Source organism: Lepidochelys kempii, chromosome 2 (genome assembly GCF_965140265.1).
Source record: "Lepidochelys kempii isolate rLepKem1 chromosome 2, rLepKem1.hap2, whole genome shotgun sequence".
In the NCBI taxonomy this organism is placed as follows: Eukaryota; Metazoa; Chordata; order Testudines; family Cheloniidae; genus Lepidochelys; species Lepidochelys kempii.
In genome coordinates, this window is record NC_133257.1 from 6,914,494 (window position 1) to 8,067,926 (window position 1,153,433).

At 44.6% G+C, this 1,153,433-nt stretch overlaps 1 protein-coding gene and 1 non-coding gene across 13 annotated transcripts; both read left to right on the top strand.

Annotated features, from left to right (window-relative positions):
- The first annotated feature begins 135,629 nt into the window (after positions 1-135,629).
- On the top strand, positions 135,630-831,376 carry TSNARE1 (t-SNARE domain containing 1). 12 transcript variants are annotated; one of them, XM_073329988.1, is made up of 19 exons: positions 135,630-135,714; positions 205,747-205,819; positions 251,773-252,010; positions 252,686-253,079; positions 256,774-256,867; positions 262,669-262,799; positions 268,997-269,082; positions 304,395-304,508; positions 313,885-314,006; positions 414,648-414,725; positions 428,611-428,680; positions 488,286-488,376; positions 496,307-496,381; positions 499,898-499,954; positions 549,200-549,367; positions 611,605-611,677; positions 623,985-624,067; positions 638,145-638,604; positions 639,244-640,750. In XM_073329988.1, exons 9-19 carry the CDS (start codon positions 313,922-313,924, stop codon positions 639,801-639,803), a joined length of 1,800 nt encoding a protein of 599 aa, XP_073186089.1. In that variant the 5' UTR covers positions 135,630-135,714; positions 205,747-205,819; positions 251,773-252,010; positions 252,686-253,079; positions 256,774-256,867; positions 262,669-262,799; positions 268,997-269,082; positions 304,395-304,508; positions 313,885-313,921; the 3' UTR covers positions 639,804-640,750. The 12 variants fall into 12 exon arrangements, with proteins under 12 accessions (XP_073186089.1, XP_073186090.1, XP_073186092.1 ...); XM_073329989.1 differs by lacking the exons at positions 256,774-256,867; positions 262,669-262,799; positions 268,997-269,082 and having other exon boundaries at positions 304,395-304,494; XM_073329991.1 differs by lacking the exons at positions 256,774-256,867; positions 262,669-262,799; positions 268,997-269,082; positions 304,395-304,508.
- TRNAK-UUU (transfer RNA lysine (anticodon UUU)) lies at positions 429,981-430,052 on the top strand. The gene has a single exon. It is a non-coding gene; the product is annotated as a tRNA-Lys (tRNA).
- Positions 831,377-1,153,433: the final 322,057 nt, after the last annotated feature.

Below are 1,153,433 nucleotides of genomic sequence, written 5' to 3' on the forward strand. Positions count from 1 at the left end.
CGGACCCCACAGGCTGATTAAAGCAGGCAGAGGTCTGCCAGCCAGGAGCTCTGAATTCTGATCTCAGCTCCGCTACAGGCTTCCTTTAAGGCCTGAATTTCATATGTGCTGAGCCCCATAACCTCCCACTGAACTGGCTAGGAAGTTTCATTGCTTGGCCTTTAGTGGAAATTAGGCCTACAACCTCTCCATCATTTAATTTCCTTATCTGTAAAATGGGATACTATTTATCCACGTCACAGTGGGCTGGGAGACGTCAGTTATTAATGTATGCAAAGAGCTTTGAGACTGTTGGGTAGAACATACTAGAGAAGTGAAAATAATTATTGTTATGTGAGCAGATTCCTTTTAGCCTCCTGGACCATCAGGTGGCTTTTCAGACCAGAGTTTTTTGAGATTGCACTTGTGTAATCACTGTTAGCTTTATCATCATCACGGACTGAACCTGAGGCTGTCACAGCTAAGGCATGAACCTCTAAAGCTTAAGCGAAAGCACTGAGCCCCATAGCTGCATGTGGTTGAAGTCTCAGAGACCCTGTGGATCAGCCACAGACAGGTGCACAGCACATGCTGACCAGGGGATTACCCTTTCACCTGCACTCTGCTACCAGATGTTCAGCTTGAAAGGCCAGCTTTTATTTGCAGTGTAAGCATCTCTCTTTTGGATCCCCCATCACGTGCAACGAATGGATTTAGGCACTCAGATGTGGTGGTAATGAGTGTAGTATAAGCACCGATATAAAACAGAATAGATTAAAAACCTCCGGCACACAGTTAACTGAAACTACATCGACACTGCCCGCACTTCAGTGAACAGGGGTGTGAATAGTAGTGAGTACCAAAGTGCCGCGCTGTAACTTCCCTGTGTGGATGCTGCAGGCACGAACAAGACAGTTACCTTTTCCGTAACTGGTATTCTTTGAGATGTGTTTAGGGGGCTGGGGCACATGACTTACGAGGAAAGGCTGAGGGAACTGGGGTTATTTAGTCTGCAGAAGAGAAGGGTGAGGGGGAGGTTTGATAGCAGCCTTCACCTACCTGAAGGGGGGTTCCAAAAAGGATGGAGCTCGGCTGTTCTCAGTGGTAGCAGATGACAGAACAAGTAGCAATGGTCTCAAGTTGCAGTTGGGGAGGTCTGGGTTGGATAATAGGAAACATTATTTCACAAGGAGGGTGATGAAGCACTGGAATGGGTTACCTAGGGAGGTGGTGGAATCTCCATCCTAAAGGTTTTTAAGGCCTGGCTTGACAAAGACCTGGCTGGGATGATTTAGTTGGGGTTGGTCCTACTTTGAGCAGGGGGTTGGACTAGATGACCTCGTGAGGTCTCTTCCAACCCTAATATTCTATTATTCTAATACAAAATGGGTGACATGCCCCACCACCTTTGGGGTGAAGAGCAGCACCACAGAGCAACAGTGTAAGGGCCAGGAAGCGAAGAAAAATCCTGTGTAGAATTGAAATTGCAGGGGGAATTAAAGTAGATAAGATGTCATTTCCCCCAGGACTTCCTGCCCCATCCTGGCTACTGCTCTGCCCCACAATCTGCACCCTCCACCCCTCTGCATTCCAATCAGGTCCTTCCCCCTTACTGTCATACAGCCTGAGCACCACCAAGGGGACGTCTCTGACAGCACTGGTGAGACTGGATCCCTGCTCTGGATTCCTCTGCCGGAGGCCACAGGCGGCCAGTGGAAGGGGAGAGGAGCTACTGCAGGGAAATCCTGTTCAGCAGCATGCCCCGTTGCGCTGTGGGGAAGGAGCAGACTCAGTCCAGTCAACATGTGGGAGCTGTGTGGGGATGGGGCAGCCTCAATTGCTCTGTGATTAATGTTTGTAAAGTGTTTTGAAGATATGCAGCCTGAGCGAAAGCCCATTGAAGTCAACGTGAATCCTGGTACCAGCTTTGGTTGGCTTTGGATCAGGCCCATAAACTTGGAGGTGACAAATCCTGGGACAAGCACCTACAAATCCAATTGAGTTCAGCACCTCTCCATTCCTGGACCTGAACAAGAGCGGCTGTTAGGATCACTCCAAAATGAGCAGGCCCAGTGACACTGAACTGGAGAGTGTGAGGAGTCTACCAGGTAGCTGGCTCATTATTTTCTCCCTCCACAACTTGACAATCCTAGGTCAGCAGGAGGGGGAACAATATAGACTCAGACTGTAAGGCCAGAAGGGACCATCATGATCATCTAGTCTGACCTCCTGCACATCACAGGCCACAGAACCTCACCCACCCGCTCCTGTAATAAACCTGCAAGTGACCGATGCCCCATGCTGCAGAGGAAGGTGAAAACTCCCTCATGGTCTTTGCCAATGTGACCTGGGAGAAAGTTCCTTCCCAACCCCAAGTACTGTGGTCAGTTGGACCCTGAGCATGTGGGTGGGACCTACCAGCCAGGCACCTGGGAAATAATGTTCTTTAGTAGCTCAGAGCCCTCCCCATCTAGTGTCCCATCACTGGCCGTTGGAGATATTTGCTAATGTAATCATTGTGGATGGATCACACACGATTGTAGGCAGTCTCATCATCCCATCCCCTACATAAATTTATCAAACTTAGTTCTGAAACAAGTTAGGGTTTTTGCCCCCACTAGTTCCCTTAGAAGGCTGTTCCAGAATTTCACTCCTCTGATCATTAATTACCCCCATCTAACTTGTTGATGGCCAGTTTATATCCATTTCGTCTTGTGTCAACAGCAGACCCAGCCCCTCTGCTTGCCAATGGCAAGGGGGAAGGTGGCAAACCATGACCAGGGTCTGTCCCAAGATGAGAGCTGGTTCTTGGAGGATGCATCACAGCCTGCCGGCTGGGCAAGGAACAAGGGAGTTGGATACACACCTGTAGAGACCCTGAGAGAAAGCAGCAAAAACTAGGGCAGCATGGGGCCCTGCAGCCAAACAGCAGAATAGACAGAAGCCTGAAGGGGTCTCTTGGAAACCCAGATCCAGCAGCCCTTAAAGGTGCCCCAGAGTCAGGGGATTAGCCTGGGGAAGGAGTCACTGTGATCTGACCGGGTGTTACGCTCAAGGAGAAGGGCCTGTGGTTCTCATGAAGGGTACAAAGAACAGGTTCTGTGGGGTGAGGCCTGTAGTATAATTCTTGGCCCACAGGTGGAGTGTCCTGCTAGCAGGGGCCGGCAGGGGAACCACTGCATCAACAGGACAACGCAGACTAGCCCTCAGTGAAGCAACAGACTGTGCAATTGAACTCTGAGCAAGGGGGTCATGCTAGGCCTGAGACACCCTAACCCGAATGTGAATTGCCTCCAGAAGCCAAATGAGGAATTGTGGAGTTTCTCTTTGTTGTAACTATGCTGTTGCACCTGGGGAGGGGGGTCAGGAGGGGGTGGTATTTATAACCTTTCCTCCAGCCTTAGTAAATAACCCTGTGGTTTAGCCGGTGTGTGTGTATGAGTGATTGTTGGGATACCGCACAGTGCTAGAGCCCAATGGCTGAAACACCTGCAGCACTGGCCTCTGTTCTGTGGCCCGTGCTGCCAAGTCTCACCCTGGAAAACAGATGGCTTATCACAACACTTCGGCAACCCCCACTGGAGGGGACAATAGTTGCAAACATGGGTTCGCGACCTGTGGGTGGTGAACAAGTGCTCGGGCATCGGAGAAATTTAGGGCTGGAAGGGACCTTCAGAAGTCAGCAAGTCCAGCCCCCTGCGGTGGGACAGGACCACATAACCCTAGAACATCCCTGACAAGCTTTTCCAACTTGTTTTTAAAAGCTTCCGGTGATGGCAACCCACCTGTAGATTTACTACCAGTTCCTCCCTGTTGGTAGAATCAAGTCTAAAATGGCCATCCGCCTGGTTGTCCAGTTTCTGGAACAAAAAGTTGTCCCTGATACATTCCAAGAACTCACTCAAGATTTTGTGTTTTGCCATATTGCTTTCCCAGGAGAGGTCTAAGTAGATAAAGACCCCTATTACTACCAGGTCTTCTGTTTTCAGACGTTTCTGTTATTTGTTTTAGAAATGCCTCCTCTACCTCCTTTTCCTGATTTGGTGGGAGACCCCTACTATGATATCATCTGTATTTTTAACCCTTTTATCTTTTCCCAGAGACTCTGAACTGGTCTACCTCCCACTCCTTCTGGACCTCAGAAGGAGTGTATACATCCTTTATGTATAATGCAACCCCTCATCCCTCCCCCACCCCATCATGGGCACCCTTCCTTTCTTATGACTAGATGGGAGGGAGGGTTACCATTGTTGTGTCATGGGGTCACAGTATGGGAAAGGTTGAAACTGTTGGTTTAAAATATCTTGGGCCAAATTCTGTCCCTGGTGTAGCTTTATTAATCAAACGGGAAACGGATGTGTTTCCTTGTGGTCTTCATTGTAGTCACATTTCAGTTAGTGTTGCCACAACTGTGATTACTAGAAGCAACAAATACTTAGTTCAAAAGGGGCCCAGGGCTGAAGAAACACAGAGCACCCCATGATCTAGCTATTACGTAGTCCTGCCTTGAGTGCAAGGGACTGGACTAGATGACCTCTCGAGGTCCCTTCCAGTCCCACAGTTCTATGATTCTATGTTGCAGGGCTTGTACACTCTTGTCTGGCTTTATGATACATGGTTTCTTCAGAAGGAGTGAAGAAGCTTTCAGTGTAGTTTCTCCTTCTCTACACAATGACTGTGGAGTGATCTCCTTGTTCCTAAATGAAGCCACGAGTCTGTACGATACTTTCTATTTTTCATTGCTTCTTTCCTCTAAAAAGTTCTATTTTATATACCAGGCCTTTTTACCCAAAGCACTGACCGCAAGGGAAGCATCATGAACCATGCAGCTATTCTCCCTCCACCTCATCAATATTAATTAAAGAGGAATTCACCAGTATTGATTTGGAAAATTACTCACATTGTCCACAAAAGTGATCACAAACCAAAAATCAAAGTGGGCAGTCCTGAGGATCAGAGACACAACACTCATTGCAGTCAAGGATTTTGAGATTGGGTCATGGAGGGGAGAGGGGAACAAATTTCCCGTAGTCACTAAGCACCAAACCACGTATGAAAACCATCAGTTCTGTAGTACCTGGTGACACCAGGGTTCACACACAATAATTCTGCTTACTCCTGCCCCTAAATATGAGTAACCTTATCTTGGTAGCAATGTCACCCTATATCCAGCCTATATTGTCCTTTACTAAACTTCATCTCATTAATCCTACTTATATACCCCTCGTAGTAGCCTAAAAATTCTTCTCCCACCTTGGGTTCTGTAACAGGATGGTGTATCCCCTTTAAGTCGCAATGAGACCTGAGGCCAGCTAATCCCTCTTCCACCACACGATTCCTTTAAGGAAAGAAGTGCGCAGTAGAGCAACAGGTAGGACTGAGGGCCAGGTGTTAATCCTATATCCTGAACATGATAAAACCCATCTGTTAGGTGACTGCCAGGAGAAGTGAGAAGGGCAGACAGCCTTGAGAGGAGAATGACAGGGGAAAGCTTGCCTGCACCACAGCACTGCCCCAAGGGGGGCTGTAGGGCCCCTGAACCAAGGGGAAGAATGGAGGTTCCATGCAGCAGATACTGGTGGGCTGGAGAAGCCTGTTTGAACCACTGCACAGCTCTATGAAAGAGGATGGCGGAATCCCTTAACCAATGGAAAGGCATTTGTGTGTCCCAGAAAGTCTCATCTATGTACCTCTCTGTCTCCCTTAGCTCCTCCAGTTCAGCCACTCTGGTCTCCAAAGCCCATACATGGTCTCTGAGGGCCAGGAGCTCCTTGCACCGAATGCACACATACCCACCTGCCCATAGGGCAGGTAATCATACATGCGGCAATGGGTGCAGTAAACTGGGTAGCCCCCACTCTGTTGCTGGACTTCTGCCTACATTCTCTTTTTACTCCTGCAGCTCGTTCCTTTGTTGACGTTTTGTTTTTATCAGGGGGTATTTTTGGCTTTAAGTTTAAAGAATGTTAAGTGTATCTAACCCCCCCTCCCCCTCCAAACTCCTAGCCCACCCTGTCACGGTTTATATCCCAATTAAATTATCTAGTCTATCTAAAATAAACATGGATGTTCTCATCATCCACATAATTCTTTAAACCCACAGATTCCTAGTAAATTCTTGGCCTCAATATCTACTGGCAATGAGTTCCAAAGCTTACTTATGCATCATGTAGAAAGGCATTTCCATTAGTCAGTGTTACTGCCTGTGGCAGCTCGGAGGTCTGGGGCCGGTAGCTGGGAGCTCCGGGTTCCCCCACCACCTGTGGCAGCTGAGAGCTCTGGGGTTCCCCTCCCGCCTGTGGTGGCTCAGAGCTAACACCTCCTTATCTCTCCTGGAAATACCTCGCCTGATGCATCCCAAGACCACATTAGCTTTTTTCACAGCCACATCACATTGGCAGCTCATAGTCATCCTGTGGTCAACCAATACTCCAAGGCCCTTCTCCTCCTCTGTTACTTCTAATTGATGCGTCCCCAGCTTATAAACAAAATTCTTGTTATTAATCCCTAAATGCATGATATTACACTTCTCATTATTAAATTTCATCCTATTACTATTACTCCAGTTTACAAGGTCATCCAGATCCTCCTGTATGATATCCCAATCCTTCTCTAAATTGGCAATACCTCCCAGCTTTGTATCATTTGCAAACTTTATTAGCACACTCCCACTTTTTGTGCCAAGGTCAGTAATAAAAAGATTAAATAAGATTGGTCCCAAAACCGATCCCTGAGGAACTCCACTGGTAACCTCCCTCCAGCCTGACAGTTCACCTTTCAGTGTGACCTGTTGTAGTCTCCCCTTTAACCAATTCCTTATCCACCTTTCAATTTTCATATTGATCCCCAACTTTTCTAATTTAACTAATAATTCCCCATGTGGCACCGTATCAAACACCTTACTGAAATCGAGGTAAATTAGATCCACTGTGTTTCCTTTGTCTAAAAAATCTGTTACCTTCTCAAAGAAGGAGATCAGGTTGGTTTGGCACAATCTACCTTTTGTAAAACCATGTTGTATTTTGTCCCATTTATCACTGACCACAACGTCCTTAACTACTTTCTCCTTCAAAATTTTTTCCAAGACCTTGCATACTACAGATATCAAACTAACAGGTCTGTAGTTACCCGGATCACATTTTTTTCCTTTCTTAAAAATAGGAACTATGTTAGCAATTCTCCAGTCACATGGTACAACCCCTGAGTTTACAGATTCATTAAAAATTCTTGCTAATGGGCTTGCAATTTCATGTGCCAATTCCTTTAATATTCTTGGATGAAGATTATCTGGGCCCCCCGATTTAGTCCCATTAAGCTGTTCAAGTTTCTCTTTTACCTCAGATATGGTAATATCTACCTCCACATTCTCATTCCCATTTGTCATGCTACCATTATCCCTAAGATCCTCATCAGCCTCATTAAAGACTGAGGCAAAGTATTTGTTTAGGTATTGGGCCATGCCTAGATTATCCTTAACCTCCACTCCATCCTCAGTGTTTAGCGGTCCCCCTTCTTCTTTCTTTGTTTTCTTCTTATTTATATGGCTATAGAACCTTTTACTATTGGTTTTAATTCCCTTTGCAAGGTCCAACTCTACTTGACTTTTAGCCTTTCTCACTTTATCCCTACATGTTCTGACCTCAATAAGGTAGCTTTCCTTGCTGATCCCTCCCATCTTCCGCTCCCTGTATGCTTTCTGCTTTCTCTTAATCACCTCTCTGAGATGTCTTTCTGGTCACGCTTCTGACGACAGCAGGGCTTGGGAACTGGATTTAGTTTTACAACCGTCTTCCATTTGTGATTGAGCTGCCAATGCTCACCCCCAATCAGCCTCCATGGCCCACTTGTTCAATTTTTGAACGTGCACCTTCCCGCTGTCTCCCAGGCTGCCCCTCACACTTGGGAGGAGCTCCCTGTAGACATCTCCAAAGCTACCTCATTGTCCTCCTTCAAATCCCTCCTGAGAACTCTTCTTCGCTGCGATGCCTACGAAAATACTTGACAACATTCAGGCTGCTGGTAGGGTGACCAGATAGTAAGTGGGTCTGGAGGCACATATAAGATAAAGCTCCTATTATCGGGATGGTCCTGATAATATCAGATTGTCTGGTCACCCTAGCTCAGTGGTCCCCAAACTTTTAAGGGACATGCTCTCCCTTACCCCTGTCCATGCCCCCTCACCCCTCCAGAGCCAGGGCTGGGAACGGGGCCACAGGTCCAGGGTGGGAAGGAATGTGGACAGGGCAAGGGGTCCAAGGTTAGGGCCGCAGCTGGGGGTGGGGCCGTGTTCAGAGCTGCTGTGAGGGACTGAGGCTGGAGGCAGGGCTGGGAGCCAGGACTGGGGCCAGAGCAGAGCTAGGAGGGGGTGAGGGCTGGGTGGCGCTCCCTCCCCAATCCACATGGGGGTCAGCCCCGGCCCCACTGTGCCCCCCCCCCAATATTCTTCTGCATCCCCCTAGGGAGGTGAGCCCCATAGTTTGGGGACCTCTGCCCTACCTGCTGGTGTGCAGAGCCCGCAGCCCATCATGCTGCCTAATATTATCTCATTCTTTCCTCATACTCCCTCCATCTGTCTGTCTGTATCCATCTGTTGTCTCTTGTTTTATACTTAGATTGTAAGCTCCTTGGGTCAAGGGTTTTTTTTATTCTGTGTTTGTACAATGCCTAGTACAATGGGACTCTGGCTAAGGCTCCTAAGCCCAACGGTTATCCAAGTAATGGTAATAAAACTATGTTGTACATCGTTTTAATAACTAAAGGGAGGTGCTCAGGCAATGTGCCATTGGTGACGTGAAAAATCATTGAAATAATTAAATAATCCTGTTTTCCTGGAAGCGCTGTTGCTTTTATGAAACCAATTGCACGGAGAGATGTAAGGCAATCTTGCCCGTACTTGATGACGTTCGTCATATGCACAGATTCAGGGAGCTTTTCCCTGCAGCCCCGGTGGCTAGCATTATTTACGGAAAGGGCCACACGTGGCATCACATCCAGAGCAACTGAATGTCGGGATAAACCTGCGGTAATAAATTCAAGATGCTTTGGTCAATATTTCAGAGGCTGAACCTTGCCAATTGCCCTGGAAAGTGGCAGTAAGGGAGAGAATTAACCGGGCCAGACTAGATGAATTACATCTGGAATCACAGATTTTAGACAGGTGTAAACAGGTAAAACAGGTAATTCAGACACAACAGCAAAGAATAGGAGGTGGTGAGAGGCTTCTTGCTGTTGATTCTGTAGTTGCCAGAAGAACGTGTCTGATTATTTAGCAAACAACAGTTAGGTGATGCAACATGGACATAAATGGGCAAGTCATTTAACACCATGTCCAAAATAACTCCAATTTGTTCGTCTGTGAAAAGGCATGAGACACAGTGTAGTGTATTCATTATATATATTACTTTACTAATAGTAATATCTAGCTTTTATACAGCACCCATCATCAGTAGATTTCAGTGCTTTACAAAAATTCCTATTTTATAGGTGGGGAAACTGAGGCACAGAGTAGTGACATTTGCCCAAGGCTACCCAGCTGTAGGTCAATGGGCATAGAACCCAGGTCTCCCCAATCCCCATCCAGAGCTCTATCCAGTGGGCAATACTGCCTCTTGTTAGCACTTATAGATCCCATATGGGAACTGGACCCCATTGTATAAACACATCCTTGATTTTTCAATGACCTCTTACTCTCGTTGGTTGAAATTCTGGCCTCACTGAAGACAACGGGAATTTTGCCTGTGATTTCAATGGGGACAGGATTTCACCTTCTGTGCCTCAATTCCTCCGTTTGGAAAATGGAGAGTACAACATTTTCCCACTTCACAGGAATGAGAAATTGTGAAGCTTCGTTCATTACTGTTTACAAAGTGCTCTGAGATCCTCGGATGCAGCATGCCAGAGAAATGCAGAGAATTATTATTATAAAGGCACGAAATAGAAAATTGATCTTTATGTTGCAGGCTATTTTTAGGAGAACTGTTAGTCTCATTCCTGCAACGCTCCAAGTTGCAGGAGGAAATAATTAAGAGAGACTCTCTCTTGCTTGGTAGAATATGGAGCAATGAATGGCTGTTAGGATTGATTGAGGATCGAATGCAAAGCAGAAGCACTGGGCTATTTTCACAGCTTTATTTGCGTGTATGCTATGAAGCAATAGAGATCAGGCAATCACAAGTAGAGAAGGTAAAAATAAAACCTTGTGATGGGACACCGAGGCCCCACACTGGCAGTGAGGAGGTTAAGGCAGGCTCTTCATTGGCAATGAAAGGGTTAGGGAAAGCCTGTGAACTGAGCTGTCCCACCCCTCTACAGCTGCAACCAACCACAGGGATAGAGGGGGGAGATAAAAGGAGGGCCTAGCCTAGTTTAGGGCTGACCAGGAAGGAGGGTGGAGCTCTAGGTCTCTTCTTGTGGGTGAGAAGTGACACTGTGCCCTGAGGTGGAACTTGTTTGCCTGCTGGATCAGCCCCCCTGGAAGGGATGACCAAAAGCACAAACTTTTGGGGAGATGAGCCCTGAATAGAAAAGTGGAGCCCCACCAAAGGTTTGTGAGATTACCCTGACTTTGAGTTATGTTTAGTGTTGCTGCGGTTCCTGATTGCCTTGGAACCTTAAATGCCTCTAAAGGGGAAGGACTGAAGGTTGTTTTTGCCAGGGGGGCAAAACACAGCTATGCTAGACCTTGCTGGGATAGAGACACACCAGAGGAGACCTGCTAGGTGAGTTGTGCCTGAAAGGGCCACAAGGGGATGCCACCCCAGCAACCTGGTTACACTTATATTTGGCTCCACTCCTCCAGGGGAGCTGGAATAGTTCTTCCCTGCCTCTGTCTCACATTCTCCAGTCAACAACACATCAGGGACTTGGGTGGACGAGCAAGGAAATTAAATTGGGTTTGTCTGAAGGGATGATCTTGCTGGAAAGGGAAGAAAATGACTGGAAGCCGAGAGCTAGATGTTCATATTACAGTGAAATTTACCCTTCTCAGAGCCAGCACAAAACCCTTAATTCCTCAGTAAGCAGCTGCAAAGAATTTTGGGATAAGGTCAATGACAGAAATCAATGGTGGGGTCCTGAGTTGGGGTGCTGGAGTCTGTGGGATTTAGGTGGTGAATATTCCTTGTGAAGAGAACAGGCAGTGTTGTGAGAGGGCAGAAAGTCTATAACGGGCTGCCAGGCATTGCAAGGCCTTAGTGTGTTGCTCCTATATTTGCCCTGAGGGATGAGAGCTCTCTGAGAATGGGGCAGGATCTGATATGTGCATGGCTCAGGTCTGAGCTCAGACACCATGGCTGGCTTTAAGCTTGTGGCAGAGGTTTACTGAATCCAGGGTTTTAGCACTTTTCCCATTGCTTCTCTCATTACCTTATGGACTGGATGCTACACAAAAGACCAGCCATTTATACAACAAGATACAGTGGACAATGAACAGGCAGCCCTTCACAGAGGGAAATCAACTCTTCTGCTTCTGGCTCGAAACTTGTCGGGCCTCCATTTTTTTACAGGTGTAATTCTGTACTCGTAGTTCATTCATGCTCTTCTATTGCTCACTTGTGACTGCAGTTTTGCACCTGCAGTGGATACAAAAAAGACCTGGTTTGAAAAGCCCAAACTAAGGCAATTTGTGCAGACTGAGGACTAAGTGACTTGGCAAAGGTTGCACAATGAGTCAGAGGTGGGACTAGGAAGAGAACCCAAGGACCCTGACTCCTGGCCTATCTGCTCTAACCGGTCTATAATGTTCCATGCTTAACGGAACAAATAGGGAAATAGGAAATGCCAACGAGCCAGTTACACAGTTCACTCCATAACTGCCTGGTCAGTTTAGGAAGCCAAATAATAGGACCCATCCCAGCTTCGGTTTGCCCCCCTTAGTCAGCCTCAATCATCTGTTGGCCTTCCATCTCCACCAGTCCTCCCCTACAATAAAGCTATCACAGATGGTAAGCTTAAATAACCAAAGTGTTTACTATACAAACAACTCAGATTTAACATAACAAGGGCTTAAAGCCCAGACCCCAAATGCCAACACAAATGAGTGGGCAGCAAGTATACAAAAAGGTCTCTACTATACTGTCTCTGTGCAAGAAATGAAGATACCAGACCGAGGACTATGACTTTCTGATCAGGAACTGCCATAGGAACCCAGGAGCCACCTTCAGGGACTCGTCATCAGGAATCCTCACCAGGGACAGGATCAGGACCGATAAATAGGCTAGGTCTTCTCATCTTCTGTCTTCTTTCTTGATTGTAGTACTAACAGAGCTCACCTCTGCTTTCCCCATGGACACAGACTGCTGCTAGGACAGACAGCACCAATCAAACTGAGCTGAGGCCCTATATAGTCTCTGTTAGGGTCACGTATCCTTTTTCCCACCTCCCCAGATGCTGGGCAGACTTACCAGCAGTTACCGGGCTGAGTTGCAGAGCAGTTACTCACACTAACAACCCAGAAGATTCAAACATCAACAGGGCTACGACTGTCCAATCAGGGACATGTACTGAGAAAAAGGGTGCCAAATTAGATCTAAGGGACAACAAAAAGCCCATCCAAAATGGAGGACTGTGGAGGATATGTTAACCAAAATGGCTATTCCATTGTACAGGCAGGACGGAGAAGGTCCTAGTGAGAATAAATGTAGTGGAATGTTGATCACGCAGTGAGGGGGAAAAGGAAACCGAGAGCAGTCTGAGTCTGGTTCTCCTCTCAATTACACCAGCATAACCCAACTGGCATCAATGGAGGTACTCGCAATTTACATTGGCATGAGAAGACCACCAGGCCATTGATGTCCAGAAAGGCCTTTTCTGGTCCTACCATCTGCCTTTCTATGAAGATTCCCCAGATTGGAAAGACGATTGGCGCAACCCTAGGCCCTGATTTTGATTCCACTTATCCCACTGTAAATCAGGAGCTTCACCCTGTGTAAAATTAGCATGAGCAAGATCAGAAGGAGGCCCCTAATCTTCAGGTCCAGTGTGCCTGAATCTGTAACTCGACACATTTCATTACAGGAATTAAAATAATAGTCTAGAAAACAGTGAACACTTGGGAGAAACTTTCTTCCTTCTTTTGTTCTTTTTCCAGATCTTCTATGACAACAAAACTGAGCTGTCTTGCAAGATGCTACATTTTTGTTTTTTATTTTTGTATGGGGCAATCAACAGTCCCAGCTGGCTATGGAAAGAGAACTCCCACAACCTCAAATCTGTCTCTCATTCTCCTTGGGGCTCTTTCTCCCTTCCTTCAGGCTTGGTATTCATTTTTTTTTTAAGTGAGTTTTGTATTGATCTGAAAGCAAAAACAAAATCTGGAGCCAAGGCAGCAGGGAAAGAAGTTGCAGCAGTTCAAAAGGGAGGAAGTGATCTAGCCACTCATGCTGAAGTGTGAGTCTTTCACTAGAGATTTTCATCAAGAGGAGCAGCCCACCATGTGAAGGTAAATACGTGAAATAATAAAGTATTCAGAGAAAATAAACCTGCCCCAGATCTGAGAGGGTGAAGTTGCCACCATCAGAGATGAATCATAGAATATCAGGGTTGGAAGGGACCTCAGGAGGTCATCTAGCCAACCCCCTACTCAAAGACTTACTGGAGATTGATGGAGGCAATTTTTTTTAACATACTAGGAGAACTCTGGGCTTTGATCAGTGGCAACTTTAAAATCTCCAAACTGAATCAAACTCCTGCTGTTTTCTTTATTTAATTCCCCCGCTCCTGGCCCTGATTCTTCTTAAAGACCAACCAATGATGCATGGGGGAAAAAAATTGAAAAACTAAACGGTGGGCCTGATCCTCAGCTGGTAGAAGAATGTGGCGCTCCATTGATTTCAACGGAGTTGATATACACCAGTTGAGAAGTTGGTACCATTAGGTTACTGAAGCTCCTGCAGTGAGTGAGACATTGGAAGTGAAAGACACGCTAACCTGGTGTACTCTAAGCTGGTGGGACTTTTACGCTGAGAGTCAGGAAATAGATGTGGGTTAAAAAAAGAGGCTGAAAAGGTTATTTTGATTTGCTACATCTTGCACCCTCTTGTTAAATGCTTTTACAACTACACCACGCCCATGCAGCCGTGTGGTGTGGATCACACCACTGAGAATCCCTTAGACTTCCTATCAATTAGACTCTTACAGCTAGGTCTCCGCAAGTCCAATGAAGCTATGCAAATTATACCTGAGATCTGGCCCTTAATAGCCAGTTATACCCACTCACCAAGACATTAAACCGCCTCACACATTAGGCCTCTCTCTCTACCTCACTATATCCATCCTCTCATTTACCCTGGTCTAACACTGTGCTAACTCCATTGACTTCAGTGGAGTCACTCCTGATTTATACCAGTGTGGCTGAGATCAGAATCCATCCCGATGGGTGAAACCAAGCTATTTGTTGCTTAGGAATTAGTTCACTTTCTCCTGCTGCTCTTTCCTCACTTGAAGTCACAATCTTCCATTGTGCCATATCAAGTGGCTGCTGTTGAAATGGCAACACGGTGACTTCAGGTAGGGAATGGGATAAGCAAGGAGCAATAAACTGGCCTGTGGAGGAACAAAGATTCTGTTTCCAAACAAATGTCCATAACAATTACAAATAATGAGCCGAGGTCTGCTTGCCAGCTTTTCATAGTGCAAAGCATCGGGAAGCCATTCAGGTGAACAAACTGTTCATTTTGTGTCCTGAAAACACATTTAGTAGAAGGATGGGGACTCTCGTTTTGGTGAGTGAGTTCAACTTACAATATCTGTTCCCCAAATGGAGGGGAAGATGCTTAATGAATAATAATAGCTTGCATTAATGTAGCACCTTCCTTCTCAAAAGAACCCCTAAGTGTTTTTTACATGCTACACAACAGGGGTCACTTCCCCCACCATCTGTGGGGTGAGATGCAGCAACACTACCCAACAGCGTAGGGCAGGCAGGGAAGGAAAGCCCAGCGTGGAAATGAAATTGGAAGGGGAATTAACAAAGTAGGATGTAACTTATCAATGGAATTCAGCCAGGACGGAAGCCGTAACCCCGCTATTCTAGTGCTACCAGTTATACTGAACTCAGGAACTCCTTGTATATATTAACTACGCTGTGACACTTCAAGCATCACCAGGCCCTACGAGGGGCCAGAGGCCCTGGCTTGCTATTGACTCAGAAGAAAGGGAGGCCCCCCCAACTGGATCACTAATGCCACTTCCTAGAGTTCTTGGGCCTTCGTTGGATGTCTCCTCTTCAAGCAACAATGCAGCCTGACCCTGCATGGCTTGTATGAGCTGTGAGGACCACAAAACTAGGTGGCAAGTCAGTGAACTCTTAGTAAGTCACAGGTCGGAGTATGTTGGACATTCATAGCAGGGAACTTTTTCATAGATTTTTAACGACAGGAAGGACCATTAAATCCCCTTCTCTGACCTCCAGTATATCAGAAGCCATAGAATTTCAACCAGTTACTTCTGTATTTGGCCCAGTTTATCATGGTTTTCTCCCATCACGTGGATGGGACTGGCTGTACGACTTGAACTGCTACATATATGCAACAAACTGTAAAAGAGTCACTGAAGATCTTGGACTTTCAGACCTATGGAGAGATGGATTCTCTACTGAACTGGTTACACACTTTACACTGCAGGACACAAACCCTGTTTCCTACATCAACCTATTATGGACTCTTTGGACCTGATTTTGAATTCACAGTGGTAGAAATCAGGACTAACTCCACTGGTGTAAAGGCAGCATATGTGAAATCGGAAAAACATCCCTAATGAGCAGGTTCAACATAAAATTAAACTCTGTAAAACATAAGTGCTGGAACTTGGGGTTCTGGGGGTGCGGCTGCACCCCCTGGCTTAAAGTGGTTTCCATCATATACAGGGTTTATACTCCTGGTTCAATGGCTGTCAGCACCCCCACTGTACAAATTGTCCCAGCACCTCTGCTTTAAAACGGACCATATGAAACTTAGGCCATACAGAGAGCAAAGCTGCTGAGTGTAAAGGTGTGGTCTTTACATGGGTCTTTTCCTGAACATCACTGCACTTTAATGTCCAGTGTGTGACCTGTAGCTCCATACTTATATTCTTATCAATCACCTGGCAGATATGTACAGGTCTCTAATTAACCGCAAGACTTTAAAGGCTTATCAGAAACTCCCCAGCTCTGTTCTATTTTTATACTATAGACACGGTAATAAAATACCCAACTTAGATTTCCTAACAGGAGTACAGATACAATTGGGTTTCACTCTAATTTTGTACAAAACAAAGGGGACAGCAGTGCCTCTGATAATAGTTCCAGAACTTGAATGAATACGTGCTGCTGTGGGTAAGTGAGTAATACACAGTAACCTGCACCGAGAAATACATCACATAGAATCATAGAATATCAGGGTTGGAAGGGACCCCAGAAGGTCATCTAGTCCAACCCCCTGCTCAAAGCAGGACCAATTCCCAGTTAAATCATCCCAGCCAGGGCTTTGTCAAGCCTGACCTTAAAAACCTCTAAGGAAGGAGATTCTACCACCTCCCTAGGTAACGCATTCCAGTGTTTCACCACCCTCTTAGTGAAAAAGTTTTTCCTAATATCCAATCTAAACCTCCCCCACTGCAACTTGAGACCATTACTCCTCGTTCTGTCATCTGCTACCATTGAGAACAGTCTAGAGCCATCCTCTTTGGAACCCCCTTTCAGGTAGTTGAAAGCAGCTATCAAATCCCCCCTCATTCTTCTCTTCTGCAGGCTAAACAATCCCAGCTCCCTCAGCCTCTCCTCATAACTCATGTGTTCCAGTCCCCTAATCATTTTTGTTGCCCTTCACTGGACTCTCTCCAATTTATTCACATCCTTCTTGAAGTGTGGGGCCCAAAACTGGACACAGTACTCCAGATGAGGCCTCACCAATGTCGAATAGAGGGGAACGATCACGTCCCTCGATCTGCTCGCTATGCCCCTACTTATACATCCCAAAATGCCATTGGCCTTCTTGGCAACAAGGGCACACTGCTGACTCATATCCAGCTTCTCGTCCACTGTCACCCCTAGGTCCTTTTCCGCAGAACTGCTGCCTAGCCATTCGGTCCCTAGTCTGTAGCTGTGCATTGGGTTCTTCCGTCCTAAGTGCAGGACCCTGCACTTATCCTTATTGAACCTCATCAGATTCCTTTTGGCCCAATCTTCCAATTGGTCTAGGTCCTTCTGTAGCCTATCCCTCCCCTCCAGCGTATCTACCACTCCTCCCAGTTTAGTATCATCCGCAAATTTGCTGAGAGTGCAATCCACACCATCCTCCAGATCATTTATGAAGATATTGAATAAAACCGGCCCCAGGACCGACCCTTGGGGCACTCCACTTGATACCGGCTGCCAACTAGACATGGAGCCATTGATCACTACCCGTTGAGCCCGACAATCTAGCCAGCTTTCTACCCACCTTATAGTGCATTCATCCAGCCCATACTTCCTTAACTTGGTGACAAGAATACTATGGGAGACCGTGTCAAAAGCTTTGCTAAAGTCAAGAAACAATACATCCACTGCTTTCCCTTCATCCACAGAACCAGTAATCTCATCATAAAAGGCGATTAGATTAGTCAGGCATGACCTTCCCTTGGTGAATCCATGCTGGCTGTTCCTGATCACTTTCCTCTCATGCAAGTGCTTCAGGATTGATTCTTTGAGGACCTGCTCCATGATTTTTCCAGGGACTGAGGTGAGGCTGACTGGCCTGTAGTTCCCAGGATCCTCCTTCTTCCCTTTTTTAAAGATTGGCACTACATTAGCCTTTTTCCAGTCATCCGGGACTTCCCCGGTTTGCCACGAGTTTTCAAAGATAATGGCCAGTGGCTCTGCAATCACAGCCGCCAATTCCTTCAGCACTCTCGGATGCAACTCGTCCGGCCCCATGGACTTGTGCACGTCCAGCTTTTCTAAATAGTCCCTAACCGCCTCTATCTCCACAGAGGGCTGGCCATCTCTTCCGCATTTTGTGATGCCCAGCGCAGCAGTCTGGGAGCTGACCTTGTTAGTGAAAACAGAGGCAAAAAAAGCATTGAGTACATTAGCTTTTTCCACATCCTCTGTCACTAGGTTGCCTCCCTCATTCAGTAAGGGGCCCACACATTCCTTGGCTTTCTTCTTGTTGCCAACATACCTGAAGAAACCCTTCTTGTTACTCTTGACATCTCTGGCTAGCTGCAGCTCCAGGTGCGATTTGGCCCTCCTGATAACATTCCTACATGCCCGAGCAATATTTTTATACTCTTCCCTGGTCATATGTCCAACCTTCCACTTCTTGTAAGCTTCTTTTTTATGTTTAAGATCCGCTAGGATTTCACCATTAAGCCAAGCTGGTCGCCTGCCATATTTACTATTCTTTCGACTCATCGGGATGGTTTGTCCCTGTAACCTCAACAGGGATTCCTTGAAATACATCCAGCTCTCCTGGACTCCTTTCCCCTTCAAGTTAGTCCCCCAGGGGATCCTGGCCATCCGTTCCCTGAGGGAGTCGAAGTCTGCTTTCCTGAAGTCCAGGGTCCGTATTCTGCTGCTTACCTTTCTTCCCTGCGTCAGGATCCTGAACTCAACCAACTCATGGTCACTGCCTCCCAGATTCCCATCCACTTTTGCTTCCCTCACTAATTCTACCCGGTTTGTGAGCAGCAGGTCAAGAAAACCGCCCCCCCTAGTTGGCTCCTCTAGCACTTGCGCCAGGAAATTGTCCCCTACGCTTTCCAAAAACTTCCTGGATTGTCTATGCACCGCTGTATTGCTCTCCCAGCAGATATCAGGAAAATTAAAGTCACCCATGAGAATCAGGGCATGCGATCTAGTAGCTTCCGTGAGCTGCCGGAAGAAAGCCTCATCCACCTCATCCCCCTGGTCCGGTGGTCTATAGCAGACTCCCACCACTACATCACTCTTGTTGCACACACTTCTAAACTTAATCCAGAGACACTCAGGTTTTTCTGCAGTTTCGTACCGGAGCTCTGAGCAGTCATACTGCTCCCTTACATACAGTGCTACTCCCCCACCTTTTCTGCCCTGCCTGTCCTTCCTGAACAGTTTATAACCATCCATGACAGTACTCCAGTCATGTGAGTTATCCCACCAAGTCTCTGTTATTCCGATCACGTCATAGTTCCTTGACATCACCAGGACCTCCAGTTCTCCCTGCTTGTTTCCAAGGCTTTGTGCATTTGTATATAAGCACTTGAGATAACCTGTTGATCGCCCCTCATTGCCAGTATGAGGCAGGAGCCTTCCCCTCACAGACATTCCTGCCTGTGCTTCCTCCCGGTATCCCGCTTTCCCACTTACCTCAGGGCTTTGGTCTCCTTCCCCCGGTGAACCTAGTTTAAAGCCCTCCTCACTAGGTTAGCCAGCCTGCTAACATGAAGGGGAACCTCCTCATCTGGCCGCAGAAGATACTCTCTGCTTTCCAACAGCACCAGCCCTTCACCCGTCACAGCGATCTTCTCATTTCAGTCCTCGCTGCTTTTGCTCAAGAAGCTTTGGTTAGGTTATTCCTCTAACCTTGATCTAAAGAAAAGGAAACAGATACAGCTCAGACTGTATTGCACCTTTCAGGCTCTAGAAGGAAGAGGACGACTTGTAGAGAAAGATGGCTTGAGAGAGCTAGAGACCCTCTCCATGTCTCAATCCACAGCCCCTGGTAGTTGCAGCTAGACCTCATCAATGGTATATACACTTGAGGAGGGGTTGGTTTTTTTTGGGGGGTGTAGTTTTTTGGGGGATATGATTTTAAAATAACATTGAGATTACAAAGTCAAGAATTCAAAAGTTAGGAAATGCCAGTCTAAAAGTTGCCCATGCAACCTTAACATGGCCCCGTTGTGTGTTTGCATTGTAATAGCCTTTAATTATAAGATCACATACTTATTATTTCCACAGGACCCCAGCTTTATTCAGAGCACAGAAGGGCAGTGCTCACTGAATGGGTAGCTATCCAAAATTTCTTTTTATTCTCGCTGTTCAGTGTGTGGTCCCGATACATTATTGACTACCCATCATCTGAACCCTGCACTGAATACAGAATTATTAATTTCCCCATGGGTTTTTCTATGCTCCTCTCATCCTAGCTTTTTAGTGCTTTACAAACATTAAGGCATTTATCTTCACTACACCCCAGTGAGGTGGTATTATTGGCCCCATTTTACAGAGGGGAACCTGAGGCACAGAGATTAAGGCCACAAGTGTCAACTAGTTTGGGGTGCCCAATTTGACAAGCCGAGGACTTTTCAGAAGGCATGGCATTCTACAGCACTTTATATGTTCACTGCACAGCTCTCATTGACAGCTTCTGCAAATCAGACCTTAGGGGTCTCAGTTTGAGTACACAGAAAATGAGGAATATGCAGTGACCACCTGTGGAAAATGTTGGTTTACTTGTGCCCAGCATTGCACAGGAGCTCTGTGACAGATGCAGGGACAGAACCGAATTCTCCAGGGCGGCGTTTATGCCCATCCCTTCTCTTTCTGAAATGTCTCCGCCTCATCCACCACATGCTTCCCAACTTCTGCAACAAATGAGACAAGGGTCCTACAGACAACAGCCTCATTCACTGCGCAACCTGCTTCATTCCATCCTGTGCACTGAATGAGGCAGGGATCTCGGAGAAATAATCGTATCTTATCATGTAATTAGGGTGTCTCATAATGTGTACACAAAGGGGAAAGTTAAGATTGTAGAGGCAAACTTCGCTCTGGAATTCCTGACTTTTGAGTGCTTGACTTTGCAATCTTAACATTATTTGAATGTAGGGTTTTTCATGTAGTTCTCTACGTTTTTAATAACTTAAAAATTGGAGGAAAAAACCCCAACACCCCACACATTTCATCCTGTGGAACCATGCTTTGCCTCCCCATGGGTAATCAAGAGGCTTGGGCTCTTTAGATCCATACTACAATCCGCTACCATTTAGCTAATAAAGCCACTGGTAAGAGTAGAAGGCTGTTATCTTTCATGTGGACCTGCCAGAAGCAGGGTACGGAGTCACACGCTACGCCAGTGGGTTTCACAGTTGTTTGCTGGCAGCAAAGGAATGTAGAAATTTGGGGGAAATGGGTTCAATCCCAGGTTCTCTAGGGGAGTGTGTTCTAGTTCTTATACTCTTCTGTCCCTGTCTCCCCGCAGGATCTCTTTGTCCCCTTCTGCTCCACACTACCCCCTTCCCAGCTCCTACTGCTGTCCCCACCCCATCCCTTCCCTGTCTCCTGCACCTGCCTCATCCCCTCTCACCCCAATTCTTCTTCTCCAACTCCTCCCTGAGCTCCTCCCTCTGCCCCCCCCCATCTCTTCTCCCCACCTCCTCCCCATTCTTCACTCTTCTGCAGTCCAGGCAGGCTCCTTCCTCCATCTCCTGGGCCCTAGCAGGGAGACCACTGAGAGCTTAGGGGAGGCAAAGCCCCTGCTCCCAGTTTCAGTGTCCCAGCAGTCACTGGTGCCAGGGGGAACCGATTGCAGGGGAAGCCGTTGCAGCAGCAGGATAAGGCATGCTCAGTCGCTCTGTGGGGATGGTGCACACACAATGCAGTCATGCCCAGGAGCTATGAAGGGATAGCGCATAAGGCATCACTCTCTGGGGACAGTGCACGTGCAGTCCCCTCACATGTAGGTGCCATGAGGGGCTGGTGTTGCAGCTAGCCCCGTGACCCGTAGTTTAGACTCCATTCAGACCCCAGCAACATGGGCTGGAGGGAAAGATGTGCAAGAGTAAGGATCTTTGCCCACCTCTTCAGAGCGTTGTAAGGATTACGACACGAAGGTTTGCCTGGTGGTCTGAGATCCCTGAGTGGAAGACGCTATAGAAATGTAAATTTGTAGTCCATAACATGGATGTTTAACGGATGATCAGATGAACTACAGACGCAGAAAGAAAAATAACTATATTTCCCCAGGGCAGGATGTGTTGCTCCCATGAATATAGGAATCTACTAGCTTTGTTGCACTGTTTGGGCCTACTATCCTACCCAGAGACTAATGAAGGTTATAGCTTCAGTGTACTCCCTAGCATGCTAAGCATTAATGGCTCCTTCATGCCCATGGTTGACCCAGATAAGGGAACACCGTTAAAGGCTTGAACATGGGGCAATTCAGTTCACCTGGCCCCTTCTGCCGAAAGAGCATGGAACTACTATACCGAACAACCGCTGAACGTCTTCCTGGAGGGCTTGTTCCACGCTGCTGCTTGCTGAAAAACCAGCAAGGTCACCGGCTGCTGCAGATGTAGTCCTAGAAAACCAGCCAGGCGTGCCAAGTAAAACAGAAGCTGGTGGCAAGTGATCTTAATGTCATCTGATCGGAGACGTTGCTGAGAGAAGTCTCCAAAAACATAGCTTGGGGAAACAAGAGCACAGGAAAGAATTTGGATTCATCTTGCACAGGCATTCTCACTTCAGGGGCCGTGAACAGGTGTCAGGGTAGCCATCCTGCCCTTCCCATAGTGCTAAATGGGAGGCAGTATCCTGGATAGTTGGGAAAGGGGTCCTGAGGGAGTGAGAGGCTCACAGTATGGAAAAGGTTGAGAGCTGCTGACCTAGCAAATGCAAAGCTCATGTTCACAGTGAAGCCTGACCTGACATAGAGACCATTGAGACCCTGGCCCTTTAAAATGCCTCCTGCCCTGAAGGGATTTCCACTGAATGACACTGAGTTCCTGTAAATGAACCACTCCCCTTCTGCCAGGCCAAGAGGAATTTTAAAGGGCTAGGAGTATGCAAGGGACATAGAACTTATGACTTTTGACTCCAAGGACACACCCTTCTACTGCTTTAGTTAAACAAACAGCTTTATGGGCTCAGGTCACCCATGACTGGGGCCGGATGTAGAATTCAATTCAACAGCTCCGGCCTACAGTTACCAAATCATGGTGGTCCTTTAGAAAAAGAAGGGAGCCGCAATCTGGATCCAAACTTTGGGCTCAGACCCATCCCTGGTAACAAACAGACATGGGCCAGAGATGAAGTGACCGCCTTGAGGACGTGAAAGGCTCCACATCTTATAATTAATCCCAGGAGACATCCAGATTTTAAAACCATTTCCTGACTTTAAGAGCTGTGCACGCTGAATATTAAGGAACCCTCTGAAGGCTCTGGTTTCTTTGCCTGGAACTGACACTCCTTTCTAGGTTACTCTCTGTGCCGTGACTTCTTAAAGTTACTTTCAGAGGGATTATAATATATTACAGGATCACAAAATGCTTATATATATATATCAGCTTTTACGTAACCAGATTTTCAGGAAATGAGACTGGAGTTGATGGTAACAACTGATTGGGCCACCTACTGCTTGGAATAATCTACTGTCAGGATGGGAAGAGCTGAAAAAAGCAATAAAAGTGATAGGATCTAAGTTAATTCCAGTGAAATCTAAACGTCAAATACAGCAAAGAAAGTAAATGTGGCTCACCTAGCCGGGATGGGATACGAAGAGAAATGAAATGGAAAGCCATAAAGCACCCTGGGGGAAGGGGAAGGGACAAGTGAATTACCTGAAACAAACAAGATATTTTAACAAATCGATGGCCATCCAGAACTTCACATTTGTCACAGATGTGGCATCACATGGGCATTTGACACTTTGCATTAACAGTGGGGCTCAAACTTACACCTGCCTGATCCAAAGCCTACTGAAGTCTATAGGGGTCTCTTGATTGATTTCAGTGGTCTTTTGGTCAGACTGCTGAAGCACAGGTCCCTACCACATGGGCTAAAGGAAAATTTCTTTAAGCTGTACCAGTACGTGGTCCATGACCCACAGGCAGAGAGTTTGGATGCCCTCCTGGAGAGGGCAGTGGTAAATACACACTAGCTAGTTCAATGCAGTATGTATAAAAAGAAAACACGATTGCAGTCCCACCCACTGGAATGCTAGTTAACTAAAACCAAAGGTGAGTAACGTCACCCGGAGCTGCAGTGGAAGAGAGGTGCCTGGTTGGGCCAAAGGGAATGTAGGAGGAGAAAAGGATGGAAATACAGTTGTGTAGTTGTCCTGCTCTTTGAGGTGTAAGAAAGGAATTTTATGTGGAAGAAGAAGGGAAGCTGGTGCAGGGACTCAGGGAGAGACAGCAGGGACAAGAAGGAAGCTGGTTGTTCAGAAGGTTGCAGTTGACAAGAGAGGAAATTCCTTGAGCATGGATTAATGTTCTGGCCCCGAGAATCATGACTTGCTGTGCAAACTGGAAACTAGAAATCAGAAGTGCGCAGGAACCATCCACCACACACCAGAAAGGAATCCAGGGAACCCGTTAGTGCAGAACGTGGCGTGGAAGACGAGCCTCACTCATGACGTGAAGTCCTGGAGGATGCAGCAGTGTGGTGCAGACCAGCGATTCCGGACAAGTGCTGCAGAACTCCCTAGGCCACCCACTGCAATGGGGGCTACGCAAGCAGTGAAGCAGGTGCTGCGGTGGGGAATAAGGTTTGCACTGAGGAGTCGTGGAATAGCAGGAGGTTTAGCTCCTTGGATGGACATATAATCTGGCCCCTTGGCAGGGAACAAAGACTATATCTATAAAAAAGAAAATGAGAGGTGTCATCAGGCCAGAAAGTCGCTCCCAGGGAATTTTAATGGAGGCTAAAATGGCCCTTTTACATTTTCAGGGGAGAAGCGCTGGGTGATTTTGACAGTAAAATACTGGTTCTCCAGGGCTGTCCATGGCCACAGGTGCCTATGTGAAGTGCTGGGTGGAGTCTGGGCACCTACACCATGCAGATCAATGAGAAACAGAACCTGACCAATAAGGGTAAATAGAGACCGGCCATGTTCTGACGGTGCCAATGAAATCTGTAGTCTATCAATGGTGAGCAACGGCTAGTTTTGCCCTTACACATCACTCTTGCATGTCTCAGCAGCAGTGGGAGTGAGGAAAAGAGCCATTAACCTGCTTATTCTCCTTTGGGCTACAGCACCAGGCAGTGCTGAGACAAAATAGTTTTATTCTTGCCGGGTGGTTGTGAGAGATGCACTTGCTCCTGAGTGGTGCTTCCTAGCACATAAACCTCGCAGGGGCCCTGTTTACTGGAAAGCATGCCTCTGCAGCACTATTTCTATAGCAACCTATCCTTTACAAACCCACACTCTGCTCTCGGCAGCCTACCTGGATCGTCTGTATGTTGCTGAGCTCTGGTTTGGTCATGGTCTGAGCTCAGGGCAGTAGGAAAAGGATTGGGGGGAAAGGGAGGGGAGGGCCACAGAGGGATTTCAGAGACCAGATCCTTCTGTAATTTTCAGAGACGTATGCAAGTTTTCTAGGTCTGCATGGAAACACCCATGGGGAAAATATTAATACATGCTGCTGAATAATGAACACATGCTAACGAATCTGCATCTTCAACGGCACGCGGCTCAGAAGAAGGAGTTTATCAAAAGCTCTTTGAATGACCAGACGCAGAACAGTTGCAACAGCAGCCCCTGCAGGTAACGGATGACGTGTGTGAGAGCTGGGAACCAGGCATGCTCAGTTGAAGGGAGCTGGCTATGGAACAGCGTTCCAGAGGAGATCGGGCAATCCAAGAGTCTGATCATCCTTTGGAAATGCTGCCTAACCTTCCTCTTCGAAAAGGTCTTTCCACCATTAGAACGACACCAACGTCTCTTTCCACCCTAGACACCCCAAACAAACAAATAAAAACCCTGAACCAAATCGACCTTACAAAAAACCCAACCATCAGGGACCGTCTTTCTGTTCTATGCTTGTACAACCCCTGGCACAATGGGCTCCTACGCCACGACGGAGGCTCCCAGGGGCTAAGATATTAACACTAACTAATAACAATGAATTGATCAATTTTAAAGAATAAACCCAAACATCCTACCACACACTAAATTTTCATCCCCAAAAGGGAGACATTGCAGAGACTGCTTGGAACCGACTAGGGGCTTTGCTATTGCTATTGATTTTTATGTGGATTTTGATACCATGGTAATGGGCATCAGTATAGAAACCTAACAATGACCGATCAACCGATAGCAGGAGATGGCATGGAGAACAGAGGATGAAAGGAGTCCAAGTCAACCCAGATTCACCGTGGATGAAATGGATGTCCTCATTATTCAATATTTTAGTTAATGACTTGGATAACGGAGTGGAGCGTGTGCTAATAAAATTTGCAGATGACCCCAAGCTGGGAGGGATTGCAAGCACTTTGGAGGGCAGGATTAAAAGTCAAAATGACGTTGACAAATTGGAGAATCTGTCTGACAAGTACAAAGTACACTTTGGCTCATATTCAATTTGTGATCCACTATAATCCTATGTGATGCAGTTGCAAAAAAAAGGCTAATATCATTTTGGGGAGTACTAACAGGAATGGCATATGTAAAACATGGGAGGTAACTGTTCCACTCTGCTAGCAATGGCGAGGCCTCAGCTGGAGTACTGTGTACAGTTCTGGGCAACACACTCTAAGAAACATGTAGACACACTGGAGACAGTCGAGGAGAGCAACAGAAAAGATAAAAGGTTTAAAAAACCTGACTTATGAAGAAATGTTAAAAAAAAGGGCATGGGTAGTCTTGAGAAAAGGAGACTGAGAGGGGACTTGACAACAGTCTTCAAATATGTTAAGGGCTGTTATAAAGAGGATGGTGATCCATTGTTCTCCATGTCTACTGAAGGTAGGACAAGAAGTAATCATCTTAATCTTCAGCAAGGGAGATTTAGGTTAGCTATTAGGAAAAACTTTCATCCAAAGAAAGAGTGACCGGTTGATGCAAGTTAGAACAGCACTGAGCAGAGAACAAATGTTTAATGTTATATATGGATACACACGACAGGTTGGTTGTACTATTGAGAAGGAGGCATTCCAGATAGTCCTGGACTAAATGTCCCACAAGCTGAGTAGTTGATTATTGGAACAGATCTCAACAGAGAGATGGGAGAACTCAGTGAGGGCTATGACAGTTGTCACGGAGGACGAGGTTTTGGAACCAGAAATGATGCTGGTGAGGTTATCTTAGAGTTAGCTAGAGCCAATACATACTTTTTAAAGAGGGAGGAGCACTTAATTACATACAAAAGCAATGCCAACTGGGGCCAGATTGACAAGTTCCTGGTAAGACAAAGAGATCTAAAAAACATGACTGACTGCAAAGTGACCCTGGGAGAACAGATTTTAGGGCAACAAAGACAGCTTATGATGGATTTGTGGGTGAAGTGGTGGAGGCTCATGTAGAGCAAAATTAGTCTGAGATTTAAGGATGAGGTTCTAGAGAGGATGGACAACGACCAAACCAACCACGATGATAACAATGAGGTTTGGGGGAAAATATCCAGTCATATTACAGAAAGTGCTCAAGCTGCCTGCGGCCAAATGAAAAGAGGGAAATTTTGTGACAAGGAGATGTGATGGTGGTCCAGCGATGTGCAGGAGGCAAAAAGAAAGGTGACGGAAAGGTTTATGCCATGGCAGAAAATAAGACTGGTGAAAAGTGGGATACAAACTATATACACTATCTTCAAGTGTGAAGGAATCATAGAATCATAGAATATCAGGGTTGGAAGGGACCCCAGAAGGTCATCTAGTCCAACCCCCTGCTCAAAGCAGGACCAATTCCCAGTTAAATCATCCCAGCCAGGGCTTTGTCAAGCCTGACCTTAAAAACTTCTAAGGAAGGAGATTCTACCACCTCCCTGGGTAACGCATTCCAGTGTTTCACCACCCTCTTAGTGAAAAAGTTTTTCCTAATATCCAACCTAAACCTCCCCCACTGCAACTTGAGACCATTACTCCTCGTTCTGTCATCTGCTACCATTGAGAACAGTCTAGAGCCATCCTCTTTGGAACCCCCTTTCAGGTAGTTGAAAGCAGCTATCAAATCCCCCCTCATTCTTCTCTTCTGCAGGCTAAACAATCCCAGCTCCCTCAGCCTCTCCTCATAAGTCATGTGTTCCAGTCCCCTAATCATTTTTGTTGCCCTTCGCTGGACTCTCTCCAATTTATCCACATCCTTCTTGAAGTGTGGGGCCCAAAACTGGACACAGTACATCCGCAGATGAGGCCTCACCAATGTCGAATAGAGGGAAACGATCACTTCCCTCGATCTGCTCGCTATGCCCCTACTTATACATCCCAAAATGCCATTGGCCTTCTTGGCAACAAGGGCACACTGCTGACTCATATCCAGCTTCTCGTCCACTGTCACCCCTAGGTCCTTTTCCGCAGAACTGCTGCCTAGCCATTCGGTCCCTAGTCTGTAGCTGTGCATTGGGTTCTTCCGTCCTAAGTGCAGGACCCTGCACTTATCCTTATTGAACCTCATCAGATTTCTTTTGGCCCAATCCTCCAATTTGTCTAGGTCTTTCTGTATCCTATCCCTCCCCTCCAGCGTATCTACCACTCCTCCCAGTTTAGTGTCATCCGCAAATTTGCTGAGAGTGCAATCCACACCATCCTCCAGATCATTTATGAAGATATTGAACAAAACCGGCCCCAGGACCGACCCTTGGGGTACTCCACTTGATACCGGTTGCCAACTAGATATGGAGCCATTGATCACTACCCGTTGAGCCCGACAATCTAGCCAGCTTTCTACCCACCTTGTAGTGCATTCATCCAGCCCATACTTCCTTATCTTGCTGACAAGAATACTGTGGGAGACCGTGTCAAAAGCTTTGCTAAAGTCAAGAAACAATACATCCACTGCTTTCCCTTCATCCACAGAACCAGTAATCTCATCATAAAAGGCGATTAGATTAGTCAGGCATGACCTTCCCTTGGTGAATCCATGCTGGCTGTTCCTGATCACTTTCCTCTCATGCAAGTGCTTCAGGATTGATTCTTTGAGGACCTGCTCCAGGAGATGTGCAAGATGTAATAATTACTGACCCATCAAGTTAATTAGTCACATGATGAAATGGCTGGAAAGAATGATCAAGAAAAAACTTTGGGAGGAGCTGGAGTACCAAGCAAGTAACAGCAAATTGAGATTAATGCCAGGAAGGTCAACAATGGATGAAGTTTCAGAGTAGCAGCCATGTTAGTCTGTATTCGCAAAAAGAAAAGGAATACTTCTGGCACCTTAGAGACTAACAAATTTATTTGAGCGTAAGCTTTCGTGAGCTACAGCTCACTTCATCGGATGCAATGGATGAAGTGTTTGCAGCCCAAATATTGCAAGAGAATTACAGGGAGAAACAATGGGAAAAGTGCTAAAACCCTGGATTCAGATAAACTCCTGTCAGGGATCATTTAGGTTTACTCGGTCTGATCTCGTGCAGGGGGCTGGTCTAGATGGTCTCTCAAGGTCCTTTCCAACCTTACATTTCTATGAACTTACTCCCCTCCTCTATGAGCAATGCTGCCACAGTCTACCTGCCATAGGAGGGCAGAGGCTGGGGAGGCAGGTGGAATCTTAGGGGAGTGAGGACACAGGTGGACACCAGAAGACAAGCAGTGGTGGAGGTTGCCACAAGAGATCCAAGAAGCACCTCATGAATTCAAATCACTTTAATTTTGATGCCAAAATATGGATTTAGATTTAGGTGGGGATTTTCAACATAGCCCAGAGGACTTTGACACCCATGTCGATGGGAGCTGGGCCTCTCATTTTGCAAATCTCAGCCCTAAGGTTGAAAATCTTGGCTGTTATTCTGTAAAATTTTCAAAAGTGCCTAAGGACCAGATCCTCAAAGGTAGGCAGCTAACTTCCATTGATTTCAGTGGGAGCTAGGTGCCGAAATACCTTTTGAGGATCTGGGCCTAAGTGTGTTAGGACTCAAATCCCAATTTAAGTTAATGGGGCTTAGGCTCCTGAGTCATTTAGGTGCTTTACAAGTGTTATCCATTATTCACAGTTTGAACTCATGCCATTTCCTTCTCTCCCCTCTGAGTTTAGCCCCTCTCCTATGATCTCCCATATACTGTGGCCTTCCTTAGGCATTTAAAGGCCCGGTTTCACACATTTTGTTCTTTGACAAAGTGAGCTCCCACACATCCTGTTTTTAAAATCTTGCTGAACTGTTTGCCACAAATGTTGACAATCCACTTGCTCCACAGAAGCAAACAACGCACCCAGTCTTGCCCATATGTTTCAAAATATTTTAGCAGTGTTGCTTGCAATAATCACACTCCACACCAACTCACTGCTTTGAGTCTTCTTTGTGGTGGATTGGGAAGCCTCCAGAAATACTCTCCATGGGACAAAAGTGTAGATATTCCCCCCCCCCACACCCCTTTGCCTGTAACTTCACCTCTGGTGATCGTGACCCCGTTACATTCAAAATGGGCAAACAGAGGATCGTCCCAACCAGTCATGTATATACCTGGTGCTTCAAAACAAACTAATTTCTCAAAGCTCAGGAAAATTATCAGTGAGGTTGATTGGGAGGAACAATTTGAGCAGACAAATGTGAACGAAAATTAAAAGCTATTTAAGAAGAGCTTATTAGATGGTCAAAAAGCCATGATTCCACAATCAAGAAACAGGACAACTTTGACTAAAAGTCCATCCTGGTTCAACTGTGAAGGCAACAATTAAAAATAAAAAAACAATGTATAACAAATGGGGAAAGGGTGGGAAATATAGCACTTGATGTAAATTAGAAGTTATCATGTATAAAAATTGATGAGGGAAGCTAAAAATATCAGGGGAAAATCCATGGCTGGCAAGGCTCAGAACAGCAAGGAGGAACGTTTTTAGTATATTAAGAACAAAAGAAATCTTAACAATAGGTATAGGACCACTACTAGATGGAGATAGTAAGATTAACACTGATGCAAAAAAGGCGTAAGTGTTCAGGAATTATTTCTGTTCTGTATGTGGAAAGAAGTAGGACGATGTGCTTGTATCACATGATGTTGAAGTACTTTCCAGACCATTAGTAATTGAGAAATTTGTTAAACATCTACCAGGGAGAAGCATCATTAAATCAGTAAGCCCTAGATAACTTTACTCAAGAGATTTAAAAGAGTTGACTGAGGAGCTCTCTAGCGCTCATTTGTTTAATTTTTAATAAATCTTGGAATACTGGGAAAATTCCAGAACACGGTAAGCCTGCTAGTATTGTGCCCATCGTCTGGTGTGGGTTGAAAGACATTAAGGGGGCTTGATTTTCAGAGGGCGAGTGGTCAGTGCTTATTGGAAACTTAGGAACTTTTAAGATGTCTGAAGTTGGGCCACCCTAAAAATGGAGGCACCCAAAATGTCTAGTCACTGAAATGCAGATCCTCAAAGGTATTTAGGAACCTAGATCCATAGGACTAGACATTTTGGGTGCCTCCATGCTTAGGCCCTTGTTATCAACAGCAACTCAGGTATTTAGTAAACATAATTTGATACTGGGGCACAATCTGGTTCAGATTTACATACAACCACTCTTCCCCAAACTAGCTAACCATTAAAGAATGAGAGCATTTTACACTGTGTGATGATGACCTTAGCAGACTGGACAATCAATCCCAAAGAGAACAGACATAATATCATAACCCATGTGACCAAACAAAATAACACGATTATCAAATTCTCATGGCCAACTGCTTGTGAAACAGTTATAAACCAAGAATTCTTGGCAGACAGCATACGGCCTAGATAGTCAAAGAATAAATGTGTGTGAGCAGATTAAGAAGTGAAATGCATCTAATAGATCATTCATCATAAATTATTTACCTACAGCTATATGCCTGTGTGTTTTAGTGCCTAAACATTAGAGCTGGTGAAGAACAGGATTTTATATTTCACAGGGACTACCACAGTTTTGAATTTTTTTCTGTTCCAAAACCAACCAAAATCAAAACATTTTGAAATTTCCAGGAAAACCATCCAAAAATTTCATTTGGATAAAACTGAAATATGTTGTTCTGGTTTTGGCCTTTTTAAAGTTTTTTTTTTTTAATGTTTTGGTATAAAAAAAACACTGATTTCATTTTGGAAAGTCGTTTCAAAATGAAAAATTGAAGCGTTCCATTATGGAAAAAGTCAAAATGGGACATTTTCTCATTATCAAAATGCTTCATTTAATTCTTTTCTTATCAAAAGTTTGTCAAAATCGCCGTGGTTTTCTCAACTTTTCAATTTTGACAAAACCCACATTTTTTGCTCAAAAAACTAAAAAATGTCATGGAAACAATCAGCTCTATTAACAACCTTCCCCATCATTTAGTGGTTAGCTAGTATGAGATGAGAAGGCAGTATGGAGAACACATGCAGCCTATTCTGGAATATATTGTTTGTTCTGTAATAATGTAAATCTAAACCAAATTTTGCCCAGATATCAAATTGTACCTAATAAATACCAGTGTGGCTGCTGATAATGAGGGCCTAAATTTTCCAGCGATATATCTGAGCACTGCTACAAAATTCTGCCGTTAATAGTAATCATCATTAGTCAGTGTAACACTGGCTACTGCGATTATAGTAGTAATTGATTCGCGTAGTGTGGTCATTCCTGCCGTGTCGCATAAAGGAAATGCCAGGAACCTCTCCCTCTGGGCCCTCTCTCCAGATCCTGATCCAGAACAGCACCCCCATTGGCACGCCTGTGCTCATACCCCCATTGTTATTTGCAAAATGTAGCACAAACAGTTGCAGAATCCATGCAGCTCGTCTGTCAGGACCATCAGACCAGCTGCCCGCTGCTGCTCTCCTAATCTCCTATTCCCAAGGCAAACTGGCTCTCCTGCCAAAATGAAGATTAATAACAGAGGCTTGTTTATTTATTTTTAACTGTGAATTGATTTCACTTGAGAGATGTTCAGCTCCTTTCCTCTCTTTTTACCTACAAAAAGCAGCTGCACTGCCTCTAAAAATACTTTGTTTCAACAGATGGGGTTGGCCACAAAAGCCATTTTCTACCCCCTGGTCTCTAAGGTAATGTGTGTAGGGCTGGAGCTTAACCTTCCATTGCCCCCTTCATCCCACCTCTCCCGATTCATCAGTCCATGCCGAGTAAGCCCTTCCTCCACCCTCTGATTTATATGTGTTTATGTCTAACTTCAGGCCACAGTTTGGCCTTCCCTTTTGAACTCAGTGGGACTGCTCACATGAGTCATTGATCACCAGCATGAGTCAGGGATGTGGGGAGTCACCATTTGGCCTTTAAACTATATGCTCCTTGGGATAAAAACGTCCTATCTTTTTTGGCTGTAAAGTGTCATGGGCAGGTATGGCTCTGTAATAATAACAACTTAGGGAGAAAACATATTAAAGGGGTATATCCCAAAGTACACCCTCCTATGCCAGCTGATGGAGAAGGGGTAAAGACAGAGCCACTGTGGACTTTTCCATACAGGTCTAGTTTATCTGGGAAGCACTTAGAAAGAGCAACAAGAAGTCCAACAGACCATCCACATGCGTTGCAGGTATGCGAAAGAGGGACCCACCCGTGCAGCAGTGGTTGATGCAATGCCCTCGATGGTAGGTGAAAGCGTATTTCAGGAGGAGGCTCCTGAAGGAACAGGCGGTCTGGGGGAGCATGCTGTGTTTCGCTGAATAGCTCAGCCGCACAGCAGAGACTTCCATCGGAGAGTGCCGCTAAGGCGGGTTCCATGCTCGCCCCAGAAACCAGAGTTGCCGTTGCTTTTGCCACCAGTATGGGGCACACTTGGGTAATTCTCTCAATCTCACTCATTTTATGATGCGTGGAGAGGGTGGAAATATTAGGGAAATAAATGCTAGAAACACCAACAATCCAGGGGGGGAAGTATATCAAAATCCAGTATTATCTGTCTCTCCTGCTAGCCGTTCCCCCACCTGTCTGCTACTGACAACACGCTGATTGACAGATGCTGTGGGTTTCATCCGGGCCGGAAGGTGAACTTTCTTTTCATTCGTATGCAGACTTGTGTTATTTTAAGGTTTCTCTTTCTCCCTGGTGGATGCCTGTCCCTGCTTGGCTCCTCAAGTTCACCCCTCATGTTAGCACAGTGGCAGTGAGCTGGTTAATTCATTCTCTGGGCTCCACTGACTGTATCAAGATGGAGCTCTGTGCTCCCTCTTCAATGTCCCTTCCTCACGACCCCTAGCAAAGCTGAAGGCTGGGGTTGGCGGCCAGTAAAGTGGACTTTGCTGGGGTGAAGGGAAGGAAGGAATGTCCCCTTGCGTGGATTCAGAACAGGCCAAAATAGAACCGCAGTGGTGATATTCGTTGCTCTCTGTCATCTTGGTCATTCCCCCACCACCAATGAAACTTTTCAATCAGACAGATCACAAGCTCCTATAATGACTCTCTTGAAATCCAATTTGAGGGTGGGGTGTAGGGAAGTTTCTGGGAGCTGCGAACGCGTCACTAAGCTGTCAGGACCCAGCCCTATTCATCATAGTTATTGGGAAACTGCCAAGGACCCTACCATAATTCGGTTGAGTTTCTTTCCTGCTAAATGAGTTTACAGTGATGAATAGCATTTTCTGGGTAACTTAATAATAATATTAATTGGATCTCATTAGTTTTGCATTCATTTACATTCCTGAAAGTGTATCCGCCACCGGCATTCTTTGGAAAGACCTGGGCAGACAGCACGACCAATATCCTAATTCATTCCTGTACCTAAGTACTTCCAATAAGGTAGAGACTTTACTGTATTTTATTTGCACTGTTTTTTAATTTAGCTTGTTCCTTGCGTGCTTTATTTCCTGCACAGACAGTAAAACCAATATTGTTTTATCAAAAGTGCCCAAAAGAAAGATATCAGAGCGACTACGACTATAATTACTATTGGTACCCAATCGACAGAGGCTAGGAATCATAGCATCATAGAATATCAGGGTTGGAAGGGACCCCAGAAGGTCATCTAGTCCAACCCCCTGCTCAAAGCAGGACCAATTCCCAGTTAAATCATCCCAGCCAGGGCTTTGTCAAGCCTGACCTTAAAAACCTCTAAGGAAGGAGATTCTACCACCTCCCTAGGTAACGCATTCCAGTGTTTCACCACCCTCTTAGTGAAAAAGTTTTTCCTAATATCCAATCTAAACCTCCCCCACTGCAACTTGAGACCGTTACTCCTCGTTCTGTCATCTGCTACCATTGAGAACAGTCTAGAGCCATCCTCTTTGGAACCCCCTTTCAGGTAGTTGAAAGCAGCTATCAAATCCCCCCTCATTCTTCTCTTCTGCAGACTAAGGAATGGAATAGTTAGTTCACTTAGGCTAAATCAGCATTCCTGCAAGTGCATGGGTGTCTTCATACGTACCATTGGCACAAGTAGCCCTCATAGGCACGGTGGCTGCCCTCTTGGCCAACACACCAGGAACTGAACTGGGGAAGTCTAGATCTGAAAGCATGAGTCTCTACAACTTGAGCTAAAGAACTAGCCTTTCAAACAGAGAGCTGTAACGTACAATCTTCTGTGGACTTTGACACATAACTGGGACATTGATTTAGTTGGGGGTTGGTCCTGCTTTGATCAGGGGTTGGACTAGATGACCTCCTGAGGTCTCGTCCAACCCTAATCTTCTATGATTCTAACACCCACTGTCCACTGGCTTACACTGGCCAGGGATTGAATAGGCTGTGGAGACTCCACTCCCTTCTCACCCCTTGAAATGGTGGACAAGATTCTCTCCTACCAAGGTCTGTTTGGTACAGGGAAAAAGGCAGGCATCAGGCAGCTGGTTACATCTCCCTGATTCACAAACCACATCTGTGCCAGCCATGGCATGGAGCTAGAGCAGCCTAAGGATTGATCTAATTTATGCCAGTCATCTGTGGTTCCCAAGGGACTGTACAGCAGCTAGGAATTGGCAGAGTCCAGCAATGCTCCAGCATGCCCACTTCACCCAGGGGAAGGGGTTGGCATAAAAGCCAGCTGTGTTGACTTTATGCCAGCTGGAAGAATTCTCAGTTAGGGCTAGAAGAGAAACTGGCTCAGTGGGACTGGCACAGGGTTACATCCACACGCTGCTGTTAGGAAGATGTGAGGATGATTGAACTGTCCCTTCCTGAACTCTACCTGCGTCTTATAAATATACAGGAGCTGATGCACCAAAACTGTTATTTCAATACATTTCTCAAACAATAAGAGCCTGATCTGAAGTTCTCTGGGGTCAATGGAAAGAAATACGTTGACTTCAATGAGATTTGTATCAGGCCCTACAGTCGTAGGGCCAAAAAAGCCTGACGTCCTACATAACTCAGTCCTTATCCATGCCAAATTCCCAGGGTAAAATCTGAGATTCACTTAAGTCAATAAGTTTTGCTCTTGACTTCAACAGGGCCAGGATTTCACCCCAGTGTCTTGAGTGGCAGTTTGCCTGCGTAAGGACTGAGTGAAAACAGAGTATGGGCTTCAGAGTTTGGCCCACATCATGTGTGAAAGACCTCTCAGTCCATCGCTTGCATGCTCTGGAGATGACTACAGGATTGTCCTGTGCTGTATAGCTTCCAGCATTTAGGACACTCCAAGTTTAAGGTAAATATTAAAGCTAAAATAAAGTGAATTAATTCGAGCAATATGCTCTAGACGCCCCCACTAACCAGGCTATGGGAGCAATCAGCACTGAAATATGCTTGAACTTTTTTTCATTAAATTCCTTCTCCCCGCATGGTTAAATCCTCTGGCTCTTTCTGACTTGCTGGAGACATCCCAGCATGACTCATTCCCTGGCATCATCAAGAGGAATAATATCAGAGGGAAGCATCATTTTCAGGTGTTTCCAACCAGCCAGGAGGCTCCAGAGGACTTCACAGACAGGAAATTAATGGGAAAGTTACATTTTCACTTATTTCAAATAAGTTTTAACTTATTTCTGTGCAGTATGTTCCTTCAGCTCTGTTAATGTGGGATTCCAACTCCTATTACTGAATGTGATTCAATTTTCTGTGCAAGTGAGGAAGCTTCCACCATATCCCTTGGGAATATAGTCTATAGGTAATTATACCTCACCACTGTGCTTCCCTGATATTCACCTGGTTTAATTTATCCAATTTTTCCTCATTATGCCCTGGTATATTAAAACAATTCCCCTCCCTCCTTGGCATTTACACTAGAGCTGGTTGGGAAATGATTTCTTTTCCTGTGACATTTTTTTTGCAAAACACCTCCCCCCCCCACCCCATTTTTGTCTAAACTGTTCAGTTTCCATCGAAAAACCAAATGTTTTTCTATTGATTGTTGCTGGTTTTATGTTTTTTGGCATAAAGCTGAAATATTTCTGTGTTTGGTTGCTGTAAACCAAAAAGTTTTGACAACAATCGACACTTTTGGGGTGAAAATGTTGGCTTTGTCGATAAGCCATTTTCCATCCAAAAGAATTCCAGCGGAAATTTTTTGACCACCCCTAGTTTACACTCAGTACAAGAATGGTTCCAGATTCATACTTCTGACCTGCACAATTCTCACTCTCCATATTTCAAACTATTTTTGCACCAGTGTGGTAAATAATTCAGTAGATAAAAGTAATGAATCATTTTCTCAGTCCAAGGTAGCTGCTGCGTCTGATGATTGAAATTGATTTATTTAGGATTTCAGTCTCTGCCAGGTCAGGTCATCATTGTGCAAGGTCCTATACAAATGCATAATAAATGGCAGTCCCTGCCCCAAAGAGCTTGCAGTCTCAACGTTCTCTCTCTAGGTCTCTGCCTTGGGTGGTCATTTGTAGTGAAAGAGCTGTCTAGCTATCAATGGCCAGCTGCAGGAACTGGATATTGCTGTAGAGGTGAAGGCCTCTCTGTTTCGTAGGGGACCCTGCCTGCATAGTGGATGTCTATGTATACTCCTTTCCTTTTCATTCAAAAAGCATGGGATGTTAGTTGTTTGTCATCTGCCCTAATGTCACCTGAAATATGAGAGGTGAGGATATTCTGAAAACAAAGTTACCACGAAGACATTCACAAACTTACTGACACTGTAACGTTTACCAGTACTTGCAGTTATATTACTCAGCCACTACATGTCTGTGTGCTGTATAAAATTCCAGGCAGGGTGTGGTCCCTGGTGAACAAGGGAGACAAAGCTTGAACTCAAGTACTGTGGAATCCTGTTTGTCTGTAGCTAATAGTTATATTCCGTAATAAATATCTCCCATTTAAGAAAGACTGAGATTCCTTATATCATGACCAGGGCTGGCTCCAGGCACCAGAGAACCAAGCAGGTGCCTGGGGTGGCAAATGTAAAGGGGCGGCAGGAGGTTGGGCTCTGGGGCGGCAATCCACCCTCGGCGGCGGCGGGAATTCGGCAGCAGGGACACGACTCTCCTTCGGTCGCCGGCTGCAATTCGGCGGCTGCACCATCACTCGGCCTCCATGTTTGGCTGCAAGGTTTGTTTTTTTTTTTTTTTTTTTGCCATTTGGGGCGGCAAAAATGCTGGAGCCGGCCCTGATCATGACATGAATAAACAGCGAATTGACACATACATTAACCACCACAGCTACCAAATAGAATCTGGCAGTTCTAGGCATGTCTTATTTTCCAGCTCTCCAGTCACCAGAGGAAAACATAATTTGCAAATACTTTGCAAAGGCCTGATTCTATCCATCAGAGGGCTCTGCGTACTCAGTCCCAATGGGATTGCTGCGACTTTGCAATCACAGACATTAGAAATAGAAAAGCCCTATTAGGTCATGCAATCTATTCTGGGTCAGTGTAGGTTCCAGTCCAATCTACCTTAGGTTTTCCTAAATTGTCTATCACCATGGAATCTAAGCAACTATGGTGTCTTCTCCAGTACTTTGCTTCAGGCAATTAATATCTGATGGCACAAGGAATCTGCCACTTCTCTTAGCAGCCTATTTCCCAGGCTGACAGCCTGGTTGTGCAAACCCCATGGAAGCTGATGGGAATTGTGGGTGTTCTATGCTTCCCGGGCTTTGGCCCTACTAGATCGCACTGTAAGAAAATTGTTCCTGGTCTTCACTTTAAGTTCTCCTTTGTTCATTTGCATCCCATCAGTCTTTCAGGATCACTGTACCCCCTCGAACAATGCTGCTCCTTCCTTGATGTCTGTAGCTTGTGAGTATGTGCTGAGGTAAGAGGGTTGTGTCTCCCATTAGCCACGCTACAGTTCCTTAGCTCCATCACAGATCAGCCCCTCCAGTCCCGCATCATTTTCACTGCTCCTTCCTGTATCTCCCATTACAATTTGTCTAAATCTTCCTGGTCTTGAGGCTAGAGCTGAGCAAATACTGAACCAAAAAATCCAAGGGGGAAAAAAATCCCTCCACTTCAAACCAAAACGGAATATTTTTTGTTTTTCTTGACCAAATAAAAACAATTTGTTCGGGTCGAATGAAAGATGTCAAATGTCAGCTCAGAATGACGTTTTGTTTTGCAATGTCAGTTTGAAACAAAATGACCAAATGGGTCAACGTTTTCTAAATGAACCATTTTGACATTTCCAAAATTCTTGTGTCCAAGTTTCTTTTTTCCCTCAGACAAAACTATTTGCTGAATTGAACCCGAATTCATGAATGCTTTCAAGCTTATGCTCAAATAAATTTGTTAGTCTCTAAGATGCCACAAGTCCTCCTTTTCTTTCAGTGCACCAAGAAATCCTTAACTTGCTATTTGCCAAAAATAAAAAAGGTTACCCAAGACTCCACTGCTTATTGTCGTTAGCATTGCTCTGGGACTGTATCACCTACCCAATCAATGAGCCGAGATTGTCATTTGCTTAGTAACTGCACCTGAATTCATCCATGTGCAGTTTGCATGTTCAGTGCTCCACTGAGTCCTCAAGTATCAATATGAAACATTCTGGTGCAAATTACAAAGAGGTCCTTGTGAACTAGCTCGTCTTTCTTATTTTTTGTACATCCGTGTTTCTGTCTGGGGTTGACACCTTTTCCAAATCCACTAGACAATTAGAACCATATTTTCTTAAAAGGAAGCCCAAATGCACACCTGTACCTTGTGTGACTGCCTACTGTTACAGGAGTGCTCGATAAAAAGAGATGTCTGTGTATATGTAAATAATTAGTTCATAGATAACGTGGCAGTAGATGGCGTTCAAGAACATGTAGTGTAACTCATGGGTTTTATAAGACACATAAAATGCATCGTTGTTGTGCCCCGCAAATGGCTTCCTGAATACAGCTATTTACATGGAGCTCTTAACACCTACCATGGGGCACGCATTAAAACCTGGAGATATTCAGGCATGCACAGTCATCTCAGCGTGCCTGTGCAAACCCCTGAATTACCGGCCCACGCAGTAAATGTATGTCCAGAAAAAGCCCATCAAAGTGGGTCCTCGTCTAAGTTCCATACAGTCCACCTGCAGTTGCTCTTTGTGAAAGAGGTCAGACGCTCTGTGGCGACAAGTTACACAAGCATTGTTCCTGTTCACGTTCAAAATCTGACACCTCCCACCCGGTTTCAGACCTTGTGTTCCCAGCTCCAGCACGGCTGCTGCTACACCACTAATTGAGCGCTTCAGGGGGATCTTAAAGCCAGTTTCAGACATCTCGGGTTGTATTTTTAGAATGACACATCTTGAGATTCAACTGGGATTTACTACTGGAATTTCTCATTAACACTCTGCACTATTACTCAGGCAAAAGAGCACAGGGGTGGTGACAGCGTGTCTTGACAAGGAATATACAGTCACCAAATAGAAGAAATGATTATCCACTGTAGACAAGGGGCCTGATTCGCTGCTCCTTTGGGGCCTGATTCCTCACTCAGTAAAGTTTTTACATTGATCTTTGCACTGGCATTAACTCCATTGGCTTAGATGCAGTTACTTTTGATTGAAACTAGCCTAGGGCAGTGAAGGATCAAACCCCAGAGCCATGCCTTTTGTGAGGTTTACAAGAAATGGAGGGAGTGCCGTGCTGGTGAAAGGTCCCAGAGTGACAGCCATCTCCATTCACAAAACAGCCACAACACTGGATAGCCAAAGCGTGAGCTTCTCCATATGGACCGCTGCAAAGGGCCTCATCTCTTTACTTCAGGGGGAAATTGGGGAGTCCAGTTGCCACGGCCCAGTTAGTGCTTGTATTGCTTGTTCTGCTACTGATCAGGGTCCATTGTGAAGGTGTTTTTTGTAATGAGGACGTCTCTGTACTAGGAACTGGTCTGAGATCCACCAATGCATTTAGCCACAACAGTCTTCTGACAGCAACACTTTTGGGCTGCTCCGGGTGTGGCCAAATGTGACCTGGGACCCTGCAGGTGAAAGGCGCTGTACATCGAGGGCAGAATCTGAAGGAGAAAGAGAGGAATGTGGACTGAGTGTGAGTCTGGGCCAACTGTAAGTAGGCTGCTCTGTTGGCAATGAATGGCTTTTCTCTACTTCAGTCTACTAACTACCTTAGAATCATAGAATATCAGGGTTGGAAGAGACCTCAGGAGGTCATCCAGTCCAACCCCCTGCTCAAAGCCGGACAAATCCCCAACTAAATCATCCCAGCCAGGGCTTTGTCAAGCCTGACCTTAAAAATATCTAAGGAAGGAGATTCCACCACCTCCCTAGGTAAGGCATTCCAGTGTTTCACCACCCTCCTAGTGAAAAAGTTTTTCCTAATATCCAACCTAAACCTCCCACACTGTAATATAAATAAACCTTAAATAAACAAACCACTCAAAACCCCTGAGCACCCAGCTCGGAGATAAAACCTCGTACCCATTTGCACAGTAAAAGCCCTGCTGGGGCTATGGCAGAAGAAGACCGGCAGTAGTCTCGTTCTAGAGTTGCCAACTTGGTAAATATTTATAAACTGGACATTCCAGCAGGAATGCAGGAACCTCCCCTGTCCTGCCTCTTCCCCCCAGCACTCCATCCCAGTCCTGCGTGTTCCCCCAAAGCCCCGCCCCTGCCCCACCTCTTCCCCCAAGCCCCTATCCCTACCCCATCTTTTCCGATGAGGCCCTGCCCTGTCCACTCCTCTTTCCCCCTCCCTCCCATTGCTTGCTGCTTTTCCCCTTCCACTCAGGTCGGCCAACACAGGTAGGAGGCAGCCCCGGCTGAGTAGGGGCTGGTGCGGGTGATGACCCCAGCGCCTCCCCTGCCCGCAGTAACCGGACTTTGGGTGTCCAGTCAGTGGATGTGACCAGACACAGTCAGGTCCCCTTTTCAAATGAACTTTCTGGTAGAAAATTGGGCACCTGACCCCCTAGCTCTTGCTAGTGTGGGTTACCCCGTAAGGGTGCGGAAGGGCTGATTACATGCCTTGAGGTTGTGTGGGGCATATATGCCCCCACTGCAACCACCTCTCAGAGCCCTCCCCAGTTGCAGAAGTGGAAAAGAGAGTGAGAGACCAAGCTGCTTAGAGAGATGGCTTATTGGGCCATTGTCAGCCAGGCACACATCATGGCTGGCTGCCCCCGCCCTCCTGTTGGGGAAGATTGCTTGCCAGTGTCATATGGCAAGATGGCCCTTTTAGAGGGTTGGGGTCTCAGCTATGCCTCTGCCAGGTTTAGCCTCGCTCCTGAGGTCAATTAATCTGGGCGTCACATGATGAGAGCATATAACTGGAGACCAGGCCTACTGGAGATTATAAGGGCAGCCTGAGTCCTATCAGAGAGGGCTTGAGGGAAGAGGTGCTGGTGACAAATCCCTAGAGTGCTCAGGGCTCCTGCCTGGAGGAGACATCTCCATGGAGCAGGAGCCATTGAGGGATATGCCTGAGAAGACGCAGCTACATGAGCTTCAAAGACTGTGAACCTGGAGGGAGGGCTATGGGCAAGGGAAGCTCTGATAGAGAATTGGAGCTGAGAAGGACTCACTGAGCCTCGGCACGAGGGCTGGGAGGTTTAGATTGTTTTTTAACGCAATAAGCCAGGCCTAGAGAGGGAGCAGTATTGTGAAAATACCAAATAGGGTGGCTTGTTTGATTTGAGATTGGAAGGTAAACTGAGGCAGCGGCAGGGCCCGAAGCCAGACTGGGCAAGCCTTGCTACAGCTAGCTTGACAGAGTGGTCAGAGAGCCTGCAGCAGTGGGAGGTGGTCATTGCATAGGCTTAGGAAGCTGGAGGGACCTGACAACGAGAAATACTGCATCCTGCAACCCCCAGGGACCAGCTCGTGACCGTAATATATCTACTGGTGACATCCTCCTGGCAATCAGCAAGTTCCCTAAGGATTAATGCAGCTCCTTGGCCAGTTGAACCCTGGGGCTTTGCCTAAGATGTGGCTGTATGTTGGGACGTTGGTGGGAGGAAGGGGGAGAGAAGGCAGCAGTCTGGGAATGAAATAAAATATAACCTGATATTCTACTGGCTGAAACCTGATGTGCTGTATTAATGCAATTAAATTAGGCAACTTAGAATTAAAAATACACATTTATTTTAGGCAGCCTGGGAGTTCTGAGTGAGATGAAACGGGAAGAAGATGGAATATTACAAATTAGACAATTAAGAGTAGCCAGCAGAAGAAATTGTATAAATTACAGCCCTGCACTAAAATAGTAGTGGAGGCAGGGGGAGGGGAGCCGGGGAGGACTGCAGTCCTCAGGGATGGAGAGTGTGAGGCAGGAGGGGAGAAATGAAGTTATGGGAAAGAATTAACTTGGAGAAAATCCATTTGTATTAATTTAAGAATGTAAGAGGGGAAACAGCAAGAAGCTAACAGAGAGCGGGATCCAAGGGGGGCGTAGCAACAGCAAATGAGGTGGGCATAAAGTTTAAGATGGACAGGGATTGAAATAGCCAGCGAGACTCCGTGTTACCCTTTGCAAGAGTTCTGCCAGATTCGCCGTGCCCAGCGGCCGTACCAAAGTGACTGGAGGCGAAGTGGGAGCAGCCAGGAAGCATTTCTGCTGGAGAGCTCTGCTAATGGCACGTTGTCAAGGGAAGATAACAAAGGAGGTGCTATCTGCTGAGTTTGGAATCAAGAGCCCTGGCTGGGATGATTTAGTTGGGGATCGGTCCTACTTTGAGCAGGGGGTTGGACTAGATGACCTCCTGAGGTCCTTCCAACCCTGATATTCTATGAGTCTATGATTCTCAGATAAGGGGACCAGTTAGCCAGCAAATTTCAACACCCGCACATCCCCTCCGTGTGACGACTCTCGTGAACGAGCACTGCGGGTGTGAATAAGCATTTCTAGAATCAGGCCCTATCGCTCCACATGGACAATTGGCTGGCATGATGGGCAGATGAAATGCAGACTAATGCAAGGAGATGCACATGGGGCGGGGAGAAAGCTGACCTGCTCACACACAGGGATGGGGTCGAAATGAACTGTAACCACTCCTGAAAAGGTTTCCAAAACGGGGTGCCCATGGCTAGGCCCCTACATCCATATTTAGAGTCAGATTTTCAGCAATGCTCAGCAGTCACAAACAGAAGCCATGTGGCACCTAAATGGCCTGGTGATTCTGAGATTACCAGCCACGCTGCACATCAACACGCTTCCGCAAGGTGCCAGAGATGTCCCCCGAGCACAGGCATTGCTGGTGGGGACTGGGATCGCACCATCCAAAACCAGCTGCTTCCAGGACCCGAGGTGGAATTGTGCCAGTGGAATTTTGCAGTCGGCAGATTTCCTCTCTGACTGGAGCTAAATTAACTGCTGATGCAGCACATGGTAAGAGATGGAGGAGTGGGTTTTCTTCTTTGCGACTGGGAGTGGAGTTTTGGCTGGGATTAAACCCATGAAACAGTTTGAGCCAGCGGGTTACACCCACGGTACTTTCATGGCTAGTGATAAACAAGCAAAATGAATCCTGTTGTGAAGGGTTTCCAAGGCAGAACCCCGCCAAAACCAAATGGGAAGGGACGAAGCCCAGATTTAGATCCTCAAAGGATGTAGGGAACCTAACCTCACATTGATTTCAATGGGAGTTTAATTGCTCCTTCCATTTAGCCTCAAAGAAGGATGCTTAGCCAGGCTTTAACGAGGTCTGTGACTATCCACAGATCAAAGACTCACCTGTTGGCAGCCATTAACATCTTCCAGGATAACAATACTTGACCAGCTCACAGAAGTTGTTGGGAGGGTTAATGGATTAATGCTTAGAAAGCCACATTAGCTCCTCAATGGAAAGAGCTCTTTTGTACATGCAGTGCGATATTATTAATAGCAGTCGAGAGATTGCCATATTGATCTAAATAATGTGCAGCTCACTGTCAAGGGGCAAGCCGAAGCGCTACTCACAGAGCGTTTTAATTCTGGAGGAGGAATTCACTAGGCTGGAAGACGTGTAGCAGCAAATAAGAAACGGGGTCTGTTTGTTTGTCCTCTGAACTTTTTTCTCTGCAGCACTTTCATTTTACAAAGGTATAAAACACTTTCACCCTCCAGCAACTTCTAAAAGCAATTCCACGTGGCCAACATAGCAAAGGAGAGGAGGGGGGAGAAACAGGGTGATTTCCTAAACAAGTCGATTCAATAAAGCCTGGAACAGCCATGCCTCAGAGACAGGGAGGTGGAGTGGACTGAACATGGGACTGCAAGGCAGGAGCTCCTAGGGCCTGATTCTCCAAACTGTTACACTGGCTTACACTGGCTGGGCCAGATTCTCTGCAATGGGGGAGATCTGCTCAGTGCAGCAGAGGGAGCTGTCTGTGTCTTCCTGATTCTCCACCCCAGTCCTGGCCCCCTGCAGGTTGCGCCAACCTGCTCTGCTCCAGCTGGCAAAAGCCCGCAAAGGATCGTCCATGGGCTGGAGACAGCCAGAGTGCGGCATGGTCCCGCTCCTTGCCCGTCCCTGGCCTCTATGTAAGGAGTAAGGCGTTGCAGTGTAGAAGATAGCAATGCCAACACTGTGCCCATAAGGGATTTGGGGCGAGGCAGGCAGCTTCTGCTCCCTTTGCATCACCTAAGCAGCAGGTACACAAGCAGGCCAGGGCTTCATGAAATCACACTAGCATAAAGCTAGAGTAAGAGGGTGCAAGATCATTTCTAGTCCTAGCTCCACCACGGACACATGTTGTGGCCTGAGCTCTGAAACTCTGAACATCTGTTTTCCTGACTGTAAAAACTTCCCGACCATCCTCAAAGAAAAGCCTCTGACCCAGGTCTGGAGCTGCTTTTGGCTCAGGCAAGGTTACCCAGCTGGGGGTGTAGCTGAGAGCTCAGGGTGGAACCCACCCACGGTGCAGTGAAAACACAGCCAAAATCACTCAAGTCCTGAGAGTTCTCCAGAGCCCTTCCCACAATTCCCCCTGAAGGACAGACTAGTTCACCCACAATTCCAGGAAAGAGTCCTCGAGCGTCGCAGCACAAATAACCATGGGTTGTGCGCCCAGACGTACAGGCATCTGCAGAAGCAGTGATGCACCTAGGGCTTTGCAGAAGAGATGCTCCCACCCAGGGTAGGCTTCCCCAGGTGCCAATCACCTGAGTTATCCATGCAGTGAAGCCACGCCCTTCAGGGCAGGGACTGTCTGTAAAGCACCTAGCGTAACACAGCCCCACTCTCAGCCGGGGCTCTAGGCCCTTCCATAGTATAAATAATAACTACATCCAGTTTCATGCCGTCTTACTAAAAGTCACTCCTTCTGCCTGCCTCTGTAAACATATGTACGAAGATTAACCCTGACAAAAGCAGAGGGGGGAATAAGAGAGGAGAAATAAAAATTCAGCACTTCAAACTGACTTTTCTTGATTTACTGCTGTTAATTACCATTCTGTATGCATGATCGGTCTCATGTTGCGAGCAAGCAGATTGGGAGGAGCAGTGCTTGTCCAACTCTCCCTTCCCTACCCTCCCCCACCGCGAACTCCCCCACATACCCGCATTCAGATCTGAACTGTCAAGTCCAGCCAGAAGGATGGATGAGAAAGATAGATGGAAGTATCTGAATAGAGACAGCTGGGTTTGCACAGATTTCAGTGGGCTTGAAATCTTCCCAAGCGCAGTGTTTCCTATTTAACTCGCAATGGAAGTGGTTCTATATTTTAGAAGAGTAGGAAAACCACAATGCAGTACAATTAAAGGGCATAAAAGAACAGCAGAAAGGTAACTGACATTATTTGTATAACAGTATTACAAGTGCCATGATCTAAATCTGAATGGTTCGAAGGGGTTGGGGGGAAGTAAATTAATAGCACTTGGAATTGATTTTCAAAGAATACTAAAAATTATTACAGGCAAAGTTACAAGCGCTGTATATCACGCTCACTGCTGTCTTATTTGTACCCAAAATATCCCATTCCAAAATGAATTGGGTTGTGCTAAAACTAACTCTTGCTGATGGTGGCAAGTTGTTAATTAAATGACACTTTTTTGCACTATTCAGTTTGACAGTCTCTGGAAAGATAACCTGAAGTTCTCCACTTCTGAAAAAAGTAGGGCAAGGTGTTCAAGTACAAGAGGAGTTTTACTGCCTCGTGGTGTGGAAGAAGGGTGCCTCTGGCTCTATTTTCCTGGGTTGTGATCTTATCAAAGTCCCAAACCAAAGCTAAGCAGGGTTGGGCCTGGTCAGTGCTTGGATGGGTAACACATAGTGCTGGGGGAGGTGGTGTTGGTCATTCAATATTTGATGTTCTTCTCTCTGGATAAGTGCTGAGCCTTGACCTTCGCACAGGGGGTTCTGTACTGCTAGAAGACCTGCGTTTTAGACAGGATCTAAAAGGTTCTGCTGCCCATGGACATTAAGCCCATGTTTCAGCAAGGACTTCAAGTACATGACTAGTGCCACTGACTTCAGTGAGGCTCTCACATGCTTAAAGTTAAGCACACGTTGAAGTGCTTTGTCTCGATAGCTCATGGCACTTTGTGGGCCAGGATATCCTTGTGTCCTAGCCAAATTCCAACTCAGGTGATTGCATTCAGCCTACTAATTCTCACGACGTTTTCTATTGGATACACCTATCTTAGCTGCGTATATGGCCCTGTAGCAGAGTGCGACAGGGCCCCCTTTGCTCGTGCCTCTGCCAAGTCCACAAAGTCACTCTGAGACCCTGGGGTTAGTATCCACCAGTGCAGTTTATTCACAGGCTTGTTCCCACCACCGTTTCACCTTGTACAGTTGGCCCTTCACCGTCTGCAGGCAGGAGGGAGGGAAGAGCTATCTCCCTGCTTCCACTCCCTGCAGTTTCCCTTTCTTTCTGCTCTCCCCTAGGCTTCCTTCCCCTGAGTTTTTATACAGCCCCAGACTACTTAGGCAGCAGCTGCCACTGCCTCCCCAATTAGGGCCAGGTTATCTCCATCCAGCTCGAATCTGCCCCCCTCAATGGGAGCTGGCGTGACCGAGGGCTGAATCAGCAATCCTTTGCCCAACACCCTGTCCCAGGCCCCCATCACTACACTAACTGAGCACCTCATGGTCTTTAACGCATTTAGCCTCACTACACCCTTGTGAGCTAGGGCAGTGCTGTTATCCCCATTGTACAGAAGGGGAACTGAGGCACAGAGAGATTAAGTGAGCTGCCTAAGGTCATGCAGAAAATCTGTGGAAGAGCAGGGACTTGAAGCCAATTCGCCCAAGTGTTTGGCTAATGCCATAAGCCCTCCACCATCCTTCCTTCCCACAATATTTTTCTTCACTTCCTGTCCTAAACTGTTATGCAGTGACTTCCTACTTCCCAGTAATACCAGGGCTAACACAGAAGGAAGCAGTCATGGGTAGTATTTAACTCCAAATCTCCCTCTCATTTATGCAAATTACAGTGGACTTTATTCACGTGTTTGGAGCTCTCTCCGGCCTGCTCTGGAACATATGGGTGGTTGCACCATTGATCATATTGGGTTCAAAAATCAGAATACTGGAGTCCAAATTGACTGCTAATGTAAATAGACACAGTTCCACTGAGGTCAATGGAGCTGTGTCCATGAGTGCCAGCAATGATACTGGCCCAAAACCTCTTCCATCTCTAGGTCACTGGTTCAAATCCAGCCCAGGCAGGTAGTGAGCGTCAGCTGTTACCATTTGGTGGTGGTCTATAGGAAACAAGTTGGTGGTCTCAGTCCAGTTTCAGGTGCCTGCCCTCTTATTAGCGCTAACTAGTACCTTTGTTAGCTAGCTCAGGACTGAAGGAGTAAACTCCCCTCTTCCACCTAGAAGTGGACCCCTTAGGCCGAAGGTGGAAGCAGACTGATGGGAGAAGTCTGCACTACCACTGCTTATATTGTATCTATTCTGAGCATAAATGGAGGACCAGACCTGGCAATGCAACACTTTTCACTAGCACTGAAGGGGAGGGGAAGACACCAAGATGCTCAAAGGGGATGATGGAGCAGGCAGAGGGGTAGGGGACTGAGAGAATTGGCTGGTGTCCAGGAAGATAGGAACCTATCGGAGGTCTTGAAGAGTTGAGGCTCACTGGAAAGCAACTGCAGGCTCAGGGGAGGTGGAGAATCTCCAACATGCAGTGGAATCAAAGACAATTATCCCAATTATCCCTGTGAACAGAGACTGATGAGTTTTGTGCTGTTCCAACCACTAGTGCATCACAAATTAGACACAATGGCTGGCACAGGGACGCCTCACAGCCAGCACCCACAGAAACGCACGTGTTGCAGGGTTTTCTTTTTTAATTCCTAGTAGTTTCATTCCCCTAGGTCTAACTGTGCTTCTCAGATTTCCAGTTAAATGCTGATTCTGACTTCTTGCCCCAGCATTTTCCTCTGAAGCATTCACAGGGCAGAGGAAAATACAGCTCAAGAATCTCATCTCACTCAAGGAGCAGCTCGTTCCCCACTTAGGGGCGATATATTTTTCACAGCAGGACGTTACCTCTGTCATTTTACGATGTTTATTCATTTACTGCAGTGGAATCGTTTTATTTTTGACTCCTTCGAGCATATTGCTTCTGGCGGGGCCAAATGGTTCGTAGTGGCACCAAAGATGAAAGGCATTTATTCTGGAAGGGGAAAGAGGGTTTGTTTGTTTGTTGTCTTTTGCCTTCCCCTCCAACCCACGTGGTGATAAAAGCTCTCTGAGGTGGATTTAGTGTGGAAGAGACCTGCTCGAATCACACCTGCTTGTTTTATTTAGCTCAAAGAGGCAGCGCCAGATTCAGGCGAGGGCTTGACTCCAGGATCAAAGAACAAATAAGGGCTGGGAGTCAGGTACACAAGATATTCTTCCAAGATTTCACCCCCAAAAGGGTGGGAATCTTGTCAGATCAGTGAGAATTTCACTGCCCTGAGCCTCAGGTCTCACAAAAATACCTGTCCTAGTGAAAGTTTGCTCTTGTCCAAACAAAAAGAGAGTGTATAAGTCTCTGTGACATAACCAAAATCACACAGATGCTAGGGGAATTGAATCCTTGATATCCCAAGGAGTTTGGATTCAAGGTCCTAGTTTGACTGGTGTCTACATCCACGGACATTTTCTGGCCAACAGCAACAGATCATCGTAGACGCTTGACTCGAATGGTCCTTTTCGATGGATATCGGGTCCCTGGTCACTACGGATGGAGGCAGACTGTTGACTGAGGGTCAGTGGCCCTTTGTCAAGCACATAACAGCATGACACATTTCTCTGCATCTCATTTCACTATCATTCATCACCCATAGTTCGGTAATGGAAAGAACCCACAACCCTGTCCTCAGCCCCCTAGCAAAGAGTTAACAGGCCAGCTTGAATGGCGTGAACGTACATGATTCCTCTTCAGCCCCATTTCAGTCGCTTTCCTTCCCCAACCCATCCAGGCCAAAAGTCCTCAGTAGGAGGGGAAATCCTACCTGTGGGGAGTGGGACTGCCAGGTTTATGTAGCAGTGGGGATAAAAGGCCAGGTGTTCATTTATACAGTGCAAATGTCAGCGGGAACCAGGCCAAAAATATCTCTATGGAGAAATGTTTCCAACAGATCTCCAGAACTGTGATCCTCCATCCCATCTCGGGTCATAATACTCCCAAGTCCAACAACAGTCCCCTGTCATGGCTTCACGGCCAGCAACATGGCAGCGTTCACAGGCTTTTATTATAAAGGAGGCTTGAGTGGGTCAGATTCCAGCACTGGGTTATGTAGGCTTCCCCATTGTCATCAGTTCATATCTAGTGCAGGTCTGGGGTGACCAAAAGTTACTGTCTTCTCAAGACTGGTGGGTATGAAGTGATTTAATGGGTGTAAACACAGCGTGTGGTGGTCATGCTTCCATATTATCCAATGGTAGGCTGCCCCGCTGGCAATCAGAGAAACTTCGAGGAGCTGACCGGCCCGCTCCACCTCAAAAGTGAAGCATGCTGGTGGACAGTAGAGATGGGGAAGGTTTTCTCAGTGACTGTTCATGCTGTGATTGTTGGTGGCCACGCTGAGCACTTCAGTCAATCGAGCATCTTTAATCAGACCCGCATTTGCAGCTGCAAAATTAATTTTTTTAATACAAAATGAGTGGGAAGACTGTAGATTTAACAGATCTGGTTTATGGTAAAGCATTCGCCCCTCACAAAATGCAACTCACAATATTAATTATTACTGGCTCATCTAGGAACCCTGGGTTGGAAATCGGAGCAAGCAAAGAGCAATCTGTGGATATAGGTACTGAAATGACCACCTATACCGCAGTATCAGCAGTGCTCCAGACTTATTGAGGGAAGTGATTATTCCCCTCTATTCAGCACTGGTGAGGCCACATCTGGAGTACTGTGTCCAGTTTTGGTCCCCCTACTACAGAAGGGAAGTGGACAAATTGGAGAGAGTCCAGCAGAGGGCAATGAAAATGATTAGGGGGCTGGGGCAGATGACTTATGAGGAGAGGCTGAGGGAACTGGGGTTATTTAGTCTGCTGAAGAGAAGAATGAGGGGGGATTTGATAGCAGCCTTCAACTACCTGAAGAGGGGTTCCAAAGAGGATGGAGCCCAGCTGGTCTCAGTGGTGGCAGATGACAGAACAAGGAGCAATCATAGAATCATAGAACTGGCAGGGACCTCGAGAGGTCATCTAGTCCAGTCCCCTGCACTCAAGGCAGTACTAAGTATTATCTAGATCATCCCAGACAGGTGTTTGTCCAACCTGCTCTTAAAAATCCCCAGTGATGGAGATTCCACAACCTCCCTAGGCAATTTATTCCAGTGCTTCACCACTCTGACAGTTAGGAAGTTTTTCCTAATGTTCAACCTAAACCGCCCTTGCTGCAATTTAAAGGCCATTGCTTCTTGTCCTATCCTCAGAGGTTAAGAAGGACGATTTTTCTCCCTCCTCCTTGTAACAACCTTTTATGTACTTGAAAACTGTTATCATGTCCCTTCTCAGTCTTCTCTTCTCCAGACTAAACAAACCCAATTTTTTCAATCTTCCCTCATAGGTCATGTTTTCTCGACCTTTCATCATTTTTCTTGCTCTTCTCTGGACTTTCTCCAGTTTGTTCATATCTTTCCTGAAATGTGGCACCCAGAACTGGACACAATACTCCAGTTAAGGCCTAATCAGCGTGGAGTAGAGAGGAAGAATTAGTTCTTGTGTCTTGCTTACAATACTCCTGCTAATACATCCCAGAATGATGTTTGCTTTTTTTGCAACAGTGTTACATTGTTGACTCATATTTAGCTTGTGTTCCACTATGACCCCCAGATCCCTTTCCACAGTACTCTTTCCTAGGCAGTCATTTCCCATTGTGTATGTATGCAACTGATTGTTCCTTCCTAAGTTCCTTCCTTCCAAATTCCTAATTTGTCCTTATTGAATTTCATCCTATTTATTTCAGACCATTTCTCCAGTTTGTCAAGCTCATTTTGAATTTAATCCTATCCTCCAAAGTACTTACAACCCCTTCCAGCTTGGTATTGTCCGCAAATTTTATAAGTATATTCTCTCTGCCATTATCTAAATCACTGATGAAGATATTGAACAGAACCAGACCCAGAACCGATCCCTGCGAGACCCCACTCGTTATGCTCTTCCAGCATGACTGTGAACCACTGATAACTACTCTCTGGGAACGATTTTCCAACCAGTTATGCACCCACCTTATAGTAGTTCCATCTAGGTTGTATTTCCCTAGTTTGTTAATGAGACGGTCATTCAAGACTGTATCAAAAGCCTTACTAAAGTTGAGATATACCACATCTACCGCTTCCCCGCTATCCACAAGGCTTGTTACCCTGACAAAGAAGCTTGTTACCCTGTCAAATGGTCTCAAATTTCAGTGGGGGAGGTCTAGGTTGGATATTAGGAAAAACTATTTCACTAGGAGGATGGTGAAGCACTGGAATGGGTTACCTAGGGAGGTGGTGGAATCTCCATCCTTAGAGGTTTTTAAGGCCCGGCTTGACAAAGCCCTGGCTAGGATGATTTAGTTGGGGTTGGTCCTGCTTTGAGCAGGGGGTTGGACTAGATGACCCCCTGAGGTCTCTTCCAACCCTAATCTTCTGTGATGCTATTATTCTATCCCCACAACGCCCCTGCAAGGTTGGAAAGTCCTGTTAACCCCAGTCTGACATAAACGCACAGAACTGAAGGGACTTGTCCAAGCTCACGTAGAAAATCAGTGGGAGAGAAGGGAATGAAACCCAGATCTCCTGAGTCCCTGACCAGTGCCTCAGCTGAGGGTCATCCTTCTTCATCAAATAGTGAATGGTAGTGTGTGGAGTAGCCAGCAAGTGCCACTCACAATATTAATTAATACCAGCTCATCCAGGAACCCTGGGTTGGAGTAGGATCAGTGTCAGGTCAGGTCTCATTTAACATCCCCATTACCAATGTGGAAGAGGGGAGTGAGTGTATCTTGGTGGACACATAACACGCTCAGTAGCAAATTTGGGAGGACTGCAACACCACTCAGGAGTGAGAAATAACACGAGGCAAGAAATAACACATTGAGATTCATCTTGGGGTGGAAAATGTCATCCACTAAAGACGTAAGCACACCCCCTGCAGGTGGTGCTGTGAAAAACCAGTCCCCTGGATGCTTGCTGTGTGCTGAGAGGCAGGCGCTGCTGGCCCTGCAACGGTTGGGGTCTTCTGGAGCATACCTGTTACTAGGGTCCCATACAGAGTCCCAGAAAATAACAGAGGGTTCTTTAGCTTTAGCTGCAACCGATGAAAGGTGCAGCTGCCCTTGGCGTGACCGCTTTCAGTTGCAACACGAAGAACCACACAGCAGCAGTTCCCAGGCCAGGCTCTCGGGCAGTCCAAGGGCAGGAGGGTATCAGAGTTGCATCTGCCTGTGTCCTCCTGCTGTGGCTAAGTTTGCTCACTCCCAGAAGCAGGGTGTGTCTCCTTCCAGCTCTTAGGCTCTCCAGCCCCAGCTCCCAAGCTGCTTGCAACCCAGCCTTACTATCACTGCAGCCTCTAGGCTACTGGTCCTGTGCTCAGGCAGGGGGGCTCCCTCCCCAAAGGATGTTGCAGAGAGAAATGTGAGCACCGGGGCTGGAGGGAACAAAAGTCCTGAGGGAAGATTTTCAAGGGTTAATTCTTGGCTAAGTCAGAGCTAAGGGTGACACAATCCCTGCCAACAGCTGTCTGAAGTGGGGACGGGGTAGGAAGGCGTAATGGGAGGAACTGTGTGCAGAACGCTCCCTGATCTAACTGTAGAATAGTCTCCCAGGGGAAGTAGTGGAAAACCCATTTTTTAGGACTACAAGGCGGGCAAAGAATGGGAGGTATTTTTTCTGGATCATTTTTAACATTGCCATAGGAGATAAAATGATCCCTGGATGTGGTCTGTAAAGTGCTTGGAGACACTTTGAGATGGAAGGTGCTGTAGCAAATGTAAATCTGTACCAGGCCACAGACTGCAGATTTTCAAAAGCAGCGCTCGCCCTGTGGTCTCAGGGCCACCTGTGGTCCAGGTAGCAGAGATCGCCTGGTGAGCTCACAATGAAATGTGTTCTGAACCAATCGGGGGACGGCTGGGTCCAGGGAGGAGAGCCCTCAGACTAAGTGCCCCACTAGGAGCTGGATCACACTATCCAGTCTTCTCTAGACTTGACCTAAATAATTTTGTGTCAGATGCAAATTTTGCCATCTCATTGCTCACTCCCTGTTCCAGATCATTGATGAATTCAGAACACCAGTCATAGTAGTGGGTGCCTGGGAACCTCAATTGTTCCCATGTTGCAAATTGACCATGTGTTCCTTCTTTGTTTTCTGTCTCTTAGTCAATTGCTGGTCCATGAGAGCACTTTACCTCTCACCCAAGGACTACTTAATTCCTTAATAGCCTGTTGGAAGGGACTTTGGCCCAAATACTCAAAGGTATTTACGGGCTTAACTCCCACTGAAATCACTGTCACATTAAAGAATTCTAGGTGATTAGAGAAGCATGATTTTCCATTACAGAAGACATGCTGGTTTCTCCCCATCATATCATAGAGGGCTAGATATGTTATAATTCTATTTGTAATTGTAGTTTCAGCCAGTTTTCCTCTCACTGGGCTCTAATTCCCAGGATTGCTTAAGCACCTTTTTACAAATAGGTGTAACTGGGATCACCGTAGATCTCTAGGCATGTGTGTGCAAGAAGATGGACAAGTAGAGCAATGGTCACTCAAGTCATCTGGGACTCCAAGAGCAACCAGGGACACAGCCGTACCTCTAAGCTGCAAGCTGCATTGGCAAAGAGTATTAATTATTATTATATTAATTAATTGCACATGTATTGCAGTAGCACCTGGGCACTATACGAACACATAACCAAAAAGATCTTCCTGGTCCAAAGAGCCTATAGGTGTCCATCATAGGGACAGACCTCAACCTTACCGTGTTCTCTAGCTGCTCTCGCCAAGCAGCGTCACCTTTGTATTATCTCAGCTAACTTGCCCATATCCAAGATGCACAGATACATGGAGCCTGGATCTAATTGCCGACTAGTCCAGCACTGGAAAAGCACTGACCTTGCATCATCATGGTGCAATGTCTGAGATGTGTGTGAAATATCCAGTCTGTGGATCAAAACGTGAACATGCTGGTTTTTAGGACTGCTGGAAAGCTGTTTCTAAAGGATGTTTCCTGGGCTTTCATAGACTTTATAGGGTAGAGAGAGAGAGAGCTGTAGGGCAGTGAGGCAAAAAGCAACAGTGGGTGTAAAAAGGAAGCTACAAAAATTCCCCAAGCCCTGCATAATCAATGTCCTAAATCAGCTAAAACATTCAGCCCATGTTAAACAAGAGAAGTCCTTTCAGAATGCGCTTTGTTTGTCTACTGTTCTGGTAGGGAGAAACTTGACATTGTTCAGAGCAGTAGCTCAGACAAACAAGTGCCCGTGTCCTCTCTCAGCAGGAGAGGAAGCAAGCTGGCAGGAGATTTATGAGTTAGTGAAAATCATCTTATTACTTTCAGCCATAACATAAACTCCCTTGGGGGCAAAAAACCCACAGCCAGAATCATATAGAGCCCGACTACAAAGTGAACACAAATATATGCAAGACAAGGCAGCAGACTGTTCTGTTGCCACTTGTCTTCAATGTTTCTCAGTCTGAACCACTCCATGCAGGAAGGTGGATGCATGTAAATATGCATGCACACTCATGCGTGAGAGCTCAAACACACACACACACACGGATGCATGCACCAGAATACCTGCAGGAACAAAAAGAATCTGGCCCAGTGGCACAAGATGCACAAGGATACAGATATGCACAAAGATCCCTATACACAGAAACACAGCAACTGCCATGTTGGATCATATCAATGGTCATTCTAGGCCTATCTTCATCCACGGATCCATGTCAGGTGCTTTGTTGGAAGCTGTGAAACCTCGAAAAGGATAATTATGCGATAACATGTTTTCATGGGGTGCACAGACTGCATTCTACCACAGCCACTAAGGCTAGCTGTCTCCTCACCTGCAGCTAATTGCTGGGCCAGCAGTAGCTGAAGGACAAGAAGGCTGCAGTGCAGAGAAACGTGGTTGCCAGATGGACTGCTGAGAGGAGACTTCTTCAGCAGCAGTCTTGCAGGGAGATGCCAGGGAACTTCCAGAGAGAGAGACACAGAAAACACGAGTCCAGAAAAGGCCTATAAGAGAGGTGAAGTAGGAAGCAGCCCAGAGAAGCAGCAAGTGATTGCAAGGAATTGGTCCAGTTCCTTAATGCAGGATCCCTGGGCTGGATCCTAGAGGAGTGGGTGGGCCTGGGTTTTCCTCCCATCCCCAGCAAAGGGGACAGTAAACCCTCTTGGAGAAGAGGGGTCATGACACCCTGGGGACTGGGATTACCGACCCTTCACTAGAGTCATTGGACTCCTGATCGATCCGATTCTTTATTGCCCTAGAACAAGAGAGATGAGGAGCAACTTAACCAGAGGGCTGGAGTAACAAGAGAAAGCACAGGGGTAAGTGACTATTGGCAGGATGGGGGAAACTGAGGCAGCATTGCAGTGACATTACACAGCCAAAAGAAGACACTGGCTGGCAAAGACACCCCCAGAAACATGCCTAGGTGGGAAGTTTCTTCCTAATGCTAGTAAGTTAGTCCTGGATATATCGCAAAGTATCAGGCACCATCATACACAAGGGAATGACTCTGATGTGAGATCTGAATCAGGCCCTGGGACTTTTGCCTCTCACTAGTTGTACTCTCACTAGGACAAGCCTTGTTTCCCCCAGTGGGCCAACTGTGTGCTGCTAATTAGGTGAGAGGCACTGTGGGACCTTAGACTTGAACCAGGCCCCCTTGTATCACCCAAAGCCACAGCTAGAGAAAGAATGCACCATCCTCTGGGTTCGTGTGCTCATAGAATCATAGAATCATAGAATATCAGGGTTGGAAGGGACCTCAGGAGGTCATCTAGTCCAACCCCCTGCTCAAAGCAGGACCAATCCCCAACTAAATCATCCCAGCCAGGGCTTTGTCAAGCCTGACCTTAAAAACTTCTAAGGAAGGAGATTCTACCACCTCCCTAGGTAACGCATTCCAGTGTTTCACCACCCTCCTAGTGAAGAAGTTTTTCCTAATATCCAACCTAAACCTCCCCCACTGCAACTTGAGACCATTACTCCTTGTCCTGTCCTCTTCTATCACTGAGAATAGTCTAGAACCATCCTCTCTGGAACCACCTCTCAGGTAGTTGAAATCAGCAATCAAATCCCCCCTCATTCTTCTCTTCTGCAGACTAAATAATCCCACTTCCCTCAGCCTCTCCTCATAAGTCAATAACCAATAGCCCAGTGCAGGGAATGGAAGTTCTCCTGACCCTCTTGGGGGAGACAGTGTCCCCATAGGCACATGGAGGGCACCGCCCCTGCACGTCCCACCAGACTGCAATTATCTGTGGCTCTGTGCCGGGCATGTAAGCAGGGAAAGGGAGGAAGACTCTTTGCACCAGCAAGCTTTCTCCCAGCACTACGCTACGGCCAGGGACTAGCGCAATACGACCATCCAACAACAACACTATTGGCAGGGGGGCAAATGTGACCACCCTTTCGGTGTAGCCACGTTCAATTCAAGAGGTTTTTTGGACCTCCACATCCTAGCCAGGAGCAGGCAATGTTGTGTGTCGGCCTTAATAAAAGATGGGGCATCTCTGGTTCTCGGCTGACCAGATTTTCAAGGGCTCAGCTGCACCCTCTCTGCTAAGAAAATCTGGCCCGTGGTATCAGTTTTCCTGTTCCCATGACGATTTCCAGCTGTAGATTCTAAGGCCATAAAGTTCTTTCTTCTAAAAGCTGAACAAGGGGAGCAGAAAGCTTACAACATAGTTGAGACACAAAGTCTAAAGGGGACATATAAATGTTGTCTCCGCTGGTTTAGCTCTGTTGCCTTCAATGAAGGGATGCCGATTTGACACTAACTGTGGATCTGGCCCCTTATATTTTAAATAGAAACTGAAAAATACCCATATTTTCATATTATTTGGGTTCTTACCCACTAGCAGCTCTGTGCTGTTGTCTGTGGGTTTCCGATAGTGCAGGGGAGTGTGAAATTTCCAACAAAACCTTTGAAAAACATGTGTTCACATTGTAATTAACTGGCTAGTGTACCACTAGCCTCTGCAAGGACCAGCAGAATTGTTCACCTATGTGTCATTGTTCCTATACTGCTGCAAGCCAAAGGTGATTTCCCATTAGCTCAAAAAGCAGGGACTTGTGCTTTTGGAGCTGGAGACTCTGGGTTCCATCACCACCGCCACCCCTGGTTTTTCAGTGGCTGACGTGGCCACAATAGTGACAGCTGTGAAGTTCCCAATTGGCTACAGATTTATTTTACAGTATTAAAATCTGCAAAACTTTTGTTTTACCTGGTTGAATCTGCCCAGGTTGGTAGTGATGAGCCACTAACATCACAGGTGGGGACGGTGTGAAAAGATCTCAGTATGGACCCTAGTTGGAATCTGTCTGTGTTACAAAAACAGCACCTTCCCCTTCACTATTAACCCAAGTTGCCTCCCTCATTCGCTGAGACGGTAGAGAGGGCAAGGAGACCAAACTCCCTCTCATTCGTAGACTGAATCCTCCTTCATTCATGTTGAGGCACGTTGGCAGAATTGCTTCTGCCTGTTCTGGGTCTCGACAAGGGGATTTCAGACTCCTGAGCCGTCAGTCAAGCTCCCTTCACCAGAGCTGGATCCATTTTCAAATGCTGAAAAAAGCTAGCCTAAACTGGCAATTGCACAAGGGGACAATAGCATTAACGTGACGGCCTTTGCTGCGGGTTTTAATTCTGCTCAAAGATAGCCTTCCTCTGTAGAGGAGAGGTTGCTCCAAGGACTTGTGTTTTACCTGATCTTCCCCGTTCCACAGCTTCTGAAGGCACAGTGAAGGGAGCCAGGTGAGAGCTGGACTGCATCAGAAAAACTGGCAAATTGGGATTTCATGGTCTCACAATATTTTATCCAATTATGCTTTCCCATGTGAATGCCCCACTGGGGTCTCACCCTTGGAATCCTGCTTGTTGATGACATTCAATCATTTTGTGCTGGAGACAGGCATTTTCATAGCTGTTTGCATAATAAATGCATGCAGCTACATGCTCACCGGCTCGCTAATGATACCCCATTCCTGGGGAAAAAATGACTAACCCGCATTTCCACTTTTAAAACCATGTGACTCAGCAGTTTTCTTTTATTGAAAAAGTTCTTAGACTTTTGTCTTTGTTTCAGTTTCACCCTGCCACCCCCAAATCAGTAGCTAGTTGTAGTTAACATATAACATAGGTCTGCATCACTCACGCTCTGTCTCGTTGGCTCTTAGTGAGGACGGATGTCCTTGTGGTCAAAGAACGGAGGTGGGGCTTGGGACTTCTGCTACAGCTCTATTCAAGATGCTCTGGGTGATCCTGAACAAGTCACTTAATCTCTCTATGCCTTAGTTCCTCCTCCGTTAAATACAGACAGTACTTCCCTATCTTAGAGGCTGCTGTGAAGGTGGATCCATAAATACATGGAGGATCCTATAGTGAGGGGGCCATCTACACAATTCATTTTTTAATTCTCCACTCTGTGTCTATTTATCCATATTTAAGGGGGTTCAGTCATGCACCATATCTCCACTGAATGCTGGTGTGTTGCCCTCTGTCTGAGATTGCGTCCCAACCAGTCTGGCTGATTCACTGATGTGTCTGGGTTCAGCTGGTCCTTAGGATGGGTGAACTGCTCCATAGGATGGATTGGAAACAGAGCGTTTGGGATGTTACGCTTTCATGGCTGCCTGCACTAGGCACTGAATCTAACCATTGGCTGGGGACACCTTGGAGCAGGTCCTTAGTCGGTGTACATTGTCATAACTTTTGAAGTCAATGGAGCTATGAGAATTCAGACCAGCAGAGGATCTTTCCCCTGGAGAGGCTCCTTGAATCTACAGACACCGCATTTGTTCCTGGATGTTTCCCAGGCATGGGTCGTACCAGTTGGTTGCAAGGCCTAAGATGAATATGGTCTTTAGCTCAGGTTCACCTGAACCCATCCTACCTGTACTGTATTTTTCCCCATTTGAGATGGAAGCCAAAGTGGTCCAGCTGAGCTTGTTCAGAGAGCCCTTCTAATTCGTTCCCTCAGTTCAGTGCCACACTTTTGGGACTGACCTCCCCCCCCGCCCAAAAAAAAACAACCCGGCACCAGTACTGGGCATTATAGTTTAAGTGCTCCCAGATCTAAGAGGGCACTGGCATAACCCGTTTGGGTGGATCTGCAAGTGACAAACAGACAGACACTCAGCAGTGCTTTTGCTGTTTGGCCGTGCTCTCCAAAGCCAGGAGCACATTTCTCCTTCCCTTGGGCTTGGTTTGCTTAGCCTGGCACATGGGGGGACAGATTCGATTATTTAATGGCATGTGCAGGCAAGCAACTGGCAAAAGGAGCCTGGCTTTTTGGGTTATAATTTTCTTGGTTGAAAAATTAAACTGGCAAAGCTCCTCTCCCTCCCTCCAGTTATAAACTCCTTTATGGTTTCCCAGGCAGATCCCTGAAGTCTAGCTTATAAATGAGCTTTGACTGACTCCATCTGAACGATTGCCTTCAAGGCCTGGCCCAACTTCTCTCCCGCCTATTCCCTGTAGTTGGGCCACAAATACAGGTTAATGAGTCTGCAGCAGGCTGGCCTAACAGAGCTGACTCTCTCAGCTCAGGTAACCGAGGCACATGTGTTAGGATCCCCAAGTTCAGTCCCTCATTGCACACAACCCAAGAAGAGGCGGAGGTGGTGCTGCGGCTCTTGTATTAATGCCACTGATGGAGTTGAACCAGTTGTGGGTTGCAATAGCAGGACGTTTGAAGCAGTAACTTCCCCCTGTGGGCACAGCCTTCATGTCCCCATGCCACCCTCATCTCTGTGCCTTCTGTCAGGCAGCTCCTACTTCCTGAACCATCTCCCTCGTCCTAACTGCCAGGCCTCCACCCTCTCGAGTCCCTTCTCAAAAGACGCTTCTCCCAAGGGGTGTGTGGTCCCTTAGTCCTCCTGGGAGTGCCTGTAAGTTAGCAAAATTGATTGTGATAATGATCATCATGGAAAAAAAGAAGACACATGCAATAGCTCCTTGTCTATTCTCTTGATGTCTGTTGGTGCAACCCCATGCTCTCGGGATTCCTAAACCTCCAACAGCCAGTGCTGGGCCTGGACGATAGGATGGATCATTTAATGATTGCCGTGTTCTGTTAATTTCCTTTGAAGCACCTGGCATTGGCCACTGTCGGAAGACAGGGTACTGAGCTAGATGGACCATTGTTCTGACCCAGTGTGGCTGTTCTTATGTTCCATTCCTTATAATTTGTTGTCTTCAGAGATTGTAAATCCTTCTGGGCAGGGAACTTGGTCTCCTATTTGTCTGCAAAATGTCTAATACACTACTGAGGATGATTATTATTCCTTAGCACCATCATCATTAACAATAACACTAGGCTCATTTTCCCCAATCTGTAATATGGGGAGAATTGTACTTACCTTCAGAAAGTGATGGCGGAAACCTCTAGAAAAGTGCAACGAATTTCATTTTTCCCAAGAGATGTGTTTGCAGTAGCATTCCTCAATGAGCCCAGCAAACTTTCGCATCCAACTGAAATCGACCACTGCACGACTCCGAGCCAAAAGCTGATCTTGTTTTCTCTCTCTCTTTTTTTCCCCATTTTTTCTTTACTTTATCTTGTGATGGATTTGCTTATGAAATCTAAGCAGCAGATGCTTTTAACTCCTTGGTTTTAGAACAACAAAAATGAGCAATAAAAGCTGCTAACAGTATAATCTGAAAATTGAAAACTAAATAAGACAGTTTAAAGGGGAAAAATATAAGTGATTTTCATTTAATAGTATAATTCAGCTCAAGATTGATTTGCCAGCTGAAGCTTGGTGCATGTTGTTGGCAAACTTCTAGCCTGCAACTGCATATCATGCAGCAAAAGTTATTTAGTTAAAAAGGAGATCAGCTAAGACAGAGGCTAACAAGAAAACACTGGTAAACTTCTTCTTTCGAGTTATCCACACATGTACACAACCCATAATAGAAACTAGGGTCCACTACACCGCTGCATGTCTCCATGCTTAGAGAACTGATCTGCAAGAACCTGATTCAGCAAAGCACTTAATCATGTGCTTATGTGCTTAAGTCCCACAATATCAATGGCACTTAAGTCTTGGCTAAATCAGGACTTGAGACTGAAACAGATCATGGATTCAAGTCCCACCAGAGTCAATTTAAATTGTTCTTAACTGAGCACTAGCATAGAAAAAAGCTATAAATAGAGAACCACCATGCCGCTGACTAAAGGATGCTTTTCAGAGGTTCGACAGGATACTAAGAACCCCTTAGAACTTGTCACAAGAGAAGGAGTTTGGGCTGATATCCTTGGCCAAAACCTCCTCCCCACTTGCTGTGCGCCAGTTGGATGGTTCCCTGTTATCCCAAGGGGGCTGAATTTGAGAGGCATTGTAACCATGTTCAGGAGGTGATGGTGGAGTGGGTGGCCCCAAACCACAACCCCAGGTCTAGCTGTAACCTACTGGTAAGTATGTGTTACAGGTCCCCCTCTGTGCAGACCTGCATGGACTACAAGTCTCTTGCATCCCCCATGAGGATGTGTTGGCAGTTTAGCTCATGCTTTTAATGCTGGAAGTTGCCAGATCAGTCCCCACTGGGTTGGCCAGAAGGGCAGCTGTCACACAAACCCCCACAGACTTTGGCAGTGTTTGACCCTGTATTTTGCTCCCATTTCCACTAGACAGGTGATTGCACCACTAAGAACCCCTCCCCCGGCTGGCACTAATTGGCTTCCATTGTTGGTAGTCCCAGCAGAGAGGCTGGATAGGCCCGGGAGAGTGATCCGCCCATCTCACCCCTAGGAATAGTCCCTCCCGGGCACAGCTGAGGCAGTGGTGGTGGGGAGCTTACCCTGCTGCTGCTAGTACGGAACCCGTTCTGGGTGTAAACAGAGGAGTTCCCAATCAAGAGATGCCAGGCTAGCTCCTTTCACCATCAGTGAGTTCACTTTAGAAAACCACCAACTCCTGCATCTTGACAGGGGGCTAGATGACCCTGGGGTCCCTTCTAACCCTATAGTTCTATGAAATCTATCACCCTTCTCCCCTATAATAGGTTCCACACAGCCTGTTCTGCCTATCTAAGTATTTACATGACCTTCATCACCATAGTGTCTGAGCACCTCGTTACTGGATTTCACCCTCGCGACACCCCTGTGAGGTAGGGAAGTGTTAGCCCCAGTCTACAGACAGGAAAACTGAGATTCAGGGTAGCTTAAGCAGCTTGCACACAGATACATAGGGAATCTATGACAGAGGTGGGACTTGAACTCAGGTTTCTTGAGTGTTTAGCCACTGCTCTATTCACTAGACAAGCCATCCGTTGCTATTTTGGAAGGAACCTCTTTTCATCAGGCTTGCAAATACTTCCACATTTCTGCCTACAGGAAGCTCTGTTTCGAGAGACCCATGAATAGTATTTAACAAACTGAAAGCGAAAAATAATCAGCAGATGGTCACTGAGCAACATATGAAATTATCTTAATCTGAAACCTCAGCAGAGAATGAGTGCTCTTTTCCTTTCTGTGATGGTCCTGGGTTCCTTTAATGCAACTATGTTTTATTTTGAGTGCAAGCTAACAGGACATGTATGATCATTACAGTACTCAGTGCTCTGGAGCACTAATCTGAGATGCCCTTGCTCCCCAGCCTCAGCCAGGTAGAATCCAGGTGCCAGCCTCCAGAACCTTCAAAGGACAGCCTGCTCTCCATCCACACTCCAGTGGTTCGATCCTATCTATGTGGACTTCAAAAATCCTTTGACAAAATCCACAAGAGGCCATTATGGATCCTGGGATGAGAATTAGAGCTGTCTCCTGGATCGGAAACTGGCCAAGAAAGAGAAAATAAGAACATAACAATGGCCACACTGGGTCAGACCAAAGGTCCATCTATCCCAGTATCCTGTCTTCCGACAGTGGCCAATGTCAGGTGCCCCAGAGCGAATGAACAGAACAGGTAATCATCAAGTGATCCATTCCCTGTCACTCATTCCCAGCCTCTGGCAAACAGAGGCTAGGGACACCATCCCTCCCATCCTGGCTAATAGCCATTGATAGACCTATCCTCCATTAATTTATCTAGTTCTTTTTTGAACCCTGTTATAGTCTAGGTCTTCACAACATCCTTTGGCAAAGAGTTCCACAGGTTGACTGTGCATTGTGTGAAGAAATACTTCCTTTTATTTGTTTTAAACCTGCTGCCTATTAATTTCAGTTCTTGTGTTATGAGAAGGAGTAAATAACACTTCCTTATTCCTTATTATTGGAAGAGTCATCTGAGGGAAGGGATCAGAAGGGGACCCCATCGACCGGAAGGCATGGGATGCATTATCCTAGGGATGGCGGTTCCACAACCACCACTCCCAAGAGGAGGAGGCGGGTGGTGGTGGTCGAGGGCTCCCTCCTAAGGGGGACGGCATCATCCATCTGCCGTCCAGACTGGGAAACTCAAGAAGTGTGCTGCTTGTCTGGAGCTAGAATTCAGGATTTGATGGAGTATCTGCCGAGACTCATCAAGCCCTCGGACCGCTACGCCTTCCTACTTCTCCACGTGGGCACCAATGATACTGCCAAGAAAGACCTTGAACGGGTCACTGCAGACTACATGGCTCTGGGAAGAAGGATAAAGGAGTTTGAGGTGCAAGTCGTGTTCTTGTCCATCCTCCCCATTGAAGGAAAAGGCCCAGGCAGGGACCATCGAATTGTGGAGATAAATGTGTGGTTACGCAGGTGGTGTCAGAGAGAGGGCTTTGGATTCTTCAATCATGGGATGTTGTTCTAGGAAGAAGGAGTGCTAGGAAGAGATGGATTCCACCTAACGAAGAGAGGGAAGAGCATCTTCTCAGGCAGGCTGGCTAACCTAGAGGAAGGCTTTAAATTAGGTTCGCCAGGGGATGGTGACCTAAGCCCGGAGATAAGAGGGGAAGTGGGACCCTTCGATGATCCAATAATAACAATTAATAATAAATTACAGCTGATCAGAAAATTATACATATTTTCTGCAAAAAGATTAGAAAGAAATTTTAAAAGCTTAGGGTTGTCTTTCAAATATTTTTATGGGAATCTTCTAGTTTTTCAACAAAAAATCCCCCAAACAAAAACAAAACAGCATATCCCAATCAACTCATTTATTTAAACCAGGTATCCCATCAACTCATTTGGATTTGGGGCCTTTGTCAAAAACCAGAAAATTTCAAATAAAACAAAAATAGTCAGTGAAAGTTTTTCTTTAGGGAGAAAAGGGCCATTTTTTTAGTTGAAAATCATATTGATGGAAATGTTTTGACCAGCTCCAGTGACAATCTTGTGCCTGTTGCAAACACACCTTTTACCAAGGGTGGCCAAACGTACTGACCCTCCGAGAGGCATACAACAATATTCAGAAGCTCAAGAGCTGGGGCGCGCCTGCCGGGGCTCAGGGCTTCATCCCTGCTCCTGCTGAAGCCCTGAGCCCCAGCAAGTGTACCCCACAGGGCTGAAGCCCCGAGACCCCCCGCCCCACTAGGCAGAAGCTCCTACCCCACCACCCTGCTGCAAGGCAGAGGTCCCAAGCTCCCTGCCCCCAGTCTGGTAGGTGAAAATGAGAGGAGGCATGTAAAGTAAAAGACGCATGTGGCCCGTGAGCCACTGTTTAGCCACCCCTGCCTTATACAGTGAAACTGTGGCTCCTGTTCTCTTCTCATATCCATTAGTTCAATCATTTTTCCCCTCATAGATTCCAAGGCCAGACGGGACCGTTGTGATCATCCAGTATGACCTCTTGTATATCACAGGCCAGAAAACTTTCCCAAAATACTTCCTTGACCCGATCTTTTAGAATAACCTCCAATCTTGATTAAAAAAGGGCAGAGATGGAGAATCCACCATGACCCTTGGTAAGTTGTTCCAGTGGTTAATTGCTCTCACTGTTAAAACATTAATTTATTTTGGGAGGGAGGCGGTGCACGTTGCTAGAACGGGGACTGTGTTTGAAACAAAGCCCCTACTTTCTCCACGGTGATGCTCCATGCTGTATCTCTCTGGCAGAGGAGTGCACCAAGAGGCTGTGGTTATTGTTTTGCTTTTTAAATACCCGGCTAGTTACCGCAGTCCTTTTTAAATTTTAATGCATTCCTATAAAGACTTTTCTTGCGTTCTCTAGCATCAGATACCGTCTGACAAAGAGGAGCGGTGAGACATAAAGAGCACTGTTCAAACGCATGTGAGAATCTTGGTTGAGACTTGTGACAGGTCTGCTGGTTGCCTTTTCATAATGATCTCCCAGTTTTATAAGTCCATTTTAGTCTTTCCAGTGCATCAGTCTTCCGTACTAGAAACTGCAGTGAGTGAGGTGATCCACTCCAAGTCTGATATGACCCGACCCTCAATATATTGTGTCCCGTGGGTGTTAAAGCATATTATTCAGCCCTTTCTGATTCTATTACACCTTTTTTGAAGAAGCATCCCAAAGCACTTCACTTAGGAACCACTTCCCCCACCCCTGCAACTTGGTCTGGGGTGGAGAGCAGCAGCTGTTTGGCAGCACGCAGCAGCGAGTCCAAGCCAGGAAGTGAAGAAGAATATTGTATCCCATTGACCCTACAAGGGGGATTAATGCAGAGGAAATACAAGTACAGTAGCTGGAATTCAGCAAGTACAGCAAAGCTAAACAAATAAATGTACGGGATCTTCAGTTTCCATCGGTGATCAAGGCATTGGTTTTACATCTCAGCCAAGAGGTGGCACCTGGAGCTTCCCCAAGGCCCAACCAGATGATCACAGTTGTCCCTTCTGACCTTATATGAATCTACCACTCTCGTAGGACTTTGGTTTACAGGGAGAAGTGTGAGTCTCTACTAAATCAACCACGGATCCTACTTTTCCTTTGGGGGGGTCTCCCATCCAGATACCAACCAAACCTGGGCCTGCCATGAGAGCTCCTGTGATCACCGCTTGAGGGAGTTCAGATAGGCTGGCAATGGAATAAAACAGGATGAATTGCCAAGAACTAGAGAGATCAGATGATCACATCAAGGAGATGAGGGTTGGAGAAGGCCTGTTAGATTATCCAGTCCAGTTCCTGGCCAACATAAGCGTGATCATCGTGGTATGATTTTCCAGGACTTCGTCCCTCTCTTAAAACTGATGCTTTTCATGTCATTGAGGTTCATGACTAAGGGCTTTCTGCAGACATATAGTAGCAATATGGCGTGAAAGGCAGATCAGAAAAGGTTGAAGGGTTCACATTTAAGATAAACACTCAAAAAACTCCAAATACTCCATCCCCTGGACTATCCAGACCGCAGCATCTGAAGTGAGTAATTGCCAGAGGTGACGGCATGAAGCCCAGGAATCCAGTCACAGGGAGCACTTGGGACAATACCTGCTCTTTGGAATAACCTGGTGTGTTCCAAAGGCAATGCACCAGATCTCAGAATTTCCCCCATGGATAAAAGGATTGGGGCCTTTCCTACAGTGCCCTCCTACTCCCAGACCAGGCATTGCTCTTGCTGAGGCAGCCCATGCCCTGGATGAATTCTGTCTGAGCTCTCTCCAGCAATCCAGGGAAGAAGTATCCAGCAGGGTGAGTTGTTTTATTTTAAGCCTCCTCAACAAACACAATCAAAACCTTGCAGACTCTTCCCTCAAAAGTCTGTGCAGGCTGCATAGTTGCTTCCCCAAATCTGTCCCTCATGCCAGTAATCAGAATTTCCTGGCTCTTCCCTCCGAGCTCAGCAATAAAAGACTCCATATGGTCTCATAGAATCATAGAATATCAGGGTTGGAAGGGACCTCAGGAGGTCATCTAGTCCAACCCCCTGCTCAAAGCAGGACCAATCCCCAACTAAATCGTCCCAGCCAGGGCTTTGTCAAGCCTGACCTTAAAAACCTCTAAGGAAGGAGATTCCATCACCTCCCTAGGTAACCCATTCCAGTGCTTCACTACCCTCCTAGTGAAAAAGTTTTTCCTACTATCCAACCTAAACCTCCCTTATGTCCTTTTGATTTCTGGTGCAAGTCCTCTCTGCAGTAGCTCCAGGAACAGTTCACTGGGACCACAGCCCCTCAGCTTTCTGGAGGGTTTTGCAATCCTCTCTTTCATTTCCTGCTGCCCTCTTTTAGAAGGGTCAGTGAATTAAGTCCCAGCCCTTTCTCAGGTGCAGTGAGCAGGGCTAAGCAGCCAGCCAGCAGCTGCAGGCCTTTGGGCCCAGACGTATTCCTTATATACCTTCACACCATATCATGCTGCCAGCAGCTGCGGTCAGTGGAGACTCCTGAACCAGAGCCCTCTGGACATGAGAGAGAAGAGGAAGCTGGTATGATGTTCTCTGTGGTCCACTCAGCACTGGGACTCCCTCCTATGCTCTGCAAAATAGCCTGAGTTTATTGGCCTTTATTTGCTTTCCTTTGCTGCAATGGAGTGGGAAGGCTTGGGCTGGCATTCTTCATTATGTTTGTCCTACTGGGTTTTTGTTGGTTGTTGTTGAGATGATGGCTGGTGGCTGACAGGAGGATAATGGCTGAGGGTGCTGCTGATTTTATAATTGGTCTTTTTAAGGAATTTATCAGCAGCCTCTAGAGTAAAGGCAATCAGTGCCCAGTCTGCCAGGAGGCCAAATTCCTTTGGGCTTTTCCATAATGATAGCGAATGATTAAATGACCTAGAGCAAAGGATACCTGCTCCCACCTGCTGGGGTGTTTGTCTAAACTGAAATCAAACAAATTCATTAATCTGTGCTCAAAGGTTTCAAAATTGACCATGGGGGTTTTTTGTTTTGTTTTTTTGGCGGGGATCAGTTTTGGGGAGCACTACGTGAGACACCATAAAGAGGGCCTGACTTTCAGAAAATACACCATCCCCACCCTCTAAAAATTGAGCCCTTTTACTGGTGTCTCAGGTTGGACACCCAACATCACCAGCCACTTTTGAAAATCTTGGCCTGGAGCAGTATCGCTTAGGGGGCAGGGAATACGGTGACCTTTTAAAGGGGATGGTTCAGCTGCACCGAGATGGGAGAGGGCACTAAACCTCGTCAAAGGCTTTCCTCACCCTCCTCAGCCTCCTGGCTTCAAGTCAAGCAATGACAAACCCTGGGATCTGCTGACAGTAGATTACATGTGAAAGATACTCAAGAAATGGGATGGGCAGATGTCTCTTTATTGTTTTGTTTTCCAGCTAATGTTGTACCCATGAATCTCATAATTTGGTTCACTGATTGAACCAAAAAGATTGAAAAAAATTGTTTTAGATCAAAGCAAATGTTGTGTTCTATCTGAGATGATTTATGGGGAATCATTTAGTTTTGTTTCATTGGGAGAGCTAAATATCATGTAATGGGTTTTTAACATTAAAAGTAGGTAAACTCTGACACAAAACAGCTTTTGGAAAGAAAATGTCAAAACATTTCATCTTGACATTTCTGAAAAGTTTTCCCCCTTTTTTTTATTTTGCCAAATCTATTTGCCGAATGCAACCTGAATTTGCAAATCATTTTGATCAGCCTGAATCTGCCTATTGTCAGCAAAAAAAAAAAACGATTTGCATAAAATGTTTTGCCCATATCCAGTGATCATAATAATGGACCCTAATAATGGGACTCACTGACTAAGGCTGTTACCTGCATCAAGAAATGATCAGCTAAGAACATGCCTTTCTCCTAGTTTCATCTGAGCTCCCTCACCACTGGCTTTTTGTTCTCCCTCATCAGGCCAGAGATGAAACAGAAGACTTGTCAATCACTGGTTCTTATGACAGCAGCCCACTCTCCCATCTCTCTAGAAGTTTCTGCCAATGGCAGTGCTGGAGCCTCAGTGTTTGCCGTGCGAGTTTCAGTTATATATAGTGCATCTAAAATAAAAAAATTCCTCAGAAAAAAGCCTAATTTTAGCTGCTACTCAAATCTGCAGATTTGGAAGGAAAATCTCACACGAATTATTCTGCAGATTCTGAGTCACTCGTGTGGGAGCACGGAACTGCACACGGAGTGACATACACAGCAACACATGAAGGTATTGATGCTAATAATAGCTTACATGGAGAGAGCTCCTTTCAGCATCCCACGGGGCTTTAAAAAGTATCAGGCAGATGAACAGTACACATCACTGCATCCACCTCTGGGGTGGAACACGACAAGGGCCCGATCCAAAGCTCCGTGAGGTCAAGCCTTTCGGTCAAGCTTTGGAGCAGGCCCCAACTTTTTAGCAGGGCACAGGAAGATGATAGAGCAAGACAGAGGACTGACTCTGCAAGTGCTTAGTAACTTTTCTTACCTGAGTAGCTCCAGGGGTGTCAATGGGACTAATTCACATACTTAAAACTGAGCGTGAGCTTAACTTTACGGTGCTCAGCATCCTGAAAGATCAAGCTCTGTCAGTAGCTACTGAAATCTTGCCCCAGCTGATCGATTGGTCATGTGCGTGAATGCTTATATCAGTACTATGAAGCTGGATTTGAGCTAGTGACCTTGTTGGTAACCCCCTAGGCATCCAATCCCACCCCCCCCCCCGAAAAAAACTTTATTGATGTTTACAAACAGCTGAGCCTAATTCTGACCTCATTTGCCCCATGGTAAACCTGATGTAACTATTGAATTCAACTGAGTTATTTCTGATTTACACCAGTTTATATGAGCTCCGATGCAGGCCCACTGATTTTTAACCACGTGGCTTGTAATCATTTGATTTTCCTGGTTATGTTTAGTGACTTTCCTAAAGGAAAGTTAATCCTCATTGGTTTAGAAAAACGGGACTATGCTGTTCTGATCTGATGTATCGCAAGGACAAGCCACCAGTTTGATATTTCTGTGTTTTGGGCTGTACTGACTAAACCGTACTGTGTGAGTGCTACATATTAAAACAAAGAGCTGGCTTCATAAATTACCTTTATCCAGCAGGTGCCCTTCTTCCAGTAAGTTGAAAAAAAATATTGTTAGGGTTCCGATTTACAAAGGTGTACAGTGAATAAAATGACTGTATAATATCACAAGATTTCTGTGGGCCATATTGCTCCTGCTACAATTACAATTAAACGATACCAGTAAAATGAGCAGGTTACGTTATCTGCATATTTTAGGAGTTGAAATAAAAGTACATTAAACTTGCTGATATGTAGAATAAAATCAACATGACTGAAGAGAAGCATTTTTCACCATATAAATGATTGATTAAACTAATGGGGCAAACCCACAGTGAGGGAAACTGAACAGATCTTTCTAATTCTCGGAGGCCAATGGGATTTCTGAAATTGGATCTCTGTGTTCTGTCTGTACAACAAGTATCACTGCATCTGGGAACTTGGTTACAACTTGGCTATGTCCTAACTGGCTAACTGATAGAGCTCCAACAATAATTGTAAATGGGAGAATCGTCGTCCAATGGGGATTTTTTAATGTTTTGTTCAAAAATCTGTTTAAAATCTCTAGATGATTAGTTGAAAGGACTTGTGTCCAGTTAAAAATCATATATTTTAAAAAATGTCCTGGCCTGCCAGCAGTGGGGCCAGTGACTCTTAAAAAAGATTTGGGGGTTGTGACAGATAATCAGCTGAATATGAGCTCCTGGTATGATGCTGTGGCCAAAAGAGCGAGTGCAATCCTGGGATGCATAAACAGGAGAATCTGAAATAGGAATAGAGAGGTTATTTTACCTGTGTGTTTGGCATTGATGCAACCTCTGCTGAAACACTGTGTCCAATTCTGGCCCCACAATTCAAGATGAATGTTGATAAATTGGAGAGGGTTCTAGAAGAGCCACAAAAATGATTAAAGGACTTGTCATAAATATAAAGGGAAGGGTAAACCCCTTTGAAATCCCTCCTGGCCAGGGGAAAGCTCCTCTCACCTGTAAAGGGTTAAGAAGCTAAAGGTAACCTCGCTGGCACCTGACCAAAATGACCAATGAGGAGACAAGATACAAGAAAAGCTGGGAGGAGGGAGAGAAACAAAGGGTCTGTGTCTGTCTGGATGCTGCTCTTGCCAGGGACAGAACAGGAATGGAGTCTTAGAACTTTTAAAAAGAAAAGGAGGACTTGTGGCACCTTAGAGACTAACCAATTTATTTGAGCATAAGCTTTCGTGAGCTACAGCTCACTTCATCAGATGTTTACCGTGGAAACTGCAGCAGACTTTATATACACACAGAAATCATGAAACAATACCTCCTCCCACCCCACTGTCCTGCTGGTAATAGCTTATCTAAAGTGATCAACAGGTGGGCCATTTCCAGCACAAATCCAGGTTTTCTCACCCTCCACCCCCCCACACAAATTCACTCTCCTGCTGGTGCTAGCCCATCCAAAGTGACAACTCTTTACATAATCAAGTCGGGCTATTTCCTGCATAGATCAAGGTTTTCTCACATCCCCCCCACCCCCATACACACACAAACTCACTCTCCTGCTGGTAATAGCTCATCTAAACTGACCATTCTCCAGGTTTAAATCCAAGTTAAACCAGAACATCTGGGGGGGGGGGTAGGAAAAAACAAGAGGAAACAGGCTACCTTGCAAAAGAAAAAAGACACTAAACTTTCTAAACTACTACATGCTACAAGGGGCCACAGCAATGGTTCCCTCACCCCACCTAGCAATATTGTTAACCTATCCAACTATACTCTCAGCCCAGCAGAAGCAGCTGTTCTATCTCGGGGACTCTCCTTCTGCCCCTCCACCCCCACGAACATGATACAGTTCTGTGGTGACCTAGAATCCTATTTTCGACGTCTCCGTCTCAAGGAATATTTCCAAAATACCTCTGAACAACATACTAATCCACAGAGGTCTCCCTGCCAACACTACAGAAAGAGGGATTCTAGATGGACTCCTCCTGAAGGTCGAAACAGCAGACTGGACTTCTACATAGAGTGCTTCCGCCGACGTGCACGGGCTGAAATTGTGGAAAAGCAGCATCACTTGCCCCATAACCTCAGCCATGCGGAACGCAATGCCATCCACAGCCTCAGAAACAACTCTGACATCATAATCAAAAAGGCTGACAAAGGAGGTGCTGTTGTCATCATGAATAGGTCGGAATATGAACAAGAGGCTGCTCGGCAGCTCTCCAACACGAGTTTCTACAAGCCATTACCCTCTGATCCCACTGAGAGTTACCAAAAGCAACTACAGCATTTGCTCAAGAAACTTCCTGAAAAAGCACAAGATCAAATCCGCACAGACACACCCCTGGAACCCCGACCTGGGATATTCTATCTACTACCCAAGATCCATAAACCTGGAAATCCTGGGCGCCCCATCATCTCAGGCATTGGCACCCTGACAGCAGGATTGTCTGGCTATGTAGACTCCCTCCTCAGGCCCTACGCTACCAGCACTCCCAGCTACCTTCGAGACACCACTGACTTCCTGAGGAAACTTCAATCCATCGGTGATCTTCCTGATAACACCATCCTGGCTACTATGGATGTAGAAGCCCTCTACACCAACATTCCACACAAAGATGGACTACAAGCCGTCAAGAACACTATCCCCGATAATGTCACGGCTAACCTGGTGGCTGAACTTTGTGACTTTGTCCTTACCCATAACTATTTCACATTTGGGGACAATGTATACCTTCAGATCAGCGGCACTGCTATGGGTACCCGCATGGCCCCACAGTATGCCAACATTTTTATGGCTGATTTAGAACAACGCTTCCTCAGCTCTCGTCCCCTAAAGCCCCTACTCTACTTGCGCTATATTGATGACATCTTCATCATCTGGACCCATGGAAAAGAAGCCCTTGAGGAATTCCACCATGATTTCAACAATTTCCATCCCACCACCAACCTCAGCCTGGTCCAGTCCACACAAGAGATCCACTTCCTGGACACTACAGTGCTAATAAACAATGGCCACATAAACACCACCCTATACCGTAAACCTACTGACCGCTATTCCTACCTGCATGCCTCCAGCTTTCACCCTGACCACACCACACGATCCATCGTCTACAGCCAAGCTCTGCAATACAACCGCATTTGCTCCAACCCCTCAGACAGAGACAAACACCTACAAGATCTCTGTCAAGCTTTCTTACAACTACAATACCCACCTGCAGAAGTAAAGAAACAGATTGATAGAGCCAGAAGAGTTCCCAGAAGTTACCTACTACAGGACAGGCCTAACAAAGAAAATAACAGAACACCACTAGCCGTCACCTTCAGCCCCCAACTAAAACCCCTCCAACGCATTATTAAGGATCTACAACCTATCCTAAAGGATGACCCAACACTCTCACAAGTCTTGGGAGACAGGCCAGTCCTTGCCTACAGACAGCCCCGCAACCTGAAGCAAATACTCACCAACAACCACATACCACACAACAGAACCACTAACCCAGGAACTTATCCTTGCAACAAAGCCCGTTGCCAATTGTGCCCACATATCTATTCAGGGGACACCATCACAGGGCCTAATAACATCAGCCACACTATCAGAGGCTCGTTCACCTGCACATCCACCAATGTGATCTATGCCATCATGTGCCAGCAATGCCCCTCTGCCATGTACATTGGTCAAACTGGACAGTCTCTACGTAAAAGAATAAATGGACACAAATCAGATGTCAAGAATTATAACATTCATAAACCAGTCGGAGAACACTTCAATCTCTCTGGTCACGCAATCACAGACATGAAGGTCGCTATCTTAAAACAAAAAAACTTCAAATCCAGACTCCAGCGAGAAACTGCTGAATTGGAATTCATTTGCAAATTGGATACTATTAATTTAGGCTTAAATAGAGACTGGGAGTGGCTAAGTCATTATGCAAGGTAGCCTGTTTCCTCTTGTTTTTTCCTACCCCCCCCCCAGATGTTCTGGTTTAACTTGGATTTAAACCTGGAGAATGGTCAGTTTAGATGAGCTATTACCAGCAGGAGAGTGAGTTTGTGTGTGTATGGGGGTGGGGGGGATGTGAGAAAACCTTGATCTATGCAGGAAATAGCCCGACTTGATTATGTAAAGAGTTGTCACTTTGGATGGGCTAGCACCAGCAGGAGAGTGAATTTGTGTGGGGGGGTGGAGGGTGAGAAAACCTGGATTTGTGCTGGAAATGGCCCACCTGTTGATCACTTTAGATAAGCTATTACCAGCAGGACAGTGGGGTGGGAGGAGGTATTGTTTCATGATTTCTGTGTGTATATAAAGTCTGCTGCAGTTTCCACGGTAAACATCTGATGAAGTGAGCTGTAGCTCACGAAAGCTCATGCTCAAATAAATTGGTTAGTCTCTAAGGTGCCACAAGTCCTCCTTTTCTTTTTGCGAATACAGACTAACACGGCTGTTCCTCTGAAACCTGTCATTAGAACTTTTAGTAAGTAATCTAGCTAGGTATGTGTTAGATTATGATTTCTTTAAATGGCTGAGAAAAGAATTGTGCTGAATAGAATAACTTTCTATCTGTGTATCTTTTTTGTAACTTAAGGTTTTGCCTAGAGGGGTTCTCTGTGTTTTTGAATCTAATTACCCTGTAAGATATCTACCATCCTGATTTTACAGGGGGGATTTCTTTATTTCTATTTACTTCTATTTTTTATTAAAAGTCTTCTTGTAAAAAACGGAATGCTTTTTCATTGTTCTCAAATCCAAGGGTTTGGGTCTGTGGTAACCTATGCAAATTGGTGAGGCTTTTTATCCAACATTTCCCAGGAAAGGGGGGGTGCAAGTGTTGGGAGGATTGTTCATTGTTCTTAAGATCCAAGGGTCTGGGTCTGTAGTCACCTAGGCAAATTGGTGAGGCTTTTTACCAAACCTTGTCCAGGAAGTGGGGTGCAAGGTTTTGGGAAGTATTTTGGGGGGAAGGACGCGTCCAAACAGCTCTTCCCCAGTAACCAGTATTAGTTTGGTGGTGGTAGCGGCCAGTCCAAGGACAACGGGGGAAATATTTTGTACCTTGGGGAAGTTTTGACCTAAGCTGGTAAAGATAAGCTTAGGAGGTTTTTTCATGCAGGTCCCCACATCTGTACCCTAGAGTTCAGAGTGGGGGAGGAACCTTGACAGGACTAGAAAACATGCCTTATATGGATAGACTCAAGGAGCTCAATCTATTTAGATTAACAAAGAGAGAGTTAAGGGGTGACTGGATTACAGTCTATAAATATGTACACCGGGAATAAATATTTAATAATGGGCTCTTCAGTCTACCAAAGAAAGGTATAGCGCGATCCAATGGTTGGAAATTGCAGCTAAAGAAACTGACTGGAAATAAGACGTAAATTTTTAACAGTGAGAGTAGTTAACCATTGGAACAATTTACCATGGGTCACAGTGGATTCTCCATCATTGGCAATTTTTAAATCAAGAAGGGATTTTTTTCCCAAAAAAATCAGCTCTAGGAATTATTTGGGGGGCATTTCTATGTCCTGTATTACAGAGGAGGTCAGACTAGATGATCACAATGTTCCTTTCGGACTTGAAGGGTACAATGTACTTTGGCCAGTGCTCTTCATTATCTCTCTACTGATTTTTGAGTCTGCTGCAATCTTTACCAGCACTGATTTTATATTTTCTACCAGATCAGGCAGAGTGGGAGGGACAGGTCAGTTCTACAAAGCGATCTGGATCTCACAGAAAGCTGGCTCACTTGAACAACATTTGTTTTAACACACCTAAATGCAAGGGCAGACATCTTAGGAACAAAGAAGGTAAGTGATAGCTATAGGATGGGGCTGGGGGACTTTAAAAGCAATGACTAAGGCCCGGTCTACACTGGGGGAGGGGAATCGATCTAAGTTACCCAACTTCAGGTACGTGAATAGCGTAGCTGAAGTCGACGTACGTAGACCGACTCACCGCAGTGTCTTCACTGCGGTAGGTCGACTGCTGACGCTCCCCTGTCGACTCCGCCTGCGCTTCTCGCTCCGGTGGAGCACCAGAGTCAACGGGAGAGCGCTTGGTGGTCGATTTATCGTGTCTTCACTAGACGCGATAAATCAACCCCCGCTGGACCGATCACTCAGGGGTAAGTGTAGACATGCCCTAAGGAAGGGACTTAGGGGTCGTGGTGGAAAACCAGCTTCACATGAGCTGTGCAATGCAGTGTCAGAGAGCAAATGTGCTTCTTGGATGTATAAAGAGGGACTACTGAGTAGAAAGAGAGGTGTTTTTGCCGCCATATATGCCATGAATGAGACAGTCACTGGAATATAGTGTCCAGTTCTGGTGTCCACATTTTAAAAAGGATGTTGACTAACTGGAGAGGATTTGGAAAAGAGCTGAAAGGCAGATGTGAGGTCTGGAACCCGGGCCTTACAGGGAGAGATTAAAGAAGCTCAAGCTATTTTCTTTGTCCAAGGGAAGGTTGAGGGTACATCTACGCTGAAAAAAACAAAACAAAACAAAAAAGACTCGTGGCAGGGAGTTTCTGAGCCTGGGGCAAATGCCTCAGGCTCACAGCACTCATGATATGGGGCTAAAAATAGCAACATTCAGGCTCATGTTGGAGCCCAGGCTCTGAAACCCTGTGAAGGGAGAGGGCCTCAGCGCTGGGGCTCCAGCCTGATCCCTACTACCTACACTGCTATTTTTAGCCCCATAACCCAAGCCCTGTGAGCCCTAATTCATTGACCTAGGCTCTGAGACTCACTGTCCTGGGTTTGGGGGATTTGATTTGGCGGCGTGGATGTGCCCTAAGAGGTGACTTGATCGCAGTCGCAAGGACCTACATGGAGAGAAGAGTTCTGGTGGTGGAGGGCTCTTTCATTTAGCAGACAAAAGCAGAAGAGGGGTTAAAAAAAACCAACGACAGTGTGTCTACAGGTGAGAGGTCTGCTAGCCACAAACAGGAGGAAAGCAGCAAAGAAGACGTGCCTTGCTAACACGCTGCATTGCTGATAGGTGGCTTCGGTTCTTCCTGGCTCTTTGGCCATGTACTACGCAACCCATATTGACCCTGTTTAGCTCTCTGTCTCCCTGTAGTGGCAAGTCCACACTAAAGGTTTATGAGTCTATTACTGCTCTCTGCTAGCAAACCTGGTTTTCTGCCTTAGCCAGTAACAGTTTATGCTTTTAGATCCTAGGGGTTTTGTTCACTTCCCACTGACATCTCATCTAGCGGTATTGTGCTCGAAGAAAGAAAAAATTATGACATGGGGCCCAATTCTCCTTTACATAAGAATCCAGTTTCATCATTTTTTCCCCTTCCTCTGTGAGCTAAGGTGACCTGTGACTAAGGCTTGAATAAAAATCCTCATTGCCTACTTACTCCAAGTATGCAGCGTGCATGGGTCACATGAACTGCACTGCAAACAGAGATGCCGCCTGAATGAAATGGAGAAATACAAATAATCTCTCTGTACTGTATGATAATGACCAAAAAGTAACTGTCTAAGGGCGCCAGAAAACTCTGCCATGAATGCAGCATTTGTACACTGAGCCTATTTACTTAACAGGTGTCCTCTGGGCTGCGATGCCAGGCTTTGCTTGCCAAGTTTGCAGAGAGAGGGAGCCAGTTTGAATAAACAGAGGGGGAAAGACAATTCTGAAGGCATTTTCTTTGTTATTTAAACAACGTTTATTGTAATGAGTATACAGAAAGTACAGTGCTGCTTTGCTGCATGACTACAGAAAGGAGAAGCTGTCTACATATTTTCTCCTAGTAAATGGGAATAATTTAGGTTAGCCCCAAAATGCAGAGCTTTTCACTGTTTTCAGGATGGGTTTTGCTTCATTTAAATAAAGTCTAGCAAGTGCAAAGGGCTGGATTTAAAGATTCTCCTGCACTGTTTGGAAAACAAAAGCCAACAACATCATGCTGTTGTGTCCCCAAGGTATTCTCAGTGCACAGTCAATAAGTCCTGCTAACACAAGCCTCTAAGAATCAGATAGTGAAACTGACTACACAGAAAGTGAAATTGACCAGCCTCCCACTATACTGGCCATACTTAGGGAGAGTGAAAAATGTGAGATGCCTTTCCGCCAGAAGAAAGACACTCACAATACTGACATCCCTTATGCTCCACAAACCCCCAATCAACAGTAACAAGAGGAAACTAATAACATAAGAAAAACAAAAGCCCCACTATGACACAAAGGCCCCTTGGCAAAGAGTCCCCTGTTCTTTGCAAACAACTCTCATCACAGACCTGACAAACTCACGACATCAAATACCTTGCTTACAGGGTATTTGTCCACCAAGGGTAACCTATAAGGTCTCTACTGAAAGCTTGCAACTTACCGATGTTCACAATCATGATGTGATGTCTATATGGGTAATATTTAAGGAATAATATCACTATGTTGAAGTTTATGCCTTTATAGTCTTAAGGTTGAAGGAGTCAGCCTGTTTATGCAGGAGTGAGGTGCCAACCCTCCCTGGTCAGCTGGAGAGTTAATGCAAGGTTCAGTTGTCCACCCTTGCTCCAACCCAGAACAGTCAATGGAAAACCATCAAAGACAACTGCAGCCAATGAAAACCACTTGGAGGTAAAAAAGGAATGTTGTAACAGACAGGGGATCATCCTGTCTATGAATAAAGACAAGAGATTGTTTCAGTTGAACACAGTGGGGAGAGACACTCTATATCCATTCATTGAGGAGACATCTTGTTGAGCGGGGATGTTTTTCATGGATGATTGGATCCTGGCTCCTGAGAAGCCAGCCAGCTCTGCAATGGACTAAACTTTGGGAAGAAAACCTATTGTGTTAGATAGGGAATTAATAAATGTAGACCCAAGTTTGCATTTTATGATTTTTGTTTTGTAGTGTTTCCATCACTCTCTTTTGTTTCTAGAGGAATCTGCTCTTTCATAAGTAAATCTACTTTTGTTTCATCACAAGTGCTGTGCGTTATACAGAAGTGGTGGTCTGAGGTAAAATGGGTAAACTGAGGCACACTGCTCCTTTGGGGCAGAGGATCTGAGATTTCTCTGCGTGGCCTACATCAGGAGCTGGATATCACAGGGGAATGTTTCAAGGGGGCAGGGGTGCACCTCTGGTTAACCTGCAAGATGAAGTCAGCACGGTAATAGCCCAGAGGAGAGCGCTTGAGGGGCTGAAAGGCTGGTGGTGCTGCGGTGCTAACACCCAGCTGCCGCAGGTAAGACTCCCCCTTGCTAGAGGCTGGGGTAACAAGGTGGCTTACAGTCCTGGGTACCCCAAGAACCATCATATGTGCCACACACAGAGCTCTTTCCCCAGAAAGGGAGGTGTGCCTGAGACCCCTTTGAATCCACGAGGGACTTTGCTGTTGCGGCTGGTTGGAAGGTGCTCAGACACCGCAGTGACGAGCAGCCGTTTAAAGCCTTACAATGGAAAGCTAAACAAACGGTGTCAATGGCAGCACATACACCTAATTCTTAAACATGACGTTTAAATAAGCTAGGCCCGAGCCCAGCAATCTGATCCAAACACAAGGATCCCTGTGAGCAGATGGTGCCAGAAGTCCTGGGTTCAATTCCCACTGATTATAATCATGGCTGCGGCCAGCATTCATTAGTCACACAGCAAGGGCAGACACCAAGGGAAACTTAATCTGTACTTGGACTCAGGGCAGACAACCGGGACCGCCCCGGTTTGGGAGCTGTGGAGGACAGTTCAGGTCCTGGTGCAAGCTGAGGTGGCCCCAAGTACCATTCCTTGCTGCGATAGCCTTTCTGGGTAAATCTACACTGTGATAAAAGGGACTGTGGGGCAGGGGGCTATGGCCCCTTCCACTTTTTACCTGCCGTAAGGGGAAGCAATGGGGGGAGGGGACAGAGAGGAGCGAGCGCAGGCAGAGTCTCGGAGAGAAGAGGTGGCGGGGAAGGGGTGAGGACTTGGGGGGGAGGGGCAGCGTGAGGGCGGGGCTCAAGGAGAAGGAGCAGTGGGGGCAGAGGCTGGCAAGTGGTTTGAGCATCTGTGGCCCTCCCACTTTTAGGGTGCTTCTGCTGCTCTTGGCTGCTGGCCCAGGTCACCTGACTTGGGCTTGCAGAGCTATGAAATTGCCGCGTAGATGTTCAGACTGAGGCTGGAGCCCAGGCTCTGAGACCCCCCGAGAGGGGAGGGTTTCAGAACCTGGGCTCTAGCCTCAGTCTGAACATCTACACTGCTACTTTTAGTCCCGTAATGCAAGCCCCACAAGCCCAAGTCAGCTGACCCGAGCTCTGAGACTCGCTGTGTCGACATACCCTGTGGGGAATAGGCGGGGTGCAGCTGCTCCCCGGGCTGCCCCAGAATGTCCCCTGCCTCCGGGGCTACAGCAAAGGTGGCGGACCTCGCTGTGGGCTGAGGGATTTCGTGGCAAGGCAGGTGGGGTGAGTAGAGTGGCCCCACCGGTGCCATGTGGCTGCATTACGGGGCCAAATTCCAGTTCTGTTCAGCTAATTTGCTCACTGAGCTAATCTCCATGCCAACAACAGTGACCCACTTGGCTTACACCCTGTCACACAGCTTCCTAGGCTACACCTGTCCCTGCCACAGTGGCAGAATTTGCTTTGCTCCACAAAAGCTACTTGAGTGAACTCCTGATGTCTTTGGCAGCTCAAGAATGGCTTGGCCAACTCACACTGAACCAGGGGACTCCAAGCTGAGATATTGTATTGTATTATATGCCAACATTTTTATGGCTGACTTAGAACAACACTTCCTCAGCTCTCGTCTCCTAGTACCCCTCCTCTACTTGTGCTACATTGATGACATCTTCATCATATGGACTCATGGGAAGGAGGACCTTGAAGAATTCCACCTGGATTTCAACAATTTCCACCCCACCACCAACCTCAGTCTGGACCAGTCCACACAAGAGATCCACCTCCTGGACACTACAGTGCAAATAAGTGGTGGTCACATAAATATCACCCTATATCGGAAACCTACAGACCACTATTCTTACCTACATGCCTCCAGCTTCCATCCAGAAAACATCACATGATCCATTGTCTACAGCCAAGCCCTAAGATACAACCGTATTTGCTCCAATACCTCAGACAGAGACAAACATCTACAGGATCTTTATCAAACATTCTTAAAACTACAGTACCCACCTGGGGAAGTGAGGAAACAGATTGACAGAGTGAGACAGGTACCCAGAAGTCATCTAATACAGGACATGGCCAACAAGGAAAATAACAGAACACCACTGGCCATCACGTACAACCCCCAGCTAAAATCTCTCCAGCATATCATCAACGATCTACAACCTATCCTGGAAAAGGATCCCTCACTCTCACAGACCTTGGGAGGCAGGCCAGTCCTCGCTTACAGACAGACCCCACAACCTAAAGCAAATACTCACCAGCAACTACACACCACACCACAGAAACACTAACCCAGGAACCAATCCCTGTAACAAACCCCATTGCCTACTCTGTTCCCATATCTACTCTAGCAATGCCATCATAGGACCCAACCACATAAGCCGCACCATCAGGGACTCATTCACCTGCACATCTACCAATGTGATATATGCCATTATGTGCCAGCAATGCCTCTCTGCCATGTACATTGGCCAAACCAGACAGTCTCTATGTAAAAGAATAAATAGACACAAATTGGACATCAGGAATCGTAACATACAAAAGCCAGTAGGAGAACACTTCCATCTCCCTGGACATTCAATAACAGATTTAAAAGTAGCCATCCTGTAACAAAAACACTTCAAAAACAGACTTCAAAGAGAAACTGCAGAGCTACAATTCATTTGCAGATTTAACACCATTAACCTGAGCTTGAATAGGGACTGGGAGTGGCTGGCTCACTACAAAAGCAATTTTCCCTCTCCTGGAATTGACACCTCCTCATCAGTTATTGGGAGTGGACCACATCCACCCTGACTGAATTGGCCTGGTCATCACTGGTTCTCCACTTGTAAGGCAACTCCCTTCTCTTTGCGTTCCAGTATATTTATGCTTGTATCTGTAATTTTCACTCCATGCATCTGAAGAAGTGTTTTTTTACCCACTTTATTGGGTATTTTATGCCCAAATAAATCTGTTAGTCTTTAAGGTGCCACCGGACTCCTCGTTGTTTTTGTGGATACAGACTAACACGGCTACCCCCGATACGTGACAGGCTGAGGTATTGTGTGCTGGGCTCTTGCTAGATGTAATTAAAAATGGAAGATGAGCATAAGCCCCCAAAATGGAGATTTATAACGCAAATGGTGACAAGGCCGGATTTTGTCTTTATACCTGCAGCACACAGAGCAAGGAGGATCTTGTCCACCATGAGCAGACGTTTAATTAGATAAGTACTTCATAGTCCTGCCTTGCAGCCAGTGTGAGATGAGTTTGGTGGTCTCTAGTGGATGGATGCCCTCTACACAGGAGTCAGAACTAGAGCTTACCTCATAGAATCTTTGGAGAGAAGCCAAGGATTGAGTAGACAATGGAGACTGGTCATGGGGTCGGAGCTGGAGCCCACTGGTAGGAGAATTTGGGCAAAGGTTGTATAATGACTTTTATCTTAGCTGTCAATGGGGATTAAACCCTGGACCTCCAGCGCTAAGCACATGAGATGCTGCAGCTTGAGGTAAATGACTAAGACACATAACAAGTTTGTAATGTCAATGGATCAAGCATAGAGTGGGACACAACACCCAGTGAACTGTGGGTTACTAATGTACTACTGTATCCACCCTGGGGGGAAACAGAGGGTTCTTGTCTGCAGGGCTGTTAAGCTGGCACCAGTACTAAATTCATGCATACAGTTTAGTAATATTATCTTCCATTGTCAGGGCAGCTTTCATGCCAAGGCATTTTGTACCTACATATCGCTGAATTCTACGGCGCCATGACCTTGATGGGCCTCTAAGCACTACTGCACTACAAACCATAGAGAATAATATATGTGACAAAGCTCTATCCTTGCCTCCATGGGTCCCGCGTTTCCTGGCAGATTTCGCTAGCCTCAGTGGTTCACTGTGACCCTCCACGTAACCCTTCTCTCTCTAGAGACAAGGTCACAGTCTACTGAGCCATTTTCATCATAAGCCAGCGAGGGAGGTGAGGAGAAGTTATCCTTCCTTGCACAGTCTCTGTTGTCTCCCAGTCTCAGTGATTAATCAGGGGGCAAAGGTTGGGGGCCCACCCTCTAGTCTGGGCTCCAGCCCAGGAACCCTAATAGTATCAGCTATGGTAGCTGACCTTTTAGAAACATGACATGTAATATTCCCTGGGCTACTTCCCCCACAGCAGCCCTCAGTTCCTCAAGCGCCACTTCACCCTTACCTCAGGGCCTCCTTCCTTGTGCCTGATATGGTGTGTACTGTCAGTCTCTCCAACAGCACAACTTCCTCCCACAGCTCCTGACATACACACCCACCTGACTGACGGGGGGTCTTTTAACTAGTTTAAGCCAGTCCCTGATTGGCTTCAGGTGTCCCAATCAACCTAGCATTCTCCCTGCCTTCTGGAAAGTTCTTAATTGGCCCCAGGTGTCTTAATTGACCTGGAGCAGCTGCCATTTCACTTATCTTGGTACCAAGGATTTGTTTAGCCTGGAGCTAATATATCTATCTCCCACTACTTTTCCATAGCCATCTGGCCTTGCCCCAACACATATACATGAGTGAAATACAGCCAACCAGCCCAGAGCACCCTACGGAACAATGGTGGAGAGGGAAACCTGGGACAAGTCAAACAAGGTAACCTACGGCTTGTATTGAAAAGTGCCATTAGCTGTTTAATGACAAAGTTTCCTCTGCATCTGGTAAATGTCAAAGCACTCACTTTATGTACTGATGAAGGGATGATGTTGGGGTGAGAGTTTAATTTTGAACCTATGAGGCATTTCAAGCCTGAGGCCCCATTTTCTTCTTCTTAGGAGGCAAGCCATTCCCCATGAAGCCAGTGGAGGCTAGGGCTTGTCTGAACAAGAATGTTGCACTGGTGTAAGTTGAGTCAATAAAAAGCGTTTCCTGAGCTGGGCATGGTGCTAGTCGCAGCCTCTGGAGGTGAGAGAGCGGCTGTTAGATAACAGTGTGTCACCTGTAAGTGGGCTTGGGGAAGCTTGGCATGAAGTGGGGGAAAGGGGAGTGAGAGGAACACTGCGCTGACTCAGCACCTCTTTGGCCACGATCTGCTGACTCAGAACTGCTGGCTCACACCCAAATCCGCAGCGTCAATTCTCCTCTTAATTTTCACTCTCTATTAATGAATCTAACACCAGTCAGCTAATTCTCCATCTCTCCCCCCACACGCACAGCCCTAGCAACCACAGCACTAGCTTTCCTCACACCCGGGAGAAGCCTCGCTGCTGGCTTCCCCCTCTGGGAGTGGGGGGGCTGCTCCATCTGCACACCCAGCTCAGTCCAGCGCTATCTGCTGCGACTGCCAACCAGGGGGCCAATTAGTGCCAATCATGGGGCGTTTCTTCTGATCTACCAACTGTCCGCTGAGGATTAGATGTGGTTCCTGTCACAGTTTCAGGGTTAAATGTATCTTTGGCCCCCTCATGCCCTGGGTCTTCCTTGAGGGCACCTAGTTAAGATGTCAGGATCCCAGTCGTCATCTCTCTCAGGCTGAGACCCACATCTCTCACCCTCCAGATGGGGCTTGTAGTCCCTCTGTACCTCACTGACTGGGATCCAGCACCTGGGTTAACCGTTCTCCAGAGGCTACAACAGTGTATGCCGGTTACCAGCCAGATTTCATAAAGCAAAATACATTTATAGGGTAAAAGCATTGCAGGGCAAATATATAAAAACCAATAAACATTCCTACACCTCAGAGTTACGAATACCCTGGGAATGGAGGTGGTTCATAACTCTGAAAAGTTTGTAACTTTGAACAAAACGAAAAGGAGGACTTGTGGCACCTTAGAGACTAACCAATTTATTTGAGCATAAGCTTTCGTGAGCTACAGCTCACTTCATCGGATGCATACTGTGGAAAGTGTAGAAGATCTTTTTATATACACACAAAGCATGAAAAAATACCTCCTCCCACCCCACTCTCCTGCTGGTAATAGCTTATCTAAAGTAATCACTCTCCTTACAATGTGTATGATAATCAAGTTGGGCCATTTCCAGCACAAATCCAGGTTTTCTCACCCCCCCTCCCCCACACAAACCCACTCTCCTGCTGGTAATAGCTTATCTAAAGTGACCACTCTCCATACAATGTGTATGATAATCAAGGTGGGCCATTTCCAGCACAAATCCAGGGTTTAACAAGAACGTCTGAGGAGGGGGCGGGGGTAGGAAAAAACAAGGGGAAATAGGTTACCTTGCATAATGACTTAGCCACGCCCAGTCTCTATTCAAGCCTAAATTAATTGTATCCAATTTGCAAATGAATTCCAATTCAACAGTTTCTCGCTGGAGTCTGGATTTAAAGTTTTTTTGTTGTAATATAGCAACTTTCATGTCTGTAATTGTGTGACCAGAGAGATTGAAGTGTTCTCCTACTGGTTTGTGAATGTTATAATTCTTGACATCTGATTTGTGTCCATTTATTGTTTTATGTAGAGACTGTCCAGTTTGACCAATGTACATGGCAGAGGGGCATTGCTGGCACATGATGGCATATATCACATTGGTGGATGTGCAGGTGAACGAGCCTCTGATAGTGTGGCTGATGTTATCAGGCCCTGTGATGGTGTCCCCTGAATAGATATGTGGGCACAGTTGGCAAAGGGCTTTGTTGCAAGGATAGGTTCCTGGGTTAGTGGTTCTGTTGTGTGGTATGTGGTTGTTGGTGAGTATTTGCTTCAGGTTGGGGGGCTGTCTGTAGGCAAGGACTGGCCTGTCTCCCAAGATTTGTGAGAGTGTTGGGTCATCCTTCAGGATAAGTTGTAGTTCCTTAATAATGCGTTGGAGGGGTGATCCAACTAATCACCCCCCGCTGTTTTTGGTTCCTGAAGGAGCTGTGGTGACCCTTCCTGCCAGAGTAGCATACAATCCCTGGCCCACAGATACATAAACATACATCCCTGGCCCATGTCTACACTGCTGCTTTTGTTGGTGTAACTTATGTCACTATGTTACACTGACAGAAGCGCTGGTGTGGACAGAGCTTCTCCCACCATCATAGCTAATGCCGCTCGTGGAGGTGGTTTTACTATGTCGATAGGAGAGCTCTCCTCCGCCCCCGGCTTAGAGCAGGTACACGAGCGATCTTACAGCCGTGCAGCTGCGTCCGTACAGCTCTGCCACTGTAAGTTTTCTAGTGTACACATGGCCATAAACTTAATACAATACGGTCCCCCAAAACATTGCATGTGGCTGCAATATCCATTACCGTTGCCACAGCAACACAGTCTGGCCACTGTCCTACATAGCTGGGAGTAAGCATGTAATATCCTTGGATACACATACTAGTAAGCAGAGGTCTCTATAAACCTGTGTAATTGTGCGTTCCTAGGCCAAACACTACAGTGCTGTAAATTGCAGACTGTGTTGTTCAGTATCTGGGTGTCTGTGGCAACCTAGTGCAAGTTACATAGCCTTTGCGGTCAGCGGGTGTGCAACACGAATAACTTTCACTTAGTCTTCTGGATCTTTAGCTCCATTGACTGCTGCTTGATACCGTGGCACAAAGCAACCTTAAGATCAGTTTAAGCAGCAAGTGGCTTCCATGTCACAGCTGTTCCCAGCGTTGCAATCTGGGAAAAAGGGGAAAGGATCAGAACATTCCCATTCTCCAGCAGTGCCTACCAGCTGCAATGGACCCTTAAATCATGCTGAGGACCTAACCAGCATCCAAGCCAGTCCCAGGATTTGGGGCAGCCCTGAACATATCTTGACAGCAGCTGAGGATCTAGTCACTAACACACAGTGTACCACATGCACAAGGAAGCTGATTTGCTTTGAATTTCCTGGCTTTAGTGTATTTAAAATCTCAGACATAACATTGCATTACCACAATTTAATTAAGTCCTTCGTTCCTAGAGAGTAGGCCTTGGCAGCCGGGCTCTGAAATACTTAAGTGGAATGATATAGGAGTGTGGGAAAAGGCTGCATTATGTGTCCGAGAAGCTAATTAGGAACAAAAATACGATATAATCCCAGCAAGGAGCTCTGATGGCCTCAGGCCAAAGTAAAACCATATTAGGCCTCCTTACCTGGTAAAGACACTGCAAGTATGCAACAAGATTGGATGGTTTCCTAAAAGATCTGCTCTAGGAATTATTCTGGGGAAGTTCTATGGCCTGTCTCATACAGGGGGTCAGACTAGATGATCACAGTGGTCCCTGCTGGCCTTGGAATCTGTGGATTTTATGGTAGTAGGAAATTAGAATCCCAGCATAAAATGTCCTAACGACTTGCATGGGTCGATAAATGCACAGAGGCACTGCTTAGTGGCTAACACAGGGGGCCCTTCATTAGGAAAATGGGATTCTATGCTTCACGGAGGAGCTTGATTCCCTACTGGTCACAAAGTGCTTGGAGATCCTCAGATGGAAGGTGGTATTTAAGAGCAGAGTATTGTTACCTATGTCCCTGCATCTTGCATTAGGCCTGTTCTTAATACACTGTCAAAGCTCTTTATATTGGGGATTGTAGTGTGTGAAGTGGCAGGTCCTCTGTGGGAGATGATGTGTATTCCATACCTTGTAATGTGGTGGCAGGGATCATTGGTTGAACAGCTGGTTGAACAGCTCTCATAATGCTAACTAGGACTATGCCGCCTGAAATGTGTGGCCTGAACGCCTTTGAAGGGTTCTGTCTTTTCTGCTCAGAGATCCCATGGGGGTAAATGTTCACTGGCACTGAATGGCTCCACCAAGCTATACTGAGACACCTCTTCTGAGGCTTCTGGAAGAGGTTGTGTGGACTTTGATGTCATTGACACTCTGATGACATGCAGTTCCGCTGTATGTCTCTTTCTAATCAGACTCAAGGTGCTGGTGCCCTCTCACTGCCTGGCCCAGATAGGCCAGAGGAGAGCAGGCTGGCTAAAGACCAAGGACTGCACTAACTTCCTATCTGATTCTGCATGCAACCTCTGGGTACCAATATTGGTCTTTAAATTGCTGCAATAAGATTATCCTCAAGAGCTCAAGGGACTTTGGCACCTAATTCCCACTGAAATTCAGTGCGGAACTACCTAAGGAAAATCCTAGCCTATGTGTCTTGGGGCCTTGCTCCTTGAGAGACCTCTCCCTGTTCAGTCATAGTTCTGCAGATCAGCCATTGTGCTCCGGCTAACTGTCCCTAGAGTAAATGCCTGGAGGCTGAGAACAGTTCACAAAGGAAGGCCCTTGAGTTGAGGAATTCACCTCCTCTGAGGGCCAGAGAGCCTGGGTTTGCTAAACTTTGGGGCACAGGATACAGCCTGTCAGTATTCTCAGGCATCGGCCTAAAGAGCAAGAGTAGCGGGGACTGATGTTACCTTTGGTTGGGGGTAGAGTCTCAGGGTACATCTACAGTGCAAAAAAAAACCCCACTTCAGGGAGGCCCAAAGCCTGCATCAACTGACTCTGGCTCGTGGAACATTGCTAACGATAGCAGTGTAGATGTTCCCATCAGGCTGGAGAGCAGGCTTTGAAACCTGGCAAGGGGGGAGGATGTCATAGGCCGAATGGAAATGTCTGCAGGGCTATTTTTCGTCCCCTAGCACGAGTCCGAGTCAGCTGACCAGGCTCTGAGACACACTAACGTGCCGGTTTTTTTGCAACGAAGGAGTATCCTCAGTTAACACTGGTTGCCCATCTGGTGGTGTTTGTGTGTTTTCAGATTTGTATCTCCACGCAGGGGGAGATTTAATGGGTACATTTTTAAAAACCGGAAACAAAAACTGAAGTCCTGCTGGGGACATCGGCTTTGAAGAGCAGCGAACGAGAGTGGTAATTGGTCAGAAACCAGTCAAGCGTTGTTATTTGGAGCGCAGCAGGACCCACAGTGTAGTAGCCAGTTTGCAAACATATAATAAGATGCCCCTTGCGCCAAAGAGCTCAGTGGAATGTGGTCAACAAACAGGGTTAGGAAGGGACTATCCATCTTCATGCTTCAGGAAATAAGCCAACCTCTACTAATGGGGGGTAGGAGGAAATTTTCCCTGCAATTGAGTTAATTGCAGCAGGGTTTCTTGCACATTCCTCTGAAGCACCTAGCACTGACCACTGTCAGGGACAGGATACTGGACAAGATAGACCATGGGACTGGTCCCCCATGGCAATTCCTCTGTTACTGCAGACAACCTCTACAACGGCAGTAGTGTCTGTTTGTGCTGAAGAAGACAACTGTTTAAAACAAACACCCTGAGCCTCCTGAAATGAGTACTTTGCCCTGCCTTAGTTCCTGGCATCCAAGGATCTCCAAGTATCTAACAAACACACTAAATAATAGTGTCTCTCCTCTTACATCATTATTTTTACGCTGAGCCCAGTGCATGCTGGGACAGGACTTTGGGAGTTTAGTCCACGTCGTGTGTGCACTGCAGTCATGATCCATACGCCTTCAATTCATCAATTCCGCGACCGAACACAGTGCTTTGGTGGACATAATGCCTCTAATACCTTAAAGCACTACTGCAGTATCGGCAGCAACACCTGCAGCAAAATCAGTTGGGCTGAATGCAGAGCTGACTCCAGAAAGAAGAACAACGCAAGCTGCACTGCGTTAACAGTAGAACGCCAGCCTGTTGTCAGAGACCGCTTGAGCCTTTCTTGGGGTGAAAAATAAACCCCAGCTGTATGGAGTCCAGAAGAGCATGTGTGTGTGTGTGCCTTTAAAATAAAGATATTGACTGTTAATAGTCTGGCAGATTCTTAAAGACTGATGGCTGCTGGAATTAGTATGATAAAAAACCACCTAAAAAGAGGATGTGATCAGGTACATTGTCCTGCCCTACGAGCAAGCAAAGAACAGATCTGCAGCTACACAACAGGTTGCTGTAATCCCATCACACCCAAACCGGGTAAATACTTACTAGGTGGGTGATCACCGTGAACACTTATGTACCGCAGGAAGTGCTGAATCCTGACTTTAATGGGAGTTTTGGCTGAGTACAGACTTCAGAATTTGGGACCACACCCATCCTTTGTTTCCATCGGCCTATCCAGGTTCCTAGGCCATAGCTGTCACCATGGTGACTGGACCTCTACATGATGTCATTAAATCAATGTGAGGTGTTGTCACTGATTTAACTACAACCTGGATTTTGTCCTTGGTCCATAGAGTGGGCCTCGACCTGCTTTCCACCGAAATCAATAGCAAAACACCTGTTGATGTCAACAGAATAAAGACCAAGAGAGGGAGGAGGGCTACTGCACTGGGACCCAGGGATTCAGTTTCCAACTCTGCCATTGACTCACTGTGTGAAATTGGGCAAGTTATTTAATAGCTCTGTGCTTCATTCCCCTATCTGTAAAATGGGGATAATAATACTTCCCATCACCCAGCCTTTGTATGACTTGTCCGTTTAGACGGTAAGCTCTTCAGGACGGGAAGTGCCTCTTACGTGGTGTCTGTACAGCACCTAGCACAATGAGGCCCCCGATCTCAGTTAGGCCTCTAAAGGCTACTGTAACACAAACAACAAGCAGGCCCCATATCTGCGCCATGCTACGGTCTACTCTATGTATCTGTGCTAATTTGGCTGCAGGAAGATCTGAAACATTCTCTGAATTTTTAAATGTCTTACAAGTTTTATTTTTACAGCAGAGCTGCCAAAGGTGAGCCTGGTCTCACCACCTACGCATGCACTTTACAAAAAAAATAAAAGGACTGGGTTTTAATGTGCTAGGAGAAAGTCCTGAAATCACTGCCTACAGGCAGAGTGGTATTTTAAATCTTCCCAAAAGAGTTGATGATGGCAAGACCCTTAAATTACCACCTACATCCACACACCCACATATGTGTGCGCTCAGATTTCTGTGTTAAAATCTGTAGGCACAGAGCCCCAGGAAACAGACTTTTTTTAGACAACTGGGTTTAGGTTTCCTCTGCATTTGTTGACAGAACAGAGGTGAGAAGCAGAGAAGTATGTGTGCAAGCCCTAGATCCCAGCTACAGCTACAGGGTATTTTTTGTAGAAAAGTACAAGCTCCCTCTGGGCTCATAGACCTGAACACTTAGTTCGCAGCAAGCAGGGGTATAACAACCCCACCCTAGCCTGCTATGCACTAAGTGTCTGTGCAGACCCAGCAGCTGCGCACTAAAAGCACTGCCGGGTGCTTTGATCTAACCCACTTTGAAATGGGAGGAGACTAGAGCGCACTGGGGTGCTTTTAGGTACTCTTACACCCCAGCTTGCTGCAAACCAAGCGATCATGTTGATGGGAGAACAGGCTCGCTCCACCTTGAGCTTTGCCTGTCTCCGGATCAACCTGTGGTTGGGGTCTGAAGACAATGGGAGAGTGTCAGCATCACATCGGGGCAACTGGCTCTGCCGTAGCCCCTCTGTGGGCATATGGTGAAAAATTCTGACCATCAGGCAATCAGTCTTCTTCTTAGCATATGCGCAGCATGCCTCAGGTGGCATGTGACCGGGATTCATCACCAAATTTGGTCTGCTAGTTGAATCATGCACTTCCCCAGCCCCAGGCCAGGCACTGATGAGGAGAGTGATGTGAATGCTGATCCATGTGACGGAGCAGACAAACTGTCACTAACTGGCTAGACATACCCAGGCTTTGTTCACAGAATGGTGGAGGTGGGGGCGCAGAGGAGGGCTTCCACCGTCACCACACAGCCCAAAGTATCTCTGTCATTTTGATTTCCACTTCACAAATCCCAGTCCCCAGAGCCTTTCAGTGCCCTACAGCAGAACAATCTCTTGAGCCTAGGTTCCTTTCCCAGCCGCCAGACCCTGAGCATCCACCCTACCATCAAAGTCAGTGGGAAGGGTGGGTCCACAGCACCTCTGCAAATCAAGCCCTTAGGCTGAGTCAAACTCAATCAGCATTGGCCTAGCTCCGCTCCCACTGAAGTCAATGGGCATTTTACCACTGAGCCCGCTGTCAGCGTAAGGCCAGGGCTGAGTGCTTCGGAAAGTCCCGCCCTTGCTGTGTAGAATACGCAGCTGTGGTGCAGGAATCTCCCTTTTTCTGCCTAGGCTGCCAATCTCTGATGCAGATGTCGAAGTCTGTTCTTCTTATGATTCTCTTCAATGCCTCTTCCAGATGTCGAAATTATCCCTAGAGCTCTCTGGCTCCCTGTGGTTCTCCTCCATACGTTTTGCATGTTTTCTTCTGATGGTTGGAACTTGACACTGAATATAGGTAGAAAGCTGTATTTAGGGTGGCTAATTAGAATACAAATAGAGCATGCAAACATGCCTCCTTAGGCTGCAATTGGTATTAAGTACTTAACTCCTAGGTTCAGTTCATGGCTGCTGCTGACTCAGTGTCCCATCTGCCTCAGTTTCCCTACTTTTAAAGTGGGAATTATTATACCTACCTATGTCAAAGGGGAATGAAGATTTGAAGAGTACTTCGAGGGCTTTGGATAATATATGAGTGTAAAAGAATTGTTGTTTCTAATAATAATTAAACCAAAACGGCACAGAACTTTGAGAGGGTTTCATACCTGCCCCCCACCCCGATCTCTATAATGGTCCAAGCCAACACCTCAACTACAAACACCTGCTGCAGCATTTGAATTCTGGATCCAAATTTCACAGTGCAGGCCCATCTCATGACTCAGTCGCCTATCAAAATACCACAAGGTGTCTGCCTCGTTTCTTAAGGATAATGTTGTGTATGGCTCTGCAGGAACCACCAGCTGGAGCTCCATCCTGAGGTCTCTCCATCCTTGCAGAGAGTGCTTTAGAGCGAGGTCTTTTGTCGTTCAGAAGCAACCCCTTCTTGCCAATGAAGGTGCAGGGTTTGATGGTTAGGAAAGGTGGGCTCAAGAGTCCACATCACAGCCACCGCCAAGAAAGCTGGCGCCCTAAAACACTGATAGCATCAAGGATTAAATGCAAGTGTATTACAAAATGCGGGAATAAATGTAACTAGAGTCAGCCCTTTGAGTCTGGTCCAAGTCATTAGTGACAATAACCATGTGGAAGGCATGTTGTATTGTCAGTTCCATTACTGGTCGGCCCAGGGTCCACATCATAACTGCCACACACAAATCTGGCATCTTAACATATTAGTAGCATCAAGGATGAAATGAGCATAGAGATGGGCACCTGATATTGGCATAGGAGCAACACCCCAGTTGTGAGTCTTCTCCACAGACAGGCCAAGGATGTGACATGGCGTGTGAACTGTTCTCATATTCCTAGATTTGTTCTTTCCAGTTCATGGCGGAGAGTCATTGACAGTGGTGTAAGGAAAGCTGGCAATGCTTATTTTTATGTTGTATCTGCCTTCTGTGGAACTCTTCAAGGCTCTTAGTCCAGCACCTTTGGCCAGCATTAATTCACTCCTCATTTTCTACAAGAAGATCCCAGTGACGTTACCTTTTCTGAAAGTGAAGAGATTTCTTCCAGCAGGACTTAACTGTTTTTGAAGTGCAGAAATGGACAGCACACATTCTGCTGGTGACACCACCGTTAGAATCAGAGAATATTAGGGTTGGAAGGGACCTCAGGAGGTCTTCTAGTCCAACCCCCTGCTCAAAGCAGGACCAACCCCAACTAAATGCTCCTACTAATGCAGTCCAATATGCCATTAGCCTTCTTGGCAACACTGCTGACTCATATCCAGCTTCACATCCACTGTAATCCCTAGGTCCTTTTCTGCAGAATTGCTGCTTAGCCAGTTGGTCCCCGACCTGTAGTGGTGCATGGGATTCTTTCATCCTAAGTGCAGGACTCTGCACTTGTCCTTGTTGAACCTCATCAGATTTCTATTGGCCCAATCCGTCTAGGTCACTCTGGACCCTATCCCTACCCTCCCGCGTATCTACCTCTCCCCCCAGTTTAGTGTCATCTGCGAACTTGCTGAGGGTGCAATACATCCCATCATCCAGATATTAATAAAGATGTTGAACAAAACTGGCCCCAGGACAGACCCCTGGGGTACTCCTCTTGATACCAGCTGCCAACTAGACATCGAGCCATTGATCACTACCCATCGAGCCTGACAATCTAGCCAGCTTTCTATCCACCTTATAGTCCATTAATCCAATCCATACTTCTTTAACTTGCTGGCAAGAATACTGTGGGAGACCATATCAAAAGCTTTGCTAAAGTCAAGATATATCACATCCACTGCTTTCCCCATATCCACAGAGTCAGTTATCTCATCATAGAAGGCAATCAAGTTGGTCAGGCATGATTTGCCCTTGGTGAATCCATGTTGACTGTTCCTGTTCACTTTCCTCTCCTCCAAGTGCTTCAAAATGGTTTCATTTCATTAACCTGCTCAGCCTCGTCTCCAAGAATATAGATGTCCTGGAGCTATATGATAATAACAAGCATTGATGTCTTTATACCCAAGGTGGCTTCCCACTTCCATGGGGTTGGAATCGTTTCAAAATCCAAGGCTCACTTGACCCTTCTGTGAACTTGCTGATTGAGGGCAGGAAAAAAAGGAAACCCTTCCCTTAAATTTCACTGGACATTTTGTCAGCTCAAGATGCTTTTCCTGGAGGAGTCCCAAGATTGCTTTGTCTTTGAGGTTGGGGAGCACGCCAATGCAGGCTTTGTTTCCAATCATGTTCCTTCCAGTAATGCCGGTTGGAAAGTCACACCTGCCTCGCATGATGAGGGCGATTTCTCCTTTTTCTTGAAGATTTCTTGAAGATAAATTTCTGGCAACTAAAATAAATCAGAAACGTCAAGCCTAACAAACAAAGGGCTCGTTAATTAAAGAAGTTCCGTCAGTGATAGAAATAGGAAGCTTCACAGAGATTTGGTTGGGGTTTTTTCTGTCAACATCATCATAAACCAAGCCACCATCAAGGGCAGTGTGAGAAGAGACCTAGAGAAGAGCGGGGAAGTAAGTGACATTATCAAGGTGCAAGCAACAAATCTTTGAGAAATAAAACATGAATATCTTTACTGCAGATGGAGTTGGAAGTGATGCTTGTTATTAAAGTTGCCTAACACTTCCCAGTATAACCCAATCATATGTGAACTCTTCTTCTTACTTTATCCTGAATCAGGTCACTGCTACTTTGTTGTCCCTCTCTCTGTTATGTCCATCTGTTGTCTCTTTTCCTGTACATGGATTGTAAACTGTTTAGGGCAGGGCCTGTCTTTCTATTATATGGGTGCACAAGGCCTAATCGAATTAGGCTTCTATCCTTGACTGAGACCTCTACACACTATTAACTCGGTACAAATATTTAGTAGTAAGAGAGCTGTCTGGGTGTTTTTCCAGAGCTGTTACAGGTATCTTAGGATCCAGTAAGCATTTCAAATTATTCCCTCCAATGTGCACTGCTTTGTATTTACTGCGGTTGGTCAAGATTGGAGAAGACCACTTGGGTGAAGAGAATTGGATCATCTTGCTTAATGCTTGAGGTTGCTCAAAACTACAGTTCCAGAGCACCCATCCTCTAAAAATCAAGCCCGTGTAAAGTCTCTTTCTGGGTACCCAAAAATGTGGGCCCTTGTCTACACCAAGTTCAGAGATGAACATTTAAAACAGATTTAAATTCTGTCTCTTTGAGTCCATTGTGGTCTTCATAATGGGACTCTCTCTTTCATGACTAGTTTTTTATATATTAACAAAAACAAAACATAAAACAAAAGCCATAGGTTTATAAATGTCCAAAAGGAGAAAATACTTAAGTATCAGTAAGCTAAAGTATTATTTATGCCATTTAAGGACCACTAAACTCTTAAGAAGTTGGCCTGTGGTAAGAGTGACTATCACTTGAAATGACTGCTCCTTCTTGTCTCCCCTAAGGCAGAATGCCTGATTCCTCCAGATATTAGTGGTCCCTCTTGTCTACATGCAGCTGGTAGCAAGCCTCTCAGATAGACAGACCAATGCTAACTTTGCATGAGCTAGGATGCTAAAAATAGCAGCATGGACATTGCAGCATGGGCATGGGCTTGGGCTAGCCTCCTGAGTCCATGGATCTGAGCTCAAATGGCTAGATTGAGCCACTGCCCATGCTGTAACATCCATGCTGCTATTTTTAGCACGATAGCTCCAGCAAAATTAGCACAAGTCTGTCTACCCAGCGTGGGAGCTGCACTACAGACATACCTCTGTGATAGTTAGAGACAAAGAGAATTTACTGAGGGTAAGTAGTTTGTTTGTGGTGCTCTGTGCAAAATCATTTTTCACTCAGAAAGTCATCAGTGCCTAAATGGATGCCTTCTTGGTGCTGAAGTTGTGGCTTGGCATTTCTTCGGGAGAACGCTGAAGATTTTATCCCAAATGGATGCTGCTTGGACACCATTCCCCAATGGTAACTTTACAGAGATTTACAGCTGCAACTCAATCTTTTCTGGGTTGGATTCCCTGGGAAATGTGCGACTTTCACTCATTTAGCATAAGAATTTATAGACCTGTGTGACGGGGTGGACTGGCCCCACACTGGATCAGAAGGGGTTAATGCAGCGCTCTTAGCAGCCGAAGCCACACCCCCTCGACCCTGCTGGGTGTGCTCCATCTGCTGCTGCAGTATAAAAGGGAGCAGCATAGCCAAGGAGGAAGGACACTTGGTAGAGGTTCCGGCCCAGGAGCTGTTACAGCTGTTACCTACAGGAGGTGAAGAGCCCAAGACCTGGACCAGAGGCCTGCCGCTACCCTATGGACCGCTGCTGCAGGAAAGCTGGTAGAAAGTGACCCAGGGAGGGTAAGGGAGTGGTACCTCCTACCCTCATGAGGGCAGCATGTTTCGCTGGGATCGCCTGCTGATCCAGTGACTGACCGCTGCGCAACTGTTAGGGCCCTGGGTCGGGACCCGGTGGAGTTGGGTGGGCCTGAGCACCCCTACCAGGGCCACCCCCCCCTGCTGACGGCCCCTCAGGCACTGGCCACTTGGCCACCCTACCCTACAGTCGAGAGTGGCTGTATTGACTCCGGCCGCTAGGCCACACTGCCCTGCCTCTGAGGGTGGTTGTATTGATGCCGGCCATTGGGCCACGCTCCCCTGCAGTCAAGGGGAGTCCTGTTGACTCTGGCCACTGGACTATGCATCCCGGAGGCTGAGCACAACCATATTGACTTCACTGTGAGGCTACCATGCATGTACCCCACCCCGGGGTAATGGGCAGTACTGGCCCCTCAACAAGCCGCTGTACTGGGCAAGACCATGGTCCATCTTACCCATTAGCCTGTCTCCAACAATGGCCAGCACCAGTGATTCAGGGGGAGTGTACAGAATAGGGCAATTGTAGAGTGATCCACTCCTGTCTTCCACATCTGGCTCCTGGCAGTCAGAGGTTTAGGGTCGCTCCGAGCGGTTGCATCCCTGACCATCTTGGCTCATAGCCATTGATGGTCCTATCCTCCATGAACTCATCTAGTTCATTTTTGAACCCCATTATGCCTTTGGCCATCACAACAGCCCATGACAATAAGTTCCACAGGTTAGTTGTGTGTTGTGTGAAAAAGTACTTCCTCTTTTTTCTATTAAACCTGCTACCTATTAATTTCATCGAGTGACCCCTGGTTTTTGTATTGCAGGAAAGGGTAAATAATTCTTTATTCCCTTTCTCCACACCATTCATGATTTTACAGTCCACTTTCATGTCCTCCCTTAGTAGTCTCATTTCTAAGCTGAACAGTCCTGACCTTTTTAGCCTTTCCTCATATGGAAGCTGTTCCAGACTCCTGATAATATTTGTTGGCATTTTCCAGATCCACTGTATCTCTCTTGAAATGTCAAATACGCTTTGACAAGACTAGGTTAACTCTTTTTGCTTATGATATAAAGCATCCATTATTGACTTAATTACTACGTGGCATGTGACCTCACAAGTAATGTTGGTTGTAACCCTTTCCCCTTTGTCCCAATTAACAGTAAAACATTCATGTTGCATAAAGTCCTTATTTTAAATAATTGTATTTAACAATAATCCTCTGTATATTGAATATATTATCTTTATTTCCAAGCTTCCTAGAAATAATATTTATATCTCAACCCAAGCCTTCTATTAATTTTCTTTGGACATGAATCAATTTACACAGGTATCACAATATAATTTATCCAATAATTTTGAATCAAAACTTTAAAATTTCCCAGTAACTTTAGTGTACTTTTCAACATTCAAATAAAATTAATACCCAGTCACTATAATTTGGTGAATATAATATGTGTGCATTTTTATTATTCAGTACTTTAAATCACAGCAGGAAAACAAAAACTGCAATACAGTATAACTTTGTGATGAAGCAGAGAAACCCCTCCAACACAGGAAGGGTTAAAGAAAGCTTTTGGGTTCAGCTTGCTCCGCCCCGCTATACCTGTAACCAATGCCAGGCTTGGAGGGAGAGATAAAAGAAGGGAACCTGGCTCAATTCAGGGCTGACTGGCAAAGAGGCAGGAACCAGCTGTCTTCCTGCCTGAAGGGAAAGAGCACAGACCTGCCAGTCAGGGCAGCCACCTGGAAGTACACACTGGGCGCCCAGCAAAGGGAGGCTACAAAGTAACCCCAGCACCAGAGGTAAGGGACTGAGTGAACCATAGAGACATTGTGGAGCTTGGTGGCATGGTGGCCCTGCCTGAAAGAACCTAGAAACCCCCCCCCCCCCCCGCACACACACACACTGTTCCTCAGACTTCCTGTTAACTGCTGGAAATGGCCCACCTTGATTATCACTACAAAAGGTTTTCTTCCCCCCAGCCTGCTCTCCTGCTGGTAATAGCTCATCTTAAGTGATCACTCTCCTTACACTGTGTATGATAAACACCCATTTTTTCATGTTGTGTGTGTATATAAATCTCCTCACTGTATTTTCCACTGAATGCATCCGATGAAGTGAGCTGTAACTCACGAAAGCTCACGCTCAAATAAATTGGTTAGTCTCTAAGGTGCCACAAGTACTTCTTTTCTTTTTGTGAATACAGACTAACAGGACTGCTACTCCGAAACCTGTCAAATCTTGTGGTCAACCAGTAAGGCTAGAAATGGCTTTTTTCCTAACTGGAAGCTGAGATTCTCACCATAAACACTTGCCTCTAAGTATCAGGAGACTCATGAAAAAATCATGAGAGTTGGCAACACTGTGATCTGAAGCCCACTGACATCAATGGAAATCTTGTCCTTGACTTGAGCGGGCTTTGGACAGAACCATGCAATGGGTTTTTCAGAATCAGGATCACAAACTTTAAAATGACATGGCAGACTTTAAATATCTTAATGTTATAAAAGGACCAAAGAAAACACTGAACAAAACACAACCTCATCCATTATATTTATTCATCTTTAAGCTAGATTTTAAGAAAGGAGAAAAACAGAGCGGTCTCTCTATAGTGCAGCTAATTAAAAACATAGGAATGTTTTGGCTCTGATATTTTTTTCCCCGACAAACCAACTCATACACCAATTAAAATTATCTTTAACACCTTTAAAGAGGAAGCACTAATATTGTTAATGTACAGGCTTTGAACATTTGTAATTGGGAAGAACTATAGCCTCCATCTGTAGTTTTTAGTGGCTCTTGCATATGAAGGATCATTTAAACTTGTCTTAAATGTTCCATTCAAAATGCCTCTTTTAACTGTAAATCTGTTATAAAAGATGCAAAAAAGCACATGCCCACATATCTAGATGTACTGTATATGTATATGTGTACACATAGATGAGTGTGGGTGAACATATGCCTATGTATATGTAAAATCTCTCCCTGGCTATAAATATGTCATAACATTCAGGTGTACTTAGCACATCCACTTTTCCATGATTTCAGTTGGAGTTGTGGGTGTTCAGAAATCTGAAACTCAGCCCCACATGTGATGGGGTATCTATCCCACACAAGGCCTGAACAGGTGAAATAGGCCAATAAGCCTTCTAGGAGAGCCAGGGCCTGATAAGGCCGAATGGCTGAAGAAGCCCAGCTTGGGGAAGAGCTGGGCGAGGCTTATCAAGAGAGGAAATTCGTGGTGGGAAACGAGTGAGCAGCCGGCAGAGGGGCCTTGGTAGAGGGGGCTGAGAGGAGCAAGGGGTGAGTGGGGCCTTGGGGGCGGAGAGGAGTGAGCAGCAGGTGGGCAGGGGGAGCCTGGGGGAGGGAGGCTGAGAGAAGTGGCTGGGAGGCAGCCTCAGAGGAAGGGACAGAGCAGGGACGAGAAGAGGCAGAGCCGGGTCTCAGGGGAAGAGGCCGAGAGGGAGCGGAACCTTGGGGGAAGAGGCTGAGCCGGAGCAGGGCCTTGGGGCCGTGTCGGGGGTGGAGCAACCACCAGCAAAAACAAAAGTCATCATCTGTGGCCACCAGGAAGCTCCACTGGTAAATCTAGAGGGCCAGAAGCTAGAGAAGAGAGGTAGGAAAGAGCCCAGGGAAACAGCAACGGGGTCAGAGACTTGGCTGCTTCCCTGGGCTGGAACCTGGAGTCATGGGCAGGCCTGGGTTCCCCTACCAGCCACTGGGAAAGTGGCATAGATTTGGAAGTGGATCAGAAGACTGTCTGAGACTGAAGCTAAACAGTTTGTCCAGGAGAGGACTATAGTGACCTGGCCAGGGGGGCTGAGTCACAAAGCTGGAGCATGCCGAGACCAGAGAGAGAAAGAGACAACGCCACCCCCAAAGGAGGAGGTGCCAGACTGAGTGAGAGCTGATCCCCGGACCCAGCCACAAAGGGGGTGTCCCAACAGTGAGTGAAACACTACGGTGATGAGTGCAGTATGAGCACCTTTACAGAGTACTTCAGGCATAATTCTTCCCTTTTTAGCCCTGCAGAGCTGAGCGATAGAGGAACTTAAATGTTACTGATGCAGCACTGAATATAACCCATCCTGTGCCTTGTGGTAGTGCAAATTTGGATGGAAATTCCTCATTTTGAGGGAAAAAAGGATCTCTTTGGCAGAGAAATATTGTGTAAAGAAAGAAGTAGCAGCTGTGGAGCGTCTCAGAAGTTTGCAGCGTTAGAAGCAGTCAGAGGGATGATGGAAGGACTGCAGGCAAGGCGGTCAAAGAAGCACGTAAATGCAATTTATCCCGTGGTTCTGCTATGCTATAAATATGTAATCGCACCACAAGTGGAGGTGATAACCATGTGATAAATAATCGTAGTGCATGGTAAAACAAATCATCAGACCTTTAAAGCACTGTGAAGCTGCCAGATGGGATAGATCCATATCATGAGACCATATTATTGCTTAGACCCGTTCAAATGTTGTGGAAGTGCCATGCTGAATAACATCCTGTTCCTTAGAATGCTGTTTTGTAACTCACCCTGCCATCAGCCTGCAACTGAATATGCCGTAGAGCAAACATCTCACCGCCCATCCACTGCCTCTTAAACGGCAGCATGCACTGATGAAATCAATGCCATTTTTATCACTTTCCCCATAAATGCATAGATGTATCTGTTCGGCCGAGAAAATGTACAACTGGCGAACTCAGATGATCCTCCTTTCTCTAAACCTGAGGCATCAAACCCAGCATGACCAGTGCCATGAAGAAAGTAATACCCTTTCTGTAAATGTGTCCTTTAATGTGCAGGCCAGGGCTTTGGAACGGTTGAAATCTAAAATTACTGATCTTTCTGATGACCTCTGATGGAAGGGTCACTCTCTGAAACTCTTCAAATCTGGGAATTTTTTTTTAATGAGCCCATCAATATGCAAGAGGAGAATGGAAATTAATTGTCAGGCACTGGAATCTGGTTTAAAATGATTGTCCTTTCCCGTTGCCTGTAGCGGCAACATCCGATTGAGGTTTTCTTCGATACTCAGTAGCCCATGGCGAACGAGCATACCAAGTTTGAAGACTCTAGCCCAACAGGGTCATGGGAATTGTGTTCCAGGGCTTTGCTGAATCGGGGCCTGTACAGTTAAAATGCACTATGCTGAGCACTGCTTGTTTGACTTTCCTTCTGATATTAATTACATCTTTAACCTCTTCCCGCTGCAAATAATGGAGCTCGAATATTTGGGGTTTCAGAAGGCAGCCGCGGATGTCCACTGTAAACGACACCTCCTGCTGTACAACTCACATGCCTCTCCCCATCACATGATCATTACAATGGGCCACATTCTCCCACCCTTACTCAGGGGGGAGTAGGACCTTACTGTGCAGGTACCTCCATCAATTTCAGTGGGCACTATTCCTGGTGTAAGGTGTTATCCAGTGTAAGGGTAGCAGAATCTGGCTATTGCAAGTAAAATGACTAATGAGTATTTCTGCCCCATGGGCAGAGATGTCGTGAGACTTTCTTGAGATTCAGGTACCTGATGCAATTAATGCCCTAACCTGCAGTTTTCCTTCTTGCTGGGCCCGACAGCAGTGGCTGTGACTCATACATAGAATATTTTACACATTTTCTTCTCCGGGAATAGAAGGCCAAACGTAACAGACTGTAGCAGTAACCCGCTTACCCTGAACAGTAGTCTATGAGGGAGCTTTGTCGTGTGAGAACAACATTTTTCAATAGATGATTAAAGGACTGATTTGGCAGTAACTGTGTTATGAACGAGATGACAAGACTTCTTCCACCAGCCAGTTATTATTTATTATTGTCACATGCATGAGCGATGGGAATTTGGAAGGGTAATTTCATGATTTGTTCCTAAGGGTATGTCTGGACTGTGTACACTTTAACGTGAATTCAGTGCTGGTGAAAGACTAACCACCAGACTAATGGCCCTGGAGGCTGCAGTCCCCTTTCAATTAATGGAAGAGGGGGTAATACGGGCAGGAGCTCTGCAGATTTCCTCCACTGCATTCTGGAGCATGCCTCAATCATGACCTGCAGGATCCATCTCTAATGAGGGAGACGATAGATAAGCCTCCCTAGCCTAGTCAGTCCTTTGTCTCTCTGCTCTCAAGCCATGGTGGTGTGGACACTGGGCCGAGATTCATTCATTTTAATGCCCACCGCATAGCCCATAAGTGTTTGATTCCACCCATTCCCTCAGGTTATTATTTCTGGGTAAGCCCTTGCCCCTCCAATGGGGGGATCCAAAGAGCTATGCAAAGCCTAGACGCAGGCAGTGTTCTCTGCCCCTGACAATGGTAAGGAAAAAAGACGACTAGGGAGATATGATAGAAGTCTGTAAAATCATGACTGGTGTGGAGGAAGTAAATAAGGAAGTGTTATTTATACTTTCTCATAACACAAGAACTAGGAGTCACCAAATGAAATTAATAGGCAGCAGTTTTAAAACAACCAAAGGAAGTATTTCTTCACATAACGCACAGTCAACCTGTCGAACTCTTTGCTAGAGGATGTTGTGAAGGGCAAGACTATAACAGGGTTCAGAAAAGAACTAGATAAATTCATGGAGGATAGGTCCATAAATGGCTATTAGCCAGGATGGGCAGGGATACAAAACCATGCTATGAAGTGTCCTTAGCCTCTGTTTGCTAGAAGCTGGGAATGGGCAACATGGGATCCACTTGATGATTACCTGTTCTGTTCATTCCCGCTGAAGCATCTGGCGTTGGCCACTGTTGAAAGAGGTGGTGGAATCTCCTTTCTTAGAGATTTTTAAGGTCAGGCTTGACAAGACCCTGGCTGGGATGATTTATTTGGGGATTGGTCCTGCTTTGGGCAGGGGGTTGGACTGGATGACCTCCTGAGGTCCCTTTCAACCCTGATATTCTATGATTCTACGAATCTATGAAGACAGGATACTGAGCTAGATGGACCATTGGTCTGACCCAGTAGGGCTGTTCTTATGTTCTTAAGTACCCAACAGCTTCCTGCCTTCCACCATAAAAGTGTGTGCTTTGGGGTGCTGCTTGTTCTCCCCATTTGGTTGGTTTCTGGTGAGTGGGGAAGGACTATTGACCTCTATGAGAGTCCCGCTGTCCGCACACCTGGAACAGGCTGCTGGGAACACTGAGCTCTCAGAGGAGCTTGTTCACTGCAAAGGGAGCAGTTGAGTATGGCTGAAGGTCAGTGACGTATGGGGTCACGATGCCTAATTGAGGTCTTGCGGTAAAATGACTCTTAGGTAGCAGACACAGAAACAGTCACAATTTAACACTGGGTTTTATTCTGCTTTCTAGTGCAGTATTTCACAGCTGCATACAAACATGAGCACTGGTTTCTCTAGTAGCATGTTCTCCCTTAAACCCCAGCCACCAGCAGTGTAGGTGGAGATGGCTAGCAATGATCTGCAAGACCAGACCAGCTTTATAGGGCACTAAGGCTGCAAACAGATCTAACTCCTTGGGGCAGCTGGGCTCTGCCTCTTGTCCTAAAGGACAGCTTGTGCTTACTGGGAGCCAGCGTTCTCCTGACCCCATTTGAAGCAAAGTATCTTATGTGGCTCTGTACTGAGCCGGTGTGGCTCCTCGCTGCCCAGGAGGGGGACGAGCCCGTCCGGAGGCCGGGGTGGGCGGAGCTAGCTCTGAACCCGCCCCTCAGAGGGTCAGGCGGTGACCTGGAAGTATAAAGGCTCGCCCTCAGAGCTCACTGGAGGGCCAGACGCCGGGGAGACCAGACGCCTCCAGCCTCACCCGTGACTGGGAAGCCCCTGCGGCCCAAGATGCATGCCAGGACTGGCCGGGCCTGCCCTGTGCCCGCCACCCGGAGGAGGTGCCGGGCCTGCCCTGTGCCCGCCACCCGGAGGAGGTGCCGGGCCTGCCCTGTGCCCGCCACCCGGAGGAGGTGCCGGGCCTGCCGCTCGCCCGCCACCCGGAGGAGGTGCCGGGCCTGCCCTGGGCCCGCCACCCGGAGGAGGTGCCGGGCCTGCCGCTCGCCCGCCACCCGGAGGAGGTGCCGGGCCTGCCCTGGGCCCGCCACCCGGAGGAGGTGCCGGGCCTGCCCTGGGCCCGCCACCCGGAGGAGGTGCCGGGCCTGCCCTGGGCCCGCCACCCGGAGGAGGTGCCGAGTCTGCCCTGTGCCCGCCACCCGGAGGAGGTGCCGGGCCTGCTGCTCGCCCGCTACCCCAAGGAACCCATGGTGCTGGACCCCCTGGAGGACACCACCGAGACTCAGGGACCACAAGAGGGGGAGTCAGGAAGTAGCCCAGGGGCAGCCGACCCTAGTCCGGCTGTGGCACGGCCAGAGCCCATGTCAGTGTGTTGCGGCCGGGATCCCCACTGACACAGCAACAGGTCTTCTGCTGCTGCTGGGGCCCCGGGCTGGCACGCAGTGAAGTGGGAGGACCTGCGTCCCCCCGCCACCCAACTCACGGGTGGCCGTCTCCCCCTCTCCAAGACTGTTTGGAGGCCTGGGCTCGCTACTGTTTGCATTGTCGCCGCTCAGCCCTGCCTGAGGGCCTGAGCTCCTGACTCATTATTGCCCCGCCCTGACCTAGGGCCCCGGCATAACTGTACTTATTTTCAGCCTGCACAAAAGCTGCCAGGGAAGACTTCCGCGGCCGAACTAATTCCCCAATCCTCAAGCTGTGCGTAGTGAGCCAGTGTGGTTTCCCTCCGCCCCGGAGAGGGTCGAGCCCCGGCTAGCCCCTTTACAGGCTCCTATAAGGGCATGTCTTCACGAGCAACGTTAAAGTGCTGCCACGAGGGGAATAGCTACCAGCACTGGGAGCCTGGCTCCCAGCACTGGTGCACGGTCTACTTCACAGCGCTGAAACTTGCAGCGCTCGGGGGGGGGTGTTTTTTCACACCCCTGAGCAAGAAAGTCGCAGCGCTGTAAGTGCCAGTTCCCTAAGCCTCCAAGACAGACCATTCCAACCAGCCACCATAGCAGTGCATCACCGTGGGGTCAGTGCAGACCGGCTGCACTGCAGGGAAGCAGGGATTTTTATCAGCCATTCAGAATCAGGAGAAGCATTACAAAAATTTCCTTTTCCAGGCACGTTCCGTTTTTGACCCGTCACCCTTGACAGTGGCCTTTTGAGACCTAACATTGAGATGAACCAGATGGCCCAGAAAATGAGCAATGGCCTCCAAAGCCTTTCACCTACAGATTCCTGGCTTTGATCCATCCCATGCTGGTAGTGACTGGTGTGTGATACGAGGGATTGTGAAAGGGGGGTTGTACATCTATGGTAGGACCCAGTTTTCATAAGACCTCCCGACCTAGCTGTCTCTATTGATCTCATTGGGACCTGTTGCATGCTGAACTCTACTGAAAATCCAGTCACTGAATTTGTGCCTAAATGGGAGCTCAGCTGTCTCAAAAATTCTGGCCACTAGTTACTAGTGGCCTGATGCTTTATCACAGTCACAAGACGAGAGGGAAAGTCATATCAAACATCAAGCAATTTTCAGACACTAATCTAAAAGAAAGCTCTTAATTCATGCAACGTAAATGGTCTCCAAACCACTTCTCCAGTCTCAGGGCCTAGCGCTGGTACCTGTTAGTGGTATCAAGGCTTCTCTGGGCACTATGTCTCCTTAACCATTTTTGCTCATTTACTTTTCTAAATTCCCTCTAGCTTGTGAACATGCTTCTGTTACTGAGGTGCCCAGCTATGCATGCCATATTCCAGGTGAAATTGATCATACTGGAGCTATGTAGAGTAGTAATATCTCCTCTGTGATGTGATGCAGCCCAAAAACTGTATTGACTGTCTCGGTCACCACATTGCGCCATAATTTGAAGCGCCATTGTCCACCTAATTAAGTCCTAGTATTCCCTGCAGACAGTTTTTACTTTCTCCAATTGCTCAAGGCACGGTGTTGCTGGAGGCGCTCCCTTTGGATGAGACAAAATGACTGCCTTCAACCTTCAGGCTGCCTCTCCTGACTGTCACCAAACTTTCTGGAAACATCTCTAGCCTGGGACGAGATGTTGCATGGGAAATTTCAGGGAGATCGCTTTGTCTTTAGAGACATTCCAGGGAGGGGATAATGGGAAACTGTGTATAAGCTAAACAGCAGAGCAGCCATTGCTGTTCCAGCAACATTGCGTATTGGCTTTACACTTACTGTAAGCGAGAGAACCACAAATCCAAGTCAAGTGCATGGAGCGTGGAGGACACAATTATTATTACTATGAGTAACACCTAAGCATGCCTATAAACATATAATAAATCAGTGTCCTTCCTCTTGTTTTTATTTCACGCACAAGATTTATGAACCTGTATATTTAGACTGTGGATTTAGAGTGCCTGGCGCACAGTCCGCTCTTGGCACAATAAAAGGTTTTTCATGGCATGCTCAGAATCTCCTTTGATTTGGCTCCACTTTAATGATTTAAAATAAGGAATCCATCCCAGACTGCTGAGGGTTTGCTCAAAGTTAACGAGGTCAAGAAGACATGTAAGGTCAACTTTGACTCTCACTTTTTGTGTCAAATTTAGCTTTCTAGTCCTGAACTTTAGGGCTTGGCATAACTCTTCATAACTCCACTTGTCAACATCTCTGCTCTCTTTCTTCCTAATATCCCATTCACCCTCTCCTCTCTATGACTCCCACTTCTGTTTTCACGCCTTCTTCTACACTGCCCCTTCTTTCTGGTGCTGCCTGCATGCACCCATGCACCAGTCAGGAGATGATTTTCGAGTTGGGGTGGGAAAGGTGGTGATATTCATCCAAGCTCTGCCCACAAAATAAGCTCCACCCATATGAGTCACCAGAATGCCTTGCCACTCCCAGTAGATGTTCAAAACAGGTCTCTGAGCTCCTTGAGCTTGGCTTCCCCTTCAGAGAGGTGCCAGTATGGGCCCCTACCATCTATTTCTGAGCCCTGGCAGCAGAAAGCAAGAGTTAATAGATGCAGCTGGGAAATAGTTGCCACTGGTTAGCCCGCCTGCAACCTGCTTAAGGAAGCTGTTATGCTACTGGGAGTGAGACGGTAGTTTGGGAATGTGATGGGAGAGATTTTGTGGTTTGCTTTTTAAAATCTTATTTTGTTTTAATTTATTTGCAAGAATGCTGTGTTTGTTCCAGCTTGGAAAGTGCTTTCAAGACACCTTTGAAAGGAAAAGTGTGGACCTCTTGTTTTGTTTCTTCTGCCCGCATAAGTGACCCTGCTTTGACTGGGATGGAAGAATCTCAGAGGCTGTGGCTTGGCTTGGCTTCTGTTCCACTTGCCTCGGGCAAGGAATGGGGCTTGGGAAGGCAATAGGGAGTTTTGGAGTCACACCTGGGCTGCTGCCTTTGTTCAGGGCTTAAGACTGGGCCTTGCCGTTGCAGGGAGGTTGAGAGCTCCCCTTGGGAACTGAGGGACCACCAGGGGCTGTATCTGACATGCATCCGCATTCATGCATGATTCCTACTGACCACACTGGGAGCAAAATGGGTGTTTCCGATGGCAGAGTTAGGCCAGTGTGTTCCAATTAACACAAGATTCTAGTCACTTCTCCTGCTTGTGTCTCCTTTTAGTTCTGACCTCACTTTGCATGTAGGGCCATAGAGATCACCCATAGTTCTGTTTGTCTGCTGTTTCCTCTCGTGGGTGAACCTTGCCTGACCAGTCTCAGTTCTGGAGCCCAAAGGTGAGTCTGCACTTCTTGGAGAGGGGACACTTCTCCTCCTGGCAGAGATTCCTAAGGGCTTGGGTTTTTTATACCCCCCTACCTCCTCCCCCAACAAATGCTGAGAACCCACAACTTCTCTTGAAGTCAATAAGAGTTCCAAGTATTTGAACTGCTCAGGATTAGGCTGTATGTGTTTGGAAAGAGAATTATTATTATTTTTATTTGTTCTGTAGACCAGGGCCCCATTGTGCTTGGAGCTGTACAAACACAGAACAAGAAGACAGCCCCCATCCCAAAGACCTAACAAACACGTATCATTTCCTTTTACAAAGGGCAGCACTCTTCCCTATCACACAACTGTGTGCAACAGTGGTTCTCAACCTTTTCCATAGTGGGACGCACTTCCTGTCTTCATTTGAGAAGAGCAGAGTGAATGTGACCTCTAGACAGAGAATTCATGTTCTACAGCAATAGCCCAACTGTGTAAAACTCACAACAGCAGCTAAAGAAACCAATCCTAGATGTAATTTTCTCACAGGGCTTTTAAAAAATGCTGTAGACAGTTTGGCATTAAAATGGTTCCCAAAGTGACACCTTTCTGATTTCTTGTCATAAGGCCGCTAACCCACAAGTAGGGTGAGCTCTTAAAAGCAAGAAAAAAGGTTGTCCCATTAGACCACATCCAGCGTCTTTCTTTGATGCACATAAGGCATGTGAGAGCAGGGAAAAGTCTGCCTCATACTAGCTGGAAGGAAGAATAATTTTAAGAAAGGTCTCTTTGAGGCTCTGCAGGAGATCTATTTTACATAAATGTTTAATGCCTTTCTGGTAGCTCATCAATAATGGAGTTTGTCCTTTTCCATGAATTTTTGTATGCAGTTTGGGACAAAACCTCAGGAGCCAGCTCTTCCAGCCAAACTGGGATTACCCAACAAGTCGGGGTCAGACTGGGAATGTCAGCTCTAATAAAAATACAAGCGTGGTGGCATTGGTGGTTAAAGCCTCTTTGCTGTCATTTGCCTGTTTTCCTGGTAGTTGTGTGCGAGGGAATGCTGGGTGAGCACAGCAGGTAAAGGCTTATTTTGGATTGCAATTTACTCTGCTGAAATGGCCACTCGGAGTGGAAGTTAGTCAGGGGTGTAGGGAAAGGGCAGGCTGGCCAAGGGAGTGTGGGAAAGCAGCCTAACGAATGCCCTTTTGTTTTAGCCTAGCTGGCCACAAGGCTTAATTGCACCCAACCAAGCAAAAAGGCAGGCGGCTCACAAGATGGCTGCTTCTTTGCACTTGCATGCGTCTGGCTTGAGCCATCACAATTATTGCCCAGGAGGAGCACTTGAAAAGGGGCTTGTCTGCACAATAGGATGAGAAGCTGCATTGGAGTGCAGGGCTGGGCATGGGTATCTGAGGATGAGGAAGGGATGCTCCCTCTTCTGGTTCTATCTCCTTGCAAGAGTCTGCTACCCTGTTCAGCTGCTATGCAGTCTGTCTTTTTATTTAATACAGGGGGTCCCCTGGTTACACTGGGGTTGCGTTCTTGAAAAGGGCAATGGATACTGAAATGACATACTGGAGAATTTTCCGCATAAGAAATAATGGAAGGATGCGTTTGCAACTTCACCACACTCACCTATGACAATGCTTTTTCACCTAAACAGTGTACCTTTTTCCAAGTGACATGTCCAGTACATATTTTACACATAAAACATTGAATAAAATAATGCAGAACCCTACTAACACTGTTCAAACATATAGAACATTTTAATACAGTAAATACAGTACCGTAATACAGTATAAAACAGTGTCAATTATGCTAAACTTAGGTAGGGTGGCAGCTGGATTTTCTTGGGCTGGCTTTTCCAGGGCTGGCATTTTGGTTGCAGAAGTTTTTTAAAAGGATTTTATCCACGTCTGCTCTCCTGGGTGAATCTTTGAATGGTAGATCTCCCTGTAGCAAGCCACTACATCACTGAGCGCCCTGGAGATTTTGGCAAATCGTTCACGAAAAGGATCACCGCTCTGTATGATTTCCGTCATCTCATCCAGCAATCCAAAGAAACAAGAGAGATTTTTTGTTGTCAGACTCCTGGCTTCCTGCCCTACATCGTCGTCATCATTGTCCTTGCTTTCTTTGAATATCCGTTGTTGGTCCAGCTCAATCAGTTTCTCATTTGTCAGTTGCTCAGTGTGAGACTCCAACAACTCCTGTACATCCTCCTCCTCCACCTCCTTGAAGCAGACATCCTTTGCCAACTTCATAATTTCTTGCTCGAGAGCAGGAATGCCATCAAATCCCACAAAGCTGTGGACAGCGTCTGGCCATGCACGGCGCCAAACACTGTTCATACACTGCAAAGTGACCTCTTCCCATGACACGTCAAGGTTCTCCATGCCCTTCAAGATGTTGTAGGACTTCCAGAACTCCTTTACACTGGGATTTCATTCACTTGCCACCTTCATAAGCAGCATGGAGAACATCCTCCATAGGTAATAAGCCTTGAACATGGCCAGCGGACGCAAGTACAGTACCGTACTGTACAATAGGGGAATGTTCCAATTCACGTCAGTCCCGATCCATGCAAATGATGGATATGTGAATCGGGTCCAATGTAAATTAGAACATGTTCCCCTATCGATAAGCGATAGATATCTGAAACAATGGATAAAGCGGAGATGTATACTGGGGACTCCCTGTACCTGGATGGGAACGTCTTACCTGGCTGGTCCTAGTGTTGCCACCCTCTCTGAAATTATCCCACTGTTCTGCTGTTGGTGTTTCTACGGCTTTTCAGAAGGGACAGAGTCAAATGTTAGAATGAGAGAGATTGCAGGCTACTAAAAAACAAAACCTTTCAAAGTGATTACAAACTCTGTGTTGACTTTAAAGGAAGAGGGAGAGAGGGGAAGGTTTAAGGATATATAACTGGAAAGCCCAGGAGCATGTGCTTTAATTAAATTTATCTGCCTGAGTCACCCCTCCCCCACCGCAGCTGAGACTGAGTCTGTGATCATGGTAACACGCTGGATTTGGTGGCGTCAGTAATGTTTTCCTTTAGCCTTGTCTACACTAAAAAAACCTCTTCTGCGCTGTCCCACCCTTGTGACTTGGTTGATAGTAGCAATGGGGGGACAAGGCAACAGCCGCCAGCTTGTTTAAGCAACACGGCCCACACACCGTGCTGAGCGGGGCTGGAGAATGCGGTGCTGACAATGTTAGTGGCCATCTGGGGCTAGGGACCGTGTAGTTGCTACTCTCCTCGGAGCTGACATAGAGGCAGCAACAGTGGGAATCTCAGCAATAAGATCCTAGTGTAGACAGAGCCTCAGAGAGCTGTGGGGCAGATTTTTAAAGGTATTTAGGCGCCTACCGATGCAGGTAGGCACCTCTTAGGATTTAAAAAAGCTTTCTTTGACTTCAGTGCAAGTTAGGCATCTGGGCACCTTTGAAAATTCCACAAAGTGCCAATCTGCATCTTTAGGCCCCTGAAGGTCTGTCCATCAGTGCTTTCTGACCGGAACCCCAATTCTCTTTCCGGCTGTGCAACATCTGGATTACGGCATCAAGCACAAACCCAGCAGGTCGAAGGTTGGCCTGTCTTTGCTATTTCTAGAGCACTGATTGCCAGGTGGCCAGATTCTGAACTGCCTCCTCCTGTTGAGGAGTACTGTCTCCTGCGAGGAGTCACACAAGTCATTCTGCTGAAGCTCCGTGTAAGTCAGGGTGGCAGAATCTGGCCCTTAATGCCTACACTTAGCTGAGACCTTGGTTTGACTAGGGCTTGCAAAATGGATTTACCTTTTCTGTTAAAGGCTCCCTTTACCAGATATTAGAGTGACGTGCTATAGCTGCACATTTTGTAGGTGAGTTTTAATCTGGTTGTCTGGAAAACCAGGCTTTTTAAATCAAAGAAATGTATTAAATGAAAATAAGTAATTTTTAAAATTTGTATTGGGGTAGCACCTAGAGGACCCAACCCCATTGTGGTAGGCACCGCACAAGCAGTACCTGCCCTGAAGAGCTTACAATGTAAGTGAAAGATGAGAGCACAGGGAGATATAACAGACTGATGGTGAAAGCACAAGTTAACACCTTGTGACTTAAGGCTTAAGTGCTCCATACTGCCAGGTACGAGACCAGATTCAGTTTGCAATATCTCTGGGCCTGATTTTAAACTCAGTCACACCCTAACACCATTGACTTCAATGGAGTTACTCCAGATTTACAGCAGTGGCAAAGATCCATTGTTTCAGTGCTGCGAATGGTGTGGAGGGAAGCTTTGTGTGGTCATTCAGCTCTGCTCCCACCGGCTTACTAAAAGAACAATGTTCCAATGCCTTGGAAAGGAGTCTCGTCCTGTTTCCTTTCTCTGGAAGAACAGAGGTTGCACTGGAGGTCTGGCAGGGTGCGTGTATCTCTACAAAACAATGACGATAAGACGTTATGTAACATACACAACTGCAGTTTCAGGTCAACAAGTTTATTGTAAGCAGCCAAACTGCAGGATTGCACAAGCTAAACAGGGACAAGGTTGGTCTGTATCTGGAGGGCCGACCTTTAAGGGAGAGGCAGGGTAGTGCAGAAAACATAGCCAAAGGCTATCTTCCCTGTGAGTCAGTATGCCCGATGCTGGAGGAGACCTTCATTCGGGATGAGAACGAAAACTCCTGACTGCTTGTAGTCATGAAAGATCCCACAGCATTGTTTTATAAGACTAGAGAATATTAATCCCAGACCCTGATGAGAGCTGGGCAAAACTTTTCGGGCAAATAGTTTCTTTGTCAAAAAGTGCAGTTTCAGATTGACTGAAAGTAGTCACGACTTCATGTCGAGTTTGCCAAATAGTTTCAACCATGCTGAAGAAATCAAAACAGTTCAGTGATATCAGAATGAAATATTTCATTTTGACCTGAAAAAGCTCATTTAAACTTTCAGGCATTTTGACAAAAGAAAGCAAAGAATTCACAAAACAGCCAGAGAAAGAAGCATCACCACCACGCTTCCCTTGTAAGCATTAACCCAGGGGCTAGGAAATTTACCTGGGATGTGGGACACCCCGGTTTGGTTCAGTTCCCCCAGCTGCCTGACATGAAGAAGAGACTTGAATGGGGTCTCCCACATTGTAGGAGCGTGTCCTAGCCACTAGGCTATGGGCTAGTCTGGTATATGTGAGTTAAAATTTTCAGGGATGCAGCAACAGCAAAACCACCACCTTCTCCTCTGCCAGTGAATTGGTGAATCCTTGACTTGTTTTTGTCAAAAAACCTGAAATTTTGGAATTTCAACATTATAGAAATATTTCAACTCACTTTTTTTTACTTTTCAATTTGCCAAAAAATGTTGTCTTTGTTTTGACCTGAAATTATTTGTTTTAAACTGCCAGCAAGCTGAAAAATCTGTTATTTGCCCAACTTTAGTTCTGGCCTCATTCCAGGCTTGGTAATCATATACTCCCTACTTAAATACCACTGAAACTTCCAACTGGATGTGGTAGTCTTCTTCACCTACTGTCCTAAACTCTTGTGTAATGGTTTCCATGCTGTTCAACAGGCACTGTGTTCTAATGCAGAAGTGGCTGCATTTCAGCAGTGGGTGAACTGCATTTAAGAACTGGTCAAAAGTTAATTTGACACCAGTGGCAAGATTCCCATTGATTTCAGTAGGCTTTGGATCAGTCTCCTAGTTTGTATTTCAGTTTACAAAGTGCTTTGGGATCACTTACAATGAAAAGCTCTATATAAATTGAAGTTACTGTTATTATCACTTATAATTATGTGCCTCCCATAGGAATAAAACTTTTTTTAAAATTGTTTTACTCCGTTATTTATCAGATCTTGGATTAGAGTTTAAGTATATCGACATGTCTGATTAAAGGGTATGGAGCCAGCTAGAGGCTGGTTGCTTCATTTTCATGAGATACTTTGAGTCATGATCAAGCGTAGATTTTCCCCCTCTCCAATTTGATAAAATGGGACCTTCCTTCCCCCCTCCCCCAACACAAAACATCTGCTAGAGTTCACCAGTGAGATAATATGGTATTTGGGTTTGCTGTGGGAAGAGAAATGGTATTTCTCTTCCCACAGCAAACCCAAATACCATATTATCTCACTGGTGAACTCTAGCAGATGTTTTAAGGATACATGCATTCATCCTGATGATATAGATAAACATAGGGAAACAACGGAGAATGATTTGCAGTCTCTTTCCATACTCCGGTACACTCGTGTTGCTTAAATGAGTCAAATGTTTTGACCTTAAAGAGATGTTCTTAAAATGATAAAAGTCATGGGCCAAATTCTTAACTGCTGCGAACTGGCATAACTCCATTCACTTCAGTGACACTATGATGATTTACACCAGTGGAGGATCTAGCCCTGTGTAATATAAAAAATGTTTTATGTGGGGTGCTTGTTAATTTTAGTGCTAGTGAAAGCTGACACATTTGTAACGATTAACAGTGATTAGTTTTCTTCAGTCTCTCAGCTGACATAATTACGACTACATTCATCCTTCCAATTTAAACATGTTTATTGTACATGCAGCTACAATTAATTAACTATGCTGGGAGATGTAATAGGGTGGTCTGCCTCCTCTAAGAGCAGTGGGGCCTGAGCCCAGCCAATCCCTATTTCAAGGCATGGACCTTTTAAGGACAGGGGATCAGCAGACAAGTTGGGAATAGGGGCCAGGTGTTGAGCAGGTGACTGCCTCCGGAAACACTGCTGTGAGCTTGGGCGTGGCGGGGAGTATGCCATAAGGAGGTATTAAGGAAGGTACTTTGGAGTGGGACCACAATCTAGATGCTGGGGGAGCCTGCCTGAATCACAATGTAGCCCCAGGAAGGAGAGTATGATGGGATCCCCGAGGTACAACCTGGAACTGGGGTACCACTGTCCCCCTTAACTTTCCAGCCTGGGTGTCTCTCAAAATGCTTTGCTAGTGACAAGCAGCAAACCCCTCCAGGTGCTGTGATCACTCAGCACAATAGCATGTGGAGACCCACACCCAGCTAGACTGTATGAATGTTTCCTGAGCCACTCATGAATCACACGGAGAAAGGCACCAGCTGGTTCCCCCCCCACTCCCAGCCTTGCACCCCCAGACTATACCGTCTTGCCCTGGTCAGAAGCCTGATCAGTGTAAGTTTATTACCCTGTCCACCCCTCCCTCAATGTGGAGAGGACACACACCAGCCTTTGTACCAGAGCTGAGATTTCTCAAGCACTTCAACCCAAACATCCTGTTTTAGGTAAAATATAAAACAGATTTATTTGAGCATAAGCTTTCGTAGACTAAAACCCACTTCATCAGATGCATGAAGTGGAACATACAGTAGGGAGGTATAAATATGAAAAGATGGGAGTTGCCTTACCAAGTGGGGGATCAGTGCTAATGAGCCAATTCAATTAAGGTGGAGGTGGGCTATTCTCAACAGTTGTCAAGAAGATGTGAGTGGAAATCACTTTTGTAGTCCTAATGAGCCAATGTAAACAAGGTGGCCCATTTCAAACAGTTGACAAGAAGGTGTGAGTATTGGCCAAACCGGACAGTTTCTGCGCAAAAGAATAAATGGACACAAATCTGACATCAGGAATTACAGTATAACATTCAAAAACCAGTAGGAGAACACTTCGGTCTTCCTCAACACTCAATAACAGACTTACAAGTGGCAATTCTTCAACAAAAAAACTTCAAAACCAGACTCCAACGAGAAATGGCAGAACTGGAATTAATTTGCAACTGGACACCATCAAATTAGGCCTGAATAAAGACTGGGAGTGGATGGGTTACTACAAAGACTAATTTCCCCCTGTTGATCCTCACACCTTCTTGTCAAGTGTTTGAACTGGGTCACTTTCACCTTAATTGAATTGGCTCGTTAGCACTGACCCCCCACTTGGTAAGGCAATTCTCATTTTTTCATGTGCTGTGTATTTATACCTCCCCACTGTATGTTCCACTCCATGCATCTGATGATGTGGGCCCACGAAAGCTTATGCTCAAATAAATTTGTTAGTCTCTAAGGTGCCACAAGGACTCCTCATTGTTTTTGCTGATACAGACTAACACAGCTACCACTCTGAAACATATAAAACAGATTTATTAACTACGGAAAGATAGATTTTAAGTGATTATAAGTGGTAGACATAAGAGGTCAGAGATAGTTATCAAAGAAAAGAAAACATAAATGCACAATCTAAATCTTAAAGTTTATTACAGTAGGCAGTTTTTAGATCAAGCACTTTTCTCACCCCGCTGGGTGTTTCAGTTTTTAATACACAGGCCTCTCTTAAGCCTGGACTAATCCCCTCAGTTGAAGTTTTCGTCTTTTCGGGGTTCTTGTTGCTTCCAGCATAGGTGTGGGAGGAGAAAGGGCAAGGCATGCCGAAACTGTTCCCTATTTTATATCCTTAGTCCATGTGCCTAGAGACACTTGCCCAGACATGTCCAGATGGGCTTTGCGGAGTCATAGAGTTGAACCGTCCCCATTGTGTGGTGTTTGGGCAGCTGTCATTGAATTGTAAATTCCTTGATTACAACACCCTTGCTGATGAATGGCCATTGAGCACCCTCCTGAGAGTGGTTTGCCTTCTTGGTATGTCCCTAGCAAACTTACAGCATATTTCGTAACAATCATTCAGCAAAATCCTATAACTTGATATACACTAACAATATACATAATTGGACAGAACAATCAGAACACTGGGTTTCAGCAGATCATGACCTTTCATATGATATCTTACATGGCATGCTTTGTATGAAATATATCATAATTATATGACTGTGGTGAATGTGGAGGTTCCAGGGTGCTGCTTTGAGGTACAGAGTTCCACAGAGGGCTGTGGAGCCCCTGAACCAAGGGCAAGAAGATTGTTAGTCCAGGGAGCAGGTTAGGAAGAGACCTAAGGAAAGGACTCCAGTGAAACCAGGGGCTGGCGGAGGTTTTCGATTCAGGGGGAATTCTGCAGGAGTTGGGTCTTGAAGCCCTGGAAGAAGAGTGAAGTGGAAACCCCAAGAAAGAGGGAGGATTTGGGCCTGTAGGGCCATAGGTGAGCGTATGCTATAAAGTAGAAATTCCCTCCAAAGGGGGACTGTTGTTTTAGGTACTCTGGGCTATGAATGAATTAATGGGAGAACCAGGAGGCAACTGCAGGCAGGGTGCCTCTAGTGTCACACCACGCCACGCGGGGGAGTGATCTACCCCTTTAGAAATGTAAAAGTTCTAGAAATTTTGAAGGCATGGGAGAAACCCGGTTTTCTTCTGTTTTTTTGGGATAATATGGAAATCTGGGGGAGAACTAAAATATCTACAGTAGTCACTTATTGAAACTAAACTTTATTTACTTCTTTAAGAATGAAAAATGCATTATGTATATGTATTATGTAGTTAGCATGAAGAATGTACTGTTCGGTATATTTATGAAATAAATAAGTATAAATACTTTACTTTTGAATAATGACAAACATACCTAGTATTAGAGATGGATCTGCACACTAAGTACTTAAGTGTATTTTTTTTTGCCTGCTGACATCTTTCTCAAACTGGGGAAAAAATTAAAATTTCCCTTGTGACTTCTCTAATCAGAATCTGTGTCTGAAAGATCCACAACTTCTGATTCTGAACTTTCACTGTGCTTTTCACGTACTTCATTAAACTGAAGATTTGCATGAATGGAAACAAGCTCCTCAACTCTTTCACATGTGAGCCTGTTTCTTGATTTTGTGTGTATATTTATTTCCAAACATCGACCAGTTTCTTTCACATGCTGCAGAAGACGGAGGAGTCAGAAGCAGAAGAGAAGCAAGAGGAGTCAGAGGTTGTATTGTATAAAGGCCTTGCCACTATGGTTTAGGAGCAATATGTTTGCCAGATTCTCCGTTTGTGCTCCTGGACCAAATACCCAAAGAGTGTCTGTATTCAGCAACATTTGAAAGTATTTTTCCAACATCGAGTCCTAAGTGTGTTGTTTGATTAGTAATCCAGTCATATAAACACTGCTATCATCACTAACATTATTCCCTTAGAACCTTGGATCTAAGAGGTTTGCAACATCGTGTATTGATTTGCAGCAAAATTTTTCCTGTCTACCGATAAAGACCTTCACTTTTACTTCTTCCTGGCTTGTGAGTGGAGATGCACTTAGATTGTCAAAACCAGTTGACTTTCTCTTGGCTGTAAGTTGAGGAATGTCTGACGAAAGGGCTTTGTCTGATTCAGATACAGTGATTGCAGAAGCAGTTGGCTGAAGAATCTTCAGTGTTCAGCGGGTGAATCCAAAAGATATCATCAGCAAGTACAGTGATTCAGACACTTTTCACTACTTTAAGATCTTCAGTTAGCATCATTTCTGGAAGATCTTCTATGTTTTTTAACAAACCTTTAAATACCATCACTACAGTTCCCCATCTTGGTTTGCTGGAAAATTTGCGTTACCATTTTATTCTTAGCAACACGTTTTTTCCTGCTTCTTCTTAAAGACTGCAGCTACAATATGAGTAGTTTTCACACATTTTATAACTTTTCTTTGCTCTTTTATAGATCGCTTCCAGTGTGCTCAACTTCATGAAATCATTAAGAAGCAGGTTTAGGCCACAGGAAGCACTTCCTAGTGCAGTAATACATGGATATTTGTCCATGATGACATCTCATGCTGCTTTCATTTTATTGGCATTGTTAGTCAGCAGAGCAAATATTTTCCCACTTCCAATCTCCTCTAGTACTTCACATATTTCACTACTAATATACTCTGCAGTATCTCAGGGCTCTCCTGTTTCCATGCATTTGTTAAAAAAACTGGTGGAGGTGTTATCACAAAGTTTATAATTCCTGCTCCCTCCCTACATTTGTCCACCCTTCCGTAAGTACTGCCCGAGGGCTTTATTGATTTTTTTCCCTTGTACAATCCACATTACGTGTTTATATTCTGACTGTAAAAGAGGCTTGCTCGGAGAATGTGTGCTGGGTAACTGGTAGGATGATGCGAACTGTTTAAATGCTGCCTTCCAATAAGTGTTTTCAGTGACTTATAATGGAGTACCAGAGGCCTACGTTGCTCTTGCGAGAGCTTGGTGTCACGGGATGGTCCCCTTAGAGTCCTTTCCAACTGGCTACAGCCACTCCAGGGCTTTTTGACCACACCCATGCTTTATTGTCACTGCCTTGCCCACTGGGGAAGAGCACCCCGTCACAGGTTTCTCTCTTCAACCACCATCCTCCACCTCGGAAGGGGAGGAAAGGACTGCACAGCAGCCTCCTCCAGGCCTATGAAAGAGGGTGAAGATCCCCTGGAGCTGCTGGAGAAGTAGATGTGGAGTTGATGGGGGGCAGGGAGGTGAGCAGAGGTAGGGATGAGAGCCTCTGCAGTGGAGGCCAAAATGACCTTAATAAATTGGGGAGCGCTAGCGATGCTAATTCTCTCTCTCTCTCACACACACACACACCTCCCCACTGCAGGGCAGGGGGAATCAAACATCAAAAGAACAAAAAACAATATTATCTTAAAAAAACAATCTCATGACTTTTTGCAGGGGGTCTGACTTGATTTTGGAATCTTTGGGATTGGCGATACTGTTTGCTCTGCATTGCATGGCTAGAGCAGCCATGACTCAGTAGTCATGAAGTGCTTGTGCATTCGGCCCATTATGTCTTATGTTTACCTTTTGAAGGAGTGTTCTGTGACTTTCAGTGGGTGCTGAACCGATTCTGCTGAGTATGACTGTTTGCCATGACACTGCATACTGCCATTGGCCTCTTCTTTTATTTTACTGACTTTCTAGTATACTTTTCTTAATGAACTAGAGGGTACCAGGTCCCATTAGAACTAGGCCCTTCTGGCCAAAATTCAATGAATCCTTCAGTTAATCCCTTCTGGTTTCTACTGGAGAACAAGTAGTAACCAAATAGATTCACTGTTCCATACCAAAACCTCATTGCCAACTGAAACAAGTAGGAACTAGCTGAAAATTGGTGGTGGGTGAAATTCTCCTCTTTTGTATCAGTTCCTTTTCTGTTTGCATTGGACTTGCTTTGGTGAAACTGAGGCGATTTTCCTTGGGGTATTTTAATAGAAGAACTAGAAAACTGTTTTTCTCATAAAGGATATTGGTCCGGATTCTCCACCAGCGAATTTAAGCTCCTTGTCTTCAAGCATGGGAGCTTGAACTAGACATAACTGTACTAGACACTAAAAACCATGGACTTGATACTGGATTTATGGTTCATGACAACAATCTGTAACCCACTAACCCACTCTTTTTGTCCTGTGACTGCAGAGGTGTTAATGGGCCATTCTACCTTGACTGGTCCCTTACAATACATGCTAACTACTTACGCTAAACAGTCTATTCCATCTTGCAATTAGCTGTGATGCTTGGAGTAACTTTCCCAGACCTGAAGAAGAGCCCTGTGTGGCTCAAAAGCTTCTCTCTCTCTCTCTCTCTCTCTCTCTCTCTCACCAATAGAAGTTGGTCCAATAAAGATATTCCTTCACCCACCTTGTCCCTCTAATATCCTGGGACCGACATGGCTACAACTACACTACATACTGATGCTCCTTTGTCTTGGACCTTTGGCAATGGTGCAAAGTGAGAGCCTAACACTAGCATTCTGATTTAGCCCTATTTGTACCTGCTTTTGCCAGGTGTAAATGATTACACAGAAGTCCAGTTTAAAATCTAAATTCAGTATTAATTATTATTTTTATCACTTCTATTGTGGCAGCACCTAGAGGCCAACTAAGTCAGGACCCCACTGTTCTATGCCCACACAAACATGTAGAAAATTGCAATCCCTGCCACAAAGATTTTATCATCTAAAAGACAGGACAGAACAGGTGACTGAGACAAAAGAGCAGGGCTGGATGGGGTGAGGGCTGTGGAAGGCAGAGTAGCAAAAATAATAGGATCTGGACAATTCTTAGCTAGTCAATGACAGTAATTAGAGTTCAAAAACCAGTAGTAGAATATGGATTTGATTCTGTTCCTATTATGGTCACTGGGAGCTTTGACTTCAGTGGCAGCAGAATTAAACTCTTTATATGTAGATTTAAACATTTCAAATAAATATGCTTTAAAGCGCGCTCTCTCGCTCTATTTTTTATCTCTCAAGCATGTCATGAGTTCAGGATTCTGTGTTTTGCCTAGCAAGATCGATTGCAGCCCAAGCAGCTAGAGCATCATAAAGAATGAAGGTTCCACTTGTCCTTCAGATGTTAGTACTGTCAGGAAGAACCCTGACCTTAGGTTTAGCAGTTAAAATCCCTCTCAGTTTACCCTTAGCAGTGCTCTTGTTGCCGGTTTGGAAGGGCATCCTCCTTATTTTAGCTTCATTGAAGGGGCCAAATTCTTTTCTTGCTTACACCATGCAATGCCAGCTGCACTGGAGTAGGATTTACCCTTCAATGTTTATTCTTGTCTTTGATCCAGGCATCTGTGTGGCCTTTTTCTTCTTCCTTCCCCAAACTGGACCAAATCCTTTTCTCACTGAAGTCGATGGAACATGGAATTTGCCCCAGTGTCCGTTATTGACTTCAAAGTCTCCTTCCCCACCACCTGAGTTCAGTTCTGTTCACTCCCCATTGCATTATGACTATTGCGCCCAGCATGCATTCCTTTAGCTCTGTTGACATTAATTTCATTTGCCACTTGTCATCCCGAGCCACAGTAGTGAGGAGGTTCAATTTAAACTCTCCAGCGTTCATCAATGAAACTGATCACTTGGGTCACTTAGAGCATTGGACACGCTTTATTGATGAGATGATTGACTTATCACTACCGAGGGTGCAAAGTTTATTTTTTCTAATTCACAAAGCACAATACTTCTAAAACCGCAGGGTCAGCTCTTAGCGACACTGATGGAAATCTGGAGATGCCTGTATTAACTTCACTGGAGTTAATTCAGAGTTTTCCCAGCGTAACTGAGATCTGAACATGGCCCACAGCCAGAATACAAACTCTCTATAGCCAGTGAATCTTACCCATGACGTATCATACCTGCCAGTTAATCACTACCATGGGACATTTTTATTGATACCATTGCAACATTTGATGAAAACATCTGTTTTGTGTCAAGATTTGATGGGCCCTGGTCCAAACCTCTTTTGGACTTTAAATGGACTGAAATAAGGTTGTTTGGGGAATGCTCAGTGCTCTCTGGCCTGGCTTTACTGTTGCTGTAATAATGTTTTATTAAACTGCTTGCATATAACAACAAGGTACAGATATGCTGCAGTGAGCTAACGGAGTTGCACTCTTTGAGGAAATCTCTGATCACTATCATGTAGCCCTAAAATTTGGAGGTAAAAGCCAAACTTGTGTTTCTTTAGAGGAGCATTCAGACTGGCTTCCTCTGCTGATATTTGCAAAGAAATGGAGAGGTAGTCCTCCAATATTCCTTGCAGTTGAGCAAGGAGTAGGTAGCTTTGGCAGCTTTGCTTATGGTTTCTTGTTGCAATTGTATTAGGAGTCTGATGGATTTGGTGCAGAAGATGTGACGTGTCCTCAGTACACCACTCGCCAGAAGCATGTATTTAAGACCCAAAGCTGCTGTCTCTTTCAGGTCAATCTATTTACTACATGTAGCTCTTTACCTTTTTCCCCAGCTGCATTTCATGGAATCATTGAACTGCCAGGCTGAAAGGGACCTTTAAAAGATTATCAAGTCCAGGCCTCTGCACTAAGGCAGGACCAAGTATACCTAGACACTGTTCTTAAAAACCTCCAGTGATAGGGATTTGACAACCTCCCCTGGAAGCCTCTTCCAGACCTTAACTATCCCTCAAGTTAGAAAGCTTCTCCTCATATCTATCCTAAATCTCCCTTGCGCAGATAAAGCCCATTACTTCTTGTCCTACCTTCAGTGGACATGGAAAATAATTAATCACCGTCACCTTTATAATAGCACTTAACATATTTGAAGACTGTTATCAGGTGCCCCTCAGTTGTCTTTGCTCAAGACTAAATATGACCAGTATTTTAACCTTTCCTCATAGGTCAGGTTTTCTAAACCTTTTCATTATTTTTGTTGCTCTCCTCTGGACGCTCTCCAGTTTGTCCACATCTTTCTTAAAGTGAGACACCCAGAAATGAACACACTACTCTGGCTGAGACTTCACCAGTTTTGAATTACAGCAGGACAATTATACTCCTGTTAATACACCCCAGAATATTAGCCTTTTCATAACTGCATCACACTGTTGACTCATATTCAATTTGTGATCCAGTATAAACCCCAGATTCTTTTTAGCAGCATTACTGCCTAAAATGCATCCAATGAAGTGAACTGTAGCTCACGAAAGCTTATGCTCAAATAAATTTGTTAGTCTCTAAGGTGCCACAAGTACTCCTGTTCTTTTTGCGAATACAGACTGACACGGCCACTACTCTGAAACCTGCCTAGCCAGTTATTCCCCATTTTGTAGTTGTGCATTGGATTTCTCCTTCCTAAGTGTAGTACTTTGCCATTACTGAATTTCACTTTGCTGATTTCAGACCAATTCTCCAATTTGTCAAGGTCCTTTTGAATTTTCATCCTGTCCTCCAAAATACTAGGAACCCCTCCCAGCCTCTGCTTACACCAGCATTATTTGTGGGCTCTTATTATCGGTATTCAGATGGCTGCCGGCTTTGTGAGAAAATGTGCATGCATCTCAACAGTTTTAGCAAGAGTGATGATTTATGTTAAAATTCACAATGGAAAGGGAACAAAGTTATCTCCTATTTTATTTTTATTCTCTTTAAGATTTGTCATCTATTCAAGGAACAGAAACAATACTGCGTGACTTATAAATAAGAGTGAACTGTTGAAGTGGCCACTTTTGCTAATTCATTATTGCTCAGCCTATTGAATGAGAACTTATGCATAACTAGGTCTTAAGGAAGGATTCTGCCAATGCACTAGTTATGTCTAGATGGCTCTAGATCACTACTGTCACGCTTTGGTTAGGGAAGTGGTGAGCTGAATCTTCTGCTATTCTTAGCCTTTAGCCTTTCCATCTGTAACCTTTGATTTAGATAGTCCCATTAATATGATTAGATGCAAACTTTAAAAATAATGTCAGCCCAAGGTTCGGTCCTTGATTTGGCTACAGGTTATTTACTTAATTCAGTCTAAGAACCGTGAGTGACACGAGGGATGAAATTCAAACTGTTATTATATGATCAAACTAAAGCAAGTGTGCACAAAAACACTACAGGTTTCAGAGTAACAGCCGTGTTAGTCTGTATTCGCAAAAAGAAAAGGAGTACTTGTGGCACCTTAGAGTCTTTTTGAAAAACACTACAGTTTAACAACTTAACTCTACATTTATACTCACAGTCCAAAGATGTAATAACACCAAGGGATGTAGGATCCTTCCTTTAAGCTGTGTTTGATGGTGTATGGAGCGCCCCCTACATTTGGAGCTACCCTATTGATAGTACATTATAATAAGCCAATCAATGTTAAATCTACCTTTTTACCATAACTATTCTTCTGCTACCATATTTAATCTTCCATACCCCAAAGCCAAATATCTTCTTTTTACTATTAATATCAAACATCCTTCTAATTATCATGTGCATCAACGCAAATTCTGCCGTTACTAATATTCCACAACATCCCAAAAATCCCTGTACAACACTTGTTAAAACCAAAATATATTTACTATATGATCCAAGATTATGCCTTGAGTCACTTCTATTAATACCTCTATTCACTCATGCTAACAAACCTAACTTTAGCTAATACAAAGCCTAATCTTCAGGCCTAAAGGCGTGCTCTCTATTTGCATTTCAACACATTTTAAATAAGCAAACAACACCCTCATGGTCTACACATCCACAGCCATGGGTGTGTCTGCTTGACCCAGCTGTTTCATCATGTCTGCCCGTAAACTGTAAGATCTCTGGAGCAGGGTTTGTTGTCTTCGTACTTGTCTATACAGCACCTTGATCCATGACTGGAATTCGTAGCTATCCCCATAATAGAAATAACAACATCAAGACTAGTTTGCAAACAACTTGCAAAGAGAAAAACAGGCTAAATTTACAACCTGTTATCTACAGTGAACAGCACAGCTTTTGGTTCTGAGAGAGCTGGAGACCATCTAAACTCCCATAAACTTGGGATATAGTCCTAAATTTCAATTTCCTTTATTTTTTTTATTGTCCAGTTGTTTACCAATGCAGCCTGTATGCAAATTCCTCTAACAACTGCTGGCATGGCTTATCACAAATGATGAGTTCTAATGATCTTTACAATTATACATATACTTCACTGAACACAAAGACAGGTTTCAGAGTAACAGCCGTGTTAGTCTGTATTCGCAAAAAGAAAAGGAGTACTTGTGGCACCTTAGAGACTAACCAATTTATTTGAGCATAAGCTTTCGTGAGCTATAGCTCACTTCATCGGATGCATACCGTGGAAACTGCAGCAGACTTTATATATACACAGATAATATGAAACAATACCTCCTCCCACCCCACTGTCCTGCTGGTAATAGCTTATCTAAAGTGATCATCAGGTGGGCCATTTCCAGCACAAATCCAGGTTTTCTCACCCTCCACCCCCCCACACAAATTCACTCTCCTGCTGGTGATAGCCCATCCAAAGTGACAACTCTTTACACAATGTGCATGACAATCAAGTTGGGCTATTTCCTGCACAAATCCAGGTTCTCTCACATCCCCCCCACCCCCATACACACACAAACTCACTCTCCTGCTGGTAATAGCTCATCCAAACTGACCACTCTCCAAGTTTAAATCCTGGAGAGTGGTCAGTTTGGATGAGCTATTACCAGCAGGAGAGTGAGTTTGTGTGTGTATGGGGGTGGGGGGGATGTGAGAGAACCTGGATTTGTGCAGGAAATAGCCCAACTTGATTGTCATGCACATTGTGTAAAGAGTTGTCACTTTGGATGGGCTATCACCAGCAGGAGAGTGAATTTGTGTGGGGGGGGTGCAGGGTGAGAAAACCTGGATTTGTGCTGGAAATGGCCCACCTGATGATCACTTTAGATAAGCTATTACCAGCAGGACAGTGGGGTGGGAGGAGGTATTGTTTCATATTATCTGTGTATATATAAAGTCTGCTGCAGTTTCCACGGTATGCATCCGATGAAGTGAGCTGTAGCTCACGAAAGCTCATGCTCAAATAAATTGGTTAGTCTCTAAGGTGCCACAAGTACTCCTTTTCTTTTTACTGAACACAAAGTGCCTGATAGAGCTTTCATGGACTTAACAGACCCTTCTCTCTTGCAGGAGCACAGGTCTCGTCTCACGACTTCCTTGCAATTTTAAGACAGGCAGCAACCATTAATTCAAAGTTTACAATGTGGGAGAGAATGATTTGTTCGGTGAGTTTCTTGGCACTTACATTAGCAAAGTGTTACTTAATTTGTGTCCAGTTTAGTTTTTCCTCTTATGGTTGTATGTAGATTATTGGGTTGTTTTTGTTGCTGCTGCTGCTGCTGTTATTGCAACACCCAGTGCAGCTACACGCAGAATGTAGACAAAGATGTTTAAACCTATTCCCCTCATAGACTTTCGGAATCTGATGCCATTGGCAGGAAGGCTGCCAAAGCCCAATCTCCAGGTTATAGCTGTAGCCCATGGAGTTCTGTACTGGGGCCCATAGCTGCCTTCCTCTTCACAACAGAGATTTCACCTGCAGAGAGACTCAAACATGAATGTAATACTCAAACTTGAGCCAAGCAGAAGGCCACCTGGAACAAGTTGGAGAACTGTACGCTCAGATCTGTAGTCTTTGTAGCCCATGCTTCTGTATTAATGGCGAGCAAGCGGCAAAGGCAGGCTGCTTCCAGTATTTACGAATGGGGCATGGTCTTTGTGGCTCCCAGAATGTTACTAAAACAGCTCTCACCTCAGCAAAATGAGAGCACTCGGTATTAATAAAAGAACGACACCTGGGAGGAAGTCCAGAAAGTGTGTGGAAAAACACGTAGCTTTTCAAAATCTCTGATCCTTAGGCAGGCAATATCTTGATGTGGTGATCGCTCATCTTCACAAATTAGCACTTAGTGTTACCTGGGGTTTTCAGAACCCCCAAGAGTGGTAACTTAATTATTTCACTCTGGACAGTGTCAGGAATAAATTAATCGAAACACAGCAACTCCATCTGATCAAGGATTAATGCAAGTAAGCGTGCTCTTGTCTAACACTGCAGTTTATTAGATTTAAGCACACACAGACATAAGCAATAGGTTTAGAACATCCCAGATATTTACCTAAACTCTGGCACGGTATTGAGTAGTTAACAGCAGGTACGCAGGGGCCAGTTGCTCACCCGCTGGGGAGAAAAGCTGTCAGCAAAAATGTCTCTCAAGACGGCTTCAGAGGACTTACATTCTATTAGCTAGGTTTTTTAATAACTATCTTCTACAAAACACATAGGTCATAATGACTGCTACTGGATCATCACTTTTCCTAACTTTCAATAAACTTCTAATATCAGAGGCACTTAGTCTTCCATCCACTTATCTTCTTCAGTCTCACTTACTTACTTTCCTTCCCATTCTCCATTCTGATTAGCAGAAACTGCCTCCTAGATTTTGACCTTGCCTCTAAAATCCTGCTTCTCAATTAACCCTTAACTAGGTGGTGTTCTGTTTTATTAATTCATGGAGGCTGAATGCACATAATATGGTTGCAGTTGGCTTAGACTGGGGCTCCACTGTGCTAGGAGCTTAGGAACACATGAGTCTCCACCCCAAAGGACATACAGTCTCAATGGACAAAACAGACTAAGGAAGTCTTGAAGTAGTCAGAAACTGAGACACAGAGATTTCAGCAACCTGCCCAAACCCTCACCAAAAGTCTGTAGCAGCCCTAGGGTTGGGTTTGAATGTGTAAGGGGGTGTCCATATCAGGAGAAAGGGGTAGGGTTGAAGAGAAATCAGGATCCTGAGACTGACAGTCCCCACAGCCAATGGGGAGAGGGCAGTGCTCCAAGTCAGCTGGATTGACAAGGCAGGCAGGCCAATGCGGGAATCAAGAGCCTGCCACCCATCCTGCGTGTGAACTGGAGCTGCCTGAGCCAGAGTAGAACCAAGCTAAGGAGAGAGCAGCAGCCTGAGCTGAGCTGAGCTGAGAGAGCTGTGGGCCAGAGACAGAGGGGCCGGAGAAGCAGCCCAGAAGGCAGAGGTGAGCGGGAGGCAGAGCAGCAATGAGCCAGAGGAAGCAGAGCTGGGGAGCTGGAGCAGCACAGGCCAGCTGCGCTGATGGTGCGCCAGGGCTGAGCTACAGCGGGGAGCAGTGGGGCCAGAGCTGGGATAGTGGATGCCCACTAACGCTACAGCCGAGTGTGTGGAGCAGCTGGGGAGAGCGAGGTGGGATCCTGATCAGAGGGCCCAGCTTAGGGAGATGTTGCCAGACAAGACGCCTTGAAGTCCGGACTTGGAGGTGGGGACGCAAACCCAATGGGAAGGTCAATGCTGTGGAGAAGGGTCCTCCCACCTAGAGCCTGAGGGCGTGTGGCCACCACTAGAGCTGGTGTCTGACCCACAGTATCACTGCAGCACAGCCAGGGCCTGGGAGGGAGGCTAGGGACATGTGAGGAATAGGCTGGGAACTTTTCTGAAATTGCAAAGACTGCTGGTTATGGTGTTCCCCAGGCCTATGGAAGGCTCCCATTCCTTTAACCTCTTCCATTTTCCCCATATTTTTCTTACAGTTGCTGTTTATTAAATTGTATTTGGTTTAAACTTAATGTAGTGATCACTGGGGTCAGGGAAGTGGCTGGTGAGCGGACAACATCCTGGAGTGGGGACACCCTAGCCCCTGCACTAAGTGACCATGACAAGACGGGGGTTAAGCCTCCCAGGAATCCTGGACCCAGCTTTATCAGGGTTACGAGGATTGCCGCATGGTAGAGTGGAAGAGGAGTTCTCAAGGTCAGGTAGGTATCCAGGTAAAGGGAATTGGAGCGAGGACTCAGATCCTTTTGCTATCTGATTCCACCGGGGTAGTACAGAAGCCAGGAAAGTTCCCCACAATAGCAGGACCATTTTGCTGCTTACAAATGTCCTGCGTCCCAGCCTAATGCCTTAACCACAGGAGCATTCTTCCTGTACAGCTATGATATGCAAACTCTAAACAGGGTCACACAACTGGCCAGCACAACTTCTGAGGCAGTTCACTTGTTGGGAAGAAAGTTGATGCAATCAAAGTCTGAAGAAGCTCTTTGTAAATCAGAAACAGAACAACCATCCCCAAGATGGGGTATTTTTCTGTATATTTCAAGACCCTGTGCTGCTTGCTTGTGGCACCATATAGGGCTACATAAACTGGGAACACGGTTTGTGTGTATTCCATGCTGGAAATAAATCTGAATTTCTAACTCTGCTTTCTCTTCTAATATTTAAACCCCTGGGTTTGGCAAATTTGTCTTTTGCTGACTGCAGAGAAATCCGTCAGGATTGCTGTGTCACCGCTCCGAATCCATCCTCTGCCTACTTTTTGGAGAGTTGATGCAGTTTTGCAGCGCTCTCCAGTTGGCAAACACAGACTATTTTATCTTCGTATCCACTCTCTTGTCACTGCTACTTAATCTTGCATTAAAGAAATGCAGTTCTCTGCCCCCTCAAATAAGCTATCACATCATGGGCCTCAGTCTCTGTAGTCCAGACAGAACGAGTCTCAAACATGTGAATGAAATAATCAGCTGTTCATTCTGTTTTTTATCCCCCTTCAATAAATGTACCAGTTTGGACACTTTGTGGTCTCTTGCTGCTCCCCATAAAGGGCCTGCACTTACAATACGCCAAAGGTCCTTGACCCCTCTTGAAAAACAGTAATAGATAAATAAATATTGGTAATAACAAGGACCAGCCATAATGCACGTAAGGCACTCTTAGATCCTTGGAAAAGCGCCATAGAAATATACAGAGTATTATTACTGTATTATTAATTAACTCAATTATTGATATAACAGCATTGTTTCATACACAGAACCAGCAAGATGCACACACTGCAATCCAAAGCAATTATGTTATTATCATCCTACCTCCTCTCCTCTGGAACACACTGTCTGTTGTATCTTATGTAGGGACTGTGTCGTTTATTGGTACATGCACACTTATAATAGCACTTTTAAAAAAAAATTATTCTCACAAGGCTCAACGGGAAGTAAACACGACCAGTTTTGAAAATCACTAGACTGTCTTGAATTTTGCACATTGCTATTTTGATCTTAGGCCAGGTCTACATTACAGACCTATAACAGTCTGACCGCGTCGCTCAGGGGTAAAGTCCACCCCCCTGAGCGATGTAGTTATACCGATCTAATTCCTGTGTAGACAGCGCTATGGGGATGGGAGAGCATTTCCCGTCGCCACAGCTACAGCCTCTCGGGGGGGGTGGACTGACTACGCCGACAGGAAAAGCTCTCCCGTTGACGTCATAGCAGTGTCTTCACGAAAGTGCTACAGTGGCACAGCTGCACCTGTATGTGAAGACAAGCCCTTAATCTGAACTTTTTGTGGGACAAAAAAAGAACAGCAAAAAACAGTGTGTGTCACCAGATCAGAGGCATTTGCACACTGCAAGCAGGACAGCAGCCTTTTCTTATCAGTGCATTTTTATGGCCTTTGTCCCTAAGGGATTTTCTGCAAAGGCCGCACCAATAAATGATTTATCAATGCAGCAAAAGATCAAGGAAACAGCTCTGCTTGTGGTTTGGCGCTGTAATATCTTGAAGTTTATGGAGGCTTAGGTGGCCTCTCAGCCCTTTTAAAACTTTTCTGGCAGGGCTATCAGTGCAGCATTACATTTCTGAAAAAGCAGTAGGCTTGACAACTCCTTGTTAAAATGAAATGTCGTTTAAAGGCCCTATCAAGAAAATCTATCCTTATAACTCACTTCTTCCGTGAAGCCGTCCAGTGCTTGCCCACTTCAGTAAAACTGCTGTCACATACCTAATAAAAAAACAAACAAACAAAAAATCTAGTTATGCACTAAGACAGAGCTATTCCGTGGGTCACCAAGTGCATCGTGTACCTGAATTGGATTGTCAAGCCATTTAGATTGTAAATGCCCCCGGAGCCGGGGCTGTGTTTTACTATGCTTTGTACAGAACTGAGCACACCGTCAGCACTTTAATAATAATGTAGTTAATTTTATTTGTATGATGTTTCTGGTGGCATTCACCATGTGCTAAGCACAGGCAAACACAAAGGAAGGCACGTTCCCTTCCCCAAAGAATTTACACTGTTTTTATGAGTAACTCATAACACCTACAATGATCAAAACTGAACTGACTCTTCTTCTTTCACGCAAACTGTTTGCTTTTTTGCACCTCTATCAGCCTGGAATGGTTGGTTTTGCTTTAGGGCCATCCTATATCTGCAGTGGTGTCATGGGCCAGTAAAACCACTTTTCAAGGGAGGAAATTAATTCTCCACCTAGGGTGACCAGGTGTCCGGTTGGCAGTGCTGCTCCCTGCTAGCCTCCGCGATGTGTGGCTCCCAGGCAGAAGCCGGCATGTCCCCCGTCCGGCTCGACACATAGGGGCAGCCAGCAGGCTCTGCACGCTGTCCCGCCCGTGCAGCTCCCATTGGCTGGGAACCGTGGCCAATGGGAGCTGTGGGGATGGGGCCTGCGGACAGGGCAGGGTGCTGAGCTGCCTGGCCGTGCCTCCATGTAGGAGCTGGAGAGGGGACATGCCACTGTTTCCAGGAGCTGCTTGAGATAAGCGCCGCTCAGAGCCTGCACCCCTGACCCCCTCCTGGGCCCCAACCCCAATACCCCTCCCACCCTCCAAACCCCTCAATCCCAGCCCACCCCAGAGCCCGCACCCCCAGCCAGAGCCCTCACTCCCCTCCCATGCCCCAACCCTCTGCCCCAGCCCTGATTCCCCTCTCGCCCTCTGAACCCCTCGGTCCCAGCCTGGAGCACCCTCGTACACCCCAAACCCCTCAACCCTGGCCCCACCCCAGAGCCCGCACCTCCCAACCCCTCTTGCATTCCAACCCACTGCCTCAGCCTGGAGCCTCCTCCCGCACTCTGAACTCATTTCTGGCCCCATCCCGGAGCCCGCACCCCCAGCCAGAGCCCTCAGCCCCTCCCGCACCCCAGGTCCCTGAGCCAGCCCAGTGAAAATGAGTGAGTGAGGGTGGGGGGAGAGCGAGAGACAGAGGGAGGGGGCCTCAGAGAAGGGGCTGGGGCAGGGGGTGGGGTAAGAGTCTTCAGTTTTGTGTGAGTAGGAAGCTGGCAACCCTACCTCCACTTGATGACATGAAAACCTTTTGAAATTGTTTCTCATCACTTGTTTTCTTGAAGAGTTTCACAGAATCTAATACAGGTCTGGGGTATGCTGTTCAGGTTTGCAAGCAGGCACTTGCAGGCTGACGTGCCAACCTCACTAACTAGGGAGAGAGCTGTTGGTTCTCAAGCTATTGTACCGGTGACCCCTTTCACACAGCAAGCCTCTGGGTGTGACCCCCCTTATACATTAAAAACACTTGTTTATATATTGAACACCATTATAAATGCTGGAGGTGAAGCGGGGTTTGGGGTGGAGGCTGACAGCTCGTGACCCCCCCCCCCATGTAATAACCTTCCGACCCCCTGAGGGGTCCCGACCCCCAGTTTGAGAATCGCTGGTCTAGAGGGTGTCCTAGCCATGATCTGGGAGGGCTGTGGGGCAACAACAGCACAAGGACTGGTGGGGAGAAGACTGGAGCCAGGGGAGGAGCTCGCAGGTATGGCATTAAACCTGTGTGTGTGTTTGGTGAGTGGGTGGGGGGTAACTGGAGTCCAGCAGGCCAGGAGCTTGGGGAGAGGGGACCAGGGGATAGCCAGGGCCCAGGGATGAAGTGGGCAGGATGCCGGCAGAGGATGAGGAGCCAGGATCGGGACTAGGCCCAAGTATGGGAGGAGCAGGGAGGAGGAGAACTCAGGATCGGGATTGGGACCAGGGCCAAGGAGGGGGATGAGATGAGGAACCGAGCCAGGATCAGGGCCAGGGTACGAGGAGCCAGGATCGGGGGCCGGGGGCCAGGATCGGGGCCAGGGCACGAGGAGCCAGGATCGGGGCCAGGACACGAGGAGCCAGGGCACGAGGAGCCAGGGCCGGGGGCCAGGATCGGGGCCAGGGCACGAGGAGCCAGGATCGGGGCCAGGGCACGAGGAGCCAGGATCGGGGGCCGGGGGCCAGGATCGGGGCCAGGGCACGAGGAGCCAGGATCGGGGCCAGGGCACGAGGAGCCAGGGCCGGGGGCCAGGATCGGGGCCAGGGCACGAGGAGCCAGGATCGGGGGCCGGGGGCCAGGATCGGGGCCAGGGCACGAGGAGCCAGGGCCGGGGGCCAGGATCGGGGCCAGGGCACGAGGAGCCAGGATCGGGGCCAGGGCACGAGGAGCCAGGGCCGGGGGCCAGGATCGGGGCCAGGGCACGAGGAGCCAGGGCCGGGGGCCAGGATCGGGGCCAGGGCACGAGGAGCCAGGGCCGGGGGCCAGGATCGGGGCCAGGGCACGAGGAGCCAGGGCCGGGGGCCAGGATCGGGGCCAGGGCACGAGGAGCCAGGATCGGGGCCAGGGCACGAGGAGCCAGGATCGGGGGCCGGGGGCCAGGATCGGGGCCAGGGCACGAGGAGCCAGGGCCGGGGGCCAGGATCGGGGCCAGGGCACGAGGAGCCAGGGCCGGGGGCCAGGATCGGGGCCAGGGTACGAGGAGCCAGGGCCGGGGGCCAGGATCGGGGCCGGGACTCGAGGGAGGCGGGGGCGGAGGGGCGCGCCAGGCTCGGCCGGGGCGGGGCCTTACCCCGGGAGGGGCGCGGGGCGGCCCCCTGCGGAAGCCCCGCCCCTTCCTGCCCGGCGCGCGGCTCGCTGGGAGATGTAGTTGGCGAGGCGGCCTCCGCGGGGCGGGGCGGGGCGGTCGCGCGGTCACGTGATGTTTGGGTTGTCCCCGGCGCTGCCCGCACAATTGCAGGTGAGCTGCGTGCGGCGGGGGGCGCCCGGCCTCGGGGCGGGGACCCGCCTGCAGACGGATGGCGGGGGATCTCTGGGGGCCCCCCTGCAGAGAGAGCAGGGTGTGTGGGGGTCGGGATCCTGGTTCCCCCTGGGGAGAGAAGGGGGGGTCAGGGCCTGCAGGGCCCCCCCCGGGGAGAGAAAGGGGGACGTGTGTGGGTGGGTCAAGGGCCTGCGGGGTCCCCCTGGGGAGAGAAGGGGGGGTCAGGGCCTGCAGGGCCCCCCCGGGGAGAGAGGAGGGGGTGTGTGCGTGGGTGGTTCAGGGCCTGCAGGGCCCCCCCCCGGGGAGAGAAGGGGGGGCGTGGGTGGGTGGGTCAGGGCCTGTGGGGTCCCCCTGGGGAGAGAGGAGGGGGTGTGTGCGTGGGTGGGTCCAGGCCTGCGGGGTCCCCCGGGGACAGAAAGGGGGACGTGTGTGGGTGGTTCAGGGCCTGTGGGGTCCCCCTGGGGAGAGAAGAGGGGGTGTAGGTGGAGGACCTGGGGGGGGTCTCCATGCAGAGAGAAGGGGTGTGTGGCTGGAGAACTGGGGGTGGGGGCAAGGTGTCCCCATGCAGAGAGAAGGCGGGTATGGGTATGGGTCTGGGTCAGGGGCATGGGTTGTCATTTTCTCCCTTTGCAGCAGAACGCCTCATTGTTTTTAAGGGTATCTGTGTATTTCTCCAGTGCCCGAGCCTGGTCTCTCTCGGGAGCCTTCTGCAAACGAGGAGGGTGCAGGTATTAGGGAATCATAGAATCATAGAATATCAGGGTTGGAAGGGACCCCAGAAGGTCATCTAGTCCAACCCCCTGCTCAAAGCAGGACCAATTCCCAGTTAAATCATCCCAGCCACCTGTCCCGTAGGAGAGTCTGAGGTCCGGGTGGCTTCCCTTCATCTCCCCCTGTTGGTCCCCACATAGTGAGGGGGAGAAATGTGCAGAGGGGAGCTGGCTCACTAGCTTGACCTTTGCAGACCTATTCATGTGCCTCCCCCTGAGGCATTTCACTGAGGGTGTGTGAATGAATACCAGCAGTTTGAGCTCTCCCATCTCTCCTGGGGGTGCCCCACAGAGAGTGGGAGGTGGGTAGGTGTCAGTTTTACCCATGTCTCCTCGTGGAATGCTCCCTCCAGAGAACTGCCTGCAGATGTCACAGCTGAGCTCTCCTCTCAACTTCTCCTGGGGTGCATCTGCAGAGAGTGTGTGTCTTGTACGGTGGCAGTTACCTGAACTCCCCTTCCCCTGTGTCCTTCCAGATCAGAGTGTTTTTCATGCATAGCAACCACAGGATTTTGTTTTCAAATGGCTTGGGGGAAACACATTCATGGTACACCTAAGTAGATGGATACATTTTCCCCCTCTAGCTGGAAATGTCACTTTGAAGCTGTTTCCTAATGCTTTTTTTAATGAAAACAGTGAAAGTTGGATAATACATAACCTCTCTCTGATATAGCAACCTTGGATGATAGTCAGTTCTGACCATTGTTAAATAAAAGGTTTTGCTCACTTATGTCACTCGTGGATATGATATGGTGATTGTTGTCTTGGTGACTACTACCTGGTATTACATGGCATGTTTTTAAAATGGCATTTATCACCTCTAGGAAGGTGTTACTAGCAACACCTCTATCAGAATCCAATAATGCAAGCAAAACTTCTTACAACTTTTTTCAGGTTTAGAAAGCATCACTTTCTACACAGCGCTTGAGTGATATAGAGCAGGTTTTTTCTGTATATTTTTAAATTTCCAAAGAGCTAAATGTCTTTATAAATGCCCATAAAACTAGATTCATAGTATAAATATCAATCAAAATCAAACGTTTAAAGGGATGCTGTCAGGAAATATAGGTCCCATCTGTGTCTTGGTTTATAAAATATATCAAAAATAGTTTCTGAAACAGCAAAAATGTTTTCACAAATGATTTCACAACATCAACTGAAAACCACTTGTTTGAATTTCAAATAGTCTCCTACAGCGTTTACAACCCAGTATTTGCACGTGCTTAACTTTAAGCATGTGAATATGTCACTACCTGCATGTGTAAAGTTAAGTAGGGATGTAAATGTTTGTGTGATCAAGACAAAATGTTGAAAAGCAAGCTAGATTTTAAATGTTCCCCCGCCCCCGTTTCAACTAGTAGTGGTGACAAAGGTAAGACTCATCCTTTTAAAACTATATTTACCCTGGTAGTGACCCTTTTAATTAAGCTGGTATTTTTCTTAGTCATGAGGGCAGTAAGGTATTGAGTGGCATATTATCCCTCTTGAGCTTTTTATTGGGTTGATTAATGATGACTCAGCCCCAGCCTACGTCTCTGACTTTTAATCTTATAGCATTTCTCCTCTGCTCAGTCACTGACTCCAGCCTTGATGTCCTCTTTGTTTTCGTTTCCCGCTCTTGGCTCTGACTTCTTCAGTGATGACACCTACATGCAGAACGCCTTCCCTGTGCCTGCTAACCAAGCAATAAATGTCTCTCATCATTCCCTCCTAAAAACTCAGTTCTTCCACACCACCTACAAGCAGTGAGTTAATGTAAAGAAAACCCCAAATGTGGCTTTAATGGAAGCACAGAGACTTGTGCCCAGCGTAACTGCAACCAGGTTATCTTAGCACTGCTGTAACCCTGCAACCCTTGATGTTACACTCTTCAGTGTCATGTTGTGAAATGAGATTGTAGGGCATATGTCTTCTTCTTGGCTCTGCAAAGCGTGTAGCAAATTTTTGGGTGCTGTATAAATATGATGTATAATTTTGAGCTCTGAGTCTGCAAGCTACTCTGCCTGTGTTTAGGCGGATGCTACTGACTTAAGTAAAGCTATGTGTTAGTGTAAAAGTGTGTCCAGGCAGAACAGCTTGCAGGATTGGGGCCCTATTTTACAGGAGTGTGTCTGCTCTGGAATCAGCATTCTTAACAGTAGTTGGTATCACTGTTACAGAACCCATTGGTAAATACTAGTAAAAACTTGAATCCAGGATATGGGCTGTAAAGTTAGTGGCTGAATGGAGGATGATAGACCCGTACTAGCATCTATATAGCATCCATTATTGCAGTCCCTATGTAGGCAAATTCCCACTGAAGTCATCACTGGGATTTTTTTGTGTGGATAGCAGTTGTAGAAATAGAGCCTGAAAAATGATTCCCTTTAGAACACATACTTGCAGCGTTCCTAGAGAGAGAGTTTTTTATATGTATCTATGTTACCATAATGTGAAGTTTGCAAAATCAAGCTTTCAGAAGTTAAAAGATGCCAGACTTTATGCCCAGGCTGCCTCATTTCTGCCTCTTTGTGTGTACGCATTATAATGGTTACTTACACAAGGTTTATTTTAAAGAAAAAGGCAAAGCCAAATTCTGACAGCAGCAGTAGGCTGTTAACCTGTGTCAACAAGCTACTAGAGGAGGCTACCTAACACAATCAGAGAGTGTTAAGAATGCATGAACAGCCCCTTTTTACGGACAACATTGCTAAGAACGTACATTTGGCAGATTCTTTCTGAGAGGCAGCGTGGCTAAATGCATCAGACTTGGGACTTCTGTATCAGAGATTTGTGTTCTGTTGCCAGTTTGTGTAATCTTTCAGTGGGGTACTAGGCCCTGCTCAGTTCTAAATGTTGTGCAGGGCACTAATTAACAGAGGTGAGTGTAGAACTCATGGCTTCTTGATTCCCAGGCCAATGTACCCCAGCGGCCAATGGGTATTGGGAGGAAGATCTATTTTGTGGTCCATCCAGTGGAGTACTTTGCATTTGTCCTTACTGATTTTCATCCTGTTTACTTCAGACCATTTCTCCAGTTTTCCAGCTCATTTTGAGTGATAATCCTATCCTCTCTAAAGCACTTGCAACCCCTCCCAGCTTGGTATCATCCGCAAACTTTATAAATATACTCTCTATGCCATTATCTAAATCATTGATGAAGATATTGAATAGATTAAAATAGAAAGAACTATAAAAATCTTTTTTTTTAAAAAAAAAATCCTTTCTGCTCTCTGACTTTCTACGCTTCACTTAGCTTGGGGAGTGAACCTAGCTGAATCACTTTCACTTGGTTTCCCATGCATAGGGGATTGTCAGCAGGGACATATGTAAATCTACAAACTTTTAACTGATTTAAAAAAATCATAAAACATTTGTTCTTATTTTGAGTGAAATTCACCTCAGTGCAGTGTGTCCGCATGAGGCCCTTGGCACCACTTAAATTGCAAATCTCTTAATTTAAAACTTTAATTTGCCTGGAGCTCTGATTTTACAATGAGTTCAGCTCCGAGTGGCATATGTGGCAGTGGGAGCTCCAGGCAGGCACAGGAGACTATCTTCATCCAGTTTATATAGGATTGGGGTTTTAGTTGGTAAGGAGAGCATTGTGCAGCCATTCTGCATCAGGGTGAGTTTGGCTCATAAAGTTCCTGATCCAGCGTTGGGATTCACAGTTGCAGACCCATATGACTGCAGGACCCTACACAGGCTCTGGGAAGTTCAATTATGTGTGGATTGTTTCGTCCAACTCGTGATTCAAGCACATGTGTAAAGTTTAGCATGTGCTTAACTACTTTTCAGAACTGAAGCCTTAATATTTGTGTCTAACCTATAGTACTTGACAGTATCTGTTGTGGTGACATTACATGTTATCAATGTTCTCTCTAATTTTTTACATCCATGTATGGAATGAATTTTGTTATGTGCACCAATATGGAAGTGACGTGTGGTGGGGGTTGGTCAAGGGGTTCGGAGTGTGGGAGGGGGCGGAGGACTGGGGCAGAGGGTTGGGGTGTGGGGGAGTGAGGGCTCTGGCTGGGGGTGCAGGCTCTGGGGTGGGGCCGGGGATGAGGGGTTTGGGATGCAGGCTGCGGCGGGGAGAGAGGACTCCCCCCAGCCCTCTCTTGCCACAGCAGTTTGGGGCTGGGTGAGAGTCGCCTCTCCCCGGTCACGGCAGCTCTGGCTGGGCTGGGCTGGTCCGGGCCAGGGGAGAGGCTCCTCTCCATGGCCCTGGCAGTTCCGGTGGGGCTGGGCTGGGTCATGGGAGGGCTGCCTCTCCCTGCCTGTGCAGCCATGTGGCTGCACAATTTACAGGGAACTTAGTATGTTATGCTACCTGTTTTTTCTTGTTGGATGTTTTCTTTTTAATATACGAAAATAGAAAATAAATGTTTAAAAGGCTTAAGCTATTTATCTTGACATTGCAAAACAGAATATTCAGTATTGCTGGGATGGATTTGAAGATTAGAAATTGATGATTTTGCAGTGGCTACTTAATGATGATAACCAGCTCTTAGATCTCAGAGTATTGCAAAGGATGTCAATATTATTATCCCCATTTTACACGTGGGGAAATGGAGGCATGGGGCAATGAAGTACCTTGATGAAGGTCATCCAGCAGATCAGTGGCAGAGCTGGGAGTTGCAGGTGTCCTGAATCCCAGTCTGATGCTCTGTCCATGAGGTCACACTGCTTCCCCACGTATTATCCCCTAATCATTATATAATAAGACACTCAAACACAATAGCTCTAATGAACATACGGCTATTTCCACCAAATGATCAGTAATTTTGGCATTTTAAAAACATTGCTGTGCATTTTTAATTGGCATTCTACTTCTGCTAAAGGGATCAATGTAAGAATTGCACTTAACAGTTTTCTTTACCTGTATTGCTAATAATACCCAAGATTATAAAACTATAAAGAATTAAATACATCTGATTTACTTGTACTGTTTGCAGAGTGGGAGAGTGGGTGTCCCTTGTTTGTATGTCTCTTGTCCCTTTCTTGTACAGTAAAACTACCGGTAAATTTCATCCTCTGGTTCTTGTGATCTGGCACGATGTTGTTGGGAGTGCTCAATGAAAGAGAGAGAGCTGTTTAAAAAAAAAAAAATCCTCCTCTCTACATTCACTCTGATTTCCAGCCCGCCAGCTCGTAACAAATATTTTACTGACAATAAAATTGCATCGTCAAAGACAGGCTGAGGAAGTTGGAGTGTTTATTTACACATATTTGTAACTTTGTTTTGCAGGATTGGGGTCTGAATTGATAAGGAGCACATTTTTAAATCTACTGTACTTTGGTTGTGGTGGGGCTTATCCTCAGTAGCTATTAGTGTTTGCTGCTCACTTGCTGTGCTATTTAATCAAAAGATTGCTGGGAAGGATATAAACTTTTATCCTTCAGGGCATGAGCATAGAATGATGGGGGTTAGGAAGAAACTTTTCCTATTCACAGGTTACTCCATAACTTGTTCCTCCAGGGATTCTTGCACCTTCCACTGAAGCATCTAGAACTGGCAGTGGTCAGAGATAGGATATTAATATGAATCACTACTCTGATCCAGTATGATAGCTCCAGTTCAGTTAGGAAATGAATTGTATAGTTAAGTCTGGGAGGGATGCATGCAAAATAAAACTACAAAGTTTATTCCAACTTCCTCTTGGATGGAGTATCAAACTAAGGGCTTGTCTGCACTACCGGGGTAAGTCAATATAAGTTAAACCACTCCAGCTATGTGAATCATGTAGCTGGAGTCGATGTAGCTTAGGTCGACCTAGTATCTTCAGTGTGCTCCGTCGACGGAAGGCGCTCTCCGGTCGACTTACCTGACTCTTCTCAGAGAGCTGGAATACTGGGGTCGACTGGAGAGTGCTCTGCCTTTGATTTAGCAGGTCTTCACTAGACACACTAAATCGACCCCGCTAAATTGATTGCAGCAGCATTGATCTCTCCGTAGTGAAGACCAGCCCTAAGGTTTGGTCTACGCTGCAGATGTATATCAGTATAACTACATCACTAGAGCGTGACAAATCCACACCCCTGAGCAGCGGTGCTGGAACAATTTTTGTAGTGGGGGCGCTGAGAACCATTGCCCTGTATATCATGGAAACCACTTCAAGCAAGGGGTTGCTGCAGCACCTCTCCCTCCCCAGTTCCAGCACCTATGCCCCGGAGCAAAGTAGTTATATAGACCTAACCTCATGTAGACAGCATTGTGTCAGCAAGAGAGTTTCTCCTGCCAATGTAGCTACTGCCTCTCGGGGAGGTGGATTAAATAAGCCGATGGGAGAGCTCTCTCCTGTTGGCTTGGAGCATCTTCGTTAAAGTGCTAGAGGGCTGCCGTTGCACCAGTGCGGTGTTTTATGTGTAGATGTGCCCTAAGATGCAACATTTGTTGTATTGCAAAGCTGTATAGTCTTAAGAAATATGTGGATATGAAATGTCACGTTGTTTTAGGGCTTGTTGAGCAAATGCTTATGATGGCTTATGTGGGTATTTTTTGTCATGCTATCTTTATAAATTCTCAAAAGTGCAAATTAATTAGCTGTAAAGTGTTTTGTGCTCTTTACTGTGTAACATTGTCATTTTCTTTTACATTCATTCCCCACACTAATGAGGCCTGTATATGGCACAAGGCATGGCTCCACTACAAAGATTTTAAAAATCAGTTAGGCAACCCTAGAACATTAAGTTAGGGAAAACATAAATATAAGTCCTGCTCTGAAGTTCTGATACTTCAGAATTCAGACTCAGGGTTAGTTTACATACAGAAGTTGCATGCATGTAACTCAACTTGTGATGTTTCTGCATTGATTTAATTGAACTGGTTCAGCAGCATTACACCTTTAGCTAAAATCAGTGCAATTTCTGTATTTACACCCGTTCTTGCTTAGGACAAAAGGAAAGATTAGAGAGCACAGGAGTGAAAATCCGTGGTTGAAAGCAAGGTAAAATAGGTGGATGTTGAAGAGGCGTGTCAAGACACTTGACATTGATGAAGAAGGATGTTTTGAACACAGGGAGGGGTGTGTGTGTGTGTGTGTGTGTAATTGATCACATTTTTTTCCTACGGGACACCGGCCTCATTCAGTGCGCAGGATGGATTGTGTGCACTGAATGAATAGTATTTTTGTTTTATTTTCATCGTTCAACGTGTGGCCCTGGGCTTCTTTTACTGCACACTCTTCAAACTCTGCTGTGAATATGGAATCATTAATTTCCTCATAAACTTTCCTATGCCACTCATCCCTGTAGCATCTGAGTGGTTCACAAACGTTACACAAATTTATCTTTGCAGTACCTTTGTGAGGTTATTCCCAATTTACAGATGGGGAACTGAAATACAGAGACATCAATGTCAACTGTCAACTAATTTTGGGTGCCCAGTTTGTGGCATCTAGGACCTGACTTTTCAGAGTCCTTTGCCTTATGTAGCGCCTTGTGTTTATGACACTTCCATTGACCACAGTTGGGAGTACTCTGCGCTTCAGCAAACCAGACTCAAGTGGAGTAAATTGGCCACCCAGAAAAGGAAGACCTATGAACATTTTGATTTGACTTGCCCAGCATCACACAGGAGCTCTGTGGCAGAAGCAGGGATAGAATCCAGTTCTCCAGGGCAGCCATGAGATTATCCTTTCTCTTGCAGCAATCCCCTGCATCATTCAGTACACACCTTTCAACTTCTGCAATGAATGAGGCAGGGTCCTACAAACAGTTTCCTTCATTACACAGCCCTGATTCATCCCTAGAGCAGGTCTGTCCTGTAGAAAAAATACTGTTAGAGATGGGTTTGTCTCTTCTGTGCTCTCAATCTCCCAGCTCTGTTCCTATGCCCTGGCCCACATTGACTCTGGCTTCTGGGAGGAGCAACTGCAAGGAGAGTCATGCTCAGCTGGGATCTGGAGCAAGTTCTTTGCAGACAGAATCATTTGAGAATTTAGCTGCTGAGCTCTAGCAAGTTTCTATTCAGTATGTGCAAACTGAGATTTTCAGAGGTTCATAACTTTGACAAATGTGGGTTGATTTTCATGCAGATGGCAAAAGGCACAATCGTGACACCAGGGCAAATCCTTGCTCCAAAGCATGGAGGTGCTAAAATTTCTTAGCAAAACAGCTGTAAGAATAATTTAAAATGGGCAAACCATACAGAATCATAGGGTTAGAAGGGACTGCAAGGATCGTATATTTTCCCCTAACTTCATTCTGAGAAACAGCGGAATCATTTTTGTTGAAACTGTCTAGAACAATTCAGCCCGAGACAGACATCTAAGTTCCAACATGGAAAATTTCAGCATGAATGGTTAAAGTTTGGCCAAGTTATAAGCAACTGAAAAGAGGGTCTTTACTAGGAAGTGTTGGGCAATCTTTATTCTAGGTATTGCTACCTGTATTTCTTATAATATGGCAACTAAATTGCTATGGATCTGTTTCTGTATAGTTTAAGATGAATAGGCATATCCTATTAAAAATTTGAAAGAGCTCATAGACCAGGGATCAGCAACCTTTGGCATGTGGACCTCCAGGGTAAGCCCCCTGGTGGGCCAGGCCAGTTTGTTTACCTGCTGCGTCTGCAGGTTCGGCCGATTGCAGCTCCCACTGGCCGCGGTTCACCGCTGCAGGCCACTGGGGGCTGCAGGAAACAGCACGGGCCGAGGGATGTGCTGGCTGCCACTTCCTACAGCCCCTATTGGCCTAGAGCAGCGAACCAAGGCCAATAGGAGCTGCGATCGGCTGAATCTGTGGACGCGGCAGGTAAACAAACCAGCCAGGCCCACCAGGGATTTACCCTGGCGGGCTGCGTGCCAAAGGTTGCCGATCCCTATCCTAGATCATCTATAACGTCTGTCTACAAGCTCAGAGCTCCTGATGGAGAAACTTTCAGATACTGCACTTGGTTCTAGCCAGAAGGCTTTTGTTGTGCAATTTGTTTTATATTTAAATCTTGCGCTAAAGACATTTTTTTTAAAAAAAGGCACTGCCGTTTATCTGTGTAGTAATCTGTTTAGTAATGGGAAAGTTAGATGAGACTCTGCAAGAACCTAATAGAACTGTGCTGACTCACTGGCTAGCATCTTATTTAATAAAATGCTGTGAATGACTGATTTTCTTAGCTTGCTATTTATTTCTCTTTCATCTGCCTTGAAATGGGAACTGCAGACGCTGATCAATTGAGTTTGTATAATTTTATTGTGGCTCTTGTAAGTACAGTACCTCTCTGCTAAAATGTGCATTTGTCACTTTCTGTAGTGGTACCATTTAGTGAATACCTCTCTCCTTCCCTTATTTCAGTTGCATCAGTCACTTATGGGGGCTATTTTATCTCTCTACAGTGGTCAAAGTATACCAGTGCTGCCACATGTGTGGATAATCTGGTAATATTAGGAGATCCTCCATTTAAGGTGCTAACCTAAAAAGCATTGTGTGAAGGTTTTTTGCTGCAGATGTTTGTTAATGGTAATCAAAGTGAACTTTTTATGGTAGTTACTGTAACAGGCCTATGTGAAATCTGGATCTGGAGAGTTAAGTAGATGATATCACTAATTAGCAAAAAATTATATTGTCTGATATGCAACCTTACAGGTGCTGTGCAGCATTATGGCTTAGAGCAATTTCTTCCTTCACTGTGTTTCTTAGCATCTTAAATGTAGCTTTCAAACTGTATTCTTTGAGCAGGCATTTTGTGTCTGTGGCTGTTCATACAGTGACACAACCTAAAGAAGTAGCTGTTGTTTACTAGTAGACCTGGGTGAACGTTGGTAATTTTTTCACAAAAAATGTTATTTTTTTGACCAGTTTTATTTATTTTATTTTATTTGTGACAACCTCAATCTTCTAGTGCTTATTGGTGCTTTTGCCTGAGCTGTGCGTATAAACATATTACTAAATGAGTGGCAGTGGCTTTTGCATGATTCCTAAGCATTGTGGGGATTTCCTTAATGCCACCAGCATTTGGGGTCAGATCATTAGCAGGTGTCAATTGTCATTGACACCTGCTGAAGATTTGCTTCTTTAAGAAATCCCTTCTCCGTTTAGATTGTGCCTTTCTGCTTGCTTTTATTAAAAGCATGCTGCCCCATCTAACCCATGCACATTTGTAGTTGTAGGAATGGAACATTGTCCTGAGAGCCAGTAAGTTCATAAATACACCCTGCCAAGTCTGGGCATGTCCAGTTTCTTGGCTTGCCTGTCAGTATCGCTTCAGATGGATGGATGAGTTTCAGAAGGTCTGGGGCTCCTTCTTCATTCTGTTGAAGTAAGTGGGGATGGAGTAGTGGGCGGTTGACTAGCGATAGTGAAGTTCGCAGGTAGAATTACCAGTTCATTGACCCCAGTGCTGGAATATAGGTGGGTGTTCTCGCTCAGTTCTGAAGTGAATCAGCAGAACTGTTAGTGCGGAAGCATGCACAGATCTGCCAGTGCTATATGGCCTTTATTGAAGTTCTCTTACAAGCAATAAAATCGTTCACAATTTTAGTGGTGGTGCAAAATCAAGTCATTTTAGTGGGAGCTTTTTTTCCCCCTAATGATAACCAAGGTCAAAATATTAAAACTTTGATACTGAAAATGATATTTAGGCAGCCAGATATATGTGATGCTGATTTTCAGTGTGCAGAGAACCTGCAACTTCCATTACATATAAGTGCCTGACTGAAATTAAGTGCCAAACATTTGGTATCCAAATTTGAAAATGCTGGCCTCAGGCTTTACACTACTCTGCTTTGAAAAAACTACCGTTTCTTCAAAATAAAGTACTGATCATGCAACATAGTGAAGTTTCATGGCTCCTCATTTACTATAACTCATTCTCATTCTAGCCAAATGTCAAAACTGGGATCCATTGAAATGAATCTTATTGAGTGGTATAGAAAGTATTGTGATATTATAATAAGACAGGATGCTCGACTCTGAATTTCCCTTCTATGGTACAGGGATGTATGACAAATCTGTCCAGATGCTATCTTTTCCCCTGGTTTCTAGCATGATTGAAAAACCAGGGTGAAAGTGAAGAATTCCCTCCACTGACAGTATATAATACTCAGCTGAAGTATCACTCGAGCGTCAGGTAGATGGAATCTTCCCTGCAGTAGAAGTGCAGAAAAGATTCCATTTTCTCTTGTTAGCTTCCCATGTACATCCATGCATTTCAATCACAAATGTTCTCATTTCCACCCGGAGATACATTTTCTCCTTTCCTCTTTTGTTGCTCTGGCCTGGATCTGCTCTCCTTCCCCGTGATGGCTTCCTTTAATATCTAAGTGTGGGAGAAATCTCCATAGCATTTTCCACAACCTGCCCCATTTCTCACCTTCTTCCCCAGCCAGGGTATTATCTCCTTCCATTCTTATTCATTTCCCCTTCTCACAGTCCATTTTCTAAACTCTTTTTGTATTATTATTAATAGCTTGTATTGTGGTAGTGCTTAGGAGCCCCAGTAGTGGACCAGGATACAGCCCTATTGTGCTAGGTACTGTACAAACACAGAACAAAGAGACGGCCCCTGCCCGGAAGAGCTTACAATCTAAGGCGTGGTCTACACTGGGGGGGGAGGATCGATCTAAGTTACTCAGCTTCAGCTAGGTGAACAGCATAGCTAAAGTCGACGTACTGAGGTCTGCTTACCACTGTGTCTTCACTGCAGTAAGTCGACTGCTGACGCTCCCCTGTTGACTCTGCCTGCACCTCTCGCTCTGGTGGAGTACCGAAGTTGACGGGAGAGCGCTTGGTGGTCGATTTTATCGCATCTTCACTAGACGCGATAAATCGACCCCTTCTGGATCGATCGCTCTGGAGATAAGTGTAGACATGCCTGAAGTATCTCCTTGGTTGCCCACCTGTCGTCACCATCAGTGTCATAAAGGGCAGCATGCGGAAAACACAAGCTAAAGCTTTTCTTATCTAAATGGAGCTTCTCTTCTCCCTAATGCGCAAAGTTTTAACGTCCTTCCTCCTTTGGCCCATCTGACAACTGCTGGGGCTTCTTCTTACTGGTCCTTCAGTGACTGAAAATCTGTATGACACCTGTAGCCCCTACTCAGTGGGACCTTTTTCTGTCAAATGCATTTGACCTACCCTGCCTTCAGCAATAGGGGAGGAGGGGAAGTATCCTTACCAGAGGTAAATCGCATGCTTACTCAGCAAGATCAAGGTCTGACAGCTTATTGTGGAGCTTGTGCTAGCTTGACTCGGAACAATACATCTAATTGTTGGAGTGTATACTGCAGCTATGGAGGCAGGGCGAGTAATACATTTGTCCATTCATTTGTGCATTTTAAATGCTTGTCTGACTCCACATACACCACCCTCCATTCCTTTCCTGCCTCGACCTGTACACAAATACATAGAGAGCAAACCTCAGAGAGCAGCCCAAGCATTGCAAAAAACTATTGGGCATATGTTCTGACTTCACTGAAAGCTGTTCTTTTCCTCAGCTTTTCCTTCCTTTTGTAACTAGCAGCACCACCTTAGAGAGACAGCCCCTTTCTCTGCACTGCATCTCAGCACGCGAGAGGTTAAAATTGGAAGCTACAGTTATTTTTGGCCCTCTCTGTCCCGTATTTACAGGGCCTTTGAGACCCAGGCCCCATTTCCTCTGCTTTACAGTGTCAGATCTCGTTATCCCACATTGTGGCCACTGTGCTTCTGGTCAATGAAAGTCTGCATGGGAATGTCCTTGAAGCCTGTTCAGAAAGGGGCTTATTGTTGAATGAGGATCATCATCAAAGCTTATTGCTCCAAACCCGCAGCCAAGATCTGGTGTGGTCACTTATCTCAAATAGCTCCTTGGGAGTACAGGAGGTTTATGGAGGGTGCTGCATCAGACAGCATTCAAGGGCTTCCTTGCCTAGGCTCTCCGCATTCACATTTGGGGTCATTCCTCAGCTTCCACTTGGTCATATTGTCACCAGTCTTTGCCACCCTAGCTCAATTTAGAGTACTCTAGTGTTTTCATTTGAGGTCAGTGTGTGGAGGGAGTTGTTCTGTAGCAACCAGGTTCTCTGAGGCCGCAATAGAAGGCATAGACTTTGAGTGAGGAGACTCTCCCTAGCGGCTCAGCATACTACCACTCCATCACTTGCCTGCTTAAGCAGGTTGGACCTGGTTGGATATTGTATCTGGTCTCCTGCATGGCAGTATGCACAGTGCTACGTGAACTAGGCAGGAGTGACCACTGACTCCCTGGTTGGGTAACTGGGCTGTGACCCTTGGCTCCCCACACAGTGTTTGATAAATAACTCTGCATTCTGGGTGTCATTCCCTGGGCCCATTTACATCTTGCCAAAAATAATTACTCTCTTGGAGAACAGAGTTTACTGATGAGAGAAGGCAGAGAAAAGTGCAAGTCATCTGCAGTTCAGACTCTTCAGACTCCCTTGTTAGGGCAGCAAGGGATGAGTCTACACTGCAGTGTAAGCCCAGGGTTTGTAGAACTCAAGTTAGCAGACCCTGGGTTTGTTAACTTAGGGCTTCAGCATTTACACTCATTTGTAACCTCAGGTTAGGAATTGTTGAATCTGCACTGCATTGTGTGGGCCCAAGTCCAACCACCATTATCCCAGACTTTCCTAGCACCCTAGGAAAAGGAGAAGGTGTGTTTAAGTTCGGGAGTGTCTGAAGGTTTGCCTCTGCACCCACAGGGCCTAGGCAGCTGGACAATGAGTTTGAGCTCTCACGATTTGGGGTACTAGGCAGCAGTTCTGTGCCCTGAGAGTAGGCCTAGACACATACTTGAGACTGGGAGAGTGGTTGGACTCCGTTCAGGCTCTGTTAACTTAAACCACTCTGGAATTCCCCTCATAGCAGTCTGGTGCGTGGCTCAGAAGGGAGTGCCCTGACAGATCTGAGACACCATAGTCTGGCCATCCAAGCACCACTGAGCCATCTGGTACTGACGGTCCCATCCCTAGTCCGGCTGTCAGAGCACCTTGGATCCTTCTGGTTCTGATGATTCCATCCATAGTCCAACCATCAGAGCACCACGGAACGGTCTGGTTCCATCCATAGTCCGGCCACCCACCTGCCATTCTCAGCTTCTGAAGAATCTTGTAATACCTTCCTCTCCCCAGTGAAAGGTTCCTCACCAAAACATTCTCCTTGAGTCTATAATAGCAGGCAAGAGAAGAAAATGTTATCCCTTCCATTGTATATAACACTGCTCATTTTCAAAGCACTTTACAGTCAATACCGCCTCCATGAGAAATAGCAGGCATTACTCCCATTTTTACAGATGGGGGGAAACTGAGGCTGGTTTATATATGGTCAGTGAAGAACTGGGATTACATCACCATTTCCTGGTCCCCAGTCCAGTGCACAGATCAGCCTATACCTATGGTGTAGCATTTAAACACTAGGTTTTCTCTTCAATGAAACTTTAGTATGCAAATTATTTTCAGAAGAAACCTTAAGGTGGTTTTGGCACTGCAAGTAGGACATCAGAGCAGTGTGTTTGAATAAATATTTAAGCCAGGGATTTCATCCAGAGGGCGAATGGGGCATGTTTATTCTAAAACTTTCCTTTCTACATTGAATTGCTGTTGTCCTAACAGACTGAAATGTATGTACCTTTGGAAAATACTCGATTAGCACTGGCAAAACGGAGATTAAATTACATTTTGTAACTCTGGGTTTTGAGGGCTGCAGAAGCACTAAACTCTAGTTGCCTTTCATTTGTAAATGATTACTGAGCCTTGGCCAGGGAAGAGTTTTCTAGTGGCTACCGGAAGTGGGATGAGGAGTTCAGAGATCTGGGTTGTATTTTCTGCTCTGCCGCTGTCTTGTTATGTGAGGCTTTGCAAGTCACTTCAACTCTGCTTCAAATTCTCAAGTTGCTAATGGATTCACTAAACGTGTGTGAGGTAGGGAAGCTTAAGTGTTTGTGCAGTGTGTTGAAACCTTTGAATGGAAAGTGCTACACGAATACAAATTGTGTTATTTGATTTTATTCATTGCCAATTTCATGATGGTACCACTGGAGAGGGAGGCAAATAAGTTAAAAAGTTTGTGGAGGGGGGGAGTGGGAGAAAGGTAGCACTTTTGTAGTCCTGAATCATGATTGTGGTAACTGTTTCTTCTGGGCATCAACGTTTAGAAAGTAAAGAAGTTCTAGGCTAGTGAAATGTCTGAAGTTTATTTCTAGTGTCAGCAGGTTTCACTTCTTTGAAAAGGCCACTCAAAACCTAGCTGTATTCCTCCTCCTCCAGCCAGTGAGCTATGTGAGTGTAAAATAAAGGTAGTCAAGTATCATGTTTCATGGGTTTAAATTGATGACTGCTGGAGTCAGGAAGGAATCTTTCTCCCTCCTGCTAATGCACACCATTGGACATTTGGCCAGATATCGTCTTCTAAAGCATTTGGGTTCGGGCCACCGCTAATCTTGATGAACCAACAATTGGATATGTTATGGCAAGTGCTACATTCACCTATTTGCCAGACCTGCTGTATTAGCATTCCTTTCTATTTTGCCTGACCTCTTGTTTAGTACCCAAGGCCCTACTTAACTTGCGATATTGCAGAAATTGCAGGTTCTGCAATATTAATTTTCCACCGCAGTTTTGACAGCGGGGGCTCTGGCATGCACGGAGGCTGGCAGCAGGAGCCCTGGCTGCCCCAAGGCTGAGAGCGAGAACCCCCGTGGTCAGCCCCGGGCCACGGCTCTCAGCCCCAGGTGGCCGACAGTGGAAAATCACGGAAAAGTAATAATGCATTTTATTACTGCAAATAGTAAGGTCCGTTATCACTTTTCTGCAATTTTCCATGGCTCGTCTGCACCTCAGCCGTGAGTTTTTGACAATCTTCCCGTGATTCAAGTAGGGCCTTATCAGTGTCCCCACTTGCTCTTATTTTTGGCCTTTTTTAAAACCTTTTTCTTTGCTTTAGCCGCTCTGCAGATTTATGAATGGTCCAATTAAAAATTAAATCCATACACAGTATTGATGGGTGGGTTGAGGAAACCCCAAATTTCCACACTAAAGTATAAATGTTTCACGGGACAGAATAAAAAATGTAACCATGTATATTGAACTGTGTGTGTATGGTGGTGATGGATTCTACTTCAGCAGACATTGGCTGGAAGGAATTGATTGAGGTTTGTTTGTGGAGCAACACAGTTACCCTTTCCAGGGGATAAGCATGCTGCCTCTGCACTGCTTATAACTCAAGCAGACTGTCCAGAATGGTCTTGAACTTGAAGCAGGGGAATGCACTACACTTGTTTGTTTAACTAAGATTCACCATGAGCCAGATTTGTCTGCTATTGGTTATCAGCCATAGTAATATGCCAGGTGGAGGGATGGGAGGGCCTACAGCTGTGATATTATATTTTATATTCCTCATCCTACAATGTGCTTTAATTAACTTTGAGTCTTTGGATATTTAGCCTCCATTGTCAGGGGGAAATCTTTTCAGCTCTGTCAAGTTACATGTCAATGGCTTTTTAACTATATACTCTCAAGTGCTACTTCATTTCTTTCTCCAATTGTCCATTTGCAGCATCTTCCTAGAAGTTTTAAAAAATTGTAATTGAAGGGCTGATGTTGCAGTGTGTACTCAGACTCCTGCTCAGTTCAGTTCTAATGTTGTTCCTTTGTGCTTTGCCTGCAGGGTTGGACCTGTGTAGCATCTTTCATCAAAGAATCTCATAACCCTTAATTAACCCTCATAACCCCTGTTTTAAAAGTGAGAAAACTGAGAGATTGAGAGGTTAACTGACCTGCTTAAGATCACCCAACCAGTCAATGATTGAAGTGGGAATAGGACCAGGAGCCTTGAATTTCACTTTGCTTGCTTTGACTTTCCAGTAGAGGATAACACATTGTAGATCTTAAAAGAAAATCTTTTTTTTTAACAGAATTGTCCTTACCTGTGTAATTAATAAGACTTATATTATGATGCTTGAATATTTTGAAAATCTAACTTTTCCCCAGAAGTGCTGTTCACTGTTTGCTTTTCTCTTATCTTGGATAATGATGAGTCAGCTTCATATCTTTCTAGTCAGTTTCAGTTTCTGGACTTCATGAGAGACCGTTCGAAAGGTTGGTGGAGATTTTGTTTATTAAAGACTTGAATTTAAACAGAGAAACTCTCTTCTAATACAGTCTCTAGGGGGGAAAACCCCTCACTGGAACAGTTCTGTCTGTCATGAGTTTTTTAAAACTTTGTTTTTACCAAACTAAACTGTGATTCTGCTTTGATCTGACAGTGTCCTTTTATTTTACATATTTAGCATCCTGTATTATTTAGGTTTTGAATGTATATAGAATCCTGTTATTCCCAGCCAGAACTGAACACTTTCAAAGCAGGCCTTGATTGCATGCCTTAAGCAACTTAGCAGTCGTTGCAGCTCACCTTGTAAAAGTGATAACTTCTTAAAAATCAAAACAGCCTTCTGAAACGTTAACAGAATATCTGTGAGAACTTTAGTTGTAGCTCATGTCTGTACAGTGCCTTGGTGGAGTACAGCACTATATAAAGACTGTTAAATATTTAAACCACTCGTATTTTGGGAAAAGCAGCTTATCTGAAATTCACTCATTGTTCATTTCCCTGCCAAGACCAGAAATTAAGATCCTTTCCCTTCCTGTATTTGAAGACCTCATTAATGACAAAAACTGGGCTTTTTCATTCCGCTCCAGGGTGTTGTGATATCTTCAACTCTTTTGTGCAGGAAACTGGAATCTGGCTCTCTGCTCTCCATACATAAGAAGCATTCAGATAAAAATATCTATTTGGACTCAGTAAGTCTGCACATATACTATGCTAAAGACTTGTGATCTAAAGCAGGCTTTTGATAGATCTTAACAGGTATGATATCACTTGTCAATCAAATTAAACGCCTACCTGACATCCTCCTACTATTTCTCTGAGTCAGTTTTCTTTGGTTTGGTCATAAAAACACCTTATGATAACCATAGCAACAAGAAAGACCCGCCTCTCACATTCAGAATCATTACCATGATATTTCTCTGACATAATGTGAATGTTGCATGTATATCTGTGATGGATTAAAAACCATGCTGGTGCTGTGTGCATAGGTGTTGACTTTCTAATGTGCTGGAGGGGTGCTTCCCCCGGCTCTGCCCCATGCCCTGTCCCCATTCCACCTCTTCCCCAAGGCCCCACCCCCACCTTGCCTCTCCCCCCCCATCTCTTCCCACCCCGTTCCGCCTCCTCCCCTGAGTGCGCCCTGCCCTCGCTCCTCTCCCCTCCCCACCCCCAGCGCCTCCTGCACGCTGTGGAGCAGTTTATCCGTGGCAGGCGGGAAGTACTGGGGGGAGGGGGTGGTGCTGATGGGGGGCTGCCAGTGGGTGCTCAGCACCCACTTTTTTCTTTTTTCCTCTAGGTGCTCACCCTTGGAGTCGGCACCTATGGCTGTGTGTACATATAAATGAACCCCTTTAGTGAAATTTTTTTTCACAAACAAACCATACTTTGCTATTAGTAAAGCTGCACTAAAATCACTGCAGGAGCATTATTAATTATTTGTGTTATGGTAGCGTGTTGTGTAACTTCAATCAGAGATAAGGACCCCATTGTGCTAGGCACTGTATAGAAACAGAATCCTAGAAATGTAGGATTGGAAGGAACCTTGATAATTCATCTAGTCCAGCCTCAGCAATCTCTAGATCATCCGTGGTAGATATTTGTCTAACCTGTTCTTAAAAACCACCTTTAATCTAAATCTTTCTTGCTGCAATTTAAGCCCATTGCTTGTTGTTCTTGGATAAGGAGAACAATTTATCACCCTGGTCTCTACAACAACCATTTACGTACTCCTGTTATCAATTCCCCCTCTGTCTTCTCTACTCCAGACTAAACAAACCCAATTTTTTAATCTTTCCTTGTGGATCATGTTTTTTTAGACCTTGAATCATTTTTGTTGCTCTTCTCTGGACTTTTTCCAGTTTGTCTTCATGTTTCCCAAACGGTGGTGCCCGGAACTGGACACAATACTCTATTTGAGGCCTTACCAGTGCTGAAAAGAGTGGAAGAATTACTTCTTGTGTCTTGCTTACAACGTTACTGTTAATAGATCCCAGAATATTTGCTTTTTTGAACAATGTTACATTGTTGATTCATATTTAGTTTGTGATCCATTATAATATGTAACAAAGAGAGAGTCTGTCCCAGAGAGCTTAGAAAGGACCTGATTGACGAGACTCGTGTGGTGGGGATGGATGGGAGGACGGGCAGAGCTGCTGCTAGGCATAAGTAGACTTAGGCTATGTTGCTCCAGGGTGTGAATATTCCACCCCCCGGGCGATGTAAGTTACACCAACATAAGCGTTGGTGTGCACAGCGTGATCTCGGTGGGAGAGACATAGTTCAAGCCACTTGTGGGAGTGGGTTTTTTTATGCCGATGGGAGAGCTCTCTCCCATCAGTATAGACTGTTTTCACCAGACACGTTGCAGTGGCAGCAATGTACGGATAGACATACCCTAAGCAATTGCTTGGGGCCCCGAGCGGCTCGAAGGGGCCCCCTATTCATTATTAGTATGTGTTGTGTGGAGGGGGGCAAAACTATTCCTGTTTAGGGCCTCCAGTGGGCTATCACTGACACTGGAGGATGAGGTAAGAGAATGAACAGAGATGAGCAGAAAAGCAAAAGAGATTTGTCGCGTGTGGTGTATTGAAATAATTTAACGTGGTCTCTTGTACTTGTAGAGGTACACGTTCAAAGCATTGCACAATTATTAAGGAACTTGAGAGGTGGGCATAATGTTTATCCACCTATGAAATAGGGGCACTGAGACACAGAGAAACATTTGAAGTGTAGGTGCCTAGATTTAGGGCCCTGATCTTGTATTTGGGAGGCGCTCTTGCACTCATTGACTTCACTGGGAGTGGCAGATACTCTGCTCCCCAGAAATCTAAGTCATTTTTATTTAGGCATTGAAATAGGAATTAGATGCCTTATGGTAGGCATCTGAGTTTGAAAATGTCCTAAAGCCACATTGGAATTTATTGGCAGAAATCAGAGTAGAAGTAAGTGTTCCTGGCTTTTGGCTCCAAACTCCATCCTCTAGACAAAGTAGCCTTGTCTTTAAGACTTCACTATGAAGAATCTTGCTACATCTGAGCTCAATGTAGGCAAATTTTCCTTTTTTTTTTTTTTTTTTGAGTTGAGATAAATCATCAAAATATGTAATGTTTGTATAAATGTAACATGTAATTGATCGGATGAAGATAGATAACTGCAGTTGTCAGGCATGGCCTCGATAACTCACTCAGAGCTTCACCATCTTTGTGAGTTATTGGAATTTTGAAAAGAGAGCTTCTGAAACAGTAGCATACAGCAAGCAATTAGGAAAGGACTGTGCTTTCCCAGAGAGATGGTGGTGGCATTAGAGGGATGTCTTCTCACATGCAGTGTTACCAAGAACACTGAACGTTTTCTGATACAGCATGCAGGTCAGAAAGAGACACAGGCCCTCCAAGAGCCTATGTCAAAGGTAGCGGGGGCCCGACATGTTTGATTTTCAGTTACAGAGCCATAACTGGTATGGGACTGGGTTACCTGACCTTCTCTTCTACCTGCAGTGGTGCTCCAGCTGGATTCCCCCTTCGTTATAATTTGGAGAGTGCTGTTGGCAGAATGTTCTCCACCTTGGTTCCCAGTCTGGAGAATTCAAATCCTTACGCCACTAGCCTGTGGTGGATTAGTTGTCTTTTTGGGTGTGCTGGGTAGGGCTTGATGGGTTTTTTTATTGTGTATGTTATTGGTCTGTATCACTCGTGTATTTGCTGATAGGTGTTTATGTAAACCTTAAAGCTGGATGAGTGAGGAGCTTTCTGTTCTGCTGTGTAATGTGTATATGGTGTGTGTGTATAAAGTTATGCAATGGGTGTCAATAGAGTTTTATAAATAAATGGTGGTGTAGAGAAGGATTGCAAGACATGGCATAAGCAACATCAAATTATTTCCACAACGGCTGGACACAAAATGTCATCAATGGTATTATGTATTGGAGCCTTGTCTTTAGAAACCATAAAATCTGACCCCTGTACAGTACAGTAACAGGGAAGAAATAGTTGAGCAGTTTGACAAGATGTTGCTGACTAAAATAGCATAGACCTAATTTAGGGAGAGACCAAGAAAAACCCTTGAAGAAAAGTATAGCATCTCAGAGGGCAGGTTTTTGAAGAGGTAGAAATGTACTGCCCATCTCTTACTGGTCAGGGAAGAGATGGTGATAGGGTTGTAAAGACCTTCACTGGGGAGAAGGATTTGAATGAATAGATGGAGCACCTCAAGGAGGGCTTTCACTCTGAGTGCATTTTCGAATTGGAGAACTTCCTTGCATGGTGCTTTCAGTATAGAGGTGGCGAATGTCGCTCTCCCACGTGAGGAGATGTGGTAGTCTTGAGAAGAGTATGGAATGCAGTCTAATGGCTTTTGCTGGATGGCATACTCCAGGAGTCTGATGCTAGCTCCGCCACAGGCTTGTGGATGTTGGGCAAGTCACTGAACGTATCTCTGCCTCTTTAGTTGAGAGACGATGATATTTACCTGTATAAGGGGAATAATCAGTTGTCTAATTTTAGAAATTCTAAAGTGGTCTGTGCCTGAGTTTGCTGTGTGTGTGTGTGTCATCTGAAAGTGTGGGGACTTTGGCGGTTTAGCTGGAGGGAGTGAGACATTTGAGAAAAATGGCAACATTTCCAAAAGGGAGCATTTTAAAAATGTTTCCTCTGCAAATGTTAGTAAAGACTTGTCCTTAAAAGTAGTGGATAGAAAACTCAAATGCCTTCTGAAGAATTAGTCTCCAAATTTAGTGCAATAAATTCAATCATTAAAGTATGAAACAGTCCTGCTTTAAGTGCGAACCTCAGTACAACCCTAACTATGGAGTATCTACAGACATCGCTCTAATATATATGTAGAGAGAGAGAAAATGATTCCTTCTGGGAAGTAGTAATTTTTGAGTTCAAAGCTAATTGAATAATCTTTATGGCGTCTTTATAATCTCAGGCTAATTTCAATTTATGAGATGGTTACTTGGTTTCGCTTTTGTGTGACCCACAGTCTCCTCTTTCTTTTGTTTCTAGTTACTATTTCTGTGCTTGCTCGCTGTTGCTACGCTGCCTGTGTGGTTGGTGGATGATGCTCCCTGCTTTGTTGCTTTTCATGAATGATGTCATGAAGTGGGTTTTAGCCCATGAAAGCTGATGCCCAGATAAATCTGTTAGTCTCTAAGGTGCCACAAGGAGTCCTTGTTGTTTTTGCTGATACAGACTAACATGGCTACCCCTCTGAATTCTGTTGAACAGTGGAATCAGTACAGGAGAGAAGCAAAATAACTTTCTTCCTGGTGATTTTGAGTTCTGCCAGTACTGCTCTTCAGGGACCCTTTCTGTCCTTATCAATCATGATGGTTAATCCCAAAGGGACGTAGCCTCCTTGCAGATCAAGGGCCACCTGTATCGATCTCTAGCTAGGCCCATGAGATAGTCTGGTTGGATGTTCAGTCTGTGACCCTCTCAATGCCTATCTACCATTGAATATATGCACAGCATAGGATTTGTTCTTCTGTTCAGGGCAAGACGGAATGTCAAATATGGCTCAGATGCCATGGTAATAAACACACAGACACTATCTCCCTACCTCTGTTGTCCCAAATAATAAAGGTTCCAGTTCTGTGTCTGCTGCGGTTTGGCCGTATTTATGTGGGGATGATGTGGATGGTTCAGTAAACATGTTAGCAGGAGAAGCTTTCAGTTTAAAATTAAAAAGGGGTGGGGAAGAAATTGGGGAACTTATCTTAGGATCCATAATTCTGTCATGTGAACAGAAGAGCAGATCCATGCTGGGAGAGAATAAAACTGTAGGTAAGAGAACTAATTTTGCTGTTCCTCTTGTGTGACCCCTAATGTTCTTGGTCCCTAGTTTGTGCATCTCTGGGCTGGTCTGAGCTTCTTGAGGGCAAAGTGCCGGCCCCTTCAGCCACCCAGAGAGGTGACTCTGTTATGTAGAAGAGTGTCCAGGATGGGTTAAAAAATGAAAGTGGAATGCTTACAAATGCTCGTCTTCCTCATTCCTATCAGGTGGATGAAGCAATTTCAGGAGCAGATTTTTCATTTCCGCTCATTTCTTCCTAGTTGGTGGTCCTCCGATTTCCTTGTCCGGTCTCTTCAGTTCAGTAAGGAAGCATGCTCGCAATTGAGTAGCATTATTTCAGGCTTCTAAGCTAAAAGACATGTTGATGAGGCAGAGAATCTCCAGTGTCCATCACGGCTCTTCAGTCACTGGTGACTATTTCTTTGATCCTTCAGCTGCACGAGGCTTCACTTGTCAAGGTGCAATGGACTGGCCTTTTAAAATGTCACTTGTACTGGTGATTGCAGCACCAGGTGTTGTTTAAAGGAAACTCTCAATTCTTACCAGGAATGCTGTTATGGTCCCTAGCACTGTGGCTGGAATAGCTCTGCTTTGCTTACTGCCCTTTCATACCTGAGCTGCAGGAAACTTTTTTTCATTCTGTGGTTTTTGATCTACCCTTCTTAGGATATACTGGAACTCGGAGAAATAGAGGGATTGAAAGGGATTCTTGGAACCCATCAAATAGCACTTATATTTTATTTCTCCTTAAACACACCACTACTTCAGCGTCTGATGTCATTATGTCTGTAAAGGATTTCCTCTTACCCTACCTCTGTCATCCCATGATTTGGGGAGACCTAGTAAGCAATAGGCATGTATTTTATAGAGTATCCCATGACATGAGGAATTGGCCTGTAGCACCAAGTATACCTTCAATATTTAGTAAATAATATGCAATACAGCCCTTTTTACATTTTACACATACTGACTGACCACCAGCACTTGTTAATAAGATGAACAGAAAACAAAAAAATCAGTGTTTTTAAGCTCCTCTCACTGGCCCCAATCTGATCCCTATTTTGTAGCCCAGCCTGGCTAGGAATATAATAGTGATCTCACCACTGTTCCCAGTACAACACTTAATGAGTTCCTAGTGCTGAAGCGGTCTTACAGGTACAGAACCATTACATCTCACTCCCTGCCAGATGATCCTTATGCTGCTTTTCCATTAATATTCTGATGCAGTGGTTCTGTCCATTTCTTCTCTGCAGTTTGCTATCAGTATGGTTTCCTCTTGGTCCAGGAGCACCGGTGCTCTTTGCTATCCTTCCGGTGTTTCCCCTGTGGAACACACTGCCCACAGGATTTCAGGTTCCCAAAGTGGATTGGGACTCTTGCACTGGTTTATTTTCCCAAGCTCCAGGTTCTCTTTCCTTTTTTATTTCTCTTCCAAGCAGATTTTTTCCATCAAACGCTGCAGGGAGATAGAGGTAATTTACCTAGAGGGGAAAAAAATAAGCTTTGTTTTCTTTATCGAGCTCAGTACTTGATTCCATTCCCGTTTACTGTGGTTTGGATTATAGGATTATCTGAGCTCTGCAGCCTCTGTCCACCTGGTTCTAGGTTTTTCTGACAACAGCCTAAAATATTCTGAGTGTGCTACTTCTTAAGAGTTAGTAATTTGCATTTTCTCCACCCAAACTTCATATGCATGATTGACTCAAAGCTCTAGGCACCAACTCCCCCTACTGGTCAATTGACAGATTGCAATGTATTTCCATATTTAAAGAGGATTGATTAGGGTCCCTCACAGAGAAACCCAGGTTGTTTACATCTGACTAAGTTTTGTTCTTGCGGCCCTAGTCTAATTCTAGTTAGTGATTTCAATTAGACTATGGGTATGTCTTCACTACCTGCCGGATCGGCGGGCAGCGATTGATCCAGCAGGGATCGATTTATCGCGTCTAGTTTTAGATGTGATAGATGGACCTTCGAGTGCTCTCCTGTTGTCTCCTGTACTCCAACGCCATGAGAGGCGTAGGCAGAGTTGACAGGGGAGCGGGAGCAGTCAACTCACTGTGGTGGAGACACCACGGTAAGTTGATCTAAGGACATCAACTTCAGCTATGTTATTCATGTAGCTGAAGTTGCGCAACTTAGTACAACCCCCCCCCCCCCCCCGACCTCCCCCCCCCGTGTAGACCAGGGCTAAGACTCTCAGACCTTAACTATCCACATAGGATACAAATGTCAATGGCGCACAACCCAATTGTGCCACCACTTTTAAAAATTTCACTGGCTAACTATTGCCCTGGCTTAACTGGATCAGAAACTGCGTTCTCTCTCGGTCTTGCAAACCTTCTGTCTATAGGGTAGGGTGATTATCCAGCCCTTCTTAACCATGTAAATCAGTAGGCTCTTGGCCAGCTTTTTCGCCCTCTTGGCCTCCTTTAAATAACTATAATTAAGCTCCACTAATGTCTTGTGCATAGTAATTGAGAATTTCACTTTTCCCTTTTTCTGTCAAATTAGACAGTCTTGCAACAGGCCTCATGGCTCATACTTACTATGCAGGTGCAGAGCCATTTACTGAGACATAAAATCATCACTCATAAAGTTTGCAGATGACACATGGATTGGGAGAGTAGTAAATGAGGAAGGGGACAGGTAACTGATACAGAACAATCTGGATCACTTGGTAAACTGGGCTCAAGCAACCAATATGCATTTTAATACGGCCAAATACAAAGTTATACATCTAGGAACAAAGAATGCACACCATACTTACAGTATAGGGAACTCTATCCTGTAAAGCATTGTCTCTGAAAAAGATGTTGGAGTCATGGTGGATAATCAGCTGAATATGAGCTCCTAGAGCAAAGCTGTGGTCAAAAGGACTAATGCAATCCATGGATGTATAAACAGGGGATCCTCATGTAGAAATGAGGAGGTTACATTACCTTTGTATTTGGCACTGGGCTGACCACTGTTGGATTGCTGTATCCAGTTCTGATGTCCAAAATTCAAGAAGGATTAGAGTAGGTGTGACCGTTTGTGCCTGGAGGGGCCACACTGAGATTGATCAGTCAAGGCAAACAGCAAAGAATGGGGCAGACGATCCCCCAAACAGGTGGTTATTCTAATAATTAGATTCACCAAGCCAGCGACAAAACAGCTTCTACATTACCTTGCTGGTTACCCAGAGCCCAAAAAACACAGCTCCCTGAAAGCAATCCACTCCTGGGCTCCCACCCAGACAGATTCTGTTAATCATATATAAAGTTCTACCAATCCAAAGGGATTGGACACATTACCTGCCAGGTCAATGAATATTTCAGATCTTACCCAAATACATACTTCCAGCCAATTCTTATTAACTAAACTAAGATTTATTACAAAAGAAAAGAGAGAGTACTGGTTAAAAGAACATTATACATACAGATATGAGTAAAGTTCTTAGGTCAGTTCATAGTAGAGATGGTGAGCTGCTGAGTTTAAAAAGTTCCCTCAGAATCAATTTCATAGGTTGTAGTCCAAATAGGCAGTCCATATATAGAGTTTGTTCAAATTTTTCCATGAGAATTAGCAGGGTCATCCAGACTGGAGCTGGAGACCTTAGTCTTCTGACTGTAGCTTCCCGTGATCAAGCTTAAGCAGACCTGAGATAACAGGATCAGGTCCTAGAGTTCTTCTATAGATCTCTGACAGGCTACTATAGCCTCTTGACAGCATGACAACACAACAGACTTTCCTTGAATGCAGAGTAAGTAATGCACATTGTTGCTTTGAAGTAAAAATCCCTATTTCCTATGTATACACAAGTAAACTAGTAGTATTAATTAACATGGCAATTATCCATTCAAACAATCAAAGGATTTAGTTCTGGCACAGACAATTTAAGATCAAGACCATGTAAGTAATATTATTTCCTGCAATATCTTAAATCTTTGATCTTAAGGTTAACTGAACCATCTGTAAGCATAATATAATGTAATTAAGACATGAAAGGGAATTAGCATCCACAAGCTAATCTGGTTACATGGTTAACATCTAACAAGATATAGGTAAACACATACAATTAGTATTCACCTCTAATTCTCTAACAACACAGGTTTGCATTTCAAAGCTCTAGCCTATTTAACATGGCTTTGTTAGCTATTTATAAGGAATGGCACTAATTACCATTTATATACGTTTCTAATATGTCTTTAAAGGTTGAATTTGAGTCACTTAGCCTGCTAGTTGCTTTAACCCTTTCTGGTTCAGTGTCACTCTGGGTTTAGAGAGTTTCATTGGTCTTCATGGCTGAGGATGTGAGGGAGATTCCCAAACCTGAGCCATTCTTTTTAGGTGACAAATCTGAGGAACTGTCCCAGATTGAGGTGGTGTTAGAGGAGGTTTTGGAACAAATTAAACAGTAATAAGTCACCAGGACCAGATGGTATTCACCCAGGAGTTGAAATTGCAGAGCTACTAATTGTAGTATGCAACCTATCATTTAAATCAGCTTCTGTACCAGATGATTAAAGGATAGCTAATGTGACACCAATTTTTAAAAAAGGATCCAGAGGTGATTCTGGCAGTTACAGGCTGGTAAGACTAACTTCAGTACCAGGCAAACTGGTTGAAACTATAGTAAAAAAAAAAACCCCCAGAATTATCACACAGATGAAAATGATTTGTTGTGGAAGAGTGAACATGATTTTTGTAAAGGGAAATCATGCCTCACTAATCTACTAGAATTCTTTGAGAGGGTCAACAAGCATGTGTACAAGGCAGATCCAGTCAATATAGTGTACTTAGATTTTCAGAAAGCCCTCACCAAAGGCTCTTAAGCAAAGTAAGCTGTCATGGGATAAGAGGGATGATCTTCTCATGGATCGGTAACTGGTTAAAAGATAGGAACAAAGGGTAGGAATAAATGGTCAGTTTTCAGAATGGAGAGAGATAAATAGCGCGGTCTCCCAAGTGTCTGTACTGGAATCAGTGCTGTTCAACATATTCATAAATGATCTGGAAAAAGGGCTAAACAGTGAGGTTTGAAAATTTGCAGATGATACAAAACTACTCAAGATAGTTAAGTCCAAAGCAGACTGGGAAGAGTTACAAAGGGATCTCACAAAACTGGTGACTGGGCAACAAAATGACAGATGAAATTCAATGTTGATAAATGCAAAGTAATGCACATTGGAATACATAATTCCAACTATACATATCAAATGATGGGGACTAAATTGGCTATTACCAGTCAAGAAAGAGATCTTGGAGTCACTGAGGATAGGTCTCTGAAAGCATCCACTCAGTGTGCAGTGGCAGTCAAAAATGTGAACAGAATGTTAGGAACCACGAGGAAAGGGATAGATAATACGACAGAAAATATCATGTTGCCTCTCTATAAATCCATGTTACGCCCATATCTTGAATACTGTGTGCAGATGTGGTCACCCCATCTCAAAAAAGATATATTAGAATTGGAAAAGGTTTAGAAAATGGCAACAAAAATGGGGTATGGAACAGCTTCCGTATGAGGAGAGAGTAATAAGATTGGGACTTTTTAGCTTGGAAAAGAGATGACTAAGGGGGATATGACAGAGGTCTATAAAATCATGACCGTTGTGGCAAAAATGAATAAGGAAGTGTTATTTACTCCTTCTGTAACACAAGAAGTAGGAGTCACCAAATGAAATTAATAGGCAGTAGGTTTAAAATAAACAAAAGGAAGTATTTCTTCACACAACACACAGTTAACCTGTGGAACTCTTTGCCAGAGGATGTTGTGAAGGCCAAGACTATAATGGGGTTCAAAAAAGTACAGATACATTCATGATGTATAGGTCCATCGATGGCTGTTAGCCAGGATGGGCATGGATAGTGTCCCTAGCCTGTGATTGCCAGAAGCTGGGAATGGGCGACAGGGGATGGGTCACTTGATTACCTATTCTCTTCATTCCCTCTGAAGCACCTGGCATTGCCCACTCATGGAAGACAGAATACTGGGCTATATGGACCTTTGATCTGACCTAGTATGGCATTTCTTATGCTCTTAATAGTCATGAGAATGATGAAAGCATTGCTAAACATGCCCTATAATGAGATGCTCAGGTAACTCAAGCTATTTAGCATAACAAAGAACAGGTTAAGAGATGATTTGATCACAGTCCATAAGTACCTGTGTGGGAAAGAAATATTTGGTATTAAGCTTGTTACTCTAGCAGACAAAGGAAAACATCATCCAGTGGCTGGAAATTGAAGCTAGACACATTGAAATCGGAAATAAGGTGCAAATTTTAGCAGTGAGGGTAATTAACCATTGAAACAATTTACCAAGGATTGTGGTGGATTGTCTGCCCTGGGCAATTTTAAAATTAAGATAGGATGTTTTTTATAAAAGATGTGCCCTAGTTCAAACAGGAATTAATTCAGGCAAGCCCTGTGGCCTCTGTTACACAGGAGGACAGATTAGATCACAGTCATTCCCTTCCTGCTTTATAATCTGTGAATTGCTGAGTTTACAACAGCTGAGAAGATGAATTGTTAATGGGTACAATTCTATTTTTGCCTTATTTCTTGAAATGTTTTCATTTGATGCTTCCTGAGAGAGAAGAAAGGAAGCTGAGAGGAAAGCAGAGCTTTCATCCGACTGGATCACAAGCATGAATATTGACAAGAAGATAGGCAAGGAAAGTTCCTCCTCCTGGATAGCTTGGCCTGAAATGCTGTCACCTAATTTATAGGCAGCAAAACATCCTCTGTGGTGGTCCCATCTCTGGGGGTAGGGCAGGGGCAGTTGCAACCATCTAAAGAGCGTGAGGTCAGGCAGAACTACTCTTGTTACCGATTGGACGATCATCTAGCTTCAGTATTCATCTGTTCTTACTTTGCCTCTGCAAAGGTTGGTCATGGATGGTGGATCTCAGGGGATTTGGGAATGAGATATGGAAACTTTGAACCTCTAGTTGATCCATTTCACGTTTGCCTCAGGTGGATAGTAACTGGATGTTGTCATCTAATTTCTGTATGAAATGAGTTGATAGGTCTCAGTCCTGTTCCTGTGGACAGATGCTCACCTCAGAAAATTACCATCACAGATTGGTTCCCAGGAGGCCAAAAAGGAAGCTGAACTGATCTCACACTTCTGGTGTATTTCTATCCAGATCAGAGTGAGGCATGTGGCTTGGGCGTTGAGAGGGAAGCTTGCATTGGGGCTGCCCAGAATGCTGACTAGGGGGATAAAGAGAGAACACCAGAATCCATGTCTGTCACTCTATTGTATCTTGCATGAGTGAGAAATATATTAAAATATAGGTGGGATTACTTGGAAAGTCATCAAAAGAATGAATAAGTAGATACATGAAGGAAGCAGTTTGTTGTTTATGTAGAACTGTGTGTATTTATGTGTGTATACTGGGTGAACTTATACCTTTTAATCTGGTATGACGCTGGGAGAAGTTTTCCTACTTTCTTTACCACATTAACAAAATTTGTGTAAGACTAAAGAAATCCCTTTTGCACCTTCTAAATGGATGATTGAGCTTTCAGCAGTTACTTTCTCACTATGGAAATCTTTAAACCATTATACTTGTTTTCTTTAGCAATTGTATTAAAAACAAAGTGAGTTGTTTCATCTTTCCGAAAGTGCTTTTTTCTGCCTGCTGTGTGCAAAAGCATTTAATTGATCTTTCAGACAGTCTAGAAAAGAGGAGGGTGGGAGGAAAAGATATTTCACGCAGCGCACAATTTTTGAGTTTTGTCTCAAAATAAGAAATGACTTTATCACCATTTATGTATTTAGCCACACATTTTATGCATGTAGTGTAATTATGTTTTGTCAGCATACACAAGTTTTTGAAAAACCCACACCTTGATCAATATTATCCAGCATATCGCAGGATACTGTCATATCTGTCACAGTATAAAGCTCAGGGTGGCTCGAGAGGTGGTTTTGTCATAAACTCAGTGTTGGTTATTACAGCCCTGACTGGTGCTATCACCATTATTTCTGTGGTAGTTTTTGGTGTGGTGTAGTTCTGATTTTAACTGAGGGAGAGGTTAGTAGCGTTTGCAGAAGGACATTACAATAAAGATAATTAAAAATAGGATAAAAAATCCCCTCATTTGCCAGACTTAAGCAGACTAGTATCCCCCTAGACCTGTATTCTTCAGAGTCCAATGCCAGGAGGCATCAGAGGTAGATGTAAAACACCCTCCACTCCCTCAGAAATGTGCAATACGATATTCCAGAGGGGAGATTTCTTTAGGAAAGAAGTCTGGGCAAAGTAGGAAATGATTGTTGAGGTCTTCCTTGGCTGATGAGTTTGCCACCATGCTTATATGAGGCTTTGGCACTTCTTTTCTAAGCTAACATCTTCTGAACCACTGTCAGATGATGTCAAATTAAAGGCCTGAACCCCTTCAAGGAGTATCTCATTTAGTATTTTGGATGTATCGAGACATACCTGTCTGAAACTTGACATGCCCTGGAAGATTCTTCTTGAGAAGATTTCTGTCCACAAAACCTATAGGTAACTTTCTTATGTAGCGTTATGATTGGTAACTGTGAGAAAGATAGGGTATTGAAGCCTGATCTTTAGATTATGTAATTATTTATATTATTATATTGATTACTTAAGAATGTGCAGTTATTACTTTACATGTTCTTGTCGCAAGATCAGGCTCAGGATTATTTAAATGATTATATACTTGGCAACCCTGATGTGTACAGTTGCAACACTTGCACTATAGGAACTTTCCTATATTTACAAATAGTTTATTAATACATTTAGCACAGTCACAATCACCCCAACTCAGTAAAATTGATGGAGATATGACAGAATGTACATCTGCACATCCATATACTCACACCATCCCTGGTAGAGCAATCTGAAATGTTAGCCATCATCTTCCTCATCACTCATGGCCATCATTCTGGCCCATCCTAAGGATTACATCTTCTTATTCCTATCACCCCTAGGCTGGGATGCAACTTTCATAATATGATACTCTGACAACACTATGTTTTGATGCATATTCAGTAGGGGTATTTCCCTTTTTCCTTATTTGCATATCCTTACCTTATTAACTTTGGAATGTCCTTCCCCTATAGGTTAGTACAGCAGTGATCTTAACTTATTATCATATACGTCAATTCTTTACCATGGCACTCTTGTTGTTAGGTGTCGGTGGATGTAGCTCATGTACCTGTTATGTATATCAGTTCGTTGCCAGGACACTCTTGTGGTTGGACTCATGCTCCTGTGGTCAGAAATTCCCCTAAAACACTCTATTTTCAGCTCCCCATTACTTGGGGTTTCCATTTGGAAAGTTTCTGTGCAAAGTTTATCTGTTCAGAGTTCGTGAGCCTCAAGCCTTATGCTAACTTGCTGAAGCTAATGTCTTACAGTATACAGGCTTGTAGGTTTCTTGCATCAGTGCTGAAAAATAAAGCAGAATATAATAAAGGCAAGCTAGCCACTGGGCTACAGTATAAAACAAACCTTGGTTAAGCAACAGCTCAAGTGATTACCTGTATCACTCTTTTCAGGGTTCTTTTAATTTTGATTGCCACTTGGGTATCTCACGTGTGCTAATTGGTTAGCAACTCTGGTGTTGCTAATACAACAGAGGAAGAACAATCCAAAGCTAGATCACAACAGTTTAGTCAATTACTTATGTACCTGCCAGTTCACCAAAGTCATCTTCCCAATGGATTTCGAGCAGTCTGCTCTTTCTAATCTACTTTCCCACAAATTATATTAACCACAGGATCTGACTAACACTCCTATCTAACATAAACTCCTACATTTATGACAAACTATATAGACTGAGTGCAGTGCAAGAAGCTTTCACACTTGGTCTCATTTTATGTCTCTATACACCTGGAACTTGAAAGACTATGAAATCGTTACCAATAGCAGACACATGTACAGTGTTCTACAAACGTAGCTAACAGCAATTCGTTTAGTTTTAAAGCCACTTTATAACAACCTCTGTTGGAAGCTGTTACAAAACAAGGAAACCGACTAACTCTGTGACAATCTGGGCATGAGCATGCACGTTTCCTTACTAATTAGACACTCACTTTCAGGAAGTGGTCAACTGATTGATTAGAGTTGCGATAAATGAAGTGCGGGGAAGCTCTGTTTTATGGACACCCAGCCAGCCAGTTAGCTATAAAATTCCTCTTATTAGTTGTTCTCTACTTGTTTTACCTGCAAAGGGTTAAAAAAGTCCAGGTACAAGGAAGGGAGTGGGCACCTGACCAAAAGAGCCAATGGAAAGGCTAGAACTTTTTAAAATTGGGGGAAAAATCTTTCCCTTTTTGTGCTGCTGCTGTTCTCCGGGGAATAGGGGAACATGGTAGCAGTTATGCTGTGAGAAGCTGAAGGCCAGGTCTAAAAATCATCAGACTCATACCTAGAATTGGTTATTTGGAAACCCAGATATGTAAGTAGATCAGCAATGTCTAGAAAGACATGATTAGGTTTATTTCTCTTATTTTGTAAGGCTTGTGGACTCCTCTGTGCTAACCCCAGATGCTTTTGTTTTGCATGTAACCTTTAAGCTGAACCTCAAGAGAGCGATCTTGATACTTAATTTTTGTAATTGTTTTTTTTTAAATCTAGCAATAGTCTGAGCTTTCAGATGCATTTTCTTTCTTTTTGTTTTTTTAATAAAATTTACCTTTTTTAAGAACAGGATTGGATTTTTGTGTCCCTAGGAGGTTTGTGCGTATGTTGTTTAATTAGCTGATGGCAACAGCTGATTTCCTTTGTTTTCTTTCTCAGCTCTTCCCTGGAGGTAGGGTGAAAGGGCCAAGGGTACCCCACAGGGAAGAATTCCCAAGTGTGCCTTCCTGGGTCCCAAGGGGTTTTTTAGCACTTGGGTGGTGGCAGCATCTTCCCATCCAAGGTCAGAGAAAAACTTGTGACCCTGGGAGTTTAATACCAGCCTGGAGTGGCCAGTATTAATGTTTAGAATCCTTGTGGGCCCCCACCTTCTGCGCTCGAAGTGCCAGAGTGGGGAAAGGACTATCATGATCATCTAGTCTGACCTCCTCTGCATTGTAAACCACAGAACCTCACCTTCCCACTCCCGTAATAGACCCATAACCTCTGGCTGAGTTACTGACATCCTGAAATCATGGTCTGAAAATCCAAGTTACAGAGAATCCACCATTTACACTAGTTTAAAACTGCAGGTGACCCATGCCCCACTCTGCAACAGAAGGCAAAAACCTCCTAGGGTCTCTGCCAATCTGACTGGCGGAAAAATTCCTTCTCGACCCCAAATATGGTGATCAGTTGGACTCTGAGCATGTGGGCAAGATCCACCAGCCAGACACCTTGGAAAGAATTCTTTGTATCAACTCGGAGCTCTCCCCATCTAGTGTCCCATCACTGGCAATTGGAGATATTTGCTGCTAGCAATTGCAGATCAGCTACGTGCCATTGTAGGCAGTCTCATCGTATCATCCCCTCCAAAAACTTATCAAGCTCAGTCTTGAAGCCAGTGAGGTTTCTCCCCCACTGCTGCCCTTGGAAGTTGAGTTGTCTGCTCTCACGATCCAATCAGGGAATGAGATGTCACCATTTGAGTTCTTGCAACTGGGGCTGATATTGTCCCATCTTTGTGCAATGCATCTCGTCATTCCAGCTTGCATAAGACAAATTAGGCCACACCTGTTGGTACAACCATCTTGGGACATGGCAAACCAGCCACTGTGCAAGTTTTTGTCAGCAACTTACCTCGGCAAGCTGCTTTTTGTGGGCCTCCACTGGGATGCATCCCTTGGCTAACTCTGCAGTTATGCTTGCTCAAGTTGTAGTTTCTCCTTCCAAACTCTAACTGCTGAAATGTCTAGTTTAAAATTCATATAATTTATACAAAGTCCCTCCCTATTCTTTGATGCTCTTTAAACTTGTTTTAACAATCCTTCATACAACGCAAAATCACTTCAAGAAAAGGAGTACTTATGGCACCTTAGAGACTAACCAATTTATTTGAGCATAAGCTTTCGTGAGCTGTACCAATGATACGCTTGTCATCACATCTGCTGCTTGCCAGGAGCTAGGATTCATGATGTGATGGAGAGACTGCCGAGACTCATCAAGTTCTTGGATTGCTACCCCTTCCTACTTCTCCATGTGGGCACCAATGATACTGCTAAGCATGACCTTGAGTGGATCACTGTAGACTACATGGCTCTGGGAAGAAGGATAAAGGAGTTTGAGGTTCAAGTGGTGTTCTCGTCCATCCTCCCTGTAGAAAGAAAAGGCCCGGATAGAGACCATCAAATCGTGGAAGTCAATGAATGTCTACGCAGGTGGTGTCGGCTTCGGATTCTTTGACCATGGGATGGTGTTCCAAGAAGGAGGAGTGCTAGGTAGAGACGGCCTCCACCTAACAAAGAGAGGGAAGAGCATCTTCGCAAGCAGGCTGGCTAACCTAGTGAGGAGGGCTTTAAACTAGGTTCACCGGGGGAAGGAGACCAAAGCCCTGGGGTAAGTGGGGAAGTGGGATACCGAAAGGAAGCACGAGCAGGAGAGCGCAAGAGGGAGGGCTCCTGCCTTATATTGAGAAAGCGGGACAATCAGCGAGTTATCTTAAGTGCTTATACATAAAGTCAAGAAGCCTGGGAAACAAGCAGGGAGAACTGGAAGCCCTGGCACAGTCAAGGAATTATGATGTGACTGGAATAACGGAGACTTGGTGGGATAACTCACGTAACTGGAGTACTGTCATGGATGGATATAAACTGTTCAGGAAGGACAGGCAGGGCAGAAAAGGTGGGGGAGTTGCATTGTATGTAAGAGAGCAGTATGACTGCTCAGAGCTCCGGTATGAAACTGCAGAAAAACCTGAGAGTCTCTGGATTAAGTTTAGAAGTGTGAGCAACAAGGGTGTTACCGTGGTGTGAGTCTGCTACAGACCCCCAGACCAGTGGGATGAGATGGATGAGGCTTTCTTCTGGGAACTAACGGAAGTTACTAGATCGCAGGCCCTGGTTCTCATGGGAGACGTCAATCACCCTGATACCTGCTGGGAGAGCAATACAGCGGTGCACAGACAATCCAGGAAGTTTTTGGAAAGTGTAGGGGACAATTTCCTGGTACAAGTACTGGAGGAACCAAGTAGGGGCAGAGCTCTTCTTGACCTGCTGCTCACAAACGGGGAAGAATTAGTAGGGGAAGCAAAAGTGGATGGGAACCTGGGAGGCAGTAACCATGAGATGGTCAAGTTCAGGATCCTGAGACAGGGAAGAAAGGAGAGCAGCAGAATACGTACCCTGGACTTCAGAAAAGCAGACTTTGACTCCCTCAGGGAACTGATGGGCAGGATCCCTTGGGAGAACAACATGAGGGGAAAAGGAGTCCAGGAGAGCTGGCTGTATTTTAAAGAATCCTTACTGAGGTTGCAGGGACAAACCATCCCGATGTGTAGAAAGAATAGTAAATATGGTAGGCGACCAGCTTGGCTTCACAGTGAAATCCTTGCTGATCCTAAACACAAAAAAGAAGCCTACAAGAAGTGGAAGATTGGACAAATGACCAGGGAAGAGTATAAAAATGTTGCTCAGGCATGCAGGAGTGAAATTAGGAAGGCCAAATCACACTTGGAGTTGCAGCTAGCAAGAGATGTTAAGAGTAACAAGAAGGGTTTCTTCAGGTATGTTAGCAACAAGAAGAAAGTCAAGGAAAGTGTGGGCCCCTTACTGAATGAGGGAGGCAACCTAGTGACAGAGGATGTGGAAAAAGCCCATGCCCCAGATCCATTTCCTCTACTGCATCCAAACCCATCAAAGATGTTAGCGAACCGATCACGAACAGTCACACGAACAGATCTTGCTAGTATGGCCTTTAAGAGCTTGAGCCTTCACCATTAACTGAAGTGCAAACCTCAGAGGTTGGAAGAACACACTGCACAGGGAATTAGTAACATAATACATAATAGTTCACCTCTAGGTCATGAATTCATGTCTGTCCATGATCAGGAGAGACTAAACACAGTTCAGTGTCTGGTGATCATAGAACATCAGGGTTGGAAGGGACCTCAGGAGGTCATCTAGTCCAACCCCCTGCTCAAAGTAGGACCAATCCCCAATTAAATCATCCAAGCCAGGGCTTTGTCAAGCCTGACCCTAAAAACCTGAGAAGAAGGAGATTCCACCACCTCCCTAGATAACGCATTCCAGTGCTTCATCACCCTCCTAGTGAAAAAGTGTTTCCTAATATCCAACCTAAACCTTCCCCACTGCAACTTGAGACCATTACTCCTTGTTCTATCATCTGCTACCACTGAGAACAGTCTAGAGCCATCCTCTTTGGAACCCCCTTTCAGGTAGTTGAAAGCAGCTATCAAATCCCCCCTCATTCTTCTCTTCTGCAGACTAAACAATCCCAGTTCCCTCAGCCGCTCCTCATAACTCATCTGTTCCAGTCCCCTAATCATTTTTGTCGCCCTCCGCTGGACGCTTTCCAATTTTTCCACATCCTTCTTGTAGTGTGCGGCACAAAACTGGACACAGTACTCCAGATGAGGCCTCACCAATGTCGGATACAGGGGAACGATCACGTCCCTCGATCTGCTGGCAATGCCCCTAGTTATACACGCCAAAATGCCGTTAGCCTTCTTGGCAACAAGGGCACACTGTTGACTCATATCCAGCTTCTCGTCCACTGTAAACCCTAGGTCCTTTTCTGCAGAACTGCCACCGAGCCATTCGGACCCTAGTCTGTAGCGGTGCATGGGATTCTTCCATCCACTCTGCACTTGTCCTGTTTGAACCTCATCAGATTTCTTTTGGCCCAATCCTCCAATTTGTCTAGGTCCCTCTGTATCCTATCCCTACCCTCCAGCGTAGCTACCTCTCCTCCCAGTTTAGTATGAGCTGCAAACTTGCTGAGGGTGCAGTCCACGCCATCCTCCAGATCATTTATGAAGATATTGAACAAAACTAGCCCCAGGACTGATCCTTGGGGCAGTCCGCTTGATACTGACTACCAACTAGACGTGGAGCCATTGATCACTACCCGTTGAGCCCGACAATCTAGCCAGCTTTCTATCCACCTTATAGTCTATTCATCCAGCCCATACTTCTTTAATTTGCTGGCAAGAATACTGTGGGAGACTGTATCAAAAGCTTTGCTAAAGTCAAGAAATAATACGTCCACTGCTTTCCCCTCATCCGCAGAGCCAGTTATCTTGTCTTAGAAGGCAAATAGATTAGTCAGGAATGACTTGCCCTTGGTGAATCCATGCTGACTGTTCCTAAACACTTTCCTCTCCTCTAAGTGCTTCAGAATTGATTCCTTGAGGACCTGCTCCATGATTTTTCCAGGGACTGAGGTTAGGCTTACTGGCCTAGAGTTCCCAGGATCCTCCTTCTTCCCTTTTTTAAAGATGGACACTACATTAACCTTTTTCCAGTCATCCGGGACCTCCCCCAATCGTCATGAGTTTTCAAAAATAATGGCCAATGGCTCTGCAATCACATCCGCCAACTCCTTTAGCACCCTCGGATGCAGCACATCCAGCCCCATAGACTTGTGCTTATCCAGCTTTTCTAAATAGTCCCAAACCATTTCTTTCTCCACAGAGGGCTGATCACCTCCTCCCCGTGCTGTGCTGTCCAGTGAAGTAGTCTGGGAGCTGACCTTGTTCATGAAGACAGAGGCAAAAAAAGCATTGAGTACATGGCTATGTAAAAGAAAATTAGCTCTGGTCATTGATTATATATCCCTGTCTGTGTCTCTCTATAGAGATATAGATAAATCTTTTTTAAGCTTTACCATTTCCATACAGTGACTGGAAGGATCGCATCAGCTATTGGGACTAGCTGGAGAGGAGGAGAAAGCAGTTATTGGTTAACTTCAGCTAATGACTGAAGTCCAACCACTTTCAACATCTGCTGCCAAGTTCTAGAATGGGAAATGAGCAGGGTATGTCCTTCTCCATGCCTGCCAATTGCAGAAGAAATGAGGAAATTCTACCACTCTGTACCTCCTGACAATTCACTAATGTTTGTAAAATTTCAAGTTTCCTTTTCACATGCGTATCTTTTTCAGTTTTGGTGAAACAGCTAAAAGCGACCGTAAATTCTTGTAGATTGGTAAATGTCACAAGCACAGTTCAGCTACTCTTGTAAGATTCCTTCATAAACATTTAAAAGAACAATAAATCAAATGTAGTGCTATGTGCTAAAGGTCTGCTGTGGAGCCTGGTCTGTGCAACAGAATGCCCTAAATTATCTGTTGGATGGAGGTTGTGATCCAATTTCCTCTCTGCATTTGGGAGGTTGGGATGGGGTGAAAAAGAAAACGAAAAAAAAACCTGCTTCAAATCAGTCTGGAGGCAGCCGTGCTATAAGAGACTGAAAATTATATTTTTGAATAACAGCCCCAAAATAAATCCTAAACTGCGTCCATAATGGTGGAATGAGCATGCAACTGGCAGGCATACAGAAGGACACCTCTGAGTCCAACCACTTTCAACATCTACCACCATATTCTGGAATATGGGGTGAGCAGGCTGTGTCCTTCTGCCTGCTTGCCAGCTGCAAAAGAAGGTGGTGAGTCTTCAATACATGGTAAGCTGTTTGCTGGTGGTAAAGATCTCTCCCTGCCTTTTTCAGCACCTCTTTAGAGTGGGAACTTCAAGAAATGTTGGCTCTTTCACTGTTTTGGTTTTTTTGTGGGCTATTTGGATGACTTATCAGAGATTTACTTCTTCCACACCTTTCCAAATACATGGGCATCCTCTGGTCTGAGCATTTACTCCTGCTCATTCCACCACAATGGAGGCAGCTTAGGATTTATTTTCGGGCTTTCTGTTTTCAAAAAAATAATTGTCGGTCTCTTATAGCATGGCTGCCTCTGGATGTATTTGAAGCTAGTTTCCTTTTTTTTTTTCCTTTTTCACCCCTTCCCACCCCCCCCGAAATGCAGAGAGGAAATTGGATCACAACCTCCATCTAACAGATAATTTGGGGCATTCTGTTACACAGACCAGGCTCAGCCGCAGACCTTTAGCACATGACATTGCATTTGATTAATTGTCCTTTTAAATGTTTATGAAAGAATTTTTCAAGAACAGCTGAATTGTGCTCGTGACATTTACCAATCCACAGGAATTTACAGTCGCTTCGCTGTTTCACCAAAATGGTAAAAGATAAGTTTGCAGAAAGGCAACTTGAAATGTTATGAAAATTAGTGAATTGTCAGGAGGTATGGCGAGGTAGAATTTCCTATCTGATGTAAACTACGTTTTTACTCCCGTCTCAAGTACATCAGCAGCTACACAAACTTTTGCCTGTAATAACCACTTATTCCATCCCACCTAAGTTTGCTGTCAGAGAACGACAGCTTTTTTTTTATTTAAGCATTGAAGTGATAATGCTGGCAAGAGTAACTCCAATGTGCAGCCTAACTTTGTATTACTCAGTCTCAATACTATATGTAGTCTAGGAAGGATTGGATTTTTATCGGTAAGTGTCAGAAAATGTCCATTTCACTTATATATATATATATATATACACACACAGACAAAATATTTATAATAATTGAAATTTATAGATAAGGAAAGTAAGAAAAATGCTTATTGAGAATTTAATAACATTTGATTTAAGAATATTTACTTTTTATATTTTGACATGATGTTGACAATTTGTATTTTAACAGTTAAGCTTTAACATTTTGAATCTCAATGTCTACTGTCATTAAATAATTTTTGTCTCACTTCCCGCCATAATTTCCTGGAACTGTGAAAATTTAAATTGATAAAAAGAAAAAAAAATGCTTAGAAGTAAACATCAATATTATCTATCAAAATTATAAAAAAAAGTCAAATTCTGCCAAGCGTAAATATATGTACTTAACAAATCTTAAGGGCAAATGTGTTAAGCACAAAACATTGTCATTATAATAAAATACAGAATTGTAGTTACATAGGATGATTAGGAGCGGATTGGCATCTTGCTTTCTCTGTGTGGTACAGTGAAGTTTGTAATTATAAGGACATAGGAATTGTCAGACTGGATCAGACCCAAGGTCCGTCTAGTCCAGTATCCTGTCTTTCAACAGTGGTCAATGCCAGGTACCCCAGAGGGAATGAACAGAACAGGTGATCATCAAGATGGAAGAAGCGATAGGCCAGTGGTCCCCAAACTTTTCAGGGCCATGCGCCCCCTTACCCCTCTCCCCTGCCTCTGTGCTGCCAGGAGTGGGGGCGTGGCTCCTGGGGGTTGGGGGGATGTGAATAGGAGTAAGGGGCGTGGCGGGGGGCTGAGGCTGGGGCCGCAGCTGGTGGGACGGGTCTGGGGCAGGGAGCATGGCTGGGGCCAGGAATGGAGCCACAGTCAGGGGCTGATTCTGGGGGTAGGGCTGGGGTTGGAGCCACTGCCAGGCCACTGTTGGGGGATGCGTCTGCGGGTAGGCCTGGGAGCTGGGGCCGTGGGTATGAGCGGGGCCAGAGCAGGGCTGGATGGTGCTGCCTCCCTACCCACTGTGGGGGCTGGCCTGGGCCCAGCTGTGCCCCCACAAGCTTTCCTCCATGCCCCCATGAGGGGGCACGCTCCACAGTTTGGTGACTTCTTCCAGAGACTGACCAGTTGTTATTACCCTCAAACTATGTTAACTATGTGCCTGCTTCATGATGTTCTGCCTTTTTCCAACCTTGCACTTGTGTAGACATAAAGGGTGACATTTTTTCCAAAGCCACGTAGGGGATGTAGAAGCACAAATTCCACTGAAATTTGTATCATAATAGGGGATGTATTCAAAGGTACAAATAAGGGTTCGGCACCTAACCTCCATCTGTGCCTTAGAAAACTTCTCCATGTGTCTGAATCCCCGAGGCAGCTTTGAAAATCACTGCTAGCAGGTATTGATAATAGGTGATTTTCTGTATGTGACAGTCTGTTATCCTGCATATGTTAGTGCATCATGATTTCACTTGTATACGTTTATTTCCTCTTCAAAGTGTAGCTGTGGTCAGAGAATGGTGTAAGTCCTTACTTAGTGTCACTTGACTCACATCTGCTCGCTTCACAACACAAAAACATGTTTTCCTACTGGTTAGCTCTGCAGAGCCACTACCATGGTGGGCGAGTGACCTGAAGTCTGTTTTGCTCATGTGTCACTCACTGAATTGTCAGCTGAGTTCCAGCCTTCATGTCTTGGCTACTGGTAATGATTTAATGGTAATGATTTAAGGGAAAAGGGAGTGCTTGCGAAAAGTTTTTCACTGTTGCTTGCTGCGGTTTGCATCTGCTGGTGTTTTTATCAGAGCACATCTCATCGGCATGGTGCTTAAAATGCATGGGACAGCTTGTCTACAGGAAGGCATCATTGCTAAAAGCAGTGGAGCTGACCCAGTGTTCATGGTGGGCAGTGTTTGCAAAATTTCCTTGGTGCAGGTGAGGCTTAAAAGGCCAGGCTGCATGGTCAGATCTTAGATGGAGTTTGTAGATCTAGCAGTTATCTTTTGAGTTGTAACCGGAGCTTGGTATTTGAACAATCCTTTACACTTCTCTCATGCCTTTTATTCAGGAATCTCAACGCACTTCATTTGGCCCTCCCAGGTAGGGAAATACTGAGAGAGAATAATTTATAGAACCTCATGGTGTGATGTCATTTTGTTAGCGTTTAACCACATTTTAAGTATTCAATAAAATATAGTTCCTGAATTAACAGAGAAGATTGTCATTGCATTGGGTCCTTTGTGGTTTTGTGTGAAGTCCTGCTGCTGTGTGAGATAAATAAATCATTATAGCTGCATTCTTAATACCTGAGTATTATGAGTAGTGTTGCACAGAGCTTTATTTGGAAAGTTTGCTGAATTTTCAGCTTAGTGTACACACTGCAGAAGTCTTGATTTTTTTTGTAATGGTCTTAAAATCTGTAGATACACATTTTCTTTGCTTCCCATAAACTGCAGAATGAAATCTGTGTTTCTAGGGACTGTCTTTTTTGCTTATTTGTGTGTTTAGGGCTAACACAGTTTGGCTGATAGATGTGCCTTGTTGAATAGGAGAGGCCTAGAGGTCAGCCAGGGTCTGCATGGGAGAGGGTCTCCAACTCCCTAACAATCCACACGCACCCCTAAACCCTCCCCCAACTGTTTCATACTTCTCCCACCCAAACCCAACAATCCTGAAGGTTCACTTCCAGGATCCAGACCAGCAATTACTTCCCTCTCCCTCAGCTCCTCCGTTACCCCTGACTCCCCCAAGAAGCAGTGCGGGAATTATGTTGTATTGTGTGTGTATTGAATCATTACTCAGAGTTCTGTATTAATATACCTTAGTAAAGAATCTATTTGTCAAAAACATCTTTTGAATCTTTTTTGTCCTCTGTTTTGTTAGACATACTTGCTGACATTTTGAAATAAATTACCAAAATAATTGAAATGGGCGTGATTATATTGTGTTATTTTGGCAAATAAAATATGCAGAATTTTGTGGAATTTTAAAATGTGCACAGAATTTTTAATTTTTTGGTTCAGAATTCCCCCAGGAGTAAAGTTCTTCCATAATTGTTCATTATGGGATTTCTTGTACTGCCGTCTAAATCAGATAGTACTGTCCACTGTCTGGCGAGATACTGGAATAGATGATCCGCTCTGATACTCTATGGCAATTCTTATGATCCAAAGTTAACTAGAAACAACTTGATTCATCCACTGCTTGTTTATCTTAACGTGATGGCTGATAACGTAAACTGAGATTTACAGGTTGACCTAGTTCATTAGCAGGGTAAGTTTAAAGTGATAAACACAAGTGATTGTTACTAATCCTAGCAGGTTTCTGGTGTTGATAGACTTGAATGACAGCTGGGAGGGTACTGAGTAGATTGGGAAGGACATCACTGAATTTATTAATGTAGAATGCAGTGGATAGAAGAATGTTGCAAAAATGTCTAGATCAGAGGTTTTCAATCGGTGCGTTGCACCCCCCTTTGGGGGGCACGGGGGAAATGTTTTGGGTGGCATGGCTGGAGCCCAGACCAGCCCCTACAGAGGGCGGGCAGGCAGGGAGCGCCGCCCAGTTCCTCTCCTGGCCCCGGCCTTGGCTGTCTGCCCTGTACCAGGGGTCCTGGCTGCCTGGAGATCCGTTCCCGGCTGTGGCTGCCAGCTCCATGTCTGGGGCAATGTTCCCTCTAATTTTTTTCCATCCATGTGCAGAATAAATTTTGTTATGTGCACCGAGGTATGTGCGGATGTGTGCCACCAGTAGAAACAAAAAACCTAGATATGATCTATATTTTTAAAAAGTTATCGTAGGGATAGTTACTCCAGCCAGGACAGGTTAGGCATTTTTAGAACTCACTACCCAAAAAAGTAAATTTAAGTGTAAAAGAGAAATAAAAATTATGACATAGACCAGTCAAAACACTAAAATAACACTCTGAAAGAATAAAATTACAGAGAATATATGTGCATTGCAGAAGGAACCAAGAAGTAACAACAATAATACAAGTATGTGTTGGGAGGTGAGTGTGACAGAGACAGTATATGTGTGTGTGTAACAGAGGGTGTGTGTGTGTGTGTGTAACAGAGGGGGTGTGTGTGAGAGACACAGAGATGGTGTGTCACGTGGTGTGTGTATGTTTGTGACACTCAGACTGTGTGAGTGCGCGTGCTGGCTGCTGGGGAAAGCTGTGCGCTGTCTCTTTAAGACACTCACTGAAAGCTCTCCTGCTCTGTCCTGAGGCCTATTGTCTCCCTTCCCCCATGCTGAGGAGATGGGGTACATGGGTGGGGGGAAGAGAGAGAGACTGTATGAGCTAGCTGCTGGGGAAATCTCAGAAACTGTGCACTGTCTCTTTAAGAAAGGCACTCAGCCACTCACCATTCAGACAGTCCTCCTGAGCCAGCCTGTCCCCTCTGCCCTGCTTTGGGGAGATGGGGTACAGGGGCGCCCTGACATCAGCACCGTCCCCCCCGCCCCCATTATGCACAGCCAGCAGGAGAGTCCCAGGAGCAGCTGCAGGACGGAGCAATGTGGGCGGAGGAGCATTTGAATCTCTCCTGCATGCCGCCCAAGCACGCAGCTTACAGGGAACACAGGTCTGGGGTCCTGCCTGTCTGCCCGGCATAATGCATAAGCTCGAGGGGATGAGGTACTTAAATAAAATGGGTGAGGTTATTTTTTTTTTTTTTCAGACTCCCTGAGCAATCATAGTCAAAATCAGGCCGAAGTGCTGTCTAAATATGGGTTTCACAGCTTTAACTTCAGGCACTCAGGTTTTTTTGGCCATATTGTTGTTATTAGAGGTTGGGTGAATGGGAAGGGTGCCTGTTAGAGCAGGAGGGGGGCCTGTTTGTTTATCTAGTCCATCTCTGGCCACTGCAAGATTGTTTCTGACCACATATTTGTTAGTGCTTGCAGTGTATTCGTTGGCTATCATTTGTTGGTTTCCAAAAATTCCTCTCCTTCCCAGTCTGATCAGCCAGACTCGTAGTAGCCATAGGTTCTGGGTCTATAAGAAGATGCCGTGATAAAGTTCCCTTTTTTCTCTGGCCAGACTAGTAGAACAGCAGTGCTGAATACATGTATTTTCCCCCTTTTTTCCCTTGTTGAAGGAAAATAGCAACAGGGGAGCTCCCTGAAAGAGATCAGCACTAAAGAGAATTGATTTTGCAGTTTCCAAGTCATGATAAACCTAATTTAACCCCCTCTGTTCCCACTACTGCTCTGAACCCCACTGAGTAGAACAGAACCCCAGGCAAACTTTATTTGCATAGGGGTTAATTATTGCAGTTCATCATTTATGAATCTCTGGAGACGAGCATGGCACTATATAAACAAAGGCAGACAGGTACCCTGAAGAGCTGAAAAACAAAAGTCCCCTGGTGGATTTGACTGTCCAGTGTATTGGTTCTGCTGTAATTGTTTTGTGTACACGATTTCCAGAAAGCAGCACCTCCTGCTGTCAGCTTGGAGTTGAAAGACTGTCCCGTTTTGGAACGGGTACCATGAGCGAGTGCTGTATCTGGGACACCTGGAGTAATCAGAAAGGGAATGAGTGAGTGGCAGCATATTTTACGGTCTGTTTGTCTTCTACAATGGCCCTTTTTAAAACATGATGTGACTAAAAGTCTTGCAACATATTTGTAATTGGTTTTTTTTTCTGGTTGGTATGGGGGAATTCCCGGAATTCTTCCTCATCTCAGCGTTCCCACTTCCACTCCGCTGTCCCTCTGGCTTAAGAAAGCTGCAGAGGGAAAATGTTGCTTGTGGTTGGTAGCGGATGTGGAGCCTTCCACCTTTAGGGCACCAGTGCAAATCTTGATCGGGATCGAAAATTCTCATCTGATGGCTGTTTGTTCCATTATTTTATTTTTGTCATTATTAACGTACATAAATGGAGAAAATATAATCATCTGGATTATACTGATGTTTGTCCTCCTTAATATTAACCTAATAAATTCACATTTATAGCACACAGTGTCCGAATGAAAATAGCTACTCCATCCTCCCCACCTTGATGCTATTTCATTGTTAGACCCATGTCTTAGAGCTTCTGGAATTTTTTTCTCTTCGTATAGCTTTCCCTGTATAAATCATGTAAATCATCACCAGCTGCTGTATCGGTCCCTTTTTATGGGACTACCTGCTGTGTTTGCGTCTGCTTATTCCCTAGTATTTTTAAAGGATCCATTTGGGTCTTTTTGGCCGCTTGTCTTCACTTTCAAGGCCTTTCCCAGTCAATCCCCACCTTTCCTACCATCTCTCATCCACTGTTGAGCTGTCGATCCTCACCTCTGAGCAGCCTGTTATGTGAGCCTTTATTTCCTACATGTTAAATTTTCAAGCAAGGACCTTTATATTTTTTCCCTTGCTGCCCCATGCGCTTCAAAGAAGCGCTCTGTAAACACCCACAAAACTAACTCATTATCTTCCTTCCCCTCTTAAAACTCTCCTTTGCCGGGATGCCTACAAAAAACTTGACAGTGCTGCTGGCATGCTCTGACCAATATTCTGATCAACATTGTCTCATTGTTTCCTTGCACTCCGCCTTTGGTCTTTCTGTATCCATCTTTTGTCTTATACTTCCCTTTTAAGCTCTTTGGGACAGGGACTGTCTCCTGGTAGAAGGCTTTTGATTATTTCATTGGAGATGCAGGTTAGACTTGAGGGATGATAATGACCAGGCTGTAATCATCTTTGCGTTTGTTTTTCTCCTGCCTTCTTGTACGACTACCGCTCTACAAGCTCTTCACGTGACTTTTCAAATACAGTCAAAGGCAAACTGCTTGCTTCTTTCAGAAATCATGGCTGTGTTTGTGTGGTGCTGAGGAGGCTATTTAAAAACAATATATAACACTGCTGCTGGCACGTGACCTCAAATCAGATCACCCATGTTGTACCTGTGTTGTTGGATTGGCGGGCTGGCGCTCTGGTTACATCCATGGTGTAAGTGAATTAGGCCCCCAGGAGCCTGTTTTTATTACTGTTTTATGTGGCATGATCTTGTTTTTCTCACTTTTGCACACAAACTTGCTTGCACTGTTGTTCCCTATAGAATAAATGACTACGTTTTAGAAAAGTGAAGTGCGCCCTTCTAAGTGAGAGAGAAAATTACTGACACGTGAAGCACGAAAATTATTGAACATGCAGCAGTTTGCAAACAACCCCCGCCTCGCAGCCCTGCTGCACCATCTCAAAACCAAACACAAGCAGAGGGCCAAATTCCTCCCTGGTGTAACGCCATTGTGGGAGCCAAATTCTTCCCTGGTGTAACTCCATTGGGAACACTGAGAAACAGTGGAGTTGAACCAAGAATGGATGTAGCTTGTTCTTTGTATTCCAGTAGCACCTAGGGGGCCCAGCTGAGACCAGGGCCCCATTGTGCTAAGCACTGAACATACTGGGGGTGACACAAAGAGCTTACAGTTTACCTGGACAAAGCAAAGTGGGGAGAAGGGAAGTATTGTTATCCCTGTTTTACAGATGGGGGAGCTGAGATATAGAGGGGTCAAATGACTTATCCAAGGTCATGCAGGGAATCTGTGGCAGAGGTGAGAAATGAACCAGATCTTCAGAGTTCCAGTCAGAACCTTAACCATAAGATTGTCCTGATGGCAGGAGAAAAGACAGTTCATCCTCCATGCCTATATGCTGAGACTGCCAACAAAGACACTTCTCTAATAGGTGCTGTGATGTTGCTCTCTATATGCTTTATGGAAGTATGCTTATGAATATGACATAACTGGAATATGCTTTACGCTAAATACCCCTTGTATGGTGTTATTAGAAAGCTTGTAATCTACTAAGTGTGTTCATCCTATTTATTTGCATGTTTTATTTCTATATCTGGAGTTAGGAGAATAAGATCTAAACTTGTATCACTGATGTAAACATATTAAGTGAAGGCCATTAAGGGTGCTCCAGAAACAATCAGTTGTAAAGGGCCTAAGTTACTTGAAAGCCTTCCTGTGTACGTGTGGGCCAGCCCATGGGGAATGGAGACTAGGGGTCTTACAGTGACATGTGACCATGTCACCTGATGATGAAATCCATCTTAAATCTGGTACTTTTCCATTTAGAAGGAGGGGTGGGGACTCAGAGAGACAAAAGATTCATGCTCTATGCCAAAGCTATAAAAGAGGGTGGAGCTGGATAAAGGAGGCTGCCAGTCATGAGAGAACCCCTGGTTACCACCTGGATCTAACAAAGACTGTACCGGGGAAAGGATTAGGCCCAGACTAGGAAGGAGTCTAGTCTGTGAAAGAAGCTCATTGGAACATCTTTGAGGGTGAGATATTACCTGTAATCAGTTTCTTAATGTATTAGGCTTAGACGTGAGTGTTTTGTTTTATTTTGCTTGGTGACTTACTTTGTTCTGTCTGTTATTACCTGAAACCTTTTAAATCCTACTTTTTATATTTAATAAAATAACTTTTGTTTATTAATAAACTCAGAGTAAATGATTAATACCTGGGGGAGCAAACGTGCATATCTGTATCAGTGATTGTTGTTTTGTGAACAATTTATGAGTTTACCCTGTATAAGCTTTATACAGGATAAAAAGGATTTATTTGGGGTTTGGATCATATTGGGAGCTGCGTGTCTGGGTGCTGGAGACAGGTAACCTGCTGAGCTGTTTTCACTTAAAGCCTGCAGCTTTGGGGGCAGGCCCAGATCTGGCTGTGTGTTGCAGCAGGCTAGCATGTCTGGCTCAACAAGGCAGGGTTCTGGAGTCCCAAGCTGGCAGGGGAAACGGGCTCAGAGGTAATTTCAGCATATCAGGTGACAGTCTCACGGGGATCTCTGTGACTGAACCCATCAAAGATGCTACCAGACTTGGGTCATCAACTGGTTTCCTCTAGGTCATCACAGAGACACCAGATGACGGCAAATTTCAACCCCTACAATGAAAGTTGGAATCACATGGGAGACCTACAGGTGAAAAGGCTGCTATCTCTTCCCATTAGGGATGCGGTTGGGGAAGGCGACTGCATGCTTTAGTACAGTGGTTCTCACTGTGGGGCCCCTATCTGGGGGTGGGAAGGGAGTGCCCTGTATTCAGTCCCCAGTATTGCTCCGCCTCCAGGCCCAGCTTCTCCCTCACTCCCTTTCTGCCCCCCAGACCAGCTCTGTTCGCAGCCTTAGCGCCACTCTGGCCCCAGCCTGGCTCTGCCCTCATTCCCTCTATCCCCAGACCATCTTTGATCTCAGCCGCAGCTCCACTCCATTCCCTGCTCTGCTGTAGTAGCTAGGGCAGGGCACAGGTGAGGTTTAATGTGAACTCCTTTTGACCTTGGGCAAGTTGCTCTTAACCTCTTTGCCTCGATTTTCCCGTCTGTTAGTTGAGAATGATATTCCTTTCCTGCCTTGGAGGGGTGCTGGGGATGAAGAAATGTTTGTGCGGTGCTTTGCAGAGAAATCCCTCTGTAAGAGTCAAGTGCTGTCCCATTGTTACTTCCTGAGCTGCCTGGTTCTTCCAAGTTTATAAAACAAGCAAAGAGGACCTTGAACTACTGCCTCTGGGGAGGTGTTGGAAAGCTGAGGGCAACAGCATGTCGTCTGTCTTGTTCGTTTATCTCCCAGAAGGAAATATTTCCTCTCGTCTCCACAGAATCAAGCTGCAAGATTGTCTTACCCCCACTGCCCCAGTGAATTGGCTGCAAAGGGGCTAACTGTGACAAACTGACCAAGTGGGAACCTGCCTGCCAGCCTGGCTCTGTGACCTTTTCTGACCTGAAACCTTTGAAGAGTCAGTTATGAAATAAGAGCGAGCTCGCCCCCGCCCCCAAGGTCACATGCTTCTCACATAGAGCCGTGCCCCATACTCCGAGTTAGAGGCTGCTCTGACTCCGCTAGCCGTGTGTGGGGAAGAGAGATGACATGACTCGCGCTGTTGATGATAATGGCTTATGTGATCTCACTTCATTATATTTGATTGGAGCACAGAAAGTCCCATCTGTATTCATGAGCCAGTGAGTCTGCAGGGGGTGGGGTGGGGAGAGAAGCAACATTCATCCTTGTTATCAAACCCCATATTCCTTCAGCAGAGGAAAGCAGCTCGGCAGAGTTATGCTGGGGGCTGGTGCACAGCTGTGCATGTGAGGATGGAGCAAGGCTCCGAGGTCATGGGAGAACTCTTCACCTCTGTAGTAAGGGAAAGAAGGGTTAGGGAGCCCCTGTGCTGGCCTGGAAATTTGGGGCTGCTTCACATTATCTGGGACCCCCTGGGATACAAGCCTTTTGCTTTGGAACAGCCTGGGCGAAACAGGTGTTTGTAAAGCTGTGCAATCTTTCCCTCCCACCTTTTCTTTCATAGAGAAGCAGGGAAAGGTGACTCATTCCACCAGCCTACGAGGAAACTTTAATGAAGAAATGCATTAAAAAAAACTCCTCCCATTTGGGGAGGATGGTGCTTCTATTGTCTTCGGTTATGAGATAATAGCAGTCAGGCTGTTACTTTTTATTACTTTATTTTTAATTGTCAATTAGTGAAAATATTTTACTGTCCTCTTCTTGATTAATCTGCTGCCCATGTTGGGATCAGAGCTGAGTATTAAAATCATGATTTGGGTGTGTTTAATTTGCCTTATGTTAATTGTCACATTGTGCTCTGAAAAGCCCTGAGGTGCCTCCGGGCCCAGCTCTGGGAATCTGGATGGGACCCTACTAGAGTCGCAGGGTAGTTGTGAATAGGTGAGCTGTTGCATCACCTTACAACCATATATGCTTCCCAAAAGTAATCAGAGCAAATGTAATGATTCCTCACTGGAAAGGAGATGGTGGAAGATTGGCTTTCTTAGGGTGCTTGGTTTGGGCGTCAAAGCTTTTCATCTCTATATGGCATATTCCCTTCTAACCAAAGTTAGTAGTGACCAAAAAGTTACCATGTAATGGGTGTTGGCTTGTGTGAAATGAATTTTGGAATCCACATCACAAAAATAGCTTATCTGGGACTTGAAAATTTTATCGCACCCCTGCTAGTGCAAGGATTGAAGCCTACTATCCAGGGTGAAACATTTTTTGTGTCACCACTCTTATTTCCTATCTTCCTCCCATTCTCCACCAACTCCCCCCCAGCCCCCCCAAAACAAAAAAAAACCCAACCTGCCCGCCCCCCCCCCCAAAAAAAACAGGTTCTCTCTAATTCAAAGGGATAAACGTTATGTTCTGTATAAATCTGGAGCCCCAGTTCCTCCTTACTGAAAGAGAGGAGGAGCATCCCCTTCATCTCCTGACTGCTCCAATGCGGGTGTATGTCTCCTCTACTCTACCCTTCATTCATCTTTCTGGCTGCTGCAAAGGGTGTGTCCCCTGTGCCCTATTCCTTTCCCAGCCTCTGTTTTGTAGATCCTCGTCCCTAGTGACTTGCTCCACAGACTGCTTCTAATGCTACACACACTGCTGCCAATCAGCAGCACAGTTAAACGGACCTGATTCTGGTCCATTCACTGCTATCTGCAAGGTCCTGAATAGCCACATTCACTCTGTTGTAGCTTGGGACAGCTCTGAGCAGCAGCAGAAGCACTGGGTCTATCTGCCTGCAGGTTCATGAAGATAACACTGGCTCTCATAGACGCAGTTCACTTGAAAAGTTGTCATTGTAACTATAAGAGTTAGAAGATATCTAACTGCTACTTCTCCCCTCCTACCTGCCTGTTTCGCTTGTTTAAATGGAAGATTGTATCCTGCAGAAGTGGATGGCTTAGACCCTTACACTCACTACAGAAAGTCTGTCAATCTCCACTGGTGAGTAAACTGCAATCAGACAGTGCTGTCTTCCAGCAGTATACTTCCTTGAAAGAACGACAGTAAGAGAAAACACATTTATTTCACATAACAAAACCTTTTGTCCACAAATGCTTTCCATTCATCATTTTTGGAATTCATATTTAAGGCAGAGAATGTGAGACAGTGCCTAAGTTAAGGGAAACAATATTACACATACCCGAAGAATGTTTATTTTTTATCAGTTTTCAGGAGGAGTTCAGTTTGTGCTATAAAAAGGCTATACTTTGCTTCTGTGCTTTTATACTGGATTCCTTGAAGTTGTAGTGTTATACCTGTAAAACCAGTAAACCCATTAGCTTTCAAGACATCCTATACAGATCAGGAGCAAACGTTGCAGCCTTTGAGACACTGTATATTAGTGTTCAGAACAGTGAGTGGGGAACTGGATGTGAATGTTCAGACAGTGGGTAAATTCTGTCATGCTCTGGGACAACTGGGTCAGTGATTGAAGGGTGTTCTGGCAATATTCAGAATTTCATTTGGCTTTACTCGTTTTTCCCAACTTTAATTTACAAAGGTTTAATGGACCTTGATTGTAGTGTCATAATATAATTTGAGGATGTGAACTGCAGTATTTCTTTACCATAACCTCTGCATTTTGTTCACCTTTATTTAAATACAGAAAGGAAAATGTTTTCAGAGGGGGGTGAGGAGGCGAGAGAAACGGGGGGGGGGAGGGTTTGCTCTGAGGTTGACCCCATCCATTTTTATCTCGTTATATGTCATTTTTACCTAATGCTTTTATATTATTTGAACTGTGCTTGGGTTTTAGATTTGATGCAGAGATGAAGTTGCTATAACAACATGATGATTCACATAATTCCAGTGACAATCTGCTGGGGTTTATTTTTCGATCATGAAGGCTTATTTGGTTCTGATGGGGATTTCTACCTGTTTTCAGTTAGTATGCTGCATTGTTTTGCCTATACAATTTTTTGGGGGTTACCACTGCTTATAATAATACCTGCCTGTTATACAGTGCTTTTCATCCCTAGTACTTCACAAAGGAGGTCAGTGTAATTACATTTTACAGATGGAGAAACCAAGGCACAGAGAGAAGTGCCTTGCTCAAGGTCATTTATCAGAGCAGTGGCAGAATAGAACCTAGGCATCCCGAGTTCCAGTCTAGTAATCTATCTACTAGACCAGGCTGCTTCTCCAGTTCCTTCTTGGAGCTGAAACTAAGTTGCTACAGGTTTTGACTTGCTAGTCACTGCCATTTAAAAAAAAAACCCAACCTTTGATTCTCCATTTGGGTCATGGAATCATGAAGATGTAGAGCTGGAAGGGATTCATAGAATCATAGAATATCAGGGTTGGAAGGGACCTCAGAAGGTCATCTAGTCCAACCCCCTGCTCAAAGCAGGACCAATCCCCAATTAAATCATCCCAGTCAGGGCTTTGTCAAGCCTGACCTTAAAAACTTCTAAGGAAGGAGATTCTACCACCTCCCTAGGCAACGCATTCCAGTGTTTCACTGCCCTCCTACTGAAAACGTTTTTCCTAATATCCAACCTTGCAAGAGGTCATCTAGTGCAGCTCCCTGTGTTGAGGCAGGATTAACCATCCTGGGTGGAGTGTGTGCAACTCATTCTTAAAATCCTCATGATGGGGATTCCACAACCTCCTTAGGTAACCTGTTCTAGTGCTTAACTATCATAGAATCATAGAATATCAGGGTTGGAAGGGACCCCAGAAGGTCATCTAGTCCAACCCCCTGCTCAAAGCAGGACCAATTCCCAGTTAAATCATCCCAGCCAGGGCTTTGTCAAGCCTGACCTTAAAAACCTCGAAGGAAGGAGATTCTACCACCTCCCTAGGTAACTCATTCCAGTGTTTCACCACCCTCTTAGTGAAAAAGTTTTTCCTAATATCCAATCTAAACCTCCCCCACTGCAACTTGAGACCATTACTCCTCGTTCTGTCATCTGCTACCATTGAGAACAGTCTAGAGCCATCCTCCTTGGAACCCCCTTTCAGGTAGTTGAAAGCAGCTATCAAATCCCCCCTCATTCTTCTCTTCTGCAGGCTAAACAATCCCAGCTCCCTCAGCCTCTCCTCATAACTCATGTGTTCCAGTCCCCTAATCATTTTTGTTGCCCTTCGCTGGACTCTCTCCAATTTATCCACATCCTTCTTGAAGTGTGGGGCCCAAAACTGGACACAGTACTCCAGATGAGGCCTCACCAATGTCGAATAGAGGGGAAAGATCACGTCCCTCGATCTGCTCGCTATGCCCCTACTTATACATCCCAAAATGCCATTGGCCTTCTTGGCAACAAGGGCACACTGCTGACTCATATCCAGCTTCTCGTCCACTGTCACCCCTAGGTCCTTTTCCGCAGAACTGCTGCCTAGCCATTCGGTCCCTAGTCTGTAGCTGTGCATTGGGTTCTTCCGTCCTAAGTGCAGGACCCTGCACTTATCCTTATTGAACCTCATCAGATTCCTTTTGGCCCAATCTTCCAATTGGTCTAGGTCCTTCTGTATCCTATCCCTCCCCTCCAGCGTATCTACCACTCCTCCCAGTTTAGTATCATCCGCAAATTTTCTGAGAGTGCAATCCACACCATCCTCCAGATCATTTATGAAGATATTGAATAAAACCGGCCCCAGGACCGACCCTTGGGGCACTCCACTTGATACCGGCTGCCAACTAGACATGGAGCCATTGATCACTACCCGTTGAGCCCGACAATCTAGCCAGCTTTCTACCCACCTTATAGTGCATTCATCCAGCCCATACTTCCTTAACTTGCTGACAAGAATACTATGGGAGACCGTGTCAAAAGCTTTGCTAAAGTCAAGAAACAATACATCCACTGCTTTCCCTTCATCCACAGAACCAGTAATCTCATCATAAAAGGCGATTAGATTAGTCAGGCATGACCTTCCCTTGGTGAATCCATGCTGGCTGTTCCTGATCACTTTCCTCTCATGCAAGTGCTTCAGGATTGATTCTTTGAGGACCTGCTCCATGATTTTTCCAGGGACTGAGGTGAGGCTGACTGGCCTGTAGTTCCCAGGATCTTCCTTCTTCCCTTTTTTAAAGATTGGCACCACATTAGCCTTTTTCCAGTCATCCGGGACTTCCCCGGTTCGCCACGAGTTTTCAAAGATAATGGCCAGTGGCTCTGCAATCACAGCCGCCAATTCCTTCAGCACTCTCGGATGCAACTCGTCCGGCCCCATGGACTTGTGCACGTCCAGCTTTTCTAAATAGTCCCTAACCGCCTCTATCTCCACAGAGGGCTGGCCATCTCTTCTGCATTTTGTGATGCCCAGCGCAGCAGTCTGGGAGCTGACCTTGTTAGTGAAAACAGAGGCAAAAAAAGCATTGAGTACATTAGCTTTCTCCACATCCTCTGTCACTAGGTTGCCTCCCTCATTCAGTAAGGGGCCCACACATTCCTTGGCTTTCTTCTTGTTGCCAACATACCTGAAGAAACCCTTCTTGTTACTCTTGACATCTCTGGCTAGCTGCAGCTCCAGGTGCGATTTGGCCCTCCTGATAACATTCCTACATGCCCGAGCAATATTTTTATACTCTTCCCTGGTCATATGTCCAACCTTCCACTTCTTGTAAGCTTCTTTTTTATGTTTAAGATCCGCTAGGATTTCACCATTAAGCCAAGCTGGTCGCCTGCCATATTTACTATTCTTTCGACTCATCGGGGTGGTTTGTCCCTGTAACCTCAACAGGGATTCCTTGAAATACAGCCAGCTCTCCTGGACTCCTTTCCCCTTCAAGTTAGTCCCCCAGGGGATCCTGGCCATCCGTTCCCTGAGGGAGTCGAAGTCTGCTTTCCTGAAGTCCAGGGTCCGTATCCTGCTGCTTACCTTTCTTCCCTGCGTCAGGATCCTGAACTCAACCAACTCATGGTCACTGCCTCCCAGATTCCCATCCACTTTTGCTTCCCCCACTAATTCTACCCGATTTGTGAGCAGCAGGTCAAGAAAAGCGCCCCCCCCTAGTTGGCTCCTCTAGCACTTGCGCCAGGAAATTGTCCCCTACGCTTTCCAAAAACTTCCTGGATTGTCTATGCACCGCTGTATTGCTCTCCCAGCAGATATCAGGAAAATTAAAGTCACCCATGAGAATCAGGGCATGCGATCTAGTAGCTTCCGTGAGCTGCCGGAAGAAAGCCTCATCCACCTCATCCCCCTGGTCCGGTGGTCTATAGCAGACTCCCACCACTACATCACTCTTGTTGCACACACTTCTAAACTTAATCCAGAGACACTCAGGTTTTTCTGCAGTTTCGTACCGGAGCTCTGAGCAGTCATACTGCTCCCTTACATACAGTGCTACTCCCCCACCTTTTCTGCCCTGCCTGTCCTTCCTGAACAGTTTATAACCATCCATGACAGTACTCCAGTCATGTGAGTTATCCCACCAAGTCTCTGTTATTCTGCCCTGCCTGTCCTTCCTGAACAGTTTATAACCATCCATGACAGTACTCCACTCATGTGAGTTATCCCACCAAGTCTCTGTTATTCCGATCACGTCATAGTTCCTTGACATCACCAGGACCTCCAGTTCTCCCTGCTTGTTTCCAAGGCTTTGTGCATTTGTATATAAGCACTTGAGATAACCTGTTGATCGCCCCTCATTCCCAGTATGAGGCAGGAGCCCTCCCCTCACAGACATTCCTGCCTGTGCTTCCTCCCGGTATCCTGCTTTCCCACTTACCTCAGGGCTTTGGTCTCCTTTCCCCGGTGAACCTAGTTTAAAGCCCTCCTCACTAGGTTAGCCAGCCTGCTGGGAAAGATGCTCTTCCCTCTCTTCGTAAGATGGAGCCCGTCTCTGCCCAGCACTCCTCCTTCATGGAACACCATCCCATGGTCAAAGAAACCAAAGCTTTCTCTCCGACACCACCTGCGTAGCCATTTGTTGACTTCCACGATTCGACGCTCCCTACCTAGGCCTTTTCCTTCCACGGGGAGGATGGATGAGAACACCACTTGCGCCTCCAACTCCTTTATCCTTCTTCCTAGAGCCACATAGTCCGCAGTGATCCGCTCAAGGTCATTCTTGGCAGTATCATTGGTGCCCACGTGGAGAAGCAGGAAGGGGTAGCGATCCGAGGGCTTGATGAGTCTCGGCAGTCTCTCCGTCACATCGCGAATCTTAGCCCCTGGCAAGCAGCAGACTTCTCGGTTTTCCCGGTCAGGGCGGCAGATAGATGACTCAGTCCCCCGGAGGAGAGAGTCCCCGACCACCACCACCCGCCTTCTCCTCTTGGGAGTGGTGGTCGTGGAACCCCCAACCTCAGGACAGCGCATCTCATGCCTTCCAACCAGCGGAGTCTCCTTCTGCTTTCTCGCCCCAGACATATCATCTGGTCCACTCTCTGCAACGATACCTGTGGAGAGAACATGAAAGCGGTTAGTTACCTGTGTCTGTGTTACTGGAACCCGGACATTCCGCTTACCTGTTCTGGAGGTCACATGTTGCCAAGCCTTGTAGTTGGAAGGCTTTTTCCTGATCTCTAACATGAATTTCCCTTGGTGCAAGTTAAACCAGTTGCTTCTTGCCCTACCTTCAGTGGACATGGAGAACTGTTGAGCACAGTCCACTTTATAACAGCCATTAACATATTTGAAGACTGTTACCAGGTCCTCCTCCCCAGCTTTACAAGCACCCAGTTCTTGCACCCTTTTTGTTCTCTGTTTGGAGAATCTTCCTCCCAAAGGGGTGGTGTTACAGGGCCCATCCCCCCTGTTCAGAGTGATGTTCCTCCTTATATTCTACTGTCTTAATCTCTGAAGCATCCAGTGGGAAATTGACGGAATCAGTAATGTACCATTGACCAGCCTGAGCATTAAATTAGAGCCTCTTTATCATGTCCAACAAATGAAATCCAGTTGACAATGTAAAAAGGTCCTGGCTTTCTGTCCTGCCTAATTGTGTTGAATTACAATTACATTCTGAAGGGAGAGCCTAAGAGGGGTCAGTGTAGCTTTAGATGGAATAGAAATTTGTAAATGACAAAAGAGGCGAGGGAAGCAGCAGACACGTAGCAGTTAAGGCACTAACAGAAATACACCACACTTTTGTATTATTCAGAGCTGAGTGCTCCGTGCATTAAATTTCTGAGTGTACGTATGCACACTGCTCTTGGTTGTGTTAGTGTTTGGGGGTAATCTGAGTTGAGGAAGCAGCCCCTGGACCAGGAAGTACGCCAGTGGGTGTCACATGGCACTATTAGCCCATCATACAGCAAATGCTTTTGGCAGGGGGTGATCGTTAACATGATGATGTAGCTGTTCTTTCTTGCCTCTGATTTCTGTGGTCCTGTGGTGGTCAGAGCTGTCTGTTGCTGTCTCAGTAAAACCTATGGCAGAGAACACAGTCACTCATGTATCTATTTGTTTTCATGTCTTAGATAAGTGGCTCCTCCCCCCCTTCTTTCTGTCATCCAGAGTTGCACTTGCTCTGCCTTTCTAGTGTGCCTTGGTTGTATGTAGAAGAGATACAACTGATTATGCACCGATTCTCAGAGTCTGCAGAAGGGATAGGCTGACAATCAATCTGAAAAAGAGAAAGATCATGTATTAACCTGTGCCAGGGAAACCCTACACAAAACTGAAAATCGCCATTAGCAACACACAGCTGAGTGCAGTTATAGGCTTCTGCTGTCTTGTCAGTGTATTGTCAAATGATGATACTACAGACAAGGCGCTGACAAGTAGTATCAACAAAGCCAGTTTATTGCTTGGCAGACTATCAGACTGAGTTGGCAGCAACATGGTATTAAGCTTCAAACCAATCTAAAAGTCTATACGTTGTGCTGTTCAACTTACATGGGTGTGAGACCTGGACCTGGGACAGGCATCACATTAAGCTTCTAGATAAATTCAATTTACTACATCTGCGTGCCATGTTCTGCATCAAATAACAGGATAAAGTTACCACTAACGAGGTTCTGGAGCTTAGTTACGTCCCAGGGATCAAAGCCGTGCTCATCGCACCCCCATGACTTTGGGCTGGCCATGTGTTGAGGATGGCCAACACCTGAATGCCAAAGCAGTTGCTGCATGGGGAACTGAAAGTGGGCAACCGCATGTGCGGTGGCTAGAAGAAACACTTTAAGGACACACTGAAGCATCCCTTGAAATGGTGCAACATTGGAGTTGGCAGCTGGGAGTTGTCAGCAACAGATTGACCATGCTGGCGAGCAGTAGTCAACAGTGGGGTTCCCCAGTTGGAGATTAATCACTGTATGGCTCTTGAGGCACAGAGGCTGAATCGTAAACAGTGGCGGACTCAGCAGGCACAGATTATAATCTCTTCTTCGGCATCGAGCTACCTATGCACTTCCTGCAGAAACGACTGCCACTCACCCGTTGGCTTTTTTAGCCTCATCCATACTCACAAGACCTAATACAATCGTCAGGGTCATCTTTGGGCATGCAGGACAACAACATGTGTGCCTTATTGTTGTATTTACGTACCCCAAGTAAAAATACTGCAAAAGTATCAGTACTGAAAAATAGATTCCAGTAAGATATTGATGATATGAGACTGTACCACAGTACCAGACTCAAGGCTGGCAATACAGCTTTTATATTATCATTGTAGGTAGGGCTGGAACATTTAAATGTCCATCTGCCGTTGTTTCCCCCTAGGTGGAGTTTTGATCCCCTGACCAAGCTGACAGTCCAACCTGATTCCAAGTGATCTTATCCCTGGCATGGACTAGAATCCTCCTAGTGTGATATGCTTGACTCTGTGCTGAAGCCGAGGCTGGTAGGAATAACCTGGTTGGAATGCTGCTTCTGATCATGTCTATGCAGATGCTGTGGTGGAAGTGAAGATGCCCTTCTTTCTTCTCTTCCCTTAGAGCTGTGGCATTGCACAGTCTGCTAGCCTTGGCCTGTAACTCCTATTATGGGCACTCCTGCTATCTCCCTGCCCACTGCATCTGTCTCAGTCATCGATAACGTGCTGACCTGAGAGTGGCTAGGCACTGCCATATTGATGGTTGAGGACAAAAGGTGGTTATGTCTTACCAAGCCATTGATGGGGCTCTTTTGGCAGTAGGGTAAATTCTCCTCTGAGTTATGTGAACCCTTTAACATCCCAAGGTAGACTGATGAAATGGGTGTCTGGCTACGATGGTGATGGGGGTGCCTTGATCTCAAACTGGAAGAGGTAATTGTTTGTGGAAATAGCGTAACCACTACTCACACCTCCAGTCCCACCCCAGAAATATAGGTCCCGAGTGTGGGAAGCTGAGCGCACTGAGCCAGAAAGTATCTGGAATAGTCCCATGCTTGTTGGAGAGGGCATGATACCATGAGCTAACCTGGAGGAATTCTCAACCTTGTGGACAGTGAACTTACCTGGAACAATCTGTTTTAGAGACTCCAACAGCAGTGTGAAAGAAAATTTGGTCAGCATAGCAGGGTCATGGAGGTGCCAGAGAGGGCCTGTATACCAGCCAGCTGCTGGGGCATGAAAGTGAAATGAGGGGAGGAATGTAAGGGTAGGAGGCAGGGATTTCCCTACACCCCCCCATGGGGGTGTTTACCCCCCACCCCGAATTTCCCCAACACTCCTCCCCCCCAGTTTTGTGAACTAGTTACATGCAGTGTTGCCAATTTAGTGATTGTTTGGAAATTTTGAATTGAAACTGAAACATTAATACACACTTTAAAAGCATATAATGTGTATCATAAAATACGTGTATCTGAAAAAGTGTAATAGATTTGAAAAGTATGAACATCGACTAGCTTCCTTATACAGCTGTTGTTTTTTATGACCATGTCAGTGCATTCATTTCGGTGATGTTGGCCAACCTAATACTTTCAAATTATGATTTGTTAACAAAGTCTAAATGAGCTCTCCCTGACAGCTAGTGATGAGCTGGGGGTTGGGGGGAAAGGCTTCAGGACCAGATTGTATTTACACTCACGCCTAACCTACCTAGGTATCCACCAAATAGAGCTGTGTTGCCCAAGTAATAGATTTTGGCTGGGGTTGGGTTACAAATCATTTGAATGCGGGGGGGTGGGTAAAGAAATGTTGTTGTTCCTATTGTATGAGTAAAGGGCAGTAGAATTGTACTTAGCCTGTGCTGATTGAGGGCATCAAGAGAGAGGGTGGGGGCAGGTGTTTTGCTTGCTGGTCTGCCTGATCACAAGTACAATTTGACCTGTCCCTCTCCACTGTTTAAAGACAGAACTGATTAGGCGCCATAGATAGTCTTTTGTTGTGTTAAGTGATCACTACAGCTGAAATCACTGATAATCAGGTCTAAGTTCTTAGACCTGCTGTGGGACAGTGTTTCTGTGGAAGAGACGGCCCAGCCTGCACTAGCAGCGAGGTTCCCCCGCTGAGAGCTCAGCTGAAATCACTTGAGAGCTGGGTAGAACCTCAAGAGACCAGGTCGCAGAGGTCACAGTTGCAGGTGGCAGCAGAAGGTGACTGTGCAGGCCATTGGCAACAGAGCAATGGAGTGAACGGTGGCACAACAAAAAACAGTGGCCAGAGCGAACAGTGAGCAGCTGGAGGAACGAGCAAGGTGCCTTCTTGCCCCCCACCTGGGAGGTGAACTCATATGAAAGCACCTCTGAACTCTGAGTTTCCACTGACCAAGGACAACACCGGTGAGTGTTAATGAGGCTGTTAAGAATGCTGGAGACACAGCATAGTTCATGCAAACAAACATGGCTGTGGCATCATACTTTCTATAGTGACAAAGTTCCTGCTCTACCTTGGTGGGTTTTGCACTTATTGGCGGATTTGCTCGCCTTGGAGCTTCACGGTAGCCCGCAGCTTGGTCATTTTTCTGAACCCACAGTCCAGGTCGACTCCTCCTGTGTCTGACCAGGAGTTGGGAGGATTTGGGGGGAACCCGGGCCCCCCTCTACTCCAGGTTCCAGCCCAGGGTCCTGTGGAATGCAGCTGTCTAGAGTGCCTCCTGGAACAGCTGTGTGACAGCTACAACTCCCTGGGCGACTTTCCCCTGGCCTCCTCCCAACACCTTCTTTATCCTCACCACAGGACCTTCCTCCTGGTGTCTGATAATGCTTGTACACCTCAGTCCTCCAACAGTCCGCGTTCTCACTCTCAGCTCCTAGTGCCTCTTGCTTCCAGCTCCTCACACACACACCACAAACTGAAGTGAGCTCCTATTTAAAACCCAGGTGCCCTGATTAGCCTGCCTTAATTGATTCTAGCAGCTTCTTGATTGGCTGCAGGTGTTCTAATCAGCCTGTCTTAATTGTCGTCCAGAAGGTTCCTGATTGTTCTGGAACCTTCCCTGTTACCTTACCCAGGGAAAAGGGACCTACTTAGCCTGGGGCTAATATATCTGCCTTCTATTACTCTTTTGTAGCCATCTGGCCCGACCCTGTCACGCTATTTAGGCAAGAGATACCACACACTACAAACTGGAGGCCAATGTTAAGTGCATTGTCACTTGTTCATCCTGAATTTGAACACTGATTTCAAACAAGACCAGCAAATGCTCACTATCTTTCTGCAAGAAACTCAACTGACTGGCTAGATGTATGTGGTGCAACAGTGAAAAACTCAACAGTTGAAAAAGTGAAGAACTCTCTCACCACATTCAAAAAATTTGCATACATGGCTGATGAATGCACCAATGCAAATGGTCATCAAGTATTAAGTCATTGTGTACGTTATCTTGATGTCAGTTGTAGGCCAGTACATGCATTTCTAGATGTTCAAGTTATAGAAGACTGATTGGCTGCATCTGTGACAACCCACATCTTAGAAGAGTTAAATGCTTGTCAGTTGGACCCCTGACAGATGGCTGCTTGTGCATTTGATGGAGCTGCAAACTTCTCTGGAAGACATGGTGGAGCCCAAGCTTTGCTCAGAGAAAAATGTAAGCCTAGTCTCTCCTATACACACTACAGAGGCCGTCTACTCCAACTAGCATTAGTACGAGCTGCAGACTCTTCAAAAGACATTAAAAAAGCTATAAATTTAATGTATTCATTATATTCTTTTTTCAGCAAGATTCCAGAAGACTGAATATCTTGGAAAATATAGAAGATACACTGGGACTGCAGTTCAAATTAGTCCAACCTGGGAAAATCCTCTGGCTTTCTCATGAGTGATCCTTGGCTGTTGCCTTAAAATTACTCCAGCCATTATTACTGGCTCTGGAAAGTATCTACCAAGCTGGGATGGATCTAAGTAGTGAGGCTGGTGGATTACTTTTGCTACTATGTTCAGAGAAGACTATTGCCATTCTCTCTCTTGTAAGTCTACTGTTGAAACCACTTGGGTCATTAAACAATGCCATCCAGGCATCTGCTACAACAGTAGTAGATCTTTGTCCAGCAATAGAAGCTACATTTGGATCAATCAGGGAGCTATCTATTGAAAAAGTACTGGAAGAAGGAAAGACTTCAGTCCGGAAGTTGATTAATGAAGGCATTTATATTGAATCCTTAAGCGAAGAGGACAAGAAGTGTTTGTTAAGACAACTGAAAAAGTACACAGACTTGATTCTTAAAAATCTACAACAGCGACTTCTAGATTCTACTCAACGTCTACATAGCTTTTACAGATCCCTGTCTTTTGGGGGGAGGGATAGCTCAGTGGTTTGAGCATTGGCCTGCTAAACCCAGGGTTGTGAGTTCAATCCTTGAGGGGGCCATTTGGGATCTGGGGCAAAAATTGGGGATTGGTCCTGCTTTGAGCAGGGGGTTGGACTAGATGACCTCCTGAGGTCCCTTCCAACCCTGATATTCTATGATTCTGTAAAACACCGACAGTTGAGTGGAGTGAGGCACTACCAGCAATGGGGCTGCCATGTGCTCAGGACAGAATAGAGAATTTGAACCCAGAGTGGAATATCATACGACGAATGAATGAAGATTTGACTTCAACTTCCTTTTTATCATCACTAGTGGCTCGACCCGATCTTTATGCTCTGTTTCCTGGGCTGAAAGAAGTAGGAATTCATCTCTTGCTACTCCCAGTCACAACAGCTACACTTGAGTGTTCTTTTTCATCACTGAGTAGAATTTGTGTTTTGAAAGAAGTCTCCTTCTGCCTGATCATGTGAATGAACTAATGAGCATATCAATTCAAGGAATGGAAGTACCGGACACACGAGAAGCCACCAAAGATGAATGCATTGCATTCAAGAAGTTCATTAACAGAGTTGTGCAAAATTATAACAAGAAACCAAGAAGGATGTAGATGTTGTGCTCCATAGAAGGCTTGAGTAGCCAATTTTAATTTGCGTGGTGATTTTAAAATCTAATAAAATGGTCATGAAACATTTTTCAGTTTTTTACTATGGTGCCATACAGCCCACCTTCACCCTCATGGTCTCACCCCTTTTTCCCCCTCCACCCCCCCATAAATTTGAACACCACCACCTAATTTCAATTCTTGAGGAAAACACTGGTAGGAGGTGTAAATAGTTTCTGAACAAGTGATTCATAGCTGGAGATTGAGTGTCTTGAAGTTAAGTGCCATGAGCCAGCATGTGCCCTGACTCTTGCTCCCACAGTGCTAATGATGTCTGCTGGAGTTGCAGAGGGTGAAAGGGTAGGCATAGTCTGGCCAATTGCATGCAGTGGTGGTGTTCTGTTCTTGGGGATCAGTGTTACAACTTGGCCCTGCGCCCCAGTGTATGGTCACTACTCCGTTGGATCCCACATGCTTCCAAGCCACCTGGGTCTGGGCAGTCTAGTCACTTCATCTAACTCTGGGACCCTAGGCTCAAACTGTGTTTGTGGCTGGTAGAGCCAGGGAGCTAACACTCATCAGGCACAGGCAAGCCTTCCTCACAGTCAGGGCAGGTGGTAGCGAGGTGCCTTATAACCCTGGGTAGCCCTTGGAAACGTCATATCTGGGTTCAAGTCCCTGCTTTGCCACAGACTTCCTGGGAGACCTTGGGCAAGACACTTAGCCTCTTTGTGCCCCAGTTCTTCAACTGTAACATGGGGATAATAGCACTGCCCTGCCTCAAAGGGGTCTTGTGAGGACAAATACATTCAAGACTGTGAGGTGCTCAGATGATCCTGTTATGGGGGCCAGATAAGTACCTGTGGTAGGCAGTGGAAATTCAAATAGATTTTTAAAATTCCTTTCTTCAGTAATCGAAGGTGTTGTTATTGACACAGGTAAAAATCGCTATATTTTACATCTTACATATCGCTATATTTTACATCTTACATTTTACATATCTTGGCAGTGTGTCTGTGTGTGCCCCAGAGGCAACTTACGTGTGAGGAGGGTTGCTATATTTCTGCCAGGTATGGCTCTTGTGGCAAGTCAGGAGAATTCCAGTAGAACACACCAGGTAATATTCTAGACGGCAGCCTTGTTGAACATGGTCTGACTAATCAAGGAGGAAGCTGTGTCCCCCTTGTGTGACTTCTCTATTAGTATTGTGTTTCTGTGAGTCTGAATGGCATTTTCATTTATAAGGGAGGGGATAAAGGAAAGCTGCCCACTTCCTGTGGGTCAAGCACATAACTCAGCAGGAGAACTGCTCATAAAACTGCATCATCATTACCAAGCCCTTGAGGATTTTTGCACCAGTGACTTCAGTGTGGCCTGATCTCTGAAATGCATCAGCTACTTTTGTTTTTCTGAATGCAGTGACAATTCCTCTACCAACAGAGATTGATATCCTGTCTCCTCCAGTGACTGGAGGCTTCAGGTGAAGCCCAGACCCATAATACTCCTCTGCTAACTGGGTGAATATACCTTGGGTTCCGAACATGGATGATTTCTTTCTGGCCCTCAGCTGGTGAGCCACGTAGACCCTGAAGCATGAGGATTGACCCTCTTTCTCGTTGCCGTCCCAGCATGTGTCACTGCGGATAGGCGCAGATTCTCCGCCGGTGTAAGTTCATCATAGCTCTGTTGTCGTCAATAGAGCTGGTCTGCTGTAATCCAGCAGAGGATTCAGTCTGCTGTTCTTAAAGTGTTTTGTCCTTTTTGTGACTTTCAGTAAGATGCCTCCATTGCATCCTGCCCTAACAAGTTCTTTGAGCCTGACTTTTCAGAGCTGATGGGCATCCACAGCCCTTACTATTGTCAGCTGGGATTGTGGGTGCTCAGCACTTTTGAAAATCAGACCTGTCCCTTTCAAAAAATGTATTTACTTCTATCTTATTAGGGTCCCAGGGTGATCTCTCCTTTCAAGGACTCTGTATAACTCACTCTGCTTGGGAATTACCAACATCCTGTATTTCATTAATTAAACTGCACTTGCGATTTCTACCCTCTTGGCCGCCCCCCGCCCCTTCCCTTTCATGTCTGACCCTCTTACTAGGCTGAGCTCTTAAGGCTTCTGTCGTATAATATACTAGCTCTTATCCTATTCTCATCACTGTCTATGTGGGCATCTTCCAGTTGCACATTAAGCAATGTGACTAACATCTGTTGTGGGTGGCTCGTTCTCTCTCTCATCTTTTCATGAAGGGGAGAGTTGTGTGTGCAGGGGTGTGTTTTGTTTGGGTTAGTTGGGTTTTCATTTTAAATGTATCTGCTCTCGTGTGTTAGAGAAGGCAGGTTGGTGAAGCGTGCCTTGGAGAAGAAGGTGGGGACGTTTGTCTGGGCCTGTTTTCTCGTGAGTTTGTTCCATAGTCTTGAACCAGTCCCTGAGAAAGTTCTGTCTCCTGCACAGATGAGCTTTACCCTTATGTTGGAAGGTTCCATTGTCTGAGGAACAAAGTTTTTGCCTGTGGTTTTTACCCTGGAGCGTCAGGTAATCTTTTAGGTATGCTGGGCCCACTCCATTGGTCCATTTTGAAGCTAAAGGACTGAGACCATGACTCACTGTTCTATGGCAAGCCAGTTTAGTGAGCGCAGGACAGGTATGGTGTACTCATGGCATCCAGTGTTGCTGAGCAGACATGCTGCAGTGTTCTGTACTAGTTGGAGTTTCCTGAGGGCTGATAACCACATGCCTAGGTTTGTAGCATTGCTGGAGTCCAGATGGGAGGTGACAAAAGTGCGTATACGTGAGGCCAGGTCATCCTTTCCCAGGAGGAGGTGAAGTTTCCTAGCCAATGGGAGATGATAGAAAGCATGATTAGCAGATGTTGCTTTGAGAATGTCTAGTATCGGTGAAGGATTACAGGAGAACTCAGAAGTTATGGCCTGAATGGACCATTTGTGGATGTGTATCTTCAACCGAAGGAGACTACACAGTGGCCGCAAACTGTTCAAAATGCTTTCCTTTGCCCACCAGTATCCCTTCTGTCTTGGTTGGTTTCATCCTCAACAAGCTGTTTTTCATCATCTATGAGCTTATCTCATCCAACTGGGCCATGCTGGGGGTACTGGGGTTATGTGTAGTGAGAAATAAACTGTGTGTCCCCTGCACATTCCTGGCAGCTGTGTCTATCTTGTCTGACTAGTTCTCCGACTGGCTGCATGTAGATGTGGAATAGGACCGGAGAAGGATTGTGGTGTGGGTGCCGTTTCCCATCTTTACTCCTTAGGTATGTCCCGCCAGGAAGGACTCAAACCATGTTAGCACATTCCCATGTTACCCCTGCTACCACTGTAAGGCAAAACAGCAGTGTCTGGTGGACAACAGTGTTGACTGCAGCACATAGCTCCAGGGAGATGAGAATAGATGTCTGCCAGGATGAGGCCTCGGCTGTGCCAATCACGAATAGCATCGGTTACTCATGACTAGGGCCCTACCAAATTTGTGGCCATGAAAAATGTGTCAGGAACCATGAAATCTGGTCTTTCGTGTGCTTTTACCCGATACTATCCAGATTTCATGGGGAAGACCAGCGTTTCTCAAATTGGGGGTCCCGACCCAAAAGGGAGTTGTGTGTGGGAGGTCCACACAATGTTATTTTAGGGGGGTCATGGTATTGCCACCTTTACTTCTGTGCTGACTTCAGAGCTGGGCAGCCAGAGAGTGACGGCTGCTGACTGAGGGCCCAGCTCTGCAGTCAGCCGTGCAGAAGTAAGGGTGGCGACACCATACCAGGCTGTCCTAACTTCTGCGCTGGTGCTAGCAGGAAGCTGTCTTCAGAGTGAGTGTGTGTGTGTGTGTGTGTGTGTGTGTGTTTGTGAGTTTATATAAATATAAGCTAGTGTGGTATTGATTACTGTAAAATTTAAAATGGAAAGAGCATTGGACTTGGGGAGGTTGTTCAGTATATGGACCAGAATCACCAAAGATGTTGCAAATCACTAAACTTTGGATTTGAATAAGTAAAGGACATTGCTATTCATTATTAATCAAACATGGGAATTGGGATAGTTATCACGTAAAGACTTTTCATTTCTGATAACAGATTGATGGCTAACGGGCAAAGGCATTTATTAGTATTTTCCAATTAAATCCATGAAAAATAGTTCTTACAGCTATTGCAAGGGACCGTGGCATGTTAAGGACCCTCTGTTTACTGATGCAAAAGGCCATCTATTGTAGTCCATTTGCTTGAGGATAAAAGTGTTGGCAGCATGTAGCCGCAGCACGCTATTGGATCTCTCAGAAACTGGTCAGTACCTGGCTGATACGAGACCACAGGAGAATCTGGTGGGAGACCTTCCGAGTGGTTGATTAGATAGTGCCTTTCCTTCTTTATCAGCACCCCACCAGCATTAGTAGTTTTGTGCTTCTGAAGGTTCCATTGTTTGGATGAGAGAGAACTGAAGTCCTGGTAAGGTGCCAAAAAACCTTGGCCAGTGCTTATAGTGGGAATCATCTGGGGCATGATCCAATGGGACTATTCACATGCTTAAAGCTACACATGTTCTGAAGTGCTGCACCAGGGTCACCATGGTCGGTACCTGGCAGGATTGAGGCCCTAAAGAAACCAGGCCCTTCCTTAAAAGCGATTGGTGGAAGTCGAGAAATCACTTGAGTTTTGTCCCTCACCCCTCAATACATAAATACACCTGGTAATCTGGAAGATTTCTAAATCCCTTAACTCCTTCATTTGTTTCCTTATCTTTAAAATGAGGATAACCCTCATTATCTCAGAGAAGTTCTGATTAATGTGTGTAACGTGTGATGTGAGCGATAAGTGTTGCTTGGTTTTGTGCTCAGTCGTGATCTGCAGCCCAAAGTACATGAGATGTTCCTGGAATCCAGAAGTCAAAGACATAGAGCAGCTGTGAAAGTATCTGTGTCTGAAAGCAGGGAACGTGGCATATTTCCCTCCACCCCAACACCACTCAGCAATCTCTGTCTTTCGTTCCAGATTGCACAGGATTCTTGTCTGACGGGGAGAACAGAATACAAGCAACTCTACAGGACCGTGTTTCCAATATAAGGTAAGGGGGAAAGGTCTTGTCTATGGTTGGCGAGGTTGGTGTGAGTTGGGAGGTGGTGGAAATCTTGGACACTGGTTGCACAGTCACGAACATCTTGCACATTTGGCCATAAAGGATGGGTTGGTTTTGGTTCTTCATCATGCATATTTAGAGGCACAGCACTCTCTCTTTGGCTCAGGGTTTGCACAATGGGGCTGTGGTCTGTTGAAATATTAGGCTCCGAAACAAGGTCTGTCCAGGTAGACGTTCTGTTCCCTGCAAGGCTCCCCACAGGCTCCAGGTAATGTTATTTTGAAGATGTTAAGCTGTGTCTAAACTAAGTGGCATTTCAAATCATGTTAGTTAACGTTATGAAAAAAACACCAGTTTACTCAGTCTGACCAGACTCTCAGCCATACTTGTCTCCCTCCTACTCCTGCATTCTTGTTGTCCCTACCACCTGACATAGCCCACCCTACAGGTCACTAGCTAGCAGAAGTGGGTCAAATGCCGCACCCCTGCCTGCTGATCCTGGTGTGGGCTCTGCCTGTAGGACGTGCATCTCATAGATCCTGTCTTAGTCTGCCCCAGAGTGGAGATGAGTCGTGTTCAGAGTGCATTTTAGTCTTGTCCCAGAGGGTGTATTCTACAGGATGTGTTTCCAAATGCATTTCCAAATGTTTTTTACACTAGCTGGCTGATTCCTTCTGCTGCATTTCATTGGTAATGTATGTCCATTGGCCAATGTTTTGAAATTCGGTTGCTTGAAGCTGAGCACCTAAAGTCAGCTGGAGCTACAGGTGCTCAGGAGCTCTGAAAGTCAGGTCCCTCAAATATAGACTTTGTGGGTGAACAATTAAGTTACCCCTGTGTGAAAAGTTTTGCCATTGGGCTTAAGTGTGTTGTGAAATGGAAACTTACGTGTAAAGTGCTCTAAGAGATGCCCTGATTTATGGTCTGTGGCTCTGCAGGTGTGTCGACTTGCACTTGCTAGGTCCATGCCACTCCAGTGTGTTCAAACCACTATCCTAACACTGGAAGACTGCGTGCTTGCTAAAGTTACCTGGCTGGGCACTTGCCATCTGCTTCACCAGCACATTTCACAATGAATAACTCCATTCTTGGCCGAGGGAGCACAAGCAAAGATGCATTCAGTGTGTACATAACTTTTCCTATAATCGCTGCTTTGTTCTCCCTTGCTTCCAGAATTCCTACACTTCAAGTTGTAGGAGGCAGCCCTTGATTTACATAGCTGCCTTTTTCGTTAAGTAGCTTGGGCTAGTAACTAGCTAGTAACTGTGTGTTTCAGAGTTAGATCCCATAACTCCAGCATTGATAGGAGGGAGAGTAGGGTTTTGAATGGCTGTTTTTGCAGCCTGAATCCAGTCTTAACTTTAATGTAAATGATTTGTTCACTATCTGACCTGAGAGTTAGTGACCCTTTACCAATCACACTGCTCTGCAGCCTTGGTTTGCCTTTCTTTGTTCCTTGGGAAGTGTGTGCAGGTTTGGGTTATTTTAGGGTTTGTTTTAGGACTCTTAGTCAGTTTGTCGGTGCCACTCTATTTTCTGCAACTTTACAGCAGGGATGTGGGAGCTGTAGACGGACTCCTGGTTTGATATCAGGAAAGCGGCTCTGTTCTGTATGAACGCTAATGGGCATAGAGACTTCAGCTCCCTGGTCTATCTAGGTTGGCTGGTCAGGGTAAGGGAAGCTTGCAATGTTGTTGCTCCTCCTCTGTGGATAGAGAATTTCACTGTCCAGGGCTGTCCTCCTAGCACCAATTTTGCCTAAAAAACAAATGTAAAGATCTAGCATTCTAAAGCGTCAGATCGCAGCCTGTCCCGGCAAGAGATGTACAAATCACTTTCCCTTTTGTTGTGTAACTAGCTACCCCTGAAAAACAAATTTCCCTGTGTGGGCTCTCCCACTGGGTTGGTAATTCTCCAGTTCTGACTTGTTTTGGTACAAAATTTCCTTTGCAGGCTGAGGATTGAAAACTAGGTCATGCTGGAATGTGGCCTTGAGGAGTTGTAACTAACCCCTTTGCACTCGCTGTAGACAAGCACATTGTGTTTAACATTGCAGACTTTTAGCAGTCAAGGGAATTAACCATTGGAGCAGTTTATCTAGGGATGTGCTGGAGCCTCCATTGCTTGGAGTCATTAAATCAGTATGCTGCAACTTGACCAGACGTTACGGGCTTGATGCAAGAATCACTGGGTGAAATTCCCCGGTCTGCGTTATACAGGAGGTTGGACTACGTGATCGTAATGGTCCCTTGTACCTTTAAATTCTGTGCGTCATGTCAACTGGGATTGGGCCGTGGTTTACCTACACTAGGCTGATGTGATGTTAAATGTGACAGCCTGTCTGCACAGACTGCAGTTGTGTGTAGTATCGTGTGCCCTGAGAGGGCTTGTTTACCCATCCTGTTGTGTGCCCGTTTCTATGGTGTCTGAGCACATTCTGATACTTGCTGCTCACACTGTGCCTGTCTGCTCTGGGCATTGCAGTGGAAGCCATGTTCAAGGTTCAGCCACCCACTCAGTGGGTCAAGGACATGAGGAATGCATACAGGAACTTGTGGGAGGTTGTTCGGAGGTGGGAGGGGAGTTGCTCAAAGGCTGAGGGTGTTCTCATCCATGGCTTTGCCTCTGCCCAGGGCTCTGCAGGGGGCAGCAGCCGGGATTCAGCATGCCCCTATAGTTTGAGACTGTCTCTCGACAACCCCTGCTTGGATGTTTACCTGTTGAAAACACCCTTCAGAGCAAAACTAAAGATTCAAAATAGAAAGATGTCTCGTGGTTCAGGGATTCTGAATATATCTAAATCTGAGTTGATGGTGTCCCTTTGAATCCTACCTAATTCAGCAGGGTTTAGGTCGCCATACTGGTAACCTTGCCCGACCTGGGACTGACACAGAGTGACCTCTGATTAAGCCAGATGAGTGTCAGACTGCTTTGCAGTGGGATTTGTAGCTTTCTTCCACACAGCTGCATTGTGTGATGCTTACCCTGCTGATAGACTTCAAACTTGTTTTCTTTTTAACTTTGATACATTACCAAAGGAATGGTACAAGAACTAGGGATCACCCAATGAAATTAATAGGCAGCAGGTTTAAAACAAACAAAAGGAAGTATTTCTTCACACAACGCACAGTCAACCTGTGGAACTCATTGCCAGAGGATGTTGTGAAGGCCAAGACTATAACACGGTTCAAAAAAGAACTAGATAAATTCATGGAGGATAGGTCCATTAGCTATTAGCTGGGATGGGCGGGGATGGTGTCCCTAGCCTCTGTTTGCTAGAAGTTGGGAATGGGCGATGGGGATGGATCACTCAATGATTACCTGTTCTGTTCATTCGCCCTAGGACACCTGGCATTGGCCACTGTTGGAAGACAGGATACTGAGCTAGATGGACCTTTGGTCTGACCCAGTGTGGCCATTCTTATGTTCTTTTGTAGGTTGTGTACTGGCTGCTCTTACCTCTTTTAGACTGAAGCATGCTGGCACGGAGTTCATGTTTTACTGCAGCATGCTCAAAATATTGCCCTCTTCCAGAGCATGCTAAAATAAATGAAAAACTTGAGACAAAAGCCATGCTCTGCATCTGACCTCATTGCCATGTGTTTCATGTTCATGATCTCTTTTTCAGAGTAGCAGCCGTGTTAGTTTGTATCCGCAAAAAGAAAAGGAGTACTTGTGGCACCTTAGAGACTAACAAATGATCTTTGTGTGTGTTTGTGAATTAAGCCACTCACATTCACGGCTAGTGAGGTAGTATCAGAATCTCTCTTTTATAGATAGGACAACTAAGGAATGGAAAGGTTTCTTGCACCAAATCATACAGCAGCTCTGTCGCAGAACTCAAACTTCCTGACTCGCAGTTTTAACCACCAGATCATTCCTCTGTCACCACTGCTACATCCTCAGAGCTGGCCAGTATATTCCCACTCTTCGTGGGACTAGTTCCCTAGACGGTATTTCAAAAGCACTGTAGGATCTTTGGGTGCATGTTGGTGCTTGCCGATATTGTGTTCTTTACAATATTCCTTGGGATATTTTTAATTAAAAATGTGATGCCACCAAATGGCCGAATTGTGTGTTGCTGCGTTCCCTCTGCTGCGCCTAGTTCCTGCGATGTGCTTCCCTGTGTTTTAAACATGCATAATTGCAGTTAAATAAAATAATCACCATCCCCCTGGGAATAAGTGTGGGACCATTCCTAACAAAAATGTCTGGAGAGCGAACAAAATGGACTTGACTGTCCAGTTTGGTAGGACTTCTCTTCACTGTTCTAATTCTCTCTGGCCTTTAAGGAGATGCTGCCATAAGCTGTCTAAATTGTATCTCTTTTTAAAATATTTTCTCTCTTAATTCTTTGAAATAACCATCTGGAAGCTGGAAAATGCCACGTCGTTCTGCACCAGCTTGGATGACTCGCTTTCTCATTTGGGTAACTTTATTTTAGACTTCCCGCTGTTTCTGGCAAAGCTCAAAATTATTGTGGCTTAAAAACGTCCTTGTTTGAGTATAAGCTTTGATGCCTCCGCTCTGGGAGGTAGTGTAAACTGCTGTTGCAGCAGAGGGTGCAGGCGAGCACAGAGGTGCCTGCCTCAGTTTGCTGACTGAGATTATCTCTGCAACGTTGGAGGTAAAATGTAAAGGAGCTGGTCATCCTGTTCTCTGGGGTGATTCATTGGTCTGTAGCTAACACCAACTAGTATCCCATCTTGTGCTTTGTCTGCTAGGAGGTCGATCCATGAAGCATTCAAGATAATTTTCTTTGCTGTGTTATTAGTGACTCGGAAACAGGTAATGCCATATTGGACATAGAGTGCCACTCCCCCTCCCCTTTTGCCCACTCAGTCCTTCCTAAACAGTTATAACCATTGATTGTAACATTCCATTCATGCATATCATCCCACCACATTCCAGTAATACCAACTAGATTGAATTTATGCTCATAAATGATTAATTCCAGTTCTTCTTGTTTATTACCCAGGCTCCTAGCAGTGATGTATAGGCAATTAAAGAATTACTTCTCTTCCTGACTTTTGGTTTGTTGGTTAGTTTTTTTTCCTCAACATCTTAATTTTGGTGTGTAATAAATAAGTTCTCATATGTTCCCCCTTTTTACCCTCCGCTTTTGTTATTAGTTTAACGCCCTCCTGATTGCTCTAGGCTGCCTGCCCTCAAGGAGATTGCCTCCCCCTCAGTAGAAGGGGAACCACTCCAAACTATACAGCCCTGATAGAAGGGGGACCAATGTTTCACAGAACCCACACCCTCTGCCCTACACCACTTACCTAGCCAGCGGTTCGCTTCCAGAAGCTTCTCTCTCCCTTCGCTCATGGGACAGGAAGGATCTCAGAGAAGATTGTTTGGACATTATTCTTCTTCAGTACGCTTCTGAGTTCCCTGAAGTCATCTATTAGCTTTGAGAGATACTTCTCATGTTATATATCCCTGTCTGTGGGAAAAGAGGGGTGCTGAGGGAAGGGCGAATTTGTTTTGATGAATGGCAAGGGGCATACAGGACAATGGAAAGCTTGTCATTGCTAAGGGCAAACCTTGGATATCGTTGTCTAAAAGATCTAGTCAAACTCACCCAAACGTTGCGGGCTCAATGCTGGAATCACTGAATGAAGTGCTATGGCCCGTGCTATGCAGGTGGTTGGACCAGACTGTAGTGATATCTTGTGGCCTTGAAAACATCTGAGGCTGTGAAAACATGTCTTCTCCCCAGCCTTCTCCTGCTGTGCTGTGGTCTGCTACACCAGTGTGGACTTGCTGTGGCATCTGTGCTTGGTAGGCACAGGACCCTTTCCTCCATTTCCCCACCCCTCCCCTGCCTTCTCCAAGTCTGGATACTTGGGATTAAGGGGGAGGAATTAGCCTCATGTAAATTGCTTTTTAATGTGTCTGTATTTTTGGGTGTTGGAACTGGACTAAATATTCAGGGTTTAAAAATAAAATAAAAAATCCAGGTTTTTCCATTGCCTGGTGTGGAATCCTCTCTTCTGGGTCTTAAAGCCACAGTCGATGTATGGTGACCTAAGTCATAAATTTCCTCCATGGTGGGAATTACCATGTGAAATTCTCTGGCTTGTGGTTCGCAGGAGGAGGGCAGACTGGATAATCTTAATGCTGCCTTAAAATCTATTTGAATCTTTGTGTGAGTTGCACATGAGCCTGGCATGTGGCAGGAGAGATGTTATTAGCAGTGCTGTCTGGAGCAGACAGTTCTCAGCATAGATGAGCATATTTTGTTCTGTCTGCATGGCCAGGCTTAGCTTTTCCTCCTCCATAATCTTTGGCTATCATGTGTTTTGAAGGCTTCCCTTCGACAAGGGCAGGTCTCTGAGCAAGCTTCGGAGGGCAGCCAGCATATTCCTATCAGCTGGTGCATCAAATTCTTGTGAGGATTTTTGTAAGAGAGACTGATCCTTCAGACACTCCTGTTAATGCAGTGTGGAAAAGAGAGGCTTTGGGTTGCTTTTACTTTTAAGGATGTGAACGGCTGAATTAATTAGTAGCTGAATGGGTAGCAGCCCTTGAACCTGATTGCCTGCAAAACTGGGATCACTACAGAAACAAAATGAGAATCCCCCTTCTCTTTTTGAGTTTTCTGTCCTAAAGGAGAGAAATTGGGGTGAGATAGTAATGTAGTCAGGGTGTTGAGTTGTGGATCACATGGTTGCGTATCTCAGTGCAGTTCTAGAATAGAATTTAATGGTGGTTGCAGATCACAGCAGAGGAGCCAAAGGATCGTAAGATATATTTGAGGGTTCCACACCAATGGTAACCAGAACCCAAAGGTTATTTCCCATCTAACAAGACAGGAAAGCTGTGGTGTAATATGAGAGATTCTAATCACATCTTAAAAGAAGGTAAATCCAACCTTTCCTTTAGTAATTGGTTATTTTTTTTTTAATTTCAAAATTTCAATGCAAATTGAGAAGTTTTGATGGAATTTTCCTCATTTCCCCTTCCACCTTTCAACCGGCTGCATTCTGTCATGAGAAAATAGCTTTAAAAAAGTGAGGTGACTTATACAGGGAAAAGGCTGGGTGATTAAGCAGTAGCTGTTAGCGAGAGGCACAAGCACCATTTGCAGCGAGTAGTAGTGAATCAGTGAGTGACGGTTATTTCTCAGAGGGGTGTTGCGAGTTCACCTTCATGACAGCTGCTATTTGTATTTGCTCATAACTGCCCCAGCTCCTGCTTTGGGATTAAAACTATCCAGGGTGGAAGTGAGTTCTTTAGGAAATTGGGCAACATTCATGAACTGTTTGAATTAGGAAGAAATTTACTTTGCCCATTTGTTATTTGTGTACAAACCGTTTGATAGTCCACTTCTGACCCCTGCCCCAAATGGGCTGAGGTTTAAAATTATTATTTTTTCTGTTGTGTTTGCAACCAGATGTTGCAAATGGGATCTGGGCACCTTTGTATTAGGCATTTTATGAACACAGAATAAACTTCACATGTGACTAGTTCTCAGTGAGGAGGAGTTGCTTGATAAGTTATAACCTGGGGCAGGGGGAGGGTGAAAATAATTGTAAAAGCCTGATAGGCAACAACTTAACTAAAAAGCCTATGGCATTAAGAATCTTGTTCTTTCCACCATTTAGAACAAACCTGTTGTCAAGCTCTAGGCATTTTTACCATAAAAACAGCATTGTGCATCAGCCACAGCGAAGTTAACAAAGGTGAACAAAAAAACCTCCCTTGCCAAACAAGAACCTGCAGCTGCAGGCTTTGTTTATGGAGAGGATTGAATTTAAAAATCTTCTGGGATGTGCCAAACAACCCCAGAGTGCCAGCTAGGGAAGGGGGGATTGTTTTTATTCTATTTCTGCCTCTTAAACTAAAACAGGGAGTGTGCGAATGTGTATGTATGTATGTATAATAAAAATGGTAAAGCAGCATTGAGGCTGAACATTTGCATATCACACAAAATAGTCAAGAAAAACTTAATTTGAGGTTCCAGTCGCCAGTCTTACCTGGCTATGTGAACATAAGTAATAATGTAGACTCCTGGTGAGACCATTAAATGCCTGATCCTGCAAGGCGCTAACTGTCCTCGGCTCCCACTGAAACCAGCCCTGCTTGAGGACGTGCAGCGCCTCACAGGATCAGCCACTCGGTTTTGGGGAGTCTAACTTGAGATAACAGATCTGATTTTCCATAACTCCCTTTGACTGCAGGAGGAGCTCTGAGTGCTCAGCACCTCTGCAAAGCAGACACCAGTTATCTCAAGTTTGGCACCGAAAAATAATAGCCCTAACTATCTAACTTAATATGAGCTATGCGCAGAGCAACCTTGTGTAGGAACCTTTTCATTTCCTGGATCGGTGCTCAAGCTTGCTTCCTTATTAATGCACTTATTGCATTTAATATATATGCTGCTGTTGAAGGCTCCAGGCCTGCAGTCTGCTGCATGGTGGGACCCCATTGCCTTGGCTGGGACTTCACCCAGTGGTGTGTGGAGTGGCTTGCGGAGCTGGGGCCACATGTATTGTGACTGTTCACTGTAGGTTCTGATAAGGAAGGAGACATTTTTGAGCCTGAACTATATGGCAGTCCTTGTACTTCTTAAAAAACTATTCTGCTGGTAAAGGTCATCATAAGGTGATGACAAATATCTCTCCCCCTCTGAACTTCCCCCAGTAAATGCACCGTGTGCAAGGGAAGGAGCCATGGAACAGGACTTTCCCCACTTGACCCTGAGAATCTCCATCCACTCATCCAGTAGTGACCATCTTTCTGTCCCATCACAGTGTCCCATAACGGTTGGTCCAGGAGCTTCTCCTCTGCAGTGCGTGTTTCCTGGAACAGCCTTTCTGTATCTCCCTGCCTCACTGGCTCCGCATCTTTTTTCAAATATCATCTGAAAGTGTCTCTCTTCTCCTCTGCCCTTGCCTCCATAAATAATATCAGAGGGAAGAGGGAAATTAACTTGGAGAAGCTTTTTGATAGTTTGTATGTCAGATGCTATATAAACTAGTTATATTGGATTGCATTGCTCTCCACTTCAGTGCAGCCATTGATTGCTCACTGGCTCTCGGCCCATTAGTGCCGTTAGGTATTTCGCTTTCCTTCAGCCAGCGCTTTTTCTTTTCTTCCTAGTTAATGAAACCGGAGGAGCGCTGCACTCAGATCCCATCTTCAGCCAGTTCACTTCTCCCTGATCCTCCCTCTGTCTCCGGAGAAGCTTTCATCTCTTATTCTTGCCACCTCCTGGTCGACAAGTCAGATAATTTGCAGAGTAGTTCGATTGTCCTGCCGGTTGGCAAAGGTCATTGCTCGCTGAAAGCTTTGGTTATAGGACCATTGTTTGTTATGTGTGTTACAGTAGATGGAACAAAACATGTAGGGACTGGCCAAAGGATGACAAAGGGGGCAGGTCATGGTGGGGGAGCAAATAATTCAAAGGATGCAAAGGCCCAGGTTTGAAAGGAATCCATTCGGGTAGGATAGGAGAGAGGGTTATAGCAAGGAGAAATGGGATAAAACTGAGCAAAAGAATACTTAAGGCTGAATATCAGGAAAGCCTACTTAAGAGAAATGGCTGTTAAACTGGAGAAGTTTCCTAAAGAACATGATGGAAGCACCATTGCTTTGATGGTATACGACTAGCTTGGACAAAATATTAGAAAACACAAGCAGAACAGTGTGGTACTGACAGGGGTAGGTGGATGAACTGATCTTATTGTTCTCCTCCTCCCCCATCTCTTAATTTCTTTGATTAGAGGTGCCAGTGTAGCTCGGTGCCATATACGCCCACTGTCATTGTGTATATAATGCTGAAGAAAAATAATGCTTGGCTTGCTACAGAGCTGATTGCTCTAGATGTGCCCATCAGTAACAAAGGCAAAATGCCAGCCTTGAAAAGTTTATAAACTAAATTAGGCAGATCATGACCTGGGATGAAAAGGAGGGGAAACAACCAAAAACAAGGGGAAGGGGAGAGCGGCTTGTAGGGTAGACAGTTATTTATAAGGAAATCAGGTCATTTAGTTTGTTGTCTAATTATAATGGAAGGATAGGAGAGAAAGTTAGATTGTGATCAGAAGAGTTGGCTCATGAAATTGAGGGGATAAACAATTCTCTCTCTAAAAAATTGAACACATTTTGGAATTGTTTTGCAGCGTGGAACTGCTCCTTAACAGTTATAGGACCAGAGATGGGTAAAGCTTCTGTTTTTTCATAATTAATCTTGAAGTCTGAATGGCTTTCCAAATCTGTCACACAGTTAAATCAAATTTGGAAATGCTATTATTGGGTTCGTTAAGTGTCAAATGGTTTCACCTGAGTATTGTTCTGTGTTCTTTGCCACAAACATTGATCTCTATTTAGCTCTTTACTTTTATTATAAACTGAACAGGAATTCTTTCTTGTACCTGTTCCTGCTTTTGTCAAAAGAATTAAAAATGCACAGAACACAGCTTTGCTTTATTTTTATCTGGAGCCTGGAATAACAAGTGGTCTTGCTGGCCAGAAGAGAGTTGCATGGGCAGAAACTTACATTGGAGTGGAAGCATGCATATTATTTTGCCTGGTTCTAGCCAGTAGAGTTCCTCATTTCCTGAGCACAACAAATTTGTTGAAATTACAACACCTGTGAAAACCTGACCACACCCGAGATAGTGTAGCTTTGTATCTGTTTTTCTTGTGTGATCATTAATGTGACTTGTAACTTTGTTCTCATTTCTAGCTGTAGAAATATTTTGCTTTGGATTTAAAAAGTAAACAAGAAAACACTAAATTGATGGGTTCCTTCTGTTTGATGTAAGGCTAACAAAAACAGATCCATTTGTTTTTAAAACCTCTAGAGACAAAACAAGTCTTAAAGCTATGAGGAGGAGGGGAGAATACGGTTTTAGGTACTTCATAGCTTTGCTCGTTGGTGCTGTTGGCTCATTCCTGACTAAAGCCAGGCCTGTTCGTTTCTCGTCCCCTGTTGTCTCATTTCGTCTCTTCCACTACAACTGCAGTATGCAAATAGTTGAGTAAGGGAAGGATGATTTGCACTCCCACCACACAATAATGAGTTATTCATAGTTAGCAATGGATGAAATGCCGGGTAAAGGAGGAGGAATGGAGATGATGAGAGAGAGGTGATAAAGAGACATTTGACTTCCGAGACAACACACGAAGCAATACAATTTCACAGATCCAACATAGGTCAGGACTATTCGAGACCCTGCTGCAGTTGGTGGGTTTTGTTACAGTTTCCAAAGTAATCTCTCTCTCCAAACATATGAGACATTGGCCAGCATCCTAGATGCCTCACAATTAGGGTTCAGACCAGGGTTCTGAACAGAGATGGCTCTAGTGGCACTAAAACAATGACGTCTTTGTGGTCATGAACACAGATAACTCCAAGCTTATACTGCTGGGCTTCTCTGCAGCCTCTGACACGGTGGACCACAGTGTATCACGAACACGCTTACATGACACAGCAGGAGTAGAAGGCCCAGCAGTACAGTGGCACTCATTCCTTTTTGACAGAACTCTTGAGTGGTGATGGGTAACTGCCCTTCCTCTCCAGAGGTGCTCCCCTACTGGGATCCCTCCTACCCCCACTTCTCTTTAATATCAACATAAGACCACTATCAGAGGGGTAGCTGTGTTAGTCTGTATCCACAAAAACAACGAGGAGTCCGGTGGCACCTTAAAGACTAACAGATTTATTCGGGCATAAGCTTTCGTGGGTAAAAAAACCCACATCTTCCGGTGCATGGAGTGAAAATTACAGATGCAGACATAAATATATTGACACATAGAGAAGGGAGTTACCTTACAAGTGGGGACCCAGTGTTGACCGAGCCAATTCAATCAAGGTGGATATGGTCCACTCCCAATAATTGATGAGGAGGTGTCCATACCAAGGGAGGGAAAGACCCCTGGGAGAGAGAGTGAGATCCCCTGGACTCAGCTGCCAGCAGGATGCTGGTGACATTCACTGTCTACCTCAACTGATGCAACCACTACCACGACTAGAACATCAGACTGCTTACAGGATGATGAGCCGCTGGTGCAAGAGGAACCCAGGCATGACTGGTTGGAAAGGGGAAATGCATTGATGAGTTGGCCATCTCCACCTCCCATCGAAGGCTCGCAGCCCACATTCGTCAAAGTGGTCAAAGCCTTGGGGTCCTGCCAGACTCATAAGAACGGCCATAGTGGGTCAGACCAAAGGTCCATCTAGCTCAGTATCCTGTCTTCTGACAGGTTTCAGAGTAACAGCCGTGTTAGTCTGTGTCCGCAAAAAGAAAAGGAGGACTTGTGGCACCTCAGAGACTAACCCATTTATTTGAGCATAAGCTTTCATGTGCATCCAGTGAAGTGAGCTGTAGCTCATGAAAGCTTATGCTCAAATAAATTGGTTAGTCTCTAAGGTGCCACAAGTACTCCTTTTCTTTTTGTCTTCTGACAGTGGCCAGTGCCAGGTGCCCCACAGGGAATGAACAGGTAATCATCAAGTGATCCATCCCCTGTTGCTCATTCCCAGCTTCTGGCAAACAGAGGCTAGGGACCCTCACTAAGCTTGGATGACAAGGTAGCATCTGTTTCCCAAAATGCCCTTTTACCTCCAGCGTGCTAGGAAACTCCCAGATGAAGACCTGCCCACAGTGATCCCAGCATTCGTCACCTCCAGGCTGAATTACTGTAACTTGTCTCTGAGGCTGAATGTGTTCACAGGCTCCAGATGGTACAGAATGTGGCTTCCAGCCTTCTCCTTGGCTCAGACTGCCATGAGCATACCTGGCTCATGCTCAAATCCCTCCACTGTCTCCAAATCAGCTTACGATGCTGGTTTAAGGTCCTAATCTTCGGAGCAATTAATGGATCAAGCCCCAACTAAATCAAAGATTGAATTTTGATCTATGAACTACAGTGACAGCTGTGCTCCTTTGGGGCGGTGCAGATCACTAAGCCCAGCATGAAGCATGTGAGAGCTGAGCAGAGTATTCTCGGTCATGGGAATCCAGCTATGGAACAGTCTTCTAGAGGAGATCAGGAGAACCCGGAGTCTGGCCAGCCATAGGGAACATTGCAAGCCCTTCCTCTTTAAGAAACCCTTTCCAACATAAATGATGCACAAACCATGAACACCCCCTACCATTCCCCCCAGCTCCCTACCCTGAACAGAGTTTTGACACTAAAAAAGGAGATGTGCCAGAGACGCAGAAGCGGCTAGGGACTTTGCTATTGGTTTTACGTGGTAGATGCTCAAATGCCCTGGTGATAGATGGCAATATAGAACCCTACACGGATAGATAAGATAGTTATTGGACTATGCCAGGTCCAGCAGGTAGGAATGAGCCACCCCACCCTCCTGCCCCTGCATTTGTCCTGCAAAACTCATCTTGGGATCCAAGAGTTAAATAGGGGTCTTCAAAGGGCGTGTCTTCACCACAGAGTTAGCTGTTGCCCCTAACGCAAGCTCCATCCACACACAAAACCCTTTAACTTGAGTGTGTGGTGGTTCTTGAACTCAAGCTGGCCGATCCGCCGGGGTGCAGGCTCTAGTTCGAATTAGCACAACTCCTCAGTTGCTAACACAACCACTCTGTGTAACTTCAGTGGGATTGCGCAGTGCAACTGCTCTCACTTGAGCTTGGCCTAACTCAAGTTAATTTGACTGTCGATTTGTGAGCTCTGCGATGAAGATGTAGCCCAAGGATTTTGGTAAGACAGATTTTCCTGTCAGATACACCCATACAGTCCTATTGTCTTCAAATTCTGTCACCAGTTACATGTTTGCAAACCATATTGTTTTCGGGTGTAACAGTGGGCAGAATTGCCACTTGAATTTATTTAAGAATTCAGCTGCTGATACTGGAGGCAGAATAGAATCCAATTCACTCTCCTTTTGCTGTCTTGAAGTCTACGAATGAGCCCCCTCTCACAGAGCATTATAACTGCTGGTCCATCATGCTGCAGTTGGAAGTGTTGTCCTTACCTCTGAGCAGAAAGCCTTCTGAGTGGAGCCTTCTGCTTTCTGTTATGGGAGATGTGTTCCCATTCACCCAGCTTTTTGGTTTGCCTCATGGCCATAAAGCTATTGCTTGTCGACTCAGGGTTCCTTTCTAAATGTTTTCCTGCAAAATAGCTCCCTGCCCTTTATGTAAATGTAACAATTCTATTAGCATAGTCTGAAGATGCATATTAAACCAAACAGCCCTAATCCGTTTTTAAACATCACAGTTCATTAGCAAGTCTGTCCTTGCTGTGAGAGAATGCAGCCCTTAGCTGGTAGTGGATTCGGGTAGCTGCTCTGCATAAATACACTGGGTGAAATTTGAAATTTAATTAACCCCTTAGCTGCTGGACATCAATGGCACCTCCCCTGCCACTGTGTTCCATTGACTTGATCGCACATTCAGTGATTAAGACATACCTGCAACTTGTAGCAGCTGTGGTGCGGCCTGGTCATATCTGACACCCGTTCTTCCTTTTCCAGCTGTAGAGGAACCTCAGTCTGAGTGGGGGTTGGGGAACTGTGATGTAGCAGGCTGCTGATCCTTCAGGTGGCAGTTCTGCAGCTTACAGTGCAGAGGACAGAAGAGAGGAAAACATTCTGTGTGCCGAGGGAGATGATGTGCGCTAGTTAAATAGTTGAAGATGTGTGCCTCAATTCTCCACCTGGTTTAAACTGATTGCTTGCTTGAGTCAGGAATGTCTGCCTCCTACACTTCTCGCCAGACACTGACTAGGTGCGTGATGTTGTTTCTTTTCCCTTCCCTTCCCTTCCACTCACATATCACGACTTGGCCACTGTCAGACTGTAAACAAATATTATAGCAATTACGTAAAGAAAAACTCTTCTTACAGAATGTTATTAAGCATTCAAAATCCAGTACTCAGAAGTTAGGAAATACCACTGAGTTGGTAAGTTTCCTGATGGTGGGGTATCTTAAAATGCTGCTGCAGTTAGGATGTAATCTAAATTATGTCAAGGGAGCCTAGAACATATGTTTGTATAAAACTATATGAACACATGAACCGGAGCTAGCATTGAAATGCAGAGTTTGGGAGTGGTTTTGTGTTTCAGATCCACAAGTGAGTTCCCAAGGACAGCCCTCTGGTAAGAAGCTCTGCTCTCTGTGTCAGACAACATTGATGTGATGTGATTTTTTTGCCTGTTCTTAGACCCTGCTTAGAGGCTCCAGGCTTCTTTTCAGCCTCTGGCTAGTAGGTGTCATTTCATAGAACCATAGAAATGGAGGCCATCTTAGAGACCTCAAGAGACCTGCACTGAGACAGGACCAAGTAAACTTAGACCATCCATGATGGGTGTTTGTCTAAGACCTGTTCTTAAAACCCCACAATGTTAGAGATTTCACTACCTCCTTAGCTAACCTGTTCCAGTAAGTAACTATCCTTATAGTTACAAAGTTTTCCCTAATATCAAATCTAAATCTCCCTTGCTGCAGATTAAGTTGATTACTCCTTGTCCTGCCTTCAGCGGACAATGGAGAACAATTGTTTGATTATAACAGCCCTTAACGTATTTGAAGACTGTTCAGAGATTCCGAGATTCCAAGGCAAGACGGAACCATTGTGATAATCTAGGCCGGACGTCTGTATAACTCTGGCAAGAGAACTTAGGCAAAATGATTCCTAGAGCATATCAAACATCCAAGCTTGATTTAAAAATTGCCCGTGATGGAGAATTTACCGTGACCCTGGGTAAATTATTCCAGTGGTTAATTACCCTCACTGTTTAAAATGTACAGCTTATTTCCAATCTGAATTTCTCCATCTTCAACTTCTAGCGAGTGGATCATGTTACACCTTTCTCTACTAGACTGAAGAGTCCATTCTTAAATATTTGCTCCCCATGTGGGTACTTATGGATTCTAAGTACTTCTTCACACAACACACAGTCAACCTGTGGAACTCATTGCCAGGGGATGTTATGAAGGCCAAAACTATATGTGAGTTCAAAAATAATTAGATAACGTCATGGAGGATAGGTCCATCAATGGCTGTTAGCGAAGATGGTCAGGGATGCAATCCCATGCTTTGTGTGTCTCTAAGCCTCTGACTGGCAAGTGCTGGAACTGAACAATAAGGGGATGGATCTTTTGAAAAAGTGCCCTTTTCTGTTCCTTTCCTTTGAAGCATCTGGCATTGGCCACTGTTAGAAGACATTTCAGTAGTGGTTGCACTAGTGCCAATGAAAGAGGTAATATAACCTCTCTACCATAGTCACCGACTCTGTGGGTGCTCCGGGGCTGGAAAAAAATAGTGGATGGTGAACACCCACTGGCAGCCCTGTGGCTCAGCACCTCCCCCACCCTTGGTGCTTCCTGCCCACTGGCAGCCCTGCTGATTGGTTCCTCCTTCTCCCTCCCAGCACCTCCCACCTGTCATGATCATCTGTTCCGTGGTTTGCAGGAGGTGCTCAGGGGGAGGGGAAGGAGCGGGAGCAGGAAGAGGTGTGGTTGGAGTGGGAAGAGGTGGGGTGGGTTGGGGAGTTGGAGGAAGGAGTGGGGCCTGGGGCGGAGTGAGGGTCGAGTACCCCCTGGGATCTGAGTAAGTCGATGCCTATGCGTTCTACTCCTACTTGAGATTCTCCTGTTTATGCAACCAAGAATTGCATTAGCCTTTTTGGCCATGGCATCTCACTAGGAGCTCATGTTCAGCTGATTATCCCCTACGACCACCAAATCTTTTTCAGAGTCACTGCTTCCCAGAATAGAGTCTCTTATCCAGCATACATGGCATACATTCTTGGTTCCTAGATGTATATGTTTACATTTAGTCATATTAAAAGACACATTGTTTGTTTCACCCAGCTTACCAAGCAATGTAGGTCACTCTGTCAGTGACCTGTCCCTCCCCCAATTTTTGTGGTGTTTTCATTTTTTATCAGTCATGATTTTATGTTTTCTTCCAGGTCATTGATAAAAATATTAAATTGCGTAGGGCCAAGAACCGATCCCTGTGAACCCCACTGGAAACACTGATTCAGAATTGCATTTTGAGACCTATTATCAGGTCCCCACTCAATCATTATATCTCAGTACTAAATATGCCCAGATTTTTTAACCTTTCCTCACAGGTCAGGTTTTCTAAACCTTTGATCATTCTTGTTGTTCTCTTTTGGACTCTCTCCAATTTGTCCATATCTTTCTTAAAGTGTGACACCCACTGTGGGACCCAGTACTTTAGCTTTCAGCACTGCCGAGCAGAGCAGAATAGTTACCTTCCATGTCTTATCTACCACACTTCTTTTAATACACCACAGAAACATATTAACCCTTTTCTCAACTGCATCAGATTGTTGGCTCATATTCAATTTTTGATCAACTATAACCTCCAGATCCTTTTCAGCAGTACTACCGCCTTGCCAGTTATTCCCCATTTTTTTAATTGTGCATTTGATTTTTCCTTCCTAAGTGTCGTACTTTCCGCTTGTCTTTATTGAATTTCATGTTGTTTGTTTCAGACTAGTTCTCTAATTTGTCAAAGTTGTTTTAAATTCTGTTCCTGTCCTCCAAAGTACTTGCAACCCGTCCTAGCTTGGTGTCACCTGGAAATTTTATAAGCATTCTCTCCACTCCATCATCAAAATCATTAGTGAAAATATTGTGTAGTACTGGACCCAGGACAGACCGCTGGAGGATCTCACTAGATACATCCTCCCAGTTTGGCAGCGGACCATTGATAACTACTCCTTGAATATGGCTTATTAACCAGTTGCGCATCCACTTTATAGTAATTTAATCTAGACCTCATTTGCCTAGTTTGCTTATGAGAATGTTAGACTATGCCAGAAGCCTTACTAAAATAAAGATATATCACATCTACTGCTTCCCCCCCATCCACTAGGTTAGTAGCCCGGTCAGATAATTTTTTTTCCTCTAATTGTTTTGTGGGAATTTTCTTGACGAGAAAATGTAGGAAGCCCTAAATAGTAACCATTAGCATATAGGGTAGTGTCCCTGTCCAGAGGAGGTGGAGCGCATGATGGCTTTTTCTGGGTATTTTTGTTTATTGTCTGGCCAATGGCAATTGTTGACTCTTTTTGATTTTAATGCTGCCAGCTGGCAGGCTTACTTTATCAGTGTTTTGGTTCTTGGGGCTGCTGGCTTAAGTTTTAATTAGGGCACTCCAAGCTTCTGTAGGGGTGTCTCTTCTTTAAAATTTGGTTAAAATGTTTTCTTTTGAAATTGACGTGCAATGCCTAGCCAGTGGGGTGAATTAAGGACAAAGAAACCCTGATGGGAACAGCAGTCAGACTTTTCCTCCATGGTTTTTAATTTATTTGTTTTTAAATCTTGATCTTCACAGTTCTTACATCAGCCCTACCGGAAGCTTGGAATTAATTTTTCCTTATCCCATCAGTCTCATTCATGTTTTGGTTTGTCACCACAATTGACTGATCCCTGGGAACCTCCGTTTTCCTTACCTCTGCTCCTCTCTCGTGCATGTCGATCATGGGGGCCAAGTTTGGAGCTTGGCCCCACAGGAGAATGGGGTTTCAAAACACTTGACAAATGGTTAGGCAGCTGGTGTGCTGTGAACATACTGTAATGACTCCCAGTTACATTGTGCTGCCTGTCTGTTGTATCTATCTGTTGTCTCATTTTATGCTTGGACCAGAAGCTGTTTGTGGCATGCACGCTGTCTGTGTGTGCGTGTGTACGAACGCATGTGCAGTGCAGTGGAGACCTAATGCCTGACTGGGGCCTCTAGGTGCTACCATAATACAAATAAGAAACAATTTTCTTTGCCCAGTGTATATGTAGGTTATGGCTCCTAAATCAAAGCTCTGATCTAAAGAGCGCACCTTGGTGCGGTTCACATCTGCTCGCTGTGTGCCTGTCTGTTAAGCCGAGGAAAGCCAGTGTTTATTGCACGCTGTCTACCGTAACTCCAAGGGAGTGAACGGGATTCTCTTCTGCCTAGTGCACAGCATCATCAGCTCAGTTCCAGCTGTGGCTTCGTTTGCTGTTGGCTGTGATGTATGGGTACAGGAAGAAGAGCCTGATTTTCGGCTCTTGGGCCAAGCGGCAATGAAACAGATACATCTTGTTTTGATTTGCCAAAGGAGAGAATTTTAACATAGAAGTGAGGGAGGGACAAATTACTATGAAACAAGGATATGTCCTTTTTGGATTCTTTTTCCTGACCACGACTGCACTGAACCTGGGAAAGCCAGAACTATGGCCCCAATTCAACAAACGGGGTGTGTGTGTGTGTGTGTGTGTAAGTAAAAGTCCCATGGGACTTCAGCATGTGCTTACAGTTAAGCGTGTGCTTTAGGTTCTTTAACGAATCGGGATCTGTATGTCTTTGAAATTTCATCTCTTCCCTGCTTCTACTCCCCCTTGGACACCTTTACCCCCTATTGGAGTGGGCACCTCAAAGTTTCTCCTATTGGCCTTCTTTTTGAGTACTGGACTCTGTATTTTGTTCATCTTCTTCAGTCAGGTTCCATCTTGGTTCTGGGGTGGGTACGGCTGGGCTGGAGGTAAGGTTGCCGCTGCCTTTTCCAGTCCAGGACACATTCATTGACACACAGGGTTATTTTGCTCGTTCCACATTATTTTCAGGACAATGCAATGGTCCTGGGCATGGGATTTCCCATATAGACTTGGCAGAGTCTTGCTAAATTTCCGTTGGGTTGTGGCCCTACCTGGCTTATGCCAATAGTTTAATCCTTGCTGGATCCCATAGTAATTCCCAGTCCTGGGGATAAAGTCCCAGAACAAGGACTCTGTGGTGGTGTAGATTCCTGCTTGAACAAGATGTGCAGAGTATTAATCCATGAAGATATGAAATACACAGTTTCCTTGGGTTACCTCTGACATAGGTAGCCCTGTTGTTGTTCCCACAGGGTCCGGAGGAAACCAAGCCTGTGTTTCTGGTGCGGTTTACCTGAGAATTTTGGATAGACCTGTCCTTGGGGACAAATAGCTGTTGCAATTCCTTTTGTGTAGGGAGGTGTCTGAAGGAGAGCTCGGGGCAACTTTCCATCACTGTGAGCAAATTTCAGGCCACATGCTCCTGGAGAAGAGGTTTGAAAGGAGCACCGCGGGTACTGTATGTTCCTGGGCTGGGAGAGAATTCAAATAACACGGGAAGCTGGTAACGCTTACCCTTGGCCGTGTGTGAGTATTCTGAAAATAATATCTAATAGAACACCGCACAGTGTCATTCCAGCGGGATCATGCTCTACTGTCCTAGCGAGATGGGAGTCTTTGCTTTTGGTTATAGGTTTTATGATGGAGGAGACCTGTGAAAACGACTGGTTTGCTCTGTAGAGAGGCTGAATATTGATGAGATATGCTTCTTGCCATGCTGTGTGGGAAAGAAGGCAGGCTTAAGTTTGCTGAATTTCAGAAGTGTGCACACACTTGTCAATATCTGGCTCCCAATAACATGCTCTTGAATATTTTTCAGAGTTTATTTTTTGGTAATGTGTGTGTGAACTTCAAAAATACATTATTTGGCTTATAAACCTTAGCTCTGGAGTGGAGCATTTATGTATGTAAAAAAACCCACACAACCACAACACACCTGCTGATGTATGAAATGGATATACAGGCTTATGTGGAAGGAAAACTAGACATACACTTTTAAGTACCACTGAAATTCAGGGGACTAGGAGAAATTTTGGGGTAACAGGCTCCAGATTGATGGCTCTGGAATCTGAAATCCTCTTTCTATCTACAGAACAGGTTCAACATCGTCAATACTTTGCAGGGAAAAATAGGGACAATTGGCATTTGCCATGGGAAAAATACTATTGTCGTAAAACGTTAGTACATCACTAAAGGAAATCCTGCCATTGAGTTTTTGCAGAAGCTGTTGTATTTACTACCATGTTAATATACTGGAATGAAGCTGTATTAAAATAGTATAGTGAAGTCATAGTGACCGACCATGGTATTTGTGTAGAAACTCTACTATTATTTACCAACAGTCAAACACACAATATTGTGTGAAGATGTCGTGTAATATTTGCTATAGTCCACAGTACTGTCCCATTTACCATAGTGTGCTGAGGCATGTGCTAGAAGCACACTGTAAGTAGTAAAAAGAAAAGGAGGTCTTGTGGCACCTTAGAGACTAACCAATTTATTTGAGCATAAGCTTTCGTGAGCTACAGCTCACTTCATTGAATGCATCCGATGAAGTGAGCTGTAGCTCACGAAAGCTTATGCTCAAATAAATTGGTTAGTCTCTAAGGTGCCACAAGTCCTCCTTTTCTTTTTGCGGATACAGACTAACAGGGCTGTTACTCTGAAAACTGTAATTAGTGTAACTTACACTGTAATGGTCTGTCCTGAAACCTACAGTTAGAAACATAGGCTGTGATAGAAACTCCACTGAAGTCAAGGGAAAGACTTACACTGATGTCCATTGGGCTTTACTTTGGACACGTAAAGCAGTGCAGCCCTTCCTCCTGTGAGTAGTACCTTTTAAACGGGAAGATATGGTTGTTAAAGACTGTTTTATTTGCTGTGCTTTTACTTTAGTTTCTATAATAAAATGTCTCATCATAATCATACAGTGTGGTGTAGTATTTGGGTTATAAGACATTGCACTGTATAAAATTTATCTTAATTGACTAGTAATAATGGCAGCTTTTCCCAATGGGTATTTTTCTGCTGTAGGATGCTGGTCTCTATGGGGCTGATCTGACCTTCCTTACTTTAGGAAAATTCCCACAGCCTATAATAGGATAAGGAGTAGCCTGTTAATTCATCCTCCTTTTTAGATCAGTGATCAAGCTGCGATAAGGGACGGTTCTGAATGTCACCTTGTCATTTGTTCTTATTTAAGTAGGATCATGAAGAAACCCCATATTCTTTAGTGTCTCCAAAATATGCTTTACAAATAAAAGGCAAGGTCCCTGCCCCACAGGTCCTCCATTTTGATTTTAGATGGGACACAAGCGAGGGTGATATGCTAGTGCAAGGGCGAGGGGGTGAGGAAGCAGACCCCAATTTCTCAAAGCACTTAAGTGTGTGCTGAAGCCTCATTGTGCCCTTAAGAACTCCCGTGCTGGGATGTCCAATCTTGGTATTACAAAGGCACAGCTTTACAATTTGCCACGAGTTTCAAGGCAGCACCTACTTTGCATATATGCATTTGCATAATTTTTAAATGAAAAATGTAGCAGTGCTATTTGCTTGTATGTGTGTCTTCCTTGGTTCTGGGAGGGGCATTACTTACTGTTGAATGTCAGCAGCCCCAAAGCAACCTCAGAAACCTTGATCAGTTTTGCTTCCACTCTGCAGTTAAAGGGAAGGAACAGTTACAAGCCACAGTTTAGGGCTTTTGTGGGCTGCATCCAGTTTTTATATTGGTCAAAATTCACTGCCATTTGTTTCTAGCTCAGTGAGAAATTCCCTGTGATTGAGGGATGTGGCTGTTACTTAGCATTTTCAGGACAGTGCTGTATGTTTGTACAACACTTCTAGACTGCAAAGAGCTATGTAAGTGCCATGGACTAATGTTCCCATTTTACAGGTGGGGATACTGAGGCACAAACCCATGTTCCCAAAGAGAGAGCAGAGCCAGGTCTAGATAAATTTTTGGCTCCCAGCCCTGTGCTCAGAGCTCTGGAGTTTGCTGTTTATCTGAATGCTCTGCCCAGAGGTTTCTTTGCTGGTGGTATGGATGCTATTTAAGCACCAGCACTCATTAATATTTTTCTCCTCTGTCTGTGGTTAGTGCTTCCTTTTCACAAGCTTTCTCAATTTTTGAAGCCTTCCAAGGCCAAAATATGACAGAACAATGATTCTTGGTTGAGCATTGTGTTTTTACCCTTCTATTATGTTCTTTTGTTGTCTTCATTCAGTGGATCACAGGCACCTGATGGGAAGTAGTAGAGGAAAAGACCAAATCAAAACTTCCATCAAATTCCGTTTTTTAATGTTCTTCCCCACATAAAAAGGTGACACATAATCAATCCTCCAGTGACCCAGCTGTTGTGCTCAGCGGCCTTTTGCTTGGATGTTGTTATTTTCTAAGTGCAGGTATCACTCTTGGGCTTTAAGTGTGCTTTTGAATGTGGTTGTTTAACTATACCTCTGCAGGATAACACTTTTCATCAGAGGTTCTTGGTGCATTTGACAAACATGAATTAACTAAGTCTCCCTATCCCCTTTTGCAAAGGTATGACCCCCCTTTTACAGGTAGGTGAACGGAGGGATAGGAGCTAAGTGGCTTGACCAAGGCCACATTAGTGAGTGAGTGGCAGGGTTAGGAAGACCCAGAAGTCCTGACTTTTGCAAGATAGCATTCCCTTGTTTGTTGCTGAATTTGAAATTGCTGCAAATTTTTGCATGTTCCCAAGTATCCTTTGCTTTTGACTCTGGCTCTCTCCTCCCCTCCTTTCTTTCACTTCTTTTCTGCCTTTTCATATTTTCTGTTGTCTTCATGATGGGCTGAGAAATGGAATTACTCGTGGGGGAATTCTGCACCCCTGTGGGGATGTAGAATTCATACCCTCTTCAGATTTCGTGGCTCCCCCGCAGAAAAATGGGGGAGCAAAGAAATCTGTGGGGAGCAGACGCTCCTTCCCCTGGCAGCCTGGGCGCGTCTGCTGGGAGCAGCCAGCAGCAGAGAGCAGATCACCGTGGTGGGGGGAGGAGGGAGGGTCTGTGTGTGTGTGAGCATCCATGGAGAGATGTTAAGGGGGTGGGGCTGGGCGCCTGCCTGCGTGCGAACCAGTCGGAGGGAGGGCATGGCTACACTTGCAGATGTAGAGCTCTGAGTTAAACCCGCCTTCGGAGAGCGCAGAAGGGAAAGCGCTGCAGTCTGTCCACACTGACAGCTGCAAGCGCACTGGCGTGGCCACATTTGCGGCACTTGCAGCGGCATTGGGAGTGGTGCATTATGGGCAGCTGTCCCACAGAGCACCTCTTCCCATTCTGGGGCTGTGGCTTGTGGGAAGGGGGTGGGGGGCATTCTGGGTCCCGTCCCAACGCCACGTGATGCAGCGGTTCGTATCCCAGCAATCCCTGTGCTTCCGTCCACATTTGGCACCATCTTTCAGTGTTTTTTGTAGTGTGCGCTCTGTCTTCCCTTTCGGTCTGCGAGAACGGAGCCCGAACTGCTTCAGAGTATGCTGACGAGTCTTTCCAACATGTCACGTTTGGCCGTCGAGTTATTCCTTATGATCCAAAGTGACAGTGAGGGTTCTGACGATATCGACTGTAGTAACATATACGACACGAGTTTGCTTGTGGCATTCACGGACAAGCTCACCACCGTAGAACGCCACTTTGGGGCTCGGGAAACAAGTGCTGAGTGGTGGGATCACAGGGCTGGGTGGTGAAGCTACAGGTGTTGGAGGCGGCTGGTGGTGGTAAGAACGCGGATGTTGGGGAAAGTGGGTTGGAGGTGACTTGGGAGCACAAGGGAAAGAGTTTTGGGACAAGGGCTGCAGTGGGGGTCGGGCACGATAGTGTTCTGCCTGCATGGCGACGAGCGCCTGGATCGAGTCCGCTTGGTGCTCCATTATGCTTATCAGCCGATCCGTGCTTTGCTGCTGGAGCACCGTGTTTTTGTGCCGGCGGGCCTCATTCTGCTGACGGATCCTCCTTTCACTGTCCCGCCACTCCTGCCCTTTTCGATTTTCATTACTTGAATGCTGCATTACTTCATGCAACGTCTTCCTTGTTTCTACGTGTTTCAGAGAAGCAGCTGTGTTAGTCTGTGCTCGCAAAAAGAAAAGGAGGACTTGTGGCACCTTAGAGACTAACCAATGTGTTTGAGCATAAGCTTTTGTGAGCTACAGCTCACTTCATCAGATGCATGCAGTGGAAAATACAGTGGGGAGATTTTATGTACACAGAGAATATGTAACAATGGATGTTACCATACAGACTGTAACAAGAGTGATCAGGAAAGGTGAGCTATTACCAGCAGGAGAGCGGGGGGGTGGGGGGGGGAACCTTTTGTAGTGATAATCAAGGTGGGCCATTTCCAGCAGTTGACAAGAATGTGTGAGGAACTGTGTGTGTGTGTGTGGGGGGGAATAGTTTTACTTTGTGGAATGACACATCCACTCCAAGTCTTTATTCAAGCCTAAGTTAATTGTATCCAGTTTGCAAATTAATTCCAATTCAGCACTCTCTCGTTGGAGTCTGTTTTTTAAGTTTTTCTTGTTGAAGAATTGCCAGTTATAGGTCTGTAATCGAGTGACCAAAGAGATTGAAGTGTTCTCTGACTGGTTTTTGAATGTTATAATTCCTGACGTCTGATTTGTGTCCATTTATTCCTTTACGTAGAGACTGTCCATTTTGGCCAATGTACATGGCAGAGGGGCATTGCTGGCACATGAAGGCTTCTACGTGGCCTATTTCTGATTCTTTGGAGTCTTTTGGCCAGTGATAACACAGACGGCTGAGATCTCAAGGTTGCATCTGTAAAGGCAAAATGCAACACTTAACAGAGGCAGCATTGTTCACACCAGACAGAGCAATGATTCCCCTGTACTTAAGGGCAAGCACAGTCTACACAATGGCATAATTTGCCTGTCCCAAAGCGAGCACACATAACCCACAGGAGCCCCAAAATGGTGAGTAAGCACAGGGTCAAGCATGACAGATTGTTTCATGGCTGTATTGTCCTCTGGGTTTCTGTGCCTTGGGGAGAGCCAACAGCGGCAGGGGACCCCTATACCGAACACTGTTCCCACATTTTCCACAGGAGTTCGTCCTGGAAGATATCTCGCTGCTGAGGGTGACCTGGGAAGCAAGGGAGGGTCTTCTACTGCAATGCGGATTCCGCCCTGGCCCATATGCAGCTTGCCTGTGTGCAGCAATGGTCCCCCCGCCCCTCATGGCACAGTGGTGCGGACAAGTTAGCCTTACTGGGACGAGAAACACAGTGGCTCTCTCGAGAAACCTGCCAGGCACATTGCCCAAGTTCTGGATGAGACCTTTGAAGAGATCACTGAGGCCGATTACCATGATGTGAGAGAGCACATCAACGCCCTATTCCACATCTAGGCATGCATGCAGCCCTAAGCCTCCTCACCCCAAGAGCCCGCACTGAATAACTTCCTTCCCAAAATAAAAGCTGCTGACTGGGAACCTCCTCTGGTGTTTGTCCTTCCCCAAGCACCGGCCGCCACGACTGGCTACCTTCTTCCTAGCTTGAGAACAGCTCCTGGCTGCATGCATCTAGGGATTCTGGAGTGTCTTCCTCTGCCTCAGCACCCTCACTCCCACTTTGCTCCTCCTCCTCCTGCCTTGTTGGACTGGGCTCTGAGGTGTCCATGGTGGTACTCGGAGTGGAGGTGGGGTCGCCCCCAAGTACCACCTCCAGATCTTTGTAGAAATGGCAGGTTGCGGTGGCAGCACCGGAGCAGCTGTTTGCCTCACGGGCTTTGCAGTAGGCATTCCGCAGCTCATAGAATCATAGAATAACAGAGTTGGAAGGGACCTCTGGAGGCCATCTAGTCCAACCCCCTGCCCAGAGCAGGACCAATCCCAACTAAATCATCCCAGCCAGGGCTTTGTCAAGCCTGACCTTAAAAACTTCTAAGGAAGGGGATTCCACCACCTCCCTAGATAACGCATTCCAGTGTTTCACCAACCTCCTAGTGAAAAAGTTTTTCCTAATATCCAACCTAAACCTCCCCCGCTGCAACTTGAGACCATTACTCCTTGTTCTGTCATCTGCTTTCACTGAGAATAGTCTAGATCCATCCTCTTTGGAACCCCCTTTCAGGTAGTTAAAAGCAGTTATCAAATCCCCCCTCATTCTTCTCTTCTGTAGACTAAACAATCCCAGTTCCCTCAGCCTCTCCTCATGAGTCATGTGTTCCAGTCCTCTAATCATTTTTGTTGCCCTCCGCTGGAATCTCTCCAATTTCTCCACATCCTTCTTGTAGTGTGGGGCCCAAAACTGAACACAATACTCCAGATGAGGCCTCACCAATGTCGAATAGAGGGGAATGATCACGTCCCTCGATCTGCTGGCAAAGCCCCTACTTATACATTCCAAAATGCCATTGCCCTTCTTGGCAACAAGGGCACACTGTTGACTCATATCCAGCTTCTCGTCCACTGTCACTCCTAGGTCCTTTTCTGCAGAACTGCTGCCTACCCATTCAGTCCCTAGTCTGTAGCGGTGCATTGGATTCTTCCGTCCTAAGTGCAGGACTCTTCACTTGTCCTTGTTGAACCTCATCAGATTTCTTTTGGCCCAATCCTCCAATTTGTCTAGGTCCCTCTGTATCCTATCCCTACCCTCCAGTGTATCTACCACTCCTCCCAGTTTAGTGTCATCTGCAAACTTGCTGAGGGTGCAATCCACACCATCCTCCAGATCATTTATGAAGATATTGAACAAAACCGGCCCCAGGACCGACCCTTGGGGCACTCCGCTAGATACCGGCTGCCAACTAGACATGGAGCCATTGATCACTACCCGTTGAGCCCGACAATCTAGCCAACTTTCTACCCACCTTGTAGTGCATCCATCCAGCCCATACTTCTTTAACTTGCTGACAAGAATACTGTGGGAGACGGTGTCAAAAGCTTTGCTAAAGTCGAGGAATAACATGTCCACTGCTTTCCCTTCATCCACAGAACCAGTTATCTCATCATAGAAGGCAATTAGATTAGTCAGGCATGACTTGCCCTTGGTGAATCCATGCTGCCTGTTCCTGATCACTTTCCTCTCATCTAGGTGTTTCAGAATTGATTCCTTGAGGACATACTCCATGATTTTTCCGGGGACTGAGGTGAGGCTTACCGGCCTGTAGTTCCCAGGATCGTCTTTCTTCCCTTTTTTAAAGATGGGCACTACATTAGCCTTTTTCCAATCTTCTGGGACTTGCCCCGATTGCCATGAGTTTTCAAAGATAATGGCCAATGGTTCTGCAATCATATCCGCCAATTCCTTTAGCTCTCTCGGATGCAACACATCCGGCCCCATGGACTTGTGCACGTCCAGTTTTTCTAAATAGTCCCGAACCACTTTTTTCTCCACAGAGGGCTGGCCGCCTCCTCCCCATGCTGTGCTGCCCAGTGCAGTAGTCTGGGAGCAAGTCTGCCTTGTTCATGAAGACAGAGGCAAAAAAAGCATTGAGTACATTAGCTTCTTCCACATCCTCTGTCACTAGGTTGCCTCCCTCATTCAGTAAGGGGCCCACACTTTCTTTGGCTTTCTTCTTATTGCCAACATACCTGAAGAAACCCTTCTTGTTACTCTTAACGTCCCTCGCTAGCTGCAACTCCAGGTGTGATTTAGCCTTCCTGATCCCATTCCTACATGCCGAAGCGATATTTATATACTCATCCCTAAAAAGAAAAGGAGTATTTGTGGCACCTTAGAGATTAACCAATTTATCTGAGCATAAGCTTTCGTGAGCTACAGTTCACTTCATCGGATGCATCCGATGAAGTGAGCTGTAGCTCACAAAAGCTTATGCTCAAATAAATTGGTTAATCTCTAAGGTGCCACAAGTACTCCTTTTCTTTTTGCGAATACAGACTAACACGGCTGTTACTCTGATACTCATCCCTGGTCATTTGTCCAATCTTCCACTTCTTGTAAGCCTCTGTTTTTTGTTTAAGATCAGCAAGTATTTCACTATTAAGCCAAGCTGGTTGCCTGCCATATTTACTATTCTTTCTACACATTGGGATGGTTTGTCCCTGTAATCTCAATAAGGATTCTTTAAAATACAGCCAGCTCTCCTGGACTCCTTTCCCCCTCATGTTATTCTCCCAGGGGATCTTGCCCATCAGTTCCCTGAGGGAGTCCAAGTCTGCTTTTCTGAAGTCCAGGGTCCGTATTCTGCTGCTTTCCTTTCTTCCTTGTGTCAGGATCCTGAACTCGACCATCTCATGGTCACTGCCTCCCAGGTTCCCATCCACTTTTGCTTTCCCTACTAATTCTTCCCGGTTTGTGAGCAACAGGTCAAGAAGAGCTCCGCCCCTAGTTGGTTCCTCCAGCACTTGCACCAGGAAAATTGTCCCCTACAGTTTCCAAAAACTTCTTGGATTGTCTGTGCACCACTCTATTGCTCTCCCAGCAGATATCAGGATGATTGAAGTCGCCCATGAGAACCAGGGCGTACGATCTAGTAGCTTCTGCTACTTGCCGGAAGAAAGCCTCGTCCACCTCATCCCCCTGGTCTGGTGGTCTATAACAGACTCCCACCACGACATCACCCTTGTTGCTCAGGCTTCTAAACTTAATCCAGAGACTCTCAGATTTTTCTGCAGTTTCATACTTGAGCTCTGAGCAGTCATACTGCTCCCTTACATACAGTACAACTCCCCCACCTTTTCTGGCCTCCCTGTCCTTCCTGAATAGTTTATACCCATCTATGACAGTACTCCAGTCATGTGAGTTATCCCACCAAGTCTCTGTTATTCCAATCACATCATAATTACCTGACTTTGCCAGGACCTCCAGTTCTCCCTGCTTGTTTCCCAGGCTTTGTGCATTTGTATATAGGCACTTGAGATAATCCGCTGATCGCCCCTTGTTCTCAGTATGAGGCAGGAGCCCTCCCCTCTCACACGCTCCTGCTCATGCTTCCTCCCAGTATCCCGCTTCCCCACTTACCTCAGGGCTTTGGTCTCCTTCCCCCGGTGAACCTAGTTTAAAGCCTTCACTTTAATCCTGCACTGCAGTGCGTCCTGGTCATGGCCCCTTTCCATCATGTCCCTTGATAAGTGCCCAAAGGTATCGTAATTCCTACTGCTGGAGTGCAGCTGGGACTCCCCCCAAAGACTGATGAGGTCCAGCACGTCGCCATTGCTCCATACTGGAGCTCGCCTGGAGCATGGAGGCATGGTCACCTGGAAAGATACGCTGAGGGCATTCCATGCCTGGCTGAGCAAACAGGAAGGGGATTTTCAAAATTCTCAGAGAATTTAAAGGGCGGGTCTGACAGTTGGACACCTGAGGGCAAGGCAGTAGAGTTCAAAGTGATGACCAGAGTGGCTAGAACAGGGATTGTGGGACACTTCTGGAGGCCGATCAGAGCACACTATAGGACCAGGGTGTCCATACTGGTGCCGCGGCACTCCAGCAGGGGCTCAGCAAATGCAATTCCACTCACAGAGGTGGAATACCAGGAGTGGACCAGCCGTGGAGTAGGAGCGCTCTACCTGCCTTGCCCGTGTGGACGGGGAGTGAGATAGGGGCCCGGGGCTCCTTTATTGCGTTGTAACTCGCAGGTGTAGCCAAGCCCAGAGACACACTGTTGCTGTATCCCAGGCTTGGAGGTGTAGGGCTCTGTGAAGTAGGCTCTGTCCCTGAGGCAGAACAGAAGTGTAACAACTAAGCAGGCAGGCTGCTAATGTTCCCATTGTTAGTTAATTGTTCCCATTCTTAGTCCATTAAGGCTCCTTTACCTTGCCAGAGTGGTGTAAAGGAGCCTTATTGTAAATGACAGTAATGGAATCAGAGTAGCAGCCCTGTTAGTCTGTATCCGCAAAAAGAACAGGAGTACTTGTGGCACCTTAGAGATTAACAAATTTATCTGAGCATCTACTAACCTAGTGGATGGGGGGAAAGACCATCATAGGGCCTAATCACCTCAGCCACACTATCAGAGGCTCGTTCACCGGCACATCTACCAATGTGATATATGCCATCGTGTGCCAGCAATGCCCCTCTGCCACGTACATTGGCCAAACCGGACAGTCTCTACGTAAAAGAATAAATGGACACAAATCAGACGTCAAGAATTATAACATTCAAAAACCAGTCGGAGAACACTTCAATCTCGCTGGTCACTCGATTACAGACCTAAAAGTGGCAATTCTTCAACAAAAAAACCTTCAAAAACAGACTCCAGCGAGAGACTGCTGAATTGGAATTAATTTGCAAACTGGACACCATTACGTTAGGCTTGAATAAAGACTTGGAGTGGATGTGTCATTCCACAAAGTAAAACTATTTCCCCATGTTTATTCCCCCCGCCTCCCCCCACGGTTCCTCACACATTCTTGTCAACTGCTGGAAATGGCCCACCTTGATTATCACTACAAAAGGTTTTTTTCTCTCCTGCTGGTAATAGCTCACCTTACCTGATCACTCTCATTATAGTGTGTATGGTAACGCCCATTGTTTCATGTTCTCTCTGTATGTAAAATCTCCCCACTGTATTTTCCACTGCATGCATCTGATGAAGTGAGCTATAGCTCACGAAAGCTTATGCTCAGATACATTTGTTAGTATCTAAGGTACCACAAGTACTCTTTTTCTTTTTATAATTTAAGTGAAAATCCAAGATTATAACGGGAATGCAGGGTATTGGTTACCAAGTATTTGTAACTTAACTTTCATGTGTTTAGGAAATGCTGAACAGTTATTGTGAGATTTTTCTCTATGGTAGTTTAAATAAATTACCAAAGTAAGTGAAACTGGTGTCATTATATAGCATTATTCTGACAAATAAAATATGCAGAATTTTGGATTTTTTTGATGCAGAATTCCCCCAGGAGTATTGAGTGCCTGGCTGTAAATGGAGTGAACCAGAACATGAATTCTTCCCACTAATATTCCTCTGTTTTCTGTAACTCCATTGCATGTTCTTTCGTAATGTCTCTTTTAATTTTAAAGAACTCTTTCATTTGAAGACTTTCTGATTCAGACAATATTGATGTGTCTAATCTCTGCTGAATGAACTTAATTCTTTTTATAGGCAAGACCTTGCAAAGACCTTCCTATTTTTCTCACTGAATATGTATAAAACTTTAATATTAGCTCCATGAGTCTTGCAATGTACTTTTATTTAAAGATGGGAGTCTTTTCTTTCTGTTTTCGGGAAGGAGGTAAGGGAGAACTGTAGGGTGAGGGGATGGGGGCCAGGAATTAAGAGATCAAAAGAAATGTAGATGGTATTGTCACGGTTTCTCCCCCACTCTGAACTCTAGGGTACAGATGTGGGGACCTGCATGAAAAACCTCCTAAGCTTATCTTTACCAGCTTAGGTCAAAACTTCCCCAAGGTACAAAATATTACACCTTGGACTGGCCGCTACCACCACCAAACTAATACTGGTTACTGGGGAAGAGCTGTTTGGACGCGTCCTTCCCCCCAAAATACTTCCCAAAACCTTGCACCCCACTTCCTGGACAAGGTTTGGTAAAAAGCCTCACCAATTTGCTTAGGTGACTACAGATCCAGACCCTTGGATCTTAAGAACAATGAACAATCCTCCCAACACTTGCACCCCCCCTTTCCTGGGAAATGTTGGATAAAAAGCCTCACCAATTTGCATAGGTGACCACAGACCCAAACCCTTGGATCTGAGAACAATGAAAAAGCATTCAGTTTTTTACAAGAAGACTTTTAATAAAAAATAGAAGTAAATAGAAATAAAGAAATCCCCCCTGTAAAATCAGGATGGTAGATATCTTACAGGGTAATTAGATTCAAAAACATAGAGAACCCCTCTAGGCAAAACCTTAAGTTACAAAAAAGATACACAGACAGAAATAGTTATTCTATTCAGCACAATTCTTTTCTCAGCCATTTAAAGAAATCATAATCTAACACATACCTAGCTACATTACTTACTAAAAGTTCTAAGACTCCATTCCTGGTCTATCCCTGGCAGAAACCAGCATACAGACAGACACAGACCCTTTGTTTCTCTCCCTCCTCCCAGCTTTTGAAAGTATCTTGTCTCCTCATTGGTCATTTTGGTCAGGTGCCAGCGAGGTTACCTTTAGCTTCTTAACCCTTTACAGGTGAGAGGAGCTTTCCCCTGGCCAGGAGGGATTTCAAAGGGGTTTACCCTTCCCTTTATATTTATGACAGGTATAAATTGTTCAGAACACCCAACAGAAAATGTGACTCTTTTCTCTATCTACTTATATGGCCTTTGTAAATGTTAACGATTCATCAGCACAATTCCCCTAGGAGATGTGATCTATCTTATCCCCGTTTTACAGATGGGGAACTGAGACAGTGCGATTAAGGCTCCAATTGATTCATCCGTAAACACATGCTTATGCCTCACTGAAATGAGTGGTGTTCAGCACAAGCTCATCGACACTGCGGATCAGGGCCTGAGTGATTTGGCCCAGGTCACGCAGGACATGTCCTGAGCTCCTCTGCTTTAACCACAAAACCTTTCTTTCTTCTTGTTTTCCCTTAAGCTGTGTAGAGAATTGCACTCTGCTAATTACATAGCCCTGAGAAAAAAGAATGAGGAGTACTTGTGGCACCTTAGAGACGAACAAACTCAGTGCTCTACCAAACACTGAGGATGAAAACACCAGTGGACCCCGCAATTGATGGTAGGCTTGAGCCAAAGCCAGCTTGTCTAATCTGGATCCCTTTGAATTTGGGAGTGTGTGGTGGTCAGTGTTGAATTCCCGGATTCAAACTCGCTGCTTCCGTTTTGGTTCTGAGTTTCCTCCCAAACCAAAAGGGGTCTGTGTTGCAAGTTCCCCCTCTTCCCAAAATGTTGTGTCATGATCTGTTCGCCAGTTGACCATCTGACTGCTACTTTTACCCCAAGGGTGGCTGCATTTCAGTGGCAACCTTATTCCAGCCCATGTATCGCAATAATGATTTTTGCTTCTGTGGTTCCTCTCATCATAGAATCTCAAGCTGCTTTGCTATAAGGTAGGTCAGTATTATTCCCATGTGTTTTATAGATGGGGAAACTGAGGTACAGAATGTAAGAGATTTTCCAAGGCCTCATGTGTTAGTTATGAGGCCATCCTATCCCTATATACTGTATAAACCACTTTGAGATCAGTTGGGCTCAAAGACCCTCTGTAATGTAAAGAGGCATAACTTTCAGTGAACTTATTTGTTCTTTGGAATTATGCTTGGCATAACTCAAGTTTTTAATAATTTCAACAGATAATATTAATGTTTATTTTACAGCATTTTAAATCGATTACATTTTTGCAGTTGCAGGACATTTTTGGGGAGGGTCAGGCAATGAGGGAATCTGACAATAATTATGCAATGGTCGTATACCAAAAGATTCAAAAATTGTCATCACATGTCAAAATATACAAAATAAATATCCTTAACTCATACTCCACTACGTTCTCAAGCAGCATTTTTCCTCCTTTGCCTGGATGTGCATTCTGGTTATTATCAATGGAAATATTTTATTAATCCATTTGTGTATGCGTGTGGTGAAATCGACGTTTACTAACATTTACCAATGAAATCCAATCCTTCGAGCGGGTGAAGTGATAAGCACAAGATGAAAAATTACCCCAAATGCAATAATTAAAGTTAACTCTCCTCTCGGCATTTGGATTTTATTTTATTATTTTGAAAAATGCTCATTTATAGTTGCCCAGAAGAGTTCCATATGTCTCTGTTTGTTAGGACCAGTGGAGCTGTGCTGAAAGAACAGCTGCATCAGTCCCATTATAGCTCACAAGCACTGCTGTCTAATTCATTGCCATTACAAAAAGGCTTCTAAAATTATTTTGAACAGTTAACCCCAGAGCTGTCTGCTTCTATTATGTTCATGTCGAAAGTGCCCTCATATTTTGTGAATAGGCTGCCATTAAATTCAGCATCTCCCACCATTCCCTCCCTCCCGACACCTCATATCCTCTCCTGTCTCACTTGCATATTGCTGGCTTCTTAAGAGAAGTAAGGCAGCAGTTTTCTTTACTTGGAGATCACAAGTGAAATATCAGAAAATAACCCCATTTATGGTGTTTATCATCCCTGGAGGAGAAGCTTTCTTGAATAATTTCTTGTAGAAACTGGGTAAACCTTAACCTCCATGATGTTTAGGAGAGGACTTTTCGCTTTTCATGTCTGAAGGCAGTGGTTGTGTACAGAGGTTTAGGGTTGATTAAAATGTTGGATCCATGTCTTGCAGCGCAGTGATCTCCTTGGGGGAACTGGTGGAATACCCCATTGCTGGGGACACTTCCATGTCTGCTGGATGAAGCACTGTAGGAAACACCATAGGGAACAATCCTGAACTGTCCATGCGGAAAGGGATGCATGTATTGAAACAGATGTGACAGAGTCAGGCCAGATGGCTACAGGAGAGTGATAGAAGGCAGATATATTAGCCCCAGGTTAAGTAGGTCCCTTTTCCCTAGGTAAGATAACATGGAAGGTGCCGGAACAATCAGGAACCTTCTGGAAACAATTAAGACAGACAGGCTGATTAGAACACCTGTAGCCAATCAAGAAGTTGTTAGAATCAATTAAGGCAGGCTAGTCAGGGCACCTGGGTTTAAAAAGGAGCTCACTTCAGTTTGTGCTGTGTGTGTGAGGAGCTGGAAGCAAGAGGCACTAGGAGCTGAGAGTGAGAACACGTACTGTTGGAGGACTGAGGAGTAAAAGCATTATCAGACGCCAGGAGGAAGTCCTATGGTGAGGACCTCAGTCCCTGGAAAAATCATGGAGCAGGTCCTCAAGGAATCAATTCTGAAGCACTTGGAGGAGAGGAAAGTGATCAGGAACAGTCAGCGTGGATTCACCAAGGGCAAGTCATGCCTGACTAATCTAATTGCCTTCTATGACGAGATAACTGGTTCTGTGGATGAAGGGAAAGCGGTGGATGTGTTGTTCCTTGACTTTAGCAAAGCTTTTGACGCTGTCTCCCACAGTATTCTTGCCAGCAAGTTAAAGAAGTATGGGCTGGATGAATGGACTATAAGGTGGATAGAAAGCTGGCTAGATTGTCGGGCTCAACGGGTAGTGATCAATGGCTCCATGTCTAGTTGGCAGCCGGTATCAAGTGGAGTGCCCCAAGGGTCGGTCCTGGGGCTGGTTTTGTTCAATATCTTCACAAATGATCTGGAGGATGGTGTGGATTGCACCCTCAGCAAGTTTGCAGATGGCACTAAACTGGGAGGAGTGGTAGATACGCTGGAGGGGAGGGATAGGATACAGAGGGCCCTAGACAAATTGGAGGATTGGGCCAAAAGAAATCTGATGAGGTTCAACAAGGACAAGTGCAGAGTCCTGCACTTAGGACGGAAGAATCTCATGCCCCGCTACAGACTAGGGACTGAATGGGTAGGCAGCAGTTCTGCAGAAAAGGACCTAGGAGTGACAGTGGATGAGAAGCTGGATATGAGTCAACAGTGTGCCCTTGTTGCCAAGAAGGGCAATGGCATTTTGGTGTGTATAAGTAGGGGCATTGCCAGCAGATCGAGGGACGTGATCGTTCCCCTCTATTCGACATTGGTGAGGCCTCATCTGGAGTATTGTGTCCAGTTTTGGGCCCCACGCTACAAGTAGGTTGTGGAAAAATTGGAAAGAGTCCAGCGGAGGGCAACAAAAATGATTAGGGGACTGGAACATATGAGTTATAAGGAGAGGCTGAGGGAACTGGGGATGTTTAGTCTGCGGAAGAGAAGAGTGAGGGGGGATTTGATAGCTGCTTTTAACTACCTGAAAGGGGGTTCCAAAGAGAATGGCTCTAGACTGTTCTCAGTGGTAGCAGATGACAGAACAAGGAGTAATGGTCTCAGGTTGCAGTGAGGGAGATTTAGGTTGGATATTAGGAAAAACTTTTTCACTGTGAGGGTGGTGAAACACTGGAATGCGTTACCTAGGGAGGTGGTGGAATCCCCTTCCTCAGAAGTTTTTAAGATCAGGCTTGACAAAGCCCTGGCTTGGATGATTTAATTGGGGATCAGTCCTGCTTTGAGCAGGGGGTTGGACTAGATGACCTCCTGAGGTCCCTTCCAACCCTGATATTTTATGATAAAGACGGTGTTGGGAGGAGGCCATGGGGAAGTAGCCCAGGGAGTTGTAGCTGTCGCACAGCTGTTCCAGGAGGCACTCTAGACAGCTGCAGTCCACAGGGCCCTGGGCTGGAACCCGGAGTAGAGGGCGGGCCTGGGTTCCCCTCAAACCTCCCAACTCCTGGTCAGACACAGGAGAAGTTGACCTGGACTGTGGGTTCACGAAAACGGCCAAACTGAGGGCTGCCGTGAATCTCCGATGTGAGCAAATCTGCCAATAAGTGCAAGACCCACCAAGGTAGAGGAGGAACTTTGTCACACAGACTAGAGTCAAACCATTAGTTCCTCTCTGATTTGGATGATTTTTTCCCTCCCCCAGTTCTTGTAATGACAGAATAAACCTGATTAATGCTCTTCTGGTCTCGTGTCATGGTCCAAAGGGGGAGGTTTGGATTATCCTGCTGTAGAGTTGACAGATCAGCTGTTGAAGAGCTGGGCATGGGGGAAGTATTATTATTATTTGTATTACTGTAATGCAGTTACAGATGCCCCATGCTGCCTAAAATAATTTCCATTTATTATTCATTAATCTTCTTTGGCTCCCAGGTTTGCTGTAATATTAGACATCTGTGTAAAAATCCTGACTCCTTAGCTTTAAGAGTGCATTTTCCTAGGCGGTGTTTGTGCTTCTTCCCCGTTGGTTTGCTGGGAGGAAATAAACACGGCAAGATCTGATTTTTCAAAGCAGTGGCTCACTAGGAGGTGTTAGTGTGCCCACTGGTTTACGGACAAGGAAAGAAGACAGCCATCATTGCAATACGAACGATTACTCAGCAGACGTAGTGCATAAGGGTCAGAACAGAGGAAATGGAGGCAGGACTCCTGGGTTCCAGGCTGGACCCCTGACTATCCTGGGCAAGTCACTTAGCTGCTTTGTGCCTCAGTTTCCCCCCTCTCATATGGGGATAATACCTGCCACACAGGGATATTATGAGGATTAGTTAATGTTTAGAGCTTCCTGAAACTGTGAAGCCCCATGTAAAAGTAATGTCTGTTACTTCTCTCACCCATTGTCTGGGGTGGGGCTCGGGGGACAGCAGCAGCAGTGCCCCGGCAGAAGGCATCACTCCTTACAAGAGACGTCATGGGGCTGTTCCTGCTCTCTGTGCATTTTTTTTTCTGCTCCTTCCCTCCCTCTGTCTGCCTTCAGCTTTTTATCCACTGTCAGAGCATGAATAGGTCTCAGCGAGGAGAGAAAATGGAACTGATTTGGGATCAGTGTCTCCTGGGAGAGAACTAAAGAGACGGCAGTGGGAACAGCAATAGGAGTCCATTATAACAGTAATAAAAGGGAAAGGGGGTTCTACATGTCTCTTGAGGAAATGAGGATCTGACCGTAGCAGAATCCACCTGGATTGTTCCCTGCATGTCCTGAAATTCCCTTCCTCAGTGAGCTCATCATGATCCTAGTTTTGTTTGACAGCATAGAGTTTTTGCTGGGCAATCTTTGTCTTTTGTATTTGATGGACTTATGCTTATCAGCCCATCCTTCCATTTTCCTGCCTGCATTGTAGAGTGACTTTTGCTGTGGCTGGAGTGTCATGTCAGTCAGGGCTGGAGCTGAGAATGGGGAAAAGGATTAAAAGCAAGAATCTGTTCTAAGTCGGACGCTCAAGTTTGAAGATGAGCAAGTGGGAGCTGTCAAGCTCATGGTCCGACTACTGCAATGTTGTGTGTCAGACAGGTGCCAAGATTGGATGCTGCACATGTAGCCATACCCCTCTGTAGCACACCCACTTGTGCAATGCCATACCAGGGGGCGGGGAGGGATATTGTGATCATCTTATGTCCTTGGCCCCTGTATCTTCTCTTCCCCCCAAATATAATAAAGCAAACCTTTGAAGTGCACCTCAAGATATGGTTCTCTCCTCAACTCTTTTCCCTTTCTTTCTGTATTTTTTGTAGTTCTTACAGTCCTTCATTTGCATTCAGTTGAGAGTCGTGGTAGGAGACCCACAGTGAATGAGACAATACTCAATATACATGGAAACAGGTAGAAGGATAAGTATCTCTTACCTGACAGGAAACCAGCTTTTCAACTTTTCTGGTGATCAGTCCCCCCAGACGCAGACTTTAAGAACATATTTTCAGCATATACAGAATTCTTACACAGTGTCTGTGCACATGTTTCACAATGATATTGATGACTAGTGTGATACCAGCTTTTATTTGAAACCTCACATGGCACTCTGGTGAACTGGAATATAAACACCAGACTCAGGAGATCCCTGTAACCTCCCTGCACCCCCTTGCCAGGTGGCATTAAGGGGTTCTTTGGGTCACAGGAGGTAAGACACCTATTTTCCTGTCCGGTCATTTCTTTATTGTATGCCTCACAACGTATGCCTATTTTCGTAGTGAGCCACAAATGAAATAAGAGAACATGAAATTGACAAGAAAGGAAATCTACAAGGTGAAAGAAACAGTAGGGCGGGGGAAGGCTGAGGGGGTCCTGTTTATGAATAAAGACAAAGGATTGTACTGGTATATCTTAAGGGGCAAAGAAACAAACTGAGTCCTTCACCTAGGACACAAGCTGACAGCACATCTGTCTCATGAAAGGAGGGTCACAGCTGTAAAGCACTGCAACAATTTTGGGTGAGCATTACTACAAGAGATGAGCGTATCTAGTTAATTAAGTCTAGGCTCTAGAATGCGTGTTATGATTTTGTTTCCTATGTGACCATTTGTTTCCAGTACTTCTACTTGCTGTTACTTGACTCTCTGTGCTTTGTTAGATAAACTTGTGTGTGATTTTGGTGTAAATGTATTGAGGTGCTGTGTGTTCAGTGGAGCAGTCGTCTGAGGTGGAACTGATAAGCCCTGTTTCTTGAGAAGCCGAGAAACTGTGAATATGGCAAGGGTCCAGTGGAACAGGGCTGGACAGTTCAGGGAGACACTTGGGAGGGTTGGATTGTGCCCATAGCTAACCTGTAGACAGTGGGACCTCCGGGCCCAGAGGGGAATGCTTGTGTTGCCTGTGGGTGGTGGAGTTGGGGAGCTGAAGTCCACCAGGGACTGACTAGCCTCCCAGGTGGTAGCAAAGTGCTTCACATCCCTAGGTACTTCTGGCAAGCATCAGAGGTCGTGGTCCATGATGAGGACTACTATCATCATCATCATCATCATCACCACCGTGTTCCCATTACGTCTCTGTTGGTTAGGGGAGTGACGAAGCTCCTCCACTCCTGTCTGTTTCTGGCAAGTCTTGCAATGGTTCCCCAGCTGTGCCTCAGGGTTTCATCTCGGCTTCCACAGCTCTTCGCCATGCTGCTTTTGGGCAGCCTCATTTTCGCTTGCCTTCAGGTGTCCATCTTATTGCTACTGTGGTTATGGAATCCGTTTCCATGCGAAGCACATGGCCAATCCATCTCCAGTGCTTCCTGGCAATGATGGTGCTCATATCCTCTTGGCTGCACTCTGTCAGTAGATCTTGTTTTAAGATTGTTCTGGGCCAAAAGATACAGAGGATTTTTCTGAGGGAGGTTGTATGGAATGAAGACAGTTGGGACATGTCAGACTTTCTCATTCCCAAGCATTCTGCACTACAAAGTAATATTGAAAGTACGCAGCTCTGATAACCTTGAGTTTGGTTGAGGGCTACTAGATGCTATGGAAGTACAAACAATAAATAATAACAATAACCCATTGACTTCAGTAGGCTTTGGATCAGGACTTGAGTGCATACAAATGGGTACATGCCATTGCATGTGGCTAAATGTGAACGTTTGGCTCCAAATATATTCCTGAGAAACAATCTGCTTAATTTTCCAGCCAAAAGGTAGTGCTGATCGCTGCGTTCCTTTTATGGTCAATTTCTGCTGTTCCTAGAGGGAGCGATGATTCGATAGTGCCTAGAACATACACTCATTGAGGAAAGCATGGGCGAGACACCCAGATATGGAGGGATTGAAAAGTCATTGATAATAAGCAAATGGATGCTTTATTTGGATGTGAGCAATATGTGAGCAATGTGAGTATAGTGCCTTTTTTCAAGATTCAAAATGCTTTAAAGAATTACAAATTTGTATACAGGTTTAGCTCTAGTCTTCCATTAGAATAGACAAATACCAAAATCTAAATATATTTACTTTTCCTCATCCCAGAGTTGCAGTCACCTTTGGGATGGGACACAACGTCTGTATAAATTAAAAACTCCAGTAATTAGATTTAATTCCTTTGAGAGGTGAGTGCTCAATGAATGCTGACATAAAGGAAAGAAAAAGGACTTTTTCAAGGCATTTCTTAGAGATGCTGTACATAGCTCTGTCCATGAAGCTGCTGTTTGATCAGTAATTGTTATTTTAGCAATGCTTTTGAGCAGTAAGTCCAGTATGGCATAAGAGAATCAGATGCACTCTACTCAAAGCCTTGGAGGTCAGACAGTTTACCTTACATTGTAAGGTAAGTTTGTTCAAGTTTGTTTCTTTTGTTCTTTCTTTTAAAAGGAGAAAAAATACTTTCAAGTGAAAGGCACTTACCTCCCTGCTGGACTCTATCCATGGTAAACTTGCAGTTTTAAAATTAGGCCTTAAAAAAAAAAAAAAAAAAGTTCACAGCACCAAAAAAACTCTTCATCTGCCAAAAGTTTAAAGGTTTAGTTTTCCCCTTTAAAATCAATTAGCAAATTTAAAATGTCATCGATATATATATAGGCTGTAGATACACAATGTGAGCGTTCTGCTGGATGTTCTCATTTGGTGGTTGTGCGTGGAATCGGCCGCGGGAATCACATGCTGAGCTTTTCTCGTGAGTCATGCTGCCTCCCGTTAGAAACACTCCAATCCAGCCTTGTAGTTGTGCCATACATCATCATCACTTCCCCCCATTCTGTTGGTCTAGTGTCAGTTTCAAACTCCTACTAAGACTGTCTACACTGCAAGTGGAAGGTGTGATTGTACCACGGACAGGGACACCTATTCGAACTGTAATCTAACTTTAACAGCGGTAGTGCGGACCATGGTGACATGGCTTCAGCATAGGCTAGCAACCGGAGTACAAGACCACCGGTCGACCTTGGATATGTACTCCGGTTGCTCGCCCATGTTGAAACCCATATCACCACATCTATACTGCTGCTGCTGCCTGAGCTAGCTAGATTAAAGCTAGCAAAAGGATGCCTAACTGTATGGCAGTCAGACCTTCGCTTGCAGCATAGACATACCTGAGATGTAAAATAGGCATCCAAGTTTTAGGGTCCCGAGTCTAGGCACCCCACTTGGAAAGTTTTCGGTCCTTTCCAAAAGTGAACACTTCAGCTCTGTTATCCGATTGTCAAGATGGAAGATTCCTGCTGGCTAGCTAAGTTCATACGTGGCCCTTGTCAGTGTAGTATATTTCTGCTTTTTAATTAGTGACTGTTACCTATAATGTTCTTTCTGGCATTCAATGTAGTGATTAGAACACTTTTTGTAAGGCACTGGAGTTTTCACGTGGCTGTGAATAGTTAAGTTGAAGAACAGGAAGTGAAGGCACTTATAAGCATGCGGTGTTATACCCTGCTCACTGTGAATAATCCACATTTTTACTCCCTACCTGGTAACTCAAATAAAAGAACATAAACCTCAGTCTTAGCTTTCCCTCTTTGTTCCTAGGCTTCTCCTGTAGGAACACTTCAGTCCCAACTTTAACCTCCTTGTCCTGTTGAGTCTAAGTGGATCCACCTGCTGGTATGTCCCAATGGTAACTGCACTGCACCTTCATGCCGCATTCAGACACCTGCTAACAGGATGCATCAACAGCTGTCTAGTGTGTTGATTTTTGTATTGGTTTCCCTAAATGGGGCTGTCACTTGAGTTTGCCCTGCCCAGACCTGATGTCTGCTGGCTTGGGAAGCAAGCCTGCACTGGTAACGTACTCGCTCAGACCTCGTTGTTCGCAACAGTAGACCCCTGTAGGCCACTGGGATATGAAGAGAATAAAGGAGGAAATGATATCTAGGGACTAGACTGACTGTAGCTGGAGATCTGAAGTGGGGGAACGTTACTCTTAGCTAAGATGGAGTTCCCCCATAGGGGAAAATTGTGCTAATCTCGTTCCGTCTTTGGGAAGCAAACGAAGACAGGAAATTAGATTGTTGGGTCCCGGTTAGATAAGACATTAGAGCAGAGGTATCCAAATCTTGCAGTTCCAAGGGTGGTGTGGGTGACTTGCCAGGAGTGCCAAGGCAGAAGTTAATTTTCATGTTCATTTAAATAATTTTTGAGACGGTTCTTGTATAACAAGTGCAATATTTGCCTAGCCTTATTCCAAATGCTGAAACTGGCTGCTTTCATATTTGTAGATCGCTGTATATATGTATTCACGTATTTTAATTTCATTCTCACGGAAAACTTGAATGTAGCTGTATGAGTATATGAATACATGTGTGTGGATATGTATTATGGAGGAGATTTTATGCACTGCTTCCAACAAAGATGGATTTATCAAGATCAGCTGCTAATGGATAACGTCTTCTCTGTCAGTAGATGCACTTTTGAGACACAGCCTTGGCACAGTACGCACACATTCACCTCCTCCTCAAATCGCTCCCCCATGCGTATACGTTTAAAAAAACTCCAAATCCGGAAAACGAAGACACAGAAAGCTCCATTCTGAAGCAGTCAGGGTTGCAACACACACAACATGCCTGACACAAACCCACAAAGGAAAGGAAAGGAATTCTGCCACACAAGGGATGCATGCCTTCCAACATCCCCAATAGCAGACTGCCCCCCTCCTACCACAACATACTGCAGCACCAAGCATCCATAACAGTATCGGGAGGGGGAAGATTAGTGAAGAGGTGTGTGCAGAGCGGAGGGTTGAGGCTGTGGTGTATTGGCTGTGGTCGCAACAAAGTGTGCGCCTGGGGATGGGAGAGTAGAGGATACGTACTTGTTGGGTGAGTTCATTCTTATTTATTTGCTTTTGTTGCATGTGTAGCAACTGTAACTATTTCACACTTAAGTTCCTGTGTTTAAAAAAAGTGTGTGTATTGAAGGCATAGCGGGTAGAACTGACAGTATAATATGTCTCTGTGTGTACGTGTGTAATTGTACACGCACAAACACAGTACGCACACAAAAACCTATCTTAAAACAACTTCGAAGTTGCAAAGTCAAGGACTGAAAAGTTAGGGAATGCCTGACTTAAAGGGTGTGTGTGTGTGTACTCTAATCTTTCGTACAATGTTTACAACAGTGATTTTAATTCAAGGGATTCCATGCCTCCTGTGTAATACTAAGGCTGTGGCTACGCGACAAGGCTTTTAGCAACACGTCCGTGCCTCTAGAGCCGTCCCGCTAGAAGGCACGCTGTGTAGCTGCTGTTTGTCGGCAGGAGAGCTCTCTCCCGCTGACCAACATCTTCCACTCTCCACGAGCTGCTGAGGCTCGCTCGGAAGGAGAGCGCTCTTCACTCCGGTGCTTTTCGTCGGTAAACCTGTTGTCTTTCGGGGTGTGTGTGTTTTATTAACACCCCCGAAAGACAAAAGTGTTGCTGACGACGTGCCAGTGCAGTCAAACCCTTCCTGTCTTTGTTCCCAACTTAAGTGTGACATGCTCGTTGGACTCAGCGAGGGAATGCTGTTCCTCTCTCATCTCCTTTGCCTCCTCATCCTTGTATGTTCGCCTTCCTCCCTGAAGGACAAGAGGCCAGTTGCCCTAGGCTTTGGCATCTCGATTCCACGCTACCATAGGTGGGGTGCTGAGAACTCTATGGGCTTTTTGTGGCTATACTGAATCACTGGCTTTCTGAGGCATGGTGACGCAAATCTGCGATCTAGGCTGAGCTGGGAAGAAGATTGCCAGCTCCACCAAAGAGAACGCACCTTTCTGAATGACCCCTTTCCCATCCTCCTCAGTCCTGGCAGCAATTAGAGTTTTGTCACCTCCTGTCCTCTTCCTGCCCTGCCTTCCTCAGACAAAGATCATGCCCGCCTCAGCCACAGCCATCCTGAGCTGCCGCATACGTCCCCAAGAACAGTGTGTTTAATGCTGGGGAATCTGTGGGTGAGGGAGGTGCTATGTTGTGGGCTGCTGGTGCTCCGGTTATGTTCAGAGTGGTGGTGGTGGGGGGCTCTCTTTGAAATCTAAACATCCAAAGCGGGTTTGGTCAGCTCATTAGGGCTAATGAAATTGTTATTGGTCTTCACAGTGTCATGGACAGGGAAGCTTTGAGGCTTACGGTGCATCAAGATCACCAGCTCCCATGAGACAAGAGCAAAGAGGGAGCTCTGAATTGAAATGGCAACACATTTCTAGAAGATAAATGAAAATAATTTTTAAAATATGCATAGTTAACCTGTGGAACTCATTTCCACAGGATATTGTTGAAACTACGACGCATACTTTCTGCTTCTGTGTGCTTTTCACTTAAGGGTCTTAACACGTTAGAAACATTTACCCTCACAACACTCCTGAGAGATAGGAAAGCAATATTTTGCTATTCAATTGATGGTAAAGTAGAGTACAGAATGGTTAAATGGCTAAAGTAACACTGCAGCTGAGTACCAGCATCAGGAATAGTGCACACGGCCCTGACTGCCCTAATTAAGGGATTGGACACTTAGACGAATAAATATGACATCTGCATTTTACCTTAAACTTGCTGCTGAAGGGCAAAAGGTCAGATGGGCTGTTAGATGGGCAAAAAACGGGTACACACTGCAATCTTGAGGTGTAGCCCTATTTGGCAATGCATGCTATCAGTATTTGAAAAGAGAGCCATTTTGCTTGGAAATGCAGGTCATATGATATGCTTCTGTTCCCTGAGTTGATGAGGTCTTGCTGTCTAAATCAAGGTTCTGGTAAAAATGCTCTCAGTCATGAGTTAGAATATTCTGCAATAATCACTGAAAATTCACTGCTTCAAATATTCCTGCTAGTCAACTGATTTGCTAGAATGTTCCTGGAAAGCAAATGCAGTAAGGATGCAGGCCCAGCCAGTGGCCAGCCCTTTAAAGATTCAAGTTTATTTGTGGAAAACTTTTTTCAGTATTCACCCAGAAGTTTTGTCCCCAACTTGCGGCTTCTCAGTTGGTTGGTTGTGTTTTGTGTTTTTCTTCAAAGTTCATTTAAGATGATATGGCTAAAGGGTGACTTTGGTAACCTTTAAAACTGCCATTTAAAGTACAGTTGTAATCAGAAAAGTGACTCTGCAAGTGACCTTGTGGCACAGGGTCCAGTATTTCTTCTCTCAATGTTGTCCCAATGTGCTCAGTTTACTATACACAAAAAACTGATTTTTGTTTTTTTCCCTAACTAGCAGTGCTGCAAACTCAATCTGGAGAACTGGTTGCTCTTTCTGTTTGACGTTGTCACCGGTGACAAAGATTCAGCAGTCCGAACTGAGCTTGACAGTTCTTTTGATGAAACGTGAGGCAGAACAGACTCCCATCTCACTGTTCCCGATGCTTTTGCGGTGCTAATGGGAGCTGGACCTTGTTTTGGTCAGGAAGGGTAGTGGAGCTGACTCTGAGACACACAGGGAGCAGATGCATTTGGTAAGATGGTGTTATTTTTACATAGTCCCTCTTGTGTTACCTGATGCACCTCCAGAGTTATCTGTAACCAGCGAGGTTGGGTCACTTGTTAGTGCTCAAATAGCTGTATGTTCTGAGACACTCACCTGTACAAAGGAATTCCATATGTTCTCAGATTGTTTCTTTTCAAATCAGAACACTGCCACCGTCTGTCTATATAGCGTATTGGTCAAACACCTGGAATCATCTTATGTCATTGTGGTGGGGTAGGCCAGAGCGGCTGCACAGAAGGGCAGTGAATCAGGAAAAGGCCTACTGGGTGCCAATCAGGGCCAGTATTACAGCCAGCCAACCAGGGCTAGGCTAGGCCCTATATAAGGCTGCCCAGGAAGGGAGCAGGCAGTCTGTCCCAGACCTTCAGGGGGGATGGTCGGTCTTCTAAGCAGGAGACAGGCAGCTCGGACAGAGCAGTGCTGGGCAGGCTCGGGGAGCATAGAAGGGCTCCAGCCCAATACCTGCCAGATTGCGGGCCCTGATAGAAAGGGCCTAGAGAGTGCGAAGGGCCAGAGGGGAAGTAGCCCAGGGATAGTTAAACAAGGGAAGAGATGGCAGGCAGGGAGGCTGCCACTAGAGGGTCCCTGGGTCGGGACCCAGAGTAGTGGGTGAGCCTGGGTCCCTCTCTTCCTCCTTGTACAGCACCTGGCCATGGAAGGGTGGCCGTGACAGGCCCTTGAACAGAGGGGCTAGACTCGAGGGGCTGTGGTTGGCCACTGCAGCAGGAGCGAACTGGAAAGACTGCTGTTAACACCTCTCCCCCGCCCCCCACCCCCCCAGGAAGGGGGCGAGTGTGGTGGACTTGGGGGCACTGCTGGAGGGCAGTGTCCGGAAGAGGATGCCACGAGCTGGGAGCAACATGGGTCGAGACGCCAGTCAAGGGCGAGAGACGGACGGGACACCACCGGCAGAGGGTGCTCCACATGAACTGAGCTATTTCCCAGAGGTACCAACAGGAGGCGCTGCGGTGGTGAGTCCCAACCCCGTCGCAGTCATTTGTCTAGTTTTCCAGCCAACATAACTTGTGCCCAGCCAGGTAAGCATTGTTTACACCAAACTTAATGGTGGCTATTTAGAGTGGAACTGCACTAGGCAGACACTGAAGAATAATAAGACTTTTTAAAATCTGCATGTGCTGCTGAGCATCTGTGCTTTTTGTCCCTGTCCCCTACAGCTCGGTAATAAGTTGGCTTACATGTTACAATTGTATTACAAAACCCCTTTTTTTTTTCTTTTTTTTTTTTTAATGTGTAATATATTAGACTTGTTCTGTCTTAAAAAGCCCCAGAAAAAAACCATCCAGTTGCTCCTGTCCAATTGTGGGAGGATGCTGGAGAATCTCATTATAGCCGACTGGCTCTTTTAATGTGAAATGTGATTCCATAAATACAACCAATTAATGAAATAGGAAGAGCAGAGCTAGAATGTGCTTCTCCTCCCCGTTCCCGTTCCCTTTGGCTTGAAGCCTCCCTTATGACCGAAGATGAGAGTGAGCGAGGGAGAGAGTCTGATTGCTTGTATAGTTCAGATGGGGGGCACTTAAAGAAGCTAAATCGTTCTGTTATCTTGGATGGAACCCAACTGGCAGCATCTGGAAGTGCCTTCTTGACAATCCGCAGTACATAGTTAACCTGCTAGTACTCAAGCCATTAAGCTAAAACTGCTCAAGATTAAGTTGTCCGTAGCGGCTGTGAAATATTCAAAGTTATTTGGTTTTTTTGATTAATCCACTTTTATTTTGGTGCTGCTTCATTATTCTCTGATGCCATCTTATGAGAGACTCTGCATGAGGTGATACAGATTCGGCTCGGAGGCACGGTTAGGGGACTAATTGTTGGTGATTAAATAAATTACACACAATTATTACACACAGCCCTATTGGCTGGAAACCTGGGCATACCAGTAAATTATTTTTTCGGACCCGCTGGCTTTCATTTGCTCTGCTCTGTCTTTTTATCCTGAGACATAGAGTGGAAGGAGGACATTGGGTAAGTTTAAAGGAAAAGTCTCCAGTCCCATTGATGTCTGTAGGGTCTGGGAGAGTGCTCTGCATTTTCCTGGGTCTGCTCCAAAGCAGGCAAGCTACATAAGCACTAACACACCTTGCTTTCTTACTTCTCTCTTTTGTCCTCAGATTTTTAAATGATGTGTAACGGTTCTCATATAAATCTGTTTTCCTGCCTAGAATGTAACTAGTGGAAGCTCCAGCCTTGATACACTGAAAACTGGTCTTGACAATGCGATGGAGAATAGACCAATGGTACAATGCTCCACTGGCCCCAGATGGATGGATTTGATTCTCTAATTAGATCTTTTCTATCTTTGGTTTCTAGGCCGTTGTATAGACTGTACCATTAAGGGATCTTGCCATTCTGCTGCAGCATGTTCACTTGAACTGAATAAAAGCCTCACTAATAATCATAATTTTATATTTATATGGCCCTCTTCACTTGGCTGGATCTGTAATTCTTCCATTACATACACAAATAGCAGTTTTGTCCTTGGCAGAAACAAAATGTCATAAATTGGAGTTATTTTTAATTGATATTTCTAACCTTAATTGTGGCAGGTTGTTGGTTCTTCAGACTTTTCCTCTGGAATGAAATACACAGGTAGCGTTTTCACACTGTTGAAAGGCACAAAAAATGAAACCCAATACATTCTGTTCTTGTTTGTCAATGGGAAGAAATAGCCATTTAAAATATGAATAATGTAGATTGGATGCAGGAGTTTATGGGAAATGTTGAACCAGTTCTGCTCATTGAAACGAACTGAAAGTTCACTCAGTAATGAGCCACTCTTTGCTATGAATAAACTGTGAAAAGTGCATTTGGAAATGATTTTTAATGATAAAACTGACATTTTGGACTCCTGGATGGCCATGTGGGAGCCCAGTATGTACACTACGAGACTGTGAAATGGGACTAGTTGCTAATAAAAGAAGAGAAAAAAAAAAGAGGACATTTCTAGAGCATCTTCTATTCTGAAGTTGGTTGGGGTTATATGAGTGTAAGTGAGAGCAGAATTTGGCTTGTTACATATACAGTAAATACTTTGCCCAATGCTGAAATGCAGCCCCTTCTGGGGTGGGAGGATAGTACCTATTTAACAGCATACAGAAACACTATCTAACAGTTTCACACAGGAAGCTTTCCAGAGTGAGAATTTTAGGGAGGTTGAATGGTACTATCCAAGTGGGAATTTAGCCAGGACACTTGGGTTCGTGTCCTCTTTTAGGGAGGAGGAAAAATGTGCCGAGGGATCCTTTAATGCTCCCCAACTGAAAGTCCCAAGGGACAAGTAGCGGGTTGTATGAGTCTCTCCATTGAATTTCTATCTGCTGTGTTGTCGGTTTTCTCCTGGACAGCAATTTCTGGTCAGTCTGTTGGTGCGTTTTGTAGGATGGCATGTTACTGATGCCTTTCTGCATCTTCAGTGAGAGTAGACTGAGTACCCAGCTGTGGATTAGCGTGGGTTGATTATGGTGGCAGATTGAGCACCTAATTATTTGATCCTGGAGCACCTTTTAGCCAATGTGTTCTGGATTTGGGGCATGCTTGTTGCTAATGCCCAAGATCTTGTTAAGAGTCTGCCCGTTAAAACACACAACCTAGCGGAGTGTTTCTCTTTTCTTCTCTTTCCAGGTATGTCATAGGGTAGAAACTTACTAATTCACCGTCATGAATTTAAATGAAAATGAATTAAGTTTTTTTTTTTTTTAAATTTAAATAACCCTCTGCACATTGTGCAAGTGCAGAAGAACTGAGTGGAACAAGCAAGTGGAATGGGAAAGTCGCATTCATGAGCCGAAATTTGATCTAATTAGTGTTACTGAAGCCTGGTGGGATGATTTGCATAATTGGAATGTCAGAATCACTGGTTATTACCTGTGTAGGAAGGAGAGAGTTGATAAAAATGGATGTGTGTGCGTGTGAGGCAGTGACACTCTCCATTAAAGACACCGTTACTTGTTTTAAAGTCACTGATAACTCAGGAGAACAGGATCTTGAAATCATACATATAGGCAGAGGGTGAACCATGGGCTTGGGGAGGCGAGCCACTGGCCCAGCCCTCCTCTTCTGCCTGAGGCTCTGCCCCTCCCACCTCCCTTCCCCCACCAGAGCCCAAAGCCCCTCCCCCACACGACCACCAGTCGTCTCCCCCCCCCCCCCACGCCCAAGCATCCCGGGCGGCCTGACCCTCCGAAGCCCCAGAGTGCCAAGTGGGCAGTGCCCCCCCGAACACTGGGCGGGCGGCACAAGCACTGGCTCCAGCCACCCAGAGTCCCTGGCTGCAGGCCGGCCCCAGCCATGGGGGAAGAACTGCAGAGCGCCAGTGAGAAGCAGGAGGGAACCTGCGGGCGGAGCATGGGCGGGACCACATAGCGCTGTTTGGGGAGGCACAGCCTCCCCTAGCCTTTTATCCTCGCCACCCATGATCATACAGATCAGTGTGCTAACTAAACCCAAGAAAGAGGTACTGGCAAGGCTGTGATATAGACCACTGAATCAACTGAAAGAACAGGATGAGTTACTCCGCAAGCACCTCTCTGTAATGTGTGGAAAGAAAAACTGTGTTATGTAGGACTTCAGTTTGGGAGATGTATGCTGGAGGTCTCCTGCAGGCAGTAGTAAAACATTATTTAGAGTTTCTAAAAAATATCGATTTTCTGACACACAAGATTTTTCACCCAACATGAAGTAACTCTATCTTGAATCTCATTATTACAGATAAAGATGAATTGATCTCTGGGCTGGAAATTGCAGAGGGACCAACGATCATGACCTGATCACATTTGATATGAGCAAAGAGAAGACAGTCCCAGTGAGTTATGTGTATACATGGTGTTTGGCCAATGTACATGGCAGAGGGGCATTGCTGGCACATGATGCCATATATCACATTGGTAGATGTGCAGGTGAATGAGTCTCTGATAGTGTGGCTGATGTGATTAGGCCCTACGATGGTGTCCCCTGAATAGATATGTGGACACAGTTGGCAACGGGCTTTGTTGCAAGGATAGGTTCCTGGGTTAGTGTTTTGGTTGTGTGGTGTGTGGTTGCTGGTAAGTATTTGCTTCAGGCTGGGGAGCTGTCTGTAAGCAAGGACTGGCCTGTCTCCCAAAATCTGTGAGAGTGTTGGGTCGTCCTTCAGGATAGGTTGTAGATACTTGATGATGCATTGGAGAGGTTTTAGTTGGGGGCTGAAGGTGATGGCTAGTGGCGTTTTGTTATTTTCTTTATTGGGCCTGTCCTGTAGTAGGTAACTTCTGGGTACTCTTCTGGCTCTGTCAGTCTGTTTCTTCACTTCCGCAGGTGGGTATTGTAGTTGTAAGAATGCTTGATAGAGATCTTGTAGGTGTTTGTCTCTGTCTGAGGGGTTGGAGCTCTACAATACAACCGCATTTGTTCCACCACTTCCCTTCACATCAGGCACACTGTCAGAGGCTTGTTCACTTGCACATCTACTAATGTGATATATGCCATCATGTGCCAGCAATGCCCCTCTGCCACGTACATTGGCCAAACTGGACAGTCTCTACGTAAAAAAATAAATGGACACAAATCAGACGTCAAGAATTATAACATTCAAAAACCAGTCAGAGAACACTTCAATCTCCCTGGTCACTTGATTACAGACCTAAAAGTTGCAATTCTTTAACAAAAAACCTTCAGAAACAGACTCCAACGAGAGACTGCTAAATTGGAATTAATTTGCAAACTGGACACCATTACATTAGGCTTGAATAAAGACTGGGAGTGGATGTGTCATTCCACAAAGTAAAACTATTTCCCCATGTTTATTTCTCCCCCTGCCCCCACGGTTCCTCACACGTTCTTGTCAACTGCTGGAAATGGCCCACCTTGATTATCACTACAAAAGGTTTTTTACTCTCCTGCTGGTAATAGCTCACCTTACCTGATCACTCTGGTTACAGTCTGTATGGTAACACCCATTGTTTCATGTTCTCTGTGTATATAAAATCTCCCCACTGTATTTTCCACTGAATGCATCCAAAGAAGTGAGCTGTAGCTCGTGAAAGTTTATGCTCAAATAAATTTGTTAGTCTCTAAGGTGCAACAAGTCCTTTTTTTTTTTGTGGACACAGACTAACACAGCTGCTACTCTGAAACCTGACATTTTTAACAGTAACACCAAGGAGTCCGGTGGCACCTTTAAAGACGAACAGATATATTTGAGCATAAGCTGTCAGGGGTAAAAACCCCACTTCTTTTACCCACCAAAGCTTATGCTCAAATAAATATGTTCGTCTTTAAGGTACCACCGGACTCCTTGTTGTTTTTATGGATACAGACTAACATGGCTACCCCTAGATTTTTAACAGTGAGGATGATTAACTATTGGAGCAAACTACCAAGGGAAGTGGTGGATTCTCCACTGTAATTCCACTCTCCAAGGTAAATGAGGTTCAAACGCAAACCATCAGCATATCAGAAGAATCAAAAGTCAATTAAATTTTAAAAATCTTGTCAGTTTTAATAATCTGAAGCAGTGTTTGTGAAATAGGGAAAGACTTTTAAAAATAATGCAATGGACTTGTGTTTGTGCTCATGTGTGCATAACACTGCTCTCCACTGGACAGACCCAGAACAAGTCTGCTATGTTTCCAAGACTCTATACTGCTTAGAGGTAAACAGTGACTCTCTTAGTTGCTCCGCTTTTGAAGCAGGTGAATCGGAATTCTGTTTATCCTGCTTGCAACTGTGAAGTGCTGAGTAACTGTGCCCAATGTGAAATCTTAGGTGATCATAGATTTGTTAAAAGAAAAGGAGTACTTGTGGCACCTTAGAGACTAACCAATTTATTTGAGCATGAGCTTTCGTGAGCTACAGCTCACTTCATCGGATGCATGCCGTGGAAACTGCAGCAGACTTTATTTATACACAGAGAATATGAAAAAATACCTCCTCCCACCCCACTGTCCTGCTGGTAATAGCTTATCTAAAGTGATCATCAGGTGGGCCGGATTTGTGCTGGAAACGGCCCACCTTGATTATCATACACATTGTAAGGAGAGTGTCACTTTACATAAGCTATTACCAGCAGGAGAGTGGGGTGGGGGGAGAGAGAACCTTTTGTAGTGATAAACACCCATTTTTTCATGATTTGTGTGTATAAAAACAAACATCTTCTGTATTTTCCACAGTATGCATCCGATGAAGTGAGCTGTAGCTCACGAAAGCTTATGCTCAAATAAATTGGTTAGTCTCTAAGGTGCCACAAGTACTACTTTTCTTTTTGCGAATACAGACTAACACGGCTGTTACTCTGAAACCATAGATTTGTTACAATCTCAAAAAATAAATCTCATCTGAAATCACTATTTCAGCTTTTTTTCCACCATTAAACTGTGTTGTGAATTTTTCATGGTTGTGATGCATCCCCCTGTTGCCTAATATGCACATTGCAAGTTCTGTCTTTGTTTAGTTTGTGCTCGGTGCCTTGAACCATTGGGCCTTGATGTGTGCCCATGGCCACTGTGGTACAAAAAATAAACTGGCCCAGGTTGGCTGCAAATTGAGACTCAGTTCGTAGGAAAGGTTTGTGAACCTGTGATAGGGTCCCTCGGGTGCAACCTGGACTGCTGGAGAGTCTTCCAAACCCACCGCCTGGGCTGTCCTTCACACTCTGATGCTCATGTCAAGCTCCAAGCCTCTGACAGGCACTGCACTTACACAGCCACTCACAAAAACAACGAGGAGTCCTTGTGGCACCTCAGAGACTAACACATCTATTTGGGCATAAGCTTTCGTGGGCTAAAACCCACCTCATCAGATGCATGGAGTGAAAAATACAGTAGGCAGGACAGGAAAAGATGGGAGTTGCCTTACCAAGTTGGGGGGTGAGAGCTAAAAAGGCCAATTCAATCAGGGTGGATGTGGCCCATTCCCAACAGTTGACAAGAAGGAGTGAGTATCAACTGAGGGAAAATTACTTTTTGTTGTGACCCAGCCACTCCCAGTCTTTATTCAGGCCTAATTTGATGGTGTCAAGTTTGCAAATTAAAGCTTATGCCCAAATACATTTCTTAGTCTCTAGGGTGCCACAAGGACTCCTTGTTGTTTTTGCTGATACAGACTAACATGGCTACCCCTCTGAAACCTACAGCCACCCACAGGCAGGAACACACTCAACTTGGTTACATGAATGCTCTCCCAGCCACTCATGAGCCATCAATAGGGAGGCTCCAGCCAGTTCCCCCGAGCTCTAAGCTTTGCACCCCAGAACTGTACCGTCTTACAGTGAAAGTTTAAGTAGTTCGCCACTCCCTTAGTGTGAAATGGACACACACTTGCCTTTGTAGTCTGAGCTGAGATCCCCCAAGCAGTTCTTCCAAAAACACAGAGTTTTAGGTAAAAATATAAAACAGATTTATTAACTATGGAAAGAGATTTTAAGTGATTATAAGTAGCAGGCAGAGAGATTAGAGTTGGTTACTTCAGAAACAAAAATAAATGTAAAAAGAAAAGGAGTACTTGTGAGACTAACAAAGTGCCACAAGTACTCCTTTTCTTTTTGCGAATACAGACTAACACGGCTGCTACTCTAAAAAATAAATGTGCAGCCTAAATTCTAATTTAAACAGACTAAGCAAGATTTGAATCAAGCCGTGTCTCATCCTAACAGGTGGTACAAGCAGCTTACAGTGCCTCAATACAGAGACTGAACCCTATTCCAGCCTGGGACCAAACTCCCTCGTTCAAAGTCTTTTTCTTCCAGATGATTTTCCAGGTGTTGAGTTGGGGGAGTGGGGCGGGGGAAGGGAAGAGGCAAAGTGATGAAGTCACTCTCCCTCTTTTATACTTTTTTCCAGCTGGCTAGAAAGACCCTTGCTGTGACCTGTGTTAGTCCATAGCATAGGTACTTTCTCGGAGAAGTCTCTGGGATAGTGGATTGGGTGTGGATGAGCCATTAACCCCTGTCTGGCTGGTGATTGCTCCCCCTTTGTTGTATGCCCTGGGTGTTCCTGAATTCACAACATATAACAATACTTCAAAACTTCACATACAATCCAACAGGATATTAGTGTTGAACAGATCAAGACTTTTAAAATAATTCCTCACTAGGTTTGCTTTGTACAAAACACATCATAATTATATGACAGAGGTGAATATGGGGATTCCAGGCTGCTGCTTTGAGGTACAGAGTGTCCCAGAACCTCAGTGAAAATTTCAACAAATCTAGGATGAATTACAGGTTTTTCGTTAGACCACATGTTTTCAGGCTTGGTTGCAAATGTTTCACCCAAAAATATTTCAGGCTTGGTTGCAAATAGTGAAAACCCATGTGCCCTACTTAATCAGATTCATGTGGGTAAGGAGGAGAATGTTCTTGGGGGTTTGGAGAATCCCTGTAGTCTGATCACTCTCGTGTCGGGGGGTGGGGAAGAAAACCTGGATTTGTGCTGGAAATGGCCCACCTTGATTATCATACACATTGTAAGGAGAGTGTCACTTTACATAAGCTATTACCAGCAGGAGAGTGGGGTGGGGGGAGAGAAAACCTTTTGTAGTGATAAACACCCATTTTTTCATGATTTGTGTGTATAAAAACAAACATCTTCTGTATTTTCCACAGTATGCATCCGATGAAGTGAGATGTAGCTCACGAAAGCTTATGCTCAAATAAACTGGTTAGTCTCTAAGGTGCCACAAGTCCTCCTTTTCTTTTTGAGGATACAGACTAACATGGCTGCTACTCTGAGAAATGTAGTCTGTGTGTATCTTTTTCTCTCACTTTACTTATCACATGGGCAGTTGTTCGTAGATTGCTAAGACCAGAAGGAGCAGTGGCATTCCTTTACTCTGATTTCTTGCAGAACCCAGACCTTGAAATGTCAACAAGTGGTTCATTCATCAAGCCCCTAATTTTTGGGTGAGCTACAGCAGATCGTTTAGAAAGACATCCAGTCTTGGTTCAAAGACCTCAAGTGATGGTCTACCCCATCCCTTGGTGAATGTTTGTAGCTGTTAGTTTTCTTCAATGTTCAAAATGTGCATCCAATTTCCCTTTTGATCTTTGCTGACTTCAGCTTCCGGCCACTGGATATTGTTATCCCTGGTGACATAAGGAGTAAAAAATATTTCAGTGCAATGTGATTTTTGAATTGAGCTGAAGTAGGGAGAAAGGAAAAAGCTATAAAGCTAGAATTAGGAGCTTTTAAATAGCTAATACATAGCACTTATATTCTGCATCAGGGCTTAAATATCTTGGTTAAATGGCTCAATCAATAGAGTTTCCTCCCCCGATCATATTGATTGTTATGTTTAAGACAGAGATTTCATATTATTCTTGTCTCTGTGTTAGGTGAGCAAGAAGTTGTTTTAAAAACTTTAGTTCTAAAATGTCATTCCTGATTGAAAATTTTTTATGAAATGTTAATTTTTTGGGGGTGGAGGGTTGTTTCTATGGGAGATGGCAACTGTGTGGAACATGTATTATCGATCCTTGGAAAGTGTGGAAGAAAAATCCAGGCTTTGTACAAACCTTAGAAGCCTTTTTCTGTCTCTTATTTACCATATGTCATGTCAAGTAATTGTAAGCTTTATGTATTATCTCCTTTGTTCGTAAATATTTTTCTTCTGCTGTCCTTCCCTTTTTAGTGCACAGAACACTCCTGTAAACAAGATGGTACATCTTTAAAGCTCTTGAGTGGCAGAGGAAGGATAATAAGACTAAGAAAAATGAACTCTCTCCAGACCCTGTGAATGGCCTGAACTAAACAGAGCACATGGTGACTCACATACGTTTGCTTTGTAGTGGCAATTATCAGAACCAGGGCAGTAGGAACATGCCAATGCGGAGGTTAAAGGGCTACTCTTTGCAAAAACACTCCTGAACACCAAATCCAGAGTAAGGGCCCAGTCATGTGAGGTGTTGAGCACCTTCAGCTTCCTTTGGCTTTCTTGTGGTATAAGGCCTCCATCTTCTATGGTGTCTTTTATTTAAAAATGGAACCCGGAATTAAATAACAATAGAGGGAGCTGGAAATGAAGAGGCAAGGGAGGAGCGAGATGCTTTCAGCTGAGATTTGCAATTAGATGGAGCGTTTGGGTGTTTGGCTCTGAGGAGAGATGCAGAGGAGAAGGCACTTGCCCTGAGAGTGACAAGAACGTGTGGATGGTCAAAGAGACTAGTATGAGCAGAGGGAGTTGGGATGGGAATAGATGCACAAGGTTCACTTGGATTTGTTAAAGCCTGACTGATTTTTTTAACAATACAAATGGAGTGGAACTCACTGTAAGGGCCATGTCTGACCTTTCCCATAAGTGACTCTTTTAAAACATATAGTAAAATTTTGTCTGAACTTGAGCTTGAAGTGCTCTCTACTCTGAGGCTACTTTTAGCTGATATATTTGATGAAGTCATTTAGGACAGGGATTAGTACAAAGCATTATTATCCCTGTGTTTTGCTCTACTTTTCAAAGCACTGGCCTGTTTTAATTAACCCTTGCCGGGCAGGTAAGTATTATCCTTATTTGACAGAGAAACTGAGTACAGTGAGGGAAAATGACTTGCCCATGGCCACGGAGGGAGTCAGTGGCAGAGCCGATATTGTAACACAGGCGTCCCTGTCACCCATTTGCGTGGGCAGACCTCCCCACCATGCTGCCATTATCTATAGGAAACTGTGGTGACAGGTAAGGTACAAAGACATAGACAGCCTGTGTTTGTAGTTTAGCGTGCACCTTCACTTGTTCTAAGTAGAGTTGGCTTCCCAGGTTTTTGAAACGTCTTTGTGCCCATCGAGCACCAATGATAGCTGTGAGCCATGAGGATGTGTGGATGGAAGAGGAAATGTCTCATTTTTCCTCCTTCCTCTCTGACTTCCCCCACATGGGAAGCATGTGTCCTTGCTGGAGAATCCAGTGCTTGAGGTGGAAAGGAACCTTCACTAATTTAAAGCTGCCTATTTACTCATTTAGAGGGAAGAAAGAGGGCAGCATTCCTGGCTTCTCCCAGATCTTGCCGGTGTAATTTCCATGGTGCTGTTACCGCAGTGTCAGGTGTGGGACAGGTGGGTTCAGGGAAGGGGGTAAAATGCATGGGGCAGTTTTGTTTATGACATAGGAAGAAGTCAGGTTAGAGTAAGGGTTTGTGGGGCTGAGAGTCAGGGCATAGATCAGCTAGCAAAGCTCAGCCTTCTCCCACCCTGCACTGACCTGCCACTCACCTCTTCCCATACTCTCTGAGGGGCTCTTCCACCTGCTTTCCCTGGAGCTGACAAGCTCCCTGCCAGGGCTGGTTCAGACAATGCTGCCAAACCTGCAGGCACAGAGTGGCCTGGGTCATGTGAGCTCCGCTCACACTGGCAAGCTGGTGCCACATGGCGTTGCTCCGAGCTGCTTGGGCTGGCAGCCGGTAGCCCTTTCCAAAATTTTACCATTTGTGGGTATGTTCCCTGCTGACTCCCCCTCCACACCCGCCTGTTAGGGCCCAGCACTGGGGCCTTAGTGTCGGGGAGCAGGCTGCACACTGAATCGCGGGCCTTGGCATACAAGGGGCTGCTCAAATGGCTTTGTAGGGGGAGTGGCATTGGTTGAACTGATTACACCCCGGCATTCGGCATTTCTGCCTTGCTCTGTCAGCTGCTTTGTGCTCAGGGCACTGAGCTGAAGTGGGCTGATGGCTCTTGAATTTCAAAGCCCTGACTCGTTTTCACTCGTGCCCTTCTGGATCTGGGAGCTCGAGCTGTTCTTCCCTCCTCGCTGCAGTTGGCTCTGCAGTAGAGCCCCTCTGGGGAATCAGGACTCAAGGCCCCCTCTGTATGTCCCCTTTAATGTTGCACCCTGCTTCTGGGGAGCAAGGCCAGCAACGAATATGGTGTTGCCAACCCCAGACATTCAAAAATCATTAGTCAGGCTCACCAAAGATCATGAGATTGGCTTTAAAATCATGACATGATGTAAACATACCAGATTTGGGTTCTCTTTATTTGCCTTCCGCTTTTGGAGCCTTTAGGGTGCACTGGGGTTACATTTTAAAGCTTTCTCCACAGCCACGAGGGCTAGAAGAGGGCTACTTTTTCTTTAAGAATTGAAGGCTGAAATCATCCCATACCCACTTGACTCCAGGCGCTGGGGCTTTAAGGAAAACAACAATGATCATGAGACTCATGACAAAATCATGAGCGTTGGTAGCACTGTGAATGGAATTAGACTGCGGTTTTCTATTGCACTTTTCAGACCCAAAGCACTTTGCGAAGCAGCGGATTAGATGCTGGTTGAGGCAGCAGGACTGCAGGCAAACTTGGCTGCTCAGCAGTAGTTTGCACTCGGCTGTGAATATCTGGATGTTTTATATTCACGAACTCAGGTATTAGATGAAAAAGATGTGAGGACAGGACAGTTCCTAGTGGGACACTGTTCGGCGAGCATCTTCAGGTTCCCTGTCTTTTGTCTAGTTTTCTTACCTCTTTCTCATGCTCTCTCTCTCCTTCATTTCTTGTGGAAAAGGGGGAAGGACAACTGACATAGGCCTCATGGTAGAAGGGATTTGTAAGTGTGATTTAGTGGCTAGGACGCTGGACTTCGGCCACATGGATTCTCTTCCTGCTTCTGCTGCTGACCAACTCTGGGTCTTGACTGGGGTCTCTAGGCAGTACTGGAAAACAAATAAATAGTAATTGAAGGAGGAGAGGACGTGGTAGGCTGGGTCAGGGTGGGAGCTCCTGAGACATCCGTGAAACTGGGAGGAGTGCATGCAGTTGGGCTGGAGACCAAGCAGTGGTTGAGATGGTGAAGAGAGGTGGGAGCTAGGTTATGAAGAGCGTTGAAGCCAGGATGGGAAGCTGAAAGGACAGGGAAAGCCAGGGAAGAAGGGACGAGTACGTGGGTGAGGTGGCAGGAGCAGGGGACATTGCATTGGAAAATCCTGCTGACAGAAGGCACATCTTGGATAGGGTTCTGCTGAGCTCAGGATAGCTCACTGGGTCCCAAGCTGTGGTCTGCTGATGAGATGGCTTTTTTAGCTGATGCCTTTGAACAGAATCAGGCATTTATTGAGGGCAGGCCACAGAAAGAGGGGTTTAAAACTGGTGGGGAGGGAGGATCCCATTTTGCTCCTGGGAAGAGAGAAGTGGGTTGAGAGCCTAAACCTTCTCTTCCCCAAAAACATTCCTCTTAACTCTCATCCCAAATCGCCTGTAAAAGCAGAAGAGCCCAAAAGGTGCGATCAGTGTAATTCCACTGACCATCTCAGGAATACATGCCCTGTGCTAGGAGGAAGAGGGCAACCAATAGCTCTTGTTAGTTCTGCTGTCCTCAACACAGAAACCCCCCAAGCAATTGGAACCGATCATATTGGTTTTGTGAGGTTAGCTTCTGCAGAACCAGATATGGAGCACTTTAAGGCTGTCCAAATTGATGGCAGGGAATACTTGGGGCAGAGGGATACAGGGTCCCAGATCTCTCTGGTTAAGCAGAGTGTGGTCCCAAAGACCAGTATGCTACCTGGCCAAATGGCAGAGATTGTGGCGGTGGGCGAATTATGGCAGATTCCTCATACCACTAGCTAAAATCCATGTGTTTTGGGAAGGTTTGGAAAGTGTTTTGACTGTGGGGGTAATAGAACACCTCCTATTTGACCTGCTCCTGGGTAATGATTTTTTCCGTGTAGCTCAGGTTAAAGTATTTGCCTGCAGCAGGAGGGAGTTTTATGCTGGGACCCCCGAGGGAAAGGGTAAGGTCTCAGGAGTTGCTGAGAGAATGGGAGAGAGTCTCCTTGATTCTTCTGCAGCAGTGAGAAACCACATGCTTCCAGTGGGAGGGTGGTTGAGACCAACTCCTGCACTGCAGCTGGAGGCAACACCATATCAGGAAGGGATGAGGGTGTAATGCCTGCCAGGGAGAGAACTGTCCAGATTGTTAGCTGCCAGCAGCTTGCAGCTGAATCAGAGGCAAAACCAGGTCTAGGGAGCATAGAGCAATGTGTCCCAGAGGAGAGCCCAGAGAAGGGGCAGGGGATCTCAGAAGCCACAGAGGTGGGTGAGGATTCCTGTGACTCTGTAACACAGGGAAGCAGGGTGCTTCCAAGTATGGGAAGGGCTGAGACTAGCTCTTTTCCAGCAGAAGGCAACATGCCCTCCAGTGCAGGGGCAGGAGAGGTGTCCTCAGTGATTAAGGAAACCATCCCAGTTTTTAGCTGGCAGAGTTTTGCAGCTGAACAAGAGACAGAACCCTTCCTCGGGAGCACAGAGGAATGTGTCTTAGGACGGGACCCAGAGGAAGAAACTGAGGAAGGACTAGTAGGGGTACAAGAATGTCTCTTCCCTAGTCATTTGGGACAGGATGCCCAGGACACTCAGAGTATGGCTGGGTCAGCATCTGTGCACCCAGGCAGTCAGCCTGTGACCCAGGTTTTGAGAAGGAATGGTGTGACTGACTTCGTGGAAGGGAGCCATCACACAGCTGACTTCTCAGGGACAGAGAATGGGGTGGCAGAGGGCACACGGATGCTATTTCTGAAAAGTTTTTGGAAGGTAACTGTGTCTCTTTACATCAAGCTGCAGCTCCAAAGCGTGGGACAGCAGAGGAGTTGGGACCAGGAAATTGCCAGGGGGTCGTTTGTGAGAACAGAAGTGACCCATCTGACAGAGAAGGGAGTGTTTTCCCCCAGGCTGGTGAGACACAGAGAGCAGTTATGGGAAAGCTGCTGGGGAAAGGTGACTCTGATCAAAGGGTAAACACACCTAGCCCACAGAGCATAGGTCATAGTCTCCTGGGAAAAGGGGGCAAGGAAGGACTCAGTTCTAGGAGGGGGAAACACCGGGTAACCCCAAAAGGGGAGCTGGATTTTCTACATATGTACAGTCCTGGGGTTGGGAGACTGCTCCCCAAAGGGCCAGCCAATGTGCAGGATCCCCCTGGACTCTTATCTTGCCAGACCCTGATATAGCAAAATGCCAGAAACATGATTAAATTAAGAGCCCACACAGAAGGGAACACCGGAGGGAAAGAAAAGCCAGTAACTGATTACATGGGAGAGAGTCAAAGGACACCATGGGTAATGAACAAACTAACCTCAAACTACATTATCTGAACAGAGGGCATGGTATCATAAAGATACTAGTAAACACCCATCTGTGATACATTTTTTGGTATTAATGTTAAGTTTTGGGATAAGAATTTTGGCACGGATGTTAAACCTGGTAACGCTAGTTCTCAGTTAATACCTGTGAACAGATTTACAGCTGATCACAGTAGAGAAACCATAACAAACCTGGTTTGCTGTGTGTGTGAATGGGGAAACTGAGGCACGCTGCCTTGTGGCCTTAATGACTGGATGCCAGGTTTACATAACACAAATTGTCTTCAAGCTAGTCAGTGACTAATCCTCTTGCAGTAAACTAAGAGGGGAGGTGTGATGCTCTGTACCTCGGGGGAACACCCTGCACCCCCATCTTCATCTTTATAAAATGACTGTGTGGTATCCAGTGCAAAGTTTGTTATGTTGGATGTCTTCGGAAGGCTCATGATGCACTGAGCATGGTTGTTGCAGTGATGTTAAAGTCATGTAAATAAGGTTATAGGTTATAATTTCATGTATGTAGTTATAAGGCTGAAAATGTATCCTCATAGCTTAAAATAAGCCCAGGCAAAACTCTCCAAGAACAGAGAGGCAGTTCACACCTCATCAGGGCATGGATGGGACAAACCCAGCCCAGCCTCACAGGAACAATGGATGCTGGCCTAGGCAGCAACAAAAGAATCTGTTAGACACTTGAGGGAGTCACCCCCTTCTTTTGGTCAGTCTGGGACTGCGTGAATGGGGAAACTGAGGCACGCTGCCTTGTGGCCTTAATGGCTGGACTGCTTGAGATAATGCTCACCCGACTCTGAAGGGGGGGCAAAGCCAAGAGGGAAGAAAGGACATGATAAAAGGGAGAGACGTTTGCCATGCTCCTCCTCTCTTTTCTACCTCCATATACAGACATCACCACCAAGTGACTGAAGTGCTGATCAAAGGGGAGAGCCTGGCTGAAGAGCAACCACCAGCCTGTGGTGAGAAGCATCTAGGTTTGTAAGGACATTGAAAGTGTTAAGATCAGCTTAGAATGCGTTTTGCTTTTATTTCATTTGACCAAATCTGACTTGTTATGCTTTGACTTACAATCATTTAAAGTCTATCTTTATAGTTAATAAACCTGTTTGTTTATTCTACCTGAAACAGTGCGTTTGGTTTGAAGCATGTCAGAGACTCCCCTTGGGATAACAAGCCTGATACATACCAATTTCTTTGTTAAATTGATGAACTCATATAAGCTTGCAGTGTCTAGCGGGCATAACTGGACACTGTAGGACGGAGGTTCCTAGGGTTGTGTCTGGGTCCGGAGATAATGGCTAATGTCATTCAGTTGTAAGTAGCTGGGAACAGCTTAGATGCCAGAGGCTGTGCGTGAATAGCCAAAGAGTGGGGGTTCTTACACCAGAGCAGGGTAAGCCTGGCTCCCAGAGTCAAGGGTTGGAGTGACCTAGCAGATCACCAGTCCAGATAACACCAGAAGGGAAAGTCACACACATACCCACAGTTTTTTCTGTTTGCTGGTCCCCTTAAATCCACACTCACTTAGGGTCCCAAAGCTGTTCCAGTAAACAAAAACAGCAGGCATCTCAAGCTGTGACCTAGAATTTAATCTGTCATCCAAGATTTACTAACTTTCCATGCAGTTAAATTCTCCTTTTACTGCATGTGTTTAGTTCATCTAGTGCTATATTTACTACAATAGATAATATGAAAGGTCTTGTACATGCTGACATAAAAGGAGATTTTTGTTCAGAGTTGTGTTTGCATAAAAGAAGCACTGTGGTAGGAGAGATACAGTGACTGTTGTAAACTTCCATTATCAAACAAAGGTTTAATGTTGTTCTGAGATCAGAGGGAAAGATAGATGTGTGTAATATAATAATTCATAGAGAACAACACTAATGGAAAGTAGAACACACTCTGTTTGCAGCAGGCATTCCTTTGTAAAAAGGATATTAGAAGACCAAACAACAAAAAACATCTGTTTTAATATTTAATGCAGAAGGGCAAAGGTGCAATTTGTCTATATAATTTAAATACTTCCACCTAAATAGAAGTAAGAATAGAGTGTAAACAGCTACCAGGGAGGAAAGTTGTGTTTGCTCTTTCAGTTACATACTGAGAGTAAAATAACATATTTGTTGTTGGGGATTGAAATTGACTTGGATCAATGGTTTTTAAGACCTGTGCTTTGAAGGGGGTTACTGATCCTGAAAGCAGGGCAATGAAAAATCTCACACGCCTGATAAGAAATGGGCAGAGTTCTCTAGAGATTGACATGGCTTAAGCCATCATTTTCTGCAGGGTGCATGAGATCATTAAAATAAACGGTTCCCAGTTCTAATGGTTGTGGAGATAACCTTCCAAGTGTAAATCAAATGGAAAAACATTGCAGTACTGTCTGCAGACTCAGGAAGATTGTTTCCATGCCTCTGTTGCTGCTCAGAGCTTTGCTGGGCAGCAGTGAAGATCTCCTCTATGTCAGTTTTATGCTGCTGCAGAAGCCTGTATGCACTGCAAGAAGTAGGCAGTGGTGGTGGTCATGAAGTGTTGTGTGTGTAGCATATCAGACCTTTTCTCCTCATCCTTGCAGCAGTCAGGAGACCCCGAAGGCATGTAGCACTGGTCCGTCTCCCTTCCAGCAGCATGTGTGTTTATATGTGAGATGGTGGAGCTCACATTTATCACACCTACTAGCTGGAGACTGATATCTAAAATGGCTCCCTAAGGAGGGTCCAGGTACCTGGTGCCCTGATAAAAATCCCAGTAACTTCCCCCTTCCTAGCAGATGGGGGTTTTCACCAGGTTGTTGTCCCCTTGGCCTCACTATTCGAGTCTTTTGCCTTCTTCCTTTTCCACATTTGGCTCTGGCTACTAGGTGTCTGGTACCTTTTTCAAGCCCTGTCTGAAAACATTTGTACTGGTCTGGCCAGAATGCTTCTAGCCTTCAAGGTTAAAATAAGTATCAGACTTTTTTAAAGTCATGGCATTCTGATTGTCCTCTTGCTTCCTGCAAACACCCCCTCCCTCCTTCTTCCCCCTCCACCCCCACTTCACATTTCAGTTGCAATATGATTTTACTAGCCACTGTTTCTCAGATCCAGTGGAGTTGATTCATACATTGTTGTTCAAATACTGGGGTTACAACATTCCGGTTACTGGGAGGTGGTGTTATTGTTATTAATTATTATTATTATTATTAATAATGAATAATATTTATTATAGTGGCCCCATCCAAGGTTAGGGCCCCATTGCACAGGTCACTGTACAAATGCAGAGTAACGATACAGTCCCTACCCTGAAGAGGATGTGATCTAAATAGACAAGACAGATGAAAGGAGGGAAGACCAGTGACTTGCCCACGGTCAGCTAGCAGGCCAGTGGCAGAGCTGGGAGAAGAACCCAGATTTCCTGAGTCCCAATCCAGTCTAGTGTCGTACCCATTAGACCACCAAGCCTCTCATAGGTATTATTGTATAGATGTGCAGCAAACATTTCTAGCCCTGATGGTTCATAAGATATAAGACTTTTAAAGTTGCCACTGGTCTCTCTCTGTCTAGCAGTGATTTTATGGCACTGGTCCAAAGTCCTGGATGGTAGAGCAGTATAATTTTGAGTTTCTCTGCTGTGGTCCTACTTCACATTGTCAGGGAGTAAGTGAAAGAAGTTAGGTATGAAATGGCTCTGTTCTGGTGGCACCTAGGGCTGGAGATGATTTTGGTCGATCATCTAGCCTGGCCTCCTGTATCACACAGGCCATAGGACTTCCCCAGAATAATTCCGAGAGCAGACCTCGTAGCAAAATATCCAATCCTGATTTAAAAAGGGCCAGTGATGGACAATCCGCCACAACACTTGATAAATTGTTCCAGTGGTTCATTGCCCTCCCTATTAAAAGTGTTCGTGTTATTTTCAGACTGAATTTGTCTAACTGCAATTTCCAGACAGGAAAAAATAAATTAGAGAGGTACTGACAACCTCCAGCTTCCAGGTAAATGACTTGCTTAAGTGGTTGTGTAGCTTAAAGGAAGGACCTGAATGAGGAGCTCATATGACAGCAGAGTGTGGAGGGAAGGGAAGAACAGAAGGAGAAAGTCTAGGGGGGAGTGGGAGGAGGTGAGAAGGGGAGCAGAGAAGTGAAAGCTGTTTGTTGCACTGCAGTAGAAGAGTTCTGAGGTACAGTACTAACCTTAAGTCAGTGGTGTTAATGTGAAGTTACATCAATCTTAAAATTGTTAGTAGCAGCTAATGATGATTTATAATATTGAAACACTCATTAATCTGGAGTAGAATTTCTCCTTGCATTGGCCTTCCCCACCCGAACCCTTCTGCATAACAGCCTTGCAAACATCTCAGTCTCACCTCTCTGGGGAGTGAATGGTTTGAAGTGGCAGCTGTTTCCTCTGCTAGGGCTTCCTGGTGGACAGCTGGTATGTGCTCATCATTACAGCTTGCCGCACTTTGGTGTATCGGTGAGGGTATCTGCAGGTGTGTTGCCTTCTTCTGGCCGGCCCTGCTGTTCCCACCTGCTTTCTGCCTCATTGTTGTGGTATTGAGCTCTTTGCACGTGTGGGCTTTGAGGCTTACATTTATTTCTTTCTGTTACGCAGGGCAGTAAAGTCAGATGCTTGTTAGCCAGCTCATAGCACAGCAGATGCAGCGGTAATCTAGTAATGTATAGTGACTGGAGACACTGTCCATATTGCTCGCACAGTTTGAGACAGAGTAACTAGAAACAAGGTTCGGCACAATACCCGCAGCTCAATGAATTGCATCCCCATAGGAGCTAAAACTGCAGTTTCTGCCTTATTAATTGAAAAAAGCTGGTCCGCTAGAGAAAGCGACTGATTTTTTACAGTAGGCCCTGAAATGAGCACTCGTGCATCCTCCATACAATTGTAATAATGATCTTGTATTGACAGAGCAACGTACACCCAGGGGATCCCAAAACGCTATTCAAATATCTGAATTGCAAATAAATTTGCTTCGCTGGGGTTGCACAGGTGTGAAGAGAGTGGTGTGTTTGTCTCTGTTTGTGTGTGTGTACAGAGGCAAAAAGCTGCATACAGTATTAACCTGAATGTTCCACGTTTCCAAGAGGCAAGTGACATGTTCGGTATTAGAGCGAATAGAGAAATGCCAATTATTTTCCCTGGGAAAATTTGAAAAATGTCATGTTTGATTTTTTTTCCCTGAAGTTGATTCCCCTGCCCCCAACCCCAGATTTAAAAAACCGACATCTAAAAAAATTGCTTTTTGAAAACGGAAAACCAAAACTTTTTACCTTAAACAACAATTTTTACGGAACAAGATGTGACTTTGGGTTTTTCAAGTAAAAACTGGAAAATGTTGCCCAAAATTGGTCTCCAAGCCATTTTTATTAACAATGTTTTAACAAAAGCAAGCAAACAAGCAACACCAGACAAGTGAACCAGCTCTAATTGAATTCCCATCTCCTTGTTAGGGAAGAAAAAAGTTAATTGTTGTTGTTACAGTAGCATACAGAGACCCTCATTAGGATGAAGACCTAATTGTGCAAAGCGCTGTACAGACATATATAAAAGAGCGTTGACTTTATTTGAACAAGTCACTTCCCTTCTGTTTGCCTCGGTTTCCCCTATTCCCAACAAGTCATTGGTGTGATCCATGATGCTGCAAAGACTTACACACATGATTAACGGTACTGCTGCAAGCAATGACATTGATTTCAGTGGGAATAATGATAAAAACCTCCATGTAAGGGATGAAGATGTTGAAAGAGTTCTTCATAGTGCAGCTGTGCTGAGTGGGTCTAAAATTGATTGGGACAGTATGTGGAGTTTTGTAACACCTTGAATAGCCTCTTTCAAATCCAGAAGAACACAACCCGCATATCTTAAGGGCATGGGAGTGGGATACTGAACCATGCCTATTTGGGGCACCCGACTTGAATGCGGAGTTTTAGGCAGTGAATGAAAGTTGTTACCCTCTGATTGCTGAGCTTGAGGCCTGGTGGATCTGCAATTGGGAGGGGTGATTACAGCACATGTAGACATACCAGAGCTAGATCAAAGCTAGCTTGAGTTACAGTAATAGTGAAATTGCAGCTGTGTGGGTGTCTGCATGGGCTACCCTGTGTACATACTCGAGTGGCTGCCGCCTGTGCTAACTTGGCTTCGCTCCTGTTGTTACTTGAGCTCGCAAAATCAAAGCTAGCTTGGGCATGTCTATGCTGGGGTTGCCACCTTTCTAATTGCTGGTAACTGGACCCTGAGGCCCCGCCACTTCCCTGAGGCCCTTCCCCTTGCCCGGCCTCCTTCCTCGAGGCCCTTTCCCCATCTCCGCCTCTTGCCCCCCAGGCCCTGCTCCCTTCCTTCCCTCCCCACATCACTCACTGGATTGTCTCAAGGAGCCTGCCTGCAGGTAGGAGGTGGCTCAGCTGAGCAGGGGCTGGCGCGGGTTAATGACCTGGTGCCTCCCCTTGCCCTGTGGTAACCGGACTTTTGGTTCCAGTGCCGTTTAGCCCCGAAAACCAGACTCTCCAGGTGAAAAACGGTCAGGTGGCAACCCTAGTCTATGCATGGTGCAGTCACCTCCCCATTGCAGAGCAGACGTACCGCTAGGATTAAATTCACCCCTGTGCAGAGCGTAGGGTTGCCAGGCATGTGGTTTTTGACCAGAACGGCTGGTCAAAAAGGGACCCTGGCGTCTCCAGTTAGCACTGCTGACCAGGCTGTTAAAAGTGTGGTTGGTGGCATAGCGGGAGTCCGGGGCTAAGGCAGGCTCCCTTCCTGCCCTAGTTTTGTGTGGCTGCTGGAAGCAGCCACCAGGTCCTTGCGGCTCCTAGGCGCATGGAGGGCCAGGGAGGCTCCGTGCATTGTCCCTGCCCTGAGGGCCCACACCACAGCTCCCATTGGCCGGGAACCACGACCAATGGGAGCTGTGGAGGCGGTGCCTGCAGGCACGAGCACAGTGCACAGAGCCTCCCTGGCTGCCTGTGCAGGGCTGCAAGAACCTGGCGGTTGCTTCCTGGGAGTCACGGTAAGTGCTGGCGGGATCCCGAACCCCCTCCCTCACCGCAACCCCTTCCCCAGCCCGGAGCCCCCTCCTGCACCCAAACTCCCTTCCGGAGACTGCACGCTGGGGCCTCAGGGAAGGGGTGGGGCAGGGGTGCTCATTTTTGTGTGATTAAAAAGTTGGCATCCTTAGCAGGGGGCCAGAGCAAATCCTATGCACCACTTAAAACTTCCTTTTAAAATTCACCCAGCCTGCAGATGTGTACGCCAAACAAAGCACCCTCATGACTACAACTACAATACCCACCTGCGGAAGTGAAGAAACAGATTGACAGAGCCAGAAGAGTTCCCAGAAGTCAACTACTACAGGACAGGCCTAACAAAGAAAATAACAGAACGCCACTAGCCGTCACCTTCAGCCCCCAACTAAAACCCCTCCAACGCATTATTAAGGATCTACAACCTATCCTGAAGGATGACCCAACACTCTCACAAATCTTGGGAGACAGGCCAGTCCTTGCCTACAGACAACCCCCCAACCTGAAGCAAATACTCACAAGCAACCACATACCACACAACAGAACCACTAACCCAGGAACCTATCCTTGCAACAAGGCCCGTTGCCAACTGTGCCCCACATATGTATTCAGGGGACACCATCACAGGGCCTAATAACATCAGCCACACTATCAGAGGCTCGTTCACCTGCACATCCACCAATGTGATATGTGCCATCATGTGCCAGCAATGCCCCTCTGCCATGTACATTGGTCAAACTGGACAGTCTCTACGTAAAAGAATAAATGGACACAAATCCGATGTCAAGAATTATAACATTCATAAACCAGTCGGAGAACACTTCAATCTCTCTGGTCACACAATCACAGACATGAAGGTCGCTATCTTACAACAAAAAAACTTCAAATCCAGACTCCAGCGAGAAACTGCTGAATTGGAATTCATTTGCAAATTGGATACTATTAATTTAGGCTTAAATAGAGACTGGGAGTGGCTAAGTCATTATGCAAGGTAGCCTATTTCCCCTTGTTTTTTCCTACCCCCTCCTCCCCCGCCCCCGGCGTTCTGGTTAAACTTGGATTTATGCTGGAAATGGCCCACCTTGATTATCATACACATTGTAAGGAGAGTGGTCAGTTTGGATGAGCCATTACCAGCAGGAGAGTGAGTTTTTGTATGTGTGTGTGGGGGGAAGGGGGGAAGAAGACCTGGATTTGTGCTGGAAATGGCCCACCTTGATTATCATACACATTGTAAGGAGAGTGATCACTTTAGATAAGCTATTACCAGCAGGAGAATGGGGTGGGAGGAGGTATTGTTTCATGGTCTCTGTGTATATAATGTCTTCTGCAATTTCCACAGTATGCATCCGATGAAGTGAGCTGTAGCTCACGAAAGCTTATGCTCAAATAAATTGGTTAGTCTCTAAGGTGCCACAAGTACTCCTTTTTTTTTTTACCCTCATGACTGAAACCCTTATTGCCAGCTTTGGCTGAAAAGGTCTGGACTGAATCACTTACAGAGGCTGAATTCCCTTCTCAGCCCTGGAAAGGGGTTCCTGCCTCCGGGTTGAGTCACAATGGCAAGAGACACAGACTGGGGGTAGCCGAAATTCCTCCTGGCCTTTGCTGTCCCTTGGATAAACAGTCTTCCAGCATTTTGGTTTGAAGGCCTGTTGGTGGAGCATCTCTCACCAGAGCTTCAGTTTGCTTAAAAAAACTTTTAATTTTAAAAAAAATACAGATTGCATCCTGCATAGCTTTTGTTTGCATACTCTTTCCTGCTGACCCCGGACTTCTCTTATTGCATCAGGTTTGTGTCCAACCTTGCTTCGTAAAAGCCTGCCCTCTTGAGAGAGTAAACAGCAGGTTTGTTGTCAGATGAATGTTCAGTTCAGTCTCTAATGGATGGACAGATGCTCACAGCCAGAAGTCCAGAATTAGATCTTCGTAGGCAAACGGTAAATACAAATTCCCTTTGGGACAGAAGGGGAATGGAATCTGTCATCTAAGGAACCAAGCACAGTAAGAGTGCAAGTCCTGCGTTGTGAGTAAGCTTAGAAGGTGGAAGGATTCGATTTTTATCGGTGAGCGTCGGTAAATGATGAAAAAAAATTTCCACTGATGAAAATTGAAATGTACAGAGAGGAAAAGTTAAAAAAAATATGCTTCCTGAAAACTTATTAGACACTGTCATGAAATAATTATCTGACGCTGCCATATAATTTCTTTCAACTGTGAAAATTTAAGTGGATAAAAATGGAAAAAATGCTTAAAAATAAACATTGATCTTATCCACCAAAATTATTTTAAAAAATTCAAATTCTGCCAAGCATAATTACGAGGGATCGTAGACTAAAGAAGGCTCTGTTTTGAAAACTCGATCTTAACCTATGAAGCGATTTGATGCGACAGGGATGCCTCTTGCCTAGTTTCTGCCCAATTGTAGCACCTTGCATCAGAAAATCTCAGTGCTTTACAAATATTAAAGAACTATTAAATCAGTTGAAGAAATCTGACAAGCCCATTTGAGAGAGAGAGAGAGGGAAGTATTACTATCTCTGTTTTATAGATAGAGAAATGGAGGCCTAAGGAGTATGGAACTTACCCATGGTCCCACGGGAAGTCTATGGTGGAGCTTCTCTGAACTGTGCTGTAATCCACAGGGAAATCTTTCCCCTTCATAGTTTCTTAAGCCTTGATCTTGCAGTGCGTGGTGTGCGGGTGAGACTCCTGTATGTATGTTAGGTTCATTACAGGATTGGGGCCTTCGAAATGACAGCCTTTTCTTCTGCAGTGTAAGGCAATAACATATCCTTCCTTATGTTGATATCCAAATAAAAAATCTGAATGTGTGTGAAAGGATGCTGTCAGCTTAGAGAAGGCTTAATTTCTTTTAAAGTTACAAAATCTGAATATGTATAAATAAAACAATAACAGAAAAACACAACCCCCCCTCACTTTTTTCCTTGGGCGCTTGTGGACGAGGGAAAACCCACCAACATAATAGTATTGTGCTAGTGCGGCAGAGCTAGGGAATGAGGCCGACGATAGCAAAGCTGGAAAAGGTTCAGCTAGTTTCAGTGTCCATGCTAAGTGAAATGCAAAATGTAAATTTCTGAAAAGCTGCAACATCAATTAAATGCTTACAATTCTTTTAGTTTTCATCCTCGGGGGTGTGGGAGGGGGCGCAGGAAAAGAGATGCACAAATATGGAGTTGAAATAAAGAATGCATAAGGCTTTTTTATTGGGGAGTAAAAGGAAAAATTAAGAGCATCTTTATGAGGTGTCCTATCACCCCCCACCCCCAAAATGGGCACATAGCCAGGGAAGGATAATCGGATAAGGAGAAAACTGGCCCCATAAATTGCAGAAGGATAGATTTTGTTTAAGATCCATTGGTCTTTTTTCTGTGTGTAACAAACTTTAACACAAGTTGTGATCAAAATTTGAATCCTTAGCACCAAAGCACAGACTTTGAACTATCACTGAGCTTAAAGGAGCTAAATTAGCTGGCAGGAGTAGTGTAGGCTATTATACTTTATATGGACTAGCCATTAGCAGATGGCTTCCAGTGCCGAGGAGGTGAGTGGGAAGCGAGTAGGTCGAAGTGTTGGGAAACACAGCCCTCAGGGATTGTGAGCTAACATTGGAGGACTGTCAAAACCTATGCTCCGTAACCCGTCAGCTGTATCCAGACTGCAAAGTAGGTGGGTTAGAGCCCACTTTAGAGCAAAACCCAAGTTCTAACCTATACCTCTAGCTGGGCAAACAGACCTGGGTTCAAAACCCCTATACATCCAGGTTTTTAAGGGTTTTGTGTGTGGGCAGAAGCAAGTTTGGGCTAAAAGCTGGGGAAAAGCCTGGGTAAACTCTTCCGTGAAGACATACTGGGACCCAGGAACCTGTTGGTGCCAACTAGCAAGGGGCACAGAGACCATGCATAAGGGGTCACAGGACTCTTCTGAGTCTGATATTCACCAAAAGAGCATCATGGGAGATCTCAGATAAAAGCTGGTGCCACACAGGTCATCATTATTGTAGCAAAACATATGTATGGAGGTTGTGTAAGGAGTTATGTATATACACTGCAAATGTGTTCTTAAAGTCTGTGGCCAGGGACTTGTCACCAGCTAAGGTGAAAAACAGGTGTTCTGTCAGACAAGACATGTTTATCTAGCTGGCTGTTTACATGTAAATTAAGTATTGTATAGTTCACAGTGGGTCTCCTCTCACCAGTCTGGACTTAATGCTAATAAAGATTTGTAAAAATTTCATAGAGAGAGAAGTAACAGGAAAAGCAAGAAGCAAAGTGGGGGAGGGGAGGAGGAGGGTGGGCTGGCTATGTTGAGGTTCACCTCAAAGATTTGTTCTAGTATATTTAGGGAACAGAAAAGACACCCTGTCTTCCTTTACCGAGGAAGTGAACAGGCAGTGAGTTTACTTCATGAAAGAAGGGTCTCAACCAGGTTTTAATGAAAACACTGGAGAGAACTTTGGTGTAACAAGCTTCTTTAGACAAGAGGTTAACCTGTGAGTTAAGTTTAGTCTCTAGCAAGCGTGTTACGATTTTGTTTTATATGTAACCATTTGTCTCCAGTATCCTTCCTCACTATTATTTGAATTGCTGCGCTTTGATAACACAATTATTTTTGCTTTCACTATAACTATATCTAAGAGCTGTGGTGTTAAGCAAGGTGATGGTCCTGAGTGAATCTTACAAGCTGGCGTGTGCTGTTGCTTTGAGCACAGCAGGCCTGGTAATTCTGACAGTGTCCAATGGATAAGGGGCTGCACAAGGCAGGGAACGCTGAGAGGACTCGAGGCTTGGTTTGTGCCTTTCACTAGACTGAACAGAGAGAGCAAAGGCTGTGGAGGCCTGGAAGGCAGAGCTTTTGCTGCTGGAGGCTGGTGGTTTCAGGGAGCTGATCCACAGCAGGCATGGATAAGACTGCTTCACGCTAAGGCAGAGTTGTGAGGCACCTCGCCACATCTGGGTACCTCTGGGGAGCATCATACATACCTTAACAGAGGACGTAACACATGCTTTATGAGTGTATTACACATGGAAGTCTGAAAACTCTTATTTTCTTCAGGCCTCGCATTGCCTTGTCCAACACAGAGACATGTTTTTGAGTGTTTGTTGTTCTCTCTTAAAAGCTTAACTCAATTTTAAACAAGATATAGGCACAAAAATCAAATTAAAAAGAAAGATACCAAGATAGGAAAGATACCAAACTAAGAAGTCACTGATAATGAATGGAACGTGAGAAATGATATTAAAGGAGCTATTAAGTTATAGGATTCCTAATGCTTAAAAGCTGTTCCATTTTGTCACGCTTGAGAACCACTCTTAAATTGTTCAATCAAGAAGTGAATGGATTCAGTGGTTTGTAATATGAAGTTGTGCAGTCACCCTTCTGATCTTGAAAGCTTATTTTAATGTTGAAGGTTAATACATACCGGCGATTGCCATTATATATTGCATATAAGATGTACTTTGCCACAGTAAAATAACGTAGGCAGTAACTAGCAAGTTTTTTAATGGTGGTGTCAAGGTTCCTTCCCCACTCTGAACTCTAGGGTACAGATGTGGGGACCTGCATGAAAAGCTCCTAAGCTTACTTTTGCCAGCTTAGGTTAAAACTTCCCCAGGGTACAAACTATTTTACCCTTTGCCCTTGGACTTCCACTGCCACCACCAAACTTTATCTGGGTTCCTGAAAAAACGTAGTTTGGAAACATCTTTCCCCCCAAAATCCTCCCAACCCTTGCACCCCACTTCCTGGGGAAGGTTTGGTAAAAATCCTCACCAATTTGCATAGGTGACCACAGACCCAAACCCTTGGATCTTAGAACAATGAAAACGCATTCAGTTTCCTTACAAGAAGACTTTTAATAGAAGGAAAAAAAAGAATCACCTCTGTAAAATCAGGATGGTAAATCCCTTACAGAGTAATTAGATTCAAAACATAGAGAATCCCTCTAGGCAAAACCTTAAGTTACAAAAAAGACACACAGACAGGAATATTCATTCTATTCAGCACAGCTATTTTCTCAGCCATTTAAAGAAATCATTATCTAACACATACTTACTAGATTACTTACTAAGTTCTAAGACTCCATTCCTGTTCTGTCCCCGGCCAAAGCATCACACAGACAGACACAGACCCTTTGTTTTTCTCCCTCCTCCCAGCTTTTGAAAGTATCTTGTCTCCTCACTGGTCATTTTGGTCAGGTGCCAGCGAGGTTACCTTTAGCTTCTTAACCCTTTACAGGTGAGAGGATTTTTCCTCTGGCCAGGAGGGATTTTAAAGGGGTTTACCCTTCCCTTTATATTTATGACAGGTGGTCACTGCATTTGAGAGTTTTCTGTCGATAAACGTTTGCATACTCAGCTGTATTTTCTGATTATAGCATGTCATCTAATAATTTTACAAACTTGTTTTAGTTTGGTTCTTAGTTAGTTGGTACCAGAATAATTGGTTCATGGAGACCTTGAAACAAGGTGTGACTGAAATGTGTTGCCTGTTAGCCAACCAGCAAGAGTCATTAATGGATAGGCCAGCTTTGTGCATCTTGAGCTCACCATGATGTATTGCGATAGAGTAAGTGAGGCTTGGAGGTAGACACAGGTCAAAACACAACATGAACATTCCTATAAGTGACATTCCATTCTACCAATGATCACACACTTATACAACCTGCTACCATAGACTCTTCCTTTCTGACATGAGCCCATATCCACGCACCAGCTTCTTCAGAGGAAATCCTCAACCTTTACTGTTTTGTCCAGATGTTGCGTGCATATAGAATCATAGACTTTAAGGTCAGAAGGGACCATACATAGGTGAGAGGTTTATTGCAGGAGTGGGTGGGTGAGATTCTGTGGCCTGCGTTGTACAGGAGGTCAGACTAGAGGATCGTAATGGTCCCTTCTGACCTTAAGAGTCTAGTCTGACCTCCTGCACAACGCAGGCCACAGAATCTCACCCACCCACTCCTGTAACAAACCCCTAACCTATGTCTGAGCTATTGAAGTCCTCAAATCGTGGTTTAAAGACTTCAAGGTGCAGAGAATCGTCCAGCGAGTGACCCATGCCCCACACTGTAGGGGAAGGCGAAAACCCCCTAGGGCCTCTTCCAGTCTGCCCTGGAGGAAAATTCCTTCCCGACCCCAAATATGGCGATCAGCTAAAACCTGAGCATGTGGGCAAGACTCACCAGCCAGATATCCAGGAAAGAATTCTCTGCAGTAACTCAGGTCCCACCCCATCTAGCATCCCATCACAGGTCATTGGACATATTTACCGCTAATAGTCAAAGATCAAATTAATTCCCATATATCGGTGTTTGCCATATAAATTAGATTTTTCCTTTACAGTGGCCATTTTAAGCTTGTCCTTCCACTATTCCAGGAGCTCCATCCTCAGTGGCTGGGGGAATGGGTGGGACACAGCTACCTTGAAAGGCAGAGGATATTGAAGCTGGCGGACTCACTGAGAGCTGCTGCAGTGCTTTCGGGACTGTGCCGTTAGGGAAGGTTCCCCGCGCATGAGGCACTGCTGAACGTAGCTTATGAACCCTGGGTGGCTACTACCCCTCTGGTCCTCCTCAGAGAGTGGTTCAGGCTTGTGCTCTTGCTTCCTTCAGGAGCTGCACAGCACACTGGATGATTTTGTGCCCTGTTAGCATTAGCACAACCCTCCGTGGAATTCAGTTTCCTGATTTAGGTCCATGGTTTAGGTCTAACTTGCTTCACAGGAAGTGAGGCCTTGACTCTAAGGAAGATCATAAAGGATGAGATCCTTGATGGTTGAGTAGACTGCTCTTCCATCTAAAGTCCTTTACAGTTGCATGGGGAATAGGATGCAATTCGAAAGCGGAGGGAAGGGAGACAGTGTATGGTATAATGGGAGAATGAGTAGCTCTATGTCTTTCCATGTTTAGCCAGTAGAGACATCTATGTCATTCTTCAATCACTGTACTACCTGTGTCACAATAAATTCCTTGAGAACTGAAATATGAGATAAATCCACCCTGCCCATATACTCGCGGAGGAGTGTTTTTCCGATACCTTTAAATACGACTGATGGTCATAGAAACTTGCTGAGACACATTTCTGAAAGGGTGAAGGGAAAGGAAGGGGCAATGTACTAATTGTAAATTAACCGTGGTCTCTTATATCTCTGACCAGAGAACATCCAATGGAGACCAATTAGTTACTGCATCTTTTGTTTTGCTTTTAAGAAGCATAATGCTAAATTGATCAGTTGGGTCAAGGTCAGATAAAAATTGAATATTTAATGTGTTACAAACTCCCTTCTCACAGAGTGATGGGCTGGGAAGCAGAATCAAATAGGATGGAAAGCTTCAGTTTTTGTCCTGTTAACCCAGTAACCTGAGATATTACAGCAGGCCTGTTTGGGAGAGTTAAATTATTATCGTTGGAATTACTGTAATTCCTGGAGACTCCAACAGAGAGAAACATAGCAATAGACAATCTTTGCCTTGAACAGCTTACGGTGTAATGATGCAGGCCCAACAAAATGTGGGAGGGGGGCACAGAGAGATAATGGACTTGCCGACATTCACAAACAGGAAGTCTGTGAAGGATCCACAAATTGAACTCGCCTTTCCTGAGTTCCACTGTCTTTACTGCAGGACTGTCTGGATAAATCCATAGATATCAGTCACTAAATTGTGGTAGATTCAGGTTCTAAAAGTAAGGGGCTGGGTTCTGACAGCGTTACTGATGTTAAGTAGCATCTTTCTACATGAGTCCCACTGGAACCGTTGGGATTATTTGCAGAGTAAGGTACTACTCAGGGTGAGTTGGAGTGGCAGAATCAGGACCAAAACTAACAAATGGAATGAAAAACACCACCTCTGTCTGGTCTATCTGTGAACAGAGGCTGAATGAGATCAAGAGTCTGGCAAAGGTAACTTCATATAAGAAAAAAGAAAAGGAGTACTTGTGGCACCTTAGAGACTAACCAATTTATTTGAGCATGAGCTTTCATGAGCTACAGCTCACTTCATCGGATGCATACCGTGGAAACTGCAGTAGACATTATATACACACAGAGACCATGAAACACAATACCCCCTCCCACCCCACTGTCCTGCTGGTAATAGCTTATCTAAAGTGATCATAAAGTTGGGCCATTTCCAGCACAAATCCAGGTTTTCTCACCCTCCACCCCCCCACACACAAACTCACTCTCCTGCTGGTAATAGCCCATCCAAAGTGACCACTCTCTTCACAATGTGTATGATAATCAAGGTGGGTCATTTCCAGCACAAATCCAGGTTCTCTCACTCCCTCACCCCACTCCAAAAACCACACACAGAAACTCACTCTATGGATGTAGAAGCCCTCTACACCAACATTCCACACAAAGATGGACTACAAGCCGTCAAGAACACTATCCCCAATAATGTCACGGCTAACCTGGTGGCTGAACTTTGTGACTTTGTCCTTACCCATAACTATTTTACATTTGGGGACAATGTATACCTTCAGATCAGCGGCACTGCTATGGGTACCCGCATGGCCCCACAGTATGCCAACATTTTTATGGCTGATTTAGAACAACACTTCCTCAGCTCTCGTCCCCTAATGCCCCTACTCAACTTGCGCTACATTGATGACATCTTCATCATCTGGACCCATGGAAAAGAAGCCCTTGAGGAATTCCACCATGATTTCAACAATTTCCATCCCACCATCAACCTCAGCCTGGTCCAGTCCACACAAGAGATCCACTTCCTGGACACTACAGTGCTAATAAACAATGGTCACATAAACACCACCCTATACCGGAAACCTACTGACCGCTATTCCTACCTACATGCCTCCAGCTTTCACCCTGACCACACCACACGATCCATCGTCTACAGCCAAGCTCTGCGATACAACCGCATTTGCTCCAACCCCTCAGACAGAGACAAACACCTACAAGATCTCTATCAAGCTTTCTTACAACTACAATACCCACCTGCGGAAGTGAAGAAACAGATTGATAGAGCCAGAAGAGTTCCCAGAAGTCACCTACTACAGGACAGGCCTAACAAAGAAAATAACAGAACGCCACTAGCCGTCACCTTCAGCCCCCAACTAAAACCCCTCCAACACATTATTGAGGATCTACAACCTATCCTGAAGGATGACCCAACACTCTCACAAATCTTGGGAGACAGGCCAGTCCTTGCCTACAGACAGCCCCCCAACCTGAAGCAAATACTCACCAACAGCCACATACCACACAACAGAGCTACTAGCCCAGGAACCTATCCTTGCAACAAGGCCCGTTGCCAACTGTGCCCCACATATCTATTCAGGGGACACCATCACAGGGCCTAATCACATCAGCCACACTATCAGAGGCTCGTTCACCTGCACATCCACCAATGTGATATATGCCATCATGTGCCAGCAATGCCCCTCTGCCATGTACATTGGTCAAACTGGACAGTCTCTACGTAAAAGAATGAATGGACACAAATCAGATGTCAAGAATTATAACATTCATAAACCAGTCGGAGAACACTTCAATCTCTCTGGTCACGCAATCACCGACATGAAGGTCACTATCTTACAACAAAAAAACTTCAAATCCAGACTCCAGCGAGAAACTGCTGAATTGGAATTCATTTGCAAATTGGATACTATTAATGTAGGCTTAAATAGAGACTGGGAGTGGCTAAGTCATTATGCAAGGTAACCTATTTCCCTTTGCTTTTTCCTACCCCCCCCCCCCGACGTTCTGGTTAAACTTGGATTTAAACTGGGAGAGTGGTCAGTTTGGATGAGCTATTACCAGCAGGAGAGTGAGTCTGTGTGTGTGTGTGTGTTCCCCCGGGGGAGGGGTGGGTGGTGGTGGTGGTGGTGAGAAAGCCTGGTTCTGTGCTGGAAATGACCCACCTTGATTATCATGCACATTGTAGGGAGAGTGGTCACTTTGGATGAGCTATTACCAGCAGGAGTGTGAGTTTGTGTGTGTGATTTTTGGAGGGGGGTGAGGGGGTGAGAGAACCTGGATTTGTACAGGAAATGGCCCACCTTGATTATCATACACATTGTGAAGAGAGTGGTCACTTTGGATGGGCTATTACCAGCAGGAGAGTGAGTTTGTGTGGGGGGGGGCAGAGGGTGAGAAAACCTGGATTTGTGCAGGAAATGGCCCAACTTGATGATCACTTTAGATAAGCTATTACCAGCAGGACAGTGGGGTGGGAGGGGGTATTGTTTCATGGTCTCTGTGTGTATATAATGTCTACTGCAGTTTCCACGGTATGCATCCGATGAAGTGAGCTGTAGCTCACGAAAGCTCATGCTCAAATAAATTGGTTAGTCTCTAAGGTGCCACAAGTACTCCTTTTCTTTTTGCAAAGACAGACTAACACGGCTGTTACTCTGAAACCTGTCATATAAGAAAGTAATTGACAAATTTTTGGCTAACCCCAAACCAATGAAAAACATGGGTGTTATAATTCTATTACATTTTGTCACATACGTTTTGTCTCCTAAAGACAGCACGGCTACATAAATGGTCTGTTCATTCACTGCATGAGTGACATTAGACATCTTGAGTTTATCTGAGCAAAATCTATTTTAGTGGAAAATTCTTGACCCTGGAAGCTAGGTGAGGAATAATTTGGGGACTAAATAAAGTGGGGGAGTAGAAACTGAACTATGTTTAAAAATATTTTGGAATCAACGTTGATCAGTGAGAGTGTCCTATAATAATTTCAAATACAAAGTTATCTGTAAGATTTTTCCAGCAAATTGCATTGCTGCTTTGGGGCAGGGAACAGGTAGAGTCTTTGGCTTCCATCTCGTCAAAAAGAAGCATAAGTTTTGGCAACAGCAGATCTGTAAATATTTTATAGAATTCAGTAGGGAATCCATCTGGACCAGCGTTCTTTTTTTAGCCTTCACTTCTCTTATGGCTTAATTTTATCCACAGAGAACCGCAATCTTAAAACTTCTTGAATTGACTTTGAAAATGTGTTTTGAAATAACCCCTCACAATAATGGAATAGAAGCAAGTATTTATTGTAGATCTATTTAAAATGGGCCTATCCATCCCCTTTGCCGCTTGTACACACTTTGTTTTACAATGAAAGCATTTACTTACAGTACCTGCGATATAGGCAGTATCCCTCAGAATCTAATTGATGTAACTGTTTATAATACTCAGATGAAGTAGCGGGAATATGCTTTTTTTCCTCATGAGTATTTAATAATTAAGAGCCAAATTGTGCTGCCTTTGTTTACGCAGAGCACACCTTCTTCCTTGAGCGGTCTCATGGAAGTAAAGGAAACTGTACAAGGAATAAAGTAGAACTTAACATGATGAGTATGTATATCCCAATCTAGTCCCAGGCTCTTTAAAATTCATGGAATATTTTGGTTTAATTGCTTAATTTTATGTTTGGAGTTACACTAATTAAACTGTGCTTCAATTCCAATGTTTTGTTTCATTTCATTTCATTGCCTACGACTTGGGCATCATATATATTGTTTTGAAAGGATTCCCTGCCTGATAAGTCTCTCTCATTGTTGCTTTTGTGGCTTCTTTTACAGTCTGGAAAAGGAGATTTGGGTTCAGATTTGAAAGAAAACAAACAAAAAATTCTATATTTAATTTAAAGGTAGTGTTTTCCATCTTCCCATAGTAGATTTCTCTTTAAGGTTTTTCCAAGTAAAATTAGACATGATCTGATGAGGCAATATTCTCTACTGTGAGGGTTTAGAAAAAGAGTCCTTCTCTTTGGGATTAACTAGCCATCCTAGATCATCCAGACTTGACTTTCTAATCAGTGATTTTAAAGCGTTATGAGCCTTGGGAGGTATATAATGTGCCATGGATCTGTACTCCTAGACACACTCAGTGACTGCAGTCATTTCCACAATGTAAGTAAAAGAGCAACAGATAGTAATACTTCTACTGAAAAGGTTGCTGCCCGGATGAATATTTTGTTTCTCTTCTTGGATGGGGAGAATAATTCATCTGAAGCTGAGATCTTGCCACTGTTTTAGTTCCAGAATCAGAAAAGGATACGTCTCTTGAATCAGTTCAATCAATCAGATTCAAGAGTGGTTTGCATCATTTATGAGCATGTTTGCTTGGCATTTCTAGTCTCTCTACAGGACCCATCTCCATCTTGGAACTCCCTAGTGGTTCAGGTAATTTTCTCTCCTCTGAATATATTTTACCTCCTCAGAAAATGGAATATTTCCTTATTTTTCCATTGGCTGTATTAGCCTTTGAGCATTACCCGAGGGTATTTATTATCCCAGGCAGTTTTAGGCTGAGAGTAAATTCATAAGATTCTAAGGCCAGAAGGGACTGCCATGATCGTGTGCTCTGACCACCAGGACATGCAGATTGAAGCTGGATTGAAAGTACGTCTTTTAGAAAGATGTCTAATCTCATTTTAAATGTCCGCAAGTCCACTACCCCTCTTGGTAAACTGTTTAATTGCCCTCACAGCTAGGAAATTGCATCTTACTGCAAGGCTGAATTTGTCTAACGTCAGTTTCCAGCCGTGAGATCTCGGTATGCCTTTGTCAGCGCGGTTGAATGGCTCTCAACCGTCACATCTCTTTTTCATGTGTAAGTACCTGTACACAGAGATCAAGTCACCTCTCAGTCTTCTCTATTTCCAGCTATTAAATCAGCAATCCAAATGCATTTAACTAGGAACCAGCCTGTTTCCATAGATATTTTTAATAGCATTCTTCAGGAGGAGGCTGGTAGAGAGGTTCTGTTATGGTGGATCATATTAAAAAAAGTTCTGTATTAAAATCACAAATGAGTTTGATTCCCCATTGTTTAAATTCCAGGGTATCACTAATTAAGAGGTCTCTTGGTTTTTGGTCTCTTATTTTTACTGTTTCTTTCCCTCTCTGTGTGAAACTTGCAAGCTGCTGTTGTGTTAGTACATCCTAAGACAGAGTCTGTTCTCAAAGCAATACTTTGTAACAACAACTACTCAGGCAGAGAGAGACTCAAAGCGATACTTTGTAACAACAGAAACAGCACCCAGAGACTCCCCGCCCTTTTGTTGTATTTATCTCGCTTTGTTAACAATTGTGATTAAAATAGAGATAGAGGATGTATGTGGATGGGTGCTTGGTGTGGATAACTGAATGATCAGGGAGGTGCCAGCCTAAGAATCCAGTGTCCATTGACTGAAGAAGGCGTCAAGTGGAAATAACCAGAGGACCCCCGGAGGACAGACTGGAATCCACCCAACAGCCTCAAGAATGGGAGAACCAAAGAACAAGATAACATCTGGCAGCATGGAGCTGTCAGGAATGTGCCATCTGCTGATTGATTCAGCAACAGCATGATGAAGCAGTTCCCATAGACTGGCATAGGAAGAAATTCCTATAAAAATGGACTCTAGAAAGTGAGAATTTTGGGGTCTGATTCTGCAAACCAACTTCCAGGAGCATCTGACAAGGCCCTGCTCCCTCCTCGTGTCCAGGCCACCTGGCCAGTGGCTTGGCACAAGCAACTGTAAGGCTGGTAACTATGATAACAACCTTGCAGAATCTGTCTCTGTCTGTGTGTTTGTGTGTGTGAATAAATATGAGATTGAATGGAATTTTATAGCTATAACTAACTGCTTACTATGATTCTTTCTGTATTCACAATAAATGTTGCATTTTGCCTTATTAATAAGATCCTTATTTTGCCTTTAATATGATCCTTCTGGTTTTTATTTTATTGGTATAACAGTTCTCCATGTGCTAATCATAGGCCTTTCACATAGCTGTAGTAGTGCAGGAACCATGACTGCACCTAAGGAGGATGCAGAACTCTGACTATACAGGGAGACGATTTCATATGAATAACACTCTCTACATCTATCATCTAAGGATCTCAGAGCACTTCCTACTGAATTCTTACAACACCCCTTAAGGTGGTTGGTTGTATCCTCGTGTAAATGGTGAGTAAACCGAGGCATGGCGAGGTAATGACTTTCAGCTCGGAATTCTCAGCACTTGTGAAAGTGAGGCCCTAGGGGTCCTAAAGTTAGGCTCCTCAATTGGAATCTGTATAATAAGTGGCAGCTTTCATTGTCTTTTAATGGGAGCTGCTGAAGGCTCATTGCTTCTGAAAGCCAGGCTACGTATATAGGAGCCTAAATGTGGGTTGAGGAGATACATGGTAGGCTCCCGTTTTTGAGAATTTCGGTCTGTGTGTTTAAAGCTAAAACGAGAGGTCACATTTGAAAATCCCATTGTGCGAGGCACTGTTGAATAAGAGACTGTCCCTGGCTTGAAGAGCTTGCAGTCTAAATAGACAAGACAGAGAAAAGGTAGGAGGGGGAAGAGGTACAGAGAGTGGAAGTGACTAATGTCACATGGCAAGGGAGTGGCAGAACAATGATTATAACTCCTACTCTGATGCCCTGTCCACTAGTCCAAGCTGCCTATGTGCATATTTGGTGGCTACTATCTTGGCAGAGTTTCTACAGCTTAAGCTAAAGAGTCAGGCTCAGTAGCTGGGACTGGGAAAGACTCACTTTCTCTGTGGATCGGACAAAGAGAGGGACACACAATACACATTAACCACTGCTTATGCTCAAATAAATTGGTTAGTCTCTAAGGTGCCACAAGTCCTCCTTTTCTGTTAACCACTGGGTTGCTCTCTACATGAGCTATCATCTGTGCCAGGAATTCTCTTTCTCATTTGTGGTCCTACAGAGGAGGGAAAATTACCAGAACCACGAGGGAGCTCCAATATATGGGGATGGGTACTGTAGAGAGACTAGAATGCAAAGCGAACATACTCATAAATGATGCAAACCACTCTTGAATCTGATCGATTGTCAGATTTATTTTTGTGTGTCTCCTCTTCCCTTCAGCCCATCACCAATGCCTATTTATTTTTCTTTGTCAAATCTCCTTTATTCACCATTACGTTTTCTGCTGTTTCGCTTACTGTACGTGCTATTTCATGCTTTTCATTTCATTCTTGAGTTTTCAGTTTCATTTTCCAATAAAAACACTTTTCTTCTGTACAACTTGTAGCTGTAATTTTCCTGAATGTTTTTTTTTCTGCTTCTATAGATCTGGACGTCTTCATATATATATAAATAAAAATATATATATTTGATAATATAACAAAAGAGAAGGGTGCAATAAGATATTTGAATTACAAGTGTTTTGGAGCATATCCTAACTCCATTACAGAGTTTTCTTCATTGCTATTTATTCATTCATTGTAAAATGACATTTTCGTAAAGGTTTGAAAAAAAAAAACCTGTCAAACAAACAAATCATGTTTAAAAGTGCAGAATGGGAGGAAAAATATCCTATCAGATCTGAACTCCTGCCCTATATGTGATATTAATTCACAAGAACAAACAAGATCAAACCAAACAATAATAATAAATCGGGGCCTATTAGGTTAAATGAGCTGGATATAGAATAACATTTAGCATTTTATATTTCTTTAATGTATGTATTTTTGTTAGAATTATACCAAAAAAAAAAAAAAAGAGAGAAAGAAAGAAAACCCTAAAAATCCCATCTATTGAAGGGACTAGGCACCCTGGCCATAAATAGCAAAAATGAATCAAATAAAACAGCCAGCAGAAAACACACCCCTTTCCACCTCCATTTGATTCTTCTCAGAGCCCATAGCACTGTATGCTTTCATAGCTGGGGACAATCTGGGTCCAGACACCCCAGGGGGAGCTTGGGCTGGGGGTGCAAACCTCCAAAGAATAAGCAATTGAACCAGCTGGTTGTATACAGTGTTATTGTGGTATAAAAATATGTTGGGTAAGATCTATTGTGAAAGCTTGCAGTGTCTGAACTTGATAGTCATTGTGAGGTATGTGCATAGACTGTGGTTCTGAATTGATGTATTTGTGTAGATATAAAGCTGAGCTCATAATTTTGTGCTGCAATATTCAGCTCCACCTTACAACAGGGAGGTAGTCAGCCAAGCAGGGAGGGGATGAGGCTAGCTCCAAGCACCTAGCATTGTACATAGAGTGGCCAAGCGCTCAGGTTTTGACTGGAAAGTCCGGTCGAAAAGGGGACCTGACAGTGCCCAGTCAGATCTACTGACTGGACACCCAAAGTTCAATTACTGTGGGTAGGGGATGCGGGGAGGTGCTGGGTCATCACTCGCACCAGCACCTATTCAACTGGGGCACCTCCTACCTGCATTGGGCGCCTGCAGCTCCCAGTCCCGGCTCTGCAGGTGAGTCCCTCCTGACATGGGCGGTGTGCGGGGGGGAAAGGCAGAAGGGGGAAAGCAGCGAGCGAGCGATGAGGGGGAGTGGAGAAGAAGAATGGATGGGGGCAGGGTCTTGGGGTAAGAGGCTGAGTGGGGTGGGACCTCAAGGGAAGAGGCAGCCAGGGAAGATTCCGGCACTCCTGCTGCAGTGTCAGTTTTTTAAATATTAGCAAGTTGGCAACCCTAACTGTACAACCTAGGAAAAGACAAATGATGGACATTCGAGTTAATGGAAAGACATTGAAACTGAAAAGAAACCCCCAATCTTGGAAAATGAAGAAAAGAGGGAGTTTCCTCCACTGTGAACAACCACGAGTCTTCATGACAGGAGGAAGGGTGGGGGGAAACTTTTTAAAAGTCGGCTTGTGGCTGAGGATTTTTTATCCAGAAATCAAGGACAAGTATCTAGGCAGGATGTCCCTGAAACTCTGGATCTCCTCTATGCTGGAGGTACACTGAGAAACTGTTCAGAGACAATAGGTAACTTATATTAGAAAAGAGCATTTGGCTAATAGAGATGTGGAAACCTTGAAGCTGGGCCTTTGCTTATTTTCTGTGTAACTTGTATGTCTCTGCTTTTCCTTACTGTTCATCTTTGAGTCTGTGATTTTCCTGTTAAATAAACTTATTGTTTATTTTTGCCCCAAGTAAGTCTCTGTTGCGGAATCTCTGAGAAGTGTGTGCGTGCCAAAAGGAACTGATAACTGGGGTCAGGTTTCACTCATGTGGGAGTGATGAACCAGAGGGGGAAAGTCTGTGTGTCTGGTAGTTCGGAACTTGAGGTGGCCAGATTTGGGGAGACTGGGGTTCAGAAGGGCCTTTGCAAAGAGTCACTAGGCTTCTGGAAGCCAGGGTTGCTCTTATATTTGTGTGTGATGGTGATAGCCATCCATCCATCAATAACCAGCAATCAGGAAAATGGAGTGTGATGATGATCACTATAGTGCAACGGGCAGGCTGCTGGTGAAAAGCAAAGCAGAGTGATTGGAGGAATGTTGTGGTGAAATGCAGGTTTGAGGCGCGGTGCAGCTGTTTGCATTACATCAGCTCAGGATGGCAAGCTGAGCAATGTTAAGGCCCCTGACCATGGAGTTTTGGAGGAAAACTCTTGCCAGAGAGACTGTTTCCTCCCTGTGATAATGGGAAGTGTTAAGCTGACTCTTGTCGGAGGGCAGAGTGAGCCTGTTGCCATTTAAAAGGGAATGTCCTGGTGTTGCTTGTGTCCTCCCCCCTCCAACTGTGCATGGGCTGTGGTTATAATGTGATGTTTGCGTGAGTTGCACACAGAAAGGAGCTCTTCCACTCCCTTTGTCAGCAGCAGGAGTTTGCTGGCTTCAAATTTGCTTTTCCGGTGCTTCTGCATAAACAGGATCCTACTGTACCAAGCCAGAGAGAAAAACAACCGCCCCTCGCCACCACCCCCCTTCCCCACCACACAAGCCATGGAGGTCGCAGGGGAAGCATTAGACAGTGCCAGGGGAGAGAAGCCAAACAGGTTTGCCCTAAAGTTACCTGAGGGTGTACTGACAATGCTGCTCCCATGCCTGTGTGCAGACTGGCAGGCTGCCTTGGGGAGCTGCTAATGCCAGTTAGTCTTAGCAAATGCACTATTTGAGATTGTTTTGGCCCCTGTGCCTTCCCTTGAAGATCAGACCATTGTCTTCCCCCTCTGCCCTCTCTTGTGCTACCCAAAGCCACTCTCCTTCCAGCTGAGAGGAACTGGATGGTATTTCCTCTGCATCTCAGCATCCTCACAGCCCCAGAGCCCTCAAGGGTTATGATGAAGTCCATTTGAGTGTATTACCATTGAATTCAGTGGTAACAGGACTGGGCAATGAAACACCAAGGGTTCTAATTACTTCTTTCTGGCTAGATCTCAGGGCCTGTACACATCCTTGAGCTCTCTGCTGCTTTTGAGACTAGATCATTAGATCTTTTCCAGGGTGGATTTGATTTAAATCATGATTTAAATCACTAGTCAGGAAGACTCGATTTAATCATGGATTTCTACATAAAAGTGCATTCTTTTTGGTTGTTATAACCTTAATACATATTCTTCACGACTCAGAGACAGATGTAGGTTTCATTTTTAGAAGGTACACACTATACATTTTTAAAGTGATTTATTTTGAAAACTTTTCAGATTAGTTTTACAAGTATATCAGAAAATGAATGATTGTTTGGTTATTTCATTTACCAAAGGTAATTGAAGCAGATATTTATGAAGTCATTGGAAGGTGAACTATCTTCGATTCAACAGATTAATCATTAATATTTGGAGGATTTTCTTGCCATGCTGTATTTTAAGAGGAGAACATCACCAGACAGACATTTAAATTGTTTTATTTAACTAAAACAACAACATTATGTATTCTGGATTTTTTTTCTTCAACAGCAAACATATACTCTTTTAACAAAACAAGCATATGCATTTTTGAATTTAGTTAAACATTCAAGTTTTTTAAAATCAGGTTTGTTTTTGTTAAAATTGTTTTTAACTAAAATAGTTAATGAAATATTAAAAACCAAAATACCAAAAATTAAATTGACTAGGTGAGCCAGGTCAACATGAGAAACTTAAAATATTGGCTTCTGCAGCTAACTCAGTCTTCTTCACCTTCATTTTCCGGTTTGTTCATAGTCTGGAAAAGAAAATCAAGCTTTCCTGCTTTTTCAGGTCCCAAACAATTTCTCAATTTGGAATGAATATTTGTCCAAATATTCTTTCTACACTGGCAGAAGAAGGTACTGCTGTTAAAAGTGAGATTATCACTTCAACAGTCTTTGAATCCAAGTGCTTGCTTAAGTGACTTCTACCAGTTTGCGGATGTGACTTTCTTTAAAACATCATCAGCAAACATGTATTTCTTGAATGGTTCTTATTCCCAAACTGGGTCTCTTTTACAGCCTGCTGCCACTATAGGTTTTCCCTTCTAGTGAGAGCTTGGTATGGTAGATCTCAAATCAGTGAAGGCTACACTCAGAAAGACCTCAAGACTTCTGGAATATGCTGCTCAAACGAGTCACCTACTACAGGACAGGCCTAACAAAGAAAATAACAGAACGCTACTAGCTGTCACCTTCAGCCCCAACTAAGACCCCTCCAACGCATTATCAAGGATCTACAACTTATCCTGAAGGACGACCCAACAGTCATACAAATCTTGGGAGACAGGCCAGTCCTTGCCTACAGACAGCCCCCCAACCTGAAGCAAATACTCACCAGCAACCACATACCACACGACAGAACCAGTAACCCGGGAACCTATCCTTGCAACAAGGCCCGTTGCCAACTGTGCCCACATATCTATTCAGGGGACACTGTCACAGGGCCTAATAACATCAGCCACACTATCAGAGGCTCGTTCACCTGCATATCTCCCAATGTGATATATGCCATCATGTGCCAGCAATGCCCCTCTGCCATGTACATTGGTCAAACTGGACAGTCTCTACATAAAAAAATAAATGGACACAAATCAGATGTCAAGAATTATAACATTCATAAATGAGTCGGAGAACACTTCAATCTCTCTGGTCACTCGGTTTCTGATCTCAAAGTGTCTATCCTTCAACAAAAAAACTTCGAAAACAGACTCCAATGAGAGACTGCTGAATTGGAATTAATTTGCAAATTGGATACAATTAACTTCGGTTTGAATAGAGACTGGGAACAGTTGATTCATTATAAAAAGTAACCTATTTCCCCTTGTTTATTCCTTTCTCCCTCCCCCCCTCCCCCCGCTGTTCCTCAGACGTTCTCGTTAAACCCTGGATTTGTGCTGGAAATGGCCCACCTTGATTATCATACACATTGTAAGGAGAGTGATCACTTTACATAAGCTATTACCAGCAGGAGAGTGGAGTGGGGGGAGAGAAAACCTTTTGTAGTGATAAACACTCATTTTTTCATGGTCTGTGTATATAAAAACATCTTCTGTATTTTCCACAGTATGCATCCGATGAAGTGAGCTGTAGCTCACGAAAGCTCATGCTCAAATAAATTGGTTAGTCTCTAAGGTGCCACAAGTCCTCCTGTTCTTTTTGCGAATACAGACTAACACGGCTGTTACTCTGAAAGCTGCTCAAACAGTTTCACTTTTGTTTCTATTGCCTGTCCCTCCCTTCTCACATTTATCTCCAGACTTCTTCTCCTCGTCCAGATCTATTCCGCCCCCCAAAATCTTCTATTCATTGAACTTGTTGAAACTTTGCACTTTTAGAGAGAGGTAAGGGATTGACTCTGTGTACCTAAATTTGCAGAGGGACAATAGGGTTGAGGTCTGTTATTTCTCACCCATATTTATTTATTTAAAACATTTTTGCTGTTAACAAGCATTTTATCTCTGGAGACACAAATCCACAGTTTGAGAACTGCAAAACTAAGCACCTCTGATGGTACCTTCTAGACTGAGCACTGAGTCCCATTGGGTAGATAGAAAGATTAACCTAAATCTGTACAGAAGCCCCTGGACCATCATAAGATTGGGTCCCTAATCCATGAACTATTGGAACTCATTTACAAAACTTTTCTGAAACGTTTAGATGAATATATTGTCTCATCCTATAGAATTAGAATTTATAATCCCTATTCCATGATGAGATATCTTTGACCTATAATGTATCTTAAATAAAACTCTTTTAGATAGGTTTTTTCCTCAAAAAGCATTTTATAAAAAAAATCTGATTTCAATTAAAAAAAAATCAGATTTTTTTAAAAACATCATTTATTTTTATCCACCCTGATCTTTTCCCCTTAGACCAGGGGTTCTCAACCTCTTTCTTTCTGAGCCCCCTCCCCCCCAATGCTATAAAAACTCCACGGCCCACCTATGCTACAACAACTGTTTTTCTGCATATAAAAGCCAGGGCTGGCGTTAGGGGGTAACAAGCAGGGCAGTGGCCCTGGGTCCAACGCCACAGGGGGCTCCACAAAGCTAAGTTGCTTAGGCTTTGGCTTTAGCCTCAGGTTGTGGGGTTCGGGGCTCCGGGCTTCAGCCCCATGCGGTGGAGCTTCGACTTTCTGCCCTGGGCCCCAGCAAGTTTAATGCCAGCCCTGCTTGGCACACCCCCTGAAACCTGCTAGTGACCTCCCTCCTACCCCCCCCCCCCGGGGGCCCCCGGACCCTTGGTTGAGAACCACTGCCTCAGACCATGTATCTTCTCTTTAATTCCCCCACGTTATCCTCTCCGGTTATCCTGCTTTCCTGACCACTCCCTTTAAACTGGTGATCTTCCTCTTTCCCATTGCCTGCGAGAGTACCCCCCCAGGACTCGCTGCTAGACTCTTTCCCCAGTCACATGTATTGTAGCAGCACCTACAAACCCCAACCAAGATTAGGGCACCGCTGTGCTGGGCGCCAAATATACACATAGGAAGAGACAGTCCTTGTCCTGAAGAGCCCTAAAGAGACGAGACAGGCAAAAGTGTGGGAGGAAAAATGGAGGCACAGAGAGTGGAAGTGCCAAGGTCTCCCAGCAGTTCAATGGCAGGGCCATGCCGAGGACTCAGAATTTGCTACCCAGCCATGCTGCCTTTTGTTGCGGCTGACTCAGAAAGCTGGCAGTCCAGGAATGTCGGAGTGAAACTCACCATGTCTCCTTCCCATGGCCTAATTCTCAGAGATGCTGAGCACCTCCAATTCCAGCTGAAGTCAGGGAGAGCCATTAACACTCAGCTCTTCTGGAATTCAAGTCTTCAGTCTCCAGAGCCATCCAATCCCTGCTTCCTTTCTTCTTTTTCCCCACACCCACCTCCCCATCCAAACCCTTTAAACAAACAAGGAAAAGAGGTGAGGGGTCGGGGGGGGGGGGGAGGAGTGATTGCAAGAGATATTCATAACCAGGTATTGTGATCTGAATTTTAAAATCAGCTTAGCGGGAGTGTGAAGAAAAGTTGCAAGTTTTGTTGTTGTTGTTTTTTTTTTTTGAGGGGGGGGATCATTTCCCACTTATATCCCTTTTAATATCTTTCCATTTTACTTTCCTTCCCTTCCCCCCCTTGCTTTAGTTATTTTCCCAATTTACTAATAATGAGGAACTGGCTATTTGACAATGGGTATTTGGACTGAGGCCTTGTCTTCACTGGGGGAAAAAAAAAAGCATGTGTGTTACTTGGAGGTAGCATCTTGAGATGAAGTCCTACTTGAGACAAGGCATGGGTAGTTGTAACTTCAATGTAGCTAGGCAAGGTGGTCAACCCTATACCCATTCTATCCCCCACTTGGGGTTGACTTCAACCAGCTACATCAAGATAAATTTAAAACTGCCAGGCATTGTCTCCACTAGGATTTTACATCAAGGTAGCTAACTTTTTTTTTTTTTTTTGCAGTGAAAACAAACTGAATTGATGTTTGGGAGCTGATTGGTAGCGTCTCTTTTGTCCTACATTTCTTCCATTTCCTTTGTGGAGTCTGAGATTTTAGTGACTTTTTTTGTAAAGCACTTATTGGTCAAGTCTTGGTGTTTTATCTCTTTTGTGACTCAGACCCATTGGTGCGGTGTTAGTTTTTCCCTCCATATTAATGCATTGCTTCCCTTGACGCTATCAGGTGCTGTCTGGGCATATCAGGGGGAGAATAAATCCCTAAGCATGCAGCTAACAAACCTGAAGTAGAACCTCGGGTAGCCAGCTGAGATGAGGCTTTTCATCTTCTCCAGTTTATAATTGACAACCTGTTCCTTTTCTGTAACTCTTGGCATGACTGGCAGGTACGGTTTGCTCAGTATAGTGTTAGCGTGTATGTTTGTTTTGAAGAATGGAATCTGTCTCTTTGAAGTGAGCTGTAGCTCACGAAAGCTTATGCTCAAATAAATTTGTTAGTTCCTAAGGTGCCACAAGTACTCCTTTTCTTTTTGCAAATACAGACTAACACAGCTGCTACTCTGAAACCTGTCTCTTTGAGTCTGTCTGTGTGATCTTGGGCTTCTTTTGGACACACACAACCAAATAAATAAATTAATTAAATAAATTGCACTCATCATAAGTTGTTTTAAACTAGTGGCTGACTGATAAGGAGTTTGCCTCTTTACGCTACCTTGTTTTGTCAGCAGTCTTTCCTGTGTCCCTCATAAACTTTTTGATGAAAGAGACTTTGAGATAGAAACTCCTTTGACAGCAAAGCACTTATAAGGAGAAGATCAATCCAGTCATCTAGACCCTCTCTTCCTCCTTCCCTGATTGATGTGGGATTGTTCTCTACAATGTATTAGAATATTATCCGGAGCTTAGTTGAATTTATTATTGAGTAACTCAGGTGCTGGGTTCTTTCATCAATTCTCTTGGGCGAATATTTCACATTCTAAAAGATTCTGCTATCTCACTCAAATTCACATTTACTTTCTACACATTACATTTTCGTGGATCATCCTCGCAATTCCTCTCCCTCCTGCATCTTCATACCTTTTCAAATAACTGCCGAGAGTTATCATATCCAAATTATTTGAGTTTTGGCCAGACTATACTGCACATATTTCTTTCAATCCTTCCTGATAAATGGATGGGTGTCTTAAAAAAAAAAAAAGGTTTAGATCATTTTTTCCTTCTAGTTTGCAAAACTGTTTGGTTTCTTGCCTGTGGACATTTTGTGTTACCATAATTTCAAATACCTGCTTGCATGATTGACAGGGAGCATCAGTGCTTGCTTTTGCCACTTGTTGGTCACAAAAATATTTTTAAAAAATGTGCCACTTTTATGAAAAAAATGTTTTTGTATTAATCAGTAGCATTTGAAACAAAGGCAGTCCAAGCCCTGCATTATCTCATGATGGCAGGAGAAGAACTTCCAGTTCTAATACAGCCGCTGTGAAATGAGGTGGGGATCTTACTAGGGTTCGTAGGGTAACTTTGAAAAAGGTTTGGGACTCCTGGTGAATAATCAGCTGTCATGAGCCCCCAGTGTGATGCTGCGGCCAAAAGGGCTAATGTGATCCTGGGATGCATAAAGAGGGGAATCTCAAGGAGGAGTAGAGAGGTTATTTTACCTCTGTAAGCTCTCTGGGGCAGGGACTGCTATTTCTTGTGTTTATACAGGGCCTAGCCTAGCACAGTGGGTTGATCTGGTTGAAGCATCCAGGCATTGACACTCTTAATGTTCTATAAAGGTCAGAACTTGAACTGGGGGAGGGAGGATGTCATGTATTGTACAGTCCTGTGTGCCTTTGAGAACCGAGAGCATTGGAAAATCCTATTACTCTGCTTTGTTACATTATTTCAGCAATGGTATATTTTTCTTTATTCGAAGTACAAGCACTTTACTTCACACCAGTCTCTACTGTGATTGGGGCCGTGAGGAAATGGGGGAAAGGATTTGAAAAATCACTTCTTACCACTCATTCATTTAAAAACTGGCCAGGCCACCGCCCACTAGGGAATGCACTACGTAAAGAACGCTCCTTTGGCTGAGGGAGGGGAAAAAACGTTGCTCGGTGTTTTTATTCCCCTTCTTCCACTCTCTCTGATCAGCACTTGTCTACACTGACAATGCGTCGACCTAAGTATGTCAGCCTAACCACTGGTTTCAGAGTAACAGCCGTGTTAGTCTGTATTCGCAAAAAGAAAAGGAGTACTTGTGGCACCTTAGAGACTAACCAATTTATTTGAGCATAAGCTTTCGTGAGCTACAGCTCACTTCATCGGATGCATACTGTGGAAAGTGTAGAAGATCTTTTTATATACACACAAAGCATGAAAAAATACCTCCTCCCACCCCACTATGCCTAACCTCTATGCCTCTTGCAGTGGAAGTTTTATTAAGCTGGCGTAGTGGGTGACTTACAGCCGTATGAGTGACATTTTAGTGTAGACATTTACAGAGTTAGCTTGACGTAAACTACCTTGTGTTGACCTAACTCTGTAGTGTAGACCAGGCCTTAGAGAAATCCAGATTAGGGTTGCCAGGTGTCCAGTTTTCAACCGGAATGCCTGGTCAAAAAGGGACCCTGGTGGCTCTGGTCAGCACCGCTGACTGGGTCATTAAAAATCCAGTGGCGGGGCTGGCAGGCTCCCTACCTTGCTCTGCACGGCTCCCCGAAAGCGGTGACATGTCCCTCAGCTCCTAGGCGGAGGCATGGCCAAGGAACCATGGCCAAAGGGAGCTGCAGGGGCGGCACCTGCAGGCGGAGGCAGCCTGCAGAGATGCCTGGTCATGCCTGGGACATGTCACAGCTTCTGGGGAGCCCTCCGAGGTAAGCGCCGCCTGGAGTCCTCACCTGCTTCCACATCCCAATCCCCTACTCCAGCCCTGAGCCCCCTCCCACACCCTAACTCCCTTCCAGAGCCCTCACCCCCTCTTGCACCCCAACTCCCTGCCCCAGCCCTGAGTCCCTTCCGCACCCTGAACCTCTCATTTCTGTTGCCACCCAGGAGCCTGCAACCCTAGCCCAGAGTCTGTACCCCCTCCCACACCCCAATTCCCTGCCTCAGCCGAGAGCCTCCTCTCACACTTCAAACCTCTTGGCTCCACCCCCCAGCCTGGAGCCCCCTCCTGCACCCCAAACCCTTCATCTCTGGTCCCCCTAAAACCCGCACCCCAACCCCCTGCCCGGTGAAAATGAGCAAGTGGGTGAAGGTGGAGGAGAGTGAGCGACAGAGGGAAGGGGAATAGAGTGAGCGGGGGCGGAGCCTTGGAGAAGAAGCAGGGCAGGGGCGGGACAAGGGTGTTTGGTTTTGTGTGATTAGAAAGTTGGCCACCCTAATCCAGATTGAAAAGATATACGTGGGGAGAGAAGTGATCAGAGCAATTATTCACTGGTTGAAGAGGTCTCTTCTTTTCCTCCCTTTATTGTCCATCATAATGAATTTGCTTTTCCCTACTAGTTAAGATCTTCTCTGAGATATGGTAGTGTTAGATTGACTCCTTTTAATGATCTCCAATTAATTAATTAACTCCTTTTACTTATTATATTCTATTTAGAGGGACCTTTCAGATCCTTTGCATTTCATAAAGGATGTTGTTGTTTTTGAATCCTGACTGAACTGCATGCTTTTAAAAATTTGTTTCTGTCTCTGTCATCCTTTGCGCTAATTTACACTCCAGTCAGTCTGGGGCACGTGGTGGTGGGAGGAATAGTTCAGGGAACATTAAAGCATGTTAAAAACCATGAAAACATAAGAAAGAAAATGGTGGCACGGGGTGTGTGTGTGTTAAAAAAACAGTTTTGTGAGTGTCATAATGCACAGACCTCTAGGGGTCTGAATTAATCAGAAGGTTTAAATTAGGAATGGATTTGGCTTTAGGAGCCAGGTTGTCATCTTGTTTTCTGATCTCTGTTCCGCTGCTGACTCACTACGTAGCCTTGGTCAAGCCACTTCACCTTGTCTGTAAAATGGGGCTAATATTTTATTCTTTACTTCACAGGTGGGTTCCGTTTCAATGCCCAACCAGGGACTTGGGTGCGGCTGGGCTGCTAGGCTCGATCCATGGCTTTAAAACGTCAATGTGTTATGTACCATGGTGGGATGCGTTCTCAGTGACCGGCTCTCTGTCCGTTAATTTAGAGACGTAAATAAGAAAATCTGTACTTGTGATCTGAGGTTCCAATAAAAGGTCTCTGCTGGGTGAATTAAAGAATGGCTGTAGGAGCACATCTGGCAGAGAGAAGGGAGAAATGCTGGAATAGACCTGATTCTGTCCAGAAGAGGGTGGTATTGAGCACAAGCTCACCCTCGTCTTCTCTTTCCTCTTCCCAAGGAAGGGTTTGTACATAAGATCAGTGGCTGTAAGCATTAGCTGGATGCCGTCTTTCTGACATGTTGTGTGGAGATCTGTCAGTAAATGTTGCTACTTTATCATTCTGACAGGTCTTTGAATGTGTGTGCGTTTTTGGCATCCAGGCAAGGGAATAAGAAGTCAGACTCACAAAAATTAGGGATAAAAATGGTCTCTGTCACTTGTTTGCCTGCAGAAAGTTCTTTGGTGCCTTTGTCTTGACCAGCATTAAACGACTCCAGTGACGACACTTGCATCTGGGAGGGGGAAGACTATGTCACAGTCTAAATGATTTCACCCTTAGGGAATCTTACCTGTTCATCTCTATCTTTTCTTTGCTCAGTTTCACCCTCCTTGAACCATATTTAGCCACTCTTCTCGCTCCTCCTTCCATTAGTTGTTAGATAATAATAACCATTCTGTTATCCTTCACGGCCTCCAAAACGTTTTACAAGCACAAACTAATTCACAGCTAGGGTCAGTGAGTGGCATTATCGCCTTATTCTCAGTAGGGAATCTGAAGGGAAAAGGTTAAGGGAGTTGTTCTTGGCTTCACTGTAAATCGTTGCTGGAGCACTTCAGAATTCTCGTGTCCACATTGCCATGTTTTTCTGTTGGACCAGGCTACTACTACGTTAGCCATCTCCAAGAAGCGTTTCTAGAGAGGCTGCCCATGAGTATCCCTGTTGGTACAGACCAGTGCTTGAAGAGCTTCTCAGAAACCTTGCACTTGCAATTACAGGGTCTTCCTGTGAGCAGTAGGAATGGGGGGTTTAGAGAACAGTATGTTTAGTGGTGGGAGCAGAACATCTAGATGTAGTAATCCATGATTCTGTCATTTTAAACAGACTGTCTGCCAGGTGCCTCCTTCCCACAAAGTGGGATTCCCAAATTTAACTGTGGTCCTAGCATCTGTGTGCCTGTCTCTGCAATATCTTCCTTACTGGCTCCTTTATCCTGTTGATATCCGATGCCAATGCACACACAGTGATTGTATCTATTAATTTGAACAAGTGTAACACCCCTGTCTCTGTTTATGTCTGCATATGGATCATCCAAAGTTAATAGCTTTGCTCCGGCTACACAGGAGAAAATTACAGAGCCTGATTCCCAACCCCTTCTTCCCTCCTTCCTGTTCGTGTACAGCAGCTTTGCATTAATATTCATAATCCATAACCAGCGAAAAGGAAGATGAAGCCTGGATTCCTGAACTGACTTGAAATTTAATTTTGCTGTTCACTGAAATATGTAATACTTCTGTTTTTGCTTCGTGCATTGATAGATTAAGACTGTTCTACTGTTCATGCAGGGTTCACAAAAAACAGACAGCATGGCATGAAATGGCAAAGAGAAGACGGCACTACAAAAACCCAACTGATTCACCCAGGCGACGGCTCAGTGCAGCAATGGTGGGAACATTTTGGTAATAAAGTATCTCTCTTCCTCTGCCATTTTCTCCTTAGAGTAAGAGAAGGGGTGTTTGCCCATTAGCTAGGCTTCAGTTAAAACAGAATGTCACACCATGGCCAAGTGAACTGATAATGCCTTTCATGAGCAGATATCAAAATTGTTTTATTACCATTATCTAAGCCTCACGGCCCTTGCAGCCTTGTTGGTTGGTGTGGCCTAGAAGAGAAGCAATGGAAACCAGTGTTTAGATGCTGGTGGTTTCAGACTCCAGAAGCATTTTCAGTATGTTGCAGAAAAGGTGATGGATTACTCCTTTATTCCCCGAGATCTACTCCTCCTCCCTTCCTGTTGGGCCATACTATTGAGCTGGCCACCAAAGTATCTGAAAAACCTAACTGCTCCTATGAGGAAAAAAATCTTGTTCCCAGGAATAGACCTTATAACCTCTGTATCCCACCTGCTTATTGTGTCATGATGCTATCCCTGGGAACCCAGCTTCTCCATTGCACCTAGTCCGTGAAACTTTTGTGATGTCACTGATGGAGGACGTCTTCTGGTCACCACACATGGCTACTCTTGCTTCTCTGGAGTTGAATTAGTCAGCAGTGGGGTCTGCAAGCCAGTGATAGCCAAGCTAAGCAAAATACATTCAGTGCACGGAGTCCTTGCAGTCATCAAAGGCGTGGTCTACCCTGTATATCTCAGTACTCCACAGCGACTTCAGTACCTACCCCATTAGCCTCTCCACCTGAGCCGAACTACCCTGCTCCTGAGAAGCATGTGCAATGGTAGCCACAATGAGCAGATCAAAGGCTGCCAATTACTTTGGAGGACTTAATTCCTGGAAGAGATGTTTCCATGTTTGGAAAAAACGAAGGATGTAATGTCCCGAAAGGAGCCTCGCCATGTTTCTGACGAGGTCTTTGGAACAACAAAAGAAGCTGCTTCCCTCAGAGAATCTATGCTGGGTTTTACTTTGAGCCCAGTGCATGCTGATTTAGGATTTCGGGTATCTGCACAGTGCTGACTAAACCCCCAGGCAAAGCAGCCATGATCAAGTGTCTGTGCTTTGAATCAAGGAGTTCCCAGTCACCTGGGACAGCCCATGGATCTTACCCTTCCCTCTAGAATCTCCTGAAGATCAAACTGTTTTGTATAGAGTTCTAGCTATAAAGAGTACACCCCAGTCTCTCTTCGGGTGTATTGTTCTAAGTTCTGGGGCAATTTGTGCTAGAGACTGTAGGCTCATTAGGGCTTGGTTACTTCAGCACATCTGGCTGCTTGGATAGCCATGCACAACTGTGCCAGAGGAAGAATTACGGATGTTGACAGCTGGTGGCCTTGGCAAGAGATTAGCCAAGGCCACTTGATCAGCCAGTGGAGACTTTGAGAGGAGAATTCCAGTCTATAACAAGGTTGAGGCACCTTGGTGGAACAGTGTTGATGGGGAGTCTTGCAGCATCTCTGTCTTTGCCATGGAGACATAGCACTACTTCCATCTCCAAGCACCTTTCACCAGCATTGAAATTAACTTGGAAACCAAAGTGGGGATGGGGGCGGAAATACACAGTCTTATCTGGCTACCTGCTCACTCTGTCCCAATACACTTGGGACACCAGCTCTGGATAACTGCACTGAGCAGTCACTTCCTGCAGGTAATTTTGAAGCTTTTAAACATATTGCTTCCTAAACTTGCCTTGTACTAAGCCACCAGAGAACAGAATGTTAATATTGCAAACACCACAAAAGAACTAAAAGCATAAATTAGCTCAAAGACACTTTTTTTTTAAAAGTAATCTCCTTACAGCTATTCTGATTGACCTCTGACACATTCGGTATGAAGCTCATCAAGAGTATAGGGATTCGTGCAAGTATACCAACTCAGTGTTAAACCCAGTGATTTTTAGAAATACTCCGACGATAGAGCTTGTTCAGAAGTTCAGGATCTCGGAGGAAAAAGAGTGGCATCTCTCCAGGTGATGTTCCAGAACGATATAGTTTTTTAAATAATTGAATAAATCCCTGAAAACAAAAGCCTGGAAAGTGACATGACTCCAGCATAATTGACAGATTGGAGCCTGGAGAGCAAACCATTTGGAAAGGACTTGGCATTAATATTAATATTATGCAAATATATGTGGTATATCTCACCAGTGATCTAAAAGCATTTCAGGGTTAGTAAGTTTAGCCTCACAGCATCCTTGCAAGGCAGGTCAGTGTAATTCTATCCATGTTACAGGTGAGAAAACAGATTTAGGTGTTAAGGTCAAGATTTTCAGAAAATGCTCAGCTATCCCCCTTTGAAAATGGTTTGTGGTCTGGAAAATAGGCCTTATAATGAGAACCTAAAGAGGATCAATCTATTTAGTTTATCCAAGAGGACGTTAAGAGACAGTGTGATCAGTCTGTCACCTACATAGGGGACATGTATCTTGGCTTTTCAATCTAGGAGGCAAAAGTATAGTAAAACCCAAAGGCTGGAAATGGAAGTTTGCACAGTTCAAACTGGTAGTAAGATGCAATGTTTTAACTGTGTGGAACAGCTCACCAAAGGATGTGGTTTATTCTTCTTCACTTGGAATCAAAATGGATGCCTTTCCAAAAGATATGCTCTAGTTCAACTAAAGGCTGTAGAGTCTGATGCAGGGATTAGAGCGTGAAATTCTCTGGCCTGTGTTATATAGGTACACTAGATGGTCCCAGTGGTTCCTTTTGGTTTAAAATCCTATGAAGAAGAGTGTCAAGTTGGTCAACCAAAAACGGAGGCAACCATTGTCACAAGTCACTTCTGAAAACCTTGGTGTAAGGGACTTGCCCATAGGTTTTACAGCAAGCCTTTAGCAGAGGTGGGAACAGAACTCCTAGGCTGTTGCTCTAATCACTGCACATATTCAAGGATTAAAATAATTCTAATCCTGAGGTGTGTTTGAGAAATAAAGAGGGACCTAGTTCTGGTACTTTTTGTTGTGGCCCTGCCGTTCCCCAGGGAGGAGAGATGCTAATGGAGGAACTCACGGCAATAAAGTGAATCCATAAATAGAGCTCGAGGTTCTTCATGGATGGGAAATTGGTAACTTACCCCAGAGGAACAGCCTGTGTAGATGGGTGAAGGTAACAGTATTGCTCATCCTAAGTTTCCAAAAATCATGAATCAGGATCCCCCAAATCCCAAAATTTTAAATAAGAAATTGTGATTATTTTCATTTGTCTTCTGGTTTTGAGCCGGTAGGATTCACATTTTCAAACTTTTCTCCACAACTGTGAGGGCTAAAAACGTATATTAAAAATAATAATAAAAAAAAAAACAAACAAACCTGAGATCCTGTCAGGATCACATGACTCAGGAGGCAGGAGCTTTAAGAAAAAGAGCAAATGTCACAAAACTCACTGAGGGTTCCCAAGACTGAGAGAACACCATAGTCTGGGATTAACATCACTCGATGGAGACACTTATGTGGGACTAGATTGAATGAAGCTGCTCTGGGAGCTGTAAATTCCACTTTCCTGTGCCTGCTAAGCCCCCTCTAGTAGACCTCTCTTGTGGGTCTCAGGCAGGGACTCTTGCTGCGCTGGGTAAGAGCTCTGGCAATTGGAGTGGCTAATGGTAAGTAAGATGCTCCATCAACATGTTCTAAGGCCACACCTCCTTTCTTGTTAGTGCCACCCACCATTTGGGCGGCAGTAGCCTCCTTTGATCACCCTCAAAGGGAACGTTGTGGCCCCTTTACACCAATTCAGCCCGCCTTGGTGGACTTTCCATCGCTGGAAACCGACCTTGTGTCTTTTGGTGGCCTCGCTTTGAAGTGAAGCTAGCTTTTGAGTGATATGCAGCGCAGAACAAGCTAACGCCCCGATCCTGGAATGGGATCTTTGCAGGCAGAGACTGGTTGTGTGCAGGCCCAGGAATCTGCCCACACAGATCTGATGGCAGGATCAGGCCCTAATAATTCAAGAACAAGCCAGAGTCCTCAGCTTTTGATTCCCCGTGATGCGAGCAGGGAAGCTGTAGCTTTTCTGGACTCCTCCTGTGCCCTTTTGTCTGCATCTCACCTGTCTAGATGATGACTCTGCCTGTCCCATCAGAGAGTGCTGGGCTGACCTAACCTAATGGGAAGATAATTTAGTATTTAGTCCGTGGTTTACAGCTCCCTTTTCATTAGCTGTATGTGAGTGAGTGGTTTGTCTGCCACACGTGGCCTGTGCACCAGGGGTGACTGCAGTCTCTCTCCTCTTTGACCCATTAGGCCCATATACAATCTCCGCTAACTCAAGATTTCCAGAGCTGTATCCACTCCCAAGCAGATGGTGTCTGTTGCTTCCCAGCCCCCAACACATCATCAGGGAAACTTTGGGTCTGGTCCATTAGGCAACACAGTCTCTCAGTTTGCATTAATAACGCAATTCAGAATAAAGTTGTGCTGTGTCTTGGAAGGATAAATAGCAGAGGAATTAGGAGGTGTAATTGGGTGTCTCATTCTCCACATCACCTGTTTCTTTACCCAGGGCCACACAATCGGGGGTGGGGATCGGATGGCAGAGCAAAGCGTTTAACACAAGTTCTCACTCCTAGACTGTGTCTCTGAAGATCAGAGCCCTCAGGCTTGGTCTCCTCTTGCTCCTCTCATGACTCCTTTTCCTCTAGAATTCCTGCCTCCCTTTCCTAATCACATTCCCAGCTGGAGGGCAGGGCGATCCTAGGACTTTGCTTCCGTTCAAAAGGGAGGAAGTGATGATCCAGTAGTTAGGCTATAGAGTTCAGGGCCAGAAGTCTGACTGCCTTTATATCACAGGCCGCCAACACCACTCAGCACCTGCTCCCTAAACCCAACAGCTATTACAGCTCACAGGAGACTAGACTGCTATATGCCACAGGGAGAGAACAGGAGGGACCGAGGTGCACCAATGCCCGAGGCCCCCTCAAAGTCAGGGAAATGATGAAGTGAGATATACCCAGATAATCCTGGTAAGCGATGCACACCCACATGCTGTGGAGGAAGCTGGACCCCTCCCCCCACTCCCGGTCACTGCTAATCTGACTTGGTGGGAAATTCCTTTCTGACCCCCCACACGGCGATCTATTAGACCCTGAGCATGTGAGCAAGAACCAGCCAGCCAAGCCCCTGAGAGAGAGAGAGAAAGCTCAGTGCCACCTGAAAGCACTGGCCCTCCCCATCCAATGTCCGATCTCCAGCCATGGCCGTCCCTGATCCTTCAGAGGAAGGAAACAAAAATACAAAACCAAACCAAAAACCCTCCCAGAAAACGTGCATGGGGAAGGAATAATCCCTTCCTGACCCCTGCCAGTGGTCAGCTGGAACCCTGGAGCATGAACTTTCGGAACATAAGACAGAAACCAGAGGGCTGCTGAGCCCTGCCCCCACCATCACAAGGAACCCTATCATACAGTCACACTCATCAGTTTCTCCATCTCGCTCTCAAAACTAATTAAGTTGTTTTCTCCCCCAGCTCCTTTTGGGAGGCTGTTCCAGAACCTCACCCCTCTGAGGGTTAGAAACCTTCTTCTAATTTCCAGCCTGAATTTGTTTGTGGCCAGTTTATCCCCATTTGTACTTGTGCCAGCATTGTCCTTCAGTTTAAATAGCTCTGCACTCTCCCTGGTGCTTACCCCCCGATGTATTTATAGAGGGCAGCCAGATCTGCTCTCGGCCTTCTTTCTGCCTGGCTAAGCAAGTCGAGCTCTTCCAGTCTCCTCTCATAGGACAGGTCCTCCGTTCCCCGACCATCCTCAGAGCTCGTCTCGCCCCCTGTTCCAGTTTGAGTTCATCTTTCTTGACCAGAATTGCACACAGTATTCCAGGTGAGGTCTCACCAGAGCCTTGTGCAATGGCATTAATACTCTGTCTCTGTCCCTGCTGGAAATGCATCTCCTGATACATCCTAGAATCACATTTGCTTTTTCACAATCGTATCACATTGCTGGCTCATAGTCATCCTCTGACTGAGCCTCACATCCAAGTCTCCATCCTTCTCTTCGCTTCTAAGTGATGAACCCCCAGCTTGTAGCAAAAATTCTTAATATTAGACCCTAAGTGCATGACCTTACTTTGTACTATTTCTGTCACTAGCCTGGGACTCAGAAGACCTGAGTTCAGTTACCTGCTCTGCCACAGACTTCCCGTGTGATTTTGGGCCAATCACTTCGTCTTTCTGTGCCTCCGTTCCCCCCATCTGTACAATGGGGATAACAATCCTTCCCTGGCTCACAGAGGAGTTGGGAGGATAAGTAGATTAAAGATCATGAGGAGCTCAGATACTGCAGTAATGGGGGTTGTAAGTAAAGCTACATTTTAGCAGAGGTATTTTTATTGAAAGTCACAGACGGGATGCAGGAAATAAACAAATCATGGAAATGTACACAGGACTGGCATTAGGGGGTAGCAATCAGGGCGATTGCCTGGGGACCCCCGCCACAGGGGGCCCTGTGAAGCTAAGTTATAGGTGGCGGGGCTGAATTAGTGAAATTTTGAGGAAGTCACAGAAGTCTCGTAAAATCACAGAATCTGTGACTGATTTTAGCCTTAGTTATAAGTAAGGCTACGAGTCTGTCACAGATTCTGTGGCTTTACTGGACCTCTGTGACTTCTTCAGCTTCAGCGCACCGTAGCAGCGGGGCTGGAGCAGGCTATCTGCCCCCCGCCCAGGAGCAGTGGCCTGGGGCTGACAGTCAGCCCCATCTCCCGAAGCAGTGACCCAGGGCCAGCAGTCAGCCCCTGGGGCTGGAGCATCGACCACCACCACTGGAGTAGTGGCCTGGGGCCAGGTCAGCCCCCAGAGCCAGTGGTTAGCTCCTGCTGCCGGAGCATTGGCCCAGCGCCGGTGGTCCCAGCGGTCAGCCCCCATCGCCAGAGCAGGGGCCAGTGGTCAGCCCCCAGGCTGGTCAGCAGCTGCCCAGAGCCAGCAGTCAGCCCCTGCTGCAGGAGCAGCAGTCCTAGGCTGCCGGAGCAGAGGCTGCCACTGCTGGGTTGCCCCCAGTGGCCGCCAGAGCAGCGAAGTAGCATCCAGGGCTGGAGCAGTGGCCGGTGGGGGTCCCACTTTTAGGTGTCCCCCCCCCGTGTCTTTAGTAAAAGTCGTGGACAGATCGTGAGGTTCCGTGATTTTTTTTTTTTTTATTGCCCATGACTTGTCTGCGACTTTTACTAAAAATACCCATGACAAAATCTTGGTTGTAAGTATCTAGATAGAAGTGTTGTCTTGTGAGTCCTAGCTCCGGTTCCCAGCTCTGTCACTGTGTGCTGCAGTTTTACTCAGCTGAAAACGTACCTACTTCATGGGGATGTTGAGGCCTAATTAATGTTTGTACCGTGTATTGAGATCCTCAGCTGAATGACACTAGAGCGGTGTGAGGAACTGTATTTATTGTTCTCTATTAGTTATGCTTTTTGTATTGGTTCGTGCCTTTTGATTCCTGTACTCAGTTTCTTTTTCACTGTAGCTTCTCTTGTCTGGCTTCTCGGAGCTGAATCTCCCTCTAGGGCTATTCCAGCTTCGCTCCTGGGGGCCAAGTGTACGGGAGGCTGGTTCTGCCGCAAGGCCTAGGAATCTCGTGGCACATCCCCTCTGTGCAGAAATGCCGCTCAGCTGGTGGATGAGATCTGCAGCTTGACAGGGAACTGGAGTGCAAATGGGAGTCGATTAGCTCTTAGCTTTTTTTTTTTTTTTCTTGAGGCAGAGATAAATTGCCCTGCTCTCCGTTTGTGTGGCATTTGCTCCAGTCGGAAAAGGGCAGTAAGTGGCTCCCCTGGGATGTCACAGATTCCATTGCCCATACTAACGGCAGCAGTAATTTTGCCTGGTGTCGTGTAGCTTCAAAATAAAAATGTGCAGCAGCTGCCTGTGGCCAAAGTCCAAGTGGAGGTGTGGGGTCCGGAGACTCTGGTCTTCCTGCAGGATGATTGAAATGAAGTGCTGCAGTGCAGACCGCTGAGCCGATTCACTGCAACAGAGACTTCGCCTGTCGCTGCAGGCTTTGGTAGCTGGTACCATGAATAAATTGAAATGAATAAATCCCTAATTCATACAGAAACTGCTCTTTCGTACCTTCGATACACCTAGGCTAGATCATTCATAGGTAACTCCAGACTTGTATTTTCAAGCTCTTTCCAAAACGGGGCACATGCGTTATCCCCATTGTATGCACAGGCAAACTGAGGCACCAAGCAGGTGTCTTTCTTTCCTGAGGTCACACATCGAGGCTCTGGGAATAGAACCCCGGGTCTGCTGACTCCCCACCTCCTGCCTTAGCTGCTGGGACCATGCTGCTTGTGTATGTACGTGGGGGGTGTCTGGGTGTTTATTATACCCTTCACCCCAACATGCAGACACAGCTGATCAGCTCCCAGTTCCTGCCATCTCCCATGCTGCAGGCACCATTTCCAGTGAAGGGATCTCCACTGAGCAAGGACAGAAAAATCATTGTTGTATGGTCCTCCTCACGCTCTCAGCAGGGAATCTACTGTCACATCCATCAGCCCCATCTGCAGCCAGAGAGCTTCTCCATCCACTGCCCTTCTTCCTGGCCTCACCACCACAAGCAAGGAGAAGGGGCTGCCGTTTCCATTTCTGCTCCCTGGGAGTCGGGGAGCCAGCACCACTTGTCATGCTGCTTCTTCCCCTGTTTGCCACTTCTGCCACTTCCTGGCTACCTACCAACCCTGCCTCAGCACGTTGGTCCTTATTTCTTTGGGCCATCAGGTCCCCAGGGCCTCCAGGGTGAGTCATGTTTGGCCCTTCAAGTCCTGGGATCCCCTTGAAATAATCTAAGGCTTCTGGGGCAGTGGTTGCTGCATTTTGCAGAGGCAAGGAGGAGGTGGAGGAGGAGATTTAGGCTTGCAGCTGCCAGAAGTGTATTGAATTCAGTCCATTGCTGCTTGATGCAGCATCTTTTTACAGGCAAGGAGGAATAACTCTGGCTGCAGTTTTTGTACTGGAGGCCCAGGAGATTATGATATGGCCATAAACTGTCTGTCTAGAGCTCGTCAAGCCTGCAGTATGACAGATAGACTCCTGTCCAGCTCTGTAGCGAAAATGCTGCAGAAGGCAATGGCTGCCTTCCTTTGCTAACACTACCCTGCACTTGCCTTCCGCCTGAGGATCTCAAAGCACTGTGCACACGGTAATGAATGAAGTCTCCCAACCCCCGAGGTGTTACGCTCATTTAAGGCACAGAAAGGGGAGCTGATTTACCTGAAGTCACACAGCAGGTCATTGGAAAGGCTAGGGACGTAACTAAGGAGACATGAGACCCCTCCCCTCTCACTACTGGTGGACAAGGTTACTAGGAAAGCTCTGGGCTTTGTTTCCTTTGCAGGATCTTTTAGGCAATGCTTGTGGACTTTAGCCAACTGTTCTTTCTTTGTGTCCTTTTTCAGCCTTAAGAGAAAATCTCCATTCACCGCTGTGTAGAAAATGTCTTATGGTTCCATTGATGGGAGCGGATTCGGAAGCCGGAACCCCTTTGGAGGTCCATCGAGACAAGGATATCAACCCCTAGGTAAAGTATTGATTGCGTGCTGTACTTTACCCTACCTGACTACGCTGGGGAAGGCAGTTTTAATTGCTAATGTATAACAAGGCTGATGTACCTCAGTAGACAAATGCTACACTATATGATAGATCATTTTGCGTGGTGATTAGGTACAAGGAAGTCAAGTTAAAGATCTCCTCCAGCCCCTCTTTTCTGACTTCAGTACTGAGAGCTAGACAGAAGATGTGAGTTGCTTTTCAATTGCTCTCACAACACATCATAAAATATCAAGACACGTCATGCAATAAGTCATAGGAATGTAGCATTGCCTAGGCAAATTATATTGTTGGTCCCTCTAGACTAGTGGTTCTCAAACTTTTGTACTGGTGATGCCTTTCACACAGCAAGCCTCTGAGTGCGACCCCCCCCTTATAAATTAAAAACACTTTTAAAAATATATTTAACACCATTATAAATGCTGGAGGCAAAGCAGGGTTTGGGGTGGAGGCTGACAGTTCATGACCCCGCATGTAATAACCTTGGGAACCCCTGAGGGATCCCGACTCCCAGTTTGAGAACCCCTGCTGTAGACCCTGCAGTAGCCAGTACCTGATGCTTCAGAAGAAAACATACATCACCACTGCGCACCTAGTTACTGTACAGTGCTATGTAGTGTGTGATTGTTCCCTGAGCAGCATGCTGCCCTTTCAAAGCACATGATTTAATCACCATTGTTCAATCTTTTAGGGCTATCTTGTGCAATCCTTATGTTGAGGATCAGTTGTGCAAATAGTCCCGCTGACTTCAGTGAGGCTGTTTGCATGAGTAAGTAGTGACCAACAAGAGTAAGGGCTTGTCTGCATTGCTGGGTAACACGTGCTACTGGGGTGTGATTTCCAAAGCGCACGAATGTGTTGCACATTAATTGACCCGTTCAGACCTTGCTGGTGCACTAAAGGTTCCTTGGTGCGCTGAAAACGATAGATTAATAGAGCTGAAGGCCAGAAGGACCAGCAGATCATCTAGTCTCACCTCCTGTCTCTCCCAGGCCACCAGCACCCGCACACTAAACCTAACAATTGAAATTAGACCAAAGTATTACAGCCCACAGGAGACAAGACTATTATGTGCCACAGGCAGAGCTAGGAAGGAGGGAGGTGCACCAATGCTTGAGGCCCCTGCAGTGGCAGCATAATGATTAAGTGAGATATATCCAGATAATCTTGGCAAGAGACCCGCACCCACGTGCTGCAGAGGAAGATGAAAAACCCACAAGGTCACTGTCAATCTGACCCAGGGGGGCATTTATTTCTCTGTTCCACATATGGTAGACCCCGAGCATATGAGGAAGAACCAGTCAGCCAAGCACCTGCGAGAGAGAGTGAATGCTCAATGTCACCTCACAGTCCTGGCCCACGCTGTCCTGGGTCCCATCTTTCGCCATCTGCATCCCTGATGCTTCAACGAAAGGGGACCAAAAACTCGCCTAGAATGCACTGCGGGAGAGGAGGGGAGAAATCTCTTTCTGACCCTTGCAGGTTGACCATGGGAATCCTTGAAGCACGAGCTTTTAGTAATATAAGACGGAAAGAGGAAGTGATCCCCACCCAGGGCAGTGTGCTGAGCTCTGTCTCTGATCATCACAAGCAGTCGTGAATTTGGCCAGCTCTCTCTGATTAAGTTGTTTGGACTCATGGCTCCTATTGGGAAGCGGTTCTAGAACCTCACCTCTATGATAAAAACCTTCTTCTAATTTCCAGCCTGAATTTATTTATGGCAGTTTATACCCATTTACGCTTGTGTAAGCATTGTCCTTCAGTTTAAATAGTTCTTCACTCTCCCTGGTGTTTACCCCCTTGATGTATTTATGGAGAACAAACATATCACCTCTCAGCCTTCTTTCTGCTAGGCTAAACAAACCTAGCGTTTCCAGTCTCCTCTTGTAGAATAGGCCCTCCAGTCCCCTGATCATTCTAGTAGCATTTCTCATTACCTGTTCCAGTTTGAATTCATCCATCTTGAACATTAACATAATGCTGTTCCAAGTACAGTGCAGCACCTTAGTGTGCTTTAGAAATCACACCACGGTTGCGCATGTTCCTATACGGTGTAAACAAGCCCTTAAGGATTGCACCGCTGGGCTCTTAATTTGCACCGCTACTGATGTTGACAATGCTCTCAATCTTATTTAGCTCCAGTGACAATATTTAATTCAGTAATATCTTGCAACAGTGAGTTCCCCAGGTTGGCTTGTGGTCTAGGTGAAGATATATTTTTGTGATTCTGCAGTTCCAGCTTTGCAATATCATTGGCTGTCTGCCTTGTTCTAATATAATAGGATGTGTGAGGAATGCTGGGGGCTGCTCAGTTTTCACGATATCCTCAGTTTTGGGGCGTGATCGAATTACTGTGTTGCATATTATGATGCTTGCTTTTGCATGTTGCATGGTGGCTCATTCTGCTGGGTTTGATTCCAGCAGAATGTATCAGTCATTGAACTAGTGCATATAACATGAGTAGCATGGGTGAGAATTTAGTGTACGACGTTGTTTACCATATATGTTCAGCTGGGGTCTTTTGCTTGCAGCGTTTTTAGAGGCATTTGTGGGGACTGGAGATAGAGCATTTCACGGGCAGACATAGGGTTCTGTTCCTGTCTTCTAGGTGTATTTACAATGGGAGTGATTGGAATGATGTGCAGAGGGAAGCTGGGCATGATGTGTCCACCGTGGGTAGTTTACCTCACAGGGATGCTGCATCTAATCTGTGCAGCGTGCTATTACATTACAGCAGTGGGCACAGAGAGTCACTCGGTAAATACATGCAAACCCAGAAATAACATTTAGCAAATGGCTGCACTTTTCTTTTTTAACCAAAGCTCAGAAATAATCTCCCTGGCCTCCCACCCCCTTCTTTCCCGAGAGGCTTTGGAAATGGTAAAGTAAAAAGAGGCAAAGCATCCAGATGTCAACCTGTATGTTTTAAATGGTCTCTAATGCACAGTGTGAGGCTGCACTTTATAAACGCAAACTCATTATACAACTGTCATGACACAAAGGGGAGCTAATGACTGCAACCTCATGCTTTAGCTTTCTGAAAGAATTTGCTCTTGTGTCTGCCCTCCTCTGAGGCAGACAGTTATAGGAAATGTGTATCCCTATCGGGTATTATGGGGAAAAGGGGGTGGCAGACTTTTCTGCTCAGATACCACGGTAATGAGTGAGCTATGGAAACCTGGAGAGAGCCGTGGGCAGGAGCATGGGGGTGTATAGCATTACTGATGGCAAGGCTGCTTTCTCTCCACTCACAATGATGGGGAGCTGATTCCTTGGTGCATTCCCATGTGTGTGGAGGGGGGTATCCTAGTGTATAGTCCACCTGGTGGTCCTAGAGCAACATGGAGAGACTGTGATGCAAGGGAAGATTCACACCTCTAGAGGAGCTGCGATAGGCTAGGCAAAGAGGAGGGAGGAGGGCCCTGCCTATCCCAAGCCTATCCTAATCTCAGTGCACACGCCCCCTAGGTAATTTTGCTGTCACTGTGCATCTTCAGCGCCATTGAAGGGCTGACGTTTGCCATCTTAGCAGGAGACCAAACTACTTTGTATACATTGCTATACAGTGGGTGGAAACACTCAGATGTTCCAGGAAGGGGGCTCAAAAACGGACCTAGACAGGTGCTTTTTGGAGTTTCAAAGTCTACATATTTTATTCTAGGGATTACATCCGTTTAAAAAATCATCCATTTTAAACCAGCAAATTATCTTCCCTCTGTCACTAATTATATATAGGTGATCAAAGCAGAAGGAGTTTTATAAACCCCATTTGCTTGTCACAGTTTGTGCTGGTTGATTTCGTGTGAAATCCACCCCTGTGCAGAGAGCCTGGGTGAAGCCTATGCACCATGGTAGAGGCTCTGTGCTAGCACTTTGCAAATGGGCTGAAAATGTTCCACGAGGAACGTTTCCTTGTGTCCAGTCAGGTGTTCCCACGAGAAGGGAAATAAAAAGTGGAAATGTTTTCTGGGTTTTGGTTTTCTTATGAGTTTTGGCTTTTTTTTTTTTTTTTAAACAGAATTTTAAGTACTGAGCCAAATTCAAGTTTTTAGTTTTAAGCAAATGCTCCTGGAAGGATTAACTCTCTGGAAGTGAAGCAGAATGGGGTATTCTGGGAAGCCAAAGAACAGTGACCGCAGAAGCCCAGAACGCAGGGCTAGGTTAGTGTTGAGTCTTTGTAAGATGTTATCTGGTCCACAAAACTTTGACATGGAGTCCATCCTTCCCCACTCTGAACTCTAGGGTACAGATGTGGGAACCCGCATGAAAGACCCCCTAAGCTTATTCTTACCAGCTTAGGTTAAAAACTTGCTCAAGGTGCCAACTTTGCCTTGTCCTTGGACCCTATGCTGCCACCACCAAGCGTGTTAAACAAAGACCAGGGAAAGAGACCTCTTGGAGACGTCTTTCCCCAAAATATCCCCGCAAGCCCTACACACCCCCTTTCCTGGAGAGGCTTGATAATAATCCTCACCAATTCGTACAGGTGAACACAGCCCCAAACCCTTGGATCTTAAGAATAATGAAAAATCCATCAGGTTCTTAAAAGAAGAATTTTAATTAAAGAAAAGGTAAAAGAATCAGCGCTGTAAAATCAGGATGGAAAATACTTTATAGGGAATTCAGATTCAAAACACAGAGGATCCCCCTCTGGGCAAAACCTTAAAGATACAGAAAACAGGAATAAACCTCCCTCTTAACACAGGGAAAATTCACATAAAACAAAAGATAAACTAATCCGCCTTGCCTGGCTTACCTATACTGGTTGCAATATTGGAGACTTGGATTAGGATGGGTTGGAGAAGATGGATTTCTGTCTGGCATCACTCAGTCCCAAGAGAGAACAAACAAGTAAACAAAGAGCACAAACAAAAGCCTTCCCCCCCCCCCAGCACCCCCCAAGATTTGAAAGTATCTTGTTCCCTTATTGGTCCTTTGGGTCAGGTGCCAGCCAAGTTACCTGAGCTTTTTAACCCTTTACAGGTAACAGGATGTTGTCTCTGGCTAGGAGGGATTTTATAGCACTATATACAGAAAGGTGGTTACCCTTCCCTTTATATTTATGACAATCCCTCCTGCTCTTCTCAGGCTGTGTTCAAGTACAGATCGAAGAAGACAGGTAGGTTTATTTTTCAGGCAAGTGGAAGTGAATCTTTGAGTTGCTCAGTAGTGTGCGTACTTGCTTGGCTTTTGAAAATCAAGGGATTGCCTGTCTCTCTGGCTTGCTGATTCCTTCTTCTCTCCCGGGCCCTGTCGCGTGTTCAGTGCTTTAGGTGCTTTCTAAAATTTTAGAATGGAAGCAGGAAGAGCCTTGGTCTCATTTGCTAAGCAAAAACCTCTGAGTCAGGAGCCCTGGGTTCTGTTGCTGCCTTTGTTTCCTCATCTGTATAAGAGGATATCATCAGCCTATCTGACAGGGATGTTGACTTGGTTTGGTCATGTCTGTTGAGCAGTTTGCCCTCTTACTGTGCCTTCTATGTGAGAATTCCAAACGATTATTCTTTGTACTACAATAAGTATTAATAATTACTTTGCGACTCTCCTGGTTTTTGGCTGTCCCCCAAGGGAGTGTGTGTTGGGGGGGGGGGGGCAGAAAGCGGTATAAATAGAAATTAATAAGATGAAACTGGGGGCCCTGTTGCTCGGGGACATCTGGACGAGGGCTGGCCGGACCACTAGAACATACAGCAGGGAGCAGTTCTGTACTAGCTGTGGAGTGGGTGGGTTGGCCTGGAGAACCTTTTTGTCTTTCTTGCATCTTATCTCTGTGCTTCAGTGTCATTTGAGCCTCTGCTGTGTTCTTTGCCCTTTAATCCTGATAGAGCGAGTGACACCTGCGGGCTGTCTTTCGTTGTAGGAGTCCTAAATATTATTGTTAATTAAATGTCAAGGGAGGCTGATTTGGAAACCCGTATTCTGCCTCCACTCTCCCCTGAGACGGATTAATGAGTTAATGAGAAAACTTTCTCAGTGTAGAAACCCCATGGTGAGGTCAGAATAAAGGGGTATGCCTCCTTTCGTCTCCAACATATATCTGTTTGCCGAGTGCATATAATCCTTGATGGATATATGTGTGTTCTTGAAAACAATGTTCTTTACTTTATGTTTACCAAATCAGTGCCAGCACCCCCTTTTTCAGTAACAACCCTACAAAAACAAACCAAGGTGTGTAGCCTGGTAGTTGTTAGGGGGCTTTTCCATTACCCCCTCCTCTGGTTTTTGTCATGGAGACAGAAAGCAGAAGACTGGAAATCCGAAGTGGAGGCAATGCAATATTTATTGGGGTTAGTTTTAAGCAAGCATATCCATAGCTCTGATACCACAGAGCCTTGTTTCCCAGTGTCCTGTCCGCCCCCCTCCTTAGCAGGCATAAATATACCTGCAATGCACACCCTCGTTCCCATCTCTTACAATTTATGGTCATGTTTTGTTTTGGAGGGTCCTGAGTCTGGGTTCTTCATCTCACCTCTTTTGTATTCCATGGGAGGGGTAAGGAGTGAGGTTGTATTTTGGTCAGGGACAGGCATTTCTTTGGCCTTAGTGTTTCTTACACCTCCCCCCAACCCCGTTGCCCTTCCTGACTGTTGCTTGACCTTGCCTTGAGATAGGAGTTGAGGCAGTCTTCAAGTGTACGCTTGTATATGATACTCCCACCATAACCAGCAACACTTTAGCTGTTCTTACGTGTTCCCATTATACTAACAAACCCATCTGACTAGACAGAAGCAACATACACAGTGTCTTTGTTCACACATATTAGTAAGAATATAAAAGTATCAAAACTCAAGTGAGCAAACAAGACCCAAAAGTCTATCTCGGGCAAATATACAGGCCTGAATTCTACATTATCACTAACACTTCTAATGTGCAAACAACAAAACAGAACCATGAATTGCGAGACCCTGTTTTTATGAGCCCGACTATGCAATAACAAACCAGAGTGGTGCAGTGCTCTTGGGTAGCCCTACCATAACAAACTGATGTGCCTGGCATGTTAATCATATGCCAACAAGCTATTGTGTCCAGCCCAGAGCTGTGGATGATGAGACCCTATAACAAGATCGTATGTATGCACCATGAAGGAAGAAGAGCATTCGGGAAGAAATGCTCATCTTTCAAGAGTTTATTTTGGAGATCAAAGAAAGGAGCAACCAAAAAAAAAAAAAAGAGCTTTAAAAAAAAGTGTTGAAGATACTTTGAAAAAGTTCCTTGCCCAGATGTATTTCCAGTGCATCTTGGCTCCTTTTCCTCTGAGCTAGTTACTCATGTACTCATCTAGCAAGAGAAGATAAATTATTTGGAAGGGAGGAAAAAGCCTTCCCAAGCTGACATGGTGACAAATGGAATTGTAACTATTAGAATATTCGCAAAAAGAACACAAAAAAAATGTTTCAGAGGAGCAGCCCTGTCCGTCTGTATTTGCAAAAGGAAAAGGAGGACTTGTGGCACCTTAGAGACTAACAGCAAGAATGTTGTTGCTCATGGAAGAAATCTGATAACAGGGTCTTGGATTGCACAGTCTTTGCCCTTTTCTAGCCAATCTATTTAGAAAGATGTATGGATTCCTTTTGCTATAATTTTGGAATGGATCTTGGACCCAAATTTATGGAGGTTTTGGGGCCCAAAAATACCTTTGTTGAACGGAAAAAAGGCAAAATAAAAATGTTCAGATTATGCAGAGCATTTTTCATTTATGACATATAGCACCTGTTATCTGGAAGGATCCCAGCATGCTTTACAAAGTACACACAACACACAATATTACTGAAATGCAGCCACTTCTGGGGTGGAGGATGGCACCAAACTGAGGCAGAGCATGCTGAGCAATAATGACATATCTTTGGCTAATACGCTGGGACAAATTCCTGCTCTCTTATAAACTGCCACCTGGTGCCCACACAGAACAGACAGGGTCCTTATTTCTAAGGTCTCATCCCAAAGACTCGGATGAAACTGAATTTCCAAAAGTGCACTTTTCTGTATGTCCAACTTTCAGTTGTGCGTCAGAGGTTGCACACAAAAGTCAAAGTTGGTGTGGATGTGCAAGACAGGATCATGGAAGAATTCACCAGTGAAGATTCACTGTTAAAATGTGCAGAACTCAGCTTCTCTGCCTGGAAAGGGTGAAAGACTGAAATGATCCTGGCGGGATAGGAATTTTTTTCATATAGGAGGTGTCTCATCTGTCTGCAGTACACTTAAAAGAAATGAAACACTGTTATAGTGAAGTTGAAATAAAGCCCGGAATCGTTAATGTGACAGTATGCAAATTACAGCCCTGCTATAGTGAACTCATTCTTCCGGGGTTGCTGTTCTATGGGGGGAAATGAACAGAGATCCACTGCCTATAAAAATGCATAGAGATCAAAATAATGCAAATGGCATAAGTTAAAATGCCACAGGCCAAGTAATTCTTAAAGGTGCTTCTCTGTTCTTCACTTACCTTACTGTGCCGTGGTAATTTTAAGGTGGGATAGGGTGAGCGAGAGTCATTTTACATTGCAATAGTGAGGTGTAGTGGAGAGGGCAAAGGAGACTTTTGGATTAGTGGTTAATTCTCAGGAATTGAATACTGTGTCACAAAGCAGATAGGTAATGGCCTCTCACCTGTATAATTCTAGTGCAGCCATGTCTGGAGTTTATGTTCGCTTCTGGGCACCCATGTTACTGCAAAGTTCAGAGAAAAGTAGTAAATAAACTTTAGTGAGATGGAAAATGAGCTTCTCTTTCCTTTCAAGTGCTCACTTACGTATAATGTAAAATCCTAACTACATAGGTGGCTTCACTCATGTACTATTATTTATTATTATCCAACTACCTAGGAGTTCTAGTCATGGACTAGGATCCTGTTGGCCTAGGTGCTGTACAAGCACTGAACAAACAGAGGTCCCTGCTCCACAGAGTTTACAATCCAAGTATAAGACGACACAATAGGTGCATATAGGCAGACAGGAGCGCGAGGGAACGAGACTACATTTATCAGCTTGATAGGCACACCAGCAGCCTAATTGTTGTCACGTTTTTTGTAGGTATCACGGCAAGCAAGAGTTTAAGGCAGATTTTGAAGGAGGAAAATGAGTTAGTTTTATAGGTGTTTACAGGGAACTTCTCCTAAGCAAGTTAAAATGTGCGTCTTCTAATGCAGACTCTTTACTGCATAGTAACACATGTCATGCTCTGTTTACATTGGGTACCTTCCAATAGTTCCAATGGTTTGGAGAGTTCTTGGCTCCAGAAGAGTTCACTAACAACAGGGGAAGCGGATAGCATCTTTCAAACTAGTCAGGCTTCCAGTGGATGCTCGCTGAGCCCTGCACACCTGGGCAGACAGCATGTGCAAGACTTTTAAAAGTGTCTGCTGTCAGCAATTCAAACCAGATTGTCACATGCATGCATGTGCTTGCAAATCAAGGTGCAGTAGAGTGTGGGTGCCCTCATGTTTTTGCAGATACACTTTTGGAAATTCTGTCCCTATAATGTTAAAATCTTTTTATTGATAAAAAAAGTTGTTGTGTTTTAATGACAAATTGGATCTAATTTAGGAAGAAAAAATATATCAAATCTTTCAGACTGCAGAGAAGCAGTTGATTAGGATCGGGCTCTGGGGTTCTGTTTCGTAAGGACATAAGAATGGCCATACTGGGTAAGACCAAAGGTCCATCCAGCCCCGTATCCTCTCTACTGACAGTGGCCAATGCCAGGTGCCCCAAAGGGAGTGAACCTAAGAGGTAATGATCAAGTAATCTCTCTCCTGACATCCATCTCCACCCTCTGACAAACAGAGGCTAGGGACACCATTTCTTATCCACCCTGGCTAATAGCCATTAATGATGGCACCTTAGAGACTAACCAATTTATTTGAGCGTGAGCTTTCGTGAGCTACAGCTCACTGCTCATGCTCAAATAAATTGGTTAGTCTCTAAGGTGCCACAAGTACTCCTTTTCTTTTTGCGAATACAGACTAACACGGCTGTTACTCTGAAACCAGCCATTAATGATGTCAGCAGTTATTCGCTCTCCTTCCCTGCTATATATGCTCTGTTTTAAACAGCTTCTCTTATGGGTGTTTGTTAAGCATATCTATTATCCTTTGCCTTAAATAGCCCTGCCTGAAATTATCCTCAGCTCCTGACTCTTAGATTCATCCCCCCTGGTTTTCCATTCCATCACCAGACTTTAAAATCAACCAACAACTAATCCGTGAGGATTCGATTAACCCTATTTGCAATCTGAAAAATTCCCACTGCCGTTCTCCAGTGAGAATGAGCCTTCCTGTTTTAGCCTTTCCTCACCCTTTAGATTCTTTAGGCCGTCATTACTTTTATTGCTGGTTTCCCCGGTATTGTCCCATTCTCCAGTGCAAATGTGGGACTGCACTCGGTTCTCGAGGCTGGATTTAGCAAATGCTTTATGCAGCAACAGTATCACTCTCTCCAAAGCCACAGTGATATACTGACCATGCACAACAACCAGCGCAGCATATTCCCCTTAGGGTTAACGACAGGCCATTATACTGGTCCCTAGGGCGTCACTGTTACCAACCTCCTATTGAACCGTGCATGTGAAGCTGGGATTGTTTGGAATGGGAGGTAGCTAATGAGCCAAAGTCTTGTAAAAGACACACTGCCACAGACTACTGGCAAGAACCTTGGCTGGTTATTTAATTTCCTCTGTCAAATGAGAATAGTACTTACTTGACATTGTAAAGCACCATGAGATCCTTGGACAGACGGTCTTATGCAAGGCTGGTCAGACTTGTACTCATAAAATGATAGGTTTCATAAGCCTGAGAAAAGGAAGGAGTGACAGAAACAGAATAAGAATAATGGACTTTAAAAAGCAGACTTTAACAAAATCTGAGAACTGGTAGATAAGGTCCCAGAGGAAGAAAATCTAAGGGGTAAAGAGGTTCAGGAGAGCTGGCAGTTTCTCAAGGAGACAGTATTAAAGTACAACTGCAAAATATTCTGATGCAAAGGAAACACAGGAAGAATAGTGAGAGGCCAATATGGCTCCAACTCTTTAATGACCTGAAAATCAAAAAGGAATTCTACAAAAAGTGGTAGCATGGACTAATTGCTAATGAGGGGTACAACAGAAAAGAAAAGGGGTACAGGCATGGAGGGACAAAATCAGAAAGGCCAAGGTACAAATGAGTTACACTTAGCAAGGCACATAAAAGGCAATAAGAAGAGGTTCTTCAAATGCATTTGGAGCAAGATGAAGGAAAATGTAGCTCTTCTACTTAGCCGGGAAGGAGAGCGAATAACTGATGACATCAAGAAAGCTGCGGAGGAAGCCAAACTAGGGAAAGAACAGGTTAAAGAATATTTAGATAAGTTGAATGCATTCAAGTTGGCAGGGCCTGATAAAATTTATCCTAGGATACTTAAGGAACTAGTTGAAGCAATCTTGAAACAGTTAGCAATTATCTTTGAGAACTTATAGAGGACAGGTGGGCTCCCATATGACTGGAGAAGGACAAACATAATACCAATTTTAAAAAGGGGAAGGAAGGGGGAATTATAGAACAGTCAGCTTAATTCAATATCTGGAAAGATACTGAAACAAATTAGTAAACAATTATTAAGCGCCTAGAGAATAATAGGTAATAAGTAATAGCCAGCATGGATTTGCTAAGAACAAATTACGCCAAACCAGCCTAATTTCCTCCTTTGACAGGGTTACTGATCTAGTGGACAGGGATAAGGTGACCAGATAGCAACTGTGAAAAAACAGGAGAGGGGGTTGGGGGTAATAGGCGCCTATACAAGAAAAAGTTCCAAAAAATGGGAATGTCCCTACAAAAACGGGACATCTGGTCACCCTAGATAGGGAGGAAGCAGTAGACATGATGTATCTTGATTTTTAGTAAGGCTTTTGATCCAGTCCCACATGACATTCTCATAAGCAAACTAAGGAAATGTGGTGAAATTACTATAAGGTGGTGCACAACTGGTTGAAAGTCTGTACTCAAAGAGTAGTGATCAGTCATTCTCTTTCAACTGAGATATCTAGTGAGTCCAACAGGGCTCAGTTCTGGGTCTGGTACTTTTCAGTATTTCATTAATGACTTGGATAATGGAGTGGAGAGTGTGGTTACAAAATTTGTCAATGTCACCAAGCTGGGAGGTGTTGCGAGCACTTTGGAAGACAGGATTAGAATTCAGAATGACCTTGACAAATTGGAGAATTAGTCTGAAATGAACCAGATAAAATTCAATAAAGTCAAATGCAGAATTACAAAATGGGGAATAACAGGCTAGGGGGTAGTATTACTGAAACAGGATCTGAGGGTTATAGTGGATCACAAACTGAATATGAGTCAACAGTGTGATGCAGTTGTGAAAAAGGCTAATATCATTCTAGGGTATATTAACAGGAGTGTCTTATAGGAGACACAGGAAGTAATTGTCCTGCTCTACTTGGCACTGGTGAGGCCTCAGCTGGAGTACTGTGTCCAATTCTAGGTGTTGCACTTTAGCATAGATGTGGATAGACTGGAGAGAGTCCACTGGAGATCAACAAAAAGATAAAAAAAAGGTTTATAAAACCTCACCTCTGAGGAAAGGTTAAAAAAAACTGAGCATGGTTAATTTTGAGACAAGAAGACTGAAGGGGGACATGATAAGTTTTCAAATACATTAAGGGCTGTTAGAATAATTGGTTACCATCTTCTTCTCCATGTCTGCTGACGGTAGGACAAGAAATAATGGGCCTAATCTGCAGCAAGGGAGATTGAAGTTAGATTTTAGGAAAAACTTTCTAATTTAAGGTGGTTAAACTCTGGAAGAGGATTCCAAGGGAGGTTGTGGAGTCCCCGTCATTGGAGGGTTTTAAGAACAGGTTGGACAGACCCCTGTCAGGGATGGTCAAAGTTTATTTGGTCCTGCCTCAGAGCAGGGGCTGGACTCAATGACCTCTCAAGGTCTCTTCCAGCCTGACATTGCTCGATTCTGTATTTCTATTATTATTACCATAGCATATTATTTCATTGAGAGCTTAAGAAGTACTGCATTGACAGCTTATACCTTCCATGAGCCAGATATCTCTTCCCAGTTACACTGATTGCAGTGTGAACTGCGTAACTGATGGCAGAATTTGGTCCTGATGTAATAGTGAGAGTATACAAGGCACTTGCTGCCTGACACACCTCATTGGGGCTGCAGGTGCTTTGGACTTTTCACGGTAGTAGTAGGGAAATTAAACACGGTGAAAAGTGGCTGCTTTAGCAACCCAGTGCATTAGCTGTTTTCAGTTAATTGAATAATTTGCTTAGTTTTTTTTTCCACTTGAGTACCATTAAATGCACCCCTCCATGCTGCAGAATAATTACTGGTAAAATTCTCATTGACAAACTCAAGCTGTTTATGAAGTTAGTGCCCGCACAGGTGCCAGGTTCCCTGTGCCCCAAGAATGAGATTTTCTTTTTATTCTGACACTTGGTTTGTAACTGCCAAATTTAACACATCAGAAATCCATCAAACCTACGCACAAGATTGCCTTGCAAGATTGCCTGCAGCATCAACCCAGTGGACAGAGTTACCCAGCCTTGGCATGCTATGCTGAGGAATGGGAGATAGGTAAACTACTCCTGCCTCTTCTCACTGCCACTGGCTCTTCTTCATCTCCTTTTCACATCCCTCCATTCCCACATAGCTCCTTTTACCGTGATTTTGGACACTGACCACTCACTCCTGATGGTAAAAAAAAAGCCTTGGGATTTACCAATATCCTAGGGATTGTGAAGTATTTAGAGCCATGCATTCCCCATCCATGTAAAATCACACAACAGGGGAAGATTTGCAGCAGTCTGCAGTGTTGGAGTGAGATATGTTACACTGCATTGTCCCTTTGACAGCGAAGGAATCGGGGGAGCTGTGCAAGGGGCAAAGGGCAGGCCTGTAAATTCCAAGTAGGGTGGAGTTTTGTGTGAGACTCCTGATAAAAACCAGGGGACCACGGTCCATGTGAACAGAATAGCAGTCCCTCAATGTTCTGGTTTCATGGCAATGAGGTCATTAAGTCCCTTTGGCTAATTCTGTGATAACTCTGATGGTGTTTGCAAGGCACGAAGAAGATAATGCTGACTTGGGCCCCAAATCTAGCAAACGCTTAAGCACTTGCTTAACTTAAATACATGAGTAGTCCCGCTGAAGTCAACTAAAATTAAGCATGTGGTTAGCTGCTTTGTAGAATCAGGGATGCATGCTTCTTCCAGAGTGGCTTTCACTTACTACAATGCTTTGTTAGAGGAACGGCTTTCTAAATGCTTGTGCTTCACTGACCCCTGTATTATCTGAATGCCTTGAACAGCCACTCACCCCTGACGACTGCTACTCCTTCTTCATTTGTATAAATGTAGCACCTATAAGCCCTTGTCACGGGTCAGGACCCCTGTGTGCGAGGCGCTGTACAAACACAAAATAAAGAAGTTGCTCAGATACTGTGATAATGGTAAATGGATTACCTAGATAGACAGACTGGCAGAATTGAGAACAGAACCCAGCGGTGTTGATTGTTGAATCTCTGTTCTAGACACACGGCTTTCCCCGTGTGTCAGAGGAATTTTTCTAGGACTAAGAGCATACAGCCGTACTCAATCTGAACCACAAAATAAGATCACCCACTCTACGGATTCAAAAAATCGTTTAAAAAAATATATATATATAGTCAACAAAACATGTGTTGTGTGGTAGGTTTCTCCATGGTGTTTAATCCTGTTAATAACGTTGCAGAACATAAGCACTGAGCTTTGTTTTTTCCCTGGGGATGTTCCACCTCTGTGCCGCCCCAAGGCCCCGCCCCCACTCCACCCCCTCCCTGAGGCCCTGCTCTCTTTCTGCCCTGCTCCAACCCCTCTCCTGAGGTCCCGCCACTCCCTGCTCTCCGCCCTCCCCCAAGCTTCTCCCGCAGCTGCTGAACAATTGTGGCTGGTGGGTGCCGAGCACCCGCTATTTTTTTATAGCCATTAAAAACCCATGGCGTTGGCACCTATGTTGCAGAATATTCTTTGTTTCCCTAATCTAGTTGCCGTCGTTTTAGAAGAGATTTCTGCTGTTATGTGACACTGATCTTACCAGTGATTTAATGAATAAATGAAACTTAAATATAGAAGATACGTTGCAAAAGCATAATGAACAACTTGTTTGTAACAAAAAAAAAACAAAAAAACTTTGCTAATAGATCTAACTTTGAAACTAATTCCCACGCTGAAAACTTCTGCCCTTCCTTCTAGCCGTTATAACTTTATAAGTGTTCCTCCTAATCTATGTTTCAGTGATGCTAACTGGTGAATATATTTACATAAGTAACTAGTGAATCATTTTTACAGAAAAACCCAATGGAGTAAACAGATGTGTTAATGAGCCATATCAGTGCTGTAGAAATAGCCTCTCTCATTAAATCGCCTCTGGGGTAAAGATAAACTCTGTTAGTAACATTTCTTCCCTCACCTCCCAACCCTGGTGTTCAGCATTGCTCTTCTGAGCTCCCTCACCAAAATAAGTGTGTTAAAAATCATACCTAGGGCTTCCATTCTTTAAAAACAAAATCAGTGTTACAGGCGACTTCCTGGACAGTATACAACTGGAAGTACCAGCTGCAGCTATAGGGAGATTTTGAACTATTTAAACATCTCCTCAAAATAGCATCTCTTGCGTTGCCCATTCCGTCATAGTTCAGACCCAAGTCTTAAGAAGGGGATCCTCTCCCCACTCTATGGTCTTTACATTTGTGGGAATCTGTGCCTTCCTATGGACAAAACTAAGTGTGGTAAACACATTTCCCTGGTTGTCTCAGCAATCGTTTTGTCATAGCATCAACCCCACGTCTGGGTTCAGAGTTATTCACATTCTCATGCTATGGACCTAGAAAGTGTTCCAGGGTGGGTTTACTTCTCTGTAGGGGCAGGCAATCTCCTTGATTTTGGACTTGTGGAGTTCTTCCTGAAATCCATCCATCCAGAGTGGAGTTTGTTTAGGGGATGTTATAGGGCCTGTGTTATACAGGAGGTCAGTCTAGATGGTCACAGTCGACTCTCTTTGGGCTGTGGACTCTATGAATCCTCACAATTACTTCTTCTGAGTGGCCCAAACGTCCATGTGCATTTGAAGGATGTAAACACTAAAGGGTCAGCGGTGTATTTTGAGTGACATGAGGGGTAAGTTGGAATAAGAAAACTGAGCAAAGGGAAACAAGTTTAGGATGAATATTGGGAAATATTTTCTACTGGTGACATATATTAGACTGAGGAAAGGAAATGGTAGAAGTCCCTTCAGTGGAGCCGTTTAACGGTCTGTTACATGAAGCACCAGGGAATATGTTGTGGAAAGCCACTCACATTGCTCCACTGGGGATAATCTAAATGACCTAAATAAGTCTCTTTCATCTCTAATTTCTCTGTGTCTGTGAATCAACTTCCCTTAACGTACAGTATCTTTAATGTGTTGACTCATCGTCTCTCTCCTGGGTAGTCACAGTCTGTATGTAGTTAAGTGTTGCATTTGTTCCTTGAGTTGAAATGTCTGGATTTCAGCCATTGTGTCTGGGAAGTCTGTGGCCAGTTTTAGACCTTGGTCCTGATAGAATGGAGTGGACATTGCTGTTTTATTTGTTACATCGGTTATGGTCAAGATTTCTGCCTGCAGCTTTTTGGCGGGGGAGGGTGAACACAGAGTTTGGGTCCTGGGCACAAAGTTTAGCAGGTACAAACTGCACCATAATATCTGCATTGAGTCATAATATTGACTTTCAGTGCTGCAGTGGCTAGTCCCATGGAGCTGAGTTTTGCGTCTGCTTTAGTCAGGTTGTGTTCATACCTGAATTACAGGGAAATGAAGGGATTTGTGTGTGTAAGTCTCAGTTGCAATACCATTAGCCCACAGAAATGTCACACTTAGCAGTTCAGCCTGATGCTGATGGATGGATGACTCACCAGAATGGTACTGTCACACGGTGCATCTACCTGTGATATTCCCACTGGAAAGGTTCCTTTTAATCATGCTTTTAACGGTTCTCCTGGCTTTACTCAGAGATCAAGACTATACATTCGCAGCATCTTGTCAGATCTTGTATGGGGTTAGAACAGACACATGGCAGCTGCTAATGTGTGAAGCACATTGTATGAAACAAAGCACAAACATCTCCTGCCAGTCAGCAAAACCTCCTCAAGCTAATACTATACAACTCATATTTGAGTGCGTCTAATTAACCCATCCGAGAATGCATACACAGTCACGTCCTCCAATCCCGTTACTACCTGGTATACACACTCCCTCATGCACCTCTGACTGTCCATATGGCTGGATTTTTCCTCCTTTATTTTTTACATAGCATGAAGCGCATTCAGGCAATATCCGGCTATGTTAGCTACTCCACCTGCAACAAAGTACAGATTCCAAGGCCAGAAGGGACCATGGTGGTTATCTTGTCTAGTGGTTCTCAACCTCTTGGGCTCAGGACCCATCTGTAAATATTTATGGCCTGTTGTGACTCAGTAAATAGTCTGGGGATGGAGGTCATGGGGTGGTTTTTGGTAGGGTCCTGCCCCCCTCCCTCCCCAGTGGGGTAGGGTTCTGCACAGCACTCAGCCCACAGTGGCAAGCTCCAGCAGCTCCTGGGCTGTGGGACCGGCTGGGCTTGGCTCTCTGTTCGAGGTGGTACAACCTCTCAGGTTTGGCCCCGCCCCCCTGACGGGACCAAATTTTTGCGACTGGAGTTGTGACCTGGCTTATGGAGTTGCAGGGCCACTCACTCATATTTGGCCTAACTGGACTCCTGTCGTCATGACAGCTGGTCCAAACCTGAGTGGTGTTGGGACCCCAGAGGTTGCAGTGCCTGGAGCAGGTAGGCGAGCCCAGCCAGTCCTGTGGGACAGGAGTTGCCACGCGACCATTTGAAACATTTTGGAGACTCAATTACAGACCGGTAAGTTGAACGTCAGTACTGGGCAAATTAGTTGAAACAATAGTAAAGAATAAAATTGTCAGACACATAGAAGAACATAAATTGTTGGGCAAAAGTCAACATGGTTTCTGTAAAGGGAAATCATGTCTTACTAATCTATTAGAGTTCTTTGAAGGGGTTAACAAACGTGGACAAGGGGGATCCAGTGGACATAGTGTACTTAGATTTCCAGAAAGCCTTTGACAAGGTCCCTCACTAAAGGCTCTTACGTAAATTAAGTTGTCATGGGATAAGAGGGAAGATCCTTTCATGGATTGAGAACTAGTTAAAAGGCGGGGAACAAAGGGTAGGAATAAACGGTAAATTTTCAGAATGGAGAGGGGTAACTAGTGGTGGTCCGCAAGGGTCAGTCCTAGGACCAATCCTATTCAACTTATTCAAAAATGATCTGAAGAAAGGGGTAAACAGTGAGGTGGTAAAGTTTACAGATGATACTAAACTGCTCAAGATAGTCGAGACCAAAGCAGACTGGGAAGAACTTCAAAAAGATCTAACAAAACTAAGTGATGGGGCAACAAAATAGCAAATGAAATTTAATGTGGATAAATGTAAAGTAATGCACCTTGGAAAAAATAACCCCAAGTATATATACAATATGATGGGGGCTAATTTAGCTACAGCTAATCAGGAGAAAGATCTTGGAGTCATCGTGGATAGTTCTCTGAAGACGTCCACACAGTGTGCAGCGTCAGTCAAAAAAGCAAACAGGATGTTAGGAATCATTAAAAAGGGGATAGAGAATAAGATGGAGAATATCTTATTGCCCTTATATAAATCCATGGTAGGCCCACATCTTGAATACTGCGTAAAGATGTGGTCCCCTCATCTCAAAAAAGATATACTGGCATTAGAAAAGGTCCAGAGAAGGGCAACTAAAATGATTAGGGGTTTGGAATGGGTCCCAGATGAGGAGAGAATAAGAGGCTTGGACTTTTCAGCTTGGAAAAGAGGAGACTAAGGGGGGACATGATAGAGGTCTATAAAATCATGAGTGGTGTGGAGAAAGTGAATAAGGAAAAGTTATTTACTTGTTCCCACAATATAAGAACGAGGGGCCACCAAGTGATATTAATGGGCAGCAGGTTTAAAACAAATAAAAGGAAGTTCTTCTTCACTCAGTGCACAGTCAACCTGTGGAACTCCTTGCCTGAGGAGGTTGTGAATACTAGGACTATAACAGGGTTTAAAAGAGAACTGGATAAATTCATGGAGGTTAAGTCCATTAATGGCTATTAGCCAGGATGGGTAAGGAATGGTGTTCCTAGCCTCTGTTTGTCAGAGGGTGGAGATGGATGTCAGGAGAGAGATCACTTGATCATTACCTGTTAGGTTCACTCCCTCTGGGGCACCTGGCATTGGCCACTGTTGGCAGAGAGGATACTGGGCTGGATGGACCTTTGGTCTGACCCATTGTGGCTGTTCTTATGTTACCACTCCCTCAATTTTTGTGTCAACTGCAGACTTTATCGATGGTGATTTTATGTTTTCTTCAAAGTCATTGATAAAAATGTTAAATAGCATAGGGCTAAGAACCGATCCCTGTGAGACCCCACTGGAAACAAAACTGCTTGATGATGAGACCGCATTTACAATTCTATTTTGAGAACCATCAGTTAGCCATTTTTAATTAGTTGAATCATTAATGTACATGCAGTTTATATATGTATTAGATACGCAGCTTAGGTAGTTTATGTTTCATATATCAGATTTATAATATCAAAGTGGCTCCTTTTACATATGACACGCTCAAGTGGTCTTTTATTTTAGACATGGGTCATTCCGTGTAGCCCAGTGTATAATAAAGTGTGTAATACTGTCATTCGAAATCGCAATAACATATGTAAAAACACATGCAAAATGTTGAACTTGTGATAAATCACTTCTGTCTACTTTTCAGAGTTAAAGGCAAAACATGTCTCTGGTCTTTGCTCTTAAATTTTAAAGGCCAAATGTTCTTGCAGATAGGTAGGAACTGCAGATGGGCTGGAACTCAGGGGATCTGGAGTCTATTCCCAGCTCTGCCACTGATGTGCTATATGACCTTGGACAAGTCACTTCACCTTTCTGTGCCCCTTCCTGCAGACCTTAATCACTCCTGTCTGTTTAGAGTGTAAGCTCTTTGGGGAAAGGACTGCCACTTTCTATGGGCATTTATAGTTTGACTCTCTATGGCCTCCCATAATACAAATAATTACTATATCAGCATTCTCACACTATATCTGTATTTACAAATATTTCCCAACAATACCTTTTAAACTTGTTCCTTGCAACAGGGCTGGAAGAAAGATTTATATGCAGTCTTTTGTGGGAGGTGATGAATAAAAACTTAGATATATAGATAGATACATCCATTTACACAAACTTTGTATCTGCATATTTGCATGTTATATGCACACACATAAACTGTCTCAGTATATGAAATGACCAGTCTACACGAGATGATGAATGTAAAATGATGTTGTTCAGCCACCTTTTCGCTTTAATATAATTTAATTTTTACTTTCCGTTCCTTGCAGTTACAGTATCCAAAAATGTTGGAAATAACCTCTTTTTTCCTCTACTAGTTTTGACTTTTGGTAGGGGAAAGAAATGGCAGCTAGAAGTGAGGAGGGATTAAAGATCAAACATCATGGGAAAGGAACTGACAGATGTAAACAGGTAGAGACTGGGCTTTGGGCTTAGCTGGGATTGGAAGGACATGTGGGAGCAGGAAGGAGTTTGGGATTGAACATTAGGTTTTGTCTGGTGAGGGAAGATTCAGTTAGGATTGGGTATTAGAGTGTGACTGGGCACTTGGATAATAAGGGTACCCTATAAGTACTAGGTACGTAGATGGTTGTTGCTGTGTGGAAGAAGCAACAGTGTAGGATCTAAGACATACATTAGGTCGGTTTAGGCAGGCTTATGAACGCATGTTGGGTAGCAGAGACGGCTATTTTAAAGAATGGCAGCAAAGGTCAAAGGCATTACCTATTTATAAACTAACTAGTAAGTAAATGTGAGTTTAGCTGGTAAATGGGAGACTGGGGGGAAACCTTGGCAGTGATTATTAACTTGGCTGCTTTGCTTTAGTGACTTTCTCATTTCTGTGCCAATGTGATCATTTATTGTCCATAAAGCTTGGGGAATGAATGAAGTTTGTTAGCTTGTTCTCCCTCTGCTGGCTTGCTCTGAACTGCAGAACATGTGATACTGTACAACTTACATAAACTGTGGCTATTTATTTTACTCAGTGATAAACAGAGACATTTTTGTATGTTTGGATATCTAGAATTTAGAAGACAATCTCCACCTCGTTATAACACTGTTGAAGTTCTGGACTAGAAGGGGCATGGAATAAGATTAAGTGCTGCAGTTTTATTAAACTGTAATAACTCATCCATAATACTCAGCTTGGATATCATGTCTCTGAGGATTTTGAAGCACTTTAGAAAGTGAGTGTTAGGCCCATTTTATAGATGGAGAACCCAAAGCACAGAGAGATTGAGCAGCTTGTCAGAAGTCATGAAGATACAGTAACTCAGCTGAAAATACAGCCCAGAAGTCCTGACTTGGAATTCCCCAATATAACCGCTTGCCTCGCACACTGCTTCCCCAGGTGTTTCTCGAGTGCTGACGTGCTAAGTTTCTAAGTGATGCTGATTTCCGCGGAAGCATGTTTTCTCCTGCATTCTTCGGGCAAGATGCCTTCAAATTTGGTTCCTTGGTTTCTCTGTGTCAGAGATCATTTGTCTTTAATGTTGTCTTGAGAGATGATTTCAAAATAAAATGAGAGTGCATGGCTTCAGCAGTGCCCCTCTGTAAGGAGGACCAGGCGGGCTGGAGCTCTGCACAGAATTTCCAGGAGGTTGTCCTTTAAGAAGTCCCCAGCATCTACCAGGAAGGAGAGACTCAGCAGAAGCAATTGTAGCCTTCTGCCCCAGGGGCCAGGGCCTATTGTAGTCTTCCCTCCCGCCCCTAACCCTTTTGCAAAACCAGATTTTTGGAGGTTCCCCTCAGTAGCTTCCTTCCCATCTCAGCAAAAACAGAGGTACTCCTGTGATGTCAGCAGTTCTAGTCAGTGCTTAGTAGGTCTGGGAGTCTGACTGTGAGTGGGGGAATTTGGGGAAAGGGGAGTGACAGAAAAGATTAGGTATCAGAGAGGCTGTAAGAACCACTTCTCAACCATGTCTTCAGGGATCTTAGAACATGAATGAACGGACAGTCTGTTCAGTGAAAAGTCTTAGGGGGTAAGGTTCTCACTGCCACTCTGACACCTTTACTCTGCACGGAGATGCCCGTAATAGCCCAGGGTAGGGATTTTCTCATTCTCCTTTCACCACTATCAGAGGGGTAGCCATGTTAGTCTGTATCCACAAAAACAATGAGGAGTCCGGTGGCATCTTAAAGACTAACAGATTCATTTGGGCATAAGCTTCCGTGAGTAAAAAACCCACGTCTTCAGATGCATGGAGATTACCAACATTGTCTGAATCATAGAATATCAGGGTTGGAAGGGACCTCAGGAGGTCATCTAGTCCAACCCCTTGCTCAAAGCAGGACCAATCCCCAACTAAATCATCCCAGCCAGGGCTTTGTCAAGCCTGACTTAAAAATATCTAAGGAAGGAGATTCCACCACCTCCCTAGGTAACCCATTCCAGTGCTTCACCACCCTCCTAGTGAAAAAGTTTTTCCTAATATCCAACCTAAACCGCCCCCACTGCAACTTGAGATGATTACTCCTTGTTCTGTCAACAGCTACCACTGAGAACAGTCTAGATCCATCCTCTTTGGAACCCCCTTTCAGGTAGTTGAAAGCAGCTATCAAATCCCACCTCATTCTTCTCTTCCACAGACTAAATAATCCCAGTTCCCTCAGCCTCTCCTCATAAGTCATGTGTTCCAGACCCCTAATCATTTTTGTTGCCCTCCGCTGGACTCTCTCCAATTTTTCCACATCCTTCTTGTAGTGTGGGGCCCAAAACTGGACACAGTACTCCAGATGAGGCCTCACCAATGTCGAATAGAGGGGAATGATCACGTCCCTCGATCTGCTGGCAATGCCCCTACATATACATCCCAAAATGCCATTGGCCTTCTTGGTAACAAGGGCACACTGTTGACTGTGTCTGTGTGGCACGAGCCTTTCCCAGAGAACTTGTTCTGTTCTTTGATTGGTTTGCAATGCCACTGTCTGACATATCCTGGCTGCAAGACCAGTTGACTTTGTGGCAGCCCAAAGCACATCTTCTTTTTTTCCCACCGGTGGCGATTGTATTGATTTGGTTTTATTTAGTACTATATTAAATGTGTGGTGTGTCATATTTAAGGGGAGATAGCCCCTAGCTTGCCTATGACAGCTCTCTAAAAACCCACCTGGGAGTAATTGGTTCTTCCAAGTGGCTGATTATAAAGATCAGTTAAAAGCGTACATCTAGGGGCAAAGAATGTCGGCCTTACTTACAGGATGGGGGACTCTATCCTGGGAAGCTGTGAGTCTGAAAAACATTTGGGGGTCATGGTGAATAATCAGTTACACATGAGCTCCCACTGCCGTGCTGTGGCCAAAACGGCTAGTGTAATCCTTGGATGCATGAAGAGGGGAATCTTGAGTAGGAGTAGAGAGGTTATTTTGCCTCCATATCTGGCACGGGTGCGACCGCTGCTGGAATCCTGTGTCCAGGTCAGGTGCCTACAATTCAAGAAGGATGTTGATAAATTGGAGAGGATGCAAAGACGAGTTGTGAGAATGATATAATGATTGGAAAACATGCCTTCTAGTGGTAGGCTCAAGGAGCCGAATCTATTTAGCTTAACGGAGAGAAGGTGAAGGGGTGACTTGATTACAGTCTGGAAGTGCCTACATGGGAAGCAACTCTTTAATAGTGAGCTCTTCAGTCTAGCAGAGAAAAGTGTAAAACGGTCCAGTGGCTGGAAGTTGAAGCTAGAGAAAGTCAGACTGGAAGTAAGGCATGCATTTTTAACACTCAGTGTAATTAACCTTTGGAACAGCTCACCACGGGTCGTGGCGAATTCCCCGTCACTGACAATTTTTATATCAAAATTGGATGTTTTTCTAAAAGATCTGCTCTAGGAATTGTTCTGGGGAAGTTCACTGGCCTGGATTACACAGGAGGTCAGATTAGATGATCACAATGGTTCCTTCTGGCCTTGGAATCTATGAATTAGTAAAGGAGTATTTGCATGCACTAAATAGGGTAAGTCAGGGGAGTGGAGTCAGGAGGAGGGTGCTTCTGAGGAGAAGAGGCTTGTAAGGGGAAGGCAGAGGGAAAGTTGTCCCAGGGAAGGAACAGGAGTAGCCCAGTAGAAGGAACCAGGGGAAGGCTCCAAAGAGACTGTTCCCCAGGGGAAAGGAGCCAGGAGTACCTTGAAGAGAAGGAATCAGTGACTGTTTCCAGGGGACAGGAACAAGAGCCCTGAAGGAACGAACCAGAGTTTCTCCAAAGTTAGTTGGCCTTGACCCTGGAATAGCAGATGCCCTGCGGGTACCAGAATAAAATCTTGCTGATGTTCATTAATTTCTGTTGCCAGTAATGAGACCTTCTGAAGGGGTTGTTCTTTAACACACAAAGTCTGTTTGGATTTGTCTGTATCCAGCTGACAGTAAACTAAGGCAGGGCTCGACCGCAGCGCCTCGCCTGAATGCTAGGGGGTGCACAGTGGGAGGTGGTGTGTCTGCAGGGGATCATGGGATGCTAGCCGTTCTGCAAATCTACAGAGAAAAGGGGCTTCCAGTGGCAGAAATGCGACTTAGCCAAGCCTAGCCCATGTTTACTTGGCACCTATGCCACTGGCAAGTATCCATGCAACTAGTGAGCAGGCACAGTGCCATCCTAACAGATGGGCATGAGGGTAGGCAGCCAACGCATCACACAGCATCTTGTATGTTTGGCAGTGCAGTACATGATTCCCAACTGGAAATATTGAAACAGGCTGTGCACTCCGAGCTTACACACACACATCGAGGGTCTGGCTATCGTCAATCCAGCCCTGAGCTGCATTGATTTCGGAAAATTAAATGTAGAAAAATACTGCCCGATGCGGCCTGCTGTCGTTTACGGCGGGGCAGCTGGCTCTTGTTGACATTGGAGAATCTGTTGCCAAGAAGCGAGAGGAATCCTCATCAGTTCTTCACCTCGTCCCACTCTTTGCTAGTACTTCAGCTAAGTAGGCGCTCACCTCTGGGTCTTCCCCTCTCCACCGGAGCCAAGGACAGTCTCATTTGGCAGCTTTACAGGAATCAGATTATAAGCGTGCCAGATAGAAGCGCGTTAATGGAAGGTCAGTGTGTTTTATCCCTTTCAAATCTACACTTTGCTGTTGCTTACTGTGGTATGATGACGGTGCTTTGTTTATCCCAAGCTCTTCAAAGGCATTAAGGGTGATTTAAGGAATTAAGTCACCAGCATCCTGGTAAAGTAAGTAGGTAGCTTCCAGTTTCACAGATGGGGAATCCGAGGCACAGATTGGAAAACATTCAAAAGCATCTGTGAAAATAAATCCACCTGAGGATCTCCACCCAGATGGTGGGAGAACCTGGCTGCACCCCGTTATTGGCACTAGGTGTCTTCAGCATAGGCCCCAGGTCCTTACAACTTGCGAGGAGCCCTGCCCTTCCTTCCTCTCTGGCTCCCCCTGGGAGTTCGCTGCACTCTCCGTAGGGTCAGGGTGAAGATCTCCCGGCTTGGAGTTTACTCTGTGGCTCCAGGAGTCCCTCCAGCAGTCTCCTGCTTAGGGCAGTCTTGCTCCTGCCCCCACAGCTGACTGACTGATGGGTCCAGATGGGTGGGACTAGCCCTGCTTCCCAGGGCATCTCTGGCACCTTCCTTGTCAGGATGGAGTCTATACACGCCGTCACAGCATTTCAGTATCAGGAGCCACTGTCCTACATTCTAAAAGTTAAAGCCAAAATTTTAAGAGACTTTAGGTGTCTAAAGATGCAGATGAGTGTCTAATGGGAGTTTTTAAATTCAGTTTTCAGAGTAACAGCCGTGTTAGTCTGTATTCGCAAAAAGAAAAGGAGTACTTGTGGCACCTTAGAGACTAACCAATTTATTAGAGCATAAGCTTTCGTGAGCTACAGCTCACTTCCTCAGATGCATATCATGGAAACTGCAGCAGGCTTTATATATACACAGAGAATATGAACCAATACCTCCTCCCACCCCACTGTCCTGCTGGTAATAGCTTATCTAAAGTGATCACCAGGTGGGCCATTTCCAGCACAAATCCAGGTTTTCTCACCCTCCACCCCCCCACACAAATTCATTCTCCTGCTGGTGATAGCCCATCCAAAGTGACAACTCTTTACACAATGTGCATGACAATCAAGTTGGGCTATTTCCTGCACAAATCCAGGTTTTCTCACATCCCCCCCACCCCCATACACACACAAACTCACTCTCCTGCTGGTAATAGCTCATCCCCCTGGATGAGCTATTACCAGCAGGAGAGTGAGTTTGTGTGTGTATGGGGGTGGGGGGGCTCACTCTCCTGCTGGTAATAGCTCATCCAGGGGGATGAGCTATTACCAGCAGGAGAGTGAGTTTGTGTGTGTATGGGGGTGGGGGGGATGTGAGAAAACCTGGATTTGTGCAGGAAATAGCCCAACTTGATTGTCATGCACATTGTGTAAAGAGTTGTCACTTTGGATGGGCTATCACCAGCAGGAGAGTGAATTTGTGTGGGGGGGTGGAGGGTGAGAAAACCTGGATTTGTGCTGGAAATGGCCCACCTGGTGATCACTTTAGATAAGCTATTACCAGCAGGACAGTGGGGTGGGAGGAGGTATTGGTTCATATTCTCTGTGTATATATAAAGCCTGCTGCAGTTTCCATGATATGCATCTGAGGAAGTGAGCTGTAGCTCACGAAAGCTTATGCTCTAATAAATTGGTTAGTCTCTAAGGTGCCACAAGTACTCCTTTTCTTTTTAAATTCAGTGGGAGTTAGGCGCCGAGTGGGATTTTCAGAAGTGCGTATCAGCATCTTGAGACACCTGAAGACGTTTACACTCGGGCCATTAGGCTAAGTCTGATTGAAAGTCAGTGGGACTTGGCCTCCTAAGACATGTAGGGTACAAGTACTATGCAGCTCGGAGCGAGCCGCCCAGCCTGGGCACACAGACGCATATCAGCTCTGCTCCAGCTAGTGCGCTAGAAATAGCAGCGTGGATGATGAGGCACAGACTAGCTGTCCCCTCCTTACCCCTGGGTCAATGCTCGAGCAGCTAGCCCATACTGCTGCCCATGCTGCAACATCCAGACTGCTCCTTTTAATTCGCTATCTTTAGCAGAGCTAGCGGGCATCTGTCTACCCAGGCTGGGAGGCACGCTTCTGGTTGCAGTGTAGACAGACGGACAGCTGCTTTTGAAAATTTTACCCAAAGAGGCGAAGGGGTGGTGTAATGGTCCCTCGCCCTCTCGTGGGGCGGGAGGCCGCTCAGTCTGGTCCCGTCTAGCCAGGACCAGAGTCCGTAGGACAGTCGAGCCCAGAATAGGGCTGGGTGACCAACTGTCACAGTCAGGCTTTACCCTGAGCTTGGGTGGCTCAAGCTGTCAGCCCTTAAACAGAGTTTATATCTGAGCTGGGGCCTGGGCTCAGGCAGCCAGCGACCAAACAGTCTCAGGGCTGACTTTAGCCTGGGTGGAGCTCAGGCAGCCCGCAAAGAAACAGTCTTCAAGGGTGACTGGTAAGGGAGGCTCCTTCTCCAGAGCAGGAGCTTCTCAGGGAAGTGTAGGGAGTTGGCCCCCCGGGGTGGGGTCGCAGGGGGACGTGGGCCCACCCTACTCCACCGCATCCCAGCCCAGGCAGGAGGAGATTCAGCCGCAACACGCCGACTGAACCACAGCCGGCTGCACTGGGGCTGCCCCTGGGCTACTTCCTGCCTCCCTGGTGGTTGGTACCTGTGGCCTCCAGGCCTCTTCTGGCTCCTCGGGGTACACGGCGGCAGGCACTCCGGGCCAGTCCGCGTTGGCGTCTGGGAATCGGGAACAGCCAGGCATAGGTTCCTCTGGGACGCTGCAGAATAGGCAGAGCGTCCTCCTCCTCCGCAAGCTCTGCCCCAACTGTGCTGCAGGGCCAGTCTTTTATACTTCTGGCCACGCCCCGCTACTTCCAGTGGGTGGGGGGGGGCGATCTAGGCTCCGCCCTGCAAGGGGAGTGTAATGGTCCCTCGCTCTCCCTTGGGGAGGGAGGCTACTCCGCCTCACTACAGGTGGGTTTCGAAAATGAGTGTGTGTACATAGACCTGTATGCAGGTAGCCACTACGGAAACACACAGCCCTGGTCTACACTAGGACTTTAGGTCGAATTTAGCAGCGTTAAATCAATGTAAACCTGCACCCGTCCACACGATGAAGCCCTTTATTTCGACTTAAAGGGCTCTTAAAATCGATTTCCTTATTCCACCCCTGACAAATGGATTAGCGCTTAAATCGGCCTTGCCGGCTCGAATTTGGGGTACTGTGGGCACAATTCGACGGTATTGGCCTCTGGGAGCAATCCCAGAGTGCTCCATTGTGACCGCTCTGGACAGCACTCTTGTCAAGGTTCCTCCCCCACTCTGAACTCTAGGGTACAGATGTGGGGACCTGCATGAAAACCTCCTAAGCTTATATTTACCAGCTTAGGTCAAAACTTCCCCAAGGTACAAAATATTCCACCCTTTGTCCTTGGATTGGCTGCTACCACCACCAAACAAATACTGGTTACTGGGGAAGAGCTGTTTGGAAACGTCTTTCCCTCCAAAATACTTCCCAAAACCTTGCACCCCACTTTCTGGACAAGGTTTGGTAAAAAGCCTCACCAATTTGCCTAGGTGACTACAGATCCAGACCCTTGGATCTTAAGAACAGTGAACAATCCTCCCAACACTTGCACCCCCCTTTCCTGGGAAATGTTGGATAAAAAGCCTCACCAATTTGCATAGGTGACCACAGACCCAAACCCTTGGATCTGAGAACAATGAAAAAGCATTCAGTTTTCTTACAAGAAGACTTTTAATAGAAATAGAAGTAAATAGAAGTAAAGAAATCCCCTCTGTAAAATCAGGATGGTAGATACCTTACAGGGTAATTAGATTCAAAACATAGAGAACCCCTCTAGGCAAAACCTTAAGTTACCAAAAAGATACACAGACAGAAATAGTTATTCTATTCAGCACAATTCTTTTCTCAGCCATTTAAAGAAATCATAATCTAACACATACCTAGCTAGATTACTTACTAAAAGTTCTAAGACTCCATTCCTGTTCTGTCCCCAGCAAAGGCAGCATAAAGACAGACAGAGAGACCCTTTGTTTCTCTCCCTCCTCCGAGCTTTTGAAAGTATCTTGTCTCCTCATTGGTCATTTTGGTCAGGTGCCAGAGAGGTTACCTTGAGCTTCTTAACCCTTTGCAGGTGAGAGGAGCTTTCCCCTGGCCAGGAGGGATTTCAAAGGGGTTTACCCTTCTCTTTATATTTATGACAACTCTCAACTCAGATGCACTGGCCAGGTAGACAGGAAAAGAACCGCGAACTTTTGAATCTCATTTCCTGTTTGGCCAGCGTGGCAAGCTGCAGGTGACCATGCAGAGCTCATCAGCAGAGATGACCATGATGGAGTCCCAGAATCGCAAAAGAGCTCCAGCATGGACCAAACGGGAGGTACGGGATCTGATCGCTGTTTGGGGAGAGGAATCCGTGCTATCAGAACTCCGTTCCAGTTTTCGAAATGCCAAAACCTTTGTCAAAATCTCCCAGGGCATGAAGGACAGAGGCCATAACAGGGACCCGAAGCAGTGCCGCATGAAACTTAAGGAGCTGAGGCAAGCCTACCAGAAAACCAGAGAGGCGAACGGCCGCTCCGGGTCAGAGCCCCAAACATGCCGCTTCTATGATGAGCTGCATGCCATTTTAGGGGGTTCAGCCACCGCTACCCCAGCCGTGTTGTTTGACTCCTTCAATGGAGATGGAGGCAACACGGAAGCAGGTTTTGGGGACGAAGAAGATGATGATGATGATGAGGTTGTAGATAGCTCACAGCAAGCAAGCGGAGAAACCGTTTTTCCCGACAGCCAGGAACTGTTTCTCACCCTGGACCTGGAGCCAGTACCCCCTGAACCCACCCAAGGCTGCTTCCTGGACCCGGCAGGTGGAGAAGGGACCTGCGGTGAATGTACCTTTTAAAATACTATACATGGTTTAAAAGCAAGCATGTGAAAGGATTACTTTGCCCTGGCATTCGCGGCTCTCCTGGATGTACTCGCAAAGCCTTTGCAAAAGGTTTCTGGGGAGGGCAGCCTTATTGCATCCTTCATGGTAGGACACTTTACCACTTCAGGCCAGTAACACGTACTCGGGAATCGTTGTACAACAAAGCATTGCAGTGTATGTTTGTTGGCGTTCAAACAACATCCATTCTTTATCTCTCTGTGTTATCCTCAGGAGAGTGAGATATAATTCATGGTCACCTGGTTGAAATAGGGTGCTTTTCTTCAGGGGACACTCAGAGGAGCCCGTTCCTGCTGAGCTGTTTGCCTGTGGCTAAACAGAAATGTTCCCCCCTGTTAGCCACGGGGAGGGGGGAGGGTTGAGGGGGTAGCCACGTGGTGGGGGGAGGCAAAATGCGACCTTGTAACGAAAGCACATGTGCTATGTATGTAATGTTAACAGCAAGGTTTACCCTGAAAGAGTGTAGCCACTGTTTTATAAAATGTGTCTTTTTAAATACCGCTGTCCCTTTTTTTTTCTCCACCAGCTGCATGTGTTTCAATAATCACAGGATCTTCTCCTTCCCAGAGGCTAGTGAAGCTTAGAAAGAAAAAAAAAACGCACTCGAGATGAAATGTTCTCCGAGCTCATACTGTCCTCCCTCACTGATAGAGCACAGACGAATGCGTGGAGGCAAATAATGTCAGAGTGCAGGAAAGCACAAAATGACCGGGAGGAGAGGTGGCGGGCTGAAGAGAGTAAGTGGTGGGCTGAAGACAGGGCTGAAGCTCAAATGTGGCGGCAGCGTGATGAGAGGAGGCAGGACTCAATGCTGAGGCTGCTGGAGGACCAAACCAGTATGCTCCAGTGTATGGTTGAGCTGCAGCAAAGGCAGCTGGAGCACAGACTGCCACTACAGCCCCTGTGTAACCAACCACCCTCCTCCCCAAGTTCCATAGCCTCCACACCCAGACGCCCAAGAACGCGGTGGGGGGGGGGGGCACCAGCCAACCAGCCACTCCGCCACAGAGGATTGCCCCAAAAAAAGAAGGCTGGCATTCAATACATTTTAAAGTTGTAAACTTTTAAAGTGCTGTGTTGCATTTTCCTTCCCTCCTCCACCACCCCTCCTGGGCTACCTTGGTAGTCATCCCCCTATTTGTGTGATGAATGAATAAAGAATGCATGAATGTGAAGCAACAATGACTTTATTGCCTCTGCAAGTGGTGATCGAAGGGAGGAGGGGAGGGTGGTTAGCTTACAGGGAAGTAGAGTGAACCAAGGGGCGGGGGGTTTCATCAAGGAGAAACAAACAGTACTTTCACACCATAGCCTGGCCAGTCATGAAACTGGTTTTCAAAGCTTCTCTGATGCATACCGCACCCTCCTGTGCTCTTCTAACTGCCCTGGTGTCTGGCTGCGCGTAACCAGCAGCCAGGCGATTTTCCTTAACCTCCCACCCCGCCATAAACGCCTTCCCTTTACTCTCACAGATATTGTGGAGCACACAGCAAGCAGTAATAACAGTGGGAATATTGGTTTCGCTGAGGTCTAAGCGAGTCAGTAAACTGCGCCAGCGTGCCTTTAAACGTCCAAATGCACATACTACCACCATTCTGCACTTGCTCAGCCTGTAGTTGAACAGCTCCTGACTACTGTCCAAGCTGCCTGTGTACAGGTTCATGAGCCATGGTATTAAGGGGTAGGCTGGGTCCCCAAGGGTACATATAGGCATTTCAACATCCCCAACAATTATTTTCTGGTCTGGGAATAAAGTCCCTTCCTGCAGCTTTTGAAACAGACCAGAGTTCCTGAAGATGTGAGCGTCATGTACCTTTCCCGGCCATCCCTCGTTGATGTTGGTGAAACGTCCCTTGTGATCCACCAGAGCTTGCAGCACTATTGAAAAGTACCCCTTGCGGTTTATGTACTCGCTGGCTTGGTGCTCCGGTGCCAAGATAGGGATATGGGTTCCGTCTATAGCCCCACCACAGTTAGGGAATCCCATTGCAGCAAAGCCATCCACTATGACCTGCACATTTCCCAAGGTCACTACCCTTGATATCAGCAGATCTTTGATTGCGTGGGCTACTTGCATCACAGCAGCCCCAACAGTAGATTTGCCCACTCCAAATTGATTCCCAACTGACCGGTAGCTGTCTGGCGTAGGAAGCTTCCACAGGGCTATCGCCACTCGCTTCTCAACTGTGAGGGCTGCTCTCATCTTGGTATTCTTGCACCTCGGGGCAGGGGAAAGCAAGTCACAAAGTTCCATGAAAGTGCCCTTACGCATGCGAAAGTTTCGCAGCCACTGGGAATCGTCCCAGACCTGCAATACTATGCGGTCCCACCAGTCTGTGCTTGTTTCCCGAGCCCAGAATCGGCGTTCCACAGCATGAACCTGCCCCATTAGCACCATGATGCATGCATTGGCAAGGCCCATGCTTTCAGAGAAGTCTGTGTTCATGTCCTGATCACTCACGTGACCGCGCTGACGTCGCCTCCTCGCCCGGTATCGCTTTGCCAGGTTCTGGTGCTGCATATACTGCTGGATAATGCGTGTGGTGTTTAATGTGCTCCTAATTACCAAAGTGAGCTGAGCGGCCTCCATGTTTGCCTTGGTATGGCGTCCGCACAGAAAAAAGGCGCGGAACGATTGTCTGCCGTTGCTCTGATGGAGGGAGGGGCGACTGATGACACGGCTTACAGGGTTGGCTTCAGGGAGCTAAAATCAACAAAGGGGGTGGCTTTACATCAAGGAGTATTTCAGGCAGGACTTCACGGAGAGTTCCAATAAGAAATGGTGCACTTAAGTTATTGTTCTTTTTGGAACAAGGAGGTTAGCCTGGCCTCTGATTGATACATGGCTAGATTTACCTCGCTGCACCTTCCCTGTGAGTGACTGCAGTGTGACCTAGAGGAATGAGTCCCCTAGACGGGGGAGGAGGCAAATGAGTACAAAACAAATCTGGTCTATTTCTTGTTTTGATCCACTCCACCTATCTTTTACATCTTTGGCTGGCAGCAGACGGTGCAGAGGGACTGCATGCCATCCACATCTCATGGCTGCTCGGCAGAAGATGGTACAGTACGGCTGCTAGCAATCCGTATCGCCTGCCTGCTCACCATAAGACAGTTCAATAGGACTGACTGCAGGACTAAAGAGAATGACCTGGTCAAGTCACTTCAAATTTAGTCCCTGCACCCATGTCTGCCCAGGCGGTCCCAGCCGACGTGGCCAGGAGCACCTCGGACACGACGATGACGGCTACCAGTCGTATTGCACCGTCTGCTGCCAGAAGGCAAGGGGTTGCTGCTACTGTGTAGCAATGCCGTACCGCGTCTGCCAGCACCCAGGAGACATAGGGTGACGGTTACCTGAGCGGGCTCCATGCTTGCCATGGTATGGCGTCTGCACAGGTAACTCAGGAAAACAGGCGCGAAACGATTGTCTGCCCTTGCTTTCACGGAGGGAGGGAGGGAGGGAACGGGGGCCTGACGATATGTACCCAGAACCACCCGCGACAATGTTTTAGCCCCATCAGGCATTGGGATCTCAACCCAGAATTCCAATGGGCAGCGGAGACTGCGGGAACTGTGGGATAGCTACCCACAGTGCAACGCTCCGGAAGTCGACTCTAGCCTCGTTACTGTGGAAGCACTCCGCCGAGTTAATGCACTTAGAGCATTTTCTGTGGGGACACACACACTCGAATATATAAAACCGATTTCTAAAAAAACAACTTCTGTAAATTCGACCTTATTCCGTAGTGTAGACATACCCACAGAATCATAGGTCATCAGATCCAGGCCTCTCCGCTGAGACAGGACCAAGTAAACCTAGCTCATCCCTGGTAGGTGTTTGTCCAGCCTGTCCTTAAACACCTCCAATAATGGGGATTCTGCAGTCTCCCTTGGAAGCCTCTTCCAGAGCCTGACTACCCTCCTCATAGCTAACCTAAATCTCCATTTTTATTTGTTTGTATAAGGCATGTGCAAATGTGTGCAGGTGGTTCTCAGATGAACAATTAGTTCGTGGCAGGCTGGGGTGTCTATCTCTCCTGCACTGTTTCCAAGTGGTGCCTTCTGCCATGCACTAAAAATTCCCTAGTGGATTTTAGGCTGCTCCCCCCCTTTAAATGGGAATAGTTTAAAGTGCACTGGGGAACTTTTAGCACCCAGCGGTAAGGTCCACCTGGACACTTAGTGGTGTAGATTTATATGTCTTCTTGCTGCGAATTTAATGGTCGTATAGACCAGTTCTGAGTGCCTTAGACGCTGCTGTTTGGGGTGAAGCTTGGGCTCTGAAGCTGAGCCGTGCTAGCCTGAGTCTGTCGACCCAGGCGGGGAGGCTTGTTCCTGCAGACTCCAAAATGCTGTGTAGACGTACCCGACGTGTGACTTGCCCAGTGTCCTAGAGGGAAACAGTAACGGATTGAGGAATAGAATCCATGAGTCCCGATGCTACTCAGCTCTAAACGCTAGATAACATTCCCATACCTACTAGCGCTCACTGTTCCTAAAGGTTGCATCTAGATGACAAGGGGATTGCTGTGCTAGAAATATGTGCACAGACGTAAAAGTAGATAAAGGAGAGAGAAAAAAAAAAAGCTGTGTTAAGAGGATTAAAAAATAATACAAACATATTTTTGTACGGAGGTCAGCAAATGTGGCTCTGGATTCACACAGGGAGCAATTCTGTTGTGTAAGAACCACACTGAATGAGACCATTAACAGAGTCACTTCATTAAGTTTCAGAAAATTTCCAAATTTTTGGGAAGCAATTGAAGGTGACATTCTGAATAAAATAAGACTGAATGAACGCTTTACTCTCTCCCTCCCCTCCTACCTCCCCCATCTTATATTTGCTACTGTCAAAAGGGCACAAATCACAGATTCGTAAAGATACATTCATTCCAAAACACAGTAGAGAAGGATTTTGTCTTTATGACAAAACACAGCAGGAAGATTTTATCTTTAAAATCAGATACAGCTGTCAGTGCTTCAGGTTTATTTAATGTAATGGAACATTGAAATGGATAGGGAAGGATAAAATACGTTTGGCTACTTTAATGGACTTCTGAACACTGGCTGGCTGGTAGGGCTAGTGCAGTGCTTTTCAGACTATTTATATGCAGCCTACAAAGTGTTAGCTGGACACAGTGCCCCCACCTAACCCCCCCACAAACCCGTATGCTCAGCACCCTCTGCCCAGAGACCCCTCCACGGATTGGGGCTAGGAGTGGAAAGCTGGGCGTGGGGCAGGGACCCCGACCCCTGTCGTGTGGGCCCGGGGGGCGTCCAGGACCCTGTTGTGCGGGGCTGGGCAGCAGCCGGATAGCCGGACCCTGAGCCCCGCTGTGCGGGCACAGCAGCTGGGAGCCCGCCCCGCAGCAGGGCAGCCAGGAGCTGGCAGCCCAGAGCCCACCATGGCAGGGCAGCCGGGAGCCTGGAGCCCACGGCTGGTAGCACACAGCTGATTGGGCTGCATGCGGTTGAGAACCTCTGGGCTAGGGGTATGAAGCCAGCATCTAACAGCAGCAGAGTAGCTAAAAATCTAATTTTCATTTGGTAAAAGAATGAGTTTTTCAAATACTAACTTGATTTTTTTGTTTACTTGTTGCTCTTTCTTTACTTTCGTCCCTTCTATAGTCTTCAATTGCTGGCTCTTTTGTACTTGTTCCTTTTGTTTCCTAATTAGTGGAATTTCAGAATTTTCATAAATATTTATTACTCTTTAAAAAAAAAAATTGACACTCAAAATTCTCATCTGTGCTGCAAAAAGACAAGCCGAGAAAACTTGAGTGTTTTCTCTGAGAAAAACACACAATCAGACACGCAGTTAATAAGCCAATCGTCTGTACTATATTTGCAATATACACCGCATTCTGATAGGTTGAACTTCCACAAGTCAAGACAGCTGAAATGCTTTGGCCTAGCTGTACTCCGTCCTCCGTATTTGCAGTTTGACTTATGGGACAATGGGACTTAAGCTCTGAAATCACCAAGAGGCTTGGAAAATTCCACCATTAAGTGCCTAAAGATGGATATAGGAGTCTAATTTTTTTTTTTTTTTTTTTTTAAATACACAGGGCGAAATATGAAGTCTGAATAACTTTGTTAATGTATTGGAACTTTCTTCGTTGTTAACACTGAAGCAGTTTTTGTTCTGAAGCGACAAAGACTCTTTATGCCGCTGAGAGAAACATTATTTAATAAAAATATAGTTTCAACCTCTGATGCTGTAAATACTTAGACACGTGCTTGATTTTAAGCATGAGTCGTCTCACTGGGGTCAATGGAACTGTCAAGGGGAATAAAACTATGAACATACCTCAGTGTTTGCAGCACAAGGGCCTTAATTTTCAAAAGTTTGTGTTTTTGCCTGTGGTTATTTTGTAAAGCTCACACAAGATACCTCACTATTGATGATATTTAAAACAAGCAAGTAAACGTTGATAATGTAGTTCAGTATACATTCCAATCTGAGGTTTCCATAACACAGTTTTTCAAATTAGTTCTACAGAGCCTCAAACAAATTTTAATAACAAGGATTTTTTTTAAAAAAAAATCAAGTGTTTTAAATCAAATTACTTAAATCTTTGTGATTTTAAATTGCCCCGCCCTGAATGACAGTATGCCAAAATGATAGGTATTTCTTTGCAGGATGCATAAATGAAGTTAAGATGAGTTTTTTTAATTATCCACAGCAGTGGTTCACAAACTTGGTTTGTGGCTTGTTCAGGGTAAGCCCCTGCCAGGCTGCGAGACGCTTTGTTTAGAATCATAGAATATCAAGGTTGGAAGGGAAGGGACCTCTGGAGGTCATCTAGTCCAACCCCCTGCTCAAAGCAGGACCAATCTCCAATTTTTGGCCCAGATCCCTAAATGGCCCCCTCAAGATTGAACTCACAACCCTGGGTTTAGCAGGCCAATGCTCAAACCACTGAGCTATCCCTCCCTTGGAGCTTCTGCAGGTATGGCCATTTGCAGCTCCCAGTGGCCACGGTTCGCCGTTCCCGGCCAATGGGAGTTGCGGGAATTGGCAAGGGCCAGGCCACCGGTTCCTGCAGCTCCCATTGGCCAGGAACGGCGAACCATGGCCACTGGCAGCTGCGAGTGGCTCTACCTGTGGACGCTCCAGGTGAAGAAAGTGTCTCGCAGCCCGCCAGGGGCTAACCCAGAACAAGCCGCAAACCAAGTTTGGGAACCTCTGATCCACAGTGACAAATTATTTTTTTTATTTTAAAAGTAAAGCAACAGCTGCCCAAGTTGCCACCATGTATTGCTTAGAGTGCAATTGAAAATGAAATATGTGCCCGTGATATATTTATTGTTCATATTTCAGTAACACCAAGAGCCCTAATCATGGTGCAGGTCCCCATTGTACAAACACAAGGTAATAGACAGTCCCTGCCCCAAGGAGCTGACAATCTAAATATATATATGATTTTGACTGCCATTGTTCTTTGAAGACGGTGATGGATTTACACATTTTTCTGAAAATAAAGGAAGGACTAGACTGCTTATTCTCTGGGATTTAAAGTAAGAGGGGATGGGGCAGATGCTAGCTCCCTTTGCTGTGCTTAAAGCAGAAGGAGAGTTCTGCTTCTTCCCTGGCTTGGCAAAAGCAGTGCTCCTCCACAACTCGCCCCTCTTTGAATCATAGAATCATAGAATATCAGGGTTGGAAGGGACCCCAGAAGGTCATCTAGTCCAACCCCCTGCTCAAAGCAGGACCAATTCCCAGTTAAATCATGGCTGGTGTGAGGAGTGCTACTTCTCCTGTTTTGATCTGCATTAATGGCTGTGACTGTCCACATGTGACCGGGGCTTAGTTGAGCTTATATGGACCTGAAGAATTCAGATAAAGGGCATAGAGATATGCCCCATGGTCTATGTGTACAAATCTTGGTGTGGTTTGTACATGCTTGGTTGGGAACACTTCAATATCCAGCCTTTCAAGGAGCCAGCCTTAACATGGTGAAGTTCCATGCTCGAGCCTACGACTACTGCAGATGTGCCTTCCTCCACCCATGGGGATGCCTTTGTATCTTCCGCTGCTGGAATTGCGCCTCATATCGATGGAGAGCTCAAGGATTATACTCCGGGGTATCCCATGCTAAGAAGAGAAGGCCCAATTTTTGACCGCAAGAGACCGAGACTTCTGTGCCGTCAGCTGCTCTTTCGGGCCAGGATCTTGAAAGCAGGTCCAATGACGCAATTCAGGTCCCAGAACTGGGAAGTCGCAGCAATGTGAGGTAGCCCCAGGAGGAATTACCCAGGGTTCCAAGTGGGCTCACGCAGTCCACAGTGAAGGTTGTGTTGCTACAGTTTCACTGTTCTGGGACCCAAGCTAGCTAGATTAAAGCTAGCTCAGGTATTCCTACAGGAGGTACAGTCCTAATACCCAAAGTGGCATTAGGTAGTTGTGGTTGGGCCACTTGCACTCATCATCTGTTGGAAACGTTTCTGTTTGTCAGGGTTGTTTGCCCTTCTCTTCTGTTTTCCCATGCTTGCTCTTTTCAGTTTCTGTCCTTCTCTCCCTTGCTTTTCTTGGCCGGCTTTCCTCAAGTGCAGGAAGTGACATTGGTTTATGGACCTGCATAAATGCTTTCATAGTTTGGTACCAGCATATTTACATTCGCTTTTTCCTTGGTGCATGCTGCAACTATGCCCTACACTCATACCGACTGCTCATCTCAAAGTGCCTAGAGCAAATGCTGACTATTGGAAGACTGCATCCCATAGGGGAGGGGTCTGCAGCCCCAGACAACTGGAAGAACTGCTTCCTTCATTGAAACAGGCGCGCGCATTGTTTGGGTTTAGGAAAACTTCTTAATGCGTTCTGATCTGAAATGGGGAACATTACCCGGAGGCTCAGATGGATTGTCCTGCGTTATACCGCATGTAAGAATATACGATTGCCCTCCCTTGAAAGCCTGGCCAAAATGCATTTTGCACGGATATCCACGTGAGCAACTTTTTCAGTGCAGTAACTCGATTTCCCCTCAGCTGCTGACAGAAGGATGTACGTGGAGACATTTCCCTTGAATGTGGTTGGATTAATTATCGTTTATAAAGTGCTATAGAAGTGCTAATATTGATGGTCATTATGTGAGGCAAACCTGCGGCCTGACCAGGGCTGCAGCAACTCAGTTGCAGTGACTCATGCCTCCAGCAGAGCCTGCAGTGACCCAGCCCCCAGGCTGCAGCAGCCTGTCCTTGATCATGGCCCTGGTCAGAGGACCCCCCCAGGCACAGATATTTCACTGACGCCACCTGGGCTTCAGGTTACTGTGTGCAACAGCACTACCAGGAACCCTCCTGCTGCCTCGCAGTGTAACAGATTCCCCAGGCTTCCAGTCTGCCCTTGATCTGGCTCCTGTTCCTGTCTCAGCCTTACCCGAGCCTTGTTCCAGCCCACTCCAGGCTTGTCCGTGCCCTACCCTGACCTTGCTCCAGCCTTGTAACTGACCCACTCCAGCCCTGCATCCCTCCATGACTCCCAGACATTCAGACTGATTCCAACCCAGTTTTGACCTTTGGCATGCATCAAGACTCCAACTCTGATACTGATTTGGTTTGTCTGTACACTGTGACCTTGGTTCTGACCCATGGCCTGTCCCCGGGCCTGGTTTCAGCAGGGCCTTTGGCCCGGTCCTGACCCTACCTCTGGCTTCGACCACTGCTCCAACCCACCAGGCTTGACTGCCTGGATCCAGAGCCTGACACATCGGACAGCCTCCTCTCATGTGATGTTGGCTTGTGCTGCAGGCATGATTCACTGGTGATTAAAGCATGCGAGTGGGAGTCAGTTGACCTGGGTCCTGTTCTGGGCTGTGCAACTGACTCGCTCTGTGCCCTTGAGTAAATCACATATCCTCTCTGCCCCTTGATTTTATCTGTCTGAAAGATGGAGATATCACCTTGCAACGAGTTAGTTTGTTACTGGCCTGTGAAATGGTGTGCGTGGAGTTAAGACAAAAAGTTGACTAGAAGGCTAACATAAGGGCTAGGAGATCGTATGACAACTTGTCTCATATTTATTTCCTGTTCTGGAAATGAATATTAATTTGCTAGAGATTTTTTTGTACTAGTTAATCTGCAGTCAAATAGCCATTGTGGAAGATCTCATAAACTAAGTAGTGATTGGATGGGTAACCTCAGAGGAAACCCATGTATTGCAAGAAAGGGAAACCTGGGATTGAGTAGGCAGCACTCTTTTCTCTGAATTAATACTGGGTTAGTGTCCCAGCCTGGTGTTATGGGTTATAGTCATACTAGTCCCCAGGGGGTTTGAAACAGAGAAACTGACCCCAATTTGTTACATGGTGGCGGTGTATTCCAACATGGGTAAACCTCTAAAGGAAGGTCTTCGCTACCCGCCGGATCGCTCTCCCTGCCACAGCCCCGGGGCCGGAGGAGCTCCGTGACCCTGATGATTTTTGTGGGGGTGCGTGCGCCCCTGCTTGCCCCCCTTGTGCGTGCCCCTGCATGGTTTCCATGGTTTCCATCATCAGCAACCCCACTATAAAAATTGTTCCAGCACCCCGTATATAGTTATACTTTTTTACTCGGGCTGTCGATTAATTGCAGTTAGCTCCTGTAATTAACTCAAAAAAATGAATCACGATTGTGACCAGGTCCCAGCGGTGCCAGTTGTGGTCACTCAGTTAGGGTGAACTGCAGAGAATGGGGCAAACAGTCCCCAAAAAGCTGGTGAATATTCCAATATTTAGATTTACCAAGCCAGAATAAAACGGCTTTTTATTACCTTACTGATTACTCAGAAGTCCAAACAACACAGTTCCCTTAAAGTGATCCAGCCTCAGGCCTCCATTCAGGTACCTAAGTCAAATATGACGATTTCTGAAAATCTTATTTCATCCTATAAAAGAAAAGTTTCTACCAATCCCAAAGGATCGGATACGTCACCTCCCCGGTTATTGAATATTCCAGACCTTACCCAAATACGTGCTACGGCCAATTATTCTTAACTAAACTAAAATTTATTAAAAAACACGAGAGAGAGAGAGTATGGTTAAAAGATCAATATACAGACAGACATGAGTTGAATCCATTGAGGTTCAAATTCATAGCAGAGATGGTGAGCTTTGTAGTTGCAAAGAGTTCTTTCAGAAATAGTTCACAGGTTATAGTCCAATGTCCAAATACCATATTCAGGGCATACCAGCATAACTGGGACCTCAGTGTTGCTACTCAAACTTCCCCTGATGAAGCTTAAGCAGATCCTTGATAACAGAATCAGGACCCAAGGATCGTTTATACAATTTCATGTCCTCTTTGACAAGTTGGAGTTCAAAAAGTAATTAACGTGACTTTGAAGGAGGTCCATCGCCCTACTTAGCTATAGAATTAACATCAGGCAATGTTAATTCCTCCACCAGTCACAGTACGTTTCAAAGAATACCAAGATAGCCCGTGTTTACAATTCATTTAAATGATAGAATGTTCTTTTGACCTCTGAATTATCAGAATACAGCACAGACAGGGATTGTTGATTACATTGTCGACCCTACTCATACATATGTAAATACACAAAACCACAACCATTATCTCCCCACATGTCTTTTGAGGGTTATTTATTTTGCAGGATGTTTAACCCTTTCTAGCCATGCGTCACAGGGGTTTAAAAAAATTATCGTGATTAATCACAGTTTTAATTGCACTGTTAAACAATAGAATGCCAATTGAAATGTATTGAATATTTTGGATGTTTTTCTACATTTTCATATATATTGATTTCAATTACAACACAGAATACAAAGTGTATATTATTTTTATTACAAATATTTGCACTGTAAAAATGATAAACAAAAGAAATATTTTTCAGTTCATCTCATGAAAGTACTGTAGTGCAATCTCTTTCTTGTGAAAGTGGAATTTACAAATGTAGATTTTTTTTTGTTAAATAACTGCACTCAGAACCAAAACAATGTAAAACTTCAGAGCCTCCAAGTCCACTCAGTCCTACGTCTCGTTCAGTCAATTGCTAAGACAAACAAGTTTGTTTACATTTACGGGAGATAATGTGGACCACTTCTTATTTACAGTGTCACCAGAAAGTGAGAACAGGTGTTCTCACGGCACTGTTGTAGCTGCATCACAAGTTATTTACATGCCAGAAATGCTAAACATTCATATGCCCCTTCATGCTTTGCCCACCATTCCAGAGGACATGCTTCCATGCTAATGGCGCTCATTAAAAAAAATGTGTTCATTAAATTTGTGACTGAACTCCATGGTGGAGAATTGTATGTCTCCAGCTCTATTGTACCCGCATTCTGCCATATATTTCATGTTATAGCAGTCTCGGATGATGACTCAGCACGTGTTCATTTTAAGAACACTTTCACTGCAGATTTGACAAAACACGAAGAAAGTACCAATGTGAAATTTGTAAAGATAGCTACAGCACTCAATGCAAGGTTTAAGAATCTGAAGTGCCTTCCAAAATCTGAGAGGCATGAGGTGTGGACCATGCTGTCAGAAGTCTTAAAAGAGCAACACTCTGATGTGGAAACTAGAGAACCTGAACCATCAAAAATAAAAACAACCTTCTGCTGGTGGCATCTGATTCAGATAATGAAAATGAATATGCGTAGGTCCGCACTGCTTTGGATTGTTATCGAGTGGAACCCGTCATCAGCATGGACGCATGTCCTCTGGAATGGTGGTTGAAGCATGAAGGGACATATGAATCTTTAGCACATCTGGCACGTAAATATCTTGCGACGCCAGCTACAACAGTGCCATGAGAATGCCTGTTCTCACTTTCAGGTGACATTTTAAACAAGAAGCGGGCAGCATTATCTCCTAAAATGTAAACAAACTTGTTTGTCTGAGCGGTTGGCTGAACAAGAAGTAGGACTTAGTGGACTTGCAGGCTCTAAAATTTTACATTGTTTTATTTTTGAATGCCATTTTTTGTACATAATTCTACATTTGCAAGTTCAACTTTCATGATAAAGAGATTGCACCACAGTTCTTGTATTAGGTGAATTGAAAAATACTATTTCTTTTGTTATTTTACAGTGCAAATACTTGTAATCAAAATAAATAAATAGTGAACACTGTACACTTTGTATTCCGTATTCTGTGTTGAAATTGAAATCGGTATCCACAGTTACATTTGATAGACTATAAATTATGTGTAGGTATGTATAAAAGACTTTCATGCTTTAGGGCATAACTGATACGGGTTAGAAATAAATATCCCTGTTAGGTAGGGTATTCTTTAACTGACAGTGGGAGTCCTTGCAGTGTCCAATGAGCCTGTGGAACTCATTGTCACAAGATATAAGCGAGGCCATGATTTTAGCAGGATTGAAACAGATTAGACATGAATATGAATAACAAAAATATCCAGAATATACATCCTTCTGCTTTGGGATATAAAACACCTTCTAACTATTGCAGTTATAAGGGATTGTTCCATGAGGGAAGATTGTCCCAGGGCTGCACACTTACAGAGTTTCTTGCACCTTCCTTCAGTCATATGGTGGTGGCCACTGTCAGGATACTGGACTTGTCTGATTCCTATACACCTATCTGCTTTGCCTCATGCAGGTGTTGTGTGGTGAAATAATGTTTTGTAAAACTACTTTGCGGTGCTCTGATGAAATGTGCTTTAGAAGGGCAGAGTACAGTTGTTATGATGCGAGAGTAAATATCCATAAAGCTGCATTTGTATAAATACAAACAGGGTAGGGATGGGGCAAATAAAATAAAAGAACACATCTGTTTTTATGAAAGTAGTTGCGATCTCATTGCAGGGCTTGTCAATGAATAATGAAGCAGGCTGCTGGGTTTCTTTTCCTTTGTGCCTTTAGCTGAGATTTATTTCCTGGAAGTTTACGAGGCCCACTGGCGCACTTACTGGGAGGTTTGTAGAGGGTTCTGCATTATTGCTGTGTGTGTAAAGAAAAAGAAATAGGGGGTTGCGGGGTGAGTGGCTAACCAAACCCCTTAGTACAAAGCGCTGTTATGTTATCTGCAGAGGTCCCCTGGAGGTGGAATTGATGTGGTTCCACCTCCCGAGGGCATTGTGCATTGGGGAGCTGCATGTGGGGTGCTCACCCTTCGCATATTGAGGAGCATGAGGACTCTGCAATAGCAGGGAGCAGGCCAGGGTGTCTCTCCAGTCTTCCTTATTGGCCACTATTGGACAGAAATAGCCTCTGCGGAGCAGCTATTCTGGCACTTCACAGCTTGAGGCAGAATGTTTCTTTCGCCTACCCCACCCCAACCCTAAATTTGCATTGTGTCCAGCCTGCTACATAAGCTGTGTTCCCGGGTTTGACCCTTACTAAGGGGATGAGGGGATGGACACTCTTGGGATTAAGGCACAGGGCTGGTACAGAGGAGACCTGGGTTCATTCCTCAGATTCCCCGTGTGATGTTAGGCAAGTAACTTCCTCTCTTGTCACCTCAGTTCTCCATCTGTGAAATGGAGACGACACTTCCCTACCTATGTGGCAATAAATCAATTACTGGTTGTGAGACTCGTGCAAATAAGGTGAATGATGAACAGAGATATGGATGTGTCTTGATACATAGGTAGAAAGCAGACGAGTTCTCCATCTGCTTTTTTGTGACTCTGGTGAGAATCTGCTGTGTGTGGTTTCTGTTATTATCATACTTTCTTTTATGCCGTCTGCTAAACTTAAACCCAATAACTGCGGCTTCCGCCCCCACCCTCCATTTTGTGGTCTTAGCAAAGTCTGCTTGCCATGGCAGTTTATTATGTATGTCACTCTCGTGGTGCATCTTCGGGGCTGTTCGTGCAGCTTGATGTAAGTTTTGCCCAACTGGCTGTTGTTCTCGCATTCTAACTGTAATGTAGACAAAAGAAAAGTGGTTGGAGGAGGGTGTAAAGCTGGGGATGAGAGGCAGGCAAAGACATGGCCAAAATAACCGAATGGTGATGATGCTTTGTAGAACATCAGATCCTTTGCTCCTTCTGCGGCTTGTACTAAGTTTTGCCCAGGCAAACTCCTATGGCAGTTGGAGTATCTTCTTGGAAAGACTAAACCCAATGAGAGTTTGTCTGAGTAAAGCCCTCAGTGTATATCATTGCTTGCATGTACATTGATATAGCTTGATTTGCGATTTTGAAGTAAAGAACCGAGAGGTTGGTTGCGAATTACTTTAAATGTCCTGTCTTTAAAAAAAATCCCAAGAGCATGCTTCCCTCCCCCTGCACTCTCCTGTTTGCTTGTGTACTTGGAACAGGGGGAACAAGTAGATGTCTCCTTTCTTGGCCTTGTGGAGACAGTACTCTGTGTCTTGGGTTTGGGATACTTCATGAATGTTAAAGCTTCCTGTCACTTCAGCTGGGTGCAGTCATCTGAGTAGGTATTTTGTCTCTGCATGTTAAACAGCTGCCACATTTCCATGCCAGAGGTGGTTGTATTTCAATAGTGGGTGAAACCATTCCTGTGCAGAGCATATAGAGCCATATCCTACTCTTTTACACTGGTGTAAACCTGAAGTAATCCTATTTGTAATTTGAGGTGCATGTGTGAAGGGGGTGGTCTCAGATTTACACAATGTAACTGAGGGCAGGATCTGGCCCATAGGTTGGAGAGCCCTCTTGAGTGCTTTGGGATCTTTGGAGAAAGTAGCTGTTTGGATGCCAGTTGTTATCCTCTAAGAAGTGGCATTTGCAAACCACAGCTGCAAACCAGAGGGCTGGTTTTAGTAAACTGACTTTAGGATAGTTTGTTTGCTGCACGACATAGGCACCTGGGGACAATGGAGAGAATGAGACATTAAACCCAAGTCTTTGTCTAGACACACAGAATGAGTGAAACCTGCAGTGAAGAGTATGGACCATCTTCAATAGGTAACTCATAGACTTTGAGTGGTATTCACTTTGAGTGGTATTCCAAGGTATTCAGTTCAGTTCTGTTTGATCTTTAAAGAACCACATCCATGAGAGGCAGCATGTTTTTTTCTCTTGTCCTTGAATGGTCCCTTAGGCTAGATTTCACTCTGTACCCGGTGGATACAGGAATTCATGTGCTGCGGAAGAGTTGGTGCTTGTTGCAGCTTAGCAAAGGTGTATGATGCACTCCTACTTGTGATTGTCATGCCCAGGGGTCAGCCATTGTGGGTGAAGGCCCAGGTGCCCTTTGAACAGATAGCAGGGGTTGTCCTCACGCTATCTCCAAAAGTATTTTTATTTGGGATACTACTTTGGATCCTTTTCGTGACCTGCTGTAGTGACCTGTAAATCCATCTCACCGGGGGGCAAGAAGCCTTTGAATGGGAAACGCCCATCTTCCCCTCCATAGATGGAGCGGGGGACGGAAACATGCACGCACCCGCTCTGTCTGGTGGTTATAGCACAGAGGTGTCAGCCCAGCTCTGATGCGGACTCCTGCTCTGGCCCGCTTTAAAAACTGTGCCTCTGTTTCCCCCGCTGTATTTAAGATGCTTTACTCGCAGTACATGGTGCTGTTCCATTTGAGATCTGTGTTGAGGTGGTTGTCCTTGCTCTGTGACAGTAACAAAATAAACTTTCATACTGTGGTGCCAGTTGATAGGAGAAAGCGTACCTGGTTCTGACTGGAGGAGTCTGGGAATTTTTCGGTGTCGGAGACAAAAGTGATGAGCAGGAATTGGGATGTAGCTGCCTGCTGCAGAGTTTTGGATCACTTTAATTCCACTGGCCCCAGACGTGATGCGTTGTCATAAACACCCTGCCTTAGATTATCCTTTGTGTGCTTAGCACTGCTCTCTTTGTCATCCTCTTGTGATTTGAAAGCGTCAGATATGGATACCTCTCTGTGGACAGAATCTATTACATGTCTCTGCCAAGCAGAACCATGTTGTCTGCTTTATTTCCCCTCCTGTCTCAAACATGCAATCTGTTCTTTGTCAGGGCTCAGCTAGACACATTGTTGAGCACCAGTGGGACTCCCTCTGCAAAGAGTGGGTCCTGTAGCTGCTTCTCTTCTTAGTTTCATTATCCATCTCAAATGGGTTTTTAATGTCTTAGCTGAATTTATGGTGCTGAGGACTTCATGCACCTTCAGTTTCTCTGGCAGCTTGGCAGGGAGAGTCTGACTGATGGGCTCCCAGGTTCTTCATGACCTAGAGGAGAACTAGCCTCCAGGGTTGCAAATGACACGGGATCTGTGTTTGCCATTAGCAGGTTCCTGCGGAGTGTGAGTGACAGAGCTTTCAGCTATACTTAATGAGTTGTAGTCCTAAGTTATAGTAATTACAGGTTCTTGCCACATGAATCAGTCAATAGAACAGGAACAGCAATTGTACATACAGTTCTGCCACTCTGTCCTATATTTTTCTTTCTGTCCACTTGTGAGCAGGTGCCTTTCCCGAGCTGCTGTGCAAACACCATCTATACACAATGTAAAATCCAAATCTTTACCCTTCATGGGGTTTGACTTCATTAACAAAGACATGAGCAGTAACACAACAGGATGTAACTCAAACCACCTCCACAGGCATGGCTGCTCCCAGGGATCCTTTCTCAGAACTGTTCAGCCCACACCCTAGGTCCTGTCCCTCAGAGAGCCACTCTCATTTCCCTGGGATTCAGGTGGGATAAAAAGCTACCTGCCTCAGTGAGTCTAATCCATTTAACCCTTTCTCCACAGGATTTACCTCATGCTCTCTGAGTGGAGCGTCTCAGGGAAACACTGCCAACTTGTTACAGCTAATCTGTCTTCTGCTGCCAGGCTCTAGGGTATTGCTCTCCTGTCTCCATTTCCCCAAAGAGTGGCTCCTAGAAATAGCACACGGATCGTAGGGGTAGGTGGCTTGTACAGGAGCCTGGGGACTGTTTGTGAGGGGCACACTCACTCATGTCAGTTTTAATAGTCAGATGAACATATGCTGTTTTTATTAGTCAGTAAATCTGTCAGGAGAGGAGTTGAGACATTCCAAAGTTTAAAGGTAATTAAAGTCTGAGTAGTTCATAAAGCAGGATGCAGCCTTAGGGGCCCTGGCGAGGCACTGAATGTTTCAGGTACTCGACAAAAAGATTCCAGACATTCAGGAAAACAACATGGGCCTTCTCTAATGTGAGTATATCCTAGAGACACAAAGAACAAATAAGGCACTTGCAGCTTATTCCTCTGGGGATGAATGCAAGATAGTTCCCTACTGCATGTTCTCTGCTGTGTTGTCCAGAGCGGTTTTAAATGTCCTCTCATCATGGGGCTTCAACTATTTCTCTAGGTGACTAATTCAGAGTCTAATAGTTCTTGCTGTTTGGAAATGCTTCCTGATGTCTAACCCAGTTTTTCCTTTCAGCTTAATTGCCTCCTGTCTAGTTTCCTGCTTCACCTTCCTGGATTCTGTAGAATAACAAACCATGATTGCAGACACTAGTCACTGGTGCTGAGCAGCCACAGGCTTGAAAAATGTCACAGGCTCAAACCCGGGAGCAGTTTGGGAGGTAGCAAACAGGTATCACGTGACAGGTGGAGTAAGGCACCATTGTTATGCTTAAGGAAACAATGATAGCGGTTATACAGGAGAATGCACTTTTTAAAGCAAGAAAAAAAAAGGGGGGGGGTCTGAGCATCGTCTATAAAGAACAAAGGCCAGTAGACTCTGGGGTGAGTGAATACAGTATTCTCCAGTGGGCATCATTCAAATTTGGCATTTCTACATGTGACGTCCCGTAAAACTTTGGAAGGGATGCTGTGTATTGCATGAGAAAAATAACATCTTTAACTGGGAGCTCTTCAGGAGTCCATCACTTGAGAGTTTTACAATGGAACTGGCCAAGACGTTGGAGAATATTCTGTTGGAGGGCAGTATTAAAAGGAAGAAATAGCTGCCTCAAAGGGTGAGACACCGTAACGCAGGAAATATGAAAATGAAAGTCACTAAGGAAATGTGAACAACAGTTGTTGTAAACTAATGGACTGACTAGTGCACGCAGCCTGGAAAATGGGGATTGTGGAAGCATCCATCATGGCTTTTTCACTGAGCATTTTAATGCATTTATCCTTTTCTTTTTCCAATGAATCTTACTCTTGTAACTTGCATTTCCTCCACTTGCAAAGGGTTATGTAGCATGGATAGGACAAAATGGTGCTGCTTTGATTTGGAAGGGAAGAAGAGGAGGGAGGGAGGAAGGAAGGAAAAATAGGCAGGACCTCTGTGCTATTTCACTAGGAGGGTGGTGAAGCACTGGAATGGGTTCCCTAGGGAGGTGGTGGTATCTCCATCCTTAGAGGTTTTTAAGGCCCGGCTTGACAAAGCCCTGGCTGGGATGATTTAGTTGGGGTTGGTCCTGCTTTGAGCAGGGGGTTGGACTCGATGACCTCGTGAGGTCCCTTCCAACCCTAATCTTCTGTGATTCTATGTACTGCTCATAGGTTAGAGCTTATTAAAAGTACACTTCTGCAGTGTAAAATGCCATCTATTGTTCTGGGCAGTTCCCGTCCTGTAGGGTGGAATCAGCTGAATTCCTGGGGAGGGAAAAAAAGAGAGAGTGAGGAGTCATAAGCACCAAGCTGAAAGTCCATCTTAAAAAAAGAAAGAAAAAGAAAAGAACCCAGCCAAACCAAACACGGCCCTGTGCACGACCCTGTGCACATAATTCCCCCTGAGGAGAGGAGAAGAGAGTGAGTGGACCACACAGTGCGCATGGGAGTCACATTGCTTACTGCACTTCTGGAAGGCGCTCAGATACTATGGTGATGAAGTCAGTGTAAGATCCTATATTACAGAATAGAATTGTAAGTACTAAGACTGTAAATAGCCACGTTCTTTGCTTCGTCCAGAGTTCTCCAGAACAGTGCGTAGCAGGCCCTGACAATATTGAAATGATGGCAGGCAATGGGGTGAGCGCTGCTATCTGACATCCTTTTGGAAGGAAAGAAACCAGACGTGGTAAGAAAAACGAAGCTACTTGACCTGAGTGCTTCCTTTGAGTCTGACTCAGCTTAGCTAACTACAAGGACAAACCCAAGTTCTTGCCTTTGTTGGCTGTGCAGAAGCCAAGCCAGCACCAGGAGAGCCAGTCTGTTCTGCCGTGTGTCCTAGCATCAGAATTGACAGTTATGCAGAATGTTGATTACTGGTGCGGGCGTGAGAGGTAGAAAGAACAATTGGATAGCTGGATTTTAGGTGTGTTCTGCCATGGCAGATGGAAAAACATCATTTGACTTGTAATCTGAGCACATTTGTGGTTCATTTGTCGAGTAGGGATAAACATGATATCGTACAGCATCAGGCTGGTGTTGTCTTTTTCTGACTGCATTACATTACGGTACCAATCCTGTAGCCCTAATGACTTCAGGGTTATTACTCACATAAGTAAGGTTTCAGGATTAGGCCCCTTTGAGAGAACAAGTAGAAGTGTATGGATGTAAACTCATGTGTTTGCTTTAGCCAAGAAGCATTCAGCTGTAATCTCTTCAGGGCAGGGACTACATAATCATATGTGTTTGTACAGCACCCAGCACGATGACACCCTGATTCTGGTTGGGGCTTCTGAATGCTATTATATAATAAGTATTCAATAGTGAGCACTTAGCTAGCTGGCTCACCCTGCCAAGCCATGTTGGCCTGTGTATGACCATCATCACTGATGTTAGCACATTTATGCAAGCAATGATTAATGATACAGAACCAAAAGAGAACAGAAACAAATGTTTTTTTTTGTAGGGCTTGCATATATTGCTGTTATATTTTAATAAGCTCCTGGTAAGAGAGCAGTAGAATATTTAAAAAACAAAACAAAACACACATTAATAACAAACAAACAAAACTAAAGCTGTATCAATTCCAGAGGGAATTCCTGTCTACTTACCCTTCATAACTGCAGTAGCTGAGTGCTTCCATTTGGAGACTTAACAATTTGAGGTACAGTAGGTCATATTTTGGGACTGAAGCATCTAGAATATGTCTCCAGTATTAGTGCTGGAAAGAGTGGATACTTGGTGAGCTGTCTTTGGTCTGGCAGCTAGGCAACATCTCTAAAATGGGTTCATAGTAGCATGTAGGACAGATACCATATATTAGACAAGTAGGGAAGGAAGTGTGGCTGAGATGCTAGGCTTCTAGGTTCCATGGATTAGTCCACGTGTTACTCATGGCTGGATCTGATTCATTAGTGACTCAGTTCTCCTTTACATTTCATAGAATTCATAGAGGCATAGAATATCAGGGTTGGAAGGGACCTCAGGAGGTCATCTAGACATATTTCAGGTCTATATATTCTGTGGAGCTCAGTCAGGGTGTGGCCAGCTTAACATGCCTGTGTCAGAAGCTGACAATGACGGCTTCAGTCCTGCAGGGCTGAATTTGAAATAAGAATCGAATGGTCCACAGTACTTTACGAAGCATTAAGCACAGCACGTTGTGCCATCGGAGTGGATGCTGACCACAAATGCATTGGTCACTATTCACTCAACATCTTCTCCCATCAAGCTGTAAACATCCCTGAGAAAGGGATAATCATATAACGATTATATTGAAGAGGTTTGTTTCCCCATTGTACAAACTAATGTACAGTTATGGGCACCTCTTATCTCCATAGAATCCTAGAGAAATTAGCTTGGGATTTGGGACTGGGGACTCCTGAGTTCTAATAATCACTCTGTCTCTCTGACTCACTCTTTGTCCTCGGGCTAGTTCCCTAATTTCAATGGGAGCTATGGCAGCTCAGCACTTCTGAAATCAGGCTCACCATCTGCTTCTCCATCTGTAAAATTGGGGTAACAGTAGTGCTTACCTACCTCCTAGTTAATGGGTCTGATTCTCTGTTGATGTAACTCTGCTGACTTCCATGCAGTTATTCCAGCAGGAATTTAGGGCCCCATATTTTCAGATCATTTTGAAAATATAAATCTCTATGTAGGTGCTAACTTCTGTCTCCCAAGAAATGTGCTGTTCCCCTAAATAGATTCAGGTGGGAGAAATGGTAAGTGGAGCTGCTGGCTGTTCTGGTACTGTGATCCTGACCTTATGAAATGGGTGCTTAGATACCATGCACACCACTATGGTATAAATCCTTAGTTAAGAGGTGATCTTTTTCAATAGGGCTAGGTTAATGGAATGATAGTATAGAAACCAGAGGATTTTGAGCCAGCTGGAATGAAACCGGGGCATTATAAGTTTGAATTTGGCTTGCCTGGGGGCTGCAGCAGAGCATTGCAATGCCGCCGAATTTCCACCAGCGTAGAAAAGCCTGTCTTCTAGGATCCTGCACATGAAAGGAGAAATCCCATCATGTTGACTTACATTTCCTCAAAACGGCGGCGCACATGAACACACACCAACAGCTGCACTAACGGAGGCTAGAGTTCTCCCTGTCAAGAAGCTGCATTGATGCCTTTGAGGAAATGGAGATGTGGTTCCAAAATTCACTGCACATCATCTTGCTGCTTATGTGCATACGAACCTATGGGTTGTCATATCTTAGTCAAATGCTGTGTGCAAGGCTGTCCCCAGGCTGTGTGAGCTGGGGCATGCTTGCATTCTCCTGTAGGCACACTACCCCGCCTTTTCCCATTGCCCTCTTTCTTTCCAGCTAAAGTGCTCTCACTTTCGCAACACCTGCAGTCAGAATCGGAATCGTTTTTATATAGTGTAGCACATTCAGTTCATGTATTTATTTTAGCCGCTGGGCTCGCTCTCATTGCCACAGCATCTGAGGGCTCTCGTGTCTGATTTACCTTTTAATACTCACTACACCCCTGTGCTGTAGGTAGGTTAATAGTATTATCCTCTTTTTGCAAATAGGGAAACCGAGGCAGAAAGGTTGCATAGGATCAGAGGACTTACCACACTCACTGGATCAGACTTGTGGTCCATCTAGTTCAATATCCTGTCCCTGACAGTGGTCAGCACTAGATGTTTCAGAGAAAGGTGCAAAAAGTCCAGAGTAGGTAGGTGGGGGATAAAACCTGAATCGTGAGATTTTTTTGTCTTTCAAAACTCTCTCTCTTCTTTTCTTTTTTTTTTCTTTTTTTTCATTAACTGTTATGACTTTAGATATTCTTGTTATCCATTTAAACATACAGGCCCTCTTTGAATTTTATTTAGTTATTTCTTGACACCCACCCACCCCGTGGCAATGAGTTCCACAGCTTAATGGTTCATTGACTGGAAAAAAATACTTCCTTGTCTCAGTTTTGTATTTGATTCCTTTCAGTTTCATTGAATGTCCCCTTGGTCAATGAAATTGAAAGGTAGCAAATTAAAAACAAATATTAATGGTTACGTGTCTTGCCTAACCTCACAGAGCAAATGAGTGGCAGAGCTGAATCTGGAACCCAGGATCTACTGCCTGTTCCTTTTCTCTCTGCCACGCTCCTTTTCTTTGTGGAGGGCAGGTTCACTAGAACTGGGGACAACATGCTTTGTAAGCTGGATATAATGCTGGTTCAGGTTCTGCTGAAGTCAGAGAGTCTACGCAGGCCCTTGAAGTTAAGCACATGCTTAAATACTCCAAAATCTAACTGGATTTTGGCTAGCGTGCTCAGCACCTTGCAGGATTGAGCCTATAGTTGATTATACTTATTATTGTTATGTACTTAATGCAAGTGGATTTCTCAAGCCAGAATGCACTCCATAAGGAATCAATAGTAATATTTTGCCCTTCTTTAACACCTTTCAACTAAACAACTCAGACGCTTCACAAACATTAATGAATTAACCTTCATAGCATCAAAGCATGGCAGGCCAATTATCATTCTTATTTTATAAATAGGGTTACTGAGCTGCATAACAATGAATGGTTTTCCCCAAGTCACGCTGTCAGCTAGCAGAGCCGGGAATAAAACCCAGGAATCCTTGCTGCCATTCCTTTGTTTGCACTACAGTTAAAAGCCCACAATTTTTAAGTGGGGGAAATAAAAAGGAAATGTTTAATACACCACACAAAAATCCTCTGGAACTCAATGCCACCATATATTCTTTAGGTAAAGAACTTAGCAAGTTTGAGAAAAAAGTATTTTAAATATTTAAGGATATCATTTGCAGTGACACTATCTAAACGGGAGACAACTCTCATTCTTCAGGGACTAAACCAACCAGTATCTGTTTTGGGCCAGGGCGGGGGGAGGACTCCACTCCCATGCCCCCAGGAAGCATTTTCTTGCATAATTGTCCCATATGGGGAGTTTACAACCACCTCTGGAGGTTTTGGCACTAGCCTCTTTGTGATACAGAATACCAGATTGGAGATGTCATTGGTCCAGTCCAGTATGGCAATTCTTATGTTCCTCCACGGGAAACCATGCACTCCTCTCAGAACAAGAAAAGGAGGACTTGTGGCACCTTAGAGATGAACAAATTTATTTGAACATCAGCTTTCGTGAGCTACAACTCACTTCATCGGATGCATGCAGTGGAAAATTACAGTGGGGAGGTTTATATACACAGAGAACATGAAACAATGGGTGTTACCATTCACACTGTAATGAGAGTGATCAGGTAAGGTGAGCTATTACCAGCAGGAGAGGAAAAAAAACCCTTTTGTAGTGATAATCAAGGTGGGCCATTTTTAGCAATTGACAAGAAGGTCTGAGGAACAGTGGGGGGTGGAGGGGGGGAAATAAACATGGGGAAATAGTTTTACTTTGTGTAATGACCCATCCATGCCCAGTCTCTATTCAAGCCTCAGCTAATTGTATCGAGAACTTGGAACAGTTTATTTCGAGTTGTGGATTTTAAATACCATGGGTCACACTGAGAAGTTAGCATTTGGCCACAGGTTTCAGAGTAACAGCCGTGTTAGTCTGTATTCGCAAAAAGAAAAAGAGGACTTGTGGCACCTTAGAGACTAACCAATTTATTAGAGCAGAAGTGAGCTGTAGCTCACGAAAGCTTATGCTCTAATAAATTGGTTAGTCTCTAAGGTGCCACAAGTCCTCCTTTTCATTTGGCCACAGTTACTATTTCACCTACCATAGCTTGTCTGTACACTGGGAATGGAATGTGGGTACTCATCCTAGGGCTTGACGACCCACATTGGGGTCATGAACAGGTTTCAGGGGGTTGCTGCCATCTTCCCTGTCCTTATGGTTGGATAGATCGGGGAAGGGGGGGTCCTGAACCTATTGTTTTTTCTTTTGTAACATGGGGTCCTATTGTAGAAATAGTTGAGAACCACTGGGATAGAAGAAAGCTGTGGTGGTGTCTCTGGGCCATAGTTGACTTCTTAATGGCAACCACTGCACATGCAATTCCACTTCAGAATGGGGTCCCTCTGTCATCCTTCACCGTGCTCTCCAGAAACTCCATCTCACCTACCTCCACACACCCTGAACTTAAGTTCTCCTGGAACCTCATCGGCTAAAATAAAGAGCTAATGGAAAAAAGAGCTTTGCATAACAGAACATAATTGCCAAATGTGCGCGAAAAGGTCTTAATTTATGTTTCTGTTCTCAGCAGATAACAACATGGTGTTAGACAATACTGTGCTATGAAACATAGAGGTCTTGCGGAATGAAAGAGCTTTTTATTTGGTCATTTTCTTAAAAAAAAACCACCTTATTTTGCCTCACAATGGGGCTGGTGGGAGGAGACAAAGTGGCCGAGGTAGCTGAGAAAAAGCAAAGATAAGCACTGCAAAATGTGTTTGCATGTATGTATGTATGTATTTATTTATTCAGCATGCAAGCAAAGTTATTCAGGGTGGAGGGAGATGTAATCAGTGAAATGGATTGCTTTATTCATTCTTTGAACAATTGTAGCGCCAGTCTTTTTCTTCCATTTGCTTCCCCTCAGTGTGATACAGAAATGTCTCTTGAAAAAAAAATTTATTTCATGTTTTCTAAAGGAAAAGTTCGTAGTTTAATTAGATTAGACCAGGGGTGGGCAAACTTTTTGGCCCGAGGGCCACATCTGGGTATGGAAATTGTATGGCTGGCCAGGAATGCTCACAAAATTGGGAGTTGGGGTGCGGGAGGGGGTGAGGGCTCCAGCTGGGGGTGCGGGCTCTGGTGTGGGGCCAGAAATGAGGAGTACAAGGTGCGGGAGGGTGCTCCGGGCTGGGATCGAGGGGTTTGGAGAGCAGGAGGGGGATCAGGGTTGGGTCAGGGGTGCAGGCACCAGGCGGTGCTTACCTCAAGCAGCGGAGGTGCGGCCAGGCAGCTCTGCGTGCTGTCCTGTCTGCAGGCATCGCCCCTGCAACTCCCATTGGCCAAGGTTCCCGGCAAATGGGAGCTGCAGGGGCAGCGTGCGGAGCCCCCTGGCTGCCCCAATGCATAGGAGCCAGAGGGGGGACATGCCGCTTGGAGTGGGGAAAGCCCTGGACCCCACTCCCCAGCTGGAGCTCGAGGGCTGGATTAAAACATCTGGAGGGCTGGATGCGGCCCCTGGGCCGTTGTTAGACCATGCAGTATTGTTTGTCAAGTTGATGGTTGTTTTAATTAAATTATTACAGTAATCAGAAGGCACGAACTAGTGATCTGAAAACAGGGGTGGGAGTCAGGAAGTCCTGAGTGGTAACCCAATCTCTGACATGGACCGTCTCTAACTTTGGGCATTTCCCTGCCTCAGTTTCCCTATTTGTAAAATGGGGGGAGGGTACTAATATTTGTGTGTCTCACGGAGAGGTCAGGAGGATGGATTGATGTCTGTGAAGTGCATGGACCACAAGATAATAATGTAAGTGATATACAGACAATAAAATTAAAAGTACATTCAAACTTGAACAATTTATTGGACAGCCACTTTTTATTCACACAAGAGAATTGGAGGCCTCTCTGAGCTGCTTTTAATCACAGCTGTTGTAGTGAGGATCCATTCTGACACAGTCTTTTGTAAAAGTAATATACAGAAATGTATAGCTTTGAAATTACAACTAAATTGCAGCTGACAAATGAACTGAGAACTTCTGGTGATACATTGTTGGGGTTTTATTTAACCCTTAAACCCACTGTGCTGCTAATTCACACAGTTCAGGAATGGGCAGTGCGTTTTGTAGTCACTTGTTTGTAAAAGCGAGGCATCAGTAGATCCATTTTCTCTTATGACCCACATCATTGCTGTGTTTGAGGTACTGTGGGTTTGAGCCAGTGCCTACTGAAGTCAATGGAAAAACTCCCAGTTACTTCAATGGGTTTGGATCAAGCCCTGTATTTGTATTCTCTCTTTCTCTCTCTTCACATACATTACACCGTATATATATTAATATACACTGCAACATTCATTTAGGAAGTGTCAGCTTAGTCATGTTGATGCACTTAGAAAATATTACTGTAAAACATGAAATCTACATGCCATGTTTGTTTGGTATGTTCTAACCTTCGTCTGATTAGAATAATTACGTTTCCGCCTGAGCCACAGATGCAAAGTGTGTCTATGTGATTTTGTCTGAGTGAAAATTGTATTTGCACAAAGGTGTGTTTGTGAAATGCCCAAGTATAGCTCATGTATCTTTGCCTAATTTTGACATAGTTTGTGTGGTATCATTTACAATTTAATGAGTGTTGCGGAAGTAACTATTTGATGGATCAGTCATTAGGTTTTGTCTGTGGAGACACTATATGGAACAATTGGTTGGAGGTTGGTATAACCTTGGTGTCATGGCCATATTCTGATTTGGGTACCTATATTCTGCTGGCTTATAATTTTTCTGCAGGCACAACTGGATACAGGCTATTCTTCACCTCCTGTTTTAAACTGTTGGGCTGTGCTCCGGGGCACTGTTAACGAGATGGTGTGTCTCACCCCAGAGGAGGGTGCATTCCACTGGTGGGTGAAGTGGTTAGTGTGCTGTATTGTTGCGGCATCACCAGTCCCTGTGCGCCTCATTGCAGAGCAGAGTGCTGCAGCAACACTGCCTCAGTTTCCCCCAACGGAATTTCCAGCCCACTCTGCTGACTAACATGGCCCAGCCCTCCAGTCGGATCACTGCATGAGTTCCAGGGTCGCTGAGTCCAAAGTAACGGTCCAAAACAAACACAACATAAAGGAATCTTTGTCCCAGCTGGGTTGGTTTTCTGCCTCTCTGGGGTTATTTGTTCTTCTGCCCGGTAGCCTGAACTCTGTCTTTCCCTTCTGGTGAGACGCCTCCGTCACAGCCTTATTCAGTCACCATCGGGAGGTCCACACCGTCCCGTGTCAGGGACTACTTTCCTTCTTGGGGGACTCTGACAGGCAGAAATCTCACTCAGCTCCTGGCTCCCCAAGTGAGAGCTGTAGGTCTGCTCTCCTTCCCAGCCAGCCGCCAGCTGCGGGCTCGCCTCTTTGTAGCCCTTTCCTTCATGACTGACATCCGTGGTGGGTGGGGCTGATTGAGTTTACAGCACTTTGATAACCCTTTCGAGGTCCATGTGGGGTTGTAACCCCCACATGTTATGTGTGGAGTGGAAATCTATCAACTTCATGAAAATTTGTTAGTCTCTAAGGTGCCACAAGTCCTCCTTTTCTTTTTGTGTGTATATAGTAATTTGTCAAGCCCTTTTCAAAGAAAGGTAAGCATGCATGTATATATGAGTATTTTATTATTAATAATATGTCTGACTACCGCATCCAGAACAATTGTCCTTCCCCTGACCTCAGCTGTCTCTGCTGCAGTTGTGGAATGTGGAACACTGTCTTCTAATGGTATTAATTTTAAGCTCCTCCTGGCGACATATAATGCCCTTCCAGTTGCAGGTTTGAGCGACCAGCAGTGAGACAGTGCGGTGCTGTGTAATTTCTCATCAGGAAGGCTACTCTCTGATCTTTCTAGACCCGATTGCCTAACCAAAAATATTTCCCAAACTCCATTGCAGGGGCACCTGGGCAAACATGCCTGGTGCGGAGTTACAGATTACTGTGAAAGAGTCAGTATCTTTGTATGCGAGCTGTAGGACATAATGCATTGCAACCACTGTGGGATTTCCCTATATCCCTACGAGGGGAAAGCCTATTGGCTGTGTTTGCCAGGAAACAAGTTTGCCTATCCTAGCTAGACAATGGATGGCATCTTGCCTTAGCAGTCTCAGTAGCACTGAAAAGGCAATAGCCAGAATGTTAATCTTTTCTTTTCCTCGTTGCATGGTGCTGTTGGACCCTGAGGCAGCTTCTCAGACAGATTGATGTGTCTGTCACATCAAATTAAACTCTGTTCAAAGTTGCTTTATTGACTTGACTGTAATGCAAGGATTGCCAAATCTATTACGTAGGAATTAAATTACTATTATCTGTGCCTGTCTCTCTGTGTTCAGTTGTCTTTCATCCTATAGTCTTGGAGTTCTGCTTGCCCAATTTAATGTCATTTAGTCCAGCAACGCCAACTATGTATCGGTTACGGTATCGGCTGAGCTGCCAAAGCAATCTCCTTTCAGAGCAAGGAGAAGCTACAGCAGAAATGTGGCTAAACATAGGGCTTGAAATCTCAGTGAGCAGATCGCTTGGTTCAGCTGCGGCACACTTTCTTTTGCGCTGTGCTTCTTGTGGCGGTTTGTTTCCCTCACACGCATTCCTGAAAATTACTCAATGTGGTGAAATAAGCCAAACTTTTACGCCAAAATGGGCTAACCCTGGCAATATATTGGGGTTAGGCTGGTTTTTACTTTACTCTGAGGTTTGTCCATCACCAAACTTCTATGCCAGGGCAGCGGCACTTGCAAACAGGATTGTGTTCTGTGTGTGTGTGTGTGTGGTGAGTTGTGGGGAGTGCTGCTGGATCAGGACTCCTGGACATTGAAGATTTCCGGATGACACCCTGCCCTGCTCCACCCATACCTAGATGGGACTCTCTTTACGGGAACGGGGAAGGTTGTGTCCATTCCCACTCTCTTGTCAGCCATAAAAGGGCCCCAATAAGTGGCCTTGGTGGTGTGGATTCCTATCTACCAGGGATTCTGGAACAATTTGTATAGTGGCGGTGCTGAGAGCCATTGAACCAAACTGTAAACCCTGAATCTGATAGAAACCACTTTAAGCCAGAGGGTACAGCAGCCCCCACATCATCTGTAGTTCCAGCACCTATGTTGTCTACTGGGAACTGGGATCAGACCACTATACTCACTTTGCATACAGTAGATCACAATGAAACCATCAAATGGTGACAACTTCAGGTAACTTCTTACCTGGGTTGGATTTCAACTGGGAACCAAGAGCTGAAACATTCTGTGTCTCATTAACAGCCTTAGAGCCAGCGAGTCCCTACGGGTTATTTTCTGATGTTATCAACAAGGACTTTATAACTTATGCATTCAAGGCAGATAAAACTGTGATTTCTTAATGTACACTAGCGTATTTTTTCCTCTGGCATTCCCTCTATTAATAAATTGAGTTTTCTTGTCTAACTAGTGTATAATAATTTCAACAATAGCTGTTCTTTGTTTAGCCTCTATTTAGATTTCTCAGAATTTATTTAGCATAACTTTTACTGGCCATTTGGAGAATAGTCTACCCGTCCCCACAGACGGACAGACAGACCCACACACAGACAAATGCTCCTGTTCGTGTCTTGAACTTGCATATCAATGGGAGAATGGGGAGATCTGTTACTAGCAACTGCTGGTTATAGATACACCTGGTGTAGTGTATAATTGTACATAAATTAAGCATGTCCCTTAGGTTCTTGGCATATTGATCAGTGCAGTTCTTGGTTTTGGACTGAGCATCCTTATCCTGGAGCTTTGGAGCTGTCACTACACCTGTGCCCACTGAAACATTATTACAAAAGCCACCTCTTTAACGGCATGATCCAAAGGGCATCTGAGTATTAGGAGTCCCTGGTTCCATTCCCATCAATTTTCCAGACTTGCTGTGTAGACTTGGTTAGGTTATATAAACTCTCTGTACCTCAGTTTCCCCATCTGCAGAAGAGGGATAATAGCACTTCCTTATGTAACAGGATGGTTTAGGTTCATAGATTCCAAAGCCAGAAGGGACCACTGTGATCTGAACTTCTGCATAACACAGGCCAGAAATGATTCCTATTTGAAGTGGAGTATATCCAAGTTATGAGGCTTCAATGATGTTATGCGAAACACTTTGATATCTCAGATGAATTGCACCATCCCAGTGCAAAGTGGTGGTAATAATCCTACGTGCACAACAGGTAGAGAAAAAGAAATGCCTTTCTGTCTTCTGATGGATCCAAAATATTCCTTACTCCTGTCTCTTAATGTAACATTAACATCCACACTTCAGTTACTGAGTGCAGGATAATACCTGTAACAATCAGTTGAGATTTACTTATGGATATTTATCTTGAGGATTATACTGTACTGTAAATGCCTGCTTCAGGACAGCCTGCACTTATTAGCGTTTTGGTTAAATTAACCAAGAGATCTTAAAAAAGGCACCAAGATGAAATTCAGATCTGCTTGCATGGATAGTCTTTGATTTAAAAGCAGGTTAAGTGCTGTCAATTTCCAATTACTCTATAGCCTCTAGGGCATGGGAGCTCTGCCTTTCATCCTTCCTATACTTTTGATCTTTTTTTAAGACAACAAAGTAGAAATCCCTGGCTCACTTAGGCAGAACAGGATTTTAATGATACTCAAAAGTTGGGTATAGAGAGGTGCAATTTTTAAAATTTTGTTTTCCACCCGTGCAGTGTTGGTAGATGCAAAAAGTTATTGGAATATTTGAAGTTCCCTTGTTCATCTCTTCGGTCACCTTTTGCTAACTGTGTGCCTGTATGTAGAGCTGTATAGTGCTAGATGTAGAAAGAATGTGTAGGAAATTATTTTTTGCCTGACTGATCATAATAGTAAGTGGCTATATTAAATTTCAGAGGGTGTCTTTCCTCCCTTAGGTTCATAGATTTTTAAGGCCAGAAGGAACCATTATTCTCATGCAGTCTGACCCTCCTGTGCAACCCAGAATTTCACCTTGATTTCCCACACACTTCTCATTAAGTGCAATAGTATTTGGCAGTTATATTCAGTGCTTTCCCCCCTAGGATTTGAGGTGCTTTCCTAAGGTAGGGAAAACAGTTATTCCCACTGACCAGGTGGGGAAACTGAGATCTAGAGAGAGATTCAGTGACTTGCTTGAGGTCACACACAGAGTTTGTGTGGCGTCTGGACAAGAACCCAACAGTCCTGGCTCTCAGTCCTCTTTGAAAATCACTTCTCCATGGTAGTCTGGCTAAATGACTGTAGCAGAGGCTTTAGAATCCAGATTGCTTTCCTTCTGACTACTGAAATGCAGCCACCTCTGGTGTGGAATGTAGCTGCTGTTTATCAGTATTTCCATTACCAACCTCCTTTCTTCTTTCCCCCATGCCCTTCAGCTGCTTTAGCCGTTGGAATATCCAAACCTGTTACAAAACCCCATTGAGTGAGTTGTGTATTGTTCATTGGGTGCTCGTTTTATATCGGTCTGTTTTCCGTAAGTACTGAATGACATCCGTAGGGCTGCGGGTGCTCAGCACCGTGGACAATTCGGCTGTTCGTCTCCAGGCCGTGAAGACGGACTTGGGTGTGGGCCTGCCTGCGGAAGACATACAGACCCAGGATTTGGACATCAAGATGCCCCCGTATGCCCGGTTTGAAGTCTAATCCATCTGCTTCGTTCCCTTTGATTAACCACATTGATGTTCAGCTTCACCCATCGGAACTGTCGTGGATGACCCTGAATTAGGTCAAGTTTCGTGGTCAGCCTCCTTGCCTGATTCATGGGGGGGTGGGGTGGCAGGTGGAGGAAGGGGCTTGGCTCCTTGGTCAGCACACACACAAAAACAAAACTCACTGTTTCCAGGAAACTCTCATTCCATCCTGTTGACTCTTCAGAGAGAATTACAGCCCAACTCAGACTGCCTTGGGCAGCTTATTTATTCTGCACCTCATAGAATATCAGAGTTGGAAGGGACCTCTGGAGGCCATCTAGTCCAACCCCCTGCCCAGAGCAGGACCAATCCCCAACTAAATCATCCCCGCCAGGGCTTTGTCAAGCCTGACCTTAAAAACTTCTAAGGAAGGGGATTCCACCACCTCTCTAGGTAACGCATTTCAGTGTTTCACCACCCTCCTAGTGAAAAAGTTTTTCCTAATATCCAACCTAAATCTCCCCCACTGCAACTTGAGACCATTACTCCTTGTCCTGTCATCTGCTATCACTGAGAATAGTCTAGATCCATCCTCTTTGGATCCACCTTTCAGGTAGTTAAAAGCAGCTATCAAATCCCCCCTCATTCTTCTCTTCCGTAGACTAAACAATCTCAGTTCCCTCAGCCTCTCCTAAGTCATGTGTTCCAGACCCCTAATAATTTTTGTTGCCCTTCACTAGACTCTCTCCAATTTATCCACATCCTTCTTGTAGTGTGGGGCCCAAAACTGGATACAGTACTCCAGACGAGGCCTCACCCATGTCGAATAGAGGGGAACGGTCACGTCCCTCGATCTGCTGGCAATGCCCCTACTTATACACCCCAAAATGCCATTAGCCTTCTTGGCAACAAGGGCACACTGTTGACGCATATCCAGCTTCTCGTCCACTGTCACCCCTAGGTCCTTCTCTGCAGAACTGCTGCCTAGCCATTCGGTCCCTAGTCTGTAGTGGTGCATTGGATTCTTCCGTCCTAAGTGCAGGACTCTGCACTTGTCCTTGTTGAACCTCATCAGATTTCTTTTGGCGCAATCCTCCAATTTGTCTAGGTCCCTCTGTATCCTATCCCTACCCTCAAGCCTCTGTCCTTGGAAACCTCAGGCACTGCATGCTCTTTGCACTCATACTAAATGGCTGGGAAAAGAGATTTGATTTATTGCAAAAGACTCCTCTCTACCTGGAAGAAGGGAGAGGAGTGATCTGTGGCAATGTTTTTTGAATCGTGAATTGCAGCAGTTGGCAGAGATCTGTGTATCTTCCCATATCAAGTCCAGCCATTTCAGGAAATCCGCAGGTTCCCAGCCCAGGATTGAAGTGGTCAGAAAGACAAGAAGGTCACTACTAGGTTGAGATTGCTGCTGGCATTTATCACTGGCACCTGGGATCTGGGTTGAACTCCTTTTCTGGGGCAGGAGCCAAAATGTATGTGGCAGTCCCACTTGAATCCGTGTCTGCAAACGTCACAAATCTGTTACATAGCTGGCAAAGACGGCAAATCATGCACAGAAGAAGCTAGGCACTGGACTAGTGTAGGGCCTCCTGTACGTCAGGATGGGAGCTGCAAAGCCATGATAGGTTCAAGCCATGATAGGCATCCAGAACTGGAAGAACAGGGATTTCATTTTTTGAGTCTGAGGTACTGTGCAGAGCTGTGTGAGATCCCTATGCTACAATAACAAGGAGGAGATGGATGTGGGGGCTTAGGTTTATCAGCAGAACTGCTTGCAAGTCTAGTATTGATGGGCAGAGAGAGATCTTTGTGGGGCTGAGCTACCACAGATAAGACTAAGGTGCATCAGTAGACCTGTCGTTTTGTGACATTAAGTAGTGGCATACCAGCCATCACTCAACTTTGCAGAAAGGGGTTGGAATCATGGGTGGGACCCAGTGGGATCAGTGTGCTGGTATGTATATTTTCGATCAGACCTACCAGCCTTGATGCTGACCTTTTCACAATCCTTCATAGAAAGCTGCTGTTACGGGGGGAACACTAATCTAGGGAAAGTGGGAGGCTGACTGTCTCTGTAGCTATTTTGGCAGGGTCGAGTGAAGATTTCCCCCTTAACTCTCCATGGAACCATTTAACCAAAGAGATTTGATTCACAAAGGTTTTACTAGGCAGCTTCAAGTATCGCATGTGGGTTCTGCGTTGAGCTGTCAGCTCTTGAGTTGCTGCTGGGAATGCTGACTCCGTATTGCAGTGAAGCAGATGCGAACATTTCAACCTAAGAGGAGAAATAGTGTCTGGGTGGGGATGGCCCTTCTCTAACTACACTGGTTACACAAAGTGAGAACCTGACCCTGAGTGGTTTTGATCACCCAACACCTCCTAACAACTACAGTGAATTCAGGCCTAGTGCATGTAGGGGGCATTTCACCTGCCTCTGAAGTGCAATCCCCTCTGAAGCCACCTGGTGTGGAGCTATACCACCTTGAGTTGTGATCTTGCAATTGCTCAGCTCATCTTTTTGCAAGGACTGTGATTTTTTAGTCCTTGGTGTCGCAGTCCTCTGGCAAGTTTCCCCTTGGCTACGCTGAAGTTAGAGGATTTGTTTGCCGGAGAAAGGAGAAGGGGCATGAGAGAGGTGGAAATGGGGATGTGCTAAAAGGAAGTGTATCTGCAGCTGTGAGTCAAGATAAAAACTCCTTGTCTTTCTGATCCCCCTTGAAGAAGAAGAAGATATTTGCCGTGTCATACTCAGGATTTGTCTCCTCTGTGTGTATCTGTCTGTCTTTCTGAATCCTGTTTCCAGTTCTCTGTCAGCAAATGGAAAACACCAGTAATGAGAAATAACTGTTCGGGCTCAAATCCAAAACCATGTTTCTCCCCTACCCCATGCTCCTTACTGCACTGACAATGCATTTGCGGACACTTTGTCTTGGGTAACCTCTGCCTTCCAAGGGTACTGTTAATCTCAGGGACTGTGCACGTGTGTGTCCCCCAGCAAATGTAATGTAAGACTCTTCAGGGGGATGGTAAGAGAACACAACTTCACAGCCCTCCCAGCTCCGTCTTTGCAACAGCAGTGACCTTGCAGCTACAGCCCCTTCTCCTGGGTGATTCCCTGCCGTGGGGGGAATGGATTGTCCTGAACTTTGGGGTACCGCCCACCCCTTCCGCCCACAGCTGGAGATCGACAAATAATTTGTCGTCTTTGTCTCAGTGGCTCCTCCGTGGGTCTCTCATGCTTGGACGCTGCCCAGCAGAAGTTGGCGATATGAAAAGCAACAGCTCAGCTGCCGTGTTTGTGGCTTTCTGCCTACGCAGAAGGAGAAAGTATTGCAGATCTCGTCGCTTGAGTCAGGCCAGGGCGGAGCGCTTGCTCCCAGGTGTCACTGCCAGCCCTTACCAACAATGCGTACGGACCCCCTGGGACATGTCAGGTGGGCTCAACAGTCGGGGCTGCAAGCGGTGCCACTTTGCAGCGTTTTCTCCCACACTGCACACCTGAAAATGGCACGGCTGTGCCTCTGCGGCAAGGTGCACTGTGTAGCCACTCTTTATCCCCGGGTGAGAGCTGTCCCGGTCACAAACTAAAAGCAGCTCCAACCAGGGGCCGTAGCTTCCCGCTGCCAAAGCGCTGTCCACGCTGGCGCTTTTGTCGGTAAACGGTTGTCCTTCAGGGGGGTGTTTTTTCACTCCCCTGAACGACAAAAGTGTTAATGTCGAAAGTGCCAGTGTAGACAAAGCCTTAGGCTACAAGAGAGGAAAGCATTTAAGCACGTGTTTTACCTGTAGGCATATGCACTGTTCCATTGCAGTCTTGTGCTTAAAGTCATAGAATCATAGACTATCAGGGTTGGAAAGGACCTCAGGAGGTCATCTAGTCCAACCCCCTGCTCAAAGAAGGAGCAATCCCCAATTTTTGCCCCAGATCCCAAATGGCCCCCTCAAGGATTGAACTCACAACCCTGGGATTAGCAGGCCAATGCTCAAACCACTGAGCTATCCCTGCCCCCCCAGTCCAGCTTTGCTAGATCAAAGCCTTAGTATGGATAGCAGCACGGTATGCTGTTTAGATGTTAGGAGCTGCGGACTAGGATTCAGGACTCCTGGGTTCTCACATGTCTTAGAGAAACTAGATACTGAGCAACAATGTTAAAGTAGAGGCTTTCCCAAGGGGATGCAGGGACCATTTGTAGAGAGATCACATGCAAAGATGAGTAATTTTTTACTTACAAACTGTCTCAGTCGTTTTGTGTGTTCTAATTACCAAAGATACTGAGTGCGTGGGGGGCGGCGGGGATGGCTGACCTTTAAGACCTAGAATCGACAGCTGAAACTCACTAATGGTGATAGTTAATTGGGCTGTTCTGGAAAGGAACTAAAAATAAATGCGGATGACCCCCAGCTCTGTGTCTGTATCTCATGACCCAGCCAGTGGTGTGGAATGCTTAGCCCAGCATTGCGTATGGAGTGGGATGTAAATGAACATGAGCTGGCTGAAGTCTGGATAAGACTAAAAGGAAGTTGGCAGATTGAGGGAAGTGGCCAGAAGATGTGATTTGACCCTTTTGATGGAGGATGTGAGCTCCTCATTTGTTAGATTTCACAAGTGGGAGGATATTATTGGATCCTCAGGAGCTGACCATAAAGTAGCAGCTTTTAGACAGATTTCTTTTCCCCCTCCCTCCCCATCTTAAGCAGGAAACGGTTGTCTGACTTTCTGGCACAGATTTGCTGCCAGCGCATGCCTCCATTGCCTTACGCTTAGTGTTCTGCATTGTGCTCTACTTTAGTGATACATGATATTGACTCAGAAACAGAAGCTGCTCCAGAATGTGGCAGCCCACTTCAGTAAACAGCGAATCTCCTGGGCATCACCTAACACCAGTGCTCTGGGATCTTCACTGGCTGCTTAGAAGGTTCAATGTGGAGTTTAAGGGGGCGTGGTTTTGCCCCATGTCTGCTTATTGGAGAGAATTCTTATTCTCATTTGCTTGACACTCGAGCTGGGTGTCCATTGGCATGGAAGAGGTGGCATTGCCTGCTGGGTGTTACCATGAGGGGTCTTCAGATTTGTATCATGCTCCTATCGTGGCCCAAAATAGCCTGGATTTGTTGATCTCTAGGGGACGTTACATCTGTTTAGCCTGATGTAGATTTTCACCAAAATGACGGTGATGAGCATGATGATAATACCGCCTCGCTCTTATTTCACACTTTTCATCAGTAGCTCTCCAAGCGCTTTGCAGAGGAGATCATAGAATCATAGAAGATTAGGGACCTCGGAAGGTCATCTTGTCCAACCCCCTGCTCAAAGCAGGACCAGTATCATTAAAGGGAGTCCGGAACCCAACCCCCACTGACTGTCATAGGGCTCCGAACTGCCCTGCCCACAAACATCGGGGGGGGGGGGGGGGGAGGAGAGAGGCATGATAAGGGCTAGCAATTGTGGTGGTGAGCTTGACCCTCTGCTCAGTTGTTTTATGGTTTCGGTGTCGGGGATAACAGGTGGTTTAACTGTTTAATGTTGATTGTATTTTTAATTTTATGGCAAAGCTACCTGGAGCCTCTGAGAGGCTTTTCCTAAATGTATTAGGAATGGAAACCTGCACTGCTCAAACACTGGGACCTGGCCTGCTCTTGGAAAGAGGCAGCCCCTCCTGGCAAAAATGAAGATACATTTGCACCCTCTCCCTTCCTTGGCCTGAGAAATACTGCAGAAAGATACTGTGCGGGAAGGCTGCCCTGTCTGCTTGGCTGCAGCTGCTCTTCTCAGCCCAGCTGCCTGGGGTTGCTTGAGGGGTGTGCCCGCTTTGTGAAAGAGCAATCCTGGGGTTTGGGAGGAAAGTGAATAGGAGTGAGTGGAGGCAGCTGGACCTGATATCGTAGTGAGTGGATCAAATGCGTTGCACCCACATCTGCTCTGCATAGAACTGTCTTTTCTCGGTGTGAGCTGCTGGGATTTTCTTTTCTGTTGTTGGCAGCTGGGGAAGAATCAGTGCTGGTTTTTAGACCAGAGAACAAACTGATCCTGTCACGCTAGTTGTATGTCCTATTCTCCCTTAAGGACAGTGCCATTGTTTCAGAAGAAAATTTGAGTGAGAGGGTCAAAATTGTGTCAGCATATAGAACCTTCCCTGTCCCAAACAGCATCATGAATGAGAAAAAAAAAAAGGCAATTATTGTTTTCCTAATGACCTGACCCAAAGGTGGGGTTGGGGGTAGGTGGTGGAAGACATAATGTTGCATATTGACCGATGAAAAGTCAGGGGGACAAACCAAGATAAGGGGAGTGGGGGTGGGAGGGGAACTGCCCTCCTGCTCCCCATGGCAAACACTCTGCTTAGGGAATAGGGTGAATGGGTCAGTGGAAAGGGGGAAGTCTGAGCTTTATGCAGCCGCGTGAACTGGCAGAGGTGGAGTTCTGGGGGATTGTTCCAGGTGACACGCAGTCACACCGAAATGCACATACATGGTTAGCCCGGGCACACGGATTTCAGGGTGACTGTGTCCGTAACCTGCCCTGGCAGAGGAAAGGGGAATTTCTTGGAAAGGGTGGGGGAGCTGGTGCATCTCACATGCTTCCTAGGATGCTTCGTGAGGAGATTTCTGAGGCAGATGTTGCTGACTTTACACAGGGTGGGTGGGAAGAGCGTTCAGTAGGAGGATGCGGGAGGGAAAGAAAGGAAGGTGAAGTAGGGAGGCTGCGGGGAGAGGAAAGGCATGAAATTAGAGTCCTGCATTCTCATAAGGGCACTAAGTGACCAATCCCACTCGAATGATCATCTCTGACTCCAACTTACCCCCCACAGCCCCGAACACAAGGCTTCTCCCTAGCCCTTTAAAAGCCAGTTGATGAAATATCAGTAAGCGGGAGTGTGGGAGAGCAGAAATTTGGCAGCCGTCCTGCTTCTTCTCCTAGAACATTGTATTTTATTATTGTGGTCCTGACGTAGTCTGGATTTCAGAGACGTTTCTTGCTGTCACCCTGCTGCTAACCTATTCATTTGTCTTGCTAAAAGTTGCATAGAGAAGAGGTGCGAGGGTTGCTTGTGCAAAAACAAACGTGTAGTACTATCCTGCCTTCTAAACTGGGTCAGAGAGGTTTATTCCATTCCAGACTCAGCAGCACCATTACAAAGACAATGTCAGAAAATAACCAAAGCGTTTTCCAATGGCATTTGAACGGAGGCTGCCAGGTAAAAAGCAAGGGTCCTGATTCGGCTCTCAGTTCCACCAGTGTAAATCAGGAGTAACTCCACTGAAGTCAAGTTACACTGGTGTAGGACAGATGCAAGTTCAGAATCACATCTGGTATATTTTAAACTGCAAACAATCCCCCCCCCTCCTCCCAATAATGCAAATTTCCCTTTATTTGTTTCCCGAAAGCCTTAAATTCACTTGATTTTCAAAGGTACTGAGTACACAGAGCTCCAATTAACTTCAGTAGGAATTGGGGATGCTGAGAACCTCTACAAATCAGGCCATGGGATCCTTGGAACAGAGAGAATTTTTAATACATAATTTGCTTTTCACCATCTGCACTGTTTGTTGTTTGCAAGTCACTCAGGTTGGATGATGAGGCCAGTTTTCAGTGTCTTGTCAGTTTCACTTCCTAGTTCTCATCAGTATCACAATGTTGCAGTGTTTGGATTGCAGATACTGCAGGGGGTATTTAAAAATCTTTAGTACCCTGTTCTTATTTTGTGGGAGGGAGAGGTAGTGTGCGTTTGTGTGCAAAATATGTTCTGTTAAGGTGAGATATTGTGGATCAGATTCTGATCTTAGTTTCTATACGGTGGTGTAAATTGTAAATTCAGAGTAACTCGATTTAAATGGTGACACTCTGAATTTGCATCTCTGTAGCTGAGCTCACAGGTTGACCCATAGATGGATTGGGTCTCTCTTGGATTAGAGTTGATAGGTGCAATATGTACTTTTGTGAAACATTGCCCCATTATGGTCTTAATTGACAAAGTGCTCTTGTTCAGAGGAAATACAGAATCAATTTGATATGGTCTTTAAAAATCACATAGCTTTATGTGTGTGTGTGTGTGTGTGAGAGAGAGAGAGAGAGAGAGAGGTGGAAGGTTCACTGTCCTAACCAAATACCAGTTGGAGAAACTACATGCCCACTGTAGCTTCAGCTGAATGTAGGAAACATTTTGATTTTTTGTTCTAAACTGTGGTGCAGACTTCTTTTGCATTGTTAAGCTCTGCCTTATAGATTGGTAGCTCTTTGGCCACGTCTTCTCTTCTGCTTTTGCAACAACAAATACATTCTTGATGCTTAACAAGAAAAAATAATAAATAATGGAACAAGTTTAGTTGGGGGTTGGTCCTGCTTTGAGCAGGGGGTTGGACTAGATTACCTCCTGAGGTCCCTTCCAATCCTGATCTTCTATGATTCTAAGTTCCACTCCACCTGTAGATGAGGGGAGACTGTCTTTTTGATATCCATTTGCATTCATGGAAGCGGGGGGGGGGGGGAGACGATGAATGGAGTACTCAGTAAATACTGGACTGCTTCTTTGGTCTCTGTGTGAAGTATTGTTATAGCTGTGTTGGTCCCAGGATATTACAGAGACAAGGTGGGTGAGATATAGAAGTTGGTCCAATAGAAGTAGTACCTCACTCCCCTTGGCTCCTGGGGGTTTGATCAAACTGGGTTACTCTGAAAACCAGGAGTCTCCAGGGAGAAAACAAAAATGAGAAGGTTTGGCAGGTCTGTGAGGCGGAAACTAAACTCAAGTTAGGGAATCCTAAAACCACTGGCCGGATCTATACTAAGTGGGAATGAATCCCACAGACATCTTTATTACGCCTAGGTGATAAAAGAGGTTAGAGCCAGTTTACTCACTGTTGATAGTCAGTGCTATCGGAGACAAAGAGAATTCAACATCTGAACTTTACCGATCCCAGTAAGAGGCACAGTTTAGTTAGTGGCTTTTAAATTACTCTCCCACTTCAGATACATGTTTATTGCTAACACACATGGTCACACGTGGGAGGGCTGTGCTGTTAGGGGTGCTTTTGTAGATAAAATGCAAATCCAAGGTCCTGACCATTTATGGTCATGAAAAGTCCTAGGACATTTTGCATGAGAGTTAGTCCCAGTGTTCAGGCCAATTTCTACTTTGGTTAATTTTTGCAGTCAAATTAAATCGCTCATCCTACCTCTTCTCACCATGAAGTTCAGTTGAATACAACATTCATTTTTGCTTTCTGTCCTAAACTGCTGTTTAGTGTTGCTGTATCATGCTCCACCTAAGAGGTGGCTGCATTATGGTAATGGCAAAAGTGATCCATCTGTGTATGTGTAGAGGGCAGGGGCTGCGAAGCACCATTTGAAATGTGTGTGGGCCATAGATTTCCCCCTCCCTCCCCCCCCGAAACTCCTCTTTCCCCTCACGCGTTCCCCTCCCAACATCAGCCTGCCCCCCCAGGCCCATGACCACCTACACCCACCCGCTCCAACTCTGAGCGAGTGGCAGTGTGACCTGGCATACGGGATTGTAGTGCCGCTCACATTTGGCCCAACTGCCCCCCTGACATGATGAAGGTGTGGCCAGGCCAAATATGAGTGAATGGCAGGGTTGTGACCTGGCACATGGGATTGCAGTGCCACTTAGGTTTGGCCCAGCCCAAAAGTGGTCAGACCATGGTCTGGGTGCTCCCCCACCCCGGCTCCACAGTCTATGGTAGACAGACAGTATTGGTAACCTTGTATTAAAAATTTTAGTATGTTCCTGTGTCATGCTGTCTGGAGTGGCTCACCACTCTGAGTGCCTATCTCAGGGCAGACTGTCAGAAAACAAGGGCATACACCCCAGATCGATGGTTTGTTCTATAATTTGATTTCATCAAGCTAGTAACAAATGCAAACTTCTAGATCACTATACCTGTCTTACCAGGGAGTCACAGAAACTCCCCTTAGACTCCCCAGTCTATCTTGCCACCCAGACAAAGTGAACTTTGCGATTAAAGGTTACTTAAACCTAAAATCACGCTGCATCAGGTTTGTCCGAGTCCCAAGAGACAAATCACTTACCTCAAATCAACTGGTACTCCAGGTCTTACACCAAAGACAATGCAGGCAGCCAGTTCTATAGTAAACTAACTATAGGTTTATTAGTTAAGAAAAAGAATGAGAGTCATTGACCAGTTTAAGCAGGTAAAATATAATAACAGGTAAATCACAGTTTGTAAGTCTAAATGGTGGCAGTGATGTAATGCACTGCCAGTTTCCCAAAAGTCTTTCAGGGCTACCCAGAATAATTCTGGGGATCTCCATCTTCTCGTTCAGTTATTCTGCCCTGTTAGAATCCAAACAGTCCAGAGATGACGGATCATTTTTTGTACCCATATTTATAGCTCCTTTACATGACTATACACAATGTAAATGTTTGCTGTTGCATGAGACAGGAACAGGTAAGTGAGAACAATATAAGTAACAACCCATTCATTTTCATGAAGTTTGAACACCCAATACACTCTTCTACATTTAACAATTACTTCAATCTATCCTAATAGCAAGTGAACTGGCCTGTGGCCCTAGATTGACCTAGTCTGCCAGCGTCAGACCCTGCACCGTATAAATATTGGAAAAGACTTCTGGGAAGAGGAGCTTACTGAAGGAAAACTCCATTTCTGTGTCCATTCATTTTTATTGGCCAGTTGGCTGAGCATTTCTCTCCAGGTGGCCTCTGTCACAGCTTGTGCCACACGCTCTCAAAGAAACTGTGGAATCACCTGATCAACATCCTCTACAGCAAACAGGGAAAGATTAAGAATGAGCTCTCAAAAATGGATACTCTCATAAAAAACCAACCTTCCACACAAACTTCCTCGTGGCTGGATTTTACTAAAACTAGACAAGCCATTTACAACGCACACTTTGCTTCTCTACAAAAGAAAAAGGACACTAAACTTTCTAAACTACTACATGCTACAAGGGGCCACAGCAATGGTTCCCTCAACCTACCTAGCAATATTGTTAACCTATCCAACTATACTCTCAGCCCAGCAGAAGCAGCTGTTCTATCTCGGGGCCTCTCCTTCTGCCTCTCCACCCCCACGAACTTGATACAGTTCTGTGGTGACCTAGAATCCTATTTTCGACGTCTCCGACTCAAGGAATATTTCCAAAATACCTCTGAACAGCATACTAATCCACAGAGGTCTCCCTACCAACACTACAGAAAGAGGGATTCTAGGTGGACTCCTCCTGAAGGTCGAAACAGCAGACTGGACTTCTACATAGAGTGCTTCCGCCGACGTGCACGGGCTGAAATTGTGGAAAAGCAGCATCACTTGCCCCATAACCTCAGCCATGCGGAACGCAATGCCATCCACAGCCTCAGAAACAACTCTGACATCATAATCAAAAAGGCTGACAAAGGAGGTGCTGTTGTCATCATGAATAGGTCGGAATATGAACAAGAGGCTGCTTGGCAGCTCTCCAAAACGAGTTTCTACAAGCCATTACCCTCTGATCCCACTGAGAGTTACCAAAAGCAACTACAGCATTTGCTCAAGAAACTTCCTGAAAAAGCACAAGATCAAATCAGCACAGACACACCCCTGGAACCCCGACCTGGGATATTCTATCTACTACCCAAGATCCATAAACCTGGAAATCCTGGGCGCCCCATCATCTCAGGCATTGGCACCCTGACAGCAGGATTGTCTGGCTATGTAGACTCCCTCCTCAGGCCCTATGCTACCAGCACTCCCAGCTACCTTCGAGACACCACTGACTTCCTGAAGAAACTTCAATCCATCGGTGATCTTCCTGATAACACCATCCTGGCCACTATGGATGTAGAAGCCCCCTACACCAACATTCCACACAAAGATGGACTACAAGCCGTCAAGAACACTATCCCCGATAATGTCACGGCTAACCTGGTGGCTGAACTTTGTGACTTTGTCCTTACCCATAACTACTTCACATTTGGGGACAATGTATACCTTCAGATCAGCGACACTGCTATGGGTACCCGCATGGCCCCACAGTATGCCAACATTTTTATGGCTGATTTAGAACAACGCTTCCTCAGCTCTCGTCCCCTAAAGCCCCTACTCTACTTGCGCTATATTGATGACATCTTCATCATCTGGACCCATGGAAAAGAAGCCCTTGAGGAATTCCACCATGATTTCAACAATTTCCATCCCACCACCAACCTCAGCCTGGTCCAGTCCACACAAGAGATCCACTTCCTGGACACTACAGTGCTAATAAACAATGGTCACATAAACACCACCCTATACCGGAAACCTACTGACCGCTATTCCTACCTGCATGCCTCCAGCTTTCACCCTGACCACACCACACGATCCATCGTCTACAGCCAAGCTCTGCGATACAACCGCATTTGCTCCAACCCCTCAGACAGAGACAAACACCTACAAGATCTCTGTCAAGCTTTCTTACAACTACAATACCCACCTGCAGAAGTAAAGAAACAGATTGATAGAGCCAGAAGAGTTCCCAGAAATTACCTACTGCAGGACAGGCCTAACAAAGAAAATAACAGAACGCCACTAGCCGTCATCTTCAGCCCCCAACTAAAACCCCTCCAACGCATTATTAAGGATCTACAACCTATCCTAAAGGATGACCCAACACTCTCACAAATCTTGGGAGACAGGCCAGTCCTTGCCTACAGACAGCCCCTCAACCTGAAGCAAATACTCACCAACAACCACATACCACACAACAGAACCACTAACCCAGGAACTTATCTTTGCAACAAAGCCCGTTGCCAATTGTGCCCACATATCTATTCAGGGGACACCATCACAGGGCCTAATAACATCAGCCACACTATCAGAGGCTCGTTCACCTGCACATCCACCAATGTGATATATGCCATCATGTGCCAGCAATGCCCCTCTGCCATGTACATTGGTCAAACTGGACAGTCTCTACGTAAAAGAATAAATGGACACAAATCCGATGTCAAGAATTATAACATTCATAAACCAGTCGGAGAACACTTCAATCTCTCTGGTCACGCAATCACAGACATGAAGGTCGCTATCTTAAAACAAAAAAACTTCAAATCCAGACTCCAGCGAGAAACTGCTGAATTGGAATTCATTTGCAAATTGGATACTATTAATTTAGGCTTAAATAGAGACTTGGAGTGGCTAAGTCATTATGCAAGGTAGCCTGTTTCCTCTTGTTTTTTCCTACCCCCCCCTCCCCCCAGATGTTCTGGTTTAACTTGGATTTAAACTTGAAGAGTGGTCAGTTTGGATGAGCTATTACCATCAGGAGAGTGAGTTTGTGTGTGTATGGGGGTGGGGGGATGTGAGAAAACCTGGATTTGTGCAGGAAATAGCCCAACTTGATTGTCATGCACATTGTGTAAAGAGTTGTCACTTTGGATGGGCTATCACCAGCAGGAGAGTGAATTTGTGTGTGGGGGTGGAGGGTGAGAAAACCTGGATTTGTGCTGGAAATGGCCCACCTGATGATCACTTTAGATAAGCTATTACCAGCAGGACAGTGGGGTGGGAGGAGGTATTGGTTCATATTCTCTGTGTATATATAAAGTCTGCTGCAGTTTCCACGATATGCATCTGATGAAGTGAGCTGTAGCTCACGAAAGCTTATGTTCTAATAAATTGGTTAGTGTCTAAGGTGCCACAAGTACTCCTTTTCTTTTTGCGAATACAGACTAACACGGCTGTTACTCTGAAACCATCCTAAAGATGTTTTTCTTTGGCTCTGTTGCAAGGACTTGCAGTGCTGTACACTTGTAAAATACCTTTGTTTATGTTTTTGACTGACAGCATAGTCTGCTAAAATGCCGGTTGTGAGCTTGCTTTGCTGTGGCATCACCTTCTCTGCTCTGTGCGTGTGTGTGTTTGTAGCTTTTGCTGATTTAGATGCACAGAATTTCAATCCATTTCTCCTGCACCATCCTTCTGTGACACCCGGAGAAGGAAACACCCTATATGCAACTTTCAAAGAAACCACCGAAGCTATGAGGGAAGCCAGATTGAATTACGCAAGTTATCTGGCCAAGATACGTGGTTTAAATCCTTCTGTTACTGAAAGTGTTGTGAGATCTGGGATGATCACAAGTGGTTGGAAACTTGGTTTGATACCCTGTCAAAAAAAACCCACACCTTCAGCAGTGCAGCACTCAATAACTTCATGTTGGAGCGGTAGTCTAGAATTGTCATAGGGACAAGAGTGTCCCCTACTGGAGTCAAACCATCACTTTCCTGTATGCAACACAGATTTTTCTTGGAGAGATCCCATCCACGTACGGTCCTGTCTTACTCCTACTTACCATGTGGGTGCTGACATAATCACAGTGCGTGGTGGGTACAACTGCAGACTCTTGCCTCCTCTGCAGTCTTGCATTTGCTAGAATAACCAGTGAAGTGTATTTTATGGGCTGCCAGCTTTCAGAGTTCTGAGGAGAGCTCTCCCATCTCCCACACTGTTCATCTCAATCTGACTGTCACCGCTGTCGAGGTAATACTGCCTGTCACACAGTCATTATCTTTCCCCTCAGCTTGTGACTCATCATAACACTGGAAGCCCTCCAACGCAGAGCTGGTGAGGGTAATCTCATGAATGATGTATTTTATCGGCTGGGGGTCACACACTTTCACTCATTTTTATTACTAACCTTTTATCCAAAACACTTTTTGGTTATCAAGATTATACTTTAAGATTTTGATTAAAACATTCATAATTTAGAGGCAGAAAAAAACCCCAACCCAGCAACATTTGTGATTCTCATTGTAATCCATCTTGCATTGTAACAAAAGGTTTAAGGATTTCTGCCTTTCTGTATGCATCCGATGAAGTGAGCTGTAGCTCACGAAAGCTTATGCTCAAATAAATTGGTTAGTCTCTATGGTGCCACAAGTACTCCTTTTCTTTTTTGTCTTTCTGTTGTTCGGCGGGCTGATTTCTCTATGATATCACTTCCTGTTTATCACATGGGCAATGCCAAAATAAGGAAAAAAAATCCTTTTTTCGTGTTGCCGTTAGTCATGTAAGATTATTAAAAGGACATTTTAAAGGCATTCCAATGATGAGTGCATCAATAAAACCTAGCAATTAATAATGCTTTTTAAAATAAAAACCAGTATTAATTTATCTTACCAATAAATGTTTAGATTATTAAAGCTTAAAAACACACTCCTAGATCACCCTTTGTGTTGCCCTGTTTACATTTTGCATTTCCTTTAGTTTGGACTATGAGGGCAGGTTGGTCAGTTTCATGTACTGTTCTTTCATGTACTGTTGCTGCAGTGCTATAATATTTGGGTTGCAGACACTTCTGGGACTATTTCAATGCAAACTATAAAAACTGTTTTTAGTGAAGTTAAATATATACAATCATCAAAATTTTTTGGGGAAACATTTTAAATCTCCTTTTTTCCATTGCCTAAGCTACTTGAATGTCCCTATAAAAGGCACGTTGAAACCACCCTAATGCATCTTTCTGTTAGTTCTGTACAGCACAAAGAATGAAATGTGGATTAGGCATTCCATGTTGCGAGGGTGGGCGATGGGAGTTGATATGGAAGTTTTGTAAGTGAAATGTGCATTTTCCATTTGGCTGATTTATTTCAGTCAAAAAATGAATGGTCTTAAAACTCTCCTAATCCACTCTGAGTAAAAATGATTCAAATCGTTTGTGTTTTAAAACCTCTTAAACTGTGTCTTGGTAATAAATCAGAATTATGCAAAACCTTTAATATTTTCCTCCTCATTGATTTAAAAAGTAGGAACATTCTTAATTATAAAACTACCCAGCTGAAACCAAAATTCCACATTACCAAAATTAGAAGTTGCTTAATTCCTACCACAATACCTCTAGGTTTACTTATTTTTCAGAACATTCATAATCTTTTAAAAAAATGTTAAATTTAAAGTGTACTTTGTAGTGGAAAAAGGAGTCCAGCTGCAAGCCCTGCAAGCTAATTTCCACGCAACAGATGCAGAATGGGCATATCAAGTTTCCCCATATTGTCCCTTCCAATATGCTGAATTCATGACTGGGAAAGGACCACTCCAGTGGGAAGGAGGAGGATAGAACACTCTCTGTGATGGGACGGTCAGCAGCTCTGCTAATTGTGACAGTTGGCATTTAATTGTGATCACTCGGAACTGGACTGAGATCTTACTAACTCATTCCATGAAGCCAACAAACTGACATCATATGCAAATATCCCCCAAATCACTATTCACCTAAAATGGATTCATATCAGTGACCCTGGAGTGAAAGACTCCTTATACCTATGTCTTGAGGCTTCCAGATCTCCCTCTGCTAAATAAATTAGAAAAACTGTTTTCTTGTTGTAGGAATCAAAGGTTAGTGGGACAGGGTCTCAAAATGGCAAGAGATGCACAAATGTGCAAAATTACCTTATGATAAACCCGATCAGGAATTCTATGTGTTAGTGGGCTGCAGACTCAGTCTGGGATCTCTGTTTGTAGTTGCCACTCTTCCTCTTATCCTATCATTCTGTTTTCTGGTAGTGCTTCATGCTAAGGTTTTTGTCTAGGTTGTGCAGGAAACCTGTGGCTTTCTTTGCCGAGGCCCCGGATATGGTCTTTCAAGGTTCTTTGTCATAGTTCCACTTTTCAGTCTCAACACAAACCTTCTTCAAGTCAAAGCAAACTTGATCAGGTCCAGGTTGCTCTTGCTCTGGGTGGACAGACTTATTTATTGTTATATTTTATTTTCTGAGAAAAGTACAAGTGCCAAAGTCCATCTGAATCCTTCCTGAGGCATCAAACTTTGCCTTGTGTACAAATGAGGCTCTGCCTTCCCTGTCTATCCTGGGCCGCTCTTTGCATGTCCTTTGTGTTATTAAATTCCATATGTTTTCCCTCTCTGTGAGTTATGTTTGTCTGAGGGATGCTTTTGGTCTTTTGCATGTTCCTCTGGCTGATGAATATCACTCCTGCCATGGCATGTGCTCTGGCTTCATTCTTAACACACAGCCCAGATAGTTCCATCTTCTTTTCTGAGTAACTTCGGAGATGAGGAGCTGGTGGACTCTGATGAATCTCAGTATTTATTATAAATTCATTCAATTTAATACCTCAGAATTTGCTGAGGCATTTTGCTTTCGAAGGCATTTAGACGTCTACTTGCATATTTGGTGGATTTCCAGCTTTCACATCCATATGTTAAGATGGAAATAACATTCAAGCTGAAAATTTGTAGTTTGGTCTTTAAACTATAGATTTTTGGTGACCAAATCTTGTTTAAGAATGCAGCTGCTGCCTTGTCAATTTAGGGCATTATTTCCTTCTGGATATCCCCATTGGTTTGCATGTCATGGCCAAGGTATATAATTGACTCACGTCTTGAATTTCTTGGACTTCTAACATAATGCTTGAGTTGGGAGTTGCTGTGGTTCTTATTGACTTTGTGTTCTCATAACTGATTATTAACCCAGTCTTTCTGTGATGCAGGACAGTCTTTTGGTCTTTGCTTACATGTTGGTTAAGCTGTCACTTGGAAGAGCTATGATATCAGCAAAAGCAAAATCTAGATCTTCTACCATTCTGTTAACAAACCGTGCAATGCCTGTGTTCTGGGTGATGCTGGATGAGGGCTCGCCTGCTGCCAGAGCACCTCTCCAGGTGGCATCGGGCGCTCTGGACACTGCCGCCCATACCATGGCATCAGCCATCTCTCTGCGCAGGGCTTCATGGTGGCTCCTCTCTGGTCTTTCCTCGGAGGCTCAGCCATCAATTCAAGACCTGCCTTTCGACAGGCGCACCCTGCTCACAGAGCAGATGAACATTAAGCTCCTGGAAGGTTCCCGTATGACCCTAAAAACATTGGGCCTGTACGTCCCCGGCCCTGCAAGCAGTTTAAGCCACAGCAACCTCAGAGCCAGGGGTGCCACCCTCACCGCAGAAGGTCCAGGGGCTACAAGAGGCGCCCTGGCCACCAACCCCTATCTACATCCCAGATGGGCTTGACCCGCAGTAAAGAGATGGGCAAGCACCCGTTTTGAGGGTGCCCCCGAGGGCAACCTACTGGACCGTTCTCCGGATCCTTCCTTCCCTCTCTTTGCCAACCGCCTTTCTTCCTTCCTCCCTGCGTGGGCGTGTATAACATCAGACTGATGGGTCCTCAGTACAGTGGCGCAGAGTTACACCCTTCAATTACTTTCTACCCCACCTCCCCATCCCTCTTCAGGGACCCCCTCACCAGAATCTTCTTGTACAGGAAGTAGAGGGTCTACTACAGCTGGGTGTGGTGGAAGTAGTTCTGTGGAGTACAGGAACAAGGGGTTCTATTTCCAATACTTTTTAATTCCCAAAGCCAAGGGTGGTCTGAGGCCCATACTAGACCTGCGGGGCTTGAACGGCTACATAGCAAAATGGAAGTTCCACATGGTCTCCCTGGCTTCCATCATCCCCTCCCTGGATCTGGGAGACTGGTATGCTGCCCTCGATCTGAAAGATGTGTACTTCCACATTGCCATCTTTGAGCGACACAGATGCTTCCTCCAGTTTATGGTAGGTCCTGACCGCTATCAGTTCGCGGTCCTTAAGTTTGGCCTAGCGGCAGCACCGCAGATATTTACCAAGTGCATGTCGTTGGTGGCAGCTTACCTCAGATGTCAGGGTATCCAGATCTACCCATACCTCAACGATTGGCTCGTCAAGGGCAACTCCAGGTCCAAGATCCAAAGGGACGTTGCGATGCTGCTGCCATGTTGTGTTGCCTCGGCCTGTTGGTGAACAATAACAAATCCATGTTAGTTCCAGGACAGAGGATAGAGCGGTGCTTGACTTGACCTGCGCCAGGGTGTTCCTGTCACTGGAGAGATTCAGGGCACTGATGGACTTCATCGCGGACGTCTCCATGTTTCCCCTGACCACAGCTAGGGATTGCCTGCGCCTACTAGGTCACATGGCAGCATTCACATATGTGGTGCGCCACGATAGGCTCCAGATGTGACCCCTGCAGCAATGTCTGGTGACGGACTACTCCCAGTCCAGGGACCACCTGGAAAAGGTCATTACCAGCCCTGTGTCGATACTTACCTTGCTGCGATGGTGGACCAACCAGGAAATTCCTGGAAGGAGTCCCTTTCAACAGCAGTCCTCGCTCAGTCAAGTTGGTTTCAGACGCCTTGGACCTCAGCTGTGGGGCGCACCTTGGCACCCGCCAGACCTGGGGTATGTGGTCCCCAGAGGAGTTGACACTACACATAAATATCAAAGAGCTTAGGGTGGTGCGCAGAGCAAGCACAGTCTTCCTACCTCACCTGTCAGGCAGAGTGGTCAGAGTCCTCACGGACAACACAGCCTCAATGTTCTATATCAACAGACAAGGTGGAGCGCGATCCTCACCCCTTTGCCAAGAGGCACTCCATCACTGGGACTTCTGCATCGACCATGGAATCCAGCTGGAAGCATGTTACGTCCCGGGTGCCAAGACATGCTAGTGGATCACCTAAGGAGGGACTTCTTCTATCACCACAAGTGGATGCTCCACCAGGAGGTAGCCGGCATGATCTTCCAAAGGTGGGGAACTCCAAGTGTATTTGTTTGCCACCAGGCAGAAAAGGAGGTCTCACAGGTTTTGCTCCAGACGGAGTCTGGGCAAGGGCTCCCTCTCCAACGCCTTTCTCCTGAAGAAAGACTGAAGTATGTGTTCCCTCCGATTCTGCTCATCAGCAAGGTCCTAGTGAAAATCAAGAGGGACAAGGCTCAGGTTGTCCTGATTGCCTCAGTATGGCCCTGCCAGCACTGGTTTGGGACGCTATTGAGCCTGTCGGTGATCCCTTCTGGCCCCTACCGAACCGACCGGACCAGCTGTCACAGGATCACGGACGACTCTTGCACCCCAACCTGGCTTCCCTCCACCTCACGGTGTGGATGTTGCGTGGCTGAACCCTGAGGAACAGGCCTGCTCAGAAGGGGTCCAGAAGGTTCTCCTTGAGAGTAGAAAGCGCTCGAGTAGACTTACCTGGCAAAGTGGACAAGGTTTTACCCCTGGGCGGCCAAAAGAGGCATCTCCCCTTCGCATTCTTCGGTGCAGTCGATCTTGGACTACCTGCTTCATTTAAGGAACCAGGGCCTGATGCACTCCTGTATCAGGGTGCATCCGGTGGCCATTTCTGCCTTTCATCCGTCCATCCAGGGCAGATGGTGTTCTCCTATGACATGACAGTCAGGTTCCTTTGACTTGTCAAGAGGCTCTTCCCTCAAGTCCACTCTCTGGCCCCTCAGTGGGATCTTAACTTGGTTCTGTCCAGGCTCACAGACCCGCCCTTTGAGCCTTTGGCCTCATGCTCCCTGTCTCACCTATCGTGGAACGTAGCTTTCCTGGTGGTGGTGATGCCGGCGAGGCAAGTCTCCGAGCTGCAAGCCCTGACCTCAGAACCGCCATACATGGTCTTCTATAAGGACAGGGTCCAGCTCCGGCCCCACCTAGCTTTCCTTCCCAGGGTGGTGCCCGCTTTCCACATGAGCCAGGACATCTTTCTTCCCGTCTTCTGCCCCAAGCCCCATTAAACTGGTGAAGAGAGGTGTCTTCATGCTTTGGACGTAAGAAGGGCTCTGGCTTTCTATCCAGATCAGACAAAGCCTTTCCGTAAGTTGACTGTAAGCATGCGGACTCACCCTTGCTCCTGCTGGTAGTTGTCGGAAATTAGCTTGTCCAGCCACCGGAGCGCCCTCTGCAGGCCGGTGATCTGCCTTACTGCAGGCCCACGTGTCGCTCCCAGGACCCGGTGCCCTTTTCTCTGGGGTGCTGCCCCCCTGGCAGTACCCCCCAACTCTCAGGTTCTGGGTCTCCCCACCCTCTAACCCCACCTCGCCTCAGTCTGGGCTACTGCCAGTCCCCATCTAGCCCCACTCTCTGCGGCAGACTGCAGTATAAGCCACTCATCACAGGCAAGGGGGCTCGGACCTGCTGCCTCTGCCTACCTATGGGCTGCCCCTCTGCAGCCCTGCACCTGTTCGGCCTGTAGTCAGGCCGGCAGCCTGGGGCTTTCCAGGCCAGAGCTCCCAGCCACTCTGGCCCTTCCCCAGCCCTGCTCCAATCTAGGTGTCCTGCCCTGCAGCCAGGCCCTTCTCCCTCTACAGGCAGAGGGAGGCTGCCTGAGGTTCTGGCTCACAACCTCTTATAGGGGCCAGCTGGGCCTGATTGAGGCATGGCCATATCTGAGCCTACCTTCCCCAATCAGCCCAGGCTTCTTGCCCCAGCCACAGCCCTCTCCGGGGCTGTTCTAAGCCCTTTCAGGACAGGAGCGGGTAACCACCCTGCTCCTTTGACTCAGTTTTTCATCTCTACAGCTGATAGGATGAAGCGTCTCCCAGTATCCATGCAGAGGATTTCTAACTGGATCATCTTTTGCATTTGCACCTGCTACGAGTTAGGGGGAGTCCCTCCACCGTTGATGGTTAGAGACCACTCGACTAGAGCGCAGGCATCCTCGGCGGCCTTCCTGGCACATGTTCCGATTCAAGACCTCTGTAAAGCGGCGACGTGGTCCTCAGTGCACATGTTCACGGGCCACTGTGCCATCACGCAGCAGGCCAGGGACGATGCTGGGTTCGGCAGAGCTGTGTTGCAATCTACATGTCCGTGAACTCCTACGCACCTCTAGGGGTCCTCCTGGGAGTCACCTAAGTTCAGTGGACATGAGCAAGCACTTGAAGAAGAAAAGACAGTTACCTTTTTTACAAACACCAGTCGGAGAACACGCTAACCTCCCTGGACACTCAATTACAGACCTAAAAGTTGCAATTATTGAACAAAAAAACCTTCAAAAATAGACTCCAACGAGAAACTGCAGAACTGGAATTAATTTGCAAACTGAACACCATTAAATTAGGCTTGAATAAAGACTGGGAGTGGATGAGACATTACACAAACTAAAAACAATTTCCCCATGCTAATTTTCCCCCTACTGTTACTCACACCTTCTTGTCAACTTTTTGAAATGGGCTATCCTGATTATCACTACAAAAGTGTTTTTTTTCCCGCCTGATGATAATAGCCCACCGTAATCAATTACTCTCATTAGAGTTGGTATGGCAACCCCATTTTTTGATGTTCTCTGTGTATATATATATATATATATATATATATATATATATATATATATATATCTTCCTACTGTATTTTCCACTGCATGCATCTGATGAAGTGGGCTTTAGCCCACAAAAGCTTATGTTCAAATAAATCTGTTAATCTCTAAGGTGCCACAAGTACTTCTCATTCTTTTTGCTGATACAGACTAACACGGCTACCACTCTGAAACCTGTTACCTTTTTCTGTAACTGGTGTTCTTCGAGATGCGTTGCTCATGTCCATTCCACAACCCACCCTCCTTTGCCACTGTCAGAGTTTCCGGCAAGAAGGAACTGAGGGTGAGGGGGAACCAGTGGCACCTATATGCCACGGCATGTGCGTGCCACTCCAGCCGGTCCCCTATGGATACTGCTGAGGGAAAAACTTCCAGCACTGGTGCATGTGGCAAGCACACACACCTACGTTGAATGGACATGAGCAACACATCTCGAAGAACACCAGCTATGGAAAAAGGTAACTGTCTTTTCCTGAGGGTTACCCCTAGAAAAAGTTTATTCCCGCTGTGAGGTTGGAGTCATGGAGTCTCATGGTGAAAGAGGTCCCATGCTGGTGTTCACTCAAATGTTGATCAGTCTGTTTCTACCCATTTTCTTTGCCAAAGAATGGCTATTTGACAGGTGATTGCTCATCAACTTTGAAGACATCTGGCTAGAGGCGTCAGCTTGTCCTTTGTCTTTGAGAAACAGTCAAAATTTCCGCTTGTGTTTGTAACTTTACATGTAAAGTTGCTACATACGTGTCCTCATGATATTATTGATCAGGGAGTTATTAGTTTTCAAATAATATTTCATAAGGAATATTTTGTACAAAGATTATTACAGTTGCATGTAGGGTGTGACTGCAGGGGTGCATTTGGTCACAATCAGTTAATGCCAGTCAGCCTGGATTTATGGAGAGTAGATCCTGTCAAACTAACTCAATATCTCTTTTTGATGAAAATACAAGTTCGGTAAATAAAGATAATAGTGCTGACATAATACACTTAGATTTTTGTAAGGTGTTTGACTTGGTACCACGCAGTATGTTGATTAAAAAGTAGAATGATATAACATTAACATGGCATACATTAAATGAATCAAGAACTGGCTAATTGAGAGGGGAATTGTCATTGTGTGAGTGTGGGTGATTGGTTCTTGGCCCCATGCTATTTAACACTTTTATAAATGACATGGAAGAAAACCTAAAATTATCAGTGATAAAGTCTGAAGATGACATGAAAACTGGGGGGCTGAGTGTGTGTGTGTGTGGTAAATAATAAAGAGGACAATAAAATGTGTGTTTTAGTATGACTAATGTATATGTCTAGGAACAAAGAGTGCCAGCCATACTTACAGGATGGAGGACTCTATCCGGAGAAGCAGTGACTCTGAACAACTTTGGGGGGTCATGTGTAGATAATCAGCTGCACATGAGCTCCCACTGCTGTGCTGTGGCCAAAAAGGCTAGTGCGATGCATGAAGAGGGGAATCTCCAGTAGGAGCAGAGAGGTTATTTTACCTCTGTATTTGGCACTGGTGCAACCATTGCTGCAATGCTGTGTCCAGTTCAGGTGTCCACAATTCAAGAAGGATGTTGATAAATTGGAGAGGGGTCCAAGAAAAGACATGGGAATTATTAAAGGATTAGAAAGCATGCCTTATAGTGATAAACTCAAGGATCTCAATCTATTTAGCTTAACAAAGAGAATAGTAAGGAGTGACTTGATTACAGTCTGGAAGTAGCTACATGGGGAAGAAATATTTAATAATGGGCTCCTCAGTCTAGCAGAGAAAGGTATAAAACAATCCAATGGCTGAAAGTTGAAGCTAGAGAAATTGAGACTGGAAATAAGACACATTTTTAACAATGTGAGTAATTAACCATTGGAACAATGTGGTGGATTCTTCATTATGGAGAATTTTTAAATCTTGATTGGATGTTTTTTCCTAAATAATATGCACTAGGAATTATTTTGGGGAAGTTTCATGGCTTGTGTTGTATAGGAGGTCAGACTAGATAATCACAATGTTTCTTTCTGGCCTTGGAATCTATGTATCTATATCTTCTTTCCTTCAGAGATCAGAGCAAGACTCCTTTTTGGTAATATTCCTCTGAGAGCCTAGTTGCGGACAAGATGCTCCTTGAAATGAGCAGTATAGTCTAACTACTCTACCCATATATAAATATGAAGAGAACTCAGAGCATGGTCCATCTCCTGAATAATATTAGATTAGATGCAATGATAAAGGTTCCCTAGAACACACATAAAATTATCCATTTTATTGTGTGGTACATTAAAGCGCCAAGAGGTAAAGTGATTAGTGGAATGTGTCATTGGCAGAGCTGGGAAGAGAACGTAGGTGTCTTCATTCCTAGCCTTCTGCTCCAACCATTAGTCCCCACTGATAAGATGATATGGGGATGGCATAACTTGCACTACGTCCCTGGCAGTATCTATACCCTTCTAAAAGTTAAGGACAAGCAGGAGAAATATAGAAATGGCATGATTATAGAGTTAGTCATACACCTAGTACAGGTTGCTGTACTCTTCTTGTACAGCAGCTTATTAGCACATATGCTAAAGAAAGAAACAAAAGAGAATAAAAACAAGTTAATTAAAAATAACACAAGGCAGGTCTGATTGAACCTTGATTATAATCTGAAAATGTATTTATATTAATGTTTCCTTTTTTTATTCATAAGCCATTTCTTCTTGGTATGCAGAACTGTGTTCCTAAAGCTCAGTTCTGATTTGTTTACATGTGCTGAATTTCAAGGCAAGATATTTTGATGGGGGGAACACTGAGTCATTTTGAAATTGAACTGGACAAAGCACCCAAGGACATACTTTACTTTGACCATAGCATGGTCTTGATACCCTAAAAAGTCTTCTCCATCTCTAAGCTGTGATTTGAGTTCAGTACAAGTGGATGACATCCTAAAATCCACTGCCTGACACACTACAGTCATAGGAAATGTTGCTCCCTTCCTGGGTTGTATATACCACAAGGGCATGTTATCTATACAGTAAGGTGCCGGGAATGTCATTGTGAGTTACTGTGAAGCCTATTATGTCTGTGGTGTCAGTGGAAAGCAATGGAAGAAGATACAAGCATGGTTGTGGGCATGGATGGTGGGTATAAGAGGCTTAGGGAGGCAAAGCCTCCCCAAACGGGGCAAGAAATGCGGGATGCGGTGCACCTGCCTTTGGAGGCGCACTGGCCTGCCACCTTTGGAGCACCACCGCTAGAATCTCCCGAGAATTGGGGGAGCCACCGGCGTCCGGAGCATGGCCCCGCCTGCACTCCTGCTCAGTCTCTTCCCCCATGGCCCTGTCCCCTTCCGCCCCTTTCCCCTGAGGCCCCTCATTCCACCTCTCCTGCCCCCTCTGCCTCTTCCCCCTCCGAGGCTCTCCCTGCCCGTGGTTCTCTGGGGGAGGGGGCAGAGAGGTGCAAGCAGTGGGCGCTGGTCCTCGAGGAAGGGGGCAGAGAGCAGCAAGCCGCTAGCAGGGGAGCTTTGGGGGGAAGAGGTGGAGAGGGGGGTGGGGTCTCAGGGCAGAGCAGGGAAGAGACCGAGCGGTGGTGGAGCCTCGGGGTGGAGCAGGAGGTGGGGCCATGGCCTGTGCACTGTAGCCCCCCCATGCTAGGGAGCTTCTAGTGCTTGCACCCAGCCTTCCCGAATACAAGAGTAACGCACCATCTATGATGGAGGGCTCTTTTTTGTTCGGAGTATCACCAGGCTGAATCATCACTGGAGTTTGCAGTCTGTTACCATCCAGTTTTTTAGTTCTCAGCCATTTTGGCTTTATGGATTATGCCCATGTGGTGTGCAGCGACAGTAAGGCGTGTAACTATGCCATGCCAAGAGTCCTAGACCATTGTGGGAGCAGAAGAAACTCAACCAATCAGTACTTTTACTCTGCAACTAATTTGCATGCAGCGGTTTCATTGGTTGTATGAGGGAGACCACACAGATTGTAGATGACTTGGTCCCAGTGCCGTACCTTTGTGTCCACCTGCCACGCACACAGATCTCCCAAGACAACCCGCCTCGACACAAATCAACACAACCACCTACACCACAACACAATCAGCAATAACCCCAAATACACACAGCCCCTCACCGCAGCACGCACCCCTCTTTTGTCAGCTGCACAACTCCCCACAACTCTCCCAGCACAACATAAATCACACACAGAGTTTTGCCTTAGCGGTTGGTATCCATAGGGCCAACTGTGGTGCCCCCTTCATTGATGCGCTCATGCATCAGGATATCAGACCCTGCCAGCACTAGGCCCTCTCAGTTCCTTCTTGCCACCCGTGGTGGTTAGTTGGAGTGCCCTTCCTTGCATAGCAAGGGCTAGCGGTTTCAGCTCTTCTGACTTCGAGCCTTATGGCCTTGTAAATGGTTTGTTTATAGTAGTTAGTGTTAAGTAGTTGTTAAGTGTAGTTAGGAGTTAGAAGTCAGAGTCCCAGTGGGGACCTAGCCCCAGGCGGGGCATGCCCCAGTCTCCAGGGTTTAAACCCTGCATGGACTGTAACAGGCCTGTCAGTGACCCCCACAGCAGTTCCCTCAAGTGCCTGGGGGAATCACGTGTGAAGGACAAGTGTCGTATTTATAAAAGAATTTCAACTCAGGACTCAGAAAGAGCAGGATATTTGTTTGCATGCTCTCCTCATGGAGGCTGCCTTTCGTCTGGCTTCTGAGACGTCCTGCCAGGACTCGCCTAGTACCTCGGCCTTGATGTGCAGCGCACCCCCGGCACTGGTCTCCGCCCAGCACCGCTCCCCATCGCCGGCGCCCAGAAAGAAAACGAAGAAGCACTGCTCCCCAGCACTCAACAAGAAAGGCCGTGGGGCATCGTGCAAAGGACCTAGTTTGGGCCACCCTGCCACTCTGGAGCCATGCGGACGTGCCTCCTGAGCTGGGGCCCTTAGCCCCTTAAAGGATCCATCACCAACTTCCGGGAGCAGTAGGGGACCCAAACTTCTGGCGGCATTGATGCTTTTCGAAGCTCCCCCGGTGCTGAGAGAGCAGAGGCCTCTGCCTGTGCCGCAGGATGCGGTAGAGGCTCCCTTTGAGGGCAGGCCATCCCCTAAGGCCCCTCAGGGGGCAGTGGAGCGCCGCAGATCCCCCTATCGGCAGCGCTCTCCATCTCTGCGTCACAGATCTCCGGTGTCACAGCCCAGATCCTCTAGAGCTCGCCCTCGGTCACCGGCATCGTGATCCTGGTCCACGCCATCTCAGAGAGGATCACCCAGGGGGAGGCGTTGGTCTCCATTCTACTGGCACTGTTCATCCTCCCGCTGATCCTCCTCTAGACGCAGATCCCGGCACCTGCCCCATGGGAGCACTCCCCGTCGCGGTTCTGGTCCCCCTAGTCCAGGTTGTCTTGATACTGGCACCGATCCTCCCACTCAAAACACTGGTCTCCGGCAGCAATGGTCAGCAGGCAGACAAAGGCGTTGAAGGCCCCACCGTAGTCACCAGAAGGGGATTCCTCCAGCAATTCAGCCCCTCACCATGACCCCACCGGCGCAATTGGGCAACTGAGGCCATGTCGACTTCTACGGCATCGCCTTGGCAGCATGTCCAGTGGCCAGCGCAGTGGCCTTATTGGAGTGCTTGGGGCATGCAGGTGATGATGCCCCCTTCGCACCGCTCATCTGCTGTCACTTTGGAGCAACAGCTGGCGGCACCAGGCTTGGTGCATGAGAACCACTCGGAGGTTGGGTTAGAGGAGAGGGCACCCACCCCAAAACTCCGCCCCCCCCAGGGGATGATGCCCTGGGTTCCCGGAGTAGCCAGTCATGGGACCCTTGAGGGCCAGCTTTCTGAACGATTTTAAACACCAGGCCCTGCTTCGACGAGTGGCTGAGAACTTGGGCTTAGAGGTGGAGGAGATGGCTGAGCAGGCAGACACCTTGTTGAATGTCCTCTCAGCTTCCACCCCTGCCCATGTTGCACTAACAGTGCATGACGTGGTCCTGAAAATTGCCAAGGCCCTCTGGCAAACCCCGTCGTCCATCCCTCCCATCTCCCAAAAGGTTGAAAAGAAGTACTTCGTCCCAGCTAAAGGATTCGAGTACCTATTTCCCACCCACCTTCGCCCTCGCTGGTCGTCTCAACCAAACACTAGTTCAACACACAAAAATAGAGGCCAAAAGACTGGACCTTTTTAGGAGAGAGATTTATTCAACAGCTAGCATGCAATTCTGGATGGCGAACCATCAGGCCCTCTTGGCAGGTGCAATTTAATGTATGGGACTCCCTCCATAAGTTCGAGGAGTCCATCCCTCAGGGTCTGGCCCAGGAATTTGGCACCTTTGTGGAGGAGGGCACCGCGGCGGCTAGGTGCTCTCTCCAGATGGCGTGGGATGCGGTGGACTCGGCGATGAGGGGGGTCGCTTCGGCGGTGGTCTTGAGGCACAGTTCCTGGCTTCAGACCGCCGGCCTGTCCCAAGAGATGCAGACCTTTATCCAGGACTTCCCGTTCGATGGGAATGGTCTCTTTTCGGAGCAGACAGAAGCAAGGCTGCATGGGTTGAAGGACACTCAGCCCATCCTTCGCTCACTGGGCATGCGTACGCCTCAGTCTGCATGGAAGCAGTTCCAGCCGCCCCTGCCACCAAGGCCTTGTCAGCCTCATCAGGGGTCTGCAAGGAGAAGGGAGAGAGACATGAGCATTAGTCATCACTGCCCTTCCTCCTCCCGCTCACTGGCACAGCCCAGCCTGGTGAAGCATCCCGGGGGTCAGAAGCACTCATTTTGAAGGTGCGCTCAAGAACGATGGCCCTCAATTCCCCAGATCCACCTTGTTCTTTCCTCGACCGTGTTTGTCCCTGCCATTCAGCCTAGTCGCGGGTCACCTCGGACCGCTGCGTGCTGGACATAGTATCTTGGGGCTACACCCTGCAATTTTCAGTCACCCATCACTCCCACCCCCTCTCCTCCCTGTCCCTCTTCAGGGACCCTTCTCACGAGCAACTTCTTGTCCAAGAGGTTGAGAACCTCCTGCACCTCGGGCGGTGGAGGAGGTCCCTCGGGACATGAAGGGAAAAGGGTTCTTTTCCTGCTACTTCCTAAATGATCTGGAGGATGGTGTAGATTGCACTCTCAGCAAATTTGCGGATGATACTAAACTGGGAGGAGTGGTAGATACGCTGGAGGGGAGGGATAGGATACAGAAGGACCTAGACAAATTGGAGGATTGGGCCAAAAGAAATCTGATGAGGTTCAATAAGGATAAGTGCAGGGTCCTGCACTTAGGACGGAAGAACCCAATGCACAGCTACAGACTAGGGACCGAATGGCTAGGCAGCAGTTCTGCGGAAAAGGACCTAGGGGTGACAGTGGATGAGAAGCTGGATATGAGTCAGCAGTGTGCCCTTGTTGCCAAGAAGGCCAATGGCATTTTGGGATGTATAAGTAGGGGCATAGCGAGCAGATCGAGGGACGTGATCGTTCCCCTCTATTCGACATTGGTGAGGCCTCATCTGGAGTACTGTGTCCAGTTTTGGGCCCCACACTACAAGAAGGATGTGGATAAATTGGAGAGAGTCCAGCGAAGGGCAACAAAAATGATTAGGGGTCTAGAACACATGAGTTATGAGGAGAGGCTGAGGGAGCTGGGATTGTTTAGCCTGCAGAAGAGAAGAATGAGGGGGGATTTGATAGCTGCTTTCAACTACCTGAAAGGGGGTTCCAAAGAGGATGGCTCTAGACTGTTCTCAATGGTAGCAGATGACAGAACGAGGAGTAATGGTCTCAAGTTGCAGTGGGGGAGGTTTAGATTGGATATTAGGAAAAACTTTTTCACTAAGAGGGTGGTGAAACACTGGAATGCGTTACCTAGGGAGGTGGTAGAATCTCCTTCCTTAGAGGTTTTTAAGGTCAGGCTTGACAAAGCCCTGGCTGGGATGATTTAACTGGGAATTGGTCCTGCTTCGAGCAGGGGGTTGGACTAGATGACCTTCTGGGGTCCCTTCCAACCCTGATATTCTATGATTCTATGATTCTAATCCCGAGAGCAAAAGGGGGCCTCAGCTTCATTCAGGGCACGCACGCACCTAGAATGGAATGGACACAAGTGACACATCTCAAAGAATAACAGTTACGCAAGGTTGGTAACCGTTTGTTTTTAATCATTACTGGAATTCGTGGTCTGTAACTGGCCAATTTTTAAGTTCTCAGCCACTTTCAGCTCTTCTACACACATGACTTTAAAATTACACCCATGCGACAGCACTGCCTTTCAGCCATGAGTGGGTGTTTAAGTTTTTAATCAAAATCTGCTCTGATAGGTTATTGTCTTCAAAGGCTGGCTAAAAGAGTAATATTTTGGGGAAAAACCCTTGCATTGATGCATCTTGTTTATTAAATCTATAATCTGTGTATTCCTTTCTTCTTCTTTTCTTCTTTTTTCTATTATGGTAGCATCTAGGAGCCCCAGTCAAGTATTAGGTCCCAGTTGTGCTATGCACTAAGCAAATACAGAACAAAGAGATGCTCCTGTCTGCAACAGCTTACAATCTAAGTAACACTTTGTGTGCTGAAATTATAATGAGAGTGATGCAGGGCAAGCACAATTTTTGTTTACTTTTTTCAAGGCAGGACAAAGTAATAACTAGACCATTCCCGACAGGCCTTCGTCTCCATCATTGGAGGTTTTTAAGAATGGGTTAGACCGGGGTGGGCAAACTACGGCCCGCGGGCAGAATCCAGCCCATGAGCCATTTAGCCAGCCCGTGAGCTCCCGCTGGGGAGCAGGGTCTGGGGCTTTTCCCACTCTTGGCGCTCTAGCCAGGGCGCTGGGTCAGGAGCCGCACCACACGGATTGGCCCCGCTCTGGCACTCTACCCGGGGTGCAGGGTTGGGGGCTGCTCCACGTGGCTCCTGGAAGCCGCACCATGGCCCTGCTCCGGCTCCTACGTGTTCTAATGGCCCCCTCCAGTGCTGCAATGGGAGCTGCGGGGCAGTGCACACGGACAGGGCAGCGTGCAGAGCCACTTGGCCGCGCCTCCACATAGGAGTCAGAGAAGGGACATGCCACTGCTTCCAGGAGCCGCTTGAGGTAAGCGCCACTTGGAGCCTGCACCCCTGAGCCTCTCCCCATGCCCAAACCCCCTGCCCCACCCCTGATCCCCCTCTCCCTCTCCAAACCCCTCGATCCCAGCCTGGAGCAACCTCGTGTACCCCAAACCTCTCATCCCCAGCCCCACCCCAGAGCCTGCACCCCCAGCCAGAACCTGCACCACTTCCTGCACCCCTCCCCCAGCCCTGATCCCCCTCCTGCCTTCCGAACCCTTTGGTCCCAGCCCAGAGCACCGTCTTATACCCGAAACTCCTCAGCACCACCCCAGAGCTCGCACTGCCAGCTGGAGCCCTCACCCCCCCCCTCACCCTACTCCCCTGCCCCAGCCCGAAGCCCCCTCCCACACTCTGAACTCCTCATTTCTGGTCCCACCCCCAAGCCCACACCCCCAACCAGAGCCCTCACTCACTCCCTCACCCCAACCCCAATTTCGTGAGCATTCATGACCTACCATACAATTGCTATTCCCCGATGTGGCCCTCAGGCCAAAAAGTTTGCCCACCCCTGCGTTAGACAAACGCCTTTCAGAAGTGGCCTAGTCATTACTTCGTCCTGCCTTGAGTTCCGGGGACTGAACTAGATAACCTGTTGAAATCCCTTCTAATCCTACACTTCTACGATTCTTTGACACTTATTTCAATCAAATCTTCTTAATAATAAAGTGGATCTCCAACACCTTGTAACAGTAGACTCTGAAAAGATTAGGTATCATTTTACCCTACCTTTCTGCCTTCTTCACTGTACTGTTTGAACACCTTAATACACATTGCATCAACTAACCTCATGGTCTAGTCTGGTTTCCTCCCTGCTTCCCAGAGACCACCGTTCTTGTTCTCCCTACCATATGTACTGCTTTTCCCTCTCCATTTTTTTTTTTTTGGTCTTGTCCTTCTTTACCTCCCCCTGTCATCTTCTATCTTTTTGGGTTTAGTTTAATACAGCTGAGGTGAAGAAGTCAGTTTCTTTTTTGCTCGGAAGACCTTGAGGCTAAAGGAAAGTTGCAGAGCCGTAGGCCAACTTCCAGGGGCCTCATGAGTTTGATCCTATACAGGGACAGTTTCATCGGCCCAGCAGAGTGTGACTTTCTTTGGAGATTGTGGTCTTTGGGAGCATGTTGTTGTCTTAGACAGTGTTGGCCAATGCCATGGAGAGCCTTAAAGATGCAAATTGAAACCTTGTGTTCTGTGGGAAGCCAGGGTAGTGTGGGAAGCCAGGATAGTGAGCAGAATGTTGGGGGCAGTGGGGGAGCGAGAGCCATTCCAGATAACCTCTGGTCTCCAGTGCTCCAGAAAACTGAAGCCTTTTTAATATCGGTGTGTTCAATCCTGTTAGTAATGTGAGTTGCGCTAATTCAGCCAGTTTGTCCTGATGATGTGAATCACAATGGCCAGTTCGTTGTCCAGCAGTTTAGGGCACTGATTCCTTACAGGCTGAAGATGGAAGAAGTTGTTTCTGGACGCTGTGGCTATTTGAGTGTTCAGGCAGTTCATATAGATCCTGTGGCTATGAACTAAGATAACCGCAGGCATCCCCCTTCAACACAGGATGCTGCAACGATGGTAGCTAAATCTTGCAGATGTTTTTTCCCCTCTTTCTGGCATCATTCATCTTGCCCACGTTCATTTTGAGCCAGCTGCCTTTCACATACATGCTGATCTCATACCGACACGGAGAACTTCAAAACATCAATATGGTTTTAGATGCCTAAACTTTAGTCACCCACATGCACAAACATGGACATGTCTCTGTGGGTCCCGTCTGTAAAATGGGGATAATAGCCATGCTTCAGAGAGGTATTGTGAGGATAAAAACATTGTGAGTGGCTCAGCTACTATAGCAATGAGGGCCACATAAGTATCCTGGGTAGAGAGATTTAACAATTGTCCCTCTCCCTTTCTTCATACCAGTTACTATAATTATCAGTCTCTTTCTCTCCAACCTTCTAGATCTTTCAGGTTTGGTACAAAAATAAGTTCATGAAGGCAGCTGATTACACCAGGCTGCAGAAAAGCCACTAGCAACTGTAAATTAGTGTGAAATAATTAATAGGCCTGAATGATTAGCATTGGCTACCCTGGCAATTTTAATTAGTAATAGGGAAGTTCTTGTAGATGCCTGCACCAATTTTTGTGGTCTTTGACCTGTACTGGATCCAGTTTGATGTTCTTTACAATACAGATCAGAAAAGACAAGACATAAGCCTGCTTTGGCTCCAGATCTGACTTGTTTTCAAGATGAACCGAAAGAGGTTTCCAAGACCCCCAGACTTCTGTTTTCCCTCCCACAGTTGATGTCAATAACAGCTGGAGCTAATGACTGATTTACACAGTGCCTGTCAGCCTGAAGGATCCCAGTGTGCATGGCAAGCTGTAGATCTAGGAATCACTTCTACCACGGGTGAAATACACGGGGTGAAACAGACCAAATGTTGGTAAACATGAGAATGAGAGCTGTGAACTCCTGAGTTATTGCTCCTTCCAAGCTCTGACTCTGACTCCCTCTGTGGCAAATCACTCCACCAGTCCTTGTCTACAGGAGCATAATATTTTTCTCCCTCATATAGGATTAGTTAGTTAATGTATTTGGATGATGAGATCTGCATAGGGCCTGACATTTGATCTACCTGAAAAGTGCCTTGTTCATTCCATATATAAAACCTGCCGTGCTGTAGTGTTTGTTTGTTTTTTTAATATACTTAAAGGCTCTTGGTTTCTCTTGAAAACCTCACATGGAACATCATCCAGTTCTTAAATGTAAATGTATTTCATCTCCTTATTAAGATGGGGAAAATAAGGCAGTGAGATCAAATGGCAGCGACTCTGGAATGGAACTCATGTTACTTCGTTTCTGTTCTCAGCCCTGCCACTGCCCTGTTGTTTGACCTCACACTAGTCCCTTCACCTGTATCTCTTTCCAGTCTCTGTCTTGTCTATTTCGATTGTAAGCTTTCTGGGGCACGGCCTGTCTCTCACTGCGTGTATGAAGAGTGTTAGCACAATGGGGCACTGATCTCATTTGGGTCCCATACATGTTGTTGTAATACAAATAAACAATTACAAATACTTTTAAAAGAACCCCTCCTACCATTTTGGTGTGATCAATTGAAACTAGGATTTACATTCTACCATCTGCAGCAAAGTGAACTATTAAGCACTCACTATTTTCAGGGCTTTTCAAATGCTTCGGATCACATTTTCAGGGGACTATGTTTCCATAAAATTGCACGCAGACACATTTTGCTCACTCATATTGGTTAGCTGGGTGCTGAAACGCCTGGTTCATACACACACATGTGATGGCATGTGCAGTTTGGTGGGGAAACGTTCTGAGGCTTGTTCGAAACCGTGGAACAAAAATCACAAGCACCCATGTTGGCTGCTGCTACTTTAGAAAGTTGAGAAAATAGAAATAATTGAAATGCTGTATTCCAAATGTGAGATGCAAAAAGTGGTAGCAATGGAAGTTGTTTATTTTTCTTGATGCCTTCCAAGGGGATGATGCCAACAAGTGAATGGAAAAGGAAAAAAAAATAATTGGAGACTAAAGTGGAGGAGAATTGATTTGCACATGTGTTTCTGCAACACTTGTACCGAAAACTCCATGCTGCCTTTAATATCTCAGCTATAATTACAATTCACCTTTCCTCATTCGTGGCACTGAACTGTATTAGCATCAGGGCATGCAAAATATTTACTGCATATTGGCAACCCCATAGTTCATCTCGGTGAATCGTAATATTTTAACACTGTGCTTTATGAAGTCTGAAGCATATAATTTTTATTAGCCACAACTGTCTTTCTTGTTCTCCCCCTCCCTTTCTTTTTATGGTGTCAGTAAGTATCTGAGCTGTGGCATCTCCACTTCACTTGGCAATGTGGATGTGTTCTTTTGAAATTGCTTTTTTCAATAGGGAACTTGTACTTGTTACTCTCGCTGTTGCAGCCCTCCTGAACAGTCACAGGGTGAGAATCGCTTCTCCACATGTGTAAACTCTAAACTGCATCTGAGGTTTAAAGCTAAAATAGCACAACCTCAAAAATAAACAATGAAATTGCCGTTGTGTTACAGTAGGAGATGTGGGGCTGCAGATGGGGTCAAGAAATATCAAGCAGGTTCCAGCCTGTTTAACAGATCAGCACTTCACAATACATTGTACTCCTTATTAAATTTGTGGCAGCTTTCTAGCTGATGTTGAAGATGTTTTGTTTAGAGGTGGTTCCCTTTCTCCATTGCATATCTGAGGGTTCAGCATGTGTGTCTTGTTAGTCCTATTATAACTAATCTAATTATGTTTCTGGCCCCATTATCATAGTGTTTGAGCATCTTACAATCTTTAATATATTTATCCTCATAACTCACCCCTGTGAGTCAGGGCAGTGCTATTATCTTCATTTTACAGGTGGAAAAGTGACTTGCCAAAGGTCACACAGGGAGTATGTAGCAGAGCAGGGAATCAAACCCAGGTCTCCCAAGTCAGCGTCCTAACTGCTGAGCAATCCTTATGCTCTTCCTCTGGTCTTAACTTTCAGAACATTGCGTCGATCAGTAAGGTATCTACAAAAGTGTTTCTTCCCTCTCACATTTCATGATCTCCAATATGCAGGCATATGTTGCTCCCACATCTGATGGAATCATCCTAAATCCCGCTTTCGGGGTGATTCAGCATTTAAATGGATCCTTGTAAACTCCTGCTGGTTGATTTTACTCCTGCAGGATGGTCCCTCTACAGAAGCCCATGAACCACTCTGGTCCATGCTGTTTGGGGAATTTAATGGAATACTAACTGTGTTTCAGTGAGTACTGTTCTAGTTGTGGGTTGTCAGCGTTTTCACTTTGGGGACTAAGCTGTCTTTCACCAGACACGCCTGTCTGAGTACATCTCAGTTTGCTTGGGTCCCGATTCAGTAATGAACTTAATCATGTACCTAACTATAAGTACACGAGTAGACCTATGCAGGGACCTTCCTGAATCAGGGACCATGTTGTAATGTCACCCACAGTTCTGACGCCCTCAGCAAAGAACTAAAGGGCTAATAATGCACTATTAAAAATTTTGCCATTGACTTAATGGGAACTGGATCAGGCTGTGAATGAATTAAATTTCTGGGGAGAGAGTTAAGCATGACCTGATTACTTCTGTTCCGTAATTCCTGGCTTTTGCAAGTTAGAATGAAAATATAAGGGACAAGTTAAAGGAATTGAATTATGAGGAAGGAATTAAAAAATTAACCATGTACCTCTTAGTGAAATGCCAGCTAAAGTAAATCATGGGGATGCCTGTTCAAACTTGCTCCTACCCCTCCTTTTTTGCTATTGAGGCTGTGAGGACATTGATGGGATAGGGATTTTCATATAAATTTAAAGGTGGGAAATGGGAAAACTCTGGTTCATACCAGCTGGTGCCACCTTCTGCTCAGGGACAGATATAGGCATGTTCTTTCATAACTGGGTGCTAACAGAAGGGATTCAGGCAGACCAGTAAGCGAGGTGGAGGTCACCAGGGACTACAGCACAGCTGATTGCTGCCAGCTGGCTATCTGGTTGCTGCATATGCGGGCAGGCACAAGGAATCGGGAGCAGAAGGAAGATGAAAATCCCACCTGGAGAGACTGGGATGGAGAGTCTGTTGGGGCCAGGAGATGGGGAAAGGTTTGCCTGGGGAGGTCAGTGTTTTTTTAGGGGGGAGCATGAAATTAGAGGTTCAGCACCATATTTGGCCTTCATCCACCCTATCTCTTAGGGGTGTGGGTGTGAGCCCATGTATGTATACACAAAGAGGCCTGTTAAACTGTAATCCAATTCTGCAAAGAGACATTGTAAGGAAGGCATTGTGTTCATTTCTCATTGGTTGCCTTTATCGAATATGCTCACTCTCTCTCTAAAAGAAGTCCTTGCTAATTGCCGCGCCTTCAAATGCTCCCTTGTTCAGGGTCAAGCTGGATTCTTACTTTCTCACACCTGCCTGACTTCTTGACAGGAACGTTGTGGGTGAGTTATGTTTAAAGACTGCTTTGATGATTGAGGATCTGAGTTTTCAGCCTAGCCTCAACTAGTCTGGTGGGTGCACATGGTTGTGTCGTGTCTCAGATTAAATAATAAATGCATCAGGGTGGGAGGCTAGTTTTACTGTGTATTTGTACAGCACCTAGCACAATGGGGCAATGATTCTAAAAGGGTCTTATACAAATATTTAGATAATCACAGTGTTGCATGTGCAACATGTGGCTACAATCAGGGAATCGGAGGTGAGATTTTCAGAGCCACCATTGGAGTTGGATGTCCTATTCCTATTCATTTGTATGGGAATGTGTGCATCCAGATGCCTTAGGCAGCTCGGAAACTATCAGCCTAGGTGCCTAAATAGAATCACTTGCCTCCAAAATAATTGTGGGTGAAAACTGCACTACAGTTGATTGTGCCTGCAAATTCTGGGCACATAAAGAAAGGCAGCCTATAAAAACCTGCCCCTGTAAATGCTCTGTCTCCGCTCCATAGCCTGTTGATGTCAGTGGAGGGATTCCCCTTTACCTCAATGAGGTTGTATTTGGGCCTATAATTGTTAGAACCAGTGTTTCACTTTCAGCCCATTAACTTTCAGAGGTAACTGTGTGTTTGTTAAATATGTACAACCACCACAACAAAGTATAGGGAGAAAGCTATGATAAATGTCCCTCTCTTTGGTGCATGCTGGTTCAGAGACTCTGCTCTGATGTTAGTCTCTTGCTAAGCAAGGCACGGCGATACGCTGGCCAGATGTATTAACATGCGCTCTCCTACTTGTCTTGTTGCAGCCACGCAGATCGATCCCAACGAACTCCAGGAATTGTTTCAGGAAACTTCAGCCAACATCTTCCGAATTAACTCCAATGGTGCGTATAATGAAAGGCTTCCTAGTCAATTGTATGCAGTCCTGCTGATGACTTGTAAGCATGTATACCGCGTTCAGCAAGCCCTCTTGTCAGGGAGCAGATATTAATGCATTTTTGCTGATTGGCCTCATGAGCTCCAGCACACGTACAATACACTTTTCTTTATAAGATGTAAAAATATTCCCCCATATGTTGCATTAAATAGGCAGAGAGATATTCCCATCCTTACTGAGATGGCATCCTTTTCTATTTTTAATTATATCATCTGTTACAATAAGGAATTGGAAGGCAGAAAGGTGGAACAAGCTACACGGCTTCTTTGAAGTGTTGCAATGCTGCAAAGTTCAGAGCCTGTCATATTAGCTTGCAAAACAGCTACTATTTCCTTTATTCTTCCTTCTGTATCAAATGGGAATGCTGTTCCTGGTAATTCCTCATGTGTCTGTTTAGGATACTGCTTCCTAAGGGCCCAGTAGGTTAGGGTGCTGAGTGCCTTTTGAGAGGTGCTCAGGGCCTTCAACACTCCTCGAAGGTAATAGGAGGTGAGGTTGCAGCACCTTGGAAGATTCAGCTGTAAGATAGCGAATGACAGAGGGAAGTGCTCTCTAATGATTAGAGAGAAGGCCTGGGAGTCAGAATTACTGGTTTCTCTCCCCTGTGCCTGCAGTGACTGACACATCATAAGAACTGAGGTAGGTAAGGAATAGGATCAAGTCACTATAACTAGGAGTCAAGACTTCTAGAATTCAATTCTGCCTCTTCTACAGACCTGCTGTGTGACGTCAGGCAAGGCTTTAATATCTCTGAGTCTCAGCTTCCCCATCTGTAAAACTTGTAAAAAAAGATGCTGAACCTGTCACCGAAAAAATAAAAAAAGAGTCAATTTCATTAATAACACAGAGGATCAATGAGTTTATCCTGATTATAGAGTTATGCAAATTAGTGTGTCATAAAGATCAGGGCCAGAAGAGACCAATTGATTATCTAGTCTGACCTTCTGTGTATCCCAGGCCACCAGCATCCACGCACAAAATCCAACAACAAAGGAAATAAGACCCACAGGAGATCAGTCATTTATGTGCCACAGCAGAGTCCAAGGGGTATAAGTGAGTCTGAGGAGCACCAGTGTATGAGGACCCTGCAGTGGAAGGACAATGACTGAGAGAGATAGACCCAGATAATCCTGGCAATTGACCCACTCGCCGCAGAGGAAGGTGAACCCCCCGTTCAATGTCACTGCCAATCTGATCTGGAGGAAAATTCCTTCCTAACCCCACATATGGCGATCAGTTAGACCCTGGGCATATGAGCAAGAACCAGCCAGCCAAGCACTTGAGAGAGAGAGAATGCTCAGTGCGACCCCGTCCAGTGTCCTGTCACCACCTGTGGCCATCCCTAATGCTTCAGAGGAAGAAGATACAACAACCTCCCAGAATACATTGCAGGGGGAGGGACATCCCTTCCTGACCCCTGCCAGTGGCTTGTTGTAACTCTGAAGCCTGAGCATTAGGAACATAAGATATAAACTGAAAGTGACACCCTGGGCTGTCAAGCCCTGCTCCCCAACCATCACAAGCAACCCTCTCATGCAGTCCTTGCGGCTCCTGGTGTCTCAAAGTTAAGGGAATCCCTGCTATAGAATAGAAATTTCAGCAATTTCCCTTTGGCCAGTTCTACACTACAAAGTTTTATTGGCACCGCTTCTACACTACAAAGTTTTATTGGCATAGCGGTGCCAGTCAGGGGTGTGAAAAAGCCACAGGCCCTGGCCAACATAACTAGGCTGGTTATTTCTCTGGTGTAGATTCAAGTATGCCAACAGAAGAGTGCTTCTGTCGGCACAGCTAATGTTATGTCTACACTCAGGGTCTTTGCCAGTATAGCTTTACCAGTATAGCTATAGCAGGAAAGCATTTGTAGTGTAGACAAAGCATTTGTGATATATGTGGGGGTGAGGAATCATGCACTTAGCAAGCTGAATAGCAATAAGAAAGAATGGATTCCCTGCTAACCTTTGAGATGCTTTGTGGTGGCAATGGGACTCTTGCTGCTTCAGAGGACGTACTTCCAGGAAAAAGCCAAGTGCTGCAGAAGGGGGTGAAATTCCTCCGAACGAGTTCCGATACCATGACCCAGCATGGTGCTAAGGTTAGTCTTGCAGATTGAATATAGACCTCAGTTTCTGGCTGCTTACGGTCATTTCAGAATCTGTGACACTTCTCAAAAGAGATCAGGATTTATCATAAATATCCTTGTCCGATTTCATTTTGTATGTAACCACTGAATTCTGCCTGAACTTTCAAGTATTTATAGTACTCTTCACTTCTTGTTCTGAACTGCTGTTGTGTGATGTTGTGTTCTCCATCACTAGTGTCTGCATTTCAGTGCTGTCTGAAGTGATTTCTTTATTCCTCTGCTGGAATAATGGTGCCAATGCTTTATGAAACATGGTGTAAAACTGGAAAGGGTTCAGAGGAGAGCCTCAAGAACTGAGGACTGGAAAGATACAAAAAGCCTCTCTTTATTTAGCTTACTGAGAAATTCAAGAGGTGACTTGATCAAGGTTTACAAATACCTACGAGGGGAGAAGATAACGGATAGTACACGGCTCATTAATCTAGCAGACAAAAGCAGAACAAGATCTAGTTATTGGAAGTTGAAGCTAGACCAAATCAAACTTTAAAAATGAGGGTGACCAAGCATTAGAACAGCTTGCTGAGAGGCATGATGGATTCGGCATCACTCGGAGTCTTTAAATCAAGATTTGATGTCTCTGTAAAATGTAGCTCTTGTTCAACTGCAAGTGATGGTCAGGAACTGCAAGATGAAATTCTATGGCCTGTGTTATGCAGGAGGATGGGCTGGATCATCAGAATAGTTCATTCTGGCCCTAAAATCTATGAATTTATAATGCTTTTAAAGCACTTGGGTATCCTTTGGAATGAAGAGATAACTATAAAATAGCTTCTTGATGCTGTACTGGTCACTGATGTTGTTGCAGTTATTTTTGCCTTCTGTGATCAGCTGCTCTTACTGAGATTATGCACTGGCACTCACAACCCTGGGGAAGGCAGGCTGTTACAAAGATTGGTGCGACCAGCAAGGGGAAAATGTCCTAGCATGAGGTTGGTGAAACAGCAAAATTAGGTAAAACGATGCAACAAAAAGCTGGAAGAGGATCTGTGGAAAAATTAGTGGCACTCAACCTATTAGAATAACATGTAGTGCTTTTCATCCATAGATTTCAAAGTGATTTACAAAGGAGGTCAGTATCACTTTACAGATGGGGAAACTGAGGCACAGAGCAGGGAAGTGACTTGCCCAAGGTTACCCAGCAGGCTAGTGACAGAGCCACGAATAGCCAGGTCTTCTTAATGCCAGCCCAGTGTTTTATCCACAAGGCATCACTGTTTCCCTATTGCTTCACTTGCTCCTGTAGAGTTAGAGGATTTTGAATCATAGCTGTAGCCAGTGGCGATGATGCAATTTATATTCTGCTAGTTTGCTATCTCATTGCTTAGAAATCATGATGCTAGGTGTCTAAGAAATATGTAGTACGAGAGTAAACGTTTGGCTTGTTTAGGTGGCCTATATTTTTGAAGCCATGTTTTGGTCCCCTTCCCTGTGTTTTTGTGTCTACTTTCCTCATTCCTCTTGATGTTTAGGAACTGTCCTCTTTGTGGGTAAGGAGGTTTGCCTGATAACTATCGGCTTTTGTGTTTGGGCCAGATTTTTTTTTTTTAATTCCAAGGTTATGGATTACATTTAGCTGATTGGGGACTTTTGTAGTAACTTTTTTAAAAAGGGGTTTGTGTTCTTTTTTTTTTTTTATTGAGCAGCACTTAGCTGCCACCTAGTAAATGCCTTATAAATAAAGAAAATAAACACCACCAATAAAGGGAATTGGTTCGGTAGATCATGTCTGAAGGACTAATCACTAAAGAATGCACTGGAGGGAGCAATCCTGCACTGGCCGGTTGGAGCATCAGAATGCTCTAATAGGGATCTTCTATCTCAGATTCCTGCTACTTGCTTGTTAATGATGTCACATGACAGGTTGGTGCAGTGTGCATCCCATTTCTTTGATCTGAGGGGCTGAGCAAAGGCTTCTGTACTGTCCCCGAGGTGCTCTAAAATTTTGGTAGCCATTTTGGGACCAATTGCTTTTAAAGCTTCCAAGAGAATATATGGATATTCTGAGTCAGATCGTCAATTTACACAAATCAGTGCAGTTCCTGTGACATCAGTTACACTCACTGGGGATCTGCCCCACTGTGTTTAAATATCACATATACTGATCAGTGGTGTAGTGGTAAAAGATTAAACTTCATATTCCCCAAAATGAGAAGTGGGTAAACTCCATTTACCCACATTTATCCTCAACTACACTGCTGATGCTAAAGCTAGAAATGACTTCTGGGTCACCCAGCCCAAATGCTCTTGCACTGAGCAAAGAGCCTGTGACACTTTAAAAGCAACGCCACTGTATTGGGTCCAAAATTGGCCTTTCCGTGGCTCTGCAACTGGTGTTGACATATTAATTGTCTCAAACAAATTTCTTTGCTCTAAAATACAAAATATCAAAGATCTATGCTGCTGTTACACAGAACCTATGGAAGATCAGATCAGCCTGTCTTCCATAGATCTCCCTAGTTTGGCAGTCCGAAGACATTAAGGGGGTAGCCTTCACTCTGAATTGCCATGGTTTTCTCTGCAGAAGTCAAAAACATATCATCATGATGAACTACTTCTTTCCTACTTGAATGATATACATAACCCTAATACATTCTCATCAATTGAGTACATTTGAGAATGCGTAGGCCGCCTTGACTCATTCTGTTATCTGACGAGTTCCTTATGGCAAGTACCATACTGTGTGTTGCTGCTGCATTGAGTTCTTCTCTGAAGGTCTAATTGGCCTTGAAATATTTTTAGAAGCTGTCATGTTTCATCTTGGAAATGGGCGATATATAGATTGCACTTTAGATTGATTTGTTAAGAATGTGGATATAAAAAACTCAGGAGGAAATTATCGTACGTGGGAGACCTCTAGAAAGGTTAAACTCTGCTGTTAGAGAAGCTAACGGACATTAGTGAAAACTCTCAATTTATCCTTTGGACCTCTCTGTATATCCTACAAAAAATAATTATTAGCTAAAGTGTAACGACTTCGGGGCTCTCATATTATTGCATCTCCAAGTGCTTTACAAAGCATTGAGTGAGATGCTGGCACTGAGGTGAATGTATAGCAAAGGCGGCAGCTGTTTGTGTTATCAAATTGTCCATACACCGCTGTGGATACTAGATCCTGTTTCGTAGAGAAGAGGAAGTGTTGGCCAAGATACCCAGGTGATCCTGTTACTATTGAACACCTTTTAATTTCAACCTAGGGAAGCCCAAAGGAGATAAGTGAAGGTGGGGAGGTGACCCTGGTTTACAGTCAAATCAAAGGATGACTTGGAGGTATACAAACCCCTCACTACACAGGAAGGGTTAAAGAGCAGATCTGGACTCAGAATGCTGCACCCCACTGTTCCTGTGAAGCACGCCAGACTTGGAGGAGGAGCATTAAAAGAGAGAAACTCAATTCTGAAGGCCCCAGTCCTGGGCGATGGATAGACCTCTCATTCTCAGCTCCCAGAGTGGAGCACAACAGAGAGCCAAGGTGCCTTAGATTTCCTGTGGATCTGGAGTAGCAGTATAGATGACTGATGGACCCTTGTGGAAACTGTGGGACAGAAGGGCTGGTGCCAGTCTTTATCTCTGTTAGAATAGTTCTCTTTCCTTTGGCATAATGGGACCCTGCCAGCAATGCGAGGCACCTGAGAAGGCAGGTCAGAGTAGGAATTAGCCCAGGGAAGAATCAAAAGATCCAATGAGACAGACCTTAACTGCTTGTTGCAGGTCTCTGGGCTCGAACACAGGATAGAGTGAGGGAATGGGTTTCCCTACAACCTCACTGAAGAAACTAGTGTAAAGATCCCAAACACAAGGGCCAGAAGGACTTTGTTGGGCCTAGACCAAGGCTGATGACCTGTTTTGGGACTACTGTTGAGTTGAAGTCGGATTAACCAAAAAAGATGTGAGACAAAATGTGACCTGGCTGGAGGGCCAAGTCACAAGACAAAGGAAACCACCACAAAATCTGAATGGTTGGTTGATGGGGTTACAGAGAGAAAATAACCCAAAAGAATAATGCCTCATCCAGGTACAAGATAGCACACTGGCTGGTGAGTCACTTCATCACAGACTGCATCAGGCATCCAAATCCCCTAGGTTGTTTTGAATATCTCATCCCTAGTGTACAAGATGGAAAAATACATGGGAGGTAAAAGGCGGGGAGAGAGGGCAAAAAAGGGACCACTGGCTGAGACCCCTACTGAAGTTAACGTCTTCACTTCTCCAATATATGACTCATTTCTGAAATTTGGATGCATTAATTATTACAGCTGTTCCAGCCTGTGCCTGGCACTTATATGGATGACTCAAGATCTCATTGACCGTGGCAACTTTAAAAGGGTCATATTGCAGCATGAATTTGTGGGAATTTCTGAACTGTGTTTCAGGGACTTGGGTGTGTGGAGCTTTACGAACTGTGATGACAGTGAATGTTTACTGTGCCTTTAGGAACAGAAACATTCTGGATGCAGAGCTCAGCAGATTTGTCATTAGAAGTAGCTGGTGTCGGTGGGAGATTGAATCAAAGAATGAAGTGGGATGGATGGATGAAGTTTGTAAGCAAGGACCCTCTCACTTCACTGTTTTGTTGATACTCTTTCTCCTCCTGTAATTAAAAGCATGCTAATTAAATTAAAAGGCTTTATTGGTTGTTTGGGTTTTGGGAAAGATAACAAGGACCAAGCAGGCTTTGTTCTATTCTTGGGTCTTTCCAGCCAGCTGGCAGAGATTTTATGGAGAATGCAACTAATATTCCCCCTCCTTTCATGTGCAAGCTTTCTTCTTTCTCTCCATTTCCACTTAGAGCTAGTCAGAATTTTTTCATAGAAAATTATGTTGAAATTGAAAATAAATATTTTTGTTGATTTTTAGTGAAAAATCTAAACTGGAAAAAATTCAACCAAACTTTTGACTCAAAACCAAAAAAAAAAAAAAGAAAGAAAGAAAATTGATTAGGAAATGCCACTGTGATGCCTCATGGGAGTTGTAGTTTGCGTGCCTTGTGCTCCCATTCTCCTTTATGGGCTGCTGGGCTTTGTCTGGACTACATTTTCCATGATGCAGAACAGTCCCCCTTCTTGCTGAGCAGCCATGGTGCATAGCTAGCTCATTGGGAAGATGGGGTCAGAAAACCTGGGAACTACAACTCCCTTGGGCGGCTTTTTGGAATTGAAACTTTTGGTATTGAACCAAAAACCTTTTAATTTTTAGGTGTTCCGCTTTTTGATGAAAAGCTGGAATTTCCCATGGAAAAGCGGACACTTCTCATGAAAAACAAAAATCTTTAGTCAAAAGCCCAGTTTTCCATTAAAAACCAGTTGTGATGGAAAAAAATTGACCATCCCCAGTACCTCAAGGTGGCAATACAGTTCGTCACACCACCCAGGCTCCTGAAAAGGGTAATTCTTATTGCTTATGTAGCAGTTTTCACTGTCAAGGTATGTTACAAATCGATGAATTAATCCTACGAGAGAGAGAAATATTACTTCTGCCTTACTGATAGCAAAACTAAGCCACAGAATAATGAAGTGGCTTGGATAAGTCACAGATGGAGTCAGTGTCTGTCAAGGTTCCTCCCCCACTCTGAAAGCTAGGGTACAGATGTGGGGACCTGCATAAAAAACCTCCTAAGCTTATCTTTACCAGCTTAGGTCAAAACTTCCCCAAGCTACAAAATATTCCACCCTTTGTCCTTGGATTGGCCGCTACCACCACCACCAAACAAATACTGGTTACTGGGGAAGAGCTGTTTGGAAACGTCTTTCCCCCCAAAATACTTCCCAAAACCTTGCACCCCACTTCCTGGACAAGGTTTGGTAAAAAGCCTCACCAATTTGCCTAGGTGACTACAGACCCAGACCCTTGGATCTTAAGAACAATGAACAATCCTCCCAACACTTGCACCCCCCTTTCCTGGGAAATGCTGGATAAAAAGCCTCACCAATTTGCATAGGTGACCACAGACCCAAACCCTTGGATCTGAGAACAATGAAAAAGCATTCATTTTTCTTACAAGAAGACTTTTAATAGAAATAAAAGTAAATAGAAATAAAGAAATCCCCCCTGTAAAATCAGGATGGTAGATACCTTACAGGGTTATTAGATTCAAAACGTAGAGAACCCCTCTAGGCAAAACCTTAAGTTACCAAAAAGATACACAGACAGAAAGTTATTCTATTCAGCACAGTTCTTTTCTCAGCCATTTAAAGAAATCATAATCTAACACATACCTAGCTAGATTACTTACTAAATGTTCTAAGACTCCATTCCTGGTCTATCCCCGGCAGAAACCAGCATATAGACAGACGGAGACCCTTTGTTTCTCTCCCTCCTCCGAGCTTTTGAAAGTATCTTGTCTCCTCATTGGTCATTTTGGTCAGGTGCCAGCGAGGTTACCTTTAGCTTCTTAAACCTTTACAGGTGAGAGGATTTTTTTCTCTGGCCAGGAAGGATTTTAAAGGGGTTTACCCTTCCCTTTATATTTATGACAGTGTCAGAACAAGGATTAGAATTTAGGATTTCCTGGCTTCCAATTCCACAGTCAGGTGATGAGTCCATACCAGTTATCTGTTCTTTTTCATGACCTAAGATACTAGAGCAACCAGTGATGTATATATGTTTGTACCATTGAGAGTGTCTTGAGAAAATCCAAGAGATAAGTAATAATAATAGCCTGTATTTATTTAGTGTCTTTCATTGTGTATTTGTCAAGTGCTTACATACTTGATATGTTAAATGCAAGAAGGAAAAATAAACAAATCTACTGTTGATTCAACATTGAGGTTCAGACATCAAACATTCAAAAAAATGTTTTCTTCTGGATTTAACTTAGTCACTTTTCTGTATCTTGTATATTTTGTGGCATAGATTAAATAACATAAGTAATAAAAGCCAACTTATGTTGTTGATTTACAAGAGTCTCACTGTTAGCTTTAAAAATCTGCTGGACTGATTTTGATAAATCTTAAGTCGTCGTGGAGTGCAAAACAAGTCAAGTTTCTAGCTGCAGCCATTCCAATGGGAACATATGGAAAAGGTAGCTTTTTTTTGGTTTGTTTTTCCCAGTTGCAAAATTCAAAAGCACCTCTTTGGCTCAAAGTTAAAAAAAAAATCACTCCCTTCGGCTGAGACAAAACATGGAATTTGTATGAGGAAGTCCTGAACAACTGAAACAGGAAGATGAGAATGGAAGCTGGAACTCAGCTTTTAAAATATAATTAAGTCATTCAGTGCCTCCCCTCCCCAGCAAGAGCCTCCTGAGTTGCCTTTTACAACTCTGGTGACTGTACCTGTTAGATCTAGAACATTCTGGGTTGGCAAAGTTCAAAAGACGTGTTCCTGCAACTTGGGAGACTAAACTGCACAATGAAGTGGGGCAGGGCGTAACTTGTGAAGGAGGACCTTACCACCTCCTGCCCCAGTGATAACGTGACGCATTTTTTGTTGTTGACATGGTTGAAGCAAGGAACCAGGAAAATGATCTTTGCTGCAGCATTTTGAATGGATATGAGTGTGGCATGATGGGATTTATCGAGGCCAGAAGGAGGAGGTTGCAGCAGTCAAGATGCAAGAGGATGAGGCCTTGGATGAGAGTTTAAACTATTCTTGCTAACTACCTTAGAGCCCAGGGTGCTTATTGTGGAGGTCAGCCTGCTCTTAACTTGCAGGGTTATGCCTGCTGTAATTTGCCACTTCACGGTGATCTCTGGCCTGATTGAAGGCTTTTTACAGGTCCTGATCCTGCCAGGTGCAGGATCGCCTTGATTCCCATGGGAGATAAGGATACTCAGATGCATGTAAGATCAGGCCCATTGCTCCAGGCCAGTCCTGCTTTGGTGCCTCCGCATCCCTCATAAACATAAGAATGGCCATACTGGTTCAGACCAATGGTCCATCTAGCCCAGTATCCTGTCTTCTGACAGTGGTCAATGCCAGGCGCTTCAAAGCGAATGAACAGAACAGAATCAAGTGATCCATTCCCTATCATCCAGTCCCAGCTTCTGGGAAACAGAGGCTAGGGACACCCCGAGCACGGGCTTTCATCCCTGACCATTTTGGCTAACGGCTATTGATGTATTTATCCTCTATGAAACGATCTAATTCTTTTTTGAAGCCAGTTATAGTTCTGGCCTTCGCAGCATCCCCTGACAATTAGCTCCACAGGTTGACTGTGCGTTGTGTGAAGAAGAACTTCCTTTTGTTTGTTTTAAACCTGCTGCCTATTATGTGATGGGATAAATAACACTTCCTTATTCACGGTCTCCACACCAATCATGATTTATAGACCTCTATCATATCCTCCCTCAGTTGTCTCTTTTCCAAGCTGAACGGTCTCCGTCTTTTTAATCTCTCCTCATATGGAAGCTGTTCCAGACCCCTACTCTTTTTTTTTTTTTCCGTTCTCTGTACATTTCCAATGGAGAATTGGAAAAGGTACAGAGAAGGGCAACAAAAATGATTAGGGGGATATGGGGTGACCAGAACAGCACACTGTCTGCAAATCGGCCTTGGCCTGCATTGCATTCTGTACGTGGGCCCTTCGTGCACACCGGAAGGGAGGGGAGCACAGAGTGTTTGTGGAGTGGCAGTTTAACTGCCATGATGGTTTTTTATGGCTTATGCCAGCTCAAGGAGAAACCACTGATGGGACAGGGGAGGGAGCGGAGCCCTAGGACGGATTTGGGCTCAGGCACAATGGTTTCCTATTACACGGGGGGGGGGGGGGGGGATTTTTGCCTGAATAAAAACCTCAGCATTTGGATGAATCATTGGCTTGGCGCGTGATGCCTCCTCACATTCACGGCTTGTGACCAGCCTCTTCTTTGGAACAGAATGGGATGGAATGAGACTCGGGGAGGAGATGAACGAGAGCACGGGTGAGTGGAAAGCGGCAATGTATGTTGTTTCTTAGCTCCTCGGGAGTTGCATACTAAGGCACACCAACCACAAACAAAATCCTCGGTGAGGTAATTACCGGGGATTTATGCCTTCTTCTGAAGCATTTGGCATTGGCCAGTGTCGGTGACAGGATTTGGGGCTAATTGATTTTTTGATCTGTTCTGGTAGAGCAGTTTCGGTGTTCCTAACAAGGTGCGGGTTGACAAGAATGAACGCACGCCGTCTGGGAGTGGGGAAAAATGAATGTCTGTCGTATAAGGATGGACAAAGCGTGACCCATGGAGATCAACATGCAGTTGCAGCCACCCTAGTCACTAATACAAGGGTGTGAGGTTTGCAGAGACTCGGGATCCCAGCAAGCAGTTATCGCTCTTTCGCTCAATGGAAGGCTGCTCAGATGAAGATGTACAGTTGCATGTGGGAGCTGTGGAATCCAGAGGCTATATCACTGGGTTAAAGAAGAAGGTGGCTGCAGGCTGTTCCATTTTTACACTACCTCAGTGCTGCTCACCAAAGGTCCCTCACCAAAGGCTCTTACATAAATTAAGTTGTATTGGGATAGGAGGGAAGATCCTTTCATGGACTGAGAACTGGTTAAAAGACAGGGAACAAAGGGAAGGAATAAATGGTAAATTTTCAGAATGGAGAGGGGAAACTAGTGGTGTTCCCCAAGGGTCAGTCCTAGGACCAATCCTGTTCAACTTATTCATAAATGATCTGGAGAAAGGGGTAAACAGTGAGGTGGCAAAGTTTGTAGATGATACTAAACTGCTCAAGATAGTTAAGACCAAAGCAGACTGTGAAGAACTTCAAAAAGATCTCACAAAACTAAGTGACTGGGCAACAAAATGGCAAATGAAATTTAATGTGAATAAATGTAAAGTAATGCCCATTGGGAAAAATAACCTCAACTATACATACAATATAATGGGGCTAGGTTAGCTACAACTAATCAGGAAAGAGATCTTGGAGTCATCGTGGATAGTTCTCTGAAGACGTCCACACAGTGTGCAGCAGCAGTCTAAAAAGCAAACAGGATGTTAGGAATCATTAAAAAAGGGATAGAGAATAAGACAGAGAATATCATATTGCCTTTATATAAATCCGTGGTAGGCCCACATCTTGAATACTGTGTACAGATGTGGTCCCCTCATCTCAAAAAAGATATACTGGCATTAGAAAAGGTTCAGAAAAGGGCAACTAAAATGATTAGGGGTTTGGAATGGGTCCCATATGAGGAGGGAATAAGAGGCTTGGACTTTTCAGCTTGGAAAAGAGGAGACTAAGGATGGGACATGATAGAGGTCTATAAAATCATGAGTGGTGTGGAGAAAGTAAATAAGGAAAAGTTATTTACTTGTTCCCATAATATAAGAACTAGGGGCCACCAAATGAACTTAATGGGCAGCAAGTTTAAAACAAATAAAAGGAAGTTCTTCACTCAGCGCACAGTCAACCCGTGGAACTCTTTGCCTGAGGAGGTTGTGAAGGCTCGGACTATAACAGGATTTAAAAGAGAACTGGATAAATTCATGGAGGTTAAGTCCATTCATGGTTATTAGCCTGGATGGGTAAGGAATGGTGTCCCTAGCCTCTGTTTGTCAGGAGAGAAGTCACTTGATCATTGCCTGTTAGGTTCTCTCCCTCTGGGGCACCTGGCATTGGCTGCTGTTGGCAGACAGGACTGGGCTGGATGGACCTTTGGTCTGACCCAGTATGGCCATTCTTATGTTCTTATGCTCTGGGATCCACTGGACTAATCTGATAATACCATGAATGTGAGATTTACCTTTTTGTTCTTAAATTTTAAAAATAATGTAGACTCTTTAATGTAGCAGCCAATTGACTCTGCAGCCCATGTGTCCTTTGTGGGGTGTCTTACTTTAGGATTTCAAATCTGCATCTAGAATTCAGGGTGAAAAGTACATTTACTTGGACACCAACAGTCTTTCAGGCTGTACAGTTGGGGTAGATGTTTAACAGTGGTCAGACATGCTTGGAGTTGAACCGAATGCCGTATTTGGGAGACACGGCCTAATTTTCCCACGGGACATATTGACAGTGAACTTGAGGGGGTCACAGAACATATTGACAGTGACCTTATTCTTCTGGAGTGTGGAGTAGAGCTCATTTAAGGTTACCTTAAAGGTCATTTTCCTTTCCTGCTACTCTCTCACCATATCTCTTTGCTTGACTGTCTCCACTGGCTCTTCATTATCCACATACAATTTAGATTAGCCTTGCTTTCCATATGCTCCCGAACTCTGTTCCAGCTTTATCTCCTGCATGGCCTCCTTCTTCCTTTTAATTCATTTATACTAGACTGTTCCGTCCTCTTCTTCCTCTATTACATATTTTTCTCCTTTCATGCCACTCCTTATCCTTAGATCATTAATTTAAACCAAGCATTCTTCTGTACCTCCTCTGAATCTTTTTAGAAAATGTACCACAGAAAATGACCAAAGGGCACTCTTGGGCTTGTGTTGTTCAATTGTAAGGTCTATGGGGCAGAGATTTTCTTTGGTTTATCTGAATTGTTGTAAATCTCTTTGTACAGTTATGGTCTATAAATATAACAAATGTGTATAATACACCCTCAAGATGCAAAAGGATTATTCCACATTATTAATTTCCTCTCCTGGAGTTAGTATTGTTGGACCTTCAGCTCTTGCTGTGTTCTGTGTTTTTATTTATCCATATGTTAGTTATTAGCAAAAAGGTTTGAAAGAAACCCCATTTAAAAATATAAATACTTTTGTCTGAAATGTGGTGTCATTTCTTTCTCTTTTCTTTCTTTTTGTGTTGACAGTGACTTCCTTGGAAAGAACCCTTAGATCCCTTGGGACATCGAATGATACACAAGAGCTGCGAGATGGACTGTGAGTCTAGTTTGGATTGCTGTGGATCTCTGTCTCTCTTGTTCCATATTATTCCCATCTATTTTCTCTCTTCTATTTTCTTATGTTCTTATGATGTTCCCCCCACACACCCCTTATAAAGCTGGACAACTTTTTGCACAACTCCTTTTTGATACTTCACATTTATGATTAATGTTTATAGGAAGTGTATTGATTTTATAAAACTTCCCTTGTGCCGGTTTGAGAAGGACGGTGAGTGGATAAAGGAAAACGACTGGTTAATTATTTTTGTAATGTGAATATGATGGCCAGAATTGGAAGCTGAAGTAGGTTTTTCTTGCCAAGAACAGTCAAGCGAGGAGGAGAGAAGAGGGGATAATGGGAAGACATAAATTTATAGCTAAAAACAGCTTATTATCGTGTCAAAACTGACATGGGTCAGCACACATAAAATGGTACAAAATAGTATGTTACATCTCACTTCTAGCAGATTTGGGTAGTCTCTCTGTGTGTCTCTCTCTAACACTAACACACACACATTTTCATTGTATACACACTAAAATAGCTTTTCTAAGTGTGCTGCAATTTCCTATTAAAATGCCTCTTTTATAATGGCCAACAAAACAAAATCTATCCTCCTTTTTATGAATGTAACTCATGGGACGTATATCTCATGGCAGAATCTGGGGCTGGAGCACCCCTCGGAAAAAGAAAAACTCAGCACCTATGCTCATATTCCCTGTTATATTTTCTCCTTTTAAAGATGGAACCCAAGATTCCCACCTTCTTTCTCCCCACTTTACCCTGCCAAGATCCTATAGTGTAGCCAACACCCTCTGGAACAGGAGGATGGGACTGAAGTAATTTTTCAAGCCTTCAGTGGCCTTGCTGATTGTTCACCACCGGGCTGCTGCTTTTTGTTGATGTTTCATCCACACAGAACGTCTAGGTGTGTCTGAAACATCCAGCACAGAACAGGTGTGTTTACCTGAATGTAACTATTCCATTTGTAGCAGATGACAGGACAAGGAGTAATGGTCTCAAGTTGCAGTGGGGGAGATTTAGGTTGGATATTTGGAAAAACTTTTTCACTAGGAGGGTGGTGAAACACTGGAATGCGTTACCTAGGGAGGTGGTGGAATCCCCTTCCTTAGAAGATCTTAAGGTCAGGCTTGACAAAGCCCTGGCTGGGATGATTTAGTTGGGATTGGTCCTGCTCTGGGCAGGGGGTTGGACTAGATGGCCTCCAGAGTTTCCTTCCAACTCTGTTATTCTATGATTCTATGATTCATTTAGCCACCTGGCAGGTGTGTACTTTCTAGATGGCTAGCTCAGTTGGTAGAGCATCAGACTTTTAATCAGAGGGTCTAGGGTTCAAGTCCCTGGTCAGGCACAGAGAGTCCTTCCTCCTGTGGAATCTCCCAAGAACTTCAAAAGGCACATCCTCCTTCATGTTACTTTCTAGATGTCGCTCATGCACTAGGCTGTATTAGGCATAGCTCCCTTGCCTCCTGGATGCACTGAACAGTTCAGCACTGTAGTTGCCATTCTGACATAGCACTACCTAGTGCATTATTCATGGCAGGCGGTGTTTTACCTGAGAAATGTGGTATAGTCAGCTGCTCCTCCGGTGCTGCTCCTTGTTAATTGTTCAGAAGAGACCTCTGAGCTGTGCGTGCTACCTCTGCAGCAAACAGTTCCAGTTTAATCTCTTTCCCCCTCCTCAGCACCCAACCCCCCTTGTTCTGAGGCTGTCACACGTTTCTCCTTGAGTATCCTCTAACCCAGAAAATGTTCAGGGAGCAATGAGTGAACATTTGGTTAAGTTTGACTTTTCGTGTTACTTTGAAGACAGCATTTGAGTAGAATTTTATTTAGATAATAAAAGTGCCACACATTCTGATTTCGTATTTTGTGTCTACATCCCTCTGATTAGAGTGAAATTGGTGGGGGGGGGAGAGAAGAGGGGGGCTTCACAATAAATAGGTTCCATTGTATTTGTGTGTGATGAAAGACCCTGCAAGATAGGTCTCTAGAGCCAGCACAGTCACTGCCAACTCTTGTCGCTTCCTCGGTCCGGTTGGCATCAGCCCACTTGTTTGTCTGCCACAGCTGTTTGCAACACGCTTCACTAGGAATGGAGGCCTTTGCCCCTGTCTGATTGTCTGAGTGTTGGGGTTTAAGTTCCAGGACCTCTTTGCCATCTGGAACCCCTCTTTTGAGGGTTTTAGGGTGAACCTTCTCCACACACAACAGCAGATTGTTTAGTAAGAACAAGATTATTTTAAAACAAAAAAATGGAGTTAAAAATGCCTTGCATAACATACCTAGATTTATAGTTTGCATAAGCTAAACCAGGCCAGGCATTCTCACTGAAAGTTACCGAGGGAAAACACAGTCCTTAAGTATTCCAAAGAGCAATCTGTGTCTGACTGCAGTTCCAACCCCATCCTGTTCTGAGAGCAAGTGAATCTCAGCTGTCTTTCATGCATTCAGAGATCTCACCACACCCTGCCGCAGCTTTGTGTCCAGCCAGGCTTCCCATCTTACTCAAGACCAACCACCTCCACTCTGCAAACAATTTTTCTGAATTACCTACATGTACAATGAAGTGGGGTAAAGTAAGGGGATTGCTGCTTTTTCTCTGGGTTTGTCTAGTCAAGGCCTAAGAGATGGCCCACTGGGGATACAAAACCTTTAATAGCTACCTTTTGAAAGATTAACAACACACCCCTGAGGTTGTATTTCAGAGACTAGCCTGCCTCAGAAATAAAATGGTTTGTTCACTTGTTCATTGAGTAGGGTAATTTCACCTGGTTTGATGGAGTTTTTTCTAAATCTGAATCACACCCCCTCAAGCTCTTTGGCTATTAAATATTATTTTATTTACAGACATATTCATTCTGTCACAAAGGGTCACCGGTGTCCAGGGCTGGAGTGCACATAATTCAGTGGTCCTGGCAATGTGTATTCCTCCATCCCCCTCTAGTGGCAGGTCTACATAAAAGATGATAGCCTTCTAATGCTATCAGTTGCTTTATTAACTCAAGGGTTAGAGGACCGTGCTGTGGATTTAAAGATCCCAACCCTGCTGATGATCCATGTGGGGGACAATATGTTTCCACAGAGTTAAATATTTGGTGGTGTCCCCCACCCCCAATTTTGAAGCTTTAAAACTTTTTAAGCTTTAAAAAACTTAGTTTGGGATGTACTTTCCTATGTTAAAAGAATGTTAAGGTTGCATCATCAAGCACTCAAAAGGCCCTAATCAAGGATGCTTTTGTAACCTTAATTTGGTCCCCTTTTGCATATGCATTATGATGATACACTCTTTAATTGCTTGGTCACATGTTGTTTCTTCCACAGGACCCCTTGCCTCATTCAATGCACAAGATGGATGTGCTCTGGGTATAAATCAGGGTTGTAGTGAAGAAGGCTGTTGTCGGTAGGACCTCTGCCTTATTTGTTGCAATAGTTGGAAGGTATGTCATGAATGATCCAGAGGATGCAGGGAGAGAAAGGATAGTCTCATGGTTAAGGGAGTTGAATGCTGCCCTGAAGAACTGAAATCTATTTCTGCCTCTGCCACACAGTTTCTGTGTGAGGTTGGACCAGGCACTTAAACCAAAATGTTCACAGCTGGCTGTGAATTGGGTGTTCCTCATTTTCTGGTTGCCCAACATTAGATGGGTGATTTTTCTGGGCCTTCGTTTCTGTTCCTCATCTGTAAAATGGGCACAGTAATACCACCTGTTCTCACAGTGGTGTTGTGAAGATATATTGAATAATGTTTGTAAACTACCATGACAGGCTCAGTGAAAAGCTCATGAGGAAAGTAATAATTCTGTATTCAAGCACTGAGTTTGGTTGTGGTTCAATAAATAATGCACAGGGACCACACATTGAATGAGGAGCATCAAATGGAATATTCAATAGTTATCCATCAAAGGAATGCTGCCTATTCTGTGCATTGAATGAAGCCAGATGTCTGGTAGAAAAAAATGGTATGTGATCATGTAATTAGACTGTCATGATGCATATGCACAAGAGGGCTGAATTAAGGTTGCACAGACAACTTTAATCCCAGCATTTCCTAACTTTTGGGTGCTTCGCTTTGCAATCTTAGAGTTCTTTTAATGTAGGGTTTTTTGAAGGTAGATAAGCGCAATGCTTTTGTTAAGATTTGTGCAATGGCCCTGATGTAAGTACTGTGCTGAAAATAAAGTCCAAAATACTTTGAGAATAATGAATTTAATCTGAACAGCTCTGGCATGAGACAAGGGCAATGGTTCTTTTCCCAAGTGAAAAGGAAAGCAGAGCTTTTGGATTGCTTGTGGTACTCTGCTTTCAGCCATGCTGTGTCCCTGCTAAGCACCTGTTCTCCCTTGGGGTGCATACTGTGCCAAAAGACATTTATGGCTCACCACGCTGTTATTCAACAGCCGTGATTGAAAGAAAAAGATCATATATCTCATTGGTTATTGAAATCGCTAAGTAACCTGCAGAACTTTTCAGGAAGGCTAATTACTTCATCAATTTGGTTTGCCTTCTCACTACCCCCAAAAGGCAGTATCACATGCTGTGAAGAACTGCCAACATATTTTGTGGAGAAGGTTACCCAAATGTGGGATGCTCTCTCCACTGAAAAAGAACCATACAGTGCTCCCAGAAAAAGAAACATCGTACTCGCAGTTTGAGGCCTACCTGCACAATGAGAAACACTTGACGCACTACCAGAAATCTGTATCCCCACATTCAACTCAAGCCCATGCCCCTCCTGTTTTGTTTATTAAATATTCAGGGGACAAAAAGGTGTCTAACTGAAAATTCTTGGTGCCCCTCAATCTGGAGTAGAATTAGAGGTTGTTTCACCTCTCTACTTGGAACTGGTGCAACTGCTGCTGGAGTACTGAGTCCAGTTCTGATGTCCACAATTCAAGATGGATGTTGATAAATTGGAGAAGGTTCAGAAAAGAGCCACAAGAATGATTAAAGGATCAGAAAACATGTCTTATAGCCTGACTATTCTTTATATTAACTTTACATTTTATAACTTGGAGGTTTGGGCTTTAAAATATCCTCCATTAAAATATTTTTTATTCCTAAGAAATTCAAATTCCTTTTTTTAGAAAGTGAAGAGTAGAAAGGTATTTTAGAGTAATAATTTACTGAAAGAAGATTTTTAAGTAAATCAGACAGCAGCTTTTAAGTGTCAGCATGGTTAATTGCGGGTAGGATTTTAATAATATTTTATAGGGGTTTGTTTTTCTTCTTGTATAAGCTTTAAAAAAAGATTTCCATAAATATTTTGAAGTGTCATTTTGATTCTATTAATATGTTAAACCCTTCAAAGTAATACCTTCTCTGTTCAACTCAAAGCAGCTGGATTAACTTTATCTGTCCTTTATTTATCACTACTGCCATCAATTTCTGACATGAAAAATCGTATTGGTTTGACAGTAAAACAGGATTACCAGACTGCACCATTTACATTTAACTATAATGCCCTGGCCTCATTAATAATTATGTCTTATATTTATGTGACATCTCTTATCCTTTAGAATCCTAAAACACCAGAAATGTGACATCTATATGATAAATTGCAGAAGCATGTGATAAACTTCAGATAAATAAGTTTATCACACACCTTTGACACATCTGTCATCTGGCCATTAATCTGCTTCTCTGAGACATCTCTTAATATTCCAGTCCCCAGGTGGATTCAAACAGCTGCCATTTAAAAAAAAAAATCAGCCTGCCAGGGAGACTGCCATGGGATGTTTACCCCCCACTGGCAGTGAAAGGGTTAATTGAAGCCGGAGAACAATTAGTGCTCCTGTTTGCACCTGGAAGCTGTGCCAGGCCCAATTTAGGATTAATTAGCTGGGGAGGAGCTGTGTGGCTGAATTAAAGATGAGTCCCAACTGAGAGTCTGTAGTTAGAACACTGGACTGGGGATTGGGAGAACTGGATCTTGTTCCTATTTCAGCCACTGACATGCTGTGTGAACTTGGGCCAGTTTTCTTCCAATTGTGTTTCCTAAAATTAAAACATGCATGTTCCTAGCTTCAGTAGAATTTGCAGGTTCCCAGCATAGCTAAAAGCCAAGCTACTTATCTGAAGTTTAGAAATGATAGCCTTAACTTCTCTGTGTAAAATAGAGATAATACTTGCCCACCTTTGCAAAAGTACTTTGAAATCTTTTAGTGAAATGTTCAATGTAGATTGATTGATATAATTTTATTCTTATTTATTTCTTCAGACTGTTTAATTTATTTAATGCCCATTCTGATCTCACCTTTTCAATAATATTCATGTCTTCTCTTTTGCTTCCATGAACAAAATGATATTTTTGTTGTTTTGCTTCATTTCTTACATAGTGATAACTTGATATCATGAAACAATATTTCAGTAGGTTAAAGAGTTCAGCGACACTTTGAAAAATGGCTTGAAAACTTTTAATCACTTCTCCCTCCCGCTCCTGTACTGAAAGAGAGCAAACTGACTTTCACCATCTATTAGCATTGCCAGCAATGAGCAATAGCCTTGTAGTCTGATTTAGAACGTCCACAGGCATAAAGCTTGGAAATGCTGCATTATGAGATGCTAACTGGAGTGACTAGCCTTTGGATTCTAAGGCACATTTTTGTAAACATCCCTAGGTCAAAAACTCTTTAAAGAAATGTCTCGAGTCCTTGTAAATGGTAGTCCCCGTGGTTGCACATTGCACAGTGCAGTTCAGTGACAGAATGGAAAGGAGCTTGTGGGTAGATGATTACTTAATATTTCATGTATACACACACACAGTATATGTTGCTGTCAGGGCCAGGCATTCCCTTTGCAGTCAAGTCCTTAAGGGGCTGACATGTTAATCCAAACATGCTAATGTTTAGTGAAATACTTACATTAGCTCTATGTGAGGTCTCATTTATTTCCCGAGATTTACATCGACCCTAAAGCCAGGAGCTTCTGCCCTTCAACTAGCCTGGCATTTCTTCTGATCCTTTGACGTTGATTGTTGGGCTGTGGCATTTTTGCAGCATGTCTATGGAAGCAATTAACGTTCTCTGGAACATATGCTGATATAATTAGGCTAGCGGGTTTTTTTTTTTTTTGAAGGTCTACTTTGTACGATAGTGGGATGGTGTGCTGTATGGTTCTTTGGTGAAGAAATCAGTCTAGCTTGGTGGTAATACTGTGGTTCCTACAAGTTAGTCCTTTGTGTAATAGAGGAGTCCATACATGTTCCACTTTTAAAACTCTCCATGGTGAGAGCCATTATCTAGCTAAAGGACCGTAACACATTATTTGGGAAGGAAGGTGTAGGTTATACCTGCAGAATAATGGGTTGATTTTAAGCAAAACAAAACTTAGTCAAGGCTGAAGGGAGGTCGTTTAAACCATGGAGGAGTCTCCTAAGAGAACTGGAGGAAACAACATCATGTGAGTAACATAAAACTAAACTAGAAAAATCATTTGAGAATACATCTGAGTAATGCTGGACAAAAAAAAATAAGAAGACAGAAGGAGAGAACTCCAGGCACCTTTTTAGAATGACTGCATTTACTTGTCTGTTAGCCAGCTGTTTACTGATGTCACGACTGGGATTTGGCAAGTTGCTTAATGGATTTATTCTACAGATTTATTCATCCCTTAGGGATTTATTCATCCCTTAGGTTGGTACCTACTCTTGGTTAACCTTGTTACTTGTTAATATATGCAGATAAATGTGCATATATTATTTTGAGGCAAGTCAAACCACAATAGAATTAGGTATGTCCAACAGAGTATTACATTGCTATACCCTTTTTCTGCGCTGGTGTTCACTTTTTTTTTTTTTTTTTTTTTGCTAAATTTACTAACCGTTGAAACTATTGGATTAAAAAAAAAAACTACTAAGTTTCTAAACTCTTGTGGTTGTGGAGAAAAGCTGGACCACAGTGTAGCCTAAAGGCTCAAAAGCCACAAGGCAAATAAATAGAGCCCAGTGGTTTTTGGGAGGCCTGATGCATGATTTTTGATTACTTGGGGTTGGCAGTGCCTCTAATCTGAAGCACAGTGATATTATATTTTCCTCAATGTAAAATAGCAAGTCACTTTCAAACCATGGAGTAGAACTCAATAGTTCCTGAGCCTCTGACATGTACTCAGGCCACTAGACTGTGCCCCTCTCTCTCAGATCACGTGAATCACAGTGGGGAAGAATGATGTTGAAGTGGATCGAAAAGTATGAAGAATAACATCTGTGGCTGGAGTCATGAAGATAAGAAAGAGGTTAATGCTGCTGATACTCTGTGAGTGCCTCCTGTTAGAAGATAGTAACTCTGAGTGCAATTGCTCATTTCAGTATAATTGTCAAATAATACAGGTGTTGAGTGTCTGATGCCTGGTGTATTTCATCACATGTGCCGTGCTGTAAATGTTTCTGACCATGGTACAGAATATCAAGGTAATCAATAAAACAGCATCAGAGGGCATAAGCAACAATGGCAATCACTTTCTTCAATAAGCTAAGGAAAGATTTGGAACGCTTAAGCATCTGAGCGAATAGGTGGCAAATGGAGTTGAACATGGATTAATACTGGTTAATGAGACAACTTGGGAAGGGAGTGGACCTAAACAAGTCAATTCTTTGCCCAATGGATAGTCACAGTAGCAGGCTGACAAGACATTTGGATTGTAGAGATGATAGTCCCCTAAAACCCTCTTCATTGATGTGCAGCTAGAATGCAGAGAGAAAACCCAGACGTGCTGCATTATTTGAAGACTATAAATCAAAGGAGATAAGATAATTGCAATACAGAGAGTAGTGAGTTCACTTGCTGTCCCCACTAGAATAATATATTTTAGCAACATTTTAGCCATACTGTACAGTATGTAAAGGTCAGTTTGCATTTCAATTATAAATCTCAGTTAGAGGTTTAAAAAGGACACTGAAATTTTTAATGGGTATTTTTCTCAATTCATTTTTGGTAATGATCTTGTGGAATGTGAATCACATTTTGCCCTTATCCATTGAAGGATCTGAAAATGCTATGCAGGTGAACATTAATTAAATCCCCAGTGAGGAAAGTACAGATGCTAATATTATCTTCATTTTACAGATGAGTAAATTGAGGCACAGGGAGGTTAAATAAATTATCCATGGTTACTTAGTGAATTATTCAGAAATCTGGTAATAAACCCAGGAATCCTAGATCCCAGTCCCTTCATCTAGCCGCTTGTGACGTTTCACTCCATTTTTATCTGTTTATAAAGGTATGAATTAATGAATTCAATTTTACAGAAATAAGATTCTTTTTCTTCACAAAACTTAAAACATTAGTATGAAACCAACTTTTGTTTATCTGTGCATTTGGCTCTCCATTTGGCAATCAGAGGGTGGAGGGGTCAGAGCTGGGACATGGGGTTGGGGCACCGGGAGGGGGTCAGGGGTGCAGGCTTCAGATGGCACGTGGCCAAGCGGCTCTGCGCGCTGTCCCATCTGCTGGCGCCGCACTGTGGCTCCCATTGGCCACAGTTCCTGGCCAGTGGGAGCTGGGGGAGGGAGGTGCTTGGGGCAGGGGCAACGTGCAGAGCTCCCTGGCTGTCCCTACATGTAGGAGTTGGAGGGGGGACATGCCACTGCTTCTGGGAGCCATACAGAAAGCCCTCGACCCCACTCCCTGGCTGGAGCGGAGCAAGCCCCCAACCCCACTCCCCGATGGAAGCTCGAGGACCGGATTAAAAGTTCTGACGGGCCGGATGCGGCCCGTAGGCAGTAGTTTGCACACCCCTGCTATAGAGAATACTCCTGCACTGGCTAGGAGAAGGTGGACTCTGTAATTTTAATTAGTTCTCCTACATCTCTAATATCTATCATTTCAGGCTATTTTGGGTCTTAGAAGTTCACCTATGCCCACTGATTATTCTCTAACAGAATACATAGTTTTGTATGTCACGTCATAATTGGCTGCTGTGAAGATGATTCTGAACAGTGGCTGATGAAGCACTTGTCTACACTAGACCCTTGGCCGGTATAGTTAAGCCAGCAGAGGCCGCCTAGTGTAGATGCAGCATAAACTGGCAGAAGGATTTTTTTCTGCCAGCGTAGCTACACTACCTCCCAAACAGCCTTGACTACGTCGACAGAACCACTTTTTGGTCGGCATAGCTGTGACTATACTGGTGGTTTTGCTGGAATAGCTATGTTGCCTAGGAAGTGTGATTTCCCCCCCACACACACACACACATTCCTAGCTGACAAGGCCATGCCAGCTATAGAGCTCTCTCAGCCTTTTATTTTACATACAGTAACACAAGGAACAGCCATGTATCATGTAAGATGTTGACTGTAACTTTGTAGCATAGTCCAAGCCTCAGGCTAACCAGGGCCTGAAACCACCAGAATTTGTCCCGTTCCAAAGATGTATCTTTCTTTCTGCTGTCTTATAGGTACTTGCCCAGATGGACCTTCAGTCCAAACCCAGCAGCCTCCATCCTAACCAGGTCCCTTCTTCCCCTCTCTCTCTCTTTCCCATCTTTCTGCTTGTGGACCCTGGCCTTTGGTTTGGCTTCTCTGTTGATCTAAGTGCCCACCCAGCCCAGGGACTGGAGTTGTACTCCTTGGATCAGTCTTTAATCCATGCCTGATTATGATGAACTAGACCAAAGCAGGAGCAGATGAACTCCTGTGTAACAAAGGTCCTGTTTTCATACAAATGGCCCTAAGTAATAGGACAGGAGAAGGTGAGGAAATACCCAGAAAATAGATCACGTAGTGACAAGATAATTTCCAAATAGAGATTTTTTTCCAAGTTTTCTAACGTGGCATCAGCAGCTCTTCGAATGTCACACTTTCCTCCTTAGCTATGCCTGAGTGACCAAGTAACTAACAAGCTGCCAAAAACAAAGGAGCAGGATAACAGGGTAAAGGTTACCTATTTTTAACTAGATTATGGGCCAAAACATATGAATTGGATCATTAGAAAAGTGAATGTAACTGTATCTAGAAAAATAATTAAATTTATTTCCAAATCTAGATGGGGATTCTTTTCCCACATAAGCTGGGAAAGGTTCCCTTTTCCCTACTCTTATCTGTTTTATATCTGTCTTACCTCAACCAATTATGCCTGGGAGATGGGCAATTAAAAAAGAGCATCTGTTTTGCCAGGATAGTGCTGCCTTTGGCATTACACTTGACATAAAGGTTTTCTACTTACGGGGAGGAAACAAGAGGAAAAGAGAGAAGAAAAGATGAGAGCAGAAAACTTGGAAGTGACTGTACTGAATGATTACTAGGCCTGTGACTTGACTTGCGTGGGGTTTGTGTGAATAACAAAAGTGTTTGCCAATGGAGTTGCAAGGGGATCGGTCCACTCAGTGGGAAACTAGTCTGCATAATTTGTTGCTCTTACTCTCAGGATGACTTGTTGGGTCATGACAATAATGATGTTCTGGGCCTCCACGCAAGCCAGACAAAGGGTTGCTGGGCACTTCTCCCAAAGCAGGGGGCATCCTTTGAAAAGATTCAGGACATCTCTAGGCACCGTGCTGTTGACAGGGTACAGCGGGACAGATTGTCACAGAGAAACATCCAAGCTCCTATCAAACATACAGCTGTGATCTCTGTGCTTAGTGGGTTAGTGTCTGCCTGCAAAGTCTTAGGACTGACATCAGCTGGACGTAAGCCACCAGAATTGGCACTGAGACACTGGACCAGCAGAAAATGGTGGCTTAGTAAACTGGAATAGGGAGGATTCCATACATAAGGATAGTATGGGAGAAGGCACAGAGGGGAGTAGGAAATGTATATTGCATTGTAGCGTTATTGGTGGGGGTTGAGGAGATGTTGAAATGTGGGCTAGGTGGAATGGGAGAGAGGGTTTGCCATGAAAGAGGGGAGAGATTTAGGATGAGGGAGATACAACTCAATATTCCCATATCCCCTCTCATTTTCCTAGAAGCAGGGTTGTTGAACTGAAACCAAAAGATATCCTGGAAAAAAATGGAATAATCAATTTTTTACAAAAAGAAAGAATTTTTCCTTAAAAAAACCCAATAAATCCCTATTGTATTCAAAAATCTACTCTTAGCACATTATGGGATGATTGTAAAAGTGCAGAGACACCTGGAAGACACAGTATTTGAGCTCCAAATAATTGCTGGATAAAATGAAGAGTAGGATTGATTTCAGAAGAATATTATTTATAATAGTTAAAAATATAAAAAGGTGCCTGTCTTTTTATGACATGATGTATTCGGAATAGAAGGGTTTCAAGAGAACCTGATTTCTCTAATCCACACTCCTTATAATTTGTACACAATATGTTGTTATTTATTACTGTTTATTTGCTTTATATTATTGTAGTGCCCTAGATGTGCTGGGTGCTGCACACATAGGGTAAGTCTATACTGCCATTAAACACCCATGGCGCTCTCATGCTAGCTTTTGGGGATTGGGCTAAGGGTCTGTTTAATTGTGGTGTAGACTTTCAGGCTTTGGCTGCAGCTCAAACTCTGAGACCCTCCCACCTTGCATATTCCTAGAGCTCAGGCTCCAGCCTGAGCCCAGACATCTCCACTGCAGGTAAACAGCCCAGCAGCCTGAGCCCCGTGAGCCCGAGTCAGCTGGCAGGGATCAGCTGCAGGTTTTTAATTTCAGCAGAGTTAGTGCCACAGATACAGTCACCAGTCCAAAGGCAGCCGCTCTTCAGCCAGATTTAAGGAAGACAGTGAGAGACTGCATAACTAAGGCTCTTACCTTGGAAACACTTACATGAATAACTTTATTCATGTGAAGACAATGGGATTCCTCATGATCTTAAGTGCTTCACTGGACAAGGCCTGCTAAAGTCAACGGGTGTCTTTCTGTTGAGTTCAATGGGCTTTGGATCAGGCTCTTAGTCATTAGTGCACATTAGTGAGGCTGTGCAGTATGTTAGAGGAACTATCTGGTTAACCGTCTGGTTTTCACTGGGGGTGAGGGGAAACCTTGTGTAGTTTATTAACAATTTAGATTTGGGTGGTTTTAGATAAAATAGGGTTTTTTTAAACCTGATTTACTTTTTATAGCAGATCAGTGTGATATTTCACTCAACAGGGAAAATGGCAGTAGACAGAATAGGGTCAGTTCTTGGCTAATCATTTTCCTTTTCTGAGTTTCAGACTTCATTAAGAAAAATAAATCATGGAAATCTTTCTATTGAACCTACAAAACCTACATTTTGACCTCAAAAGTACCCAGCCACATCCCATTTTAAAGGAGAAACCTTGCTGAAAATGTCGCTTTCAGACACCTTTGTCCAGTTGAACTGATAATACCAACAGTTCTTCAAGTGGCTCAGCGTTTTTCCACTTGTGGGTTTTGTGCCTCGTGGAACAACACAACAGTAGAACGTTCTCCAAGCAGTGCCCTTTACAGTGCGTGCTCACCGCCCTCTTGCCTCTCCCCTTAGTGTTTCTGTACATTCTGAGGGTGAGACTGTACAAGGGGGCGCTGCACCCTCTCCAGCCTCAGTTCCTTCCAGCTGCTAAACCAAATGGAAGTGAACTGCTCCTCTCTCTCGGATCTGGGGTTTTCTCCTATTCAGTGCCTCTGGATCATTTTTTTCTAGTGTAGTTTAAAGTAGTTATAGTTAGTTATCAGAGTTTGTAGGTTCAATTCCGTGTAATGGCAGAACCAAAGAATAAGCTGGGATTTGAAGAGATGTGCTCCATGTTCTGTTGTCTTCCCAGCATCGGATCATAGAATCATAGAATATCAGGGTTGGGAGGGACCTCAGGAGGTCATCTAGTCCAATCCCCTGCTCAAAGCAGGACCAATCCCCAATTTTTGCCCCAGATCCCTAAATGGCCCTCTCAAGGATTGAACTCACAACCCTGGGTTTAGCAGGCCAATGCTCAAACACCTAAGCTATCCCTCCCCCCATGACTATATTAGGTACTTTAAATGCCTCGTGGAAGGCCACTCTCCTTCTAAGTGTTCTGTTTGCCAGGACTTCACCCCCGGAGTGTGTAAGGAATGGCAGAATAGACTGCAGGTGCTCCTGCTGAAATAAGTTGTTGTTGATAAACCGTTAGGTTCTGGGTGATTTTTGGAAGCACAGATTAAGAGTCATGTTTCACCTCTGGTTGCTTCATCTAGCAAGACTAAGGTGCCTCAAAGATCCAGGGGTTTGGGGTCCTCATTGGTTCCAGTTCCTGTTCCTGTTTTGTTGGATCCTCCTGTGAAAGCTGTCAAGGTGTCAAAAACACCATCTGTCTATCTGGCTTCTAAAGAAACGGAGGATCATGCGATTGGTTCCAAAGAAAAAGGTGGGGGAAAGATGGCCACCGTTAGCAGTTGTAGATCCTAGTCACTATACATCAGACTTGTCAGATCCGTCTGTTTCTGGTATGGCCTCTGCAGTTCTGAGTCTGAAACTTAGGATGGTTCCAGGTTCAACTTCAAAGCCCAGCAGTGCTGAGGTAAGTATCTCTCTGAATTCTGTGCTCTCTAAGTCTGTTGCTTTAGCACTGTTATTCGTTCCCACTCTAGGGCTGTCCTCCTATCTGAAAGCACCACCTAGGAGCTGGGAATACAGGGTTGTATGTGTTTGTGGGAAGCAGGGTAGGACACAGAGATATCTGCCCCCAAAAGAGTTCACCAACCTCCTGATGTCAGCTCTGTGCCTTCAGCCCAGTAGTCATTGTTTTGGCTCCAGAAATACCACTGTGGGGGTAGTTGGCAAATGACTTTAGCTGCGGACTCTGTAGTCTTGCTCTGCAGTGCTCACCATGTGTGCAAATACAACAGCAAAGAGCACAGTGTATGTTACTAGGTGTTTCAATACGACAGTGATAGCATAGAAAGCTCTTGGATGTGGTAGATAGGTGACGTCTGATTTCATTCAACTGAGGAAGGGACTAATCTAACTGTAGATGGACAGCCTTAGTTTTGTTTTTTTTTTAATATATATTTAACCACCTGTCAGTGAATATAGACTTCTGCTGTTCCTGGGTCTGAGGTTACAAATAAGACTCACCCATGTTAGTCTTGGTGAGTCTAAATGTGTAGTGGGTTGTGAGAGGGAGTAATGATGCGTGAGGTGTCATTTAAGGTTCCCCATCTCTCCACTGCCCACCCCACTATGATTGTCTCAGACTTCTCTCCAGACTGGGTGGTTACTCTTTATGGAAAGCCTTTCCTGTGGGGAGCAGTGAGTGCCTCCCACGGTGGGAGAGCAAGACCTTGGCAGATGCAAGTGGGGAACAGTAGCTTAATCTGCGTGGAGTGCCTGGGTATTTAGCCTTTTAGAGTCATCAGTTTGTCATGGTTTCTCTGCATCAGGAGAGACCCAGCAGCATTGAACAATCCATGATCAATCTGTGCCTGTGTGTCAGTCCTTGTGGGTGGAGGAGCTTTTCCTTCTGTTGTTAATCTTCACGGGGCAGGGATTGCTCCAGCATTTAAAATATCGTCTTGGGATGGAAGGTGTGGCGTGACATGGATTTGTCCTGAGGTGACTAGTGATGAATTCCTTATGCCTTCTAAGCAGCAGAAGGAGGCTATAATTCAACCTGCGTGCCCTCTCCTTTTCTTTATGTTCCACTGCAGGGCTTTCCCCCTACCAAACGGCTACCACGTGACTTCTTCCTGCGTGTCTAGGTGGCAGGATGGGAAATGGGGAAGATGAGCTAGAAAACATGTGCTTGTTTCTTTTCTTCCTGTCAACGATCTCTACAGCACCTATGCTCTGACACCAGCTTCCCTAAAGGAAAACCCCTATTCCTCTCTCTGGCTCCCTACTTTGGCTGCATCCCACAACTGGAGGAAAGTAATAAGGCCATTATTTTATCTGCGAAACACTGTTTCCTATCCAGATCAATAGGGAGAGCTGTATTAGCAGCATGAGTCACTGAGTTGATGGCTTTGCCTATGCAATACATCCACCTTACGTCAGGCTGGAGGTTGAAATATAGAACACAGTGACAGGTTTGGAATGTGGCTCCCTGATGGCTGTCATGGCAATGAATGTCACATTAGCTTGTTGATCTGATCTTCTCTGCATATTTATCCTCTAAGCCCTGGCCCACGTTGGGGAGTGTGGAAGGGCCATGCTTGTGGGACCCACCAGGAGGAATTCTGGCACATGCAGGGACGGTTTCTCCTGGGACTCCTGGTCAGCATGGAGCGGGCACAGAACTACCCTCACTTCACCCTTGCTTTGGGCAGCTGACATATGCCTGGCAACTAGCAGAGGGCTGTACCCGAGAGTCCTAATCGTATCACACCCACCCCTTTTGCAGAGGTATAAAATGGGCAAGGCTGATCGTATAGCCACTGCAGGCAGCCCCATTAGAACCTCTAGCTTATAGTGTGCATTGATGACATACGATTTATTATTTTATTAACAAATTAGTTTGATGCATGAATGTATATCTGCAAAGATGTAAAGGGAAAATAACTTGCATAATATCAGGCACCACCGTGATGAAGGGGCTATAAAGACAGATAAGACTGGATCCTCATACCCATTGAAGTCATTGGGTTTTGAATCAGGGCCACTGATAATGTAACATGTTCAGGTGAAAGAATAGCGGCCGAATTCTGTGACTGAAGTAGCTCATTGCAGCCCATGTGCTTGATTTATTGCACATACCCAAATTTATCGCTACCCTCCACTCACTGCCATGATTGTGAAGCACCTCCTGCTTTTCCCGGTATTATCCAGTAGTCTCCTAAATATCAAAATACAGCGTGCAGAAAGCCTGCAATGTTCACAGCATCAGGGCGGCAATGCTAGTCATGACTGCAAGAGGGAAAGGTTGCTAGAAGGCATCTTAGTTGACGTCAGAACCAGAGTTTTTTATTTCTTTTGCAAAATGCCTTGTGTGTAAATGCAGTGCGACATTGGTAGCAGTGGAAACTGAAAGCTTCTGTTGAGCTGCGGAGTGGGTAGAACCTCTCAGTATGTGTACGAGGCTCCCCGCGCCTCCCATCCAACGTACCTCAACCCTGAAGCGAGAACCACCGTGCTCTGTGGAGACAGGTCACCAGACAGCAACCGTGTGGTGACAATTTGGTGGCTACTGATCCGGGCGGAATTTGATCCTATGATTTATCAGCAGAAGGCTGTATAGCAAAGGACAGTTGTTAGGGCTGACCTCCCTCTAGACTCGTGGAAATTGCCCCACTTGGCTGGCCAAAGGCTTACTTGAGCTGTCTTCTAGGGGAGGCATTGTGACCTAGTGGATAGAGCACTAGGCTTAGACTCAGGAGACCTGGGTTCTATTTCTGGCTATGTTGTTAGCCTGCTGGGTTACCTTGGGCAAGTCACTTAACTTCTCCGTGCCTCAATTTCTTCATCTGAAATTTGGAGATGATAATTCTTGGCTACTTCTGTTAAGTGCTTTGAGATCTATAGGTAGGTGCTATATTATTTTTTCCTGCTGATGTAGTATTTACTGACCATTCTGAATTTTAAATGCTTTCTACCCTATATAAGGCTGTCAAGGTTCCTCCCCAACTCTGAACGCTAGGGTACATATGTGGGGACCTGCATGAAAACCTCCTAAGCTTATCTTTACCAGCTTAGGTCAAAACTTCCCCAAGGTACAAAATATTCCACCCTTTGTCCTTGGATTGGCTGCTACCACCACCAAACAAATACTGGTTACTGGGGAAGAGCTGTTTGGAAACGTCTTTCCCCCCAAATACTTCCCCAAACCTTGCACCCCACTTCCTGGACAAGGTTTGGTAAAAAGCCTCACCAATTTGCCTAGGTGACTACAGACGCAGACCCTTGGATCTTAAGAACAATGAACAATCCTCCCAACACTTGCACCCCCCCTTTCCTGGGAAATGCTGGATAAAAAGCCTCACTAATTTGCATAGGTGACCACAGACCCAAACCCTTGGATCTGAGAACAATGAAAAAGCATTCAGTTTTCTTACAAGAAGACTTTTAATAGAAATAGAAGTAAATAGAAGTAAAGAAATCCCCTCTGTAAAATCAGGATGGTAGATAACTTACAGGGTAATTAGATTCAAAACATAGAGAATCCTTCTAGGCAAAACCTTAAGTTACAAAAAAGATACACAGACAGAACTAGTTATTCTATTCAGCACAATTCTTCTCTCAGCCATTTAAAGAAATCATAATCTAACACATACCTAGCTAGATTACTTACTAAAAGTTCTAAGACTCCATTCCTGGTCTATCCCCAGCAGAAAACCAGCATATAGACAGACCCACAGACCCTTTGTTTCTCTCCCTCCTCCCAGCTTTTGAAAGTATCTTGTCTCCTCATTGGTCATTTTGGTCAGGTGCCAGCGAGGTTACCTTTAGCTTCTTAACCCTTTACAGGTGAGAGGATTTTTCCTCTGGCCAGGAAGGATTTTAAAGGGGTTTACCCTTCCCTTTATATTTATGACAAAGGCAAATCAAAGGCCTTTAACTGGTCCCTGTGTATGTAAAGTGCCACCCAACAAGAGACATTCTACAATTCCTACTGCTCGAAATACTCTCCAAAAAATGTGTGTCAGCCCTGAATGCAGCAATAGTCCCCAGTACACACTGGAGATGCAAAGCAGGAATCAAGTCCGTTTATTAGGGTTAGAAATGGGTTCTCATTTGTTTTAGCTCCTTGGAGAAAATCATCAACAACGGTGTTATAGAACATCCTCCCACCACCTCATAAATATTTTTCATTAAAAAAAAAAAGACTACCTACAATTGTTCTTGCATTATTTAATCCAGAGTTTAACCCAAATTAACCATGACCTCTGAAAATTAGGTGAGCTATTTGCTACCTATGCCACCATGTAAATCAGTGGTTCTAAACTCTTTCCATACCATGACCCTCTCTTTCCATACCATTCCCTCTTCCCTCCACGTAGCTTGGACGTAGCCAGGAACCCCCTCCGATCCAGCTGGTCATGTGCCTGATGTCTTGTAGTTACAACTCCCAGACTGAGAACCCATGCAGTATGCCATCTGGTTCCGCTGAGTCAGGCTATTTAAACTACACAACTCAGAATGCTGTGTCACTGACATGACTAAATGCTACTTAACAAAGTGGCAGGGGGGTGGGGAGGGAGGAAACCTTTGCCATTGTTCTTGTGTGTGTGAGAGTTAAGTTTTGATGATCATGTCACCTTGGGATGTTTGAGTATGGCTTTTAAATACAGGTGTGGCTAACTGTGTAATTATTGCTGTCATCCCCCAGTTGTGAAATATAATACCAAAGGGTGTTATGACAGGCAGATTCTGATTGGCTGATTGAGAGGTTATAACTTCACAAGTGTGACTTGTTAGCCAATTAAAATTAGCCAACTTCACAAGTGTGACTTGTTAGCCTATAGAAGCAAAATATTGTAGGAATGTACTAATACATGGCAAATGACAATAATATCTAGCACGTTATGTATAGTGCTTTTCATATCTAAAGAGCCATACAGATAATTAACTAATTAGTTACACTGCTGGGTACACAAGTAGAATAGAGAACAGTTAGGCGGTTGAAGACCTGCCTTCCTCCAGCGCACCGATCTGATAATATTGAGAACAACATCTCCATCAGGAAGAAGAGAGTCCATTTTTAACTCTGTCTCCAACTCCTTGTCCCCTCTCCTTCAGTCCCACATTTGTGGTTAACAGAGGAGTGTAAGGTAATCCTCCTGGGGTGCATAATAATCCAGCTGTGCTTTCCAATAGCTACCGTTTTCTGTCACTAAATAGTTAAGTGCATTTCTTTCAATGCTAGGGAAAGGGGTTGCATAGGCAGACCTAGGAACTGAAGTCCTCCCTTTCCTCAACTGAAGGGTGCAGCTGACTGGCAGCAGCAGTGCAGGTTAACCCCATGCCTGCTCCAGTGCCTCAGTCCTAATCTCTAGCTCTGACGGGGTAATTCAGGGCTTGGCTACACTTGCAAGTTAGAGCGCATTAAAGGAGCTCAGGGTGTCCTAGCTCACTACCTGTCCACACTTGCAAGGCACGTAGAGCGCTCTGACTCCATGGCTCGAGTGCTCCTGGTACTCTACCTCGGCGAGAAGATTAATGCTTGTTGCACCTTGGCTGAAACGCCCAGGCGTCAGTGTAAACGAGGTGTTGCATTACTGCTCTCTGATCAGCCTTTGGAAAGGTCCCATAATCTTCTTAAGTCAAGTGGCCACCCTTCTCATTGTTTTGGAATTGCTGCAGAAATGCAGATATGCCCTTTGAAAGCTCCGTTTCTGACAGCCAGCTGCTTATCTGCCCCGAGACAAAGCAACCATTAGTGTGGAATGCTGTGTGTGTGAGAGAGAGGCGGGGTGTGTGTGTGGGGGGGTGTCTGCTGCTGTCTGAACTTACAAGACAGCATGCTGACATGCTCTCAGCCTCCCCAAAAACCCACTCTCTCTCCCCCCCATACACACAACACACTCCCTGTCACACTCCACCCCCCCTACCCATTTGAAAAGCACGTTGCAGCCACTTGCATGCTGGGATAGCTACCACAATGCATGGCGCTCTGTGGCCGTTGCCAGAGCTGCTAATGTGGCCACACCAGTGCACTTGTAGCTGTCAGTGTGGACAGATTGCAGCGCTTTCCCTACTGCGCTCTGTGAAGGCTGGTTTAACTAAAAGCACTCTACATCTGCAAGTGTAGCCATACCCTCAGACTCCATGTCAGTTCAGTCCTTGGCCTCTTTCATGAGATTGCCAGCTGGAGACACTATAAAACCAACCAACCAAAGGAGTGTATTGAACGTAGCCACTCTGGGCTTTGCTTTGTGCAGCCAGTGTTGCAGACTCATGGACTGATAGCTTTCCAGCGACTAGAGCTTCCTAAAAAATCAGCCCCAGCTGCTTCAAGTGGCACTATCATCTCTTTGTGATGGACCCCGACTTCCCGCTCTAGTGTAAATCCATTGAATTACTCTAAGGATGAATTTTGTTCCATGTTCTTAATGCATTCCCGTGGGGTTGGGGGCGCTGGGAGGCAGGGCAGGGAGCAGTTTGCATTATCCAGTGCTAAATGGAGCAGCTGTACCCCAGGGGAGAGCGAGTATCTGCACCACTGCTGTCCCCTCCTGCCCAGGCGGAGAGAGAATCTTTGTTGTATATTTGGGGAGCCCCTAAGACTCCCCCGCCCCATTCCACTGGAGTCTTCCCAGAAGATATGCTTAACCGGGCATCTCCCAGGTGCCCGGGTCACCCCTTCCCTGGCCAGTGTCACCCACTTTTGGTGCTCAGTGGGCCTGCTCGGTAGCCCTGTGGCTGATGTCATAGTGCTGCTACCTTCTCCAGGGCACACTTCCCATGACCAGGAGCCCATGCCCAACTTCTGCCTGGTTGGTCTCAAGCCCCAGTAATTTTACTTGCAGCAGAGAGAGAAAGTGTGCATGTGTGAAAGTTGTTCCAGTATGCCGCCTCCTGGCCAGATGTGGCATTACAGCACCTTTGCCTCCTTTCCCTCCATTGTCCTTTAGCCAGCTGTGGCCATTAGGGTGCCCTGGCCCTCCAGGCCGACTACTTTGCAGAACACTGTCCCTTCAAGGGCCACAGAGTCCTTTAGCAAAGTCCAGCAGAAATATACACAGAACCAAGCCTTCAGCCTGGCTGGGCTCAGCTGGCAGCCATCTTATTGCAGGTGTGTCGTTGCTGCACTACACTGTCTAACCACAAGCTTGGAGTCTGGTGGCACCTTAAAGACTAAACGGTTTATTTGAGCATAAGCTTTCGTGGGTAAAAACCCCACTTCTCCAGATGCATGGAGTGAAAGTTACAGATGCAGACATAAATATACTGACACATGGAGAGAAGGGAGTTACCTCACAAGTGGAGAACCAGTGCTGACCGGGCCAATTCAATTCAATACAGGGTGGATGTAGTCCACTCCCAACAATAGATGAGGAGGTGTCAATTCCAGGAGAGGCAAAGCTGCTTCCGTAATGAGCCAGCCACTCCCAGTCCCTATTCAAGCCCAAATTAATGGTGTTAAATTTGCAAATGAATTTTAGTTCTGTGGTTTCTCTTTGAAGTCTGTTTCTGAAGTATTTTTGTTCAAGTATAGCTACTTTCAAATCTCTTACAGAATGTCCAGGAAGATTGAAGTGTTCTCCCTCTGGCTTTTGTGTGTTACCATTCCTGATGTCTGATTTGTGTCCATTTATTCTTTTACGTAGGGATTGTCTGGTTTGGCCAATGTATATGACAGAGGGGCATTGCTGGCACATGATAGCACATATAACATTAGTAGACATGCAGGTGAATGAGCCTCTGATGAATAGTTGAATCCCATTAATTTGGGCTTGAATAGGGACTGGGAGTGGCTAGCTCATTACAGAAGCAGCTTTTCCTCTCCTGGAATTGACACCTCCTCATCTATTGTTGGGAGTGGACTACATCCACCCTGATCGAATTGGCCCAGTCAACACTGGTTCTCCACTTGTGAGGTAACTCCCTTCTCTTCATGTGTAGTATATTTATGTCTGCGTCTGTAACTTTCACTCCATGCATCTGAAGAAGTGGGGTTTTTACCCACGAAAGCTTATGCTCAAATAAATCTGTTAGTCTTTAAGCTGCCACCGGGCTTCTTGTTGTTTTTGTGGATACAGACTAACACGGCTACCCCCTGATACTTAACCACAAGCTTCTGTACTTTGATCAGCCTAGGGGTTGGCACACTCCTCCCTTCACCCAAGCTACAGCTCTGGAAGGTCTCTGTTCTCAGGCAGGCTTCCAGCTGTCCCCTGCAGAAGCCTATCTGCTTTTCTGTCCACAGTCCTTTTCTTGGCTGCTTCCTAGAGAGTGGGAATGCTCCACCTCCCTCCTTCTCCGGTCTCACCCCTCCAACTGGCTCACTCAGCTCTTTATTGGGGCGGGGGAGCTTCCCTCCCCAGATGGGCTATCTCTAATTAGGCCTGGCCCACCCTGTGGATGCAAGCAGGCTGGTTAATTGGCCTCTCCTGCCCATATTAACCCTTTAATGACACGTGTAGGGTAAACACCCCATCAGTGTGTGAAACACAATGCGCACACAGCCCCCTGCGCATAGGGCCCTCTCTGGCAATGTGGAGACATGTCCCAGCTACACGCTGCTGGGACCAGAACTATTTTCTTTTCTAGGGGCTTGTTGCGGGAAGAGTTTTGAGTGAAGCTGATTATGGTTGTTAGAGCCCTGGAGATTGCAGCTTTCTTGTCTCCACAGAAGAGTAAAAGCATGGGGACCACCACTAGGGGCGAGAGGGGAGGTCAGTTTCTGTGATGCAGTTTAGTCCTCTTCACTCTTTCCTATATACATCTTCTATAGCTTGAATTATGACGACGACAGACTAGATTCTGCTACCTGTGCATTAAGTACTACCTTACCCCATGGGAATCCCATTGATTTCTGTGCATCGATTCATCCTGCAAAAGGCTGTGACAATCTGGCCCAGAATAACTCGGCGCTGTTTCAGAGCAGCGTTTGTTATACTAGAGTCATGTGACTATCTATTTTTAATATGCGTAACTATGTACATTTCATGGAATGTGTTTACACATGGCTGCCATTGGCATTAACAGCAGAATGCGGAGTTCACATGTTAAAGCTGCCCCTCTCTCAGTGGGGAAGAAAGAAGTCCATGGAGCATTGTGCAGACATCCAGAGTAAGAGCTCTGCAAACTGAAAGGGCTGCAGTGAGGAAGTGTACGTCTGTCTTAGCAGCAGTGGCATGCAGCCTCTGTCGTCCCTAGTCCATCCTTCCCTTACAGTCTTCTGCTTCGTGATCAGTTGTGACATGCCAACAGCCTTAGCCTGAGCAACGAAAGTCCATACATTTTCCAGCTCATCAGAAGTCTCTGTGACCTTGGCTGCCTTTCAGAGGTCTGCTGCCTTGGCTCTTCTTGACATGCTTGAGATGTGTAACTTCTCCACTCTTCGCCTTGCCACCTCTTGCCTAGGTTAAATGGGAAGGAAGACGGAATTAAGTATCCCTGTGAAGTGAAGGGGATCGGCAGGCTTTGTACATGGCGTTGCCCTGCGGAGTTTCTGATCAGAGTCTGCTTCTGGTTTTCAGTCAGTTTTCCTGCTTTAAAAATATTAATAACTCCTTGCACTTCAGCAACTTCAATCTGTGGATCTCGAAGCACGTCAGAGCAGGGACACTTTTACTCCTGTGCAAGGGGGGTATAATGACTACACCAGGTGCAAGACAGGGGAGGATCACTCCTTCAGAGTCCATGAAACCACCAGGAGGGATGACTCAGCTTTTTATCTTTCTGAGGTGGAGAGGTTGAGTGCTGTTCACTGGGGACGGGTCTTTCAAAGGAGATTTTAAAAATAAAGTTGTCTGTTCTGCACGCACATTAGCGATCCCATGGTACTTGGGATTTCCCTGGTACCTTTGGCCAAATCTCCTTCCCCTCCAAGCTGCTGAGATCTGTGCTCTGCTTCGGTTGGTAGCTGCACTCCACATTTGAGGAGAACATGAGCTGCATTTGGTCCAAGAGAGAGTGACTTTGGATGCCTCTGTTCTCCAGAACTGGGCTGCGAAGGAGATGGGAATTGCAAAAAATAAGTTACCAGGGGGAAAGAGGTTATCTGAGGGAGGACAGGAGATTGTCTTTTGTAAACAGTGAAAATGCCAACTATTCCTTGCTCTTTGGAGCAGAGACAACTGAGGTTCGTGTACGGGGAGTGGTGACAAGTATAATAATAGGTTACACTGAACTCCCTTGCATGACTCCCTCAGTCGAACATCGCCAGGGTATCAAACTATAAGAGAGGTAATATTAATCATAGCACATTATCGTATGGAGCACATGCTGAACTTCCCACAGCTCCTTTCATCCCTCAGGTTTTGCAGTCACTGGGGCTGTGTAGCTGAAAATCAACCGAAAGCCTCTCTGGGCTTGTCTACACTGGCACTGTACAGTGCTGCAAAGTTCTGGCTCAGGGGTGTGAAAAAACACCCCCCTGAGCGCAGCAAGTTTCAGCGTTGTGAAGCGCCCGCCTAGACAGTGCCCCCCAGCGCTGGGAGCTGCGCCCCTCACGGAGGTGGGTTTTTTAGAGCACGGCAGAGCGCTCTGCTGCGACTGCACAAGCCACGGTAAAGCACTGCCGTGGCAGCACTTTAACATTGCCAGTGCAGACGAGCGCCAAGCCTATGTTGTGAGATGGTGGAGGACGTTTTGTGCCTGGTTTAAAAGTTAACTAGGCCTGATGAACATCTGAAAGCTGGGGCCTCTCTCTGTAAGCACTGGGTGATAGTTGAAGTGAGTTAGCACATTAACCTTGTCCTTTGGAATTCAAGAACAATTTGGTGTCTTCAGGCTTTCTCCACAAGTTAGAGGGGTGGATGCATTAACACTAATATGCATTTGGCCACAGCAGTAAGTGGTGGGGTCACTTTTGTGGGAGATGATTGTCAGCACAGAACACAGAGGCAGATAAAAAACTTATTTTGAAACCAACAGTAAAGGATCTGGGGGGGAATGTGTGGAATTTTTATGGCGAGATTACATTTAAAAACAAAACCAAACAAACTTTGTATACTTGAACATTTGTGTACCCCAAGTGGATCTAACATACCAGAACAATATTATTACATTTCATTTATACAGCACCTTTATCGGAGATTTTCAATACATTCCAGACCTGTCAAGCCTCTTAGCACATCTGTTTCCACTGTTTAATGATGGAGGTAAGGAGACCATTCAAGTCATTTTGATAATTTAAATAATAGATAACAATAAGAAAAGATGCACGCCTCCCAGTCCTCGTGCCCAGTCCACTGGAACAGCATATCTGCAAAGGTCTTGCGCAAGACCACACATCAAGTCAGTAGAAACGCTGGGACTAGAAGGCAGGAATTCATGCTGTGACCATTAGACCTAAGTAACTAAGCTACATCTGCCTCCTCAGTTCAGCTCTCAGCACCTACCTTTTCACTTGCTGCATGCTGAAGCCATGTCTACACTACAAAATTAGGTTGCCTTAACTTACATCGGCATACAGCCGTGGCAGTAATTACATCGCTTAGAATCATAGAACTTAGAATCATAGAATCTCAGGGTTGGAAGGGACCTCAGGAGGTCATCTAGTCCAACCCCCTGCTCAAAGCAGGACCAAGCCCCAATTTTTGCCCCAAATCCCTAAATGGCCACCTTGAGGATTGAACTCCCAACCCTGGGTTTAGCAGGCCAATGCTCAAACCACTGAGCTATCCCTCCCCCCTTGTGCGTGTCTAGAATTTGATCCTTGTATTGGTGGTACATGTCCTCAACAGAGCACTTGTATCGATTGTACAGTCAGTGTGGGGCATTGTGGGAGGGCTCCTGAAACAGTAATAGTCAACATAAGCCATGCAGTGTCTACACTTATCCTGCATCGACCTTGACTCTGTGTTGCTTGTGAAGGTGGAGTCATTAAGTCGGCGTAGCGGGGCAGTTACGTCTGTGGGAGCAAAATTTAAATGTAGGCACTTACATAGGTCAATGTAAGCTGCCTTGGCGTTGTCCTAACTCTGTAGTGTGGACCAGATCTAAATATTTCCGTATGTCCTTTGTTTGACATTTCAGCTGAGAGATAGGGAAGCATCTTAATTCCTGTGATCCTGTGTGTTCATGGCCAAGGTTTTTAACAACCACAGGACTGAATCTCTTTCTCAGGCCAGTAGAGAATGAAAATCCTTACTGTATCATCTGCCACCTGTTCACTAGCTTGTGTGAAGTGAGTCGGTCATCTTCATCCAGTCTTTCCTCTCACAAATAACTGATGATGCTATCCCTTACCAAAAACAAAATAAAGTACTCTACGATAATGGTCAGATACACCACCTTTTACAGCAGTGTTATTACAGAGTCTGGGGTGATTCGTGTAAGCATTAGCAGTATGCGTATAAGGTTTAGTTCGTCATCTGAACAGAGAGGCCATAGATTTGCCAAATGTGGAAGAGTAAAGAACAATCTTATGGTAAAGCATTTGATGGGGATTCAGATCTGGTTTTGGTTGCCTGTTCTGTCACAGACTTCCTGTGTCACTTGGACAAATCACTTAATCGCTCTTTGACTCAGTTTCCCATCTGTAAAATGGGGATAAAAACACTTCCTTTCTCCCACACCTTTTTCTGTTTTCTAGTGAGGCTGCAAACTCTTCAGGGCAGGGACTGTACATACAGCACATAAGACAATGGGGTCCTGATTTTTGTTGGAGTTGCTAGGTGCTCTTGTACTCCTCCTCCTATTACTGATACTTTGTTATCTTTAGAGATGATCCTTTCAGGACAGGGTTTGAGGTACTCGACCTGGGGCACCTTTCAGCTGCAGCCACATCAACTTAGAAGGGACCCCACACCCCAAAATCCTCTACAGGTCTGTTTCAAGGACACAGAAACACAAGGGACCTAGAGAATCACCATACTCCCTAAAATTGTTTTTTTCTTTATTAATCTGTGTGGAAATTAGAAACCCAATTAGCGTTGCCAAGCTTATTTTAAGCACAATACATGTCAAAGTGTAATTGTTCACAAAACAATGCAAGCTGTCAAAATAAATAATTAAGGCCTTGCATTAGAAGAAACAGATGTAAAGTCAACGAGAAGCAAATTCACAATGTGCCCCAACATGAACAGTCTTTTTACCTTCCTAGATGAGAAACTAATAAGGACGTAGCACAGACCTCAGGGATGGTAATATTGCTGTACTAGGAGACGATAATGGCTGCCACAAAGCAGGTTTGATCTGTAGCTAATCACAGACCTACTTAAAGCTAAGGGGTGTGCTAAGCACCTTTTCAAGATTAAATGGAAGAAGCAATTAAGCTCCTTTATGCAGTGAGATAGCTGGAGACAATGAAAGCTGCCCGTCCAAGGAAATGAACCCAGTGGCAAAGGATGAGCAGGGCTGAGTGGGTGGTCTGAGGTCTTGCCATGGGACTGGTTGCAAATGCAGGGGCTAGGGAATTGATTTATTATGTCTGTAAGAGAGGCAGAAAGCAAGAGAAGCAATCCTGAGAGTGTCCCTGAGAGGGAGCAGAGAAACAGAGCTGCTTGGGGCAGAGGACTTGCTTGGAAATGGAAAGCAAGGAAACTGCCTGTAGTGTGTGTTTCATACTGTGTTCAGAGAAACAGGACTTTGTGAAGATTTCCTTCTAAATAAACACGATTTCATCAAAGAACTATTTGACTTGTGTCTTCAATTTCTTCTCCTAATGGAAACAACTCAGCCAATATTCAGAGCCTTGCTAACTGCTTGGGCCAAAAAGCAACAATATCTTTGGGCAGCTGTAGGTCATCTATTTCAGCTGGAGATGGTAAAGACATTTTCTCCTGGAAAGCAAAGTGGCAGTGCCAAGGATCAGTGCTCCTGGCTGATAGAAAACTAAGCTGTGAAAGATTTAGCAAGAAACCTAGAATAATTAATTTCCACTCCTTGTTATACTGTAATTGGATTTTAATACCTAAGCTTTAAAGAAGAATTTAATTTAATTTAATTAGGACACTTAAAATCATCTTTAAGCCATATTTATGGGCTCTCCTGGTGGCCCCTAGTGATAAAGCTCTGTAGTAATGCCAAGTGGAAGTCCCAGTTTTGAGTCCTCTCCACAGATGTCACCTCCTCATTTCCTGTGGCCGAATGCTGGTCCCATTACAGTCAACAGCATATGCATCTGTTGCCTTCAAGAGGATCCAGTTGGGGGAGCTTGTGCTGGACTACACTACCCTGGTCTACACTTGGGGGTGGGGTCGACCTAAGATACACAACTTCAGCTACGCGAATAGCATATCGTAGGTCGACTTACCTGGCCATGATGACGGCGGCGAGTCGACCGCTGGTCCTCCCCCGTCAACTCCGTTTCCACCTCTCACAAGCTGGAGTTCCGGAGTCGATGGGGAGTGTGTTCGGGGATCGATTTATCGCGTCTAGAGGAGACGCGATAAATCAATCCCCAATAGATCGATCACTACCCGCTGGTCCGGCGGGTAGTGAAGACCCTGGCTAGTGCCACCCTGAATGAAGGAGTGTAGTGTTTGGAATTCAAAGGGAGTTCCTTTTCAGTTCTTTTTAGCTAGAAAGAATGGGCTTTCTGGGGTATGGTGGACTGGACTGTGTACTTTTGGGGCCATAGAGAAGACTCTTATTGCCCTGAAAGAGCTGTAGAGAACTTGCTTTCAGTCATGTCATTCTGAGATCTGCTACTGGTTTCCATTTAATCATTTGATTGGCATAAGGAGAAGCTGCCTCGCAATCCTCGGGAAGGGGATTAACATTCACAGAGGCTGAGCTTTCAGGGAGCATGTGTAGCCCCCTAAAAACGCATGAAGATCTGTTTGGCTGCACAAAAGGGACGTTAGCCCTGGGGGTACCCACCCTGCAGTGAAAATCGTGTCAGGAGTCCAGCATGCTGGATGTCTTGTTTTGTATCCCAGTATGTATTTTTGTCAATGATGATTATCTCTTAATTGAGTTCTCTGGTGCTTGTTTGTAAGTGAATTAATTATTGTTCAGGACTGGGATTTAGGAAAGTTTTGCTGAATCAAGATTAATTGTTTCGTTTTCTGTTAATGCAAGAGAGAGTAGGTTTTAAATCAGGCAAAACGTGTTGAAATTTTTCAACAGTAGCAGGTGTATGAGATACTTTTGTTTGCTCTGGGATACAGGGAATCCTTTTGGGGGGGCTTCTTCCCCATTTTCTTCTTCCATTCTAAACCCTGCAAGAAGCTTTCTTCCAGCTGGGAAGCCCAGCTGAATTTCCTTTAAGTGCACAGCAAAATCTCCGCTCGGGTGGCTGCAGTATTTTTAGTAAAAGTCATGGACAGGTCACAGCAGTAACCAAAAATTCACGGCCCGTGACCTGTTTGTGACTTTTACTATATACTCCTAATTAAAACTTGGGCCAGGGGTGATCCGGGGGGGGCAGTCTCGGGGTGTTGAGGGGTGGCCCAGGACCCCCACTGGTGCTGGGGTGGGGAGGTGGGCAGCGGTGCACAGCCCGGAACCCCCGTTGGTGCTGGGAGGAGGGCAGGTTGGTGGGGCTCGTGGGTTCCCTACCGGGCTTCATGTGTTCCTGCAACTCCTAGCGGGAGGGCTCAGGAGGCACAGCATCTATTGGCCAGGAACCACAGAACAATGGGAACTGTGGGGGTGGCGCCTGTGGGCGAGGGCTGTTTGCACAGCCCCCCTAGTCCCCCTGCCCAGGAGCTGTGGGGACATGCTGGTGGGAGCTGGGGACTCCCCCACGTGAGCACCCCGCTGCACCCCAACCCCCTGCCCCAGCCCTGAGCCCCCTCCCACACCCACACCGCTGCTGCTGGCCCAGGGGCTGCCTGGCTAGGGCAGCCCTGAGCCAGGACCGTCCGCTGCAGAAGTCACGGATAATCATGGAGTTTGTGACAGACACTCAGCCTTACTGATATTGTAAGGTGCTAATATTTTGAAGTACATGCTTCATGGATTAAGAAGTAGCTAATTGACAAATCTAATAGTTTGTCATTTGGGAATCATCATCTATGGGGGTGTTTCTAGTGGGATTCTGCAGGGAATGATACAAGTCCCAATGTTTTCATCAGGAAAATAAACAGGAAGTAAATGTAAAATCAATGCTGATAGATTTGCAGGTGACACCAAGAAAGGTGAAGTAGTAAATAATGAGAACAGGGTGGTCTCACAGAGGTGACTTGATTACAGTATATAAGGACTTTCAAAATGGGAAAACTGAGTAGTAAATGGCTTTGTAATCTAACGGAGAACAGCATCACAAGAACCAATGGCTGAAAGCTTAAGATAGACAAATTCAATTTAGAAATAAGACACTTTTTTTTTTTTAGCAGAAGGGACAATTAACCATTGGCACAAACTATCAAGGGAAGTGGTGGATTCTCTGTCTTTTGATGTCTTCAGATCAAGACGGACTGCCTTTGTGGAAGATATGCTTTAGTCAGACACAAGTTACTGGGCACAATATAGGGGTAACTGGGTGAAATGTAATGGCCTGTGTCATACAGGAAGTCAGCCAAATGATCTAATTAATGGCCCTTTCTGGCCTTCAATTCTCTGAGTCTGAACAGTAATGGTTGTTCAAAAGCCTTTCATTTCTTTTTGTCCATTGAATTTGATGCCCCAGAAAAGAGTTGCCTCGACATCACTGAGGACCCAAGTGACAATCACAGAAAGGAAGCAATAGACCCAACTGCACTGTGAGTTTCCCCACACTAACCCACCAGTGTCACTCTTCTGGTGGGGCCACCTCGAGGAGATTTCTCAGTACCCATGTCCATTCCATCATTTTTTCTTTGCTGAGATTGCCTACAAGGGAGCTAATTAGTACTATTTGCAGAGGTGGTTTTTGTGAAGTACACACCTGCGCTCTGTGGACTGTGTTTACCACATATAGACCACTAAATAGCCATCAGATAAGTTCTGGTGACTACCAATCAGGGCTGGACTTGACCTAGATGGGAAAGACTCTGTATAATACCAGGTTTCAGAGTAACAGCCGTGTTAGTCTGTATTCACAAAAAGAAAAGGAGGACTTGTGGCACCTTAGAGACTAACCAATTTATTTGAGCATAAGCTTTTGTGAGCTACAGCTCACTTCATCGGATGCATACTGTGGAAAGTGTAGAAGATCTTTTTATACACACAAAGCATGAAAAAATACCTCCCCCCACCCCACTCTCCTGCTGGTAATAGCTTATCTAAAGTGATCACTCTCCTTACAATGTGTATGATAATCAAGTTGGGCCATTTCCAGCACAAATCCAGGTTTTCTCCCCCCCCCCCCAACCCACTCTCCTGTTGGTAATAGCTTATCTAAACAAAAAAACTTCAAAACCAGACTCCAGCGAGAGACTGTTGAATTGGAATTTATTTGCAAATTGGATACAATTAACTTAGGCTTGAATAGAGACTGGGAGTGGCTAAGTCATTATGCAAGGTAACCTATTTCCCCTTGTTTTTTCCTACCACCACCCCCCCCGACGGTCTTGTTAAACCCTGGATTTGTGCTGGAAATGGCCCACCTTGATTATCATACACATTGTAAGGAGAGTGATCACTTTAGATAAGCTATTACCAGCAGGAGAGTGGGGTGGGGGGAGGTATTTTTTCATGTTTTGTGTGTATAAAAAGATCTTCTACACTTTCCACAGTATGCATCCGATGAAGTGAGCTGTAGCTCACAAAAGCTTATGCTCAAATAAATTGGTTAGTCTCTAAGGTGCCACAAGTCCTCCTTTTCTTTTTGTATAATACCATTAATTCCCTGAGCACAAGCACTGCCTCCTTTTAGCCTTCCTTTAAATAGCACCAAGAATGGTCACAGAAAGTTATAATGAAAACAAAGAGAACACATTTAGAGAGGATAAAGGAGAGTGCTGTCGGCAGAGAGCACCTGGAAGAGAATAAGAAGGAAATGCAACGGGACTATGAAGGCATGAACCTGAACGCTACCTCCCCTTCTGTTTACAGCTAACTTGGGTTATAAATAGAAGATAATGGAATGTGTGTCCTGCAGGAACCGTGAATAATTAAGAGAGTTTATGTACAAGAGCAAGTAGAGGTCAGGTAGATAAACTGAAATAATACTCGAATTTGTTTGCAGAATGACTAGCACTGCTTGGTTAGAATCTCATTTTAATGACAGGAGTAGAAAATAACTCCTGAAAATCAATGGGCATCATTCTACCCTGTTACTCTGGTGTAAATCTAGAGTAACTCCAGTGAAGCGAATATAATTACAGTAGTGTAAAACTGGAGGCAGATCATGCCTAATACTTCTAGCTGCTGAGATAAGATGTCACTATTTATTACTTTTAATAAAGTTGAAGCCCAGCTGAGATCAGCCCCCATCTTCCCCCTCCCCCTCGTGTGCTAGGTGCTGCCGCAAAGAGCTTACACTCTAAATATACAAGGCAGAAAGGAAGTAGTAATTATTCCTATTTTACACAATGGGGAACTGAGGCATAAATAATTTAAGTGACTTGGCCAAGGTCTCACATGAAATCCCTGGCAAGCCAGGAATTGAACCTCGATTACCTGAGTCCCATCCCAGTGCTTTAACAGCAAAACCATCCTATGTGATCTTAAACAAACAAACAAAAAGTAGTTAGTTTGTGCAGCTTCCTTTTTAAATCTTATCATCTTTGAAAAGAAGGGCAAACTCGTGGCATCAGGTTGTGGTTATGCTCCCACTGCCATGACGTCTGCTCTCTATAATGCAATGTGACAATGTAAGAAATGGACCTTGCAAAAGTAGCCCTCCAGCTATGTGTATGTGGGTTTTTTTTCCGTAAAAGCTAAACAAGAGCAAACCCTGATTCCTCGCACCTTGCACTCCATATCTGCATGGGGCACATGAATGAATAGCAGCTTAATGCAAATGTATGGGTGGGTTGTTCATAATTGTTATGATTGGACGATTTAGTTGGGGTTGGTCCTGCACTGAGCAGGGGGTTGGACTAGAAGACCTCCTGAGGTCTCTTCCAACCCTAATATTCTATGATTCTACGGTTGCTCTGGTATACTAGACCTCTCAAGGTACTCTCTAGTGTGCTAGGTGTATCATGACTAAGAGGCAACCACTGAAGGCATGTAAACTCCGAGACCTATATATTCCAACCCTGGTAGATCCCAGTAACCACTCAGATGCACGGCTGAAGTGAAGGGATATTTTACTGGAGTTGGCAGGCAGGCCTGTTGGGAGAAATTTGGGGCCCCAGTACAACGTATTCACTGCAGCCCCACCCCCTGCCATTTCACCCCAGTCACAGATGTTTTGGGGAGCCCTCTGAGCTCAGGGTGCTGGTACAGTTGTCCCCCTATTTAGCCCCTCTCATCAACCCTGCTGACAGGAAAGGGAAAGGTGGCAAATATCCCTAGGTATAGTTACTTAACCAGTTATAATTCAAGATACACCCTGCAATTTTTACAGTGGCCCCTAGGAACAGTCCAAGAGAGGGTTTGGGCCCCAGAGGCCTTGTAGCAGCGGTGCCTGGTTTGAGCCTGAGTCCCATGGGGCTTGGGCCTACACTCCATTGTTTTGCAGTGTAGATGCAGGTCAGGTCAGGCCTGGGCCCCCCAGACTTGGGTTCTGAGAATCTGCCAATTGTGGCACTCTGTACTTCAAAGCAGCACTCTGTAACCACCATATTCACCACTGTCATATAATTATGATATGTTTTGTACAAAGTGTGACTTGTAGGATATCATATGAAAGGTCATGATATGCTGAAGCCCGTTGTTCTTTCAAAGTATGTATATCATTAGTGTGCATGAAGTTATGAGATTTTGCAATATAGTTCTTAGTGAAATATGTTCAGTTTTACAAGGCCATTTTTTGTCCTTGAGATTCCAGGAGGCACTCTTGCCTGGGGATACTGTGAACATATGAAATGCCTTGTTTGATGTCTGCTTTTAGGCCTTTTGAGCTCTGATGGTTCTTCCATCTCAGCAGCACGGGCCCACTGCAGCAAGTCCCTGGGTTGCAGAACTGTCGCAGAACTGTCACAAAACACTCTGAACAGAATATTTTCCAGGGTGAACTTCTAGCGGATGTTCAGGATAGGGCCAACAAGCTGGTGCAGTACCAAAGGGAGAAGCGTTCACGGCAAATGGAAAGGCACAGCCACGCTGCAGAGTGAGAGAACAGATTCAGTGCATGAGGAGAGGCTTGCTGTGCAGTTTGCTTATGGCCACCAGAACACAGACTCCGGCTGTACTCACACCATGGCCTGAGTCCTTTCCGTGCGTCCATGTGCTGCAGACCAGGAACACTTTGGACAATTCCTTGGTTGGGTGGCCCATGCGATTGGGACTTAGCAGCTGGACAGGGTAAATCTACCCTGGGAGGCCTCCAAACCCCTGCTGACTCCTTCCCCGCTGTGGGCCTTCACTCCCATTCAGACCCTCTCCCCCGTGAACACCCCCACCCCCCTGCTGTAGCGCCAAGTGGAAGGAAGGGAAAGGAGAACGTGGGTCAGGGGACTCACAACTGTAGCTTTGTTTGGAAATGGTCGCACTGCTCAAGACCTTTGCTTTTGTTAAAGGTTTTGGTGTTGGTTTATTACTGATGTTTTGGTTTGCCAGTGGCAGCTGGCCTGCCTCACAAAGGTTTAATCTTGTGCTTTTCTAACGTATGTCCTGAAACAAAAGGTTTTTATTTTAATAAGAACTTGTGCTGCCATCACTACTTCACATCATATAATGTGTGTTTCAAATAATGAAGATAAACACATGATAAGGGACAACTGGGAAGTTGTATGCAAACACTATTTCTCGGTACATTCGTTACATCAAGCCATCCTGTAAATCCACAGTTCTTGCCACTTGCCCCCCCACCCCCATTTCATAAGCGGTCATGTGATTCATCGGTACAATGAATGCCAGTCAATCCCCCCATTTCATAAGTGATCATGTCATTTATAACTAAAGTTCATGGCAATCCACCCCCCATCCCACACATACAAGTTATTGTTTGATGTAGCAGTACCGCATTTACTGTAAAGATTTTACAAGCACATTCACAAGGTACTACTCTCTCTCTTCCGTTGGCCCGTGCTAGTCCATAATGTGGAACCACAGAGCATCCATGATTTGTGTTGCCCGGGTGCATCCAGCTTCAGCTGTGATAGGTGCACAATTCAGCAATCCATCACTGTCATAGTTCCATTCAGGGGCAAATGACTCACCTTTGGCTTCACAAAGATTATGGAGAGCACAACAAGCCACAATAATATGGAAGGCATGATGACACAGGTATCCAAATGTGTCTATAAACAGCTCCAGCAGGATTTCAATCTGCCAAACACACACTCAGCCACCATTCTGAACCTGTTGAGAATATAACTGAGCCTTCTTTGGCCAGGCCCTCTGAGATTGGGATATGGTTTCATAAGGGAAGACAAAAGGGGTCCCCCAGGGTAACAGCGGGGACAGTAACTCTATTCATGACAATGAATTATCCCAATTATCAGGAAACCCTGAAATCATGAACTTTTCCAGTGCAGTCCATGTTGGTGTCGATAAATCAGCCCCTGTGGTTCTCAAGGGCCTGCATAAAAATGGTATCTTACCTTTTGCAGTTTATGTACTCGTGTTCCTTGAGGAGGGCAAACTATGGGCACAGTAGATGTTGTATATCTTCACTTTAGTAAGGTTTTTGATACAGTCTCGCATGACCTTCTCATTTAAAAAAAAAACGTAGGGAAATACAGCCTTGATGGAGCCACTAAGGTGGGTGATAACTGGTTTGAAAATTGTTTCCAGAGAGTAGTTATCATCAGAGAGTAGTTATCAGTGGTTCACAGTCAAGCTGGAGAGGCATAACGAGTCGGTTCCACAGGGATTGGTCCTGGATCCAGTTCTGATCAATATCTTCATCGATAATTTAGATAATGGCATAGAGATTATACTTATAAAGTTTGTGGATGATACCAAGCTGGGAGGGGTTGCAAGTACTTTGGAAGATAGGATTAAAATTCAAAATAATCTGGACAAACTGAAGAAGTGGTCTGAAGTAAATAGGATGAAATTCAACAAAGACAAATGCAAAATACTCTGCTTGGGAAGCAACAATCAATTGAACACATATAAAATGGGCAATGACTGCCTAGGAAGGAGTACTGCGGAAAGGGATTTGGGGGTCATAGTGGACCACAAGCTAAATATGAGTCAACAGTGTGGCCAAAAGAGCAAATGCAATCCTTGGATGCATAAACAGGGAATCTCTTGTAGGAGCAGAGAGATTATTTGACTTCTATATTTGGCACTAGTGTGACCATGCTGGAATATTGGGTCCACTTCTGGTGCCCACAATTCTAGAATAATGTTGAAAAATGTGTTCAGGGAAGAGCCATGAGAATGATTGAAGGATTAGAAAAACATGCCTTATAGTGATAGAATCAAGGAGCTCAAATTGTGTCGTTTACCAAAGGGAAGATTAAGAGGTGACTTGATTACAGTCTGTAAGTATCTACATGGGGAACAAATACTTGATAATGGGCTCTTTAATCCAGCAAAGAAAGGTCTAACACAATCCAGTGACTGGAAGTTGGAGGTAGACAAATTCAGACTGGAAATAAGGTGTAAATTTTTATGAGTGAGGGTAATTAACCATTGGGACAATCTACTAAGGATGCTGGTAGATTCTTCATCACTGACAATTTTTAAATCAATATTGGATGTTTTTTCTAAAAGAGATACTCTAGGAATTGTTTTGGGGAAGTTTTATGGCCTGCGTTATGCAGGACGTCAGACTAGATGATTACAACGCTCCCTTCTGGCCTTGGAATCTGTGAATCTAAGCCTCTCCTTATGGTGAGAACTGTTACTCCGAGGAGTAGTCTTCCAAGGGAAGTGGTAGAAGTGTTACCTTGAATGATTTAAAATTGAATGAGACTGATCGTCTGTGGTAAGGAACAATCCTGCTTTGGCCCATGGGAGATGGCTTAGCAGATCATAGAGGTTTTTCTTTCTCTAGTCACTATGATTCCATTTGCCATCTTGTCAGCTGTTTGCATTTGGAGCAGTATTGTTCTGAACACTGTCAGTGTTAAAAAGATGCTACCGATAGACGTTAGGGGGCATTTTTCTAACATTTTTTCCTCATTTTTTTTTTCTTTTAAATGACATCATAACCTCTTGAAACCTTGAGGCTGAAAGCTGGTTTCTCACAGAATAGTCATGCCTCCATCCTTCACAGGCGTCTATACTTTAATTGATCTGGTAACATTGCTCGCAAGCCCTGAGTTGCTGGCACTGATTGTTATTTTTCAGGGGGAAAGAACACTGACTCCTTTTGTTTTAGGGTTGGGAGACAAATATAAATCTATTCACATTGACTGAGGAAACTGATAAGGGGGAATCAAATGCTGAGCCAGTCAACCTTCACGGCATCCCTTTAAGAAAAGTTGCTTTGGCTTACTTATAGATTATTATTGTTGTTCTGAAGGAGATAGGACAAGAGATCCCTTTAAAAAAAGTATTTTTGAAGGCAAGTGAGTTTAAAATCAATCTGAGACTGAACCAGTGGGAAAGAGGAGAGATTTAGTCAGACACTTTCTGCAGCAATGACCCAAATGTGAGGCAGTTTTGTGAGAGAGGTTTCCTCAGACTATCAGAAATAATAAAACTTCTCATCAACAAGAAATGAAGAAAAACTGCCCCTGGTCCTGGGAGAAAGAAGAGACACAGCAGATATGACATCATGCTACATTCAGTCTGCCCCCAGATGAGGAATGGATGGCAATGGGAAACTAATGTAACAAACCCCAAACAATATGTAGCCCAACCATGGGCAGATCTTACTTACCCCTGACAGGTTTCTCTCTCTTCTGTTTGGTAACGTGTGGAACTTGACATGCCAATAAAATTATGTTGAAATTGAAATGGAACCATAGCTAATCCTTTCGGGCTGTTCCAGTCAGATGCAAGCTCTTCTCTTGGTAGCTGCAGGAGGAGAGGACAGAAGCAAAATATAACAAAACACACCTAAGGAATTTCTTGAGCCCATTTTGCTCCTCTTTTGTTTGTCATTGGTTAAAGCTGGATAATGGAATAGTTTCCAGAGTAAGTGTGGTCTAGGGGTGGAATCGTACCTCATTCAAGTCAATGGGAGTTTTGTCATTTATTTCAGTGAGGCCAGGATTTCACCCTCAGACTTCAGAGGCAGGACATGAAGGCTACTGTGAAGCAATATTTGCCTAGGCAGGAGAATTTTCTGTAGTGGTAGGGGAGTATCCATCATCAAAAAATATTCTTCAGTGAATTCACTGCCAGTGAAAGGTGCTGTATTGACAGCTCCAGAGATGGAGGTCTTTTGTTTATTCAGAATGCTGGTAGGGCAAATGTAGCAACAGTGCACGCTTTCACGAAAGAAGTGATCCCTCACCTGAAGTGGCCACTTCTAGTTTCCAGGGCCTGGGGAGATCTGTATTCTCCTTAACTAGACTGCAAACAAGCTGAGAGACAAGGTGGGTGAGGTAATATCTTTTATTGGACCAATTTCTGTTGTTGAGAGAGATCAACAAGCTTTCAAGCTACACAAAACTCTTCCTCAGGTCCAGTCAGTGCCAGTTGTGATTGTACCCTTAGTAATGTGGATCCATAACCCAGGAACTGGCCTGAGGCCACTAATTCCTCTCATGTCAGCCATGGAGCAAATCAGATGGTAATAAATTAAACTTGAGCTGAAATTAAACAAAACCAATCTTTATATAGGAGCCATCGAGCCCCCCAGCTTTAACAGTCTTATTAAATGTAAAGCTATTCACCGACCGTGAGCACTGGATTAAAGGCAGCTGTACTAGAGAAGAAGAGATGTTTGAACAGGGCTCTCTTTTCATTAGAGAAGAGTCTACTTTCTGATCCGCTAGCATTTTCTCATCTCTTAATTTCAATGACTGTATTTGAATGGCTTTGCCTTTGGTCTTGAAGCTAACCTAGAGGCAGCTCAGGTGTGTCTGGGGTTTGTAAGTGCCTCCAAGCACTAGTGTTATACAAATAATAATCAATAAATGTGAGGTAGCTGACAAGCATGTTAGAGAAGGGCATCTTTTCTTTGGTAGGCCATGCTATCGTTATTCACTGAATTCATTCACTGTTGAGGTTCTCCAGTTTTCCTTTCTGTAAAAAAATAAGTCAACTTTGGTCAAGAAAACTATTTTTCTGTGTTCACTTAGAAGGGAAACTCATTATATTTAGGGTCTTTCTTCTTTGATGTCAGCATTTGAGTCAGATGTTTTGATGTGTGACCCCTTAATTTAAAATAAAACCAATAAAACACTGCAGTAGCACCATGACATGGTGTTTGGGGTCTTTAAGGCATAATTCTGTTGTCTTTTTTAATAGGTGTTAGCAGCATAGATCCTTTGGCACTAAGTATGGCAGCTGTCAAATATACCTACTAAAATCATTATTTAGTGTTCTTAAGAATTTGTGTTGAAGCCAAGTTTTTGTATTATTCAGTAATCAGGAAGTCCCTTTTTGATGGACTGTATATTGGGTCAGAGTTTGTCAGTCCCTCACCTTTTCAACGGGTCTGATTCTCTGCATAGTTGTTTATAACAGTGCAAGGTGGTTGCAAAGTGGTTGTTATACACTGCCTTCCTGATTTGGTAGCATTTTCCAGTATTTAGAATCATAGAATCATAGAATATCAGAGTTGGAAGGGACCCCAGAAGGTCATCTAGTCCAACCCCCTGCTCAAAGCAGGACCAATTCCCAGTTAAATCATCCCAGCCAGGGCTTTGTCAAGCCTGACCTTAAAAACCTCTAAGGAAGGAGATTCTACCACCTCCCTAGGTAACGCATTCCAGTGTTTCACCACCCTCTTAGTGAAAAAGTTTTTCCTAATATCCAATCTAAACCTCCCCCACTGCAACTTGAGACCATTACTCCTCGTTCTGTCATCTGCTACCATTGAGAACAGTCTAGAGCCATCCTCTTTGGAACCCCCTTTCAGGTAGTTGAAAGCAGCTATCAAATCCCCCCTCATTCTTCTCTTCTGCAGGCTAAACAATCCCAGCTCCCTCAGCCTCTCCTCATAACTCATGTGTTCCAGTCCCCTAATCATTTTTGTTGCCCTTCGCTGGACTCTCTCCAATTTATCCACATCCTTCTTGAAGTGTGGGGCCCAAAACTGGACACAGTACTCCAGATGAGGCCTCACCAATGTCGAATAGAGCGGAACGATCACGTCCCTCGATCTGCTCGCTATGCCCCTACTTATACATCCCAAAATGCCATTGGCCTTGTTCTGGTACAAATGACTACGCAAAGCACAGACAAGAGAGAATGAAGTCCTGAGTATTTTTTTTTCCTCCTATGCATAGACTTCACTTCAGGGAGAGAAGAGAGATTATTGATCTTTCATCAAGTAATTTTCTTCTTTCAGCTACGCACATTGGACTCTTAACAGCTACTCTTAAAATGAATCCATTTGTTTCCCCCCAAAGAACAAATCTGCTATCAGCAGCAGAGTTCCTGATAAGTGGATTTAGAGTTTTTACATTTCAATGGGTTGGAGCAATTAGGGACTTCCATCATACCTCACTGTATCTAAGGTTTCAGAGTAACAGCCGTGTTAGTCTGTATTCGCAAAAAGAAAAGGAGTACTTGTGGCACCTTAGAGACTAACCAATTTATTTGAGCATGAACTTTCGTGAACCACAAGTACTCCTTTTCTTTTCACTATATCTAAGTTCATTATAAATGTTGTGCATTGCCTTGTCCCAGCAAAAAAATAGAATTGTCTTTACCAAAACAGAAGTTCAGAGCCTGTCAACTTAAAACTCTTTATTTTAGACATAACTTCCTAGATTTCTTCTGTTTGTGTATCTTTTTTGTTATATATCTCTACCAAATTCTTACTGGAGAAATATATTCCATACGTTTACTTTTTTTGACACTGCCAATGCCCGGGGTGGCCAACCTGAGCCTGAGAAGGAGCCAGAGTTTACCAATGTACATTGCCAAAGAGCCACAGTAATACGTCAGCACAACCCCCACCCGCTCCCAGGGCCTCCCACCCACCAGCAGCCCTGCCAGTCAGCTCCTCCCCGCACCTCTTGATCAGCTGTTTCCTGGTGTGCAGGAGGATCTGGGGCGGGGGGTGGGGGGAGGAGTGAGGGCACAGTGGCTCAGGGGACGGGGCAGGAAGCGGTGGACTGGGGAGCAGGGCCTGTGGCAGAGCCAGGGGTTGAGACGCATTTTAACTTCTGAAGAGCCGCATGTGGCCAATGCATTTTAATGGCCACTCTCTCACCTTGGAAATGCACATTCTCTTACCCATGTACTAAAACCCTCTCATCATGCACCATGAATGGTGATTTGAATAACTCTGTAATAGCACTGCCTTTTGGGTGCTCGTGCAAATTTTACTGTCCGTGGTATCCCCAAATGTGGTCCTTATTCACATGGCCACTCTTGCGGATGTTTTATTGGCCAATAACGTGCCCCATGTTTTGGTAATCTAGCCACTAGGCTGCTTTATGAGCCAATATGAGCCAGAGGATGCTGGGGAAGAGCAGTGTGTGTAATGCTCTGGGAATTATGCGTTATTGTCATCTTACAGCCTGAAGGATCTTTAAATCAATGAAACGTGGGGCTGGGCATGACAGAAACCTCACCTGCAGTATTTGCTTTTACGTTTTGTGCCTTTTGGAAACTTTGTCATTAAAAGAACAACAACAACCAACCAGACAGATCTTTCCGCCTTCTGTATTTTAGTTGCTGCAAAGGAAAGACAAATCAGAATGAAACATAATCTGAACAAAAGTACAGCGAAGGAAATCGAAAGAAACAATTATTCAAAGATCAAGAACTTGGAATTTTGAGTGCAGAAAAATATTAACCTCATCTGCACTTCACAGTTTGCCCTTACAAGTTCAGAAAGCTGCAGTGACGTGGGGTTTAAAGGGGTTTATGAAGTATACAGCATAGAGCAAAGTGTGTCAACTGAGCTGCTGAGATCCATTTCTCATCTCAGTGCAGTTCCTTTTAGTTGTCTTTATATTCTTAAAAAAATCAAAAAGCCTTTTAAAGCAATTTGTCACTACACGTTAGTATTTGCTTCCTCTTCGCTAGACTATCTAGAAGCTAAACAAAATAGATATCTGCCTGCATATAAGAAGTGAGAGTATGCCAACGCTGCATAAAAAAGGTGTGTTCTTAACTTGAGTTAGCTAAGGCTAATGCATTGGGGGGAGGGGTAGCTCAGTGGTTTGAGCATTGGCCTGCTAAACCCAGGGTTGTGAGTTCAATCCTTGAGGGGGCCATTTAGGGATCTGGGGCAAAAATTGGGGATTGGTCCTGCTTTGAGCAGGGGGTTGGACTAGATGATCTCCTGAGGTCCCTTCCAACCCTGATATTCTATCATTCTATGAACTCATATCAAACTAACAGCGAAGACACAGAAATTCAGCTTTTAACTCAATGCTGATAAAGGCAAAGTAATGCACATTGGAAAACATAATCCCAAATATACATACAAAATAATGGGATCTAAATTAGCTGTTACCAGTCAAGAAAGAGGTTTTGGAGTCACTGTGGACAGTTCTCCGAAAACATCCATTCAGTGTGCAGTGGCAGGTAAAAAAGTTAACAGAATATTAGGAACCATTAGGAAAGGGATAGATAATAAAACAGAAAATATCATAATGCCACTATGTAAACCCATGCTAGGCCCACACCTTGAACACTGAGTGCAGTTCTGGTTTCCCCATCCCAAGAAGGATATACTAGAATTGGAAAAGCTAAAGAGAAGGAGAACAACAATGCCTAAGGGTATGGAACAGCTTCCATATGAGGAGAGATTAAAAAGACTGAGACTTTTCAGCTTGGAAAATAGATGACTGAGGGGGGATATGATAGAGGTATAAAAACCTATAAACCTAAAATCTAAATCTATAAAACCATGAATGGTGTGGAGAAAGTAAATAAGGAAGTGTTATTTATTCTTTTATGTAACACAAGAACCAATGAAATTAATAGGCAGCGGGTTCAAAACAAACAAAAGGAAGTACTTCTTCACACAGTGCACAATCAAACTGTGGAACTCATTGCCAGGAGATGTTGTGAAAACCAGAACTATAATGGGGTTCAAAAATTATTAGATAATTTCCTGGAGGATAGATCCATCAATGGCTATTAGCCAAGATGGTCAGGGATACAGCTCCATGCTCTGGGTGTCCCTGGCCTCTGATTGCCAGAAGCTGGGAATGGATGACGAGAGTTGGATCACTCAACGATTTCCTGGTTCTGTTCATTCCCTCCAAAGCACTTTGGAAGACAGGATAGTGGGCTAAATGGATCATTGGTCTAACCCAGTATGGCCACTCCTATATTCTTGTGTAATTGGGCATAGCAGTGTGAATTCAACTACTGTCTCCCCAGTTGGCTTGAATTTGATCTGCTAACCCAAATTAAAAGTCAGCTTGCCTTGTCTTCACTGCTATTTTAACGCGAGTTAAGAACTCACCTTCTTTTTTGCACTGTAGGCATATCCATAGTATTACTACCTCACTCTTTTAGTTTACCCTTCATTTCCCAGGTTGTTGTGCTACTGTTTTTTATCTCAAAACAAATAAACTTTGTGAGTTCAATGCTAATATTTAAAATAAGCTTTACCTGAAATTATGATGTAAGAAGAGTAGGAAGGTCTTTCTCTCTCATGCTCTGCCTCCCACCCCACCCAAAAGCTGAATTGCACAAACTTTAGTCATGTTGGTGTGTTCTTATATTAAATCAATGGAACTTCACATGAGTATTCACCAGTGTGGAGAAGGATTCTATAATCTAGTGCTTAGTGCTTTTATAAAATAAATCTTATTTTTGGTAGATTTTGCAGCTCCTTTAAATATCTAAAGTAAATAGATTTCCATTTGCATCCTCCAGAGTCTCAAACATTCAAATTTAGGTGCAACATTCATTAACACTGATGTGAAGGTTTTATAAAGTGTTTGCCCAATGACTGAAGTAATAGATGGACTTCTGTTTAGTAGAACTGAAATCCCACTGGATGTCTGCAATATGCGTTTTTTCAGTCTGTGTTCTTACATAGCCTATTAAAGAGGGAAAAGAGCTGATGGTAACAAATTCAGTGTGTATACAACCCTTGATCCAAGATGGTTCATAAACGTTATGGTCATGTACCTTATGTTTAATCTCCTCCTGGGGTTGATGTAACTTTTAAATCAATCATATTTTCTTTGGCAGTTGTGTTCCTTCTTATAATACGCAACACACAGTGTTCATCTGATGAAGTGAGCTGTAGCTCACGAAAGCTTATGCTCAAGTAAATTTGTTAGTCTCTAAAGTGTCACAAGTACTCCTTTTCTTTTTACGGATACAGACTAACACAGCTGCTACTCTGAAACACACAGTTGTCATCACTGTTGATAAAGGTGCCTTTGTACTGTAGTAACAATTGTGGGTATTTTTTCCTTTCATTATTAAGGATGAGTTTCTTGGAGGTGGTAAACTGTTATATTCCCTCTTTCCTGTGTATGCTCCATTCTCTGTCATAGACTATGAAAGAAACACATGCGCCATATCTCTCTTTACAGTTTAAGGGTTCCCGTTGATCAAGAGGTCCCTTTCTCGGCAGTAGTAGACATTAGTTCGAATTGACAATCAGGTTTGCTTATTATCCTCTGACTGATGGTGCCACTTTTAATACCTTTCATTCCATACTCTGGTCCTGACTGAGGAAAGCACTTAAGTACATGCTTAAATTTAGGCATATGCTTAAGGTCTTCCTTTAAGTCAAGATATGCAAAATACTAATAACAAAATACAGACTAACTCTGAAGCCAAATTTCTATGCTTTTTGTTACAAACTCAGGGTGTATATTTTTTTTAGTGAAAAGGGCCCATTTTTCAGTGAAAAATGACCTCTTCTTGAGCAAAATCAAGCCCGTTTCTGAAATGAAATGAGCCCAATGTCAAGCAAAACAGCTCTGCATCAGAAGCTTGTGAAGCTTAACTTTTCTGCATCTTTTTAATGTGAAAGTAGCTGAAAGCAAAAGACCATATGTGGCGGTGCAAAAATCACATGAAACAGCAAAACTTTCAGTACGAAATTTCATGACACAATAATAGTGATATTTGTGCATCTCTATATCTGTGTTTCCTTAAACCTTTCCTACTCGAGGAGACAAAGTGGCTGCTTTTGTTTATCAATGATAGATTCAAAGTAGGTTTCAGAGTAGCAGCTGTGTTAGTGTGTATCCCCAAAAAGAAAAGGAGGACTTGTGGCACCTTGGAGACTAACACATTTATTTGAGCATAAGCTTTTGTGAGCTACAGCTCACTTCATCGGATGCATACGATGAAGTGAGCTGTAGCTCACAAAAGCTTATGCTCAAATAGATTCAAAGTAGTTTCTCAAGAGGAGCTGAGTCAATCATTCATTTGCTCACATCAGTGAACGATCTGCCATGTTTACTTTTTGCAGCAGTAACCGCTAAAAGCAAGACCTAGAAAAATAATGAGCTCCTTTCATCCCTGGAGTAATTCCACTGAATTCTATTTGTTCCCATTTATTTTTTATAGCAGAGGCAGAAGATCAGTGAATGGCAACAGTTGATTTCACATGGGATTCGAGGTATTGGGCACATTCGGGGTGTTCAAACTCTTATACCAGTGAATAGAGTTGAGGCCAGGAAGGAATTTTCTCCCAGGGCAGATTGGCTGGGACCTTAGGGTTTTCTTGCCTTCCTCTGCCATGCGGGATGCAGGCCACCTGCTAGGATCACCTGGTCATATCTCACCTAATCAATCCTCTGCCGTTGCAGGGGCCTCGGGCATTGGTGGTCCTCTTGGTCTCTCCTGTTCTCTGCCTGTGACACCCAGTTTAGTCTCCTGAAGACAGAAATGCTTTCATCTAACTAAAGTTTTGGGCTTAATACAGGGGTGGCTGGGTGAAATATTATCCCCTGAGATAAACAGGAGGTCAGACTTTATGATCTGATAGTCCCTTCTGACCTTAACTCTGTGAAACTATAATTACAGATAAAATCCATTAAAACAACAAGATTTCTCACCGTGCATATACACACACTCTCTCTTCTCTCTCTCCCCCCTCGTCCCCTCCCCCCCAAATCTACATTAAAAAGGAAATGTTATGACTGCAGAGTGAAGTGCTCAAAGGTCGGGAAGTGAGAACGTTCAAGTTGCCTGCATGATGTGCAGTGAGTGAGGCACAGGGCCAGGCAATGTCCGATTATGATAAAAAGGAATATTGAACATCGGCTTTTTTCACTGAACAGCCTCCGATGAGTGCAGTGAACAAGACAGGGAAAGGCCTGCGGGGAAAATACCATCTGCTCCCTACTTCCCATCGGACACAGGAGGGACAAGAATACAGTTTCTCAGTCTCCTGCTCCTTATCTGTTTTGGGGCTTCTGGGATGGGGGAGGAGTAGGTCTCTCTGTCTCACCCTCCCAGCTCCTTGTGCTACATTTCTGCATGCCGCACACCACAGGAGGAGCGGAAGAGCCTGCAGTGTGGAGCTAGAACTGGCAAAGCTACTGAAAAATTGGCATCACACTAGCCCACGGCAGTTAGTGGAGCACATTACCCCAAACCCATACCCAAAAGCTGCAGCTGTCAGCTCCAAGACACCCTCTTCTCCGGCAGCCCCTGTAGTCATATGGCAGAACTGCCCTGGCTCTGCACCATCCATCTGAGCTGAGCTGGCAGGTGAGGAATGCACTCAGCACTCTGGAAAAAGCATGTACCAGCAGCTGTGTGTGGACATTTTCTGGCTGATGCATGAAAATGCTGCTGCCAGGATTGTGTGACTCCATACTACTGCAGTCTTTTAGGCACAGTGTAGTCATTAATGGGGAACATAAGAACGTAACAACCATACTGGGTCAGATCAAAGGTCCATCTGGCCCAGTATCCTGTCTTCCAACAGGGGCCAGAGCCAGGTGCCCCAGAAGGGATGAACAGAACAGGTAATCATCAAGTGACCTGTCACCCATTCAGGAAATGCAGACGTCACAAGGCCGAACTGGGAAAGAATAAGCTATGGAGCCCAAATCCTCAGGGTTTGATGAAATTCACCCTGGAATGCTAAAGGGATTAGCAACAGTGACACTGGAACCACTGGCAATTATTTATCAGAGCTCACTGAGGGCAGGGGAGGTCTCAACGGATTGGAAATGGACAAGCAGCCATTTTTTTTTGAAGGAGGGGGAAAGTAGGACCTAGGAAATTGCATACCAGTAAGTTTAACTTCAGTACCACGTAAACTGCAAGAACAATTAATGAAGTAGTCAATTTGTAAGCACCTGGAGGAAAATAAGGTGATAAACACCAGGCAACCAGGGGTTCGCAAAACCAAATTACAACCAATTAATTTAATTTCTTTCCTTGATAAACTAACAAGCTTAGTGGTTAAATGGAAAGTGGTGTATGTGACATAGCTTAGCTGTAGCAAGACATTTGCTGTGGTTCCAACTGACCGTCTTATTGTGAAATGAGGTGGTACGGGAATTGCTGCACATTTGGCAAAAATAGAGAGGAGTGGGAGAGAGAATGAAAAAGTAACCAGAAGTGAAATTTATTACTAGTTTGATGTAAAGTTCAGAGCTGTTGGTAAGCCCACAGGATCGTGTTCTGGGTTCATTCTGATTTCATATTTCTTGGTGAGGGCTAGTGGTCAGCTGCCTGTAAATATTTAATATGATTGTGGAGTATGATCTCTGATTGGAATGAAAAATGTAACCTTCTCCCTCTTACAGTGTTGCTGGATATGTCTGTGATTTTTAGTGAGAGATGTAAAATGGAGTGCCTCACAGTTAGACATTATAGAGCCCATGGAGGTTTCTGCAAGGATTAGGGGCTTACCTACAATGTCCTGGCCAAATTCTGGTTTATGTAAATACACTCTGCCTTTGTAACATTCTCTGTATAACTAGAACTGGATACAGTATATCTCAGTCCTAAACTATTGAGTAATATAGCTGTGCTTCATTGAATTCTTGCCATGTCCTGCCCTAGAGATGGCTGCATTTCACTGGCAGGTGAAGTGCTTCCTTTTCCTTTAAAAAACCCTGAGATAACTTGGGATGAATGGCACCACAGAAATGTATGGTATACTTAACTTCATGGCTGAAACTGGAAACCAGTGGCCCAGTTCTCCCCGACTTGTACTTTGACTAATTTGCTCCTATGTGAAGTAGGCGTATAAATTGCCAGATTACAGTTGTACTGTTTTGCACTCCCTTTGCCCAGATGTAAATGACTGCACAAAGAGCAAGTCAGTGGAGCAGCAGGTCCTAGACGTGAACATAAAACAGCGTAGAACTCTGTCTTGGAGGTAAAACAAGTAGATTTAGCTCTTACTGTTGAGACCTAATGATACAGCAAAAGTACTCTAAAAGTTGATTAAATAACTACCTCTTCCAGCTTGCCTTTCTTCTGTTTGCTTTTGCAATAAATGCTCAGTTGAAAGATGCATTGTGCTTTAACTTCTCTCTGCATATGCAAGCAACAGCAGAAAATCTAGAGGATAAAGCACGATATTGCATCTTGGCCATAACACATTAATTCACCAGTTATAGTTGGTTATTCTGTGCTCTCCATTTAAAGGCTCTTACTGCATCAGCAGTTGCATTACTATATGCAAGTGTGTCTTAATAGAACAATTCATTTCATTGAGCAGGATCCTCAGCTGGTGTAAACTGGCATTGTTTTGGACTAGTCTGATGATGCTGTGACAATGCTTTGCAACATTGCTCCACTGGGAATCTCAGGAGCTGGTCATTGATTCTTGTTGGGTCTTGGATCTGTATTTTGATATTGAATCTATATCTTTGTCTACTAGATTAACAACTTTTCATGACATTGGATCTTCTTATGTTTTTGTGTGCTAGATTAGCAATTGTTTGTTGCCCATGCAGGTACTTATGGACTGTGATCAAGTCACTCTTCTCTCCTGGGGTCTATCAAGGAATCTCAGGAGTACCTCTTGCCACTGTAGCTGCTCCCGTGGTCAGTAGAGTTTGAAGCCTAGAAGAATGTCTGAAGCTATGCAAATTATTATGCATGTAAAATTAAATATACAAATGTTTATAATTTATGGGCCCAATCCTGTGCGATGCTGAGCACTCTCAACTCCCATTGACTTCAGTGCTTCATAGAAGCAAGCCCTACGACATAAAGGAAAATGGTAACAATCTTAAGGTTTAAATAATGATTTCCTTACACTTCCGTGGTGTGCCTTCTTGTTTTCATGCTCCTGACAACTAAAGAATGTAGGGAACATACGTAAATGCAGATGCTCAGCATATCAATGCTTGAACCAGAGATTTGAGATCATTGTGTCATACCAGGGTACAATCCAGACCAATATGTCACTATGTCATCACTACCCTCTAACATGGGGTGCCCTTTACAATGCTTTGCTGCTGTAGCCTCCAGCCTGGACTGCTAAAAACAGCCTCCAGTATGCGAGTCACTCCCAGCTACGTCTGTGTGTGTGTGGCAGCCAGATAGCCACACCTTGGCTCTTACCAGCCAGGGTTATTCAGCAGGGTGACCCCAGCACACCTCCAGCCCTAGATTCCACCTCCCAGGTATGTATGTCTTATACCCCCAAGCCCACTCTTGTTTATATAAAGTCTGTTATTTCTTTAACAGAAATACTATTCAGACAACTTGTTACATCAAATGTAGTTTCCCAGACACTTCAATTTAAACAGACTGGATTGGATAAAACAATAAAACAAGTTTTTTAACTAGAAAGAGATTTTAAGTGAGTACAAGTAATGAGGCATAAGGATCAGATACAGTTACAAGAAAAATAAAGCTAAAATGCAACTGGTGCCTAACTTAACAAACTATGTTAAATTCAAAACGATTTTTTCTCACCATTTTCTTTCAGCAGTCTTACTGACCAACTTCTTAAGTCAGGATCCCTTCTCCCAGAATCCAGTGAATGCTTCCTTTGTGGCTTCTGGTTCTGTGAATGAGATGGGCAGGAGGAAAGAGAGGGGAGCCTTGGGGTGTTTGTCCTTCCTTTTTATAGTGTCAGTCTTCCCCTTGAAAAACATTTCAAGCCGAGATTCAGGAGAAAAAAGAGTTTATGTGGAAAGATGTTCCCTGCTGTTTTTTCCCACCTGTTGGAGCTTCCTTTGTCTCCCCCTCCTGCTTGATGACTCTGTTTACTGCTTAAATGCAAATTTGACAGTGTACACATTCCTGTTTGCCAAGTTCTGCTTGGGTAAGGCTGTGGTTTGGAACATGTGTTAATAACATCATAAAGGGAAATCTTATAACACAACATCGCCACATATATTCTATCAGGGCAATAATGACCAGCAAATTATGAGTTTTCAAATGATACCTCACAAGGCATACTTTGTACAAAGATTATTACAATAGTATGTAGGGTGTGGACACAGGTGTACTATCTGTTACAGTCATATAACCCATCTCCCCACATAGTAAACAGTAGTTTTTCGTTTTCTTTTAGAAAAACAAATTACAATTTGTGCTACACTTTCCAGTTGCTGTGCAAAAGACCTTAACCAGAGTATCATCTTATGAGCATATAGTATACGATAGAGTATGCTACCTGTCTTAATTATAGTCAAACCTCCTTGATCACCAACTTCTAAATGCATAAAATTGTTCAGCTGCTTTGCAAATCTTAGACACCAAATGGGATAGAAAATCTAAAGAAGTTTAAGCTGGCACAGTAAATATTCATAGATTCATAGCTTCCAAGGCCAGAAGGGACCATTGTAATAATCTAGTCTGACTAGGGTGGCCAGGTGCCCAAAATGTCTGGTCAAAAAGGAGACCTGAGAGTGTCCAGTCAGATCTACTGACTGGATACCCAAAGTGTAGTTACTGGAGGCGGGGAGGTGCTGGGTCCCCACCCATGCCAGCCCCTACTCAGCTGGGGCCACTTCCTACCTGCGTCGGGCGGCTGCAGCTCCCAGCCCTGGCTCTGCAGGCAAGTCCCTCCTGACCTGGGCAGGGGGAGGGGAAAAGTAGCGAGTGATGACGGGGAGGGGGAAAGAGGAGTAGATGGGGCAGGGCCTTGGGGGAAGAGGCATGGCAGGCGTGGGTCGTTGGGTGGAAGATTTGGGGCAAGGGAAATTCCGGCACTCCTGCTGAAATGTCTGGTTTTTAAATATTACCAAGTTGGCAACCCTAAATCTGTCCTTCTGTATAACAGAAACCAAAGAACTTCACCAAAATAATTCCTGGAGCAGATCTTGTAGAAAAAAAATTCAATCTTGATTTAAAAATTGCCAGTGATGAAGAATCCACCACAACCCTTGGTAAATTGTTCCAATGGTTAATTACTCTCACAGTTCAAAATGTATGCTCCTATTTGCCATCTGAATGTGTATAACTTCAACTTTCAGGCATTGGATCGTGTGATACCTTCCTCTGCTAGGTTGAAGAGCCCATTATTAAATATTTGTTCTCCATGTAGGTACTTATAGATATATTCTTGATATGTACTTGAAAACCATGGTATTGCTCTTTTGTTAGGGCGCAGATGTGTGTAATAGAAATCAGCTGTACCCTTTCTGAAGTGTGCTTCTCCCCCTCTATTCCCTCTTCCACCGCCCCTCCAAAACAGAGCTTTGGCTACAGTGTTGGTGTCATAACTGTTGCAAACAAGTCCCTGTCTCAATTCTGGTTTTAATCGTGTGCTTTAGTCTTCAGTTCCCGTGCTGAACTGTTGCGTCAAGTTGCTGGACCTACTTCTGTATGGCCCTAGCCCCTGAGCAGTCATTTACAGTTGTGCAAAATGAGCATAAAATGCTGCCATGTTGATTGAAGAGTTGTCACCAGAGGTAGCTGTCTTGCTGTAGCGGATGAAAGGATTCCTTATATCGTATGTAATTTATAAAGTGCTTTAAGATCCTTTTTGATATAAGAAGCAGTATACATTCTAGGTTATTAGGATGATATTTGATAGTTAAGGTGTTGTAAACTCCATAAATTGGTTTAGAGAAATGGTATCTAAAGGGAGGGTGCCATGATATCCCCTTTCTTGGCAATATGTGGTATCTATCCACACAATCTGATCTGTAATCTCCACCATGCCCCAACTGTGAACTTTCAGCTGGGGACTTGACCTGTCAAAAATAGCTGACAGTGATTATCCTGAAAATGTCCTGAATGCATCAGTCTAGCTCTATCCAGTCTGTTATTACTGTGCTTGTCGCTGGCATCTAAATATTTTGTGTATGGCTGATGCAACCTTTTAGACCCCTGTGTGCATGTCTGCATCTACCCCAACAGCTGTACTTCCATAATAATGTGTGTTTACTCCTTTCAGCCTGCTGAAGAGGTAGGATTTTGCACAGAAGATAAGAAGTCATAGAATCATAGAATATCAGGGTTGGAAGGGACCCCAGAAGGTCATCTAGTCCAACCCCCTGCTCGAAGCAGGACCAATTCCCAGTTAAATCATCCCAGCCAGGGCTTTGTCAAGCCTGACCTTAAAAATCTCTAAGGAAGGAGATTCTACCACCTCCCTAGGTAACGCATTCCAGTGTTTCACCACCCTCTTAGTAAAAAAGTTTTTCCTAATATCCAATCTAAACCTCCCCCACTGCAACTTGAGACCATTACTCCTCGTTCTGTCATCTGCTACCGCTGAGAACAGTCTAGAGCCATCCTCTTTGGAACCCCCTTTCAGGTAGTTGAAAGCAGCTATCAAATCCCCCCTCATTCTTCTCTTCTGCAGGCTAAACAATCCCAGCTCCCTCAGCCTCTCCTCATAACTCATGTGTTCCAGACCCCTAATCATTTTTGTTGCCCTTCGCTGGACTCTCTCCAATTTATCCACATCCTTCTTGTAGTGTGGGGCCCAAAACTGGACACAGTACTCCAGATGAGGCCTCACCAATGTTGAATAGAGGGGAACGATCACATCCCTCCATCTGCTCGCTATGCCCCTACTTATACAAGAGTACAAGTATACAAGTCATGGCTTATACAAGTCATGGCTTACTAATCAGGAATGATGGAGCAATGTCTGGGGTCACAGCTGCATTTGCCCAGACTTAAAATGCTCTCTGTAACTTCTCAATAATCATTTGTATAGCATCATAAACGACCATGTACATGCAATAGGGTATCTCACCTGCCCCAAAGAAGTTACACTCTAAGACTTTTCTACCCAATGAGCAGGGTTAGCTTTGTCGACAGGAGAGCACTCCTGCTGACAACGCTCTGTTCATACTGGCACTTGTCAAGGCAAAACTTTTGTCTTGCAGGGTTTTTTTTTTAAAAAAAAACCATCTCCGAAAGACAAAAGTTTTGTCATTCAATTGCCAGTGTAGACATAGCCTCAGGCAGACAAAACAGAGACCTGATATTGAACAATAGTTCAGGTAAAGGAGAGAGTGGTGAGATTACTGATGAGGAGAAGGAGATAGAAAGAATTCCTGGAAGGAGGTGGCTTTTAAGGAGAGATGTAAAGGGACCACATGATGGAGAAAAGTGGAGGTTTATTCCAAACAAAGAGGTCAGCGTGAATGAAGGCCCCCAGGTTCAATCTCAATACTCTTGAGTGCTTGACTTCACAGCTGTGGCATTTTTAACATAAAAAGAAAAGGAGGACTTGTGGCACCTTAGAGACTAACCAATTTATTTGAGCATAAGCTTTCGTGAGCTACAGCTCACTTCATCGGATTCAGCTCACGAAAGCTTATGCTCAAATAAATTGGTTAGTCTCTAAGGTGCCACCTTTTCTTTTTGCGAATACAGACTAACACGGCTGTTACTCTGAAACCATTTTTAACATAGTTTTTTTAGTGTTGTTTGTGTGCACGTGCACACACACGTTTTTAAAATAATCAGACTTGTGTGGTTAAATCCCCCAGTTGCTTTGAAAATCTTCCATGCAGTGAGTGTTTATGCTCCTTTTAAGAAAGCGTGTTTTGAAATGCAGCCTCATATCTGAAGGCTCCTGGCCATCCTAGAAATAGCAATTATGTGTTCTTCTCTCATCCTAAATTCTTTTCCAAAAATAGGCTGAACATTAAATGATTATTAAAGTCACTCCGTTCTTCTGGTATTAATTTCAGACTTTCTGGTACTGTCCGCAGTGTGTCTGTAGATCCCTGATATGAGCTGAAGCTGTTCTGAGACCCTGCCAACTCATATAACATAAGCAAACTAGAGAGACAGGGTGGGTGAGAGAATATCTTTTATTTGGATCACCTTCTGTTGGTGAGAGAGACAAGCTTTCAGTCCACACATAGCTCTTGTTCGGGTCTGGGATAGGTACTCATAGCAAGGTAGAACAGAGTGTTTCGCATAAATAGCACATATTGTAAGGGACCATTTAAGGTAGAGTGGCCCATTAATGTCTCTGCAGTCATAGGACAAAAAGAAGGGCTTAGTGGGTTACAGATTGTTGTAATAAGCCACAAATGCAGTGTCTCTGTTCAATCCATGATTTTTAGTATCTAACAGAATAATGAATTTAATCTCCCACTAACAACTTCCTTTTGTCCCTTTTGAAGTATCGAGTCACTTTTTCTCTTTGAAATTGTCTTGTTTTGCTGTTTGTTTAGTGAGCTTGGAGCCAGTGTTAAGTAATTTCCTTTTTGAGCCTTTTACAAGTGTAATCCTAAAAAAACAATGTAAAGTGAAACTGTATGTTTAATTGGATTAGTATGTGGCCTTTCACCTCTGGAACTGGCATGTAAATCCATCCCTGGGGTTGTTTATGGCAGGGAGCCTCAGATGGAGGGGAAGATAAACATGATGAACCCCTTTGTTTTCTCTAACTCTCTGCTGCTTCATTTGAAGTCAGTCCTAAGGGTCTGATCATATTTTGTACTTTGTTTTTCACTAAGAATCTCAAAACCTTGTACAAACAATACTGAACATGCTTCATTACACCCCGGTGAGGTAGATGAGGGAAATGGAGAGATCACTTTGCTTGACTCTCACTTGAGCTCATTTTAAAACTGGATAAATGAAGCACAGCTGTGGTAAATTGAAGCAAAAATGGCTTGACTAAAATCACACAGCAAGTCAGTGGCAGGGCTGGGAATACAATCTAAGATCACAGTTCCTAGTTCATACCATTACTTAGTGCCTACAAATAAGCAATTCTTAGTCTAGGACCTGTCTGAACTGCATGCTGGGAAATATACATCCAATGGGCCATACTTCCATATTAAAGAAAATGGCAGCCATGGGTTTGATTGTAGAATTATGTGGGCTAAGCTTTCACCACCGGTGGTTTATAGAGTACAGTATCTTTGCATCCTTTCTTATAAACACACACAAATCAGAAAACTTTACTCCTCCTAAGAGAATTCCATCCCATTTGTAGTGCTGCAGTACATCATGATAGCCATTGTAGTTCTTTTCAGCATATATAAAATATTCACACTATATCTGTATCGATCATATATTTAACTTACTAGTGTGTGGCTGATTTTTCTCAAAATGAAATTGTGTTAATCTGAGACACCCCTTTAATTAACTTGCACTGTTCCATAGGGAGATGGATATGGAGGAAGCTAATAATAATAATAATAATAATAGTAGTAGCTGCATATCTTATTACTGTTACATATTAAAGTAAAATAAAATGCTGCAGGAGGTGGAATTCCAAGGCCTTTATTTTTAATGAAGATCTTAATAGCATTTACTGTAAATTAAATATAATCACTGTCTGATTTCTGAATGTATCTCTGAGGCTGAAGCATAGTAAGTTAATTATGCTGACAAGACACTTGCAACTACCAAAGTTGAGCACGACAGTGTTGTTAAAAATGTGTTTTAAAAGGAGGATGGAAAGCAATTTTTTTAAGGCAGACAAATTGAAGGATCCAAGTTACAAGTTTACACCAGACTTGAATGTATTATGTACTTCAGGGGTTCTCAAACTTCATGACACAGCGATCCCCTTCTGACAATAAAGTTACTACTACATGACTCTGGGAGGGAGGGGTCAGAGCCTGAGCCCCACTGCCCCAGGTGAGGGCGGGGAGGTCTGCAACCTGAGCCCCGCCACCCCCATCTGGGAGAAGGGGAGGCAGCCAAGCCCTGCCGCCCAGCTGGGTGTGGAGCTTGGACTTCAACTTCATCCCTGGGTCCTAGCAAGTCTAATACTGGCCCTGGCAACCCCATTAAAATATGGTTGTGACCCACTTTGGGGTCCCGACTCACAGTTTGAGAACTGCTGATATATTGTATGTAAGGTCAACATTTGTATTGGAATCCAAACAAAGCTGGGCTTTTACTCAACTTCAGACATTGAAAATAATTGAATGTATAGAATTAATGAGGCCTTTTACTTTTGGGATGGGGATTGTCCATATGGAAATTTCCAACTTCTGTAGATAGACAGTTTTTTGAGGTTAAGAAGGTGACTGAGGATCAACTCTAGTGTCTTGTTCTATATTAAATTATATTAAAAGGAAACATTTGTTAAAGGCTCAATCATGGAACCCTCACTCATGGAAGTCATGCACCTTCCTTAGAGGTTTTTAAGGTCAGGCTTGACGAAGCTCTGGCTGGGATAATTTAGTTGGGGATTGGTCCTGCTTTGAGCAGGAGGTTGGACTAGATGACCTCCTGAAGTTCCCTCCAACCCTGATATCCTATTATTCTATGGTAGGGAGGGAGGTTTGGAATCTAACAATAATCTAAAAATTATTATTCCAATAATGAATTATTGGGATCATAAATAGATGACCTCCTGAGGTCCCTTCCAACCCTGATATTCTATGATTCTGTGATTCTAAGGAAATTCCACCACCTCCCTAGGTAATGCATTCCACTGCTTCACCACCCTCCTAGTGAAAAAGTTTTTCCTAATATCCAACCTAAACCTCCCCCACTGCAACTTGAGACCATTACTCCTTGTTCTGTCATCTGCCACCACTGAGAACAGTCTAGCTCCATCCTCTTTGGAGCCCCCTTTCAGGTACTTGAAGGCTGCTATCAAATCCCCCCTCATTCTTCTCTTCTGCAGACTAAACAATCCCAGTTCCCTCAGCATCTCCTCATAAGTCATGTGCTCCAGCCCCCTAATCATTTTTGTTGCCCTCCGCTGGACTCTCTTCAATTTTTCCACATCCTTCTTGTAGTGTGGGGCCCAAAACTGGACACAGTACTTCAGATGAGGCCTCACCAATGCCAAATAGAGGGGAACGATCACATCCCTCGATCTGCTGGCAATGCCCCTACTTATACAGCGCAAACTGCTGTTAGCCTTCTTGGCAACAAGGGCACACTGTTGACTCATATCCAGCTTCTCGTCCACTGTAACCTCTAGGTCCTTTTCTGCAGTGCTTTCTCCATGTGCTTCTTGGATGGAGTCAAAGAACAGGCAGGGAAGAGAAGAGATGCAAGAAGGGTAAGGCAGCTGGAGCTCATCAGGCAGCCAGGCCCAGCTGCTTTATATCCCAGACAGGAAGAGGAAGCCAAAGAAGGGGATGAGGCTGCCCTGACCACCAAAAGAGGAGGCTGGGGATGAAAATATATTTGTGCCCTGGAAAGACTTTCTTTTTGAGCTGGGTTTGTTCCAAGAAGAAGGAGCTAGAAGGGCTGGAACTGAGGGCCTGGAAGAGAACACCTTTTGACAGTGCCTGCAGTCCTGGGGTAGAGTGTGGTAGTGGGCCCAAGGCAGGGACGCTGTGGGACAGACGACCTATGTGTGTTTATTTTCTGTATGAACTACTAGCCATTAGTTACAGGCCCAGGTTGTGTGGAGTGATAGCAAGATAAATGATTGTCTCCCTTGTTTGCCCTCTCATCACTCCATAGAGATACTATGGACTCTGGTTGCGGTGTGCCACTGAAGTGGCAAAAAAGGTGATTTTCTCCAGATGCCTCAGGAATCTGTGTTACTTCTCTTCAAAACTACCAGGCCTTTTCCTCTGCTTGAGTTTGGTAGAGAAGATAATAGGTGGATCTGTATTTCTAATGCAAACATGATACGTTTGATTACTAACTTGATAGATTGGCTGCATAGGACCGTGTAAAAATGGCTGCGTATGGCCATGTAAAAATGACTTCTAAGCCTCATGTAGTGATCTGCTGTGCATGTATTCAGGTGATTTCTCTGTTTTTCTATTATGTTGGATAACCAGTAAGGTATTGGAAGCCTATTTTTAAGAAGTAATTGTTCTGTTCACGAGTAATTTATGCACTTGTTTTTCACCTTTCTGCCCAACTTTTAACAAGACTTCACCCTTCTAGCAGAAATGAGCAATACAATACGAGTGAGGGGTTGGGATTAATATCTACCTGCTGACAGCCATGTTTGATTTAGCTGGTAAACTTCTTTGGGCGGAGTCTGGACTAGAGCCATCAGGGAGAATTAGGCACCTAACTGCCACTTTGAGTGCCTAAACCCAACATTTAGGTGCCACTGGAATTCACAAAACCACCGCACAACTGTTGGCTAACCTTGTAGTTGCATTGCAGTGCCTAAATCCCCCTGCTAAACCTCATCCTGACCTACTTTTACTGCCTGATACAGAATCTGTCTTCTAGATCTTCCATGGCAATGCCCTCATGTAGCCCTCTGTGTCTCCCTCTGCCCTGCACAGCAGGGAGCAGGCTGTCAGCACTCAGTAAATCCAAGAAATAATAATCATGACCACTGGAGAGTCAGATAACAGAATGGATTAGTCTTGCTTCTTGCTAGCATATTTAACTGCCTGTACCCACAACTGCATTATGTGCACCTTACCAACTGGTAGTACCCTCTTGGTGTAAATTACAGGTCAGAATACCAAACCTCATGCTTACCGACTTCGTCCTCATCTAGCTCCTTCATCACATCTCTTTCTGTTCTCGACCCTCTTTTTCTTTTTCTCTCTTTCTGTTCAGCCTTCCTCTCCTCCTTTGTTATTGCCAAAGCAGCTATATGTAACAGTCTGTCTGCTTCCCTCCACCCACCACTGACTCCCTTTGCACCATCCCATATTAAACCACAGATCCCAACCCATATCTCTTGCTGACTACAACAGGTGACCATTTGCTGGATCCCCTCTCTAACATTTACTATTATCCAACCTTCATGTTGCTGCTTCTGTTATGTATACCTGCCATCACAGCTTCATAGCATAGCCTGTGTGTATATTGGTGTTATAGCAGGAATGTGTTATGAGAGTTTTTTGAGTGAGTCATTATAAAATTAAATTGTAATTGTAATTTGCATGGTCTCTTTTTTTCTACAGGCATGCAACCCAGCAAGAGACCAATAAAACCATTACTACCAGCACCAAAGCTATCAAGCAGCTGTCTGAGATTGTCAGAGGCTCATCTAGGGTATGTGCCTTTTGGGATGCCATTTAGATAAAAGTTTGTTTTTGTTTTTTAAAGATAAGTGGTGGGCAGCAAGTGCCTTAAAGTTGCTGAGCTCGGTATCTTTATAATTTTCTTTGTTTTGATATGGTGATAGTGTTAAATTGCATGCTGCCTCGATAAATCATCATTGCAAAACGGATTCAAGGGACCTCTGAGGACTTGTGGAAAGAGCTCTCTCCTGAGGCTGGCTCTCATTAAATTAGAAATCTATAGTCACATAGTGAAATCCCAGCTCTTTCCTACACTGTGTTTAAAACTTAAGAGCCCACATGTCAACTGGAGTAGCAGGGGAAGGTCCCATGGAAGTCCCTAGACACTAGTTAGTGATGATGTCAAGAGAGGAGCAAATTTCACACTGGGTAGGAGTGAGTCTACAAATAGGTGAAAGTGGATGTAAGTGACAAAGGAGTGACAGTTGCATGGTGTGGCATTCATCGAGTGCAAGTATGTTCAATTTACATACTGAGAGGCAGAGAAGGGAAAATTAGAGCATGCTGAAACTCACACAAAGGATGCTGCTGGTGGTCCCCTTACACTCAATGGCCCGGTAGGTAGAACACTCACCCAGGATGGGGGAGACAGGGGTTCAAAGCCTCACTTTGTAACTTAAAGTAATTCCTCACCATATTATAATTTATGCCATGCTAGCCCCAATTTTCGCAGGGGCATATTCAGCCCCTATCCATCAAGACCTTGATAATGCCCCCTGCAATGTCATAAGTCCTGCAAGCCTCTCTGGGAACATTTATTTAGCCACATGCAATCAGGCTACGATCAAAAAGCAGGTTGGGCTAAACAAGACTTAAAAAATAAGTATCTTGTGCTGGATCCCATGCCGAAGGTTCCTCGGTTTGACCTTCCATATTTATCTTGGTCAACTCTGAACCAAATCTGAACTAACCTTGGCAGATGCAGACATCTAATGCACAAATTGAAAATCAAAAACTTCCCAGTGTGCAAGTGTGATTCCCCACAACAGACCATCGAACATATCGCTACCTTCTGCCCAATTTATAAATATGAAGGAGGCATTACTGCAATAAATTCTGCTACCCCTGATGTAGCCATTTGGCTTGATCAACTTCAGGTGAAACTATAGTTGCTGCTCTACATCAGACATAGGAAAGAAGGAGAAGGAGAAGAAGCTCCTAACATAAGTGGGTGCATCTCCCATTGACTCCCCCACATTGGTGTGGGTTACACCCCTACTGGTTGTCCAGCAATTTCTAACAATTTACCACTTACACTCATTTTCTGACCAACTTGTTTCTAATGTGTAACTTACCACATTTATGTCACTGCTGAATTTGGCCCATCACATTCTCATTGGAGAAGAGGCCAGGGCTTGTTGTGTGCTCATAAGAATGGCCATGCTGGATCAAACCAATAGTCCATCTAGCTCAGTATCCTGTCTCTGACAGTGGTCCGTGCCAGATGCTTCTGGAAGTTGGAGGTTTAGGGACACTGGAGCATTGGGTTGCATCCCTGACCATCTTGCTAATAGTTGTTGATGGACCTATCCTCCAAGAACTTATCTAGTTCTTTTTTAACCCATTTATACTTTTGGCCTTCACAACATCCTTTGGCAATGAGTCCCACAGGTTGGCTGTGTTTTGTGGGAAGAAGCATTCCTTTTTGTTTGTTTTAAGCTTTCTGCCTATTGATTTAATTAGGTGACTCCCTAGTTCTTGTGTTATGTGAAGGGTTAAACAACACCTCCTATTCACTGTCTTCACACCATTAATGATTTTATAGACCTCAATCGTATCCCCCCTTACTCATCTCTTTTCTAAATTGACCAATCCCAGTCTTTTTGATCTCTCCTGATATGGAAGCTGTTCAATACCCCCTTATCATTTTTGTTGCCCTTCTTTTTACCCTTTCGAATTCTAATATATCTCTTTTGAGATGACCGGATCTGCACGCAGTATTCAAGGTATGGGCGTACCATGGATTTATATAATGGCATTATGATATTTTCTGTCTTATTATCTATTTGTGTCTTAATGGTTCTTAACATTCTGTTAGCTTTTTTGCCTGCCACTGCACATTGGGTGGATGTTCTCAGAGAATTCTCCACAGTTACTCCAAGATCTCTTTCTGGAATGGTGACAGCTAATTTAGACCCCTTTTCTGTGTATAGTAGGGATTATATTTTCTGATGTGCATTACTTTGCGCTTATGAACATTAACTTTCATCTGCCATTTTGATGCCCAGTCACCCAGTTTTGTGAGATCCCTTTGTAACTATTCACAGTCTTCTTTGGACTTAACTGTCTTGAATATCTTTCTATCATCTGCAAATTTTGCCAACTCACTGTTCACCCCCTTTTTCAGATCACTTATGAATATGTTGAACAGCACTGGTCCCAGTACAGATCCTTGGGGGACCCTGCTATTTACCTCTCTCCATTTGTGAAAACTGACCATTTATTCCTGACCTTTGTTTCCTATCTTTTAATCAGTTAGTGATCCATAAGAGGATCTTCCCTTTTACCCCATGATGGCTTAGTTTGCTTAAGCACCTTTCGTGCTCATCTTGGAGAACAGAATCAACCTGAGTGTTTATTAAATGACAGACCCCAGGTAACACAGTAATTCAGTAGCTAAAACAAGAATATAATCCCTGTCTCTCAACTTCTAGTCCTTTACCCACACTACTAGAGCATAGACCCATGAACCATACCTCCCCCTTACTGGATTTTCTCCTGGTGTGCTCTCAGCAACCTGTGCTCTCCTCACACCTGCTCTTCCTGTAGCTTTCACTACCTAACCTTCCGTTAAACCACCCATGCACCTTCGGCTCCCTCCCCACCCCTACAGTCGCTTCTGCTTGATGTTCCCATATGATATGCTCTCCCACTCTGCATTTGCCCTCCTTGTGGTGTCCAGGGCTGCTGCTCCCCCAAACTATCCCTGCATCTTCTCCCTCCCTCCCTGGTGTTCTCCAGAATTCCATGTTTCCATCCTTCCTAGACACTGCTTCAAGTATCTCTCCATCTAGAACAAGTATTAGTTGAACTGCCCAACTCAGGGTTTGTCCAAATATTCCCTAAGGGGCTGAAGCTGTGTTAATGTAAAACTCTACGTTGTTTTATAAAGGAGCACAAGCATTGTTTCTTCCTGTTGCCTGCCTGTATTGAGTGGTAAAGAAAAGGATGTACCAGCAAATGAATACTCTAGCGAGGGTCGCGGTAGCCTTTGTCAGAGAGAGAATGAACTGTGGGGCTGTTGAATGGCCAGACTAAAGCTGGCTGGAATGAAACAAAAGGTGCCTCACTGACTTTATAGAGATGCGATGGCCTGGCCATTCTCTGCAGATCCCCATGTTATTTTGTGCAACACAAATTGGGTCCAGGGGGAAGTCAAATAAGGCCAGCTGAAAAATATTAGCAGTGCCTTATTCTTGAATAAAGAACAGGAGGACCTGTGGCACCGTAGAGACTAACAAATTTATTTGAGCAGAAACTTTTGTGAGCTACAGCTCACTTCATCGGATGCATTCAGTGGAATGCTTATGCTCAAATCAATATATTAGTCTCTAAGGTGCCACAAGTCCTCCTTTTCTTTTTGCAACACAGACTAACACGGCTGCTACTCTGAAACCTGTCATTATTCTTGAATGTCATTATCAGCCTTTGAAGCCCAGGTGGATTCCAGCAGAGGAGGCTATGATCAGAACAGGTTTCACTGTAGTGGATGTAAAGTTTTTAAATTAAAGAAAGTATATTTAAGAGCAGAAAGGAAAAGAGATGCAAATGTTTATGGTAATAGGAGAAATAAACTCACAACTCTGTGTTGATATCACATAATAACTTTTCCTCTCCCTGGTCAATTAATTTAACAAATCTTTTTTCACTCTTCCTTTATAACAGTGTGTAGCTTAAATAATTTAACCTACAAATTTTGATGTAATCCTGTAGACTTTGTCCCTTATATAAAACAAATGGCTCTGATAGGGATTGGTTGCTGGGTCTCTAAGTCACTCTGGAGGAATCTGTGGACAGTGTTCCAAAGTTTTCCTCTTGTAAAGTTTCTTATAGCATGAGAAACCTTCCATTGATTTAAAGCTTTGTGGTCAGTCCCTTCTGATCCATTTTTCTGTGTACCGCTTTGCACAAGAAGTTTTTCTTTTCCAACAGTGATGTGCCACCAGCCAAGTGCATTATGGGTTTTTTTTCCTACCTTCCTTTGAAGCATCATTTATTGACTGGAATTGTTGGAGGCAGGAGGCCCACCTGGGTGAATTCATAGTATATCAGGAATAAAGATTCTGGTGTAGATACACCAGTGACTGGATCCATGCGAGAGAAGGCAGGATGCTGATCTAGCTGGACACACAGTCATGCTGGGGCTATCTCTAACCAACATTAAAGGGCTCACACAGAAAAGCCCCGTCTAACACTGGGTCAGGCTAGGGTTCCAGTGTTTCTTATGGGGCTAATGTTAGGTTTGAATGGTCTCATTAGATAAGTTCTTCAGGGCAGAGAATATCTCTGAATCCATGTTTGTAAAGCATGTTCAAAAGTGATGGTGTTCTATCTCTAAAACGGGGATCATGTTCCCATCTTCTAAAGTGCTTTGAAATCTCAGGATGAGAATTGTGATGTAAGAGCCAGATGTGATTATTGTTATTAAGTGATTTTTAATAATTTAATAATGCATCTGCCATCCCTTATAAAATCTACCTCCCTATTCCTCAGCAATGTCTGAAACACTAAAACATGCACAAAGTTGCTAGATGTTTTTGAGCAGTGATTGTAATAGACTATAGTTTTTTTTAATGATGCCCCCTCCCTTTCTCCCAACATACCCCAATGCAAACCTGAATATTTTAGCCCACAAGGGTCTTGAATTTTAAGATGCAAACTTCAAGGGTTCAGAGTACTCTTCTGAACCACGGATGGTTTCTGGAAGATGATCCAACACACACGCTGATTAAAAAATAATATAGTGTTGGTCCCAAACCCTCAATCTTCGAACCATAATGCTGCTGCCCATTGAACTAGAGCACTGCTGGCTGAGGCCTCCTTTTTTACTGAAAACCTAATTTTAAGAGGTCCTGCTTTCTTTGAAGTCAGTGATAAAATTCTTATTGACTCCAATGGGTGCAGGACTGGGTTTGGATGGATTTTGGTCAAAACAGTTACCGGGGGTGGATTAAACAACCTGGGAACTGGAACTAGGTGGGGAGACACACCCGCAGTGATCTGGGGCCTGAAACCATGTGTGCTGATGGCTCTGCTTTTCATCCAGCCCTTCTTGCTAATTGTGATATTCTGCTACTCCTCACTGGTGGTGGATTGCAAAGTTCTCAGTCAGGAGCGGTGGGTGGCAGGGACTGTGTTTGGAATTTCATTAATGTCCATCACCAAGCACTCATTTTTCCAGTTATCCCCAAATAGCTAACATCTAAAGGAGGGACTCCCCAAATCCATTTGCTAAAGAGGCTCTTGAACAATATTGCTACCAGAAAATAGATTTTAATGACTAGAGATTTTATTTTCAATCACTGAGCCCATGAATAAGGGAGAATGCTTTTCTTGTTCTGGGTACCATGGTGAGCAAAGACTATCTTGGCTCTTGTCGGGCTGTGTTTGTTTGTGATAAAAATAAGCTGCACATTGTTTGCAACTGTCATGTTATCCATTACTAAGTCTCTCAATGCTGCTTAGAGTATATTAAGTATAAGTTATGGGAGTCTCTACGGTGCCACAAGGACTCTTCGTTGTTTTTGGGAGAAGCCGTGTTTGTCAAACAGAGTGGAGTATGGCCCCCCATTATTTGCTGAAGAAGGTTTAAAAATAAAATCATAAATCTGTTTATTCTTACAAGGAAAGTATTGTTGTTATTATTGTTATTTATTTATTGTATTTATTAGCATCATTTTATTAGTGTTATTTCTGTATTATTACAAGTATTTATGAGGTACTCATCACTGTACTAATTGTCCTTTATAAGATATAAATATGAAAGGCAACTTTCCCATATACTAGAACAAGTATTCAGTGACCCCTGACTTTAAAGTGAGAGAAACATAGTAAAATAAGAAATTCCAGAATGGCAATTAGAGGGAAGGTCTGAGCAAAGAGTTCCATCTCGTATTCTCTCATAAATGAGGTAGGGTTTCAACTAAGGCGAATGTCCCAGGGAAGTGAATTCCAGAGAGGAGGGCTTGTTACTGAGGACTCCCTGCTTCCCAGCATGTTGGTAAATGTATAGACAAGCCGTCCTCTGATTAGAACTCTTTTGTCCCTAAGCCAATCAGAATGAAGATGATTATTAATGGCATAGCACAGACCGAGTACAGAATGATCCATCAGACAAAATGGTCAAATCAGTCATTCGTCATCATCCAAATAAACTCCTTTTGATGTGACATTCATTCTCCCAGAATCAATGTCCCCGGCATTAAAGACATTTGGGGTCTGCCTTGGCATTTAAAAAGGAGCTGCAGGAGACCAGGCTACAACAGTCTGTTCCACTGATAACATCTCTTCTGTAGATGTGTTGTCATGAACTAAATGCATGAATTAAAATGTGCTGTCTAGAGCATCATGCTGTAATATGTTTGCTTTTCATTTTCAATATGCCTATATTATCGCACCGTCTTGTGTGTTTGTTGTATAATGGATAAAGAGTGTGTGGTGTTGTGTTTTGTTTTTGTTTTTGTATTTTTTGCAGCTTGAGAACAAATACTTGTTTTCCCAAAGGAGAATATGGGGATTTGTAACAAGAATTGCAATTATTGATTTCTTGACTTTAGCATCATTAGTATGACATGATAATTCATATCAATTAGATCTGGCCGAATAGCGGAAAAGGCATTTTTCGGCGTTTTTGGCAAATTTGACTGATATTCATCACATTATATACTCACTGAATAATATTGCTGATTGAATGCTGCAAAACGTATTTCCTGAATATGGTGTTCTGTGAGTACTGGTGAAATTTATCTACTAATGTGTTCTTCAAATATGGTTTGACCAGCCCTAAAATAAATGTCATGATGTCAGACAGACTTCCTGTGAAATCAGATGGATAAAACCTGAGGTCTTTACTCAGATTTTGCCTGAAGTCAAACTCCCACTGACGCCAATGGGAATTTGCCTTAGGTCAGATCTATACTAGGAAAGGTTTGCTGGTATAACTATACAGCTTATATTGACAAAAAAGTAATTTTGCCCTTGTAGATTGTACCAGTTTCCTGAGTGAAATAAGCTATACTTTTTTTCTTGGTATAAGTACATCTGCATTAGGCTTTTGCTTGTATAAAAATGTCATAAAAATCACACCCATAAGCGACTTCCCTACCAGCAAATGTTTATTCTTTAGACTAGGCTTTAGTAATGTCAGAGTGAAATATAAGGGCTTTGGGATTTGGCCTGTTGAAATTAGACATGCAAAAGGCCTTTTAGGTCATGTAGTCCAGATACCACATGGATGAGCATCATAGTCTATTTATTAAATAGATAATAAAGTATTCTAGGAGACAACTAGTCTATGATTGTTCCCTATTGTATTTTCTCTTGTATTGTTTCTGGTCTAGTTTATTTGTCCAACAATAGTGTCCAGCTCTTTCCTTTTAAGTGTTAGGTTGCATAAACTAGGCAAAATCAGTCCTGTTTAGTATATACATAGGCGAATATATGGAAAACTCAAAGGGTAAAGCATCCCCTTACTCACTAGCCAAAATAACTTGCTGTAGCACCTTGGCATTTCTAGTAATTCAGATACTGTTCAAATACCAAGCAGATCTAATGCCGCTTAGCTTAGGAGATCTTGCAGGATTACTGCTCAAGGTCATACACAATCACTTTCTGCTGAATTGTTGGCCATTTTATTGGTTAGTAATGATTTTTTTACTTTACTTTTTGTCTTTTAAATACAGCAAGAGCGACTTCAGCTGGACAGGTTGAATAACCAGCTGTCTGATGCCATCCAGCGGTATGGAGCTGTGCAGAAGGTAATAGGGCTCCCGCACTTCCTTTCACTTGTTGATGTGTGGATTTGGAAGTATGTTGATCAACAGCAACTATGGACTCCCAAGAGCATGGAACTGGCCAACAGGGTGTCTCAGGTCTTATATAGCATGATTATTGTAACATATCTGTACTGTTATTGTGTGGCACAGTGTATTGGAAATACTGCAAAACCTTTAGTGAAATAGCAACATAGAAAATAATTTATTGATGAACTGGCTCCATCCCGCCTTGGCTGAATGTCAGTACTGCAACGGCATCACAGCATGGTGCAGCGTAGGGTAACACAAGAGCTGCAGGATGGCTTGTGTGGCTTTAGGAGAGCTGAAAGAGAAAAAGAAACTTTAGTGTGCAGTGTTGCTCTTACCTATGCAATTTAAAGGGATGCTGTCCAACATTGTGAGGCTTAAACATTGACCTACCTTGACAGCTCTGCTATATTAAAAGTTTAAGACCCTAAGGATTCCAGAGGCCTATAGCTGAATAGAAAATACTACAACAGCTCAAACTGTTAAATAAAGCAACCAAAAGCCAATCCTCTCCTTCTGTTTTCCCTTCCCACCTTATTCCTGGGTGACCGTCTCCATTTGCAAGGTTTCACCAGTCATCTCTATTGCTGATGACTCACAAATCTACTTCCCCAACCCTGTCCTTTCTCTTATTGTCTGTTTCTTATCGTCTGTTCCACATATGACAGCCTCAGAGGTAGAGCTGGTCAAAATTCGGAATTTCCGTTCCACAGGAGATTCTGACATTTTAAAAAAAGAAAAGGAGTACTTGTGGCACCTTAGAGACTAACCAATTTATTTGAGCATGAGCTTTCGTGAGCTACAGCTCACTTCATCGGATGCATGCCGTGGAAACTGCAGCAGACTTTATATACACAGAGAATATGAAAAAATACCTCCTCCCACCCCACTGTCCTGCTGGTAATAGCTTATCTAAAGTGATTATCAGGTGGGCCATTTCCAGCACAAATCCAGGTTTTCTCACCCTCCACCCCCCCACACAAATTCACTCTCCTGCTGGTGATAGCCCATCCAAAGTGTCTTGGATGGGCTATCACCAGCAGGAGAGTGAATTTGTGTGGGGGGGTGGAGGGTGAGAAAACCTGGATTTGTGCTGGAAATGGCCCACCTGATAATCACTTTAGATAAGCTATTACCAGCAGGACAGTGGGGTGGGAGGAGGTATTTTTTCATATTCTCTGTGTATATAAAGTCTGCTGCAGTTTCCACGGCATGCATCCGATGAAGTGAGCTGTAGCTCACGAAAGCTCATGCTCAAATAAATTGGTTAGTCTCTAAGGTGCCACAAGTACTCCTTTTCTTTTTGCGAATACAGACTAACACGGCTGTTACTCTGAAACCTGACATTTTAAAGAAAAGTTTTAATTTCAAACCAGAATGAAGACTAGAAATTTTGAACTTTCCTGCAGAAAGAAAATTCTGAATTTTTTGTTTGTTTGAGAACAATTGAAATGTTTCCTTTTGGTTATTTTGAAACAGAGCAGCTAGCTACCCCTGGCTCAAGGGGACTCCCTGGGCTTTCCGGATCCGTGACTCTGGGGCAGCTGCACAATGCAGTCTGCCCCAGAGCTGAGGGCCCCCAGGTTTCCAGACTCTCTGCAGTGGAGTTGGAAGCCAATAGCCTGAGGCTGTATCTGAGCCTCACAGCCTGGGTCGAGAGATTCAGACTGGGGGAACTCGCACTCGCGCTCTAACTATAGCTGTGTAGAAGGCACTTTGAAGTTGCGGCTCGAACCGGAGCTTGGGCTTTGACGCTTCGAGAGGGAGGATGGGCTTCCGAGCCTGAGCCCAAGCCAGAGCTGCACAGCTCTTTTTAGAGCACTAGCGTGAACCCTGCTAGCCCGAGTCTCTCCACCCAGCTTCTGTGGGTTGTGTAGACCTATCTAGGAGCCACTGCTAGAGTCAGGTGTCCTAGGTCTTCCGAGTCAACATGGGAGTGCTGCCCTGGAGCTACGGACTGTGTAAGCCTGGGCTCCCCAGCAAACCGCTAGGCGACCTGGCATTTCAGCGGAAGTTCATTGAAACGGAACCGTTTCCACAAAATGCTTCCGTTTCAACGAACTGGCATTTCCCAGCAAAAAAGCCACTTTATCGGGAAAAGCCCTAGCCAGCCATACTCAATGAGGCATCTACCTGAGTGCTCCAAATCCTGTTCAAGCGCAGCCTGGCCAAACTTGAGCTCCTTACTTACCCTTCTTCAATGGGAGTTCCATGCGCTTGTGTTGAAAGTTGGGAAAAGGAGGATTTTGTGCAAATGAAATATTTGAAGCATACAATCCAGCCCTAACACTTGCATACAAGACTCTTTCTGTGAGGATGTAATGGACTTTTATTTATTTTTATTAAACACACACACAAACCAGTTATATTTCTGATGGGTACCAAAGAGGTACCATCAGGGTAAAAGTCAGGTATCTGAATAACAACTAGTTCTTTCTCTGGCCTTGATTTACTACTTTAACCTGTACTTAATTTTAAATGTGGGCTGTCCCACCCCTGCTTAGCAAAGCACTTTAATTATGTGCTTAGTTGTAAGGTTACGCTTAAGACCCATTAAAGTCAAGCATGTTCTTAAGTGCTTTGCTGAATTGGGGCCTTTGCTGATAACACACTATATCATTGAAGTTGAAAGCATTTATTGTTTTTTTTTAAAAACCCTCATTTACACAACACCATTGACACAGTTTACTTTTTTGCATGTGATGGTGGAAGTAGACTGGGAAGATTCACTTACTGTTTCTCTTGCATTAGAGGCAGGCTGTTAGTTTGGGTTTCCAACACTGCTGGAAAATGTTTTTTTTTAAAAGTTTCCATAGAATCGTAGAATATCAGGGTTGGAAGGGACCTCAGGAGGTCATCTAATCCCACCCCCTGCTCAAAGCAGGACCAATCCCCAACTAATTAGCCTTTAAAGTGTGTATATAGAATAGCAATGCCACTGTATTATTTCTACTCATATGTCTCTTCATAGAACCTTTCCTCCTCTGTTTCAAAAATCTAAGTGCTGGGTCTAAATTAGATAGCACTGTCTCGTTAACTCACAAGTCAAAAATATCTGTGTAATGGGTTTGTTTGTCGTTAGATACATGTTCATCAGCATATTCCATCTGTGCTGTGCATGTGACTTTTTAAATAAATCTCATAGTGCCAAAATTAGCCGTTGCATTTTGTGAATGCCCGGTTGCGGCAGGAAGCTGAACTGGCTGGTAAATTGCTACTTACCCACATCCTGACTGTCATTTCTTAAATGCATATTTTGTCACCTTGTCATGCTTGAAGCTTAAATGACTTAATTCCTGAAAGGTCTACCTCTTCAAGGCAGTTTTTCCATTGCTAAACTACAGGGTTATTTTAATTTCTATTCTTTTTTTAAATGTAATGTGAATGAAAAAAGAATTTAATATGATTTCCTCCCTGCAATATTAGACCACTGATACATCAACGCCAATCCCTTTTTTTCTTCTTTGGCAGAAAATAGCAGAGAAGTCCAAAGCTTTGCTTCCTACGGGGCAGAGAAGCAGCAAACAGGTAGGTATGTGTGTTTGAAGTTTAGAGGGCAATAAATCAACCATTAATAAAGTGCTAGTCTGTAATCCCCTTACTGATGTTGAGTAGCTCCATTGAATTCAATGGGGTTGTTCCTCCTTTCAAAATTGTATATCATTCAGTTGCATGTGTCACCCTTGGCCAATGGCAATGATCGTAGAATCCTAAAAAATAGAAATGTTGAATTATCTTGTTCCGTCCCTGGCTAATACAGGTCTGTTCCCCACCATATGCTTTCTACTATTTTGTCCACTCTGAAATGTCTCTAGAAATGGACTTTCCTGAGGAGATTTTTTTCACGTCTAACTGTTTTTACGAGTAGGGAATTTTGCTGATACTGCATCTCAGACCTCAATGTTAAGGTGCAGTCGCCTAGGGAATTTCTACACTCCAATAAAAGACCTGCAGAGGCCTGGGTCAGCTGAGGGCCGTAAAACTGTAGTCTACATATTAATGCTTGGGCTGTCTCCCGGGCTCTGAGACCCTGTGTGAGGGTGGTGAGTGTCAGAGCCTGGGCTGCAGCCTGAGCCCGAATGTCTACACGGCTATTTTTGGCCCTGCAGCCCAAGGCCCTTGAGCCGAAGTCAGCCGACCTTGGTTCTGAGACTTGGTGCCGTAGGCGTTGTATTGCAGTATAGGTATACCCCTACTCTACATTATTTATGTATTTTACTTTCTCCTATGTATTTACACATATGCATTAAAGGCGCCTTTCCCAGGCTCTAAGTGCTTTGATAATTACTAAACATAATATATCAAAAAATGACTAATCACCAGCCAATCCCATAAAGGGACTTAGATGCCCAGAGCAAAATTCATCCTAAATGCAACTCCAGTGGCTTAAGTAGAGTTACACCCAGAACATAAGAAAGGCCACAATGGGTCACACCAATGGTCCATCTAGCCTAATATCCTGTCTTCTGACAGTGGCCAATGCCAGGTTCTGCAGAGGGAATGAACAGAACAGGAGATCCTCAAGTGATCCATCCCCTGTTGCCCATTCCCTGCTCCTGGTAAACAGAGGCCAGGGACACTCAGAGCACGGGGCTGCATCCCTGACCATCCTGGCTAATAGCCATTGATGGACCCTATCCTCCACAGACTTATCTAATGCTTTTTTTTTAAGCCCTATTGTAGTTTAGGCCTTCACAACATCCCCTGGCAATGAGGTCCACAGGCTGCCTGTGTGTGGTGTGAGGAAATGCTTCCTTCTGTTCCATTGGGTGACTCCGAGTTCTTGCGTTACGTAAAATGAAGTTGTCCCTCAAATTCTACATTGTGGCGTTCAGAAGAGCATGTAGGTGCCTAAAAGTACTACTGGAACACCAGAGCACCATACCCAACTCCCCACGTAAGTGTCTACATTTGAAAAAGGGACCCGGAAGTTTCCTTCGAGGGATTTTTGAAAAAGATTCCAGTCTGCCTGTAAACTCACATTCCCCCCTCCCTTGTTATTGTTCTTAGTTGGAGCTCTGACCACCTTGCTTCCTAAACTCCATCCAGCCCGTGTTTAACATCTCTGCATGTTAATAGCGCTGGTGCTTATCCATAAGGAATAGAGCTGTGAGGAAACCAGAAATCCCTTCCTGCAAAATATTCATATTTTTGAAAAAAAAAAAATCTTGCCAACATGCAAATGAAATGTTTCGTGGGAACGGTTTCAAGAAAAAAATCCATTTCAGGAGGATTGAGAGGGAATGTTTCAGCTTCCCAGCTTGCTTGCCCTGAAGGCTCTTGACAATTACACTCCTGGCGCCCCTGGGAGAAAGGGAAGGGCAAGGCATCAGGAAAGCAGAGCCACTGCCCTCTCTGGCTCCAGGATCTGGTGGGGGGGAGGCCGGAAGAGAGTCAGGGTGCTCAGTGTCAGGCACCCCCCAGTAAAGCTTCTGTCGGTTTCACTGACCAAGAGAGAAGTTTGACAGGAATCTTCCAGCCAGGCAGCCCTCATTTCAATTTTTGCCAATGGAGAATTGATTTCTTTCTTTCTTTTTTTTTTTTTCTTTTTTTCTGTGCAAAACATACTTGTTGTTGCATAAAACTTTGGATTTGTGAAATGGCATTTTTCATGTCTAAAAGCATCTGATTTAAAAAAAAAAATTGACCATCTCTGCTAAGGAGCTGTTGTGAAGAGTGGGATAGATTCACAGATGATCCTGCAACTATGGAAAAGAAATGGGCTAGAAATTCATATTAATTTGCACGTTTCAAATAATTAAGATTCTGTGTCTGACTTTGTTGTAACTTAGTTGGTATTAGTTGGTGAGGTGTTAGTGTATTTCTTTAATCTCAGATAAAGCTGTCTTGTTAAATGGTTCCATTGGCTCTCTGCACCTTGGAATGAATATACTTTAATTGTGTTATTAAGTTATGTGTTTATTGCCTTGTGATGTCTTTTTTCCCCCACATTCCCCCAGCAAGTGGTGATCAGTCATGGACAGAGTATTGTACATGATCACAAAGGCATATTCTTGTATCTTAGTTGGCCAAATCCTGATTCCACTGAAGTCAATCTACAAACTTCTGTTGGTTACAATGGGAATACAATCTGGCTCATTGTGAATATGATATCTTTGGTGGAAACTAACACCCTAAGTCAAGAAACCATCCAAGTACCTGCTTAAAGGTAAACACATGCTTAAGTGTCCTTCTTAAATTAAGGATGCCTTCCTGGACTGGTTTAAACTAAACTGACCTCAGTGGAGCTAGCCTGTTTTACACCAGCTATGGATCTTTTGTGGACAGAAATATTAGACATATTGGGCCACATTCTACTTCATCAGTGTAGCCACACTGCCTTTTGTATATCACTGAAAGCAAATTTTAACCCACATCTTTTAAAGAAAATAGGTAACTGTTAGATCTTAACAGATTTGCTTCCGCTACATATTCTTCATAAACTAAATCCTGAACCCACAAAAGCCAATATTAAACAATCACTCGATTGAGATTTGGCCCTCAAAACCCCAGTAATTTGGTGGAATTGATCTAATATTCAAGAGAGAACTTTTATTAGCTTTAGGTGCTTTAAATGGTGAGCAAGAAAATTATTCAAAGCTGCGGTTAAGGATCTAAATGGATTAAGGGCCATTTCTTTGTCTCCAGTCAGGACTAAAAATTAAGCTGACATGAGATATTGTCCCCTTGATAAGCTGTGACGTTGGAGGCATCACCAGTCTACAGTCTACTGATCTGAATCTCAGGCACATTGAGTGTCCACAGCTTATATTCAACTTAACAGGAGCATTGCTGACAGCCCCTCTGAAAATCAGGCCATTGATTTTTAATGAGGATTGGTGAAATTATTTGAACCTTTATTCAAAATCTGAACCAGCCATTCCTGGAGAGTACTCAGCCCCTTGCAGAGTTGAGCCCAAGATGGCCAGCTCTGCCACTGCAGATCAATCATAGTTGATTTGTGGATGACAGTGATGACAGAGAGGATGACAGTGAAATATTTGCCCAGATAAAAGATAAAATTCCAGACAAGTGATTTATAAATAAGTTGAGAAATGTTATCAGGACAGAATAGATTTCCAAAGGAAGGAACTAGCATCATGGATACCAGAAGAATCCAGTTTGTATTACACAGTGAAAAATTTTAAAATAAATGTTCCATTTGTTTTACTGCTATGTTGCTACTGTGTTAGACATCTCACAGTCAGTCACTGGAGTGGATGTCACCAGTTGGCAGAATCCTCTAGTTCGTGGCGGGATTTCATGCTTGTCATGATTTGATGTTTGGCTTGTATATAACCACAGCTGAGACACAAACTGGGACTGTCCAGGTTCAAAGATAGCATGTTTACTAAGTGAAGCAGAAAAGATTTTTCGCTCTGGCTGAGCTTTTAGGGGCTGGGCTAAACATGTCTCAGCTGGAAGTCCCTTTTCTTCATAACTTACACTTTGCCAGTTAAAGTTGATGACTTTTTACTTCAATGCATGTGAAATGGTGGTTATGAAATGTCCTTTTGTGGAAATTCATACCGGCCAGGCCCACATCTTCAAAACATACTCGTGTACATACGCAGATTTGCATATGCCCAGCTTGGGTGCCAGCAATACCTGAGGTACGTGTGCTTGTATGTGCAATTCCCTGATGGACATGCTCAGATCAGCTTTGAACTTGTGTGTGCATATATTTGCTTCTATAATCCATCTGAGATCTTTTTGTTTTCTCCCTCTTTAAAATATACAAAAGAAATTAAATGTATAAAACTTGCTGATGTTAAAGCAGTGACTGTTATGCTTGATTTCCCCCCCACCTGCATAGGAGTCAGGAAATTAAAAAAATTATGGTTCCCACAGCAACTGCAACTCGACTATATTGTGCATATTTTAAGGCTTTTAAGTTAACACCTTGTACAGCAATACAAAATGCAACATATGTGTAGGAGAGCTGATTTGTGCTCGTTTTGGAAATCAGACAGTGAATTTCCTGATGCTTGTGCATGGAAAAATCTCCATGATAATGCTGCCATAATGCAAAGAGTTGGTTCCCCCCCCCCCCAATTGCAATTTATTGTAACAGGTTTGAAAACTGATGACATCCCTGCAATCTTCTACTTGCACTGGTGGGCAGGCATACTGAGATGTTCAATTACCTAAATCCTAATGAGAGTCCTTTAGGGAAGTAACTAATTTCCTTTGCATTCCTTCTCTGGTGGCAATGATTTAAAGCAGTGGTTCTCAAACTGTGGGTCGGGCTGGCTGAGACTTGCTGGGGCCCAGGGCCAAAGCCCAAGCCCAAACCTGAAGGCTTCAGCCCTGGGAGGTGGGGCTAAGGTTACAGGCCTCCTGCCTGGGGCTGAAGCTCTTGGGCTTTGGCTTTGCTCCCCCCTGGGGTGATGGGGCTTGGGTGGGCTCAGGCTTCGGGTGTCCTGTAGTAATTTTTGTTCTCGGAAGGGGGTCGCGGTGCAATGAAGTTTGAGAACTCCTGCTTTAAAGGATGCAAAGTGAAACTTCAAAAGACTTTCTTTTAATGTATTTGAAATAATTAATGTTTAATGAAGTATTCTGTTTTGCTTATTTGGCTTTACAATATCTACCAAAAGACACTGGTCACAAGCTTAGACTCCTTTAACAGGCACATAAACACACTATCAAATGTAAAAAAACAAAAGCCAGAGGCAACTCCGCAAAATATGGCTGTACCTCCTTAAACCATGTAGCAAAGGAGAATTGAGGAAAAGTATCTTGTTCTTCTCAGTTATTACTTCTCATATAACATCTCCTTCCCCAAACACCCACTGAAAGAGGAGTCTTGCAGTGTGCCATAAATCATAGCATCATGGAAGTTTAGGTCTGGAAGGGACATCAGGGGGTCATCTAGTCCAGCATCCCGTGCCCTGCAGTGTGCCCTGAAGATAAACAAGTACAAGCTATGTTGGGGAGGTTGGATATTAGGAAAAACTTTTTCACTAAGAGGGTGGTGAAACACTGGAATGCGTTACCTAGGGAGGTGGTAGAATCTCCTTCCTTAGAGTTTTTTAAGGTCAGGCTTGACAAAGCCCTGGCTGGGATGATTTAACTGGGAATTGGTCCTGCTTCGAGCAGGGGGTTGGACTAGATGACCTTCTGGGGTCCCTTCCAACCCTGATATTCTATGATTCTATGATATTGAATGAAAAGGAGGAGTGAGTTCTAAAGCTGAAGGGCTCTCAAGTACCCTGCCATTCCATCAATTACACTGAAATGGACCAGAGCAGATCCAGCTTGAGCACCATCGCTAATCTTGAATGGGTCAGCATGTCAGCAGCCCCAGTGTATTCTGCATAGGTGAACTCTCTTCAGGGCTCCTTCTTTTGCTCAAGGTTCTCACAGAGTCTTCAGTTATTATAACTGGTCAGGAACTCGATTTTACTTATTAATTGACTGATAATGGAGCCCCTCAACAAGGATACTTCCTGACTGATCCTTGGAAAAGTTTGGAAGGGAAAAGTACAACTTTGTTACAAATAAGGAATAAAATGTAAACTGGAACTTTCCCAGAAATTGGCAAAATCCAAACTGACAGTTTAAAAAAAACCTGAAACACATTTTTGTTCTGGTGTTTTTAGAAAATAAAATGACTGTAATTCTGATAGTATAATGCCACCCTCTTTATTTCCTCCTTCCCACTCAGGGGAAGAGGATAAATACTACCACTGAACAGAACAGTTGCCAAAAAAAATGTTTGTAGTTTTTATTTTGTATGACTACTTGACCCTTTCTTTCAAGGGTTAATAAGTAAAATTTCTTGAAAAGACAGCTAATAAACCTCTGTTTACATTCAAAGAGATTATTTCTGCAAATCACACCAATTTATCTCAGCTTTAAATGCACTTCCCCCTTGCAGGAAGTGTGACTTGTGATTCTTTTGTGTGTGTGCACCTGTGCATTTGCACACTTGTCTATGCATGTGTGTGTGCATCTCTCTTTAAATTCCTCTTTGTTGCTGAATACAACAAAATTCTCATTTGGGACATTAAGATTTAATCTTCAACTTTAACGAGAATCATCCATTGACATTATACATAATTTATCATACCTCTACTGTGGCCACAATCTAAAAAGACAATATTTGCCAAACCTGGTATGTGAAGTACTGCAGTTGAGACCTGATGAAATGTCCATTCAAGTCAATCCACTTACTTCAGTGGGCTTTGGATTGTCCCTTTATTTCCTATACTTAGAAGAGGAAATATTTGTGGTAATTTTGTGGTATTTATTGTCCTGTTATTGTCATTATCTATTTATTTGTAGTACCGCAACACCTAGGAGCCCCAGTCAGAGAGCAGGACCTCATTGTGCTTGGAGCTGTACACAACCAGAACAAAATGGCCCCAAAGAGATTACATTCAAAATACATTATGACTGGTCAATATAAATTATGTCCACAATGACTTTAACGTAACTACTGTGTATCGTACTTTTCATCCCAACTTTTTTGCAGGATTGCTATGTCAAAATGATATATTCATCCTGAATCCAAACTGAATAGACATGATTTTTTTTTTAATACAAAACATCCTCTTACAGTCACAGAGACTGATAAAAAGAAAGCTTTTGCATACAAATGGAACAGATTTTTATTATGATCGTCTAACAAATGGCTCATCCTAACATCAGCCCCAATTCCTAATGTTTTGGGCTAGCTGGTATATTTTAAGCAATCAGGATTGTCTTCAGCTTCTCTAGTAAATATAATGTCAATTGGTACATCTGTTCAAGGTTATTTCATCGTTAACCACCCCCATAATGAAGAAATATGTTAATTGAATAATTTTCTTCTGGTTCATGACCCTTCACTGGGAACTGAAACAAGACTTGATTAAACTAATGCAGTCACCTGATCAGACTATAGAAGACTTTATAGCACTCTGATTAGCTATGACATTGATTAGGAGATAGTGAGTGAATGATCTATAGGCTTTGATGGTGAATCCTCCGTGTTCAGTTCTTCAGATAGACAAAGTAACCCTTTCACCCAACCCAAACTTTCTCCATAAAGCTATCAAGGGTTCTATTTAAACTAATTGAAATAACACTATCATAATTACACTCCTTTTATTTTTATTGCATTTTATTTTGGTTTTTGTTTGTTTTCTTTCCAGCCCTTTAACTGTTACACAGAAGCTTGACTGCATGCGGCAAATGTTCAGGGAACTTGGAGTTAGTACAAAGCTATCCCAAGTACAGCCTCAAATTTTTAATCCTTTTGGAGATAGGAAAGAGTATCTCTAGTCAAAGGCTTTGTAAGTGGACTGTCTCATATATTTAGACCTGTTTTAAATCTGTTAGAGGAGAAGGGAGGCAAGCCCCTATTCCTCAGGGGCAGTGCATGTGTTTGTTTGTTTGCATACTTGCTTGCTGGTTGTTTTGTTTTTTAGTTTGCAGGGGCTGGTAGGAGGCTGTGTGCTGTGAAAGAAGCAGAGCCTTTAATCATAACAGAACCCCGATTAGGGGTCATGGCTTTCCTGATTAGGGGCGGGGCTTCCCTGATTAGGGGACCTTTCTAGCTAAGCAGCCAGCCCATGGCAGAGGAGCCAGCAAACTGAGCTCGAAACAGAGAGTTTGTAGCGGAAGTCTGGCAGAGGATGTATGTGGTGTTGTGTGTTTGTGTGTGTGTATTTTTTTTTCTCCATGACAGGACCTTAGGAGGGAGGGCTATGACAGCTGCAGAGGCAGCCGCGGTAGTGATCCGAGGAATGGAAGAGACAATGAAGATGAGTGGGTGTGGAAGCTGCGGCACATACGTTGTCCTGGAGTGGGTACCTGAAAAGTGCTTCATTTGTATGAAGTGTCACCTGGTACAGCGGATGGAAGAGAAGATCTGAGGTTTGGAGATGCAGGTAGAAACTATGGTTGAGTTTTGAAGGGGATTCAAGCAGATGATGGAAGGGAAGGGAAGAAGGGTTGAAGGGAAATCTCAAGACTCGCAAGCTGGACTGGAGAACTGTGAGGGTAGAGTGCTGGGTGAAGAGTGTGGCCAGTGGAAGCGTGTGACTACAAGAACCAGGCAGAGGAAAAGACTGGCTAGTGAACGAGGAAAGAGAGCTCAGGAGCAGGTTTGCTGAGTTGGAGACTGAAAATGGGGTACAGCAAGCAGTAACAAGAGGTGGGAGGGCAAGAAATAAGAGAAGAGCGACTAGTCCTACAAGAAGAGAGGAAGAGTCAATGGAGATTTCCTGGGGCTCTGAACTCTGGCTGACAGAGAATGACTTGCAGAAGACTGCAAGTGAGAACACAAGACAAGAGGACTTGCAGCCAGAAAGAACAGAACAGAGAAGGCTGGGGAATCTCATCAGAACCAGGAAGAGGCAGGTCTATGTGATTGGGAGCCCCCTACTAAGAAGAATAGACAGACCTGTGACCAGATCTGATCCAGTGAATAGAAGGCTATTCTGTCTCCTGGAGTTAACATTTGGGATGTGAACCTGAGGCCGAAGAGGATCCTAATTGGAGCTGTAAAGAATCGACTGATTTTCCTTAATGTGGGAGCAAAGGATACAGCTAGATTTTCACTGGAATGCATCCAGGGAGACTATGCCACGCTAGGGAAGATGCTTGAAGAAGTGGAGGTTCAGGTGGTCTTCAGTGGGATTCTACCTGTCCATAGAGGAGGAGAGCAAAGGCAAGACAAAATTATGATGATCAACAGATGGCTCAGGCAGTGGTGCTATAAGGAAGGCTTTGGGGTGTTTAACCACTGGGAGGCATTCATGGACAGAGGACTGTTCTCATGGGACGGACTCCACCTGAACAAGGAGGGGAATAGACTTCTGGGATGGAGCTTGGCACAACTGATTAAAAGAGCTTTAAACTAGGAATTCAGGAGAGACACTTGAGAGACACTCATGCAATATCCATGCCTGTTTCTAACATTGTGTGGGAGGAAAATCAGGTAAGAGAGGGTACAGCAATAGAGAAAGAAACAACAGAGGGTAGGTGAATGGATAGCAATACCAATGACACTAACCATCAGCTAGGCGATACTGGCAGTAGAATGACTGTACCTAATTAGGCGAGGAATCTGGGAAAAGCCAAGCGGAAACAACTAAGACGTCTGTAGACCCATGCAAGGAGCCTGGATAACAAAATGGAGGAACTAGAGCTACTGGTGTAGGAAGTAAAAGCAGACATTACAGAGATAACGGAAACACGGGGGTCTAGCAGTTGTGGCTGGAGCATAGGCATTACAGGGTATGTATTGTTCAAGCCAGATGGAAATAAAGGTAAAGGTGGTGGAATAGCATAGTATAGTGCAAATGGTGGATTCTCTCTTCCTTTAAGTCTTTAAATCATGGTTTGAGGACTTCAGCAACTCAGACAGAGCTTATGGGTCTGGTATAGGAGGAGGTAGGTGAGGTTCTATGGAACGTGATTTTCAGGAGGTCAGATTAGATGATCACAATGGCCCCTTCTGTCATTAAAGTCTATGAGACTATGGCCCAAAGTAGTTTCTTTATGTTTGAAATATATGTTTGTATTAGACAGAGGACATGTTCCAACCAACATGATCACAGCTTTGTTCCAGGATGCCAGAGTGCTTTACCGAACTATATACATCACTTGCTTTCCATTCAATTTATCCTCCACTTCCTGTAGTTCCTTCCTTCCTTCCACTTCCTGTCTCTGTGATAGAAGGCATCAGCTGTGTAACAGGACACAGGGCCACTGCACAGCAAGGTCAAGAAATGAGTACTCCACATTAAAACTCCAGGGAAAATGTAAATTGGCAGAATGGCATTTCTGGTATCAGACCTTGAATTTGAACAGGACACTTGGGTCAACTCCTCTTTCATCAGTGGTAGTTAACAATTATGTTGTGATGGGGTCAGCCCAAGAACACAGATGATCAGGATTTCAGTTTTACACCTTACACAATGGTCCAAACCTTTTTGGGCCAGATTTTTAAAAGGTATATATAGATGTTGCTGGGCACAGTATTGCAATGCCTCACTGACTGTGGTGTCTGAATTGCGTTTTCAAAAGGGATTTAGGCACTAAAGCAGGGGTGGGCAAACTGCGGGCCGCATCTAACCCATCAGACCTTTTAATCCGGCCCTTGAGTTCCCACTGGGGAGCAGGGTTGGGACCTTTCCCCACTCCTGTGCTCCAGCTGGGGAGCGGGGTCGGGGGGGGGGGGGGCTTGCCTTGCTCCTCTCTGTGTGTGCAGCAGCTCCACCTGGCTCCCAGAAGCAGGGACAGTCGGGGCTCCGCACGCTGCCCTCGCCCCAAGCGCCGGCTCTGCAGCTCCCATTGGCTGAGAACTGCGGCCAATGGGAGCTGCGGGGGCAGTGCCTGCGGATGGGGCAGCACGGAGTGGCCCTGCCTCCTCGTGGGAGCTGGGGGGTCGACGGGCCACTGTTTCCAGGAGCTGCTTCAGGTAAGTTTTGCCTGGATCCTTCACCCCTGAGCCTCCCCCCGCGCCCCAACCCTCTGCCCCAGCGCTGATTGCCCTCCAAACCCTTTGATTCCAGCCGGGAGCACCCTCCTGCACCCTAAACCCCTCATCCCCAGTCCCACTCCAGAGTCTGCACCCCCAGCTGGAGCCTCACCCCCCCCCATGTGCCCCAATCCCCTGCCCTAGCCGAGAGCTGCTTCCCATCCTCCAAACCCCTCCATCCCGGCCCGGAGCACCCTCCTGCACCCCAACCCCCTCATCCCCAGTCCCACTCCAAAGTCTGCACCCCCAGCTGGAGCCTCACCCCCCAAAGGTGCGCCCCAATCCCCTGTCCTAGCCGAGAGCTGCTTCCCATCCTCCAAACCCCTCCATCCCGGCCCGGAGCACTCTCCTGCACCCCAACCCCCTCATCCCCAGTCCCACTCCAAAGTCTGCACCCCCAGCTGGAGCCTCACCCCCCCCATGCGCCCCAATCCCCTGCCCTAGCCAAGAGCTGCCTCCGAACCCCTCCATCCCGGCCCAGAGCACCCTCTTGCACCCCAACCCCCTCATCCCCAGCCCCACTCTGGTTGCGGGTGCAGACTCTGGAGTCCTCGTCCCCCCCTGTGCCCGCTAATCCCCTGCCCCAGCCGTCCTGCCATACAATTTCCAGACCGAGATGTGGCCCTCGGGCCAAAAAGTTTGCCCACCCCTACACTAAAGAGCCAAAATCTCATTGACAGTTGATGGGATTTAGCTCCTAAATACGTAAATACCTTTTGAAAGTGAGATGTAAAGACCTAAATCAGTTCAGTGGTGCAATGCTGAACACAGCAATGCCTAAATAACATTACAAATCTGGGCCTTCAGTTTAAAACTGAATTATTCGCAAAAGATAGAAAGGTGAACTTCCAGAGACACACTGTGGGGACAAAGCTGCCCTCTCCTGAATTAAGGATACTGCTTCCCAACAACACCCTGGATTTTCCTTGGCGATCTCCCATCAAACTCCTTTCCATAGTTTATCCTGCTTCATGTGTGGGGTTTGCCAAAAATCATAGCCACAGGTGGCGTGGTTGCTGATTTAGCTGGAAAGTGGAGCTGTCTGTATCTGGCACATGGGCGAAAGATTTCCTATTCACTGACTGGATTTTTTTATTTTTTTATTTTTTGATAGCTCAAAAGGCAATAGGTCATTCGTAGGAGGAGCAGCGAGAGAGCGATTCTCTTGTGCTAAGCCTCCACAATAGTCTGTGTGCTTTGATGTTTAAGCCAGTTTATTCAGACATTCCCGTCCCATACCCCAGTCTCTGAGTCATTATCAGAGCCTTCACACATGCTGAATGACAGGTTGTTTTGTCTGAAATGAGCACCCCAAGACTCACTGCCTTCCTATGTCAGTGCTTGCAGTTGTATTCTTTAATCCTGCAGCTGTTCTCTCCGCGCTGAAGATGTAGAGCCCAGAGAATGAGAGAGTTTGGGAAACGGTGACGCCAGGGGTGTGTGGGTGGCTTGTGATGTACTGAAATGAAACGCCTGCCTGCATGTGCCTTGTTAATTAGAAGACAGTGCTATGGGGGTTTGATATTAGTGAGCTAGACTCAGTCACATAACATAGTGTCCACTTTAGTGAGCCTCCCTAGTCAGTGATTGCTCTATAACCTTGTAATTGACTTAATTACTTAAATATTTACAGTGTCCCCATATGCTAAGTATAAGGGAGAGTGCAAACACTGACACAGAGTTATTTAAAAAAAGAGGAGGACTTGTGGCACCTGAGAGACTAACCAATTTATTTGAGCATAAGCTTCCGTGAGCTACAGCTCACTTCATCGGATGTAGCTCACGATAGCTTCTGCTCAAATAAATTGGTTAGTCTCTCAGGTGCCACAAGTCCTCCTTTTCTTTTTGCGGATACAGACTCACACGGCTGCTACTCTGAAAGGTGTTATTTAAGGCCTAACTGGAAAGATTTTACAGAGGGCCACTGTATATAAGAGTGTAGACAGGCAATCATTGCCCAGTCTGTATACAGACCTTATTGGGGTCTTGGACAGTGCTTTTGCCTATGTTCCTACTAATGCCGACCTCCTTGCCCAGTGCACAGAGTGTACATATAGACAGTACGGTGGTATGCAGCCACGGCTAGCACGGCTGCCTGTAGGCTGACCCGTGCCAGCGATTCCTTGTCCAATGCACAGCCTGTGTGGGATGTGGATGCAGTTTTTCCCCCTGCAGTTGGCTTTGTGCAGGATTCCGTGTTAGAGTTAAAACAAATATAGGCTAAATCTCTGGACTGATTAACATTAGTATTGCACTGTAGCAAATGTAAGGTCTCAGTAGCAATAAAATAAAATAAAAATCAAGCTAATTCCTGGACTGGTTATGTTTGCTTGGATTTTGTTCACTGCACAATTTTGTTTTTATTTTTCTTCCTTGAGCAGGAAGCTGCTGATGTAATAGGCATGTCGTTTATGCTCAGTGGAAGCGGTGGGTGGGTTTTGCCTGGGTGATGGTGATGCTTCATCATTTAGATGACCTCATCCATTTCCCCGCCCCTTCCCCCTTCAGAAATTACATTGCACGAGCTGAAATTGACTCTTGCCCTGGCAAAAGTCATGCAGTTACCGGGAAACAAATGTGAAACCTTACCCAGTATGTCACCTTGTTCCAAAGTGAATGCAGTATTATTTAATGCATTTAAACCCCTGAGGAGATGGATTATTGAAAGGAAGAAAACTGTATTCTTCTAAACCTTCTTTGACAGCAGCGTTTATAACGTGATTAAAGTGAATGGCAGTGGTATTTTCCCCAGAAGAATACATTTAAAAATAGAGTAACCCTTGCATCACTAGGATGAAGATACAAGTCCTTGGTAAATTGCGTCAGTGAACCGGAAACAGACATCCCCTTTTCAGCTTTGCCTCGCTAAGATATAGCACACAACCAGCAGCACAGGGCGTGAATCTACAACACAGCCTTGCCTGTATGTATATTCTGTTCACAGGGCAAGGAGAATGGTAATATAGAATGGCATATAGAGAATGGTAATACAATTAATGCCGATCAACATGGGTTTGTGGAAAATAGATCCCTTCAAACTAACTTGAGATCTTTTTTTTGACAAGATTGCAAGTTTGGTTGGTACAGGTAAGAGTGCTAAAGTAATATACTTCTGTAAGGTGTTTGACTTGCTACCGCAAAACATTTTGATTAACCCCCTGCCCCCCACTCTCCTGCTGGTAATAGCTCATCTTAAGTGATCACTCTCCTTACAGTGTGTATAGTAACACCCATTGTTTCATGTTCTCTATGTATATAAATCCCCCCACTGTATTTTCCACTGAATGCATCCAATGAAGTGAACTGTAGCTCACGAAAGCTTATGCTCAAATAAATTGGTTAGTCTCTAAGGTGCCACAAGTACTCCTTTTCTTTTTGCGAATACAGACTAACATGGCTGCTACTCTGAAATCTGTCATTATGTTAAATGTAAATGTACACCCCTATGACTAAATAACACAGTTACATGATGGGGACTCTATCCTGGGAAGCAGTGAACGGGTGAGTTTCTAGTGGAGTCTGAAAAAGATTTGGGGGTCATGGTGCATAATCAGCTGAATGTGAGCTCCCCGTGCGACACTGTGTCCAAAAGAGCTAATTAGATTCTCCTCTTTATGCATCTGAACAGGACTAGAGAGGTTATTTTACCTCTGCTTTTGGTAGTGGAGCGACTCCTGCTGGAATACTGTGGCCAGTTCTGGTGCCCAGAGTTCAAGAAGGGTGTTGGTAAATTGAAGATGGTTCAGAGAAGAACCAGGAGAATGATTAAAGGATTAGAAAACATGTCTTATAGTGGTAGACTCAAGAAGCTCAATCTATTTAGCTTAACAAAGAGAAGGTTAAGGGGTGACATGATCACAGTCTATAAGTACCTACATGGGAACAAATATTTGATAATGCGCTCTTCAACCTAGCAAAGATATAACAAGATCCAGTGGCTAGGAGTTGAAACTAGACAAATTCAGACTGGAAATAAAGCATTAAAAATTTTAACAGCAAGAGTATTTAACCATTGAAACAATTTTCCACGAGTTGTGGTGGATTCTTCATCACTGGCAATTTTTAAATCAAGATTGGATGTTTTTCAAAAAGATCTCGTCTAGATGAAACAGGAATTGATTCAGGCAATTCCTGTGTGGTGCAGGAGGTCAGACTAGATGATCACAATGGTCCCTGCTGGCCTTGGACTCTATGAACCCTAGTGCTTGGACTCAGGTGCCAATCACGTGGTCTAACTATGCAGTATAGACATAGCCTCAGTGTCACGGTTTTTTGTTTTTTTTTTTCCTTCCTCCCATCTTGCTCTGCAGAAAAGTAAGTTGTTTTGACCCATTTGTGGAGCAACTTATTTCTCCAATGCACCTGACCAGCTACTTGGTCTGGTTAGTAATTGGATGGAACTGGGGCCACTTCCTCCTTGTTGGAAGTGGTAGTGTGGTGTCGTATGTTCCCTCTTATCATGTCTGGTAGACCCACAATCTAAGCAGGGTCAAGCTGGGGAGGAGAGGGGCCTTAGCCCCCAGATGGCTGAGGCAGGGCTTACCAACGAAGTTACCTCATGAAATAGCATATTGGAAAATCAGTTAATTCCCCTGAGTTTAAGATTCTTCTTTGCGTGGTTGCACGTGTGTATTCCACTCAGGGGTGTGTCCGCCCGGTACACTGGAGAGTTTTCTGCCACACTGCCGTTTGTGGCAGCTCATGCCCCATGCCCAACTTGTGGGCTGTCCTGAGGTAATGTAAGGGCTATGCTGCCCCTGCCCTTCTCAGTTCCTTCTCCTTACACATTGCCTGAGTTAGAGCTTCCTGGTTGGTTTGCTTCACAGTTGTTTCTTCTGCGTAGTCACTGAGTTTAGCTCTCTACCTTCCCCATAAATAGCTAGTCAACAGTTAGTACCCAGGAATTAAGTTTCCTTTGTAGTTTTATTTTATCTTAGCTATTTTAGTAGTTAATTTTCGTGCTGGGCACTGGTGGCATGAAGTGCTCACTGGATTTAAAGTGGCAGCCTGTTGTATAGGGTATTTGCTTAGTGGTCTTTGACAGACCCTTGGACCCAGACTCTTCTCCTGGAGAAATTGATTGATAGGATAGGGGTGCGCACCTTCATGGGTTGAAAACTTGAGTGTTATGGACAGAATGAGAAGCAGCTCTTTGTATCAATGTCCTCAAGCTTTGGGCAGTTCATGTGCTTTTCTCCCTTACGTGGAGGGCTTGTCAGTTAAGAACATAAGAATGGCCATACTGGGTCAGACCAAAGGTCCATCCAGCCCGGTATCCTGTCCACTGACAGTGGCCAATGCAGGTTCCCCAGAGGGAATGAACCTAACAGGTAATGATCTAGTGATCTCTCTCCTGTCATCCATCTCCACCCTCTGACAAACAGAGGCTAGGGACACCATTCCTTACCCAGTTCAGATACTGATTGACAATACAACTGCGATATACTCTCTAAACAGACAGGAAGGGGCATGATCTGATCAGCTTTGCCAAGAAGTGATGAAACTTGGGGACTTTTGTATCAAGGGATCCATTATTCCCATTGTCGCTCACTTACTTGATTCCCAGAACCAGTTGGCTGATCATTTCAGCAGGAAATTCTCCCAGAATCATGAGTGGTCCCTCAAGAACGGTGTACTGAGAACCATCTTCCAAGTCTGGTGTATTCCAGCATTCAACCTACTCACAAGAAAAGACCAGAAGAAATGTTGTCAGTTCTGTTCTTGATTGGGTCACAGTCCAGGCTCACTAATCAATGTCTTTCTCATGTATGCTTTTCCCTCTATTCTACTCATCCTACTAATTATTCTCTAATTGAGGCAAGATCACACTGAGATGGTTCTTTCTGGTTCAGCCTGGTTGAGACCGTACTGGTTCTCGGATCTTCATAGTGTCTCAGTTCAACTCCCATGGCCTCTGCCTCCTCTTCCAGACCTGCTGTCCCAACAGCATAGATGAATGTGGCACCTTGATCTAAAGAGTCTGCACCTCATGGCCTGGCTGTTGAGTAATTAGATCAAATGGAGAAGTGCAGTTCAGTGGCAGATCAAGAGATATTACTTAATAGTAGGGAGCAGTCCACTGGGTCCACATATTTAGCTAAATGGAAGCATTTTTCAATCTGGTCCACTAGTCACGGAGTACAGCTACCGGAAACTAAAATTCAGGATGTTTTAAAATACCTGTTATACCTTAAATTCTTAGGTCTTTCTCTAAGTTCCCTGAGAGTCCACTTAGCAGCGATCTCAGCTTCCATCCTCCCATTCAAGGAGATAAATTGTTTTTTTTTCCCCCAACCCTGTGGTCATTAGATTGTTAAAAGGGATTGTTTAGTCTTTTCTTCTTGCTAAAATTCAGTACCTCTTTGGGATATCACTGCTGTATTAGCCATTCTGATGGGTGTCCATTTGAGTCTTTGGCAACCTGTTCTTTGCTTCACCTGCCCCAAAAGACATCCTTTCTCTTCACCATTATGTCATCCGGAAGAGTGGGTGAGCTTCCAGCTGTGATGGCAGGATCTCCATATATGTAATTGTTCAATAAAATAGCCATGATGCTGCATCCAGATTTTTAAACTAAAGTGGTATCAGTTTTTTGTTTGAACCAGACAAGATACCTATCTGTCTTCCCCCACAAAGCTGCACTCAAATACGAATGGACAACATCTGCATACTTTGAACATAAGGTGAACACTGGCCTTCTATCTGGACAGGACCAATCCTTTCAGGCTGTCTCCTAGGTTCTTCATTTCATATGCTGAAAATAATAAGCAAGGCACAGACAGTTACCAGATGGATTACTTCCTGGATCAGGATGCAGTAGAGGGTAGGGAGAATTTCTTCTCCACTGACACTATTGGCTCGTTCAACAAGAGCTCAAGCTACCTTTTCTAAAGGACCTCCCCATGCTGGACATTAGTGCAGATGCTGCGTGGTCCTCGGTGCGTACTTTCACTCATCATTATGCCATTACTACTGCTTTCAAGCTCTGATGCAAACTTTGGGAGAAATACTGCAGACACTGTTTATATAGACTCTCAGACTCACCTCCTAACAGTACTGCTTGTGAGTCATAGAATCATAGAATATCAGGGTTGGAAGGGACCTCAGAAGGACATCTAGTCCAACCCCCTGCTCAAAGCAGGGCCAATCCCCCCTCTTTTTTTTTTTTGTCCCAGATCCCTAAATGGCCCCCGCAAGGATTGAACTCACTACCTTGGGTTTAGTAGGCCAATGCTCAAACCACTGAGCTATCCCTCCCCCCGTCACCTGTTAGTTACCTGCCTTTTCGACATTGTGCTTCCAGATGTGGTTGCACATGTTTTATCCCATGACCCACCCTCCATGCCCTCTTCATTGGAGTCTTGAGCCACACATATTCCAGTACGAAACCACTGAGAGGATTTGGGCAGTGCCGCCTTTACGTAGTCTTGGGAGGGACCAAGAGGATGTGCCGAGCACGTAAGCCACCCCACACTATTGCTGCAGAAACCTCTGTCTCCAGTCATAGGCGTAGTTTGACGGCTGTATTTCGGTGGGCAACACGTGTAAGTGCATGTGGGTGAACACGCACTGAAGCCAGTTCCCCTGGCTCACTGCCTCTCCCCCCCAGCCTGGAGTGGTACCCGGGCTGCTGGTGCTGCGGGGGGAGATGGGTCAGCTTGTATAGGGGCACCCCCGTTGCTGCTGCTGCCTGGGTGGCAACTTGAGCACAGGAGCTGTGGCCACTCCAGCACTGGCTGCTGCGGTGACCCTGCTGCTCTGGTGCCTCCCGGAACTGCTGCGGCTGCCGTCCTGCTCCCTCCCCTCCCCACCCCATCCCCATCCCTCTCCCCGCTGTCCCCTGCCTTTATCCCCCTCCTCCCTCTCCCCCATCCTTCTCTTCCCCCTGCTCTGTGCCATCCCCCTTCCTTCCCCACTGCCTCTTCCACCTTTCCTCCATTTCCCCTGCCCCACTCCACCCCCTTGCCCTGCCCCCGGGCACTCACCTTTGTACAGGAAACAGGGTGATGGCCATGCAGGGCCCCCAGGACACGAAGATGACGATGGGCACTAGGACCCAGGAGGCAGCTTCCCAGAGTGGCCACCCTCACCAGGGGACAGTGGCCAAATGAGTTGAAAACTTGCCGGGGGAAGGGAGGCGCAGCCTGGGAAGGACGGAGCCCACCCCCTGCTCAGCACTTGCAGAAATCAGGGAGCAGTGGCATGTGACCTCGTGTCTACATTGCAAAGGAAAGCCTGCAGCTGGCCCATGCCAGCCTGTTCACAATTGCGGGGCTTGAGCTGCAGGGCTGTTTTGTTGCTGTGTAGATGTCTGTGCTTGGGCTGGAGGTTGAGCTCTGGGACCCTCCCACCCACTAGGGTTCAAGACCATGGGCTCCAGCCCGAGCCTAGAAGTCGACACAGCGGTGAAACAGGCCTGCAGCCTGAACCCTGCGAGCCTGAGTTGGCTAGCATGGGCCATCCGTGGGTGTCTAGCTGCTGTGTAGCTATACCGGTACCTTCTGTTTGAGAAAGCAATTAACAAGGGGTTCTGCAATATATTGTGTTTGCGTATGAGTGAGCAAGGGTGATGTCTCCATCTAGTGACCACCCCAGAGAGGATCAGGAGTCTATTGCTGTAGCAATCAAAATGAGTTTGCTGCTGACTAACTTGGTAGAGACCTGGGTTTGGAGTGAAAGAACAGAAGTTCTCTGCTCTGCACGTGTACACTGTGGGATTTATCGAATAATTGTGTCTATTTTTTGCAGCCATACATCAAGTCCAGCCTAAGACAGTACTCTAATTTTGTTAAACGTCCATCAGTTGAACTGTGGACCAGTACACAGCCTAATGAGGTCCAAGCAGTACCAAATGTCAACATCCAGAATGCTGTTAACTTAATGTAGTGACTAAATCAAGGAACTGGGAGTCAGAGCTCCTGGGTTCTGTTCACAACTCTGCTAAGGACTCCCTGTGACTTCCTGAGTAAACTATTTAGGCTTTTTTTCTTCTTCTTCTTCTTCTTTTTTTCAAATGTGCCCACTAACAGCACTTTTACATTTTTGGCTGTCCAACCTGAGATGACTTGGATCTGATTTGAGCACTCACAGCCATATTCAAAGTTTTATGTTGTGGGTATTTAGTACCTCTGAAAATCAGGGCCCATTTAGGTATCTCTGTATCTGAGCTTACCCCTCTGTAAAAAAGGCTATAATGTTATTGCCAGGATGACCCAGTGGTTGGGGCACTAACCTACTGGGCTTAATTCCCTGCTGTGCCACAGACTTCCTATGTGACCTTAAGCAAGTATCTTCGCCTCTCTGTGCCTTGTCTGTTTAGATTGTAAACTCTGCAGAGCAGGGACACTTCTTCAGTATGAGTATATACAGCGCCTAGCACTTTGGGGCCCTGATTCCAGTTGAGGCCTCTAGGCACCACTGTAATAGAAATAATAAATAATCTGGGTTCTGGGAATGGGTGACAGGGGATGGATCACTCACTGTTTACCTGTTCTATTCATTCCCTCCAGGGCACCTGGCGTTGGCCACTGTTGGAAGATCGGATACTGGGCTAGATGGACCTTTGGTCTGACCCCGTATAGCCATTCTTATGTTCTGTAAAATAGACGCTATTTAAATTCAAATTTTTACATAATTTATTTAAGCAATGCACATTCCCGTGCCTAAAGAGCTTGCAATCAAAATAACGGGTCTGATTCTGATCTAGTAACATCCATTTTAGCAGTGGTGTAATTCCAGTGACTTTAGTACAGATACTCCTAATTAACATGATCAAGCCCAAGACTTTGCCTCTTTTGCTAATAACTGAAATGTTACTTAGCCTTGGTGTCCTGTTGAAAATTTCATTGTGAATTATATTGTGCTGCCAAATTAAGCTCCTGCTCTAGTTTCACCTGGACACAAAATTTTTCCTCCCTTTCTGTGCTCTAACATTGCTGAGCTCAGTTAAACAGCATCTGGATTCCACCACAGAGGTGGCCACATTTCAGTGGTGTCTATTTTATATAATTTCTTTGTAAGGTGCTTTGGGATCGGTTGGGATGAAAGGTTCTCTATAGATGGTATATGAAGTTGTTGTTGTTATTATTAAGTTGATAGCAATATCTTGTAACAATGGAGAGAAAGAAGGAACACTAAAAACACATTATAAAAATATCGGTTGCTCCTTGTAGCTTCTGCCCTAATGTACAATGGCATGTTAGCAAGAGCAGGTAGCAGAAACGTGTCCATAACCGCCACCTTTGCTTCAAGAGACTGTGCCAGATGTGTTGCCACTGATCCTGAAATTAGGGGCGCAATCCAAAAAGGGTGTCATCAGCAAATAGTGGTGTGAATGCCACACTTGTGTGTGCATGCACCCACGGGCGCACACACAGGCAGAAATGGAAAGGTGGCCATGCCTCAACTACCCTGTTGAACAGGTGTATTAGTAGCTATCGCCATAACGCAGATGATGTTTCCTTACCAGCATAACACTGACACTTCGCTCCCCAAAATGGTTAAGGAAGTTGGAGTTGAGTGATTCATGGAACGCATCATGTATGCTCCCTGCTTGTGGGTGTTACAAGGCTTGATATGCCATTGCGATGACAAGCTGTCAAGAATGCCTCCTATGGCTTCCTCTGAGGTAAAACACTGTAACACTTCGCAGTGTCCCATTCTTCTAGCCTCCTTTAATTAAAGAAAGAACAGGAGGACTTGTGGCACCTTAGAGACTAACCAATTTATTTGAGCATGAGCTTTCGTGAGCTACAGCTCACTTCATTGAATGCATCCGATGAAGTGAGCTGTAGCTCACGAAAGCTTATGCTCAAATAAATTGGTTAGTCTCTAAGGTGCCATAAGTCCTCCTGTTCTTTTTGCGAATACAGACTAACACGGCTGCTACTCTGAAACCTTTAATTAAGGGTGTGTTACAGGAGGGCTCTCATGAAGGGCATTTGGCAGATAGTGCTGCCGTGCAAACACGTTCATTCAGACCGGCGTGCGTGGCAAATGGCTCCGGAATGATGCAGTATTGTTGTAGCTGCATTGGTCCCAGAATATTAGAGAGATAAAGGGGGTGAGGTAATAGCTTTTATTGAACCAACTTCTGTTGATGAAAGAGGCAAGCTTTAGAGCTACACAGAGCTCTTCTTCCGGTCTGGGAAAGGTGCTAAATACAAGGTGGTTGAGATTGTTTAGCATAACCAGTTAATGCATATTCTAAAAGATCATTCAAGCTGTAATGGCCCGTTAACACCTCACGAGTTATAGAACAAAATGCGGGGGGGGGGGAGGGTTGGGGGAAAGGGTGCTAGTGGATTACAGATTGTTGTAATAAGCCATAAATCCAGTGTTTTTATTAAGACCAGGATTTTTAGTGTGTAGCAAACTTCCGAATTTTAGCTCCCAGGCTCGTCTTTTGAAGGTGTTGTGCAGGTGTCCTTTGAGGACAAGGACTGAGACGTTACGTACGGCACGATCACTTTGTGAAAAATGTTCATCGATGGGTGATGTGGAATTTTTTGTTTGGTTTGGTTATTTTTCAGTGAAGGTTCATTCAGGAGCATAGGGGTTGCCTGGTTTCACTCACATAGTTGTTATTGTGGGAGTTAGTGCACTGGATGAGGTTCCCGACATCTGATAGGCATGTGTAGGATCCATGGCTCTTGAAAGGTGTGTTGTGGGATATAATGATCATCGTAGCAGTGGAGAAACAGTATGTCTGCAGATTTTACATCGGTTGTTCTGGCGGGGGTTGGAGCCACTTTGAGTTGGTGTGTCTTGGTCTGTGGGAAGCTTGCCTCTGATGATGAGTTTGGTGAGGTTGGGGGGTTGTTTGAAGGCCAGAAGATGGAGTTCGGGCAAGATTTCTTTCCGGATGTGGATCCCATAGAGTGTGGGTTGTAATTGTTTAGTAATACCCTGTATGGGTTCCAGTGTGGTGTCGAGGGTGACAAATAGGGGTGTGTTGTTCTCCCTCCTGCCTACATTGAACTCTTATCCTGGCCCCCATCTGTCAGTGCTCACACTGGGTACTGCGCTCACCTCTCACAGTTAGAGAGAGATCCGGATAAGATTGTGTCCAGCCCCTGCATGACTAAGCAAAGTAAAAAGAAGGTGCAAAGAGTCCTACCCCGTTCACTCCCAGCACCCACTGTGCACAGAAGCAGCTCTTGCCTAGGGAGTTTAAGAGCAGCTTCGGGTTACTGTCACAGATCCCAGGCAAACACTGGCTTCTGCCCACTCACTGGCCTGCTGTGAGAGAACCCAGCTGCTGAATCCCTAGGCATTTTAAGCTTCCCGGAGCCTGACCAGAGCCCAGTCACTTGGGGTCCCTAGGCATACTCTTAAAGCGCAAACCCTCTTTCCAGCACATCTCCCGAGAGCTGGAACCTGCTGTCAAGCTCACTAGACCCTGGTCTGAGTGCTGACCCTCCATTCTTCCCTGTGTCTTGAACACACCCTCTCCCAGAACTCCACCCACAGGCGTGAGTCTGCTGGGTTACAGTTTCTTAGGTGGCAGGAGGCAAGTGTTACATATAACACACAAAGGCAATTTACCCAGGATTCTGGCGCCATTGTTCTTGTACTTAATGGATAAAGCCCAAGAATGTACAGATCAAAGAGAAGACAGACATCCTCAGTGCACTGCCCCTCACTAGCTCACCCTTCCCTTGGAAGCCTCTAGGGGACCACCTGTGTTCAGGAAGCTAGGCAGGATCCCCTGTCTCACCATTATGCTACATACTGGGTTGTTTCTCCCTCTTCTTGAGCTGGAGAAAAATGGCTGCTGAGTAAAGCAGCTCCTGTCCTTTTATAACTTTTAGCCCCCTGTGTCAGGTGCCATCCTGCTCATCCGCCTCAGGTGATCACAGACCCCTGCCAGGTGATTTCATTGCCAACACCACCTCTCCCCAACAAACCAGTTCTGAGTAGAAGCCAGCCTTTTGTCTAGTGTGGTTCCTTTTTGAATAAGGGACCTGTGACATTACCCAGTGTATAACCTGGACCGATGAACAGTTGTGTCCCCTCAGTTCTCCAGCCTGAGGTTCCTTTTACACTGCTTTGCTGTGAGAACTACCGCTCCTGGTCTGCTCACCCACAGCCCCCAGCAGATAAGTTACTGCCACTTATATTGTATGAGTGCTATAGACAGCCACTCATGAATTACATTACAGGGCAACATCAGCAAATTCTCAGCCCCAGACTTTCCCCAGAAATGTACGTCTTGTACTGCCCAGCTCTCTCCTGGATAATACAAGCTCATATAAAGTCCATCATTTTATTAATAGAAAATGATATGCACAAATCCTGTTATTCCAAGTGGAGTTTCCCAAACGCTTCAGTCCAGACACACTGGTTTAGATAAAACAATAAAACAATTAACTACAGAAGGATAGATTTTCCGTGATTACAAGTAATAAGGCATAAGAGTCAGAACTGGTTACAAGAAAATAAAAGTAAAATGTAACTAATGTCTAACTTAACAAGCTAAGTGAATTCAAAGCAAAGGTCTCTCACCACATCTTCTAGCAATCTTACTGGCTGAATTCTTTCAGTCAGGATCCCGATGTGATGATGTGATGCAGCAGGGAGGGGGGAGTGTTGACCTGGGAATGTGCCCTAGGGATGGGAGACCTGAGAGCCTGTAACCTGAGCCAGAAGGGGGAGGGGGAGGTAACACCTCTGCCGGGGAATGTGGATGGAGGCTGCAGCAGGGAACCTGCTGGGTGAGTTTAGTTTCAGTTTGGGGCTGGGTGGAGGAACGCAGGGAACCCCAGGGCTGGGGTCTAAGCTCCCTGCTCCCCCAGAAGGACTTGACTGAGGGATCCTGGGTGCACCCACAAGCTCTGTTTTGGACTGTGTTCCTGTTGTCCAATAAACCTTCTGTTTTACTGGCTGGCTGAGAGTCTCAGTGAATTCCAGGAAGAGGGGTGCAGGGCCTGGACTCCCCCACACTCCGTGACACCCTCCCCCAGTCCAGTGCTGCTTTCTTTGTTCTTCAAGTGTTATGGATGTCATGGGAAGAGAGAAAGGGAGAAATAATTTGGGGCATCCGCTCTCCCTTCTTATAGTTCTTTCTCTTCTTTGAGAATCATCTCCAACTGAGGTTCAGGAGACAGAAAGTCTGTGCAGATGGAAACTCCTAACTGTTTCTTTGTCAAGATGTGGATTTTCACCCACATCCTTTTTCCTGCCAAAGAATGGCCATTTAACCAGATGATGGTCCATGTGATTTTGTTGACACCTGCCTCAGGCATTAGCTTGCCTTTTGTCTCTGGATAACAGGTTTGTGACTGTTGTCCACACTTGAAACATGTCTTAGTAACATCATACAGTAGAATCTTGTAACTTTACATACAATGTTGCCATACATATTTTACAGGACAATAATGATCAGCATATTATGAGTTTTCAAATGATATCTCACAAGGAATACTTTGTACAAGCTTTATCATAGTATGAGCATACTTTGTACAAGCTATAAAAAGCGTTAACATAAGGGTACAGTCTGTCACAGGACCACCACAGTTTAATTGTCCTCTGTTGTTAGGATTTTGCCACTACCCCTGTTGGAATTCCGATCCAGCATGGAGGTGAAAGGACAATAGAGAAGAAAATACGCTTTGCCTTCAAAATGGAGTTTGCAGCTGGGTAGAGATCCATACAGAGAGTTCATTATCTCATGCAGAACTCATTAGCTGTATCAACAAATTCCCCAAATGGTCACAGCTGGCACCAGTGTGCTTTATCTAACCTCTGTAAAGGAGGTATGGCTGAATCTGTCCCCCATGATTTCTACCCCGCACCAAGAAAATTGTGTAGCTTTGGTTGAGTATCACTTTGATTTTTTTTTCTTCGTTCAGACCTGGATCGTAGGGTGAAACTAAGCCACTGAACCCCTGCAAATCAAAACATCCCTGTCTGCACCTCTCCGGGGCTCTAGCTGTGGAAATCCCAGTTGCAGGGGGGAATATTTAAATTTAAGGACTGCATTTTTAAAAGGCTGGATAATCTCATAATCAACTACACTGATAATTTTTCTGCAAAATGGACTAATCAAAGCTTATGCTTCTGGGCATAACCATTCACAGAAAGTCAGGAAGGCAATTTCTCCCATCTTGTGCAATTGCTAGGTGATTTATAGGACATGATGAGAGTTGGCTTCCAGTGCAGCATGAGTGATTGGCCTCTACTTGAAGCTGGAAACAGAAGACTTGATGGCCTAATGTGTGATCCCATCCGGCAGCTTGTATGTGATTAAGCGCTCCATGTAAAGAGCCGCACACCAAAAGCCATTTGCAGTACACAACAAGAAAAGCTTGTATTGGTCCTAGAAAACCTATCAACAATGCTGCATAATCTTGAGTGCCATCTACAGGCACGCTACATTTTAGCTAACTACGTACACGTATACAGGCATCCATTTTGTAGAACACTCTGATAACAGTGATGGAGGAGAGGATTTGATGGATCATAAACACTTGTAGTTTGTTTATTGTATGACAGTAGTGTCCAGAGGCCCTAGTTAATCTCAGATCCCCATTTTACTGGATGCTGGGCAGAAACTTAGTAAGAGAAAGTGTGACCCACTGGTCAGCGTGTGCGTTACACGTCCCCTTCTCTGACAATCCACAGAGGTTATCGGTCTGTTACCACTGAGCTACACAGCCTGCTCATCAGCTCAAACTCTAGAGACTCAGGCTTTTAGCTCAGGAGTTCTCTGGCTCAATCTCCAGTGTCGGCCAGATGGCAGCTCTCATGATAGTCTCTATCCCAAAGGATGTACAGTCTAAGGCCCCAATCCTGCAGTGCTCTCTGCCTAGGCAGACTGTTGTTAACTTCAGTGGGACTGTGCATGGATGGGCACAGGTGTCTGCCTGCATGAAGGATCAGGCCTAACTACTACAGGACATGTGTAATAGACAAATGTAAGGGGTGGGAGAGAGAGGGCTAGGGTAACAGTGATAGGAGCATGCGATAATGGAGACCAGCTACCTGCAAAGTTAGCAGATTTTTTGTTCATTTTAAGATACAAGTTAGCATGAAATATTAATGATATCAGTTAACTCATATCTGTAGAAACGTTCGTGATAACAAGTAATGTTAATAGTCCTGATTGTCATAGGTATCCTTGTAGAAATGGTCTGTGAGCAGGGATTTTAAAGACGGACAGAGAGGAGGTTTCAGTGGCCAAGGAGGGCCTGAAAAAATGGTCAACCTCATCAATTTTCGTTCATGAATGGTGAATTGTAAGAAAGGTTGGAAGAAGTGTTTTCAGTGTGTTTCCCCCCCCCCCCCCCATTTAATTGGTCCCTCAGGTTTCTTGAGTGTTTCTCTTCTTATCTCACAAATATGCGTCTGTTGCATTTGGGAATTTGTTTGTGTTTGTGTCAAATGTAGGATCTGCTCATTTTGGGATATTTTTTCTTTTGTGCCCAATGACATCAATCACTATAAAACTTGCTGTACCCTTATCCAGCATTGTTTACTGCTTTCCAGCCTCCTGGTACTGGCCCCCTACAGAGATCCAAGTTTGCTCGCAATCATCTTAATCACTGCTTTATTTTCCAGAATCCCAATGGAAGTAAAATCTGCCTCTCCCCCCCTCTCCCTCCTCCTCCCCCCACCCTCGATCCAGGGGCCTTGAAAACATTTAGAATGTGAAGTAGCTGGGGGAAAAATACACACACACACACCCCATTGGAAACCCGCCAGTGTTCCAGGGTCGACACTCCACAGCAGAGTGCATGGCACCTGGGTCACTGGGGACTTTTAGGCTCCACAGTCTGTGGCAAGTAGCCCTGGGAGCCATGACTGAAGCCAGGTCTCTTTGAGCTGCCAGGCCCCCTGCTTGAGCTGAGGCTCTCAGGGCTGCCAAGGTCCTTGCCACAGAGCTAGGAGACTGGAAGTCCTGGGATTGGACCCTAGGTCTTCCAGGATCTCAGGCCATCTGGTTCCCATGCTTCCCAGTCAGGAATAGTGAATAGCAGCTGTCAAACAGACAAGAATGTCAGCTTCCCATTTTTCGTTGCAGGAACACCATATTTTTGTGTTTCTGAAATGAAATGTTCAGGGATCTCCAGTTCATGAAGAAATATAGGTAACTTTGTTTTCATTCTGAATCAGAACAAAAGCAAATTTGGAATGATTGAAACTTCTTGTCATCCGCCCCATTTCGGCCAGCTCTCCTTGTCACCACAACCTCATCTTTCAAAGCAAGGGGTGAGGAGAAGGTCATGCTGTTCGTTGCATGGTGGGAGATGTTGGTAGAGCCGGACGTCCAGAAAAGCACAGTGTCCTGAGCAGTTGCACAGATGGCACATGCCTTTCACAGGCCCACTGTTGAAGTCTCCAAGAATCAGAAGAGGGTTGGCCTCTTGTAGACATTCTTTACTTTTAGCCAGTCTCATTGCATTTTAGCAATACCCTGAATTATCCTTACAATGCAGTTTAACCCCAAACATTGCATCATGAAATAAATCAATTCTCTCATTCACTTGCACTGGTGTTTGGGATTGGGTCATCCATAAGGCATAAATTAGCTTTTGCAGGTCTCCTATACTAAGATGTATGGTAGTCGCCCTCACTAACAGTGGCATCTGGTTCCTTTTGGCATGCTCTTTCACTGACTACTGCGCAGATATCTTTGGTTCTGTCACAGGGCCTAACACACAATATTGGAGCTGGTCTGCAGTATCTTTTCTGTCTTGGAATTGTTTTCCTTTGTGATTCACTCTCACTGTATGTGTGAAAATTAGGCTCTGGGTGAAATGTATGCAGGAAATCCCACAGGAAAGATGACTTGGCAGGTTGTTCTGTAAAACTCTTCCCATCAGCTCTGAAGGAAACAGTAATGCCTACAAGCACCTTTTATTAATCTGGGCTTGGCTCATGTGCTACAATACAAGAGAAGAACAAAAGAAATCATTGAATTTCATTATTGCACTGGTGTGAAATAAGATTAGTAAGGATCTACCTTGTATTTGTTTAGAACCTTTCATGCTGATGGAGCCTAATGTGTCTCACAAACATCACTAATTGACTATATACTCTGTGGGCCAATTTTTGAAGATCGTACTCTGTTTTTCTAATCTCTTATTCAGGCAAATTCCATTTGATGATCCTGATTGAGGACTCTTTTTTTCCTCCAGGATTTATTTCTCTAGATAGAGTACTCACTTCACCTCCACAAAAGTGAAGCCACCTCTAGAATAGATCATGTCTGCCATTGTAATGGCTCAATCCTGCTGACAGTGAGAATGTTGCCATTATCTTCAGTGGGAGTAGGACTGGACACCAAAAGTACACTGCAACACTAGACAGAAGTTTAGGACAAGAAGTGCAGAATGTTCATTTGGGCATAAGTTTTCGAGGGTAAAAACCTCACTTCCTCAGATACATGGAGTGAAAGTTACAGATGCAGACATAAATATACTGACACATGAAGAGAAGTGGAGAACCAGTGTTGACAGGGCCAATTTGATCATGGTGGATGTAGTCCACTCCCAATAATAGATGAGGAGGTGTCAATTCCAGGAGAGGCAAAACTGTTTCCACCCCACCACCAACCTCAGCCTGGACCAGTCCACACAAGAGATCCACTTCCTGGACACTACAGTGCAAATTAGTGACAGTCACATAAACACCACCCTATATTGGAAACCTACTGACCTCTGTATTTACCTACATGCCGCCAGCTTCCATCCAGGACACATTAAATGATCCATTGTCTACAGCCAACCCCTAAGATAACAACCAAATTTGCTCCAATCCCTCAGACAGAGACAAGCACCTACACGATCTTTATCAAGCATTCTTGGAACTACAATACGTACCTGGGGAGGTGAGGAAACAGATTGACAGAGTGAGACAGTGCCTAGAAATCACCTACTACAGGACAGGCCCCACAAGGAAAATAACAGAACAGCACTGGCCATTATGTACAGCCCCCAGCTAAAACCTCTCCAGCACATTATCAACGATCTACAACCTATCCTGGAAAACAATCCCTCACTCTCACAGACCTTGGGAGACAGGCCAGTCCTCGCTTACAGACAGCCTCTGAACCGGAAGCAAATACTCACCAGCAACTACACACCACACCACAGAAACACTAACCCAGGAACCAATCCCTGTAGTAAACCTCGTTGCCTACTCTTTCCCCATATCTACTCTAGTGACACCATCAGAGGACCCAACCACATCAGCCACACCATCAGAGGCTCATTCACCTGCATGTCTACTAATGTTATATGTGCCAGCAATGCACCTCTGCCATGTACATTGGCCAAACCGGACAGTCCCTGTGTAAAAGAATAAATGGACACAAATCAGACATCAGGAACGGTAACACACAAAAGCCAGAGGGAGAACACTTCAATCTTCCTGGACGTTCTATAAGAGATTTGAAAGTAGCTATACTTGAACAAAAAAACTTCAGAAACAGACTTCAAAGAGAAACAGCAGAACTAAAATTCATTTGCAAATTTAACACCATTAATTTGGGCTTGAATAGGGACTGGGAGTGGCTGGCTCATTACAGAAGCAGCTTTGCCTCTCTTGGAATTGACACCCCCTCATCTATTGTTGGGAGTGAACTACATCCACCCTGATTGAATTGGCCCTGTCAGCACTGGTTCTCCACTTGTGAGGTAACTCCCTTCTCTCCATGTGTCAGTATATTTATGTCTGCATCTGTAACTTTCACTCCATGCATCTGAAGAAGTGAGGTTTCTACCCATGAAAGCTTATGCCCAAATAAATCTGTTAGTCTTTTAGGTGCCACCAGACTCCTTATTGTTTTTGTGGATACAGACTAACACAGCTACCCCCTGATACTTGACACCATGTTCATTTGAATCTGTAGTATCTATTTTGACAGGCGGAATGTAATTACTGGAGCATAAATTTGTCCAGGACAATGGGACTAATACTGTTAATCTTTAAAAAAGCCATGGAATCTTTCATGATCACCAGTGGTTAGAACCTCACCTTTATATCTCAGCCAAAATCTGTTCCTCCAAAACCAAAACACACCTAACAGCACACTGGGACGTCAGCTTGCCAGAGCCTTAGAGGGATCACGCTTTCCGAAATGGCTCCGAGTGCCTGCCTCAGGGCAGACACCGCAAACTGGTGGTGTGTTCTCTAATTGGATTTCATCAAGCCAGTAACAAATATGACCCCCTGGATAACTGGAATAGTCTTTACCATCCAGTCACTGAAAGTCCCCTTAAACTCTCCAGTCTGTCTTGACACACAGACAAACTGGACTTAGTGATAAATGGTCGTTTACACCAAATATCACACCACATTCGGGTTGCTTCCACTCCCAAGAGACCAGTCACCTACCCAAGATCAATTGGTGCCCTAGATCTTACACCAAAGACAACACCTTTAGCTAATCCTGTAATAAACTATGTGAAGGTTTATTAACCAAGAAAAAGGAATAAGAGAGCTATTTACAGGGTAAAGCGGGCAAACATACACACCAATGAGTTACCATCTAAATCCTAAGAGTACAGAGTTGTAGTGAGCTGTCAATTCAAAGTGTTTTTCAGGGCAGACCCAGGAGGCAGTCCCTGGGGTTATCTGGCTTCAGTTTAGAGTCTGTGACCCTTTAGATTTCAGACAGCCAAAAAGATGGAAACTTTTCCTGTGACTTTATTTTATGTCCTTCATTCAGCTTCCAATCCCACAGGATGAGCTTCCTTGCAGGTAGCATTTCCCAGGTGCAGTAGGGACATTAACCAATCCTTTGTATTGCGATGGCCCTTGATGACACATCTGATTTTGATAGTCACTGTGGATGGGCAGGGGAACGATTCCTGGGCCTGATTTCACATGTTCAGAGCAAACATTTTCAAAGTTGTAAAGCAAAACATGCATATTTTCTTGCAACATGGAATACAGACATTGCAAATGAGATTAATATATGTAGCAACTTCCAAGCATTTCATAGAGTCTAAATGCATTCGTATAAAACTAATACCTATTTTGAATACAACTCACATACAGGGGAACTGGTCTGGACTCCAGCTATAAATGCGTCAGTTCTTAGCTAATCCCTGCAGCCTGGGCAAGAGCCGGCATTTGGCCTGCTGGCATCACAACACCTAACAGCACACTGGGCCATTGGTTTATCACAACCTTGGAGGAATTACTTGGTTTACTGAGTCATGCACACCATGGAAGTGTCCCATCCAAGTACTGACTGAGTACAGCCAATTATTGAGAAATGTATGGATCTGGTCTATGTCTGCAGGCTAGTAAAACTAAGCTATGTTCAATCTGAGCAGCATCGGGGGGAAAACAAGGACTCTTGAGACAAATGGAAAAGAAAAATGCAACATAAATATAGGTTAAATACTCCATAGAAAAAGCTGTGGGCAAAATTCTGACACCTTTACTCACACTGAGTAACACCTTACTCCACAGGTAGTCCCATTGGATCTAATAGGACTTCACACAGAGTAAGGCACTATTCAGCATAAGTAAAGATGTCAAAATTTGGCCCAGTTTTAAGAGATCTTTCAAGGAGCACAGTTGAGCCCAGGAAATGTGCATGCAACATTTACTCTGTCCCCTCATGCATGTGTATTATGACACAGGGCAAAATTCTGTTCTGAATCACTAGTGTAACTTCAGAGAATCAATGCAGTTACTGTGTACCAGAGAGTCTTTAATTACCAGTACCCCTCTATAGTAAATAGGATTGGGTGTGTCTGCCAGGAGGTGTTGGCAAAAACCAATTTACTAGGGGTGTAAGAGACAAATGAACAACTGGTTCATTTGTCTGACTATAAATGGTATTGGACACTTAACTGCAGTAATTCTTATTCACAAATGGACACATTTTGTGTTGCATGCAAATGACAGTATTTGAAAGGGTTAAACTAAGGGCTGTATTTTGGGTTGGAAAGGACCACCACCTTGCTGCCCCAGACACATGTTAGAAATATATTTGGGATGTTGGGAATCCCATCTTCCTCAGTTCCACTGATCCATTAGGGTCAGGTGATGGTATCCCACACAATTGATTATTTTTGTGATTGTGAGGAGCTGACTGTTCATCTGAGATGGGGACCATGATCTATAAATTATAATAATCTGAAACTGGTAGTCAGATTACTCTTGGTTCTGCTTCTGGCTCACCATGTGTCTCTAGCAACTCCCTCTTATCTTCCCTCTCTGTCTCCCACTTCCCTTTCATCAGCATCTTCTGTCCTTCATTCACTCTTGTCAGGTCACAGTCCTCTCTTCTTCATCTGTTCTCTCTCTCATTGTCTCCCCACCTCCCTTCCTCTTTGCTTAGAACTTTTGGCAAAGATAAGATTCCAGAACAAAGAACAATTAAGTCAATTCTGTGACATATGTTTTCCTTTTGTAATACGTGATATGATCAGTTGCATTTCTGCCCATAACCATGCTATTAATGTTTAAATTGCTCCTATTGATATAATGATACCTATTGTGAAACTGACAATGTAAATATGCTTGAGGAACAGCTAGGAAAACAAGATAAGAATATCTCAATGCCCAGGGGAAGCACACAAGATGGAGACTAATAGAGAACATTATGCATTTTGCTCATCACCAATTTTTCAATAAAAGCAGATTTACAAACTGCAGCAGCTTTCAGCATATTAAGTGTGTAGCTCTGAAATGAATTGGGATTAGCAGGCAGCTTCGTCTAGTTACTCCTGGTCATGCTGGGTTCTGCAGCAATCAGCCCTTGATTGAAGCTTACCTTGACAAATTTTTCCCACAGATTGATTCTTGGTCTGGAGACCTTCGATGTTCTGTTCATGTCTGTACATTTCAAGAAAGGCCAATAGTCATAATATCTGGATGATTTTTAAATCAATATTAACAATCTTTTTATTTCACATATCAACAAGAATGTTTTAGGAATGTGTCAGGCAGATAGGTCACTGCTTTCAGGATCTTACCCACTAATGAACTGATCCCACAAGGTGCTAAGCGCCTCCTCAAAGGAGCTGAGCACCCAGTTTGGGTCACTTAGCACCTTGCAGAATAAAGCCCTATATAGAAGGATGGGATTAATCTTCATAACATACGAGCACAGCCTGTGGGGGGAAAGGGAGAGGAACCGGAAAGGTGGTGCGTGGGACCAGAATTGAAATAAGGACCTCTCTGTTTCGGCATTCAATACTCTTCCCTTGGCTGTCATGGGTGCCTTATCTAATTTAAATTGACCTTGCAGCTTCTTCCCATCTATTGTGTCATTTGAGCATTACAGTGTGGAGAAACAAAGACTTCTTGTCTGAGCAGTACAAATTCCATAATCTGTGTCTCTGCACAGTAGACTCTATTGCTTCCTCTCAGGATACAACATCAAGGATTTTACTTTCTATTTCCCCCCCCCCGCCCCGTTTGTTTCTAATGCTGTGTTTATTAGGAAAAATGATATCTGCTGTCAGAGAAAGAGATAATTCATGCAAGCAATCAGTGCTGGGTTAACCGGAGAATGAAAATGTCCTGGACTGTAGCAGAAACTCACATACTGAAAGTGTTCTCTTGGCTATCCATCAAACAATCAATTACTGTAGCCATTAGTCCCCTTTAACCACACATTATATCAATTTACCAGACGCGCCAATGTCCAGGTCATAACCCTTTAAAGATGAGCAAATACAGAAGGAATCTATTAACGTTTTGATGCCGCGTGGTCTTGAAAGGTAACAATATATAGCTTTGATCACTCCATGTCCTTCCGGTATCTTTAGCCTATTAGAGGCCCAATCCTTGAGGAATGCCGAATGCCCTCCAATGTCAGTGACTGCAGTAGGAATTGAGGGCCTTCAGCAGAAGGCACTCAGCACTTCTCAAGATGGAGCCCTGTCTCTGGTAGGGAGGAAGAGAAGGTCATTCAACTGAAAAAAATGAATAGAGAAAATCAGTTTGTTTTTTGTCATTGCCTTGGTAACGCTTACAAACAACTGCCCTCCTCCTGTAAATGCCCAAGAGAAGTGAATTTCCTTAAAAAAGGAAATGTGGGTGGGTGGTTAGTGCAGCATACTGGCAGTCGGTCCCAGCTTTGTCACTGCCTCCTTGGCCATGTCCACCATTCAATAAATTAGGCATGCTAGCCACCCTTGGGATCCACGAGCACACGCAACACAGCACTCAGCCACATGTGAAGTTCCTGTCAATTGTGCAAGCTGATTCTTCCGTTCGGTATAGCCGTGCTGCAAGCAAGTGTAACCATCTAACCACCATGTTATCCTCAGCTGTGCCAGTCTCCCCCGATGCAATGCCAGTATAGGTAGCAATTGGTACCAGAGTTGCAAATTCTCTTTCTGCTGCAATCCCAGAATGGTCCTGCTCTTCTCTTCCTCCCAAGCTGGTAGGATATAGGGCTGAGGAAGTATCTGCTAACCTCTGCTCTGCCCAGTTGCCTGTCCCTGAACCCACACCCTGTATAGCAGCATTGATGAACACGAAGGCAGTGTAGTCCCTGGTCCCCACAATGCATACGTGACTCCTCATGCCGAACAGAAACATTTACAGGAGACAAGAAAAATGTGAGCAGGTACAAATATACATTATACTATAGTCATTTTGCACCTGCCGTAGGGAGCTGTGCCAGGCATTATGGGATAAGTGCAGAAATGTATGTGCTCTTCAGTGTTTGCAGGGACCATTCTGTGTGGATGCAGTACCTTGTGCACTTGAAATAGGATTCCTAAGAGGGATGTTCTGAACCGATGCAAGCTGCAAGCATACATTTCTCTAATGTAGACACAGTTACTGTGTGACTTTGAGCAAGTAACTTCTCAGTGCCAGAATCTAATGCTTATCCACCTCAGAGGATATTGTGAGGCTTGAATGCCGTTCTAGGTTTGAAAGTGACTGTGTAAAAATGTCCTCTTTTTACAGAAGAGACCTGCCTCCTGTGTGTGTTCAGAGGTAGATCTGCCAGTTTTAGAGTAGCAGCCGTGTTAGTCTGTATTCGCAAAAAGAAAAGGAGTACTAGTGGCACCTTAGAGACTAACCAATTTATTTGAGCATAAGCTTTCATGAGCTACAGCTCACCTCATCGGATGCATGAAGCTCACGAAAGCTTATGCTCAAATAAATTGGTTAGTCTCTAAGGTGCCACTAGTCCTCCTTTTCTTTCTGCCAGTTTTAGTGACTAAAATGAGGTTTTAGTTCTGTGTATTCCTGCTAGCCATGCAGAGCCAATGCAGGCAGCTACAGGAAAGTGAGCAGGATTCTGTTCCATCTGGTGGATCATCAGTGAAATTGTTTGCCAAGTTTCAGTCAGTTACACAGGTGTAATTCCATTGTTAACACTGAAGTAGCTTAGGTCTGAGTCAGGTGGAACCTTTATTAGTAATAAGGATGTGTGAAATGGAAAGGACCCAAATTTGATTCTCTTTGAGACTAGCAGCCGGGGGAGGGAGGTGGGAATCAACTTTGTTTTAACTTGTAAATTGAGCCCATCTGCTAAGAAAATTATTGAGAGACAATAAGCATGTAACCACCAGCTGCAGTATTTGCAGTGGTTTTTCAGAATACACTTTAGCATTTGCAAAATCATTGGATTTTTTTGGATGAAAGTGCTAATACAAAGTATAGAAACTGTTATAAGCTACAGAGCACGTGATCACCCCGGGTTATTACTTATAGTCCTGGTCTTGACTGTTCAGGAAAGATATTTTTAAAAAAATGAATACAAATAAGGACAGCAGAAATTACACAGGGGCTGGAATATAACACATCAGATGAGAAAATGAAGAAGCTAAATGTATGTAGTCTAGGAAAGAAGACCCAGAAGAGACATGATTACAATCTATAAATATCTTCAAGGTGACAATATACATGAAGAATAGGTAATTTATTTACAATGTTAGATGATCTGATGCTAGGGCTGATGGCCTGAAGCTAAAGAAGGAAACATTTAGGGTAAGTATTGAGGGGAGAAAGTTCTTACATTAAGAACAATTGGAATAGGCTTGCTGAGAGGTGGTCCAGACACTATAACTGCAGAAATTCAGCAATATAAATAAGACAACACAAGGAATATGAATAGTATGTGAGCCTATAAAAAGGCAATGAAGTCATGATCCCAAGGCTATCTGTGGACCATCTATCTACAATACAGTTAGGTAAGCTAGTATCCCAATGTTCTCTGGAGAATGAACACATGTTGAACACTTATGCTGTGGTGATAAGCTCCTGAGGGGCTGAACAGAAAATTTTTCAGGATTTTTTCTTTCTTTCTATCTTCACAATTTATTATGCTGAAAATATTTTGATAGTTTTTCAAGCTAGTAAAAACCATCGGATGTTTGCTTGCTAATCACATATTATGGGTCTGCTGGGCTGAACAGTTTAGTTAATGAAAGGTCACCATCTTGATCTCTATATAACACAAATACAATACGGAATATTCCAGGAAAATAAATCAGTCTGTAGCGTTCCCATGTACCCACTTCCTACTTCTTGCCACCATTTGAAAAATTAAGTTAACAACTTTTTGCCCTATAAAGAACTTACATGGAATAAATTAGCTAAGAAGCAAAATGCTTTCCACTTAATTCTCCATGGCAAACAGTCTTGGATATGCTGTTTTATTCAGTTGAATAATATTTGTGCTTCCCATTGTTATTTCACTTTGCATTCATTTTGATTGCAAATATACATATGTGACAGAATTTGCCTATAATCTTCAGCTCCTCTTTCTTGAAATCTCCAGTGTATCAGTAATAACTATATTGTTGTTGTTAATGGAAATGAGGTTTATATATGTTTTCTTTCTTTTGTTGTTGTTTTTGTTTTGTTAAACTTTGTTGATCTTGTACTGAGAGTTGCCACCCACCTTGTTTGTCTGGATGCAAATCCACACTGTTGTCATGTGTGACCCTGTGCATGTCTCTAGTGCAGCATCATGCTGCACACAAACATCATGCCACAATCACAATAAATGTTTATTAGCTCTCCCTAGAGGGCAGATTATTCAGGTTCATTTTGGCCCTTTTCTACCTTTCTTTGAAACATGCTTTGCAGACCTCTGAAGGAGGTCAAAGTCTATACTAGATAAACTGTTGGACTATTCCAATCTGGCAATGTGACACTAAGAACATCCCAATGCCAGAGGGCAAGGGGGCTCACTGGCTATTGGGTAATGAGTTTCATCTTGTCTGATCAGTCCAATGTACCCCAATTCATTATTGTTATAATCTGTATCTAAAAGGTGTCATAATATGTCATTGGAAGGTTCATAGCTCACTAATCATTAATATTCTTGACTGATGTATGTGCACGGTATGTGTTAAGAGTTATGGATTTATTGCTGGAATTATGACTGAAATGTGTTTAAACCAGGCAGGTCAGGGGGGAGTTGGTAAACAGGTCTGACCAGGTCTGGAATAGAAATGAAGCAGGATTGACCAGAGACAATGAGATTGCAATGTTCATGTGTGGTAAACAAAACCATCAACGCTCACAAGGTGGTTGGGTGTCAGCATGTCTGGACCAACCTGATCATCAGGCAAAGACCATACATTGGCATGCCAGATAAACAAAGCTACCAAACTAACAAGTCGGGGAAGAGACAGCATGGCTAACCCTTAGCAGGAAGAGGAATTTTATTTGAGCTCTAAAGAGAGGCGGGGTCTGAGCCTCAAATGATCAGCAATTGAATCACTTTGCTGTATTACTGTATTATAGAAGTGTATTGTGCTAGATCTTTTGTGAATGCCTGCAACAGACTGGTTATTAATATCATTTTAAAATGCATCTATTACCACTATAGGAAGGATTAAGAATACTCATTGATACTATGCCTAAATAGTGTGGGCAAATGAAGGAAGAAACAGTTCCTACCCTGACAGGTGGGAATGTCACAGCTATTTATCTGTCTCCAATGAAATTAAGCAAGGTGTGACCAAAAACAATGGAAGCCCCATTTGCATAGAAATTAGCAGGTGGATGGGAAGGCCACAGGAAGGGAAGAACAGCATGAGGTGATCCTGCCTCTCGTAACAAAGAATTTTGGGAGACATAAGCGAAAGCCATTTCAGGCCTCCATCCCTGGGCAGATGAAAGAGGGGAGAGTTCTTGCAAGTTGAGAAAGAAGGGTCCTTCAGTCCGGGGGGAAGGGGGGGCTAGAGTCTCTGGGAACTGGACTATAGAATGAGGGGAAGAGATCTCCTATGATCTCTTTCACCTGGGAGACAAAGGATGTTCTTCCACTGGAGAGGTCCTTGCCAAAGGGGTGGTTAGCCCTTTTGAGTTATCTTGCTGGAAGCATGCAGTAAGGATTTTACCTTGAACCCGAACAGTAGTGTGTTAAATTAAGTCTTAGCCATTAGAAACCCTATTTTTGTTTTGTACTTGTAATTCTTTGTAGCTTCATGCCTTATACTTGAACCCACTTAATCCCTGCTCCTTTGTTAATGGAATTGTTTATTTTTATTATAAACTGCCTCAGTGCTGTGTTTAACTTGCCGTGAATATTACCTCCAGTTAAAGTAATAAACTGTTGTATATGGTGACTCTTTACAGCAGCAATGTACCTTATTATTTCTCTGGGTGATCCAGGAGAGGGCTGGACACTTCAGGGCAGGCGTTGTAGGGTGCTTTGAGCAGGGGGTTGGACTAGATGACCTCCTGAGGTCCCTTCCAACCCTGATATTTTATGATTCTATACTTTAAGAATCCCAGTGCAGTTGAACAATACAGAGGCTGTGAAATGGGCAAGCTTTTTTCACATGTTAGCCTTGGTGCTCAACCCTTTACAATAGATTCTTATGTTGAAAATATTTAACTATAGAAAGTATAGAAACCATTCATATAACTATGTAAACTATGAAAACATACATCAAAGTTTGGGGCAGTGAAGCTATGGCAGCAGTCAGCAGAAAAAGTGTTAAAGGTCTTAATTCCCAAAGAGGCTTTTATATGTCCTCCTGAGGTCAAAGTTGTTCCTAAGGTGACTGAGAACTCTGACAATTTGAAAAAGCAGTTAATGGCTAATAGTTATGAATTCTTTCACTGTGCATCACAGAGAACGTAGCCCACCAATGCATTTGTTTGGTGCTGATATATAATGCCATGTGCGGACTCCATTTTGCATAAATACCGTGAGCATGCAGTAAATCTTGTCTTGGTCATTTGTTCCCTCTCTGAGATGGGAAAGGACTCACTTGGAAGAAGAGGACTTGTTTCCCTTTGCTTTCCCATCAGCTTCCTCCTGCTCTGTTTTAATCCCCCTTCATTCACTCTAAGGATAATATGATCAGCAGGGTTTTTGTGGCTGTGCTGAAGGTGAATCTCTCAAGGGCAGGGCATTTTCATTCAGGGACCTTTGTCTTTTGAACTTCCTTCCACTGGAAATCAGGCTGAGTTTGGTTCTTGCCCCCATCTGAAGCCAAAGAAAGATTTTCCTCTTCGCATTATAAAGGATGCTACCAAAGGAACTGGTGGCATTCTTCCTTTTTTTCATTTTCTTCTATAATCAGTGTCCAAACTAACTATCCGAAAGCATGACTGTCTAATGGGAGGTGCATAGAATGTGGTTCTTCTTAGATAACCATGATGCTCCTACTAATCCTTGTAATTGGTACCTAGATACAGAAATGATGGCTGTATGAGAAATTCAGAGAGGGAGCCTGTAAGTGGAGTGGTTTTCTGCCTGTTCTCAGGTTACAGAAGAGATGTACTGTACAGTTTTCAGCTGTGGCGTCTGGAAAACTTTGCCAGTGGGCAGAATGCTGTGGAGTTTAAGAATTATGAGGCTGTAATTCAGACAGCCAGGAAAGGGCAGAAGCAGTTTTTTAAAATGTGATGCTGTGCAATAAAAAATAACAGCCAACACACATTTATGCCAAACCTAGGAAACATTTGTCTGTGTTGTTTTGCATATATACAGATGCTGTCTGAAGCTGGTGACAGCAGAGTATCCGAGTTTGGGTGTGCATGGATGTTTGTGATCAAAACTTTGCTGGTTAAATGAAATGGATGATTTTAAAATTACTATGAGCTTGTGGAGAAGGGAATGTCTATGCCTCTGCTCATCATTATTATTCCACTTCACACACATTGCTGCAGGACCATCTGTTGGCACTGTAGATAAAAGCCCTCTAAAGGGAAAGAGAAGACTGGAAGTAGAAGCGGGCAAAGCTTTTTTCTTACAGAGCATGCCTAAGGATTTAGTGATAGTTACAGGTAGGTACAAATAAGCAGGTTATAGTTACAGTGAAAGGTTGTACTGAAGACTCAGCTCTCTCAATATCTGACACAGGTGTATGCCATCATTTCAGGGAGCCAACACATGTTGGTGTGAGGGTGAGTACAAGTAAGACTAATTATTCTTTGAGGGAGTTCTATCAGAAGAACTCTCCTTTTAGATTTAGGTTGACCTGGGTCACCCGGGGCTGCAAAGACACGCTATCTGTGAAGAGCCCTTTTGTTTCAGATTGCTGAGCCTCAAAATAGTGGTTTATTTCTCCTCCACCTGAGCTGTCACAGGCACATAATTTAACTCATCCAAGCTCAAAGTATAGTAAGCTCAGCTAGGGAACGGAAGAACCGTGTGAGGTCAAGATCTCGAGGGATGGAGAGGTAATAAGCTCTTGCAACAAGAGAGAAGAAAACAGTAGGGGAGATGAACTAGCTGCTCTTCTACCAAGTCTCTTCCAGTGCCAGCAGTTCCACGAGACTAATAAGCCTGTCTATAGGCTTCATGACCTCAGCGATTAGAAGGATGAAAAATGCTAAACACAAATATAGATGTGCTGAAATACGAACTGATATTACAAATACCTCCCACTATTTCACTGTCCCTATAGCTGCAAGTACTGGCATATAACAGAAAATCAGTAGAACTGATGGTTTATTTTTTGCTTGGCTTTGGTTCCATCTCATTCCAGTCGAAACTTGACCAAGTGTTGATAAGAAAAACAACAACCTTGGAAAGATCCTAGTTACAATAAATGTAAAGGCACTACAGACACAAATACAGACACACACACACACACTCTCTCTCTCTCTCTCACACACACACAGTTTATTCTCAGACTACGGTGGTATATCATAATCATATTTACATAGTTTAAAAAGTTGGAGTGATTTCTGTAATTGTGCTTGTTGAAGCTGCAAGTGCTATGGATAGAAGATATATTATTTAAAGCAGCTGTAGTTTAGGAGCTGAAATTAATGTCTCTAACAGTGTCTAATAAAGTTCATGCTGAGTGGGAGAGAAGGGCATGGAATGGACACATTCTGATTGGATTTTTCCCCCCCATTGACATGGTAAAGTACCTCTCATACGATAACGGAGCTCTGGTTACCAATCACTGCTACTCTCTTCTGTGTGAAAGATAATGCAAAGTTGTAATATCACTATTTCACTTCTCTAAAAGATTTAGAAGTCCCAGGCCACTTGTTTTGCAGCTGCCGGAGGCTTTTCTACCTGTAATTGCTTTGGGCTTCTGCTTGACGAGATACATCTATAAATCTTTCTGAGTTTGCAAGGTTAGTTGTTTTGGAAGGATGGTTTGAGAAAGATTATCTAATCTAATTTGTGTCTTTTTAATGTAGCTATATATTGCAGCTGGGAAGACAGAGCTGGCTATTCCACATCATTTTTGTTCATGCCAACATATGTACTAAAAATTCACCAGTAACATTCCAACATTGTAACTAATGGTATTGCAAGCGATGGTCTTTTGGGCCAGTGCTGTAAAGCATTTTAGTGTTCTTTAATGGAGGCATTCTGGCCTCATTATTCCAAGTATAATTAAATGTTAATCTTCATGCATGCTACTGAGAGTGGGATTATCCTCATGAAGGTTAGTCCGTCTCTTTAGATGTATACGCGTACTGTAAAGTAAGAGATACACATCTCTACATTGCTGTGTTTGCAGTTTGTGCAAATGCTACAGCCAAAAAGTTCCCTAGATGAGATGTGATACCTTACATGAAGAAAGGTAGGTGTGTGGGTGATTCCTTATTGTGGTCGTATTCCTGCTAGGGGTACAGGAAATCCTGAGGAGTAAAGGAGGGAGAGCACCCCAGTTTGTTTTATAATATGGTGTGCGCAAAGTTCCTACTGCATTACAGATTTACGTGATTGTGAATGGTTGTCATGGACCTGCTTGCCATTTGTAGTATTCAGTTTGATTACGTGAGCCAAATTCTCCTCTCTGTTACATGGATATAAATCCCGAGTGATTCTGTTGAAATCTGGCAAGTACAGCGTGCCCAACAAGGCTAGGTATTGTTATTATTACATACAGGACCATCCTTAGGATTTATGGGACCCTATGTAGTATTATTAAACCAGTGCCCCTATGCCCGATGGCAGCCCGGGCTCGCACGTGTATTTTAAATAAGGGTGATCTTTTGAAGGATTTATTTTAAAAAAACCTATATCTGAAGATCCAAACATTTAAGGCTAAAGATGAATACTCAGATTGTGCATCTAAAAATGTTTGCAAAATTTTTTAGAGTTGTTATTTTATAATCTTCAGCAACACACTAATGAAATATTTTTACAGCAAATTTTAAGTGAAGGTCCTGTAGACGAACATGTTCCGAGTAAATATTACAGTCCTGCACACCAGGTGTTGTCAGTAAATTCAGAAACTGACAGTAAGTAGTGGGGGTTGGCAAGTGCTTGTTAAATGGCTTCATTACCATGTGAGGTTTCAGAGTAGCAGCCGTGTTAGTCTGTATTCGCAAAAAGAACAGGAGAACTTGTGGCACCTTAGAGACTAACCAATTTATTTGAGCATAAGCTTTCGTGAGCTACAGCTAATTAACTTAGGCTTGAATAGAGACTGGGAGTGGTTGAGTCATTATACAAAGTAAAACTATTTCCCCTTGTTTATTCCTCCCCCCCACACACACACACCCACTGTTCCTCAGATGTACTTGTTAACTCCTGGAAATGTGCTGGAAATGGCCCACCTTGATTATCACTTCAAAAGGTTTTCTCTCCCCCCACCCCACTCTCCTGCTGGTAATAGCTCATCTTAAGTGATCACTCTCCTTACAATGTGTATGATAAACACCCATTTTTTCATGGTCTGTGTGTATATAAATCCCCTCACTGTATTTTCCACTGAATGCATCGGATGAAGTGAGCTGTAGCTCATGAAAGCTTATGCTCAAATAAATTGGTTAGTCTCTAAGGTGCCACAAGTCCTCCTTTTCTTTTTGCGAATACAGACTAACATGTCTGCTACTCTGAAACCTGATTATGACGGCAGCTTTAATTATATAAAGTGTGTGTGTGGATGGTGAAGAAGTTGTGGAAATGTTACCTGTGTTTCCCCTGGTCTTCCAGAATTAGGTTGCCATCCAATTGTAAGACCTGCTTCCCACAAGTTCTGAGGACACTGACAGCTTTGTCATAACCATTAATAAAACAAATAAATAATAAAATAATAAAAACAAGTAATAAAACAAAGGTAAGCAAGTGACAGAGTTTTGCATGCAAGACCTCTTAATAGCATCTCCGTCTATTCTCCCACCTATTCAAAAAAGAAAGCTGTGAAAGACAGCAGCCAAGAGTTGAGATCATGTGGACAAGGGAGCCGTGATATTTCAAGGATCCCTTATTCTGGAGACAGCCAATGGAGAAGACTGTGTTCACCACTGACATAATGGAATATGATAAACTGAATTCACATTAAGCCTAGTTAGGGTTGAAAAGTCAGCAAAATATCAGCATGCTATAATTTTATTAAGATGATGTTGAAGTAAAAAGAAAACGGTACAGAGTTTAAGCATAGAAGTTTCTGGTTCTTAGGGAATAAGGTGCAGATTATTAAGGGGTGCAAACACACGTGTGTTAGCTTCATCCTGTGCCTCAGCACTTCCGAGCCTTTCCGTCTGGTACCTGTCACACTGTTTTGTCTGTTTCTTTTAATTTCCAGTAGGAGCATAACTTCTATTGAGCGTCAGTAATAGTGTCTTGAAAGTTAGATGTGTAAACAAGAGCTATAGTTCTGAGTCACGGACAGAGCAACTGTTCTTTGTATGGGACATTCTCTGGTCCTCTAAAGATATGCTGTGCAGGATCTCTGGTGTACAGTAGATATGGGAGCTATAAGGTTGTGCTTTTGGGCAGAAAAAGAGAGGGCATATAGTGTTAGGTGGCTTAACTTTTCATTTCCGCGCTTTGATGATTTGTTGTTTTTGTCACGTGTCTCGTGTGTGGCAACTTGAACCATTTCACAATTGAGTTTTTGTGTATTAGTTTCCCGCATGTTTTTTTTCCCCATTAAAGTGTTTAAGCAGCCGAATGGGGGTGGAACTCCGTGGAGGTAATTTCTGGATCTGTGTCACAGAAGCGCAGCCATAGGTGCTGCCACAGCCCGTGGCTTGAAGTGGTTTCCATCGTATACAGGGTTTACCGTTTGGGTCAATGGCTCTCAGCCCCCCAAGTGCAGTTGCGGAAGTGAAGATTTTTATCTGCTAGAGAAGTACAGCTGCTGACAGATTTTATATCCAGCCGGACAGATACAACTTTTTCTATCAAGAACTGCACATAAACCCTTATTTGTAGGATAAAATCTGATAAAACTATAGCTGCAGGCAGAAGAGATTTTATCCTACAGAGAAGATTTTATCCAACGGAGATAATGTGCCTTGGCTACTGTTTGTTCATTAGTTGTCACATATGTTGAATAAGAACAAAAAATGACCCTTAGTCCTAAAATAATTGTTTTCAAAAACTATCCAGCACATCGCACATACTGAACTTTTTCACCTCTTTACCAATACCTTTGCAGATACAGTGTTTGTTTTAAAGATACACACTGGCAGAAGACTGCCACAGGCAAACTTCAAGAACGGATCAACTTCGAGCACTTCCTATTAAAAAATTATAAAAAGAATCTAAACAACAATTGCATAGAAAATTCAGATAGCATAGAATCTAGCACCATTTCATACTGAAAAGCTACATATGTATAGAGGAAACCAAGAAATTATGCCTCATTTTAAACCCATCTCAGATTGCAACTTTAACTATGGAAGATCAGCGAGTGTCTCTGTTATAACTTTGTTGATTATAAGTGTAACATTTTCAAATACAGTAACAAAAAAATTCAAAATGTAAAGGAAATACAAGAAAAAAACAATTAAAATACAATTTACAATCCAAAATATTAAATCGAATTAGATTTCTTTACACATTTAAATCCAAGTCTTTGTTAGCTGAGAGTTTCCATTTGGTGCTGCTTGAAAACAAGGGGTTTGTTCATTCAACCCATTGTATGAGGGCCACATACTACATCAAAATAATCAGCAAAAAATGGATCACAGTAGCCAACCATAATGACTCTATGGAGTGAACACAACTCCATTTTTATGTCTTGCAGGAAATTATAGCCAGCACACATCCTATTCTTTCTTTAATACAGGATCACTCATTCATGTGGCTTCTTTGCAAGATGTCCAGGAGACAGATTCACAGAGCTGTCTTCAGTGACTCTGAAGTTAACTCATGTCACCAGTCTGTTTAATAGGAAGAACATGAGTATATTGTGCTTGGACCATAATCTATTTAAACACATCAGTGCCCATGCTTTTTAAGGAGATATTGGAGCCATATCTGTTGTTGTGGTAGAGGTGGATTATTGTGGATTTACTTATTTACTTATATTGCAATACAGCACCCAGAGGCACCAGTCAAGACTGCAGCCCCATTGTACTGCAAAACTGCATAGGACGACATGGACCCTGTCTCAAAGAGTGTTAACTCTAATTTAAGACCAGACACAAAAATGAGTGCGTGTAACAAATAGGGAGTAGAGGAAGATAGAACAAGAGTAACAATGAGAGGAACACATGGTTACATAGAGTAGCTATGTGCATAGTTTGATGGTGCCAAGTCATCTGATGTATGTTTGTTGGGGTGGTAGCTTTCCCCCTGATCCTGTACAGCCACTTCTGGAAAACACCAAACAAATTTGATGAAGGCGGTATGAATTGTGTTTGGATAGCCCTGTGAAAATGTGACCGTGATGACTGTGTGTGCAACTCCCATTAACCTTAATACGTGAGACGTTGCTGAGTTGAGAAGAGACCTTCATAGCTACAAGAGTTGCATTAGGGTACTCCAGGGTATTTCATTGGTCGATTAATACGTACCTCAGGTCGTGTAGGCAGTCTGCCATATGCTTTCAACTGTCTGACACTTCTATTAGTGGACCAATAATACACCCCCTGGAATGTCTTAATGCTATTAAAATGTGGCTTGGTAATTTTAAATGCATTTGTAAACCTCATTTTTGTGATGAGTTTCCTTTTATAACATATCCTTCCACTCCAGAAAATAGCTCTTAGGGAAGGAGAGGAAGAAATAATGGAAAATACTGATGGCAAGAATCTCCTTCTCTATTTATAATTTTGGGGAACATTGTTTTTGAATGTTTCCCCCCCTTTTTATGCATACAGATTGATTTCCCCAGTCACGATTTTCAAAAATGGGTGCCTAAAGTTAGATTCCTAAGTCCATATTTATGCACCTAAATAAGTGGTCCAATTTCCAAATGCCCTGAACATCCAGCAGGTCCAACTGAAGTCAGAGAGCCAGATGCACAGCATTTCAGAAAATCCAACACATATTAGATGATGAAATAGGACCTTAAGAGTTTGAGTTTAGGCACCCATTTTGAAAGTCTTGGGCCCTGTATTCCCATCTCTTTGTTCACCCTTCACACTTCCTCCAAAAAGCACAGATAATTTTACAGGTACTGTTTCGCTCTTCAGGCACATACCCCATGGCTGGGGTCATCATCCCTTTCAAGGTGACCAGACTGCTTTCTTAATGCAGTTTTGAAGACCCAATTTTGCAGGGTGTTGTGAACCTCAAGTGAGCTGCTGAGAGTTCTTGATTCTCATTCATTCAATGTAAATTGAGGGCAATTGGCAACATTCAGAACCAGGACCATTGCAAAGTAGCAAAGTATTTCCTTCCCAAACCCAACCCCTGAGAGACACTTGTGGCTGAGGTAGCAATCACCATGTCTTCCTCCAATTTCATAATGTTGCAAGCAGCTGGACTGCCATTTAATTTAACTTTTGATAAGCGAAACTGGGAGCAATGCCAGTTCGATGGCGCTACTTACGTGTTTAATGTTATACCATGCGGAGCCTTAAATGCTTCCTAAAAACGAACACCTGCTGTGTGAGCCGCCAGTGAGTTAATTCAAAAAGCAAACCAAAATGGAACCATGGGTTGCCCATAGTGATAACTGTATTATCGTATTGCTGTTGCAGCTCTCCTTCCTACTCACGTCAGGCACACGGTTCGTCACTCTCTGATAACTCGTGTACTGTAAATTAGATCATAAAGTCTTCAGGGTAGGGAATTTGCGTATGCTCTGGTAAAGTGTTGAATACACTGTAGGGTATCGTAGACTTAATAAGTAATAACAGTGGGACTAATGTGCTTAAACTTAAATGTGTGCATAAGTGCTTTGCTGGATCAGGGCCTGTATGTTGAGATATATATGATATGACATATGATGAGAGAGATGATGTGGTGAAGGCATTGGCCTGGGTCTCAGGAGATCTCAGTTCAATTCCGAGCTCTACCAACACTTCCGTGTTACCTTGGGCATGTCATTTGACCTCTTCAGTTCCCCATTTATAGAACAGGGATAATTCTTCCCTTCTCCTGCCCATCATCTGTCTCAGCGGTTCTCAAAATGTGGCCTATGGTCCACATGCAGCCCAATTAGCGTACAGCTGCAGCCCAGCTCTGTGCTAAAAAAATATTCAAAATTTGCCACTCTGGTCTGGCAGGGGGCAGGGCTGGCTGAGGGGGAGACAGCGTCTTGCAGCCTGCACCAGCGTTCCTGCCAGCAGGAGGCTGGTGAGTGCCGCAGTGGGACACGGGGTGGTAGAGTGGGTCTTTGGGTAGGTTTGGTGGGGGGCTCTGGAAACCAGGGGGTTTGCCCCATTTTTTAGGTGGGGCTCCACTCCTGGCCCCTCTTCTCAGGTCCTGGCTGCCAACCCTGCTGGGTGCTCCGCTCCTGGCTCAGTGCTCAGGGTCCTGGCCGCTGCCCAGCCCCACGCAGCCGTATTTGGGGTATGGCTGCCTGGCCCACACCCAGGGCTCCACTCCTGGCCCCACTCTGGGGACTGTGGGCAGTTTTATGATGCGGGGGCACTGTGGTTCTCAGCCTACAGCCCTTAAAACACATTCCAAAGGCACTATATCTGGTACATAGAGCTTTGTTTTGCATAATCTGCCTGGTAGGTAAAAGCAGCAACCATGCTGTTAAATCTAACCCTGCCTTACATCCTTTCTCCCATCTCAGCAGAGTCCCAAGACCCCCTTCTCCGACCTGGCTGATGATGAGAAGATTTTTAATGGAGGAGATGGCATGTGGCAGAACCAGAGTCAGGATCAAGCCCTGCTCTCGGAAATCACAGAAGAGGACCTGGAGGCAATCCGTCTGCGGGAAGAAGCCATTCAGCAGATTGAGGTCAGTAGCCTTCACTACCAGCTGGCTTGGAAGTGGGAGTGGTCATTAGCTTAGCCACACGGTAGACACTCTGAAGAGAAGACGACGTTGGTTTTATATTCTTGGTGTTGTGACACCTCCATTAGGTTTTGGGAGCATTTTCAGGTGTGTATTACAGTGGGAACATGTAGAGCAAGGAAGAATTACAGTGCCGTATAGTCACTGGTGAAAGTTAAAGGAATTAGTGTTTAGGATTAAATGTTTAAGCATATAGTTTGTCTCATCGTCTATCACGCTGCAGAGTCTTTGGGCTCAGTGCTGCAGTGCTGGTTCAGGCAGAGCTCTCTTGTGATCAGTGATAGCTTTGTGTGCATACAGATCAGAGGATCAGACCCAGTGAGTGAGAGACATGGAACAGATGCAGTTTACTGGCATTCTTTCTGCTGTTGGCTGGTTGTCATACAGCTTATATACAGTAACTCCTCGCTTAACGTCGTACTTGCGTTCCTGAAAAATGCGACTTTAAGTGACACGACGTTACGCGAATCCAATTTCCCCATAAGAATTAATATAAATGGGGGGTTAGGTTCCAGGGCATTTTTTTTGCCAGACAAAAGACTATATATATAGTATAAGTTTTATATACAGTATACACAGTATAAGTTTGAAACAATTTAATACTGTACACAGCAATGATGATTGTGAAGCTTGGTGGAGGCGGTGGAGTCAGAGGGGGGGATATTTCCCAGGGAATGCCTTGCCGCTAAATGATGAACTAGCCCTCGACTCAGCCCTCAAAGGTTAACACGTTGTTAATGTAGCCTCACACTCTGCAAGGCAGCACACATGGAGGGAGGAGACACAATAGACGCATGGCAGTGGCTGCAAACATTCCCTGCAGAAACTGAACGTGATGATGAACCCATGCTATCCCACTGGAGCGCACCACTCCCGCCACTTTCCAAAGTGCAGGGGTGGGGGTGGTGTTGCACGTGTGTGTGAGATATCCAGTGAGTGTGTGTGTGAGAGAGAGAGAGAGACAGAGACAAAGTCACACACACGGTGTGTGTCTGACAGAGAGAGATAGACACACACCGTGTGTGAGAGAGAAGCGCATTGCCCCTTTAAGTATGCTGATCCTACTCTAAGTACACTGCCTTTGTAAGTAGATCAGCAAGTTGAGATAGCAGCTGCTGCCAGGAAACTCCCTCCATCCTGAGCCCTGTCCTATCCCCTCCTGCTCTGTGGAGATGGGGTACAGGAGCGGGGGGGGGAACAGGGAGAGGGGGACACCCCCAGACATCAGCACTCCTCTTCCCCCTCCCTCCACAGCAAGCAGGAGGCTCGGGGAGCAGCTCCAAGGCAGAGGGCAGGAGCAGCACACGGCAGTGGCGGGAGGGACAGCTGAACTGCCCGGAAATTGATAGTCTGCTGGGCGGGTGCCGCACAGGGAACTTAGGGGAGCGGGGAGCTGATGGGGGGGCTGCCGGCCCACCCTGGTTCCAAGCCCCCACCAGCCTGCTGCAACGGGCTGCTCTTCCTGCCAGCAGTAGACAAAGCAGGCAGCTGCCAAAGAACGTTATAAGGGAGCATTGCGCAACTTTAAACGAGCTTGTTCCCTAATTGATCAGCGACATAACAACAAAACCTCACTTAGCATCGTCCTAGTTAAGGTTGAGTTACTGTACCCAGATATGTTGTTGGATGCTAGGTTGAACAATCCACCTTACTCTATACATACACCTACTTCCTGCTTCCTCTATTTCCATCAGCAGTCAATGCCTAATACCAGTGATCATGCAAAATAAAATACTGTAACCCTCCTACCTTAATAATTAAATATTTTGCTCTTTTATATAAGAATCTGTCGGTTCTTAACGTAGTAATGGTGAAGAAAAGGAATCAAATTACAATATTCCAGGCTTATTTTTTACTAAAAGGCAGCACAAAGGTTTATAAATATAACGTCAAAAAGCGCCAAAAGCTTTTTTTTTTTTTTTAGAGATATGACTGAGTCATGTATACATTTTTTTCTTTTAAAAAAATCAGTTTTCACTTTTGGAATACTCAGTTGCTTGAATTTAACCGATAAATGAATGAGAACAGAGAACATTTCCACTCACAAACTTACGCACGCTTAAACTAAGGATGAACCTAAAGATCTGATTTATTCTGAAATCCTAACATTTGATTAAGAAATACATGTTATTCTCTAATTGAATTCAGCTACTTTTATCAGAATGAATTTGGATATTAGCATGTCAAAAAGTGTGATGCAAATCAACAGTGCAAGAAGAGGACAAAAGTTCAAACTGTGATCCAGTACACTGCATCTTTGAGAAGGGAATATATGCTGCTTTTAAATAGAGATAAGAATTAGATATGATTCAGTGTTTAAAATGGGAGACTTATTTTGTCTTCTAGGGGTATATCTCTCTTTATGCACACCTTGCCTCGGCTCAGGTTGGTTGAATGGTGGTGCTGATATCCAAGATACAGAAAGTCATTGAATATTTTTGTTCCCTGAGGTGAAACTGTAAAAGGTTATCCTCCATTTTAGCATCTGTACCTGTCTGTGAGTGTGAGTTTGACAGCAATATCCAGTGAAAACCTCTGCTGGAATCTCTCGTGGCTGAGCCTCCTGCAGAGCCATCTATAATGTGGTTCACTGCAGTATGTTGCATATATTTGTACCTTGGGATGTTGCTGCTCTTAAGTATACTTAAGTGTTTATTTTAGGTTGTACTGGTAAAAACATCTTGGGTATTGTATACAAGTAAACGCAAATTAAAATATCCCCAGTCCAATGACCTGGATATTCCTTCTGTGTGTACAATTTACAATAATAGTATTGATGAACTGAAGGGATAAAAATGATCCAGGATGGACTCACCTGAACAAGATAAATTTACAATGTCTTGAAGATAGTACAATCCTAAACAGATGCTTACAGATGTCCTAAAAGCACTTTTTTACAGAAGGTAGTCAACAAAGTGAAAAGGCCCAGCCTTCCTATCAAGATGTAACATTTAGAAAGAGACCAAGGACAGTCTGGCTGATTGCAGCTGCCCTGTTGGGGTAGAGGATATAGAGATTCATGCGGGCATTTGGGGCGTATGTCAATATTAATTTCACAGGTGCTGTACGAATACTTTGCACTCTGCTTTCTCCTGTGTTTCAGTCCTGGAAAGCATGGCTTCTTTTTTTTGGAGGGTGGAGGGGACGTTTGATATCTAAGAAGCATGGATGTAATTGTATTTTCCCAGGAAGTGGTAGAGATGGGTCATATTCTTGAGACATTATTGAGAGAATGTAGCAGCTTCCTTTCCCTATACATGTTCCTACCGTCTCCTGCCCGGCACAGAAGACATTGTCACTTCCCTGTAACTGAAAATGCTAGATGAAAGCTTCCTGTGCTGAGCAGATGGAAGATCCCAGCAGGCGTGGAAGACTTCACTCCAGGTGCTACAAGGTTGTTAAAAGTACACAGACATAATGCACCTTTATTTTAAAATAAGATTTTTATTGATTTTGTAGGCTTTCCAAGTGTGACTCCCACCTAATGTTAATTCCCCATTAGCTAAGTGTTCGATAATTCACTCAGCCACTTTGCATATGGTGACAGGGATTCAGGTTTCTGTTTCTAAGAATCTGTTTTTCCACTGACATCACAACCGAAATCCACTTTGCATTGATAACTGGTACTGTACATTCATTCAATGACCTTGCAAGGGCTACACAACATACGCATTCTTGCATACAGAGCTTCAGTGATTCTTTAATTAATAGGAAGAGGGTGACATATAAGAAAATTAGCATCGTGTATTATGTCTCTCCATCATTATGCTGCATTAAGCAGATATTAAGCAATCCTTCAACCTATTTTAAAAGAAATGTGATGAGAAGGATATGGACATTTTGAATTGTGCCTGTGGCAAATTGCTGGCACTACTCTGATGGGTCTCGCACTTTCTCTTCTTGGGGCAGGGGTGGGGGGGTGTTCAGGGCACCGTTTCTTGCCCCTGAACTGGGGTATTAACTGCCCCACTAGTGTCCTAGAGGAGGGGAGTGGAGAGGGAGGGACCCGGGCCCGCCCGCTACTCTGGGTCCCAGCCCAGGGGCCCTAGGGATAGCGGTAAACCACTAGAACTAGCGGTTCCTTCCCCTGGGCTACTTCCCTCTCCTGCCCTTCAGTTTGTGGGGCTTCCTGCCCTCCCTTTGCACAAACCAGGTGTCCCTTTACCTAGGGTCTTGGTCTTCTTAGCCCACCACAGCACTTCTCCAAACTCTCCTCTGCTTCCCTCCAAACCGTTCTCTGCTCCAACGCCGATCCACTCTGCTTCAACTCCTCCAAACCGTTCTCTGCTCCAACGCCGATCCGCTCTGCTTCAACTCCTCCAAACCGCTCTCTGCTCCAACACCAATCCACGCTGCTTCAACTCCTCCAAACCGCTCTCTACTCCAACACCAATCCGCTCTGCTTCAACTTCTCCAAACCGCTCTCTGCTCCAACACCAATCCACGCTGCTTCAACTCCTCCAAACCGTTCTCTGCTCCAACGCCAATCCACTCTGCTTCAACTCCTCCAAACCGTTCTCTGCTCCAACGCCAATCCACTCTGCTTCAACTCCTCCAAACGGCTCTCTGCTCCAACACCGATCCGCTCTGCTTCAACTCCTCCAAACAGCTCTCTGCTCCAACACCAATCCGCTCTGCTTCAACTCCTCCAAACGGCTCTCTGCTCCAACGCCGATCCACTCTGCTTCAACTCCTCCTCTTGTCTGATTGAAGCAGTGGGGGAGGGGTTATCATGTAACTGGCTTCAGGTGCTTTAATTAATTTATAGCAAATTTTCTTCCCTCTACAGGGAAGAAGGCTCCCTTCTGACACTCTCCTGCTGTCCTCTGGCCTGGGCTTTCCTTGCTTTTTGCCCCTGCTTTAGTTCCCCCCGCCCCGCGACCAAGCCAGATGCTTTTTCTTCGGTTTTTTTTTTTTTTGCTGGGTTTTTTTGGTTTTTTTTGCTGCCGTTCGAGTGCTAGTCGGCTGCCAGCTTGCCTGCCAGCCCCCCCACGCCTGCCCTCGGACGCTGCTACTGCTTCAGCTGCAACCCCCGGAGGAGGGGGGGAGGACTGCCGACCCGCTTCCCGGAGGAGGGGAGTGGATGCCCCCAGACCCAACCGTTTTGCTGTTCGTTTGTGGACCCGCAATTAATTGTCTTCTTATCTGCTTGGCATTTTTGGAATGCTCCACAAAGACCGGGAGAGAAGACAGCTGATAGAGACATCGCCCAGGGAAGCTACAAATCATTGTGGAGGAGGCCGTAAGACTGAGTAACTTTTGAACTGTACTCTCGTGTGGGGGGAGTTTGACTGTGTCTTAACTAAGTTTGTAGGGGCACAGGGGGTGTGGCACGGAGCTGCCTCCCGATCCATCGGTGCCCCCCCAACACTACTGCAACCGTCACGGCCCCCCCGCCGTCCGTCCCTGCTGGCAACCTGCCATCTGCCTCTAGCCTCAACTGCTTGCTTTGAATTTCGTCATCCGGACCAGACACAACAGCCAACCAAACGAGACTCTTTGGATAAACGCATGTGGGTCCGCATTCCCCCCACCCCCGCCCCCGGACTGCCCTCCCCACAGTTTGCCCCACTACCTGACCCCCAACTCCTGTTTTCCTTCCCTTGTCCAGTCCGACACATTTGCCCCCCCCCAGCCTGCAGCCCAATAGGGAGAAGTGGTTAATCTGTTTCCCCCTCCACCCACTTCCTTCTGGTGTCTCCCCGTCTCTCCCTGCTCACGATGGTGGGGAATGAGAGGGGTGAGGCCCCTCTAACAACCTTAGTTGCCCCTCCCCCACCTACCCCCCTGCCCAACCCCCAAGACCCCTCCCCCCACCACCACTGCTGCCAGGGAGCCCACTATCGGGTCTACTATTCCACAGGAGAGGCCCGGTGCTACCTCTGCCGATCAGCGGGGCATGTCTGAAGAGACTGCCCCTTGGCCCGGCGGGGAGGAGCACCCGAGACCCCCGAGACCAGGCAGGACATCAGCTCCGTCTTTGCCGACGCCCCTGGCTGCCCGACATCTGAAACTACCTCTCCTCCTGCTCGATCCACCGCTGCTCCTGCCCGGGCCCAAGAGACACCTCCCCTACAACGCCCAGACGAGCAATCCAGCAGAGCCTATGGAGGAGGGTGCAGCAAAGATATTACCGGGCATAGAAGAGGGCCCGCCCCAAGGAGAACCGCCCCCCCCATGCTGCCTCACCGTTACCCCCCTGAGCCCCTGAACCATCGCCTCTGCCCCCCAACACGACCCCTGCTAACCAGCCCCAAGACGATGCTATGGAGGGCTGGACCCTAGTCCAGGGAAAGCGAGGCAAGTGGAAGGCTCGAGCTCCGCTGCACCCATCCGATGCAGAGGCCCCCCCGGAAGACCAGGAAGGGAGGCACAGACATTGAGCCTTCTGCTATGCCCACGAGTGAGATCCATCTGCCGGCGTCAGGAGGGGAAGGCAAAATAGCACTGGAAGGTAGAATCTCCCCTCCACAGGAGACCCTCCCCTCCGAGACCCCTGAGGAAGCCCCTTCTGCCCGAATATCACCCGAACCCCGAAGCGACTGTCGTAGCGGGCGCCAGAGGGGAGTCCCCCGGGGTGGCAGAAGACAACCTTTCCTCCATGTATGAGGAGATCGAGGCCCTAGGTTTGACCCTGGTCACCCAGGGAGAGAATGACCTACTGCCAGCTGGCCTCAATCTGGGAAACCTTACCCCAGTCCCCCTTTCCCCATGCTCCCTCCCCCTAACCGCCTTCCCGGGCAAGCACCCTGCAGAAGGTGGTCCACCACCTGAGGCCATGGCTGCCAAATCCACCAAAGAGCCTGCACCGAGCATCATTGGGAGCCCCCTCCCCACCCCCTTAACCCTCAAATCTGTTCGGGAGGCACCACCTCTTAGCTGCTTGCCTCCCGAAGCCCAGAGCCTCGCCTCTGCCCCCGCCCCCACCCCTGTCCCTGCCCAATCCACCTCCTCCTGAAATGCTATTGCCACCCCTGGGGTTATTTCTTTCCCATTTTTTGCGGATCCCCCCCAAAGAGCAGCCTTTGCATTTTCCTGCCGCAACCCATTAGGAGCTGCAATTTTCCCTCCGCCATCCTCTTCTACCCCAAGGCTTGAGATGGACATAATAACTTTAGCCTGTCAGATGCCCCGTCGGTGGTCTGCACCCTGCCTGCCCGCCTCAGCGGACCACAAGGCTGCACCAAGAGCCCCACCAGGGAATAACCCGGAAATCGCAACCCCACCCCCCCATGAGCTGCGAAAAGTGTTGCGAGAGTTTTTAGAAGACATCCGTGGCTCCCGCAACAGGGTACAGCTAGCTCTCCAGCTATGGGGGGACTTTGATCACATCCTCCAGGCCACAAGGGCCCTTATAAAGGAGGGTAAAGGGAAAGGAAGGCATGGTGTCGCAGCCTATGGGCGGGCCCGCAGCTTCTATGACGATTTACTCACTTGCGGGATGGGTCACGGATTATTGTGCGACCCTCCGGGGGCTGCGAACACCCCCGCCAACAAGGAACCCCCACCCCCCCCGCCCTCCGCATGACGCTCCTCATTATTGCAACTTTGAATACCAGGGGCTGTAGGATGGCTCTCCGCAGTTCCCAGGTGCTCTCTTACCTTCGGGAAGGGGGGTACTCTGTGGTTTTCCTGCAGGAGACCCATACGGATCCGACCGCCGAGGACAACTGGCGGCTGGAGTGGGGGGACGGGGTCTACTTCAGCCACTTCACGATTTGACAAGCTGGAGTGGCGACCCTGTTCTTCCCCAACCTATGGCCCGAGGTGCTAGGGGTCACTGAGGCCGTGCCGGGCCACCTGCTGCATCTCTGAGTCCGTATGGAGGGGCTCGTGGTCAACCTCGTTAACATCTATGCCCCGACAACAAGCCCGAAGCGGCCGCAATTCTATCAGCTGGTGTCCAACTTCCTCAGCACCCTAGATTCTCACGAGTGCTTAGTCTTGGGAGGGGACTCCAACACCACCCTCGAGGTACAGGACCGTTCAAGGGCCGAGCTAAGCCCGGCTGCCACGAACATTCTCCGAGGAACAGTCGAACATCACTCCCTAGTAGACATCTGGCGTGACCACCACCCAGATGACATTTCCACGTTCACCTTTGTCCGGGTGGAGGCCCATTGGTCACACCACTCTCGGTTGGACCGTATTTATTTATCCCGTTTCCATCTTTCACAGGCCCACTCCTCCAACATTCGGCCGGCCCCATTTTCCGACCATCATCTAGTCACCATAGCAGCCTCCCTCCGTGCAGAGAGGCCGGGGCCGGCCTATTGGCATTTTAACAACAGCCTGTTGGAGGATGAGGGCTTTGTGACGTCCTTCCGGGAGTTTTGGCTGGCCTGGCGAGAGCAGCAGCGTGCCTTTCCCTCGGCGCGGCGATGGTGGGATCTAGGGAAGGTGCGCGCCAAGCTCTTCTGCCGTGACTACACCCAGGGCACCAGCCGACGGAGAAATGCAGCGATAGAGCAGTTGGAACGGGAGGTCTTAGAGATGGAGAGGCGTGTGGCCGCCAGCCCCGAGGACCCGTTCCTCTGTGGAGCGTGCCGGGAGAAGTGGGAGGAGCTCCGGGCCCTCGAGGACCATCGGGCCCAAGGTGCCTCTGTTCGATCCCGCATCCGCCTCCTTCGGGAGATGGATCGCGACTCCCGTTTCTTCTACGCCCTGGAGAAAACGAGGGGGGCCAAGAAACATGTCACCTGCCTTCTAGCAGAAGACAGCACCCCCTTCATGGATCCAGTGGAGATGTGTGGGAGGGCCCGTGACTTCTACACAAGCCTTTTCTCCCCGGATCCGACAGATCCTGGCGCTTGCAGGGTGCTCTGGGAGGAACTCCCCACGGTCAGCGTGGGCGACCGAGACCGACTAGAGCTGCCTCTCACCCTGGCCGAGTTCTCGGAAGCCCTCTGTCGCATGCCCACCAATAAATCTCCGGGCATGGATGGGCTGACCATGGAGTTCTACCGCGCGTTCTGGGACATCCTTGGCCCAGACCTAGCCATTGTCTGGGCTGAGTCTTTGCAGGGTGGGGTCCTCCCTCTTTCGTACAGGCGAGCAGTGCTCGCCTTGTTGCTGAAGAAGGGGGACCTCCGTGATTTACGAAACTGGTGTCCCGTCTCGCTCCTTAGCACGGACTACAAAATCGTAGCGAAAACAATCTCGCTGTGGCTAGGGTCCGTGATGGAAGGCGTGATCCACCCAGACCAGACCTATACTGTCCCGGATCGCAGCATTTTTGACAACCTATTTCTAGTCCGAGATCTTTTGGAACTCGGGCGTAGAGACGGTCTGTCGTTCGCCCTCCTGTCTCTTGATCAGGAGAAGGCGTTCGATAGAGTGGACCATGGATACCTCCTGGACACTCTGCAGGTGTTTGGATTCGGACCTCAGTTTGTGAGTTTTCTCCAGGTGCCGTACGCTTCCGCGGCGTGTCTGGTTAGGCTCAACTGGACCCTGACCGAACCGGTCAGCTTCGGGCGAGGAGTATGGCAGGGGTGCCCCCTCTCGGGCCTGCTGTACGCTCTGGCAATCGAGCCCTTCCTCTGTCTCCTCCGCAGGAGGTTGACGGGGTTGGTGCTGCGGGAGCCGGAGCTACGGCTGGTCCTGTCGGCGTACGCCGATGACGTGCTCCTCGTGGTCCAGGACCTGTGCGACTGGGCGCGGGTGGAGGCTTGCCAGGCCATCTATTCGGCAGCCTCCTCCGCCCGAGTCAACTGGGTCAAGAGCTCTGGCTTGGCGGTGGGGGACTGGCGGCAGGTGAGCTCCCTCCCACCCGCGCTTCAGACCATCCGGTGGAGTGCGGGTCCACTGCTCTACCTAGGCGTTTACCTTTCTGCCACGCATCCTTCTCTGCTGGAGAACTGGCAAAATTTAGAAGGCGGGGTGATAGAGCGGCTCCGGAAATGGACGAGGCTATTCCAATGTCTCTCCCTCTGAGGGAGAACACTGGTGCTTAACCAACTAGTCCTGTCCACGCTCTGGTACTGGCTCAACACCCTGGTCCCGGCCCTGGGTTTCCTGACCAACCTCCGGACATTGATTCTAGAGTTCTTTTGGTCAGGAATGCACTGGGCCCCTGTTGGGGTTCTTCATCTACCCCTGAAGAAAGGAGGGCAGGGCCTGAAGTGTCTGCACACTCAGGTCCGTGTCTTCTGCTTCCAGGCCCTGCAGAGGCTCCTTTACAGTGCAGGTAGTTCGACGTGGAGCATATTGGCGCACGCCTTCCTGCGCCGCTTCCAAGGGCTCCGATACGACCGGCAGCTCTTTTATCTCCGTCCGAGAGGTTTTCCACGAGACCTCTCCAGGCTGCCGGTCTTCTACCGGACCTCCTCCGGACCTGAAAACTGTTTTCAATGACTAGGTCTGTGGCGGCCACCATGGGAGCAGATCTCCTCGCAGAGCCCCTGCTACACAACCCCCAGCTCCATGTGCAGGCGCGGAGTCCCGCTCGGTGCGCCAGAGTTTGGTCCTGGCGGAAGCCACGAGAGTCAGATACCTCCTGGACTACGACCGGGGAGACTGGCTGGATCCCGTAATGCTCGCTCGGCATATGGGGCTCTCCAGACCTCGTACCGCCCGGCGCGTACTTCAGGAGGTGAAGGCCACCTTGACGCCCACTGCTCGGGCTTATCTCAACCGAGCCCTGCGCGAGGGCGCACCCCGCCCACCCTCTACCCCAGGCCCGCCGGACCTTTCAGTTGGGCCCTTACCCCGTAGATCCCAACAAACCCCTCACCCTTTCACTGCGAGCCGGCTGCATAAACTGCAGCCGGTCAGCTTCCAAATCGCGCCACGGAAATATGTATACACACTCACGCTTCACACCCTTCACGCCCACACTCTGGTGTCCCGCCCCGATACAGAGTGGCGGGACCTCCTGCCACCTTTGGAGGGTGATCAACCTCGGTGGGCCAGCCTGTATTCCACCTTGGTCCTGAGGCCCGTCGGGGACATTAGTTGGCGGCTCCTTCACGGAGCTGTGAGCACAGGCGTGTTTTTGACACGGTTCACCCCCATCCCGGATACTTGCCCTTTTTGCAACGTGAGGGAAACCCTGGTGCACGTATATTTAGAGTGTGCCAGGCTGCAGCCCCTTTTCCGGCTCCTCACGAATATTTTATTACGCTTTTGGCTACACTTTTCCCCTCACCTTTTTATCTACACACTCCCCATCCATGGCCCCACAAAATTGCGAGATCTCCTGATTAACCTCCTCCTAGCCCTAGCTAAAACAGCCATTTATAAAACCAGAGAGGGGAGGTTGGCTAATGAAGCATCCTGCGATTGTACGGCCATTTTCCGATCCTCAGTCCATTCACGTACCCGGGCGGAGTTCCTCTGGGCGGCGTCCACCAACTCCCTTGATGCCTTCGAGGAGCGGTGGGCGATGTCCGAGGTTCTCTGCTCGGTGACCCCGTCCGGTTCCCTCCGTCTGACCCTTTGATTGAGGGGTAGAGCGAGAGACCCCAGCCCCAGCCGTTGCCGCTGTGGATACCATCATCACTGTCACCTAGGAGGGGTCCTATCACACGTGGTGTACGTCCCCCCCACCCCCAAACCGCCCACCTCGCAGCCGTGGCCATCTTGTCGGGCACTCTCAGGAGAGGAATAATCGGTGACGCTGGGCGTGGCACTAGGTAACTCGAGGGGGTGGAAGACCACGAGTGTCGAGGAAGCCCCCCTGCTCTGGGTCCAGGCTAGCCTGAACACTTCTCCCTCCTAAAGGCTGCTGTGTTATACCTTGTGTTTGCTTTTGTTTTGTTGCATAGTTTTGCTTTATTTTTTTTGGTGATTCTTGTAGGTGTTACACAAATAAATTTTTTTTCTGCTTAAAAACAAAAACAAAAAACAAAAACACTCTCCTGCTGCCCTCTGGCCATGCTGTATCACAACCACACATCTCCCCAGCTCTAGCTGGATATACCTTATTATTGTTTGCAAACCTCACATGCTCAGCCCTGGATGACAGTCACTGTTATTGCTGGAGAAGGCGCCAGGAGCAGGTTCCCTGGCCTCTGCTCAGCCGGGGCTGGGGATGGCCCCAGCCGGGCCAAGAACTCCCCGCTCCTGTGGACCCAGCCCCCTAGGAGTTGGCAGGATTGGCTGTCCTGGCCCAGGGATGTGGGGCTGGAAGTTCCTCCCAGAGGAGACATCTGGGACAGTCATGCATCCCTCCATTTACATTGTTCCCCACCTCTGTTAGCAGGCACAAGTCATCTATGAACTGGAGGTTCTTTGACATGTGTGGTCCCTATTTGTATTCCACTACCTGGTCTCCATGATCTCTCCTGCGGACTGGACTACACAGCAGTAAGAGGGACACTGGAGAGTCATCAACCCGCATGACCTATTATAGCCTCAGCTGTGAGCACGAGGGAATGCACTATGCATGTGTGAGTCAACAGACACTGCTAAGAAATATTTCTGGACTCAGATGCATGCCGCGCATGCACACCCATGTATGGTGTACAAATAGGGACAACACATCTCAAAGAACCTCCATTTACAGGTAAGTTACCTCCTCAAATTGCAGCAAGAGAGATTTAGGTTAGACATTAGGAAAAACTTCTTAACTGTAAGGGTAGTTTAGCCCTGGAACAAATTGCATAGGGAGGCTGTGTAATCTCTGACAGAAGAGGTTTTTTAAGAACAGATTAGACAAACACCTATCAAGGATGGTCTAGTTAATACTCAGTGCAGGGAACTGGACTAAATGACTTTTGAGGTCCCTTCCAGTCCTACATTTCTATGATTCTTTGAAACATCCAGTTTGTTCAAAAACACCAATTCACTGTAGTATATTGGAAACTCATAGTCATTAGAGATAGTGACAACCTATTAGCTTGACATGTCCATCCCCTGGGAGTCAGTATTGGATTGTTCCCTACAGAATATGCTTGAATATATTGTCCATTTAATTTTAAATGACCCAAGCTATAGGACTGCCTCCATTTATTTTGGGAGACTATTTCATGGTTCAGTAGAGTTCACTGTTGATGAAATTCTTCCCTCTATTCTTCTTAAATATCCCTTTCCTGTTTCTCAGCCCTCTACACCTAGTAAAACTCTATTAGGCGCTTTCAATAATTCTTCTTCCTCCTTGACATTTACACTCTTCAGATACCAACAGACAGTTATTGTCCTGCTCACAAGTCAATCTCCCTTGCTCTTCAATCACTTTATTTCTGTTCTCTGTATTCCATCTAATTGTCACAGTTCAGGGCAACTGAACCTATTTTTCCCAGCTTGTGGTCCACCAAGGGCACCCACTCTAGGCCGCTGGCTCCTCAGCTGTCACCTCTCTTGGGTGGAGACAGATGTCTCTTTCCCTCCTGACCAGGGGTTTTTCTAGACTGCACAGTTCCCGGCTTACACTGTGATATCCACAACAAGACAGACCACCTCAAAAGGTCAGTGTCTCTGCTTTGCTTCCTTTCCGAAGGCTATGAAAAAGCTGTAATTGCCAGCAGTCACAAATTACCCCACAACTCTTTATAAGCAAGCACATGTATTCTTAAGGTGAAAGCTTTACAGAAAAAACTTATTACAAACAAAGTTCCTATATATTTGCTAAAAAAATTACCAGTGGGCACCCAACAGTCTTATGGGACCTAAGTAATCCTTCCACTCCTCTCAGGAAGAATTGGGGGCCCCTTGGACAGAAAGTCCTCTCCATTTTCTCAATCAGAAAGAAGGCTCTGTGTTAGTTTAAACTTGGGCTATTTATCCAAAAATCATTTCTTTTTCTGTTGGTCTTTGGAGAATCCAGTTTGAACTAGTATATGTGAGCTGCTTCAAGTGGTGGCATGCCTTTGCAGCTTCACAGCCTGAGTGAATTTGCATAGTCACCCCTACACACATACACGCACCCACATGCACTTCTTAATTCCTGAAGGAGCTGTGGTCAGCTTTCCCCATAGAACTACCTTCAACCCCTGGCCCGCAGTGATACATAAACTTAATACAGCAAGATCTCCAAAAGATATTGCAGGAAATTGCCATATCTGTCACACTAATTTACTCATTTTCTTCTGCTACCAAGATGTTTGGAACTATATATAATGCCTAGTTGTGGTCACACCGGAGCAATGTAGAACAGAACTATAAATTCCCCAGGACCCTGAGCCAGTGGCCATTGAAGTCAAAGACTTCCACTAACTTCAGAGGTCGTTGTATAAGGCCCCTAGACTGTAGCATGATGACATTTGTGTTTACATCCCAAAATGACTGTATTCTCTGCACCCCTGTATTGTATTACAATCTGATAACCAATGAGTTGATCATGATAATCTCCCTTAGGTTTCTTTGGTATTATTGCTTGGGAGAAGGTAAGTTAAGAGTATGTTTTGGGGAAAATATATGTACAAGTCTGAAAGTAAAATGGTGGAAGCACAGAAATAACAGGGAAGCCTTCGGGAAAGAGGGAGATTCTTTAGCAAGTGATGATATGAACAAGTAAAGCTAGCTATGCCGAAAGGCTGCTGTGAAGATTGTTTTTCTTGCTCATCACTTTGATCGTACCATGGGTATTCATCCATTGGCTCCCTTTCTCCATCACATTAAACATAAGCTATTTGTCTTTACTTTGAAGGTCCTATGGGGGGACCTATTTTGAAGTTAGCATGGAAATAATGTAGTCTGGAGAAGTTGTAGAGGAAAAAACAGGGCAAAAACATTGTTTCAAAATTGCACTGGATCATGACTCTTTGTTCTCATCATGACCTGAACTGTGTGCCTTAGTAAGCTTATTTTGGGAATGTTTTTAAGTGATATGCAAGTTAGCATTGTAGGAGGCATGAAAATATGGACTGTGATGGAAAATTGGGATTGGGATGGCTGTTGATGAGATCAAAGAGCTAATCAGTACAGTTGAGAGATTTATAAACTCCCTTTATGCTGAGATACTGGATTTGCTCCTCGGTTCCAGGGAGAATTCAAAGCATTTTTTTTTTATAGCTTCTAGTCTCTGGAGTTAAGCGCTCTCATTGTAGAACACAGTGGACCAGGTGTTAAAATGCAGATAGATATATCTTTCAGTCGGTTGTGTCTTCCAGTTGATTTTGTATTTCTGAACGCAGGTGTTGCAGTTTTGTTTTTGCTAAATTCACTTTTCCCAGGGGAAATAATTAAATCCATAAATAAAAAACAAACCAATGCTAAGCAGAGTCCATTCTAACTTATTCATTTATTTATTTTCTTTCCCACTGGCTGCTGAATGATTGACATCTGTATATAAATGTCTGTCTGACCCATCATTTAAATGCAATCCATCCACACTGGAGGAGGTAGGTATGTGGTAATATACCATGTGGTACTATGTTGTTGTAAATTCATTTGTCATGAACCTTTGACCACTTCACCAGCATTCTGACTCTAATCCATTTCTCCTAGGCATACTTCAAACATTCCAAAACTCTGTGCAGCCTCAAGCAGCTGCCATTAATCATCATTGTCATCTTCGTCATTATCAACAACCAGAAAAATGTTTCCATCTTCCTCCCAAACATGATTCTGGTTTGAGTCTTAGGGTCAGCAGTGTTTAGTGCTTGACTCTTAGGTCTAGCATTTCATGTTTCTCCAGGAAGGAGATCAGCTTCTCAGTGGGACACACAGCATTTATTTCTGTCTCTGGAAGATCCTGAGATATCAGACATTACAGCTGTGAGGGTATTGTGTATGTGGAAGCTATTTGATGTAAATTTTAGAGGTTTCTAATATCTACTAATTATAGCTTTCCTCTTCCCTGTTAGAGTTATAGGACCAAATCCAAACCCCATTGAAGTTAGTGGGAGTTCTTTCCATTGACTTCAGTGGGCTTAGATCAGACTTATAGTAACCAAAGCACAGATATTCAGCTACATGGGGATGGATTTTAAGCATGTGCTAAAGTTTAAGCATTTCCTTTACAGAAGGAAATAAAATAATAATAATAATAATAAACCCACACTGTACTACACACAGTGTACATAAAACCATCTACATTATTTATGCATACATAAATATACATCCCTCCACCCCCGTCTCTGTCTCTTTGTCACCAAACAACCACAAGCAATGATTCTGCTATTGCAAATGTCTATGTCTATCCACCTTCTGTCACATCTGCATGTACCACGATGTAGATGCCAAAATATGGGGCTTTAAATCATCCGCATTATTAAGTATATAGATATTTATAGGGTTTTGTATGTATATACGCACATTATATTTGTGAGTGTGTGTGTGTGCATATATACATACACACAGTGTGTATAATGTGTGTGTGTGTATATATATATGCATGCGTGCGCACACACATAATGTTTGTGAATTTAAAAAAACCCACCCTATATCTGCACACATAATAATGTGGATGATTTAAAGTCCCATATCTTGGCATCTGCGTAGTGATACATACAGATGTGACAGAAGGATGGATAGATATAGACCATGTGCAACAGCAAAAATAAGCTTGCGATGGAAGCATTGTTTGGTGACAAAGAGTAACGGTAGATTCTGATGTTAGTGCTGCCTGTGATGGAAAAGATGCCTTTCCTCTTCATGACTTACTGCGCTTTTGGGTCCTAATTTTCCATTACCAGATGATGACTCTCTCACAAAGGGCAATACCTTACACAGGTATTACATCTTTCTGTAGTGATGTGTACAGTAGAAACACGATGTGCTGCATTAATACAGCTGTTTTCTATTTTCTTTGTTGTAATTGGCTGGCGTAAGGGACTTGGAATTGCAACTTTCCCATCAAACAAAGGCCAGTTCATTCCCAATTGATAATTAATAATATGCTAATCAATGTGTCATAAGCCAGCAAAGATTTTTTTTACCCATGTGCTCTGGGGGTGTGCTGTAGTTCTGACTTCTTGAGCTCTTGGGTTGTGCTCTTTGTTCTGCCCTTGATTTGTGTGTCTGATCTTTGGGGAAATCATTTCTTATAAGAACTCTGTGCCTCAGTTTGCCCTTCTGTAAAATTGGGATAGTATTTGTCTACCTTTCTGAAGTATTGTGTGGCTTAACTAATGCATGTAAAGTGCCTTGATCCATGGAAAAAGAGTGTTACAGAAGAGCAAATAGTATTGTTACCGCCATATCTGCCCATCCCTCATCTTCCATAGCATGTCGTTGGAAACATACCCCTCCCCTCCATCTTTGATGGGTACAGCATGTAAAAAGTCAGTACTGATGGGTGCACCTCTGTCATTTTCCTCTAGCCCTGTCTTCTGAGTTGTAGTGGGAGTTTACCTGATGTAACTCTTGAGCAACGCACCCTCCAACCCAACCTAAAATAGCTTAATTCACTTCAGAGGGAACCCTGATCTACCTTCTTTTGGCTCATGTTGGGTGGTTGAGGAAATTGAAGGTGGGAGAGGTGAGAGAACCCTATGGGTCCCTGAAAGGAAAGGGATCATTGGGATTATAAGGAAGGGGTCACTGAAAAGTTAATTAAAATCAGCATAAAGGAGAGAAGCATTTTATGGTGAGGTGTAGTTTCTGTCCCCCCCCCCCCCTGTTTAGCAAGGGGTCCCTTGCTCTTCATAAATTAGCCATGACAGTGATGTTCTCACATAAAACAGTAAATGTAGCAGGCAATTTTGAGCATATAAATTGAGTTTTGGATGCTGACACTGAAGACTGTTATTAATTTAATTTTCCTTGCCCCCTGCAAACTTGTAGTGAACTCTTTTCTTTTCTTTAAACTGCTTGTCAAGGTTCCTCCCCCACTCTGAACTCTAGGGTACAGATGTGGGGACCTGCATGAAAAACCTCCTAAGCTTATCTTTACCAGCTTAGGTCAAAACTTCCCCAAGGTACAAAATATTCCACCCTTTGTCCTTGGATTGGCTGCTACCACCACCAAACTAATACTGGTTACTGGGGAAGAGCTGTTTGGACGCGTCTTTCCCCCCAAAATACTTCCCAAAACCTTGCACCCCACTTCCTGGACAAGGTTTGGTAAAAAGCCTCACCAATTTGCCTAGGTGACTACAGACCCAGACCCTTGGATCTTAAGAACAATGAACAATCCTCCCAACTTGCACCCCCACTTTCCTGGGAAATGTTGGATAAAAAGCCTCACCAATTTGCATAGGTGACCGCAGACCCAAACCCTCGGATCTGAGAACAATGAAAAAGCATTCAGTTTTCTTACAAGAAGACTTTTAATAAAAATAGAAGTAAATAGAAATAAAGAAATTCCCCCTGTAAAATGAGGATGGTAGATACCTTACAGGGTAATTAGATTCAAAACATAGAGAACCCTTCTAGGCAAAACCTTAAGTTACAAAAAAGATACACAGACAGAAATAGTTATTCTATTCAGCACAGTTCTTTTCTCAGCCATTTAAAGAAATCATAATCTAACACGTACCTAGCTAGATTACTTACTAAAAGTTCTAAGACTCCATTCCTGGTCTATCCCCAGCAAAGACAGAATATAGACAGACACACAGACCCTTTGTTTGTCTCCCTCCTCCCAGCTTTTGAAAGTATCTTGTCTCCTCATTGGTCATTTTGGTCAGGTGCCAGCGAGGTTACCTTTAGCTTCTTAACCCTTTACAGATGAGAGGAGCTTTCCCCTGGCCAGGAGGGATTTCAAAGAGGTTTACCCTTCCCTTTATATTTATGACACTGCTCCTTCAAGTTGTGAGGTTTTTTGTAATCAGTAGTAGTTTATGGAGTAAGACAGGATTTTATGTACCAGCATTTGCCTACCCCATGGGCCAGTTATAACAAGTCAGAATACAGAACAAAGCATTGTTTATGAGCACACAATCCTAATGGAAAAGCAAGGGCAAAATCTCCTTTGTAATGAAGGAACAAGACACAGCAAGCAATGTATTTTTCCGCTGACTTCAGTGGGCCCAGGATTTAGCCAGAGAGGAGTAGCCTGAATACAGGGCGAGGAACCAGGAACTGATGAGTTCTTATCCTTAAATTGACACTCTCCTTGGCTTTTGGGAAGATGCTGAACCTCTCTGGAACAATTTTTCTCTCATGTAAAAGTGCCTGAGAGAGAATCTAATGCAAGTTCATTTGTCTAGCTGTCATCTGTGATGAAACTCATGTCACAGGTACTAACCCTGCCCATGAAGCACCACTTTGAGTGCAAACTAGGAACAGATCACGGTGGAGCTGGGGCTATGCAGTCTAGTGGATTTTTTTTTTTTTACTCACTGTTCATCTATTAATATTAGATTGATTTCTCTTTTAACTCATGACTGTCAATGGGAAAGAGCAAAGGGCAGGTTTTAAAAAATCCATTTTGAAGACTGTAAGATGACTACATTATCAGATGATACAAATGATGAATGCCTTAAGCAAAATATGTGCTGCTCAGCTTACTTGAAAATATTGAGTGTCACTTTCAGAAATCCCACAGGAGCTTGTAGTCCCTGAGTTATGCAGTATCCCCTATTTGTGCCAACAACAACTTTATAACACCGCATTCAATCACTTATTCTATACTACACGTGCAAATAAGTTTGAATCAAAGTGATATAATCAGCTGTGTGTTGAATGGCTGTTAGAGGTGTGCCATTCGTTTTAAAAGGATGTTTGTCCGGATTTTCAAAAATGTTTAAACACACACAATTGGGACCAGATTTTCAGAATAGCTCAGCTCCCATTTAGGCACCTAGATCAGGTGGCCATATCTTCAAAACTGCTCAGTTCCCAGCCATTCCAGTGACAATAATGAGCGTGGCTGGTTGCTGAGCACTTTTATGGAAATTTTGCCACTTCATTTCGGTGCCTAAGTGGGAAGTGACCTTGTTGGAAATGCCAATCACTTATGTAAGTGCCTAAATAGAAAATACTGGATGCTGAACACTTCTGAAAGCTTGGCCAGTCATGGGGAAAAGGAGAGGGTTGAATTATGAGTGAGAGAGAATCATAGAAATATCAGTCTGGAAGGGACCTCGAAAGTTCGTCAGGTCCAGCCCCCTGCATGGATAAAAGGAGAGGGTTGACACGAAGTAATCAGCTCAATCTGCAGCAAGGGAGATTTAAATTAGGTATTAGGAAAAAATTGGAACAGGCTTCCAAGGGAGATTGTGGAATCCCCATCATTGGAGGGTTTTTTTGAACAGGTTTGACAAACACTTGTCAGGGATGCTCTCAGTATAAGGCATCAGCTCAGGTGGACTTAGATGATCTCTTGAGGTCCCTTCCATCCCTACCTTTCTATGGTTTCATGATTCTCTGAGTTAGGCTGGTGCCATCACAATAGGATCACTCCACTATAACTGTGAGGTGTTTTTGGTGGTTAATTTTTTAGTGGATAATAATCTGTATGACAGAGTTACTGGCCTAGTGGATGGGGGGAAGCAGTACTCATCATATGCAAACCAGGGGAATGTAGCCTAGTTTGCATATGATGTTTACTTTAAGGAGGGTGCACAACTGTTGAAAGACTGTATTCAAAGAGTACTTATCAGTGGTTCATTGTTAGACTGGGAGGATGTATCTAGTGAGGTCCTGTAGTGGTCAGTCCTGGATCTGGTACTATTCAGTATTTTCATTAATGACCTGAATAATGGAGTGGAGAGTGTGCTTATAAAATGTGGGGCAGACACCAAGCTGGGAGGGGTTGCAAGCATTTTGGAGGACAGTTTTAGAATTCAAAATGACCTTGAGAAATGGAAGAATTGGTCTGAAATGAAAAAGATTAAATTCAAAGATAAGAGCAAAGTACTTCAGTTAGGAAAGAAAAATCAAATGCAGAATTACAAAATGGGGAATAACTGGCTAGGTCAGGAGTGCCCACCTACAGCCCACCAGAGCATTTCATAAAGCCCGTGGCTTGCTTCAACACAATATATTAACGACCGATTCATAAGTGTTTTGTCATCATGTTTACATCAATTTAGTTGACACAAGTGTGTAAATAGACAATATTGTACATAGAAACAACCTGTCTAAAATACATACAAAACAAGGTGAACTTAAAATACAAGTCAATACAGGTGACTTTAAATCTTATTAAAATATGTCGAATCTGGTTGGCATATATGAGGTTGTGCTTAGGTTTATGTGGCCCTCCTGTGTAATAAGATTGGGCACCACTGGGCTAGGTGGTAGCTTTGCTGAAAAGGATCTTGGGGTTATGGCTGATCACAAATGGAATATGAGTCAACAATATGATGCAGTTCTGAAAACGCTAATATAATTCTGGGGTATATTAACAGGAGTGTTGTGTGTAAGACATGGGAGTTAATTGTCCCGCTCTACTTGATGCTGGTGAGACCTCAACTGCATCCAATTCTGGGTGTTATACTTTAGGAAACATGTGGACAAATTGGAAAGAGTCCAGAGGAGAGCAACAGAAATGATCAAAAGTTTAGAAAAACTGACCTATGAGGAAAAGTTTTTTTTTAAAAAAAACAACAACCCAACTGAGCATGTTTAATCTTGAGAAAAGAAGACTGAGGGGAGTCCTGATAACAGTCTTTCAATATGTTAAGGGCTCTTTTAAGGAGGATAGTGATCAGTTGTTCTCAGTATCCACTGAATAGGCTTCCAAGGGAGGCTGTGGAATCCCCGTCATTGGAACTTTTTAAGAACACTTTAGACAAACACCTATCAGGGATTATCTAGTTTTACGTGGTCCTGCCTCAGTGCAGGAGGCTGGGCATGATGGTCTCATGAGGTCCCTTCCAGCCTGACATTTCTATGATTCTATGTATAACGGTAGTAGTTAATATTTATTCTCCTTTAACTGAAGTAGTAGGGCCTGTACTTTGGAGCAGAAGGATCAGAGCTCAGTTCATGATGTATAGTTCTGAGTGGCCATGATTTGCACCATAGTAACAACTGCAAAGTCCTAAATTGCCATGAATTTGTTACCATATTCTCTAGTCCTGGAGGAATTCTGTGCTACTGTGCATGTGCAGAATTCATGTGCTGAGCAGATCCCCCCCCCCCCCCCCGCAGAAAATAACTTGTACTGGAAAGTTGCTGCTGTTATGCCTTTTGCCTACCAGAGGCTGCTTCAGTGCTAGAACAGAGCAGCCGCTCCCAGGCCAGCCGCAGCTGCCAATAGGGAAGAGAAGACGCTGCCTTCCTGTTAGCATCCTGCTGGTTGGGCCAGGTCAGGAGACAGGGGATATGGGAGGACAGACAGTGTGGGGCATATGGGGTTGCTGGGGGTCACAGACTGGAGTTCATATGGGTTATTGAGGGGAGGACAGATTGAGGCAGGGGTTGAATAGGAGTGGAGGTGCAGGGCCACATGGGGAGAGGGGAAGGACATGCAGGGACACATCGTGGAAGGGGATGGCTGAGTGGGTGCACAGGGACACATGGGGATGGGGTTGGGGTGCAGGGACACATGGGGGTGTCTGAGTGGGGGTGCAGGGACACATGAGGACAGGGGGAGGAGGTGAAGGACCACATAGGAAAAGGGGGTGGCTAAGTGGAGGTACAGGGACACATAAGGAGTGAGGTGCAGGGACACGTGGGGATGGTGTGGGGGTGCAGGAGCATATAGGGATAGGGACAGATGTGCCTGACTGAATTGGAGAAGCTAGGGGTCAGCCTTGCTCTGCATGGGGGAGGTTCCCTAACAATCCCTTCCCACCTCCCAAAAAAAACCTGTTCCATACTTCTCCCACCCCTACCCAACAACCTTCCAAGTTCACATCCAGGCTCCTTCCCAGCAATTATTTCCCTTTCCCTCAGCTCCTTCGTTACCCCGACTCCCCAGATCCTTTGCTCTGCTTCCTGCAGCAGTGCAGGAAATACTGGTTCTGTATTGTAGTTTAAATGAATTATTACTCAGAGTTCTGTATTAATATGCCTAGTAAGGAATCTATTTCTCAAAACAAACAAACAAACAAAAACCCAAACTTTTCCTGAATCTTTTTCATTGTCTGTATTGTTACAGACATACTTGCTGACAGGTATTTTGAAATAAATTACCAAAATAATTGAACCTGGTATGATTATATTGTGTTATTTTGAAAAATAATATAGGCAGAATTTTTCAGAATTTTAAAATATTGTGCGCAGAATTTTTTTTATGCAGAATTTTTAATTTTTTTCATGCAGATTTCCTCCAGGAGTACATATTCTCGGTCCCATTTTGCATCTGGGGAAGCTGAGACACACTGAGCCTCATTCATTGCTGTGCTGCTGCAGCTTTAGGCCAGCGTAGCTTATAATATGTAAGTGATTTTCCTAAAACCCGAGAATCAGAGCCAGGATTAAAATTGTACACTGAATTTCTCGGCAGTTGGAGAATACTGCTGCTGACAAAAGATGATTGTAATCTATCCAGTTTGGATGAAGCTCAGGGAAAATGCTAATAGTCATTTGTAACTGACGGCAGATCTTCCCTACAGGGGGAGCTTGCTGTGCTTTGAAGTTTAGCCCATGATATCATAACTTTATCAAGTGAAGCTAAATAGCAGCCTGTCTCTCTGAGGACACATAGCAGATTGCACTGTCAAGGAGAAAGATAACTTACTGCCTTGGGAAGAATCTTGGGATATAATGTTGGAGATATAGGGGAAGGGAGCAACTAAGACGTGTACACTTTAAACCAATCTGGAGGAAATACTACAGGTGTGTCAGTTGTGTTGGATGAAAATTTGTTGAACTCTTAAAATAAAATTCATCTCTTTCAATGCCCTGGGATGGACAGGCTGAAATTCTCCTAACGGAAGTGGGTACAATGCTCAAAGGTCACGTGCAGAGCTCTGCATCAGAGATGTTGATTAGCATATGCTGATTTTAAAGCCGAGGTTCACTACTAGCCGCACTATTGCAGGGAGCTTGTGCTCTAGGTGCTATTGTACAGTGGCATGTGGCATATATCAAGCTTCTCAGCAAAATCTTTCTCCCAGGCTGGTAAATGGGACAAATTGCGTACTGCCACTTGTGTCGGCAAAACTTGTGTGTTTCACCGGGGGGGCTTTTTTAAGTACTCGTGAAAGACAAAAGTTTTGTCGACAACGTCACAGTATAGACAAGACCTGTGAAGCAGAGAGTGTGTCTAGGGAGCTGTGCTGAGTCAGCCAAGTGTCATATTTAGTACCTTTTAGGCGGACACGCTAAACATATTGTTATGCAAATTTCAGCTAATCAGCCTGATTTGATTAGCAAATAGTGGCAGCATCCAGAGCCCCAAGATCACACAGATAACATGAGTTCCTGGGTCTTGCTGCATTCTTTATATAAAATATCCCTAAAATAAATCCACTGAAACACCTCTGTCTGCACTGAATGCATTCAATCTTCTCCTTCCCTCCCTGCTGCATTCCTTGCTAGATGTGGATAAAAAGGAAGCAACCAGAATGATAACAGAACTCTATTTATTACTGGTAAACTAAGCCTCTCAAGTGGAACAAATCAGCATCCAGCACCCGCACCCCTGTGTCTGATGAGAGGACTGTGTTAAAACAGAATCAAGACAGGCTGCGTTCACTTTAGGTTAGGGCTTTCTGCACAGGAAGTGCTCATTTGGGAGCCTGGCCTGGGGGCTGAAGGAGCTCAGCACCTGACAGGATTGGGCCCTCCAGAAAAGGAAGGTCTGAGGAGTGCTTTCGATTTTCCTGCCTCCCCATTTTCAGCCCCCATGTAATATGTGGACCCTCTATGAATCAGCATCAGCGAGGTGGTGGTAGGGAAGCATTCTCCATCCATAATGTGGGTTGGTTGGAAGGGGCAAGAGACAAATCCCAAACCTTATAATTCAGATAGCCTTCCCAAGTCTGTACTTAGTGCTAAAGAGGGAGAAATAATTCACCACTGGCAGATGGCGATAAGCCATGCTCCTCCACTCAGTTTATCAGGCTTCTGTTCTACACTACTATGAAGGGTTAAGGAAGGTGACTTCATGCTTTGTAATCGTAAAGTCATGTTACACACATCAAACAAAATGAAAAAGAGGACTGTGGAATTGCTGAACCAGTGAATACAGAGCTTCACACGCACACGGCGGGGGCAGGCAAGGAACCAGCCGTGCTTCTCTTTCCCAGTCATCTGTCACCCCATTTGAGGATTAAGAGCTTTGCATCTTTTAGTCCTGAGTCTTTACATTTAACTCCAGATGCTGCTGAAAGTCACACACTTTTACAACTCGCCTATTAAGATTTAAGGGAAGTCTCCTCCTTTTGTGGTTTTTATGTGGACCACAAAACAAGGATCTCTGTCAAGCTTTCTTACAACTACAATACCCACCTGCAGAAGTAAAGAAACAGATTGATAGAGCCAGAAGAGTTCCCAGAAGTTACCTACTACAGGACAGGCCTAACAAAGAAAATAACAGAACGCCACTAGCCGTCACCTTCAGCCCCCAACTAAAACCCCTCCAACGCATTATTAAGGATCTACAACCTATCCTAAAGGATGACCCAACACTCTCACAAATCTTGGGAGACAGGCCAGTCCTTGCCTACAGACAGCCCCGCAACCTGAAGCAAATACTCACCAACAACCACATACCACACAACAGAACCACTAACCCAGGAACTTATCCTTGCAACAAAGCCCGTTGCCAACTGTGCCCACATATCTATTCAGGGGACACCATCACAGGGCCTAATAACATCAGCCACACTATCAGAGGCTCGTTCACCTGCACATCCACCAATGTGATATATGCCATCATGTGCCAGCAATGCCCCTCTGCCATGTACATTGGTCAAACTGGACAGTCTCTACGTAAAAGAATAAATGGACACAAATCAGATGTCAAGAATTATAACATTCATAAACCAGTCGGAGAACACTTCAATCTCTCTGGTCACGCGATCACAGACATGAAGGTCGCTATCTTAAAACAAAAAAACTTCAAATCCAGACTCCAGCGAGAAACTGCTGAATTGGAATTCATTTGCAAATTGGATACTATTAATTTAGGCTTAAATAGAGACTTGGAGTGGCTAAGTCATTATGCAAGGTAGCCTGTTTCCTCTTGTTTTTTCCTACCCCCCCCCCAGATGTTCTGGTTTAACTTGGATTTTAACTTGAAGAGTGGTCAGTTTGGATGAGCTATTACCAGCAGGAGAGTGAGTTTGTGTGTGTATGGGGGTGGGGGGGATGTGAGAACCTGGATTTATGCAGGAAATAGCCCAGCTTAATTGTCATGCACATTGTGTAAAGAGTTATCACTTTGGATGGGCTATCACCAGCAGGAGAGTGAATTTGTGTGGGGGGGTGGAGGGTGAGAAAACCTGGATTTGTGCTGGAAATCACTTTAGATAAGCTATTACCAGCAGGACAGTGGGGTGGGAATAGGTATTGTTTCATATTCTCTGTGTATATATAAAGCCTGCTGCAGTTTCCACGATATGCATCTGAAGAAGTGAGCTGTAGCTCACGAAAGCTTATGCTCTAATAAATTGGTTAGTCTCTAAGGTGCCACAAGTCCTCCTTTTCTTTTTGCGAAAACAAGGATTGTAACTTCTCCGAGACCATCACCTGGTAGGAAGCAGACCCAGGAAATATGCTGTCAATCAGTGGGTTTTAAATATAAGTAATCTTCCTCCCGACACCTTTAAGAAGTTTGGTGACAGGGGGTAATTTTACTTGTAGAAATTGTGGGATAGATCCTCAGCTATTGTAAACCGATGTAGCATTCTTCACTTCAATGTCTGTTTACACCAGCTGAGAATCTGGCCCTTTAAACTTATGTCTTGGTTTCTTTTGTTATTTTGTATGGTTTTCACGGTCCTCCAAAAAAGCATGATGTACAGAAATTACTCTGTGTATAGCTCTCTTTTCCCCTTAGTATTCTGAGAAGATTGAAAAGATCTCCTCTGTTTACTAGCTAAACAGACGAGGTGGGTGAAGTAGTGTCTTTTATTGGTTCAACTTTTGTCTCTCTCTCCAACAGAATTTGGTTCAGTGAAAGATATTACCTCTCCCACCTTGTTTCTCTCATATTCTGGGACCAACACAGCTCCCTCAAAACTGCAATTTACGAGTTAAGAAATATTCCATTTTATCCTGTGATTAGAGCGCAGGGGATATAACTGAGTTCTGTTCCAGCCTCCTCTTATACAGATTTGCTGTGTTACCTGGGGAGGGGAGAGGAACTTTACTTCTTTGTGCCTCAATTCCTGGTCAACGAAATGGGGATAATACTGACCAAAACTGAGGGTGTCGTGAGACTTACATAATTAATGTTTGTAAAGCATTTAATAACCTTTTTTAATAGTTTTCGGCCAATATCTGTTGATTTGAATTCAAATATTTTATGTAGGGCTGTCAATTAATCGCAGTCAACTCAGGCAATTAGAAATTAATTCATGATTAAAAAAATTAACCACAATTAATCACACTGAGAGGGATGAGGTGTGGCGCCGGCTTTCAGAAGTTTTAAAAGAGCAATACTCTGTTGTGGAAACTACAGAACCCAAACCACCAAAAAAGAAAATCAACCTTCTGCTGGTGGCATCTGACTCAGATGATGAAAACGAACATGTGTCAGTCTGCATTGCTTTGGGTCATTATTGAGCAGAACCCGTCATCAGCATGGATGCATGTTCTCTGGAATGATGGTTGAAGCATGAAGGGACATATGAATCTTTAGCATATCTAGCATGTAAATATCTTGTGACACCAGTTACAACAGTGCCATGCAAATGCCTCTTCTCACTTTCAGGTGACATTGTAACAAGAAGCAGTCAGCATTATTTTCTGCAAATGTAAACAAACTTGTTTGTCTGAGCTATTGGCTGAAAAAGAAGTAGGACTGGTTGGACTTGTAGGCTCTAAAGTTTGACATTGTTTTATTTTTGAATGCAGGGTTTTTTTGTACATTATCATGAAAGTTGAACTTACAAATGTAAAAGAGATTGCATTACAGTACTTATATTAGGTGAATCGTGAATACTATTTCTTTTGTTTTTACAGTGCAAATATTTGTAATAACAAATAAATATAAACTCAGCATTGTACACTTTGTAGTCTGTAAAAACAACGAGGAGTCCTTGTGGCACCTTAGAGACTAACAAATTTATCTGGGCATAAGCTTTCATATCTGTGTTGTAATTGAAATCAATATATTTGAAAATGTAGAAAACATCAAAAATATTTAAGTAAATGGTATTCTGTTATTGTTTAACAGCACGACTAATCGCGATTAATTTTTTTAATTGCCTTGACAGCCCTAATTTTATGTAATCAAACAGGCAGCAGCAATGGCTTTGGAATGACAGTACTTTGAAAAGTGAGAGGTTTTTCCTGCGGGTGTTAGAATAACACTCTCACAGTAGGTCAAGCTGAAGGTGCAGTTGAGCAGATGGCTTTTTAGTCCACGTTCTCTGATGTTTCTTTAACCTTCAGCCAGGTGTGGTGGTGACTCCTCGTCAGATATCAGGTGGCGCAAGTCCTGCTGAGATGGTTGGTGCCTCTGCAGCATCGGCATATCCTTAGCAGTGATAACAAATCTGTTGGGATCTTACTGGTAGTGCAGTGTTAAATTATTTGTTCTTTCTTCAGAAGTGAATTTAGAGATGGTAAGTGGTGCCAGACTGACAACCTTGTATTGGTCACCATTCCATTCCTTTTGCATCCTAATATCTTGTTTACTTTTTTGTCCACAGCTGAACGTTGAGCAGAAATTTTAATTGAGCTTTCTACAATGACGCCCCTTTCTTGAGTTCATAAAGTTAACTTCAAGCCCAGTAAGGTGTACAAGTAATTTATTTTTTCCCTCCAATGTGGATTGCTTTGCATTAATTTAGGTTGAATATTGTTTGCCATTCACGTGACTTGGCTGTGTCTCTCTGAACTTCCTCACAGTCCTCCCTGGCTCTGACTAACCTAAATAACTTTGTGTCAGATTTTGCTACCACACTGTTTACCCCCTTTTCCAGATCATTATTACATATATTAAACAACACATGAACTGAGAGGCACCCTGGTCTTAACCTTTTGCCATGATGAAAATTGACCTACATTTTGCTTTCTGTCTCCAAGCCAGGCTTTGATCCATGACAATATTTTGCCTCTCACTGCATGACTACTTAGCTTCTTTAGTAGCCTTTTGTGAGGGACATTATCAAAGACCTTTTGGAAGTCTAAAAAATTATTAAAAAAGAAAAGGAGTACTTGTGGCACCTTAGAGACTAACCAATTTATTTGAGCATAAGCTTTCGTGAGCTACAGCTCACTTCATCGGATGAAGCTGTAGCTCACGAAAGCTTATGCTCAAATAAATTGGTTAGTCTCTAAGGTGCCACAAGTACTCCTTTTCTTTTCGTGAATAGAGACTAACACGGCTGTTACTCTGAAAAAATTATGAGACACTCAAGGTAGCTGAGGTAATCTTTATTGGAGCAACTTCTGTTGGTAGACGGTGCAAGCTTTTGAGTTTGACAGAGCTCTTTTTCTGTGAACTTTGAAAGCTTTCCCCTTTCACCAACAGAAGTTGGCCCAATAAAAAAATTACCTCAGCTACCTTTTATTTTTCATATCCTGGGACCAACACAGCTATAACACTGCAAAAAAATAAATTATATCACTCAATTATGTCTCTGTATCTACTACATTATTGACATGTTCAAAGAATTCTAAGAGATCAATGAGACACCATTCCCTTTTCAGAAATCCTGCTGGTTAGACCTTATATCATGATCTCCATGGTGTTTTATTTTTAATTGTCATTTCAAACAGTTTGCCAGGTACAGATGTTGTGCTTACTGATCTATAATTCTTCAGATCAGGTCTCGAGCTTTTTTTAAAATATAGGTACATTTGTTTCCTTGCAACCCTCTGGAACAGTGGCTGTTTTTTAATGAAAGATTGCCTATTTTTGTTAGCTACTCAATCGCGCTAAACTTAAGCTCCTTCCAAACTCTTGGATGTACTGTCTGGGCCTTGTGACTTATGCTTTTTAAATTATCGGTTTGCTTGGGTACTTTTTTGGTGATCCAGCAGACCCACCAAATTGTTCTCAAGCTCCCAATTTCTGGTATTCTTATAGATTCTCTTGTTGCTTCTTCTTAATTCTTTAGCTATTTGCACTTCAAAATCCATTTGACCATTCCAATTTCTTTCTTACTTATCGCCTGCTTTCATTTGTGCTCCTCTTGTACTCTGAGGATAGACTGACTTAAAAGAATACATCTTTTCTGGTCCTGATGGTTCCTCAAAAATGATTTGATATGAATTTTTGATGGAGTCTCAGTACATTCTGGTCCTCCCTAGTAATGCATCTTTGGTTGTTGGAGAGATTGAGTAGATCTCGAGAATTGTGGGTAGCTGAGCTGCATGACTAAATGCATTTAGTATAATGTGACTCTGTGGAAATGAAAATACTTTTTATTTGTATCTTAGCTTCATTTTTCTACTGAACAAACTAAAAATCTTCTGGTCAGGGATTTCAAGGCAAGCTGGGTAGTATTTTGGCAAGTTGCCCTCTGGCCAAAATCACTGCATGCATTGGAGAGAGAACAGAAAAACATTTTTGTCCTCATTATTGAAACTGTTAGGTTTAATTTCATTTTAGGGAGGAAAATCAATTGAGTCATTCTGAAGAAATCATCGATTTTTAGAATTTAAGAGAACCAAATAAAAACATTCAGGGAACAGACATATTGGCCATCTTTTGAGGGTTGTTCCTCTGGGAGAAACTCATATGCAGCCACAGTATGACTTGTTGGCAAATTTCAATGCTATCTCTTGGTGCAGTGCCCTCACATTGTGACATGACCTTATTGTGTGACAACACAATAGTTCAGCTTAGGCCAAGATTTTGAAAGTTGACTAGTGATTTTGGATGCCTGACTAGACACACTTTAAAGAGGGCTGATTTTAAGAAGGTGGCTGCTTAGCACTCATTTGAACCCTCTTGACTTTGTCTGAACCTCTGAGATGGTGGTTTAGCTGCAGCCCTTGAACAAATAAAGCCACCCTTTCTGAGATACATGCACCCACTGTATGTCACCAGTGCCAGTGAGCCTGTGGATGGTCAGGTTGGCTTTCCATTCAACTTAAATTGCAGCCTGATTTAAGGTGTACTATTAATATTAATTTAATGTATCAATTTAATTCTTAATTTAATTAATTAATAATACTACTAATAATTAATCATTAATATTATTTTGGGTAGTATGGGTTTTGGGCTTGCCAATCTGTTTTGATCAGAAGATAAAAGTTCTTGTCCTGAATCAGGCTCCACTGAATTTACAAAGGACCCTCGCGGGTATGACAGGAAGCTCACACTGACACAGATATAGCCTTAAAGACTTTTTATTAAAATCAGTAATAGTAAGTAAATGGTAAAATACTCAGAATTAAAAAATGCATTACTGTTATTCAAAAGATACATATGATATTATAGTATTATATGCAACAAAGCTTTGGTTAATATACTCACACCCTTCCTTGATAACCTGGTCGTAAGATCCCCAGGACCAGCCTTGCAGTTCAGGTTTCTCAATTCTTGAGTGAGTGATACAGTGCTTAGAAGAAACTAATGCTAAGAGCTATCAAAACTAACTTAGGGTTTACTTGACTAACAAAGTTAAAATCAAAACCTAATAAACAAACTAAGAATAAAACTTAGGGAGACCATGTTTAGCCTAGTTCCCTGGAAACTTAAAGTTTAAGAAGTATAGCCTACTAATAGTAATAGTCATAGTAAATAAATAGAATAGAAAGAGTGAGATAGAGAGAACGGAGGAAGTAAGTGAGAATACTCTAGCGAGGTGGGTTACCTCTTTTATAGGGCACAAGTGCCGGAAATCCTTTCTCCTATGCCCAAATTTCATTCCTCAGCCACAAAATGTGAGGGTACGCTTACCCCATTGGCTAGTATGTTTGTGCATATTGATGACATGTACATACGCACATAAGTTTACTTGTGGTGTACCTGTTAAGTCCGTGGGTACGAATTTGAAAACCCCCCTATGTTATTCTTCCACTGTCTATTGGTCTAGATAAAAGGTCTTAGACATATGTGTGGGTACTTATCTATTTAGGTAACAAGATATAGCTCAACTTTACTTTCTGGGTAAAAGTCTTAATACAGATATGCTAACTTTGCCTTAGCTTAACATACAGGTTTTGGCCTGTAGGTCTCTTGCATTATAGCCAAACTTACTTTAATATAAATCTATAAACCTATTACAATAAACCCAATACTTAAACTCTAAAAAAAGATACATATATGCAAGCAAGCAGGTTAGTCCTACAGGCTACTCAGTGTTCTAAGGGGCTTTCCGTACACATGGTCCAAGAGAGAAAGCCACACACCGTCACCCTGGCTTCAGAATGTAAAACCAGGAAGAACACTAGGGCGTGGAACCACTGCTGGTTTTTATTTTCCTTTCTCATTTTCCCAACACATAGGAAAGTCTCAGCTATTTCTGGCCATTGAAACCCTTGTGATCCTCACCAAAAGGCCTCCTGCCCTCCCTTTTAGAATTGGCTGCTAATGAAGTTTGGACTCTCATTTTTCTTCTTTCGGACCTCATTGACAAAAAAGGGCAATGTTGACATGAAGCATTTTTCTCCCATTTGTGTCATGGCAGAAATACCTGGGAGATTTACAACCTGCAGAGGATATTGAATCTGCTTCTGCGAACAAAAATTGAATCTGTCCACACACTCATATAAGGTGTGCTAAAAACCTTGAAGAAATAGGAGAGAAACAGAGATCTGGGGAGGCGGTTGCCAATTGAAAACCCTTTCTGTGCACAGAAGGAAATTGGATTTCATGGAGATAATTTCATCATCACAACAGCTGCACAAGTTTAGCTATTCAGTCTTCAGGAGCAGGGAAGCCATCGCTATAACATTCAAGTTGAGACAGGAGGGGCAGCTGTGTAAGAATGTACCTAATAGCACTTTACCTTCCCAATGAAGCTTACTTAATGTTAATTGTTATTTAGGATCCTTCGATCAGAGGTGATAAATAAAAGTGCATAGTATATCAGTAACCTCAGTAATGGGTTTGATTGGCTTTATTTGTGGCTTATGAATGTATGAAAAAGCCAGAGTAGAAAATAAAATAACCCTCTCCCTCTGCTCTCATTCCAGCACCCTGGCAGAAGTGCCAGGGAGGAAATCCCCCATGGTATTATCCCTCTGTAAGGGTACAGCTACACAGGGATAAAAGACCTGCGGCATGCCTGGGTCAGCTGACTGAGGCTCATGGGCCTTGGGCTGAGGGGTTAAAAATCACTGTGTGGACATTCTGGCTCGGGCTCTAGCCCAAGCCAGAATGTCTACAGAGATATTTTTCACCCCCGGAGCCTGAGACCTGTGAGTGCAAGTGAGTTGACCTGGGCCACCCATGGGTTTTTTATCCCTGAGTAGACGTACCCTTAGTGCACATGGCATGATCCAATAACTTGGCATCGGTATAGTCCTGTGGGTATAGGATGTCAAGTGCAAGTTCATGTTCCATTCAGTTGTATAACGTTCAGCAAAATCACATTGGCCTTGAGTGCATGATCTCCTCTCTGCCTGAAGGGTTACGTTGTTTTACCATGTAAGTGTTATAGAAGCTCACAGTGGTGATGCTGTCTTGCTACTTAGAAGTCTATTTATTAAGCCATTGAACAAAGTAAAAGTTACCATTAAGGCATAAGCAATGCTCATACTGAGACAACAGAGGAAACACCTACACTGTAAAGTAGCACTTAACCTTTCAGTGTCTCTGCTTGGTACCAAGAATCTGAGTCTAAGGCTTTGTCTACGCTAGCTCTTTTGTTGGTGAAACTTTTATCAATCAGCAGTATGAAAAAACCACAACCTGATGAACAAAACTTTCACCGACAAAAGTGCCGGTGTGGACAGCGCTATGTCGGCAGGAGACGCTCTCCTGCCGACATAGCTATCGCTGCGCATTCGGGGTGGTTTCATTATGCTGGTGCCATAAGGCGGCTACACAGGAGACCTTACAGCTGTGCCGCTATAAGGTCCTTAGTGTAGACATAGCCTTACTGCAGAAAAATCTAAGTTCCCAGTTTTTTAGGGGCTGAGGGTAGCCCCATTCATGATGGGCTAGAAGATAGCAAATAATATTGCTAATAGTGTAAAATCTCCTTATGGTCAGTGAAAAATAGGTTCATTTCTGTTCAGTTTCCTCTCTTTGGGCCAATTCTGTTTCTACTGAAGTCAGTGTGAGTTTTGCTGTTTGTATCAGTGAGATCAATTTTTGGCTCTTAATTATTTAACTAAACAGAATTGTATAGTCACACACACACACACACACCGCTTTGTGTCTTTGCAGTCTGGATTCAAATTCAGGCCTTATGGCTGCTAGGGAACAGTGACAAGAATGACTAATCCCATGTATAATTCCTTGGGTAAAGTTTCCCTTCTGCAGAAGCTTGAATCAGATCGCAGCCTATTCTCATTTGATTTAGGTAATTCTGGGAAGGCATGCGGATCACAGGAAGAAAGAATGCAGAGGGCCTTCCTGTGAGATGAACAATCCAATTTCTGCTCAGCAAAGGAATAGGGGAATTTAAAATCAGAAGCATTAACAGAGACTTTATCAGGAAAAAGCAAAAAAGCTAAGAGCAAACAGAAATGCAGCCTCAATTTACTGAAGTTTAACTTTTCCAGTGTTAACTATAATACAACTTCATGTTAAGTGATTACAGCCCCAGTAAGTTAAAGGGAAAAGGAAATAACTGCAGCTCATCGTTTTCATCTTACCTTCCCCTCTTCCCCCCCAAGTTAGAAATAAAGGGAAAGATAGGAGAATGGGAAAGAAAAAGAATAAAATTGCATTTGGAATGAAGCCCTGGAATCGGCAGCTGTTAGCAGCCTCAGGACAAGTGATAAAATGCTACATTAAAGTAGCCACAGTGTGACAGAATAAGCAGGATGGGAAATAGCTTTATAAATGTGCTTACCAGGATAAACAGATGTGATTGAGGGCACCTCCATTCTGTCACTGAACACTATAAAGGGCAGCAATTTATGGCAATCTATTTTCTCATGAAATAACAAGGAGGTTTCAGATAGAGGTGAGGGCTCTATGCACACGTCAGGGATAGAATTTGAGTAGAAACATCTCTCCTCCTCTAATAAACCATTCTGGTAGTACAATAAATCAAAACATGTGTGTCCTTAATAATTCACAAGCAAGAAGGGGGGTAGGGGTTGAGTGCAAGCACTGATGGTCCTTTTGAAAAGTAGGATCCTATTTTCAGACACCCATAGTAACTCTGGGTTTGACACTGGTAAAATACGCAAAGGACATTGGGCCAGATCCTCTGCCCTGGCTGAGTCCTGAGAGGCACAGGACCTTGATGGGGAACAGCTGGGGGTGGGAAAGGTGGATTAAAGAAACCGCTGTGTTTCTCTGATCCTGGAGGCCGCTGAAGGACAGTTAAGCCCCTTTAGAGCTGGTCTAATTTATACCATCTGATAACAGCTCCTAGGCACTGTTGCACAGTCTGGGACTGTTGGACCACAAGTTGCAGTGGTCAGGCTTTGATGCATCCTTTAGGCTGGTGGTGGGGATGCTTAATGGGTGGGACAGAACAATGCAAAATGGGGTGTATTGTGGATGTGCAAATGTACTGTCGTGTACTTTAGTGTCTCCTTCAGTGAATACAAGAAACAGCCAAATCCAGACCAGGTTGGTAAAAGCAGAAAGTCATTACCATCTGATGGCTGCTCAGTGAGCTAGGCATAATGAGGTGGGTCTCAGTTCAGTAACCGATGCATAGATGTCCACATTACGAATGTTAACATACAGCTGGCATTGTTGTTAGCCTGAATGAGCCAACTTCCCTTTCACCCACAGAACTGGATGATTCAAGGTCAGGGTTGAGTCTCATGACCAGGTCTCCCAGTTCTGTGCCCATTCTGTAGATAAATGCAGGGCTTCAATCTCCAAACCTGTCAATCTGGCCCTTTCTCTGCCAAATAAATACAAATATATTTTCAAAATAAAAGAAAGGACAAAGTTTGTTGCTGTCTAAAATGTTGCAACAACTGAGGTAGCGTCAGTTATATTGGATTGTCCACATCTACAGAACCTTCGAGTCCCCTAATCTACTGGCAGTGGATGAACAGCTGCCACTAAGAACCAGACTGAGAATGGTTATGAAACGATAATTCTAGCCTAAGGTCACTAGCTATCCAGCTGGAGTAGAAAGTAAACCAGTGACCCAGAGGTTCCTATTCCCTTACCAATCACTCCAGCGATGTCAGTGATCATGAATTGATTTGGTCATGGACTCATCTCAACCAATATTTGATGTTAATTAAAATACGATGACAAGAAAAATACTGCATATATTTATATTTTGGAATGCTACCATGCTATAAATAATCATAATAATTAATTAATAATTAATGAGAGAGACAAGGTAAATGAAGTAATATATTTTATTGGACCAACAGATGTTCCAGTAAAAGATATTACCTCACCTACCTTGTGTGTCTCATATCCTGGGACCAACATGACTACAACAACACTGTGAATAACGATTAATAATTCAAAAGGTTCCTAGGTTCTTCTCTGTCATATGAGTATGCATTCTACCAGCCACCCATGAATGGAAGAAGGGATTTTGGCCCAGCTTTTATCTGGGAGACTAGGATAACAGATGGGTACAGCAGGACCATGTTGTTGTACAGCACATTGATTTTAGAGGAGCAGATTTCCTCAGGTGTGGTTGTGGTGACCTTCTCCCTCCTGCCCCAGATATTCTGAATGTTTCCCTCTTCCAACCAGCATCAACTCAGTGCTACCTAGAATGAGCCAGGGCCACCTATTCAGTATTAGAACCTTACTTAGCCTGTTGACAAAATAGAACTGAGAGTTCAAAACAGTCCACTGAAAGTTTATTTTAATGCTGGGAGCCTCAGTTAGGAACAGCTGAATAAATGTGTTCAAAAGTTTCTAATAACATTGAATGATGAATCACATTTATTCTGAATTAACATTTTCTTGGGAAAAAACTGTTTTACTTCTGTATTGGGTAAATGCTGGCATAACAAGCATAAAAGAGTTTGGTCCATCACTTCAGACATGCCTGACAGCTTCTAAGAGCAAGTTTTCCCAACAGACTTGATTGATGGGCCTTGGGTTGATAGCATGGGTTGCCTACAAATTTTATTGTTCTCTGCTAATAAAGTGAAATCCTGCTGTCTGATTTGTATCTGTAGCTGTGTAATGACCTAAAATATCTTCATTACTTTTGATAAATTGGTGAAAGTTTATTGTTTGCTGCTGTTTATTTTTGTGGGTAGAGTTGTTGAGCAGAACAGGGGTGACTGTCTAATTTCATCTTGACAGACAGCAATGGGGAAGTTGTGTAATGGGCTGCCTCTTAAATGTACTTCACTATGAGCACCAGAAACTTGAGCTCCCGGATCTGCATTGGTCGTATGTCGTTCTGTTCTATGCAGCTGTAAATGTCTTGACTTGTTACCTGAGAAATCCCCCTCTCTCCTGATGTAACACAGTCTTACTGAGATCCACAGAGGTGTTTGAACTAGAGCTCCATTGGTAGGAAAGGGACAAAGTTGTTGTGATTGTCATTTCTATTAGTATGCAAGGTTAAAGGTCACAGTAATATTCTTTTTAAGTAGTAAAATATTCCCAGTGTGGGAAGCCATGCACTACTGACAGTTGTAATGCAAGAAACTGTTATGCATATCTGTTATGATTAAATATACATGCCAGTAGCAACTGGACTCTCTTGTCAGAATAGAATGTGTGTAGGGGATACCTACAAATGGAAAAGGGTCTCTTCCTGCCTCCATTTAGTCTCATGTTACTGAATTCAGGGTCCTGCTCACGAGGAATCAGGTAAGTCCGCTCAGTTGTGTGAAAAAGACTACCCAAAAACCTAAGGCTCTCATTGTGCTCTGAAGGTGGCAAGACTATGTCTCAACCTGATCTCTAGAAGAAGCTCTTCCAAAGCTATGGGCCTCCTATCAAAAAAGCTCTTTCCCTTACTCCAAGTAGGGATGCTCTGAGCCCTGTCACCTTCAGTGACTCTGAACAGGGACCATTAACAGAAGCTTCTCCTGAGGTAGCCAGGCCAGCCCATTCCAGGTTTTGGAAGGTGAAGACGGTCAACAACATTCTGCTCTAGGTAGCTAACCAATGTAACATGCAGGGGACTGGTGTGACATGCTTTTGTCCACCTGCTTGGGTGGCTTTGGGGAGGCAGATTACAGGGGCAGGAGGGTAGGAAGGAGGACATGGGGAAAATCAATTAAAAACAACCCCAACAACCAAAAATATGATATATATTCATTTTTATCATATATATAAAATTTGGAGCACTATTGTAGTATGAAAAATGATGATAATAATAATAATAATAATTAATAATAATAATAAACATGGCACATTGGTGGCTCTCTTTTAGCAAGGGGTGCATTCACCTAGCCATTCATGGCTAAGAGAAGGAATTTTGCCTCCAGCTTTTATCTAGGAGCCTAGGATCAGAGATGGATCTAGCTGGATAGATCAGAGATGTACCATGATGTTGTACCACACATTGATCTTAGATGCCATGGATGTGGTTACCATTTTTCCCCAGATCTTCAAAATCTTTGCTCAGTGAATCTCTGTGTTGTCTAGAATGAGCCTGAGCCCCCTGCTTTTCATACATGTCCCTGTTTCATCCAGACACCAGAATATCTGGAATAACATTTGTACTAGGGAGGAGAAGAAAACTGTGTGCCATCAGCACATTGTTGGTGTCACGAGCCAGGGTGTTGCACAGTGTCTCCCGGCAGTCTCACACAGATGTTGAATAAGTGGCCTCACTTCCCTTTGGAAACTCCCAAAGAGGAAAGAGCAAATATCATGATCCTGCCTACACTTGCTAGAGCCTGCCGAACCCCAAAATCCCTGATGTCTAAAGCAAGATGTGTTGAAAGGGAATTGCTGTACAAGCTTCTGTGCTATAGTGGAGAAGTGTCAGTCATTTAGACTTCTGTAAACTTTAAAGAAACCTGATGTTAATCTGGAGAATCCCTGTCTTACCCTTAACTTTTAGATTGGCCTAGCTACATCACTCTAGGGTGTGGAAAATTCACAGCACTGAGCACAGTAGGTAAGCTAACCTAGCCTCAGCTAGGTCAATGGTCTGCTTGGGGAGCTGGATTACGTACACTGATGGAAATACCTCCTTTCTCGATGTAGGAACCGTCTGTACTACAGCGGCATGGCTGAAGTGCCCATAGTGTAGACATGGCCCAAGTTTCTTTCCATGGACCATTTTTTGTGCAAAGCTTAAAGAACAAAAAATAGTCCCTTCTGCAGCTGCCACTGAGTGATTCATTTCCCTTTCCACAGTCTGATTTGTGGCATTTCACACAACCCCTGGCTGCGGTAGGCCTGAAGCTGGTGAGGCAGACACTGAGCATGCTATAGATCAAATAGTCTCAAGCCTCTGAGGCTAAAGGTGCCAAGATGCATTGTGTTGCTCTGCAACACCTCCTATTCTCTGATCTTCGGAGAGTCTTTGACATTGTTATCTATAACATCTCCATTAAGAGATGCTCACCCTCACTCCCTGCTATTAACCTACAGGCCACAATGCAGGAAAGTGGCACAGGTACAAGAGGAAAAAAGTAAGAAACTTGTGCTCTGGGTTCTGATCTTTGTTACAGAGTGTAAATATTGAGTTGCTACCTTGGCTTTAATGGATTAACTCTGGCTCTAGTACCTTGTGACTAGAATAACAATCTGCAGCACTGGAGGATAATGCAGGAAAGAACCCAGTACTTCCCCCTTCCCCACCCGCAGAGAATGGATTGGATGATGCCCCGCAGTCCAGTGTCTCATTTCGTTTGCAACCAGAACTCCCAGAGGGGTCACTGGGGCCCCAGTTCAGGAAAGCACTTGTGCCCATGTTTAATTGCCTTTCAGAATTATGGCTCAAGAGATGTGCTGGCACAAAGAGTGTAAGATCAGGGCACTGTGGCATCTTTTCCTAGTTCCAGTTTCTGTGTTGTTGTAACTAATGAGAAAGGTGAGTCTAGAAGTATGTTGAAATTGTGACACATGTTTTCCCTGTGTTGTTTGTACAATATACCAGAACACGGATAATAGTTATCGAGCAACTCTGAGTACTTTAATCAGCTAGTGTAAGCAGCTGTGTAATTTCTGCATTATTAGTTCAGGACTTGCTGTAGCCCAGTGATGATAACCACTCATTTTAAGCACAGGGATAATTATTCATCTATTTATTTCTAGTGTTGTTTCGTTATCGGTAAGTTACTGTAGTAAAAGAGCTACCAAGCTCTCATGTGTAAAAACAAATTGCTCTACAAATGCCGCTCCACCCCGCCCCTTTTATTCTTATTTAAAATGAACAAATATTTGCATTTCTATCAAAATGTTATCACTGATAATGCAAGGAGTTTATTATACATTACTAGTGTTTTTTTTTTTAATGAAGTACTTTTAGTGACTTACTTTAGAAGCAATAAAAACCCCTCAATTACATTTTACAAAGTTAAGTAGATTTTTTTGTCTGCATTTTGGTGCGAAAGACAACTAGTTAATTTGGTTTGAACAAAAAAGTGCAATATGCTTTTCCTGTTAATAACAACTCATTTTTCCCATATATGAAAAAAAAGAAGCTTACAAGAAGTGGAAGGTTGGACATATGACCAGGGAAGAGTATAAAAATATTGCTCGGGCATGTAGGAATGTTATCAGGAGGGCCAAATCGCACCTGGAGCTGCAGCTAGCCAGAGATGTCAAGAGTAACAAGAAGGGTTTCTTCAGGTATGTTGGCAACAAGAAGAAAGCCAAGGAATGTGTGGGCCCCTTACTGAATGAGGGAGGCAACCTAGTGACAGAGGATGTGGAAAAAGCTAATGTACTCAATGCTTTTTTTGCCTCTGTCTTCACTAACAAGGTCAGCTCCCAGACTGCTGCGCTGGGCATCACAAAATGCGGAAGAGATGGCCAGCCCTCTGTGGAGATAGAGGTGGTTAGGGACTATTTAGAAAAGCTGGACGTGCACAAGTCCATGGGGCCGGACGAGTTGCATCCGAGAGTGCTGAAGGAATTGGTGGCTGTGATTGCAGAGCCACTGGCCATTATCTTTGAAAACTCGTGGCGAACCGGGGAAGTCCCGGATGACTGGAAAAAGGCTAATGTAGTGCCAATCTTTAAAAAAGGGAAGAAGGAAGATCCTGGGAACTACAGGCCAGTCAGCCTCACCTCAGTCCCTGGAAAAATCATGGAGCAGGTCCTCAAAGAATCAATCCTGAAGCACTTGCATGAGAGGAAAGTGATCAGGAACAGCCAGCATGGATTCACCAAGGGAAGGTCATGCCTGACTAATCTAATCGCCTTTTATGATGAGATTACTGGTTCTGTGGATGAAGGGAAAGCAGTGGATGTATTGTTTCTTGACTTTAGCAAAGCTTTTGACACGGTCTCCCATAGTATTCTTGTCACCAAGTTAAGGAAGTATGGGCTGGATGAATGCACTATAAGGTGGGTAGAAAGCTGGCTAAATTGTCGGGCTCAACGGGTAGTGATCAATGGCTCCATGTCTAGTTGGCAGCCGGTATCAAGTGGAGTGCCCCAAGGGTCGGTCCTGGGGCCGGTTTTATTCAATATCTTCATAAATGATCTGGAGGATGGTGTGGATTGCACTCTCAGCAAATTTGCGGATGATACTAAACTGGGAGGAGTGGTAGATACGCTGGAGGGGAGGGATAGGATACAGAAGGACCTAGACCAATTGGAAGATTGGGCCAAAAGGAATCTGATGAGGTTCAATAAGGATAAGTGCAGGGTCCTGCACTTAGGACGGAAGAACCCAATGCACAGCTACAGACTAGGGACCGAATGGCTAGGCAGCAGTTCTGCAGAAAAGGACCTAGGGGTGACAGTGGACGAGAAGCTGGATATGAGTCAGCAGTGTGCCCTTGTTGCCAAGAAGGCCAATGGCATTTTGGGATGTATAAGTAGGGGCATAGCGAGCAGATCGAGGGACGTGATCGTTCCCCTCTATTCGACATTGGTGAGGCCTCATCTGGAGTACTGTGTCCAGTTTTGGGCCCCACACTTCAAGAAGGATGTGGATAAATTGGAGAGAGTCCAGCGAAGGGCAACAAAAATGATTAGGGGACTGGAACACATGAGTTATGAGGAGAGGCTGAGGGAGCTGGGATTGTTTAGCCTGCAGAAGAGAAGAATGAGGGGGGATTTGATAGCTGCTTTCAACTACCTGAAAGGGGGTTCCAAAGAGGATGGCTCTAGACTGTTCTCAATGGTAGCAGATGACAGAACGAGGAGTAATGGTCTCAAGTTGCAGTGGGGGAGGTTTAGATTGGATATTAGGAAAAACTTTTTCACTAAGAGGGTGGTGAAACACTGGAATGCGTTACCTAGGGAGGTGGTAGAATCTCCTTCCTTAGAGGTTTTTAAGGTCAGGCTTGACAAAGCCCTGGCTGGGATGATTTAACTGGGAATTGGTCCTGCTTTGAGCAGGGGGTTGGACTAGATGACCTTCTGGGGTCCCTTCCAACCCTGATATTCTATGATTCTATGATTCTATGTGCAATTTTTGTTCCATAACAACTCCACTTATTTGCTTCTTTCATGTCATTCATTTCCTCCTCCCTCCCGCTCCTCCCCTCACCCCCGGGTCTGTCACGATCACATTTGCATTGTTGTACATTGGATTCACAGCTATTCAATGGCCCCAAGATTAACAGAACCAGTTGTTGTAGAAGTAAATATCTTTCTTTTGTTTTCTTAGCTCTTGTAATATATGCTCCAACAGGAAGTCATTGATCACTCCTGCAGCTGTATCTCCATTAGGTCTGTTGTTCATATGTGTTGTTGTGGTGGGTTTTTGTTGTTTTTTATTATTATTATTATTATTATTATTATTATTATTATTTATTATTATTTTATTATTATTTTTAATAACGTGAGGGAAAATAAATTTAAAACAAACAGAGCAACAATAATGTCAAAGGTCTGGTTTCAAACAGCAGAAGAGAAGCAATACTTTGGACTGCACATAGGACCTTTAGTGCTAAATCTTGCTTTTACTACAAGCGCCGAGTAAGCGATGGCATGTTGTTGCTTGGCCCCATGAACAGACCAGGAAGCCCATTGTGACTCTGAGGGTATGTGTACGCTGGAGGTGTAATTTCCGGCTTGGGTAACCATACCTTTGCTAGCTCTGATCCCATCCGAGACATTAGGCACGTACTTGGGCAGCTAGCCCCTTGTGCCATTCACACTGCCACAGCTACTTTTGTATTTTTAGCACGCCAGCTTGATCAAAGCTAGCGCAGGTATGTCTACTCAGGCTGAAATCACACCTTCCAGCTGCAGTGTAAACATACCTTGAGTCAGAGTGCCCCTCTCAGCTTCCCCTGCAGCAGGGGGAAGTGCCCTGTGCCAAGCAGTTACCTAGCATAGTGTACTTCTCATGGCATACTGGCACAGCTATCCTGGCTGCCATATTGGGGGATCAAAGCCAAGCCTCTGCCCATTCTCTTTACCATTCCATCCACTCAGCTGCAGGAGAGGATGTAGCAGCTCTGTGGAGTCTGTCTCCCCCACACTGCTACCCACAATGTGGGTTGCCGGCACTAGGAAGTAAGGTATTGCTTTACATCTTTTCACTTCTCCACACAACCCTGTGCACATGATCCAACCCTTCGTCTGAGGATCTCAGAACACTTTACAAACAGTGGCTAAGTATTACCACTTCTGTGTGAGCCAATTCAAGCAGATATGAGATTATATCACCCTCTTCAGAAATGCAGCCACCTCTGAGGTAGAACAAGGCAGCTGTTTTAACAGAACACAGAAACACAGTGCCATAATTTAGGCCAGGAAGTGAAAAGTTAGATATTCAGTTGAAACTGTAGGGTAAATGTAGGTTGTCAGAAAGCGTAAAAACTGTCATGGGATCTTTAATGTCCATATACGTGGTCAGGACTTTTGATTTTACTTTTCACCTAATAGGCAATTTCCTTAGAGTTTAGAGCTGTTGTGGCTACTTCTTGTAGTGATAAACTGGGGAATTCCAGAGAAGGGGAGAGGAAAGGGAGAAAAGGATTAGGTATAATTTATGAACAGCAAGTTTAAGCATTAACCATGTGCAGCCTCAAGAAAATTCAGCAATGAAAGAGGAGGTAGAATAATTTATATGGCTAAAGTTGAGCATAGCAAGGAATATCAGCTCGAACTAACGAAGGGAATATGTAAATTAGACATTAGGAAAAAGGTTGTTACAGCGAAGTCAATTATTTGGGATTTGATGGCTGATTTCCAAAGGAAGCTGTCGAGTCACTGTCACAGAATGTTCAGGTGTAGACTAGAAAAAATCATTACGGGTTTAGTACAGAAGTTCACCATTAAAAGGGCCTTTCAAGCCTTAGGTGCTGCAAGTCTATAATGCAATTCTAATAAATCATCCCTTGAATGCCTTGGCCCAGTATTTACATTTTAACTAGCTTAGATATTCATTGAAAATATTACACTGGGTGAGTGACAACAACAGGATCTTCTAATTACTGCAGTCCCAATAAGCCAATGTCTGGCGTATCCACAATATGCACTGTTGACTAGGGAACACACAGAGGGGATAGTGAGGATAGCCATTATCTGTGTACTGGTTATGATGTTTCTTTTCTTTGGGCTAGATCATGCCATTAAGACATGCATCCCAGCACTGTACCAATTTAATTGGGGATTGGTCCTGCTTTGAGCAGGGGGTTGGACTAGATGACCTCCTGAGGTCCCTTCCAACCCTGGTATTCTATGATTCTATGATTCTAACCCAGGACAAGCCTCAGGAGACATTGTGTCTCAAGGAGGCAAATGCCTGCCACAGCTCTTGAAGAGCTAGGCTGCGGTGTCACACCTCAGATGAGTGCAACCCCTGCAAATTGGCTAGCTCTGCTGGCTGATGTGTAGCAGATTGAGTCTTGCAGTCCTGGAGCTGCTAGCAAGGAACATTCCCTGTCTTCAGGAGAGCACTGGGGACTGCAACAGTGGCCATCCCCTGTATGCAAGACTCCTTTAAGGGCTAGCTCCTTTTTGCCCTAAATATCCATTGCTGCACCCAGTTAGTGGCAGGTGTAGGCACCATGGTCCGTTCATCATTGCCCCTTGCACTTGAGTGGGCTTAGTCACTTCAGCTCTGTCACAACACAAGGCTGGTGCATCATTAAAAATACCTTGCTAAGAAGGCTATTTGCACCACAGGTTCCCTGAGAACAGTTTAGCACTTGGACATGGTGCATTTATAGTAAATACACTTTGCATTTATTTGGAGCCTTATCTCCCAAACCATTTTAGAGTCCAATATATAGGGAATACTTCACCAGCCACTGAAATGCAGCAAATTTTTCTGGGGAGAAATTTTGAAACTGATTATACACAGGCTGAGCTAGAGCCCATGAGGAAAGATTTTTATCTTCCTACAAAAATGTTGGTGAGGAAAAAAAACAAAACATGTTTCTTTTGAAACTTTTCTTCAAAGGTTTTCAGGTGTTTATCCTCAAATAAACAAACCACGGAACAGCTCTAAATTTTGGAAGGGTTGATTTTTCAATGAAAACTTGAAAAACTTCACGGAAATCAGACATTTTCTGTGGACATTTCCATTTTGCCAAAAGCCATTTCTCATCAAAAGTTTAGAATGAAACATTTAGACAAATTCTAGCCTTAGCTTCCTCCTCGAAGAGTAATTTCACTATGCAACCAGCCCTGGAAGCACTCCAAGTCTTATACTGCCTAGAAGGCATTAGGTCATATTTTTTTTGTCTGGCTCAGTCTTTAAAGATGTTTGATTTTCTACTACTGGAAACACAAACCCTTATTTAAAACACACACATAGTCATTTCTAGTAAGGTTGTCCAGGGGTTGGTCGTTAATGTGTTAGTTAATTATAAAGAACATCTCGTCAAACCATATAATTAGAGTAGCTAAAGCAGAATTAAACAATGATGCTGAACCGATATAAAATGGTTGACATGCAGCAGATTGTCTTTCCTGTTTGTTTTCTTTTTCAAGTTATTTTAATTAATTTTGTGCTGGTGAAAATTCCTGAATTGTGACCTGTCCTGGAAACTGGAGTAGTTGTTATTTAGTATTTGGTTTACCATAGCATCAGGGCCTCGTTGTGCTAGGTGCTGTACAAACACAGAACAAAAAAGATGGTCCCTGAGTACTTTCTTGCCAGCAGTATGATGCATACTTCGCCACCACTGTGCTACAACCTCAGCTCGGAAAGCTGCCTCTGCGGGGCAAGGGTGGTTGTTACTTCAGATCCATTCAATCCATGGCGGCTGGCTGGAATTTGTAAATCACCTGTCTCCATTGAATGCCTTAGATTACACTGCTAGCACAGGTGCCAGTTGGCATTGGGTAATGCAGACCTCATTACGGTCTGAACTGAAACCATAACATTGTTTCACACCCACACGAGCCAGCATTCAGCTGATGCTAACCACTTTCAGCTAATTCCATACTGAGAAGGATTTGAACCCGCAGCCTAGCAATGAAAGATTCCTAGTTGTTACATTGCCAGTTCTCTCCCTGATTCTCTCACTGCCCCTCCACCCCCCAAATGAACCATGTACTTGATAACTGCAGATCACACTTTGCATTCAGTTTCATATTTAAGTAAAATAATTGAATAGCAATTGACAGTTTAAGATTACACTAATTGCTCAGTTTCCCAGAACACTCCTAAAAAGAACATGAATTTATCCTTCATATTTTTCCAGTTAAATGACCCTCATGGAAATAAATCCAGAGTACGGAATTAATAGTGCTGCAAACAAAGTGTATAAAGAGTGGAGACTGCTTAGCTTTTTGTCATAATCTTTGTACAGTTTCTATTTTGTGAAGATAAGAACATACTGTCTGCAATAAACTTCTCTTTCCTGAGGCTGGTATCAGTCAGTTTGATAGATTACTGCTACATCCCTCAATACCTGTATTAGTTTACACACCAGAGTCTGAGGTATATAGGAGAAAAAGCAAGTGTGTGTGATATTCAGTTCAGGTTTTGGTTGTGGATTTCCATGTCCTTGATTACTTAGTACACTGTAAAAAGAAAAGGGTACTTGTGGCACCTTAGAGACTAACCAATTTATTTGAGCATAAGCTTTTGTGAGCTACAGCTCACTTCATCGGATGCAGTCAGTGGAAGATACAGTGAGGAAATTTATATACACACATGAAAAAATGGGTGTTGTCATACACACTGTAAGGAGAGTGATCACTTAAGATGAGCTATTACCAGCAGGGGGGCGGGGGTGGGAAGAAAACCTTTTGTACTGACAATCAAGGTGGGCCATTTCCAGCAGTTAACAAGAACATCTGAGGAACAGAATAAACATGGAGAAATAGTTTTACTTTGTGTAATGACCCATCCACTCCCAGTCTCTATTCAAGCCTAAGTTAATTGTATCCAGTTGAGTCTCCGACTCAAGGAACATTTCCAGCACACCTCCGAACAACATACTAATCCACAGAGACCTTCCTACCAACACTACAAAAAGAAGGATTTTAGGTGGACTCCTCCTGAAGGTCGAAACAACAGACTGGACTTCTACATAGAGTGCTTCCGCCGACGTGCACGGCCTGAAATTGTGGAAAAGCAGCATCACTTCCCCCATAACCTCAGCCATGCAGAACACAATGCCATCCACAGCTTCAGAAACAACTCTGACATCATAATCAAAAAGGCTGACAAAGGAGGTGCTGTCGTCATCATGAATAGGTCAGAATATGAACAAGAGGCTGCTAGGCAGCTCTCCAGCACCACTTTCTACAATCCATTACCCTCTGATCCCATTGAGGGTTACCAAAAGAAACTACAGCATTTGCTCAAGAAACTCCCTGAAAAAGCACAAGAACAAATCTGTACAGACACACACCTGGAACCCCAACCAGGGGTATTCTATCTGCTACCCAAGATCCATAAACCTGGAAATCCTGGACGCCCCATCATCTCAGGCATTGGCACCCTGACAGCAGGATTGTCTGGCTATGTAGACTCCCTCCTCAGGCCCTACGCTACCAGCACTCCCAGCTATCTTCGAGACACCACTGACTTCCTGAGGAAACTACAATCCATCGGTGATCTTCCTGAAAACACCATCCTGGCCACTATGGATGTAGAAGCCCTCTACACCAACATTCCAACAAAGATGGATGACAAGCCGTCAAGAACACTATTCCCGATAATGTCACGGCAAACCTGGTGGCTGAACTTTGTGACTTTGTCCTCACCCGTAACTATTTCACATTTGGGGACAACGTATACCTTCAAATCAGCGGCACTGCGCTATAGGTACCCACATGGCCCCACAGTATGCCAACATTTTTATGGCTGACTTAGAACAACGCTTCCTCAGCTCTCGTCCCCTAATGCCCCTACTCTACTTGCGCTATATTGATGACATCTTCATCATCTGGACCCATGGAAAAGAAGCCCTTGAGGAATTCCACCATGATTTCAACAATTTCCATCCCACCATCAACCTCAGCCTGGACCAGTCCGCACAAGAGATCCACTTCCTGGACACTACGGTGCTAATAAGCGATGGTCACATAAACACCACCCTATACCGGAAACCTACTGACCTCTATTTCTACCTACATGCCTCCAGCTTTCATCCAGATCACACCACATGATCCATACAACCGCATTTGCTCCAATCCCTCAGACAGAGACAAACACCTACAAGATCTCTATCAAACATTCTTACAACTACAATACCCACTTGCTGAAGTGAAGAAACAGATTGACAGAGCCAGAAGAGTACCCAGAAGTCACCTACTACAGGACAGACCCAACAAAGAAAATAACAGAACGCCACTAGCCATCACCTTCAGCCCCCAACTAAAACCTCTCCAACGTATCATCAAGGATCTACAGCCTGTCCTGAAGGACGACCCATCACTCTCACAAATCTTGGGAGACAGGCGAGTCCTTGCCTACAGACAACTAACCTGAAGCAAATACTCACCAGCAACCACACACCACACAACAGAACCATTAACCCAGGAACCTATCCTTGAAACAAAGCCCGTTGCCAACTGTGTCCACATATCTATTCAGGGGACACCATCATAGGGCCTAATCACATCAGGCACACTATCAGAGACTCGTTCGCGTGCACATCTACCAATGTGATATATGCCATCATGTGCCAGCAATGCCCCTCTGCCATGTACATTGGTCAAACTGGACAGTCTCTATGTAAAAGAATAAATGGACACGAATCAGATGTCAAGAATTATAACATTCATAAACCAATCGGAGAACACTTCAGTCTCTCTGGTCACTCGATTACAGACCTAAAAGTCGCAATATTACAACAAAAAGACTTCAAAGACAGACTCCAACGAGAGACTGCTGAATTGGAATTAATTTGCAAACTGGATACAATTAACTTAGGCTTGAATAGAGCCTGGGAGTGGATGGGTCATTACACAAAGTAAAACTATTTCCCCATGTTTATTCCCACCCCCCACTGTTCCTCAGACGTTCTTGTTAACTGCTGGAAATGGCCCACCTTGATTATCACTACAAAAGGTTCCCCGCCCCCCCCTCCCCATGCTCTCCTGTTGGTAATAGCTCATCTTAAGTGATCGCTCTCCTTACAGTGTGTATGATAACACCCATTTTTTCATGTTCTGTGTGTATATAAATCTCCTCACCGTATTTTCCACTGACTACATCCGATGAAGTGAGCTGTAGCTCACAAAAGCTTACGCTCAAATAAATTGGTTAGTCTCTAAGGTGCCACAAGTACTCCTTTTCTTTTTGACAGGTTTCAGAGTAACAGCCGTGTTAGTCTGTATTCGCAAAAAGAAAAGGAGTACTTGTGGCACCTTAGAGACTAACCAATTTATTTGAGCATAAGCTTTCGTGAGCTACAGCTCACTTCATCGGATGCATACTGTGGAAAATACAGAAGGTGTTTTTATACACACAGACCATGAAAAAATGGGTGTTTATCACTACAAAAGGTTTTCTCTCCCCCAACCTCACTCTCCTGCTGGTAATAGCTTATCTAAAGTGATCACTCTCCTTACAATTCTTTTTTGCGAATACAGACTAACACGGCTGCTACTCTGAAACCTGTCATTAGTACACAGTAGATTTTCTTAGAATCATGGAATCATAGAATATCAGGGTTGGAAGGGACCTCAGGAGGTCATCTAGTCCAACCCCCTGCTCAAAAGCAGGACCCATCCCCAATTAAATCATTCCAGCCAGGGCTTTGTCAAGCCTGACCTTAAAAACTTCTAAGGAAGGAGATTCCACCACCTCCCTAGGCAACGCATTCCAGTGTTTCACCACCCTCCTAGTGAAAAAGTTTTTCCTAATATCCAACCTAAACCTCCCCCACTGCAACTTGAGACCATTACTCCTTGGCCTGTCCTCCTCTACCACTGAGAATAGTCTAGAATCATCCTCTCTGGAACCACCTTTCAGGTAGTTGAAAGCAGCTATCAAATCCCCCCTCATTCTTCTCTTCTGCAGGCTAAACAATCCCAGCTCCCTCAGCCTCTCCTCATAAGTCATGTGTTCCAGACCCCTAATCATTTTTGTTGCCCTTCGCTGGACTCTTTCCAATTTATCCACATCCTTCTTGTAGTGTGGGGCCCAAAACTGGACACAGTACTCCAGATGAGATCTCACCAATGTCGAATAGAGGGGGACAATCACGTCCCTCGATCTTCTCGCTATGCCCCTACTTATACATCCCAAAATGCCATTGGTCTTCTTGGCAACAAGGGCACACTGCTGACTCATATCCAGCTTCTCGTCCACTGTCACCCCTAGGTCCTTTTCCGCAGAACTGCTGCCTAGCCATTCAGTCCCTAGTCTGTAGCTGTGCATTGGGTTCTTCCGTCCTAAGTGCAGGACCCTGCACTTATCCTTATTGAACCTCATCAGATTTCTTTTGGCCCAATCCTCCAATTTGTCTAGGTCCCTCTGTATCCTATCCCTCCCCTCCAGCGTGTCTACCACTCCTCCCAGTTTAGTATCATCCGCAAATTTGCTGAGAGTGCAATCCACACCATCCTCCAGATCATTTATGAAAATATTGAACAAAAGCGGCCCCAGGACCGACCCCTGGGGCACTCCACTTGACACTGGCTGCCAACTAGACATGGAGCCATTGATCACTACCCGTTGAGCCCGACAATCTAGCCAACTTTCTACCCACCTTATAGTGCATTCATCCAGCCCATACTTCTTTAACTTGCTGACAAGAGTACTGTGGGAGACCGTGTCAAAAGCTTTGCTAAAGTCAAGATACAATACATCCACTGCTTTCCCTTCATCCACAGAACCAGTAATCTCATCATAAAAGGCGATTAGATTAGTCAGGCATGACCTTCCCTTCGTGAATCCATGCTGACTGTTCCTGATCACTTTCCTCTCATGTAAGTGCTTCAGGATTGATTCTTTGAGGACCTGCTCCATGATTTTTCCAGGGACTGAAGTGAGGCTGACTGGCCTGTAGTTCCCAGGATCCTCCTTCTTCCCTTTTTTAAAGATTGGCACTACATTAGCCTTTTTCTAGTCATCCGGGACTTCCCCCATTCGCCATGAGTTTTCAAAGATAAAGGCCAATGGCTCTGCAATCACATCCGACAACTCCTTTAGCAGTCTCGGATGCAGCACATCCGGCCCCATGGACTTGTGCACATCCAGCTTTTCTAAATAGTCGCTAACCACCTCTTTCTCCACAGAGGGCTGGCCATCTATTCCCCATGTTGTGATGCCCAGCGCAGCAGTCTGGGAGCTGGCCTTGTTCGTGAAGACAGAGGCAAAAAAAGCATTGAGTACATTAGCTTTTTCCACATCCTCTGTCACTAGGTTGCCTCCCTCATTCATTAAGGGGCCCACACTTTCCTTGGCTTTCTTCTTGTTGCCAACATACCTGAAGAAACCCTTCTTGTTACTCTTAACATCTCTCGCTAGCTGCAGCTCCAGGTGCGATTTGGCCCTCCTAATTTCATTCCTACACGCCCGAGCAATATTTTTATACTCTTCCCTGGTCATATGTCCAGCCTTCCACTTCTTGTAAGCTTCTTTTTTATGCTTAAGATCCGCTAGGATTTCACCGTTAAGCCAAGCTGGTCGCCTGCCATATTTACTATTCTTTCGACACATCAGGATGGTTTGTCCCTGTAACCTCAACAGGGATTCCTTGAAATACAGCCAGCTCTCCTGCACTCCTTTCCCCTTCATGTTAGTCCCCCAGGGGTTCCTACCCATCCGTTCCCTGAGGAAGTCGAAGTCTGCTTTCCTGATGTCCAGGGTCCGTATACTGCTGCTTACCTTTCTTCCCTATGTCAGGATCCTGAACTCGACCAACTCATGGTCACTGCCTCCTAGATTCCCATCCACTTTTGCTTCCCCTACTAATTCTTCCTGGTTTGTGAGCAGCAGATCAAGAAAAGCTCCCCCCCTAGTTGGCTCCTCTAGCACTTGCACCAGGAAACCACCTTCTTGAACCTCATCAGATTTCTTTTGGCCCAATCCTCCAATTTGTCTCGGTCCCTCTGTATCCTATCCCTACCCTCCAGCGTATCTACCACTCCTCCCAGTTTAGTGGCATCTGCAAACTTGCTGAGGGTGCAATCCACACCATCCTCCAGATCATTTATGAAGATATTGAACAAAGCCGGCCCCAGGACCGACCCCTGGGGCTCTCCACTTGATACCGGCTGCCAACTAGACATGGAGCCATTGATCACTACCCGTTGAGCCCGACAATCTAGCCAGCTTTCTATCCACCTTATAGTGGATATTCTTCTTCTGAGCAGCTACAGAAAAACTGTAGCTGACAGTATTAGAAGCCCTTTTCTTTTTTAAATGAGTAAATGGTCCCAAGCAGTTCAAGATATGTCATCTCATTGATATATTTATTCCCAGTTAAAAGCATTTTTCATAGGATTTCACATGAACTCACGTAACTTGCTTTCAGTAATTTGTTGCTGAACAGGCCTGTGGCTCACTGGAGCGGTTCAGAAACCTCTATAAAATAACTAGGCACTATGGTCTAATAGTTCCTAGTGCATAGTCATCCACATCATAACCTACCCATCGCAATTTCACCTAATTAGAGTACTTGTTATTGGGCTCTGCAGAGAGGCCGAGGGTTAAATGGGCCATGAAGACTGAGTTACTCTCTTACCCATAGAAATGCTCTTCCAGGTCAGGGATGGTGAATAATTGTGGGGTGAAGTTTGTGTGACAGCTGTGTCTGCTGTAATTTTTCTGTGGATTCTATGTTCAGTTGCCTATCATGAGCTCTAAAGTCTATTTTTTCAATGAATCCACTCCATCAGGGAAACGTTTTGTATAAATGACATTTTTGTATCCATAATGCAGATGCTACCATGTCATCTTGTGCTTGCTTATTTGTGTTTAATTTTATTTCTTGGATTTTTTTCTGTAGCCCTTATCGTAACAGCCTCTGAGCACTTTCCAAACAGCAATGGATTTAGCCTCACAAAAGCTCTGTGATACCTGGAGAACTGAGACAGGTGCATTGCCCAAGTTCACATAGTAAATCTATGGCAGAGGTGGGAACAGAACCCACATATCTAGATTTCCAGGCCAGTTTCTCAAACACAAGGGCATTCTTCCTTCAAACTCTGTCTATATGCTGGGGCTCGGAGGTGTTTATATTTTTGTGGTGGCAAAGTAGCAGAAAACCTCATCTTCAGGGGATCACGCATTCGGTTTGGAGTGTGTGCGTGTTTTCCTGCCTTATCACAGTACAAATGTGTACATAAATGAATAAATTCACAAGCTATAAATATTAGGTGTGACCAGCCTAATGCATTTTTGACATTATTTCTTCCAAATATGAATTGCAAAGTCCCAGAGGCCTCAGTCATCTGGACTAACAAAATGCGGCAACATCAGATGCTGAGCGAAAGGAAATAAGAATTGTGGCATTATCACTGTCAGAGAGCAGAGCAGATATTATCGCTTGTACTCAGGAGGGTAATGAAACACCTTCCTCCGTCATTTACTTTGTGTGCAGATCTTCACCTTTTCCCTCACTGCCAGCAACTCCCCATTGTAGGCTGGGTGAGCATTTGGAATGTGGGTAAGGGATGTTCATACCTAATTAGGAAACACATGCTCTGTCATGCATCACAGAAGACTTTTGAAACATTATTCAATTTGTTCTACCCCTTGACGTAGTCGGGTAATTTTTTGGTTCCCTGCGCAAGAATATCACTTCTCTATTTTCTGACGCGAGCTGTTCCTTGCTCTCCTCTCCCTGATACCAAACTATCATTCCATTACCTTGAAGATAAAATGGAATCAAATGCAGCTTTTGTTGTCAAAAAAGAAGCAAGGAAAACCAGTTATTTTTGTTTATTTGTCTGCTATCAGAACATTTCAGTGTTCACACTTATCTTGAAATGTAGTGTTTAGAGGCGAATGGGGGCTGAGATAACCGTTCTGCATTGTGCTGGTTCAGACAGAATTAGACTGCATTTTATCTTTGTAATCTGCCAAGCCTCAACCCTTTATCTACCATCTTGGGTGACGTTCTTTTGGAGGGGAGTGGGAGGGGGAACAATTTACACACACACACACACACGCTGGAAGGGGTGGTCTTGTGAGATTGTCTGATGGAATATGCACATTTACAGTGGTGCCAATCCAGATCACAGCCTCAGTGTATTAGGTGCTACATGCTTACAAAGAAAGAAAAGCCCTGCCCCAAAGAGTCTATAAACTAAATAAAAAGAATGAGGAGGACTTGTGGCACCTTAGAGACTAACAAATTTATTTGGGCATAAGCTTTTGTGGGCTAAAGCCCACTTCATCAGACTAAATAGGGACCAAACACAATAAGACATACAGAACACAAAACAAGAGTAAAGGTAGTAGGAACCCAAGGTTGCATATAATTTTAGCTGAGGGCACAATTTGGAAACGTCAGTGTTTTGTGTGTGTCTGTAAAAAGTAGATAAAAGATATTAAATAACCGCTCATAAGAAGAGGTGACTGAATAATTGTTTGGGTTTTTTTGGTTGGGTATCCAAAATGAAAAATCTGGGAAATGAATCAGTTAGTTTAGAACCAAAATGAAGTTTTACATACCAAAATGAAAAATGAGAAATTTAAAAAAAAAATCATTCAGGTCAAATGAAATGGTTTGAATGTTGATTCAAAACAAAATATCAAAATGGTTTGTTTTGGAAAAAAATTGAGGGGGTGGGGAGGGGGAACTCTTCACTGAATTCAACCTGAATTCACAGATAGTTTTGGTGTCCTGAAAAAAATCATTATTCAGTGAATTTACTATTTGCCCAAATATTTCGCTCAGCTCTACTCACAAACCATCTGCCTTATAAGTTGCTATTGTTATTATATCTCTTGCACACTTTTGCTAGTCAGCATCACAAGTAATGACACTTATCTTTAGTCCTCAATGTAGAGAAACACCTTCAAGAACAGACGCCTAGTGGCTCAAGGGGCGTGGCAATGGCATGGAGAACCCTTCATCTCTAGGTCACTAGTGCAAAAGCAGCCCAAGTTATTAGTGATTGAAAGACTGATGGGTGTCTGGTGGCTGATATGAAGTGAGCTGGTGTCTCTTGGTCCAGTTCTTAGTGAGCATGTGTGTATATCACAAAAAATCCGTCACAGCTGATAACCAATATACGGTCTGCAGCCCCAGTGGACGGGCCAAGGACTGAATAGTTTATGGTGACTAAATTGCCCTTTTAGCCTCTACCTCAGTACTGAACCATGTTGCCAGGGAGTAGTGAGGGGAAAGCACATTCTGTCCCTGCATCTTTTCTGAATAAATAAAGGGCTTTGGTGTTCCAAGCCATCAGTCTAGCACCATTCACCACATCCGAATTCACTCCACTACATTGGCCAGAGATGGACTGCCATATTACAGTAAAAAGAAAAGGAGTACTTGTGGCACCTTAGAGACTAACAAGTACTCCTGTTCTTTTTGTGAATACAGACTAACATGGCTGTTACTCTGAAACTTGTCATATTACAGTAACTCCTCACTTAACGTTGTCCCGGTTAACGATCGTTTGTTGTTACATTACTGATCAATTAGGAAACAAGCTCATTTAAAGTTGTGCAATGCTCCCTTATAAAGTCGTTTGGCAGCTGCTGCTTTGTCCAGTGCTGGCAGGATTCTCTGGAAGAGCAGCCCTCCCATCTTGGGGATTGGAACCGGGTGGGCCGGCAGCCCCCCACCCCCATCAGCTGTAAGGTATGTGGCTTGGCAGCTGCCCAGCAGCAGTTCAGGTGTCCCTCCCGCCACTGCTGTGCTGCTCCTGCCCTGCCCTCTGCCTGGGAGCTGCTCCCTGGAGCCTCCTGCTTGCTGGGGGAGGGGTGGAGAGGGGTGCTGATGTCAGGATATCCCCCTGTTCCTGCCCCCCACCCCCGCAGGAGGGGACAGTCACAGGGCTCAGCGTGTGGGGGGCGGGGGGGATCTTGCAGGAAGCTGTTGCTTCCTGTCTGAACTGGCTGATCTGCTTAAAAGGGCAATGTACTTGAAGTGGTGTCAGAGTACTTAAAGGGGCAATGCATGTCTCTCTCTCTTACTCATGCATGCACGCCCCAGCACTTTGGAAATTCCACACCTGTGCAGCCATGCATTGCTGTCAGGAGGAGGGAGTGGTACGCTCCAGCTGGATAGCATCGGTTCATCATCATGTTCAGGTTTTTGCAGGGAAGTGTTTGCGGCTACTGCCCTGCATCTGTTGTGTTTCCTCCCTCCTGCCTCAGTCCATGCTGCCTTGTAGAGTGTGAGGCTACATTAACAACAGCGTATTAACCGTTGAGGGCTCAGCCGAGTACAAGTTCATCATTTAGCAGCAAGACATTCCCTGGGAAATATTCCACCCTCTTACTCCACCACCTCAACCAAGCTTCAGAATCATTCGTTGCTGTGTACAATATTAAACTGTTTGTTTAAAATTGTTTAAAACTTATACTGTATATGTATATAATGTCTTTTGTCTGGCGAAAAAAAATTCCCTGGAACCTAACCACCCCCCCTATTTACATTAATTCTTATGGGGAAATTGGATTCGCTTAACATTGTTTCACATAAAGTCTCATTTTTCAGGAACATAACTCCAACATTAAGTGAGGAGTTACTGTACTGTGTTATTTCTCACCTAGGCCCTAATAAATGAATCATGTTAATAGGGAGAGGTTTCCAGCATCCTTCCTCTCTATCCCTCCCTGTTCGGAGGCCCTACGTAATGGCATCGCAATGGTCTGATAAGAGCTAGACATCACGCCTTCCAGAGCCCATCTGCTCAGCTCCTGCTGTTGAGCACAGTGTCTCTGCAGTGCTCCTGGAGCCTGCTGTCCCCAGTTAGCTTAGGGACTGAGATGATGAAGCTCAACAGAGCTATTTTAATTATTCAGCATGGTGCCATGATGGCATTGACCATTAAGACAACAAAATAGAGCAAGAGAAGGAAAAAGAAACTCCCAGTGCTGGTTGTTGAGCAGTCCCAGAGGAGGTCTAACTCAGGCTGTAATTGCTGTTCTGGATAGCTTCTGCCCTCAAAACAATTTTCTGCTAGTCTGTTGTTGCTTAGCCTGGCTCAGTTTGATTTATAGGATGTCATTTTTTCTCCCCAGCTGTAGACAAGAGAAAAATATTTCCTGGAAAGACTGTTGTGGGTGAAATTTAGTTTGTGTCCATCTAGCATCAAAGAAGCTCTCTGCCTTTCTATGTCCCTTTGTTATACCAATAAAATAAAAACCAGCAGGATCTTATTAAAGGGAAAAAGGCAAAATACCACATTTATTGTGAATACAGAAAGAATCATAGTAAGCAGTTAGTTATAGCTATAGCATTCCATTCAATCTCATATTTATTCACACGTTCATTCATACACACACACACAGGTTCTGCAAGGTTGTTATCATAGTTACCAGCCTTAGAGTTGCTCATGCCAAGCCACTGGCCAGGTGGCCTGGACATGAGGAGGGATCAGGGCCTCGTCAGATGCACATCTGATGCTCCTGGAAGTTGGTTTGCAGAATCAGACCCCAAAGTTCTCACTTTCTAGAGTCCATTTTTATAGGAATTTCTTCCTATGCCAGTCTATGGGAATTGCTTCATCATGCTGTTGCTGAATCAATCAGCAAATGTCACATTCCTGATGGCTCCATGCTGCCAGATGTTATCTTGTTCTTTGGTTCTCCCATTCTTGAGGCTGTTGGGTGGATTCCAGTCTGCCCTCCGAGGGTCCTCTGGTTATTTCCACTTGACGCCTTCTTCAGCCGATGGACACTGGATTCTTAGGCTGGCACCTCCCTAATCATTCAGTTATTATCCACACCAAGCATCCATCCACATACATCCTCTATCTCTATTTTAATCACAATTGTTAAAGCGAGATGAATACAACAAAAGGGCGGGGAGTCTCTGGGTACAGTTTCTATTGTTACAGAGTATTGCTTTGAGTCTCTCTCTGTGAGAGTAGTTGTTGTTACAAAGAATTGCGTTGAGAACAGACTCTGTCTTAGAATGTACTAACACAATTAGCAGCTTGCAAGTTTCACACATAGAGGGAGAGAAACAGTACCAAAAATCAAGAGACCCCTTAATTAGTAGTACCCTGGAATTTAAACTATGGGGAATCAAACTCATTTGTGATTTTAATACAGAACTTCTTTAATATGATCCAACACCTTCTCCCTCCTCCCCCTCCCCCCCCCCCCGGAAGGGATGGGAAATGGGTTTACACTATGTTTGAGTTTAAACACTGAGAAATGTCCATCCTTGTGCTTTTTTCTATGTGCGACACAGGCTGGGTAGTGGGAGGAATGTGTTCCTGAGAGTAATGCACACTGAGCACCGTAAACGGTGCTTCCCTGTGATAACACATTTTGCGCATCTGGAGTGGGTGTTCCCCAATGGTTACATTTGCCTTGGCCCTGGGAGAGTGCTGTTGGGTGGGGGGGACGGGGGGGTTATCCCAAGGGTAACACATTTTAGATATTTCCTGGGTTGCTTCCCTGTATTGATGTACACAAAGATATGCTGTGTTTTACTCCCTTTAGATCCTACGCCAATATCTCTGTCTGCTTCCAGTTCATTTTATAACAGCCCTTGTTGATCATTCATAGAATGACTGGCAGGGCTGACCCAGGAGTTTGCATATAGAATTCTACATGACCTGCAGACACAGATATAATTAATTTAGTTGTTAATTTAGATTCATCCGTCTAATTTTTTTTTTAAGACTAGAGGTTCTCCCTATAAAGGGACAAACCCTGAGCTTTCTACTCAGTTTTTTTTATTCTGTCCCTACTCAGGCAAATTCCTTTTGATATCTGTGGGACAGTTCCCTGAAAAGGGATTAAGTCAGTATTGATCAAGAACTCCAGGATGTGGCCAAAAGTGAATGAGAAGGGACAGTGAGGACATCCCTGGCCTGTCCCTTTGGAATGCAAATGAAATCACCTCTTGTTTATTTAGCATTGTTCTTGTGGCTGGAATTTAGAGTGTCCTTAGAGTAAGGTTACATGTGGGGCCAAATTTAAATGTTTGCCATATTGCTAAACTTTGACACCTTTAGGAATGAGAATGGCTGTGGGAGGAGCTAACATTTTCATTGCTGTTTTTGTGAATATGTTTAAAATGTATGTTCTGTGCTCAAATGTGCTGATAGGATTTATAATCCAGGCTGTCTGCTCTTTGGCTTTAAGAATGCTGAAATTGTGGGCATGTTAAAATGAGCCTTCTGTTGGGAGGTGTAACATTCTTGTTAACCAGGGAGTTAATAGTTCTTAAAAGAATTTGTAAATTATCCCTGTAAAACCATCTGAGCCTGGTGATTTTCTAGGGTTTTTTTGTTCTTTGTTTTTCCCTCTCTGTATGTAAGATATGTCTAATGCAGCTTGTTTGTGTTCCTTGAAGTATGAGAGCGTTAAACAAATTATACATACATTATGTTTGCCTTGGTCATCTCCTATCTCAGCTACTGCAACCATCCCTTGTGTGTCCCCCAGTCTTGCCACATCCGTTTGCCTCTCTTCCTCTGTCTAGTCTACACACAGTATAAAGGGCCTGGTCATTCAACTCCACGGGAGCGCTCACAACTCCCACTGAAATCACTTGACAGATGGCAAACACTCACCGCTTTCCAGAGGCACTGAGCACCTTACAGGCTAAAAAATCATCTTCTGCCACCAGTCTAACCATGTAATTCCCTTCTCAGACTCTCCACACTGACTTCCTCTTGCTCACTAAAGCTTATCATCCTCACCTTCAAACTGCCACACAATTTCTACAGTGGAACCTGCCTTCTTGGCAATGCTTTACTACCATAGTGTTACAGAGTGTGATCTCGTGTTACTTAAACTTCATTACTTTTATAAAATATTCTGTGGAACATTTACTAGTTATGCATATTCTCATACATAATTAAAGCTAGACTGCACTTGACAAGGAAGTGAGCACAGTGCATTTTGTGCTGCATTACCCTATCCTTTGTTTTTTTTTAGCTTTTGTTTCTTGTATTTGTTCACTTGCTCGTAAATTTGCCATATTCAGTCATTCGCAATGGTTCTCCCAGGCTTCATTACAAATTAATGAGATTTGACTACATTGTATAATTAAGTACTGTTCTACTCACAATTACACAATAAACCTCAAAAATGAATGTAGATACTCTTGGAACCATTTATAAATTAATCAAAGGGGATAATTTAGTTGTCTAACCATCAGGTTGGGGACATTTAGACTCCTTTGCCCCCCGGATTCTACTCCAAGCCGGCTTAAAGTAGCTGAATAGGCTACTGTTCCGTTAACTGTGTGAGGGAGTCTCTTACAAGAGATTTTAAAAGTTAGGGGAGGAAATCATCTCCTATGAGAAAATGTGTGGGATGAGTCTGAGGGGAGAGAGAAACTACACTTCTCCATGAGAGCATTCTCACATGTGTTGTCGGGAATACGTATGTGTGTTTTTTTCCCCTCAGTGTCCCAGTAGAATCAACAGGGCGCTCCTCCCCAAGAACATGTGAACTCCCTTGGATTTACAGTAAACTAGGGTTGATCTCCTATTTGCCTTGCATCTATGCACCAGCTCTGAAAACACCTCTCTGCGGATCAAAGGAAAGTTAATACTGCCAAAAGTGGTTACCATGCGTGGATCATGCCCTGAGAGTTTGTCTGCTCCCTGTGGACATTAGTGGTCCAGTGACACTTCACAGAGGAGTAAGGGTTTGCTCTCGCTCTGGTGCTATGCATTGTATTTGGCACGAATTGATTAATTTCCCCCCTCCCCAGATTTATCTATATATCAGAAGTGCTGTATTATGGTGGCACCTGTATTAAAATTTTGTGTTAGTTCTGTTATCCCTGAGCAGCCTTCACTCACACTCAGCATAATGTTTTTGTGTCCTAAGATAAATAGGGCAGCAAAGTCGGATCTTTCTGCATGAAAGGCACTATAAAAAATCAAGTCATAGCAACAAGTTATGTCAGAGTGTCCTTTTCTGGTATGCTAATAGAAGCCTTTTCTGTATTGCATTCAGTATTATCCCATTTACAGATTCATCATTCTTATTAGAGCCAGAGTTACATGAAGCCAAGATTTGATTGTAAATGTTCTTACATGCTAGGCTGTTACAGGCTCTAATTTAGAAACAATATTTCAGTTGCTGTTTTTTAATTCAAAGAGCTACTGTTGCTTTAACTAGTTAATGTTTTGACACTTTGAAGAGGTGTAAACAGATCCTTTCATCACTTAGCTTTGCTCTAACTGACCTAAAGATAAAGAAATTTCAAAATCTGACAGTCTTTCTATCAGCTCTCCATTCACTTAGTAATGGTATTTCACCACAAACACGCAACACTGAGAGAACTTGAGTTAGTATATAAGAATCAGCGGTCCTAAATGAATTGTATCGCTCAAACACAGCTCCTTAGAAAAAGGGGAGGGCTGGTTTTTGTTCTTTGGTGCTGCACAGTTATTCTAAGCAGCTATGTAGTCTAATTTTTTGATTTCCTCCTTTTACAAGGCAACTCAATTGGTTCAAGTGCAAAGTTTGATAACTGAAGTGCAACAAATTATGGTGTTGTTTAAGGGCCCTTTTAAGGTATAGTGAGAATATTTGGTCATCACTGTTCTTTGCAGAAGAAAAAATACATGTTTCCAAGCTTGAGAAACCGGGCAACTCTTTTGGGGTTTGATGTGTCTGTTGATCATTAACTGTGACCTTTCACCTTTTCAGAGTGACATGTTGGACGTCAACCAGATCATTAAAGACCTGGCCTCTATGGTTTATGAACAAGGAGACACAATAGGTAGGTATCACCATTAGTGTTAAGGTATGTCCTTTATTATCTGATTTTGCCATTCAGATCTGAGGTGGCAACTCACCTACAAAAGAGTTTAAGGGGCCAAAATGATCCCAATTCCATGGCTGCTTAAGACAACTGAGTTGCCACTGAGACCATTCGTCTTGTACTAGAGGGGATTCTGTACATGGAAATCTCCTTGGGTTTGAAAAGCTGTCCTCTGATATTTGGGATAGTTACTGGTGGTAGTAGCATAAAAATAGATTTCACAGGAAGAACAATCCATTGGCTGTTGGATATCAGGAGGGGAAGACTTAGCCATAACTAGAATGGGAAGAAATTGTTAATCTTCCTCTGGAATTGGAATGAACAATTAGTGTAGCTACAGAAAATTGTATAGCTTGATTCTGCTTAATAAAGCTTCAGCGATAATATTCTGACACACACACAGTCCAAACATATGTCTAGAGCCTGACCCCCTCCTTGCTCCCCCGCCAGCAGGGTTTTGGACCATAGTGAGACAGCATGCTTGTGCTTTGGTGGAAGGCAGGGGAACAGAGGAAATGCTTAGCCATTGACTGTTTTTTTCTCCAACGTCAAGAGCATCATTGACAGGTAGTGGAGACCAGTGGGAGTAGGGGGAAGAAATGGAGGCAAAATATAGGAGAGCCACATCTTTTAAAATGTCCTGTCCCCTCAGCTCTTTCATGACCATCTCCGGTTACAGCTAAAGGAAGGAAGGGTCAGCTGTGTTTCTCTCCCTCTTGTTTTACAGTGTGTATGAGATAAAATGAACTATCCAGTGCCTTAAACAATTGCCAAAATTTCCTAAGAACCTGAGCGCCTAAGTTAGACTCTTAAATCCATGTTTAGCGACCTAAATATAAAATAAGCCTGATTGGCAGAGATGCTGAGCACTTGCAGGTCTCATAGAAGTCAGTGGGAGTTGGACCAGACCCTAAGAGGGAAATCACAAAAGGAGAAATACTTCCAGTCTGACTGTTGATCACACTGTTTCCTCGCCTAGCACACAGTCTTTGGCAAGCATCCGTTAAGCTGCAGACATGTCCATCCAAACAGAAATATGCAAATGCCATCACATAGACTGTTCATTCACAGACAGAGAGCAAAATCAAGATGATGTCTGCAACAATTCATTTTTGATCTTGTGCTTGTTTGGCAGTTCTTTTTGTGCACAGATAACTTCTGAATCTGCTTGGGCTTCAGGAGGCGTATCAGATGTTAATGCCTCGAGGGACATGACAACACACTTCAGTTAGTTTCATGACCCTTGTCACGAATTTCCTTACGGCTAGATTTATTTTTAAGCCATTACCCTTGTGGCCCCAATATTAACTTGCCTGGGAGAAAGCGGAAAGCTGTAGAAAGTAGGACCTTTTTGTCTTTAAACCAGCATCATGCTTTTATATAGGAGGTGTTCTTTTTCCAGTAGCACTGTTAACCTTTTTCTTTCTTTCTGAGTAGCTTTTCAGTAAATCAGCCAGTCAAGATATCCCCCTACTCAGCTGCTGCAAGTTCCCACTGTTTATCCTTTGAGGTTTATGTTACACACAAACGAGAGGAATCAGAAGGTAAAGGGAATTGAAACTCCCACAGTGAAAATTCAACATTGATGATGATCAGGGGGAGTTCTCATCACATCCAGGGGTTTAATTTCCACCTGTTATACATAGGAGATGAAAGTTCTGCAACTGTCACTCCCCCACTAAGTATTTTTTTTTATTTAAATGAGGAGAATCAGGCTAGCCAGCAAAACAGGCTCTTGTGTCCATGATACAAGATCAGATCTCACACTCACTTGTGCCTGCCCTGGTCTTCCTGGGAGCAATAGAAAGGCAGTTTGTGTTCACCTGGTGGAGGAGGCCTGTGTTCTTTCAAGGAACCTTCTGTAGCTCACCTAGCTGCCAAGTTGGCTAGCTTCTGAGGCAACATGACCACAGCCCTTCTTAAAGGGAAGGAAGTTTGTTGCCATGCAAGGGATGGGCGGAATGAATGAAGGAGGAAAAATGTAGAATCCTAGAGGCTGCATCTCTACCATTTTGTATTTTCTGTTCATATATCACCATCCCTAAGGATTGTGATCGGTGTTCCCAGTAGCAGTAGTTTCCTCTGTTTTAGTGGTTAAATGAACGTGTAACTGAGAATCACAATACCAATGGGCCGGATTCATTAAAAAATAGTGACACAGATTATCATTGCATCAGGCACAAGAATCTTTTCAGTCCAGGGCAGTAGCAGGCCCGAATGGTTTCAAATACATATAGATACTGGATCATCTAGTCTGCCTCCCTGCCACGTTGCAGGATATGATCCATAAATCTATACTGGATCCCCACTAACAGTCCTGTTTTACTCTAGCATTGGTAGTGAGTGAATGATCACCTGTGAGAGGTTGCTCCTTTGTATAATTGACACAAGCTCTCATGAAGGAAATGAAGTTAATTCCTGTAGGTAGTTATGCAGACAGCAATTTCAATGGCACTGGACTTTTCCCATGTGTTAGTTGAGATGTCAATTTACATATGTAACTCTGAGAGAAACTCTGACAGGCTTGCACAGCCATGGATCAACAAGTGGGCGGGAGTTTACATTTTCAAAAAGGATTCAGACATGGGTGTGGGAAACACTGCTTTTTTATTAAACAATATAAGGTAGGTGTGCAAATCCTCATTTGGAATTTACACGCTACCTTATTAAATAACATATAAATACCCAGCATTTGGTACCTTTCTAGGAACCAACCTCAACATGTTGACATGCAAGAGAAGTTCCACACCAGAGTCTGCGATTGCTGCTCAGTTGGTTGCTTCTACTTCTGACCCTGCTGCTCACGGGAATGTTACTATGTTCACACACTATACTGCTGGAATGCCACGTCAAGGACAACACTCACGGACCAAGACAAGGAAACCCAATTTTAGTCCACAGGAGACTGAAGTGCTGGTGCAAAAGGTCGCCAAACACTACCAGCTACTTTTTGGGGCTTTAAGGGGGACCCCAGCCAAGAAGCACAGAGTGTGGAATAAGATCCTACAAGCTGTCAATGTTCTGGGGTACTGCAGGCGGGACATGGGGGATCTGAAACACAAATGGCGAGATCTCCGTGGGGTAGTGAGGAAAAAACTTGGGGAATATCAGAGAGCTGCCGCTGGAGGAGGGCCACCACAGTCCCTTGTCCTCACTCCAGTGGAGCGAATGGTAGCAGAAACATTCTCCACTCAAACCATCCAAGGACAGAGTCAAGGAGTTGACACCTTGAGAAGTAAGTTACACTGGTGCAATTGTCAGAGCAACATTTACCTATACAAAAGCACACACACATTAAGACACTCTACAGTACTCATCACCTCAAAATTTACCCATCATTCTCTGTCAAAGGATATTTTGTACACTGTATGGGCTGGTTTCTCCTCTCACATACACTGATGTAAATCAGGAATAACTCCAAGAAGTCAATGTATAATTGGTATTTGTGCGAGGAGAATCTAGCCCTACATCGAGCAGATTTGAAGGAGACATCACTGACATAGCTGGCAATATCATTCTCATTAGCACATGATTTGGGCGAACACACATCTGCCCATCTCTGGAATCTGCTATGTGTGTTGCAAGAGGGAGTCAGGATGATTGAAATAATGTGCACGTTGCATTTTTTTAACCCATGACGGAAAAAATACTGCTGTTCTCATGCCCATCAGGAAGAAGGAGATGCTTTCCTCTCCCATATACATAAACAATGTCTTTGGTATCCCGAAACAGTGCAAAAGCCAATTCCTTAAGTAAACCATCCTACATCAAACATCACAAGTAAGTTCACTGTTTGCAGCTTCATCACATTTCTCACAGCTGAGCGCCAGATTATTCTGAAAGCATTTTACTAGGATTATAACGATTGCTCATCCCACCCTCCACCCCTCCCATCGGGCCATTTTGCCACCAACACTCGTTCCTCAAGTAGAGCACATACATACCCGCAACCTGGTTCCTGAAAAGAGTAAGAGAACCACAGACTGGTACATCCACACAATCAGTCCAAGACTACAGCACAGGAAACACAGGAACTCACTCTATGCTTTATTCGCCAGCTCCAGCTACCTCTTTGTCATACCTAAAGGTGTACAGATCAACGGTGTACAACTTTCACAGCAAGACCTGCTGGCAGGGAAAGGAAGCTGTGTGACATGAAGATGAGAACTTTCTTCACCCCTGTTTTTCTTCCATGTCTTATTGTCACATTTGCCACCCATCCGCCTTCTCCTGTTGCTGAGTCTGAGTTGCGTGGGTTTTAGATTTTGGTTGATGCTGAAATTGCACTTAACCATGTCCTGAAGTCTGGACATCTCGGACTAAGAATAATAAGGCTGAGGAAGGGAAATTCAGTAATGCAGCCTGATATGGAGGCTTGAATAGTTTAGAGAATTCACACACCTGGTGTATACCAGCCTAGAGCGTACAGGCCTGCCCAGGAAACAGGAGAAATGTGGTAGTTGGTTCATCTTCTTCTTACATTGAGGGAGAGAGAAAATTGTCCCGGTGGGTCAATAAATGTAGTCCTTGAGCTGGGCTGATATTAGTTTGAATGCAGCATTGTCATTTCCCCCCAGTCTTAATAAATGACTCTATGGAAGGGAAATGTGTTTGTATTGATGTAAATGTGGGATCACTGAGATTATTTGTTTTGGGGGTTGGGGGAGCATCCTACACCAGTCTCTTCTGTCCCCTGGAACTAGCCCTGTTTGGCCAGCATCATTTCCCATAGCTGGGTACTTCCATCTTGACTTGAAGGCTGATGTCTTTTCAAAAGAGTGACGCTTCATTTGCAGAGTCATAGGATTTAACATGTAGCATGCTTAATAGAGTTTACACACCATCCTGGGATCCACCAGAAAGAGCCATCACTCCTGTCCTCTGCAAGCCTCTTCATGTCCCTTTGGAAGACTCTTCATGTATGTTCCGTGACTGATCGCTTCGTGGCACAGAAATTTCTTTGTTATGAAGAGTCCTCTGGAGACTGAATGGAGTCTGCTGTCAAATACAATAAAACGAGAGAAGTTGGAAAATCAGACAGCTGGATCATTAACTAAACTGTCCTGTAGCTCAGTTGGGAATCTGAAAAATGAATGCATCCTGGGAATGGTCCCTGAATACCTGGATTTAACATTCTGGTAACCTTTGTACAACAGAACGGGGTCTACATATTCATATCCATTCAGTTGGTAACACTTCCTAAATATCAGAGGAGACAATTATATTGATGGATATATTTAAGCATTCGTTGGTTCTCTGTGCACTGCAGAATCCTCACTTGGCTCTTTCATGTCTAACCGTTCCTGGGGTAAGACGTGGAGTTATGTGTCAGTGCAGGGCATCACTTCTGCAGAAGTTGTGCACAGTGGCATCCAAGTCTTTCTGAAGTTGCTATTTATCTATTTCATATGAGGCACACATTTTTCATTTTATTTTGAAGGCATAACCCAGAATCTGTTGAACCAAAAGTGTATACTTTGGAGCCAGTTTACTCTGTCTTCTTCTCAACACGATTATGACTAACAGTTTTATTATAGGTTTCAGAGTAGCATGCCATGTTAGTCTGTATTCGCAAAAAGAAAAGGAGTACTTAAACAGTACCATGCATTGTAATAGCGTTTCTCTCAGGAGGCAGGCAGAGGTTTGTTTAATCTTCTCTGTTCTTCTCATTTCACCTATAGTGGTAGGGGGTGCAAGGAATGTATGAGTCTTCCTGTTTTATGTCTCTGTGTTTAGAAGTCTTTGTCTCTGAGTTTCTGTCTCTTACTTTATTGGTTGCACATTCTTTTTATAATGCTAATGGTGTTAGAAAGACAATGCCTGTGTTTTGTAAAGAAAAGAGTAATGGGTGATTACAGACTTATACGTTTACTAATGCCTAAAGATGTGTCTGCTGTTCTGTATTTGATCTTCTTAATGTGACTGGGTTGGTGTAGTTGCAGCTAATGAGCCAACTAATTTTGTACAAGAAACTAGCTGCGTAGACAAGGGTCTCTTCTTTTTATGATGGGTTTTTTGTTGTTTTTTTTTTGCCACCAGTAGAATTCTCTACTGCTGTGAATATGCAGCCCCGTTCATCTGAAGTTGTTATCAGGAAGCTGCATTGCTGTGCTCTGAACTCCCAGAAGTCCTGGGATTGAGCTGGTAGGGTCATAAATGTACAAGCAGCTGAGTTGTTGGTTTATTTCTGCTGGTAGGCGTCACATTCTATCTTATAAGGGTAGAGTGTGGGATAGCATGTTACAAATAGGTTAAGTAAATCAAATCAACCACTGCAAGGGAAAGACAAATCATAAATATCATGGATTTTACTTTGGAGGCAAAATTCAGCCTTTCCAAAATAACAAGCAAACATACACACCCTTTTTTAAAATGTATCGGACACATTGTCTTGATATTTTCCTCTGACTGGGAAGAGTTGACACCTTTGGATAAATCCACTGAGTTATAGGAGTAGATAGATTATACATTTGGGTCTCTGAGATTTTATTTTTTATTTATTTTGGCATAATTATAGGTTTGAATGGACTTGCAAAATATTCTGAGCTTGATAATGCATGTAAAATGAATTTTGCATAAATGATAAGCTATTGACACTATGATATAATTCTGCAATTTGCATAGGTTTTATGGAGGTTTAAATATTTCCAAACCACATCTTAAGGGCATCTGTCATTTACAAAGCAGTGCAAATCACTGCTTTGTCTGGGACTAAAGTCATGTTAATATTAGTACACTACTTGACACCCACTTCTGCTGGTATAAACTAGGGCACAGGGCCCTTGAAGAAGGCAAATCCAGCAAGCAGCAGATTGTGGCATTTCATGGTGGTTATAACGTCTGCTCCACTTTGATCTTCAAGGAGTCAATAGCAAGATTTCTAAAAAGTGCTGGCTTGGTTCACTCATTTGGCACAACACCTTGGCAGGGGTCTTTTCTGTTACCCTTTGCGGAAATGAGAGCTGCCATCTCCCATGAGAAACCCTTGGATAGCGTAGAGATGTGGATGCTGTCTGCCCTCCATTGGGGATTAATACCCCCAGGTCTTGATGGCTCAGGGAGCTACAAATTGTACCTCATTACGTCAACCTGATCCACTTACCTTAATTTATAAATTGGGAGAGCACATATATTACATACTCTATAGACCTGATTTTGCATATGGATTTACACACATTTTGATATGCCCAAACACTGTCATTTTAAGTTTTATTTTGGAAGAACTCCCATATCTATCAATGAGAGGTAAGTCCTCAATCCAGCACGGAGCAAAACACGATGTGTCCTGTGAAGTGCTCTTTGAGTTAAGGATTCTCAGCACCTCACAGTCACAGACCCTAAAGAATGACACAAGACTTGATTCATACTATGTACAAATTAGAACTGGTTGAAATTTTTCTCACTAAAGCATTTTCATCGAAAAGTGGCCTTTATTCAAAAAAGGAACATTTTGACATTATGTTCCATTTTTCACAGTGTCTCACACTGTATTTTTACTGACATTTTTTATGGAAATTTTTTTGATAAAAATATAGTAATCATTTTGTTTAAAGAAATGTCATGAAAAATGTTTTGGAAAACAAAATGGACCCATTTCAAACCCTGCAAACAAGAAGCAATTTTAAATGTGTTTGCAAAATCTTTCTCCTGTTCTTCAACCAGCCCTCACACAAATACCTACCCAGTGAAACCAATTAATAATGGCCATTGTGGGGATCCTGATTTTGTCCTATTAAAACCAGTGACTGTTTGACACAGTGCAACAAAAAAAATGAAAAAACCCACCACCCTGAGCACTTTGACTTAGGTGCCATTAAGTATGGAATTCACTTTCACTTATGTAATTTCACATAGAAGATTTTGCTGTCCATTAACATGGGTTGATCATAGACAGCAGGTGACCTTAAGCAGAGGTGTGACAGGGTAGGGTCTCATTCTGGTCTCTTTTGAAGTTACAAATAGTTGGAGACCTTATTCAGGTCAGCACCTTATGTGGTTTATTTTGCAGTGTTTTCCCCACCACTTTCACAGAGGAGTGCAGTTCCCTGTTTACAGTTTCATACAGTCCTTAACTCCCTTAGCCAAGGAGAGGTGACACAGAAAGGATCTTCCTCCTGGGAGATCCCTCTGGGCTGTGACTCTGAAAGCTTCCCTCTCTCTCCTTCCCCACCTTCCCCTTTCTTTTTTACTTTCTGCCTAAAGGACTAATTAGCCTTTTAGCACTCCAAAGCGCAGCCCAATCCATCAATTAGGCCCAGTTCTTCTTAATCAGTTCTACCCCAGAGCAACTAATCAGAGATGCAGTGGCCAGAGTGCTGGATCAGCTGTTGTTTCCCAGCTCTCTGTCACAACAGGGTATCACCGTAAAGAAATAAAATGCAAATCACAATGCTTAGCACTTCTGTAATTTTGTTCTCTTCAAAACATTTAATAATCCTTGATTAATACCCTTGTGTGGTAGGAAGGATTAAGGCCCGTTTGAAAATCACAGCCCAAGTGACTTGGCTTACGTCACACAATGAGTCATTGTAGTTGGGATCATCCTGTTGTGTGCATGCAGGACCTCCTATTAAAATCAGTGAAGTGGTGGACAGATAATTGGCTGGATGATCTGGCCAGTAATTCTTGGCTACCGTGTTTGTGTTTTGACACCTAAACTACATCTCTCTCACCCTCTCTCCCTTGTGTGGAAATCAGTGGAAATCACTAGTTTGCCCAGGACTTGTCTTCGCTGCTAAAAAAGGTGCATTTTTTACCTCAGGGTAGCTAACACGCATGAGCTGCCCTGAGGTAAAACCACAGAGAAGACCAGGCACTTCAGTTTTACTGCCTGGTAAATCATGTCTTTAACAGCTCTATACCTCTTCCAGGGGCTGACTTACGGTAAAACTAAAATGCCTGGTCTTCACTATGTTTTTTTTTCCCTTGGGATAATTCATACATGTTAGTATCCGCAAGTTAAAAAATTGCATCTTTTTTAGCAGTGAGGACAAGCCCACCATATTACCTATGTATGCCTCATTTTTCATGCAGTGCTAGCTCTGTAGTCTTTTTTTTTCCCTGCCCCTTAGGATTGCAAGCTACTGTAGCAAATGTTAATTAGGACCTTTCATCTCAAATCTTTTGTACTCCTGGCAAAGCTGGAGTTCTGGACATTAGAGGAACCTGCCAGCTGGGCAGGCTGCTTGCCCAGTTTTTTGCTTTTCCTCTGTAACATCACACCATTACGTATGTAACGTTTGGGTAATCATTCAGTAAAGATTCCTTGTACTCTGGGTGTTTGCATTGTGGACTAATTTAACATGTAGTGTTTGCAAAGCATGATGCTGGTTGTCCTGAAAAAATCATCATGGAATCTAAAGAATTTTGTGTTGCTTTTCCATGCTTAAAAAGTTATTTCCCTAGGAAAAGGGCCTGTTAAATTGCAGCTGTTCATGAAAGAAGAGGTGTAATGTCCTGGGATCCTAGGTAACACTAGGGCAGAAAACAACAAGCTGTTTTGCTTTGATTAGACAAATCAGATTACTCAACTTTTTCTGAATTTCCATATAAGGCTGTTCTATTATCGGACAAAGAGTGACTGTCCTCTTTAATGACAGGTTTCAGAGTAACAGCCATATTAGTCTGTATGTGCAAAAAGAAAAGGAGTACTTGTGGCACCTTAGAGACTAACCAATTTATTTGAGCATAAGCTGTAGCTCACGAAAGCTTATGCTCAAATAAATTGGTTAGTCTCTAAGGTGCCACAAGTACTCCTTTTCTTTTTGTCCTCTTTAAATATATCTCCTATAAACTGGCAACCTTGCCTTGCTTTATGCTCCCAAAATGAGCATGTCTCCTATTACCTGCTATGGCTTGTTTCTGATTGTCACTTGTTACCTTATTTACCTTGTGTCATGTCCCCTCTCTCCAACCCAGGTACATGTGTCTAATTCCCAGGCCTTGTCCAAACTGGGAGATTATGCTGTACAAGAGCACGACCTTGTACATTGTGGAGTTATGGTAACAGAACATGAGACAGTTAGGATCAGCTCGTGTAAACTGTTGTAGCTCCATTGACTTCCATGGAGCTACACTTATTATACCAGCTGAGAATCTCTGTAGACAAGCACTGTCCTGTTTAGCATTGTCCCAGCTGGTCACGATATTCCGAGCATATGCACAATGTTCCTCACGTGGCATGTGACCAGGATTCATCAACCTTAGGGCTAACCACAACTAGCTGACAAAATGTTACACCTGATATTCCCTGTCTATGCTATGTGCTAAGTCACATTTAGCATCACGTCATCTACCTTGACTCCTCAGAGTGTGTTCTAGCACAATGTAATTTCCCAGTGTAGACAAGCCTGTATGGACGACCATGGAAGCTGGACACACATGTTAATTGCTATTTACCAAGCACTGATTAAATTCCCATAGCTAGACAGACATCAAGAGAGAGACACTCCCAGCCCCATACAGCTTTCCCTGCCCTAAAGAACATGCTCAGGCACCACTCTGCTTTTCCCACCCCAACTCTTTGGTTTCAGATGGAAAGGGCATGCTTTTTTTCATTGTCTGTATGATGATCTACTGCTAGAGACTCCTGAAATACCCAGGCACTGTGAGCTGACTTAAGAGTGTCCAACAGAAGAGAGATCAGAGGTTGCACTGGATGGTAGTGGTTTTGAACATGTGTGTGAGAGTGATTTAATGCCATTATTTTCTGCTAGCACTGAAAACAAAAAGGGGAGAAAAGAATCTGTCATTATTCCAGCAGTATACTAGAATTAACATAAGACTGTAAATGAACCCTTTGGGGCTAATAGATAGACAGAATCATAATAGCTCTCATCTGTCCTTATAAAGGCAAATTTGATAGGCTTCTGGGCCAAACCCTGAGCTCATCATGCAGTTTTCACTCCATTCCCGCTGACCGTGCAAAAAGGACGATTTGGTCAGAAACCAGCGACTAAAGTGGATCTCTGCACAGGCTCAGGCCTCTGTTGCAGGGTCAGGTCCTTGGTTAAAAACTGTTTGAGATGCTCAGGATTTGGCCATTAAATTAAGGCATCTCAATCCTTAATAGCACTGCCCGTAGAGTTTCTGCTCTGCTAATACAGATGCATGTATTAAAGAATTAAAAAGAGTAGGACCTCCTCCCCAAGTTGTGATGAATGCTTTTGAGTAGGTTTCCACACGTTAAACTCATTTCATTTTCTTTAAGGTATCAAAAGTGCCCAAGTGTATTAGCAGCCTTACAAAATTGTTTCATTTACAAAACAGAATAAAACAAATCTTCTGAAAAGTATCTATGAGTGCATAACAGCATCTGAAAGCTCAGTTTCCCGCACTCCACAGAAATGTCCTTTTTTAATGTTCTCTGTTTTGAAAATAGAAGAATGAATTAATTAAACCAATTTTCTGTACCAAGGATCCATTCAATTTCCTAATGATGTCATGTAAAGTCTTTCCATTGACTTTATAGAGAGTTGGATCAAGCCCGGAAATCTTATTCTCAACTTTCTGCCTATAGTACTTTCCCCCAGGTGATTTATATCTACCCAGTGGTATGCTTTCTCCTCTACAATGCAAACGGGCAACTCCCACTGAGATCAGTAGTCGCTGTGTGCACGTCTCTGAGGGAATGATTTGGCCATGACTGTGATATTTATATTTGAAACACAATCTAACTCTTAATTGCAGCTTTTGCAACATAGATGTTGGTTTCTAAACACAGGACTGGTGTCCATTTAAAACATTGCTTTCTTTGACTGGCATGTATTGATTTTTCCCCCCAACTGGCTGCACTCTGTAGTTATTAAACCTTCTATTCCCAATGTTTTTTCTTCACTCAGAGGTAAAAAGTGAAGATCTTTACAGCAGGACAAATCAAGAAGCACAAACATAGTATACCTCCTGTATCCCATTTTAGAATGTAACTTTCATCCAATGAGATTACCAGCCCTATAGAAGCCCTGATCTATTGGAGTCCATGGGATTCTTTCCATTCTTTCCAGGCCCATAACCTCTCCATTTTGTATGATATTCACCCATTACTCTGCCTCTGACTGTGATGATTTAGGCTCCTTCTTTTTGCTAAATTTTGGGTGACCCTTATGAGCACCCCCTAGTTTTCCAAACTCGCAAACAAAAGGATGTGTGGATCTTTCCTGTTTGTTCATGCCCTCCCCCCCACCATTAAATCGCTGCATTGTTGTTGGTGTGAATTATTCCTTTAGCTTTGTACCATGTAATTACCTTCTATTATCTTAATTTACAGATAGTATTGAAGCCAACATTGAGACTGCATCTTCTAATGTAGAATCAGCCAATCAGCAGTTGGCTAAAGCCAGTCAGCACCAAGTAAGTTGGTCTAAAAAATCCTATAGATACATTCAGTAACATTATTTAAAATAAAACAGTTGAAAGCTGTTTTATTTCCATGAGCACATGGCAGAAACTCTGCTGTGTTCTTGCACTACATGGAAGTATAATAAAGAGTAGTATAAGTGAAAGCTAAAGTCTTTCATATGATTAAATGACTAGTGTTGGCAACTTGGATTTGGAGTAGTCATTTAGAGATCTGCATATTAAAGAGACATTTCCCAGTAGGAAACTGAGCAATTAGCTACTGTTGTTCTTGGAAGGGTGGCATAAAGAGTGCATCATTTAAGCATATATATTCTTCTTACTGGAATGTTTCTCTATAATCAAGCAACTCAGTGTTGCCAGCAGACAAGATGCAGTTGGTAAATAATGGGTAAGGAAATGGTGTTCAGCACTTTTTAAGGCAATTTTCATTTTGTTTGCATCAGAGCAAGAGTAAATTACACTAAAAAAAAATTAGTCTTGTTTGAAAATAGCTGGACCAAAAAGAACAGCTTGACTTTTTGAGCTAAATACTTCCTAGGCATGAAGACAGGAGGGAAAAAAAATCCCAAATCCATTAAAACTTCATTATTATGTACATTGGATTAGACAGACCAAAAGTTGTTAAGGTAAACTTTGTTTTTCTGAAACATAAATGTATGAAAGCCCAAAGTTAGTTGCTTGTATCCAAACTTGTAGGCATTTTTATGAAAAATTATAGCTTAGATTACACGTGAGTGAACAGAACCTTCTCTTTGCTAATTAATATAGGGCATAAATCTGAAGATCTTACTCAGCAAAACTCATTAGGAGTGTTGCCCGAGTGGAGACTGCAGGATTCTGTTCACAGGAGATGAAGTAGTATGCTTTTTAGAGTCTGCCCTGATTCTCTGATCATAGGTACTGTAGGTGATTAGGCACGTAATAATACTGTCTGTTCGGGCAGAAGCATTTCTGCGGAACATTGACATGACCTAAATCTATAGAGGGGGAACACTGAATATATGTTTGGGGCAGAAGCGCACATTTATGCACAAATCTCTAGGCAATAATGTATTATAGGCAATGTTGTGGTTGGAATAAATTGGCTATGTTCATGAATTACCCCACTTGCCTGGAACAACCCAAGATTACTGAACTCTGCTTAACAGAATTTCACTGTCAACAAACTTTAGATGCGATCCATGGGATTTTACTCTGGCCTCTTCGTAGAGTCTACATTCCAGATCCCTCAAGTGCATAGCATAGTGAACAGAATGTCCTGTATGGATAATACTATGTAAAACTAAACCACCGTTTTATGTACTTAGTGTTGGATGTTTATAAATACATACTTGAGACAGACTGATGAGCTGGATGACTTTGTAGATCACTTGGGTTGAAAGGGGCTGCACTGGTTGGAATGTCACACCCTTTAAAGCCATTAGAATTTGTTGCGCTGCTCCACACTATCTCTCTGTGTAGCTTCCTTGTTTTATTAAACTGTCAGTTTGCCATTGTATACCCCTATTACCCACAACCTATGGCAAGTTGGGGTTCTCCTATAAATGCAGGCTGGCTCACATGCATTTGTTATGTATCTCTTCTTTATATTCTTTATGAATGTGTTGAAATATTTGCGTTTGAGATCGACTGTAGTCCTTAATAAAGGGATCTCTGTTGGGAATAAAGTTAAAGTGATGAGTTACTTAGCATAGTGTTTAAGCAGAGCATAGAACATAGCTTCAGCAATGCAACATGGACCACTGGCCTCAACCCAGACATGACCATAACAAAGCATAGGTAAATAGCTTTTCTTTAACTCTTACAAAATAGTTTTCAGCCAGTGATAAAATATTTAAGCAAATACAAGTATGCTCCGGCTAAGCAACTTTGCCCTGGTACTTCACTTATGCAACTGTTTTCCCCTCAGCCTGCGATATCTGTGCTGACGACAGCATTTTGCTCCTCTGCTGTGACTCCCCCCATCCTCCCTCCTATCTGTCTATCTATCTATATGGAGGAAACTGGAAATTTCTCATTACATAAAACCCATGCGAGAAACACACTGTAGCTTATCTTTAATGGCTTTGCGGCCTCCCCTGTTTGAGTTTGTGCATGGAGACTTGTTCAATTTGCCACAGATGTACTTGCAGAAGAGGGGCATCTGCTTCATAATGTGTGTATGGATGTATGAACACATCTCTGTGTATGTAAGTGTACTTGAATAATAATTTATCTCTCTAGTAGCAGAAAAGAATAGCTTCTCCAGTGGTTAGGGCACTGTCTTAAGACTTGGGGGTGAGGGTTTGAGGTGTGGGTTCAAGTCCCAGTTCCCCAACAGATTTTCTGAGTGACCTTGGGCAAGTCATTTAGGCCCAGATTTTTAAAGTCTTTAGGTATTGCCTAAATCCTTTTAGAAAACTGGAATTATGTTCCTAAATCAGTTAGGTGTTGTAATGCTGAGTGCAGCAATGCCTAAATACCTTTACGAATCTGGGCCTTAGTCTCTCTGTTTTTCATTTCCCCAGATGTATAGCAGGGAAAATAGCACTTTCCCACCTCATATTGTGAAGATAAATATTTTAAAGATTTTGAAGTGGTCAGATATGGTGACAGGGGCTCATATACCTACTGTAGATAAAGGTGAATACACATACTCTCTGTACCTATCCAGGAGTTAAATGAAGAGAAATAATATTCTAAGTGTGTCTTGAATCCTTGGCTACTGCTGTAAATCTGTGTAGCTCCATTGACTTCTGATTTACACTAGTTGAGATCTGGCATGCTGTATCTGGGCTACAAATGGGAAGTGGTGGGTGAATTTCTGCTGACCATGATATTATGAGTGAAAGAGGTGCTAAGTTAGCCCAGAGGCATAACCGAGTTAATTATTTTAATGAGGGTATTCAGTGGCCTGATATTACTGTGTTCAGCATTGGACAGGCTTAACCTTCATAGATGACCACAAACTGAATATGAGTTGTCAATATGATGTAGCTGCAAAAAACACTAACATGATTCTGGGATGTATTAACAAGCGTGTTGTATGTAAGACACAGAAGGTAATTATCTCGCACTACTCGGTACCAATGAGGCCCCAGCTGGAGTACTTTGTCCAGTTCTAGGCACCACATTTTAGGAAAGATATGGACAAATTGGAAAGAGTCCAAAGGAGAGCAACAAAAATTATCAAAGGTTTAGAAAACCTGACCTGTCAGGAAAGGTTAAAAAAACGGGGCATCCTTAGTCTTGAGAAAAGAAAACTAAGGGGGGACCTGATAGTCTTCCAGTATGTTCAGGGTTGTTATAAAGAGGACAATGATCAAATGCTCTCCATGTCCACGGAAGGTAGGACAAAAAGTAAGGCGCTTAATCTGCAGCAAGGGAGATTTAGGTTAAATATTTGAAAAAACTTTCTAACTCTAAGGGTAGTCAAGCTCTGGAATAGGCTTTCAAGGGAGGTCGTGGAGTCCCCATCACTGGAAGCTTTTAAAAACAAGTTGAACAAACACTTTTCAGGGATGTTCTAAGTTTACTTGATCCTGCTATAGCACAAGGAGCTAGACTAGATGACTTCTCAAGGTCCCTTCCAGCCCAATGTTGCTATGAATCTATAATTCTAGAGACACAAAGGGTAACAAGAAAACATTGTACAAATACATTAGAAACAAGGGGAAGACCAAGGACAGGATAGATCCATTACTCAATGGAGGGGAGTAGGGAAACAATAAAAGAAAATGTAGAAATGGCAGAAGTGCTAAATGACTTCTTTGTTTCAGTTTTCACCAAAAAGGTTAGTAGCAATTGGATATCTAACATAAAGAATGCCAGTGTAAATGTGGTAGGATCAGAGGCCAAAATAGGGAAAGAACAAGTTAAAAATTACTTACACAAGCTAGATGTCTTCAAGTCACCAGGGCCTGATGAAATACATCCTAGAATACTCAAGGAGCTGACTGAAGAGATAGCTGAACCATTAGCGATTATCATGGAAGATGGGAGAGATTTCAGAGGACTGGAAAAGGGGAAATATACTGCCCATCTCTAAAACGTGAAATAAGGACAACCTGGGGAATTACAGACCAATCAGCTTAACTTCAGTACCTGGAAAGATAATGGAGCAAATAATTAAGCAATCAATTTGCAAACACCTAGAAGATAATACAGTGATACAGTCAGCACAGATTTGTCAAGAACAAATTATGTCAGACCAACCTATTAGCTTTCTTTGACAGGGTAACAAGCCTAGTGGATAATGGGGAAGCGGCAGATGTGGTATAACTTGACTTTAGTAAGGCTTTTGATACTGTCTCGCATGACCTTCTCGTAAACAAACTAGGAAAATACTACATAGATGGAGCTACTATAAGGTGGGTGCATAACTGGTTGGAAAACCATTTCTAGAGTTGTTATCAGTGGTTCACAGTCAAGCTGGAAGGGCATAATGAGTGGGGCCCAGCAGGGATCAGTTCTGGGTTTGGTTCTGTTCAATATCTTCATCAATGATTTAGATAATAAGCTTATAAAGTTTGCAAACAATCCTAAACTGGGATTGGTTGCAAGTGCTTTGGAGGATAGGATTAAAAGTCAAAATGATCCGGACTAACTGGAGAAATGATCTGAAGTAAACAGGATGAAATTCAATAAGGACAAATGCTAAGTACTCCACTTAGGAAGGAACAGTCAGTTGCACACATACAAAATGGGAAATGACTGGCTAGGAAGGAGTACTGCGAAAGTGGATCTGCGGGTCTTAGTGATCAGAAGCTACAGAGGAGTCAGCAGTGTAACACTTGCAAAAAAAGCAAACATAATTCTGGGCTGTATTAGCAAAACATGTAAAGTAATTCTTCCTCTCTACTGCTGATTAGGCCTCAACTGGAGTATTGTGTCCAGTTCTGGGCGCCACATTTCAGGAAAGATGTGGACAAATTGGAGAAAGTCCAGAGAAGAACAACAAAAATGATTAAAGGTCTAGAAAACATGACCTATGAGGGAAGATTGAAGAAATTGGATTTGTTTAGTCTGGAGAAGAGAAGACTGGGGGAGGGACATGATAACAGTTTTCAGGTACATAAAAAGTTGTTACAAGGAGGAAGGAGAAAAATTGTTCTTCTTAACCTCTGAGGATAGGACAAGAAGCAATGGACTTAAATTGCAGCAAGGGAAGTTTACGTTGGACATTAGGAAAAACTTGCTAACTGTCAGGGTGGTTAAGGACTGGAGTAAATTGCCTAGGGAGGTTGTGGAATCTCCATCATTGAAGATCTTTAAGAGCAGGTTAGACAAACACCTGGCAGGGATGGTCTTGATCAGAGTTTTTCAAACCATGGGTCATGGGTTGCGGCATGTAAGGTGCCAGTTCGCCTTGCTCTGGTCAGCACCGCCGACCAGGCTGTTAAAAGTCCCACCAGCGGTGCTACCCAGCTAAGGTAGGACATCAGAAGCAGCCAGCAGCAGGTCTGGCTTCTAGGCAGGGGGCCACGGGGCTCTGCGTGCCGTCCCCGCCCTGAGCAACTGGCCAATGGGAGTTAGGGAGGTGGTGCCTGCAGGTGAGAGTCACGCAGAGCCACTTGCATGCCTCCGTCTAGGAGCCAGACCTGCTGCTGGCTGCTTCTGGGGTGCAGCATGGTCCGTGGTGCACCCCGGCTGCACCGCTGACCGGGAGCCACCAGAGGTAAGTCCATACCCCAACCCTGGGCCCCAATCCCCTACCCTAGTCCTGACCCCCGCCCCCAACCTGGAACCCCTTCCAGCACCCCAAACTCCTCAACCACAACCCCAGCCCAGAGCCTTCACCCCCCAGCCCAGAGCCCTGACCCCCTCCCAGACCCCAACCCCATGCTCCAGCCCTGAGCCACCCCAACCCAGAGCCCCTCCTGTACCCCAGAGCCCTGACCCCCTTCCACACCCCTGCCCCAGCCCAGAGACCTCGCCCACACCCTGAACCCCTCATTCCCAGCCCCACCCCGCAGCCCTCTGCTCCAGCCCTGAGCCCCTCCTACACCCCAAACCCATCATCCCAAGCTCTGGTGGGTCACGGGCATCAACAATTTTCTTCAACTGTGTCCCCAGAAAAACATTTGAAAATCACTGGTCTAGATAATACATAGTCCTGCCTTGAGTGCAGGGGACTGTACTAGAAGACTTCTCGAGGTCCCTTCCAGTCCTACAATTCTATGATTGATTCCATTTCTTTTTATTATGTACTAATTATTAGTTGCCTTAAATTTATTTTTCTGACAGATGACTAGAGCACAATCTAGGTCATTGAATTCCATCATTCTCTGAAGAAAAACGAAGGAGATAAAATGCTGAGGGTGTCATAAGTGTTAGTCATTATCAGCAATGCAACATAGGGTCACATTTCCACATGAAATCTTCTGACTTCACTCCTGATCTCCAGAGGCTGGCTTTTCTCAACTTCACTGGTATTAGGAAATGAAGGTTGGTGTGGGCCTGAAATGAAATTCCAATGCACTGGACTACCACCCCCTGCTTTTCACTTACAGGAATGCTCTGTATCTTTTGGGACTATTTGATATAGACAGATCTATCAGTGGATCTGGAGGCTACCAATGAAGGGCTGGCTTCAGCATGTGCAAAAAGAGTGACTCTGGATTTTTTTTATGTTCTCTCTTTTGTCAAACAGAGGTACAGCAGGGTAAACAAAAAAGTTCCACTACTTTGTTCTGAGCTCCAGTTTTACCTTCTCAGATTCTTGAAGTCCCTTGGCATTTTGAACCTTGCAATGCAATTCATAGTTACTTGTGTTCTGATAAAGGAGTGCTACTGTTCTGAAATTTGTAGGGCAGTCTTGATTTCTATAGATTTGTCCTTGGAACCTTATTTGCCCAGCACATAAATCGACCCAAATTTATTTTGTTCATACTATGATGATGTAGTGTCATGATGCAATGAGATTGGAATGAGACTGCATTATGATATGCTGAGAAGTCACTGGAAATTGATGCCACATAATTGTTGCAATGCAATGTGAATGTAACACAGCATGATTACTTTGTCTCATGGGAATACGAGAGTGGGAGTGCTCACAGGTCAGAATCCTAACTGAGGAGTAATGGCAGACAAGTGGTAACTAATTTCTTGTGGGTTATTGCTTAGATGTGTGTGTCTGGAGAGTGAGTATGGCTGAATATGCTTCTCATTTTCGTAATTAGCACTGACTGAAAGTTTTATTTGGGGGATTTTAAAGCTGTTCTGTAGTGATTCTGTCTATGAATGTAATGGGAGCTAAATAAAAAGTCCTGACGTGGACTCAAAACATTGCAAAGGTTCTAAGCAAACTACATTAAAACAGTGATTTTTTAATTTTACAGTTAAGCATTTGTTTGAACCCCTTCCCCAAAGGTAGGTACAAAACTTTCCTACCAGCCAAAATTCCCATGGTTCCAAGTCATGACAGTCCCTTCACAAATAAATAAATCTCCCAAAATGTACTGAATTGCTAATTCATGTCTTGCTTATTCTAAATGCATCCTTTGTGTTCTCCCAGCAGTACTCCCATCATAACTCCTTTCTATTCTCCAAGCTGAAGCATTACTTCTCTGTACACACTAACACCAACCAGCCCCTTTCAAAAATCTTAGCCCCCTCCCACCCCGCAATCCACTTCCATAAGCATACACAACTGATCTCCTCACTTTCCAGGTTCTTCATTCCTCTCACATCTCATTCTCTTGATCTCCTCTCCTACCATTTCATCTCGCTCCCGATATCCCTACATCTTCCCTCTCCTCTACGAATTCTGGACTTTTCTCAATTCCCCCCTCTTTTTTTCATTGTCGGGGTTGACCCTTTGCTGCCGTCATCACAGTTACCTTGAACAGTCTGTTCACTTGCATTGACCCTACAAATTTGTTTGTCCCATTCAGGTCAAAATCCACCTTGTAAGGAATCCTATATTCATGCTCTATGGTCTGCTTCCCCACTTACTCACAAGAGTCCTTTCTAACCTTTTATTTTATTTAAAGTGAATTTAGTAATGTTGTATTGCACCATTGTGGGTTCAGCTCTGGTGGCTACAGTTTCCAGCTTAGCAGAGTGAAAGTCACCTCTGCTACTTGCTTCAGATTTATTGTCTCTTGGAACACATAAAGACATATACATACATTGAGAACTACAAGGTCTAGTTTGTTTTGTCAATTTTGTTAAAGTTACAATTAAGGTTATGAGTACCCAAGCATACAGAAATCCCATAAAGACCTACGCACAAGTTAGAAATATAGTCATACTCACATCCTTAATGATATTCTTAAGGTCTGATGTCTGCCTTGCCAATTGATCATCAGTAGAGGGATGGTTCTTGGTGCAGGTTTCCCACAGGGGACTCATTTTACCCAATCTGGGAGCCTTCTTTTCTCTTGTGATTCTGACTACACCTAACACCCTGTGCATGTGACTTGTACTCAAAATTACTCTTACAGTTAATTTTTCACAGTACCACCCATTGGTACATCTTTTCCCATAATCTTGTGGCATAGGGTCATTCTTTGGTCACTTACTTATGTCAGCATTTCTTAAGCCTATTACCTAGTATGGCTAAGCTAAAACGTACAGGCCCAAGCCTGCAGGCCTTGTGTTTCAGCCCTACTTACCTAGATACCTAATGCATACTTATCCCTTCTGACTACTGATCAATCTATTATTCTATAGTCCTACAACTTAAATCTATTTAATATACAGTTATTATATATGACATAGCATGTCAGTTAATCATAACATCATACAACACACAATAAATGAATGATAAAATGAAGTAATGATCTACACCTTCATGCCGTTCCTTGTCCACTGTTCCTGTCTACTCTCATATTTCTTTATTGTAGCAATATCTTGTGTAGTTGCAAGGTATTTTGGTATGAACAATGCCTTCTACAGTTAAACTGTATTGTGTTTTAACTTCCAATGACAAATAGGTTGGTGCAGGTGGTTCTGATAAAAACGTATGCTTTCTTTTCTGCCTGCTCCAGTGGCTGCATATGAAAGGCGGGCTGAGATTACAGGTTGGAGAGTGTTTTATTCGGAATCAGCTTCTGTCTGTATGTGTGTTTTATCTTATTGTAATGCGGCCCATTACAAAACAGCTGCTTACCATTGGAAATGGTATTCGAGTCAGCTGCAGTCCAAGTGATAAACGAGATGAGTGAATGCAGGAATTTAACCTCAGCAAGGTCTGAGCTATAACATTTATTTAAACCCATCTTTTCCTCTAAACAATGGCTCTGTGTGATCAAATATTTATTGGGATAAGGTTTATTTAGGGCTTTCAGATGGATGCTTGTGAGTGGTAAGGGGCAGTTTTTCAGGAGAATTCTGATTGCATCTAAGCATCTCTTCATTCAGACTATCAGGGGAGATGATTTCTGTAGCTAGGTGTTAGTTTAATCACCTTACTTTTTGAATCGTGGGCAGTGGTTTGTTTACAAGAAAGAAACTTTGTCCATCGCATGTTTTGGTCCAAATGATTCTATGTTTTCATGAGAGAAATGTACTGTATAGAGTGTATGGCAGGACATGTCAATGAAGCGGAGTCTGTTACCTAAGGCCAAGAGTGAATTCAGCCCGATGCATACTGGGCATAAAAACATCAGGATGCAGTAATTTTACATAAACTAAATTTCTCATGGTTGCTTATTCAGGAACATAACCTTTTGTAAGGAATGGTCATTCCATAAGCACTTAGGAGAGCTAGCAAACCAACCAGACAGCTGCAGGAAACAGATGGCTTAGTAAAGTTAGGTGTGTTGGCAAGGCCATAGTGAAGTCATTATCTCCTCAGTAGGGGGTGATTCTTTGTTTAAAATATCAGACCAGACATTCTTCATTATATTTAGACTGAACCGTTTGACTTGAAGGGAATTAGAGACAGTATTGTCAAGCTGACTCAGAACTGGAGCATTTGTGGAGTTCATGTGAGTTCATTTGCCGCTGATAGGAGTTCAGAGTTTATGCAGCATGATGTCTTACACATGTGTGACTGGGTGTGTGGTACATGTCCCCATGCATGGGTGAACATGTGTTTTTTTTCCTCATGGATATTGATGTTCAATATAGTGACTAAGCCCCTGACCCTACTTTGCTTGTCTGATATGCCCAGGTGGTCTGGAGGATATAGTACTCATTAGCTGAGGTTACACTGCCAACTCATCTTTCCTAGCAACAAACTATGGCCTGTTCCAGTGCTTTCCTAAGCAGCTGAACGTTTCCTTTTTTTGTTATTGGGCAGCTACAGGACATAGTTTGGAGAGCCCAGTCCTTAAAATCATCTCAAACATTCCTGGAAGTGCTTTATTTTAGAAATAAACCCATTAACTGTATATCATTACAAATCAATGGTGCTAACTCTTTAAAAATGTCCAATATATGTATATTTTAGCAACATGGCCATGTAGTCATACCTCCTAGTTTGTGATCTTCTCATGTCTTGTAAACTCAGTGGGATTGAGATTCACTACTATTTGAATGTGGGATCTTCCAGAAGCACAGAGCCTATTGCAACGAGTCATCTTAGGATCAGTCCTTTCCCTCGGACTCATTGCCGAACCAGTGTCCCAGCATTGAATTAAGGGCTCTGCTCCTGGAGAATGGTGCCTTTCAGATGAGATGGAAAACAAAGGTCTTGATCACTTATGGTATGAAAGAGCCTATGACAAATTTTGCAACCATAGGGGTATTAATTACCTAAGAGAGAGTATCCAGAATGCTTAAGGATCTGATTCTAATCTCACGTACACAAGCGTAACTCGGGACCAGGTCCATTGAAATCAGTAGAGTTGCACCAAGGTAGCACTGGTGGAAAAGAGAGAGGAATCAGGCCTTAGAAATCTAACCGTTTCCAGCACTGCTGGAAAGTCCTTGTGTCTAATTTTCATTTACCTTAAGATCCCCTTTCTCTGAGTGTTGTAAGTGTAATTGAGAATCAGGCCCCTTGGGTGCAACAGCAGCAGTTTACAGTATAATCCATTACTACTAATATTTGGTATATTTCTTTTGGTAACACTTTTGTACTTTGCAAGCCAATAAAGCTATTGGACCTGATTTTCATATACTCGAAGCCCCCTTTACATCACATTGGCGGTGTAAAGGAGGCTTAGGGCTTGTCTACACAAACATTTAGTTTGTGGCAAGCTGGAGTGTGAGTCTACCTAGCACTATCCTGCTGCGCACTATTTGTCCGTGTGGACTTTGCTGATGCACACTAACAGGTCCCTGGTGCACTTTGATCTATTCCCTTTTCAAAGCAGGGTGGATCAAAGCACACTAAGGAACTGTTAGTGTGCTTCAGCTTGCTGCAAACTAAATGTTCATGTAGATACACCCTGAATCTAAATGAGAGTCAGGCCCATTGACATTAAAATCCGATATTATATTTAAGCTCTTGTTCTGGTGCATCCTATTTTATATGCAAACCAGATACTTGGTGCTAAAACCTTACTAAAATCCTGATCCTGAAGCACTAAAATCAGAGGACAGATTTCCAATAACTTCATTGATGTAGGATTTTGTCTTAAATTAGATGCCTCCTTGTGATTATTGGCATCCTAAATGAGCAACATATTGAGGAACTGAAACTATTTGGTAAATATTCAAAACCAACCCCCTGCTCTAATCATATCAGAATATCAATCCATCTGCCGACCTCTGGTATCTTGTCTCTTTCATTGTTTGACACCTAGTGCTTCAGCAGGAGGTAAAATCTCCCAATAGTGCATTTAGGGCCTGATGGCAAAAGAAAGAGTCCCACTGAATTCAGTGGGATTTGGATCAGTCTTTTAGCCCGTTTGGCCCCACCTCCTGAATCATAAGATTTGATTGTTCATCTCCTAGCTTGCATAACTACAGACAGTGATATTACTGGCCATACTATTATACAGATTTTTAAAACCAACCCTAATAATTTACCAATATCAGGGAACTCCACAAGATGACTTTACAGCATAAAGAAATATTTGTTTTTATTTGTGTGAAACATACTTGTGTATCTAATAAGGCTATTGTAAGGGTAAGTGAATTAATATTTGTGGTGCTCTTTCATAAATGTGACATACTATGTTAGTGCTAAATACTCTTCATAATCGTTTTGCTATTACTACCATTTAATTTCCAGCATCCTTCTCTTTTTCATATTATGTGAAAAAAGAGGAAAACTGATTTTTTTCCCCCCTCTGATTGTTGTTAGGAAGCTGACAAATGTCATTTACTCTTGGGATAAATTTAAAATGAAAACCTGATACTTTCCCCACTTTTTAGGCAGAGGCTGAAACTTGTTTGTTAAACTAAAATCAGTGACTGCTTAGGTGTATTTGTAACACTCTTAAAATAAAACAGACCCGTTTAAATACTACTAATGTGGGTTACTTTTTTTTTTCTTTTTTGAACTTTGTGTTCTATAAAGTTTTCACAGATCCAGAGACAGTTTGGGTCAATTAAACCAGTGTAAATCAACAGTGATTCATTTGGGTCCTATTCTCCTGTCACTTGCACACGTTTCACACAAGTGTAAATTTAATTGACTTCAGTGCACAATGTTTTTCCTCTTATTTACACAATGTGTAAGTTAGAGGAGAAGCATGCCTTCCGCCCCATAATTCATTCTGTGTAACCTACAAAGCACCAGAAACTTATGTAGCCGGACACCAAACTCCTAGATGGAAATGTGACACCCTGTAGACCAGAATCAACAGTGATAAAAAGATGGTGCAAGTTACCTGTAATTAGATCAGAAAAGAGGTATAATTTGTGAAGTTTTAAAAACGAGTTCCTCGCATACAGAGGGGCCCAAAGAGAAAGCTGTGATAGGAAAAGCAGCCAACAAGGAGGTTGTAGATAATTTATCCCATTCCCTTTACCGATCCTACACCCGCTGTATCTTGAACGCTTCTATTGCTTTTCTTGCTATGTTCCCTCTCCTCTCTTGTCCCTAATTACATCCCCTTTCCTGTGACTGCCAAATTGGTGTAAGTTACAGTTACATCCGTTCCTTAACCAATTTACACCCCCTCTTACTTCATTGCATAATTTTGCACCAGGACTTTTTTGGGAGTTGCACCTGCTGTGTATAGTTCCAACAGTGTAACTGAAGAACAGACCTCTGGGAATAATTCTGCACCGGCAGGTAGTTGCACAAGATGATGTAATGGACCTGTACCTCCAGCTATTTTGTGTCACTCTAGTGCCTCAAAGCAGTTGCAAAACCCTGCATAACCGGCCAGATAAATTAGATTCACAGCAATTTTACCCCACCAGGCTATACCAGTAAATCTGGCCCCAAATATCTTTTCTGTCTCTTGTTTGCATGATTCTTATCATCTGATGCTGTTAACCTGCCTTTTTAAGCAGCCGAAACTCTAACATGCAGACTCTCGAGGCTTGTTTCTAATATCACAGTCATGTTGTAAATAAGGAGCGGCTCTAGTGAAGTCCAGGGGGTTAAACTGTTGTAAAAATGTAAGTGAGATCAGGCTCAGACTCTAGGAGCATGATTCTCCTTTTGTGTAATTTAGGAGTAACTCCCCTCAAGTCATTGGAATTGCTCAGTGTAAAACTGCTTCCAGAAAAAAAATGGGTTTTCCAGCTGTGTGTGATGTTCTGAGCCTGAGAAAGTACAGTGAGCCTGATTCTCCTCAGACCTACACCAGTTTGACTTCACTGGAGTTACTCCTCAATTATATCAGGGCTAGTGAGCGGAGTATCTGACCCAAAGCTTATTTCAACCTGTTAAAGACTGTGGCCCAGATCCTCAGCTGGTGTAAATCAGCATAACTCCATTGAAGTCAATAGAGGTACACCAATTTACACCAGCTGAGGATTTTATCCTTGTGTGTCTCCTCATTTCTGTTCCAGTGACACTCCAGTAACATCAAGCCCCCTCGTATAGCGTTTTGTTAGTCATTGTCATTGTTAGCAATGACACATCTATGTACTTTGCCACATTATGCCCCACTGCTTGAGCAGGCACTGACCAGCATCAGCGTAGCTTGTGTATTTCATGAGAATATTTCAATGTGAAGTGGTCCTGATGAGAATCCAGCATCAAATTGCCCCTTCCTGTTTCGTTTTTTGCAAGAGGAGCAGATTTAAAATGGCTGCTGGCCCCCGGAAGAGGAAGGAAAAGTTTTCTCCTGTAGAACTTGAGATTTTGGTGGCAGAGGTGACCAAAAATCACGCTAGGCTCTATGGGAGTGAGAGAGTCAACCTGAGCCAGCCAGAGAGGGAGAAGATATGGTGCAGCATTGCCAGGAAGATCAATGCTGTCGCCCGGTCCCCCAGGACCCCCCGGGACCTCCGGAGGAGATGGGATGATATGAAGAGGCGCACCAAGGAGAAGCTGGTGGAGATGAGTCGCTCAACGGGGGAGCCCAGACCTGATACTGTGGTGGTGCGGATTTTGGAAAGTCCTTTGCTTGGGCAGGAGGAGGCTATTAAAGAGGCTGAGGCCAGAGTGGTGGCAGAGGAGGAGGATGGTGGTGGTGGTGATGGTGTTATGCACACTGGTGGCCCTCACATAACTCTGGAGCTTCAGTCAGGTAAAGAGTCCTAAACAAAACCATTCATCCCATCCACACACATCAGCAGACTGGGGAAAGCTGGGGGAGGGGGAGGAGCCTTTCTCTAGAAGGTTATCTTTGGTGGCTGTGACGTGGTCTCCCCTGCAATGTTAGATTGCTACAGCCAACCTTATGGCAAGAGAGGACTCTGCAAATGAAATCTCAGATCCAAATAGGCAGAACCTCTCACACAACAGCTTTTGATTCTGGAGTCTTACATTCTCCCCCTTCCCTCCCCCCTTTCCCCCCCACCTCCGCCCCATCCTTCAGGACAGGGATGTCTCCTTGTACAGGAGCTTGGAGTTACTCAAAGGAATTCACCCTGCAGAGCAGGAAATCATCTACGGGACATGAGGAATTTTAATGTCCCAGGACCTTATCATCTAATATTTCAGATGAAACAATTACATGAGAGAGAGATCCCTCTGGTTCACAAATACAAAGCACAAGACCTATTGAGACATTCACATGCACACAGTCAAACTAATGCCCCTTTCCTGAGCTCATATGCACACCCACACAGCAGACATCATTCCTTTAGCATATTAACCAAAAAGGCTGCTTTCTGTGTTGCTAACGTGTAAAGAACTCATGTTTTGATATTTTGATCCCCCACAGATGAGGAGGAGGAAGTGCCTGGTTGCACATGGGTGCCTTTGAGGACTATTGAAATGCCTATGCCAGCTGAGACAGATGCGTTAGAGCAGCGGGGGGCACTGCACACTTCAGTTTCCTCTCCCTCCCCACCTTCCTCCCCACAGATGCAGCAGCGGGCTGCCTATGGAAGGCGGTCATCCCAGACTGCCCGGCATCCTAAGCAGAAGTACAACATCTCAGAGTTTGAGAAGCAGCTGATGGATGCTCATCTCCAGCAAAGCACCCTCTTGTCCTCCTGGTACCAGCAGCAGAGTTCCCTCATGATCCAGCAGAACCTCATCTTGGAGAACTTAGTGGAACAGAACAAGAGGCTGGCAGACAATGTCGAGTCACTCAACCGGACGCTGGAGAAGCTGGTCGACTACCAGCATCCAAGCAGGGAGACAGTACATTTTGTGCAAGACTGCACCCCTGAGACTTCTGCCCGTCTGCCCTCCCGGATAGCCAGTGGCGAGTCTGTGGGGCAGTCAGGGATCGAGGTGTTCTCGGGAATGATCTTGAAAGTCGAAGAGGAGATCTAAACAGAAACACAGAGTCTTCTCAAATGCCATTTTCATAGTTTTTAAGGACAGTTCTCTAAAACAAATACTTTTTATGATGGGTAAAAAATTCCTCATGATTTGTAGGTCACGGTAAATGCTACAGTAGCTCTTTTTTTAGAGGGTCAAGATTCTTGGGTATATTCTACATGTAGCCTTTTTTGGTTGCCCAGTATGGGACAGGATATCATTCTGTTTTATAACCAGCAGCGCTGTCCATTTATGAGAAACAATTTTGTATCAGTTCTTTTTATTGTGAAAGATATTTTCTTACATAAATCCAAACCATATAAAAATAAACTCTGTTCATATTTATCTTTACTCTTAAGAGTCTGTCCCCCGTGGATATTATTCTTTTCCGGAAACATTTTTAGGTTTAAAAAGAAAAAAAGAAGAAGAAATCATTGCTAAGGCCGTAGAACTTGAGGGCCTGATCCTGCTTCCATTGATGTGAAAGAGAAATTTGTCATTGAGATTGATGGGAGCAGGACGGAGCTCTTATTGTTATTTGGATTATGTTTGCTGATTTAATAATACTGGGTAGAGTTCTTTTATGAGCAAATAAGACAGTTTGTTTTCTAAGTATAAGCATACGGAATTCCATTTATTCCCCCTTCAGTCTATCCCGACCCTCTCACTAGCTTTGTGTTTGAAAGACACATGATATATCAATGAATGAGACATTTAGGACTGTAGGAATATAATACTCAATAATACAGTTCAACTTTGCCATCTTGCACTAATTTTATCACGAATCTCATGATATTTGTATTTTTCTGAAAGCCTCAACTCTTGGGGAATACATGAGCATCTGAGTTTTCCTTTTAAAAACCCTAAATGTCTAGTCCACATGGTTTTAGAGAAAAGACTGAAAACATAATGTGGCTCCAGAGAAAGAGAACCCTTGACTTCGGCAATAACTCATACCAAATCAGATTCAAGGTCCATGTTGTCCAGCATCCTGTCTCCAATGGAGACTAGCACCAGATGTTTTATAGGAAGGTGCAAGAAACCCCACAGTGGGGATAATCTGCCCACCATGGAGGTCTCATCCTGATCCCTAATATTTAGAGAATGGCTTATGCCACAAAGCCTGAGGCTTAATATCATCTTCCAAGCCTTTTTGTTTGCATTAAGTATTATAACTGTGGATATTCTTGTTATCCAGATCAATAGCCAATCCCTCTTCAAATCTTGCTACGTTTTTGGCCTCAACAACATCATATGACAGTGAGAGCCACAAGCTAATTATATGTTGCTTGAAAGAGTATTTCTCTTTATTGGTTTTGGGTTTGCCGCCTTTCAGTTTCATTGGACATTCCCTTGTTTTTATATTTGAATTGGTTTTCTTCCTTTCCAATACATAATCCAGTGTGAGAGTGTGAAACTGCTAGGGCACACCAAATCAGTTTATTAAGAATCATGCCACTCTCTGCTCCTGCAAAGGGTAAATTGATCTAAAATCGCCATTGAAGAAATAACCAAATCAATTCTTGGTAAGAATTAACACAGTTCCAATTACCAGACTCTTGCCAGAATCCCAGTTTTTTTCATCTAGTGCAAAGAGTTAAATCAAAAACAAATGGTGCTTGGCTATAGATCCTATATCCCAACCCCTCTGTTGATCTCAGAATCCATTTTAACATTTGCAAACCAGAAGGCAGTTATTTGAAATAGCTTGCTGCTTGGAAGGATTCACCTTCACTGAATGACTTTGGCTACATTGTGGCCTTATACACCTTTACACTCAGGCAGCTTTAAACCACTCTTAACAGTATAAAGGGGCCTTAAAGTAAGCATAAATATAGTATACACCCACTTTAAGGTCTGTTTTTGCTGTCAGAGTGGTGTAAAGGGTCCTTAGTGTCAAAGACAAGCACCCCTGTGTCTTTTATTCCCTCTTGCTCTAAAGATTATACCATTTTCTCGGGATAAGCATCTTTCAGATAGCACTATAAAATATTTTCTTTCCTTTCCTCCTGCTTCCCTTATATTCATAAAACACCCAATGAACCAAGTAAGTTCCCTCGGAGTGTAATACGCTTTAACATCAGTGCACAATAATGAAGTTTACATATTATAATTATCATTTGCTATAAAAAGCTGAAGGTTTGCATTCATCTGTACGTTTGTAATGTGTTAAACAGCAAGCACTTAACATGTCTATAAATGTAATGAATGTGTTTGAGGCGATCTTCTATTTCTGATAGTGCCCTTCTTCCCCAAGGATCACAAAGCATTTTACAACTTGCTCTGTAAACTGGACATACAGATCATTTCTACCAGCACTGAAATTTCATCCCTCTTGGAGGTGAAACACAGCAACAGTTTCAGGGTAGGTCTCCCAGTGTCTCTAATGATGGTCAGATCAGGCTCTATTAGCACACAAGCCCACTAGAAAACAGTTTAGTAAAGGAAGAAAGGAATCCAGTTGAAACAGCAGGAGGATTGACATTGACGGAATGTAATTACCCATGCTGGAGTGAGCCCAAACAGTGGTATCTCCAACAACACAGTGCCCCAGTGACTGATACAGAAGACTACCTTTTGCTGTTTCTTTCTGAAGTGTTTGGATGTGCCTTAGAAATCTCCCATTCGCGTACCCACAGGCCCCAACCCTATTTGGCATGTGAGATCACAGTGCTGCGTGGAACGTAAAGTACAGGCCATATTCAGACTATGCCACAAGCAAATAATTATCTCATGAAAAAACTTTGTAGCCAGCAGGTGTTCTGCTTTGGCTAATTTTTTTCAAGCTTAGGTCGGTACAGTGAGGGACCTAAAGCCATATTTAGGACTGGCCTGATTTTCAGCTATGCTGAGCACCTACATTATCCATTGGCTTTGGTGGGAGCTGCAGTTGATCAGAACCTCTGGAAATCATTTGTTTTGTCTCTCATTCTCCAGCTTTCTCCACAAAGGGGAGTGGGTCAGTTACGGTGCAAGCCCCCTGCACTCTTCCATAGAGCCAAGCATCAGGGGGTTTGGTTAGCCAGACCTGGCGCTTGCAGCTGTGGAACTATGGAGCAGCCAGCGACCTAGGCTGGTGAGGCATGCTGCCTGGAGAACAGCACAGCAGCTGAGGCCAGGACAGCCAGGGCACAGAAATGCTGAAGTTTTGTTGGAACACATAGGGGAGGGTTAGGAAACTTTATGCTGGACTAGATCATGGGATCATGGCCTGGAGAGGGGAATCTGGCTGCCTGGAGAGTACAGTAGGGAGGGAAAACCCCTCCTCAAAATAAGTTACTGGGAAAATAATCAACACATTTTACATCAACGAAGATTTTCAACTATGAGCAGCCAGCCATAGGTGTGTGGGATAATGTGAAGGTGCAGGGATGGGAATTAAGGGTATTATGTGACAACAGGATAAAGTAATGTTGCAGGAAGCTTAGAGGTTATTGCTCCAGCAATTAGTCCCATTCTACCGCAAAGCATATGGGACCCTGGGTGATGGTAATAATAATATCTCACAGGTTTTAATTTGTTAACATTTGTAAAGTATTTCGGGAAATTCATGTCTACATATTGCAATGATTGCTGCTTAATAGGTACCTTGATAAATCGTTAATGCAAATATATGTAAACCCAGCCACAACACTAGCAGTGTTGCCAGTTCTCATGATAGCCAGATATTTTCTTAAATCCCCAGCTTCTGGAGTCATAGGGTTACATGAGAATCTCAGCTTTCATTTTAAACAAAAAAGTAAGTTTCTAGCCCTTATCACTGCAGAGAAAAACTTGAAAACATGACCTAAGTGCTCTCTCTACATTTAAAAAAATGGAAGGCAAATTAAAAGAAATCATATTTTATTACTCTGAAAATTATCCTATCATTATTAAGCCAGTTGCATTCTATTGTGCCAACAAACACAGAAACCTTTATATTGGTCTTGGTATGTATGTTGATTTGAGAATTTTATTCTGTGCCCACTGTTTTATCACACAGATGAAAAGTTTGTTTTCTTGCAGTATGACAACTGCATTTCATTCAGTCCTTGGGTTCTTTACAGGATGGAGGGACTTCTCAAACCTGTACTGACTGGTAGATTCTCATATTGTTGTTGCTGACACTTATTCAACAAGGAGACTGTTGAGTTGGTAGCCCAAAGAAGTTCCTTTATCACTGTCATTTAGGAAACCTGGATTTGATTCATCAGCCTCTCATTTTCCACAAACCAACAAGGGATGTGAAGTCAGCCCAGGGCATTTAGAGAATGTAATATCTTGTGACATGCAGGAATGATTCCTCTTCTGCGGATGACTGGGTGACATTAATTAATGAACTCCAGAAACAGAAGAATGGCAACTGAGATTCAGTCTCTCTAAGGTACATAAGATGAAGAATAGAGGTAAATCAGCAAATCATTCAGAGTTCCAAGCCGCATGGAGAACATACTTCTTTGCCCATCTGGAAATAGGAGAATTGTTAAACATTTAGCCACATCCTGTTTCCTGGAGCAGATTGAATTCTGGATCCTGCGATAAGGAGAGGGCTTAGTTGCAGCTGTGAGTCAGTCACAGGGGATAATGTAGCACAGCTGCTCGGTTGTCCGAAAGATCAAGGACTAAGAAGTAAGAGGAAAAGGCCATCCAGTGCCAGCTGCATGGATTGGACTGTCTGAGTCAGGCGTGAGGAACACTTTGCCTGTAGGACACTTATGGGGTTGGGGGAGGGGGCAAACAATGGTGGCTCTATCTACCATGCAGATTTAATTCACATCCTTCTTAACTTTTCCTGGACACTCAGTTTGGAAACACTTTGGCTGATGCAACATAGATCAGAATAAAGCCATAAAGGCAAATTTAGTTGTATTGCTGTGAATTTGGAGTAACTTCAGTGGCCTTACACCAGAAACCTCCTGGTGTCACTGAGAGCAGAATCTGGACCACAATCTAGCCCTGGAGCTTCTTGTCCAGGGGAGCATCTCTCACTTCCTCATCAGTTCCATGCTTTGGCCTTGCTGATCGGAGAAGTAATGAAATGCCTGCAGTGTCTGCCTGGCTCGGAGGTACCATACTGCATGGCACCCACGTGCATCGATAAACGTCACCATATGCTTGCACCAGCTGCCAGAAATTATATTACTCCCGCCACATCAACCCACAGTCTCATTCGTCAACACTGCCTACAGAGAGAGAGAGAGAATGAGTGCATCCATTTTTTACTTCACTCAGGCATCCCTTGAATTTTAGCATCAAAAGCTAATTAGAACTGAACAAATTGAGGAAAGGATGTTCTTATGCAGATCGTAAACTGGCTGAGCATGCACTTTGTTTGCGTAAGTAGTGAAAATATCAACTGCATCACTTCTAAAATCCAAGAGCCAATGTTTTGCCCTTACATATACCCACACAGCTCTCATTGCAGTCAATGGGAAACAAGCATGCATCCTTAAGACAGCATTTTGTCTGAAGATTGGAAATACAGTGGTCTGTCTACTTAATGTAACTCTTCATCGCCATAGTATTTGTGCACTTTATGTGCATTAAGTAAAGAGTCCTCACAACAGCCCTGTGAGGTGGGAAAGGACCATCCCAGTTATACACCTGGAGAAAATCTGGAGCAGAGTCATAAACTGATGCTCAGTTCCTCTGACTACCAGTCTACTGCTTTAAGTGGAAATAGGGTGTAAATTTTAATGGTCAGAGTAATTAACCATTGGAATAGTTTACCCAGGTTATGGTGGACTCTCCATCACTGACAATATTAATGTGTCATTTAGAAAGGAAATCTTAAAACCAAACAATAAATTGCTCAGTGTGAATTACTGGATTACTCAGGGTATTGGTAGGGTAATATAGAGCTTTCTCTCCTTGGTCATTGCTTTAATTCTAGTCCAAATTGCTGGTAGTCCAAGAGTTCTTACCATCTGATGGCAGCCTGGCGGTAGGGTGACCAGACATACCAATAAAATTGGGACTGTGTCAATATTTAACTTTGTCCCGCATCCCGACCTATGTACAATCAGGACGTCGTTTGTCCCGATATTGTAAAGTTGCCAGGCGTCCAGTTGGTGCAGGGCTGGTAGGCTCCCTACCCAGTTCTGCGCAGCTCCCTGGAAGTGGTGACGTCTGGGGGTGTGGGCTCCGGGGGTGCTTACATCAGGCAGCTCCCCGGAAGTGTCGACATCTCCCTCTGGGTCCTAGGCACAGGGATGGCCAGGGGGGCTCTGCGTGCTGCCCCGCCATGAACGCCTGCTCTGCAGCTCCCATTGGCCAGGAACTGCAGCCAATGGCAGTTGCAGGGGCAGTGCCTGCGGGTGAGGCAGCTCACACAGCTGCCTGGCCGTGTCTCCGCCTGGAACCCAGAGGGAGACATCAAGACTTCCGGGGAGCCACCTGAGGTAAGTGCCCCGGAGCCCATATCCTCTCCTGCACCCAAACCCCCTCCCACAGTCATAAAATCATAGAATATCAGGGTTGGAAGGGACCTCAGGAGGTCATCTAGTCCAACCCCCTGCTCAAAGCACCCTGAACTCTCCCCTGCCCAACTCCCTCCCCCAGCCCTGAGATACTCCCCCCCCTCTTGCAGCCAGGGGTGGGAGCCAGGGCCATGTGCCCCTGACCTGCAGCTTCCTCGAGCGGTGTGCCTCCTTCCCCCATGGCTCCAGTGGGGCTGTTAGTCTGTGGCTCTCCCCCCCCCACCTCCCATGTTTCCCAATATTTTCTTCTTGCCATCTGGTCACCCTACCTGGTGGTCTATGTGAAACGAGATGGTGGGTCTCAATCCAGTTCCGATGGAACAGGTGTCCATATCTTAAAACCCATCACCACAGTTGTTATTAAGGCCACATCTATGCTACAACTTTTTCAAAGAATAGCTGTATTGGTCAAAGTTGTGAAGGGGTGTGATCACTGACGTACATAAGCGGTGCTAGCAAAAGTGTAGACAAAGTTATACTAGCCATCATGTGCCAGCAATGCCCCTCTGCCGTGTACATTGGCCAAACCGGACAGTCTCTACACAAAAGAAGAAATGGACCCAGATCTGACATCAGGAATCATAACATTCAAAAACTGGTAGGAGAACACTTCAACCTCTCTGGCCACTCAGTAAAAGATTTAAGGGTGGCAATTTTGCAACAGAAAAGCTTCAAAAACAGACTCCAACGAGAAACTGCTGAGCTTGAATTAATATGCAAACTAGATACCATTAACTTGGGTTTGAACAGAGACTGGGAGTGGCTGGGTCATTACACACATTGAATCTATTTCCCCATGTTAAGTATCCTCACACCTTCTTGTCAACTGTCTAAATGGGCCATCTTGATTATCACGACAAAAGTTTTTTTTTTCTCCTGCTGATAATAGCTCATCTTAATTACTTAGCCTCTCGCAGTTTGTATGGCAACTTCCACCTTCTCTGTATGTGTGTGTGTATAATATATATATATCTTCTTACTATATGTTCCATTCTATGCATCCAATGAAGTGGGCTGTAGCTCGCGAAAGCTTATGCTCTAATAAATTTGTTAGTCTCTAAGGTGCCACAAGTCCTCCTGTCTTTTCTACTAGCAAAGTAATTTCCCCAGTGTAGCTTTTTACACCCAGGAGTGTGTGTGTCAGATAAGCAGTACCAACAAAAGCAGTTTTGCAGGAATAAGTGCATATCTGCACTAGGAGCTCTTTGGCAGTCTAGCAGTCTCTCTACTGACTGGTCAGGCTATGGAGACGGGAAGACTCCTCCATCCGCCACTCCTTGGCGGGAAGCAGGGGAGTGGGAAGTTAATGCTGCTATTGCCTGCCATGCTTGTTCAGTGAATGGAAGACGCGTCAACAGGGCTGCAGACCCAGTGCTTTTCACAACAGTGAAATGAATCATAGAATAGAATCACAGAATATCCGGGTTGGAAGGGACCTGAGGAGGTCATCTAGTCCAACCCCCTGCCCAAAGCAGGACCAATCCCCAACTAAGTACATCTTGCTTTGTTTTCTCTTAAAAATTAGTCTGCACTGGATCCCTGGAGACATTTATTTTCAAGCTAAAATGATGTTATTGACAATGGGGAGTTGAAAAAATAGAGAAAAAAATTAAACCAGTACTTACCAGATTCCTTTGATGAGAGAGGATGGTTACCGCTTAGAACGTACACCGAGAACCTAGTGGGGCAGTGGTACATGCACGAGTTAAACACTGAAGAGAAGCAGCAGGGCTACACAGGATTGGATGGGACCTGGGACATCACCTCCAGTCCCTCACTGTCACAGGCAGTTTAAGCTGCGGGGGCAGGTATGTTTGTTTTTTAGACGTTTGTGTTTGGTTTGGGATTCTAGCTAAGCAACTGGGGGAAATCTGCTTTAAATTCTGAGATCCTGTAGCTATTCATATACAGTTTATTTTGTAGCCAGCTGAGAAGTATTGTTTACAGCTCCCAGCACCCACCGCCCTGGAAGAGACCTGAACCCTGCTCCTGCTCCCATTGACTTCAGTAGTTCAGGACCAAGCCCCTAGAGTAGGTCATCTAGTCTCATCCCCATTGCGTGGAGCTGGCTTGATTTTATTGTCCCTCAGCAGGCCTGATTGATGGCTGTCAGTAGATTTGAGCACTTCTAGTGAAGATGATTTTTTATGCTCCTTTGGCAGTTTGATCCATTGCCTGGCGTGCTTTTATGGCAGTGTTTTCTAAGCATTTTTGCTAAGAGTTAAACTACAGTTCCTCTGCTGCAGTTTTAGCCCCACACTTCTTGCTCTGACCCCACTGTCTCCTTTTTCACATCCCTTTGAGTTCATAGGTGATTGACCTGTTATTTCTCCAGAGCTTTTCTGAGCCTTTCCATATGTCAGCACATCTTATTTTCCAGACCTTTTAGAAATTTGATTTGCTCCCCTCTGAAATCCATTCTGGTTTATCCAGAAATCACACCCCCAAGAGAAGCCTGGATGTAAGCTAGGAAAGCAAAGGGGAGAAATCCAGGTGATGTGTAACAGTTTTACATAAATATATGAATTGCAGCACCAAAGAACTCCAGTGGACCATGTAGTCTGGTAGCCAGTTCTCATAAATGACCAGCATCGGATGCTGAAGGGATAGTAATGCAATACTGGGTCTGAGTCTTATCTCACTTGAACTGGCATACGTTAGGAGTAGCAGCACTGAATTTAGTGGGGTAAAACCAGTGTGAGCAGAATTATATTGATTAGATATAACACTATGAACTCCTATAATGCACCTAATTCTAAAATACTCCATGACCAAATTTTGTCCTGAGGTGTATGTGTGTGTGCAACTCCATTTACAGTCAGTGAGAATTGTGTGCACACATCCATGACCTGAATTTTTCTCTGTGGAGGAGATATCTTTCTGACCTCAGCTGGTGATCTTCTTATACCCAGAAGCAGATGGAGTGACAGAGCACTTATAACTTGCCTTTGGAGCATAACTGCAGATGCTGTTCTGTGGAGACTTGCTATATTTTTGTTTTGTTTTATTTTTTTCCCCAATAGCATTAAGCCATCAGAGCACATCAATGGTTCATGTATTTATTTTTTTCCAGACCCAGGTCTGTGAGGTCTCCTGGAATCCCATCTTACATAGTAGTTCTGGCCACGCAGAAAATTGCTTTTCAGGGTGAAAAGCTGCTTTTTTCGCTTGGTTTTCCACTCAGCTCTACTTTAGATTGGGGACTGAACATGATGAATCGATGCCAACATTTTTCTCTTTGTAATACTCAGTGAGAATGAAATCCCCTATACCCACTTCCACACTGAGGTCTGATCCCCATATCCATGCCTAACACAGCCTTCATTTTTGCATACTAAAGTTTTCCTGATGTTTATATACATGGAATTTACACCTAATGGAATGAGAGGGAAAGTGAACGTGCTCTTGCATTTTTGAAGTCCCGTTCTAAATCAGGAAGAAAACTGCTCACAGTAGTCCGCAGTCTTCCATGCAGTCCGTGGAAGAGGCCAGACCACTAATGCCAGCTCCCTCCCAGATGGAGGCTCAGAAATGCCAGTTCTAATTTGGAGATGGGCCCAGTGACAGTGTGCAGGGGCATTATCTGTTCCTGGTGAACAAGGAGTTAGATCTGCTTCTTGATGAACAAGGAGTTATGTTCAGCTCCTCCCTCTCCTTGCACACGTGCTTAGGGGAAGGGCTGTACATTGGCTGATGGGGTGACAGAAGGGGAGAGTGGCTTCGGGAAAGTTGGGCTCCACAGCCAGGATCAAAGGATTGGGGGGAATCCAAAGTTTTCCATTTCCTTTTTTGCTTAATGCTTTCTTGTTCTAAGCATTATTCCTTATGGAGAAGACCCCTCCTGATTGCCTCTCTGTTTTCGTCTGCTGTGTCATGCTACCAGTTCACAGATCTGAAACAAACTACGAAATCCAAACAAAACCTCAACTTTAAAGAAATTCAGACTCAGCTTATAATTATGGGCTGAACCAATCCCCCACTTCCCCCACCCTCCATGAGATCTCTTGGGACACTTCGCTGAGACATACAGGCACCCTCTGCCTTTCCTTTATGATGGTCATATGCCAGTTGTTTTCCCTTGGCCAGCAGCATGTGGCAGCCCACCTTATGGGTGACATAGATTCATGTCCACTAACTTGAATTGCCAAGTCAGGTTTATTTTAGCCTTGTAAAGCACAGGAAAGAGAAAGTTGAGGGACATCCTGTAACACCAAAGCACAGGTCCCAGGCGGTTTAGTGAACTCATTACCTCACTTACATTCAGTGATATAATCTCTGGGCCCAGGGAACTTGTTAGTTCTCTGAGCTGACGGCTTGCTTTCCAGCAGGAGACAGAGGACTTGTCTTCACTGCAGTATTGACTCAAGTTATGCCTTGACTGGTTTCCCTCCAAACACAAACACTTAACTTCAATGCGGTGATGCTTTTACCTGGAGTTGGTAAGCCCATCAGGGAGTACGGGCTACATCTTAAGTTAGCACAAGTCTCCAACTGCTCACACAGTCACCCTGTGCCACCAGTCCATTTGCTCTGTGCCATACGAGTGTTATGTCTCAGGGCAGCTGCCTTCATTCGGATCAGGCCAACCTCAGAAGAGTTAACTCTGCAGTGAAGACCTAGCCTAAGGACCCTCCTGTGGATGGTGCTGTGCACAGTCAACTACCAATGGGATTGAAGATGCTCCATCTTTGGGGAGATCCCACCCAAAAGATGAGTGGGAGAAAGGAGGGGGATGGTATGCATTGAAGGAAAGAGAGCAGGTTGTCCAAAGAGGAGCTTGCAGATTGGTTGAACCCCCCCAAAAAACCCTGTTGCTCATAAAGGAGTAATGCCAGAAAGCTGATATGCATTTGTGTCCCAGTTTTGCATCTTTGAACTCTTCAGGTGTAAGTGAAAGGGACCATTATCAGGGAGGTAAAGAGTAATGCAAATGAGAACTCCAGGAGGGAGAAATGGATTGTAAGTGAACAGCTTTAAACATAACCTAATTGAAACATTGTTTTCTTTCATTTTATTAATCATCATCTTAATAGGATTAAAACAATTATTTTCTATCCTTGAGCATTGTTTTCCTTCTCAGAAGAATTCCATATTTATATCTTAGTTTGCTCATTTTCTCTTTTGGGGGGCATTAATTAAAGAAACAATGTATCTATAGCTAACTGAGTTCTTCTTCCCACGGATAATACACCAGACAATGAAAAGCCAGGAAGAATTTCTGCCACTTCCTTATTAGAAGGAGAATTATTTGCTGTTATCAATCCCCATCCTGTGGCCAAGCGAAGCTGATTTGCCTAGTTGTCTTTCCCAGGGTTGGGTCTGGAGACATGACTTTCATTCATTGCATTCATCTTACCCAGTATAAATCTGGAGTCACTATTGAAATCAATAGTTACTCTGAATTTACCCTGGGGAAGATGAAAGCAGAATTTGGCCCCCATTTTAATTTTCAGGCACATCAGATTAAATGATCAGAAATTGGATTGCATTAAAGTTTACAGTGGCCCTTAACAAGTCAGCGCTCCTTTGCAAGCAGGGCTCTTGAAAATGGCATTTAGTTGATCAGGTTTTTATGGATTCTCACTTCAATGGCATTATAAGCCATCCCTGCAGTGCTTCTGAGAAATGTAAATGGAATTGTTTTCCCCCACCCCAGTAAAGGGAGAGCATTTGTATATGTAAAGAGTCCCTTAAAATCCCTGTGTATTTCCCCTCCAATAGCTCAGCTATTTCTGCTGTCCCAAATGGGAAACTCTGCCACATATGTGACCTTCTCTTACGTGTTAAAAGTAATGCAAAGTATAAAAAATAACCCTGGGCAAAGATTTAAATCAATCTGTTCTGTGTTGAATAAATACAGGGAAGTCAGATACCTGTAGGCAGTGGGGAAAATCTCTGAGCCATTGCGAACTGTTTAAGGGGACGGGGAGATGGCCATTCCAAGTAAAGTGTTGCTGCATTTGAGGTCATATTTCAGCTTTATAACTTTCCAGCCTGCCAGTTTTTTTTTTTTCAGGCACCCATTATAACTGAGTCCGTGTAAAGTAATCTCAAGCGACTCGCTATCCATTTCTCTGTAAAGTTCCTTCCTCATTCTTCCCATCTTGACATTTCAATAGCCACTGTTTTTCAAGACCTGCCTGGCCTTTGGATATGCTGTGGAAAGCTGTAGGAGAAATGTTTTCAATTCTGTCTATCTAAGGTATTTATATGACTGCCATCATCCAAATATCTGAGTATCTCAATACCCTCAATGTATCCTCACAGCCGGAGGTGAGCAAGTACCATTGTCCCCATTTTACAGAGGAGACACAAGGAGAGTAAGTGGCTTGCACAAGGTCACTCTGGAAGCCTAATTGAGCCCAGTCCTCAAAGGTAAGCACTGGGCCTATGGGGCAATCTTTCTTCTCCCACATAGGGTAGAATTCACCTCAGTACAGAGAGTCCGGGCATGCCATGCACTAGAGCAAGTCTTGCTCCTAATGACTTTGCCCTGGAGTTCTCAATCTGGGGGTCACGAATAGGTGAAGGGGCGTTAGGACCACCCTCCCTTTCTTTATGGCTAGATGGGACTATGAGCAGATGGTCCCTGCCCTTTTGTCTCTTTCAGAATAGAGTCACAATATGGTAAAGGTTGAGAACCATTGAGTTAAATTCACATTGTCTCTTTGGTGGCTTTATTGGCAGTCTTGGGGGGAATTTCAAAGACTCTAGTGGCCGTAGAAGGCCTCATGGGGCCCCAGTTTTCCATGGATCTCACACCTATTGGATACATCGGACCTGTCCCTGTTCTTGAGTGTGAGTGTGGCACCGGCAGAGATCAAACTGACCGGGCTGTGAAGGGGAAGGAAATGGATAGGGCATCACGTGCTATTTTACGTGTCCCTACAAACCAGAGGGCTCTGTGTTGCTCTGGGTCATTGGAACTTCAAAAACATATTAAGTATAGATGTGAATTTTGCCTACTTATTGCATCTGGGTATCTTATGCCACACTTAGGATCAGGACTCAGATTATCTGTGCAAACAGAAAGCTATGACGCAAATTGGCTATGTATACACTGCAGCTGAATTGCTCTTCCAGTGATTACATATCTTCAGTGTGATTTTCAGAAGCCCCTAAGGGAGTTAGATGCCAATACGCATTGGCCTTTATTGATGGCCAGTGTGAGATGAGCACCTTCCTCCTTTATCAGCTTCTACTAAGTGCATTAAACAATAGGAGAGGACCATTTATTTCAGTTTGTCCCAGTTTTTATTTAGTTCAGACAGTCCGATTTCCTTTCCCAGACCTGAAGAAGAGCACTGTGTAGCTTGAAAGCTTCTACTTTCCACAGAGGCTGGTCCAATTAAAGATATTACTTCACCTCCCTTGTCTTTCTCATTGCTTAGGTGTCCATTTAAAATTCCTTCCAAGCACACAGTGTTCTTAGGGAGTGATGGCCACATGTGCCTCTTATTGCATCGTGTCCTGAGTGGGAAAAGCAAACACGGTCGTCTGCTCTGAGGTGCTGTCATTCAGAACAGATACCAATCATCGAGTTACCATTATCTGCCTTCACTTTACAGCATTTTTAGCCAGGCCTATGAGCAGAAGATGAAATATCTGCTATCAAACGAGACTAGTGCTTTTGCTGGAATAGAAATGTTGCCAAAAAAATCACACCCAGAACCGATATTACTCTGCTAATAAAAGTTTCTCCTGTAGACCTGGCTTTAGTCTCTTTGCCCAGATCCTCAAGGGTATTTAGGCTCCTAAATTCCATTGATATCCTGTACCTCAGGATAATAGCACTTCCCTTCCTTACAGGCATGTTGTGAGATTAAGAAACTAAAACAAAAATTGAGACGCTTATATACCATAGTAGTGGGGGCCACATAAGTACCATAGATAGATTACCATGTTTGTTCCCTCTCCCGATATGTTTGTGAGATGCTGGGACAGAGTGCTGGGAACTAATAGCTGAGCCAGCACTCTGATCACTTCAACACACATTAATGCCCCTCCCCGAGCCTAATAGTGGATTAAAATGGGCTGGGGAGGATTAAAGAATGAATTAGCCCATTAAAACAGAGGGTAGAATTTGGCACAAGAAGGAAGGACTGGGGAAGAGAGGCCAGTTAGCGGAGCCTGCACCAAGAAAAGGCTCAGAGGGCTGAGGTGAAACTGCTGCTGTAAATGATGTGGTGTATCGATCTGTAAGATGGCAGGAGGAGCAATGTCAATAAACCACATGGTGAGGCTTAACAGCAAAAGATCTCCAAACAATCTGTGTAGACAGAGCAGAAGACACGAGCCGGACCTCACGCTGTCACAGATGCCTTTAGCAAATGTATGGTACCTAGAACAGAGGTACTTGTGCAAAAGACTCTTCTTTGTATGCATTTGAAATCATGATGTCAAAGGGGTCTTGGTTCTCAACCTGAAACTATACGTCTCTGCCACAGCGATATTTACTTCTGTTTATGTAACTGGTTTGTAGAGGAAAATATATGTATCTGTTACAGCCATACATGGACATTTCAACAGATGTCAAGTCATAAAATCACTTACCTCTGTTTCTTAGAGGCAGTTTATGATCACTGGGGATTGTGCCTTTGGACAGGGCATTGCCATATTGATTAAATGCCTTGGACTGTTTCAGGAAAAAAAGAGGTATTGAATCAATAGATTTCAGAGTAGTTGCACTTCAGTCACTGTCCTTGTCAGGCTGGAACAGAAATAGCTCACGGGTGGGGTGGCTGCACACAGCATTTGAGGGAGTCAATTTTAGAAGAAAGCTAACTGTAATGCATTCCAAACCCAGTGAGAGAGAAAATAATGGATTTAGCAGCCATTCCAGTGTTGTTGGAGATACCAAATCAATATGGTTAAGGAAGATCAGGAAGAATGTGTGTGAACCAGAGAGTTACTTATGGTACAGGTTGCAGCTTTGTTGGCACTGAGATCCAGATCCTGTGAAATCTGAGTGCCTCCTCAATAACAAAGAACTTATACAATGCTTTTCATCCACAAATGTCAATGTGCTTTACAAAGGATAACATCCCTAACTTTTGCCCAAGGTCATGAACCAGTCCATGGCAGAGGTCTGAATTCTGTCCATGATACACCATTGCCCTCCTTTGAATAATAGATTCTAGTTATTATAAAGTGTACAAATCTGTGATTTATACTCTCAGAATACAGTTTTGAAGAGGAAGATACTTGTTCACCATTTGTTTGCTAACCCTTTGTTCAAGTTCTCTAGCCTGAAGATCTGAATTCTAAAGCTAGTTGGGTTTATGAGGAATGAATTTAGTGAGCTGGATCTGCAGACTCTGGGCATTTGCCCATCTTACTCAATGTTGTAATTGTCTCCAATAAGTGATTGAGATTTTCTAGCATGATTTTCTGTTTATAAAGCTGTACTGTGCATTTCCTATGGTTCTGTCCAGTAGCAGAGGTGAGGGGCTCCAGGACTGGAGTAGCAGAGCCGTGTATTGAAAATCTGGAGTAGCAGAGGCATGCTGGGTGCAGATTTGATCAGATTATGTCTAGTTCTAGCAGTTGCGTTTGAAGAGAAAGGAGGTAAATTAGAAATTTAACAATTGTGAAACGGGGCAATGGGTTTGGGGGCACTTGTGTGCCAGATACAACTCTTGGGCCCTTTAAAACTGGGATCTCTAGTTTCAAGGCACTTGGCTGCTTGGGGTGGAGTATAACAAGAAGGGGACAGTGGGTGAAAGGGGAAGAGCATTCCTCCTCCCCTCTTTGCTGGCTGAAGCAGGGGATGATTGCCCAGTGTATGTCAGACGACTGGCTTGTTGGGGTTTTTTTGGTGATCATTTGTCAAATAAGCCCTGAGGAGAGGGCCTCCAAAAGTACTGAGGCTTGGAGCTTTATTCCCTTCCTCAGATACCATCCAATTTACAGACTGCTGGATCTGGGAGCTTAATCCAACTACATGAAGAGTGTTGCTGCTTAGTTCGGGTTTTCACAGAATGTCACACGTCCCCAGTGGTGAGTGACAAGTCACTTAGCCAATGATCTACAAGATAAAAACATTGCACCATGAGAACCATTTCACAGGCTGAATGCACTCTGAGAAGGGGGACACTAGTTATCTAATAACTTCTGGAACCTGATTTCACCTATGTCCTACTTAGATTGTAAGCTCTTTGAGGCAGGGACTGTCTCTTTGTTCTCTGTTTCTATAGTGGCTAGCACAGTGTGGTCCTGGTCCATGATGAGGGTTACTTAGCACTATGGTCATACTAATTATTATGATTATTATTTATTATATTTTATTTTATTTATTAATGTGTATGTACAGCATGTAGCACAATGGGAACCTGATCTCGGTTGGGCATGCAGTTTTCTGTACATAGAAAAAAACATGAGAAGAAGTAGATCATATATATAATCCTACTACTAAGAAAAATAATTAGCAAGTGTTGTCCCTCAATTTTGATACAGTCGAATTCAACCAAAAGGGAAAAATAAGGTTGTTGTACTTATAAAGAATTCAATATTTTATTGATCAAATGGCAAAATACTACTTTTGCATGATGTTGGTGCTGGGTCTTCCTTGTCTTCCCTCAGTAACAATGGAATTTCTGAGTAAGTCTCTTCAACAATAGCATGATATGCTTTATGTGAATTAGTTGCAGTACATACCATGCATTAACATCAGTAAAGTGGCATACTGGGGAAATTTCAAAAGTCTGGAAGAGTGCTAATGTTGTATCAAATTCAAGAAAGGCCACTAAGATAACCTGGGTAATGTTAGGCCAGTTAACCTGGTATCAGTCCTGGGCAAAACAGTGGCATAGCTATTACAGGATGCAACTGATAAAGAATTAAAGAATAGGAATATAATTAATGCCAGTTAATGTGGTTTTATGAAAACTAGGTCTTGTCAAACAAGCCTCATTTCATTAACATTACATAAGAATGGCCATAGGGGTCAGACAAATGGTCCATCTAGCCCAGTATGCTGTCTTCCAACAGTGGCCAGTACCAGATGCTTCACAGGAAACTAGTTAACGGAACAGGGCAATTATCAAATGATCCGTCCCCCTGTTGTCCAATCCTAGCTTCTGGCTGTCAGAGATTTAGCGACACCCAGAGCATAGGGTTGTATCCTGACCTATCCTCCAGTAATTTATCTAATTCTTTTTTTAACCCAGTTATGCTTTTGACCTTCACAACATCCCCTGGCAATGAGTTCCACAGGTTGCCTGTGCGCTGTGTGAAGAAATACTTCCTTTTGTTTGTTTTAAACCTGCTGCGTACTAATTTCATTGGGTGACCCCTAGTTCTTGTGTTATGAGGAGGGGTAAATAACACTTCCCTATTCACTTTCTCCACACCCGTCATGATTTTATCCCTTGATCATATCCCGCATTCGTTTTTTTCCATGCTGAACAGTCCCAGTCTTTTTAATCTATCCTCATTTGGAAGCTGTTTCCAATTCTAATATCTTTTTTCAGATGCGGTGACTAGAACTGCACATAATATTCAAGCTGTGAGTGTAGCATGGATTTCTATAGTGGCATTATGATATTTTCTGTCTTATTACTTTTTCCTTTCCTAATAGTTATTTCATGAGATTACAGGTTTGGTTGATAAAGATAAATGTAATATCCGTAGACTTTTGTGAGGTATTTGACTGAGTACCCCTCAAGGTTCTGATTAAAAATCAACACTATACAAAATCAATACCGCACACATAAATGGATTAAGAACTGGCTAAATGACAGATCTCAAAAAGTTGTTGTTAATGGGGAGTCATCATCAAATGGGGGTGATTCTAGTGGGGTACCACAGGGGTTAGTAGTAGGCCTTGATGCTATTCTACAAGTTTTCTCCCAATCAACATTTTTATGAGTGATCTTGAAATAAATATAAAATCAATGCAGATAACATTTTCAGTTGACATAAAGATTGGTATATAATGATGAGGACAGGACAGATGTACGGAGTGATCTAGATTGCTTGGTAACCTGGTAAGCCAATTCAAACAAAATTATTTTTAATACAGTGAAATGCAGAGTTATACATCTAGAATACAGGCTCCGTCTACCGAATGGGGGACTGTATCCTGGAAAGCAGTGACTCTGAAAGAGATTTAGGGGTCATGGCGGGCAAACAATTGAGTAAGAGTTCCCAGTGCCACACTGTGGCACAAAGAGCTCTCATGACCCATCGGTGTATAAACGGGAGTAGCAAGAAGAATTAGGGAACTGATTTTTATCTCTGTATAGAGCATTGGTGATGTTGTTATTGGAATATTGTGTCCAGTTCCACTGCCACATTTTTCAAAAGGATGTTGAAAAATTGAAGAGGATACAGAGAAGAAACACACACAAAAAAATGATTTGAGAGCTGGAGAAAATGCCTTACAATGAGAGACTTTGAGAGCTCCATTTGTTTAGTTTATCAAAAAGAAGTTTGAGAGGTGACTTGATTACATGGGGAGAAAATACTGGATGCTTGAAGGGGTCTTTCATTTAACAAAGAAAGATGTAACAAGAGCTAATGGAAGCTGTAGCTAGACAAATTCACTTTAGAAATAAGGCACACATTTTTAGCAGTGTGGGTGATTTACCCATTGGAAGGAAGCACCAAGGGAAGCAGTAGATTCTCCGTGTTTTCATATCTTCAAATCAAGACTGGACACCTTTTTGGAAGATACACCAGTGTCAACCCTCAGTTATTGGGCTCAATACAGGGGTAAGTGGGTGAAATTTATTGGACTGTGATATTCAGGAAGTCAGAATGATGATCTAATGATCCCTTCTGGCCTTAAACTTTATGCATCTATGAAATAATTAAGTTGTTTCTTCTCACAGTTACCCTAGTCTTACATGTCTGCTGTGACTATATTCCTGATTTGTATCAGAACGTTAGAGGAGAGACAGATCCTGAGTGAGAACTCACTGTAAATCATTTCTCTCCATGGTAGAAAGGACTGTTATGGATATTCAGGGCTCAGCACAGCTAGACAATGTAGAGGCTGCCAAAGCAACCCCACCTCTATGTGTCTACCTTATGAACAATAAAATCAATTGGCCCTGGCTCTGAAAGCATTAAGGCTAATCTTGCAAAAGTGCCTTCCTCAGCAGGAACTGTTGTTTTGAAAAGTTAACAAGGGATCTATTGGAAAGACTGCATGCCCTAGCAAGGAAGGTTGACACGTTTAATGAGGGTTAAACATGAATTAGCTCTATGCCCTAAAACCACAATAAATATATTCTGTCCCAGCTAAGAAGTTCAACCTTCTGTAGCCTACTTGGCTCAGACTGAGTACAAAGCTCTGGCTGCCTATGAAATTCGGTTGTTGTGGATTCTGTGCTGGTTGGCAGTACAGTTCTCCATGACAATCAGTAGTTGTCTCTAGATAAAGACAAAAGGAACTCTCCAGGGAGCAAGAAGAGGGGTTAGTACAGTGGCCTGGGAGTCCAGACATATGAAGTCCGCCAGGGCCTTATCTGACCTTAGGCAAGCCACTTAATCCTCTCGGTTTGCCCCTCTCTAAATGGGTACAGTTATACTTCCCTAGCTCCCAGGGGTTGTGGGAGGCCTGCCTACCACCTCTAAATCGCTTGGAGGTTGTTGAGTTGGAGTTCTGTGGAAAGGCAAAGTAGCAGTAATGTTTTCAGAGCAATCCGCAGGAGGTGGCCTTGGAAATGTGCTGTTTAAACGGTAGGTTTCCAGAGCTGGGTTTACAAAGTGAGTCACTCAGACTGTGGTACAGTGTGTTGCTCAAGGGTGGAAGCCCAGTGAATGCTTTAGTGTGACTCCCATGCAGAGCAAGGACTCTGGCAGGTCAAGCAATTTCGTTTTCATCCATCGCTTCAGTTGGGGCCATCCTGAGTTTGACCCCATCCCTTTTCTACAAGTTCCAGCTCTGGCTTCATTTGTGCATCAATCTGCCGTAGAATTACTCAGTTGCCTAAGTTTTGTTTACCAGGGCTCCCTCTCCCCTTCACTCTATCAGTGGGTGCCAGCCTTCTCAGCCTGTTTGTTCCTTCCCTCATCCTCCTCTTGTGCCTTCCCCTTTGCTTGGGACATAATCCCAATGTGTTACAACCCCTCACCCTTACCTCATTCTGTTCCCTCCTAAACCATCATCAGCCCACTAAAAACCAAACCAACCAACCAATACTCCTAAGGCACGTCAGGAGTGAGGGGCATTGGCACAGGTGGGAGAACACAGGTAATTGTAGATGCTGCCTACCCACCCAGTACACGTAGTTCAAGCCACTGCTATTATGTCCTTTCTCCCTCATTACTGGGATTACAGTAGCACCTTAGAGGCCCCAGCCAACACTGGGGGCCCCATTGTGCTAGGTACAGTACACATGGTATGAGATAGTCTCTGCCCCAAAGAGCTTGCAATCTAAATAGGCAAGCCAGATGACGTGGGGGAGAAAAGGAGTATCATCATCCCCACTTTACAGATGGGGGAGTAAGGCACAGAGACATTAAGTGACTTGCCTAGGGTCACACAAGGAGTCTGTGGTAGAGATGGGAATTAAATCCAGATTTCCTGAGTCCCACTCCAGTATCTTCACCACAAGATTAGTATCACTGTCATGAGCACTAACCAAACTCGCACATTCTTAGGTTGGAAACAATGGATACAGATACACTTGCGGATAACTTTAATTCATATATTATGTTATCATTATAACAGCTGGGGGCACAGAGACATCTGAATTTGAACTCACTCCCTTTCCCTTCCCCTCTGCCTACCTGTCTGATTTTCACCCAGATTTATGCAATTCTGGTCTGTCTCTACCTTAAAATGTTGCTATGAAAATGGAAAATAAATACATTTCTTTTTGAATCTGGTAACAAAGGTTCCAAACAGCATCTCTTATTTCCTTTAAAGACACTGCAGGCTTGAGTATTGTGACTGCCCTCCCCATAAACCTTCTCCTTGAAAATACATTCTCTCACATTATTGTGCCCCAACTGGTAGCCACTTAAAGCAGCTCAGTGTTAGCATCAAAGATGCATCATTTGCTGTAGTACAATGCAATGGTCTACCGGAGCTGTTTTGCACACTCAGTAGCTCAGGCTTTGTGAAAGCTTTTAATCCTTCCTCTTTTCTCCATCCCTGAGGTTTACAAGCCCTTTGAAGAGTGTTGCCCACTCCATTTCTCATCACAGTTCTACTTCAACTAGCAGGAACAAATGCAAACATCCAAAAAGAGAATCTGAATCGAAACTGCTCTGATCTGCCTGTTATTATTCTCTTGAGGGAGTGATTATTTGGAAAGCACTGAAGTCATTTCACTTGTGCTGCCCAAGTGTATGGAAATAACCAGGTTGGATCCAAATGGATTCCATTGCAGGTGTTGATCAACCATGGAGGGAGTGAAGGAACGTGCTGTATCCTCAATGAATCAAACTGCATGCATTGTAATACAGCTAAATGTAAGCTTCTCATGCAGCTAAATGTAAATGTACACATGTGGAAACAAAGAATGTAGGCCATGCTTACAGGAGATCTATCCTGGGAAGCAGTGACTCTGAAAAAGATATTGAATCTATTTCCCCATTGTTAAGTATCCTCACACTTTCTTGTCAACTGTCTAAATGGGCCATCTTGATTATCACGACAAAAGTTTTTTTTTTCTCCTGCTGATAATAGTTCATCTTAATTACTTAGCCTCTTACAGTTTGTATGGCAACGTCCACCCTCTCTGTATGTGTGTGTGTATATATATATCTTCTTACTATATGTTCCATTCTATGCATCCAATGAAGTGGGCTGCAGCCCACAAAAGCTTATGCTCTAATAAATTTGTTAGTCTCTAAGGTGCCACAAGTCCTCCTGTTCTTCTTGTGGATTCAGACTAACAGGGATGCTTCTCTAAAACCTGAAAAAGATATAGGGATCATAGTGGGTAATCAGCTGAACATGAGCTCCCAGCATGATGCTGTGTCCAGAAGAGCTAATGCGATCCTGGGATGTATCAACAAGGGAATCTCCAGTAGGAGAAAAAAGGCTGTTTTACATCCGTATTCGGCACTTGTGTGGCTGCTGCTGGAGTACTGCGTCCTGTGCTGATCCCACAATTCAAAAATGGTGTTGATAAATTGGAGAGGGGTCAGTGAAGAGCCATGAGAATGATAAAAAGATTATAAAACATGGCTTATCGTGATAGACTCAAGGAGCACAATCTATTTAGCTTAGCAAAGAGAAGATTAAGGCGTGACTTGATTACCATCCATAAGTATCTTCATGGGAAACAAATATTTAATAGTGGCCTCTTCAGTCTAGCAGAGGAAGGTATAACATGATCCAAAGGCTGGAAGTTGAAGCAAGACAAATTCAGACTGGAAATAAGGTGTACATTTTTAATAGTGCGAATGATTAATCATTGGAACAATTTGCCAAGGCTTGTGGTAGATGCTCCATCACTATTTATTTTTTTTCTACAAAAATATGATCTAGGAATTATTTGGGGGAAGGTTTGTGGCCTGTGCTATGCAAGAGGTCAGACTAGGTGATCACAGTGGTCCATTCTGGTTTTATAATCTGTGAATCTATGAGCCACTGCAGGAGGGGAAAGGGCCTGAGAGGTAAAACATAACCATGTAGTGGTTGAACAAATAATTCCACATAGCAAAATGCTTCAGTTTGCTTGAGAGGATGGGTTCGAAAGAGTGGCAGACCTAACTCGGGAAAGGAAGAAAAAGAACCCCAAACCTTAAAATGTGTTTTAATGATTCAATCATCCCTCTGCTGGCTTAATATCAAAAAATGCTCAAAAAAGTCTACTTTCATAGCTTTTCCAGTGCTCAGAAATGTTGATAATTAACTGATCTGCTCCTGTCTCAGTCAAAAAACCTCTTACTGTTTGAAGAGCTGTCAAAATGTGAAATTATATATACACACTTATAAAAATCTGAGGTACCTGACAATTATTGTGGCTTCTTTGTAAACATAGATGAATCTTTCGCTGACTTCTTCCTAACCTCCCCATGTTCATGCTGAGAAGGAGGGCATACTTTTTATTTAAAGACAGATTTTCTAAAGTATTTACACTCATACAAGTGCAGATAGGCTTCCAGTGGAATTAGTCACCTAGGTGACTAATTCACATTGATTCCAAGAGGAGTTAGGCTCCTAGTGCTTGTGCCTAGTGCAACTTTAGGTACCTAAATACCTTGAAATTCTGTCATAGAATCATAGAATATCAGGGTTGGAAGGGACCTCAGGAGTTCATCTAGTCCAACCCCCTGTTCAAAGCAGGACCGAGCCCCGACTAAATCATCCCAACCAGGGCTTTGTCAAGCCTGACCTTAAAAATTTATAGGGAAGGAGATTCCACCACCTCCCTAGGTAACGCATTCCAGTGTTTCACCACCCTCATAGTGAAAAAGTTTTTCCTAATATCCAACCTAAATCTCCCCCACTGCAACTTGAGACCATTACTGCTTGTTCTGTCATCTGCTACCACTGAGAACAGTCTAGAGCCATCCTCTTTGGAATCCCCTTTCAGGTAGTTGAAAGCAGCTATCAAATCCCCCCTCATTCTTCTCTTCGGAAGACTAAACATCCCCAGTTCCCTCAGCCTCTCCTCATAAGTCATGTGTTCCAGTCCCCTAATCATTTTTGTTGCCCTCCGCTGGACTCTTTCCAATTTTTCCACATCCTCCTTGTAGTGTGGGGCCCAAAACTGGACACAGTACTCCAGATGAGGCCTCACCAATGTCGAATAGAGGGGAACAATCACGTCCCTCGATCTGATGGCAATGCCCCTACTTATACATCCCAAAATGCCATTGGCCTTCTTGGCAACAAGGGCACACTGTTGACTCATATCCAACTTCTCGTCCACTGTAACCCCTAGGTCCTTTTCTGCAGAACTGCTGCCGAGCCATTCGGTCCCTAGTCTGTAGCGGTGCATTGGATTCTTCCGTCCAAAGTGCAGGACTCTGCACTTGTCCTTGTTGAACCTCATCAGATTTCTTTTGGCCCAATCCTCCAATTTGTCTAGGTCCCTCTGTATCCTATCCCTACCCTCCAGTGTATCTACCACTCCTCCCAGTTTAGTGTCATCTGCAAACTTGCTGAGAGTGCAATCCACGCCACCCTCCAGATCATTTATGAAGATATTGAACAAAACCGGCCCCAGGACTGACCCCTGGGGCACTCCACTTGGTACCAGCTGCCAACTAGACATGGAGCCATTGATCACTACCCGTTGAGCCCGACAATCTAGCCAGCTTTCTATCCACCTTATAGTCCATTCATCCAGCCCATACTTCTTTAACTTCCTGGCAAGAACACTGTAGGAGACTGTCAAAAGCTTTGCTAAAGTCAAGGAATAACATGTCCACTGCTTTCTCTTCATCCACAGAGCCAGTTATCTCGTCATAGAAGGCAATTAGATTAGTCAGGCATGACTTGCCCTTGGTGAATCCATGCTGACTGTTCCTGCTCACTTTCCTCTCCTCTAAGTGCTTCAGAATTGATTCCTTGAGGACCTGCTCCATGATTTTTCCGGGGACTGAGGTGAGGCTGACTGGCCTGTAGTTCCCAGGATCCTCCTTTTTCCCTTTTTTAAAGATTGGCACTACATTAGCCTTTTTCCAGTCATCTGGGACTTCCCCCCGATCGCCATGAGTTTTCAAAGATAATGGCCAGTGGCTCTGCAATCACAGCCGCCAACTCCTTTAGCACTCTCGGATGCAACGCATCTGGCCCCATGGACTTGTGCTCGTCCAGCTTTTCTAAATAGCCCCGAACCACTTCTTTCTCCACAAAGGGCTGGTCATCTCCTCCCCATGCTGTGCTGCCCAGTGCAGTAGTCTGGGAGCTGACCTTGTTCATGAAGACAGAGGCAAAAAAAGCATTGAGTACATTAGCTTTTTCCACATCCTCTGTCACTAGGTTGCCTCCCTCATTCAGTAAGGGGCCCACACTTTCCTTGACTTTCTTCTTGTTGCTAACATACCTGAAGAAACCCTTCTTGTTACTCTTAACAAGAGTTAAGAGTCCCTTGTACCTTTGTCTTTTTACATAGAGCACTTTAATGAATTGATTTTGGCGAAACTGTCCTTAGAATCCTGTTTGCTGACTGACCTCCCCTCCCATAGCCGAAGGATGAAAGCCAGTCTCAGGAGCAGTGGTTTGGGTTTGGACATAGATACTCAGAAGCAATCTATTAACGACTGCTGTGACCCAAGGCACTGGTGTATTCACACCTACACTCTACTGCAATAATATTTGTACAAAATGTGCCTTGTGAGGTATCATATGAAAGCTAAGAATACACTGACTATTAATATTATTGTAAAATGGATGTGTTAATAATATATGTGAAATTATTAATTCCCCCCTGTATGATGTTACTAGAACATGTTTTAGACCAGGCATCCTAGCCTAGGTAAAGGTGATAAACAGTTCTGTCCTAGACAGAGGAATGTGGGTTTACCTCAAATTGCGTATTAGCAGTAAACAAAGCCATCAAGCTAAACAAGTAGGGTTTATCCTGATCCTGAGCTTGAGAGATAGAGAATTAACATGGCTTTTGCACCCCAGAGAGAGACAGGAGACTGAATCCTCAGGAGGCCTTCCTGACTTGTAAGACAAAGACTATCCCTTTGGGGATATAAGGAACAGAGAGACTCCATCTTTATCCTCCACCCAGGAGACAAAGAAACCAAGTGATTTGATTTCTGTGAGGGATCCTGGCCAGTGCGCCCAGTAAAAAGCCAGAAAGGAGACTTGAACAAAGACTAGTATCAGGGGGTAGCCGTGTTAGTCTGTATCCACAAAAACAACAAGGAGTCTGGTGGCACCTTAAAGACTGACAGATTTATTTGGGCATAAGCTTTCGTGTGTAAAAGACCCACTTCTTCAGATGCAACTGAAGAAGTGGGTTTTTTACACACGAAAGCTTATGCTCAAATAAATCTGTTAGTCTTTAAGGTGCCACCGGACTCCTTGTTGTTTTTAAACAAAGATTGTATCTTGCTAAATTAAGTTTTAGACTTTTAGATGCGTGTTTTATTTGCTTGTAACCATTTCTTCCTTTTTACCTCTTTTACCTAGTCACACTTAATCCATGCTCTTTTGTTAATAAACTTGTTTTACTTTACTATAAACCAACTCAGTGCTGTGTTTGAAGGGAAGGGTGCATTTACTCCAGTTAAATTAATAAACTGTGATGTCACTGACTCTTTAACAGAGCAGCAAACTTAGTGTCTTCTGTAAGTGCACAGAAAGAGGTGTCGTGCATTGCAGAGAAACATCTCTGAGGAGCTCAGGGGCTGGAGTTCACTGATGGTTACGTGACTGGCGAGGTTTGGGCTAGGAGAGCCTTGAGGAGTTTGATGATGAGGCAGACAGGCTGGTGTGGCAGGGAACTGACACAGTCTAATAGCCAGCAAAACTCACCCTTGCCGAGACAGAGGGGTAAAACAGTGGCTCACAGCTCTAGGTATCCCCAGCAGCATGTTTGAAAAGGCCTACTATCCTTCTTTCCTTGTTGATTCAGTATCAGCATAGTATCAGCATGGATTAAGCAATGTAGCACCACAGCCATCTGGCCTTCATACTGAGCAAAAGAAAAAAAGAAAGATCTTGATGAAATGTCAGTGTCTAAGTTAAACTCCATTCCATCTGCAAAAATGAAATATATTAACAATCAGCAGCTCACTGTTTACATTCAAAACATGTTGGTCCAGCTTTTTAAAAGAAGGGGCTTGCAAATATGTCTGTACTTGCTCTTCTTCTGTTCCCCCCCACCCCCAAAATGTGCTGAGCCTATCTGGCTAACTCAAAAGTCTTTAGAAGTTAACTCCTATTGGCATGAAGCACTTCTTTTCTGACATGAGTGGTGCTGAAAGAATCCAAGAAGTGACTCCTAACACCAGTTCTCATCTGCAGCAGGAGCAATTAGATCAGGCCATCAGAACCTGCCCCTTCCTACTGCCTTCTCCCTTAGCAGTTGAGTAGTCTCTGTGTGTGACCTATATATGGGCCTGCATCCTCACTCTACTCCAAACGGTATCCTCGATTGCTCAGTCCACTGCAGTGGAAGACAGGATGCATTCAGGGCAGCTTCACATGGTTTATCACACACCAAAAGGGAAGAAACAATTATGGGATTCTGTGACAACATGACCTATGACCATAAGACCTCATGCGGTGCAGTACTTGAACTGATGGCCTTCTAGCTCACTTGCAAATGCTACCAACTTACCCTTAAGATGCTTACTATTGTGTTCTCTTTGTAGAGCTTTTGCTCCCCAAACTGTATGTCCACCACCTCAAAATGTTTCTTGTGTTGTTTTGTAGATAGAAGTCCAAAACAACCTCCCAGTCCGAGCATTTGTGAACTTCATATGTGGCCTCTATAAGGAGCTAAACTAAAATCCTAGATCCAAACACTGTTGAATTTGGAGTACATTTGGATCTGGATCTGAACTCCTTGGCTGGCCCCTGTCACTGTAATTAACGAAACCAAAATTCTTGATCTCAGCACACACAGTCTCTGGGAAGGTAAAGCATACATCCAGATCTCTACTCAACATTCTCTTTTGCAGCGGATGTATAAAACCTACAATCCTGTCTGCATTTGATCACAGTCCTGTCCGAGTGATATACCAGGAAAATTCCAGTCATTTCCACCAACTCCTCTTCATTTGGGTGCGATCCCTATGTAAGTAATTGTGCCTAACCATGGTGGAGATATGCCAAAGTACCCAACTTGAACTTGTTGGTGGGTGAGAGTTTGATGGCAAGTAGTGTAGCTAAACCAGCTGCAGAACCTATCGTTTCTCCACAGAAGTACTCCCAATGCTGCTAACACTGCCCTCCACCCCCATTAGTGAGCTGCCTGCATCCATCCTGATTGCATAATACAAGAAAAGACTGAATGAGAGGCGGAATTAAGGACATGAAAACATCAGCAGGCGGGGTCATGAATATTGGACACCATTATCACTGGCATGCTGTGCTGTTGAAAACTAATGATGCTCGGAATGGAACCTGTACATCTGGCTTTCTGAGAGGGATCTGGGTCTGCAGGAGTCAGCTCTGATTGCCAGCAGTTTATGTCGTCGGATATTACTGTAGATGAAAGGAATTTGATTTTTACAAAGAGCTTTTTCATCATTTAAAAAAAAAATAATTCCCCACTTGCTGCTGCTATTTACCAAAACCCGTTGGAAGCTTGAGACAACAGTGATTGCAACACAAACACTGCAGCGCTCAGAACCCAAAAGTGAAAATAAGAGAAAACAAAAAGTGAAGGTGACTTCAGTGTCCTGGCTGAGAGAAATGCAAAACTAAATAGAGCATAAGTAGTGAAAAGTAAATTGGATTTATAAAATGTTGAGTTCTAATAATATAAGTTGGTGGTGATTACACACAGACATAATATGGTGCGGTTGATAGGGTTGCTTTAATTAAGCTTTGTTAATTAAAGTGAGTTTCTGCATTGAGAGGTTAAGTGTTTAAGGCTGAAAAGCAAGTAAGCAGGACAGAGGTGGGAATAAAACCCAGCATTTCTGGTGCCCATTAGAAAAAGTAAAGCCTTGAGGAATTTGCTTCTAAAAGGAAACTCATCGGAGGACTTGAACTTTGCAAATAGATATAGGAATATAAAAAGACACGGCAGGTTTTACAACCTTGTCACCATCAATCTTAATATAGTGTAACTGTAGTCTGTAAAATAACATGCTCTTTAATTCTACTTATATCATTTCCTCCCTTTGGACCAAGTCCTCAGCTGGTAGAAACAGGTGTAGTTTCCACTAGTGGAGTTTGGCCGTTCCCACCAGCTGAGGATCTGTCCCTTTTTGACTTCAAGTTAGTTTCTTTATTTACTGAAAAATATTTTTTATTCCTATTAACGCTGCAGATTCCAAAGCAGCTATGAAAGAGTGAGTTAGATACTAGTCTGCCTTGTAAATCCCTGACAAAATTGTCATCTAAGTTCTCCTTGTAGAATCTTTGGTACTGGCGAGGATATACGAAGCAAAAAGAAGAGACACTTTGATGGTCAAATCCCTGGGAAATTTTATGGCACTGGCTGTTAGACAAATCAACATTTGCCTTGTAAAGTGAAAGAACTCGGTCCAGGCAGTGTTGAGAGAGAAGAAATATGGAAGGCCATGATGTTATTTTGACAGTCACTTTTCTGATTACAACTGCGCTTTAAAAGTATACAGAACAGATGATTATTGAAGATCACTTTCTGCTCAGCTAGTAAATCGGATGGGAGCCCAGCATGCTATGTACATTTGCTTTTCAAAACACATCTGGGAACGATTGGCAGAACAGACACTCAAGTTCCTGAGTTATCCGATGAATCAATTATGCAATTGAGCGACTGCAGTTGCATCCATGGCCCAGGAAGAGATAAGTTGTAGTCTTTGACGTGCCTGCTGTAAAGGAAGGGAGAGAGGTGATCTCATTTCTTATTTCAATTTAGAAAATGCACTTTGTCTATCCAGTATTCTAGGGGAAAAAACTCAACCCTGGACAGAGGACCAGCCTAATGTGTGTACACCAACATGAGTTCCACTGAAGCCCTCAAACCAGGCTGGAAAAACCACAAAGATGGCCTCTATCATGGTGTTTTAGCACTTTCCTGTCTGGTGTTGGGAGCATTTTGCTTTCCTCTGAAGTTTCAGACATACGACAGTATGCACAGGCAGGATATTGGACTTGATCAACCTTTCACCAAGTCTATCTCATCTGTCTCTGTGAAGAATTTCTATAATTCCCATCACTGCAGTATCTGAGGACTGGTAGAAGCTGATATTACTGTGGTTTAGCAAAATCTTTTAACCTTTCTTATAAGTATATCCGAAACATAAAAATAAAAACAGGCTGTCTGGGAAATGAACCCAACTCTGTTGGACCTCTCAAGGGCTTTGATTTAGAATGGATTTATGATTGTAAGGAATGCTCAGGTTGGATTTTATTTGATTTGGATTGCTTCTTTTGATTTGCCCAACCTTTCTTCTAGGCAACAGGACTGTCAACTCCCGATGTTTTATATCCCCCAGTTGAAGTTTCCTCCCTTTTACTTAAATGTGTAAGTGAATTTAGTGTTCACTTTCCGTGTCAGCTCTTGAGACTAAAGTCCTCTGTTTATCCTGACCAGCCACAGATCAAATAAAACAGCACTGCAAGTTTCCTCATCAATCTGCCTCACTCTGAACAGAAGGAATAACCTCCAGGGTGAAAGCAGAACTTCAGCCCTTTGTCATTCCTGTGAGAATGCTCACAAAGAGCCAATAGCTGCATAGGTCACCTAACAGTCATTGGGTGTCAATGATTCTCAGTCACTAGCAACCCAGGCTAGGTTTCAGCCTGGTTATTTCAGTGCGGAATGATGGAACTCTCCATTTCACATTCCCACTTCTCTCATTCATCCAATCTATGTTTTGAGCTTTGTCATATTAGTATTCATATTCCTGAAAAGTCATTTAATCAATCAGTTCAGAGAGAGAGAGAGAGATCTGAGTGCAGGGGACTGGACTAGATGACCTCTCAAGGTCCCTTCCAGTCCTATGATTCTATGATTCTTGAAGGCCCGTTTTTGAGATAAGTGTTGCAAAATAAGCATTTGTTGCTATTGCAGAAGTTATGAAACAAATGGTCAAACTAAATATACTTGATTCTGGCTTCACACTCCTGTAAATGAGGAGCAGCTCTTTTGAAGTCAGTGAAGTTACAACAATGTAAAACCAGGAAACCTTGGATCAGAATTAGGTCCTCAGAGAGCTGATTTTATTTATATGTATTTTTGTGATGAGTTGATGATGTTGCAAATATCATTCTCAGATGGAATGCCAGGTTAATGCCAGGAGAATAGCCAGCTTTACAGATATAAATCTTCCCCTCGTTTGCAAAAAGAACTCGTGTTTGCAATTGGACACACATGCAATAAATAAACTCTTCTTTAAAAAAAAGTGCACAGATGAGTTGCTGAATGCAGCATTGGTGTGTAGGTACCAAGAATTTATCCATTTCATGAAGCTGAACACCTGGCTGTTTAATAGAGGTCACCAGCTAAATTAGTTGGAAATGGCTTAGCCAGACATATGGAAGCAAGGCTGGATTAGAACTAAGTGAATTCTTGCTTTGGCCACGAATGTGTGAAAATGAAACTAAATTAAGTCGCCTCAGCCCTTTCGCTGGCACAAAGTGATATAAATTGGTTTCATTAAAACCCCTCACATATGTTCAGATGTTCAGCCCTAACCTATTACATTTTGTGCAGTTGCCGAAAGCGAGTAGCTGAGTGGCATTTTATGTAGAAAATGAACAGGGGACACATAGAATTTCATTGCTTCCTAAATGAAAAGGCTGGGAAGTTGCAGTATAAAATTGATTTTCACATATGGAAAAGTTTTCTTCCTTATCACCAACTTTGCGCCTCTCTCTCATTCTCTCTTTATTCCCCTCCCCCGCATTGTTTTCCACTTATTTTGCTAGACATGCATGTCATTTTCATCCCCATTCATTCATGTTTCCAAATTACATTTTTGTTTTCCAACTGCAACATCTGACAATGTTGACATGGAGGCTGGGGGGCTGGAGCGTGACTTTCTTGGAGCATGCACTCATCTTGATATTATTTTCTCTCTCACCTCTGGATGAAGTACCTGTGAGGGGTATTTTGTCAAATAAATAAATAAATAAATAGATATATCTCCTGACTGTACTTACAGAATTTGTCTGTATTCTACTTATGTCCCCAGCCTTGCCAATCCATTTGTCAGCTTCTCCGACAGTCACCTTCATGCCACCTTTGACCCTAACCACCCTAACCCTAACCCATGCATGGTACAACCTCCCTAAACTCATCCACTTCTGCTGCACTGCTGATGATGAATTAAGTTGACTTGTATATAATTGCCTGTTATTGTTCCCCATCACCCCAACCTTTGTCTCCTGGTCTATTTGTCTTTAGATTGTGTGCTGCTTGCAGCAGAGGCTGACCATTTCAGAATCCTTGCAAAGCATCAATCACATTGTGGCAACTGCTGTAAATACAGTATGAATAATAATAATGGCTTCTGGGCTAGTTGATTGTTGCTACCTTCATGCAGTGGGCAGAATGCCAGAACCTCATGATGATGTACTCTTCACATGGGGAGAATGTGAAGAGTGCTTTACCTTGTGTGCCATGCACATGGAGGTAGCAACAAATTGTGTAATGTATGTTATTAGGTTTGAGAGATCAGTGCCTAATTCCAGTCTTCATTTTATGGAGTCTAATTCCTTTATAAAGGAGGATCTCAAATGAGTGACTCCCATATAGGGGATGATAAAGTGAGCCCAGATAGCCCAAGGTTACTAGTGGAAATTAGAGCTTGTGTCAGGGCAGAGGTGGCATGGGATTAGGGCATGCCACTGAGGGCATCTTGAAAAGTAATCTGTGGCAGATGCATAGCTGGGCACGGTTAGCAGACGGAATGAGAATTGTTCATCCTCAATGCAGAATAGTGATGTTGGTGTCTCGTACACCAGATTAAGTACTGACAACCCTGAAGCAACAAGATCTGGACTTCCCATCAAATGTCTCCAGTTCAAAATGCATTTGAAAGTTGGACCACAGAAACAGTGGTCTCTGTGAAGGAGTTCACATTGCATAAAAACACCACCACAACTGACACTAATTGGCAACCTTAGCTTCAGCAGAGAGACCATGGGCTGAATGCACCACGGAGACCGAAATTCCCTCTCATCCCTTCACATTGTACCTCCATGTTAGGAATAAGACATATTGTGGGACAGTATGTTTGTGGTAGCTTCTACAGGCACTGCCCACACTGTACCCATTCTGTGGTGAGCAAAGGTGTGTTCTTAGCTCAAGTTAACTAACATGAGGTAAAAGCCTAGTGAAGACCAGTCAATTTGTAGTTTTCACCCAAGTTAGCAGGTTGGGATAAAGACTACGGGGGAGCCTAGGATATAACTTGACCTGCTAACTCATGTGAAAACTACAAATTGTAGTTTTCACCCAAGTTAGCAGGTTGGGATAAAGACTACGGGGGAGCCTAGGATATAACTTGACCTGCTAACTCATGTGAAAACTACAAATTGCCTTGTCTTCACTAGGAGTTTACCTTGTGTTAGTTCACTCGTGTTAAGAGCACATCTTTTTTTCTGAGTGTAAACCCAGGTTACTGAGAACTTCAGTCTCCGAGGTTGTCAAATGGGCATCTTTCTCTAGCACCAAAGGCAATTTAAATAAATTAAATCAGACATTTTGCCAAGGAATTCTCATCTCTCAGTGCCAGAGCATTAATTGATAACACCTCTTTAAAATATCCACTCAGTCCAGTCACTTTCACACTGTTGCAATTTACTGCATGGAATAAGGGAAGTTAAAGATAGAAAACCTTGGTTCAATCACATCGCTATTATTTATCTGTCATTCTCAGAGCTCCAAAATATGTGCCCTTCCCCTTCCCGTGAGTGGGTATAGCCAAAAAGAGACATTATGACACAGATACATGTCTCTCAGGCAATCCCAGAGAGGTATGGGCTCATGGTGGTCAATGCTTCCCCACTGGCCTTTTATAGAAGGGCAGGGAGCGATATTAGTGTACATTAACGGGGAGACTGTTCCAGACCTAAGAGGCAGAGTGAAAGATGGCATGAAGAGAGGAGTGTGCCGGACAGTGAATTGGGTCAGAAGGCAGGTAATATGGCCCAGTGGAAAGGGCCCTGGATGGGTCCTATTGCCATCTCTACCACTGACCTGCCGTGTGACTCTGGTCTAGTCACTTCATCTCCCCGTGCCCCTGTTTGCCCACCCACCTTCTGTCTTGGCTACTTAGACTGTAGGAACTCTTTGGAACAGGGACACTTTCACACTAGGTGTATATATAGCACTTGGCACAACAGAGCCCTGATTGAAACTGGAGCCTCCCAGGGTATGTCCACACAGCGATTTGGAGCCCATGGGAGTGAGCCTCCCAGCCTGGGCTGACAGACTTGATACGGCAGGGCTTGTGCTAGCTCCAAAAACAGCTGAATAGATGGTGCTTCGAAGTTGCAGGTCAGGCTGGACCTTGGGATCTGAAGCCTCGGGCACAAGCCGCAACTTCAAAGCGCTGTCGATACAGCTATTTTTAGAGAGCTAGCATGAGCCCCTACTCGGGCTGGAAGACTCACTCCCATCCAAAATGCTGTGTAGACATAGTCTCAGTACTTCCACAATAGACTGAGACACAAGAGAATAGGTGAGTGAGTGCAGTGTGGTGTAGTCCTTCAAAGGGGAAGAAGGAATAGTTGAATCATCTATAGAATATGGTTCAAGGGTCCTTCAGGCATGTGGATGTGGTCAGAATGTTGGAAAAGGAAGATAATTTGGAAAAGGAAGATAATGGTGCCTTCACGATGAGACCAAAGGAGGATGAGGAGGAGAGAAGGAAGTTGTAGTAGTTGAGTTGGAAGACAACTAGAGCCTGGATCCATAGCTTGGTCATCATCATCTGACCCTCCTCCCAGCAAGGTATGATTGCTCTCTTCACCTTTGTTCTCTGCCCAGTCTAATTACCCTGAACTTAATAAAACAAACAACTGTGCACATGATGTTTATTCCAACATCCTGTGGTATAACTGAGCTAATTATACTCAGCCATAATACAAGTGTTTGAATCAGCATGAAGGCAGTTCTTACAAGGGAATGAGTTCAGGGAAAGATGATTATTCAGGCTTCAGTGGTTTCTAGACTTTCAAAGTAGCACAAATATATTTTTATAACCAAGGCCCCAAATAATGATAATTACAATGATTACATAGTAGCTGGCGTGTGCTCATCTTTTATAAATCCATTATACCCCTCGCCTTGTATGGAGGCAATAAGTTGTGTATTCCTCTAATAGAAATGTATTGATAGCAAGTTACTTGTTAATTGCTATGAACGTCAGTAGCAAACCTGCGTCAGCACATCTGTGGTTCGCTGCTTGACTGAGAGATCATGGAATCATAGGATATTAGGTTTGGAAGAGACCTCAGGAGGTCATCTAGTCCAACCCCCTGCTCAAAGCAGGACCAACCCCAACTACATCTAAATGGGGAAATCGACAGTGTCACTTGGATGAGCATTGGGAAGAAGTGCTGTGTAGTGGTTGGAGCAGGAGACCTGTCATCATGGGTTTATTTCTGGTTCTTCTGCTGACTCACTGTGTGATCCAGGGAAAATTATATAGGCCAACATTTTCAAACATTTTGACATTTTCAAAGGTGATCACTGGGAGTGCCTCAGTTTTGGGCTAACCAACTATAGACATCGTGGGTCTGATAGTCAAAGGTTCTGAGAACCTGCAGTTTCCAATAACTTCAGTTGGAGTCATGGGTGCTCACGGCTTTTGAAAATCAGGCTGAAGTGTCAGACACTGGAAACGGAGGCAAAATTAGAGGCTGCCTTTGAAAGTTTGGTACTTAGTCTCTGTGATTCAGTTTTGCAATCTGTAACATAAATTGTTGACAATTCCTCACCACACAAGGGTGTTTGAGAGGCTTAACTAACATTTTAATTACCTTGAGATTCTTCGATGAAATAATCTGTCTGTGATGTAAAACAGATGTAAAGGAAGGCTGGAACCTCGTTATTTTATTCAAACATAGGGTAGACTCTGATCTCGCTTACATTTGTGAACGTCTGGAGTAATTCTGATTACATTAATGTAGTTACCGCTGGATTTATGCCTGAGCAGAATCTGGACTGTGGACAATTTTCAACTAATCTAACAGGTACTAGGAAAGAGTTTTCCATTGATCTTCTCTAGTTTAAGTCACACCCTTGTGGGTGATCACAACAGGTGATGAGAGGGACTTCTGCAGGACAGGTTTCAGAGTAGCAGCCATGTTAGTCTGTATTCGCAAAAAGAAAAGGAGTACTGGTGGCACTGTAGAGACTAATCAATTTATTTGAGCATAAGCTTTTGTGAGCTACAGCTCACTTCATCGGACGCATACTGTGGAAAATACAGAAGATGTTTTTATGCACACAGACCATGAAAAAATGGGTGTTTATCACTACAAAAGGTTTTCTCTTCCCCCACCCCACTCTCCTGCTGGTAATAGCTTATGTAAAGTGATCACTCTCCTTACAATGTGTATGATAATCAAGGTGGGCCATTTCCAGCACAAATCCAGGTTTTCTTCCCCACCCCCCACCCCCCAAACCCTAAACTATTACCAACAGGAGAGTGGTTTTGTGCTGGAAATGGCCCACCTTGATTATCATACACATTGTAAGGAGAGTGATCACTTTACATAAGCTATTACCAGCAGGAGAGTGGGGTGGGGGGAGAGAAAACCTTTTGTAGTGATAAACACCCATTTTTTTCATGGTCTGTGTATATAAAAACATCTTCTGTATTTTCCACAGTATGCGTCCGATGAAGTGAGCTGTAGCTCACGAAAGCTTATGCTCAAATAAATTGGTTAGTCTCTAAGGTGCCACAAGTCCTCCTTTTCTTTCTGCAGGACACTAGATAATCTCACTGGTGCAGCTACATTTAGGAAGGAGATGAAGGGATGAGAGTTCTCTTCCACCAGGGCTTATGAATGCTGCAGTTTATCAGATGATCATGGGGTTGGTGTCACTTCAGACTGATACGAGGAAAGGAACCAATATCTGCTGGGGAAGGCACAAGAGGGACTATAACATTAACTTCAGGCTCTGAAGGAAAAGTCTTTGGACCTGATTCATCATAGTCCTAGGGAGACTGCACCAGCTAGGCTGTGTCAGCTCTTCACTGGCTACACTGCAGTCCCAAGCCCAAGTAGCATTTCAGGTGCTGTTCGGAAGCATTCAGGGCAGGCAAGAGGAGGGAGGAGGTTTGGCCAGGATGGATGTGACAGTTCTGAAATAGGGGCACAATTTAAGGTAGCCCTATGGGCACGTTAGGGCACACCCTGAATAGGAGAGACGCAAGCTGCCTCTTTCTATCCCTGCCCCTCGAGGAGGTATGAACCGGACCCTCTGTGTATGAGCAGAGAGTCACCCCACCAGCCTGACCCCTCACCTGCTTCCTTCCAGCTGGAGTGCGAAGGGGTTGCTATTTGTCTCTAAAAGCCAACGAGCCCTAAATTACCTTTTAAAGAGCCCGAAAGAGGAATGTGCTAGTGTGGTGCAAAAGCCTGAAGAGACTGTAAGAAAGCGGATTTCTGTGGGTAAATTGTGAATGAGTAGTTTTCCCTGAACGGTTGTTTAATTGAGCTGCAGCTGGAGATGATTATGTTTGTTTTTCCTTCAGTGTCTCTCATTTCCTTTCGTTTCCGTTAATTCCTGCTTTCAGTCGGTATCTGTTGCTGTACAAATTTTAAAATGCTCTAAAAGAAAAAAAAGGCAAAAAGAAAGTATTTCGGGAGCTTTTTATGACAGTCGCTCCTGGAGACACCTGTAAACTATTGAGCTGAATTGGGCTGCAGCTGCTGCTGACTAGGTTTGATGCGAAGGGGCGTGACTCACTTTGCTTGTCTTTCCGGCATTCGCTCTTCCTTCCAGCAGGTTTTGCTGGGGTGACTATCAGGCAAGGCAAGATGTGATTGATGCTTCTTGGAAGAAGGAATCGAGGGGAGAACCTGCATGGATATGGGGTGTTGAATCCATCATGGTCATGGCTGCTGGCGGTGAGAGCCAAATTGCTGTACTACCAAGGCAGACGATGGACCTGATGGATGAACGGTTCTTTCCAGCCCACTGTCTTACCTACGTAGCAGACAAACAATGACTATAGAGGGCATAACTGACAATATAAAAGTCCTGGTTATACTCCCTCCTGCCCTACAGGCTCTCTCCTGCTCTATTTTTGCAGGTGTGAGGTTTCCTGGGGACTGTTGTGTTGCCTTCTCTAACCTCTGTTGTCTTCTGCTGGGGCCGGGCAAAGGGATCAGAAATAGAGGCTGCAGGAAAATGTATTACACCACAACTGCCGCAGGTATTCATCCTTGTTGAAATTCACCCTGGTGCAACTGGGAAGTGCCCGGGTTATTCTGAAGGCTTAGCTTGTACCCATGTGCTGTATAGACCTTTTGCTAGCTCTCTGCACAAAAGTGAATTCTGTCCCATGAGAATAATAAGGTTTGATCCCTCCCCCACCTACCTACCTTATCCCTGGGGGAATTTCCTTCTTCCTACTTCTGAAATCAAGATTCAGTTGAGTAGCAAGAGAAGTGTATCCCAGTAGAGTCATACTCATCCATAAATAGATCTGCCCTCCGCAGGGAAAAGGGTAAACTTTTTCACCCATAGGCCACACTGTTATTACAAATTGAAGATCTGGGTCCCAGCTGTTGCCACTGAACAGTCGCTGTTTTATACAGATGCGTCATATTACCCCAGGCCGCTGGTTTTTTGCTTCACCGCCCATTACAGTTCTTACACCCTGGCTCCCTTTTGACAAAATAAAACAATCAGCTATTTACTTTTTATGCTGGGCCCATCCTCCTACTTCTGCTCCTGCTAACCTCTGATGGCAACAGGAACAACACCAAACACAGGGCAACTGGTAGTCAGTCGCATGTCTATGCCATGGCTTAGCTATTGTGACCGTGTGAAGGTTTCTGCTGCACTATTGAGAGCTGGGGTCTCTTAACAAAAACATTCTCTCTCATTTCTCATGTTGATGCCAGTTGCAGAATCCCTGTTTAAGTGTCTTGCTCTGTCCTCAATTCCTTTGCCACACTCATCTGTTCTGCCTGCCATCAACGCCTTGCACGCCCCCTTGCTCAGCAAAAATACCCCGAGGTTGGGTTCATGAGCTGACATCTGTGCAAGATATTCATGTGCAGTCAAGCTTCCCATTAAACATCTCCTCTTTCAAAGGATGTTCCTTAGCGACTTCAATGCTGCTGAATGTATCTGGCACCTGTGGACAAAATGGACTGCCAGTGCTACCCCCGTGTGGCCACCAATCCTTGTGCCATGATTGACAGTTAGTCCTGTGTGTTTCTGGATGTCCACAGTTCCGGATACCATTTCCAGGACCTGCATTATATCATTATGTCACAATAGTGCATTGTAGCATGATGGCATTTTGAAGCAACGCCATATTGTGACATTGCAATGCTATCAAAAGACCACAACCAGATTGTGATGGCTGAGTTTGTCCTTGGCTGACACACCGTCCCAGGTGTGTCCATGTGGTAGATGGGAGCCTCTTGAGCCTCTTACTAAATTTCTGCCACAAAACTGAAGAATAGGCTTGAGTGATTTCCCAGTATCTGATAGAGTGTACCATCTTTCTGATACAACTAAATCTTCTCTACCAGAGATGCCTTTTTTCTAGAGTACATAAATAATTCTGAAGAACCTTTTATTCTTTTGGAATGGAACAGATAGCACCAAATGGCAAGTATAACTCAAAATAAAGTTCCCTGGAAACGGATCATCCCCCATGATCCCTTTCCCTTATGTTGCAATTATGCAATTTGAGTTCTAGGCTTTATAACCAATAAACTCATTGTATATGTCGGCAAGAGATAACAAGCATTTTCAGCAACATGAAGCTTAATATTCATTGGTCAAGTGGCACTGCCTTTTCTTACTTAAGGTTTTAAGAAAGTGTTTCTCTTTAAAAGCAAACCCTTCCTTGATTTACTTTCAATGGGACTCCACTGGTGTTTAAGTGGGATTCCACAGAGTGTATATCAAGGTAGAGTTTGCCCTAAAAGGGGAAGTAAACAAATAGCTTTGCAGTCTGCCCCTTGTGCTCTCTAGTAGCCCATGTGTGCTTGGCACATGATGTTATATCACAGTCTAAGGGGGATAATTTTTATAGGAGCCCCTTGTTAGACTATTGCCAGCACATCACTGGCCACGTATTACCAGTGGAAGTGCTAACATTTCAATTTGTTGGCATTGCAAACAAAAGAAGCTGTATTATACCAGTACACAAAAGTTGTGTTGGGACTCTGCAGTGGAAGAGGTTAACGCGAATTTCAAACCTGAGCTACAACAAAGTCATGTTTAGCTTTCGTTATGATGCAGAGGGATTGAGGAGCCAGTGCATCAATCCATAGCAACTCCTACTCTGCTTGACATCCTACTTTCTGTAATGAATACATTTCTTGCATTGCTGCATGCTTCTCCCAGCGTAGATATATATGATTAATATGCCTTGTCTTTTATAAACAAACCTAATGCAAAGCCAATAATGTGAGTCTCATTTCTTTATTGCCAAACCAGCAGCTCAGCATTGTTTGGATGTATATGTAAAGGAAGGAAGATGAATGTTCACTCAAGCTTGGGAACTAGAGCTATAACAAATTTACGGGATGAAAAGTGCACAGCAAAGTGAAGAGAATAAGTCCTGGGAAGGCCTCTGCTTTGCCCCCCTCAATCTTTTTTATTTTAATAGCAATCGCACCTTAATGTACACACAACCAACAGCATCACACCACACACACACTAATGGAAACAAATGCATTGCAATAACCTGGAAGCTTTTATCACTAATGAGATCCTGCAGGAATAAAGGGCTATCTTTACACACGCCTAAAACAGAGATGGATTAGCACTTTCTCAAATAATTTAATTTCTATTAACCATACAAGTTGCTGAATTTTTCTTAAACACCTAGAGCTAGATTAAAGCAATCTGGGGCTCTCAGCACACCTCCACCCCACTGACCACCACCCCCTTAGAAGTTGGATCAGTTGGCCGCCTCCAATTCAAAAGTAGCAAGCATGGGGTTGAGTGGCACCCTTAAGGCTGGGAGCCTAGTGCACAGTGGTGGTAGTGTTTGGGGGGCTAGATGGCTTCCTCCATGGATCTAATGGCTGCATCTTCTCCCTCTGCTGCAAGCTCTGTGCAGACTCACACAGACTTCTCTATATCAGTTATAATTGGTTCACATGTTCATGTGTAGCTGCTTCCCCAAGGTGTGCCTTAGACTCCTCCCTTTTCTCTCTTTGGTGCTTGCTATCACCAATATTTGGAGAGGCTTCTCCCCTCTCCTTGCATGGGATGAGACCTGGGTTCTTTTTTCTTGGTGCACGATGCCTCCACTCAAAGTGACTCTTCACTGTGCCATATGCTCAGCGGTGCTGTACCTTGAGAAAATCAATGATAAAGCTACCAGCTGGCAAAGCATGTAGACCTCAGTACACTCTAGACAATAAGGTAAACAAAATAAACTCTAGCAAAGAAATATCACTCCAGAAACAACAGTATAACAGGGGGGTGACTCTGTTGGGAACAGGAAACTAGGATCTTGGGAAGGAAGGGGTTAAGATCAACAAACATTTACGAACAAATCAGTTCTCCACCTCCTTACACAAACTGCTCCCACTTTACCTCTCTTCCTGAAGCAGGTGATAAGTTGAGGCTGAGTGTCCTGAGATACAGTGTCGTCATGCTGTGGTGTTTGCCAGGTTAAACAACCATCACTTTACTTTTTCTTCGCACCCCGGTGTGGAACCCTTCCAGGGTATCAGCAGGCTCTCAGTAGCCAATGCCAGGTTGGATCTCTCTCTCTCTCTCTCTCTCTCTGGATGTTGGTCACTGCAGTGCTGGAGCAACCCGATAGGTGCAACTAGCGTCTCAGAGCAGCACAAAACCTCACATCGGGGGAAAGGGTACTCTGGAAGGGTTCCCCTGACCTGTCTTCCCTCAGCCCCAAACACTGGAACTCTTCCTTTCTCTGAAAGTCCTGTTGGCCCCTTTCATCCGTTAATTTCCTGAGAGCTGTTCAGCCCTGGCTTCTCATCGGCCCACTGGGCTTCTCTTTGAGATCATCCTGTGCAGAAAACCCTCAGTTTTCGTCTGTCTCCACCCCTGATTCCAGCCATGCTGGGAATGGGGTCAGAGGGCTTTTGCAGCCATCCTAGTTGTAGCCCTTTTGGTAGCGCCCCCTAGAGACTCAGCTCAGAGCTCCAGAAACTGGCAAATTCCAAGTGAGTAGGTTGCACAGGATTTCCTCTGCAAATCATAGGAGATGAAGGATGGTCCAGTGGTTAAGACAGTAGCCTGGGATTTGGGACACCAGGATTCAATGCCCTGCTTCCAGTGTGATCTTGGGTAAATTGCATACTCTCTCAGTGCCTCAGTTTCCCATCTGAAAAACTGGGATTACGGTACTTCCCCAGCTCACAGGGATGTTGAAGATAAATGTATTAGACGTTGTGAGGTACTCAGGTTCTATGGTACTGGGGGCCATATACGTACCTCAGAAAGATAGGAACAGATACTTCAAAAAGAAGAAAGCTGAGATGCTGATAACAACACTCAACTCTGGCTCAAGGCTGTTCGGCCTGTGCCATAACCTGGCCTTGTAAGTACTACATTTTTACAAACATATTTTCTGTTTTTTTTATTGAAAGTTTTCTGACTAGCTCTAACAAGCATACATGGTGCTTTATACAGACACTGGCCAGATCCTCATCCAGTGTGAACTGGTGAAGCTCCATTTAAGAGCAGCTCCATGGAATATTGTCTTCCTGCTCCCAGCAGCTTACAAAGTTTGTCATCTTGCTTGTATTGCAATCAACATGAGTTTTGCCATTGATTTCACTGATCTAGTGCCCACTGAAAACCAGGGAAAGACTCCTGTTGACTTCAGTGGGCTTTGAATTAGGCCCTAATTCAGTTCCTTGTGCTGCACAGCATAACAGTTCAAACACAAGAGAAAGCAAGGCTGATGTCAGCATGGAAATCATAATGTCACTTATATAGTGCTTTACAAATATAAACTCATGGAACCATACTACATCTCTGGTTTGGTAGGTCAGTATTATTATCCCTCATTTGTAAACTGGGAAACAGGCCAAGCTGTTATGTAAATTACTCAGGGCTACACAGAAAGACATTTATAGAGCTGGGATTAGACCCCAGACTCTGAGTTCTCCAGCCACTAGATCAAATGGACTGTCAAAGATCAAAGAAGGCTTTACAGATGAAAGCCGCATCTGTCCAGTGATGTACTGTAAATAGCTTCAGCATGTATTTAGCAGAAATATTTGTTAGATGTACTTCTTGATATGTTAACCTTTAATGTGATTTTGGAAACACAGATAGGTGATCCTGTTAGATCCCGTATTTCTGACTTCAAGTAGCCCGTGGTCAGCGCACGAGAGCTTAGCTTGAACTGATTCCAAGTGGTTATTCTAAAACCGCTAAGAATATATACTGAGTCACCTAAATTCTGGGTTTGTGAAGGAAAATAGATTTTCAGAGCAAGAGCTGGAGAAATGTAAATGGAAGAGAGTTTACATGCAGCATGGGCAAGAATGCTGAAGATAAAAGGGAAACAAGAATCAGTAAGCATCCTTGCCTATTATTATTTGTTTCCAGTATCTCCCACAAAGCGCCAAACACTTTCTAGGTTCCCTATCCCAAGTAGCTCACACTGCTAAGAGAGATGAACAGGGGTTAGGTGGAAGGAGTGCTATGTTTGAGAATTCAAGGAGGGCCAACAGGACCACAGAAGGTAAACAGAGTAGCTGTTTTTAAAAAGGGGGACCAAAGAGGACCAGGAGGATTATAGAGCAGTCAGCCTTAATTCAATACCTGAAAATATATTGGAACAAGTTATTAAACAATCAGTTTGTAAACACCTAAAGGATAATAGGGTTATAAGGGATAATCAGCATTGATTTGTCAAGAAAAAACTCATGCCAAACCAATGTAGTTTCCTTCTTTGACAGGGTTACTGGTCTAGTGGATTTAGAGGGGGATGATGTATCTTGATTTTAGTAAGGCTTTTGACACAGTCCCACATGATATTCTCATAAACAAACTAGGAAAATGGGGTCTATATAAAATTACTGCTAGGTGAGTGCACAACTGCTTGAAAAACCATGCTCAGAGAGTGGTTATCAATGGTTTGCTGTCAGACTGGGAGGGTGTATGTAGTGGATCTCACAGAAGTCTGTATGTAGTGGATCTCACAGAGGTCTGTCCTGGGTCTGGTACTATTCTGTATTTTCATTAGTGACTTGGATAATGGAATGGAGAGTATGCTTATAAAATTTGAGGATGACCCCAATCAGGGTAGATGCTTGCAAGCCTATGGAGGACAGGATTAGAATTCAAAATAACCTTGACAAATTGGAGAATTAGTCTGAAATCAGAAAGATGAAATTCAAGAAAGAAAAGTACAAAGTATTTCACTTAGAAAAGAAAAATCGAATGCAGAACTACAAAATGGGGAATAAGCAACTAGGTGCTAATAGCGCTGAAAAGGATCCGAGGGTTATAGTGGACCACAAACTGAATATGAGTCAACAGTGGAATGCAGTTGTGAAAAAGGCAAATATCATTCTGGGGTGTTGTGATTGGATGTGTACTCCACTCCCTAAATGGGTTAATGTGTGCCTAAGAAGTCAATTAACATGCCTGGCTGCACCTGCGTGAGAGGAAAAAGCCAGACTTAATTAATGATGAAGCCCAGGAAATTGAGACCAGGAGGGACTGCCAGGGGAGAGAGTCTGTAATTACTCTCGGGGAATAGAGAAGTGGTGAGGAGGTGGCCCAGGGGTGGGCCTTAAGAATCCTAGCCCTGAAAGAAGGGTCAACCTAGAGAAGTTGCAGGGAAGAAGGCGTGAGAAAAGCTGGATGGGAAGGAGCCCAGGGAAACAACAGCAAGGAGTGGAGCTGCATAAACATTGGCTGCTGATTATAGGGTCCTTGGGCTGGAGCCCAGTGTAGTCAGAGGGCCCAGGTTCCTCTACCAGCCGCTGGCAAAGGGGCATGAGCCCGGAGAAGGGGATAAGGACATTGGAAAGCCCTGACGTGAGGGAGTGAGGACCAGGGGCCTGTAGTTGAGGTCAAAGACCCTTTTGTGAGCTCATTGGACTGTTTTCTGTTGGACTTTCTGCCAGCCCCAAAGGGGTGGATTAAATGTTGGCCTGGCCAGAGGGAGAGAGACTGCTGCCATGACACAGCAACCGTTGACAGAAGACGCCAGACTGAAAGACAGCTGCTACACCTTGTCTGGGCAAAAGGGGCACCTTAGTGGTGCGTGATCTCCCTTCATAGGTGTATTAACACCGTGTAAGACATGGGAGGTTATTGTGCCACTCTGCTTTCCACTGGTGAGGCTTCAGCTGGACTGCTCTGTCCCCTTTGGGGTGCCACACACTAGGAGACAGGTGAATAAACTAGAGAAAATCCAGAGAGAGCAACAAAAATGATCAAAGGTTTAGAAAACCTGACCTATGTGGGAAGGTTAAAAAAACTGGGCATATTTAGGCATGAGAAAAGAAGACTGAGGCGGACCTGATAACTGTCTTCAAATATGTTAAGGGCTGTGACAAAGAGGGTGGTGATCAACTGTTCTCCATGTCCACTGAAGGTAGACTAGAAGTAATGGGTTTAATCTGCAGCAAGGGAGGTTTAAATTAGCTATTAGGAAAAAAAATTCTGACTATAAGGGTAGTTAAGCTCTGGAATAGGCTTCCAAGAGTGCAGGGGGTTGGAATGCCTGTCATTGGAGGTTTTAAAGAACAGGTTGGTCAAACGCCTGTCAGGGATGGTGTAGGTTTGCTTGGCCCTGCCTCAGTTCAGGTGGCTGGACTTGATGACCTTTCAATGTCTCTTCCAGCCCGACATTTCTATGATTCTATTTATCAGGAGATTTGCCAAGTTGGAGCTTGACCACCTCTTTTGTGAAATATGTATAACTATTTACTTGTCCATCTAAGGTTTTCCCATAGAAGCGTAACAGAAGTAATAGGATCTTAACTGTCCGGAGGGTAAGAGCCTTGTGGATGAACTCAGGAAGAGCATTACAAGTATAGAAGGCAGCCTGGAAGAAGGTAATGAAGGTGATTAGGTGAGAAGTTGACAGATGATTGGATGAGCTACAATCATTGGTGGATCGGAGCAGGTGGAGGGCTGAGGTGACATGAGATAAGAGAAGGAAAATGGAGTGGGGCTGATATATGCAAAGCTCTGTAGGTAGTGACAATCTTGAATATGATGCAATAACAGAAAGAGAGAGGGCTTCAAAGAGGGGATCGGTGGGATTGAAATGGCAAGCAAGGAATATGAGTGTAGCAGCAGGACTTTGGGCAGAAGCGGGAAATATATTTGGGAGGCTATAGAGGAGGATGTTGCACTAGTCAGGTCAGGAAATAAGGGCTTCAACTTATTCAGACACCCGGATGTTCAGTGGGAAATCAAAGTCACATTTGCTTGTGTTTCAAAAGAGGGGAATAATTTGAAGACATTTTAAATATATTTATTATTATTATTTTACTTTTACATCATAATTAGGATTTTAATCACGGTGTAAGAACTGATGAGGGCAGTTTTTCTCCTGAGAAGAGGATTCTGTAAAATCAGATATGCAAGAAAAAAATGGAAGGAGAAAATATCCTGTGCGTATGCAAAAGAGAACTGACATTAACACAAAAGATAAAGTAATTCTGTACTGCACTACTGATTCTGTGGTCATTGTTGCTGTTTGGTGGTTTAGTTACATGCATTCGTGAGTACTGAATAGGGGTAGTAGTGGGAAGAAAGGAGAGGAGCAGAGAAAGAGACAAAATGATCGGGCAACAGAAGTGGATAAATAGAGAGGTGACATAGCTCTGCCTTGAAAGATGGTATTTATGGGCTATGGTCTCTTGTAAAAGGTTCCAGGGGAAAAAGAATTAATCCAGGATATTGTTTCTTTCGTTGATGATCTTGTCCCTCATAATTATTGGTATGTTTGTTTCTTTTGCACAACTGTCTGAAGAAAAACACACCTGAAGAACAACATCAGGTGCCATGTCATAGGGAGAACTTCGACCAGATCATGGATTATTAAGAGTCTAATGTGCTGTTGTCATCCTGGAAGATAACAGCTATTGGTAATTCAGTTCTCCTTATTTGGAATATATTGCCCTGCACTTAGAGCCTGCTCCAAAGCCCACTGAAATCAGTGGGAGCCTTTCTGTGGATTTCACTGGGCTTTCGCTCATCCGCTTAGTTTATTCTGTCCACAGAATACAGGACACCTAGTTTTCTACAATGCTTACACCTTGTAACATTCCAGTTGTAGTTCTTCCTTGCACTTGTATGTACATAGTGTGAGTTTGGAAGCACTACAAAATGCAAAATGTTTGAGGGATGCTCACTCCCTTCCATGTACCTTTTTGTACTTCCTACATGTACAAAGCAGCGAGCCCAAACTATGCCCATCTCTAGACACCTCCTCATTCATTTCCAGAGCCAGTTTCATATTATCCTTCTGGGTTTTAAAACCTTCCATGGACTGACTCCACCGTCCATCACACACTTTCTCTCTCTCTGATTATTTAGCACCGGCCTCCTCTGTCACTTCCCAGAGTACTTTGGCTGCTGGTGGGGGAGCCGTCTCCTCTACAACTCGTGCACTTACCACATTTGTTCTGTCTCATTTCAAACCTCAGCTGAAAACTGTTCCTCCTTGCCTGCTAATTTTTCCCTTCCTCTGCTGTTATTTAACTCTGTAATGGTATTATTTAATTCTAAAGCATTTCAGGGGCACAGTTGGTTTGAAAGACTCTATATCAAATAAAGTAGTGTACTAGGTAGGCAATTTGTCATGTACTACTAATGCTAATAGGCATTTTACATCTGGTTGGTCTCAGTCACTGAAAACAGACTGCGTTATTAAACCTCTCTTTTTATTAAGATTAAATGGCATGTTTGTTTACTCCACTGCAGAAATGCTAAGAAGCTAAATTCTCTCTCCTTTTTTCATTCCTGCAGGTATAGATTTGTGGATGTAGCACACACACCCACACACACACACAAACTATTGAATGATATAAAAATCTTCCCTAATAAGCCCTGAAATCCCTATCTAGTAAAGGCTGTAATGTCACACAGGGACTAATTGACAAGTTTTAAGGAAAGAGAAGGATTCTGGAGAATGAAAACCAACATCTATGAGCCATAATTGGGCAAATTAATAGCTACTTGAAGTCACTTCTTTGGTTAGTATCCCATGAAATGGCAGAGAATGTGGCAGAGTTTAGCTTTGAGCTGCTTCTTGCAAAATCATCTCCCCCCTCAGCTTTGTGTGTGCATTGACAATGGACCATCCTTCATCACATCAATGGCAATTTTAACATTCAAAGGCAAAGCCTTCAGCTTCATCAATTCCAGACGGGTGAGACTTATAGAGTTTTCACCTTTTCCTTTGTTTGTTGCTGAGGTTTCAACAATAATTTTACCTAGGGAGGTGGTAGAATCTCCTTCCTTAGAGGTTTTTAAGGTCAGGCTTGACAAAGCCCTGGCTGGGATGATTTAACTGGGAATTGGTCCTGCTTTGAGCAGGGGGTTGGACTAGATGACCTTCTGGGGTCCCTTCCAACCCTGATATTCTATGATTCTATGATTCTAATTTGCATTTATATGATAGTTTTATCTGAGGACTTTATTGCTGTCAAACAAGGAGTCAGTGATGAAGCCAGCAATGGAACCCAGGAGTCCTGGCTTCCAGTCCCAACTCCTTTGAGGGAAGCTCTTTATTTACCTCTTTTTCTTCCCACCCTTTGGTCACTTTTATACATCACTGGCTATCTTACTGCACTCACTGAGGAGAGGAGACATCACAGAAGCTTCTCTAAAACATATCTGCTTCTCTGGGGTCTGGGGTCAACGGAGGTATGAGTCACCTTGTGTATGTCTACAGTGCAAAGAGAAACCCACGGTACTGAGTCTCAGAGCCAGGTCAATTGACTTGAGCTTGCAGGTTTCGGGCTGTGGGGCAAAAAATAGCAGTGTAGATGTTCCCGCTTGAGCTGGACCCTGGGATCTCAGACCCTTCCCCCTCGCCAGGTTTTGAGCCCAGGCCAGCCCATGGCCTGAGCCCCGTGAGCCCAAGCCTATTGACACAGGCTCTAAGACTCAGTTCTGCAGGTCTCTTTGGGTTTTTTTTTTGCAGTGTAGAGACAGTGCTTGGGCCGACAGTAGAATGTATGTGTGAGCTCTATTGCTAGAAGACCTAGAGAAACAGAACTGTCTGTTCCATCTATTGGGAAGGGGGAAAGCCAGCCTTGGCCATCTTCATTTACTTAAGTTATAGTGTTATTTATCCATAATTCCACCTACCAAGTCTTGTTGCATGTTTTTGAATTTGGTTTGCTGTGTAAACATGAGAATAGATTCTTATCATTACTGTATTCATGAAGGGCAGAGGAATTGTGCAGGATATGCCCTGGACAAGGGGTACTGGGTGTAACACCAATGGACTTTGGATGGGTAATAAGCTCTGGCTCAGCAAAGACAATGGGAAGAGCTTTGCTCTGGAGATGAGGAGCCCTATCCCAGGCAGCAGGAACTTCTTCTGCTCTAGGTTCCTTACTTGGAGGCTCTGCATCCTGTGGGGTGGGTGTGAGTGGAATCTCTAAAACTGGACCAGATAGACCTATAGCAGTGGTGGAGCAGAGCTCACTCCACAGCAAGACAAGTGGTGGTAGCAGCAATGGAGTTGAAATCACAGACATCTCGAAGTCGGACTTGGTTGAGCAGTTCTGTCTGGATTGAAGGAAATCAGCAGAAGAGAGCCACCCTGGACACCTCTGACTACCACGGAGACTACCTCCCACCCCTGAATTTCCCCCAAAACATGTTTTCTGCATTGTCCAGCCCTCTCCTGGGCAGCTCAGATATTAGAGGTCTGTTGCCCCTATAAAGGGTCAATATGCAGCAGTTTGATACTTTATATGGAGTTACCCAAGCAATTCAGTTTAAACACAACACTGGATTAGGTTTGATTTAAAAAATAAAACATGTTTATTTAACTACAGAGAGGTAGATTTTGAGTACAAGTATAAGGTATTAAAGTTAGAAGTGGTTACAAGAGAAATAAAGATAAAACACTTTCTGATAGCTAAAACTTAACAAATTAGATTTGGTTCCAGGTCAAATCTGTATCACAGATTGCCAACAACATTATTGATCAAATTGTCAGGTCAGGAACTCCCCCAAAGGCTGGTTCCTGTGTCTTCTTAGGTGAGAGAAAGAGATAAGGAGAGAAAGCTTGGAGTGTTTTTGCCCCTCACTTTTATAGTCCAGTCACCCTTTGAAATGAATTGTCTGAGGGTCACCCCGAGATAAAGTTCATTCCAGCTATGAGGACAGAGACCTGGAGTCTTGTGATGAAAGAGGTTCCATGTTGTTGTTTGCTAAAATGCTAATCAATCTGTTCCTGTCACCCTTCATTGCCAAAAAATGGCCACTTGACAAGTGATCGCCAATCAACTTTGACACCTGGCTAGAGGCGTCAGCTTGTCAGTTTGACTTTGAGAAACCAATTTTTCCCACTCCCCGGGCTTGTCTGGTAAACACGTGGCAGTCATGATTTCAACTTACGTTCATAACTCTTAATATGCCTTTTGTACATACGTTACTCAAAAATATTGATGATCAGCCTGTTGTTAGTTTTTAAATGGCATAATTTGCACAAAGAGTGTTACAATCTTGTGTAGGGTGTGAATATAGGTGTGTTTTGGTCACACTAGTCTATTCATTATGATTCAAAAATCTACACACAAGCTAGACCATCAAAATCAGGCAGAACACTCTGGATTGTTTTGCTCCTAACGTAGTGTGAAGATTTTGGCCCAGTGCAAAGTACTTTTAGACAAATCAAATAATTAAGCAAAAAGAAAAGGAGTACTTGTGGCACCTTAGAGACTAACCAATTGGTTAGTCTCTAAGGTGCCACAAGTACTCCTTTTCTTTTTGCGAATACAGACTAACACGGCTGTTCCTCTGAAACAAATAATTAAGGGCTCACCTATGAACCCCATTCTCCCACTGAGCCACTATACACATGAGTAAGCTCCATCACTGGCAATTTTTAAATCAAGACTGGATGTCTTTCTAAAAATATGCTCTAATTCAGAAAGGAATTATTTGGGGGACGTTTCTGTGGTCTATTTTATGGAGAATATTAGACTAGATGATCACAATAGGCCCTTCAAGCCTCAGAATCTATGGCTCAATCTGGCCCTGTGTGATGAAAATGTAACTATTGAATTGATAGCAAACGAAGATGAAGCTCGGGGCCTTAACTTTAGGCATCTGAATCCCTATGTAAGCACCTAAATGAAAGTAGCTGCAATCTCAAAAGTGCTGAGCACCTCCAGCTCCTGTTGACCTCACTGGGAACAGCAGGCATTCATTACATTTGAAAATCAGGCCACTTTGGTTTAAGTGCCTGAATATGGATTTAGGTGTCTAGCTGTCGGCAGCTAATTTAGACATTGTTGGCCTTGATGCCGTTAGATTATAGGCCCTGATCCCACTCTTGCTAAATTCAGTGGCAAAAGTGCTGTGAGCGTCAGAAGTGCAGGACCAGCCAGGTAATTTTGTGGCTAGGTTTCACAGTGTGTAGTTAGCATGCATGGATATGTATTGCTCTTAAATGTGTCATAGGAGGGAACTCATCTTGCTCTATGAATATCATAAAAATATAATGAGAATTACAAAGGAAAAATGAATCCAACTTTTATGTAAACTAAACGCAACAGTGCAAAGACTATTCCCTTAATTCATGCCACAGTGTCCTGGGAAAAATTAACATGGCATTTTGATTCTTCAACTAAAGGAGTTTAACTGTTTTCCAATGGCTGCAGAAAATTCGGGACTCATAAAGATAATTAAGTGTTGTAGAGACAAGGGTCCATTTTTGACCCAGAGGGAGAAAATAATAATGAGGACATTTTAATAAAAACACCCCCTAAAGAGTGTTTGAACTTTGAAATATAAGGGAAACAATTTAGCGACTAGGCTAAACAGACTTTACAAATCTATATTAATTCGGATTTGTTAAATTAGCCACTGGAGGGCTTGCACAGTGTTCCTTGGATGCGAGAGAAATATAAAGGATAATGTATTAAATATTTGAATACAGGGGGCCAGATTTCCACTAAAATCAGAACCCTTTGTGTTGATCTGGCAGTGCGAAGGGGCTAGAAAGCAACTGGCTTTTCCTAGCTAGGGATTCCTTCATTGTGGAGGGATAGGGTGACTGTATGTCCCATTTTGGCTGGGACAGTCCCTTTTTTAAGCCCTGTCACGGCCATCCTGACGTTTTTGGCAAAAGTGGGCATTTGTCCTCTTTGCTCTTGCCAACTGTTCAAGGTGGGAAAAACAAACAGGACAAATGTCCGCTTTTGTCAAAACAATGAGGTGCAGAGGAACATGGGTGGGGGGAGAAGCAGCAACGTCAGCCCCATGCCGGGGGTAGGGCAGGGGGGAGGCAGGGCTTGGGCAGGAGGCAGACAGGGCTCGAGCAAGCAGTGATGCTAGCCACAGCCTCATGTGGTGGTGCAGGGAAGGGGATGGACTGAGTGGCTCGGGCCAGCACCGCTTGGGGAGGGCACCTTGAGCGAGCGACTGGGGTCAGCCCCAGGCAGGGGTGGGAAGAGGGCTCCAGCTAGTCTCACACAGTGTCCCATTTTGCTTTGGGGAAATATGGTCACCTGATGGAGGGGTCAACAGTTGGCATAGATCTGGCATGTTGGCTCCATGTTGGCATAGATCTGGCATGTTGGCCCAGTTGGCTCCATGTCTGCCCCCCCCCACACACACATTCCCACAGCCCCTGGCATAGGAGCAAGAGCAGCGTGGCCAGAGCTGTACTCCAGCTATTCTCAGGTGTAGGGTTGCCTCTTGGGGAGCCATAATTCTGCAGCATAGACCAGAGGAGCATTCCATTTTCTGTGCATTATGCCAGAGCTGGGATAGAACTGGGTGCAGAATTAGGAAGCTGCAGCTGGCTCATTTGTGTCCCTGCATTCTCCGTGAATGCCAGATGCAGCTGAGAGGGATGTGTAGTTTTCAAACCAAGCTTGCTCCCTAGTTTATGCTTAGATATAATTGCAGGCAGAACTATAATGGAAATCAGACATGACTTACTGTGCTTAGTTTCTTCAAAAATAAATAAAATGAATAAATAAAAAATAATAAATAATAAATAAAATAAATAAATAAAAATGAATCCAGTCTCCACTCAGTGATGGGGGAGGGGGCATCTGGGAGGTGGGTATGGCTCCCTGATTGAGTGCCAGCCTGTCACTGTCATTAATTGGAGCATCCAAGGAGCTTATGCAACTGGCATAAAATCCCTAAGAGACTTCATGTCAGTTGAGAATCAGTGTAGCAGAGCTATGCTCTTCCATTCTTCGACCCACCCCCCATCCCCCCGGGAACACCCTCTATGGTGGGCTGGGTGGCTGGTGCAGGAGCCTTCCCTCCAGAAGAGGAATTGTCCACTGGCTATTTCTAGTATATGGGAGCTCTGGACCCAAAAATCTCCCTACCTTTTAGCTGCAGATTGCTCTAGATTTCATAATGATAGCAAACAAAAAATAAATATCATAGCATGGGGCAAGTAAGTATAGTTTGTGTCTGAGCTGATACGTTTTCAGGGTGGTTTTGCCGGGCTGCATTTTCTGATACATGATGTTCAGACCTGACCCTGCTTCTACTGAAGCAAACACAAAGGTTCAAACCCTGAGAGTTGCTGAGCATAGAATCATAGAATCATAGAATATCAGGGTTGGAAGGGACCCCAGAAGGTCATCTAGTCCAATCCCCTGCTCAAAGCAGGACCAATTCCCAGTTAAATCATCCCAGCCAGGGCTTTGTCAAGCCTGACCTTAAAAACCTCTAAGGAAGGAGATTCTACCACCTCCCTAGGTAACTCATTCCAGTGTTTCACCACCCTCTTAGTGAAAAAGTTTTTCCTAATATCCAATCTAAACCTCCCCCACTGCAACTTGAGACCATTACTCCTCGTTCTGTCATCTGCTACCATTGAGAACAGTCTAGAGCCATCCTCTTTGGAACCCCCTTTCAGGTAGTTGAAAGCAGCTATCAAATCCCCCCTCATTCTTCTCTTCTGCAGGCTAAACAATTCCAGCTCCCTCAGCCTCTCCTCATAACTCATGTGTTCCAGTCCCCTAATCATTTTTGTTGCCCTTCGCTGGACTCTCTCCAATTTATCCACATCCTTCTTGAAGTGTGGGGCCCAAAACTGGACACAGTACTCCAGATGAGGCCTCACAAATGTCGAATAGAGGGGAACGATCACGTCCCTCGATCTGCTCGCTATGCCCCTACTTATACATCCCAAAATGCCATTGGCCTTCTTGGCAACAAGGGCACACTGCTGACTCATATCCAGCTTCTCATCCACTGTCACCCCTAGGTCCTTTTCCGCAGAACTACTGCCTAGCCATTCGGTCCCTAGTCTGTAGCTGTGCATTGGGTTCTTCCGTCCTAAGTGCAGGACCCTGCACTTATCCTTATTGAACCTCATCAGATTCCTTTTGGCCCAATCTTCCAATTGGTCTAGGTCCTTCTGTATCCTATCCCTCCCCTCCAGCGTATCTACCACTCCTCCCAGTTTAGTATCATCCGCAAATTTGCTGAGAGTGCAATCCACACCATCCTCCAGATCATTTATGAAGATATTGAAGAAAACCGGCCCCAGGACCGACCCTTGGGGCACTCCACTTGATACCGGCTGCCAACTAGACATGGAGCCATTGATCACTACCCGTTGAGCCCGACAATCTAGCCAGCTTTCTACCCACCTTATAGTGCATTCATCCAGCCCATACTTCCTTAACTTGCTGACAAGAATACTATGGGAGACCGTGTCAAAAGCTTTGCTAAAGTCAAGAAACAATACATCCACTGCTTTCCCTTCATCCACAGAACCAGTAATCTCATCATAAAAGGCGATTAGATTAGTCAGGCATGACCTTCCCTTGGTGAATCCATGCTGGCTGTTCCTGATCACTTTCCTCTCATGCAAGTGCTTCAGGATTGATTCTTTGAGGACCTGCTCCATGATTTTTCCAGGGACTGAGGTGAGGCTGACTGGCCTGTAGTTCCCAGGATCTTCCTTCTTCCCTTTTTTAAAGATTGGCACTACATTAGCCTTTTTCCAGTCATCCGGGACTTCCCCGGTTCGCCACGAGTTTTCAAAGATAATGGCCAGTGGCTCTGCAATCACAGCCGCCAATTCCTTCAGCACTCTCGGATGCAACTCGTCCGGCCCCATGGACTTGTGCATGTCCAGCTTTTCTAAATAGTCCCTAACCACCTCTATCTCCACAGAGGGCTGGCCATCTCTTCTGCATTTTGTGATGCCCAGCGCAGCAGTCTGGGAGCTGACCTTGTTAGTGAAAACAGAGGCAAAAAAAGCATTGAGTACATTAGCTTTTTCCACATCCTCTGTCACTAGGTTGCCTCCCTCATTCAGTAAGGGGCCCACACATTCCTTGGCTTTCTTCTTGTTGCCAACATACCTGAAGAAACCCTTCTTGCTACTCTTGACATCTCTGGCTAGCTGCAGCTCCAGGTGCGATTTGGCCCTCCTGATAACATTCCTACATGCCCGAGCAATATTTTTATACTCTTCCCTGGTCATATGTCCAACCTTCCACTTCTTGTAAGCTTCTTTTTTATGTTTAAGATCCGCTAGGATTTCACCATTAAGCCAAGCTGGTCGCCTGCCATATTTACTATTCTTTCGACTCATCGGGATGGTTTGTCCCTGTAACCTCAACAGGGATTCCTTGAAATACAGCCAGCTCTCCTGGACTCCTTTCCCCTTCAAGTTAGTCCCCCAGGGGATCCTGGCCATCCATTCCCTGAGGGAGTCGAAGTCTGCTTTCCTGAAGTCCAGGGTCCGTATCCTGCTGCTTACCTTTCTTCCCTGCGTCAGGATCCTGAACTCAACCAACTCATGGTCACTGCCTCCCAGATTCCCATCCACTTTTGCTTCCCCCACTAATTCTACCCGATTTGTGAGCAGCAGGTCAAGAAAAGCGCCCCCCCTAGTTGGCTCCTCTAGCACTTGCACCAGGAAATTGTCCCCTACGCTTTCCAAAAACTTCCTGGATTGTCTATGCACCGCTGTATTGCTCTCCCAGCAGATATCAGGAAAATTAAAGTCACCCATGAGAATCAGGGCATGCGATCTAGTAGCTTCCGTGAGCTGCCGGAAGAAAGCCTCATCCACCTCATCCCCCTGGTCCGGTGGTCTATAGCAGACTCCCACCACTACATCACTCTTGTTGCACACACTTCTAAACTTAATCCAGAGACACTCAGGTTTTTCTGCAGTTTCGTACCGGAGCTCTGAGCAGTCATACTGCTCCCTTACATACAGTGCTACTCCCCCACCTTTTCTGCCCTGCCTGTCCTTCCTGAACAGTTTATAACCATCCATGACAGTACTCCAGTCATGTGAGTTATCCCACCAAGTCTCTGTTATTCCGATCACGTCATAGTTCCTTGACATCACCAGGACCTCCAGTTCTCCCTGCTTGTTTCCAAGGCTTTGTGCATTTGTATATAAGCACTTGAGATAACCTGTTGATCGCCCCTCATTCCCAGTATGAGGCAGGAGCCCTCCCCTCACAGACATTCCTGCCTGTGCTTCCTCCCGGTATCCTGCTTTCCCACTTACCTCAGGGCTTTGGTCTCCTTCCCCCGGTGAACCTAGTTTAAAGCCCTCCTCACTAGGTTAGCCAGCCTGCTGGCAAAGATGCTCTTCCCTCTCTTCGTAAGATGGAGCCCGTCTCTGCCCAGCACTCCTCCTTCATGGAACACCATCCCATGGTCAAAGAAACCAAAGCCTTCTCTCCGACACCACCTGCGTAGCCATTCGTTGACTTCCACGATTCGACGCTCCCTACCTAGGCCTTTTCCTTCCACGGGGAGGATGGACGAGAACACCACTTGCGCCTCCAACTCCTTTATCCTTCTTCCTAGAGCCACATAGTCCGCAGTGATCCGCTCAAGGTCATTCTTGGCAGTATCATTGGTGCCCACGTGGAGAAGCAGGAAGGGGTAGCAATCCGAGGGCTTGATGAGTCTCGGCAGTCTCTCCGTCACATCGCGAATCTTAGCCCCTGGCAAGCAGCAGACTTCTCGGTTTTCCCGGTCAGGGCGGCAGATAGATGACTCAGTCCCCCGGAGGAGAGAGTCCCCGACCACCACCACCCGCCTTCTCCTCTTGGGAGTGGTGGTCGTGGAACCCCCAACCTCAGGACAGCGCATCTCATGCCTTCCAACCAGCGGAGTCTCCTTCTGCTTTCTCGCCCCAGACATATCATCTGGTCCACTCTCCGCAACGGTACCTGTGGAGAGAACATGAAAGCGGTTAGTTACCTGTGTCTGTGTTACTGGAACCCGGACATTCCGCTTACCTCTTCTGGAGGTCACATGTTGCCAAGCTTCTTCACTGGCCTCTTGGCTCCTCTGTGCAACCTGCTCTATATCTGTAGAGCTTTGTGCCCCTAGAAGCCTATCCTGAGTTTCGTCCAGGAAATCCTCAGTTTCCCGTATGCAACGCAGGGTTGTTATCTGTTGCTCCAGACCTTCAATCTTCTCTTCCAATATGGAGACCAGCTTGCACTTTGTACAGACAAAGTCGCTTCTGTCCTGTGGAAGAAAGACAAACATGGCACATCCAGTGCAGGTCACAACAGCTGAACCCCCCACTTCCATATCACCTTCCTACTATGAGCTTCCTCAGAGCAGTTTGCAAGATGTAAGCCTCACTGGGCTCACTCCAGGCGAACTCCCAGGCAAACTCCTTCTGTGAGCTGCTCTGCTGTCCCCGCTGCTCAGCTGGTTCGCCGCCGCTCAGCTGGTTTGCGAAGCTCTGGCTATTTTTAAACAGCCAGGCTTCCCTGTCGTAAACAAACAGACACCCTACTGCCCGCCCCCTGCAGGCTAGCATCCTTATCTCCTCCTGAAGTCGCTGGGAGGGAGGCGGATTTGGTACCCACAGGATGAAGTTCCAATGCTTGGTGTTGTGAGGTCCGCGCACCCATCATTCCCCATCAGCCACGGTCCCGCTTAGACCGTAACATTACTGGATGGCATTCTACAGGACACAAATGGCTGGTCTTCAAACCCTTATTGTAACTCTCATCAAGGCTGTGCTTCCAACTTAGCGCACTGTGCTAAACACAATTTATGGCAATATTTTTTCCTCAGTAGCTTTTTGTGGAGTGTATGCAACTTATTCTGCAGACTGCTGGTTTTCTAATTTATTATCATCTATTTTGTGGTCTGCATTTTAAATTCCTTTAAGTGCTGGCAGCTGAGGAACAAGTTTGAGAGCGATCACTAGTCAGTCCCAATTCCCCGGTGCAGTGTCAATGTGCTGTTTATAAGTCACTAACTAACCTCCACCCCAGAGGGTGCGGCATTTCAGGAGTAGGTAGAGTAATTGCATTATATGTTGCTCTGTTTAAATTTATGATGTGCTCTGGTATTCTACTGTACATAAGTCTTTATGTTGTTGCTGTTTATATTATAGCCACCCCCTAGAGGCACCAGCTGAGATCAGGATCTCATTGTGCTAGGCACTATACAAACCCATAGAAAGAAGCAGTCCCTGTCTCAAAGAGCTTGCATTCTAAACAAACATGTCAGTCAAAAGGTGAGACGGTAAACAGAGGCATATAGCAAGTCAGATCACCTCATATGTTCACGCATCAGGCCAGTGACAGAGCCTGATCTCCTAATTCCCCCTCCAGTACCCTATCCACTGGACTATGCCGACTACTTAAATGTCAGCCAGTCTTTAAGGATGATATTCTAAACTTATTTCACTCTCATTGTGCACAGGTACTTCACTTCATATGGTCCAGTAGATCACCTGCTATTATAGTTCCTAGGTGCAATGAGCCTGAGTATAACCCAGAATTTCAATTTTAACTCCGTAGTTCCCTGACATAGTGACTTTTACCCACCTATTATTGGACACCAAGTCAGAAGAAGAAAGTCGCAGTTGGAGGAGCAGTGTCAGGAATGGAACCCACCACTGGGAATTGAAAGAAGGCATCAGTGGGGGGAGCGAAACATCCGTGAATCACAGGGAGAAGGGAGAGATTCTTTGTGATTTGTGTCAGAGAGTAGAATGCACCAGTGTCCCAGGAAGGGATGCTAGGCGAGATGGTCAGATCCAGGCCTGTGTTTCTAACTAAAATTGAAAGGTGAGGGGGAAAGAGAGGAGACGGAAAGGAGACACATGGGGAGGAAGGAGACCCATTGATTTGATGTTAGTAATATTCCGGGTTCTTATCCAAAGGGGTGCTACTAGCATGCAAGGGGTGAATTTGCACCAGCCGCATGAGTAGCGCTGTTGGAATTGCAAGGTGACAACCTGAGGTTGTGAACCATGCAGCCGATAAGTCAAAGCACACTTTGAAGTGACTTATGGACTCTGACCTCCCTTTTGGGATCTCCGTTGGCAGTTGGGCATCTAGGTCTCTTGGGCAGCTTTGAAAATGTCAGCCAAAATGATGTAGGATGTAAGATAAACATTGATGTAAGATGAATATTGCACAGAAGATATAATGGAACCCTTCTCCTGGGAATTATTTCAAGCCATCACCTATAGCTGTGCCTATGTATCTATAGGGAGATCCTCTCTTTCACCAAGGAATCTATATTCTTCCCTAAAGTTAACCATCTCTGTCCAGTAGCAGTGCCCAGAAGGACAATGCTAAACATTTCCATATCAGGGCAGTGAAAATGTGAATGCCGATAATGCCAACAACACCGTACACAGCAAAATACTCAAGCAGTGACTTCAAGACTCCACAGAGAAGTCCTGTGCTTTTATTTTTTCTTATAATCTATTCCTCAGGCCCTTCCTAATGATGAGGTTTGAAATGTCTGGGGACGGTCACAGATTTTCTGGAAATGCTCCATTTTTAACTGTGAAACCTTTCTTGTGCAAAGACTGTCCACTCTGCATCCACTTGCTGTGCCTCACACTGAAGCACTGAGCATGCACATAGGTCATAATCTGTGCTGAGAAGATGATGTAATGTAGTATGATGGAGGTGGAGACTGTGATTCGGGAGTCCTGTGTTCCCATTCCCTGACAGTGGCCAATGCCATCTAACCTCGGTGTGCTGCAATGTTCCCATCTGGGGAAATAAGATCCTCGTCTCAGGAGTGTTGTGAATGAGGCTTAATTAATTTAAGTTTATATGTTGGGATTTCCAAAGCAGCCTGCTGGAGTTAGGCGCCAGTTCTCACTAATATGGATGCCTAAATCCTATAGACTTTAAAAATTCCCAACTTTTACAGGCTTTGGGATCCTAGAACAAAAGGAGCTATTAAAGTACAAAGCATTGCAGTAATTTTATTATTTTAATCTTCAATTAGCACAGAAAAAAATGAACTGTTTCTTTAGTTTCTCAGCCACCTTACTTAGTATTTTAAACATGTAAATACCTCCATTTATATCCCAGATTTTTACAAGCCATAAAGGTTATTTTATTCCTGAATTCTTGCAAGTTCCAGTCAATGCATTCCTCAGCAGGTTTTAATTCCACCATGTCAATGGAATGTGGATAATTTGAGGACTATTTTACATTTATTGCATCATAAAGGATGTTCACAGTAAAGGGCTTAATTCAGCATACATCATAAAAATTTAAGAAAATAATATGCATAAAAACTCTGCATGCTCCTGTATTTAGAGTGAAAGGAAGACACTGACAAGCATATTGCAAGGCAAAAAGTGCATGCAGGAAAATATTTATAGGTCTTGAGAAGAGCAAGTAGGGGGACAAACCTGCCTTCTTACGAAACACAGAGGGGAAGCTGCCCATCTGGGGCACTGAGCATGTATTTTGTCTTCCTTGTATGCCTGCGTATTTTTTTTGTTGTTCAGAGCAAAGAGGGTGCCCAGAGGGCTCCTCAGCTGGTTTTGTTCAGAACACTTCAGCTACATGAAACTGGGGAATAGCAGCTTGACTGGACAAGGATCAGAGGAGGTTCTGAAGGTTTCTTATGCCATAGCTATTGTATTCAAGACTTTCTGTAGTAGTGGAAGTTGGGGTCTGCTGGTACACAGGACTCTGTGAGCAGCTGCTCAACCAAGGGCTATAACCTCTTCAGATTTCACAAGCTAAGGTCCTTGCACCTGATCCAAAGCCCAGTGAAGTCAATGAGAGTCTCTTAAAAGGTGCTCAATGCCTCATGTAAGATCCTGGGACCTCTTCACCCTGGAGGAAGCACTCTGTGCCTCACAGGATCAGGCTCAAAGCAAAGGTAGGACAAGTCAAAGATGGGGAGAAACTAAGGTGTTGGAGAAAGTGGTCATTCAGTCTGTGGCATTGTCGGAGTCAACTCCAGCATGGTGGAAGTGCTGCTGAAGATGCTTCCCTGGCGTAAAGCACTGTAGCTCCATTGACATTAGTGGAGATATGTGAATTTGCACCAGTGATGGTCTGAACTGCTGCCTTTCCGATATTGGGGTCTAGACCATTTGTGGTTATTTTAGATTTCACAAGAATCTTCACATCTTTCACAGGAATATGGAAGTTTAATCCTGGCTTCCTAGTCAAATTCCAGTCTGCTTAGCCTATTTACGTTTCTTTGTTACGACTTTGTTCTTTTCCATTTGGAAAAAAAATATTTATTTCCAATGCAGATGAAGTGAACAGGATTCTTTTGCTTTTGTTTTGATTACTTACCTTTTCCAACTCCATCATTCATGATGCCTGGCCTGAGTCAAGTCTTAGGCAATCTGAAAGACATGAATGAGAGTTAGGTGCCTATCAGATGCCCTTTTGCCTTTGAATATCTCACTCCAGATGGTATGGTATTGCAGATCATCTTGATATCCTACCTGTTCAAATCCTGTTTTAGTTCTCAGTGCCTCAGTTCCTCCTTTTTTAAGATAGGTATTAAAGTACGCCTTCTTCTGTCTTCTGGGACCTCACCCATCCTCCATGAGTTCTCAAAGATAATTGCTAACAGTTCTGAGATTGCTTCAGCTAGTTCCTTAAGTACCCTAGGATGAATTTCATCAGGTCCTGCTGACAGCACCACTGTGACACTCCCCGGTGTGCCCAGCGTTGTGAGGCACCTCACTACCACCTGCCTTTAGTACGAGGAAGGTTTGTCTGCTCCTGCTATGGGTTAGGTCCTTGACTCCACCACCCATGGGCAACACAAGAACTCCCCTCTCAGCTTGCACAGGCTCTGCTGTCCTTCTCCAGGTTAGTGATAGGCACACTCCAACCCCAAGCCTGAGCATTTCCGTGGTGTGTCCAAGCCCTGATCCACTGGACATTCATGGTATTTGCAGATTTGCTGTTCCCAAAGAAGCTGTGCACTCTAGTTTACCAGTCCCACATCAGATCTCTGCTCCACTTGACACAGCACTTAGATATGTTTATAATAAAAACAAGCCAAAGTTTATTTAACAAAGAGAAGAGATTCAAAGGATGACAAGTAGTAATATTGGAAACAAATGGTTACAACTAAAATAAAATCTTGACACACATTCTAAAACGTAATTTTATTCAACTAAAGCTCACCCCAAAGACCTTCCAGCATCTTTCAGCCAGGGCTGGCTGAAATCCTTTTTTCATGAGACAAAACATGCAGCCAGCTTGTCTCCTTATAAAGGATACTTGTCTGTGTTCTTGCAACCCCAGATACAGTGCGCTCCATTTTTAAGAGTCACTGATATATAAGAATCAGCCGCATACAGTGATCAAAAATACTGGGACAAAATCATTCCTCTGCTAAAATACTCTGCTTATAAGAATCAAATCAACCGTGACTGATGTGATTTGTATAACAGGAGTGCACTGTATATCAAACCAGTCCTTTGATCTTTATTCATAAACAGGCCACCTTCCTGCTGTGTGTTCCTTTCTTGTCAGTTTTACAGTCTTGATTAGCTGGTGGCTCCATATGCAAATAGATTTGCATTGTGAGATACACAATGACCAGGCAGAAATATAAGAGTCTACCACACCTTGCCTGAACAGAACCTGTCCAAGGTACGTCACCTCCTGGTAACCTGTCTTTAACTTCAAGCTTAAAGCACATAATTTTCAGTATAGGTACATAACTTCTTAAATATCCGTACATGCAGTTTGCAGTGATGATGATGACCAGTGGGCTGTTGGCTCTCTGTAGAGACCTTACACGCTCTCCTTTGGTGAATTATTGTGCACATACTTCTTCACCCGGGGATCCCTGTAATACTCTGTGTCCCCCTTGCCCTTTGGTCACACCCTTTGGTATTAAAGGGCACAGTATGCATGTAGGCTACTCTATTGTTACTACTGCTGTAACAGATGAGATTGACAACCTGCAGTATGTAGTGCCTGAGACGGGACTCTGATTTGCGGATGCTTAACAAACTGGGAATGGAAAATATCGATACAGATTTGGCATTAGCATCCCACCCCCGGCTCCTGCACATTCAGAATGGGGTCTCTTGTCTCAATCCATCTGCACAGCTGCAACCACCAGTCTGCTCGGGCTATTTTTGCTACTCTCTGCACCTGAGATTCCTGAGCTCAGAAAATGAATTCACATATTGCAAGTAAAAGGGAAAAAAATAACCCCAAACCCTGAAGGACAGTTGTGTGTTTGATATGCTCCGCAGATTCTTAAGGCATTGTTAAAAATTTAGTGCTGAACATAGCAAGCTTAGTTTGCTTTACAATGCACGCTACCCTCTTTTATGTACCACAGCAGTTTTGTATTTGGAAATTGAAATGATGCTTACTTTGGAGATAGTTTCACACCAGGCCTGGCATTTTATCGGCTTTGAAACCCAGTGCCCTTTAAGTGCATATTGTCAATGGCATAATGAGGAAACCTAGAGAGAGTCCCGGCTTGGACATAACAGTGGGGATGAGAGTGACTAATTTTGATCAAAATACGCAGCAGGAGCAGCACTGGATAGTGAAGTGCTGCCTAAGTAAATAGTAATTTGGGTGACCCTGATTAAAAACTTTAGAAGTATTTACAGCAAAGCATATAGCAGTAATATATCCCATTCTCCAGACTCACTAAACAATGCTGGATGTACTGTAGAGCCTTGCTAGCCAGCCATGTCTATCCATGACCCGATGATCCCTGCAGTTGGGTATATGAGGAATGTGCCCTTCCACCCACGTGTAGCTTGCATGACTCCAACAGGGCTCTGCAAGGCCTGCCCATCCAGCTCTGCCAGCTGGATCAGAACCCGTCTTAACATCTCCACCGTCTCTTACACCCAGCTCTCCCTGTCCACCTTCTCCCTGCGTTCCTGAATCGTCCCAATCCCCTGCTCTCTCTCTCCTCTCTTTGACCCTCACCTGACGATCTCTTATCTACCAGCTGTGTCTCCCAACCCTTCTGTCTCTCTCCTGACTTGTCTCCATCCCAACTCCCTCTCTCTATCTTTCCTTCCCACTCCACTGAATCATTCCAGAGTAGCATAAATTAGTAAAACTATTCAAAACCAAGAGCAACCGCAATCATCTTTGGGTCAGCTGAATACCACAAGACCCGACCTTCATTGCTTGCTTGCACAGATAACAGAGCAAGCCATCAGCTTGGATAAGATCTTTGGGTGGGGGGGGTTATCATGTTTTACTCCCATTCATCTTATTAATATTGCAGCTGTCACACCCTATATGCTCATGTGTTAGCTTTAACCCAGCGCACGGTAATGCGTTGATCCCTTTATTATTTGAATCAGTTTGGTCTCATGATATTTTTCATCCATGCTGAAATGGAGAGAATGAAATTGCAACAGAAAGTGCACACACACAAATTGTTAATATTTGACCTCTGGAGCGAACTCATTTTCACGTGCCCCCGGGATATTTGTAGGCATCGTTTCTTTGTGTGTTACTTTGGCTGTAAAACTCCAGCGTTTCCCCATGGGCTCCTCTAAGTGATCTCAAGCGCACAGAAATAGTCTTTTTCCTTTGGCTGTCATGAGTATAGCACACAATTAGTGACAGCATCCCCGTTGGGTGATGGTATTCTTTTATTTACACACACACACACACACACCCTCTTACAAGGAGGAGGGTTTGTTTCTCTGCTTCAGTATGAAATAGAGAGGGCTGCTGCTGCAGCACTGGGGTTTTAACAGATGGGGAATATTAAACCTTCACATATATGTTTTCAGAGTGTAAAAGGATTGATTGCCACAGAGCCAGGCACTAAAAACTTGTTTTCATACAAAGCATGTTGTGCGGTTGGTTCCTTCCCGGTGGTAAAAAGCATAGATGACTTTGACTCACTGGCTGTCTATTTGCATCGTCCTTGGTGGTCAGTGCCCTGATGGACAATTAAAAGATTGCAGAGCCTGGAAGTTGATATTTAAATAACCTCACCAGAACATAATGAAAACTGCACCCAAAATTCAGCCGCTATCCTAAAGGCTAAATCCTGGGCTGGGCTGCATTAGTGACCAAGAGTGGAACGAGGGCATGGGGTGTGATCATCCAAAGCACCCCCCCTCGCCCCCCCCCCCCCCAAGGCAGTACTACTGAGAAAATCTTGCCCTTCCCTCTGGGTCAGAGCCGTCCCTTTTGCAGCAGAGCGGGGGAGCATGACCCAGGAACACACCCAGTTCAAAGGGGGCTGCTGTGCAGCAGTGCACAGTGAGGATTTGAAAGTGGGTGGGTGGATGCACTTCTGTGTGACTCCATCAGCTGTTTCTATCCTGCTGGGGAAAGACTGTTACTGCTTGGAGAGTGGAGTACTATAGATGGGCAGGGATGGTGTTCCTAGCCTCTGTCTGCTAGAGGCTGGGAGTGGGTGGCAGGGAATGGATCACTCGATGATTACCTGTTCTGTTCATTCCCTCTTGGGCACCTGGCATTGCCTGCTGTCGGCAGACAGGATACTGGGCTAGATGGACCTTTGGTCTGACCCAGTGCAGCAGTTCTTATGTTCTTATTAGCCATGTAGCAACCTCTGGGCCTCACTGCACCATGCGTGGAGCTGGGGCATCATTCCTTCTCCTGCAAGCCTCAGCCCCAGCATAGGGTTTGGCTGTGTGACAGAAAGCTGGCTGGGTTTGAGGGTGTCTCTAGCCTACCATCGAGCTGGTGAGCCCTACCTGGGGGACACTGCCCTTGCTGAGATGCCCTGCACTGCACAACCCCACTGTTCACCATAGGGAATCAAATTCAAATGAAACTATCTGCAGCTAGATCGGTATGAGGGCCATCTAGAATTGAACGTTCCAGTCCTAATCTCTGTTGGTCAAAGAAATTGTCCTGCACCATAGACAATCCACAGTGGACAACTTCTTCAGTGCAGTCAGCAGTCAGCCTCACTGGTCAGATACTCTATGCCCTTCACAGCTTGGCTCCTGGCACATGGCCCTTCGTGATCCAGCTTCCGCAGCAAATCACCAGTGCTTCCTCTTTTCACTTCCTTCTCTACCCGCCTTCCAACCGCCTCCTCTCTGGTGGATTCTCAGCCCCTTCCCCAGCAGAAGCTGCCTGCTTGGGTGTCTCTCCCCAGGACAGCATTCTGTGCTGCTACATACCAGCTACAGGTCCTAAGATTACCCCTCTTGGTCAAAACTGCAGCAGATGCTAGTGCTAGGGCTTCAACACAGGACCTGCACCCTCCGTGTTACAAGCTACCCCACAGAGAAGAGCAAAGTGAGAGTAGCATCTCCACCATTCCTGAGCTGGCTGGCCATGCAGGAGAACGTGCTGCGTCTCCTTCAGAGGCACATGAGCCGGACTATTCCCTCTGTTCACCTGTAGCCTGCGCTAGGCATCAAGTCCACTAGGAACAATTAGTGGTAATTCCAGACCTCATCCTTTCCTTGGTTAAGTTCTCGTTTTGCTAACCAGCCCCCTTTCCCCCCTCTCCACTGTCCAGTTTTTCTCACGATCTATATATATCTCATTATTTGCCTATATATGAAGCTTATTGCTTTCTGATTCCCATTGGACATGTGGAACTGATGTCCCTTTCCGAGGGATTTATCAGCAATTATAAATAAATCAGTACAAATAGGTTTCCCGGGACCTTCAATTATGCACACTAGCTTGGTGCTAATGAGATGCAGGATCAAATTTAAATCCATCTGATTCTAAATTTAGGGCCAGAAAGGCTTGACTGAATCCACAACTTTGCAGATTGTGTTTGAAGCCAGCATGGTAAGGCATGCTAGGTCCTATGAAGCAGCCTGTATACAGGCAAAACTCCCAATGACTTCAGTGGGAGTGTTGCCTGAGTGAGGATCACAGGGTCAGATCACTGGCAGATGGGGACAAAAAGGTTCTACAAGGAATATTGATTCAAGTGAATCACAGGGGAACACTAACATCAAGTGCCACCTTATGGGGATGGAGGATGGGCTCAGTGCAAGAACTCTGGTTACCCATCAAAGCAACAAAACCAGCATATGCTCTGTAGAGAGGTAACAGTCTGCCTGGTCCTATTGCATTTCTCACATGGCCTAGAAGACTGACACATAATGGTGAAGTCAGACACCACCACCACCATCTCATTCATGAATCCATAGAGGGAAACCATCTAGAAACCTAGTTGCTACTCCACGGGGAAGTGGAATGACTATGAACCAGATTTACACAAGGCACACAACTGTGAATGCATCCTGGCTTAGCCAAAGATCATTGCATCAAGGAGCATGGTTGCTGAGTTCTGCATTTGTCAGAGGGAATCCTGCATTAAGACATTCATGAATAGGGAATAGCAGCCTAGCACAGAGAAGCAGCCTTCCCTTATAACCAAAGCAGTATAAAAATATCTAAAGAGAAAACGCCCTGATCATTCCGGTAAATGTGCAGTGGCTTACATGACCCATGTTCTCCAGGCTAGTACCTCCAGTTCCATGTACTCTTTACACATGCCTCCAGGGAAATATTTATACACTCTACACCAGGGGTGGGCAAACTTTTTGGCCAGAGGGCCACATTGGGGTTCTGAAACTGTATGGAGGGCCGGGTAGGGAAGGCTGTGCCTCCCCAAACAGCCTGGCCCCTGCCCCCTATCCACTCCCTCCCACTTCCCGTCCCCTGACTGCTCCCCTCAGAACCCCCAACCCATCCAACCCCCCTGCTCCTTGTCCCCTGAACACCCCCTCCCGGGACACGACCCCCCTGCCACTAACCACCTCCCCGGGGCCCCACCCCCTATCCAACCCCAGCTGCTCCCTGTCCCCTAACTGTCCCAACCCCTATCCACGCCTCTGCTCCCCGACAGGCCCCCTGGGATCCCACCCTCTATCCACCCCCACCCCACTCCCTGTCCCCTGACTGCCCTGATCCCTATCCACACCCTCACCCCCTGACAGGCCCCCCGGGACTCCCACGCCTATCCAACACCCCCATTCCCTGCCCCCCCCGGACCCCCTGCCCGTTATCCAACCCCCTCCCCGCTCCCCGCCCCCTTACCATGATGCTCAGAGCACCAGGACTGGCAGCTGCGCCGCCCGGCCGGAGCCAACCACACCACCGCGCTGCCCGGCAGGAGCTCGCAGCCCTGCTGCCCAGAGTGCTGGCAGCATGGTGAGCTGAGACTGTGGGGGAGGCGGGACAGCAGGGGAGGGCTCGGGATTTGAAATGTCTGAATGGCCACTGAATGGGAATTACTGAAAAGGGCAGGCTATTCCAACAAGAATACATTTTATATGGTTTGCATCAAGGGACCACTCCACTTCTAAGGCTTACTCTGATGCCAGGAATTGAGCCATCTGCTTATGCACACGCTCCACATTACTTCCAGCCTCCAGTTCCTCAAGGATGGCCTCTCCATGAGATTGAAATCAATATCCAAGTCTCAGGTGGCAGTTTTCCCTCCTCTGCTGGCCTTAGCCTATTAACCAACATTAGTAGAGATGCCAGCTCAAGAGAGAGAGACATTTTGTCTCCCCTGTCAATTTCTCTTCTTTGAGAAAGGTATGTCCACTGCTCCATGCCACCCTACTCTCAGGGCTATGCTGGGTAACTGGGATATGCTGCATAAGTTGTTACCTTTGTCATGTCTTGGCTGAGTTTATGTAGCCAATTGTGACTCGATTATGTACATACCATCTGCAGAGAGAGAAGAACAAATTTATTGCTGGTGCAAGAAGGCACAGTGGCCAATGATGTCTATGGGAATAGTAAAAAGAAAAGGAGTACTTGTGGCACCTCAGAGACTAACAGATTTATTAGAGCATAAGCTTTCGTGGGCTACAGCATGCGGCTACAGACTAACACGGCTGCTACTCTGAAACGTATGGGAATAGTGGCCATTTACTCCGGCTCTGGATTTGGCCCAGAGTATTGAACCTTATTTGAGGTTACATGTTAACAGTTTGTTCTTACTGTAGCTTTGGCAAAGGAAGTGAGCGGGATCTCACGTAGCTACTTCATCCGTTAACAGTTTCAGCTGGTTCTCTCATGACCAATAAGAGGCCCCAACCCATTTGCAAGATGAAACGTGTGTGCCTTTCTCACAGAAGAGAAACTAACCGAGACACTAACATGTTTCTTTCAATGTTTGTGTTAACATAAAAATGATCATTCAAAAGGATATCGTATATCCAAACGAATCACCGTCTCCAGGAAATTAGATGATGTGATATCTTTCATTCCAGAGCACTCCAAAGTGCTCTCTGTACGGTGGCCACAGTTGTCAAATGTAGCTGCCTCTCACATGCCTAATTTTCACACAGAGGTGCCCAAACTGGCAGGGGTGGTGTAGACGTGGCTCGATTTTATTACTGACAGTTTTAATTAGTGAAGACGATCTGAGATCAGCTGCTAACAGAGTTTTGTAATTGCTTGGTGGTGGTGGGTTGTGCTGAATTTTTTGGCTGTCTTAGAGCCTTTCATGCTCATTGCTAATAGAAAGTAAGTGATAACAAGTGGCCAAGGCCTAGTTTGGAGGAATCCTTCCAAGTTAGGAGAATTTTTAATGAACAGTTTGAAATTGATCCATATTCTGTACCTTGCACTTGAAAAAAGTTAGTCTTTAAAAGGCTCCATGCACCACTTAACTCAGAAACTGGCAGAGGATGAAAGTACAACATATTGTCGGAAAAACTGCAAATTTCAGATTACTCTGTGAAGAGCGTAGGTGCTCGCGCTCTCTCTCTCTCTTTCATTACTTGACTTCTCATTATTTTTTACTAACCATTTAATATCAACCAATGGGCAGAATCCTGCCCTTTATTGCGTGGGTGCATTGTGGGAAAGGGAGCGCAAGGGATCTCTTCCGCACCCCATCCCAAGCAGGAGTAAAGCAGAATGCAAACCTAATTTTCTCTTCACTGTATCAGCATCCTGTAATGTGGGCTCCCACTCTGTGTTGGAAGGCTTAGCCCAGGCATGGCTGGGGAGCCTGTAGTTTAAGCACAATCCTTTAGCCTTCTCTGTGTGTCCCAAGACCTGATGGATTTCCACACAATGATGGTTATCTCCAGACTAGGAGATTTAGAAGCATTGCCTGTCCTCAAGGAGTTACACCTAGCTCTCCACTTACCATGTGTTGCAACGTATTCTACGTGGCTTCAAGTCCTGTTAAGACTATTGACCCTCCAGTCAGTGTTTCCACAGGAGGGAATCATCTGGGCCATTATTTGGAAAGTACATTGAGATCTTAGAAAGAAAGGTGTCCTGTTGTAAATATATGATGTTGCTATTATTATTAACTAGAACTTCAAGCTAATTTGTAAAGTTCAGTTTCCTTCATAAGGCTTCCAACAGCAGTTGTCTGTTGCAGAGATCTTAGAATTTGAAGGAGCCCACTGGCCTTAAATATATTGTTATGATCCGAGTCCTCCATTTTTAATGAAACTCACAGCTATTAGAAGCAGACAGCTTGTGCTGACAGTCTTGCTTACCTTATTTAACCTTCTGCAGCCGTCCAGGAGTTTAGCCTCCAAGAAGAATATCTGAGAAGTACAAAATCTTTTTCCAACTCACTGACTTGATGGAGAGCATTTTATTGACATTATCTGCACTGTATCTTTAGGGAAAGGTACAGAGTCTATAAATGGAGAGGTTTGTGAAATTCATGTCCAGGAATCAAAGAAGAAAACAGCAAGGTAAAGTATTCTTGACAGGGCCACCTTCTATTTTCTGAACTGAAAAAATACTTTCTTTTTTATCAATGCAAATGACTGTATCTGGGAATTTTGACCAAGACCTAAATCAACCTCAACTAGTCTTTCACTGAAGTAGATTTTATCATGCAGAGCTCACTTATGTTCAGAACATTAGCTTGTGAAGGGACTTAATATAAAATCACAGTTCAGGGCAAACAGATTTTGCATGAGAAATAGCTTAGTTTACTTCATCCTTGCAAAATCAGGTACCAAATCCTGGAATCTTTAATTTACATCCTTCTTGCAGGAAAAGGGTGTCTTTTACAAGAGGAACTCAGTGTTACTGAGTGGACTGGACACTGGAGTTCTGGTTTCCATCACCAGGCTGTGCCACAATTTTCCCATGTGATCTTGGGCAAGTCACTTGATATCTCTGTGGCTCAGTTCCCTTTCCTCCTGCCTGTGGCTTGTTTTGTCTATTACACTGTACTGTCTTTGGAGCCAGGATCATCTCTTACCATGGCTTTGATAATTTTTCCTAGTCAAAACAAGTTTAGGTCAGATTTAGCTAGCACATGCTAGCTAAGCTTGACTGAAATCCAAACTTTTTGGCATTGTAGATACAGGGAAAGATCTTTAACTCAACTTTAGCTGGTCACATTCTAATCTAGGTAGGATCTCAAGAAGCCTAGGCTAGAACATGACCAATTAAAATCAAACTTAAGGTGTTACACTGCATCTCGACTAGGAAAAAGGCTGAATTTTGGTTGAGCCTAGCTATCAGTGTTAGAGAGTGGATAGTTCACTGGTTCTTACTCGCCCACTGAACCGCCCTTAGGGGGATTAAAGTTGCATAGAAAATTTTACAAGCTTCAATTTTGACAAGTTCCTAAGGCATCGTCAATTTGGCAGGGCTTAGCCTGCCTATGGAAGAGTGGGCAAGAAATGTTCTCCCTTCGATGTCCTGAGATCTGGCAGATCCTGGAGCAACAAAGAATGGGGATATTGATACCATGAGAAATGCTGTTCACCTTCCTTTCAGTGGACCTGGGGATAAGAAGCATAGGGAATATTGCACAGAGATTCCATGTTTCTGGATATTTCAGATATGACGTGGAATTTTCATATGGTAACTTTGGAGGACACGTCCCATTCAAAGGAACTTGGGCTTCTAAATCAGTTAAGCTCTTTTGAAAATCTCACTCCAATATCCCAACTTCAGAGTCAAACTCAGTAGCTTTTTGAGATTCTCTCGCTATGGTCCATAATCCCTGATTCACTCCTCCTTCAGACGATGCTCACACTGAAGCCAATAGGAGTTTTGCCTGTCTAAAGAGTGAAGGCTTTGGCCTGTAATTATATCATTGAGCAGAGAAAGCATTAGTAACAGAATGTTGTCCCCGCCCCAAACCTCCCAGTTACTTGCTGAGGCTAGGTTCAGGGCAAATTGGCTAGAATTTCCTTCCCTTACAGTCAGTCCTTGTTGACAAAAGAGCTTCTGATGTTAATTCTCCATTGCATTGATTTGTAGAATTACTCTGCTTTTCATACACTTGAATGTCTTAAGCACTGGCCAAATTTTCAGCTGATCTGTGTAGAAAATGATCGCATGACAAAGGGAGGAAGAAGAAATGTAATAACTATTGAGTAGAATATTTTCAGCCGTTGATCTGACATTGATTTAAGCCTTACAATGAAAATGGAAATGAAGAACTGAAAATGAATTTGCCTACATAAAACTCACTTTATATTAAATGGGTTAAGCAAAATCCAAGAGAAATATTTTATTTAATTTATCGTATTTATTTATTTAACCGAATAATTTTGATATTCCTGAATGATAGGGACTTACAGAGCTGGGTAGAGAATGAGTGAGTGCATTATGCAGGTTTACTGAGGTATATCCCCACAGATCAAGCTTTGAAGGTGGGCATCCCAGCTTGTCATTACTCTAAAATATGTTTTTTTTCTAAAGGGCCTCTTCTGAGCACACTGCTGAATCGTTCAGAAAGGTTGGTTCCACACTGTGTAGCAGTTATGTGATTTGGACTGATATTCACCAGGAAATATACTGCGATTGTCCAGTCGTAATCTACAGACGGCTTCACTTCATCTCTTTGTTGTAGTAATTGGGGCCTCGTATGCCTACTTTAATTGTTAGCCTAACTGGTGAAAAGTGGGTAAAGGTTCATAGATGTGAGAAGGAAACAGGCGGCATTAATTTAAACAAAGCATCTACTGATAGCACTCAAGGAGTGTCATAAGATTATGACCGGTAAACAAGAGGAGAAGAGGATCAGAAATCAATGAACCAAAATTGGTATGTTGGAAATTAGGCCGAATTGGTGTACAAAATAATGAGAGAATTATTGCCTTTTTGGGGCCTGGAAAAAGAATCTTTGGGAGGGGAAAAGGGGGAACTTTTTATCATCTCAATGGCTGAGGCAGATCGGATTGACAGCAGACCTTGATATTCCAGTGGGGACATTGACTATCATCACTGAACCAGTGAAGACCCCCAACCTGATATGTGTGAGATCCTGCTGTCTTCTCTTTCCACATATGCTCCTTTCTGTCCCCCTGCATCTGCCTCCTGTTCCACACCCCCCACCCCACACTCAGCTTTTCAGCTCATCCTGAAATCAGCTATATTGCATGGCACCGACACGAAAGGATTAGATGACCCATCCAGCTCTGCCCAGCCTAAGGAGGACTAGTGAAGAAGAGGGAACTGACCAGATCAACTAGACAATGTCCCTGACTGGGGAGGTGAGCCAGGGTCCAGAGCAACAGCTGTCGTGGTTATCATCATCCATGACTGCTCGGCTGCTCTATATCCTGAAAACAACAAAAACCTTATTGTCTCCATATTTGCTATCCTATCTCTTCCCTCCCTTCTGTGTCCGTCTGTCTGTCTAAAACAAGAAAGTGACTATCATCCCCAACTCAGAACTGAACAGTATGAACCCCTTTCTTCTCCACCATTGACTGTTTCACTAAATAAGAGACTTCAGCCAATATTCAAAGTGGAACTTTGATAGGTATCGATTAGATTTGTTTTCATAACCAGTCAGTTTCAGTTTCAATGCTCCTTACTTCATTTCAGTTCTTCTCCTTTTGTTTGTTTCAAATCAGTCAATTTCTAACCTTTGTCAAGTATTTTATAGTGTGTTTTATAAGCTCCCGGAGAGCTCCATGTATCAAATCCCAAACCTTGTGTAAAACTATTTAATGTAGGACACTTTTAGAGTCATGACACTTCAGGCCCTTTATTCCATCTAAAATAATACAACACACCTTCTTTACTCTGTGTATTATAGCCTTTCCCCCTATGATCTATTAGTATGCACCTTACAGTACAGCTAAGACTATGTGGTCTCTTATAAGATTATGCGTGTCTATTATAAGGTTGTAAGCTCTTTAGGATGGGGACTATTTACAATTCTGTGTTTGTCCAGTATGTAGCACAGGGGGGTCCCTTTCCTGGTTGTTCCCTTGGTATTACTATAAAAAATGCTTAATATTTTATTTCACAGCACCCAAAAGTACCTTATACACCTTACAATACAGTTAAGACTATGTGGTCTCTGCACTAAAGAACATACAATTCAACTAATCCTCTCCCCACCCCAAAAGGCATGAGAATTGTCACGCTGCAACTGCACCTTCTGTAAAAGCACAGTGTTTTCAAAAGTGCTCTATTTTTCAGGGGGGAGGGATAGCTCAGTGGTTTGAGCATTGGCCTGCTAAACCCAGGGTTGTGAGTTCAATCCTTGAGGGGGCCATTTAGGATCTGGGGCAAAAATTGGGGATTGGTCCTGCTTTGAGCAGGGGGCTGGACTAGATGACCTCCTAAAGTCCCTTCCAACCCTGATATTCTATGATTCTTCAGCTGGTCACACATGGAAATTTGTCTGCTTATGTATTAACAGACTATTATTACAGTATTCATTTACGTTATATTCATAATTGTTCCTTCACCTGAAGGGATCATTCACTTGTTCTGTGCATGAGGATCACAACACTTACCATTGTAATGCAGGCACTTCTGGTGTGGAACTCAGTATTTGTTTGTTAGTACACAGTTTAGGACAGGAAGAGAAGGAAACTGTATATTGGAAACTACAGGAAGAAAACAAATGGGCAGATATTGCAGTCTGGCCAGAACACTGGGGTTAACTCCCCTAATCGTTCACAAAACAAAATAGGGATTTTTAATGAACACAGATGGTGAGGACTTTGATTTTCCATCATAGCCAAAAGACAGCACAGTGCCTGCTGACTCAATGCCAGACCACTGGTTTATGAGTGACACTGAAATAAGAGGCCCACATACTAAATTACCAGCACTGGGATAATGCGTGTAATATGATTTGCAATAACTAGTCTTGGCAAAAGTCATGTGGCACTAAATAAAGTCAACTCATGCCTGTTAGAACCTATATTTTCTAGAAGGTCTCCCACTTAAGTTGTAACCAGATGAAAACAGGCATAGCTTGTGATCACCGCCTAGATCATATCTTCACAGTGATACAGCTACTGTGTATTTTGGGTCTGTTCTGATACAGACTGCTCCCAAACAATCTTGGAAGCAGATCTATAGCAATCTGTGATTTTACATGCCACTGAAGTGAAACTTTCAGGAAGAATCATCCAATGCATTTGCTTTTGTATAAGTCATTGGTTTTTTAATACATTTCACTTAAAATAAGTGTCAGATTTCGGGATAGTGAGCAGTTCTATTAAAGACGATTATGTCTGTGTGTTTTTCCTTGCTCCCATACAGTGTAATTTGCTGGGATTTCAATGCATCTTACTTACCCTGGCATCCGATTTCACGGATAACACTTAGGGGAAGGCCATTTATTTTATTTAATGATGTAATTACCCAGGTACCTTGTTTATTGCATTAGTGCCCACATCCACGTCAGCCTTGTCTTCAAGAGAATTAGTATCATTTGTCTCATTCGGGCTGTATAACTTTATGCCTCAATTATTCTGCACACTATCACATAAGTAACATTGCCAGGATCTCTATTAGATGGGGACACCAGACGACAGGGAAATTTAATACCCTGGCATTTTCAGCTGTGGAGCACTCGGTCCTGTTATTAATCAAGGCTTCAGGGACTTTTTCTCCTACAGATTAAAGATTTCAGCAAAAGGGAATCATGCAGGCTTTAAATACTGTATTTTTTAATTAGGGACAAACTCAGGAACATCACTTTGCATTACTTCTTCTATAGGTGTAATTTAAGAGCTGATTGGTAATGAGCCAGTTTGGGAAAATGCTCTCACCTCAGACCTCAGCAATCTGCTGTTAGAAAATGATCTTCTGCATGAGGGACACAAATTTCTATCTTGCGCTGTGCTGCATAGCAAAGGAATTGTGGTGATTGTTCTTCCCCGAGGGTAACTGTGTCTTTAAGAAGGACAAGCCCAGTTACTCTACCTAGTGAGCAAAGTCAAGCTCACAGCATCCCTACTGATGACACAGGAGCAGTTATGTAGCAACTATGGTGTAAGGTGCAAACAATTGCTGAAGTTACAATACTTAGCGCTGTTAACCTGAAAGCACTGATACCGAATACTCTTTACAGCTGTCTGAAGAAGGGGCATATTAACCCTATTTTACTGATTGCACAGAGTGTTTAAATGACTTGTGCAAAATTACAGAGTCAAAATCTGGATTTGAAATCAAGAGTTACTAGCTAAAGATGCGTGGGAAGCGTTTTCAACAGCCAATGAAATTTTTTAAGATTTTGAAACATTTTACCATCCCATAGCCGGACAAAAAGGTCAAAATCTCAAAAATTTTTGCAAACTGAAAATCTGAAGAAAAAAAAAAGCTCAGGTCAATCAAAATGTTGCATTTCGATAATTTCAGAATACTTTTCTTCAATTTTGACTTTCATTGATAAAAAATATTTTTATTATAAATTCAGTTTTGAAACAAAGGAATTACTGCAAAGCAAACGAATTGAACTGTTTCATTCTGAAAAGGGGTTAAAAGCAGCCCTAGGGAGGCTACACGGGAGGCAGCCAATCTGCAAAGAGACTGCTTGTCCCTTCATATGATCTCCACATGACACAAACAGACAACCTCATTTCGACAACCTCCAAAGTTTATAAAACTTTTGTTTGAAACGGGAAGTTTGTCAAAACTGACCCTTTCCTGCAAACAGTTTTGGTTTAAAAAAATTGGCATTTTGCAACAAAGAAGTGTTGTCAGAAAATTCCCCACCAGCCCTAATCCTGTCATCCAGACCTGTAACTAGTTCACTGCAGTACATTGTCTCTTGCAGTAGATGTGAATGTTGTAGACTTTCCTATCTGCGATATTAGGTAAGTAGCACCCAGTGACACAATTGGGGCCTGGAGATCAGGGCAGAAGAGAAGAAACACAAATACAGCCACAGAGTATTGCTGCTCAGCGTGTGTACGCCCTGGCCAAACTGGGGGTTGTGAGTCACTCAGGACCCCTAAACTTGCCTGTGTCCAAACCATCACCATCGCCATTTCAGTAAGATTGCAGCACACAGCTGCTACCTTGGGCATCTAGCTGGTATTCTGGCAGGAGAATACTTACCAGTTGCTGGCTATTCTCTGGCTGTCCGCCCCAGGGAGGATTGCCCTCCCGATTAAGGATTCACTCACAGAGCCTGCAAACATTCTTTGGAGTACGCTGGCTTCAGTGCCGCCTGGGATGACATGTTCAGAGAAATGCTATTTTGGACTTATACAGAGTTTTGTTCCCACCCAGTGCCTTATTCCCTGATTGTAACTGTGGTGAATGACAAGGCCTGGCAGGGCAGGTAAAAGTCTACAGCCAAGGGGATGGACATAATGGGTAAAAATATCTATATCCTCGCTTCCCTGCAAATGCATATTGTAAACCAGCGGGCATTGCTGTCCCAATACGCTTTTGTTAATTGGACAACTATGGCTAAGTTCATGGACCAATTACCTGAGGCTTCCAAGGAGGAATTTTGAGCCTGTGTAGCTGAGGGTTGTCTGGTGGCCAGGATATCTTTACAGTCGGCTTTGGGTGTGGCTGAGACATCGACCAGAGTTATGGCCTCAGTGATAATGCAGAGGGGGGTTTCTTGGCTGTAAAATTCTGGCATTGCACTCGATATGTAGCAGATTATTGAGGACCTGCCTGTCGATGGTTAAGTGCTTTTTTCCAGAAAAGACTGATGAAACTCTGCCCTTGTTTAAAGACTGTAGGGCCACCCTATGCTGGTTGCGGGTGTATACTAAAGCCATGCAGAGATGTCATTATGGTGCACAGCAGCAGCATCCACAGTATCAAGATAGTTAAGACCAAAGCAGACTGTGAAGAACTTCAAAAAGATCTCACAAAACTAAGTTACTGGGCAACAAAATGGCAAATGAAATTTAATGTGGATAAATGTAAAGTAATGCACATTGGAAAAAATAACCCCAACTATACATACAATATGATGGGGACTAATTTAGCTACAACTAATCAGGAAAGAGATCTTGGAGTCATCGTGGATAGTTCTCTGAAGACGTCCACGCAGTGTGGAGCGGCAGTCAAAAAACCAAACAGGATGTTAGGAATCATTAAAAAAGGGATAGAGAATAAGATGGAGAATATCTTATTGCTCTTATATAAATCCATGGTACACCCACATCTTGAACACTGTGTACAGATGTGGTCCCCTCATCTCAAAAAAAATATACTGACATTAGAAAAGGTTCAGAAAAGGGCAACTAAAATGATTAGGGGGTTGGAATGGGTCCCAGATGAGGAGAGATTAAAGAACTAGGACTTTTCAGCTTGGAAAAGAGGAGACTAAGGGAGGGACATGATAGAGATATATAAAATCATGAGTGGTGTGGAGAAAGTGAATAAGGAAAAGTTATTTACTTGTTCCCATAATGTAAGAACTAGGGGCCACCAAATGAAATTAATGGTCAGCAGGTTTAAAACAAATAAAAAGAAGTTCTTCACACAGTGCACAGTCAACCTGTGGAACTCCTTGCCTGAGGAGGATGTGAAGGGTAGGACTATAACAGGGTTTAAAAGAGAACTGGATAAATTCATGGAGGTTAAATCCATTAATGGTTATTAACCTGGGTGGGTAAGGAATGGTGTCCCTAGCCTCTGTTTGTCAGAGGTTGGAGATGGATGTCAGGAGAGAGATCACTTGAGCATTACCTGTTAGGTTCACTCCCTCTGGGGCACCTGGCATTGGCCACTGTCGAGAGACAGGATACTAAGCTGGATGGACCCAGTATGGCCATTCTTATGTTCTTATGTTCACAGTACTGCCCACACCACCCCCTTTGGGAAGTCCTTCCCTCCCCTGAGGCAGTGTGGCTACCCCAGAAAGGTTCATAGATCCCAGAGGCAGAGGCCTTCAAGTTCTGAGTTCAGCCAGTTGGCTCGTCTCTCTCCCCTTCCCCCAGCATCTACCAAATGCCCATTTTCACTTGTATGTCCAGGACAGAGACGCAGTTGTGACCTCTGTATCCTTGCCCTCCCCTCACCCTTCAGGGACAGGCTGGCTTGCTTTCATGATGTTTGGGGTTCAGTTACCACTGCCCTCTGACTGTGCCACACTCTGTGTCCCCACCCCACCCCTTGCAATCTACTGTCCAGCCACTTCCTTCAGTCGCTCCAGCACTCTCTATGCCCTTGCCTCAGGGCCTCAGTCTGCAGATCCCTGCAGCCTGCCAGGAGCTGCCTTTAGCTCTCTGGGTCTTTCCCTGAAGCACTGCTCTGCCCAGGGGGCTTGCTACCCTCCACCTGCAAGGCAGCCAGTCCTCCCTTCTCAAGCTCCAGGGAGTAACTGACTCTGCTCTTTTCCGCAGTCCTTTTTATATGGGCCAGCCCAGCCCTGATTGGCTGCCTCCCGCACAGCCTCCCTGGGGCTGCTTTTAACCCCTTTTCTGCCAGTGTGGGGCAGATGCCCCATCACAACAGGTCATCCTCAAACTGAAAGTCAACTGTGCCAAGCTCATCCTCATTGCCCCAGCATACCTGAGGCAATGTTGGTTCTCTGACCTTGCGTTATAGATTTGGCATCCCATATCTCTTCATCTTCACCCCAACCTCCTGACTCAGAATCACGGTCAGATTTTTCATCCTGCACTCAGTTGGCTCCATCTCCCTGCCTGGCTGCTGTGTGGTAAATGAGGAGGACGAACAAGGTTCTCAGGCTGTCCAACAGGTTCCACTCACTAGTAGAAAGCCTTCTACCAGAATAGACTATCCGGAAGCAGTTATTGATGTGGTGGTTCAGTTCAGCTGAAGCTGGCTTGTTTCCAGGACACCTTGTTATATCTTCAGTCATTGGACTGTGCACTTAGCTCACTGAAGGTGCATCTGGTGATGATTTCAGCGTTTCAGCCTCCCATTCATGGAAGATCAGTATTTTCCAATGCCATGATATCAAGGTTCTTGAAAGGAATCTGTCATCTCCATCCACCGGTATGAGAACCAATTCCTTTGTGGGACCTTAATATGGTTTTAGTAGCTCTGATGTGTCCTCCTTTCCTACTTTTGTGTATACTGTTGTGGCCTGCGGTATTGTCAACACCACGCAGTCAAGAATCAAGAGTAAGGCCTCCAAAAATCATGAGATTTTTAGTAATACATTTTAGATTATTTTTTTATTTGCCTTCTGATTTCTGAGTCTCTAGGTTACACCCGGGTCATGTTTGGGTCATGTTTTCAGAAGGGATATTTTGACTCCACGAGCTGGGGCTTAAAGAAAATCAGACATCAGAACACTCCCAATAAAAGCAGGAGAGTTGGGAACACAGGATCTGGAGGAACGAGCCAATGAGTGAGAGACAGAAGGATGTGAGTTCAAATCCCACCTCTACCCCGACTTGATGTGTGGCCTTAGACAAGTCATTTCTGTTCTCTCTTGCAGCTTCTCCTTCTGTATTAAGGGGATAACATTATTTAGATGTGTCATGAGGACTAATTACTTAATTATTGCAAAGTGCTTCAATATGTAAAGTGCTGTGGAAATGCTGAGGATTACTGTTATTATCTTGGGGATAATGAAGACTTTAGTTATTGTGAATATTTTTTTTAAAATAGCTGCGTGGCCAAATGTCTATAAGAAGCTGTCATTTATAAAGTAGGTTTTGTGAAGGGATTTCAAAGGAGAGAGGATCATGGGAGTTTTAAGTGCTAGAGGGTAGAACTGACCAGGGAAGAAGGCATGATGCTCTACTGCAGGGGTGGGGAAACCTTTCGGCCTGAGGGCCACATCGGGGTATGGAAATTGTACAGCAGGCTAAGAATGCTCACGAAATTGGGGGTAGGCGTGTGGGAGGGGGTGAGGGCTCTGGCTGGGGGCGTGGGCTCTGGGGTGGGGCCAGAAATGAGGAGTTCAGAGTGTGGAAGGGGGCTTCGGGTTGGGGTGCAGGGGAGGTGAGGGCTCTGGGGTGGGGCTGGGGATGAGGGGTTTGGGGTGCAGGAAGAGGCTCCAGGTTTGGACCGAGGGGTTTATAGGGTGGGAGGGGGATCAGGGCTGGGGCAGAGGGTTAGGGTATGGGGGAGGGGTGTGAGGGCTCCGGCTGGAGGTGCAGGCTCTGGGGTGGGGCTGGGAATGAGGGGTTTGGGGTACAAGAGGGGGTCCTGGGTTGGGATTGAGGGATTCAGAGGGCGAGAGGGGGATCGGGGCTGTGGCAGGGGATTGGGGCGTGGGAGGGCCTCGGGGGTGCAGGCTCTGGGCGGCGCTTACTGCAAGCAGCTCCCAGAAGCATGTCCCCCTTCCAGCTCCAAGGCGCAGCCAGGTGGCTCTGCGTGCTGTCATGTCCGCAGGCGCCATCCCTGCAGCTCCTATTGGCCGGGAACTCCAGCTAATGGGAGCTGCGGGGGCGGTGCCTGCAGACAGGGTGGCATCTGCGGAGGGAGCAACACGCAGCCATTCCTCAACGTACTACGTAGGAGCCGGAGCGGGGTCATGCCGGCTACTTCCTGGGAGCCCCCGACCCAGCTCCCTGGCTGGAGCGGGGCAAAGCCCCGATTCCTCTCCCCGGCGAGAGCTCAGGGCCGGATTAAATGGTCTGATGGGCCGGATGTGGCCCACGGGCTGTCGTTTGCCCTCCCCTGCTGTAGTGACTGGGGCACTAGACCGGAAAGACTGGGCCTGGTTCTGTCTCTGCTGCGTAACCTTGGGCAAATGTTTGTGCCTCTCCTTCCCTTTCCATTTGCTCTCTGTCTTCCAGCACAGACCATGAACCCTTCAGAGTAGGGCGAGTATCTTATAATCTGTACAGTGCCTGAAACAATGGAGCCCTGATCTCAGGTGAAGCCTCTGGGTACCACTACAATAAGAAGGTACAGAGATGAGAGCAGGAGTAAGTAATACATAAAAGTGGTCCTGGCCTGCAAAGTTCAGATGTGAACCAGGGTTAACTTTAATCCTAAACTGGAAAGGATTCAGATCTGGGGTTATCATTTCACCCTGAGAAGGGGACCTTCGTGGTGAGATTTGAATATGAGACTTGAATAATGAATACAGATGTCCCCATGATACAGCGTTGTTTGGCTCTGGGCTTGGTGTATGTGGAAAGTGCATGGGGATGCTTGATGAGATTTGATTTGTCCCTCCTATGTTCCTCTGCCGTTCTCATCTTTCTGGTGCACTTCTCTGTGATATTTCTAATAGAATTCAGTGCTTGACCTGTTAGACCCATGGCTATCTTCCTCCTCCTCTCTCACACGCCCAGGTAGAAAATTGCTGACGAGGCTTGGTTAGATAAACCGGCTCAAGAGGGTGTGTGGAAGGAAATTAACTTAAGCTGACAGCCTGAAATCCTTCTGCCTGCCTTTCCCTCCAGATAGCCATTCAGTGCACCAGTACAAGTTGCATGTGTAACAACTTTTACATGAAGGCATTTGTGCCGCTAAATTCCTCCCATCATCCCTTGAGCTCTTTACCTCTGAAACTGGATTTGCTGCAGCTTCCATCTCTCCAGACCTCTCTTCTCCCAAAGCAACCTGACTCTCATGCTGTCCACGCCCATTCAGGGACCTGTCAAATGGTGACAGCACGATCTACAGGCAGCTTCCGAGGAGGAGACTAAGCTTATAAGTGCCTTAGAATTTCACATGGAGACGGGTTTTCCTTTGTCATAAGAGCTGACGGCACCTTTTTATAATCAAAATGCAAACTCCCTTCCCCTGCTCCGGAATACAATTGAGAGTGACGGAATTCATTGCCGAATGGAGACTGATGAAGGACTTAAAAAAGAACCATAGATCAAGAGAGGAAGGCTGTGAGTGTGCAGATAGTGGGCAAAAAGCTTAAAAACTTCAATCTCTTCCATGCCGCTGAAAATTACCAATCTTCTTATCTCTGCAAAACCTCATTATGCAAATAGTTGTCAAGTGGAACACTCAAATTGGCAAAATTTCTTTAATGTAGCGTTTCCCCCCTCCTCCCCCAAAAAAGTCTGTTTTACTCCTGCAATAAGTAAATGATTGATCACTCTTGCTGTTTCAGAACAGCATGAACTGAAAAATAGTGTGGTAATGCTCTGTACAGCACATGCTACATTTAAACAGGAGAGGGAGATGGCTCCATGTTCAGAACGTGGCCTGTCACTGAGAAGTGATCAAGTTAGTTTATTTTCCTCCACTCGATTGCTGATTCTAATAGTGGGTGGAGGGGGGGGAATATGTGGGTGGACTGGGATTTTCAGGGACCAAATTGCTCAGCCCTCCCTCTCTCACCTCCCGGATACCTCCAGCCTCTCTCACCTCCCGGATACCTCCAGCCATTTCCAAGTGAAATATAGAGCCTGTGCGTTGTGTGAAGGAGTACTTCCTTTTCTTTGTGGTAAACCTGCTGCCTATTAATTTCATCCGGTGAGCTCTGGTTCTTGTGTTATGGGAAGTGGTCAATAACACTTCCTTAGTCACTTTATTAACACCATTCATGACTTTATAGACCTCAACCATATCCCCCCTGAAGAAGTGGGGGTTTTACCTAGGAAAGCTTTTGCCCAAATAAATCTGTTAGTCTTTAAGGTGCCACCAGACTCCTTGTTTTTGTGGATACAGACTAACACAGCTACCCCCTGATACATATCCCCCCTTAGTCATCTCTTTTCTAAACTGAACAGTCCCAGTCTTTTAAATATCTCTTCACCTGGAAGCTGTTCCAGACCCTTAATCACTTTTGTTGCCCTTCTCTGTACCTTTTCAAATTCTAATATACATATTTTTGAGATGGGGCAACCAGAACTGCATGCAGTATTCAAGGTGTAGGTATACCATGGATTTATTTAGTGGCATTATGATATTTACTGTCTTATTACCTATCCCTTTCCTAATGGTTCCCAATATGCTGTTAGTTTTTTTGACTGCCGCTGCACATTGAGCAGATATTTTCAGAGAACGATCCACAAGAACTCCAAGACCTCTTTCTTGAGTGGTAACAGTTAATTTAGACCCCATAATTTTGAACATACAATTTTCCAATGTGCATTACTTTGCATTTATCAACATCGTACTTCATCTGCCATTTTGTTGCCCAGTTTTCCGGTTTTGTGAGTTCCCTTTGTAACTCTTCGCAGTCTGCTTTGGACTTAACTATTTTGAGTAATTTTGTATCATCTGCAAACTTTGCCACCTCACTGTTTGTCCCTTTTTCCAGATCATTTATAAATATGTTGCACAGAATCATAGAATCATAGAATATCAGGGTTGGAAGGGACCCCAGAAGGTCATCTAGTCCAACCCCCTGCTCAAAGCAGGACCAATTCCCAGTTAAATCATCCCAGCCAGGGCTTTGTCAAGCCTGACCTTAAAAACCTCTAAGGAAGGAGATTCTACCACCTCCCTAGGTAACGCATTCCAGTGTTTCACCACCCTCTTAGTGAAAAAGTTTTTCCTAATATCCAATCTAAACCTCCCCAACTGCAACTTGAGACCATTACTCCTCGTTCTGTCATCTGCTACCATTGAGAACAGTCTAGAGCCATCCTCTTTGGAACCCCCTTTCAGGTAGTTGAAAGCAGCTATCAAATCCCCCCTCATTCTTCTCTTCTGCAGGCTAAACAATCCCAGCTCCCTCAGCCTCTCCTCATAACTCATGTGTTCCAGTCCCCTAATCATTTTTGTTGCCCTTCGCTGGACTCTCTCCAATTTATCCACATCCTTCTTGAAGTGTGGGGCCCGAAACTGGACACAGTACTCCAGATGAGGCCTCACCAATGTCGAATAGAGGGGAAAGATCACGTCCCTCGATCTGCTCGCTATGCCCCTACTTATACATCCCAAAATGCCATTGGCCTTCTTGGCAACAAGGGCACACTGCTGACTCATATCCAGCTTCTCGTCCACTGTCACCCCTAGGTCCTTTTCCGCAGAACTGTTGCCTAGCCATTCGGTCCCTAGTCTGTAGCTGTGCATTGGGTTCTTCCGTCCTAAGTGCAGGACCCTGCACTTATCCTTATTGAACCTCATCAGATTTCTTTTGGCCCAATCCTCCAATTTGTCTAGGTCTTTCTGTATCCTATCCCTCCCCTCCAGCGTGTCTACCACTCCTCCCAGTTTAGTATCATCCGCAAATTTGCTGAGAGTGCAATCCACACCATCCTCCAGATCATTTATGAAGATATCGAACAAAACCGGCCCCAGGACCGACCCTTGGGGTACTCCACTTGATACCGGCTGCCAACTAGATATGGAGCCATTGATCACTACCCGTTGAGCCCGACAATCTAGCCAGCTTTCTACCCACCTTGTAGTGCATTCATCCAGCCCATACTTCCTTAACTTGCTGACAAGAATACTGTGGGAGACCGTGTCAAAAGCTTTGCTAAAGTCAAGAAACAATACATCCACTGCTTTCCCTTCATCCACAGAACCAGTAATCTCATCATAAAGGGCAATTAGATTAGTCAGGCATGACCTTCCCTTGGTGAATCCATGCTGGCTGTTCCTGATCACTTTCCTCTCATGCAAGTGCTTCAGGATTGATTCTTTCAGGACCTGCTCCATGATTTTTCCAGGGACTGAAGTGAGGCTGACTGGCCTGTAGTTCCCAGGATCCTCCTTCTTCCCTTTTTTAAAGATTGGCACTACATCAAAATCCTCTTTTGACTCCTCAATCTGGGACAGTTCCTCAGATTTGTCACCTAAAGAGAATGCCTCAGGTGTGGGAATCTCCCTCTCATCTTCTGCAGTGAAGATTGATGCAAATAATTCATTTAGCTTCTCCACAACAGCCTTGTTTTTCCGGAGTGTTCCTTTAGCAACTTGATCATCCAGTGACCCACTGATTGTTTGGCAGGCTTCCTGCTCCTGATACACTTAAAACATTTTTTGCTGTTAGCTTTTGTGTCTTTTGCTAGTTACTCTTTACATTCTTTTTTAGCCTGCCTAATTGTACTTTTATACTAAACTTGCCAGCGTTTATGTTCCTTTCTATTTTCCCTCAGTAGGATTTGACTTCCAATTGTTGAAGGAAGCATTTTCACCTCTAACTGCCTCTTTTATTCTGTGGTTTTGCCATGTTTTTTTTGGTTCTGAATCTGAGCCTCTTTTATGATGATTTTTAAAAGTGTCCATGCAGCTTGCAGGCATGTCACTTGTGTGACTGTACATTTTAAATTCTGTTTAACTAGCGTCCACATTTTTATGTAGTCCCCCTTTCTGAAATTAAATGCCACTGTGGTGGGCTTCTTTCGTATTCCCCCCCCCCAATAAGGATGATAAATTTAATTACATTATGGTCACTATTGCCAAGCAGTTCAGCTATATTCACCTCTTGGACCAGATCCTGTGCGCCACTCAGAACTAAGTCAAGCATTGCCTCTCCCCTCATAGGTTCCAGGACTAGCTTCTCCAAGAAGCAGGCATTATTGGTTTCTAGAAGTTTTATCTCTGCATCCTGCCTTGGGGTGACATGTACCCAGTCAATATGGGGATAGTTGAAATCCTCCATTATTTTGGGCTTTTCTGTTTTTGTAGCTTGTCTAATCTCCTTGAGTATTTCACTGTCACCATCTTGGTCAAGTGGTTGGTAAGATATTCTTGCTGCATCCTTCTCTCCAATATCCTTTTGTCCAGTAAGGGCGCTCCCTCTTCAGATATCTCCTCCGCCCAGAGGCATAACATTCCCCACACTCAGACACCACCTCTTGATCCTGGTGCCTAGCTTCTTCTCTCTCACTGCAGCGTCTACGGGCCCTCTCTCGAAGCCCCTTAAGCAGATAAAGCTGCTGCTCAACTAGCCAGGCCACACAGACCCTCAAGTACTCTGACACCATTTTCTCCACCTCCACTGTCTCTCAGCAGGCAATAGTCCCCACAGTCTTCTATCTGCTCCTTGTATCAGGAGTGACCGTGTGCATGCATTCTTCACCACATGTAAAGGGGCATTTGTGACTCACCACCACGGTGCCTCCTGCTGGCTGTCCTGGGAATTAGCTTGGGGTTTGCTAGTATGCCCTTTGGGTGGTGTCTTGCCCATCGTCTCATCTGTCTCCACCTCCAGATCCATCACTCCCCGGACCGCGTCATCCTCTTCTGGACACAGTCCTCCTGCCGTGTCCCAGTCAGTCCTTTCCCCCCTTCCGGGGTACCGACAGTCCTCAGTCCAACCACTTGCCTCAGTGGCAAACTGCAGTCCCAATTCTAGCTGCTCGTTGCAGTGGCAAACTGCAATCCATTCACCAGCCACTCCCCTCAGTAGCAAGTGGGGGCAAGGGAAGGTGGGGACCCAGGCCTGTCCGCTACTCCGGTTCCCTGATCCAGGGATCCAATAGCTGGCAGCCAGGTACTGCCCCTCCTCCAACTCTGCCATCTCCTTCCCTGGGCCACTTCCCCACAGCCCCAGCACCTCTCCTCTATCCTTGTATCAGGGCCTCAGTCTGGCAGCCATCAGCCTGGAGCTTTCTCCTACTCTGCTGACCCTGCCCAGCACTGCTCTGTCCATGGTGCTCCTCCCTCGACCTTCAGGGAGTGACTGCCTCTGCTTTGCTCAGCAGCCCCTTCTTATATGGGCCAGCCTGGTCCTGATTGGCTGTTCCAGTAAAGCTTCTCCTGATTGGCTGACACTATAAGCCTTTTCCTCATTGGCTGCCTCCCGTGCAGCCTCCCTAGGGTGGCTTTAACCCCTTACCTACCAGTGAGGAGCAGCCGCCCCATCACACAAGCACTTATAAAATTTGTCATTATTTAGTTGTCTGCCTTTAAGTGATGTAATTGAATGGGACTCTTTCATTCCTGTGTTTCTCTTCAGCTCCTACCTGTAGAATCATAGAATCATAGAATATCAGGGTTGGAAGGGACCCCAGAAGGTCATCTAGTCCAACCCCCTGCTCAAAGCAGGACCAATTCCCAGTTAAATCATCCCAGCCAGGGCTTTGTCAAGCCTGACCTTAAAAACCTCTAAGGAAGGAGATTCTACCACCTCCCTAGGTAACGCATTCCAGTGTATGTACTTTATCAACTTCTATGTTCTCCTCTTTTCTAAGATGTAGAGATTCCCTATTAATAGATCCTCCCCTAAGGGATATCTCTGAACGAATTGTGTGCTCCTTCAGACCTGTCAGCTTTTCCCTAGCCCTAAGTTTCAAAACTCCTCTACAAACTTTTTAATATTACATGCCAGCAATCTGGTTCCATTTCGGTTTAGGTGGAGTCCATGCTTCCTGCACAGGTTGCTCCTTTCCCAGAAGGTTCACCATTTTCGAATAAACTTAAAACCATCCTCCCTGCACCACCGTCTCATCCACATACTGAGATCATGCAGTTCTGCCTGTCTAACTGGCCCTACATGTGAAACTGGAAGCATTTCAGAGAATGCTACCATGGAGGTCATGGACTTTAATCTCTTACTTAGCAGCCTAAATTTGGCCTTCAGGACCATTCTCCTCCTTTCCCTATGTCATTGGTACCTACATGTACCACGGCCAACAGCTCCTCCCCAGCACTGCACATAAGTCTGTCTAGATGTTGAGAGATCTGCAATCTTTGTACCCAGCAGGCAGTTCACCATGCAGCTTTCCTGGTTATCACAAACCCAGCTATCTATATTTCTAATAATTGAATCCCCCATTACTATTACCTATCTCTTCCTAATAACTGGAGTCCCTTTCCCTGGAGGGATATCCTCAGTGTGAGAAGACACCATGACATCATCTGGAAGGAGGGTCCCAACTATGAGATCGTTTCCTTCCACTCCAGTTCTCCTTCCCCAAGACTTTCATCCTCGTGAACAGCACAGGGGCTGTCAGACTGGGAGCAGGACTGCTCTGCTGTGTCCCAGAAAGTCTCCTTTATGTACTTCTCTGCCTCCCTTAGCTTCTTCAGTTCAGCCTCTCTGGTCTCAAGAGCCTGTATTTGGTCTCTGAGGACCATGAGCTACTAGCACTGAATGCACATATATGCCATCTGCCCACAAGGCAGGTAATCATACATACTGCATTCAGTGCAATAAACTGGATAGCCCCCGCTCTGCTTCTGGATTTCTGGGCTCGAAGGAACCATTAAGATCATCTCCTTTGACCCTGCATAACAAACCATAGAATTTTACTCAGTAATTCCTGAATCAAGACCACTGCTTCTGGATGAGCTAGAGCAGATCTCTTAGACATCCACTCTTGATTTGAAAGCTTCAAGTGACAGAAAATCCACCACATCCCTAGGCAGGCTCTTCCAGTGGTTATTTACCCCCATTGTTAAAAATGTTCATCTTATTTCTAGTCTGAATTTCTCTAGCTTAAACCTCCACCCATTGTTCTACCTTGCTCTGCTAGATTAAAAAAAACCTACTGCTATCAGAAATCTTCACCCCATGTGGGTCATAAGAACATAAGAATGGCCCTACTGAGTCACACCAAGGGTCCATCTAGCCCAGTATCCTGTCCTCTGACAGTGGCTAGTGCCAGGTGCCCCAGAGGGAATGAACAGAACAGGTAATCATCAAGTGATTATCAGAACAGGTAATCATCAAGGTCCTTATAAATGGTGATCAAGTTACCTCTCAATCTCTCTTTGATAAATTAATGAGATTGAGTTTCATGTCTCACGGTAAATCGTGTGTTCCAGAATGTGACTCATTCTTCTGGCTCTCTTCTGAACACTTTCTTGTTTGTCAACATTCTTTCTGAAGTGTGGACACCAGGACTGGACACTTTATTGCACAACATCACTGGAATCACTCCTGATATACACCAGTATACGTGAGAAGATCATGTGATGTGTGATTCTGAAATAAGAGAAAGAGTAACTATTGTTTGAGCCTTTTGCTTTTCATATTCTTCTTAGTAATTTGTTTGCGGAGCTAATTTCTAGGCCCTGATCCTCATGGTGCTCCACTGACATCAAGGGGTCTGCTAATGTGGGGCCTTAGCCCTGGAACTTGCAACTTGTTCCAGGTGAACATATCACTGTGTCCACACAGATCCCTACCAAACTCAGTGGGACTCTCTGTGGGTGCAGCAGTCTGGCCACAACACAGCAGATTGTGGGATCAGGATCCTAATTTGATGAGCCTCAGGAAAAAGCAATATGGAAATAGCCCCCTTTATTGTAGGGCTAATGAATACTTCCTGTAAGCCTAATTCCTCAGAAGAGGCGTTCCTGGTGGTTTACTCAAAGCTGTCATTTCCCCCTCCCGCCCCCGCCCCCAATGGAATATATGGTTTTTTTTTAAATTATAGCATTTGTCATCCACTTAGAAAATATGGGATTTTAGACAACATTACTTAGGAAATAAATACACTTCATACAGATCGATCTAAATTGCATATCTGAATAATTTATCTGAAATGCAATCTAAGTATGTACAAATAGATTTATCTAAAATGCCTCATTTTATGCATACATTTACATGGAAAATATAATTTTAATAATTCCATTTGGAAATGATGAGGCTTTTATTCAGGACAAGCACAACATCTGAGCAATCTATATAGTCGCTCCTCCTCTCAGAAACACTCAGAACCTTCTCCCACACCATGTGCCCTTTTCCTTCCCTTTCTAGCTTTAAAGGTGGGGCGCTATTTCTTTGAACTTACATAGTGTCATTAATCTTAGAATCCTAAAGCACTTTCCAATCATTATAATAAAGCTTCTATGATTCTGTGATTCACAAGACTTTCTCTATGAAGTAAGATGGTATGTCAGTTTTACAGGTGAGAAAGCTAAGGTGCAGAGAGGTTGACTGATGTGCCCAAGGTCACACTCTGACCTACTGGCAGAGCTGGGGATAGAATGCAGGAGTCCTCCTTCTCTGATCTCACCAGTAGACTGCACTCCCATCACTTCAGACAGGACCCAGCATCTTCAAAGCTGCATTACTTTAAACATGCCCAGCTGAAATTTCTGTGACTGCTCGTCAAGCACACAGCAGGGTGTGAGTGTGTAAGTGTGTGATGAGTTGCCTCTGAACCTGAGTTACCTCTGAGCCTGAGCCTACTAAGCCTGATGAGTCACATTTCCTGCTCAGGGATGACTTAAGCTCAGCAGTACCTCAGGCTTAGGCAGGTTCAGAGGTAACTCATCACAGCTTGATCCTATAATTAACCCTCTAATACAGTGGTCCCCAACCTTTCTTGTGGGAATAGCATATTGCTGTTCCCAGAAGACTGTGGCAGGCGCCAGACACCCCACCGCCGAAATAAGCATTGGGGACCCCTGCTAATACGTAAGATTGGCCTTTCATTGATGTACCTGTAGGTTTCCAGTTCAAATCTGGTCAAGGGCAGTTAAACAGGCATTACTGTGTGATGGCTGTTAGGTTTTGAGCTACATTAGGTGAGTTGCTGGGGAACAGTTCTGAGTGAACAGGGGGTTCATTTTCGTTCCTAGTGGGCAGCTCTTAGTGCTGCCACCAATAACATTAACATTGTTGTTAGTAATCATAGCAAAGGCTAAGCCTTGAATGGACCACAGAGACAGAACTTCTCGTTTCCCCTACAGGTGGTCCTTCAGATCAGGGTTGGAATGCAGGACTAGAGGGTGGCTCGGGGAAGCTGGCATGGATGCAGCCCATGTTCTATTTCTTCTTTGGAGGACTTTGTTTGGGTGTCAATCCAGCACCTTTACCCAACAGCAGAGTTACACAAGAAGGAGTTAGTGCCCTTCTTGTGTATAGGAGCAAAGAAATCTCTAAAGATTTTGAATCCATTCGTTTAAAGTACAATAAACTAATCATAAGGAAAAGATTGAAGATCCTGAAACCAATGAGAGCACTGAACTGGAAGCAGAACTGGTTTCTTTATCCACAAACCTCATTTCCAGCTTCTGTTGACTCATTGCAGTTCTGAGCAGACAATTGGGACCGATGCCTGAGCCCAGCTAATGAGAACAACAGAGGGACTGCAAAACTCAGTAAGCATGCTAGTTACACATTCATCAACTCAGATACCTTAAATATCCAGAGGTATACAGGGTACCAAGTAGGCTGTGATTTCATCAGCTCTCACAAGTTAAGCAGGGCTAGTTGAATTTGGATGGGAGACCTCCAGAGACATTCCCAAGAGCTTCAGGAGTTAGTGCTAATGATTTAGTAAGCTTCCCTGGGAATCAGGACCCCACTTGAGATTAGAAGGCTGCTGTAAAGTGCTGTCATTTGGATGTGAAATAACACTGAGAGACACCTCTTATTGGTAAAAATATAATGGATCCTTTCTTTTAGAAGCTACTTCTTGTCAGCTTTCCAGACAAAAAGGTCTAGAGATGCATCTAAATATTTAGATGGTTATCTAAGCTGAACCTCTGAAACTGTTGTAGTTTTTCCATTAAGAATTATTATTTCTGGTAAGGGATTAAGCTGTGGGAGCAGATGAACTCTGACGAAATAAAGATCCTGCTTTTATGCAAATACGCCTAGGAGTCAAAATAACAAAAATACCCCAATATCTATTTAACATCATTTTTGCTAAATACAATGTTTTACAAAGACTTCTTTTTTAGGAGGCATCATGTGTATCTTTTTTAAGACAGGAAGAATAATGCAGGGAAGTAAAAGCAACAGGTACACCAGCCTGCCATCTGGGTCATTATCTGAGCTTCATTTAAACAAATAAAAAAAATTCAAAAGATCTTTGCATGAAAAGAATGAAAATCAGCAAGAGAGAAAGAAACAAGATTGATGAATTAGTGCCTAGAATAAAGATGCTCAATGGAAATCACGCTTTTCTACCTTTGGCATCAGTGCCAGTGAAAGAGCCAAAGCTTTAAGGATGGCAGCCCTTTGTATCATTCCCATAGCCTCTAAATTGTTGGAAGCAGGAGGGACCAGATGTTAGAGGATGGCTGGAAACCAAAAGAGGTCCAGGAGTTTCCTTCCCCTTTGAGCTATCTTGACATCAACTAACAATTTGCTTCACACTGCCATGGCTGAAACAGGCTCCCTTGATTTACATGTTTCATGATGTTTCATTACTAGATGTGCTATATATAGAGATATTTTGCTGACTATTTTCAACATATTTAGTGACTTTTGTGCTCATGCAAGGTGTCGGGTTGAGGGCCCTGGACAATGAAGACCCCTGTTTACAACCGGAACCAATAATGTATAAGCAAAGGCAGAGCTAGCCTCTCTTCACTGCCAATGTGATTCAATCCACACACCACCGCTAAGGAGGGGAGAGTAGTTCAATATCCATGGCTCATTTGGTGCTTGGCCTCTCTACCGCTAACAGTTGTGGTGGTTTTGAGATGTGAACATCTGACTTTTTTTAAATGCCTAGTGCTTTGTGTTTTGCTGTTATAACTCATTTTTGGAACAAAAATATTGCTGACACAATATTGATGGCTGTCATGTAAATTGGACACCTCCAGTCTCGCGCTGTAGGCACTTCACTTCACAATAATCAACATGCAATATTCAGTGAGAAAGTTAACAATCTGGCAAACCAGCGGATGGTCTACATGCTATGGTACTAGTTTCAGACTCAAAAGACCTAGTTTTAATTTCCTGCTCCACCACAAACTTCCTGTGTGACCTTGGGCAAATCACTTTGGTTTCAATGGGAGTTAGGTGCCTAAATAACTTTGAGGATCTGGGCCTTAGTCTCTCCGTACCTCAGTTGCCCCATCTGTCCAATGGGTTTGAGAGCAGTGCCTGGCCTCAGAGGGGTGTTGTAGGATAAATGTATTTGACTGTCAGGTGCATAGATTCTACGATAATGGGGCTATATAAGTACCTTAACTAGACCGACTCAAATATTAACACAAGTCCATGACTATCCTAATGACAATGAACCTGAATCAAACCCCCTATATTATGTCCATCAACCGACCTCCTCCCCAGATCCCCAGCAAAAGAGGTGAGCTTTGCCATGCAGGTTAAGAAATCTGGGCTCTGGTTGATCAATATCATCTGCATCGCTATAATTTAAGTCCTCCTAGAGTACTATGAGAAGAAGATTGTGCCATACGTCATTTGAAAGTTATTTTTCCCTGGATCCAAAGCCTTAAATCTGATCTATGACCTTGATGTCTCAAGGTATTAATGGTACAATATAATACAACTTCTTTGTATTTTGTATTTCATCCAAGCTGTATGCCAAAATGCTTTATAACTTTCAGGTGAAAACCCGAGTGCATGATTTGGCCACAGAAAATACGTAACAGCCAAAAGAGAGCAAAATGATAGGGTGGTTATACTTCTCTTTAAATCTAGTCATATGGTGTAGCATAAACCCTCCAATCTAGTTCTAGGCAGAGGGTGAATGAGTGAGTTTCCTGTTGAGGAAGAACTTGCTAATGTCACAATTCCTGAGGTAGCTGCACCTCAGACCCCTTCATGATCTCTTTGAGGGCTTCTCACTTAGCTCTTAGGCCTCTAGCCGTCACCTGGCTTGGAGTGGAATCCTGCAGCTCACTCTAAACTAAGAATGTAGGCTGTAACTCACTGTGATCACCTTAGCAAGTCTGACTTTAGTTCAGCATCTGCAGTCCTGTTCTCTCTGGGGCATTCACAGGATTACCCAGTGACTTGTCAGCCTTTAAAAAGCAAAGTAGTATTTATTCAGAACAAAAGCATGACAGAGTAAACATAGCTTAAAAGTAATAAATAACTTCCATGCACATCTTAGCTTACCATACAGTCATCCATCTTCACATGGAGACGATGATAGGACCAAAATACTGTAAATCTTTTCTGCAGCGTCTTCCCCTCTGGGGTCACAGGGTCATGCCAGTTCTCCCGTAACTAACCCATTGAGCATGAACACAATTCCCAGTCCATATTAATGTAACATTTGTAAAGCTGATATTACAGTCTTTGGACATTCCATCTGTCCATAATATCTGAAGTGACAAAGAGCCACCTCCTATCACTTCATGCATCTCTTGAAAAGCATCGTGAGTTATTGGCCTCAAAGGGATAACTGGGTGAAATTAGGATTTGGATTATATGTGACATTATGTTGATTAGGATGGATTACCAGCAAGGATCTCTGCATTGTGACACAGACTGTACTGATTTACCTTGGAACAGCAACAGACGACTTCCCAAGGTCTGTACTACATAAAGTTAGTAAAGCCAAAGAAGCATTGAGTCTAGTGGATTGGGAGGAGGGGGGTAATTAAACAGCAGATAACAATGATTTGGAAAGGAGAAAGGAATGACCGGGTCACTGAAAAGAAATAAGCACATCAGTTACAAAATAAGCACATCAGTTACATTTGCCCCTCAGTGTTGATAGCTAAATCAGAGTTATCATGGAGAGAGGATATAATAAGATGCTTCCTTTTGTCTTCCCCGAAATCCAGCTTCTGCAATTGAATGTGGTAGGAAAACCCCTTCACAGCTGGAATTTGTGCGCTAACATTTCTTGAGTACAATTTGGTTCAGTTGCCTGACCTATATTTCTTGGCAGAGAGAGCCATATTCTTTCTCAGCTCAATTGTCTGATTTCCATCAGAAGTTTGCTGCTGAGCACTGTGGCCACCTGGAAATGGGTTCTTATGGCTATATAATAGATTTTAAAAGAATCAAAGAAATAAGAAAGAGAACTCTTACTAGAGTGTCTTCTCCACTCAGTAACTCCCATTCCTAAACAGCAGTGCCCCTTCTGATATGTTCTCTAGTGCTTTGTCAAGTACAGTTCTAAGTGACTCAGGTGATGGGGACTCCTGTGCTTCCCTTTGGGAAGCTATTCCAAAGTGTAATAGATCTCACCTGAAATCTAGCCTCAATTTCTCTCAGGCTTAATTTATTCCTTTTACCCCGCATGGAGCACCCTAAGCAATTTCTGTCCTGTGCTTTCATGTCTAGTTATTTCACCCCCAACAACTCTGTGAGTCCTCACTTTTGTCATTGCTAAATAAATATTTGCCTTTGTAAGTTCCCTCCCACTTAGGGCAGAGATTCTACCAATAGATCATTTCACTTCCCATAACGTTATTAATTCAAAGTAATGCTACTTTAAAGGCTAGAGAAAAATAACTGGGATGGAGCAGCTAACTGGGCGAGTCTCACCATTTCATTTCCTATGTTGCAGGTACTCTTGTATTGTCGAATCCTGTTGTTGTATCCTAGGAGCCCAAGGCCTCTGTGGAACGTAGACAGGCCTCTCACCACAGTGGCTCAATGACTTTGACTCCCCCCCGCCCTCCTTCCTCTCTGTTGTGTGTGTGTGTGAAAAAATCATCAGATTTTGTCCTTTCAACACCATTTAATATATTTGGATCATGGAGAATAAAGTGGCAGTCTCATAGTCCCTAGGAAAGTAGCTAGTTTTCCTCCTCAGTGGCCCCAGAGCAATCCACCAGCTTTTTCAAGCCTCGCCGCACTATCAGCTGTCAACCAGTGCCATCCAATAAAGTCATTCATGATTAATTATTCTTAAATGACAGCAGCATATTGAAACACTCTGATAGCTGCTGACAGTGGGAATCCAATTAACCTGAATTACTATCTTGATTGTGGCCCAATTAATGTCAGCTGTGCCATGTCAGGAGGGAAGGCCTGGCTAATATAATTGTTTAATTAATTCACTGTAATGGGTGAGTTGATGTGAGACATCCCCCAATGCCTTTTTCCCCCCCATTGAACATTAGTTTTTAAAGAGAAAGGTAAAGGTGCATGCTGCCTACTGCTCTTTGTTTAGGTGAGTAAATTAAATTCCTTCCTGAATAGGGCTTCGGAAGAGTGCTTGTGGAAGAGCAGAACAGTTAAACTTGCTATGATCATCCTACTACTGCCCATTGCTCTAGTTAGTTTGCAGTGTCCTCTGGCTAGGCGGATTTGCTAAGCGATAGCTGGGACTTCAGTTTGAGAGTATCAAAGAGAGGACTGATGCTGACTTGACTTCCTGACTTGTCTGTCTCTTAAAAACATGCTGGATGTTCAGAAAACTGGTAATGAGGAGGCCTGGATCTGTTTAGCCATTAAAATAGGAAATTGGGTCAGGGTGACTGAACGTTTGTTTGGGTGCTTTTTCCTATGTCTGTCTGGTGCCCTGAGATTAGTTCATGGTCTCAGCCTGGTTCCAGGTGAATAGGGCACCCATTACAAAGCAGCACCTGCCTGGCAGTTTTGGGAATGAGTAGGAATAGAATTTGAATGACTAGTGGGTCTTGCAGCGGAGGCATATTGGTCATGTGGAGCTAAGTTTGCTGCCACTCCCCGTGCTGTGGCTCTATGCTGGGGGCTTTAATATCTGTAATTACCAGTCAGGCACTTTTCAACAGCCCTGAATGCACTTTTAAAAACCTGCCCTATCACCCTGTGTAGAAAGGCCAACAACAGGAAAGAGAGAAGCCCAGCAAAGCATTTTAAGGCCTAAGTGGCGTCCCTGGCCACTGACAAATAAGTTTGAGTCTGTGAACTAGATCAAGAGAAAACTTTCCTTGATCTTCTTGAGAACCTTAAATTATCCCTAAAGAGATAGACTCAGACTGATTACCAAATAAGAGGATTAGAACTAAAAAGGAGCGCTAAATGCTTAAAGAAGCTAGCATTAAAAAGATGAACTCAGTAAATTAACATGGTAAGTATGGAGGCTATGACAAGAGAAGGGGGGGGAATATATATATTTTTTCCTCCTGTGGAGCTCAAATGTAGATTTAAGCTCCTGTCATGGGTGCCAGGAAAAGAGGAATGGAGTGTTAGAGGCTTTCATCAGCTCCAGATAACTAGAATTGGAACACCCTCAATAAGTTGAGAGGTTTGGTTCACAAGAGTACCTAAAACTGCGAACACTTATTGCAAAAGTCTTCAAAGCCCTGGGATCATGAACATTGATCTGAGAATGCCCCAAGAACAGGCTTTCTCATGAGATTTCTGGTTCTGAATTTTCCAGTAAATATCATCAGAACATTCTCTCTCCTGGTATCTTTAGTTTGGGTGGAACCCAGAAGTACATACGAGAATTTCTTAGAAACTCAAAACAGTCTGTGGTTTGAGTTTGGGATGAAGGTTTGACAGAGTTGTATTATCCAAACTGCCCACTCCGACAGACAACCCTTGAGGCAGTGTACCTCATTTGAAAGTTTCTTTATGTAAGCCTCACACTGTGAGGTGGTGAGATCCCTCATCTTCCCAGGAAGCTTCAGGCTCTTCTGACCTGGGCCAGGAGACCAGCCTGGTACTGGCCCAATCGAGGATCAAGAGGATTCGAACTGCACCTTTGCAAGCACCTCCCTTCACATACACGATTTGAGTGAAGAGCTCCTCAGGCACAGTCCAGCATCTGGCCCTGTGTATTTTAAAGAAAACCGTGTCACCACCTACTTTATTATTTCATCTCGGCAAAGCTTTTTCTAGTGCATCAGATTATTTTTTCTTGTGCATCACTATAAAGATATCTTAGACAGATACATAACTGAAAAGGTTTTGCCTGGGCTAAAGGTTATTTATAACTGAGTTGCAAAATGTGTTTTAGCATCAACCTCTTGCTCCCATCATGTTGGGGTTTTCTATTTCTTCACTATCTTTATCCATCAGAAGAAATATTCCTAGTTCGATGTTTACTTTCACGGTCTAAATGGGTTTATTATGCTTGTTTGCTATTACAGGTGTTGTAAATTGGCCACAACTTGGCAACCTGTTTTTTTTTTTTAAAGGCAGATTCTTTTGGAGTTTGTGAATTATATTCTTTAACAATATTTTTTCCAGGCAGTGTGAAACCACTCAAGGACATAAGTAATTTTGCCCCTTTCATGGCAAGCTAAATGAACAGATTTTTTTACAGAATGCCCTGTAATTGTTGCTATTAATGGCTTTACTTTGTAGAATGATCAGTGTCAATGATCGTTGCAGTACACAGCTGAGCCCCATTAAGCTGTCCACAGCATTAGAATCCTATCACCACGCTGTTGGCATAAATGGACCTCCTGGTTGGCACGCTTGGTAGAGAGAGGCCAAGGACTGAACTTCCCTTTTACACTTAGAAGCGATTCCTGTTGGTGAGGTTACAGGGACATTGACATGGAACAGTGTAAAGGAAACTTGCCTGGCTCCTGCCAGGGCCATAACTATTCTGTGAATAACCAGAAGATTTGTGTCTGTGATTGTCGGCATCTTGCTTTTCATAAGGACTCTATTTATTGGTTTTGTGACAGTCACAAAACCCACACAGCCGCCAGTCCCACAAAAATTCACTTGTAGAGCAATTACTATTCATTTGTTTTATTCTCCTGAAACGTGTGCTAGAGCCATGGCTCAAATATGTGGTACACCAAGTTTCATGATTGTGAGGCAGAACTAAGGACTAGAGCCAGCTAGGGAGCATGTGCATTTACTTTAATAGAAATTGGATAGGGGCTCAAATTCAGAGATCCAGGGCTTCTCCCTGGGAACTCTGTGACATTAGGGGGGATAGAATCAGGGGGAGAGAATAGCTCAGTGGTTGGAGCATTGGCCCGCTAAACCTAGGGTTGTGAGTCAATCCTTGAGGGGGCCATTTAGGGATCTGGGCCAAAAATTGGGGATTGGTCCTGCTTTGAGCAGGGGGTTGGACTAGATGACCTCCTGAGGTCCCTTCCAACCCTGATATTCTATCATTCTAATCACGTTCTTTGGCAGCATTTAGCTGTCTTAACCACGAGACTCTCCTTTCTCTTGCTGCAATCCCCTGCCTCATTCACAACACACATTCCATCTTTTTGCAACAAATGAGGCAGGGGGCCTACAGAGAGCAGTTTCTTTCTCTTGGAAACCCTGATTCAGCCCCAGAGCAGTTCCATCTTGTGCACTGAATGGAGCAAAGGTCCTATGGACAAAACAGGATGTGGTAATGTAGTTAAACAGAAATTCCATCATCTGGAACTACCTTAACCCCCTCACCCTTCTTAGAAATGACTGAACCATTTCAGCTGAAACGAAAACAAATAATAATTAAGAATATAATAATAATAATAATAAATAATTGATTAATTAAATTAATTCATAAATCAGGCAGACACCTGGCATGAAAAACGTCAGCCTGAACAATTTAAATTGAGCAAAGTTAAAAGCAACCAAAAGCAGGATCTTGAAATGGAAAGCACTAGGCAACCTTAACTGTTGGTGTTGCTATCTGTGCTATATGTAATTTTAGTGGTAACATCCCTATTTTACAGATGGGGAAACTGAGGCACAAAAGTTAACTGGCTTTTGTTAGCTCACATAGCAATTCAACTGGAGAGCAAAAAATAGAGCCCCAATCTAACACACGGTTCTGTGCTTTATCTGCTAGCTCATGTGTGGGGTTTTGTTTGTATTTTCCCTTTAATGCTGAACTCCTAGCTGTCCTGAACTCTGATCCTTTGTCAAACCTTATCTGGATCTCTAGTTGCAAAACTGGGCAGGCAATCTCAGGAGAAATTTCTTTCTCCTGAAATTGCCAATACATCCTGCTTCTTGATGAGGCAGAAATGTACTGCTTCTCTCATGGCTTTTCTACTTCTGATCCATCGGAAATGTGAAAGCACACAGGCTGCTGTGAAAAATGAAAAATAATAGAGGCTAAAATGTTATTCAGACATTGGAAAACTCATTTGGGTTTATTTTCTCCTAACCAGTTTCTCATCAGTACTGATTAAAAAGTAAGTCAGCTCATGCTTAGGCTCAAATCTATCTCCGTCCCAACTGACCCAAGACACACAGGGCCCAATAATTCCTTGCTGTAACTCCACTGGCTTCAGTTGAGGTGCACCAGGGCAAACTTGTCCAATACTGTTTGTTAGAACAATTAACTGATACTGGAAAATTTGGACTTTGAATTGGAGTTTGTGGGAAATTAAATGAACTCAACATCCTTTAAAGGAGCATCTCTTGGAGTTTTTTGCTGTGCTTCTCATGTTATGACTCTATTGTACATTGTAAAGCCCCATGTCACACACATGGGCTTGGGAGGGTTGAGACATTGTAATGCAGCAATAGAGTCAGCTTGTAAATCCCTGCTATGTGATGCTAAGTGCAGAGCTGTGCATCTCTTTACTCCAGGGGTGGGCAAACTACAGACCGGGGGCTGCATCTGGCTATCCAGACGTTTTAATTCAGCCTTCAAGCTCCTGCCAGGGAGCAGGGTCCAGGGCTTGCCCCACTTCACATGGCTCCCAGAAGCAGCAGCATGTCCCCCCTCCAGCTCCTACGTGTAGGGGCAGCCAGGGGGCTCTGCACACTGCTCGCGCCCAAGCGCCTGCGGACAGGGTAGCGTGCAGAGCCGCCTGGCTACACCTCCATGTAGGATCTGGAGGGGGGTCATGCCGCTGCTTCTGGGAGCTGCTTGAAGTAAGCGCCGCCCAGAGCCTGGACCCCTGACCCCCTCCCACACCCTAACCCCCTGCCCCAGCTCTGATCCCCCTCCCACCCTCCAAACCCCTCGGTCCAAGCCCGGGAGCATCCTCTGCACCCCCTAGCCCCACCCCCACCCCAGAGCCCGCACTCCCAGCTGGAGCCCTCCCCCACTCACACCCTAGCCCCCAGCCCGGAGCCCCCTCCCGCAGCCTGAACTCCTCATTTCTAGCCCCACCCCTGAGCCCACACCCCCACCCGGAGCCTGCACCCCAACTCCCAATTTTGTGAGCATTCATGACCCACCATACAATTTCCATACCCAGATGTGGCCCTCGGACCAAAAAGTTTGCCCACCCCTGCTTTACTCTCTATCACAGAATGTATTGCTCTTTCAGAGGCAGATTGTCATGCCTGTTTTCAGTTTAGTTTACTCACTGGTATTTAGCACTTCGCTCCTAACTAGTTCTCATGCTGCAAAACATCAGCAGCAAAGTGATAAATGCTTGTAAACTAGTGAAAAATAATCTGTCTGGAAGGAAATTGTGTGTAGTTTTAAAAATACTCTCAGCTACAAAGCACTGTGGTTTTTCAGAGTCTCTTAAAGAAGCCTTCTGCAACTCCTTGTATTGAAGCATATTTGTAATAAGGCTGTTTCTGATGAGACTAAAGGGATTTGGTTTTCCGTGTCCGCTGACTGTGTTCCATAGCAAAAGCCGCACCTAACATGTTTATTAAGAGCTGCATGCAAACAGCTGAAGGCAAGAAGCTATCTGTAGGGCACAACAATAAAAAGTTTTATTTTCCAACAAACCCAATAACAATGCAACATATTCTTGAGCGCCATTTACTGGCAGCATATCTATTAACTATTTACTTATATACAGCTTTGTCTCTTCTATGGAAAACTCTTGTAAACTTTATAACACAGGGATTCACTAACTCCTAACAGTGACTTTATAGAGCACTGATGATATACCATTCTCAGAATACCTCTTTGGGAGCCTGTGTCATGTGCACCAGGGGGTTGAGGAAGGATACCTACCTTGATCACTCAGTGTAATGTACTGGTTGATGGGTATGTGCAGCGTTGCCTCAACTGGGTGGAGTCAGACTTGCTGAAGTGTCCGTTTTGTTCTCAAGTGGCTGGAGGTCTACACTGAGGATACTAGTATTGCTATGCAAGATTAAAATAGCTGCTGAAGGTAGATGGCTGCTTTCTAGGGTAGGAAAAATGAATTGTCAATCTAGGGAATTAGTAAATCACATTGTGAGCCTGGTGCCTTGAAAGAGACCATAGAAATGTTAGCCATTAACATTTTGTCATCTTCTTCTTCTTGCTTTAAAAGAGCAATATTAAATGTCCACGTCTAGGTTGGTGATCCAATTGATTGCTTCAAGTGATGCGTAGGGATGGCAGAGATATCACCAAGGTGTGGGGTTTTTTGGACATTGAGTGATGAGGAGTTCCATAATTTGAAAGCTATTTCTGCAGTCGCAAATAGGTTTGTGTCTCAGTCCCCATTTATGGAGAAGGTAGGCAGATCTGCTGTTTGGATATTGGAAAATCCTTGTTCCTCATTCAATGAAACCAAAAGATTCTCGTGTTGTGATGAATTTGGGTGGGTGGAGGAATGCCAGTATGGGAAGCCATGGTTGTAGCGTTGATTTTACATTGCCTGTAATGACCCACATGGTGGTGTTGAGAACTAATGTGTCCAGATGTGTGAGCAGTATCCTGTGGTAGAGTAGACAAGGGCCAGTGAAGTGTAGAGATTTTTTTCATCGGCTCCCCAGGTTGATCTTGCCACTTTCTGAATGAGATTTACATGCATCTTTATTTTATCATGAATATTTTTCAAGTGCTGGTGGTATGTAAGGTATTTGTAATTGTCAGTGATGTTAAGTAAAACAAAACTGAAAGAACATAAGGTCGCAAAGTCATGCACTCAAAAGTTAGGAAATGCCAAAATTAAAGCAACTTGTGCAGCCTTGGCAACAGCGCCTAATTGATGGGAGGAGCTATTGCAGGGAAAGTCCTGCTCAAACCCTGCAGCCCCGGCCTGGAACATGCTCAATGCAAATGGCATTTGGCAGCTAAAGTCTCCAAAGATTCCAGCAAGTCTCTACTGAGCATGTGTGAACTGAGGTTTTACAGAGGCTCATAACTAAGCCAAATTTAGGTGAGTTTTCACAGAAATAGCAAAAAGCGCTTCCCTGATACAAAGAACATAAGAACGGTCCTACTGGGTCAGACCAAAGGTCCGTCTCGCCCAGTACCAGTAGCAGTGTTACCAGCTCTACTTATAACACACGCGTGGGAGAGTAACACATTGTAGTAGCCATGAGAAAACTAAGAAGGAACGGAAATTGCTTCAGGGGCAAAGTGGTAGATACATTGACAAAGTTGCTGGAGAAAAGGATAAATTAGTCCACGAGATAGAGATTAATGTCTGGGATGGGAGGGGATCGAGGAAATAATGAATGGCACCAAATCTACCTAAGCTATATCCATCAAGTTGGTGTGGGATGGACTTTTCCTGCTAAAAATACGTTATGTTCTTATAAACAAAGTGGCTGCTTCTTTCTCATTTAAATACACCGAAAGGTGCGTGCTAATATTATTGGTTTTTTTATAGCCACTCTTCAGAAGCAGTGATATTTAATAGTAAATTTATGTTATTTTTAAAGAAGGTACACCATAAAGATCACCAGATTTGGTCAGTGTGTTTTAATTTATGCACACTTTAAAGGTTACATTCCTCAGTTCCCTTTTAGTAACACAGTCTGTTTATTTCATTATAAGGTCTGATTGTGTACAACATGACTAAAGGATCTTATGAAATACAATGGAATATAATAATAATAATGTTCTGGAAACCTGTTATCAGGAAATTGTTTTCTCAGAGTTCAGTTTTACTGTAACCAGAGATTTTAGTCGAGCTGAGTTCACAAAGGGCCTGATCCTGACGTGTGCTGATTACCCACAATGTCCAGGGAAATCACTGGATTTAGAGATAAGTAGTAATTTATACTTGTATATTTGTGTGTCTCCCTTCGCGGGGACCTGCTTGGAGTATCTGGAGAATGATGATATGCTAAGGGCTAGATTGAGAAGTCCTAACTCATTTTGGTGAGCACCTACTAACATGAGTAGCCCTGACATTTGCGATGTTATTCATGTCGGTACGTGCTCACCTATATTGAGATTGCACAGTCTTGCCTTTAGATTCTGATACAGATTGCATATAAAATGGACCATCTTATATTGTACTATTTTCCCCTCCTGCAACAAAGGAAACAACTACTTGAAAATAAATGAAGATGAGTTTTCATTGCCCAACAAGGGCACTTAAAAAATTCCCTCATGACAACTGCAGACTGTGAATGAATGTTTTTTTTTTTAAGTTCATGGTGGTTCTGATATTTTCAGGATAGGGTTGGGATCCAGGAGACAGAGTTCTCCCTGATGGATGAATCCTCAGAGGCTTCTTTGTTTTTCAAGCGATTATTTGAGCCATCTAGAAAGTCTTTTAGTATTACTGAAGTGTTTTCAAATTCCTCTCTCCCTTGGTCATCTTTAGCCAGTCCTTTCTGGTTAGAAATTATTTTGTGTAATGTGCATAAAATATTCCTGCGAGTATAAAGCCGATGGGATCACTGTGATCTTATTTGCTGGGGAAGAGGGGTGGCTTCTTCTCTGCATGATATCAAGGTTCCTCTAAGGCTTTTTGTCCTGAAAATGGGTCACCATTTCCTCTTGTACTGAGAGAGAGAGCGCTGTGTCGTATAGCTCTAATGGTAGGCAAGGTGTACCCTAGATGTTTACATCTTGTAGAAGAGCAGGAGGGTGAGGAAGAAGGGTGAAGTCCTGTGGTAGAGTCATAGTGCTCCATGCATTACTCCTTTCCTTTGGCGCCCTTATCCCTATCCCTGACATGTCCCCTATGCCAGAGGTTGTATGTGGGAGCAGCACAGAGAGATAAAGTCATTGTGGAGATGAGCTTGGCAAACGATCACATGCCTTCATGAAGAACATCCACTCCCTGTAGATCCTTCACCCGTTTTCCTGTAGAACCCATGATAGACAGAAGGAGTGCTGACGATGCCTATGTCCAGCAATAGGCTGAGAAAAAATCCTGGAATCAGACACATCAAAGACAGAAAAGCCCTTGACAATTTTGTGTGAAACTCGTTGCCATTTGATGGCTCCACATTTTCTTGACCCTCTAAATATAGGAACAGCACCAGTTTTTCCTGGGCTCGCTACCCCTTCACAGCAGCAGAATAAGGACAATGGATTTCAAAAAAGTGGACTTTCACAAACTCAGAGAACTCGTAGGTAAGATCCCATAGAAGAAAATCTATGAGAAAAAGGAGTTCAGGAGAGTTGGCAGTTTCTAAAATAATGAATAGTAAAAACACACCAGCATACTATCCTGATTCAAAGGAGAGATAGGAAGAATAGTAACATGGCTCCATCAGTAGCTGTTTAATTATCTTAAAATCAAAAGGGAATCCTACAAAATGTGGAAACATGGACAAATTACTGAGGATGAAAAGTACAAAAGAATAGCATAAGGGTGTAAGGATAAAATCAGAAAGGCTAAGGCACAAAATAATTCTATCTAGCTTGGGCCATGAAAGGCACTAAGAAGAGGTTCTATGAATACATTAAGAGAAAAAGAAAGAGGAAAGAAATTCTAGGCTCTCTACTTAAAGAGGAAGGGGAGCTAATGTCCAATGACATCAAGAAGGCTGAGGTATTTAATGCCTATTTTGCTTCCGTCTTCACTGAAAAGGTAAATTGTGACCAGGTACTTAACACAATTCAGATTAACAACAAGGGGAAAGGGAACACAAGCTAAAAGAGAAATAAGAGGTTAAAGAATATTCACATAAGTAAAGCTATGTCTACACTGCAAACTTTTGTCCCCAAAAGTTATGCCATTTTCATTAAAATGCTTTAAGTAAACCGCTGTTGCATGTCCACACTATGGTCCTTGTGTCGGCAGAATGCATCCATGCTAGCAGCTTTTGCATTGACACGGAGAGCAGTGGGTAGCTATCCCACTGTTACTCCTGGGGGAATTCTGGGGGAGCTGCCCGAGGTAAGCACTGCCGAGCCAGCACCTGCACCCCTTACCTCCTCCCACGCCCCAAGCCCCTGCCCCAGCCTGGAGCCCCCTCCCATACTCTGAACCCCTCGGCCTCAGCCCTCACCCCAAGCCTCCTCCCGCACCCCAACCCAGTGAAAGTGAGTGAGGGTGGGGGAGAGCGAGGGACGGAGGGAGGGGGGATGGAATGAGCGGGGACGGGGCCTCAGAGAAGTGGCGGGGCCTCAGGGAAGGAGCGGAGCAGGGGAAGGGGCAAGGGTGTTTGGGTTTCTGCGATTAGACAGTTAGCAACCCAAACCCTGCCATCAGCCCCCACTCCTTCCAGCTCTGCACAGCACAGCAGTCTCTCTCTCTCTCTCACACACACACACACACACCCATCCGCCTCTGCCTACTTGTCTCTGTGTTCCTAGTCCGGGAGAGAGCAGCATTCCATGTTAATGATTTGCTCCTTGCTGCCAGAGCTCAGCTCTCAGAAACTTCCCAGAGCTTTGAAAGGGAAGGGGCGCGTGTCTGCAGGGCAGTTGATTTCAAAACAGTGTGCAGAATGGTCCTGGCAGGCATTGTGGGATACTGGGGGAGGCCAGTTGTGGTGATATAACAAATGACAGTGTCTACACTGATGCTTTGTAGCTTTAAGTTTACTGAAAAAAGCTTTGTCGCTCTCATCGAGGTGGTTTTATTTTGTCACCGAAACTGACGAGTTTTGTCCCCCAAAGTGGCATTGCAGTGTGTACACCTCCGCTGGTTCATCAACAAAAGCTGCCTTTCAGTGACAACATTCTGCAATGTAGACAGGCCTTAGATGAATTCAAGTCAGTAAAGCCTGCATGAAATCCCCCCCTGGGTACTTAAGGAACTAGCTGAAGCAATCTTGAAACCATTAGTTATCACCTTTGAAAACTAGTGGAGGCTGGGTGAGGTCCCAGAGGACTGGAGAAGGGCAGACATAGAACTTATCCTTAAAAGGAGGGGGACATAGATGACCTGAGGAACTGTAGACCTGTCAGTGTAACTTTGATACCTGGACAGATTCAGGAACAAATTATTAAACCATCACTTTGTAAGCACCTAGAGGACAACAGGATTGTAAGTAATGACAAATCCAAGTTGGCGAAAAACAAATCATGCCAAACCAACCCAATTTCCTTCTTTGACAGGGTTACTTGTCTAGTATATGGGCGGAGGCTGTAGATATGATATATCTTGATTTTAGTAAGACTTTTGACACAATCCCACATTACATTCTCATAAGCAAACTAAGGAAATGTGGTCTAGATGAAATTAATATAATGTGGGTGCACAACTGGTTGAAAGACGATACTCAAAGAGTAGTTATCAGTGGTTCGCTGTCCAACTGGGGGGGATGTTTCTAGTGGGGACTGTTCTGGGTCCTTTACGATTCAATATTTTCATAAATGACTTGGATAATGGAGTGCAGAGCATACTTATTTAATTTGTGGATGACGCCAGGTTGTAAGCATTTTGGAGGACAGGATTAGAATTCGAAATAACCTTGAAAAATTGGAGAATTGGTCTGAAATTAAAAAAATGAAATTCAGTAAAGACAAATGCAAAGTACTACACTCAGGAAAGAAAAAAATAATTGCACAACTACAAAATAGGAAATAGTCTAGGTGTTAGTTCTGGGGGATTATAGGGGATCGCAAATTGAATATGAGTCAAAAATAAAGTTGCAAAATATGCTACTATCATTCTGTGTTCCATTAATAGGGGTGTCATATGAAAGACATAGGAGGTAATTGCCCTGCTATTCTCGACACTGGTAAAGCCTCATGTGGAGTACTGGGGCCCACTCTGGGCACCACACTTCAGGAAAGGTGTGGACAAATTGGAGAGAGAATCCAGAGAAGAGCAACAAAAATGGTGAAAGGTTTAGACAAGCTGACCTAAGAGGAAAGCTTAAGAAAACCGGTCATGTTTAGTCTTGAGAAAAGAAGACTGGGAGGGGACTTGCTAACAGTCTTCAAATAAATTAAGGGATGTTATAAAGACGATGGTAATCAGTTGTCCTCCATTTTCCACTGAAGATAGGACAAGACATAATGGGCTTAATCTGCAACTCTGGAGATTTAGGTTGGATATTAGGAAAAACTTTGAATCATAAGTGTAGTTAAGGTGTGGAATAAGCTTCCAAGAGAGATTGTAGCATCTCCGTCACTGGAAGTTTTTAAGAACAGGTTAGACAAACCTGTCAGGGATGGTCTAGGTTTACTTGATCTTGCCTCAGCGCAGACAGTTCGACTAGATGACTTCTTGAGGTCCCTTCCAGCCCTACATTTCTGTGATTCATTCCAAGCCAGCTTTTGAAACTCTGAGCAACAAAGATGTTTTCTTTTGCCCTTGCAACTGTATTTTCTTAATAATTTCCAGGATGTAAGTCACTCCTCTGGGCCCAGTGCCTCAGCAGCTTTTAATGGTTCTAATTGCTTGACTATCTATTGTGGCATAATTAAAAAGCCTTTTAACATTTCACTTCCCTCCCATAGATAAATAGATTCCTGCCTGTAGGATGTGACCTACAGCTTCTTCTGTGGAACATTAAGGCAAAGGATTCTTTCAGTCTCACAGTAACATCCACCTCTCCTGTCACTATAAAGCACTTTCAACTCATGTCCCTAAATAGCCCCACTAACTTCTTCCCTGACATTTGGTATTCACTATTTCAATTGTGTGTGTAAAGGGCACTGTCAGGCTTAAAATATGTCCTTACCTATAACATGTTACTTATAAATCCTGAGATTAAAGCAAAAATAACTACTGGTGCACACAAGTGTATCAATGCTGTTCTACACCAGCCGAAGATCTGGCTCATCTGCTCACCAGACTAAGCTGGGTGGTGTAGGTAGTTCTGCCTATAATTAAGGTTGCCCAACATTTTCCATTATAAGGTCCTGGTTTTAGTTGTTTTAACTTTGCCAGACAATTCAGGCTGAAATTTTCCACTCTAGGCAACTGCCTAAAGAGGTTTGTTTGGCTTGGTTATTGGCTTTCTGTTTGCTGTTTGGTTTCGTTTGTTTAAATTTAAGCTAAACAATCCAGGCACCTTCAAGAACAAAATGAGGGGGAAATGTGGTGTTTTCCCCTGTTACAAATTCATAGTACTGTTTTGTTGAGAAGCTGTAGTGCCTCTGTGCTTTGGAACACTGACTTGAAATTTGGCAGTGGGATGCATTAGTGTGCGGGATGTGCCTTTTGCCATTCCAGTGAAAATCTGACTGAATTCTAAACCTCCAAAAAATTCTAGTTTGCACATGCTCATTGGAGACTTGTTAGATTTTTGGCAGCTAAATTCTCTGACATTTCCATCTGCATTGAGCATGCTGTGTCCCCTTACAGCTCCTACATGCAAACTGGATGGCACATTGCCCAGAGAGCGACTGAGTATGCTCCATCCTGGGGCTGCAGGAGCTGAGCAGCAGGACTGTTCCTGAAATTGGTTGTCCAGGCAGCGAAAGGGTGCAGTGGCACCAGGCACAGGAACTGAAAGCGGGAAGACTTGTCAGTCCTATGCTCTCAGTGCTTCCTCGCTGGCACTCAGGCAGCCTGGAGGAGAATGAGGAAGACGTCTTGCCTGACTGGAATTAGGGTTGCCCACTGTCTAATCACACAAACCCAAACACCTTTGCCCCACCCCTCCCCGAGGCCCCGCCCCTTCTCTGAGACCCCGCCCTGCTCACTCCCTTACCCCCTCCCTCCATCGCTTGCTCTCTCCCACCCTCAGTCACTTTCACTGGGCTGGGACAGGGGGTTGGGTGTGGGAGGGGGGGGTGCAGGCCCTGGGCTGGGGCCAAGGGGTTTGGAGTGTGGGAGGGGGCTCCAGACTGAGCCTGGGGCAGAGCGTTGGGGTGCAGGAGGGGGTGCGGGATGCAGGCTCTGGGAGGGAGTTTGGGTGCGGGAGGGGGCTCAGGGCTGGGGGAGAGGATTGGGGTGCAGGAAGAGATGCAGGCTCTGGGAGGGAGTTGGGTACAGGAAGGGGCTCAGGGCTGGGCCACGGGTTTGGGGTGCGGGAGGGGTTGTGGGCTCCGGCCGGGCAGCGCTTACCTCAGGCGGCTCCCAGTGCTTACCTGCCTGGGACTAAGGCAGGCTCAAACCACTCCAGCCTCTGATGTCACATGCTAAACTGGTTCAGCTCTGATCCGGTCTGAAAAATCCTCCATGGAATGCACAGATGCTGCAGGAACTGGAGTTGGTGGGTTAGCAAGTGATAGTCTTCCCTGTGCATAAGTGTTGAACCAAAGACCATAGCATGCGATAGAGGGCAATGTACTGAGAGAGGTGCCATCTTTTGGATGTAAAACTGGCATGCTGATGTATCCTTGATGACCAAAACTTGATGATGCTTTTTTTTTTAAGAGCAGCAGAGTTAGTTCTAGTGCCATAGTCATATTCTAGTTTTGGTACTTATATTCTGCTTGCCAAAGGGCCTCTTGCGAGTTCATTTGGGTATGATATTCTTCACTTCCTTTCCTGAGCTATTGTGAAGTGTTCCTGTTCCTATTGAACCCAGAAGTGGTTGCATTTTATGGCATGTGAAGGGATTCCAGTATATGGCATTACAGTTGTGAAATTCCTGTGGATGCTTCTGGATAAAAAGTGGTATATGAATGCAACATATGCATGTAGTATATTATTTATCCCTACTCAGGTATTCTATGGCATGCTAAGATTTTTGAATGGAGACTGAAATACAGATGAAAAGTGCAAACTGTCTTTGCAATGGAATGAACATTTGCCTTAATGAAAAATGAAAGAACGAGATGAGGAATTAAGAGGAAAAGGCTGTAACACCTAAAACAGATTATAGAAGCATGTTGGAGCGACATGCTAAATCCATAAAGTGGTGATATAAAGGGAACAGGAGCCATTATTGTAATTTGTCAACCAGGACAGAACTTATAAAATGTTTATACATATAAAATGTCTAAGAATAATGAAGTCAATCCTGCTCTAAGCTAAATGGCCCGCTAGCATTCCCTACTGATGCAACAGAGTCTATGGTTTTTAGAACCCGACAAGAACTAGTCTTTTCAAGATAGTCTTTGTGATTTTAAGCAGAGGCAATGCTCCCTTATTGACTTGAAATTACTTAAGGCTAAAGGTAAACAAAAGGTTGCAGCAGGCCCATTATCTCATGTGCTCAGCTCTTCAGAATGTATTTGATTAAGTTCCCCCTTGGAAGTGAAGCTTAAGTCATTGAAAAGGAGAAATTTACCTTTATAGGTGGAAAAATTAGTTAAAATTATAGAGGATGATGACGGGAAGGACCAGGGCCCACTGACATTCTCCTCACTACAATCACGGCAAATTGACTGAGACGCATATGCCGACATGATCATAATGCTCCCCACTCAGAACCAGAGAGAATTCCTTATCAAAACATGCACAAGAAATTATGTATAGTTAAAGCACCTAAACCCTTAGTAGTGTGTGAGTAGTTGCAAACTGGATGAAGGAAAGGAGACCCAGGGTAAGTACTTCTGCCATGGTTTAGGAACTGTAGAGAGGTCACTAGAGACCTCAGCATTTTTATTAAAGATCTCTCATAACTGATATTAGAAAAACCTCATAGAAACAAAACATCAACATTCAAGTTTCTCAATGGCTTTGAAATGCAAAAGAGGGTCCTTTTGCATCCCATGGCCCCATCTAGTCCAGTGTTCACAAAGTATGTACGATGGGCCTAATAGTCCATAGAGTGAGGTAATTGGACAAAGAGGCAGTGAGGAATTTGGGCATTGGAAGGGGAGGTGGGTCCATGAGCGGACCCCTGTCACTTCTAAATAATTGGAGACCCACTGATCTAGTTTTAAATGATAGCAAATGCAATTTAATTCAGATATGTATGGTGCAATGATGCCATGAGCAAAGAATTTGGAATTAGTGCTGACTAGGAAGGTGTTTACAGCACTGACCAGGAAAGAAAGTGGATGCCAGTACAAAAATTAGCTGACTCCTTTATCCCAAAGTGCTGCTATAGCTGTAAGAAAGGACTGTAGATATATGTAGTTGCTTGATTATGCCTCGTTGTTATTATCTGGGTTCGTGGACACAGGGCTGGAGGAAAGAGCTCACTGTCTCTGACGGGCTCTCAGCGTGAGCGGCATTATACTGTGTGAGCTATATCGGGGAACTCATTTAATGTGCTATTATATAGTGCATCCAAGCAAGAGCCTGGATTAAAGTGAACCCATGATTCCAATGGCCTTATGGGACTTCCATTATTCTATCCAGTTAAACAGGGAATAAGGAATTGCCCCTCAAGAGAGAGGTTATAAATAGATAACGGCAGTATTACAGCTGTGGAAGATACTGGGTAAACCTAAAAACAGAGAATGGCCACCCTGGGTCAGACCAATGGTCCATCTAGCCCAGTGGCCTGTCTTCTGACAGTGTTCTGTACCAGAGGCTTTGGAGGGAATGAATAGAAGAGGGCAGTTTATCTAGTGATCCATCCCCTGTCATCCAGTCCCCACTTCTAGCAGTCAGAGGTTTAGGGACACCCAGAGCATGGGGTTGCATCCCTGACCATTTTGTCTAATAGCCATTGATGGACCTATCCTCCATGAACATATCTATTTCTTTTCTGAACCTAGTTATGCTTTTGGCCTTCACAACATGCCCTGGCAATGAGTTCCACAGGTTGACTGTGCATTGTGTGAAGTACACCCTTCAGTTTGTTTTAAACCTGCTGCCTGTTAATTTCATTGGGTGACCCCTGGTTCTTTTGTTATGTGAAGGGGTAAATAACATTTCTTTATTGGCTTTTTCACACCAGTCATGATTTTACAGAGCTCTAACATATCCTCCCTTAGTCGTCTCTTTTGTAAGATGATCAGCCCCAATCTTTTTAATCTCTCCTCATATGGAAGCTGTGTCATACCCCTAATCATGTTCTTGATCTTCTCTGTACTTTTTCCAATTCTAATATATCTGTTTTGAGATGTGATGACCAGAACTGCATGCAGTATTCAAGGTGTGGGCATACTATGAATTTCTGTAGTGACTTCATGGTATTTTCTGTCTTATTATCTATCCCTTTCCTAATGATTCTTAACATTCTGTTAGGTTTTTTGACTGCTGCTGTACATTGAGCGGATGTTTTCAGAGAACTATTCACAGACTCCAAGATCTCCTTTTTGAGTTGTGACAGCTCATTTAGACCCCATTATTTTGTATGTATAGTTGGGATTATGTTTTGTAATGTGCATTGCTATGTATTTATCAACACTGAATTGCATCTGCAATTTTCTTGCCTGGTTATCTCATTTACTTCTGCTTCAGACAAATGTGGACGTCAAGGTTACAACTTCCAGGAGCAAAAATCTGGCTCTTGACCTTAATCTGAATGGAAATCAGGGTGCTTGGATGCTGAAGCATCTTTGCTGGCCTAAGAAATTACCTATATTTTTGCATGGCTGGGATTATTACAGATTTCTGCCGAGACAGCCCCTTCTCCTGTCAGTAGGAAGGTAGTCGTGATCCCTTTCACCAATCACCTAGCACTGCCCAAATCCCTGATTTAACGTGATGGCAATAAGTGAGTGTCAGCTGGTGATGGCCTGAGTAGGAAGAGCAGTGGGTGAGGAATGTGGCTGCGAGTTTCAAGGGAGGCTTTTCTCTCAGGAGGGTGCACAGAAGGGTGGATCTGCACTGAGTAAAAGGCATGTCTTCTGTAGCCTAGCATCCTGCATGTGACTCAGCCAGTCCTGGAAGTGGAGATCGATGTGCAGCGATATTTCTTCAGACTTTCTCTGCATCGTCCAATGAACACATACATGTATTTTGACAGCAGTGTGCCCTTGTTGCCAAGAAGGACAATGGCATTTTGGGATGTATAAGTAGGGGCATAGCGAGCAGATCGAGGGATGTGATTGTCCCCCTCTATTTGACATTGGTGAGGCCTCATCTGGAGTACTGTGTCCAGTTTTTGGCCCCACACTACAAGAAGGATGTGGATAAATTGGAAAGAGTCCAGTGAAGGGCAACAAAAATGATTAGGGGTCTGGAACACATGACTTATGAGGAGAGGCTGAGGGAACTGGGATTGTTTAGTCTGCAGAAGAGAAGAATGAGGGGGGATTTGATAGCTGCTTTCAACGACCTGAGAGGTGGTTCCAGAGAGGATGGTTCTAGACTGTTCTCAGTGGTAGAAGAGGACAGGACAAGGAGTAATGGTCTCAAGTTGCAGTGGGAGAGGTTTAGGTTGGAAATTAGGAAAAACTTTTTCACTAGGAGGGTGGTGAAACACTGGAATGCGTTACCTAGGGAGGTGGTAGAATCTCCTTCCTTAGAAGTTTTTAAGGTCAGGCTTGACAAAGCCCTGGCTGGGATGATTTAATTGGGGATTGGTCCTGCTTTGAGCAGGGGGTTGGACTAGATGACCTCCTGAGGTCCCTTCCAACCCTGATATTCTATGATTCTATGATTCTATTTATTTCTGTTTCCTGTTTTTCTCTTAGCAACGAGCCAGGAAGATGAAGTGCTGCCTTCTCTCTGTCGGGATGGCCGTTCTGCTGGTTGTTGTCGTAATTATTGCAGTCTCAGTCAAACACTGATCCCGCTGAGATTTCTACAGGTGGGAGTTTATATCTGACTCTTTATCATGTGATATGGATGAAGGCTGGGATAAGTGGATGGCTCAGGGATGTGGTGATGACTAGAGTGGTGTATCTCTAATTTGTTGGTTCATATCCAGACCTCAGAAGTTAGATGTGACAATCATTACCCTCTAAAGGATGCTGGGGGGCCTAGGTGAAATGTGTGAGTGGTCACAGTCCCATTCTAGGTAGACATGGGGAAACTTGCACTGCTGTTTTCTATTCTGCACTCATGCTTTGAAGAAATTGAGGCACTCAGACTCCAGGGCAGTTTTCCTGGCATCTTTCACTAACTTTCTATGCATGCCGAAGCCTGTCCGATGTCTGGGCCAGGCTGAGATTGGCCCTTGGTGGGCTTGCAGAAATCTCCCCCTCACTTGTGCAGCCCATGTGAGGAATGCTACAGCCGTGTCTCCTGCCTTCTTCCGTATCGGGGGAACAGTCTGCACCACGGATAGACCCTGCACAGTGTGTAATGCCTTAATCACAACGAGCAGCTCAAGAGACACATCACTTCCTGAGGAACCCTCCCTCCCCCACTCCTCCTGATTCAGATGGCTCTGCATTGCCCTCCAAACAGGGCTCTGTCTAAATTGCACAATTTATCTCTGGCTTTTTTTTATCTGCACAATTTATTTCTCTCTCTCACATACAACAAACTGCGCAGGCCAGATTCTGATCACGCATGCCAGCGTAAATCTGGCATAACTCCAGTGACCTGAATGGCATTACTCTGGATTTGCACTGGTGTGTCTGAGAACAAAATCCAATCTCATATGCTACTTTATGTGAGTATGGAGCGATGTTAGGGTGTACAAAATCAAACATCCTCAACTCCTGGAAATCACAAATCTTATCAAACCGTGGTTAAACCTGGACGCATTTAAGGCCTACTTGGGCATGTCTACACAGCAAAGAAAAACCTGCCGCTGGCCCATGCCAGTGCGGCTTGAGCCACGCAGCTCTTACATAGCTGTGTAGACATCCGGGCTTGGGCTGGAGCCCAGACTCTAGGACCCTGCGAGGAGGGAGGGTCCCAAAGCTCTCAGCTGGCACGGGCCAGTTGCGGGGTTTTTTTTGCTGTAACACTTTTTTTTTAATCCGTTAGATTGGTGCAGTCACAGAGCCAGAATAACCTAATGGTAATGAAAATCCCAGCAGGAAAATTGGAGTTAATCTTCTTTCAGAATTTCATGTGTTTGGGGAGGGGATCCTAATGACTCAGTACAGCCCTCGGAAAAGCTGAACACTCAATTTTCCCGTCATCCTTCAGTGGTTGAACCACTAACGACCTAGTGCATAAAACACCAGTTCCTCAACAGCAGCACCAATAAAAATATAAAAACTGGACTGGATTATATTGGATTCAGCCTGGACGTGTCCTCTTATTTCATCTCACATGAGACAAGCACCAACATGGTGACGTAATGACATCTGACCTTTATATACCACTTGTCATGCAGAAGGAGCCCCAAATGCTGTACAAACTACTCATTTATATACAGGTATCACTTTACCCACCTCTAGGGAGAAATGCATCAGTTGTTTGTTTGTTTTTTTCCATGCCCAACAGCTCTGCACAACAATTCAAGGCAAAAACTGAAGTATCTAATTGAGAGACAGAAAATAAATACTCCACTTTGAATGAGGCGAGGACACTGAACCTAACATCCCGAGACTTATAAAATGTGCTGTGAGATCTATAATGAGGACAACTAGTTAGGACTCCAGTTTTACATTTCATCCAGGAGAGGCTACAGCACAGGGCTCTTGAGTCTTTGCTGGACCATTGCTTTATTGCTGAGTCAGTGGGAAAGTAACTGCCTGCTAAATCACTTTTGATTTTTCTCCCATCCTCGTACTGATCAGGCCAAATATCTCTAGCTTTCAAGTTCACATCCCAGGATGAAATACCTTAATGTCACTACACTGAGAGCCCCCAGACCCAGCTGATCATATTTTGGACCTAGCTAATGATTCATTTGTAATAGATTTTTTTTAAATTATGATTTCAGCAACCCTGATACCCCCAAAATAAATAAAGGTCCTTATTACAGGGAAAGGCAGGTTGTTCTTTCACAAATCAGATGTGAAGCAGGCACAGCAAATCCATCCCTTCCATGGGATTCATCGTTTGTTCCTTGAAAAATAAACAAGAGAGTGGCTCTTGCTTTGAATTTCCTAAGTAACAGCGGTGCCATCAGTTCTTCAGCTCAGTGCGTGCAGAGAGACCAGCTGTTCTTATGAAATCTCCAAGCCCTGTCCTAAGTGTGTCACTTCATGCCCCGAGGCATTCTTGACTGAGGATGGAGAGAAAAGCATCCATTGCATCCAGCGAGGTTATGGAGAAACTCCTGGAGATGTATGTACGTTTTTTTGTTTCCACCTCGGGGATTATGAAGTAACCAGGCATTTTGGAGTCAAATTGCTCATTATGGAACCATGTTGCAGCTGCTCTCTTAGCCATTCTGGTATAAGTCACTGAACATCTTAAAGGGATAGTATCCTGGTGACTCTCCTAGAAACTCCCTACCTTAACAATGCCTTTGCTTTATAATTGTTAGAATTCCTGATCCTGGAAGCGTATCTCCATTGGCTCTCTCTTCCTGACTTATACACAAAGTGTTTCAGCCTTTGGACTCAGTGCCAGAGTCTAGGAAAACCAAGAGAATGCAGAGAAAACCCACTAAAATGATTTGAGGGCTTGGAACAAATGCCTTACAGTAAGAGAGTTAAAGAGCCCAGTCTGTAGTTTATCACAAAGAAGATCAAGAGATGACTTGATTATGGTGTGTCCCTTAATGGGGAGAAAACACTGGGCACTGAAAAGTCTCTTTAAGAGAGAATGGCATAACAAGAACTGATGGCTGGAGCTGAAGCCAGACAAATTCCAGTGAGAAATAAGGCACACAGTTTTAACAGTGACAGTGATTAATCATTGGAACAAACTACTGAGGGACATGGTGGATTCTCCATCTCTGGATGTCATCAAACACAAGTTGTTGGGCTCAGTGCATGGGTAACTGGGTGAAATTCTATGAACTGTGATAGACATTAAGCCAGACTAGGTCCCTTCAGGCCTTAATCTATAAATTTAAGAAGATTTGGATAGAGGTAATCGTATAAAAGAGCACTTCACTTCTCAGTTGCTGATTCATATTCAGCTTAAGTCAGTCAAGACTTCAGTGTTGTTGCCATCTGATGGCAGCTTGGTGGCCTATGTGAAATCGGTCCACCAAGTGCCCTACATCCGTATCTCATATCATGGCAACTATTACCCTCATTAGCAGTCTCAGTAGACTCTCTATTTCTTGGTCTAATCTGTTCCTCCCTGTGCTTTGGAGCTTTGCTACATAGTTCAGATTCAGATGTTAACTTTCCAAAGTTCAAGGGTGGTAAGATCTAAACATTCAGGCCCTTCTATACTTTTAACTAATTGAGACACAACCTTAAGGGAACCGTTAAATGAAATACCTAGCACAGTTTCTAATTCCTTTCCCTCCAGTTTGGGGGCCCAATTCTACATGGAAGAGAGAATCAGGCCCATGGGGTTTAACCATTCCCTGAAGATATGGTGCACTCTCTTATTCACTCTCTTTCAGCTTAAAGTGAAATAACCATCAGATCAAGCTGGAGACATTGCTTTGACTTTTTTTTTTCCTTTGCAGTCACAGATAGCCATGTCCAGTCCATTTAATTGGTGCATTCTGTGATGAAGTGTTTATCTCACCACTCAGAGAGGACACAGACTCTAGCAGCTTGTTTGATATGTTTTTTTCCTCATGCTTTCAGGTCTTGGCTATTTTCTTTAATGTCTTGTACTCCGTTATGCCCCTCTGTGCTCTACACCTGATGTCCTGACTGCAGTGGGAATAATAAAATCCACAATTTTAGTGCACAGCCACTGGGTATGATCTGAGGACCATAGGAATGCCTCTATCAAGGGCTTCATGCTGTATAGCCTAAGCCACTCCTCATCTCAGAGCCTGAAACCTAAGAGATTTCTGAACTACTGGATTTTGCTAAATCAGCCTCAGAGAGCCCCACTTGGTGTCATTAATACTGAACTTTTCCAGTACACCAGAGGACTTTCAGAGACAATACACAGTACCCTGTGGAGCTGAGGGAAAGGATATTTCCAAGGCAGGAGACATCAGTAAAATACCAGTGAATGCAATTGGAGACACTTTCTGTGGAGATTATATATACTGTTGAGGACACCGATGACAAAACTGACAGCTTGCGTTGGTGATCCGTGTGCACCCAGAACATGGTGCTTACAATGCTCTCTCTTCGCCAACTCAAGCCTAAATGCTGGGCACCCTCACAATGGAAATTCTGTGGCACGTTCTGTGTGTTTCTTGCATGGTGCCATCATGTTGCAGCTGCAACAGCAATTCCCGACTAAGCGACAATGTGGGATGTAACAATAAATTGACCTAATGAACATTGTAAATAAGGGAAAAACATGGCTAGCTTTGTTCCATGAAATTGCTTCTTGCTTTTTAAATTGATACCATGGGGCCAGTTTTACTTATTGGCTCTGCTCTTACCAGTGCAAGGTACATTTCTTAGTGGTCATGAGAGAGACCCAATTTGCAGTCCTGTATCAGTCTCAAGAGCCACAGAGGACGTTGTCATATTTGCTAGCTGCCAATCACAGGACTGAATTAATCCACCACCCTGTTCCCTGAGCTGCCTGTGTCCTTTGTGTTCAGGAATGTACAAAGGAGCCAACAGTCAATAACTTCGCAAAAGCTCTTTTGTTCTGGAAGTGATTCTCCTTTTTTTCATCGGGGTATATTCAAGATTTATAGTCTCTTGATCTATAATTAATGTTTCAGATCCTGAAGTCCTTACTCAGTTTTTACTCTGGCAAGATTATTGGGCCAGATTCTTACACTGGTTTAAATGAGATCAGAATCTGGCTGTCAGTTTCAGAAGGAGTATTGATGGAGTTTTCTTAACACTTCATCTGATCTTGATGCTTGTTGCCTGCGTGCCTCTGTGACTTCACAAGTATTTCCATGGTACCAATTGCAGTGTCACAAACAGAAGCATCTGACTACAGCTGGGCAAAGGTTTTTCACTTTTTTTTCTGAAAAATGCTTTTGCAGGGAAACAAAAATTTGAAATAGTCAAAATGTTTCATTTTGACTTTTTGATTTGACAGTGTTTCAATTTTAAATCAGGCCAGTTTAAAAAAAATATATAAAAAGGGTGAAAAAATATCTTAAACAGCCAAAATCAAAATAAAATAAAAAAAAAATCTTTTGAATCAATTGAAACGTTTTGGTCGACTCAGTATGAATCAAAAGTTCAAAAAAAATTGTTTTGGGTCAATTCAAAATGTTTAGGTTGATTTGAAACTAATTTTTTTCAAGTTTTCTGATTCAACCAAAAACCTTGAAAAAAATGAGGTTATGGTTCAAATCAAACTGGACTTTATTTTGATTTTTCAGTTTGGCCCCCAAAGCAAAAAATCTGTTATTTGCTGATCTCTACCTATGAGTTCAAGGACAGGGCACCTTGAGCAAATGAAATCTTAAGAAACAGGATCCTACTTCATGCAAAAGTCCTTTTAAAGTAGTGTACAAGGGAGGAAAAATATAAAGACCCCATAATATGTAGGAAGACTTATTCCTAAATAAGTTTTGCTATAATTCATAATTTCTCCCTCTTAAAGGGCTTAATCTTCAAAATGTTGAATGCTTGAACGGAAATCAGTCAGAGTTGTAGGCGTTCATCATCTTTCATAGGCCAATTCTAAGCTTGTGTGGCATCTCTTTTACAATCTGTAGCATAATTTAGCATTTTCCCTTGGGTTTCTAGTGCATATTTAATCTGAGAATCTCAAAGTGACTTGTGAACATTAATTTAGACTTTGAAACACCCTTAAACATTTGCCATGACAGCCCATCTCTAAGCATACAGTGAAATAGCCTGATTTTCAGAGGTGCTAAGAATTCAGTTTACATTAACACCAGTAGGACTTACGGGTGCTTGGCCTTTAGGATCATGAGGTTTTTGTATCCCTTACGTATATTTTTGTTATGATACTTCCAGATGTTCTTGATAGCCATATAAATATATGATTCCTTTTGTAATCTTGTTACATTCATGGCCTCAATGACTTCTTGAAACAATGAGTTCCACAGTTTATTCAGACATTGTGTGAAATACTATTTCCTTTTATCAGTTTTGAATTTGCCATCTTTTAATTTAATGAAATGTCACTTTTTGTTCTTGTATTATCAAACTAATATTTTCCCCCTGTTGTGCTTAAGTTATCTCTCTACCCGCTTTTTCTGTCTTGGGTGGTCCAAGAACCAGGTAGGTCCTGGGGTGCTGGTGGTGAAGTGGGATGGAAGCAGAAGCAGCAGACAGTGTTTAGTCATTGTGGTTCACTGATTCTTCTGCTCATGGGCTTAAGTGGGTTTGCGGATTTGGTGGAGTCCCTGATTTTTTGATATCACGGTGATAGCGTCCCCTTGCCTGGAGAAAGGGAGAGTTCTGATTGCCTCCTGAGGGGGGAAGGACATGGGCGTAGCTCCTGGGTCCACATTCAGTCTCAGTGTCTAAAACAGAGGATGCTGGCTCTGTGTGTGGGTGTGGCGAGAAGGTGGAGAAGGCAGCAGATAGGCATGGTTGTGCTATTCTACCCTAAGCCTTGCCTGCATGAATATTGTCTCCCAAAACAATGAGCTTTGTGAATGTCATACCCATGTCAGGCTCAATCAACTCCCTGGGAAAATCTTTGAGGTCTTGAGGCTTTTGCGTGTGGAACAGAGAGGAAAGGAGGAAGAGGATGCTGACTTAAAAGACCAAAGGGGAAATATTAGCAAAATCTTTGTTTTCCCATATTATATTATTAAAGATATATTTTTGTGAGTAACCTCGAAATACAATTTTAAAAGTGTGGCCTTTAATGGTAGACCTTTGGGGATGTATTTCCCATTGCTACAGCAAGGCGAGTGGGGTTATTACATAATTGTGTCTACAAACTCAGCTGCAGAGAATACATAAGTATCTGGTTATTTTTTCTCTATGGACAAGGTTGCTAGTGCATTAACAGAAGCCCTGAAGAGGCTGGAATGCCCAGCTGCTCTGATTAGTGATCCACAGAAGTATGAAATATATGCCTGTTGGGACAGGGAAAAATAACCCGTTGGACTTTCTCTGGACCAAAATCTAATTAAAGGATGTACCAGGATTTCTCTGGAGACAATTGGTTACAGGAGAATTATTTTATCAGTGCTGTTAGAGAAACAGATAAAGAACATCTTAGAAACAGCACTCCAGGGTTTGTAGTGAGTCGTGAACAATTATGTGTTTTGCCGGTGGGGAACCATGTTTTTGATTCCACAATCTACTGAAAATCCACCACGGCAGCCATTTATACTCAGTCAGTTGTGCGTCTCGAGGTTCACAGGCAACTGTGGAGACAGGGAAGGTTTTGTGAGCACTCCTCTATTTCCTGTCCACCTCTTGCTAAAGTAATTCACTCAGTCTCTTACAAATGGGATCTCTCCAAAGGTCAGGAGTGTCCCATAAATAAGACAGGTTTCAGAGTAACAGCCGTGTTAGTCTGTATTCGCAAAAAGAAAAGGAGTACTTGTGGCACCTTAGAGACTAACCAATTTATTTGAGCATGAGCTTTCGTGAGCTACAGCTCACTTCATTGGATGCATACCGTGGAAACTGCAGCAGACTTTATATACACACAGAGATCATGAAACAATACCTCCTCCCACCCCACTGTCCTGCTGGTAATAGCTTATCTAAAGTGATCATCAAGTTGGGCCATTTCCAGCACAAATCCAGGTTTTCTCACCCTCCACCACCCCCCACACAAACTCACTCTCCTGCTGGTAATAGCCCATCCAAAGTGACAACTCTCTACACAATGTGCATGATAATCAAGGTGGGCCAATCCCTGCACAAATCCAGGTTCTCTCACCCCCTCACCCCCCTCCAAAAAACACACACACAAACTCACTATCCTGCTGGTAATAGCTCATCCAAAGTGACCACTCTCCCTACAATGTGCATGATAATCAAGGTGGGCCATTTCCAGCACAAATCCAGGTTTTCTCACTCCCCCACCCCCATACACACACAAACTCACTCTCCTGCTGGTAATAGTCCATCCAAAGTGACCACTCTCCCGACAATGTGCATGGTAATCAAGGTGGGCCATGTCCAGCACAAATCCAGGCTTTCTCACCCCCCCCCTTTTTTTCTCCAGGGACACACACACACACAAACTCACTCTCCTGCTGGCAATAGCTCATCCAAACTGACCACTCTCCAAGTTTAAATCCAAGTTTAACCAGAACGTCTGGTGGGGGGGGGGGGGGAGCTAGGAAAAAACAAGGGGAAATAGGCTACCTTGCATAATGACTTAGCCACTCCCAGTCTCTATTTAAGCCTACATTAATAGTATCCAATTTGCAAATTAATTCCAATTCAGCAGTTTCTCTCTGGAGTCTGGATTTGAAGTTTTTTTGTTTTAAAATAGCGACCTTTTACATTGGTCATTTACATTGGTCAAACTGGACAGTCTCTACGTAAAAGAATAAATGGACACAAATCAGATGTCAAGAATTATAACATTCATAAACCAGTCGGAGAACACTTCAATCTCTCTGGTCACGCAATTACAGACATGAAGGTCGCTATCTTAAAACAAAAAAACTTCAAATCCAGACTCCAGCGAGAAACTGCTGAATTGGAATTCATTTGCAAATTGGATACTATTAATGTAGGCTTAAATAGAGACTGGGAGTGGCTAAGTCATTATGCAAGGTAGCCTATTTCCCCTTGTTTTTTCCTACACCCCCCCCCCCCAGACGTTCTGGTTAAACTTGGATTTAAACTTGGAGAGTGGTCAGTTTGGATGAGCTATTGCCAGCAGGAGAGTGAGTTTGTGTGTGTGTGTGTGTGTCCCGGGGGAAAAAAAGGGTGGGGGTGAGAGAGCCTGGATTTGTGCTGGACATGGCCCACCTTGATTACCATGCACATTGTAGGGAGAGTGGTCACTTTGGATGAGCTGTTACCAGCAGGAGAGTGAGTTTGTGTGTGTGTATGGGGGTGGGGGGATGAGGAAAACCTGGATTTGTGCTGGAAATGGCCCACCTTGATTATCATGCACATTGTGTAGAGAGTTGTCACTTTGGATGGGCTATTACCAGCAGGAGAGTGAGTTTGTGTGTGGGGGGGTGGAGGGTGAGAAAACCTGGATTTGTGCTGGAAATGGCCCAACTTGATGATCACTTTAGATAAGCTATTACCAGCAGGACAGTGGGGTGGGAGGAGGTATTGTTTCATGATCTCTGTGTGTATATAAAGTCTGCTGCAGTTTCCACGGTATGCATCCAATGAAGTGAGCTGTAGCTCACGAAAGCTCATGCTCAAATAAATTGGTTAGTCTCTAAGGTGCCACAAGTACTCCTTTTCTTTTTCCATAAATAAGATTGTCTCAGGGCATCAACGAAACCTGGATAAAGAGATGTATGCACCTCCTTTTTATCTCCAGCTGCACTTGCAGGCCTCTGGGCTCCTTATTGCCGAGAAGAGCCTTGTCATAAATATAAAGGGAAGGGTAAACACCTTTAAATCCGTCCTGGCCAGAGGAAAAACCCTTTCACCTGTAAAGGGTTAAGAAGCTAAGACAACCTCGCTGGCACCTGACCAAAATGACCAATGAGGAGACAAGATACTTTCAGAGCTGGAGTGGGGGGAAACAAAGGGTTCTCTCTGTCTCTATGTTGCTTTTGCCAGGACCAGAGCAGGAATGCAGGTCAGAACTCCTGTAAAAAGTCAGTAAGTAATCTAGTTAGATATGCGTTAGATTCTGTTTTGTTTAAATGGCTGAGAAAATAAGTTGTGCTGAATGGAATGTATATTCCTGTTTTTGTGTCTTTTTGTAACTTAAGGTTTTGCCTAGAGGGATTCTCTATGTTTTGAATCTGATTACCCTGTAAGGTATTTACCATCTTGCTTTTACAGAGTTGATTCTTCTACTTTTTCTTTAATTAAAATTCTTCTTTTAAGAACCTGATTGCTTTTTCATTGTTCTCAAGATCCAAGGGTTTGGGTTTGTGTTCACCTATGCAAATTGGTGAGGATTTTTATGAAGCCTTCCCCAGGAAAGGGGATGTAGGGCTTGGGGGGATTTTGGAGGGAAAGACGTTTCTAAGTGGGCTCTTACCCTGTTATATTTGTTAGACGGTTGGTGGTGGCAGCAATAAAGTCCAGGGACAAAAGGTAAAATAGTTTGTACCTTGGGGAAGTGTTAACTTAAACTGGTAAAAATAAGCTTAGGGGAGTTTTCATGCAGGTCCCCACATCTGTACCCTAGAGTTCAGAGGGGGAAGAAACCTTGACAAGCCTGAACTCGTAGGAGAAGTTAGAGAGTTAGCATTATGTGACAAGTCGTCTCTCCATGTTCCACCAGCAGGTGCTTTGTGCACTAATTCCCATGTTTCTTTCTATAAAACACTGTGGGAAAGGTTCTCAAAAGAACTCTAGGGCCATGAATCAAGTTAGGTCTAATTCCCTGTGTGTGCTGAGTCGTTTAGAGATAATGGGAGAAGGGCACTAGAAATTGCTGTCCAGCTTATGGCTGCAGTCCAGTTCAGCACAGACAATGGGTTTAATAATGTATCTTTGGGCAGGGTGTGTGTGAAGCATTCTGAGCTGTATACACTACATAATGTATAATGTTTATGATTTTGTTCCACTGCCTCAGAATCTCATTTGGACACTCTCTTAGCATGCCCAGAAATGTTTCTGACACTTTTCCCACGCCTATCATGAAGAAGTATTATCAAGAAACTTGCATGAGGAATGCTAGCAACAAGCCTCTTAAGTTTCATAAGCTGGCCAAAACACAGACCCCCCCCCCCCACACACACACTTGAAATGGCCTGTTTATAAACACTCAGCTGCCATGAAGAAGATGATACCTAAATAAATATATCTACGGCCGTCAGGTCACCAAGGGCAGTGTGAAGTCTCTGCTACTGAAGAATCAATTTTCAAGGCCTGCTTTGGGCTACTCATTCTTCCAGTGTTGTTTGTACTGGGTTCAGGTGTGGTTGAACCATTATTTTAACACACAGTGCCCCCTAGCCCTTTGCACAGTATTGTGCTAACCCTGAGCGTGTCTAATTGCTGCAAGCTACAACGGATGTGGAACACAGCATTGCTCCAGCTTTGAAGGCTTTGCATGTTCAACACTTAAATCTTGCTGTGAATCAGACAGGGGAATTCTCAGACTGTACTACGATCCTTTTTTATTGTCTTAAAGACAGTCAAAATGAAGACCTTATACCAAAACCTGCCTGATTGGCACATAAGAGAAGACAAGGTTTCACCTCATCACCAGACTATCTGCTCTGCTGGGTGTGGTTTGGTTTGATTTTCTTTTTCTAAATAAACCACTCTCCATGTGATTCTGAATTGCCTTCTTGGTCAGTGGATTCATGCACAAACCAAATCTGATTCAAGTATTTATCCCATGCCAGCTAAATAACCAGGAGAAAAAATTACCTTTTGGGTTTTCTCCAATTCTGTCTGCGTAATGAAAATCTGGAGATTAGTAATTGGGGAGGGATGAATCAGAATTGTGCCAAATCTTTGCCCCAGACATGATATAAATTGTTTTTAAGGTTTAAAAACATTTTCCCTGCTGATATAAACATTGTGGTCCAGAGCCTCAGCTGATGTAAATTCCCAGGATGAAATCCTGGCCCCACTAAAGTCCAGTATAAAAACTATCATTGACTTCAATAGAGTCAGGATCTCACCTCTAGTACTTTGTGGGCTTGCTCAGGCCAGAGACATTGTGATCCTTTGGTTTTACTTTTCAATGGCCCAGTCCTCAGGTGGTATAAATGGAAGCAACACCATTCAGCACTGGAGTTAGGCTCATTTTCACCAGCTGAGTATCTGACCCAGTATTTCACAACCTCAGCTTCTAGTCCTGGCCTAAGCCAGAAAGAAAAGGAAATTATTTTATCTTCCTCTGAAGTATCTGGCACTGGCCACTGTCAGAGACAGGGTGCTAGACTAGTTTATCCATCACCCTGTGCTCCTGTGAGATATGCCAAAGTTTTCAAACAACAACAAAAAGCGAATCTGTCATAACCATAAGGGTAGCCTAAAATTCCTCCTTACCTGTAAGGGGTTAAAAAGCTCAAATAACTTGGTTGGCACCTGACCAAAGGAACCGATGGGGACAAAAGATACTTTTAAATCTGGATTGGGAAGAGAGGCTTTGTTTTGGGTTCTTTGTTTCTGTGTTCGTTCACTCTTGGGACTAAGAGGGACCAGACATCAATCCATGTCCTCCAAACCATTCTGAACCAGTCTCTCATGTTACAGAAATTGTAAGTACAGCCAGGCAAGGCATATTTGTTTATCTTTGTTTTCTCAACTTGTGAATTTTCCCTTTGCTGGAGGGAGGTTTATCCCTCTTTTGTTGTAACTTTGAAACTGAGGCTAGAGGGGGTTCCTCTGTGTTCTGTGCATCTTTTGTTACCCTGTAAAGTTATCTTCCAACCTGATTTTGCATAGGGGATTTTTACCTTTTCTTTTTTTTTTAAATAAAATTCTTCTTTTAAGAACTGATTGATTTCTTTTCAGTGTCCAAAGATCCAGGGATTTGGGTCTGTGTTCACTTTGTAACCAATTGGTTAGGATATTATTCTCAAGCCTGCCCAGGAAAGGGGGTGTAAGGGCTTGGGGGATATTCTGGGGGAACAGGAACTCCAAGTGGTCCTTTCCCTGATTCTTTGTCTAAATCACTTGGACGTGGCAGCATACTGTTCAAGGACAAGGTGGAATTTGTGCCTTGGGAAAGTTTTTAACTCAAGCTGGTAAAAATAAGCTTAGGGGGTCTTGCATGCAGGTCCCCACATCTGTACCCCTAAATTCAGAGTGAGGAAGGAACCCTGACAGAACCAGTCATTCTCAATCTGCTAGAAATGTTTGTTTCTCATTTGCTTGAAGAATTTGGGATTCTCTGTGTCTTCTCTCCACCAATTTTTCCTTTCCCTCATTGGGGCTTTCACAAAAGGATAGCCAGCATCTGGGGGTGAAATCCTGACCTCTCTCCATGGCAAATCTCCCATTGAGTTCAATGGAGCCAGGGTTTCACCTGATATTAAAGTGTGAATCGCTGCTGTCTTGTTAGTCTTTACACAACTGGTGCAGGTTACTTATGTCTCTGCATTAGTAAATTCCCATGATGTTTTCTGGCTTTCTAGAATCTCCCTTGTCTCCTAGACTCCTGGGAAGCTGTAACCCATTTACCCTCAGCAACAACCAGAAGAGGACCATTGCTCATACTACAGACATAGCAGGATGTGCTTTCTCAGCCTATCGAGTCCCTGAGGCTAGGACTGCTCTACCCTACTCCATAATTCTGTGACTAGAAGTAAGCTGTGGTTACTCCACTCCTGCAGGATAGCAACTTTGTAGTCACAGTGCCCCTGGAGTACCTCGCCTTAAGGGGACAAGTGTTTGATGCCATCACTCATTTACACCAGGACATTGTCAAATTTTGACTTCTCGGTGAGCCGTTAAGAGCGGGCGGCGGAATGATCTGAGTACCGGTTGTCTGGCTAAACTCACAGGTATTTATTAATCTGCTGACATCCCTATTTTCCTGATGCTGTATTCAAATTGCAGTGTCAGTAGAATTGCCTGTTGTTAGAATTCCACTTTACCGAAGCCATCCTACTAATTCTTCTCTGAAACCAACACGCATACACACTAACAACCTGATGCACGTTAGCTATAAAACACTTGGGTGGGAGGGGAGGAAAATCCACACCTATGATGGTGATGTGGGATAAACCTAGTGAGTGTTTCAATTACAGAGAGGAATTAAATAGCCTGGAGTTAATCAGCAGCCAGATTTCACTTTCATTATCATTTTCATGTAGCTGAAGGCCCAAATACAGGCAGCTAGAGCCGCAGGCCTGTTCTCTATGTGTCCATGTACACATGGGCACGTCCTTTGGAAATAGGCTGGCTTGCAAAAGAAAGTGGCCTGTAGACATGCAGATTTATTGCAGAAATAAACACTGTTGATTCAAAGTGGCTATTACAGAACAATGTGCGTTGTAGGCTGATTTGCTACTGGAGTGACCTGAGCCCTGCGTGCACACTTTCCGTATTGGAATGATTTCTGTGCATCATGTGTCAGAGCATTCTTTTTCTTTTCAATGAGTGGTAAAGAAGGGCCATCACTTGCTCCCATCCTCTTATAAACTGATCAAAGAGGAGAACAATGGTTCATTCCTGTAGAGAGACAGAAATCCCCTCTTCAGGTAATCATTGCTGTTGTTTGACTTAAAAATGTGCTTATCTGACAAGCTCTATGTGAATGCACAAAGAAAGAGAGTAACTCGTCTAGTATCAAGGTAGATGGAAGCCATTCCCCCCACATCCCTCCATAGTCTTCCTCTGAACACTAGGGTGGGATTTTCAAAAGCACTTAAGGGACTTGGGAGCACCATTCCCACTGACTTACAATCGTGAGTGAAGAGGGGAGCCTGGCACCATGCTATGAAGGTCAACAGGCTCAGCTTCTGGAAGACCAGTAAGGGGAACACAGGCCACTTGAGGACTCTCCACTGAGAACACGCCGCTTCCAGTCCCCAGATGTTTAAATCAAGGGAGATATCAAAAGGGTCCCTGCTGTCCCTGGCTGCAGTAGCAATGTGATCGTTGGGCTGCCAGGTGTCCTGCATCTCACGTGGCGCTCACCCATCCAGCAGCCCTGTCACGCATTTTTGCTGCGGAGATCTTGCGTGTCCAAGATGGACGGCAGTCCCGAGAGGTTGGTGGTGCCTGGTCTGCACACAGCCAGACATCCATGCGGCCTCTTTGTTTCCCCTCTTGTTGCGCTCCTGCTGGATCCCAGCAAGGGAAGAGCTGGCAGAGGTGGCAGCGGCAGGCAGTGAGAAGTGAGGGCTCTGGTTCCAGACTCCCTCAGCCAGGCACCGCAACCTCATGCTTCTCTCCAGCGTTCCCCCGGCCCACTAAACATGCTGCCCCTGCCTGAGAAAGCCTCTGAGGGGAAAGCAGCCCTACCATACATTCCAGTTTATAGACATATGTCAATGATTTCTAATTATCCAAATTGGCTCATATAGCTCATACAGTGATACATGGAGCTGCCCCAAAGTTGGCAGCCATGAGGATTGCCATTTAGAAAGCAAGGAAGATTTAACGGCTTAGCTAGCAGAAGTCTGCATCATTTACCATAGCTCTTCGTAATGTCTTTGGGCTTGTCTGTGCTAGGAGTTAAAATGTTTTCAGCAATCAATTTGGCTGAGCTGGTGCTGAGTACAGTTCACCTCAAGGGTGGACATAATGATTACCCAGAAGGCGTTTTGTTTCCTTGGCTTTTCATCGTCACGGTGGACCGCTTCCCTTACATTGTCCATTGCTTGCTTTCCTCATGCCTTCACAGTAAATCGTTCTCGTGCAGAGAATGCATGGGCTTCTTTTTGAGGCCCATCAGTTCGCCAGAGGAATGGCGAATACAAAGTGTTCCCCTCGCAAGGAATCGAGAAGGCATCGTCTTTCTCTGCAGGCCCATGGAAAGAGACTGAGCGTTGAACCCAACTCCAATATATAGCTACTGTGAAAGATAACCGCACTTACCGTGATGACACTTTGTGTCCACAGCGAGCAAGATGATTCACCAAAGTGGGTAAATGTCATCATCCCCATTTTAGGCACGGGGAGACAGACTCCGAGATGAAAAAGGGGATAAGAAATTAGTGGTGCTCTGGAAAAGCTCTTGAGCACCTGCTTAACTCTGAGCACATGAAGCAGTCTCCTTGAAGTCAAGCAGAGGTAAACCTTCAAAGTCAATGGATCTACTCGTGTACTTAAAGTGAAGCAGTTGCTGTAAGTGCTTTGCTGACTCAGGCTGTTAAGCCCTAATGTCGTACAGCGAATCTCTAGCAGCTGGGAATAAATCCCATGTCTTCTAACTCCAAGGCGTGTGCTTCCCATGCACAGTGGCTTTTGTGCGGTTGTTTTATCAACGCTTTCTCCTCAGTACTCGCCCATCCCCCAGCCAGCCTACCCGCCAGCGCTTCAAAACAAAACTGGCAAGAGGATTAGCCTCTGTACTGTAATTCAGACATCAAATCTCCTTTTGAAATGTGTTGGAAAAAGTTTAGCCCTGACAGTCCTGTTTTGTTGCGCTATCTCCTGATTCCCAAATAAAACATTCAAAGCTGAGGGCTTTCTTTCTTTCATATTTTTAAGTCCCCTTTTGATGTTCTGTGAGCTTTGCCTTTCTTTCTCTCTCTTTTTTTGAAGTACTTAGAGAAGAAAGTTCATTTTCTTTAATTGCGGTTTCCACCACCATCAACAAAATCACCACTCCATAGGTCTCTTGGCTTTTGTTTTCCTTACTGCTGCTTTTACTCTTGACATTCAGCCTGCCCAACTAATCCTGATCTGACACTTTGTAAAATCTTTATTCTGTCTCAAAACCCTGCTGTGAACCTTCTCCAGTGCTTCCAGCATTTGCATTTACCATCCATTCACATGTCTAAATCGATGTGGTTTTCTTATCATCAAATAGCCTGCCAGCTTTACAAAAAAAGGACACAAAGTTAATGAAATCAGGATTAAAACTGTATCAGCATTTAGTGAGCTCACTGGGGCTTGGCCTAAGCTTGGTATGAGGTCCAATAATTTGTTTTAACTCTCTCTACTCAGAGTAATAGCTGAAATGATAGTGCAGGTAAGTCCACTTCCTTCTGTTTGTGAGGATAAGAGCATTTCAGAAGAGAGATACAGGGCATTTTTTTTTCTGAAGGAAAACACACGTGTTGGCTTTATTCTGTTTCCCCCCATTTTAATTCCTGAGGAACTCTACCCCAAAGAGAGAAATAACTCTTTGGAGAAAAAGCCTGTATCGTTGCTGGCATGCAGTCAGAACCTCTCATTATGCCGATTTCATAGACTCTGGCCTAGATCTTCAAAGATATTTAGGTGCCTAATTCCTATTGTAGTTAGGCACCTAAATACCTTTGAGGATGTTTGCCCATGTACCTCTTGCTAGGTGAGAGTGGCAATCTGCATGCCTATCACCGTGGGCTCTGAACTCCTAATATGCCCCCAAGCAAAGGCCTTGTCTACACTACGAAATTACTCCAATTTTACAGAAGCTGATTTTTGGAAACAGATTGTATAAAGTCGAGTGCATGCGTCCACACTAAACACATTAATTCGGCAGTGTGCGTCCACAGTACCATGGCAAACATCGACATTCTGAGTGGTGCACTGTGGGTAGCTATCCCACAGTTCCCGCCATGCCCGCTGCCCATTGGAATTCTGGGCTGAACTCCCAATGCCTGATGGGGCCAAAAATTTGTCACGGGTGGTTATGGGTAAATGTCATCAGTCAACCCTCCCTCCCTCCATGAAAGCAACAGCAAACAACCATTTCACGCCCTTTTCCCTGGATTGCCTGAGCAGACACCATACCACGGCAAGCCTGGAGCCCGTTCAGCTCACCACAGCAGTTATGACCATTGTAGACACCTCGCAGGTTATCGTGCAGTTTATGCAGAACCAGAACCTGAAAAACAGGCAAGGAGGTGATGGCAGTGCGGTGATGAGAGTGATGAGGACATGGACACAGATTTCTCTAAAACCACAGTCCCTGGCAATTTGGAGATCATGGTGTTACTGGGGCAGGCTCATGCCGTGGAATGCCAATTCTGGGCCCAGGAAACAAGCACAGACTGCTGGGACCGCATAGTGTTGCAGGTTTGGGATGATTCCCAGTGGCTCCGAAACTTTCGCATGCGTAAAGGCACTTCCATGGAACTTTGTGACTTGCTTTCCCCTGCCCTGAAGCTCAAGATTACCAAGATGAGCGCAGCCCTCACAGTTGAGAAGCAAGTGGCAATAGCCCTGTGGAAGCTTGCAATGCCAGACAGCTACCGGTCAGTCAGGAATCATTTAGGAGTGGGCAAATCTACTGTGGGAGTTGCTGTGATGCAAGTATCCAACGCAATCATTGAGCGGCTACTATCAAAGGTAGTGACTCTGGGAAATGTGCAGGTCATAGTGGATAGCTTTGCTGCAATGGGATTCCCTAACTGTGGTGGGGCTATAGAGGGAACCCATATCCCTATCTTGGGACCGGACCACCAGGGCAGCCAGTACATAAACCAAAAGGGGTACTTTTCCATGGTGCTGTAAGCACTGGTGGATCACAAGGGATGTTTCACCAACATCAACATGGGATGGCCAGGAAAGGTTCATGACGCTCATATCTTCAGGAAGTCTGGTCTGTTTAAACGGCTGCAGGGAGGGATTTACTTCCCAGACCAGAAAATAACTGTTGGGGTTGGTAAAATACCTATAATTATCCTTGGGGACCCAGCCTACCCCTTAATGCCCTGGCTCGTGAAGCCGTACACAGGCACCTGGACAGTAGTAAGGAGCTGTTCAACTATAGGCCTAGCAAATGCAGAATGGTGGTAGTATGTGCATTTGGACATTTAAAGGGTTGCTGGCACAGTTTACTGACTTGCTCAGACCTCAGCGAAACCAATATTCCCATTGTTATTGCTGCTTGCTGTGTGCTCCACAATCTCTGTGAGAGTAAGGGGGAGACGTTTATGGCAGGATGGGAGGTTGAGGCAAATCGCCTGGCCGCTGAATATGCATAGCCAGACACCAGGGCGATTAGAAAAGCACAGCAGGAAGCGCTGCGCATTAGAGAAGGTTTGAAAACCAGTTTCATGACTGGCCAGGGTACCGTGTGACACTTCTGTTTGTTTCTCCTTGATGAAAACCCACCCCCTTGGTTGACTCTAATTCCCTGTAAGCCACCCGCCCTCCCCCCTTTGATCACAGCTTGCTTGCAAAGGAAATAAAGTCACTATCATTTAAAAACCATGTATTCTTTTTTAATTGATTATAAAAATAGAGAGTTAACTCACAAGGTAGCCTGGGTGAGGTGTGGGAGGAGGGTAGGAGGGAAGGAAAAGGCCACTTCAAAGCTTGTTGAATGACAGCCTTCTCTTGCTTGGGCTGTCGACAGGGGCGGAGTGGTTGTGTGCCCAGAGCCCCCCCAACCCTCCCCGCATTCTTGGGTGTCTGGATGAGGAGGCTATGGAACTTGGGGAGGAGGAAGGGTGGTTAAACAGGGGCTTCAGCGGCAGTCTGTGATCCTGCTGCCATTCATGAACCTCCAGCAGATGCCGGAGTATATCCGTTTGATCCCTCAGTCGCCCCAGCATTGCATCCTGCCTCCTCTGATCTTCCTGCCACCACCTCTCATCTTGATCATCCCTCCTGTCCTCACATTCATCGGCCGCTTTCCTGTACTGTGCTACTGTGTCCGTCCACACATTCTGCTGAGCTCTGTCAGTGCCGGAGGACTTGAAACATTTGCAGCTGCGGGAGGAAAAAAAGGGAGTGAAGTATTTAAAAAGATACATTTTACAGAACAATGGCTATACTCTTTCACGGTGAACAACACTATTCACATTACATAGCACAAGTGATTTCAGTAAAGGTCGCATTTTGCATCTTATATTGAGTGCCTGTGGCTTTGGTGTTAGAGATCACACACGCAGTGCCGGGCAAGAAAATTCGGCTTGCAGGTGGTCATGGTAAGCCATAGTCTTTTGGCTTCTGCAATCTTCATAACAGCAGCACCATCCTTTCCCATACCAAGCAAAGCCCGTTGAGTTGGCTTGGCTAACTGCGGGGAGGATTTATTTTCAGCCACAGGCAAACAGCTCAGTAGGAAAGGCCACCTCTGAATGTCCCCTTAATTAAATTCCCCTATTACAACCAGGTTACCATGAATGATATCACTCTCCTGAGGATAACACAGAGAGATAAAGAACGGATGTTGCTTGAATGCCAGGAAACACGTGGACCATATACTGCCAGGCTTTGTCATACAATGATACCAGATTACTTGCTACTAGCATCGCGTGGTAAAGTGTCCTACCATGGACAATGGAATAAGGCTGCTCTCCCCAGAAACCTTCTGCAAAGGCTTTTAGAGTACCTCTAGGATAGCTTCATGGAGATGTCCCTGGAGGATTTCCGCTCCATCCCCAGATACGTTAATGGACTTTTCCAGTAGCTGTACGGGCCACAAATGCATCCCAAGTCCTCAGGGCAAATTAATCATTAAAAATGCTTGCTTTTGTAACATGTATTATATTTAAAAAGGTACACTCACCAGAGGTCCCTTCTCCGGCTTGGTTGGGTTGGGAGGGTATTTCAGTCAGGATGATAAAAAGATCCTGGCTGTCAGGGAGTGCTGTGTGGTCTCCTCAAGCTCGTCCTCCTCCTCCTCATCTTCCCCGTCCGCAAAATCCTCAGGCATGGTGGAGAGTACCCCATCATTGGAGTCCACGGACAGGAGTGGGGTAGTGGTGGCAGCCCCCCCTAGAATTGCATGCAGCTCAGCGTAGAAGTGGCATGTCTGGGGCTCTGTCCTGGAGTGTCTGTTTGATTCTTTGGTTCTCTGGTATGCTTGTCTGAGCTCCTTAAGTTTCACACAGCACTGTGTGTAGCCTGCTGTATCCTCTGTCCACCATGGCCTTGGAGATTTTTTGAAATGTTTTGGCATTTAGTCTTTTGGAACGTAGTTCTGGTAGCACGGATTCATCTCCCCATACAGCGATCAGATCCAATACCTCCCGTTCGGTCCATGCTGGAGCTCTTTTTCGATTCTGGGACTGCATGGTCACCTGTGCTGATGAGCTCGCCTGGCCAAACAGGAAATGAGATTCAAAAGTTCCTGGGGCTTTTCCTGTACACCTGGCCAGTGCATCCAAGTTCAGAGTGCTGTCCAGTGTGGTCACAATGATGCACTGTGGGATAGCTCCTGGAGGCCAATACCATCGAATTGCGACCACACTAACCCTAATTTGAAATGGCGATGTCGATTTTAGCACTAATCCCCTCGTTGGGGAGAAGTACAAAAATCGATTTCAAGAGCCCTTTATGTTGAAAAAAATGGCTTTGTTGTGTGGATGGGTGCAGGGTTAATTCGATTTAACGCTGCTAAATTCGACATAAACTCGTAGTGTAGACCAGGCCTAAGTAATAGCAGCTTGGTTTAATGTTTCGATGGAGGATCTAAGTGAATGTACTGCAAGAAGTGGCTTGGGGATGTAGTTGGTGGAGCACTGAATCCTCTGAGCTGGTACTTATTTGCATCACGGAGGACACACCTTTTAAAGGTCCATGCCGTTTCATGTCTCCTCAAACAAGAGAGCCCCACTGGGAGGAAAGAAATCTGCAGACCGTGCTGAATGGTGGAAACTTCACCTCTTCTGAGTCCTTCAGCCAGCCATTTGTCAGGGGCGGTTTGGGGGAGCGAGTAGCTACAGATCCACGCCCGCGCTGCTGCGGGTGCTCAGAATGGTGAGGGGGAAGGGTTCTGAAAATACAGAGTGGGGACTCCAACTCTGACTGCACTCAGCCTAGCCAGAGAGGTTTCACAGCCTGCTCCTTCTCCTCACCGTGTCAGCTTGTTGCTAGCCAGATATTGCTGTGAGGGAGGAGAGCCGCTAGAGAGTCCTTTCTGCCCATCCCACTGCACTTTTGCTGTCCCTGTAGCCACTCAGTGTGAGTCCCAGGCACCCACTAAAATAGCGGTCAGAAGGACGCACAAAAAGGGAGTGCATCCTCATGGGAGAGGGCAATCCACCAGTCCTTCCTTCCTGCTAAGAGCACAGCCTATGCATGCTGCTGTGACCCTGAGTTCCCTTCCACCAAGCCCCCATACTCAGGCCTTGCACATGTTACAGGAAGGATGGGTTGTGGAGTGGAGAAGGTACTGGTTGGAGATAGAAAGATGTGGATTCAGTTCTTGGCTCTACCCTAAGCTGTGTGAGTTGAGGCAAGTCTCTTAATTGATCTTAATTAGGATAATAGCACTCCCCCACTTTGTCTTATCTATTTATGCTGCAAAGTCTTTGGGGCACTTCCCCTTCTGTAAAAATGGGGTAATACTTCCCTACCTCACTGCGGTGTTTGGAGGATGAATTAACTGAGGTACATTAGTTGCTCAGTTACTATGGCAATGAGGGGCCATAAAAGTCCCTAGATAGCTAACAACTGTACAAACGCTCTTTTGTCATGTATTTATTAAGTTAATAAAAATGAAGCTACTTAAAACATTCATGAGCGTCAAGGTCTCACAAAAGTTTTAGACAAAAGAAAATAATTGGAATTAATATGGGCATGAAGGGAAGCACGCTATCAGGCTTTATGAAAGCTTTGTTCAAGGACTTTCTTCTCATGCTATAGATGGTATTGCTGCATGTAGCCACCTGTAAAATCCATTAGAAATGGGTTTACAGAGGGGTATTGTGGAACGGGAGTATGTCGGGAATGCAGCTTTGTCCATTCTAGAGCTCAGCCTGAACACAGTTTCTGTCTTTGTGGGCATAAAAAGAGATTGCACTATTCAGTGCTAAGCACAGTTATATGCCTCACCCTCCTTTCATAAAGGAAGGTAAGACAGTGCTGCTCAACTGAAGGCATTTTAATGCAGACATTAATATTACCATTGCATGCTTTTCATCCACCAAGCCTTTTGGAAACATGAACTTAACTCTCAGAGCAGCCCTGTGAGATACATAGCTCTTAATATTCTCGTGTTACAGGTGGGGAAGCTGAGTACAGAGCGGTTAAGTGGCTTGCCAAATGCCATACAAGAGAACCAGGAGTAGAACTCAGGAATTTAAGGCAACCAGTCCTGTGTTCTGGCCACTAGATCCAGCTTCTCCTCTCAAGCTGAGAAATACAGTGTAACAGCGCGCATCATTCTGGGATGTATTAGCAGGAGTGTTGTAAGCAAGACACAAAAAGTACTTCTTCCGTTCTACTCTGCACTGATATGGCCTCAGCCGGAGTATTGGGTCTAGTTCTGGGTGCCATATTTCAGGACAGATGTGGACAAATTGGAGATAGTCCAGAGGAGATCAACAAAAATGATTAAAGGTCTAGAAAACATGACCTATGAGAGAAGATTGAAGAAATTGGGTTTGTTTAGTCTGGAGAAGAGAAGACTGAGGGGGGACATGATAACAGTTTTCAAGTACATAAAAGGTTGTTACAAGGAGGAGGGAGAAAAATTGTTCTCTTTAACCTCTGAGGATAGGACAAAAAGCAATGGGCTTAAATTGCAGCAAGGGAGGTTTAGATTGGACATTAGGAACAACTTCCTGTCAGGGTAGTTAAGCACTTCAATAAATTGCCTAGGGAGGTTGTAGAATCTGTCTTTGGAAGTTTTTAAGAGCAGGTTAGACAAACATCTGTCAGGAATGGTCGTTATTACATAGTCCTGCCTTGAATGCAGAGGACTAGACTAGATGACCTCTCGAGGTCCCTGCCAGTCCCACACTTCTATGATTTTATGATTCCTTTAAAAATGAGTTTAGAAAAATGGACCAAATACTTCCTTGTTATAAATCCACTGAAGTCATTGGAATTGCCCCAGCGATTAGTTTATTTTATTAATTTCAGGGCAGATACCATGAAGTCTGCTGGGTCTATTTTCTGCCCACTGATCCCAGCTATTGGTGTCTTTGTGTAACTAACGAACTGTAACAGGTTGTGGCAGGTCACTTTCCTTCACGATGAAAATTTCTTTTGTTTTTATAACATGTCATTATTTTCCACTCTGTCCACTAACTAAGGTGGAAGTTTAATATATTTTCCCTTGTTAATAATCTGCTCTTTTGTGTGTGGGGCAAATATTGATCATGCTTCACCTGTGTTTGGAATAGAGCTCAAAAGATGATGACTGTATTCAACATCCTTTCTTGTATCATGGATTATCATGTCAAAATCCTGTGGGAGCAAGCACTGAGGATTTCACCTACTGGCTCAGATGGGAGTGCTGTATGGTCAAACCAAAGGTGGAGAGGTGTTGAGATCCTGGCTGTGATTTTGGCTCATCTCAGCTTATTATCATCTTTCTTGATTTAAACACCACCTGAGAAAGGCTGAGTGACCATAGCTATCATTAGCTCCCATGGGAGTTGCAAATGTTGGAAAATCAGGCTACTTATCTAGGTGCCCAAATATGTTTTGAAGTGCCTACGTTCAAAAATGTTGTCACTTTGCTGGATCAAGACCTTATTGATGATATAGCAGGCCAAAATAGCATGCGTTCTATGTCAAATGTGTAATTAAATACATGTAGGGAATGTCCAGTACAGTTACTAATGATCCAATTTGTATAGCCATCCTGAAATGCATATACTCATCTGATTGATGCAGACTGGTCACAAAACTTAGCACATTTGGAAATACTACAGAAAAAAGATACTGTTGCATTGAACCAATACCCTGCTATTTGTGAAATATTTGTGATTGCCTGCACCCCCAGTTTTACATTTGAGAAGGTAAATGCGCCATTGTGGTAATTAGTATCTAAATCCATTGCATACCAAGGCAGTATAGGGCATTGCACTGGGACTCAGGAGATGTGGGTTCTAATCTGGCTCTGCTGATGGGTGAGCACGTGTAAGTCATGTCTACCTCAGTTTTCCCTTCTGCAAACAAGGGATAATGATACTGGCCTCCTTTGAAAAGCATTTTGAGATCACTGGATGAAAAGTGCTATATAAGGACTAGGTATTATTATTTATTAAAGGCATTACACAAGTGCCTTTCGCCTGGAGCTATTAAGCCCAGAATTATGATCTAATACATATGAATTACTTCAATGAATGTATCATTTTCATATCTTTATCCTCTTTGTTACAATGGCCACGATTTTGCAAAGAACTTAAATATGTGTCCCACTGATTTCACTGGGACTTAAGTCCCTGTTTAAGTACTTTGCTGACTCAGGGCCAGTAAGCATGGGTTTTGTATGTTGGATTGAATCCTGTTTCCCTTTTCATTGTAACCTGAGTCACTGAATGGGGTTTATCCATTTGTTTCCTGCAAGTGAAGTTGGCAGCTCAATGAGCAAGAGTCTGTCCTGATGAGAACTGAATAGTGCTTTTTTGAGACTAGAGGAATAAAAAGATGATGATGATTGGAATGAGGCTCATGAAAGGAAGGTTATATTTATACTCTAGTGTTTTTCCTTTAACTTTAGCCTGGAGATACATTTGTCAAAGCAACTCAAATTACATCAAATGAGAGCCATTTGCCGCTAATGTGAGCTGGATACTGTATGTTTTGACATTTTTTTAATCATCTAAATTTTACAATTTTTTTTACTATTTATGTGAGATTCTAGTAAGTGACATTTCCCTCCAATTATGCTGGCTATTCTGTTTGTTTTTCAGTGACTGTGGACATACCTTTTAATTTCCATATCAGAATAATAATAAGGAGGCTACAAAGCAGGAAAGAGCCATGTTTTCCCCTTTGTCTGTATAACAATAATACCACTCATCCTTGGCATTTACATAATGCCATGCATCATCCAGAGATCTCAAAGCACTTTATAAAGCACATCTCATCATTCCTCGTGTATTGATAGAGGAAGCTGAGGCCCACAGTTCAAGTGATTTGACCAAGGTCACACAGCAAGTCACTAGCAGTAGAGCCAACTATAGAACCCAGGACCACTGATGCCCAGTCTTCCACTCAGTCTGCTAAATCCTAGCTATGTTTTCTATAGCTTATCCCCCATTCCCAGCCTGTGCTCGCTACCTTTCCAATTAGACGTGGCTAAATAAGATTTAATTGTGAGTAGATCTTCAATTTTTGGTGATGGAAGTAGTGTGATTCCTATTTAGATTCTTGTGCTGTGCCCATTACGGTGGTATCTGAGTACATGTGGTACAAGGGAAAGTTGGAAATAAGGAAGGGAGTGGATTGTAACCTATTCAGGGCAGGGACCGTGTCTCCTATGTGTCTTTAAAGTACCAACAATAATGGGTCATGCTCCTTCCTGCAAATTCTTCCATCGGAAACTTACACCTCCAGCCTCTCTCCTTCTTCAAAGTGTTGTGGCTTCCAAGGAACAGGGGTCTTTTTCTGAGATACAAATGCTCCAGCATGCTCTCTGCTGTGCTGATGACGTGGCACATTAAGGACTGACATTTTGGGGAAATGTTGCTGCAAATCTAAAGGGACGTTGTGAAGATGCATCATCTAGCTGAATAGCCCAACTTGAAGATCGCTGAAGTTTACCATGCAACCCCAAATGAGCCTCTTAGGTTTGTAGAAATACTTCCCTGGAGATGTAGCCGCCTTATCGTACCACTTCCAGCTGTCACAAGAGCTCCAAAGAGCAGGCTGCGTTCTGATCTACATCTTTCCCAGTATGCTCTGCTGTTGAAAATATGTATCCATACTGGCCTTTTATTTGCACAGTGGCTATGGGGGTGGTAATATTACTGGGAAGCAGCACTGAAGAGTTAATCCTGTGTCACCTCTGATGGGTTTTTATTCGTGGTGGCCAGCCTCCAAAATCCTCTTTTTCATTTATGGAAGCATCACGTTTAAAATGCAAATTCCTTCCGATTCTCCTCCTCCTTCTCCATCTCTTTCCTTTGAAGTATCCCTTGAGCTCTTGAGGTGTCATGAACTTCCAATCCACTGTAATCAGCAAACTTGCAAAATGATCACAATACACCAGCTCAAGTGAGGTGAGCTCTGCCTCACTTGGGAGTCCCAGCTTGCAGGAGCAGCTGCTTTAGTGGTTCAAGGTGCTCCATGCATGCATGAATGTGACTGTCTTGCCTCTTGCTACTAGCTGGGATGTGGAGGAACAAAGAATATCAGTTATACCCCTCTGAAAACATCCACTATCACCTGGCACTGAAAGCAATGCACACTCTGAACTGTTGCAATGTCTGTGGCCAGCGGAAGATTTTGGGTGGAGGAAACAGAGGAGAAACATGATGACTCCAAAGTATCAAAGTGGTGGGGGTTGTGTATACCTGCAGGTGGCCAGACATAAGAGTTTGATCAGTTACCTGAGGCCACTATTCAGCAACTGGACTAGCTGTTTCCTGTACATTACTGCAGCCCGCACTTGAAATCAGGAACCATGTAGTCTCTAGGCAGCGGCTCTACCAAGTGAGACAAAAGTGACCTTTTATCAGTTTAAATGGGCAAAGACAAAGTAACATATATCATAATTAACCTGTGGAATTCACTGCCACAGGGTAACACTGTAAAGCAAATAGCTTATAAAGATTTATGTAAAAATAATTGAAGACCTATGTGAATAAGAATATCATCATGCAGTTACACTAGCTAAGATAAAGTGTTATTTCACCCACTGGGTACGTGAGGGAATCTCACAGTTAGCCAAGTGGAGGGTTTTGCCTTTCTCTAGGCCATCCCGTTCTACCTATTCTCAGACACCTGCCAGCCCAATTTGGCATCTCATGTACTAGGAGGCAGCATGTAGTTTGGCACCTCATGGACATATTCGCTGTGATTGAGCTAATGGTAGCTATGGTCATGCCGCCCCAGCCAGAACTTATTTTGTGCATCACTCACAAACCTTGACCAGCCTTGAGTTGCACCTGCCAGGAATATTGGAACTTCTATATAAAACCCATTTCTTCTCACAGTTGCGTCAGTTCAAATGAAAAAGACATCACAGGGCACAATAAGCAGAGAGAGAGAGAGAGAGACATGGGTGTGTAGAGGGGCTGCAAAGTCTCTTTCCATCCCCAAATGCTGCTGTGTTCCTGAGCTTGCCACTTACCACAAACATCACTCATAGGAAGGTTAAGAATGCCTTGAATTTTCTTCGCCAAATTCCCTGAGCAATGCTGGGCTTTGTATGCTCCAATGGTATCTGGGAGGCCTCCTGGTGCTTTTGAGTGTGTTTGTGGTTTTATTAAATGGATTTTGTTCTTAATTGCATTGGGATTGTGCCTTCTGCCAACAGGAAACGAGAAAGGCAGGTTCCGTGGCCTTTTCAGCCAGTATAATCTAAATAAATTCATGAATGCACAAAAACACATCTACATCCCTTCCCTTGCCCAGCAGCCTGTGTTGGCTCAAACAGCTCAGATTTGCTGTAATCCCCTTTTCCTCTCCAGTAACCATGTTAGAAGTCACCCTCTGTGTCTTCCACTTGCTTCTAATTACTTTAGTTTTTACTTCCAAGAGTACTGTTTTATGAACTTTGGGAATTGGAAGGCCTCGAGTAGTTTAAAGAAGGGGGATTTCCCTCAGCACTTTGGGAACGAGGAAGTCACACCAGCAGAAACACTGGAAGGATGCACACTTCAGTTATCCATCCGTGAGAGCTGGGAATGCTCTGAAATGACGTCGTTAATTTTTAGTACCCCAACAAATGAATCACTAAATCAGGGTTATCAAACTAACAGGACTTTAACAGTAGGAAATAAAACTCTTGAAGGATTAAGTCTTGAGCTGATCGCAGGGCCGGCTCTAGGCACCAGCAAAGCACGCACGTGCTTGGGCGGCACATTTCCAGGGGCGGCATTCCGGCCAGCCTTTCTTTTCTTTTGCTTGGGCAGTCGCGCTCTCGGAGCTTGGGGTGGCAAATTTTTTGCTTGGGGCAGCAAAAAACCTAGAGCTGGCCCTGGCTGACCGGAGTTGGGAAAAGGGTCTTTTGTGTGTTGCCAAAGTTCCTGTATTTTAATATCTCCGAACACAATTGGGACCATGTAAATCTTTCTAAGTTATTTATTAAGGCACCTATCACCCTAGTATCTGATCTATTCCTGCTGAAACATGCATTCACTCAACTGATAGTTTTAACACATAAAGTCTCCTATTTTTTCCTTGCAGACCATAGTCATATCCCCTGTTTTTTGAAAATATCAGAGGTGATAAATGATCATCTAATCTATCACCCCCTGGAGTGCAGGGTTGGCTCATTAGAGGAACATATGCTTTGTCCAGTCCAGTTGAATAGGTGCCAAGCAATGAGACTTCCAGTAGGGAGAGTCTATTCTACAATCCAATAGATCTCACAGTTAGGATTCCCCTGCCCCCTCTTTAAATTACTCTGTTTTCCTTTTCTTCATTTCATCCTAGTTATCACCATTATGACTACCTTAAACAATTCCTCTCCCTCCTTGGGCTCAAATCCTGGTCCCACTGAATTCAATAGGAATTTTGCTGTTGGCTGCAATTGCACTAGGTTTTTGCCTGGGGTGTTTGTACTCTTTAAATAGGCATACACAGTTATCATGTTTTCTTTAACGTTTGGCCAAGAGGTACAGGATACTTTTTCTTCACTATTTCCTGAATCACTCTCGTGTTTTAGTCAAGTATGATGCTGTTTTCTGATTTGTTTCAGATATAGTGAGAGCTTATTGGCATTTCTTACATTGTAAGCTCTGCAGAACAGGGAATGTGTTTGTACAGCACCTAGCACAATTGAGATTAGCACCCTTGGACACTACTAATGTAATGTGACAAAGTTCCTGCTCTACCTTGGTGGGTCTTGCGCTTATTGGCGGATCTGCTCGCCTTGGAGCTTCGCGGCAGCTGGCAGCTTGGCCATTTTCCTGAACCCACAGTCCAGGTCGACTCCTCCTGTGTCTGACCAGGAGTTGGAAGGATTTGGGGGGAACCCAGTCCCGCCCTCTACTCCGGGTTCCAGCCCAGGGTCCTGTGGAATGCAGCTGTCTAGAGTGCCTCCTGGAACAGCTGTGCAACAGCTACAACTCCCTGGGCTACTTCCCCATGGCCTCCTCCCAACACCTTCTTTATCCTCACCATAGGACCTTCCTCCTGGTGTCTGATAATGCTTGTACACCTCAGTCCTCCAACAGTCCGCGTTCTCACTCTCAGCTCCTAATGCCTCTTGCTCCCAGCTCCTCACACACACACCACAAACTGACGTGAGCTCCTTTTTAAAACCCAGGTGCCCTGATTAGCCTGCCTTAATTGATTCTAGCAGCTTCTTGATTGGCTGCAGGTGTTCTAATCAGCCTGTCTTAATTGTCTCCAGAAGGTTCCTGATTGTTCTGGAACCTTCCCTGTTACCTTACCCAGGGAAAAGGGACCTACTTAGCCTGGGGCTAATATATCCGCCTTCTATTACTCTCCTATAGCCATCTGGCCCGACCCTGTCACAGTACATTATATTTACTAGTGACAGTTTTTAATACAAATCTCTCTAAAGATGCTCCACACTGTCAGTTTCTACTTTAATACAGGGCCTTTCTTCTCAAAAGAAGTTTACCATTTCATCTATAATGGACTTGCTTCACACATCAATTAAGAGTATCCTACTAAAGGGTGAAACATGGTAGCTCATACCAACCAGCTCATAGCAACAATATACAAATGAAACTATAGAGGGGATTTAAAGTAGAGAAAATAGAATTTGACTAGGACATCAAGCTAAACAGCATTGAAGAATTTTTAATAATCACTGGCGATGAAGACCACAGTGTCATGTCCAACAGACAACCCTTTGAGCTAAATAGCACTCCCCAGTATCTTCCTGGGGTAGTAGATCAATTGAAATTAGACATGGGGAAGGGAAGGAAAATGTCATCTGTTGAATTACTCAACATTTCTTCTTGCAACTGACCAGGTTGTATTTGGAGGTGTCCATTTCAATACTGATTAGACCTCCTCTGGTATCTGAAAATCCAGGTATTCTGTCTGAATCTTGCATCATTACTAATAGTAAAGATTCTGAAACTGGTACTTAGCTAATAATAGCCCTGTTAATTATTCAGATGACAATAGCCATTCCACCTCACTCGCACATAGCCGTGTTGGCTCTATAATGGTAACTGTAGTGAAAACTCATTTTTGTCAATAAAATAATCCAAAATTCAAAGACACCCAGCGAAGAGATATGATCAGATGCCTTCTTTTTGTTGTGGCCACCATTTCTTTCTGAGCCTCTTTTTTACTGTAACCAGTTTCTATTATATTCAGGTACCTTCAGCGCCAGATTTACACCTTACACGCCCCTAGGCACATCCTCTCTGGTGCCTACAGTCAACCTTCATGTTTTCCATAAAAAATGAAATGAAAAGCAATATAAGCACAGCCTCCCTGGGAAGGCACAAGACCCTCCGCCATGCGTGGCATTCCCAGCCTGAGCTGGGGCGCAACCCAACCGCCCCAGGTGAGGCGCAACGAGGGGACTGTACCTCTCCCCATGACGAACGGTCCCTGGGTGTCATCCATCCCTCCTGCAGCCCAGCGCTGCAGCCGTACTCTCCCCATGCAAGTGAATGGGGCACTGGCCATGCCCCTTCTCCTTCTTCCTAACTGGAAATCCGGCCCTGGGTATTTTTTTGACTCCCGTCACGTTATACAAATGTCCCTGGCATTAACCAGCTTATCCTTACAAGATCTCTGTAAGGTAGGGATGTATTATTATCTCTGTTTTACAGAAGGAGGGACAGAGAGATTCAGAGCAATATCCTGCCACCTTTACTCAGGCTATGTAAGAGCAAGGAACTGTGGTGGAATTTGGTCCTGAGTGACTTCTCCAATATTCCACAAGAGCCTGACATTGAGCCCAGGTCTCCTGAGTGCTAAGTCAGTGCCTTAACCACATGACCAGCCTTCCTCTCCCTTCTGCTGTCTGTGGAAATAAAAAAGATGACAGATCCGAGAGCCAGCTGAAGCTGGGGACAAACCCCAAACATATGCCCTTGTGAAATAGATGCAAAATCCAACTTAATACTTCATTTATACCATCCCTCTCCCTCACAGTGTGTGATGGTGTTAACCATGGGGACACTTGTATAAGCCCTCTGAGTATGGAACTCCCCTTCAGAAGAATTTCCAGGCAATAAAGGTTTGTAGAACCATTTCCTATGACTGAAAGAATTAACAAGATGGCCAGAATGCAAATGCTCCCCTCTGCTTCACTCCTCCTATCCCCTGTGTGCATGTTACAGACCATTAAATGTTCCATGAATTAGTTTTTATGTTCCAAAGAGCTCCTTACCATTGCCTGTTTTAGCTGTTTGGTAAAGCCAGTCACTGTAGCAAGAAAGTGAAATGTTAAACCAACTTGCACTGGGCAGCAACACACACAAACATAAACCATAAAGGATTAAATTGCTACCTTGCAAAGAGAAAGAACTGAGAATCTTCCTTGCAATCTTCACTGAGCTTCTCATCATTCTTCGACACTAATGCTGGTGAAACAGAGATTAGAAAATCTGCTATTGAGCTAAACGGAGACTGCAGCTGGGAGATAAGTGAACCAGTGTATCTGTTCAGGGCTCATTTGTTCAACTTCGCTCATTCAGAACCATTCTAACTGAGAAACATGGGCCTGAATACAAAATTCATGGCTTGCTCAGTTCCTCCACCACTGCCCAACCTCCTTCAGCAAGGCTGAAGCGTCAATCACAATAGCGAGGAAGGTTTCAAAAGGGTGGCTTTTAGGTTCAATCACTGGGGTGGATTCACCCTGTGAACTTTGTATGTCTGTAGACATGCTACCTCAGGTTGCGATGTCTTACTTAAAGCTCTCAGGTCTGGCCTGTTCTTGTCTGGGAGACCTCTAGAGTTGCAGTAGGGGATAGTGCTGATGATTCAGGCGGTGGCCTAGTGCCTTCTCAACTAGTACTGAAACAGGGCCCCAGAATGGCGTTAGGGGGCATTGGCGTTGCAGATGGAGTTGCCAGGGTCCTGAGTACATGTTGTCATTAAAGATCCCATTGCACTTTCCCAAGAATTCGCCACAGAGTCGTACCCAAATTCCAAGCTGGGTAATTGCTCTCCTGACCTAAATTTCTTATGCTATTTCATTTGGATACAGTATTTTTCTTATTTTATATTTATTATTGCTACTGCAATAGCGTCTAGAAACACCACTTGAGGATCAGCATCCCATTGTGCTAGGCACTTTACAGATATGCTGACAGAAGTCAGTCCCTACCCCAAAGAATTTGTCAGTTAGGTTATGGCAGGATGTCACAGGGGTGTGAGATAACCTAATAGGAAGGACCAGGGAGACAGAGGTAATAGCAGAGCAAACACGTTATTGTGTAATAAGTAGGATATCCCGCAGTCATTCCGCAAAATGACTGCTTCATTCCACCCAAGAGGTGTGTGATGCTTCTTGGGGTTAGGTACCTCGCTACCACCTGCCCTTAGTGTGAGGCAGTCTTGTCAGTTCCTGCTGTGGGTCAGCTCCCCAACTCCACCAGCCACAGGTAATACAAGCACTCCCGTCTCAGGCCACATGGGCTCTGCTGTCCCTCATGCAGGCTAGTGATAGGAACCCCCGAGCTTTCTAAGGGTGTCAAGCCACTGGGCTAGTCACAGAATTACCAGGTTCTCTCTTCCCAAAGCAACAGTACACCACAGTTTACTAGTCACAACACATGCCGCTTAACACACAGCACTTAGAGCTGTTCATAGAGAAAACAAGTCTACGTTTATTTAACAAAGAACAGAGATTCCAATGATAGCAAGCAGAAATATTGGGAACAAAGAGTTACGTATAAAATAAAATCATAACCCACATTCTAGAGCCTCAACTCAACTATCAAGATGCCCTCTTGACTAATAAGGTACTGCTCACCCCGAAGTCCTTCTCTCAACATTTTTCAACCAGGATGGCTGAGACCCTCTTTTCATGAGGTCAAGCCCACTGGTAGCTTGTTTCCCCCAGTGAAGGATCCGGGGCATCTATCGGCACCCCTAGATATATGGACCAGTCCTTTGTTCTTTACCAGTAAACAGGATTCTCCCCTTTGCTATTCACCTCGTCCTGTTAATTTCTTGTCTTGAAGTCCCTGCAATCTCTTCATTAGCATTTGACTCAGTATGCAAATTGACTTCCATTGTAAGACACACAGTATACAATGATCAGCTAGGGAGATAAGTGTCTCCCTCCTCCTGTGCAGTGAAATCAGTCTTGCACCGTGCTGCCTCTGGGTGACCTGCCTTTAGCTACAAGGTCTTCAGAACGTAAGTTCCAATATGTATATAAATATCTCCTTTCATATTATCCACACATACATTTTGCAAAGATTATGATTGGTGTGACACAGGCTTGCAGTAGAGATCTCACATGACACTCCTTAGTGAACGAGACTGTAAATATCAGACTCAGGGGATCCCTGCAACCCTCATGTACCCCTGTGCAGCGATACCTTTGCATAGAGTGTATCGTTTGGATGATGGGGAGTGCTTGAATTGTTTTTTTTAAATGATGCAGTGATCCCATTTCACCAGTTTTTTACTTCCTTCAGCTACCATCTCCATCCCCAATTGAAATACTCATCTGTAAGCACTTCACAGGAAAAATGTCTTCTGAAGTCAAAGAGTTGTTTGTTTTTTAAAGAAAAAGAATAAGAAAAAAGGCTAATTTAATTAAATTTTTGCTATTTTTCAATATGACCCAGATTCAGTAACACTGAAGTCAACACAACTTCTCACCATTCTTAAAGTTAAGCACAAGCCTAAGTGTATGGCTGGAATGGGAGCATTGGGAGCACTGACTTTAAGACTGAACGATGGGAAGAAGTAATTCCGGAAAAGGAAAGGACAGGAGCAACTAACCCCCTGCAGACAAACACCCCAGCTTGCCAATGAGTGATTTCAAAGAAAGGAGTTGTTACAAGGGCTCAGGAAGTGTAATTTGCTGAATGTGACTGAGATGTGACAATTAAAAGGAAATGACTGTAAATGTAAATTACCATGTGCCACGTTGAAGGCACTAATACATTTAAAATACAATAGCGCAGACATCTACAATTGGTAATGAAGGCCATAATCACTTTATATTCACAAAGGAAATGGTATAATAAATCCTACATAATGCAGTTTGCGGGTTACCTTGGCATGAGCACTTGAATCAACAGGCAAGGAACATGAAGTCCGAGAACTGGAATATACATTAAAATTAGGGCATAAGAATGTCATGAAATGGTGACCTGAGTAATATTGATTCCTATTTAGTGGGGTGAGCTAGCAAGGCAGAGTCCATGACGTAATCGAATTTTGCTTTGTTGGTACTCTTTCTTGCAAAAAATATAGAAATACATATATTAGAGTCCACCATGTCTTTACGTGCAGCTTCTGTCTCTTCCATCAGTAAAACTAACTGTCATAAATATAAAGGGAAGGGTAAGCCCCTTTAAAATCCCTCCTGGCCGGAGGAAAAATCCTCTCACCTGTAAAGGGTTAAGAAGCTAAAGGTAACCTCGCTGGCACCTGACCAAAATGACCAATGAGGAGACAAGATACTTTCAAAAGCTGGGAGGAGGGAGAAAAACAAAGGGTCTGTGTCTGTCTGTATGCTGCTTTTGCCGGGGATAGACCAGGAATGGAGTCTTAGAACTTTAGTAAGTAATCTAGCTAGGTATGTGTTAGATTATGATTTCTTTAAATGGCTGAGAAAAGAACTGTGCTGAATAGAATGACTATTCCTGTCTGTGTGTCCTTTTTGTAACTTAAGGTTTTGCCTAGAGGGATTCTCTATGTTTTGAATCTAATTACCCTGTAAGGTATCTACCATCCTGATTTTACATAGGTGATTTCTTTACTTCTATTAAAAGTCTTCTTGTAAGAAAACTGAATGCTTTTTAATTGTTCTCAAATCCAAGGGTTTGGGTCTGTGGTCACCTATGCAAATTGGTGAGGATTTTTCCCAAACCTTCCCCAGGAAGTGGGGTGGAAGGGTTGGGAGGATTTTGGGGGGAAAGACATTTCCAAACTACGTTTCCCAGTAAACCCAGTTAGAGTTTGGTGGTGGCAGTGGAGATCCAGGGACAAAGGATAAAATTAATTTGTACCTTGGGGAAGTTTTAACCTAAGCTGGTGAAAGTAAGCTTAGGAGGTTTTGATGCAGGTCCCCACATCTGTACCCTAGAGTTCAGAGTGAGGGAGGAACCTTGACACTAACGTTCTGACACAAAAAGGAAAAAAAAAAGAAGTCCCTGCTGCCGGTCAGTTGCAACAGAAATTATTTTTTGGCTCTAATTAGCATCAGTTTAATGTCCTGTGTAAAAAGATGGAGTCACAGAGTGTATGAGCTAAACATGCCTTCTCAAAAATGTCTTTAATTTCAGTGGTTGGTAGGCTGGAGATATTAAGAAAGAAATATTATTCCATTATGATCCAGCCAAGAAGGACCACATATGGGCAGTGAAATTATGGAAGTGAATTTAATGGTGCAACTGTAGAATGGGGAGAATAGATTATGTGTTTGGTTCTGGATAATATATAACAGATCAAATTCTGCTTGTAATTTCTCCGGTGTTACACCAGATGTTACACTGGTGTAACTAAGAACAGAATTTGGCCAGACATGTATATACCACCTTGATGAAATGGGATAAGTTCTTTCTGGCATCTGCATTAGAACGATTCCAAATACATTGGTTTTACTATACAGGGGCTCATGCAAACATTTGCTTGCAAATTCTTCTTGTTGTAGTGTTGGTAGGAGGGTTCCTGTAGGTCAGTGCACTGTTCAGTGGTGTGTTGAAAATATTCCTTGAGTCGGAGATGGCGGAAGTAGGCTTCCAGATCACCGCAGAACTGTATGGGGATGGTGGGGCAGAAAGAGAGTCCCCAAGATAGGACAGACTCTTCTGCTGGGCTAAGCGTGTGGTTGGATAGATTAACAATATTGTTGGGTGAGTTAAGGGTACCACCGTTGTAGCCTCCTGTGGCATGGAGGAGTTTAGATAGTTTACTGTCCTTTTTCCTCTGTAGAGAAGTAAACTGCGTTGTAAATGGCTTGTCTTGTTTTTGTAAAATCCAGTCGTGGAAGTTTGTGTGGAAGGTTGGTTTTGTATGAGAGTCTCCAGTTTTGGGAGCTCATTCTTGATCTTCTCCTGTTTGCTGTACAGGATGCTGATCAGGTGATTCCTCAGTTTCTTTGAGAGTGTGTGCCCCACAATCTCTCACCATAGTCCGTGTAGTATGTCAATTGCAATGGATTTTTTACTTTCAGTCCATTTGGTATTATGTCCATCTGTTTGCACTTGGAGGGGAAGATGATGTCTGTCTGTATCTGTGCGAGTTTTTTCATGAAGTTGATGGATTTCCATAACAGAAAGACATGAGCAGGTGGCAGCTGCCAGATACTTGGGCTGCATCATAGACAGGGCTGGAGGATACGCGAGAGATGTGGAGTCTTGTATAGCAGCAGTTGCTGCCATGTTTCAGGCCCTTCAGTGGCCTCTGTGGGAATCTTGGGGCATGGAGTTTGCTATGAAGCTGCAGATCGATAGAACCGCAGTTATACCAGCTTTACCATACAGAAATTAAATGTGGGCTCTGAGGAACACTGAAGAAGATTGATGTTTTCGATTCTCATTGTCTCTGTCAATTGCTCCGTAGCAAGTCTCAGGACAAGGTCAGAAATGACGATATTTGAAGCTGAATGCAGCAACTCCTGCCATCACACTGGCTCGGTTTTAGCGGCTTTCTTGGTATGGACATATTGTTAGGCTGGAAGACCAATGAATTATTGAATTGTGTGTCCAAGGACTGCTGCTCCATGGCTGGCAATCATATGGGCATCAAAAGCTTCAGTGCCATGACAAAATTGCCAGTGATGGACATTAACTGAATATTCAACCAGATCACCTTAAGCACCTTGCCAGAGATCAATCTGGGTGACACTTGCTTTGCAAGCAGGCCACGTCCCTTTCAATTTGCCATGATGATGATGTGAAGACTTGGAAATATGGCTAATTATGATGTTGTTACTATTTATTTGTATTTCAGTAGAGTCCCAAAGGCCCATTTAGGTTTGGACCTCATTCTTCTAGGTGTTTTACACTCATAGGCCAAGATTTTCCTAAGTGAGTAGAGATTTAAGGTGGTTTGATGTTTAGTGCCCAGCTGACCATCAGAAAGTGATGGTCACCTGCCCTCTGAAAATGGGGAACCTGTAAGGTCTGTCTAATTGGGTAGCAAAAAACGGAGACACTCAAAATCATTAGTTACTTTTGAAATTCTTGGTTATAGAGCCCAACTCTGCGACCCTTATTTAAACAGCATTGTTCCTTATACTGCAGATAGTCCCATTGAACTCATGAATATTCATATGGAGATGTTGTTAGCAGGGAGGGTAGGTGGTTGTTAGGGCCAGATCCTGCTCTGACTAAAGACAGTGGCAAAGTTCCTGTTGACCTCATTGGTGCAGGATGGGCCCTGCATTGATGCAGTGGTTCTCAAACTTCATTGCACCGTGACCCCCTTCTGACAACAAAAATTACTACACTATCCCAGGAAGGGGGACCGAAGACTGAGCCTGCCCAAGCCCTGCTGCCCCAGGCGTAGGGGGGGGTGTGGCAAAGCTGAAGCCCAGGGGCTTCTGCCCTGGGTGGGGGCATGTAACTTTAGCCCTGGGAGGTGAGGCTTTGGCTTTGGCTTCAGCCCTGGGCAGTGGGGCTTGGCTTCAGACTTGCTGGGGCCCAGGGCCAACAGCAGCCTTGGTGACCCCATTAAACTGGAGTCGCGACCCACTTTGAGGTCCCGACCCACAGTTTGAGAACCTCTGGATTAGAGCATTTGATATCTTAATTAGTAAAGCACCTGTAAAACTACAGCCTGTAACACAGAAGCAATAAGATTATCTGACCCATCCAGTCCAGCCTAGCAACACAATTCGTTAGACTTAAAATGTGTTCCTACGCAGTAAACAAAGCCAGTCTAAAGTTATACCAACTGTCATAAGAAAAGATTAGAGTGAGCAAAATCCCATATTTTTTGGATAAATGAAAGTTGTTGCAAGTGTAAATAGATAGGCCTACAAAATTTGAGAACATGTTTTTGGAGCCTCATTAAAAGTTTATCCTTATGTTTTTCTCCTCTCATTACTAAATGCTCATTTGCAATTCCATATGCTAATCAGCATCCACAGTTTTGCTCATCTCCTGTGCTTTGTTCTAATTCTATCTTTGTTTGCTCTCCTTTTCATGAGCCAGTCTCAGCCTGGGTAGTGGAATTTCATCATTATTAACTTTAAATGACAATCCAGCCTCCGAGTGGATGATGTCTCAAGGGAATCGGTAGCTGCATCCCCGGTAGTGCTCAGTAAAGAGAACAGAGAAATTGGGAAGCTCCTAAGAGGCTTCATTATAGATCTGAACTGGGGAATCAGAGCCCAGAGTGGAGACTGGGAAGCAGGGGAGCTCCTGTAATGCTGCCGGACAGATTTGATCTGGAAGAGAGCACAGAGACAGACTGGAAAGTACGGTGTGATGAACTATTTAAGTATATGTGATCATGTTCCCTGAGGATAGCTGACCTACAGTGTGGATAAAAGCCTTTCTACTGCTGACAGCTGGGTGAGATAATTGTTTAACTCACACAAGAGCTATCAGTGCTCCTGCTTGTGACAACCACCTGCTATCTGGCGACTCTTATGTCTGCTGTAGATTGGCACTGTCCCTCTGAAGATGAACTTCGACTAGCCAGGTGGAAGCGATTTGGCAGTGTACTGGTCCAGGATGTGTAATCATAGTGCCTTCTAGTAGCTGACTCACACAGAGGAAAAGCATCCTACCACTACTGATAGCTGAGGGAGACTTTCCTTTAGTTTCGAACCTGGGTCCTGTCCTCATGAGTATCTGCTTTACACAATGACCACGCTGTCTGCAGCACACAGATTTGTTACAAGCAGTGCGGTAGCACAGATTGGAGCTGGGAAGCAGAGCACAGAGGAAAGATGGGAAAACAAGGGAACTGCTGTAATGCTACAGCACATGTATGAGTTTAGGAGGGGAGGAAAGAGGCAGAATTAACCACAGAATTAACAGTTGCTTTATTCTTTTTATCGCTGCATATTTTTTATTCTTCTTCCTGCTTTGCTTAAACAAGAATAAAAAATATATCTCCCCCTTCACTCAGGAAAATTACCGGTACTCAGCTCCTGCTGGGCAGCGTGCCAGCACTCAGCTCATGCAAGCTCTTTCTCACTTTAAGCACTGGTCCTTAATAATGGAAAAATACGAACAAAGGAAAGCAAAATATCGGATAATATATTGTGTGTCTTTTGAATGCACTGAAAGAAAATATTTAAAACCATACGGTTTGCCAGCTTGGATAATACACGGGAAATATTTAATTTAACTCTTCAGTCCAGCTCCGATCTCTCCCGGCATGTGTCCTGTGCATCCTGTCTTCACGTTTCTGTGCTGTCCTCCATTACAGTGCATGCCTCTTACCTCTTGAATGTAGTTTGTCAGGCCAGAATGTCCCTTGCTGGGAAGTAAAATAATGGAAGTTATGGCGGGCATTAGAGACTGACAATATATTTACATTGCAATTGGAGATGGGTGTAGACATACCCAAGATAGCTTTGATCTAGCTAGCTCTGGTAACAACAGCAAAGAAGACCCAGGAGCATGGGTGGCAGCACATGATGTGCAGCCCCAGCCGGGTCCCTGTGTATGTACCCTAGTGACTAGCCCATGCTGCTGCTGCTTCACCACGATTGTTATTGGAGCTAGCGAGAGCAAAGTTAGCTTGGGTAGGTCTACACGTCGACATACCCTGGATGGTTTAAGGGCTGCATAATTTTCCCCTGCAGGAGCTGGATTTGACCCAGGTATGCTAGGTGATCTGTTTGACATGAACTGGTGGTCTCAGTTCGCATCTTGGGCCCTGATCCTAGTACTGGCTCCATGCCCCGGCTCCTATGCCTGTTCGGATCCCTACTAAAGTCATGAGGGCCCAGGTGGAGCTCGTAGCAAGATTACAGTTTTAGTGGACAGGAGTTAGATTTTCAAAGGTGTCCTACTTGCATTGGCTTTTAGTGGAAGGTTGGCACCTGTGTCTTTGAAAACCTCCCCCGAGTCATAAAAACTCACCGTCATCGCTAGCACGACCCAGCATTCTTGTTGGCAGCCGTGATGACAAGGCTAGGGTTGGAAGCCTCCCTAGAGACTGAATTAGCCTCTTCATCTTAATCTGGTGCCTTCAGGCCTCGGCAGAGGCCAGTAGTGGGGCAGTTTAGAGACGAGTGCACTGCTGCTGCCTATAATGCACCCACCGTGAGGCAAAATAAAGGATGTCCGTATCCAGAATTGCTATTCTGGTACTTGCACTAGCATTAAATAGATAATTCTGTCTTTACCCCTACTACCCCCCACTCCCTCGGGAACACCTTGTGACATACAGCCACCCATGATATTTCCAAGGGGTAGTGCCCTTTAAGAGGTTCAGGAGCCCCCTTATTCCCCAGCCCCTGCAGAACTAGGAATTTGTGGGCACCTGGCCCCAACCTAGTAGCACCAGAGACCGTGCTTTTACGGCTTCAAGAGTATTGAGGAAAACAATTCTGGGCACTGTAAGTTACTTTGTGGAGCTGGGAGACTGACTGAGGAGGTTTAGGAAGGGGAAATGAAAAGGGGATTAATGGGCAGGCTCCAGGGGTACCTTCCCAGGCACACCCTGAAGGACATCAGAGTGTAGGGTTTGTGCCCTGCCCCTTGGGACTGAGCACGACCAGATGCAGCCTAGGATCAAGGCTCAGATGTCCAAGTCTAGAGACCTGATGCTGTGACCACTGAAATAGCTGGCAAAGCTCTGTTCATTTCAGTGAGGGAAGGCATCAAATCAGGAAAGGCTGAGCTACAGAAGTGGTTCAATAATGTGTGAAGCAGAAGGCTAGGGAGAAGAGGTGTGTGATTTCTCTACCAATTCTAATCATGTAGTGAAAATAGTCTTCAGGGGAGACATCTGGAATAGTTTGAAAAGCGTCAAGAGGATTTTTATGACAAATATTTATTTATACAATTCCTGATAATAACATATTGAAGTTGACACATCAAGCTAGAGAATTACACTCACAGAGAGGAAAAATACATCTTGGTAGAGAAATGCTGGTGAGCACAAAAATACACTGTAAAACTTAGGGATGAAAAACCTTTTGGTGCAATGAGTCCAATACCTGGGGACTGATCCAAATCCCATTAAAGTCTCCCATTGATATTACTGGGCTTTGGCTTAGACCCCTGGACTCCAGTGTCCCATCCCCTCCACTTTCTAAATAAGTCTAAGAGATGTCTAAGGGCGTGACTACATGGTGAGGTAGAGCAGAACAAGCCAGAGTGTGAATCTACAGCATACCAGCTTCTGTGTATTACCTCACCGTGTGTTCGCTGCTACTGCACTGACAAGTCCTGGAGTGCTTTAACATGCCCTCTGAATTTGGCCCTTAGTATTTATCATCTTCAAATTCCTTTATTAATCTTAACTGATTAATCCTCACACAACAGCCCTGTGGGGTAGGTAAGTATTAGCCAGCCTTAATGGAAGGAATGGGAGCAGTGAAGTTAAGTGACTCACCAAATGCCACAAGGGAGACACTGCCATAATTCTGACATTAGAAGAGAGGCGTTTGAATCAGAGGTGACGTGTAAGGGGGTTTGGGGTAGGTGGATGTGAGTCTGTGGGAATCTAAAAGAATCAAAGTTGATGTAAATTACATCAGCTTAGACACCCTGAATTAGGCCCGGCGTCAGTCAGTTTTAGATTCCAGTTTTACCTTCAGTGACCTCGGTGCTTGCTTGATAAACAATATTCAAAGAGTTCCCCATGGATCCACAAGGTGAAACTTATGCAGGAGCATTAGGGTCACTTATAGTAGCAGCAGTTCTTCCGTAACTCGTGTTCAAATACAGATCACATGCAGGCTGGCCATCAAGCAGTGCTATCTTCTCTACATTGCTCCATCAGTGTCCATTAGCCTTGATGGGTCAGGACCACGTCTGGGACTAAGAGGGGAATGTAGACCCTAGCCTCTCTGCAGAGAATGCCAACAATGTTTCCAAACTGTGATGGTGGGTTTTCTTACCTAGGCATCTGCCTGTTAGGAACTGAATCGAGGCCACCAGCTTATTTCATAAAGGCGACTGAATGGCTATCACTAACTTTTATTCTGCAGTATATGTGGGGTTACTTTTATTTCCTTTGGCTATTTCTCTGCCGTGTGACTGTTGACAAACATCTTTATAACAAGTGCTGCTAAATTTTCACTTGTTCACCTCCTTGGAATGGGAAAGACAAAGAAATCCCATGAACAGTGACAGTTTTGAAGCCTATTGTTAGTGACTTGTTCATCACAATAATTGAAATAGGAGCTAAAGGTCCTATTGTTCCCTACACTGACTGTATGCCGCTTCCTGTCATTCTTCCATCGGGGGCTGTCATCTTCCTCTAACACCATGAGATACAGGACCCAAAGTGATCTCTTTAGATCCAGGGAGTCCAGGGCTATTTGTGCAGCAACCATATGACTCTGCACTGGCCCCTACCTGCCTCCATCCCCGTCCAGACACTCGACAAAACATCTCCTGTGAGTTATGCTACCAAAGGCTTTCCTTGTAACCTGTCCGAGGGAGATGCCCAAAGAAAGGGATTATTAATACCAACATGGTCAATATGAGCTCACCTGGAAAAATCCCATGGACTTCAGGTGTGGGAACAATGCCACTGAGAGAAGCTGTGCCCTGAGCCGACTCCCTTCATCTCTGCTCTGCCCTTCTACAGAGGTAGGGGAAGACTGGGGTCATAGAAGCACTGGGGATGATAGGGACTACATAAAAAATACAGTACACGCAATATTAATGATATCAAATTCACAGAGCACCTTATGTAGAAGTCAGAATAAAGCTGCCATTGACACTAGAGGCATGTATGCAGTTCTTGTGAATAAATAGGTTTTTAATGCAGCCTTGAGAAAACTAATAGGCCTGTTATGTCTCACCTCCAATGGCAACTAATTCCATCAAAATGAAGCATAAGAACCCCCAAAGGCACATCCTATCGTATTGTGTCTAACACATGGGAGAAGTAATGAGCCTTTAGCTGTAGACTGCAACATGTGCTCAGCTTCATAAAGGAAGAACAAATTGACTAGATAGTTAGGTCCAACCCAGTTGCTTTTGAAAAATAAACCCAATCTGAGAAAATAGTAAGTATTTATTTTGCAGCAGGTGAAGGCCCATTCCTAAAGTGCATGGAAATGTGTGAAACATAAAAAAGGACCCAGATGACATTCTCACAACACGAGAGCCTGCCAACCCCACAGAGACCATCACCACCAACGAGGCCTGGGTATAGTGGGCTGTGTCTTGTGTCTGACTTTAAAATCAATCCATTGCCAGTTTATGATCCAGTGGATATAATGTACTTGGACTTTGAGAAAGTCTTTGACAAGGTCCCTCACCAAAGGCTCTTAAGCAAATTAATCAGGCATGGGATAAGAGGGACGGTCCTCTCCTGGATCAATATGTGGATAAAAGACAGGAAACAAAGGGTAGGAATACATGGTCAGTTTTCAGAATGGAGAGAGATGAATCGTGGTGTACCTCATGGATCCATACTGGTACCAGTGCTGTTCAACAAATTCATAAATGATCTAGAAAAAGGGTAAACAGTGAGGTGGCAAAGTTTGCAGATGATACAAAAGTATTCAAGATAGTTAAGTCCACAATCACTGTGAAGAGTTACAAAGGGATCTCACAAAACTGGGTGACTGGGCAACAAAATGGCAGATGAAATTCAATATTGAAAAATGCAAAGTAAGGCACATTGGAAAACATAATCCCAACTACACATACAAATGGTGGGGGGCGCTCTAAATTAGCTGTTACCACTCAAGAAAGAGATCTTGGAGTCATTGTGGGTAGTTCTCTGAAAACATCTACTCAATGTGTAGCAGCAGTCAAAAAAGCGAACAGAATGTTAAGAACCCTTAGGAAAGGGATAGATAATAAGACAGCGTATATCATAATGCCACTAGATAAATTCGTGCAATGCTCACACCTTGAATACTGTTTGCAGTTGTGGTCACCCCATCTCAAAAAAGACGTATTAGAAGAGGAAAAGGTACAGCGAAGGGCAACAAAAATGATTAGGGGTATAGAACAACTTCCATATGAGGAGAGATTAAAAAGACTGAGACCGTTCAGCTTGGAAAAGAGATAACTGAGGGAGGATATGATAGAGATCTATAAAATCATGAATGATGTGGAGAAAGTGAATAAGGAAGTGTTAATTACCTTCACATAACATAAGAACTGGGGTCACCCAATCAAATAAATAGGCAGCAGGTTTAAAACAAACAGAAGGACATACTTCTTCACACAATGCACAGTCAGCTTGTGGAACTCATTGCCAGGGGATGTTGTGTAGTCCAATACTATAACTGAATTTAAAAAAAGGTCCATCAGTGGCTATTAGCCAAGATGGTCAGGGATAGAACCCCCATGCTCTGGCTATCCCTAAGCCTCTAACTGCCCGATGCCAGGACTGGACAACAGCAGATGGATCACTTGATGATTGCCGTGTTCTGTTCATTTCCTTTGAAACATCTGTCATTGGCCCCTGTCTGAAGACAGGATATTGGGCTAGATGTATCATTGGTCTGATCCAACATTCACATTCTTATGTTCAGACTGCAGTGTGTCCTCCATTGTGCTAAGCCAGATAAACAGGCTACTCGGCATTTCTTTGTCTAGGACAACGTGTTTATCACCTCTGCTGCTAAAACATAGTTTAGGAACTTATTTCCAGCACACATACATAACTCTTTACATACCATCCATACGTACATTACACAATGATATTAATGACTGGTGTGTCACCAGCTTTCATTTGAGGTGTCACCCAACACTGTTTGCAGGTAAACACTCTGGCAGCTGTGTGTGAGATTTAGTGAATGTGTCAGATCTGATAGGAGTTATGGCTGGGTGGGCCCTCTGCCACTTAGGGCCACGCTGTTACAAGCATTTAACTCTGCTACTTGTCCATTGAGACTCACGGCAGCCTGTCTTCCTACCCCATTGCTGAGTGTGGTGCCCAATCTTTGTGCTAGATCCCGGGACCTGCCTCAGCTTCATGTGTGCACACTTAAGGCTATGTCTGTATTGTACACTACTGGCCGTGGCGTATAGGGTATGTGTCGCTACATGCTGCAGTGAAAAGCAAGCTGTGTGTTTAGCTACGTGTGTCAGTGGACGTCTGAGGCAGTGGGGAAAGGCTCTGGTAGCCCATCACTGCCAGCGCCTTTCTCTGCGATAAGGAATGGCTGTGGCAGGAAGGAGGCAGTGGATAAAGGCTCCTGCTCTGGGGAGCTGCAGGGCCTTTCCCTGCTGCCTCCGCCCTACCAGAGCCTTTCCCTGGAAGCGGGGAGGCAACGGGACTCTAGTCTGCTAAAAATAGCAGTGTAGCTATGGGAGGTGTGGCTTGCGCAGGTAGAGAGCCATGTAGGGTCCACACCCACCAAAGCCGTGCCTCACTGTCTACACTCCTGTTTCTACCCATGTTAGGGATGGGTGCAGTGTACGTACTTTACACGCCACAGTAAGGAGTGTGCAGTGTACATGTACCCTACGTGTAATGAGTTATTCTAAATCATAGTCTCCTGTAATCTGACTCAGTATTATTATGGTTGTGGGACATCCCAAACGCTTTAGATCAAAAGGCTTCCCTATTCACCAAAATAAACTTTCCCCCTTCAGTTGATTCAAACCCCCATGCAACTCCCTGCCTTACGTCAAGCAGGACCTTAGAAATAGAAAGATTTTCTAACAAACCCCGCAGGTGACCAAATCCAGATTCTGTTGGAGTGAGAGAGGAAGGAGGAGTGCGTTCCTGATTCGGTGACTCCTGGATCAAGGATTCCTTGCCACTGACCCCTTTCCATTGGAACCAAGTGACTCCTACGGTATTTCAAATGGCTCAGCAGTTTGCATGGCAATGAATTCAGTTGTGGTCTCTCGGTTAGCCAGGACCAAACCATTTAGGGATATAGACTCATAGACCTTAAGATCAGAAGGGACTATTATGATAATCTAATCTGACCTCCTGCACAACACAGGCCACAGAATCTCACCCACCCACTCCTGAAATAAACCCCTAACCAATGTCTGAGCTATTGAAGTCCTCAAATCACGGTTTAAAGACTTCAAGGTACAGAGAATCCTCCAGCAAGTGACCCATGCCCCACTCTACAGAGGAAGGCAAAAACTCCACAGGGCTTCTGCCAATCTGCCCTGGAGGAAAATTCCTTCCCAACCTGAAATATGGCAAACAGCTAAACCCTGAGCATGTGGACAAGACTCACCAGCCAGACACCCAAGAAAGAATTCTCTGTAATAACTCAGATCTCATGCCATTTAACATCCCATCATAGGCCATTGGGTTGTATAGGTCAAAACCAACACCTCACACTACACTGGGAAATCAGTAGGCAGAGAGTGCAAATCACGGAATACAGATGTAATGCATTCCCTGCAAGAAACACCACATAATATGCATGCAGCTGTATTTTGCACTTGTACTTTTCAAACATGCCTGTAAAGCATGTTGTAGCTATTCAGTCACACGTTAACAAGGTGTGGATAACCTTAATAAGATTTACAGTGAAACTGCTGATTAAGAACCTATTAATAAACTGATCTGGGCAGATCAATAGACAAAGAATTGCCATCATCTAGAGTTATGTGAAGACACACACATCCTTTCGTCAAGGTTCTAACATAGCTAGGAGTGAGTGGTGATTCTGGCAAGCTTGTTAAAATGTAAGCTGTTAAAACGATGATTCGGATGCACTACTGATCCTCTGAAACATTATAAGATCAGGAAAAATGCATCATCAGCAAAATGGAGAGAAATAGGAGAAAAATGCAATTGGTACCTGCTGAGATTTTGACAAAACCAATTCACTCTTCCCACTGCCAAGAGATAAACAATGATTGTACATCCAAGATAAACTGCAAGGCAATGGAGATAACGCCCTTGGCATTAGGAAATCAGGTTTAAAATAAATGTGTACAAAGCAGCATAAAATTTGGCACCCTCTGCACAGCACCTAGTTATACAGGATATGAGTACAAAACCAGCCACAGAGGACCATCCCACTGTAGTCAAGAGCTATAGTCACTGAATTCAAGCTTTGTATTCTCAGATTCTTGGGCTCAATCCTAATTCCATCATTTGCTTCTTGTATAGCCTTGGGTGAGCCAGTTATAGTTCTCTATGCCTTTATTAACTAACTTTAAATGCCTATAATAACTCTTAACCTTCCTTGCAATTCATGAACCTAAACTCAACATACATAATCAGGCAAAACTCCCATGTGGCCACATTCTGAGGTCATGATTCAGTTTTTACTCAGGCGAAGCTCCCATTAATGTCTGCCTATAACATGAGTGATAGACTGACTGTTGTCACTCAGGAGTGGCAAATGTTGAGCTTTTAAGAATGATTTCCATTTGTATAATATGTATTTTACTGGTGTGGGATAAAAGAAGCACACACAAATTATGTGATTTGTCTGAAGCAACAAAGAACGCTTTTTCAATGCATAGGATAGAGCCCAAGAATCCCAATTTCCACTCCCCTATTCCAACCACTAGACCACACTCTCACCTTTGATTGTTAAACTGTTGGCAGCAAAACTGTGTGACCTTCTCTTTAAACAGTTAAGTCTTCCATCAAGAAATTCAAACAAAAATCAGAGCGTATGGCAAAAAGGGACAAAAGCATGATTGCACCATCCTGTGATAATCTAAAGGAATAAATTATAGATAAGAATATCAGCATTTTGGGAAGAAGGCAGAAGATGTGTTTGGAAACTCCAGTCACCAATGAGATATTAACAATCAGTGCCCAGCAAAGATACAAAATAATCAGAAATTCACACACACACACAAACACCCCCCCCCCAAAAAAAAGTGAAGAAAGGTCTTTAGATGGAGCAGTAAATGGCAATAAAAATTGCAGAGATCAGAGCTGTAAGGAGCACGGGCGGAATGCTGTGTCTCAGGTTACAACAGAAGACTAGAAGCAAGGATTCCTAGAGTCTTTACCTGTCTCTGCAATTTAACCTCACTGGGCCTCAATTTCCTCATCTGCTTTTCTCCCAGAGTTCCTTCATCGCCAACTAATAATCAAATTTCTCTTTTCTTGAATCTCACCTGGGATGAAATTCATGTCTGTTCAGAGGGCCAGAACAAGACTTATGCAACACTGAAATCTCACTTACGCTCTATTTTTGAGAGCTTAAATGGAATTTAAGTGGTGCCTGGACTTTGTACTGGACCTCTGCATAGAGGAGAATTTCACCCCAATGTCTACATTTTAGCATCCAGGAGAGCCCTGTAAATTTAAAGTAATTTTTGTTGGCTTAACTTATGCTATGACACGGACCCAAACAGCTGGAATAACTTATCTGTTCTCTTGAAATACAAGACAATATTGTCTGTGTTTTAGAAACGTACCTCTTACCCTTGTGAGTGTAAACTGAACTCAAATTGTGGCTTCTGCTTAATGTTGCTGTTTCCTATTGACATTGAGTGCCGTGCCATGCAAAGTGCGTAAGATTGCATGACCTCTCACTCCCCAGACCCCTCAAGAAAATAAGATTAGTATCCCAGAAGGCTACATGGTGAACAAAATATTTATAATAAAAATGCACGTCATATTTTCCTACCTTCATAAAATTATAGAACCTGGGGATGGAAAAATATCTTTTAGGTTACCCTGCTGCCAAAGCATAGTTGTTCCATACAGTAGTATGAAGAGATTCTAATTTCTACACTAGATAGTACTCTCCAATGATTTGTCCATTTTTGTTTTAAACGTCCTTTTTGATACAATTTCCCTTACTCTTCTGTTCTCTAGTCTAATAGAGTTCAGTGTTATGAGTTTTACTTGCTTTTCAGGCTAAAACTTCCTTGGCTTAACATACATAGGAAACATGGGAATTGTCATAAAGGATCAGACCCAGGGTCCATCTAGTCCAGTATACAGTCTCCAACAGAACCTGATGCTTCAGAGAAAGGTACAAGAACCCTGCAGTAAGCAGATGTGGCATAATCCCCGCTCATGAAGGTCTCATTTTACCGGTGTGGGATAAAAGAAGCACACACAAATTATGTGATTTGTCTGAAGCAACAAAGATTATCTGGAGGATGGTGTGGATTGCACTCTCAGCAAATTTGCGGATGATACTAAACTGGGAGGAGTGGTAGATACGCTGGAGGGGAGAGATAGGATACAGAAAGACCTAGACAAATTGGAGGATTGGGCCAAAAGAAATCTGATGAGGTTCAATAAGGATAAGTGCAGGGTCCTGCACTTAGGATGGAAGAACCCAATGCACAGCTACAGACTAGGGACCGTATGGCTAGGCAGCAGTTCTGCGGAAAAGGACCTAGGGGTGACAGTGGACGAGAAGCTGGATATGAGTCAGCAGTGTGCCCTTGTTGCCAAGAAGGCCAATGGCATTTTGGGATGTATAAGTAGGGGCATAGCGAGCAGATCGAGGGACGTGATCGTTCCCCTCTATTCGACATTGGTGAGGCCTCATCTGGAGTACTGTGTCCAGTTTTGGGCCCCACACTTCAAGAAGGATGTGGATAAATTGGAGAGAGTCCAGCGAAGGGCAACAAAAATGATTAGGGGACTGGAACACATGAGTTATGAGGAGAGGCTGAGGGAGCTGGGATTGTTTAGCCTGCAGAAGAGAAGAATGAGGGGGGATTTGATAGCTGCTTTCAACTACCTGAAAGGGGGTTCCAAAGAGGATGGCTCTAGACTGTTCTCAATGGTAGCAGATGACAGAACGAGGAGTAATGGTCTCAAGTTGCAGTGGGGGAGGTTTAGATTGGATATTAGGAAAAACTTTTTCACTAAGAGGGTGGTGAAGCACTGGAATGCGTTACCTAGGGAGGTGGTAGAATCTCCTTCCTTAGAGGTTTTTAAGGTCAGGCTTGACAAAGCCCTGGCTGGGATGATTTAACTGGGAATTGGTCCTGCTTTGAGCAGGGGGTTGGACTAGATGACCTTCTGGATGACCTTCTGGATGTCCCTTCCAACCCTGATATTCTATGATTCTATGATCATTGTAACCTCTGATAGCTAGAGGTTGGCTTAAACCCTGTAGTATGAGGTTTTATATCCCTTAAAAAATTGGCTTTGAGTATTATAACTGTGGATATGCTTGTTATCCATATAAATGTTTAATCAATTTTTGACCCCTGTTAATTTCTTAGTCTTGCCATCCTGTCGCAATAAGTTCCACAGGATAATTACATATGTGAAAACATATTTCCTCTATCAGATTTGAATTTGCTGCCTTTCAGTTTTACTGAATGTTCTTTTGCTCTTGTGTTTTGAGAGAGGGAGAACAGAAGCTTCTGACCTAACTTCTGTAGATCATTAATTACTTTATTTACTTTTTAACTATCATATCCCCTCTCATTCATCTCATGTCTATAGTAAACAGTCCCAATCTTTTCAGGCTCTTTACTCGCCCCAATCATTTTAGTGATCCCGTTGTTCCTAGTTCTAAATCTCTGTGTGCCACCTGAAATAACTCACTCCCCTCTTTTGTGAATGCTTGTACTCTTATCATATTTCCACTTCGGCACGATTAAGACAAACTGTAGATATTAATTTGCTTTAATCATTCTTCATAAATCTACCTTTTCATCCTCTGAATTATTCATTGACAATTTTTTGCTAATGCAGTGCACCTAGACCTAAACACAGTATTCTAGTTTTAGCAGAACTAATCTACAGTTCTTCGTTAAGGTCTCCAACATGGTACAAAGAGTAACGATAAACTTCAAGGTGGCCACACTTCCTTGGACACAACTTTTACTGGGTGAAATTCACCCGTCTGCGGAGGACCAGCACAAGGTCTGTGCACCACTTACATCCTATTTTGAAGGCTTAAGTGATGCATAGACATCTGTTTGGGGGTGAATGATTTAGTTGGGGATTGGCCCTGCTTTGAGCAGGGGGTTGTACTAGATGACCTCCTGAGGTCCCTTCCAACCCTGATACTCTATGATTCTATGAATTTCACACTTAAGGAGCAGAAACAAAGAAAGGGAGTTCCTGCATCAGCTATCTAGGTGGTTTAGAGTCGACAATACCAGCCATTAACGATTATCTTGTTTCTTGCTGTTAAACTATTGTTGAGTTTTTCTGGTAAGTGACTTGGGAGACGTCCCTTTCACTGTGAAGGGAACTTGCCTCCTAAATCACTAGGAGCCAGATTTTCAGAGGAATTTAAGCACCTGAAGATGTAGATAGGTGTCTAGTGAGATTTTAGGCACCTGGCAACTAACCTGCTTAGGCACTCTTGAAAATTCCACGAGACACCAATTTGCATCTTTAGGCACCTAAATACTTTTAAAAATCTGTCTGTAGGTGCTTTGGAACATTCCACCCTAAATACATGATTTGTCCTGCAAATAGCTTCATTGTTGAGTGCACATAGCACATCCAGAAAACTTTGAGCCTTGGGTCTGAAAAAAAAAGTTACTAGACAAAGGATATTTTATAGCTTTGTTATTTAATGCAACCCAAGCTGTTCCTAGTGTATTTTTAGGTGGTTTATTTTGTTTAGTTTGTGACTCACACAAACATAGTGAGGGACAACAAAGAGGATGTCAGGTTCCATTACTGTAGTCAGACGGTGAATGACAAGGGCATCTGGTCAATAGAGCAGTACAGAAAATTGCACTTTGTCTGGCAATTAAGGGAACAAAAAGGAAAGATTTCACTTTCCGATTTTCATTTAACTCCCTTAATACAACAAGATTCTGCTTAGGCAAGTTATGTAGGCAGCTCCTTGGTAACTAGTTTTGCTTTAGAAACACTTTGTGTAAAGGAGGCAGGGAAGGTGATAAAACATTTATCTAACTTCCAGTCTTTGCTTGATGCCTTGATGACTCAGGGCTTCCCTGAACTAGGAACACGACCCCACTGGTGACAAGTGGTGTCAGCAGTGGCTGCAGCTGAACCACCGCTAAAAAAAGTTTGTTAGTCCTTGCACCTTATATCGTGCTTAACATCAGTTTGGCTATGAGAACTAAAAGGCTTTTCATCTGCTGAGTTCTACATAAGAATGGCCCTACTGCGGGAGACCAAGGGTCCGTCTAGCCCAGTATCCTGTCTTCCAACAGTGGCCAGTGCCAGGTGCCCCAGAGGGAATGAACAGAACAGGTAATCATCAAGTGATCCATCCCCTGTCGCTTGTTCCCAGCTTCTGGCAAACAGAGGCTAGGGACGCCATTCCTGCCCATCCTGGCTAATAGCCATTGATGGACCTATCCTACATGAATTTATCTAGTTCTTTTTTAAACCCTGTTATGGTCTTGGCCTTTACAACATCCTCTGAATTCAGATTTCTGTGTTTCTCCTGAAGGACCTAAACCAGAGCCTTTCCCAGCCTATGCCCACCCTACCTCTTATCTCTTGTTCACTATTGAAATATCGACTCCTGCCTCTGATGGACCCAGGATTGTTCAATTTTCAAAGAAGCATCTCTGTGCTCTCTCCCATGCTTCCCCTAATGCTTGAGAGGAGCATAAACATCCACAAAGCCACCTCATTGTCCTCTTTAAAACCCCCCTTTAAAATTATCTGTTGCCACAATGCCTACAAAGAGCTTGACAATGGTTGGGCCACTGTTGTGCTGAGGCCACTGTGTATCATGCTGACCAGTAATGCCTCTCTGTTTCCTTGTACTCCCCCTGTCTATCTGTGTCTATCCGCAATCTCTTGTGTGATATTTAGATTGTAAGCTCTTGGAGGCAGGGACTGTCTTTTTTGTTCTATGTCTGTGCAATGCCTAAGCCAGTGGGATTCTGGTCTACGACCAGGGATCCTAGGTGCTACGGTAGTAATACAAACTGCTGGGGGTGCCACTAATGGCTTTAACTGTTGGAATGGGACCAGAGGCTCCTGAATTCAATGGCTAATTTCTCTGCGGCAGCGGAATCTACGACTTGTACAAAAGGGAATTGGGACCAACGTCTTGTCAAGTAGATAATGGAAGGACCGGTTCTAAAGAGTTTTGTGTTACAGTGCATTTGCCTGCCATTATTTAATTCTTCTTCTGTTCTCTCCATTATTTGGCATTGGCATCTTTTTGTTTGTTTGAAAAAAGAATTCATAGATTCACCTTTTAATTCACCTGTAAATTAAAAATAATGCATTTTGTTTAAACCCATCCATGCCAGGAAAGCCAGGGTTAAGGTGACCCTGTTCTAACTAAATACATCCATTTATCATGAAGTGCAGGGCCACATAAAGCTTCAAAGATCCTGTGCTTTTGTGAGCCCCAGCAAAGCAATAATGACAGCACAACAGAGGGAGTTTGGAACTGAGTTCCTTTGGCTTTGATTTTCCCAATACTTGCTATATTGGTGAATGTCATTGTTACAACATTTGAAGTAACCAATTAGTCATTTTTAATAGTTTACATGTAACAATACCCTATGAACTTTGGGAACATAAAAGAACACACTTCCCCCTGCCCCCACCTCAGAATATCATGGAAAAACTAAACAATCCCAGGCTTTCTAGTCACTTAATAACAAGCGGCTCCTGCTAGAGATCATGTCCCTCATAAACCCTGTCTGGAAGAGGATGTTGGTGTTACGCACACCTGCCACTCTTGTGACAATCCTGTCACCCATTGGATTGTGAAACACTCATTTGGCACCTGAATGTTGCCTTCAAAATGCTCACAGATCCCCTCCTTCAAGCCTGTGGACACAGTTTCAGTGCATTCCTTTCTAATCATGACAGTGTAGCTCCGAGTCATCCCATCTCCAAAAGGAGGATGGGAGCACTTTATCTTCCACAAAGAGGTGATATTCAGACTACCTTCCAGCCCAAACAATCAGTGATAGGAGATAGTGATACATCCTTTCTGTCCCCATGTGGGTCATGTAAAAGAAAGTAAGTAAGTAAGCATGCAAAGGACACTGAACTGGTCTGGTGACTCTCAGGGCAAGTATATAAGCCTCACAGGAGGAACCGCAGCTGAGTCTGCTCAGTGTCACTTCAGGGCTTGAAACTCTCTCCTGCCTGCTAGCTGTGACAGACTCCCTTGAGTCTTAGCCTGCTCCAGCCTAGCTCCTGCTCCAGCCCTGTTCTTAGTCTTGCTCCAGCCCTGCTGTTGCTCCCATCCTGTTTCTGGTCCTGCTCCAGCCTTGCTTTCACTCCAGCTTCGCTCCAACCCTGCTCTGGACTCCTGGGGCTGGCTCCAACCACTAGGCATGACTGCCATGGCTCCAACCCACTATATCTGGCCATCCCCATCACGGTTTCTGATACAGATCCTCCTTGCCTTACTCCCTGCTGATTTTCAGAAGGCTGCGTGTATGAGTAAGATGAACAGAAATTGGCCCCAAACTTGGTAGCCGTGACTTTTTCTCCTTGTCTGTCCAATACTCTAGCCTTTTCCTCTGAATATGGAGCAGAGACGCTTCCTGCTGGCAATACTACACTGCAGGCTTAGTGCACACCACTGTGCCCAGAGAAGGCTCATGCGCACACCTTGTAAGGCTGCATTGGGCCTGCTTTGAGCAGGGGGTTGGACTGGATGACCTCCTGAGGTCCCTTCCAACCCTGATATTCTCTGATTCTGTGATTCCAAATTTACGTAACAACATGAGATCTTACTTAAGCTCCATCCCTACACTTGTTCTTCCCTCCCCGGAGGGTGGATGCATAGCTCTTCCTCTCTTTTGGTGCACAGAGGCTTGGAAACTTCTGCTGAAGAGCTGCTGCCCAGAGGAGAGCCTGGGTAATTGCACTGGAACATTCAGCTCCGTGAGGTCATCTCCAGCATGTTGCACCAGTGCTCCTGACAGATGTTTCCTCTTCAAAGCTGTCTCTTCTGAGGTCTTCTATTCAAATGTGATCTGAAGGTAATATAGCGAAAGGCATTCAAATGCAAATACTCGAAGGCAAGCAACATATGGCAGAAGTGGCTGAGTGTGTCTGCAAAGGAATATTTAGATTTTCTTGTGCATAACGTTTCATTAAAGAGTCAAAATGTGACGATGCAGGCATGGAGGGGAGGATGGACACAGCCTGTGTTGTAATTCCTGCAAGTACTGTTTCGAGAGATAATTTGCTGAAGGCAAGTTACATATTTATTAATTTTTAACAATTGCAGTTTTATGGGGGGGAAATTAAACCTCTCCAATTTAAATACAGATTCTAAATGACATGTAATCCTCCCACTGGTACCACTTACAAGAAACAAAAGGATAAGGCAAAGGCAAGCATCTTAAATCTCTGTCTTCCCCCCCGCTCTCCCCCGGTGGCATTTGAAAATGTGAAACCAACAAAGCAAATCGTTATAGTATTATTTTCAAAAATGGATTACCATGTATATGAGTGAAAATAGCTCTGATAGTTACACTAACTAAGAGATCAATATTCAGGACTCTCAGTCCTCATGCTTCAACTGATCACCAGCTATGGATCAGGAAGGAATTCCCACCACAAGCTGATCTTTAAGTCTTTTAACCCCTCCTCCTTCAGAGCCCTTCTCCAAAACCCAGTTCTGACACAAAGCCCACAGAAAATTAGCCCATATTTAAATAGTTAGGCTGAGGGACATTTAGGGAATGCCTGTATGCATCAATGTCACTGCAAAATGGATGTCTTTCTAAAAGATAAGTTCTAGTTCCACGAGAAGTTATTGGATTTGAAACAAGAATTACTGGAAGAAATTCCCTGGTATGGAATATATAATAGGATGTGATAATCATAATGGTCCCACTAGGCCTTAAAATCTATTGAGCTAAAACTTAAAAACAAATAGTAAACCTATGTAGGTATCGAAGGTTGTATATATTATTGTGTCCCATTCTGCCTCTCTTCGTATGTTGTTCCACTATACTGTAAACCCTTCAGGGCAGGCAGCGTGTTTATCTCTATGTTTGTGCAGTTTCAGCAATGGAGAAGAGTGAGGGGGGATTTGATAGCAGCTTTCAGCTACCTGAAGGGGGGTTTCAAAGAGGATGGAGCTAGGCTGTTCTCAGTGGTGGCAGATGACAGAACAAGGAGCAAGGATCTCAAGTTGCAATGGGGGAGGTCTACGTTGGATATTAGGAAAAACTATTTCACTAGGAGGGTGATGAAGCTCTGGAATGAGTTACCTAGGGAGGTGGTGGAATCTCCATCCATAAAGGTTTTTAAGGCCCGGCTTGAGAAAGCCCTGATTGGGATGATTTAGTTGGTGTTGGTTCTGCTTTGCGCAGGGGGTTGGACTAGGTGACCTCCTGAGGTCTCTTCCAACCCTAGATTCTATGAATGGAGTCCCAATCCTACTTGTTATAATATAAATTAATTATGAGATGATATTACAGTTTGGTTAATCACTGGGATATTATGCTTTCTTTTGAACCATTCAGCATTGGCCAGTGTGAGACACAGAATACCAGACAACTAGCCTTGGTGACAAATACAATCCTTACACAAGCGGTGACCGAAGGGGAGGGTGACAAAAGGCAGGCATTGCTGTTGTGAGATGTTGAAAAATGTATTTAATTGAAAAGCAAAGAAAATTTCAGTCGCCACATACCCTCATCCTTCAAGGTCAAGTATTCTGTGTCAACCTCACAAAGTAAGTGTGCACATACACACATTAATTATACAGGCTTAACATTGATATATTTTCCCTCTGACTTTTGTAATACATTTAAGTGGGTCATGACAAATTTGACTTTGAATAAGGGGTTGAAAATATGAAGCAAAATCTGCAGTGCCTGAAGTACAGAAAAGTGTCAGAACAGAGCTTGAGTGTCCTACTGTGGCCAGGCATGAATACTGCCATGGAGGATAAGGTGTTCAAGTGTGAAATCTGCCATCAGTACAAGAAAGGGAATGCAAAAGAACCAATGAAACTCTAATAGATTCTTCCTCACCTTTAAGCCAAGTGTGGCCCAGGTCTATTAGAATTAAACTGGAAAAATTGCCACTTGTTAGTGGAGGGTACTACTTAATGGTTTTAAAAATTGAGCTATTGCAGAATACACTGAGTGACAATGAACTAACACAGGTTAATTGTAATTTGCTTGCCTTGGGATTCCAGATGAGTTATTAAAATAACAAACGGTGGGGCACAATTCCAGAGTGAATCATGTCAGCAATTCATTTTGATACACTGTTCACAGCACATCAACCCCTTACTATGTCAAGTGGATTATTAGAGAAGTTGGTACAAATAATAAAAACCTTGATTTTAAAAAAACCCTGGTGCATTCAAGGGTTCTGTAAAATATGACAATACACCTCTCAGTGCTCTGGAGCAACAGTTCAGAGCTTATGAGCAGTAGGACATTGGTGCCAGTATCTAACAAGTTTCTTGAGCCACAGAAAATTAACCTTGAAGTGGTTGCAAAAGAATTATATGCCCAGAAACTGGAACCGAACCAGCTTTGTGACAAGAATGCCAAACAGTTCTCTACATTGCAAGTGGGAAAGAATGCTGGCTGCCAAACAGAGACTATAGCATCCGCCCCAGGTCATCCCTCAGAGCCTATCCTAGGTGAGGAACAGAAGATACCGAAATAAAATTAGGAGAACACTGGGGCTCAGATCCTCAAAGGTACTGAGTACTTAGGCTCTGCTCTGCTCAGCATTTCAGAAGTCAGCAAGCTGTGCAGGAAGCTAGCCAGGAGTGACGTGCCAAGCAGATGGGTGGCAAAAGGGGCAGGGAGAGGGGAGGACCTTAGGCATAAGCAGCTGATCTGATGTGCCTGGCTGATGGACCAGAGATAGATGCCTCCTTCTGCTCAGGATGCTCAATTGCCAGCCCACTCCTTGAGTTAGCCACCTAAGACAGACCAACCATTAATGTAGCACATGCCTTAGCAGTCAAAAGCATCTCTCTATCTCCTGCTCACAACTGATACTTCTCTGATGCTTGCTCCATGTTCCCAGCTGTCTTCTGTGTGGACACTGCCCCCACACCTATCTTGTATCCTGCATCCAGACCTCCTGCTGCTCCTGGGCTCTGACAGGTATCAGGTCGTAGGTGTGCTTCGAGCACACCTGTGGGATTGGGCCCCACTGGTGAGATGCGTGTTCCCCCACTTAATGGGAGAAACCTGTTTTGGTGCCTCCCAGGCTTTGGTTTGAGCTAGGGCTCTGTGTGGCTTGTTAGCTGCTTTGCAAATGCCACCTAGCCCTGGGATGCCAGCGGGACTGGGATGCCTTGGGGTTAGATGGCACCTAAATGGTGGACTTAGGTGCCAACAGGGGCAGATAGGGGCCTAAATACCTTTGAGATTCTGGGCCTGGGTGTGTGTTTTGAAGACGTTCAGAGTGCTCCTGACAGTGCTTTTGTGCTGCCAGTACTAACAGCCACCCATTGAGTCGGTGACTGTGGCACAAACAAGGAGCAGCAAACACAGCTACAGGTGTCAGATCCTCCCAGCGTGGCTGAACAGGCCTCTGCAGAAGGAATTCTTGAGAAGCTAGAAGTGCTGTGTGATGAAAAAGCCCTTGAGCGGCAGAGATAGAAATTACTAACAGGTGTCCAGAAAGATGGAGACTAATCTGTCAGGGGGTCCCGGGAGTCATTTCTGCTGACCTCCATCCTAGACGTCTCCATATGTGTATTGCATGAGTTGGTTCTGCCAGTGTGAGGAGGTTGGTTCTGGTTGATGTTATGCTTGATTTGATCTGATTTTTAAAAAAGGAAAATATGCCCAGAGTCAATGGACACTCATCTCCATCAAGTAATATTTTGATAACCCTGACCCATGTCATGTGTCTGGAACCACGAAGACCAGTCTGGGAGTCATCCCTTTATGACAGTGACTCTGTGCCAGTCTTAATATCCATGCTGTTGGCTCCACATAACCTTTCTGAAAGCCTGTTAATCCACTAGGTGGCTTGTCCTTGAGCATCTTATCATCACTGACTCAAAGGGAAGCGAGCCACCTACTGAGTCATCAACAATACATCCTGCAGCACCGAGTTCTCCTCTGAGATTTTCAATCGAAGTACTTACACAGCCCAGCCCCACTTCACAAGTGACATCCAAAAAGCCACAGCGCTAGGTGGTACAGCTGCAGGAGAAGCAGCCTTCTAAAGCTCTTATCCTAGCCCAGAACTGGCAGAATTATAGCTTGATCCAGCTCACACTAAAGTCAGTGGTAAGACTCCTGTTGATTTCAGCGGGAGCTGGATTGTATCCTTAATCAAAGGAAAACTCCCCATTTATTGACTGTGACCCACAAACCTCTAGGATCCTAAATTGATGAGGCTGATGCTGAGTATTTTGAGAAGCACTGGAAATTCCTCCTTATACAGCGGAAAAGCAAGACCTCACCCACTCTTGAGCAGAATACAAATGGTTACAAAACAGTGCATCTTGGTAATAGCTGTTGCACTTACCATTTTTCTCTCCTTCGTTCTCTTTCTCCTTTCCTTTTTCTTCTTGGTAAATAGCATCCACCCATCTGTTAAAACTAAAAAGGTCTCCCTCAGCTACTATCTATTAAAGTACCATATGGCTGAGGTGTAGCCTGCGGTGGGAAGTACTACAGAGACTATCTCTGAGATTACAGCGATTTGTGCATTTGAGGTTTAATTAAGTAAGTGCTTTTTAAGCAGTGTTTTAGCCTTGCCTTAAATATCTGCAGCCAATGGGGAAGGGGAAAGAGGAGGGAATTTGGGTCTAAACTATACCATGGCATGAATCATCAGCACCTCCATCCTCCTCATTATAGTACCGCATCCTCTTCATCTTAAAAAGAAAAGGAGTACTTGTGGCACCTTAGAGACTAACCAATTTATTTGAGCATGAGCTTACGAAAGCTCATGCTCAAATAAATTGGTTAGTCTCTAAGGTGCCACAAGTACTCCTTTTCTTTTTGCGAATACAGACTAACACGGCTGTTCCTCTGAAACCTCTTCATCTTGACGCTTGGGCACCATGGAGAAAGTGGCCTCCTGATAACTCATTGCTGACCTCTCCCATCTTGGTCCATGTCGCTTTCCTCCTTCATTACTGAGCATGGCTGCTGCAGATACTGTTTTTAGTTTCAGTACAGAACACCATCTGTTCCAGGGGAGGAAGGAGTTGTTTATTACAGGATGCACATACAGTATTTCCCAAAAGCTTTGTTGGGGGAGAGAGTAAGGGGAAATGAACACCTTCAGATTTCATACATACATAAGGCATTGCATGTTGCTCTGCAGAAAGCTATCATCACCAAACCAATAGGAAGCCAGATATGGAGATGGGGAGGAGAGGACAAAGACCACCAGATCTCAGTCCAGCTCCCAGGTTTAGAGATTAATACGACTGGGACTTTTCAGCTTGGAAAAGAGACGACTAAGGAGGGATATGATAGAGGTCTATAAAATCATGACTGGTGTGGAGAAAGTAAATAAGGAAGTGTTATTTACTCCTTTATTCCACAAGAACTAGGGGTCACCAAATGAAATCAATAGGCAGCAGGTTTAAAACAGACAAAAGGAAGTATTATTTCCACACAATGCACAGTCAACCTCTTTGCCAGAGGATGTCATGAAGGCCAAGACTATATAACGGGTTTCAAAAAAGAACTAGATACATTCATGGAGGATAGGTCCCTCAGTGGCAATTAACGAGGATGGGCAGGGATGGTGTGCCTAGCCTCTGTTTGTCAGAAGCTGGGAATGGGTAACAGGGGATGGATCACTTGATGATTACCTGTTTTTTTCATTCCCTCTGGGGCACCTGTCATTGGCCACTGTCGGAAGACAGGATACTGGTCTAGATGGACCTTTGGTCTGACCCAGTGTGGCCGTTCTTATGTAACAGGTATCCACACTGCAAAAACCACCAGCTCCGCTGACACTGATTAGCTTGCTTTAAAGAAGTCACTTCCCAGGCTGAGGACTGATCAGATATAGAGACTTAACTATGTTCTCATCCAGAGAGCTGTCCCTTCTGGCAGAATCTCCTTGAGCATGCCCAGGGTGTGCTCTGCATCTTACTGTGCGGTATGTACCTACATGGCACAATTGAACTCAAAGTTAGTAAGCGCTGAATTTATCTCCTTTGACTCCCAGTGTTCTCCAGGAAGGGTGGGGAAGGAGGGCAACCCCTGGTGGCAGCAACAGCAGGTCTTGAGAGTCCGAAGCAAAGTCAGTGCTTGCAGTCATTAGCACTTAGCGAGTCACTGAATTGCCCCATCACGTGTGGCTGTCACCTTTTTTCACAAAAGGCAGGATGCTAAGAGCTTGCCTGCTATGCCACCGCCCAGCAGAGAACATTGACTAGGGAGCAGGGTTAGAGCTACCTGTGGTATTCCTGGGCCTGGCCATCCTAGCAGTTGCCAGCGGTTGGTACAGGGTAGGAGTCTGGATAGTTGCGGAGAGGAAACTGACAATAAATATTATTTTAAGTCCCATTGTTATTCTCCTAGAGGGTGAATTTTCTGCCTAAGGTGAGGGCAACACCTGTTGTTTGGTGAATGTAAGTAAATGTAGGATTAATGTTTTACCTGAAGCCATGATGAATAGTGCTTCCTATGAAATCAGTCTGACAAAAGTCGAGGGCAGTGCCAAAATGCCTTGCTGGTTGTTATTGTCTAGGGAAAAAATCCTAATACAAGCAGCAACCACAACAACAATCTTTTGCTTTTCAAACAGCACCCACAATCATGGAGTTAGACGTGACAGATTTATAGGTCTTTTCCATCCCACAGCTGATTCATGATTGTTCCCTGCTGTCTGTTCTCCAGTGTTTTGTCCAGTTCAGTTTTCCTTCTTCTATTGTAGGCATTTCCAAGACACCAGTCACGGTGGTATCAGAAAGTCATTTAAAAAGTTGTAAGCAATGGGACTTCCACCACTTCCCTTGAGACACTCTTCCACTGTTTAATAGACTTCACCCTTAGGAAAGATTGCTTCCTATCCAACAGCAATGTACATGAGCGCGGTTTCATATCCTTCTTCTCCAACACCCCTTGGAACCCCGAAATAATTCCTCTCCCTCCCTTCTTGTTTTGCCTCCTTCAAATACCAGAAGGTAATAATCAAGTCAATGAATAAACAGAATTATCATCATTGATATGCACAAGTGGAGCAAATGGCACTATGCAGAATATTCAATAATAATCAACCTTTCAATTACTGTTAATATTTACTCTTCTTTTCCTTCTCCTCAAAAGAAAATAAAAGACACCACCTGAGCTCCTCCAGCTCTCTATAGTGTATTGGTAAACACAATGCTAGTATACAGAAATGAACCTGGCAGGAGGCAGTCCATTACCCTGGGAATTATATTAGGCTGATTGAAGGGCTGCGTGTGCTCCATGGTAGAGAAGGCGATGAAAATGATGTTTTTGTGTATACAGGACATTACACCGAAAATGGGCTTAATGGGCTTAACTACATCGTAGGTGGAGAATGTTAAACAGGAACAATTAGATTACTATTGATAACGTGTAGCATGAAAGGTCCTTTCTCAACACTTCCCCGCCTTTCAAATACCCCAGTCTAAGAAGACAGAACTAGCAGTAATGGGATGAAACTGACCAAGGCGGTTAGAGGGCACAAGGGAGAGGGCATGGTAGAGTTCCACTCTGTTATGCCTATCCACCACTGGTCTGTCGCCCCCACACCTCACGACTTTGGGGGAAATGCGGAGAAGAGCCAGCCAGAGACTCCAGTGGTTAGGGGCAGAAGCAGCCAAAGCAGGGACCTCTGGACATCCAATCAAAATTGTGCAATGGTCTCTGACTTCCTCTGCCCTGTGCTGATTGGCTGTTTGCTCCAACTCCCTCCCTCCCTCACAGCCTGCTCACCTCAGCTTCACTCCACATTTGTCCCTTTTGGCCTCTTCTCCTTACCTTGTCCCCGTCATCCTGCATCCTTAACCCTTTCCATTTAACTGATCTCCTCCAAATTAAACTCTCCATCTCCTCCCCACACCCCCAATCATGCAACTAATACAGCATTTGCCACCATCATATTGTTCACTCTGCTTGTAAGTTTTCCCCCTCTCTGGCTCATAAGAATGGCCATACTGAGTGAGACCAAAGGTCAATCTAGCCCAGTATCCTGTCTTTCAACAGTGGCCAATGCCAGTTGCCCCACAGGGAATGAAAAAAAACAGGTAATCGTCAAGTGATCCATCCCCTGTTGCCCATTCCCAGCTTCTGGCAAACAGAGGCTAGCGACATCGTCTCTACCCAACCTGGGTAATAGCCATTGATGGATCTATAATCCATGAACTCATCTAGTTCTTTTTTGAACCCTGTTATAGTCTTGGCCTTCACAACATTCTCTGGCAAGGAGTTCCACAGACTGACTGTGCATTGTGTGGAAATAATACTTCTTTTTGTTTGTTTTAAACCTACTGCCTATTAATTTCATTTGGTGATCCCTAGTTCATGTGTTATGAGAACGAGTAAATAACACTTTCTTATTTACTTTCTCCACACCCGTCATGATTTTATAGACCTCTATCATATCCCTCCTTAGTTGTCTCTTTTCCAAGCTGAAAAGTCCCAGTCTTATTAATCTCTCCTCATATGGAATGCCATTCCCCTAATCATTTTTGTTGCCCTTTTCGGAACCTTTTCCAATTTCAATATATCTTCTTTGAGATGGGGCGACCACACTCAGTATTCAAGATGTGGGTGTACCATGGATTTAGATAGCGGCAATATGATCTCTTCTTTATTCAGATTGTAAGTTCTTCAGGACAGGGGACTGTCTACTATGTGTTTACAGCACCTAGCACAAAGGGGCTCGGGTAATTAGTAGTAGTCATAATGATCAGTAAGCATCTTACAACGGTGGCACAACTAAGAGTTGCCCAGAAGCAGTTGTAAGTGACATCAGGTCTGGCCCTAACAATCAGTTCTCATGCAGGAGAGAGTCGGCCTCAGCTTCTTTTCCCCCACTTTAACCCAGGTCTTCTCAGACAGGCCAATTCTCTGCCCTCACCTTGCTGCTTATTTGCCATTTGCTCTTGCAAGTCAATGAACAGTCAGTGGACCCAGAATCATACTTGCACTCAGTGCAGTGGATCAAGCCTAGTGCTTCACTTACCTGTGCACACCAGCCCCTGCTGCACACCATGAATGGATTTGTAGGATTCAGCCCAGAATATACACTCAAGGGTTAAATAATTGTTAGGGTTGGGAAGGATGCAGAGCAGATTCCTGTATTCTAAGTCCAAAAGGAACCACTGAGATCATCTAGTCTGACCTCTTGCCTCACACGGGTCATAGAACTTCCCCAAAACAATTTCTGTTTGAACTAGAGTGTATCTTTTTAGAAAAAAAAACATCCTTCTTGATTTAAAAATTAATCCAGTCCATTCCATTTGCTTCTTTTCTCTTAAGATTGAATATGTCTGTTCCAGCTTCAGTGTGAACAAGGCTTTCCTTTTTTCACCTCATAGAATAAATTTTGCTTGTAGCTAAACGCAAGTGCCGAGGCAAAGATCTAGTACTGCCCTGTAGCTATCGGTAGGTGTGCTCCCAGATACAGTGAAAAGGAAATGATATGTTGAATGGGTGTTAAATATAATTTGTACACCAGTCAGACTAGGGCTACATTCCCTACTCTGTGAGCATTCACCTCCCTGAAATTGTCTCTCTGCCACCACAGGTACTTTGATCTGAATAAGCAACTTGCGCTACTGAAAGTTCACCCAAATAGAAGGTTGAATGCAAGTAGTTCTACATGTTTCCATAGGAATATAGGATTTATAGCAAACTGGTGATTTGTCAAGTCAGGTACCAAGCAGTGGCCAGTCCCTGGTGTCTTCTCTGGCCAGGTTCTCCTCATCATGTTCTCCTGAGGGTCACCCACACAAAGCTATAATTCTCTCTCTTTTCCCTCCAGTAAGAAGAGATTGCCAACTGTGAGGCTTCCAGCCGTATTGTCCCCAGGAAAAGTGGACAGTGGCTGAATAGACTCGAGAGACGCTTGCATGATTGCCTTAAAGAAACCACGACCCCTGCCCACTCACTCCTAAAGCTTCTGAGAGTCCAAAAGAGAAGGGAGTATTCTTAGCTCCGAGTATGGGAGAGGGAAGACTAGACTTACACCTCTTGACTGAGACTTTCTGAGCTCATGCTGATTTGGGGAACAGGATAAAAAGGTCCGAAGTGGAGGTCTGTACAGTCCTGCAGAACTGGTGGCTTGTGTGTGGGTATGAAAAGGTTAAAGAATAAACAAAACCTGATGGATGCACAAGAACGCTTCAGAGCACAGCTTGGGCGGGAGGGCAGGGAGGAAAGTAGGCCCTGCAAATGCCAGTGTCTGTGTCTTTTCAGATAAATCTTTGAAATGGCCTTTTTGCAATAAAAGGATGACTAAAAAGTCTCTGTGGGAACACAATCTCTGCTGATCTCCACAAGCTGCTGTCTCCTGAAAGCTGCCCCAGCTGCAAAGAGAGATGCCCTTGACACCACTGGAGTCACTTTCATGGCAGCCAAGAACAAGAGGAAACCTCCTCCTCCTCTGAAGCGTTAGCAGATTCCAGAAAAAAATGCATGCCATGCTCTCCCCTTATTTTTCTTGCTTACCAGCGACAGGATTCCTGACTATTAAGCTAACAACTTCACTCCCCCCAGGCAATCCTACTCATCTGTTAAAAATAAATAGGTAAATACAAAAATGAGTAGCTACACGGAACTAATGCAGCCGAAAGTGCGAAGAGAGCTCATTGATGGGGAGAGCCGTGCAATTTTCTTGGCTATTCAACGCCATCTGTTTAATGTCACTTAGATTAGATCTTGTGCAGATTGCGCTTTTAACCATTTTTTCAAGGCAACGGGATGAAGTCAGAGTTCTTCTGCCACTTATAATCTCTGCCTGGATTCTCTCTTCTCCCCTCTTTTGAAGAGGATGGCACTGGAGAAGTTTGCTCATGTTGTTACTGGCTTCCCAAAAGACTGTCCCAGAAGAGAGTGCTATTCTTTGTGGAATAAGATAATGATACTGGATTCTGGGGTTGAATGGAAGCCATCTAGGCTTATGCAGCAGTTTATGAGCCGGAAAGTTTCTGCTGGGTGTGATGTCACTACTGCTGTAGCAGAGAAGTAGAAATCCTTTGCTTCCTTCATCCCAGTGACTTCGGTTTGAAAGGGGTCCATCCTGCCTGAGCTTGTCTGGATCAGCGTGGTTTCGGTGCCAGCTTGCACGTGTTTCCCTCTTTCCAAACTTTTCGGGTGCAAGATGTCCAAAAGCATACCGGTCTGTGTCGGCAGTGGAGGAGTTGATGGAGCCTGGCTCTGAAGTAGCAGGCGAGCTCTGCACTGAGCTGGTCAGGCTCTCAGACCAGAAGTGGCATGGTAATGCCCTAGAGGAGGGAGTGAGGACGAGCTGGGCGGGGGTGAAGCTCTAGGAGCTAAGGGCGATGGGGGCCAGATTCATGGGTGGTGTAAATCCGTAGCGTCAGTGAAGTCCGTGGAGCTATAGTGATTCCCACTAGCTGAGGGTATAGCCCATTAGCTCCCAGTGCTGGTGGCTTCGTAGGTGTCCTGTTGGCGGACGCTAACAGGGCCGGATGACCTCTCACGACCTCAGTTTCACTTCTAAAGCAAACGCAAAATAGTGTGTTCAGGGCATACGGCAACTGTCTGAATCAAGCAGAAAACACCTACTGGAAACGGAAAAGCAATTATGTCCAGGGTTGGACATTAGCCGGAGCCCTTTGCAAAAATTCCCAGTGCAGCTCTAGAGCTAGAAGGCAGAGAAAAGTGACATGAGACAGAGTTGTCAAGGAGACAGTGTCATGGTGTATTATGAAACCAGATGTGGTTTTGGGTAGCTAAGTGACCAAAAGAAAACTGCACTCACCCTCTACTACTGCATCGCTCTGCTAGGGGGAGTGACTGGAATGCGTTACCTAGGGAGGTGGCAGAATCTCCTTCCTTAGAGGTTTTTAAGGTCAGGCTTGACAAAGCCCTGGCTGGGATGATTTAACTGGGAATTGGTCCTGCTTCGAGCAGGGGGTTGGACTAGATGACCTTCAGGGGTCCCTTCCAACCCTGATATTCTATGATTCTATGACTGTGGAGGAGAGAAGAAGTGGGTAAGCTTACCCAGAAGCAAAAGATTTTTTGGCAATGAAAATATACCCCTGGGATCTGAAATGTGACTTACTGTTTAGTCAGAGCAAAGCATCCCGTGTAATTGTCAGCAAGCTGCACTGAACATTGCCACTTGAATCTAAGTTGCCTATAATGGCCCATGGAACTTGTAACATTGGTGGCTTCCTGCTGCAACATGCCCTAGACACCTGCTTATATATGTCTCCCTACACTTGGTTTCAGGGGTGTGTGGGAGTAGCAGTCTTTGCTTCACCTCCCCACCCGAACTCAACTAAATACTTCCTCTGTTTGCCAGAAGCTGGGAATGGGCGACAGGGAATGGATCACTTGATGATTACCTGTTCTGTTCATTCCCTCTGAAGCACCTGGCATTGGCCACTGTCAGAGGACAGAATACTGGGAGAGATGGACCTTTGGTCTGACCCAGTATGGCCATTCTTATGTCCTTAGATAAAGCTCTGGGCTGGAATGGAATCTCTCATATAAGAAATGTTCTGTTTGATTTAGCTAATGACAGACAGAGATGAGCAAGGCTGGTCTTGTGGTTGAGGCATTGGAGGAGGGGCTCATGAGATGTAGGTTTAAATCCCAACTCTGCTACAGACTCCCTTTGTGATCCTGGGCAAGTCCCTTAACACATCTGTGCCCCAGCTGTAAAATGGTGGGGGATCGCACTGCCTTTCTCCCAGCCTTTGGCTGCCTTGGCTATTGTGACTGTAAACTTAGTGGGGAAGGGGGGGTCTCTCTTGCAATGTGTATATACGGTGTCCAGCATCCTGGGCCCCCAATTTTGGTAGTGAAGATACTGTGTTATGTAAGCCATTCCCTTCCCAAAATGTCAGTGGGAGAGATCCAGTCTCATACTCTAACCGGAAAAGGGGTTGGAGGAGCTCTTTTCTTTTCCCTCTCTGACCAGCCTGCTTCTGTTTGTTGATGAATGGGGATGGATTTGGTGTATTCTCAGCCAGCAACAGCCGAATGCCTGCATTTGAAGTCCTGCTCTTGTGACCAGCTCAGAGTGTAGGAGGGACATTTCACAACAGCGGGTACATTTTACGGGGATAAACGCGGTGCTTTTGAAAGTCAGGAAATAGGAAGTCATGTAAACACCAGGTTTAGTATTCTCAAAACTTCAGATTTCAGCCGATCCCCTTCTATCCTGATCCCCAGCATTCCCAGTCCTGCCACTCACCATCCCCAAAGTGCAACCAGCACCGTTCACTTCTGATCTACAGCGTTCCTTGTTATTCCTGCCCTGCATTTTCACCTCAGTTCTGACCAGTGGAACTCCCTGTTGTTCCCAATCCTTAACACAGCTCTACCAAAGCGCTGTAGTCCTTCTCTGCAACAGCCCATTGCTAATCCAGTTGGGGATTTCCCACTGGAATGTGCCCTGCCAATGCACTGCAGTCTGATTTGGAATATCCTCTGCCAAGCCAATCCTGGGTCACTCCTCAACTGTGACGGGTCGGAGTGGATTCTCAAGGACCCCTTGCTAAAACTCTAGCATGAAAATGAAGGGAAGTGTGGAATGCCTGCTTCTAATGGAATTACACCTTCTCTGGGTTCTTGCTAGAGACAACTTCTTCCGGAGGTCTTCATACACATCCCAAAACTCACATCCGTTTATACAGCTGAAATCTGTGCTATATCGTCAATAGACTCAGTGGTCCAAATCTTGGCCCCATTATAGTTTGAACAAGTAGTACATCAAACTGCATTACAGAACATTAGCGCATGGTAGCAGGGTCCACCCAGTGAATTACTGCGGTGTAGATTCACACCTTGGCTTGCTACACACTAGCTCGCCATGTAAACAGGCTCTTAACTGCCACTTTAGGCACCTAAGTCCAGCATTTAGGTGCCACTTGCATTCATAATCCTATCATTCAGCTGCTGCCTAGCCCTGTAGGCCCTTAAAATTCATGGGCACCAAAGTTTCCCTCATTAACGTTGCCTAGGTGCCTACATTTGTGCCAGCAGGCATTCATACTGCTGCTTGAGTCCTGACAACAGTGAGCTGCTCAGCACCTAAACCCTGGTAGCATTCACAAGCTAAGTGTTCCCACACCTGGCTTGTTTGCAGGGCCTGATCTGGTAGATGTGCTCTTAGTACACCTACTCCTAGGCTGAGGTGACCTCTCCTCCCATACCCCATGGCCCAGTGGTTAGAGCACTGGGCTCACATGTGGGAGAGCCAGGTTCCAATGCCACTCCTGTGGACTAGGGTTTGTGCCCAGGTCTCCCACCTCACTGCATGAACCACTGGGCTCTAGGAAGGTAGTCTGGGGCGGGTGTCTCTCCATTTCTTCTGTTGCAGCTGGCCAATTTGTATGAAATACATAAATATTCGTGGGGCCAGCGAAGGAGAATGACTCCATGGCCTAGTGGTTGCAGAATTCCCCTTTATGGGAGAAGACCTGGGCATCTGCTGTGAACCAGGCAGAGTGGAGATTTGAACTAGGGTCTCCCTCAAGTGCTCGAACCAGTGGGGTACTAGGTATAAGCAAGGCACCACCTCCTCATTTCTTCTTGAGAATGTGCTGATGTCACTTAGGTATCTGTCTCCAGGAGAGTTTCCAAGGTTGTGAATCCCAAGTAGAGGGAGTTGCCTCCCTCCAGTTCAGAGTTAGGTCCTAGTTCCTTTTGATGGGCGGGGCTTAGCCCACATCCCTCTCCTTGGCATTTCCTATTGGCTGGCTTAGGCAGCTCCCCACTTAGCATGCTAGCTTCCATGAATCCCAGTCTTAAGCACCTACATCTCCCCATACAATGCATGGAGAGCCTGGGTGACTAACTCAGGGCTGTGAATGCCACTGGGAGGCAGGGCACCTAAAAGGTAGGTATTGCAATGCCCAAGACCCCCGTGTGAATCTAGCCCAGGGTGTACGACCATTAAAGAACTCTTGTTAAATTACAGGCAGTACATCACTGATCCTAAGCGGAGATAGCCAGCCGTGCCAAATCTGACAGTGGCTTTTGTGCCATGGACAAATATCCACTAGGGACAAGGGTAAGAGGGTTTGTATAATGAAAAGAAGTTATGTGTAGCAAAGGGGAATATAATTTATTTATCTGCATAACCTTTGTGGCAAATTAGAGGAAAAGAATTATTTAAAAGGGAGCAATATATGTTGCTAGAAAAGCAGACTTTACTGAAAGCATCCCCACAGCCCCGTAGATTGCCTCTGAACAAGGCCTAGATAAAAACTCAGCTCCACCAGATTCACTGTGTCCGTGGTGCAGTTCTCAGATTAATCTGCTGTCTGATTAGATTCAGCTTTGAAGAGCTGGAATATATTGTTGTTTGCCTTGGCTGTCATGTCATGTTTTTTATTTCTTCTTATTTAATTGAACCCAAGTAGACCGCCACGAAGCAAATAATAGTGCAATGATAACAATTATGTATTTATGTCATATCCCATGTCCAACAGGCTCTGGGTAACTTGGTGTAATACCATAAATAAAACATACGTGCCCCAGTTTTCAAACATGGGGCCTTAAAGTAAGGTACCTAAGGGCCTAACCATTCCCACTGTAAGGGTTGTGAGTATTTTACCGGGAGGTGCTCAGTTGCTTTGGTGATGGGCAACAGCGAAAAGCCTCCTGAGAGTCTGCAGAAGAGAAAAGTGAGGGGGGATTTGATAGCAGCCTTCAACTACCTGAAGGGGGGTTCCAAAGAGGATGGATCTCAGCTGTTCTCAGTGGTGGCAGACGACAGAACAAGGAGCAATGGTCTCAAGTTGCAGTGGGGGAGGTCTAGGTTGGATATTAGGAAACACTATTTCACTAGGAGGGTGGTGAAGCACTGGAATGGGTTACCTTGGGAGGTGGTGGAATCTCCATCCTTAGAGGTTTTTAAGGCCCGGCTTGACAAAGCCCTGGCTGGGATGATTTAGTTGGGGTTGGTTCTGCTTTGAGCAGGGGGTTGGACTAGAGGACCTCCTGAGGTCCCTTCCAGCCCTGATGTTCTATGATTCTATGAGAGATAGAGTATTGGTTTCAGCTTATCTTTGGGTTTTATACTGCTGTCCCTCCCCATAGCATCTGAGCACCTTCCACACAAAATCAACAGCAATAGCAAGGACCCATAAGCTAATGGTTCAAGCAGGGAACTGGAAATTCCAGCTTCTCTGCCCAGCCCTGTTACTGGCTTACTGTCTTCCTATAGGCATATTCTCCTAATCTCTTGGTGCCCATCTGCAAAATGGCCAGGATCAACAGTGATCCCCAAATTAGCAGAACATGCCGATGTGGAGAGGTTGGCTATCCTGTGGCATGAAAAGACAGTCTTTGTAAACCGGGAACAGAAAATGGGCCTGTATAATTGTATTAACAGAGCATCTCAGTGTCCCACAGCTCAGGCAGGGAGGGGTGCTTTATAATAACACTGATTGATATTATTATAGGATAGATATGGCGCACTCAGTATGCAGCATGGGACGGGAAAACGTGAGAGAGCTCCGGCAGGGTGGGGAAGCAGAGCAGGAGGTAGGAAGGTAAGCAAGCACCCTTAGTGATGTAGCACAGATCTGAGCAGAGCGCGGGCAGAGGGGAGATGCAGAACTTCTGTGAAGCTGCAGCACAAGGTCAGAGCAGGGTAGGCTAGCGCTGCGGGAGGGAACAGTGAAGAAATGAGGGGACTGCTAAATTGCTGTCGTGTTAATGCCACTGAGTAGCTGCAGTGCACGGGGAGGAGAGAGGGAGGCAAGGAATGTTTCAAAGTGGACCTAAGGCTGCCATTGTGAGGCAACTGAGAATTCTCTCAAGTGTGGATTGAAGCCACTTGCTTCCCCCAGCAGAGTTTCAGCATGGGGAGAGGAAGAGCGTGATGTGCTCTGGCAATCTTGGCCAGATGGAATGGTCCACAGGGGGCTGCTCCAGCCCATCTGCAGGAGAGCAGCCCTGTGGCTGCTCTAACGTGCATCTGGGGCAAAGCTGCGGCGCCAGCCTGCAGTTTGGTTGGATTTCAGAGAAGTGCATGTGCCGCCCCCTGCTGGGGTAAATGGGGCTTGGCTCCTGCTCCTGCTTTTAGCTGGAGTTCTACACATTGAACGATGAACAGATACTGTATTAGTCACAGGAAGCAAATGTCCAAGACAAACAAAACTTGCCCCCTCTGGCATTCCTTTTAGCCCACTGTAGTCTCTATATCTTCCCCTCTCTATGCTGAGCACAAGCACACACAGCTATTTATCCAGATGACACTGCACTCATTTGACTTTTGGAAACATACAAGGACATTAAGGCTCATTTCCCTGACAGCAGTTAACCTTAGTGAACTACAGCCTAGCCATTCAGACCAACTGCTCTCTATTATTCATACTAATGGGTGAGGGGGGGATGCCCCTTATAATTTAGGGGGGTTGGAGCAGCAGGAATGAAAAAAACTAATTATAAACAGGCTGCTAGTCACTGAACTCCCCGAGAAGGAAAATAACAAATAGACTAGACACCGGAGTGGATGAGAGCGTATGAGACTGATCCAGACATCCAAGTCAATGGAAAGACTCCCTTTGACTTCCACAGACTTTGGATCAGGCCCCAGAAAATTCCCTGGGCCCCGTTCTGCAAACTATTACTCATGCAAATAGTCGCACTCAAAGGACGGAGAGTGAACGAATAAGAATGAATGAAGAATGTCAGATAGAGGGAGTGAGAGAAGACTTGAGTATCACCAAGGGAAAGAGCATGGACCTGATCTTGGGCTCCTAAGTTGTTAAATATTATTGCACTGAAGTTAGATCAGCCTCCCTGGCACTTTTTATTTCTTAACATGTCGAGTTCAGCTGCTAACTTGGCATAATGCTAATGGCTTCAGGGTAGCAATGCCCATTGACCCCAGTGGAGGCCCTGTCCTGTTAGATTCGGTAAGCTCTTTTGGGTAAGGATTGCCTTTTTATTATCGGTTTATACAGCACTGTGAAGTCCTGGTCCAGGCCTGTGGCTCCTGCATGTTACCACACTACATATAAATCACAATAATCATAGGCACTCTGTCAAAACTTTAGGATTTGGAGGGATAAAAATCCTTTCTGATGGTCCTTAAAAGGGATTCATGTTTCCCTAAATTAAACCCCAAATGAATATTATACCATGCTGGCCACATGGCCCAAACTCTCTCTCAGTTGGATTGTGGCCACAGCATCAAAGGATCCATCTCCAGATATAGACACAAGACAGGTTTGCGTCCCAGCCCAGCGATCAGCTAGTCCTGATTTAAGTAGGTTTTGTAATGTAGATATTTTTCTGCTCACAAATCAAGATACATAATCCCCACTTGTTACACACCCTGCCAAAAATTACAGTTCCTGTTGGTATTGGAGCTTGTTTACGTGTCAAACATATGGTGCCCCTCATCCCAGTGCAAACAGAAAGCTTGGATTCCAGCTCCTCAGAGGGAAAAGCCAAGCCAAGATCCATGGGATTTCCTTAGGCTGAGCTCTCTCTCATGCACACACACAAAATGTTATGAACCATGGCAGCTTGTCTTAAAAAGGCATTACTACAGGAATGGCTTGATTGGGCCAGATTAACTCCAGCAACTTTTTACAGGGAGAAGAACAATGCTGAGGAATGTGATCAGCTGTGCATCAATTTTTGGACACCAATTTTACTCTTTTATGTGGCCAATTACCATATCGATACTTGGCACTTACAGACACATCCATCTCCTTCTCAGGGCTTGGTCTGTCCTTTCACTCTTCTATTGGATCGGGGTATGGCATTCCCCGGCAGAGTACAGGGAGAGAGAAGAGGATGTTTTTAGAGAGCTAGGCAAGTTTATATGATTCCTATTCTGGCTTCTCCCCATAGCCTCTCAGATCTCATGTGAAACACAGTCCAGTGGTTTTGTGATGATATAAGTACAATTCATTTACTGAAGATGAAGATTTTACTGTTTCCTTTTTAGCAGTTTATGCTGTTTACGTGTGTTCATGGCAAACCGTGGGTCTTACTCTGTGCACATATGGCACCTTCCACACTGGGATCCTGATCTCAATTGGGGCCCCCAGGTACTATTCTCAGACAAATAATTGCTACTAAAATAACCCACGTGGGTTTGTATTTTGTGAGTTTTCAGGGTTTGGTCATTCTCCTCTATTTTGGTATCTTGTTGGTTTACAGTAAAGTAATCTTTTCTTTTTAGTACATCTTCTGAAGGATTTCAGGCATAGGCACCAATAAAATGTCATGGGAAAGTGATCACGTACAGTAAAGTAGAGCCTGGTTTTATTATGTGGCCAAATGGCAACACGGCCAAAATTGCTATGGTCTCACTTGTGACCTAACCTAGGATTTGAACCCTGCTTCCTACTCATTAACGGCTAGTGCACCCCTCCATTATTTTTTTTAAAAGGCCAGCCTTGCTGCCTTCTGGTGCTGGGCTCCACTGGTAATACAAATAACAGCGCCAGAACACAGTTCCCTGCCTAAGCTTTCTCCCCAAGCTTGGCCAAACCCTCGTCATCTCCACCCCCACTTCTGCCTCCTCCACGAGAGAGTCTCTGCTCTCTCCTGTATGCCTAGACTGGCTCCAACCAGGCACACGCTGATGGGATTGCGTATCCACCTTACAACTGATTATATATTTATTTGGGAATGTCTCGACTAGCCATCCTTCTGTGGGCTGGCACTTTATATCTGCAACTCTCAGAGAAACCCATGAATACTTATCCGTTATCCTTATCTTTGCAGAGCACCTGATCTCACCATGAAGTGGAACAGACTCTGAAGATACTTCACATTCAGGCCATATATCAATTTCGGCTTTACTTGATATGTGATATTAAAACTGCTGTAACCAATAAAGACTGTAATTGTATGAAAGCAAAGCTAGGTTTTGTAACATATATTAGTGATCATGAATTTTTTTTTTCCTTTACCTCCTTCACTGAAGACACACACTGTATTTGATCTTGTGTTATGGATTTTACTTGTCCTGTGTATCTGGGGAATGTTATTTCATTGCTGCTGAAGCTTGGTGTTTAGAGTGCTTGAATATGTATAACTGAGAGTTCAGCTTTATAGTTTTTTTCTTTCAACATGTTCCTGATCGCTAATTTTGTTCTTTTAAAGCCATGGAAGTCAATGTGTTTTGTTGGTTTCTTTTTTTACAGGGTTTAAAAATAATCTTGTACAGGCAGAGGAAATTCACGTACAGTAAACTGCTACTTCAGAAATTGCTCTTCTGGGCAAAACACGAAGACATTTTAGGATTACGCATATTATTAGCATACAGATCAGTTGGCTGTTTAGTTGATGCAGGGGTTCTCTGTTTGGAAGAGAACTATGTTAAGGTACCATTTAGTTGGTGCCAGCTGTGTCCAGCTGTGTTGGTGCACCAACACCTTGGTGCGCTGTGCAGCTCACACCCATGTCATCTGCACTGGAGCATGGTGTAAACATAGCCTTAGACTCTCAGCTCTACATACACAAAACAACACCTCTCAAAGGCCCTGTTTGACACAGGGACAAAGGGACACAGCAATGGAAGATCAGAAAATAAGATCAGTTATTTCACTAGGAGGGTGGTGAAGCATTGGAATGCGTTACCTAAGGAGGTGATGGAATCTCCATCCTTAGAGGTTTTTAAGGCCCGGCTTGACAAAGCCTGGCTGGGATGATTTAGTTGGGGGCTGGTCCTGCTTTGAGCAGGGGCTTGGATTAGATGACCTCCTGAGGTCTCTTCCAACCCTCATCTTCTATGATTAAGCCCTGCCATACCTCGCTGGCAGGAAGTATATAACTAGAGCTGATTTAAAAACAAACAAACTGGAAAAGAAGCTCATATAATTGCAAATTGTATTGAACATGTAATTGAAATAAATGTTTAAATGTTTCATTTACTGAAAACCCAGTTTCCGTTAAGAAAATGTAGTTTTCAGTAAATGAAAAAGGTTGATAATTATTTTGATTAAAATTTCAGTAAAAGATGTGGACAGTTTTCTGAGAAATGGAAATAGCATCAATTTTTCATGAAAAATTGCATTTTTTAAAAGAGGCCATTTTTTGGCAAGAAACAAACACAAACAAAAACCTTTTCATGTGAAAAATGTTGACCACCTCAATACATTACATATCTCTGAGCACTAAGGAAGTTAAAAAACCTGCAGCAAACCGGATCCGAAGTCGCTGCATTGACATCTGTAGAGCTATGCCAGTTCACACGAGCTGAGGATCAGGTTGTTAAGAATGGCTTGATCATGCACCATTGTCTCGGTGGAAGCTTTGGCATTGACTTGGCTTGTCAATTGAGAGGTGCTGAAATCAATGGTGCGTAGCACTGCTTAAGGGTAAAAAAGCCTAAATACTAATAGAATCAGAGAAATTCGGTTTGGCAAAAGACCTATGCCATCATTGAATAGTATATCTCCCAAACTAGCAACTAAATTATTAGTTATATACATAGGTAATATGTAGAAGTTACAATTAAAGCGTTGGATGAATGGAAATTTACATATTTTCAAGTGAATTTAGTCCTGGCAAAAGACACAAAATTTGGTGCCTACTCTTCTGTCTTTATATCTGGTCCTGGGGTTATCACCTCTGGTGTGGGTGTGCAGCTCAGTATCCCTCTGCAATTCAGGCCCTGAGCTCAGACTACCAGCAAGTTTGCCCAGTCACATCAGGGGTGGTAGTGGCTTGTTGTGATCTGCATGACACCTGTCCTGGATTGAGACCATCAAACAGCTGTTAGATAGTAATCGTTTTTGGTTACTAGAGCCTGAGGGCCTTTTAGCCAGTGACCCAGAGATGAAAGACTGTGTTTGAAATCCCTTAGCCGTTTACTAATCCTCAATGGGAGCTACGTTAGTAATGTACCATCTATTGACAATGAGAAAACATATTTTAGAAATAATGATTCTGTGAAATTGCTATAAACAAATGTATTCACTTCGAATTTATGTTTTTCATTGATTTGCACACTATGAAGGCACATTCATCCTCCCATTTCCATGACAGATTAATCCAGCAATACCATTAAACTGCTGTTTACTCTGCCGATGCCCATATTCATTAATATAAATACTCTGAATACACACATTGGCACTGTCTCCTCTTACTTACCATATCACACAATGCAGACTTCTGAGCGCAAACCCCCAGGAGCTGGCAGTTCTGGTTGGGCAAAATGCCCAACCAGAAGCACGGGGAGCAGCTGGATGTGGATAATGAGAACTGTATGAGACGAGAGAGAATTCTAAACGCTCCTTTTATGGGTGTTACTGAGGAGTCTCTGAACCCTGGCAAATGTGGAAGAAAAGTAAAGAGAACATGACTCAAACAATTGAAGAAACACAGAACAAAAACTTAATGAGCTGAGGCCAGTTCTAGTCACTAATGAGTCAAACTTCCATTGACTGGGAGTCTTTGTCCAGTGTCTTAAGAACAAGTCGTCACATCACAAAAGCAGCACCCAATGCCATGTCTGGCAGTAGTTTCAGCACCATAAGCCAATGATTAACTGAGTGTAGAGGCCAAACGCCTCTCTGACCCCCAGGTCTGTGCTCATAAATATTTGTAGGGGAATATAACAGAGCCGCACCCATTTTTAGGGACATATAGAGGAATACATTCTCCAACCTTGTCAGTTCTAATTTTGTCTTGGCAAACCTTGCTTCTCTATATCTATTTTACCTTAGGTACTTCTACTGTACCCATTACGATGTATCATGACCACTAAAATTCACTGATAAAAATGTACCTAATAAATGAAATGGAAGACACCTAAAATCTACTATATTAGTGAGACAGCTATTTCTCCTGTGCACTGTGGGTTTGAGCCAAAGCCCACTGAAGTGGGAAATATCAAGTGCTGTATCTCATCATTCACCAATTTCGCTCATTTCCTACCAAGCAAGTTTCTGAGATAGAACAAAGAATTGGATTTCTTTCACATATTTCTCCTCTTTAGCACGCCAGACACAAAGCAAAAGTGAAGAGTGATAAGACAGTTCAACAGATCACTCACTAACTACTTATTAATCTGCAGTTCTATCGGTCTCAGGGGCCTCAAGCCATTGGAAATGGCTGCAATTCATCCATATTGTATGAGTGCATTAACCCACATAATTAGGTAGAGCCCTTTCCAAAGCAGCAGCCCAGAGCATATAAATGATCCCTCACATGACTTCTGAACTGTGCTTCTCATGTGTTCATTTATTACAGCTTTCAACACAGCAGAGTTGAGTTGAACCTAATTAGACCAAAAAGAAAAATGGTTCTAATTGGTCCGGGGCAACTTAGTGAAATGTAATAAGGAAGTTTAATTGGATGCTTCCCTGTATTGATGAGCCTATAATTTATGATTTGCGTTGGACAGCAGATGAGCTCCGCCTTACCTTGCCTGACATTGCCATGGACAGAAAATTAATAGATTTAATTCTACTTAAAAGTAAATTGGTTGATGCTCATACACAGTGATGATGGAAATTGACCAGCTTCACAATAGAATGCTGCAGGTTCTGGGCCTGGGATGCTGTTGATAATTGGCATGTGTCTTCAATTTGTTGGGTTTCAGTTAGCAAAACAGTAATAACAAATAAATGGTTAGAAAGTCATTAGGTTATTAGCTTTTTAAACCCCTATTCCACTGTACAAAGGGTTCAGTGAACGTCTCACTTATCATAGTCCAGGGATGGAAGCCACAGTATAAGCAAACACAGATCTGACCCCGATGTGAACAATTTAAGCTTTTCACTAGCCATAACTAGGGTTACGGGAGAGCACAGAGAAAGTTGTACACTTAGAAGATTTGCCCTGCTGCTTTCATTAGCAATTCTGAGGTTTATTTGTTGACACCTCCGCAAGAAAAGCAAGCGCCTCAAACCTCTGTCACTGGGTTCCAGTGTGGGGGTGGGGCGTAAATGTGTGAAAACAGGAAATGGATGTTCGTGACTATCCATCAGTGCTCGGATTCTGCAGAGGAGTGGAAGCCATGAAAGGTTAGATGTCACATCACTGGAAATACAGGAGGAAAAGAACAGTACGCTAGTTTGTTGGGGATTTGGTACATGGAGAAAATATGGCTTGTGTCTTAGGACTTCTTGCAAAGCCCAGCGGCATAAAACGTACAATATAAAACATAAAAAGAATTGGCAAAGCCTAAAGCTTCTAGTGCTGTATTAAACATGACCTCTTAAAAGCCTTAAGGGACTCACACAACCTGAGAGCAGAGATTACATAAGCATAACTGCAAACATATAACACATGACTTATGAGGAGAGGCTGAGGGAACTGGGATTGTTTAGTCTGCAGAAGAGAAGAATGAGGGGGGATTTGTTAGCTGCTTTCAACTACCTGAGAGGTGGTTCCAGAGAGGATGGTTCTAGATTATTCTCAGTGGTAGAAGAGGACAGGACAAGGAGTAATGGTCTCAAGGTGCAGTGGGGGAGGTTTAGGTTGGATATTAGGAAAAACTTTTTCACTAGGAGGGTGATGAAACACTGGAATGCGTTATCTAGGGAGGTGGTAGACTCTCCTGCCTTAGAAGTTTTTAGGTCAGGCTTGGGCTGGGATGATTTAATTGGGGATTGGTCCTGCTTTGAGCAGGGGGTTGGACTAGATGACCTCCTGAGGTCCCTTCCAACCCTGATATTCTATGATTCTAACATGAGTTTGAGGTTAGCTGATAGGACCTTCCACACACCTAGGGTCCCAGAGCTCGGGGTCCAGTCTGAGCCCGAACACCTACACAGAGATTTTTTTAGCCCTGGAGCCTGAGACCTCGAGTCAGCTGACTTGGGCCAGCCACGGATGTGATGTGGAGCTTTTATCCCTGTGTAGACGTACCCTATGCCTTAAAAGATTTCCACCTCCAAATCTTTCTATGATCTGGTTCCGTGGCTGTAGCTGTGCTTCTGTCCGTAGTTGTGGGGCTGATCCTATGGCTGTAACCACGCTGTCTGTGCTCACTTGTGGGGCTGACTGTATGACTGTAACCAAGCTGTCTGTGCTCAGTTGTGGGGCTGATCCTATGGCTGTAACCACGCTGTCTGTGCGTAGTTGTGGGGCTGATCCTATGGCTGTAACCACGCTGTCTGTGCTCAGTTGTGGGGCTGATCCTATGGCTGTAACCACGCTGTCTGTGCTCACTTGTGGGGCTGACTGTATGGCTGTAACCACGCTGTCTATGCTCAGTTGTGGGGCTGACTGTATGGCTGTAACCATGCTGTCTGTGCTCAGTTGTGGGGGCTGATCCTATGGCTGTTACTATGCTGACTGTGCTCAATTATGGACAGGCTGCATCAGTGGTGTGCCTGGTTCATGGCCTTCCTTAGGAAAGAATTGCATAGTCCCCAGCACATGGCTGATAACACTGCAGCTGCTGGAGTTCTTTGCATTGCATTTTTTTAAGTGGACTCAGCATGTGTCTGCCATCACGAGGGAGCAGCATTTGCTCTCTCTCAGACATTAAATTTATTTCAGAATTGCTCAGATTACTTGTATGGTGATTCACAATGTGGGACCAAGGCATCTAGCTGAGTCGCTGTTTCCCTTGCAGCTGAGTCACTGCTTGATAGCTGCTGCTAGGCTACGGGCCAGTTCAAAATGCATGTTTCAGTTTAGTCAATTGGTAGAGCCCTGCAAATATCCACTTTATATCTGTGGATATCCACAGCCATGGATATGGATAACCATGGGCTAGGTTTGCAGGTCATGGATGGATGCAGATCAAAATTTTATATCTAGAACCCTGCAAATCTGTGGATATCCGTGGACCATATTTGCAGATTGCAGTTCAGACGTGGATGCAAATTTTGTATCCATGCAGGGCTCCATCAATAAGCTCATTAAAAATCTGAACTTGCATGATTCCTGATGTCAGATTTGTGTCCATTTATTATTTTGCGTAGAGACTGTCTGCTTTGGCCAATGTACATGGCAGAGGGGCATTGCTGGCACATGATGGCATATATCACATTGGGAGATGTGCAGGTGAACGAGCTATGCAAAAGAATAAATGGACACAAATCTGACATCAGGAATCATAACATTCAAAAACCGGTAGGAGAGCACTTCAACCTCTCTGGCCACTCAGTAAAAGACTTAAGGGTGGCAATTTTGCAACAGAAAAGCTTCAAAAACAGAGTCCAACGAGAAACTGCTGCGCTTGAATTAATATGCAAACTAGATACCATTAACTTGGATTTGAATAGAGACTGGGAATGGCTGGGTCATTGCACATATTCAATCTATTTCCTTAAGTTAAATATCCTCACACCTTCTTGTCAACTGTCTAAATGGGCCATCTTGATTATCACTATAAAAGTTTTTTTCTCCTGCTGATAATAGCTGATAATAGCTCATCTTAACTAATTAGCCTCTCACAGTTTGTATGGTAACTTCTAACTTATCTGTATGTGTGTATATATATATCTTACTATATGTTCCATTCTATGCATCCGATGAAGTGAGCTGTAGCTCACGAAAGCTTATGCTCTAATAGATTTGTTAGTCTCTAAGGTGCCACAAGTCCTCCTGTTCTTTTTGCGGATACAGACTAACACGGCTGCTACTCTGAAACCAAAAATTCCACTAATAGTTACTTTTTGTTTGCGGTTGTTTAACTAATTATCTATCCACTTAATGGTAGTTCTACTGAACCCACATTTCTCCATCTTACTTGTGAGAATGTCATGTGGGACTATGTCAAAAGCCTGGCTAAACTCCACATATATTATGTCCACTGCATTCCCCCATCCATCAAAGTAGTTACCTTGTCAAAGAAGAAAATCAAGCTGAATGGCATGATTTGTAGTAAAGCCATGCTGGCTGCTTCCTCCGCCAGATATTTTCAAACTGAATGTTTTATACTAGGGATGTCAAACGATTAAAAATAATCGCAATTAATCATGAGATTAAACAAAATAGTGGCAACTAATTGCAGTTTTAATTGCACTGTTAAACAATAATGGAATACCGATTTAAATGTATTATAAATAGTTTTGGATGTTTTTCTACGTTTTCAAATATATTGATTTCAATGACAACACAGACTACAAAGTGTACAGTGCTCATTACAAATTTTTTTTTGTATTACAAATATTTTCATGGTGAAAAAGATAAACAAAAGAAATAGTATTTTTCAATTCATCTCATACAAGTACTGTAGTGCAGTCTAGTTATCATGAAAATGCAACTTACAAATGTAGATTTTTTTTGTTACATAACTGCACTCAAAAACAAAACAATGTAGAACTTTAGTGCCTACACATTGAAGTATGAAGGGACATACGAATGTTTAACATATCTGGCATGTAAATATCTTGCAACGCGGGCTACAACAGTGCCATGAGAACACCCCTGTTCTCACTTTCTGCTGACACTGTACATAAGAAGTGGGCAGCATTATTTCCCGTAAATGTAAACAAACTTGTTTGTCTTGGTGATTGGCTGAACAAGAACTAGGACTGAGTGGACTTGTATGAGGTGAATCGAAAAATACTATTTCTTTTGCTTTTTTACAGTGCAAATATTTGTAATAAAAAATAGTAATATAAAGTCAGCTGTGTACACTTTGTATTCTGTGTTGTAATTGAAATCAATATATTTGAAATTGTAGAACAACATCCAAAACTACTTATAACACATTTAAATTGGTATTCTATGATTGTTTACCAGTGTGATTAAAACTGCAATTAATCATGACTTTTAAAAAAATCTAGGTAATATGTTTTGCGTTAATCGCATGCATTAACTATGATTAATTAACAGCCCTATTCTATACATTGCTCTAATAGCTTCCCAGATATCTCAGACACACTGATTGGTCTATAATTCCCCAGTTTGTCCTTTTCCCTCTTTTTAATGATGGGCACCACTTTAGCCCTTCTCCAGCCTTCCAGGACCTCTCCTGTCATCCATGAGTTTGCAAATATTATTGCCAGTGGCTCTGAGATTTCTTCAGCTAATTCCTTTGGCATTCTGGGGGTGAATAACATCAAGTCCTGCTGACTTGCTGTCATAAATATAAAGGGAAGGGTAAACACCTTTAAAATCCCTCCTGGCCAGAGGAAAATCCCTTTCACCTGTAAAGGGTTAAGAAGCTAGGATAACCTCGCTGGCACCTGACCAAAATGACCAATGAGGAGACGAGACACTTTCAAAGCTGGAGGGGGGAGAAACTAAGGCTCTCTCTGTCTGGGTGATGCTTTTGCCGGGGACAGAACAAGAATGGAGTCTTAGAACTTAGTAAGTAATCTAGCTAGATATTCGTTAGATTCTGTTTTGTTTAAATGGCTGAGAAAATAAGCTATGCTGAATGGAATGTAGATTCCTGTTTTTGTGTCTTTTTGTAACTTAAGGTTTTGCCTAGAGGGATTCTCTATGTTTTGAATCTGATTACCCTGTAAGGTATTTACCATCCTGATTTTACAGAGGTGATTCTTTTACTTTTTCTTCTATTAAAATTCTTCTTTTAAGAACCTGATTGCTTTGTCATTGTTCTTAATATCCAAGAGTTTGGGTCTGTGTTCACCTATGCAAATTGGTGAGGATTTTTATCAGGCCTTCCCCAGGAAAGGGGGTGTAGGGTTTGGGGAGGATTTGGGGGTGGAAAGATGTTTCCAAGCGGGCTCTTTCCCGGTTATATATCTGTTAGATGCTTGGTGGTGGCAGCAATAAAGTCCAAGGGAAAAAGGAAAATAGTTTGTACCTTGGGGAAGTGTTAACCTAAGCTGGTAAAAATAAGCTTAGGGGGTTTTCATGCAGGTCCCCACATCTGTACCCTAGAGTTCAGAGTGGGGAAGGAACCTTGACACTTACATTCATTCAAATTAATCAGAAGATCTCTGATGTGTTCTTTACTTATCCTGATTTGCATCCTTTCCCCTTTATTGTCCATGGTAACTTCTCTCGGCATCTGATCACGCACTCTTTTTTGTGTGAAGACAAAAGCAAAGTAGGCATTGAGCATGTCAAGGTTCCTTCCCCATTCTGAACTCTGAGGTACAGATGTGGGGACCTGCATGAAAACCTCCTAAGCTTACTTTTACCAGCTTAAGTTAAAACTTCCCCAAGATACAAACTATTTTACCCTTTGCCCTTGGATTTCCACTGCCACCACCAAACTTTATCTGGGTTTACTGGGTTTAGTTTGGACACATCTTTCCCCCAAAAATCCTCCCAACCCTTGCACCCCACTTCCTGGGAAAGGTTTGGGAAAAATCCTCACCAATTTGCATAGGTGACCACAGACCCAAACCCTTGGATCTTAGAACAATGAAAAAGCATTCGGTTTTCTTACAAGAATACTTTTAATAGAAGTAAAGGAACCACCTCTGTAAAATCAGGATGGTAGATACCTTACAGGGTAACTAGATTCAAAACATAGAGAATCCCTCTAGGCAAAACCTTAAGTTACAAAAAAGACACACAGACAGGAATAGTCATTCTATTCAGCACAGTTCTTTTCTCAGCCATTTAAAGAAATCATAATCTAACACATACCTAGCTAGATTACTAAGACTCCATTCCTGTTCTGTCCCTGGCAAAAGCAGCATACAGACAGACACAGACCCTTTGTTTTTCTCCCTCCTCCCAGCTTTTGAAAGTATCTTGTCTCCTCATTGGTCATTTTGGTCAGGTGCCAGCAAGGTTACCTTTAGCTTCTTAACCCTTTACAGGTGAGAGGATTTTTCCTCTGGCCAGGAGGGATTTTAAAGGGGTTTACCATTCCCTTTATATTTATGACAGAGCAGCTCTGCCTTCTTATCATCTTCTCTTACCGGCTCATCTGCTCCATTGAGCAGCGGGCCCACACCGTCCTTGATGTTTCTTTTTTGTCTGACATATATGAAGAACCCCTTCCTGCTGTCTCTAACATTCCTTGCCAGCTATAACTCATTCCTTGCCTGGGCTTTCCTGATTTTTGTTCTTCCAGGCTCGTGCTATTCCCATGTATGCTTCCTTGGTGACATGCCCCTCCTTCCATTTCCTGTACGTATCCCTATGATGTGGTGACGCCCCCTTGTGGAGAATGAGTGGTGCTAAGGAAGGTACCAATAGAGCTAAGAATGTGTGTGGAAGTCCAATGTGAGAGTGCTTCGGGGGAAAAGTGTTTGTAGGGTGTGCATTAGAAAGGCTGTGCATCATGTGAAGGATGTGCCTCAGTCTAAGACAAGAGAGCAGCCACATATTCTGCATCCAGAGAGCGCGCGTTTTGGGGACTGCCAAGACAGGGGCTGAGGATGGTGCAGGTAGGGAGAGCGCTGAAAGATGGCCCGACAGAGACACTGGGAGAACGCTGGAGTTGGCAAAAGCTCCGTGCATCTGTCTGTCTGAAGGATTCGTATGGTGTCTGCGATTCTTTTCATTGCCTAGGTAACAAGGAGATCACGGCACTTCAGAGTCAAGAGCCACTAGCATTCCCTCTGTTTGTTCCCCAGATTGCAGGGTGTGCGGATTGTATGGTCGGGGATTGTTGTTTAGTCCTGTTGTTCATTTGCAAGGGAAAGTCTTTACTGAAGAGCTGTATCTTGCCTTTTGATCTGAACACAGCCAGGTTTGGGCTTCTTCTGATTCCTCCTGGCAAAACAGTCCACTGCCAGGGTCCCGCCCCTGAGAATGCTGCTCCCCCAGCACCTGTCTGTCCAGCAATCTCGCTAACTGCAGCAGCCCGGCACACACAGTTTTCTTGGCGGGTGAGTAGCCAAACCTATTCCATCAAAGGTTTTGTAGCTTAGCAGCAAGGCCTTGAATTCTGTACTGAAATGAACGGGAGCACTGGCGAAGCCCAGGTGTGATGTGTGCATGTCAGCCTCTGTCTCTGATATGGGCTGCTGCCTGAAACCTGTACCGGTGAGAGAATGTGCGTGTCTGAACACGAGGAGGCTGCAGGGTGTGTCACGGAGGGCCGGGGGGACGGTAGCCTACCTGCACAGTGTGCCTGACAAAGTGACGGCAGGAAATGTTTCTTAGGTTGTGTCTATGCTGCACTCACGGGGTGTGGTTGCCGCTCGAGTGGACATAACTGAAGTAGCTTTAAGCTAGCTAGCTTGGGCACGGGAGCGGTGAAGCTGCGGCCTTATGGGCTTCGCTGTGTATTGTACAAGCCCACCCAGAACACTGGGTAATTACACACGGCCAGCCAACCCTGCCATGGCTTCACCGCTCCGGCACCTGCTCTAGGTAGATTAAAGCTAGCTCGGGTATGTCAATACCCCAGCTGCAGCCACACACATTTTCCAAGTGAGAGCAGTGACAGGGGTGGCCAGAGAGCACTTGGGGAAAGTGCTGTGGGGCTAAGAGAAACGCTGCACGGAGAGCCTGGCGGACAAGCTGAAGCGCATGCGTGTAGCAGAGAGCATATGCCGTTTGTGGGACAGTGCCTGAATAGGAGGTGTGGCCACGCTAAGTGAAGGGGAAATCCATGGGGTTGCGTTTGTACTGTGATAAGCTAACGACAGACAGGGAGCTCACCAAACTATGAACGTAACTTTGGAGGCCAACACGTCTCACAGCAGCAGATAGGCCTGACCTGTGTCTGTCCACCTCCTTATTGCCTTCCCCTACGTCTTCAGTGGGGTGTTTCTCTGGCGTGCCATGCCAGCAGCACTGTTACTGGGCATGGATCGAAGCACAGACTCGGTAACTCTTCCTCTGGAAGGCAACAATTATAATGCTAGCATGTTCACAAGCAGTTCCCTCCACGGGGACATCTGGATAACCGTTGCATCTCCCAGAGAACCACTTCCTCCCACTGATAGTCACTAGGGAAAACTACCTCCTAGCTGGAAGGTGACGCTGCTTACTGAGGACAAAAAGAAAAGGAGTACTCGTGGGACCTTAGACACTATCAACTTCCTTATACTGAGGACAGTGCGTGTCCCACTTCCCTAAATCGCACGCTGACCCCTCCAGAGCTTCTAAGCTCCATAGGAGGAACCGCTATAGCCATTCTAAGATTGTAGACTTCACAAGGACCAGGCCCCATCTCCATGTTAAATGCTATGAGGAGTAAACTAGGCAGTCACTAGGAGAGAGCTCAGATGCTCCATTGGGGCTTCCCAGTTTCCAAAGCAGACAATGCAGCTCATGCTCAAATAAATTGGTTAGTCTCTAAGGTGCCACAAGTACTCCTTTTCTTAATTCAGATATTGCAAACACTGCAGGGTCTGAGACTGCTGCTGCATTCTGCCCCATTTCCTGAAGGAGCTTAGAAGATTTCTACGTGGCCTTATGTGGTGATAATCATCAGGCCACTTAAGCAGGCTGAGGGGCTGTGCAGCAGACCGTTGCATTGACGTGACTGCCACGCTACATGCATATGAAGCTGTAAAATGGGGCATTACGAAAGGACTTATCGGACTGTGGAAGCTCCTGAAGAAGTCACTCTATCTGGCTGGGGAGCACCAAACATCTGGTGCTTGGCTGAAGTTTATTCAGATGCTGAAATGTTCAATGAGGACAGTCCGTCGACGGAGCTCTTTCCATGTTGGAAACAAGATCAGGCAGTGTCCTGGGTGAAGGTTCAGGCCAAGTCTTCTGTGACACCAGCAGATCATAGAATCATAGAATCATAGAATATCAGGGTTGGAAGGGACCTCAGGAGGTCATCTAGTCCAACCCCCTGCTCAAAGCAGGACCAATTCCCAGTTAAATCATCCCAGCCAGGGCTTTGTCAAGCCTGACCTTAAAAACCTCTAAGGAAGGAGATTCCACCACCTCCCTAGGTAACGCATTCCAGTGTTTCACCACCCTCTTAGTGAAAAAGTTTTTCCTAATATCCAATCTAAACCTCCCCCACTGCAACTTGAGACCATTACTCCTCGTTCTGTCATCTGCTACCATTGAGAACAGCCTAGAGCCATCCTCTTTGGAACCCCCTTTCAGGTAGTTGAAAGCAGCTATCAAATCCCCCCTCATTCTTCTCTTCTGCAGGCTAAACAATCCCAGCTCCCTCAGCCTCTCCTCATAACTCATGTGTTCCAGTCCACAAATCATTTTTGTTGCCCTTCTCTGGACTCTCTCCAATTTATCTACATCCTTCTTGAAGTATGGGGCCCAAAACTGGACACAGTACTCCAGATGAGGCCTCACCAATGTCGAATAGAGGGTAATGATCACGTCCCTCGATCTGCTCGCTATGCCCCTACTTATACATCCCAAAATGCCATTGGCCTTTTTGGCAACAAGGGCACACTGCTGACTCATATCCAGCTTCTCGTCCACTGTCACCCCTAGGTCCTTTTCCGCAGAACTGCTGCCTAGCCATTCGGTCCCTAGTCTGTAGCTGTGCATTGGGTTCTTCCGTCCTAAGTGCAGGACCCTGCACTTATCCTTATTGAACCTCATCAGATTTCTTTTGGCCCAATCCTCCAATTTGTCTAGGTCTTTCTGTATCCTATCCCTCCCCTCCAGCATATCTACCACTCCTCCCAGTTTAGTATCATCCTCAAATTTGCTGAGAGTGCAATCCACACCATCCTCCAGATCATTTATGAAGATATTGAACAAAACCGGCCCCAGGACCGACCCTTGGGGTACTCCACTTGATACCGGCTGCCAACTAGATATGGAGCCATTGATCACTACCCGTTGAGCCCGACAATCTAGCCAGATTTCTACCCACCTTGTAGTGCATTCATCCAGCCCATACTTCCTTAACTTGCTGACAAGAATACTGTGGGAGACCATGTCAAAAGCTTTGCTAAAGTCAAGAAACAATACATCCACTGCTTTCCCTTCATCCACAGAACCAGTAATCTCATCATAAAAGGCGATTAGATTAGTCAGGCATGACCTTCCCTTGGTGAATCCATGCTGGCTGTTCCTGATCACTTTCCTCTCATGCAAGTGTTTCAGGATTGATTCTTTGAGGACCTGCTCCATGATTTTTCCAGGGACTGAAGTGAGGCTGACTGGCCTGTAGTTCCCAGGATCCTCCTTCTTCCCTTTTTTAAAGATTGGCACTACATTAGCCTTTTTCCAGTCATCCGGGACTTCCCCGGTTCGCCACGAGTTTTCAAAGATAATGGCCAATGGCTCTGCAATCACAGCCGCCAACTCCTTCAGCACTCTCGGATGCAACTTGTCCGGCCCCATGGACTTGTGCACATCCAGCCTTTCTAAATAGTCCCTAACCACCTCTATCTCCACAGAGGGCTGGCCATCTCTTCCCCATTTTGTGATGCCCAGCGCAGCAGTCTGGGAGCTGACCTTGTTAGTGAAAACAGAGGCAAAAAAAGCATTGAGTACATTAGCTTTCTCCACATCCTCTGTCACTAGGTTGCCTCCCTCATTCAGTAAGGGGCCCACACATTCCTTGGCTTTCTTCTTGTTGCCAACATACCTGAAGAAACCCTTCTTGTTACTCTTGACATCTCTGGCTAGCTGCAGCTCCAGGTGCGATTTGGCCCTCCTGATTTCATTCCTACATGCCCAAGCAATATTTTTATACTCTTCCCTGGTCATATGTCCAACCTTCCACTTCTTGTAAGCTTCTTTTTTATGTTTAAGATCCGCTAGGATTTCACCATTAAGCCAAGCTGGTCGCCTGCCATATTTACTATTCTTTCGTCTCATTGGGATGGTTTGTCCCTGTAACCTCAACAGGGATTCCTTGAAATACAGCCAGCTCTCCTGGACTCCTTTCCACTTCAAGTTAGTCCCCCAGGGGATCCTGGCCATCCATTCCCTGAGGGAGTCGAAGTCTGCTTTCCTGAAGTCCAGGGTCCGTATCCTGCTGCTTACCTTTCTTCCCTGCGTCAGGATCCTGAACTCAACCAACTCATGGTCACTGCCTCCCAGATTCCCATCCACTTTTGCTTCCCCCACTAATTCTACCCGGTTTGTGAGCAGCAAGTCAAGAAAAGCGCCCCCCCTAGTTGGCTCCTCTAGCACTTGCGCCAGGAAATTGTCCCCTACGCTTTCCAAGGGAAATCGAGGGACGTGATCGTTCCCCTCTATTCGACATTGGTGAGGCCTCATCTGGAGTATTGTGTCCAGTTTTGAGCCCCACACTACAAGAAGGATGTGGAGAAATTGGAGAGACTCCAGCGAAGGGCAACAAAAATGATTAGGGGTCTGGAACACATGACTTATGAGGAGAGGCTGAGGGAACTGGGATTGAAGAATGAGGGGGGATTTGCTTTTAACTAGCTGAAAGGTGGATCCAAAGAGGATGGATCTAGACTATTCTCAGTGATAGAAGATGACAGGACAAGGAGTAATGGTCTCAAGTTGCAGTGGGGGAGGTTTAGGTTGGATATTAGGAAAAACCTTTTCACTAGGAGGGTGGTGAAACACTGGAATGCGTTATCTAGGGAGGTGGTGGAATCTCCTTCCTTAGAGGTTTTTAAGGTCGGGCTTGACAAAGCCCTGGCTGGGATGATTTAGTTGGGGATTGGTCCTGCTCTGGGCGGGGGGTTGGACTAGACGACCTCCAGAGGTCCCTTCCAACCCTGATATTCTATGACGCTGACTGGTTCTCCCAACGTCAGGGGGGTTTCACGGCTCCTAGCAGGGCTGCGTTTGGCTTGGTGTGAATGGAAGTGGGTTCCTGGTCACCTTTTCAAAACCATCTCAGTGAAACCAGTTGCTTGGGGATGGAAAAGCTCCTCTGTGGTGTTGCAAATCCCAGAATGGCCCCACATGTTGCTGGCGCATGGGGGCGGGAAACTGGTCATCAACAGAGACTGAAATTGACCCGTGCAGCTGCCCATTCCGACATTTGCCGCCACGGCTCATTGAAAGGATGTAGGAGCATCGTCGGAGAAACAGTTTCCAGAGGCATGATGCTGCTAGGAGCCAAGTGGGGAGTGCACAGAGGAGCAGCAGCTGTGCCCCTCCTGGGCTCCTGCAGCTTTTGGGCTGCCAACTCGACAGCCGTGGCTAGACCTGCCAAACCACGCCCCTCCCTGGAGTGGGTAGCACGACCCGCCAGGTGAACATTCCCCCTGCCCCTTGCCCTCCCGGAGAGCAAGCGCCAAGCTTCTGGCTTCCATCTGCACAGGTGCGGAATGGCGGGCAGTGAGATCAGAATCAGGCTGGCTGACTCTTGCGCATTACAAACAACGAAAGAACATAGCCCCTGATAGGATGCCATAGGGATGAGAAACCTAGATGATCCTAGCTAAGCATCAGATAAGTAATAGACTCCACAAACCAGGAGCCTGACTGACATATCCCATATTCCACCCGGATTCTGGTCTCAGAACACACATATACCACTACCAAAATCAGCCAGCACAGAGCACAGAATAGGGGCCTAAGTGTTTATAGCAAATGTTAAAAGCATAGTGTTGGGGAGGGGCGGGGGGTGAGGTCATGGCTAGCGTCAGGCGGTCCTGAGATCTAATCCCAGCTCTGCTACTATCCACTTGTGCTGCCAGGGTCATGTTGCTTTTATGTTCTGACTCAGTTTCCCGACATGCAAAATGGACGACTAATACCAACTTCCCTCACAGAGGTGCCGGGAGGGGTAACTCAGTAATGGTTGAGATTATGGGATGAACGGTGCAAAAGGAAGGTAAACCATAACTCCATCTGCCAGGGACTCGGAGCAAGCAGAGGTCATGGCAATCTAGAGCAGCCAGCAGCTCGTTGCTGAGCCTACCCTCAGGAAGGGCTTTGGTGAGGGTCAAATGGACTCACACGAGCACTGCCCCAGCGGTGGCCATGATCGCTGGGGATCCGTTTTCATTCCTGAACATTGTCAAATTCTTGACAGCTGGGGCTCACATTCGTCACAGTCAGGGTCCTATGCACGAGCCAAACAATGCGTCTTTACAAGGCCAGTGTCAAGCTGTCCTGCAGTGTGTACCACCCTCAGGGCAAACTGTTCAGACACAGGGCACAAACCCCAACTTGGTTGTGCGTTCTATACTTAGATTTCACCAACCAGTTATCAAGTGTGAATTCCTCCAGCACTATTACAGTTTTACCATGGAGTCACAGACAGTCCCCTTGGGCACTCCGATTTATCTTGACACCCCGGTAAGTTTGCCTTTGTGACAGATGGGCCCTTATACCAAAGATCACAGCAATAGTCAGGTTACTCCTGGGCTAGAGTTGCCAACTTTCTAATCGCACAAAAACCAAACACCCCTGCCCCGCCCCCTTCTCCGAGGCCCTGCCCCCGCTTGCTCCATCCCCCCTCCCTCTGTTGCTTGCTATCCCCCACCCTTCTGAACTTTCACCGGGCTAGGGCAAGGGATTGAGGTGCACGGGGGGGTGGGGGGGGCAAGTGCTCCGGTTGGGAGTGCAGGCTCTGGGGTGGGGCTGAGGATGAGAGGTTTGGGGCGCGGGAGGGAGTTCCAGGCTTGGGCAGCAAGTTGGGCTGTTGGGGGGGGGGTATGGGCTCTGGGCTGGGGTGTCCAGGCTCTGGGTGGGGCTAGAAATGAGGGGTTCAGGGTGCGGGAGAGGGCTCTGGGCTGGGGTCGATGGGTTCAGAGTGCGGGAGAGGGTCTGGGCTCCAGCTGGGGGGGTGTGGGCTCTTGGGTGGGGCTGGGGATGAGGGGATTGGGATGCAGGAGGAGGCTCAGGGCTGGGGCAAGGAGTTGGAGTGTGAGGGGGGTGCGGGGTGTGGGCTCCAGGAGGGAGTTTGGGTGTGGAAGGGGACTCCGGGCTGGGGCAGGGGCTTGGGGTTCGAGAGGGGACTGCGGGGTCCCACCGGTGCTTAGTGCGGCATCCAATCAGGAGCCACCTGAGGTAAGCACCACCAGGTCAGAGCCCACACCCCAAACCCCTTCCTGCACCCCAAGCCTGCACCAGGTCGGAACCCCCTCCCGCACCCTAATTCCCTCCCAAAGCCTGTCAGCCTTGAGCCCCCGCCCCGTACCTCCTGTACCCACCCTCCCTCCTGGAAATCACATCCTGCACCCCCTCCCACACTGCCATCCCAGCCCTGAGCCCCCTCCTGCACTTCAGACCCCTCATCCCTGGCCCCATCCCAGAGCCCACACCCCTAGCCAGAGTCCTCACCCCATCCCACACCCCAACCCCCTGCTCCAGCCCAGTGGAAGTGAGTGGGGAGGGGGAGAGTGAGTGATGGCGGGGGAGATGGAGTGTGGAGGTGGGGCCTTGGAGAAGGGTGGGGCAGGGGCATGGCAGAGGGCAGGGCAAGGGTGTTCAGTTGTGTGCAGTTAGAAAGTTGGCAACCCTAACACAGGGGCATTGGCAGCAGGAATCAAACCTGGGACCTCTTGAGCTAAAGGCACGAGTCTCTACTGCCAAAGCTAAAAGACACATCTCTTTTAGCCAATGCTGTAGAAGGCTCATCAATTTCTAGGTGGCCTAGACACCACTAGGGGCGACAGAGTGCCACTTCGAGCAAGGAGGGGTTACAAAGGTATCTAGCAAGCCAACAACTCCTCATTGAACCCACCTGATTCCAGGGTGGACTAGTGGTTAGGGCACTTGGGAGGCTCTAAGTCAATTCCCAGTTCTACGACAGACTTTCTGTGTGGCCTTGGGCAAGTAACTTAGTCTCGCTGTGCCTCAATTCTCCATCTGTAAAATGGGTATAATAGCACTGCTTTGCCTCACAGCATTGTTAAGGATTGTGAGGCATGCAGGGCCAGGTCCTCAAAGATATTTAGCCACCTAACTTCCATTCATTTCCACAGATACTATGTAATTGGGGCGGGGGGAACCTCTAAGTACCTAACATAAGAGTCTGGTCTCACACCACTGTAAATTGAGTAACTCCACTGAACTGGTGAGACGAGAAGCAGGCCCTGTGTGCAAGTCTCCATAAGCAATAAGGACAAGCTTGCTCTGTTACCTGAAGCCAATGCGATGCAGGCAGTCCCAGTGCCACCAGCAATTCCCCAGTGGCATAGGGTGACCAGACAGCAAATGTGAAAAATTGGGACAGGGAGTGCAGGGTAATAGGAGCCTATATAAGAAAAAGACCCCAAAATCGGAACGGTCCCTATAAAATCAGGACATCTGGTCACCCTCCAGTGGCAACACGGTGGAGTGTAAGGACTGAAGTCTCCAGAGCTATGCAAATCTAACTACAGTCCTGTCAAGGGTCCTTCCCCACTCTGAACTCTAGGGTACAGACGTGGGGACCTGCATGAAAGACCCCCTAAGCTTATTCTTACCAGCTTAGGTTAAAAACTTCCCCAAGGTACAACCTTTGCCTTGTCCTTGAACCCTATGTTGCCACCACCAAGCGTGTTAAACAAAGAACAGGGAAAGAGCCCACTTGGAGACGTCTTCCCCCAAAAATATCCCCCCAAGCTCTACACCCCATTTCCTGGGGAAGGCTTGAGAAGAATCCTCACCAATTTGTACAGGTGAACACAGACCCAAACCTTTGGATCTTAAGAACAATGAAAAAGCAATCAGGTTCTTAAAAGAAAAAAAATAATTAAAGAAAAGGTAAAAGAATCAGCTCTGTAAAATCAGGATGGTAAATACCTTACAGGGTAATCAGATTCAAAACATAGAGAATCCTTCTAGGCAAAACCTTAAGGTACAAAAAGACACAAAACCAGGAATATACATTCCATTCAGCACAGTTTATTTACCAGCCATTTAAACAAAAGGAAATCTAATGCATTTCTAGCTAGATTACTTACTAACTTTACAGAGTTTCTGAGACTGCATTTCTGATCTGTTCCCGGCAAACGCATCACACAGACAGACAAACACTTTGTTTCCCACCCCCCTCCCCCGATTTGAAAGTATCTTGTCTCCTCATTGGTCATTTTGGTCAGGTGCCAGCGAGGTTATCTTAGCTTCTTAACCCTTTACAGGTGAAAGGGTTTTGCCTCTGGCCAGGAGGGATTTTATAGCACTGTATACAGAAAGGTGGGTACCCTTCCCTTTATATTTATGACAAGTCCCCTGGTGGCAGCAGGAAATAGTGTGCCCTACCATCTAATTGCCACATTAGAGATGCCACAGTGTAGCTAACAGATGGGGCATTATTGGTGGGGGGCTAAGCCTCACCATCTTCTAAGGACCAGCTGTCTCCCTCTACCTATAGATGAAATGCTCCAGCTCTCCTTACAAATCTACAGAGGCAACCTCATGGAGAAACCGGTCACAGATCCCTCAACATATCTTGAGACTTCCGCATTGGCCATCGGGTTGTTTACCACCCTCAGCTCCAAGATATGGCCACTGAGAGAATTACATCTCGATGGGCACATTTCTTCCCGTTCAGCTGTCTTCCTCTCTTTCCGCTCCACTGACAGAGGCGCCGACTCTGTGGGTGCTCTGGGGCTGGCGCACCCCTGGGGAAAAATGGTGGGTGCTCAGCACCCACCAGCAGCCCCCCTATCACTTTCCCCTCACCCCCATCCCAGCACCTCCCACCCACCACGAACAGCTGTTTCGCATCATGCAGGCGGCTGGGAGGGACAGAGGAGGAGAGAGGACACGGCACGCTCGGGGGAGGTGGCATGACTGGGTGGGAAGAGGCGGGGTGCGGGTGGAGCAGGGACAGGAAGAGGCAGGGTGGGGCCTTGGGGGAAGGGCTGGAGTGGGGGGACGGTGCCTGGATCAGAGCCGGGGGTCCAGCACCCACCGGCACTTTGGAAAGTTGGCACCTGTGTCCACTAGTATCTGCTATTATAAACAAGCTGCTCTTAACACAAGTAGAATTCAAAGGGAAAAAGCAAGCAGCAGGCTCATTGTAAGTAACAACCAGATACATGTGCAGTCTAGTCCTATTGGGGCTTTCTAGCTGGCTTCAGGATTTGAAGCTGGATCAGATGAAAGTGCTGATTTCCAGAGAACAGCAACAACACTCGACACCCCTGCAAGTATGTGTAGAAGTGCAACTAGGCCACGAAGAGCCAGTGTGTACAGATACTCTGTCCTGATATGTAAGTGTGTGTGGGGCAAATATTTGCCTTTGTGTCATGAAACCAGACCCCATAATAGCTAAGTAATGTAACAGTGGCACTGCATGGATGCCAGTTACAGATCTTTTATTCATATCCTAGTCCTTGTTACAATCTCATTCAGCCTAACACCAAGTGAAGGCCTCAGCAGAGCATCACTATTGATGTTAGCTCGTCTTTGTAGCTGGAATTCTTTACTGCACTCACCACTGTGTCACAAGTATAATCTGTAAACTGACTTCAACGGGGTCCTGGTTTGCTATTCACTGGACCATGCTGCTTCTTGTTGCTCTGTACCATTTGAAAGTTTACAGGCTTTCCTGTGGTACACAAGGTTGGTTCCAGCTCTAAAAGGTCTTGAGACATGAAAATCAAGGCAGAATGGAAGCAGAGGGTAAAAGGTAAGATAGTAATCGGAATGACGTGATTCTAAGGTAACAGATCAATGCCAGCTCGGATGAATCAGCCTACTTGTGTACCTGCACCATTATTTACCTGTAGCACGAGGGTGCTGAGTACAGAGTAAGCCTCTCTTTGCTCAAGTCCTTTCAGATTGCTATGCACCATTGGAAAGCTAATATTTCCCAGCTACTTGCCAGTTGTAATGGGCAGGGACTGTCTCTTCCTATGTGTTCATACAGTGCCTGGCACAATAGGGCCCTGATCTCAGTGGGGGCCTTTAGGCACTTCTATACATAAGCTACTTCTCCTCCTCCTCCTACTAATAATAGTTTCAATTTTCCTTAATTAGTCAATGAGGTTGGAGGGATGAAGTCCTGGTTGTTCATGGGACATGACCTAAAGTGGTGAGTGGTCCATCTTACCAGGAAAATAGCTGGCCACTTCACAGGTGGGTCAGGATGCTTTCAGCACTACCCATCACTGTCCTGTACCCTCGCTTCCAGCTGTTTCATGTGTGTAAGAATCATAGAATCATAGAATATCAAGGTTGGAAGGGACCCCAGAAGGTCATCTAGTCCAACCCCCTGCTCAAAGCAGGACCAATTCCCAGTTAAATCATCCCAGCCAGGGCTTTGTCAAGCCTGACCTTAAAAACCTCTAAGGAAGGAGATTCTACCACCTCCCTAGGTAACGCATTCCAGTGTTTCACCACCCTCTTAGTGAAAAAGTTTTTCCTAATATCCAATCTAAACCTCCCCCACTGCAACTTGAGACCATTACTCCTCGTTCTGCCATCTGCTACCATTGAGAACAGCCTAGAGCCATCCTCTTTGGAACCCCCTTTCAGGTAGTTGAAAGCAGCTATCAAATCCCCCCTCATTCTTCTCTTCTGCAGGCTAAACAACCCCAGCTCCCTCAGCCTCTCCTCATAACTCATGTGTTCCAGTCCCCTAATAATTTTTGTTGCCCTTCGCTGGACTCTCTCCAATTTATCCACATCCTTCTTGAAGTGTGGGGCCCAAAACTGGACACAGTACTCCAGATGAGGCCTCACCAAGAGAGGGCACAGTTTGGCTTGTGAACTTCACAGCTGCAATAACCTGCCCTACTTTTTTTTGCATTGAAGATAAATGGTGTTGTGTGGCAGCAAAGAGCGACTCCACAGCTAAAGCTGTCTGGTTTTTAAGGGACACCACTGGAATCCCTAAGATGAGGCCTGCCATAAAACTGAGACCAACTGTTAAGGTGCCTGTCAATTTCTCTGCCTAACAAACCTTGACAGTGGAGCGTTAAAGGAGAAAAATCAGAAAAAGAAAGCTGTTACACGGTTCAGGTGTGAGATGCAGCACATTCCTGGATAAATTGACCTCAGAAGAGTTAGGTTCAGAAGCGCCGGGAAAGAGGGAAACCAGGTGGCCCTAGAATCCCTACGAAAATGATTGTGTATTCAGCGATGTAATTGTTGTGGTTTTTTCATTGTCTGTGTACTGCTCCGTTAAATCTCTCTGACCAGTTTGTAAAGCCTGGCAGCTTTTGAGTTCAGTCCACTGCAGATTGTCACAGAACAGACATACACATTGGGCCAGATCCTCAAGTAGCATAAACTGGCATAGCCCCATTTACTACAATTGAGCTATTGTGATTTGCACCAGCTAAGAACCTGGCCCATTGTGTGCTCGCTCACAGAGACTTTACTTTTGTTCTCTCTTAGCTATAGTGGATCCCACTATCAGGCACTAAACAAGCTGCCTTCTCTGAGTTGTCAGTCCCTGCCACCCTGCAACGTGAATGCAGATTCACTGCATTCATAGATTGACAGAGCACAGGGCCAGTTTTGCTCATCTAGTCTGATCTCGTCCATACCACAGGCCATATACCCTTTATTTCTAGGTTAAATATGTCTAGCTTCAACTTAAAGCCACTGGATCTTATTATACCTATGTCTGCTAGACTGAAGAGCTCTCCATTGTAAAATTCTGTTCCCCCTGTAGGTACAAATAGGCTGTGATCAAGTCACCCCTTAACCTTCTCTTTGTTATGCCCAATAGATTGAGCTCCTTGAGTGGATCAGAATAAATCTTATTTTCAAGCACTTTTAATAATTGATTATGGCTCCTCTCTGTACCCTGTCCAATTTTTTTGAATTGTGGATGCCAGACCTGGGCACAGGATTCAAGCAGCTGGCACACCGGTCCCAGATACAGAGGTAAAATAACCTCTGTACTCCTATTGAGAATCACCTGTTAATTAGCCCTTTTGGCATCAGTATCATACTGGGCCCTCATGTTCAGCCATGATGCCCAAGTCCTTTTCAGAGTCACGGCTTCCCAGGAGAGAGTCCCCCATCCTGTAAGTATGGCCCGCATTCTTTGTTCCTAGACACAGGACTTTACATTTTGCCGTATTTAAATACATGTGGTTGGTTTGCCCTCAGCCCACCCAATGATCCAAATGGAGGAAGAAGCAGAAGTCATTGGACTGCCATATCAATCTACGGCTTGTTTTATAATGAATGTGTTGGATGAAGCGTAGCCGACAGGGAAGAATTTTCCTGGATTTTATAAAAGACTTCAGTTGTTAAGCCTGAATTCACAGTGCCAAACTGTGCCCTCAGACCTGATTGCAATGCAACCCCTTTTCCATTCCTGGATTTGCTCAGGTCTAACCGGTTGGCTGTGTTGGCTCTGCAGGGCTAGCAGGAGTAAATGGCAATAAAAATCTTAATTTGGTCACTAAGAACATCAGACAAGCTTCTGAATACACTGAGGGAGCAGACCTATGGCCTTTTCTACATTAGGAAGTTATATAGGTAAAGTTAAAGGAGCCGCTGTCGTGTGAATGCAGTGATACCAGTATGAACGTGCTTATGAACGTACAGCTCATTCTCATACGGGAAGGGGAATAACCTATACTGGCATGAGGCATCTTGATACCAGGATAATTGCATCCGTGCTAGGGGTTGCACTGGTGTAACAACTGGTGTAACAACTCTACCACTACAATTCTACTTAATATTGATGCATTGTGTGTAGACCAGGCCTAAGAAGCGACCATTTTTACATTGTCACTTTTCAGAATGGAGCCATAATTCCAGAGTTTAATTTGTGCCAGGGCTGAGCCCCGACACCTCTGGGCTTGGCAATTCACAGCCCCGGCACCTCTGGGCTGGGCAATTCACAGCCCCAGCACTTCTTCCGTTACAAATTACGCCCTGTGCACTTCTGTGTGTTCACTCAGCTTCCGTTTCCTGGGAGCCTGCTTCCGCCAGCCCAGTCCAGCCTAACCTCCCGTGGACTTCCATGGGATTTTGACCTGTGAGAGAGTGGCAGGCTCTGGCCAACGTACCTAGAGCAAAAGATTGATCAAGAGAACAAGTGATGGGTAACTACAAAGGGATACATACAGTGAGTGGCAAGAGCAAAGCCTGAATGATTTATGTGTTTTCACCAGATCCCTGAGATGTATTTACATCCCCATCTTCCATTTCCTTATTTTCTTTATATTTTTAACAGTAGGAGGACCCACTGTCAATCGTACACACTGAGGGGACTTTGTCCAGAGCAACAGAGTTGATTTACAGGCTTGCCATTTGGCTGTGTGACTTCAAACATTTTGCTCTGAACGGAGAGACATATAATTTCCACACCACTGCCCTGAGGTGGAGTTACAGCTTTCTGATCATACTTAAACTATATGGCATGAAGTGTCCTCTCTCCACCTATCGATAAGGGCCTCAATTCAGGACAGCACTTAAGCTTGAGCTTCAGTCCCATGGAAGTTAATGGGACTGAAGAACAAGCTTAAAGTTAAACCCGTGGTTTGGGTGGGATTTTCCAAAACATTTATGAGTGCCCAGCACACAAGTCAGACTGAAAACCACACACTCAGTGCTTCCCTGACGACAGATGGCTTTGACGACGAATGCTGTCGTGGTGATTCCGAACGGGGCCGAGAGGGCACAGGCTGGCATGGCCTGACTATCACCAGAAATTTGGAACAGCCATGAAACTCATGATTTGTTAATTGTAGTAGCTGAGTAGCGCCTAGAGGTGTTAATCAAGTTTGGGACCCTACTGTGCCGGCCATTGTGAATTTACCATCTAAATAAGTCCCTGCCTCAAAGAATTTACTATCTAAATAAATTGAGTTACCAGGGTCACCCCAGATGAATGCCAATAAATCTATTCTGTCACACAAACACCACAGCATATCCTGAGTATTGCACATCTATTTTAGGGTACCAGGGTTCAGACCCCAATCACAGTGCTTAGCTCTACCTCTGACAGATACCCAAGGATAGCTTCTTCATACTTAGCTGGTCCTGACAATAATGTTTCAGTGAACAGAAGGAATGTTGCAGAGGATTTACAAAAATTATTGGGACTTCTTTTTGTGTCCTTCCACCTACATAGTCAGGTGGCCGTATCTACCATGAACCTAACTATGTGGAGCAGAGATGGAGCCATTGCAACCTCTGAAAATGACCAAAAATTATGTAAACTGTTCATAGAAATATCAAAACTTTATAGCCAGATGTCTTGAGCCCTTCCAGGACTAGAAGCAAGTGTTGTTTGCCACATAAATAATCTTGAGGTCCCACTGGGAGCTCCACTCTCAACCAGTATCAAGCTCCCATTTCTAGCCTTGCAGAAACAGGAGATATCAAAGTGATGTCGTATTTATATACAGAAAAGCTGGACTGGAGCCTGTCCAGGCTCACAATTCCAGGGGGCGGGGATGGAGAATTCCACATCTCAGGGAGAAGAAGGGTTTTCTGAGGCAAGTAGGTTTATAAACACTGGCAGCTGCTCAGAGCTTTGGCTCAAGACTTGAATTGTAGGGGATAGCTGGGGGTCCGATGTACCCCCATTGCTCTGGAGCAGCCATCTTGTGCTCCAGAAGGAAAGCTTTTATTAAAATAAATCAGTACATGAATAAATAAAGTCCACAGCCTTCTTGATTGCAAAGAAAATCTTCAGAATATGATCCCAATGTAAACTGACTGAATGAAGTAGGCCAGAGTGTGCAGACAGCCTGGAACGATAGCTCTGAAAGCTGTGTCTGGTCGCCTTCATCTCAATGAGGTGTTGGCTCACAAGCCCAACAACGATTAATTTAAATAGCAACATTCATTGTTAAGTATTTCACTGATGATCAAAGCACGTAAGATAGGAGAGGAAGGGGCGTATTATGAAGAGCTGCACAAGGAACCCTAAGTGAGGGGAGGGCTCCTGCCTCATACTGGGAATGAGGGGCGATCAACAGGTTATCTCAAGTGCTTATATACGAATGCACAAAGCCTTGGAAACAAGCAGGGAGAACTGGAGGTCCTGGTGATGTCAAGGAATTATGACGTGATTGGAATAACAGAGACTTGGTGGGATAACTCACATGACTGCAGTACTGTCATGGATGGTTATAAACTGTTCAGGAAGGACAGGCAGGGCAGAAAAGGTGGGGGAGTTGCATTATATGTAAGGGAGCAGTATGACTGCTCAGAGCTCCGGTACGAAACTGTAGAAAAACCTGAGTGTCTCTGGATTAAGTTTAGAAGTGTGAGCAACAAGAGTGATGTAGTGGTGGGAGTCTGCTATAGACCACCGGACCAGGGGGATGAGGTAGATGAGGCTTTCTTCCAGCAGCTCACGGAAGCTACTAGATCGCATGCCCTGATTCTCATGGGTGACTTTAATTTTCCTGATATCTGCTGGGAGAGCAATACAGCGCTGCATAGACAATCCAGGAAGTTTTTGGAAAGCGTAGGGGACAATTTCCTGGCGCAAGTGCTAGAGGAGCCAACTGGGGGGGCGCTTTTCTTGACCTGCTGCTCACAAACCGGGTAGAATTAGTGGGGGAAGCAAAAGTGGATGGGAATCTGGGAGGCAGTGACCATGAGTTGGTTGAGTTCAGGATCCTGACGCAGGGAAGAAAGGTAAGCAGCAGGATACGGACCCTGGACTTCAGGAAAGCAGACTTCGACTCTCTCAGGGAACGGATGGCCAGGATCCCCTGGGGGACTAACTTGAAGGGGAAAGGAGTCCAGGAGAGCTGGCTGTATTTCAAGGAATCCCTGTTGAGGTTACAGGGACAAACCATCCCAATGAGTCGAAAGAATAGTAAATATGGCAGGCGACCAGCTTGGCTTAATGGTGAAATCCTAGCGGATCTTAAACATAAAAAAGAAGCTTACAAGAAGTGGAAGGTTGGACATATGACCAGGGAAGAGTATAAAAATATTGCTCGGGCATGTAGGAATGATATCAGGAGGGCCAAATCGCACCTGGAGCTGCAGCTAGCAAGAGATGTCAAGAGTAACAAGAAGGGTTTCTTCAGGTATGTTGGCAACAAGAAGAAAGCCAAGGAAAGTGTGGGCCCCTTACTGAATGAGGGAGGCAACCTAGTGACAGAGGATGTGGAAAAAGCTAATGTACTCAATGCTTTTTTTGCCTCTGTTTTCACTAACAAGGTCAGCTCCCAGACTGCTGCGCTGGGCATCACAAAATGGGGAAGAGATGGCCAGCCCCCTGTGGAGATAGAGGTGGTTAGGGACTATTTAGAAAAGCTGGATGTGCACAAGTCCATGGGGACGGACGAGTTGCATCCGAGAGTGCTGAAGGAATTGGCGGCTGTGATTGCAGAGCCATTGGCCATTATCTTTGAAAACTCGTGGCGAATGGGGGAAGTCCTGGATGACTGGAAAAAGGCTAATGTAGTGCCAATCTTTAAAAAAGGGAAGAAGGAGGATCCTGGGAACTACAGGCCAGTCAGCCTGACCTCAGTCCCTGGAAAAATCATGGAGCAGGTCCTGAAAGAATCAATCCTGAAGCACTTGCATGAGAGGAAAGTGATCAGGAACAGCCAGCATGGATTCACCAAGGGAAGGTCATGCCTGACTAATCTAATTGCCTTTTATGATGAGATTACTGGTTCTGTGGATGAAGGGAAAGCAGTGGATGTATTGTTTCTTGACTTTAGCAAAGCTTTTGACACGGTCTCCCACAGTATTCTTGTCAGCAAGTTAAGGAAGTATGGGCTGGATGAATGCACTATAAGGTGGGTAGAAAGCTGGCTACATTGTCAGGCTCAACGGGTAGTGATCAATGGCTCCATGTCTAGTTGGCAGCCGGTATCAAGTGGAGTGCCCCAAGGGTCGGTCCTGGGGCTGGTTTTGTTCAATATCTTCATAAATGATCTGGAGGATGGTGTGGATTGCACTCTCAGCAAAATTTGCGGATGATACTAAACTGGGAGGAGTGGTAGATACGCTGGAGGGGAGGGATAGGATACAGAAGGACCTAGACAAATTGGAGGATTGGGCCAAAAGAAATCTGATGAGGTTCAATAAGGATAAGTGCAGGGTCCTGCACTTAGGATGGAAGAATCCAATGCACCGCTACAGACTAGGGACCGAATGGCTAGGCAGCAGTTCTGCGGAAAAGGACCTAGGGGTGACAGTGGACGAGAAGCTGGATATGAGTCAGCAGTGTGCCCTTGTTGCCAAGAAGGCCAATGGCATTTTGGGATGTATAAGTAGGGGCATAGCGAGCAGATCGAGGGACGTGATCGTTCCCCTCTATTCGACATTGGTGAGGCCTCATCTGGAGTACTGTGTCCAGTTTTGGGCCCCACACTACAAGAAGGATGTGGATAAATTGGAGAGAGTCCAGCGAAGGGCAACAAAAATGATTAGGGGTCTAGAACACATGACTTATGAGGAGAGGCTGAGGGAGCTGGGATTGTTTAGCCTGCAGAAGAGAAGAATGAGGGGGGATTTGATAGCTGCTTTCAACTACCTGAAAGGGGGTTCCAAAGAGGATGGCTCTAGACTGTTCTCAGTGGTAGCAGATGACAGAACGAGGAGTAATGGTCTCAAGTTGCAGTGGGGGAGGTTTAGATTGGATATTAGGAAAAACTTTTTCACTAAGAGGGTGGTGAAACACTGGAATGCGTTACCTAGGGAGGTGGTAGAATCTCCTTCCTTAGAGGTTTTTAAGGTCAGGCTTGACAAAGCCCTGGCTGGGATGATTTAACTGGGAATTGGTCCTGCTTTGAGCAGGGGGTTGGACTAGATGACCTTCTGGGGTCCCTTCCAACCCTGATATTCTATGATTCTATGATTCTAAGTGACAGCACGTTTTGGTGCCAGGAGTGGGTGGGATATGAGAAGGTAAGAAGGAACTAGTTTCAAAGAGCCTCACAGAGACCAGCAACACATCTTAGCCCCACAGAGGGAAAGCCGACCCCAATGGGGCATTGGAGCATCACCAGGAGGCAGCTGACCCCAAACAGCACAGAAGAGCTTATGTGTGTATGCGACCATCAGTGGGGTGAAGCCAAGCTCAAGGGGTCCAGTGGCTCAGTACAGCATTCCTGATCCCATTTTGAACACCTCCTATGAGTGGCATCTCATGTGGGCGGAGCTTTGGAAGAGTTCTGCTGTCCCCGATGGTTTCACTGTGCCACTGGTAGGGCTGGTTATACCGAACCTCCAACTTACAGCCAAGTTGTTCTGCTAAAGTAAGTCTGCATTGGACGAGCCACTGTGTAGATGGGGCAGGATGGAACCAGGGTCTGCTGCTGGAATAAATAACCTTTTCCTCTGTCATCTACTCAAATGTGTTCAGTAGAGACCAAAAATCTGTACTACCGGATAGCTGTATTAAATTAAATAAGTTTAGAGAGATGGGGTGGTGGTGATGGTGTGAGGTATTATCTTTTATTGGACCAACTTTTCTTGGTGAGAGAGACCAGCTTTCAAGCTACACAGAGTGCTTCTTCAGGTCTGGGAAAAGTACTCCGAGTGTCACAGCTACATATAAGGTTGAACGGGTAGTTTAACATAAGTAGTTAGCACATATTGTAAGGGGCCATTCAAAGTGAAGTGGAAACCTTGACTAGCTGCATTAAATGAAATGAGTTTAGGGAGAGAAGGTGGGCGAGGTCATATCTTTCATTGGACCAACTTCTGTTGTGAGAGAGACAAACTTTGAAGCTACACAGAGCCTCTTCCCCTTGAATGGCCCCTTACATTATGTGCTAACTACTTATGCTGAACTACCTGTTGGAGCTTGTATTTAGCTGTGACACCCTGTCTTTGAGCACTTTTCCCAGACCTGAAAAATGGCTCTGTGTAGTTTGAAAGCTTGTCTCGCTCACCAACAGAAGTTGGTCAAATAAAAAATAAAAACACCTCATCCACTTTGTCTCTCTAATATCCTGGGACCAACAAAGTACAACTACAACTACAGCAACCCTGCATACATGAAATGAGTTTGGCAGTTTCAGTCCATTGTCAGTGGCCACTTATCAAAATACCACCACTCACGACAGCACCATGACTGGTGGCTTCAGCAGAGAGACTGAGGACTATAAAAGGGCTAGAGCGACTTAGCTGCCCTCTCGTCACTAGAGACACTACCTGCAGAACAGGATGAAAGCACGTTGGTGATGCAGTGATGGCAAAACTCACCCAGCTGCTACGTGTTCTGTGGAAAGACAGATGGCATCAGTCTCTAGACTGTTGCCTTCACCAGCACTAAGTTCATCTGGAAGAAGCAAAGGGGCTTTATACAGCCTCATGCTTTGCAGGTTTATATTCGGCACCACTCCAAATTTGCTACAGAATAATATATATAGATATATATAGATATTCCATAGCTTACCAGAGGTCACTTTTTCAAACATCACATATGGTCATTGGTTAAGTATTTCATTACAGAGCAGATAAAAGCCCCAGCTGTCTCCAGTGGTTAGCATTGCCATGTTTTATTTATTACTTTTTGTACCTATTCATCATGAAGGACACCTGGGTGTCCTTTCGTTAACCTCCAGTTGAGTTCACTTTTGGATGGCAACTTAAGATGGTGATAGAAAAATGAATAAATAAATACATACAGACATAAATAAATAAAATAAAAATTTAAAGGCCCTGAAAACATTTATTAGATCACTTTTCTTTCTTTCTTTTCACAAAGAGGAGGAGGGGCATGCAGTTTTCACAGGGGAAAAGCATAAAACAGTGACCACTGAACATTTATATGAATAATGACAAGATTGCAGTTAGACCAACTAGGATAATTAGGACAAAGGCTTTCCATCGTCATACTTCAGGACATAAATTTATCAGCAACTGGCGTAAGGACCATCGGACTGCAATTGCTAAGTCCCTAAATTACTTTTGAGAGAGAAGCAGGTAGGGTTTTATAATTACCCTCCTATTTGAGCAGCATGGATCTCCCATTATGCAACACAAAACCACATGAAATTCATCTTGTTCCATTGCAAAATACGGACCCCCAACCCAGACTGACTGAAAGGTTTAACATTTTGACTGAGCCCAGAATGCCAAGCGACTGCTTAAAGCAGAAAACACAGGAGGGCTAATGGCTTTGCAGGGCTTCAGAATGAAACCAAGTGAACCGGGGGTGCTGGAACAATTTATATAGTGGGGGTGCTGAGAGCCATTGAGCCAAACTATAAACCTTGTATAGGATGGAAACTACTTCAAGCCAGAGGGGGCAGCAGTACCCCCACACCTCAAGTTCTAGCACCTATGAAGTGAACTGCTCTTTCAGCTTGAGGTAGGCCTGGGTCAGAACCTCAGGTCCCAATGCCCCTGAAAAATGGAGTAATTTGGAGCTGGCTGGAATGTCACAGATGATCCCTATGTTTACAATGGAGCTGGATAAGAACCTCACATCCAAACACCCCTGAATTTTAGGGAAGTTTGGATCTGCATCCAAATTTAGGACACAATGGTACAAATTGAACAAGAGCTATGAGAGTGATTAAAGGATTAGAAAACATTCCTCATAGTGATAGATTCAAGGAGCTCCATTGATTTTGCTTAACAGAGGCCAGGTTAAGGGGTGACTTGACCACAGACTATACAAATCTACATGGGGAATGAGCATTTGATAATGAGCTCTTCAGTCTAGCAGACAAACAAGATCCAAGGGCTGGCAGTTGAAGCTACACAAATTCAGACTGGAAATCAGGTGTATATTTTTAGCAGTGAGGGTAATTAACCATGGAAACAATGTACTGTGTGTGATAGTAGATTTGCCATCACTAGCAATTTTTTAATTTAGACTGGACATTTGTTTTTTTTAAAAGATTTGCTCTTTTAAAAGTTTTTTTAAAAGATTTGTTCAAAAGGAATTGTTTTGGGGAAGTTCTCTGGCCTGTGTTATACAGGAGGTCAAACTAGATGATTACAACTGCCCCTTCTGGCCTTAGAATCTGTGAATAGTGAGTGACAGAACAGAGCCATCCAGCCCCAAAGGGAGCCTGGTAATACATCCCTTACTCCCCCCATACAGCTGGCAAATGCATAACAAAGATGGATCCAAGCTCCTGTTGCACCCCACCCTTCTCGTTCCATCTTTGGGTAGAAAGGAAGCAACCCGGCATACAGGTTGAAATTCCACCTGGCTATTACATGGGCTGCATCAATGTGGAAGTGCTCCCCACCCCCATGACAATGTACAACCAGGCAGAATCCAAACTAACCCCGTCTCTAAAATGGTCCAGACCAAAACCCTGGCTCCAAACTCCTCTTTCAACCGGGGGTGGGGGGATGGGAGAGAGGGGTTTAAGGTCCACATATGGCCCCTCTCTCTGGTGCTCAGGCCCAGCTCTAGCATCCAAGCCATAGGGGTTGTTCAAGTCCCCAGGTTTGAAGCAAAATGTAAGGGGTGCAAACTGTGGTGAAGCAAGCCAAAGACAAGATTTAGTATTGTGGTTATTACAGTAGCACGAAGAGCTGTCCTGAAGATCTTACAGTCTGAGAAAAGGTGCAACAAGTGAGCATAGGACAGCTGGAAGGGGAGGTGAAGGAGGGGGAAGGTAACAGCAATAGGACCATGCAGTTGCGTACATTAGCTCAACTTCAATGGAGCTATGGCTGAGGATCTGGCCCTTTTTGATTAAAGTGGGTCATTGAGCCTTGTTTGAGGCACCCATCATTGAATCATGGAAATGTAGGAGTGGGAAAGACCTTCATAAGTCATCTAGTTCATTCCCCTGCACTATGGCAGGACTATGTAAAACCTACACCATTCCTGACAGGTGTTTGTGTAACCTGTTCTTAAAGACCTCCAATGACAGAGATTTCACAACCTCCCTCATCAAGTGGCAGCATTTGTACTTTATTGGTAGCAGGATTGCCCAGTGTCTGAGAGCAGAGGTCCATTTCTGGCTGACTTCAGTACTGGTTAGAGCTAAGGAAGAGCTTCTCTTCTTAACCAATAAACATTGTGCTTGAACAGTAACAGCCAACTGGCTTGCAGGTTACTGGAGGAATCATACATGAGATGTTTCCATCAGCAGCATCAGCCTATGGACAAGGGCATGACTAATATTGTGCAGCTCTGTTCTTGGTTTTCTCTTAGTGCTAACAGCCTTAGGGCTAAAAGCTTTTGTCCTCTGTGCAGACTGCAGGATGGAGTGTAAATTGGCAAAGTTCCATTGGTGATGAGCTCCTTCACTACCTGAGAATTTAGTCCGTTATGTGCACAGAACATGGTGTTGCATTACAACATACCAGCCTCGCCCCAGATTGGCAGGAGCCTGCCACATTTGGGAAAGCTGGAGGCATGGTTTTAGAAGCAGGTAAAGTGAGCCTATTTTGTCAAACCCACTCAAACACCATTAAGACTTGAACTTGAATGTTATAGCACGAGCTGCATGTTCCACTTAAGAGATTAGCTTGTGGTGTCCCCGGGCCAGATTGCGCCCTGAGAACCATGCATCGCAGGGACCCATTGCATCTAAGTCTCACCTGGTTTCTACAGCTGCCTCCATGGCATGTTTCTCTCCCATCCTCTGAACAGCAGAGAGCTCTCAACAGGACAATAATCCAGTAGGATCTCTATGGAGACCTTCAAAATAATTGTCCATAGGTCATCAGAAAGTAAGGACTTTTAGTCCCTATTGAGATGGGCTAGATTCTATCTGATGACCTAGAGGGGAAAGATGCTGGATCCCCAAGTTACCCAGTTCAGTGTTCTGAACACAAACGTCAGATCTTATGAGATTTGTCCACCCCACTCCCCAAAGTTCTCAACCTCACCATCCCTGTGCAGAGCTAACACTCTAAGAAGAAAGTCCACTTTTTTCTTGCAAGAGGTGGAAGCATTCCTCACCCCAGAGGGAGCCAAATTCTGGCAGAATGTGGCACATGAGCAGGTGCCAGGAAATCCAGACACGGCAGAGGAAGAGGAATGAAAATTTTTTACCCAGATTCTGCCACTACCCAAAATTCAGTGAGGCTGTTCCACAAACCCTCTGCACCAGGAGCCACAAAGACAATTCCCGGGAAGGGATTAATGATCAGAGGGCTCATTCATACATTGTATGGGTACAACCCCTGCCCTACCATTGGTACATATGCACCCAATCACACACATACGTACACATTATTCCTACTTTAGGCCAGACAAATCTGCGTGAGCTAAAAGGAAGACTTTGACGGGCTATTGCTATTCAGAATACAGATACGTATTAATGCTGCTTCTGTAGAGTATTTGCCCACCCGTAACAGAACCATTAAAACACTGGTCCCGGGTACGTCCCAGAGGCTGTATGTTGCATTTGATGTCAAACAGTTTGGTTAACAATTGGCATTTCTGGCTTCCTGCGGGAGGCGGCCATTGTACTAAAAATGTAGGTCATTGCAACACTAGTAGCAGGGGGCCCAATGTCAAAGATGGTAAACTAGTTTCCCTTCAGCTTTAATACTGGCTGTACAATTAAAAATATAGCTTTGCTCTTCACTTTTGAAAAGCAATGTGGGTAGAGGAATACACAGGAGACTAGGACTCAGGAACTCCTAAACTCTCAGGGCTTGGCTACTATCAAGGTTCCTTCCCCACTCTGAACTCTGGGGTACAGATGTGGGGACCCGCATGAAAGACCCCCTAAGCTTATTTCTACCAGCTTAGGTTAAAAACTTCCCCAAGGCACAAAATTCTTGCCCTTGGACTAGGCTATGCTGCCACCACCAAGCGCTTTAACAAAGAACCAGGGAAAAGGACCACTTGGAGTTCCTCTTCCCCCAGCAATCCCCCCAAGCCCTTACACCTGCTTTCCTGGGGAGGCTTGAAAATAAACAAGTTGAGCACAGACCGGCTTGGGTTTCTTGGGACCCTAAGAACCCAATCAGATTCTTAAAAAACAGAACTTTATTAGAAGAACAAAACAAAGATAAAAGAAACTCTCTGTAAGATTAGAATAGAAGATAATCTCACAGTCAGTCAGATTCAAAACATAGAGAATCCCTCTAGGCAAAACCTTAAGTTACAAAAAGTCACAAAACAGGAATACACATTCCCTCCAGCACAGCGAATTTACTAGCCAAAACAAAGAAAACCTAACGCATTTTCTAGCTAGATTACTTACTAACTTTACGGGACTTGGAGGGCTTGCATCCTTGATCTGTTCCTGGCAAAAGTATCACACAGACAGACAGACAAAAGCCTTTCCCCCCACTGCAGATTTGAAAGTATCTTGTCCCCTCATTGGTCATTTTGGGTCAGGTGCCAGCGAGGCACCTTCTTAGCTTCTTAACCCTTCACAGGAGAAAGGATTTTGCCTCTGGCCAGGAGGGATTTTATAGCACTGTATACAGAAAGGTGGTTACCCCTCCCTTTATATTTATGATATCTACCCAGCAAGTTAGCGCACAGTAAGCCAGGGTGGGAATCAAGCCGCAATACATTTAAGCAGTACTCTGTGACTTTTACTGCACTGAGGCAGGGTCCACAGGACAAATTATTGCACGCAAGCTGATGCGCTGTTGATTCGCACCCTGGTTTGCTGCTCCCTAACTCTCCATGTAGACAAATAGCCCAGTTTCCTAGGAGTATTTGCTGTTCATTATTCATTGCTATGGGAACAGTCATTTTCATTATGTGGTATTTTCTCTCTTCCCTGATTGGATGAGAGGAACTGTAATAAAGAGGGGTAGTGAGGGGCAGGTCACTGGGTCTTTGAGTCACTCAGGAGAGGTTTGAGATGATTTGTGAGATGAAGAGGAATGCGCCAAAGCTGGTTTACATTAAAAACCCTCCTTTTGGGTCACTTAAGCCAGGTCCTGCCAGAGCCAGCACCACTAGGATAATTAGTCTATAATACTTAAACAGAGATCAGATTTGTTTGTCACATTCACACCAAGTAATTTCGTGTGTAGCTCCACTCACAAAGGGTGTAGCGAGATCCTTGTCTTCCATATTTGGTTGCATCTAGTCAGGAGGTCCACATGGTCCAACCCACCAAAGAGGAGATCACACACTTATCTGTCTCGTTTAACTGCATTACAGCCAGGGTTCTGGCCCAGGCTTTGGGGACGGAGTCCTTCCACATTGTGTTGAATAGCTCTAGTAAAGCACCGTGCAGCAATATTTAATTTCAAGTGTACTCGCTGAATAATACCGCTATCCATTTTTCTGTCACCTGTTACTATTCACCATGCTCATTGTCACAAGCCAATTAGCATAAGAATATAAGAATGGCCATACTGGGTCAGACCAAAGGTCCATCCAGCCCAGTATCCTCTCTACCGACAGTGGACAATGCCTGGTGTCCCAGAGGGAGCGAACCTAACAGGTAATGATCAAGTGATCTCTCTCCTGACATCCATCTCCACCCTCTGACAAACAGAGGCGAGGGACACCATTCCTTACCCATCCGGGCTAATAGCCATTAATGGACTTAGCCTCTATGAATTTATCCAGTTCTCTTTTAAACCCTGTTATAGTCCTAGCCTTCACAACCTCCTCAGGCAAGGAGTTCCACAGGCTGACTGTACACTGAGTGAAGAAGAACTTCCTTTTATTTGTTTTAAACCTGCTACCCATTAATTTCATTTGGTGGCCCCTAGTTCTTATATTATGGGAACAAGTAAATAACTTTTCCTTATTCACTTTCTCCACACCACTCATGATTTTATAGACCTCTATCCTATCCCCCCTTAGTCTCCTCTTTTCCAAGCTGAAAAGTCCTTGTCTCTTTAATCTCTCCTCATCTGGGACCCGTTCCAAACCCCTAATCATTTTAGTTGTCCTTTTTTGAACCTTTTCTAATGCCAGTATATCTTTTTTGAGATGAGGGGACCACATTTGTACACAGTATTCAAGATGTGGGCGTGCCATGGATTTATATAAAGGCAATAAGATATTCTCCGTCTTATTCTCTATCCCTTTTTTAATGATTCCTAACATCCCGTTTGCTTTTTTGACTGCCACTGCACACTGCGTGGACATCTTCAGAGAACTATTCACGATGACTCCAAGATCTTTCTCCTGATTAGTTGTAGCTGAATTAGTCCCCATCATATTGTATGTATAGTTGGGGTTATTTTTTCCAATGTGCATTACTTTACATTTATCCATTTTGAAGTTCTTCACAGCTTCCTTTGGTCTTAACTATCTTGAGCAGTTTAGTATCATCTGCAAACTTTGCCATCTACTGTTTACCTCTTTCTCCAAATCATTTATGAATAGGTTAAATAGGATTGGTCCTAGGACTGACCCTTGGGGAACACCACTAATTACCCCTCTTCATTCTGAAAATTTACCATTTATTCCTACCCTTTGTTCCCTGTCTTTTAACCAGTTCTCAATCCATGAAAGGATCTTCCCTCTTAATCCCATGATAACTTAATTTACGTAAGAGCCTTTGGTGAGGGACCTTGTCAAAGGCTTTCTGGAAATCTAAGTACATTATGTCCACTGGACCCCCCTTGTCCACATGTTGTTGACCCCCTCAAAGAACTCTAATAGATTAGTAAGACATCATCTCCCTTTACAGAAACCATGTTGACTTTTGCCCAACAATTTATGTTCTTCTATGGGTCTGACAATTTTAACATCTTTTGTTGCAACACCTGAGCATTACACCAACCAATTGTCATTAACAGGGTATTGTCAACACAATCTCAAGCAACCACGCCTGTTAGTAGCAGATCACAGCGATCTGTTGCAAATGAATTAAATCTTTGCTCTGGACAAACTGATTGGCAAAAAAGGTAGTTTATTCCTAAAATGGACTTTTCAATGAATTTTCAAATGGCTTGAACTGTTGCAATCCAAAACTCTATAGTGATTCATTGGTATTGTTAATAGTAGGGCCTAAAGTCCCTAACCAAGATTGGAGCCCCATTGTGTTAGGTGCTGTACATACACATAGTAAAAGACAGTCCCTTGCCCTGGGGAGTTTATAGTCTAAATAGACAAGACAGACAAAGGATAGGAAGAGAGGCAGTACCACTGATCCCTATGTTACAGATGGGGCTCAGAGGCACAGAGAGATTCATGCCCAGATTTTGAAAGATATTTAGGCAACTCACTCCCATTGATTTCTAAATTTGGGCCTGCGCAACTTGCCCAAGGTCACACAATGGGTCTGTGCCCCCCTGGAAATTGATTCCAGATCATCTGCATCCCTGTCCAGAGCTTTAACCATAACACCATTGCCTATGTCATAGCACCTAGGTGTGCCTGATTGGTCATATTTAACCCAACTTCTCTGACATTGTGAACCAGGCTGTGGTCCCAGTTCTGCCCTCAGCTAATGAAGGGTGAAGTTCTATGGAGTTACATGCATGTAACTGATGGCAGAATTGGCCCCAGCCAGGGTATCTTAATAACACTTTGGGACAAAGTGGGACAAAGGCTACGAAGTCCATCTAGGTCTAGCTGCTGCCAAGCCCCATGGTGCTTTTTCATGGGCATATAGGATTGGAAAGGACCTCTTGGGTCATTGAATCCAGCCCCTTGCTATTCAAAAGGGTAAAAGTGGGCCCCACACTACAAGAAGGATGTGGAAAAATTGGAAAGAGTCCAGCAGAGGGCAACAAAAATGTTTAGGGGGCTGGAGCACATGACTTATGAGGAAAGGCTGAGGGAACAGGGATTATTTAGTCTGCAGAAGAGAAAAATAAGGGGGGATTTGATAGCTGCTTTCAAGTACCTGAAAGGGGGTTCCAAAGAGGATGGATCTAGACTGTTCTCAGTGGTAGCAGATGACAGAACAAGGAGCAATGGTCTCAAGTTGCAGTGGGGGAGGCTTAGGTTGGACATTAGGAAAAGCTTTTTCACTAGGAGGGTGGTGAAGCACTGGAATGGGTTACCTAGGGAGGTGGTGGAATCTCCTTCCTTAGAGGTTTTTAAGGTCAGGCTTGACAAAGCCCTGGCTGGGATGATTTAGTTCGGGATTGGTCCTGCTTTGAGCAGGGGGTTGGACTAGATGACCACCTAAGATCCCTTCCAATCCTGATATTCTATGATTTTATAACAGTGAGGTGGCAAAATATGCAGATGACACAAAACTACTCAAGATAGTTAAGTCCAAAGCAGACTGAGAAGAGTTACAAGGGGATTATGATTAACACTCAAAACTGGGTGACTGGGCAACAAAATGGCAGATGAAATTTAATGTTGATAAATGCAAAATAATGCACATTGGAAAACATAATCCCAACTATACATACAAAATGATGGGTCTAAATTAGCTGTTACAACTCAAGAAAGAGATCTTGGAGTCATTGTGGATAGTTCTCTGAAAATATCCACTCAATGTGCAGTCGCAGGCAAAAAAGCTAACAGAATCTTGGGAATCAATAGGAAAGGGGTATATACTAAAACACAAAATATCATATTGCCTCTAGATAAATCCATGGTAAGCCCACATCTTGAATACTGCATGCAGATCTGCTCACCCCATCTCAAAAACGATATATTAGAATTGGAAAAGGTACAGAAAAGGGCAACAAAAATGGTTAGGGGTCTGGAACAGCTTCTAGATGAGGAGAGATTAATAAGATTGATACTTTTCATCTTGGAAAAGAGGGGGTATATGATAGAGGTCTATAAAATCATGACTGGTGTGGAGAAAGTAAACAAGGAAATGTTATTTACTCCTTCTCATATCATAATAACTAGGGGTCACCAAATGAAATTAATAGGCTGTAGGTTTAAAACAAGCAAAAGGAAGCATTTCTTCACACAATGCACAGTCAACCTGTGGAACTCTTTGCCAAAGGATGTTGTGAAGTCCAAGACTATAACAGAGTTCAAAAAAGAACTAGATGAATTCATGAAGGGTAGGTCCATCAATGGCTATTAGCCAGGATGGGCAGGGATGGTGTCCCTAGCCTCTGTTTGCCTGAAACTGGGACTAGGTGACAGGGGATGGATCACTTGATGATTACCTGTTGTGTTCATTCCCTCTGGGGCACCTGATATTGGCTACTGTTGGAAGACAGGATACTGGGCTAGATTGACATTTGGTCTGACCCAGTATGGCCAAGGTCACCTCATCCTATAATCCCATAACACATTTATCAATCTCTATCTTAAAACCATTTAAATTTCTTGCCCTCTCTTCTACTGGGAGGCTCCTCCAGAATCTTGTTCCACCGATGGTTAGAAAATTTCTTCTAATTTCCAGTCACCATTTATTCATGACTACTTGAGCTCCATTTGTTCTTAGCCTTCGCTTGGCCAGGCTAACACACCAAAGTCAGTCTCCTCCTCAGTTTTCCTTTTAGGGTTATCTCTAGTTACTCAAAACATTCATCGACACGGACAGTGTTGCTGTCTTTGGAAACTTGTTCCACACATTCATTATCCTCAGTGCAGAGAATCTCTTTGCAGTACTCCCACAAGGAATGGCTCGTTTGTTTTCACATTTTTTGACCCCTGTGATATGCGTTCAGTTAACATGTACTTGAAGAGTACAGCTTAAGGTATGCACCAAGCAAAGCATCAGTCTTCAATCTGAATTTCCCTAATGTCTGGGAGGAGAACGGACAGACCTCAAAATCGTCTGCAAAGAGAAACTGACCAACCCTAGTCATTTCTGCAGGGCAGTTAGCTCCATTTTTACAGTGGAAAACTGACTGGAAATATTTTGTTCTGTATTATGCTTTGTCTACCTGCACCTTGACAGTTCTTTTCCAATGGAGCGTTAGAAGCCAAACATTAGAAAAGTGTGTTACAAAATTTTGGGCCTAGTTATTGTAAGTTCTGTTTTCATTTTAGTTAAAAAATAAAATGGACAAATGACAAACTATTAATTCAGCATTAAGAAGGTAGGAAGTTCTTAAAGCAAAGGGCCCTAATAAAATAATAATAATAATAAATAATATTCTGTCGGTATACATTTGTTTTCTCTTCTTTTATACTTTTCGGGACAGGGACTATTTTTTTTTGTTCTGTGTTGTACAGCCCCTGGCACAATGGAGTTCTGGTCTATCACTGGGTTCCCAGGCAATAAAATAAGAAACAGGAATACTAAAGAATTATAAAGAGCTAAAACAAATGCCAGGAAACATGACAACATGCAGGCAGATCCATTCCTAAGCAGAGCATTTTTCAAAGTTTTCCTAGATGCATCAGCGGGTCTTTAATATAATGTTGTGAAATAGAGTTTATTTCTTGTAGTGAACAGAACTGATTCATCACAGGGAACATATGGCTTCCCATATGATTTAGCATTTGGGTCTCCACAATGTAACACATCATTGGAGTTAACAGTTGTGCCTGAGTTTTGCCATGCTAAGAGCTGTTACTTAGTTTGCCCTATTCCCACAGATCATTTTCCTTTTCTAAAAGTACATTGGTCTGCTTGTATACAGGAAATGTTCAATACTGCACCCTTCCATTTGAGAGGAGACTCTGTTTGGGCTAGATCGTCGGGCTCAACGGGTAGTGATCAATGGCTCCATTTGTAGTTGGCAGCCGGTATCAAGCGGAGTGCCCCAAGAGTTGGTCCTGGGGCCGTTTTGTTCAATGTCTTCAAAAATGATCTGGAGAATGGTGTGGATTGCACCCTCAGGAAGTTTGCAGAGGACACTAAACTGGGAGGAGTGGTAGATACGCTGGAGGGTAGGGATAGGATATAGAGAGACCTAGACAAATTAGAGGATTGGGCCAAAAGAAATCTGATGAGGTTCAACAAGGACAAGTGCAGAGTCCTGCACTTAGGATGGAAGAATCCCACGAACTGCTACAGACTTGGGACCGAATGGCTAGGCAGCAGTTCTGCAGAAAAGGACCTAGGGGTGACAGTGGACGAGAAGCTGGATATGAGTCAACAGTGTGCCCTTGTGGCCAAGAAGGCTAACGGCATTTTGGGCTGTATAAATAGGAACATTGCCAGCAGAACAAGGGACGTGATCATTCCCCTCTATTCGGCATTGGTAAGGCTTCATCTGGAGTACAGTGTCCAGTTTTGTGCTGCACACTACAAGGAGGATGTGGAAAAATTGGAAAGAGTCCAGCGGAGGGCAACAAAAATGATTAGCAAAAAGAACAGGAGTACTTGTGGCACCTTAGAGACTAACCCATTTATTTGAGCATAAGCTTTCGTGAGCTACAGCTCACTTCATTGGAGCTGTAGCTCACGAAAGCTTATACTCAAATAAATTGGTTAGTCTCTAAGGTGCCACAAGTACTCCTTTTCTTTTTGAGAATACAGACTAACACGGCTGTTACTCTGAAAAATGATTAGGGGGCTAGAGCACATGACTTATGAGGAGAGGCTGAGGGAACTGGGATTGTTTAGTCTGCAGAAGAGAAGAATGAGGGGGGATTTGATAGCTGCTTTCAACTATCTGAAGGGGGGTTCCAAAGAGGATGGACCTAGACTGTTCTCAGTGGTAGCAGATGACAGAACAAGGAGCAATTGTCTCAAGTTGCAGTGGGGGAGGCTTAGGTTGGCTATTAGGAAAACCTTTTTCACTAGGAGGGTGGTAAAGCACTGGAATGGATTACCTAGGGAGGTGGTGAAATCTCCTTCCTTAGAGGTTTTTAAGGTCAGGCTTGACAAAGCCTTGGCTGGGATGATTTAGTTGGGGATTGGTCCTGCTTTGAGCAGGGGGCTGGACTAGATGACCTCCTGAGGTCCCTTCCAACCCTGATAGTCTATGATTCTATTCTATGATACATGAGAAATTGGCCCCCTAACTGAGCTTCCAGGATTGGCTCCTTCAGTAATTAATGCTTGGACCACATGGTTGGCTGGACCTTTTGGAAAGTGTGTTTGAGCTGTGAAATAACTCATGTGAGCAGAAATCTTCTACATTTGAACATCTTGCCTTCCGGCTAATTCAGTAATTACGTGAAAACCACACTGTACCTCTACAGATGGCTTCCCTCCCTTCCTGGGAGGCACCACATTTAGTTTCTGCATTGCATTGTCATGTACTCATTACATGGCCAATCACATGATTAATATATGCCACCTGGGTGAAATGTGTCACGGAGTAATCCCCACTAGATTTTAAATAATATTTATATAATAAAATAACAACACTATAATTGGCCAGGTTCTCCTTGATATTTACTGTTGACTATATATGATGCAACAGGATATATTTGAATTAACAGTGTATTTGAAGGTGATGTGTTTAATAATATTCTATTCTGCAGTATATTAAATGCATGTGTTATATTAACACTCATGTGCTGTTCATTAAAGATGAATGGAACAGGTCAGAGAACATAGCCAAACCAAATGGCTGCCTAACAATCAAACCAAACTCGAACAGAGAGGACGGCCTTGTTCTTCAGGCACTGGGCTCCAGCGAGCTGAGGTAATTCCTGGCTCTTCCATAGACTTCCTTTGTGACCCAGGACAAATTACTTAATTCCTCTTTGTCTCAATGCCCCTTTCTGTAGAAGTAGGATAATAATATCCCTGCCTCAAAGGATATTGTGAGGATAAATCCCTTAATGATTGTGAGGTGCTAAGATACCATGGTGATATAATGACCTAGATGGATAGATCTCAGAGAATTTCATCTGACTGACTGGACAACTAGCATGGTGAACGTCAGTGTAAATGGGGTAGGATCTGAAGCTAAAATAGGGAAAGAACAAGTTAACAATTACTTAGAAAAGTTAGAAATACATCCTAGACACTTAAGGAACTGGCTAAAGAGACCTCTGGGCCATTAGTGATCATCTTTGAGAATTCATGGAGGATGGGAGAGATACCAGAAGACTGGAAAAGGGCAAATATTGTACCTGTCTATAAAAAGGGGAATAAGGACAATCCAGGGAATTATAGATCAGTCAGCTTAACTTTGGTACCTGGAAAGATAATGGAGCAAATAATCAAACAATAAATTTGTAAGCACTTCTGAGAAAATAAGGTAATATGTAACAGTCATCATGGATTTGTCAAGAACAAATCATGTCAAACCAACCTAATATCCTTCTCTCACAGGGTAACAAACCAGGTGGATGGGGTGGGGGAGGGGAACGGTAGATGTGATATATCTTGACTTCAGTAAGGCTTTTGATACTGTCAGATATGACCCTCTCATAAACAAACGTGAGAAATATAGCCTAGATGGAGCTACTATAAAGTGGGTGCACAACTGGTTGGAAAAGTGTAGTTAGAGAGCAGTTATCAATGCTTCACAATCAAGCTGGAAGGGCATATAGAGTGCGGTCCTACAGGGCTCCGTCTGGTTCTGTTCAATATCTTCATAAGTGATTTGGATAATGGCATAGGGAGTACACTGATAAAGTTTGCGGACGATACCAAGCTTGGAGAGGTTGCCAGCGCTTTGGAGGACAGGATTAGAACTCAAAGTGATCTGGACAAACTGGAGAAATGACCTGAAGTAAATAGGATGAAATTCAAAGGAAAAATTCAAAGTATTCCACTGAGGAAGGAACAATCAGTTGCACAATCACAAAATGGGAAATGACTGCTCAGAAAGGTGAACTGCGGAAAAGGATCTAGGGGTTATAGTAGATCACAGACTAACTATGAGTCAATAATGTAATACTGTTGCAAACAAGTGAAGATCATTCTGAGATGTATTAGCCAGCATGTTGTAACCACAACATTAGAAGTAATTCTGCCAGTCTATTCAACACTGATAAGGCCTCAAATGGAGTATCATATCCAGTTCTGGGCACCACACTTTGGGAAAACTGTGGAAAAACTGGAGAAAATCCAGAGAAGAGCAACAAAAATGATTAAAGGTCTAGAAAACATGACCTATGAGGAAAGATTAAAAAAAATGGGTTTGTTTAATCCGGAGAAGTGAAGACTGAGGGGGGACATGATAACAGTCTTCAAGTACGTAAAAGGTTGTCATCAAGAGGAGGGTGGATAAATTGTTCTTAACCACTGAGGATAGGACAAGAAGCAATGGGCTTAAATTGCAGCAAGGGCAGTTTAGGTTGGACATTAGGAGAAACTTCCTAATTGTCAGGGTGGTTAAACACTGGAACAAATTACCTAGGAAGGTTGTGGAATCTCTGTCATTGGAGGTTTTTATGAACAGGTTAGACAAACACCTGCTAGGGATGGTCTAAATAATACTTATTCCTGCCTCAGTGCAGGGGACTGGATTAGATGACTTCTCGAGGTCCCTACCAGTCCTATATTTCTATGATTCTATGATCTGGGTAGTTGTAAGAGAAGGGATCCCTGCAGAGGTGTGTGTTCAACATCTGAAGGGAGAAGAAATACCTCATGTTATATTTGATCAACCATACTCTGGATGACCCAGCACCAACACTGACAGGATCCAAAGCTTGCTGCATCTTCACCACATTGAGCAGGAGGCTGTGCATCAAGGAGGAAAATGGAATGATTCTGGAGGACCTCTCTTTGCTGTATAGCTACAGTATGTATATTTTATGCTTCTTTGTCCTCTCCACTGCCTGGTTAAATCTCGAACGACTCCGCTGTGTATAGCAGCAAACAGCCATTTTGTGTCTGTTTCAGGCCCACATTTTACTTTTGTTTTTTCTTGTTTTTTTGTTCTTCTCCTAATCTGAAGTAAAGACCATACACGGGAACGTATTGTATGGGGTAAAAGACACATTATATGTAACAAGAGAATACAATCCATAACCTTATTTCCTCACTAGTGTAACATACTGGTTAGTGTCTATATTCATAGATTCATAGATTACAATACCAGATGGGACCACTGTGATCACCTAATTTGTCTTCCTGCATAACACAATCCACTGAATTAATTCCTGACCCTAGTATTTCGAACACAGGGCCTTCTTAAGTATATGTCAGAAGTTCTCAAACTGTGCGAGCGCCATTCAGGTGGTCTCCAGATAGTTCCCTCTAAGGGTGGCCACACCCGAGAGAATGAAGGGCCACCCACCTAATTAGTGGAGCGTTCACTAATTAGGTACCTGGAACCTGGAGAAGATGTACATGTAAGGTGAGGTGGTGGCACTGAGGGGAATAGGGGGTAGGTGGGAGGGGGCAGTGGGGTGAGAAAAGGGGGTGCGGGGAATCTGGGACGTGCAGGGCTGTGGCAGCCAGAGAAAGAGGCGACTTTCCCCAGCTCCAGGGCTGCAGCAGCAGCTGCAGGGGAGAGACGGCCCTCCTCTCCAGCCTCAGCTCCGTGGCTGCTGTGGCTGGGGAGAGACCCCCCTCGTTCCCAGCCCCAACTTGGGGGCTGCCCGGCGGGGTAGAGAGGGCACATCCATCGCATTAGAAAGGTAAGACGACTGATATTATAATATGAGTTGTGTGTTGTTGTCTGTAGAACCAAAAAACATTAATTATTAAGTTTTTTTTTTAAAATATAGCGCTTTTATCCAAAGCACTTTACAATAGTTAGCTAGTGGTACAAACAACATTTGGAAAGATCATTCAGTGGTCTGCCGAGACCCTCAGCAATTTTCAAGTGGTCCGCGGAAAAAAAAAGTTTGAGAACCACTGGCATGTGTGATCATGGTTCCCTCTAGTGGCCAGTGTTGCAAGATTATATAAACTCTAACTCTGGTACAATTAAAAGAAATACTAGCACAACTAGTGGTAGGCAGCTAGGTTATTTTTGCAGGAGAAAGCCTTTAATTTGGTCTCTGTTCATGTGGTCCCAGAAACAATACATTCCAGATACGTCATGCTACAGAAAGAGAATTGTTACCCTTCTCCGGTCAGATGTGCTGACAAACCAACCAGGAATTGCATTTTGTTGTTTGTTGTTGAACATTTGCCAAGGATAAGCGAGAGTCCCCCTGCTGCAGGAAAACAGAAGAGCATGAAATTGTCAGAAATCTGGTGATTTGGGAACCTCTGAGAGGTAAACTTTCTAAAGGGGGAATGCAAACGTGCAATGCTTCCTCACACAGTTATAGAAAACAAGTGCATATGCCCAGGATAGTCACTGCGCCTGCCGTGTCTGAAGGCCTTAAGGCCTAGAAAAATGTGTGTTTCACACACAATAACACAGCGTGCTGCACAACTCAATGAATTTTACACAAAAACTTGGCGGTCTGCTGGCTGGGGCACTGGATTGGGAATCAGAAGACCTTGGTTCTATCCCTAGCCCAACCACGGATTAATTATATGACTATCGGCAAGTCGCCTCTCCTCTCTGTTGAAGGCTTAGGTTTTTTTGCATCCAACTTTTTGTCTGTCTTGTCAGAAGTTCTTTGGGGCAGGGACTGTCTCTTACAAAGCGTATGTACAGCACCTAGCACCAACAGGATCCTGGTCTCAAGTTGAGGCCTCTATACAATTAATAATGACAATAGGTTGTAGTGGAAAATGTGGTAGCTGTTAAGTGCATGGTACTGAGGCCTGCTCTACAGTGGGAAATTAGGTTGGTGTAAATACATCGCGAAAGGATGTGAAAAATCCACACCCCTGCTGCCAAGTGAGCCCTCCTAAAATGTGCAGTCCCCAATACGACTGTTTAGCAGGTACAAACTATTTTATACTCTGCATTTGGTTCTTTAACAAAAGGTGTCCCACCTTTCTATTTAAAACGCTTTTTATTTTCATGATAGAAATTCTCGGACGTTCATATTGATTTTTCTCCCCTCTGCTTTTATGTTGCCCGCAAATCAAATGCGATAATAACCTCTGAGAGGCTGGGAAGAGCATATTTATCTCCCTAGGCAAGGTCTGGGGAGGATAGCTCAGAGCCATGGCATCGCCAGAGCGGTTATATTTCCATTCATTAACATTCTCTTTTTATATGTAAAAATATATAATTGGGACTTTCCTTACTGGAAACGTTCGGTGCATCTTCAGCTGGCAGCTGAGGATCACAGGGGTAAAGCCTGAACCTAAGAGGTGCTGAGTGCTTTCTGAGACCTGCTGAGCACCCTTGCTCCCAGACACTCGGTATCTTGCAGCAGTAGACTCTTAACTTGCCATGTTTTTTGTGATGATGATAATATCAACTTTTCTCTCGCTCTTTTGTACCATGCTTGCAAAAGTGTGTCACATCACCCTCCAGGGGCTGGTCCACATAATGGATAACAGGCTGACAGCTAATCAGGTTATCTTCCAAGGTTATGTAACAGCTGTCTGTGCTACAGTGCCACAGGTTTTGGGACCAAACACTTTTGACAAACCGTGCTGGAGATGGTTACACTTCTGGGGCCAGATCCCCAGCTGGTGTGCATTGGTGTAACTCCATCATAATCAATAAAATTATGCTGATTTACACCAGCGAGGGATGTCGTCCTTCACCTACACGTCCCAACATTCCTCACATCGTTGAGTAAATATCATCGCCCTTACTTTGCAGATGTGGATGAGACACAGAGATGTCAATGATTGGACCAACAATGTATTAAGTTCACAGCAGAGATGGGAATCAAACACAGGTCTTCTGTGGCAAAGTGCCATGTTTCCTGGTGCAGTTGATTAACTCTTCGCCAAATTCAGATCACTGTCTCTGTTCTCTGGTTCATGCCAGAACACTGGGTGCGTTTCTGTTTCAGAAGATTAAATGCATTCCCAACTAGAAGCTGGAAAAGCCAGATGTCTCATGAGGCATTCTGCTCTTGCCAGATTTCCAGTTCACTTATTCATCTCTGAGAGACTGGGATAATTTGTCTGAGGTTCGGTTGAATATCCAAAACCTCTCAGCCTGGCTATTACTAAAAATTGTTGTTTGATTGCCATTTTCACTAAAACTTGAAAAACTTCCCCGCTTGCAGTTATATTCTCAATCACTGCACGGGCATCGAGCCAAGCAATGCTGGGCAAATGTGTCTGTTTTTGGTTTCTAAAAGCAATCAGCAAAATTCAAAACCAAATCACTTTAATATGACATTTCCCTTTATTTATTTTGGAGACAGCTTCTGAAATTCAGACCCACTTTGGATCTCCGGCTCCCCCTTTCTGTGACACCCCAGAATGCATAATGACAACCCTCTCAGGCGATCAGCAGGATTTGATCCCATGACCATTTCTACTAAAAGCAAAAGCCTCTACTGTTTGAGTTTAAGGAGAAGCCCTTTCAACAAGCAGCTGCATAAGACTCTTAACCTCTTAATGCACTAGGGAGAGCCAAAGGCCCACACTGTGCTCCTGTAGGTTATCTGTACATTCTTCCCATTCTTCATTTAACCCTGTTACTCCTGGTTATACTCACAACCCTAAATAATTCCTATTGCTCCTTGGTGCCGTCACATACCAAGTTACCAAGTACCCTCTTAGTCTTCGCCTCGGCCAGCCCTATCTACTTATCAGTTGGAGTCTTTCCCAAACCAGCCCCTTCCACTGCTGGGCATGTCCGTTGATCTACTTTGAGCTCTCACCAATCTGTAGGGTGACCATATTTCTCAAAGGGAAAATGGGACACTGTGCAGGGCTGGGCTGAGCCCTCCCTCAGCATCCCTACGCGGGGCTGGCCGGAACCACTTGCCCAAGCCCTGCCTGCATCCCGCACAAGGCTGGGCTCACTGCTCACCTGAGCCCTGCCTGAACCCTGGGCAAAATTGTGGTTGCGGCTCACTCGAGTCTGCCTGCCCCCTGCATGAGCCCTGAGTCGCCCCCTGTGTGGGGCTGGCATCACTACTCCCCCCACATCACACCCCATTTTTTTTGACAAAACCGGGGCCTTTGTCCCATTTGCTCTTGCCAACTGATCAAGCCAGGAAGGGCAAATGGGATAAATTCCCACTTTTGCCAAAAAAAGTCACAATGACCGAGACAGGGCTTAAAAAAGGTACTGTCCTGGCCAAAACAGGATGTATGGTCACCCTACCAATCAGTCAGCCTCTTTCAGATAATGAAGTGCCCAGAACTGAGCTCGTTATTCCATGGGCAAGGCCATAGAGAGAGACATTGCAATCCTGATCCAGGGCCATGTTTCCAGCCAAACATCACGTAGGCCTTTCCAGCCACCATGCCATATTGCAAGCTAATGGCTCATTGTTATCCATGCTCAGCCCAAAGCCTCTGGGATCATCTAGTCTGACCTTCTGTATGACATAGACCATAGAATTTCTATGTCCATCTTCCAGTCTCCGTAGTCAATACCATTATCTAATAATTTATCCTGAGTCCATGAAGGACATCTCGAGGAGAAGAATGGATCATGTTTAAATAAACTCCCAGCCCTTTGCCCAACCTGGATTCCACACATACACAGGGCCTGCGAGAAGTGTTTCTTGAAGATGAGAAACGGAGAAATAATTTGAAAACAAATTTTGTCCTCACAATAGGCTTTTCTGAGCCTCATGCTGGCAGGCAGCCATGTTGTTTTAAAAAGAGTGACATTGGCATGATGGAACAAAAATGTCAGAGGCTGGAAATAAGTTCTCAGACAGCTTTAATACTAGCTCCATGCTTTTTATTTTTTTAAAAAGGAGGTTAATATTTAAATATTAAACAGTTTGTTTCTATAACCCTTCTGCCAAGTGTTGTCAGCAACAACAAGGGCTGGGTTTAGACAGCGAGGTTTTCCTCTTAAAATTGGCAAGCACAGCAGCTCAAGCCCTCACCCAGAAACCTGAAAAACGAAATCACTTCCTGGAGTCCCTTAACCGGCAATACTTCCCTACCTGCAAGCATTGAGTCTGTCTAGAAACGAAGGGAAAACTATAAAAGGAACAAGGAACTCAGCATTAATTTGGGAAAACCTGACAATAGAGCAACCAACCATATGCTTATAAGAATAATAAGTAAAACACCCAGCCCCAGTGTCCCTACCTGCTGGTGTGAATGTCAAAGAGACAAAGGTCTCTTTGACAACTCACTCTCCCACCATCCCGCTTTTCCCTCTGATGCACCCCACTCATGGTTTGTTGTCAGTGGTTAATGAAGTCCCAGAGCTTGGAAATGCACTTATCTCTAGCCCCTAGGGGGATTCCTGGTTTCCACTAAGAGACAACTAGTTACCATCTCTGGATCGGCTCTCATTGTGTTAGCACCTCTAGCTGTAATGCTGTATCTGCACCGTCATTTTCCCCCGTGCCACCATCTCTCCCCACAATGCTGTCTCTGAGCTGGCGCAGTTTGGTTGGAAGTCACCGCGACTCACCTTAGTTATGGCGATTTCACCTGTGGGTGCTGGGTAAAAGGGCCCTTAACTGGAGCTCATTCGGCTCTGCTCTCTGCAGCTTCAGTGGAGAGCTACCATCACCTCTCCACCACCAAATTCATCTCTCAAGATTTCCATTCTGTCATTACTCTGTAGAGGGGGCCCCTTGAGCAGAGTCCATGCCACCAGGGATCCACTCCTCCCGAGGCAGTAAGAAGCCCTTTCCCCCACCCCCCTTCTCTTCATGTATTTACAGCTCTACTGCTTAGCCCTTTGAGACTAACGTTATGGTTATAGGTTTCAGAGTAGCAGCCGTGTTAGTCTGTAGTCGCAAAAAGAAAAGGAGGACTTGTGGCACCTTAGAGACTAACCCATTTATCTGAGCATAAGCTTTTGTGAGCTACAGCTCACTTCATCGGATGCAGTGAGCTGTAGCTCACGAAAGCTCATGCTCAAATAAATTGGTTAGTCTCTAAGGTGCCACAAGTCCTCCTTTTCTTTTTATGGTTATAGTGACTATTCACTTAGGCTAGGCATGTGGGAATTCTCCAAAAAAGGGCATATTTTTGGAGTTTAATGTACTCACCCTACCCACATCCACCTCATGTGTCACTTGAAAGCATACGTTCAGATGGGGGATGAAGAGGACCTGTCAAGTGGTGCCGTAAGCCTGTAGGTAAGGTGAAACAATGGTACCCAAAATGGGAAAGTGTCATTTTTTGCACCATTCCAAGAACACTGCAACATGACTATGACAAGTTTTTACTCTTTAAGTCAATTTCAACACCTTAATGTTGTGTTAATTGGCCAAAGCGACCAAACGACAATATATTAAAAGATTTATATTGGTTTTGCCTGGGCATTTTTCAGAAATGATTAAACTGACTAGCATCTGGCAAAAATGGTGAATATCAACATTTGCAGTGCACTGACATGACATGTTTTCGCATCACATAGTCTCAGTGGTCAAAGTATATAATAAGAATGTTCTAGATTATTATATAATAGTGATTATAATAGTTTTCTATATTTTCAAATGAAATTTGCTGATCAGATCAGTCTCACACTGACATTTGTACACCAGTAGTCATAGAATCATAGACTATCAGGGTTGGAAGGGACCTCAGGAGGTCATCTAGTCCCACTCCCTGCTCATAGCAGGGCCAATCCCCAATTTTTGCCCCAGTTCCCTAAATGGCCCCCTCAAGGATTGAACTCACAACCCTGGGTTTAGCAGGCCAATGCTCAAACCACTGAGCTATCCCTCCCCGTGTGCCCACAGTTTGCACTGCATAGTGGGTAGATATAAATGTATGTGAATTCCTACTGTAATGCTTCTCCATTTGAAAGCTTTTGCACATACAATGTAGCATCTAATCTTCCTAGGTGAAGGTTTTAATTTGTAATTGCCTATGCATCAGTTCTAGTCTTTGAAATATTCTACAAACTAGCTTTTTAATTCAGAGATACTTATGCACAAGTCAGTATTAGTGTTAGAGATGACAATACGCAGTTTTGTATTATGAATATGCAAGAGCTATGAGAGAAAGAAGTGACTTAACAAGAAGCAGTGAAGACAAAGTCCACAAACAAGCCCTTGCCTCTGCACTGAAGCAGGATGAAGAGCATGCTACAGCTCTTACCAACCATATCATCAGCTATTTAATAAACCCATTTGACCCTGAATCACATCCAGAGGTGCTTATCAACATGTCTGTTGGACTGCATGTAACATCAGATGTACAAGAGACTCTCCTGCAAATAGCAGCTGCTGGTGAAGAACAGACAGATTTGAAAGAGGTGCACTTGATTCTGATGGTACACATAGCTTCTTCAGCCCAGTCAAGAAAGCCGGCATCAAAACATTTGCTGACATGGCCAAGAAGACCAAATTTAACTCTGGCAAGGAAGGGACAATCCAGAAATTGTTTGCCGCAGAGTAAGATACAGAGATGATGTTTCAATGGTAACTGTTCTTAGTTACCAGGTAGGACCTCTGCCTATGTCCTGTTCCATGCTGATGGAACAATGAGAAGAACAGACAACACTGAATTAGGACATCTGCTGGAAGTTCAAGTTGAAATAATCCATGAGCTAAGAGCATGCAACAAAGAAACCGCAGTGTACATCAGACATGCCATGGCTGTCATACAAATGATAGCTGGAGAAAACTTCCACACTTTGGATGAACTGGCAGTTGAGTACTTGAGGTGGGTCCTAAAAGGATTTGACAAAGCTAATTCTGTAATCGAAGGCTTTGACAGATACGAAAATAGTAGCTCTGTGAAAACTGCAGAACAGCAGCACCAGAAAGGATCTTAAAGGTTGGACGCAAGAAATATCCGGTGATTGGTGGATGCTCTGTGCCTCCATGGAAAGTTTCTAAACATGGCCTCCGACAAGCAATCACTTGTAAACTTCTGTGACTATATGGTTCAAAATGCACCTGAGAGTGTGGGAGCGCACCCAACACATACGCTCCTTCATATTGGAAGCTTGTCCAATGGTGAAGTAGCAAAATCTATCACCAGTAGAAGTGTTGAAGAAGCCCAAGAGTTGTACAGTACTCCAGAGGAAGTGGGCTCAAGGATACTTCTGCATGCAATATGTACCAATATGGCTTTTTGGGTCTCTTGGTGTCAAAGGAACCTTAGTAATTGGTCACCTGGTCCTTGCTGTTCACTACTTTCCAAAAATGAAACAAATAGATAACATGTAGATTGAAACAGGCACCATTATCAGCACAATTGACAAGCATCACTTCATACCTGTGCATGCAATTTGTGACGCACTCACTCCTGACTTCTGCAACGTACTTCCTCCTATACACACATTAAAAGGATGTGATTCTGTGTTATTCCCATTTGATATTGGGGGAAAAAAATTGGTGTTTAGTGTTGTCAGAACAAAGGGAGCTTATCGCTTCAGAGATCTTGCCAAACTGGGAGAGAGTGATGGACAAGCTGCAATTTCTGTAGCAAGGAAGGTAGTACCAGTGTTGTATGACCAGCGGGAGAAAGAAAAAAAAACAATGGAGACCTGAATTGCTTGTGTCTCAATCTAGCCATTAAAAAGTACAAGTCACTGGCCAAAATCCCACCATGGGAGGACAGTTTTGATCAGAAGAACATCTCGGCAAACAAAGATTTGCATGTCTTCGCACATAGGTAAACCAGATATTGCATCACCATTGCAACATGGATGGAAAAATATGGATGATGAACTATTTCCTGTATTCCTCAAGGGCCCAATGGCATCTAAGCTTCTACAAGACCTTATCTGTGCCTGTACCAGTAGGGGTCACTGCACAATCCATAGTGTCTGTAGTCAGAACAATCTTCCCTTGTAACAGAACTGTATACATGCCAAGGCAATGAAGACTGTCATAACCCAGGCACTATTGACAGAGATCATGAACAAGATGATGATAATGATGTCGACTAGAAATGTCACCAGCACTATTACATTTCAATAATACCTGTGCACATTTATTATTAGATTTTGTTTTACCCTTTAGATTGTTGTTGTGATGCTTTGAAGTCACAAAGAAATCAAATTTTATATCTTGAAATAACACATAGAGTCATTCAACTAATACAAACAAATGCAAATATTTCAAAGTGGTCTTTTAATGTGTTGATGGTGTCATTGTTTATCTCCATTTCTATGGTCCTGGCACCACCTGACAGCTCCACATCATACCGAACCTTAAAGTAGACATAATAAGCTTTCTAATGGTGTGTGGTGTGCATGTGTGTAGAGCAGGTACATTACACTGACCAAAGCGGTGGTGTCTGCCATTCCCCTAATATTAAGTATAGTTCTTTTGCCTTTTCATCACACAATGAGGATAACAACACTTCATTACCACTACACCTGAAACTTAAATAAATTGTAGTGACCAAAACCACCAAAATGTTTGCACCAACATACACAGTGTCATCCATGCAAATGAAGTCTGGCTCATTCTGTCTCTTCCTTGAGTTTTCATCAATATATGGTATCAGAGAGCTCCTCCCTCTAGGAGCTTTGGACCACAGGGCTACATCTCACTATGAATAGCCTCAGGCTTCTCCCCACGTATGGCAGTGCATCTCCATTGACTTCTGCGGAGTCACTCCTGACTCCATGATATACAAGAGGAGAAACAGGGGCAAGCTGTTACTCCTTTTTTTCTGAATTTAAATTAGAGAAGAGCTACAACACTGAATAAATTTGCAAAGACAGTGTGCTTTTCCTTTTAAGAGATACAGAACTTAATTAGCATATCGCCTCCCTCTCATAGACTCATAGACATTAAGGTCAGAAGGGACCATTATGATCATCTAGTCTGACCTCCTGCACAATGCAGGCCACCTAATCTCACCCACCCACTCCTGCAATAAACCTCTCACCTATGTCTGAGCTTTTGAAGTCCTCAAATTATGGTTTAAAGACTTCAAGGTGCAGAGAATCCTCCAGCAAGTGATCCGTGCAGAGGAAGGCGAAAAAACCCTCTTCCAATCTGCCCTGGAGGAAAATTTCTTCCCGACCCCAAATATGGGAATCAGCTAAACCCTGAGCATGTGGGCAAGATTCACCAGTCAAATACCCAGGAAAGAATTCTCTGTAGTAACTCAGATCCCACCCCATCTAACATCCCATCACAGGCCATTGGCCTATTTACCATGAATAGTTAAAGATCAATTAATTGCCAAAATCATGTTATCCCATCATACCATCTCCTCCATAAACTAATCGAGTTTAATCTTGAAGCCAGATAGGTCTTTTGCCCCCACTGCTTCCCTTGGAAGGCTATTCCAGAACTTTACTCCTTTGATGGTTAGAAACCTTCCTCTAATTTCAAGTCTAAACTTCCTGATGGCCAGTTTATATCCATTTGTTCTTGTGTCCACATTGGTACTGAGCTTAAATAATTGCTCTCTATAAATATATCAGAGGGATAAATACCAGAGAGGGAGAGGAATCATATCTCCCCTCAGCCTTCTTTTCGTTAGGCTAGACAAGCCAAGCTCCTTGAGTCTCCTTTCATAAAACAGGTTTTCCACTCCTCAGATCATCCTAGTAGCCCTTTGCTATACCTGTTCCAGTTTGAATTCATCCTTCTTAAACATGGGAGACCAGAACTGCACACAGTATTCCAGGTGAGGTCTCACCAGTGCCTTGTATAATGGTACTAAAACCTCCTTATCTCTACTGGAAATACCTCGCCTGATGCATCCCAAGACTGCATTAGCTTTTTTCACAGCCATATCACATTGACGGTTCATAGTCATCCTGTGGTCAACCAATACTCCAAGGCCCTTCTCCTCCTCCATTACTTGTAATTGATGCGACCCCAGATTACAACTAAAATTCTTGTTATTAATCCCTAAATGCATAACCTTACACTTCTCACTATTCAATTTCATCCTATTACTATTACTCCAGTTTACAAGGTCATCCAGATCCTCCTGTATGATATCCGGTCCTCCTCTAAATTGGCAAAACCTCCCAGTTTTCTATCATTTGCAAACTTTATTAGCACACTCCCACTTTTTGTGCCGAGGTCAGTAATAAAAAGATTAAATAAGATTGGTCCCAAAACCGATCCCTGAGGAACTCCACTGGTAACCTCCCTCCAGCCTGACAGTTCACCTTTCAGTATGACCCGCTGTAGTCTCCCCTTTAACCAATTCCTTATCCACCTTTCAATTTTCCTATTGATCCCCATCTTTTCCAATTTAACTAATAAGTCCCCATGTGGCACGGTATCAAACGCCTTACTGAAATCTAGGTAAATTAGATCCACTGCGTTTCCTTTGTCTAAAAAATCTGTTACTTTCTCAAAGAAGGAGATCAGATTGGTTTGGCACGATCTACCTTTTGTAAAACCATGTTGTATTTTGTCCCATTTACCATTGACCTCAATGTCCTTAACTACTTTCTCCTTCAAAATTTTTTTCCAAGACCTTGCATACTACAGATGTCAAGCTAACAGGCCTGTAGTTACCCGGATCACTTTTTTTTCCTTTCTTAAAAATAGGAACTATGTTAGCAATTCTCCAGTCATACGGTACAACCCCTGAGTTTACAGATTCATTAAAAATACTTACTAATGGGCTTGCAATTTCATGTGCCAATTCCTTTAATATTCTTGGATGAAGATTATCTGGGCCCCCTGATTTAGTCCCATTCAGCTGTTCGAGTTTCGCTTCTACCTCAGATACGGTAATATCTACCTACATATCCTCATTCCCATTTGTCATGCTACCATTATCCCTAAGATCCTCATTAGTCTCATTAAAGATGCAAAATATTTGTTTAGATATTGGGCCATGCCTAGATTATCCTTGACCTCCACTCCATCCTCAGTGTTTAGCGATCCCACTTCTTCTTTCTTTGTTTTCTTCTTATTTATATGGCTATAGAACCTTTTACTATTGGTTTTAATTCCCTCTGCAAGGTCCAACTCTACCTGACTTTTATCCTTTCTCACTTTATCCCTACATGTTCTGACCTCAATAAGGTAGCTTTCCTTGCTGATCCCTCCCATCTTCCACTCCCTGTAGGCTTTCTGCTTTTTCTTAATCACCTCTCTGAGATGCTTGCTCATCCAACTTGGTCTACAACTCCTGCCTATGAATTTTTTCCCCTTTCTTGGGATGCAGGCTTTCGATAGCTTCTGTAGCTTTGACTTGAAGTAATCCCAGGCCTCCTCTGCCTTTAGATCCACAAGTTCTTCAGTCCAATCCACTTCCCTAACTAATTTCCTTAATTTTTGAAAGTCAGCCCTTTTGAAATCAAAAACCCTAGTCGCAGATTTATTTTTGTTTATCCTTCCGTTCAGTTTGAACTGAATTAGCTCATGATCACTTGAACCAAGGTTGTCTCTACAACCATTTCTTCTATGAGGTCCTCACTACTCACCAAAACCGAATCTAAAATGGCTTCCCCTCTTGTCAGTTCAGCAACTACCTGATGAAGGAATCCATCAGCTATCGCATCTAGGAAAATCTGAGCCCTATTATTATTACTAGCACTTGTCCTCCAATAAGTTAAGTTAAAGTCTCCTATGATCACGCAGTTTCCATTAGTATTTACTTCATAAAAAACATTAACGAGGGCTCTATCCATATCCAGATTAGAACCCGGCGGTCTATAGCACCCCAAGCACTAGCCCAGGGGAGGCTCCAGTAGTTTTCTTCTCCAATGTAATTTTTGCCCAGACGGACTCTGTCTTATCCATTCCATCGCTTCTTATTTCTTTACGTTCTACCTCCTCACTGATATACAATGCTACTTCTCCACCTTTACCTTTATTTTGGTCTTTCCTAAACAGCACAGACCCTTCAATACCCGTACTCCAGTCATGACGACTATTCCACCACGTTTCCGTTCTCCCTATAATATCTGGTTTCACTTCCTGAACCAGTAGCTCTAGTTCCTCCATTTTGTTTCCTAGGCTCCTCACATTGGTGTACAAACATCTTAATTTTTGCTGTTTGGCCTCGCTCACATTCTGTACCCTATTAGGCACGGACATTCTACAGCCAGTATGACCTATGAGACTGGTATCCACACAGCCCTTCCTCCTTATGCCCATTCTCCTACCCATGGCTGTATCCTTTCTTACTTTGTTTTTTTCCCTCTCAATGCTAAAATCCGGCGTGGAGATTACCTGGACATCTCCCAATCATCTCCCCCAAATTCCTAGTTTAAAGCTCTCTTAATCAGTTGTGCCAGCCTCCATCCTAGAAGTCTATTTCCTTCCCTACTCAGATGAAGTCCATCCCGAGAGAACTGTCCTCTGTCCTTGCATGCCTCCCAGCAGCCATACATCCCCAAACCCTCCTTATAGCACCACTGCCTCAGCCATCTGTTGATAGTCATAATCTTGTCACACCTTTGTTGCCCTTCTCTAGGAACAGGTAGAATCCCACTGAAGATCACCTGAGCCTCTTTAAGGGACCAGACATTAAAGCAGAGGACAGGGAAACATGGCCCTTTAAGATCTGTGGGCAACAGTAGCTCTCAGTTTAATATAGACTCTTAAAAATTAGAGATGGAAAGACATGAATTAAAACTCTACATCCAAATACCACTGAACTTGGGAGACCTTCAGATCCAGATCCCAAAATCTGGGTATAAACACCCCAAATTCTGAGGCCATCTAGTTCCACGTCTGAAAATAGTGAATCAGGTTGATCACTATGATAAGCACTATGCTAGAAATCTTAGTGAAGCTAGATTGGCCCAGAATAGTGAAAGCCTAAGGACTGGAAAAGCACAATAGATTGAATTAATCTGTGCCGCAAAGCCAAGAGGTATAGAAGAAGTGGAAATATCTCACTCTGATCTTACAGCACAAAGGAGCACCAGAGATGTTCACGTTTGAGAAACCATTTCAATCTGTTCCAAATCTAGAGCTGGCATCTGTGATAAGGATATTGTCTCCTAGAAATCGGCTGGAGACCACCAAGCTTGTTTTACTAAATGACCTTATAGGGCATGGAGTATTGCTCACTAATGGTATTGCCAGGATGTTTGCTGGTGACTACAGGTTAGATCCCTGACACGACATTGAGCCATCCAGTCAGTTACCACGACCTGCCTATTACTACCCTCTCCTCCTCACCAGCCTTACACTTTTAATGTGGAGCTATAGCTGTATAAGAATGGCACTTTATTACTGCATATACCAGCTCCCTGGGTGCCCTCCCACTCCACTTCTTTTTACAAGCAAAAGCAAGGTTTTCTGTTGTTTTCAGCACCACATAGCCAAGCTAGGTTCTACTACAGAGCAACTTTATCTTGCATGGCTTTAGCCAAAGTGAAATGAAAAGGAGCAATGGTCTCAAGTTGCAGTGGGGGAGGTTTAGGTTGGATATTAGGAAAAACTTTTTCACTAGCAGGGTGGTGAAGCACTGGAATGCGTTACCTAGGGAGGTGGTGGAATCTCCTTCCTTAGAGGTTTTTGAGGTCAGGCTTGACAAAGCCCTGGCTGGGATAATTTAGTTGGGGATTGGTCCTGCTTTGAGCAGGGGGTTGGACTAGATGACCTCCTGAGGTCCCTTCCAACCCTGATATTCTATGATTCTATGAAATCTGAACTCCCACTCCAACTGGTTTATTATTCTACTAATAATACTTGGTGCTTGCACTCAAGATTATCAAATGCAATTTGCAAATATTAATTAAGCCTCATAAGAGCCTTGTGAAATAGAATAATCTCTGCTTAACAAATGGGAAAACTGGGGTCAGAGAAGTTAAATGACTTGACCAGGGAACACTGTGACAGAACTAGGACTGGAACCTAGAGCTCCTGACTCTCAGCTTGGTATCTTAGGTAAAAGACTATTTTATAATGTAGACAGTAAAAGGAATGCAGCTTGTTCTTCAGGTGCTAAGGTGGGCTTTCCAATATTAGACCTTTCTTGCTTTGTTTTCTAAAGCACAGCTCCCCTAAGGGAGCCACTGACAGAAGATAAAATAGGGAGCATGGTGGATCTCTTTTTTTTCAGACCCCATCAACACTATTCATTAGAGCCAAGCTGTGTAAAAGTATTTCAGAAAACGCTTTGTATCTGGATTTTCACCTTCATTTGAAGTCACTGTCCATTTCTCAAACTGGCTATTTTTGCATCAAAAGCATGCAATATTTTCAGTTTCCAGCACTGAATTTCAAGGGAAACTTTCACTTGCCACTTTCTGGCAAATGATTTGGAAAAATGGGAGCATTTTCAAATTTGTAATAATGGGAGAAAAACAACCAGTTCATTGCGACTATTCCATTCACTTCCCTTATTAATCACATCAGTGCCACAGAGCTGTATAATCAATGTCGGGAAAGAAGACTGAATAGAACACTCTCCACCCAAAAATACTTACACATATGTGTGCTGGAATTGCTTCATCCACCATTGACATAAAGCAGCCTCAGGTATAGGACACAAAGCTCTTCAACAGTACACAGGAACATGGCTCAATCGTCTAGGGCAAGAAGTGAATAATACAATATCCAGAGGGAATTTAAGCTGGGCAACATGTCATTACTCAAACTGGAATTTAGCAAGGAGACCAAAATCAGCACCACTGCACTCAGGAAAAGGGCAGTGGAATCTTTAATAGCAGCATGAACTCTTGATGCTATTTTTATATCTCACCACCACAGCACTCCAACAGATATTGGTTCAGAGAGCAGCATGCCACCACTTTGACTCAATGAACCAATACAAAGCCCTGCACGGCATTTAAACCATCTCAGCTCCTGAGTGCTTGCTGCATGGCACAGAAGAAGGGGTTAAGGAGCTAAATGAAATTAATACGTAGTTGTTTCATCAGTGCATAATGGAAACTTCAAAGTAATCTGATCAGCTATGTTCTAATACACCCGAAATCCACCACCACAAAGAAGAATGAACATGCAGCAAATTTTAGGCTAAATTGCGTGACTAATTCTGACTTTATTGAAATGAACAAAGACAAATGAGGAGCTACTTGTTCACACAGTCAGTTTCAGCGGGACTGTACTGCCTTTACTGTCATCCTTTAGACCAGAGGTTCCCCAACTTTTCTTCATGTGTACCCCCTTCTAGAGCTACCAGCTGGCTGCATACCCCTACCTTTCTCATCACTGATACTTTGTGTGTTCTTCTTAACACAACCTGTCTTTAATATCTGTCAATATGTCACTGTTGCATACAGATATAGTTATAGTGTGACGTATACAACTGAAAAAACAACAACCCTGAGTACGTTCTGAGCTCAGTTAGACTGGACATTTGCTGGGCAACTGAACTCGCGATGTATGGTGTTTGGAAGTGAGGGCTCTGTACATAGAATCATAGAAGATTAGGGTTGGAAGAGACCTCAGGGGGTCATCTAGTCCAACCCCCTGCTCAAAGCAGGACCAATCCCCAACTAAATCATCCCAGGCAAGGCTTTGTCAAGCCGGGCCTTAAAAACCTCTAAGGATGGAGATTCCACCACCTCCCTAGGTAACCCATTCCAGTGCTTCCCCACCCCCTAGTGAAACAGTGTTTCCTAATATCACAGATATTAATATCAAGATACATCAGCATCTCTGTATATCTGTTTTCTCAAGTTCTCATCTTGAAGTAAATTAATGACCATATTTTATATAACAAATTCCCACAGAATTTTAAAGCTTCACCTGCATAGCCTATTCTGAAAATGAAGTGAATAAAATCATTAACAAATAAAATCCATCATTGCACAATTTCTCCTGCTTACCCCTCCGAGATGCCTTGCATACCCCCACAGGTACGCATGCCACTGTTTGGGAACCCCTGCTTTAGACTAGCCGGTCACTGTCTTTTACGGGGTTCTATGCCTAGCACAGTGGGGCTGTGATCCTGCCTAGGGCCTCTCAGCAGCAAACAGTAAAAATCACCATGGACATTGCTGGCCTCTGAATCCCTCTGACTCTCTGGACTGAGAAAGGAGCCCGCTGTATGTGAGGAGGAAAATGAAGTCACAGATTCATGGAGCTATATGCTCCCCTGTGTTCTGAGCGGCCGAGGACAGCAATGCAAATGCATATTATTCATGTACAATCAGGCCTGGGGGGCAAATGGAAGGGAATAGCTGGTAAATGGCGTCATCTCCCACCCAGCCTGAATCAGTGGAAGCCTTCCTGCACTTACACACCAGTAATGCAGTGTGGGAATGGTCCATCAATGGCTCTTAGCCAAGATGGTCAGGGATGAAACTCCATGCTTTGAGTGTCCCTAGCCTTTGTTTGCCAGAAGCTGGGAGTGGATGATAGGGGACGGATCATGCAATGATTGCCCTGTTCTGTTCATTCCCTCTGCGGCACCTGGCATTGGTCACTGTTGGAAGACAGGATACAGGGCTAGATGGACCATTGCTCTGACCCAATAGGGCTGTTCTTATGTTCTATGGAATTTAGGGCTCTGTTAGGAGAGATACGAGAAGCCAGGAATCAGTCACTCTAGAACAGCATGTGTCCCTTCCAAACCACGATATGAAGTAGAAATCGCCAGGGGGATTTAAGTTCCTTACAGGATCAGCTTCCACACCATGCACCAGGGCCCAAGAGCAGCATGACCTCCAGCTTCAACTTGAAACGCAGATATCCCCCACTCTCCCAACCCAAATACATGGAAGCATAGGGACTGCCAAAGTGGATCAGACCAAGGATCCATCTAGTACAGTATCCTGTCTTCAACAGTGGCCAGTACCAGGTGCTTCAGAGAAAGAGGCAGGATGCCCTGCAATACTCAATCATGGGATAACCTGCTCCCAGGGAAAGCGTCCTCCTGACCCTGATAGTTAAAGGTGACTTAAGCCCTGAAGCATGAGAGTTACATCCCTGTCCAAAACTCTCTTTTTTAAAACATTAAATATTAAAACTCTGGATATACTTTTTATCCATAGAAAGGCCTAAATTCCTTTTTGGATCCTGCTAAGCTTTTGGTCACAGTGGTGTCTTCTGGCAGTGAGTTCCACAGGCTGATTTTACCTCATATCGAAAAGTATTTCCTTTGATCAGTTTAGAATTTGCTATCCCATATGAACAAGGAACTGTGCAGAACCCTAAGCACACAATCTAAGATATTGATATGGCCACCATTACCTGGTATCTGAGTGCCTCACAATCCATATTGTATTTATACCCTGTGAGGTAAGTGACCATTATCCTCATGTTACAGCTGAGGGACTGAGGCACAGAGAGACCAAGGGCCAGATCTCTATATGTATTTAGGCACCTAAATAAATTCAATGGAATGTAGACACCTGAATACCTTTAAAAATCTGGCCCTTAGTGACTTGCCTGAGATGGTTCCCCAAGAAGCATCTGTTAGATCAGGGATTTAAACCTATGTCTCTCAAGTTCCAGACTAGACCACTAGGCCATCCCTCCTGTCTGACATGTCACATGGCAGCACCGATGGCTTTGCATTGTGTCTCATCACTAGGTCACTATAGTGAATATAACACACCTGGTGAGCCCCATGAAGATTTCCACTTTGCTTCTCCCCTATCTGCAGTCTCACAAGGAACTGTTCTTGTTTCTGAAGAAAACACCACCACCACCATCCCACTGAAAATAATAGCCATGTCTACTAGCAGAGAAATAATTCCACCTTGCCATGCTGGTAACCTACAATCTCCTGGCTCATTACCTGTGCATATTAGAACAGGGGCATGCTCATTCTCTTGAATCATAGGTGAGGTTACACGCTCACTATAGGAACCTGAAGATTGAAATTGCACAAAGGCCAATTTATTTTCAAATAGTTCAGTACTAATGGGCTAGATAAAGATCAGCCTGAATGAATGATTCAGAATTGTTCCCGGTATTCTAGCTCACCGGGATCTGAGCTACAGCCAGATGAGCTGAGTTGGCAGGTCCCATCTAACCATCACCCACTACCAGCATGACCACTACCCCACGCACCTGTACGAAGCACCGCCTAGTGCTCTGTGTAGACGCCACAGGAAGCACTGCAGATGAAAACCCCTTATTAGGCCTGATTTGAACAGAGTATGATACTTCAAAACCAAACCGAGCGCACAAACTTTATTCGGCAACTGTCAACGTTTTGAATGCGTTCACACCCTCTTTTTGTGTTCACTTTGAATGGATAGGCTAAGCAACAATTTTATCAACTGAAATGTTCACGTCAACAGCTATTTTTAAGGGAGTATTGAAGAATAGTCACAGCAAGTGAAATGTCTGTCACTCTTCTACATCTACCTTCACCGTTGTATTTTAGCATGCACAGGTAGTATTAAATTTATCTTAATTCCCTCCTGGTAAGGTATGGAAGTATTATTTTCCCCATTTTATTGGTGGGCAGCTGATGTGCAGAGATTAGTTGAGTTGCCCAACGTTGCATGAGAAGTCTGCAGCACTGCTAAGAATTGATCACAAAGCTCCTGTGTCCTTTGTCGAGTCATCCCTTGTAGGATCTTACTACAAGCTCATCATTGTGATCATTCGGGAGTGGTGATAAAAGCTGACATGGGCCATTCAATCCATATCTATGAGAATTCATGCTTGAAACTTGATTCTAAGTGTCAGGGCATCAAAACGTGTGTCCAAAAGAAAGAGATTGATTGTTGAATATTAAATACACAGAACCAATGTTCATCAAAAATCTACAGATGAAGAATGACTTGCTAAATAGAAAAAGAGGCTTCACTTGTCAACTAAATTCATGATTAAACATGATTCGCCCAGCTTTGAGTGAAGTAGGACAAGGTGATGTCCAGGACAAAATGCTGGTGTGACTGCGGTCCGGGGGGTGGGGGTAGGGGTAGGGGGGCACACTGAGGTTACTCAATTAGGGCAAACTGCAAAGAATGGGGCAAACAATCCTCAAAGCTGGTGGCCATTCCAATGCTTAGATCCACCAAGTTAGCCTCGAAACAGCTTCTATAATACCTTACTGGTTACCCACAAGCCAAAACACAGTTCCCTTAAAGCAACCCAGCCTTTAGCTCCCACCCAGACACCCAAGTCAAATATGATGAAGATTACTGAAAATCTTATTCATCATATAAAAGAGTTCTACTTATCCCGAAGGATCAGGCACATTGCCTCCCAGGTTAATGACTATTTCAGATCTTACCAAAAATACACACCTACAGCCAATCTTTATTAACTAAACTAAACTTTATTAAAAAATAAAAGAGCGAGAGTATTGGCTAAAAGATCAGTATACATACAGACATGAGTATAGTTCTGAGATCAGATTCATAGCAGAGATGGTGAGCTTTGTAGTTGCAAATAGTTCTGTCAGAATTAGTCCATAGGTTATAGTCCAATGTTCATATTCAGGGTGATCCAGGTGGGACTGGAGATCTCAGTCTTATGACTCAAGCTTTCCCCGAAATAAAGCTCAAGCAGATCTGAGATAAAAAGGATCAGGTCCCAAGAGTTTTTTATAGAGTTCCTGGGCAGCACAGAGTCCCTGAATGAACAATAGGCCTTTGACATAACCTTCTATTTCCCAAACATCACTGATAATTACTACATGGATTAACATAAGGTAATTTATCCATTCAGCAGTTTATCACAAACTTTAAAGAAACATACAGACAATGACATTATTTCACCCAAGATCCATCTAAATGTTAATATTCCCTTTTGATCTCTGAATCAGTAGCTACAGTAATATACAGGAGCTGTTTACATGGCTAACAGCTAACAAGATATAAGTAAATACATACTGGTATCACCTCTAATTCTTTAACAATACAGGTGTGAATTTCAAAGTTCTAGCCTATCTAACATGGAATTGACTTAATTACCATTTACATACTTTTCTAACATGTCTATAAAGATTGAATCTGGGTCATTTACCCTGCTAGTTGCTTAACCCTTTCTAGCCCAGCGTCATAGCTGGTGACAGAAAATGGGTGTGTTGGAGAACCTGTTTGGAAAGCTGTGAAGATTAGTGCCTAAAATCTATAGAAATCATTCCTGACCAAGGATGGATGAATTGTCAATGTGATTGATCAGAAATATGGGTTATCAGCTCCCCCTAAACTGCTGGATATATGTTTGTTGGGCCAGTGCAACTGGATTATTTGGTGTCCTTCCAACAAAAAGCTCATCATAATTATAACATGTTGATTGCAAACAGGGATCTTTCTATCTTGGGTCATATATTAAATAAATGTATCATCTGATCATGTCATAAATAGCCACAGATTTATTCTCAGAACCCCTCTTTGAGGTAGAGAAGAATTATTATCCTCACTTTACAGATGGAGCTCTGAGGCCCACAGGCCCAGATCCACAAAGGTACTTAGGCAGCTAACTCACAATGATTTCAGTAGCAGTTAAGCACTTTAGAGGACCTGGGCCGGAGAGATTGCATAAAGGACTTGCAGAGCCAGGAATTTAATCCGGTTCTCCTTCTGGAGCCTTAACCAAAAGACCAGAATTCCTTTGCTGATGTGCCTGAAACACTGTGCCTTCTTCCAGGGACTCCCAGTTCTGACTCAATCGAGAGCCAGACCAGCAGTTTTCATAAAATTGTCACAGAATGGAGCCGCTTGCACATGGTAAATATGCAGATGTGGCTCAAGGAGATGGTCCCATCGATGCTCCATGTTGACCCAAGCCAACTACATGGAAGATTGCCCACTAGAACCTGTACTCTGAATGGTCTACACCTCTGCCTGAAAATAGGCTGCATTGTGGAACGCCACATTTGGTCCCAAAGCTGCCATTTGACCCTCCCATTCTGACGGCCATAGTGAAATTTACACCTGGTGTATGTGTTCACTTCCATGACTGGCTACTCTCTGCTTGCTGCAAGGGGGGCAGATGTACTGGTCTGAACTGCCTGGAGTTATCTGCACTGGGGAAGAAACCAAAGATGTTTATTTCAAGCAGTTTGCGGCAGGAAAATGAGAGACAAGGGAGCACAAAATTCAATTATGCACAGAGTGTTATGCATGTACGTTTTCATGATTTGTATTGATTCATGTGCATGACAGATTGGTTATAAATTGGGTAATATATTGACTTGTAAATGAAATACATTGGCTTGTAGTTGGTGTATGGAATTCTCAGAGCCTATATGACATTTTAGTTGTGTGTGTAAAGAATCGCTGTTATTCCTGTGTGTGTATGATATAATTGGGTTACACGGGTAGTACGTGGGTCATTTATGGAAATATATTGGCACCACAGTATCTCAGGTTGCTGCTGCCATCCATGAAATGAATTGATGGGGCCGAGTCCGGCTCCTAGAGAACATGCAGACACATCCCCTCTCAGTTAGCATCCCTCTTGTCAACCTCAGCATAAATCCATGACTGATTGGGCAGGGAGACCAAACTCCATCCACCTCAAAGGTTGAGCTGTCTTGGTATGGGCTGCGTGGGAGGAGGCTGGCAGACTGCTGCTGGCTCTGACGTACCTCCTGAGGGGGAAGGAGTGCTGTTGATCCAGCACAAAAAACCAAACAATGAAACACCTGCCCCTAGGACTCTGCGCAGCTATGCTGGCAAGACCTTCAACACTACACCCAGCGTTGGAGTAAGGCAGGCTTAGGCCTCAGGCACATCACAACATGGGTCCACTCCAGCTCCATGGACATAGCCCTACCTCCCGCACTGCTGGCCCACCCAGCCCTTACAAGGGTGGGAAAAGGGGCCCCCTTCCCTTCCCAGGAGCCGCAGCAGAGCCAACATCCCCTTGGGAGCCAGCTTGGTTTTCAGCAAGAAGCACCCCCGGTACCTAGCCCAGCAGCCTGAGTCTAGGGGCTTGAGGGATTGGGATGGACTCACTGTACTCTTCTCTTCCTGATGCACACAGAGGGTAGACAGACAGAGGGTAGCTTGGGTAGACAGACGCACCAGCTCTGCTCGAGCTACTGTACTAAACATCACAGCGTAGCTGGGTATTAGCACGGGCAGCAGCTCAGACCAGTTGCCGGAGTACAAACCTGCCCAGCCCTCCCCAAGTACATGCTCTGGTGGCTAGCCCAAGCTGAAGCTGTGCTACCCCAGCCATGTTGCTATTTTTAGCCCACTAGCTCAAGCAGAGCTAGCACCTGTCTGTCAACCCAAGCTGGGAAGCATCCTCCCAGCTGCAGTGGAGAAATAACCAGAGTCTTCTGCTTGCGTGGTGTTGGTTGCACATCCCCTTCCCTCTACCCCAGAACAGTTAATCTTGGCATTAACACCCCATTAAGGTGAATGGTGCCCTTCATGCCTCTTAGACATATTGTCTCAGGCTCTGTGCAGACTCCGGCAGACATCTCTCCACTGGTTATGCTCAGGTTACATTTTTAAGCTTTTTTCCATCCCAACTATGAGGTTTGGGAAGTTTCTCTTTGGAATGAGAGCTGAGATTTGGCTCCAATCACAAGACTTGGAGATTTGGGACCCCTGGCAAGAGCCTTTATTGCCTATGCCTGAATCTGTGCTTGACTAGCCTGCATTAGTTGCTAGCTGTAGTATTTGGATACCTCTCCAAAGCTTAACCTGAAGCTCTAAGGCCACCAGCAGCAGAGCAACCTATTAAACAGGAACATTTCTCTTTGTCCAGTTAGAACACAAAACCAAAACCCATAAAGGTCAACAGAAAGACTCAGTGGGTTTTTGGGATCACATCACCAGTCCTGCATTGGCAGGATGACTAACACGGTCTTCTACGACTTTGACTTCTACGAAAGAGGCATACAGCTCTAAGGCCAACAAGCAGAGGACTGGATGCAAAAGTGGAGTCATTTAGAATCATAGAATATCAGGGTTGAAAGGGACCTCAGGAGGTCATCTAGTCCAACCCCTGCTCAAAGCAGGACCAACCCCCAATTTTTGTCCCAGATCCCTAAATGGCCCCCTCAAGGATTGAGCTCGCAACCCTGGGTTTAGCAGGCCAATGCTCAAATCACCGAGCTATCCCTCCCTCCTGAGATTTACAAGAGCTCCAGGGGTAGATGGTCAGTTGGTAGTGGAGAGGCTTATGGACACCCATGCTAGGGTATAGGAGAGGGGGATGAAGGTGGAAGGGGTGAATAGGTCCTGGTGAAGTTGGTTTTATACAGCCCTTTCCATAATTCCCATGTCCTGCTCTCTGGAGATGGACTTAGTCAATGATTTGTCCCTTTGGACTGAGTAGTTCAACTGGTGAAAACTTGAAAGTTGGTTTCTTTTGGGGGTTGAGGAAGAGAGAAGGATTTTTTAAATCTTATCCTTTATTCTATAACTTACAGTTCTTATAGCAGCGCTAGTACTTCAATAATATTTATAGAGCTCAATTATACCATAGACAACTGATATGAGTTACTTCAGTATGTTTTAATACATGGTTTAAAATCTCCAGAGTAGAATATTCGTAGTGCTCACTTGTGGCTGAGATGCAGAAAGAATGAAGATCAAGTTTGCATTACGTTACAGTGGTGGTTCCTCTCTCCCGTTGAGGTTCTGTCAGCTTTCCCAGTTCTAGTTCCACCCCAAAACGACTGAGGCTAGCAGTGTGCACTTATGGAGCAGGGAAGAATAATTCCTTCCTCTTCTAGAACCACTGGCTGGAATCCTATGGCTTGTGTTATGCAGGAGGTCAGATTAGTTGTTTACAGAGGTCCCTTCTAGCCTTTTAATCCATGAACCAGATCTTCAGCTGCTGTCAATCAGTGTAGCTGCACGGAAGGGAAGACTCCAACTGGATCAAGCTTCTGCTGAGATTAGGTGGAACCTGAGTTTTACCATCTCTAAACTATTCTGCAAGACCCACGACTTCATACATGCATTTCCTTACTGAGTAGGCGTGGCCTCCCCACTGCACTTGGAGTATGACCTTTAGGATAAGAATCTATGGAAGAGGGCGAATGGATGGTTAAGCTTGCATTAGTGGGCACACGTATGCAAGAGTGCCCAGATCCTGTTGTGATGGGCACTTTAAAATGTCCCTCATAGAGCTCGTGGTGAAAGCCTATGGAGAAAGCTGATGAGACATTAGACCTGTTCTGGGTAGCCCAAATGTTGAATCAAAAAGGATTTGTACAATAACCATGAGACCTGTTCTTTATATGTGGTCACCTCTGGTATATATATCTTGCGTATGAAAGACATGGCATTAAAAGGATCTCTAAAGCTGCGAGCACCTAACATGGAACTCCAGCTTCCCTGAAAGCTACTGGCTGCTCAATGCTTTTGAAGAATCAAGCCACTTATTTAGTTGGCTAAACAGGGACATAGGAACTTCAACTTCAGGCTTCCACTTTTGAAACTCTTGGCCAGCATTTTGAATCACCATGGTATTGATGAGAAGACAGCAGCTTTAATGACTGATCCTCCTTTTGATGTACTCCACAGGGGTAAAGCTGTCCCACTTCCTTTTCCCAGATTTGTATCATCAGTGGTTTCTGAGTTCTCGAGCACTAATTTCCTGGTGTTCTTTCTGAAATCTCATCCTAATCCAAAGGAAACTAGAGTCCATGCCCTAAGCATCAGAAGGGCTTTGAGTTTTTAAATGGGTAAGGCTAAGGCATTTTGCAGCCTTTGAGGATCAGAGCAAAAGGAATGCCATTTCCATGTAACATCTCTCCAAGTAGATCAGCCGGTGCATTGAGACATGTCATAGGTCAGCCTGGGTTTCAGCACCTACGGCTCTTAGGACGTGCACACTACTAAGCCTGAAGCAGCATCAGTGACACTGTTTTGTAATGTTACCCTCATAGCAATGGGAGTGGCTCCCTGGAGTTCTACCTTCACATCTACATAGCGCTACTCTGATGAACCGGCATCTGGATCCGACACTTGCTCTGCAATCCTTGTCTGATGAAAACTTCTCCACGCACCTTCCAAGTGTCTCTGCTCACTGCAGTCACACATGTGGGAATAGAGAGAAGAATAAAAAAAAAAATAATGAAGCTGGCTGGAATTTTCCAACATTCAATTTTTCAATGAAATTGTGTGTCAAAATTTGGAATTTCAATGAAAAAAATCTGGCCATTTTGTTCGTGTGTGTGAATTCCCTTCCCCCACATACCTGTTTTCTGACTAGCTCCAGGAAGAACAGTAACTGGCCACAATAAGAGTGGCTCTCCACACGCCTTGCCTCTGCGTATTCTTGCTCACACAAGACTCTTGGACAAGATTTGTGTAAGACCCTAGCAATTTGGGATCCCTCTATTTGCGATGCCTCTATTTGGGATGCCAACCTGAAATACCGGATTTTCAGAGGGAGGAGGTTCAGTGTTTTCTAAAAGGCGCCTCAAGAGGGGCAAACAAAAGCAGAGACAACCCCAAGTTACTAACTGCTTAGGAAAACGTCACCCTGGGGATTCATGGAAGGAACTGAGGTGGCTGGAAGCTGCACAGAGGTTTATAACCTCATCTCTGAAACTTCTGGGGCTCTGCATGGAATATTGAGTGGTGCCAGCTGGCACCGAAGTTCTAGAACAGGAGTGGGCAAGCTATGGCCTGTGGGCTGGATTCGGCCCTCCAGCCATTTTAAGCCGGCCCTCGAGCTCCTCCTCTGGCACTTCAGCTGGCTCCTACACGCTCCAATGGCCCCCTCCTGCGCTCCAATGGGAGCTGAGGGGGCGGTGCCGGAAGACGGGGCAGTGTGTAGAGCCAGCCTGGAGCACCCTCCTGCACCCCAAACCCCTCATCTCCATCTCCACCCCAGAGCCCACACCCCCAGCCGGAGCCTGCACCCTTTCCTGCACCCCAACCCCCTGCTCCGGCCCTGATCCCCCTCCTGCCCTCTGAACCCCTCAGTCCCAGCCCAGAGCACCCTCCTACACCCCAAACTCCTCATCCTCAGCCCCACCCCAGAGCCTGCACCCCCAGCCGGAGCCCTCACCCCCCCACACCCCAACCTCCTGCCCCAGCCCTGATCCCCCTCCCACCATCCAAATCCCTCAGTCCCAGCCCAGAGCACCCTCCTACACCCCAAACTCCTCATCCCCAGCCCCACCCCAGAGCCTGCATCCCCAGCCAGAGCCCTCACCCCCCCACACACCCAACTCCTCCGCACCAGTCCAGGGCTCCCTTCTGCACCCTGAACTCCTCATTTCTGGTCCCACCCTAGAGCCCGCACTCCCTCCCACACCCCAGCCCCAATTTTGTGAGCATTCATGGCCTGCCATACAATTTGGCCCTTGGGCCAAAAAGTTTGCCCGCCCCTGTTCTAGGAGGTCCTTGAAGCACAGCAGCCCCAGGAAAGACAAGGCTGTGGAGAGGAAATTCTCGTGATATATGATAGTCGTTATAATTAGTAAGTGGTTTCCTCTCTCCCCTGCCCCCCCCCCGCAACTATCCAAGCAAGGGCATGGAATGAGAGTGCTGCAATTTGAGCTGCCTTGCTATCAGGGAAGCTCCAAGCAGCCACCATCCCTGAGCTATAAAAGGTATGAAATCTCATCAATTTCCACCCAACTAATCCAAGCTGACTCAGCTTTGCTAACTGCGTCTCCATGTCTCAGCCTCTATCTATCTTGCCACCGTGCATTAGCTTCTTTCTAAGTCCCTCACCGTGCATTAGCAGATGGCAAGATTTATTACTGTGAGCTAATAACCGCGTGCGTTGCATGTTGTTCCACATAAAGCAGGCTCTGAGAAATTACTGTGGACACTAATTGCACTGGACTAAATAATGACAGGTTGACACCATTATTGTCAATGATCCAGAGATTTACAAGAGACAGGATGCCCAGGGTTTAAGATGAGGGTGCTAACTGTATCGCTGAACCATGCATCTTGCAACACCTTTCCCCTTATCCACGTAGAGTAACTCCACTGCCTTTGAAGGTAACTAGCACCCTTCCTCATTCTGCTATCACCTCCTAACAGTGTCAGTGGAATACAGCAAGAGATAATTGAATCAGCAAGTGAGAAATTCTGTTTGCTATACAAGCCAAAGAAAACCAAGCAGAGTTAGTCAACAGTAGGGTGGGCTTAATCAGATCATAACACACAATAGTGGGTATCATCCAGCTTTGTGTTTAATTTGTTTTCCCTGTCTTCTTAATAACATACAGTGTTTACCCAGGGTGTCCACACTATGATATCTGAAATGCCACAAGATCAGCTTATTCATAATTAATAGAAGATAATTAAGGTAGCTTGGATACTGTTGTGTGGGAATGGCTGGAAATGCTGACGTTATAATGGCAACTAGTCCACTGGCCCAGGTTGCTAGCCAAAGAACTCAGCTGTATTAGCTTCAGTTTGATTCAATTAGAGGTTACTGGCAAGCTACAGAGGTGTTGGCAGAGGACAGAAGAAGGATCCTTTGGGTCTCTGTCAGAGCAGGGTATGATCCAGCCACAAATTGGTTCCACACTGCTGCATTCAGGGTTTGAATCCCTTTTTCATTATGATCCGCTAACAGGCTGGTACACAGCATGATGCTCTCTCTCATTTCTCCTGCAGCGAGGCTTAGCTGTTCCTCAGTTTCAGTTCTATGGATGTGGAAGGCATGTTGATGTGTCTGCATAGTGCCTAGCCCAAAGGGGCCCCCAATATAGATCAGGGTTTCTTGGCTCTGCTGCAGCACAAATACCAAGTGGGCAATTGAATTTGAAAACAAGTAACAGCCTGAAGTCACTGGTTCCCATTCAGTTGTGTCTAATCTACAGTGGAGCCTGGAAATGCTCCAACATCTAGCCTCACAACTGGTGTGATCAATAAATCATGAGCCAAAACAGGTTTCCTCAACCTGTTACTGAAGGAGCTGCTTACATGAGATCTGGGGGTGCTCATCACCTCTGAAAATCAGAACGCTTCCATTTGGAAGCCTAATTATGGAGTTAGGTACCCAAGTAGGCACCCAGGTTTGCAATTTTGGGGCTAAGCGACTTGCCCAAGATCACAGAGTAAGTCAGTGGCACAACTGCTATTATAAGTATGCCATTGAAGTTAATGGGAGCTGATAACACTATGCGCCTTGGAGGATGGTTGGTCTTGTGGTTATGGTGCTGCACTAGACTTCCCCAAACCTAGGTTTAGGTCCCAGCTATATCACAGGTGACCTTAGGGAACTGACTTAATGTCTCCCTGTCTTAGTTCTCCATTAGTAAAATGGGGTATAACAACATTTTCTATCTTGTCTGGTCAGCCTGTCAGCTCCTTTGGGCAAGGACGGTCTCTTACAATGTGTTTGCTCAGAGCATAGCACAACACAGCACCAATTTTGGGTCAGGCAGGCACTACTGTAGTACAAACAAACCAGTGCTCTGACCGCTAATCCCTCTTGTAGCTCATTGCCAGTGCAACTTTGGGAGAACTGATGCCGGAAAGGTGTACTAGGACATGATTACTTGAGAGAGACTTAGACAGATGGCTGGATAACTAGCATGGTAGCCTCTAACTTAAAAATCATTCAATATACATTTGAAATAAGACCTCTCTTAACTCTCCCTGACAAATCCCTGTTACTCAGTGTCCTGGGGTCACCTCTGCAGTTCACAGACTGCAAGCCTGATGTGGCATTTTTGTAATGAAAACAGTATTTCATAGCAAACTATAGCATCTAGCGGCCTCAAGATAATTACCAGCAATTCCAAGTGGACAGAAATATGTTATCAGTAATAATTTTACACACTTTACCCACAGAGCAGGCAAGAACACAGCACCCTGCCTGCATAATGCCTGGAGCAAGTATGTGTTACTTTTCTCCAACTTAAAGCAAAGGAGTGTAGCTAGGACATGCCTTCATTAGTAGGCTATCCTTTCTCTCCTTTAGTAGCCTCTATAGAGCTGGCAAATAACGGATTTTTTTGGTTTGGTGGCAGTTCTGAAAAAAACAAACAAACCCCAACAATAGTTCAAGTTGAATTGAAACTGACATTTCAGATTTTTCAGTGACTCAAAAAAAAATCAATTTTGGGTCTGTCCCAAGGCAGCAATTCAAATCTCCCATAGCCCAGGGAAGTGCCTAATCATTAGGCTCAGGTTATAAAGGAGTTTTTTGAGGGAGGGAGAGGATGGTGGCAACTCTACCACCATTGCCTGCTCCTCTGGGCATTTTATGATTGACCAAAATCATTCGTGTCAAATTCACAAATATTTTCAGGTTAACCCAAACTGCCTTTTTTTGTTGACGAAACTGTTTGTCCAGAAAACTTCACCCAGTTCTCATCCAAAACTCGGAGCCATCTCACCCAGGCAAATGAGACTGATTCAATGTTCAAGTCCTTCTAGCTACACAGCATTCTAAACCGCACGATCAACCAGCCAACTTGAAACGCTCACAACCTGAAAACTCCTGAACGGATTTTCTTCTGCTTTTTCTTCTTTTACCGATTTCCAGAAGACTTACAAACCAAGTCGGCTCCAATGGTGATATACATTGCATCTTACTTCATGTCGCTGCGTGTAAGGCACAGGTAGCTGAGGGAGAGGCAAAGCGTAAGGGCTACATTTTAGAAAGCTCTAATAATGTCCTTAAATTCTTTTCTATATGTAAGAATACCATGAACTTAAGGCCTGATCTACCAGAGCCAAAATTCTTTTGCCATTGGCAGAGGGGATTCTTGGTGTTTGAAGGGGATAAAGCTGAATGTTCTGGAGTTATTGGACTATAACCTTGACACCAGGGCTGAATATTAGCTGTCCTGGGCCCATAGCCCATAGAGCTAACTTAGCCTTTTATTTTACTTGGCAAGGACCCTATAGGCCTATATCCTATAAGACCTTGGCTTTAAGCAGGTTAGCATAAGTGAAGCATAGACCTATGACCCTCAACATAAATCAAATGGCCCAATAGTTACCTGAGCGTTTAGGGAACTGGGAACAGCTTGCTTAAGAGAGAAGTCGTTACATAATGAGACGAGGCAACCACAGAAATCTTGAACTGATACTGGGCTTGGATATATTAGGATAAAGTCATTGGCAGACTTGTGTTAGCAGTAGTTGACATATATGATATCATAGAATCATAGAATATCAGGGTTGGGAGGGACCTCAGGAGGTCATCTAGTCCAAGCCCCTGCTCAAAGCAGGACCAATCCTCAACTAAATCATAATGAGCTAAAAGGTATTAATATGTTAACCTATAGGATAAAGACACCCCAGTATTATGAGGGTGAGGAAGTTAGAAAGAGACATGGGAGACAGGGCATCTGAATAAATATTCATGATAGTCCCCAGGCCCTATAGTAGGCCAGGCCACCATGTAAGCAAGAGGTGAGCTTTCCCTCTTTGACCCTTTAGCTCTTCATTGTCATCATCGATCACTGCCCTTCAGGCATTGGGGTCTGGACCATCGGATGCATTTGGCATGTCAGGGACAGGGCTGGTCCTTTGTCTTTTACCAATAGATCCCCAAGGAAGCATGTGAGTATATAAGTATATGAGCATATGCAAGGAATGATATTCCAGATATCCCCAAAACTATATTACTGCTATTTGTTTACATGGTTTGGCGCTTTCTCGTCTTTACTGATTGCATTAATAAAAGTGGCTAAGGTTTTGCTTTGCCCTCAGTGCAAGTGTCTTTGTCATACAGCCAGAGCTCCCTACGAGATATCAAACTTAGTTTTAATTTTGTTGTGTCTGATTCTGGGACTAGAACCCTATTACCCCCAGCTCATTAGATGAATATTATGAGGCAACCAAGACAATTATAAACCATTAAAGAATCAAGCTACAACCACAGGCCAGTGGGGAAAAAATCCAGACTTGTAAGTAAAGAAGGAATAATTTCCCTGGAAATTGATTTTTTTTTTAATAGTGTACGTATGAGCTGTTCAGAGGTTTGGAATTGTAACAGTAGGCCCAGGGGAGGTGGATTAGTGGGCAGAGTCCAGAAGAGGCAGTCAAAGACGCATATGATAATTTATCACATGAATAGCCCTCCACAAAGGCAATGTGTGTGAGAGAGAGACCTGGGTTTAGTCCCATGCCAGTGAATCATTGTGTTATTATGGGCAAGTCATACCCACTAAGCAGTGTGCTCTACTGGAAAGAGTACAGGACTGGGACACAGAAGCCCTGGGCTCAGGTCCTGGCTAGGTGATTTTGGGCAAGTCACTGTCCCTCTCTGTGCCTCAGTTTCCCCAGCTGTAAAATGGGGGTAACAACATTGCCCTGCTTCGAGATCTACGGAAGGAAAGAGCTGGATGGATATTATTATTATTTCCTCCTCTCCTCATACCCTCTCTCTCTTCCTTCTTGCATACACCTCTTCTCCCTGCCCCCTTTTTCTCCTTCTCTTTTCTTTGTTGTTAAGGCAGAGTCTCTGGGAAAGCCAAGTGAGCCAAGCCAAGTCAAAGAAGTGAATCCAAGACACCTCCCTCCAGCCCTTGTTCAGGGGTTGTGCAACACTGCAGTCTTTACTACAGAGACTTGTATTACAAGGCGTCTGGTGCCATTGCCAGCATTAGAGTCCCCAGTGGGGGTAGGGCTATGGTCCTCTGCATGTCTGCTGGCCCTACTGTGAGTTGCAGTCCTCTTCAAAGGGCCATCCACCCTGAGCTCCTAAGGTGCAACGGTGGGGTTTTATAATAATAAAAAAAGGCAGCAACCAGGGCTGGTTTCATTCTGTCTAGGGGCCTGTGATGGGGTGTCTACCCCACACTGGAAGGGGTTACGGTGGCCAGATAGGCCTATAGGTGCCAACCCTGTGGTTGCTCTGGGGTTCAAGCACCCACTAAAAAGGGTGGCACTCAACACCCGCAGGGCCTGCTTAATCTTTTGTGGGCTCCATTGCCCGGACCGTGGCCCTGGCCCCTGCTCCACCCCGAGGCCCCACCCCTGGTCAGCCTCTTCCCCCAAGGCCCCGCCCGTGCTCTTCCCTGAGGCCTTGCCCCCATTTAGCCTCCTCCCCGCTGCGCTACGCCCTGAGGCCCTGCCCACTACTCGCACAGAGGGACGGGAGGGAGAGAAGCACCCACCGGCAAAAACAAAAGTCAGCACCTGTGGGTACGCCTATTAACTACCCAGGCTGTATTGAAAGGAGAAGCCAGGGAGGGCTGGGATCTAATTGCTGATGGTGCCCAGCTAAGGAGGAACAAGCAGGGCCTATATATGCCAGGAAGCTGGCAACAGAAAGAGGCTGCAGGGAAGCAGGCTGCAGTTGCTCTCTGGGCGAAGGGAGATGCTTCAGGGGCTAGAGGTAGTCCACGGTTACTCCCTGAGAGGAAGGAGTTGGGAGGCTGATGAACCCAGACAGGGGGAAGCCAGGAAGGTAGGGAAAGGCTCAGGGGAAGCAGCAAGGTAGGACAGTGCAGGTCTTGGCTGCTGATTAGAGGGCCCCTGAGCTGGAACGTGGATTAAAGGCTCCCCTACCAGCCAGTGGGGATGTAGCACAGATCAGGCAGAGGACAGTGAACTGCCCAGGAGAGTTTGTTGTGGGAAATACTTTTACACCCCCCCAGAAGGGGGGAAACCATGGGGTGACCTGGCCGGAGGGCTAAGTCACAAAGAGGAGGCTGCACTTTCTGGAGCAAGACAGGACTGGTGAAGATACCCCCCAGAGGAGGGCGCAATGCCAGGCAGAGCTAATCCCCAGGATGGCCAGGAGCAGGCTCCACTAGCGGTGAGTGGACCCCGTGACAGGGTCCTCTGCTAAAATGAATCATTTTATGGCTCAAGCCCCCAGCCAGAGCTGTACTCCAACTTTTGGCTATGAGAAATTACAGTAGAGTCTCCCTCAGCTTTGTAGGTTTTTCCACTCACAAGCACTCGGGAGTCCTTGGGAACATGGATCCACAGACACCTTTCATTTGGGGTAAAGGCAAAAAACTGAAACAAAAATCTATATTTACTTACAATGAGCAAGACCCAATCAGTACAGCAGGCATATCGCCAAGCTCAGTCAATTGTCTGGTTTGTTGAGGTCCGGAATTTAGTCACATAATCTCCATCCACTGTGATGCCCTACAAGGGTCACCCAGAACTGCAAGTAATTATGTTACCGCTCTGTCTCAGCAAGAGGGAGCTTTGCTACTGCTAAGCTATGAGTCAGCTCCCCGACACACACCAGCTCCTGACCAGGGAGCTTCAGGACGATACTACCCTTTCAGGGGTGGTGACCTGTAAGAAATCCCATGTCTATTTATGTTGCTTGTGGATTTTAAGTTGGCTAACGATTATAGTGCTGCATCACCCACTACAAAACTGGTTCTCAACTCACTGTCTGCCGAGGCAGGTGCTGGGAGGCTGCTGGGTGATTTGGGCCTGTTGTAAATGTTAGGAAGTGGAGAGCTTAAAGTATTGCTATTTTATGATTCTAGTTATGCCTGTTCTTTCTTCATCCCTCATCCTTTGTTCCCGGGACGTAATAAAGTTTCCCCTGTGGTTTTGCTGCTTTGGAGATTGTGATAATTATTTTATTCCTTGTGTATCAAACTAGATGCCTAGTAAATTATTTGGTAGTAAATATTTTCCCAAGGGACAGCACTCCTTGCGTTCCACATGCTAGGAGGGGATGCCTTGGATGGAGGCACGAGGTGCCAAGAGAAAGGACCCATAATCCTGAGGTGAAAGGGGAGAAGTCACTCCAAGCAGCAGGCACAAGGGAGAAGGTTTTAGCCTCAGGGATGGGGTTACATTGTAATAGAGTCAGCGTACCCAGACCTGGAAACAACTGGATTTCTCAGGGAGTCTACAGTGATTCAGCCCATGAAGTGAAACTCAACATAGGAAGTATCAACACATTAGCAACAAGACACTGCCTTCTTTCAGAAGCATCCCTAGATCAATCTGTAGAGATCAAGGAAGTGTGCATGGTGAAAAAGATAAAATCAAAACACTGCTGTGAATGAACTAGGTGGGTAGCCATTTTCTGCTCTCCTCCACACCTGGTGTGACCCATGCAGCTGCTGTGGTGTAAATGGAGCAGAATTTGAATGAGTATTTAAATAACCTCTAGACATACAGCACACAAATCCTGCACCCACTGGAGTGATGGCATAAGAAGGAAAGGACTGTTTATACTTAAAGCATTAGGCTAGGACTCAGAAGAGGGGGCGGGGGGTTTCAAACCCTCGTGCTCCACGGATGGCCTCTGTGATCTTGGAAAGTCACTTAATCTCTCTGTGCATCAGTTCCCCAGCTGTACAGGACGGATAATAATACTTCCCTTCTCCCTACCCTTTGTCTTGCCTATTTACACTGTAAGTTCTACGGAGCAAGGATTGTCTCATTATGTGTCTGTACAAGACCCAGCACAACTGAGCTCTGATCTTGGTAAGGGGCTGCAGGTGCTGCCGTAAATATGAACAGCAGCATGAATCAACATCAGCAAGTGCAGGATCAGACTCATAATGAGAGGCTCAGACCTGTATGTTACTCTCAGTTACACCTGCAGGTGTATTTGTGAAGCTTGAAAAACTGCTCCGTTTCCTTTGAGATGAAAGGCCTCTTGGCATGTAAAATATGATTCTTACTTCAAACCACGTTCCTTAATTTAGAGATCTGAAGTTATTACAGCAACATGGCACATTTGTCATCCATTGTGGGTATTAACATAAATTTTTAAAGTATGTTGTTTTAAATATGCATTCAAAACAACTAAAGGCTTTTTGTTCAAACATTAAAATTGTAAAATTACCTCACAATTCCTCAGTAATAATTAATTTTATGATTTCAACTCCACGGGCCAAATGCAGAGCTGGCAAAGGCATGGGAGTTGCAGAATCCAGACCATTATTGATTAATATTCTGTTGCTTGCCTGCTTTTCTTTAGCTCTCCCAGTATGCATTAGACCTCCTGATTAAAGGGGGGGCCCATGGCTGTGCAATAGGGACTAGGATTGGGTATGTTGTTGGTTCACATCCCTTTTAGGTTGGTTGAGTCATTACCATTTGTGCGACATGAGAATCTTGATTCATTTCCTTGCAGACAATTGCCCATGCCACAAGTCCTGGTGACTCATTCTCTCCCTACAGCTAAGACCAAGGATTGAATTGGACAAGGAGACTGAACAGCTAAATTATACCCTCTGAGATACAGGTGCATCAAGGGAAGCTTGTGCTGCTGTGTCTGCTCATATTGTGTCTATCCTTGCTGGGGAAAGAGGGGACTTGGGTCTTCATGGCCAATAAGCTCACATCTTTCTTAAGCAATGCATTCAATAAAAGATGTGAATCTGGTCTGTGTGTCTCTCTTTTACTATACTTTGAGTTTATTTTGGTTTGGTGTAACTTGCTCATGATTTGAAGTGTTGTGAAAGGGGAATCAGGCCCCAAAGCAGCCTACCTCAAACACTAGGGGTGAAAACTCAGGCTCCTTGGTTTTTTATTACGCTGTGGGTTAGACACGTGCACCACATGCCCGGAGCTGGAGAATTTGAAAGTAGTGTCCATTCGTCTGCACTTGCCCCCGGCTCATGCTGTGCCTCTGACTGAGGGGATAAAAGGAGGGGTGGACCAACTGTGATTCCTTCTCTGCTGTGAATCACATATGATCCAAATCAGAGGGGAAGAAGGCGGGTAGTGGAATACAGATAAGGACCACACATCTCCAAGAACCTCCAATTCCAGGCAAGTAACCTCCTTTTCAAGTGATGGTCCCTATTGTATTTCCATTGTGGGTGACTGACAAGCAATACTTAAGTAGGAGGAAGGTGCGAGGATGTAGATAGGAGAGTTGAGTGTAGGTCCACCTTTCCAAAGGAGGCATTAGCAGAAGAGTCCTACACCAGGGCATAATGTCTCATGAACATGTGAGCAAAGCCCCATATGGACACTTTATACGTATCAAAGAGGGGTTCCTCATGAAGTGATGCCATAGTTGTTGCTTGCCCTCTTGGAGGGGAGAGGGAAGGTTTGATAGCTAATAGCAGGGAAGAATGCAGCCAGAGACCCCTTTGGAGATTCTCTGGGTGGAGATGGCATGCCCCCCTGATTCTTTCCCTAATTGGTTTTGTTCTTTGCAGATAAAAGGCCAAGGGCCACCAGACATCAAGGGAGTGGAATCTCTGTTCCTCTGAGAGAAGCGTGAGGTTTTGGAAAGAACACAGGTAAGTGAATAGATTGGTTTGGGTGAAATTCTGAAACTACTCTGGGTATGAAATTGGGACGTAAATGCAATGAAACCTTATCCTTGTGTTATATAGTGTAAGGAGGATCCACCATCATTGCTCCAAGCTTGCCAACTCTTCTGGCTGAGGTGATGGCTACAAGGATGAGAACTTCATGGAAAAGGAGAGACATGGAGCCTTGTGAGTGCTGAAAGAACAAGGTTCAGATTCCACTGGGGAATAGGTTTCCAATTAAGCCTTTCCAGAATCTGGTCGTCAGTGGGTGTGCGAAGACTGAATAGCCTTGAGAAGGTGAATGGTATGCACTGATTACTGCCAAATGGACTCATAAAGGAGCTAATGGACAGGCCTGATGTCTTTAGAGAAAGGATATAGTCTAAGATGAAGAATATCTGCAGTTTCTGGGAAAATGAGCCTGATGTGCCCAAGAAAAGCACCTCCATTTAGCTAGGTAATATCTTCTAGTAGAGTCCTTTCTATTGTTAGAAAGGGTGTCTCATAGGTCTGTGGAACATGAATGTTCTAAGGATGATGCCCATCCAAAACCAAGCTCTGAGGTGAAGTGGATGCAGGTGCTGTTCCACTGGGTCAGGAGCTCAGAAAACATTGGGAGGATGATTGGAACTTGAGATGTCATGTGTTCCAGGCTCGGAAACACAAACTGTCAGGACCTGTAGGGGGTGCCTTGTCTTGCCAGATTTTGCACAGAACTTGTGGCAAGAGTGGTAGCAGGGGGAAGGCATGGGGTTCCCCATACAGCAAAAATGTTGCACAGTACTGAGCCATGGCGCTCCCATTCGTGGTTGACTGCAAAATGTCTGCTGAGGGAGTCTACAAGCACATTTCTCCCCCCCCCCAAAGATAGACTGCCAATAGCGTGATTTGATTGATGACACCCCTGTTCCACAGGCTGACCAGTTCTGCACACAGATCTCGCTTTGTAGAATATCAGGGTTGGAAGGGACCTCAGGAGGTCATCTAGTCCAACCCCCTGCTCAAAGCAGGACCAATTCCCTAAGTTTTGCCCCAGAACCCTAAATTGCCCCCTCAAGGACTGAACTCACAAGCTGGGATTTAGCAGGCCAATGCTCAAACCACTGAGCTATCCCTCCCCTTCTCCTTGCTTGTTGATGTAGAAGACTGTCAGTAAACTCTGCCAACTTGGAGTAGTTCAGGAAGTCATACTTAGCAAGGAGTACCTGGTAATTGGCTATCCTGAACTGAACTGGAGTCTACATGATGAAAATACCTTTCTTCCCAATAGGTTCAGGCACTTGCACTCTTCATCTGCAGGAGAAGACCGGGGTTGTTGCTGCCTGGACATTTTGGAAGAAGCCTGGATCACCAGTGAGTTGGGAGCTGGAGTGCTAAACTGTTCTAGCTGGCTTCAGTATGGCTTCATTAATGGGGAGTGCTATTCTGTTAGATCTGAATGAATGGATGGATGATCTCTAGAAGTACGTGCTGGGAGTCTTGGACTTCAAGAGGAGTCTGTAGTTTTCCAGCAACTTTGTGAAGAAAATCCTGGAACGGTTTGAAGTCACTGGTGCTGGTGGGGAGAAGGAGACATAGGTGTCGCCACTTCATCTGGAGATGAAGAGGGCAGTCTTACTCATTCTGGCAGAACTGCTGGATCCGGTGTGTATTGCTTTTCCTTCTCTGCAGGAACCAGAGGTGGATCTGAGTGTCCCCTTAGAAATGTTGCAAATGGGTGACTCCCTAGGAGATTGGACTGACTTTGCAAGGGGGATACTGGCCCCTAGGCCCCCAATATGGCCAGTAGGAAAAGTAGAGAGGGGGTCCTGGAGGCCCCCCATGGCATGGGGTACCAGTGACTCTGAAATGGAGGAGGTGGAGGTTGGTCCCAAATTGGTGTCGGTCTTTTGTGAGGCGGAGGATACATGGGGTGAAGGAACAAAGGTTCATTGAGCAGTTCGGTGTGTCCTGATGAAGAGAAGGCTGGTTCTGGTTCCAGTGACAGTACTGGTGGTATTGTGGGAGGAGAGTTGCATCCCAAGGATGGGACGGGTGACAAACTCCTCCTCGTGGTCAACTGCCTAGGAGGTGGTGTTATCGCTCTGGAAATCAAGGGGCCCTTTGGAGCGGGGGATTCTGGGTTCTGGGAGAGTGAAAATGTCCAGTTGAGCAACAAGGGATTCAGTTCTCCCAGGTGTAACAGGGGTTCTACCTGTCCAAGCCACTGTAGCTGGAAGAGATTCTGTTATTGTTGAGGAAGACGGTGCTGTGGATACTCAAAGTTGGCGATGATCTTTGTCAGTGATGGTGGATCCCAGGGTTTGGGAATTGCCAAGGATGACAGTACCAACAGATCGTGGTCCGGTACCGATGTAGCCCTATGTTTGTGGGCTGTCTTGTCATGCCTCTGGGACTTTTAGTACATCCTAAGTCCTCTTAGGCCAAACTGATGGGCATGCTCAGAGCTGAATCTGACTTTCTTGAAGTGGATTTAGAGGAAGACTTAGTCTCATGCTTATGAGACCGCTTCCAGGATTCCCGACAAGATCCCACCAGGGGATCAATGGGGGTAGACTCTCCCACACCAGAGTTGGAATTTGTAGCAGGAGGCACACTCCTTGCTGAATCAGGCTGATGTTCCCTGGCCTGTGTCCAATTGAGGCCTCATGGCCTTGTCCATCAGATGTTTCCAAAGATACAGTTCCCACCCTTCTCAGGTACAGCTGGGGAATGACAGGCAGATACTTCACCTTGTTGTGATGTGGGCTTTCCCAAGGCAGTTGTCACTGACAGGGAAGGACCATGGGCAAGAAGTGCACAGTTTGAAGTCCAGAGTTTAGGCATAGTCCAGTACCTGTATAGGGGGTTCTGGCCTGGATCATGTCACAGCGAGAAGGAACTGGAGAGATGGTCAGTCTGCCCTGCCCTTTATCCTCTTGGTCAGAGGCAGGAGGTGAGCCAGGGCACTACTTTTAAATTCTCCGGCTCCAGGCACATGCTACCCATGCGAAACCCACAGTGGAATACAATAGGGACCATCACTCGAAGAAGAAGAATAGATTCAGTGGCCTGGCTCCTCACTTACCTCCCACACCCCCTCCTGGCCAGCCCCAAATTGGTCTGGGTCTTGTAGAGGGCTTTATGCATTTGCTAATTTCACCCTCTTTGATATGCTTCATGAGGCTATCAGATGGTTCATGACAGCTGCAACACAAGTTAAAAAAAATATATATATCTATCTGTGCCTGGCTTTCCAGCTCTCTGTTTGCTAACTTCTATAGCAGCCAAACATGAATGAAGGGCTCTCTTCCTGTCTCAGTCAGTTCTCTCTTTCTGTCTAAAGCAGGTTAACTGGGAGACTAGTCAACATGCGCATGACAGTAATCAACGATCAAATGCGTGAATCAACTCCCTTGGAACCGTTCGATTCACAAGAGGACGCAGCTGAATATTGCTCTGTCACAGGCCTGTCAGTCAAGTGGCAGCATGAAGACCTCTGTTGACACACCCATCACCGTCACTCAGGGGAGAAGGGCTTTTCTTTGCAGCCAGTGCTGCCAGGCTGCTTTGTAGCATCAAGAGGACGTTGAGCATATGGGCTGGCATCCAGGCGATCTTCTCTTGTGATTGAAGTTGAAGAGGCTCTGCTGCTTCTTCTCCTCACTGCGTCTCTCGGGGAAGAGCTGTGAGACGAAATCCTCCTCCTCCCTGCTGCTTTGCCTGCTGCTTCCTCCACTCTGTGGGACCCACCATCCCTCACCCAGAGCCTATTGAAGCTGACAGCTCCTAGCCAGCATCTTCACAGCTGAATAAGGCTCACGAGTTAAACAGCAGTTGCTCCTGGAGCACAGGATGGGGAAAAGCATTATGGCTGGTAGAACAGGTACTAAGGAATCAATCCTTCCCCTAAAAAACAAAACACTAATGGGGTAGACCCACAGCTTCTATAAATCAGCATCACCCCCAATGAATTCAAATGGAACTACAGCAGTTTACACCAGTGGAGAATCTGGCCCCTGCAAGTCCTTTAACAGCCTTAGAATTCCATTAAGAGGAGAACAATGATGTAACCGATCCATTCCTCTGCTACAGAGTTTTCCATGGAAGGGGGGAAATGGGCAATGGTTCTGTGAAAAAGCTGGCTGCAAGGCCAGAGTTAGGAGTGAATCGTGTGTTCTGCTAATATGTTGTACTGGGAACATGCTGTCATGAATAAAATAGTCTTCATGAGATGAGAGCATGATCTTTATAATGATGTGCTCTCCCTTACACTAGTGCCCAATGAATGATTCCTGCATGGCACAGGACCTTGCAGCGAGAGAGAAGATTGGTCCATTTTTTGATAGAAACATTCTGCTTTGGGTGCTTAGATGCAGGGTGGATGGTAGCATTGCAAGGGTACTTGCAGCAAGAGGAAGACACTATGTTGGGAACACAGTTGATGACTGAGTAGTTGTCTTGCCAACCCAATAGATTTTTTGGTCTCTTTTCTGCAAACAATTCAACTTACTCATGTTAGGGTTGATTGTCTTTGTTTGTGTGGGTTGTTGTTGTTTTTATGTCTTCAAAATGTCAAATAAGAACGAGGGTTTTAAAAGGTTGTATTTCTGGTATGTTTGCAGTGTGCTTTGTAATCAGAGCCCACGCGAAAAGTTGTTTTAACAATTTAAACACAACAACAACACCCCAGTACTCTCCAAACACAGCAACACCTACCAAAGATTTCTCCCTGTTAAGAGACGTAACTGTCATGTCTCCATGTAACTGGAGTCAATTATCTACCATGTCAGCTACTGGGAAAGATGAGACTACAAACAAATATAGGAGAGCATTTGGATTTCATAGCTTCTTTCATATTCAGAGTATGTCTAAGATTTTTACAAAGCAACAAGTCAGAGTGAGCTGTAGCTCACGAAAGCTTATGCTCAAATAAATTGGTTAGTCTCTAAGGTGCCACAAGTACTCCTTTTCTTTAAGGCAGAGAGAGAAATCCATAGCAATAAAATGCAATAAAAATAAAAAAACATAATAAAAATTATAAAAATATTATGTATTATATATTTATTATTTATATTTTTATTATTATATTATTTATTATATTATATTATATTATATATATTTATTTATATGCAATAAAAACACATGGTCAGCAATAATTCACTGAACCTTGGGCAACATAACCTGTTTTACAGAGAAAGGAGAAACTACCATGGACCTTTGGAGATACCTTGGACAGAGAGAGAGATGAAATACAGCAGACAGACACAGACGGAAATGTGAACTAGAGCTGTGCAAATGTATTTTTTAGTTATCTGGTAGTTCAGAAATTTTTTAAAACAAACATTTGAGGTTTGCCCTAAAATGAAAGTTTTCTTAATTTTTGGCCAAAATTTTTCATTTTGGGTTGAACGTCATTTTGGGTCTAACAAAACTTTTAGACTTTTTAAGCAGTTAATCAAAAGGGTTATTTTCTGACCGAAACCAACAAGAATTCACAAAAATGTTTTGGTTGACGTGCATCTAAATTTTTTTTGCCAAAGGAGAGTTGTAGAAATGTGTTGCCCAGTTCTAATGTAAACCAATACTGCACATGATAGAGAGGGCATGGAAGGTCTCTCTGAACTCTTTTTAAAATGAGTCATTGAATGTTTAACACCCACTTGGACAGCCCAAATAGAAACCTCCACAATGGAATGTTTATTTAAGAGAAAATATGAGTGAACAAATATGAATTATTGCCCACTGATTTTCAATCACTGTTAGCTTAGATTAGATTTGAAGCGATAACCAGCAGTTAGATGCTTTGCAGCCCATCACCAAACAAAAGGTACCACTACAATTTTCAGTTGTACAATTTTCAGTTCAGTTGCTACCGCCAATTAACTAGCCAACATGGTACAGCTCCTTCCAAGCTATTGCTGTCAGGTTTCATTTTCAAGGATATCTGTTTTCCATTCCTCACACCAACCAATACGGTACAGTTTCATCTCAATTCTGTTTACCTGAAAGACTCAAGATTTTTTTCATTTCAGATCTCCCTTTGCCTTGCATTTTCACAGCCACAAGACACGGCTGTTCTATGGGATTTTCAGGTGCAATCAGTGCTGGCCTAACTCTACTCCCACTGAAGTCAATGTGGAGTGTGGGTCAGTAAGGGCTGGGACTCATTACTACAATATGTGAGCTTCGGGTACTTTCATGAATCTATCCTCACAACACCCTGTGAGGGGTTGGGAAGGAATTTCTCCCTGGTCAGACTGACAGAGACCCCTGGGGGAGGGGGCGGAAGGTTCACCTTCCTCTGCAACATGGGGCATGGGTAACTTTGCAGGTTTAAACTAGTGTAAATGGTGGATTCTCTGTAATTTGACATCTTTAAATCCTGATTTGAAGATGTCAGTAACTCAGCCAGAGGTTATGGGTCTATTACAGGAGTGGGCAGGTGAGGGTCTGTGTCCTGTGATGTGCAGGAAGTCAGACTAGATCATCATGATGGTCCCTTCTGGACTTAAAGTCTATGAATCTAAGTGTGCGTTCCTTATCTACAAAATGGAGATGAGATGCAGGATAGATTAAGTGACTCGGCCGAAGTCAGGCAGGAAGCCCGTGGCTGACCTAGGATTTGACCCCAGGTCTTCTAAGTCCCAGTCCCATTGCCAGTCTAGTACACCATCTGTCCTACCTCCCTCTTCCACTGTTCAGCTTAATTCTGAGCCTATTGCTGGGATGCCGTCAAGGCAGAAGTCTTGGGTCATAAGTGGCTGTGATCTCAATGGGGTCCAACATACAGGTGCTGCTAGCTGAATTTCAAACAGATCAGACTCTCCATCAGCATTCCCTAATGACAGTGCTAAATTTCCTTACAGATGATTCAATGATTTTGTGGAAATTACAGCTGTCATCTTCCGCCACCATGGGCACAGGATATATAATTAGTAGCCAAAAATAATTAAAATCTTGCAAATGAAAGGCAGGCATGTAAAACATATGAGCATTCAGGCTTGTCTGACACAGCATCATTAATAAAATGCATAATCTGTACTCCGGCAATGTAGCTGACTCACAGTAAGAACGTTAGGTTATTCACTCAAGTGTTTTCAGTGGTAAATGTGTATTTTAAATATAGATTTGAGTGTGCAGGGGACATTGCTATGTTAATAAAACTTTAATTTTTAATTGGATTCTCTCTGCCAATTCAGTTTCCCTCCTCTCTCCTGATTGCTGCCTCTTTTATTCCACCTTATTTCAAAGCACTGAAAATATTAAAAGCTGATAGAGAAAGTTTGGTCTGTTTCAATCAAGGTAGGCCATTTCCTGCACAAATCCAGGTTCTCTCACCCCCTCACCCCCCTCCAAAAAACACACACACAAGCAGGAAATGGCCCACCTTGATTATAATGCACATTGTGTAGAGAGTTGTCACTTTGGATGGGCTATTACCAGCAGGAGAGTGAGTTTGTGTGTGGAGGGGTGGAGGGTGAGAAAACCTGGATTTGTGCTGGAAATGGCCCAACTTGATGATCACTTTAGATAAGCTATTACCAGCAGGACAGTGGGGTGGGAGGAGGTATTGTTTTATGATCTCTGTGTGTATATAAAGTCTGCTGCAGTTTCCACGGTATGCATCCCATGAAGTGAGCTGTAGCTCACGAAAGCTCATGCTCAAATAAACTGGTTAGTCTCTAAGGTGCCACAAGTACTCCCTTTCTTTTTGCGAATACAGACTAACACGGCTGTTACTCTGAAACCTGTCATTAGCTAGGATAAACTCTCAGTCTTCAAGGTCTTTGCTGTTTGTCAGAAAGAGTCAGGTAGGAATACCCTGTCAGTCTTTCATGGGACACTATATTTTAACAAATCCACAGGCCATCTCCAAACCTAGTGACTGTCACCATCCTTCACACCACGGCCACTTGGAACTTCACATGACAGCAAAGATAGACCTCAGCACAGGCTTGCCCCACTTGAACTAAAGGAGAAGGTTCATTAGCTGTAGCAGTGTAGTGACACAACAGAACAGTTCTGATTCCATCTAAGAGAGGGCAGTGGAACACACATGCACAAAGCTGACTAGCTTGTTGGGATCTGTTGTTTTTTCACTTCCAGCAGGAATCTCAGAAATACAGACAGACACTTTTATGACGTTGTTCCCAATAGCTTCACTAATTGCCAAATCTTGGGGCCCCTATTCCCTTTCTGGGACTGAAGGCTACTTCTAATGCCCACTCCTCTCTCTGTAACTTGTAAACCTGCTAGAAGAGATCAGTGCTTAGGGTGAAATCCTGACCCCATTGAAATCAAGAGCAAAACTCCCCTTGACTTCAATGAGGTCAAGAGTTCCACCTTAGAATCCAGCTTCCAACATAGCCTCCCTTAAACTGGGCTATTTTTAAAGCCTCTCTACCATGCTTTGTACCTATTTATAAAGCAAAGATGTCAAAGGATATTGCTTTGCTCCCTTCAGTCATATAGCTGTGGGGTTATATTGTCTGGCAAAGGTCCCCACATCTGGGAAACTTGTGATGGTGGTTTCACTAGAAGGGGTGAGCTAGCAATCAAGAGGTCGGCACTCTGGGGCTTTGAGAACTCTCAAGCTACCAAAATTGTAAATATCCCAGCAGTACGGGAATCACTGTTTCCAACTTCCTTGTACGCTTTACAGCTGCTCGTGTTTTTTCCGATCTGCAAAGCATTTATTTTTACAAATCAGGAGCATGGTGGGGGGGAATCAGCAAGGCCCAAGGTCTCAGGCACATTCTGACTGCAATTTGTGATTGGCTACAAAAATTCAGCTTGGCAGCCAGTGGCTAAGAATATAAACAGCTGGCAAGTAATAGGCTCAGGAAATCCTCAGTGCAAGTGGTAGCTGGACCAGAGCCTGTTTGCCTTACTCACATGAGCAGGTAATGAGTAGAGTGAAAAATGTGGCCCAGCAAGAACAGCTGGTTTTATATAAAATATTGGATTAAAGAGAACTATTTCTCCTACTTCATGGGAAATTATATATTATCTTGTCACTTGCCATTATTGACTGTAGCAGAAATACAACCTGGCATTTGTATCTAGAACCTTTTAAGGAACAATTTTGCAACTATATTCTCATAATGTTTAATTTGATAACAGCTGCAGTCAGGGCTGAGGACAGGGCATGGAGTGGGAGTCAGGGAGTCTCATTCTCGCACACATGAAAATTTGGTGGAAGGGTTCGATCAGGAACCAGGAATAGGTGTAGTCCCATCTTTGAGGCCAAGATTTTAGTTGGGTTAAAATTATTGGTCATTTTTGTATAGAGGTGAGACTAACCACCTACATTAGTAAGGAAGAGATATAAACCTTCATGTTTCTGGGCATAATCCAACCTCTAGTGGATGGGGGTTGGGAAGAAATTTTCCATATAGACTCAGACTCATAGATATTGAGGTCAGAAGGAACCATTATGATCATCTAGTCTGACCTCCTGCACAATGCAGGCCACAGAATCTCACCCACCCTCTCCTGCAATAAACCTCTCACCTATGTCTGAGCTATTGAAGTCCTCAAATCATGGTTTAAAGACTTCAAGGTGCAGAGAATCCTCCAGCAAGTGACCCGTGCCCCATGCTACAGAGGAAGGCGAAAAACCCCCAGGGCCTCTTCCAATCTGTCCTGGAGGAAAATTCCTTCCCGACCCCAAATATGGTGATCAGCTGAACCCTGAGCATGTCGGCAAGATTCACCAGCCAGATACTACAGAGAATTCTTTCCTGGGTAACTCAGATCCCCCCCACATCTAACATCCCATCACAGGCCATTGGCCTATTTACCATGAATAGTTAAAGATCAATTAATTGCCAGAATCATGTTATCCCATCATACCATCTCCTCCATAAACTTATCGAGTTTAATCTTGAAGCCAGATAGGTCTTTTGCCCCCACTGCTTCCCTTGGAAGGCTACTCCAGAACTTCACTCCTCTGATGGTTAGAAACCTTCATCTAATTTCAAGTCTAAACTTCCCGATGGCCAGTTTATACCCATTTGTTCTTGTGTCCACATTGATACTGAGTTTAAATAATTCCTCTCCATCTCCGGTATTTATCCCTCTGATATATTTATAGAGAGCAATCATATCTCCCCTCAGCCGTCTTTTGACTAGGCTAAACAAGCCAAGCTTCTTGAGTCTCCTTTCATAAAACAGGTTTTCTATTCCTTGGATCATCCTACTAGCCCTTCGCTGTACCTGTTCCAGTTTGAATTCATTCTTCTTAAACATGGGAAACCAGAACTGCACACAGTATTCCAGATGAGGTCTCACCAGTGCCTTGTATAATGGTACTAAAACCTCCTTATCTCTACTGGAAATACCTCGCCTGATGCATCCCAAGACCACATTAGCTTTTTTCACGGCCATATCACATGGGCGGCTCAGTCATCCTGTGGTCAACCAATACTCCAAGGTCCTTCTCCTCCTCTGTTACTTCTAATTGATTCATCCCCAGCTTATAACTAAAATTCTTGTTATTAATCCCTAAATGCATGACCTTACACTTCTCACTATTCAATTTCATCCTATTACTATTACTCCAGGTTACATGGTCATTCAGATCCTCCTGTATGATATCCCAGTCCTCCTCTAAATTGGCAATGCCACCCAGCTTGGTATCATCCACAAACTTCATTAGCACACTACCACTTTTTGTGCCGAGGTCAGTAATAAAAAGATTAAATAAGTTTGGTCCCAGAACTGATCCTTGAGGAACTCCACTGGTAACCTCCCTCCAGCCTGACAGTTCACCTTTCATTATGACCCTCTAGTCTCCCTTTTAACCAATTCCTTATCCACCTTTCAACTTGCTTATTGATCCCCATCTTTTCCAATTTAACTAATAATTCCCCATGTGGCACAGTATCAAACGCCTTACTGAAATCTAGGTAAATTAGATGCACTGCATTTCCTTTGTCTAAAAAATCTGTTACTTTCTCAAAGAAGGAGATCAGATTGGTTTGGCACGATCTACCTTTTGTAAAACAATGTTGTATTTTGTCCCGTTTACCATTGACCTCAATGTCCTTAACTACTTTCTCCTTCAAAATTTTTTCCAAGAACTTCGATAATTGCCCAGTTTAGGGTTTCTGGGAACTTTCTGTGCAGTGTCTGGTGCTGGCCATAGTTGGAGACAGAGTTGTAAACTAGATGGACCGTGGATATGATCCAGCCAGCAATTCTTATGCTTGTACGAACATCCATTTTGAAAAAAGAAAATAAAAAAAAATAATAAATTATCTTTAAGTCCAAAGAAAATCTTCATTATGGACAAAGATTCAGGTGGCTGATGTCATCTGAATCAGTTTGGCCACAGTTTGGAATAGGGCCAGCTGTGTGTTCCTAGATTGCACAACTCTGTAGGATGCTGCACAACATAAGGATGTAAATGACTGTATCAGAAGGAACCTCATGCTTCTTTCAGGCTTAGCTGGTGATGAGATGGACTGCCCTGGAGGAGCCTGGGATGGAGATGATGACTAAGCGAGTTCCAGGTCTATACCCAATGCGGTGTACATTTCCCAATCTGCTGGTACAGCTATTCTGTCCAGTGCATGGAAAGGGAAATGAAACCTAGACTCTTTTCACTGCCTGCCCTCTTCTACCCACCTGCATGGAGTGGGGAATATAGTGGTTCCCTTGCACCCTCTTACTCCAGACCAAGATGTGGCCCTTAATCTTTATTATCCAAGGATCTCAAACACTTTCCTAACATTAACTCATTAAACCAGCAATACTTCTGGGGCAGGGACTGTCTTTTAGTTACATGTTCATACAAAGCCTCGTGCAATCCTTAATGGGAGCAGCCAGGTGCTATACAAATAAAAATATTCCTATCAAGGAAGGATCCACATTTTATAGATGGGTAAAATGAGCCACCAAGAGCTTAAGGGACTTCCATTTGACCATGCAATGGATCAGTAGCAGAGTCAGGACTAAAATTTATAAGCCCCGAGTCCTTCTCCTCAAACTACCAAGGTCACATGTAAATTATGCCAGTGGAGTAATCTAACAACCTAACAGGGGCTGACTGTAATGAATGCAATGTTAAACTATACTGAACATCCACCTAATGCCTGTAAACCTGTACATCTCTTCTTAGGCTTTCCTGTAGCACCCATTACCATAGTAACTCAGTCCTGGTCCCCCAAATGACAACATTATTCCTTGGATCTATGTTGGCAATGCAGAGGAGACAAGCTCCAGCCAGCACAAAATAATCGGTGGATTCATCTTTCCTTCCATCTAATTAACAACAGAGAAGCATTCAGAACACACCACTTTTAGATAAAATAGAATTCCTGATAGAGAATGGCATTTATAATTAATAGCCAGCTAGCTGAAGTGGTAGCTCTTTACTTTTAAGTGTTCCATTACTGTAATTTCCCTTGAAATTCATTGTAACAACACTAATCACAACGAGGCGATTTGGCTTTGAGTTAAAGGGACACTGTCAAGGTTGGGAAGGCAAAGATTTGACCAACTACCGGCCGTGTTTGGGAACATGTGGGTGAGGTGCTTGTCTCTCCACGTTCCTGCTCTGCTTCAGTAGCCACACACTGGAGAAGTGCTGGAGACTTGCTTCGCAGGAGAACAGGGCTCAGAACGGCAAGGAACAATGCCATGTGCAAACTGACAGAACCCTTGTGTGATGCTGCATAATTGATATTACCACTGTTATGCAATTGCAACAAATCTTGTACAAAGTAGGTCATGTAAGATGCCAATATAACGTTTCCAATCAAATATGATTATCCTGGTTAAATCCATGTATCATCTTCGTATCTAAAATTATGAATATTAGCCATGGACTTGCGTTTTATTCATGTGTTGTATTCCTGGGTAACACCCACCAGATCCGATTTACATCAAGGCCAGACAGCTATATGTTGATGGCCCATTAAGGACACTTCACTCTAACAATGAGCCATAAAAGAAACTCATCCCAGCCAGTAAGACTTCCTGCAGATGCCTCAGCAACATTATGGGCAATGGCTGCCTACTGTAAGTCATCAAAGCATGGAAGGACACGTGATATGCTCCTATGACTCTGGACTCCATCTTGGGCCAGTAACTTTCCACAAACAGAGGCTGTGAGCTTTGTCGGAGACAATAAATTTCCAGGCACATGGCAGAGAATATAAAAGACCCCAGAGATATTTCCATTTTGCTTCTTTCCTGCCCTGATTCTCTGGCTTGTGAATTTACGGACTGAGAACCTTCCAATCTTTTGGAAGTTACCAGAGAGACTTTACAAGCCAGCTGTCTATTCCATCACTGCCACAAACCTGATATAAGGACTTTGCAATTATTTGTTTGTATATGATCTATTAACCATTATTAACTCTCCTTTTCTTTTATTATTAAACCTTTAGTTCTTAGTTACTAAAGGATTGGCATCAGCATGATTATTGGGTAAGATCTGAGTTATATATTGACCTGGCTAAGTGGCTGATCTCTTGGGATTAGAAGGACCCTATATTTAGTGAAATTGATTTTCAGTAAGCACTCATCACCAGTGTCTGGGTGGTGAGCCAAGGGCTGGAATGCCTAAGGAAACTGAATTTTTGGTTTCTTTTTAACCAGTGCGGTGAGACAGAAGTTTACTTTTGTTGCTGGCTTGGTACAATCTAAATGAGAGAATAACCACCAGTTTGGGGGGGGTCTGCCCTATTTCTCAGCAGTTTGTCCTGAATTTGGCATCCGTAGCTGAGATCCATGCCACTGAGACATGGCGACACCTTGTTAGTATGGGACGGGAACAGATGCATTATCTGTGTTTCCCCTTTGTCTTTACAAATCTCACTTTAAAGGGATGTCAAAGGGATTTTAAAAGACATCGGGTTGACGGCACTGGAGAGTGAAATCCTCTCTTCAGCCACAAGGCAGGCACAGCATAGGCAGCAGTGCTGTGAGCGCCTCCGAGCCCTGCTAACGAGCCTCAGAGCTGACAGGCAGGTCACTCACACCTGACTTTAGGTGTGAGAGTGGAGTTCATCCTCTCTGGACCCTTCAGTCCTTGGCCTATCTGCAGAGGCCGAGAAAGACCACCAACTAATGCCGTTTGAAATGAAGGCCTCTGTTTTTTGGTGGGGAGACCAGACACATTGCCTGTCAGCTGAACCAGCCATCTTTCCTGAATTGGGGTCTACATACCAATACAACCATAGCATGTGAATTGTGGGTCCAACGCTTATAAGTTCAGTGAAAGGAAAAAGAACAGAAAAAAGTGTGGTGACCATTACAGATATAGAAAAATACATGATTTTCTCATTTAGGACCTCACAGGAATATCTTATTTGAATGACAGAATTCTAATAGCGAGTTCCTAACAGACAAACACTCATTAAGGAAGGCATCTGACTATAGTCCGTAACTCAATTAAACTCCTGAGCTAACTCAGATTGCTAGGCTAGAGCAAGTTTCTGAGCTAAAAATGAATCTCCCAAGATGGAGAGAACTTCTGAGTTATGCTACAGTCCCAGGCTTAAGTAAGCCTCTGAGCTGTGCTGAACTGCCAACCGGGAATGAGCGCCTTACGACTGGACCAGACGTCTTACTAAGCTAAGCTTCCCTAATGGCATCAACTCCACAGAGCAGACATCTAAACAGATGAAACCACTGAACTCCTTTAGGTCTAGAACATGATTTATAGTTCTTTAGCTCCACCTCCTAATAGGTTCTGGGCAATCAACCCTCTCCTTATGGACTCAAAACGCAGTCTCACAGCTACTAGTTACTGTAGCCTCTCCCAAGGAAATTCTACCAATGTACTTCCCCCAGATAAAAATACCTAAGTCAAATCAATGGGAGTTGGGTGTCTAAATCCCTTTGTGCCTTTACAAATTTTCCCCTTAGCCTCTATTATTTCAAAATAGAGACAAAGAGAAAGAGCAAAGGAGAAACCAACTCTGCAGTAAGGGCCCTGCAATTGGTTTGTGCTTTCCCCATTTCTCCTTGGGGCTCAGTAGAAACTTTCTAGGGTGGGCTGCACCATGGCAATCATTTTATGCCCATTAAGAGACTGCACTGAAAGGACCACACACCTGCCTATGGGCTCAAACAGAACCTCCAAACATTGCAAATTCTCCTGCCAATAGAAAGAATCCTACGCACTGGCTAGGATGCCATCATATCATGTTTATATAATATTTATAATGCCTTGCATTTCTACAGCATCTTCCAGCAGAGGATCTCAAAGTACTTTACAAATTAAGTCCCACCAAGGTGGGGTAGGCTCATTATTTTTCAGAAAGGCAAAACTTATACAGGGTAATTAATTGATTTGACAATGTAAGGCAGTGATTTAGCTAGGTCTCTTGATGCCTCACCCTGCATTAGCTAGACCAGGTGTCTCTCTGAAATAACCCCCCAAGAAGCCCAAAAAATTCACCTGTGGCAGCTCAATATATAATGCCGACCCTTCATTTGCCATGGGTAATATTTTACAGTATATCTCTTGCAAATCATTCCTTTTAAAAGCATTGTTATGTCTGTGACTAATGATTTATTTTGTCTTTGTTGCCGGATGTGAGTCTTTCCAAAAAGCAATATACAAATCTCTTAAAGTGGGATTTCAGGGTTGTTTTTAATACAAGTCATAGATCTTTACATTGGTGGAATGAATATTAAAAGACCTACCGCAACAGTTTTTGCTTTAAATATTTCCACCCCCAGATTTCTCCACCCCCAATCATATGTATATCTTCCAATTCTTCCAGGGCCCTAGAAATGACAATAGAAAAGGTGCCTAGAGTTTTTTCAGGGAATGTCTAGAGATTGGAGTTGGAGGAAATTTTAGTGCCCAAGTGGTTGCAATGTTTTTAAAGTATCTTCTTTTGTTATTAGATAGGAGATTAGCCCTTGGGCTTTAACATTAAATGAAATTGAGGCTATCAATATGAGCTGACATGGGGTTAACATGGGCAATCCACATTTACTTCACTAGGAAGAGCTGTGTTTAAATAATCAAGTAAGAAACAGTCCCTGCTCAAAGAGTTTAGTGTGCGATCCATGAAGGTACTTAGATACCCAAGTCCCATTTTTAGGCTCCACTTCAATCCACACACCACCTGCTCAGCTGCCGTCAAACCCCGTAGGTGCCTACGCTCACGTGGTGCCTATGTTTTGGTATCGGAGTATGTTCCCAGCAGCCTCGCTCGAGGTGACTGTATGCCTATCTCCCGCCTAAACCCTGGAGTGATTCACAAACCAGGGAAGACGGGCGTTCAGCTCCTTAAGTCACATGCAAGGACCGCACCTGGTAGGTGGCCTCTGAGCATGCCTACTGGATAGGCCCCTGTCATAACCATAGGGGTAGCCTAAATTTCTCCTTACCTGTAAGGGGGTAAGAAGCTCAAGTAAACTGGTTGGCACCTGTCCAAAGGAACCAATGGGGACAAAAGATACTTTCAAATCTGGTGGGGGGAAAGGCTTTGTTTTGGGTTCTTTGTTTCTGTGGCTGTTTGCTCTTGGGACTAAGAGGGACCGGACATCAATCCATGTTCTCCAAATCTTCCTGAACAAGTCTCTCATATTTCAGACTTGTAAGTAACAGCCAGGCAAGGCGTATTAGTTTACCTTTGTTTTCTCAACTTGTGAATTTTCCCTTTGCTAGAGAGGTTTATCTCTGTTTTGTTGTAACTTTGAAACTAAGGCTAGAAGGGGTTCCTCTGTGCTCTTTGAATTTTCTGATACCCTGTAAAGCTAACTACCAGCCTAAGTTTACAGAGGTGATTCTTTTGCCTTTTTCTCTTTAAATAAAATCCTTCTTTTTAAGAACCTGACTGATTTTTCCATTGTTCTAAGACCCAGGGGTTTGGGTCTGTGGTCCTGTCAAGGTTCCTTCCCCACTCTGAACTCTAGGGTACAGATGTGGGGACCTGCATGAAAGACCCCCTAAGCTTATTCTTACCAGCTTAGGTTAAAACTATCCCAAGGCACAGATTTCTTTCTTGCCTTGGGAACCAGCTTAAGTTAAAACCGGATATGCTGCCACCACCAAGCGATTTAAATAAAGAACAGGGAAAGAGCCCACTTGGAGACATCTTCCCCCAAAATATCCCCCCAAGCCCTACACCCCCTTTCCTGGGGAAGGCTTGATAATAACAATCCTCACCAATTGGTACAAGTGAACACAGACCCAAACCCTTGGATCTTAAGAACAATGAAAAATCAATCAGGTTCCTAAAAGAAGAATTTTATTTAAATAAAAAGGTAAAAATCACCTCTGTAAAATCAGGATGGGAAATACTTTACTTTATTTAGCCTGGCTAAGTACACCCTATCCACTAGGCTAAAGGGGAGTTCCTCCCCCAAGCTGTTTTGTTTTGGGTCCTGCCGGCAATGTAGGTATTCGTCTACCTACTGCCCTTGGTATCTGGATCGCAAGCAAAGATAGGCACCTCCCAGCAGCCTGGATTTGGGCGCCTATCTCCAGGAGTGTTACCCAGGGTTCTTTCAACCCAAAGCTCTTAGCAACTTTCCTCTGTGTGAGGGGGTGTCAGTAGATAAATCAATGGAGACATGGCTGTCCAACCAATAGGTCGCTGGCACAAACAGGACAATACAAGAATGCTCTCACTAAAAGCTAGACTTTACTTATTATCAAGCACTTACACTCATCCTCAACAGGTTAACAAAATGCCCCCAACCCTCAATAACTACTGAAGTTGGGTGTGGGTCTTGAACGGCGCAGCGGCTGTCTTCTGATTGGTCAATCTTCCTTCTGCAGTTGGGGACCCCAAGAGGTATCCAGAGGGAGAGTCCCTGAAGAGTTCAACTACCCCAAACTTTCTTCCCTTATTTATTCATTAGTATTACAATAACACATCACTCAAAGAAAACTTGTTAAGCAAGTAATTTCAAACAATTTCAAGGTTTCCCTCTGATCATCAATTAGCCAGATGTGTTTTTTTTTCAAGCCTTGAGGCCCTGACAAACACATCCCTGAGGGCACATATAGATAAGCTTTCTGTTTTTCCTTAAACGCATACCTCAGCAATTTCAACAGAGATCTCGTCAGGAAGGACGCGGGTTCAAGCTTCCCTTCTGTGGTCACCCAAACCCCCTCCCCTCCTGACTTGGTCATGCTAAGGCTGCTGCATAGGCCCACTCACGGCCTGCTGGTTACTTTTAGCAATAAGTATTAGTGGTCCAGGCACTTTACTGGTCCACTAAGATCTCCCCATACAAGAGGGGCAGGGTTTAGCACACACCAGCCTGGTTGACATCTCCCATTGGCTAGCTTAGGTGGTTCCCTGCCTAGTGTGCTGGCTTTGTGGATCACATTCTAAGGAGCCCATCTCTTCCCATTCATTGTACAGGGAGCCTCAGTGCCTAAATCAGGTTTTGTGGATCACAGTCTTGTTCCAGTGGTTTTCTAGGCAACTACCAGTTAGGCACTGCATTGCCTCAGTCTCTCTGTGGATCTGGTCCTTACAAACTAAATAGCCAAGACAGGCACAGGAAGTTTCATTATCCCCATTCTACACAGAAGGAGTGGTGGTCTAGAAAGAGCGACTGATTTGCCCAAAATTGTAGAGGTTAGAATTGAATCTAGATCTCTCAAAGCCCAAGTTAGTATTTTAACTACAAGACCAACCTTCTTCTCAAAGGAAGCTATTTTCCAACATATACAACTTGGTATTCTCTATGTTGTAAATCCTGTACACATATGTTAAAGACTTCTTTCCCAGAGTCAAATACTGATGGGATGGATAGTGTGCAAAAGTCATGGAGGGAGTTTCAGTGGCTTTTAAGGAATACCTTGATATTTTGCATGCAGGATGTCTCCGAGTCACATAAATCACCACCAGAACTGACCCTCCCTCCCCTTTGTCTCTCTCCTAGCGGCAAAGCCAAAGTTGCAACCCTGAGCATGGACCTTACCTATCTAGGCCTTTATACTGTGCTGTATTTATATAGCTCCCCTGACCCATTTGCAGGCATTTCGCCCCAGGCTGGGTGTCTGCACCTTTCAGACACCGGTGGAGGGTTTTTCTTGGCTCAGTCACTAAATACATCAATGACTATAAGGTGCTCAGATACTACAGTAAAGGAGGGCATATAAGTACATAATCTAGACAGAGAGAGTCACTGGGTGAGTACCCAAAGCCGGGTCCCTTGACTAAATGTCAGTCTAAATAAATGTTAAGAGAAAAAGGAGGATGTGAGGAAGGCTGGTTCTGTGGTCAAGGCACTAGGCAGGCCTCCAGGAGGCCTTTGTCCAAATCCTGGCTGTGCCACAGATTCCAGGTGGACAAGTCAATCTCTCTGTGCATTGGTTTCCTGGCTGCAAGGTAGAGATGATGCTTCTCTCTCTCACAGCAGTGTTCTGAGGATAGGCAGAGCAATGGTTCTGAGGTGTTCAGATACCAGAATGATGTGGCCGTAAAATTAGACAAACTCCTGGAATGAGCTCCAGGAAGGAGAGGTGTGTGGGTGTCCAAATTTCTTGGTTAAAGTACAGTCAGGGTTGAGACTCCAGAGAAAACAACAACAATAATTATAATAATAAAGTAAGTGAAAAGATTTCGTTGCTCATTCAAAAGCCTCTGGTGGTCCAGGTTTGGTCCACATTCCGCCTATTGACTACCCTTGAAGTAGGTCAACCCAAGCTCTGTTAGCCTGGTCTGGCTGGCAAACAAAATGATTCTCTAGCTTCCCCTAGCGGATCATTACAATTGATTCCAGGGCCTCTATAAAGGCACTACACTACCTAGAAATGTAACTTCTCAGGCCTGTAGGTTTCATTTATTCCATCAGACTAATAACCAGACAATAACACTGCATTTTGTGTGCGTGCGCTTTCATTTTCAATCTTTGTGCCCTTTCACTGTTCCCACTCACAATACAAGTCATAGTCTTGAGGCTTTTCTATCCCTTAATCTCTCGGCATTTTGATGTGTTGCTTTCTACATACTCATTCGCTCATGCGCTCTCTCACTCTCTGATCCTTGCTTAATGTCCTTTTAGGTGACTCCACTTGCTCTTCTGCATCGTCTCTCAGAAAAGAAGGGAAGTGAAAGGAAGCAGTTTGATATCTTAGCGCTTTTTGGACTTTAAATATCACCAGTTACCAGTGCAACACAAGACAAGCTGCACAGTTCCCTACTGAATGTAATTGCTGGCTTGGTGCTATTGTGACTACAGCAATTGTCAACATCTGAGAGTTGACCCTATAGTTCAGCTGCTGTCTTGAGGCTGAAACTAGCACGGGAACAGCTACTCAGGAACTTTCAATAGTACTGTGTTTTTTAAACCTTGGTGGCAGCATGGTCCAGTGGATAGCACCTACTAATGGGACTTTGAAATGCTAGGTTCTGTTCCTGGCGCTGTCACTTACTTGTTAGGTGACCTTGGGCGAGTCTCTTTCCTTCTTGTTTTTTAAGTTGTAAGCTCCTTGGGACAGGGACTGTTTCTTACTATGGCTTTGTACAATGCATGGCACAACAAAACCCTTGTATTATCTCTGCTTGTATTCATACTATGGCTGTTGATTAATCACAGTTAACTCACGTGATTAATTCAAAAAAATTAATAGCGATTAATCGCTGTTTTAATTGCGCTGTTAAACAATAGAATACCAATTGAAATTTATTAAATATTTTGGATGTTTTTTCTACATTTTCATATATATTGTATTCTGTGTTGTAATTGAAAACAAAGTGTATACTGTTTTATTCCAAATATTTGCACTGTAAAAATCATAAATAGTATTTTTTAATTCACCTCCTACAAGTACTGCATTGCAATCTCTTTGTCATGAAAGTGCAACTTACAAATGTAGATTTTTTTTTTGTTACGTAACTGCACTCAAAAACCAATCAATGTAAAACTTCAGAATCCACTCAGTCCTGCTTCTTGTTCAGCCAATCACACTGTCAGTCACAGGAGGCTTTTAATGATGGGACTTCTCAGAGGATGGTCACTGATGGGGAGTGCAGGATATTGAAAATGCCCTGAAATAGCCTGGGGATCAGTGCACCCCAGCACCATTTTGTGATACATGATAACGGGCAGAAAGTTGTCTAAGAGGCAACTTTCTGTCTTAAGGCCACAGAAGGGATGGTTGGCAGAGTATGTGTGAATGATTATGATGTTTGTAAAGCCTGCTAGGGTATCCTCACTGTGAAAGGTGCCCAGAACTTTCAGGGAGCCCCACTGGAGTCAATGCCAAAACACGCATTCACTTCAGCTGGCACACGGTCAGGCCTTGAACGCTTGCTCCTGGTTTGTAACTTGTTCAGTCCTAGGGCCAGATTGTGTAACTGAGGCCCATGCCTGAGCGGAGGGTGATGCAGACACCCTTGTAAAATGTATGGCCTTGTGGTTAAGGCTTTGGGCTGCCACTTGGGTGCAGTTCCAGGCTCTGTCTGTGTGACCTTGGGCCTCAGTTCCCCATCTTATGCTTGTATGTTATATCTCTTTTCTCCCACCCTATGGGTGTCATGTCCATTCAGACTGTAAAGTCTTCAGGGCAGGGACTGCCTTTTACTGTGGGTCAGCCTGTGCTACATGTCTTCATGTTGACGAGGGCCCAGATCCTCAGTGTTGTGTAGGTTCCTAATGCCCCTTTGGGTCTAGAAACTTTCACCACAAGGGGTCCTACAGAAACCAATGAAACCAGTGTTGTGGAGCATCAATGCGACTATTGCAACTGGCCCTATCTGTTTGTACAGCATCTTCATGTTGGCTGGGACATCTAGGGACAAATTATTAACAACACTGTTCCTGGGGAAGTTCTGGGAGGGAGAGTGCTTCATGAGGCCCTGGGGAACATAGCAGCCATGTCAAACGTTAAGTGCTTCCCTCTGATCATGATAGAAGCAGAATTAGGCCCTTGGCTTAGTTTTTATGTTGTATTTATCAGCACTGCATGTCAATCATGCAAATATATGCAAGTTTGGGCACATCGTTTCACATACCCCTTCCTATGACATTTCAGGTCTTGAGAAGTTTTTCAGAGTGAAATTATTTATGATTATTATTATTATTATGTGGTATTGGAATGTGAAGAAAAATAAAAAGTTTGTGCTAGTGAGTTTTTAACATGAAAACTTCAACTGGTTGAAGGGATCTCTCCATCACTGCTAGAGACAGCGTGGTCTCGTACTGCATACAGGAATCCTCCTTTTCCAATTCCCACCTCTGTCACTGTCTGGCCTTAACCCCATGTTGCACCTCTGTCTCTTTTTACAAACGTTCTGCACCCGATCCCCAGCTGCTGTAAATTAACACCATTCCACTGAACTCAACAGAACAATGCCAATCTACACCAGGTAAGGAGCTGGGCCATTATTTAGTAAGGTATTACAATTCTCTTTTGAGGCACCATGCTATCTGTTCATATCACTACCGTGGATGAGAAAATTGAGACTCTGGGAGGATTAGACCATTATTTTAAAAATTGTCCCCTAATTTGGTTGCCCAAGCTTATGACTGGCAACAAGACACACCCAGAACCTGATTTTCAGAGGTTCTGGACCCCACAACTCCATTGGATGTCAATGGGATCTGCGGTTGCGTAGGCCTGGATCCTGAAATCCATTTAAATCAATAGAAGGTAGATGCCTCTGAAAGCCTGGCCCTACAGCAGATGTCTAAAGTTGTACACCCAAAACTGAGGCTATCAAAACTAGTTTTGAAAATAATGACCTAAGTGACTTGCCCCATGTCACTCAGCCAATGTCTACACGTATGGTGCTGTAGAGGCAGTATATGCTACAGTCAAAGGCTCCGGCAGTGGAGAAAGGCTCTTTATTGTCAGACTGCTGCTTTAGCCTCTAGACTACGCTACCTCTTAGAGGAGAGGACCCTTTTATTTCGAGGTAGCCAAGATGTTTCCTTGCAGAAGCTATGACTTCAATTTATAACGGGCACTTATGTAGCTCAAGCCAGCAGGACTTTGTATCACCACTATGCCATTTCTTCTGGTGTTTCACTGAGGTGCCACTTAATACGACATCACATGACCTAGGCTGGCCCAGTACAGTGGGGCTACCTGCAGGAACTGTAATTCTATCAAAGTATCAAGTACCCCGTGAGTGGCAAGTTGCGATGGGGATTGGGCTTACTGATGGCAATGCCTAGCGGTTAGGTTCCTGGACTGCCACTTCCCCCCACCCCCAAGACGGGGCCTCTCGGCAGCAACCACTCCAACATCCTGGCCTTTGGTAGGTGGGGACTTGGCCCTCCCAGGTGTGTCACCAATTAATTTAGTGAGTCCCCTTCCAGTGTAACTGAGTCCTAGACATATACAGAGTCCCATGTCCAACAGGAAGGGCCTTCAGTCCAACTCTGGACCCTGATAGGTGGCTCACCTTCACCTCGAGGCTTTCAGCACCTCTACTCCCTCATACTTCTGAAAGGGAATTTTCTGGTCCTGCTGTAACAAGGGTGGTTGGTACAGGAGCCTGAGCCCTCCCACTCCATCAGTCTCCAGCCCAGAGCCCCGTGGGAAGCAACAATATCAAGCACCTTGGAGTGCCTCAAGGCTGCTTCCCTGGGCCACTTCCTAGCATTCATCCCCCACCCCCCAGTCTCAAAGTCTAACATAAGAAAGAAAAAGAAAAATCGCTGAACCTTCAGCCCAGCTGGGCTCACCTGGTAGCTGCCCACTCACAGCAAAGGCTTCTGAAGTTCCCTTGTGCAGGAGCTCTCAGGATAGGTCTGTTTCCTCTATTCTCTGTCCCCTTCTGAGCAGATGGGCTTCCTTTTAAGCTCCTCCTTCAGCTGGAGCATGCTCTGCATGTGCAGGGGGAGCGAAGTCACCATGGCCCAGAACTGCTCCTTCAGTTCAAATCTGCGGTTTATACAACTGTTGCCGGCACCCAGTGCCGAGAGGCTGAACAACAGCTTGAGTGGTTCGTTACCCGGTGTGCTACACCCAATAATCACAACGGGGTGGAGAAGCAGAAAAGTTTATTTGCAGCTGCAAAAAGGTACAGGGAGAATAAAATCTCAAATCCTGCACAACAGAGCAGGAAGTTACACAGGCTTTTATACATCCTTTTTCCCAGCATACTTGTCCAATAGCAAGCTGCCCCAAGTATCCATATAGCCAGCCAATCCAGTTCCCAGCTAGTTCCCTGATTCTCTGTATCATTTGTTAAACTATACATAAAGCTGCTTTATTCAGCATTGTTCTTCCATATCTCCCCTGTTTGGCCTTGCTTAGTTTCAGGCAGTCTGACTCTGCAACATACTGTTGCAGATTCTCAGCATAACTGCTGCGAGTGCCTCCAGGCAGGAGGGGGGCCAAGGACACCGGGGCCTAGTGCAAGGGGGCTTCATCGACACTCGTGGTCTTCCATCCCCTCGAGTTACCTAGTGGCCATTATACAACCCACCACACAGGTCTTCATTTTCCACCAATAGACCAGAGCAGTCGCAGCACAGACCCTTACACAACGGTTACTTTCTAGAGCTCTAGCAAGGAAGTGCAGCTTGTCTAAATGCTGTTCTTTCTTGATATTATTTAGACAGAATCAGTGTTCACACCCATTCATTCCTCTTGGAGGCACAAATGAAAACAGTGGGCAAAATTAATAAAGATAAATTGAAAAATAACATGGTATTGATTGGCCAGCTTTCCATTATGTTCCACAGCATCACTCAATCTCCCATTACACAGATAACATGCTGTTATTTATCGCAGCCCAGCATCCCTCATAGCAAACTTCTCTTACTCTAAAGAATAAATTGCAGGGGATTGTGTCTTCCTTCAGCTGAACACCTTTATGGTTTGGATTAACTGAATGCAAAGGCACACAGCAAAGGGCTAGTGGCCATGTTTAAAAACATACTGTCACCAGGGATCTGACCATCTTGTCCAAGGATTGGCCTCAACAGGGGCAACGTTCCAGTTACACTGCCTCCTAGTGGCTTGTTTTGGTAGCTGTAGATGTATTTTTAAAAACAGGCATTGCATTCTGAGAAGTATTGCTCTGAAAAGAAAATTGGCCAGGGTGACGGCTAAGCAGAAGCAAAGTTTGAGCTCCTGGAAAGGTCTCCTGTATGTGTCTGTGATCAATTAAATTACACCTGCTGCCATACCTGAACCCAAAATTAGGAACATAATAATAGCCCAAAGCATTTTCTGAGGGAGGAAGTACCCTACATTTTAATTAATTAATGGCATGCTGTCTAGGTACAGTGTCATATTCTGTCTCTCCATTTGCACCTATGGAATCACATCAACTCTGAGATGGCGTTTACACTACCTATTTCATTGAGACACAACAGATATAACTGTGGTGTAACTCACAGCAGGTTTGACAGTACATGCGGGTAGATATTTGTGGAACACTTCCTCTCCTTTGTAAAGCTGTATGGATAGGAATCCTCATTATCTCCATTATAACAACAGGGAAACAGTCCCAAAGAAGTGAAACGTCTTGCCAAAGGCTGCAAAAGGACAATCCTGTATTATCAAACTCAAGCATTCAAAAATCAGCATTCATACCCCCAGTCATGAGAATAGCTTAGAAATAATAAGATAAAAAAGAAAGAAAAAGAAAGCTGAGATTCTCATATATATATACTTGGCTCCTGGAGCCAGAGTTTTAAGAAAAAGACCAAATATTGGGAGACTTGCAATAAAATTGTGAAAGCTGATAACATTCGCATGAGTCAGTGGCAGATCCAAGAAAAGAAGGCAGGTTTTTTCTCCACAAGTAACTTATCCTGTGTGTTACCCTCAGATGGAAAGGCTGTGTAGGTCTAAACTCCAACAACACACCTGCAGCTGGCCCTTGTCAACTAACTTCGGCTTGTGGGGCTTGGGTTGCGGGGCTATAAAAGTGCAGAGTAGACTCGGGGTGAAGTTAGACCCTGGGGTCTGGGACTCTGCCCCCTTGCAGGGTCCCAGATCTTGGGCTCCAACCTGAGCCCAACCTGAGCCCAAAACATCCACACTGCAATTTTATAGCCCCGCAACTCAAGTGCTGTGAGCCCGAGTTAGCTGACAAGGCCAGCAGTAGGTGTTTTCTTGCAGCGTAGACCTACCCTGACTCACTAAGCAGAATTTGCTAATTATATGAATAACGGCTCTTTAGTGGTGTTATTGTTTACATTATGTACTATTGGATGTTTCTTTGCTTAACCCAAGAATGAAATGCAAATGGGCTGTGCACTAGGTCCATGCACAATCCAACAAACCATAGCACCTACTGGGAATTCATTTCACTCAGGGGGCAATGGTGAGGACTCACACTAAGAGTCATTTTTCTCTCCACACTGAATATGGAACTTTCTTGTTCAAAGATGACAATATTATTTCCCAAAACTACTCCCTCTCTCTCTGCTTCACTGCCGTGCTGCTAGAACTTTGCTCTGACACTGGCTGCCTGGCTTTCTGCCATCCCAATATCCTCATCTCTTTCCACTCACCATCCTTTGTCCCCCCTGCATAAACAGTCTTTATCGAGAATTAATATTTAATAGAAACCATAGAGCCAGGAATATAGCTGACTAAACCTGCTCATATTCTGGCCTTGAGGAGAAATTTGTCCAGTTGATTCACTTAAATTATGAAATCTCAAAAGTTTCTCTGAATTGCCATCTGTCAGTATCAATTCCTAGCAAGGACACTTAGAATGAGGATTGATCTCTAAGGCTGGTAGCCTAGATGTAGCATGTTCAACCACAATGAGCTGAGCTGGGCTTAGTTCAGTGAGTAACATATGGTGTTGCTCTCCACCACTGGCAAAATACAAACAGGTTTGAATCCTTATGTTTTGGTCCTATTTAGGCTTAATCATTCTGAACTCAAGCATTACATTAGAAAACAAAAGAATACAAGAAGTGAGTCTATTCACATACATTTGGCAGTAACACGCAAACCAGTGTGGATGTCCAGAATGAAACAATTGACAAGATGGCAGCTGCATTCACCATCTTTGGTAATTTGGTAATTGAAAATCTACAATGTAAAGCCCAGAAGACAGATCTTCAACTCAAATGTTACTTCCCTCTTAACATTTAGGTTTGAAAGCTGGAAGTCCACCAAAGGTACAGACAAATGTCTAAATTCCTTTGAAAGCAAAGGCCTTTGAAAAATATTAGTATTCAATTACATTATTTTATAACAAATGCTCAGATTCGTTTGCCTTCGACAACTCCTTATCTCTACAGGTAATCAGAAAAGAAGACGGAAATATATGGGACACGTGTTAAGAATGAAGCCAAAGCATCTGCCTTTGGATCTTTGGAGGAACACCTAAAAGGGGCTGACCAAAAAATCTCTGTGTCAAACACAACTTTGGGAGGGAAAGGATATGGCACTTAACCACAAAGGGGACATGGAAAGGGATGGCAGACCCTTGTTGATGTCTTAAGCAATGTCTGATGGCTAAGGAAGGATTCAGAGGAAAGTGCGTCATTGAGATCTTTTGCGTTCACACATGCACAAAGCTGGAACAAGGAAAATATGTGAATTCCAATGAATTCTTAATGATGAATTCTTATTAAATTAACATATATATATATATATATATATATATATATATATATATATATATATATATATATATATATATATATATATATACACACACACACATTATTATAGTGTTATAACAACTGTCTGTGGTCAGTACGAGGGACTTGGACCTGGGATCTCCAGTATTAAAAGCATGAGCTGAAGGATCAACTCCTCTAGCTGACAGCTGTAGCAGATGCACATTTATGTGGACAAACCATATGTGGGCTGACACATAACACAACAGTGGGAGCTCCATAACTGTGCATGACACTTTACAGACAAGCTTGAAGGCAAGGACCCAGTCCTAAATTGCATACAATATGAAAAGAACTTACCCGCTAAATGAGTGGTTTAATTAAGATTTATGGCCTTAATCTTATTTAGCATTTATGAGTTTCCCATAGATTTTGCTATTGTATGTTCCCCAGAATCTAAGCTTTTATTTTTAGAATAATGAAGTTTCTATCCCTTTTGATTGCTCAAATAGCCTTCAGAAACCAGCAGCCTGGCCTTGTAAAGAATAAATCACATTAGCCAAAACTTGATTGCTTTTCTTGATAGAAACACAAAATTAGTAGATGAAAGGGCTGCAGTAGATGTGCTATGTTTTGATTTTAGTCATGCATTTGACAGTGTGTGTCATGCAATTTTACCTGAAAGAGGTATTCAGATTGCTTTGGATAGAGCTCAGTCATGTGGATTGCAAACTGCGCCGATGGACTGCAGCATACTGAGCGGGGCAGAGTAAGGCTGAAGTCAATGAGAGAGGCACGTGGTCAGGAAGACATCTCAGAATCTGGCCCTCCATGAATGAGGGCATGCTTGTGCATAAGCTCCATAAATCAGCCTACCGCTCAGAAGAGTCCAAGCAAAGGTTGAGCTGAATGTGGCCCTGTCAGATCTCAACAAGGCCAAACCGGCAGCTGTCTCCCTGACTTGTCAAACTCCACACAATGAAGACATGGAAAAAAAAAATGAACAAAGCACTACTCTTCCTGACAAGCAAATACAACTTGTCACTTCTGCCATCACTGCTCAATCAAAAGGAAGGGAGCCATTATTCCTAATTACAGGGGAGTGAAAACACAGTTTATCAGTTACTCCTAGCTGAAGGCTTGCTTCTGGGTGTGCAGAGAATTAATTTTCCTACAGTAACTCTTGGGAGACAGAAGATTGGTTCTGGTTGATTTATAGGGTCAGTATTTATTTTTATTATTATTTCATGAACAACCTCCACTTAATCATAAAGCATCCAGAACCTGACTACGAAAGGAGCCCCTCCGTTATTCATAGACAACGTCTTTCCCAATCACAGACGCTTCCTTGGTTAATAATATCAGTACTAAAAAATCCTGGCTGAGATCAGCGCCACGGAGCACCTTGTTTATTTCTTATTTACTTTTAATACCTAAGGGGGTGCTGGCGATAAGCAAATTTGTCCCTCTGCTGTGGCTCAGGAACTAAGGATTAATGTTTCCTGATTCTCCTACCTTCTGCAAGAAGGAACATGCCTCGGTGTTTAAAAGCCTGGAACTAGGAGCCTGGAGATGTGGCCTCCAGCCTATAATTCTGCTGCTGGTGCACTGTGTTCCGTCAGGGCTGGGTTAGGGGAAAGGCACTCTGGGCACATCGGCACCACAGCTAGGGGTGTCATTCCCAGCTTGGCTGGATGCACACACGTCAGCTCTGATCGAGCTAGCATGCTAAAAACAGAAGCGTGGCCATGGTGGCATGGATTAGCCGCCCGAGTACAATCTCGTCCGAGATCCTAGGTATGTACATGGGCAGCTCGTGTTAAGCACCAGGCCGTGGGCGTTTGTGCTTAGTGGTCAGGGTGGAAGGCTGACCTAGTGGTTGGAGCAGAGGTGACCAGGGCCTCTAGTAGTCAGAGCCCACAAACTAGTAGTCAGAGCCCACATCAGGGGTTACCAAATCCAGGGAGTGAGGCAGAGCTGAGAGCCGGGGATCAAGAGCCGAGGGGCGGAGCTGTGGTCAGAAGCCAAATACCAAGTGCAGGGAATGAGACAGAGCCCAGGGTCAGAGACAAAGTATCAGCCCGAGCAGGGGCAGGAAACCAGGAGTGGGTGCCAGGAGGAAGGAAGCTACAGCCAGAGATATGGTGCTGCTGCCAGGCTTAGGAATTTGCCTGCTGAAATCTTCAACCAGTCAGGGGGCAAGGTTCATGAATCAGCTGCGTCTGAGATCAGCTGTGGGTCCCTGACAGCTACCCTGTGCCACCGCACCAGCCTTGCTGTAGTTAGCCTGCTAGGTCAATTAGAGCTCTGCCTGTATGTCTAAACCAGCTGAGAACTACACCGCCCAGTTCCTGTGTAGACATGCCTAGCACTCCAGCTCCTTTGTAGGACTGGCAGAACAATTTCTGTCTAAATTTCTTTTCAGTGGGAAAATGGGTTTTTGATGCAATGAAAGTTTTCGCAGCCAGTGTCAGCTTTCTTTGAAAAAGTTTGGTTTTTCATCAGAAAACTCAAAACCCCCAAATTAAAAAATTTGCATCTGAATTTTTTTTTTCAGATTTTGGCAGATTTCAGCCAATTATTTTTTGGTTTTTGATTGCCAAGCCCCTCCTCTCTTCAACCTCCCTTCCCAAAATCAAATCCCTCCTCCCACAAAAGAACATGGGTTTTGGTTTTTTTCCAATGAAAAGTCTAAAATTTCCACAAGGGAATTCCCATCCCTCACCCCTTGACCAGCTCTGCTTCTAGAGGCTCATGTTCAGATGAGAATTTTAGCTCATTTATTAAAAAAAAAAAAAGCATTGTTTCTAGCCTTCACGGCCTCATTCTTCTTAGTACTGAAAGCTACGGTCATGCTAAGAATGGGAGGGACCATGGCACAGGGGTGGAGTCATGTCGTGGGTTCTGTCTAGGCTCTAGACTGCCTTACTTTGGCTTTTCGCAATTTTCTGAGGGCCTAATCCTTTGACCTTTATGCATGTGAATGGGGCTATTTGTGTTAATAATGATTGCAAGACTGAATCCATAATCTAAGTCTAGACATCTTGGTTAGTACTAGGAACACAGACTGCATTCGCTCAAAGACGTAATTATAAGCCTGTGAGTCTGACATTAATCCTGGATAAGATAATGGAACAGATGAAATGGGACTTGATTAATAAAGACTTAAAGGAGGATAATGTAATTAATAGGTTTATGGAAAATAGATCCTGTCAACTAACTTGTAATCTCATCAAAAAAGATATCAAGTTTGGTTGATGAAGGTAATAGTGTTGATATAATAGACTTCTGTAAGGTGTTTGACTTGGTATCGCAGAACGTTTTGATTAAAAAACTAGGACAATATAAAATTAATATGGAACACTTTAAAAGGATTTAAAACTGGCTAACTGATAGGTCTAAAAATTTAACAGTAAATAGAGAATGGTCATTGAGCAGGTTTCCAGTGGTGTCCTGCAGAGATTGGTTCTTGGCCCTACATTATTTAACATTTTTATCGATGATCTGGAAGAAAAACCTAAAATTATCACTGATCAAGTTTGCAGATAAGTGACAAAAGGTGGGGAGTTATTTTTTCACAACAGTGCACTCCCCAAGTGTAAGCTGTGTGATTGGCTGCACATGTATCCCGACTGTCCAATTAGTTACCTGGGAAGGCATGGCTCCAGGTGAATGCAGCATCAGAGAATATAGAACATGGGATTATTTCTTTGTGTGCATTTTCAAAGCACCACTGAAGCAAACACAGGAGACTCTAATTAGGCTGGGCCCATGTGCATAGCAAATATGAACAGAAGACACAGATTCTTAATATGGAGGAACTGTTTAATTCCACTCACCACTAAAAATGCTGCCCTTTCTGGGGAGGGACATGGCAACCATTACAATGACACTCTGCCACATTCCGTAACAGAGTAAGGCAGTGAAGAAAGATGTAGCCTAGTGCCCTAAGGACAAAGGAAAGGCACACCTGTGGCTCTTAAAATAAATCACAGCCGTAATCATTCAGAATAATTACTAATTAATATATCTTCAAGGACCCCCCTGCCTGTCCTTTTCTATTCATTTTTCAGACAATAACAAGTATCACCCACCTGAAGATCACAGGTGCTACCCACACTGATTACTTCTCTGTAGTACCAGAAATACCTCAGGTAGGGGGGGTCTATATACATAATCATAGAAGATTAGGATTGGAAGAGACCTGAGGAGGTCATGTAGTTCAATCCCCTGCTCAAAGCAGGGCCAACACCAGCTGAATCATCCTAGCCAGGGCTTTGTCAAGCCGGGCCTTAAAAACCTCTAAGGATGGAGATTCCACCACCTCCCCAGGTAACCGATTCCAGCGCTTCACCACCTTCCTATTGAAATAGTTTTTCCTAATATCCAACCTAGACATCCCCAACTCCAACTTGAGACCATTGCTCCTTGTTCTGTCATCTCCCACCACTGAGAACAGCCTAGTTCCATCCTCTTTGGAACCCCCCTTCAAGTAGTTGAAGGCTGCTATCAAATCCCCCCTCACTCTTCTCTTCTGCAGACTAAATAAGACCAGTTCCTTCAGCCTCTCCTCATAAGTCATGTGCTCCAGCGCCCTAATAATTTGCATTGCCCTCTGCTGGACTCGCTCCAATTTGTCCACATCCTTTCTGTAGTGGGGGGCCCCAAAACTGGACACAATACTCCAGATGTGGCCTCACCAGTGCCGAATACAGGGGAATAGTCACTTCCCTTGGTTTGCTGGCAATGCTCCTACTAATGCAGCCCAACATGCCGTTAGCCTTCTTGGCAACACGGGCCCACTGTGCATGGGATTCTTCTGTCCCAAGTGCAGGATGCACCCCACTGGAGAGCACAGACATTGCTCATGGCTAATGGCCCAGTAGCGCCATCTACTTAAAAGGGGTTTGTAGATGAAGTTGGGGGGTGGAGGTATAAAGCAGTCCTCTTCACAGAGCTGGCTGGCCACATATGATGGGTGATGGACCTGCCCCTTTATTGTGCATTACTGATGCAGCACAGAGCCCTTCAGCCTGGGTCTACAGCACAAACAATGGCTTAATAGGCCCCGGTCTGGCCTGTGGTATCATTTCCTTTGCCCAACACTTCTCCTTCAATCTTACTTTTCATTCTCACCTTGTTACTTCTTGTTATTTCTCCCAATTTAGCTGATCTGAAGCACTAGCCAGAAATTACGGGCATAAAAGAGAGATATATCTCAGCAGTAAACCGAATTCTCTTCTATTTCTCGTGATAGATAGGAACGTTACAGGAATTTTCCCCTCTGGATTTGGCAATGTTTTATGGGGACTGAAAAGAAAAAAAAAAGAAGTACCAAGCATATACACAGCTCTGTAGCTAATCCAAAATCCTGGTGTGCTGCATCAGTGCGTATTTACTGAGGATCATTTGTTAGAAGTAGGGCACAGAATGAACTGCTTTTTAGGCCTCTTTGAGGAGAGGCCATTGGTTTTGGCACAGCAGACATCAAGCTGCTGGGAACAGTGCTTTCTACATTAAACATTGCATACAGGTAAAGCAGGTTCAAAGAGCTACATCAGGAGACATTAAAGAGTCAGCATTTACCATCTGTTACCAGGCGCTGACTACAGATACCTCCTAGCTTGTCTTTATAGAGTGCCTAGCACAAGTATATAGAGAGGGAATAAAAAAGGGCGGGGGAGGGAGGCACCTCAAGAGGGTACTCATCACCCCTGTGCAAGATCAAGTCCTGGGATATCATGCTACCATCTACAAGGGCTTTCCTTCCAGAAGCAGCCCACTTATTCAGGCTCTAGGGGAAGAGTCGGGGAAGTGACACTGGGTGCACAGGGGATAGTTCCCTACAAGAAGGAAGTCGGGCCTGTTTGTAGAACAGCGGCTATCCTTAAAGAGCTACCCTTAATATCTTTGCTCATTCCCTTCTGAGATTTTTTTCCTTTTACAGGTAAGGGTGTTAGCCTGTGAATTCAGCATCTGGGGTTAAATAACCTCCTCCGCCACAGACTTCCCGTGTGACCTTGGGCAAGTTCTCACTGCAGCGGGGAGCGAGCCTCCCAGCCAGGGCAGACAGACTGGCACTAAGAGGGCTCGAACAAGTGCTCTAAAAATAGCTGTCTGGATCTTGCAGCTCAGGCTAGAGCTCGTGTTCTCAAGCCTAGGGGGCTGGGTGGGCTTGAGAGCCTGAGCTGTAGCTTCCACCCTTGCTGGAGCCCCGCTAGCATGAATCTGTCTGCTTGGGCTAGGAGGCTCCTCCTAGCTCCCGCCTAGGCAAACTCTTAGGGTAAAATTTACAAAAAATGCCTAGATCCTCACAGGTATGGGACTTAGGTGCCTAAATAGCTTTGAGAATCTGAGCCTTAGGCCCCACTTCCAAAGGGACTTAGGCTTCTACATCACTTAGATGTTTACGAAAAGGTTACCTTTAGTCTCCCAGTGCCTCAGTTCTCCTCCTGTAAAATGGGGATAATAGCGCTGCCCTACCTCACAGGGGCCATGTGTGGATAAATCCCTTAAAAAATTGTGAGGTGCTCCAATACTTTGGTAACAGGGGCCATATAAGTACCTAAGATATACCTAGATACAGCTACCTTTGGTTTCAGCACAGACACACTTTTCACTTTAATTGCAATGAAGCAGATTTGCAGCAACTGGAAGCAGCCCTTTCCTTGGGGTTTTATATTTTAAACATTACTCTTAAGCTACAGAAATAGCCTTTGAAAATATCCACGAAACAGCTGTAAGGGAAGAGGGAGAAAAAGATTGATAACGTTCAAATGTCCTTAAACACCTGCATGACTTTTTAAGCTCGTGGTGACTCAAGCTGCCCTGTGTATTAGCACAGACCTATGGGAATTGGGGGCACGGAAAAGAACCTGGTCCCCTAATTGCCAAGGAAACCAAGCTAAGTGCAGCGTGTCCCTTAAATCCACCAGAATACTGAGATATTGATGTCACCATCAACAGCCCAAGAAGATAAAAGAGTAAGTAGCACCTCATGGCAACGAAATCTGAGGTGCTGTATATTAAACTTCGGAGCAGTTGGCTGTGCTGAATGCAAAGTACAAGGAAGGTTAAAAGGAGCATGCAAATCTAAGGGCTGAGATGGCAGAGCTGAAAGCAGAGGAGGGAGGAAAGAGAGTGAAAGTGACAAGGCTGTTGATTTTATTATTAGAGGTGGCCAATCTAATTTGTATAAACCAATATAACAAAATTGTGATCACATAGAACTTCTCAGTTGCCTCCTGTACTGCAGCCCATGGCCAATCACAACAGCAGCAGGGAATTATGGGCTCGATGCAAGAATCACTGGATGAAATTCTAAGGTCAGTGTTCTGCAGGAAGTCATGCAAGATGGGCCCTTATAATCTATGAAAACTCAGTACTTCCTACTCCAACATCACAAGGTGCTTGCCAGTTCAGGCAAAGGAGAATCCCCATTAAATGTTAACAGTGTAGGGCCTATGACACAGATTTGGGCTGTTCTGACTCTACCCCATAGAGAGCAGTGGTGCACATATACACACACAGCTTATTATATTAAGAATCTACCCAAGCATATTGGTGCTTTTCTAAGCCACTCCCTACTGAGAATTCTCCTATCACTACCCAGATGGTCAAATCTTGAGGGTCCTGATTCTGCTGTTGCTCAGTCCTTGCACAGGCCAATTCCCATCAAAGTGAGTGGGGCCAAACCCTGAGAGGTGCTGAGCACCAGCCAAACCTGGACGTCCTCACTCACATTTTACTCAGATAAAACTCTTGCTGACTTCTGTGAGAATTTTTCACACTACATATTTTCTTCACTATCAGGGTCTAGACCCCAGTTCCCAGCCAACAGCTCCGTGACTATTATGAACCGCCCTGGCTCAAGCGATGAAGCAACATTGATGGTGTTCCTGTGCATTCCATACATCTACTTTGTGCAGGGACCGCTGCAGAGATCAGACCTCAATTAGTGGTGTTGCTGATTAACTCTGGCTCCGCTCTGAATGCTATTTTTTGAAGCAGCTGTAATCTCTAAATCATGGCCCTCTGCAAGATCTTAACAATGGCAGAGCATTACCTGCCTTTTCCAAAGTGCTTTATTTACTCAGAAGATTTATTTGTAAACCCACAGGAGGTTTATTGTTGCTGGTTGCGGACAGGCAGTGCATTGCTTTCCCCCATGTTGAATGTGGTCGTATAAAACCACGCTTGAGGAAGGTAGTAAACTGGTATTTGGTGCATCCATTATGAAACCGCTTTAATTATATTGGCACATAAGCTCCTGCTCCTTAAATTAATTCCTTTGTAGCTAATGATTTCCTGGACATTTTCTACATGCTTAATTTAATTTAAATCATTCTCATGGGAGAAGATAGATGGCTCTTAACAGGACACAGGCTTTGTGGTTTTGAGAACTGGGTGGTGGGTGCCATGTTGCAGAGGTCAGGTGGAAAGATTTTTACCTGCCAAGACTTGCATTCATGCGTCTATCTCTCTCTGTCCGTTGTCCATCTTTCTGATCTCCGTCTATCAGATTCTCAAGGCTGCCCAAGTAGATGCTTAATTCTCATTAGTATCATTTTGGTTCCACTTCATATTAAGGTTCCAGTTATACATTGGTTAATTAGCCCCATCACAACCATTAAGAGATCTGTTTATCATTTATTGACTCTTTTATAAACAAACAGGCCACAGCTGAGGGGAATCAGTGCCCAAGGAATCCCAAGACTCAGTAACGGAGCTGGGTTGGAGCTATAAAGGCAGGAAATTGGCAGCAGAAAGGTGCTGCTGAGAAAGACTGTAGTCACTGCTTGGGAGAAGTGCTTGAAGACCCTGGGGACAGTAGCCCACAGTTATTCCCTGGGAAGGGGAGTTAGGAGGCTGGCAAACCCCAGAGAGGGGGGAGTGCCAGATTGCAGGACAGGGCTCAGGGAAAGGCAGTGAGCTTTAAGAGGGACTGTTGGCTAGAGTGTCCCTGAGCCAGAACCCGGAGCAGAGCATGGGCCCGGGTTCCCCTGCCAGCTGCTGAGGAAGTGGTACAACTACACAGTGACTAGGAAGACTTGTCAGTGGGAAGAGACTGCCAGAAAGGGAAGCCATTTGGTGACCTGGCCAGAAGGCCGAGTTATGAAGAGGCAGCAGCCGCTCGTGGAACGAGAGAGGAGTCACACACTCAGAGAGCGACAGACACCATGCAACCGTGGGAAGGGGCACCGACCTGGTGAGCTATTCCCCAGAGGTGCCATCCTGGCCATGAGTGGTACACCCCATCACAGGGGTTAACTGATGGTTACAGAGTCTACTGGTGTGCCTGTAACCATCAACAAAATCTACTGCTCATCTCTGTAACGTGCTTATAACATCCATGAATTGTTTAGTAATCTTCTATGAGCCAGTTATGAATGGAACCTTAATATAAAGCAAGGCCTTAATTTTCATCGAAATTGGGCATCTACAGCTTTGCAGATCTCAGCCCTGATCTTAGATCTTTCTAGGATATTAATCCATGTACGTCGTCCGGACACTGTAGCATCAGTAGAACGCTGGTCGTGTGTAGCAGGACAGCTTTTGGGACTCTGAAGCGTGCCTGCCCCAGAGGAGGCGTTCTCTTGTCAGTGCAACAATATTGTCCATAGTTGTATTTAGACGATGGCTTCTCCAGGGGCAATTCCCTCAACAGCCTAAGGAGGGAGTGGGGGAGGGAAAAAACTCCCTCCCCCAAACCCACTCCAAAATAGGTGACACCACCTTGTAAAATGGCTCCTCTTTCTACATGCAAAATGACACAATGTAGAATTATTTTAATTCTGTGGCCAAAGTTCCTATTTTGTGTTCTCTCTCCTCCCCTTTTTCTTTCCTCATCTCCTCCCTCCCCCCATATTTTTCTAGGCACTCTACAGCATTTTTAAATGGCTATTTCCATTTAACCCATTTCTCATCTACATTTTTTCCCTCCTACATTTCCCTCTATTTTTTCATTCAGTCTCTCATTTCCCCCTCCCCCAGTTCTCATGTTAGCACTTTTAATACAATAATGACAATGCTTAGCTCTTATGTAGCACTTTACCCTCAGTAGATCTCAAGGGGCTTTACAAAGGAGGCCAATATTATCCCCATTTTACAGGTGGGTAAACTGAGGCACAGAGCGAGTGGGTCACCCAGAAGCAAAGCCAGGAATGGAACAGAGGTCACTCGAGTCCCCGTCCAGTATGCTATCCACTGGGCAACACTGCCTCCCCTACAGAGACTACTTTTCTTTATTTTGCCTTAGTCTGCTTATTTGTTTGTATAGCAGCTCTGCCTAGCTGCCTTCATCAGGATTGTGGCCCCATTGTGCCAGCACTATATAAACACCCAGTAAATGGCAGTTCCAACTTTCTGCATGGTCTCTGTGTCCCACCAAGAAATGTAGCTCTGGTGCCAGGGTTGCGGATACTACATAGCTTTCTCCTACCCATCAGACTGGAGCAGGTGCAGAGACGGGCTGCGAGAACAAGCCGAGGAATGGAAAACCTACCCTGTGAGAGGAGACTCCAAGAGCTCGGCTTGTTTAGCCTAACCAAACAAAAGCTGAGGGGCGATATGTTTGCTCTCTCTAAATACATCAGAGGGATCAATCCCAGGGAGGGGGAGGAACTGTATAAGTGAAGTGCCAATGTGGACACAAGAACAAATGGATATAAAATGGTCACCAACAAGTTTAGGCTTGAAACGAGAGGAAGGTTTCGAACCACCTGAGGAGTGAAGTCCTGGAACAGTCTTCCAAGGGAAGCAGTAGGGGCAAGAAACTTAACCGGCTTCAAGACCAAGGCGACGTCTACACTGGCACTTTCGTTGTTAAAACTTTTGTCACTCAGGGGTGTGAAAAACCAGCTTCCTGAGTGACAAAAGTTTTAACGCTGAAAAGCACCAGTGTGGACAGGGCTTCGTTGGCAGGAGCCGTTATAAGGTGCGCAGTGTAGACGTAGCCTGCGCCTGATAAAATTTATGGAGGGGATGGTATGATGAAACGGTCTACGCTGGCACATAGCCGAACTGCGACTGCTAGGAGCAAATATGTCCAATGGCTGGTGATGGGACACTAGATGGGGAGGGCTCTGAGTTACGACAGAATTCTTTCCCAGGTGTCTGGCTGGTGGGTCTTACAGAAATGCTCAGGATCCAATAGACCACTGTATTCCCCTGCTCAGACTGGCAGAGACCCTGCGTTTTTTTTTTTTTTTTTTTTGCCTTTCTCTGCAGCATGGGGCATGGGTCACTTGCAGGTTTAAACTAGTGTAAATAGTGGATTCTCTTACTTGAAGTCTTTAAATCATGATTGAGGACTTCAGTAACTCAGCCAGAGGTTAGGGGTTTATTACAGGAGTGGGTGGGCGAGGTTCTGTGGCCTGCAATGTGCAGGAGGTCAAAGTAGATCATGATGGTCTCTTCTGGCCTCCAAGTCTAGGAATCTGAGGGCAAGTTTTTGCCTGTAATGTATTTTGTCGATGGTGTGTATATTGCATGGGATTTTATAAATGATTGCTTTGCCAGATAGAAATGATCAGTTGTAAGAGTACTCAAGCCAAACTGATCATTGGTTTGGTTTTGTAAAACCCAAACCCAGCTGTCAAGGTTCCTCCCCGACTCTGAACGCTAGGGTACAGATGTGGGGACCTGCATGAAAACCTCCTAAGCTTATCTTTACCAGCTTAGGTCAAAACTTCCCCAAGGTACAAAATATTCCACCCTTTGTCCTTGGATTGGCCGCTATCACCACCAAACAAATACTGGTTACTGGGGAAGAGCTGTTTGGAAACGTCTTCCCCCCCCACAATACTTCCCAAAACCTTGCACCCCACTTCCTGGATGAGGTTTGGTAAAAAGCCTCACCAATTTGCCTAGGTGACTACAGACCCAGACCCTTGGATCTGAGAACAATGAACAATCCTCCCAACACTTGCACCCCCCTTTTCCTGGGAAATGTTGGATAAAAAGCTCACCAATTTGCATAGGTGACCACAGACCCAAACCCTTGGATCTGAGAACAATGAAAAAGCATTCAGTTTTCTTACAAGAAGACTTTTAATAGAAATAGGAGTAAATAGAAGTAAAGAAATCCCCTCTATAAAATCAGGATGGTAGATACCTTACAGGGTAATTAGATTCAAAACATAGAGAATCCCTCTAGGCAAAACCTTAAGTTACAAAAAAGATACACAGACAGAAATAGTTATTCTATTCAGCACAATTCTTAGCCATTTAAAGAAATCATAATCTAACACATACCTAGCCATATTACTTACTAAAAGTTCTAATACTCCATTTCTGGTTTATCCCCGGCAAAAACAGCATATAGACAGACACACAGACCCTTTGTTTCTCTCCCTCCTCCCAGCTTTTGAAAGTATCTTGTCTCCTCATTGGTCATTTTGGTCAGGTGCCAGCGAGGTTACCTTTAGCTTCTTAACCCTTAACAGGTGAGAGGAGTTTTCCTCTGGCCAGGAGGGATTTTAAAGGGTAAACACCCTTCCCTTTATATTTATGACACCAGCTGAAAGGGTTTTGCGAAAACAAGACTAAGGGTATGTCTACATTTCAAGATGGAAGGCATAATTCCCAGCTCAAGGAGACGTACCTCTGTGTTGTTGGCAAATAGGTGCCAGCTCTTGCCAAGGCTTTAGGCCTCAGCAGAACTCTGACAGATGTGTTGCTGGAAACCAGTCCTGCTTACTGTGTGGGTTAAGATGGTTATTGAACTTCTAGCCATGTGTTTAGTGTGTTGACTTTATGACATGCTTGTTTAAGTTGCTCCGTGCATTAATCTCACTTACAATCTTGATCACATGCTATAACATAATATTCAAGTTTTTGCTCTGAAACGGTCAACCTGTCAGAAGCGATCCTCTCATGCTCATTAAGAAATCATTGTGGGACATCACAATACAAAGACATCGTGAATAGCTCCTTCACATATCAGGAAGAGGCTACCTGCATAAGGCCTTGTCTCATCAGCTTGAATTCTGGAAGAAGCAAATAAAGATAGCTGGCAAGAAAATGTTTCCTCTGAGTTACAAAAGAAAAGCAGCGATCCCTGGGGTCAATCTGGGTTAGCCTTAAAAGAAAATCAGTGTTGACAGCTTGCTGCAATTCTGTCACCTTTTGACCAACTCATTTAGTATATATACGTTGCCCACTTTAACCTGTAAATAACTCATTTCTTTTTCCTAGTTAATACATCCTTAATTAGTTTACTATAGGATTCTCTACAAGCATTGTCTTTGGTGATCTGAGGTACAAATTGACCTGGGGTAAGTGACTGGTCTCTTGGGACTGGAAGCAACCTGAATCTTTTGTGATCTTTGGTGTATGGCAACCAACTAGCATTCAGTCCAGCATGCCTGGGTGGCAGTTAGACTGTAGTGCCTAAGGGGACTGTCTGTGACTCTATTGTAAGACTATTACAGTGCTTCAGGAATTCAAATGTTCCTGGGTTTGTGAAATCTAAGGATAGAACATACAGACAGCTGCCTGCCCTGCTTCCTGACCATCTGCCCTGAGGTTGGCACTCACAGTTGTGAGCCACTCCAGACAGTGCAACACCCCACGCTAGCTCTGATTGAGCTAGCATGCTAAAAATAGAGGTGCAGGCCTGATGGCATGAGCAGCGGGAGGGGCTAAGTGCCCCTCATTCAACCCTCCCTTCCCCCGGCCCAGCCCCTAGGTATATGCTTGGGGCAGCCAAACTCTGTTACCAGTATGTTGCAGTGAGCTAGAAATTTCTCCTCCTGATCAAAGTGTAGACACACTAAGGTATCAACCCCCACAGTTTGGCTGCTGGTGCACTGATTTGCTGCCTCTTCTGCTGACCAGCCTTGTCCCATTGTTTCCTTGTACTCCCCTGCCTTTGTGTCTGTTATACCTGTGTCTTTGTACCTTTGTCTCTTTGTTTTTACAGTGCAGTATTACAACAGTCTATGAGGAGGAATCAGAGCAGCTTTGCTTTTCATATGATGGAGGGAAGGAGGATGAATGACAGAATCTTTTAAGAGTCTCTCCTCTTGACAGGGTTATTTCCACAACTTAAGTCTATCACTGTGTATCTCACTATCCAGACCAAAAGCAGAGCTCAGAAAAGCTGTGGCATTTTCTGCTACCATAGCAGAAGTATTGGACATCTGAAGAGCTTGCTTTCCCTCATCTCATTTCACCCTGTCATTAATAAGTGATTATATTATCATTGTTACCTTCTGTGTCTCTTCACTGTTTCACAGTGATGAAGAGGATGCACAGTGCTTCAGCTATTTAGCTTTACATTATAAGAACATAACAGCCATACTGGGTCAGACCAAAGGTCCATCTAGCCTAGTACCCTGTTTTCCGACAATGGCCAATGCCAGGTGCCCCAGAGGGAATGAACAGAACAGGTAATGATCAAGTGATCCATCCCCTGTTGCCCATTCTCAGCTTCTGGTAAACAGAGGCTTGGACACCATCCCTGCCCATTCTGGCTAATAGCCATTGATGGACCTATCCTCCATTAATTTATCTATTTCTTTTTTGAATGTGCTTTTAGAAGTCTACTGTACGAGTAGAGATATTGGTTATAAAGCTCATAGTTTTTCCGTTGTGTTTGTTGAGCACTGGTAATAGGCCCATTATTACTATTTATTTTGTGTACTATGGTAGCACTTAGAATCATAGAATATCAGGGTTGGAAGGGACCCCAGAAGGTCATCTAGTCCAACCCCCTGCTCAAAGCAGGACCAATTCCCAGTTAAATCATCCCAGCCAGGGCTTGGTCAAGCCTGACCTTAAAAACCTCTAAGGAAGGAGATTCTACCACCTCCCTAGGTAACGCATTCCAGTGTTTCACCACCCTCTTAGTGAAAAAGTTTTTCCTAATATCCAATCTAAACCTCCCTCACTGCAACTTGAGACCATTACTCCTCATTCTGTCATCTGCTACCATTGAGAACAGTCTAGAGCCATCCTCTTTGGAACCCCCTTTCAGGTAGTTGAAAGCAGCTATCAAATCCCCCCTCATTCTTCTCTTCTGCAGGCTAAACAATCCCAGCTCCCTCAGCCTCTCCTCATAACTCATGTGTTCCAGTCCCCTAATCATTTTTGTTGCCCTTCGCTGGACTCTCTCCAATTTATCCACATCCTTCTTGAAGTGTGGGGCCCAAAACTGGACACAGTACTCCAGATGAGGCCTCACCAATGTCGAATAGAGGGGAACGATCACGTCCCTCGATCTGCTCACTATGCCCCTACTTATACATCCCAAAATGCCATTGGCCTTCTTGGCAACAAGGGCACACTGCTGACTCATATCCAGCTTCTCGTCCACCGTCACCCCTAGGTCCTTTTCCGCAGAACTGCTGCCTAGCCATTCGGTCCCTAGTCTGTAGCTGTGCATTGGGTTCTTCTGTCCTAAGTGCAGGACCCTGCACTTATCCTTATTGAACCTCATCAGATTTCTTTTGGCCCAATCCTCCAATTTGTCTAGGTCCTTCTGTATCCTATCCACTTAGGAATGTCAATCAAGGCTCAAGGCCCCATTGTGCCAGGCACTATAGCAGACAGGTCTCCTTCTTTATGGCAAGAAAAGACTCCTATTAGTTTCTCTGGGCTTTGAATCAGGCCCAGAGTGTTTAGCATTCTACAGCAGCAGTTTTCAAAGCCGGTCCACCACTTGTGCAGGGAAAGCCCCTGGCGGGCCAGACCGGTTTGTTTACCTGCCGCGTCTGCAGGTTCGGCCGATCGTGGCTCCCACGGGCCGCGGTTTGCTGCTCCAGGCCAATGGGGGCTGCAGGAAGCAGCGCGGGCCAAGGGACGTGCTGGCCACCCTTCCCACAGCCCCCATTGGCCTGGAGCAGCGAACGGCCAGTGGGAGCCGCGATCGGCCGAACCTGCAGATGCGGCAGGTAAACAAACCGGTCTGGCCCGCCAGGGGCTTTCCCTGCACAAGCGGTGGACCGGCTTTGAAAACTGCTGCTCTACGGAGCCTGGTGCCACAATCCCTGTGTCAGAGCGTACAATGCGAGATGACAATCAGCAGACAACACAAAGAAGATCACTACTTCTGATGGTGAATTGACACTAGACAATAAGGGGAGTTTTCTCCCAGTGTGACCTTGGTGCTTAATTGAGGCAGTTCCAAAGTAAACCAGTACTAGAAGCTCTGCTTAAACACCAAAATCTCAGCAGGCCTCCCAGGTAAAAGGCGAGAGCACCCCAAGCATCTGCTCCTGAGCCAAGACACCAGAGGCCCAACTTTCAAAGGCATTTAGGTGCCTAAAGATACAACTGGTTGGGGGAAAAAAGTTCAACAAACTTTTCCATGGGGGGGGAAATGTAGTTTTGTCCAAACTGAAACGTTTTGCAAAAATCATGTCAATTTCAACAAAAATTCATTTAAACAGAATAAGTTCAAGCACCTTGTGAAGGAATCTGGCCAACATAGGGGTCGTTCCATTGGAACTGCCTGAGGTTTGACTCAAAAACTGGTTGTAACTTAATTGTGACTGGAACTTGCTTGAAAGTTTGGGGGTTTGAATGAAACTCAGGGATGCAAACCAAGGTGAATTCAGACTGAAGAAAAAGCTCAAAGGAAGTGAGCCCTGAAACTTTTTTCCTGTATAGTTCTAGCAAGTGCCTTCATTTTCATGACCTATTTCTCTCTCTCCATTGAGATCTCCTTGCCTTTGTCTAATACACGACAAGGTTTCATTTTTAGTCAACACTGTGTAAGCAGCACTAAGTACTCTTGTTTAAGAGGGTTTAGTTTCTTTAATCTCAAAGGCACCTCTAGCTTTTTTGCTTTGAGCAATGGGAGAGAGAGAGAGATCAGAGTGAGTACCTGTTCATTTTCATTACACATGGCGGTTGAAAATGAAATCCTCCCAGAGTTACGCCATGGTCCTGTGAATGAACCTCCAGGAATGCCTCTGGCGAGGCCAGCAGGAATCCTATAACAATCTCTGATTTAAAAGGCTACTCACGCTTTGCAGGCACCCAGGGCTGTTCTTGAGAGAAATCATGAAGCCCACTCTTCAAAGTTTTGCCAGGCAGAACTTCCCAGGAAGATACTGGGATTTTGACTGTGAAAGGCATCAAGATTTAGATCATTGTTACTATTATTTGTATCGTGGCGACAATATGCTAAAGAGTTTTTGAGACAGAGGGGAAATGGATTCTCCAGACAGCTGTGGCTGCTTTGGACCACTCCTGCACCCATCACCACCCCCCCCATACCCTTCTCCAGCATGGGGGGGGGAGGGGGGAAGGGAGAGAAGGGGTGTGTCTGGGGCATTTCAGGATTGGAGCAAACCTCTGCTATGCTAGTGGGGTAAGGCAGAGCCACTCCCCCACTGCTTTAGCTCATATCCAGAGTCAGCAGCCCAGGAGCAGGGAGCAACAGCTGGTTCCTTGATAGTTTCCCCCATTAAACGCATCAAGTAGAACTCTCATGCGGAGGAGAATTCAAACCACTGGATTTCTACATGTTTGCAGGGGTCTGCTCAGACTGAGTCAGTTGCAGGGTTGGGGCCTGGGATATTATGGTGATGGGCACTATAGAAATAGCTAAGATAGAGAAGAATCGTTCCTTCGCTGGGCTGGGCTGGGGCATGGCAAATGTTTTACAACACACAGCAACTTGAGAGAGGAAGAAGGATGCAGTGCAGTACAGATGCTTCTAACAGGTGACCCACCAGCACCATTAACGTCCATGTTCCTGTTGCTCTAGAATATTAATTTTTGAATACCCATTTGTCATGGGCTGCCGAGTACAGAGGAAATCCAAAATCTGACTTTTCCGTCAAAGCTTGTCCAGGGGTCAGGGATTGCTCAGGACCCTTCAGGTTCCCTTCCATGGATATTAAGGGAAACAATTTATAACCATGATGTTACTTTCTTCCGTGCAACAGTCATGTTGTGCATGAGACCTAACAATTGGGGAGCTGAAGCTTAGCTGAGATCACTGATTGCATTAAAGCCATGAACATTTCCATAAATAGGTTTATTGGGCAGGTGACAGCCAACTGTACATTGATGTAATCATTACGTGCTGCTGTTCTAAAAGACCACGCTGGGGAAGTTGCATGTTATGGCATATTCAACCAAAGGCATTATATCGGAATGTTAGTGGCCAGGCATCAGTACAGAGAATGCAACCTTATTCCACACAGCACCATCTAGCATTTCCGCAACATTTAGACAGGTCCAATTAGATGGTAATAGTCTCTCTAGCCTAGCTCACAAAGGTATAACAAGATCCAGTGGCTGGAACACCAGGATTAACACTCCTACCTATCTAAAGTTAAGTGATTTGTTCTTGCCAGGAATTAAATCAGTGGCAGAGACAGGATTAGAATTCAGGATTTCCCTTCTAGTTCCATGATCAATTCACTAGACCATGTGGCCTGCCAGTTAAGCACAATGGGTCACATCTGGTGTAAATTGACCTAACTGAGAAGCTGACCCAATATTTTGTAGTGAGTTACTCTTCCTTATGTTTACAAGACAAGGTCATAGAATATCAGGGTTGGAAGGGACCTCAGGAGGTCATCTAGTCCAACCCCCTGCTCAAAGCAGGACCAATCATCAATTAAATCATAAATTTGGATCTTGGCTTCATCTGCATAATTCTTGGAATCAGTATATGGGAGGACAAAATTTGGCCAGAAGTGATTAGAAACTGGAATGTCTTTTATATTATAATGTTGTTTTCCCTTTAATTTAACAAAAAGGGAAGCTCGTCCTACAGCAAGCAATTATATCCCATGGCCATAATAAACCCCAAGCCATACCCATCTTCTTACGATTATACAGCATGACATCAGGGCTTCACTTCATACAAAGCAGATATTAAAAGCAGCTTTATAGCTGCTTCTCATTTTCAGTGTGTCTCGAATTCTACTGTGGTTACTGCGAAAACAAAAAACTGTCTTCGTATTGTTATTCATATCACAGGGCATCTTCCAAATTATATATCCTTACAGAATCCACTTAATATGAGTTTCAACACGATGCTTATAATGGAGCCTCGACTCGTTTTATTCCAAGTACTATAATGCATAAACATTTCTAAAGCTTCTCAGCTATGCACGAATGTACCCTATAGAAGAGAAAAATAAACATAATTTGATGCTAAACTGCCAACTGAACATGGCATGAGAGATTTCTGAACCACTATCTAGTCATTTGTAAGCCTCCTACCAATAGTTAGCCATTTTTTTCCATATATAAAAGCCATCCATTTGTGTACTGGTCTTCCTTAATGATTCTTAAAATCAGCACTGAAAGAAGCACAGAGTCTTCCTATCCTGAAGGTGTATGACTATAAACAGCTTCTGTGGCTAATACCAGTTTTTAGTAGCGGCATTATTGCTCCTTTGTTATATTTACCGCATTGGAAAGGCTCAGGATCTCAGAAGTAATATGGAGCTTAAAGGAAAAGACTGCAGGGGTTTGCTGCAATATTTAGAATGTAAGCTCCTTGGGGCAGGGAGCCAGCTTTTTGGGGGTGGGTGGGTGGTGCCTAGCACAATGGAGCCCTGATTCCACACTGGGTGCTACCTAGATCCAAAAAAAAAAAAAAAAATAACAAAACCCTAAATGGCTACAAAAGTACTGGCTGAATCAGCACTTGACCTATCTGCCTCTGCAGCTGGAGGAGAGGAACACCCCCAGGATTCCTGCTAGGGGATGACAGAAAGAGGTAATGCCTCCTCAAAACACTGATCTCACAGAAGTCTCTCTGGCCAGAACTTTCAATGCTTGGCAGTGAAGGGGTGAGGTTAGGGGATTTTAGACAATCATGCTGATCCTGGTTATATTACCTCACCTGCTTCTGCCCTTACTCCACACTGTGGAACGCCCCATCCAAGTGATTCAGCCAGGAGCTCCGGAGAACCGGACCACTGTGGAGCTAGAAGGTAGTCATGAGACTGCATGAGACATTGGTCTTGTTCCTCTGATACAGGTGTAATTCCATTGGTTTCAACGGAGTTGCCTGATTTACCCCAGAGATCAGAATCAGGGCCATAGCCCCAAACACTTTATTAAAACCCAAAGCTCTCCAAGGTTCTTTTCTTTGACTAGTTTTGGCATTTTTAAAAGTAAAAACAAACCAACAATCAAGGTTTTTCTGGTCAGATGTGTTATTTATAGCCACACCTTCCATGCTGCTCACTGTTCCCTACTGAATGATTTCCTTTCTTCAAGTTGGCACCATTATATTACTGGAGGCAGGTGTTCGACTTGCAGGCCCACAATGAACAGGATTAGTGCTTGGTCCTTTTTTGAAGATCAGTGCTCTGTCTGCATTTCTTCATTCCTCTGCTACCTCTGTAATTTCCCATGGGTTTTGGGATCATAACTGTGACTGCTTCAGTAAATTTGTTTGCTATTTCCCTTAATATCCTAGTGTGTATCTCATCCAGCCTGGCTGATTGGTATATGTTCATATTTCCCATCTTGTCCTTTACTAATAGCTATATTGATTAATTATTTGTATTGCAGTAATGTCTAGAGGCCAGGACCCCATTGTGCCAGACAGTGTACAAACACAGAACAAAAGGGTGGGCCCTGCCCTGACAAGCTGCCACTCTACAGTATATTTATAAGGGGTCTCCTAGTTCTCTACATGGATCTCCTTTAAAATCCATAGGCAAAGAGAAAAACCACCACCATTCCACTATCACGGCCATTTTTAAGTCATCAGTTTCATACCTTTCTCCATTTACCAATGAACCCTGCTTTCTCTCTTCTCCTCACTGTATTTATAAATCCTGACTTACTCTCTTTAAGCCTGTGACTATTACTTGGCCATTCTGCTATCTTGCTGCCCATGCTTTATGTCTGAAAGTATTCACTGATTGTGCTCTCATTTAGTTCTCTTGCATTTCCCTTTACAGCACTGGTACTGCTTGAACCTCAGATCTTGGAATAGTCCATGCAAAATCCTACTGGCCTCTTCTTTTCCTTTGCAGCCTCCTTTTTCAGAGGAAGCCCCAGTGCAGATCCCCATATCTATCGTGTCTTCTAGCATTCTCCAGATGCCCTCCGCACTTCCTATACAACCACACTGGAAATCACTCCTCTCCCCACCTATTCAAATGGGAGCTGTATTTTCTTTGGGTCTGACCCAGAGCCACTGAAGTCAATGGCAAGATCCACATTGACACTGAGCTTTGGATCAAGGTCACCTTGGGGGAAGATTTTCAGAAGTGCTTATGGGGGGTTAGAATCAGAGATTCTGGTGACTTTCAATAAGATGTGTGCTCCTAAATCCCTTAGGTGCACAGCTGGTTGGGAAATGATTGTTTTGTCACCACCTAGCCCCATATAACATTTTCAATGAAGGTCAAACATTTGTGGGGGGGGGGGTTGTTATTTTTTAAATTGTACATGCTCCTTCCCACAAGAATATCAGTTTTGTCAAAAAGCCAGGCTCCAACAAAATTATATAGATGGAAAAATTGACCAACTCTTTTTAGGTGCTTTAGAAAAAACTCTTCCTTCAGATGATAAAGATGGCAGGTTCCTATCCAATAGTTGATCATTCTTTTTCATTGGCATACTACAATAATTTTGCTGCAATTTTTCCTCTTTTCTCCTAACTAGATGGAGTGATGAGAAGAACTTTTGCCTTCCACTGCAACTTTTCTTTAAGCCAAGGTTGTATAAACGCTTTCACACATGGGCAAGTATCTTTTAGGCTAGACAGCATGCTTCAATTATCTCAATGTATCTTACTTTTCAAAATACACTTGGTTGCTCCTTTTGATTTACTGGCACCCTCTGATAATTAGTCCTCTTTCTTTCCCCTTGCTGGCTTTGTTTGATAAGGGTTTTACTAGAGCTTCGGCATATGTAATTTAGAAATCCCACTTGTAATGCAGTACGTCTCTTTCTCTGCGCTCTGTCCCAGGCTTGGAGCAGAACAAAAGTCTAATTGCCACTGTTTACAAATTGTTCTGCTTGGGAGGAGTTGTGGCTGCATTTGATAAGTTAAGATGTAAGCGATGAGAAGATAATGACTAATTCATTCTTGGAGCCATCTAAGACTTCAAACAAAAGACCAAGTTCATTTGGAAGGTTCATAAATTATGTCAAATCAAATGTAAAGAACTTTAAAATAGGTTGGGGCTGTGGGCAGGTAATGATTTACAAGCTGGTTTTGATCAATCAAAAATTACCAGAGAAGTGAGAAATGGGCTTTACATGAAGCTAAGGCCCATTCTTATTAATAAGTCCTGCTACCACAAAAAGAGCTCCAAGGCCCAGGTCAGGACCAACTCCGGATTGTGTGAACCTGAATGACAACATGGTTCCTGACCCCAAAAACCCTGTGGTATGGTTGATTCATTATTTGTACTATGGCAGCACTGAGGGCCTCAACCAAGATAGATGTGCTTGGGGCTGTACAAACACAAGTGTAATTCTTCCACCAGTTGTCAATGGCGGTCACAAGGACTGGATTCAATAGCTATGGCTCCCTCTTAAAATGAGATTACATCTAGCTCAAATGTCTGAGATCACTAATTAGCTTCCCTGACTGCCCTTAACGAGCAATACTGCCCTACTCACATACGCTGCGTCTGCATAAGAAACAGGAAAACTTTACTAGGGGGTGGAAAGGGAACACAAGATCAACTTGGGAAAACACAGCAGCTATTTATCTATCTTTCTTCCAGGCAATGTTAATAATAGTCCATTAACTTGGTCCCTCACCCATAGGCATAAACATCCACTAGCAAATATCCCTTCTCTTTCACCACTCCCACCCTGAAAACCCCCACTCACAGTTTGTTATCAGCAGGTAGTACAGTCCTAGAGTCCTGAGATGCAGTCACATAGACCTGTCTCTTCAGAAATACAAAGCAAAATCCTGAGCAAAGTCCTTGCCTCCTTGGCCTTCAATTCCCCTTCCCAACCAATTCTGAATATGTGTTCGGTTATGGTGACTTCTAAAATGTAACTCAAGGAATTCTGGGTAGAAAACTTATGCAAATGATGCCCTACTTCCACCTTTTCACCAATAAATTGTGGCAGAGAGCATTTCTCTGGATTTCTCCCTCTGGAGCATTTCTTTATCTGGAGTTGTGGGGTATCTTATGCAGATGTGGAAGCTGAGGCCATTCTTCCCCCTCTATTCACCAGCATATGGGAGCAGAGAACTTCTTGCGCCCTAGTGCTTCAGGGCACATGGTTTACATTGTCATGAGGAGAGGTTCATTCCCTGTACAGGCCACCACTTGTCACACTGCACCCTGGATGTGTTGCTAGCAGCTGGGATCAAACCTAGAACATCTGGATCTTAATACATGAGCCTTCACTGTTTGAGCTAAAAGACCCACCTGTTTTCCAAGGTTGTAGTAGATGCAACCACCTTTCAGTGGCCTAGCCATAACCAGTCACTGACTGAGCACTGCACTGACTGGGGGTGGGTTACATAAGAGACACTCCAGATCTAAATAAATGAGGCAGACAAAAGAAGCATTTAAAGGGGAACTGAGGTACACAGAGAGATGAAATTCAGTGGGATTTAGGTGCCTCAGTCCTTTATGCCCTTCTGAAAAATCCCACTCTAGCTGATTTATTCAAGATCACCCAGGGAGCCTGTGGGTTCTCTAGTCCCCATCCAGAGCCTTCAGGATGTTTATTTTACAGCTCAGCTCTGAGGACTTTAGATTCTAAAACGTATTTCCAGGAAGCAAGGGAGAGGCAAGTTCTGAGCAGAGTGTGGGGAGGAATAAGAAGTCTCGCCTGATCTTGAGCCTTGTCCCAAACAAAGGCGAGATTCTGCAAACATTAGCATGTCTGAATGCTCTTCTCTCAAAGGTTTGCCTGAGTGTGTAATTGCTACCACTCAAGCTTAGCTGGAGAGATATGGCATGCTAGTTGTAGTCATACATACTAAAATATTAGGGGTTAGTGTCTTCTCTTTACGTCCTGACAGCCTTATCCTTAGAGCCAATTAACTGCTTCTTCTCAGAATGTAGCCTGCTGAAGGCAGGGAATTCAGCAATAGCTGACTCCTTCATTGTAGCTCTCACATAAACTGAGAAGTCAAGCAACTGTTTCTATCTTGAGGCCTTTGGGGAGCATTATTGACTATGGAATAAATGCTTTCCTTAGCCCCTGGTAACAGGATCAAAGGGTGACAGCATAAGCACAATAAGGGAAGTGCGGTTGTGTGGTTAGAGCAAAAGGACTGGGTCAGGGTCAGCTAGAGTTGTCATCGTCTGGGGCACATTTACTCAGTCTTACTTCTCTGTTTCTATCTGCACCTGAGCAAAGTCACACATTTGGCCCTAGACACACTGCATTTTCCTTTCCTTGAGGGAGGCAGTATTGCCTAGTGGTTGGACTGGGACTTGTGCTAAGATTTTCCAGCATGGGTACCTAAAGTTACACACCTAGATAATCCATATTTAGGCAAGTGGCCTAGGTTTCACGGGTGCTGAGCACCCACTTTCCTCATTGACTTCAACAGGCTTACACCAGGGATGAATGTATGTCACTGAATCCTAAGCTGGACTCCTTTGCATTGTATGTCAAGACCTAACATTGTGGGTCTAAGCGTTCTTTAAGAGCAGATTACTATATTAACACTTTTAAAACTTGCTTCTCTGTGGGGATGACTGGTGCTAATATGGTTCAGTTGGGTATTCATCCCACATTTAATGCTTTGTTTGATCTAACTACTTTATTAACTAATAGCACTGGTATCTAGGCAATTCTTCAAAATAAAAGAATACAATTCATCTTGAATGCACAGGCCTCGATTTCTGCATTTGAAGTGGAAGTGTGATCTTGTAGATAAAGCAATGGCCTATGACTAGCAAGGCCTGGGTTCTACTCCTGCTCTGATGATGGGGTAGGGTGACCAGATAGCAACTGTGAAAAAACGGGACGGGTATGGGGGGGTAATAGGTGCATATATAAGAAAAAGTCCCAAAAAACAGGACTGTCCCTATAAAAATGGGACATCTGGTCACCCTACACTGGGGTGATCTTGGGCAAGTCTAACCACTCAGTGCCTCAGTCTCCCCATCTGTAAAATGACAGGTCATCCTTTGTAAATCACTTTGAGATCTACCGATGAGACATACTAAAAGAGCTAGATCTTAGACTAGATGACCCTTGTGGTCCCTTCTAACCCTATGATTATTATTTAGGGTCTCTCCAAAAATTCCCGCTTCCCCTAACTTGTTGACTTGGCCTATGTTTTTAAAAGTTCTAATACTTTTAACATACACAAAACCATTAACTTTGTGCAGTTGGGAGGGAGGCAGGGTTAGGAGAACAAAGTCAGGGTTGATGCAGTTGAGCTGTCAGCTAGACTAAGAACCAGACATCTGTTTGCTCAGAGAGTAAATATTCCTGCAGTCATCCATTATGGTACAGGTATATACCTGGGGCAATCCTGAGTCGTTGGGTGTCTCTCTAATTTATCAACATCCTTCTTGAATTGTTGACACCAGAACTGGACATGGTATTCCAGCATAGCATTCCAGGTTGCACCAGTACCAAAAAGAGATTAAATACATTCTACAAATACATTAGAAGCCAGAGGAAGACCAAGGACAGGGTAGGCCTGTTACTCAATGTCGGGGCGGGGGGGGGGAGAACAATAACAGAAAATGTGGGAATGGCAGAAGTGCTAAATTACATTTTTGTTTCAGTTTTCACCAAAAAAGGTTAATAGCGACTGGATGTCTAACAGTGAATGTCAGTGAAAATGAGGTAGGATCAGAGGCTAAAATAGGGAAAGAACAAGTTCAAAATTACTTAGATGAGTTAGATGTCTTCAAGTCACCAGGGCTTAATTAAATACATACTAGAATACTCAAGGAGCTAACTGAGGAAGTATCTGAGCTTTTAGTGATTACCTCTGAAAAGTCACGGAAGACAGGAGAGATTCCAGAGGACTGGAAAAGTGCAAATATAGTGCCCACCTACAAATAGGGAAAGGAGGACAACCCAGGGAAATACAGACCTGTCAGCTTAACTTCAGAAACTAGAAAGATAATGGAGCAAATAATTAATCAATTTGTAGACACCTAGAAGATAATAAGGTGATAAGTATAAATCAACATGCATTTGTCAAGAACAAATCATGTCAAACCAACCTAATGGCTTTCTTTAACATAGTAACAAGCCTTCTGGATTCTGCGTGTGGGGAAGGAAAGTGATAGATGTGGTATATCTCAACTTTATAAGGCTTTTGATACTGTCTTGCGTGACCTTCTCATAAACAAACTAGGGAAATACAACCTAGATGGAACTACTATAAGGTGGGTGCATAACTGTTTGGAAAACTGTTCCCAAAAAGAAGTTATCACTGGTTCATAGTCAAGATGAGAGCATATCAAATGGGGTCCCACAGTAATCAGTTCTGAGTCTGGTTCTGTTCAATATATTCAGCAGTGATTTAGACAATGGCATAGAGAGTACACTGATAAAGTTTGCAGATGATACCAAGCTGGGAGGAGTTGCAAGTGGTTTGGAGGATAGGATTAAAATTCAAAATGACCTGGACAAAGTGGAGAAATGGTCTGAAGTAAACAGGACAAAATTAAATAAGGACAAATGCAAAGTACTGTACTTGGGAAGTAACAGTTAGTTGCACCCATACAAAAAGGGGAAATGACTGCCTAGGAAGGAGTACTGCAGAAAGGGATCTGGGGGGTTATAGTGGATCACAACCTAAATATGAGTCAGTGTAACACTGTTGCAAAAGAAAAAAAAAGCAAACATCTTTCTGGAATGTATTAGCAGGAGTATTGTAAGCAAGGTACAAGTAGTAATTCTTCCTCTCTACTCCATGCTGATTAGGCCTCAAATGGAATAGTGTGTCCAGTTCTGGATGCCACATTTCAGGAAAGATGTGGACAAATTGGAGAAAGTCCAGAGAAGAGCAAGAAAAATGATGAAAGGTCTAGAAAACATGACCTATGAGGGAAGATTGAAAAAACTGGGTTTGTTTAGTCTGGAGAAGAGAAGATAGAGAGAGGACATAACAGTTTTCATGTACATAAAAGGTTGTTACAAGGAGGAGGGAGAAAAATTGTTTCTTAACTTCTGAGGATAGGACAAGATGCAATGGGCTTTAAATGCAGCAAGGGCAGTTTAGGTTGGACATTAGGAAAAACTTCTTAACTCTCAGAGTGGTTAAGCACTGGAATAAATTGTCGAGGGAGGCTGTGGAATCTCCATCGTTGGAGATTTTTAAGAGCAAGTTGGACAAACACCCATCAGGGATGGTCTAGATAATACTTAGTCCTGCCATGAGTGCAGGGGACTGAACTATGTCCCTTCCAGTTCTATGATTCTACGATCCTTGCTAGTTGGCTTCAGAAACCTGTCCATCTTAGAATTTCATCTTGGTGCCTTGATTCCAGGAAGGCAGCACACCATCCTGTTGCCCATCTGTCCCTTGTAGAATATCCTTTTGAGTCTTCTGAATATTGAATCTTCAACAAGGAATGTTTGTTGGAGAACTCTTTGTAGGCAAACTTGATTTTCTAACAGCGTGGGCTGAGTTGCCACCCACCTCTGTCCTGTGCTCTCTCGGTTCCCTTGGAGTCTTGGACCTGCTAGATCTTGAGTGGTATCTTCTAGCTTCCATGTTGAGGACCTGATATCAATTTGAAACTTCTAGCTGTGTGGAAGTCCTGCTGCTTCTCTGCTTTCTGGTGGCCACAGTCTGCCTCTCCTTATCTGTCTCCAGGCATGCACAAACACCACCAAACCCAGGAGAGAACAGCGGCTGCATTTGAGCACAGGCAGAATCAAGCATTTTTATCAAGAAAGTGTATTTACCAAGAAATGCGGCTACTTGGCTGGTGATCATGTAGTTGCCCAAAGCTTTGGTGGGGTGATAAGATTGTCAATGATGGACATAAACTGTATATCCAGGTTGATCACCTTAAGGACCTAGCTAGAGAGGATCGGAGTGTTTTTAGTGAGGGCAACTTGAAAGTTTGAGTGAGTGCTTGACTGGTTGGCTGAAAAGGGCAGGAGTTGGGAGTGTTTTGTTTCAGGTGAGCCTGGCTGTTTAAGAAAGCTGGCGCGCCGCGAACCAGCTGAGCGGCGGGGAACCAGCTGAGCAGCAAACAGCAGGAGTTTGCCTGGGAGTTTGCCTGGAGTGAGCCCACTGAGGCTTACACCCTAATGACTTCTCTGAGTAATTACTGCATCTCCTGAGGAAGCTCGTAGTTGGAAGGTAATATGGATGGGGAGTGTTCAACTGTTGTGACCTGCACTGGATATGCTATGTTTGTCTTTCTTCCAGAGGACAGAAGCAACTTTGTGTGTACAAAGTGCAAGCTGGTCTCCATATTGGAAGAAAAGGTTCAAGGTCTGGAGCAACAGGCATCGACCCTGCGTTGCATAAGAGAAACTGAAAATTTCCTGGACAGAGGTCAGGATATGCTTCTATGGGCACAAGGTTCTGAAGATTCAGAGCAGGCTGCGCAGCACGGACAGGAGGATGGTGAAGAAATCTGGCAACATGTGACCTCCAGAAGAAGAAGGGGGAACATCCATGTACCAGCAACGCGGACACAGGTAAGTAACCGTTTTCATGTTCTCTCCACAGGTACCATAGCGGGGAATGGCCCAGATGATACCTCTGGGGGAAGGGAGCAGAAGGAGACTCCACCAGTTGGAAGGCATGAGATGCCCTGTCCTAAGGTTGGGGGTTCCACGACCACCACTTCCAAGAGAAGGAGGCGGGTGGTGGTGGTCGGGGACTCTCTCCTCAGGGGGACTGAGTCATCTATCTGCCGCCCCAACCAGGAAAACCAAGAAGTCTGCTGCTTGCCAGGAGCTAAGATTCGCGATGTGATGGAGAGACTGCCGAGACTCATCAAGCCCTCGGATCGCTACCCCTTCCTGCTTCTCCACGTGGGCACCAATGATACTGCCAAGAATTGGCTTGAGCAGATCACTGCGGACTACGTGGCTCTGGGAAGGAGGATAAAGGAGTATGAGGCGCAAGTGGTGTTCTCGTCCATCCTCCCCGTGGAGGGAAAAGGCCGGGGTAGGGATCGTTGAATCATGGAAGTCAATAAATGGCTATGCAGGTGGTATCGGAGAGAAGGCTTTGGATTCTTCGACCATGGGATGGTGTTCCAAGAAGGAGGAGTGCTAGGCAGAGACGGGCTCCACTTAACGAAGAGAGGGAAGAGCATCTTCGCGAGCAGGCTGGCTAACCTAGTGAGGAGGGCTTTAAACTAGGTTCACCGGGGGAAGGAGACCAAAGCCCTGAGGTAAGTGCGGAAGTGGCATACCGGGAGGAAGCATGAGCAGGAGCGTGTGAGAGGGGAGGGCTCCTGCCTCATAATGAGAACAAGGGGCGATCAGCGGGTTCTCTCAAGTGCCTATATACAAATGCACAAAGCCTGGGAAACAAGCAGGGAGAACTGGAGGTCCTGGCAAAGTCAGGGAATTATGATGCGATTGGAATAATGGAGACTTGGTGGGATAACTTGCATGACTGGAGTACTTTCATGGATGGGTATAAACTGTTCAGGAAGGACAGGGAGGCCAGAAAAGGAGGGGGAGTTGCACTGTATGTAAGGGAGCAATATGACTGCTCAGAGGTCAAGTACGAAACTGCAGAAAAACCTGAGAGTCTCTGAATTAAGTTTAGAAGCCTGAGCAACAAGGGTGATGTTGTGGTGGGAGTCTGCTATAGACCACCGGACCAGGGGGATGAGGTGGACGAGGCTTTCTTCCGGCAAGTCACAGAAGCTACTAGATCTCATGCCCTGGTTCTCATGGGAGACTTCAATCATCCTGATATCTGCTGGGAGAGCAATACAGCGGTGCACAGACTATCCAGGAAGTTTTTGGAAACTGTATGGGACAATTTCCTGGTGCAAGTGCTGGAGGAACCAACTAGGGGCGGAGCTCTTCTTGACCTGCTGCTCACAAACCGGGAAGAATTAGTAGGGGAAGCAAAAGTGGATGGGAACCTGGGAGGCAGTGACCATGAGATGGTCGAGTTCAGGATCCTGACACAAGGAAGAAAGGAAAGCAGCAGAATACGGACCCTGGACTTCAGAAAAGCAGACTTCGACTCCCTCAGGGAACTGATGGGCAAGATCCCCTGGGAGAACAACATGAGGGGGAAAGGAGTCCAGGAGAGCTGGCTGTATTTTAAAGAATCCTTATTGAGGTTACAGGGACAAACCATCCCAATGTGTAGAAAGAATAGTAAATATGGCAGGTGACCAGCTTGGCTTAACAGTGAAATCCTTGCTGATCTTAAACACAAAAAAGAGGCTTACAAGAAGTGGAAGTTTGGACAAATGACCAGGGATGAGTATTTAAATATTGCTCGGGCATGCAGGAGTGAAATCAGGAAGGCCAAATCACACCTGGAGTTGCAGCTAGCGAGGGATGTTAAGAGTAACAAGAAGGGTTTCTTCAGGTATGTTGGCAATAAGAAGAAAGCCAAGGAAAGTGTGGGCCCCTTACTAAATGAGGGAGGCAACCTAGTGACAGAGGATGTGGAAAAAGCTAATGTACTCAATGCTTTTTTTGCCTCTGTCTTCACGAACAAGGTCAGCTCCCAGACTACTGCACTGAGGCAGCACAGCATGGGGAGCAGGTGGCCAGCCCTCTGTGAAGGAAGAAGTGGTTTGGGACTATTTAGAAAAACTGGACGTGCACAAGTCCATGGGGCCAGATGCATTGCATCCAAGAGTGCTAAAGGAGTTGGTGGATGTGACTGCAGAGCCATTGGCGATTATCTTTGAAAACTCATGGCGATTGGTGGAAGTCCTGGAAGATTGGAAAAAGGCTAATGTAGTGCCCATCTTTAAAAAAGGGAAGGAGGATGATCCTGGGAACTACAGGCCGGTCAGCCTCACCTCTGTCCCTGGAAAAATCATGGAGCATATCCTCAAGAAATCAATTCTGAAGAACTTAGAGGAGAGGAAAGTGATCAGGAACAGTCAGCATGGATTCACCAAGGGAAGGTCATACCTGACTAATCTAATTGCCTTCTATGATGAGATAACTGGTTCTGTGGATGAAGGGAAAGCAGTGGACGTGTTATTCCTCGACTTTAGCAAAGCTTTTGACACGGTCTCCCACAGTATTCTTGTCAGCAAGTTAAAGAAGTATGGGCTGGATGGATGCACTACAAGGTGGGTAGAAAGTTGGCTAGATTGTCGGGTTCAACGGGTAGTGATCAATGGCTCCATGTCTAGTTGGCAGCCGGTATCTAGCAGAGTGCCCCAAGGGTTGTTCCTGGGGCCGGTTTTATTCAATATCTTCATTAATGATCTGGAGGATGGTGTGGATTGCACCCTCAGCAAGTTTGCGGATGACACTAAACTGGAAGGAGTGGTAGATACGCTGGAGGGTAGGGATAAGATACAGAGTGACCTAGACAAATTGGAGGATTGGGCCAAAAGGAATCTGATGAGGTTCAACAAGGACAAGTGCAGAGTCCTGCACTTAGGTCGGAAAAATCCAATGCACCGCTACAGACTAGGGACTGAATGGCTAGGCAGCAGTTCTGCAGAGAAGGACCTAGGGGTGACAGTGGACAAGAAGCTGCATATGAGTCAGTGTGCCCTTGTTGCCAAGAAGGCAAATGGCATTTTGGGGTGTATAAGTAGGGACATTGCCAGCAGATAGAGGGATGTGATCGTTCCCCTGTATTTGACATTGGTGAGGCCTCATCTGGAGTGCTGTGTGCAGTTTTGGGCCCCACACTACAAGAAGGATGTGGAGAAATTGCAGAGTCCAGCGGAGGGCAACAAAAATGATTAGGGGACTGGAACACATGAGTTATGAGGAGAGGCTGAGGGAACTGGGATTGTTTAGTCTATGGAAGAGAAGAATGAGGTGGGATTTGATAGCTGCTTTTAACTACCTGAAAGGTGGATCCAAAAAGAGGATGGATCTAGACTATTCTCAGTGATAGCAGATGACAGGACAAGGAGTAATGGTCTCAAGTTGCAGTGGGGGAGGTTTAGGTTGCAAATTAGGAAAAACTTTTTCGCTAAGAGGGTGGTGAAACACTGGAATGCGTTACCTAGGGAGGTGGTGGAATCCTCTTCCTTAGAAGTTTAAGGTCAGGCTTGACAAAGCCCTGGCTGGGATGATTTATTTGGGATTGGTCCTGCTTCGAGCAGGGGGTTGGACTAGATGGCCTCCAGAGGTCCCTTCCAACTCTGTTATTCTATGATTCTATGATCAAGGGATTGCACAATCTTCAAGGAGACTGCATGTTGAGGACGATAAAGATGAAGAGTCAAAATGAATGGAGGCGGCTCTGTAGACCTTTATTCATCTCCCCCATTGTGCAGGAGCTTAAGGACCAGGAACAGTCTGGCCCCAGTAATTGAGCCCATGTGTATTTCAAGAGATTAGCCTCAGATCAGGTAGGCCAGATGTAAGGAATCTCTAGAGGGAAGCACATATGCCATTCTCATAGCCAAAAGCCGATGTCCATACGGGTGGATTTAAAATTAAACAACTTCAGAGTCTGTGTCCACAATTTCGGCCTTGGATGGCTACTTGATAGAAAGCATTTAGGAGAAAGGGGGGGCACTGAAGAAAGCAGGGAATTAAAATGCTTACAGGGATAGCACTGCACGAGGAGAAAAGATTCAGAGAATGCAGTGCACACAACCTGGGAAAAAGTGAGAGGCTACAGGGGAACGTGATTCTGGAACTGCACAGAAGGACCCTACAGAGGTGCAAGAGAGACCATGCTACTAATGACAGACAAGAAATGATAGACTTAAATGGAATGAAATGTGTAGCTGCTGATGGTATCTTTGAGAAACAGCATGAAAATAAGTCTAGGTGAAAGCCAGCAAGACTTGGAGGCTGCCGCAGGCCCTTGTTAGCGTAATTGCCATGCCTATGTGTGAGAGCAAACATAAGCTGCTCTCTCAAAGGCTTCCCCAGATGAATTTGAGAGAGAGAGAGAGAGAGACTTAACACAAATGGCAAGAGATGTCATTACAACAAGCATTTGTCAGGAGCAACAGATGCACCCAGCGCCACTCATGGCTGGAAGACTTCCAAGGTAGAATGGCATGAAGAGCGATTTACTGAGCACCAGTGTGCTCAGAGTTATATGGGACATCAGAGGGAAAACGCCGTGTTTGGCCTACAATCTGAATTAGAATAGGTCAGATACAGGCCAACATGTTCTAATGTGGGTGTTATAGTTAGGGTTTTATCCATATTTACCACTCGCTAAACAAGACTGGCCTGATTTTCCAACTGTCTGCGTACCTGCAACTGTCACGGATACATCAGCATTTGCTGGAGTCTCGGCCCCTCTGGGTTTAGGAGCCTGACTTTAAGACATCCAGATTTGAAAATGTTCGGCATCTGCCTACAGGTGCCGAAACAAACACTTAATGGGAGCTATGGGTTCGTAACATCATGTTTTATTTAGGTGCAAGTGTTTAGACACTCGAGTGGGAACACTTGGAAACTGGACATATGGATGGACTTACGTAGGTCCAGGTCTGAAAGGGTGAGGTTTTTTTACTCATTTTTTAAAAATTGTGTAGAGGCCCCAATCAAAACTGGAGCCTCATTGTGCCAGGTAGGTGCTGTACAAACACACAGAAAGAGGCAGTCTCTGCTCTAAATAGCTCAAAGTCTAAACAGACAAGGTGGACAAAGGCACAGAGAGCTGAAGTGACTCGGCCAAAGATACATAGCATGGCCATAGTAGCATCACAAATAGAATCTAGATGGCCTGACCCCCACAGGGCCCTGCTCTGTCCATTAGACCTCACTGCCTCTCAGTGGTGGATCAATATTATTAGACTGCAAAGAAGAGATGGGTTCTGAGGAAACTGAGGTACAGAGCAACTGTTGATAGGAGACCTGGCTTCCAGTCCCTGCTCTCCTGACTCCCAGGCTCACAAGCCAGCCACTGGACAGCACCTGCTCTGCAGAGCTTTTGGTCAAAATAGACCAACTGTGAGAAACAGGAGTTAAAGTGATTTTCCTAAGGTCACATAAGGCAGTGGCAAAGCCAGGATTAGATTACAGGTTTTCTGAGTTCCATTCTGCTGCCTGCTCACTGGATCAAGCTGCCTTTCTAGAAGAACAGAGAGACAAGGTGGGTAAGGTAATATCTCTCTCACCAACAAAAGTTGATCCAATAAAAGATATTACCATACTCACCTTGTCTTTTGAGTATTCTGGGATCAACTTGTGACGGGTTCAGTCTCAGAGATCCCCTTGGGACCACCATCTGATGTGCTGAAATTACCTCTGAGCCTGTTTTTCCTGCCAGCTTGGGACTCCAGAACCCTGCCTTGTTGAGCCAGACATGCTAGCCTGCTGCAACACAGACCCAGGGTCTGGGCCACACCCGCAAAGCTGCAGACTTAACCGAAAACAGCTCAGAAGGTTACCTGTCTCCAGCACCCAGACACCCAGTTCCCAACGGGATCCAAACCCCAAATAAATCCATTTTACTCTGTATAAAGCTTATACAGGGTAAACTCATAAATTGTCTACCCTCTATAGCACTGACAGAGATGCACAGCTGTTTGCTCCCCCAGAGATTAATCACTTACTCTGGTTTTATTAATAAACAAAAGTGATTTTATTAAGTATAAAAAGTAGGATTAAAGTGGTTTCAAGTAATAGCCAGAACAAAAGTCACAAAGCAAAACAAAAAACATGCAAATCTAAGCCTAATACATTAAGAAACTGATTACTGGTGTTAGGATATAGATATTCAGGTAAAGGCCTATACTCTAAGAATTTAAGTGTATTCTTATCACTTAGCTAATTTTTGAGGTATAAAAGAAAATCAAAATCACTGTCTGCTGGTGTAAGGTCCTTCTCTTACTGTGACAGTCTGAGGCCCAGTTCTTAGGCCAAGATCTTTGGCTAAGCAGTAGAGGCAGCCATAAGCTGGGAAGCGACCGGTCACATCCTTACATTCCAAACTAGTCACATTGAAAGAAGGTGCTATTGGACTGTTAGGAATACAATCCCATCCTAATAATGCTTACCACCTCCAGAGAAAGGGAAGTGCCTAGAAAATGTAAAAGGAAACTTAGTTTGATAGCATCCTGTCTGGCAAGAACTCACTTATCAATAGCTGGGATATGAAATCCTCATTTCTGTGTTGTTCTATCATTGTAGTCCCCATTTCCCTATTGTTTGTCTGTATAATCTCTGTCTGGTTCTGGGATTGTTTCCGTCTGCTGTATAATTAATTTTGCTGGGTGTAAACTAATTAAGGTGGTAGGATACAATTGGTTAAATCATCATGTTACAATATGTTAGAATTGGTCAGTTAAATTTCAGTAAAATGATTGGTTAAGGTATAGCTAAGCAGAACTCAAGTTTTACGTTATAGTCTGCAGTCAATCAGGAAGTAACAGGGAATGGGGGTGGGGAATTGGAATCATGTTTTGCTAAGGAGGGGAATGGGAACAGGGACACAGGTGTAAGGCTCTGTGGTGTCAGAGCTGGGAAGGGAGACACTAAGGAAGGAAACTGGAATCATGCTTGCTGGAAGTTCACCCCAATAAACATTGAATTGTTTGCACCTTTGGACTTCGGGTATTGTTGCTCTCTGGTCATGCAAGAAGGACCAGGGAAGTAAGCAGGTGAAGGAATAAGCCCCTAACAACAGGTAATCTCACCTTTAAAGATGTTCCAATAAGCTTCTTTCACAGACTAGACTCCTTCCTAGTCCGGGCCCAATCCTTTCCCCTTTTACCGTCTTTGTTAGATTCACCAGACATCTCAGGTGGTAAGCAGGGGGTTTCTCATAAGTGGCAGCCTCTTTTGTCCCGCTCCACCCCCTTTTATAGCTTTGGCACAAGGTGGGAATCTTGTCTGTGCTTGTCCCCACCGCCGCTTCATCAATGGAAAAAGTACAAGGATTAAGATGCATTCCAGTTTCATGTGACATGGTCGCATGTCACTGTAAGACCCCTAGTCTCCATTCTTCCTGGGTTGGCACACATGTACACAGGAAGGCTTGCAGGTAAACAATTTACAACCAATTGTCCTAGTCAATGGGAGCCTAAACCAAGATTCTAAACCACCATTAATGGCCCACACTTTGCATAATTACAATAGGACCTCAGAGTTATACTTCATATTTCTAGCTTCAGATACAAGAATGATACATGCATAGAAATAGGAGGAATATATTCAGTAAGTTAGAACCTTTGTTATGACACCTTACAAGAGACCTTTTGCATAAAGCATATTCCAGTTACATCATATTCACACTCAAACATATTTCCATAAAACATATGGAGTGCAATGTCACACAACTCCATTGCATTTCTAGAACAAAGCATTTTCCAGGCAGGCCCAACTTGCTGAAATGGGGCACACAAATGATCATTGCCACCAATGGGCTTATGGGGAGGGAAAAAGAGACAGGGAGAAACTCTTAATGGAATTTTCCCACTGCAGTTTGACTTGCCGCATTTATCCAGTGACCACAGTAAATCATGAGAACAGTGGTTTATTTGCTTAACATTGAATGACTTATGTGGCATGTCAGCGGAGCACCCAGGAGAATAAAGTGCACCAGAAACGACTCTCTAATTACTCTTTTCAGATGAAGTAATGATCTTTAATGTGCGGTGGATCTCATTAATTAACTCTCTAACTTTAATGAACTCTTTGCCTAATTCACCTGCCATAATGTATTATCACAAATCTCAACTTAACAGAGACTTCTGATTTTGAGGAAGGGGGAAAAAACATCAGGGTATGCAGACATCTTTCCCCCACCCCTTATTTATGCGTCTTTCTGTCGCAAATCTGGAAGGAAGGCAAAGAGGTGGGTATAGTAGCTTGGGTGGGTAGGAACATTTCCTATCCATGTCTGTGATACTAAACCCAAGCCATTAACTTTCCACTTCTGGGAGGTATCCCTAGGAGAGCTGTTTAAGAGTTAACACAAGGCTCACCCATTAATAGTTGGGTTTTCATTCCTCCAGCACTCTCTGCTGGTTCATCTTAACATAAGAACGGCCCTACTGGGTCAGACCATGGTCTGTTTTGCCCAGTATCTTGCCTTCCAACAGTGGCCTGTACCAGAGCTTCAGGGGGAGTGTACAGAACGGGCAATTCTGGAGTGATTCACCCAGTCTTCCACTCACATGGCAGTCAGAAAATTAGGGTTGCCCTGAGCATGGGGTTGCATCCCTGACCATCTTGGCTAATAGTCATTGATGGAAGTATCCTCCCTAAACTTATCCAGTTCTTTCTTAAAGCCAGGTATCCTTTTGGCCATCACAACCCCACATTAGCTGTGCACTGAGTGAAAAAGTACTCCCTTTTGTTTGTTTTAAACCTGTGGCCTATTGATTTCATCAGGTGACCGCTGGCTTTTGTATTGTGTGAGAAGTTTAAAGAACACTTCTCTATTCACTTTTTTAATGGAATTCATGATTGTATAAAGATCTGTCATATCCGCTCATTAGTCATCTCTTTTCTAAAGCTGATGAAGCAATCTTTTAGTCTCTCCTTGGATGGAAGCCATTCCACACCCCAGTCATTTTTGTTGCCCTTCTCTGATCTCTTCAAGTTCCCCTATATCCTTTCTGAGATGGGGTGACCAGAAAGGGATGCAGTATTCTAGGTGTGGGTTCAGTATGGATTTATATAGTGTCATTAAGCTATTTTCTGTCTTATTATCTTTGCATTCCTCTGATTTCCCAGTCAAAACACTGTGTTGAAACCGCATTCCTTGCCGCCAGATGATGTAAGGAGAATGCTGTGACAGGGTTTGATGGTCTGGCTGGAGAACCACATGGTTGGCAGTCAGTGTTCCACGAATAAAAGACACAGAAAGGAGTTTGGGCTCTTGGTGGGGCCTAGCAGAAGTATGTACATGAAACGAAGCTCTCTGCTGACTAGTATAGAGCTTAAAACTGTATGTGGCCAACTGTTCCTGGGACCTATAAACAACATAAACTGAACATTCTTCCTAAATACTAAATAATTCATAGCCAGATAAATGTTTTATACCGAGGTGGCCCAAACAAATTCCTCCATGGTGGAGGAAACCACTGCACACTCCAATGGTGTCTGGGAGGAGAGAGACTCCCCAGGGGATGTGATAGATGACCTGTCGCTTGTGTTCTTGGCCAGAGCAGCTCAGTGTGCAATGCAGGGACCGACCCCACCCAGGCTCCCAGTGTGATGTGATAGTTGACCTAAGCAGCCTTTTCCATCTTCTGCTTCTAAGACATACATACAAGATGCTCTTTCGTGTGACTTGTATCAAATCCACGTGCTGCAAAACACACACATTCCTGCAGAGCTTGCCCTGGAGTCTGCTCCTTCAGCTCCCAAAAAACCCCCAACACAAGCCTCTACCACTTGAGCTAAAACAAGATTTCATAGCTAACAGTAACAGTAGGTCCTATATTATAGACCCAGCCACTTGGAGACACTACTTATTCACTCACACAAGGCCGGTTCACTTCAGATTGACCTCAGCACTTCTGCTAGGAGTTGCCTTGATTCTGAAGTCTGTTTGATCTGTGACTATATTGAACATATACTTTTTTTTAAGTGAGACTCTTTCCAACCCAGGGCCTATGCAGGGAGGCCTGCTTCATGCAGCCCTGTTCTGCTGTATCTCTCTCCTACTTCACTGTTAACTGCAAGAAGAAGTTCTCAACCTCTGCAGGTTTCAGAGTGGTAGCTGTGTTAGTCTGTAACAGCAAAAACAATGAGTCTCCTCTAAGGTGCCACAAGGACTAACAAATTTATTTGGCCATAAGCTTTCGTGGGCTAAAATCCACTTCATCAGATGTATCATGGGCTAGAACCCACTTCATTAGATGATACATCTGATGAAGTGGGTTCTAGCCCATGAAAGCTTATGCCCAAATAAATTTGTTAGTCTCTAAGGTGCCACAAGGACTCCCTGTTGTTTCAACCTCTGCAGTCACCTATCTGAATTCCATAGTCTGAGGCTCATTCCAGCACCCCGTTGCCCCCTCCAGTCACTCAATGTATGATGATATATTTACCTGCAATTATATGATTGAGCCACTATACATCACTGTGCACCATACAGCATTGTAGACTGTGTGCTTGGACCCTGGTAACCAAGGGAGACAAAGCTAGAAGTCAAGCTGCGTGGAAGCCTGTTTGTAATTGTGGTTGCAGTGGTTTTATTGAAGAAATGCCTCCTGTCCAGGACACTCTCTGATTCCATATATCATAGCATGATGTACCCTTCCACATACAAATGCTTACACCTTGTCTAGCTCACCCATTTGTGTCACCCCATATCCCACCCAGCTCTGACAATGCAATAAATGCCTGACACACAGGACTGAAGTTAAACTTTATTTCCTGGCCCTATTACAGATACTTGGTCAAACTGCTCCCAGTGGGAAAAAAAACTCTTCACTTGTCTTCCTGGCACTAAGGGGCATTTGGGCTTGTTAATCCCTGGAGCCCACCAAGAGTCAGGTAGCACATGGGGTAGAGGAACCAGCACAGATAGTCAGAGGCCTGGGCTATGCTGCTGTGTTGCAGGAATATGTAGCACTGATTCAGTGCATCCCCCACTGCAGCTTCCACTGCCAGGGCCCCTCTTAGAATCATAGAATATCAGGGTTGGAAGGGACCTCAGAAGGTCATCTAGTCCAACCCCCTGCTCAAAGCAGGACCAATTCCCAGTTAAATCATCACAGCCAGGGCTTTGTCAAGCCTGACCTTAAAAACCTCTAAGGAAGGAGATTCTACCACCTCCCTAGGTAACGCATTCCAGTGTTTCACCACCCTCCTAGTGAAAAAGTTTTTCCTAATATCCAATCTAAACCTTCCCCACTGCAACTTGAGACCATTACTCCTCGTTCTGTCATCTGCTACCATTGAGAACAGTCTAGAGCCATCCTCTTTGGGACCCCCTTTCAGGTAGTTGAAAGCAGCTATCAAATCCCCCCTCATTCTTCTCTTCTGCAGGCTAAACAATCCCAGCTCCCTCAGCCTCTCCTCATAAGTCATGTGTTCCAGTCCCCTAATCATTTTTGTTGCCCTTCGCTGGACTCTCTCCAATTTATCCACATCCTTCTTGAAGTGTGGGGCCCAAAACTGGACACAGTACTCCAGATGAGGCCTCACCAATGTCGAATAGAGGGGAACGATCACGTCCCTCGATCTGCTCGCTATGCCCCTACTTATGCATCCCAAAATGCCATTGGCCTTCTTGGCAACAAGGGCACACTGCTGACTCATATCCAGCTTCTCATCCACTGTCACCCCTAGGTCCTTTTCCGCAGAACTGCTGCCTAGCCATTCGGTCCCTAGTCTGTAGCTGTGCATTGGGTTCTTCCGTCCTAAGTGCAGGACTCTGCACTTATTCTTATTGAACCTCATCAGATTTCTTTTGGCCCAATCCTCCAATTTGTCTAGGTCTTTCTGTATCCTATCCCTCCCCTCCAGCGTATCTACCACTCCTCCCAGTTTAGTATCATCCGCAAATTTGCTGAGAGTGCAATCCACACCGTCCTCCAGATCGTTTATGAAGATATTGAACAAAACCGGCCCCAGGACCGACCCTTGTGCATGAGAGCTGAACACCATGAGTAGCTCTGGATTTGCAAAACTAACTTGGGTCTTGTTGTATCTGGCCAGGGGAGAAGTATTTGGATAAATCATTCTGGTTTTGCACCCTCTCTATTTTCTATCAACTGTGGTTGTCACGAACGCACCAAAATCGTGATCAGGGAGGCTGCCTCAGTGAGCAGACAATTACCGTTCATTTCTTTAGCCGAAGTATAAGTTGTCCAGAGGAACTCTGTTAAACAATGGAACAACAAATACAGAGTTAGACTTGCTACTCCAAGCTTAACTCCCCCTTAGGAGCTGCAGCAGTCTCAGAGCAGAAGGTGAACTTGCACAGCCAAGTTTCTGCAATACTTGCTGTCCTTGAGTTAACCTACCAGAGTAGGTTGCCTAGGAATTTCCTTGTTCTTGCTAATTAAGTGAGGCTCCTTAACATGGCTTCTGTCACCATCCCACGTACTACACCAAGCCAACCTACAATGGCCATATGGATTCCACAGATTCAGTTGGGGAAGAGGCAGGCATCTTAACCAAGTGTAACCCACAACTTCTGGTTATGGTGTTTTGTCCCATATAGTGGCAACGAGACAACTTAGAGATTAATGAGTCTGCTGCAGCCTTAGCTGACAGGCAGTTGGCTTTTAGGTCATGTGATAGAGGCTCATGCACCAAGCTCCAGAGGTCCCTGGTTCAATCCTGCCCTCCAAAGACTGGGGTCTGTCGGTATTACAAGTTGGGGCTCATCCAGGATTTCAACTGGGAAGTCTGAGGCTTGGGACATGTTTCCTCAGCTAGGGAAAAATGTAACCCACATACCTTCCAAGAGTGGTGTTCTGTCTCATGTAATGGCACCGAGACCACTTAGAGAGAGATAAAATGAGTCTGCTCTACAGCCTTACCTAACAGCCAGTTGGCTTTTGAATCATGCATTAAGCTCCAGAGGTCCCTGGTTTGATTCTGCCCGCTGCCGACCAGGATTTCTCAGTGTTACACAAGGAAGCCCCAATATAGCGGCACCAAAAAGTGTATAGCTTTGATTTGACGGTGTATTATTGACAATAAATTTTTTAAGAACTTCCCTCATGGACCTGAACCCTGAGCTTTAAACCACCATACTTTTCCACTTCTGGATCCTATACCCAGTTCTCTTCAATCCCACTATGACGACACGCTCCACTCACCGCTAGCATGGTGCCTGTTCCTGGTCACTGTGGGGAATAGCTCGCCGGGTTGACGCCCCTTCCTGCAGTTACACTGTCACTCCATCTCCCTCCCCGGTCTTCAGCCCATCTCGTGCTCCATGAGCTTCTGCTGCCTCTTAAGTTCAGAGGATAGGTCCACCAATGGCTATTAGCCAGGATGGGCAGGGATGGTGTTCCTAGCCTCTGTTTGCCAGAAGCTGGGAATGGGCAACAGGGGATGGATCATTTGATGATTACCTGTTCTCTTCATTCCCTCTGAAGCACCTGGCATTGGCCACTGTCAGAAGACCAGGTACTGGCTAGATGAACCATTCGTCTGACTCAGTGTAGGTGTTTTTATGTTCTCTTCATGACTCAGCTCTCCAGCCAGGTCACTATATAACTTTTCCCCTTTTAAGGTACCAAAGGTCCTTCAACAATTCTGGATCGTCTTCCTATTCACAGCCTCAGGGCCACTCCCTCAGGGGTTGGCAGGGGAACCTGGGGCCACCCTCTGCTCCAGGTTCCAGCCCAGGGACCCTTTAGCCATCAGTCCAGGTCTGTTCCCTCTTAGACCTTATTGCCTTTCTCTGAGCCCATTCCTACCATCTGGCACTTCCCCCTGGGGTTTGCCAGCCTCCTAACTCGCCCCTTGCAGAGAACAAACGGTGGGTGATCTGCCTCTGCAGCTTCCAAACACTCCTCCCTGGCAGTGACTGCAGACTTTCCCAGCAGCCCCTTTCTGCTGCCAATTTCCTGTCTTTACAGCCCCAACCAGCTCATTCCTTCTCAGCTGGGCTCCCTCCTGAAGTGAAGGGATTGCTTGGCTGCCTGATTCCTCTCAGCTGTGGCCTGTTGGGTTAATTATCCCCCTTCTCAATCTGCTTTAACCCTTTTAGGGCAAGTGCGGGGTAAACACCCCATCACATCCACCCTGCAGCATTGCCTTCTGTCTTAGCCCTTGCACTGCCCCCCACTCTTCCAGCTTTGCCATTACAATGCAATCCAGACTGGCATCACTGTCTCAGATGTCAGTCCTTGTTATGTTTCTAGGATGCCTGAAGGTGTGATGCGAGGTGTTTGGCACCTCCGTTTGGATTCACAGCACAACTAGGGATCCTGGATCCTGCACTCCGCCCCCCCCCCTCCAGAGCTGTCAGTGCACCTCAGTCCAGCCCTGCCCCCAACACTGCTCATCCCTCATAGCCCCCACCCCCAGCTCTGTCAGCAAACCATAATCCTGACCAACAAGCTCCCCTGCTATGGCAGTCATGGCCGCCTCACACAGTTTCACCTCAATCCAAACCAACAATTCCTGTGATGACGTCTACTCATCTGTAACTGAGAGTGGTGCCAGATGGAAGTGTAGATCTGAACAGATCTCCATCAGGCAGTGGCAGGAGACCAGATGACTCATTTTCACTTCTGGCCTAAACCAAGATTCAGTGAGGTTACAGTCTAGGGTCTGAGGGTGGGACTGGGACTTGGGGCTCGGAGATTTGAATCCCATCCCTCATACTGACTTGCTTCGCTTCAATAAGCAAAGTCCATAAATCCAACCCTTTGGGAACACTACACTTCTCATATGCCCCCCTGTGGTTGCAGAGTCGGCTGCCTGCCTCTTATTAAATGCTAATACCTGCTTTCTCTTTGTACCCACATTAAAGTAGCTGGTGTGATGTCACCAACAATAGCTGTGCATAGAATTATTTGCCTTGGAAGGTTCCTCCAGTGGGCCATCAAGTCCTTCCCCATGGCATTATAAGCATATTGATTCTATTCTCTCTAACACAGATATATGGGGGTCTCATCTGGAATGACTCCAGTGGTAGCAATTCCACAACCTCCCATAGCAGCTTCTTCCACTGTTAGACTGTTTGCAATTATAATGTTTCTCTTGAGGTGTTGCTCAGACCTTCCAAGCTGCAGCAGCTTCAGCTTGTCACGCAACATCTTGTTCCACTCTAGTTGAGTGATGAGAATAATTGATCCCTGACCTTTGCATACCATCCCTTTAAGCAACTACCATGATTCCCTTCTGGCCTCTTCTCACCAGTCTAGACATGAACAGTTCAATCAAACTCTTGCTATCATAAATCTTACAGGATGTTGCAGACTTTCATCATTATTTTGTTTCTGTCCTCTGAACTCTCTTAAAAGAACAGCTGATGCCCAACACTGAATGCACTCATCTAGCTGAAGCCTAGATATTGCTGTGTAGACTCAAAGTATATTGACCAGCAAGCTTTTCCCAACCTGATGGCCACAATTAATTTTGCTGGATATTTTTGGGGTGAAGGTGGGATGGCAGAGGAGAGCCTCATGTTGTTTTCATCAGATTTTCGTGGTGATAGGCTTAAGCTAAACAGATTGAGCTCTGAGTCTCCTTATCAAAAAGGAGATCAAGAGGTGACTTGATTACGATGTACAAGTACCTTCACAGGGAAAATATACTGGGTACTAAAGGGCTCTTTAATCTAGCAGAGAAAGGTATAACAAGACCCAACAGCTGGAAGTTAAAACCAGAGAAACACAAATTACAAATAAGGCACAAATGTCTAACAGTGAGGATGACTAATCTTTGGAACAAACTAGCAAGGGATTCTCCATCTCTTGAGACTTTCAACTAAAGACTGAATGCCTGAGTCAAACATAAGTTATAGGAATAAGTGGATAACATTCTATGGTCTGCCAAACGATCAGTGGGGCCATTGGATGACCAAGGTGCTAAAGGAGGGTTCATGGAAGATAAGGCCACTGCAGAGAAGCTAAATGAATTCTCTGCATTGGTCTTCACTGCAGAGGATGAGGGAGATTCCCATGCCTGAGCCATTCTTTTTAGGTGACAAATCTGAGGGACTGTCCCAGACTCAGGTTTCGATAGAGGAAGTTTTGGAACACATTAATAAAATAAACAGTAATGAGTCACCAGGACCTGATAGGATTCACTGAAGGGTTCTGAAGAAACTCAAATTTGAAATTGCAGAACTACTAATTGTGGTGTGTAGCTTACCACTTAAATCAGCCTCTGTACTGGGTGACTGGAGAATAGCTAATGTAATGCCAATTTTTTAATAAGGCTCCAGAGGTGATCCTGGCAATTACAGGGTGATAAGCCTAACTACAGTACCAGGAAAATTGTCTGAAACTATAGTAAAAAGCAGAATTATCAGACACACAGATGAACATGATTTATTGGGGAAGAGTCAACACAGCTTTTGTAAAGGGAAATCATGTTTCACCAATCTATTAGAATTCTTTGAGGGGATCAAAGATGTAGACAAGGGGGTGATCCAGTGGGTATAGTGTACTTGGACTTTCAGAAAGCCTTTCACAAGGATCTTAAACACAGTAAATAGTCATGGGATAAGAGGGAGGTCCTCTCATGCATCAGTAACTGGTTAAAAGATAGGAAACAAAGGGTAGGAATAAATGGTCAGTTTTCACAATGGAAAGAGGTAAATAGTGGGGTCCCCCAAGGATCTGTACTGGGACCAGTGTTGTTCAACATATTCGTAAATGATCTGGAAAAAGTGAGGTGGCAAATTTTGCCGTGATACAAAATTATTCTAGATAGTTAAGGCCAAAGCAGATTGCGAAGAGTTACTATGTGATATCACAATGATGAATGACTGGGCAACAAAATGGCAGATGAAATTCAATGTTGACGAAGGAAAACAATCCCCACTATACATTTAAAATGATGGGGTCTAAATTAGCTGTTAGGGATGAGGAAGAGTTTATGAGGGGCTCCTCCCACCCTTTCCAGAAAGCACAACCCATATCAGAAACCTGCTGCCCCAAGCCTTTTTCTTTTCCCCAGTGTCTGGCCATGGTCCCCTTTGCTGGCTACTTTCCCATTCTTCCTCCTTGGGACTCCATGGAGAAACTCACATCAGGTCCTTTCCAGTCTCTTCTAAGCTCCAGGCAGCTCTTTTTATATCTTGCCTTCTATCCCCCCAAGGTGGCTGTGCTGTAGCGTCTAATCATCTGGTCACCTGACCCCTCTGGGACTGCAACTCCCTTAAGGCCAGGCACTCTGGGAGATGAGCACCTGGAAATGGACTGAACTAACCCAAGCCTGCCCTAAAGGGAAAATACACTCCTGAGTGGTAGAATTTCATGCTATGTATAATTATGAGGCCTGACTCTGAAAGTTGGGCATAAGCATTTGCACATGGAAAGATGTGTCTACAGTTTGTTGGACACAATTATTATTGTGTGAGCAAAGCTAGTCAATGTGCTTACAAATGGTTACTTGCATTTCTAACTGGCTTTTTGCACATACCCAGTTTGCAACTGGAAAAGCAGTCTGTATGCACAAAAGTTTGCCAGGCCATAGCAAATACATTTTCCCCTGCATAACTGTATGAACACAGTTCAGAAAACCAGACTCAATGCCTAGAGCAACAGGTGAATTCACCATAAGAGACAGCTACCAAAACCCTATATTTAAGTTTATCTAGACTCAGAGAAAGTGTGGCTCTTATTAATGCAACTGTATTTGCAGACAGTCTTGTTATAGTTATAGAAGAACAGAAGGAATATAGATTATTCATCCCACGGGAAGGAATAATACTCTTGAGATGAAGAAAGCATCTGTAGTCAGGAGATTTTTTTTTTAAACTAGGTTAGATACACTCTGGAAAAATGAGAATTGGTATTCAATGTAAGCACATTAATTATGAGGAAGGAACACTAAAAAACAAAATACAACATGTAGTTCCAGAGGGATCACATTGCAATTTAGCATTAATGACCACTGATTGCAGTGTGTTATCTTCTTTCATTCTAATATCACACATCACAATGAGGTCATTTGTTATTCAGATTTCAGAGTAGCAGCCGTGTTAGTCTGTATTCGCAAAAAGAAAAGGAGTACTTGTGGCACCTTAGAGACTAAAATTTGAGCATAAGCTTTCGTGAGTTACAGCTCACTTCATTGGATGCATAAAGTGGAAATCTCCTCACTGTACTTTCCACTTTATGCATCTGATGAAGTGAGCTGTAACTCACAAAAGTGTATGCTGAAATAAATTGGTTAGTCTTTAAGGTGCCACAAGTCCTCCTTTTCTTTGTTATTCAGAGGAACCTCACTTGCATTTCCCTTACTGTCCTGTTGAAATGGAGAATTACTTAATAATTAGTTAATGGATACTGAAAAAAAATATCCCTGTTTTCTTCCTTGCCATGACATGAAACTAGATCAGGATTAGATCATCTCTGCATTTTGCCCAATCCATGGGTAACTGATTTAGGGTTACATAGGGAACAAGTGTGTTACCTCCTTCCCTGTAGTGCTCTTGATGGGAGGGACAGGAGCGCAGAAACAGCTCACAACAGAATGCCAGAAAATACATAGGCTCTCTCACCATTTTAGACTCAGGGAGGGTTTTCTGGAATGTGGCAGACTTATGAGCTTCTTCTAGTATTCATAATTTAGCTTAGATGGTTATTTTCCTGGGGTGACAAGGAGTAATTGAATAAAACTGTGCAAAGGGAACTTTTCTGAACAGTGAGATCTAATACTTTGCAGAGTAAATAGTGGCTGTCCCATTGGTTGGTTAATTTAAACTAGACTGGATGAAACATTCGTGCATGTGCTGTAAGGAACTAACCTGCATTGGTAGGTGTTGAAGTCAATGTCCTAAGAGACCTTTTCTATTTCTAATTTCTATGATTTGTATTAATCTTTCGTGCACAAAAATCTTTAGTGTGCAAGTTAAAGAGGAAAACAATTGAATGAACTGAGTGAAAAACCAAGAATGAACTATCACGGAATCATAGAATCATGCACCAACCCCAACTAAATCATCCCAGCCAAGGTTGTGTAAAGCCAGGCCCTAAAAACTTTTAAGGATGGAGATTCCGCCCCCCGCCCAGGTATCCCATTCCGGTGATTCACCACCCTCCAAGTGGGATAGTGTTTCCTAATATCCAACCTAGACCTCCCCCACTGCAACTCGAGACCATTACTTCTTGTTCTGTCATCTGCCACCACTGAGAACAGCTGAGCTCCATGCTCTTTGGAACCCCCCTTCAGGTAATTGAAGGTTGCTATCAAATCCCCCCTTCACTCTTCTCTTCTGCAGACTAAATAACTCCAGTTTCCTCAGCCTCTCCTCGTAAGTCATGTGCCCCTGTGCCCTGATCATTTTCGTTGCCCTCTGCTGGGCTCTCTCCAATTTGTCCACATCCCTTCTGTAGTGGTGGGGCCCCAAACTGGCCGTAATACTCCAGATGTGGCCTCACCAGTGCAGAATAGAGGGGAATAATCACTTCCCTCCATCTGCTGGCCATGCTCCTACTAATGCAGCCCAATATGCCGTTAGCCTTCTTGGCAACAAGGGCACACTATCTGGTGTGCATGGGCAGCACTGACCTCTGCAGGATGGAATCAGAGCTGTTCAGCTATTGATCACGTTCTATACCACTAGCCAGTGAGGAAGATCCTCTTTAGCTCATACTGTAGTGGTCTTGTCTTTTTGGAGCACGAGAATCTGAATTTTGTTATCTCGGGTTTTCATACGTATATAGCAAACATATTGCAAAATTTCAGTGTGAGTTATTTTTATTTTAGATCAAACAACACAAACAGAAAAAAACAAACAACAAAGTATGAAATCTCCAAGTCCTAAGCAACTCAGGATTCGTCACAACACCATCTGTCGTTAGAGCCTGCTTGAAATTTCCCCCCAGCTTATTTTTCCTTTTACAGCTTGAATGTGTATTCATTTCAACCAAACAAAGAATACCCTTCCAGGCTAGAGCTTTCCTCAGCGGCAATGATTTAAATTGTGGATGTTTGAAAATATAATAATTGTCCCAGATAGTCATATATTTACATCTCAGTGTATCAGACTAATCTTATGTCATCTAAGAATGGCATTTTGGATTCCTATCTTGACCTTTTGTTCTTTGGAAAGCACAAATTGGAAAACAAAGTTTAAAGTCAGCTGGTTCTTTTAGTTTCCTTTGCAGGCTTCACTGTTGCCTACTGCAGTCCCACTGGTTCTCAGTTCCAGTTTCCTTGTCCAGCCAGTCCCAGGTTCCCCATCCCGCACCAGCACCTCATCCAATCTTAATCTCCCCCTGGCCAACAGGCTCTTAGTCTTCCCTCATTTCCCTCCCACGCTCCAAGTCCCAGTCTCTTTGTCCAGCCAGTCTGTCTCCTCCTCACCACCTCCCAGATTCCCTCTCCCCACCTACCAGCCTCCAGTTCCAGTCTCCCGACAACTTGTCCCAATCTACTTCCCCTCCTCCCACTCACAGGTCTGGCTCTTGTTCCCTTTGCATTCAAGTCAGGCAGCCTTGGTCCAGCAGAGGATCAATGGGAACACAGGAGAGACAATCTCCCTGCTCTCATTTCCAGTGCCCAGACATGGCCCCAACAGGGCCAGTCGCAGCCCAAGGATGCAATTGCTCCAGCCCAGGGCTTCCTGCATGTCCAGTGCAGACATGTTTGGGGGGAATTCAGCTGCTAAAATCTATGAAGCCTTTACTGAACATGCGAGAACTGCTGTTTTTCAAAGGCTTCTAACTTGGTCAAATTTGGGTGGATGTTCATGGGGGTGGCCAGTTCTGACGCAAAGGACACCCAGTTCCAAATGTCAAGTCCCTCCTCCAGAGCAGAGGGCGTTAAAGATGCTCAAAGAAACGGTTGCCAGAATCTGTGTAGTGCCTTCTGGAAACACTCTGCCCTTTGCTTCAGCAAAGGGAGATGCTGAAGTGCAGAAAGGATTGTGCAACAACATTACCCCAAGCACCCTGTTACATGGACAGATTATTATTTATTTTAATTATTTATTTTAGTTGCACATGAAGGTCCCCCATCAAGATCGGGGGTCCATTGGTCTAGGCACTTAGCAAACACAGTGAGAGACTAAGTGTTCCATGGCAGAGACTACAAGATAGACAAAGGGGGGAGAAGAAAGCAAACTTGCCCAAGGTCACACAGCAGAGACTCCTGAATCATTATCATGCCTTATCTACTAGATCATACCTTTGCACTAGGAGCATTTGCCCTAGGATGTGATCATCCATAATTCCTGATGGATGCAGAGGGAATGCTGCTTACATCATGGTGGTTCTGTTTCCTGCCTCCACCAATCATCTGACCCTTTATTTGCATGGCACTCTTCTAGAGCTAATCAGGAAACAATTTTGTCCCTCTACTAAAAATGTAGACAAAAAATTATATTTTTCACCCCTTGAAAATTTCCTTCCAATTTTTTTTTTTTTGGTATTTCAGCAGCCAAAACCCTAGAGCTTTTCAAAGAAATTTTGCAGCAAAATTGAGAAAAATTTTTTTTTCCCCTAAATTGATTCTTTTATGTTTTCAGTGATCAACACTGAAAAACCGAAAGCCAATTTTCAATTTTTTGGGTGAATACCCAAGAATTTTAATAAAAAATGGTCATATAACCAGGGAACAACTCACCCAACTGCAGGTCTCTGCCGGTATGTCTCTGTCCCAACAACATCCAGTATAGTGGGACTTCAGCCCACTGGCCCAAAACAACCTTCAGTCCTACCCCTTTAGGGCATTTAAAATTCAAAGATAATCAGAGGTGAATAAAACAAATCAAAGCGCAGGTCACTCCACAAACCTTTGGTGGGGTGTCATCCTCGTATTCAAGGTTTCTCTCCTAAGCAGTCTGTGTTTCCACCGATTCCCTTCCCAGGGAATCCAGTAGGGGTGTTCTGGGTGGCAAGTAAGCTCCATCTCAGGGCTGAAGTCACGCTTCTCTCCCAGCAAGAGGAAACAGAGCTCTGTCCTCCTTCCTGGTCAGCTCTGTTCTGGGCTAGCCCCTCTCCTTTTATCTTCCCTCTCCACACCTGCCATTGGCTGCAGGTGTAGCAAGGCGGGGCCAACTCACTCCACAGGCTTCCCCTAACCCTTTCCTTGCCAGTGGAGAGCCTGTCAGTTTCCTTAACCCTGTGATTGCCAGTGTGGGGCCTCTCTGCCCCATAAAGGATAATTTTTCTCACACACACACAAACACGAAAAAAGTTTCAACAGAAAATTTCCAGCTTTGTGCATTTCCTTTCTCTTGATGTTTCTCAGGCTATGTCTATACTGGCAAATGAAAGACAAAACTTTTGTCGTTCAGAGATGTCAAACCCCCCACCCCGAGACAAAAGTTCTCCCAATGACAAGCACCGGTGTGAACAGCACTATCCTGCCGACAAAGCTAATGCCGCTCTTTGGGGCTGAAAGTTTTTTGTTGGCGGGAGAGCTCTCTGCTGCCAACAAACAGCGGCTACACTGCGTACCTTTTAGCAGCACCGCTGTGTCACAAAAAGCTGTGTAGTGTAGACGTAGCCTCAGGTGCTTAAGTCTTTCTTAGTCCTTAGTGCTCGAGCCACCAGTAGTTTAGTTGTTGGCTATGACTTCCCAGTGCCCCATTTGTGCATGGAATTGCGTGCCCAAGGACTCTGGGTGGCAAAGTCTTAGTTTATTCCCAGGGTTAAAGGTCTTCCTACTTATTGTTTTTAATGGGGGTTTTCTTCCCAATAAATGCCTTTGGGAGCAGGTATTTCCAGAGATCAGGTCTGTTTCCTGGGTGGCCTTAGTCTACCTCACTTGGACATTTTCTCAGTCACACAACTCTGCCGGCTTTTCCCCTCTGCCTTCTTGGCATCTCATTGTGGTGGAGTCTTCTCCTTTCTGCTTTGTTACCATCTTGTCTTAAGGAACCTCAGTAACTTGGCTTATTTTCTGTGGCATTATTGCTTGGTCTGTCTGCTTTTTAAGTCTCTAAACCAGTCAAAACTAAGCCCTTGCTTCCCACTCTGGGTTCTTTGTACATAGTATACTTTTTCAAGCTAGGGAACTGACCCCAGTTCAGTTTCAGTCTGCACTCTGAGGGAAACAACTGCCCATTAATTACCTCTCCTGTTCGTAGTGGCAAATGTTATAACGACCTCGGTGGCTCCTTGCTGGGCACTGTGTTAACCCTCCAGTGCCATATTCAGCTAGCAGAGTATCCTGAATCCTTCCAGCACAGTAAAGAGAAGCATCGCCAGAGGCTACATGGGAGCAGGAGCTGTCTCCTGGTGGCAGCAATCTGGGAGCTGGTTGCAAAGAGAAGGCTGGCCAATTTGAGGACAGGGGTTGAGAGATGGGCTGAGAAGCAGCCTGCTGCTGGCAAAGGGGGCAGCAGTAGATATCTAGGGGACAGGTGCACCCACAGCACTTGCAGTGTCCCTCTGCAGCTGGGTCAGGTACAATATAAATGTGAATCCTCCATTTTATGGAGCCGGGGCATTGCAAGCAGGCTCTGCTTGGGAAACCAGGCGGGAAGACATCTCCTACTACATCTGTGCAGAAGGCTGCATAACACTGGGGAGCACAAGTGGGTTTGCTAGCGCTTCCCATAGCACATCACACTGCAGACTGGGTGTATTTTGTGAGGGAAGGGGGCACAGCCATGGATCCAATGTGCCAACAAAGGTGCTTTCTGGTTTGAAAGTGCACCTATCTCCTTGTCCCCCACCTCTTTCTCGATCTCAAGAACCATATGTTGGCCCACTAAGTTTAAAGACACGTCCAGTCTTTATGCAGAGACTTCACAGATTCACTTGAGACTTGTGCCAGGCTCACAGAGAGGTTCGTGATGACTCTGGTGTGAGGTACTGAGTTTCACAAGGTTTGGGATTTTGCTGGGAACCTTCCACATGATGTGAGATGTTACCCACAGGTTGGAAAACGACAGACCAGGCCCTAAAATGATCTTCTTACCTACACTTTAAATATATTCTCCTTTTATTACTTTTGAGCTTCTGAGAATGATTAATCAGGATTTAATGCTTAGATGAGGTGGTTGATTTTTTAATCACTAAAGCACAATAAGGAATGGCAATCAATCATGTAATGGGTTGTTCTGAGATTTTTTTTCTTAGCCCCAAGGCAATGAGCTACCAGCCAGCTCTGAAAAACGTTCTGCTTCACTTCATCCGCTGCTGAGTTCCTGAACAACATTCATTTTCCCCGTGTAATTTATACACAAAAGTCAAACTCACAGATCCTCTCCAATTAGCACCATGAAGAAAGATGTGGGGCAAAAATATTGTGATAGATGCATAATTTTCTTTTTGTTTCGCTGTGCTTCCTGCATTACCTTCTCAAAAATTACCTGCAGTAACTTCTCAAAAATATTAACGCTGTCTCACACACACTCACTGTCTCTCGTTTGAGGAAACCAGCTGAGGAATTCAGGGTTAAAAAAAAGAGAAGCTTGTAAATCACTGTGTGTTATTATTGGGAAAAATAAATGAAAACTCCTCGGTCTTCACAGGATTGTGCCATTGTGTTGTAACTTTTGCTTGTTCAATAATCCCCCTCTGCCCCCCCCAAAAGAAAATAACAACAACAAAAAAAGTGTGGAAGGATTGATCAGTGTTTCTTTTTTAAAATATACTGTCTTTCAGATGTCTTCTACCACCTCCGCTTATGTGTTGATCGAAGAAAACATGCCTCGGCAATTTTTAACTTTAAGCAAAGAAACTTTTCTTTCTTTTCATAAATAAAAAAGAAAAGAAAAGAAAAGAAAAAAGGCCAAAGCTGGAGTCTTTAGGATAACAAAAGCATTGCTCTGCTGGGTCAGACCAATGATTCCAGCATTCTCTCAGTGGTTCCATATGCCTGAGAATTGTGGGGGGCCGGATAAAATGGATTTTGGGTCTTGGCCACATAGACATTTTCCTAATGGATCCATCAAGTAATCCAATATCCTGTTTTAGAGAGTGGCTGGTACCAAATGCTTCAGCGGAAGGTGAAAGAAACTTGAAATGGATAATTGTGAAATAATTAGCACGTAATGGAGGTTTCTTCCTATCCCCCATCAGTTAGAATTATGGTCATGCCCTGAAACAGATGGGTTTAGACACCATACCTCCGTTTTAAAAAAAAAAAACTATCTAGGGATGTCTATTTAATACTTAGTCCTACTTCAGTGCAGGGGAGTGGACTAGATGACCTATCAAGATCCCTTCCACTCCTACGTTTCTATGATTCTATAATACGACTGGATTGTTCTCATTGTCCCTATAAATATCTATTCCTTTTTTATCATATAAAGCTCTTGGCCTCCATTATATCTGGCCTTGAAATCTATGTTTTCTAGTGGCAAGGAACTCCACGTGCCAATTGTATGGGATCATTTAGAGAGGTGCAAAGAGCACAACAGGTCACATGTGGTTACATAGAAAGTAAATGTTTTATTAATAATAACCCAGAAGGGGCACAAAATTATGAGCACTCCCAGATATGGTGAGATCTATATTATTAACTTTTTAACTGTCTGCAATCACCGATTAGAAAATCAGGGACTTCTGCAGGTTATGAATGAGGCTGCTAACCCAAGTTTTCTCACTGCTGTCTGTTGTTATTAATATTGATTTGTATAACGGAATGCCTAGGAACCCCAGTCATGGATCAAGACCTATTGTGCTAGGCACTGTACAAACACAGAAAAAAAAGTCTGGGAAATCTCACATTATCCCATTGGTGACTGGAAAGATAACAATAGTTACCAGTGCAGAAAGTTTCCAAATCAATATCAGAATACAAATTTTTGTTTTGTATCTCTGCTCAGCGGAGAACCATGTTGGAACATCAGGAGATAAAATGCTCTGACAAAGCTCAAGCAAACAAAGCGAAAACCTAAACACAGTATTTCTGGGAGTTAATGATAAGAATGCTAGGTGCACACTAGCTCCTCATGTTAAGCAAATTCATCTCTAAATAAGGAGGATTCTGTTGTCATGTTATTTAATCTTCGAGGGCTGCATTCAATAAAAATACCTTCCATTGAATAGGAAGGGGATACGCAGCAGAATTGTAGAGCTTGAAGGCTCTGTTTTAGGGTAAAAGTCACCTCCATGCATGAAGTCAGCACATGTCTTTGTGAACACCTTAAGACCTCAGAATAACTCTTAATACATTTTAAGGCCAGAAGGAACCATTCTGATCAGTAAGTCCAACCTCCTCCAGAACACTGGTCATAAAATGAAGAGGTGCACAGGCTTTGTACTTGTCCTCTACACGGGATGGATTTTACCCTTATTGATCATTTAAATGTTAGATACAGAGGGAATCACAAGACCATAGAGGAGAGAAGGATGGAAAGGCCCAGAAGCAACACCATGTGTTTGCTACTATGAATAATAAACAGGAGTTTCCAATGGGATGAAAACTCTTATGCTTCAGGGCATAAGCCAAGCTCTAACTATTGAGAGTTAGGAGGAACTTTACCCACGTGAACAGTTATTCCATAAATTATACACTGTAGAATTTCTTGGACTTCCTCTAAAGCACTTTGTAGCAGCCACTGTCAGAGACTGGGTACTTGAACTGACGGAGCAATGGTTTGATTCAGAGTGGCAATGGCTATTTCCCTGTGATCCAGTGCCCATAGAAGTCAATGGGAATCTTTCCATTGAGCAATGGGCATTAGATCGGGTTGACAGGACTGGGTCCTTACTCAGTATCAAACATGTTGTGAATGATTATTATTGCTACTCCTAATAAAACATCAGAGGATTGGAACACTTAAAGAAACAGGAGCTAGAAGCAGCTTGACTGATATCATCAGCAGGATCTGAGATACCATCTCTGCAATTCTGCTAACGTTTCTATCCACAGCTGAAAACAGCCACAGTCGCTTGAGACAGACAACAATTATGGAGATAGGTCTGTGACTGAATGCACTCGTGTCTGCATCCTAGACATGACTGTAGCAGTCTTTGTACCAGGTCTGACTTGTAAGGTATCATTTGAAGACCCATGAATTGCCGGTTAATATTGTCCTGATAAGATGCTTGGCAACATGGTATGTGAAGTTATAAGATTTCCCTGTGTGATGGTATTCACACATGTTCCAAACTGAGGTTGGCAAACAGGTCTGTCTCAAACAAATGAATGTGTGCACTGCTTAATGTGCAATTAAGAAGCACAGAGAGTCACCAGGCAGGAAGAGAGACAAAGGGAGTTCAAACAGGTGGGCAAACCAGCAGGGAATATCCTTACATATAGACACTCTGTCTCCTGCCTCTCAGCTGGAACTGTTTTCCAGGAGTGGGACTGACACTGTAACATAGAGGAATAAATGCCTCAGGTATAGGCGGCCAAGCTCCCCTCCTTCCCCCTCCCTCCCAGTGCCTCCTGCATGCCGTGGAACAGTGGAGCACTGGGAGGGAGAGGGAGGAGCGGGGATGGGGCATGCTCGGCGGAGGGGGGTGGAAAGACACGGGGTGGGAAGGGGCAGTGCCTTGGGGAAAGGGGTGGAGTGGGCGTGGGGCTGGGGCAAAGCAAGGACAGGAAGAGGTGGGGGGTGGGGCTTGGGGGAAGGGGTGAAGCGAGGGCGGGGCCTGGAGCAGAGTTGGGGGTCAAGCACCCCCCAGGTAGAGAAGAAGTTGGGGCCTATGCCTCCTCTCTCTATCCCTGCATATCTATTCACCGCATGAGGAGGGACAAAGGAAGCAGCCATTAAACAGAGGAAGCAGTCCTGGCCTAAGAAGTTTGGTCAGAAAGACTGTTGAGAGCATGTGGTGACAAAAAACTTTGCTCTGAATTTAACTTGGTTTGTTAAGTTAGGCATCAGTTGCTTTTTATCTTTATTTTTCTTGTCACCATTTCTGACTTTTATGCCTCATTCCTTGTATTCACTTAAAATCCCTCTCTCTGTTACTAACCTTGTTTTACTGTTTTAGCTCATCCAGTGTGTTTAATTGGAAGTGTCTGAAGAACTATTTGAAATAAGAAAAGGAGGACTTGTGGCACCTTAGAGACTAACCAATTTATTAGAGCATAAGCTTTCGTGAGCTACAGCTCACTTCTTCAGATGCATATCGTGGAAACTGCAGCAGGCTTTATATATACACAGAGAATATGAAACAATACCTATTCCCACCCCACTGTCCTGCTGGTAATAGCTTATCTAAAGTGATTTCCAGCACAAATCCAGGTTTTCTCACCCTCCACCCCCCCACACAAATTCACTCTCCTGCTGGTGATAGCCCATCCAAAGTGATAACTCTTTACACAATGTGCATGACAGTTAAGCTGGGCTATTTCCTGCATAAATCCAGGTTCTCACATCCCCCCCACCCCCATACACACACAAACTCACTCTCCTGCTGGTAATAGCTCATCCAAACTGACCACTCTTCAAGTTAAAATCCAAGTTAAACCAGAACATCTGGGGGGGGGGGGTAGGAAAAAACAAGAGGAAACAGGCTACCTTGCATAATGACTTAGCCACTCCAAGTCTCTATTTAAGCCTAAATTAATAGTATCCAATTTGCAAATGAATTCCAATTCAGCAGTTTCTCGCTGGAGTCTGGATTTGAAGTTTTTTTGTTTTAAGATAGCGACCTTCATGTCTGTGATCGCGTGACCAGAGAGATTGAAGTGTTCTCCGACTGGTTTATGAATGTTATAATTCTTGACATCTGATTTGTGTCCATTTATTCTTTTACGTAGAGACTGTCCAGTTTGACCAATGTACATGGCAGAGGGGCATTGCTGGCACATGATGGCATATATCACATTGGTGGATGTGCAGGTGAACGAGCCTCTGATAGTGTGGCTGATGTTATTAGGCCCTGTGATGGTGTCATGAATAGGTCGGAATGAATAGGTCGTCATGAATAGGTCGGAATATGAACAAGAGGCTGCTCGGCAGCTCTCCAACACGAGTTTCTACAAGCCATTACCCTCTGATCCCACTGAGAGTTACCAAAAGCAACTACAGCATTTGCTCAAGAAACTTCCTGAAAAAGCACAAGATCAAATCCGCACAGACACACCCCTGGAACCCCGACCTGGGATATTCTATCTACTACCCAAGATCCATAAACCTGGAAATCCTGGGCGCCCCATCATCTCAGGCATTGGCACCCTGACAGCAGGATTGTCTGGCTATGTAGACTCCCTCCTCAGGCCCTACGCTACCAGCACTCCCAGCTACCTTCGAGACACCACTGACTTCCTGAGGAAACTACAATCCATCGGTGATCTTCCTGATAACACCATCCTGGCCACTATGGATGTAGAAGCCCTCTACACCAACATTCCACACAAAGATGGACTACAAGCCGTCAAGAACACTATCCCCGATAATGTCACGGCTAACCTGGTGGCTGAACTTTGTGACTTTGTCCTTACCCATAACTACTTCACATTTGGGGACAATGTATACCTTCAGATCAGCGGCACTGCTATGGGTACCCGCATGGCCCCACAGTATGCCAACATTTTTATGGCTGATTTAGAACAACGCTTCCTCAGCTCTCGTCCCCTAAAGCCCCTACTCTACTTGCGCTATATTGATGACATCTTCATCATCTGGACCCATGGAAAAGAAGCCCTTGAGGAATTCCACCATGATTTCAACAATTTCCATCCCACCACCAACCTCAGCCTGGTCCAGTCCACACAAGAGATCCACTTCCTGGACACTACAGTGCTAATAAACAATGGTCACATAAACACCACCCTATACCGGAAACCTACTGACCGCTATTCCTACCTGCATGCCTCCAGCTTTCACCCTGACCACACCACACGATCCATCGTCTACAGCCAAGCTCTGCGATACAACCGCATTTGCTCCAACCCCTCAGACAGAGACAAACACCTACAAGATCTCTGTCAAGCTTTCTTACAACTACAATACCCACCTGCAGAAGTAAAGAAACAGATTGATAGAGCCAGAAGAGTTCCCAGAAGTTACCTACTACAGGACAGGCCTAACAAAGAAAATAACAGAACGCCACTAGCCGTCACCTTCAGCCCCCAACTAAAACCCCTCCAACGCATTATTAAGGATCTACAACCTATCCTAAAGGATGACCCAACACTCTCACAAATCTTGGGAGACAGGCCAGTCCTTGCCTACAGACAGCCCCGCAACCTGAAGCAAATACTCACCAACAACCACATACCACACAACAGAACCACTAACCCAGGAACTTATCCTTGCAACAAAGCCCGTTGCCAACTGTGCCCACATATCTATTCAGGGGACACCATCACAGGGCCTAATAACATCAGCCACACTATCAGAGGCTCGTTCACCTGCACATCCACCAATGTGATATATGCCATCATGTGCCAGCAATGCCCCTCTGCCATGTACATTGGTCAAACTGGACAGTCTCTACGTAAAAGAATAAATGGACACAAATCAGATGTCAAGAATTATAACATTCATAAACCAGTCGGAGAACACTTCAATCTCTCTGGTCACGCGATCACAGACATGAAGGTCGCTATCTTAAAACAAAAAAACTTCAAATCCAGACTCCAGCGAGAAACTGCTGAATTGGAATTCATTTGCAAATTGGATACTATTAATTTAGGCTTAAATAGAGACTTGGAGTGGCTAAGTCATTATGCAAGGTAGCCTGTTTCCTCTTGTTTTTTCCTACCCCCCCCCCCCAGATGTTCTGGTTTAACTTGGATTTTAACTTGAAGAGTGGTCAGTTTGGATGAGCTATTACCAGCAGGAGAGTGAGTTTGTGTGTGTATGGGGGTGGGGGGGATGTGAGAACCTGGATTTATGCAGGAAATAGCCCAGCTTAACTGTCATGCACATTGTGTAAAGAGTTATCACTTTGGATGGGCTATCACCAGCAGGAGAGTGAATTTGTGTGGGGGGGTGGAGGGTGAGAAAACCTGGATTTGTGCTGGAAATCACTTTAGATAAGCTATTACCAGCAGGACAGTGGGGTGGGAATAGGTATTGTTTCATATTCTCTGTGTATATATAAAGCCTGCTGCAGTTTCCACGATATGCATCTGAAGAAGTGAGCTGTAGCTCACGAAAGCTTATGCTCTAATAAATTGGTTAGTCTCTAAGGTGCCACAAGTCCTCCTTTTCTTTTTGCGAATACAGACTAACACGGCTGTTACTCTGAAACCTATTTGAAATAAATAAGCTGGCATATTATTATCTTAAAGAAATAACAGATTTAATGTCTTTTTATTGTCCAGGAAAGGGTTGGGCAGTACAGGACATACATTTCTGGGGGGAATTCTAAGGCTGGGTGTGCGTTGGGGGGTCACCCTGTAATATAACCAATGGCTGGTAAGAGCCAAGGTGTGGCTGGCTGGCTGCAGCTCATACACAGCCAGAACTGGGAGAGACTCGCATGCTGGAGGCTGTTTGAGCGAGCCGAGCCGGAGGCTACAGCAGCAGGGCATTTTAAAGGCAACTCCAGGAAAGAGGGCAGAGGTGACACAGCTACTCATTAGTCTAGATTGCACCTTGGGCATGTCACAATGTCGAACAGCAAGCAGGACTGAATTCCGCTGGTAATTGCCCTGCACTAAATGCAGTGTCAAAATGTGCTGGATCTCAGCTGAAAACAAAACAGAACAAAAAAACCAAACAGAACCCCTTTTGTTTTTACTCCTCGGAGCTTTTAAATGTGCCTAGGTGGAAAGCTGTTCGGGACCCCTTTGCACTCGGAGTGGTGCTGTCAGCTTGAGTCTGAGAGCTCCCAGAGTGAAGGCAGAAAAAAACATTCTCTATCTCCCACACAATGGGCCATAGTCAGAGCTCTGCTGGAAATACAAAGTCTCACGCTCTGAATAACTGCGGTCTCGAAGTGTTGTGCTCTCTCAGTAGATCCCATCGGCCCTCCCATCTGTTATTGTAGCTCAGCCAGAGAATTCACGTGGGAGGCTGAACAGAGACCTGGTTTTACTTTGCTTTGAACGGGTGTACTTACAAAATACTTTGTTAGGAGATGAAAGAGACATGAGTCATCGGGCCTAAAACATCTTGATCCACAATAGCTCTGATCTAAGCCGGAGAACAGGCTCTCAAAGACGGATCCTGGTGCACTTATTCCAGCCTGGAGATTTGGCTGCCTGGATGGAAAGAGGTGCTCATGTGATGACATACCTTGGTTGCCGGTGTCTGAGGCTCTGTCTGTACTGCGGCTGGAAGTGTAATTTCCAGCTCAGGTAGATGTCCAGGTGCTAGCTCTGCTTGAGCTAGACTGCTAAAAATAGCAACGTGGCTGCAGCAGCGTGGGCAGCGAGCGACCTGACTACAGCCCTATCCAAGATCCGAGGTCCATATGTGGGCAGCTCACCTGAATCGCCCCAGCCACTCCGGTATACGACAACCAGTACATGTGCGTCCACCCGAGCTGGGAACCTCCCAGCTGCAGTGTAGACATAGCATCAGAAACATGTGCACAGGAGCTCACGCCCGGAGTTAAAATGCCTCTGGATCCATTGCGGACCATTCTAAGAGGTGCCACTCCATTTTCTTTAATTGGCGGCGAGCATGATGAGCTGGTACCCATACTTCTGATGGTGGAGAGGCGTCTCACCCCACCCTGGTGAATGCCGGGGAAACACCATCTTTCTGGGAGAGTCTGGCTTCCTCGTTGGGAGGAGATGGTTATTCCTGACCGGCATAATGTGAGGTTGATATCATAGTGATGATGGGGTTATAAATGTCTAGAGTTGTAGATTACAAATCACACAGGAGAAAAACATGGGAGCCTCTCCTAGGAACCACAAAGTAATCCTGCTTTTCAGAGGGCCTTACCCAGGATGAGGTGGGTGGAAGGACTAGGAGCCATCCTTACCACCCTCCTTACCTGAGGAGAAGGCTCACTGGGGCTGTGTCATATATATATGATCAACAGTTACCACTGCCTGCTTTAACGTATCTGTTACAAAGGGATGCAATAACTCACGGCGGTTGTGCCTTCTACTCACAGCAAACCCTAATTTAAAAATAATGGACCTGCAACCAAGCTAAGGTACCCCCCCAACCAACTCCAGAGAAGTCAATGAACTTGCAGCAGGTGAAAGGCAAGGTATAATTCGGCCTAAAATGGCCAGGGGATGCTTTGCTCTATTTGGGAGGAAGGCTGGTCCATTGATTAGGGTGCTAGCCTGAGTCCTGGTAGAATTGGTTTCGATACTCTGCTCTGTTACAGGCTTCTTGCGTGAGCTCGAGTCAGTCGCTTAGGCCTAGATCCGCAAAGGGAGGTAGATGTTGCAATGCTGAGTGTCACGGCGCCTAGAAAAATCTCAAGAACGACACTGCAATCCACAAAGCCTGAGTTAGGCCCCTATGTTATGAATGGGGAGAGATGGGCACCTTACAATGTGATCCACAAAGGCAAGTGCACTCGGCAGGGTGGCGCCTAAGCTCCCAGTGGGAGATGCCGACAAGAGGACTGTGTCCTCAGCCCAATTCTCCCCCCCCCACACGATTCTCAGAAATAGGCACCTAAGTCTGGGCTGCAGGGAGACACCTAACGCTGCTAGTGATCCACAAATGGGAACCTGCCCCCCGGTGGCTTTGGTGCCTAAGGCATTTGGCACATGCTGGCCTCACTCCACACAAAGTAGTCGGAGGAGGAGCCCCCCCCACCTTACAACTTTTAAGTCCAGTGGTTAGAGCACTCACCTGGGATGTGGGAAATCCAGGTTCAATTGCCCCCTCTGGCAAAGGGGGAGAAAGGATTAGAACAGGGGACTCCTGTGCTATGGGATATTCTGATGCAGGGCTCCCCCAGTCTCTCCTGGTGAAGCTGATCCAGTTTGTATAAATATTGCAAGCGAGATTGGAGGAGGGGGACTGGAGTCCGGGTCTCCAACTTCCCAAGTAGGCGCCCTAGCCACTGGCCTACAGCATCATTCTTTGGCCCGATAGCTATTTAAGTATTTACAGTGGGACCCTATCTGGCACACAGCCTCTGAGCATGCCTGCTGGATTAGGGCCTGCATGCGACTTAGGCAGACAAACAGCTATCTGCCCCCCATTCGTGAGTTACGCTGGGGCTTAGACTGGAGAGAGGGGTCCAGATGCCTAGAGTTGTGGCAGTAGTACTCACGCTCCGAGGCAGAAACATAAGTACCCGGGGAACTTTCTACTGCAAAAACTTCTACACTAAATGAGTTTAGGTGCCTATAGGTTTCGGTGACGTTTTATGGCTCGCAGTGGAGTCAAAATCGGGACTTAGGCACCTAAACCTGAGATTTAGGCACCGAAGTACCTTTGTGGATCTGGGCCTTACTCTCTGTGACGCAGTTCCCTAGCTGGAAAATGGGCTTAAAAAGTACTTCCTGCTCTCACAGGGGGTGTCACGAGGATGAACCCATTAAAGGATGTGAGATAATAGGATACTGTGGTAAAGGAGGCTATAGATGAAACAGCAAGCTAAACACTATTCTTTTCCAGGTACCGTGCACATTGTCTGTGATTCTGTATGCCTCAGTTTTCCCCATGCATAAATACTCCTTTGTGAAGTGCTTCAGGAACTACAGATATGTGCTATACACAGACCATGTGTTGTTACTACCTGGAAAGGATCCAGTTTATCAACAAGCATGTTCCTAGTAGATGGGACTGTTGATTTTTTTCCAAGGGTAGTGATGCCAGGGAAATAATAAAGACAGCATTTGATTAATGTATGCATTTTAGTTCAGATACGTCAGAGGATCATATAAAGGTTGACATCAATGTGGAAACATAATTGATGGTATTTCAGATCGCATCCATCTTCACTTGGATGCACATTGATCTCTGAACGGGAAAAAAACGCCCACAGAAATATTAATTCTTGCATTCAATTACTTTCCCAAAGTAGTTTTCTTATAAAGGCTATGAGTGGAATGGAAGGGCAGATAGGGTCACCGAGATCATGACTCAAAGTTCAGTCCTGAGCTGAGCGAGAACAGACAAAGGTTAGAGCAGGTAGAGATTCCTGATCTTGATTGTTCAAACAACTGCTGAGATGGAAGGAGGTGGGCTAAGCAGATAAGACAGGACAAGCACTGGAAAAAAGGTTTCTTATTCCCACTTGGAAGGACTTTGCTTTAACAATAGTTAGAGAAAGAGATATTAGATTGTCTGGTCCATGAATTGGTCCCTACAGTATTATTTTTCAGTGCTTTGTCCAGACCACTTGTAAATGACTTAAGAAATGGGGCTTCCACCACTTCTATGTATCAGTCCATTGGTCCAAGTAACTATACAGCTGGCATCACTGGAATCTGTGATCACCAGTTCTCACCTACAGCCTGTCTCTTGTCATTCATTTCCAGATACTCATTTTACAGTGACCTTTTTCTTAATTTCATCCCCTGACTCCACATTATAATCCCTCCCACTTCCCTAATGCAAGATGCACCTCTTTATAAAGAGGAAGCAGCAATAAACTGACTGGTACATTTTCTTCCCCCACATTGAGATCACCTTCCAAAGAATAGCGAATGGAATAAACCTCCACGATACTTTGTAGCAGTGAGTGCCACTTGTTAATTGTGTGTTGTGTTCAAAATATACATGTGCTGCCTTTTCATTTAATTGGTGCCCCCTTGTTCTGCAATTATGTGAAGGTAAAATAAGAGGCAACGGACTGAGGGTAGAGACTAGAAAGGGTATGGACTTCGGACCAGATCCTCAAAGGTTTATAGACACCTTATGCCCATTGATTTCTATGGGAGTTAAGCACCTAAATACCTTTGAGGATCTGAGTCTCAATGACCTCTTCACCTCCTTCTCTGCCCCAAGAGTTCTACATTTTCATGCTAGCTAAATAGCTTGGCCTGACTGGAATGTAGCCACAGTGAACAATTGAACCACCTCTGCAAACCAGCCATCGCTTCCTTGAGTTTGGTTTGTGCCTTGGAAACTGTCCATTGGAGCAGCTTTGTGAACTTTTCTGCTCTGTCTGGATAACCTTGAATGTCATTTGGATAGTGCATGGCAAGATTGGGCCAGATTCACCATCATCCTTGTAACCTCTACTCCTGAGAAGCTGCACATCAATGTTGCTATTACGGGGTCTCACATGCAAGTCATGCCACCATCTCATTTTCCTCTGCTCGGGCTTCCCAACAACTTCACATAGGCTTTTCTGTGTCAAACACCACCCAGCCTTGGGGTCTGGTTTATTAAGATATAGTTCAAACGGAAGCATAACAAACTTCCACCCCGCCGGCTCATACCTTTGGTGCCAGTGTCTTAGTCCTGCCTGTGCTGAGGTTTTCCTCCCACAGATTTTGTCCCTGCATTCTGGCCTTCCTAGCCGGCTCCTGCAGGCATTCACTTCCCAGGCCCTCTGCCTGAGAACTAAGGAGGGAATCCCCAACTAACACAGCTCAGACATCCCTCCTACTCCCTTGCTCACTGAGCGCGGCCTGTTCTTTATATCTCCGATGAGGCCTGGTTTTGAGTCACATCATGTGACTTCTATCATGTGACCCTTCCAAACTCATTCCCTTCACTTGGGGAGACAGGTGATACCTTGTGCAGGGAGACTTTGAGCCCCCACTCTCCCAAAGGGCCAACTCACCCTGCGACAGTTGTCCACGCCGGCTGGGAATCCCCCCCCACCCCAAAAGAAGATGCTCTCTTTGACTGCATCCTTGGCTGCCATTGTCATTATTGTTTAATAGTTTTATTGCAGCAGTGCCAAGGGGCACCAATCAGGATCAGGATCGCATTGTGCCAGGTGCTGTACAAATGGATAGGAAAAAAGATGTTCCCTGCCCTGAAGAGTTTACAATGTAAGAAAGCAAGTGACTTAGGAAGGGTGACGAAGAGGGATACAGACAAATATATACAATTTTAATATATATTTATATTTTAAAAATAGTATTATCAATCAATAAAGTTAGCATCCACCACCCCCAACTACCCTTCAACCTAGCCATAAATGACTGTCTGGTTTCTTATAGGCTATGAGACGAAGATGGGTCTTCAGGAGGAAAGTGCGGGTGGGTCATGGTTGGGTTCAGAGATTGTGTTCTGTGAGTAAGGAGCAGCCTGGACACAGCAAGTCTGTGAAATGAACCCAGAATCTCCACAGCACTTGCTGGATTTAACTTGATGCTTTGATGAAGGCCAAGGGCATTTTACTCACATTAGCACTACTTGCACCTGACCCTCTGAAGTGAAAAAGATATCGAAGCTAGTCTACGTGTGTGCTTGGTGGAAAGCAAAGCACAGGAGAGCAGCTTCATTCACTGGCCTAAGAAAGCCAATTTCATAGCATTTGGCCCTTTCGGGAGAATTTTGGCTGTGCTAATTTTCATGTTGTTCTCATGTGGTAAAATACCGACTGTATCAGATGTCTTTTCATATCCATGAAGAGTTCTGGTGACACCCACTTTATACAGGTATAAACGAGAACAAGACAAGGAGAAGCAGGCGCAGTGGGACAGTGGAACTAGAATCAGAACCCAGGAGTTCTGGTCTCCAGTCCTAATTCTGAGCACTAGGGGCCTGATCCCACTCCTACAGAGCATGCCCACCTTGAACACAGACTTCCCATGTAACCGTGGGCAAGTAACTAGTATCTTTTTGGCCACATGACACCTTCTCATACAGAGAAAGGATGGCTTTGTAGTTAAGGACTGGACTGCAACTCAGGCGATCTGGATTCAGTTCCTGTCTCTACCACACTTTCTATGTGACCTTGGGCAAGTCACTTAATCTCCCTATGCCTCAGCTAGCCAGCTATAAAATAGCACTTCCCTACCCCGCAGGGGTGTCATCAGGATAAATCCATTCAGGATTGCGAGGCACTCAGCCACTACAATAATGGGGCCATATAAATACTGTAGGCATTTTTAAATGATGTTGTGGGAGTTGAATCAAGCCCTTGATTCTTACTCCCAGTGTGTCTCCTGAATCAGAATGAGTCTCTTTCGCTGTCAAATTTGTGTTAAGGACCAGGCCATGGGCAGTCTTGCCTAATGGTCAAGGCAGGAGGCTTCCCTAGTGGTTGGTGCAGAGGTGACCAGGCCAGTGCCCGAATCAGGAGCTGAGTTGTCAAGTCCAGTGAGCGAGCCAGAGTTGAGAGCCAGGAATCAGAGCCAGAGGATCAGCTGGAGTAGGGGCAGGAGCCAGGAATGGAAACCAGGAGGAGGAAACCAAGACCGGGAGCCAGGGACAAGAGGCAGGACCCAGAAACACCGCTGCATGCAGGGAACACCATTGAGCAGCCAGAGACCGGGGCTTGATGCAAGATTTAGGAATGTGCCCGCTGCAGTTTTCATCCAGTCAGGGGGGCAGGTTCATTAGCAGAATCAGCTGGGGGCAATGAACTGCCTCTGTGTTCAGCTGTGGGTCCCTGACAGCTTGTGTGGTTGGAAGGCTCCAAACATCCCAATTTTGTGGTGGACACAACCCACAACAATCCAGTTCCCCTTCTTCTCCCCTCAGTATATTTACACTGGGCCTCATGTTTGCTAGGGAGGTCTCCAGACAGGCATGACAACCTACTACCATTCTGCTGGCCAGTTTCTCTCCGATTCCTAGATCAGGGGTTGATCTCTGTGACTTCCATGTCAATTCTTCTCTGGCGCCTTTATTTTCTGTAACGGTGGAGAAGAGGAGGTTGTAACTGGTTTTGACAGGCACGATACTGATATCTCAAAAGCCTTAGGGGGCAAAAAGAAACCCTTGATAAAAGTAGGATTGAAGATGAATCGTTGTCGTGTGAAGATTCCTGATAAAACACCCCACAAAGAGATTACTTGCCTGCAGTGCTGAATAGCTGCAGCAGTCACGGCGGAGTGAAATGGAGGAGATAGAGGAAGTCTCATTTCAGAGTGCGTTTATCTCACACGCAGCACCCTCCCTGCCTCAGGCTGTGGGTGGAAGCTGCGCACTGCTGCACATGGGGACTGTGCAGTCTTCAGGTGTGAACTTTGCAGGACCTGCGATGGATGCTGTGAGCCTGAAAGGTGGGTGGACATCTTTGGGTGCTAGAGATGGGAGCAGTGGCGGGAGTTTGGGGGACCACTATCATAAATATAAAGGGAAGGGTAACCACCTTTCTGTATACAGTGCTATAAAATCCCTCCTGGCCAGAGGCAAAATCCTTTCACCTGTAAAGAGTTAAGAAGCTAAGGTAACCTCACTGGCACCTGACCCAAAATGACCAATGAGGGGACAAGATACTTTTAAATCTGGAGGAGGGGGGGAAAGGCTTTTGTCTGTCTGTCTATGTGATACCTTTGCTGGGAACAGATCAAGGATGCAAGCCTCCAACTCCTGTAAAGTTAGTAAGTAATCTAGCTAGAAAATGCATTAGGTTTTCTTTGTTTTGGCTTGTAAATTCTCTGTGCTGGAGGAAATGTGTATTCCTGTTTTTGTGTCTTTTTGTAACTTAAGGGTTTTTCCTAGAGGGATTCTCTATGTTTTGAATCTGACTGCCTGTAAGATTATCTTCCATTCTGATCTTACAGAGTTGTTCTCTTACCTTTTTTTGTTCTTCTAATAAAGTTCTGATTTTTAAGAATCTGATTGGATTTTTTGGGTCTTAAAAATCCAAGGGGTGTGTGCTCATCTGGTTTATTCTCAAGCCTTCCCCAGGAAAGGGGGTGTAGGGATTGGGGGAATATTTTGGGGGAATAGGACTCCAAGTGGTCCCTTCCCTGTTCTTTGTCTAAAACTCTTGGTGGTGGCAGCATTTTACCTAATCCAAGGGGCAAAGACTTTGTGTCTTGGGGAAGTTTTAACCTAAACTGGTAGAAATAAACGTAGGGGGTCTTTCATCTGGGTCCCCACATCTGTACCCTAGCATTCAGGGTGGGGAAGGAACCTTGACAACCACCAAAACTAACAGATTCCATGTTGCTCTAGAAACCTGGCTTCCTTTTTGGCAGCATGAGTCCTTTCAGAAGACGAGCAAGCGCTGCTGAAACAGGCAGCATGTGAGCCATGAGAATGGGAGCAAAACACCCTAAGTCAGAGTGGGCTTTAGGGAAGGGCACCAGCCTGGGGATAAGGCGCCCTAGGTTCTAGTTTTGTTGCTGTCGATGACCTGCTTGGGCAAGCCATTGCCTCTCTTTGTCTTGTCAACACGGACTCTGAGCCCTTTAGGGCTGTCTCTTGCTGCATGTTTGCGCCGCACCCATGTACATGGTGGCAATTATCACCCCTGGAACCTCTAGGTACTACTGTAATAACCAATGATATCAGCAGAGACTATCTTGACCAAGTCTTCCCATAGAGTCCAGTTGCCATCAAAAAGACATTGCTTTCCATTTGTGTTTATGTTGATTCCTTTGCCTTAGTTCGGCAGAAAAATCTAAAGCGGCTATTGAGCCATTGCAACACTAAGGTACACGAGGTGGGCCAGCCAATTGGCCTGAAGTTAAGGGCCAAAGTTAAGCTTAGATCAAACCTGCCACCAATCTCTGAATCTCAATCAATATTAGTATTCAAGATGTTTGGTTAAAGGCTAGGCTTAGGGCAGGGCTAGAGTTAACTTGTACAAACAGTGAACCTTTTCCCTCCAGACATACTAAAATATCGTAAACCTGAGGCTACCTTAACTGCATACTAAGGCCATTAATGACATAGTGGCAGTTTGGGTAGGACTCAGATCCTCCTGCTCCGAAAGCACACTCTAGCTAAGTGAGAATCCCATTTAGCTACTAACAATATAGAACCTATGACACACAGATAAGCAGTTCTTATAACATCCAGTCGAGGGCAGTGGTTAACATTAGACAATACATTGCAATATGAAGCGAGACTGTTATTGGCATATTTTCAGCCCTGCGAAAATAGGGACACACAGGAATTTTCTGGGAGAAAGCTTTGTTATTTCTGGATCAGGTTCTACACCTTACAGATTCAGAAAAGTTTACTAGAAAAGATCCAGATCATCGCAAAACATTCACCTTAAATTGTATTTTGAAAAACCCATTACAAATTAATTCGAGGCCAAAAGCTGAGAAAGGTTTGCACAAAAAGGTTTACCCACCTCTTTTTAAATACATTAAAAAATCATTGTTGTGATTTTTAAACTAAAGTGTTTCACCTAGCTCCTATACTCTTCTTTGAGCCTGTTTGCTATCAGCGGGCCTGATTCTGCTCTTGCTTTGGCCTTGATCCTCAAAGCACTTAAGAAAGCAATTAAATTTAAGCATGCCAGCAGTCCAATTGACTTACTTAAAGGTAAGCAACTGCTTGAGGTCCAGAACCTCAAAGTTATCTAGGTGCTTAACTCCCATTGATTTTATATACCTTTGAGGATCTGAGCCTAAGTCCTTTTAGAGCAGGGCATTCAGGTGCTATAACTGAGAACAAAATATGATCCTTTGTATTTCTGGTAAGGGAAATCTTCCAAAAACACTAATATTCCTTGGTTCAAGTCACGCTTAACAGGGCATTCTGACAATGCATGTCCATTATGTCTTGAAGTTCTGGTTCTGTGTTGAGTAGTGCATGCCAACGTTACAAAAATAATGATGCGATCACTTTCCATAATTTGCCTATTATCACAGAGAATTAGGGTGCAAATTATACATTTATATACAGGGCACAAATGGTTGTGCTAATTCCAACCATTCAATGTGTCCTACATATTATGTACCGTATGGTGTCTGTGGGCAAAACAGATAAACAGTGGAGCTTCTGCAAATTTAATGTTAGGATCAGCATTATGTCAAAAACTGCTTTTCAAGGAGCAAGAATTAGCTTGTTACGTCCAGCAAAAGCACATAAGGGAAGAACAGAAGGTTTCACTTTATTTGAAAAGGATCATAAATACTGCTTTACATCTCATTTAAATGCCACAGGCAAAAGTATTTTTGAATAAAATTATTTTTTATGAGAAACAAAAATATTGCACGGTTAGATGCTAGTCTGAGTAATGAACATTCAAGGCATTAAAAAGAACACCGGCAAGGTTTGAATTCTGGTTTTAATAGCGTTCAAAATAAAATAATGTTCTTAGCCCCAGTGAAAAATAAGTTTTGGTCACAAGACTTCCACACAGAGAAGAAGGATGATCTTGTGGTGAAGGTGGCTGTCTGGGACTTGAGAGATCTGGGTTCAATTACAAGTAGGGTTGCCAACTTTGCTCGGACAAATTCCTGGAGCTTTCATCATATGACAATGTTTAATTAAAGATTAATTGTTAATAGCTGGAGACTCCAGGACAATCCTGTAGGGTTGGCAACCCTAAGTACAAGCTCTGCCACAGACTTTCTGTGTGACCTTGGGAAGTCACTTCACCTGCATTTCCCGTTCCAGCGTTTGTCTGGCGCATCTGATTAGACTGTAAGCGGGTCAGGACAGAGGCTGCCTCTCGTTCTGTTTATGCAGTGCCTTGTACAGTGGGGCACTGACCCTACATGGGGTCTCTAGGTTTTACAGTTATAGTGATAATAATGTACAGTACGATAAACCAAATATTTTAATAAAGGGATGTGTGCATGTGATAGAAAATTAACACAGAATTACGGGTGGTCTGTTCATGTCAACGGTTTCTGATATTATTGTAAACACAAGTGCAGAGTCTGGATGATCTGAAGTGTCATTTGAGTATAAAACATATATCTCTGTTAATACCTTTCTATTCACAGCTGGCAGAGGGGGTTTCATCCATTTACTGTTGTGAATTTGGTGCTGGTGGAAGATGCCATAGAAGTAGAGCAAAACTTTCTATCTGACAGATCAGGGAGAGGTTGGGAAGTGTCAGGAATCAGGCAGGAATCAGTCTCCAGGCATTCTCATCACTACAGCTGGCCTGCAGCAGCTGCCTGATTAGCTATACAACCTGACTGGCTGCCGAGGCCAGCAGGCTGGCTCTTAAGCCAGCAACAGCAGCAGCTTGCTGGCATCTCAATGCTCATGCCTGCCATGATGCCTTCTCCTGTGTTACTTGGTTCCTGCAACTCCTGCTTTGCTCCCAGTCTTGCCTCTGTCCCATCCCTGCCTTGAGCCCTTCCTTGCCTGATACCCTGCTCATTCCAGTTCCTGACCTCCAGTTTTGACCCTTGGCTCTGGCTCCTGACTACCCTGGCTCTGGTATCCAGTTCCTGACATCTGGTTTTGACTCTGGCTCAGACTCCGGCCACTAGGCCTGCTGCCTGCTTCAGCCACTAGGCAAGACTGCCCTCATCCCAGTCTGCTGACTAGTTGCAGCAGAAGCATTCCCACAGCAGCCCTTTGCCACTGTAGCTCAGCCCTGACCTCCAGGGACTGCTTCTAGTAACAAGAGGGCCCTTCGTTCTTCATACCCTTTTCATTCTTATAATCCCTGGTCTCTCCACCAGGGCTACCGTCCAGGAAGGCACAGATGAGTTATTACGGATTAGTTATACTGTGGTAGCACCAGGCCACGGCCTCATTGTGCAAGTGTGACCAGGGCTCTCTTGTGTCAGCTGGCAGAGCGCACAGTGGTTCAAAGGGTTACAGAGATACCCTAGGCCTGGTGTCTACATACTAGTTCATGAAAGGTCTGTGTCACTCTGGACCTCACAATCATTGTGCGATGAACGTACAGATAATATGTAAGGAGTTATGCACATACACTGAAAAATATGGTCTTAAGTTCTGTGACTGGGGTCTGGTCACCAAGAGGGGAGAAACAGGTTTCTTTCAAGCAAGAGATGTTGATCCATCTGTCTGGCTAGACGTAAATTGAACGTTGTACGGTTCACAATGGAGGCCCACTGACAGTCTGAGCTGAATGCTAATGAAGGGGCCGTGAGCTCTCCCGGAGTGGGAATTTACAGGAAGAACTAAACCAGCACCAGGGAGGCCTGTTTACAAGTGAAGACTGGATTTTTGGACCCTGGCTGCTGGTACAGAGCTACACTTTGCATCCTTCACTGAGGGGCCAAGCGGAGAGCGCACCTTGTGTCACGGCAAAGCAATCACTGCCCACCTGGCTGAAAACTGCTGGTGAGTAATACTTGCTTCTAGAATGTGTGTTGCTTTTATTATATGTGTAAGCCTTTGTTTCCAATACTTCCATCTACTAGCTTCTTCTTGAATCTCTGTTCCTTGTTAAAGACACGCCTGGTTTTTCCTGTAAGCCAGTCAAAGGGCTGTGTGTTGATCCTGGGTGTAACTGGTGAAAATGCTAAGCACTTTTCCTTTGGGAGCAGCAGATTTGGGAATTCTGTGACTGTCCAGAGGCACGGGGCCTGGATGCTGCAGGGAGATTTTCGGAGGGTTCGGGGGCTGGTCTGTGCCTATTGTTCACTTGCAAAGAGAGAGCAGGGCCTACTTAGGTCTAGAGGGGCCTGCTAGTGTTGCCAGAGGCTGGTGGAGTTGGGAACTGAGCCACAGAAGGTACAGACCAGGCTCCCTCATGCTAAGGGCAGGTGTTCGTGGGATACCTCATAACTCCGGGTACCCCAAGAAAGTGTCACAGAGAGGCACTGTACAAACGTGGTGAATGACAGCACTGGGCCTGAAAGATCTGACCATCTAAAAGACCAAGCTCCAGTTGTGATGGTGATAGTGATGTGTGGTGGGTGGCTGGGAACTAGGACGTGGACCTGTTTTGCATAGTGGCTACCAAACAACTTTCAATCATTAGCGACCACACGGACACACAACCACATGTTCACTATACACTGGTTATCGTAAGAGGTCAGCACGAACCAGTGCTGAACGTTAGAAGCTGCTCCTTCCAGCATAGCCTTTAGGGATGAATCCCAAGTTCAAATTCATCGGGTACAGCTCAGTGGAGCCTTCACTCTTAGAAACACCCAGAGTGAAGTGGGGAGGAGTCATCCTTATTTTTGCAAAGGGGAAAAAGCGTCAGATCCATTTCATTGGCAAAAAGGCACTCATTTGCCTTCCTGCTATTTGCATAGCTGGTAAGCCATATATTTGTCATAGTTTAAACCAACAACTGCACAAGAAAACAGCAGGAATCCCATTTAACCTCATTTATCAGCATTCTCCACAGAGGTACTAGGCAGATTGAGCTGCTAATGAATTATTTAAGATTGCACTAGATATTAAATGCTTTGAATTGTGGGCAAACAGCCAAACAAATGCCTTGCAGAATGTTGATCTTCTAAAGGGAGCTCCAGGACATGCTGGCTAATAAATGACGGTGTTCTTGTAGGTCAATTATTTGTGTAAGGGAAGCTGTACCTGGGGCTAAAAACAGGTGTCTCGGGGAGGCTTTCAAGGCAAAAGAACAACACTGCAGGATATCTGGGACCTGGGCACTGTTTTCAGCTCTGACACAGAGCTGCTGTGTATTTGTGTAAATGACTGAACCTCTCTGTGCCTGGATGTGACACAAGAATGCCCAGCTGAGGTGAGGTCTGTGTGAGCTAGGAGATAAGTTCTGATCTAACCACAGATGGCGGGGAGGGTGGTAGGGGGGGTACGAGCTACAGCTGATACCTGGAAAGCCAGAATTGCTCCTTGTTCAATGCCCCAGACAATGGTAATACCTAGCACTCTGCCAGTGTGACCTAGAACAGGGGTTCTCAACCAGGGGTATGTGTCTCCATGGGGGTATGCGGAGATCTTCCTGGGGTACATCAACTCATCTAGATATTTGCCTAGTTTTACAACAGGCTACATAAAAAGCACTAGCCAAGTCAGTACAAGCTAAAAATTGATACAATGACTTGTTTATACTGTTCCATACGCTAGATCAGCGGTTCTCAAACTGTGGGCAAGTTTGTTTTAATGGGGTCACCAGGGCCAGTGTTAGACTCACTGGGGTCCAGGGCAGAAAGCCGAAGCCTGAGCCTTGCCTTGCGGAGTGGAAGCAGAAGCCTGAGTTTTTAAGTGAGGTGAAACTTGGGGGGACGCAAAACAAATCAGACTCCTGAAAAGAAAAGGAGGACTTGTGGCACCTTAGAGACTAACACATGTATTTGAGCATAAACTTTCGTGAGCTACAGCTCACTTCATCAGATGCATTCAGTGGAAAATACAGTGGGGAGATTAAGGTTGCAGCAGTATGGAAAGGTTGAGAACCACTGATCTAGGGAGGGGGCTCTCAACTTTTTTCTTTCTCAGCCCCTCTCCCCCCCACACAACATGCTATAAAAACTCCATGGTCCACCTGTGCCACAACTATTTGTCTGCATATCCAGCAGATTAAAAGCCATGGCTGGCATTAGCGGGTAGTAAGCAGGGCAATTGCCCATGGCCTCAACCATGAAGCTAAGTTGCTCGGGCTTCGGCTTTCTTCCCTGGGCCCCAGTGACCTTAACACCAGCCCTGCTCTCTGGTTTATTTTGGTGGACCCCCTGAAACCTGCTTGCAGACCCCGGTGGAGGTTGCGGGGGCTTGGACCCCTGATTGAGAACCGCTGATCTAGAGGATGGAGAAGTGATAGCTAGAAATCTGGCAACCGGCTCCATCCAAGCGAGCAGTAATCAACAGACTCATCTGATACCATTTACATCCTGAGCTACTCTTGACATCCAAGCCAATATCCTTTCCTTTGTTTACTCTTCTTGAATCTGCTAAGGTGGTTAGTGTTGTTATCTTATCATTATTTATATTATAGTAGCACCCAGAGGTCTCAGACAAGACAATGGCCCCACTGTGGTAGGTGTTGTACAAAGCAAGACACAGTCACTGCTCTGAAGAATTTACAATCTAATTAGAGAGGACAGACAACGGAAGTGTTGTTATCTCCACTTCACAGGTGGGAAACAGAAGCATTGAGTGACTCTGCCCAGATCATACAGGAAATGTGTGGCAGAGTTGGGACTTGAACCCCACTGCCTTGTGTGGCAATACCACAAAGCCGTCTTTATTACTTTTCCCTGTTGAATCATCTGCTTCCAGCTTTTGGAATCTTTGCATTGGCTGGCGAGGTGAATTTTCTTTTCAGTAATACGAGACATGCAGAAAAAAATTTTGCTCGCAATGTGTGTGTGGGGAGGGCATGGAACGGGGATCACAGATGCCCAGAGAAAATTGTGGCTTTAAGAATTTGACTCAGACATTGAAAAAGAACAAAAATCATTTTCATGCTCAAGGTGAGTTCCTGCCCTCTTCACAGGATTTGGATGGCACAGGTCGTGTGGGATGAATCTCTCAGGTTGTGGCTGGTGATGTTTCTCTTTCACAAAAGTCCCTATTACCTGTGGTGTTGGTAAAAAAGTTATATCATAAGGTAGGGGAAATTTTCCGAGTTACCTCCAGCAGGAAGCAGAGGAAAAGAACCCCAGGAAAATGCCATAAGGGTTTCTTTTATTTTTATCTTTAAAAGAGGCACAGATGGGTTAGAGGATTTTGCTCAGTTAAATCCAGATAAATGTAGTTGAAAGAGACATTTATGATCTTCCTTTATTTAAAAAATGTTCTTGTAGTGAATTTCAAGGCATTGTTTTCATAAGATACCATTTACTATGAGAGAGAGAGATGCATTTGGGAAAACACAGAGGAGACTATTAGTCGCTTTGAAGCAGCAAGAGTTGCCCAGGGCTAAGAGAAGGTTGCAGGGGCAGAGAGCAAATGAACAGCAGCGGGACAACTGGATGAAAGGTCTTGTCGAGCTTGGTCTTGCAGAGAGGCAAAGGAAGGATCCTGGGAAGATGGTGATATAGTAGAGTACGGGGGTGGGGGGAGAGAGTATGCATCACAAGAGCATTGCGCGTACAGCCCTGGTGATCCCTCCGACTAGATGACCATGCTTTAGATTCCCAGCTGGTGTAACTTGGTAGAGATCCATTGACTTTAAATTAGACCCACCGAGGATCTGACCTATAGGGCCAGATATCGTAATTTCTCCTTTTTCTTCCCCATTTCTGCTCTGTTTCACAAGATGTCGAAAACAGCCACTCAGGTAAAAATAATCCACATGAGCACGCCATATTCTACAGGCTCTAAAAAGGGCAATGGCATAGTAACTTCACTGATGCTGCTGGCCGCCCTTGCGTTTAATCCAGCCAACACTTAGGTCTCATCTTAGTCTCGCTGCCATGCAGGTTAATGCAGCTATTCACAGTAGCACCTGCTGCCCCTGGTAGTAAGTGTTTGCAGGATCCAGGTGAAGGCCACAAGGTTGGCAAGACGAGGTAGCGCAGGATGCAGAAGTCACCATGTCTAAGTGGCCAAGAACACTCGACAGACTTCGTGCTTGGCAATGCACCATGTGGCAACACGCGCCAGAAGGTGGAAATTGTATGGTGCTCTGAAGTGTTGTGTTCCAACGGCCACCTGTAGGCCCTGCTGTTGCTCACTAAATGGTACTCGGTGCACATTTGAGACCGTACTACATTAACGTGCAGTAGGTACCTTTTAGAGCATGTTAGTGGGGCGTACATGGGCAGCTACAGCGCATCACTTGAGATCTCTCTACAGTGTCCAGCCCTGTGGGGCGCATTGCTGCACTGTACAGAGAAGCTCTCAGATATTCCTTGATATGATTTATTTTAACATCGTTCGTTAGAAATTCAGGGCACGTTTTTCCAGATTTTTCTTGGAAGCCGCTAATGTCAGATGCCAAGTGGAAATCTGATTCAGAATAAAACCACCCAACTCTTGTATAGTACTTTTTATTAGTGGTTCTCTCCACACTTAATAGAGGAGGTCAGTATCATGAGCCCCATTTTATAGATTGGGAAACTCAGGGACAAAGTGACTGGCCCAACCCAAGGCCAGTGACTCAGCTGGGAATAGAGACCAAGTCTCCTGAGTCCCCATCCAGTGCATGAGCGACTAGCCCACCCTGAGTAATGGGAGTGGAGATGTGACTGAAGAGCTGAGTAGCCCTAGTGTGCAAAACCACCATGAAGGCCCACCTAGGCCAGACTTTGTTGCACTGTAATGCACTCTTGCTGACATGCAATGTGTGTTGAGCTTCATCTAAGAGGCAACGCGCTCGTTTGTCTTTTTACATTTTTTCCATTGACTGGACAACTGTGGGAATAGACTGGAGAATTGCAGACACCGCCTTATGTGAGAAATGTTGTCAAATCAGAGGGGATTCAGAAGAGCCACCTTGAGAAGAACAATCAGAAGTGATTGATTTGTAGAGCCTGTTAGCTTAGTGATGACTAATGGGGTAGGGGTATGATACAAGTGCTCGAAGGGTATATATACTAAGACTGGGGAAGAGCGAATGGGGTTGACTGGGCATATAATTAGGAACTATTGGGATGAATCTGAACAAATGATGAGCAAAGAAAATGTTGAAAAGCAAAATATGTCCTAACACTGATATCTATTAGACTGGGGAATATTCTCCAATAGCAATTACTATCGTCACTAAAAATCAATACATTGGAGAGTATTGTGTAAATAACAAATATTCTCCATTGGCAGGGGCCTGGACTAGAGGCACTGTCCTACTCCCGTGAATGTCACAGGCAAAACTACCATTACTTTCAATGGTCCTGTATCAGACCCTGGGTGACCAGAGAGATCTTTTACATCTCTTATGTTGGTAATTCCAATACTTTATTACTTTGCTTGCCATTCAGTCAGTTAAAAGGCAGGTGGTATGAAGGAACGCCTATGCGCACACTGCTTCTTGTGCCGGAGAAGCGTTAGAGGTTAGACAGACACCTATTTTAAGTACCATCTTGACATTAAAGAAATTGGGAAAAATGCCCCCAAAATATTTTTCCCCACCATCCCCCAAGTGGAAAGCAACATTTATTCGGCAGCTTGGGATAAATTATCACATCAATTATTCACAATACTTAATGCCATCAACCAGAAATGAATTTACCAGACGCAATCTGGAACCTGACACAAAAATCAATGGAGTTCAAAGGCCTTTGCATGCAATGAATAATTAACTCTGTTCTCTCCACGGGTGTGTGTCTGTGGAGGGGGTTGGGTAGAACAAATGGGTCACCCGATGTTGCCTACGGGGGAAGGGGTGAGTTGAGGGAGAATAGCGACTGAGGTCAACATTGAATTCTCACTTTCTATGCAAGCCAGTTTTAAGCTTGTCTGTACACAAACACTGTACCACTTCAATTATACTGGTATAGTTAAAGAGGTAGAACCCCATTAGTATGGATATAGTTATTTTGGTGTAAAGGTGCTTTATACCAGTGTCACTATTCCCATGCAGGAAGGACCATGAGCTATTCTGATATAACTGCATCTATATTAGGGGTTGCACTAGCAAAACTATCAGTTAAAAAAAAATCGCCCCTCTAACCGAATAGTTATATGGCGCTAAAACTGTGTCTATAACACACTTTGGAGACCAAGAGGAAAATTTTCACCAGCATCCTAATGACTGCTTGTCCACAACAGAAACTTTTGCTGCTTTAATTATACCAGAATAGATAAAGCTGCACCACTCCCAGAGTAGAAGCAGTTACATCGGTATGAAATTGCTTCTCCTGGTGTAGCATATTCCAGTTTGGAAAGTGAAAGAAGTTATCTTGGTATAAGACACCTTTATACCAGTATAACTGTGTCCTGACTAGAGTTTATACCAGTATAACTATATTGGTTAAAAAATACCTCCAATGTTTCTGGATCTCATGATCTTCTTGTCAGTCATATGATTCTGGCCAGGGCTGGAACTAGTCTCCCAATCATAGAAATAGCTCCAGCCTTCTGGGGAATTTCAGCTTTTCCTCAGGGGTGGGGAAGCCAGTCTGATTTAGTTGGGGATTGGCCCTGCTTTGAGCAGGGGGTTGGACTAGGTGACCTCCTGTGGTCCCTTCCAACCCTGGTGTTCTATGATTCTATGATTGGCTGCCCTTTCCCATTTCTTCCACCTCCTGAGGAAGAGCAGCCAATCAGGGCTTCTGCAGGAGACAGGCACAGCTCTCATTCTCCTCCCCTCAGAACCAGAGAGGATTTTTTTTTGGATGGCAGGGGAGGCGGCAGCAGCAGACACCATTCTCACAGGAGGGGAGGAAGTAGAAAGAGCCCAGCCACAAAGGCATCTCTGCTCACCCCCCCCTTTTGGGGAGCGTGGGTCAGTTTGCTACATCCTTCTGCCTTCTCTCCATCCCTGGAACACCAGGCCTGGGAACTGGGAGAAGAGGATGCTGCTGCAGCTGCTCCCCCCTAACCCCATCCCTGGAGTAGGAGGAGGAGCAAATATGCAGGTGTGTGGGGGGGAGATCTGATGGGAGGGTTTGCATAATTAATTGCTGGGCTTGGAGACATGGAATTAATTAATTAAACTTTTGGGTGCTTGGGAGAAGCTGGAAACTCCGTGCCATCAGGCAGCAGCATTTGCTCCCCCAGCAGGGCCAGAGTCAACCTGCTCAAATAAATTTGGGAGAGTTGGCAATATTTATTGTCAGCTACACACACTGATGGGCCCAAAGAGTTCAAAAATCAAAAGAGAGGACTGACAAACGCTGTATAACCTTTACAAAAAAATCTCCTGATTCCTAAGCCAATCTCGTGAATTTGAGGAGCTCTTACTCATGATTTTTGAACTTCTGGGACTGGCAATACTGCTCACCCCTAGCTGACAGTTTTCTAGTGTAGACAGTACCTGAGGAGCTTAACCCCCACTTTCAAAAGAGACTCAGGCACTTAGGATGTAAGCCTCACTGGTTCCGTTTATTGTTTGTTTTGCGGTCACACCTAGGAGCCCCAGTCATGGACCAGGGCCCCATTGTGCTAGGTGCTGTACAAACAGAACAAAAAGTCCCTGCCCCCTGGGTGGGTAAACTCTCCGTCCTGCCTATACGGTCCCATCCAAATAAATCACTAAAGTCTTCTTCAAAGAGGTAGCTTCTGATAAACAAACAAACAAACAAATGAAAAGACCAAAGAATGACTAGTAACTAGAGCTGATCAAAACACCAGGCCATCTGCTCATCTGGGGTAAATTGGTGTCACTCCCCTGAAGTCCGTGAAGACATGCCTATTTACACCAGCTGAGGATCTGGCCCTGCATTCATGAACATTCACTCCAATGCTTTGTTCAGTCATGCTTGTCACCCTTATCAGTGGCTATTCATGATGGTTTGACTAGAAGTGAATCTCCTTTTTAATATGGAACCCATCCTCCTGCCACTCCTTATGATGGGATCCCTGGGGTGCAGCCTGGGACCACTGTGCCCCCTTATCTCTCCAGCCTGGGCTGTCTCTCACAGTGCTTTGCTAGTGACAAGCAGCAAACCCCTCCAGGCGCTGTTATCACTCAGCACAACTGTACGTGGAGACCCACACCCAGCTAGATTCCATAAATGCTCCCCGAAGCACTCATGAATCACACAGAGCAAGGCACCAGCCAAATTCCCCCAGCTCCCAGTCTTGTACCCTAGGTATATACTGTCTTGAACAGCTCAAGACCCTTTCTTGAGCAATGCAAGTTTATTAACTTGTTCACCACTTCAGCAATGGAAAGTGGATATACATCACTCTTTGTGACCTGAGCAGATTTACCAAGCACTTCAGGAAAATTCACTGGTAAGGATAAGCATTAAAACAAGTGTATTGTTTACAAAAGATAGATTTTAAGTAATTAAAAGTGATAGGGAAAAAAACAGAAATAGTTACCAAAGAAAACAAAATAAGTGCACAATCTAAATCCTAAATCTGTAAGATACTAGGCAGTATTTTGATTTAGCAGTTTTCTCACCCCACTGGATGTTACGTTCATAATAGACGAGCCCTAAGTCAACCCAGATGATGCCCTTCCTATTCTGAAAATAGGCTTTTGTGGGCCCATGCTCACAAGCCAGGCCTTCTTTCTATATCCTTTACTTATGAGCCACATGACTTACTGTAAACACCTCTAGTCCCCCTCTCACTTCTAAGAGTCTTTGGAAGGGAGCAGAGAACATAAGAACAGCCATACTGGGTCAGACCAGTGATCCATCTAGCCCAGTATCCCGTCTTCTGCCAGTGGTCAGTGCCAGATACTTCAGAGGGCACAAACAGAACAGGGCAATTATCGAGTGATCCATCCCCTGTTGTCCAGTCCCCGCTCCTGGCAGTCAGAGGTTTAGGGACACGCGGAGCATGGGGTTGCATCCCTGACCATCTTTGCTAATACTCGTTGATGCACCTATCCTCCATGAACTTATCTAGTTCCTGTTTGAACCCAGTTATAGCCTAGGTGGCACGGTCACTACACTGGTGACTCAGGAGACCTGTGTTCAATTCCTGGATTTGCCACTGCTCTGCTGGGTGACCTTGGGCAAATCACGTCACTCCCTATGCCTCAGCTTCCGTGATGCATAAAATGGCTATATTGATAGTGGCCTCTTCTGTAAATCCCTTTGAGATCTATGGATGAATAGGACGATATCAGAGCTATGTATCATTGTCATTAAAGGAATGCTCCAGCGTGTTGGAATCCTGAGGAAATTCCAGTCTATGCATGTCACAATGTTCCACTGAACTGGTTTCTTTTCTTCTTCTCTCCACTACTCTGCCCCCATCCTCCTTTCCTTTTGTTCTTGTGCTGCTGAACCCGACAACGAAACCATTTAGCCAAGAGCTGGGGGAAAAAAGAAAGTTGACTAGAGGAAACAAACATGCACTAGAATGATAAAGTGGTGAGGAAGTGCTAAGGGTGCAGCCTGACTGCTGTGAAGTGTTACAGCTATTCTGAAATACATCAGGAAAACATTTTGCTGAGATCAGTTACCAAGGCACAGAGCCTCCAGAGCATTTAGAAAATATCCAGAGAACAATGCCGTGTACAGAACAAGACCAAAACAAACTACAAAGCAATCTTTCTTTCCAATAAACTTGTGAATATAAACTGGAGTCAACTAAAGCTATTGAAGGTTACCTGGAGATATCAGCCATTTAATTCTCAGCCTTTATAGCTGGCAGTAGAGCAGAAGGGAGAAATCCTAGATCTTGTCTACACACGGGAATTCAGTTGTATGCAACTGAAAAATTATTTTGCATTGCTTTGAAGCACAAGTGGTTCATTGTGTTCATGCATTACTGAATTATGCTAAGGGACACTTGCAGTTTTGCAGTGTATTCAGGGAGGTTTTTGAAAGTGTGATGGGATATCTTTGGAGACTGGGGAATTGTGGGAGAAGGCTGCCAACTCCCACAGTTCCCCTGGAGGAAGGAATGGTTTATGATGCTCAATGCAGCAGACCTTCCAGTCAGAGATGAAGAAACTGTGATTGGTAGAGCCAGTTAAAATGTACAGCAGAAACTGACAGAAAAGTTTTTTTAGTTAAAGGGAAAAATTTATTAAAAGTACACTTTTGGCCAAATTTTGGGGTTTTCATCAAGAAAAAAATGAAACCCCAAATAGCTAAAATATTTTCAATTTGGGGATTTTCAGTGTGACAAAGTCTATAAAATTTCCTAGAAAATGTTGACAAAAAAGAAAGATTTAATTTGCATTAAAAGTTATGACAGAAAAAAAAAAAGTCCTGTCCCACTCTGATTGGGTTTAAAAGGAGGCCCTGTGCACGAGCTACTATAAAACTATAAAGGCTTTGATTAGTATTAGAATAGCACTTAGTAAAGATGGGGCCCGTTGCCCTAGGTGCAGCATGTTTACACCAGTAGAGGTCAGAAAGAAGTCTACCACTCTCCACCTTAACCTTTGCTAGGAATAGGAATAGAATGGTGGGCCTCGGCCAAAGCCTGCTGAAGATAAGTGAAGTTATAGGAAAGATTTCAGAGTAACAGCCATGTTAGTCTGTATTCGGAAAAAGAACAGGAGGACTTGTGGCACCTTAGAGACTAACCAATTTATTTGAGCATGAGCTTTTGTGAGCTACAGCATCCGATGAAGTGAGCTGTAGCTCACGAAAGCTTATGCTCAAATAAATTGGTTAGTCTCTAAGGTGCCACAAGTACTCCTTTTCTTTATAGGAAAGTGATACCGAAGATATGATTTTTTAAAAAAAATCAAATGTAATCATGTTTATATTTTTACAGAAGCCGCAGGTACTACATCAGGAGGAGGCAATGCTATCAATTATATTCATCAGGGTTATTTTTCATCCTGTGCCTGGCATGGAGGTTTAATGGCACAAGGCGGTCTTAGTATTTATATTAATGTAGCATGTAGGAGCTCTAGTCATGGACTGGGACCCTGGTTTGCCAGGCACTGTACAAACACAGAACACAAAGATGGTCCCTGCCCCAAAGAGCTCACTATCCTGTAGCGATCTAAGCGCTTTCTGGGAAGTACAGAGCAGCCTCAGCTGGCACAGAAGCCATTGATAGGTAGAGGGTGATCAGCAGATAGAGGCAGTCTTGCCTAGTGGATAGCACACTGGACTGGGACTTAAGACACCAGCATTCTATTCCGTATTCTACTACCAGCTTTCTGGGTGACCTTGGTTAAGTCAACCATCTGTAAAGCAGGGATAACAATACTGACCTACTCTGCATAAGAGCAGAGTATTATTATGATGATGATGCACACTGAAGGAGATGCTCATTGGATCAGGCCCTTTACAGACAATAAAGCATCATCGCGTTGTCATTTTTGCTGGGGAACAAGGGCACTTAGTGGTGAAATCCACTCCTCAGAGTGGGAGTCGCAACACATCTTCCGATCAGCTCTGCCCAGAGGAGACAGTTATTTCATACCAGCAGTTCCATTGTATTCAATTAGCTCCCACGTAAACACAATGAAATACAGCGATATTTGCACATGCCCCCCTGGTGACTGGCTTGCATTGCTATATGGATACTTACGGGGGAAGGCATCGCAGAGTAAATTTAATAGTTTTGCAAAGCGTCATTCTTTCCAACAAGCTCTAATTTTTTTCACATACTTCATCATATTCAATGATACAAACTATCTAGAGATAAAGTACTTGCAATTTTTGTACAGCAAAAGAATAGAGCAGAGCCAGCAGAGGAGGTCATCTGCTGCTGATTCTACCTTCCTTTCCCACCCTACAACTATTAGATTTTTTTGTTGTAAAACTCTATTATTATTTTTAATGGTAGCACTAAAGGGGCCCAGTCAAGAATTGGGGCCCCATTGCACTTGGTGCTTCACAAACCAATCACAGAAAGGGCACATTACAATCTAGCTTTATGAAAAGACACAACAGGTGGATGAAGCAGAGAAATCAGGTGTAGTGGGTGGGAAGAAGTAAAAACCCCCTTGTGACACATGGCCAGAAAGGGTTAAGCAGCTCACAGGCTAACTGACCCAGATTCAACCTTTAGAGATGTTAGAAAAGTATGTAAATGTTAATTAGGGCCATTCCATGTTAGATAGGCTAGAACCTTGAAATACAAACCTGTATTGTTAGAAAATTAGAGGTGATACTAATTGTATGTGTTTATTTATAAAGTAAATTAAATGTTAGCCATGTAAAAGGACAGTTCCTATCTATTACTATAGCTACTGATTCAGAGATCAAAAGGGAATATTAACATTTAGATGAATCTTGAGTGAAATAATGTCATTATCTGTATGTCTCTCTTAAAGTTTGTGGTAAAGTGACCAGTGATGATTGGGAAATAGAAGGTTACTTCAAAACCTATTGTTCACCCTGGACTGCATGGTCAAGAGACTGCTAGAAAACTGTATAAAAGGCTCTTGGGACCTGATCCTTTCATCTCAGATCTGCTTGATGCTTTATGCAAGGGAAGCTTGAGTAGTAAGACTGAGATCTCCAGTCCCATCTGGATCACTCTGAATATGAACATTGAACTATAATCTATGGACTAATTCTGAAATAAGTCTTTGTAACTGCAAAGCTCACCATCTCTACTATGAATCTGATCTCAGAACTGTACTCATGTCTGCATGTATACTGATCTTTTAACCAATACTCTCTCTCTCTTCTTTTTAAATACATTTTAGTTTAGTCAATACGAATTGGCTGTAAGTGTGTATTTGGGTAAGATCTGTAATATTCATTAACCTGGGAGGTAATGTGTCCGATCCTTTGAGATTGGTAGAACTGTCTTATATGATGAATAAGATTTCCAGTAATCCTCATCATAATTGACTTGGGTGTCTGGGTGGAGGCCTAAGGCTGGGTTGCGTTAAGGAACTTTGTTTTGGATTCTGGGTAACCAGTCAGGTATTATAGAAGATGTTTTGAGGCTCACTTGTTGGATCTAAGTACTGGAATGAGCACCAGCTTTGGGGATTGTCTGCCCCATTCTTTGCAATTTGCCCTAATTAAGTAACCTCAGTGTGGCTCCCCTGGGGCCCCAGTCACATCCATAATCAATGAAAGTATCTGTATAGAGAGAGGAAAAATGGGCTGGTGGTTAGAACACTAGTCTGGGACCTGGCTTAGATTCCCTGTTTTGCCACAGATTTCCTGCCTTTCAGGGGTGTTGTGACGATGACTACATTAAAGATAATGAAGTGGCAATGGGGAGGGCTGTGGCAAGGGGGGCCTGTGGAATTACCTTAGCCAGATTTGGGACAGCGCTAAGCAGTTGGTTAACTTTAATCACATGCTTTCCTGAAACGGGACCAAAATTGCAATTTTTTTTGCATGTGCTGGGGAAAAAAGTATCTTTCCTCATGTATTTTTAGAAAAATTGATTAAAAAAAAAACAACTGGCTCGGCAGCTGTGGATGGCTGTGCAGATGTTGAAAACAGCTGGCAAGTTGCTACCTTTTCACAACGCAGAGCACTTCATGCAACGCTTCCGGTTGCATCTTGTGTAACTTATTTTTGCTACGTGTTTTGACAGCATTCTAGCAGATATCCTATTTGCATCACACATTCTGTGATGTGACTGAGTCTGTGTCATCATTTACACTTCATGTATGCGCCCTCAGTCCAATTAACCCAAGGAGTGACTTGCTAAACATGCCCGACCATTGCTATTGGAACAAAACTGCTATTTTGCTAAGCCGGCGGAGACGCCTTTGCATATAAAAGCAGCTACAGTAAAATACAATCAGGTTCTACTCAATAATCCTTAATTTTCTGGGCAAGGAGTCGAACTGCATGGAACTGATACCATTAAAAGGATGGAGCTTCCCCCCCCCCACTTAACTTAAATCTGTTCAAGGGAGACAGTCAACTCTAAATCTACTCAATTAAAAAAATTAGTTAGGAGTAGTTTTGCATTCTACACTTGTCCCTGAGTCTCCCTGCCAATTTTGGTAGTTTAACTATCATTATTTATCTATTTTTAGCATGTGTTTCTCTCCCTGGTTGCTGTGTGGAAGAGCCACACAAGCCAAAAAGGAAACTGACTACACAGAAGAAACTGTGAAGAGGGGCGGCTGTGAGTTACAGCAGCTTTAAATGCTCACCTAGGCTTGGCTATGCTGGCCCAGAATAGCCAGAGTGCAGTACCCTCTGGCTACACCCCCTACTAGTCAGCATGTCCCCCAGGCCCACCAGCTCTAAACCCACTGTGTCAGGAGGACTTCCTGGTGTGGAGATCTGTCTGAGCATTCTGCCACCAGAGCAGGGGCCATGGATGGAGCCTACGACATTGCCTGCTTCTGGGGCAGGGACTCTTTATTTTGCCTGCTTACAGCATCGACCCCATTATTGGTGCTAAATAAATAACGTTTGTGGCACACAAATAGATGGCCCCTTAAAAGATTATGGCTCTATTTCACTGAGTAGGTCTTTCGGGTCTGATGTCATGAGGTTATATCAATGGAATATGAGAATATAAGAATGGCCATACTGGGTCAGATCCATGGTCCATTTAGCTCAGTAGCCTGTCGGCCAACTGTGGGTGGCCAGGGGTTCACCAGGGGTGGCTTAGACTTGCTGGTGCCCAGGGCTGAAGCCTGAGCCCCACCATGCAGGGCTGAAGCTGAAGCCTGAGGGCTTCAGCCCTGGGAAGAAGGGCTCAGGCTACAGGCCCCCTGCCTGGGGTTGAAGCCCTGGGGCTTTGCTCCCTGCCGGGGTGGTGGGCTTTGCCCCCTCCCTCAATCAGGGCAATGGGACTCGGATGGGCTCATGCGGGCTCAGCTTTGGTCCCTCCTCCTGGGGTCATGTAGCATTTTTGTTGTCAGAAGGAGGTTGCGGTGTAATGACATTTGAGAACCCCTGCTCTTATCCCATGATTGCTTACTTTGCTTAAGAGCCTTCGGTGAGTAGGGTTGTCAGCCCTCCAGGATTGTCCTGGAGGCTCCAGGAATTGAAGATTAGTCTTTAATGAAAGACTATATCATGTGATGAAACCTCCAGGAATATGTTCAACCAAAATTGGCAACCCTATTGGTGAGGGACTTTGTCAAAGGCTCTCTCAAAGTCCAAGTACCCTATATTGGAAGATTTTCTGCACCTTGAAGTCTTTAAACCACGATTTGAGGACTTCAATAGCTCAGACATAGGTGAGAGGTTTTTCACAGGAGTGGGTGGGTGAGATTCTGTGGCCTGCATTGTGCAGGAGGTCAGACTAGATGATCTAATGGTCCCTCTGACCTTAATATCTAGGAGTCTATATCCACTGGATCACCCTTGCTATTTTTAAAAAGCATTTCACTCTTGTGACTGTTCCTTTTACATTTTCATTTAACTAGGTTCCTGATTTTTGTGTAGGTCTCCTTGTTGAAGTTAAAATGCTAGTGTGATGGGTTTCTTTGGCTCCCCTCTCCTCCACCCCAAGGATGTTAAATTTCTGGAAGGGGAATTGTTCCCTTTCCTCTTACACTCACTTACACTTACAGTCTCTAGCACTCACAAGTAACAGACAGTATTTTTAATCCTTTGGGAGGCTCCGAATGATAGGGATACCATGCCAGCATGTGGTTGGATGCCTTGTGATGTACTAACAAGGGCAGAAGGAATTGCCAACCACAACAGTCCTCTCTGAACTATTTCAGCAGCTGTTAAATGGGCAAACAGTGAAGTGGCAAAATTTGCAGATGATACAAAATTACTTTAGATAGTTAATTCCAAAATTGACTATGAAGAGTTCAATGGGGACTTTATCTCGGTTAGATCCTATTCTAGGCACTAAACTAATATGAACAGTAATATACAGGGAAACTGAGGCAAAGAGGTTAAGTAACTTTCCAAAGGCGAGACAGTAAATCTGTGTCAAAGTGAGGTCTAGCATGCTGATCTTCTAATTCCCATGACCAGTCATTCACCTGTACTTCCTTTTGTTTGACCTTCCTTTCACAGAAGTAAGGACAGACTTTTTTTGATTGACTGGGTCACGCAATGAAAGAGGATCAGATTTACTAGTCTCTCTGTCTGTCTCCCTCTCCAAATCCTTGGCTTTCCTGAGTGGAAAGGTTACAAAAGCTTGATTCCTTCTGAGAGTTCTGTTGTTCCACACTCAGCCCTTAGGAAGCTACTGAAAATAAAGCAGGGCTTTCCCATCCCGTACGCATTAACGTACCATGCTGAACAATCTACTCCTGCAAATACCAGTGCCAGACCATGGGCCTCAAATCTGGCCTAATCTAATTTATCATTGGGAGGTCACTGTGTGCACAAGGGCCAGGGTGAATCAAGGCATGAAGATGGGGTGGGAGAAGGAAATGTTACTGGAGGTGAGAAAAAGAAAATAACTGGAATGTGGACAAATGAATTCAGCTCAGCCTCTCTCTCTCTCGCTCTCATCACAGAATATTTAGCCATCATTGAGGGCTTGACCCAATGTCCGCTGAAATCAATTAGAGTCTTTTCATTGACTTCAGTGGGCTTTGGAGCAGGCCCTGTGTTAGTATGTGTAAATACAGTACAAGATAAGAGGAAAATGCATGTACCGTCTACTCACAGTAAAAGATAAGAGAAAAAGTGCACATCCATCAATTACTGTGAGTAGAAGGTGAGAGAAAAGTGCACATCCATCTTTTACTGTGACTGCAGTAAGTAAATGTGTAACTAAGGAATAACCAATCTGGCAAAAAACCTGCCAGGAATCCTGAGCTCTCTAGAGACAGAGACCTCATCATGCTTTGATCCTGAGAGATGAATTATAGTATCACTGGTATGAGACATTCCAGTGCCTGCCAGCAAATCTTCTGGTGTATAATAGATACACAGGGATTCAAAAACTTTTCTCCATTGCATCTTAGGTAGAAAGAGATAAAAGGACAGCTGATTGTGTGTGGGTCTAATCAGATGTATGAATTAGCACCTCTAATTAGCAGTGTCAGGTTTGCTGAACAAAGAGAGGAGCATGTTTCTCATTGTTGTGGAAGTGGAAAAAAGCGCAGACATCTTAGTCTTCTAGGAAGAGCAAGAGTCAGGCTAACTCTAACAGCTAGTAATGCGAGACTTCCAGGCAGGGCCTGGGCGAGTGCAAAAGAACCATAAGAGAGGTCGTTTTGACCTTGTGCTCGATAAGAATGGAACACAAACTATAGCAAGAACTACTGAGAAAAGAAAGATATCAGGAAGGAATATGTATAAACAAAATGCAGTTGTTGATCATTACTGTTGGTAACAAAAGGTATACGTGCTTGCCTTAATTGTAGACCTGCCGTCGTGCACTCTCCCTCTTTTGCAACTGCTTGAGAATAAACTGCCTCTGACATGTTGCAACCAACCTAAGAGCGAAGACTGTGTTTATTCTTCCACACTGTATTCCTCTTAAAAAAAACCAAACAGGCCCATGTCCATTCATTTTAAAGGAGACCCAGAATAAAGTGAAAATAGCAGAGGAGCTGGACAGCATGTAGCTTTTGGGTATTTCCTCTGGACTGCGGTACTTGAACTGATGTCTTAGGTTGTGCATATGTTGAGCTGACCAGAGAACAACAATGACATTCTGCAGCAACTTCTGAGTTTTGTAGGTTTTTTGGTTCCTTTTTGCAAATACAGAATTGTGGCAGGGGGAAGTTTGGGCACGTGCATGCTTCACACGCTGGGTAGGTCTACACTGCAATAAAAACCTGCCAACTGACTCAGGCTCATGAATCTGAGGCTGCAGGGTTATAAAACTGGAGTGTAGCCATCCAGGCTCAAGCTGGAGCCTGGGCTCTGAGACCCCATGAGGAGGGCGGCTCGCCAAGCCTGAATGTTTACACTGCAAGTTTTAGTCCCACAGCCTGAGCCCTGTGGGGCTGAGTCAGCTGACCAGGGCTCTGAGACTCGGTGCCAGGGGTAGATTTGTGATTGCACGGTAGATGTACCCTCTGTAGCCTGGTGATTAGGGCATGGGCCTGGGAAGCGGGAAACCCAGGTTCTGAACAGAGCTTTTCATTCCAGCTCACTCCAAGTCAGGCCAGTTCCAGAACCACCCAGCCATAGAGTCTCTCTCACCCCCAAAATGTTCCTGATGGAAGTTCTGTGGAAACCAATACATTTCTGCAAGAAGGTCCCGACAGCTCTAGCAAAAGTATTCACCCCCCTGGCAGAATATAGCTACAAGTCACAGCAGCGGGGGCACTTGTAGTGAACTGGGGCATTCCTTGGTTGGGACCGAGCTGTGTAGATCTGCTACATGGCTTCTGCACCATCTAGCAGAATTCATTGCAGTACCCAACCCAACCGGGTGCCTGAACTCAGCAATCAGCTGGTCCTTTGGGACAAGATGCTTTGGTATTTGCTAGACTAATCAGTGGCCGAGTTGGTCTCAAGTAGCAGGGAATGTTCTGTAAGCCCCTGCAGAGCTCTGAATGACAGGAATAACGCTGCAGCACACGGTTATGTGGCTGGCTCTTTTGCTAGCAAGGGAAAGAGCAATCGCTGAACAGCAAGTTCCTTCTTGAACGATGTGAAAGCCTGCTTAAAGGTACAAGAACAGACACCAGGAGCTGACTCTGCCGTCACAACAGGCTCTTCCCTCTCTAGTGGGACTTTACAGCCCTTCAACTCAGATAAGCCGAGTTAGGAGAAATACCTGGGCCAGAAAGTCCCACTGACAAATCCCCTGCCCTGGCTCTACTGTCTTGCTTAAATCATTGTTTAGGGAAGCCGCAGGTCACTGTGCAACCACTGAGAAATGGTAGAAGCCAGCCCAAATTGCAGTCTTGGGGCATTTATTTGTTGTGTGGTGTTGTGAATAAAATACGATGGCAGCCTTTGACTGTCTCAAAGTAGTGACCTAAATAAACACATGTAAAGTGCTCCACATTGTGGATCGTTATTCACAAGACAGACGTGTCGAGATGCCCCTGACATCAAGGCGCTCTTGTGCCAGCTGTTGGACAGACACAGATCAAGAGGCTGTCCTTGCCCCAAAGAGCTTACAATCAATATAGACCAGGGGAGCGTTATCATCTCCATTTCACACATGCTGATGGATGCACAGAGATCCTCAGTGACCCAGGGAGCTCTTCAGCAGAACTGGTCTTGAAGTCAGATGTTCTACGTACTAGTCCTTTGTCTTAAACCCCAAACCATCTGGCTGCTTCCTTACGAGAGTGTACTTCTCAAAGAAAACGTTAGTGCTGCTAAGGCTCCACAAAGTCACAGTTAGCACCCACAGCACAAGCATTTGGATGAGCCCCACATAGAGAGACGCTGCCCCATACAGAGAGCATAGCAATCATCCAGTTTAGGCAACACAGAGCTGCAGATCACATGATCGAGGTCACGATCCAAGGCAGAGACTGAACTTCTATCAAGTCATCGATATAAACAGGAATTTCTGAGACACCTTTGGTAACCCTGGGAGCAGATGAGCAGCCAAAATCACCTCCGAACTGCCAACTGCTTGGAAGGACTTGTGAGAAACCCCATCCGCAATGGGGGTAGAACACCAACCTCAAAACCTCACCATATCTACAAGATCCTTCCCCATCCCTCCCACATCAGCTCTAAACTTACCCCATGCAGTGCGCACACATCCCATACTGCTTCACCCCAGTCCTGCCTATGGATAGGAAAGCAAAGACGTTGTTCCATGTGGGTATGATGGGGATACCCATGATGGGGATGAGAAAGGCTGTGGTTCAATAGTACATTGGTGATGGAACCACAGTTTATGTGGTCTCACTATCTTCCCCAGTGGCTTCACAGACACATTGAATTGGGCCTTGCACTGGAGATTCCTTGGAGCAGATGAATAATCACCCCCCAAACCAACCCTTGGAAACTGGAATGGATAACACAAGACTACTCCTGCAAGGGAGCAGACAGCTCGACAGAACATGATCAATGGGATCAAGGCTGCTGCTGAGAGATATAATAAAACCCCTGGCTGTACCAGGCAGCTACAAGCAGTAACCTACTGTAGCACACATAGACAGGGCAGCAAATTCTTCCCTCTAAAGCAGAGGTGCAAACCCCCCACCCTGCATTTGGGTGTAATTAGCAATTACATTTGTGCATCCAAAGCAGAACTGAACCTTGTAGCCGTATATCAGACATGGCCTGGCAAACAGTTTTTACTTCCAAATCTGGAAGGTCCCTCAGGCAGCCCCAGGAAAGGGACTAAGAGAAAATGCGTGTAACTGGCCCTCCAGAAGAGTAGAAGGACTCATCATCCAGCACACCCTCTTTCATACACGGGCACTGGGGTGCAGAGAGACTAAGCAACACAAGGTCTCTTCATGATTCAGCCCTCCAGCCAGGTCTGGATCAGTTCCACTCTCTCCCAGGTACCAGCACAAGTAGTTCAATGATTTGAGTCCTGACTCTGGCCCAGCCAGCCTTGCTCCCCATATCGCAGGGCTTCCATTAGTTCTCACCTCTTGTAATAGGGGGTTTCATACCACCTTCCTCAGCAGCTGGTAGGGGAACCCAGACTCCGCTCTAATCTGGGTTTTAGTCCAGGGAACCTGTAGAGAGCAGGAAAGCTCTGTTCTCTCAGACCCCTTGCAACTTCCTGGACGTCTTCCTACCTTGGCCTGTCTCTAGGCCCCTTTTCCCAGCCCCAATGGCACTGGGGCACTTTTAATAGTGGGGGTGCTGAAAGCAGTTTTTACTTTTTACCTCATTCCCCCACCTTACTCCTGTCTGTGCCCCCCTCTAGCCCCCAGAGCTGGGGCTGGGAGCAGGGCCGTGTCTCCAGGAGTGGGGGACCCAAACAGGGGTAAGGAGGCCGAGGCTGGGGCCACAACTGGGGGCTGGCATGGGGCCAGGGGCAGAGCCCCGGGTGCATGGCTGGCAGCCAGGACCCTGGGATCAGAGCTCCAGGCATGGGGCCAGGAGCGTGGTGCCGGGCATGGGCTCCCAGGGACGGGGCCAGTGGCCCAGTGTAAAACCTGGGGATGCTGCAGCATCTCCTGCACCCCTAGTTCCCAAGCCTCTACCTAGCCCCTCACCACACTCCACAGAGTTCTGTCCAGCTCTGGTGACCAGTCACACCTCCCAGGGCTTTCCCCTGGGGACCCGGTTCCCACCCTTTTATCAAGGCTCAGCACAGGAGCTCACTCCCTCCAGTGGCATCTCAGTAGCTACCCTGGGCTGTTGTCAGAGTTGCCATCTCAGGAGAGAGCCCAAGACCATCTCTTCTGTTTACATTAGCCACCAGCTCCTCCCCAGCTGGGTCTGATCCTTCACTGAGCCTGGCATGCCCCAATTGAATATGCCAGCTGCCCTTGACTCTTTCAGTGCGAGCATGGGATTATAGACCCATCACAATGGCTATTAGTATAGTTTCTTCATTTAATTATAGACCTAAGTGTTTGTGTAGAGAGGAATGGATTTCTGCCCTGGCCTGCTCCTTTTCTGCCACCTGAGAGTCCCTGTAGCAGACTGCGGACTCACCGGCATGGCCACCTCCTGCTGGCCAGTGTCTCTTCTGCCTCAGGCCTGGTGTCCCTCCCAGACCCAGGTGCCCCCCTCCTTGGGGTTCTGCCCACAGTAGTACCCCCACACTCTGGGTCCACCCCTCCCAGGGGAACCCCCAACCCTCTATCTCCACCTTGCCTCAGTGGCTACTACCGGTCATCTTCTAGCCCCCGCTCACTGGGGCAGACTGCAGTGTAATAGCTGCTCATCATTGGCAAGGGGTTAGGACCAGCTGCCTCTGCCTGAGCTGCTCCTCTACAGCCCCAATACCTGTAAAGCTTCACCAAGGTCTCAGCCTGGAGCTCCCCCAGCTCCTCTTACCCTTCCCCAACACTGCTCTACTTCAGCTACCTTGCTTTCAGGCAGCTAGCCCTTCAGCTCCCAGTCCTCTTATCAGGGCCAGCTGTGCCCTGATTGAGCTAGCCACACCCGGGGCCAGCTACCCAGCCACAGCCCTCTCCAAGGGCTGCTTTTAACCGCTGCTCTCCTGGAGTGGGGCAACTGCCCCACTACAGTCTCACAGGAAGTGCAGCCTTCCTCAGGCCCCTTGCTGCAGATGCCCAGCATGGGGGGACCCTAGCAAATATAAAGCCAGCATGAGGCATGTCTCAAGAGTGGAAAGGGGTGGGTTGGGGTCAGGGAAAGGGGGCAGCCCACTCCAGAAGGCGGATGGCCCTTTAGGGACTGTTGGCAGGTAACACAAATTAGAGCAGCACCAGGTCTGAGACTCAGGGAATATAACCAGCTCCATGAGAGCCAATGGAGCTCACTAGACAGTGTGCATCCGATGAAGGGAGCTGTAGCTCACGAAAGCTCATGCTCAAATAAATTGGTTAGTCTCTAAGGTGCCACTAGTCCTCCTTTTCTTTTTACTAGAGCAGCAGAGAGTGGGTCTCAGAATGCTTTCCCACAGTCACCCCAGCAGACCCCTTCCTCGGGCAATACTCCCTTTTCAGTTCATGGCCATCTGCAATGCAGACTCAAGCCCACCCTTGCAGGTGCTACTGTGTTCCCCTATACCAAGCTACTGTGTTCCCCCCTATGTGAAACAGAAACGGCCTCTTCCATAAGCCCTGTATGGAAATACCCTCTGTAATTGGAGGCGGGGGTTTTCTTCCTGCTGCAAGTAGAACCAGTGTTTGCCGCCTCTCATCTCCACTCGCTTTGATACCGATTTAGAAAGGAAGAGCCTTTCCCAAGGAAAAGGAGGAAAAGAAAGAAGCCCAAGAGTTTCTTAACAGAAAGAAATGCATTTTTTTAGCCATCATTAAGCTTGCTTGGGGTTGACCCTTGTCTGGGACAGCCTGGTAAATAGGAAAAAGGAAGGCTGGTGGTTGGTTTGCTGATATTTTTTTTTCCACTTTCCTTGAGGAAAAGGGTTGTAAAGTCTCAGACAGAGGGAAAAAATAATACCCACAGTTTCAGAAGACAGAAAATACAAACCAGCAGGGCCCTGAGTGGTCTTGCTTCTCTTCCCATACTAATAAATCCTCCTTCAAACCAGCAACAGTGCAGACACCTAGGAGAGAGCTTTCTATATTTAATATGTCCCCGGGGCATCAGCAGAAGCAGGGACAGCAAACCAGTTAATTTAATCAGCCAGTGTTTTTCCAGTGAAGAACGGCGCCATACAATACTTATAATGCATTTAGAGGTTGCAAACCTAAGCCAGCCTTACCCTCTTTTATCCGCTTGTATTTGCATGATCATTACAAGCCAAGAACAAGCGGACTGGGTTTTGTTTCCCAGGCCGATGTAGATTCTTTATTGTTGCTGTTATTATCGTTGGAGTCTGCTGGGGTTTTAGAAGGGAAAGTTTTCTATCGGGCCTCTCAGCTGCAAGTATGAAAACATTTGACGAATGAGTAAAATAGAAAGAATAAGACTTTGTACTCCAATCGCTGGAAGACACTAAACAAATTAGCATGACTAAGACAAACAAATCTCCCCTCCCCTGCCCTCCCCTCCAGATCTCCCTGAGCTGAATTTCTGTCCTATGGGGAATTCCAAGATTGTGAGACCTGTTTTTGTCCCAAATTGGGAGCGGAAAAAAATCTAAATAACAAAACTTTTCACTGAACAAAAAATGTTGGATTTGGAAATGCTGAAATGTGTCAGGTCCAGTTAATGTTAATCCCTGTGTCCACTTGAGATCCCTGGAAGTTGTAGTTCTGGGTTCCTCATGCTCCCATTTGCCCCCACAGCCCTGGTCCTCAACTAGACTACCTCTCCCATGATGCAATGCGGTCCCTCCGTGTGGCTGAGCTGCCACAGTGCCTCATGGGAAAAATGTTTCATTCACAATTTTCTAACCGGTCCTACTCCCCAGCTTGTGATCTGCACAACACTTGGGTATGGACTCCTGCCTCTTTCCCACAGGCAGTCTCCCTCTGCTGCATCTCAGCGGTCATTCTTTTAGCCCCGAACCTGAGCACCTATTCAAGGGTGGGCACAAGGCGAGCCGGAGTTAACCCCTTGCTTACTCTTTCCATTGATATTCAGCAGTCTGGGCAGAAAGACTGAACACCGAGGCCCTGTTCAGCAATGAACTCTGCATGGGGGCTCCACTGGTGCAGAGTTCCTTCCCCACAGAGCTTATTGCAGGATCCAGACTGGAAGGGCTCCCCGGTGGTTAGAATTAGTCTCTCGCTCATTAAGGGTGGTCTCTCCAGGGGCGCAGGAATGGTGAAGTAGCCTGGGGTAAATTGCACTGCTGATGCCCACGCTGTACAGCCCTGGAGCTTTACAGTTCTACTTGGCCTGCAGGGTGAATTCCATTGAATTTTGCTGAGTACCTTTAAAAGGAAACAAGCACCCCTTTCTGCTGGAGAGATGGGCTTCAGAGGCTTCAGAACTCTGTGTCCTCTGGATACTGTTATTATTAATTATCTGCAGTACGGTTTGTGCCTAGAGGTCTCAGCTGAGACTGGCTGCCCCACTGTGCTAGGTGCTCTACAGACGCATAGAGACAGATAATCCCAGCACAGAAGAGCTTTCAGTCTTGACAGTGTGGGAGGGGAAAGGAAGGTGAAGGGACTTGCCCAAGGTCACACAGCAGGTCAGTGGCAGACCCTGAACTAGAACTGTAGCTTCTTTGGGCCCCGTCCAGGTCTCTAACTGTGGGAACATGCTACATTCCAGTCTCCATGACTGCAAAGCCAGCTCCTTTCTATTAGCATTTCCAGAATAACAGGGGCGAGCATCCCAACTTTTGATGGCCTATCTAAGCAGAGCCTTTTGACACATGCCCTGGTCCCTGGTACTAGCTGTAAGCTATTGATCTCTTCCATGAAACAACAAGCGGAGCAGCGTCCTCTTGTTCACACCATGCAGCGCAGAAGAGTGGAGCATTTCAAAGGGACTATTTCCAGCTCTGATGAGAGCAGCTCCGGGGCATAGAAGCAAAGCCCTTTTGAATTAAAATCGTGAAGAGCTGTATTGACAGGCATATGATTACAGTACAAATTGCTCTGAATAATTCAAAAAGAGTCGTCTCCAAAGCTTGATGGCAACCCCAGTCTGGGAGGATGCAATTATAGCTGGAACCTGCTGTCTGGGGCAAGGATTTCTTTTCCTTTTTGTTTATTTTTTGAAACAAAATGACAGGGCCGAGAGAAGGAACTGAGCAGCCGTGGAGAATCGGAAGCAAACAAAGTAGCCAGTCCACACACAGAGAGAGACTATTGCGCCTGTCTCTTGCTAAACCCACAAATAACCCAAACAAATTCTGGCAGCAGTTCAAGCACTCCTTCCTCTAATAAAAACAATGTTGATTTGTGCCGGCAGATACAGACAAAAGGCTTCGAAGAAAAGCCGCAATGAAATATCAAGTCTGATAATGAAAATGCAAAATGTCTCCCAGGTATTCGCTGCACTGTTCCTTATTCTTTATTTTAAAGTGATTCAGTGCCTGGGAAAGATACTGGATTGTCATCCCTGGAGACCGTAGTCTTTAGTTACCCACACAACAGGTAGAGGACATCAGCAGCTGTGCCTTGACTCCACAGGATCTCAGCTGGTGCTGGTACCAGGAGGTGAGAGGGCAGCACAATGAGTCGTAGAACTCACAGTGGAGGCTATTAAGAATACCAATTAGTGCCGATTGTGATCATACTATGGACACTAGTCCATTAGGGATTGGATTGAGGCCACTGAAGTAGCGATCAGATAACCCTGGGATAAATGTGAAAGAAAAAAAGAAAGATATATAGGGAGACTCTGTGCTTCAGAGGATAGGGGATCAGTGTGGGAGTATGGAGACTGGGGTCTATGTTCTACCCTGCTGCTGACCCTGGGGTACATCATATTGCCTCGGTTTCTCCTCTCACCCTTTGTCTTATCTATTTATATTGTAAGCTTTTTGGGGCAGGGACTGTTCCCTGACTATGTGTCTGTACTGCAAACACATAACTACCACAATGGGGTGTTGATTTCGGTTGGTGCTGCTGTAATATAAATATCAAATAAGAAGAGACACACATTTCAAATAGAGAACAAATCGGTCATCAGATAACTTGTAGGCACTGGGAACAAATCTGTCCCTGCATCTCTTTGTCCACACAAAGCACCCAGGAGCTCACTTTTTAGAGTTTCTTCCAGCAGACGCACACACAAACGCACACACACAGAGCAAACTGCCCGGTCTCTGCACCTCTACCTGAGAAGGAGGAGCAGCTGGTCCCACAGGGATCGGTCTTGGGTCTGGTTCTGTTCAATATCTTCATCAGTGATTTAGATAACGGTACAGAAAGTACATTTACAAAGTTTGCGGACGATACCAAGCTGGGAGAGGTTGCAAGTCCTTTGGAGGACAGGATTTAAATTCAAAATCATCTGGACAAACTGGAGAAACAGTCTGAAGTACGCAGGATGAAATTCAATAAGGACAAATGCAAAGTACTCCACTAAGGAAGGAACAATCAGTTGCACACATACAAAATGGGAAACGACTGCCTAGGGAGTACTGCCAGAAGTGAAAGGTAGCCGGTACGGGCAGGTACGGCATACCGGTAAGCACTGTACCGGCAAGGCCGCTGACAGGGGGCGGTGTGGGCAAAAGGGGCAGCTGCCCTGAGGCCCGGTGATTAAAAGGGCCTGGGGCTCCAGACAGCAACGGGAGTACCGGTAAGTCCTTTAAGTTACTTTCACCCCTGAGTACAGCGGAAAGGGATCTGGGAGTCAGAGTGGATTGCAACCTAAATATGAGTGAACAGTGTAACACTGTTGCCAAAAAAGCAAATATCATTCGGAGATGTATTAGCAGGAGTGCTGTAAGTAAGACACCAGAAGTAATTCTTCCGCTCTACTCCGCACTGATACGGCCTCAGCTGGAGCATTGTGTCCAGTTCTGGGCACCACATTTCAGGAAAGATGTGGACAAATTGGAGAAAGTCCAGAGAAGAGCAACAAAAATGATTCAAGGTCTAGAAAACATGATTTATGAGGGAAGATTGAAGAAATTGGGTTTGTTTAGTCTGGAGAAGAGAAGATTGAGAGGGGACATGATAGCAGTTTTCAAGTACATAAAAGGTTGTTACAAGGAGGAGGGAGAAAAATTGTTTTTCTTACCCTCTGAGGATAGGACAAGAAGCAATGGGCTTAAATTGCAGCAAGGGCGGTTTAGGTTGGACATTAGGAAAAACTTTCTAACTATCAGGGTTGTTAAATGCTGGAACAAACTGCTGAGGGAGGTTGTGGAATCTCCGTCATTGGAGGTTTTTAAGAGCCGGTTGGACAAACACCTGTCAGGGATCGTCTATTTATTACATAGCCCTGCCGTGAGTGCAGGGGACTGGACTAGATGACCTCTTGAGGTCCCTGCCAGTTCCACACTTCTATGCTTCTGTGACCTGGCCAGCTGTTGTCTATGTGGAGTCTGTGCCCACCAACACATTTTTAGGGGGAAATTCACCCCTGACTGTCGCAAAGGCCAAGTAACTGGGCATCATGTGGGGAACTAAGTGGGCACTGAATTCATGCTCCCAAAGCATGTGGTTGCTATTCTAATATATGGGCTGGAACAGTAATTGCTGCCCTTGATGTGAGGGTTTGGAGCTCCTGCAGCAGCATAAATATGGATCCTTTAGCCCCTTTCTCATCTTGTCCCCACCGTGCTTGCCTATTTGGTGCCAGCTTGGAAACCTGCAGCCTGCAGGAGGCACCGCACTTGGTCACTCTCTTTGACACCCGCTTAAAGGTTAACCAGCTCTCAGAAGCTGCAATGCAACAGTGACCTGGGCTCAGGATATAAACATAAGGCTTTAGGAATGGCCACACTGGGTCCATCTAGCCCATATCCTGTCTTCCAGCAGCGGCCAGTGCCTGACGTTTCAGCGGGAATGAACAGAACAGGACAATTTTGAGGGATCCATCCCCTGTAGTCCAGTCCCAGCTTCTGGCAGTCGGCTGTGTAGGGTCACTCAAAGCACGGGGTTGTGACCAATCAGAGTGCTGTATTCTGATGAGGCCATGGGTCAGGTTCTGTGCCGCATCCCTAGGCGGCTCAGTATGAAAGACGGAAACGACAGCCCCAGGGGCAGGCAAAAGCCATTTTTGTGCTGTCTCACTTGCTGCAGCAGCTCCCAGTTTAAGTCAGGTGGCCCTGACTCTTCTCTAAGTTACCACAGCCTCCCCATGGCCTGGTGCACTAGCCAGAGTGGCCGTAACAATGTGCTCTATGGCCCTGGGCATGGCTTCTTCCCCAGCATACCCCTATAGTGACCCCAGTGTAACCCATGCTGCTTAGTGGGGCACTCTATCGCCCTCTAGTGGCAACTAAACCACCTAGAGATTGATGAGCTTACTATAGCTTGGCTAAGAGGAAGCCATCTCTTAGCTCAGACAGTTACAGGTTCATGTATTCCCTAGGCAGTCGTTTCCCATTTTGCATGTGTGCAACTGATTGTTCCTTCCTTAGTGGAGTACTTTGCATCGGTCCTTGCTGAATTTCATCCTGTGTACTTCAGACCGTTTCTCCCGTTTGTCCAGATTATTTTGAATTTAAATCCTGTCCTCCAAAGGTCCCAGGTTTGATCCCAGGTGCTGCTGACTGGGGTCTGTCAGCGTTACAGCAGCATAGTACCCGTGCTGGGGAAATTCTCCCTTGGGTTTTTATAAACTATTTATACCTACCCACTGCTGAAGTGGGTCTGGCCTCTCTAAACCACTATGGACAGAGCTCTGGAACCGGCCAGAACCTTTCTCCTTCACTGGCTCATGTCATTGAATTAATCCTTCTCAATAAACACAGGTGTTATTGTTTTTTTCTGCACCCACAATTACTTCCCCCCCCCTGCTCACAATCACTTCTGCACTGCAAGCTCCGAAACAGAAAACTCAGGGGCGGTGAAGCATGCATGCGAAAGGCAGGCAGTGCGCCCTATGCGGTGCTCAAGTGCTGCACGGAGAGCTCTGCACTCAAGCTGTGCGGACATTGCTGAAGAACGCCAGGCAATTTTTCTTCTGTAGCCAGCACAGCCCTAATAATGTGACGAGGCGCCCCTGTGAGATAACGACGGACGCTGGCAGTGATGGATTTCGGAATCGTTGACATAAATATGGAAGAAGTAAAAAAGAAAGCTGGTAGAACAAGTTGCAGCGGGGGAGGTTTAGGTTGGATATTAGGAAAAACTTTTTCACTAAGAGAGTGGTGAAACACTGGAATGCGTTACCTAGGGAGGTGGTAGAATCTCCTTCCTTAGAGGTTTTTAAGGTCAGGCTTGACAAAGCCCTGGCTGGGATGATTTAACTGGGAATTGGTCCTGCTTTGAGCAGGGGGTTGGACTAGATGACCTTCTGGGGTCCCTTCCAACCCTGATATTCTATGATTCTATGAACACTTACAAGGTAAGAGCCAAACACAGCATTGTGGCAAAGGGTTGTGACAGCCTGAACTGATGAGAGAAGAATACAGAGAGACGTGTTTGTATCTGTGAGGGGCAACAGCAGTTGTTACAAGGATGTGCTGGGTACCTAGGCAGATTTGACTGGCTAATTAGAGTGCCAAGCCTTCCTTTCATCTCTGGAGATATCTACAGTTGGCTGTAAATACCTCCTCCTATACTATGGGTGAGAGATTTAAGTTTCACTGAGTTGTATTGTACTGTGTAACTATAGTGCAAAACCCATGTATCCAACCTAAGCCTAGAATCCACTCAAAACATAAACACAGCATATTTTAAATCAAGTGTCTCAAATAAATATTTAATTTAGGGCTGATAAGGCACTTTTCGCATCTCAATTACATACAAAAATGAATGAGCTTTATAAACTATGTAAGTCCCACTTCCGATTATATAGTTATTAAAAGTCAATGAATATGCTTTAATAATCATTAATATTTTATACATCTAAAATAACGATTGCAATCATAAGGACCTAGGAAGTGCTAGTGTTGATCAGACCACTGGGATCTTTTCTCCAGTAGTGACCAGTACCAGCTGCCTCAGAGGAAGGCGGAAGAAGCCCTGCAGTAGGCAGTTATGGGATAACCTGCCCTAAGAAAACGTTTCTACTTTACCCCCTGAGTTAGAGGTTAGTTTATGCCCTGAAGCATGAGGGTTAATAGACCTGATCCAAATCCCATTAGAACCAACAGGAGTCTTTCCACTGATTTCAATGAGTATTGGATTAGACCCTAAAACCTGTCTGAACTTTCAGGGTATTCTTCTTCTACTTCTTCTTCTTCAGTGTGTGCCCAGCCATTTGATAGCATTGTCATCAAGCAGATGAAGAGCTGGTAGCCTGCCATCAAAGTAAGTTAGCAGGCACTTGTCTGGCATATGCAACATAGTCTGAATTTGACTGTGTCTACATCGCTGCACTTTTGAAGGGATTGGGTGCACAATTGCCCTGTCTTTTACAAACTAGTTCAGGGATGACCACAGGTGCCTTGGCAGGTCAAAACCTGGTGGGCAGATGGTTGGGTGAGTGATGAGACAGTGAATACGACTGCCATCGCTGACCATTCATTATGCCAAGAGGATTCCACCTCCATGTTCTGTGGTGGCATAAGTGATCATAAAGGCCATCTAGAAGACAACGGTGTTGGGTGGATGAAGAGCTCTGAGTACAGAGGCAAGTCACTGTTCTCACAGATCTTGGCCAAGATGGAGGCTCCCTCACAGCAAATATGGGGTGGTTCTATATTAGTAAGTATTAGCAGCCATGGCAAAGGAGTTGCACATAAAGTATTGGTAACAATTCACATAGCTTTGTTAAGCTCTACATTGACCAGCCTCATGTGAGACAAGTGACCGGAGCATAGTATTCTGCTGTTGAATAGCTGAGGGCAAGGGCTGGTGTTCTAAGGGTCCAGGCATTCACACTCCAGGTTGAGAAGCCCAGTTTTCTGAGCAGGTTGTTCTGAATGCTAACTTTGGCTGCTGTCTTCTTCAAGTGATTGTGGTACGTCAATGACTTAACCAATGTCACACCGAGGTAAACCGGGTTTAGATCATGCTGCGGGCATTGGCCATTTAAGAAAATATTTAACTAGTGGCTTGTGCTTGCATTATGCAAATGAAATATGCTAGAAACTGTCTCGGAAAAGCTCAACTGTAGGTGCCATTGACTACAGTAGTCTGGCATGAGCTTCATATCACCACTCAGGCAGTGTCATTAGCGATGGTCACATCCAGGCAGTCCTGTCTTTAGATTTTGTTGAAAAACATTTTCAATAAAGGTGATTAAGGCCAAGACTTGATCCTAGGTGCTGACGTCCTTTCCTGAACCCTGCCTGCTCAACCTGCAAGATATCATTCAATGCCAGAGCGAATTGTTGGAGGATCAAGTGCTCAAACACCTTGAAACTCACTGACAGCAAGGATATTGGGCAGTCACTTGTCACATTGTCAGGGCCCTTGCCCGGCTTGAGAATGGCAATAATATTTGCCTGATGCCAAGTGCATGGTAGTTTCTTCTCATTAATGACCTGTATATTGAAATTAGTGAGCCACTCTGACACCTTTGGTCCAAGGTGCTTAGCGAATTCTGGATAGATGTTATCACACCCCGCTGCTGGGCCTGGTTTGATGGAGTTAAGGGCCTTATGTAGCTCATTGACTGTGAGTAGCTCTGGTTGACTCCTGCCCACATTCTGATGTTGAAGTTGACACCATTTGTCATATACTTTGTGTTTAAATCACTTCTCTAGCGGAACCTTTGCTACCCACATTAGATGTCTTGTAACCTCACTGGGCTTAACCAGTGAGTGATTTTGGCCTGGAAGTTGTTGAGCAGCAACCAGTGGATCAGGTTCCAGCACTTCCACTTGGAATAACTGAAGTCAAGCTTCTCCACAGATTCCTTCTACCCAGTGAGCCTGGCGGTGTCCAGACCCTCAATCAGATGGTCTGTAATGTCTGGGTCACCAGTTAATTCAAATTTCCTGAGCAAGGCTTGGTAATCGGCACTCAGGCAGGGAGTATAAATCGGTCAACAGCCCTGTGGTATAGCTGAACATGTAGCTTTGTAAATGGCTCCTTGGAATTGACAGTAGGCTTCATCGATTGGGATACAACCTGATGGAATGAGCGCAACACTACATTCCAGTTTGTTGCAGAACTTTTCCCAAGATCTGCCTTTTGAAAATTCCACTGAGGCTTGAATGAACTGTGAATGATGGGTAGCTGGAGCCTGACGTGGATGAGCAATGGTCTATGTTGGCTGTGAGGGAAGCTATCAAGTATTTTACTACTTATTGGTTGTGGATGGCCAGCTAGCAAACTGACCCAACAAAGATCAGGTGAGTACTTTTGACCATCTGGCTAAGAGAAATGTGCCACGTTGTTTTGCATCATGAATCAACACAAAGTCATTGTTAATCACCCAGTCCATCAAACCCTTACTGTCATCATCCAAATCAGTGTACTCCCACTCAGAGTGATAACGGTTGAAATCTCCAGCGAAGGTTGCTGGATGATGTTCTTAGCGTATGCGCAATGTGCCTTGAGTGGTACGTGGCCAGGATTCATCATGGAATTTGGCCTGCTGCTTGGATCATTATCAAGTGTTGGGAAGACCTGCTGGGCCCAGTGTACACTTGGCATTTTATGTACGTTGGCAACCCTAATCCCTAGTTATAATATTGGAATAGTGTGGTATCACAAAGAAATATGTTTTACTATTAATATTTTTACTATTCACCCCTTTGTGCGCAAACCTATTGCTGTTGCAAAAAAACTCCCCAAAAGTATGAAAAATCATAATCTAGTGATGCAACACAAAACACATATCTAGTAAACAAACAAGTAATTCCAAAATACCAACAAACCATACCACTGGTGGATTAAATGTTGTTTAGAGCAGGTCCAGGAACCCTAAGGGCTGAAATCATTAGTTTCCTGGGTATACTCCTTGGTTTGACTATAAAAGAAGTTTAATGATTTAGTTAGGAGCCAAAGGTGTTTCCCTTGAGTCTTTAGACCCTAGATTAAAACACAAGTGGGTAAGAGAGAAAAAATATTAATATATGCTTTATTTATCTGGAAATATAAAGGGAAATTTGCAAGAGATAAATGGAACATTTTACAGTAAAGGCTTTTTTCATCCAGCATGTTGGGGGAAAGGGGGATGCTGGTAAGTGAAAAATGCTGGTTAACTAAGAGGGAGGGAGTTTGGGTGCAGGAAAGGGCACGGGGCTAGTGGTTGGGGTGCAGGGCGCAGGCTCTGGGAGGGAGTTTGGGTGCAGGAGGGGGCTCAGGGCTGGGGGTTGGGGCATGGGAGGAAGTGCGGGGTGCCGGATCCAGGGGGCACTCATCTACGGCAGCTCCCTGCAAGAGGCTACCTGTCCCTGCTACTCCTAGGCAAAGGTGTGGCAGGTGGCTCTGAGCGCTGCCCCCGCCCTGTCCCACCCCAAGCACTGATTCTGCAGCTCCGATTGGCCGGGAACTGCGGCCAGTGGAAACTGCGGGGGTGGCACTTGCAGGCAGAGGCAGTGCGCAGAGCCTAGGAGCAGCCAGGACAGCGCCCCCCAGATCCGGCACCCCAAAACTCCCCCCACGCCCCAACTCCCTATCCTGAGCCCCCTCCTGCACCCAAACTCCCTCCCAGAGCCTGCACCCCCTCCCATGCCCCAACCCCCAGCCCAGCACCTCCTCCTGCACTCTGAACCCCTCATGGCCGTTCCTCTGCCTAGGAGCAGCAGGGACATGTTGCTGCTTCCGGGGAGCCACACGAAGCCAGGTAGGGAGCCTGCTGGCCCTGCGCCAACTGGACTATAAAATGGACTTTCCATGAAGATTAGAAATGCTGGTTTATAGAGCTTTCTGGTTGGCACAGGGCCAGATAACACAGCTTTTCCTGCATTTTGATGAATTAAAACCTATAACAATAACCATGATACATGGTGTGGGTAGCAAAGGCTGCTACATTTTGCTTGTTAGAGGTTTCGATACTTTCTGTGTCAAGAAGAAATATGATTTGTTGCTGGCTTCCTTTACTATGTTGGGTACGTCCGGAATCGCAACTAATTTGATCTCTATTTTTGGAATAATAATGCACAGCAACTGATTTAAACCCAATAAGTTTTGTGGCTGCAATTTGACTAATATAAATATGCAAGTAACAAAACAATATAAATACTTATACTTGGTTAGATATCTGTAGATGTAACTCATGTACCTGTTATTGTTTTGTATGTCAATTCATCACCATGGCACTCTTGTGTTTGGACTCATGTTCCTGTGGTCAGAAATTCCCCTTAAACACTGTATTTTCAGCTCCCTGATACTTGGGGTTTTCTGTTGGGCTATTTATCTGTGCCAGAGTTCATGGGCCTCAAGCCTTATGCTAAAACTGCTGAAGCTAATGTCTTACAGGATACAGGCCAGTAGGGTCCATGTACTACTGCTGAAAATAATAAAGGCAAGCTAGCTCTATGGGCTACAATGCCCAGGTCTTTTCCCCGAGTTGATACAGATAATTCAGACCCCAGAAATGTATATGAATATTGCAAACTATTCCTTTCAATGAGCATTACTTTGTCAACAAGGGATTCCATCTGCCATCATTTTACCCAGTCACCTGGCTATTTAAGGCCCTTCTGGAATTCTATGCAGTCTTCTCTGGTCTTGATTACACTAAACACTTTGATGCCATCTCTAAAATTTGCCATGTCACTGCTAACCCCCTCTTCCATAGAGTTTATAAATATATTACACAAATGTCAGTCTGACTATGGAACTTGTGGTGTCCCCCTGCCATAATGAAAACAGTCAATCTGTAGATTCTTTGACAATTTGTTTCCTCTTAGCCAGTTTCTGATCCAGTCCTTTGCCTCTCACCTACATCTGAACTTAGTGTTCTCAAAATCCTCTTGTGAGAGATTATGTCAAAGGTTTTTGGAGAGCCTAAATAAATCATGTTGAGTTTTTCTCCCTCTCACCCCTTGGTCACTGGGTCAAAACCAGCCCAGGATGGCTGTGAAAAGAAATTGACACATTTACTTCATAGTTTCATAGCGTTTAAAGCCAGAAGGGACCATCTGATCATCTAATCTGACCTCCTGAATAATACAGACAACTAGTTTTCACCATATATCGAGCCCAACAACTTTAGTTGGACAAAAGCATTTCTGTCTTCAGGAGACTAAACTGTGTGTCACAGGCAGAGAACAGGAGAGACCAAACTTCCAACAATGCCCAAGGCACCTGAAATGGCAGGGAATTGATTGAGATATGCCCAGATGATCCTAGCAGATGATCCATGCCCCATGCTGTACAGCAAGGTGAATTCTCCCTCCCCCATGCTCCCTGACAATCTGATTGGGGTGAAAATCCCTTCCTGACACCAAATCTGATAAGTGTGATCCTGAGCAAGTAAATAAAACTTACCTGCCAGGCATCTAGAGAGAAGATTCTCTATGCCATCCAGTGTCCCATCTCCCGTGGTGGCCAGTCTCTGATGATTCAAAGGAAGGCAAAAAACTAATCTCAGTATTCAGAGGGGTAGCCGTGTTAGTCTGTATCAGCAAAAACAACGCAGAGTCCTTGTGGCACCTTAGAGACTAACAACTTTATTTGGGCATAAGCTTTCATGGGCTAAAACCCACTTCATCAGATGCATGGAGTGAAAAATACAGTAAGCAGTATAAATATTACAGCACATGTAAAGATGGGAGTTGCCTTACTGAGCGGGGGGGTCAGTGCTAATGAGGCCAATTCAATTAAGGTGGAATTGGCCTATTCTCAACAGTAGACATGAAGCGGTGAATATCAAGAGAGGGAAAATTACATTTGTAGTGCTAACGAAGCCAATGCAATCAAGGTGGACGTCGCCCATTTCCAACAGTTGACAAGAAGGTGTGAGTACCAGCAGAAGGAAAATTACTTTTTGTAATGACGCATCCACCCCCAGTTTTTATTTAGGATGAATTTGAATCAATTGTGCCTCAGGGAAAAAAATCCTTCCTGACCCCTACAGATGACTGGCTGAGACATGAGATTTGATTATACTCGTTCTATGGAGGCAATATTCATCTCTCTGCAAAGGGCCAGTGTAACCCGCTGGTGAGTGTGTGTTACTGGCCCCCTCTGTGCCCGATCCATAGAGGATAGGTGTGGGTTACATCCCTCCCTAGATTGGCTTGGCTTGTTAACTCCACCTATAATAGCTTATTCCTTTAGCTCTGGAGGTCTCTGGTTCAGTCCCCAGTATGGCAAAAGGCCTTTGCTCTACTTATGTTCTTCTTAATACCTCAAAATATGGTTTAAGTGGAACTAGATAGTGCTGTCAATCAAAGGCGCATTCAACTCACAAAGAGTCACCCCCAAGTGTCCTTGCTATAGGTCACTGCAAAGGGAATGAGAACTACTGGCATGCCCAGAATGACTCCAAAAAGTAAATGCCGAGGTGGTGCAAACTTGTTTGCAAAGTCCTTGATGAAGACAACAGAAGGACAGCGCTTTCCCTGTGCAAAGGGGAGATGCTTGCTCAGAATTTCCATTTTGTCTAATAATCAATTTATGTAAATTTAAATACATTACATATGCATGTCTAATTTGGCTGCTCATAATGATGACAATTGCAATTAAGCTACCCATTCTCTTGGCAGCAGCAAATGGGGGCTGAACACACAAAAAATTTGTTTCCGGTGACCTTACTACAAACTTACCGGTGAACTCTAAAAATTGCTCTTTCGAAAATCTGATTTTGCTAGCCTCTTAATAAACATATACACTATTAGCGTGTTTATGTTTCGGCCCTTAGGAGTCAAACATCCAGGAGACAAATTCACAAGGAGAGAGACTGACTGTGAAAGCAAAATGTCTTCCTTTGTATTAAGTACAATGGCTCCAGAAGGCTGAGTGCTCCATAGTCATTTAAAGCAAACTCATGCATTTAAGGTGGAACTACAGGAAAAGAAGGTCTTTTTTTTGCCGGGAACTCAGTGGTGTTCAGTAGAATTCATCCTACAAAGGTGAGGGAATTTTAAAGCTTCAGAGTGAAGAAATTAAAGGGGCCAAATTCCACATTCATTTATGCTATTGTGAATCCTGAGTGAGTGGAGTTACGTTGGTTTAACAAAGAGCAGCATTAGTCTCTGTACTTCACCCGGCTCTTCCCTCCACGTGGACCTCGAGGCACTGATTCTGGGGCTGGGAATGAAATGGGAGGCTCCACATCTTTAAGGCATTTCCTATGAAGCTGAGATTTGTCAGGAGAGAAGCTCCGTGAGGGAAGAAGAAAGGAGAGAAAGAAATCAACCACAACGTGCGCACTGGCATTCAGATATTATGGTGATTAGATTGACAGATGAGATAGATAGTAGATGCTAAGCTTTTTCATTCCCAAAAGTCCTCCCAGGCCTCATTGCGAGGGCTAAAATAGTCCAGCCAACAGGTCACCAAAGGATAAGAGCAGTGGGGTTGGGACCCCATTGTTCCCCTCAGAAGGTGCTGCCAGGGCAGCTGTGGAGGCGGAGGAAGGCATGGTCAAAAGGAAGGTCAGACATACTATTAATTACGGCAGGGGGATGGAACTGGTGCAAACCACTCAGGCAAATAACGAGCCTCTAGATGCACCTCCCTTGCCTGGTGAACAGGTGGACACACCACCAGTAGGGATGGCGGGAGGGCCAATCAGGAACCAACAAATCCCACATATCACATGGGCCAAGGGCACCCTGAAGCACAGGGCTGAAGGGAGAGGATGAGGGTCCCGGTTCACAATGGAGAGCACAGAGCACAACGTTGCTGGGGGCACTTTCCATAGCACAGTCATGGTCACAAAGGCTTAACCAATGGAATTCCAGCTCTTATCCCTGTACCCTACGTATCTAGGTCTATGCCCTGCCACTGGGTACTCATGCTCGTGCTATTCAGAGGTTGGGCCATTTCCATCCCATCTCACCCTGTCTGGTGTATTTTGCTGCTGCAGCACATGGTACAGCCATGGATGTGTGAGTGCGTGATGGGGATGCTGTGTACCATGAACTATAGTGTTTAAGATCAGAAGGAATCAGAAAATCATCTAATCTGACCTTCTGTATATCACAGGCCACCAATGCCCACACACTAAACCCAACAATCACATTAGACCAAAGTAAATGAGACCCACTGGTGTAGTCAATGATTTTAATGTATTATCCATTTATTGTGTGCTGTTATGAATCAACATGTTATATTCTATATATTCATTTTATGTTAAACAGAGTTAATTTGTAGGATTATAAAAGTATAAGATTGATCAGTATTTAGAGGGAATCATGTATTAGATATAAGTAAGACAAGCCGAAATGCAAGAACCTGTAGGCTGAGGCCTGCAAGATTTTAGCTTAGTTATTTTAGGCCTTGGAGATAAGAAAAGCTGACATAAGTATATGAGTGAGCAATAGCCCGATGCTCTAAGATGACGGGAAAAGAGAGACCAAGTGGTAATATTGCGAAAATTTAGCCGGAAGATTAATTTTAAATTATAAAAATGTTGTAAAAGTACATCTGGTCTCCAACATGTGTCTTAATTACAGGATACAGGTGGTACGTCAATGTTAATGAGAATAAAGAGAACCTACGCAGCCTATAGAAATCGGGGTCCCTTATGTTCCTAGAGGCACAGACCAATAAGAAAAGAGAGGGCTGACACTTTCATGTACATGTGCAGAATGTAGGTACAGACCAGAGGCGGGCAAACTATGGCCCGCGGGACACATCCGGCCTGCAGGACCCTCCTGCCCGGCCCCTGAGCTCCTGGCCTGGGAGGCTCGGCCCTGGCCCCTCCCCCGCTGTACCCCCTCCCCCACAGCCTCAGCGCGCAATGCTGCTGGTGTAGTGTATTAAACTGCTCCGCGTAGGAATGTGCTCCTGGTAGCAGTTACGGAGAGCAATCTTCTACACTACACCTGCGCAAAGCTCTGGGCGGTGCGGCTGTACCGCCGCCAGCCACCGGTGCTCTGTGCTGCGCGGTAAGGGGGCAGGGAGTGGGGGGGGGCGTAGATAGAGGGCAGGGGAGTTCGGGGTGGTGGTCGGGGGGGTATGGATGGGGTCAGGGCGGTCAGAGGGCAGGGAACGGGGGGCTTGAATGGGGGCAGGGGTCCCCAGGGGGTAGTCAGGAAGGAGGGGGGGTTGGATGGGGCGGTGGGGGGGCAGACAGGGGCAGGGAGCAGGGGGGAGGTGGATGGGGCAGGGGTTCTGGGGGGGCCATCAGGAAACGGGAGGGTTGGATGGGGCAGGAGTCCTGGGGGGGCCATCAGGGGGCGAGAAGCAACGGGGGGCAGATAGGGGGCGGGGGCACATCCTGGCATAGCCTCCCCTAACAAACCCTCCACACAATTTCCAAAACCCGATGTGGCCCTCAGGCCAAAAAGTTGGCCCGCCCCGGTATAGACAGAATCATTTTATAGAAAAGGATGCCCAGAGTGGGAAAATTGAGCTTCCTGTGGGAAACTTCCAGCAGGGACCATCCCCGTATTGATAATCAATCCATGAGAGAGTCATGAGACTCTAACACCGTCTGGGAGGATGTGAGTATGTCTGTAGTTACAACTGGTGATCTATAACTCTCAATCTAGAACAGGCAGAAATAACGCTGTTGAACTTGAGACTGTAGCCGCCAGAGCCGAACCCATGGTGGTGTAATATAATTAACATTAAATAAAATAAAATAAAAGACTAGACTATTTTGTGCCTCAGGCAGTGAACAGGAGGGACCAAGTTTCATCAATGCCTAAGGACCCCGGAAATGGCAGGGTATTTATAGGCTCTCAATAAAGTGAGATATACCCAGATAATTCTGGCAAGTGACCCACACCCAGGTGATGCACAGAACAGAACAATAGAATCCAGCACTTCGACCTTCTCTTGTAACCTCTCCACTGGGCTATTTCTGCAGAGGAAGGTGCAACCCCCCAAAAGTTACTGCCACTCTAACCCAGGGGAAAATTCCTTCCTGACCCTCACACATGCTGATTAGTTAGACCCTGAGCATGTGAGCGAGAACCAGACAGTCAAGCCCCTGAGAGAAAGAGAGAAAGCCTCAGAGCACTGGTCCTCCTCACCCAATGTCCCATCTCCAGCTGTGGCCATCCCTGATGCTTCAGCGGAAGGAGACAAAAACCCTCCCAGAATACACTGAGGGGGAATAATCCCTTCCTGACCCCAGTCAGTGGCCAGCTGACACCCGGAAGCATGAGCTTTAGGAACATAAGACATAAACTGGAAGTGAGCCTCAAGGCTATTGAGCCCTGCCTTCCCCCCCCACCCCCCATCACAAGCAACCCAACATACAATTGCTCTTACAAAGCTTTCTTTATAAAGCCTGTTGTGCATCATGCTTCTTTAGCAGCCTGGGCAAGACATGCTCATGTGAGGTAGGGTGGGGAGAGAGTTGAGGATGGGAACACTCATCCTTCCATCACTGCCCAGGGTTATTTTCAGAGGTCTGATGCTCTCTCCCCAGATTGCCCACTCCACAAGAGAGCAGATGGTTCTTTCCTTTGTCCACATGTCAGGTCTCCAGTGGGGAGGGGTACAATGCAGTCCTCCCTTTTGGGACAAAAAGCATCAGACTCTGCTCTCAGTTACACTGGTATAAATCCAGAGTAACTTCATTGACTTTGATGGAATTAATCCAGATTCACTCCAGGGAAAATAGAACAGAATTTGGCTCATATTGCACAATCTGCTTTAAACCCAGCTTGGGGGTGGATGCATGTGATTGTGAGTAATGCATCTTGGGCCAGATCCTGAGCTGGAGTAAATGGAATTAGGGTCATTTACACCAGCTGAGTATTTGACCCCTTGATTCCTTATGCTCTATATCGCAGTCTGAGGCACAACTCTGGATCTGGACAGAGGCATCTCAACTGATGAAAGATTTCTGCATTAGACAAGCTGAGTTACACCTTCTAATGTGAACAAACTGGTTGAATGAGGGAATGAAGCCACCCCCCATTGACTCCTCAGCTACCCACCGAGATGGAAAATTACCCATTTCCTGCAAAACTTTGATCTGCTAATTATGTTCATTGATTCTGGATGGGGAAATGAAGGAGCTGAATTCAGCTCTATATGTACGGAGCATTCTTAGAGCAGGACTAGCTTCCAGCAGACCCCAGTCTTCATGCTGATGCACAGAACAGAACAGCAGGATCCAGCCCTTCGACCTTCCCTTGTAACCTCTCCACTGGGCTATTTCTTCCTTTCAGTTCTCCAGGTGGCTTGTAACATCTGGAATTAAATTCCACCAACCAAGCGGTGGAGGCAGCCTAGAGGCAGCCCCCTTATTACATGGGTGCATCAAGTCTGTTCTGAAATTGGACTTTCAGCCCATCAAGCCCCTGCAGCCACACAGGAATAGACCAAAAGGTGAATGATCGCTACGGCCAACGGTTCCGCTAAGCATTGAAAAAGAAGCTATACAATGGGCAGCAATATCCATTGAGCTGTCTACAGTAAAGCCGTTGTCCATTTCCATAGTTGATTTACTAAATTTAGGCTCCTGTCCTAAATTTATCTGTATGTCAATATATATGTATATATAGAATCTTACTATATGTTCCATTCTATGCATCCGATGAAGTGGGCTGTAGCCCATGAAAGCTTATGCTCTAATACATTTGTTAGTCTCTAAGGTGCAACAAGTCCTTCTGTTCTTTTTAAGGAAGGAGATTCCACCACCTCCCTAGGACACCCATTCCAGTGCTTCACCACACTCCTAGTGAAAAAGTTTTTCCTAATATCCAACCTATACCCCCCCACTGCAACTTGAGATCATTACCCCTCGTTCTGTCATCTGATACCACTGAGAACAGTCTAGATCCATCCTCTTTGGAACCCCCCTTACTGGTCTATGATTCCCCAGATCACCCCTAGAATCTTGTTTAAATATAGGTGCCACAAAATATAAATGAGGCAAGAGCTTATTCAGGGTCAAAACAGATTAGACATTTATATGGAAGATGAGAATATCCATTTGTACAGTCCATGAAAAACAGATCCAGAGGATAAGGGCTTATATTAGGACTCAGAAAGACCGGGGTTCTATTCCTGCCACTGACCTGCAGTGTGACCTTGAGTGAATCATAACTTTCTATGCCCCTCCCAGAATTTGTCTGCCATTTCTATTTAGGGTGTAAACTTTTTGGGTCTGGGACTATCTCCTACCACGTTTGTGAAGTGCCTAACACAACGGGGCCCTGATCTCAGTTGGAGCCTCTACTTACTATTCTAATGCAAATAATACTACAAGGTTAAAATATAGGATGTAAATGTCCATGCTTCAGGGCATAATTCAACAAGCTGTTGATGGGGGAGGGGAAGCAATTTTCTTATGGCCAGGTTTTTATTCCATAATTTTTCAGTAAGTGTTTTCGTGAGCTTTCTTTTGAAGCATTTGGTATTGGCCACTAGTAGAGACAGGCTACTAGACTAGAGGGATCCCTAATCTGATCCTATGTTCTAGAATCATGCTGTAATCACCACCATGACCTTGACTCTGCCCCACAAGAGTTGCATCCACGTAGTACACTCAGATTGACTTAGGCAGCATTGTGTAATGTTACTTTTGCAGCTCGGCTGAAGGAAGTCTGTGCGTTCAGTGGATGCCTTTAAGTGGACGATATAAGATAAGGGAGTGATAGTGAAATTGTTAACCTGATTTATGAACCAACGGTTCAACTCTTGCTCATGCATGTCTGGCCTGAAAGCGTTCTTGAATGTATTTTTTTGTTGATAAATATAGTACCAGCCTAAAACAGTCCATAGCATGGGAAGTGAACATCTGTAATTGTGAACATCTAATGAGCACCACAATCCATTTCTATCTTGATATCTGACTTAGTCATGCATTGACTTAAACGTTGTGTTCTTACAAACTCTTTAATAATATCAGACACCTTGAGGAAATATGCAATTAGATCTAGTTTGTTCATTAAGAGTACATAATACTTTTGCATTTATTGGGGAACTCGTGATAAAAAAGAGCTGAGCACGTTCCTGCTTTGAACGTGGAAGTGGCTTTTCGCTCGGAATGCAGCAACGGAGTGGATCATACCTGGTGTCATGGAGGTCTGTCTAGAACGTGAAACCACATCAGAGTGAAACCGCATGATACTCTGTGCTCTGTAGAATACCACTTCCCATGGTAGCGTTACGACCACCGAACTTGCACCTCCGGATGACTTTTTAATAAAGTTGTACTCTTTCCACCTCAAGTATTATTTTGGGGATTTGTTGCTTTTCCAGGGGCAAAAGCTATGATTGTTACTTGAGGGTTCTTTGCCTACCGGAAATGGAAACTTAACTCTGAGTGGATTGGCTTGCTAACTGCTTTTTTTTTTTAAGCTCTAAACAATGCATAATAATTCATTCATTCGAACTCATTCTGATTTCTCAAACGAGGAGCATCACCGTTAGTTGGCAATTGGTTGTTACATTGCATTCACCTCCAAAACTGATCTTCTTGTCGTAGGTCAGAGGCTAGAAAGTAGATTTAAAAAATTCAGAAAAACTATGGGGTCTAACTGCTGAAAATAGAAAGGATTGTGATGGAAGCTTCGGGGTTCAATTCTCCATGGTCTTTGAGATATGACGCCAATTCATTATAGATCAAATTACTATGAAGGCTCATTAGCATCAAACCAAGCAATATGTAAGCATGTCCAAATTTATATTCAGCGTCGATGATATTCTGAGAGGGTGGGAGGTGGAGGGGCAAGCTGATCTCATTTGAACATTTTAAGAGAGGATCATGCCTGGAAAAGTTCCAAGACAGTCTGTTCAAGCTGGGAATTTCCTTTCATGGTGTCAGGATTCACGGCCTACAGCAGAGTCAGTCTCTGGACAACCTAAGAAGCTCTGCCTGATTGCTACACCTCCTGATTGGTGCGAAGAGTCTTAAGCCCAGAAGCACCCTCAACAGTTCAGCAACTGCTCAAAGCATTTGCCCATGGCTGTGATATCTCCTGCGCCTACTTGTTCCCAGCCCTGCCTCGCGCCTTGCCCCACTCCAGCTAACCTGTTTCTCACCCTGAGCTTCAATTCCTGGCCTCTGACTCTGGCTCTGGGCTCCAATTCCTGGCTACCAATGCCTGCTCTGACCATTAGGCATGATTCCTGCTCCAACCACTAGGCATGACTATCCACATCCAGGTCACCTAACACATGCTCGATGAGTGTTCCAGAGGACTGAGAGTCTAGAATTAATACACATAGAATCATAGAATATCAGGGTTGGAAGGGACCCCAGAAGGTCATCTAGTCCAACCCCCTGCTCGAAGCAGGACCAATTCCCAGTTAAATCATCCCAGCCAGGGCTTTGTCAAGCCTGACCTTAAAAACCTCTAAGGAAGGAGATTCTACCACCTCCCTAGGTAACGCATTCCAGTGTTTCACCACCCTCATAGTGAAAAAGTTTTTCCTAATATCCAATCTAAACCTCCCCCACTGCAACTTGAGACCATTACTCCTTGTTCTGTCATCTGCTACCATTGAGAACAGTCTAGAGCCATCCTCTCTGGAACCACCTCTCAGGTAGTTGAAAGCAGCTATCAAATCCCCCCTCATTCTTCTCTTCTGCAGGCTAAACAATCCCAGCTCCCTCAGCCTCTCCTCATAAGTCATGTGTTCTAGACCCCTAATCATTTTTGTTGCCCTTCGCTGGACTCTCTCCAATTTATCCACATCCTTCTTGTAGTGTGGGGCCCAAAACTGGACACAGTACTCCAGATGAGGCCTCACCAATGTCGAATAGAGGGGAATGATCACGTCCCTCGATCTGCTCGCTATGCCCCTACTTATACATCCCAAAATGCCATTGGCCTTCTTGGCAACAAGGGCACACTGCTGACTCATATCCAGCTTCTCATCCACTGTCACCCCTAGGTCCTTTTCCACAGAACTGCTGCCTAGCCATTCGGCCCCTAGTTTGTAGCAGTGCATATTGCCCTGTTCTTCCCTCAGATATGCACACACTGCTTATGTTAACACAAACTAGGTACCTTTTAGTTCACACTAGCAGGGTCTAAATGGAGTAGTTACATCACGACACTTCAGTGTGTACAGGAATTCACACTCCTATATAGTCTGCACTGTGGGCCATGTGGACAAGCTCTTTCAGCCCAGGATCACATTATCTCTTATCTTTCTCTTTGGTAAATAACAGATTATGCTCCTTGAGTCTTTCACTGTAAGGCAGGTTTTCCAGACCTTGGCTCTTTAATGAACCCTTTCCAGACTTTGTACATTTGTTTGGAAGTGTGAACACCAGATCTGGACCCAGCATTCCAGTAATGGACTCACCAGCGCCATAGACAGAAGAAATATAACCTCTCTATCATTGCTCAACACTCCCTATACATCCTGGGATCATGTTAGCCATTTAGCCAAAACACTGTTCTGGGAGCTCATGTTCAGCTGGTTATTCATGATGACCCCTGAAGACTTTTTTCCAGTCATTGCTTTCCAGGATAAAGGCTGCAATCCCATAAGTGTGGCCTGCATTCTCAGTTCCTAGATGTACATCTATTTTGAATTGTTCAGAGTTCCGGCCCAAGAGCAAACAACAGAATTCCCAGCTAAATTGCTATTTCAGACCTGGCATTCAGCTTGGCCATCAGATTACAAACTGCTGTGAAGAAACAAGAGGAGCTATGTAGTATGAAATGCTAGTTTCCTACATCTCCAAAGTAAGATGGAATTTTAATGTCACACCCCCACCATCTTCTAACTTTAAAATGCCAAGGCAATTTTTGTGCACTGCTGTCTTCACCCCCTTCCCTACCCCAGAAGTCAGCCCTGTGCGAAATGTGGGTTTGTTACAGTGCAGCTGTGGCTTCAACGTGCAACTCTCTCAAAATGTGACACTTGTGACTGCAACATAAATAACGTATCTCAATGTGCTTAACCCACGTCGGTGACTTCCTGCCATGAAAGTACAGAAGTGGGGGAGTTTTACATGGGCAGGGTTTAGGGCTGGAGGAGAACAATGCTGAAAACTAAAATTCTCCGTTTAACCATGAACAAACGGGATGATGGTTGCAAGCACTGAGAGTGGCAGTGTGAACTAGTGAACTGGGATCTGGGATCTGAATTCTACTCCTGCCTCTGCCACTGACTTCTTGGATGACCTTGGTACCTCAAATTAGAGGCCACTTTTGAAAATGCGGCCCTAAAGCCTTGCGTTTTCCTCATGTGTAAAATGTTGATGTTACGTTCCCAAGGGTGTTGTGAGGATGAAACAGCTGCCTTAGTACACAGCTTTGAAGGCATAAGGCATGAGATACTGTAAGTTGTATACTGCTATGCATCAGTGTCCCTTAACCTTCTTCTGGAGAGGACACTTCTCCTGCAGAGAGGACAAGGCAGTATTACTCATTAAATCCAGGGAAACGCAACGTGGGTGCCAGTTGCAATGGTGAGTTTTGTGATGCTGACGTCTGCCCACTACGAAGTGGAATGAGCCCCTCGGGGGGAGGGATAGCTCAGTGGTTTGAGCATTGGCCTGCTAAACCCAGGGTTGTGAGTTCAATCCTTGAGGGGGCCATTTGGGGCAAAAATTGGGGATTGGCCCTGCTTTGAGCAGGGGGTTGGACTAGATGACCTCTGGAGGTCCCTTCCAACCCTGATATTCTATGATTCTAATTCCTTCCACATGCTCTAGCATTTTAGTTTTGTTCCTTGCTTCCACTGCAGGATGACTTGTTCCAGGGAGTGGGGATTGTGTTCTTGGTGGATCTAGTTTTGGTCTGGCTCAGGCAGCAGATGTTTACATGCCTGTCTGTTTTGCAGATGTGTAACCGCATCCATTTGCTCTTTGCATGGAAAAATCACAGTGCACCATGCTTCCATCTCCATAGTCAGAATAAATTCTCTCAATGTCTTTTTCCTTTTCCACATTGCCTTGTTGCTGCTGTTAATGCCGCTGCCATTCTGACAACAAACAACATCGGTGACCTTTACCGAAACGCAGAGCTACATTGACTGTGCCTTGCATCGTGGACGATCCATAATGCAAGTTGGTTTCCTATAGCCCACCATTTATGCAGAGGAGTCAGAACAATGAGTCCAGCTGATTTCAGTCTGCAAGTAAATGCGGACACTATATATTGTACCAGTACCTGTCTTAGAGCTGGAAGGTGAGGGCTATGCATGTTCACATGAACCTACAGACCATGCTTTGCTGCGGCTAGTGTGTCAGCCTTTTCATTTGACTTGTATGAAGGTAGAGGTTCTTTATGCCCTCTTATTACGTAGGTTGTGGCCACCATTTTTCTGGGCACTATACAAAGACATGGTGAGAGATAGCCCTACTCCGATACAGGTTACAGGCTAAGAGACAAGGCAGGCAAAGGAAAAGAAGAAGGAAGTATTATCATCCTCAGCTGGGGAACTGAGGCACTGAAAGATGAAATCCTGGCACCCTTGAAATCATTGGAAAAACTACCATTGACGTCAATGAAGCCAGGATGTCACCTGTGGTGACTTACCCAAGATCACACAGGAAACATGTGGCCGAAGTAGGAAGTGAACAATGCTCTCTGGAGTCTGCATCCAGTACTTAACCCCAAGACTCACCTTCCCTCCTCTTATAGGTTTCAGTACTTCCTCCTCTTGCACCTTACTTATTAGATTTATCACCCCAAAATCCAGAAATCTAACACCCATGTACTGCTGTGTTTTCCTTACCCTGTGAACCTACTTCCTTACAAAACTTCAACTATAGAGCATGAGGAGATGAAGGAAACACCTGGAAAGAGGACACCGAGGCTGATTTCTCCTTTCACTCCCAATGGCTTGACACCGGTGTAAGCTCCATTGTCTTCACTGGATTTACACTAGTGTAAAAGAAAAAGGCTCAGTAATTCTAACTGCTCTGTGCACCACTTTGGAACTGATGTGTCACCAAAGCAAGAACAAGACCCAGAAGAAGACAATGACCTAGAAGAAGACTCTCTTAAACAATGCTTCCAGCAAAGCTCTCTCCCTCTCATTTACATCAGGGAACCAGGCAGGGAACTATCCACCAGCAAGAAGTGCTGTGTGTCTTCATGTACTTGGCAGATTAGACATCAAGGAACCCTGCCATTTCCACTTCCAAGAAGAACTGTAAGAAGCAGTGAAAGCAGTTTAGATACCATATAAGTGATTTTAAAGACAAACTATTGCAAAATGCTCTAATTATTATCCTTTTAGCTATCCTTACTTGCGCTCTTGCTTGAGGCTCTTGGCAGATGAAATCAAGGGAAACAAGAAGTATATTTTAGTTAACAAGCTTCCTGGGCTAAAAATTCCTCTCAACTGCATAATTCAAACAAATTAGAGAGAGAGAGAGAGAAAGAGAGAATTAAAAGAGCTAATGAAAAATATTCCATTGCTAATTTAATGTTTGTGGTATTGCAATTAATACACATCAGTCTAGTCAATAGGAGATTGCACTGCAGGACAGATTTTTGCAGAGTAATAGAATCACAGAAGATTAGGGTTGGAAGAGACCTCAGGAGGTCATCTAGTCCAATCCCCTGCTCAAAGCAGGATCTAATCCCCAACTAAATCATCCCAGCCAGGGCTTTGTCAAGCCTGACCTTAAAAACCTCTAAGGATGGTGATTCCACCACCTGCCTAGGTAACCCACTCCAGTGCTTCACCACCCTCCTAGTGAAATAGGCTCAGTATGGTTTGCTGAACTGTCGTACATACTTGGGGACGACTCCATGCAGCTTTCACCTGACACTTGGCCAAAGATTAACTGTCTGAAAAATGCCACTCAAGAAAATCCTCTGTCCATGATGGCTTTTGTCATCTGATGAAATCAGCCAAAGCAGGTTATTGAGTAACCTCCTCTCACTGTCAAATGTATAGTCACAGAAGCTAAATTGGATGCCAAATGCAAGATCAAGAAAAAGACTACTTGTGGCACCTTAGAGACTAACAAATTTAAAAATGCAAGATTGTTTCTCTTCTCTGTTTTGGATGGATATAGGATAAAATTGTGCACACCTTGGGCCTTGTGGATCCTTGCAGTCGGGCGGAGCGAGGGACAAATTGCTGCCTGACCCATGCTCTAAAGTCCTTATTTGGTTTTTCTCAGCCCTTGTTCAGCCACCCCTAGTGATTTTAATGGCAGTGTTGCCTGAGTACAAATCTCAAGATTTTGGCTGCTTTTCAAAATATTGGAATAAAAAAGTTATCAGCCATTCTTGAAACAGGAGTTGGAATAAATATTCTGTAGGACCTCACCAATGACTGGGAGAAGAGTGTAGTTTGCAGAAGGGAGTTTGCTGCTTGAATTATCTGCTTTTGATGAAACTCATATTTTTCCTGTAAGACATTTGAACCAGACTTGGTCTTGGACTTCACACCAGAGCAGAAGTAAGGGGGGAAATCAGTCTCTACAATAAGAAAAGGAGGACTTGTGGCACCTTAGAGACTAACCAATTTATTAGAGCATAAGCTTTCGTGAGCTACACGAAAGCTTATGCTCTAATAAATTGGTTAGTCTCTAAGGTGCCACAAGTACTCCTTTTCTTTTTGCGAATACAGACTAACACGGCTGTTACTCTGAAACCAGTCTCTACAATCTTTCCTTTGCTGATGCTTCCCTTTATACGACCATGTAGACATCAGAATTTTTGGTACTAATTGCCCTATGGTCTCCAAAGCATGTTGAGGCTAGTAATAGTAATAGTAATAATAATACTTGAAGACAGAGTTCTTGGCAGAGCATTTCAATACAAGCTAGTAATAGCCAGGGAGCTTAAAGTAACTGGTTCCAGTGCAGGATTTACTTTTGTAAAGTTCTCCTTTATTGCCGCATCCAAGATGCTTAGTGCAGAAATAATTTGGTAATGCCTATCTTTTAGAAAAAAGTAATAATGAGTAATAGGCAACTAATTACTTCAAGGTTCCAGTGAGCAGAAATTTGTAACAGATTAACTTTAGAAAAATAATTATTAACCCACTTCAAGTATCTATCCATTGTCCCACCCAGGAAAAGACAATGGTGGACCATTAGAGTTAATGGGAAGACACTGAGGGCAGGTCTAAACTACAGAATTACTTTGGTACTATTACACCGACCTAAGCGCTGACGTAGACAGCGCTGTGTCGGTGGGAGAGCTTCTTCCACCACCCACGGCTACTTCTTCCCCCACCACAGCTACTGCCTCTCGCGGAGGTGGATAAACTGCGCCAACAGGAGAACTCTCTCCTGTCAGTGTAGGGGGTCTTCATCAGAGCACTGCAGCTGTGTTAAATGTCGACTTACCCCTGAGACAACTCCAAACTGAGAAGAACCTCCTGCCTATGGAATATCAAGTCAAGAGGGAATTTCCCTGCTTTGATTCATCGTGGACTGAGAGAGGGAAAAAGCCTTTTAAAAGCAGGCTTGGGACTGAGGTTTTATGCAGAACATGGGGGACAGTCTTGAGGCGGCAGGGTGTCTGTGAATGTTGGATCCTTCTTCTAGTTAGGGGATATGCTGGGAAAGTACTTGAAGGCAACAGGTTACTCTTATCGGAAAAGCGATTTTATCTAATATGAAAGTGTCAAGCCTGAGGTTGGGTCTTTATGTTTATTTTAAAGTCTTCCCTGAAAGTGATCATGGAACACAGTGGCAAAGTGTGTGTGTCATGTGACCCCTCCTCCAGAGGCTCATTTACTACAGAATAATTGCCTACTACTGTTGCCAGTCAAAGGAGTTACTCCTTTAGCTCAAGTTTTAGAGCTGTGTACTGTGGTGCTGAAAGTCCTTGACTGAAACCCTGCTGCTGATGACTTATGGTAGAGGAGGAATCAATGAAATGCAGGGCTTGAAGGAACCTCAAGTCATCTTGTCCATCCTCCTGTACTGAGGTAGGATTAAGTAAAAAATCCCTGGTTGATATTCAAAAGCCTCCATGGATGGGGATTCTACAACTTCCCTTAGTAACCTCTTTGAGTGCTTAACTATCCTTATAGTTAGAAAGTTTTCCTAATATCCAACCTAAATCTCCCTTGCTGCAAACTAGGCAGATTACCTCTTGTCTTACCCTTGGGAGACTTGGAGTACAATTGGTCACCATCCTCTTTATAACAACCTTTTCCATGTTTGATGACTTATCATGTTGCTACTCAGCCTTTCCGTCTCTAGAAAAAAATGCCTAATTCTTCCAGCCTTCCTTCATAGCTCATGTTTTCTAATCCTCTGACCATGTTTTGTTGCCCTCTTCTGGACTCTCTCCAATTTGTACACTTCTTTCTTAATGTGCGGCACCCAAAACTGGACACAGTACTCCAGCTGAGGCCTCACCCTTGCGGAGTAGAGTGGACCAGCTACCTCCTATGCATTTAATGTCAATACACGGAAGCATTCTGCATGAAACTCACTCTCCTCAAGTGGCTGTTGTTGACACACGATTGAGAGGAGTACAAGGGTTTATAGACCTCTTGGGAGAAGTCCATATTGAGGGGGTATTTTAACAGAGTGGGTAAAGCTTGGCAGATGGGGGCACAGAGAAGAGTGCAAGACCAGGGCCCACATGGGGCCAAGAGTGACAAGTGGCAAGAGGACTCAAAGGCATGGCATGTTGTGTGGCTTGGGTAGAATGAAGGGGACAAGATGGAGAAACACTGTTTGGGTTGTTGGCATGCCACCCCTGGATGGAGTCTTCTTTCCCACTGACTTCACCAGAGGTTGCGGAGGTTCATCTTTGCATCAGAGCTCAGCACCTCACAACATGGAGCCCTGAGGTAGGTAAATCATGTCACCCCCTTGTCTTTACTACTAGATTGAAAAATATCTTCCCACAGATGGGTGAATGGGGGACTGGCTATGTGAGAGGAATTGCACTGCTCATACAAAACACGGACGGATCCAGAACCTCAGCTGGTGTAAATTGGAGTTGCTCTGTGGACTGCAAGTGCTCTGTGCTGATTTCCACCTATTGACTGGTTCTTTTCCTCCCTCCCCTGAATGTGCGGATCTGCAGACAGACTCTTGAGCTGAAGAAGTATGTTGTTTATTTGCTGCTTCGTGAGTGATCAGTCCACTGAGACAGGGCACAGCATAGGGTTAAATGCAAGCACACCCCCACATTCAGGTGCTTACCTTAAATACACTGTTACAAAGTGATTCATTCTATATTTTATGAACACTTTTTCTGCCTACCACTAAGATCAGTTTACTAACTCAGTTGTTTACCTGATTGGATTGCTGACCAAGTTGTGTACCTGATCAGGTTGCTGTCTCAGTTTTTTACCTGGCTGTTCTCTTTCCTTGCCAGGCATGTCTTTTCACATGTCCCAACACCTGAAATATATATTCTACATATTACATCCTACCACACCAGTTGAATATCTGACCCAGAATTCCTGTCAACCTTGCTTCCTCATCATTAGACCAACACACCCAGGCATGGCACATCCCATTTTTGTCTGCTCTCTATCCTTCATTTTACTATCAGTCCTGCTTTATTCTTGTAGCCTGGGTGTGATATGAAATCAATTTCACAAGGCTTTAAAAAGCAGTTAAAATGTGCAACATAATTGTTTTTTCCCTACCTGAAGGCGAGTAACTGGCCAATACAATTTCTTGGTAACAATCATTTCAGTCTTGGAGTGCTAGTGTCCTTCCCTTGCCCATGCTTAATACTGTAATCTAATTGGTTTTTATTTATATTTGGTAAAAACGCCAGTCTACATACTCCTAATTAATGTCCACCCTACTTGCGGGCTTTAAGTTCACTTTCAGCAGATCTTGCCCCAAGATAGAACTTGGACAATCTGATGAAAATAGGAGATGGTGCATTTCTTGCCCTTGAAGATCATCCTTAGTTTGATTGCAAAATCATATAAGGCAGTGACACAAAAGAGCTACTAGACTTCCCTTTTCACTCCCCTACCTGCAAAAGATTGTTCCCTGCAGTATATTTTGTGGTTCTTTCTCCAGTGTGATTTCAAGGGTAAAATTTCCAGAATAACCTCAACTCAGCTTCTAAGGTTGCATGCTCAGGTTTTTGTGTGCTTGATTTTGGTTGCCCTTGTTTTTTACGTGCTAAAAAATCTGACATGCAGTGATGGCAATAGCAGAGGCAAATAATCATAGTCCATTCATGAACTCAAAGCAGCATTAGCAGGCCGGTGCAGCTTGAAGATGATCATCCAAGTTCTGGGGAGGGAAAAGAACTTGGACATCCACAATGTGCTCAGAAAAATTAGGACATGGAAATGTACAGACTGCTTTTGAACATTTGGATCAAAATGTCTTTAGGGATGGAGCTTCCACCACTTCCCTCAGGGATTGTTAAAGACTCTTATAAGATCTCACTGTTAGGAAGTTTCCTCTTAATATTCAACCCAAATTACCTTTTGTCTGTTTAATACTAATGATGTTTAGCATTTGTATTGCACTTTACAGACCTACATAGAACCTGGCTATCCATGGATCTCCAAGAGTGCAAAAGAGTGAGTGTTATTCCCATTTTACAGATGGGGAAATAGTGAAGTTGAGGCCAAACTTCAAACTTGAGTGCACCAAAGGGTAGGCAGTTATGTCCAATATGTAGGCACCTGTCAAATTTTCATGGGCCCAGAGCATTAGCAGCCCCCATTGTATTCAGTGGGAGGCATGAGTGGTCAGCGTCTCTGCAATGTTTTAACTCTGTAAAGCTTTTTTTGAGATTGAGAGCAACATTTTCACTGATGTTGGATGCCTCCATTTTGGGTTGATCTGGCACCTAGAATCAGTGGCCATGTTTGGAGAATGTGGCTTTTGTTTAACAGAGCATTGTTTGGTGTCTCTAGATAGATCATAGAATGTCAGTGTTGGAAGGGACCTCAGGAGGTCATCTAGTCCAACCCCCTGCTCAAAGCAGGACCAATCCCCAATTTTTGCCCCAGATCCCTAAATGGCCCTCTCAAGGATTGAACTCACAACCCTGGGTTTAGCAGGCCAATGCTCAAAGCGGCGGCGGAGAACCAGCTGAGGAGCGGCGGAGAACCAGCTGAGCAGCGGGGACAGCAGAGCAGCACACAGCAGGAGTTTGCCTGGGACTGGTAAGTATCCGAGTCTGTGTTTGTTTGCTTGCTGAGGAAGTATCCGAGCGTGTGTTTGCTGGGGGGGCAGTGTGAGAGCCTGAGTGAGTGTCTGATTGGCTGCTAGCCTGCAGGGGGCGGGCAGTAGGGTGTCTGTTTGTTTGCGACAGGGAAGCCTGGCTGTTTAAAAATAGCCAGAGCTTCGCGAACCAGCTGAGCGGCGGAGAACCAGCTGAGCAGCGGGGACAGCAGAGCAGCACACAGCAGGAGTTTGCCTGGGAGTTCGCCTGGAGGGAGCCCAGTGAGGCTTACATCTTGCAAACTGCTCTGAGGAAGCTCATAGTAGGAAGGTGATATGGAAGGGGGGGGTTCAGCTGTTGTGACCTGCACTGGATGTGCCATGTTTGTCTTTCTTCCACAGGACAGAAGCGACTTTGTCTGTACAAAGTGCAAGCTGGTCTCCATATTGGAAGAGAAGATTGAAGGTCTGGAGCAACAGATAACAACCCTGCGTTGCATACGGGAAACTGAGGATTTCCTGGACGAAACTCAGGATAGGCTTCTAGGGGCACAAAGCTCTACAGATATAGAGCAGGTTGCACAGAGGAGCCAAGAGGCCAGTGAAGAAGCTTGGCAACATGTGACCTCCAGAAGAGGTAAGCGGAATGTCCGGGTTCCAGTAACACAGACACAGGTAACTAACCGCTTTCATGTTCTCTCCACAGGTATCGTTGCGGAGAGTGGACCAGATGATATGTCTGGGGCGAGAAAGCAGAAGGAGACTCCGCTGGTTGGAAGGCATGAGATGCGCTGTCCTGAGGTTGGGGGTTCCACGACCACCACCCCCAAGAGGAGAAGGCGGGTGGTGGTGGTCGGGGACTCTCTCCTCCTGGGGACTGAGTCATCTATCTGCCGCCCTGACCGGGAAAACCGAGAAGTCTGCTGCTTGCCAGGGGCTAAGATTCGTGATGTGACGGAGAGACTGCCGAGACTCATCAAGCCCTCGGATCGCTACCCCTTCCTGCTTCTCCACGTGGGCACCAATGATACTGCCAAGAATGACCTTGAGCGGATCACTGCGGACTATGTGGCTCTAGGAAGAAGAATAAAGGAGTTGGAGGCGCAAGTGGTGTTCTCGTCCATCCTCCCCGTGGAAGGAAAAGGCCTAGGTAGGGAGCGTCGAATCGTGGAAGTCAACGAATGGCTACGCAGATGGTGTCGGAGAGAAGGCTTTGGTTTCTTTGACCATGGGATGGTGTTCCATGAAGGAGGAGTGCTGGGTAGAGACGGGCTCCATCTTACGAAGAGAGGGAAGAGCATCTTTGCCAGCAGGCTGGCTAACCTAGTGAGGAGGGCTTTAAACTAGGTTCACCGGGGGAAGGAGACCAAAGCCCTGAGGTAAGTGGGAAAGCGGGATACCGGGAGGAAGCACAGGCAGGAATGTCTGTGAGGGGAGGGCTCCTGCCTCATACTGGCAATGAGGGGCGATCAACAGGTTATCTCAAGTGCTTATATACAAATGCACAAAGCCTTGGAAACAAGCAGGGAGAACTGGAGGTCCTGGTGATGTCAAGGAACTATGACGTGATCGGAATAACAGAGACTTGGTGGGATAACTCATATGACTGGAGTACTGTCATGGATGGTTATAAACTGTTCAGGAAGGACAGGCAGGGCAGAAAAGGTGGGGGAGTAGCACTGTATGTAAGGGAGCAGTATGACTGCTCAGAGCTCCGGTACGAAACTGCAGAAAAACCTGAGTGTCTCTGGATTAAGTTTAGAAGTGTGTGCAACAAGAGTGATGTAGTGGTGGGAGTCTGCTATAGACCACCGGACCAGGGGGATGAGGTGGATGAGGCTTTCTTCCGGCAGCTCACGGAAGCTACTAGATCGCATGCCCTGATTCTCATGGGTGACTTTAATTTTCCTGATATCTGCTGGGAGAGCAATACAGCGGTGCATAGACAATCCAGGAAGTTTTTGGAAAGCGTAGGGGACAATTTCCTGGCACAAGTGCTAGAGGAGCCAACTAGGGGGGGTGCTTTTCTTGACCTGCTGCTCACAAACCGGGTAGAATTAGTGGGGGAAGCAAAAGTGGATGGGAATCTGGGAGGCAGTGACCATGAGTTGGTTGAGTTCAGGATCCTGACGCAGGGAACAAAGGTAAGCAGCAGGATACGGACCCTGGACTTCAGGAAAGCAGACTTCGACTCCCTCAGGGAACGGATGGCCAGGATCCCCTGGGGGACTAACTTGAAGGGGAAAGGAGTCCAGGAGAGCTGGCTGTATTTCAAGGAATCCCTGTTGAGGTTACAGGGACAAACCATCCCGATGAGTCGAAAGAATAGTAAATATGGCAGGCGACCAACTTGGCTTAATGGTGAAATCCTAGCGGATCTTAAACATAAAAAAGAAGCTTACAAGAAGTGGAAGGTTGGACATATGACCAGGGAAGAGTATAAAAATATTGCTCGGGCATGTAGGAATGTTATCAGGAGGGCCAAATCGCACCTGGAGCTGCAGCTAGCCAGAGATGTCAAGAGTAACAAGAAGGGTTTCTTCAGGTATGTTGGCAACAAGAAGAAAGCCAAGGAATGTGTGGGCCCCTTACTGAATGAGGGAGGCAACCTAGTGACAGAGGATGTGGAAAAAGCTAATGTACTCAATGCTTTTTTTGCCTCTGTTTTCACTAACAAGGTCAGCTCCCAGACTGCTGCGCTGGGCATCACAAAATGCGGAAGAGATGGCCAGCCCTCTGTGGAGATAGAGGCGGTTAGGGACTATTTAGAAAAGCTGGACGTGCACAAGTCCATGGGGCCGGACGAGTTGCATCCGAGAGTGCTGAAGGAATTGGCGGCTGTGATTGCAGAGCCACTGGCCATTATCTTTGAAAACTCGTGGCGAACCGGGGAAGTCCCGGATGACTGGAAAAAGGCTAATGTAGTGCCAATCTTTAAAAAAGGGAAGAAGGAAGATCCTGGGAACTACAGGCCAGTCAGCCTCACCTCAGTCCCTGGAAAAATCATGGAGCAGGTCCTCAAAGAATCAATCCTGAAGCACTTGCATGAGAGGAAAGTGATCAGGAACAGCCAGCATGGATTCACCAAGGGAAGGTCATGCCTGACTAATCTAATCGCCTTTTATGATGAGATTACTGGTTCTGTGGATGAAGGGAAAGCAGTGGATGTATTGTTTCTTGACTTTAGCAAAGCTTTTGACACGGTCTCCCATAGTATTCTTGTCAGCAAGTTAAGGAAGTATGGGCTGGATGAATGCACTATAAGGTGGGTAGAAAGCTGGCTAAATTGTCGGGCTCAACGGGTAGTGATCAATGGCTCCATGTCTAGTTGGCAGCCGGTATCAAGTGGAGTGCCCCAAGGGTCGGTCCTGGGGCCGGTTTTATTCAATATCTTCATAAATGATCTGGAGGATGGTGTGGATTGCACTCTCAGCAAATTTGCGGATGATACTAAACTGGGAGGAGTGGTAGATACGCTGGAGGGGAGGGATAGGATACAGAAGGACCTAGACCAATTGGAAGATTGGGCCAAAATGAATCTGATGAGGTTCAATAAGGATAAGTGCAGGGTCCTGCACTTAGGACGGAAGAACCCAATGCACAGCTACAGACTAGGGACCGAATGGCTAGGCAGCAGTTCTGCAGAAAAGGACCTAGGGGTGACAGTGGACGAGAAGCTGGATATGAGTCAGCAGTGTGCCCTTGTTGCCAAGAAGGCCAATGGCATTTTGGGATGTATAAGTAGGGGCATAGCGAGCAGATCAAGGGACGTGATCGTTCCCCTCTATTCGACATTGGTGAGGCCTCATCTGGAGTACTGTGTCCAGTTTTGGGTCCCACACTTCAAGAAGGATGTGGATAAATTGGAGAGAGTCCAGCGAAGGGCAACAAAAATGATTAGGGGACTGGAACACATGAGTTATGAGGAGAGGCTGAGGGAGCTGGGATTGTTTAGCCTGCAGAAGAGAAGAATGAGGGGGGATTTGATAGCTGCTTTCAACTACCTGAAAGGGGGTTCCAAAGAGGATGGCTCTAGACTGTTCTCAATGGTAGCAGATGACAGAACGAGGAGTAATGGTCTCAAGTTGCAGTGGGGGAGGTTTAGATTGGATATTAGGAAAAACTTTTTCACTAAGAGGGTGGTGAAACACTGGAATGCGTTACCTAGGGAGGTGGTAGAATCTCCTTCCTTAGAGGTTTTTAAGGTCAGGCTTGACAAAGCCCTGGCTCGGATGATTTAACTGGGAATTGGTCCTGCTTTGAGCAGGGGGTTGGACTAGATGACCTTCTGGGGTCCCTTCCAACCCTGATATTCTATGATTCTATGATCCCTCCCCCCTTGCTTGACACACTGGTTAGCTCAATCACAGTTTGGGTTTTTTTCCAAATTAAAAATGCTAATGTTAAAAATTGCATTAAAAAATATGGAGCCTTGAACCTCTGGAACCACAAGTTCAATTCCAGCGCATTTAAGTAGCTACCGAAAGCTGTAACCATTCAGTGGCACATGTGAATGGAGTTGGTAGACTCTGTCCAGTTCAGAGAATACAAGTGGCCACATTGTGACAAGCAGCCACCTCACTAGCAGAATCAGCTGAGAGCCAAGAGATTCAATGAGCAGTGAAATCTGAAATCCTAGGGCTGAGGTGTGGGTGACAACACAGGGGAGTTTGCATCATTCTTGCCTCTGTTCTGCAGATGAAGAGAGGACTTCAGGCACCAAGGTTGTCAATCTAAAACTAAATCCATGTCCCTCTACAAATCTCTTTATAAACTCTTTGTGTTTTTAAGTAATAACATTAACAAAGTTGGCTTGGCTGAATGCTTCCTGTCAGTATAGATATTCTGCATCTGCTCTAAACTGATCATGGCACACAGATGTGCATCACATTATGAGATAGCAGTTTGCCAGCTCTCCGAATTGCCGTTCGTTTATCCAGGACATCAGATTCAAAATGATAATTGCATGAAACATTTAAGGATGGCAATAATCAGAATAGGCATTTTTAAAATGACACCTGGACACCTTCTGTCTGCTCCCTGTGCATGTGTCTTTGAGATGGAGCCACTTATTTTAGCGACAAAAACTAGTTTTCTATCCTATTAGAGTACAGTGCTCATGCAGCCATGGGAGAGTGAGATGGAGTCTCTTCTGCCTTGTACATCAACTGCAAAATCGTCAGCTAATCTCTGATTGCTGGGTCTTTATTTTCTGCATGAATGGGAGAGGCAGAAAGCAGTGGCAGATTGGTGGATCCCAGATTTGGATTTGACTTGTAAATGAACTGCAATTTGAATACTTGGTTGATTGAATTTTTCCAGACCCCTTGCCTTTGGACAACAGGTTCCTATTGCCCTGAAGATGCAACTGGAGATGGGCCTGGGAAGAAGTGCACTGCCCACACTGGCCGTGCAATAGTGGAAGTCAGCCTCCTAGGCCTAATCAGCCAATTAGGCTGCACAGGGGGGAGATTTAGGCTGGAGGAAGTTAATTGGAGGGAGGCTAACCTGTGAGAGAACAGGCCGGGCTTCTACAAAGCCAGGAGGGGGCTACAGTCACTCCCTGGAGGAAGGGAGGTGTGCTTGGAGGCTACCAAGGCAGGTAGCCCACAGTTACTCCCTGGGAGAAGGGAATTGGCAGGCTGGCAAACCCAGAGCGGGGAAGAAGCCAGCCAGGTAGGAAAGGCTCTGGGAAGGTTCAAGAGGGAACAGAGCTTGGCTGCTAATGTGAGGGTCTCTGAGCTGGAACCCAGAGTAGTGTGGGCCCAGGTTCCCCTACCAGCCACAGGGGAAGTGGCACCGGCTGGGCAGGGAATGGGAAGATTGTCTGAGCCTGTTCATAAGAAGGGACTTTGATACCCCGGGAAAGGGAAACCACTTAGTGACCTGGCCAGAGGGCTGAGTCACAAAGAGGAGGCTGCAGTCCCTGGAACGAGAGAGGGGTCACAGAGAAAGAGACAGAGTACAACAGCCAGAAGTGACATCTGCCTGGCAGAGCTAATCCCCAGAACCACCAGTGGTGAGTAGGGATCCCAGTTGGGTGTGATGGAGCTAAATTATAATGACAGATCCCAGCTGGGTGGGATCCAAGAGAGGACTACTTAAATAGAGCTTCAGAGTAACAGCCGTGTTAGTCTGTATTCTATTACCAGCAGGACAGTGGGGTGGGAGGAGGTATTGTTTCATATTCTCTGTGTGTATATAAAGTCTGCTGCAGTTTCCACGGCATGCATCCGATGAAGTGAGCTGTAGCTCATGAAAGCTCATGCTCAAATAAATTGGTTAGTCTCTAAGGTGCCACAAGTACTCCTTTAAATAGAGCTGTGAACTCAGTCAAGGGGAGAAGAGCCAGTGGAGAGGAACAAGGGGAGCTCCCTCTCTGGGAAAGACTTGGGGGAAAGCCAGGCTGGAAGAGGGAGCAGATCAGACTCATGTGGGGTTGAGATAGGTCCTGCTAGGAACAGGGAGATCCCTGCAGTAAATTTCTGGAGTCCTTGGGGAAAAGGATGCTGCGGCAGAAAGTCTTTTGGGGAAGAAAAAGCTTAGGAGAATCTCTGCAGGACCTGAAGACTTTAGAGTGGCCTCAGAGGACATTTGGACTTATAGTTGGGCCTTTGCTACTCCTGGAAGAGGCTTGCTCTTTTCTGTGACTTGGCTGGAGGGGCAGGGCACAGAATACCCAGACAGAGACAGCCAGGTGGACAGAGACAGGTGATGGAAGACTCAGACGGGAACAGGCTTTGCAGCACCAAGGGAGTGGCCATACAGAGGTGCAAGAGGCAAAGTCCCTGTAGTGCTAGGATCTGACACCAGGGGGCATTATGGCAGTAAAAGCAATCGATTACATACACAGGTGCTCTACTCCGACCACACATTTCGGAGTTGGATGCAGAAGAGAAGAATGAGGGGGGATTTGATAGCTGCTTTCAAGTACCTGAAAGGAGGTTCCAAAGAAGATGGCTCTAGACTATCCTCAGTGGTAGAAGAGGACAGGACAAGGAGTAACGGTCTCAAGTTGCAGTGGGGGAGGCTTAGGTTGGATATTAGGAAAAACTTTTTCACGACGAGGGTGGTGAAGCACTGGAATGGGTTACCTAGGGAAGTGGTGGAATCTCCTTCCCTAGAGGTTTTTTAAAGTCAGGCTTGACAAAGCCCTGGCTGGGATGATTTAGTTGGGGATGGGTCCGGCTTTGAGCAGGGGGTGGGACTAGATGACCTCCTGAGGTGCCTTCCGACCCGGATCTTCCAGGATTCACTTCGTGGTCAGACACACGGACCAATGCCTGAATTACTCCCAGTGCAGCACCCAACAAACAGAGGGAATCCATTGCTTCTGAACTCAGAAAGGAAACTAACTTGCTGTCCATAGTTTGTAGAACCATTGTGCCCTTCAGCTGGGATTGGGAAGGATTGGTCCTTTCGTGTGCTGCCATGCATTCTACTCTCAATGGTCAAAAGCAAGTGAAAAAGCACAGGATGTGTGGCTTAGGCTAGCTCCACCCTGCCAGGAAAGAGCTGGTTCCATTAGAACAGAATGGGATGGCCGTGGTCATCGCCCCGGTACTGGAATTCATGAGAAGCACACGCCGCCAAGCTTTACTTCAAAGGCCACAGGGGGAAAGGGGGAAATAGTGAAGCTATGGACAACACAAGTATGACCCCTCAGAGGCATCCTTTATAACCTGTCCCGATGGTGTGCCCAGATTGGTTCATGCACTTAGTAAAATATCATGCATCTGCCTTTTGACTAGAAGAGAAGCAAAAACTTGTGAACTGTGCAGTGATCTCTGCCAAAATGCCTTCTCTATTTGCATCACACTGCAGCACTGAATCTGCTAAAATAGCACAAATATGAATTAATTACATTGCAGTAGTGCTTAGCGATCCCAGCCTGGGATCAGGTCGAATTGGACAAACCAGTGACACAAAAAGTCCTAGCCTAGAGAGCTCACCATCTATCGGAGGTTCCTATGGGTCCCCCATTACAATAATATCTGCACATCACATAGTCTTTAATGTATTTATCCTCACAACCTCTTTGTGAGGTAGGGCAGTGTGATTATCCCCATTTCACAGATGGGTACTAAAGAACAGAGAGACTAAAGCCCAGAGCCTCAAATCACCAGGAGTTAGATGCCTAAATATCTTTGAGGATCTGGTCCTTAGTGACTTGCCCAAGGTAACCCAGGAAGTCTGGGAGGGACCAGGGAATTGAGCTCAGGTCTCTTGAATCCAGTGCTATCCGCCTAACCCCTTGACCACCGTTCCTCTCCAGGATGGAGACAATGCACAACAGGCAAATAAATAGACAAACAAGTGAAAAGCAGGAGGACAAGGTAACAGCAGAGGCAGGTTCACTTGCATTGGATAGTAGTCATGGAGGTAACCATAGTACCAATCTAACTAATGACAAGATACCAGTAGAGACAGGAATTGTTGCATCAGTTAGTCACAGAGGTCTTTGTAGTCTAGACACAGGCTGACCAGTGCCAGAGGGACATCAGCACAGCAAAGATGGGTTTTAAGAAAGAATTTATAACAGGTTAATTTGGTGGCTTTGCTAATTTGACAAGGGAGTTCTTCCCATCACAAGGTATCGTGTCACCATTAAAGACAATGGAGTTTTTATCATTCAGAGTTAGGCCAATGCTGTGCGGTTTCGAAACCCGTCCTTCCTTATGCAAACCTTCACTCTGCAGGAGGTCCATCTTGGTGATCATAAATGGTCCCTTCTGGCCTAAAAATCTATTAATTGAAGACCAGTGAAAGTGCATTCAGGCCCCAAAATGAATCCATGGAGGAAGATGACCTACGCAGACACAATACATGTGCAAAGACAGATGATGGAAGAAGGCACGAGAACGCAAGTGTGACGGGTCTGCTATGGAATCTGTTTTGAGGGACTATCTTCAGGACATTCTCTGGTGTGTAGGGCATCAGCCAACTGAAGATTCGAGAGGAAGTCTGCCAGACTGTGCGACAGGACGTGCTGCTTGGAGACAGTTCACAGAGACTGAACATCATCTGTCAATGCAGATGGTGGTGGTGGGGGGGGGTGAGGAGGGACAGGGATTGGGGGAATACGAAAGGAGCAGGAGATAAAGCAAGAAAGTGGCAGTAGGATGGAGAGCCCTTTTTCGGAACAATAAACAATCAGGATAATTGGATGGTAAGTGCTGCTAACTCAGTATTAACTATGACTTCATCTGTTGAATCTTGCTTGGCATGCAGCTGTAGGGGCCAGAGTTTCCAAAGAGTTCAGGGAGAGCTTTCCCAATGCTCAGCACCCACAACAGGGACCGGATTTGGTAAGAACTCAGCCCAGTATTGTGCGTTCAACAAGGCCTCTGGTTTTGGTGCTGAACTGGGCCGCTGCACTATTTTAAACATGCTGCCTATGCTGGGTGATGATCAAAACAGAATAAACAGCCGCTGGAAAGATCCCAGCCCCCTCCCACCCAGCCAATTCAAACAGTGCCATGTGGGGAATGCAGAAATGTCTCTAATAGGGACACAAATCTTGGATGTGAACTTCCCCAAAGGTACAGGGGTGTTTGCATCCAGCATTTGGGGGTCGGGTTCAGATCTAATCATTTCGCATTGTGCAAGGAGGAAATTGGTGAGATTCAACCACAGGCATCAAGGGTGGGGGGAACGGATCCAGAGGGGTGAGGACCTGGATGAAACCTTGTGCCAGCTGTTCTTCTCTCTGCAAATTGGCCTTAACTAAATGTGAAACAGATTGGGTTTAAGGTTGCTAAATCTTGTATTTTTGTCTAGACTTGACTGCTTTCTAGTAAAGTGCATGCAGGGGCTATAAGCTGCATAATGTTATTGCTGTTTGCTGAAAACAAGCATTTTGCTCTGATAGGATAATTGAAATTCAAGCTGCACTTTATACAATTTGACATTAATTTTGGTTATTTGTGGGATGAAGTTTGCTCCATCCAATGAGAGCCGACAGTAAAGGAGAGCACTGGAAATGGAAATACACAGCACCATTAGGTGCAAGGCTTGATTTGTAAATCGCATAGATGGGAATAAAACAGGGGATGGGAATAAAAGTGGCAAAGCTCAGCTTTTCACATGCTAAATAATTCAAGAGGGAAAACATTACAAGTACAGCAAAAGCAGAGAGTGTGAAAACAATGGCATCTGAGTCGATCAGGAATGCCAAGCTTCGACGAAATGTCATTTCAGTTCGATTAAAGCATAAAATCAAGATTATGCATTGCTTAAATCTGGGACAAAGCATGTCATTTCGGTAGCGAGTTCTGAAAAAGTCAAAGCAACTGCCAAGCCTGGAAAAGACAATGCCCAGAATGATAGCAGAGCATTCTTTAATTTAGCAGAGAAAGGCACGGCAAGATCCAACCCCTGGACATTGAAGCCAGCAAAGCTCAAAGTGGAAAGAAAAGAAGCTTTTATTTTTTACCAGTGAGGGCAGTTCCCCAATGGAACAGATTCCCAAGAGAGATGATGGATTCTCTATCACTTGAGTTTTACATTGAGAATGGGTGTTTGGCTAAAAGACACACCCTAGTTCAGCCACTGGGCTCAATGCAGGAATTTCAGAGTGAAATTCTATGGCTGGAGTTTTCCATGAGGTCAGTTTCAATTATCATAATGTGACCTCAAAGCTATTACTCTAAGGCAGGTGAAATTGTCCTCACGCCATAAAGTGAATCCGTGGGTACCATGCATGTGAAGACAGATGATGTGAGAACTACAGAGGAAGCAAATGTGCTTGGACTGCGCTGTTCTACCACTGACGGCTACCCTGCCATTCTTCTTTCCTGCAGGCTAATAGCTGGAGGACGTGACACCAGTCAGCAGGAAAAGACTCCGAGATAGCTAGAAAAACTGTCAGCTAAAACTGAGTTTGTTTCGATTAAGTTTATACTGGGTCTAGCACTGATTGAGGTTTCTGGGCGCTACCCAATTTAAGTAACAAATTAAATATTTTTTGTTGTTTGCAGTGGTGTTTATTGGATCAACAACAGCTGCTCCATTAATATTTGTTGTTTGCATTATTGTAACAATAATAATAATACAGCTGCAACCATGATCAGAGTCCTGGTCACTAGGCACAGTACAAACATATAAAACTTGTCTGCATGGGGACGTTCAGGAAAATTAACCCACATTAACTGAAGGTGTGAATTTGAAGTTGTCATAAATATAAAGGGAAGGGTAAACCCCTTTGAAATCCCTCCTGGCCAGAGGAAAAAAACTCCTCTCACCTGTAAAGGGTTAAGAAGCTAAAGGTAACCTCGCTGGCACCTGACCAAAATGACCAATGAGGAGACAAGATACTTTCAAAGGCTGGGAGGAGGGAGAGAAACAAAGGGTCTGTGTGTCTGTCTATATTCTGTCTTGGCCAGGGATAGACCAGGAATGGAGTCTTAGAACTTTTAGTAAGTAATCTAGCTAGGTACGTGTTAGATTATGATTTCTTTAAATGGCTGAGAAAAGAATTGTGCTGAATAGAATAACTATTTCTGTCTGTGTATCTTTTTTGTAACTTAAGGTTTTGCCTAGAGGGATTCTCTATGTTTTGAATCTAATTACCCTGTAAGGTATCTACCATCCTGATTTTACAGAGGTGATTTCTATTTACTTCTATTTTTATTAAAAGTCTTCTTGTAAGAAAACTGAATGCTTTTTCATTGTTCTCAGATCCAAGGGTTTGGGTCTGTAGTCACCTAGGCAAATTGGTGAGGCTTTTTACCAAACCTTGTCCAGGAAGTGGGGTGCAAGGTTTTGGGAAGTATTTTGGGGGGAAAGACGCATCCAAACAGCTCTTCCCCAGTAACCAGTATTTGTTTGGTGGTGGTAGCGGCCAATCCAAGGACAAAGGGTGGAATATTTTGTACCTTGGGGAAGTTTTGACCTAAGCTGGTAAAGATAAGCTTAGGAGGTTTTTCATGCAGGTCCCCACATCTGTACCCTAGCGTTCAGAGTGGGGAAGGAACCTTGACAGAAGTGGATTAATTAAACTGCATTAAACCCCTATGTGAACATCCTCATTCAAAATTAAAGTGGCCTTAATTTGGTTTAGTTTAATTCACTTCCAAAATGAATTAAGCTAAACCATATTAAGGTCACTTTAATTCTGAATAATTGCACCCACACAGGGCTTTAATGTGGTTTAACTAATCCACTTCAAAAATCACACCTTTTGTTAATTTGGGTTAATTTTCCTGGGTGTCCCCATATAGAAAAAAACCCCTAAGATTATTATTATTATTTTTATTTCATTATTATTTGTATTTCATTAACACTTCGATGCCTCAACTGAGATCAGGGCTCCATTGTTCAGCGTATAGACACAGAGTGAGACAGTCCCTGCTGCAAAAAGCAGAGAGGCTAAATATATAAGACAAAGAAAAGGTAAGAGAAAGAGAGTATTATTAGCCTCTTCTTGCATAGGGGGAATTAAGGCACTGAGAGATTAGATTACTAATTTAGGGTCACACCAGAAGTCTGTATCAGTGATAGGACTTGCACTCAGCTCTCCTGAGCCACCGTGCAATGCCTTCACCACTAGACCATCCTTCCTCTCTGCTAAATAATAATTCTTGGCAGTGGATATTCTGTGGGAGAGCGTTGGAGGGTGCAGAGCTTAGGGAGTACCACATCCCACTTCCAGTCTCCATCTGCTCATCCAGTTTCAGTTAAACTCATTAGAATTAAAGGCACACAGTTATCTTGGAAATCATATTCCTATCTGGACAACAACAGCTACCACCTCGGATTGCCTTCGCTGACAGTTTAACGAGAAGTCAGTGTTTGTCTGCATTTTCTATTTGTTTTCTCGGTGCATTTGATGGCCTCCAAATATTATTGGAGGCTGAGCTTCCCAAAGTTTCCTAGAGGATTTATTCACGCAGCTCTTCCTTCATTCAGAAAGGGTCATTCATCCACACTTCTGGTCACGTGCCCCCTCTCAAAAACTTTCTTAATGGGGTTACATGTAGTCTGATCAGTATTTGGTCATATGCTGATTCCATGTTTAAACACAGCTTGTGCCTTAGAATTCAGGATCTGTAGCCCTAGATCTGTGGGTAACTGCAGTTTAATTTCCCAGAAGTCCCCCCATCATGGCAAATTTTCCTCTAGTGATGACAATAGGACATTGCTTTCACTGTTTTTATTGACATTTTTCCCTTTTCATCAGCTGTTCATGCTGGTTTGTTGTTGTAGGGTTGCTTGTGAAGACCAGCCAGCGCACACTGGTTGGTTGTTGTGGGCTCATTCATGGAAGCGGGTGTATTGTTTTCAGGTTGCTTGTGCGTGCTGGGCTACACATGCTGGTTTGTTATTGCAGGATTTCTCTTGAAAACTAGATCACTCATAATTATTTATTTCTAAATAGCTTTATGTTTGTAGAGTTCTGGCTAGTATATAATTTGAGAACCCTGTCTTCATCCATAGAAAGGGAGGCCCTGCTAATTTGGATCTTGTCTCTTTAAGGAATTAGCAATTTGCTTGTGCGTAGAATAAAACAAGCATTTTTTTTTTTAGATGGAAACAGGTTTTTAAAAGCCTCGATAAAATATTAAAGTTTTTAAAAAGTGCAGGTAATACATATTTTCAATTTCTCATGGCAGCATGCATCTAATGTATAGTTTTCAGAGTAGCAGCCGTGTTCGTCTGTATCCACAAAAAGAAAAGGAGGACTTGTGGCACCTTAGAGACTAACCAATTTATTTGAGCATGAAGTGAGCTGTAGCTCACGAAAGCTTATGCTCTAATAAATTGGTTAGTCTCTAAGGTGCCACAAGTCCTCCTTTTCTTTCTAATGTATAGTATAGCCAGTATATAATATCCTGAACCGTTTCACTATAGAATGTAGTAGCCTTCACAACAGAGGAAGGTTTATCTCACTGACTAGTAGAATCTGAATGCCTGAAGTCATTTATTGCCTGCAACACACGCACACACACAACTTCCAAGCCAGTTAAAATATGTAAATTTCACTTAAGAAAAGAGCAACGCTAAATTAAGCTTTGCAGCTCTGCCAAGGTCAATAGCTCCACAAAAATGCATCTGGATCTCAGGATGGATGCAGAATACACAAAGGGCTAGGCTATATCATCTTCATTCACACTAGATGGTACCTTGCTCCATCAGTAGTGGAAATCAATCAGCTGATTTGTGAAGGAAAATAATTACCCTAGGTTAGTAAGCAGGGCTTAAATGCTCTATTTCCCGGAGCCCCCCATGCCCTTCCCCATTCAGGCTTGAGGCTTCAGCCCCTTGGGGTGTACTGGGGTTCGGGACTTCAGCCCCACAGGGCAAAAATATTTACTAGAGCTTCACTCCAGAGAGCTCCGGCTGAATTTAAACCCTGTTAGTAAAGGTGGTAGATTCAGGTCCATTTATAGAGACTGGATTTTTGAAAGTGTTGGTCCAGATCCATCTATAAGGAAGCAAAAAATAAGAGGGGTACAAATTCATTTTTATAGTTGTATTACTGTTCCACAGAACTCATTTGAGATAACCTTCTGATGAGCTAAAACACAACAGGATAAAGGAAAAAATGATTAAATAGAAGAAAACTGCCAAATGAAGTCCCAATACGCTCAGAACAATAAAAAATCCAACTAATGTTGAAAGGATCACCTAGAACTTCTTGGAACCGTATGGGTTCTACAATATCTGGTAGAATCTTTTTTGCTCAGTACCGGAGAAGCGGGGTTTTATGTTTTAGCTTTGACCTTCTGGCATCCATCTAAAATAAATTGTGACTTTCCAAAGTATTTCACTAGGAGGGTGGTGAAGCACTGGAATGGGTTACATAGGGAGGTGGTAGAATCTCCATCCTTAGAGATTTTTAAGGCCCTGCTTGAAAAAGCCTTGGCTGGGATGATTTAGTTGGTGTTGGTCCTGCTTTGAGCAGGGGATTAGACTAGATGCCCTCCTGAGGTCTCTTCCAACCCTAATATTCTGTGATTCTATGAAAGTCTTCTCGAGCTACTGTGAGAACCCAAACTTCCCCCTAATGTCTTTTCTCTAATTTGCTATATAAATGTGAGTCACCCTTATCAGCTTAAACAAGACTGGCTCTGTAAAATAATATCTAGAGGTTACGTATCACTTTGTTTTGGCCATCAGTGTTCATGGAATCTCATACTACATTCATGGATGAGCTTAGGGATGCTGCTTGAAGTTCTAAAAGCTTTGGGTGAAGCATTCACTTCAGCTGGAATGCTTCATCTGAGCTTCAATGGAGAAGGACAATTAGGAAGGCTCATGGTTTCTAGAATTGGTAAAATTAACAGAGCTAATGAATTTGTTTAGTAGCTGAATGGAAAGCAAATGATTGACAGTAATTAGTCTCTGCAGTTGGTAGCAGAGGAGTTAATCAAATCACCCATACCACGATTGATTAGACACATGATTTATCAGTTACTCTGGCTAAATCCTTCATAGGCATTATTTTTCTCCTTTACGATGTTAGTCTGGTGTCTTTACAAGGCAGAGAATTGCTTAAAATGAATAAAACGTCCAGCGAACTGAAGGTTATATCATTGTTGTAACATGACTTGAAACCATTAATCTCATGGGAGAGAAGTGCAAGTGGCTAGAGAAAGACTAAATGGGATAATGGTCCATTGTTGGATGCTACATTTTGTGGAGTTAAGGGAGTAACAAATAGCTAACAAAGATAAAAGTGGAAATTAACATGATGATAGTAATCTAGAGAAACTCATGATACCATATGCAATCCAATTCTAGGGTTATTTTCTTACCAATCAAAAGAACTTTTTTCATCTACACTATTGCACAACTGGCCAGGTATATTATGAGCTTTATTTTATTTATTTATGTTGCAGAAAGTCATGGAATCTGTGACTTCCATGACCTCCGTGACAGACACGGAGTCCTACCCATAACATCTGGCTGAGTTACTGAAGTCCTCAAAGCGTGATTTAAAGATTTCAAGTTACAGAGAATCCACGATTTACAGTAGTTTAAACATGCAAGTGACCTGTGCCCCATGCTACAGAGGAAGGCAAAAAACCTCTAGTGTCTCTGCCAATCTGACCCGGGGGAAATGCCTTCCTGACCCCAAATATGGTGGTCAGTCGGACTCTGAGCATGTGGGCGAGACCCACCAGCCAGACCCCTGGGAAAGAATTCTGTGTAGTAACTCAGATCCCTCCCCATCTAGTGTCCCATCACCAGCCACTGGAGATATTTGCTGCTAGCAGTCGCAGATCGGCTACATGCCATTGTAGGCCGTCCCATCATACTGTCTCCTTCATAAACGTATCCAGGTCAGTCTTGAAGCCAGTTAGGTTTTTTGCCCCCACTGCTGTTCTTGGAAGGCTGTTCCAGAACTTCACTCCATCTAATTTCAAGCCTAAACTTGTTGATGGACAGTTTATATCCATTTTTTCTTGTATCTACACTGGGGCTTAACTTAATTAACTCCTCTCCCTCCCTGGTATTTATCCCTCTGGTGTACCTACAGATAGCAATCATATCTCCCCTCAGCCTTCATTTGGTTAGGCTAAACAAGTCGAGCTCTTTGAGTCTCCTCTCATAAGGTAGGTTTTCCATTCCTCAGATCATCCTAGTAGCCCTTCTCTGCACCTGCTCCAGTTTCAATTCATTCTTATTACATATGGGAGACCAGAACTGCACACAGTATTCCAGATGAGGTATCACCAGTACCTTGTATAATGGTACTAACACTTCCTAATCTCTACTGGAAATACTTTGTCTGATGCATCCTAGGACTGCATTAGCCTTTTTCACAGCCGCATCACATTGGCAGCTCATAGTCATCCTGTGATCAACCAATACACCCGGGTCTTTCTCCTCCTTTGTCATTTCCAACTGATAAATCCCCAGATTATAGCAAAAATTCTTGTTTTTAGTTCCTAAATACATGACTGCACTTTGTACTATTACATATTATCCCATTTCTATTGCTCCAGTTTACAAGATCCCTGAGGAACTCCACTAGTAACCTCCCTCCAGCCTGACAGTTCACCTTTCAGTATGACCTGTTGTAGTCTTCCCTTTAACAAGTTCCTTACCCACCTTTCAATTTTAATATTAATCCCCATCTTCTCCAATGTAACTAATAATTTCCCATGTGCAACTGTAGTAGTAGAAGTAGGCATCTTTCAGTCTCCAGAGACTGTGTAGCCACCCCGACAGGTAAAGAATTTACTCAGTTGGTTTTATGGCAGCTGCGAACCTGGCTGAAGAGACCCACTCGAGAGACAACCTCTGCCGCATCTGTCACATTAAAAGGAGATGTTTCGGACCTTTGGGCTCTGCCTTCTGCAAGCTCTTTTCTCCTCTGCTAAGCTGGACGGCTTCCTCTCGGAGCTCCGGAGACCTTTGTTCAGCTCTGTGTTCCAAAGGCTGTGGTCCTGAGTGTGATCATCCCAGTTATCGACATCCATGTCCATTTCTTTGATGTCTTGCTTGCACACATCCTTGAAACGCAATTTTGGGTGTCCTTTGGGTCTTTGTCCAGATGTCAATTTGCCGTAGAGATTGCCTTTGGGACATGCTCATGATTCATTGGGCACACATGCCCAAGACTGAGGAGGCATCTCTGTTTCAGGGGTGTTTGCATGCTGGGTATGCTGGCCCATTTGGAACTGTATCAAATGCCTTATGGAAATCCAGGTAGATTAGATCTACTGCATTTCCTTTGTCTAAAAAGTCATTTATCTTCTCAGAGAAGGAGATCATGGTTTCTTTTGTAAAACATGTTGTATTTTATCCCAATTACCATTAACCTCTATGTCCTTAACTACTTTCTCTTTCAAAATTTGTTCCAAGACCTTGCATACAATTGAAGTCAAACAGGCTTGTTGTTTCCCAAATCATTTCCCCCCCTTTCTTAAAAATAAGAACCATATTAGCAATCCAGTCATAGGGTACAACCCCTGAATTTACAGATTCATTAAAAATTCTTGCTATTGGGTTTGCAATATCATGTGCCAGTTCCTTTAATATTCTTGGATGGAGATTATCCAGACCCCCTTTAGTCCCATAAAGGTTTTTGAGTTTGACTTCCACCTTAGATGTGGTAAATTCTACTGCCTTGTCTTTGTTCCCATTTGCCACCCTGCCACTACACCTAAGCTCTTAATTAGCCTAATTAAAACTGAGGCAAAGTATTTATTCAGGTGTTGGGCCATGCCTAGATTATATTTAATCTCCACCCCGTCCTCGCTGTCCCACTTCCTCTTTCCTTGTTTTCTTTTTATTGATATGGCTATAGAACTTTTACTATTGGTTTTAATTCCCTTTGCAAGGTCCAACTCTGTTTGGCTTTTGGCAATTCTCACTTTGTCCCTATGCTTTCTGACCCACCAAGAGGTAGCTTTCCTTGCTGATCCATCCCATCTTCCATTCCTTGTAGGCTTTCTGCTTTCTCTTAGGGCAGATCTACTCTATCACTTGAGTCAATCTAATTTATGTCACTCAAGGGTGTGAAAAAGACAGAGAGCTGTCCACACTGGTCCTCTGTCAGTGAAAAATGCTCTCCTGCCAACATAGCTTCCACCTTGCGGGTGGAGTAATTATGCAGCTGTGCTAATGTAGTGCTTCTAGGGTAGACCTCCCCTCAGTCACCCGTTTGAGATGCTTGCTCACTCAGATTGATCTGCAGCCCTTCCCTATGACTTTTTCCCCCTGGCCTGGAGGCAGGCTTCAGATCGTTTCTGCAACTTCGACTTAAAGTCATTCCAAGCCTCCTCCACATTCAGATCCTTGAGTTCTTCAGTACAGTCCACGTCCCTAACTAATTCCCTTTATTTTTTAAAGTTTGCCCTTTTGAAATCTAGGACCCTAGTTGCAAGATCTATTTTTGTTTATCCGTCCATTTAGTTTACACTGAATTAGCTCATGATCACTCAAACCAAGGTTGTCCCCCACAACCAGTTCTTCTATGAGGCCCTTACTACTCACTAATATCAAATCTAAAATGGCATCTCCTCTTCTTGGTTCAGTGACTACTTGGTGAAGAAATCTGTCAGCTATCATATCAAGGAAAATCTGGGCCCTACTATTATTAGTAGCATTTGTCCTCCAGTTTATATGTTTGAAGTTAAAGTCTCCCATAATCACCCAATCCCCAATAGTATTCATTTCATTATAAAAAAATAAAGAGGTCTCTATCCATATCCAAATTGGATCCTGGTGGTTTGTAGCATACCCCAAGCACGATCCCAGGGGAGCCTCTAGCATAGAGGTGGGCAAACTACGGCCTGTGGGTCACATCTGGCCCGCGGGACCCTCCTGCCCAGCCCTGAGCTACTGGCCCGGGAGGTTAGCCCCAGCCCCTCCCCCGCTGTTCCCCCTCCTCTGCAGCCTCAGTGTGCCGCGCGGCCTGGCACAACACTCTGGGTGGCCGGGCAGCACAGTTGCAGAGATGGAGCCTGATCCGGTGCTCCAGGCAGCACGGTTAGGGGGCAGGGGGTGTTGGATAGAGGGCAGGGGAGTTCGGGGGGCTGTGGTCGGGGGTGCGGATGGGGTCAGGGCAGTCAGAGGGTGGGGAACAGGGGGGTTGGATGGGGCAGGGGTCCTGGGGGAGCAGTCAGGAATGAGAGGGGGGGTTGGATGGGGTGGCAGTCAGGGCTTGAGGGTCCGGGGGTGGTCAGGGGACAGGGAGCAGGGGGTGGTGGATGGGGCAGGAGTCCCAGGGGAGCCGTCAGGGGGCAAGAAGCAAGGGGGTCAGATAGAAGGCGGGACAGGGCCATGCCTGGCTGTTTGGGGAGACACAGCCTCTCCTAACCAGCCCTCCATACAATTTTGGAAACCTGATGTGGCCCTCAGGCCAAAAAGTTTGCCCACCCCTGCTCTAGTAGCTTTCTTCCCCAAAATGATTTTGGCCGAAACAGACTCTGTCTTCTCCATTCCATCACTTCTAATTGCTTTACAGTTTACCCCATCATCAATACACAATGCTACTCCATCACCTCTTTTCTTTTTCTTTCTTTCTTTCTTTCTTTCTTTCTTTCTTTCTTTCTTTTCTTTTACTTTCACAGCACATACCTTCAATGCCTGTACGCCAGTCATGACTGTTATTCCATCATGTTTCTTTTATCCCTACTCTAGTGTAAATTAAAAAAAGCTCTGAAGAGGCAGTGATGTGATGGAAAGCAGAAAAGTGTCTTGATTTTTAGAACTAGCCACCACCCAGGGGATATTGACTGACCAGAAAGGATGAGGTTGGGGAGGGCAGTTTGGGTCTGGAGTGCATCCCTGTCACATTAATGGAGGATTGTCTCTACACTAAATCCAGGAGTGCTTTTTAATCTTGTCATAACACCTAATGTATAGGAAACAACAGCAAATAGAAATATAAAATATTTTAGCAGGTGCCACTCATAAGCATCCACCAGAAATCCCACAACTGACAGCAAGGGGAATAGACTAGAAGCTGGCAGGTCCTCTGAACTGGAAAGCAGAAAAGGTCATTACTAGGAAGGTCTAAGGACCAACAATTCCCTGCTTTACCCTCTGAATGCAAACCACTGTGCGGGTTCTTCTTCTCACGGTAGGAATAATCTGAATGAGCGACTGGGCAAAGGGCTGCTGCCAGACTAAATAGCGGCTTTCATCAGCACTGCATTTGCAATGTATGGGCCCACATCAATGAGGTCAATGGGAGTTTTGCCCCTGACTTCAATGACAGCAGGATTAAGCCCTGTATGAGCACCTGTTTTGGTGGCCATTCTGAGCGCTTCCAGAATTTAGCTCCTAGGAAACAAGGAGTAGCTGTGAACTAATGATTGTCAAGTTCTGATATAGAACACCTGACTGCCACTAAGTACACAAGGAGATTTTTAATAGATTCCTAGATTTTAGATCCAAAGGGACCATTATGATGAGCCACCTCTAATTCCCTTTATTTTCTGATGGGAAATAGTGGTCTAGTTCCCTTAGAGATATTTCACATCCCCCCTTTGTTTTTCCAGGGCTTAATATAGTTCCAGTCATCAAAGTATCACATATAATGGGAGATAACACATTCCCCTTCAGCTGTGTACAGGGGACATGTTAATGTGAAATATTCAGCGTCAGTGTAGTTGATGAAAATTCAATCCCAAAAATGCCTTGCTGTATCTGTATTCTTCATTCCTTCTGCCCAGGAAACCCAGCCACTAACGGGAGCTATAGATCTTGCATATTGCTGTATACTACTGTGTGCCAAGCTTTTAATACTCCTGTTGTAATGATAGTAATTCATTCATTTCCCCTCCCTAGTGCAGCTAATCAGATAAGTGTATTATGTACAGAATAACTCTTGAAGGATTTCTTTATCACTCTTCTATAGTGACTCTGTGACAGCCGCCATCTTGACAGAAACACTGGGGATTAAACCAGGGACTTCCAGAGCTAAGATTATGAGCGTCTGTTCCTTGAGCTAAAGAGAGACAGCTCCCTAGCTGGACCTGTAAAAGACTCCTTTCTTCTGCAGATCAGGCACAGAGGTAGACCTGTAACTAGATCTGACCGGGAACTGGATTTTCTATTCCATGGGAAATTCTGCAATTTCAAAAATTTTGCTGTTCCAAAATAGAATGAAAACAAAACAAACAAAAAAATCAAAATTTCCTATGAAATGAAATTCTGGAAACGTTCCATTTTGAGTCAGTTGAGATGCTGTGTTCTGATAAATTTGAAACATTTTGTTTTCTGATTTCAAACTTTTAAAACCTTTTCAACCTTATTGAGGTTGCAGGAACAAACCATTCCGATGTGTAGAAAGAACAGTAAATATGGCAGGCGACCAGCTTGGCTTAACAGAGAAATCTTTGCTGATCTTAAACACAAAAAAGAAGCTTACAAGAAGTGGAAGATTGGACAAATGACCAGGGAGGAATATAAAAATATTGCTCAGGCATGCAGGAGTGAAATCAGGAAGGCCAAATCACACTTGGAGTTGCAGCTAGCGAGGGATGTTAAGCGTAACAAGAAGGGTTTCTTCAGGTATGTTAGCAACAGAAGAAAGTCAAGGAAAATATGGGCCCCTTACTGGATGGGGGAGACAACCTAGTGACAGAGGATGTGGAAAAAGCTAATGTTTTTTTTTTCAATGCTTTTTTTGCCTCTGTCTTCAAGAACAAGGTTAGTTCCCAGTCTACTGCACTGGGCAGCACAGTATGGGGAGGAGGTAACCAGCCCTCTGTGGATAAAGAAGTGGTTCGGGACTATTTAGAAAAGCTGGAAGAGGACAAGTCCATGGGGCCAGATGCATTGCATTTGAGGGTGCTAAAGGAGTTGGCGGATGTGATTGCGGAGCCATTGGCCATGATCTTTGAAAACTCATGGTGATCGGGGGAGGTCCTGGATGATTAGAAAAAGGCTAATGTAGTGCCCAGCTTTAAAAAAGGAAGGAGGAGGATCCGGGGAACTAAAGGCCAGTCAGCCTCACTTCAGTCCCTGGAAAAATCATGGAGCAAGTCCTCAAGGAATCAATTTTGAAGCACTTAGAGGAGAGGAAAGTGATCAGGAACAGTTAGCATGGATTCACCAAGGGAAAGTCATGCCTGACTAACCTAATTGCCTTCTGTGACAAGATAACTGGCTCTGTGGATGAGGGGAAAGCATGGATGTGTTGTTCCTTGACTTTAGCGAAGCTTTTGACATGGTCTCCCACAGTATTCTTGCCAGCAAGTTAAAGAAGTATGGGCTGGATGAATGGACTATAAGGTGGATAGAAAGCTGGTTAGATTGTTAGGCTCAACGGTTAGTGATCAATGCCTCCATGTCTAGTTGGCAGCCGGTATCAAGCAGAGTGCCCCAAGAGTTGGTCCTGGGGCCAGTTTTGTTCAGTACAAAAGAAATCTGATGTGGTTCAACAAGGACAAGTACAGAGTCCTGCATTTAGGACGGAAGAATCCCATGCACTGCTACAGACTAGAGACCAAGATGCTAGGCAGCAGTTCTGCAGAAAAGGACCGAGGGGTTACGGTGGATGAGAAGCTGGATATGAGCCAACCGTGTGCCCTTGTTGCCAAAAAAGCTAATGGCATTTTGGGCTGTATAAGTAGGATCACTGCCAGCAGATAGAGGGATGTGATAATTCCCCTCTATTTGGCATTGGTGAGGTCTCATAGAATCATAGAATATCAGGGTTGGAAGGGAGCTCAGGAGGTCATCTAGTCCAACCCCCTGCTCAAAGCAGGACCAATTCCCATTCCCCCCCCCCAGATCCGTAAATGGCCCCCTCAAGGATTGAACTCACAACCCTGGGTTTAGCAGGCCAATGCTCAAACCACTAAGCTATCCCTCCCCCAAACACACAATTGTTCAATCACACAAACATCTCATGACAAAGGGTAAAGAAAGGTTAAAATAAATAAAAAAGACTTCTGGCAAACAAGCATTTATCTCGTAAAATCCTCAAAAAAAGCTATGCTAAATCCTGTCATCTGGAGTAGTGTGTCCAGTTTTGGGCCTCACATTACAAGAAGGATGTGGAAAAATTGGAGAGTGTCCAGCGACAAAAATGATTAGGGGACTGGAACACATGACTTATGAGGAGAGGCTGAGGGGACTGGGATTGTTCAGTATGCAGAAGAGAAGAATGAGGGGGGATTTGATAGCTGCGTTCAACTAGCTGAAAGTGGTTCCAAAGAGGAAGGATCTACACTGTTCTCAGTGATAGCAGATGACAGAACAAGGAGTAATGGTCTTATATTGCAGTGGGGGAGGTTTAGGTTGGATATTAGGAAACACATTTTCACTAGGAGGGTGGTGAAGCACTGGAATGGGTTACCTAGGGAGGTGGTGGAATCTCCTTCCCTAGAGGTTTTTAAGGTCAGCTTGACAAAGCCCTGGCTGGTATAATTTAGTTGGGAATTGGTCCTGCTTTGACCTCCTGAGGTCCCTTCCAACCCTGATATTCTATGATTCTATGAAAACTCTTTAAAAATATATATATTAAAAACCCTCACGTGAATATTGTTTTGAATTGAAACGTTCCATCCAAAACAATATACATTATCAGAAAGCTTTTTTTTTTCAAAACATTCAATGGAAATGGTTTTCAAAGAAATATAGAGACTTTGATGAAAACAGGATTTTTCCTTTAAAAATGTGGACAAAAATTCTGACCATCTCTACATAAAACTCTCACTACTGGGTTACAGTTGTATGTAGTGAATGTTATTGCTAAGCTTACGCATGAAGTTCCATGATAGCTTCTGGTTTTCACATGCTCCTAACTTGCTCAAAATTTCTCCTTCTGGGCTGAAATTCAGGATCTTCTGCATCAGCCCAAATGTGAATTTATTTTAAGCTGGAGAAAAAAAACACGTATTGAGCCATTTCCCCCCTATCAAAGTGAGAAAAAAGACCAGAATATCCTTTGCTTAGAAAAACTAAAGGTTCTTTTTGTTAATTGGTTTAAATAATTCAAAACCAGCTGACCATCACAAAATTGGTAAAAAAGTACATGATGCATTGTGAGCTGATGCCCTTGGCTCTATGGGGCAGTGCTGAAGAGAAGACCGAAGTAAAGACTTCTTTTCTTCCCAAGCTCAGCCCATAGTGGGGCCACATGGATTGAAACCCAAGTGGCTTGGGAACTGTTTGGAGACTTGTTTCCTTCAAATCTCTGAGCCAGTCAGCAGAGATGGCTACCCTGATGGAAAGGAGGGTGGTCTGTGTGTGCTGGATCCTGGAAAGGGGTCTCCCTTCCTGGCACCACAGGGAATCATGGGAGGAATTGAGCCACCAGGTGCCTCTCTGAAGCGCAATGGCTCCAGTGTTTTCCATGGTACAGTTTGGCTTCCCAAGCTCCTGTTATCAGTGGCTTTGTCTAAAGGCCATATCTAATTATGTACTGAGGGCTAGAAACAGCCATTCAGAGGATCTCAAAGAGGATAGAGAAGTACTGTACCTCCCTTCGCGCCCCCCCCCCCCATGCATTGGGATGATTGCATTGCAACAAACTGAAATAATAGCCTAGAATGACAGGTTTCAGAGTAACAGCCATGTTAGTCTGTATTCGCAAAAAGAAAAGGAGCCCTTGTGGCACCTTACAGACTAACCAATTTATTTGAGCATGAGCTTTTGTGAGCTACAGCTCACTTCATCGGATGCATACTGTGGAAACTGCAGAAGACATTATATACACAGAGAGCACGAAACAATACCTCCTCCCACCCCACTCTCCTGCTGGTAATAGCTTATCTAAAGTGATCACTCTCCTTACAATGTGTATGATAATCAAGTTGGGCCATTTCCAGCACAAATCCAGGTTGTCTCACCCCCCCGCCCCCAAACTCACTCTCCTGCTGGTAATAGCCCATCCAAACTGACCACTCTCCTTACAATGTGTATGATAATCAAGGTGGGCCATTTCCAGCATAAATCCAAGTTTAACCAGAACGTCTGGGGGGGGGTAGGAAAAAACAAGGGGAAATAGGCTACCTTGCATAATGACTTAGCCACTCCCAGTCTCTATTTAAGCCTAAATTAATAGTATCCAATTTGCAAATGAATTCCAATTCAGCAGTTTCTCGCTGGAGTCTGGATTTGAAGTTTTTTTGTTTTAAGATAGCGACCTTCATGTCTGTGATTGCGTGACCAGAGAGATTGAAGTGTTCTCCGACTGGTTTATGAATGTTATAATTCTTGACATCTGATTTGTGTCCATTTATTCTTTTACGTAGAGACTGTCCAGTTTGACCAATGTACATGGCAGAGGGGCATTGCTGGCACATGATGGCATATATCACATTGGTGGATGTGCAGGTGAACGCGCCTCTGATATTGTGGCTGATGTGATTAGGCCCTGTGATGGTGTCCCCTGAATAGACATGTGGGCACAGTTGGCAACGGGCTTTCTTGCAAGGATAAGTTCCTGGGTTAGTGGTTCTGTTGTGTGGTATGTGGTTGTTGGTGAGTATTTGCTTCAGGTTGGGGGGCTGTCTGTAGGCAAGGACTGGCCTGTCTCCCAAGATTTGTGAGAGTGTTGGGTCATCCTTCAGGATGAGCTATTACCAGCAGGAGAGTGAGTTTGTGTGTGTATGGGTGTGGGGGGTGAGAAAACCTGGATTTGTGCTGGAAATGGCCCACCTTGATTATCATGCACATTGTAGGGAGAGTGGTCACTTTGGATAAGCTGTTACCAGCAGGAGAGTGAGTTTGTATGTGTGTGTGTGTGTTTTTTTTTTTTGGGGGGGGGCGGTAAGAAAACCTGGATTTGTGCTGGAAATGGCCCACCATGATTTTCATGCACATTGTAAGGAGAGTGGTCACTTTGGATGGGCTATTACCAGCAGGAGAGTGGGGTGGGAGGAGGTATTGTTTCATGGTCTCTGTGTATATAATGTCTTCTGCAGTTTCCACAGTATGCATCCGATGAAGTGAGCTGTAGCTCACGAAAGCTTATGCTCAAATAAATTGGTTAGTCTCTAAAGTGCCACAAGTCCTCCTTTTCTTTTTGCGAATAGCCTAGAATGTCACTCTTGAGCTTTGCTCCCAGCCTGTGGCCTTGATGCATTTTGGCAAGGAGCTCTGCATCTGTCGTGCCTGATTGCTTCCTTCCCTTGAAAAAGGGACAATCGTCGAGGTGAGGTTGCTCTTTTTTGACTGTCCTTCATTCCACGTTTTCACTGGCTGCTTCTGCCTTCTGCACAGACCCTGCCTTCGCACTGTCGGGGGGCAATTGACCAGAAAGAAAAGCAGAACATGTTGTCGTTCCTACACAGGGAAGCCAAAGGCTGTGAAATTAAACCTCTTGTTGGAGGGCTGCGTGCGTGTGTGTGTGTGTGTGTGTGTAGGGGAACGGGTTATTCCCTCACATTTTGAAATGTTGAATGTTCTTGTATAAAAATGACAAGCAAGTGAGAGCAATTAATAGTGTGGGTAGGGTCGGAGCTGGTTGGGGTCCTAGTATCCAGGCTATGATTCTGTCATGGAGGTCACAGATTCTGTTATTTTAAGAGATGTCTGCGAGTTCTTTGGCTTCTGCTACAACCTCTGGCAGTGGGGCTCAGGCTTCCTTACTGTCTTGTTCATGACATTTCTACAATGTATTGTTTATTGCCTGCATCCTGTCTGTGGCTTTTAATAAAAATACCCATGCCAAAAATCATAGCCTCGCCTGTGAACAGGTTATTGCATAACTGTCCACAAGGGAAGTTCTCGCACTTTCCTTTGAAGCATCACATTTTGGCCACTTGCTATTTGTTATAGCATAATTGCAGTTGCACAGACTCGGGTCTGTCCATGCTGCAGCTGGGCGTGAGCTTCCCAACATGGGCAGACAGATGCACGCTAACGGCAGGACCAGCAGCAGTTGAGGTCCCCCCCCCAGAGTACATACCAAGGAGGTTGGATGGGATTGTACACGGGTGTCTAGTCCGAGCTCCCACGACCAGCAGAGCTGGGAAACATGCTCCCAGCTGCAGAATAGACATACCTGTAGAGGCTCCAGTGTGCTAGACACTGCCATGAAGTGCTCACAAATTGAGCAGGCAAGGCAGAGAAAGGATGGCAGGGGAAAGAGCCTGGCCCAAGGTCACCCATCGGATGTGTGGCAGATGGGGGAATGGAACCCAGGGTGTTCCCCCTGCATCCCAGTTCAGCAAGTGTCAGACTGTCAACTAGGAGGAAGACTGGTCTGATACGTTACGGCAATTCTTATGCAGAGCGTGTTCAAACTTAGACTACACTGGCTGCCCCATTGCTCCTGGGAAGTGGCTGCCTAATGTAAATAGAGTTTAATAGTATCAGGAGTTGTAATTCAAGTAAAGCGGACAGTTCCAAAGCCCTGGCTGTAATGCATTCATGGGCGCAATGGTCATTACCCACGTGAGTTCTGTGAGAGCGACTCTGCAAGTCGTCTAGGGTTAGTCACTTCACATCCAACTAAATGCGGCACACGTCACCCACAGTGGATGGCTCTTGTTTTCCGGCTGGGTGCTGTGGTGACTGTGATAGAATTGGAGCCTGAGATGCTTTGCAATTCCACACACAGCTGTCTAGAATTGGTCTGAGGGGGAAAGCAATGAAAGGTTTAAGTCACTGAAGAGTTACTACAATTTTAATTTAAAACTTCTAATGTCTTTAAACTACACTGTAAAGAGGTGAGACAACACCAGGGTAGACGGGGGTATGGACAGAATTCTAGCTCTAGAATTGCAGGGCTGTCCTCCTTAATTGAAAGCTATGCATCTTGCTGTCACCTCCTCCTACTGGAAGATCTTGGGGGTGAATTCACAGCCCTGTAATTGTGGTATCACATTCATTATGACTGTCCTGGGAGACACTTACTCAGCAGAACGTTTTTATTTCAGGATCACTTGACATCTATTGTTGTTCTATAGCACACATTCCTTCATCAATTAGCTGCAAAAGGACTGCAGGTTCAGGAAAGACAGGGAATTGCATGGGGCCATTAAACTGGTGTGTACAAGGGATATGTCAAAACCCCATCATAGAATCCTAGAATATCAGGGTTGGAAGGGACCTCAGGTGGTCATGTAGTCCCACCCCCTGCTCAAATCAGGACCTGTCCCCAACTAAATCAAATCATTATTAAATCATTATTATCTTCCATGTATATATTTAATCCTAAAAGGCAGCAATGCATTTATATAGAAATCAGTTCACTAGCCAGCAAGAAAATGCGGCCACCTCGGTGAGGGGACACATTGCCCGTGTAACAGAACACAGTAGTGCTATATCATGGCTGGTGAGGAAAAGTGAAGACTGCTGGACCCAGCTGAAATTGCAGAAGGAATTTAAGGTAGACAATGTAGAACTAGACATCGGCGAGGATATTGCGGTAAACACCTCTTGGGGCTGGTCTACACGACAAGTTACTGCACAGTAACCTACAGTGGTGTAGCCATATCTACATGGGACATTAGTGTGTGGCAAGCTGTATATGCACACCCTGGCTTGCCGTGCAGTCACTTGCCATGTAGGCAAGTTCTTATTCTAGCAAAAAGCAATTTGGGATGTTATTATTTATTGTGTTATTGCAGGAACACCTAGAGGTTCTAAACCCACATCTTCCAATTCCAAGTCTAGTGCTGTACCCACCAGCCCCTCTTTCTGTTCTTCTTATGGCCAAACATGGTCAAGAACTCAGTTGCATGTTTCAACCAAAAGATGCTACCGCCAGCAGCCCAGGGGCTCTTGAAATCATTATGGGGCATTGGTTCAGTATGAAATCTAACTACTGCATTATCAACCTCTCTTAATGCACCATTTCACAAACTGAGACACACAGTGGTACATCTTCTTAGATACTCTAAAGAACAAGAACTAGGACCATTTGCTTGTGTTGTTTATCTCTTCAGGGTTGGGACTGTCTCATAGTAGGTGCTTTTACAGAATATGGAAAATCAGGGCCTAGGTTTCATTTGGAGAGGGTGGGTGGAGGCGTATACATAGTTCTCCAAGTTCTAAACTTTCCTTTGAAAAATCTACAGCTGTTGTGGCTTCAAAGAAGTTTTGAAAAATGTGACACATGTGTAACTGCTGCTGAGTTGCCTGAGTTTGCAAAGAGCCTGAAACAATAGTTCTGAGTGTGAACTACCCTGTGCTTCTCCGTGGGTAGTAACTCAAATCCCAGTGATGACACTGTAAATGTCAAGAGTATTTACTGTTTCACTGCCCCTCAAAGTGGGTAAGAAAGGAGAGGATGCATCACATAATGAAGATTTACACAATCTATTCTGTATCGGGGGTAGCAGTGTTAGTTTGTATCCACAAAAACAACAAGGAGTCCGATGGCATCTTAAAGACTAACAGATTTATCTGAGCATAAGTTTTCATGGGTAAAAACCTCACTTCTTCAGATGCATGGAGTGAAAGTTACAGATGCAGACGTAAACATACTGACACATGAAGAGAAGGGAGTTACCTCACAAGTGGAGAACCAGTGTTGACAGGGCCAATTCAATCAGGGTGGATGTAGTCCACTCCCAACAATAGAACAACCTATTCTGTTTAGTCAGGGTAGGCCTTTAATAACACACAATAAGTAAAATGGGGGAATGACCAGTTTCATTTTCCTGAAGGAGGGATCAGCTTTCAAAAGTTTAGGAACTGTTGTCTTAATCCAATAGTTATATGTCAAGCCATTGGACTGATCTATTGTGAAATTATTTCATTCCAATCTCAACCTCTATTGTAATCTGGAAAAAAAAAACATCCATCAGAAATGCCCTAGCTTGGGTACAATATTACAAATAGTTTGTTTTCTCCCCCTCCTGTTTGGCTGTCTGCAGATGAATAGAATACTAATTTGTTCCTGGCATCACACGATTTATGCTGAATGGCATTTTCTTCTGATTTAGCCTGATTGGTCAGCAAAATGGAATGCATGGAGAAACACCACAGAATTCGTATATAACCTAAGAAGAAGAAAAGGTAGAGTTCTGTTTTGCATTGTTCTGTATGCAACAAAGACCCAGTGAATGGAGAAAACATTTAAATAAAAATTACTCTGAAAGCTACCCCTTGCAGTTTGTAAGTAACTTGCTCACTACTTGGTGGCCCTCTGTGGCCAGCCATGGCATCGCAGCTCTCTCGCTGGGCTAGCACCCCATGTTTTTGTGCCTGGTGACTCAGCCGTCCAGCTGAGTCTCCGTCTTTAGTTCACGCTTTCTGAGGTCCCAGTTGTCCCGGACTGAGTCCAAAAGTGTCTTCAATACAAACAAAAACCCTTCCTCCTTCTCTGGGGTGCTTCCTCAGCCAGTCTTCGGCTCAGCCTGCGGCCCCCCTTACAATGGACTCATGCGCCCCCTTCTTAGGGGGCCAGCAGGGGCACTCACTCCCATCCTTGACTTTGGGTTCCAGCCCACGGTCCAGTACTGCAGAGCTAGGCCAGCTCCTTTACCTCTATCGCTGTTTTCCCTGGGCCACTTCCTACCTCACCTCTTTACTTCCCCTCTAGGTCTCCCAGTCTCTTCCCTGCCTGAAGAGATTCTTGGCTTCCCTGCCTAGAGAGCCTTCCTTACTGACTCTCTCCCTGCAGTTTCCTTTCCTGCTCTGAGCTTTTCCCTACAGATTCAGGACCTGCCAGAGCCTTCTTGCTCCCCACCTGACTTTTCCCTCCAACTATTTCCTCCACCTGAGCTCTGTGAGCACTTAAACCAGGCTCCTTCTATACAAGAATCCCCTGGTTTCTCACAGGCAGGGCTCATCCTGCAGTCAGGGCTGGCTTAGCCCCAGGCTCTCCAGCCCAAGGGCAAGTCACCCTGTTACACAGTTATTTAGAGAAGGACCTTCACACACTTGGAATAAGAAAGAACATTAATAGAAACACATCTGCTTGGCTGATCATTTTTCTGCGTCTGTCAGCTCTTGAATTCTGCATTCCAGGCCTTGTTGACACTGGGAAGTTATACCAGTAGAAACTAAAGTCTGAATTTAAACTGATATAGTTATACCAGTCTAAATATATTGGCTTAACTAACTGGTAAATGCTTTTCTGTGAAGATAAGCCCTCAATCCAGCTTCTTGTAGGAACAGAGGAATTGCCATACCATGAGGGCCGACAGGAAATTTCCTATACAAACTGGTTTCTGCAGATGCATCACAGTCATATGTCTAGAGTGACCATATTTTCCTAAAGGGAAAATGGGACACCGAATGGGGCCAGCCCAGGCCCGCCTGCTGCCCACCCAGGGCTAGCCCGGCCTGAGCCGCTCTCCCAAGCACTCCCTCCCACACAACTGATGGCAAGAGAAAATGGAAGAAATGCCCAGTTTTGCCAAAAAAGTCAGGATAGCTGGGGCAGGTCTTAAAAAAGGGATTGTCAAGGACAAAACGGGATGCATGGTCACCCTACATATGACTCGCATGATGCACCATGGTGGTGCAGGAAAAGGGGAAACCATAGTGCATCATGGGAAATGTAGTCCAGTCAGGGAGCACAGTTCATATAGGAGAGTGGGAACATAAGGCACCTGTACTACAGCTCCCATGGGGTGCCACAGAAGCATTTCAGAATAGAAAATTACGGTTTTCAACAGAAAGTTCCAGATTTTTGATTTTTCCATGGGGGCTGGGGTCAAATTCCAACCAGCTCTACATATCAGATCAGATCAGTCCAGCATCCTGTCCCTGCATTAACCAGTACCTACTGTTTCAGTCCCCTAATATCATGACTGCCTCATGGGCAGTCTAACCTAGTGGTCAGAGCAGGAGACAGGAGTCAGGCTGGGTCCAATACCAGGAAGTCACAGTTCAAGACAGATCAGAGGAGAAATCAGGTGTCAGGAGACAGGCAGGGTCAGGTTACCAAGAGATCAGCAGCAGCCAATAGGAGCAGGTATCACAGGGGAGGTAGTCCAGAGAAGGGAGAACCCACTGGCATGGACAACTTTCTCTTCCTTTGCTGGCTTCATATAGAAGCTGTGAACCAATCAGAATGCCCAGCATTCTGCCAATAGATTCCAGGACTGGGTTCTCTGTCGTAATTCAGCTCCTATTCTGATGATAGCTAGGGTGGCAGGTTGGAGTGTACTAGTACCAAAGTGCCCTGTGGACCAGCGTTCAAGACCTGTGGTTCCTGACACCTAGGAGCTTAACATCATATGTGTTGCATGAGACAGAAGAAAGTGATTGAGCCTTATGGGATTCTGTAGCTGCATCTTTGAGACAGAGCTGCAACTTCCTGTCACGTCCAAGCACAGTGAAAGTCTGTCCATCCTAGTTTACATAATAGCCCCCCACTAATAGTGCTGAGCAGGATGTGAATTCAGAACCACAGTACAGACCAACACAACCTACGCTAAGTTAGTGATTCCATTGGCTGGCAAGAGTAGAAGGCTGTTATCCACTAAGTGGACTAGCTACTAGAATAGGACAATACACATTAGATCTCTGAGTTGATTCAGTTATGCCTCATTCAGTTACAAATGCTGCGGGCAGATCTCAAAGTGTGAGCATGGATGTTTTTTTTCATTGCCATCACTTAAATTAGAATATCCACCAACACAACAAAGCATGTCTCAGGACTATATTCTCGCCTGAGACAGTGAGGCTTAGTTACTATTGGAAGCAGCAGCTAGTCAAATTCTCAGTCACATTGTCAGGAATGGTAGATTTGAAACTGAATGGTAATTGCTGTGATCGTTCCTGCTGAGTGAAGATTTTCATGAGTACTAGTGAATCATACCACATTTCTAGAGTGGCCAATAGAAAACCCTTACACAAGCCTTCATTTTCATGATCAAAAAGTATAATTTCTACCCCGCTCTGTCAATATTAGATTGGGTCAAGAGTGGGATTGTAAATTGTGAATGGCTTTTCCTTGCTTTCCTCGTTTTCCTCGCTTATCTGTGAATGTTCACACAAACGATTCTTTATTTCCACGACTATTTGAGGAATGGTTGTTCTTTATGCAAATATCCATATTTATATGTGGATAAGGTTATTTGCACTGAAATATTTGCACTTAAAGGGCTTTCTAACCTAGCCGGCAAAAGCATAACGAGATCCAATGGCTGGAAGTGCACATTGGACAATTCAACCTAGAAATAAGATGCACATTTTAAATAATAGTCCATGGGAATACCTTCCTAAGGGATACTGTAAATTCTCCATTATTTGAAGTCTTTAAATCAAAATCAGATATTTTTCTAAAGATCTGCTAGAGCCCAACCAGAAGTTCTTGAATCACTTGGTGAAATTAGATGGCTGTGATTATAATAGTCAGTGATTATAATAATCACTTCAGTCCCCGATAAAATCATTGAGCAGGTCCTCAAGGATCCATTTTGAAGCACTTGGAGGAGAGGAAGGTGATCAGGAACAGTCAACATGGATTCACCAACGGCAAATAATGCCTAACCAACCTGATTGACTTCTATGATGAGATAACGCGCTCTGTGGATATGGGGAAAGCAGAGGATGTGATATATCTTGACTTTAGCAAAGCTTTTAATACGGTCTCCCACAGTATTCTTGCCAGCAAGTTAAAAAAGTATGGATTGGATGAATGGATTATAAAGTGGATAGAAAGCTGGCTAGATTTTCGGGCTCAATGGGTAGTGATCAACAGCTCGATGTCTAGTTGGCAGCCAGTATCAAGCGGAGTGCCCCAGGGGTCAGTCCTGGGGTTGGTTTTGTTCAACATCTTTATTAATGATCTGGATGGTGGGATTAACTGCACCCTCAGCAAGTTTACAGATGACACTAAAATGGCGGGAGAGGTAGATACGCTGGAGGGTGGGATAGGGTCCAAAGTGACCTAGACAAATTGGAGGATAGGGCCAAAAGAAATCTGATGAGGTTCAACAAGGACAAGTACAGAGTTCTGCACTTAGGAAGGAAGAATCCCATGTGCCGCTACAGACTAGGGACCGACTGGCTAAGCAGCAGTTCTGCAGAAAAGGACCTGGGGATTACAGTAGACAAGAAACTGGATATGAGTCAGCAGTGTGCCACTGTTGCCAAGAAGGCCAATGGCATATTGGGCTGTATAAGTAGGGGCATTGCCAGCAGATCGAGGGAAGTGGTTATTCCCCTCTATTCGGCACTGGTGAGGCCACACCTGGAGTATTGCATCCAGTTTTGGTCCCCCCACTACAGAAAATATGTGGACAAATTGGAGAGAGTCCAGCGAAGGGCAACAAACATGATTAGGGGGCTGGAGCACATGACTTACGAGGAGAGGCTGAGGGAACTGGGCTTATTTAGTCTGCAGAAGAGAAGAGTCCAGGGGGATTTGATAGCAGCCTACAATTACCTGAAGGGGGGTTCCAAAGACGATGGAGCTCGGCTGTTCTGAGTGGTGGCAAATAACAGAACAAGGAGCAATGGTCTCAAGTTGAAGTGGGAGAGGTCTAGGTTGGATATTAGGAAATACTATTTCACTAGGAGGGTGGTGAAGTGCTGGAATGGGTTACCTGGGGGGTGGTGGAATCTCCATCCTTAGAGGTTTTTAAGGCCCAGCTTGACAAAGCGTTGGCTGGGATGATTTAGTTGGTGTTGGTCCTGCTTTGAGCAGGGGATTAGTCTAGATGACCTCCTGAGGTCTCTTCCAACCCTACTATTCTATGATTCTATGGTAGTGCCATCTCATAGGGGCATTATGATCTATCAGGTATTTTCCATCTCTGGATTTCTATGATCAGTGAAAATCATTACTTACCAAACTTATTGTAAGCCATGCAATTTTTTTTACCTTTATGCAGTAAAACAATCAAGTCATCTTCCATCTCCTGCTCAGTCAAAAGGTGAATTAACTTAATTTTCCACTTTGATCTCTTTATTCAATGGGGAGCACTGGAGTGTTGTATTCACAGTGGCCTGTGTTGCTAAACAGAAATACTGTTGCACCTTGAACCAGTTTGAGCTGGTTCAAATGAAGCAAGGTTCCTACAGAGAATAGTGTTACCAACCCTGCCTATAATGAACTGGAACAGTCACGCCTAGAGGTCACAAATGCATGGATCACCATGGATAGGTCTGTCAGAGAGGATGGGGCACAATCTTCTGGCCATTTACTGATGGATGAGTTTGCTTTGTGCAACCCTGGCCATTTTGGCATCCAGTAGCGGTGAGGAGTCCAAAGTGGCTATGGACTGATTTAAAGATCTGAGGGCAGATGCTCGTCACCAGGAGGCAGGTTCTTACCTGTTCTTACCAGCCTTGCCTCTAAGTCAGATTTTAAAAGTCACTTCCTTTGGGTACTTGTGTTGTCTGCTCTGTGCTGGCTTTTCAGATCAGGCTGAAGGCACTTTTACTGCCCATTTTTAAAAATTGTTCTTCTGAATTGCTGGAACCAGGTGATTTCCACACCTGAATTTGTAGCACCCTCCCTTTTTTTAAGAGTGGACACTGTGGGCAAGATTGTGACTTGGAGAAAAGGGGGAGTAACAATTCCACTTACATTCCTGGGCGGGATACCTGGATCTTGGCCCCAGGGGCACAAGAATAAGGAGGCACTGCATTCCTGTTTATTCTCCATTCCCACCCAGAGAGGCTAGGATGGGAGAGAAGTGGGAGGAGCCTTGGATCCAAATCCGGTACCTATTAGCCAGCTCAGGACAAAGTAATTTACTGCTGGTATAAGCCAGGACCAGGAGCAAAAGGATGAACAAAACCATGCTCTGAAGTGTCCCTAGCCTGTCTTTGCCAGAAGATGGGAATGGGCGATAGGGGATGAATCACTTGATGATTCCCTGTTCTGTTCATTCCCTCTGGGGCACCTGGCATTGGCCCCTGTCAGAAGACAGGATACTGGGCTAGATGGACCATTGGTCTGACTCAGTGTGGCCGTTCTTATGTTCTTAACTGTGATTCAGGCCCACCTCTGAGTCACACTGTCTCCCAGGGCTACTGTGCGGCTATGCCTAAAGCCCCAATCTAGCCCTACATTAATGTATATTTGCGCTCATTTGGCAGGAGTTTGTGAAAACATGATTTTTCTGCACACCAGAGCTCCTTGCTGATGTAAGAATGCCCGGCACTGCCTTGAAAGTCAAAAACCATTACAATAGCTCTTTCCCGAGGCAACCCAGTTAATCTGAATTTCACAAGCCACATACCTTTTTCAGAAACGATTGCACGCCATATTACATATGGTGTGTGCCTGTTAATTGTTTTCAGTAAAGCAAATGTTACTAAACCTGTGTTATCAGCGTGTTAAACATGTAGTGTGTTGTCTTGCTTTGCTCTGCTGTCCAACCATACTTCATCCATACAAAAACTCATCTGGGTGGAGAGAATTTGACCGAGATCTAATGCAAACCAAACTGTATCAAATAGATTTCTTGGACACTTCTGAGGATGCACTGTGTGTGTAACTCAGAGTAGCTAGGATATGAAGCCTAAATGTGAAGCCTGAAGTTATTTGTAAATAAATGGTTTATCTAAAAAAAAGAGAGAGCATCAAGATTTCCTGTTGAAAAAGACGTCTGTGTGGAATGTAAACAGACGTATGTGTGGAATATTCAACAGTGCCGATAGGCAGAGAGGCCGTGACTTACATTTATATCTCACCTTTCATCCAGAAGGATCCCAAAGTGCTTTGCAAGCAAAATTATATTTAGGAACCCACTACTGAAATGGAGTCATTTCTAGGGTGGAACATGGCACTTAGGAACACTGAACAATCTGTTAGCACAGGAGGGGAAGAAGAATTCTGTACAGCAGGGGAATTTTAGGAAGCATGGGCATTGTGGGCCTGTGATGGAGTATGCACCCCACACAGGCCCTGAAAGGGTTAATGTGGGCCTGAGGAGCCAGATAGGGTACCTGGCTGCACCTGGAGGGAAAGCCAGGATTAAATGAACAAGATGCTCAGCTGGGCCGGAGTAGGTTGGATTATCAAGCCAGGAAGTTGCAGCAGAAAGGGGATGCAGGGAGAGAATCTGGGAGCAAAGAGGAGGGGAGGTGAAAACCGAAGAGGGAGGATAACTCCTGGGATTGTAGCCCTAGGAAAAGAGTCAGCCCCAGAGGAGTTGTGGGGAAAGGAAGCCTGAGCGAGCTAGATAGGAAGAAGCCCAGGGAAACAGCAGCAAAGGGTGGAACTGTGCAGATCTTGGCTGCTTGTTATAGGTTCCCTGGCCTAGAACCCAGTGTAGAGCGTGGGGCTGGGTTCCCCGTACTAGTCCTGGGACAGCTGGTCCAGAGACTTCATTTCAAAAGAAGGGGAGGAGTATAGTGACTTGGCCAGAGGGCTGAGTCATGAAGAGGGAACTCCCTGAGTCTTGGGGAGAGAGAGGGGCCACTGTGTGAGGAAGGGGATGTCAGACCTGAGTGGAGCTAATTCTCAGACGTAACTACAAGGAGATGCCCCTAGCGGTGAGTGAACCTTGTGACAGGACTACATTCCCATGGGATGTATATTAGCAGAGATCCACTGAGGTCTACGGAGCAACGTTGATTGACATGAGCTGAGGTTTTAGTCCATCATTTCTTTTTTATCTTTGTGTTATTTAAAAACAAAATGTTATGAAGGTGATTTTTTTTTCTCTAAATCTTTTCAGTTTTAAGGTATTGCAGCTTTCTCTACCGTTTGGTAAAAGCAATCCAGTATTGTTGGCAGTGGATAGTGCTACATTTCTCTCCTATTGACTGTTTTAAAATAGTTCTTCTTTTCTTTATCCTGGGGGCAAAACAATCGTTTAGATAATTGAGAATATAAAAGTGATTTTATTTGACATAACTACAGTTTAAACCCCTGTCAGATAAGAGTGAGGTCAAAGAGAGCATCTGGTAAAAGACTCCCATGAAGGCTTGTATGAGGAAGCTGAGCTGCTCAGAGACTTTTTCTGACCTGGTTAAAACAGTCTCTGACATCAGGTTATTTTGTGTTTCTCAAGCTTAGGCTTCAGGAATCGGCATTTTGCATTATTTTGAGGATATCTAGCTTTCCACTGTGGATAGAGAGAGGAGTGGGTTACCTTGAAGCTGATGGAGTTTTGCTGTTGACTTCAATGGGGCCAGGGTTTAATCTGTTTAGAACTTGGAAGTGCTGGTGAAAGGTGGTTAGTTCAACAACCCGGTGGCCCAGATTGCCCAATCATAGAATCATAGAAGATTAGGGTTGGAAGGGACCTCAGGAGGTCATCTAGTCCAAACCCCTGCTCAAAGCAGGACCGATCCCCAATGAAATCATCCCAGCCAGGGCTTTGTCAAGCCAGGCCTTAAAAACCTCTAAGGATGGAGATTCCATCACCTCCCTAGATAACCCATTCCAGTGCTTCACCACCCTCCTAGTGAAATAGTGTTTCCTAATATCCAACCTAGACCTCTCCTACTGCAATTTGAAACCATTGCTCCTTGTTCTGTCATCTGCCACCACTGAGAACAGCCCAGCTCCATCCTCTTTGGAACCCCCCTTCAGGTAGTTGAAGGCTGCTATCAAATCCCCCCTCACTCTTCTCTTCTGCAGACTAAATAGGACCAGTTCCCTCAGCCTCTCCTCATAAGTCATGTACCCCAGCCACCTAATCATTTTTGTTGTCCTTTGAATGACTCTCTCTAATTTGTCCACATTCTTTCTGTAGTGGGAGGCCCAAAACTGGACACCGTGCTCCAGATGTGGCCTCACCAGTGTGGAACAGAGGGGAATAATCACTTCCCTTGATCTTCTGGCAATGCTCCTACTAATGCAGCCCAATATGCCGTTAGCCTTCCTGGCAACAAGGTAATCCCCAGGTCCTTTTCTGCAGAACGGCTGCTTAGCCAGTCGGTCCCCAGCCTGTAGCGGTGCATGGGATTCTTCCGTCCTAAGTGCAGGACTCGGAACTTGTCCTTGTTGAACCTCATCAGATTTCCTTTGGCCCAATCCTCCAATTTGTCTAGGTCACTCTGGACCCTATTCCTACCCTCCAGCGTATCTACCTCTCCCCCCAGCTTAGTGTCATTCTGTCTGGCTCAGAATTACCTCAGACTGGGATGCTTTTCTGGCCAGGGCTGGCAGGGACAATACCATGGAGACCAACCTTCCTCCCAATACCACCCCTGATTCCTCCAGCCTTCCCCCTCCACAGACATGGACTCTGATCCATATGGATCACCCATGAAAGAACTTCCTTGGGATGGGGGAAGCTCTCCTCTTTCACAACCCATGGAGGATACACAGATTTGAGTCCATTCTAATAGCAACATCCATTTTCGTTAGGAGACTCCATTCCATCCTGGCAGATAAGGACTTGGCCGTGGTTAGTCACACCTTCATCATCCCATGCCTGGACAACAGCAATGCAATATACCTGGGCACAAAGCCATCAAGCCCTTAGGAAACTCCAACCAGTGCAGAATGCTGCAGCTTGTCTCCTTAGCAACGTGGGCTACCATGAGCACATCACACCTGTCCTCTGCTCTCTGCCCTGGCTTCCCACAGAATAATTAATCAAGTTCAGAATCTCAGTCCTTATTGTCCAAATGCTCAATAGCCCAGGCCGAGAATATCTGAAAGTTCTGGGACAGATACCATAGCCAACATATCCACTCCTCAGGCTCAATGGAACTTCCTACCACAAGACTGGAACTCATCTGTGCAGGAGACAGGGCGTACTTGGGAGCTGGTCTGAGACTGTGGAATGAGCTCTCACAGGAGCTAAGGACCATCCCAAACCTCCCCACCCTCCACTCCAAAGTGCAAGGCATACTTGGTCAACCTCCCATCGCTAACAAACATAGAGGAATGTGTATATTTCAAACAAAACCAAAACCTGACTGAAACACAATTCTGCACATACAATTCCTCCCATGGGGAGGGGAGGAGTGAGAGACTCAATCACACATGACAGATATTAGTCATGTCACTTAATGATGACTGAAGGCACTCAGATATGGTAATGGCATGGGCCATATGAGAATCTATCTGGAATAGACATGCTGAAGAAAAGGGGATTGTCCAGCTCACATTTATGGATGAAAGAAACATGGTAGGTGGTCAGAGTTCATGAGTAACAAAAAGCACTTAATGTAATCTTACCCTCAACAGTTCATTCACGTGGCTATGTAACCAATATGAGATTATGAGGAGGCATTTCATGGGATAGTGCATGAATTGCTGTTCGGTTCTATCTTATCCAATCTTGTTATTAAGAGCTAGATGAGAGTACAGTATGAAATTCAACTTTTTTAAAAAATGCATGCTATTACATTTGGGGAGATATAATTTGAACCCCAGAGTTTCAGCAGCAGGGAGACACCTAGGAAACAGTGATGCTAAAAGAGGCCTATGGGTAAACTAGACACCAGTTTGCACTAGCAAAAAATGGTCAGTGAAATTCTGGACTGTGTATATGGAGCCGTGTTACAGAGCAGGGATCAAACAGTTCATTTTTATATGGCTCTGGTGAGATCACACTGTCAACACTGCTTATAGTTCTCAGTACCAAAACTATACCAACAAGATTAATTGACTTCATGAAAGAGACACAGACAAGGTGAAGGAAACGAGCAAGAACACAATATTTAATTAATTAAGGGGGAAAGGGGGCTGACTAGTGAGGAAGAGTTAAAAGGACGAAAGCCCTGATCCAGCTAAGATGTTAAACCCATGCTTAACATTAAGCATGGAAGTAGCCCCAATGCTGTCAAGAGGATTACTCGTGTGTTTCATTGTAAGCATGCAATTAATTGATTTGTTGGATCTGTGCCTAAATAAACAGAGCTTAGCCAACTGTCAGATGAAGTGGAATATAACACTCAATTGGAGGATGTGATGACAAAAGAGAGAGATGAATGGTTTAGGGTTTTATAGGGACAAGTAGGTTATAAGGAGGAACCTAGAAGTCATTGGATTCAATTATGAAAGAGAAATTGTAGTCTAAATATTAGGGATAACAGCCAGCTAGTGGATGACAGAAGTGTCCCCCGGGAGACTGCTGACAACATTACTGCATTAAATTTGGAAAGGACATAATCTAGGGAAGAAGGATGATAAAAAAAAGGGAAGAGGGAAGATCCTGGGAACTACAGGCCAGTCAGCCTCACCTCAGTCCCTGGAAAAATCATGGAGCAGGTCCTCAAAGAATCAATCCTGAAGCACTTGCATGAGAGGAAAGTGATCAGGAACAGACAGCATGGATTCACCAAGGGAAGGTCATGCCTGACTAATCTAATCGCCTTTTATGATGAGATTACTGGTTCTGTGGATGAAGGGAAAGCAGTGGATGTATTGTTTCTTGACTTTAGCAAAGCTTTTGACACGGTCTCCCATAGTATTCTTGTCAGCAAGTTAAGGAAGTATGGGCTGGATGAATGCACTATAAGGTGGGTAGAAAGCTGGCTACATTGTCAGGCTCAACGGGTAGTGATCAATGGCTCCATGTCTAGTTGGCAGCCGGTATCAAGTGGAGTGCCCCAAGGGTCGGTCCTGGGGCCGGTTTTATTCAATATCTTCATAAATGATCTGGAGGATGGTGTGGATTGCACTCTCAGCAAATTTGCGGATGATACTAAACTGGGAGGAGTGGTAGATACACTGGAGGGGAGGGATAGGATACAGAAGGACCTAGACCAATTGGAAGATTGGGCCAAAAGGAATCTGATGAGGTTCAATAAGGATAAGTGCAGGGTCCTGCACTTAGGATGGAAGAACCCAATGCACAGCTACAGACTAGGGACCGAATGGCTAGGCAGCAGTTCTGCGGAAAAGGACCTAGGGGTGACAGTGGACGAGAAGCTGGATATGAGTCAGCAGTGTGCCCTTGTTGCCAAGAAGGCCAATGGCATTTTGGGATGTATAAGTAGGGGCATAGCGAGCAGATCGAGGGACGTGATCGTTCCCCTCTATTCGACATTGGTGAGGCCTCATCTGGAGTACTGTGTCCAGTTTTGGGCCCCACACTTCAAGAAGGATGTGGATAAATTGGAGAGAGTCCAGCGAAGGGCAACAAAAATGATTAGGGGACTGGAACACATGACTTATGAGGAGAGGCTGAGGGAGCTGGGATTGTTTAGCCTGCAGAAGAGAAGAATGAGGGGGGATTTGATAGCTGCTTTCAACTACCTGAAAGGGGGTTCCAAAGAGGATGGCTCTAGACTGTTCTCAATGGTAGCAGATGACAGAACGAGGAGTAATGGTCTCAAGTTGCAGTGGGGAAGGTTTAGATTGGATATTAGGAAAAACTTTTTCACTAAGAGGGTGGTGAAACACTGGAATGCGTTACCTAGGGAGGTGGTAGAATCTCCTTCCTTAGAGGTTTTTAAGGTCAGGCTTGACAAAGCCCTGGCTGGGATGATTTAACTGGGAATTGGTCCTGCTTTGAGCAGGGGGTTGGACTAGATGACCTTCTGGGGTCCCTTCCAACCCTGATATTCTATGATTTTATGATTCTATGATTCTATGAACCCCCCCTGTGCTTGCTGGGGGAGGGAATGTATGACCTAAAAGATCTTTTCCATCTTGTACTTCTAGGGATCTATGAAATAAACTTGCCAGCCTCCTCAAAAACAAAGCATGAGCTGAATCAATCTCAAAATGCATCAATAAGAAAGATGGAAAATAGCAAAATCACATTTCAAGATGATATGGCTGAGAATGACACGGTGAGATGGATGCAGTGAGCACCTCTTGTCAACTGAATACACAACAAAGAGCAAGGCTGGGCGGGGCGGGGCACGTATGGGGCTCAATGATGAAGCCAATAGCTAGACTCCCACTGAGCCTAAGAGAAGCAGGATTGGACCCCAAGCAGAATAGGTTATTGCATTTTTGGGCAGGAAAGTTTACAAATGTAACTGTGATTTCTGTCCACCATCATCTCACTGCTATGCAAAAAGCTGTAACAAGGACTAGGATGAGGCAGATTCTGTATAATACACCCCAAAGCTGGGTGTAAGGAAAACACTCATTGGCAGGGCAGCCTAGCGGTCAGTCGGGCTGGGGTCCCCAACTAGGTTCTCTGCTGAAGGCTCAATGTCTGTCATTGTCCTCTCTTTGTTGTAGGGGGAGCCAGGCTCACCCTCTCCACCAGGCTTTGATCTGGAGCCTAATGGTAAGCAGCTACACCTTGGGGTGCTATGCAGCTGCCTCCCTAGATCTCTTCCTACCACTGTCTCCTCTTCTCACAGGGTAAACTAAAAACCAACTACAAAATTAAGGTTTTGGACATTCAAAAATGCCCAGTCCCTCCTTTGCAGGTTTGGTCAGGCCAGAATCTCCAAGGCTTGGGTGGCAAGCCATAAGAACATAAGAATGGCCCTACTGGCTCAGACCAAAGGTCCACCTAGCCCAGTATCCTGGCTGCCAACAGTAGCCAGTGCCAGGTGCCCCAGAGGGAATGCAGAGAACAGGTAATCATCAAGTGATCCATCCCCTGTCGCTCATTCCCAGCTTCTGGCAAACAGAGGCTAAGGACACCATCCCTGCCCATCCTGGCTAATAGCCATTGATGGACCTATCCTCCATGAATTTATCTAGTTCTTTTTTGAACTCTGGTATGGTCTTGGCCTTCACAACATCCTCTGGCAAAGAGCTCCACAGGTTGACTGTGCGTTGTGTGAAGTCTTGTAAGCTTCTCTTAGAACAGCTGGTTCATTGACTAACCATCAAAGTCATTTGAGTTACTCGAAGGTACTCAGTCTCTCAGCATACCTAAGGAATATGATCTTAACATAAATCAGACTCAGTAAATATATACCATAATGTAAGTTGCTGAAAAATGCAGAAAGGAATGCTATATACAGTGCTGTTAAAAAATTTATTTCTATTTTTGCAGATTTCATAGGTTCCTAGATTCTAAGTCCAGAAGGGTCCATTGTGGTTATCTAGTATGATTTCCTATATTGCACAGTCCATAGAACTTCCCCAAAGCAATTCCTAGGGCAGATCTTTTACAAAAACATCCTGTCCTGATTTAAAATTGCCAGTGATAGAGAATACACCACAAGCCTTGCTAAATTGTTCCAGTGATTAAACTCAGTGTCAAAATGTAGGCCTTCTTTCCAGTCTGAATTTGTCTTACTTCAACTTCCAGCCATTGGATCTATTAGACCTTTTTCTGCTAGATTGAGTAGCCTATTATTAAATATTTGTTCCCTATTAGGTACTTATAAATCTACAATCAAGTCACCCCTTCACCTTCTCTTTGTTAAGCTAAATAGATTGAGCTCCTTGCATCTATCAATATAAGGCATGTTTTCTAACCCTTTAATCATTCTCCTGGCTCTTCTCTGAACCCTCTCCAATTTAGCAACATCCTTCTTGAATTGTGGACATCAGAACTGGACACAGGATTCTGGCAAAAAGAAAAGGAGTACTTGTGGCACCTTAGAGACTAACCAATTTATTAGAGCATAAGCTTTCGTGAGCTACAGCTCACTTCATCAGATGCATATCGTGGAAACTGCAGCAGACTTTATTTATACACAGAGAATATGAACCAATACCTCCTCCCACCGCACTGTCCTGCTGGTAATAGCTTATCTAAAGTGATCATCAGGTGGGCCATTTCCAGCACAAATCCAGGTTTTCTCACCCTCCACCCTCCCACACAAATTCACTCTCCTGCTGGTGATAGCCCATCCAAAGTGACAACTCTTTACACAATGTGCATGACAATCAAGTTGGGCTATTTCATGCACAAATCCAGGTTTTCTCACATCCCCCCCCACCCCCATACACACACAAACTCACTCTCCTGCTGGTAATAGCTCATCCAAACTGACCACTCTTCAAGTTTAAATCCAAGTTAAACCAGAACATCTGGGGGGGGGGGTAGGAAAAAACAAGAGGAAACAGGCTACCTTGCATAATGACTTAGCCACTCCCAGTCTCTATTTAAGCCTAAATTAATAGTATCCAATTTGCAAATGAATTCCAATTCAGCAGTTTCTCGCTGGAGTCTGGATTTGAAGTTTTTTTGTTTTAAGATAGCGACCTTCATGTCTGTGATTGCGTGACCAGAGAGATTGACGTGTTCTCCGACTGGTTTATGAATGTTATAATTCTTGACATCTGATTTGTGTCCATTTATTCTTTTACGTAGAGACTGTCCAGTTTGACCAATGTACATGGCAGAGGGGCATTGCTGGCACATGATGGCATATATCACATTGGTGGATGTGCAGGTGAACGAGCCTCTGATAGTGTGGCTGATGTGATTAGGCCCTGTGATGGTGTCCCCTGAATAGATATGTGGGCACAATTGGCAACGGGCTTTGTTGCAAGGATAAGTTCCTGGGTTAGTAGTTCTGTTGTGTGGTATGTGGTTGTTGGTGAGTATTTGCTTCAGGTTGCGGGGCTGTCTGTAGGCAAGGACTGGCCTGTCTCCCAAGATTTGTGAGAGTGTTGGGTCATCCTTTAGGATAGGTTGTAGATCCTTAATAATGCGTTGGAGGGGTTTTAGTTGGGGGCTGAAGGTGACGGCTAGTGGCGTTCTGTTATTTTCTTTGTTAGGCCTGTCCTGTAGTAGGTAACTTCTGGGAACTCTTCTGGCTCTATCAATCTGTTTCTTTACTTCTGCAGGTGGGTATTGTAGTTGTAAGAAAGCTTGACATAGATCTTGTAGGTGTTTGTCTCTGTCTGAGGGGTTGGAACAAATGCGGTTGTATCGCAGAGCTTGGCTGTAGACGATGGATCGTGTGGTGTGGTCAGGGTGAAAGCTGGAGGCATGCAGGTAGGAATAGCGGTCAGTAGGTTTCCGGTATAGGGTGGTGTTTATGTGACCATTGTTTATTAGCACTGTAGTGTCCAGGAAGTGGATCTCTTGTGTGGACTGGACCAGGCTGAGGTTGGTGGTGGGATGGAAATTGTTGAAATCATGGTGGAATTCCTCAAGGGCTTCTTTTCCATGGGTCCAGATGATGAAGATGTCATCAATATAGCGCAAGTAGAGTAGGGGCTTTAGGGGACGAGAGCTGAGGAAGCGTTGTTCTAAATCAGCCATAAAAATGTTGGCATACTGTGGGGCCATGCGGGTACCCATAGCAGTGCCGCTGATCTGAAGGTATACATTGTCCCCAAATGTGAAGTAGTTATGGGTAAGGACAAAGTCACAAAGTTCAGCCACTAGGTTAGCCGTGACATTATCGGGGATAGTGTTCTTGACGGCTTGTAGTCCATCTTTGTGTGGAATGTTGGTGTAGAGGGCTTCTACATCCATAGTGGCCAGGATGGTGTTATCAGGAAGATCACCGATGGATTGAAGTTTCCTCAGGAAGTCAGTGGTGTCTCGAAGGTAGCTGGGAGTGCTGGTAGCGTAGGGCCTGAGGAGGGAGTCTACATAGCCAGACAATCCTGCTGTCAAGGTGCCAATGCCTGAGATGATGGGGCGCCCAGGATTTCCAGGTTTATGGATCTTGGGTAGTAGATAGAATATCCCAGGTCGGGGTTCCAGGGGTGTGTCTGTGCGGATTTGATCTTGTGCTTTTTCAGGAAGTTTCTTGAGCAAATGCTGTAGTTGCTTTTGGTAACTCTCAGTGGGATCAGAGGGTAATGGCTTGTAGAAACTCATGTTGGAGAGCTGCCGAGCAGCCTCTTGTTCATATTCCGACCTATTCATGATGACAACAGCACCTCCTTTGTCAGCCTTTTTGATTATGATGTCAGAGTTGTTTCTGAGGCTGTGGATGGCATTGCGTTCCGCATGGCTGAGGTTATGGGGCAAGTGATGCTGCTTTTCCACAATTTCAGCCCGTGCACATCGGCGGAAGCACTCTATGTAGAAGTCCAGTCTGCTGTTTCGACCTTCAGGAGGAGTCCACCTAGAATCCCTCTTTCTGTAGTGTTGGTAGGGAGACCTCTGTGGATTAGTATGCTGTTCAGAGGTATTTTGGAAATATTCCTTGAGTCGGAGACGTCGAAAATAGGATTCTAGGTCACCACAGAACTGTATCATGTTCGTGGGGGTGGAGGGGCAGAAGGAGAGGCCCTGAGATAGAACAGCTGCTTCTGCTGGGCTGAGAGTGGTCACATCAGTGCCAAACACACAGGTAAAATAACCTCTCTATTCCTACTCGAGATTCCCCAATTTATGTATCCTAGGATTGCATTAGCTCTTTTGGTCACAGTTTCACAGTGGGAGCTCATGTTCAGCTGATTACCCATCACAACCACCAAATCCTTCTCAGTCACTGCTGGAGAAGTCACTGCTTTCAAGAAGGTACAAGGAAAAACTGTTAGTACATTTCAAATTACTTTGTAGCCATGATCATTTTTGGAGTAACAGCTAACACAGGAGCAGAAGTTTAACATCTGTCCAGTCTATATTTCCACATATTCATAGACTCATAGATACTAAGGTCAGATGGGACCATTATGATCATCTAGACCAGCGACCAAAGACTCTCACTGACTATAATAAAGTCCGGATTTCCCCACTAAATATTTTCCAGGAAAACAAAATTTGGATTTCCCAGCTCTTTGTTTCTTTTGTCTTATTCTGAAAATGATAGCCAGATCTGTTCAAAGCAACAATACTTCTATCAGTGTCACCTTTGAGCTTTTCCATTACGTTTTGCCAAACTACACAAGGGGGACACTTCTCGTTTTAAATTCTGCTTGATGCTGCAGACATCAGGTTTGTGAGCTAATACATCATGGTTATGTTGGTCCTTTCATTCAAGAATCTTGTGATAATTTACAAATAATCACAATAATGATAAGAGCTGTACAAGAAAAAATGAGGGAAAAGAATAAAAGGGAAAGAAGGGGGAGGGGGAAGGAAGCAAAATCCAAACCTTGAATTGGTTTGGTTTTTGAAAACCCAAAATGAAAGTTACAATTTTCATTTTATCTGGAACTTTTTCTGTTGAAAATTTAAATCAAAATTGAAATGTTTTCATGAATTTTGACAAAAATGTTTTTTCCCCCAACCAGTTCTATAATGTATGAATCAACTAATTCTTACAACTCCACAATCAGGCAGGCATTGTTGTTATTATTATTATTATTATTCAAGTTTTACGGATTTGGAAAACTGAGCAATGAAAATCTAAGTGACATGCAAAGTCACACAAGAAGTTTGGGGGTAAAGCTGGGAATAGAATTCAGGTCTCTTGATCACAGAATTAGCCCTTCCTCCCTGTTAAGTACAAGTATGTGAACACTTTGTCTTGAATGTCCCTAGTAGTAATACTAAATACAGTACTTCTCAGTGCAGGAAGTTGCCTCTTGGATTACACTACCCAGAATCCTTAAGAGGAAGATGAGTATATACGTGTTTATACAGGAAAAGAAATACAGTATGCTGCATTATTAGCAATAAACCTCATGGTTCTCTGGAACTCCTTAGAGGAACACAATTCCAAGTCTACAACATAAACCACGGCCTTCATTAATCATTCATATAGCTATGAAGGACGAGAAAAGAAATCAAAAGGGATAATAATAGTTAATTAAGCTTTCTGAGAACACGTAGGAATTATTTTAGTTATCAGGATTCAGGATGCTGCAAACTATGTCCATTGTGACAATCCCCTGGCTTTTAAAGTAGCCGATTCGGAGCCTGCAGCTTTTACAGCACTGCCTCGCCAGAGAGATTAAATGTTTAGTGCCACGCAATGTATTACTGATGCTCTTTTGACAGCATTTCATGCCTCATTTGCTACCAAAGTTATCAGATTTTAGTCAGTGGCCAAAGACTAAACTGACTCTAAAAGGGCTCCTTTAAGGTGTTGATACATGAGATTAGAACAATTCAGAAATAATCTTGATCTTTTCTTCACCCAGGGCTTAAAGCAGTGGTTCCCAACCTTCTCTAGTTAACTCACTGCTCATTTAAAAGGAAACACTTGAAGTAACTATACCCTTGAAACGATTTCCATTTATGTCTGGCTTATAGCAGGTAAATCATCTCAAAAGGTACCATCAAGTGGCTGTAGGACTGCATTTAAATTGGATGTAACTATATAAATAAAAGAACACGCATTAAATGGAGGAATGGGGAGTTTATGGAATCTGATATTAATGGAAACATTTCCCTGATTTATTTTAATTATAATGAAAACTCTCTTTAAAATGTATTGAAACACACCAGCCTTGTGCTTCTGCATGGGGACCAGAAAGTGAAGCTGAGTAACTACTGTATAAACTCCATCCAAAAGTCGCCAGCATTGTGCTGGTGGTGTACATACACATGGTAAAAGACTGTCCCTGCCCCAAAGAGCTTACAAAGTCAGCAGACAAGAAAGCCAAAGGGGGGAGGGAGGGGAAAAATTACCAGCCCCATTTTATATGGTTGGCAAAGTGGGTCACAAAGAAACTGAATGACATCCTGAAGATCAGTGAGAGACCTGGGTATTGAACCTAGGAACTATGGTGTTGAAGGTTACATACACTAGAAAAAGTCACCTGAATTCCAGTCTTGTTCCTTAACCCCCAGATCGTCTTTCCTTTCCAGTGGAAGCCCCTTCAGTATGACATGCACCATATAATGCAGGACATTCCATCTAAAATAGCAGATGGCCACGCCAAGCTGTCACAGCTTCAGGTCCCGACAGTGGGTGAACCCTCAGTGTCGGTATGTCTTCAGTGGAACTGGTGTATACGCTAAAACCCACTAACCCTTTGGTGGAGAGCTTCCCTCCGCAGATCACAAGCAGGGCTGTCCGCTCACACATACTAGGAGTGAGGCTAAGGCTGTCATATTTCTCCGTCCCCTGTTCCCTCTCTGAAAGAGGCTCATTACCTATGTTTGGAAGGGTTACAGAAGCTGCCTACTGGCTCCCAACAAACAAGGGAGAATCACAGGTGTAAAACTGTATAAGCAAGAGTACAGTTCGGTCCCAGTGTCCTGTCTAATTCCCCAAAGTACATCGGTTTCAGAGCAGCAGCCGTGTTAGTCTGTATTCGCAAAAAGAAAAGGAGTACTTGTGGCACCTTAGAGACTAACCAATTTATTTGAGCATGAGCTTTCGTGAGCTACAGCTCACTTCATCGGATGCATACTGTGGAAACTGCAGAAGACATTATATACACAGAGACCATGAAACAATACCTCCTCCCACCCCACTCTCCTGCTGGTAATAGCTTATCTAAAGTGATCACTCTCCTTACAATGTGTATGATAATCAAGTTAGGCCATGTCCAGCACAAATCCAGGTTTTCTCACCCCCCCTCCCAAACCTGGATTTGTGCTGGACATGGCCCACCTTGATTATCATGCACATTGTAGGGAGAGTGGTCACTTTGGATAAGCTATTACCAGCAGGAGAGTGAGTTTGTGGGGGGGGGGGGGGGCGGAGGGTGAGAAAACCTGGATTTGTGCTGGAAATGGCCTAACTTGATTATCATACACATTGTAAGGAGAGTGATCACTTTAGATAAGCTATTACCAGCAGGAGAGTGGGGTGGGAGGAGGTATTGTTTCATGGTCTCTGTGTATATAATGTCTTCTGCAGTTTCCACAGTATGCATCCGATGAAGTGAGCTGTAGCTCACGAAAGCTCATGCTCAAATAAATTGGTTAGTCTCTAAGGTGCCACAAGTACTCCTTTTCTTTTTCCAAAGTACATCCCATTTCACAGAAGAATTCCTGTATCCCAGGGCATTTTAAGCTGCTCTCAACTCCAATGCTTAAGACCATGGGAAGCTGTCGAGGCACTCAAGCTGGACGTGTAAGGCTAGGGATGGCTAACTTCAGCCTGAGCCATGCATTTTTCTTTTATCTCACCATATTGGACTGGCAGCAGAGGACCATAACAGGCCAAAGCATAACATGACAGGCTAAAGCATAACAGAGCGGTTTATCTACTAAACAGACTTTCATGGCTGGTACAGTGCACACCTTATGGTTTATTGATGGCAACATTTCCTTTGACATAGTCCTTAAAAGGCCCCCTGTTGACCTGCTAATTTTTTATCTTGGCATTTGGAAACCCTTATTATAAAAAAAAAGCCCCACCCCCCTTTCCTCTTTGCATCTGAGTTTCAGGAAGCTCTTTAGCTAAATCAATTGCCAGTAATTTGAGTACTATTTCTGACTGTGCCTAAATCATATTTGATTGGGCGTATTGTGTTAGCTCTTACCATGAACTGTATTTCACTGCATCTGAATTATTCCAAGTGTTCCTCTAATCCTCTCACTTTCCTTCAATTCAAAGATGAATGTCTTGGTTTTACACAACGGTATTATCAAAACCTCCTTCTCAAGGCTAAGATGTCTGCAAGAATCATTTTTCATAAAAATGTGTGGCCTGACAAAGAATTATTATAATGTGTTAGGGAGATTAGTTCATTTTCACTCAATTTCTGCCTTCCCATTCATCACGCCAACATTGCCAGGACTTCCAAAATAGTCTATGGGAGGCAGAAAACTTGGGCATGATATTTTCTGTCTTGTTATCTGTCCCTTTCCTAATGGTTCCTAACATCCTGTTCGCTTTTTTGACTGCCGCTGCACATGGGGTGGATGTTTTCAGAGATGTTTTCCACCCAGAGCAATAGGTCCGGGAGAGGTAGGTGGTCAGGTGGGTACCCATGCATGTGTGCTGGCATTTGCTGTGGATTCAGTGGTATTTCACTGTCACTTTAGCAGCAACCACTGATGCAGCACATCCTCCCTTTTCACCACCGACAGTACCTGTGTAGAGTTATTGAGCATGTTGTCAATTCTCAGCCATTTTTGCCTTTATTAATTTTAATTCTCTCCTTGTGCATTAATGTATATCTCAGAAAAAGCGGAGTGGAATTTAATGGAACAAAAAAAAAAAGGCAATTCTCTAGCCTGAGGGCTATTCCCTGCTGACTAGCACAAGCCGGCCGCAAATGCCCTTCTGGCATTAAAATCTGTGAACAACGGAGCTTCTCTGAGGCAACACCTACAGGTCAAACCATTGTGTGTAGGGTTCACGTGAGCTACACACCACAGTGAAAAGCAAGCAGCATCCAGGCTGCAGCTAAACATGCCAGCAAAAGGCTCTGGCAGAGGAGAGGCAGCAGGGAAAGGCTCCAGCAATGGGCACCTGGCAAAGCCTTTTCCCACTGCCTTTCCCCTGCCAGAGCCTTTCTCCACTGCCAGTCTGTTCCTGTGGTAGCAAAGAGGCAGCGGGACTGCTAAAACTAGCAGTTCAGACATGGAGGCGCAGCTTGTGTGAATGGAGAGCTGTGTAGGGTATATACATACCCATGCCCTTCTTTACTCTCCTAAGTTTTGCCTCACCATCTACACTGCTGTTTAAACCTGCACTTGGGGGGCAACCCATGCTTGTACTCTACACACCTAAGTAAACATTTCCAAGAATCCTTTGTAATGGACAGTGGCAGGCAACCGCAATGCTGGGGATGCTGCCAGCTCCTCGCAAAATAGAGCTACTGGCACGCTCATCTCGGCTGTTTCTGATTTCTTGCATTGTGCCTCTTTATAAGAACCATGTCTCCATCTCTCCTAATGGTTTCACAGCCTTTTCCGGTACTAAAGTCTCCCAGATTTTGGAAATTACCAGTCAGTGTATGAATCTGAGAGCTGCTCATTTACCTCTGTCTGCTTCCAAACTTGCCACCTGTCCTACCACTTGCTCCAGTGGTTTGGACACGATATTGTCATCTTCAATTAAGGTGTTTCATGTCTCTGAGAACAAGCTATTTATAAACTGGCTGAGAAGAATGGAATCTTTTATAACAGCTCACTGTTCATATTTCCCAACTTGCAGTTAACCCTAGTGATCTCAAAAAGAAAAGGAGGACTTGTGGCACCTTAGAGACTAACCAATTTATTTGAGCATGAGCTTTCGGGAGCTACAGCTCACTTCATCGGATCACAGTGATCTCATCACCACAATACCCTGGTCTTTTTCTCTTTAGTGGAGCTAAGAAAGCCCTGCCAAAGTTAACCTACTATGCTGATGCTAATGCATGTACAGACTTCTTTTGGTGCTATACATGGGCTTGTCATTCATATCTGCTGTGCAAAATAACCTAGCCTTCCTCATGACTTTGCAAACATTTTTCTTTTAAGAGCTCTATCGGAATTCTTCACTGATGGATCTTCACTGGCAGCTTGCTGAAAGAAAGCTTTTGCATCAGCATCTAGGAAGCATCCAGAATCTTGTTACATTTCCATCAGTCCATTCACTTACCTTTTCATTAGCTGATATTTTCTCATAACATCTGAAAACTTGCAATCTGGAAGGGTATCCATAGATGTTATTGCCACCAGCTGTAATCAGAAGCTAGGAGAACACTTAACAATCCTACTTAAATAGCAGGGAGAGAGACTTCTACCACAAGTTTCAGTGCTCAAGGTGAGTGCTCTCATAAATTACCCCTTCCAGCCAGACTACAGACCTATACAGGGTACAGAGAAAGCCTTGATGGGTGATCTCCTTAGGTCACTGGATAGGGGCCAGATGACCATGTCTATCCTTCAGTGGCTGGGTTGGAGTCAGTCTGAGAGTCTGGGGGTCAGGAGGTGGATGCGGGGCTGGCGTGGGTCAGTAACAGGGCTGGAGCAAGGTCAGAGTTGGGCATGGACTAGGCTGGAACAAGGCTTGGGCAAGGCCAGGGCAGGAACAGGAGCCAATCTACAGCAGGCTGGCAGCCTGGGGAGTCTGTTACACTGCAAGGTAGCAGGCGGGTACCTGGCTGGAGAGCAGGGCCAGTGAAATGTCTGTGTCTGGGAGTCATCTGACATTGGCTCTGCTCAGGGTCAGGCTGTTGCAGCATGTCTGAGGGCTGGGTCACTGCAGGCTCTGCTGGAGGGGTGAGTCATGGCAACTGAGTGAGCAGCCCTGGCCTGGCTGTGGGTTTGCCTTACATCAGTTACTTCCTTCCCTGGAGCTTGGGCTGAGCCAAGGCTAGGCAGGCCATTTGTCCGGTTTTAAGTGGGATAGTCTTGGTTTTGTGTGGTTTGTCCCCTGTCCGGTACTGATATAAAACCAGGCATGGTTTACACACAGGACGCCATTTTGAAAAGCGTGCCATCCTGCCCCCACCAGCATGACCTCACACAGTGTGCATGATCGCAAGATCGTGCCTCATGGAAGCCGCCATTTTGAGGAACGAGGTCATGCCAGCAGGGGCAGAGTGGCACACTCTTCAAAATGGTGCCTCTGTGCAGCGTGACCTTGCAGGTACGACGTGTGCATGGTCACGCCCGTTGGGGTGAGGTCACACAGGCAGGGGTGGGGTCTTGCAGGCAAGCCTGGGCCTGCTCCATTTGCAGAAGGACTGGAATGTCTGGTATTCCGGGGACGCACCAGAGGCTTCCTTAGCCAAGGTGCCACTTAGAAGTGGCACCTAGTGCAGCAGGCTGCATCCCACTTCCTAAGCCGAGCAAACCAATGTGAACAAACCATGCCAGTGCTCCACACTCTGCTTTGGCACCAGCTAGACTCAGGTCCATTTCAAGGTCCTTGACCTCCTCTCTAAACTCGGAAAGGTCGAGGGCCAAGTTATCTCCCGGACTCCCAATCTCCTGGCAATTTACGACAACTAGAGCTAGGGGTTTCTCAGAGAAGAGCCTGCTTGCACAATCAGTCTGGCTTAGCCTGAATCTCACTAACTTGGAAAATACTGCAAGATGCATCCTGTTTAAATGAGATTTCCCCCAACCAATTGTGTAGTAGGACCTCCAAACAACCATCAGCCATCAACCATCTTGCTTTATCACTGCAAGAAACTAGCTTAAAGATTTGGGGAGGAAAAGTAGTACTTTCTAGATAAAAGTTACGTATCTGGCATCCCAGTGAGTGCTCAGATACTATAGTAATTAGTGCTAGAAAAATACCCATAAATAACTAAGTCTCAGCTCTGTAGATAAGCTGTGATAACAGCAGCAGGTAGTGAAATTCTTACCTTGTCCACTCTGGTCATAAAGGTCCAGACCCCTTATCACAATAGAAACACAAATATAAAAAGTCTTAAAGTAAAATGAAAAGTCACTTCTCATTGTACAACCAGGGAGAAATGCGACATTAAACAAACGGGAAGAATCAAGAGTGGAAAGTACCCTGGAATATTAAAATGCTGTTTGTTGTAATAAATTTAAGATGTTATTTTATCCCAGGCTTGGACATTTGTATTAAATATATGATTTTTAATCTTAGTATTATTATCTGTATTACCACAGGGGACTTAGTCATGGACCAGCACCCCATTGTGCTATGGGTTGTACTAACAGAGAAGAAAAGGAGGGCCTTTGCACCAAAGAGATTACAAGAGTAAGACAAACCACAACACATTGATACAGACAAACCGACAGTGGAGGACAAGGAAACAATGAGACAGTGCTGGGAAGTATGACAGACTGTGGTATCAGCACACCAGCAGCCCCTATAATTTGGGACTATGAGAATCATCGGTGTGTCATGTAATATTTAATATTTATTAATATGACAGTAGCAGCCAGAGGCCCATTTTGCTAGGCACTGTGCAGACACATAGAGACAATGAGTGCCCCAAAGAGTTGACTGTCTAAAGAGACAAGACAGATAAAGGGTGGCAGAAAGGAAACGCTACTATCCCAATTTACAAATGGGGACCTGAGGCACTAGTAGATTAAATGACTTATCCAAGGTCTGTGACAGACCCAGGAACTAAATCCAGATTTTGTTGAGTCGTAATCTAGTGCCTTAACCACAAGATTGTTCTTATGGTTTATAGAAAAGTCATAGTCAGCACTTGGGTGAAGGAGTGAGCAGATGAATGATCTTCTGCTGGTTTACCCTGAAGCTGCATCCCTTGTTTCCAGTAAGCATATGAGGCTAAGATTTTGTCATGGCTATTTTTAGTAAAAGTCACGGACAGGTCACGAGCAAAAAAGAAAAAAAACACGGGAAGCTGTGACATGGGAAGTCCGTGACTTTTACTAAAAATATACCTGACAAAATGGGGGTCTGAGGATCCCCACGCTGCCTGAAGTGGGGCAGCTGTGCAGGGAGTAGGATCTGTTTGCAGCAGCTGGGGGCTGCAGGGTACCCCTTGCCACCTACAGCTCCAGGAGCCCCCCACTGCCTGTGGGAGCCGGGAGCTGTGGGGTGCCCCTGCCTCCCATGTCACCTGGGAACTGCGGGGTTGTGGGGTTCACGGACCATGGCAGGGAGACGCAGGGCTTCTTGCTGCCCGTGGCGGCCAGGAGCTCAGGGGTTCCTCCACCACCGGGGTTTGGGAGGTCGCTGGAAGTCATGGATTCCGTGACTTCCGCGACCTCTGTGACTAAATCGTAGCCTTAAGCATAACCTAATGAGGTAGAAACCCAGCTTCACTGTGGTCTGACAGTCAAAGCATCCAGGTCACATTCTGCTGGGCTAAAACAACAATCAAGGAAGATTTATTAAATCCGCATCAGGCCACGGAGCCAAAAGCTTTAATGGAGGCGAGCCTCTGAAATAAGCTAATCTGGGGCACTTCTAATGTCCAGACCCAAGGCCCACCAGAGCTTCCAGCTGTTAAAATACAGGCAGGCTCTGTTTTGCACCTCCGTGAACAGAAGCCAGGAACCCTCCTGTCCCTGAGACAGTACAATTATATGTAGGGTGTCGGAGGCTCAATGCCTGTAACTGATTGCTCTCCGCGCTGAGGCTTCCCCCACCATGGGGCTGTACCGCACGAAGCACAGGAAATGATGCCATGCAGCCTGGCAGCTGGAAACGGCCCTATCGGTTCAGATCGCAGCCTCTGCCTGCTGATAAGAGAGCGATGGAGTTTACAGATGGAACATTTGTGGCAGCGATGTTTTCCTTCTCCCCGGCTAACGGTGGCTGATCAGAGGAGAACACAAGCAGACGAAAGGCAGCACGTCTCGTCTGACCTTGTCATTCTAAATGGTTGTGGCATTGCCAAGAACACTAGCCACCCTCTCTTTTTCTCTCTAGCCTTTTTCTATTTCCCTGGTACAAAGTTCCACCCGCAATAAACAAGGGGGAAAACTCAAGAAGATGGGGAAAAAAATGTCATGATGGTCCCTACTGACTCTGCCCAGATGCATTCTCACTGCTAACTTCTCCCTGTGACATAGCTACACACTTCACTGCCAGCAGTTAATTACAATTGTTTGTAGCTAGGAGGAAGGAGTTAGTAGGTAGAGACTAGGAATGACAACTGGGTGCTATTCTCAGTTCTGCTTCTCAATGCACTGGGTGACGTGGAGAAGTCATTGCTCAGTGTCTCATTTTAGCCACCTGTAAAATGGGCATAATGCCTAGCTACATGGCAGGAGGGGTGGGGCTTTATTAACTAACTATTACTTGCTTTGTAGGCCTTGCAACTCAAGCAGTGCAATGTACTGTCTTGGGAACACTTTCATATAAAGGTAATAATTTTGGGGTTAATTTCCTTTTTGTTTGGAGAGACAGAATTGATTGGGAGAATTCCACTTTCCATGGCATCAGTTGGCCAGTTACCTGAGATTTCTTAGGGTGCCCATAGGGGCTTTCTCAAGGAAATTCTCTTGTAATTAACTGACTAGAAAGCCGTCATTAGCACAGTGAAAGGGTTGTAGTGAGGAATCCTCATCATGTCTGATGTACCCTAGCCAGGACATGAAGGGACTGAGCTGGATAGATTAGGGCCTCTGAGGGGCAGCACCCTTGCAGCTGCTTTAATGGTGTGGGGCTGAGTTCAGTTTGAGGCTGGTATGTTTGCTGTGACCAAACAAAAGAGGTGTCTCCACAGCCGATGCCCCCAGCATTGATGCTGTTAAATGAAGACCCCTGGCTCCATTTTGTCCCTGGTAAGCTGCATTTGTAATTTATTTTAATCATTGCACTGCTGTTTCCCTCTGCATCCTCTGTGGGAGAACAGAAACCAGCGCAATCCTCACTGCAGGGTTGTGAATCCCTTTTCTACCAATTTTTGAGCCTTCCTTTTCAAGGTTTTCTCACTGTTTACCATGAACACTAGCTAGAGAGGGCTGCATGGCTCTGCCCATAAGGGATGCCTATGGCCCCTGCTGGCATAGTGAACTCGGCTATCTAGGGGCCTGATAATTGTCACTAATGCTGGGGTATGGCATGAATCAAGGTGCTTGAACAACACGAAGCCTGAGGCAGAAAGCCGTTTTCTTTGGCCAGAGATTTCTCACTCTTTCCTCTCCTCCTAAATGATCCAGTCACCTTTAAAAAACAACTGGAATAATCCACAGAGCCCTATCCTGCTATTATTATAACCTTGAAAATAACTAAGGCTTTGGGCTTTATAGCCATTAACAACTATTACTCCAGACACCTTTTACAGCAATGAAAGCATGGGCACCAGCCTTCCAGTCATTGTAGGCTCCTTTGCAAGGCTGACCTTTGATCTTTCACTAGCTGGTGCTAGAAATAAACAAGTTTTTGTGTTGTTCGTATTATTATTCCTTGACCTCTGAAGGTGTCCCTCTGCCTTTTCTGCTAGCCTGGTTATTAGAACAAAAATGTGGCAGGTAACTGGCCTGACTCCTCTTCCCCCCCGACCCCCCGTGCCACCCTGGCAGCTGTCCCCAGTGACAGTGTAACCCACCAGGGTCTGTCACCGCTACAAATGGGGGCTAGTCCAGGATTTCAGCTGGGAAATCTGAAGCTCGGGACGCACTTCCTCAGCTAGGGGATGTATGTAACTCACACGCCTTCAGGGTGTGGTGTTGTGTCCCATCTAGTGGCACCAAGACCACTTAGAGAGAGCAATTAATGAGTCTGCTCTACAGCCCCAGCTAACAGCCAGTGGCTTTTAGCTCATGCGGTAGAGGCTCATACACTAAGCTCCAGAGGTCCCCGGTTTGATCCTGCCCACCAAGGACTGGGGTCTGTCAGCATTACAAAAGCACTGTTTGCTGAAGACACCCCTTTGTATGCAGCTAAGTCCCACTGGGCGAGATCCACAGCAAGTGTAACTTGGTCCAATTTCATTGACTTCATTGGTGCTGCCTCCCTTTACACTTGTTGATGATCTGGCCCTCCAGATCAAATGGCACTGAAGCCATTCCTGGCACAGAAGACAATGATGCTATCCCCATGGACACCAGCTGAGGATCTAGACCCATGTCCTAGAGGAGTAGGTTTATTTCAACCACATTTATCGCCCAAAGTGGAAACATGTAGGGAAGGGAGAAAAGTGGGACAGATTCCAGCCTAGAAAGAAGAAAAGGAAAGTTATCGGTAGATAGTACAGCCTTTCTGATTTCCCAATGAAACGTTAAAATAATTGAGGTTGATGAGCAGGGTAAATTTCCCAAGAGTAATGCCTATTAGAAAATGAAACTGTCTCTCCATGGAAGTGATTTTAATCTTGTTCCTTGAACCATGTAAAATGAGATGGATCAAAGCCCCAGAGACCATCTTGTAGGGAATGATCTATATTGGCATCAGGGATGGCCTAGCTGGCCTAGCTGTAATCCAGTTTCAATTTCTCTGCTTCTACTCAATATAATGTTTGAATTAAAAAAAAAAAGAAAAGAAAATTTGGTTCTACCCCCGGTCTCTGCAGGCAATATGCAAAGTGACTGAGTTTCACTGGAAGTGACTGCATGAAATGAACCCTCATTTGAAGTCAATAAAAGGCCTCCCATTGACTTCAGTGGTCTTTGGATCAGGCTCTTAGTGGATTGGACATAGGGATGGGAGACTTGGGGCAGTATTTTCAAAGTTGCTTAAGGGATTTAGGTGCCTCATGACCACTAAAATGAATAAGACATGGGCATTTGAATTCCTTAGGAAGCTTTGAAAAATTTCATTTTTGGATTCTAATCCCAGGTCTATCACGAGTGTGCGAGGTAGCACTGAGTAAATTATTTTCCCTCGCTTTGCCTCAGTTTCACCTTTGTAAACTAGTTTACTTATGGCACAGCTAGAGCTAGGTGAATAATACAGGGCAAATAGTTTATTTGAGATATTTCACCTTTTCTTCCCTGCTCACAAATTGCCTGCAAGCAGATTTCGATTTTCTCAAATATATTCCATATTTGACATTATTCACTTGACTAATTTCAGCAAATCATTTCTGGGCCGTAGCTTATTCATGAGCAAGTTTGCTGCGAGTATTTGACATTTCAAGTTTGAATCTTGGGATTTTTGACTGGACAAAGGTCACACACTACTTTTCCATTCCTCAGTTAGACGTGCAACTTTTACGATTGGATTTTGTGCAAGAATATTTGTGATTGTGAATTTCAAATGTGCTTCCTATTCATAGTCTGCAATAATCACTTAACATTTACTGCTTTGGTGAACATTAATGATTATTATTATTTGGTATTTGTATTACTATAGCAGCTGGAAGCAGGTCATGGGCCAGGACCCCATTCTGCTAGGTGCAGTACAAACAGTCTTACTAGAAAATAGTCACTGAAAGCAGCACGAGCCCATTCAAAGAGAATCAGATCAAAACTTTCAGAGCACACTTACTCAGCTTTTTCTGCCTTTTTTCACCCAGCTGTACCCTTAAGTGTCATGTGGCTTTATAATGTATGCAAAGTGCTTTGAACACATCGAGTTCTATATAAATGCCAATTGTTATTAGTCTCATTACATTTGGCTAATATTTAATACTAAAATGCTAATGGGGCTTACTATAAAATAGATCTGACAAGTGCTAATTATTATTAAAGAGTCTCCTCTAAAATTCTTTGTCCATCTTTCCATGGTTGTATGAGTTGCAAACTCAGTTTTAGTATTTTCCTGTGTGCCCGGAAACTCACCAGCCCCCCTCAAAAAAGCTGTAAAATGTCACTTTGGTTAATAATAAAGACACTGAAGTGGTTATAGAAGCCTTTTGTCAAATGCAGATTCTACATATCCTGCCCCACCCCCATTCCTTTTATATCTCTATCATCCCATTTGGCTGGAAATTAGCATTATCAGGCAATTTCTGAAAGAGGGGAAAAGCAGATGAGAAGAGGAAAGTGAGTTTGGTAAGGCCACACGGTTCCTGTGGTGAATAACCTGCATTGTTAGAGTTTCATTTCAGTTGTGTCAGTTTCCATTTCTCACCCATGTTTAATTTTGAATGCTGTTCAATTGGCCAGCACAGTGTACCAAATATTTATTCTTTTCCTATCCTCGTGGTTTTGTACTGAGAGTGGAAATATAAGTTTGGTTCAGGAATCGCTTGTCACTTGTTTTTTTTTTTTAAAAAAAACAATGGCCCAGTTTCCGTGCTCTATCACCCTGATGGAAACCTGGAGAAACACCATTAACATCAATTGTATAACACCAGCTTTGCACCTGGGCACCTGGGAACAGCAACTGATTCTATAACTGATTGCTATAATCGATGTCAAAGGGACGAGATCAGAGATATCACTAGGGATTTAGACCAGGTTATATTATCAGAGAAAATCTGTCTGTGCTTTGGTTAAAATGCATAAGAAGAAATTATATTAAATTGATAACAAATAGTAAAAAAAATAAAATCTATTGTATATAGTGTCATTCACTCCGAGGGATTCCCTGCATAATTTACAAACTATCATCTCAATTCAGAAAAACACTTAAACTAATGCTTAAGCCCTACGGACCTCAATGGGACTTAAGTGTGTGCTTAAAGCTAAGTACGTGCTTAAGTACTGCCCAGAAGAGGGATGTTTTCCTGAATCAGAGCCCATATGTGCCATCCTATTCATACTGAACTCACTGGGAGTTTTGCCTATGGGTGCGGGAGAAGACGGGCTTCACTGTGAGAGAAGATGGGCTTGTAGTTAAAAGATGGGCTTGTAGTTAAAACTCTGGACTGGAGCACAGGAGATGTAAAGCAAAGCAAGCAGGCCACTGCATTTGGTACTTGCTGACGATTCCAAATGGCCTTCAGATGTAGCCCTATGCAGTGCACATGTTGGAGACACAGCATGTTCAAACTGCAGTGCCTGGCGCTGGGCGATTGGAAGGGGTGTGCGGCCATGGCCCTCAGCAGCCCCGTCCTGCTGCTTTGCAGTGTCTAGCATCACTGGCAGTGCTATCTTTCCTCATGCTAAAAGAAAAGGCGGACTTGTGGCACCTTAGAGACTAACCAATTTATTTGAGCATAAGCTTTCGTGAGCTACAGCTCACTTCATCGGATACATACTGTGGAAAGTGTAGAAGATCTTTTATACACACAAAGCATGAAAACATACCTTCCCCCACCCCACTCTCCTGCTTGTAATAGCTTATCTAAAGTGATCACTCTCCTTACAATGTGTATGGTAATCAAGGTGGGCCATTTCCAGCACAAATCCAGGTTTTCTCACCCCCCCACCCCCCCCACACACACACGCAAACCCACTCTCCTGTTGGTAATAGCTTATCTAAAGTGACCACTCTCCTTACAATGTGTATGATAATCAAGGTGGGCCATTTCCAGCACAAATCCAGGGTTTAACAAGAACTTCTGGGGGGGGGGGGGGATTAGGAAAAAACAAGGGGAAATAGGTTACCTTGCATAATGACTTAGCCACTTCCAGTCTCTATTCAAGCCTAAGTTAATTGTATCCAATTTGCAAATGAATTCCAATTCAACAGTTTTTCCCTGGAGTCTGGATTATCATACACATTGTAAGGAAAGTGGTCACTTTAGATAAGCTATTACCAGCAGTAGAGTGGGTTTGTGTGTGGGGGGGGGGGGTGAGAAACCCTGGATTTGTGCTGGAAATGGCCCACCTTGATTATCATACACATTGTAAGAAGAGTGATCACTTTAGATAAGCTATTACAAGCAGGAGAGTGGGGTGGGGGAAGGTATGTTTTCATGCTTTGTGTGTATAAAAGATCTTCTACACTTTCCACAGTATGTATCCGATGAAGTGAGCTGTAGCTCACGAAAGCTTATGCTCAAATAAATTGGTTAGTCTCTAAGGTGCCACAAGTCCTCCTTTTCTTTTTGCGAATACAGACTAACACGGCTGCTACTCTGAAACCTTTCCTTATGCTTGCACTTAAGGAGCTCAGTTAAATGGATCTGTGGGGATGCTGCCCTCAGTGGTTTCCTGAATTAAATTGCAACCCACGAGCCTCAAAATCTTGTCCACAATATACAGAGTACCATCCTTACAGCCACGGGACCACATTGCCTCCTTAGATAGGTTGCATGGTTCATGAGTTAGTTGTGAATGTCTAGCAGACAAAGGGAGCTTGAATCTAATAGATCAGCAACACGAATATTTTAATTTCCAACTCTGCTGATACTCATATAGGATCTTGCAAGGTGCTGAGAGCTGATTTCAATGGAATTAGTGGGTATCCAGAACCTCTAAGGAGGCACACAGCACCCTACAGGGTTGGGCTGTGACCAGGGTTCGGGGGGGGGGGGCACTGAGATTGCTCAATGAGGGTAAAATGCAAAGAATGGGGCAAACAATCCCCCAAACTGGTGGTCATTCCAATACTTAGATTCACCAAACCAGCAACAAAACAATTTCTTCAATACCTTATCGGTTACCCAGAAGACAGAAACACAGTTCCCTTAAAGCAACCCAGCCTTAAGCTCCCACCCAGATAGCCAAGTCAAATATGATGAGGATTACTGAAAATCTTATTAATCATATAAAAAGTTCTACCAATTCCAAAGGAACGGACACATGACCTGCCAGGTCAATGAATATTTCAGATCTTACCCAAATACACGTTTACAGCCAATTCCTATTAACTAAACTAAGATTTATTGAAAAAGAAAAGAGAGAGAACACTGGTTAAAAGATCAGTATACATAGAGGTATGAATAGAGTTCTTAGGTCAGTTTCATAGTACAGATGGTGAACTTCAGAGCTGCCAAAAAGTTCTTTCAGAATTAGTTCCATAGGTCACAGTCCAATGTTCAATATCAGTGTGGCCCAAACTGTAGCTGGGGATCTCAATCTTCCCCTGATGAAACTTAAGCAGATCTGAGAGAACAGGATCAGAGCCCTAGAATTCTTTTTATAGTTCTCTGGCAATCTCTTGACAGCAAGTATTCCTTGAGTGCAGCATCGTGACTTTGAAGTAGAATCACCGATTTCATTTGTATACAAAGGTAACTAGTTGCATTCATCAGCATAAGGTAATTGTTCATGAAGCAGTTCATAGACAGCTTACTACCGACTTCAAAGAGATATATAGACAATGATGTTATTACATTCAGGTTTCGTCTTAATGTTAATATTTCCTTTTTGATCCCTGAATCAATAGAATATACTAACAGACAGGAACCGTCTGTTTACATGGCTAACATCTAACAAGATATAGGTAAACACGTACAATTAGTATTTACCTCTAATTCTCTAACAACACAGGTTTGCATTTCAAAGCTCTAGTCTATCTAACATGAAATAGCCCTAATTGCCATTTACATACTTTTCTATCATGTCTCTAAAGGTCAAATTTGGATCATTTAGCCCGCTAGTTGCTTAACCCTTTCTGGCTTAATACCTGAAAGTTGCCAATACACTGTTATTCCAATGCAGCACACAGAGCAGGAAGACAAGGGGAAGAATGAAGAGAGAGGTTTAGTAGTGATGGCCCTAACCTGGGACTTGTGAGACCAGGTTCCATTCCCTGCTCCACCACAGTCTTCCTGTGTGCCGTTGGGCAAGTCATTTAGTCTCTCCGCGACCTTGTTCCTCATCTGTGAAATGGGGCTAATTGCACTGCCTTACCCCCAGAGAGTACATTAAAGATTGTGAGGTGCTCAGAGACTAACAATGATGGGCACCATCTGAGATAGAAATAGTCACAGTTGTCTTATGTCTTAGAGGTTTTTAAGGCCTGGCTTGACAAAGCCCTGGCTGGGATGATTTAGTTGGTGTTGGTCCTGCTTTGAGCAGGGGGTTGGACTAGATGACCTCCTGAAGTCTCTTCCAACCCTAATCTTCTATGATTCTATGTGCATAGTTGAGTTTTCATGCACAGGCTATAAATTAAAATACCAGGGAGATCTGGACATATTAACTGCTAAGGACTGATTCTGATTAAAATGGGAAGGAGTTTATTATTCCATAGGTGCAAATGGATCTATTTTCCCCTGAAGCATTTAGAGGGATGTATTCTTGTCAAGGCCCCCTACGTCATTTCAGAAAGCCTTATGCCATCTGGAAGAACCAGCTCAAGGTATCTGTGTCACAGCATGCTAAATTACAGGAAGGTTTTAAGCTTCTAAATAATTGCTTTTGAAGAGGGAAAACCAATGTTCTCTGGCCTGTTTTAATTTCCCTTCCCCATTTGTATGGCTGATGTATGCCTAAAGTGTCACATTAAAAGGCACTGTACCTTCTGCCTCAGTGTCATTTTCACAGTCTTAATCCTAGCAAAATCAATGACTGTCCAACAGACTCAGCATCGGGGAGAGCTTGAAAACTCTATTTGTTTGTTATAAACCAACAGGCTGGAAATCATGAGAGCAACAAATCAGGATTGATCTGCGGTGCAGTCTGGCACAGAAGAACAGGGCCTTGCAGCAAGAAGGGCATCGCTTGGAAAGTGACGGAGCAGCAGAGGGAGGCAGACTTTATGGCAGTTTTGGAACAGAAGCACGTTGCCGTGTTCCCACCAGTGGAAATTTGAGGGAAATTCAAAATTCTGCCTCAATGTTTCTATCATTTTTTTTTCTGCACAGATTTTTTTTTAACAAAGAAAACACTGATTTCACCCCCACACCCAAAATACTGAAGTTTTTTCCCCATAAAACATGTCCACCATTTTTGACCAACTCTAGTTCAGAGATTTGGCCTTGCCTGGATAAGCACCCAGGATCTGGCTATTTCTCTAATCCATACCCGAACACCTCAGTTCTTGGCAGGTCTCCTGAAAACAGAATTTCTTGCAAGATTTCTAGTAACTGGACTGTCAACCTAGCACTGGATTGGAAAGCCCTTGTGGGATTGTATTAGCTTTCTAAACATAGTTACTTGCTGTAAGAGAATGAGTTGTGTGGGATTCTTGTGGGGCATGAAAAGGTGCAGCTAACACAAGTGAAAGATGCGAGTAATGCAAATGACTTATGAGGCCTTAAATAACTGATTACAGCATTTTATATCTTCAGAGATACAAAAAACTTGACAATAATAATAATGGGTGAACCTCACAATGATTGGAGGTTCAGCTGAGTCCCTCAGAGATACTTATGTCTCTGAATCTCCTGGATCTAGGGGTACCAGATGTCCCGATTTTATAGGAAGAGTCCCGATTTGGGGGTCTTTTTTTATATAGGTTCCTATTACCCCCCACCCCCTGTCCCACTTTTTCACATTTGCTGTCTGGTCACCATACCTGGATCTTCAAAACTGGGATGGAAGTCTAGTAAGAACAGGTCTACATAAAAGATTTCTTGTATCTCCTACCTTGTCCAGGCTGAAGAACAGCCATTCTTGGGGATAGTTCTGCTCTTCTGCATCCTATCCCAGTTGGAAACAAGAGCAGAGGTAGGTGAAAATGAAAACAACTGGTGAAGTCCTGACTCCACTGAAGTCAATGAGAGTTTTGCCAGGATTTTGCCCAGTGTATCCAAATCTTTCCTAAACTTCAAAACAGATTCAATTCAAGTTTAGAACAAATTAAGGTTGGGGATGTTCTTATTTGACACAGTTGACTCAGCCTGAAAAGACTTTTATTTTAAAATCAAGGAAAAGCAACAAGAAAGGTCAAAAGTCAAGTCTTCATGAGGGAGCACACTGTGTTTCTCCTTTTCTTCTGTAATAAGCTACAGCAACTCAGAGAACAAAATGGCCACTGTCACTGCAATTCCTATAAATTTAAAGGTGCAGTACACACACAATAAGGGCATGACAGGTTCATAGCTATGCCACGTGTATTGGAATCTACAGATGAACTCAGCAAATCCTGTGGAATCAAAGGAAAATGTACTCCTTGGGGAACTAAAGCAGTGGAAACACCATCACCCAACTAATCCGGATAGAGTGACTAGCAAAGCCATTTTGATACCATGCCATTGCGGAACATACTGTAGCACTAAAAAGAGCTTCTTAATAGGTTACAGATCATATGGACATGCAGTGACAGACCTTCTGCGGTCAGTGGGCATTGAGGGACCTTGCAGGATCAGCCCCTGTGTGCAAAAATTGACAAGGAAATCCTACTTAAGCAAATGAGAAGAAGTGAGAGATCCCCAGGCTCAATAAACCCTTTCGGCTTGGAGATCACCGGCCCTTCACAGTCGTGGTTTGCAAGATTTCTGTGACCAGTTAGAAATAAAGACAGTGCCAATTTCTGCTGTTAAATGCATTCTTTTTTTAAAAAACACACTTGGGCACGAAGCCATGGATCTTGCTTAGTGGGTGGTTATAGTTGTATGTAAAGAGTGGAGATTAAATTAAGCAACGCGGAAGGTAGTGCATCTTTTCTGGGCAATTACACATACCTTGTATAATCTAATGAGCTGTTACTGGCCTCTAATGTAACATTTAAAGAGGTTTATTGTCCTTTTTCACAGTTTGCTGAATTGTAGACGTTAATTGATTTCCCAGGGAAAGTTCTCCCCCCTCACCCTAAAGCCCTCCACCTCCTTTAAAAAAATACAGAAATAGAAATGTAGGCAAATGACTACAGTCATCAGTGATTAAATACAGCATCTTTAAAGGAAAGGTAAGGTAGTAATATCTTCCCTAGTAGTAATCTCCAATAAAATAATAAATAATAATCATCATCATAACAATACTTAACTCTTATATCCATAGATCCCAAAGGATGACAGTATCAAATAATATTAATAGTTTTTGAAAGAAAAGAAAACCTATCAGTATTAAAACTGCACAGTTCTGTTACAATGACCCCCCAAAGCCTATGAATGACAGTGGAACTCATACAGTTATTTAGGCCACAGAAGACTGCAGTAGGGTTGTGAAGTAGATTCATTTCCCCAAATCTTCCCTCTCCTACGTGCTTGAAAATTACATCTGGTCCCCAGAGACAGGGACCATGGTTTTGATAAAAGAGTGGTTAGGACTCGTTCCTGTTTGCATAGAAAATACATTAAAAGAAAGACGTTCTCCACAATAAACATCAACACATTCATCTCACAACTCAGCCCTGCACCACGCCCTGTAGGTTAGCAAACCTTTCTCCTCTTGGTCTCATGGAGGATGTGAATTCTGGAGCTGAGGACCCTTCAGTGGAGACACCCACCCACTGTCTGCAGAACTCCGTTAAATTGAGTAGGGATTCAGAGAGTGGACCACTTACCTGAGCCCAGGGAATGTAAGCTTGACAGTCCCAGTTTGTACGGGGGCTCCTGGAGGGTGACTGCACTGGGCTTGGAGACTGGGCTATCATGTCCAGCCTAAGATGTCCCCTTCAGCACAGGGCTAAACCATATCACTGGGAATGCCAGTGCCACTACCATGATATACTCATTCTGTGGGTAAATAAATGATGTAGCTTTCTGGGCTGTCAATCCAGCACTTTTCCCCAGCTGGATTCCCCTATCCAGATCCTTCCTTCAAGCACTTCCTTCATTAACATATCTTAAAAGGGCACTGTAGCAGACTGGGTCGGCTGAACTTCAGATGGATGGCTGGAGAATGTATTTTCCAGCTCTCCATGTGCTAAGATGAACGGCAACAGTTTTGGTGGCTCAGAGGTGCTAATGTGGGTAGTTATATAGAGAAACGCCTGCTTGGATTCCCCACCACCTAAAAGCAAGCCTAGCACAGAGGACTTGCATGTCAGTGCCGTGTAGATTATAGGACTAGAGAGATTGGAGAGACAATTCTACTGAGCAGCAATGAAGATCATAAGAGTAGGGAGCTAGTAGGCAAGGTTCTCATTTTCTCTCCTGTTTCTTTTTGTTCAGTAAGTGACAACAAATGGATATTGGGGGTTCTTTAAGGTGTGTGCTACAGGAGTTATAGGTGGGATTGGTAGCACTGCCTATTATGAATGTTGCTGGACACGTTCCATTAAAAGTCTCTGTTTTTCAGTTTATAACTTTGCCAAATTTTAATCATTCAGGCTGAAATGTTCCACAGACTATGTCTAAGGGGTCCACAAATGTTTGTCATTGCCATAGAACAGTGGTTTTCAACCTGTGTTCTGTGGACCCCTGGGGGTGTGTGCAGACTATAGCTAAAATTTCCAAACGGGTCCACACCTTGTTTCAAAAAATGTTAGGGTCCACAAATGGAAAAAGGTTGAAGACCACTGGTCTAGCGAATACTTAGTCCTGCCTCCGTGCAGGGGACGGGACTAGATGACCTATCAAAGTCCATTCCAGTCCTACATTTCTATGATTCTACAGGGTAGACTGTAGACAGGGTGAGAAGTCCAGGGAGGGAAACTAGGACTGGGAGCCAATGGGTGGAGAGGGGGAGACAAAGATCAGAAGATGAGCCAGGATTAGGGAACTGCAACTGGATGTGCCAGGAAACTGGGGTCAAGGAGTTGGGGCAGGTGATGGGGAAGTGGGACTAGCTGGGCAAGGAAGCTGGGACAGACATGATAAGACTGCGGAGCGGAGGCTGGGACTGGGTAAGCAAGGAGAATGGGATTGGGATAAGGAGCCTTGTGTGGGGAAGAGACAGGACTGAGACAGGTGGATGTGGATGGGGCAGAAGTGGTCACACTTGGAGGAAATGGTCAGAAGACTCTGCCACTGGAACCCGATCCCCTCCAGAGCCTGGAATGGAAGCTAAGATTCCCAAATGTCCCCATTGTTGTTAGGAAATAATTGTGGCACCTGCTGGCGGATGTATGTCTGATCCCCATCTCGTGCTGGTCCAAATAGAGGATGACAACCTACTGCTCCTATCAGTTACTTTGTTATCTCAAGTGGTGGAGGTCTGTGTGGTGGATCTAAAGGTTCCTACCCTGCTGATGAAGGATGTAGCTGTCAATACAAGGCCACGTGATGGAATTTATGTTTTTTCAGCTTGCTTTTTTAAATACTAAGGTATGTTAAGGAAAAGTTAGCACATGTGACTCCATTTTGGTTTGGGGCCCACCATTGTCTAAAAGCAAGCACATCATACACCAGGAGGAGTGATCCTTAGATACTGAATCCCTGTGAAAATCCTCCTCCTTGTCTCCAGCCTGCCTTGACTCCCAATATCTGGTTTTTGTCAGTCTCTAACTCCCTATCTCTTGGCCTTTGATGTGAGGCCTCCCATCCTGATAATAAAAGGTACTGATGCATGGCTTTAGGACCATGCTGTGTAATTAACATACTGGTTTAGCACAAGGAATGCACCAAGCAGGGATAGGTGGTAGATAAGAAAAGGGTTTGTTTATTGGCTAAGGTTTCCGATGCACGAGGGCAACATGCTTTGCTAAAAAGTATATAACCTTTGTATAATCTGTATTCAGGGTCCCCTCCTGGCTAGCAGGGGGGCACCATGCTCCGAGCGTAATAAACTTAGTGTCTTTTGGGAACTCTGCAGTTGTGGACTTTGTTTCTGTGCCTCAGCCTAGATTCGAACTGTGCGTGACCTATCAGGTATAATTTGCAGCATTGGTGTGCGTGTCCTACCAGGTGTAATTCGCAGCAGTTGTGTGCGTGTCCTCTCAGGTGTAATTCGTAACAGGTAATTATACACACAAAGCTATTTTAAAAGAACATTATTAAGGTTGCAAGTTAAGCACCCTGTGAAAGGGGGGTACCTCAAAAAGGTGGTGAAATGGTTAATATGGGCCTGAGAGGCCAATTAACACACCTGGTTGTGCTTGGAGGGTGGGCCAGGCACAATTAAAGATGAGTCCCAGCTGGGGGAGGAGCTTGTTGGTTTCTATAACAGAAGGAAGCCCACAGTAGAAGAGGCTTCAGGGAGAGAGGGGAAAATCCTGTAGTTTTTCTCTGGGTAGTAGCGAGCAGAGAAATTGGGAAGGAGTTAGCCATGATAGCAGAGGGTTGCAGAGTGAAGGGGATTCTTGAAATGGGTCTGAGAAAAGGCCAACCCATGGGCAGACAGCCTTGTGGTGGACTGGAGTTGAGGATCTAGACAAGGACAAGACTCCAGGGAGGTAGTCCCTGAGAGTCAGTGGAATAGAGACATGTGGAGGCCTCAGGATGCATTAAAAGTTCAATCCAGGAGAAGGGGCTGAAGTTGCTTTAATTGTGGCTGATGTTTGAGTTTGGTTAAAAGACTCCAAGGAGAAGCCTGGGGTTTGCAGCTCTGATAGGACAGTGGAACAAAAGAGGAGGCCAAGAGGTCAGAAGATAGCAAACATGATGACACAGTATTGTGTAGAACACTGTTCATATAGCATAATGATATCCCAGAAGGGGAGAGACTTTAAAATGACCTGGCTATAGGCCCAAGTCTCAAAAAGAGAGACCATGGCAGTGCTGGGGCAGCTGTCACTGGGGGGTGCTAGATAACGAACAAGCTACTATGTCAAGCCCAGTCACAAGGAGCACACCTGCGGTGAGTGCAGTCTTTTACACATACCACAGTTAGGACATGTCAGAATTGAGGTCACCTGTGCAAGTCAGCCCCCTGGTATGTGTGCATTATAATACAGTCTTTAATTTCATGTTCAGATCTTATTTTTAACACAGAACACCTGCCTCCTTCCATGCACAGATTGGACCTGCCCTCAGGATGAATCAGGATTGTGGATTAAAAGAGGTTCTGTCTGTAGGACCACTGTCTCATTTGTTGCAGAAATGGGAAGGTGTGTAGTGAATGAGACGGGATCGCAGGAAAAGAAAAGACAGTCTCATGGTCAAGGCATTTGAATGCTGCCTTGGAGAACTGGATTCTCTCCCTGCCTCTGCAAGTCACTTAAACCACACTTTTCCGATGTGCTCACTAATTTTCTGTGCCTCATTTTCTGGGTTCCTGATTTAAGAACCCGGGGGTCTGATCTGTAGGTGCACTGAGCACTCACCGCGAGAATTAATGTCAATGGGAGCGGTGGCTATAAATGTCCAAAACAAGAGTTGCTGAGCACTTGAAAACCTGCCCCCTGGTCATTTAGCATGTGCTAAAAGGCTTGAAATCCCAAATTCAGAGCACTGTACAGAAACAGCCATTCAGTGTTCCTTGCTCAACAGCCAGTAACATAAAGAGAGAGAGAGTCAGATATCAATCATCTGCTAATAGCACTTATCCTTTCAATATGGGTATATCAGTGCATCAGATGGATGTTTTAGTGTTGGTGGCAGTTTCCGCTTGGGTGAGGGGCGAACATTTTCACATCCACCAGCATGAATGAGGTCAGTTTGCAAATACAAACTGGTAACCCTAGGTGATGCCAGCACGGCTGTCTGCCAAGAGCATGCGTTTCCAACCATTATAATTCAATCCAAGCCTGCCACACAACCAAGCGTGGGAATGTTTGAATTCCTGACAAGACCTGACCCCACATGGCAGAACCTGCTGGAGAATCTGTTCATTGCTTTAATATATGGAACAAATGGCAGGGAGTTTCCCTGAAACCGTCATATGCTGGCATCTGCCAAAGGAATCATCCCATGCCTCCCCTACCACTGACCCCTGGGTTGGCACACAAAAGTGCTCGCAATTGCAAAAGCAATAAAAGTGTAATTAAAATCACCAACACAATGAAATCATCAGGAATGTTGAGGCCCTTGGGCAAAAGGAAAAGCTATAACAAGCAATCAGTAGTTAGAATCCAATTAAACATGCCTATTAAGTTGCCCGTTTTTGGCACTGACCATTGTAAATAAAAAATATTAATACCTATTGGTCATGGTGTTAAGTGCTAAATAAATACATAAATATTCCTTCTACACTTAATGATGGCTAGGTATCCAGATAGTGTATTTGCTCTGTACAAAGAGCTTCCAGGTATTTTGAGCATGAAAAGCAATACAGACTCAATTCTCTCCTAAGCATTAATTTCTGCTCTTTTTCATGTAAGTGCACTTTTCTGGATCTGAACTAGCGTTTGTCTATTATTGAAATCTAGTTCTGAAATAACCTTCCCTGCAATTATTAATCCTTTATAATTAAACTGGATATTTCTGGAAATATCCATGTGTCTCTTCGGTGAATAGAACCAAGATTTTCAAAAGGGATGAGTGAATTTTTGATGCCTCAGTGTTTTGGGGTGCCCAACTTGAGACAGCTTAAAGGGTTCAGAAAAGGTTCAGAGAAGGGCAACTAAAATGATTAGGGGTTTGGAATGGGTCCCATATGAGGAGAGATTAAAGAGGCTAGAACTTTACAACTTGGAAAAGAGAAGACTAAGGGGGGATTTGATAGAGGTATATAAAATCATGAGTGGTGTGGAGAAAGTGAATAAGAAAACGTTATTTACTTGTTCCCATAATATAAGAACTAAGGGCCACCAAATGAAATGAATGGGCAGCAGGTTTAAAGCAAATAATAGGAAGTTCTTCGAACAGCACACAGTCAACCTGTGGAACTCCTTGCCTGAGGAGGTTGTGAAGGCTAGGACTATAACAGGGTTTAAAAGAGAACTAGATAAATTCATGGAGGTTAAGTCTATTAATGGCTATTAGCCAGGATGGGTAAGGAATGGTATCCCTAGCCTCTGTTTGTCAGAGTGAGGAGATGGATGGCGGGAGAGAGATCACTTGATCATTACCTGTTAGGTTCACTCCCTCTGGGGCACCTGGCATTGGCCACTGTTGGCAGACAGGATACTGGGCTGGATGAACCTTTGGTCTGACCCAGTATGGCCATTCTTATGGGCCTGATTTTCAGAAGGTGGGTGTTCAAGTCTCTTCGAGACCCAAAAATGAAGGCACCCAAAATCACTAAGGGCCTAGACTGTCAAAGGAATGTAGGTGCCTATCTCCCATTGATTTCAATTGGAGTTAGGTGCCTATATCTCTCTGAAGATCTGAGCTTAATCACTTTTGAAAATCTTGGCCTTGGTGTCTAAAATTAAGATCCTAAGACCATTTTCTGGCACCCAAATAAATGCCTGGATTTTCACATATGTTGAGAACTCAGCAGCTCCCACTCATTTCAGACAGAGCAACACTTTTGAAAACATAACAACTGCTCATCAACATGAGTTTATGGAAAACAGATCCCGTTAAACTAATTTGATATCATTTTTATGAGATTACAAATTTGGTTGATAAAGGTAATAGAGTTGATATAATATACTTAGACTTCTCTAAGTCATTTGACTTGGTACCATATGACATTTTGATTAAAAAATATAAAATTAACATGGCACATATTAAATGGCTTAAAAGCTGGCTAGCTGACTATTGTAAACAGGGAATAATCATTGAGTGGGTGTGTTTCTAGTGGGGTCCCGCAGGGATCTCTTCTTGGCCCTATGCGATTTAACATTTTTATCAATGACCTGGAAGAAAATATAAAGTTATCACTGATAAAGTTGGCAAATGCCAGAAAAATTGGAGGAGAGTTAAATAATGAAGAGGACATGTCCCTAATACAGAGTGATCTGGATCGCTTGGTAAAATTGGGTGCAAGCAAACAATATATATTTTAATACAGCTAAATGTAAATATATACATCTAGGAACAAAGAATATAGGCCATACTTACAGGATTGGGGACTGTCATAAATATAAAGAGAAGGGTAACCACCTTTCTGTATATAGTGCTATAAAATCCCTCCTGGCCAGAGGCAAAATCCTTTCACCTGTAAAGAATTAAGAAGCTAAGGTAACCTCGCTGGCACCTGACCCAAAATGACCACTGAGGGGACAAGATACTTTCAAATCTGGAGGCGGGGGAAAAGGCTTTTGTCTGTCTGTGTGATACCTTTGCTGGGAACAGATCAAGGATGCAAGCCCTCCAACTCCTGTAAAGTTAGTAAGTAATCTAACTAGAAAATGCATTAGGTTTTCTTTGTTTTGGCTTGTAAATTCGCTGTGCTGGAGGGAATGTGTATTCCTGCTTTTGTGTCTTTTTGTAACTTAAGGTTTTGCCTAGAGGGATTCTCTATGTTTTGAATCTGACTGCCTGTGAGATTATCTTCCATTATAATCTTACAGAGTGTTTCTTTTATCTTTGTTTTGTTCTTCTAATAAAGTTGTTTTTTTTTAGAATCTGATTGGGTTTTAGGGTCTTAAAAAACCCAAGCTGGTCTCTGCTCAATTTGTTTATTCTAAAGCCTCCCCAGGAAAGCAGGTGTAAGGGCTGGGGGGGATTGCTGGGGAAAGAGGAACTCCGAGTGGTCCTTTTTCCTGGTTCTTTGTTAAAGCGCTTGGTGGTGGCAGCATACCCTAGACCAAGGGCAAGATTTTGTGCCTTGGGAAGTTTTTAACCTAAACTGATAGAAATAAGCTTAGGGGATCTTTCATGCGGGTCCCCACATCTGTACCCCAGAGTTCAGAGTGGGGAAAGAACCTTGACAGGGACTCTATCCTGGGAAGCAGCGACTCTGAAAAAGATTCAGCGGATAATCAGCTGAACAAGAGCTTCCAGTGAGACTTTGTGGCCAAAAGGACTAATGCAATCTGTGGATGCATAAACAGGTGAATCTCGAGTAGGAGTAGAGATGTTATTTTATCTTTGTATTTGGCACTGGTGAGACTGCTGATGGAATACTGTGTCCAGTTCTGATGTTCACCAATCAAGAAGGATGTTGAAATATTGAAGAGGGTTTATAGAAGAGTCACAAGAATGATTAAAGGATTGGAAAACATGCCTGATTGTGATTAAACTTCTTGAGTCTATCATCTTAACAAAGAAAAGGTGATGTGATTATAGTCTATAAGTACCTACATGGGCTTTTCAATCCAGAACAACAATATTCAATGGCTTGAAGTTGGAGCTAGACAAATTCAGACTGGAAATGAAGTGCAAATTTTAAAGGGGGAATGTAATTAACCTAGAATCATAGGACTGGAAGGGTCCTCGAGAGGTCATCTAGTCCAGTCCCCTGCACTCATGGCAGGACTAAGCATTATCTGGACCGTCCCTGGCAGGTGTTTGTCTAACCTGCTCTTAAAAATCTCCAATGATGGAGATTCCACAACCTCCCTAGGCAATTTATTCCAGTCCTTAACCACCCTGACAATTAGGAAGTTTTTCTTAATGTCCAAACTAAACCTTCCTTGCTGCAATTTAAGCCCATTGCCTCAGAGATTAAGAAAAACAATTTTTCTCCCTCCTCCTTGTAACAACCTTTTATGTACTCAAAAACTGTTACCATATCCCTGTCAAGGTTCCTCCCCCACTCTGAACTCTAGGGTACAGATGTGGGGACCTGCATGAAAAAACTCCTAAGCTTATCTTTACCAGCTTAGGTCAAAACTTCCCCAAGGTACAAAATATTCCACCCGTTGTCCTTGGACTGGCCGCTACCACCACCAAACTAATACTGGTTACTGGGGAAGAGCTGTTTGGACGCGTCTTTCCCCCCAAAATACTTCCCAAAACCTTGCACCCCACTTTCTGGACAAGGTTTGGTAAAAAGCCTCACCAATTTGCCTAGGTGACTACAGACCCAGACCCTTGGATCTTAAGAACAATGAACAATCCTCCCAACACTTGCACCCCCCCTTTCCTGGGAAATGTTGGATAAAAAGCCTCACCAATTTGCATAGGTGACCACAGACCCAAACCCTTGGATCTGAGAACAATGAAAAAGCATTCAGTTTCTTACAAGAAGACTTTTAATAAAAATAGAAGTAAATAGAAATAAAGAAATCCCCCCTGTAAAATCAGGATGGTAGATATCTTACAGGGTAATTAGATTCAAAAACATAGAGAACCGCTCTAGGCAAAACCTTAAGTTACAAAAAAGATACACAGACAGAAATAGTTATTCTATTCAGCACAATTCTTTTCTCAGTCATTTAAAGAAATCATAATCTAACACATACCTAGCTAGATTACTTACTAAAAGTTCTAAGACTCCATTCCTGGTCTATCCCCGACAAAGACAGACTATAGACAGACACACAGACCCTTTGTTTCTCTCCCTCCTCCCAGCTTTTGAAAGTATCTTGTCTCCTCATTGGTCATTTTGGTCAGGTGCCAGCGAGGTTACCTTTAGCTTCTTAACCCTTTACAGGTGAGAGGAGCTTTCCCCTGGCCAGGAGGGATTTAAAAGGGGTTTACCCTTCCCTTTATATTTATGACAGTCCCCCTCCTGGTCTTCTCTATTCCAGACTAAAGAAACCAATTTTTTTCAATCTTCATAGAATCAGATAATCATAGAATATCAGGGTTGGAAGGGACCTCAGGAGGTCATCTAGTCCAACCCCCTGCTCAAAGCAGGACCAATCCCCAACTAAATCATCCCAGCCAGGGCTTTGTCAAGCCTGACCTTAAAAACCTCTAAGGAAGGAGATTCCACCACCTCCCTAAGTAACGCATTCCAGTGTTTCACCACCCTCCCAGTGAAAAAGTTTTTCCTAATATCCAACCTAAACCTCCCCCACTGCAACTTGAGACCATTGCTCCTCATTCTGTCATCTGCTACCACTGAGAACAATCTAGATCCATCCTCTTTGGAACCCCCTTTCAGGTAGTTGAAAGCAGCTATCAAATCCCCCCTCTTTCTTCTCTTCCGCAGACTAAACAATCCCAGTCCCCTCAGCCTCTCCTCATAAGTCATGTGTTCCAGTCCCCTAATCATTTTTGTTGCCCTCCACTGGACATTTTCCAGTTTTTCCACATCCTTCTTGTAGTGTGGGGCCCAAAACTGGACACAGTAGTCCAGATGAGGCCTCACCAATGTCGAATATAGGGGACCGATCACATCCCTCGATTTTCTGGCAATGCCCTTACTTATACATCCCAAAATGCCATTGGCCTTCTTGGCAACAAGGGCACACTGTTGACTCATATGCAGCTTCTCGTCCACTGTAACCCTTAGGTCCTCTTCTGCAGAACTGCTGCCTAGCCATTCGGTCCCTAGTCTGTAGCGGTGCATGGGATTCTTCTATCCTAAGTGCAGGACTCTGCACTTGTCCTTGTTGAACCTCATCAGATTTCTTTTGGACCAATCCTTTAATTTGTCTAGGGCCCTCTGTATCCTATCCCTACCCTCCAGTGTATCTACCTCTCCTCCCAGTTTAGTGTCATCCGCAAACTTGCTCAGGGTGCAATCCACACCATCCTCCAGATCATTAATGAAGCTATTGAACAAAAACTGGCCCGAGGACCGACCCTTGGGGCACTCCACTTGATACCGGCTGCCAACTAGACTTGGAGGCATTGATCACTACCCTTTGAGCGCGACAATCTAGCCAGCTTTCTATCCACCTTATAGTCCATTCATCCTGCCCATACTTCTTTAACTTGCTGGCAAGAGTACTGTGGGAGACCGTGTCAAAAGCTTTGCTAAAGTCAAGGAACAACACGTCCACTGCTTTCCCCTCAACCACAGAAACAGTTATCTCGTCATAGAAGGCAATTAGATTAGTCAGGCATGACTTGCCCTTGGTGAATCCATGCTGACTGTTCCTGATCACTTTCCTCTCCTCTAAGTGCTTCAGAATTGATTCCTTGGGGACCTGCTCCATGATTTTTCCAGGGACTTCCCGCATAGGTCATGTTTTCCAGACCTTTAATCATTTTTGTTGCTCTTCTCTGGACTCCCTCCAATTTGTCAACATCCTTCCTGAAATGTTGCGCCCAGAACTGGACACAATACTCCAGTTGAGGCCTAATCAGCACAAAGTAGAGTGGAAGAATTATTTCTCTTTTCTTGCTTAAAACATTCCTGCTAATACATCCCAGAATAATGTTCACTTTTTTTGCAACAGAGTTACACTGTTGACTCATATTTAGCTTGTGGTCCACTATGACTCCTAGATCCTTTTCCACAGTACTCCATCCTAAGCAGTCATTTCCAATTTTGTATGTGTGCAATTGATTGTTCCTTCCTAAGTGGAATACTTTGCATTTGTCCTTATTGAATTTCATCCTATTTACTTCAGATCATTTCTCCAGTTTGCACAGTAACTTGGGACCAGATCCTCAAAGGTATTTAGGCACCTAACAGAAATACTTGTGTCCAAGCCAGCACTGGAACTTGGGCTCTCTGATTCCTGTGCTTGTTCTGTTAGATTATGGTGTCAACTGATAGCTGAAAAATCTTTGCTGTCCATAAATTGGCAGGTACCTACCCCCACCTTTGCCCCAGTGTTCAGAAGCCTTTGCATCCTTGCATGGGTAACTTCAAAGTTCTCTAATTACAATATAACAGCAAGACCTCTTCAAAATGAGTGGAGCGCTATCCATGGGGTGCTAAAATATTACCTTGTGTTTCCCTTAATCTGAGCTGCTTGGTTCACTGTGGTAGGCTTCACTGGTCCATCTAGTACATCTATTTAGCTTGTTTAATTTTCATGCAACTGCTTTATCAGTCTAACTCCATGATGTGCTGAAATGACAACATCTGCATGTGTATACAATATTAGTGAACTTGCAACCCCAGAACCAGGTTTAACCAGTGTTTTTAAAGACTCACAAGGCATCTGAACCATCAACCATTGCACAAATCAATCTGGATGAGATGCTTATGAAAACCATTCAGCAGTCACTATCTGAAAACAGTTTCAACCAGTTTCCTTATTTAGAGATGGCTCCTTTAAGACTCAGTTTAGCTTAATTCTTAAAGCAGTTTTACAATGAGGGAAATAACAGATTAAACTGTTTTCAGGGTGTGGAACAGACTGTAGACCTGGTTGTCCCAACTGCTGTGTGGAGCACCCTTCCCAAAATTTAGTAAGTTCCACAAAGGAGCAGCTGCTGCAGGGCTCCCTGCAGCCTCATGCAGAAGCAACTAGAGTTCACAGTGACCAGGAGGCTGGCCATTGGGTTAGTGGGTGGGAATAGGGCACAGCCACAGAATCCAGCCCAGCATGACTTGGTTTTCTCCAAGGTCTTGCAGCCCAAAGAAAAGAGGAGTAAAAAGTAAAGTGGTCACAGGGAATTTAAAGTAGGCATCTTGGTGCTTTAAGGAGCTGTGTATTGCCAAGTGGTGGGCCTGTGCCATGCATCTCTATTGGCTTGGACATGGGTGGCAAGCTGTTACTCTATTCCTGCTGGGTGCTTACCAGTACATCCCTGCCCCACTCAGATGTCTGTGCCATTTCATTGATCGTTCCCTGGTTGGAGCTGTCATATTTCTATGATTGTGCCCTGCTCACGTGTGCTTTTTGGCTGATACCCAGAGAGAGGAAAGACAGATTGTGATTCCCAATATCATAATGAGCCCGAGCCTGCAGCCATTAAAGTCAATGGTAAAAAACCTCTAATGGTCTTCAATGGACAAGAATCAGGTCCTAAGCCAGTTTACACTCAGCGGAATCCAGTATAAAGCTAGCCTGGTATGTTTTATGCAATTAGGCCCTGATTCTACAGATGGAAATCAATGAGCTAAGCACAGGGGTCACACTGCAGAATTGGGCTTTCATTTATCTCTACTATAACTGAGTCTTCTTCGGCTTAAGGTGTGCCTAAGAGATCCTCAAAAAGGCCTGCCTATAACAGCAGAACATGCTATATAAGTTTTCAAGCGGGGGAAAAACCCATGAAATTAAAAATGGAGATATTTGGCAGGGCAACAAGCTCGCACTAATTTTGAGCAATGAAAATCTGCTGGCTTTCTTCTTAACTAATTAATGCAGAATGTCAAATCAGAAATCAGCAAGTTAGGCAGAATAAAGAACCAAAAAAATTAATTAGCTTTTCGTAAAGATCATAAAGTGGAAGAGAATCTGGTGGAAGGAAAATGTTAATAATTACACACTGTTCTTTGAACTCTAATTAAAACGTTGAATTAAAAAGTTACAAAGAAATTATTAGCAGCCATGTTACACACAGGAAAATCAGTCAGAGTAACAAGAGAAGAAAAAGAAAAGGGTGGAAAACGTTTGGTAATTGAAAAAGTAAGTTGAGCACATTTTCACCTGTCAAAGGTTCTGATTTGGGCAGGTGTGTTCCTGATCAGGAAGGGTGGGTACTTAACTTTAAACATGTATTAAAGTCCCACTGAAGCCAATGGGGAGCTAAGCAGATGCTTAACTTTAACTGAGAAGGGATGGATTTTGGCACATGCTTGTTACCCTGTCACTTTAAGAAACACGTAGACAAATGGAGAGAGTCCAGAGGAGAGCTACAAAACGATAGAAAAGAACATAACCTACGAGGCAAGTTATTTAAAAACCTGGGCATGTTTAACTTAGAGAAGGCTGAGGGGGGACCTGATTACAAATACGAGAAGTGCTGTGCTAAAGAGGACAATAAGCCACTGTTCTCCATGTCCACTGCAGGTAGAACAAGAAATAATTGGATTAATCTGCACCACGGGAGATTTAGGTTAGATATTAGGAGGGTATTTATGCGCTGGAACAGGTCTCCAAGAGAGGCTGTGGAATCCCCATCACGGGAGGTTTTTAAGAAGCTAGATGAATACTTGCCAGGAATTCTCTAGGTTTACTTGGTCCTGCTTCAGCACATTAGGTAACTTCTTGAGATCCCTTCCAGCCCTACATTTCTATGGTTCTATGATTCATGCTCCATACAGTAAATATGCATTTTTGGGGCTCCGCTGTACGTAATACAGGAACTTTGCTTCTGCTCTCATTGGTATGCTAGTGTATTATGTCTCTACATGCTATTACTGTTCTGTTGCTATTACAGTACAACCTGTTCTACCCAGCAATTCACCAACCAGAAAGTTCTATAAACCTGCATTTCTGATAGTCATCGAAATTCCGGTTTATAGTCTGGTTAGCATGAGGCCGGCACGGGGGTCTGGAGTGCAGGCTCTGGGAGGGAGTTTGGGTGCGGGAGGGGGATTGGGGCTCGGGCGGGGGTGCGGGGTGCAAGAGTGGGGGCCATTCACCTCAGGCGACCCGTCCTGGCTTCTCCTGGGTGGAGGCGCAGCAGGCGGTTCTACTCTCTGTCCCCCCACCCCCCAGCATGGCTCCGCAGCTCCCATTGGCTGGAAACCATGGCCAATGGGAGCTGCGGGAGCTGCGCCTGTGGGCAGAGGCAGCACACAGAGCTGCCTGCCACGCCTCTGCTTAGGAAGAGCTGGGACAGGTTGCCACTTGCAGGAAGCTGCCCAAGGTGAGCGGCCCCCAGATCCAGCACCCCACACCCCCTCCCATGCCCCAACCCCCTTCCCCGAGCCCCCTCCTGCCCCCAAACTCGCTTCCAGAGCCCATGACCCTCACCCTGTCCCACACCCAAACTCCCTCCCTCTTAGTTAACTGGCATTTTTCTCTCACCAGCACCCTCCATTCTCCCATCATGCCGGATAAAACAGCTTTTACTGTATTATTATTCTTTACTTATTTTACAGTGGTGCCCAGGGGCCTCAATGGTAATCAGGGTCCCATTGTGATAGGTGAAATACACACACAGTACAAGAGACTCTCCCTACCCTGAAGAGTTTAGAATCTAACTAAACAAGACATACAAAGATTGGGGGTGAAGGGAAGTAACATTATCCCTAGTTTACAGCTGGGGAGCTGAGACACCCAGAGATGCTCAAAGTCACAATCTGTAGCAGTGCCTGGAATTAAACTCAGTTCTGCTGCCTCCTGCTTCAGTGCCTGGACTACTAGACCAGCCTTCCTGGCTTTTGAGTTCTTCCACAGTCTCTCTCAGAAGAAAATAAATCCTTTCAAAAAGTAAGTAAAAGAGTAACAATGATTACCATTGTTCCCGTGTGGAATGTTACAGCAGGGAGTATAATTATGGTACCATCTTTAGATTCATTATATTATTATATCAGCTCATAGGTGCTCAGATACCATGGAGATAAGCGTGGGGTACATTATCTGAATTTATTTCGAGCTGGATAATAACATATTGATATTGCACCTTTCATCCTGATGGATCCCAATGAGCTTCAGAAAATAATCTATCCCCTCCCTTCCCAACATGCTGGTGAATTGGCTCAGGTGGGAGAGATTTCCACTTCAATACCACTTTTTGCTGCACTCTTGGATAAATGTGGGGGTCTCCCATCCAAACACTCACCAGACGCCACCCTTCGTGTCTCCTTGAGCCTGGGAGGTGGTAGGAATGTTCTAGTTCAAGAGGACAGAGGCAGAGTTTGGAAGGTGAAACAATTCCAAGCCCGGGGAATGGAACAAAAGCAGTAGGGAATCCAGAGAGTAGATGGGATTGGCTCATCTGGGGAGGAAGTCCCAACAAGTTCAGGGAACACTAGGGGAGATCTGGGATTTGGGAATGGGGTAGGGGAATGAGGTGGGAGAAGGGAACTGGATGACAGGGAAGGAAGGCAACACCAGGATCAGGGAGAGAGTAGGAGATGTCAATGAGTTGAGGCTTTGAATGGAAGGCAAAAGTGGGAGCAGGACCCCTCAGAGGGGATGGAAGGAAAGAATCTGAGTGGGATTCATTCCAAAGCAAACTGACTCATAAGGGTGGGGAGGGAGCAGCAGAAACTCTCATTTATCTTCTGAACAATACCAGATGCCAACTTGGCACTATACAGATGTGTTTCAGGGAAGCACTTAAGCACCAAAGTCAATGGGACTTAAACACATGCTTAAAGTTAAGTACTAGATTAAGCACTTTTCTGTCGTTGGGCCTAGGAGCTGATCTAAAGCCCACTGAGGCTGGAGCTTCTTTGTTGATTTTGGGCTTCAGATCAGGCCCTAGGTGATACATAAGGAAACCTCCAGGACCAGTGTCACTTTTGTACAGTAAGATGCATTATAACAGGCATCTCAAACTCAAATCACCACGAGGGCCACATGAGGACTAGTACATTGGCCCGAGTGCTGCATCACTGACACCCTCCACCGCCGCTGCCCCTGCCCAGCCCCCACTCCACCCCTTTCATGAGGCCCCACGCCTGCTACACCTCTTCCCACCCCTTCCCTGCCCCCATTCAAACCCCTTCCCCAAAGTCCCCACCCCAACTCCGCTCTCTCCCTGCCCCTATTCCAACCCCTTCCCCAACTCCCTGCCCCTGCCCTGCCTCTTCTCCGCCTCCTCCCCTGAGCAATCGGCTTCCCGCTCCTCCCCCCTCCCTCCTGGAAAGCGCTAAGTGCCACCAAACAGCTGTTTGGCGGCGGGAAGCGCCTGGAGGTAGGCAGAGGAGCGGGGATGCAGTGTGTGGGAGTGGAGGAGGGGGGCAGCGGGTGAGGGGAGCTTGGCAGCCGCAGGAAATAACTCTGCGGGCCACGTGTTTGAGACCCCTGCTTTATAGCATTGCACGGTTACCTTATGTTAATGACATACTATGAGACTCTTTGTTTTACCAGTCAAACATCATTTCAGCTAACTTAGACAAAGTCTAACACAGATCAGGCACACAAGGGAAGAAAATTCCAAAATAAAATGAACTTGATCTCACCAGCTACAGTGCTAGCTGGCAGCTGTATTTAACAGTGACAATTTCCTGTGGATTTCAATGTTCTTCACTTGGATCCAAATGGACCCCATTTCCCCTGTTTAGGGATTGATCTACACAGGGTCCTGGGCTAGGACCTGGTAGAGAGGGAGGGTCCACGTCTCCCTACTGCCCCCTCTGGCCTTACAGACAAAGACCAGTGATCTAGTCATTAGGCCACCTGGCCACAGAAGATTTTATCACAAGGGGTCATTGCTCACCACCAAACCTCATAGTCTGAGAACTATTTTGAAAACTGAGGAAGGGACAAACCCCTTCAACAACAGTCAAAGTTAAACTCAAAATTAAGACATTAAAATTGGGAAAATAGATAGGAGGGAAAAGGAGAGAAGCTTAATATCACAAAGTTTTGATAGAGCAACTAATAAACAGGCTATACCTCTCAGTGCAGGAAAAACAGACGTCTGGACCTAAACATATGATAATGAAATACTTTAACTGACAGTATCGACTGACGAGACTGAAGAGGAAGACCTCGAGTACAGAAGCATCTACCACAATATGTAATCAAGACCACAAAGCTGATGGAAGAGGTTGGTAGCAGGTCTCATCAGTACAGCTTTAGGGACTTCCATAGGCTAATTTATAACTGTATTTGTGTATATAGCAAGTTTATTTACACTATAAAATAAGTTATATAAGATTTCTGTTATAAGCGAATGGATCAGGTAATAAATGAAAGAAAGAAAGAGTCAGCTTATATTGGTTGTTCACAAATTGTTTTCTTCAATTATTTGCTATTTGTGTTGTGTAAGTGGTTATCTGAGATACAGGGTATTTTCAATTCTGTTCCCTGACTGGATCA

What these genes read in the sequence shown, in the direction of transcription:
- TSNARE1 (XM_073329988.1), top strand. Translation starts at nt 313,922, where the DNA reads ATGTCTTATGGTTCCATTGATGGGAGCGGATTCGGAAGCCGGAACCCC. An exon ending in GGCAGAGAAGCAGCAAACAG is followed by an intron (nt 499,955 to 549,199) that starts GTAGGTATGTGT and finishes CTCCCATCTCAG; the next exon opens with CAGAGTCCCAAGACCCCCTT. An exon ending in AACTCTGGAGCTTCAGTCAG is followed by an intron (nt 638,605 to 639,243) that starts GTAAAGAGTCCT and finishes GATCCCCCACAG; the next exon opens with ATGAGGAGGAGGAAGTGCCT.